This window comes from Balaenoptera musculus, chromosome 21 (genome assembly GCF_009873245.2).
Source record: "Balaenoptera musculus isolate JJ_BM4_2016_0621 chromosome 21, mBalMus1.pri.v3, whole genome shotgun sequence".
In the NCBI taxonomy this organism is placed as follows: Eukaryota; Metazoa; Chordata; class Mammalia; order Artiodactyla; family Balaenopteridae; genus Balaenoptera; species Balaenoptera musculus.
This window is the reverse complement of record NC_045805.1, coordinates 34,424,757-35,423,224: the sequence shown is the minus strand read 5'-3', so window position 1 is coordinate 35,423,224 and position 998,468 is coordinate 34,424,757. Positions and strand designations below refer to the sequence as shown.

General features: G+C 41.1%; 8 protein-coding genes, 4 long non-coding RNA genes and 2 other non-coding genes across 27 annotated transcripts in view; 6 read left to right on the top strand and 8 right to left on the bottom strand.

The window, feature by feature from the left end:
• SH2D4A (SH2 domain containing 4A) overlaps positions 1-7,661 on the bottom strand; it is a 73,174-nt gene extending 65,513 nt beyond the window's left edge. For 2 of the 3 annotated variants that reach the window (XM_036838853.1, XM_036838854.1), the window contains exon 1: positions 2,529-2,904. In XM_036838853.1, coding sequence (XP_036694748.1) covers positions 2,529-2,709 — 181 coding nt within the window. In that variant the 5' untranslated portion in view covers positions 2,710-2,904. Of the gene's footprint in view, positions 1-2,528; positions 2,905-7,404 lie in introns of those variants that run through there. The other variant, XM_036838855.1, reaches the window with a different exon arrangement.
• A 47-nt stretch (positions 7,662-7,708) lies between these two features.
• LOC118887937 lies at positions 7,709-23,192 on the top strand. 2 transcript variants are annotated; one of them, XR_005018213.1, is made up of 3 exons: positions 7,709-8,054; positions 21,432-21,994; positions 22,821-23,192. It is a non-coding gene; the product is annotated as an uncharacterized LOC118887937 (long non-coding RNA). The 2 variants fall into 2 exon arrangements; XR_005018212.1 differs by having other exon boundaries at positions 21,432-22,040.
• Positions 23,193-94,916: 71,724 nt separating this feature from the next.
• Positions 94,917-208,619, top strand: LOC118888044. Of its 2 annotated transcripts, XR_005018229.1 has the most exons (5): positions 94,917-95,400; positions 104,090-104,686; positions 112,494-112,638; positions 165,243-165,288; positions 208,364-208,619. It is a non-coding gene; the product is annotated as an uncharacterized LOC118888044 (long non-coding RNA). The 2 variants fall into 2 exon arrangements; XR_005018228.1 differs by lacking the exon at positions 208,364-208,619 and having other exon boundaries at positions 165,243-165,562.
• Positions 173,323-207,114, bottom strand: LOC118888045. Its single transcript, XR_005018230.1, has 3 exons — positions 206,871-207,114; positions 176,850-176,956; positions 173,323-173,471 (listed from the first exon to the last, which is right to left on the bottom strand). It is a non-coding gene; the product is annotated as an uncharacterized LOC118888045 (long non-coding RNA).
• Positions 191,313-195,566, bottom strand: LOC118888046. The gene is made up of 3 exons (XR_005018231.1): positions 195,473-195,566; positions 194,295-194,410; positions 191,313-191,776 (listed from the first exon to the last, which is right to left on the bottom strand). It is a non-coding gene; the product is annotated as an uncharacterized LOC118888046 (long non-coding RNA).
• An 11,358-nt stretch (positions 208,620-219,977) lies between the features above and the next one.
• PSD3 (pleckstrin and Sec7 domain containing 3) lies at positions 219,978-770,369 on the top strand. Of its 4 annotated transcripts, none has more exons than XM_036838889.1 (16): positions 219,978-220,566; positions 356,599-356,707; positions 405,641-406,745; positions 409,686-410,081; positions 478,964-479,158; positions 479,264-479,344; positions 481,309-481,421; positions 483,981-484,039; positions 513,861-513,950; positions 618,998-619,041; positions 669,145-669,338; positions 695,859-695,929; positions 726,065-726,222; positions 729,144-729,288; positions 745,059-745,202; positions 765,168-770,369. In XM_036838889.1, the coding sequence occupies exons 1-16, from the start codon at positions 220,246-220,248 to the stop codon at positions 765,384-765,386; spliced, it is 3,444 nt and encodes a 1,147-aa protein (XP_036694784.1). In that variant the 5' UTR covers positions 219,978-220,245; the 3' UTR covers positions 765,387-770,369. The 4 variants fall into 4 exon arrangements, with proteins under 4 accessions (XP_036694784.1, XP_036694785.1, XP_036694786.1 ...); XM_036838890.1 differs by lacking the exon at positions 219,978-220,566 and adding an exon at positions 287,876-288,014; XM_036838891.1 differs by lacking the exons at positions 219,978-220,566; positions 356,599-356,707 and adding an exon at positions 287,876-288,014.
• LOC118888050 (protein phosphatase 1F-like) lies at positions 274,229-274,994 on the bottom strand. Its single transcript, XM_036839024.1, is given in 2 exon segments — positions 274,229-274,470; positions 274,473-274,994. Coding segments are annotated over 2 exon segments (756 nt in total). The 5' UTR covers positions 274,987-274,994.
• On the bottom strand, positions 415,682-415,753 carry TRNAE-CUC. The gene has a single exon. It is a non-coding gene; the product is annotated as a tRNA-Glu (tRNA).
• Positions 683,228-683,365, bottom strand: LOC118888104. The gene has a single exon (XR_005018248.1). It is a non-coding gene; the product is annotated as a small nucleolar RNA SNORA70 (small nucleolar RNA).
• A 39,663-nt stretch (positions 770,370-810,032) lies between the features above and the next one.
• On the top strand, positions 810,033-922,908 carry LOC118887821 (translation initiation factor IF-2-like). The gene is made up of 4 exons (XM_036838639.1): positions 810,033-810,230; positions 915,049-915,682; positions 916,364-916,525; positions 922,891-922,908. The coding sequence occupies exons 1-3, from the start codon at positions 810,033-810,035 to the stop codon at positions 916,408-916,410; spliced, it is 879 nt and encodes a 292-aa protein (XP_036694534.1). The 3' UTR covers positions 916,411-916,525; positions 922,891-922,908.
• LOC118887925 (centrosomal protein of 78 kDa-like) lies at positions 886,430-915,221 on the bottom strand. 7 transcript variants are annotated; one of them, XM_036838836.1, is made up of 9 exons: positions 915,087-915,221; positions 911,795-911,967; positions 911,631-911,703; positions 910,470-910,573; positions 908,288-908,462; positions 892,951-893,070; positions 889,433-889,614; positions 887,974-888,094; positions 886,430-887,681 (listed from the first exon to the last, which is right to left on the bottom strand). In XM_036838836.1, the coding sequence occupies exons 1-6, from the start codon at positions 915,160-915,162 to the stop codon at positions 893,033-893,035; spliced, it is 639 nt and encodes a 212-aa protein (XP_036694731.1). In that variant the 5' UTR covers positions 915,163-915,221; the 3' UTR covers positions 886,430-887,681; positions 887,974-888,094; positions 889,433-889,614; positions 892,951-893,032. The 7 variants fall into 7 exon arrangements, 6 of the variants coding, with proteins under 6 accessions (XP_036694731.1, XP_036694734.1, XP_036694730.1 ...); XM_036838839.1 differs by lacking the exon at positions 892,951-893,070 and adding an exon at positions 894,728-894,867 and having other exon boundaries at positions 887,974-889,614; XM_036838835.1 differs by having other exon boundaries at positions 887,974-889,614.
• On the top strand, positions 921,571-930,634 carry THAP1 (THAP domain containing 1). Its single transcript, XM_036838834.1, has 4 exons — positions 921,571-921,579; positions 922,894-923,079; positions 929,172-929,367; positions 929,918-930,634. Exons 2-4 carry the CDS (start codon positions 922,952-922,954, stop codon positions 930,290-930,292), a joined length of 699 nt encoding a protein of 232 aa, XP_036694729.1. The 5' UTR covers positions 921,571-921,579; positions 922,894-922,951; the 3' UTR covers positions 930,293-930,634.
• Positions 930,635-965,217: 34,583 nt separating this feature from the next.
• On the top strand, positions 965,218-979,233 carry LOC118887938 (neuronal acetylcholine receptor subunit alpha-6-like). The gene is given in 8 exon segments (XM_036838856.1): positions 965,218-965,296; positions 966,948-966,974; positions 966,977-967,086; positions 975,097-975,141; positions 975,862-975,971; positions 976,073-976,706; positions 976,708-977,052; positions 979,102-979,233. Coding segments are annotated over 8 exon segments (1,482 nt in total).
• Positions 979,234-993,763: 14,530 nt separating this feature from the next.
• On the bottom strand, positions 993,764-997,310 carry LOC118887973 (neuronal acetylcholine receptor subunit beta-3-like). Its single transcript, XM_036838915.1, has 3 exons — positions 997,204-997,310; positions 996,086-996,968; positions 993,764-993,898 (listed from the first exon to the last, which is right to left on the bottom strand). The coding sequence occupies exons 2-3, from the start codon at positions 996,938-996,940 to the stop codon at positions 993,764-993,766; spliced, it is 990 nt and encodes a 329-aa protein (XP_036694810.1). The 5' UTR covers positions 996,941-996,968; positions 997,204-997,310.
• Positions 997,311-998,468: the final 1,158 nt, after the last annotated feature.

The window sequence follows — 998,468 nt, the reverse complement described above, 5'->3', positions numbered from 1 at the left end:
TGCAAAATACCACATTAATACTTTCTTATTCATTATATATTGATATGATCATATTTTGGGTATCTTGGGTAAAATAAAAGATATTAAAATTAATTTCACCTTTTTCTTTTGATTCTTTCCTGATTTTAATTTACTTTTTAAATTTTTTATACAATTTTAAAGGTTACACTCCATCTAGTTATTACAAAATATTGGCTCTATTCCCCGTGTTGCATACTACACCCTTGTAGCCTGTCTTACCCCCAATAGTTTGTACCCCCCCTTCCCCCTCCCCCCCCACCCCCGGTAAACACTAGTTTGTTCTCTACATCTGTGAGTCTGCTTCTTTTGTTATATTCACTAGTTTGTTGTATTTTTTAGATTTTAAAATTATCTATTCCACTGTGTAAATCAACAGACATTTTTTTATGATCACTTAACTTATAAAGTAACATAGGTTTTTGAAGAGGTAGATTCAAACCCTGCAGAGGAAGAACTTAAGCAAAGAAACGGAAATTATTGTCTTAAGTCAGCATGAGGAGAACAATTCAGCAAACATGAGAAGCCCAAAGTCTTTCAAAGAGCCTGGGGCAACGATTCCAGGGGCAAGAGCCCTTCTGCTGTCACCAGGCTTCAGTCACCCACCACATCTGTGCGTTATGTTCACAACCAGCATGGTGCCCAGAGGCCTGGTTATACCTGGTAAACTCCGACTGAAGGATGTAAGGAGATGAAGGAGCCAGTTCAGAAAGATAAAAGCTCATGCTTCAGTTTGGACGTGTTCCATCTAGAAGGAAAAACGAGTATCTATTTGGAGAGTGTAGGGTACTGTGAAACCCAGCAGATCTGGGCACTAACTGGTGGTGTGACCTTGCATTTATTACTGAACTTCTCTGATTCTAAGTTTCTCCATCTGTAAAATAGGACAATTGATACCTATTTTGCAGATATATTGTGAAGATGACATATAATGTATGTAAAAGTGCTTTGCGTGGTGTCTGACAAAACAGGTGTTTAATAAATAGCTGCCATTGATGATAATAATAATAAATGAGATACTCATATTTATTTCCGTATCACTATAAGGCTAATTCTAAAGATGCCGCATGCTGCAACTAAAGATCCCGCATGTCACAACAAAGATCCCGCACGCAGCAATGAAGATCCTGCATGCAGCAACTAAGACCCGGCGCAGCCAAATAAATAAATATTTAAAAGAAAAATAAAGGCTTAATTGGAAAAAGGTTTTAATGAAAGGCAGTACAAGGTAAAGGTCACTAAACTGACTTCCTTTTTGAGTCTGTGTATACAAGTTAGATTCATGTTCTCAATCTTTGAAACCCTGAATGGTTTTATCAAATTTAATTTTTCCTGGCTTAATGAAAAATGAAGAGAAATTGATCTTGAATACCTCTCTGTAAGTGACCTTGAAAACTGTGTTGTTTTTTTCCAAATGATAACATTTTATTATAGAAAAAGCATCCCAAATATAGGATTTCATAAACACTGATAAGTGAACAAGTGCAACTTTAAAAGTAAATACAAAGTAAAGAGGCAAAATCTAGAAGCATTTTGCCTTTAAGAGAAAATGTAATGCTCTCCTACAGAGGTGATCCCACCCAGAGCACAAATGTGGCTCCATCTCCTGTGAAGACATCAGGTTTGCTTTCTGAACTATGCGCAGTTTAACAATTTCAAAATGATAGCAAGAAGTGGCACGGAATAAATCACTAAGACCAATTAACTTTCTATTGACTATTACTCAGTAAAGGCTCCCCATCACACTTTGACAATTTAAAGCCGAAAACTGTGCTTTTTAAAAACAAAATAGGTATTCATCCATAACAGAATGTGTGTGTGGGGGGGGGTGTTAATGTGTGCTTTTCCACATCTGTGTGTGTATATGCTTTAAGCCTGATGTACAAGGAATTCCTCCTCACCCATGGTCCCAAAAGTCCTTCTCAAGTTACCAGGGATTCCTTGAGTCAGGAAGATGTAGCACATCTGAAAAATGATCTCACACTAAAAAATTAGTATTATGACTTTTTTCCTGTTAGTAGTATTTGCATTTTAAGAGTGAATTTCCCTAAAAAAGAAAACTCAAAGAAATATCTCTTAGAATCTAGGAAATGCAAACAGCATTGCTACAAAGATTTTGACACAAAGACTTCATATGCTGGTAGCAGAATATTAGTTGTCTGTGACAATAAGGGGATATGAACTCTTCCTTAATTCCCCTCAGTGCAGCTCCACGGGTGACTTTTACTGCAGCTTAAGATCAGTCTGGTTTAAGTAGGAGATCTGCTTTCGGCCTCACAACTCCAGCGTAATTGCCACGTGTGTGTGTGTGTGTGTGTGTGTGTGTGTGTACATGCACGAGCATGGAGACTTCAAGTCAATCAACTGCACCATTAAAATCTCAGTAACACTGAGGGTCCACCTGCCAAATTGGACCTCGCACCTGGCTTGCTTCTGACTGGTGTGAAACGTGGGAACGAGCGGGGAGGCATCCCATGTGCAGGCTCCCAGGCAAGGCGGGCTCCGCTTACCTTTCTTTGGTCTGGGTTTCACTGGCAAGGACTCCTGTTTTTCCATTGCTGCTTCTCTTTCTTTCCATCGGCGGACCTGCTCCTCCCTCATCTTGAAGAACAGGATCTGTTTCTGTTCTTCGCTGAGCTCTGCCAGCAGATCAGGATCTATGTACATCTCCGACAGTATCTGTTTCAGCATCTTTGCAGGCTGGAGTCTTTTACACCTGTGGCAAAAGTTCTTGGAAAATGGTTTCCAGTGCTGCCTTCACCTGGGCTTGGCCCTGGGAGGCACCCCGCAGAACCTTCCCCGAGACTTGAGGGGCTGGGACAGTAATTCAACAAACGGGCTCTGGTTCCCAGGCACCAAGCATCCTGGTCCAAAACGCCACTCATGACCTGCAAAGAGCAACGAGCCAAAAGGCAGGCCGTGTTAAAAAGTGTTAAAAATGTGCAGACATGGGGCCAGGACAGGCTTAGGAATAAAGCTGGAGGAAATACAGTATCACTTTTCACTTCACAAGAAAGCTGAAGCAAGCTTTGTTAAGAGTTTGTGTAACCTGTATCCTGTATTCCTAGATACTTTATCAGAAAACAAAACAAACAAACCAAATCCTAACCTTGCACAGGTCAATCTCAGGGAACAAAAAAATTAACAGAGGTTTGGCCTTCTCCCAACTAAGCAAACATACTATTACCTCAGAGCCCAACAAACCACCACGTCCACGCTACGAACAGAGTTAAAGAGACAAAGGCACAGGAAAAATTAAAAGAAGTTATTTCAAAAGGAATACTGTTTTTGAGATTTCTCAGAATTACCCACCCAAACCCAAACCAAACCTAAGCCATGCTCAAGGAAGGAAAAAGAAGAAATAAAAATTAGACCACAGTGCCATTTTCCCATTTCTCCTTAAAAGTAGCACTAAATAAACACAATTATGTACTTTCATCTTCACAAAAGGACAATGCAATGTTCAGACAACACACTAGACCATGAAAAATGTGCAGGTGCAGGAGAGAACATTCATGTACATTTTGGAAGGTCACCAGGTTTTAGGTGTACCTTTTCCAGATAACCCAATTTAATAGGATCTAAATTTACAGACCAGATAAACTGGGGGAGTGGAGGTGACCAGGCTCGTCACAAAGGGTCCTGGCTCTATAAGAGAGTTTCTCAGAGGAAGGAGCCTTGGACCTAAGCACACAGGTTGCTTCATGGGGGTGCCTACCCCACTGCGGTTTCATTCTACTTCACACGTTTCTATTTGGTCTATTTTAAAAAAATATACCAAATCTTCATATTTTTGTAATCAGAAGGAAATAATGTATAAATTTCCATTCTGAAAAAAAAAGACGTTTATTTGGTTCCAGTATAATAGGATACACAAAAAAAAGCTTACTTATTTCGACTTTCCAGGATGACCTATGTTCTAAGAAACTGACTAATCATTTTGTGCTTACAATGCCTCAATAATCCCACCATCTAGCCACGCCCTCTCAAATATCTTTTTCTCCAAACTAAGTTCAAATGCTCTTAAACCTCAGACGAGTCACTTAGCCACACCATGGCTCTCCCAGTTCCATCACCTGGCTGTTCTCTAGCCAGACTGCGATGCCCCTCTCACCCCTGGGAGGCCCCTGCAGCTTCACGCTTTCATACTTGTGCATCTGTTTCTCCATTTACACCAGTCTTCTGAGACAAGCAAGAGCAACAGCCCAAGAGCCAGGGTACCCAGAGTGGTTTGCATACACAACACATAGTTCGATTCACTAACGAGCCATTGTGTAGCAGGGACCTTTATTGAGGCTACCACGACTCCCGCTAACTGCATCCTGCAATCTGCAGCATTCAACTACCAAAACTCAAATGGAACACAACGTTAAGAGAAAATTTTAATTAAAGGCACTGTCTGACTTTAACTCAGTCAGCCATGCCCGCCCCAGGCTCCCTGGCTAGCTTTGTATTTTGCTTTGAGGTGATCTTCAAAGGCTGTAACGGCCACAGTACTGAAGTTCTGTGATGCTTTCTTGACTCTTGGGTCTCACAGCTTCTCCAGGGGTGGGCCAACTAAATCCACACTAAAGGGAGGTTTCCTGAGGCTGAGCTCTTATCTGTAGGTGTCAGAACCGCAGGAAGAATGCAGGTCCTCAGCTCACTGGACTCCGGTGCTCCAAGACCAAGTGGTAAGAAACCAAAGTGAATGAGTCCTTGACATTCCAGTAAATGTCCTTATGCTGGCACATTCCTTGAGCAGGGGTTGACTTTCACAGAAATTAAACGTGGGGAGGGGAGCAGCCCAGTGAAGCTGGAGGCTTCCACTCTGTTTCCCAGTTTGAATAGGGTGACTCCCAGCAACAGGGACAGTGTGGGTTGAGCCTAAAAACTAAAACCCTGAAAGGGTCAAATCCCCACCCCCTTCCCCACCCAGGGCGCTCCTGGTCACAAGTGCTGACACCTGCCGCGCAGCCACTACCTTGAGCGCTTGACATGCAGTAACTAATGAATCTTCGCCATAATCTTGGAGTTCAGTCCCTCACTATCCCCATTTTATAGAAGATGGAAAGGGGTACGCCGGGCGGTCTGGCTCCAAGTCAGTACAGCAGAGTCTGTGAGCCCAGAATCAGGGCATCATCGGGACGCGGTACCACGGGTGAAGTTTCAGAATGAAAGCCAGCAAGTTCTCGCGAGAGCGGAAACGCTGAACCGAAAGCGCACGAGGCAGGGTCCCTCTCGGGGGCAGAAGCCTCACCCCTGCAACTGCAGGTGAGCTCAGGGGAGGCCAGGTATTGAAAAGCCCCCACCCCAGGAAGGACGGCGGGAAATGACCGCCATGCCGGCCCAGGCGTCGATGACGCTGCCCACGGCATTCACCGGGCACTGAGTCTCCTTGGCTCCCCCTCCCACTGTCCCTGGGAGCAGCACAGGCGGACCGTGGGGTGCAGGGCTGCTCTGCACCTCGGGGATGACACGTTCAAGCTCTCACAGCTTCAAGTTCGTGCTGTTTCGCCTTTTGTAGCAAACATGGATTTTTTTGGCATTAAAGATAACTAGTGGACCTTAAGGGAAAGACACTGGCTTCCCTCTGTCCTCAGAGAAAACTTGGGGACCCAGCTGACAACATTCTTGTGGGGCGAGGCTGCTGAATAATATGCACTGCCTGCCACGCTGAGGCTGTGGACTCCCAGTGGTGTGAACGAACGCCTTCCTCAAATACAGCTCAGGCCGCTCACGGGACGGCCAGCTCTGCCTTGCAGGCTGTGTGTGTGTCTCTGGGCTGTCACTTAACTTCCTTGTAGTCAGTTTCCTCACCGAGAAATGAGCCTGAGCTGTGACTCTTTGTAATCTGAGGTCCAGGCCATATAATCTAGAGGGGAGTTACGGAGACAAGTGGAGCCAGGGTAGAGGAAGCAGAAATGAGGAAATAAACTGACCAGGGTTTCCCCACTTTACCCTGGACAATCAGTGCTGCTGCTGATTCAAATGGTCATGACTTTCCGTGTCTAACACACTGAGGGCAGCAGGCTTCCACTTATGCAAGATTCAGTAAAAAGGAATGCTCGGCTAACTCGGTTTTCTTCTTGTACAGCACTTTTCTTAAAAGACAGAAATGACAAGCAACAAGTCCACATCTGCTACTTTTTACAAAAATAAATTTCTAATGGGTCACAGTTGTGTTTCAGGATGCCTAGAGATGTGGCCTAGCTCTCACACTTTCCAGAGCCACTGTTCTATCTTTTTTTTAATTGTATTTTTAATGACTGAGACCTTACCCAAAATGCCAGAGATACAGCCAAATCAATAATAAAAATAGTGTGATATGGATGGCATAATTTTAACGAGAAGAATATAGTTTGAATTCTAATTCTTTTAAAACAGCCAGCTGTTTTCAGACTTTGTTATCTTACTCAACCTTGTTATTAATCTATCTGCACAAGGGCTATCTTTGAGGATAAAATGAATTGCCAATGGTGACAGCAATTTGGTAAATTTTGTAAATATACACCGCTCTTCAGAAATTTGAAATCACTGTACACGGATTTACCCAGAAACTCCACTCATGCCAGATCTATGCCCGCATACGCCTTCCACTTACTTCTTCACTCAAAAAAAACCCAAAAAACTGTATCCAAGTCGTTGTTTCTATTAAGCAGGCAGTCAAACGAAGCCCTTTAAGAGGCGAGCAGGCACTAAGTTTAGAAAGAGGGGAGGTCGCCTGCCTCCTTCCTGTGACTTGTGGGGGAAAGACGACGGACGACGCTGAGCGAACCTGCAGTGACTCGCCGATGCCTCTCACGCCACCCCGGGGGCGCCCGGCGAACCCGAGGGCGGGGTAAGGTCACCGCCGGGCCGCCTGCGGCCACCCTCCGGGCCCGTCTTCCGGGGGCGGCGCGCCCACCCCGGGCCCCGCACCTTCCCCCCGCGCCCCCGGCGCCCTCGAAAGCGGGAAGCGCGCCCGGTAGGCCGTCCTCCCCCGCCCGCGACTCCCACGCGACCCCACCCCGCCGCCCGCGCGCTCCCTCCCGGGCAGCCCCGCGCGCGCCCCTCGGGGACCCGGCCCGGAGCCGGAGCTGCCCGCGCGCCCCTCACCACGACCACCGGCCCGGCGCTCGGCGCCGCGGCTCTCCCGCCGGCGCTGCGACACCGGACACCTGACACCGGACACCGCTCCGCCCGCACCTGAGCCCGCCGGGCGGAGGAGCGCGGGGCCCGCCGGCAGGACAAGGACCCGCGGGAACCCCCGCGCTCCCTGGTTCCTCCCGGCCCTTCCCGGCCGCCTCCAGCCTACGCGGGGCTGGGCCGCCCGGGGCCGTCGGGCGCCGAGGGAGGCGAAGGCATGGGCCGAGCACGTCCCCGCCCGCCCCGCCCGTGGTCCAGGCCCGCCCGGGCCGCCCGCACCTGCGGCCGCCGGGGCTCAGCCCTCCGCGCGTGTCCCGCGGGCCGCAGTGGGTCCCGGCCGGGCGCCGGGCGTCCTGGCAGGTGGGGCCCAGGCAGGCGGGCGGGACCTTCTCAGCTGCACGGGCTGAGCTTCTGCTCCGGCGTCGCTGGAGCTCACTTTTTTTTTTTTCTTTCCCTTTTGTTGACCTGAAGTAAATTATCAAACTCTCCGGCGCTTGTCCGTACGGGTGTGGCTTCGTAGGAGGCCAGGACCAAGGAGGAGGAAGGCCGGAGAAGATGAAGACAGCGGAGAGGGCGGAGAAAATGAAAGAAACGCGGCGAGAAGGAAAGAGGGTGAAGGAAGGCCGTGGACTGCGGCCAGGCCAGGTCGGGGTGGTGCACGGGGGAGGAGCTGGCTGCCGACGGAGAAGGAAATCTGGGAGGACAGTTCAGCAGAAGCAGAGCGGAAACGTTGGAGGGCATTTTACGTCTAGAGGAACGTTCAGAATGTGTGAAGCAAACAGCCTGCTTTGGTGACGCCCAGGTCGCAGGTGTCCGGCAGAGAGGCTGTAAACAGCGCGTGTGGACCTCGTCTACGCAGCCCACCTGACTTGCTCCTTCAGAAGTGAAACCCATTTCTAGCCTCTCCAGATCTCGGAAGATACTCAAAGGTAGAACCTGGGGGCAGAGGTCAGGGCTCCTGAGGAGCTATTTAAGAACTATTCTAGGGATCCTATCAGGGAAGAATTTCTGGTTGGTTTGGTTCCCACTGCTTATTAAATGAATGGCCTGTAGGGTGTTTCTGGCCGGAGTGTCATTTGCCCCCCGGCTAGCTGCTGTGGCCAACTCAGAGTGAACCCTAACACTGCATGGTGGAGCGGTTGAAGAACTACGAAGTTAGCATTTAACACATCTGAGAAGCATTTAATGAACACCTGCTGGGTGCCAGGCCCGTGGTGACACTGGGACCCACAGGGAGCAGACAGCCGGGCCCTGCTGCCGTCCTCGGGGCAGCACTGCCTTGTACAGTAGCTGTGTGTATGTTTCATGCCTCTTTGAAATCATAAACGTGATGCCAGGACTGATCCCAGGCAAGTTTGAATCCTACCTGACACCCAGGCACACAGCAGGCACGCAGTACACGTTGGTTGAATGGGTGTTAACAGCCCGACTGAGCACAGACTGTACACTGCTGCATCATTCGCTCAGTGAGGAGCCCGGTGTGTCTTTCCTTTTCTCTGCCGCCTCCTCTACATCTTCCTTGCCATGGGCCTCGCTCCTGTATTGGTAAGATATCTCTTCTCCTCCTCTCTTATCTCTGCTTCCCCCTCCATCCTCTTCACCTTGTCCCCCTCTCCGCTACCACCTTCCCTTTCTGTTCCTTCTCTCCCATCACCCATTATTTCCTCTTTCCATTGGCATAATCTGATATAGAAAATATATTTTTTCGTTAATTTCAAAAGCAGACAGTTAAAATGTTTTCTATTGCTCCAAAAACAACAATGGCTCTGTTACTTAATTATGAGGCCCTCAATTATTTTCCCTCCCTTTGGGCCCATGCCCTCAGAAGAAAGCATGTCCCCACCCCGTGATCCAGGATGAGTTGTGGGAGGGTTGCCGCCTTCACATGCCGGCAGGGCCCCTGTCGAGTGTGAGGTGTGGGCCCGCGGGCCTTGGCAGGGGCCGGGGGCTGCGCCTCTCCTGCTTGCTGGCCACGGGCGAGTCACAGACCCCTATGATTGGGAGTGTTCAGGAGTTCCCGATGCCCATCCAGGGCCACGTTCCAAGAGAAGAGCTAAATATCTATTTACTTGATACTAATTTTTAAAATTAGTCATTTATTTGTAGTAATGGATACCATGAAGCAGATGGTCTACGTTTTGATGAACACGTTCCGGGGCATTCCTTTTAGAATCTTGCTTAAGATCCCTGCTTGTAGGCTGCCATGTACAGCCACACGGCCGGCTCTGTGCAGCTGGAGGGACGCCGAGCAGAGGCGACAAAGCATAGGTCACCCCCCAGCTGTGAGACACCACAGCAGCCCCAGTGCTGCCAGGAAGACCAAGAAGACCACTTTTCATAAGTGTGTGAGTTTTATAGAAAATGAAAGTTACCTTCAGATGTTTTCTTTAGAAAATAGCATAAACACCAATAATGTTTTTCCTGTCATACTTTATCATCAGTAACAGAAATTCCAGCCATGCTTTTAATTCTCCAAGAAGTAAACTATACATTTGTCCCTCAGTGACTGTGAAGTAGATGTGAAAGAAAAAGACTAAGAAATTTTAATTTTACTAAAAATTGACCAAATCTCAAAATAAATCTTAGTCGTCAATTTTTTTTTAAACGTATTGAAGGGCTACTTTGTCTTCAGTTTTTTGCCAGCAGTTAGATTTGCTTTTGAACGATTTTCATTCCTTTATGACTCTGTGTGGCTTTTATTTTTTCATCTTCATGAATAGCAAGATAAATTATTGGTCTTTACATCATTTTTAAATTAATTAGATTACTCTAATTTTTGATGTTTCTGCTGAATGACCTTTATGGTATTGTTTCCTCCAAACCCACGCTATGGGCTGGTGACAAGACGTTCCTCATTTCTTGTGTTTCTGTAAAAGCTGTTGCTAGCATCCTGGCATCCTTGGATCTTCCCAGGCAGCCTGGAGTAGGTCTCCTAATGCAAATTAAACCAAAGTCTCATCTCTTAATCTTGGACCAGACTCAGAATCAGGTTTTGATTCCCTAACCTCTTTCTCACGTGCCATCTTTTCAAAAATTACACAGATTCAAATTAGTTTTATAAAGCTTTACTGCCGGCGATCCCAGAAGTAGTTCTCAAGCACATATTAAAATAACCTAAGGGGGCTTCCCTGGTGGCGCAGTGGTTGAGAATCTGCCTGCCAGTGCAGGGGACACGGGTTCGAGCCCTGGTCTGGGAAGATCCCACATGACGTGGAGCAACTGGGCCCGTGAGCCACAACTACTGAGCCTGCGCGTCTGGAGCCTGTGCTCCGCAACAAGAGAGGCCGCGATAGTGAGAGGCCCGTGCACCGCGATGAATACTGGCCCCCGCTTGCCGCAACTAGAGAAAGCCCTCGCACAGAAACGAAGACCCAACACAGCCAAAAATAAAAAATAAATAAATTTTTAAAAAAATGCAAATTAAAACAATGAGATGTAATTTAAAAAAAAAACAAATAACCTAAGGGAGGTTTAAAGTTTGCCCCTTTGTCCCCTCCTCCAAGGGGTTCTTTTGATGGGGATGGGATGGAGCACAGACATCAACATTTTCCCAGCGCATCCTAGGAGATCCTAAGGTGTGGCCAAGGGTGAGAACCACTAAAATATGTGGGAACAAAGTAAATTGGTTAAGGGAGATTTTGAAGGAGTAGTAACGGCAGCCCCTAGACTTTACTAAAATAAACATAGAACTAGATGTTCACCTTCTTGGTTCTGGTCTTGAAGTTAGTCCCACAGCCTTGTCTGGGGATGGACAGCCTCTCATTTCACAAATGCAGTGTCTGGCTCGTCACTGCCGCTCAGCAGGCCTGAGTTTTGCTTCTTTCCTTCCATTCACTGCTTCCTGGTTGTGAAACCCAGATATTCCCTCTGGCCTTTTGGTTGAGGACAGGGCTTGCACTCTGGCCCAGAGACTCCCACCTAGGCTCCTGGCTCCAGGCGTTCTTCTGCTCACGTCCTTGCCTTTCCTGGAGATAGCTCTTTAGTTCTGCCCTCTAGGACCATCTCCCCCATTATACTCTGTTTGCCTAAAGACTCTTCTTTAACAACAAGGAGAGCGTTACCCTGGGGTAAAGTAAGATACTATGCCTCTTCTCCTAAGTGTATGTTTAAAGAAGAGCCAGTTTATGGCCTCAACAGTGAATGCCATTGTTTAAGTTTGAAATGGAGAGTTGATTTTATTGGCATGTCAGCATTTTAACAAGGACATTTGTATAGCATCCAGTATAATGGAAAGTTATGGCCAACAGATGACAGATCATGTTTTATAAATAGGGGATATGAAAGAGGACAGACTCCCTTTGGAGAAAGGAGTCTGTATTCATAGAGTTTATATAGCCACACTGGGAACCGTCACTGGGAGTGCATGCTACAGCTCTGTCCTTGCTAAAGGATAGTACATCATACACAATGTTTAGGGCTGGAAGGAATTTGGACGTTATCTGGACCTCATTTTGCAGCTGAAAAAAATGTGGGGAAAGCAAGGTTAACCATAACAGAGCTTTAGTGGTGAAAACAGAATTAAAACAAAGAGTTTCCGACATACAGTCTTTACAGAGTTATTATACTATAATAAATTAACCAGATCATTTACCTTACTGAGTTCAGGAGTAAGAATGAAGGGAACCATCACCTGTGTTTCTCTTCCAACATAAGCACCTCTGTCTGGTGATGAAGAGGCAGACAGGAGCCTCTTCGGGGCTGCACCAGCTCGAGGCCAGCTATGGGGCACAGGTCTCCCCTCTGGGCTCTGCTGGCCGTGCTCATAGCACTTGCAGAAGGAGACTTGCAGGTGCCACATCGAGCTTTTCAGCCCCTCTGGAGAAGGCAGACCTGAGGCTGTGACCCTCCCTCTTTCTTCAGTGCAATAAGCAGGTACTGATGGAACCACCAATCAATTCTGAGTGTTTCCTTGGGTCAAATTCTGCCCAGAGGAAGAGACGTAAGAAGAAGGAACAGAGGAATCAACGCCAGAAGAATAAAGAGAGTGGAGGTGATTTTTTTTAAATGTCTACATGACTCAGCTGATTTCCTAAGTGAGCTTTGCTTCGCATTGGTGCTTCCCGTGGAGCCTCAAATCTGTACTCCTAACTAGCAGGGGAGGGGTTCACACATGAGAGGGGGAAGAATGCATCCAGCATCCAGAAATTACTTTGAGTCTTTAATGGAAGAGGAGGAATTTCTGGTCAATACTGGGCTTGAAAGCATGAATTTTATTGCTAGTTTTGCTGTGTGGTGAGCAGCCCTCCCGAACTGGCTGAAAAAAAAGTCTAATCAAGTGCCTGGGAAACAAAAGACTCAAATTCTACTGTTTTTTCCTTTAAATAACATTTCCTAGTTAGACTCCTAGGAAGTAACATATGTCACTAAAGAGATGACACTTAATGTCACATAGAAATGGTTTCTAGTCCTCCGAGTGTGTGCTAAATCATCATGACACCATAAATCTGTACAGATCAACATTTCAAAGCACTTTAAAAAAATTTTTTTTATTTATTCATTTATTTATTTATTCATTCATTTATGGCTGTGTTGGGTCTTCGTTTCTGTGCGAGGGCTTTCTCTAGTTGCGGCAAGTGGGGGCCACTCTTCATCGCGGTGCGCGGGCCTCTCACTGTAGCGGCCTCTCTTGTTGCGGAGCACAGGCTCCAGACGCACAGGCTCAGCAATTGTGGCTCACGGGCCTAGTTGCTCCGTGGCATGTGGGATCCTCCCAAACCAGGGCTCGAACCCATGTCCCCTGCGTTGGCAGGCAGATTCTCAACCACTGCGCCACCAGGGAAGCCCTCAAAGCACTTTCAAGCTATGATTTCCTTCAGTCCTCCCAACATGTTTGGTGAGATAGGCCTATCCCAGGGCTGGGACTCGGGTCTTCCCACACCTAGTCCAAGGCCCTTTTCCCCACATGCTACTGCCTCTGTCACCCTGTCATTCTCCCTGCGTGCATTGGATGGCTGGAGCTTTGTCTCATTATTTTTGCAGTCCCCAAGCCTAGCCCGGGCTGTGATATAGAGCAGATACTGAACACATGTTTGTTGGCGAGCTGAAGGAATCTGAATTTGGGCTTGCCCAGAGAGTCAGTGCCTCCCTGCAGAGTCTGGGTAAGCTTATTTTTGGAAATTAAGGTTAAGTAGCTTTGCAGCCTAAGAACTTATCAGTGTGTTTTGAGGAATCATCTTGACCCCAGGAATGGCTCATGTAACTTGAATGTTCTGACCTGAGATGCTAGTCTGTATGAAAGGAAGGGATAATCTCATGGGGATTATATTATTATCCTGCCACAGAATCATATGCCTTATTTTTATTTTCCCTTAATGCTTTATTATTTTTCAAATTATTATTCATTATGTGCAATGATGTAAATCTTTTATCCCTATGATGTGAATGACACACATGTGAGCAACTATTGTTTTGAAATACATAGCATTTTCTGACCCAGAAGAGTGATTATTTACATGATCAGTCTTGCAGTTTTAGGAATGAACCATCTTGAGTTATTATTCAACTGTTTCATTGCTGTTGGTTCTCCAACTAGATTATAAATTCCTTCAGATAGACTCGTGCATTTTATGTGTTTTATCTCCCTCATGCCTAATGAAGGACCAACACAAAACATGGATTTCTGAGTACACAGATCAAGGCAAAGAATGTAGATTCCCTTGATGGAGCTCTTAGTGTAGTCTGACAATGTTCGCTAGAGAATGTTTTTTTTTTAGTTTTCATCTTGATCCAACTTAATATTGTAGCTGGAATGAAATTCTGTTTTATTAAGCTCCTCATAGTATTTCCTAAGTGTTATATATTTGTATAATGAAACTTTCTGTTGGTAGGGCAAAAAAAGTAGACGGAACTGAGGGAGCTGCTTCTAGGATATTTGCATTAAGAAGAGAAGCCACATGTGCCCTCACCTTCTCTTCCTGCCTTTCCCTCTCTTCCTTCTCAAATAGCATGTGAAAACCTACAGATGGGAATTTCCATGCTAAAGTGAAAAGGAAATGAATGATTGCATCTGCTGGCTTGTCAAACATTTAGTAAACCCGTGTCATTGGGGGGGCGGGGGGTAATGAAAAGAAACAGTCCCTGATGGCCATGAGCAAATACCAAATACCTAGGGGGTGATGTCATGAATAAAAACAATTAAAATAGTTTTAATAATGAGGTTGAAAACATAAATACTACAAAGGCCACAGAGACAAAGGTGTGAGCGTTCATGAGAAGGCAGATTACATCAACCTGAGGGACTCTGGAAACTCTGATGGTTATCAGAGAACTCATCGTACATTCCTTCCTCCTTCCAGTAGCTTAATCGTAGGGGATGGTGGGAATTCGTGGGGCAATCACAGAGGCACTTGGTGTTGTCAGTGAGGCTGAACACGTAATAGGATTTTATGAAGATTTTCTTAATTAGAAAGTTTTATTCCTCTGGTCTCATCTTTCCAGCTTGTATCAGTTATATCTTGCTGCATAACAAACACCAAAAACTTAGTGACTTTAAACAATAACCTTTAACATTCCGCATGGGTCTGTGGGTTGCCGGGAGGGTTATCCTGCTGCCCTTGCCTGGGCTTGTTCTTGCAGGGCAGCTGGACCCTGGGGCAGGCATGTGGCCTTTGACTCTCACGGGGTCCAGGCGGATTTCTCCACCGGCAGCAGCAGCATTCCAAGAGGACACGGCCCGGTGTGTCACAGCACATGTGCTCGTGTCCTGCTGGCTGAGGCAAACCCAAGGCCACCTTCAGAGTCAATATAGGAGGGGCTACACTGCACAGATTCTAGGAAGTGTGACTCACTGGGACCATTACTGTTACAGTGTACCACACAGTCCAGCACAGAACTCCCTAGAACATGGACAGCTTGCCCAGGAAAGCTCAGAGTTGTATAGGAATTTATTCCCCTGTTTCCTGCGTTAGCTTGTTTCTGTACATGTCTCATGTGGAGTGTCTGGACAACCCCTAGACTGGGATAAACCACTGGTGACACTACCTACAAGAACCTTTTCTTTCTTTTCTCTTCTTTTCTTTCTTTCTTTCCTTCCTTCCTTCCTTCTCTCTCTCTTTCTCTCCCTTCCTTCCTCCCTCCCTCCCTTCCTTCCTTCCTTCCTTCCTTCCTTTCCTTCCTTCCTTCCTTCCTCCCCCCCCTCCCCTCCCTCCCTCCCTTCCTTCCTCTCACTTGCCCATGCTAACTTAGGGAGAGTTAAAGACTAGAATTCAGATCTCAGTCTAATGATCTCTGCATAAGCCACCTCCCTCCCTCTCCAACCCCTGTGGATATCTTGTCTCCAGTTTCATTTACTTTGTAACATGTGAGGACTTCTTGTCTAATATTTTATGTGCTTTTCAATATTTATAATTAATTTATTTGCTGTTTCCTCGACTTTTCAATGCTATGAATACTCCTTATTACTTCACAATCTCTCATTAATTTCATTTTTACCATGTTTAACATTAACTAGTAGAGACACTACAGAGGAATGACCCCAAACCAGATCCTGCAGCCCTGAACCTTACATTCCCCAAACTGTGTTTCCTCCTGTTTATTATTAACTTTGATTTACTTTGCTTTAGCTGGTATTCTGACCATGAGACTATGTCTGACACTTGATAATGTCAGTTGTTTTTCAGAAAAGAGGTGATAATTCCACATCAAACAAAGCTCAGCTTGTAACTAAGTGAATTCAGAGCACATTTCTTATAGGCTTTATTTTTCATTAAGCCTAAGGGTTTAATTTAACAAACAGCAGAGTGCTGAATAGGAACAGGATGTTAAGTACTTCTTTCTGTTTTGCCTTTTCTCTGCGTCCCAGTTCCCCAGTCTGTCAGCCACTATGCAGGGATAGGTGGGCATCTCTGGGAGCCACAGTAATGCTCTCAGCTTGCTTGCACTTCTGACTCAAGCCAGGAAGTAACTTGGCATTAGGATAGCAGGTCCCTGAGCAAGGCACATAGTCTTTGTTCTGTGTGTAAGGTTCAGGTTAAATAAGCAAACAAATCCAAACCTATGGGTTCCCTTCCTCAGGAGGGCTGGTGCTGGGTCTATGCAGTGCTGTCATCCATGGGTTGCTTGAGCCTCGTCATCACCCCTGTTATCATTATTCATATTGTTCTCCTCACTTGTCATCAAGCAGCACATTTTTGTTCAGGCTCAAGTGCATGTGAAGGGCATGGAGAGAAGAAGAGGGGGTGTCACAGGAAATGATGTCAGGGTTTTTCTTTTGGCTCAGTTTCAGGCTGTTGGAAGGAAAGGTTGACAATTTCACCCTATCCTCCTTCCGTCAGGTTGCCTTTGGGAAATTTCGTTTGAATTTGAGTGCCACAGTTTAAGGTGACATCAATCATGGACAAGTGTAGTTTTTCCGGGGAAGAATGGATAAGTTAAGTACAGTTAAAGGAATTGGGGGGTGATTAGCCTGAACCCAAGAAAGCTTGGGAGTATGTGGGAACCTCCTCAAATATCTGAAGGAGTCTCACGTACTAGAGATACCTTGGACAGATTAGGACATTTGAAATTTGAGGTCAGTTATTGCTCAGGACGTCTCATCTCTTCTGGTAATTGTCATTTAGCAAATGAAGGACAATGGAAACTTACCACCACCTTCACTTCGTGCTGGTCCATTTTCTTATTTATGGTTACACTGGGTTTCACAAATGTCAGTTCTGGCTGTGTATCCTTTCGAAATATGTTCACCCACAACTGCTGTTTCTAATCTATTATGTTTCTTGCATTATAGCTCATTCCACGGTGTCAGACTGTTTCATTAAGCTGTCCCATCTCATCCCTTTCACCACTGTCACCTACTCAGCTCCCAGGCACTGCCCCTCACTCACAGACTTTGAGACCTGTTACAAAGTCTTCCCCTCCACTCCCATTCCTGCCAGCGACCTGGAATATCTCACCGTCTACCTAGATAGATGATCCATCCCACAGCATAGCTCACCCTTTCCTGGGTCTCTTTAATTCCGAAGACATCCTCTGCTCCTTTGGCTCTGTCCACAGCCTGGATCTTCTGTACCTCTTAAATTTGGTATTTGAACATAGCAATTTCTGGCCACAGCCTGCTGTTCTCCCAATTTTCTCATGAACTCACACTGCACTGCTCTTGTAGCTCAAAGGAACTTTTATTCCCTTGATTCCTTTAATTTTATTGGCTTATCAGCTACCCTCAGCCCCCTTCCTTCTTCTCTCCCCAACATAGTCCTCCTTTGCTGATTTCTCACCACCACTTTCCATTCCCTTACTCCTCCCTCATTTTGCTGGAGAAGGAAAATCACAGCCTAGGGTCATGGCTCTAACTTCAGCTGGACCTCAAGGCTGCCGCTAGTCTTGGGTTAGCTTCCTCTCCCGCTGTTCCCACCAACTACTCTAATAATACTATCATAATCACACTCTTCAGGCCCCCGTCTCTCAATTTCAGCAGATGACCTGCCTCCTGTCTTGAGAAAACTGATGCTTTTAGACATGGTGGCTGCATCAGTCAGGGTTCTTTGTTACAAACAATGGAATCCAATCCACTGGTTGAATGGCATGTTTGTTAGAAGTTACTTTGCAGTTCAGAGAATCTCCGGAAGGACCTCAGAGCCCTTGAAAGCTATGCGGCCCCAACCATGCCATGGGGGCTGTTATAGTAAACACCACTGTCGGAATCCGAACCTTAGCTGGCACCATGCACTGATGATGGTCACAACCGAAAGCCGGAAGTTCTCTTCCTATTGTGCTTGAAGAGATAAACACTTCTCCACTTCATTTGCCGAAATACGGAGTCTGCATGTACCTACCTCCTTACGCTGCTCCCTTCCAAGTCAACACCTCATGCAGAAGCATCTGACCAGTGGGAGCTGGATTCACATGCCTGCCTCTCAGCAGCAAGGGATGCCAGGAGAGTGAGTTCTGGTTTCTACCTTGTGGAGGCAGGATTCATCATATGGGAAATTCTCCAATACAGGAGGGGTGAGCAAAAGACATTTGGCAGCTACAAACATGATAAACAGCCCCTGTGATCTTTCCACCTTTCATACCTCTACCTGAAAATTTATCTACCTCCAGACCCATTCATATCTTCCTTCTTCCAATCATAGTGCCTCTAGTTTTGAAGTTCACCCTCTTTATTTCTGCACTTAACTCCACCCCTTTCTGCTTCTTCTGTGTCCTCTGTCTATCATACCCTCTCCTTTCTATATTCTGAATCTTTCTCTATTTTGACAACTATCATCAATCAATGAATATATTCAAGCTTCTTCCATCCCAGAATCCCTCCCTAGACTCCCTCAATCTGCACTCCCCTGCTTCTCAAGCTAACTTCTTGAAATAATAAATTAAATCAATCATTTCCATTTCTTCATCAACTATTCCCCTCGACCTGTTGCTGTCAGGCTCTGGCCCACTCCTCAATGCTCCCAGCCTTGCCTCCACTGAAGCTGCTCTTATTATGGCAAACAAACGTGCACCAATTTGTCAAATCCAAAGGACACAGATTAGTCCCTGATTCACAAGTGCGGAGCTGCTGCTTTCGACCCTGGAGATGCCTCCTCCTTCCTGAAACTTCCTGCTCCTTTAGCGCCTGTGAACGCCCTGCTGTCTTAGTCTTCCTTACCTTTCTAATCAGTCCTCTGCTTCTTCATGGGCTGTTCATCTTCCGCCTTCTGTTTAAATGTTGGGGTTCCTAAGTCCACGACTTTGATTCTAACAACTCTAGTGGACTCTGCCTGGGCTCTACTTGCATTTTTTGAGCCACATGTATGTGGATGTCTCCTAAACTGTACCTCTAGTCCATACCTGTTCCCTGAAATTCAGACTTGGATAGTAAAATGCCCAATGCACACTGTCACCTGAACATCACACCTCATGTCAGCTCTCATCGCACACACAGGATTAACATTTCTCCTTTATTCTAATCTCTTTTGGTTGGTGATTTCAACCAGTCCCTCAAGTTATTCTTGCCATTTCCTTTTTCTTTACTATCCCCCATCCCATGTTAATTCTAATCTGGCCATGTCGAGCCTAATGCCTAAACATTTCTCGAATTCATCACAGCCTTTCCAGCTTTGCTGTCATTGGTTGAGGGTCTCATCATCTCTTTCTGAGTTTCTAACTGGCCTCCTTTCTTCCCATCTCATCGTCTCTAAATCCATACTCCACATAGCCACAAAGCAGGATATATTAACCAACTATGCTGTGACATCTCAAAGCCCATCACTGACGCCCAGGGGGTGTCCTGCCTCTCCAGCTTCATCCCTCACACTATGTGTCCCATAGTTTCGGCCTCAACAGCACTAATGATTTATCTAGTTTCTTGCATTTTCATGCTATTTTTGGCTTCTTTGTCATTGTGCATGCCCTCTCTCTTGCCTGGAATGTTCTTTCCTTTCTCCTCTCTATATTGACACCTCACCCCACCCCCCAAAACCACCACTTAACTCTTCTTCATCCTTGCATGCTCAGCTCAGGCATCAGCTCCTCCACAAAGCTTTTTGGGCCTCTTTTTCCATCCACTGCAGAGTTAGAGCCCCTCTGCCTGCTTGCATAATGCCGGTTACATGCTCCTCAAAGCACTCACTGGATATTTTATACGATCAAGTTATAATAGGTCTTTTTCCCTGTGAGAGTGTAACTTTCTTAAGGGAAATAGTGGTCTCCTTCCTTGCTGTAACCTCAGAACCTGGTAAAGTGCCTGACAGCTGGTAGATATTTCATTAACGTTTGAGAAACAAATGGAATAATGGATCTCCTTTACAAACCCTAGAGTCGGGTTTTGGTGCCAAGATGCTAACCCTCTCATTGTCCCCTGTCACCTCCCCGATAGCATATGAAAAACGGTTCTACTGTTTGACAATGGTTAAGACTTGCAATGCTGCTTACACACTCTTCTGAAGGTACTTCAAAAGCTAAGTTTACACAGTTGCCCCATAAGTATCGGAAGCGTGGCAGAATGAAGACCACCCTTTGCCTAAAATCATGAAGCAACGCTAACACTGACGCGTGCGCTCAGTGGGTAATCAGAGCATGTCCAAGGTTGGAAGGTAAAATAAAAAGAAAGACTATGCCAAGGGAGAGGAAAATAGCTGATGTGCTGCAATCTTTGGGCTGAAATTAGAGCAGGTGAGAGTTTCAAAGATCAGTTGTTAAATATTCCAGCCTGTAAATATTACAGTAAAATGAAGATAACAAAAATGTGTTACGGTGAAGCAATATGAAGATTTTTAGGCACAAATTTTATGTTTGAATTGGAAACGTATGATTGGCTTTCACTAAGGTAGCTTGAAAGGGTTGGTGGGTTATTTTAATCCACGGGCTGCATAGCTCAGGATGAACTGGCGGCTCTCGCCCACGATTGCAGGAGCCTTTGCTCTCAGCCTGTGGAATGACGTCCACTCTGGTTCTTGCTGTTTTGTTAAACTCATTGGAACCCCCAATGGAGCCACTCCTTCGGCTCCCTGGGGACATGCCAGCTCTTGGCCTGAGGCCACCGTCCCCACTTCCCTGCACTGCCACCACGCACTACCTTCTGCCCGGCATGGCGGGAGCGGTATTCACCATGGCTAGGAGCGCCCCCTTCTCCCCCAGGTGGGTCCCCGTGTGACCAAAGACACCACTGGCACTGGCACCCAGTGTGGCTGTGTCTTTGGGAGGGAACGGACTTCATCAGAGGACAGAAGCAGCTTTCTGCAGCCTCCCTTTTGGAAGTGGTGAGTTAGTCATTAACTAAAACACCTCTGCTTCTGGGAATCAGTCCTGACAAGCTGAACGCTGTTCTCTTGTAGAAGTGGCCCATGACTGAAAGAGGGATGGCAGCTGGGAGCAGAACGAAGACCAGCTGAAGAGTGGAGAGAGGAGTAGGACCGCGTGGAGACTCATCTCGGCTCTAGCAGAGCAGAGGGGGCCCAGGCCCCAGCGGCTCCTCTCTCCCTCCCGTCCTCACTACATAACGAAAGGCTTATAAGGGAAGGGGCCTAAAAGTCCAGAATTCTACAGATCCATGAAACTTGAGAAGTAGACAACTAATTAGCCTGAGAATCTGAGTTAAATGTAATTAAGGGCGTATGCGATGAATTTCAAGTTCCAACAAATATTCTATACAGATTTATAATAAAGATTAGATGGGGAAATTTTTGAAGATGCCAATAGTCCGGTTTTTCTGGCCCATGACAGGGTTTATCCAGTTGTCAATCTATTTCTTGTTCTTTTCATAAATCAGACACCTAATGGTTTGAGGTTCAAGTGTGGAACATTTCAAGACTAGAAATTTCGGTTGTGTCAGTCGGACAAGAGCTGTGTTCTTATAATCACTTAACTTTTTTTTTTTTTTTTTTTTAAAGATCAATCTGAAATCCAAAGGCTGGCCAATTATACTTATCAACGATGGCAGTTTGCTGGAGCCTCACTAAAAACAAGGGTCTGGGAGGAACTAAAGGTCCTTCAGGCGTTTCTTGTGAGGAGGCACCTGGATGAATTTCAAAACTACTCTGCCATCTGCCAAAGTCAAATGACATCACATCCAGGCCCCATCGCATGGCAGTGGTTAGCAAGAGGCTGGTGACGTATGAGGCTTTGGAGACCAGATCCCCTGATGGGTTTCCAACACTTGGAGAGCCTTCCCAAGTGCACTGCCTGTTCCCCAGCGTGTCCCCCAGCCCTTCCAAGGGAAAGGGCGCAAATGCATGGGCTCCTATGTGGAGCTGAACTATTTGGATGATTCTGTTACAGGTTTTCAGGATCCGATCCAGCAGTCAAAAACTATGTGCCGAGTGCTAGCACGTCTGAAGCACAGTGCCAGGTTGGGGAAGATGTGAAAAAGCAAGAAGACAAGGCTTCTGCCCTCGGGTTTTCAGAGCAGTGGGGAAGGATGCTGTTCTCCAGGTTGATGTGACAAAGATTCCAGGTAGATTTCTACGAGGCTCCCGTAGCAGAAGACCAGGATTAACTGGGTAAAAACATCACTCAGGCTGTAAATGTCCTGATCACCACCTATTCTCCTAAAAGGCCCATTGGCCAGAGAGATGTCACGGGATTGATTTAAGAACTCAAAGCACTGGGGAGGTGGCATCTTCCCTCATCTTGCTCAGGCTCCCATGCCCCCTCTTCTCTCTTTGCCTGGCTCTACTTTTGTCCTCTGTGTATACATACTTTGAGATGGAAAACATTGACTCAATGACTGCGGTCTATTAGCTCCATCCTGGAGGTTATCTACCTTGCAGGTGGTGTGGTCCTGGATCATGTAGTGTGGGTAGACAACAGAATGTAAACACCAGTGGACAGAAGTCATGTGTAAAGGGGATGCAGGGAATACTCACACGGACTCTGTCATTCCTCACCTTTCCTTTTCTCCAGCTGATTTATACAACTGGATGTAGTCCTGAAGAAAAGGGGCAAAAGGTCCAGAGACCACTGCCCCATGTGGACCAGTGTATTCTTTACGAAATAATTCAAATAGCCTTCAGTGAAAAAACAGCTTACATCGATTGTGTGTTTACCATGTGCCAGGCACCACACGTCTCATAGTTAAACCTTCCGTTATCTGCATGTTACAAATGAGGAAACTGAGGCCCACACGTCTCATAGTTAAACCTTCCGTTATCTGCATGTTACAAATGAGGAAACTGAGGCAGAGAAGTTACTTGCCCAAGATCACACTGCTAAAGAGTGGTAGACTTAGGAAACCAATTCAGGCCATTGGACTCCTAAGTTTGTGTCCTTAACCATTACAGGTTCTTCCATCCTGGAATGAAAATAGATTGGGAGTCTTCTTTGTCACATTCCACATTCCTCTTGAATTTGTGTCAACCGTGTTGCCATCTGAAGTATGCCTGGCGTCCATGGGAACCAATCAATCTGCAGCGCCAGCCTCCCCCGCCATGAGGCAGCAAACATGACCCTGAGTGGGTCACAGTGTGAGCGTCTGGCTGAGCCTGTGCCTTCCGGGCCAGTGAGTCTGGGAGTGAAGCCGTCTAACTGGCTTTTCCACTGACATCACACAGGGAAATAATTTTTAAGGTGTCTCTGTACTTTTCTAACTTCCTTGAACAATGGTGTTATTTATGTGGTTATGAAACATGGCTTGAGAATTATTCTTCTTTGATTTAAATAAAAACGTCATTAATGAAGCATGTCAGTTTTTAGAGTCATTGCATAATGTGTTGCCTTCATAAAGTGTGCTTCATAATTTGGATTGTGGCTATTCCATCACTATCATGCTTTTGAGAGGGAACCAGTCTCTGAAAATCATAAACAGATTTATATAAAAATCTCCTGCTTCTTGACCTCCATGGGATGCAAATCTATCCATCTTAGGTTGTTATTTGATTGTTTTAGGTGAATGTCTGGTCTCTATACCTAGATTTTAAACTCCTTAAGGATACATCAAGATAGCTGGGGACACAGTAAGTGCAATACCTAATAAATATTGTTGCAGAACTGCACAGAAAATATATAGGTACTAACTTATCATTAGGTACTGAAAATCAAGACTTGAATGATAAAACTTCAGAATTAATTTTGAAAACAAATATTCTCCTTCACTCCCCAAGGGACCACAAGTCTCCTTTTCTATTTCTGTTTTAAAGTTCGAATTAAATGACCCATCTTTGTGAAGATAATGGAGTAGTTATTGTAAAAAGGGGTCTTAAAAAAAAAATCAGAGTGAGTTTCTGAAAGACATTAAATCCGATGAACAGATATCCTACCTTTCTCACAGAAGAATTTAAAATAAATAAGTAGTCAGAGTTTATATTTTAATCTATTCTATTTTATTATTTTTACAGAGAGGGAAGTTTCATTCCCTTCCGTGTTGCAGCTCCACTCCCCAACCTTGGTAGAGTTGGAAGCTTTGAAGGTGGCCTTGAAAGGAGGGCGGTCTAGACATAATGCCGTCTTTCAGCCACAGTCCTACAAAAAAGCAGAGCTGCAAATAAAAACCTAAATCTTCCAGCTGGAAGTGTCAACTACTGTCTGTTGTTATGGAACCCAGAACTTGGCTGTTAATTCTTGGGGCTGGCAAAACGCATGCAGATCAGTGATGGAGTCTTGTTCTTAAACAGTGCTTTTCACGTTCCTGGATCTCAGCTCGGAAGCTAGTGAGCAAATGGCCTTGAAGGATGACCGGTGATGGATGGCTGTGGGGAGAGCAAGGGCAAAAGCCGTAAAGGAAACGTGTTTTATAAGCTGCCTCCCTCGAGAAACAGGCCCGGCAGTGGGGGAGCGGAGTGAGGTGCAGCATATGTGCCCAAGGGCAGCCCAGGCTTGGCCGGGAGGAGTGCACGGTGGCCTGTGTGCGAGCTCGCGCCAGGGCGGGTGGTGGGATGTAGGCGAGGAGGGAGATGGCAAAGAGACAGGTGCCAACTAGTGTAAGAAGAGAGGACAGACCTGCCCAAGAAGGGAAAGCAGCTGTCTCCAGGCCTCGAGTTTTCCAATCTTCAAAACGAGGAGACTGGCTTATGTCTTAGCTTGATAGCAGTTCATAGGAACTCACTCTCTCTGGCTAATGCAAAAGCGAGAAAGTACTGGAAGGATGCTGGGGTGTGGAGGATCCAAAGAAGGGGCGAAAACCCAGGCCTCGGAAACAACAGGGACCAGGCGGCTGCAGGAAGCTGGGCCGCTGCATCTGTGGCATTTCTATTTAGAACGTTGCTGTGGACGAGGTCAGCAGCCAGGACCCTCGCCTCAACTGCCCTCCCCCGCCCCCCGCCCCCAGAGCTCCGTGTCTCTCGACTCGAAGTTTCTAGTTGCTGGGAGAGACATCTGACAAGCTTAGGTTGGGTCAGCCGTCCACGCCTGGACTGGTCACTTCTGAGCGGGAGACAGGGTCTCGGGAGCACGGCCAGAGCCGTTGGGTCCCACCCTGTGTCTTGGGAGGTAACGGAGGTGGACAGAGGCAAATAGACGAGAGCTGGGAGGCCACACCCATATCTTTCAGTTCCACCTACGGTTCTAGTGAAACTACTGCAGCTCACAAGGATGTTTATATAATAGCTTTCTCGGTGCAACTAGAGCCAGGTGAGTAGATCAGGAAGGAGTTCTCAGAGGGGAGCAGGTCTGAATGGGGATTTAAAGGGCCCTGCTTGGTTCAACGGTGGGAAGAGTGCACAGACGCTCAGAGCGAACAGAGCTTACAAGCGTAAACAAGTCATGTTTGGGGAGAGGAACCGCTTTGTTTGGTCAGAAAAATCAGAGACTAAAGAATTGAGATAAACTGGCTTAAAGGTGAGATCATTCGTCCAGAGCCTGGAGTTGGGAGGCAGCCTGGAGGAGAAGAAAGAGAAGTGGCGTGGGAGCCTGGGGTCCGCCACGAATTGGCAGTTTCTCCTTGAGTAATCGAGTTCCCTTGGCCTCAGGTATTCACCTGTAAAAGGAGTCTATGTTGCTACCACTGGCAATCGTGTTTCATTTATTCATCCAAAAATGTTTATTGAGCAACTACTATGTGCAGGCACCTCTAAGTGCTGAAGGTTCGACAGTGAACAATACAAAGTGCCTTCCGTCCTGAAGCTGCGTACCCAACTGATAAAGTAACCATCAAAACAGAGTTTGATTCAGACCCAGAATGGTAAGTCTCGCCTTATTGTCCTGGCCCTGCATTTCCTGCACACACTTCCTTTCGTGGAGCCCCTTCCTGGGGCTGCATCATTCCTTTGCTAGCTCTCCCTGCCGTGTCAGATGGCACAGTCATCATGGCAAAATATTGACCCGACTCTTAAATTGAAGTGTCTGAGGAGTCCTGAAATAACACCTCTCTTTCCTTTCCACGTTCTGAGCCATTTCAGAAATAAGACAAGAGTAAGGCAGACGGGAGAACCAATCTTAATCCCTAATCACTGATAAATGCCAGGCTTAGTTTTCGTCTGCTGTGAAGCAGGCTTTCTGACACTGAGCTCCAGAACCAGACACCCCCTCCCCCCTTCCACCTGCCGGCCTGCCCTGAAAGGTCTCCTGGCGCAGGAGAGGGCAGATTGCATGCTTCCTGCGGGCAGCAGGCTCCGGGACAGGGGACAGAGCCCGGCCTGGGCGTGCCCGGTGCCCCTCCCCCGTCCCCCGTCAGGAAGTCACTCCTCCCCCTGAACTTACTCCCTATTGCTATGTTATTATCTATTTGCTAAATTCCTTCCTATTTGGATAAAGGGGGAATTTTGTTGCACTTCCCCAGTGGAAACAAGGCAGAGGTGGGGATGCCAGGAAGAGGTCCTGTGTCACACTGCTCCACAACCCCGCCTGCAGGAGGGCCAGGGTCTCATAACTACTATGGCACAGCCCGCTTCGCCGCGATGTCTAAACTCTTGGGTAATGTTGTTGTAAGTTCTGGGGGCTACGGTGAGCTTCCCATCAAAAACTTGGAAATTAGGAAAACTGCTTCCATAAGAGATGAGACACAGATATGTCATCTGAAGGACAAATAAATAACTGCCAGGCCAGCAGTAGTTGACTGAGTGAGCGGCTAGCCCTGGGCTGTCCAATACGGTGGCCACATGTGGTGATTTAAATTAAAATTAATTAAAATGGAATAAAATTAAACAGTTCCCCAGTTTCACTAGTCACATTTCAAGTGCTCAATAGACCACGTGGCCAGTGGCTATTACGTTGGACAGTGCAGATCAAGGACATTTCCATTGTCACAGAAAGCTCTGTGGGTCAGCGCTGATCTAGAAAAGCTCCCGTGATCCGGTAGAAGAGTTGGCCAGCTGATGAACCTTGCAGACTATGGAGAATATCCAGTTAAACACTGGTAGTGAGGTTGCATCCGCCTGGGTCCTGGGAGAAGTCAGATGGCGCTTGAAGGGTTAACTGAAGAGGGTGTAGTAAACAGATTATTGACAAAGATAGGGTTACACTGATCTAAAATCGAACCCACAGAGCTGGTGAAGCATCTGGGGCCTTTGCACAGCGGGGAGCTAGCACCACGCTGCCGATGAGAGGCCTGAGGGGGTATGACGTCACTGGGCCCAGTAGCCGCTGTCAAATTGATGGCCCTGCCATGGGCATTTTGAGGGAATACCCTGCTCTTCCTGCCCTTCGTCTGTCTTGCTGGCGCCTCCTGCTGGCCTCCGACTGGAGGCCTGAGGGCACGAGAGCCTGGGGATGAAGGCCGGCCCCCCGGGCCAGAGCGGGGCAGAGAAGAGGGAGAATGGAAACGGAGGGGGCAAGGAGAGGGGCCAGTCCTCCCTCCAAGCGCTGCCCCGGGGCCAGGGGCTTTGACCTGGCCGAGAGTGGTCCAAACCTCAGGCGGGGTTCCTAACGTGGAGATGGAAGCCGGAGGGCTGTATGCTGCTGCGATGGTTTAGTTTCCCCGTGGGTCTGGCTACACAGGAAAGAATATCCACGGCCTGTGGTGCTCATGCTTGTTCGTGGGGCAGTTTTCTGTCTTGCTGTGAATGAATATACTGGCAGTTTGAAACACCTGGCCAAGTGTCTACAAGCCTGCAAGGCCGCAGGCCTCAGGCCAGAGTAAATATACCAAAATTATGGGCACTGTGCTGTGAACGCTTTGGGGAAACATCCAGCTGGCCTTGCCCTGAGAAGGACTCCAAAATATCACATGGGCTTAAGGACAAACATTTAAATTCCTGAAATAACATCTGCCCCACGGAATTGCTGAGAGGCTTCCAACACATGACTTAAGTGAAGCACCTGGCACAGACCAAGGAACACAAAAGGGCATTTGTTCATTCACCTGATAGCGTCTGATAAGCGTTCATGAATGCCTGCCCCGTGCTGGGGATGGAGCAGTAACTAAACAGGCAAAATGTCCTGCCCTCGTGGAGTTGGCATTTTAGTAGGGGAGAAGGATGGTAAACAATGTAGATAAGTACACCATATGTTATGTTGGACAGTAGTAAGTGCTGGGGACAAAAATAACACAGGGCACAGGGATATGAGAAGGGGTGGCCTTTTATACAGAGAGATAGGGTGGCCGGGGAAGGCCTTCCTCAGAGCATGGAACTGGGGAAAAGCCAAAAGAACGTGAAGGAACAAGCCAGGGAGACCTCTGGAAGAGGGTGCCAGACAGTGGGGGTAGCTTGTACAGGGCCCTGGTGGGAGGGCCCTGACATGCCCGGGAACAGGGGGGTGGTCAGAATGATCGGAGCAGGGGAGGGGCAGGGAAGAGCAGGTCGGAGCCATGGCGGGAGTTGGGTGGAAGGTCACGTGGCCTTGCAGTGGCTGGGTGCTTGGGACTGCCACGTGTCAGCCTCACACCCCACACCCTGTCCTCGCATGTGGGACTGAATCCTCATGGCCTTACTTAATGTTCCTTCTGATCTAAGAGGCTCACTCAGAGTACTCTGGAAGCTAGGCTCCTGTTGTGTGTGTGTGTGTGTGTGCATGTGTGAGTGTGTAATGTGTGTATGTGTGTGTGAAAGTGTATGTATGTGTGTGTAAAAGTGTATGTATGTGTGTATGTGTCGTGTGTGTATGTAAGTGTTGTGTGTGTATATGTGTATGTGTGTGCACGTGTGTGTATTAAACTGCTTTGTCCAGCATAGTACCTGACATCAAGGTGATGCCCTATGGATGCTGACTGACTCATGCAGAAATTCCCATGTGGTCTTCAATTTCCAAAAAAAAAAAAATCTGTGCTGTCCCTGTCCCAGTGTCATATGAACTCTTGGAAAAGATAGCACAGCTTTTTAATCTGACAGCAGATTAAAGTAAGCTTTGCTTATCTGCATAGTAATAAAAACCCGGGCCATATCCTTCAGGAATATCTTAGGTTATCATTCAAGTAATAAAAAAACAGAATAATTTTAGTGCCTATTTAAGCTTTCAAATCATCTTTGACCAGGACCAGAGGCATCTTCAGCAGCCTGGCAACAGAGGCTGGATGTGCCAGCCGAGACCGAGATTGATGGGCTCGGAGCTGGCGGGCGGCGGGCACACGGCTTGCGGAACGCGGCTGCACGCAGATGTCACCTGTGTCTTTCAAAGAAATGACAACTTGAGTGCTGTGCTACGCTGAGGACTTGGCTGAAATTCCTCCAGTAAATCAAAATGAACAAGACATGTTTGCACTTGAATCAAAATGAGGTTTCCTAGTTCCCCAAATGGAAAGCAGGACCATGAAGCCAAACGAAACTCCACTGAGTTTACGTGATGCTCTTACGTCTCCGGGTTCTGTGGTCCACGGGCTCCCTATCTTCCCAGGATGTCTTTTTTAATGTCTCCCAGCCCTACGGGCCCCTGTCCCTTCTCTTCTCATTTCCTTCTCCTCCTTTATCTAGTAGAACGCTGGTCTCGTTCGTTCTTTTCTTGCTTTACCTTCATAGCCCCACTCTCGTAGCCCCTCCCATCCACCCCGTCTCCCCTACCAGGTGTTAGGCGCTGTGAGGGCAGGTGCCTTGTTTAAGTGTCTACCACTCAACCCCACCGGAACGCCTTTGATAGTGCTGGGCATACAGTAAATTCTTGTTGTTGTTTTTTAAATCTAGATGTTTTATTTATGTAGATAATCATCTTGCTCCAGTGGGAATTTGAGATGACTTATAGAAATACACAGAGTTCAGTAGGTTATTTTTTTTTTTAATTTTTTTTTTTTTTTAATTTTTATTTATTTATTTTTGGCTGTGTTGGGTCTTCATTTCTGCGTGAGGGCTTTCTCTAGTTGCGGCGAGTGGGGGCCATTCTTCATCGCGGTGCGCGGGCCTCTCACTATCGCGGCCTCTCTTGTTGCGGAGCACAGGCTCCAGACGCGCAGGCTCAGTAGTTGTGGCTCACGGGCCCAGTTGCTCCGTGGCATGTGGGATCTTCCCAGACCAGGGCTCGAACCCGTTTCCCCTGCATTGGCAGGCAGATTCTCAACCACTGCGCCACCAGGGAAGCCCCAGTAGGTTATTTTTGATCAGGATGTTGTAGTGGAGATTGGAAACACTGGTCTTTATCCCACATATGATTCTTCTTCCGGTCTTTCCCACACAGCGTCCTCCCGTGATACAGCAAAACCTCGGATCCCCTGAGGCAGGTCTCCTCCTGAGCGCTGCCCTCCCCAGAATCCACCCCTCGTGGGGAAGCAGCACAGTCCGCTGGCTTCACTGAAGCCGAGTGGGTGTGCAGGCCGGCCTGCTCTATGCAGTGGCCGCTTTGAGACAGAATGTTTGCTTTCATTTAATCTGTTTGGTTTCCAAGACATTCCAAAAACGTTCAAGAAATGTTTTTTTTCTTCTTTGGCACTGTGCCTGCAATTAAGGAAAAAAACTAACAAGTGAATAGTAACATCTGGCAGGCCAAAATTTCTTGCCTTTCATTTTTGATGTAGTTACTCCAATCACAAAGAACAAAGTATGCTTTTCTAATTCAACTTTGCCCTGATTTTACTTTCTTTTATTATACCAGGAAAAGTGTACCACATTTAGTATGGAGAAAGTCACCTGTTACCCTAACTCATAAAGTGTAATTTTTTAAACCTTTGCTTCTAAGATGTTTACTAGTTGTAACAATACAGCCTTGTATTGTGCTTTGTTCCTTGATGTTATTTTCTGTTCAGTAATTTTAATATCTGCATAACGTTCTTTCTATGATGTACCATGGTCATTCTTCATTAGTTAGCATTTAAATTGCTTCCAATTTTTCATCGTTACAAATACTGCAGTGAGCAACTACAAGCATATGGGTTTTCTTATAGTTTGGATTATTTCCTTAAGATAGACTCCCAGAGGTGAGATTTTGGGCCAAAGGGCTTTAATATTTTTATGATTCTTTACAGATATTGCCAGATAACTTTCCAAAGGATTGTACAGCTTTACAAAGCCACCATTGATACAGGAGGTAGCCGACTTCGTAGCTCCCTGCCAACTCTGGAATTGTATTAAATCTGTAAATTAACTATGGGGGAAAATGTTACTAAATTCAGTCTTGCAATTAAGAAGTCTATCTATTGCTATATTCGTTATTGTGCATTTTTTATTTGGCTATATATACGCATATGTGGTATATCTGTATCTACATACAATTGGCATCAGGGAAATCCCTGACTCTGTTCTGGAGCAGGATGGACCCCGGCTGCCCAGAGTGACCCCCTCAAGTCCCCACCTGTGGCCCTGGCCTGGGACTGATCCCAGGGAGCCCGGCCGCCCAGCCCGAGGGGAAGGGCGCATGTGCAGTTCCCTCTCCGTGCCTCCCACCCTCAGGAATCTAGTACCTCTAGGCTGTGTGATCAGGAGTAGAGCCAGCTGGGCAGGTGACACCCTGGAACTAGGTGCAGATTGGGGAGGTCGTCGGGTCAGAGCCCGGAGGATACACAGGGCCTCCATGGGAGGCAGGTCTCCCAGGTAACTCTCACTGAAGGGCTCCCCGGGATTACTCCCTAGAGGTCCCGTGAGATCTGGCATCAGTGGAACCGGCAACCCTGTCCTGGAGCCTGTGGTGGACCTTGGCGTTGCTGAGAGTCCCCAGAAGTCCCCACCGGTGGCCTGGCCTATCCCCATAAGTCCTGGATCCGGAGAGGATCCCACGGTGCCTGGATGCTGAGTCACAGATGCCTGCACCTGCGCAGTTCACTCCAGCGCCCCTGCCCTCGGGCATCCTGGATGGCAGGCCTGTGTGGACAAGGGCTGCTCCCGCCCAGTGGGCGTGTTCCTGGTGCCAGTGTCCCAGCACTGAGCTCCTGATGCGGAGCCTGGAAAGGTCCTCCAGGGGCGACCTCCCCTGACCCTGCCGCGGGCCATTCTAGGGCTCTGGCCTCCCCGGGATCTCGCGCGCCATCTGTGGTCCTGCTGGCACGGCATGGCTCCCTGATATCGTGAGATATGTATTCGGGCGAATTGGCATCTCTGTTCGGAGCAGGCTGGACCTTGGCAGTGTGATGTGCCCTCCAGAAGCCCCTGCCTGCCATCTGGCCTGTCCTTGCCCGTCCCAGACTCAGGGGCAGCTCTCAGGGAGACGGCGCCCTGAGTTCACTGCGTGCGCTTGCGGAGGTCGCTGCAAAGCCCCTGCCCCGCGACCTGGCTCTCCCACCTGGACTCACATATGATCGGATGTGGGCACAACAAGGTCCCTGGGGCCAAACATCCTTCTCGTCTCCTTGCCTTCTACGTGCTCCCTATCCTCCTGTCTTCGCCCGCCAACCTCTCCATAGCAATAATTAAAACACAATAACCACCCCCCCAAAAAAAACACCCCCAAAACCCCACAATAACCCAGTGGCAGACATAGTGATTGCATCCGGCCTGGTAAAGCTCTGCTAGAGGCTGAGTATCTGGGACACACGTGTCTTGAGTAGGTCATGCCCACCTGGAATTAGATGGACGGGGCGGGGGGAGGTCAGATTCACAGCACATTGGCTGGCATTGGAAACTGGCGTGTCCTCAGGAAGGTGTCCCATTGTACCTGAAAAGAATCTTGGTCCCCCTGGTGTGAGCGTGTACACGGGCCGCATGTGAGTGTGAACTGATGAAGGTGAGTGTGCTTCCTCAGCGCCGTGCTCTAGTCTCAGGGGCAAACTGTGTTCTGTTGGCAGGATGGCACTTCGCTGCTCTGGGCCAAATGATGAAGGAGGTCACCTTTGTGATGCTCGCATGCCTGCCTCGCTTCCCCTTGGCTGGCGCCTGACTCTCCTCTCTCGCTCCAGCCCAGGTAGAGAATGCCTGCACAGGGCAGCGTCCCAAGGTCTGAGTTGCAGAATCTCAGGGCTGAAACGTGTCTCAAAAATCACCTAGTCCAATCCTTTCCTTTTGAATAGATGAGGAAACTGAATCCAAGAGAAGTAGCGTGGCTTGACTCAGGTGAGTCTGTGGCAAAATCAGCACTAGAACCAAGGTGTCTGGGAAGAAAGGGCCTGAGATAAAGGGTCAAAAGATGGACTGGGTCTGAGCCCTGCCTTGTAGGAAGCGCATGGCTTAGGGTAAGTCAGTTACATAGACTTGTTAATTTCCATAACTGTTCTGGACCAGATTAAATAATGGATGTGACAGGGGGCTTTAGAAACTGTAAAGCATCCCACCAATGAAAGGTTTTTACTATGCCCGGTCAGTGGTGTTCAAGGTCAGCCATTAAGAAGCTGCATTGTCTGTAAAGAATTTAAAACAGTTATAAAACCAACTAAAAGTGAGCTTGCTTTTTGTTATCACTGTGTTTGGCAATTCTAAATAATGTCAGTGATAAAATACTCTTTCCTGAAAAAGTCTTTCATAGGTCTGAATTCCAAGCAATTCTTTTTTTTTTTTTTTTTTTTTAATTAATTATTTATTTATTTATTTATATTTGGCTGTGTTGGGTCTTCGTTTCTGTGCGAGGGCTTTCTCCAGTTGCGGCGAGCGGGGGCCACTCTTCATCGCGGTGCGCGGGCCTCTCACTGTCGCGGCCTCTCTTGTTGCGGAGAACAGGCTCCAGACGCGCAGGCTCAGTAGTTGTAGCTCACGGGCCCAGTTGCTCCGCGGCACGTGGGATCTTCCCAGACCAGGGCTCGAACCCATGTCCCCTGCATTGGCAGGCAGATTCTCAACCACTGCGCCACCAGGGAAGCCCCCCAAGCAATTCTTATGGTTACTATTAAATTTTAATAACATATATGAAAGTTTCAACTTACCACATTTTTGTTTCTTATCCTTTAATAAACCTTGTCTTCTCCATGAAAGGTAGTGAGAGATCTCCCAGTTAGGGTTGACAGATTGATTAAAGAAAAACAGAGGGCACCACTTAAATTTTAATTTCAAATAACAATGATTAATTCTTTAGTATAGCTACGTCCCATGCGTACTTGGGACATACTTAAACTAAAACAAATTTATTGTTTACCTGAAATTCAAATTTAACCAGGCATCCTGTATTTTGTCTGGCAACCCTACTAGTTATACGTGAGGATGCAGCTACCTGCTTAGGTTCAGAGAATGAATTCATAATGGTTTAGAATGATTTGAACTTACTTGGAGCACAGTTTGTAACTCCAACCCTGGTACCTATACACATACCTTATTTAAACAGTAGATTTTAAATAACAATAGCACAGGAGTGGTAAAAACAAAGAAACAGAACGTGAGTCCTTCAACTCTGTCATTCCACATGACCACTTGGAGTTTTTATATGGTTTTTAAAATTTAAGAGTAAAACAGAGTGTGAACTGCGAGGTGTAATATTTTTGTTTGGTAAGTGCAAATTTTAGTTCGCATGACATGTAAGATTGTTTTAAATTAATTGATTTATTTATCTAGGCTGTGCCGGGTCTCAGTTGTGGCACAAGGGATCTTTGTTGTGGCACGTGGCCTCCTCAGTTGCGGCCTGCATGCGGGATCTAGTTCCCTCACCAGGGATCAAACCCAGGTCCCCTGCATTGGGAGCGCAGAGTCTTACCCACTGGACCGCCAGGGAAGTCCCAACACTTAAGATATTTTACTAAATGCTATGGGTTGAATTGTGTCCTCCCAAAAGATATATTAAAGTTTCAACCCCCAGTACCTTAGAATGTGACTTTAATTGGAAAGAGTATTGTTGCAGATGTAATTAGTTCAGATGAGGTCATACTGGAGTGAGGGTGGGCCCTTAATCCAATATGACAGGGGTCCTTGTAAGAGGAGAGAGACACATGTGGGGAGAGGAAAGCCATGTGAAGACACAGACACCCACCAGGACGCCATGTGACAATGCAGGTGATGCAGGTGACGATGAGAGTGATGACATTGCATGGCAAGGAACACGGAGGCCTGGGGACCGGCCAGGAGCTGGGAGAGGCCAAGAAGGGCCCTCCCCTGCGGTCTCACGGGGAGCACGGCCCTGCCCACACCTTGACTTTGGACTTCCAGCCTCCAGAACTGTGAGAGAATACATTTCTGCTGTTTTAATCCACCTAGTTTCTAGTACTTTGTTATGGAGACCCTTAGGAAGCTAGTACACAGAATCGGAATGACATCTTTAAAGTTAAGTGTGTTCCTCTCTTTAAAAATTGTCATTTTCCCTAATTTGTTGTTTTTGAACTTCATCGTTATTAATTTATCACATGTTCATTCCCTTTAAAAAATCCATTAATATAATTAGTATGAATCTATTTTTTTTCCTTTTTTTTGTACTGTACTATTTCATTTTTTATTTACTTACAAACTTTTTAATGGCATAAATAAGTATAGGGTTCGATAAGAGACAATTTTCATTGCCTATTTCTTTTCTGGTTTTAAAATTTTTTGTTTCGCATCGTAATTATTACTAAACGTAATTTTGCCACATAGAAGAGGGGTATTAAAAATGACCCCCTCGGGAGTGTTAGGTGCGCCACATACACAGCTGCGCCCGGTTCCACCTTCTGTTCATTGTGGGGCTTTGTCAAGTTTCTTAATCCACCCGAAGCACAGTTTCCTTATGTACAAAATGAAGCTACTAATACACACCTCGAAAGTTGTTAGAATTAGATGAGATAATGCACGCGAAGGGCCCAGCACTGAGCAGGGCATAAAATGAGAATGCGAATAATATTGACCGCTCTCTTTACGGTGCTGCTGTTTTAATAGCTGAAGGTGTGATTATCTAAGAGTAGCACATTTTTGAAGACCACACGCTCAAGGTGCAGAAGGACGTACCACAGCTGGAAGAACAGGAAGAGGTGACATGCATCTGAACGCGCGCTGGAGAGGAGGGTCACTACCTGGACCTGAAGAGGGAGCTCTCTGACCACACGACTCTCCTTCCCACGCTTCACACAGGGCCTCCAAAAGGAACAGCTTTGAGCAGTGGTTCGAAATGTTCCTACCCCCAAGAAGACTGGTTATCATGCTTGGGGGCGCCCTGAGACTGGGGAAGCCACTAGGAGAACAACACAAGCAGCATGAAGCCAGAATAATAATAACAGTAATAACATTATGATAATGAGGATGACAGCCAGAATGCTGGCGTTTATTTCGCTCTTACTGTACACTGTGCTGTATTAAATATATATATTACTGAACTTAATCCTGCCAACAGCTCTGTGAAACCACTATTTCCACTTCACAGATGAGCGCCCCGAGCCTCAGAGGGGTAAGTGATCTGCCCAGGGACCCAGGCTGGTCAGCGGCTGGACCATTGCCACTCTGAGTCTCTGTCCTGAGTGGCCAGACGAAGAGGAAGCATCAGAGCCTCCCGGGGCCTGGCTCTCTCTGCTTGCCCTTGTGCCCTGGACCAGCGACTCCATTTACCACGTGACCTGTGAGGTGCCTGAAAGGACCGTGAGGAAGCCCGGGATCCAGGGCTGACCGCCGAGGCCCCTTCCTTTATCCTCGTCCGGGGCCCTTCAGACCTCCTACTTTTTGAACCTCAGTCTTTCCCTCCACCTCCTCAGCTGCTGGCCCAGGAAGCCCACACAGGGAGAGACCAGGTGGGAGCTGCTGTCTCCAGGGAGGTACCTGGAAGAGGCTCAGGAAAGGATTCAGGGGATGGCACGTGTGCCCGGGGACCGCCTGCCTGGCCTCACTCTGCCAGCAGCTCCCAGAGGGGTGGCGCTCCGGCCTGTGTAGGTCCACTGGCCCCAGCGTGTCTCTTGACCTCTCTTGCTTCCTTGGCCATGTTGCCCAGCGAATCAAGAGAAGAGCATCACCAATATCCTCCTGCTGTCCTGCGCTAACCCCGTATCCTCAGGACCATTACCACCTTCCTTCCGCAAGCCTGGCACCAGGCTCTGCATATCACATGCTTTCTCACTGATTTCCCCAGGAAGAACTCATGAGGGAGGCACCGTATTATTCCCATTTTGCATATGAGGAATTATCATGTTCAGAAAGGTTAACTACTTTTGCCTGAGTTACCCAGCCGGTAAATGTCGGAGCTGGGATTTGAACCCAAGTCTCCCTGACTTCAAAGCTCACATCCTTTATGTTACCCTACACTGACATTTAGACCCGTTCAAGCTGAGAGTAGCAGAGGAAGAAAAGGAGTACGATTATGCATGGATTCAACCTTTAAAGTTATTTTCAGTGGTCTGCCCTTGCCTTTTCTTTCAAGGCTGGAGTTGCCCAGCCACCAGCAATAGGACACATCCTAAATTTTGTTTTTTTTTTCTTTATCATTTTTTAAATTGAAGTAGAGTTAATTTACAATGTTGTGTTAGTTTCAGGTGTACAGCAACGTGATTCAGTTATACATATATGTATATATCTATTCTTTTTCAGATTCTTTTCCATTTAGGTTTTTACGAGATATTGAATATAGTTCTCTGTGCTATACAGTAGGTCCTTGTTTATCTATTTTATATATAGTAGTGTGTATCTGTTAATTCTAAACTCCTAATTTATCTCTCCTCCTCTCCCTCCCCTCACCCCCCCGCTATCCCCTTTGGTAAAGTTTGTTTTCTATGAGCGTGAGTCTGTTTCTGTTTTGTTAATAAGTTCATTTGTATCATTTTTTAAGTTTCCAGATATAAGTGATATCATATGATACTTGTCTTTCTCTGTCTGACTTAACTTCACTTAGTATGATCATCTCTAGGTCCATCCATGTTGCTGCATATGGCATTATTTCATTTTTTTTATGGCTGAGTACTATTTCATTATCCACATCTTCTTTATCCATTCATCTAGGACACATCTTATTAAGTAACACCACAGAACCTGAGGGAGGTTCCAGATCCTTCTAAACAAATGAAGTGGCACAGTCTGAGAGGCTGGGGAAGCTCTTGAGAAAATAGGGACTTCACAGGAATTTCAGTCTCTGTGGAAACTCTAAATAACCATTGAAGGGCCTTAGATTTTCCTAATGCGCAATTTGAGAGCCAAAGATCCTTTGTTTTGAAAAATTCTAACGTTTTCCCTCCCCAACCCACTCTATTCTCAATGGCGTTCTCAGCCCAGTCTTTCGTAGTAATTCAGTTACTGTTGCTGCCCTTAGGAAATCTATGCTACTGAAACGGATAAACAGAACGAGTAACTGTAGTAGGTAAGGATGAGGAAGTAAACACCAGGTTTCAGCCCCTGCATCGCCCAGGCCCAGATGCAGCGGGAAATAACCAGCTGTTCCAGCAGGCGGCGCTGTAGCCCGCCGGAGGCTCCGGGACCAGGTGCGCGTCCTACAGTCAGGAACGAACGCACTTTCCGGGTTCGTTCAAGGACAGGGTCGCGTGCCCAGGATTTCATCCTGGGATCCAGCAGCACTGTCGTGTGATCCTTCTACAGACAAGACACTCAGCAGCGGCCACGTGGGGACGGGTGCCCGCAGCCTTCCTAGGACTGCAGTCCTGGAGAGGGAAGGGCGCGTCAGCCCAGGTGCCCTGAGGATAATCCCGTGAGGCTCCAGAGATGCTGTGTGGACAGAAACTGCGCTAACAGAAACTGCGCTAACAATTGTATAGAGCCGACTAAACCAAACAACTTCAGTGCAAACAGAGCCTCCGCTGATGCAGTGGTTCTTAATCAGAGGTTCGCTTCACAATCACCCTGAGAGCAAAATAAGCATCCCTGGATCCCGCTGTTGAGCTTTGGTGGGTCCGGGCGGGCTGGGCGTCTGTGTTCTCAATCTCCACGGTGATTCCCGCGCGGGCTTTCGGCACCTCCGCAAAGCTACCCGCCGTCGTGTCATCCTTGGCCCTCGGTTAGTGTGATACAACGGGAAGAACACGTCACAGCTGTTTCCTCATCTGTAAAATGGACCAAGTGGCCGAGATGGGCTAGTTCCTCAAACCCAGAGATCAGACTTGAGCTATGATCAGGGGTCAGAACTCTTGGTGTGCCCCCCCTCCCCTTGAAGCAAAGCTCGGGACCATGCTGAGTGGAGAAACATCGCTGTTGAGATCCCTGCCTTCCTCAGTAACCGACTATAATATAGTGATGTCAGCAGGATGAGCTTGGTCCATCCCCTGAGGCTGGGAAGTATTAGGAAACTGAGCCTCTTTCATTTTATAGTCTAGGACGTAGCAAATGAGTCTTAAAACAGTGCTCATTCAGGTCACCCATTATTTGATGATTTGGGACTCAGAGACTCCTCGAAGGAATAATTAAATCTGTTCACGGTAGGAGGAAAAGAGGAAAGGAAAGGACATTTATGATTTTGTTTACTCTTTTCAAGAGAAGAGACGAGAAGAAAGACTTCCTGAGGACACAGGAGCGGGGACCCCTCCAGCCACCAGCCGCCAGCCCCGGGCTAAGCCCAGTCCCCTTGTGAAACCGCCCTTCCGCCTTTCCTCCGCTCCCCCTACCTGACACTGGCCTCCACACCCCTCACCTGGAGTCAGAGCTCAGCATCCCGGGGGGCCTTCCGCCTCCGCGCCTCCCCCCAGCCTGGTCCCACCCCTCCTGGCTGGTTATGTTGTGAAGGCGTTTCTCCCTTAGACTTGGAGCTCCCTGAGCGCACAGGCTCTGACTCATTCGAAGTAGAATGAAGTAGAATTAATGACGCCGGATTAACAGACAGGGAGAGTTTTCCTTACCTGCAGGGAATGTGGCTGGTCATGTCAGGGCTATGCCTGAAATAAAGAGAACTTACAACACCCCACCTCCCAGTATCCCGTATAGCAGCCGAGCAGGTATTTAATTTTGCCAATAATTTATTTCTTCGGGTTAAACATTGCCCGTGCCTGAGGGCCTCTTTGAGAATAGAAACATCCCCAGGAAGGATGGACTACCCCCTTGGAATAAGTGTGATTCCCAAATCTCAGGCGGGAGAAAGGGTTTAGGATGACTCCTTGAATCATGCCCGGGAGCCAGGATTTGAAAGACAAGTGTCACCCGGGATTCTGCAGGGGACCAGCTCTGGGCAAAGGGATGTCCTGCTAGGAAGGCCCAGCTTTGATCCTGTGGGGGGTCGGGGGGAGGGAGGGCCTGCAGCGGGGTTGTGAAGGAGTAGGATTCCAGGTGGAAAGAGAATCAGAACCTTCATTTCGTAGAACCAGCAGCTGAGGCCCAGGGAGAGGAAGGACGTTGCCCAGGGTCGGCGTGAGGATTCAGAACCCCCAGGCAGGACGCTTACGGCAGTGGCGTCTGCAGTGCCCTTGTGCTGCCCTGGTGCCACCAGGTGGCCACGTTCCTGATGCCAGAGCTTTGCTGGGCATCCCCGCTGGCTGCTCATCAGAATCCTCCAGGGCTCTTTTTTCAAAACCCAGGGACTGCATTTTTAACACAAATCTGCATTTTTAACAAGTGCTCCCAGGTGATTCTGATGCACAGCAGGTGTGGGAACTATCTGCCCAATTATCAGGACTGTTTGTATAGATGACCATAGAGTTCTGTTAACTGCTTAAAAGGACCTTAGACATAGCATGGATCCTCTTTTTTTTTTTTCCCTTTTAATTACAGAAAAGTTTTTTTGTAAATTTTATTGGAGTATAGTTATTTACAATGTTGTGTTAGTTTCAGGTGTACAGCAAAGTGATTCAGTTATACATATACATATATTCTTTCTTTTTCAGATTCTTTTCCCATACAAGTTATTACAGAATATTGAGTAGAGTTCTCTGTGCTATACAGTAAGTCCTTGTTGTTTATCTATTTTATATATAGTAGTGTGCACATGTTAATTCCAAAGTCCTAATTTATCCTCCCCCCCACCATGTTTCCCCTTTGGTAACCATAAGTGTGTTTTCAAAATCTGTAAGTCTGTTTCTGCTTTGTAAATAAGTTAATTTGTATAATTTAAAAAAAATTAGATTCCACATGTGAGTGATATCATATGGTATTTGTCTTCCTCTGTCTGACTTACTACACTTAGTATGATCATCTCTAGGTCCATCCATGTTGCTGCAAATGATACTATTTCATTCTTTTTTATGGCTGAGTAAGATTCCATTGTATATATGCACCACATCTTCTTTATCCAGAAAAGTTATGCATTACTAACCACAGTCTACTTCCATGAAAAAACTATAGAGACCAAAAAAGGCAGACTAAACAGGAAGTCAGAGAAAAAAATAAGCTTATGAACACTGTATCTTAGTGTCTCCTTGGCCCTTTCATTTCCCAAAGGAGAAAACAGGATCGACAGAAGTTAATGATTTTTCTCAAAGTCACACAAGAAGCTTGTGACAGAGCTGAGCCTGGGAAGCCAGGCCCTCAGGCTCCACTCCCCCAACCCCGCGGGGCTGTGTGAGCTCAGAGAAAAGGCCTGTGGGAAGGAGACCACGAGGCCGCAGCGGTCACCTCTGGAGGCCGAGATCACCCACACCGCCTTTCATTCTGTCTTGTTTGACCCTGGTCCAGTTATGAGCAATGCAGAAGGTTAGGTTACCTGAAATCCTCCACTTCAAACACTTCACCGGGCGGTATCGCCTGTCGCAAACAGCCCTGTCAACACAGAGCTGAGTGTGCAGAAAAGTAACGGGATGCTTCAGCGCTGAAAACCAGGCGGCTTTGCCCGGTGCCTCGCTGCCCTGGGGGTGTCGGCCTGAGCCGGGAGGTGATGTTTCTGGCCCCGCAGCAAGCAGACGTCTGGGTGAGACCCACACACAGGCGGGCCCGGGAGGGCTGAGCCCACAGGAAGAGGAAAGGTCTCCCTGAGAACTTGCAAACCATGATTTATTCAAGTAGAAATTGTAGTTTATTCAGGAAAATTAGAAGTTGATAACAAAGGTATAAGTTTAAAAAAAATCCTCTATGTTTGGAAATTTAGTAACTAAGTAAGCCTTGGTTTTAAGAGGAAATAAAGTAAACGAATAGATGCTCATAATTAAAGGATAATAAAAACACGACATGTTAAAATGTGTGGAATAGCTAAAGAAGTACTTTTAGGTGAAATTATAACCTTAAATATGTTTAATAGAAAAGTTTAAAAGGTTAAAAATTACAAGCTAACTGTTCAACTCAAGAGTTTGGAAAAGGACCACTGGAATAAATGCAAAGAAACATCATGAAAGAAAATAAAAATAAGGACAGAAATCAATGAGCTGGAAGAGGAAAAATACCAACAGAGATGAACAAAAACAGCAGCAGTTTCGTGAAAAAGATTAATAAGAAAGGTATCTGGAGGGGAAAAGGGAGAAAACGCAAATATGCAAAATGTGTAATGAAAAGGGGGATTAACTACAGATACTTGAAAAATTTTAAAGGTGATTATAAATGAATATATACAAATGAATTTGAAAAACTACCTGAATCAGATAAATTCCTAGAAATGTAAATGTGTAAAAATTGGCACAAAGAGAAATTTTAAAATTAACCACTGAGTACACAAAGTTTTCACATGGAATTAATGAACTGTCCCTCCCAAGGCACAAGTGCCCATGCACACACGCACACACACACACACACACACACACACACGCACACACAGGACAGGTGGGGCTAATCAAGCCCCTCAGAGTCAGCATCGAGACTGTGTCACAGCCCCTCTTTTATTTCCGCCATCCTGGGACATATGGTGGTGGGTGTCCTCTGAAGTGGCTCTCGTGACCTGTCTCCTGGGATTGGTGCCCTTGAATGTGGGCTGGACCTGGGGACTCTCCTAATGAATCGAGTATGGCGAAGTGATCGGACGTCACTAGGTGTTTGGCCGCAGGGAAGCTAAGCCCACCCTGCTGCTGCTCTCCTCCTCTCCCTCTCAGCCCTGCTCTGGGGAAGCGGGGCGCCTCGCTGGGGGTTCCCCGAAGGAAAGGCCCAGAGCCGAGGACTGAGTCTCCTGCCAACAGTCAGTGAGGACCTGTGGCTTCTGCACAGCCGTGCGATTGGGCTGGGAAGTGGATTTCTGAGTCCTGCCAAGAACCACGTGAGTGAGATGAAAAGCAGATTCTCCCTCGGGAGAGAGCTGACCCACACATCGACGGCTACTTTGTGAGAGACCCTGAGTGAGAAGCAACTAGGCCCACAAAACTGTGAAGTAACAAATGTGTGTTGTTTGAAGTCACTAAGTTCTAGGGTAGTTTGTCACATGACGAGAGATAACTGATACATACACAGACAACACACCTGATTGATTTTACTGGTGAATTCCACCAACGTTCAATGAGCACTTGTTTCCTGTCTTATAAAAGTTGTTCCAGGGCTTCCCTGGTGGCGCAGTGGTTAAGGATCCTCCTGCCAATGCAGGGGACATGGGTTCGAGCCCTGGTCAGGGAAGATCCCACATGCCACAGAGCAACTAAGCCCGTGAGCCACAACTACTGAGCCTGCGCTCTAGAGCCTGCGAGCCACAACTACTGAGCCCACACGCCACAACTACTGAAGCCCACGCGCCTAGAGCCCATGCTCCACAACAAGAGAAGCCACCACAGTGAGAAGCCCACGCACCACAATGAAGAGTAGCCCCTGCTAGCCTCAAATGGAGAAAGCCCGCACGCAGCAGAGACCCAATGCAGCCAAAAAAAAAAAGAATAAATAAAATAAATTAAAAAAAAAAAAGTTGTTCCAAAAAATAAAGAATGAAACTATGCAGTTCATTTGTGATGTTAGTATCACCATTTCATTATGATGATGACGACAATGATGATAAAATTTAAGGCAGACGTGCACAGACCTTCAGTGTGCAATCAGGTGGGTGATGACGAACACATACCCCTGTGTACCAATGCACCAATCAAGACAGAATATTTCCATTACCCCAGGGAGTTCCCCTGTGCCTCCTTCCAACCAATCTCCCTTCTCATAGGCAACCCTACTCTGATTTCTATCACCATAGGTTATTTTTGGCTGTTCTTTGGAGGAATCACATAGATATGTACTCTTTTGTGCCTGGTTTATTTCCTCAACACAATGTTTTTAAGATTAAGCCCCATATTCCCCTCTCCTATATTAATGCCAACTTCCTTCTATTTTCCAGACCCATCTCTACTCACAAAGCCAAAGTACCAAATTAAAACGAGATCAAACATTCGGTCCAATTGAAAAACATTTAAGCTGGTCTTTTAACTACAGACTAATGACTAAGTTGGAGATGTACAAAGAGTTAAAATTGTCTGGTAGCTTAAAGTCAGGTGTAGGGGCAGGAAATTATTAGAGCAGAAAGTTAGAATTTTCTATCTTTGTGTAGAGCACAACACTATGATGAAACAAGGCAGGTTGTGTGAATAAGACTGCTAGTCAAATTGCACTGAATAATTTTGTCTTTGGTACATACTAAAAGTAGCTTATCTATACATAGAATTTTATCTGAGAATTAGTATATGGATGTATATACCTCCTTGTAGATTGTTTGTTTCTTTTTTTATAACTAGAGTTTTATTTTTTTAATAGATCATTGAGGGAGGTGAGGGGACCACTGATCATTCTAGAAATGTAAGTAATTAAGAGTTAGTAATCTTATGTTATCTTACAATAATCATGTTGGGGATGGAGGATTCTGGGCACTGAGGCCACAGCACCTCCCGTTCCATGCACATGATGGATGTCACTAGCCCATCACAGCACTAGACAGACGTCGCTAGCCCACCACAGCACTAGACAGACGTCGCTAGCCCACCACAGCACTAGACAGACGTCACTAGCCCACCACAGCACTTCGCTTTCACAGAGCTGCCTGAGGACCCTTCACTAGCCCATCACAGCACTTCGCTTTCACAGAGCTGCCTGAGGACCCTTCACTAGCCCATCACAGCACTTTGCTTTCACAGAGCTGCCTGAGGACCCTTCACTAGCCCATCACAGCACTAGACAGACGTCGCTAGCCTACCACAGCACTAGACAGACGTCGCTAGCCTACCACAGCACTAGACAGAGGTCACTAGCCCATCATAGCACTTTGCTTTCACAGAGCTGCCTGAGAACCCTTCCCAGACAAGTGCTCCTGGCAGCCACCATCCGTCTATGGAGCTGGCACAGGGGTGGAAACCTACGGGGCAACTATTCCCAAACCTATGAGAAACCTATGGGCACACACTGTGCACAGGAGTATGTTGAGATACAGGTGCTACTTCATTGAAATGTTACAGTGTAAATGTGTCGAGGGAAAAGCAGGGACATTGGCGTCTAAGAGCCCTGGATATGAATCCTGCCTCTGCACTTGATTTTCCAGGTGGCTTTGGCCAACCACACCCCCTCTTCAAAGGAGAAATGATCACTGTTATCTCACTGAGTTTTTGTGGAAAATGGAAATAACTTTTTAAAGGGCTGAGCAAATAATAGGGGTTCATTAAACGGTGACTGTCACTCTCATCACAGTGGAAAGAGTATAGGTTTGGAATCAGGCAGAGCTAAATTCAGATCCTGCCTCTGCTCTTTTGCTGTGACTTTAGATAAGTTACTCACTCACTCTTAGTCTGTTTCCTCACAGACAAGAAAAGGATAATAATAATGGCCTTTATGGGTTCTTTTGTAAGAATCAATGCTAATATGTGGAAATTGCCTTTTGTGGAAATTGCTAAATTGTGGAAACTTGGCCAAAGCTTGACCAATAACAGCTTTTATTTTTCTTTTAATGGTACTGTTGTTATTATTCTTCCCTCCTCCCTCCTCCCAAAATATGAAAAAGAATTGAGAGGATGTGCTAAACCATTGATGGGGTGAGGGTGCAGGCGGGGAGGGCAGAGAACTTGGAGAGCTTTCAATATCTCCAACTGGTGTTTCTGTATTGTTTGAATTTTCAAGATTTTGATTTATATCTGAAATTAAAACCCAGTATAATAGTAAAACTTAGAAATGTAAAATGCGTATTAACTATCTATAAAGAATTTTTCAAATATTGACTCAACCATAATAAAATAAGACTCCAAAAAAGAAAAGATTAAGCCATGTTGTTGCATGTATAAGTAGTTCATTGTTTTCTTTTTGTTTTTGTTTTTGTTTTTAATTCATAAGTTTTTTAATGTTTTATTTATTTTATTTTTGGCTGCGTTGGATCTTCGTTGCTGCGTGCGGGCTTTCTCTAGTTGCAGCGAGCGGGGGCTACTGTTCATTGCGGTGCACAGGATTCTCATTGTGATGGCTTCTCTTGTTGTGGAGCATGGGCTCTAGGTGCATGGGCTTCAGTAGTTGCATCACACGGGCTCAGTAGTTGCGACACACCAGGCCTAGAGCGAGTGGGCTTTAGTAGTTGTGGCTCACAGGCTCTAGAGTGCAGGCTCAGTAGCTGTGGCGCACGGGCTAAGTTGTTCCACGGCACGTGGGATCTTCCCAGACCAGGGCTCGAACCCATGTCCCCTGCATTGGCAGGCGGATTCTTAACCACTGTGCCACCAGGGAAGCCCAGTTCATTGTTTTTTGTTGCTATATTCCAAACAATTTGTTTATCCAATTGCCTCTTGATACACATTTGCATTGTTTTCATATTTTGGTTATGATGAATAAAGCTGCAATAAACATTCTTGTACTAGTCTTTTTGTAAATATGTGTTTTCATTTCTCCTGGATAAATTCCTAGGAGTTGAATTACTGGTTTATATGGCAGGTGTCTATTTAACTTTATAAGAAATTGCCAAAACTATCAGTTTTCTAAAGTGGTGAAACCATTTTACTTCAGCCAGTAAAGCAGGAGAGATTTGTTGTTCTACAACTTCACCAACATTTGATGTTGTCAGTCTTTTAAATTTTAGCCACTATTGTGGGCATGAAGTAATACCTCATTGTGGTTATACTCTGCATTTCCTTGGTGACTAATAATATTTAGCATCTTTTCGTGTGTTTATTTACCATACATAGATCCTTCTTTGTGAAGTTAATTTCAAGTCCTTTCCCCATGTTTTAAATTTGGGTTATTTTCTTTTTATTGTTGACTTAAAGCTCATCACATATCCTGGATAGCTGTATCCAAGTCCTTTCTATATGTATATTTTCCCTCAGTCTGTGATTTTCCTTTTCATTTTCTTAATGGAGAGCTAAATTTAAAAATTTTTATAAGTTCAATTTATTTCATAAAGGTCAATACCTGTTTATAAGTCTTTTTTGTAACAGTAACTTATGAATACAACAGAACTTCTTTACCTTGGTGAAGGTTTTATCCAAAACCTATAGGAAGAATTACACTTAATGGAAAAACTTTGAAAGAATTCCCTTTAAGATAAAGTCCACAATCCCCAGTATAGTTCTGGCCAATGCTACAAGGGGAAAAGAGGAAGTATAAACTGTGAAAGAAAAAGAGATACATTTTTACTATTTGAAGATCATATGATTATCTATTTACCCAATGAAAACCAACAGAATCAATATACAAATTAATAGAACTAATAAGAGAGTTCAGCAAAAGTGCTGAGAAAACATCAGTGCAACAAGAACTACATTCTTCACACCACTGATATAAAACTAGAAAAGTATAATAAAAATGAAGTGTCATTTACATAGTAACAAAGATAGGTAAAGTGTCCAGGAACTAACCAATTTATTCATACAAGTTCCCAGTAGAAAACAGATGATACACTCAAATTTGATAGTTGAGAACAGATTAATAAAATGATTATTTATCAAGGTGGGAAAGGAGTGTAGGGAAACCCCCAGGTTTGGTAAAACATTTTAGAGCTTGTAATATCAGGAGGCCACCGTTACTCCTAGGCCTACAGTTTCTGAAGTTCTAATTTTGCATTTTGTTGCTGATATAGTTCAAGGTGGCTTATTTCCTTGTGTGTTTTGTGATTTTTGATTGCGAGTTCATGTCCCTTGGAAATTTATTTGTGAAAATTCAAAAAAAAACAGGATTTGAAAATGCTTTCCTTGTTTTTGACAGACACCTGTCATCCTGAGACTTCCTTAGACTAAATTTTGACTTTTCTCCTCCATGAGTAATGTGGCTTCTGGCCCCAGATCCACAGTGGGCTGCTGTGGTTAGGGATTCTGAGAGGAGAATTGTTTTCTGTTTCTTGTTTTCTCTTTCCCCTCAGAGCCCAGACTTACCCAGGCAAATATTCTTACCCTCTCACTCTGCACGACAGATTGTTGTAATTCCCGTTATTGTGTACTTTTTGTGTGTGTGTGTGTGTACTTTGTTTTCTAGTTTACCAGCTGAGGGTGTGGCCGTCGAGGGGTGAGTGTTCCCAGGTGTGGCTTCCACCCATCTGCGTGGCGGGACCTCCTCTTCCTCACTGCCCTTTCCTGACTCCCCTCCCCGCTCATCTTCCTGAGCTCCTTTGACAGTTTGATCTTTAGCAAAGGCTGGTGCTCAAACCTGGCCTCAGTCTGGCAACTAGTTTCCTTCTAGCCTTATCTACGTCCAAAATGTATTGATTGATTGATTAATTAATCCAATGAATATCTGTTAAGAACAATTCTGGGGATATAATAGTGAACAATACAGACAAAAATCCATAAACTTATGGATCTTATATTCCAGTGAGGGCAGATAAACAATAAATACATAAAAATATATAAGTAAAATAATTTCAGATACTGATGAATGCTAAATATTTCTAAAACTAGGTAATGGTATAAAGAGTGACTGGACAGGGATGGGATGACCTTAGTTAGAATATTCAGGAGAGTTCTCTCCAGGAAGATGATACTTGCTTTGCTTTGAGAAAATGATGAGAAAGAGCCAGATGTGAGACAACCTGGAAGGAAAAGCTCTCTAGAAAGAAGAAAGAACAGACAGGAAAACACTGGTGTGTGAGGAATGCAGAGGAGACAGGTGTGGGAGCCTAGTGGTGAGAGCGAGGAAAGGCCGGGAGATCCGGGGACGCTTGTGAGCAGGGTAAGGAGTTTGGGATTTTCTAGTGCTTAGAAGTAAATAGTTTCAAGAAGGGGTGTGGCATGATCTGATTTCTGTTTAATAAACATCCCTCTTGCTGCTGTGTGGAGCGTATTTGGATTGTGGCGAAAAATGGAAGATCCATCCAGAAGCTCAAAGACAGCTTCTAAGTGGCTTTACAGGCATGTCTGCTGACTGAGGAGAGCTGTGGAACGGGGACAGAAAAGGGGAGAGCTTCTGCTAGGTGTTGGCAGTTGTGCTTGCCCGGACCCCTTGGAAGACTGCAGGAAGACTCTTCTGACCACCTTGAAGACTTATAGGAGTATGGAAGGTCATTAGGGGTGTCACCAGTATTCTGCATCTCCTCCTTCCTGACCCCTCTCATGATAGGTGTGGTCATGTGGCTCTGTCCAGTTAGTGGAAGTACGTGATTTTCCACAGCCATTCCTCCATCATAGTGACGGGAGCCATTCCAGACAGTGGAAGCTCTGTCACCCTGAGTCCCTGACTGAAGATGAGTATATAGCATGAGCAAGAAACAAAATTGTGTTTTTAAGCCACTACGATTCTAGGGTTCTTTGTTGTCAGAGCATAACCTAGCTTATCCTGACTAAATAGGGAATGACAGTGATAGGAGATTTTGTTGTAGTTTGGACTAAGGCTCAGTTTTAGTTCAACAAACCCTTCTAAAGAGACAAGTCTGGGGAATTCCCTGGTGGTCCAATGGTTAGGACTTTGCACTTTCGATGCCAAGGGCCTGGGTTCCATCCCTGGTAGGGGAACTGTGATCCCACAAGCTGCGCAGTCAAGGAAAATAAAAATAAAGAGACTACTCTGCACCAGACACAAAAATATGAGTCTAGACTATCCTCATGGTGTTTGCAGTCTACAACTGGAGAAAGGCACAAAAGCACAGTAATTGTGTTAAGTGGAAAGATTTATAACATAGCCCTGTCCCTCCCATCTTAAAAAACAGACACCTATATATAACTCTATGTCACCCAGTAGCGGTGTGGTCTACACAGCCAGATTTCTTGAGTTATTACTTTCTGTCGCCCTGCTCTGTCTTCATCTGACTATGCTCTGACCTCTGAACCTGCTCTTCCCAAAGTCATCAATAACAGACATTGCTAAGTCCCATGGCATTATTTTTTCAGTTTTTATCTCATCTGAGCTCGCAGCAGTGTTTAACTCTCTTGAGCACCTCTTCCTTCTTGAAACACCTTCATCTATACCACAGCCCTCTCCTGCTTTATGTCCTGTCTGCCTGGCTATGCCTTCTCAGGATCCCCTGGCTGTTTTTAAATGCTGATGTCCCTCAGGAGTTGGTCCTTGACTCACCATCTTTTCTCTCTCCTCGAATCCTTTCCCTGAGAAACCTCATCCATTCTGTGGTTTCCATCATATTTACATAACAGTGGCATCAAATTTTTACCCCATCCCAGACCTTTCTTTCTTTTTTTTTTTAAATTAATTAATTAATTAATTAATTTTTGTCTGCGTTGGGTCATTGTTGCTGCGCACGGGCTTTCCCTAGTTGTGGTGAGTGGGGGCTACTGTTCGTTGCGGTGGCTTCTCTTTTTGCGGAGCATGGGCTCTACACGCACGGGCTTCAGTAGTTGTGGCTCATGGGCTCCAGAGCGCAGGCTCAGTAGCTGTGGCGCACAGGCTTAGTTGCTCTGCGGCATGTGGGATCTTCCCAGACCAGGGATCAAACCTGTGTCCCCTGCATTGGCAGGCGGATTCCTAACAACTGTGCCACCAAGGAAGTCCCTCTTTGTTTTTTTTTAACATCTTTATTGGAGTACAATTGCTTTACAGTGTCGTGTTAGTTTCTGCTGTATAACAAAGTGAATCAGCTATACGTATACATATATCCCCATATAGCCTCCCTCTTGTGTCTCCCTCTCACCCTCCCTACCCCACCCTCTAGGTGGACACAAAGCACCGAGCTGATCTCCCTGTGTTATGCAGCTGCTTCCCACTAGCTAGCTATTTTACATTTGGTAGTGTATATATGTCCATGCCACTCTCTCACTTCGTCCCAGCTTACCCTTCCCACACCCCGTGTCCTCAATTCCATTCTCTATGTCTGCATCTTTATTCCTGTCCTGCCCATAGGTTCATCAGAACACTTTTTTTTAGATTCCATATATATATATATATATGTGTTAGCATAGGGTATTTGTTTTTCTCTTTCTGACTTACTTGACTCTGTATGACAGACTCTAGGTCCATCCACCTCACTACAAATAACTCAATTTCATTTCATTTTATGGCTGAGTAATATTCCATTGTATATATGTGCCACATCTTCTTTATCCATTCATCTGTGGATGGACACTTAGGTTGCTTCCATGTCCTGGCTATTGTAAATAGAGCTGCAATGAACATTGTGGTACATGATTCTTTTTGAATTGTGGTTTTCTCAGGGTATATGCCCAGTAGTGGGATTGCTGGGTCACATGGTAGCTCTATTTTTAGTTTTTTAAGGAACATCCATACTGTTCTTCATAGTGGCTGTACCAATTTACATTTCCACCAAAAGTGCAGGAGGGTTCCCTTCTCTCCACACCCTCTCCAGCATTTATTGTTTCTAGATTTTTTGATGATGGCCATTCTGAACGGTGTGAGGTGATACCTCATTGTAGTTTTGATTGGCACTTCTCTAATGATTAGTGATGTTGAGCATCTTTTCATGTGTTTGTTGGCAATCTGTATATCTTTTTTGTAGAGATGTCTATTTAGGTCTTCTGCCCATTTTTGGATTGGGTTGTTTGGTTTTTTTGATATTGAGCTGCATGAGCTGCTTGTAAATTTTGGAAATTAATCCTTTGTCAGTTGCTTCATTTGCAAATATTTTCTCCCATTCTGAGGGCTGTCTTTTCATCTTGTTTATGGTTTCCTTTGCTGTGCAAAAGCTTTTAAGTTTCATTAGGTCCCGTTTGTTTATTTTTGTTTTTATTTCCATTTCTCTAGGAGGTGGGTCAGAAAGGATTGTGCTGTGATTTATGTCATAGAGTGTTCTGCCTATTTTCTCCTCTAAGAGTTTTATAGTGTCTGGCCTTACATTTAGGTCTTTAATCCATTTGGAGTTTATTTTTGTGTATGGTGTTAGGGAGTGTTCTAATTTCATTCTTTGACATGTAGCTGTCCAGTTTTCCCAGCACCACGTATTGAAGAGGCTGTCTTTTCTCCATTGTATACTCTTGCCTCCTTTATCAAAGATAAGGTGACCATATGTGCATGGGTTTATCTCTCGGCTTTCTATCCTGTTCCATAGATCTATATTTCTGTTTTTGTGCCAGTATCCTACTGTCTTGATTACTGTAGCTTTGTAGTATAGTCTGAAGTCCAGGAGCCTGATTCCTCCAGCTCCATTTTTCTTCCTCAAGATTATTTTGGCTATTCAGGGTCTTTTGTGTTTCCATACAAATTGTGAAATTTTTGTTCTAGTTCTGTGAAAAGTGCCATTGGTAGTTTGATAGGGATTGCATTGAATCTGTAGATTGCTTTGGGTAGTAGAGTCATTTTCACAATGTTGATTCTTCCAATCCAAGAACATAGTATACCTCTCCATCTATTTGTACCATCTTTAATTTCTTTCATCAGTGTCATAGTTCTCTGCATACAGGTCTTTTGTCTCCTTTGGTAGGTTTATTCCTAGGTATTTTATTCTTTCTGTTAAAATGGTAAATGGGAGTGTTTCCTTAATTTCTCTTTCAGATTTTTCATCATTAGTGTATAGGAATGCAAGAGATTTCTGTGCATTAATTTTGTATCCTGCTACTTTACCAGATTCATTGATTAGCTCTAGTAGTTTTCTGGTAGAACCTTTAGGATTCTCTATGTATAGCATCATGTCATTTGAAAACAGTGACAGTTTTACTTCTTCTTTTCTGATTTGTATTCCTTTTATTTCTTTTTCTTCTCTGATTGCTGTGACTGAACACTTCCAAAACTATGTTGAATAATAGTGGTGAGAGTGGGCAACCTTGTCTTTTTCCTGATCTTAGAGGAAATTGTTTCAGTTTTTCACCATTGAGAACGATGTTGGCTGTGGGTTTGTCATATATGGCCTTCATTATGTTGAGGTAGTTTCCCTCTATGCCTACTTTCTGTAGAGTTTTTAACATAAATGGTGTTGAATTTTGTCAAAATCTTTTTCTGCATCTATTGAGATTATCTTATGGTTTTTATCCTTCAAGTTGTTAATTTGGTGTATCACATTGATTAGTTTGTGTATATTGAAGAATCCTTGCATTCCTGGGATAAACCCCACTTGATCATGGTGTATGATCTTTTAATGTGCTGTTGGATTCTGTTTGCTAGCATTTTGTTGAGGATTTTTGCATCTATGTTCATCAGTGATATTGGTCTGTAGTTTTCTTTTTTTGTGATATCTTTGTCTGGTTTTGGTATCAGGGTGATGGTGGCCTCATAGAATGAGTTTGGGGGTGTTCCTCTCTCTGCTATATTTTGGAAGAGTTTGAGAAGGATAGGCCTTAGCTCTTCTCTAAATGTTTGATAAAATTCACCTGTGAAGCCGTTTGGTCTTGGGCTTTTGTTTGTTGAAAGATTTTTAATCACACTTTCAATTTCAGTGCTTGTGATTGATCTGTTTATATTTTCTATTTCTTCCTGGTTCAGTCTCGGAAGGTTGTGCTTTTCTAAGAATCTGTCCATTTCTTCCAGGTTGTCCATTTTATTGGCGTAGAGTTGCTTGTAGTAATCTCTCATGATCCTTTGTATTTCTGCAATGTCAGTTGTTACTTCTCCTTTTTCATTTATAATTTTATTGATTTGAGTCTTCTCCCTTTTTTTCTTGATGAGTCTGGCTAATGGTTTCTCAATTTTGTTTATCTTCTCAAAGAACCTGCTTTTAGTGTTATTGATCTTTACTATTGTTTCCTTCATTTCTTTCTGATCTGATCTTTACGATTTCTTTCCTTCTACTAATTTTGGTTTTTTTTTTCTTTCTCTAATTGCTTTAGGTGTAAGGTTAGGTTGTTTATTTGAGATGTTTCTTGTTTCTTGAGGTAGGATTGTATTGCTATACACTTCCCTCTTAGAACTGCTTTTGCTGCATCCCATAGGTTTTGGGTCATCGTGTTTTCATTGTCATTTGTCTAGGTTTTTTTTTTTTTTTAATACAGTGAAACTGCTAAGTTTTGTTTTTTTAATTTTATTTATTTATTTATTTATGGCTGTGTTGGGTCTTCATTTCTGTGCAAGGGCTTTCTCCAGTTGTGGCAAGTGGGGGCCACTCTTCATCGCAGTGCGCGGGCCTCTCACTATTGCGGCCTCTCTTGTTGCAGAACACAGGCTCCAGATGCGCAGGCTCAGTAATTGTGGCTCACGGGCCCAGCTGCTCCGCGGCATGTGGGATCTTCCGGGACCAGGGCTCGAACCCGTGTCCCCTGCATTGGCAGGCAGATTCTTAACCATTGTGCCACCAGGGAAGCCCTGTCTAGGTATTTTTTGTTTTCCTGTTTGATTTCTTCAGTGATCTCTTGGTTATTTAGGAGTGTATTGATTAGCCTCCATGTGTTTGTATTTTTTACAGATTTTTTTCCTGTAATTAATATCTAGTCTCATAGCGTTGTGATCGGAAAAGATACTTGATATGATTTCAATTTTCTTAAATTTACCATGGCTTGATTTGTGACCCAAGATATGATCTATCCTGGAGAATGTTCCATGAGCACTTGAGAAGAAAGTGTAATCTGCTGTTTTTGGATGGAGTGTCCTCTAAATATAAAGTTAAGTCCATCTTGTTTAATGTGTCATTTAAAGCTGTGTTTCCTTATTTATTTTCATTTTGTATGACCTGTCCATTGGTGAAAATGGAGTGTTAAAGTCCCCTACTATAATTGTGGTACTGTTGATTTCCTGTTTTATGGCTGTTAGTATTTGCCTTATGTATTGAGGTGCTCCTATGTTGGGTGAATAAATATTTACAATTGTTATATCTTCTTCTTGGATTGATCCCTTGATCATTATGTAGTGTCCTTCTTTGTCTCTTGTAATAGTCTTTATTTTAAAGTTTATTTTGTCTGATATGAGAATTGCTACTCCAGCTTTCTTTTGATTTCCATTTGCATGGAATATCTTTTTCCATCCCCTCACTTTCAATCTGTTTGTGTCCCTAGGTCTGAAGTGGGTCTCTTATAGATAGTGTATGTATGGGTCTTGTTTTTGTATCCATTCAGCCAGTCTGTCTTTTGGTTGGAGCATTTAATCCATTTACGTTTAAGGTAATTATTGATATGTATGTTCCTATTACCATTTTCTTAATTGTTTTGGGTTTGTTATGGTAGGTCTTTTCCTTCTCTTGTGTTTCCTGCCTAGAGAAGTTCCTTTAGCATTAGTTGTAAAGCTGGTTTGGTGGTGCTGAATTCTCTTAACTTTTGCTTATCTGTAAAGATTTTAATTTCTCTGTCGAATCCGAATGAGGTCCTTGCTGGGTGTAATCTTGGTTGTAGGTTTTTCCCTTTCATCACTTTATATATGTCCTGCCACTCCCTTCTGGCTTGCAGAGTTTCTGCTGAAAATCAGCTGTTAATCTTATGGGGATTCCCTTGTATGTTATTTGTTGCTTTTCCCTCGCTGCTTTCAATATTTTTTCTTTGTATTTAATTTTTGATAGTTTGATTACTACTATGTTTCTCTTTGGGTTTGTCCTGTATGGTACTATCTGTGTTTCCTGGACTTGATTGACTATTTCCTTTCCCATATTAAGGAAGTTTTCGACTATAATCTCTTCAAATATTTTCTCAGACCCTTTCTTTTTCTCTTCTTCTTCTGAGACCCCTATAGTTTGAATGTTGGTGCGTTTAATGTTGTCCCAGAGGTCTCTGAGACTGTCCTCAATTCTTTTCATTCTTTTTTCTTTATTCTGCTCCCTGGCAATTATTTCCACCATTTTACCTTCCAGTTCACTTCTCCATTCTTCTTCCTCAGTTATTCTGTTATTGACTCCTTCTAAAGTATTTTTAATTTCAGTAACTGTGTTGTTCATCACTGTTTGTTTGCTCTTTAGTTCTTCTAGATCCTTGTTAAATGTTTCTTGTATTTTCTCCATTCTGTCTCTGAGATTTTGGATCATCTTTACTATCATTACTCTGAATTACTTTTAAGGTAGTTTGCCTATTTCATCTTCATTTATTTGGTCTTGTAGGTTTTTACCTTGCTCCTTCGTCTGTAACAGATTTTTTGTCATTTCATTTTTTTTTTTGATGGCTGGTTCTGTATTCCTGTCTTACTGGTTGTTTGGCCTGAGACGTCCAGCACTGGAGTTTGCAGGCAGTTGCATAGAGCTGGGTCTTGGTGCTGAGATGAGGACCTCCAGGAGGCCACACTACGACTGATATTCCCTGGGGTCTGAGATTCTCTGTTAGTCCAACGATTTGGACTCAGAGCTCCCACCACCGGAGCTTGGGCCTGACTTCTGGCCTGGGAACCAGGATCCCACAAGCTTCGTGGTGCAGTTAAAAAAAAAAAAAGAAAAAAAGGAAAAAAGAAAAAAAGGAGCAGTACAATATCAAAGAATAAAAAACAAAATAAAATTAGAAAGATAAGAAAATGTATTAGGAAAAATAAAACTATAATTGAAACAACCAGTCACTGGGGGTTCCTCCTGTCCCCTTAGGTGTCTGTGGTCCCCCACTGGTGCCTGGTAGGTGCCCTAGTTGTGAGGAGACGTGAATTCCATGTCCTCCTAGTATGCCATCTTGACTCCACCCCCAGACCTTTCTTTTAAGTTCCAGCCCCCACACATTCATCTTCTAGTTGGATATTTCAGCAACATCTCAGACTCAATATGTCCTTGACTGATTTCATTGTAGCCCAACCCTCCCTACACAACCAGATCCATCTTCTGTGGGCCCCATCAGCAAACAGCACCCTCCTATATCCTATTCCCCTGCCATGAAGACTGGAGTCACCTGTGATTGCTCCTCATCCCTCCTTCTCCCATAGCATCTAGTTCTTATTTCATCAATGTAACATTTACTCTATTCTTGGGTATATTCATTTTTATTTTATTTTTAAATGTTCTTCTATTCTCTGCATTGGATCTTTTCCTCCAGAGTCTTTTCTTTGGTTTATTCATTTCATCTTTTTTCATCCATGTTGGAGAATTTCCTCAAATATCTTGCTTCCATTTATACTTAAGAATAAGCACTGAACTCTGGCTGGAAATCCTACTTGCAGAGATGAAGCTTGTTGCCTGGTGGGCTTCACTGTAGAGTAATTGCACCTGAGCCAGCTGTTTCTCTGGGGTACTCTCCCCTACATCTCAGTATCTGGGGTCCTTTTCTCTGGACTATTTAGTTTCCCCAGAGAGGAGCCTTCTTAGCATCTCCTGCCTGGCAATGCCTGGCTTCTAGGGTCCTTGAGGCAGATCTTGGGAAGGAAGATGATGTTCCTACCAGTCAGTATGCAGAATTTAACTGAATTCCTCTATATTTAGCTCTAAATCTGACCCCTGTCTTTCTATGTTTCTGATATTCCTGAGCATTGAGCCCAGGCCAGCCTTTGTTCTTCATGTCACTGCCCAGCAGAGAGCATCCATCACAGAGGAAACACTGAACCACCAGGGCTTTGGGTGACTCATTTGGTGGCTCTCAGCCCCTCTCTGTCTTTGACAGTCCCAGTGCTTGTACATTAGATGCATAAAAGGAATCCGCAGAGATGAAGGCTATGCACGAGGCCAATAGCATGTCTGCCTCTCACCAAGGCTGATGTAGCTCCTACCGCTATAAAAGTCTGCTATGCCACTCACATAGTCACTATGGGGATCCTGCAGTGCCCACAGTATAGCTTCTTCCCTCAGGGTGACCAATCAGCCATTTGATGGCAAGTAATTACATTAGACTATTTTTCTTCTTTAATTCACTCTTAGTGTCATTGATATGCTTTCCGTTTATAAGTTTCCCTTTCCCGGAATAAGGAATACACTCTAAGAAAAGAAGTTAACCCTTAGAAGTAAGAGCAAAACTGAAACAGATCAGTGTCTTGGCCGGGCCACTATTTGAGGTCTCACAGAGGGTCTGATTTAATGTAATTTAAGGTAATAGGCCCCATGTGACATTGCCTCAAGGACCAAGGGACCCACTTTATGGCAAATGAGGTGTGACAAGGTATATGTGAGTATGGAATCCACTGGACCTGACATATATCACAGCACTTGGAAGCTGCTGGCCTGAAAGAGTATTAGAATGTCTCTTAAACACACAGCTAAGGCATCAGCTTGGGGTTGGGAAGCTGTCCTCCTAGGTGAGGTATGTATTTTGAGCCAAAGGCCATTATAAGGTGCTATTACTTCACAGTGAGCTACAATGTGTGGATATGGGAACCAAGAGGAGGAAGTAGGAAGTAAGCTTTGGCCATCCTCTCACCATCACTTTTGGTGACCAGTTTGGGAAATTTGTGCATCCTGTCCCTAAAACTTTTGCCTTTGCTGGGCTAGAGATCCTTGTTGCCTGAAAGAAGATGAAAGGTAGTAGGATACTTCTAACATGGGACGTTGTAAAGCTTCTCTAAACCTAAGCTATATCCTAAACCTAGTCAGTTCAGATTCCTCAGGCCAGTAGACCATCTGGTGAAGAAAGAAATTACTGCAGAGGCTGGTGTAACTTACTGTGATCATCACGAGGAACGTGAATGGCTGCTATGTGTAGGGCAGGAAGAAGTAGATCTGAAAGTCAAGCATTCAGTTTCATTCAGAATGCATCTTGATCCCTGTATGTGTGGTGCTCTAAGTAAAGAAATGGGTGGTGCAGTGGCCATACCATGACAAAGGCATGGTAACCAGGGGCTCAGACTCCTTAGGGATGAAGGTCTGGGTTGTCCTATTGGGCAAGCAAACTAGACTAGAGGAACTGCTGGCCAACGATGAGAGAAATCTAGAGTGGGTGCTAGAGGAAAGAGTAAAATATAAATTATGGCTTTAGGCCCAACTGAACAGCAGGGTCTGTAGCACATCCCACTAACTCTCTCATTGCACTTTGAAGAAAATCTATTTAACTATATATTTAAATATATATAGATATTTTGACTGGCCACCACTTTGAAGAATCAATGCAGAACAGAGTGAACTTAATGTGGGGGCACAAATGCACCTGAGTGCTGCAAGGGATACCCTGTGATAGATGCTATGGGGACTCCTGAGCATGCACCATCCCGATCCTCCATGACTCAAGTGCTTCCGACAACAAACATCTATGACACTTTGTCTAGGGCTTTTTCTGGCTGCTGGAGCACAATTGATCTGCATGAGGTTAGGTCTAAACGTTGGAGGAATTAATGACTCCTGGGACCAGCCCTGAACCAATGACTGATGCAAGTTAGTGGATGCATGAGTATAAAGAGTCCTTGTGCCTTTGTTAGGTTAACGGAGGTGGGCTGGCAGGAATGAGCCCCAGTTTCCCACAGCAGGGACCTGCTCAATATCACACTTTCCATTAAACTCCTTTCCTTCCCTGTCTCACTTCCCCCATCCTGTTACTTCCTGTGATCACCTCCCAGATTAGTTATTTGCATTTACATCTTTGTCTCAGGATCTACCTATGGAATAACCCAACTAAGGTACAATCCTTGAGATACTCCTCTGGACTTCTAATCATTTCCCTTTTTTCTTGCCATTATTTAGATGGATTTCTGTTTCTTACAATAAGCAATCCCCACATAAGCTGATTTTTGACCCTAAATACCACCTCATCCAAGAGGCTTTGTCAGACACCCCCACTGGACTATGTAAGTAATCTTGCAATGCACTTGCTTAGACCTTGTAATTTTCATTTTCGTTAATCATACTGCATTGTAATCTCTTATTTGTCTATCACTCCTGCTAGACTGATAATTAAATGAGACTAGGAACTATTGCTGTCTTTTTACCATTGTATTCTATCACCCTAACCCAACATTTGACATTTAGTCATTTCTCAAAAAATATTTGGAATAAATTAATGAAATAAAGGAAAATAAGGACTGAGTAGGAGAAAACAATGAGTTCAGTTTTGGATATATGGATTTGAGGGGCCCCAGGGATACCTCTTTGGTGAGAGAATTGGGTACGTGAGTTTGAGGACTGAAAGCACAGACTTTGATTGGGGCGATTTATCATTTATATCATAGTTGCAAGAAAGAGAATATGAAGAGTGAAAAAATCATTGGTTGAGCACAGAACCCAAGGATCTCTGTCCATGAAGGGGCGGCTGGAGGGTGAAAGCCCACAGAGGAAATGAGTCATCCGGGGGAGAACCAGGGCATCTGTTATATCACATGGAAGGGAGCAGAGATCTCAGGAAATAGAAAGTGAGTGACAGTGTCCGATGTGGCAGAGGGTCAGTTAAAATAAGGAATAAAAAAATATCTGTTTGATTCAACAAGGTCATTGATGACTGTGGCAAAAATAATCCCTTTCTTCAGCAAGTATTTTATTGGGTTGGCCAAAAAGTGCCTTTCGTTTTTAAGTAAAAATAAAAGACACATTTTTCATTTTCACCAACAACTTTATTGAACAAGGTATTCAGCGTTTTGTTCCACTATCTTCTGCCATTTTTCAGGCAACTTCATAATTCCATCTTGCCAAAACTTTTTATCTTTTTGAGCAAAGAACTGTTCCAGGTGCCTTTTACAGTCTTCCAGGGAATTGAAATTTTTTCCATTAAGAGAATTGTGTAAAGACTGAAATAAATGGAAATCCGAAGGTGCAATGTCTGGTGAATACAGCAGATGAAATCAGAACTTCCCCACCAAGCTGTAACAGTTTTTGCCTGGTCATCAAAGAAACACGAGGTCTTGCGTTATCCTGATGGAAGATTATGCATATACTGTTGACTAATTCCGGACACTTTTCGTTGAGTGCTGCTTTCAGTTGGTCTAATAGGGAGCAGTACTTGTTGGAATTAATCATTTCGTTTTCTGGAAGGAGCTCATAATAGAGGACTCCCTTCCAATCCCACCATAGACACAATATCACCTTCTTTGGATGAAGACCGGTCTTTGGTGTGGTTGGCGGTGGTTCATTTTGCTTGCCCCACGATCTCTTCCATTCCACATTATTGTGCAGTACCTACTTTTCATTCATTGCCCATCACAATTTGTTTTTAAAATGGAACATTTTCATTACACTTAAGAAGAGAATTGCATGGTGAAATATGGTCAAGGTTTTTTTGCTTAACATATGTGGAACACAAACATCAAAGCCATGAACATAACCAAGCTGGTGCAAATGATTTTCAATGCTTGATTTGGATATTTTGAGTATGTCTGCTATCTCCTGCGTGGTATAACGTTGATTGTTCCCAATTAATGTCTCAATTTGATCGCTATCAACTTCAACTGGTTTACCTGACCGTGGAGCATCGTCCAGCGAGAAATCTCCAGCACAAAACTTCGCAGACCACTTTTGACATGTTTGATCAGTCACAGCACCTTCTCCATACACCACACAAATCTATTTATTTGCGTTTCAGTTGCGTTTTTACCTTTCTTGAAATAATAAAACATAATAGGTCGAAAATGTTTTTCTTTTCTTCCATCTTCAATATTAAAATGGCTACACAAAAATTCACCAATTTTGATGTCTTTTTTAAAATGCACGCTGATATGACAGCTGTCACATACAACCTAACAAAATTGTTTCAAATGAAGTTAAAGACAACTAAGTGCTACTAGAGCCATCTTACAGAAAAAACCGAATGAACGTTTTAGCCAGCCCAATATTTGAAGGGCACCATGTGCCAGGCCCTGGTGTAGACACAAAGGAAGCAGCAAAATCCTTGTGGAATGTAGTGGTGCCCAAGGTGGTAACCAGATTTCAGTGGTCTAAGGAGAGGGTATGAGATGAAGAAGTGGAAACAGACAATGAAGTCTTCTAAAAAGTTTGGATGGGAAGGAAAAGAGAGATTAAGTTGTGAATAAAATATATTCTAAAGATGTTTTCAATATGTATTGTCTTCTGTTGTCTGTTGATTTGTGAGCAATCAGCATTTTTAAAATTTATAATTCATTGTAATGTCTTGTAGGACAGCAGTTTTAATGGTGACTTTTGCCTATTTGGCATTAAAGTGCGTGTGTCTACAGCACTTCAAGGATGAGGCTTCCAGGCCAGGAGAAGTGAATACAACTGCCATAAATAAACTAGGCCAACCCAAATGGATGGAAAAGTCACCCAGGCTTTGGGGTGACTTCAAGTGTCAAATGTTGAGGGGAATCTGGACTTTAATTTCCACTGGACTTTAAACCTGGAAACAAGAATTATGTTACCAATATATACAGTTCTAAGAAGTTTGTATTCTTGTGATGAAAACTCTTAGGGTTTACTCTCAACGCTTTCATATATATTGTTCAGTGTTGACCATAGTCATCATGCTGTATATTGCATCCCTAGTATACTTATTTATCCTATAGCTGGAAGTCTGTACCTTTTGACCACCTTTCAGGTATTCCTCTTACCCCCACTGCCCACCTCTGGTAACTGCAAATCTGATCTTTTTCTCTGAGTTTGGGTTTTTAGATTCCACATGTAAGTGACACCATAAAGTATTTGTCTTTCTCTGTCTGACTTATTTCACTTAGCACCATGTTGCTGCAAATGGCAAGATTTCATCATTTTTAAATGTTTGAATAATATTCCATTGTACATATACCACAACTTCCTTATCCATTTATCCATCAGTGGGCACTTAGGTTGTTTCTATGTCTTGGCTATTGTAAATAATGCTGCTATGAACATGCGGTGCAGCTATCTTTTTGAGTTTGTGTTTTCATTTCCTTTGTATATATTACCAGAAGTGGAATTGCTGGATCATGTGGTAGTTCTATTTTAATTTTTTAAAGGATCCATCATGCTGTTTTCCATAGTGGCTATACCAATTTACAAGCCTACTAACAGTGCACAAGTGTTCCCTTTTCTCTACATCCTCACCAACATTTGTTATCTCCTGTCTCTTTGATGATGACCATTCTAACAGGCATGAGGTGGTATCTCTTTGAGATTTTAATTTGCATTTCCCTAATGACTAGTGATGTTGGGCATCTTTTCATGTACCTGTTGGCCACTCATAAATTGCCTTTGAAAAATGCCTATTCATGTCTTTTGCCCACTTTAATTGGATTATTTGCTTTTTTTGCTATTGAGTTGTATGAGTTCTTTATATACCTTGGATATTAATCTGTTATCAGATGTATGGTTTGCAAATATTTTTCCTATTCTGTAAGTTGCCTCTTCACTTTGTTGATGATTTCTTTTTATTTTTATGAACACATATTTCTTTATTAAGTAAACATCTTTTCCAAAATGAAAAAAGCCTTACATACAATATCTTTATACTTAAGGCAATAAACCTGTTTATTAAATGTATATATTCAATTCAGAGCTATTCAACTGTATTAATAAATTTCCCAATATATTTAAAATAGATATGCCACCTACAGAAAATTAAAGGGGCTCTACACACTATACTTTATATATTTATAAAAACACAGTAACTAATGCTAATGTTGTGATGGTTTCTTTTGCAGTGAAGAAGCTTTTAATTTGATAGAGTCCCACTTGTTATTTTTTATTTTCTTTCTTGTGCTTTAGGTGTTATATCTAAAAATATCATTGCCAAGACCTATGTCAAGGAGCTTTTCTCCTATGTTTTCTTCTAGAAGTTTCATAGCTTCAGGTCTTGCATTTAAGTATTTTGAGTTAATTTTTATGAATGGTGTAAGATAGGGGTCTAGTTTCATTCTTTTACATGTGAATATCCAATCTTCCCAGCAGCATTTATTGAAGAGATTGTCTTTTCTCCATTGAGTATTCTTGGCTTCCTTGTCAAATATTAGTTGACCTTATATGCTTCGGTTTATTGCTAGCATCTCAATTCTATTCCCTTGAGCTATTTATCTGTCTGTTTTGGTTACTATAGGTTTACAGTATAGCTTGAAATCAGGAAGTGTGATGTCTCCTACTTTGTTCTTTCTCAGGATTGCTTTGGTTATTTGGGGTCTTTTGTGGTTTCATATAAATTTTAGGATTGTTTTTACTACTTAAGTAAAAAATGCCATTGGAATCTTGATAAGGATTTCATTGAATCTATAGATGGCTTTTGATAGGTATGGATAATTTAACAACATTAATTATTCCAATCCATGAACATGAGATACCTTTCCATTTTGTGTCTTCTTCGATTTCTTCCATCAATGTCTTGTAATTTTCAGAGTCGACATGTTTCATCTCTTTAATTAAGTTTATTCCTAAGTATTTTATTGTTTTTGATGCTATTGTAAATAGAATCAATTTCTTTAATTATTTTTCAGATAATTAGTTGTTAGTGTATAAAAATGATACTGATTTTTGTATGTTAATTTTGTATCCTGTGACTTTACTGAACTTGTTGATTAGATCTAAAAGTTTTTTGTTGTTATTGTTGAGTCTTTACTATTTTCTATAGATAAAATCATGTCATCTGAAAATAGAGATAGCTTTACTTCTTCCATTCCAATTCTGATGCCTTTTATTTCCTTTTCTTGCCTGGTTACTCTGGCAAGAACTTCCAGTGTGATGTTGAATAGGAGTATTGAGAGTGGCACCCTTGTCTTGTTCCTGATCTTAGAGGAAAAGCTTTCAGCCTCTCACAATTGAGTATGATGTTATCTGTGGACTTACCAAATATGGCCTTTATTATGTTGAGGTATGTTCCTTCTAAATTGTAAAGAGTTTTAATCAGGAACAGTTATGGAATTTTGTCAAATGCTTTTCCTGCATCTCTTGAGATGATCATATGATTTTTTCCTTTGTTCTATTAATGTGAATTATCACATTGACTAATTTGTGTATGTTGAGCCATTCTTGCATCTCAGGTACAAATCCCATTTGATCATGGTGAATGATCCTTTTAATGTGCTGCTAAATTCAGTTTGCTAGTATTTTATTGAGAATTTTTACATCTATATTCATCAGAGATATTGGTCTGTAATTTTCTTTTCTGGTAGTGTCCTTTTCTGGCTTTGTATCAGGATGATTGCTGGTCTCATAAAATGAGTTTGTGAGTGTTCTTTCCTTTTCAAAAAGAGTTTGAGAAGGATTGTTAAATATTTGGAAAAGTCCACCAGTGAAGCCATATGGTCCTGGGCTTTACTTTTTTGGGAGATATTTGATTACTGATTCAATCTCCTTACCAGTAATTTGTCTATTCAGACTTTCTATTTCTTCCTGATTGAGTCTTGCTAGTTTGTATATTTCTAAGAATTTTTCCATTTCTTCCAGGTTGTCTAGTTTGAAGGTGTATAGTTGTTCACAGTAGCCTCTTATGCTCTTTTGCATTTCTGTGATATCAGATGTAATGACTTCTTTTTCATTTATAATTTTGTTGATTTGGGTTGTCTCTTCTTCCTTGGTTAGTCTAAATAAAAGGTTGTTAATATTATCTTTTCAAAGAGCTAACTCTTAGTTTGGTTAATCTTTTCTATTGTTTTCCTGTTCTCTATTTCATTTATTTCTGCTCTAATCTTTATTATTTCCTTTTTTTGCTAACTTTGGGCTCAGTTTGTTTCTTCTTTCTCTAGTTTCTTAAAGTGTAGTCTTAGGTTGGTCATTTAAGACCTTTTTTATTTCTTAATGTAGACATTTATTGCTATGAACTTCCCTCTTAGAACTGCTTTTGCTGCATCCCGAAAGTTTTGGTATGTTGTGTTTCCATTTTTGGTTGTCACAAGATACTTGTTTTAATTTCCCCTTTAATTTTTTCTTTAATTCATTGATTATTCAAGAAAGTGTTGTTTAATTTCTGTGTATTTGTGTTTTCCAGTTTTCTTCTTGTTACTGATATCTAGTTTCACATTAATGTGGTCAGAGAAAATACTTGGTATGATTTCAATCTCCTTGAATTTGCTAAAAAAAAAAAAAATATGTTCCATGTGCACTTGAGAAGAATGTGTGTTCTGCTGCTGTCAGATAGAATGTTCTATATATTTTTGTTAGGTTCATTTGGTCTATTGTGTAGTTCAAATCTGCTGTTTCCTTATTGATTATCTGTCTGGATGGTCTGCTATTGTTGAGAGTGGAGTATTAAAGTCCTCAGCTGTTAATGTATTGCTGTTTATTTCTCCTTTTAGCTGTTTGTTAATTTTTGCTTTATGTATGTAGGTGTTCCAATGTTGGGCACTGGAATATTTATAATTGTTATATCTTCTTGATGTATTGATCCCTTTAACATTATATAATTACCTTCTTTGTCTCTTTTGACCACTTTTAGTTTAAAGTCTATTTTGACTAAGTATAGACACTCCTGCATTTAAAAAAAATTTTTTTTTTAGGTCTTGCTTCTCTACTTCTTTTTCTTTTAATATTTATTTATTTACTTATTGGCTGTGTTGGATCTTAGTTGTGGCATGTGGGATCTTTCATTGTGGTGCACCGGCTTCTCTCTAGTTGTGGCTCATAGGCTTCTCTCTAGTTGTGGCTCATAGGCTTCTCTCTAGTTGTGGCACAAGGCTCCGGAGCATGTGAGCTCTGTAGTTGTGGCACATGGGCTCTCTAGTTGTGGCAAGTGGGCTTAGTTGCCTCTGGTCAGGGAACTGGGATCTCTGACCAGGAATTGAACCAGTGTTCCCTGCATTGCAAGATGGATTCTTAACCACTGGACCACCAGGCAAGTCCCCACTCCTGCGTTTTTTGGATTACCATTTGCTTGAAATGTTTTTTCATCCCTTCACTCTCCATCTATGTGTGTGTTTAAGGCTAAAGTGAGTTTCTTGTAGGCAATAAGTATATCATTGGATCTTGTTTTTTTTAATCCATTCAGCCATTTAATGTCTTTTGATTGAAGATTTTCATCTGGTTACACTTAAAACAGTTACTGATAAGTAAGGAATTACTATTGCCATTTTAAATATTGTTTTCTGGTTGCTTTGTAGATCCATTGTTCCTTGTCTTTTGTTCTGTTCTTTTTTCTTTTTTTTTTTTTTGAAGTGATGTTCTGAAATCTTGCAATATTAGTATGTTTTGACTTCTCTGTCATTTTCTTTTGTGTAACTGCTGCACGTTTTCCCTTGTTGTTATGAGGCTTATATAAAATATCTTAAAATTATAACACCCTTTTTTATACTAATACATTAACTTCAATAGAATTCCTATGCTTTACACTTTTATTTCTCCCTCTCTCATTTTAGGCTGTTGATGTTACAATTTATATCTTTTATATTGTGTAACCAGTAACAGATTATTGTAGTTATGGTTATTTTTACTATGTTTGTTTTTTAACTTTCAAGCTAGAGCTGTGAGTGAACTACGCACCACTATTACTATATTATAGAATCTAACTTTGACTATATATTTACCATTACCAGTGAGTTTCACACTGTCTCTTATGTTTATGATATTGACTAGTGTTCTTTTATTTCTACTTAACTCCCTTCAGCATTTCTTGTCAGGCAGAACTAGTGGTGATGAATTCCCTCAGCTATTGTTTGTTTGAGAAAGTTTTTACCTATCCTTCATTTCTGAAGGACTGCTTCATTGGGTATAGTATTCTTGGTTGACAGTTTTTTTGTCTTTTTTTCCCCCAATATTTTGAATATGTCATCCCATTCTCTTCTGGCCTGAAAAGTTTCTGTTGAGAAATCTGCCTACTGTCTTATGTGGGTACCCTTGTATGTAACTTCTCCTTTCTCTTGTTGATTTTAGAATTCTTTCTTTGTCTTTGACTTTTGACAATTTAATTATAATGAGTCTTACTGTAGCCCTATCAAATTCACCCTATTTTGGATCATTTGGGCCTCTTGAATCTGGATGTGTGTTTCTCTCTCTAGGTTTGAGAACTTTTCAGACTTTATTTCTTTAAATATATTTTCTGTCCCTTTTTCTCTTTCTCATCTCCTCCTGGAATTCTCATACTGTGAATACTGTTTCTTTTCATTGTGCCCCATAAGTCCCATAGGCTTTCTTCGCTATTTTTCATTCTTTTTTCTTTTTTCTTCTCTGACTGGATAATTTCAAATGTCCTATCTTCCAGGTCACTGATTCTTTCCTCTGCACCATTAAGTCTGCCTTTGAAGCTCTCTATTGAATTCTTCAGTTCAGTTATTGTATTTTTCAGCTCTAGGATTTCTTTTTTTTTTTTATGGTTTCTATTTCTTCATTGAACTTCTTGTTTTGTTCATGCACTGTCTTCCTAATTTTGTTTAGTTGTCTGTCTGTGTTTTCTTGTAGTTCACTAAACTTCCTTAAGAGGACTGTTCTGAATTCTTTGTCCAACAGCTCATATATCTCCATTTTTTTAGGATCAGTCATTAGCGCTTTATTAGCTTCCTTTGGTGGTGTCATATTTACCTGATTTTAATGTTCCTTGATTCCTTACACTGGTGTCTGCACATTTGAATAATTGTTCTTCTCTTCCAGACTTTGCAGGTTCTCTTTGGCAGAGACAGTTCTTTACCAGTCAGCTCAATTTGGGTTTCTGGACAAGTCTGCTGGTAATGTCCTTGAGCAGGGGGAGCCTGCTATTATGGTCTATTTTGGGGCAAGGCAAATATTCAAGCTCTGAGATTGGGGGTAGGGGTGGGTGTCACTGGCTGAGAATGACTGGATAGGACGGCTGGCTTGGTTCTCTGCCCAAGTGAGGCTATAGGACGGTCTCTGTGGTTGCCTGGATTCTCTGGTCAGGCTCACTAGTCGACTGGGACTGGTTATCGTACTCAGCAGTAGGTGACTTTTTCCCTGGGATGCAATAATAATTCAACATACCAAATCAATAATTGTGATACACCACATTAAGCGTGAAAGATAAAAATCATATGATCCTTTCAATAAATGCAGAAAAAACATTTGACAAAATTCAACTTCCTTTCATGATGAAAACTCTCCATAAATTAGGTATAGAAGAAACATAATCCAGCTAATATTATACTCAATAGTGAAAGGTTGAAAGTTTTCCCTCTAATATCAGGAACAAGGCAAGTGTATCTACTCTCACCACTTCTATTCAACATAGTATTGAAAGTCCTAGCCACAGCATTTAAAAAAGAAAAAGAAATAAACAGCATCCAAATCAGAAAGAAAGAAGTAAAATTGTCTCTATTTGCAAATGACATGATTCTATGTATAGAAAATCCCAAATACTTCACTGAAAAACTGTTAGAACTAGTAAATGAATTCAGTAATGTTGCACAATACAAAATCAACATGCAAAAATCAATCATGTTTCTGTACACTAACAATGAAGTATCTGAAAGAGAAATTAAGAAAGCAATCCCACTTACGATAGCATCAAAACCAACAGAATACTTAGGAACAAATCTACCCACAGAGGTGAAAGATCTGTATACTGAAAACTATACAGTATTGATGAGGATTCTGGTTCAGGATGGTGATGATCGTGAACTCACCTCCTCCCGTGGGCACACTGAATCTACAGCTATGTATGGAAAATTTCCTTTGAATAAAGTCCTAAAAACTGGCAGAGCAAACCTTCACACTGGGCAAACAAGAGGGAAACCACACTGAGTGGCAGGAGAGGCAGAGACACTCTCGCCATAAAGCCCACCCCACACAGCGCCCCACAATCGGGAGGGAACTCAAAACCCAGGAGGGAAGGATTCCTACCCCACCTCAAGAACCCCAACTTTTAAGACTGGTGCCTGAGAGAAGAGCTCCCAAAACATTCAGCTTGAAGTCCAATGGGGCTTGTGTCCAGGAGACCCACGGGGCTGTGGTGAACTGAGGGCTCACACACAGACTCACACACCCTGGGGCCCAACACAAAAGCAGCTCTTTGAAAAGCACCAGGACTTTATGTGAAAGAGACCCATTTCCTAAGTTTAGAGCATGGGTCTGGGGGCGGGGACTGCGGGGATGCTCTCCAGGGCGGGGGCTGGCGGGCACCATCTTCCTGTTCTCCCTCTGCCTTGCTACAGCCAGCAGGTGCCATCTTTTTTTCCCTTTTTTCTTTATAGTTCCCTTTTTACTTTTTTCTCTTTTTCTTTTCCTTTTTGTTTTTTCCCTTTTATCAGTCAGTACCATGTTTTCACTCTCCCTCTGCCATGCTCCAGAGTGCCAGTATCTGTCAGAGGGGAGCGTCAACACACATCTGGTGCCCTGGGTTTTATGACTACCATGTCTAGTTCTGGAGGCCGGGGGGGTGGGTTGTGTTCCTGGGTACCACAGGACTGTAACAATTGGAGAGACAGTTCTTGGCAGGCTACCACCCCCAGGGCACTGCACCGAGGACTGACACACCCCCAGCCTTTCTGTGGAAGAGGTCTACTTGCTAGTCCTGCTTGGGGGCAGGCTTCAGGTTTGCACACATCTAGAAGATACAGAGGTGCTCTCAGGGAACATAGGCCAAGAGTGTCAACTTTGTGCTCTCCCTCTGCCTCACTATAGCTCACCAGTATCTCCCAGAAGGAGCTTGTAAGCCCATCTGGAACCCCAGTTTTTGTGACTGCTTCCCAGGGAACACCTCAAGAGCACCCAGCTCTGGGGGCCACTAGGGCTTATGGTCCCATAGAACTGTATATATTTGCTTTTTTTTTTTTTTTAAGTTGCTACCTGAAGGTCTGGCTTTCAATCAGCCTGAATCTAGGTGCTGACTAAGATCCTCCCCTTTGGGGAGTGATGTCGAAATCATGACAGAGTGAGATGCTTCCTTTGTTTCTCCCCTTCAAACTACAACCAGTAAAAGATCCACAATTCAACACATGTGTCTCTGCCCAACACACCAGGATGCAGGAGAATTCCACACATCTGTACATCTAAAGGTGAGTGGATTGGAACAAATAGAGGAGGTGGAATGAGGGGAACAGTGGAGCAGTGCCTGGAATCCTGCCCCCCACCCCCAGAAGTGGCAGCTGAGCCCACAACCCCAGGTGGCAGCAGGGGAAGTGGCATACTGGCTTACCAGCTGCCATGGCACTCATGGCCACACATAACTGGGCAGCAGCAGCAGCAGCAGCAGGACCTGTGGCCCCATCCCTCCAGCCATGGGGGCACCAAGACTCTGGCCCCCAACCCCCACTTGCAGCAGCAGCACCCAGGAACCCAACTCAGGCAGCTCAGGTAAGAGGAGCCAAAAACTTGTGCTATAGCGCCACCTACTGGAAATAAAAGCAAGCCTTCTTGCTTCTAACCTGTTGTCTCATTAGAATCAAAGAAAAACAAAAACTTTACCTAAAGAAGAAAAGTAGAGGAATAATTCATCAAGCACCATGAAGAACCAGAGTAATACTGTATTACAAAAAGAAAATGACAGTTTTCCAGAAACTAAACTTAAAGTCATGGGATATTGCAATGTAACTGATAGAGAATTAAAAATAGTCATAATGAAGATACTCAGTGAGCTACAAGGAAACTCAGAAAGTCAGTTCAGGGACTTCCCTGGTGGCACAGTGGTTAAGAATCCGCCTGCCAATGCAGGGGACATGGGTTCGAGCCCTGGTCCTGGAAGATCCCACATGCCACGGAGCAACAAAGCCCGTGCGCTACAACTACTGAGCCTGAGCTCTAGAGCCTGCGAGCCACAACTACTGAGCCCACCCGCTGCAACTACTGAAGCCTGCGCACCTAGATCCTGTGCTCCGCAACAAGAGAAGCCACCGCAATGAGAAGCCAATGCACCGCAACGAAGAGTAGCCCCCACTTGCCACAACTAGAGAAAGCCCATGTGCAGCAACAAAGACCCAACACAGCCATAAATAAATAAATAAATAAATAAATAAATAAATAAATAAATAAAAGAAAAGCCAATGTTTAAAAAAAAACAAAGAAAGTCAGTTCAATAACCTCAAGAATAAAACTGAAAAACTTTACAAAAGAGATTGAAACTCTAAAAAAGAGCCAAACAGAAATACTGGAAATGAAGGACTCAATAAACAAGATGAAAAATGCATTAGAAAACCTTGAAAATACAGCAGACCATATGGAAGAGAAAATTAGCAAGCTTGAAGATAGAAAGCTAGAAATAATACAGAGAGAAGAGGAAAGAGAATTAAGATCTAAAAATATTCAGAAATTCCATGACAATTATCTGACACTTTTAGGAAGTGCAACATTATAATAATGGGTATCCCAGAATCAGAAGAGAGGGAGAAGGGAACAGAGAGTTTACATAAAGAAATTACAGCTGAGAACATCCCAAATCTGAGGAAGGAACTGATATACAAGCCCATAAAGCTAAGAGAAAAACCAATTATCTCCATGCAAACAGACCTGTTTCAAGACACATCATATTAAAACTGTCAAAATTCAATGACAAAGAAAGAATTTTAAAGGCAGCAAGGGAAAAAAGGATGGTAACTTACAAAGGAACCCTCATTAGTCTATGAGCAGATTTCTCAGCAGAAACCCTATAGGCCAGGAGGGAGTGGAATGACATTCCCAAAATAATAAAAGATAAAAATTGTCACACAAGAATACTCTATCCAGCAAACTTATCATCCAGATATAAAGTCTTTCCCAGAAAAAAGCTGAGGGAATTCATCGACACTAACCTGCCTTACAAAATGTTGAAAGGAGCTCTTCTACCAGAAACAAAATGGCCAAAATATACAAACCTCTGAGCAAGGTGATAAATAGAAACAGAAAATTGCAACTCTTTATTAGAATAGGTTTTAAAACACTTTATTACAGCATAAAAATTAAAGGGGGAAAAGGCAGGAAAAAAAATAACTATACCTATTTCAATTTGGTAATAAACTCCCAACATAAAAAGGGATAATTTGGGGAAACAAAAACACAAAGGGGGAAGAGGAAAAGGATGGAATCTGTATAGGCAAATGAAGATAAGATGCTGTTAGCAAAAAAAAAAAGGACAATTTTATCTATGAGATATTTTATACAAACCTCATGTTAACCACAAAACAGAAATCTAGAACAGAGACACAAAATACTATAAAGAGGAAACAGAAAAATACTATAGAAAACCACCAAAACAAAATGGCAGACAGAAACACAAGAAAAAGAAACAATGGAGGGACTTCCCTGGTGGTCCAGTGGGTAAGACTCTGCACTCCCAATGCAGGGGGCCTGGGTTCAGTCCCTAGTTGGGGAACTAGATCCCACATGCATACCACAGCTAAGAAGTCTGCATGCTACAACTATGAGCCTACATGCTGCAACTAAGGATCCTGCATGCTGCAATGAAGACCCAGTGCAGCCAAAATAAATAGAAAAGAAAAAGAAAAAGAAACAATGGCAATATGGAGCAACCAGAAAACAAAAGATTAAATGGAAGTACTAAGCCCTTGCTTATCAATAATCACCCTAAATATAAATGGATTGAATTCACTAGTCAAAAGACACAGAGTGGTAGGACAGATTAAAACACAAACTCCAACTATATGCTGCCTCCGAAAGACTGATCTCAGCTCTAAAGACAAATATAGGCTGAAAGAGAAGGGATGGAAGATGATACTCTGAGCAAGCAGCAGACAAAATAAAGCATGTGTAGCCATATTCATATCAGACAAAATAGATTTCAACCAAAAACGGTAACAAGAGACAAAGGTGGACAGTATATAATGACAAATGGAACAATTCATCAAGAAAACGTGTAACAGTTATTCATACACATGCACCTAACATAGGAGCACTAAAATATATAAAGCAAATACTAACAGACCTTAAGGGAGAAATAGATAGCAATACAATATTAGTAGGGGTGTTAAAAGTCCCCTACGTTTTTGGAGACAAACAAAAACGGAAATACAACATACCAAAACTTACAGGATGCAGCAAAAGCAGTTCTAGGAGAGAAGTTCACAGCAATAAATTCCTACCTCAGGAAACAAAAATCTCAAGCAACCTAACTTTACACCTCAAGGAACTAGAAAAAAAGAACAAACGTAGCTCAAAGATCTGTAGTGAAGTCCTCTTTCATTTCTATTAAAGTAATTTGTGTCTTCTCTCTTTTTCTTAGTTAGCATGGTTAGTGGCTTACCAGTTTTATTAATATCTTCCAAAGAACCAGCCTTTGGTTTTGTTGATTTTCTCTGTTGATTTCCTGCCTTCAATTTCATTGACTTCTGCTTTAATTTTTATGATTTTTTTCTTACTTACTTTGAATATAATTTTTTATTCTTTTTCTAGTTCTCTAAGGTGAAAGCTTAGATGATTTATTTTAGATCTTCTTTTCTAATACATGCATTAAATATATGCATTAAACACTGTTTTTGCTTCATCCCACACATTTTGATAAGTTGTATTTTCATTTTTATTATTTCAAGGTATTTAAAAATTTCTCTTACAATTTCTTCTTTGACCCATGTGATATTTAGAAGTGTGTTGTTTAATCTATAAGTATTTGGGGATTTTCTGGCCATCTTTCTAGTATGAATTTCTACTTTAATTCTATTGTCACCTGAAAGCATATGTTATATGATTTCTATGCTTTTAAGTGTGTTAATGTATATTTTATAGCCCAGAATATGATTTATCTTGGTGAATGTTCCATGTGAGCTTGAAAAGAATATGTATTTGGCTGTTGTTGGATGAAATAGTCTGTAGATGTCAGTTATATCCAGTTGATTGGTGGTGGTGTTGAGTTCAACTGTGTCCTTACTGATTTTCTGCCTGCTGGATTTCTGATGAGGGGTGCTGAAATATTCAGCTATGATGGTGGATTTGTCTATTTCTCTTTGCAGTTCTACCAGTTTTTGCCTCACGTACTTTGATGTTCTGTTGTTAGGGACATACATGTTAAGCATTGTTATGCCTTCTTGGAGAATTGACCCCTTTATCATTATGCAATGCCCTTCTTTATCCTTGATAATTTTCCTTGCTTCAAAGACTGCTCTATCTGACATTAATATAGCTACTCCTGCTTTCTTTTGAGTAGTGTTAGCATGGTATGTGTTTCTCCATCCACTTACTTTTACTCTATATTTAGCTTTATATTTAAAGTGGGTTTCTTTATATTTTTTCTTATAAATTTTTTTTTTCTTTTTATGGGAGCAGAAGAACTAAAATATCTTTTTCAAAAATAAATATTTACAATAATTATGAAACAAATCATTAACAGAAAGTGTACAAGATGTACTTTCTATTCTGTTTTTTTGTTTGTTTGTTTGGTTTTTTTTTTTAGAAATTTCATGTAATGTCTGAAACATTTATATTAACATATTTCCATACATATTTCCATATAAATACAAATATAAGATTTTTAGAAATTTCATATAATGTCTGTCTGAAACATTTATATTAACATATTTCCATACATATTTCCATACAAATACAAATATAAGATTTTTAGAAATTTCATGTAATGTCTGAAACATTTATATTAACATATTTCCATACAAATAACCCAATGAAAGTTTAGTATTAGTTGTTTTGTTTGTTTGTTTTTTTATACTGCAGGTTCTTATTAGGCATCAATTTTATACACATCAGTGTATACATGTCAATCCCAATCGCCCAATTCAGCACACCACCATCCCCACCCCACCGCAGTTTTCCCCCCTTGGTGTCCATATGTCCATTCTCTACATCTGTGTCTCAACTTCTGCCCTGCAAACCGGCTCATCTGTACCATTTTTCTAGGTTCCACATACATGCATTAATATACGATATTTGTTTTTCTCTTTCTGACTTACTTCACTCTGTATGACAGTCTCTAGATCCATCCACTTCTCAACAAATGACTCAATTTCGTTCCTTTTTATGGCTGAGTAATATTCCATTGTATATATGTACCACACCTTCTTTATCCATTCGTCTGTTGATGGGCATTTATGCTGCTTCCATGACCTGGCTATTGTAAATAGTGCTGCAATGAACATTCGGGTGCATGTGTCTTTTTGAATTACGGTTTTCTCTGGGTATATGCCCAGTAGTGGGATTGCTGGGTCATATGGTAATTCTATTTTTAGTTTTTTAAGGAACCTCCATATTGTTCTCCATAGTGGCTGTATCAATTTACATTCCCACCAACAGTGCAAGAGAGTTCCCTTTTCTCCACACCCTCTCCAGCATTTGTTGTTTGTAGATTTTCTGATGATGCCCATTCTAACAGGAGTGAGGTGATATCTCATTGTAGTTTTGATTTGCATTTCTCTAATAATTAGTGATGTTGAGCATCTTTTCATGTGCTTCGTGGCCGTCTGTATGTCTTCTTTGGAGAAATGTCTATTTAGGTCTTCTGCCCATTTTTGGATTGGGGTGTTTGTTTCTTTGATATTGAGCTGAATGAGCTGTTCATATATTTTGGAGATTAATCCTTTGTCCGTTGATTCGTTTGCAAATATTTTCTCCCATTCTGAGGGTTGTCTTTTCGTCTTGTTTATGGTTTCCTTTGCTGTGCAAAAGCTTTGAGGTTTCATTAGGTCCCATTTGTTTATTTTTGTTTTTATTTCTATTACTCTAGGAGGTGGATCAAAAAAGATCTTGCTGTGATTTATGTCAAAGAGTGTTCTTCCTATGTTTTCCTCTAAGAGTTTTATAGTGTCCAGTCTTACATTTAGGTCTCGAATCCATTTTGAGTTTATTTTTGTGTATGGTGTTAGGGAGTATTCTAATTTCATTCTTTTACATTTAGCTGTCTAGTTTTCCCAGCACCACTTATTGAAGAGACTGTCTTTTCTCCATTGTATATCTTTGCCTCCTTTGTCATAGATTAGTTGACCATAGGTGCGTGGGTTAATCTCTGGGCTTTCTATCTTGTTCCATTGATCTATGTTTCTGTTTTTGTGCCAGTACCATATTGTCTTGATTACTGTAGCTTTGTAGTATAGTCTGAAGTCAGGGAGTCTGATTCCTCCAGCTCCATTTTTTTGCCTCAAGACTGCTGTGGCTATTCGGGGTCTTTTGTGTCTCCATACAAATTTTAAGATGATTTGTTCTAGCTCCGTAAAAAATGCCATTGGTAATTTGATAGGGATTGCATTGAATCTGTAGATTGCTTTGGGTAGTATACTCATTTTCACAATGTTGATTCTTCCAATCCAAGAACATGGTATATCTCTCCATCTGTTGGTATCATCTTTAATTTCTTTCATCAGTGTCTTATAGTTTTCTGCACACAGGCCTTTTGTCTCCCTAGGTAGGTTTATTCCTAGGTATTTTATTCTTTTTGTTGCAATGGTAAATGGGAGTGTTTCCATAATTTCTCTTTCAGATTTTTCATCATTACTGTATAGGAATGCAAGAGATTTCTGTGCATTAATTTTGTATCCTGCAACTTTACCATATTCATTAATTAGCTCTAGCAGTTTTCTGGTGGCAGTTTTAGGATTCTCTATGTATAGTATCATGTCATCCGCAAACAGTGACAGTTTTACTTCTTCTTTTCCAATTTGTATTCCTTTTATTTCTTTTTCTTCTCTGATTGCCGTGGCTAGGACTTCCAGAACTATGTTGAATAATAGTGGTGAGAGTGGACATCCTTGTCTCGTTCCTGATCTTACAGGAAATGCTTTCAGTTTTTCACCATTGAGAATGATGTTTGCTGTGGGTTTGTCATATATGGCCTTTATTATGTTGAGGTAGGTTCCCTCTACGCCCACTTTCTGGAGAGTTTTTATCAGAAATTGGTGTTGAATTTTGTCAAAAGCTTTTTCTGCATCTATTGAGATGATCATATGGTTTTTATTCTTCAGTTTGTTAATATGGTGTATCACATTGATTGATTTGCGTATATTGAAGAATCCTTGCATCCCTGGAATAAATCCCACTTGATCGTGGTGTATGATCCTTTTAATGTGTTGTTGGATTCTGTTTGCTAGTATTTTGTTGAGGATTTTTGCATCTATATTCATCAGTGATATTGGTCTGTAATTTTCTTTTTTTGTAGTGTCTTTGTCTGGTTTTGGTATCAGGGTGATGGTGGCCTCATAGAATGAGTTTGGGAGTGTTCCTTCCTCTGCAATTTTTTGGAAGAGTTTGAGAAGGATAGGTGTTAGCTCTTCTCTAAATGTTTGATAGAATTCACCTGTGAAGCCATCTGGTCCTGGACTTTTGTTTGTTGGAAGATTTTTAATCACAGTTTCAATTTCATTACTTGTGATTGGTCTGTTCATATTTTCTGTTTCTTCCTGGTTCAGTCTTGGAAGGTTATACCTTTCTAAAAATTTGTCCATTTCTTCCAGGTTGTCCATTTTATTGGCATAAAGTTGCTTGTAGTAGTCTCTTAGGATGCTTTGTATTTCTGCGGTGTCTGTTGTAACTTCTCCTTTTTCATTTCTGATTTTATTGATTTGAGTCCTCTCCCTCTTTTTCTTAATGAGTCTGGCTAATGGCTTATCAATTTTGTTTATCTTCTCAAAGAACCAACTTTTAGTTTTATTGATCTTTGCTATTGTTTTCTTTGTTTCTATTTCATTTATTTCTGCTCTGATCTTTATGATTTCTTTCCTTCTGCTAACTTTGGGTTTTGTTTGTTCTTCTTTCTCTAGTTTCTTTAGGTGTAAGGTTAGATTGTTTACTTGAGATTTTTCTTGTTTCTTTAGGTAGGCTTGTATAGCTATAAACTTCCCTCTTAGAACTGCTTTTGCTGCATCCCATAGGTTTTGGGTCGTCGTGTTTTCATTGTCATTTGTCTCTAGGTATTTTTTTATTTCCTCTTTGATTTCTTCAGTGATCTCTTGGTTATTTACTAACGTATTGTTTAGCCTCCATGTGTTTGACTTTTTTACGTTTTTTTCCCTGTAATTCATTTCTAATCTCATAGCGTTGTGGTCAGAAAAGATGCTTGATATGATTTCAATTTTCTTAAATTTACTGAGGCTTGATTTGTGACCCAAGATGTGATCTATCCTGGAGAATGTTCCGTGCGCACTTGAGAAGAACGTGTAATCTGCTGTTTTTGGATGGAATGTCCTATATATATCAATTAAATCTATCTGGTCTATTGTGTCATTTAAAGCTTGTGTTTCCTTATTTATTTTCATTTTGGATGATCTGTCCATTGGTGTAAGTGAGGTGTTAAAGTCCCCCACTATGACTGTGTTACTGTCGATTTCCTCTTTTATAGCTGTTAGCAGTTGCCTTATGTATTGAGGTGCTCCTATGTTGGGTGCATATATATTTATAATTGTTCTATCTTCTTCTTGGATTGATCCCTGGATCATTATGTAGTGTCCTTCCTTGTCTCTTGTAACATTCTTTATTTTAAAGTCTATTTTATCTGATATGAGTATAGCTACTCCAGCTTTCTTTTGATTTCCATTTGCATGGAATATCTTTTTCCATCCCCTCACTTTCAGTCTGTATGTGTCCGTAGGTCTAAAGTGGGTCTCTTGTAGACAGCATATATATGGGTCTTGTTGTTGTATCCATTCAGCCAGTCTATGTCTTTTGGTTGGGGCATTTAATCCATTCACGTTTAAGGTAATTATCGATGTGTATGTTCCTATGACCATTTTCTTAATTGTTTTGGGTTTGTTTTTGTAGGTCCTTTTCTTCTCTTGTGTTTCCCACTTAGAGAAGTTCCTTTAGCATTTGTTGCAGAGCTGGTTTGGTGGTGCTGAATTCTCTTAGCTTTTGCTTGTCTGTAAAGCTTTTGGTTTCTCCATCAAATCTAAATGAGATCCTTGCCGGGTAGAGTAATCTTGGTTGTAGGTTCTTCCTTTTCATCACTTTAAGTATATCATGCCACTCCCTTCTGGCTTGCAGAGTTTCTGCTGAGAAATCAGCTGTTAACCTTATGGGAGTTCCCTTGTATGTTATTTGTCGTTTTTCCCTTGCTGCTTTCAATAATTTTTCTTTGTCTTTAATTTTTGCCACTTTGATTACTATGTGTCTCGGCGTGTTTCTCCTTGGGTTTATTCTGTATGGGACTCTTTGCGCTTCCTGGACTTGGGTGGCTATTTCCTTTCCCATGTTAGGGAAGTTTTCGACTATAATCTCTTCAAATATTTTCTCTGGTCCTTTCTCTCTCTCTTCACCTTCTGGGACCCCTATAATGCGAATGTTGTTGCGTTTAATGTTGTCCCAGAGGTCTCTTAGTCTGTCTTCATTTCTTTTCATTCTTTTTTCTTTAGTCTGTTCCGCAGCAGTGAATTCCACCATTCTGTCTTCCAGGTCACTTATCCGTTCTTCTGCCTCAGTTATTCTGCTATTGATTCCTTCTAGTGTAGTTTTCATTTCAGTTATTGTATTGGTCATCTCTGTTTGTTTGTTCTTTAATTCTTCTAGGTCTTTGTTAATCATTTCTTGCATCTTCTCAATCTTTGCCTCCATTCTTATTCCGAGGTCCTGGATCATCTTCACTATCATTATTCTGAATTCTTTTTCTGGAAGGTTGCCTATCTCCACTTCATTTAGTTGTTTTTCTGGGGTTTTTTCTTGTTCCTTCATCTGGTACATAGCCCTCTGCCTTTTCATCTTGTCTATCTTTCTGTAACTGTGGTTTTTGGTCCACAGGCTGCAGGATTGTAGTTTTTCTTGCTTCTGCTGTCTGCCCTCTGGTGGTTGAGGCTATCTATGAGGCTTGATGGGAGGCTCTGGTGGTGGGTAGAGCTGACTGTTGCTGTGCTTTTCTTATAAATTTATTTATTTTTGTTTTTGGCTGTGTTGGGTCTTCCATGCTGTATGCGGGCTTTCTCTAGTTGCAGCGAGTGCGGGCTACTCTTCGTTGCGGTGCACGGGATTCTCACTGCAGTGGCTTCTCTTGTTGCGGAGCATGGGCTCTAGGCTCGTGGGCTCAGTAGTTGTGGCTCATGGGTTCTAGAGTGCAGGCTCAGTAGTTGTGGCGCATGGGCTTAGTTGCTCCGCGGCATGTGGGATCTTCCCAGGTCAGGGCTCGAACCTGTGTCCCCTGCATTGGCAGGCAGATTCTTAACCACTGCACCACCAGGGAAGTCCCTAAAGTGGGTTTCTTAATTTATCCCTCTCCCCACCCACCTCCCAATTCTCCCCCCATATGTTGGGATTAACATACACATGCTACAATATACAAAATAGATCACCAACAAGGACCTACTGTATAGCACAGGGAACTATACTCAATATTTTGTAATAACCTATAAGGGAAAAGAACCTGAAAAAGAATACATATAACTGAATCACTGTGCTATATACCTGAAACTAACACAATATTGTAAATCAACTATACTTCAATTAAAATTTTTTTTAAAATAAAGTGAGTTTCTCGTAGACAGCATATAGTTGGGTAGTGTTTTTTGATCCACTCTGACAATGTCTGTCTTTCAACTGATGCATTTAGATGACTGACAGTCAAAGTGATTATTGATATAGCTGAATTAATATCTACCATATTTGTTATTGTTTTCTATGATTTGTTGCCCTTTGTTCTTTGTTCCTCCACTCTTTTTCTTCCTTTTATGGTTTTAACTGAGCACTTTATATGGTTCCATTTTCTCTCCTTACTTAGCATATCCATTATACTTTTATTTAGTGGTTGTCCTAGAGTTTGCAATATATGTTTACAATTAATTGAAGTCCACTTTCAAATAACACTTTACTGCTTCACAGGTAGTGCAAGCATCTTATAATAAAAAATATTCCATTCCTCCCTCTCATCCCTGTATCATTGCTGTCATTTATTTCACTTGTACATAAGCATATATAGCCTAATATATTGTTTCTATTGTTATTTTGAACAAATTCTTATTTGTTAGATCAATTAAGAAAAAGAAAAATAAACATTTTCACTTTACCTTCACTTATTCCTTCTCTAACACTCTTCCTTTCTTTATGTAGATCTGAGTTTCTGATCTATACAATTTTCCTTTTCTGAGAAAAACTTCTTTGAACATATCCCACCGGGCAGGTTGACTGGTCACAAATTCCCTTAAAATTTGTTCGTCTGACAAAGCCTTATTTCTCCTTTACTTTTGAAGGATAATCTCACAGGGTACAGAATTCTACATTGGTGGGTTTTTTTCTTTCAATATTTTAAACATTTCACTCCACTGTCTTCTTGATTGCATGGTTTCTGAAGAGAAGTCAGAGGTAGTTTTTATCTTTGCTTCTCTCTAGGTAAACTGTTTTTCCCTCTGGTTTCTTTCAAGATTTATTTCTTTATCTTTGATTTTCTGAATTTTAAATATGATATGCCTAGGTGTAGGTTTTGTTTTGTTTTTTTCTTTTTTGGCATTTATCCTGCTTGTGTTTCTCTAAGCACAGCTTCCTGAACCTGTGATTTGGTGTCTGATGTTAGTTGCTGGAAATTCTCAGGCACTATTGTTTCAAATATTGCTTCTGTTCCTTTCTCTTTCTTCTCCTTCTGGCATTACCATTCACATATTTACTCCTTTTGTTGTAGTCCCACAGTTCTTGGATATTCTGTTCTGTTTTTTTAAAGTCTTTTCTTTTTTCTTTTCAGTTTTGGAAGTTTCCATTGGAATAGACTCAAGCTCAGACATTCTTTCCTCAACCAGGCCAAGTCTATTAATGAGCACATCTGATGAATTCTTCATTTCTGTTGGTGTTTTTTACTCTCATATTTTCCTGATTCTGTTTTTTTTTTATATAAATTTATCCTCTTAACCATTTTTTTAAATTTTATTTATTTATTTATTTATTTGTGGCTGTGTTGGGTCTTCGTTTCTGTGCGAGGGCTTTCTCTAATTGCGGCAAGTGGGGGCCACTCTTAATTGCGGTGCGCGGGCCTCTCACTATCGCGGCCTCTCTTGTTGCAGAGCCCAGGCTCCAGACGTGCAGGCTCAGTAATTGTGGCTCACGGGCCTAGTTGCTCCGCGGCATGTGGGATCTTCCCAGACCAGGGCTCGAACCCGTGTCCCCTGCATTGGCAGGCAGATTCTCAACCACTGCGCCACCAGGGAAGCCCCTTTCTTGATTCTTTATTAAAATTTCCATCTCTCTTACATTATCCATCTGTTTTTGCATGTTGTCTACTTTGTCCATTAGATCCCTTAACATGTTAATCATTGTTTTAAAAAATTCCTGGTTTATAATTCCAACATTTTTGCCATACCTGACTCTGCTTCTGCTATTTTTTCAGTTTCTTCAAACTGTGTTTTTTCTCATTTTAGTGTGCTTTGTGATTTTTCTTGGTGGCCAGATATGAGGTACTGCATAAAAGGAACTGGAGTAAATAGTTCTTTAGCAATATGGTTGTCAAGTGTGTGTGGAGAAGAAATGTTCTTTAATCTTATGATTAAATCTTACTCTTTTAACGAGCCTGTGCCCCTGAATGGCAGACTTCAGAAGTGCTTCTCCGTTTCTGCTCTTCCCGCCCTTGCATGTGACAGAATAGCTAGAGGGGGATGAAATCTTGTATTTTCTGTCCCCCATGTGGAAGAATAGAGGGAGCTGGAGTATCCCCTTCCTGCAGCTCAGTTGGGAAAAATGATTTCTCCTGAGGGCAGCCCTTGAGTACTCTGGGGGGCAGGACAGAGTACTCGGACATGGTTCAAAATGGCTAGCCTCCCCGCCTCCCACCAGAAGCACGAGGAGGTCTTTCTCCAGTCTTCACTGCAAGAGGGTAGTACTCTTAGAGGTAAAGGGAGGCCTTCCTTGACTGTGTCCCTCTGGAGTTTTTAACTCAGAATTACTCACACTGAGCCTCCAGCAATTTGTCAATTTAAGTTCAGTTTCCCCTACCTTGGTATTGGTTCCTGAGGGGGCTTCTGCTCTAGTAAGCTGTGATCCTCAGTATCCACATGTCTGTCTCTCTGATTTGGGGAGCAGCAGTTTACTTTGTGACCTCACTTCTCTGATGGACTAAGAACAGTTGCTGATTCAGTTTGGTTAGCTGTTTACCTGTCAGAACACAGTGACAATTTCCAAGCTCCTTACATGCCCAACCAGAAATGGGAAGGCTCTTCTTACTCTCAGTGCATGTATGTAATGTCAAACGAGGTAATAGTCATCCCTTTAGATTTAACCATGTCTTACAAAACTCATTGCTCACCACTGTTTCTTGTACTCTTTAGTTTCCTTATCTAAGCCCTTTGTTCCGATTTCTTTTTCCTTTGGTTAGGTTACTTCCTGAAGTGTTTTCCTTGGATAGAATATGTGGGTGGTGTGCAAATGTAAAGGACGATGTCTTCACTGGGTATACAATCTTGGGACTTATACCTGTTCACTCAGTAGCCTACAATGATTGTCCACTATCTTTTAGCTTCCAATCCTGCAGAGAATTTGAATCTTCTATTCTTTATAGGTATCCTGTGATTTCTGGCTAGAAGCTTAGACATATTTTTTTTCTTTATCGTTGAAGTTCAGAAACATTGCCAGAATATGTCTAGGCGTGTGTCTTTTTTTGCCCAATCCTATTTGGAACTCCCTTTCAGTAAAATGATTCGAACACTTAAAAAAACTTTAGAATAGTTTTATATTCTATTTTACCCTTAATCATCACTTCTCTATTTGTTCTCTTTTCTCATAAAAATCCTATTATTTGTATAATAGATTTCTTAGGTTTGCTTTCCCAGCGTCTTATTGTTTTCCTTATGATTTGCAATTCTTTCCTTTTTTCCTCTGTGCTGTGAGTTGTGAATTATTTGTCCCTTTTAGGTATCTGCTCCATTAATTGAATTTTCACAACAGCCATAATAATTTTTAGTGTTTCTTGAATTTTTAAATACAAAGTCATGTTTTGTACTTACAGCAAATCTTTTTTAAAATTGTATAATTGCATCTATTTGAGATTCTTGTTAAAGAATCTATTAAATTTCTATGAAATTTTCTATTAAATTTCTATGAAATTTTCTTTTGTCTTTTTTGCCTCAGTGAGATCCTCCTTCTCTTGGACTTGGTATTAATTACCTATTACTGCATAACAAATTACTCCAGAATGTCGTGGTTAGAATTCTAAACATTATTAGCTCACGGTTGCTGTGGGTTGTCCAGGAGTGGCTGAGCTGGGTGGTTCTGGTTCCAGGGCTCTCACAAGGCTGCAGCCAAGGTGCCGGTCAGGGCTGCTGTCCTCTCACGCACAGCTGAGAAAGGGTCTGCTTCCAGGCTCCCTCACATGGCCTCTCCACAGGCTGCCTCAGGCAGGGCAGCTGGTTCCCCCAGGAGTAATCCAAGAGCATGTGAGAAGGAACACCCAAGACAGAGCCACAGCATATTTCTAACCCAATTTGGAAATGATATCCCATTTCTTTTTTACATCCTATTCCTTGGAAGTCAGTCAATAAGGCCAGCCCTTCCTCGCAGGAGGGGATTACACAAGGATGTGAACACCAGGAGGTGAGGATCAGTCCTCCCTCAAGCTATGAAGACCCTCTTTAAAAAGCTGTACCTTTCCCTGTCTGTTCATGAATGTGAGTTGCCTTGAGCCTGTTCGTGTCAAGCTCATGGGAGGTTCTTGGGCCATGGCAAACATGAAGATGTTGAAGACAGGATGGCCTTTGTTCTAGAGGCAAGTGAGCTGTCCCTGGATTTCAGTCAGCCAGAATCCTGGCCTCCTATCCCACCCAGAGATAGAACCAGAGCAGCCCAGAAAGCCACAGGGAGTCACTGAAGAGCAACACGTCAGGTTTGCTTTTCAGGAAAAAAAAAACTTTAGTAAAGTTATGGAGGACGGATTGCAGAAGAGGTAGGAGAATCCATTGTGGGGCTTTGGCAATAGTTCAGGTGAGAGATGATGGGCTGAATTAGTGCAGTGGCATTTGAAAGGGGTGGTTTTGATATTTAGGAGGGAAATTTTACTAAATGTGAATCTGGATGTTGGGTGTGAGGGAGAAGAAACATAAATGAATTCCCAATCATTTGGCTTCAGCAGGTAAGTGCAAGAAGGAGCTATTCACTGGAAAAGGACATGCAATTAGGAGAACTCAATTTTTTGTGTGGGCTGTGGGGAATAATTAATTCAGTTTTTTTTTTAAAATAAATAAATAAATAAATAAATTTATTTATTTATTTATCTCTGCGTTGGGTCTTCATTGCTGCACACAGGCTTTCTCTAGTTGTGGCGAGCGGGGGCTACTCTTCGTTGCGGTGCACGGGCTTTTGGTGTCTTCTCCTGTTGCGGAGCAGGGGCTCTAGGCATTTGGGCTTCAGTGATTGTGGCTTGCGGGCTCTAGAGCGCAGGCTCAGTAGTTGTGGCACACAGGCTCAGTAGTTGTGGTGCACCGGCTTAGTTGCTCTGCGGCATGTGGGATCTTCCTGGACCAGGGCTCGAACCCGTGTCCCCTGCATTGGCAGGCATATTCTTAACCACTGCACCACCAGGGAAGTCCTTACTCCAGTTTTTAAAATGCTTTGCTTCGGGTGCTGGTGGAACATCCAACTGGAATTCTTCAATAGGAAGTTGTGTCACAAAAACCTGTGTTTCGGGGATTCCCTGGTGGCACAGTGGTTAAGAATCTGCCTGCCAATGCAGGGGACACGGGTTCAATCCCTGGCCCGAGAAGATCCTACATGCCGCAGAGCAACTAAGTCCGTGCGCCGCAACTACTGAGCCTGCGCTCTAGAGCCTGTGAGCCACAATTACTGAGCCTGCGTGCCACAACTACTGAAGCCTGTGCGCCTAGAGCCCGCGCTCCACAAGGAGAGAAGCCACCGCAGTGAGAAGCCCGCGCACCGCATGGAAGAGTAGGCCCTTCTCTTGAAAACACCCCACGCAGCCAAAAACCAACAACAACAAAAAAGTAAACATCACCCCGGCCTAAAAGAGGGTGGAGGGAGAAGACCTTCCCAGCTCTCTGTGGCCGGAGGGCTGCAGGCGCGGGTGTGGGCGGAGGCCTTCTTTTCCCGTCAGCTGAGACGCTTCTGCCCTGGAGCTAGTTCCTTGGCGTCATTGCAGGGCCCTGGGGGGATCTGATTCCAGCCCCTGGTGTGTGGGGGGGGGGGGGGGGGGGGGGCACATGACGGTTATGGACTCACAGGCTAACGTCCCGCTCTGGAGGGCTCCAGGCTGGAGAAAGACGGGAAGAACTGAGTCAGAATAAGAACGAGGAGGCGGGGTCAGCCCCTCCTCCCCCACCTCCCGGGGGTTCTCGGGCGCTCAGGCGGCCGCCTCCGCCCTGCGGCCCGGCTCCCCGCGCCCCCGGGCTCTCGGGACAGGGCCACCCCTGGGAGCACGAGCGGCGGTCCCGCAGGGCGCAGGCGCCGGCCTCGGGGCACGACTCCCCGCGGGGCGCCCCTGCGGCTGCGACCGGCTTCCCACGGCCACCATCACCGGCGGCCCCGCGGGGCGCGTTTCCTCACCTCCTTCCCCTTTCCCCAGCGGCCCCCAGGCCTCTACCTGCACCCCAGCCGCTCCCCCCAACTCCAAAGGGCCCCCTTCCAGTTCCGGATGCCACCACCCCGCCCGCGGCGCCCAGTCCTCCTTCCATCACAGAAGGCGGGGCTCAGGACGCTCCAGAGACGCGCAGAGAGAAAACCCGCGGAGGCCCCCAACGTGAGAACGCGCGGGAGTGGCCGCCACCGCTGGCGGCGGTCGGAAGGCTGCGTAGTGGACAGGGGCCCTGACCCCAGGCTGTTGACCTGGGCAACAAGCCAAGCGTTCTGCGTGATTGATTTAGGAAGAATATTTGGGTTTCCCCGGTTGGTCCAGAGTTGGAAGCACGGGATGGAGAGGGAGTCGGGGGCGGGACGTTAAGGAAGCTTGCGTAGCTTGATCAAATCCTCACCGTTTTGGTCTGGTGGCTGCAGGGATTGCGGGTCAGAGTTGCCTATTTATATACGGTCTCCCGCCACTCATCCGCTTGTGCTTCGTCTGATCACCTACGCCTTCCCAAGTGGAAGCTGTCGGTGGGAGTTCTCACTAAACTCCAACCTGCTAAATAGGGGATTAGCATTCTCCTAGGAGAAGAAGCTTCAAGCGGTAGGCATGTGCCCAGGGCTGTGTCTTCTGGGCCTTCCGCTCTGTAATGCAGATGGTGACTGAGCTTTCTGACTTTATTATTGTGAAACCAGCAACTCCCCCACTTTAGTTCTATTGCAGGGCAGACACCCAGAGGTTACAGAAACGTTTACTGTCTATATAGAGTCATCATCTTCTCATGAATGGCACCTAAAAACCACATGCCAGGCTCCCTGCTACACAAGTGGACGAGGGAGGGTGTGCCGGATATTCTGTGGCCACCAATTTGGTATTAATCAGGTTCTGTATTCACAAAGCCTCCCAATTTCATTTTTGCTATGGTCTGCTTCCGTGCCTGGATTTTTCCCACCGTGAGATGTGCGAACGTCCTGCTACCCAGAGCTTTCGAGCACCTTGCAAAGCCTGCTAGTAATGAAGAGTGAGGTCTGTCCCCATCTTTGCTTGCTTCCTGCGTCTTTAGCAGCAATTGAATGGTCAGCTGGTGAGTCACTGGACGCTATTTAGTTTGTTCTGTCAGCTGTTTATTAATCTGTATCTTCCTGTTAAGATGCAGGGTGTGCTTTTTAAAGAAGCCTTACACAGCATAAGTTTTATTTTCGGACTGGACGTACTAATATATAAAGAGGATCTCTGAGAGTTATTTAGCCCTGTAAGCTATTTTCTTTCAGCAAAATTTTGTGGGCGCTCACTAGGTGCCAGGCACTGTTCAGGGCACTGGTGGTGCAGCAATGAATGAGATGGTCTCAGCTTCCAGAAGCTTACCATCCACTCCCGGGAGATGAGCATAAGAAAGTGCTGCATAGCACAGGGAGATCAGCTGGATGCTTTGTGACCACCTAGAGGGGTGGGATGGGGAGGGTGAGAGGGAGGCTCAAGAGGGAGGGGATATGGGGGTATATGTATACGTATAGCTGATTCACTTTGTTATAAAGCAGAAACTAACACAGCATTGTAAAGCAATTATACCCCAATAAAGATTACAAAAAAAAAGTGTGGTGAGCGCAGTAAACCATGGTAGACAGAAAGAGGGGATGCAGTGGAGATCTGAGAGTTTCTACAACAGGAGGGGATGGTGGGAGGTGAGGAAAAGAGTCGAGAGAAGGTTTTTGTTTTGGACCCTTGGTTAATGGTGTTGCTGTTGAGAAGAATGGAAAAGAAGCAGCAGGTGTGTTAGGTGATGGCTGTGGAGACACGGGCTCATTTTTGGACCTGTTGCAATAGTTTGAGAAAGAGGACTGGGCCGGAAATGCAGATGGGAGCTACATGTAACCATTTGGAAGTGTGTTTCTGCTAAAAACAGATTGTACTTTATGTTTATGGCACCTGACAAATGACTAGCACTTCAAAAGTATATGGTGTTTATTTTAAAATGTAGTTTTCATATAAAATGTAAGTGGATTCCAGATCATGGCTTTTTTCTTTAATGGTGTCATCTTTTATGTCGGGGATTCAGCATATCAGGAGGGGAAGAGGGCAGTACAAACTGAACACAACCTACAAAGTGAACTTCAGGGTGTTAACAATGACATTAAAAGTGTTACTTGCCCTTTCAGGATTAGAGATTTAAAAAACACTCTGATGAACTATGGAAAACTGTATATTGAATTTGATCTTGAAATGTTGTAGAATGAAGGTTCTTTCCAACAGTGCCGCACTAGTTCCCGGGAAGTCGGTAAAAATGTGTCCTTTATCATACAAAGAATTTTCAAGAACACCTTTTTGTAAAATCGTCCTTGTATCCAGGAATCTAGCCTAACCCTAACCTTAACTCTAACCCTAACCTGTCCCCTTAACCCTAACTCTAATCCCAACCCCCAACCTGCGTGTCGCACTGTCAACTTAAAAAAAGACACAACCTGAGAGTTGCGAGTTAAGTTTTATTTGGGGCAAAATGAGGACTGCAGCCCGCGAGACAGCATTTCAGGTAGCTCTGAGAAACTGCTCCGAAGAAGTAGGGCAGAATGTCAGTATATATGTGATTTTGGTGAAGGGGGAATGCATGCAGTCAAGCACAGATTTTTTGTAGAAGGTTTCTGCTCATCTCGTGAAGCTTACTGCTAGTCACGAGGAGCAGATGTCACCATGAAGGATTTTAGTGTTTTTCTAGATATGCGGAGATACAAGAACTGGGCTCATAAAGTCAGCTCCTGAAAATATCTAACTATCTGAAGACCTGTTCTGCCAGTTTTTTCCCAGAGCACAGAGTGCCTCATTTCAGCTCTCCACGCTGAACTCCTTTCAGGGGGTGTTGAAAATCAGCAGCTGCAACAGCACGTAGTTTAATCCTTGTAGAGGTAGATGTCAATGGCAAGGGCCAGTTGTAGTTGACAACACTAACACCAACTCTGGCATGAACCTGCATCTGCAGCTACACATCTAAACTGACGCCTCATCCAAAGCTGAGCCTTAACTCTGACGGTAAACTGAATCTAACCCTAAATGCAGCACTAACCCTTAACTCTAACGTGAACCCTGTTTCTTGTCACTAACCCTAACCTTATCCCTAGAACTGGCTTTTTTAGGGGTAGACCTATGAGGGTAAAATGTTCTTTAGGTCTCTAGAAAACAGGTAATCAAAACTGAGAAATGGGGCTTCCCTGGTGGCGCAGTGGTTGGGAATCTGCCTGCTAATGCAGGGGATACAGGTTCGAGCCCTGGTCTGGGAAGATCCCACATGCTGCGGAGCAACTAGGCCCGTGAGCCACAACTACTGAGCCTGCGCGTCTGGGGCCTGTGCTCCGCAACAAGAGAGGCCACGATAGTGAGAGGCCCACGCACCGCGATGAAGAGTGGCCCCCGCTTGCCGCAACTAGAGAAAGCTCTAGCACAGAAACGAAGACCCAACATAGCAATCAATCAATCAATCAATCAATCTTTAAAAAAAAAAAAACAAACTGAGAAATGAATTTCAGATTAAATGAGTAATTTATGAGCAGATCATCAGTGGACCATCTTCAACAGCATTTCATGGTCAGGTAGCCTGACCTTTCTGATAAAGATATCCAGGGTGTGGGTATTGTTCCTGGATGTCTACAGGACATCCTTGCCTCTGTCCTCTGATGTCACTAAATGTACTTAATAAGGGTCATTGTGAAAATTCAGTGAAAGTCTCTGAGAGGCAAGATCCAAATTGACATTACATTTCCATAGACTCACCAAGGCGTATGCTAACCTTGATCCCAGTCTTCTAGGACTCCCCAAAGCGTAAGACTTTCCTACTCCAGAAGACCTACAGAAGGCTGGGCTCTTCCCTTTGTATCTAAATTCCACTGTGACCCGAATCCAGCTAGAACTCATGTGGATTAGACCAGCAGTCTTTAAGACAACGTGCTGTGTTAGGCTTTGAGGGTTATGGAAGTGAGGTAAGGTACTGCCTTGCATTCAGAGACTTCACAGCCAAGTTGAGGGAAAATGATTACCGTACATGAAACAACGAGAGAGTCTGATGGGACAGGATGTAATTCAGTGCCACAGTGCGTGGTGCAGACCTGGATGCTGAACTGGCCCAACACACCTCAAATGAGAGGTATTGCCTCTCATTTGCCTAGCACTTTGCTGCTACCAGACCTTTGTGACGCACATTCCGTCCTTCCTAGGGTTCTGGGAGGTTGATAAAGGGCAAGTATTAGTATAATCATTTACCTTTGCATATGCAGAAATGACTCAGAAAAGTTAAGTATTTCTCCCCAGATCCCCCAGCCGAAGCAGCAAAGCAGAGATTTGACCTCAAGTCAGCCAACTTCAAATCCAATGGGAAGCTCACTCTATTTCATGGAGTAAATGAGACTTGAGCTGGGCCTTAGAGACCTGAGTAAAATTTGAAGAGATGAGGGGAAACGAGAGTATTCTGCTTGGGGTAAAGAGTATAAGGAGAAGGCAGGGAGCCAGGAATGGGAGGGTGAGCAGATGAGGGGCGGGGGCAGTGGATGAGGTAAGACTGGAAGGGAAAATGGGGCTTTGAGGGCCAGGCAGGGGTTCATGTTTCATGTAGGGTTTCACTAAGGAGTCAGTGAAGCTTTGAACTGGCTTAGTGGCTTAAAGGAAGACCCATCTGATGCTGGTGTGCGGGGAGGGTTAGAATGAGGGGGGTCCAGAGGCAGGAAGCCCATTTAGGTGGCTTTGGGGTGTGGCTACAAGGACGGGCCTGGAACCGGGTGGCAAGAGCTGGTATAAAATAAAAATAAATGGGTTTAAAAAAAGGCAGTTCAAAAGGACAGACTTAGTGTTTGATTGAGCATGAAAGATGGAGAAAGTGAAAAAAATCAAAGATTCTGAATTTCAAATAACTAGTTACAGGGCTCCAGGGAGGTGATAGAACCTCTCTGGGCCCCTCAACTGAAGGAAATGCAAGGGCAACCCCTCACCTCACAGGGGACTGAGGCTTGTATGTACATAGATGGACTGGATTAATTGGTTGTTTTGATGAAGAGGGGCAATTTTATTTATTTATTTTTTTTAAAAGATTGCTTTTATTTATTTATTTTTGGCTGCGTTGGGTCTTCGTTGCTGTGTGCGGGCTTTCTCTAATTGCGGCGAGCTGGGGCTACTCTTCGTTGCGGTGCACGAGCTTCTCATTGCGGTGGCTTCTCTTGGTGCAGAGCACGGGCTCTAGGCGCGCGGGCTCAGTAGTTGTGACTCGCGGGCTCTAGAGTACAGGCTCAGTAGTTGTGGCGCATGGGCTTAGTTCCGCAGCATGTGGGATTTTCCTGGACCACGGCTCGAACCCGTGTCCCCTGCATTGGCAGGTGGATTCTTAACCACTGCGCCACCAGGGAAGTCCCGAGGGGCAATTTTAAAATGTCTAGAGAGACATTCTCAACAACATTATTTAAAATAATGAAAAAATTGGGAAATGTCTAAGTGCCTCCCATGGGGGGAGAAGTAAATACATTATGAGTATTGTATAGAAATTAAAACCACATTTAAATGACATGGGGACATAAATATTCAAAATATAAAAGTAGGTGGAGAAAAGAGGACATAATACTATCTGAATATTATGAAGAATAAATACATGTAGAAAAAAAGGACTGGGAGAGTGATTGTCTCTGGTTGATGGTAATGTGGCTGATTTGTATTATCAAGTTTTGTACTTTGGATTTTTCTGCAATTTTCAAATTTTGTGCAATGAGCCTTATTACTTTTATAATGAGAAAAAATATTTCAGAAAAAAGAACAAGAAATGAGTTCAACTACTACTGAAACTGTGCAACTCAGATTGGGACTTCAACCCACGGTCTTTTAATTCAGATCACACACCTGGTCTCAGGACTTAATGAAACTCAGGTTCTCGATGTCTCATTGCAGAAAGAATTCAGTGACAGACCAAGTGATAGGTAAGAAGTGGATTTATTTAGAGAGAAACATGCTCCACAGACAGAGTGTGGGCCATCTCAGAAGGCGAGAGGCCCCAAAATATGGGGTGGTTAGTATTTATGGACTGGGTAATTTCATAAGCTAATGAGTGGGAGAATTATTCCAACTATTTTGGGGAAGAAGTGGAGATTTCCAGGAACTGGGCCACTGCCCACTTTTTGATCTTTCATGGTCGGCCTTGGAAGTGTCATGGCACTGGTGGGTGTGTCACTTACTTATGCTAATGTATTACAATGATGCTAATGTATGAGGCTCAAGGTCCACTGGAAGTCAAATCTTCCACCATCTTGGACCTAGTTGGTTCTAACCAGTTTTTATCATGTCCTATGGCTATGTCATTCTTTTAAAGGTTGTACCCTGCCCCCTTCCCTCCTGTTTCACTACTGTTTAAAATCTTTAGATATGTTGTCTCCCTTATAACTGTTTCAAGAGAAAATAGCATATAATAGGTAGAGACGTGGCATCCTTCTCTATCTGACTTAGAAAATATCAGTGGAGTGGAATAGATCCTGAGACATGGCAGAGAGGGACAGGTGACCTTCATAGGAAAAAGGGAATAGGGCTGAAGAAGATAAAATACTGCAAAGATAGAGCAGAGATACATGCCTTCACAGAAAGGAAATCAGAGTTCTTCCCTGTAAAGTAGTCTGACCTTTGGAAGCTGTTTACAACTCAGATAAATACAAAAGCAACTTTGGAAGTAGATAAGAATGCAGTTAAGTCACAATTGCAAACAATGCTTCATTGTACAGTATTTCATTAGGTTTGCTAACCTCCAGGAAACCTCTGCCAGGATTCCTCTTGGTTTTCCACCAGGACCGCAAAATGTTTTCAGTGAACCTGCATTCAGGCATAAATGAAAACTGACCATCCAGCAACATCATGAAACATTTATGTGTTGAGAATTTTTTTATGAATTTACATGTAACTAAATAAAATACTTCTAGGAAATAAGACCATAAATGTACCCTGAGGAAAATAATAATTGAAAACCAATAGAATAATTATCTTAAAATCTTGGATCTGTGAAGATTCCTGGCTTTGTGCTTAATAAACAGATAATATGACATGACAGCGCTACTGACTGGAGGCAATATGAGGGGGAAAACGGTCTTTGATGCCAAGTTTTCTGCTAAATGTATGATCTCACGTGACCTTGTATTATCACTTAAATTGAAAACCCTGGGAATTACCTTTAACAGATAAGTTTCTGACAAATGGAGCCTTCCTTTTGGCTTATCTTTTTTTTCGTTTTAATTAATTTATTTTTTATTTTATATTTTGGCCTCGCGGCATGCAGGATCTTAGTTCCTGGACCAGGGATCAAACCCGCACCCCCTGAAGTGGAAGCGTTGAGTCTTAACCACTGGACCACCAGGGAAGCCCCCTTTTTGCTTATCTTTGACTGTATTTTACATTTACCTGTGTGTTGTTTTCCACCAAAGACATGCTACTTAAAGTTCAGAGAACTCTCCTCAAATATTTTTTCTTCTCCCTACAATTTACATTGGCCCACGTGTCCCCTCACTGTCTGTTCTGGATCTCACTCTACCTTATCACAGGTGAGCGCACGAGGGTCTGCCTGGTAGAGAATCAGAGCTCTCTGAATAGCAAGGTCCCCAAGCCCCAGTAAATACTAGATCTGAAAAGGGTTAGGGGGCACCCTCTCTGGTTTTCTTTAGGATCAGCTTGTTACTAGGTTTTGGGTAAACCCACATGTGCTAATTTTCTTGCCTATGCTCACATTTGTAAAAATGGCATAAAAGAAAAGAAATGAACATAGCAAGGATTGGAAGAACCTGAGTTTCTCACTACCTCTCACCATCCCCCAGTGTTTGTGCTGCCTGCCTATATTTTATGTGGCAAGTGGGCAAAACTGCTCCGTGTAGAGATGGAAGATTTTTCCCGGTTATAAGATATTTTTCAATATAGGTTGTCAAAGTAAATACTGTAATATCTTTTGCTTATGATATTCCTACGGTAGAGAATGCCAGAAACATTAGGAAAACAAAAATTCACCTGTCGTTACTAATTGTTTAAAAGTTAAACCTCATTAGAGTATGTTTGCATCTTTAAAATGTCTCCGAGGAGGAAGGTAACACGCTGGGAAGGAAGGATGAGGAAAAGAATGTTATGGAACTTTTGGACTTTATTCATAAAAATGAAATAATTAGGCCTGAGATGGCTTTTCAGCTGTAGCCCTCTCATCCCGTACTTCCCTTTGAATGACTGGCACGATAAGCTACCAGTCACCACACCGTGTGTAATCAGTGTGACAGCTGGCTCCGTAAGAGGCCACTGTTTCTCCAGCGTTAGCTAAACCAGTGCGCTTCCTGTTGCTGGATTAACTGTCGGAGCCACAGGGTCTGATTTCCCTCCTGCTGATTTAGAATCCCTGTCACCTTCTCTGTCGGCACTTGGATATCACTCCCGCTTTGAAAAAACTTACTCCTTTGACAAATATTTACAAAAGCAGAGAGCTAATGGGGTGACTAATCTATCTGAAGAACCTTCTACATCCTTTTGCGATCGATGATTCCTACTTGGCTTGGCACGTGTACGTTTGACACCTTTTCCTTGACAAGTAAACCAAGATTTTGTGGTTTTCGTCGTGGCCTACGGTGTAGAAGAGGAGAATGAGGAAGAAAATAATTTGAAGATTTGCAGAGAGAAGGGATTGGATTTCACCCTGTCGTGGAGTCAGTCCATTGGGATAAACCAAGTCACTAATACCAGGCAGCGGAAGTGACCAAATTTTATATTTTGTGTCAGACACAACCTCAAAACAAAGAGGAGCCTCTCCAAGGACCTGGCCAGATGCAAGCTTGGTAAGTCGCTGCTTAGGATTGAAACTTTCGTGTGAAGCAAAACACCAGCAAGAATATATTTTAGGAAGAAATGCTTGGGTCTTTGAAAAGTTTTATACTTTCTATAACTGTGACTGTGTTAAAATAAGAATTCTGACATGGTGGGAGATGTGATTTGGGGTATTTTGCTGGGCTGCTTTGGGATATGTTTTCCTTTGGAGGAAGAAGAGTCAGAAAAATATTCTTGGTTTTACCATCTAAAGCTATGCTAGCATAAAGTCAAATTGCCAGAGACTTGGTGTTTGAGGATCTAGGCAGGCTGATGACCTTGAATTATGCTTTGCTTCAATGTATTCTGAAATGTCAACTGGTTGGATGTGTAGAGTTCTCACTGAACATTCACTGACAGAAGATTTTATTGGAAAACTCAAGTCTATTCTGATTTAAAGAGCTATAGTTCCATAAAAAAAACAAAAAACAAAAACCAAAACTTTGCTTTTTGCCCTTTATTTAATAATATCTTTAGTGTTAAAGAGACAAAACCATAACCAAAGCAGTTGATGGCAAATACATTACGAAGAAAACCTGTAAGCAGTAAAAATGTTAGAATAAGATCGTGTATTTCCAAAGAAAAGCTGAAGATTTAAACTTCAAAAAAACAGAGGTAGAAAAGGTAACTTTTTAGTTCTGCTTATCCATAAAAATTGCCGCTGTTTTTGCAATCACACCTAGTAAGATGGCCTTTATATGGTGCTTTTGCCCTCATCAAGCGAGTGGGGAAATACCTAAATGTGAAATCACTGCAGTTTATTAAATGTCAAAGAGGAACTTGTTAACCAGACATATCAGATAACCAGCTGCTGTGCAGAGCAGTTGCCAACCATGGGAAATGTCAGCGCTCCCTTTAGAGAAAGACAGCCGATGACTACACAAAATGCATAGTTTATAAATAATTAGAAAAAAAAGATTAGAAGGTGTGCCACTCGTGTTAACCTATATGTTCCTCAGAAGAATAAATATTAGAATGTGTCACTAATAACAATGATTAAATATGATTGTGTTAGAAAATGAGAATGTAGACTGTATTTCAGCCTAATTCCAGAATCACAATTAGATACCCGGGCAGGATACGAGCAGAGGATTGAGATTTCAAGGACAAGTGCTGGGGGAGGGGAGGCTGTCCAGGGGGCGGTGGAGGTGCCTTTGTGGATATGAACTGAAAAGACAAGTTTCCCAGGAAGGAGTCTTTGTCAGGAGATGGGATTTTTCCACTCTCTGTCCCGGGAATTTCTCTTCCCTGAGATGAGGGGAGATGGAGCCTTCCATCTCCTTTCTGGATGCTCTCTCTCTCTCTGTCTTTGAAAAGGAGGAAATAAAATTCCCAGGAAGGGATCCTGGCCAAGTTAAGAAACCCTAAGGGGATCTATGGGATTCTAAGAGGTGGACCTAAGAAGGCCTATGACCCCCCTGCAACTTGTGCAGAATTGCTGGTGGAAGAACCACTCCTTTGCATGAGTAGCGTGTTCGAGGGGAAGGACTCACACAGGTGGAGGAGAGACGTGTCTTTGAACTACGCTGCCTTGGAAGCTGGACTTCTACTGCTCCGGCATCTCAGGATATTTGGGAGAAGAGCAGGCCCATTCCAAGACCCTTGTGCTTTGTGTGCAGTGTCTGTGTAGGAGAGAGAGCAGAAAATGTTTCTTGCCCTGTGTAAACAAGTACGGGTCATCCAGAGAAATCTGAGAACCCTGTAACTGGGTTAGTCTTGCCCAAGCGGTGGTAGAGAGGGTCCTGACCATGGAAGGAGGCAAGGCTCACTGAGGCGGCTCTGACCTCCATCCAGGAGGGGTGAGCTGGAGACTCACGTGGAGAGCCAGAACGCTGAGCGTTAAGAGCACAGTAAGGACGAGAGGTGCGTGGCTCCGGGATCAGGGCGAGGACAGGAGTAAAGTTGGTGACGAGTTCAGAGCACAGTGGGGCTGGTGGAAAGGAGGGAATCATGAGAAATGACCCTGAACTGGTTCTGCTCACAGAGCCTGTGCACTAAGGCTGGGTGAGCGGGGCAGGGCCACGGTGGCCTTCAGGCGCTGCAGCACTTGGGCAAACTGGATAAAATCTCATATTATGGACTAAAAGTTACCCTAAGAAATCTTCTATTCCATGTCCCTCATTTCACTCACATGGAAAGTGAAGCCCAGAGATGAATCCACGATTCCATAACTAATCATGGCAGAGCCTGGCCAGAACCTGCCCATTGAGTGGTCAGCTGTGCCTTGAGGCTGTCGTGACTAATCTCATTGTTCCTTTTCCCTTGTTTACGTCTGTCACCACGAGGAGCCCAGCCCACAGGGCCCTAGTCCCCTCCTGGACTCTATTTACCATGTGGTTCTGCAGAGCCCCTCTTCCCCTGTCTCTCAGTCCTCCCCAACTCCTGGAACCTTCCACAATGCCTCTGCAACTCGCTGCAAGCCATCAGGTTATTTCTCCGTATCTCTCAGCTTTCCTTTCTGGATGGTCCCCTCACTGCCTAACTGAACCCAAGTCTCCCCGGAGGACCCTGCAGCTCCTCAGGTAGCAGGGGGTCAATGTCCTCTCCGCCCCCCATTGCTCCTTCCACACCCTTTTCCCCTGTCCTGACATCTCCCAGCCTTAAACCCCATCTCATCAGACTCTGCCCCCCACTCCCTCTCATTGTCAGAGTCATCAGCTGGGGTCAAGTGTACTGTAAAGCCTAAAGCTTCAAATGCCGCCTTGACACCTTGGAGCCTCACAGGCCCCAAAGGGCTGATCCTGCGTTGCCCTGCTCTTGCCAGATATGCCTCCCACCCCAGTGGGAAAGGCTTCCTGTCAGTTGGGTCAGCTGCGCCCCACGTGGTCCTCAAGCTAACAAGTTCACTTCCCTGAAAAATTACCCAAACAAGCCAATCAGCCCCTCCCACGGGGCGCAGGGGCACCACGCCCTCTTGTTACTACAAAGCCTGCCCCCAGGCTTCTCTGGTTCACTGTAATCTTGAGAGCAGCCCCCATGAGACCCTGCATGGCAGGCGGTGCCCTCCTCCCCCAGCTGTGAGTGTGTGTGGCTGGTGAACCGCTGCCCTCTCCTCTGTCCCGTGTTGAGCATCCTGTGTCCCATGCTATTCAGACAGGGACCCCTCCCTCACCCATGAGTGGGTGGAAGGGGATCACAACAGTCAAGTCCCCTCATTTCTGGGTCATTTTAGTTCCCGAATCACTATCACTCTTTTCAACACTTTTCTCATATTAACTCTTGTTGATTTCAACGTACACATCTGTGATCCTTGCAGTGCCCTGGTCTTCAGGTCCTTTCATTCTTGTTCCCTATAATCTTGCCCTCCACCCGCCGTCAGCCACTCACTTCCACGTCCTTACCTCCCATGACCTTCATCTCACGCCTCCCACTTCCCGCCTCCATCCGCTGTCTTTTCAGTTATTCATACAGCACCTTGAGCCCAACATTTGACCCCAATGGGACCTTCATTCCATGAACTCTGTCACCTGTTCCCTGTCCCTCACCCCCTTTCTTCCCTCTTTGCCCAGTTAAATGGCCAATTGTTACAATCACTCTCTTGTGCACACCCTCATCCCCCCTTGTTTTTGTTTTTTTCATCCTTCTCATTCAACAAACCTGCCTGACCCTGCCCTCGTTCTCTCTGTATTGTGTCTGCGCAGCTGAGAGTGGCTCACACACACTCACACTACACGTGACATTCACGACCACCGTCCCCAAGTGGGCCCCGATGCTGCCTTGAGAACATCCTATATTTCCCTAGTCCGTGTGCTCTCCTGCTCGCCTAGAGAAATATTTCACGCCTTTTCTTCTCCTAAAACCCCCAACACCTTTTCCCTGTGCTCTGTCTCAGCTGATGGCTTTGTTTTCTACTCACTGAGAAAACTGAGGTCATTGGAAGAGAGCTTCCAAACTCCTGACACGCATCCAATCAGGAAGCACATGACCCCATGTTCCTGCCCCTTCACAGGGAGTCCAGGCTTCTGCGGCCAGGGGCCCTCCCTGTGAACTAGACCCTACTAGCATCACTTCTCAAGGACACTCCCCCAGGAATCGGGCCCCTTCTCTACTGGGTCATTCTCACCAGAAAGCAAATAGGTTTTGTTTCTCCCAACTTTAAAAAAACAACAACTTTTTATTGACGTCATTTTTTCCTCATTATTTCTCTGCTCTCCTTCAGAAAGAAATGTCTCGAGAGTGTTCTCCAATTTTTCTCACCCTATTTCCTCTTGAACCTGCTGTAATCAGATTTTACTCACTCCACTTCAGCAAACCCCTCTGGAAAATGTCAATAATAATAACTTCAAGCACAGCGGTCACCTCTCAGTCCTCGTCTTACCTGACACGGTCGGTCTCGATCTCCTCCTGACATTCTTTCTTCCTTCACCTTGAACTGTGTGTGCTCTTCTGGTTTTCCTTCTATCTCACTGGTAGCTCTCAGTCTCCTTGGCTGTTTCCCCTCTGACGTTTTTACTGTGGAGCTCCCAGGGTCCTGGGCCTTGGACTCGTCTCCTATTGGAATGCTCTCTCTTTGGGTGATCCAATCCAGTCTCAGGGCTTCAAATACCAGTCATATGACGACAACTCCCAGATTTACACATCCAGCTGGGTCAACATCCAGTTGACCTTGAGACTCACGGCCAACACCTACCCAGCATCTCACTTGGATGCTGTAGCAGAGTCTAATCAGAAAGGCAAGACCACTCTGAGTGATAGGAAATGGGGGGGGCGGGATTCATTGCAGGGATTAGAATTTCTGCAGTGGTGGAGCTGCCGAAGGGTCTGTGAAGATCTGTTGACTCTGCCCCTGGGGGCCTGCAGGTGCCGTAGGTCAGCTGTACCTGCAGTTGGGAGGAAGAGCTGGACCTGAAGTGGGAGGGAGCCGGACGACTGGGGCCACATCTGCCTCTCACTGCCTCTGACCTGGACCACACGCCGGCCTGCACCCCGGCCCCGGGGTCAGCAGAGCTGGGGAGGGGTGGGGCTAGGGAGGCTGCAGGATCTGCTACCCGCCCTGGCAGCGCGGTGGCCAGCGCTTCGGCCACAGTGCAGGCAGGTCCTGGCCTGACCTTAGACGCTGCCTCATCTGCACCTTCCAAACTCAGCGCAGATTTACCTGCGGCCCGACCGGGAGCCACGGGAGGGAATGGGCTCTGTCTTAGCTCAGCTGACGCAGTTCGAAGTCCTCATCGTGTCTAATGGATTCTCACACAACATGTTCCAAACTCTCCCCTTAAATCTTCCCCATCTACCATCTTTCTCCATCCTTCCGAGAATCTGAGTCATTCTTGATTCCTCTTTTTTTCTCACCCCATCCCCCCATATTCCATTTTCCAGGAAGTCTAGTCAGCTGTGTCTTCAAAAAACCCAGAACCTGACTACTGGGTCCAAGCGCCATAATTTCCCACCTGGACCATTGCAGGAACTGCTCTCTGCTCCCTCACAAGCCCCCTCCCCGTATACTGTCCACCTGGCAGGCTGGGTGGCCCCTTTGAAGCAAAAGTCAGATCACACTGTGCTGCCGCACAAACCCTCCAAGGGCCCCCTGTCTCACCTGGAGTGAAAACCAAAGTCCTGCCGGCGAGCCGCCTCCAAGTCCCTACATCGTCTGTCTTCCCGGCGTCGCTCCTGCCGCACTGGCTCCCCGGCTGGGCTCCTTCCGGCTCTCCAAACGCGCCAGGCACGCTCCGGGGGCCCGGAGCTTTCACACCGGCCTCGGCCTCGCCTGCCCGGGACCTGATGCTCCCTCCCCTCCTTCGACTCTTCATGCCCCTGCGATGCCCACCCCGACCAGCCCGCTTTCAGTTGCGGTCTCCTGTCCCGGTCACCCCTGGAGAGCTCTATTTGCTAAGTAGCTCTGTTTTTTAGGAGCAATTATTACACTCTAAGACAGGCTCTGTGCATTATTACGATGATTGTCTGCCTCCACTAAGTAGAATGTAACCGACCCAGGGCAGGGGTTTTGACTGTTTTGTTTACTGATGTACCCCAGGGGCTTCGTCGATGTTTGTTGTATGAACTGAACGTTCTTAGTCTTTGCTCCCCCCTAATTGGAGATGGATCTTGAGAAAGTTACCTTGTGCATTTCTCCATTTTTAGGAGGTATTCTTTCTACATCATTCCAAGGAATTTCTGTGGGAAAGAGAACCCTCCCCATTGTTTTAGGGCTTCGATTATAAACATCTTTTCTTTTTACCTAACTAGATCTTTAACTATGAGAGTTGTCATCCCTTTAACTCACCCTGGGAGCATGTGATTAAGTATTAGAGACGTACAGAGATGTAGTGGGACACACTCAGCCTTCTTCTAAGGGCTGAGTTCTGGGTTCCTTTAACCTAAGCCCTTGAGAGAGGTTTCAAAGTTGGGAAAAGAGGTCACTTGCTCGGGAACATGACGCAGTTCGCTGTCTCTGCAACAGAGAGGTCTGAAGGAAGAGAAACCACTATCTGATGTGAGAGGAGGTTACTACAAAGTGAGGTAGGTGTCTTGGTGCCAGTTATGAATCTCCGAGATGGTGTTCTCTGGCAGCAGACGCAGAACAAGGAAAGGTTTAATCACGGAGGGTTTGCAGCTTGAAATGAAATGTTACTGAGCCTTTTTAAATGTCATATGCCTGTCCCTTGGGGCGCTGCATCACACTGTACTCCGGTGACACCTTTATGGGACTGTCCTCTAACCAGTCCGAGTGCCACTCCAGAGCTGGGGTGATGTTTTTCCTCTCACCTCCCAGAGCTGGCAGGTGCTGGGACCAGGAAGCAGCTCGCTGAGGGCCTGTTGGGTGGACAGAGAATGAACGAGACATCTCCTGGATCAGCCTCAGGAAAGAACAGGGAAAGGGAAGGGGGGGGGGGGGAGAGGAGGTGGCCCCTTGAGAGCCCCTGTGGGATTTGTGTAACGTAATGTAACTCATGCATTCCTGGCATGTGCTAAACGGTAGCTATTTGTATTTCATTTAATTTTACTAACTTCATGAGGTGGATGTTATGGCCCCTTTTTGACACGTAAGGAAATGTTGGATCCGAGGACGGGTGTGCACTTTAGCGCCACTTAACTAGCGCTGGTGGAGCCAGGCTTCAGCCCCAGGCCACGCACCTTCCCTGATCCTCTCTCTCCATGTGGTCCCCAGAAAGGAAGCCCGGAAGCACAAGGCAGTCGTATGTATGTGTGTAAAACACACGCTGTGCACGTAGGTGGGCAATCATCACCACAGACATGAATAGGAAACTGGAGAGAACTTATCTTCTTTTAATCACCACCTTCCACCTGGCCCCTGGACCCCCATGCACTGTCTTGTGGTTCCAGATTCCTCACCCTGGGATGGAATGCAGTCGTATTCCATCATCTAAACTCTCCAAGCCTCAGTCCTTTCACCTGTAAAACTGAGATAATTATAGCCCCCCACCATGGGTTCGTTGTGAAGATTAAGTAAGAATAAAAGGCAACATTATTGAGGGCCCTCTATATACCAGACACTATTGTAAGCATAGTGCGTGGATTAGTTTATTTAATCCTCACAACCAGCCTATGTGGTGGCTATAATTATTGTCCTCATGATCATTTAGTGAGTGAGGGGCTGGACATCAGAGATTAAGCGACTGGTACAAGGCTACCCAGCCAATGGCAAAGATTCAGACCTGGGCTGCTTGACTCCATGGGTCCCTGTGCCATTTCACCTCTGCTGTCTTAATTTAAGAAAAAACAACAACAAAAACAGAACCTCTAAAATAAGGTAATAATAAAAATAATAAAGATCATAATAAAATAGCTACCACTTACTAAATGCCAAGTTGTACAAAGCTCCATGCTTGCTACCCTCCCCTGGTCTCACTGTGGGCCCCCAGCCCGTCACAGAGTTATCGGGGGTGAACGACATGACAAGTGCCTCACATAATAGGACATTAATAAATATTTGGTCTGGTTTTCACCCAGAGACAACCAAAATTAATACCTTTATATAGAAACTTCTAGATATTTTTCTATACCTATTTACAAGTAAATAAATGTGGATTGTATCATACAACCTTTTTTTTTTTTTACTTTCCCAAATATCATAAACATTTTTCCATGTCAATACATATCCATCAACAACATGCTTTCTCAATGAGTTTGAGAATGAGCCCTCAAGTTGGAAAATACTGGCTCTTCGGGGTGAAAAAAACTTAGGTATTACAATGTTTTTGTGACCCTTCAAAGGACCACAGTATATAAACAGATGTACATCGTGGTATTAAAATTTCATGGGGGCTGGGACTTCCCTGGTGGCCCAGTGGTTAGAACTCCAAGCTTCCACTGCAGGGGTCAGGGGTTCGATCCCTGGTCAGGGAACTAAGATCTCCACAAGCTGCATGGCATGCCCCCCACCCCCGCCAAAAAAAAAAGAAAAGAAAAACTTTCATGGGGGAAGGAGGTGGGTGAGAAACTATTAAGATATTAGGATAAAAAAGTCTAAAAAGGCTCCTTACAGGGACAATATTGGAAAAAGGTCGAGAAACAATGATCTACAACATCATTTTACATAATGGAACAGTATTCCTTTGTATGAATGTGCCATGTTTATTGAATTGAAATATTGTTCAATCTGTTATTGAAAACTGAGGATGTTTCCAATTTTTAGCACTATAAACAATGCTGCAGTGAGCATCCTTGCAGCTAATATTTTGTACATCTTTTTAATTATTTAAGATCAATTGCTAGAAGAGGAATTACAGGTCAAAGGATGTCTCCAAACTTCCGCTATATGTTCAAGACTCTACTTCAGGCAGTTTTCAGAGAAATTTCCAATGACGTGTCACTTGTACAGCAACTGGAGGAAGAGGGGAGACGTGTCTTCATACAACTGAGGTTAATAGTGTCACTTGTACAGCAACTGGAGGAAGAGGGGAGACGTGTGTTCATACAACTGAGGTTAATAGTGTCACTTATACAGCAACTGGAGGAAGAGGGAGACGTGTCTTCATACAACTGAGGTTAATAGTGTCACTTGTACAGCAACTGGAGGAAGAGGGGAGACGTGTCTTCATACAACTGAGGTTAATAGTGTCACTTATACAGCAACTGGAGGAAGAGGGTGACGTGTCTTCATACAACTGAGGTTAATAGTGTCACTTGTACAGCAACTGGAGGAAGAGGGAGACGTGTCTTCATACAACTGAGGTTAATAGTGTCACTTGTACAGCAACTGGAGGAAGAGGGGAGACGTGTCTTCATACAACTGAGGTTAATAGTGTCACTTGTACAGCAACTGGAGGAAGAGGGGAGACGTGTCTTCATACAACTGAGGTTAGTAAATTCACCACTAGTGTGAGTCCATGCTTTAAAAAGGCACGACAAGTAAATGTTTCTCAAGGTGTCTTGCGTCCAGAATGTTCTGAAATATATTTTTGCAGCAAATATAAAGGCAGATGAGTGCGCTTCCGATCCCCGATCTCATCTTGCTCTCCTGCTGGGGCCCCACCTGACACCCGGAGAAACTGGTGTGGCCCACCCAGGAAGGGGGGGTGAGGCGCACGTAAGCTCTCGCGGTCCGGCTCCAAGCTCATGTGTGGGGGTGCTCTCTGAGTGTGTGGGTTCCTACAGCTGAGGCCTTTTGTGCGGGATGAGGGAGCGTCCATGCTTTTTAAAAGAATCCGCTCTGGGTACTTCCCACTGAATTCTGGTGAAGAGGATCTTGACTCGCCTGGCTGGTCGTTTTCAACCTCTTTTAACCCTTGGCCCCTTGATGGAGGTCCTCCTCCAGTTTGGTTCTGCTGAGGTGCCATAGGCCTGCCCCTGGAGGAAGGCCTTGGGCAAACACCCGTTTTGTCCATGACACCGTCCACTACCATCTCCGGGCATCCTGACCCGCGGGAGGAAGGCGCACCTGTGCCCGCAGGTGGGGGGAGGCGCGGCGCTGCAGGCATCTCTTCTCCTGCTCAGGCTGACCCAGCGACATCATCTCGGCACCTTTGCGCTGGCGCCAAGCTCTCCACGTGGTTCTGCTGGAGCCCCTCTCCCACCTGGCTTGCGGTCGGGCTGAAGCATCCTCTCCCCTTCCCCACGGCAGGTGAGGGCAGTGGAGGGGGAAGCCCCACACACACACCTGCATCCAATCTTCTTCACGTTCAGTCTCATTACAGCTCGCCTTGGGGGCGGGCGAAGCTTTATAAAAGCGGTCTTCAGCTCTTATGCATCTTGCCTAGGTGTGAAATTTGGCAGTCCCTAGAACCTATGATTTCTCAGTCTTAACTAAAGCAAGTCAAGTCACATCCTAATTTTCTGTTAAAATTAAAAATAAAAACAACACCCATTAAATATGATGAAATGTGCTGAGACTCCAAAAGCTTTCAGAAGAAAAACACATTAACCATCTAGAGGATTAAACACTTTTATTTGAATAATTGAATTACAGCAGCAGTGACATCTAATGCCTCAGTAATTTAATGCCATTTCTATGCTCACAAGGCAGCTCAGATATATATCTCCTCTGTATCAAAAGTATATAACCCAACATTTTTATTGTTGCTTACTACTTCAGTCAAGGTAAGAGTTGGTGCTATTTTAAATATGATAGAATAAAAGTATTAGAAAATATATCCAGTGACTGTGTTTTGGCTCTTGGCAAATCAAATGATAGAGATTAGGGCTTTCAAAGCTTCTATCAAGTCCCAACTTTTTAAAGGTAAATTTGGCTAGTTATGCTTAAAATGGATATTTTTTGATTCACAGAATAATTTCTATCCACTGACTTCTTTAATATTTCCATTCAGAGCAAAGCTTATAAAAACTGATGAATCTCTGAGAACAGCAGTTCCAATTTTGTTCCTAGAGTATGTTCGCTTTTGATAATGTTGTTCTTATTATTGGTTATCCTAATTTGTACTGACTAGATTTTTTTAAAACCTAGCTTAATTTTATGGGAACAGTTGAAATCTCATATCAAGTAAATAAGTGTTGACTAGAAAATTCAGGCATTAAGTCCCATCATTGTAAATTGGAGCATAAGGCAGTCAGATGACTTTAAATTACAGATGATGTGTATTAAATTAACCAACATCTCTCGTGCTCCAGAATGAATTTCTAAAATTTGAGCTGTTTTTCAGCCACCATTCCTGAGGGTGTTTCATTTTGTTTTAGTTTAGTTTAAATTTAGTAGAGAATTAGATTTTTTCTTACTTTGCGAGCGGGGATCAAAACCTGTTCCAGCTATCTAGTGCCCAAAACTTCGTGTCTGAAAACAAGGGCTCTTGTGTAGTGTTTCTCGTGGATTTTGTGGATCAGGAGTTTGGGTTGGCTCAGCTGAGTAGCTCTGGTTGATAGTGTCTGGTGTGGTCAGTGTGAGGGTGGCAGCAGTGGGGTTAGCTGTGTGTGGAGCATCTGGGGACTGGCCAGGTGCTTCTCTCTTCACACGGTCTCTGCTTTTGACTAAAGAAGTTTGTGCGTCCTCATAGCATGGCAGCCTCAGACTTCTTACGTGTGGTGCAGGGCTCCAAAACCTAGTGTCCTGAGAGAGAGAGACAGGAAGAAATTATATTGCCTATAATGACTTTGCCTTGGAAGTCATCCTATGTCACTTCTTCCATAGTCTATTCATTGAGACAGTCATCAAGTCCCACCCAAGATCAAGTGGAGGAGACATAGACTCCATCTCTTGATGGGAGAGCTGAAAAGTTCTGAAAGAGCATGTGGGGGTCAGGAGTGTCGTCATGGCCATTTTTGGAAAATACAATATGCTACAGTTTGTCCTCTGGCTACTGTCATCTGCATCCCTTCCATATGCAAAATGCATTCATCCCCTCTCAGAAGACCCCCAGATCTTGCGCATTAAGGTACCAGGCTCAGGCTTGAGGTTCAGGATCAAGTTATTTACATCAAGCTTATGTACAGCTGAGGCTTCTCAAGTGCATTTCTTCACATACAGCTCGTTGTGTAATATTCCTCTCAATCTGAAGTCTTGCAAGCTAGAGAGGACTTACCTGCCCTCTGCATGTGCAGCCTGCAATAGTGAGACAGCATAGGATAACCGCTATAGATGCTCCCACTCAAAAGGCAGTAACAGGAGAAGCACAGCAATTCTAAAATCCAGTCCCGCACGTGCTGCCAGGTTCTTGGTTAGGGGTCAGGCCTATGACTCTAGGAACAATTCCTGACAGCTCTTGACTCTGCCCTCCAGGCTCTTCATTCCTCCCTGGGAGTAAAATGTAGCCCATGTTTGCAGCTCAGTGGTTTTCCCATCCTGCTTTTTGTGTACAGAAGTTTGTGGGTCCAAAGGGGTCTCTTTATTTTATAACATTTCTATGCTTTTCTGTCCCAGTTGATGTTATTTTCTGCTACCACAATTCTCCTGAAAACTTTGTGGGTTTCCTATAAATTATACTGAAGTCTATTTGGTAGGAAAATATTTGGCAAAATATTGAAACAGGAAGTTCCACAGAAAAACATACAAATGGCCTTTAAATATATGAAAGGAAGCTTACCCTTGCTCAAAGTAAGAGAAATGCAAATTGCAACTCACTAAGTCAGCACGAGGGGGCTTCTGCAGTGCTAGTAATTTTTCTGTTTCTTCATTGGTGTGCTGATTATAAGGATGTGCTCAGTCTGTGAAAAATTACCATCTCTGCACTTCTGATAGGTACCCCTTCTGTATGTACATTGTACGTAAATAAGTTAACAAGCAAACTGCCCTGAGATACCACATCTCACTTACCAGGTAGGCAAACATCCCAAAGTTAGACAACACATCCTGTAGAGAAGGTGGTGGGAAACTGGCCCGCTCATCCAGTGCTGGTGGGTGTGCCAGCTGCTGGCACCCCTGGGGGGCATTTCTCAATATCTAGCAAAGTTATGTGTGCGCTCATCCTTTGACTTTGCAGTGCCATCTCTAGGAGTCTGTGTCAGAGACATGCAGGCAAAGTTATGACATGACAACAGGCACGTGGCTGCTTATTGCTGCGCTATTTGAAATGGCAAGAGATTGTCAAAAACCCAAATGTCTGTCAGTAGGCATTGGATGCTGTTACTTTCACACAAAGGGTCACTCTGCAGCTGTAAAAGGAATGCGAATGGTCTGTACACCCACCCTGGAGGGAGCTCCCCCTGTGGTACCTAAAACCCTGAGCTATGGAACAGTGTTAAAGAGGGACAGAGTGAAACAGCATATGAGTTCACCCATAGTTTCAAAAAGAAACAAGTGAAGAATAAACAAAACTAATAAAAAATGTTTACCTTTGGGGAGGGGGGAATTAGGGTGGAGGGAACCAAGATGAACCTTTACTTCAGAAACATGAAAATGTTTTACATAATTTTAAGAAATTAAAAAGCACCTTTAAAACAATACAAAAGGAAGCAAATGAACCTAGTAATTGTATATCAAGTGCATGAAGGTTAGACTGAGAGTGAGTATAGTGACCATAAAGTGTGTCATCCTAGTTGGGACACTTTTGAGAGTGAAAAGGGGTAGTTTTAATAATTATTACCAGACAGCAGGTATAAACCAGACTGACCTGGGCCAATCGGGACCGGTGACTACCCCAGGTTGGATGTTATTAAGGAATTACTCATTTCTGTTTGATGCAATAATATCACTTATAGATGCATATTGAAGTGTTTACAGGTCACATGACCTCATGTGTGGGATTTGCTTGCATACATTGCTTCTCAGAGTGTGCGTGCATCAGGATTACCTGGAGAACTTGGGAAAACGTAGAATACTGAGTCTCCCCCCAGAGATTCTGATGCAGTGGGTCTGCAGTGGAACTAAGAATTTGCATTTCCAAAAAGTGCCTAAATATGCTGGCTTTGCTGGGTTTTAGATAGTTTTGAGAAACTATGTATCTGCACACACAAACACATCAGCTCGTCCTCTCTGCCCCCGTGTGTGTGTGTGTGTGTTAGTGGCAGAAGGCTGCAATGAGATTGGCAATGTGTTGATCATTGTTGAAGTTGGGCCATGAGTCCATGAAGGTATTCTATTCTCTCCACCTTTGTGTATGCTTGAGAATTTCCTTACTAATAAGTTTATATATGTTTTCCAGTTCAGGAGGTTGAGGTCCAACTCAAATGGAACCTCCTGTATTGCCTCGATTCCTTTAATTGGATCACACTGATTTTTCTTTATTATTATAAGAATCATATTTATACTTCTGCCAAAGTAAAAGCCAATAAAAATGAAACACATAAAAAATTCACCCTAAATGCTCTTATCTGTGATCCACATTTTATGATTTTACATACAACTGTGACCCGATGCAATAAAAAAAAAAACTACAGAATTTAATCAGAAAATGAATTTGAAATAGATATAGAAAATCATTTTCTTATTTTTCTTTAATGCAGAAGGAACTCTTTTAATCATGATCTTGTATCGCTTGTCTCTGTTATAACTTTCCTAAAGTTTTCTCTTGCTATACTTCCTCTTCTCTCCTTTTTCCTTCTCTTTTCTTCACCCTCTTCTGCCTCCTTTGTCTTTTCCTTCCTGCTCTCTGCCTTTCTAAATATATTTTAGATTTTTGGGTTTTTTTGTTTTTAAGTAAGGTCCTGCATCATTTGGTTTTAGTTTGCAAAGTGATTATGTTATTTTATATATTTCTTTCAAAAATTGAAATTGCTTTGAATTTATGTGAACTCTTTAATTGGTTTCTTTTTTTTTTTTTTTTTTGGCTGTGTGGCATGTGGGATCTCAGTTCCCTGACTGGGTATTGAACCCAAGTCCCCTGCAGTATAAACACAGAGTCTTTTTTTTTTTTTTTTTATATTTATTTATTTATTTGGCTGTGGTGGGTCTTAGGTGCAGCACGCAGGATCTAGTTCCCTGACCAGGGATGGAACCCGGACCCCCTGCACTGGGAGCGCGGAGTCTTAACCACTGGACCGCCAGGGAATTCCCTAGTTGGTTTCTTTTTAAACACCTGAGTATCGTCAGTACACCTCCATAGGAAATAAAATCCCACCATTGCGGTGAGAGACCACATCTTCGGGCCTCTATAAGTGGTTTGGTTTCTTCCTAGATGTGCTCCCGGGGAGCCTGTGGTCTGACTGAAACATGTACTTTTACACTAAACCCCGAGATGCCCACTCATGACAGGCTTCACTGCCCACTCCCTGCATTCTAAAGACTGTGTAATTTAGCACAGCAAGGGGAAATGCTGCAATACTTTATATTCTTTACAAAACTTCATATTTTGTAGCAGTTATGAAAGAACAAACCATGACTCACACAGTTTTACTGGCGCCGTGTGTACTTGAGGTGAGCTCCCGAGTAACGTGACCTCACCGTGTTCTTTTGGCTGAAACACCAGCAGAAGCTGATAATTCAGATACTGAGAAATCTGTTTAGGAGATAGTGGCACACATAAAGTCCCTCTGTAGCTCACAGCCTTGCAGTCTGTTCTATTCCACATACGTTTGTCCGAAGTTTTAACAGGAAATGTTCGGTTAACCAAAATCCTGCTCACCTTTAAACAATGAGTTTAATATCTTTAAAAATCTGGCTTTGAAATAGCTCTCTGAAAAAAGAAAAAAAACTCATAGATTTCTTAGATAGAAAATACAGGCCAACTATCAGAACAGGTGATCACTATTTTCTTAGTCACTCCTGAAATGATGGTAATAGCAGCTAACATTTTTATAGCCCTTGCTCACTTGTAAGCACTTTCCTAAGTGTTTTTACATTATATGTAATTAATTTTCATTAATCATATAATTTTCACAGCTATCTTATGAGGCAGGGACTTTAAATAATGATTGGAGATAAAAATAAATTTGCCTCAATAGATAAATAAATTTAGAGGGGAGTAAATTTGCCTGAATGTACTCATGTGTAAAATAGGTATAGTCAACAAATTTGATGGTGGGAAATAACGGAAGGTATAACAAAATGGCTTAAATTATTTTTTCTAAATAAGTATTTTTAAAAACTACTGAATAGCTTGGCTTAAAATACTTTTTGGGTGTTGTTTTATCTTAAAATGTTCAGAAAACAAGAAAAGGTTTGACCTGTTTGGGAAGTCTCTTAATCACTTCACTTAATCACTTAATCATATGAAATGATTAAGTCTCTTAATCACTTCACAGTATATGAAATGAAATCATTACGCTGTACACCTTAAATGTGTATGGTATGTCAATTACATCTCAATAAAACTGCAAAAGTTAAAAAGAAGTCTCAGCACTAAACATTGTAAGGTTAAGCAAGGAAATTATTCAATGCAACATACAATTTGGAGATAAGAAAGACATTCAAAGGAAGTTAGTAGTGTACGCCATGGTTTTTTTTTCTTTCTCTCTTTCTTTTTTTTTCCTTTTTTTCTGTTAGCCATAAGGAAGTGAACACACAGGAAGAAAAGTAACCTTCTCCTAGAAAAGAAGATTCAGAGAATTTACATTCCTGGGATAATTAGGAAATAGATACAGATAAAGTCCTAGTAATTAGAATAAGGAAGTAATTAAAGGCCTGACAGCTAAAACAATAAGCTTTCTTGTCAAGTGAGATTGTTCTGTGTGTATAATGTCTTAGGTAATTTCTGATTTTAAGAAAAGGCTCAGTGAGTCTTACCTTAAAGTTAGAAGTGTTAAACTTGAATTCTAGTTCATGTAGTACCAAAATATACCTGGGTGTTTGAGTTTCTTTAAATCTTGCTCTGTATCAGCTTATGTTGGTTACACATGAGTTAGTAAACATTTTTCCTCTCTTACTATATTTTTGGAAAAGAATAATTGGCTGAATTGTGACTAAGTGTATTACTTCTTAGCTAAACAGTATACCCAGCTCACCTGTGTACCCAAACTTAAAGCATCACTTTTTACCTCGTGGCAGCTTTTCCACTGGAAACATAATCAGTGTTCTAGGCAAGTGTTTGTATACTCAAACCTTTTGTGATAGTGCACATTTTAGGCTTAATATTTTATAAGGGGTGGTCGCACATGGTGTGTCAGTATCTATATGGGAAGCTGAATATTTTCCTATTTTTAATAGCTTCTTGGAGCTTAGTGTTTTCTGAGTGTGGTTGGAAGCATCAGAAAGCAGTGTCTGTTACCTGGTGCTCTGCTGAGACTTGTTTATTTCCTTGGGCTCTCGACTGAGGTTCGCATCGTTTTCCTCTTGCCCCGGCAGAATCCAGAAACCAGAGCCTCGGAGGAGATGGAAATGTGGTTCCTCACTTGCCCCTTTCAAGCCAAGCAAGCAGGCCAGGGACACCTGAGGTGAGGCAATGACAAGCTTCCTCAGCAGTTCTTGCCGAAAGAGTCCAAGAATGAAGGTAATAATCACCTCACCTGGCTGATGTCCCTTTGTCCCTATGAGGGCAATTGACACAACCATGTCCCATGTTCAGACCTAAGGCCGCAATCAGCTGTGGTTTCTCTTTCAGAAAAAGTGGTGCCTGTGAATGTCACTCTGCTCTGGCCTGAGCATCACTTTTCTCCCCGTTTTAAGTGCCGTTTTACCAGGAAATGTCGTGATTGAAGGAAGAAGCTTTAAATAAATAGCAAGGTTTTTTTCCTTTTCCTAAGATTTGGTTCCTAAAAACCAGTTTCCATAGCATCTCTGGAGCTTGTGACATGAACTCAGTTTCCTCCTGGTCCCATCCCCATGAGCACGTCTGCAGAGAACCTGCTCCCTGGGCTACTCAGAGAAGAAGTGTCAAAAAAAAGTAATCAATAAACAATAATAGCAATAGAAAAGAGTTTTACGTGAGTCAAACTGAGGACTGGCCTGGACACGCACTTCCCAGAGTAGTCTGAGGAGCTGCTCCCGAGAAGCGGGGTGTCCACCACAGTTTTATATCTCGTCAGAACAAAGAACGTTAAACAAGTCAGGGATATATTTCTTCAAGGTCAAAACTAAACAAAACACAAGCAAACAAACAAACAAACAAAGGTCACACAGGCCAGCACATACACAGCAAGTCAGCATGGCCTTGGCACCTGGGAAGGGGGTCTTCTCATCAGGGAGGACCAGCACTTGTGTCCCAGGAAGAGACGCGTTTAATCTTTATTTTTAATATGGACATTCTTTTTTTTTTTTTTTTTGTCTGTGTTGGGTCTTCGTTGCAGTGCGCGAGCTTCTCACTGAGGTAGCTTCTCTTGTTGTGGAGTATGGGCTCTAGGCGCGTGGGCTTCAGTAGTTGTGGCACACGGGCTCAGTAGCTGTGGCTCGTGGGCTCTAGAGCGCAGGCTCAGTAGTTGTGGCGCACGGGCTTAGTTGCTCCGCGGCATGTGGGATCTTCCCGGCCCAGGGCTCGAACCCGTGTCCCCTGCATTGGCAGGCGGATTCTTAATCACTGCACCACCCGGAAAGGGCTCGAACCTGTGTCCCCTGCATTGGCAGGCGGATTCTTAATCACTGCACCACCCGGAAGCCCTGGACAGTCTTTACTTCTGGTCAGTGTTCCCTTTTCTCTAATAATTAAAGCAGATGTACAACCTATGTTTGATAGGCCACAAACAGGCTATTTAAGTTAGCATAACATTTAAGTTAGCTCGTATATAAGCCAGAATAACTTCCCTATCTCTCGACATGTGAAAATTTCTTTTAGCAGAAGCTATTGGGCAGCTTCGTGCCTCAGTTTTCGTCTGGTCCACTTCCTTACCCATCTTACTCTCCCTCCTACCTTAGAGGAAAAGAAATCCTTCATGTCCCCCCAAAGCCAACTCTTTTCATCTTTGCTAATGGTTTTTCTCTTTTCCCACCTTCCCTGGGGATTTATTTCATCAATTTCCTACTTCCTTTCTCTCATCTATTTATTCCTCTCCCCCAGCCTATAAATGAGGTGAGGTTGCCGTCCTCACGGCTCGACTGAATTGTCACAGCGAAGGTCATCTGTGACCTCAAATCCAGTGTCCTTCTGAGTGGTCACCTTACAATGTCCTTCGAGTGGACCTCTCGACAGCCCTCCCTCCTGACACCTCCTCCCTGGGGATCATGGAGCGCTCTTCCCCTCCCTCTCTGGTCCCAACCTCAGGTGACACCATGGTCCTTTGCTGGGGTCGATTTTCACTGAGGCTGGGGAGAGGGGCTCGGTCATGTGCTCCTGGCGTGTTCTCTCCAGTGACACTTCCAGGCATGGGTCGTCTCTTGGTTCCATTTCTCTTCTTCCCTAGAGTATTAGAGACATGAGAAGGCTTCGAAATATCTGACACAAATTCAGAAGTTGCCATTTTTGTTTCCCTGCTTGCCTTGCCCTAATAAAGGAAGGAGGTCACTTTTAGTGGCAAAGGCCTCGGTCATTGTCTGTCCTGTACCGGCTATTGACATGAGTCAGAACAAAAGAAGGTTTTATGAGGACATGTTAAAACTCAGAGCAGCTCTTGCTTCTGGCCCTTTAGGTTTCTGCTGCCCCATCCACGTGCCTCAGTGTATCCCGGGTTCCCGCAGGCGAGGCCCACACTCCCTCACGGCGGAGAGTCACTGCGTGAAATAGTTTTGAGGCACAAGTGCGTATCTTTTATTTAGGAAACGGTGGTCCTTATTACAAGGCACACAGCACCCCTTCACCACGGCGTTGAGAACTGTCCAGGGAAATCTTTCTGTGGGCTTGGGGTAGTCCCTGAAAGGCAAAGTCTCCAAAGTTGGACCATTCATGCTACGGATTCTGGGCGGAGACTGTAGTTACTTGCTCACTTCTCCTTTCAGCAAAGCCTTCCTTCCTCTTCCACTTTTTTTCCTTTCTGCCCTTCCTTCCTTCCTGCTCATGGGCTATTTTACTGGAAACCATGAATAACCCCTAAAAATTGCATTTTCATCTTTCTTCTGAAGATCAGAGGACACAGATGACAGAAATCGTGCAGATACTGAACTGAAAGTAGCAAAGGAGCCTGAAGTAAGATGTGAGCTTTGTGCCCTGAGGGAGACGGGAAGCAGAGAAGCTGTCAGGGTGGCGCTGGGATGCCAAGACCCTTCCTGCCCTCGAGGTATCGGGAAAGGGGACACACACCTGGGCCCCCCAAACCCCCCGCCCAGGGAGGTGGCTGAGAGTTTCAGAGTCTCAAAACTCAAAGCCACACTGACCCCGTGTCTTAGTAAAGCTTATTTCCAGCACTCGTTAAAACTCCAATGTACCGGTTTTGGGAGGAAGTAAAGATACTCATTTTATCAGGCTCCAAACAGTCCTTTGGTTTTCTTTTTTTTAGACCTAATTTTTAGAGGGATGTGAACACTTGATAATTTTCCACGGAGCACTTATCCACAGGTACACTGTGAGGTTGGAAATGTTTATCAGAAGACTCCTCCTTTTCTTTACCTTATTTTCCACTTTTGCATATTCCAGACAATTTCAAGTGTTTACCCTGGAATAAAAAGCGGCTTTAATTTAAAATGGAAGTGACCTGGGGGGAAGAGGTTGGTCACAATAATGATACTGTACTTCGCTGTTCTTCCCTTCAGTATCCCAAATATTCCCATCCATTTATATGCAAACAAAAGGCTGCGGAATTCCCTGGTGGTCCAGTGGTTATGCCTCGGTGCTTTCACTGCCAGGGTTCGTGTTCTATCCCTGGTTGGGGAGCTAGGATCCCACAAGCCGTGTAGCGCGGCCAAAACAAAAAAAAAAGCTGCGATTTGTTCCTGTGTTGAGTTTTGCTTCACGTTTCTTTTTGGAGTCAGAGCCCTGGCCAGTTACTGCCCAGGACAATGAAGTGCCATCCAGCATCTGAAACCGCGTAACATCCATCCTTTAGAATAATCCTCAATGTTGGCAACTCAGCTGCAAAGGTTTTTTTTGGGATCTAATGTCTCTGCAGAAGCTGAAAGGCAAACAGCAGGAAATCTATTGTTTCAGAATTCCATTTTCAGTGGAATGAGTCCAGGATTTATGTTTGAGATACATGTGGACACAGCAATTCCAAAATTATCTATCTTGCTGAATAGCAGATGTGAGAACAGACCCCAAAATGTGCAACTCCGTGGCTTCCTTTTGCTTAGTTTATAATGATGTCATGGTAATCAGTAATAAACAATGACAAGGTTTTCCTCAAACTTTGCCTTGTGTCAGGATCGCCTGGAGGGCTTGCTCGTGTAGATGGCTGGGCTCCACCTGCAGGGCTTCTGAGTCAGGGGTTCTGGTGATGCCCCAAATCTGCATTCCTAACTGGTTCCCAGGTGGTGCTACTGCTGCTTGTAGTGAGACCGCGCTTTGAGAACCACTGCTTAGGTTACCAAGTGCCAGTATGATCATTACACATGGGCATGGAAATCTGTTTTATTTCACTCTCTGCATATGCAAGAAAACCTGAAAAATTACTATGGGGACTGAAATTATTTTTTTGAATTTTATTTTATTTATTTTTTTATACAGCAGGATCTTATTAGTTATCTATTTTATACATATTAGTGTATATATGTCAATCCCAATCTCCCAATTCATCACACCACCACCACCACCCCCTGCTACTTTCGCCCCTGGTGTCCATATGTTTGTTCTCTACATCTGTGTCTCTATTTCTGTACAGCAAACCGGTTCATCTGTACCATTTTCTAGGTTCCACGTATATGCGTTAATATACGATATTTGTTTTTCTATTTCTGACTTACTTCACTCTGTATGACAGTCTCTACATCCATCCACGTCTCTACAAATGACCCAATTTCGTTCCTTTTTATGGCCGAGTAATATTCCATTGTATATATGTACCACATCTTCTTTATCCATTCGTCTGTCGATGGGCATTTAGGTTGCTTCCATGACCTGGCTATTGTAAATAGTGCTGCAATGAACATTCGGGTGCATGTGTCTTTTTGAATTACGGTTTTCTCTGGGTATATGCCCAGTAGTGGGATTGCTGGGTCATATGGTAATTCTATTTTTAGTTTCTTAAGGAACCTCCATACTGTTCTCCATAGTAGCTGTATCCATTTACATTCCCACCAACAGTGCAAGAGGGTTCCCTTTTCTCCACACCCTCTCCAGCATTTGTTGTTTGTAGATTTTCTAATGATGCCCATTCTAACTGGTGTGAGGTGATACCTCGTTGTAGTTTTGATTTGCATTTCTCTAATAATTAGTGATGTTGAGCAGCTTTTCATGTGCTTCTTGGCCATCTGTATGTCTTCTTTAGAGAAATGTCTATTTGGGTCTTCTGCCCATTTTTTGATTGGGTGGTTTGTTTTTTTAATATTGAGCTGCATGAGCTGTTTGTATATTTTGGAAATTAATCCTTTGTCCATTGATCTGTTTGCAAATATTTTCTCCCATTCTGAGGGTTGTATTTTTGTCTTGTTTTTAGTTTCCTTTGCTGTGCAAAAGCTTTGAAGTTTTATTAGGTCCCATTTGTTTATTTTTGTTTTTATTTCCATTACTCTAGGAGGTGGATAAAAAAAGATCTTGCTGTGATTTATGTCAAAGAGTGTTCTTCCTATGTTTTCCTCTAAGAGTTTTATAGTGTCTGGTCTTACACTTAGGTCTTTAATCCATTATGAGTTTATTTTGGCGTATGGTGTTAGGGAGCATTCTAATTTCATTCTTTTACATGTAGCTGTCCAGTTTTCCCAGCACCACTTATTGAAGAGGCTGTCTTTTCTCCATTGTATATCCTTGCCTCCTTTGTCATAGATTAGTTGACCATAGGGGCGTGGGTTTATCTCTGGGCTTTCTATCCTGTTCCATTGATCTATAGTTCTGTTTTTGTGCCTGTACCATATTGTCTTGATTACTGTAGCTTTGTAGTATAGTCTGAAGGCAGGGAGTCTGATTCCTCCAGCTCCGTTTTTTTCTCTCAAGACTGCTTTGGCTATTCGGGGTCTTTTGTGTCTCCATACAAATTTTAAGATTTTTTGTTCTAGTTCTGTAAAAAATGCCATTGGTAGTTTGATAGGGATTGCATTGAATCTGTAGATTGCTTTAGGTAGTATAGTCATTTTCATAATATTGATTCTTCCAATCCAAGAACATGGTATATCTCTCCATCTGTTTATATCATCTTTAATTTCTTTCATCAGTGTCTTATAGTTTTCTGCATACAGGTCTTTTGTCTCCTTAGGTAGGTTTATTCCTAGGTATTTCATTCTTTTTGTTGCAATGGTAAATGGGAGTGTTTCCTTAATTTCTCTTTCAGGTTTTTCATCATTAGTGTACAGGAATGCAAGAGATTTCTGTGCATTAATTTTGTATCCTGCAACTTTACCAAATTCATTGATTAGCTCTAGTAGTTTTCTGGTGGCATCTTTAGAATTCTCTATGTATAGTATCATGTCATCTGCAAACAGTGACAGTTTTACTTCTTCTTTTCCAATTTGTATTCCTTTTATTTCTTTTTCTTCTCTGATTGCCGTGGCTAGGACTTCCAAAACTATGTTGAATAATAGTGGTGAGAGTGGACAGCCTTGTCTTGTTCCTGATCTTAGAGGAATGCTTTCAGTTTTTCACCATTGAGAATGATGTTTGCCATGGGTTTGTCATATATGGCCTTTATTATGTTGAGGTAGGTTCCCTCTATGCCCACTTTCTGGAGAGTTCTTTTTTTATTTTTTAATAAATTTATTTATTTATTTACTTACTTACTTACGTACTTATTTATTTATTTATTTTTCGCTGTGTTGGGTCTTCATTGCTGTGCACGGGCTTTCTCTAGTTGCAGCGAGCAGGGCTACTCTTCGTTGTGGTGCACGAGCTTCTCATTGTGGTGGCTTCTCTTACTGTGGAGCATGGGCTCTAGGCATGCGGGGTTCAGTAGCTGCAACACACGAACTCACTAGTTGTGGCTCGTGGGCTCTTGAGCACAGGCCCAGTAGTTGTGGTGCACAGACTTAGTTGCTCCACGGCATGTGGGATCTTCCCAGGCCAGGGCTTGAACCTGTGTCCCCTGCATTGGCAGGCAGATTCTTAACTACTGCACCACCAGGGAAACCTACTGGAGAGTTTTTATCATAAATGGGTGTTGAATTTTGTCAAAAGCTTTTTCTGCATCTATTGAGATGATCATATGGTTTTTATTCTTCAATTTGTTAATATGGTGTATCACATTGATTGATTTACATATATTGAAAAATCCTTGCATCCCTGGGATAAATCCCACTTGATCACGGTGTATGATCCTTTTAATGTGTTGTTGGATTCTGTTTGCTAGTATTTTCTTGAGGATTTTTGCATCTATATTCATCAGTGATATTGGTCTGTAATTTTCTTTTTTTGTAGTATCTTTGGCTGGTTTTGGTATCAGGGTGATGGTGGCCTCATAGAATGAGTTTGAGAGTGTTCCTTCCTCTGCAATTGTTTGGAAGAGTTTAAGAAGGATGGGTGTTAGCTCTTCTCTAAATGTTTGATAGAATTTGCCTGTGAAGCCATCTGGTCCTGGACTTTTGTTTGTTGGAAGATTTTTAATCACAGTTTCAATTTCATTACTTGTGATTGGTCTGTTCATATTTTCTATTTCTTCCTGGTTCAGTCTTGGAAGGTTATACCTTTCTAAGTATCTGTCCATTTCTTCCAGGTTGTCCATTTTATTGGCATAGAGTTGCTAGTAGTAGTCTCTTAGGATGCTTTGTATTTCTGCGGCGTCTGTTGTAACTTCTCCTTTTTCATTTATAATTTTATTGATTTGAGTCTTCTCCCTTTTTTTCTTGATGAGTCTGGCTAATGGTTTATCACTTTTGTTTATTTTCTCAAGGAACCAGCTTTTAGTTTTATTGATCTTTGCTATTGTTTCCTTTGTTTCTATTTCATTTATTTCTGCTCTGATCTTTTTGATTTGTTTCCTTCTACTAAATTTGGGTTTTTTCTTTTTTCTCTAGTTCCTTTAAGTGTAAGGTTAGACTGTTTATTTGAGATTTTTCTTGTTTCTTGAGGTAGGCTTGTATTGCTATAAACTTCCCTCTTAGAACTGCTTTTGCTGCATCCCACAGGTTTTGAATTGTCGTGTTTTTGTTGTAATTTGTCTCTAGGTATTTTTTGATTTCCTCTTTGATTTCTTCAGTGATCTCTTGCTTATTTAGTAGTGTATTGTTTAGCCTCCATGTGTTTTGTGTTTTTTACATTATTTTCCCTGTAATTGATTTCTAATCTCAAAGCGTTGGGATCAGAAAAGATGTTTGATATGATTTCAATTTTCTTAAATTTACTGAGGCTTGATTAGTGACCCAAGATGTGATCTATCCTGGAGAATGTTCCATGTGCACTTGAGAAGAAAGTGTATTCTGTTGTTTTTGTATGGAATGTCCTATAAATATCAATTAAATCTATCTGGTCTACTGTGTCATTTAAAGCTTGTGTTTCCTTATTAATTTTAAGTTTGGATGATCTGTCCATTGGTGTAAGTGAGGTGTTAAAGTCCCCCACTATTATTGTGTTACTGTCGATTTCCTCTTTTATAGCTGTTAGCAGTTGCCTTATGTATTGAGGTGTTCCTATGTTGGGTGCATATATATTTATAATTGTTCTATCTTCTTCTTGGATTGATCCCTTGATCATTATGTAGTGTCCTTCCTTGTCTCTTGTAACATTCTTTCTTTTAAAGTCCATTTTATCTGATATGAGTATTGCTACTCCAGCTTTCTTTTGGTTTCCATTTGCATGGAATATCTTTTTCCATCCCCTCATTTTCAGTCTGTATGTGTCCCTAGGTCTGAAGTGGATCTCTTGTAGACAGCATATATAATGGGTCTTGTTTTTGTATCCATTCAACGAGCCTGTGTCTTTTGGTTGGAGCATTTAATCCATTCACGTTTAAGGTAATTATCGATATGTGTGTTCCTATGACCATTTTCTTAATTGTTATGGGTTTGTTTTTGTAGGTCCTTTTCTTCTCTTATGTTTCCCACTTAGAGAAGTTCCTTTAGCATTTGTTGTAGAGCTGGTTTGGTGGTGCTGAATTCTCTTAGCTTTTGCTTGTCTGTAAAGCTTTTGATTTCTCTGTTAAATCTGAATGTGATCCTTGCCGGGTAGAGTAATCTTGGTTGTGGGTTTTTCCCTTTCATCACTTTAAATAGATCATGGCACTCCCTTCTGACTTGTAGAGTTTCTGCTGAGAAATCAGCCGTTAACCTTATGGGAGTTCCCTTGTATGTTATTTGTCATTTTTCCCTTGTTGCTTTCAATAATTTTTCTTTGTCTTTAATTTTTGTCAATTTGATTACTATGTGTCTCGGTGTGTTTCCACTTGGGTTTATTCTGCCTGGGACTCTCTGCGCTTCCTGGACTTGGGTGGCTATTTCCTTTCCCATATTAGGGAAGTTTTCGACTATAATCTCTTCAAATATTTTCTCAGGTCCTTCCTCTCTCTCTTCTCTTTCTGGGACCCCTATGATGCAAGTGTTGTTGTGTTTAATGTTGTCCCAGAGGTCTCTTAGTCTGTCTTCATTTCTTTGCATTCTTTTTTCTTTATTCTGTTCCGTGGCAGTGAATTCCACCATTCTGTCTTCCAGGTCACTTATCCGTTCTTCTGCCTCAGTTATTCTGCTATTGATTCCTTCTATGTATTTTTCATTTCAGTTATTGTATTGTTCATCTCTATTTGTTTGTTCTTTAATTCTTCTAGGTCTTTGTTCTTTAATTCTTCTAGGTCTTTGTTAAATATTTCCTGCATCTTCTCGATCTTTGCCTCCATTCTTTTTCCGAGTTCCTGGATCATCTTCACTCTCATTATTCTGAATTCTTTTTCTGGAATGTTTCTTATCTCCACTTCACTTAGTTGTTTTTCTGGCATTTTATCTTGTTCCTTCATCTGGTACATAGCCCTCTGCCTTTTCATCTTGTCTGTCTTTCTGTAAATGTGGTTTTTGTTCCACAGGCTGCAGGACTGTAATTTTTCTTGCTTCTGCTGTCCTCCCTCTGGTGGATGAGGTTATCTAAGAGGCTTGTGCAAGCTTCCTGAGGGGAGGGACTGGTGGTGGGTAGAGCTGGGTGTTGCTCTGGTGGGCAGAGCTCAGTAAAACTTTTATCTGCTTGTCTGCTGATGGGTGGGTTTGGGTTCCCTCCCTGTTGGTTGTTTGGCCTGAGGCAACCCAGCGCTGGAGGCTACAGGCTCTTTGGGGGGGCTAATGGAGGACTCTGGGAGGGCTCATGCCAAGAAGTACTTCCCAGAACTTCTTCCAGTGTGCTTGTCCTCACAGTGAGACACAGCCACCCCCTGCCTCTGCAGGAGACCCTCCAACACTAGCCGGTAGGTCTGGTTCAGTCTCCTATGGGGTCACTGCTCCTTCCCCTGGGCCCCAATGTGCACACTACTTTGTGTGTGCCCTCCAAGAGTGGAGTCTCTGTTTCCCCCAATCCTATCAAAGTCCTGCAATCAAATCCCACTAGCCTTCAAAGTCTGATTCTCTAGGAATTCCTCCTCCCCTTGCCGGACCCCCTGGTTGGGAAGCCTGATGTGGGGCTCAGAACCTTCACTCCAGTGGGTGGACTTCTGTTGCACAAGTGTTCTCCAGTTTGTGAGTCACCCACCCAGAAGTCATGGGATTTGATTTTATTGTGATTGTGCCCCTCCTACCGTCTCATTGCAGCTTCTCCTTTGTCTTTGGATGTGGGGTATCTTTTTTTGGTGAGTTCCAGTGTCTTCATGTCGATGATTGTTCAGCAGTTAGCTGTGATTCAGCAGTTAGCTGTGATTCCGGTGCTCACTCTCTCACAAGAGAGAGTGAGCACATGTCCTTCTACCTGGGGACTGAAATTTTTTTTTAAAATTTATTTATTTATTTATTTATTTTTGGCTGTGTTCTTCATCGTGGTGCACGGGCCTCTCTCTATTGCGGCCTCTCTTGTTGCAGAGCACAGGTTCCAGACTCGCAGGCTCAGTAGCTGTGGCTCACGGGCCCAGTTGCTCCGTGGCATGTGGGATCCTCCCAGACCAGGGCTCGAACCTGTGTCCCCTGCATTGGAAGGCAGATTCTCAACCACTGTGCTGCCAGGGAAGCCCCAGGGACTGAAATTTTTGCAGAGGAATACATATTGAGAAAAGTTATATTTTTAAAAACCTACTATCTCCTGTGACCTCAAAAGTGTAACACAGCACATACAAAACACCTGGGACAAAGAAGCCAAATCACCTTTTTCTCAGTGATTTGCTGCTATGGGTCATCTCTCTCTGTTTTTGCCTTTGCAAACAGACCATAGATTTTGTGTCAGGCAGTTACTGTTGAGGCTGGATCCATTTACATAGAAAGCCTGTCTAATCAGCAGTCCCACTGGCCTTTTGACATGATAATATTTCATTCACTGCCCTCCACCCCTAACAAGCTTGAATCACTACCTCCTCTTGTGGCCAAGGGACAGGGCACTACATGTAATGCTCTGGAAATTTCGCCTTTGGAATTCAAACCCGACTCAGATTCCCTGCATCACTGTTCAAGGAAATGGTACAAGAGTACCCCAGAATGTACTCTTCTTGGTTTGGCCTCACTTTTTTTTTTTTTAAGTTTTAGTTATGTATGGCTTTTGTGGAATCCTCAGAGCGTCAGTTTTCTCTTTTAATAACCTCCACACGATGTTTCAACTTTGCTAAAACCAAGTGCCAGAAGAGGTAATTGATGGTGGGGCTGTCCAAGCCCAGCTCAGACACCATAAAGGAAGTGAGCCATGACCCCACAACTGAGCCCTGGGTGGCTGAGGGCACCTGCAGCAGAGCAGGAGGATGAGGGCCTGGGGGCCGTGCTCCCAGGGCACACTAGCTCCACAGGGGCTGATGAGCAGCAGTGGCGTTGGTCTGAGTGTTAAATGCACACAGCAGTGGATGTGCCTAAATATTTTTCTTTTGGAACGCTTGGTGTCCTTTGGCCTGTAGCCTGAGTCTAAGAGAACGTGCAGCCCTACAGGTGGGCCTGGGTCTATGTTAACAAAGTCGTCTCCGGGAAACAAATGAGCAGTATTACATCTGGTTCCAACTGTCAGGTGTGTTCTTTCTCGACCTGCCTCCCTTCCCTTTGCAGTGGGAACTGAGTGGAAAGGTAACGATTGCCACCAGGAAGAGGCGAAGAGAGCCGAGGAAGTCCTCCCAGCTGGAGCCTCTTCCCTTCCCTTCACTTTGGTCTCTTGTTCTCTTTCCTAATTCTTCCTCTTCTGACAGAGAAAATGACTACCAAGTCTTACACTGGTTATCCCAACTGCACATGAGAAACTGTCCCTTTATCTTATAGCCGTGACTAGAATAGACCTATTCTCAATTATGTTTTCCAGGTTATTCAGTCTCATGGTTTTTATTTTTGTTTTTTTCATATTTTCTTTTTTCTCAGTCTCAAACTGAAGTCTCCTCTGGTTCCCAACAAATTCTCAGGTCACTTTCTTTATTGCCCAACTTTATGTGCTCAAATAATGTAATTCAATACTAGTCTCTCCAAAATATAACTTTAAAAATAAATGATCTACAAGCATTATATGCAAAAGCCAATAAATATATGACTTTTAATGTTATCTGTGATTTTAGCTTATGAGTGACTGTTCTCTATGATAATTGATAATAGATATTGCCTCATATTTTTAGTAGGTGTTAAATTATTGATTGGTTGATTATCCCTCTGTCTTACTAGTTTAATGATGCAGAAACTGAAAGAATATGAGTGTATTTTTATAATTGTTCTCAACCCAATGGTTTATTTAGTAAACCACATGGTAACAAAATTTCTTTTTTTATTTTAATGTATTGCACAGATTCATTAACTTCAGAGTAGCTGTGCAGGAAATTCTCTAATACAAATGTAATTTATATTTACGTTACAGTACATAAATACTGTAGCCTACATCAAAGCCTATGATTATTATACAAAGATCCCAAGTGACCAAGTACTGGTACCACAATTAACATTTGAGAAGAGTAATTAGTTGACTCTATCTTCTTTACACAAAACAGATTTCTTTTTTTTTAGTTAAAAACAAATTTTAAAAATTGAAGTATAGTTGATGTATAATATTAAATGAGTTACAAGTGTACAACATAGTGATTCACAATTTTTAAAAATTATACTCCATTTATAGTTATTATAAAATATCTCCTGTGTTGTACAATATATCCCTGTAGCTTATTTATGTTACATATAATAGTTTGTACCTCTTAATCCTCTACTTCTATATCCCCCTTTCTCTCTCCCCGCTGGCAACCGCTAGTTTGTTCTCTATGTCTGTGAGTCAGTTTCTTTTTTTATTATATTTACTAGTTTGTTTTATTTTTTGATTCCACATATAAGTGATATCATACAGTATTTTTCTTTCTCTGTCTGACTTATTTCACTTAGCATAATGCCCTCCAAGTCTATCCATGTTGTTGCAAAAGGCAAAATTTTGTTGTTTTTTATGGCCGACTTTATTCCATTGTGTATGTGTGTGTGTGTGTGTGTGTGTATGTGTGTGTATATATTCATCTGTTGATGGGTTGATGGGCAGTTAGGTTGCTTCCATATTTTGGCAATTATAAATAATGCTGCTATAAACATTGGGGTGCATGTATCTTTTCTAATTAGTGTTTTCATTTTTTTTTCAGATATATACCCAGGAGTAGAATTGCTGGGTCAGATGGTAGTTCTATTTTTAGTATTTTGAGAAATCTACATACTGTTTTCCACAGTGGCTGCACCAATTTGCATTCCCACCTATAGTGTACAGGAGTTCCCTATTCTCACATCCTTGCCAACATTTGTTATTTGTGTTCTTTTTGATGATAGCCATTCTGACAGTTGTGAGCTGATATCTCATTGTAGTTTTGGTTTGCATTTCTCTGATGATTAGTGATGTTGAGCATCTTTTCATGTGCCTGTTGGTCATTTGCATATCTTCTTTGGAAAAATGTCTATTCAGGTCTTCTGCCTATTTTTTAATTGGGTTGTTTGTTTTTTTGATGTTGAGTTGTATGAGCTGTTTATATACATAACAAAATTTCTTGGGCATGACAAAAGGATAAATTATTTTTCTTTACAAGCTCCAAAGGCTATAGTTTTTCAGCTATTTAAAAACAATGTCCTTTGAGAGTGCTAAGACTAAAGACCAATAAGCAAATCAAGTTGAAAACAGAAATAACATGGATTCAATCTATTAATGAGCTATTAATGAAGAGCTAATAGCCACTAGACTCACATATTGGGGCTTGAAGTAAAAAGTCAAGTCAGGAAATTCTCTTTCTTTCTTAAGCATTCCTATTTGGAACCACATAAACAACCCATAAAATATTTCAGTTGTCTCCACACAATTTGCTGCCTTGTTCTGTCTTGACTTCACACCCAAACAGTGACTTTGAAGGAGTGATTGCTCAGGAAGGAGACCAACCATGAAGTTCTGTTCTGTCCTGACAGTGAAGCTGAGCAAACCCTGAGCAGTGGAAGGTCTCTCCTGAGACTCGCTGGGGGTCGTGGGGCCTCCCCGGGCTGCTTAGATGCATGTGGCACACCACCTGCTTGAGAAGGACAGCTCTTGCACTCTCGTGAGAGAGGGGCTCTGAGTTAGGCTCAGAGATGCAGACCAAGACTCTTTGGGGAGAGATCCCATAAGCCCTGAGAACTCTCCAAAGTGAAGGAAGGCAATGTCAGAACAGGCTGGAATTCTCCAGAAGTGATGTTTTGGAGAAGGGCTCCGGGTGAGGACCAGGGGCTGAGGTCGTCGGGGCCAGGTTTCTCAGATCCTGCTGACTTAACTTGGAAGATACTGCCGGTAGGGCCAGCCTTTCAGGATGGTGGCTTGTGATCTTGAGAAGTTTGAGAGTGACTTGTCGGAATGAGATACAGTGGTGGTAACACACTACATGTTTCCAATAGAAAGAAACATCTCATGAGATGAGCGTGAGGTCCCGAGTTGATTTAAAGTTACCTCTTCCATCAAGAAAAAACCTGGTGTCCACTGGTTTGATGGCCAAAAAGGGAAAATTAGAAAGTCTGTTGTTTCTTCTCTGGGCTCTAGGATTGGAAAAGACTGTGGGGCAGGCTGGTGGTGAGGGACAGGGAAGGGACTGAGGAAACTTAACCCTCCGAAACATTTACATTCTGTGTTTATTTATGGGAGATGCAGATTATGATGCTGAGAAATACTGAGAGTGGAAAGGAAAGAGCAGATTTTGTACATTCATTATTAGAGAACACTGCAAACACGGGAGCTATGCCCGCTCTTACAAAGGAAAATAGCTGAAGATGTAGAGCCTAGGCTGAGGCCAATAGGGCTCTCACCTTGCATGCTTACTTACTTGTGTGTGTGTGTGTGTGTGTTGAGGGGATGGCAGGGGTTGGGGGACAAATAGAGACAAATAAAATTCTATGGTGGTTCAGAGAAGAAAGAGATTGGAAACAATGGAGAAAACTTTATGTAGAGGTGGATTTTAAGGTATTTTTCTAAGGATCAAATGGGATTATGACTGAAAATTATTTAATAGCTGCAAAGTTCTATAATATGCCAGCTCTCATGAAGATTTGGGTACATAGTATTACACACCACAGGATAGTACTACTTACACAATAAGAATCATAATACTTATATTAATAGTTAATGGTACCTACCATTAACTGGTACCTACCTGCCAGAGACCTCAATGATCAAGATAAGTAATGTCTATCTAATATATTAGACACACAGTACCTAATATCTAGTAGATTACTTATCTTGATCACTGAGATTTTTGGCACTCGCTTAAATTTTGTGCCCTAGGCAAGTGCCTCAGTCCCGTCACCCTAGTCCCAGTGATGGACCCTCTGAATAAACTGGACTCATCTGCCGTGGAGAGTGTTATAGAAAGCAGACTTCTGAGAGCAGGGGCCAGTGAGGCTGTCCTCAATTGGTTTTTAATTTGTAATGGGGACATCTGGGATATAATTATGTCAAGTGTAAGTGACTCAACAGGATCTTTAAAAATGTAGCACAGAAATCCCACACTTTCAAAAATATAATTAGAAAATGTAAGCTTCAGTTAATATGTGTAGTGGGTTGAATGGTGGCCCCCAAAAGTTCTGTCCAAGTCCTGACCCCTGGGACCTGTGAATGTGACATTACTTGAAAAAAACAACAAAACAAAGTCTTTGCAGATGTAGTTAAGGATTTCGAGATGAAGAGCTCATCCTGTATTATTACCCTGGTAGGACATAGCTCCAATGGCAGGCATCCTTATAAGGATGAGACCGGGAGCTTAACATAGACAGAAGGGGGAAACCGCAAGGGGAAGAAGCAGAGACGGGAGTGAGGTGGCGACAGCCGGGAACACGAGGGCTCCTGCTGCCAGGGGGAGCTGGAGAAGGGAAGGATGGGCTCCCCTCAGAGCTTTAGAAGAGGTGCACACCAGCCCGCACCCTGATTTTGGACTCCTAGGCACCAGAACGGTGAGCGAACAAATGTCTGCTGTGTTAAGCCACCAAGTCTGTGATACTTTGTTACAGCAGCTGCAGGAAGTTAATACAGCATGGCAATGAACTGACAGATGACAGCACAGACATTGAGATTTTAATGTCAGCGAAGGTGCTGCTTGAGCGTTGTCATCTACATACCGAGAGTCTTGAAGAGCAGACTGATCGTGGGTCTTAAGTAGGACAACCATATAACTTATGGACCAATCAGAACACTTCTGAGAAAGGGAGCGGGGACTACCAGTGACCACACTGGGCAACAAGTCCTGGACCAACTGCCCTGGGTGAATAATGGCTTAAGCTATTCATTTTCAGCAAATTGGTGGTCGCTGGTGAGTTTGCAGTTGGAGCCACAATCTCGGTTTATCAACTTCAGATGTGCCAGGTGTTTGGGTGTGTGATGCAAACCCTTCAGGGCGTTTTTGTTAAATAGTCAGTTAGAGAAATGCGTACTGAGTGGCCTTTAAAGTAAGGATTTCATGTTGCAAAAGTTACCACACGGACATACTTATAAAAGCAGAGAATCTGACTGCTAGTGAAAAGAGCTTTGGAAACCAGAGGACCCACAGTACCTGTTTGGGGAGTTCTGGACCCACTCTCTGCTTTCTTCAGAGGTGGTGAAGCTGAGGCATTTGGGCATGTTTGTCATAAGTGGTGGCGTTTGTCATTCTAACTCTCACAGTGATTTAATTACCCAGCAGCCTGAGGAGCTTCAGCATTTGGGCAAGAAAAGTAGAACAAAAAATGTATTTTTCTAATACTAAGGAGTGTACAGGATCCTTATTGGAATCCATTTAGTAGGGAAGGATTATAACTTCATACTCATACAGCACTATATACCTTGGCTATAATATTCTTAAATAGAACAATGAGTTTTAGGTTTTGGTTTAGAAACCTGAGTTCATTATGACAACATAACACTTTACACTTTGATCATATGTTTGGTACTTCTCTGGTTTAAACTGTGATCACTACGCTGTAGCAACGCTAAAAATGTTTTCTACCGTTCTAGGGTATATCAGTGAGGAATATCTAAGATTCAGTAATTCAATCAAAAGTATTTCTGTCCACCGGCTGTGTGCTGAGCGCCCTGCTACATGCTGGGAATGCACAGATTTGGGCACGTCCTCCATTTGTCCTGCTCTCTGCCCTGCCCTCCCCGCTCTGCCCTGGGAGGCTGACCCTTGCCTTCTGGCTCCTGGTTAGGGTCGGCTCCCGTCGGCAGCTGTGCCCATATGGCTTTCTGTTCCGGAAGGGTTCCAGTAATGGGTCAGGTCTGGGGGTGTGTGTGTGTAAATCCATGGGTGGGGTGGGGGGGAAGGAAAGATACTGTGTGATTTCTTTATTTTTCTTAAATCCTGGTCCCATCTTTGTAAAAGTCCCTTTCTTAAACTTGCTCCAGATTATTAACTTGAGGGGCCAGGGCCCTAATAGAAGAAGATATAGACCCACCATTAAGGCACTCATTCTAGCTGGAGAGACAGACCTATAACAGCTAACTGTAACATGAAGTGAAAACTTTTAGTAAAGTCCTGTGCAAAGGGATGTCAGAGCACGGAGGGAAGGGTGACAAGTCTTCCCTGGAAAGGGAGAGACGGGGAAGTAGGGGGAGAGGAGTCTTCACCCAGAAGGTGGCGTTTGGGGATTCGGAGTTCGTGGAATTTCCTTGCATTTTTATAGACCTCAAGACCTCAGAGATCTTGTGCTATTTGGGTGAAGAAAGTGGTACAGACCAAGAAGAAACAGGAAACTCCTGGGGACCCCATCATGCTGGGGTTTCCACCATCACCATTTTAGGATAACGTTACAAGGTGACACGAGCAACAGACCAAGGCAGAAGGCCGTGCGAGTCCTGAAGTCACTAAATGACTGCATGGACGGAGGCAAGTTTCCTGAACTCTGTGTCTCCACTTCCCCGTCTGCCTAACACAGAGGGTAATTCCTGCCCTTCCCCTTGCGGGATTGCTGCGAGGCTCAGAATGGAAGAGTGTTTGTAGACATGCTGGGACTAGAGCACTCGGCCACTGGGGCGTGTGGGGTTAGTGAAGAATGGACTGGGAACAGCCATGAGTTGATAATAACTGAAGTGAAAATAAGTGAAGCTAGATCATAAGATTGTTACGAGGATTAAGTGAGATGATATTTGTAGAGAACACAGTACAGCACCTACCGAAAGTAAGTGCTGTGTATCTAAGTGTAAACTTGAATATGCTGTTAAACTCACTGTCATTTACCTCTTAGAATCATTTTCTCTCTGAATTCTGGGGTATGTCCTCAGGTCATTCTTCTCTTCCATTGTATCTGATTTGTTATTTAACCCATATTTTGAATTTTTAACTTCAATAACTACATGCTTCATTTTTAGTTCTGTTTTGATTCTCCTTTCTTTAGTGCCTGATCTTCCATACGGCTTCTATTCCCTCTTTTTAACTTTTTAATGATTTAAACATAGTATTATATAGTGTCTTTCTAATATTTCAATTTGGTGGGGAGCACATAATTTCCTTATGATGATTCATTTTCTTTTGTGGTTTGTAACTTTTCACCATGAGCTCATCTTCAACTGAAGTTGTTTGTTTCTGTGGGTGTCCCATGAGCTTGGTAGGAAAATGTCCCTACAGACTTGTTTTGCATTTTCTTTTGCCAAGTGTTCCATGGGTTTCAATGATCTGGAAACCACTTTTGTGTTAATTATACGGGTTATGAGCCCATAAATGAGGACTCTATACTTTGCGAGGGTTTCAGGATTGGATTTTCATTCTCACGGAAGAATTTCTGTTGTTGTTCATTTATTTGATTTTTATTCCAAAATCAGAACCCTTTCAAGGAACAAGCTACTAGTAGAGTTTTTCTAGAACTTCTTTCTAGGGACTTAGCTATATAAGGTATTTCCCAGTTTCAGCTCCCTCCTTTGCAGAGCCTAAGACCACATCAAAATGCCCTTCTTGGAGCATTAAAACCTCACTCTTTTGGACCTGTATTCAGGTTGATGTCTCGGGGGCCACCCGAGGCAGCTTGTAAGCCTCTCACCCTGCCCAAGACCTTTCTGCTGTTGCTGATAATTGAAGAAAGTCCATTTGTTTTTTCAATATTGGCTGTGTGTTTACAATCTTTGTTATATTTTATGTTTGTAGATGGGATGGAGCTTATTTTAGTTCAAATGCCCATGTTGCCAGAACCAGGACTCTGTCACTTAATATACTATAGATACATAGATACCTGGATATGGGTATAGATTCACAGAGAGACCCAGCATGGCCATCTTCTTTTTCTTTTTCTTTATTTATTTTTGGCTGCATTGGGTCTTCATTGCTGCACTTGGGCTTTCTCTAGTTGCGGCAAGCGGGGGCTACTCTTTGTTGCAATGCACGGGCTTCTCATTGCGGTGGCTTCTCTTATTGCGGAGCACGGGCTCTAGGTGCGCGGGCTTCAGTAGTTGTGGCACACGGGCTCGGTAGTTGTGGCTCGCAGGCTCTAGAGCACAGGATCCGTAGTTGTGGCACACGGGCTTAGTTGCTCCGCAGTACGTGGGATCTTCCCGGACCAGGGCTCAAACCCGTGTCCCCTGCATTGGCAGGTGGATTCTTAACCACTGCGCCACCAGGGAAGCCCCATGGACATCTTCTTGAAGAATATGCAAACCATCCTTTTTCCTGGGTCCCCAGCTTGCTGACTGACCCTGCAGATCTCGGGGCTTAGCCTCCATCATCACGTGAGCCAATTCCTTATAAAACACCTCTTAATACATATATTACAAACACAAAAACACACGCACACAGTTGGTTCTGTTTACCAGGAGAGCCCTAATGCCTGACTACACATTCTCTGATCTCGGGCTGGTACTTTCCACTGACCAAGTCCAGCCATCGGGGGACCCAGGTGATGTCACCTGCTGGGGCTCAGAGCAGTGCCACAGAGGACGTGCATGATCCCCGGGTTTTGTGTGTGTGTGTGTGTGTGTTGAGGGGATGGCAGGGGTTGGGGGACAAATAGAGACAAATAAAATTCTATGGTGGTTCAGAGAAGAAAGAGATTGGAAACAATGGAGAAAACTTTATGTAGAGGTGGATTTTAAGGTATTTTTCTAAGGATCAAATGGGATTATGACTGAAAATTATTTAATAGCTGCAAAGTTCTATAATATGCCAGCTCTCATGAAGATTTGGGTACATAGTATTACACACCACAGGATAGTACTACTTACACAATAAGAATCATAATACTTATATTAATAGTTAATGGTACCTACCATTAACTGGTACCTACCTGCCAGAGACCTCAATGATCAAGATAAGTAATGTCTATCTAATATATTAGACACACAGTACCTAATATCTAGTAGATTACTTATCTTGATCACTGAGATTTTTGGCACTCGCTTAAATTTTGTGCCCTAGGCAAGTGCCTCAGTCCCGTCACCCTAGTCCCAGTGATGGACCCTCTGAATAAACTGGACTCATCTGCCGTGGAGAGTGTTATAGAAAGCAGACTTCTGAGAGCAGGGGCCAGTGAGGCTGTCCTCAATTGGTTTTTAATTTGTAATGGGGACATCTGGGATATAATTATGTCAAGTGTAAGTGACTCAACAGGATCTTTAAAAATGTAGCACAGAAATCCCACACTTTCAAAAATATAATTAGAAAATGTAAGCTTCAGTTAATATGTGTAGTGGGTTGAATGGTGGCCCCCAAAAGTTCTGTCCAAGTCCTGACCCCTGGGACCTGTGAATGTGACATTACTTGAAAAAAACAACAAAACAAAGTCTTTGCAGATGTAGTTAAGGATTTCGAGATGAAGAGCTCATCCTGTATTATTACCCTGGTAGGACATAGCTCCAATGGCAGGCATCCTTATAAGGATGAGACCGGGAGCTTAACATAGACAGAAGGGGGAAACCGCAAGGGGAAGAAGCAGAGACGGGAGTGAGGTGGCGACAGCCGGGAACACGAGGGCTCCTGCTGCCAGGGGGAGCTGGAGAAGGGAAGGATGGGCTCCCCTCAGAGCTTTAGAAGAGGTGCACACCAGCCCGCACCCTGATTTTGGACTCCTAGGCACCAGAACGGTGAGCGAACAAATGTCTGCTGTGTTAAGCCACCAAGTCTGTGATACTTTGTTACAGCAGCTGCAGGAAGTTAATACAGCATGGCAATGAACTGACAGATGACAGCACAGACATTGAGATTTTAATGTCAGCGAAGGTGCTGCTTGAGCGTTGTCATCTACATACCGAGAGTCTTGAAGAGCAGACTGATCGTGGGTCTTAAGTAGGGCCACCATATAACTTATGGACCAATCAGAACACTTCTGAGGAAGGGAGCGGGGACTACCAGTGACCACACTGGGCAACAAGTCCTGGACCAACTGCCCTGGGTGAATAATGGCTTAAGCTATTCATTTTCAGCAAATTGGTGGTCGCTGGTGAGTTTGCAGTTGGAGCCACAATCTCGGTTTATCAACTTCAGATGTGCCAGGTGTTTGGGTGTGTGATGCAAACCCTTCAGGGCGTTTTTGTTAAATAGTCAGTTAGAGAAATGCGTACTGAGTGGCCTTTAAAGTAAGGATTTCATGTTGCAAAAGTTACCACACGGACATACTTATAAAAGCAGAGAATCTGACTGCTAGTGAAAAGAGCTTTGGAAACCAGAGGACCCACAGTACCTGTTTGGGGAGTTCTGGACCCACTCTCTGCTTTCTTCAGAGGTGGTGAAGCTGAGGCATTTGGGCATGTTTGTCATAAGTGGTGGCGTTTGTCATTCTAACTCTCACAGTGATTTAATTACCCAGCAGCCTGAGGAGCTTCAGCATTTGGGCAAGAAAAGTAGAACAAAAAATGTATTTTTCTAATACTAAGGAGTGTACAGGATCCTTATTGGAATCCATTTAGTAGGGAAGGATTATAACTTCATACTCATACAGCACTATATACCTTGGCTATAATATTCTTAAATAGAACAATGAGTTTTAGGTTTTGGTTTAGAAACCTGAGTTCATTATGACAACATAACACTTTACACTTTGATCATATGTTTGGTACTTCTCTGGTTTAAACTGTGATCACTACGCTGTAGCAACGCTAAAAATGTTTTCTACCGTTCTAGGGTATATCAGTGAGGAATATCTAAGATTCAGTAATTCAATCAAAAGTATTTCTGTCCACCGGCTGTGTGCTGAGCGCCCTGCTACATGCTGGGAATGCACAGATTTGGGCACGTCCTCCATTTGTCCTGCTCTCTGCCCTGCCCTCCCCGCTCTGCCCTGGGAGGCTGACCCTTGCCTTCTGGCTCCTGGTTAGGGTCGGCTCCCGTCGGCAGCTGTGCCCATATGGCTTTCTGTTCCGGAAGGGTTCCAGTAATGGGTCAGGTCTGGGGGTGTGTGTGTGTAAATCCATGGGTGGGGTGGGGGGGAAGGAAAGATACTGTGTGATTTCTTTATTTTTCTTAAATCCTGGTCCCATCTTTGTAAAAGTCCCTTTCTTAAACTTGCTCCAGATTATTAACTTGAGGGGCCAGGGCCCTAATAGAAGAAGATATAGACCCACCATTAAGGCACTCATTCTAGCTGGAGAGACAGACCTATAACAGCTAACTGTAACATGAAGTGAAAACTTTTAGTAAAGTCCTGTGCAAAGGGATGTCAGAGCACGGAGGGAAGGGTGACAAGTCTTCCCTGGAAAGGGAGAGACGGGGAAGTAGGGGGAGAGGAGTCTTCACCCAGAAGGTGGCGTTTGGGGATTCGGAGTTCGTGGAATTTCCTTGCATTTTTATAGACCTCAAGACCTCAGAGATCTTGTGCTATTTGGGTGAAGAAAGTGGTACAGACCAAGAAGAAACAGGAAACTCCTGGGGACCCCATCATGCTGGGGTTTCCACCATCACCATTTTAGGATAACGTTACAAGGTGACACGAGCAACAGACCAAGGCAGAAGGCCGTGCGAGTCCTGAAGTCACTAAATGACTGCATGGACGGAGGCAAGTTTCCTGAACTCTGTGTCTCCACTTCCCCGTCTGCCTAACACAGAGGGTAATTCCTGCCCTTCCCCTTGCGGGATTGCTGCGAGGCTCAGAATGGAAGAGTGTTTGTAGACATGCTGGGACTAGAGCACTCGGCCACTGGGGCGTGTGGGGTTAGTGAAGAATGGACTGGGAACAGCCATGAGTTGATAATAACTGAAGTGAAAATAAGTGAAGCTAGATCATAAGATTGTTACGAGGATTAAGTGAGATGATATTTGTAGAGAACACAGTACAGCACCTACCGAAAGTAAGTGCTGTGTATCTAAGTGTAAACTTGAATATGCTGTTAAACTCACTGTCATTTACCTCTTAGAATCATTTTCTCTCTGAATTCTGGGGTATGTCCTCAGGTCATTCTTCTCTTCCATTGTATCTGATTTGTTATTTAACCCATATTTTGAATTTTTAACTTCAATAACTACATGCTTCATTTTTAGTTCTGTTTTGATTCTCCTTTCTTTAGTGCCTGATCTTCCATACGGCTTCTATTCCCTCTTTTTAACTTTTTAATGATTTAAACATAGTATTATATAGTGTCTTTCTAATATTTCAATTTGGTGGGGAGCACATAATTTCCTTATGATGATTCATTTTCTTTTGTGGTTTGTAACTTTTCACCATGAGCTCATCTTCAACTGAAGTTGTTTGTTTCTGTGGGTGTCCCATGAGCTTGGTAGGAAAATGTCCCTACAGACTTGTTTTGCATTTTCTTTTGCCAAGTGTTCCATGGGTTTCAATGATCTGGAAACCACTTTTGTGTTAATTATACGGGTTATGAGCCCATAAATGAGGACTCTATACTTTGCGAGGGTTTCAGGATTGGATTTTCATTCTCACGGAAGAATTTCTGTTGTTGTTCATTTATTTGATTTTTATTCCAAAATCAGAACCCTTTCAAGGAACAAGCTACTAGTAGAGTTTTTCTAGAACTTCTTTCTAGGGACTTAGCTATATAAGGTATTTCCCAGTTTCAGCTCCCTCCTTTGCAGAGCCTAAGACCACATCAAAATGCCCTTCTTGGAGCATTAAAACCTCACTCTTTTGGACCTGTATTCAGGTTGATGTCTCGGGGGCCACCCGAGGCAGCTTGTAAGCCTCTCACCCTGCCCAAGACCTTTCTGCTGTTGCTGATAATTGAAGAAAGTCCATTTGTTTTTTCAATATTGGCTGTGTGTTTACAATCTTTGTTATATTTTATGTTTGTAGATGGGATGGAGCTTATTTTAGTTCAAATGCCCATGTTGCCAGAACCAGGACTCTGTCACTTAATATACTATAGATACATAGATACCTGGATATGGGTATAGATTCACAGAGAGACCCAGCATGGCCATCTTCTTTTTCTTTTTCTTTATTTATTTTTGGCTGCATTGGGTCTTCATTGCTGCACTTGGGCTTTCTCTAGTTGCGGCAAGCGGGGGCTACTCTTTGTTGCAATGCACGGGCTTCTCATTGCGGTGGCTTCTCTTATTGCGGAGCACGGGCTCTAGGTGCGCGGGCTTCAGTAGTTGTGGCACACGGGCTCGGTAGTTGTGGCTCGCAGGCTCTAGAGCACAGGATCCGTAGTTGTGGCACACGGGCTTAGTTGCTCCGCAGTACGTGGGATCTTCCCGGACCAGGGCTCAAACCCGTGTCCCCTGCATTGGCAGGTGGATTCTTAACCACTGCGCCACCAGGGAAGCCCCATGGACATCTTCTTGAAGAATATGCAAACCATCCTTTTTCCTGGGTCCCCAGCTTGCTGACTGACCCTGCAGATCTCGGGGCTTAGCCTCCATCATCACGTGAGCCAATTCCTTATAAAACACCTCTTAATACATATATTACAAACACAAAAACACACGCACACAGTTGGTTCTGTTTACCAGGAGAGCCCTAATGCCTGACTACACATTCTCTGATCTCGGGCTGGTACTTTCCACTGACCAAGTCCAGCCATCGGGGGACCCAGGTGATGTCACCTGCTGGGGCTCAGAGCAGTGCCACAGAGGACGTGCATGATCCCCGGGTTTTGTGTGTGTGTGTGTGTGTTGAGGGGATGGCAGGGGTTGGGGGACAAATAGAGACAAATAAAATTCTATGGTGGTTCAGAGAAGAAAGAGATTGGAACCAATGAAGAAAACTTTATGTAGAGGTGGATTTTAAGGTATTTTTCTGAGGATCAAATGGGATTATGACTGAAAATTATTTAATAGCTGCAAAGTTCTATAATATGCCAGCTCTTATGAAGATTTGGGTACATAGTATTACACACTATAGGATAGTACTACTTACACAATAAGAATCATAATACTTATATTAATAGTTAATGGTACCTGCCACTTACCATGTGCCAGGCACTGTGTTAGATGCTTTGCATTAGCAGTTGGATATTTCATTTTTAAACATTAGGTGATGATGCAGAGATGTGGACCCCTTCACAGAGCCCTGGGTGTACATGTGAAGATTCGGGGGGCAGTTGGCAGGGTAGTTGCTGTCTGCCCAGGCTCCCAGGAAGCAGGGCCTCTGAGGACTGGGGACACTGTGCTGGGTTCCATGTTTATTGGCTGCAATCTGGGTTATGCCAGAACAATACTGCTTGGTGGTCTAGCCAAAGGCACTGCATGTATAAAGAAAACAAATACCCACACCAGCGCCAGGGATGGTTCCTCTCCCCCCACTGGGTGTCCTGTTCATCACCCCCCCGGCTGTGGCCTGAGGCCAAACCTAGGAAGTAACACAAAGAAGAAAGCTCAGAAGGGCGCTGATGAAACATATATTGTCCTGGGAAGGAGATGGGAGGGCCCAGCTTTCTGCTGATATGAATTCTATTCTACCTGTTCTGTCCGTGTCTGCCAGGTCCTCGGAAGAATGAAGTGGTGTCGTCATGCTGTCAGGTGCCCAATGGGAAGAGAGAAAGTGCGAGGGAAAGGGAGCCGAGTGAAACAGACCAGGTGGTCCTGTGCTGGGTGATGATCCCGTGGCGAGGCGGGGGAGCTGCTCCGCTATTTCTAGGCCTCTCATAGGTAGATTGCTCTGAAGGTCAGCCCAAGGTCAGCCTGAAACCAGGTCTGACTCATATGTGCCCTCACAGGCTCTCGCTGCTCACAGACTGGAAAGAAATGTGGGCTTGTTCAGGGTTCTCCAGATGCAGGTCAAGAACATCCCCATTCAGAGCTCACATGACAAATGACGCTACTTTCCAGGCTGAGCCCTGACTGGGCACTTCAGAGCCACCTTTGTTGCTGTTCCTGAATTTCAGTGCACCCGTGGGCCACTGGACCCTGAAGGACAAGAGGATGTCAGGCCTTTGACACCAAAATGAAACAGGAACAGAACCAGTGAGTGTAGATGGCCAGCAGCCCAGAGGTTGAGTATGTCCACTGCTTTAGGGCTAATATGTTGTGGCTGTGCAGGACCTGGGACCAGGGTGCAGGTGGGGGGACGGGGGAGCAGGTCTGGTTGCCAGAGAGCTTGGGGTCTGGTCCCAAAGCTGCCTCTAAGTTGTCTTATGGCCACAGTGGGTGAAATAGCTTCTCTGGCCTCAGCTTCCTCATGATCGAAATGATACAGTTGTGTAAAAAGGCCCCTAAGGCCTCCCTGTAGTGGATACGGCTCTATTGCATTCCAGAGCCTAGGGAGGGGGGCGCCTACAACATGGGTTCATGGTCTCTTGCTCCCTTTAGGGGAGGAGCAGAGAGTCTCAGCCCAGAACCCTGGTCCTGGATGTCCACACTGCCTGGGGTGTGTTGGATCCTGACCAGTAGCTGTGGTCCAGCAGCTTTGCAAATGGCAGACAGGCTGTCACTGGCTTGTCCTAAGCCTTGGCAGACGGCACTGATGGATCATGGTATTATCTTTCTCAACCGAGAGCTCCAAGCAAACACTACTACTAAGTTAGAGCAGGCTTGCTAGATGAAGCTCACTTGTCATCCCCGCTCTCAGCTTTTTCTTCCCAGCTTGACATTCTTCACTGGATAGCATCAAATTAATTGGCTTGCATGGAAAATTCAGCTACTGTATGAGATGACTGCATTTTAATTAGGGCTTTAAGTAATTAAACTCCCTAGTCAACAGTCTTTACATTTAAGTATTATATTAACGAAGAAATTTGTTCTCATAATTTAGCGCTGGGTAAACAAAGATGCGGTTCCCACAGAATCATAGCTTGTGGAAAAAGAAAGAGTAAACATGTATCTGGACATCCCTTTAGTGCCCTGGAAGAAGCACAGCACAGTTACTCATAACACATGCAGTGATAATATTGTTTTTTCAGTTCTGAGTAATGGTGTTATTTGCATCTCCTTTGGGAGATTTCCATAACCTAATGGAGTTTCACAACATTTGGCCCTAATTATTTTTTACTTAATTTAATTCACTGATTGAATTTAGATTGCTTTGTACCAAGCTAAGTTATTCATCCTTTTCCTTGTAAGTAGACACAGCAATTACTGAAGGCAGCTATCATATCCCGTCTCAAATGTCACAACTGGGTTAAAACTTCTTTGGGGTTTGTATTACATCATCTAGGCTGATGTTTGATGCTCTTCCCAGAATCACTTACAACTTATCTACATTATGATAAATCACATTATATACTTGGGAACTTTCTTCTCTTGTCGTCAACATGCAAAGTTTGTGTAGCTTCCTAGAATTTTGCCTGAAAAAGTTTGTTTAACTTTTCATAGTCTTCGCCTAATGATAGTTTCTTCCATAACTCAGAGCAAGGACCCAGGGAGCTCTGGTTATCAGAACAGGCCAGGAAGGGACATGCTTGCATTAAGCTGTTCCCACCTGGGAGACATTGGCAATGCCATGCCGAGGTGGGAGGGGGCTTGAAGATAGGGCCCCTCCACTTTGATGAATGCTCCTGCATACAAGGAAGACAAAAGGTGCCCCCATCTGGGTAAAGGGCACAGGGGCTGGGCGAGGGATGCCCTGACACAAGGGAGAATTGAGACGTCTGGGCCAGTCCTGGAACCCAGCTCAAGCTGACCTCAGAGTAGGGGTGGACTCACTGTGAAGCTAGTAAACTTATGCATCAGGGACCCTCACCGTGTGGGCCTCTTCAGAGACCCTGGGAGGGGCCTTCGCAGTGTGCTCACATGGTCACATGTTCTTGTAAAATATACCGCCAAAAGGAAAAATAAGCTACCTTAAGCACCGTTGGCCCAGCGCTCTGTCCCGGTCCCCTCCCGCTGTGCCTCTGTGCTTTGTCTCGTGTCCAGGGTGTGAAGCGCGTGCATGGAGTCTTGATTCTCCATCTAAGCGGCAGCTGAATCGGGGATGTGTGCAGCTGGGTCGTGGCGTATATTTATGGGGCTCACTGTCACGTTTGTGCAGGGTTAAGTGACCGGGAGCTGTCTCCTGGGGTCCCCTGCTTCCACCCCGGCTTGCCTGCTGTGATGTCATGGTGTGGGGCCAGGGTCGGGTTGTGATAAGTGCGTGTCCCGCGGTGCCTGCACTGGTACAGCCGGATAGCAGCGCAGAAACTAGGATTTAAACACTTGGAGACAGAAACTGGTCCTTGGAAAGTTCTCCCAATTATCAGACGTGTAAGATGGTAGGTAGAGGAGTCCACTTTCAATAACACCTGGTCAAAAGAGAAATGTTCTTCTCTCAGGAACAGACGCAATAACCCAGTGTATAAAATGATAAAATCCCTGTGCAATATTTTTCTTTGTCGGCGGAAGCCAGTGAGAGGAATTGATCAGACTTCTTGTGTGTGAGGACACAAACCTACCCACGGGGAAACGTGTGTGTGTGTGAAGCCGTGTGCTCATGCATCTCGACAAGCCACACCCCGTGGGCGGCATCCTCGGGGGTCTTGTCCTAGCAGAGTCTGGTGGTTCCAGAGGAAACGATGTGGCAAACAGTCACTGACACAAGTGGTCCAGCAACAAAACTCCTGAGCTCAACCATCAATCAGTCAACGTATGGAACAGAAGAGTGATTTGATTAAACAGCTACACAGTTCAATGCAACAAAGCAGCATCGTAACCATTTAAAATTGCCTTTGGGACTTCCCTGGTGGCGCAGTGGTTAAGAATCCACCTGCCAATGCAGGGGACACGGGTTTGAGCCCTGGTCCAGGAAGATCCCACACGCCACGGAGCAAGTAAGCCCATGCGCCACGACTACTGAGCTTGCTCTCTGGAGCCCGTGAGCCGCAACTACTGAGCCCGTGAGCTGCAACTACTGATCCCATGAGCTGCAACTACTGAAGCCCGTGCACCTAGAGCCCTTGCTCCGCAACAAGAGAAGCCACCGCAATGAGAAGCCCACGTACCGCAATGAAAACCCAACACAGCCAAAAATAAAATATAAATAAATAAATAAATTTATATTAAAAAAATAAAATTACCTTTGAATTGCTCTACTGTAGGCCTTGATTTCAAATTAATTAGGTATATTTTTTCAGATTTACTGTTCATACTAAAATTCAAATACAGTAAGAAAGAAGTAGCCCAGTAGAAGCCCACATTGTAAGAAAGAAAAACTGACAGAGTTTAAAATGTCAAAACCTCTCTGATGTAGCACATTGGAAACTAAAAAACTCCCAAAACTTTAATAATTAAAACTCATGAAGATAAGGATAAGATGAGTTAATAAAGGCAAGAAAATACAGGTAATGGAAATGACACAGAAGAATTTTTAAAGATAAAGAAGGTCAGGACACTTAAGTAGGAAAGAAAAAAAGAAGAAGGAGGATTAAAACAAGAACAAAGTAAAACAATTTGTACAAACAGTACATAAAGGCCAACAGCGGCTTAATTTTGATAAATTCGCTGACTTTGATAAATTCTGTGATCTCAGCTTGTTACAATGAGCAATAATTTTTGACACCATTTAACGAAAACGGTGGTTTTCTTTTTCCCCCCAAATTATTATCCCATTAATATTTACAGAAAGTCAAACAGCACACACAAGCACACACACACATACACCCACACAAAGATGTTTTGAAAATAGACATTCTGGAAAAAAATTTTAAATGATCAAAACTATCATGAGACCCTGGCTGGCCTTTTCCAAGACTGCATGTGTCATTTTATTCCTAAACTGCTTTCAAAGGGACAGATATTCCTTATAGGAGACCAGTTTTTAGACTGGATGTGTATGTGAAGAAAGAACCTTCAAAAGTCATAAAGATTCTATAAAGCGCTAGAAGGCTGTACTTGGATCACGTATCAATCAAATAAAAGTGTTCTGTGTCTCAAAGAACAAAGAAATACAGTATTACCTGGATTGCTTGACAGAGTTGTGTTTATTACTTCTTAATGAAAAGTTTGTCCTTCTGATGTTCCAATGAAAAGCGGCTGTCCTCAACTAATGCAACTTCCATGGGAATTGTTGAGGTAATTACTGAATTTGATTCACTTTTGCATGAGCAATTGGCAGTTAAAAAATTTTTAAAGTGACTTGCTTATCCAAAATAGCTTACATAATATTAACAAAAATAGCTTGAAATGTATAAAAAAGAGTTAAGACAATCAAATAAATAAACCAGAAAACAAATGGACTCCATTATTATAAATTATTATAAATTCTCCATAGGAGAATCATCGTCCATGGGAGATGGCAGATGCTTTATCAGCTGGTATATTACTCTTATAATAGAAAACCCTATGCATGATTTTTAACTTTTTTGCCAACTGAAAATCATTTATCTGTGAACTTATTCAATAAAGTAAAAGAAACAGACAACACATAGAAGGAGAATACAACAGCTGCAAGCACTGTTTCAAAATATTAATGATTATGTAGCGCACGTGACATACGCAGCTGGCTTCCTAATCTCTTCAGAGAAAAAGCTGCCCCAACAGTATGACGTTGTTGAGGACTGCGTTATTCCTGTAATAGTTAGTATCTCTGCTTTCCAGGTTTGTCTGGCACAGTGAGAGCCACTGGAAATACAATGTGAGCCATAGTAAATGTTTCTAGTGCCGCATTAAAACAAGTAAAAACGAACAGTTGAGGTTTTTTCATGATATGTTTTATTTAACCCTATGGATCTTAACATGTAATCAACAGAAATGTATTTGAACATTTTACATTCCAATTTTTTTGTATTAAGTCTTTGAAATCTGGGGTGTATTTGACGTCACAGCACTCAATTCCGACCAGCCCCATTTCAGGGGCTCACAGCCTCGTGAGGTTAGCGCCTGCCCTGTGGAACAGTGCAGGTATAGCAGGTGGTGTGTTTCAAGCACAGATGACATCTCGGATTTTTCTTTAAAGAGTTTAAAATGCAATGAAACCGTTTGCTCATCACAAACTTGCAACTGGGGTGCAAGGTACCAGCAAGCTGAATTCACTGCCGGCAGAGCATGTGGCTGACTCCTGGGGCTGGACCTCCCCGGGGGATGAAAATGGAAAAGCGCACGCAGCTCGGTGGGGCTCTCAGAGGAGAGCGGCGCGGGGGGGGGGCGGGAACAGCAGCAGGGGGCCCCAGGGAGAGCTGGAGACCCCAGCATCCGAGCCCCAGGCTCCCAGAGGGGCGCCCTGGGCGCTGACAAAGTAACAAGGCCGGGAGGAGACGCCGGGCTCACGGGGACCAACAGACGCCAGCGAGGGGCGCCGGGGCCCTGGACCCTGTATGGATGATCCTGACCCTCGCGACAGTCCGCAGCTAGGCGCTGTCATCCTGGATTGACAGCCGACGCCCGTGGGGGCCTCTGACGTCCCCCGGGAGGAGCGGAATCGGGGTTTGAACGCTTGGGGACGGGGTGGACGGATAGGAGGGGGCGTGGGTCCCCAGACGCGCAGAGGTCGCAGAGCCGAAACGCAAGCCGTGCAATCCCAGCTTGGCTCCCCGTCCCTCGTCCGGCGTTGCCTGAAGATCAAGGGTTTTCTTACGGCTACACTGTGCCTTTGACCAGGAGCGGCCTGGGAAGCAAGGATTAGGCACCGCCAGGTACCAACCGACGCCGCTTAGGGGCTTCCTGGAGACCCTGTGTCCTGGGAGCAGGGACCACCTCCGCGTTGCAGCATTGCTAAATTCCATTTGAACTAAGTCAGCTTTTATTTCCCTCAGACCTGTGTTTTCCAGAGGTCTTCTGAGAAAATTGAATCCATGGAGTACAATTGAACTGAATTGAACTGAATCCTTCTCACTTTTCCCTCTTGCTTGTAGATACACTTTTTAAGCAGGAAAATGCTTCCAAAGGAAGAGATGGTAAAAGCACATGAAATGAATCTCCATCGGAGCGAACAGCCTCCAAGTAATTAAAAGCCGATTGTCTCCTCCTGGGCCCTTTAGTTTCTGGTTTCTGCCTGAGGACTTTAAGGTTTAGGTGTGAATAAAAAGACAAAAGTGGCTTGAAGGGTCACCTGGATAACTGTTGATTTGAGCCTTCACGGACTGACTATGTCTCCAGGGAGAGGCATGAAGAACTGGGCCCCCTCCTGCTTCCCTTCTAATGAAATGAGGTAAAAACTGCAGGTACCAGTTCTGCCGTTGGCTGGGATGCGTGTCAAGTGGGTGACCGTCTATCCTTGACTCCGCTGTAAATGAGAAAAAATCGCCCATTCTGGGATTATCGGGCGCCTTGACCGAGATTAAATGACGCAGCACGTGAAGGGCCTCCAGCTGTTCCCGGCTCATGGGAAAGAAACCTCGAATGAATCAACAAATGAACATTTGGGGCTTTTCCTCTCATCATTTAAAACCATTTAAAGAATAATTGCATCAATTTATTATTAAAAATACTCAATCCATTTCCCACATAGCTTTCCCCTCTTACTATATATAGTTTATTTTCCTTGTAGGCTGGACACACTTTTGTTGAGCGCCTCTTAGGGACAGACGTTGTCAGTCGCACTCAATGTTGGCTATAACATTCTTTTTTTTTTTTTTTTGCCACGCGGTTTGTGGGATCTTAGTTCCCCGACCCGGGATGGAACCCAGGCCCACGGCAGTGAAAGCATGGGGTCCTAACCACTGGACCGCCAGGGAATTCCCAGATCTAGCATTTTGATGTAGGAGAGATTCAAGGGCAGAGTTCTGGTTGTGGGAGAAGAGTACACAGAGGACTTGTCCTTTTATTATTGAGTTATAACATACAATATTATATTAGTTTCAGGGTACAACATAGTGATTGGATATTTATATACATTATGAAATGATCACTGCAGTAAGTCCAGTTACCATCTGTCACTGTACAAAGTTGTTACTGTATTCTTGACTATATTCCCTATGTGTACATTACATCCCCATGACTTATTTATTTTGTGGCTGGAAGTTTGTACCTCTTAATCTCCTTCACCTATTTCATCTGTCCCACATCCCCACTCCCCTCTGGCAATCACCAGTTTGTTCTTTGTATCTATGAGTCTGTTTCTGTTTTATTTTGTTTGTTTGTTATTTTTAAAATTTTTTAATTAATTTATTTATTTGGCTGGGTTGGGTCTTAGTTGCGGCACACGGGCATCTCTCTAGTTGCAGCGCATGGACTCTCTAGTTGTGGCTTGTGGGCTCTAGAGCGCACGGGCTCAGTAGTTGCATCATGCAGGCTTAGCTGCCCCATGGCATGTGGGATCTTAGGTCCCGACCAGGGATCGAACCCACGTCCCCTGCATTGGAAGGCGAATTCTTAATCGCTGGACCACCAGGGAAGTCCCTGTTTGTTATGTTTTTAGATTCCACATATAAGTGAAATCTTATGGTATTTGTTTTTCTCTGACTTTTTTTACCTTAGCATAATACTGTCCAGGTCTATCCATGTTGCCATAAACAGCAAGATTTCATTCTTTTTTTATGGCTGAGTAGTATTCTATTGCATATATACCACACCTTCTTTATCCATTCATCTGTCGATGGACACATAGATTACTTCCATATCTTGGCCATTGCAAACAATGCTGAAATGAACATGGGGATGCATATAAATTTTTGAATTAGTGTTTTCATTTTCTTCAGATAAATACCCAGAAGTGGAATGCTGGATCGTATGGTAGTTCTATTTTTAGTTTTTTGAGGAACCTCCATACTGTTTTCCATAGTGGCTCTGTGGAGTTTCCTTCACCGTGCAAAAGCTTTTTAGTTTGATGTGGTCCCATTTGTTTATTTTTGCTCTAGATACCCTTGCCTGAGGAGACATATCTGAAAAAATATTGCTGACACCAATGTCAAAGAGGTTATTGCCTATGTTTTCTTCTAGGAGTTTTATAGTTTCCAGTGTTACATTTAAATCTTTAATCCATTTTGAGTTTATTTTTGTATGTGGTTTAAGAAAGTAGTCCAGTATCATTCTTTTGCATATAGCTGTCCAGTTTTTCCCAGCACCATTTATTGAAGAGACTGTCTTTTCTCCATAATATATTCTTGCCTCCTTTTTCATAGATTAATTGCCCATGTGAGTGTGGGTTTATTTCTGGGCTCTCTATTCTGTTGCATTGATGTACATGTCTGTTTTTGTGCCAGTATATTACTATTTGGATTACTATAGCTTTGTAGTATAGTTTCAAGTCTGGGAGTGTGTGATACCTCCAGCTTTGTTCTTCTTTCTCAAGACTGCTTTTGCTATTTGGGGTCTTTTGTGGTTCCATAGAAATTTTTTTTATACATTTTTTTTTTTTTTGGCTGCACGGTGCGGCATGCAGGATCTTAGTTCCCCGACCAGGGATTGAACCCAGGCCCTTTGCAGTGGAAGCGCGGAGGGTTAACCACTGGACGACCAGGGAATACCCTGTATATTAATTTTGTATCCTGCAACTTTACTGAATTCATTTACTAGTTCCAATAGTTTTTTTGGTGGAGTTTTTGGGGTTTTCTATATGTAGTATCATGTCATCTGCAGATAGTTTTACTTCTTCCTTTCCAATTGGGATGACTTTCATTTCTTTTTATTGGCTAATTGCTGTGGCTAGGACTTTTAATACTATGTTGAATAAAAATGGTGAGAGTGGGCATCTTTGTGTTGTTTTTGATCTTAGAGGAAATGCTTTCAGCCTTTCACCATTGATGTTACCTGGGGGTTTGTCATATGTGGCCTTTATTATGTTGAGGCATGTTCCCTCTATACCCACTCTGCTGGGAGTTTTTTTTATCATAAATGGATGTTGAATTTTGTCAGATGGCTTTCTGAATCTATTGAGATGATCATATAATTTTTATAGTTCTTTTTTTTTATGTGGTATATCACATTGATTGATTTACTTTAAATCATCCTGTACCCCTGGAATGAATCCCACTTGATCATGGTGTATGATACTCAATGTATTGCTGAATTCAGTTTGCTAACACTTTGTTGAAGATTTTTGCATCAATGTTCATCAGGGATATTGGCCTGTAATTTTCTTTATTTCTGGTGTCTCTTTCTGGTTTTGGTATTGGGTAAATAATGCCAGCCTCATAAAAAGAGTTTGGAAGTGTTCCTTCTTCTTCAACTTTTTGGAATAATTTGAGAAGGAAAAGCATTAACTCTTCTTTAAATGTTCAGTAGAATTCACCTATGAAGTCATCTGGACCTGGACTTTTGTTTTGGGGTTTTTTAAAAATTCATTTATTTATTTATTCATTTATTTGGCTGCATCGGGTCTTAGTTGCGGCATGTGGGATCTTCGTTGCAGTGCGTGGGCTCTTCGTTGCAGCGTGTGGGCTTCTCTCTAGTTGTGTCATGCGGGCTCTAGAGCTCGTGGGCTTAGTTGCCCTGTGGCATGTAGGATCTTTGTTCCCTGACTGGGGATCGAACCCACGTCCCCTGCATTGGAAGGCAGGGTCTTAACCACTGGACCACCAGGGAAGTACCTTGGGGGATTTTTTTGATTATTATTTCCTTTTTTTTTTTTTTACTAGTAATTGCTCTATTTAGATGTTCTATTTCTTCATGATTCAGTCTTAGAAGATGTATGTTTCTAGAAATTTATCCATTCCTTCAAAGTTGTCTAATTTTTGCCATATAATTTTTCGTAGTATTCTCTTGTGATTCTTTGTATTTCTATGGTGTTAGCTATTTCTCCTTTTTCATTTCTGATTTTATTTGTTTGGACTCTCTCTCCTTTGTTCTTGATAAGTCTTGCTAAAGGTTTGTTGATTTGTTTATCTTTTCAAAGAACCAAGTCTTAGTTTCATTTACCTTTTCTATTTTTTTTTTAGTTTCTATTTCATTTATTTCCACTCTGATTTTCATTATTTCCTTCCTTCTACTAACTTTGGGCTTTACTTGTTATTCTTTTTCTAGTTCCTTTAGGTGTAAAGTTAGATTGTTTGAGATTTTTCTTGTTCCTTTTTAAAAAATTTTTTTTACTGGAGTATAATTGCTTTACAATGCTGTACAATGAAGTGAATCAGCTATATATATACATATATCCCCTCCCACTTGGACCTCCCTCCCACTGCCACCCCCCATTCCACCCATCTAGGTCATCACAGAGCACCGAGCTGAGCTTCCTGTGCTTTATAGCATGTTCCCGCTAGCTATCTATTTTAGTGGTATATATGTCAATTATATACATGGTATAGTATATATGTAAGTAGTATATATACACTCTACATAGTGGTATAGTAGTATATAGTGTATATGCATGGTAGTGTATGTATGTCAATTCTAATCTCCCAATTCATCCCACCCTCCCCTTCCCCCTCTGTGTCCACATGTCCGTTCTCTATGTCTATGTCTCTATTCCTGCCCTGCAAATAGGTTCATCTGTACCATTTTTCTAGATTCCACATATATGCATTAATATATGATATTTGTTTTTCTCTTTCTGGCTTACTTCACTCTGTATGATAGACTCTAGGTCCATCCACATCTCTACAAATGACCCAATTTTGTTCCTTTTTATGGCTGAGTAATATTCCATTGTATATATGTACCCCATCTTCTTTATCCATTCATCTGTCATTGGACATTTAGGTTGTTTCCATGTCCTAGCTATTGTAAATAGTGCTGCAATGGACACTGGGGTACATATGTCCTTTTGAATTATGGTTTTCTCTGGGTATATGCCCAGTAGTGGGATTGCTGGGTCATATGGTAGTTCTATTTTTAGTTTTTTAAGGAACTTCCGTACTGTTCTCCACAGTGGCTGTATCACTTTACATTCCCACCAACAGTGCAAGAGGGTTCCCTTTTCTGCACACCCTCTCCAACATTTATTGTTTGTAGATTTTTTGATGGTGGCCATTCTGACCAGTGTAAGGTGATACCTTATTGTAGTTTTGATTTGCATTTCTCTAATAATTAGTGATGCTGAGCATCTTCTCATGTGCTTCTTGGCCATCTGTATGTCTTCTTTGGTGAAATGTCTATTTAGGTCTTCTGCCCATTTTTTAATTGGGTTGTTTGTTTTTTTGATATTGAGCTCCATGAGCTGTTTGTATATTTTGGAGATTAATCCTTTGCCCATTGCTTTGTTTGCAAATATTTTCTCCCATTCTGTGGGTTGTCTTTTCGTCTTGTTTATCGTTTCCTTTGCTGTGCAAAAGCTTTTAAGTTTAATTAGGTCCCATTTGTTTATTTTTGGTTTTATTTTCATTACTCTAGGAGGTGGGTCAAAAAAGATCTTGCTGTGATTTCTGTCAAAGAGTGTTTTTCCTATGTTTTCCTCTAAGAGTTTTATAGTGTCTGGTCTCATATTTAGGTCTTCCCTCTTAGAACAGCTTTTGCTGCATCCCATAGATTTTTGAAAGTTCTGCTTCCATTTTTATTTGTCTCAAGGTATTTTAAAATCTCCTCTTTGATTTCTTCATTGACCCATTCATTGTTTAGTAGCATATTGTTTAGTCTACATGTGTTTTTGGTTTTTTCCAATTTTCTTCTTGTACTTGATTTCTAGCCTCATACCATTGAGGCTGGAAAAGATGCTTGATGTGATTTCAGATTTCTTAAATTTATTGAAACTTTCTTTGTGGACTAACATGTGATCTATCCTGGAGAATGTTCCATGTGCACTTGAATGTATATTCTGCTGCTTTTGTATAGAATGTTCTCTCTATAACCATTAAGTTCATCTGGTCCAATGTGTCATTTAGGGCTAGTGTTTCCTTATTGACTTCCTGTCTGGATGATCTATCCATTAATGTAAGTGGGGTATTAAATTTCCTTACTATTGTATTCCATCTATTCCTCCCTTTATGCTGTTAATATTTGCTTAACATATTTAGGTGCTCCTATGTTGGGTGCATAAATGTTTACAAATGTTATATTCTTTGTTAGATTGACCTCTTTATCATTATGTAACACCCTTCTTTGTCTTTTATTACAGTCTGTTTTTTTTTTAAGTCTATTTTATCTGATAGGAGTATTGCTTTCTTTTCTTTTCCCTTTGCATGGAATATCTTTTTCCATCCCCTCACTTTCAGTCTGTGTGTGTCTTTAGATCTGAGGTCTATACGTAGGTGTAGTGTAGATTTGGTGTGTCCAAGGGAGGAGGTGAGCTCAGGGTCTCCCTATGCCACCATCTTGGGCCCCTCCCAGAGGACTTGTCTTAAGCTGCTTTACATAACATTCTGCTTGAGAAACATCAGTTTTACACACCAATGACTAGGGAGGGTAGACTGACAGAAACCATAGGTGCTGCTCCCAGACCACCATTGTGGCCACAATAGTAGTTTCTATAGAGAATGCATATGCATGCCTATGTAACTGCCATTGTGCTAGAAAAGAATATGGTACAACATCACCTTTAAGAGCCTAAAGTGTACATGCAAATAAATCATATGGTAGGAGATTTTCTGAGGAAAAGAACTTACCAATCACTGTGGCAACTTGGCAGAGGGAGCTGACAATGTTTTGCGGTGTTGGCTTCAACATCACAGATGTCACATTTGAGTTGGGTCTTGTAGGATGTGTAACAATATGCTAAGTGGAGAAATGCAATGCCAGCTAAGCAAAGAAAACAGCATGAACAAAGGCCTTACAGCATTTAAAGGACTGGGAAATTCAGGCAATGGAAACTTGGGGAATGGCCTAGGAGTCAGTGTGGCTGTAATTTAGGCTATAGGTTGGGGGGCAGAACACCAGGAGATTAGCCCACAAGGATAAGTTGGACCAGATAGTCTGCTGGGGTAAGGCATTTGGACCTTACCATTCAGGCAATGGCTAGCTCCTGATAATTTTTAAACAAGGAAATACTACGATCAAATTGTTATTTTAAGGATATAAAAAGATCAGCATATAGGGCCAACTGAGAGAACCCCTCCAATTACATTAGTCAGAATATGCTAGTTTGTGCTGCAATAATAAACAAACCCCAGACTTTAAAGGCTTAAAAAATGTTTATTTCTCTCTCTCACAAGACATGTCTCACATGAGTCAACAAGGGTCTTGCAACATATAATCCGTCAATATTCTGTCTTGTAGTTGCACCATCTGGATGGAACACAAGGCATCCATGTCTGCAAGGAAAGAGGGAATTAGTCTCACAGCCTTGCTTAACTGCTGGAGAGCTGGTATTGTTGATGAGCAAACAGAATACTTGGTGAGCCCTAACTGTCTCTGCCGCACCAGGAGAAAAGGAATTTTAAAACTACCCAAATAGGGCACCATAAGAGCCACTGGAAGGGCGGTGGTGAGGTTGGCTATAACACCTAGAACTTATGGAGCTCCGCCGGGGCCAGCCAGCCATGAAAAAGTCAGTCCTTCTCTATCCCATCCACATGTCTCTGCTCTTTATCCATCCCTGCTCACAGATGGGTGTCTGCTAACCTCTACAGAGATAGTTGTGGGAAATTAAGAAATAAGCTGATCAAGATTCTAGGTTATCGGGTCCGGGAGCACATGGTGTGTGGAGATCCAAGGCCAGGTGTGTGGATACCACTGTACCCATTTCCCTCTTCACCCTTCTGTCTCATCTGTGAGGGAAGGTGAACGAGGCAACCTCTGGATGAGAGAGTGAAAGAAGGGGACAAAGACAGAGGAGAAAGAGGGAGAAAGAACAAAATACTTATATTGGGGAAAAATAACATGTTAATAGTGGTTGTCTGGAGGTGGTGAGATTATGGATCACCTTTTCTATCTCTGTTACCACCTTCCTTTTCTGTATTTCACATTTTAGGCAACTTTAAATGTTTTCATCATTTAAAGGTAACTTGATTTATTTAAAACACTATGTAGAAGTTTTACGGTTTATTCTGAGAAAGAATGGCTTGTGAGGTTGACACTCTCCGCATTTTGATTTAATTATTTACACTATGCAAGTGAAGATTAGGAAAGATTAGCAAAGAATTCTCTCAACTTCTCTTCGAGTCGAGTAGTAGGTTTGATTAAGGATCTGAGGACAGTTTGGACCACTGCCTGGGAGGGGGGTCTCCAGGGAGGGGATTGAGCCTGGCCTCGGTGCAGGGTTCACAGGCCACTGACTGCGGTACGGACGAGGCTGAACCTTCAGCAACAGAACCAGACTCTGCCCCGCCGCGAGCACATTTCTCAGGGCCGGGTCAACACCAAGCCCTGTATTGTCTGGAGAAACTCCTCTCCCCTCTGCTCGTGACTGAATAATGGAAATAATTGTTTTTGATCGTTAAAAATTTTATATTGATATGCACATTTTTAAAAAACCCTTTGTAAAGATAAAAAGGATGTTAGTTATGTAATAATTAGCACTGTGACAGGAATTGGCAGCATGGGATAGTATTAATTTGAACAGACGTAAAAATGAACACTGAAAGGATGAGAAGTTTGGGGCTTGTAACTTAGTTAATGCAATTTTTCCACTTGTGAGTCAAGCCAGGGTGGTGACTTGCGGTTCTGTCACTTGAACATTCTTTCCCTCTGCATCACTGGAGAGGTTATGCAGTCGTTCTGGTCTTCCAGCTGTTTCTAATCAAATTAAATGAAAACTTGGAAACAGGCTCTGAATGAACCCACACCATCTCCAGACAGGTCTTGCTTCAAGGAGCCCTGGGGGAGTGGAATCTTCTTATCACCTGTTTACACACATTTATTTCATTCCTGATGCAGAGAAAAACATACTAAGAGCCTTTAACCAAACCGAAGATCTGTTCTAATCGCTGTCTAGCCCCCTGTAGGTCCCGCTAGAGGGACTGTGTACAAGCCTGTTTGAAGCAGGCCAATCAGATATGATAACTGAGGCCTCAGAAGACACAGGCAGAGCCTAAATGTAGTTCAAACACCACGGTTAGGAAACATGTCCATTAGGAAAACTGAACCACAGCCTCACCTTTGACCATCTCAAGTAGAATGCTCGCAAAACTTCTTCTATAATATAATAAAAATAAAACAATTATGTTCCATGTAAATCGGTACAGCGTAAGTGTAATTGGTAAGAGTACAGGAGAACTGGTGTCCAATTCCAGCTCCATTTACCAAGTACCTCTGCACAAGCAATTTCCCCTCTCTAAATATCAGTTTTCCCATCTGCATATTGGGAGTGTACTTCTCTCACTGCATCGTTGAGTGCCTGGCTTATAAGTGAGGAAACAGAAGGAAGGGAAATTCTCACAGCCAGTGAAGGGCAGAACCAGGATTCAGCTTCACCTTCACTGGACTCAGAACCTGGGCTCTTATCCTCTAAGCTGTAAGGGAGCCAGGAAGCAGATATAAAAAAATATAGAACTGCTTTTCTGAGCTAGGATATAAAGAACTTTTTAGTAATATAAACAAATGAAGAAAATGTAAGGTGATTTAATAACATGAATTTTAAAAACTTTTAAATATAAAACATACTTTTTTAAAATTTAAGAGGTTAATAACAAACTGCAAAACATTCACAACATATATTGGTTAATATTCTAAGAATATTAAAAAGTGTTTAAAAAGATGAATATTCAATTTTTAAAAAGACAAAATATGTACACTGAAAATTCACGAAATAAGAAATACAACTGGGCAATAAAGAGAAAAATACTCTAAGACAGAAAGACTCTCCAGAATAGTTCCTAGGTTGAGAGAACGTCCCCGTTCTGAGAGTCCTTCTCGGGTCCCGTTTGCCCCCAGGCTCCCAGCTCGTGGCGAGCTGGGGACGTGAGGCCTTTCAGCAGGACACAGCGGGCTCCTGCGGTCCTGCGTTTCACTTTCCCGGCGTTGACTGTTCGGGGCTGCTCTGCTGAGGCTGGAATCTGGATCGTAGTCTTTCAGCTGGTGAGCGAGCCTGCCTGATGCTAACATCCCAGGTCGCTGTGCTTCACTGCTTCATACTCATCGTCAAGCGTTCTCATAAAGCAGTAAAAACTGTTTCTTTACGCAAAGGGATCAAGAAAGAAAGAAAGCAGCATGGTAGTGAAAGTGAAGTCAAAGTGTGCAGGTTTTAGGAAGTTTTGGTTCTTGGTCAGAAGAAGAAGAAATCTTGAGTATAAAGCCTACCATTGTGCAGCAGCTAATACAATATTCACAAGCAGATATTCTAGAGGCGTCTGGACTTATCCCTGTAGCACGTTAAGGGGTCTGTTGCACTGCCCTTCCCTGAATGCATGTTCCTTCAGGATTCTGTGCCTCCTCTTTTCCTGTTTCCGCCCGCCTTGCTTCCCTTCTCCACCTCAAGGCCAAGCCCACGGCACGTCCTCGAAGAAGCCTGCTCTGCAGCGGGCAGAGTGGGGCGTGTCTTCTCCGTGTGCTTGTCACACTTTGTATCTGCACAGCGGAACCGGAGGGTGACAGCCTGGACTTGGGAGCCGGACTGTCTGCGCTCAGTCCCAGCCCCGCCACTGATCAGCTGTGTGATCTTGACCCTGTTGCTTCGCCTTTGTGTCTCAGTTTCCTCACCTGCAAAATGAGGGTAAAAATAGCACCACCTCATGGGAATGTCTAAGCCTTAAAGGAGTTAACGTCTGCTCGGCGCTGGGACAGGGTCTGACGTGGTAGCAAGCACGGTTCTCTCACTCTCCCCCAAAACTTCCCGCGCTTCATCGTGGTTACCTGTTTACGTGCAGTGCACGGTTCAAAAACAAAGACTGCCATAACTCAGTGAGGCAGATAAAGTGTAGTTTCTTTCATTTGTTTATAGATTTTCCTGGACTTCCTCACGAGCTGGCCACCTCTACCTGTCCTGCTCTGGGAGAGGAAGCTTTGCAGACTGAGTGTGACCCAGTAATTTAAACAGCCCGTTGATAATGCTGTTTGGGGGGCAGTTGCTTAGACTCTGACCTGAAGGTCTCCAAACCCCATCCAGCTCCTCTGGGAGGGAGGGGGACGTCCTGCCTCTGATGGGGGAGCTCAGGGGCCTCCGATCCAGGCCATGCTCTCTGTTATCCCCGCTGAGAGGGGCTCTCCCTCGTGCCCTGGGGGGCTGTTCCCACTAACCTCACTGTCTCTCAGCTCAGGAAGACCTAGTGCCTCTTCCCGTGACTTAGCCCCACCAGCTATGGACTTTCCAAACCTCTGTTCCGTCTTCCATCCTGTCCCCTGTTCCAGGGTCTACCCCCAGCTCTTCTGCTGTGAGCTGGCTCTCAACTCACCATCCTCCCACAGGAGACGGGCGGGAAGCTTAGCTTCCCAAACTAGACACTCTCTCTGCCCTTTGATCAACGCTGGGACGGAGACACCGAACCCCTCCTGCCCCCGATTCAGGTTTCCAAGTTCTATCAAACACACAGCTGCCTCTGTTGGCCGTGTCATCCCCACCCCGACTATGCTTGGGAGGAGAAAGGGGGCTGTCCTCGATTCTTCCTGGTGGGCTGTCTCCCACCCCCATGTGCACTCTGGGCTGGGCAGCCAGCCAGGCGCTAATACAGCTTCATTCCTTCATGTCATATCAAGCCTGTCTTGTAACCGAAAAATCCTACTTTGAATGTCAGAATTTATTTTTTTTGATTTATTTATTTATTTATTTTTGGCTGTGTTGGGTCTTCGTTTCTGTGCGAGGGCTTTCTCTAGTTGTGGCAAGCGGGGGCCACTCTTCATCGCGGTGCGCGGGCCTCTCACTATCATGGCCTCTCTTGTTGCGGAGCACAGGCTCCAGATGCGCAGGCTCAGTAGTTGTGGCTCACGGGCCTAGTTGCTCCGCGGCATGTGGGATCTTCCCAGGCCAGGGCTCGAACCCCTGTCCCCTGCATTGGCAGGCAGATTCTCAACCACTGCGCCACCAGGGAAGCCCTGAATGTCAGAATTTAAATGCTAATATTTTCTTTTCCCTTTGACATTCATGTGGCAGCAATTTAAATCCCCTCAAGGCAGAGAAAGAAAGCACGTTAAATCCAGTAAACTCCATCCCCACCCCACCAATTCCAAACATCCGCCCTGTGGTTTGAGTTGGTCTCCAAGTTTGCCCTTGAGCTCCAGGGACAGACTTTGTCCAGTTCATTGGGCTGGGCTCTGTCTAGATTCAAATCCTGACCCTGCCGCTTACGCTGAGACCTTAGACAAGTTACCTATCCTGTCTGTGTCTGTATTTTTATCTGTAAGAATATTACCTTGTGAGGTTATTTTGAGGGTTAATTGACTCATGGGAAGTTTTCAGGACAGTGTCTGGCACATAATAAGCACTCACAAAAATTGTGCTTGAATGTAAACTACCAATACTGTTACCTGCCCCAAACTCAACTCTACCTTTGAATCTGCCAATAAAGCTCCATGGGAATAAAAGGACTAGGCAGTGGTTTGTACTGAGCAGTATCTGCTGAAATATTATTGCTTCTCTTCCTGATGGAAAAGCCCGCTAACTCTCTCTTCTCTCAGTGACCCACAGTCACTTGTAATCTACGAGGCAGAGTTAACTGATCTAAGAGGCAAGTCTGCAGAAGATGACGTGGTTCTTCCAGCATTAACACCCCCTTTGTGTGTGTGTAACTATAGAGATAAATTCTGAATCAACCCGTAGGAAGATGAATAAAATTAGTTCCAATGGACTTTGAACAAAACATATGTTATTCGGAGAAAAATATTTTTAATTCTAAAGGATTCAATCGTCAAGCTATGAATCTAAAAGTTTCATGAAAAAAAAAAAGTGGAATCAAAGAGTGGCAGCTGGAAAGGGCCTAAAGATTATCTAGAGGCCCATGCATTTCAAGGATGAGGAAATGAGCTCCAGAGGCAGGAAGGGACTTGCCCGAGCCTCAGGGGAATTCCTGGTGGAGCCAGGAGTCGACCCAGGGCCACCCCAGTGCTCCCCACTGGTGTTGCTGGAGATGCCAAAATCAGTTGCAGGAGATTGTACTGAAACCTTCTGGAGACCTAGAGATTATCCTAAAATTGACTGAAAGAAACTGGAGAACGTATTTTCCTATTATTTTGACTTCATAAAAATGTACCGAAGTAAAAGTTAAAATCCAGACTGTCAAAAATGCCTGTGTAATTTCCACCATGGTTTTGAGTCTTTCAGCGTGTGTGTGGTCTGTTTTAGTACATTGTGTTAAAGGTACATTCAGGTTTTCTTTATTACAAATGTACTTAAAAAAAAAAATGTGGAGTGTGTGGGTAGAGATGTTTTAATGGAAACATTTGGGAGGAACTTCCTCATTTCCAAAGCATGCCTTCAATATAGAAAAAAGCAAGGGTGTTGATTTTTCTTTGGGGTTTGATGTTTCTTCTTGACTCTTGGTCACAGCACAATATATGGAAAAGTCGTCAGACTTTATTTTAGCAAATGGAATAAAATGGAACAGTTACCTAAAGGAACAAGACATCTGGGCAAGAACCCAAGCATCTGGCTCTCTGAGATTATGGCCTCATTTGGAAGAGCTGCTCCCTTCCTGTGTGCAGTGTGTGACATTCAGGGGCACAGAAACCTAACTGCCTATATTTTCCTATAATTAAAACTCAAGTCTACCTAAGCCCCCATCCTTCCTGAATCTAGAAAATCTAGTCAGTTTCAACTAAAACTATCACCGCAGGGCTTTCCCAGTCACTTTATGATTTCCCTGCCCCCTTCCTCCTGCTCTGAAGGGCGACATCAGCCCCAGAGGCTTGTCTACATTGTAGCCAGGGCAGAGGGCACCTGTGGGGAAAGCAGGAGCTCTCCAGCTGTCCTCTGTCTACAGTGGCACCCGGTGAAAGCAATCTATATACTATTGGGTATTAATTTCCTAAAATAACTGATTATGGAAATGTCACTTCTTTAAAGAAGTTCTGTGATTCCTCTGAGTCAGAAATAATCTCTTTCTGCTCTACAGCTCTTACATTTTATATTTCTTGTGTCACTCACCACATATTTTGTATTTTGTTTATTTGTGTCTTCTCCTATTTTACCTTCTAGACGGAAAGATGCCTGAGAATAGAAGAGATTGTCTTATTCCTTAAAGAATAACCATGAAATCTAATGCATGGCAGTGCTCCAAATATGTTTTCTGAATGAATAAAGTGATGGTTGTATCAGTCAGCTTTCACTGTGATAATGCTGCGTAAAGAAAATGTCAGCGGCTTGCAGCACTTATTTCTCCCTTGCAGTCATGGGCAGTCAGGTAGCTTCCATTCTGCCCCATGTCCTCCATCTGGGACTCATGCTGAGGGAGACACTATCTTGTATGCTCACTTCCCACTGTGGTAGTTATCAGAGGGCTGGTAGGAATTCTCTCAACGCGTTTTCCAGCATCCACTTGGGATAAGCAGGGGCCACTGCTTCCCTCACTCAATTAGCCAAAGCGACCCACCCAGCCAAGCCCAACTTCCCTGGGAAATGCACTGCTCCTGGTGTGGGGGAGGGGTGAGGTAGGACAGACTTGGAGGTGAGAGGGAATATCTGCTGAAACATAATGTAACCCACCACAAAGACATGAGGTGTATAGAATGGAAAAGAAGCAGATCCATAGGGGATATTCCTGCTGCAGCAAAGGTACCACCGAGCCAAGCAACAGCCCTGAAAAGGCTTTTTCACATTAATTTCCCATCCTTGTAAATTTTCTGATTGGGAAGTTGTCATACATATATAGTTCTAGCCTGCATGGAAAATATACACCGAGGAACTAAAACCTCAGCTGTAGAATGACAGGCAGACTTTCCCAGGAGACTAAGATTCAATAGCTCCTTTTCTCCTCGCAGAAGAAATGGATAGGGCAGTCTTAATGGAATGAAGTTCATTAAATTTTTAAAATATCTTTATTGAGATATAATTCATATGCCATAAAATCCACCCATTTAAAGTGTGCAATTCAATTCAATGACTTTAACATATTGAAAGAATTGTGCAAGCATCATCACTGTCTAAATTTAAAACATTTCTGTCACCTCAGAGAGAACCCCTGTACCCATTAACAGTCTCTCCCTATGAACCAACCCCCAGCCCGAGGCAACCACTAATCCACTTTCTGTCTCATTAGATTTGCCCATTCTGGACATTTCCTAGAAATGGAATCGTATGATATGTTGTCTTTTGCGACTGCCTTCTTTCACCTAGCATATGTTTTCAAGGCTCACGGGTGCTGTAGCATGTATCAGTACTTCATAATTTTTTTGTGGCTGAATAATATTCCTTTGTATGGATGGACCACATGTTGCTTATCCATTCATTGGATGATGGATATTTAGGTTGTTTTCACTTTGGGACTACTAGGAACGTTGTGTATAGGTTTTTGTGTAGACATACACTTTCATTTCTCTTTTTTTTTTAAACCATTTTAAAAGTGTTTATTGAATTTGTTACAATATTGCTACTGTTTTGTGTTTTGGTTTTTTGGCGGAGAGGCATGTGGGATCCTAGTTCACCAACCAGGGATCGAATCCACACCCCCTGCATTGGAAGACGAAGTCCCAGCCACTGGACCACCAGGGAAGTCCCTCATGTCTCTTGATTATATACTGAGGAGGGGATTGCTGGGTCGTGTGGTAGCCCTATGTTTAACCTTTTGACGAACTGCAAACTGTTTTCCTGAACAGCTGCACCATTTTACGTTTTCATCAGCAATGTACAGGGCTCCCAATTTCTCCCATCCTCACTGACATTTGTAATTATCTTTCTTGATCCTAGCATCCTTAATGGTTTTGATTTGCATTTTCTTAATGGCTAATGATGTTAAGCATCTTTATTGGCCATTTGTATATCTCCTTTGGAGAAATATCTATTCAAAGACTGCTCATTTTTAATTAGGTTGTTTATTTCTTTATTATTGAGTTCCAAGAGTTCTTTGTATATTCTTAACACCTGTCCCTCATCAGATAAGGGATTTGCAATTATTTTCTCCCATTCTCTGGGTCGTTTATTAACCTTCTTGGTGATTTCACAGAACGAAGCCCTTTTGCCTGAACTCTTAAGCTTCTTTTGTACCAGCACCTCTGTGCTTCCTTAACCGGACTTCAAGGCCGCCAGAGCCTTTCAGCTTAAAGTAGAAGCATCACTGCTAGCTCTCCTCAGGGTCATATCACCATCAGAATTTGCTTTCTGATGTGTTAAGAAATTATTTAACGCTCTCCATCCAGTCCCAGATAGTCTTACTGGGGACAGCACAGTGCACGGCGCCTGGACTTTATTTATTTATTTATTTAAATTGTGATGAGGTCCAATTTATTTATTTATTTTTTATTTTTTGGCCACACTGCGCAGCATGTGGGATCTTAGTTCCTCGACCAGGGATTGAACCCGTGTCCCCTGCCTTGGAATTGCAGAGTCTTAACCACTGGACTGCCAGGGAAGTCCCAAAAGCAGGGGTTTTTGTTTGTTTGTTTGTTCGTTTGTCGCCTGGACTTTAAATCCAGTTCCTCCCTTGGAGTGGTTCCCAGGTACCCGAGAAATGGTCATCAATCCCAATAAATGTTCCAGGACCTTACCTGCGTGTTCTCAGTGCTCCTGATCTACAACCTAGAGATGAGATGACCTAATTGAAAAAACTAAACCCATAAATCTCCAAGCACGAATGTGCCTTTGTAAACCCGAACTCTCCTGAGAGCCCTTTGTTTCCAACATGCAAGAAGGCTTTGGTGCGCAAAGCCTGCTTTTAGTGTCAAGCAGGCTTTCAATCAGCAAACTGTAAGTGCACACAGAGCTTTTATAGGTCAGGTGTTCTTCAATTCACTGATAAACTGACCTGTAGCACAGAGGATGGAGACGCCAGTTATGGGGCTCTCGGAGCTGTCCATCTGCTGGCGGATTCAGGGGTATCAGTTTCACCCCCTTTCTTCCCAATTTCCTTTCTTAATACATAGAAACTTATTTAAAAACATGAAGTTGTATGCGAGTAGCCAGACTCCATGGAGGACGGCAGTGCTTACTCTCTTAGGTACGGTTTCCCGGATCATGTGCTGAGACAGAGACAGTGCCGGAAGGGAGGTTTGTAGGGAGTCTCTCCGGGGCCACTCCCGAGAGCTGTGGTCCAGTGAAACCACAGAAGAGTGAGACGCGCAGGCTCATGCCGTATCCTCAGGGCTGAGTTACACTGAAGCTTAACCCCAGTTATAGGACTAGGGTCAAGAGGTGGGTGGGAGCAGGTCCTGATGGGACACGTGTCTTGTGGGTGGAGGTCTTTGCACTGCCTGCAAGGCGGCGGTGAGGGGGCAGGAGGGCCGCTCTTTATAGGGAGGGTGGCTTGCTTCTGCAGGCCCAGAGGGTTTGGGGAATTAGGAGTTTCAAGACTGAAGGGGGAGCTGAAACCATCCCAGAGGTCCTTGGCTGGACGCTTCCCCTTCTTTGGTTCTGCTGTTCCGACGGTTAGGTCCTGAGCCTGGTGGTCATCTTTCTCCGCCTTCTCCCTCTGGGAGGTGAGACTCGTTGCTGTTGTAAGGAGGGTCTCTGGCCTCCACATTGACTCTCCATCACCGTAAATCGCTCGCAGGTTTTCATGACGAGTGTCGACTTTGCCATAGTAATAGCTGTTGAATTCCACTGTCATTAGAGTTGCTGTTTCCTCCAAACTTTTCACACATCTGGCATTTTACACCAGCATTTCCTTCCACCCTCTCAACTGGTCACTGGCAAAAGTTTTAACGACTAGACTGGGCATTAGTTTCCCTGGGCCGCCATGACAAACTGGGTGGTTTGAACAACAGTCATGTGTTGTCCCCTGGTACCGGGGACCAGAAGCCTGAAATCAAGGAGTCAGCAGAGCGGGCTCCCTCTGAAGCCCCGAGGGGAGAACTCTCCTCGCCTCTTCCCGTTTCTGGTGCTCCTGGCGCTCCTTGGCTGTGGCTACATCGCTCCAGTCTCTGCCTCCATCTCCACACATCTTCTTCCCTACGTCTCTCTGTCTGTAGGTTTCCCCGCTTCCCCTTGGCAAGGATGCCATCATGGGATTTAAGGCCAATCTTAAATCTTATTTTGAGGTCCTTAGCTAATTACATCTGCAAAGACCCTATTTCCAAGTAAGGTCCTATTCTGAGGTTCTGGGTGGACGTGAATCTCTGGGGACACTCGTCAACCCACTACCAAGAGCCGCTTTGTGGCAGGGGCTATTCGTGCTTGACTAAGCACCAGTGAAAGGTAAGTCAGGTAGCAAGTGAACCAGTTCCAAACCCCACATTATTTTTGTCACCCCCGTCCTGGTACCAGCTTCACGGGGTGGGTTCTCCAGGAAGCAGACTGGGTGTTCACTGGGGAACGCGCTCAGTGCCTGCGGGAGGAGGAGGGCAGCCAAGCCTTAGCAGCCTCGACCCCCCCCGCCCCCGCCAGGAAGCTTTGGAGCGAACATCACCTGTCCGAGCCGTCCTGGGGTGGGCCAGATGGTTGGCTGTCATGCACCCCCCTGTCAGTCACTGGGTATGGGCTGCCCTGGGAAAGGCTGGACCTTGAATGAGGTAGCTCTTTGCAGCCGAGTAACCCTGACGGCCGCAGCGGAAGGCTGTCTGCTGAGAGTACGCAGCAGCGGCAAGAAGTCCTTCCTTCAGGGAGACCCAGAGGTGAGGGTAACGGGGTGAAGATGGAGCCAAGGCTCCCTGAGCACCCAGCTCACCAAACCCTGAGCCTTCTCCTCCCCTTCTGGGCCCCCCTAGCTGATGAGTCAGCCAGCCAGCCTCAGTCAGAAGAGTTCAGTAGCTGACAAGGTTGGACACACAGCAGGAAAACCTCTGTAGAGTCAGGAAATGCAGCAGCCATGACTCTACGACTTGGGAATTAACACCGTTATTTTAGAGAAAAACGAACTGATTCAGGAAAAGTTAATTACCTTGCCCCAAGTCATCAGCTATGGAAGTGAAGATGAATTTTGTTAATTTTTCTTTTCTACTCTTTTTTTTAAACTATGCTTATTTATGTGGAAGAATAACAAATGATCCAAATATTTAACAATGGGAGAATGGGTGAAATAAATTTGATTACAGTTATATAAAGCTATATAGCTATAAAAAAACACATCTGAAAAAAATGTAATGACACGGAAATAAGTTAACGGTAGAGTCTTAAGTGAAAAAGGCTAGTTAAAGCGGTGTATATAGTTTAATATTATTTTAGAAAAAAAAGTAAATAGACAAAATAATCTGAAAAGTTATTTATTGAACTATTAACGGTTGTTATCTCTAGGTCATGAAATTATGAATGGATGCTTTTATTTTCTGCATTTAATGTTTTACATTTTAATAACAAAAATGGAAAATTATTTAAAAATAATCATTCCAAGGATTGATTTGTGTGTGATTAATGAGGAATAAGTCACCTTTGTCACCTGGTACTACGATTAGAAGATCAAAAGCCCAGAATCTTAATGACAGAACTGAAGTCAAACACCCTTCCCGCAGTCCTCCCTCGTTATGTGGCCACTTGTCCCGATGTGGGGTGCAGAGGATGTGATTCCCATTTCCCAAGGTGACAGACGCAGAGGCTGGCTCAAACCAGGTGGGGTCTCAAGGCCACACTGTAAACCCTTTAAACCAGATTTATTTTTACACAAGTAGGATTCAAACTTGTGTCGACACCTGGAGTTTGGAGGTAAATGTAGGCATTCTAGCAGCTGTGAAAGACGTTTTCTTCTTAGAAAAGAGGCAGGGGGGCTTACCCTGGTGGCACAGTGGTTAAGAATCCGCCTGCCAATGCAGAGGACACGGGTTCGATCCCTGGTCCGGGAAGATCCCACATGCCGCGGGCAACTAAGCCCATGCACCACAACCACTGAGACTGTGCTTTAGAGCCCGCGAGCCACAACTACTGAAGCCCTTGGGCTTAGAGCCTGGGCTCTGCAACAAGAGAAGCCACCGCAATGAGAAACCCACTCACCACAAAGAAGACCCAACGCAGCCAAAAGTAAATAAATTAAATAAAAAAAAAAAAAAAAAAAAAAGAGGCAGGAAGCATCTTATCACATAGGGAATGTCATTTATGATTTGAAGACATTAGCCGTTGAAAATGTGTAATAAGTAGAAGGTCCAAAGTTTTCTCCCAACCCAAATGAACCAGGTTTTCTCAAAAGCCTGACCTTTGGTTGGCTCTTTCTGAGAGATGCTTTATTTTTTCATCACCAGCAAGACACACCTTCAGGATGCTTTGTGCAAAAAGCATAATCCTGAAAAATTAGATATAGAATTTTAATTTTTATATTTTGAAAAGTTTAAAAAATATTTAAAAGTTCCAAGATTAATTTAGTAGGTACCCAGTGGTCAATGTTAACAACCAACTCTCAAGAGGAAAACAAAGCTCTGATTTGTAGGACTTGCTGATTTCTGTGAATTGGTGTGAATACTTCCAGCTATCACGGTGATATCACTGAATGGGGAGCTGGGAGGACCTGCACACAATCTACCCTTCCCGGGGTGATCCAGCTGCAGCTCACCACTGAGCGGACCCAACAGCCATAATAAACAAATGTTAACAATTTTCGCATGACATCTTTTCACAAAAGAAATAAAACATTGTGAATAATGTTGAAACCCTCCTTGTTTCTCTCCACAGATCCATCTTACCTTCCTTCCCCAGAGACAACCATCTCAAGAATCTGGTATGTATTCTTCAGATTACACTTTTATACTTTCACCATATATGTATGTAGTCAAAGCAGTACATCGTTATGCTTTGCCTACTCTGAATTTTACCTAGTGCTATCATATTGTACATAGTCTTCAACTTTCTTTTCTCTTCAATATTGTTTTTGAAATTTATTCATATTGATGCAGGTAGAGGCAGTGCATCCACTTTAAGTGCTGATTGTGCTCAGTTATGTGAAAATATCACAGCTTATTTATCTATCCCCTTATTAATGGACTTACAGGTTGCTTTCGATTTTGCTAATAAAAGTGATGTTGGAATCACCCTACAGACAGTCTCCGTATGCAAGTTTACTGTCCCTAGAAGTGAAGTGAACAGACTGTAGGGAGCTCATTTTCCACTTCAGTAATATTGACAAATTGTTCTCCAAGTGGTTATACCAATTTACACTCCTGGCAGAACTATATGCAGGTTTCTCATTTCCCATAGTCTTGCCGATTTTTAGTATCATCAGACTTTTAAAATGTTGCCATCCTTAGGGCATGAGATGACATCTCATTTTAACCTGCATTTCCCAATTACTAGTTAGGTTGAACATTGTATTAGTTAGGGTAAAGCTAAGCTGATGTAACAAAGAGGCCCCAAGTACAGTAGTTCTCACTTGCGTAACCACCTTGCGTTGGGCGGTCGGGCTGGTATTCAGGGATCCTTCCCTTTGTCACACTGCCATCCCTTAGGTCATCCTCCTCGTCCCCATGGTTGAAGTTGGGTAGTTGCTACACACTAACTTCTGGAAAAAAATTAGAGAGTTTCTGAGAAAGCAATTGTCTTATAGGCGAATAAGACAGAAGCTGTACACACTCCTTCAACTCACATTCCATTGGCAAAAGTTAGGAGGTGCTGGGAGTCATGGTCCCTGGCTGGGCAACTATGTGTCCAGGAGGAAGGGGGGAGGGGGACTAGCTCTCCTTCTCAAGCAGGTATTTGTATGGCTTCTGGGCCTCCTTTTCCATGACTCAGCTGGTAAAAGTTTTTGTCCATTTTTATTTTGTTTGCTTTGTCTTACTGATTTATAGGAATTCCTTACATATTCTAGTTTGCTTATTTAATTTATACAATAAATCTGATCATTTAAATGCACCAGTGCACATACATCAATAAAGATATTTTAAAACGTTTTAGCCTACATTTAAAGGAGTTTGTTATTTAAACAAGTCATATATTCTTTTGATAAATTAAGATTCTTTTTATAAAATGAATAATTACCATTTTAATGGCAAGGTCTTTAGGCTAATATAAGTTACTCAAAGTTAAAACTTAGGAAAAGTGGTTTCTTAGACTCAGTTGAACCTACTGAACCCACAAGAGAATCTGACAACACCTATGACGTTGTGGTCAATTTCTTAACCACTCGGAGTTTCCATTTTCTCGACTGTAAGGATGATATTATTTGCTCTGCCTCCTATATGAGATTGTTATAAGGGTCAGCAAGGTAATGTAGAGAAAATGCCCCATAGGGTACAAAGTTTATACCATTGTTAGGAATTAGAATTACAGATAGAACTTCAGTACATGCGTTGGATTTCATCTGAAGGTTCCTGAATCTAGTTTCTGGTTCCCCTTGACACTCTCTATGCACTGTCTACACCTTACTCCCTACTCCAGACCAGGGTGGTCCTGGATGTGTGGGCTGTATGGTTGGAGCATCCAAGTGAGATTCGACGCCCCTTAGGGCAGCCTGGCAGCCTGGCTTTCCAGCCTGTTTTCAAGCAGTTCTCAGCTAAGCCTCTCGTTCAAGTGGGGCCGTGCAGTTTCTCTCACTGGTTCCGGCAAACCCAGCTTGTCATCCATTACCGCCCTCACGGGGGACGGTTCTCAGTTTCCCAGCATTTGCACCCAGCCTGGCACACACGCTCAGAGCCCATCCCACTGGGTGAGCAGTGCCTCCGCCTCACCCCCCAGCTCTTCTCCCCGTGTCTCTGCTCCAGCTCCGCGCTACATGGGGGCCCTCAGGCTCTGCCAAGGGAGGGGGGCGCGGGCAGAGAGGGAGAGTATGGAGGATGCCCTGGAATGTGATTTTGCTTTATTCGTGATAAACCAACTTTTAAAAGTTAGAAAGGAGAATTTTAACCATGTGTTGAAGAAATGAGTATATAGTATAAGGCTCAATCTTTTATTGTTGTGTTTGAATTTTGTTTTAAAAAGGAGAACAGTGGTACTTTTGTGACAAAATGCAGGACATCTTTTTACACTGTGCAGCCTAAACCTGCAGGTGTTAGGCAGGCCCAGCGGGGTAGGGGCTGTGAGCCGAGGTGGCCATGCGGCGGCCAAGGAGGGGATGAGCAGGGTGGGGGTCTCTGGCCTCCCTCCACCCAGGGTGGGGTTAACACTCATTCATTTCCTAAACGTTTGCTGAGCAGCTCCACGTGCCAAGAGACGTCCCAGGTGCTGGGATGTAGCACAGGCTGAGCAGGTGACGTCCTGCTCTTGTGGAGCTTAAATTGTAAGGCCGGAGACAGACAAAGACACACATGATAATGAAAATATGAAAGTGTCAGTTACTGGTAAATGCTCTGGAAAGATTTTCAAAAGGGTGATGAGAAAGAGACTGGGGTCATCAGGGAAGGTCTTTTTGAAAAAGTGACATATGAGCTGAGATCTGCACGATAAGAAGGAACAACTCATGTAAAATTAGGCGGGAGAGCACATCAGGCAGAGGCTCAGCTACTGCAAAGGATCAAAACTAGGATCAAGTTTAACTGGTCCCCGTGGGATGAGGAGGAAGGCCAGTGGGCCTGGAGTGAGGGCAGAGGGTAAGGAGGTGTGTGTACAGAGGGGGCTGGGGCCAGACCATGCAGAGCTGTCGGGGAGGGCCTGAATCACAAGTCCAGAAGTTTAGTTCAGAATGGGATCTGCCTGGGGGAGCTCCTGGGGCCACGAGGAAGCCGTGGTTCTCAGAATCAGGGAGTTGGCTCAAGGACCAGACTTTGGGGGTCAAGGACAGAAACTGGAAAGATAGGAGCTCTTACAGCAATGGTACCTGCCCTGGAGGAAGAGACTAGCAGGTACTGGGTGAGTTGGTGATGGCCTCAGGTGGCCAAAGTGAACCCCCAGGACAAGGCAGGACAGACAGACTCCCCCTGGGTGAGGACTGAGGAGGGCCCCGTGGCTGTCACCTCCACCAGCATCACAGAAGCATCGGCTCTGCCCCTTGTAGTCTGCACCACAGGCCCGGGGCAGGGAACCAGCTCCAGAGCCCGCTTGCTTGAGTACAGAGCTCCAAGTGGACCGCAAGCATCCTCACCTGGGCCAAGCCTGACGCTGGCAGGTCACTTTGGCAGGGAGGTGGCAGCTATACAGTGCTGGGCAGACTGGGAGAGACCACCAAGATGGAAAGCATCTTGCTTCTGAAGAGTCGGGATCAAATTCAGTATTCTACACCTTTGGGTTGAGGCACAAACCAAGCCAAGACTTTCACATCCTTTGACGTTGTAGATCAACCACCTGGTGAAGGTGGTTGTTCATTTTAAGATTTGATTATGCATCTCACCTGGTGAAGGAGCACAGGTGGATGTTCACCTTAAGATTTGATTACGCATCTCACCTGGTGAAGGGGTGCACGGGTGGATTTGGTCATGTATCTCACAGGCAGATGCCCTGCATTAGGTCAGGAACAAACTGAGGCTTTGCGTGCCGAGTAACACCCCAGGATTGTCTATTTCAAAGGCGGCACCATGTCTAACTACAAGGTCCTTAATTTGTGCAGTCAAGAAGAACTCCAGACAGCCCCGAAGCTCATACTCTTCTTACTAGACTGTCCTGTTCTCCTGAGTAAATATGTCCCTAAACTTTTTATTTGTTGTAGTAAAATTAGTCCATGATTTAGGAGTTCAAATGAGGCATCTTTCATGGAGAGATACTATACAATATTAAATTAAAAGTATATTCCTGTTTGCTCAGTGGAAATTATATAGACAGATAATATACGCGACTATGACATCACATTAGGAACTTTCTATAAAAAGTTAACAACAGGGACTTTCCCAGTGGCAGAGTAGTTGAGAATCCGCCTGCAAATGCAGGGAACATGGGTTCGAGCCCTGATCCGGGAAGATCCCACATGCCATGGAGCAACTAAGCCCGTGCACCACAACTACTGAGCCTGCGTTCTAGACCCCGTGAGCCACAACTACTGAGCCCGCATGCCACAACTACTGAAGCCCGTGCGCCTAGAGCCCATGCTCCACAAGGGAAGCCACTGCAATGAGAAGCTCACGCACCACAACAAAGAGTAGCCCCCACTCACTGCAACTAGAGAAAGCCCGCGTGCAGCAACGAAGACCCAACAATGAAGACCCAATGCAGCCAAAAATAAATAAATTAATTAATTTTTTAAAAAGTTAACAACAAAATTATTATTATTTTTAATAGCAGCTCTCACTTCTTGTTGCCTGACTGTGTTCTCGGCCCTGTGCTGAGCACATTTTACATGACCTCATATTCCCTCTCTTGTGCCATTGTTTCTGAGTAAAAGTAATGTACTCAAGGAATCCCAGGGCTTGGACAGTCATCTGGTCTGACTTACATCATTTGACTTACAGCAGATTTTCCATTAATGTAATCCTCTTCACCTCATGGGACTTGGGTAATCACTGATTTGTATTTCTTTCTTTTTCTTGGGAGGACTAGTGCAATAACAAATTAACTAAGTGCTTGGATCGTAGAGATAGAAGGGGCTGTGAGAGGCCTGAGCTGGCCTCCTGCCTTCAGATGACTGCGCCTGGGGCAGGGTGGGTGGCGGGCAGGAGAGGTTAACTCACCTCCTCAAGGCCACAGTCTGGGGCTCCTTCTAAGATCCTGTCTCCTGCTCAGATCTCCTTCCCCTAAACTGAGCTTCCATGTGGCAGTGAGTGTCAATATGTGTTGAGATGTAGCACATCTGTGCCCTTGGTTCTCCTTGACAAGCTACACTTTCAGAGCCTGAATTGAAGAGGTGAGGATGAAATAAAAAATGCTTCCTGCAAATGGTATATTGTGCTTTTAACTGGCCAATTTGGAAGAATTTAGGAAAGGCAGCTAAAATTAAAGCCATGGCTCAGAATAAGCATCACCCAAGGGACAGGATCACAGCCGTCTTCTTCCAGCCCCACCTGTGACAACATTCTGCCCAGATGATGAAACAAACATGCTCCCTCCGGCTTCGCTTCTACTCAAGCACATCTGCTCCATCCCTCCCATCTGCTAACACCCCAAGCCGCAGGGCAGGACGGCCTGAGGACGCAGTGCAGGATTCAGGGAAGGTGTTGAGGGGACCTTTCTTCCAGTCTCAAGTGGTTTTTAAATTGCAGAAATGGTATTTAGCATAGAGAGGGCTCATTTTATGGTGTGTGTGTGTGTGTGTGTGTGTGTGTTTGTAGGGAGCACTCTCTCTGATGATTGTGCCTAAAAGCCGGTCTTTCCTGACCCACTAATGACGTTTCCTGAATGGCCGAGAAATAGCCTCTCCCGCCATGAAAAAAGCCAGTCCCAGAAAAATCTCTTGCAAGACAGAAAAATCTGAACAAACATAAACCAGACATTGATTTAATGCAGATGCTGACACCACAAGGAGCATGAGGAAAAAGGGAAAATTTGGGGAGAAGCAGTGGCATCTCCTGAAAGGAAGGAGAAAGCAAAAGAATAAACCAAAAGACCAACAATTGGTAGCACGGAATTTATCTTGTACCATTCATAACCCTGTCAACCAGAGCAAGTGCAGAAGTGACTCTGGAAGGGGTAGGGGAAGCATGGGGCTTTAGCAGAGGACAAAGAACCCACCCAAAACATGAGGTCCGCTCCCCCAGGCTGTGAAGCTACCATATCCCTGCTTAGGAGGGATGAGACTCAAACTGCACTTACGCTGGCGGATTGATTCAGATAAATTATATCCCTGTAATTAAGCACATAGACTGAACTGAAATGTGTAGTCACAATATTACCCATCCACACTTGTTGGTTTATACTTAAAAGACCACTTTACATTTAAAGTGACATTAGGGAGCTGGGTAGTTGGGTGGAGGGCAGGAGGTGGGGATGGAGAACCCCAAGGACAAGCTGCATTCTGCCCAGCCAAAGGCCATCCTAGGCTGCAACTCTCTTTACCAACTTGCTGGAGAGCAGGGTGGGACGGAGTTAACGCCCCACATGGAAGTTCCATCAGCAGGTCTGGGAGGTGCTGGGGGGCTGAGTCAGCAGGTGAGTCACGTCCCCACTCCACCCAGGATCAAACACACAGTGGAGCCTTTCACGGCAAAGGTGTGAGTCACGCCTGCACGTCGAGCTGGCAGTGCACACCACGACCTCACCTCTGCGGTACTACTGGCCCACCCGACGGCTGCGGAAGCAGTGACTGAATCTGAATCAAGTTCAACTCTATTAAGTGAACCTCTGCAAGGTCAACATCTGCTACTTGCTTTTTTGGCCAGCCAGCAATCTCGAAATGAGTGCGGATGGCTTGGTTAATGAGGCTTTGATAATGGAAACATGGGTCCTGATTAAATTTTGTGCAGCCTGTGTTTGTGGACACCAGTGTATCCTGCTGGGTTTCTCAGACTTGTCAATTATATGTCAAAAATTATAACAGCAAATGCCCTTTTGAAAAGTACCCTACAGATAATTAGCATGAAGCCTGTATACGAACAGCTTTGTGTATGTATACACATATATACCTATATATACATATACATACAAATACATATAGTAATATGTATACATACAAATACCTATTGTACTTAATGCTAATGTATCTGTATATATAGATATATATATGTGTGTACATACACAAAGTTGTTCACTGTAGCATTTTTTATTGCAACAGTAAATGTCTAACCGTGAATACTCAACAGCAGGATGTTTTAAATTAGGTTATAGCCCACCTATACAGTGGGATGTTATGGAGGTATTAATGAGAAAAAAGTATACTGATATGTATTAGCTATTTTACATGCTAGAACTTTTTAAGCATGCTTAAGATATGTTAAGTGAAAGAAAACTATGTGACAGAAAAGATAACGCAGTAGGGGCCCATTTATGTAAAAAAAAAAAGGATAGACATAAATATAAATTATGAAGGCTTAGTTCTGAAAAAAAATGAGGAAAATAGCTGTTAACTGAGTGCAGAGAGGGACTGGCGAGCTGGTGAAGGTGGAGAGGTGTGGGTGAGAATTTGTTTGTTAAAATTAGTTGTTTACTTCATGTTTCTTTTAAAATATGCCAAACACTAAAGAAAGACACGATAAATGCATCCAATATTCAGAGGCCAAACTATCATAACTAACTCACTGGCTGCTGAAAAAAATACTTTAAAATGGTTCCAAGTTTCCATAAATAAGGCTTCTAGTGCCCCCAAAGCAACTTCACTGTTCATTGTTTATACTGCCATGTCTTCTCTTTAGCACCATTTTCAAGGAATTGGGGCATTCTCTTTCCAGATAGTTCCTTTCTCAAGAATTCAATCATTGATCTAATAATAAAAGGAAGCTATTAGAGACTCTGTGTGCCAGATACTACTCATGCTTGATAAATCGCATGCCCAAGGGAATATGAAAAAAAGCACACCAACAAAAATAGAATTTAATTCACATCGATTAAAACAATGTGTGCCAAACAGCTCTTTTTGTGGGAGAGAAAAAAATAGCAACATATATCAAGAAATCTAACAACTGAACATAGGCGATTATGGCCCCAATAGGTCTGAATTACTCGATAGACTTTTCTTGATTATTTTGTATCAGGCATTATGCTGAGGATGAGTTGCAGGACAGTATGATGAAAGGAAGAGAAAAGATAAAAGAATAATAACAATGCAATGCAATAAGAGGTAAAGTGGAGGCCAAAAGGAAAGTGCATTTAAGCAAGTGCAAAACCCACATAAACACGAAAGAATGAGGTAAGGAGGGAAAGGTGAGAACACTGCTATTCCCGGGTGTGAAGGGGGCGCATCTCAAGCTGCCTCTTCAACATGCATCTCAAACCTAATACCCCCCCAAGCTGAACTTCTTACCCTCTCCACCTCCTCCATTGGCACCTCCCATGGTCTGCCTCTTCTTAGTCATGGCAGCCGCATCCTTTAGTTGCTCAAGCCACATGCCTAGGAGTCACGATTGAATCCTCTCTGTAATCCTCTCTCCAAAGTGTCAGCAAATCCTTTCGGCTCCACTGAAAGGATCCAGAACCCAATCACGTCTTACCAGCTCTGTTGCTTCCACCTTCATCCAAGCCACCATCATCTCTCGCAGGGCTGCCCCACTTCAATCCATTCTCAGCAGAGCAGACAGGGCGATCGATCTGCGTATATGGTGAGACAGATCATGTAATTCTCCAGCTCAAAAACCCCCATGACCCCCATTTCACTGAGTAAAAGCTGAAGTCCTCACTGTGGCCGACCAAGGCCCTGAATGATCTGACCCCCCCCATCCCTCCTACCTCCTTCTACTCCCCAACTGCCCACTCCCCACCACCCCCGGGAGCCTAGCACTCCCCCCAGCCTCCCCGAGCCACACTTCTCTCCCTCTCCAGTTTTTATTCAATGACCCTTCTCCGTAGGCCTTCCTAATCCTCTTACAGAAAAATTGCCATCCCTCCTCTTACACCCTATCCTCTTATTTTTTATTTTCTCATATCACATATAACTATCAAACACTCTATCTTCTACCTATTTAGTTTATTATTTGCCACCTACAACCCATCCCCAGAATATAAGCTCCAGAAAGGTAGACATTTTTGTCTGTTTTGTTCACTGATGTGTCCTTAGAACCTAGAATAACACTCAGAATATTACAGGTGTTCGATAAAAATTTGTGAAATTCATGAATGAATGAGTGGGGTCTGAATGGGGTTTGATATTATCAAAACTGAGGTTGAAGGGATAAACAAGGGCCCAGCTCTGGAAGGTGCCACCGTAAGAGCTTTGAATCTCATCAGACAATAGAAAATCACAGGAACAAGAGAGATGGTTATACCATTTGTTTGCATGTAAATATATACACAACATAAAGAATGCAGCGGGGTTCGGGAAAGCACGTCTGGTATTTTTGCCATAAACGTCTTTGCTGCAGGCAGTTTCATTGCACAACTATCTGGCTGTAGGACAGTTTTGCTCTAAAAGATAAACCAGCTGGTTGACAGTTTGGTGTCAGTGCCATTAAAGACAATATAAAAGATGCACCTAGTAATTCACAACAGTCTTCAAGAGTGTTAATGATCCATTCTTTGGCTGATTTAGATACACCGCTTGGTCGCTCCTGCACTTTTAACAAAATTTATCAATATTAACAATATTAGAGGTTGGAGGCAAAAGAAGCATCAAGGTCCTCCTACCCACTCAAAAGAAATAGTTATGTGATTCCCAATGAGTGTAAGTTTCTTGAAAATGTGAATTGTTTTGCCATTTGATAATGGAGAACATGATGTAGATGGAATTTTGGTATTTGGCACAGAATGTGGCTTCCTTGATTTGGCGGAATATACGGACTAGGCATGTGATGGAACATTTCAATATAGCCCAGATATGTTCCAGCGGTTACATATGTTCCATATACTGATGAAAAATAACAGTGTCCCTGTCTGTTTGTTTTACTTCCAGGGAAATCTGGAGAGACTTGCAGCAAATTTTTTTATATCATAAAGAATTTACGTCTGACATTAGATCCTGAATCCTTAATGATCAACATTGAGAAAGAAAGTATCATCACTTTCTCTAAGATATACCCCAAAACAACTATAACCCTGAATCTACACATTTTAAAGTTAGTCAAATATTTTTTTGTGTTTTCATTTTTTACAATAAAATCTTAAAAAATTTTTGTTATTAATTTTTCATGTGTCATTATGTCCTTTTAATCTTTTTTTATTATGTCCTTCTTATCTTTTACAATAAAATTGTCTTACGGCCAATTAGTTGTGCAGCAAAACTCCTTGCAGCAAAGATTCTTACCACAAAACTACCTGGAACTGGGGAAAAAGCAGGGAAAAGAAAAGCTTAAAAATTATTGCAATGATATTTGACAGTGAGGATGGAAAATGTGACAGATTCCAGAGACATTTCAGAGTAGAATTCATGACATGTAGTAGCTAAATTAATGTGGAAGGTGAGGCAGAAAGAGGACCCAAGGTAACTGAGTTTTTAGCCTGGGTGAAACAGGAGGGGAGGGGGCAGGGCACAACTTTTGAAAGAATGACATAGCCCGAGGACATGACATAAAAGGATTAGAACAAAATGGGTCCAAGATGGTGGACAAGTCGACTTCCACTAGACCTTGAGCCTCAGTATATGCTCATTGTAACACATCAGCAAGCTAAATGACACACCCACAGGAGCCATGACAGTTCCAAGGCCAACCATAATCCAAAAAATGGGCGGTGGCCCAATTCCTGGAAATCCCTGCTCTTCCAGAAATAGCTGGAATACTCCTCCCATTCATTAGCCTATAAAATTACCCACCACTATAAAATCTGACAACCCCATACCGAGGTGCCTTTTCTCGCCTTCTGAGATGGCCCAGGCTCTGTCTGTGGAATGCGTTTTTCTCTAAATAAATCCACTTCTTACCTATCACTTTGTCTCTCACTGAATTCTTTCTGCGATGAGACATCAAGAACCCGAGCTTCATTAAGTCCTGAAACCAGGTGTGTGATCTCAGTTGGAAGACTGTGGGTTTTGGCCGGGTTCAAGTCCTGGCCATGTGGGTTCAAGTCCCAATCGGGGTTTTGGCTGGGTTTGAGTCCTGGCACATGGGTTCAAGTCCCAATCTGAGGTGCACAGTTTCATGGGTGTTTGGGAATGTGTTTAAATGCCATTAAGTAAAGGTAGAACATATGACCTGCAAGGAATGTACTCAAGGCCAATCAGGAGGAAATTCAGGCTGACAGGCCTCTGGACTTTATAATCGATCTCATGCTCTGAGTCCATTTTTACATCTTGCACAAGTGACTTCCTGCGGCAGATGGTGGACAACTGTCTGTCCCTCTGGTCCTTAAATTCATATTCCCTTATATGAACTGGAATTTAAGGCTGGAAATGTGGGGAGGTTAAAAATAAGCAATTCACACTTAAACTGGAGACACTTGATACTTACTGGATAATACTACAAAAATGTTATGATAGAGGGCTTCAGGGTCGCAGAGGGATGTAATGATTGTAAAAGCAATTCCTATCCTGCTAAGTAGAGAGAGGAGGAGAAATAATAGATAAGGAGACACTGACATAATATCGCTAACACTGCCTGACATGTGGAGTCGTGTCACAGTATTCAGGCTGGGCTTGTTTCATAAAGGCATCTTAGGACGTGCTTTGAATACAGATAGACTTGTTTGCATAGTAAACACATAAACGTTACTTAGCTTCTGCAAAGAAACACACTTTCTCTCAGTTTTTTCTGAGCCTTGCAACCCTCTCAGTCCATCTTTCATTTTCTAACTTTTGATGAAGGCTTGAATCTAAGAAATGCTTCACTATTTCTTCACTCCATTACAAGAAAAATTTCAATGTAATAAAAACTGATGAGCGGTGGCCCGATGATGAGCGGCAGCTCTCACCTGGTCTCCGTGGCAGGTGGGCTGTCCTGATGCTCCCGCTCCCTGGAATGTCAGTCCAGGGCTGCCTAGTAGAGACAGAAGTCCAAGTTCCATGTGAAATCTCCTTTCTAAAAAGGTTAGCAAGCAGGTAAAAAATGGTAATGCACGGTGTAGGCCAACAGGGTACACGGACACTAAACAGGCTTGAGCAGAAGTTTGAATCTGCTTTAGAGTTTACAAAACTCCTTCAGGTACGTTCTCTTGCTTGACTTCACAACGACCTGGTGAGGCAGGAACCTTATCGTTTTCCTTTTCTGATACGGTGGTAACCTGAGGGAGAACAGCTTACCCCGATTACATAAATCCACCCTTCTCACGGCTGAGCCTCCCAGCCCAAACCTCGTGCTCTTTCCTCTACTCCCTTTTGTTGTTTTAAATGTTGAAAAAGTTTGAGACAAACTTTACATACTGGTTACCTTCCTTTTCTTTTCCTAGCTCTACAAATTATTTGAGACCAAAATAAATTGTATATGGGGAATGTAAATTGATGCAGACACTATGGAAAACAATATGGAGGTTTCTCAAAAAACTGGAACCATATGATGCAGCAATCCCACTCCTGGGCATGTATCAGAAAAAAACCAACAACACTAATTTGAAAAGACACATGCACCCCAATGTTCACAGTAGCATTATTTACAATAACCAAGATATGGAAGCAAAACCTGTGTCCATCAGCAGATGAATGAACAAAGAAGATGTGCTACATATATACAATGGAATACTACTCAGCCATTAAAAAAACAGTGAAATTTTGCCATTTGCAACAACATGGATAGACTTGGAGGGCATTATGCTAAGTGAAATAAGTCAGACTGAGAAAGACAAATACTGTATGATATCACTTATATGTGGAATCTAAAAAATACAACAAACTAGTGAAATAACAAAAAAGAAATAGACTCAGAGATACTATAGAGAACAAGCTAGTGGTTACCAGTGGGGAGAGGGAAGAGGGGAGGGGCAAGATAGGGGGAGGGAATTAAGAGGTACAAACTACTGTGTATAAAATAAATAAGCTACAAGGATACATTGTACAGCATAGGGAATAGAGCCAATATTGGATAACTATAAGTGGAATAGAACCTTTAAAAAATAAGTTGTGTATGTGTAATTTCATTGAACTCACCTTATAGATTATGAGAAAAAAATAGATCAATCATGAAAAATGCAGCAAAGTTTACTATTCTTCAAAATCTTAGATAACTTGATTAGTTAAGCGCTTGCTACTCTTGTCACTAGCCCCAGGTAGGTAAGTTAAGTCTAACCTTAGGGGAGTGATGTGTGTTTGTCTACTCCTGTAACATGTAGACTTATGTCTCAAAAAATAAGCACAAGAAAAATAAGGTACTTCACTATCTATAGCCTGTCAAGAAGACAAATGAGAGACTTCATATTATATTGCATTAAGACTTTAGACATCCTTTCTGCATACGTGATCGTATTTAATCACATTGATCCTATTTGAGGCTATTGCTGTCCTCTGGAGGGAGATGAGGAAGGTGAGGCTCAGAGACATGTGTTTGCTGAGTTCATACTGTTTGTGAGCAGAAACCAGGAGACTAGACTCTGGGCTCAGATTTTCATACAAGCTCTTCCACTAAGTAGCTCTGTAACTGAGGCAAGACACTTTTCTCTGGGTGTTAGTCCCCTTTTAAATTAAATAACAGATTTTAACAATACAATCTCTAAGCTCCTTCGAGCGCTGACATTGCAGGGTTCAACGACCAGTCCCCAGGCCTCTGATTCCTGGTCCATCCCTCTTTCCACCACCCCATCCTGCCTTCCTCGCTCCAACCTGACAGGCTCTTACTCAGCTAGGAGAGCTGTGATGTCTCGGACCAAACTTGGACACAGAGGCACTGCCCTAAAACCTGAGAAGCCGTGGGGTCAGGACAGTCCAAGAGGGCTTCCCACTGGCCACAGCTCAGAAGAGATATAAGTAAGATCCAGAAGAACAAGGCAGCAACGAAAAACACTGGGTTAACAACAGCCAAAACAAGATAAACAATGAAAGCCAAGGATCTCTGCTAAGACTGACGGTCCTGTGCAGCTGCCTGCCATGAGCCGGCCAGAGGTCAAGAAAGAAGGGGTCATGCAAAGAGGGAGGCAACCATGCACTGGGAATCAAGTAAGAAAAGTGGCCAGATGGACACCAGGTGGGAAGCTGACCCGTGGCGCCAACAGTCAGATGGCCAGCGTGATTCAGACGCTGGATCAGGACAAGGATGGTCTCCCCTCTGGTCTTTTATATTGCTTTTAATCTTGTAGAGTGTAGGGTATAAACTAAAGTGATCATGGTGACCTAGCGAGCCAGAACTTTCTGGATAAAGGAGCAGTGGAATCACAGGTGGAGAGGAGTGGGATTGCTAAATGGACGCGGTTCTTGTCGCTTCCCACACCCAGGCACACCACACCACGTGCGCTATTACAGCCTTCACGTGGACGAGACTCTGCGCTCCGCCGAGCTCGGTGAGGGTGTGGCGCGCTGGTGACCTGTGAGGTAAGCCTGCCTGCCTGCCTCTGTGACAAGGTCAGACTTCCTTCCGCTGAAGCCTGTTTCCCCTGAAGTCAACAAGTGTGGAGAAAGGACTTGAGAAGTTGGGGTTTGTGAAGAAAGCTTCTTAGATGTGATTGTGAAATTATTTACTGAAGAAGCCTACTTCTTTGGGGGCAGGGGAGAAAATCCTACATCTACTGGACACTGTAGGGGGCGCTGTGATGCACGCGCCGCCCGCCCGCCTGGGACGGAAGAGCTCCTCCCCGCCGCGGAAAGCCTGGGCGGCGGCAGCTCGCAGCTCGCTCCCTGCCCCGGACCCACGGCCTCTGCAGGGGGCAGCCTCGTCCGCGGTCACGCTCCCCGCGCTGCGGAGCCCACGTCCAGTGACTGGCTGCTGTGGGCGTCTAAAGGTGCAGCCCCCTCGCTCCAGCTGGGGCCACTCTAGCTCCAGAGTCCCCCTCCCCACCCCCTGGGCTGTAGAACTGGTCCTCTCGGGCCCCCTCTGTCTGGTCCTGCCGCACTGATTTCCCCACGTGATTCTGACAGTCGTTCCAGCAAACGTCCTGCAAGTGAGTCACCGCCTAAGTGCTGGCTTCCAGGGTAACCGACCTACAGCAGACCCTCCAACAGGCGAGGAACAATTACTTAAAACAAGATGACTGTCTGGGATTTATCAAGTAACAGAACAGCAGCAACAAAAAACAATAGTGGGCTTCCCTGGTGGCGCAGTGGTTGAGAATCTGCCTGCCAATGCAGGGGACACGGGTTCGAGCCCTGGTCTGGGAAGATCCCACATGCCGCGGAGCAACTAGGCCCGTGAGCCACAATCACTGAGCCTGCGCGTCTGGAGCCTGTGCTCCGCAGCAAGAGAGGCCGCGATGGTGAGAGGCTCGCGCACCGCGATGAAGAGTGGCCCCCGCTTGCCACAACTAGAGGAAGCCCTCGCACAGAAACGAAGACCCAACACAGTCATAAATAAATTAATTAATTAATTAAAAAAAAACAATAGTAATAACAGCTACTTTAAATGAGCTCTTACTACATGTCAGGCATAGTCTGTTATCCCATAAAATCCTCACAGCAGTGCTACTGAATAGATATTAGTATCTCCGTTTTACAGATGAGAACACTGAAGTCTAAAGAGGTTAAAGTACTGTTCCCAAGGTCACAGAACTGATAAGATCTGTCTGGCATTTGAACTCAGGTCTATCTGGTCACAAAGCCTGCACAGCATGTCTATTCTAGTATCCACACTGGAAGCACTTTTGCCATCAGATAGAACTGTGAATCCAAACAGTTATTATGCAGTGATCACCTCGATATTCTAAGAATCGCATTGCATTGGGAAAGCAGGAAGGGTAGGAGAGAAAGGGAGTGTGGGCAGCGTTTCCTGTGCTTTGCTCTAATTGAAATCAAAGATAAACAGACTTCATTAAGTTCGATCTTATAAGGAATCTTACCTAAATCTATTCTTCGTTAGTAATTGTTGAGTTGAATTGTGTCCCCCCAGAAGCTATGTTGAAGTTCTAACCCCCAGTGTGTGACCTTACTGGAAACAGGGTCACTGCAGATGTGGTTAAGAGGAGGCCATCCTGGGGTGAAGGGGCCCTACTCCAACATGGCTGGGGCCCTCGAGACAAGACAGTGTGAAGGCCCGGGTGAGAACCCATGTGACGGCAGAGGCAGAGATGGAGAGGGGCAGCTCCAAGCCAAGGAGCACCAAGGATCACCAGCCGCCCCCAGGAGCTAGGACGAGGCAGCGAAGGGTTCTACCCAGAGCCTCAGAGGGGGCGTGGCCCTGCCGACTCCTTGGTCTCAGACTTCTAGCCTTCAGAACTGTGAGAGAATGAAGTTCCGTTGTTTTAAGACACACTCTTTGTGGTACTTTGTTATAGCAGCCACAGGAAACTAGTACAGAATCATGTAAACGCAGAGAAAAGCGACAAGGATATAGCCCATCAAGTTTATGTCCACCAAACTTTTTAATTGGAAAAATTCACGTCTGATAAAACCACCACAAGCAGTAGTGTAACAGTAGATGTTTAACAACCAGCTCCAAAAAAAAGGTATTTGTAGGTACGTGTGTGTCAATATATGTCTATAACTGATATAAAGGATATGTAACACAATTTAGAAATAATAAAATATACAGTGCTCTTTATTATCAATTCCATATAGCCAACTGATTCTCACAGAAAGCTTTCTGTTGATTTTTGCTAAATTCCGAATCCGTAGCCAGCCCGGAGTTATAACTGATGAATGAGTCATGACATGAATGTCACTGGTAAGATTATATTTAATTCAAATTCTAGTTAGTAGGCATCTTTCACTGAAGTGAAATGGGTTTTAATAAATGATTACTGTCGCTACTCTAAAATAATAGTGGGTAACACTTACTGAATATTTACTATGTGTCAGTCTCCACGCCAGGCACAGAGGACACAGCAGCCCCCAGACACAGTTCCTCCTTTGTGGAGCTTAGTCTGAGAGAAGACAGACACTAAAAGAAAATTTAGTGTGCGGGAGATGCATGGCTCCATTCAATTTAGGATGCTAAGATCCTGAGAGTTTCCTCCCCAGCTGAGGACTGAGTCAGAGGACTGACACTGCAGTCCTAAGGAGAAAGGATGGGTTGGAGATACCTTTGCTGGGATTTTTGGACATGATTTGGTGATTGGATATAAACACAAAGGAAAAAGAGGAAGGATTAAATACTCAGCTTTGTGGCGTAAAGTACTTTCATTCAATTATCAATTTAACGAATATTTATTGAGTAACTACAAGTGACAGGCAGCATTCTAGGTATTGAGGGTGCAGTGCTGAGCAAGAAAAGGCACCTTAGTGAGACGTGGGGAGGAGACAGACAACCAATGGGTCAATTAGTCAATAAATCGTTAAGTGATGGCTGCTAAGCAAAGCATTAAAATAGGCTGATGTGATAGAGGAGGAGACTTTGGATTGGACTGGGCGGCGGGGGGGACCTGTCTGAGGAGATGACATTTAAACTAAGTTCTGAAGAACAAGAACAAGACAACCGTGCAAAGTAGGAGAAACAGCATCACAGGAAGAGGGACTATTTGCTGAAATTCTCCAAGGCAAAAATGAGCTTAGTGAAATGAGAAATGGGTAGCGTTGCCAGATATAGAAATAAAAATACAAGATATCCAGTTAAATTTGAATTTTAGGTAACCAGCTATTTTTATTTTAGTATTAATATGTCCCATACAATATTTGGAACATACTTATACCAAGAAAAAAAAAAAACTTTGTTGTTTATCTGAAATTCAAATTTAACTGGGTACATGTAGAAAACTCCTAAAGAATCAAAACCACAAATTCTTAGAACTAATAGCAATTACATGAAGATTTGTGGACACAAGTTTACTATACAAAAGTCAACTGCTTTCCTGTATATCAGCAATGAAAAATTGGAATTTTATTTTATTTTATTCTATTTATTATTTATTTTTTATTTTTTTATTTTTTGGCTACACCACATGGCTTGTGGGATCTTAGTTCCCCGATCAGGGATCGAACCCCAGGTCCACATTAACCACTGGACCACCAGGGAATTCCCAACAACTGGAATTTTAAATTAAAAACACAATACCATTTGCATTACCACCAAAAGAAAAAGAAAAAGAATAAGAATAAAGAAAGAAACACTTAGACTTAGGAATGTATAAACCTAACAAAATATGTACAAGATCTATATGAAGAAAACTAAAAAAAGCTTTGATGAAAGAAATCAAAGAAGATCTAAACAAGTTCAAGGATAGGCAGAGAAAATATTGTCAAGATGTCAGTGCTTCTCATCCTGACCTATAGAGTCAGTGCAGTACCAATGAAAATACCAGGAAGTTATTTTGTGGTTATCAAGAAACTGATTCTAAAGTTTGTATGGATAGGCAAAATACCCACAATATCCAACATAATATTGAAGAAGAACAAAGTTGGAGGACTGACATTACTCAACATCAAGACTGTAAACCTACAGTAATCAAGACAGTGTAGTACTGGTGAAAGAATAGACAAATGGCCAGTAGAACAGAATAGAGAGTTCAGGAATAGACCTGCATAAGTATAGTCAACGGCTCTGTGACAGAGATGCAAAGGCAATTCAACAGAAAAGATAGTCTTTCCAACAAATGGTGCTGGAACAACTGGATATCCACATGCAAAAAATTAATCTAGACATAGACCTTACACCCTTCCCCAAAATTAGCTCAAAATGGAACATAGACCTAAATATAAAATTTAAAACTATAAAACTTCTGGAAGATAAGATATGAGAACGTCTAAGTGGTGCATTTGATGACGACTTTTTAGATACAACACCTAACAGCACAAACCATGAAAGAAAAATTCGTTAAGTAGAATTTCATTAAAATTAAAAACTTCTGTTGAAAGGTATTGTTAAGTGAATGAAAGAACAAGCCAAAAACTGAGAGAAAATATTTGCAAAACATACAAGTAAAAGAACTTGTATTCAAAATAGCACAAAGAACTCTTAAAACTCAACAATAAGAAAACAAATGACCCAATTATAAAGAAGGTAAAAGATCTGAATAGACAGTCATCAAAGAAGATACACAGGTGGCAAATAAGCCTCTGAAAAAATGCTCAACATCTTATGTCATCAGGAAATTGCAAATTTCCTAACAAACTATACAGCTATTAGAATGATTAGAATCTAAAACACTGACACCACCAAATGCTGGTGAGATTGTGGAGCAATGGGAACTCTCATTCATTACTGATGGGAATGCAAAATGGTACAGCCACTTCAGAAGACAGTTTGTCAGTTTCTTACACTGCTAAACATACTCTAACCACACAATCCAGCAATCATGCTCCTTGATATTTACTCAAATGAGCTGAAAACTTCTATCTACAAAAAACCTGCACATGAGTGTTTATAGCAGCTTTATTCATAATTGCCAAACCTTGGAAGCAATAAAGATATTCTTCAATAGGCGAATAGAAACGAAGTTTGATATATCCATACAGTGGAATATTACTCAGCAACAAGAAGAAATGAACCATCAAGCCACAAAAACATGGAAGAACCTTAAATGTATTCTGCTAAGTGAAAGAAGCCAGTCTGGAAAGGGTACATACTGTATAATTCCAACAATATGACTTTCTGGAAGAGGCAAAGCTATAGAGAATAAAATGGTCAACAATTACCAGGGGTTGGAGGGGAATCAGAGGGGAGCTGAGTAGCTGGGGCACCCGGGATCATTAGGTCAGTGAAACTATTCTGTGTGATAATGTAACTCCAAAAAAGATAAACATGTGCCATTAAGCACATGTCATTATACATTTGCCAAAACCTATAGAAGTGTACAATATAAAGAGTGAACTATGGACTTTATTTAATAATAATGTGTTAATAATGATTCACCAGTTGTAACATGTATCACAAGATATCAATAGGGAAAATTGTGTGGGAGGGTGGAGAGGGTATATGGAAACTCTACTTTCTGCTCAATTGCGCTAAAAATCAAAGTGTATTAATTAAAAAAAGAATTTAATTGGGCATCCTGTATGTTACCTGGCAACCCTAGGAACACAGAGAAACCCCTGTGGTTGGACTTAGTGGGTGAATGGAGAGTGGAATGGGATAAACTTAAAGAAGTAGAGAAGGGCCAGAGTACAGAGAGCTTTGTAAACCAGAAGGAGTTGTGATTTCATTCTAAGTGTAATGCGATGCCCCTGGAAAGATCAGTATTTAAAAAATTCTCTCTGGCTGCCGTGTGGAGAATGGATGATTCCTGCCATGGAAGCGGGAGGCCTTTCCAAGGGGCTTGCATTTGCCCAGACGGGAAGTGAGGGCGCCTTGGCTGGTGGCAGAGGAGGTGGAGAACAGTGGTCAGATCTCTAAAGTGGGGACAGAAACAACAGAGTTTTGTGCTGGGATTGGGGACGGAGAATGAGTGGAAGAGAGGAGACAGACCTTTTTACGGAGATGGTAAAGACTAGATGTAAAAAGTCAAAAGAGGGCTTCCCTGGTGGCGCAGTGGTTGAGGGTCTGCCTGCCGATGCAGGGGACACGGGTTCGAGCCCTGGTCTGGGAGGATCCCACATGCCGCGGAGCAACTGGGCCCGTGTGCCACAACTACTGAGCCTGCGCGTCTGGAGCCTGTGCTCCACAACAAGAGAGGCCGCGACAGTGAAGGGCCCGCGCACCGCGATGAAGAGTGGCCCCCGCTTGCCGCAACTAGAGGAAGCCCTCGCACAGCAGCGAAGACCCAACACAGCCAAATAAATAAATAAATAAATAAATTTATAAAAAAAAAAAGTCAAAAGAGTTTTTTGTCCTTTGAGATGTCTATTAAATATCCAAGTGGAGGTGTCAATTTTACTGAGCTAGGGAATGATGTCATTAACTTATACTGGAAACAATGGCAAAGGAGCAGTTTGCATGGGAAAGGTCATAAACTGGATTTTTGACATGTTAAATTTGTGACACTGTGAGAGATCTGAATGCATGTGCTGAGTAGGCAGCCCCATTTCTTAGTCTGAAGTTGAGAAGAGAAAGTTTGGCCTGGAGATACCATTTGGAAATTGCTGGTACGTAAGATACAACTGGAGTCATGGTGTTCAATGAGGTTGCTTGTTGAGGCTCACATGTCCTAATCTTTGCTTTATAACCCAGGATGGCACAGAGTAGGGTAAGCAGTCTCTCCAAGGCTGGCTACTGCTCCCCATAGGCTACAACCCAGGTCTTTTCTCCTTTGGACCCCCAAACTAGTTTTCACTGGGACCCCACCAACTTGTTCTGGGGGATGGAGATGGGGGCACAGAGCTTGGCATTTACACTACTTCTCATTGTATTCTTCCTCTCATCCCATCTCTCTCTCTCTCTCTCTCTCTCCCTCTCCCCGAATCTTTGAGCTCTTTAATGTGTCGAGGGGGTGAAAAGGGACCTGTTCTACAGAGTCACCATTGCCTCACCCCCAGGTTATTAGTGCTTCCACTTAAAATTTGCTTCATTTCTGACAACACTCTTCCCAAGGCAAGTGTTGGTCTGCATCACATAGTCCGAGTAGGGCTGGGGTAGAAGAACGCAACAAGCTGGTTAAATCGCAAGTACAATTTCACTAGCTATCTGTTCCTTATTGTGGGTCCCTTCTCCAGTCTGCACATGTGTCTCCTTCCACCTTCTTAAACAGCCAACTGTTTTGTTTATCAGTGCACTGACAGAGCTTCATTTTTGAGAACCCTCCCATCATTCTTGAGATATTTTCTCCCTTACTTTCTTTAGAGTGAGAATCTAAGGTGAGGGTTCTCTAGGAATGAGATAATAGTTAGTAGGGAGGTAAAATCTGCTTTTGTCAAATCACTCATGCTTTTATTGACCTGGACAATTACCTGGGATTTGTGCAGCTACTTATTTTCTAATTCTTCTCTCTACCATAACTCTTTTTTATGTCCAAATTTTAAAATTACTTTTCAGTTGAGGCATAACATGAATATGGTAAAGTGTTTAAATTGCCCAGTTCTTATATGTACAATGAATGATTTTTAAGCTTGTATACAACTATGTAGTCCATACTGTTTTTAACCTTTTGTTTTCTTTCCAGAATAGTGAAAAGAAAACATGTCACAGAAAATATAGCTAGTTATGTTATTTAATCTCTTTAGACCAACATTCACAAACTTTTGGATCTCTGGACCACTTTACACTGCTAAAAATTATTGAGACCCTTAAGAGCTCTTTGCTTGTGTTACTTGAGAGATAGATAGGTAGGTAAGTAGGTAGATAGATGATAGAAAGATAGATGTATACTGATATATATTATAAATTAAATATGAAAAAGTTACAAAACACAAGAGTACAAAAGCACATATTCCATTCAATTTTGGAATAATGACACCATGGGAAACTTTTCTGTATACTTGTGAGAGGATGAGGGTGAAAAGGGCAAATAATGTCTTAGAATTATTATGAAAACAGTTATTATTATTATGGAAATAGCTTTCACCTCACACACTCCATGAAAGAGCCTTTAAGCTCTCCAGCAATGATCAAGAGACAGCACTTTGAAAATGACTCTTCAAGACCTCAGTTTTTATTTCTACATAATATGATATTAGACTAGATAATCTTTAATAGTCTTTTTACTCTGATTTCTATGATCTCTGACTTCCATTTTTTGCTGCCCCTTTAAGTTCACAGAACACTTTCCCACATTCACTTATTTTCTTTCTCACTGCTGTGAGACAGTAGAATAGCCCATGTGTTATGTAGAGCACGGGGAAAGGTCAGGAGTGAAAAGCTGATGTTCAGAGATCAGCCCTAAAAGCTTCCAGGACCTCATCAGATGCCATAGAGCCTGATGTGCTGGAAGGCTTCCTGTGTGATCAGATATGAGATCCCCATTTCTGCTTCACCAGAGCGCTTTTTATATAGTGGTGTTCCACATAGATTTAATTTTTTAAAAAGAGGGTATTCCAAGCAAACAAACAAACAAACAAAAAAGATAAACTGAACCTCCTCAAAATTAAAAGCTTTTGTGGATCAAAAGACACAATCAGGGACTTCCCTGGTGGCGCAGTGGTTAAGAATCCGCCTGCCAATACAGGGGACATGGGTTCGATCCGTGGTCCGGGAAGATCCCACATGCCACAGAGCAACTAAGCCCGTGAGCCACAACTACTGAGCCTGCGCTCTAGATCCCGCGAGCCACAACTACTGAGTCCATGAGCCACAACTACTGAGCCCATGTGCCACAACTGCTGAAGCCCACGTGCCTAGAGCCCATGCTCCACAACAAGAGAAGCCACCACAATGAGAAGCCTGTGCACCACAGCAAAGAGTAGCCCTGCTCAGCGCAACTAGAGAAAGCCCGCGCACAGGAATGAAGACCCAATGCAGCCAAAAAAAAAAAAAAAAAGTCACAATCAAGAAGTGGACAGAACAGGAGAAAATATTTGCAAGTCATGTATATGACAAGAGTCTAGTGTCCAGAATATGTAAGGAAGTTGTCAACGCAATAATAAAAAGACAAATAATCCAATTTTTTAAATGGGCAAAAGATTTGAATAGACGTTTCTTCTAAAATATATATACAAATGGCCAAGAAGCACATAAAAAGATGCTCAACATCATTAGCCACTAGGGAAATGCAAATCAAACCCACAGTGAGATACCACTTCACACCTACTAGGATGCCTATAATCAAAACGACAGGCAATGATAAGCGTTGATGAGGCTGTGGAGAAACTGGAACGCTCACACATTCTTGCTGGGATTGTGCAATGGTGCAGCTGCTGTGGAAAACAGTTTTACATTTGTTCAAAAAGTTGAACATAGAGTTACCATATGACCCAGCAATTCCACTCCTAGGTATATATCCAAGAGAATATAAAATATATGTTCAACTCTATGACATAAATCACAGCAAGATCCTTTTTGACCCACCTCCTAGAGAAAGGGAAATAAAAACAAAAATAAACAAATGGGACCTAATGAAACTTAAAAGCTTTTGCACAGCAAAGGAAACCATAAACAAGACCAAAAGACAACCCTCAGAATGAGAGAAAATATTTGCAAATGAAGCAACTGACAAAGGATTAATCTCCAAAATTTACAAGCAGCTCATGCAGCTCAATATTAAAAAAACAAACACCCAATCCAAAAATGGGCAGAAGACCTAAATAGACATTTCTCCAAAGAAGATATACAGATTGCCAACAAACACATGAAAGAATGCTCAACATCATTAATCATTAGAGAAATGCAAGTCAAAACTACAATGAGATATCACCTCACAGCGGTCAGAATGGCCATCATCAAAAAATCTACAAACAATAAATGCTGGAGAGGGTGTGGAGAAAAGGGAACCCTCTTGCACTGTTGGTGGGAATGTAAACTGATACAGCCACTACGGAAAACAGTATGAAGGTTCCTTAAGAAACTAAAAATAGAACTACCATACAACCCAGCAATCCCACTACTGGGCATATACCCTGAGAAAACCATAATTCAAAAAGAGTCATGTACCAAAATGTTCATTGCAGCTCTATTTACAATAGCCAGGACGTGGAAGCAACCTAAGTGTCCATCAACAGATGAATGGATAAAGAAGATGTGGTACATATATACAATGGAAAATTACTCAGCCATAAAAAGAAACGAAATTGAGTTATTTGTAGTGAGGTGGATGGACCTAGAGTCTGTCATACAGAGTGAAGTAAGTCAGAAAGAGAAAAACAAATACCGTATGCTAACACATATATATGGAATCTAAGGGAAAAAAAAAAAGGTCATGAAGAACCTAGTGGCAAGATGGGAATAAAGACACAGACCTACTAGAGAATGGACTTGAGGATATGGGGAGGGGGAAGGGTAAGCTGTGACAAAGTGAGAGAGTGGCATGGACATATATACACTACCAAATGTAAAATAGATAGCTAGTGGGAAGCAGCCGCATAGCACAGGGAGATCAGCTCGGTGCTTTGTGACCACCTAGAGGGGTGGAATAGGGAGGGTGGGAGGGAGGGAGACGCAAGAGGGAAGAGATTTGGGAACATGTGTATATGTATAACTGATTCACTTTGTTATAAAGCAGAAACTAACACACCATTGTAAAGCAATTATACTCCAATAAAGACGTTAAAAAGTCAATAAAATAAAATACATGTTCACACAAAAACTTGTACACAAATGTTCATAGCAGCAATATTTCAAAATAGCCCAAAGTGGAAACAACTCAAATATCCATCAACTGATAAATGATTATATAAATTTGGTATATCCATACAATGGAATATAATTCAGCCATGAATAAAGTCCTGATTCATGCTACAACATGGATGAACCTTAAAAACATTATGCTAAGTGAAAAAGCCAGACACAAAAGGCCACATATTGTACGATGACATTTATGAAATGTCCAGAATAGACAAATCCCTACAGAGAGAAAGTAGATTAGTGGTTGCTAGGAGATGGGGAGAGGAGGGAATGGTGCGTGACTGGTAACAGGTATGGAGGGTTTTTCTGAAATAATAAAAATGTTCTGGTATTATACAGTGGTGATAGTTGCATAATATTGTGGATAAACTGAAAACCACTTTATTAGTATCTACTTTATTATATGAAAACTACTTTATTCGTATATACTTTAGTATATACTAAAAACCACTTTAAAATGATGAGTTTTGTGTTCTATGAATTATATCCCAAACAAATACTGTGGAAAAAAATGTTGTCCTCCAGAAATTATTATTTGGAGCTTTAGAGACAACTTGAAACAAACTTTGTGATCCAGAAAATAAACAAATGGGTGGAGGAGACTGTAGTGTAGATTTCTGCTGAGGAGGAGTTTGTGGAGAATCCTTGTTGCCAGATTGAGTGCAGCGTTGGGCTTAGTTCCTGGGTCACTTCGCTCCCAGGGCAACTGCTGTCGAGCTCAGAGTTTGAAAATGCAGTTGTCTGGGACTTCCCTGGTGGTCCAGTGGTTAAGATTCCAGGTAGGCTTCCACCGCAAGGTGAGTGGGTTCGATCCCTGGCTGTGCCGCATGCTGCACGGCACAGCCAAAACATAAATAAATAAAATATTTTTTTTAAATGCAGTTGTTTAAGCTGAGTGAATACAGTGCTGGTGGGGCAGATGCAAACCCACAAGAAAGTATAGACAAGCCAGTTTAAGGGCTGCCTACCACGCCCTAAGCCTGGGTTAGGGCAGAACTTACATGTGTTCTTGTGAAACTCAGGCAGAGATGAAACTTTAGAAACTACTAGAAAGAAGGAAACAAGAACAAAACCCCAAACACCAGCGTACCCATGACAGCACATGGGTCCCATACATCATGGAAAAATCATCTGCTTCCGCATGGAGTGCCTTTTCTCTGGTCACCTGTGGAGTTTGGGAAGGGTGATCCAATCAAAGCAGCCCTCATTTGAATTCATTCCCCAAAGAAGAACACAAAGGCAGGAGAATGGAGTTTAATGGCAAAAGACAAATTTTTAAATATGACAGAAACACATTTGATGGTGTGAGATGGGGTAAGTCCAGTAGCGAATGGACAGATGAACTTTCTCCTGAAGCCATGCCCGGATCTACAGCTGGAGTAGGAACTGGGAGACGGGAGAAGCAGAGTGAGACTCAGGCTCCTGGTGGTAGCTCCACGGGGAAAAGGAGACCAACCGGTCCTAAGGTAGAGAGACTTCCAGAAAAGGAGCACAAGGGCGGGTCTCGACATCCCAGGTAAGGGACCGGCCTGGTGTCAGTGGGGCTGCGTTCAGGTGTCGACTTCCTGGGGTTGCAGAGGTGCCACATCAGTAGGTACCCTGGTCTGAATTTTCAAGGCACGACTAAGATGACCCCACGCAGGTGGGAGGGAGGAGGAGGCCCCAATAGGCTGGCGTGCAGGACTTCTGCAAGAGGCACCGGGTTTGAAAGGTATGTCATGTCTTGTGTGTTACCTAGGCTGATGATCCCAGAGTTCTGAGTTTACACTGAAGCAATGATATTCAAATGCAAACAAATAGTAACTGGACAGATATACGACTGCAACTACTGCATAGCATAAGCTATATATAGATTTACGTATTTACACTCCCAGGGAGAGAGAAGTGGAAAGATTTCTTTAAAAAAAAAAAGAAAGAAAGAAAAGTATACAGCCTTTTGATTAGTTTTCTCATGTTCTGTCTTCATGTAAAATGAAATTTAGGGCCAAAGGCTGTAAACAGTAACAAATATGCAACATCCATCTGGAGTGGTATATGAATAGTCACTAAGGAAACGTTTCCAAGAAAGAAACCATAAATGCTTTCACCAAAGCCAGATAATTAGAAGTGTTGTTAAAGAAACAGTGTAGGATTTAAAAAAAAAAAAAAAATCCCTGGTTAAGATAAAACAGATTTGATTACATTTTAGTTGCCAGTTCTCCCCCAAATCCTTAAAATCTTTCATGAAAATGAATTGAAATCGTAATTCTTAATAGGAAATTTGAGAACAATCAAGCTCTCTCAATAGATTAGAATGTTGCAAATTTCTGAAAATAATGTATAATCTTCAGAGTACAATGCGTCACACATTATTTTCTTCTCCTAACTCATGGGATGCTTTTTCCCTTTGAAAAAGATCCTCTATATCCTTTTTCTGTTTTAGTAAGTTTAGAGAAGGTAAATTTCATTACTATAATTTCATGTAGGCTTGCAAACAAAGACTGGCCCACATCATAAAGAGAACCACGGGGTGTCTGAAACATATCTGGCAACTGTGGTTATCCACGAAGTGCCCTTTGAGTTGGGGCAGGATTGTGTGAACGAGGAACTAAAGCACAGAAGGGAAAAGTAACCCTGGGATAAGAGCCTGAGTCAGGAGAAAACCCTGGTAGGTGGAGAGCTCTGGTACTCCCTGCCTTCTGGGCTGTGGTACCCGCAGCTAGGTTCACAGTCCCTTCTCTGAGATTCGTGGGGTCAGATGTGTTTCCAAGTTCCGAATGTTTTGGGCTTCGTGAAGGTAATCTATTTCGGACATACTGTGACAGATGGCGTGACACCCCAGGGAGGCTGGGGCAGTCGCGCACAACCCAACACAGCAGCACGTCTGCAGTTTCTGTGAACATCACACTAGCTGGGATAAAGGGAGACTAAGAATAGCCTCCAGTCAGTTCAGACCAGGTTTCGCCTTCAAATGAATTCTGAAAATCTTATGGTTTTCAGGAATTTCTTTGGAATTGTGGGCAAAAGATGGTGAACCTGTAATTAAATGTAAGAGTCTGTGCCCTCTTCCTCTGCACGGAGGGAAATCCTCTCTGGGCTCTGGGTGGAAAGTCCTCTCCAGTGGCTCCTTCACTCTGTCCCCCTTGAGCTCCACAGCAGAGCCTGAACGAGAGACAGCAGTGCCCCGACCCCTGTGCGACCCTGGCTGGACCATCAGTGAGTCTTGAAAGAGGTGCATTTGACCTTTAGTCAAATGTGGAGATCCTCGTTAGCTACACCCCAAGAGAAGGATTTTGTATTTGCTGGATCTGGTGCAGCATGGTGAGTATGTGAGTAGCCAAATCCTGGGGAATCTTTCACTCTATTGCTCACTTTTACCTAAATTAAGTGTATCGTTTGTCTCAACAGTGCAAGATAATCGATGATTAAAAAACATCTTAGTTTCCTAATGAACTTAGATGGATAAGGATCCCTGTCTGTTCTCCTCTATCTGCTCCCTTTCTCTCCCCACTGAGCCCTCTGCCCCCAATCCAAGTTACATGGAATTAAAAGTATGAGCAAATTTTGAAAAACCTTATCTGGGGTATTGAGATAACTAGCACTTGTTTTCAAGCATAACAGATGTAGCCAGTGTGAAGTAAAGTCATCTTTTTGGCTGTGAACCAATTTTAAAGTTTGAAATGGTCAAGTGGTCAGTTTAAGAACTGAAAATGCCATTTTCTTGGTCTTCAGACCTACTCAATGGAGGAAAATAATGAAGGAAAGAAATATAATGTGAGCTACACTTGCCACTTAAAATGTTCTAGTAGCTGCATTTAAAAATGTTAAAGGAAGGAAGTAAAATTAATTTTAATATGTTTTATTTAAGCTCATATATCAGGAACATTAACTTAATATAAAAAACAATGAGGGGTTTCCCTGGTGGTGCAGTGGTTGAGAATCTGCCTGCCAATGCAGGGGACACGGGTTCGAGCCCTGGTCTGGGAAGATCCCACATGCCGCGGAGCAACTAGGCCCGTGAGCCACAATTACTGAGCCTGCGCGTCTGGAGCTTGTGCTCCGCAACAAGAGAGGCCGCGATAGTGAGAGGCCCGCGCACCGCGATGAAGAGTGGCCCCCACTTGCCGCAACTAGAGAGAGCCCTTGCACAGAAACGAAGACCCAACACAGCCATAAATAAATAAATAAAATTTTTAAAAATAATAATAATAATGAAATAACTTACATTCTTTTTTTCACACCAAGTCTTCAAAGTCTTGTGTGTATTTTTTACTTAAAGACCATCTCGAATTGTACCAACCACATTTCAAGTGTTCAGTCGCCACATATGACCATCAGCTACTGTGTGGGGAACGTGAAAGTTTAGAAAATAGAGCCAGCACCCAAACCCTCAGCAATTTGTGATTCTTCTGGGGAAAGAATGGCTCCTACTTAAACTAATGAAGCACACAGGATTCAGGAGGAGAATCGCATGTCATTCCTTGGCTAAGCAGAAGTCACAATTTGAATCCAAACTTGGAGGAAACAGTGCAATGGAAAAGTTTTGCCCATCAATTTTTTTGCAAACCCAGGTATCTCTGTTGACTTTAACCCTGGTAGCAATGTAAACCGCTCTGAGGAAAGCAAACGTTAACATGGTAAATAAGTGTTGCAATGGTTCAAAAGTAAAATTCAAGCGTGTTTAGGCAGTTAGGCTTCCTGCCCTCTGCAGCCAGGGAATTTAGATTTTGCAATCTTGTTTTAGAGTAACCAGCTGCATCTAGATTTTCACCACCATAAAACGAGAATAATATACAGTGTTTGTTACAGGCATTGTTCTCAGTGTATTACATGCACTGATTTGTTTAATCCTCACAATAATTGTATAAGGAAGACACTATGTTTTATTCCCACTTGAAAGATGAAGAAACTGAGACCAAAAAGGTAAAGTAACTTCCCCGCAAGGTCACAGAGCTAAGGAGAAATGAATTAGAATTCAAACCCATGTTATTAATCATTATTCTCTAAACTACTAGATCTACAAGGTAAAAATAAGATGAAACCTCATTATCTTAAATAGAAATTATAGTATAAATGCAATATATTAATATTCAGAAACAACCCTTTATTAATGAAAATGACATTTGTTAAAGGAAATCCTATTCCGTTTATGTTTAAATTATATGTAGTTTGTCTCATGTTGTACTAAGACAGCTAAAATTTAAACTCATTCATTCATTTATTCTGCTCAAGTATCAACTCTCAGTGAGACTTTCCCTGATCACTTAAGGTAAAGTAGTAACAACCCCCCAGCCCTTGGCAATCTCAATCTTCCTTAACTATAAATTTATACATATAAATTCCTCATTATAAATATATACATTATAAATTTATATATAAATTCCTTATTATAAGTTTACTTACATGTTTGTGCTGTCTCTCTCCATCCTTAATAATATAAGCTCCACACAGGCAAGACTTGTTTTCTGTTTTGTTCACTACTATATTGCCAGTACCTAAGAACAATGTTTGGATCTTAGTAAATTCTCAATAAATATTTATTAATTGAATAAATGAATGATTTTTATATTTATTCATTCATTTATGCTGAAACAACACACATAGCAATTATGTACATAGACCGTGGAGCAAAATATACTTGTGTTGGGGTATAGCTGCCATTTACTATTTGTGAAGTATACAAATAATAATAAATATATTGACCTTGTAAGGTTATAGGGAATAGGATACCACTTTCTAAAAGTGACATAGAGGCTGACACACTGAATGTGGTTGTGTTGTTATCTTTGTAACATTTTTATTCCTTATCCATTCCTTAAATAAATACAGTGCCAAACACTGTGCTGGGTGCTGAAGGACTTTGCATTGAAGAAGACATCTCTTTTGAGATACCTTGTAGATTGTAGATACATTGCTGGACTGATGAGAAGGAAAGGAACTCTTCAGGACGCCACAGCCCTGCAGGCCTTAGCCCCGACCCCAGCCCCCAACCACAGAGTGAGCTGAAAGCAGAGTCAGGAGCTGGGAGCATTAAGCAAATGGGACGTGCAGTGTTTCCCTGAGGGCAAAGGCTGAGAGCTGTACTGCAGTCGGGAGCTCCAGCCTTGGGCCGGTGCCAGGTGGGCGAGGGAAGCCTGTGTTCTGACATCAGCCGGGGGTTTTCAGAGGGGGCTGAAGTAGACAGTGCCAGCTTCAGTAGTAGCAAAAGGAGGCACAAGTTCTCTCTGATGAAGTTTGCATGACTTCCATGCACTCAAGCAAATATGAGTTCAAAAAGATCACCAAACACACAAATAAACAAGACATCATGTCATAGAAAAAGGAGATAAACAGACTTAGACCCCAAAGGATTTCATATTTTTAAATTCTCAAATAAAGAATACATAATTCTTAAATACGAAGTATTTATGGAAATAAAGGATGGGATCATAAATTTGATCAAGAAACAAAATGATGGGTTGATTTACAAAACAGCCTAATAGAACTTTTTTTTTCTTTTTAGTTGATTTACAATGTCATGTTAGTTTCAGGTGTAGAGCAAAGTGATTCCGTTTATATATATATATATATACACACACACACACACACATATATAATGTATATATAAGCATCTATGTAAAGTATATATATAAGTATATATATACATATATAAAGTGTATGTATATACTTCTTCAGATTCTTTTCCATTATAGGTTATTACAAGATATTTAATATAGTTCCCTGTGCTATAGAGTAGGCCCCTGTTGTTTTTCTGTTTTACATATAGTATTGTGTATCTGCTAATCCCAAACGCCTAATTTATCCCTCCCTCCCCTTCCGCTTTGGTAACCATAAATTTGTTTTCTATGTATGTGAGTCTGTTTCTGCTTTGTAAATAAGTTCTTTTGCATCCTTTTTTTTAGATTCCACATGTAAGTGATATCATGTGATACTTGTCTTTGTAAGTGATATCATGTGATACTTGTCTTTCTTTGTCTGACTTCATTTAGTATGATAATCTCTAGGTCCATCCATGTTGCTGCAAATGGCATTATTTCATTCTTATTTATGGCTGAGTAGTATTCCATTGTATATATGGACCACATCTTATATATATACCACATCTTCTTTATCCATTGATCTGTTGATGGACACTTAGGTTGCTTCCATGTCTTGGCTATTGTGCATAGTGCTGCTTTGAACATTGGGGTGCATGTATCTTTTTGAATTAGAGTTTTTGTCTTTTCCAGATAGATGTCTAGGAGTGGAATTGCTGGATCCTATGGTAACTCTATTTTTAGTTTTTTAGGGAATCGCCATACTGTTCTCCACTGTGGCTGCACCAATTTACATTCCCACCAACAGTGTAGGAGGGTTCCCTTTTCTCCACACCCTCTCCAGCATTTATTATTTGTAGCCTATTTGATGATGACCATTCTGACCAGTGTGAGGTGATACCCCATTGTAGTTTTGATTTGTAATAGAACTTTTTAAAGTGAAAAGTATAACTGTTGAAATTGAGAACTCAATGGATAGATTAGTGTGTTAATAGTAGCTGAAGAGAGACTATATGATTCTACATGTATAAACTATGGGAAAGAGATAAAGGGATGTGGAGGATAGAAGGATAAGTCCACCAAACATATAAGCAGAGTCCCAGAGGGAGAGAATAGAAAGAGGTGATACTTGAAGAGAAAAGGGGATTTCTGATGAGAGAAAACTTACCAACAGGATAAATGAAATTATTTGGATACACCATAAAGAATTACAGAATATCTAAGCAAAGAGAAGGCCTGATAAGCAGCGAAAGAGAAAATGCAAGTTTTCCATAGAGGAACGACAACTAAACTTACAGCAGCCTTCTCAACACACAAAAAGGAGCCAGAAATGGTGGAATGGTATCATCAATAGCTGAATAACAACGTAGAAAAACTATTTTAAGAATAAGAGTGAAATAACAACCTTTTGAGATAAAGGCCCAGTGTTCCCAGGAGCAGAACTTTATGAAAGAAACTTCTAAAGAACCTACTTCAAGATCAAGGAAAGTGATCCCAGAAGGAAGGTTTGAGGCACAAGAAGGAATCGCAGGAAAATAAAGTAGAAATCATGCAATTTATAATAAAAACGATGTCTAATTGTGGAATTAGAACCAACACAAGGTTCTTGTATTTTGGGGAAAAGATTAAGATACTGACTTCAGTTAGGCTTTGTTTACTCCAGAAATATCATTGGCAAAAATAGTAATAGAATATTTAGCTTCCAAACCAGAAGAAGAAAAAAGGGGATAAAAAAAGTGAATAAAAGTTCTGTTAATTTTTTTAAAAGGCAAGGAAGGGGGAAAAAGTGGCATAGAAAAAGTAAGACCAAAATAATAATGTAAGATGGTATAAACAAATCTAAATATATCAATTATCACAATGAATATGTGTTATCATCTTACAGGTTAAAAACAAAGTAAACCAAAGAGAGGGGGAGGGAAAAAATTCCAACTATATACTATTTATGAGACATACCTAAAACATTAAAACACCAACAAGTTGAAGTAAAAGAACTGAAAACAATATAACAGATAAACACTTATTTAAAGCAATATTATATTCAATACCTTTTTGAATAAAGAAAACAAAACACTACCCCAAATCTTAACCACAATTATTTTCATTTTTATAAATCCCTCTATCTTTTGTCCCAAGCTTCCATATTTTTATATTACTGATTTGTGATATCCATTTAATTTTAATTCTGTTTTTTCTTTTTAAAATTATAACATCATAATTTCCCAAGCTTTTATGTAGTTTGTATAATATAATTTCATAATAGCTATTTTGACCTTTTTATAATTCAATTATGTTTCCTGCCCGACCTTTCTAGTAGTGCATTTTATAAGTTTACTACCAACTCAATGAAGTAAAAATTCATTTTATTTGTTGCTTAATCATGAAACTTCAGAATCCACGTGTCATGTGAATATGTCTAGATTTGGCGGGTACCTGTGTTCCTCTTACACAGGCCACTCTGATTTTGTGGGGTTTGCGGTCCCTCGTGCAGGCTGAAGCCATGCCCTCTTCTGCACATCCTCACGTAGCACCACCTGTCCGGCTGGTCATCTTAACTGACTCTTCCTGTTCTTTTCGAAGAGGGTAGAGGGCTGCTCAGCTGGTTGGGAGTTAGAGGGGGGATACAGGGTCTTTGGACCAAGTCTCAAGACAGTACAAGACTGAAGCAGAGGCCCTCAAAATACCAACACCAGGGGCAACAATAATGAGTGTTGTCTGTGCAGGACTTCCTATGCGCTGTGCACTGTTTCATCATCTTACAGAGTGTTGTCTGTGCAGGACTTCCTATGCGCTGTGCACAGTTTAATCATCTTAAAGACAGCATTGCTTAGTGTGGGTCCATGAAGGCCTTGAAGACCTGCTCAAGTCCTCTGTCTACTCCTCCCTTCTTTGTTTCCAAAGAAATCAGAGCCAAGTGACTAGGCATTCAGGCCTCTTGCCTGTTTGTAGAAGCTGTAAAATTGGCATCAATACTTCCATTCATCTGCCTCTCTTCTGGGTCCAGAGGGCATAATGACAGTATGGATTATGAAACAAAGGGGTGTTAACTTGGGGGCAGAAGGCCAAAAAGAAAAATCCAAACAAACAAACCATAGGGGTCAATGCTAATGAGTAGGGAACCGGCTTGTAACTAAGACTCTCCCAGGCTTTGAGGAACTTAATAAAATTAGATTATGTTTCAATGACAGGCATTGCAGCAAAGCTGAATAATAATAACACATTTAGTGCAACACATACAAATTACTTGTGTGCATAATTATGGATTTACACAAACTAATGGACCAGTTGAACTCCTCCCTCATCTCTGACTACAAACCTTTGTTTTCCTCCTAGGAATTGGAAAAAAGTCAATGTGTCAGCAATTCATCTATTTCTGCCTGTTGGTTCATCATGCAGAAATTAAATGAGGTGCATAATGTAAATTTAGATGTCAACATTCTGTTGAATTCTAGAAAGATGCATTAAAATGTTTAGTTTGCATCATATTTCAACAGATTTGTGTCATTCTAAGTTTGTTAATTTTGGCTTATGGAACACTGAACATTTGCATAAATCTAAATTCTACTAAGGACCCTGTGCTAATACCCTGTGCTTCATATTATTTTTCCAAAGAACAAGCTTGATCTGTTCAATCCAATCTTTAAAATCTTCATTATATACTTTGGAAAGCAATATTCTCTTCAATCTCCAGTATTCTGCCATTAAATCAATCTTGTGAACTGGTCTTAGTGGTTTTATCTGACAGGCTAATCATCTGACACCAACATTATCACGATGTATTAAAAACCAAACCAAATCAAAGCAAAACAAAAAAAACAAGGTTCATGTTGCCAATCACACGGTTGGTCTCTGCTAGAGTACCTTGGGGCCTCCTGACAAAGGGCACACATCTGGGAGCAGAGGCTCGCCAGGCTGGAGCTCTGGAGCTCAGCTGTGGACGAGCACGTCTAAGCGGGCTGTCCTGGGCCCTGCCCAGCTGATAGCAGCAAGCATCATGATAACTATTTAAAGAAAGTGAATTTTAATGTTGTGCAGCACGATATGAAATGCTAGCTTATGAAAGCAGCCGACAGCGTGTGCTGCACGAGGGCTCATGAATGGAAAGCTTACCTTGAAACTGGCCCCCTACCCTCTTAACATCCCCATCTATCTAATCTAAGCCTCATCCCCAGACTAAGACCACTGTAACCCTTCCTCTGTTTTCTTGCTTCAGCCTCATCCCATTTCAACTGCTCTCCACAATCAATCTTCCTACAATAACACTACTGTCCTGTCCTGTCCCAATGGGACGACTGGAGTTCACATGATTACCTGTTGGATCGGGTCCAAGTGCCTCCACCTGGCTTTACATCACTCTCCCTTTCTCCCTTCCTTCTTCCCTCCCTTTTTCCTTTCCTCCCTCCCTCTCTTCTTTTCTTCTTGACTTTTTTTTTTTTTTTTTTTTTTTAATATAAACAATTACTTCTAAATTTTTTTTATAGCTACTTTTATTTTTATTTATTTATTTATTTTTGGCTGTGCTGGGTCTTCGGTTCGTGCGAGGGCTTTCTCTAGTTGCGGCAAGCGGGGGCCACTCCTCATCGCGGTGCGGGGACCGCTCTTCATCGCGGTGCGCGGGCCTCCCACTATCGCGGCCCCTCCCGTTGCGGGGCACAGGCTCCAGACGCGCAGGCTCAGTAGTTGTGGCTCACGGGCCCAGCCGCTCCGCGGCATGCGGGATCCTCCCAGACCAGGGCTCGAACCCGTGTCCCCCGCACTAGCAGGCAGACCCCCAACCACTGCGCCACAAGGGAAGCCCCCTTCTTCTTGACTTTTGATCTACTGAATTATAATCTACACACAGAAAAGTGGACGCGTCGTAAGCGTTGCCTGGCTCAGGGGATTCTCACAAAGTGGACACACCCAGGTGACACCCAGATCAGGAAGGAGAGCCTGACAGGCCCCCAGAAGCCCCTCCTTGCCCCCTCACGGGAGCTACTCACACAAGCTAAAGGGAAACACTGTCCCACCTTCTAAGAGCAGATATTAGTTTGGTCAGGCTTCCTACATGCAGGACTCAGGGGACGGCTCTGACCTGGGGGCCTGAGGATGCCTTGGCCCCCAGGCCTGTGGCAGCGAGTCTAATTCAAGGCCCTGCTCTGATGGATCTGGATGCCCTGTCATCTGCCTTCATCAGAACTTGCTCGGGAACTGCCAGCCGGAGGTGTCAGGGTGACAGCTGGTGAGAGCTGGGCAGGGAGGGACTGGGGACGAGTGGGGTCTGATGAGGAAGACGTGGAGCTAATGTCATAGGCAGCGTGGTCCCCTCCCACCCCCAGGCCTGCTCTTCAGCCACTTCTCTACCCTCCCACACAATTGCACGTCCCCGAACAAAGTCACAAAAGGCACCTGCAACAGTGGTGTTCAACCCATAGAGTCCCCAGTTGACACCAGGGCTTTTGCATCCCAAGTGGAATGCCTCCAGAGAGGGGCTGGGGGGTTCCCTGACGCTGCTCCCATCTCAACAGCTGTCTTCCTGTCTTCCAGGAGCAGAGACAAGAAAATATTGTTTACCTGTGATTCTTTTTAACGGCAGTTCAACAAGTGCTATTAGTTGTTGCCTTATTCTAAAGTTGAGATTTTCTTAGACATCTATTGAGAATGTAACATAAAAATAATAAGTTAGGTATCGAAGAAAAGTCAGGAGGTTTATCATAACCCCAGCCTAACTCTACAACCACTTGAATTTGCAGATCACCTCCCGGTCCTGTCCACACTCACTCCAAGTCTTACCCTGTGGTTACCACAGGTTCACATGAGGAGATTGTCTTTAAATGGCCTTTTGTTTATGCAAACAAAAGGGATGCTTTACAGAAAATGATCTCTCTACCAAAGGGATAATTTTAATGCAGAATCATAAAATTCTGCCTTTCTTTTCTGACATAGCCTCAATCTCTTTGTTCAGGGAAGCTGTGTAGCTGGGGAAAACGAATGGCAATGATGCCAGTCCCTGCAGAGCCTGGGTTTTGTTCCTGTCAGTTACTGTTTAAATAAACATATGGATGTCAGCTTAACCTTCTTATGCTTCAGAATCTCCAGGAGTAAAGTGCGGAGGATGAGACCTATCCCACCCACCTCACAGGATGTTTGCTTCACTCAGTAAACCTACACCGAGTCCCAACCGCACACGCGCCAGGCCCCTCGCTGGGGACTGTGGACACGGCAGTGCCAGCACCTGCATCCACCGGGCATCGGGCAGGTGCCGGCTCCGGTCCAGATGGGCGAGGCCCCCTCAGGAGCGGCTGCAGTCAGTCCCTGCCCGTCCTCATCCTCGCGCTCCCTGAGAGCAGCTCCCGGGCCGCAGGATGGACGCAGGCATGTGAGCTCTCTGAGCGGCCCCTGTCCCTTTCCCCGGGCTCCCTCCACGGTCCCTCCCCAGCTCCCCCCGACCCGCCTCAGCTCTCCTTCACCAAAGCCTCAGGCGGGGCCCAATGCTCCCTTGGCCTGGAACCCGCATCCCGGGCAACACAAAACCCGTTCCCCTCCCCAGAAGGGAAGTGTAGGGGCCTTAGGAACACAGGGGCCCCCCTTTAAGATACATCACCTCCCTCAAAAATGCTCAGAAAAAAGGTTTTCTGCTGAGCAGGGGAAAAATTGTTTTGAAACATTCCATTTCGAATTCCATCTCATTCCACTGACATAAATCCAAAAGCCAGAGTGGTTGTTTCTGATTGGAAGTGACTTGCAGGATTTTGCAGAAGGGGTGGCTTTTGTGTCAGGCGTTGAAGACAGATGGGACTGAAATAGGGCATCTCCCGTGGGGCGCTGGGGGCAGAGGGCAGAGGTGGGAGGATCCAGAGTGTGTCTGGGGACCGTGGGGACCCACATGCACACAGGGCACACCGGAAGTGCAGCCGCCCTGGACAAGGGCTGTGGCCCGAGACGGCCCGGCTGAAGCCCCCCCTCTAAGGGGCCAGCGGGCTCATCGCTGTGCAGGCATCCAGAGGCCCCGAGTCCCCGTCGCCCTTCACCTGAGCCATCACCGTACACCTGTCTGCACAGGCCCCGATGTGCCCGAGTCTACCTTCTGTTCACGGCCTCCCCTCTGAAATGGGGAGGTTCTCTGAGACGGCTCTCCCACGGACACTCGAGGCTGTTTTTCCTCCCATATGCCATGTAACCGGGGCCCACAGGAAGGGGGGTGGGTGCCTCCGTGCCCACCTCTGCCACCTCCACACAGTTGCACCCATTTTCCTGCCAGACCTGTGCCTCTGACGTTCATGTGACTCGGACATGCTACCCCCCCGCCCCGGGCTTCTCCCCGGTTTCTGTCATCTCTCAGTCACCTTCTTCACTCACTGGTTCCTGGGCTTCCTTCCACTCAAATTCCATCCTTTTTGTGACTTAGACTTTCCCAGGGGAGGCCATCTAGGTTTTCCCCAGCATCTCGGTTTTTTCATGTCGTGTCTCAAATGATCTTTTCTTCCCTCTCCAGCAGCTGCCCACTCGGACAGCTGCCTCCGGACACTGCCCCTGGACACTGCACCACCTCTGAAAGCTTGAAGGCCAACCTCCAGCTCCCAGACCATCCACGTCCTTCTAGTTCAGTTATTCAAGTATCCCTCCTAGAGGGCTTCCAACCTCATCATGACTCACACTTCACTGTCTCCCACTTCTTCCCTGTCCATCAGTAGTCTCATAAATGGCTCCCCTCTTGCTTAGATTCAATCCCATGCTCCACCATTCTAATCATCGTTTACAGATGCCATAAATTCCTTTATCTGTCATGGCTTCATGCATGTGCTATGGGCAGGTATCCCGAGCAGCAGCATAAGGGATGGATTAAATCAGAAAGAAATTGGAGGCAAAGCTGCTGGGAAGAAAAAATGATTCAGCAGATAAGTATATATATATTCATATACACATATATTCTTTGAATATATATATACACATATATTCTTTAAAAAGGTAAATAGGCTGTGTAAATGTATGGTGGAACTAATTTACATAGAGTAATTAATTATATTCTTCATGAAGAATTAGCAATATTTGACTTGATCAAATAGTTCAGCCTTGGATTTGTCATGTTCAAAAGATCAATTTTTGAATGACTGTCCCAAATTATCTCAAATATATTTATGCCCACAAGCTGTAAAACATTTATAGTTGTGGTCTGGGGGCTAATCGGGCCTGAAAGTATCTTTCCACACTAATTGGAAAAAGCCTCCCATATTCAGCTGGCTATTTTTAAACACAAGCAACGTCTCACTCCTTCCAAATCAGATTGCTTTAAACTTGGAGAACAAGGGCCCTTATTCAGGACATGTGTGTGCCAGCTCTAAGGCCCAGTTTCTTCAAAGTATCTGGATTGAAACAGTGCCCGGAAAAAGTGATTAAAGTAGCTATGAGTTTTGAAAACTTTGAAAACAGTCATACAGATTTTAAAGATGTATTTAAAAACAAATAAACAGAAACTAATTCTACCCAAAGTACCTGGAAAAAGAAAGAGGCCAGGGAACAGCTTTACTCTAAGTGCCAAGAGAAATGAGCAGTGGAGAAAGAAAGGGGTTTCATTGACTCAGTGCCAAGAGGCCACCTCTGGCAAAGCGCTTTAAATGGCTATTTTATTCATGTGTTGTCTCTAAATCCAAAAATGTTAAGTGAAGCCAACGCACCCGGAGTGTTTGGTTCTACGTGGGGATGCTGAGGGCAGAGCTTGCTGCAGCTGCTGCAGGGTGAGGGTACCCGTCTCGTGCCCACCTCCTGGGCATCCCCAGCACAGTGGGAACCAGAGAAAGTGCTGGGAAAAGAACAAAAATGAAGGAGTGCCTGTGAAAGGCAGCTCAGTAAATTAGTTTTTGTTTTAATTGTTAGGGCAGAAAGCATTATATTAATCCCTGGTAGTTCTGGGACTAAGAGTGGTTTATATGAAGCAACTGTAGTGAAAAGAAAGGGAACAAAATAGTTCTAGTAAAAGAAACTTGAGAGATTTCTACCACAGATATTCAAGATATGACTAAGTAATTTTGTGCCGGTATAAACGCTGTACTGATGATATGCCTCTGCCACGTTCTCGGACCAGGACTACCTCCTGGGCATCTGGATGGCAGTGGGACCTGCGGAAGGTCCCGCCACCGCAGCCAAGACGGGTTCTAGCCAGACCTCTGTCTATTTCAACTCTGTGACCTGGAACAGGTAGCCTCCCTTCGCTGACAGTTCTTTCCTCTTCTTAGACTGACATGTTGGCGTCCACCCTAGGAAAGAGGAACGCCATCCCTGGAACTAATTAGGACAGAGTGTGCAGACGTGGATGTGTTAGGATGTAGCCAAGGGCTGGCCCAGCTTGAACTCATCCTTTCTGTACACTCATCCACTGGGGAAGAAGCAGGGCCCTTGAGAAGAGAAGGTTGGGACGGGGTCTTGGCAAGCAGACAGAGGGTCAGGAAAGGTTGGAAAAGCACAGTAACATTTACAAGCACAGACATGCAGTGACCCTGATGCTGGTTCCCCGAAGTGGCAGCATTTCCCAACTGTGGAGCTAGAAAATGGAAACCCTGGTGCAGTGGGCGTTCCAGAGAGGGCAGGATCAGAAAAAGTTCCTCCTGTCAAACGTGAAGAAATACGGCAGAGTGCTTGCCCTTACTGAAGGTTCATGGAGCACCTTAGCATAGTAAAGGCCCTGACAAGTCCTGCAGCAAAGAAACAGGATTTACTATTTAATCCTGAACTTGCCGGACTATAGAAACTTTAACAAACATGTCTGTTAACATTTCACTGAACACAATAGATAAACATTGTTCTAGGGAATAAAAATCCAAGCTCTCTAACATGGCACGTGATGCCCTGCGGGGTAAGCTCCCGCTGCTGTCTGCCTCAAACCTGACGCGGCACGGAGCCCAACCCCCGTGAGACTCATCGCTGCCCCGCCTCGCAGTTCCGCAAGCCCCGGCCGGCCCTTGCACATTGCAGGCCTCGGATTTCTTTGCGTGTGTTTTGTTCATTGCAAACACAAATGCTGTCCCTCCTCCTTCACTGGCTAATTCCTATACCTTTTTAAGACCGGTGTGAGCCACGCGCAGGAGGACGCGCCTGTCAGGGATTTATTGCGACCTTGCGTGCAGCCATCTATGCGCCCGTGCACAGCAGTATCCATCCTACAAACTGCTTCCTTGTACAGTATCTCATTTAGTCCTTGCTTCTATTCCGCAAGGGAGACATCATTACCATGATCATTTTACAGATGAGAAAACGAGGATCAGAAAGCCCAGTGCCTCGCCCAAGATCACCTGTCGGGTCCGGCAGGGGCAGGGCCTTCTCCCTCCGAGCCGAGGCTGCCAGGGCGGCTCCTCGCGACCGGAAACCCTCGGCCTCTAGGAGCCGCTTCCATCAGGACTCACCAGGATGCTCCTCCCTCCCGTCTCTCCTCCGACACCGTCCTGCCCGCAGCACGGCCGCCTGTCCGATGGGCCTCTGGTGACTCGGAGGACTGAGGACAGAGCCTCGGGGCGCGGGGGAAGGAAACTCATTTGTACCCGGTGCGCGCATCTCTTCTCACAGCTGCTGCTGTTCCCAATTTTCTGCTTGGCTGGATTTTTTTTTAGTGTTAACTGGTTTTTTCCTCTTGCTAAACGCAAAACAAACCAAAAAAGCACAGTCACGTAAGTGTACACGTGCGAACATGTTTCTTTCAGAAGCAAATATTTGTAACAACAAAGAGCTGGAAAGGATGAAAATTATCTTTAAAATGTTTTACGTCACTTACGCTATTTTAGACGTAGAAAGTGACTAAAGGAAAAGGCTGCAACTACAGTTGGAATCACTGAGCTCATTAACCCTTTATCTTCCTCAGCTGCCCCGGGTCCTCGGCTGGCGGGGAGCTTCCTGGGGCGGTGAGTGAGGCTTGTTCCCCCAGTCTGCACCCCTGGGCCCTCCTAAGGATGCAGCCTAAGAAAACCACTTGCACCGAGACACTAGGGTGTGGTGGGTTTGCTCCTCCCAGAGTAATTAGTGTTTTAAAGGAGAATCCACCCTCACCCCCAAGGCAATGATTAACCCCGAGAAATGAATCCGTGGGGGGTAGATCGTTTGGGTCTATGTCACTCTGATAAGCATAACTTTTAGGCCAAGTAGGCCTTCCTGGCATCTTCCAAGTTGCTTCACAAGCAAGGACCTTTTCCTCTCCCCTGACTACCAGGTGGAGATAAGTGAAGCGAAGTTTAAAAAGGGGTTTTGGGCTTCCCTGGTGGCGCAGGGGCTTCCCTGGTGGCGCAGTGGTTGGGAGTCTGCCTGCCGGTGCGGGGGACACGGGTTCGAGCCCTGGTCTGGGAAGATCCCACATGCCACGGAGCAACTAAGCCCGTGAGCCACAACTACTGAGCCTGCGCGTCTGGAGCCTGTGCTCCGCAACGGGAGAGGCCGCGACAGTGAGAGGCCCGCGCACCGCGATGAAGAGTGGCCCCCGCTCGCCGCAACTGGAGAAAGCCCTCGCACAGAAATGAAGACCCAACACAGCCAAAAATAAATATAAAATTAATTAATTAATTAAAAAGAAACGTTTAAAAAAAATTAAAAAAAAAAAAGGGGGTTTTAATGCCTATGTGTGTTAAATGGAATAAACAGTCATTTTCCATTATTTAAGCAGCTGCACAGACCTAATGAAAAGCATTCTGTTTTCAAACAGTTGCACTTTTAAATGTTTCTTGCTGTCCTCTACCCCTCACTCCTCTTGTACTTGACGTGGCCTTTCAAGATAAATAAGGCCTTTTTTCTGCTATTGCAGGATTTCCTTCTGAAATGCAGAGAGCATGGGTGAGAAGCAAATCCACGCATGCCTGGCTGAGGTTGCTGATTCTGCCTGGTCCGCCAGGCGAAGGTGAACCAGACCTGCACGCCTGCGTCATCTGCACCTGCCTGCTTGGCATGACTACGTGCCCACCACACCTTGGTGCTCCACGCTGGCTCTTATCTCACCTATTTTATACACAGTAGTTTGTGTCTCTTAATCCCATACCCCCATCGTGCCCCTCTCCCCACTGGTAACCACTAGTTTGTTCTCTATATCTGTGAGTCTGTTTCTGTTTTGTTACATACATTAGTTTCTATTTTTTAGATTCAGTATATAAGTGATAACATACAGTAAGTGTCTTTCTCTGACTTATTTCACTAAGCATAATACCCTCTAGGTCCATCCACATTGTTGCAAATGGCAAAATTTCATTCTTTTTTATGGCTAATATTCCATTGTATATATATACCACATCTTCTTTATCCATTCATCTGTTCATGGACACTTAGGTTGCTTCCATATCTTGGTCATTGTAAATAATGCTGTTATGAACATTGGAGTGCATGTATCTTTTCAAATTAGCATTTTCGTTTTCCTTGCATATATACCCAGGAGTGGAATTGCTGGATCATAGAGTAGTTCTATTTTTAATTTTTGAGAAACCTCCATACTGTTTTCCATAGTGGCTGCACCAATTTACATTCCCACCAACTGTGCACAAGGGCTCCCTTTCCTCCACACCCTCACCAATGTTTGTTATTTGTAGACTTCTTGATGATAACTATTCTGACAGATGTGAGATGACCTATCATTGTAGTTTTGGTTTGCATTTCTCTGATGATTAATGATGTGGAGCATCTTTTCATGTGCCTGTTGGCCATCTGTATGTCTCCTTTGGAGAAATGTCTGTTCAAGTCTTCTCTGATGCGGTTCACACTCATACTGATCTACTTATTAAACAGTCGCCTGGCCACACCCTCAGTGTTCTCTTCCAAACACGCTTTCTCATTTTCTTTGTAATATGATAATTTTTCAAATCTTCAAGTTCTAGTTCCTTTTTGCTTAATAATACCATCTTCAAGTCATTTCTCTCTTCTCACATTTTACTATAAAAAGTCAGAAGGAGCCAAGCCTTTCCTTCAACACTTCACTTAGAAACCTCCTCAGCTAGGAATTCCATGGTTGTCCAGTGGTTAGGACTCCGAGCTTCCACTGCAGGGGGGCACGGGTTTGATCCCTGGTCGGGAAACTAAGATCCTGCAAGCCACACGGCCAAAAAAAAAACCCTCCTCAGCTGAATATCCAATTTTATCACTCACAAGTCCTGCCTTCCACAAAACACTAGGAAACAAACACAACTCGGCTAAGTTCTTTGCCAACTTATAACAAGGATTGCCTTTTCTCCATTGTACAGTAACACGTTCCTTGTTTCCATCTGAGGCCTCATTAGAATGGCCTTTTCCATCCATATAGCTGCCAACATTCTGTACATGATTATTTATGTGATCTCTAAGGAGATGGAAGCTTTCTCTACAGCTCTCCTTTCCTTTCTGAGCTTGCACCAGCACTGCCTTTAAAAGTTCCTTTATTGCCCAGTTTCAAAGCTGCTTCCACATTTTTAGGTATTTATTATAGCAGCACCCCATTTCCGTCTCAGCTCGGGCTGCTATCACAAAATACCATAAACCGAGTGGCTTATCAACAATATAAACGTATTTCTTACAGCTCTGGAGGCTGGGAAATACAAGATCAAGGTGCCGGCCAACTTGGTGTCTGGCGAGATCCCTATTCCTGGTTGCCCACTGCTGACTCTCGGTGTGTCCTCACGTGGCAGAAAGAGCGGGAACTGCCCTCTGGCCTCTTCTTGTAAGGACACTAATCCCACCAAAGGGGCTCCACCCTCATGACCTGATTATCTCCCAAAGTCCCCACGTCCAAACACAATTCCTCTGGGACTAGGTTTCGATGTGAATCTTGGAGGGACACAAACATTCGGCCCATAAAGGCCGTCTTCTATTGACTCTCCCCGCTCTGATATGATGTCCCTTCTTCTGAGCCCTGTGGCACTTTGGCTTCACGGCCTCTAAGGACGTTTACTTGCTTGTGCAGTTTGCACCCCACAGGGTCTAAGCTGCTTTGGGCACTGACAGTGCAGTCTCACCTCTGTAGCCCTGTCACACAGGACTCACAGCACCTGGCACACAGGAGATGCTCGGTAGCATTTGTTAAAATAGTGAACTTGTGTCACTTCCTGGCAATGACATCAGTTGTTCAATCAATTTGTCTTATCTTAAAAGAAAGCATCAGGATTCAAATTCCCTTCTATGGTCCTAACATGGTAATTATTCAGTAACACTATGAAGTAAGATATATTCAGTAACATTCTGAAGTTAAAATATAAAAATTAAAAAAAATTTTACGTGCAGAAGTTGAACCCTCACATCTGTGCTACTGGTAAGGTGTGAGGCTAGCACTGTAGTCTGGTCCACGGCTCCTTCCTCTCCATCACTCTCTCCAGACCAAAGCCTGTGCCTGTCTCCAGTGAGGGGCATTCCTTCAGCCTGAAGCTCCTGTCAAGAAGTACAGCAGAGGGTTTTCCTGGTGGCGCAGTGGTTAAGAATCCACCTGCCAATGCAGGGGACACGGGTTCGAGCCCTGGTCCGGGAAGATCTCACATGCCGCGGAGCAACTAGGCCCGTGAGCCACAACTACTGAGCCTGCGCTCTAGAGCCTGCGAGCCACAACTACTGAGCCTGTGAGCCACAACTACTGAAGCCCGCGTGCCTAGAGCCCATGCTCCACAACAAAAGAAGCCACTGCAATGAGAAACCCGCGCACTGCAACAAAGAGTAGCCACTGCTCGCTGCAACTAGAGAAAGCCTGCGCGCAGCAACGAAGACCCAACACAGCCATAAATAAATAAATAAATTTATTTTAAAAAACTTAAAAAAAAAAAGTACAGCAGAAGCTGGGAAATCCTAAAACTGAAGCTGGGAATCCAATGGACAAGTAAGGATCCCCAATATTATCCAGCCTTATTAATTCTAGATTTCTCCCTCCCTGTTGCTTAAGTGATCACACTGTACCTTTTATGGGACTGAGATTCTGTTTAACACTGATCCAGGTGACTGGTTCCTGACTTCTGGATCATTCTACCGTTTCAGGAATTAGGGAGTAGAGCAAAAGATCAAACTCCCCAACAAGGGCTGAGGATCACTGTGTTTTCCCTTCAAAGCCTTCATTCAGGGCCATTACCAGAGGGCGAAAAGAGGGTGCTCATCATACGGGTACAACTGTTCCTATTAAGACCTGATAAAAACCTCTTTCACTTCTATGTAAACGGTGCCTCACTATGCAAGTATATCAGACACATAGCTTCTCAAGCTCACTGCTGAATTAGTCATAGTTCCATAGAGTATCAATGAACTTTGTAGTCTGGTGTATATTTAAAAATTACCAATATGTAGTTCTGATCTGAGTTTACAATTGAGCCTAATATTTTACTTATGGGAGAAGAGTTGCAACATTAAAATATTTCAAATGGCTTTTGAGACTGTGTCAGGAGTTAGAAAAAAGAAATTTTCTAAAGCCTTTTGAAAACTTTCTTTCCTGTCTTTTCTTTCTTACTTCTACCATGGGCATCAGAATGAATGTTTTTGGCAGAAAATGCTAGAAAGGGGAGTATTACTGATGGCCAGAGTGTCTAGCAAGGATGGGGAGGACAGGGAAGGGGAGAGCTCAGCCAGGGTCCGGGTGGAGGCTTTGCACGGTGGACCTGGGGAACCTGTCCTGTCTGAGGGGACCCCACAGGAGAAGAGTGGGAGGAGAGTCTGGGAAAGGCCGGATGGTGCAGGCAAACCACTGTCTGTGGAGTCGACAACGCTGGAGACACTGGGGATCTAGGGTCATAGGCGTGCAGACCTGGGGCTTGGAAGACGGGTGCAGAGCATTAGTATAGTCGGTTGGCCAGGATGGGGTGGGCACTGCCAGGATGCGATGGGGTGGCAGGGAGTGCGGCCTGGGTGGGTCTGGGAGGCACCTGGTGCCATCAGGGCCCTGTGTGCAGTTATGACAGAAGGGCTGAGGGCTGGCTTTGCCTCTGGTCAGCGGCAGTGGACAAGTTGACCCACCTCCCTGGGCCTCAGGCTCTGCATTCCGAGAACTAAACAGGAGAGCAGATGGGAGGCGCTGGGCATGCGGGGTCAAACCGCGCCGTCACCAAGTTCACCTGGAACTTACAAAATGTGCACTTGAAATCATTGCTACTCAACTAATCAAGCTTCCGTGAAGGCTCCTTCCAGTAAACTCACAGTCCTGTGACGATGGCTTCCCCAAGGGACAATTACAGACCAAGTGAAGAGGTACAGCCTCTGCCTCTGGCCCGGGCCTCAGCAAACACAGACCCCAAACCCACTCCTCCCCCTCAAGCCGCCCTTCTCCTCCCACCCACCCCAGCCCCTCGGTGGGGTGGCCCTGCTCCCTGCAAGGACCCCACCTCTAACTGCCCAGCGCCTCGTAGTAGTAGAAAGGGTCTCGGAACTGCAAACGAGAGGATGGCCATCTGAGCTCGACACAGGACAGAGCGTTCAAGTTCCTCAGGCCAGTGCTCTGATCTGTTCAAGAACTTTTTCCATTTACTTCCAAAGCATCAGCCTGTGTGATCAGATGCCAGGGTAGACACATAGCAACTTAACATACAAAGAAGCGTTCAGAACACACCCATGTGTGTATGGAGTTGGGTGGCAGGCAGTAAAGGAAATAGAAGCAGGATGGAAATGAAAGCCTCCTTCTAATCAGAGCATTTCCCAAGCGTTCCCATCTGGTTCCTCCATAAATAGTCATCACAAGGGGACTATCTGACACAGTGTCATCTCCTGAAGAAATGAGCCCGGCTTGCTTTTGGAGGAGAGGAAAAAATAGTCACAGGGGACTGGGTTTGGAGAAAGTAAGGAGTGGAGGAGTTGAGGGGACCATGTGCCCCTGGAACCTAGGGAGGATGTGAGAAAAGTTTTCTTTTTTTAACCTCTCCAAATCTCAAGTCTTTGTCTGTAAAATGGAAGATAACATTGTCCTCTAAATATATTCATTGGGAGGCAATGTGGCATTGTGGAAAGGGCATGGACTTTGGATCCTGAAAGACCTGGGTCCACCTCATTGCTATGTTGCTTTGGGAAAGCAGTTTAACTTCTGCAGATTTTGTGTCCCTGTCTTTGAGACAGAGTCTAATATTTACCTTGTTCTAGGGGTGAGAAGTCATATATATAAAGTGCCCTTGGCCGTGTCAGGCATAAAAGAGATTTTCCGTAAATGGCAGCTCTCACTGTCACCACCATCAAGCTCACTATTAGGCAAATCTCCTTACGATAATGGAGGAAACCAAGCTACAACTGTGAGGGTGCATTTCTAACCAGTAGACAGAATATCCTGGAAAGTCCTGAAGCTTTATTTGTACGGCCTGAGCAGGAATGCTTGGTGCTGATTCCTGCCATCCCTCTTGTTACTGATCTCAGGTCTGGCTGCTCACCACTCAAAAATCAATACCCGAGTATGGAGGTTCCTTAAAAAACTAAAAATAGAATTACCATATGACCCAGCAATCCCACTACTGGGCATATACCCAGAGAAAACCGTAATTCAAAAAGACACATGCACTCCAATGTTCACTGAAGCACTATTTACAATAGCCAGGTCATGGAAGCAACCTAAATGCCCATCGACAGACAAGTGGATAAAGAAGATGTGGTACATATATACAATGGAATAGTACTCAGCCATAAAAAGGAATGAAATTGGGTCATTTGTAGAGATGTGGATGGATCTAGAGACTGTCATACAGAGTGAAGTAAGTCAGAAAGAGAAAAACAAATATTGTATATTAATGCATATATGTGGAACCTAGAAAAATGGTACCGATGAACGGGTTTGCAGGGCAGAAATAGAGACGCAGATGTAGGGAACAAATGTACGGACACCAAGGGGGGAAAGTAACAGGGGGCTGGTGGTGGTGGTGTGATGAATTGGGAGATTGGGATTGACATGTATACACTAATATGTATAAAGTAGATAACTAACAAGAACCTGCTGTATAAAAAATAAATAAAATAAAATTCAAAAATTCAACAAAAACAAACAAACAAACAAACCAAAAAATCAATACCTCAGAGGCAGTGGTTGGTAGAAAGGAAAAATGCTTTCATCAGAAAAGCCTGCAATCTGGGGAGAAGGTGGACTCATGTCCCAAGACCAACTCTGAAGATTCTACTCAGCCATGACAGTTTTTAAAGGGAAAAAAGGGGGCATAATCTCAGTTAATCATTGAGATAGGGGGTCAGAGTCATCATCCTCCCCCACTGCGTGCAGGTTTCTCAACTTCTTGTGATTTTCTTTAGATGATGTCTTGTTCACACAGTCTGTTCACAATATTACTGAAGGGGAAGCTAGGGAAGAGGTCTGATCATCTGTTAATTACCTATTCTTCATTTCTACTTCTTTGATCTAAGGAAAGAACCAACAAGTTAGGCAAGGTATTGTGTGATCAGAAGATTTGAAAAGTGTGCTTGGGCTGGAGATGAGCAGAGCATGGGGGTGCCTGGTTTAAGGTTAGTTACAATGTATTGGGTTGGCCAAAATGTTTGTTCGGGTTTTCCCATAAGATGCTTTGCTAAAGTGACAAGAAAGGGGGTTTCCTGCTGAGGGCAGTTTCCTGCAAAGAGCTGCTTACAAATTCCACCCCCCCCCCGCCCCCATCAGATATCATTTCTTTTCTATGGGATTAGGAACGAATGTACATCTTCTGTAACTTCTTCATGCTGAGAAAGGGCGTTGAGGTCTTAGAGTGGAAGATGTTGACATGTGTCTGTAGTATCTCTTTGCTGACAATTTTGGTTGCCTGCTTATGTATATGGGCAGAGCAAGCTATAATTACTTTGATGCCCACAAAGGTATAGATGATCATGAGCAGCAGTGCTAATCCCATTCTCTTGAGGCCAGTTCTTGGAATTGTGCTAGCCATAGACTCAGTACTGCTCAGGGTGGGGCAGTTATGTCATGGCTGCAGTCTGGTCATCATGCAGTGAGCTTTTTCCCTCTGGTGGCAGTTATAGTATCTGTAAAACAGCTCAGGAGTGTGCATCAGACACTGAGTCTGGGACTCTATTGTCCTGATCATTAGCTGCTTGGGCCCACTCTTTTGGACTCAGGGAGGCCTGGGAGACTTCAGCTTTTCTACAAACAAGAGGCAGGGGACGTGGAGGGGCCTTTGTAATTGAGGACCCCGCAGAGTTCTGCTCGGTTCCACTCTCTCTGCCTCCCTAACCATTCAGCCTTCATTTCTGCCAAGCTCTCCCTCAGGCCCACCCCCACCTCCGCCTTGTCTCTCATTCTTTCTTGAATCAAGAATGCATTTTCAGGGAATTCCCTGGTGGCGCAGTGGTTAAGAATCCGCCTGCCAGTGCAGGGGACACGGGTTTGAGCCCTGGTCTGGGAAGATCCCACATGCCACGGAGCAACTAAGCCCATGCGCCACAACTACTGAGTCTGCGGTCTAAGCCCGCGAGCCACAACTACTGAAGCCCGCACGCCTAGAGCCCGTGCTACGCACGAGAAGCCACCGCAATGAGAAGCCCACATGCTGCAACTAGAGAAAGCCCACGCATGCACAGCAGTGAAGACCCAACGCAGCCAAAAATAAAAAAGAAAAATTAAAAAAAGAAGGAAGAAAATTCTTGGAAAATTACTTATAAAAAATGCATTTTCCAAAACATATCCTTTGGCAGGAGAGGGCTATAGTTACCACCTTCTTCTCTTCCTATCAGGCTGCTAATGCCGGAAGGTCACGACCAAACTGGGCACAGGGACTCCAGAAGGCTCCCAATTTAGTTGCCAAGGACAGGTGGCGTGAACTCCCCTGAGAGAATGAGTGTGTGTGGAGAGGCTGTCACTCCTGAATGGAGTATTTCCAGGAGCCCTTGGGACCCCCGGGACATGGGCCTTTAACACTCTTTCTCTGGAATCACTACTCTTGGGAGAATTGCTTTTCTTCAATTCAGACAACAGATCTTGTAAGGTACCATTTTGTACAATCTTAAATCATTTAAGCTCTTAAGAACGCTAGAGAAACAACTTTAGCGAGTAGCTCCCTGGGCAGCAAGGCAGCTCATGTGGGCGGGTGGGCCTTTCCAGGGAGCCCAGGTTTGGAGAGAGGAGCAGACGGGCTGGCCCAGCTGAGTGCACCGTCCACCGGTCTAGAGAGGGGAGGAGGGAGCCAGACCCGATGAAATCTCCGCTGCTGCTCCCGAGCCCCGGACCCCAGTGCTCTCAGTCTCTCTGGAAGGGGGCTCAGCTGCCGACTGCATGAGGTTGTCGCAAGGTTGGAGAGAGAGAAGCCCTGACATCTCTCCTCAGTGCCCACTCCCTGCTCCACCCGTGTTAAGTTTCTAGAATCTTCTTTTTCTCTCTAGAAGTGATGAGAAGAGGTCGTTAGCAGAAATAGAGTCCAGTTTAAATTATCTGTTGTTTGCCTTCACACCTTATGAATCGTGAAGGTCAGTGGTGGTGGAGAAATATGAGATCAATTTAGAACCCTTTCAGACAAAGAAATCTTGAGTTCTCAGAGAAATCAGACGATGGTTAAGTTTAGAGTTATTATTAATGATATTATTATAACAACACCCATCCTGATTTAAAGACTTAATAAATATTAATTTTGTGTTTACAGAGTACTCTTACACAGATTATCGCCCTTGACCTTCAAAACAATTCTGTAAGACAGAAAGGGCAGAAATATATTTTGCTCAGGTAAGACCACTGAGGGTCAGAAACTTGCTGTGAGTCACAACTAATAAATGATCATGTCAGACCTCCAGACCCCAAACTCACTGTTAACCCTAACCTTAACCCTTCCCTCATCGCAGTGACTTCTTCAGTTCTCGGATGCTTACCCATCAGATAGGAAGCGTACAAACTTGCATATGATTGCCATTGCAGGTTAAAAAAAAAAAAAAAAGACAGATTTCATGCAACAGCTCACATTGTTCCATTGGGTCAACCAATCTTTGTAGGCCTGAAAAGTGTGTGCATATGCATTCTAAGAAATGCTAACATTTATCGAGAAACCTTTTTGTGCCCGATACTACGCTAAATAAGGCGTTGACAGACACTTCCACTTCATCCTCTCAACAACCCCATGAAGTGGGTATTGTTAACTCAGAGAAGAGGAAACTGATTATCAGAGAGGTTAAGTAACTTGCTCAAGGTCACAAAGCCACACAGTGGGCTCAGAAAAATGTCTGTGTAGCACCAGAGCTCGTGCTCTCAGTCCCTGTGCTATTTACATCACAGCAGAAGCCTATGTTTTTCTGGCACCTGCCCCTACTTCTCACAGAGAAGCCCAGCTCCCTAAAAGTCCCCCCACTACTAAGGAGGTGTCTTACACGTGTCCTCCAGGTAAGTCCCTCCGCCCTCCTGTCAACCCCCCAGTGGCATCCCCGCCATTTGTTTACTCTCCTCCTAGGCCAGCCCAAACAACCTAGACATGAAACATTTGGCAGTAATCACCTCTGCTGCAGCCTTGCTAATAACAAGTCGGAAGAGAGAATTGTCCTGAACTCACCACCACCACAGACTTTGTGGTACATTGTTTTATTTGCAGGTTAGAGTTGAAGTGAAACTTCTCATCTGATGGTTCCTTAAGCCCCTGCCCATCTGGGGCAGTTGTGGTAAAAAGGCAATCATTTCCCTTCCCCGAGCTCCACCTCCTCACCTGTGCAGTGGAAACACTGCCCCCTGCCCCTCAAGATGGGGCTGAACTGTGAATAACAGACATGCAGAGCACCTAGTGTGATGCTCGAACCCCTGGAAGCTAAGACAAGACAATGGTACTTCTCCCCAAATTCCCGTTCTGCAGGAAGACAGAGTTCCCCCCACCACCCTTATTCAGTTAATCGGTTAACCAACTAGTACAATACTTGTTGAGTGGTTACAATGTCCAAGTAAGTTCTTTTATAGGTGAGTGAGTTACATTAAGAGGCCTAGACATCACTCACATGGGATTTTTGTTGAAAATAAATATAATCAGATCAATATGTCATTATTTCAATGGATAAGTCTGAGACTTGGACATATGTTTTGCTGCAATTTTCTCTGTCATGGTGTTTGTTATAAAGGGGCTACAGCGTCCAGAGCCTGGCCCAGACAGCTCTGGACACATGTAGACTGAGTCATTTGTCAGCTGTCTGGAAACGAGGAGAAGCCTCCATAAACTTGGGTGGAAAAGCTGTGTGAAGATGTTTAAGAAGGAAAACAAACACAGGGCCCCATCCACCCAGGCTGAGAATTTCCAAGGAGTCGCCCCAGCCAGCGGTGGTCAGCCAGGGCCGGTGCCCTCGGCCACAGAAGGTACACTGCCTGTGGGAGGTCACGGCCAGGAGCTGGGAGGCTGTGGCTCAGGCTAGTTCGCTGCCAGCTCTCCAGGCCGAGTGCCAGTTTGTCTCAGAGGATCATTTCCTGGTTCCCTCCCAGTCAAGCTCAAATTGATAAAGAAAAGACCTTTTCCACCCACTGCTGTGCTCTCCCCAGGATCAAGGTCAGCAGGACTCAAAGGGCTCTTTTCCATTGTGAGGGATATTGAGCCTGTAGTAACCCTCTAAATGTGAATTACTGGATGAATTTTCAGGTGATTTCCTATTGTTCTCACAGTTTAAGAAAACTAAAGTATTTCTTAAAATAATTTAACAAAAAACCTCCTGCTTGATTTGTCACCTGGATAGATTTTCTTATTTCATCTTTCTTTCTTATTTTCTCTTTTTCATCTTTATCTCTTTATTTTTACTTATCTATTTGTGTGTGTGTGTGTGTGTGTGTGTGTGTGTGTGTGTGTGTGTGATGCCTAGTATTTTGCTGTGGGACTATGGGACTACCCCCTGGGGAATTCCTGACTAACCACATGATTTCAAGTGGAAATTCATTAAAACATTAAAGTTGTTTAAAACTGTGTGTCACTGATGCAAGAAAGGTAGATTGAAAGTGAGCTTTGAAGTGTCCTGGGGGCTCATCTTTACATGCATCCGTCTCAGGGTCAGACACCAAACAACAGGTGTCGCTGATATGGAGTTTAGGATAAGCATGGAAACTAGTTACTTTAGTGTCTTCAATTCAAATATGGGGAGGGGGCCGGATAACAGAAGGAAATCTGTCAGACACACCAGGGAGAGGGCAGGCGAGTCCCGACTGTTCCCTCCCAGCCTCGCTCCCCCAGCCTGTCTGTTCATGCCCAGTCCAACCCACGGCTGGGTCACCTCCATCCCCACTCCTTCCCCACTCCAGGGGGAAGACTCCCCCTGGGCTGAAGGTGTATCATTTGCTTCCTCAGGCCGTCGTGGAGCCATGGGGCCAGGTCACGCCTGCCCACAGCTGCCGGCCTTCGCATCCCTGGGCCCCGAGGTCTGAAAGTCGACCCGGCTGGAGCAGCCGAGCCCCTGGAGGACTTGGCTGAGCAGCAGCAGATGAAAACTTCCTTCCTCTCCGTGCAGCTGCGGCCCACCCCGGCGCGCGCCCGCCCCGCCCTGGCTCCCGCCCGGACTGCGGCCGCAGGGGGCCCGGAGCAGGCACGCTCTCTCCCGGGCCCCGGGACCGGCTTCTCGGCAGGCCGGGCCCTCGGGCTCCCGCGGGGCCCGGCTGCCCCTCCCCCGCAGAGGCAGGGCCGTGGGACAGAGGCACCAGCTGCTCCCATTTGCTCTGCTCCCGAGGAGGGGAAAGAGGGAGAGGAGAAAACCCGGGACGTGGATGCAAGCAGGGGGCGCGCTCGCAGATCCCCCGCCTCCGGGACCCGTGGACGGCGGCAGCCCGGGCCATGCAGACCCCCTAGCCCGGCTCGCGGCATGGGCGACGGTGGCCGCAGTCCCTCCGCGGGCTGGAAGCCCTGGCCGGGCGGTCCCGCCCCGCGGCACGTGTGGGGCACGGACCCGCAGGCTCAGGACGCCGTGGGAGGCTCCCTTCCCCAGGCCCAGGCCGCCGCCGCGGCTGAAAGCCCCGGGTCCGGGGGAGGTGGCGAGGCGCCGGCCCCCTGCCCGGGACGCCCGCGGAGCGCTGAGGGCTCGGGCACCTCCACGCGGCCCAGGAGCGCCAGGCTCGGCAGGCATCGTGCGCTCCTCCAGACCAGCAGGAGCTGCCCGGCCCCGCCTGCCGCCGTGCCTCTCAAGGTAAGAAAGTGCGCGTGGCTGAATCCCTGAGACCCGAGCTCTTCCCAGAGAAGCGAGAGTGGAGAGAGGGGGCCGATGTGCCCGCAGGGCCCCCAGTTCCTCACACTGGGGTCTCCTGTCCGCTGTGGGCCTGGCTCCTTCCTCTGTGCTCCGCCACCTTCCCTGCACGAGCGGCTTATCGTGCGGAAGGAGAGAATGAATCGCTCCTTCCCAAGATTTCTGCCAAAGACTAGCGTCCTTTATGGGAAAGCGGAGAGGGAGGTTGGAGGCGGTACACGGACACTTGTTGAGCCCTGTGCTGTGCCAGCCCTTATGCTGGGTGTTAATCTGCATAGCCACCCGAAAAACAAAGGCTCCTATCCCCAACTTCAGATGAAGGCATTGGGAAGTGGTTAGGCAAAAATCCTCCTCTTCCTCCCATAAAGGAAAGGGCAGAAGCAAAACCTGTTCTCCGGAATGGGCGAGGGGGACTTGGGGAGGCTTCGGTGGGTTTTGTGGAGGTTTCCAGAACTGGAGTGCAGTCTTGGAACTCAGCCCCATCTGTACCCAGTGGACCACCTTCCACCCCTGCTGGCAGGTCGATGTTCTTCCCGGGCGTCAGCCTCCAGGCCCTGCTTCCCTTCCCACCAGAAGGGAAAGGGTAGCGCTGGGTGGTTTCCAGCACCTCTCCCGGCTCCAGTCATGGCCAAGCCTGCTCTTTGCTCTTAGCATTTTATTCTCTGCATCTCCACTCAGCCTCCTCACCGGGCTGGTGCTTGAGCCCAGCCTCCCCTCTCCACCCAGCTCAGGTGTACTGATCCCAAAATGGGTGGACAAAGTTAAAAATTATGCTTTTGTTTTCTCTTTCCGGATAGCACGGACATCTTGCTATACTCTGTACATATATAGGCAATGAGGGTGAGGGAGGGGTTGGTGGGATGAGATGGAGGAGGGGGCCTCTTGCTGGACTGTGTGGAAGGTCCACATGGAGGGACGCTTGGGGAAGTCACCAGAGAAATGGATGAAATTCACAGCATCGGGAGAGGGGCCTCCCAGAGGTGTGGACGTGATGCTGCTTCATCTGGAGCCTGTGCCTCCCTCCTGCGTGATTTTGCACCCTCCTTCCTGCCCCTTTCCCCGTAACAGGCAGCCCTTACAGCCACAGTCGAGAATCAGGGAGAAAAGATGAGCTCACGTTCTCTTTGGAGGGAAACTCTTGGAAGAAGAGAAATGCTAGCATGCTTCCTTAAGAAATGGTTTACATTCCATCCTAGTCCTAGTATCTTGCATTTCCTACAGGGACTTAAGAGGAATGACATATCCGTGCGTCAGAGCCCAGTCTCTGAATGTGGGATCACACGATAGTTGTTTGTGTTCTTTAATGCTGCTCTGATGACTTGAAAACTCCATCTCCCCTCCCTTCTCCTCCGCCTTCCAGGTATGAGAAAACCTCAGAGCTGTTGCCAGTTCTCTAGGGAGAGGCACTGTGGGACTTGCTCCAAGTGGGTAGATTTCTGCCTATCTGCCCCATTTAGCCACTTTTGCTAATGGGTCCCCAGACATCTGCCCCATCTAAAGCAAGGATGGCAAGATTCCTGGCTAAAAACCTGGAAACCCCAGGTTCAACTCCTAACCTTGAACAAACCACCAGAGCTCTGTTTTCCCATCAGAAAGCCCTGAGGATGCCACCTGCCTGGCAGTCGCCACATGGCCAGTGAGGGTCCCTCAGTAGGCCTATCTTAGGGGAGAGAAGAGAAGCAAAGTCAGTGGGACAGCAGGTAGGACCGGGAAGCATGGAGTTAGAGGGGTCAGTTTGGGGGCTCTGGGGTCAGGGGAGGAAGCAGGGCTAAACTTAACCTTGACCATGCTGGTCAGACTGTGTGACGCTCTCTGCCACGGGGAAGAGGGAGTTGGGAAATCAGCACCTGCAGAACTACAAGTCCCTCAGGTGCCTCGTGGCTGTTATTAGCCAGGTGACCCCTGCCTGGCCTTGGGCGTTAGAGAAAGGAAGAAATCAACAAAGAGAGGTTTCCATCCGCCCAGCCCTGGGCACATGACGGTTTCCCTGGGTCTGATAGATTAGTGCGCAAGCACCGCCCTGTCCTCGCATGAGCTGGAACTTAGCTGTGTGAGTCACCGCAAAGTGACAGCAGACTGGTTAAAAATGTCTTCTGTGAGCTATCAGTGAAGAGGCCTTTCACTCAATACACTCATACAAATGTGATTATTTACTACATTTATTAAAGTGAAATATTGCTTACGTGGAAGCAAAATCTATTCCTACATGTGTATCATAGGATGGAGGTCCTTGTATCAACTTCCCAAGCAAAAAAGTCTGGATCCTAAGTGTAGACTTTCTTCTCCAAATGGCTAAATTTACTCCCTCATTGTTGAAACAAATGGGGTCCAGGGTGAACATTGCTGATGTATCCAAGTATCACAAGTAGCAGGTGCAGCAATCACTTAGTTCTTCATCCAAACCATGACTAGGCTTTAGTGAAAACTACCGCTCTCTGTGCCCTACAGAGAGCTTCCAAAGCATGATTCCCCCTTACAGAACCTCACAACTCTGTGAGGTTATACATTATCATTGTGCCCTCTTTGTGGATGAGGAGACAGATGCTTGAGGACGGTCAGTGACTTGCTGCGTCCTGAGGCCAGGATGCAGCAGCTTGGACAGAGCTCCTGTGGTCCATGCACAGGGGCTTCAGGAATATCAGGTCTAGTGACCTAGCCTTGCTGATATGTGACTTGAGTTTGGGGCTAAAGACACAGAAAACAGACACAAGTCAAATGAGAGGGGAAAAAAGCTTTCTCTACAATCATTTTGGGAATTTTCCATTTTTTTAACTAAGTCTTCCTATCTTACATATTTTATGTTTTGAAATTACAATGACTTTGGGTGTGTAAATGACATTAGAAAGACTTCCCTGGTGGTCTAGTGGTAAAGAATCCGCCTTCCAATGCAGGGGACGCGGGTTCGATCCCTGGTCAGGGAGCTAGGATCCCACATGCCGCGGGGCAACTAAGCCCGCGTGCCACAACTACTGAGCTCGCGTGCCTCAACGAGAGAGCCCATGTGCTGCAAACTACAGAGCCCATGCGCCCTGGAGCCCATGCGCACGCCACAGCTAGAGAAGAGAAAACCCGCACGCCACAACTAGAGAGAAGCCCACGTGCTGCAACAAAAGATCCCGCGTGCCTCAACGAAGATCCCGTGTGCCACAGCTAAGACCCGAAGCAGCCAGGAAAAAAAAAAAAAAAAGAGCTAATTCACAGCTTCCCTTCCCAAGAAAGCAACTTAAAAAAAAAAAAGAAAAGAAAATTAGCAGTAAGTAATATTAAAAATTCCCGCCAAATGCCATTTCTACAAACCCCACCTGTAGCTTTAAATTTCCCAAGGATTTTACCTCTTTATTTTGGTCTTCCTCTTCTCTTCCTCTCTCATCTCAAAAACAATTAGCTTTTTGAGTTTTCATCACCAGCTGCTAGGAGTGTTCAGGGTTTAGAAGGCAGAGTGAGAATAAGCAGGGCAGAAAGGGCCTCCCTGGAGGCTGGGGGCGGGGGCGGGGGCGGGGGCACAGGGACGGGGGGGGGGGGGGGGGGGTCGCAGTTATTCCCTGAGGTGCTGAGGGGAAGGGGGGGTCCATTTGTACACAGCAGATCAGAGAGAATAGCTTTAACCCTCTGTGTCTTGGATTGTTTTGCCTTAAAATAAAACCAGGGTCTGAAATATGTCTGTAAAGTGTATCAGTTTTTGATAGATTTTATTTAGAGAAAAGGTCACTGGCTCTGGGATTCAGGAGATGAAATGAAGCTCTGGTTCTGCCAGCCAACTAGCTAAGCGCCCTGACGACTCACTGAGCAAAGTGAGGTTACCCCGTCTGACCTCTGAGGTCTTTCCAGGTCTACCTTCTAGGATAAGTATGAATCTTCGAATCCAGAAAGGGAATGAAACTGTTTAATGAAATAAAAGTATGAAAATAATTTAATTTCATCTACCTCCGCTTGTCTCTAAAAATTAATTATTTTGTCAAACGGCTCCAGGGCAGGGAAGCTACCCTCAGTGGGCTTGCATTTCTCAGGGGATATGGGATTTCAGCGGGAGCTGGGATGTTCTCTACAGGACCAGCACTGAACAATCAGTTGAATGAATGAAACTTGGAAGGGGGTTAACATCCAGTGATATGAGTCAGTGCCATCTTTGGGCAGTAACACAAATCCCCACCACAAAATTTTAGGGCCACAATTGTTTGCTTTCTATTCCCTAAAGGCTGATATTTCTTTCTCTGGCCAGATTCCAGTTGAATGAAGTTCTCTTCTGAAGTTCAATACTGACCCCCAGGTACACCTAACCCCCAGGAGGAGGTCATTGATCTCATCTGTAGTAAATGCTTAATTTCTCAAGCCTATTTGACTTTCCTGGCCCGTTGTGAGTTTAGAAACTGTTCTGCTCATAGAATGATAAAATTCTAGATAATTCTGTCATTATATTAATCATTCTTGGTGAGCAATTTAGAATTTTTCAAAGAAGCTAGAACAAAGAGAGAGCTTGCACAAATGCCATATAGTAATTGGAACAGTGATGTAGATAAAAGTGCAGTGGTATCCCTTTTAAAGGATTTTGGTATTTAGAAGACAGTGTTGATCAGATTCAAAAGCTTATCTTTAGTCTGTTTTACACTGCATTGGTTTTGACACAGATGTCTTGATTTATTATTTGAGTAAATAAAACCTGAGGTAGCAGAATGGGTTTCAACTCTTTTTCATCTTGTGGTTTGCCTTGGCATTCCCATGACAACGTTCTCTCACTCTTTTTCTCTCCTTACCCCTTCCTTTGACGTTCACACAGATGTCCTGTGGTCATTGTGCAGGAGCCGCCCTCATGGCCCCACCTCACCTCCACATCTTGATGGGAGAAGAGGGCAGAGAGCGCACGGACCACTTCACACATTGCCCCTGAGACTTGTAGAAACGATTCGGGGTGGGAGCTGGGACCCAGGTCTGGCCCCCTCTTTGGTTCAAGTTAGCTAAGTAAGGGCGACCTCCTCACTCTGGGTCTAAACTCCTCATCTGAAATGTGAAAAGATCAGACTGTGGTTTCCTACCCACCAGCTCAAGATTCTAAATTCTTGCCAATCCATTTGCACCTGTGTTTGTGAAAACTCTACCAAAGCTACACCTTTGATGACAAATCTCTAAAAATCCATCATATTTAGAAGTCACTGCTGTTGGGAAACTCCTTTATTGGTAAAATTAGATACCTCTCCAGTATCCAGAGGATAAAAAGGAACCAAAATACATTTTTAAACAATTTATGCCAATATATACCCAATTTTCTAATCTCAAGTGTTAAATTTCTCTACAAAATATTGGTAGCACGAGTTAAGTATTAGGTTTGCCCTGAGAGATTTGGACAAAATACTGAATTGAGTTTTTTTATAACTATACAAAAAGGAGTTGTGTTTTGTTATTCTCCCATATTAAAAGGAAATACATTCGCTGAAAGGGATTGTTTTGTGTTTTTAGTCCCGTGAATTAATTACTCAGCAAAGGGAATATTAGAAATCGATTCCAGAATTAAGGCCCAGAATGAAGAAGAGGCTTGTCCGCACTCAGCCAGTTGGAATCAGTTCCAACAATTGCCTGTTTAACTTTCAAGTTTTGTGCCCTTGAACAAAAGTGTTCTATCACTTGCAGATTAGTTAGGATTCTTGGTTGTGTATGATAGAAACCCTCAAGGCTACTTAACCCCAATGCGGGGGATTCATCATGAGGAGAACCCTTGCCTGTAAGTGTTGGGTGTGTAGAACCAAGGGCGGGGGTGCAGCTGCGTCAGGATCACCTGGCATGAGGGCTCCAGAGCATCCAGTTCTCTTTTTTGTTTCTTTTTTTTTTTTTTTAATTTTTGGCTGCGTTGGGTCTTCAATGCTGCGCGTGGACTTTCTCTAGTTGTGGTGAGCGGGGGCTACTCTTCGTTGCGGTGCACGGGCTTCTCATTGCGGTGGCTTCTCTTGTTGTGGAGCACGGGCTCTATAGGCGCGCAGGCTCACTAGTTGTGGCGCACAGTCTTAGCTGCTCCGCGGCCTGTGGGATCTTTCCAGACCAGGGCTCGAACCCGTGTCCCCTGCATTGGCAGGCGGGTTCTTAACCACTGCGCCACCAGGGAAGCCCCAGGTCTCTCTTTTCAATTCACCTGTTGCCCTCTGCCCTTCCCAGCACTCTTCTCCGAATCATTCTTTCTCTTTTTTCACATCTGCTTCCCCTACTCCAGGGGGAGGAATATGGTAACCCACAATTCCCACATTTATATCTCCTCTCCTTAAAGACTGGGATTCCACAGACCTGCTTCCCAATCCCCCTGCGAAGAGGCGTCTTGGTCCAGTGCAGGTTGGGGGTTGGTGCCCACCCAACCTGCTATGGTGGGGACAGCTCATATGGTGCTATCAGGTCTACTGAGAGCCCAAAGGTGGTTATAACCATGTTAACCTGTGTGAGGGACAGGTCCTAGGAGTTGATGGGACATGGAGAGAAGGGGGCAGGTGTGGACGGCCAACCCAATAGATGACACAGACACTTTCAGGGAGTTTCACTTAAAATTTATAAAGTCACTGCTTTGTATAAATGTCCTATCTGAGCCCTCTCTGATTTTAGGGAAGCCAGTTTTTATAGCTCTTAAGGAGATTTTTTTAAAAAGCATCCCTGAACAAGTAATGTATTAGAATCAAATTATTGCCTGATATGACTTATAAATAGATTTGCTTCCAGAATCTGCTACTGGGCATAATATGGTAAGTTTTCTCTTTCAAAGACTTTTTTCCTTGTAGATTTTTAGAGACTGTAAAATGCTACATGATTTACATAAATATAAGTCCTTCGGTGAAAGCAGGGTTCTGTAGCCCTTTGGGTTCTATGTGTGATCTGTTCAACATTACAGCCACTCCCTGGGCTACTCACAGTATCCGAGAAGTCAGGACAGTGAGGAGAAGCCATGTTCCTTGAACTGAACCGTATCAGTGAAAACACGAGATGGGCAAAGGAAAGAACCCTGGCTCTACAGTGTCACCACTGCTGGGCCACTGCAGCCTGCTTTGTGAGGAAGTTCGCTCTCCTTCGTTCTAAAGGAATCAGCAGCTGTGGCTCTTTTTTGGCTGCCCTTTGGGTTGTGCACATATCCTGTGATTATATTTAGTCAATTTTAACTTTTTGGAATTTAACTTTCAATTTTCAGGATGCGTGATTTTGTATTAACCTTTCAATTACCAAGTCCAGCAGATCGTGAGCTAAAAAGCTCCAGGACCCTATTCAAGCACTTACAATGTTCTGTCATTTGAAAATTCCATTTTATCTGCAAGAAGCTTGGTTACTCTTGACTGAGTTCTCAATCTGATTGTATGATGAAGTAGCAGTTAAAATGTCACTCCATCCATCTCATGCCATAAGCAGAGAGATCTCAATCTTTTTCCATAAAGGATTTAAAGTACCCTACAACTATAGCACAAATAATAAAAATAATGATGAAGGTAAATAGTAATAAAGAATCAGTTCTAGGAAAATATAAATGTGTCAAGATGAAGAAAAGATCAGGTCAAGATCAGGAAAAGAACCCAAAAGAACATGCCATAAAGGCCAACAGAGCCGGTATGTTTGAAAGTCAAATTTGGCTGTGTGCTTTCTAGCTGCTCAAGGTAAAAGAGACATGGTTAGCTACACAGTTCTAACTGTGAGAGGGACGGAGGGAGGGAGGGAGGGAGGAAGAAAACAAGGGAAGGAGGGAGGGAGGGGGGAAGAGGTCCTCTAACATGTTCCACAGAAATCAATTCTCTTAGAAAACCGAATTTTGCTTGCCCTTTAAAATAACAGTAAAAATAGCATTTTGGATAAAAACTTTTCAAAGGAGGACTTAACATTTACTATTTCCCTGTTTCCTTAGATACATATACATATATACAACATAACTTAATTTTCTTGATAACTTAAGCAATTACTGTAACTGCAGTATTGCTTGCTGGCAACTTTAGATCTGTGAGACTATTTGCTTCTATGCCCCAAATACTCTCAGTTTTCTCAGTTCTTTTTGCTTTTTAGTAACTTTTTAGTTTTCTCCATGCTGGCCTATCACTTCTTGCTGCTATTAGTGTGTCTACCTCTAATATACTTCTTTTAATCTACCACAGGCCAGGAAACTAAACAGCAGATTTATTTAAATTGTAAGGCAAGTTTGTTAATTGCATAAAGTAAAAGTTGAGTGGCTCATCTAGCAGAAGGACTGAGTGGGCTCATCCAGTGGAAGGATTGAGTGGGCTCATCCAGCAGAAGGATTGAGTGGTCTCATCCAGCGGAATTTTTGAGTGGGCTCATCCAGTGGAAGTTTTGAATGGGCTGATCCAGAGGAAGTTTTGAGTGGGCTCAACCAGTGGAAGTTTTGAATGGGCTCATCCAGCGGAAGGATAGAGTGGCTCATCTAGCAGAATATCTCACAGGTTTTAGAAAGGACTTTTTTCCCTCTGATTTTTTAAAAATTAATTTATTTATTTCTTTTTGACTGCATTGGATCTTCGTTGCTGCGCACGGGCTTTGTCTAGTTGCGGCGAGCGGGGGCTACTCTTTGTTGCGGTGCACGGGCGTCTCATTGCAGTGGCTTCTCTTCTTGTGGAGCACGGGCTCTAGGTGCGTGGGCTTCAGTAGTTGCGGCAGGCGGGCTCAGTAGTTGTGGCTCGTGGGCTCTAGAGCTCAGGCTCAGTAGTTGTGGCGCACGGGCTTAGTTGCTCCGCGGCATGTGGAATCTTCCCGGACCAGGTCTCGAACCCATGTCCCCTGCATTGGCAGGCGGTTTCTTAACCACTTCGCCACCAGGGAAGTCCCTCTTCTGATTTTGCGTGTTCAGAGATGATACTGTTGCTTTCTGTGACTATGGCCATGCTAGGGATGAATAAAGTTGCTGAACAAATAACTTCTGGATTCATTTATTCAATAAGTATTTCTTGACCACCAGCTATGTGACGAGCAATGTTCCAGGCACGGGTGGTACAGCAGTGAGTTGACAAAGTCCTTGCTCCTACAGGGAATGATAAACAAGCAAACAACACACGGGCATAGGACTTCAGTTGGCCACAAGAGCTTGGAAGAAAATAAAACAAGGGGTGATGAGGGGAGGGTGCTCGAATGAATGGTTTAGTTTATGTGATGACAGAAGGTGACCTCAGAGTTAAGCCTTGAGTGACAGGCAGAAGGCAGCCACGAGAAGATCAGGGAGGGAAGGTTCTAGGCAGGGTTAGCGGAAGAGTCCCCTGTACCTGCAGGGTCACTGGGGAGCATAAGTTACTGTGAAGCTTACTCAGAGCTATAGGCAGGACCAGATCACACAGGGCCTCTTAGTTTTCGGTAAGGATTTTGAAATTTATTCTAAGTACAGTGGGGAGCCTTTGGAGAGTTTTAAGCAGGAGAGAAACACAGAAATTAAGGGAAAGGTGGGTGTGTTTATGAAGCGACCTTCCTACAGTTACTCTGCAGATTACAGGTTTGAATCTGCCTCCCATTTCCTAATCTTGTCAAAGAAGCCTTGAGGCACACAGCTTAACTCCCTCTGAACACTGGGGGCTCTAATTTTCTTCAGAGTCCTTTAGTTCTGAAATGTAGAGGTTTGATGAGGTCCTGTGGACACAGACAGGTGAAGGGGGAGAAAACTCCAGTTACGCAAGGATTTGAGATTTCCCCAACTGAAGCTGTGTTCTAATGATAGACAATAGAGTAGGTCTTTTCCATATTTGTAACCTCAAAAAGTTAAACCTATTGCAGTGCATAGAATTTATGATTTAAATAGGACCCCCCCCCTTTTTGAGCATTACAAAATGCATTGCACATAATAGGTGCTCCATAAATATTTCTCAACTTTAGTTTATGGCAAAACCACACTAAGTGACCTTCTCTTTTACCAATGCCTTCCGTTCTTCCCTCAGGTGCTTTCATCCCTCCGGTTCACATCTGTAGGCAGTGAACTGTGAGGCCATCCATGCCAGGAACTCGGCAAGCAAGGGGTGGTTGGCACTCTTGGAGTCCATCCAAAGTAGAATAAAATTTCGAACTATCGTTGGGGTCATAAATTTAGCCTAGTGGTGTTTCTATGAAAATGTATTTCTCTTGTGGCTCAGACTAAAATTTAAGGAGTTCCTGGGTGGCCCCCTAGCCAAAGAATTACAGTAATATTTCTGGCTGAGCTTGGTGACCTAGTTTTCTGGATCTGCTTTGTGAATAATCTTTATGAATAGTGACCCCCAATAGCGGTAACTATTCTCCTAATGAACCAGCTTTACTCCATGCTTTAAACAACCTCTAAAATAAATTTTTTCTATTTAAATAAATCAGTCTACTTTTCATGCCATTTTAGAAAGCTCATGGCAAATTCTTTCCCTTCTCATCCTCGATCTGTTTTACTAAATGAGCTTCTCCTTATAGTTCTCTGCAAACTGCTCTCCTACCACCTTTATGCTGTTTTGTGAGCCACTGAGGACCGGCTGCCTTTGTTTATTGTGTCTTGTTGTTCGCAGCTTCTGAAGACTTTTGAGAAAAAAGCATCACATAAATCCCGTTAGAAGTAATGGCAGGAATTACACTGTTGACTACCTGTAATTTACTTTAAGCATTATTAAATGTTTCTGTAGGTCCTTTATAAAGCACAAAACAGAGGCAGAAGATTCTTTTTTTTTTTTTTCTAATTATTCCAGTTTTTTTTTTCACACACACACACACACTGTGTTTTATTTTTACAAGAGATAAATAGACTGACACCAAGCATTGTAAATGGATGACCACAACAAAAGCAACAATGATTGCAATTACCAAACACGAAACACACTCATACTATGTCGTAATATTGACATTCAGTCCAGTAATCCTCCACTGTAACAGCTCCTTTACTTTGCAGTGAAAATTGATTTGTATATTCTTTGCCTCTGAGTCCTTGTGGGATTTTTTTTTTTTAATTCAAACAGAAAGTCACAAAAATTATAATCATCCTCATCAGTTCACTCAGTCCCATGTAATTAATTTTTTTTTTCATCTTGATCTTTTGTTAGCACTTTTATGAGTTCATCAGTTTTTCATTAGAGTTCTGAAAATGCTTATTCATTCAGTTCAGCAGTACAGTTACCAGAAACCTGTACTTGTCAGAGTCTTTTCTATGAATTCCTTGAAGATGAAACCCTTTTATAGGAACATATTTGCAAAAGCATCAGAGTACACCCAGAACTGTCTGTAAATGCCAAAAGACTTAAAAATGACCACGGTTAAAGATTTGATGAAAGTTCATAATAGTGCAATTGACAAGGAAATTTAGTTATTTCTGAGATATACATTTTAAAGTAATAACTAGAATTATGACTTATAACATTATACCGGAACATATAAGATTTTTAGAAATTTCACGTAATGTCTGAAACATTTATATTAACATATTTCCATACAGATAACCCAATGAAAGTTTAGTATTAGTTGTTTTGTTTGTTTGTTTTTTTATACTGCAGGTTCTTATTAGTCATCAATTTTATACAAATCATTGTATACATGTCAATCCCAATCGCCCAATTCAGCACACCACCATCCCCACCCCACCGCAGTTTTCCCCCCTTGGTGTCCATATGTCTGTTCTCTACATCTGTGTCTCAACTTCTGCCCTGCAAACCGGCTCATCTGTACCATTTTTCTAGGTTCCACATACATGTGTTAATATACGATATTTGTTTTTCTCTTTCTGACTTACTTCACTCTGTATGACAGTCTCTAGATCCATCCACGTCTCAACAAATGACTCAATTTCGTTCCTTTTTATGGCTGAGTAATATTCCATTGTATATATGTACCACAACTTCTTTATCCACTCGTCTGTCAGTGGGCATTTAGGTTGCTTCCATGTCCTGGCTATTGTAAATCGTGCTGCAATGAACACTGGGGAGGCAGAAGATTCTTTTTCTGCTTTCTGTAAGCTTAATGTTTGTGGTAGACAAACATATATGCAAAGAGGCATTTTTAGACATGTATATACAAGAAACATCAGCAGAATAAAGACAAAGGTTTACTACTTTGTAATAATCAGTGTAGGCCTGCAGTGGGGTGATTTAGTCAGGAGAAGATTCTTAATGGAGATGGGCCATCTGAGTGAAGGGAGGAAAGCTTGGATTGATAGAATGTAGAGAGGGCTTGAGTTTGTGGTTTCTCCTGAGTTCATGTGTGAATTTCATGATTCATTATGAAGGAACGCAACAACTATGTGGTCACATATTTAGAGAGTGAATGTTTTTCAAACTGAAAAAAATTAAGGTTTCTGGCTTGTTAGTTTATATCTTTTATTCGAAAGTATAAAAAATAAATTTAGGGGCTTCCCTGGTGGCGCAGTGGTTGAGAATCTGCCTGCCAAATGCAGGGGACACGGGTTTGAGCCCTGGTCTGGGAAGATCCCACATGTCGAGGAGCAACTAGGCCCGTGAGCCACAGCTACTGAGCCTGCGCATCTGGAGCCTGTGCGTCTGGAGCCTGTGCTCCGCAACAAGAGAGGCCGCGATAGTGAGAGGCCCGCGCACCGCGATGAAGAGTGGCCCCCGCTTGCCGCAACTAGAGAAAGCCCTCGCACAGAAACGAAGACCCAACACAGTCATAAATAAATAAATAAATAAATAAAAGATTAAAAACTTAAAAAAAAAATAAAAAAATAAACTTAAATTAGTCAACTACATTTACTGAAAAGAATAAAATATCATGAGAGAAGCACACATTCCAGGATTTAAAAATAAGCATAATTTAATGCAACACCGGAGAATTTGAAACCAAGACCAGAAAATCTGGACACAGAGTGCCACGTCTGTGCCTTAGAGAGTGGTGGCCCCGCACCGGAACTGGCCGGTTTCCTTTCCCAGGTGGCAGGTGATGATGGCAACTGAACAGGGCCGCTTTGGGAGGCGTTGCTAAGAGACGCAGAGATGCAGGAAAGGGCCCTGCATGCCAGACCAGTCGGTGAATCAGAAGCTGTTTCTTGCAGGAAGCAGGGGAGGCGGATTGACTCTGGGACGACTCTGTGAATGAGCAAATGTGCAGGGACTGTAGCTTGCTGTAGACACGAAGGATCCTGCTGTTTGGACAGCAAATCGAAGCAGGTGATCCAGGCTGGGAGCAGGCCCCTGTGACTCCTGAACGAAAATGACGTTTAGAAATCTGTGACACTAACAACACGTCATGTCGGTTCACAACAGTAACGTGTAGATTGGCTTTCCTGCCTCTTTCCCGCCCAGACGGAATCGTTATGATTATTAAGACCTCTTAGGCCTCTTAATCACGAAGACCAGCCCAAGAACTTGAAGCACTCATTTCCCTCCCTTCACAGCCTCACTGGGCCTGCCTATGCTGCTGGTGGAGCAGCCTTTGCCTTCTGTTAAGGGCAGGAAAAAGACAAAATAAGTTATTTCTGACTGTAGAAGGCATCAAAATCCATCAACACGCTCAGAGAGAGAGCCATTTCATTCTCTTGTTAAAATCACATTAAAAGCTAGCTGCAAACCCCCATCCTATTGGACCTCAGCTATGCTCAGGGCTCCCTGTCTGCTAACTTTGGGCCAAGGATCCAGAAAGGTCATGACAGGAGAAGTTAATGAAATCTTGCCCTCACATCTGCCCTTCAGCACGTGGTCGGCATGAGCGCAGCCTTGAAGAGCTGCCCCAGGGGCCAGACTCTGGTGAGAGGCCGGCTCTGCCTGCCCCTTCCTCCAGGGTGGCCTTGGTGAGTTACTTAATCTCTCTGTGCCTCAGTTTCTTCAGCTGTAAAACAGAGGTTAAATGAGGACCTGCCTGATAGAAAATAAGGATTAAGTGTGTACTAACATTTAAAGTACTTGGAACCATGCCTGGCATTGAGTTTGCAGATGCTGGGGGACCCCTGCTTGGATTAGCTCTCTGTCTGCTGGAACTTTCCCCAAACTGCGTCCCACCCCAGGCCCTGTGCTGCTTCTGTGCCCCAGGCTGGGGGCGGGACTCTGCACTTCTGGAAGAATGACAGCACAGAAGTAGGGGGTGGGGTCTTCCCTCTGAATGCCTGAATACCCTCCCCCATCTCCACCCATAAAGATGAGGGCTATATTTTCTTTGTTTAATCATAAATTCTGTTATATATATATGCTTAATATCTGAATTCACTATGATTTCATCACCCACTATGCAGAACTGATGGGACCTTGAGAAACAGAAAATTGTTTAAGCTTAGAAATGTAGGAAAGCAAAAGAGCTCTCTGTAGTTGGAAGAGTAAAGCCATGTGCCTCAGGGTCCTGAAGACAAGGTTAGCAAGTGGGAGGTAAGATAGCAAAGCCTGAAAAACCCTGGCCAACAGCTTCATGGCGTCACTTCATAACCACGACGGCCTCCCCTTAATTCCCGCCCCTTTCCCCCTGCTTAGAACTCCCCAGCCCTCACCTGCGCCCCCCAGGAGTCACAGGATTCTCTTTCTGCCCCTTTGCAGGCACAGCATCCTCTCCTCCTCTCCCCAGACACTTGTTACCGCTCTTCAGTGTGTCTAACCGAAGGGAAGGGTCCTGAGGAGACCTGTGCTCCTGACAGAAACCTCCCTGGGCACAAGTGCGTGTTAATAAAGTATCCTGCCACTCAAGAATGTTTTGAAGAGGTTTTCATTGTTAGACCACATTCTAAAAGTAAAACACTTAAGCCAGGTGTACCTAGAGTTAAAGAAAACTTGGATTTTACAAAAATGTATTGGATAAAACTCTAGGGGTTCTCTGGGTTTAAGTTTGCTTGGTTAGTTCCAGTGTCCTTTTTATTTATTTATTTATTTTTAAGGAGGGAATACCAACCTTTATTTATACTTGGGTTCAGGTTCAGAGGTATTTTAGAATATATAGCAAAGCAGGAAAAAGCACAGATTCTGGGATCAAGTCTCAAATTCCAAAACAAGCATATTAACTGTGTTACAACAGGCAAATGTTACCCCCAGTTTCTTCGGTAAAATGGGGGGAGCATCACCCCAGCTTCCAGCATCTGGTACAGCTGCCTCCCCTCCCACCCCAGCTCCCTCACAGGCAGCCCAGCTGAGAGAGCACAGCTCTGCAGGTCTCAGCTCTGCTGGTCAGGGTGGGACTTGGTGAGTCACTGAGCCTCTGAAGTAGCCCCTCTCCCCAGTGTTCACCAAAGGCAAATAGGGGCTCGTGAACTGGTACAAGGACCAAGTGAGAAAACCACACACAGGGGTTCACTAAATCTTAGTTATTATGAGTCTTGCCCAGGACAAGGATGAGGCCAGAGTGTCCAGCAGTGTCCAAAGTGGGTGCTCAGGACAGTCTATTGGGTATAGAAAGAAAGAGGTGGTACTTCTTCTTATATTTTTATATCTCATCTTTAACATTTTTATTTTGTGCTTTAAAATGTACAAGATATATTAATATGAGAGTATTAATATATCAATCATAAATAAATATGTGTATTTGGGGAACAGATGCTCAAATGATTTTGCCGATGGTGTTGAGGGGAATGGTTTAAACATTGTGAGGCTTATCAGACTCAGAACTGTTAAAAAACAAAATTCAACTTAGTAAATTTTAAAGATCTTAGTGGTTTTCTTCAATGATTCGTGAATCAGGCAGCATCCCATCTAAGCAGATAGAAAGGGGCTCCAAGGTGCTGTACAAAATGAAAGACTTTTATAGGCCCAAGGGAGTGGGAACAAGGAAGTTATACCAGCCAACAGTGGGGTGCTTGTGTCAGGTCCCTTTCCCGTAGGGGCTGCAGGGGTCTATCGGGCAGACGACCTCACTAGTGCTGACCAGGTGATCCTGATGGACGGGTTTAAGACTCCATTCCTGGGAGAGGCTGAAACTGTAGTAAAGTTAAGCCTGGGTTTGGTGATGTGAAGCTCAGCAGAAGGAATTCCATTTGGGGCCTGTTGCCTTGTGTTTAACAGAACAAATATTCAAAACAAATATCATCTACATGACAGTTTTGTCTAAGCCTTATGCCTCTTGCTGCTACCACGATTCATCCAAAATAGGGCTGGAGCACCTATTTTACTATGGCCTACTTCTGCTCCAAATTCCACCGTGCAGAGGTTTTTCCCGCACCACCAAGCAATTCTCAGACACCAGCTGGGTGTCCCACAGTTCAGTTAAATTCTGATACTACCTACATGGAGATGGCGTCAGATCCCAGAGGTTAAGGGCTCGGTCCTATAAGACTGCCCCTTCCCCCTCTTCAGACATCAGTCACAGGTCTAGACTGTCACTGGTGCTTCTGACCCACCGGCTACAGATGGGAGGTTCCAGAGGGCCCCTCCTCAGGTTCAATTAACTTGCTCAAGTGGGTCACAGAACTTAGAGAAGCATTCTACTTACTAGATCGTCAGTTTATTATAAAGGAGATAACTCAGGAACACCCAGGTGGAAGAGATGCAGAGGGGACAGTCTGGGGAAAGGGCACGGGGCTTCCATGATCTCTCTGGGCACCACTCCCCTGAATCTCCAGGTGTTCACCAACATGGAAGCTCTCTGAACCCAGTCCTTTTAGGGGTTTAACGGTGGCTTCATTACACAGGTGTAATTGATTAGTCATTGATTGAACTCAATCACCAGCCCCTCTCCCTCCCTAGATGGGGTGGCGGGGAGGGAGTGAAAGTTCCAACTCTGATGGAGAATAGGTTCCTCTGGCACCAGCCCCCTTCTTTAGGAGCCTCCCCCAAGTCACCTCAATAACATAACAAAAGACACCTCCTTGGGTCTTGTCTTAGGAAATTCCAAGGGTTTTAGGAGCCCTGGGACAGAAACAGGACAAGACCAAAGACATATTTCTTACTATAAATCACAATATCACATATAGGCAATAGACCATTTCACTCCTAACCAGAATTCCATACAAACAGCTTTAAAGGATGAGATTTGGAGAAGGGTTGCCAAATTTAGCAAATAAAGATAGCAATATTTGGGACATACTTTTTAGTACACTTATTTGTTGTTTATCCGAAATTCAGTCTTAAGCGGTATCCTGTATTTTATCCAGCAGCACTTGTTAGGAGTTGGGTCTGGTGTTGAAGGCGCATTAGCGAGAGACCTTGGGCAAATGACTTAGCTCTTCCGGGCCTCACTTGCTTTGTGCCCTCCGTTGCTGTGAACATCCTTTTTACAGTGGATATCAGCACTTAGCATGGTTCCTGCACAAAGGAGATAAAGGTCTAAATTATAGGTATTATCGTGATAGATGGCTCTGTTACTTGCAACTCCGTTTCAAGTATTTACTACAAATCTTACCTCCTTTGCTTGAAGGTGGGATCCACATTTGCACAGACTTGCACTTAACGTGTGCACAGTTTGTTGAATTTTGCATAAGTACTGCTTCTGCCCAAGCACTTCCACTGAGTCTGGTTGACTGGCTCTTGGCTGGCCCCCTCTTCCTATTCTCCTATTCCCTTTTCCTTCCCGTAGGGAGAATGAAGCTTTGTTCTCAAGTTATTTCAAGCAGGCTAAGCCCTTGTGGAAACTGCTTCAATCAGTTTTTATAGGCCACTAGGTCCCACAGGATGTGTAAGATTTATTGTTCATATCAAATTGAAAAACTCCCCTGTGTAAATCTTTGAAACTACAGATGAAAATGAATGGCATTCACTGCAACCACTGTAAAGATTTAAAGACATTTGCATTCAAGCTGCTGAAAGTAAATGATTATGGATGCCGGGTGGCTATTCTTTTGCTGAGTTTAGACCGTTTAGAACAACTTGCCCAATGTTATCTTGATATTAATTCAGGGTGTGTGAAATGTCCCCCTCAGAGCTGTGGGTTGGACATGATGGAAACTTAGACATTTCTCCACAATTATGAAGCATAACAAGGGTTTGGGGGAGGGAACCCAGGACAGCGATAGGGGATAGGGATGGTGGGAAAGACTTCCTGGAATGCTCACGCACCCAGACCATCCCCTGAGAGGAAGCAGCGGTGCCCAGGAGAGAGCGCCAGCATAGTTCTCACAGTCACAGCACGCCAGCTCCCGACGTCTGTGTGTCGCTGCACTGAGGCACTTCGCCCGCCTTCCACTTGCTGTCAAGAAGGAAGATTAAAGTGAGAATTAAAGACTCTCTGGGTCTGACTTTATTTTTAAAAAGTCCCTGACCTTAGCCCCCCGCCATTTCAACTCTGCTATTACTAAGCATCCCCCTGGGCCACCCACTCTGCTCAGGTGTTCTGGGGCCTCTGCTAGGTAGGTATCCCCCATATGCAGGCTGCAGAGGAGCCAAAATCAGGGGACTGCGCAGTCAGTCCTGTGTTCCCAGGGTGTGGGCAGATGAACTGGACTGAAGTTCCAGGCATGCGGAAGACCATTCTCTTCCACATCATTATCAGCAAGCATTTCCCACATGCCAACTGATGGAGGGATTTTCCTTCGGACCCCCGGGTGTTCCACGTTGGGAAGCTAAAGGGAGGTATTTGCAGTGGACAGAAGAGACAGAATGCCGGGCACGCTGCTCCAAGCCAGCTAGACGACGCACAGTGCACCAAGCTGATAAGCCCAACCGTCACCTGTTGGCTCATAAGGGGGAGATCAGTCACCCAGCCGCAACCGCTGCGGGTCCCTCCGGAGCAGCTCTTGCCTGCATGGCCCTGGGGGCTGTGGTCCACTTCAGCATAAGACAAAGCTCCCACCCTGGGCCTTGAGCATCACCCCTTGTCTGGACCATCCGATTGTATTTCCATCTTCTAGTTCCATCTGCCCATTTTTGTGCAATTTCTTATCCCCTCACAAGTTACGATTCAAGCTTTTGAGCTCATAGAACACACGGTCAGAGTCCAAGGGCTTTCCTGGTGCTCTTTCTGTAGGAGGCGTTTTGAAGGATGCTGTGACTCTGGGTAAATGACAGCTTTCTGTTTCCTTATCTCTCACATGAAGCTTTGAATGAGATGGCTCTGGAGTTTCTTCCAACTTTCGTATTCTTTGAGCCTCTGAGATGGCGTAATAGGTATGAATACACTATAAAGCAAAGAGGGGACAGAAAACTTAGGTACCACTACTGTTATTATTATTTTTCTTCTGAATTATGTCTCAAACTGAGGTGTGGCACAATACCAATTTCTCTCAATTCCTAGTTCCGGCAGATCGACCAATTTTAAAAACTGATAATTGAATGTCTGCCCAAAGAACCCATTAGTTTTACAGCTTCAGCAATCCACTTTCACTCATTTAGCAAATATTCAGTTTCAGGCTCTGTGCTAGACACCAGGGAATTAAAAAAAAAAAAAAAAAAAAGACAGACCTGCCCTTGCCGTGTGTATATTCTAGCTGAGAAGACAGGCATTGAATAGGTGATTAAAAGTATAACAAATGTTACAAGGAAGGTCAAGATGCTGTAGCAATGTGTAGTGGGAGCACCTACCTGGTTTGAGCGGGTAGGAAAAGCTTCCTGCCAGGAGGAACTCTCCAGGTTAATAATAAGAGCTAACATATATTGAACCCGTTTTATATGTCATCATGTTATGTGCATTATTTCATTCAGTCTTCATAAGAACCCTATCAAGTAGGGTCTATTATTGTTTCTACTCACAGACAAAAGAAATCAAGGCACAAGCGGTGACAACTATGCCCTCACAGCTAGTTAGAGATAGCCCTGGATGTGGGTGCAGGAAGCTGTACCCCAGTCTCGGCCGACTGGTAGGAAGGAAGCTGAACGAGCCGGGGGCAAAGGCTGGGACAGGCCCCGTGCCACCTCGTGGGCTTCGTGAGCTGACGCTGCAAGGAAGCTCCAACAGCCGCGTTGTCCGTTGGTCCTTCAGATAGTAACGTGCTTCTGAAGGAACAGCTGCTTTCTAATTCAGGAAAGAGGCAGACGGAATGGTTCATACACGGTCAGAGGTTATTAGGGTTTGTGAGAAGTAAAATCTCCTTAAAGTAAAATTTCCTCAGAAGTGGGAAGGGTTGCATAATCTAATTTTCTAATAAGCCTTAAGTGAGAAAACTCTATAATGATTTTAACGCAGTTCCACCTGGTATTCAATCAGGTGGCAATAATAGTAGATGTTCACTGTTTTAATGATAGAATGATTCTAGCCACAGTCACAAAGGCATTGATTCTAGCAGGTTATTTTTCTCCAATCTTGGAATCACATGCTTAGGGGAAATGTAGAAATAATGAGGAAATATTATAACGGTGGGAGGAGGACTTTTCGTCCTGACACTGTGAGCGGTTCTACGCGGTTAACCTGAACATGTCTTGGCTGAGGATGACTTCACAACATTCAGGAGAAGGGTCTGCTGGGCCGCGTTTAGATTCCTCCAGTGTTATTAAAGCGTTTCCACCTTAACTTCAAAAGAAGCAACATAAGCATGACCATGTCCAATATTACTTTATCTGGGTGCACACAAAAGCATCTTTAATTATTAGGAATTACATGCTATTAAAACTTAATTAACTAGAGTTCCGCAACCTGTAGTTCTCAATTAACTTGAATTACTTTTTGTATTGTATCTAAGGCTTATGGGAAATTGCCAGATTATAACGTGTTAAAAGAAAAATAAAACCCAACTCAAACATTTTAAGACGAATGAATCTCACGTTGATAGTGCACCTTAGGCCAGGATTCTGGGCACACCTACACTTCCGCTACACTTGGTATTGTGAACTTGGGAATCACATGGGTGTGTCTGGGAGTCCTCGTATGCTCACTGTTTGTCTCCAGACGAGTTATTTCATTTCTCGATGGTTCAATTCATTCATCTGCACAAAGGGGGTCATAGTACCTGTCTCGCTGTAGTGTGGGAAGAGCAAAATGGGATCACATGGGTAAAGCAGAGGGCCACTCAGAACAGGTGCTCAGGAAACAGAAATCATTGAAAATGATTTAGCCTGGGCCACCACAACATCACAAATCATCAAAGAAACGTGACTTACATTTGCTATTCTGTGCTAACTCTGACAGAAATTATGCCTTCATATTTTCAAAAGTTATTTTTGATAATGACTTTTGAAAATATGAAGGCATATTAAAATTCATTTAATAATGAATTTTAATATTTTTAAAATTAAAATATTTTCTGGTTAACCCTTGGTAAGCTATAATTAAAGTCAGCTAACTAGAATGCCCAATTTAAAAATATTCAGATTAATAAACACTTGATTTTTCCTGTATTCAGAAACTACAGTGTTTTATCTATAGAGAAATAGGAGTATCTCTCAGAGTTAATAGAACTGTCAGCTCTGATTTTAACAAAGTTTAAATAAAGTGCCAGCCAGGAATTAGTGCTGTTTTTCTCTGCCTTTTAAAGCTAATTTGGAATCCTTCAAGTCTAACTGTCTCACACATGTTTTCTACTTGATTTCTTAGTTTTGTTTTTTTGCTGAATACCTATTAGCAGGTTTACTTTTGTAGGGCTAATAGACTTTTTTCTTGACTAATTTTGAATGGTAGCAAATTTTCTTTTCTCTTGCATTTGGGGCAAAACAGATCAAATCAAATAAATATGGCTTCTTGAAAAGGTTGATTTTTCAAAGGTGGGTCCTAACATATGTATACCGTAATATCTATGTGAAATATAGGCTAATCTATCTTACTGGTCAATATGGATTTTGATGTAATATCATGTTTCCCAAAAAGTGTGGACCTTAGGTAGTAACACAATTTTACCATTTTTATTTTAAAAAGTTATGTATTTTAAAGAATATTTGTATATACCTTCTACTTACAGAAAATGATACTGGTTTGCCATTTATTGATAATAATTCTGAAGATTCCTTTTAAAACTATTTAAGTTAGGGACTTCCCTGGTGGTCCAGTGATAAAGAATCCACCTTCCAATGCAGGGGACACGGGTTCGATTCCTGGTCGGGAACTAAGATCCCACATGCCGCGGAGCAACTAAGCCTGCGCGCCACAACTACTGAGTTCGCACGCCTCAACTAGAGAGAGAAAAACCCTACGCCACAGCTAGAGAGAAGCCTGTGCGCTGCGACGAAAGATTCCGCGTGCTGCAACTAAGACCCGACACAGCCAAAAATAAATAAATAAATAATAAATAAATCTTTTAGAAAAAACTAAGTTAAAAAACTTTAGGAATTGAACAGATATTATTCCTATACAACAAAAATTGGGCAGATGGCGCGTAAGGGGTGAAGCTGGGAAAACAATGGTCTCTTGCTGCATCTGAGGAAACAGGCCACAGTTTACTCATCCTCCTCCCCCAACTACCAGCACAGTGCGAGGACCACCGCAGCGCAGCTCAAAGCAGCACTGGAAGATTCAGTACATTAACTGGCCCCTCCACTTCTGCCATTCGAGGGCCCCTCTACGTCTAGAGGAATCAGTACTTTCATTTTCTTTTCAGTTGTCTACTGAGAGAGATATATCGTGTAGCCACAAGCTTGAATATTTAACAGTTGATTGAGTTTATTTGTGCCCTGGACGTACAAGGTGCAATGAAGGAAACCAGAGAAGTGATAGGAATGGTGACTGTCCCCAGGGAGTTTGCAGTTCCCCTGCAAAGGCACTTAGAGGGCAAATTAGGCATGTAGGTCAGCAAATATCACTGGATGTGGCGAATCTTATCCAGGATGGGGGAAGGAGTTATCAGTTATCGGCAAGTTTGGGGAGGAGATGGGACATGACTTTGAAGGAAGAGGTGTTTAAAATAAGGGAAAAGAAGAAGGAGAACATTCTAAGCTGGGTTAGCCATGTGTGTAAAGTCTGCAAAGTGATGTTTTTAATGCATATTTAACAAATTCACCAGCAAGCAAACACAATAGTAATAACTTTCTCCTCCTGATTGAAGCCCAGTATTTGCGATCTAACATACTTGTTGGTTGAGACATTTTGTTAATTTCGTCTTGCTGCCAATGATTAAATTATTGGCCTTGTTCTTTTTTTTATTTTCTAAAACATTCTCTAGCTGTAAGGCTCTTGACCAATTAGATTACTCTATCATCTCTTTGGCTTGTTTGTTTTGTAAGTGTGGTGTGGTCATGTGTGTTTATTTATAAAGACTGCCAACTATGATTTCACTTATTTCTTTTAGGAAGTTCTCTGCTGTGATGGGAAACTGGGAAGCGGTGAGGACAAATGGGGCATGAGCAGATGCCACTGGTGGGGGGCACGCACCTGGCTGATGTCTGGGAAGCCTGCCAAGGCTATGGAGGAAACCCAGGCTGATGAATGTGCCCTACTATGCTTTGTGGATGATTGAAAGGGGCCAAAGAAAGGGCCAGTCAGAGGAGGTAGAAGCCAGGAGCCTTCAGCTAGGGGCAGCTGTCACCTTGCCAAAGAGACATCTAGACACCAGGGTGGGCACCTCTGAGCCACCTGCCATTCCTCAGCCTCAGGCCCTTGCAGGCCTGTTGCTTCCATGTATCACATGTCATGTCCCTCTTTCCTCCTTTAGTTGACTTTATAGTTGAGGATATCATAAAGCAGAATTCCACCTTAGCAGTGAGATGAGACGATGGTCAGTGGGGCTTCAGTATGGACACGTATGTGACACTGACAAGCTCTGCTGGTTGTATTAATAGGCTGATGTTGAGCTGCATGTGAAGATCCAGGTCTCCATGACGACAGACACAAGGAATTAGTAATCCTACACGTGAAGCTGCAGTTTTCCATATATTGATAAGTAAGAGGTAGTGACAGCAAAATCTCTATATGGGTATTCCTACACTTCTTGGAAACTCGAATTTTACAGTGTTTTTTAAAACTTTTCCTCTGGTCACCTGAAACACATATTCCTTAAATCCCCAAACTTCAAAATGCACGCACTTCAGCTGCCATTATTCCCAAATAAGGAGGAAGACACACCCCACCTCCACAAAACCTGACGTTGCAGGGAGTCAGGGCCCTCCAAGCATCATCTACAATATAGAGGCTGTCATCTAAAAGTCAGCTACCTTTAGGGCTCCTCTGGTCTAAAGCATTCACATCAAGCACAGGTGCGACCGCAGCCCATGTAGACTTGCTCTTCCATCGGTTCTCAAGGCAGTGGCTTGGGATGCGGTGCTGGGCACAGAGCAAGGTCAGAAGTTTCCATGGTTAGAGGAGACAGAAGTCGGCTGGGCGGGTACCCTGGACGGGAGGCTGGTCACAGAGAGCTGCAGGGGACTTGGGCAGGCTGGAAAAGAGGAAGATGATCCAACAGGAAGGAAAGACTGGCACTTTCCATGACTTGTCATTTCTTTCCCATCTCTCGCTTTTTGTTTTCTCCAGAATCTCTTCCCGAACCTTTCTGCTTTCTGTCGTGGGAGTGATTGAAGGTCTCAACTCAGCACTATACAAACACAGAACATTTTTAATGGTTTTGAATACCTGATCATCAGCTTGCTCTCATAATCTCCCTAGGTACTGGGGCAGGTGGGGAGGGGTCTGTTTCATCTCATCGAATAAAATACCTCAGTCCCATCTGATACTGGTTTAAACCCTAGACTTTTCTAAAAGCTTCAGTCTCTCGCCATCCTGCTCAGGCTAGGTTTCTTTTCTGGAGCAGCTGCTGCTCTGTGTTGGAAATAGACAGTTGCCGAGCTTGGCATGCCCTGCTTACCTGGTCCTGTTTTCCCTTTGAGCTGCACTGTCTACAGAAGCAGCAATAGAGCTGGAGGGCAGGGGACCATCTTCTTACGAGGCTGATGACGGTCTACAGAATCTAGCAGGCTGGGCATGGCCACTCCTTTCTTGGCCCCTGCTCTGGTGCCATTCCCTGGTCTAGCTCCCGGCATCAATGATGCAGACTCAGCCGCAGCTGGATGCCACCTGGGTGGAGGACGCGCTCAGGACTTAGACCTCGATTTTTCTGTTTTTAATGGTCTCTGCTAAAATGGAGATTTCAGTGTAGGTGGCGTACAGAGTTTTCATGGTCAGCATTCAGCTCCAATACAGCTAAACCAAAAGACCACTGGAGGGTGGTCAAACTTTCCTGTGGCTCCTGCCCTCAGTACGTGCTATATCCTTTCAGGCCCCCCAACTCTGCTCTGCAGAGTGATCACAAGGGCAAGCTCTGGGCTCCCATCCCTCTGTTAACCTCACTTGGGTCACAGAAACCAGCTGGGTTTTTGCCTTGATCCCCAAAGCCCTGGAGAACTGGGATGGCCACGTCCTCACTTTCCCTTTCCTAAGCGTGCTCCACACTGTGGACCCCTCTCACCCTCCTGGCCTAGGTACTGATCAACCACTCACCATCAAAAATATCTAGGTAAGGAGCCAGCACCATTCCCTAATTTCCAGAAACATCTCCAAACTTCAGAGGACTTTATAACAATGTGCTTAACACTTCAATTCAGGGAAAGGGAAAGGATACTGGTAGTATTTTAGCTGGGCCTCGCTGCTAGAGTAGGCAACACTTTAAAAAAATTATCATAAAGTAAAATTAGCATGTGTGCGTGTGTGTGTGCAGTTCTATGAATTTTAACACACACACACATATATACATATATAATACACACACATACACACATAATTATGCAAACACACCAAAGAAACACATGCTATCACTTTATACTTACTCCTTCCCCCACTCCTAGTCCCTGGAAACCATTCATCTGTTCTTCAGTACAATAGTTTTGTCTCTTCAAGAGTGTCATAAAAATGGAATCACAAAGTATGTAACTTTTTGAGACTTGCTTCTTTCACCCAGCAAATCTCAATATTTTGAGATTTAGCCAAGTGATTAGTTATTGCATGTTCAAGAGTTTGTTCCTTCTTACTGCTAAGCATTCCATTGCATGGATGTTCCCCAGTTTGTTTATCCTTTTACCCTTTAAAAGGCATGTGGGTTATTTCCAAGCTTTGGTGGTGTGAATAGAGCTGCTGTAAACATTCACACACAGGTTTTGTGTGAACATGTTTTCATTTCTCGGGAGAAAATAATCAGGAGGGAGATTGCTGGGTCATATGGTAAGTGTATGTTTAACTTTATAAAAATAACTGCCAAACTGTCTTTCCAGAATAGCTCTACCATTTTGTACTCCCATCAGCAATCTATGAGAGATCCAGTTTCTCCTCATCTTTGCCAGCATTTGGTATTTTCACTGTTTTTTATTTTTGCCATTCATGATGGTATCTCATCATGCTTTAGTTTGCCCTTCCCTAATGGCTATCCTTATAACCTCTTTAGTGAAATAATTGTTCAAGTCCTTCACCCATTTTTTTCTTTGTCCATTTATTGAGGTTTTTTTTTTTTCTTTTTGTTGAACTTTGAGTGTTCTTTATATATTCTGGATACAAGACCTTTGTCTGATATGTGGCTTGTAAATATTTTATCAGTCTGCCACTTGTCTTTTCATTTTCTTAACATTGTCTTTCAAGCATGAAAGTTTTTATTTTTTTGATGAACCACAATTTGTCACCTCTTAAATTTTATAGATCATGCTTATGGAATATCATGTCTAAAAACTCTTTACCTAATCCTAGGTCATGACATTTTTACTTGATTTCTTCTAAAAGTTTTATATTTGTAGGTTTTACATTTAAGTCCATTTTTAGTTAATTTTTGTTTAAGTGTGAGATTTAAATTGAGGTTTTTTTTTTTTTTTATAAAGATGACCTACTTTTCCAATATCATTTGCTGAAAGAGCTACACTTTCTCCACTGAATTGCTTCTACATTTTTGTCAAAAAGGAAATAGCCATATTTGTGTGGGTCTATTCCTGGGTTCTATTCTGTTTCTTTAACCTAAGTGTAGCTCTTCAACAATTCCATTCTCTTCTTATTACTGTAGCTTAAAGTCTTAAAACTGGATACTGTGATTCCTCTAACTTTATTCTTCTTCAAAAGTGTTTTAGCTTCTAATTCCTCCGCCTTCCATATAAACTTTAGAATCAGCTTGTCTAAATCTCCAAAAACTTCTGCTTGGATTTGGACTGGTATTACATTAAGTCTGTAGATCAATTTGGGGAGAATTGGCATCTTTACTCTGTCCTCCAATTAATGAACACAGTATGTCTCCATTTTTTTTGGTCTTTGATTTCTTTTATGGACATTTTGTAGATTTCAGCATCTAGCTTCTAAACATTTTTTTTAGACTTTTACCTAAATATTGAAATTATTTTAAACAGTATATGTTTTGTTTTAGTGCCGGTTTTTTCCTTTCTAAAATTGTCATAAAATACATGAAACATAAATTTTACCATTTTAATCATTTTTAAAATTTATTTATTTTTATTTATATCTTGAATAAATATACAAAAATATATATTAGGAGAGTTGAGTCAAACTTATTCATAGATTCTACCTTTTAAAAATTTATGTTTAGTTTTTGTTTGTTGTGGTTTTGTTTTGCTTTTTAAATATTTAATGGATTTATGTTTGCACATGGTGGGGATGTAAGAGGGGTTGCTGATTCAAGTAGCGGATTTTTATTGGAGTTCTAAATGAAATAATAATAATAAACTAATTGTTTTCCTATACTGTCTAAAACTTTTTCACTTACTCTTTAATTGTACAACTCTTTCATTTATTCTTTTTTTAAAAATTCTTATTGAAGTATAGTTGATTTACAGTGTTGTATTAGTTTCAGGTGTACAGCAAAGTTATTCAGTTATGCATATACATACATCCATTCTTTTTTCAGATTCTTTTCCCACATAGGTTATGACAGAATATTGAGTAGAGTTCCCTGTGCTACACAGTAGGTCCTTATTGATTATCTATTTTATACATAGTAGTATGTATATGCTAATCCCAAACTCCTAATTTATCCCTCCCCACCTTTCCCCTTTGGTAAACATAAGTTTATTTTCTATGCCTGTGAGTCTGTTTCTGTTTTGTAAATAAGTTAATTTGTATCATTTTTTTACATTCTACATATAAGTGGTATCATACGATATTTGTATTTGTCTGAAAGATGCATTTACTTTGCTTAGTATGATAATCTCTAGGTCCATCCATGTTGCTGCAAGTGGCATTATTTCATTCTTTTTATGGCTGAATAATATTCCATTGTGTATATATATATACACACACACACACACACACACACCACCTACTCTTTATCTGTCAATGGACACATAGTTTGCTTCCATGTCTTGGCTATTGTAAACAGTGCCGCAATGAACATTGGGGTGCATGTATCTTTTCAAATTAGAGCTTTTGTCTTTTCCAGATAATATGCCCAGGAGTTGGACTGCTGGATCATATGGTAACTCTATTTTTAGTTTTTTAAGGAACCGCCATACTGTCCTCCACAGTGGCTGCACCAACTTACATTCCCACCAACAGTGCAGAAGGGTTACCATTTCTCCACATCCCCTACAGCATTTATTATTTGTAGCCTTCTTGATGATGACCATTCTGACCAGTCTGAGGTGATACTTCATCATAGTTTTGATTTGCATTTCTCTAATAATTAGCAATGTTGAGCATCTTTTCATGTGCCTATTTAGGTCTTTTCATGTGTATTTAGGTCTTCTGCACATATTTTTGATTGGATTGATTTTTTTTGATATTGAGTAGTATGAACTGTTTGTATATTTTGGAAATTAAGCCCTTGTTGGTCGCAGCATTTGCAAATATTTTCTCCTAGCCCGTAGGTTGTCTTTTCATTTTGTTAATGGTTTCCTTTCCTGTGCAAAAACTTGTAAGTTTGATTAGGTCCCATTTGTTTATTTTTGCTTTTATTTCTTTTGCCTTGGGAGACTGACCTAAGAAATCATTGCTTCAATTTATATCAGAGAATGTTTTGCCTATGTTCTCTTCTAGGAGTTTTATGGTGTCAGGTCTTTTATTTAAGTCTTTAAGCCATTTTGAGTTTATTTTTGTGTATGGTGTGAGAAATGTTATAATTTCATTGATTTACATGTAGCTGTCCAGCTTTCTGAACTCCACTTGCTGTAGAGACTGTCTTTTCTCCATTGTATAGTCTTGCTCCCTTTGTTGAAGATTAATTGACTATAGGTGTGTGGGTTTATTTCTGGGCTCTCTATTCTGTTCCAATGATCCATATGTTTGTTTTTGTGCCAATACCACACCATTTTGATTACCGTAGCTTTGTAGTATTGTCTGAAGTCTGGGTTATGGCTCCAGATTTGTTCTTTTTCCTCAGGATTGCTTTGGCAATTCTGGTTCTTTTATGTTTCCATATAAATTTTGGGATTCTTTGTTCTAGTTCTGTGAAAAATGTCATGGGTAATTTGATGGAGATCTCATTAAATCTGTAGATTGCTTTGAGTAGTAGGGCCATTTTAACAATGTTAATTCTTCCAATCCAAGAACATGGAATATCTTTCCATTTCTTTCAGTTGTCTTTAATTTCTTTTATCAATGTTTTATAGTTCTCAGCTTATAAGTCTTTCACCTTGTTGGTCAGGTTTATTTCTTTTTTTTTTTTTTTGATACTATTTTTAAAAGAATTTTTTTTTTTTACTTTCTCTTTCTTATATTTCATTGTTAGTGTAAAGAAATGCAACAAATTTCTGTATGTTAATCTTGTATCCTTCTACCTTGTTGAATTTGTTTATCAGTTCTAATAGTTTTTGTGTGGAGTCTTTAGGGTTTTCTATATATAGTATCATGTCATCTGCCTATAATGACAATTTTACCTCTTCCCTTCCAATTTGGATACCTTTTATTTCTTTTTCTTGTCCGATTGCTGTGGCTAGGACTTCCAATACTATGTTGAATGGAAGTGGTGAGAGTGGGCATCTTTGTCTTGTTCCAGAGTTTAGCAGGAAGGCTTTCAGCTTTTCACTGTTGAGTTTTATGTTGGCTGTGGGTTTGTCCTAAATAGCTTTTATTATGTTGAGATATGTATTCTCTATACCCACTTTAGTGAGAGTTTTTATTGTGAATAGATGTTGAATTTATCAGTTGCTTTTTCTACATGTATGGAGATGATCATGTGGTTTTTGTCTTCTCTTTTGTTGATGTGGTGTATCGCATTGATTGATTTGCTTATGTAGACACATCCTTGTGAACCTGGCATGAATCTAACCTGATCATGGTGTATGATCCTTTTTATGTATTATTGGATTCGGTTTGCTAATATTTTGTTGAGGACCTTTGCATCTATATTCATCAAAGCTATTGGCCTATAAATTTCTTTTTTGTAGTGTTTTTGTCTGGTTTTGGTATCAGGTTGATGGTGACTTCCTAGAATTACTTTGGGAGGGTTTGGTCTTCTTCAATCTTTTGGAAGAGTTTGAGAAGGATTGGTATAAGTTCTTCTTTGTATGTTTGGTAGAATTCCCCAGTAAAACCATCCAGTCCTGGACTTTGGTCTGCAGGGAGTTTTTCAAATTACAGATTCTATTTCATTTCTAGTGATTGATTGGTCTTTTCAAATTATCTATTTATTCTTGATTCACTTTTGGTGGGCTGTATGTTTCTAGAAACTTGTCCATGTCTTCTAGGTTGTCCAATTTATTGGTGTGTAATTGTTCATAGTATTTTCTTATTTTTTTTGTATTTCTGCAGTATCATTTGTTATTTCTCCTCTTTCATTTCTTATTTTGTTTATTTGGGTCCTCTCTTTTTTCTTCTTGGTGAGCCTCACCAGAGGTTTGTCAGTTTTGTTTATCTTTCAAAAAACCAGCTTTTGGTTTTATTGATTTGTTTCTATCATTTTCCAAAACTCTATTATATTTATTTCCTCTCTGATCTTTATTATTTCCTTCCTTCTGCTGATTTTAGGTTTTGTTTGTTCTTCTTTTTCTAATTCTTTTAAGTGGTAGGTTAGGTTGTTTATTTGAGATTTGTCTTATTTTCTGAGGAAGGCCTGTATCACTATGAATGTCCCTCTTAGGACTGCTTTTGCTGTGTTCCATAGATTTTGTATGGTTGTGTTTTCATTGTCATTTGTCTCAAGAAATTTTTAAATTTCCTCTTTGATTTCACCATTGACCCATTGTTTCATTTTAACCATTTTAAAGTGTATAGTTCAGTGGCATCAAGTACATCCACAGTGTTATACAACCATCAGCACTCTCTATTTCCAGAATTTTTATTACCCCAAAAGTAAATGGTACTGTTTTTTATAGTTCAGTTTCCAACTGTATATTACTACTATATAGAAATATGACATGTGTGTGTATACTTTGTATCTTGTGACCTTCCAAAATTCACTTATTAGTTCCATGAGCTTTATTACAGATTTCTTGGGATTTTCTACATAGACAATCATGCAGTCTAAAAAGAAAGATAGTTTTATTGATTCCTTTCCATCCAATGAGTTTTTAAATTTAGATTATTTTACTTTTCATTTTTTAAATTCCCACTTGGTTCTACTTTATATTTTCTGATATGTTCTGTTTAATATTTATTTTAAGAATGTTTGCAATTACTTATTTGAGCACTTTTATAATAGCTGCTTTAAAGTCTTTTGTCAAATAATTCTAGGATCTATGTCATCTTATTGTTGTCATTGTTGATTATGACTTGAGATTTACTTGGTTCTTTGTAGGCCAAGTAATTTGGGTTGTTTGTATCCTGGATATTTTGCATATTACTTTATGAGACTCAGATTTGTTTAAATCATATGAAGAACATTAATTTTGTTTTAACAGATAAGCAACCTAGTTAAGTTCAGGCTGCAAATTCCAACCCTCTTTTTGTGGTCTGTGACTGAAACATCAGTTCAGTTTTCAAACCTTTTGCAGTGAGCACTGATTGAATCTGTCCTATTCGTGCACCATTCATATCAGTGTGGAACCTGGGCAGAGTCTATGCTTTAACTTAGTTCTCAAAGTCTTTGATATGCTAATTAGGACCAAACCAGTACATAGGCATGTCAGGATTGAGCCTAAGAGTTCATAAACAATATGTTCCCTCTTCACTGTCTCTCTCATGTTTTCCAGTTCACTAGTTTCCCCTTTTGGTCCCTTAGCCAGAAACTCTCCACTTTCACAACTGCATCATGTCTGGGGTCATGTGGCAGGAGGAGTGGGGGTGGGGGTCAGGGAAGCAATGGATTTGGTTCCACCTCTTAGAGCTGCAACCCCACTGAGCAGAAAGGTGCCTCTCCTTGTAAGTCTTGAAGTTCTTCTCAAGCCAGACCTAGAGTGCTTCTCCTGATCGCTCCCTGTCTGCACCACGGTGCTCACTTCAACAGTTCCAGCTACCTCAAGTTCAGGTTGGGGAATACTGAGGGGAAACAGAACTGTAAACTCACCACCAGTCCAGCACTACTTTGAATTCTAGCATTTTTGCCCGATCTGCCTGCTAGTATATACTTCATTTGTAAGGTCTTCAAACATCTAAGGCAGGCACACTGTCTAGGTTTTATAGTTGTATTCAGTGAGAGAAAGTGTGGCATGCACTTACTCCATCACACCTGGAACCAGAACTTCTGGCTGTTTTTTTTGCATGACATAATTTTTTTTTAACCCAACCAATTTTGTTTCGAAGAAGAACTGTCAATAAGGCATCATTATTGAATCAGAATAATAAATCACTAGATCCAACTGGAAGAAGAAAATTACTAGATCTATAATCTCTCCATGTCTCAGCTTTCTCTTGTAAAGTGGGAATAATAATAATTCTCACTTTACAGAGTTGTTATAAGGTTTAGATGAGGTAATGTATGTGTAGCTCTTAGAACTGTGCCTTAAATATAGTATCATACAGGCACTTGGTATCATCACCATACAGCATTAATCAAAAAGGTATTAATCATTTTGTAAGATGAGATCTATTTTTGATATTTCAAATATATAAGCAATGAGAGGTAAAAAGACAAATTTTAAGCAATTATATAGATTGTAGGGAAAATGTACGACAAACAAAATATCAATTTTGTACTTACGTGTGAAGGTTAAGCATGTAAAATTTATATGAAATTTGGGCTTCCCTGGTGGTGCAGTGGTTAAGAATCCGCCTGCCAATGCAGGGGACATGGGTTCGTGCCCCGGTCTGTGAAGATCCCACATGCCGCGGAGCAACTAGGCCCGTGCGCCACAACTACTGAGCCTGCGTGTCTGGAGGCTGTGCTCCGCAATGGGAAAGGCCGTGACAGTGAGAGGCCCGCGCACCGCGATGAAGAGTGGCCCTGGCTCGCCACAACTGGAGAAAGCCCTCGCACAGAAGCAAAGGCCCAACACAGCCAAAAATAAATAAATTAATTAATTAATTTAAAAAAAATTATATGAAATTTATATGTAAAAGTTAAACAACTAAAACAGAAATGAAAATTTGGAGTTTTTCCTTTACTATAGATGCCGATTTATGAAAACAAACCATGATTTTCCTTGAAACTTACTGCATATAGGAGTTTTCTTATTAGATGAATATATAACTTACTGTTTCTCTGAAGAACAATTTAGGAAGAATCCAAAAGTCACTCAATTCTAAATGCTGAAAATATTAGGATTCCCTATAACCTCTCCCCTGATTTGGGAAAGCACTAACAGACTTACTTTTCAAATCTACAACAGTTATACATATTCAGTTGCAATTCCCTAAAGGTGTTCCGTCCGTCCATCATGTGGGTGTTGCTCTCCCATCTGCTGATGCCCACTTTGCACCCAGGCACGGTCACAGTGACAGTTCTCTCTCCTGTCGCTCTGTCTGCTGCTCTCATGCATTCCTGGGCATTGGTCTCAGGTCAGGGACAGGACACCGATTCGCTAACCCATAAAGTCTCCAAATTGTGCCTATAGTATGTACAGTCTTGGTGGAAAAAATGACTGGTAATGGGAAAAATTCACAGACACAATGTGTACTTTGGAGTCTGAATGGAATGCTTGCTGCCTGTTGAAATTTTAAAATGATACTAAGTGCCTTGCTAACTTGGACTCCACTTAGCCATAGCTTGGTCTGCCCGAGCATCTCTCTGTGCTTGTCAGCTTGCAGATGAGGAATCTGTCCAATCTTTCCATCAGGAGCCTTCTCTTTACCTTGTAATTGTACAATGAGTCAAAACTCTGGCTTACTTCTCTTCTACTGAGAGGAACAGTTCCAAGACACATTTTAGTTTTAATACAAATGTCCCGAATAATACAAACATGCAGATTCTGCCTGGTCTGATTAACTATGGTAGAGGAGGGTCAGATTTCCTTATTTGCAAAGCTGCAACATAGCAAACTACCCAGAGACCGGAACAGGTTTCCTCTGTGGCTCCTGAGTTTTAGATTTTGCTCTGAAATAACATCTTTTGTCGGCCTGTATTTGAAAAAGATGAAAGGGAAGGAAGTTCTCCCATGAGAAAGTTGCTGTAAATGATCACATTTAAATGAGATTAAAACTCAAACAAAGAACAGCCACAAGAGGCAGTATTTAACATCAAGGAAGAAAAAAAATCAGACCAAGAAACATAGATTTTCAAGATAATAGAACTACCTTTCATAGACTGTATCTTTAATAATTCATGTGGCAGCCTTTTTAGTATGAGAGCAGATGATCTTGGGAATCAGTGTGTTCTCTTGCCACATCATTGACATGGAGACTAAAGCTGAATTGTGTTGAATTCTGTGTCTGCCTTTGTTTGGTGGAATGGCTTTCCAGTCATGTTTAGTGTAATCTGAACACAGGAACAGGGACCATTGAGAAGATTAAATCTCTGTGGCCACAGGTCACAGAATGGGGTGTGGATTCTGTTGGGTCTAAAATTTCAACATACTGGTCCTAACTGTGTAATTTTGCTTTGTCAACACCCTTTACCCTGAGCACCATCTACACTTACCGTTTCTGAACCTTTGCCTTTCCTTGCTGTCTCGAGACTGAAATACATAGCTTAGTTCTTTCAGCCCAGGACTAGGGATGTAGATCAGTGAAAAAGGCTACAAGTTGTCTAGGACGTACATGTGTTGTGGGTTATGTATGAACTCCCTTTTCAGCTGTTGTATTAGTCAGGCTAGGCTAAACCGTTCCTTGGCAACACAGCAACCCCTGAATCTCAGTGGATCAACACAACCAAGATTTCCTTCTTGCTCATGCAAAATCAAATAGGCAAAGAGAAGAGAGATCAAGAGTTCAAGCAGAGGATTCTCACTGTCGCAAACCCAGAAGTGACATGCATCTCTTCCACTCACACAAGCTGAGGCTAATCACATGGTACCTCCTACTTGCCAAGGAGCTGAATATGGCATCTTCCACATGCCCAGGAAGGAGGAGAAAACAGGGTAGAGAAGCTTTCAACACAAATGTTCCTTCTGCTGGCAATGTATGTAATATCACATACATCTATCATGTACAATGTATATAATATCACATACATCTACAATGTATGATATATATACATCTACAATGTGCAATTTACATAATATCACATACATCTACAATGTACTGTATAATATCACATACATCTGTAATATATAACGTATAGAATATCACATGCATCTACAGTGTACAATGTGTATAATATCACATACACCTACAATGTATAATGTATGTAATATTCTTACTTTCTAAATTATTTAGTTCAAAAGTCCCTCAAGCCTAGAACTGCAGATATATCAGGATTAAAAATTGTTTGCATTATTAGATGTTATTAAGATGCATGTTATCACATGCATCTACAGTGTACAATGTGTATAATATCACATACACCTACAATGTATAATGTATGTAATATTCTTACTTTCTAAATTATTTAGTTCAAAAGTCCCTCAAGCCTAGAACTGCAGATATATCAGGATTAAAAATTGTTTGCATTATTAGATGTTATTAAGGGGAAAATTTATGATCATGATTCCTGTTTGAGAATAGGCCTTTTTAAGATCCTATTTCTATAAAATAGGCTTAGATCCATTTAATCAGCTTACAGGTATTATTAAAACTAAATTTACCAAAAATATGAATTCCCCAGACTACATCTGGCAAATGCCCAGGTGAAGATTCCTCACTGCATTTTTCAGCGTAAAGAGAAGTTGAGGCGATGGGAGGAAGCAAATGGGGGCACATGGGGCAGAGGAGTTGGCCCCATGCAAGATGATTAAAGAGCTCTGGAAACACAACTTCTTCGCTCCTTTCCTTCCTCCCTTCATCCCTTTCTCCCTCCCTTCCTTCGACAAGTATTATTCAGTCTCTGTCACATGCCACAAGCTCTGCCAGGCACCACGGAGACAGTCATCACCGTGTAGTCACCGTCCCTGGATGAGTTAGGGTAACACTGGGGGCTTAACAGATAAATCCCCAAATCCTAGCGGCCCAACACAATAATGTTTACTTTTAATTCATGTACAATCCAGAATGTATGTGCAGGGCAGGGGGAGGCTGTTATCAGTCATATGATTCACATGGCTCCACAAATAGTACATGAAGCTTCCAAGATGTGTGACTGCAACAAGCCAGCAGAAGGGGGAAGAGTGTGGATGTTTCCAGGTGGGAGGTTTCTACAGGCCTGGCCCGGCAGGGCTGCACACCGCTCCATGTCCCAGTGCAGGTGGGAGGGTCAGAGCGGAAGAGACTTCATGGACCAGAGAGACACAACCTGAAGGAGTCCACTTTTAGCTTAGGGAAACAAAAATAAAAATTTTATTCACTAGTCCAACAAAAACTCATTTGCCTTCTTTTCTTTTTTCTTTTCTTTTCTTTCTCTCCCTCCCTTCCTTCCTCCTTCCTTCCTTCCTTTCTTCCTCCTTCCTTCCTTCCTTCCTTCCTCCTTCCTCCCTCCCTCTCTTCCTTCCTCCTTCCTTTCTTCTTTCTTTCTCCCTTCCTTCCTTCCTTCCTTTCTTTCTTTCTTCCTTCCTTCCTTTCTTTCTTTCTTCCTTCCTTCCTTTCTCCCTTCCTTCCTTCCTTTCTTTCTTTCTTTCTCTTTCTTTCTTTCTTTCTTTTTTCTTTCTTTCTTTCTTTCTTTCTTTCCTTTTCTTTCTTTCCTTCTTTCTTTCTTCTTTCCCTTTCTTCTTTTCCAGGCAATGCTCTAGGTACAGGGGCTACTACAGTGAACAAAACGGACAAAAATCTTTCCACTGTTCCTAACCTCAAATTCTACTTTTAGGTCTTATATTCTTAAGAAAATCTTGTATATGTAAGCAAGGAACCATGTACAAAATGTTTATTACATTATTGTTTGTAAAAGCAAAAAAAAAAAAAAAAGGAAACAAATGTCCATTGATGGGAAAAATGGATAAATTATAATGCGTTTATTTAACAGAATAATACTACAAAGCAGATAAACTGAAAGAATTTGAGCTAGAACTATCAACATCTCAAAAACAATTTCAAAAAATCTCAAAATCAAGTCTGAAAAACTATCTCAAAAAATTTTCAAAAACAAAATATTGTGTGAAAAAAAGCAAATTGCAGTTGATTAGTAATAGACCCAGGTTACGTTTTAAAAAGTTTTAAAACCCTGAAGAACAATACCATGTGCTCTTTATGGAGGTGAATTTATATTAAAAGTTAGAAACACGCATGAGCAGGATGAACACAGAATTCAGGATAGTGGCTGTTACTCCGAGGAGGAAGCAACAGAGGGAAATGGATGAGGAAGAGATACATAGAGGGCCTTAGGTGTGTCTATAAAGTATGATCTCCCTTAGAAAAATCTGAAGCAAATATGACATAACGTTTCGATTGGATAAAGCCGGAGGTAAGCATGTGAGTGTTCAGCATGTCATTTTCTAGTTTGTAGTTTGTTTTTACATTGGAACTGTTTTTGGTACCCTTTTAACTAGACTCATTTCCTCCTAGCCTCTTCCCAAATAGCCCCCTCCCCAAACATCCTACGTATCCCCTGATTAGTGTCTCAACTACGGGTCCTGACCAGGGGAGACATTTTCCCTTCTTGCCCTTAGGTGGTGCATCTGAGGCAGTGCAGGGAGGCCACTAGTGAGAAGGAGGGAGGAGAGAGAAGGAGAGAGGGCATTTGACTTCCAAGTGGGGTGAAGGGGGTAGGTGGGAACAGGGTCAGGCAGCTTACCTCCCCTGTCTGGCTGCGAAAAGGTCATCCAGAATCCAGCACCCTGGGTGCTTCTATAACTCTTCTAATGGGAGGGACCCCATTAATTTTATTATTTTCAAAGGATTCAACAAATTGTGACTTTAAGGGTTCCCGTCACCAGGCTGTTCTCCTTGGAATATCTGTCTTTTCTCTGGGCAGGTGCCAAACCACCCCAGTCACCTTGACTGCAGGTTAACTCTTGTATCAGCAAAGCGAGTCTGGCTCCTTGATCTCTATTACATAACCATGCTCGCCACCAGAGTGACCTTGTTCTCCTTGAGCCTAGGACAACACAAGCAGAAGCCAGGTGATCCGAGGTAACTTTGTGGGCCGACACCAATTTACCAGCTCCAGCTCCAGACATGTAGCCCTAGACTAGGATCAGCCAAGATGATCTTGGTCCAAGCTGCTTCTTAGTAGAATGGTTTCATCATGGGGTATGTTCTCTCTTGATTGTGCTTTGGGTGTTTTCCATTTTACTGTACATCTCTTTATATCCTTACTTCATCTCTTAATCTTATAAGAAACTTGCCTTTCTTTAAATAACTCTGTCCCAGGACCTGGGATTCTCTCCCATGAGGACCTTATGTTCTCCTATTCTCTCTGTTAGGAGGAGAGGACTGTGTGTATGTGTGTGTGTGTGTGTGTGTGTGTGTGTGTGTGTATGCATGTGCATGGGTGGGCTCCTCCCACTTCCCATGGACCATCTCTCCCTGCTGGAGTCACTGGTCTCCTTCCCCAACTGGGACCCCTTGATGAGCTGTATTAACCCCGAGCCTCCACCCCGTTCATCAAGCTCTGGATTTAGGTATTGAAGCACAGCTGAAGAAATCCCAAGAAATGGTACACATATTTATAGCAAGCCAATTCTCAGCCCTTGACACTTGCTTTCATAACTCTCTATATTTTTAATGAACCTTCTGGCTTTCTTACACAGTAGCTTTCCCAGACCGTCTCTGCTCTCTTCAAGTCTGTCTTTTTTCCCATCCACCCTCACTCCCACTTGAGGATCTCACCAAGGAAAGACTGGAGGGAGGCAACATAGGCATCTGGAGCGAATACCCCCATCCCCATCATCGTTATTTTTATTTCTACAATTGTTCCTTCTTTCTTTGTTGTGGTATCAAGGGAAGAGACTTTCCTATTCCTTCCTGGAGTTAATCCAGCTACATGTGCTCTAAATTTCTTGACATCTGAGCTGAGAGATCTTATTCCTGTATCATGCCATCTCTTTCCAGCATCTTATGTAGCTGTCATTTTCAGTTAGCTCTTTGTGTTTTTCCTCCTTCAACAAGTGTGTGAGTGCCTGCACTGTGCTAGGTTCAGTGCATCTAATAAAGGATAAAGTATGGCCCCTGCCCTCAGTTGAACAGAGGTAGATGGTAATGTGCTATTCACCTGATTGTAAGTCAGCACGACACGATGACAAATAGTTCTACAGGCATTCCCAGGAAGGAGCAATTATTGTGATGGGGGATTTTAATTTCTTCAAGCCCTTCTACTGCCCCAGAGCCAATCTCCCTATTCCAGCAGCAAAATAAATAGAAAAGGAGAAAAAGCATGCAAATACACTCATTAATCCATTCAAAAAATATTTATTAAGTGCCTACTATGTGTCAGCACTACCGGGGTGCTGGAGGCCCCCCTAATGAGTGAAAACAAGCAAGGTCCCTGCACTCATGGAGTTTGTAGATAATCGAAGACTAGCCTTAATTGCACAAATAAGTATGAGCTGTGGAAAGTGATGGAAAGGAGCAGTGCTGGGTCATATGCAAGTGCATAATAGAGGGTGTGGTCTAATCCCAGAAAGCAGAGAAGTTTTCCCTGGACCTGGGACAATGGAACTAAGAACTGAAGGATGAGTGCTGGTCATCAAGGCAAAGATGGAGGCCCGAGGAGGGCCAGCCTGCAGAGAGCTCTTGTGCAGGGAGAGGGCTTGACCAGGACTCAGGCCTGGAAGGAGGACAGCAAGTGGAGGGGTGCAGGCATGGAAGGTGAAAGACACCAGGGAGGAGGGTCTCACAGGTCAGGATAAGAAGCTGTGTGTTTATTCTAAGAGCCATGGTGCTGTTGAAGGCCTTGAAGCAAAGAGGAGACTTGATCAGACATTGGCTTAAATGAACACTCCAGCTGCAGGGTGGGTAGCAGGATGGTGGGCTTGGGGCCAAATCTGGTGAAACTGGAAGAGCACTGGACTCAGAATCAGACATCACAGGTTGTATTCAAGTCTTATGAGCCAATGAACTTGGGCAAACTCTTCTCTTCCTGAGGCTTGGTTTCCTCCTCTGGACGCTGAGGCAGTTGGGGGAGGATGTGTGTGACTAAGTCCTGGCTCACAGGAGGCCTTCAGCCCATTTGTTTAATCCTATACCTTTTTCAGTGTTTCCTAAGCCTCATAGCCATTATTTGTCTGCCAGGAGGGGATGTAGGTGAAGGGTGTAGACCCAGTGCATTTCTGTGTCTAGTTCAGAGATCACACTCAGGCTCACCTCGCAGGCCCTGGGGTGGCGGGGTCACTTAAATTAGATCGCTTTCTTTTTTCTCATTTGCAAATTGGAGACCTCAAAGACTAACTAGGAAGAGCTGACATGGCCTCCTTGACCTGCATCCTAAGTACTGAACTCTTGATCTAAGAATTGTTGCAATCTCCATCACAAATTGGCTGGCTTGTTTGAACAAAAGTGTTATGTTTTGGGACCTCCCTGGTGGTCCAGCGGTTAAGACTCCACACTCCCAATGCAGGGGACCCGGGTTCTATCCCTGGCTGGGGAATTAGATCCCAAATGCCGCAACTAAGACCCGGTGCAGCCAAATAAATAAGTAAATAAATATGTTTTTTAAAAGTATTATGTTTCCAAAATCTGGGCTTCTTTAAGAGTTTCAACTCTCTGCTAGGTGCTGGCTGGAACTGAGGATTTTAATTGTTCCATTCCTTCCCTTGTCATGATTGTTTTTCACTAATGGGTTAACCTAATACATGGCAGGCATAGGATTCAAATGCAGGGAGTCTGGCTTCACACCATGGGTTTTGCCAGGACACCCTGCTGTCCCACTATTCAAAGCAGGCTCAGGAGCTGAGGAGAGAAAATATCTAGGTTTCCACCTTTTAATTAGATGAGGAAATAAAGCCATCTTTGTCACCATCCTCTGTCACAGATCTTAGAGGCACAGGAAACTCTTAGAAGCACCGGAAGCTCATCATACGTGTGATTTAGGTGTAAGGGATTCCTGGTACAGCGATGGGGGAGGTTCTCCTCCCTCCTCCTTGGAGAATGTCCCCTCCTTTTAGGACCTGAACTGTTTCTCCACCCACCTACCCAAATTTGCATGTTGAAGTCCTAACTCCCAGTGCCTGAGAATGTGACTGTATTTGGTCACAGGGCCTTTAAAGCAGTAATTAGGTGAAATGAGGTCATATGGGTGGACCCTAATCTAATAGGTGTCCTTATAAGAAGAGATTAGGACCCAGACGACACACAGACGAGGGCAACCCTGAGAGGACACAGGGAAAGGTGACGCCTACAAGACAAGGAGAAAGTCCTCGGAAGGAACAAACGCTGCTGACACCTTGATCTTGGACTTCCAGCCTCCAGGACTGTGAGACAGTACATTGCTGTTATGTAAGCCACCCAGTCTGTGGTACTTTGTTGTGGCAGCCCTAGCAAACTGATGCAGAGCCTAAGGCAGCTCTGCCAAATCTGCGTAAAGTGAGAAAACGTGATTGTTTCCTTGCTTCCCTGCTCGTATAGACTAGGTCGGACGCTAGCAGTGAGTTTTCCCTATTTTGTGAAAGCAGCTGCTTACGGATTCACAAGCACCTTGCAGCCCAGCATCTCACAGGTCTCACGTTTACCCACCACGCTGATGATGTGGGGTCTCCTCCTGTCTTTCTTCTGTCCTTTCTCCACAAGGATATATGAGGATATATAGCATTCTGGCAGTTAAGTTGCTCAGAGTACATAAAGTATTAATTCAGCAGCTGAGCACCTTTCACTATTTTATCCATATATCTTTGTGAGCTAAATGGTTTTCACATGCTCAGGGCTATAAACCATTTCTTCAGGAACCTGACTTTCAAAGGTGTGGGCTTTAGATGGGGAGAAAGTACACTCTGCCCTCATAAAAGATCCCATAAAAAACATCTCTAACTGCTCTTGCCACCTAGGTGATAGGTCTGCCAGGACTCTGTGCCCTGTAGGAGAGGGCGGGACCGCTTCTCAGTGAAGGGCCAGGAGGTTGGCTCCATTGTCCCACCAGACCCACTGGCATTTGGGTTAATTTTAGTCCCGGGGGCGGTCATCAAGCCTGGCCTCACCCTGGCTGCCACTTCTCGCGAGGCTTCAGGAGAATGAGTTAGAGGCGTCTGCCCTGTTCTTTGGAAACTCTGGATGTGCAAACGCTACTTGTCTCCAGGTTTGGGCAAGCCAAGGGTGCTGCCACGCCATTCAGTGGAGAGGATGCATAAGCAAGGATAGAAGGCGAATGTGCATGAAACTTCACTAAAAATATTCAACCACAAGACACTCAATGACACTAGGCTGTGTGTAGGTGTCACCTGACAGCAGAAACTTCAGAGCAGGAGGCCCACCTGGCCACAGCATCGGCCCTGGGGAAGATTCTGCCAGCACAGGCACCTTGGGATCCTTGTTCTGATGGGTTCCCGTTCTTAGGCAGGAGAGAGCTGGTCCTCTGCCTTTTAAGTCACATCATTCAGCACGTCCTTATTGAATACCCACCTTGTATTATGCAAGAAGCGGGGGAATGGCTGATAGACAGCCGTGCTCCCTGTCCCCTGGGCTCAGCAGTGTGCTTGTGCACGCAGCATAGGCTGTTTCCTTCCCTCACCGCACTCTGTGTCTCCCTCTTCTTTGTCCTTTCTTCCATTCATCTGTCCCCTGCACGCTCCACCTCCCAGAGGCTTGTATCGGAGTAAGACGCTGCAGGAAGAATGATGCTTATCTCAGGGCCTGAGTCCCTAATGGCAGGAGTATATCATCCAGCTAGGAGATATTTCACGATAAATGACCATTTTATGGTCTCTCCAATTACAGGATCCTGAATCCCTTGCTTGTAATGAAATCTGCACAATGCATCTTACTGCTATAACCTGGAGGAACATGAGGGCTACCCCAGAGTGCCAAGGACTGCGCAGTTAGAGACCTCCATGCTTGCAAATCAGCAATGCATTTTGTCATTAGCAAATAAACAGCTGAGTGGCACTGCATTGCTCGCCTGAGGCTCTTAAGTACTTCATCTACTCAAGCACCTAGCTTAGTTCCTGCTTCCTGCAAACAGATTCATGTCCCCACATACACAGGAGTAAGAGACCTGCTGGCACTGAGCCCCAGGGAGGTAGTGGGGTTTGCAGAGGAAATGCTGACAAATGTAATTGCTGGCAGCTGTAGGTCCCAGGGCTGCCAGCCCTAAGATTTAACCCCTCACTTTCCAGGTGCTATGTGAGCTGAGGTTGGATAGAGATCACTCTTGATCAAAAACAAGTGCTCACCTGAGGATAGAGATCACTCTTGATCAAAAACAGGTGCTCACCTGAGGCCCACACCTGAGAACTTTGTCCCTGTTCCTATCCAGTTTAATGCCTTTTCTTCTATTGCAAGACCAACCCACCATTTCACTTGCCAAGACTTGAATGATAGTAAGCTTCAGTATTAAATACTGTTTAGCAGTGTCAACAGTATTTCTTTGAAACTTCCTTTGTCAGCTTTAACAAAACCTCATCAGATCTTACTAAAAGGATTAGCATCCTGGTGTTTTACTTGGGTAATCCAATATTGCATCAAACTTGGAAGAAAAAAGAAGTTTACCTTGCCTTGGAAATTCAAGGCAAAGTTACACTTGGGTGTTTTAAGAGGCAGACGGGAATGATAAGGGGTAGAGTGCCAGGACTGAGTGAGAAAGAGTAGGCATGGCCCTTTGCTAAGTCTGACCTCAGCCAGATGCATGGTGCCAGGAACTTAGCTCATATTTGCTGAATGAATAAGTGATAGCCCAAGAAAGGAAACTGATCAATGCTAAAATCAGAGTCCCTGTCAGGTCTGAAAGTGTAAGATCTAGTTATTTCATCTTTGTTCTATACATATTTTCTTGTTTCCTATTGGATAATTCCAGTAAAATTTGTACCCAAACTAAACTTGAACAAGATGTAAGGGATGATGGTTATGGACAAAAAGAAGATTTAAAGGAAAACATTTGAGAAACTAGTAATTAGACTGACGAAAGCCCTGAATTCAACTGGGAGTAAAAATGCCTACTTGGTAGGTTATTGTGAGGATTAAATGAGATCACGTGTATAAAGCATCCAGCATAGTGCTGACACCTAGAAGGTGCCCAACAATTGTTAGCAGCCTCCTGTCAACACAGCTAACCTCAGTTGATTTTGGCTGAATCAGAGGGCTGGTTTCTTTTACTTTCTTCCATTTCTAGAATTTCCTTCCCCTCTTAATGGAGAAATGTTACGGAGGTAAGGGATTATTACCTTTCTTTTGTTAGGTAAAGAGACCTCATCTTTGCAAGAGCAAAGAGTTTTCTAATCACTTGGGTAAACTTCTGTAGAATCAGTCCTAGAAAACAACTACTGGGAACTGCTATTTTCAAGAGCTTTATGCTTTTGCTTAGAAATGCTTCTTATTTTTCCAGGAAAGATACTTGGCTGTGTTCAAGGGAGTTTGGCTACTGTCAGTCTCAACTCCCTTAACATTTCTGGTATATTCAAAATAAAAGACATATAAGAGAAATATCCCGGCCCTTTGGTGAACTTTTTCAATGGAACTGTGAATCTCTTGGTTTCATATCATTCTCTCCTTAAAATGTTCTCTCAATTGCCTGTAACAAAGTCCAAACCCTTTATAATGGCATTCAAGGATTTTCACAATTTGGGCCTTAACTTCTTCAAAAGTCTCATCTGCCTGTCTCCCCAGAGCATACCTAAGCCTTCACATTTTTCTATATAGCCTTCCCCATCTCTCCAACAAACTCCTATTCATCCTTGGAGAATCTCTTCTGTGAAGCTTTGTGGTACACCACAGAACAAGGTTCTCATAGAACTTTCATAGTTCTTTTGCTCTCACAGTATTTTTCATGTTTTATTGTATTTCATGTTGATATAGTTGGCTTGTACAGCATCTAGTATCTAGTTGACACTAACTCTGTGTTTGTTGAATAAATGTTGTCTTGAATTTGGTCCAAAAAAGGGGGGAATACACCAATGTTTTACTGTTTGCACCAGACTGCAAACTCCTAGAGAAAAAGACCTGGTCTTGGTGACTAGATTAAAGACCATGGAATGAGTTGACAAAGAACAGTAAATACAGTGAAAAAGAACAGATAATAATTTACATTCATTTAATATCTGCTATAAACCGGGTACTAGATGCTTTCAAGGATACAATTGATATAATCTTATTTAATCTATTTGATAACCAGGTGGGGATTAACACACTTACAGGTTAGTAAACGGGTTTAAGGGTAGAGTGACTTGGTTAGTGACTTAATTAATCATGGAGCCTAGATTTGAATCCCATCTGTTGCTCCAAAGTCCAGGTTGTTTGCGTTACCCTAGTCTGGCTCAGAGAAGGGAGGCTACCATTGAAGGTATAGGCTGGCACTAGTTTGCAGCATGGGTTTGAGGGGGGAAAACAGCCAGGAGATTGCAGGAATTAGTCAGCTGTGAGGTGATGAGTGCCTGGGCAAGAGTAATAAGCGGAGAGCGATCAATACAAGTGATAGTCCCTGACAGGGAGGAGCCGGGTGCAGCACAGAATCTTACTTAGTCCTGAAGGCGGTTGTTCGAGGGGTGGGGTGGGGGGACTGCAGTAGGGGCAGGGCACAGTCCTGAGCACAGATCCCCAGACGCAGCTGTTCCAGACCCTGAGCTGGGAGACTGGCCAGCAGCGTGGGGAGAGGAGACGAAAAAGACTCAGGTCCTGCAGAAAAATCATCATGTGGTTAATGCCTATGTGAGTATCTGAGCCCTGACACAATATGTGGTCACGGTAGCTCCCCCCAGCTATGAACCTAAAGGTGGCCTGCAAAAGTAATAGGTTGGATCCCATTTTCCTCCCAGGTGGGAGGGATTGTAGAGTCCACAGCCCCACAAAAGCATGACCAGATGAGAGGATTGTGTGGGAGCTCTGTTTGGCTGAATATCACAGTAAATGGAAAGGTTTTTGACCCTGAGCTACCACTAAAACTGCTTCGAGATCTTGTTTATGTAGCATGATTCCACACCTGTGGATTCTTACCACAATCATTTTGGCCAAATATGCTGTTTGCCAGTCTATGATATTTGGCAAAATGTGTGGTCTGATGCTGAACATAGACCTGGCCTCCTGGTTAACATGCTTCATGTCTTGGGTCTTTACTCTTTTTTTTTCTACTCTTTTCTGTTCCACCCATTTTCTATAAGGTCAAAGTAGTTTATGGACATGTACCAGATTCCTGGGGAGAGGCGGTAGGATAAGTAAGGACCCGGTCTTTTTGTAACTCCCTCCCTCCTACCTGCATTACTGGCCAACTCGCTGGTAGCATATTCCTTTATTCAATTTTACCAAGATGGAAGTTGTATTTAACTGGAGATGAGAGTCATCATTCTTCTCTTGTAAAGCTGTGCTTTCTTTTTAGGAAGTATGATTCTTTTATAGGTATTTCATTCAATTAAAAAGAAAGAGAGAGAAAATTGAACTTTTGGCAGCAATATCAAGTGTTATGAATGAAATTAAAGCACCCAAGCCAGTGCTCAAGCCTATTATGTGGATTTATGATATTCCTTTGAACTCTTCATAAACTCAGTGATTTTGAGTTTCAGTGACCCGTGAAAAAAGCACTTTCATGAGGTGCTTTTGTTTATGTCCCAGACCTTTTTTTAAAGAAAACTGCAGAAATTCTGTTGGTGTCTGGACCTGGTCAACTTATAGACAACCTACTTTGCTGGCATAGAATTAAAGGTTTTTGATATGTCAATCATTGATATTCTGCTGTTACGTATGATTTTCTTCACTTTATATATTATAGACCTAGATTTATCATGCCTGACATTTTGGTTTTAAACACAAACCTAGGCTTGCTTGGAGAGGAACATGTTGGGGGCTCACTTATCTGGGAGCCTCACCCCGCATTTCACTAAGCATGTGGAGGGAAATAAGTTTGCAGAATGTAATCCTAGAAGGTGGGTCACCTGTGAAGTCACTTTAGAATTTGATGTCCTTTAAAAAGTGGGGGGAGGGGTGCTGTAGGGATGAAATACCATATGTTGGGTGCAATGTGGGAATCTGAGTCTTTTCCTCTTTTATTATGTAACGGTTTTGAAACCACATGTTCATCCAGCTGTTTCTCATCAGATTTGTTTTGTTTCCATATAAACACATACACATAAAATAAAACAATTTTAATGAAAAGAGAAATTCTCGTTTCCCCTTAAAGTTTCTTTGATGATGAACTTCATGTAAAGATCTGAATTATGACAATGTACAAGTTAAAGAATTCAGAAGAGAATTAGAACAAAATTCAGTTTTGATTATCTTTTGTCTCCCTTTTTCAAATATGTTTCTTCATTCCTTTGCTATCTATAAAACCACATGGGAGGGCTTCCCTGGTGGTGCAGTGGTTAAGGATCCGCCTGCCAATGCAGGGGACACGGGTTCAAGCCCTGGTCCGGGAAGATCCCACATGCCGCAGAGCAACTAAGCCCGTGCACCACAACTACTGAGCCTGCGCTCTAGAGCCCAAGAGTCACAACTACTGAGCCTGCATGCCACAACTACTGAAGCCCGTGCGCTTAGAGCCCATGCTCTGCAACAAGAGAAGCCACCTTGATGAGAAGCCCGCGCGCCACAATGAAGAGTAGCCCTCGCTCGCCGCAATTAGAGAAAGCCTGTGTGCAGCAATGAAGACCCAACGCAGCCAAAAATAAATAAATAAATAAACTAATTAATTTAAAAAAATAAATGGATATTTTTTTAAAAACCACATAGGAAAAGCACGATTTTGAAATAATATTAGAAATCACAGTTTTTGGTTTCTTTTTCGTGAGAAAAGATAAAATGGCAGAAAAATTGTGCTGATGACATGAAAACAGAGGAATACTGGTTGTTCAGAGCATGTTGGGACACATTTACTTCTTACTCTTACCCTTGTCTCATTACTGAAAATTTGCTTGGGCTTATAGTCCAGCGTGTTTGTCTGACACATATTAACTTTGTATACAAAGACACGTAGCTGTCCTTGGGTCTGGCCCAGCAAGTTCAAGAATTGTAGCATTTCCAGCAGTTACAGCTTTCCAAAGGGACAGAGCACATTATAAAACATTTTATTGTACCTTTTGCACTGAATTTCATTTAAGTAAGAATAGTAACAGATTTCTATAAAAATTTATACTTTTTAGTAACTTAGATTTCTATAAACTTTATACATTCCCTCATTTAATCTTCAGAAATTGATACCCCTTTTACTATGAATTTAAGGCTCAGGGGATTCTGACTCCACGTAAATAAGTAAAATGGGTGTAATGCAATGGAGCTCATTCATTATGGCAAATCACCCTACTACACTGGGGACCGGTCAGCTCCTAAAGGTAGGATAACTAGCTAGACCAGCTCCAGTTAGCTCTGACCTCTGCGCTAATGCCTGTCCCTTTTGTCTTCTGACTTACAGGGTTATGGAGCCATATAGAAAGCAGATAAGGCAGGTTCTACATAAAATGGGATCAAGTCTCATAGGGTGTAGAATGTTGGTGGTAGCGAAACCTTCCATACCATGCTGTCCAAACCTGACTCATGGGCAACATCCCTGACTTCCCCCCTTTCCCGGATACTTCCAGTAATAAGGGACACAGCCCCTCACATGTTGCTTCTTCAGCAAGCTCGTCACCTGCATGGATATTCTGGTCCAAGCCCCAAGACTCTCTTACCTGACAACTGAATCTTATAGGTCTTCCTGTCATCACTCTTGTCCTGCTGCAAACTCCATGATCTATTCTCCACATAGCAGTAGGTGATCTTTTAAAATGTAATCAGGCCAAGTTATTCTCAGGCTTAAAATCCTCTAAGGTATCCCCACCAGTTAAAATCTAAATCCAAATTCTGAGCATGGCCTTCAGGCCCAAAGACCTGGACTCCAGCCTTCATGCTGAGCCCTGGTCCTTAGTGCTCTGCACCAACCACAAGGATCCTCTCACTGCTCCCATTTCATGACCTTTGCTCTCTCCCCAGGCTCCCCTCCCGTCTTTGTGGTACGTTCCCTCATTGTCAGGTCAATGCTCCAACATCATCTCCTCAGACCACCCTAACTAAAACATTTCTCATTGCGGTGGCTTCTCTTTTTGCGGAGCACGGGCTCAGCAGTTGTGGGTTGCGGGCTCTAGAGCGCAGGCTCACTAGTTGTGGCGCACGGTCTTAGTTGCTCCGCGGCATGTGGGATCTTCCCAGACCAGGGATAGAACCCGTCTCCCCTGCATTGGCAGGCAGATTCTTAACCGCTGCACCACCAGGGAAGTCCCAGATATTATTTCTTTTGGTAAGAGTTTGGAATATAAAGGAAGGAGAAAGGTAAGATATAAATTGGGGAGATTAACAGAGTTCAGGGAAGACCTCTTGAGTGAACAAAATCCTGTAAAGAAAGGAAAAAGGGTCATATACTTAGATACAGGGCTTAGTGTTAGGGAAGAGAAGGTAGATGTTGAGATAGGAGCACAAAACAGATGATAAGGATGAGAAGAGAGATGGGTATTTTGATAAAGAGAAGGTCTTCCAGTGCCACCTTGTTAGATCAGCCCATGGCCCCCACTTGTTGAGAGCTTGTGAGTACCTCTTTCTCACTACGCCACATGGGGCTGATAATTCCAACTTTCTGAACTGATACAGTTTGATAAGCACTGCCAGGGCTAAGGACAGAGCTCTGTAGAGGTGTAAGAAAGCCTCTCCAAGTGGCCACTGACCACCAGTGAATCGAGCCGCCATTCATGCAACACAGTCATTAAGAATCTCGGGGCTGGAGGCACCTGAAAGGCCATCTGGCCCAAGGTCACCTGCATTCCGTCCACAGCATCTCCAGCAGGGAGTTACATACAAGCTGCATTTGAACAGCATCCCATCTGGTATCTTGCAAGCCAGACCTTTCTTTCTCAGGTTAGATTCTTCAGCACAGGAATTCTCCCACTGATCTTCCATAGACTTGAAATTGCCATTTTCAATCACTCCTTAGGCTTAACAGACTGAAGGATTCTTTTAAACCACAAATACATAACCTGGGAATGGAGATGCTGGTGATGCCTTTTCTGTAAGAGTCCTTGTCAGTCACAAAGGCTGACTCCAAGGAGGGGTAAATCTAACGTGCGGTGGGAGGGCTGCAGATGTTAACATCTGAGCATGCTTAACACCAAGGGATGTTAAAGAGCGTAAGACACTGCTACAGAAGCCAACGTGCAAGCACAGGGTATTCAGAGGAAGGGAAATATTGAAGTCATGTTCATCCTTTGTCTTATTCTGGCCCCAGGTGGGCACTGGGGTGTGCCACCATCTAAAGAGGAGCCCAGGCCTGAGCATTCACTCCTTGCCCTCATGTAAACGAGGACATTTCAATTACTGGCAATGAGGTAGTCCATTGAATCCATTTAAATGGACCCAGCCAGAGGTTCATGGATCTGGTTTAAGCTAGGATAGCGGAAGGTATTCTCAGTCTACCTGAGGATAAGACTTCCAACCAGCCACGTAACCCTACCACAATCCAAATGGAGCCCAGCCCAGCCCAGCCCAGCCCAGCACTCTCTGAGTTCAGCTAACTCTGAACTTTGTTTTTCCTCATCTGTGAAATACCTCACCTGTTAGAATGCAGGGAGCTAGAGTAGAGGGTGGGTGGGTCTTCCCACTTCTAAATTCCATGATAGTAGCTCAGCTACAAGATCCCCCCGGAGACTCAAGAGATCACAGCAAGGAGGCAGGTAGGAAAGGAGCAACGGCAGCTCCAGAATTTCAACCTATGGCAGACCTGGGGCCCATCTGTTTGGAGGTTTGACAATCTGGAGAGCTTGTCACATAGTTCCATCTGCATGGCAAGCAGCGGTTCTTACTTTGCATAAGCATTGGTGGGAGTTAAGGGAGGTTGACAAGCTCCCTGCAAACAACCCTTGTGCCATTTTGGGAAATAGGTCCTGGCGGATGATGTGGCCATTCCCCCAGCTCTCACTCGGGGCAATCTCCATACCCTGCATTCAGCTTTAGGAAACGGAAAAGCTCAGCAGTGGCATTTGAGTATTGTCACCACCATCAGAAGATGATCCTTTTTCATCAGGAAACTTTGGTTATCACTAATTTTCTCTTCTGCCTGAGTGTATGATGTGAGTTGGTTAAGATTTGGCCAAGAGAAGCATAAAAGAGAGACTAGAAAATTTGTTAAAAATAAAAAGGTGATAAAAGTTTTAAAAAATCCTTTTCTTAATTCAAAGATGAAATATGGCTGTTAATGGAAAACGAATTGGTCTACTCCGGCCATAAATACTTTATGTTTATGTTAATCACACTAGCGTTAATACCAAACACTGTGCATCTATTAATAGCAGTTTTCATCTTCATAGTGCTTTACCGACAACTAATTAATTAAACAAACCTATTTTAACTGGTTGCCATGGTAGCAGAGATGCACAGAAATGGTTGCATCCATCAAATTCATTCTTAGCTCCTGAAATATAATTCAGTTTGGGCAATAAGTTATCATTATGCAGCACTATAATGTGTTTAGAACGATAATTACTATGTTAGTAATGAAAAGATTTGCGAGTACACATAAATACATGCAGTAGCAAATATTTATAAAGATAATTTTTATGCTTGTTACCTATAAAATCTTTTCCTCCACTCAATCTGGTAGCCAAAACATGACAATTTCATCTGTAATTATTACTCTGTTTATACCTTATCTACTGTGTTTGCTCTTCAGTACCCATCCTGAGAAGATGGTCATCCAGATGAAAGAGGCTTCCAAAAATTTGCCGCTGAATAAACAGTGAGGAGAGGAGTTGCGGGGCAGGGCGGGGAGATGACAGTTGCCATCTTCAAGTGTCTGAAGGCTATTGGAGTGGAAGAGGAATGGGAGTGGTGGCTTGACCGCTGGTGTCCAGACCAGCGTGAATGGCTGAAGCTACAGGGAGGCATGTGTGACCTGCGGCCCCACGGCACAGGGGTTACCTGGGATGCTCTGGAGTCAGGCTGGGCCTAAATCCAGACCCCGTCCTTGCTGCGGTGGGGTTAGCTGCTCTGAGCCACGGGCCTGCTGCACGGGGTCGTGTGGGGATTCCCAGCTAATGCACGGAGGCCTCTGCCTAGCACAGAGTACACAGAGCATGAGTGTTAGCTCTTTATTAGTGGAGGATTTTTACCTGAAGTTTGTTAAAAATAGAATGGGCTGCTTTGTGAAGCAATGACTCACTTCTCTGTCAACCGGAAGTAATGAAGCAGAACCTGGATGGCCACCTGTTAAAACTGCTGTATAAGGGCTTCCTGCCTTGAGGGTAAGGTTGAAATAGATGATTTCCAGGTCCACGATTCCATGAATTTGGGGAGGAGGGGAAGGAGGAAGGACTTTTATTTTCATCCTTCAACCTTTGCTTTACTGGATTCTTACTATAATGTAATACTTGGGTGAACTAGGTTTGTGACATAGTGTTATTGGTAAAATGGTATTATATGGAGCAAACTGTTCTCTTTCAGATTTTCGTCCTGAGCTAGCCTTAATTCTAAGAAAGACACTCACTAATTTGACTGTTTAGTCTCTGCCAAGTTTTCCTCCGAGACCCTTTAGGTCCTTTTCAAATGGAGATTTTTTTTCCAACTAGTTTCCCTAAGTCTGTGGCTCACTATGTTCTAAAATTACGTCACTTCCCTTATTATCCAGAATGTCATCTGTCTATAGTCACATTTCTCTAAATATTTGTACCTATCTTTACCTTGTCCTTTAACTCCTCATCAGTGAGCAGGCAATGAACCAGCCTAGGTTTGTTTTTTTTTTAACGTCTCAGCAAAGGTGTTTTTAATAAACACAGCCTAAGCTAAACAGCTCTGCTTCAGAGAATTCTTTCTTGACTAGAGTGGCAGCCCTGAGCTCCTGGGTGGCGGGGCTCCCAGCTCACAGTCTTAGACCTGGAAGGTTTTCTGTTCTGATTCAAATGCAGCCTTGTTAATTCTGGTGAGGTCTGTGCTCAGAGCATCTGATGACGGTGCCTCCCTCCCCGCCCCACGTCTCCTCCTGCCTTGTCGACTGGGCCAGGCCTCAGCTCTCTGGGCCTGTTTCCCGATCTCAGAAATGGACACGATCTTAGTATCCACCCTGCTAGGAGGACCCCCGAGGTTCCGAGGTGAGGTTCAGTGGGCGGTAAGGTCACAGAGGGACCGGATGCGTCCTTTCTTCTTTCAGAAACAAACGCGCCTCATCGCGCTAACTGCAGACACCAGCAGCCTAGGGAGACCTGCCCGGGGGAGGTGTTTGGGGGGTGGGGAGGGTCAGGTGGACCTCGTGTTGCTGCTTCGCGTTATTGCCCTTCGTAGATGGTGGGTTTTTCACAAATTGAAGGTTTGTGGCAACCCTGCGCCGAGCAAGTTTATTGGCACCATTTTTCCAACAGCATTTGCTCACTTCCTGTCTCTGTGCCGCATTTTGGTAACTCCTGCGATACTTCAAACTTTTTCATTATTATTATTCTCTGTCATGGTGACCTGTGAGCAGTCATCTTTGATGTTCCTATTGCAAAAAGATCACGACTGGAAGACTCAGGTGACGGCTAGCATTTTTTAGCAATAAGGTTTTTTACCGTACTTGTGTTGTTTTAGACGTAATTCTGCTGCACGCTTATAGATGAGGGTACAGTGTAAACAGCTTTTATCTGCACTCTGGCGGGGCTTTCAAGAGGAATATATCATCGGTGCAGCGGAAGGGTGCTCGCAGGGCCCCCGCGGGGTCAGTGGGCAGCTCCGGCTGGTGGGCAGCAACAGCGTGCATGTACACAGACGCGTACCTCGCGGCGTCCACCCCTCCGTGCTCATCGAACACGGCAAAGTAGGCGCGGTCCACAGAGTCCGATAGGCCGAAGAGCAGGTTGAAGGCTGGGAGGCACACGTGTGGTCCTCCATCCTGCAGCGGGCATTCCGGATGGCGTGCACGGAGACCAGCCACTGCCGCTGCGGGACCCAGGAAGCCACGGGCACCTGCTTCTGCCACTGGCAGCACACTTCCCAGAGCCGGTCAAAGAGGCTCCGCGCCAGGCCCGCAGCGTCCAGCAGGCTCACAGGGGCCTCCTCCTCCTCATCGCCATCCTCCTCCTCCTCCGGCAACTTCCTGAACTCAGGAAGGTCCGTCTGCAGCAGCCAGGCAGGCAGCGAGTGGCGGCCAGCGCTCCTGCTGCTTAGGAAGCCCACGGCCAGCTCAGCCAGCTCGCCTTCCACCTCCTCCTGGATCAGCATCGACCCTCGGACCTTCCATGGCAAAGGGCTCTCCGGGCCCAGCGGGGCTGGGAAGTCGCGGAGGAGCGCGTCCAGGAGGCTGGGGTTCTCCTCTGCCTTCTGGCTGTTCTGCTGTGGGGTTCCCGAGGCCATGCCCAGAGCATCCCCGGGGGCTGCTGCCAGGTCGTTGGTCTTCATTCTGCCACTCGGCCGCCCGGCGCCCGCTAGCCGCTCCCCCCAGCCTAGGTTTTTAACAGTGTGGACTTCTTTCTCGTTTTTCTTACTTTCTCTCTAACAACACCGTATGGTGACAGCTCTGGCCCAGCTGCTAAACGTCTGCCCAGAGCCGCTGAAGTCCACACAGTTACAGGCTTGTTTGTGGGACCTCGTGTCAGGTCCATCCCAACCACTCATGAGACTGCTACTCCGGGGAGTGTGGTTGTCACTATGACAACAGGCTGAGAAGACCAGGGATAGACTGAGAACTTTACAGCGAGGCTGAGAGGGAGCCCAGGGAAAAGGAAAGAGAAAATAAATCCTAGGGAGGTCACCAAGGCAAGGGTGCAGGGCTGGGTGTAAGCAGTACAGGGTAGAAAGGAGACAGAAGGAGAAGGAGAGCAAGAAAGAAGAGGTTTAAAATCTGTCCTGATTCTCAGTTTTAAGCCCTACATCTACATAGATCCTTTAGATGCAATAGAAACCCTACTCCTTAGAAGAAATAAAAATTAAGGTTTGAAAAACAAAATATATTCTAAAAGAGAAAAGAAAAATGTCCTTTTACGGATAACCATTCTAGAATTAATCATTTACTATAAAAGCACCATAACAGCATCAGCAATATAAACTAGTATGGGCAATTTCTATAGTAAACCAAAAAGGAGAAAAAAATTAAAGGAGAAAAAAATCTCATATCCAAAAATATGATGATTGTGTATCTCTAACTATTAAATAACTTTTAGAAATCACATAAAAAGTCTTTTTTTCTGAACAAAATGGATTTGAAGATGTCCTGTTGTTTTGTGTGTGTGTGACAACTACATGACATTTTAACCAAATGACAAAATTTGGAGCATTAAAGTAGCCCTCCTTCTTACTGATAAAAGTTTCAGAAGTTCTTTAACTGTAATATGTGCATATTCAACTTATATTCACAACGAAATGAGAGGCAAGTTCTACAGTCTGACATTAATGTTGACTATCCATCAACTACAAATTACTAGCCCTTTTTTGGAAATAGTTTTCATCTGAAAAAAATCAGTAGCAGGTTAATATAGCTTAAATTACGAAAGAAATCAACTTGGCTTTCAATTTTGTTTCTAAACATTATGTTTAACAAATAAACATAAGGGATAGATAAAACCACGTCTCATTTCTGAGGTGTGTGGGTGTGTGTTTGGGGTTAGTGTAAGAGGATGAAATGTTGATTTTTTAAAAATATTAAATTGCTCTACAAATCTTAAAAGCATTTTATTTGTAACTCACTTGACAAGTGAAGACAGTGGCTGGAGTGAAGGGCCCAGATAGAACCCACTGCCCCCAGGTTGGCCTCCTCCAGTGGTCCCCCCCCCTCAGGGGTCCAGTGGCCTGAGCATCCATCCCCAAGTCACGCTGAGTGGCAGGAAGGCCCCCCTAGAAGGTGATCATTGCTCCAAAATAGAGCAGATCATGGGATGTGTCCACCTAGGACATTTATAAAGTAAAATATTATGATGACGGTACTCAAACAAGTGTCTTTAAAGCTGTGCCAAGAATCTGTAAAGGGTTTCCCCACCTGTAAGGCAAAGAGGTCGGGTTACATCATCTCTAGTGTTCCTCCTAGTTCCCTCTATGACGCTGAGACTTTTGCTCGTGGTTTTATCTTCCACTCTTATTTAGTTAGCATACACAAAAGGCCAAAATTTTTTAAAAACTGGTAAGATCAATGCAATAGAAGAGAGTTCAAAAATAGACCCACACATATATGCTCAGTTGATTTTCAACAAGATAACTACATGAGGAAAGGGTAATCTTTTCAAGAATGGTTTTAGAACAATTGGCTATCCATGTAGGAGGAAAGGAACCTTGACCTTTAACTCATACCACATAAAAAAATTCAGTTGTAATGTAAACATAAGAGTTAAAATTATAAAACTTCTAGAAGCAAACATAGGAGAATATCTTTGTGACATTATATTAGGCAAAGGTTTCTTAGGAAACAAAAAAAAACACAAACCATAACAGAAAAAATGGCAGATTGGACTTCATTTAAATTAAAAACTCTTGCTCTTCAAAGACACTTAAGAAATTGAAAAGACAAGCCAAAAACAGGAAGAAAATTATATGTATTTACAAATACAAATACATTTATAAATATGTATTTACAAAATACCTATCTGATATAGAACTTGGATTCAGGATATATAAAGAATTCTTACAACTTAATAAAAAGAAGACAAAAAGATTCCATTTTAGAAAATGGGCAAAAGATTTAAATAGACACTTTACAAAAGAAGACATACAAATTGAAAATAAGCACATGACAGGATGCTCAATTATTATTTATCATTAAGAAATGCTAGTCAAACTACAATGAGATACCACTCTACATACACAAAAGGCCAAAATTTTTAAAAAACTGATAATATCAAGTGTTGGCAACAATGTAGAATACTGGAACGCTCAAACATTGCAGATGGGAAAGCAAAATAATATGGCCACCTTGGAAAACTGTTTTGTGTTTCAAAAAAAATAAACATACATTAACCATATGACCCAGAAATATCACTTCTGGATATTTATCCAAGAAAAAAAATATGCACTATACACAAAAACTTGAATATCGATGTTCATAACATTTTCTTTGTAATAGCCAAAAACTGGACACAACCCAAATGTCCATCACCTGGTGAATACACAAATTATATTGATATATCCATATAATGGAACACTACTAAACAACAAAGAGGAAAAACTACAGATCCATATAAAAACATGCATGAATCTATGTGAAAGCAGGCAGACGACACAAGATTTCATACTGCGTGATTACATTTATGTGGGATTCTAGAAAAGGGAAAACTACAGCGGAGAGAAAAGCGAGTTAGTAGTTGTTAGGATCCAGGGTCTGGAGGGAGGGGTTGACTGCAAAGGGGCATGGAAATTTGGGGGGGAGAAGGTGTGAAATATCTTTTTTTTTTTTTTTTTTTTTAAATTTTTGACTGTGTTGGGTCTTCGTTGCTGCGCGCGGGTTTTCTCTAGTTGGGGCGAGTGGGGGCTACTCTTCATTGCAGTGCGCTGGCTTCTCATTGTGGTGGCTTCTCTTGTTGCAGAGCACAGGCTCTAGGCGCGCAGGCTTCAGTAGTTGTGGCATGTGGGCTCAGTAGTTGTGGCTCACGGGCTCTAGAGTGCAGGCTCAGTAGTTGCGGCACACGGGCTTAGTTGCTCCGCCACATGTGGAGTCTTCCTGGACCAGGGATCGAACCTGTGTCCCCTGCATTGGCAGATGGATTCTTAACCACTGTGCCACCAGGGAAGCCCCGGTGTGAAATATCTTGATTGTAGTGGTGATTTACAGAACTCGATACATTTGCCAAAGCTCACTGAACTCTGAACTTAACAATTCTTATCACCAGTTTCAACGTGTGTGGGTTTTTCCCCACACCACTAAGCAGTTCCCCAGTGCCAGATGGGTGTCCTACAATTCAAGTCAATTCTGACACTATCTACCTGGACATAGCATCAGAGGCGACAGGTTAAGGGCTCATCCTTAAGGAACGAAAGGCAAGATTGTGTTCCTTGTGTTCTCCAACCCAGAACCTCATCTTTTTGGTTTTTTTAAGGAGGCTTCATTACATAGGCCCAGTTGATTAAGTCACTGGCAATTGGCATCAATTCAACCTCCAGCCCCTCTCCCCTTCCCAGAGGTCAAGGGGGTGGGACTGAAAATTCTAGCCCTTTAATCACAGGGTTGGTTCTCCTTGCAACTAGCCCCCACCCTCAGGTAAGGTTCTAAAGTCACGCCATCAACATAACAAAAGACGCTTCTGCTCTCACCACTTAGGAATTTCGAGATCTTCAGGAGCTCTGTGTCAGGAGCAGGAGGAAGACCAACTATATTTCTTATTATAAATCACAGTACCACAGCACTAACATTGGTGAGTTTTACAGTATGTAAACTATCCATCAATAAAGCTGATTTTGAAGGAAAGAAACCCTTTTCTCCAGGGTTCCTGACTGTGGATTTATATGAATCAATAGGGCCAAAATAGCTGGGCTCACAGAGTTCAGAAGTGAGGTGACTCGAAAAGAGCCACTCGGTCAGAATTCAGCCCCAGGAACTTGTCAACTCTTGCAGGTAATTCAGCAGATGTGTCCAGAATGAGGGTCTTTAATGGGAAATGGAGAGAGAATGGGTAGATTTCTCTCCTTTCATGAACACAGTTACAGAAATTTTCAAATGTAAGAGTTCCTAAAGCAGATATTTTGAGATGAGAGTTCTATCGGAAGTTCTCTTACCTGCTTTGTTGACAGTGTTCACCAACACTTCTCTCTGTAGAGCCACTGAAATCAAAGGAATCCCTAAACCACATGCTAGTCCCTCCCAAAATAAGGAGAGAGAATTCATTCATCTATGCATTCAGGGAACATTTGATGGGCAACTCCTCTGTGCTGGGCAATGTGCCTTGGGCAGGAGATAAAAAGGAAGTAAATAAAGAAGGTGTGGTCATCTCTGCACCTGAAGTCTAGTCTGGTCTGATTTTCTTGGGGTCACAATTCAGAACATTTACAGATTCAGCTTCTGGGATTTGCCATTATCACTAAAGCCTTGCCAGAAAGATTGTGAGGATTGTGACAATAAAGACTGCTTTTGAACACCAGGGTACTTTTACAATGTGAACGCACTCAGGCATCGGTAATTTTCATAGGTCATTTCTACTCTGGAAAAATATTATACGTGAAATGCTTATTTCAGCAAAGTAGTTTTTATATGGAATCCCCCTTCAATACAAACACTGCTTTTGAAACAATTCCTTTTCACTGGAATAATTCTGAAAAAGTAATTTGTTTTTTGAGGGAAATAGGGACTTTTCCCCAAATATTTTCAGTAATTATTTGGACGGTAAAGCATTTTCTAGTGGAGTAGGAGGATGCAGATAGGTTTTCAAGTGTGAAATAGAAAAGCAGCTATACCTATGTACCTTGGTTTTTGTTCTTGATGGTTGAGTCAGTACCTAGTACTGTACTAAAAAGCTTTATATTCTCAGAAAAATAAACCAGGGCAATCGTATGGTATTGTTAGGGAACTGTTGGCTGAAACCACTCACCTTGGCCAGGCACGATAATAACCACTTGCATGAGTTGTCTCACAATAGGAGGTCCCAATAAGGAACATGGTGCTGCCACCTAAAACCAACCTGGAGAATTCGGGAGGGGTCAAAAGGAGGGAGGAGGTGCCAGCCCATAATATGTCCTGCCGACCTCCCAGAAACCCTCATGCTGGAAACCATCTTGGCTAAGAGATGCACATACCATCAGGAAGGACACTGAGTCAGACCAAATATGGGCACAAGCAAGATGATTGGCCAGAGACAACCCCCAAAGCTAACCCCATCACCATAAAACCTGAGACTGCAAGCCGCACGCACGGCAGAGCAGTTCTACTGGGTTCCCCTACCCTGCGGCTCTCCACCTGGGTGTCCCTTCCCAACAAAATCTTTTGCTTTGTCAGTAAGTGTGTCTCCTCGGACAATTCATTTCTGGGTGTTAGTTAGACAAGAGCCCACTTCTGGGTCCCCCTTCTGGTAACAGTATCTTTGGACCAAACTTTCACTTGCCATTCAGTGCCTCCTATGTGCCAAAGCCCGTGCGAGGCCGTGCTGTCCAGCAGAACTCTGTGATGATGGAAAGGTTCTGTGACTGCACTGTCTAAATATAGTAGTCAGGCTCAGAAACTGGGTTTTAATTTAATTTAATTCTTTTACATTTAAATGGCTACATATGGCTAGTAGTTATCAAATTGGACAGGATGGGTATGAGGAATAGGTAATATGAAGTGTCCCAATATCCACAATGTGGTCGTGGTGAATTGGGCTAGGTGTAGATGGAGGATTTTTTCAGTGATTTCTGTCCACAAGGGTACCAGTCTTTCAGTCATCGCCTTCAAACATATAAATCTACAATGGAGGTGATTAAGGCTATATCCAGATGTACAATATGTAATGTATATACTTAAATGTCCATGTAAACATATGTGCACATGTATTTACAGCAAGAAAAAAATGCTTTGACTCTTTCAAGTCAAGAAAGATAAGAGGATGGTAGGTAGAATGGGGCTCTTTCTGTCTCAGGTTCCACTGAGGTGTCAATGTATTAGATATGAAAGTGTACAAAGTGAATGTGAAACAGACCTCCACCCCATGTACAGATTTTTAAGAAAATGGTCCTGAGATCCTGCTCCACAATCTTGGATCCCACAGTTAGATCAAAGCTGTAAAAAGAAGTGAGTGTAAGGAGATTGGGAGGACACGGTGACTAGAGCTGTCGCCTGGTTCTACTCCCCATTAGGGGAAGGTGGGAGGTTCTACTCTATGACCCCAAGACTCATAAAGGGACTTCAAAGACAGTCGTTGGAGAAATTTGAAGTTGTTCCCTGTAGCTGGAAAACACTGAGGATAGTGGCCTCACTCATGCCCCAGAAAGCTAATGGAGACTGTTGCTTCCCAGGAAACTCAGTGTGAGAGAGAGTTGAGTGCTCTAGGGGCAGGGCCCGAGATCCCTTGCTGTGTGGTTGGGATTAGCTTGCACTTTCAGAGTTGCTGAGCAAGGGCCATGAGTGTTCTTGTGGACCAGACGTGGGCCACGTGCAAGAGAGTTGGCCTGGGGTCTACCTTCCTGTGGTCTATCCATTGGGGTGGGCTGGAGAGTATCAGTAAAAAGAGGAGGTGTCCCAGTGGGTACTTAGGGCTGTGGAACAGGAGCAGACGTTGTCACCTACACTCTCCTTCCCACAGCACGCTTCCAGCTAAGCAGGGAAGAAGATCTGATGTCAGGTCAAGTTTGGGCTCTCCAGGACTGGGTAGTTTAATTACTGAACTGACCCTGTGTCTAGAGTGAGCTGAACAATTTCTGGGCCTGCCAAGTTTTCATTTAATGACGGTGGTTTCTCCCACCGAATGAAATGATTGTGGAGGACAGTTTTGGTTATACCAGGAATGGAACTTATTCAACATCCTGGTTCTAATGTGTATAGTCATTCCACTCGATTTTTCTTGTTATAATTTCAAGAAGCTGTGGTTGGCACTTCTTTTCTTTTGTAACAAAAAATACAGAAATTAAACACAAATTAATTAATAAACAATTTCTATCAGCCTGGAAACCTATATATTAATTAAATATCTTTTTTAGTGAATTCTAGAAGTAATTATTTTTGCAAAAAATAGTAAACAAATATTAGTAACTAGGTCAGGCGTAACAAATTAGCTTGAGACAAAGTGAGAAATTGCTAGAACATAGGTATAAACACTCTCTTCCATTCTTCTTGAAAATGATAGAATGAACGTGTTGATAAAAAGAGAAGTGATGATTGCAGGGTGTAGGGAGACAGCAGAGTAGAGAAAATGCTAACTGAAAACTTTAGAGAGCAAAAAGTTTCACGTAAAAATAACCTGACAATATTCCATTAAGAGCATCTACCTGCTCTCCTCCTACTTTTTCAACCTCCTCTGCTGGTTCTTACGCATCCCCCTAACTTCTTAGCGTTGCCTTGGACTTTCTCTTTCTCTTCCTCCACCCCTTTGGTGATCTCATCCCATTTCACGGGTGTAAATACCACTTCTATTCTAACTTCCAAATTTATAGCTCCAGCACCAACCTCTTCCCTGAATTCTGATCTCCAACTGCTTATGCAGCACTACCGTTGGGTGTCTGAAAGATGCCTGTAACTCACCATGTCCACAGCTGAGCGCTGACGTCCCCCGCCTAGTCCTGCTCCCCTGCAGATTCTTCCCAGCTCAGTTTCCCAACTCCATCTTTCAAGCGGTTCTCCCCCAAACACTTGGAGTCATCCTTGACTCTCTTTCTCTTCCACCCTCCATTGATCAGCAAATCCTGTCAGCTCAACCTTCAAAATACGACAGAATCTGAACACTTCTCACTACCTCCTTTGCTTCCACCCTGGTCTATGCCACCCTCATCTGCTTGGATTGTTGCATTAGCTTCCTAATTCACGTCCCTGTTTCCAACACCCCATACAAGGTGATCCTGGTAAAAGAGAAATCAGATCCCACTACTCCTCTGCTCAAAAGCTTCCAAAGTCAGTTAAAAGCCCAGATCCTCTCAGTGGCCTGTAAGACCCCACACACCACACCTCCTGCCGTCACCCGTCCTCCCTTGGCTCTCGGCACACTGACACACTGACATCTTTGCTGTGGCCCGAACACGCCAGGCAAGCCCTCGGGGCCTCTGCACTCACAGTTCCTCACCTGTCTGTCTGTGAGGCTGGCGCCTCACCTCCTTCAGGTCCTCACTCAGATTTCCCCTTCTCAGCGCAGCCTTCTCCAAACACCCTTTGCAACCATCCACTCCCCACACCCACACTCCTTACTCCTTGTTCCTCTTCCTTGTTTTATTTTTCTCTAAAATGCTTATCACCATATCAGGTCTTATAAATATTAACTTATCTTGCATATTTTCTGTCTTCCCAAGGTCATTAGACTGTAAGCTTCCTGAGGACAGGGATGTTTCATTTACTGCTAAAGTCAGTGAACTATACCTAGTACAATACATAGCAAATGTTCAAGAAGTATTGGTCATATGAATGAAAGAAACCTTTGTTATTTGTGTTTCTTCTTCTCCTTCTCCTTCCTCTTCTTCTTCTTCCCAGACATAGCCTAACTTATTTGGATCCTGGGGAAAAGGTGAACTGGGTCCAGCCTGTGATCTAACATTTCTGCGCATGCAGCACAGGGAGCCAATGTCACTTCCTCCTTGATCTTCCCCTGATTCTCTGCTCTTTGAAATCACCTCAGCACAGTGACCAGATTTTTGCTCTTTGCTTCTTGTCTCCCAATCCTCTTATCCATCCAGCATCCATTCAGTATTCAGTAGTCAAATGCCAGGTGAATTTTGTCCTTTCAGTTTCACCTTGGGCTACTGAAATTCAAGGACAATGTGATTTTAGATTGTTGTATATTTGAGTTGAATATTTGTTGTGTATGTAAGTTGAATAATTCTACCTTGGATAAGGGCAAATTTCAACTCAACAATTATTCACTGAGTCTTTACTATGGACCAAGAACAGTGCTAGAAGCTAGGAATTTGACAATAAATAAGCTAACGTTCTCCACTCTAATATACCAGTTATTTGTATACAACTGATAAATGATTAATGTGTTAAGAGGTCTTCTAATTGAAAATACTGTAGAGGTTAGAGTTGTTTGTGTATTTCAAATAAAAACTTAAAAAATGCATGTTTTAAGACTCTTGGATTGTTTGAGAATTCAGGTAAAAACGAGGAGTGAACCATAGAATGCAATGAAAAATTTTCTTTTTCTCTTTTGACATGAAATAACTGGCATCTATGAAATGATAAAATTCACAACAATATTAATAAAGATGAATTTAAGAGCACTTAATGTTAATCATTGCCTAAATAACTTGAAATGTCCCCATATCCTACGGCTCACATATGAAAGAAACTTGAGACGTCTTCCTAAATTTGACAACACAGTAAAATTGTACATGTTATTTTCAATAATGAATGTGAGACAGGAACTTTTCTAAAGTGTCAATTAAAAAAACCAAACAACTTTTGATCAACTATGCTGGAGAAAAGACTTTTTATTCTACCCATCAGAAATGATGTTACAGAGTTATTCTACCACTTCACACTCATTAGAACGGCTATAAAATCAAAATACAGGCAATAACCAGTGTTGGTTAGGATGTGGAGAAATTGGAACCCTCATACATTGCTGATGGGAATACAAGATGGTGCAGCCACTGCGAGGCACAGTTTGGCAATAAAATTAAACAGAGTTACATACGACCCACGAATTCTACCCAAGAGAAATGAGAATATAACATCCACACAAAAACTCGCACAGGAGTGTTTATAGCAGGAGTATTCATAAAAGCCAAAAAGTAGAAACAACACAAATATGCATCAGCTGATGAATGGGTAGTGGAATATTATTTGGCAACAAAAGGAATGAAGTTCTGATATATGCTGGTCCCAGATGAGCACTGAAAACATTAGGCTAAGTGAAAGAAATCAGTCACAAGAAGACCACATAGTGTATGATTTCATTTATATGAAAAGTCCAGAATAGGCAAGTCCATAGAGACAGAAAGTAGATTAGTGGTTGTTTGGGGCTGAGGGGGTTAGAAAGAAAAGAGCAGTGACTGCTAAGAATATAGTGTTTCTTTTTGGCGTGATAATATTTTTATAAAATGCACAACTCTGTGAATATACTAAAACCCATTGAATTGTACAGTTTAAATGGGTGAGTTGTGCGGTGTATAAGTTATATCTCAATAAAGCTGTTAAAAAAAGTCATTCCAAAGAGATGATCAAAAGTATGCAGCCAAAACACATGGGGGAAAAGTACTGTAAAGGTATTTTAGGAAGTTAATTAATAAAATATGTGATTTTTCTGGACTTGGTGGTGTGTTGGTAACTTGTCAACTTTTAGAAATTTGTATTAAAGTTTTTTTTCCATTCTAAATAAATATTCACTCTTGTACAAAAAAAAAACCAAAACAAAGAAAAAAAAATTCCACAATCTGGTTCTTCAAACTGGCCTTCAGAAATAGTGGGGATTAACTGTATGCATGAATCATGCATGAGAGAATTTCCATTTCCTTTTCATTTCTTCTTTTGACCGCTGGTACCTAATGTCTTGCCTAAATTATCTTTTCTCTTTCCACAACACAACACAGGGCTCATGGCAGAGTTCGGGGAGGCATATGGCACTGGATAAATACAGACCAGCCCATACCTCTTTAGGAGTGGTTGCTCCTCCCTGGCCGGTGTGCCTCCTCCCTACTTTTACAAGGTGGATGTCTGTGTATTCTGACACCGAACTTGAGCACAACTGTGATCTTTTGAGCTGGGTGCCTGGGATCTCTGCGGGCTAGAGTAGCAGAAATGCAAATTCATACTCTATTCCCAATATTTCAAGAAACCTAACAAAATATTTATCCACAAAATACATGCTGGCAAAATGCGATGTCAACCTTTGTTTGATTTGCTTTGGGCTTTGTCAAATCAGAAGTGGCAACACTGGTTAATTTATGCCAATCAGAATCTCCTACAATTACGCCTTTGATTATTTAAGGTGGGAAGAATGAATGATTATTTAATAGCTGTGACCAGCTTTGTAAGTAAAATCTTAAAACATGTTGAATTCAGGGAGAAAAAAAAACTTTGTGATGAAAATGTTTCTGTTGCCTAACTTTTGAAATGCCTCTTTATTGAACATTTACTAGGGGCCAGGAACTTTACATAACTTGTCATGCTAATAACAGTTCTTCAAGCTATTATTATCCTCTTTCAGTAATTGAGGAAACAGAGCCTCAGATTATAGGTGTCCATTACCACGTCCCTTAACTAGTAAGCTCATGCAAATCTCCGTCTACTCTGCCTCTTCTATGAAGAGTTATGTCTGGGCATCGTTGGTATGGGTTTAGATTCAGCTCAAAATCCTGACCTTCTTCCATGTATGAGCTGTCGGTTGATTTTCCAGGTAAAGGCCACCAGGCCAGCAGTCAAGCCCTAGGTAGCAACAGCATTTCCTACTTGGTTTTACTCCTGATTCTTTGCCAACAAAGTTATCAGACCTCCCGGTTCAAGGAAGGTAGGAGTTTATTGAGAATAGGCTCACAGGGACTGTCTTCTTTGGGTCATTCTGTCAAGAGGGGAGGATCCATAAAAAAGAAATATGCCCAAGTAACTGGGGTGCTTTAGAAGCCACACATCTGACCAAACTTCTGCTCTGGCCGGGGAGCACGGACTACGACCATTTTCAGAAGCTGGACTGGATCTGCATAAATGCATCCATCCCCTCATTCTGGTCCCGCTGGTGGGCGCCGCTGGCTGACCGGCAGCTGTGAATGGGGCAAGGCAAAGCAGGAGACTCAGGGGCCTCCTGCACCCTGACCTGGTGGGCTGGCTCCTCGGGCCACCAAGGAGCCTGACCCTCCATCCCCGACTCAACGCTTGGCCATTGTTAGCCATTTCCCTTTATTTGGACATCTTCCAGCGGTCACGGAAGCCAGACTCTAAGGCTGCAACATCCTCATACCATAGCACCGTGCAGCCGGCCACGCGGGGCTCTGCTCCAGGTGCTGAGCGCGCTCTCCGCGGGTAACGGACCTCCGGGGGCCGGGGGTGGGGGTGCTTAGGTCTCCCCCTCCCTCGGCCAGAGGAGGGCGCCTTCCCAGCCCCAGTCTCTGCCGCACAAGGTCGAGGCGAAGAGGAAAAAGGGCATCGGTCTGCGGCACTTCGGTTGGAAGTTTACGCCGGGATCCCCCGGCACGCGCATTCGGAGCCGGGACCGCGGTGGCCGCGAGCGCAGGATCTGCCTCGAGGGACTGGACTTGGAAAGGGTCGGCGGGTCGCTGGCGAGCAAACTCCTACACGGACTCCAGAGGCCCCCGCCCGGATGCCGCGACCCAATGGGACGCGTGGGCGTGTCGGGCGCTAGTCCCGGGAGCACGCGAGACGCCGCTCCCCTCGCGGCGCTTCCTGACAGGAAACTCAGTCGGAAGCGCGGCTCACTTTCCGCAGGCAGACGAACGAAGCAACAGGCAGCCTTCCGCTGGAGACCGGCGACTGCGAGCTCGGCGCGGGACCCGCCCCTCCCCCTTTCTTCCCCCTCCCCCTCGTCTCTCCCCTCCCTTCCTCTGGGGCACCGCCCACCTCCCCGCTCCTGCCCGCCCCCTACCTCCCCGGCTGCCCCGCCCCCTTCCCGCTCCCCCGCGGGGCCCGCCCCCATCTCCCGCGCCCCTCCCACCCTCGGCCCCGCCGCCCTCCCCGGCTCTTTCTCCTCCCTCCCCTCGCCCCTCGGGCCCCGCGTCCGCCCCCGCCGTCCGTGGGCCGCGGCCCGGCCGCAGCCTCCGCCAGGGAGCGCGCCCGCCGCCCGCCGGTGTCCCGGGAGCCCGACAAAGAGCGCGCCGGCCGCCCGCAGTCGCGCCTGAGGCTCCGGCAGCTTGGCGGGCGATGGGAGATGGAAGGAAGCGACGCCGCGGTGAGGCTCTACCCGGCGGGCGGGCGGGGGCGGGAGCGCGGGCGGCCGTCGGGGCGGCGGTGCTTTGTGGCTGCTCGGTCCCGGGGTCCCGGACCGCTGGACGTCGGGTTCGGTAACTGCTTCCTTTCTGCCCCCTCTTTGTGCGGGTGAGGAGCCGGAAGGCTCGCTCTGTGGGGTGGCGGTTCGGGGGGTTCACCCTGACCCCCGCTTTCCAGCCGCCGAGTGCGCGGCGCTCTGGTTTCTGTCAGGAGAACAGGGAAGCCCCGCGCAGCGAGCGGGCGCGCGGCCGGCGGGTGGAGGGGGAGATTCCGCACCTTGAAAGACGTTGCAGCCCTTCGGTGGTACTTGCATTTAACTTTGTCCGCGGGTTTCTGCTGCAAGTTCTGGCAGGCGATGTTGTGAGATGTTAAAAAAAAAAGCAGGCACCACTTGGAGGACGTGGGTTTAAAATGCTGTCGGTTGCCTGGATGACAAACGTGTAGTGTTACCGCCCCCCTCGGAGGACGCGACGCATGCGACGACGTCATTGTCCACAGACACTGGGGTCCCGGGTTTCCACTCCGGAATAGCTCTTAAGTGGGTCCAGGTGCTGGTGTAGGGAAGACGAGGTCTGGAAAATTCCGCTCACCGGGATTCTGGGAGCAGATGCTTCCAATTCATGAGCCATAGTTGAGTATCTGCAGAGGATTTTGCGGAGCCCCGTAGCCAGGTGAGTGCGACAAGCTTTGTGCTGTCAAGGAGCTTGCCTTCTAGGAGGGGCGGCTTGGGCAGAGCTGTGAAGGAGGAACCCAGAGGAGGGCGGGGTTCTGGCGAGCGAGGGCCTGGACGGTCTCTGCGGGCAGGTTGGGGTGGACCTTGAAGGGGAGGGTTGGGGCGGCCGTCGCGTCGGGGGGAAAGGATGCTCCCCGCTGGAGGAAAGCGAATGCACTTTCTAGCTTCTTCCAAGACAGGCTTTACCGTCCTTCCTTAGAGTATTTGCAGATCAAGGGATATTCTTTTAAAAAGTCGTTAAATTCCTCTTCACCACTTAAAAATAAATGCGGCATGCTAAACAAAACCAGCAAAACAAAGCAAAATAAAGGAACACCTTCCCAAACAATTTTTTAGTGGCTCGATGCATGTCCTTCTACAACTCTCTATATCGTCTCACAAGTCGTGTGGCAGCTCTGTGGGTTTGTCTTGTCTGATATTTCATTAATACACTTTGTGCTAACAGGAGCAGAGTGGGTACCATGGAAAGTGCTTAGACACCTGGCTTGTAGGTTATATCACTGACTGGGTGACTTTTTGCCACTGTCTTGGGCACATCCTATAGCCTCTGGAGCTGAAATTTCCTCCTCTGTGGGATAAGGGGATTGGGTGGAGAGGTGCTCCCTCGGAGCCGTCCAGCCCCAGCATTTTATGGTTTCACGCCTAAACGTGTACATGCATTCCTTATTCAGTGATGTACTCTCAGCTTCACCTTCTGAATCTCTCTCAGTTTATATGTTCTGTGAACGGATCAACACATCCTGGCCATTGAATGGGGGAGAGTGATGGAAGCTGCAAAGCTAAAATAACCTTATTTTAAGGTGAAATTCCACAGTTGAATTTTATTTTTAAAAATGCAAGTGTAAGAAGCTTGATTTGCCAATCTGAATGAGTGTTGGCTTTAAAAAAGGTTTTGTTGACACTGTTCATTTCATTTGTGACCAAAGAATAATACGTGCTTTACTATGTACGTTGTGTTAAGAGCTTCAATTTTGCTTTTAATTAACTACTAGCACTTAAAAAAGTGAGATATCTCGGAAATCCTTTTAGGCTAGTAAATCTTGGGAATTTGGAAATAAAAATAATATAAGACGGCAAATTAGTTCCCTGAAAAAGGGAAATTCAGCGATACTTTCCATCTGTGGTTCTGTTCACTTTCTAAAACCTTGGTATTTGTTTGCTGACCCTGGTGGAAAATATGAGTGGGATTGAGCCTGGCATTTTTCGGAAAAAACATGTCCAAGGCATTACTCCTTTTAGAGGTGATTTTTCTTCTTTAGAAATTCTGGAGTCATCTGTCATCATTCATAAACTAAGACACCAGTGTGGTAATGGATTAGGCCCAGTCTTGGTTAAGAAGTGCTGAGGCAAAAAACGTGTGAATGTTAAAATGTGTATGTACTTTGGCCTCCGGACTGGTTTGTTTGAGGTTTACCTGAGGTAATGTTGTCATTTGCCAATTATGAAAAGAGCATTTCTTTGGGTTTGGGTTGGATTAAGAAGTAAGTAATGGATGATGATCCTTCTCAATTTTTAGAAACGAATTCAGACACGATTGATGTTTAGGCAGCCTGTGAGAAATAATCTGGTGATCAGTAGGTGACCAAAGCCCCCTTACCTGAGCATGTGACTCAGGCTTACAGACACCTTGGGGTCCAGGCTCACCTCCAGTCACTGCTGCTTTGATGGTTCTCAACATTTGGGACTCTCCCCATGCAGTGGTGGCCAGGCGCAGCGGTCCTTGGCTTCCCTTTGCTAAGAGTGGAGACATTTCCACCTAGGGTACTGCCTCTCAGCTCTTCCGAAGTTCTTTCACAGTTAAATCAGCCAAACCTTAGTTTAGGGTAGTGCACCATCCAGGTGAAATTCCCCAGAGCATTTGTTCATAGTGTCTATGTCTGGACAGCTTTCGTTTGTGGTATTGTTTGCAGTTTCAGAGATTTGCTGGAAAGAATTTTAGCAGTGACATTATTTTTTGAGAGGGTGTCCCTTTGTACCTTTCCTGTGTTTCTTTTTTCTTTTTTCTTTTTCTAAATTGGAGTATAGTTGCTTTACACCTTTAGACTGCTGTGCCCAGAAGGTCAACAGACTGGGGCCATGTTGGTGCTGAGTGGGCAGGATTTTGTTGACACTCCAGGGCACAGAGGTGGCGAGGCGTTTTCTCTTTCGGGCACACGTGTGGTGTGAGGGAGTCACCAGCTTCTCTCCCCATCCTCTGTGTAAGCGCCAGACCTTGGCCACGGCTGACCACTCATTTCTCCGGGCCTGTTTAACTGTGAACAACCATCTAGTTTGAAATTCCTTTTCGCTGGTCACAGGCCAGTGAGATGAATCAGAATAACTGATGGACATTTTTGGAAGTTTATCCTTGGGGTTAGGGTAAGAGGGAAAATGAACATTTTGACCTGAGCCTGAGGCTCTTTTCTTACCTAGTAGCTTTGTGTGGGTTGTCTGAGAAGCAGCATTTTCCTTTAAGTTTCAAATTGTGGCCTAACTTTTGGAAAGTGCTTATTTCATGTGATATGTTCGAGCATGATGCATTGTTACAGTCACAGCTAATATTTATTGAGATCTTATTGTGTGTTTTCACACAGGTTACCTCTAGTCCCCATGACAGCCCCATGCGGTCAGTACTGCCATTATCTCCAGTCTGAAGTCTGGAGAGGTTAAGTAACACAGCTAATAAGGGGCAGAGCTGAGATTTAAACTTGGCGGTCCAGTGGTCTTAACCACCATTCTGCTTCTATGTCCTCAAAGTTAGCATTGTGAGTTGTAGAAACTGAGCTTTTTGGCTCTCATGTTTAGATTCTCTGGGCCTTGGAATCTGAAATTGGATGACTAATTCATCAGCAACCATTATTTTATATGTCTGTTGGCTTAAATAGTGGGACAAGGATTGTTGTTTGGCTCAAGAGATGGAAATTGTGTATTTTTCTTTCAAAAACACATGTAGTGTCTAAAGGGATTACTAAAGGGATTATGTAAGGAGTTCCATATGGTTACAAGTAATTAATTGGGATTCAGAATAAAGCAGATTAACAATTTAAAGTTGAGTGTAAAGCTCACCTATATTAACTTACAGTTACCTCACATGATTGAAGTGACCTAGACTTTTCTGTAACTGTGGGTGTTGACACAGAGAAGTCTGCTTTTCCTTGTTTTTTCTTCTAGTGAGCTGGGACTTAGGTTGTTGAGAAAGGGGTCTGAAACAATAGGAGGAGAATGGGGGGTGAGCCGAGGGCATTAATAAAAAAGGTCAGGTGGCAGCTGCTCCCTGTTTCTCTTGCCTTCTGTTCCCAGACCTTTGCTAAGAAAAAGTGAATTACAGAAATGGAGCAGCTTGGCTCTTCCTATGGTTCTTCAGTCTGTGGACAAGGGAAGTAGAAAAATTTAAACAGAAGGAGCTGTAGTTTCTTTTGTTTGGCCTTCACGTGATTATTGGTTAAGGACCAGTGGAACTGCTTTTCTCTGTATATGTTAACTTAAAGTCTTTTTTGAGTTTTGTTTTTCAACAGTTCTTTCTTTCCAAGAAGTCATTTGATAGGCACAGCAATATAGATTGAGTCACAGGACACTGAGGGAAGGGGAAATATGGATGTAAGAGTCAGTGGCACAGACAGTGTAATTGGATGATTGCTGCCTTTGTGGTTATTTTATTTTCTAGCAAAATTATATTGGGAAAATACTGAGAAATGGCAGCAAGCAGTGTGATCTTCCAGAGCACGTTCCCAGACCTTACCTTCGTGTCTGTAAAAGCTACAAGTAATGAGTGTTTGAAGAAGCAAGATGTGTCCTTGGGTCTGAAACTTTTCACTTGAATATCAGAGTTCCCTTTGGACAGACGTTTGTTTTTCAGCTTCATTTCTATTGTCTCCAAAGGGTCCATGAGCTGCCTACCGCATCTGCTGATGCTTATTTCTCCTCATAAAAATCTTCCATGTAGAAAAAAAATCCCATTGCTTTCCACGAGCATCTGTAAGTATATCATGGCAGACACTGAAGTATAGACATTAATATGCTGTCCATTCATTCATTCATTCAGCAAATATTAAGTACTTATGTACCAAACTCTATGTTGGGATCCAAAAAGGCTTGTCCACTGACCACTAAGAAAACCTGCCAAGAACATTTAGAGGCACTGGGCTTCCCTGGTGGTGCAGTGGTTAAGAATCCACCTGCCAGTGCAGGGGACACGGGTTCGATCCCTGGCCCGGGAAGATCCCACATGCCGCGGAGCAACTAAGCCCATGCGCCACAACTACTGAGCCTGCGCTCTAGAGCCCGCGAGCCACAACTGCTGAAGCCTGTGTGCCGAGAGCCCATGCTCCACAACAAGAGAAGCCACCGCAATGAGAAGCCCGTGTACTGCAACGAAGAGTAGCCCCCGCTCGCTGCAACTAGAGAAAGCCCACACACAGCAACGAAGACCCAATGCAGCCAAAAAACAAACAAATAAATAAATTTATAAAAAAAAAACATTTAGAGGCCCTAAGGTCATATTTCTGAGTGTCAAACCTCACAGCCTGTAAATACTGAAACTACTGTATTTAAGAACCCTTTCATGGAATACTTTCATAGAATCAATGAGTTACCTCCAAATCAGTGATGTTCAATAGAACTTTCTGCTGTGATGGAAATAGTTTATATCTGTGCTGTCTAATATGGCAGTCAGTAGCTGCATGTAGCCACTGAAAGCATTTGAAATATGGCTAGTGAGATATAGGAACTGAATTTTAAATTTTATTTAATTTCAGTGAACTTAAGTAGCCTCATATGGCTAATGGCTAATATATTGGGACAGCACAGCTCTAGACCAGAAGTGCTCTACTAGATGGCATTGGTTGTCCTGGGCAGTCAGTTCCCACTTGACCGTCTGGTTGCTTATGGTATGTTTACTGACTGGGCTTTGCTAAGTTTTTAGTTTTGTATGTGTTTACCCCATCATGTCTGATAAGTACAAAAGCAGCGAGAGTATATGGGGGCATGGGATTTTAATGGAAATGAAAGTGGAGATAGAATCATTGAAAGTGATGAGAAGAAGAAAAATGTATTCAAGAGTAAGAACTATACTAAAAAAAAAAAAAGAACAAATTATGTAACAGGTAGCGTGCAGTTGACAGTCCTCAGCAAGATGGAGGAAAAGCTTTTGGTAAAATAGAAAAACGAGTGTCTGGCTGAGATCCACTACTATATTAATTCAAGAGCTGGCTGTGAGTTGTTTGAGAACTTACAGAGATGGTGAGAGCACTGCCGTTGACTTGTTTTTTGTTGCAAGCTGTGGATAGTTCCATAGCTTCCAGCCCCCCTTGAATCTGCATAGCATCACAGTCCGGGTGGGTAGTGCTGGATATTAAAGTGGCTGAGGTCTTTCCTGGGACCCCTCAGAGCTGTCTTGGAGGCCCAGTAGATTTTCAGAGTAGATGAAGCTGAGTAGGAAAGATTTCTGTATAGCATGAATTTTGGCAAGGAGCATGCCTAGTTTTAAAACTACATGTTAGTAGAGGTGCTTCAGACCACAGAATGGAGAAAAAAATCTTACTCTTTATCCCCAAATACTTTTCAGTCTGGGAGGTAGACAGCCACATTTACAGACGCCAGGGTTTCTCCAGTGTCAGGCGTGTAGGAATAGCCTTGAGTATAATAGCATGTGTGAAATCATGAGAGAATTCTCATGGTTAGGCTTCTGTTGGAATATATGACTATTTTGAGTTTTCTCACTTGTGGTGAAAACACAATGATATCAAGGCATAATACTGCAAAAATGTGGGGATAGGAAGAGAAGAAAGAATAACATGTATTCTGTATTTACTGTGTGCCAGGCACCATTTGAAGCAGTGTGTGTGTGTGTGTGTGTGTGTGTGTGTGTGTGTATGTGAATTTACGTATTCTTTTTTTTTTAATAAATTATTTAATTTACTTATTTATTTTTGGCTGTGTTGGGTGGGCTTTTTCGGCTTTTTCGTTGCTGTGCCGTGGGCTTTCTCTAGTTGCGGCGAGCGGGGGCTACTCTTCATTGTGGTGTGCGGGCTTCTCATTGCAGTGGCTTCTCTTGTTGCACAGCAAGGGCTCTAGGTGCGCGGGCTTCAGTAGTTGTGGCGTGCAGGCTCAGTAGTTGTGGCTTGAGGGCTCTAGAGCACAGGCTCAGTAGTTGTGGCGCATGGGCTTAGTTGCTCTGCAGCATGTGGGATCTTCCCGGACCAGGGCTCAAACCTGTGTCCCCTGCATTGGCAGGCGGATTATTAACCACTGCGCCACCAGGGAAGCCCAATTTACATATTCTTATATGTTCTTTACAATGTTGTAAGCTAGGTAGTATCCCCATTTTCAGAGGATGAAATTGAGGCTCATGGAGGTTAAATGGGATTCCTTTTTAAAACAACTTCATTGAGATAAAATTCACATACCACACAACTCATCCATTTAAAGTGTATATTCATTGATTTTTAGTACATTCACAGAGTTGTGCATTCATACTCGTAATCAACTTTACAGTATATTCATCACCCCAAAACAAACTTTGGATGCATTAGCTGTTCCTCCCTAATCCCACTATTGCCCCCATCCCCTGACCCAGGAATCACTATTCTATTTTCTGTCTCTATGGGTTTGCCTATTCTGCACATATCATATAAATGGAATCATACAGTATGTGGCCATTTGTGACTGGTTTCTTTCATTTAGCAAAATGTTTTCAGACTCAGCCATGCTGTAGCATGTGCCAGTATTTCATTCCTTTTTATTGCTGAGTAATATTCAATTGAATAGCCAGGACATACTTTATTTATTCATCAGGTAGTGGTTCCCTCCGCCCCCCCCCCCCCCTTTTGGCTTTTAGGAATAATGTTGCTGTGAACATTCATGTACAAGTTTTTGTGGGGACATATGCTTCCATTTCTCTTGGATATGTACCTAGGAGTGGAATTGCTGGGTCATATTGTAACTCTGTGTTTGACACTTGGATGAATTGCCAAACTGTTTTTCACAGGGGCTGCACTACTTTACATTTCTATCAGCAGACTATGTGAGTTCCCATTTCTCCATATCCTCATCAACGCTTGTTATTTTCTGTCTTTCTGATTTTAGCCATCTTAGTGGGTATTAAGTGGTATTTCACTGTGGTTTTGCGTTTCCTTAATAATGTTGAGCATCTTTTCACATGCTTTTTGGCCATTTGTTTATCTTCCTTTGAGAAATGTCTATTCAGATCCTTTGCCCTATGAAAAATTGGGTTGTCTTCTTATTATTGAATTGTAAAGAAGTTCTTTATATTCTGGATGCAAGTCTCTTGTCAGGTATATGCTTTGCAAAAATCTTCTCCCATTCTGTGGGCTGTCTTTTCACTTTCTTGTTCCTGTCCTTTGAAGTAAGTGAGGTTCTTTTTCTTAAGCAAAGCTTGGGTGGGCATAGCACACTTATAGGTCCTCACATATTTGCTGAAGTCAGTCACCACAGTAATTTGTAAGATAATTTGTATAATGAATATCATTCTTTTGGGGTTTCTGGTTGGAAAAAAGGATGGATTTAACTTTTGCCTAAGTTACTTAAGAAAAGTTACTTTAAGAAAAGCAAAGCTCTGAGGATTTGAGACCTTTATGTGTATTGAAAGGAAATTTTCAAAGCCGTGTCTTTGGAGTCTTTTATGTACAGAAAATGCTGCTTTCCTCTTGGATTAGAGAACTGCTTGAAAGGAAAAGGACACCCTGCCTAGAAGACCCCTCTTGATCTTCTTAGGTCCTGTAATTTTATGATCTGAATAGAGGTTCCCAAACTCATTTATCTTAAGAATCACCTGGTTTTAGATTTCTAGGGCTGCCTGAAGGTCTGGTTCAGTAGTTCTGAGGCGGCACTTTTCATAATCACCCCACATGATTAAGATCAGGAACACTTGAGAAACTCTGATCTAAACTGGTGATAATCATGACCTTTTAGCAGTTGCCCCTAGAACTTAATTAGACTCTTTAGTGGGTGTGGTCTCCGGGTGGCAAACAGCCCTCCCTGAGGGTGATTACAGAGAGCTGATCAAGCCAGTCTGGCTACTTTGCTTAGGGAGCCTACGGATCTTGATCCAACACAACCCACATTTTCTTCCCCTCCCCTCATATAGTAGAGGTGGTTCCACTATAAAAATTTAAACCAGGTTCACAAACATTTCAAGTCATAAGGTTGCCATTACCCTCTTGAAAGTATTCCTCCCTCCCTTTTCTTCCCCTTTAAGATGTGTCCCTGTTTTCTTACCATTGCTGAATCCCTGGCGGCCTTCCATAGCCACACAGATCTCTGTGAGACCCAGTGGTGAGAAGAGGTCATGGAAAGGAAAACAGATAGAATTTTAATCCTTACTTAGACTTCGCTTGTTTTGGGTGGGTGGTCAGGGTCTCCTAAAGGATTTGATAAATGTGAGGTTGGGCCAGCTTCATTTAACAGGGGATGGGGAGACTCCTGTGCCTGGGTCACCAAGTGAGAGGCAGTGCAGTATATGGTTAGAATGTGGCCTTAATAATGCTTGAGAGGAGCTTAGTGCCTGCAGTAAAACAGTAAGTGGACAGTAAATGTGACCTGGATGGTAGGTTATACTTATCTGGGTGGGAGGTGGAATTATTTCCATTCTTAAAATCACACAGCTGTTAAATAGTAAAACTGGTTTTTCTTGTTCCCTATATTGTGATTGCCTGTAGATATGCAGTGTGGCAGCCAAGAGGAAAATTCTGGCACTTTGAATGGTGCTTTGGCACATAGTAGTCACTCAATGAGTTAAACACCACAGGCTATTGAATCGCTAAGCCCAGGAACCCTTCCAAGCATGTGTGGACAGAATAGGTGCTCTGATACTGACCCTGGTCTTGTGGTGGAGTAGAATTTCCAGAGTCAGCAGGGTTTCTGGCCTGATCATTTTTTGCCGTTGCTTTGGTGTGTGGTCTTGTTGCATCTCCTGCTTTGGGGAAGTGGAATTTTCCCCACTTTGCAGATGGCGTTCATGGGCTGCATTTAGTGCTCCAGGTGTGTGACTTTCATTACAGCCTTCTTGCAAATGACAACCTAGGGCACAAAGGTAAGAGTAATGTGTTAACTGTGAACTTCCTCACATAGGTCTTTCCCTTCTGGCAGAGGCATTTAATAGAAGTAGATTAAAGGTGTGGGCTGTGTTTGCATGGTGTGATATAACGGTCTCAGAGACCTGATTCATTCATTCTTTTGATTTTATCACTTTGTTTATTCTTGATTCATTTCTTCCTACCTTCCTTGTGTGGCTTATATGTCAGTCGATTGTCTCTTCTATTGATAGGTTCTATCTGGGGAAAAAAATCTAATTAAATATAGCGTAACATTCTAAAGCTGGAGCTTTAAGTAAAGATATATTTACTTAAAAAATATTTATATACTTTAAATTTTATTTTATTTGTATATAAAGATATTTATATATTTAAAAGAACTTGATAGCTTCAGAGTAATTAAGGTCAATATTTTAGAAGCACTACTAAAATAAATATATCTGTGATTATTTAATGAGAAAATGTTTTAATTTATAATATCATTATATACCAAAAAGTTCACAGGGGGGTTAAAAGGATCATGGTAATTTCTTGGTGTATGTAGGGATAATTGCATTATGAATCTTCATATATGACAAATATTTTATAAATTTTATTTTGCCTCTATTTAGTAAAAACAATTTAAAAATAAACCGCTGTTGGTAGAATTCTCTTATGGTCATTTAATGGCTTATTTCTAAAACATTTCATTTAGCTTTCATGGAAACAACTCTTTCTTGTTATACACATATATAATCGCTCTACATAATATTTAATTAAATTACATAATATTGTCATAAATCAGTTTGGGAGCAAACACAATTGACTCTGGTAACCATCAGCTCAGTGATAGGAGCAGAATTTACCGCTTCATGTAGCAGCATAATTCCCATTCAGAAGAACTTTGGTTTTGTTTAAAACAGCTAAAATCATTTAGCTTACTATTGTGAACACCAATTTTTGTTAATGTAGCCTATATTTTCAACATACAAAATTCTTACCTTCCCATCTCTATCAAGGGAGGTCCAAGCTGGAGAGGATATATGTATACATATAACTGATTCACTTCGTTGTACAGCAGAAACTAACACAACATTGTAAAGCAATTATACTCCAATAAAAAAAAATCAAACCTTTTCTTTTCTCTGAGCCTTTAAATAAATATTTTTTTTGGTATGGATCGTTTCTGTTCATCTTTTTCAACCTAAGGGCGTCCCTAGTTCTGCACCAGTATGCATGGGCCTGAAGTATACTCTGTCCATACACTTCAGTAACTGCTGACTTTTTTTTTTTTTCAGACTTCATTTTTTTAAAGAGCAGTTTTAGGTTCGCAGCAAAACTGAGAGGAAGGTACAGAGATTTCCCATGTACTTTCCAGCCCACACGCATGCATAGCCTCCTCATTACCAACATCCCCATCATATGGTACACTTGTTGCAATTGATGAACCCACATTGACACATCATGATCCCCCAAAGTCCACAGTTTACATTAGGGTTCACTCTTGGTGTTGCGCATTCTTGGGTTTGGAAAATGTATAATGACATGTATCCTTCATAATAGTAGAATATTTTCACTGCCCTAAAAAGCCCTCTGCTCTACCTATTCATCCCTCCTCTCTACCCCAGCCTCTGGCAACCACTGATCTTTTTACCATCACCATGGTTTTGCCTTTTCCAGAATGTCATACAGTTGGAATCATGCAGTGTTTAGACTTTTTCAGATTGGTTTCTTTCACTTTGTAATATACATTTAAGGTTCCTCCATGTCTTTTCATGGTTTGATTGCTCATTTCTTTTTAGTGCTGAATAATATGCCATTATCTTATGTACCAAAATTTATTTATCCATTCACCCAGGACAGTATGGTTGCTTCCAGGTTTTGACATTTATGAACAAAGCTACTATAAACATCCATGTGTAGGTTTTTGTGTGGACATAACTGCTTGGGCAAATAACCAAGGAGTATTGTATGGATTGCTGGATTGTATGGTTAGAGAATGTTTGGATTTGTAAGAAACTGCCAAACTGTCTTCCAAAGTGGCTGTACTGTTTTGCATTCCCATCTGCAGTGAATGGGAGCTTTTGTTGCTCCATAGCCTCATCAGCGTTTGGTGTTGTCAGCGTTCAGGATTTTGACCATCCAGATAACTGTGTAGTGGTATCTTACTGTTTTATTGATCTTATCTCTGGCACAGATTTCCCACAATCCTTTAAGCAGGTATGGAATCCTCTGGGTTTTCCAAGAACATATTTATTCAACAAAATAGTCATTGCATGCATTATACATATATGGTCCTGTGTTTACAGATAACAGCCACAGGGCAACAGATGGCTGATAAAAAACAGGAAGAATTTAAAGATACAAATGTCTCTGGCTCTTGTGTGGATTAGTAGTGGCTTCTGTGCATGCTGTGCAGATCATCTTGGGACACTGTCGAAATGCAGATTTTGACTCTTTAGGTTTGGGGTGGGGCCTGGGATCCTGCATTTCTAATAAACTCCCAGGTGATGGCAGTGATGCTGGTGCACCTCATTTTGAGTAGAAAGATATCAGAGGTACTACTTCTGAGCTTAAGTTTTTTCCTTAAGGTTTTGCTTTTGTTCTCTTCCTACTTTTTCTTCTTTCCATATTGGGTCCTCTCTAGTGGGAATTCTCAGAACATACAGCATTTCAGTATTTTCTGCCTTCTAACTTTGCATTTTTATTGATCTCTGCAAAAAGGCTACTGGCTTCTGGGTGTTTGTTTAATACGTAAGTAGTAATGAGGCAAGTGTCATTTGTATTATCTATGGAAGGCCAGACTCTCAGGCTCATGTAAGTCCCCAGGCCCTTTTCCTCCTGGGCATCTGAACATATGCTTATGTGCTTTGAAGACCCAGAGGCAGGGTCCAGCACTGGGGCCAAATTGCCAGTTCAGGTGTGTTCAAGTGTGGTCAGCTGTCTGATGCTGTGGACACTTCTGTGCTAAGTGTAGCTCTCCTGATGGAGGTTAGTCGCTGAGCTGTGTTATAGAAGTAAATTCTGTTAGCTTGTGGAAAGTAGAGGAAATCTCTTAAATTCAGCACATGCTGGTAAAAGCTTCTCAGACGACTCTAGAATTGAAGAGTCACTCATCAAAGGTCATTTTTGGGGGGAGTGGGGAAGAGTTTGAAATTAATTATATGTAAACTGAAATTTTATTTAAGTTCTATGTTTCGTTTCTGCTGTAATTTAGATCATATATCTTGTCCTGAATTTAATTTTCATGAGGCATATTCTTTAGGATCATCTATGTCAGTGCTGTCTAGTAGAAATATGATGTGAGTTATATATATAATGTAAAATTTTCTAGTAATCACCTTAAAAAAGTAAAAAGAAACAGATGAAATTAATTTAGATAATATATCATATTTAACCCAGTGTATCCAAAATACTGTCATTTCAATATGTAATAGGTATAAAAATTTTTAATGAGATAGTCTGTTTTCTTCTTCTTCTTACCCTAAGTGTTAGCGATCTGACATGTATTTTTTATTCACAGCACTTCTGCCATATTTCAGGTACCAAATGCCTCCATGTGGTGCCATATTGGACAGTGCTGATCTATGTGCAGAGCAGTTGCAGGTGTAATAAATACAGTTTTGTTTGTACCTTTATTTCATCATTCTCTGTGAATCTCAACATACTATTTGCTATAGTGATAGCATTTATGGCTAGCTAAATATTAAAATTAGGATGGAATTTTTTATATTAATTAAAAAACCTACCCTAAAATGAATAGATGAATGTATGGAAAATAGAAAATTATAAATATGCAAAAAAATGCTAAGCTGCCAACTGACTTCAGCAATGGCTAACAGAGGTGAGGGTCTATATAAATTAAAAATGGCTGAGACTTTAAGATAATAAGTTTTAGCAAAATTATTTAGGATAATTTGCTTCTTCAGATGATTTCTGAGAAGTAGTTACAACAGCAACATCAGTAAGAGTTTTGAAAGGTGAGAAGCACCATTCTGAACACACTTCATGTCCATTTTTCGTCTGATTCCCACAAATCCCTATAAGGTAGGTAGGTACTGTGATGAGTTGCATTTTGCAGATGGGGAACCTGAGACCAGAAAGGCGTAGTAATTTGCCCCAGGTCACCAAGTGGGTAGACTGTGGATCTAGGATGTGAACTCTAGACAGTCTGATCCCAGAGCTTACTTTTTTCAAGTCTGTGCCAGATGGCTTCCTCAGCATGTCCCAGTGATGCCTTGTAAAGTTGTGTGATTCAGGGGTAAAGAGTGGGAATTGCTTGATTTATGAGATCGTTGTGTTCTGAAAACTTGAGTATAAATTAACTCTTTAAATAAATCTTTTGCCATTAATTTGTCTTAATTTCAGAATTGCTTTATCTTGACTTCTGACTGATCTTCAATTTAAGTTGTGCCTCAGCACTTAATTTCTCTGCCCAACCCTGACTTGGGGAAAGAACAGCTAATGATATATAAGGGAAACCTTCCTTGTAGTAGAGGACTAGAGCTTACAGCTTGATTGGGAGGATACGGCTCTAATACTAGTAAAAGATTATTATAACTTACTGTTAAGTGCAATCACAGCAGCAGTCATTTATTGAGTGATTACTATATGCTAAGCATTGTGCGAAGACTTTATACTCATTATCTTTTTTTAATCATTAAAATGATGCTGTAGGGTTGGTTTTATCTTCCTCAATAAATAAGTGCCAAAAACAGTGCATTGTATCTGAAACAGACTCCATGTATTCAATTCTGGGTGTCACCTTTCAAGAGAGACATTAGCAATGAAAGGACAGCTAGGTATGTGAGTGGTGGGTGAGTGGTTAGAAAATCATGTGATATTAGGAGAGGCTGTAGAAACTGTAATCTTTAGGTTAAGGAAAGAAGACTTAGTGGCAGAATAGTTGTTTTTAAGTATTTGGAACAAGGACTGTGGTCTAAAGAGAAACCTGACTACAGAAAAGGAATATGTACACTTACTCCATCTTTCTCCAAAGAATTATGAGAGAAATTTACAGAATAGCAGATTTTTACTTCGAAATAATAAAGAACTTTTTCACAGAGCTGTTTGAAAAACTAAACCACTTTCTGTTTACATGTGTTTGGACAGAGAATAGGTCCCTACCTGGATATTTAGATTAAATGCTTGCATTTGGAAGATTCGGATTATAGGAATTGGCTATTGGGTGAGTTGTCCAGTTGGTCAAATGAAAGACCCTTTAAGTTCTTTCCAGTCTTGGGGGTTTGTGATTTTGTTATAAATTGTGTTCTCAAATCAGATTTTTTGTAATGTAAATAATTACTACCTCAGTTTTGGAAATTAAGTTGGAGATTGGAAATTAAGTTGGAGATTGTGATTTAATAATAGAATGTCAGAGCAAAGAAGGACCTTAGAAATCTTGTGGTCTAACCTCATTTTGCAAATGAGGAAACTGAGAAAGTTAGAGAAAATAAAGACCCAGTTGGACAAGTACTCAGCTCGTATTGACTTAAGCTGCACTGTTTTTTTTTCTCACTACAATTACTAATGTATAGGTGGAACAGACTAAATCATCTATAGCACATTTTTTAAAATTAATTAATTAATTAATTAATTTTTGGCTGTGTTGGGTCTTCGTTTCTGTGCAAGGGCTTTCTCCAGTTGCGGCAAGCCGGGGCCACTCTTCATCACGTTGCGCGGGCCTCTCACTATCGCGGCCTCTCCCGTTGCGGAGCACAGGCTCCAGACGTGCAGGCTCAGTAGTTGTGGCGCACGGGCCTAGCCGCTCCGCGGCATGTGGGATCTTGCCAGACCGGGGCACGAACCCGTGTCCCCTGCATTGGCAGGCAGACCCTCAACCACTGTGCCACCAGGGAAGCCCCCTGTAGCACATTTTTAAAGGTCCTTTTTAATGTTCTCTAGAGCTAACAGAATGAAGCAGCCTTAAGTTCATTTTGTTCTAATTGGGGCACACTTGAGTCCTTTTTTTGTTACCTCATCTGAACTTGAAGCTCAGTGATTTTCCTAAAGACAGGCTTTCTGTTTCTTCGACTTATTTAATGCCACAGCGTTTTATTTCACTGAAAACATAAGCATCTTCACATTGAAGGCAGAAAGAAAGCATACAGTGGCTCTGATAATTTATCGTTCCCTTCAACATATATTTATTGAGGGCTTCCTGTGTGCCACATGCTTTTCCAAACACAGTTGTGGGGTTTTACTCTGAGTTGGGAAGCCATTAGATAGTCTAGAACAGAGGATGAGGGGATCTGCTTTTTTTTTTTTTTTAAAGTATCACTAACAATCTAAAAGGATTCTCTGAGAGTTTCAGCCAGCTGTAGTCTGCTTTGATTTAGTAAAACACCTTTTGTCCAGTTGGCACACATTGGAATTACTGCAGTTAGAGCTTTGATCCTTCTTAGTTACATAAGCAAGTTATTCTACCATTTACTGATTTGAAAAACATTATAACTTCATGATGGAATCTGACAGACCTGCGTTTGAATCCCACCTTTCAATGGTGATCTGATTCTGAGCACATGTATTAATTGTGAGCTTCAGTTTTGTCATTGGTGAAATGGGGTTAAAGCCATTTCATGGGGCTTTTTTGATGATTAAATTATTAAAAGAAGAACATGCTTATGAAGTGCTCAGCTCAGTGCCTGGAATGTTGTAAACATTCAATAAAAGCACAGCAATTACTATGATAATTTAGAAAAGGGAATTTGAAGAATGGGTAAAAGTTATTTTAAAGATAGATTTAGGGTGCTAACTCAGCCTTTATGTTTAGTTTAGACTAAATGTATTAAATGCCTTTGTCTAAAAGTCCTAACATTGAAACAGTACTTAAAATAATACCTCTGTCTTAGCACTGTTTCTTTTACATGTGTATGAATTAATTCTTTTAAATGTCACTAGCTTTTTTTGTGGTGTCACAATTTGGCACATTCTATAACTCTCTTCCCATTCCACAGGCATTATCAGTTTTGGACAATTCTGGAAATTTGGCTGTTGATTAAAGCAGGCAGAGAAGGTCCTGCCTGTGGGTCACAGTTGACCTCTAGCCAAAGGACACTCAGGGAAGTGGTTCACTGTGAAGCCTCCCTGGCTTTTAGGGGCGCACGCGCGTGTGTCTATGTGTGTGTGTGTGTGTGTGTGAGTGTGTGTGTACTCTGTTACGCAGAATCTTTGTCCTCCCAGAGTGTAAACACAGCACCTTATGATTCTATGGACGAGTTTACCTCTGATGTTTTTTTGTTTACATATGTTTTACACCTGGAAATTCAGTCTGACTTTTACTTCAGTGTTGTATCTAATAGCAGTGTCTGGTTAAAAGCATTACAAATTTGATTTGCCAGTCTGCAAGTGGTACTAGGAGAGAGTCCTATGTGTAATTGGATTGGACCTCTGTAAAACTTGTCTTTATGTTGCCCTACTTTTCTTGGGTGATGGCCTGCTCATTTCTGCATCTCATTTTCCTGGGTCTTTATGTGTCACCTAGCTGACTTGAGAAATACATCTGGGTTATTGGGAGAGGGATAGAGGACCATGTGGACATTTTAACTGTCTTTGGAGGCAATATTTTGTCTCCCTCTCCTTTTAATTATTTGACAGTACTTTGGCAAAAATAAGGCCACTGTCTTAATGTAATATTTCAGCATTATTTTCAGTTGGCCCGTGAGTGAGTGTGATCATTACGAGAATTCTAGATCATGGAAAAGGTGGGTACATGGCAGGCCTCTGGTGAAGATGTGGGCATGTGCAGCTTTTTTTCTTGGATTGTGTAATTAATTGTTAAAATTCCATTTTAAAATATAAAATTTTAAATTTGAAATGTTTTTTTGATTATGAAAAAAGGCCTGGTAATTGTAAACAGGTTGGGATATACAGAAATATTTAAAGAAGAAAACAAAAATCAACTATAATTCCTCTACTTAGAGATAAAACACTGTTAACCTTTTTTGAGGCATTTCTATTTCTTCTCTTATTCTGAGCGTGTGTGTTTGTGTTCATACAGTATATATGGTTTTACATGTTTTACTTTACTTAATATTGTATTACGGACATTTCCCCATGTTATTAAAACTATTTGCAAATATGCTTTTTTAAATGGCCACCTACTATTTAGTGTTAGGGCCCTTCTATAACTTATTAAACCAGTTCTCTATTGTTGGATACCTAGGATGTTTCCAGGATCTCATTGTGATTTTATTTTTACATATATTGAACATATACACACATACTTTATATATAAACTTTTGTCTGTATCTCTGATTATTGCCATAGAATATTTTCCTATAAGAAGAGTCTGAGAGTTATAGGTGTGAACTTTTTAAGTCCTCCACATCTATATTTCTTTCTGGAAAGGTGGCACCATTTACATTTATATTTTACTCACCATACTATAGAGTCAGAAAGAAACTTTTGTGATTTTTGAGTGATACAGGTTAGGGCTGGCTTTGTTGTAGCTATTATCTAAGTTCACACGTTTAAAAGGAGGTTGTGGAACCACAGAGCTGAAATCTTTAGATCTACATCTAGTACAGATTAGTCCTACTTTGATATTTTACAGATGAGGATACTGAGAACTACAACAGTTATTTAATTGATTTACCCAAGTTCATGTGGTTGGTAATTGGCTGAGCCAGGATTAGAGACTTTGACTCCTTGTCCTGCATCTTTTCTTTTTCATCTAGATCCTGATGCACCAGAGATAGTTGTCCCCCAGGACTGAATTAGAGGGGAATAGAGCCTGTCACCAAACATTTTTTTGCCATGACATAACCTCTGCTAGGTGTATAGAACCATTCATTACCCATCATCTGGCCCAGGACATGCCTCTTCCCTATATCTCCCCCAGAATCTCGGCTTAATTTTGATAGGCCTGGCTTGACCTATGTGGCTGTCCCTGTGGCCAGTGTCTTGGCTCGGCCTGGGTCACATGCCCAGATGCATGGCCCTGGGTGAAGATGAGGGGAAGATGCCAATTTAAGCCTAACACATGGAGTGAGACTAGCAGAGAGATTATTTAAAGAAGAAAAGAGGTATTCTGTTATAAGAAGAAAGAGTGCTGGGCAGGCAGAAACAACAGCTGTCCGTGGCTGATGAAGTGGGGCTGGCCAGAGGAAGCGTATGCCTTATAGAGGGATAACAGTGCAGAAGACGGGCAGGCAAGAGCTTAGCACAGGAGGAACTGAAGAAGGCCTGGAGCCTGGCCAAGTGAGGAGGTGTTGGGAGGGGGAGATGGGGAGGGAGGGAAGGGAATTGGAAAGGTAAGCTGAAGACAGATTGGGCAGTGAAGTAGGATGCTTGGATTTTGTCCTATGAAAATGGGAATTCAAGTCGTTGAAGGGGTTTAAGCAGTTTAGCTTTTAAAAAAAATCACGCTCCATTCCTTTCTCCTAGGCAGAAAGGAAGAGGGAGAGCGGTTAGGAGGCTTTGTAGGAGAGAGATGAAGATTTCTTGGATGGGAATACAAACAAGTGGAAAGATAAGTGAGCCACAGTTTGTGTAGATCAACAGAACCTGTTGAGTGATGGGTTGTAAGGAGAGGAGGAATGACAGATTTCCAGCTTGATTAGCACAGTGGATGGAGCTGCCATTGTTGAGACTCAGCTCTTTTATATAAATGGAATTATTCAGTATTATATTTTGTGTCTAGATTCTGTGCTCAAAATTGGGAGGTTGATGTGAGTCATTGCATAATAGCGACACCACTGCTATTACCCTGGATAGATATTCTGCCAGTCATTGAGCCCTTCTGTTGAGGGACATTTGAGTGGTTTCCCACTTTAGCTAGCACGGCTAGTGGTGCTGCCAATGCTTACGTATATGGTGCACATATATGTGCATTTCAGTAGCTATATGTATCAGGTCATAGAGTGTATGTACTGGGGTGAATAGTGTCCCCCCAAATCCATGTCCACCTGGAACCCCTGAATGTGACTTTATTTGGAAAAAGGATCTTTGTGAGTGTAATTAGTTAAGATGAGGTCATAGTGGAGTAGCGAGCCCTAATCCAGTGACTGGTGTCCTTATAAGAAGAGAAAAAGAGACACACAGACACAGAGAGGAGAAGGCCGTATCTCATTGGATACTGCTTTGTGTTACTCAGTTCTTCCCACCCAGACTGTAAACTTCTTGAGAACAAGAGTTAGACATGTCTCGTTTTTCTTTGTTGATTCTAGCACAGTGCTGAGGTGTATAATAGGCACTTGGTTGGACATAGATCAGGGGGAGCTGATCCTAAACCCCACTCTCAGGGTGGACCTTGAGCGGAGGCTTAAAGGAATGAGAACAAATCCCATTTGTTAGGATATTTTTTGTTGATGGTTTTTAAACTTGTTTAAAATGGTATAAATTATGTGGGAAGAGGTGCATGAACTGCATTTCATAGAAAATAAAGAAATCTGCCCTAGATAATCTTTTGATAGTGCTTTAACATTTTCTAATCCCTGGTATTCTCATCTGCCCTATTTTTGTGCTTCCAGGTAATTTTTTTCTGCCCAAAATTAGTGTTTCTTTTTTCTTTGGTGTTATTCCACATAGTGAAAAGTAAAACAAAACATCAAATAACTAGCCATGTCATCTCTGGGTGGTCTCTGCCCCTTCAATGCTGCTTTGATTCTCTCAGTTCCTTGGTCTCTTTTTTTTCTCCTTTACTAAAAAAGCTCATTCTGAAGTGCCTGTGAAAAGAGGTCAAGACTGGAAGAAATCAGTCCAGTGGCCCAGCTCCCTGAGGTTATAGGCAAACAAAACCTCTTCACAGAATGTGCTCCTGGCCTGGAAGCCCAGTGCTTCGCTAGGCTCAGGAGACGCTCAGCGATGCTGGTTTCTCAAACTTAGCCACTGCTGTGGTTTGCTTGGCCCAGACTGGCAGGCGGTTCTGCAGGCCAAATGGTGGGCTCCAGCCCAGCAGGTACTAACCACCTGGGGCAACAGTGTGCTTTTTGTTCTGTCATTTCTCCATTTACTACAGATTTTAAAAACGATGATTAGGAGAGTCTCAGAAACCAAAGTTATTTTCCATACTCTTATTTGCATACTTCTAAAGGACTATTAGAACTTTTAGTTCTGTTCCTTAAGTTTCTAAGGAAAGAAGTCCCCAAACGTTGGGGTCACTTTTACACCTCCAAATCAGTCCTTGCTTTTTACATGTGGTCGTGTCATTAAATGTTCCTGTGGAAGCATTGTTTAAGGAAATAGAGATGTGGAGGGACTTGGCATATGGGGGTTGGGTGAACATTTTTAACTTGGGTAATTAGGCGGCTACAACCATGTGGAACAGAAGTGGTGATTAGACTAATTAGTTAAGCCATTTTGTAAGTGCCATGTCGACCCAGGGGTAATGGCCTAGAAATGCTGCCTTTCCTGATTTATTTGATTGATGGGAAGCAGGTTTTACACTTGGGAATTTTCTTGTTTTAAAAATTGGAGATCTTTTTGCCTGGTTTTCATCTGTTTCAATTTTGTTTCTCTGGTAACAGAGAGGCAGGCGTATCTTGGGAGTTTTAGGACAGGGCTTCTCTGCTTTTTGTTTTCCTCTCCTTCACACACTCTTCTAGTGGAGCAGATTTAAGGGAGCACCTTTAGTCAAGTGTATTTATCTAACATTCCTTGTTGCCTACTGTGTGTCAGGCACTGTTCCATGCAAAAGGTACAGGGATACCTAGCAGTTAAAAGAGTTTGTTTTATTCAGTGTTACTTCCCCAGCTGCTTGGTGCATGGTAGGTACTATGTAAATAATTTTTGAAAGAATGAGGGGGTTAAAGGGTTGGCCCTTGTTTTGTGTTTTGTGTGTATGCTCAGATTTAGCTCATACAGTTGTAGCTCATTTTGCAAAACAGATTTTTTTTTAAAAAAGAAAACAAATTTCTGTGCACTTAATCTCATTTCCCTGTAGTTTTAAAATTTAAACTAAATCTCTTCAAGGAATTTGCTTCTAAAAATAATAAGTAAGAGTAGGAATACTGTAGACCCTTAAACATAAAAATATGAAGTGAAAAATGTTTTGCCAAATTTTTTTTTTTTAATGTCTGAAACATTTATATTAACATATTTCCATACATATTTCCATACAAATACAAATACAAGATTTTTAGAAATTTCATGTAATGTCTGAAACATTTATATTAACATATTTCCATACATATTTCCATACAAATACAAATATAAGATTTTTAGAAATTTCATGTAATGTCTGAAACATTTATATTAACATATTTCCATACATATTTCCATACAAATACAAATACAAGATTTTTAGAAATTTCATGTAATGTCTGAAACATTTATATTAACATATTTCCATACAAATAACCCAATGAAAGTTTAGTATTAGTTGTTTTGTTTGTTTTTTTATACTGCAGGTTCTTATTAGGCATCAATTTTATACACATCAGTGTATACATGTCAATCCCAATCGCCCAATTCAGCACACCACCATCCCCACCCTACCGCAGTTTTCCCCCCTTGGTGTCCATATGTCCATTCTCTACATCTGTGTCTCAACTTCTGCCCTGCAAACTGGCTCATCTGTACCATTTTTCTAGGTTCCACATACATGCATTAATATACAATATTTGTTTTTCTCTTTCTGACTTACTTCACTCTGTATGACAGTCTCTACATCCATCCACGTCTCAACAAATGACTCAATTTCGTTCCTTTTTATGGCTGAGTAATATTCCATTGTATATATGTACCACATCTTCTTTATCCATTCGTCTGTCGATGGGCATTTAGGTTGCTTCCATGTCCTGGCTATTGTAAATAGTGCTGCAATGAACATTCGGGTGCATGTGTCTTTTTGAATTACGGTTTTCTCTGGGTATATGCCCAGTAGTGGGATTGCTGGGTCATATGGTAATTCTATTTTTAGTTTTTTAAGGAACCTCCATATTGTTCTCCATAGTGGCTGTATCAATTTACATTCCCACCAACAGTGCAAGAGGGTTCCCTTTTCTCCACACCCTCTCCAGCATTTGTTGTTTGTAGATTTTCTGATGATGCCCATTCTAACAGGAGTGAGGTGATACCTCATTGTAGTTTTGATTTGCATTTCTCTAATAATTAGTGATGTTGAGCATCTTTTCATGTGCTTCGTGGCCGTCTGTATGTCTTCTTTGGAGAAATGTCTATTTAGGTCTTCTGCCCATTTTTGGATTGGGATGTTTGTTTCTTTGATATTGAGCTGAATGAGCTGTTTATATATTTTAGAGATTAATCCTTAGTCCGTTGATTCATTTGCAAATATTTTCTCCCATTCTGAAGGTTGTCTTTTGGTCTTGTTTATGGTTTCCTTTGCTGTGCAAAAGCTTTGAAGTTTCATTAGGTCCCACTTGTTTATTTTTGTTTTTATTTCCATTACTCTAGGAGGTGGATCAAAGAAGATCTTGCTGTGATTTCTGTCAAAGAGTGTTCTTCCTATGTTTTCCTCTAAGAGTTTTATAGTGTCCAGTCTTATATTTAGGTCTCGAATCCATTTTGAGTTTATTTTTGTGTATGGTGTTAGGGAGTATTCTAATTTCATTCTTTTACATGTAGCTGTCCAGTTTTCCCAGCACCACTTATTGAAGAGACTTTCTTTTCTCCATTGTATATCTTTGCCTCCTTTGTCATAGATTAGTTGACCATATGTGCGTGGGTTAATCTCTGGGCTTTCTATCTTGTTCCATTGATCTATGTTTCTGTTTTTGTGCCAGTACCATATTGTCTTGATTACTGTAGCTTTGTAGTATAGTCTGAAGTCAGGGAGTCTGATTCCTCCAGCTCCATTTTTTTGCCTCAAGACTGCTTTGGCTATTCGGGGTCTTTTGTGTCTCCATACAAATTTTAAGATGATTTGTTCTAGCTCCGTAAAAAATGCCATTGGTAATTTGATAGGGATTGCATTGAATCTGTAGATTGCTTTGGGTAGTATACTCATTTTCACAATGTTGATTCTTCCAATCCAAGAACATGGTATATCTCTCCATCTGTTGGTGTCATCTTTAATTTCTTTCATCAGTGTCTTATAGTTTTCTGCATACAGGTCTTTTGTCTCCCTAGGTAGGTTTATTCCTAGGTATTTTATTCTTTTTGTTGCAATGGTAAATGGGAGTGTTTCCATAATTTCTCTTTCAGATTTTTCATCATTAGTGTATAGGAATGCAAGAGATTTCTGTGCATTAATTTTGTATCCTGCAACTTTACCATATTCATTAATTAGCTCTAGCAGTTTTCTGGTGGCAGTTTTAGGATTCTCTATGTATAGTATCATGTCATCCGCAAACAGTGACAGTTTTACTTCTTCTTTTCCAATTTGTATTCCTTTTATTTCTTTTCTTCTCTGATTGCCGTGGCTAGGACTTCCAGAACTATGTTGAATAATAGTGGTGAGAGTGGACATCCTTGTCTCGTTCCTGATCTTAGAGGAAATGCTTTCAGTTTTTCACCATTGAGAATGATGTTTGCTGTGGGTTTGTCATATATGGCCTTTATTATGTTGAGGTAGGTTCCCTCTATGCCCACTTTCTGGGGGGTTTTTATCAGAAATGGATGTTGAATTTTGTCAAAAGCTTTTTCTGCATCTACTGAGATGATCATATGGTTTTTATTCTTCAATTTGTTAATATGGTGTATCACATTGATTGATTTGCATATATTGAAGAATCCTTGCATCCCTGGGATAAATCCCACTTGATCGTGGTGTATGATCCTTTTAATGTGTTGTTGGATTCTGTTTGCTAGTATTTTTTTTTTTTCCACACACACACACTGTATTTTATTTTTACAAGAGATAAATAGACTGACACCAAGCATTGTAAATGGATGACCACAACAAAAGCAACAATGATTGCAATTACCAAACATGAAACACACTCATACTATGTCATAATATTGACATTCAGTCCAGTAATCCTCCACTGTAACAGCTCCTTTACTTTGCAGTGAAAATTGATTTGTATATTCTTTGCCTCTGAGTCCTTGTGGGATTTTTTTTTTTTTAATTCAAACAGAAAGTCACAAAAATTATACTCATCCTCATCAGTTCACTCAGTCCCATGTAATTACTTTTTTTTCATCTTGATCTTTTGTTAGCACTTTTATGGGTTCATCAGTTTTTCATTGGAGTTCTGAAATGTTTGCTAGTATTTTGTTGAGGATTTTTGCATCTATATTCATCAGTGATATTGGTCTGTAATTTTCTTTTTTTGTAGTGTCTTTGTCTGGTTTTGGTATCAGGGTGATGGTGGCCTCATAGAATGAGTTTGGGAGTGTTCCTTCCTCTGCAATTTTTTGGAAGAGTTTGAGAAAGATGGGTGTTAGCTCTTCTCTAAATGTTTGATAGAATTCACCTGTGAAGCCATCTGGTCCTGGACTTTTGTTTGTTGGAAGATTTTTAATCACAGTTTCAATTTCATTACTTGTGATTGGTCTGTTCATATTTTCTGTTTCTTCCTGATTCAGTCTTGGAAGGTTATACCTTTCTAAGAATTTGTCCATTTCTTCCAGGTTGTCCATTTTATTGGCATAAAGTTGCTTGTAGTAGTCTCTTAGGATGCTTTGTATTTCTGCGGTGTCTGTTGTAACTTCTCCTTTTTCATTTCTAATTTTATTGATTTGAGTCCTCTCCCTCTTTTTCTTGATGAGTCTGGCTAATGGCTTATCAATTTTGTTTATCTTCTCAAAGAACCAACTTTTAGTTTTATTGATCTTTGCTATTGTTTTCTTTGTTTCTATTTCATTTATTTCCGCTCTGATCTTTATGATTTCTTTCCTTCTGCTAACTTTGGGTTTTGTTTGTTCTTCTTTCTCTAGTTTCTTTAGGTGTAAGGTTAGATTGTTTACTTGAGATTTTTCTTGTTTCTTTAGGTAGGCTTGTATAGCTATAAACTTCCCTCTTAGAACCGCTTTTGCTGCATCCCATAGGTTTTGGGTCGTCGTGTTTTCATTGTCATTTGTCTCTAGGTATTTTTTTATTTCCTCTTTGATTTCTTCAGTGATCTCTTGGTTATTTAGTAACGTATTGTTTAGCCTCCATGTGTTTGTCTTTTTTACGTTTTTTTCCCTGTATTTCATTTCTAATCTCATAGCGTTGTGGTCAGAAAAGATGCTTGATATGATTTCAATTTTCTTAAATTTACTGAGGCTTGATTTGTGACCCAAGATGTGATCTATCCTGGAGAATGTTCCGTGTGCACTTGAGAAGAACGTGTAATCTGCTGTTTTTGGATGGAATGTCCTATATATATCAATTAAATCTATCTGGTCTATTGTGTCATTTAAAGCTTCTGTTTCCTTATTTATTTTCATTTTGGATGATCTGTCCATTGGTGTAAGTGAAATGTTAAAGTCCCCCACTATTATTGTGTTACTGTCGATTTCCTCTTTTATAGCTGTTAGCAGTTGCCTTATGTATTGAGGTGCTCCTATGTTGGGTGCATATATATTTATAATTGTTATATCTTCTTCATGGATTGATCCCTGGATCATTATGTAGTGTCCTTCCTTGTCTCTTTTAACATTCTTTATTTTAAAGTCTATTTTATCTGATATGAGTATAGCTACTCCAGCTTTCTTTTGATTTCCATTTGCATGGAATATCTTTTTCCATCCCCTCACTTTCAGTCTGTATGTGTCCCTAGGTCTGAAGTGGGTCTCTTGTAGACAGCATATATATGGGTCTTGTTTTTGTATCCATTCAGCCAGTCTATGTCTTTTGGTTGGGGCATTTAATCCATTCACGTTTAAGGTAATTATCGATATGTGTGTTCCTATGACCATTTTCTTAATTGTTATGGGTTTGTTTTTGTAGGTCCTTTTCTTCTCTTGTGTTTCCCACTTAGAGAAGTTCCTTTAGCATTTGTTGTAGAGCTGGTTTGGTGGTGCTGAATTCTCTTAGCTTTTGCTTGTCTGTAAAGCTTTTGATTTCTCCATCAAATCTAAATGAGATCCTTGCCGGGTAGAGTAATCTTGGTTGTAGGTTCTTCCCTTTAATCACTTTAAGTATATCATGCCACTCCCTTCTGGCTTGCAGAGTTTCTGCTGAGAAATCAGCTGTTAACCTTATGGGAGTTCCCTTGTATGTTATTTGTCGTTTTTCCCTTGCTGCTTTCAATAATTTTTCTTTGTCTTTAATTTTTGCCACTTTGATTACTATGTGTCTCGGTGTGTTTCTCCTTGGGTTTATTCTGTATGGGACTCTCTGTGCTTCCTGGACTTGGGTGGCTATTTCCTTTCCCATGTTAGGGAAGTTTTCGACTATAATCTCTTCAAATATTTTCTCTGGTCCTTTCTCTCTCTCTTCTCCTTCTGGGACCCCTATAATGCGAATGTTGTTGCGTTTAATGTTGTCCCAGAGGTCTCTTAGGCTGTCTTCATTTCTTTTCATTCTTTTTTCTTTAGTCTGTTCCGCAGCAGTGAATTCCACCATTCTGTCTTCCAGGTCACTTATCCGTTCTTCTGCCTCAGTTATTCTGCTATTGATTCCTTCTAGTGTAGTTTTCATTTCAGTTATTGTATTGGTCATCTCTGTTTGTTTGTTCTTTAATTCTTCTAGGTCTTTGTTAATCATTTCTTGCATCTTCTCAATCTTTGCCTCCATTCTTATTCCGAGGTCCTGGATCATCTTCACTATCATTATTCTGAATTCTTTTTCTGGAAGGTTGCCTATCTCCACTTCATTTAGTTGTTTTTCTGGGGTTTTTTCTTGTTCCTTCATCTGGTACATAGCCCTCTGCCTTTTCATCTTCTCTATCTTTCTGTAACTGTGGTTTTTGGTCCACAGGCTGCAGGATTGTAGTTTTTCTTGTTTCTGTTTTCTGCCCTCTGGTGGTTGAGGCTATCTAAGAGGCTTGATGGGAGGCTCTGGTGGTGGGTAGAGCTGACTGTTGCTGTCTGTTTTGCCAAATTTTAATATGGTGCAATACTTTTTGCACATGCTGTGTTGTTTGATCCTGACGTCATCTCTGAGGTAGGCAGGGCGAGCATTACCATCCCTGCCACAGCACTCATGTAGTGGGCGTGTTGTGTGGGTTAGAAGAGTTAGCTGGCTTCCTCAAGTGTCCGCAGCCAGAACATGACAGAGACAGTACAGCCCTTCCTCTTCTCACTCCTGGCCCATGTTAGTCTTCCCTTCAAGGGACAGCCTCTTGTGTACCAGCTCCCTGACGGCTGGATCAGCCCCACTGAGGTTAACGAACCCTTTAAGGGCAGGCATTCAGCAATAAGTAGTGTCTGACTCTTCAAAAACAGCATTAGTTATATATATACTATATGTATATATATATTGTATATACACACACACGCTAATCAGATAAACAGAATATTTAAAGATGCTTGTGAGACTTTTTACAACATTGAACATTTTGTGATGATTTGACCATTCTCCTTACCTCAGATAAGAGCTGATGGGCTTGCAGTGAGGAAATGAGCCAGACAGACCTTTTTGAACCCTTTGATCCCTGAGTGTATTTTATAATGTATAATGGGGTAATAATACCAACCTTGCAGAAGTGTTCTGAGTATTAAATGAGGAAATCCATGTAAGCATAGCACTACCGTATGAAGCACTCAATATTTGATAGCAAAAACAAAATAAGACAAAAACAAGAAAAAAAACCCTAAATACCAAAGGGTAAAATAGAACTATTTTCATGTGCCTTTGTATACTTTATAGTTAAAATTTTCATTACAATAACTTATCTATTTATTAATGCAGTTTCTCCAAGGACCTCTACTGTTAACCTAATTTAAATTATTCCATGTATGTGAAGGATCAAAATAATTTTCTTTTTAAAATAAAAACTCCCAATTGTGTGTGACCTTTCACAGTTAATTAGCCTTTATTACATCATTGCCAGTTGAGTATTTTAAAGACCTATTGCTTTACCTACCCTACATATCATAGGTTAGAGGTTTAAGACACAACTGGAATTTCTTAGTCTTTAAAATAGAACACTGGGTAATAAAATGAGGTAGATTATCAGAACAAAGCTTGATAAATGTGATTATTAATTTAGAGTTACAAGATATTCATTAAATCAAACTAATTAGGAAATATTTAATTGGCTTCTAGGAAAAAATTGAAAATGCTATAGAGTGAATTTCCACCCAGAATCAGGAACAGAGAAATAGAATTGATTCTGAGACCTTTTCATGCTACTAAAATACATCATTCTAATATTTTATTATTTTAGAGAGAAAAGAATTCCAGAACAGTTGTTTAAAATTTGTCATCTGTGACATGATACTATACATAGAGAATTCTAAAGATGCCACCAGAAAACTACTAGAGCTAATCAATGAATTTGGTAAAGTTGCAGGATACAAAATTAATGCACAGAAATCTCTTGCATTTCTATACACTAATGATGAAAAATCTGAAAGAGAAATTAAGGAAACACTCCCATTTACCATTGCAACAAAGAGAATAAAATACCTAGGAATAAACCTACCTAGGGAGACAAAAGATCTGTATGTAGAAAACTATAAGACACTGATGAAAGAAATTAAAGATGATACCAACAGATGGAGAGATATACCATGTTCTTGGATTGGAAGAATCAATATTGTGAAAATGACTATACTACCCAAAGCAATCTACATTTTCAGTGCAATCCCTATCAAATTACCAATGGCAGTTTTTACAGAACTAGAACAAAAAATCTTAAAATTTGTATGGAGACACAAAAGACCCCAAATAGCCAAAGCAGTCTTGAGGGAAAAAAAACGGAGCTGGAGGAATCAGACTTCCTGACTTCAGACTATACTACAAAGCTACAGTAATCAAGACAGTATGGTACTGGCACAAAAACAGAAATATAGATCCGTGGAACAGGATAGAAAGCCCAGAGATAAACCCATGCACCTATGGTCAACTAATCTATGACAAAGGAGGCAAAGATATACAATGGAGAAAAGACAGTCTCTTCAATAAGTGGTGCTGGGAAAACTGGACAGCTAAAAGAATGAAATTAGAATACTCCCTAACACCATACACAAAAATAAACTCAAAATGGATTCGAGACCTAAATGTAAGACCGGACACTATAAAACTCTTAGAGGAAAACATAGGAAGAACACTCTTTGACAGAAATCACAGCAAGATCTTTTTTGATCCACCTCCTAGAGTAATGGAAATAAAAACAAAAATAAACAAGTGGCACCTAATGAAACTTCAAAGCTTTTGCACAGCAAAGGAAACCATAAACAAGATGAAAAGACAACCCTCAGAATGGGAGAAAATATTTGCAAACGAATCAACGGACAAAGGATTAATCTCTAAAATGTATAAACAGCTCACTCAGCTCAATATTAAAGAAACGAACAACCCAATCCAAAAATGGGCAGAAGACCTAAATAGACATTTCTCCAAAGGAGACATACAGATGGCCAAGAAGCACATGAAAAGATGCCCAACATCACTAATTATTAGAGAAATGCAAATCAAAACTACAATGAGGTATCACCTCACACCAGTTAGAATGGGCATCATCAGAAAATCTACAAACAACAAATGCTAGAGAGGGTGTGGAGAAAAGGGAACCCTCTTGCACTGTTGGTGGGAATGTAAATGGGTACAGCCACTATGGAGAACAATATGGAGGTTTCTTAAAAAACTAAAAATAGAACTACCATATGATCCAGCAATCCCACTACTGGGCATATACCCAGAGAAAACCGTAATTCAAAAAGACACATGCACCCGAATGTTCATTGCAGCACTATTTACAATAGCCAGGTCATGGAAGCAACCTAAATGCCCATCGACAGACGAATGGATAAAGAAGATGTGGTACATATATACAATGGAATATTAGCCATAAAAAGGAACGAAATTGAGTCATTTGTAGAGACGTGGATGGATGTAGAGACTGTCATACAGAGTGAAGTAAGTCAGAAAGAGAAAAACAAATATCGTATATTAACGCATATATGTGGAACCTAGAAAAATGGTACAGATGAACCGGTTTGCAGGGCAGAAATAGAGAGACAGATACAGAGAACAAATGTATGGACACCAAGGGTGGAAAGTGGTGGGGGGAGGGTAGTGGTGTGATGAATTGGGAGGTTGGGATTGACATATATACAGTAATATGTATAAAATGGATAACTAATAAGAACCTGCTGTATAAAAAAATAAATTCTAAAATTAAAAAAAATAATGTTAGAAGTTTAAAAAAAATTTGTCATCTGTCTTATGGGATAATAATGAATAATTGATTTCACTATTTGGATATATTTTTGGATAATGTGGAAATTTAAAACTCAACATTTTTTATAGCTACAATTAAGGAATTATAATAAAATTCAGTAAGACTGCAGAATTCACAAACATATTATTACCTCAATAATAAAATTGAAACTTGTTCCTTCAAATGCTCAAATGGTTCTTTTAGATCATATTTTGATAGAATTCTTTAAAAGGTGTACTATTACTCCCTCTTCTGTATTTTTAATGCATGTACTTAATGCTGTTTAACTTTTTTTAGTGATCCATGGTGATTTCCAGTATTGAATTACAGTGATGTTCTCCTCATGGGCTATTGGTCTGTACCTAATCATGTCAAGGCGTTATGGTAAATTATTATAATGTATGAATAACCAGGTTTTAAATAAGAGCCTAATAACCGTTTTAGTTACATTATGCTCTTTAACAACTAGACATTCAGCAGACATGCAGACAGAATCTTAACAAAAGGTATTTTAAGTACTTTTCACATATTAGCTTATTTATTCCTTACAACAACCTCATGAGGTTGTTTTCTTGTTATCCCCATTTTCCAGAGTCACAGGGACGTTAAGTACTTGTGCAAGGTCACCTACTAGTAAGTGGACAAGTCAGGATTTGAATTCTTTCCGTCTGGCACCAGAGCCTGCCTCTTTATCACCATGGTAGTCTTTTTGTTCTACAAGGAGTGGACTGTTTTTCGTCTGTGGCCTGTTTTGCTTTCATCCTGATTTTTGTACGTTTTGAAACTTTCGTTCACTCATTTGTTCATTCAGCAAATATTTACTGAGCACCCATCATGTGGTGCAGCAGTGATCCAGGTGGGCCCTGATCTGCGGGACTCTGGTGACCCGCAGGCCTGATGTTGCAGCTTAATGTCTAGGAGGGAGGGCAGATGGAGCAGAGTGGAGCTTACTGTGTTACTGGGAGACAAGGACCTGAGAGGTGAGCAGGAGTAGGCCAGATTGGAAAGCAGGTGTGAGGAGAAGAGGGGGACATTCTAGGCAAAGGGAGCAGCCATGTGCAAAGGCCAGAGGCTGTGTAAGTAGTTTAGAGAACCTCAGACAAATCCATTATGGCTGAAGTCCACTGTTTTGAATTGGAAATGGAGTGAAGAAGGGTGTAGATAGTGTTAAAAGTGTTCTAAGATCAGACAGAAAACTGAAAGGATTGATTAACTTTATACTTTATTGTAATTTCTGACAGTAAAAGCATAGAAACCAAGTGTATAGCTTCCAAACTTGTGGGGGCATGGGATAATAAATCACTTCAAAAGGAAGCAAGAAGGGAGATTAAAATAGATGGGACAGGTAGCACAAAATAAGATGATAGATATAAACCCAAATGTGTTTGTAATTACTTTAAGTGTATATGGACTAAATGCACCAAAAAAAGACAAGGATTTTCAGACTGATAAAAACCAACCAAACAAATAAACAGATATACTTGACAGAGAATACCACAATACAGGAAATGACCAGAAGTGACCATGAGATAATATACCCCCATCTCCTCACCTCTCCCTTTATCCTGAAGCCACTACCTTCCTGGGAAGGGCACTAGACGTCCCCCTGCAAGTGCAGTGGAGGTCACACTGGGAGCTGGCAGGTTAGCTGTGCCTGGGTTACGCAGTACTGGCTCCCACCAGCTTGTGAGAGCTTTATGGCAGAGGTGGAGTCTTATTCACATCCCTAGTGAATTATGTAGTGTTCGGCAAACATAAGTATAAATAGACCTTGACTTTATTTTGTATATACATTGATTTCCATGTGAGATTGTAAACTCTCTGCAGGCAGGGAACCTGTTATACTTCTGACTTTTCCATAATACCTGCTAAAACATATGTGAGTAAATAATAAATATTTCTTGTTTAATTAGTTCAGTCAAGGTTAAATCTGACTTCTGCATAAGGATACTATTCTACCTTTCAGTGCTTTGGAGATTTGTTTTCACAACAGAGGAAAAAAAAAAACATGTCTTTATACAATTAAGGACCAAATGACCTACTTTTTCATAAATACATTTTACAAGTAGAAGAGAATTCTTTTGTACTTTGAAAAGCATGATTTATTTAATATCAAAAAAATGCTTTACTCGTATAAAAGCTGTAATAAAATATTAGTAGTAAAATAATACAAATATTTTTCTATTATTTGGAGGAAAAATTGGTCAGAGCATACCAAAACAGCAGTTCCTTTTTTTGGAGTGAAAGATACTCTTGATTCTATTAGTACAAATGCCTGAAGTTCTCTTGTTGAGGAAGAATGTGCTGCCGAAGAAAAGACTCAGTTGATCTCATGTAAGAGCTTCTCATTATGAATGGAAAGAATGGCAGAATTCAGTTTTTACTTACAATGTATAAAAATTAAAACATGGAGCTAGGGTCTAGTTGGATATATTTCTTTGCAATAGATATTTTGGAAACTGAGAAATAAAGGTGCTGTATGCTGCTTCCCCCCAGCATATCCTGGGTGGTTCTCCTGTTTAGTGACCTTAGTTAGCTGTGGTGGAATCACAGAATTTTGAAGCAGGAAAAGGATCTCAGAAATCTCTTCTCACCCTCTCATCCTCCAGATGAGAAAATAGGCCCACAGTGGTGAAGGGACGAGACAGGAGTCATACGGCTAATTCTGGAAGGAACTAGGCACTCGGACCCCATCTGGCTTGCTTGCTTTGAGGCTGCATTGTGTGTTGCCGCCCAGCAGTTCTGCTGTGGCTGCCGGCCTTAGTGTAGTGATAAGAGGGGTGGGAGGTGGGGGAAGGAAGGGAGAGAGTCAACATCAGTGAGGGAGATGAGAGACTGGAATTGAGGGAAGGAGAGACGGAAGACCATGGAGAAAGAAGTATGCCTGCTTTGCTCCTTTCTCAGCAGTGGAACCAGTAAAAGCAACGGTCTGAAGCAGGGTCTGCTGCATACATGAAGCGAGGGGAGACTGGCTGAGGTGGGACCTAGGAATGTCCTATACCTGCAGTATAAACGCCATTCTGAGCGTCTGTGTCTGTAGGCTTGTTGGTGTATCTCAGTCCAACCAGTAGAGCCAACCTCTCAGGTTACATAGAGATGTTGGGGAGAGAAGAGGCAAATGAAATTTGTGTGGCTGATAATTTGTCAGTTTTCAGGTTTTTCTTAGCAAGGGGGTATAATCTCACATTTCCCTTTCTACTTTCAAGTCTGAGCAAAATCCTATGACACTTCTTGCTTAGTTAGTTGGGGTTTGACTTTTTAAGAGAAGTCAAAATGCAAACTGATTTTCAAAAGGTATTTGGAATGTTTCAGTTATCCTTTCCCAGTTCACTCAGGGTCTATTATGGATTTGCTGGTGTAAAACAAGTGTTGAAACACCAGTGTGTGGGCGTGTGGCCCACAGTGCCCCTTGAACTTTCACCAAGCTTGTGCATTTCACTGGGGCCGGATTCAGGTTCTTAAATCCCAGCACACCTCCCTGAAGTCAGGTGGGAGCTTGGCCTGATCGAGGTCCGCAGTCCTAGATACTGATTATCAATTGTGTTCCTTGGTATTAATTAACGTGGTATCTGACTTACGGTCCTCAGGAAGACATGTTCTGTTCACTTGTTTTTACTCTAAAGCCCATCTTTCGTTACACCATTAGAAGTCTCTCAGTTCCATCTCTTTCTTTGTAGGTTCTATAGTTGGAAATAAATTATGACAGTTAAAATTTTATTATTATACAAGTAATGTATGTTCATTTTAGGAAAATTAGAAAATAGGGAAAGCAAAAAGAAGAAAATATAAATAATCTATAATCTACCTCTTAGAGAAACCACTGCTTGGTAACATTTTAGTGCATATCAAAATGCTTTTCTATGTACATTTATTTGCATAATATTAAATATATTTTAATAAAAATGAGTTTGAGCTGTACATACTGTTTTGTGCTGGAATTTCTCATTTGACATGTTCTCTACATTTCCCATATCAATAAATATAATTTTGAATTTTCAAAAGATAAATCTCTTTGTCTCTACCTTTTAAGATACAGATAAGTACAAAAACCCCAAAAAAGGCACATAATCTCACAACCTTTGTTGACATGTTCAGATGGTTAGTAATAAGACAACTAACATTAAGTGGTTGCTTACTGTATGCCAGGGACTGTTTTATCAGTTAGCTCCTTTAATCCTCACAAAAGCTATGAAGTAGATACAATTTTTAATCCTGATTTACAGATGAGGATACTGAGGCTAAGTGTGTAAGTACCCTCCCAAAGCTGTAGAGCTGGTAAGAAATGAGCTTGGATTAGGACCTAGGCAGTCTTGCTCCAGAGCCCATTTCTCCACACTCTTAGCAACCCTGTTATCTCTTGTCTTTTTTTTTTTTTTTTAAGTGTAATCGACCTACAACACTATTAGTTCCAAGTGCACAACATAGTGATTTGATGTTTCTGTACTTTACAAAATGATCACCATGGTAAGTCTAGTTACCATCTGTCACCATACAAAGATATAACATAATTATTTGCTGTATTCCCCATGCTGTACATTTTATCCCCAACTCATTTATTTTGTAACTGAATTTAGTACCTCTTAATCTCCTCACCGGTTTCACTCATCCTCCTCCCCTCCTCCCCTCTGGCAATCATCTGTTTGTTCTCTATATCTGTGACTCTGTTTCTGTTTTGTTATGTTTGTTCATTTGTTTTGTTTTTTTAGATTCCACAGATAAGTGAAATCATACGGTATTTGGCTTTCTATCTGACTTATGTCACTTAGCATAATACCTACTAGGTCCATCCATGTTGTTGCAGATGGCAAGATTTCATTATTTTTTATGGCTGAATAATATTCCATTATATATATATATATGTGTGTGTGTGTGTGTGTGTGTGTTACACACACACACACACACATATTAATACATACAACATCTTCATCTATCGATGGGCACTTAGGTTGCTTCCATATCTTGGCTATTGTAAGTAATGCTGCAGTGAACAGGGATGAGTTTATCTTTGAATTAGTGTTTTCATTTTCTTTGGATAAATACACAGAAGTGGAATTGCTGGAGCACATGGTAGTTCTATTTTAAATTTTTTGAGGAACCTCCATACTGTTCTCTGTAGTGGCTGCACCAATTTACATTCCCACCAGCAGTGCAGGAGGGTTCCCTTTTCTCCACACCCTCTCCAGCACTTGTTTTTCTTGTCTTTTTTTTTTTCCCCATAATGTCAGATTTTATTATACAGCTACATTTGTCAAGAATGTGTTTAGAATAAGAATAGATGTACACATCAGTGGAACACAGTAGAAATTCCAGATATAGACCCATACATACCGGGTTAATTGATTTTTGAAAAAGGCATTGAGGCAATTTAATGGGGAAAGGATAGTCTTTTTTTTCTTTTAATAGCTCTTTATTGGAGTATAATTGCTTCACAATACTGCGTTAGTTTCTGTTGTACAACAAAATGAATCAGCCGTATGCATACATATATCCCCATATCCCCTCCCTCTTGAGCCTCTCTCCCACACTCCCTATCCCACTCTTGTCTTTTTGATGATAGCCATTCTGACAGGTGTGAGGTGATATCTCAATAGTTTTGGTTTGCATTTCCCTGAATACTAGTGATGCTGAACATCTTTTCACAGATCTGTTGGCCATTTGTATGTCTTTTTCAGAAAAATGTCTATTTGGTTCCTTTGCATTTTTAAATTGGATTGTTTGGGTTTTTTTGCTATTGAGTTGTATGAGTTCTTTATATCTTTTCGATACTAATCCCTTAATAGATACATGATTTGCAAATAGTTTCTCCCATTCCATAGGTTGTATCTTCATTGATGGTTTCCTTTCCTGTGTGGAAAATTTCCTGTGTTGTTTATTTTTGTTTTTGTTGTCTTTGCTTTTGATGTCAAATCCAAAAAATCATCACCAGGATTATGTCAGGGAGCTTACCCTTTATGTATTTTTCTAGTAGTTTTATGGTCCAGTCTTTAATCCATTTTGAGTTGATTTTTGTGTATGGTGTAAGATAAGGATCCAATTTCATGGATAGTTTTTTTTTTTAAATGATTTTTATGAACTCTCTGTAAAATAAGGAAATTAGCCCTTCAACTTTCCTATGCTTTGCAAATATTTTTCCAACATAAGCATTTTCGATGGCTGTATATTTTCCATTATATGGAAATACTGTGATTTATTTGAATGGTGGGCCTTTTGCTTCCAGTTTTTCATTACAGTGCTGTCAAGAACATTCACTTAATAGTTTCTTAGGAAATTTCTTAGAATTGTAAATGGTGAATGGAAGGGAATCCACATTTTTAAGGCTTTGATTCATATTGTTCTGTTTCTCTCTAGAAAGATCGTGTGCACATTGACTGGCAGTATATGATAGAGCGTCTCTGTCCCAATAACTGATGATAGTACTTGGTGTTATTATAAAAAACTTGGCTAAAGTGTACTCCTTTGATTATGAGTTAAAGTTGAGATATTTCTGTATGATTATTCAGCGTTGGCATTTCTTCTTTTGTGAATTGCCTCTTCATGCCTTAAGGAAGATTTAGATCATGTACAATTTTTTCAATTCTATACTTCCAGTTATCTACCAGTGGAGCAAATTGCCTTCCCTTCCTATCACTGATGGTGTTAAAGCTGATGTTAAAGATATTAGAACTGTTTAAGGCTGGGGAATGAATATTTATTAACTTACAATTAAAAGTCAGCCTTTAGGCCTGTTATCTCTTTAATCTTTCTGTTTTAATCTTACAGATAAAGAATAAGAAGTTTAGATAGGCCAAGTAACTTATCCAGGGTCCCCTAGTTGTAAGTGGCAGAAAGAGGACTTAAGCTCTGTTCTGCCTGACCTCATAGTACAGGTTTCTTCCACTCCTGGGCCATACCTTGTTTATAAGAAGACATACTTTCTTCAGGTGGTAAATTAGCTTGGTTGAAACCTAAGGTACATTTTGACCAAAAAGACAAAATTTTCAGAAAATATCTGTTTAGAAATATTCTAATGTGATATAGAGTACTTCAGAAACTTGATGTGTTTTTATTTTTATTTTTCTGCTGACTATTCCATAAGAACCCTGATCTACTAGGGGTGTAGAAAATGAGTAGGGATTAGGCAAAAACCTTTTCCTTAGTAGCTCTGACCTCTTCCCCTCCCCATGCTTCCAGCTCCTGCCACTTTTGAAAGCTTTCCTTCCTGCCTGCCGCCCACCCTGGGAGTGAAACCTCTATGCCTTTTGTCCTCTCCTCACTGCTGCATTTCTCTTCATGCTCTGGTGGTGGAATGCTTCTCTCTCTGTTTCCTCAGTGCCATGGCAACAGTACACGGATAACTACTTTCCTTGCCTTTAAGGAAAAAGGCTTCACACGTTTCTTTCTCTGTGACCCGGTGTTTGCAATTAGCACTGTGGTCCACCCTTTCCTCCAGTGAAAAGCAAGGAAGTACTGAACTGTAGTCAAGACTACAGGGCCTGATGGATGTAATAGCTAGCAGGCCTGCTGCACTTCTGTGCAGCTGTTTAACCCCCTTCCCCCCTCCAACAACTGGTTGTAAAACAGCACCTACTGCATCCTCTGACCCTGCTCCCATGCCCCTTCACTCTCTGTCTTTTTGTTTTAAACTTGTCGTGTTCTATATTAGAAGTTTGTTTGGTCTCCCCCCACTAGAATGAGGGTCTGGGTGAGTGAGATTTAATCTGCTCACTGCTCTCTGCATGTTCCCTGGGACTAGCACATAGCAGGGGCTCTGTTAGTATTTGTCAAATGGGCCACAGGACTTGGTGGAGAAAAGCCTGATTTTGTTCCCTAGGGTTTGCTCTCCTTGGCTCTCCTGCCCTTGAAGGCAGGTTTGGAGTATATTTGGCCCTCCCTGTGACATTTGGTCCACCCTGTCAGGTCCCAGAGCCTGAGCTAAGTGAGAGCCCAGTAGGAGTGGAGGATTACAGTTGACATAAATAATTTGCACGTGGAATAGCTCAGACTTTGGTTTGAGTTCTGACCCCAGATGTTTTTAGTCAGTGTATGAGTTTGAGGACGGCTTTCTGAGTCTGTTTCCTCATCTGTGAAATGGGCATAATACCTGCCTCCTTGGTGTGTGGTGAGATGAACTCTGACAATGTATGGAAACAACAGGTATCTAGGAAGAAAAATAAGCATTGGTGGTGGTGGGGTTGTTAATGTTATAGTTTTCTTCTGTGTGATTTTCTATTGATAATTGGAGTTATTTCCTCAGTTGTATTTACTGTCTTTTACTAATTTAGGGAAACTGTTCAATTTAACGTTCAAAAGTGGGTGGGTGACTTTGGCATTTGACTGCCTAGGATCTGGTGCTCTTTCTTCCACTTGCCAACACTGTGACACTGGGCAAGAGTGAGCCTAATTTATAAACAACAACAAATGGCCATAATAGTTGTATTTACCTCTGAGTGGGTGGAAGGATTCAGTGAGATAGTACTTAACACAAAGTTTGGCCCATAGGGAGCACCCAGTAACTTATAGCCTATAAATGACAGTTGCTCTAATAGTTGTTAGAGTTGAAAGAAGCTTAGATTTCATTTTATCCATGTCTAGCACTCTTACCCTGTTTCTAATTTTGCCTTATAGAGTAATAGAGAATAAATCAGTATCATTTTCAGTTAGTCTTTCATATACTTAAGATTGGATATGCTATGGACTGAATTTTGTCCCCCCAGATTCATGTTGAAGCCCTAACTCCTTACATGATTCTGTTTGGAGACAGAGCCTTTAGGGAGGTGATTAAGGTCGAATGAGGTCATGAGGGTGGGGCCCTAGTCCTATAAGACTGGTGTTCTTAAAGAAGAGGGACAGACACCAGAGATTTCTTTCTGCAAGGGCCTTATGAGGACATGGCCAGAAGGCAACAAGCCAGGGATAGAGACTTCACCAGAAACCAACCCTGATGGCACCTTGATCTTGGACTTCCAGCCTCCAGACCTATGAGAAAGTTCTGAAGGCTGGTTCTTAAGACACCCAGTCTGTGGTATCTTGTTATAGCAGCTTGAGCAGACTTATGCAGATCCTTTTTCTTTTCTTGCGTCATCATCCCTATCTTCTCTTAGTTCTCCTCCTGCGACAGTTTTTACATCTTACCATCCTGGTCACTACTGTCTAGATACTTTCATGTGTGCACATGTCCTTTTTAAAATGGGGAACCCCAAGATGAACTCAGGACTCCCGTGTGGCCTCAGCAGTTTGGGTACTGGACTCTACCCTTCTAATGAAATCTAAGATTGGGTTAGGTAGTCACCTGAACAAGCCTTTAACACTCATGTCTACCCCATCCTGTACTTGGTCTGATATTTTAGTACAAATTCAGAATTTTATCTTGTTCACTCCAACTCTCCAACCCCCACCCCCCCACCCCCCCCCGCCCCCAGACTATAGGAATCAGTTGTTTAGAACCCGAGTTGGATAGGACTTTAGAAGTCTGGACCAACCAGCCCACCCACTTAACGCTGGCAGTTTTCATGCTGTTTTAGTCAGTTTGGGCTGCTATAACAAATTACCGTCTACTGGGTGGCTTAAACAATAAACATTTATTTCTCACCATCCTGGAGGTTGCAAGTCCCAGAGCAAGGTGCTGGCATGGTCAGGTTCTAGTGAGGGCCCTTTAACTGGTTTACAGGGGCCATCTCTTGCTGTGTCTTCACATGGTGGAAAGGGAGCTACCCAGCTTTGTGGCATCTTCTTATAAGGGCACTAATTCCATTCTTGAGGGCTCTACCCTCATGACCTAATTACCTCCCAAAGGCCCCACCTCCTAATACCATCCCACTGGGATTAGGGTTTAAACCTATGAATTTTGGGAGGACACAGACACATTGCACTGTGTTTCTAACAGTAGCTGCCTAATCTGTTCCTATACTTCCAGTGGTTGGGAGCTTGCTACTTTGCTATGGAACTTATTCATTCCATTGTTGGGTTCCTTCGAGTATTTGGAGGAATTATGAATGTTGAGTCAAAATCTGACTCTGTAGCTTCTATTCTTTGATCACACCTTTGTTCTCTGGAGTATCAGAAAATGTCTGTTCTGCCTGCACATGACAGTTTCTTATATAGATTCCCCCCTTCTCTCCTGTTATTTGCTCTAAATATTATAACAATATTTTACTTTAGTATCATTGGGGAAAATCAATTCTGCTTGGTCTTCACATGCCTGAGTTAGATAGATAAATGAATCTATAAACACATAAATAAAGGAGGAGCCTAATTGACAGAGGAGTACTGTATTTCATTTGTTTTAATGAGTAGCTTCCATTAGATCATTCTCTATGAAAATAGATTGAGGAAATAGGCTATTCATTCTTTATTATTTGAATCGGTATGATTCATACCTTTCTTCTCTGTTTAGTATGGTAAGCATTAAATCTTTATCTGAACTCTTCATAGTATTTTGGTGCTGGAAGGTACCCTACAAGCTTGATACCCCCTGCTCTTTCCAGTGACATATGAACTTCATATTGCAATAATGTGGCCCCTATATTTTAGCCATAAGCAAAGCCTTAAAAACACTGCTATTTCATTAAGTTTGGAGTGCTATTAATAAGTTATTTATACCTGAAACATGGCTACTGCCTATTCATTTCCCCCACCCCGTATTTCTTATTTGTTCCAAGCTGTGTTATGTAGCAGAAATTCCTGGGCAAGATGAATGTAAGGAACTAATCATTGGTTCTGATTTTTAAATGTTTTGATGGTCTTTACTTTCTGAATAATTTTGAAAAAAGAGAATTGAATTTGTCTTGTTGATGCTTTGCATTTTGTTTGTTGCTAGTCAGGTATGTATAAAATAAGAAGAGAAAACAACTAAGGTTCATAAATTGGGGACCCATAGAGAATGTGGTATGTGCCTAAGAAAAGTTTTGAAGGAAATTTTTAGTTTCAGAAGCAGAAATTAGGGGGGGTCAAGTTCTCTGTGGTTTGTGATGTATGGGAATACATACGGTATCTAAGCATAACTTCCAAAGATCATGGCAGATCTTGGCTCCACTGGGCCTGCTCTGGCCTTTAACCTTTCTATGTCTCCTTGTCTTTGAGACAGGTGTGACAGTAGAACTCAAGGGTTTATGAGGGTTAAGAAGATAAGACGTGTAAAGTTATTAGACAGTGCTTGGCTCATAGTCTGCAATCGTACATAAATTTTTTTAATTAAAAAATATTTTTTAACTAATAAAAGCTGTCTAGACTAGTCAGTTCTTCAGCATTTGGAGATATTTGAACTTTGGGATGCTGTGGGAGGATTCAAGCACCAGCTTGATAGACCGGAATAACTACATTACCCTGTTAAAAAAAGAGACATCTCACTGGGGATACATTAGCAATATGATTTGCCATTTTTTTCTATAACAATATTATTCCCCCCCCCCCCCCAACCTGGAAAAAAATCCCTTTTGCTGTATGTCTGTATTTTCATAGATTCCCAATTTGAAAGCAAACCAAAGATTTCTAAGTTTTTTAATCTTGGAGAGGTTTTATTTTTGGCCGCCTCACCCAGCATGCGGAACGTCCTCATCCAGGGATCAAACCCGTGCCCCCTGCATTGGAAGCATGGAGTGTTAACCATTGGACCACCAGGGAAGTCCCTTGGAGAGTTTTAAAAGGGAATTTCTGATAGGTATGATGGTGATGATGGAAGTTGACCTATCTTCGTTTTGAAACTAACATAAAATTTTTGCAAAATGAAACTCAGTGTCCTAGATTTTACGCGATTTCATCAGGAAAGCAGGCGAAGTTTGGGGCTTGAAGGCATGAGCTCCGGGCAGTGGAGGAAGCACATACCCATTGACTAGGACTTAGAAATAGTTTTGTTAGGCAGATATGTGATTTATCATGCTATTTGACTCAGGACAAATAAAATACCTTTACGGCAATTTTGAAGACCGAGATCTCTAGAGGGCTATTTATATCTACAGATACCTTCTGTATATATTTTTATGACTTTTCTATTGTTGTGTTTTTGTCTTTTGTCTTTAGATAGCTTAAATTGTAACCTTCTCTATCTTATGTTGCTGTTCCGTTATGTTGACCACTGTGTAGACTCCAGTACTGAGTTGACTAATTAAAGAAGATAGTGTTCTTTCTATCACTGCTTCAGTAACAGTGCTTACACTTAGAGAGTTCCTCCTTCATATTTAGCTAAAATTTCTCTGTTGCTGAATTTCCCCAGTTTTCAGTGCAGTTGTAAAATGTCTAATTACTATGTTTTAACTGCTAGTCTTCAGTAGTATGATTACCTCTCAGAAATTTTTTTATATTTGCTAAACCTTTTTACTCCCTCCAGAAGCCTCATTTTCAGCTCCTTAAATCAGCGGTCTCTGACCTTTTTGGCACCAGGAACTGGTTTTGTGGAAGACAGTTTTTCCACAGATGGGGTGGGGGGAGGGGGGAGGGGCGGAAGAGGGGAGATGGTTCAGGCGGTAATGTAAGCAATGGGGGGGATGCGAGTGCATTAAACAAGCATTTAATTTGAACACGCCAAGGTTTATTTAATACAAATCCAGTATCTCCATTTGCAGGACTGCTTTACAGAGGTTCAGGGTTTGCTCCTGGACTGTTCACCAAACATCTCGTGGGAGGGCAGTGTTGTCCTCAAGCCCTATGGCAGGGGGCGGAGCACACTGACCAGGAGGCTCAGGTCCTGCGTCCAGCAGCCCTGGGCTGACACGGGCCCGGCGTTCTGCCTCAGGTCCAGGCCCAACATTGCAAGAGAAGAGCAGAACCGGAGCGCTGGCCTCAGCAGCTGCCGGTCCCAGACTGGCATAAGCCGGCCTGAGAGTGACCTTCACTAAGCTCTGGGCTGGCCTCAGGGGAACACCAGGAGAGGCCTGTGGAGCGGTGGCTGTGGGTCCACGGACCTGCCAGCACCTCCTCGGCATGTGTGCACTAGGTACAGCCCCCAGGGGAGGGGAAGTTGCAGTCCTTCGCCCTCCACGTAGGGACCTCCCCCTGTGCCAGGATGAGGCAGTGGTCATTTCTTACAGAGATGAGCAAGATGGGCATCTGTCTGAATTCCTAACACTGAAAGGATGGGACAGCTGACACCATGGCCTGGCCCGTCATCTTGGGGTCCCTGAGAGGGAGGGCTCGAGGCCTGCAGAGCAAACACACACCTGACACACACTGGGGGCAGGGACCACCCATGCTTCTGTCTGCCAAGTACTCGGGATGATGACAAAGCGGGACACACAATCAAGTCACACTCACTCTTCAGGGATAAGTTGGATCTGGCTTCAGTAAAACCTGACTATTCTTAAATCAGCAGTCACTGAAAAGGGACACTTTTCTAGATTTAGCATACTGATAAAAAGTCTGGTAAACTTTTGCCTTTTAAAGAAAATACACAAATCCTAAACATCCTCACTATTCTAAATTGTAGTATTTGCAACAAACCCTGAACAACTTGAATGAAATTCACTATTGATATCATTAGATGGTTGCTGTGGAGTTCTAGAAAGCCCTAAAATCAAGGTGGGAACACGTGTGAACAGAACAGGAAGGCAGCACAGATGTAGGCCACCTCGGTGCTGACCGACGAGCACGAGCTCGTGCGCACGAAGCACCCTGTCGGGCGAGTCTGGAGGCCTCTCCACAACTCTTCAGTGACAGCCTTGAGAGATGCAGAATTCTTTTGTATTTCAAACTGATAACCAAACACATCACACTTATCTTCCCATTACAGGATGCGAGGGGGGATGGTTCAGGCGGTAATGTGAGTGATAGGGAGCGATGGGGAGCGGCAGATGAAGCTTCACTCGCTTGCCCACCGCTCACCACCTGCTGTGCAGCCCAGTTCCTAACAGGCCAAGGACAGGTACTGGTCTGTGGCCCAGGGGTTAGGGACCCCTGCCTTAAATCATCTTCATTATTCTTTTCAATTAGGCTTGGAACTCTAATAAGGATCTAATTGGGATCTGTTAGATATATACTTAGAAAGAGTATAACAATGACTTACTACCCTCCATTTTTTTTTTTTTTTAAATTAATTAATTAATTAATTTATTTATTTTTGGCTGTGTTGGGTCTTCGTTTCTGTGCGAGGGCTTTCTCCAGTTGTGGCGAGCGGGGGCCACTCTTCATCGCGGTGCGCGGGCCTCTCACTGTCATGGCCTCTTGTTGCGGAGCACAGGCTCCAGACGCGCAGGCTCAGTAGCTGTGGCTCACGGGCCCAGTTGCTCCGCGGCATGTGGGATCTTCCCGGACCAGAGTTCAAACCGATGTCCCCTGCATGGCAGGCAGACTCTCAACCACTGCACCACCAGGGAAGCCCCACTACCCTCCATTTTTAACAGCCCTGTTATGTTAGCAATGTCACGGAAGCAGCATTTTATTGTCAGCTAGTGACCCATGGCAATCCTTAGTGTATATATGTATTTCCTAATCTGTTTTCATGATTTACCTTTATTCAGTTGTTCTTTATTGGACAGCTTTCCATTATTTTATGATTTCTGCTTTAATTTATTACTCTGATATCTGAAGACCCTTTTCCAGATCACATGTAAATAGCTGTAGTTTCCCTCTTGCTGCTTCTTTGTGTCTTGTATTCTAGCCAGATCTGCCATTGAATATTAATTTTTAGAAAACACTTCTTGATTATGTTTCCCCCTTAACTGGGATTCCTTCTTACCTATGAAAGACTGCACTCCACATTCTGACATTAATAATTTTTCAAAATCAGTGGATAGCTGAGTGTCATCTTTGTTCAGTGGAGATGAGAATTCAAAGAGAGATAAAATAGAGTCTCCAGATCAGGGGACTTATTGTCTATTTTATCTTAATAGACTTCTCATCAGTACAAGAGATATTATTGTAAATGTAGAAACAAAAGAGTAGCACAGGCATTAAGTGCTATAGGAAATCCAAGGAAAGGATAACACGGTAAATGTTGTGTGGGATGGGATGGTTTTCAGGTCAGGGTGGGACTTGTACTGTGCCTTGAAAAAAAGCAGTTGACACTAGAGCTAATCAATGAATTTGGTAAAGTTGCAGGATACAAAATTAATGCACAGAAATCCCTTATACTCCAATATACTAACAACGAAAAATCTGAAAGAGAAATTAAGGAAATACTCTCATTTACCATTGCAACAAAAAGAATAAAATACCTAGGAATAAACCTACCTAGGGAGACAAAAGACCTGTTTGCAGAAGACTATAAGACATTGATGAAAGAAATCAAAGACGATACAAACAGAAGGAGAGATATACCATGTTCTTGGATTGGAAGAATCAACATTGTGAAAATGACTGTACTACCCAAAGCAATCTACATTTTCAATGCAATCCCTATCAAACTACCAGTGGCATTTTTCATAGAACTAGAATAAAAGATTTCACAATTTGTATGGAAACACAAAAGACCCCGAATCTTGAGAAAGAAATCTTGAGAAAGAAATCTTGAGAAAGAAAAACAGAGCTGGAGGAATCAGGCTCCCCGACTTCAGACTATACAACAAAGCTACAGTAGTCAAGACAGTATGGTACTGGCACAAAAACAGAAATATAGATCAATGGAACAGGATAGAAAGCCCAGGGGTAAACCCAGGTACATATGATCACCTTATCTTTGACAAAGGAGGCAAGAATATACAACGGAGAAAAGACAACCTCTTCAATAAGTGGTGCTGGGAAAACTGGACAGCTACATGTAAAAGAATGAAATTAGAACACTTTGTAACACCATACACAAAAATAAACTCAAAATGGATTAAAGACCTAAATGTAAGACCAGACACTATAAAACTCTTAGAGGAAAACGTAAGCAGAACACTCTATGACATAAATCACAGCAAGATCCTTTTTGACCCACTTCCTAGAGTAATAAAAATAAAAACAAAAATAAACAAATGGGACCTAATGAAACTTAAAAGCTTTTGCACAGCAAAGGAAACCATAAACAAGACGAAAAGACAATCCTCAGAATGGGAGAAAATATTTGCAAATGAATCAACGGACAAAGGATTAATCTCCAAAATATATAAACAGCTCATGCAGCTCAATATTTAAAAAAACAAACAACCCAATCCAAAAATGGGCAGAAGACCTAAATAGACATTTCTCCAAAGAAGACATACAGATGGCCAAGAAGCACATGAAAGGATGCTCAACATCACTAACCATTAGAGAAATGCAAATCAAAACCACAATGAGGCATCACCTTACACCGGTCAGAATGGCCATCATCAAAAAGTCTACAAACAGTAAATGCTAGAGAGGGTGTGCAGAAAAGGGAACCCTCTTGCACTGTTGGTGGGAATGTAAATTGATACAGCCACTATGGAGAACAGTATGGAGGTTCCTTAAAAAACTAAAAATAGAACTACCATATGGCCCAGCAATCCCACTACTGGGCATATACCCTGAGAAAACCATAATTCAAAAAGAGTCACACATGGGACTTCCCTGGTGGCGCAGCGGTTAAGAATCCACCTGCCAATGTAGGGGACATGAGTTTGATCCCTGGTCCGGGAAGATCCCACATGCCACAGAGCAACTAAGCCCGTGAGCCACAACTACTGAGCCCACGAGCCACAACTACTGAAGCCCTTGCGCCTAGAGCCCGTGCTCCGCAACTAGAGAAGCCACCGCAATGAGACGCCTGCACACCGCAACGAAGAGTAGCCCCCACTTGCTGCAACCAGAGAAAGCCTGTGCTCAGCAACGAAGACCCAACATAGCCAAAAATAAATAAATTAAAAAAAAAAAGTCACGTACCACAATGTTCAATGCAGCACTATTTACAATAGCCAGGACATGGAAGCAACCTAAATGTCCATCGACAGATGAATGGATAAAGATGTTGCACATATATACAATGGAATATTACTCAGCCATAAAAAGAAATGAAATTGAGTTATTTGTAGTGAGGTGGATGGGCCTAGAGTCTGTCATACAGAGTGAAGTAAGTCAGAAAGAGGAAAATAAATACTGTATGCTAACACATATATATGGGATCTAAAAAAAAAAAAATGGTTCTGATGAACCAAGGGGCAGGACAGGAATAAAGACGCAGACATAGAGAATGGACTTGAGGACCTGGGGAGGGGGAAGGGTAAGCTGGGACAAAATGAGAGAGTAACATTGACCTATATACACTACCAAATGTAAAATAGATAGCTAGTGGGAAGCAGCTGCATAACACGGGGAGATCAGCTCTGTGCTTTGTGACCGCCTAGAGTGGTGGGATAGGGAAGGGATTTGGGGATATATGTATGCGTATAGCTGATGCACTTTGTTATACAACAGAAACTAACACAACATTGTAAAGCAATTATACGCCAATAAAGTTGTAAAAAAAAATAAAAATAAAATAGAAGAAGGAAAAGAAAAGCTATATACTTAAAAAAAAAAGAAAAAAAAAACAGTTGAGTAATTAGTGAGGCAGGCTTCGTTTGCCTGGCCTGGTGTTTCCAGGCAGAAGGATCTCCATGGAAGAGGAGTTGCTTGTCTGACTGGGGAATTGGGGGAAAAAGTGAAGATCTGCAGCACATTGCCTGCCGGCCCTCTCTGTTCATAGTCAGCTGGCACTTGGCTTTTTCTGCATTAACAGACTTGGCCCTGCTGGGGTGGCCTGGGGTTGTCTAGCTGTGCCAGTGACTGTCTGGGGAAGTCAGGTTGATTCTTGCCACAGGTCTGTAGCTGTTTTCTCTTGTCTGCTTCATCAGTGATAAGGATGGTGTCTTGACTCCCATTTCGCTTTTGGTTGGATGAGAGCTTGGAGAGGGCTGGAAGGACAGGTTTGGTGGAGTCACACACAGTAAACCCTTGAATGGATGAACACTGTTGTCAGTGTAGGGGCAGTGCTGTAGCTCTCACTACAGGTTGGAATGGAGATTGGAGCCAGACTGTGCAGGGCTGCAGAGTGTGTCCTTTATTTTGTAGGCTGAGGACCCATTCCAGTTTTTTGAACACTTTTAGTGTATAGTTTTGTTTTAGTAACATGAATCTGATAGTGCCGTGGAATGGGTTCCTCTTTTTACACTTAAAAAAACCTTTTTTTAAAACCTTTACATTAAGGCTTCTTCAGCTGGGATACATGAAACTTCTGGCTTTGGAAGTTCTGAAGTAAGATGCCATGAAATCACATGTAGGGTCTTTTAAAGGTTTATCTGCCAAAAACGGGTTAAGAGCTACCAGTAAACACTTTTGTATTGTTTACTTATAGGACATCTAGGAAGGGAACTTCACCAGTAAGTATGATGTTTATTCTGGATTGTGTTGTAGGGCCTTTATCAGATTATAGAAGTTCCTTTTAATACCTAGTTTGCTAAAGCTTCTTTTAAAAATAATGAATTGATGTTGCATTGCATCAGATAGTTTTCTGCATATTCTGATAATCATGCAGGTTTTTCTCCTTTGATTTGTCAATGTGGTGAATTATATTAATTGAGCTTTAAAAGTAAAACAGCTTTGCATTCTTGGGATAAAGCCAACTTGGTGGTAATGGATTATTTTTTTAATATATTGTTGAATTCACTTTGCTAATTTCTTGTTTAGGATTTTTACATTTAGTTTTGTGAGACTGACCTGCAGTTTTTCTTCACATGAAAATGTGTAAATGTTTTCTGTAACTCCTGAATGCTCAGAAGGACTCCATGCTTAGGGGAAAAAACCAAACAAACCAAAGAACCTCCAAAATTGGAAATAATAATACATGGTGCATGATAAGTAAGTAAGTAAGTAAATAATCAATAAATACAAAAAGGTAGGAGCTATAAAATGAAAGTCTTTCTCTAACTCCGGACACCCAGTTCCCCTGACAATCTGTTACCAGAGATTTTGTGTGTGTATGTGTGTATGTACACACCTCCTATCCCATAAATGTTGCATATTCTAGATGCGGTTTTCCACTTTACTCTTTTTACTTACTAATATATCTTTTATATGTTTCATTTTTTTATTAAAATTTTTAAAAAATTGAAGTATAGTTGATTTACAATATTGTGTTTCAGGTGTACAGCAACTTACTAATATATCTTGGAGATAGTTCTTGTACAGTACATGAAGTCTTCCTCATTCTTTTCTTAATATCTCTATTGTGTTTCATTATATCCCAGTAGAGTTAATTCGGCCCTGTTGATAGACATTTAAGTCATTTCTCATTTTGCTGAAATGAACATCATTTCACCATCTTATTTAGCATGTAGATTATTTTGTGGAATAAATTCCTACAAGTAGAGTTGCTGAAAGGATATGCACTTTTCAAATTTTGATAGAAATAGCCAAATTATCTTACAAATGGGTTACATCTCTTTACACTCCAACACTGTGTGAGCTTGCCATGGCAAACGTCTCAAGTGTCGTGGCCTAAGACTCCTTTACCACTGCACAGGTCACTCGGTTTCTTGGTCATGCTGGCTGCACCTACACTTCTGCCCATGTGCCAGCGCATTCATTATTAACTTTGTGATCTCGTGAGCTTTGGCAGGCAGGGATTTCCTGCTAGAGAGCCTCACGAGAGCCTTGGAAACTGCTGTGTGTTCCGAAGTATTACTGTGAGGATGAGAGGAAGTCCAGCAAAATGCTGAGATCAGGTGTTGAGTTCAGCCTAACTACCTAGTTCTGTCTCTCCTTTACATCCCCCCTGCACCCCCTTTCCAGGCCGTAATGGAGTAGTGGAGAGAAATTCAGCAAGTGCTGGCTTCTGTCCCTGTTGCCTCTCCAGTGCTAGTGATGGATGGAGAGGACAGAGGTGGATGGGATGGCATGGAACGAGCTCTTGGCGATTTGGACTGTTGAGGCCGTTCTTATCTTTGTGTTTCCCTGAGTTAGATTAATTTCTTCAGTTGTGTGCAGTCAGTCACCCTTCTTTCCTGAGTTATTACTCACTCTGAGGCTTAGGCATGTTGAGGTGATTGATATGTGCTCCAAGAATTGGCACTCATCTCTTACTGAATTTGAAGTAGTTGTAGTTGTAGTCATGGTTGGGGGGTGGGGACGTGGTAGGGGAGACTTGACTGTTGGTTTACCCCTGTGTCATTTTTATAAACAGGACCCCTGGTTGCCGCCAGAAACAGTCATAAAGCAGTGACCAGGAGCTTTGGGGTATGGCCTGTGCTGAATGGGCCAGAGAAGATAGGGGTGGGGAGGTAAGAAAGAGCAAAACCCTTCATCCTTTTGCTTTTATTTGTTGATTGTCTCTTCCATTATTAAAAAAAATTAATCTAGAGAGGGATATATGTAAAGCACTGATACTTTGCCAAAATAGCCTCAACTTTGTATACAACATTAAGCAAAACTGAGAAAATATTAAAGTGACAAACAAAACAAGCCATCTCCTAAGAAAGACTTGGTAGGTAATTTGGTATAAGGATTTTTCTTACTTGATTTTTGTCTAGTGATTAGATCTCTCTTGCTCAGAAGCTTCTAATATAACCCCTCCCTTAAACTGACGACCAAATAATTGAATACCGAAGTCCAAGCTGTTTAAGCTGACGTTTGAAACTCCTTAGTGCTGATCTGCCTCTTCACTGCTGCTCTCCTATTTGACGTACAGTCCGTGGACCAGCAGCATCAGCGTTACCTGGGAGCTGTTAGAAGTGCGGAGTCTCAGCCCCTCCTTGGATCTGTGGAGTCAGAACCAGAAGTTTAGCAGATCCCCAAGTGTGTGGAAGCCCTGCAGGGTGAGAAGCACTGAGCTGCCTCATTCTTCTCAGCCTCCCTTTAGGTCCTGCAGTCAGCTTGCCTGGACTAGCTGTCGTTTTCTGAACACGTTCTGCACTTCTCCAGTGGCCTGCCTTGCTTCAAATGATACCATTTTCCCAGAAATGTCCCTTTCTGTCAACTTCCTGTCTTTCCTTCCATTCATCCGATTTACTAGGTGTCTAAATGTGCCAAGAACTGTGATTTGGATCGGGTTTCAGACATGACTGGACACACAGTTCCCCCCACTGCTTGTACAGGCTCCCTGGAGGACAGCTCCTTTGACCCCAAAATTCCACTTCTAGGAGAGTTTCCTGAACTAATCATCAGAAAAGAATGTAAAGAAATGTGTAGAAAGTTAGTCACTACAATATTATTTATAATAGTAAGAAATAGATAAATTAATAAATTCTGTTAGTCATATGGTAGACTTACATATTCAAGAAAGTAAGATATATATTACTGAAATGAGAATACATCAACAATGTTCTTGAGTAACAATTATGTTATTAAAAAATACACACTTAATTCCTGTGGTCCAAGGGCTTATAGTTGAATAAATAAGAGAGATGTATAAACCAAATAATACAGAAATACAAATGTAGTAATAATGATAACAGTAGCAACTAACATCTCTTGGACACTTGAAATGTTCCAGACACTTCTAAGTGCTTCACATGTTATCTTCCTTTATCCTTTCAAAAACCTTATAAAGTCAGACTACTGTTAATTCCATATGAGGAAATTGTTATTTTCATATATTTTAATCTTTGCCAATATGATGGGTAAATTTGGTAACTTTTGTTTTAATTTGTATTTCACTGATTATTAGCAAGGTTCAACATCTTTTAATGTATATTAGTCATTTGTATTTACATTTCTCAAATAGTCTGTTTTTATATTCTGCCTGTTTTTCTATTGTGTTTGTCTTTTTCTTATTGATATGTTGGAATTTGTTATATTTTGGATATTTAAATATATGTTGCAAATATTTACTCCCCAGTCCATGCTAGTCTTTTATCTTTGTTTATGTTGTCTTTTATTATTTGTCTTTCCTGTCAGACTTGTGGTTGTCATTTTTTATTCTTGATAGTGTCAGCTTGCTGTTAGTCCTTCTCACTAATAAACTGTTTGGAGTCTTTTAAGAGTTAGAAAATAATGAAATTTCCCCAAATTGTCCATTTTTAAGGACCCCCCAAGGGGAGAACCTTGGGGCTCTCCTGAATTATATATATATATTTAATTGCATGGATTTTTAAGCATATGTACTTTGACCATTCTGAAAAATCTACTTTCTATGTTCTGAATATATGTTTGCTGGTTTATGGTATTCCAAATAAAGGAAGTGTTAATAATACTACCATTCCTTATGTTTTTAATTAATTTGCTCTTGTACAGAAGATGACTGTTCTCAGCTCCCCCAAGCAAAATTAGGGATCTGTAATCAGAGTCACATCAGTAGTCTTTGTTCATAAATTGATGTGAGCTGTCAGCCTCAGTTAAATGTATAGGTAAATAAAATGTGTAGGTAATCTCTAACTTTCATATGTGAATTTCAAAAGTTTATAGTTTAATTAATTGGAACTCTACTTTTATTTTTCCACAGAAACAAGTCAGTTTCTAGGTTTCCAGCAAGCCCAAATGAGCATTCTTAAAATTAACTCTTAATAATATTTAATAAAGCACTTTGTTATTCGAACTTAACATAAAAAATATAATCACATTAATTTTATATTCCAATTATAGATGTAAAAATAGAACAAACCTCTCATCTTCAGACACTGTGGTGATCAGACTGTGGGATGTGTGGGTGGGTGTGTGGGGAGTAGGGTAAATGCCTTTAAAACTATAAAGTGCAGAAACCTTTGGTGAATCATTTATTCTCCAGTGTTCTGCATTTAGGAACAAGAACAAAGGTAATTTGCATTTACTCATTATTCTTTAGCTCATGCACTGTCTGTTGAAAAGCCAGCGTTTGTGAGGGTGACTTGGCCTGGTTACTGTAGCAGGAGCATTTCCCCATGCTGTATTCCTTGCATTGCTTGGGTCCGAAAGCAACTTTATGACTGATAGCACTGTTCTCACTCACTGCACAAGTTTAAAGCCATTGGTAAACAGCTTTAACATCAGTTGTAAAATGCCCACAGTAAGCCAGGAAGACTGCTAGTACATTTTCCCAGGTATTTTGTGGTTGTGGTTTGTGTTGTAGGGATGGTGGAGGTGACCTAAGAGGAATGGGCTTCTTCATTCCTTGCTCAGCTGTCCTGTTGTTCCTTAGTCTTTTTGAGGGCTCACTTGTATACCCTACAGAGCTCCAGAATAGTAGTGCTCAAACTTTAGCACACCTGAGAATCAGCTAGAGGAGTTAGGTACAAAGTCAGCTTCTCCTGCGACCCCTTCAGGAGTCTGATTCAGTGGGCCTGAGGAGTTCAGCAGCCTGTGGTTTATCCACAAGCACCCCGGGGACTATGTTGCCAGCCGACCCTGGGCCAGCAGAAATACTGCTCTAGAGTGTTTCATTCCTCCTGTGTTCTCTCTCAAGTATGAGTCAGAACAAGACAATTCTCAGATCCCTTGCTTCTGTGAGTGAGGCTGATGAACTCTGTCAGGGCACCAAGCATAGCTTGATGTCTCCAAAGAGGTAATTGACCAAATGGGACCTAGAAGTCCTAAAGTCCTGGAAGAATTATTTACTTTTATCATGTTTACGTAAGCAGTTTGTTTCCGAGAAATTTACTCATTTTGGCTTATGATGAATTGTTTGTGTCTTTTTTTTTTTTTTTAAATAAATGTTATTTATTTATTTATGGCTGTGTTGCTTCTTCATTGCTGCGCGCTGGCTTTCTCTAGTTGCGGTAAGCGGGGGCTACGCTTTGTTGCAGTGCGCGGGCTTCTCATTGCGGTGGCTTCTCTTGTTGCAGAGCACGGGCTCTAGGCGTGCAGGCTTCAGTAGTTGCGGCGCCCGGGCTCAGTAGTTGTGGCTCACGGGCTCTAGAGCACAGACTCAGTAGTTGTGACGCATGGGCTTAGTTGCTCCGCGGCATGTGGGATCTTCCAGGACCAGGGCTCGAACCCGTGTCCCCTGCATTGGCAGGAGGATCCTTAACCACTGCGCCACCAGGGAAGTCCCAGTTTGTGTCTTTATTAAAGCTAAATATGTAAAATGGGCACATTTTAGTATTGCAGGTAGTGTGGGTATCCTGACAATGTTTAAGTTTAAAGAATGGAGATCTTCTGAAATCAAAATCCAGGTCACCTTGTCAGTTTGTGCCTTTTACCTATTGACTTCCCATCAGACTTGCCTGAAGCTGGGATGCTGAGAAATCATCAGTGGAAAATCAGGCAAATGCCTTGACAGGTCACTTTGAAGAAATGGCTTTACTGGTAATTAACAGGGCTATTAGGCACCCACATAATATATTTCACTTTCTGTATCATTTTAAATTAAAATTAAAAATTTTGGGACTTCCCTGATAGTTCAGTGGTTAAGAATCTGCCTTCCAACGCAGGGGACACGGGTTCTATCCCTGGTCGGGGAACTAAGATCCCACCTGCCGCAGGGAAACTAAGCCTGCACGCTCACAAGTAGAGAGCCCGCATGCCACAGCGAAGATCCCGTGTGTTGCAACTAAGACCTGATGCAGTGAAATAATAAATAAATAAATAAATATTTAAAAATTTAAAAATTTCATCAAGACTATAGATAACTAGTATTATTTATCTGAAAATTGACTCGGAATTTTTGTTAAATTTTTATTTTTAGGACCTTATGCTATGTTCTCTTTGGTGTTCTTCTTTACCTTGACGTGACAGATACGTGTTTTATAGATCCTTTTACCTTAGTGCATGCACATTTCTTCATAATAGGCATCTGTTAACACCAGGATGAGATGCTTGTATCATCTGGTCAGGGTTTATGTCCTGCAGGCAGAACCAGATGCTTCCCAGGGGGATGACCTGACTCTTCTGATCTTCTTTGTGATATCAAACTCGTGGTCATTTGGTGTTTTTCAAGAGGGGCCCATACTTGGAGATAGTTTACTTTGGTAAAATTTCAGTGGATTGTATATTTTCTTGTAGAAATTAATGCAATGATTATATTATTTCTAATATTTCATGTGCTGGTTTAGCTTAAATTACAGCCTGGATTTTATGACTTTCAGAATGTTTGTGTTTGTCCTGAGACACTTTTTTCTCCATACATGCAGTAATTTTCTGTATACATACAAACATAAATATATATATTGGGTGAATGACTTATACTTTGCATGTAGAAACTAATTTATTTGATCACTCACATACCTTCTTTGAGAAGAAAATTATGGCTGGTTTTCTTACCTTAATCAAGAATAGTCTTTAACATGTCTTACTGCAAGATCCAGTTCTAGGTATTACATGTTCCACTAAAACACAGAGCTGCCATCCAGGGGTGACTTTCAAGTTAAGGAAAATAAAGATGTAGCAAACCAGGTGAGAAGATACTTACTTTTCATGATTCCCACCCTGAATTCACAGTTAGCACCTATTTTTCCTTCTTGTCAAAGTACCAAATGACATGTTTTTAAAAAATTAGAGTGGATTTAATTTTGTTTCAGAAGTTAGTAGAAAATTTGAAAAAACTGAAGTTACTTCCATATTTGTGAAGCTTAGATTTTGGTGAATAGGCTGATACTTAGTTTTCATTTATGTAATTTGTGGTATTTCTGCCAAAGTTTCAAGGCTTTTTTAGGTTGCTGAGTTTATAAGGACTCAGGAAAAGTATTTATGAACACTCACTGTGAGCCTGTAGTCTGTGTCAGCTTTGCTACCACTTGTTCTGATTGTTCTCAGTACCTAGCCTTCCTCTGTTGTTTTTTGAGTACACAGAGGAACATTTGTGAATGTTGTTATTCAAAGTCTGGTTGATTTCCTCCCAGGGATCCTGGTTATGCTGGGCTGACTTTTAAAGCTCTCTGTGGCTTTCCATCATTCCCCCTTGTTACCCAACTTAAGTCCTGACTTGCTCTCAGCATGTGGAAGGCCCCAGCCTCCTGGGTGAGAGCTGTAGCAAGTAAGGACATGTGTTCTGAGGCTTACAGATGTGTGTTTTTCTTTTTAAAACCTGGACCTTTATATTGTCTGTTTCGTTTATTAGTTTTAAACATTATCAGAAGCACACAGATCCAGCGCCTGAGGAAGGCAAAAAGGTAGGTAGTAGTAGGCAGAGAAGTGAGAAAGGCAGGAGGAAGACTTAGATCACTGGGTCTGCACACTTGACATCAAGGGTCTCACCCTCTGTCACTGTGGGTTATGAAATGGTGGGAAAGGCAGAGGACGTATCGTGAGTGCATACTATTTGATTGCTAGTTTTCTGTTAAATTCTTTCTTTGAAGCTCTCCAACACTTTAGTCACTTGGTGCCTTAGTGAAGGAGCCGTCAGGAAAACTTGATCCCTGTGTCTTACATTAGTTTTATGGGAGGCTTTGTTACAAATGAATGTTTATCATCCTAGTTTCTTAGCCCCTAACTTTCTACATCACACTCCAAAAAAAAAAAAAAAAAAAGGCACTATCACCATTTGTAATAAGCCATAATATATTGTGAATAAGCCAGGGAAGGCTCAGTCCCTAGAAGGGCATATAATCTTTCCATTTGGTCGGAAGACAACTATAAAATGGGTCCAAGATGCAGAGTATCAAAGAAAGAGCCTTTGCGTTGGCCGAAGGCTTGCTGTCATACCCCTCCCTCTGCCTTTACACGCATGTCAGTGGCAGGCGGGGTGGGGACTCTGTGTCTCTGCCCTGGAGCCTCCTGCACCCCCCCTTCCCCTCCCCCTCCCCCCAGACTGGCTTCTGTGTCTGGAGGAGCAACAGAGCCCCCACTTGCCCTTCCCAGGGGAGTGTGCTTTCGGGAAATGGGCTGAGTAGATGGATGGCAGCTGGTGGGAAGATGAGAACGGACCTCCAGGGGCTTTTAAAAAGGCCGTGAATTCAGCCCTGTCTCTGCGCTCACACAGTTAAAGCAGACTGGCCGCAGGTCTGGCTAGTGATGAGGTGAGTCCTGCCTTTTCTCCCAGTCTTCTCCGTAGCCTGGTAGTCCATTCCTGCTTTGCCCTTTGCTTTGGATGCTGTTTCTAACCTTTAGAAGTCAGGGTTTGGATGCTCTGTTATCCCATTTGTCCCCTGGCTGTTTTTGGACTCTTTCTGCTCTTGAGAGGCTCTCAGTCCCAGTTTTACTTGGTTACTGTTACTGGCTTTTGGACAATCTATCCAATTAGCCTTTCAAGGGAGTAGGAGCTGGTTGTAGGGAATTGCAGATTACGTGGGCCATCCCCTTATTCTCAAACACTGGTGTTTTTTCCACTTGTTTATGTGCAAGCGTATGTCAAATATATTTTTAAAGGGAAAAATGCTGCACATGACAGGATTTGAATCTCTCTCTTTATAGCCAAGCAAGCTGAAGGAGTGGATGATTTTGCTTCTTTGTCTTTCAGCTATACAAATTTCTTAATTATAGTGGAAGAGCAAAGTATATTTGGATGAACTTCAATAACAGGGAACAATATAGGTGGAATAACAATTACTCATTAAGTCTTTGATTATTTCATTAATAACTCATTTGTACTTGAAAGCATTAGAGATATACTTACGGTAAATGTGTCAGTGTGAACTCACGGGTTTTTTTATTAGATAGATACAGAAATAAACATATAAAAGTATGTATTTGTATATACATATTTTCTGTGTGTCTGCATTAATTTCCTATGGCTGTTAAAGCAAAGTACCACTAACTTGGTGGATTAAAACAACAGAAATTTATTCTCTCATAGTTCTGGAGGCCAGAAGCATGAAATGAATTGTATGGGCTAAAATCAAGGTGTCAGGAAGGCAGTGGTTTTTCTGGAGACTGTAGGGAGAGTTCGTTTCCTGGCATTTACAGCCTGGAGTTCCATTCCTTGCATTCCTGGGCTCTTAGCTCCTTCCTCCATCCAATAGCATGGCATCCTTTCTCTTACTCTGCTTTCCTCTGACTTTCTTCTCTCCTGCCACAAATCTTGGCCCACCTCGGTAATCCAGGTATGAAAGAACTTAATCACATTTTGAAAGTCTTTGCCATATGGTGCAGCACTCACAGGTTCTGAGGATTAGGATGTGGACATCTTGGGGGGCCCTTATTTAGCCCACTGCAGTGTATGTGTGCGTGCGCATGCATGTGTGGGGTCCTATTTAAAATTTATTAGGTCTGTCCCCTGAGCTGGTCGACAAGCAGGTACCCCCAGTAGCAGTGAGCACACCCAGCTGCTCAATGTCCATTTCTTATATATCATACTAAACAATATTCTTCATTGAAAGGGACCAGGTTTTTGGGTTGGTTTTTGTTCTTAGAGAAATGGCTGATTCCAGGGAGAGGCCTGGAATGTCCTGTTGTACCAGAAAGTGAAGAGGTGCTCAGAGAATACTGGGGATGTGTCAAGGAGAACAGAAGCCGGCTGGAAAGAGCTTCCACTGGCCAAAATCAGGCAGCTTGAACATTGAAATGAATAATGGAAGTAGTGGATCACAGCTCATTGGATAAAATAGTAAATTCAGTCCTTACTGATAAAAATAAATTTATAATTTGCAGGTTTGATGAGGAACAGAATATTTATAGTAAGTCCCCTACATGTGAACTTTCAGAGATGCGAACGTGCGTTCCATCAACGGCAGGAGTAAGTGAAATTGCAGCTTGCCCTCTGTCTCCTATTGCTGACGATCCTTCAGCTCTACCATCTCCCATCTCCTCTCCCTCCTCCAGTCAGTAGCTCTTCTTGCCTGTTCACTTGATGCCAGCCCCTGTATGCCAGCTGTTGTACTGTACTACTGTACTTTTAAAGTACTGTACCATAAGATTAAAAATGTTTTCTTTACTTTTTGTTTTGTTTGTTTTTTTTTTATGTATTATTTGTGTGAAAAGTATTATAAACCTATTACAGTACAGTACTATATAGCCGATTGTGTTAGTTGGGTACCTCCGCTAACTTTGTTGGACTTACGAACACATTGGACTTACAGATGTGCTCTCAGAATGGAACTCGTTCATATGTAGGGGACCTACTGTACATAGTTTCTAAGTCTTTCCACAGAATACTGATTAATTACAGAGAGAAAGTTCTCAGTTGACAGTAGAGAGGCCTGGCAGATCAAAGTGAATATGATCAGGAATGGGACAAATTGAAATCCTGTGCCTCTAAATAGGATGCAGAGTGGATAACATCACTTCTGTGACGTTCCTGTCAAAGATGCATAATCTGAATGTAATCATGAGGAAATGCACCAAAACACCTTAAAATTTGTATGGAAACACAAAAGACCTCAAATAGCCAAAGCAGTCTTGAGAAAGAAAAACAGCTGGAGGAATCAGGCTTCCTGACTTCAGACTATACTACAAAGCTACAGTAATCAAAACAGTATGGTACTGGCACAAAGACAGACTTATAGATCAATGGAACAGGATAGAAAGCCCAGAGATAAACCCATGCATCTATGGTCAGTTAATCTACAACAAAGGAGGCAAGAATATACAGTGGAGAAAAGAGAGTCTCTTCAATAAGTGGTGCTGGGAAAAAATGTAAAAGAATGAAATTAGAACATTCTCTAACACCATACACAAAAGTAAACTCAAAATGGACTAAAGACCTAAATGTAAGGCTGGATACTATAAAACTCTTAGAAGAAAACATAGACAGAACACTTTTTGATGTAAATTGCAGCAATATCTTTTTGGACCCACCTCCTAGAGTAAGGAAAATAAAAACAAAAATAAACACATGAGACCTGATTAAACTTAAAAGCTTTTGCACAGCAAAGGAAACCACAAACAAAATGAAAAGACAACCTACAAAATGGGAGAAAATATTTGCAAATGATGTGACCAATAAGGGGTTAATCTCCAAAATATACAAACAGCTCATGCAGCTCAATATCAAAAAAAAAACAAACAAACAACCCAATCAAAAAATGGGCAGAATGGGCAGAAGACCTAAATAGACATTTCTTCAAAGAAGATATACAGATTGCCAGCAAACACATGAAAGGATGCTCAACAGCACTAATCATTAGAGAAATGCAAATCCAAACTACAGTGAGGTATCACCTCACACCGGTCAGAATGGCCATCATCAAAAAATCTACAAACAGTAAATGCTAGAGAAGGTGTGGAGAAAAGGGAACCCTCTTGCACTGTTGGTGGGAATGTAAATTGATACAGCCACTATGGAGGACAGTATGGAGGTTCCTTAAAAAACTAAAAATAGAACTACCATATGACCCAGCAATCCCACTACTGGGCATATACCCTGAGAAAACCATAATTCAAAAAGAGTCATGTACCACAATGTTCATTGCAGCACTATTTACAATAGCCAGGACATGGAAGCAACCTAAGTGTCCATCGACAGATGAATGGATAAAGAAGATGTGGCACATATATACAATGGAATATTCCTCAACCATGAAAAGAAATGAAATTGAGTTATTTGTAGTGAGGTGGATGGACCTAGAGTCTGTCATGCAGAGTGAAGTAAATCAGAAAGAGAAAAACAAATACCGTATGCTAACACATATATATGGAATCTAAAAAAAAAAAAAGGTCCTGAAGAGCCTAGGGGCAGGACAGGAATAAAGATGCAGATGTAGAGAATGGACTTGAGGATACGGGGAGGGGGAAGGGTAAGCTGAGACGAAGTGAGAGAGTGGCATTGACATATATACACTACCAAATGTAAAACAGATAGCTAGTGGGGAGCAGCCGCAAAGCACAGGTAGATCAGCTCGTACTTTGTGACCACCTAGAGGGGTGGGATAAGAAGGGTGGGAGGGAGACGCAAGAGGGAGGGGATATGGGGATGTATGTATGCGTAGAGCTGATTCACTTTGTTATACAGCAGAAACTAACACAACAATGTAAAGCAATTATACTCCAATAAGGATGTTAAAAAATAAATATTGACCTTTAGGTGGTTATATGCATATTAAAGTTTTTAGGAGGAAGTGTACTTGATGTCTACAAATATTTTTTGAAGTATACTGATATAAAAGGAAGGATTGAACTATACGTAGATGGAAGGATAAATAATGAAGTAAAGTAAAATATTTTTAAAAATTGGGCAGAAGATCTAAATAGACATTTATCCAAAGAAGACATACAGATGGCCAAAAAGCACATGAACAGATGCTCAGTATTGCAAAGTATTAGAGAAATGCAAATCAAAACTACAATGAGGTATCATCTCACACTGGTCAGAATGGCCATCATCAAAAAGTCTAGAAACAATAAATGCTGGAGAGGGTGTGGAGAAAAGGGAACCCTCTTGCACTGTTGGTGGGAATGTAAATTGATACAGCCACTGTGGAGAATGAACTTATGGTTACCAGGAGGGAAGGATGGGGGAAAGGGATAGTCAGGGAGTTTGGGATCGACATGTACACACTGCTGTATTTAAAATAGATAACCAACAAGGACCTACTGTATAGCACAGGGAACTCTGCTCAGTGTTATGTGGCAGCCTGGATGGGAGGGGAGTTTGGGGGAGAATGGATACATGTATATGTATGGCTGAGTTCCTTTGCTGTGCACCTGAAACTATCACAACACTGTTAATTGGCTATACTTCAATATAAAATAAAAAGTTAAAAAAAAAGTCTACAAACAGTAAATGCTGGAAAGGGTGTGGAGAAAAGGGAACGCTCCTACACTGTTGGTGGGAATGTAAACTGATAACAGCCACTCTGAAGGACAGTATGGAGGTTCCTTAAAAAGTTAAAAACAGAACTACCATGTGATCCAGCAATCCCACGCCTGGGCATGTATCCAGAGAAAACCATACTTCGAAAAGATACATGCACCCCAGTGTTCATTGCAGCACTGTTTACAATAGCCAAGACATGGAAGCAACCTAAATGCTCATTGACAGATGAATGGATACAGAAGATGTGGTACATATATACAATAGTGGGTCTAAATAGCCAATTGGAAGTTCTGAGCTTCACTGTGGGGAGGAGCTGGTTAGGCCATTCATCAGTGGACCCCTGACGTAACTATTTAGGTCTTTCTTCTTGAGGTGGTTGCTTTCTGCAGAGAAAGCTCTTCAGATCTCTTGCCTGCAGGGTAAAGTCCAGGGTGCAGCACTCCATAGGTTGGGTGAAATAAAAGAACTGGATGTTGAATGGCTGGGTGTGCTCATTGCTACTGGGGTTACCTGCTCGCAGACCAGCTCAGGGAACAGAGCTGGAGAAGAAGTCTAAGCATCTTAGCATCCAGCAAGCAAGTCCCCTTTCTACTCTGGTGTCCTCGTATCAGTTGTGCTTGGTGTCCCCCAGGCCAGAGATGTTCTGTGAAAAATCTCACCCATGAATAAAATTCCAGTCTTTTGCTTGAATGAAGTGGGGGGCGGCAAACTTTCCAGTGAAGCAGATCTGGGGATCTAACTGCTTGATAACCTTTCCTTTTCACCAGTCCTGCTTGTGTTAGCCCCTCCTCCTTCCACCTTCCGCCTGCCCCCTTTCCTTTGCCTTTGAGTATTCTTTGGTGTGGCTTGGTTGGTTCTGTTCCCTTTTAACAGACCTAAGTTACCTGTCATCTTAAACAACTTTCCATTTGCTCTTAACTCTTTCAGCCTTCCCTGATGATAGGCTGCTATAATAAGGTACCACAGACTGGGTAGCTTAGCCAGAGGGAAAATTATGCTCTCACAGGTCTGTAATCTAAGAAGTCCAGGCTCAAGGTGTCAGTAGGGTTGGTTTCTTCGGAGGCCTCTTTCCTTGGCCTGCAGATGGCTGGCTGCCTTCTCCCTGTGTCTTTGTATGGGCTTCCTTCTATGTGTGTCTGTGTCCTAATCTCTTCTTATAAGGGCACTGGTCGTACTGGATTAGGGCCCACCCTAATGACCTTATAGACCCTGTTTCCAAATGCAGTCACATGTAAGGTGCTGGAGCTAGGACTCAACATATGAATTTTGGGGGACACAGTTCTGCCCGTAACACCCAACCATTGCCTTTGGCAGCATCGGCACTAAGGTTCTAGTGCTGCCTGCACTCGAGTTGCTGCACTCGGTGCCCTGCTTCCGTGGGCCTGACTTCTGGGTGATGGAATCAGATGGGATTGAGTGGGATCAGGCATGGAGTGTGAATGTTGGAATCGTATTAGTTTTGAGTGAGTTGTGAAACATTACTTTTATAGTCATTAGTTTAGCTTTTAATATTCTCTGGCCTAAAGCACTTTATAATATTCAGCCCTGACTGACTTTAGAGGTCTCATATCCTCTGAACATGATCCTGAAATTGAAATGATAAGGATGTGAAGGAGCACGCCACCCTCCTCAGACTACCCTCAAGCCCTGTCTCCACCTCTCCCACCCCGACCCCTTACTTCCCCTCCCAAATCAACTGAAAATTACTTCTAAAATTTGCTTGCAGCTTTCTGCTTTCTCCTCTTGATTTTTTATAGCTAGGCAATTAAAAGAATTATTTTATGTCAGTAGTGTTTCTCTTGTATCTGAAATTGGTAATTATAATCAGCAACATCTTGAGACTTGGATGATATTCGGTGAAAATTCTTTGTAAATTTGAAAAGCCATGTAAAATGTAAGGTTGAGATTTTACTTGTCCTGTCCATTTAAAGATGGACTGCCGACTTACATATTATGGTGACCATGTCACTGTAACTTTATCACAAGGAAAAGACTTGTGTTATTCCTCCTTAATGAAATATCTGTGAAGGTGGCTCAGAAGTGTGAAGAATCTCTGTGCTTCAGAATTAGAAGGGACCTTAGAGATGAATTTGAATAACTCTTTTTGTCAATAAAAAGAAACTGAAGTCTAAGACTGAAGCTGAAGTCCAGGACTGAACGTTAGTGTGATTGAGTGGGAGTCTCACCTGGGATTCAAGTCTGGATCAGCCGACAGTCCATTTGCTAATGTTACTTCATATCCCATACTTTATCACAGTGGCTGTGATAAAAAAGAATATATATTTTTCAGTTAGTAATACAGAAGAAAAAGTAGTGCTGAGTATTTCAAGTAAAAATTTTTTGACCTGCAAAAATTGTTGTGGAGGTAGGTGGGTGAAGACTTGTAACCCTTGGCATGGGAAGGGCAGTGGGGCATCTAGCTTTAAGAATAACTAATTATTATAAGCGGAGTGAATTTTATTTCGCTGGGCAAGTCAGGGGAATGGTGGTGCTTTGACTGGGCCTGAATGTTGGGTTTTGGGGTTCCCCACAATTTTCAGAGTATGGAGTGTTTTATTAGAGTGGAGCCCTGTAGTATCTTTTACTCTTGGTTAGAGCATCCTTTTAACAGGTGTTTCTCTTCTGTGAGAGTCTGAGTGTGCTTTGAACACCGCTTCACTTCCAAACCTTAGCACAAGTGTGCTCTGTGGACCAGCATCAGCATCCTCTGGGAACTTCTTAGGAATGCAGAGTCTCAAGCCCTACCCCAGGCCTGCTTGATCTGTGTTTTAACAAGACTCCCAGGCAGTTCATATATACAGTAAAGCATGGGAAACGCTGGTCTAGAGCAGTGGTTCACAAAATGTGGTCCCTGGACCAGCAGCATCAACATCGCCGGCAAAGGTGCTAGAAGACGCACATTCTCAGGCCCCAAATCCCAGACCCCCTGAACCAGAAACTCTGGGTGAAACCCCAATATGTGCTTTAACAAGCCCTGTAGGTAATGCTAATTCATGCTTAAGTTTGAGAACCGCTCTGGAGCACTGTGTTGCCACAGTTTTGATCTGGACTCACGGTGAAAAATATATTTTACGTCATGACCCAAAACACACACACACACACACACACACACACACACACACACACACACACACACACTCTTAGAAGTTTCATGAAACAATGGTTATCTTACCAAGTGCTATATCTACTTTGATATTTTCCGTTTTATTCTGTTAAATATATATGTGTGTGTATAAACTTATTTATAAAGAAAATCTGGCCATGACCCACACAGCTGATTACAAAGCCACTAATAGGCCATGCACTGCAGTTTAAGGATGGATGCTCTTGAACAGGGTCTCTTAACCTTCTTCTGTGCTGTGGCCCCTTTTGGGTCTGGTAAAGCTCTTGATCTCTTGTCAGAATAATGCTTTTTAAGTGTATACAGTAATATACACGGAGCTGCGAAAGAAACCAATTATATAGGGTACCAAAATATTAAACAAATGTGTGATATGGTGATATATTGTATTTTCTTATTCATAGTAAGATTTAGTGGTGGGTCTTGTAACTACTATCATTTCAAAGTAGGGATGGGTATAAATGATAGTTCAAGGTATTTGCAGTAATTGTTACATGAAGTGAAAATGGCTGTGATTTCAACTGGTGACAAAGTTACGGTTACTGATAATAATACTGTGGTTTGTTGAGTACATGCATATTTGAAAAAAAAAGCTACATTTCAGTTTAAGGTAAGTGAAAATAAAGATGTAATTTTTTTCCCTGTCTAACTTCAGACTTCCAAAATTCTGAGGTTAAGCACTCTTGCTCAAGAGGAACCTTTCTTTGGAGAATAGTTCCCAGGCTTTAAGACTGTGTGTCAAAAATTACCTTCCTGGAATTTCTTAAAACTGCTGCTTCATCGATGCTGCCCTCAGTAGTGAGAGCGCAGAGTCCTAACGACCACTGGGGAATTCCCCATATATCCAGTCTTTTTCAGATTCTTTTCCCAAGTAATGGAGTTTTCCTTTAAAATCTTCTTCTCTATTGTTTTCCTGAGGTCACCTCAGGCCCAAATGTAATCTAATGACAGTGTTTCTTCTCTAGTCTCCCCCATCTCAACATACCACCCAGCTGCTCAAACCAGATTCCTGGGATCATTCTCTGGGCCATGGGTTCTGGATTCAGGATCTGAATCTGGGGTCCACGGTTTACTAGCTGTGTCACCTTGGACAAGTGACAAGCCTCCCTTTCTCTGCCTGTGAGACTGGGATGGCAGCAGTGCCCACCTCATAGGACTGTTCTGAGTATTACATGAGACATCCCAGGTATTGCACTGGAACAGCCTGGCCTGGAGTTAAGTGGTTAGTAAATGTTATCCATTACAGTTATGCTTGATTTCTTCCTTTCCCTTATTCCTTAAACCCAGTTTGTCAGAAAATTTATGTAGAGTCTCCCTACAGGTATATTTCACATTTATCTACTTCTGTCTGTTTCCATTGCCATCATCCTACTTGAAACTTTCATGCATTCTCATTGGCACTTCTGACTGGTGTCTCTCCTTCCTCTTGACTTACTCCAATCAGTTTCCCCTATAAGAACCGTATGATTTTTTTAAAGTGTCTGTGAATGATCTTCTAAAAATGTTAGTGACCACCGTACGTTTAGAACCGTCCGGTGGCTTCCCGTCAAGCCTTTCCCTGACCTGCAGCCTGTGTTTTTGGCCCCTGCCTCCTTTCCAGTGTTTGTGCTGTGCTGTTTCTCTGGTCCGCCTCTAAACTTGCCCGTGTACCCACTATTCTGTGGCCACGTTGGCTTTCCCTCAGTTATTTGGGTAGCCTGGTCCTTTCATACTTTGAGGCCATTGTGTGTGACCCTCTGCTCAGCTGCATGTTTCTGACCTTCCTCAGCTCCCGTCCTTCTCATCTCTTCAGGTATTGGTTCCTTAGAGAGCCTTTCCTAACCACCCCCTACCTAAATTAGGGCACCGAGTTCCTCCTTTATCAGCCTGAGGCTCCCTAAACACATCAACAAGTGAATATTGCCTCTCCATCAGGGAAAAGGATAATTAACAGCCTGTGATTATGAAGCATGCAACTCCAAGAGGAGTGTGCACCTTTTCCAGAAAGAATAATTTTACACATTGTGAACATTAAGTGATTGTAGAGCTATTTTAAGAAATTGCTATCTTGAAATTGTTCAAGAAGGTCTTTGATATTGTTATTCAAGAACAAAGAGAGGCCTGCCCACTGAACCTGTCTGCAGAGGGTGATGGAGGTACTCATAACCCAGCCATGGGCCTCCTCACTGCTGTCAATCATTTCTGCTCCAAAGGGTAAAGCAGACGTCATAAAATTTCCCTCCTTGAAGTAGCTGCCTGGTTGCTGATAGAACCCTTCATGCTCCTCTCTCCTAAAGTGGTCAGTTGCTGCTCAGACATGAGAAAGATGTCTCATGATTAGATGGTAGAAACCAGTGTGGTAATATCTGGATCCTGGTTTTAATTTTTGAGTTCGAAGTGAAGAGGCAGAATAATGACTCCCTGATTGGACTCGGTCAAATTTCTTTGTGTTTTGAAATTTCTGCCTTGTTACTTATTTTTAATTAATCCTAGGCCAGAGAAAGGAGGCACTCCTGATTTTTGGCAGTTGCCTAAAGCAGCCAGGAAAAGGGTGATAGGAATTGAGAATCATGTTGTGAACCACTTCAGTGACCTTTGTAGTTTTTCTTTCAAATAAGGGACATTTAGGAATTCCAAAGGACACTGGGACAGATGCTTGAATTTAGGATAATAAGTATAAATGCCTGGTACTCCTGTTTGGCTAAATGGTGTTCCTGATTAAATAAAAATGTGGTCTCTTTTGGGGAAAGACTACTTTTTGTTGACATACTTTAGCAGAACCCATGCACAGAAATATTCCTGCTATGGGCTGTGGGTAATGATAATCATTTGGAAAATGATGTGTCTAAAAATAAAATACAGTTTTCTTATTGCAAAATAACATATACTTAATTTTTAGAAATTCTACCATAATTCTGCCCTCCAATCAAGCCAAACTTTTCATATTTTTCATGTTCCCCTATAGATGTTTATATGTTTATCTTTCTATATAGTTGTAATCTTGCTGTGATCATCTTGTATTCTGATTTATGTTATGATTTTTATGTTTCATTTTTAATGGCTGTATAGCATTCTATCAAGTAGAAATGTCATAACCATTCTCTTGTTGGTTGATTTGCTTTATGATGTATTTTTTATGATGTACTTTTAATGATGTCTTTGTTTTGCTCTAATTTTGCAGGCAGAGACATTTGTTTGGGTTAACAGTGCATCAGCACATTCCCAGAGTGTTGCCAAGGCCAAATATGAATTTTTATTTGGCAGATCTGAAGAGAAAACTCCAGATACTAGTAAGTGTTTCCCTACCTTCCTCTTTCAGGTAACAGATAGGAAGTGCTATTGAAATTTCAAATCTCAGAAGCTGAGAATTCTTCAAATCAAGAAGTGACTTGAAATTACCTAAAACAGGCTATTAGAATCACATCCTGTATTTCTGAGTTCTACACCTTAGGAAGATGTAGAATTATTAGTGAATAATTAAAGCAAACAGGTTTCACAGAGGTAGGAAGGCAGTGGTGCGGATGGAGAAAAGGTACTCAATCAGCAGGGGATAAAGGCCATAGGAGTCTTGGGAGTCAGGCAGAGAAGGGTACTGAATGTGGTTAAGAGCCTTGGCTCTTTAGCTAGGCTTCTTGAGCGTCAATTCTGGCCTTGTAACTTATGAGATGCGTGACCTTGAGTAAGTTGTCCAAGCTATTTTTGCCTCAGTTTTCTCATCTGTAAAATGGGCTTATAGTGATACATGTCTCAGAAATCTTTTGAGGATTAGGTAGATTGACATATGTAAGGATCTCAAAACCGTACTTGGCATGTAATAAATGCTATGGAAGTGTTTGCTGCCGTTATTATTTATTGTGATCATCATCATCATCATATTCCTGACCTTTGAAGCTGACATTTAGAAAAAGTACAATCCTGACTCTCCTCAACTCCATCGCTGATTTCTGACACTGATTTCTGTTTTGGGTAGACAGGGAATCTGACCTAATGTATTGATAGCTGTTGTTCAGTTGAAGAAGTCAAATGCTAACTATTCATTTTGCTTTACGTGTTAGATGGGATTATATAATGGGCTCCCTAATACCTGGGGCTAGCAAGAATGCAGTGTATATCAATAATTCCTTTTACCTTAATAATGAATATTTATTAGATATTTCAGTAGTTGGGGACTCTTAATGAAGTATAAAACAGCTAAATTATTTTAAAAAAATCATTCTGCTTTTATTATGTAGCATAAATACCTAACATTCTAGGGTTGAGATTTGGGGCACTTAGTCATTTATTCACTTTGTCGCAGGGAGTACTGACTGTCATCACCCCAAGACTGTGTAAAACTCCTCCTTGGCATAGCCTTAACTTTGTGATTTTGTGCTAATTAAGCTGTTTTTAACTTTGATAAAACATGATTTTTACTTCACTATATAGAGATACTATCAAATGTCTACACAGTCCTTTGACTTATTGGTGGGTGAGTTTGGGTCTACCTTACTCATAGGTTTTGTAGTTTTCCAAGTGTACCTGAGGCAAATCAGAATGACATTTTAAACCTCCTGTTCCTTATTTGCCTTGGTAAAAATGGTTGGTATTATTTATTTCTAGTGTGATGTTATTCTGCAGGTGTGTAAGTGTGCATGCATTTATTAAACAAATCAATTTGATGAACACTTATTATGTGCTAGTCACCTGTGCTGGGCACTGTCATGGTACAAAGAAGTAGAAGACAGTCCTTGCCACCTGGGGGCTAATTCTTTGGTCAGAGAGAGGGAATGATCACTTTCAGCTGTGCTGGTGATGGCTTCATGGAGGAGGTGAAAGTTGCACTGTTCTTAAAGAATGACTAGTATTCTGATTAATCGAGTTTTGGGGAGGGCATTTCAGACTGAGGGAAGGGTATGAGCAAGGGTGTGGTGGCAGAAAATACAAATTGTTTGGAGAACAGGGAGGAAACTGCCCAGGTTGGTTTGCAAAGCATATCTGTGAGAGATAGGTTTAGAAAGATAACCATTTAGAAAGGGGCAGAATCATGGAGGGTGAAGAGTGTGCATTTTAATTTAGGTATGCAGAGATGAAGTGCTAGGTACTGTTTTTGTTTTTTGTTTTTAATTTATTTTTTATTTTTATTTTTTTATTGGGGTATAGTTGCTTTACAATGTTGTGTTAGTTTCTGCTGTAAAACGAAGTGAATCAACTATATGTATATATATATCCCCTCCCTCTTGGACCTCCCTCAGCAACCCCCAATCCCACCCATCTAGATCAGCACAGAGCACTAAGTGGAGCTCCCTGCGCTATACAGCAGGTTCCCACTAGCTATCTGTTTTACACATGCTAGTGTATACATGTCAATCCTAATCTCCCAATTCATCCCACCCCCACTTCCCTACCCCCCCACCCCTCCCGCCTGTGTCCACACGTTTGTTCTCTACGTCTGTGTCTCTATTCCTGCCCTGCAGATAGGTTCATCTGTACCATTTTTCTAGATTCCACATGTATGCGTTAATATACAATAATTGTTTTTCTCTTTATGACTTACTTCACTCTGTATGACAGTCTCTGGGTCCATCCACGTCTCTGCAAATGACTCAGTTTCATTCCTTTTTATGACTGAGTAATATTCCATTGTATATATGTACCACATCTTCTATATCCATTCGTCTGTCGATGGACATTTAGGTTGCTTCCATGACCTGAGTATTGTAAATAGTGCTGCAATGAATATTGGGGTGCATGTGTCTTTCTGAATTATGGTTTTCTCAGGGTATATGCCCAATAGTGGGATTGCTGGGTCATATGGTAATTCTATTTTTAGTTTTTTAAGGAACCTCCATACTGTTCTCCATAGTGGCTGTATCAATTTACATTCCCACCAACAGTGCAAGAGGGTTCCTTTTCTGCACACCCCCTCCAGCATTTATTCTTTGTAGATTTTTTGATGATGGCCATTCTGACCCGTGTGAGGTGATACCTCACTGTAGTTTTGATTTGCATTTCTCTAATAATTGCTAATAATAATTGCTAATAATTAGCAGTGTTGAGCATCTTTTCACATGCCTCTTGGCCATCTGTATGTCTTTTTTGAGAAATGTCTCTTTAGGTCTTCTGCCCATTTTTTGATTGAGTTGTTTGTTTTTTTGATATTGAGCTGCAGGAGCTGTTGGTATATTTTGGAGATTAATCCCTTGTCAGTTGCTTTGTTTGCAAATATTTTCTCCCATTCTAAGGGTTGTCTTTTTCACCTCGTTTATGGTCTTCTTTGCTGTACAAAAGCTTTTAAGTTTAATTAGGTCCCATTTGTTTATTTTTGTTTTTATTTTCATTACTCTAGGAGGTGGGTCAAAAAAGATCCTGCTGTGATTTATGTCAAAGGGTGTTCTGCCTATGTTTTCCTCTAAGAGTTTTATAGTGTCTGGCCTTACATTTAGGTCTTTAATCCATTTTGAGTTTATTTTTGTGTATGGTGTTAGGAAGTGTTCTAATTTCATTCTTTTACATGTAGCTGTCCAGCTTTCCCAGCACCACTTATTGAAGAGACTGTCTTTTCTCCATTGTCTATCTTTGCCTCCTTTGTCATAGATTAGTTGACCGTAGGTGTGTGGGTTTATCTCTGGGCTTTCTATCCTGTCCCATTGATCTATATTTCCGTTTTTGTGCCAGTACTGTCTTGATTACTGTAGCTTTGTCGTATAGTCTGAAGTCAGGGAGCCTGATTCCTCTAGCTCTGTTTTTCTTTCTCAAGATTGCTTGGCTGTTTGGAGTCTTTTGTGTTTCCACACAAATTGTAAAATCTTTTGTTCTAATTCTATGAAAAATGCCATTGGTAATTTGATAGGGATTGCATTGAATCTGTAGATTGCTTTGGGTAGTATAGTCATTTTCACAATATTGATTCTTCCAATCCAAGAACATGGTATATCTCTCCATCTGTTTGTATCACCTTTAATTTCTTTCATCAGTGTCTTATAGTTTTCTGCATACAGGTCTTTTGTCTCCCTAGGTAGGTTTATTCTTAGGTATTTTATTCTTTTTGTTGCCATGGTAGACGGGATTGTTTTCTTACTGATTTTTTGTTGTTAGTGTATAGGACTGCAAGAGATTTTTGTGCATTAAATTTGTATCCTTCAACATTAATTGATTAGCTCCAGTAGTTTTCTGGTGGCATCTATAGGATTTTCTCTGTATAGTATCATGTCATCTGCAAACAGTGAGAGTTTTACTTCTTCTTTTCCAATTTGTATTCCTTTTATTTCTTTTTCTTCTCTGATTGCTGTGGCTAGGACTTCCAAAACTATGTTAAATAATAGTGGTGAGAGTGGACATCCTTGTTCCTGATCTTAGAGGAAATGCTCTCAGTTTTTCACCATTGAGATTGATATTTGCTATGGGTTTGTCGTATATGGCCTTTATTATGTTGAAGTAGGTTCCCTCTGTGCCCACTTCTGGAGAGTTTTTATCATAAATGGGTGTTGAATTTTGTCTTAAAGCTTTTTTCTGCATCTATTGAGGTGATCATGTGGTTTTTTTTCTTTAATTTGTTAATATGGTGTATCACATTGATTGATTTGCTTATATTGAAGAATCCTTTCAATCCTTGCATTCCTAGGATAAATCCCACTTGATCGTGGTATATGATCCTTTAATGTGTTGTTGGATTCTGTTTGCTAGTAATTTTTTGAGGATTTTGGCATCTATGTTTATCTGATATTGGTGTGTAATTTTCATTTTTTGTGATATCTTTGTCTGGTTTTGGTAGCAGGGTGATGGTGGTCTCGTAGAACCAAGTTTAGGAGTGTTCCTCCCTCTGCAAATTTTGGGAAGAATTTGAGAAGGATGGGTGTTAGCTCTTCTCTAAATGTTTGATAGAATTCACCTGTGAAGCCACCTGGTCCTGGACTTTTGTTTCTTGGAAGATTTTAAATTACAGTTTCAATTTCATTACTTGTGATTGGTCTGTTTATATTTTCTATTTCTTCCTGGTTCAGTCTTAGAAGTTGTACCTGTCCAAGAATTTTTTCATTTCTTCCAGGTTGTCCATTTTATTGGCATATAGTTGTTTGTAGTAGTCTGTTATGATCCTTTGTATTTCTGCGGTGTCATTTGTAGTTTCTCCTTTTTCATTTCTAATTTTATGGATTTGAGTCCTCCTTTTTCTACTTGATGAGTCTGGCTAAAGGTTTATCAGTTTTGTGTATCTTCTCAAAGAACCAGTTTAGTTTTATTGATATTTGGTATTGTTTTCTTCATTTCTATTTCATTTATTTCTGCTCTGATCCTTATTTCTTTCCTTCTACTAATTTTGGGTTTTCTTTGTTCTTCTTTCTCTAGTTGCTTTAGGTGTTAGGTTAGATTGTTTATTTGAGATTCTTCTTGTTTCTTGAGGTGAGATTGAATTGCTATAAAGTTCCCTCTTAGAACTGCTTTTGCTGCATCCCATAGGTTTTGGGTCATCGTGTTGTCGTTGTCATTTGTTTCTGTGTGTTGTTTTATTTCCTCTTTGATTTCTTCAGTGATCTCTTCGTTAGTAACATTTGTTTAGACTCCATGTGTTTGTGTTTTTTACAGTTTTTCCCTGTAATTGATTTCTTTTTAAAAAAAAAAATTATCTATTTATTTATTTATTTATTTTTGGTTGCGCTGGGTCTTCATTGCTGCATGTGGGCTTTCTCTTGATGCAGTGAGCGGGAGCTACTCTTTGTTGCGAGCTACTCTGCACGGGTGTCTCATTGCAGTGCCTTCTCTTATTGTGGAGCACAGGTTCTAGGCTCGTGGACTTCAGTAGTTGTGGCACATGGGCTCAGTAGTTGTGGCTCGCCGGCTCTAGAGCGCAGGCTCAGTAGCTGTGGCAGACAGGCTTAATTACTCTGCGGCAAGTGGGATCTTCCTGGATCAGGCATCAAACCCATGACCCCTGCATTGGCAGGTGGATTCTTAATCACTGCGTCACCAGGGAAGTCCCTGTAATTGATTTCTAATCTCATAGCTTTGTGGTCGGAAAAGATGCTTGATATGATTTCAGTTTTCTTAAATTTACTGAGGCTTGATTTGTGACCCAAGATGTGATCTATCCTGGAGAATATTCTGTATGCACTTGAGAAGAAAGTGTACTCTGCTGCTTTCGGATGGAACGTCCTATAAATATCAATTAAGTCTGTCTGGTCTGTTGTGTCATTTAAAGCTTGTGTTTCCTTGTTGAATTTCTGTCTGGATGATCTATTCATTGGTGTAAGTGGGGGGTTAAAAGTCCCCCACTATTACTGTGTTACTGTCAATTTCCCCTTTTAAGCCTTATGTATTGAGGCACTCCTATGTTGGGTGCATAAATATTTATAATTATTATGTCTTCTTCTTGGATTGATCCCTTGATCATTATGTAGTGTTCTTCCTTGTCTCTTGTAAAACATTCTTTATTTTAAAGTCTATTTTATCTGATATGAGTATTGGTACTCCAGCTTTCTCTTGATTTCCATTTGCATGGAATATCTTTTTCCGTCTTCTCAGTTTCAGTCTGTGTATGTGTCTCTAGGTCTGAAGTGGGTCTCTTATAGACAGCATATATACTGTCTTGTATATATGGGTCTTGTTTTTGTATTCATTCAGCCAATCTGTATCTTTTGATTGGAGCATTTAATCCATTTACATTTAATGTAATTATCGATATCTATGTTACTATTACCATTTTCTTTATTGTTTTGGGTTTGTTTTTGTAGGTCTTTTTCTTTTCTTGTGTTTCCTGCCTAGAGAAGTTCCTTTAGCATTTGTTGTAAAGCTGGTTTGGTGGTGCTGAATTCTCTTAGCTTTTCCTTGTCTGTAAAGCTTTGGATTTCTCTGTCAAATCTGAATGAGATCCTTGCTGGGTAGAGTAATCTTGGCTGTAGGTTCTTGTCTTTCATCACTTTAGGTATATCCTGCCACTGCCTTCTAGCCTGCAGAGTTTCTACTGAAAAATCAGCTGATAACCTTATGGGGATTCCTTTATATGTTATTTTTTGTTTTTCCCTTGCAGCTTTTAATATTTTTTCTTTGAATTTAATTTTTGTTAGTTTGATTAATATGTGTCTCGCCGTGTTTCCCCTAGGGCTTATCACGTATGGGACTCTCTGCACTTCCTTGACTTGGGTGACTATTTCCCATGTTAGGGAAGTTTTTGACTATAATCTCATCAAATATTTTTTCAGACCCTTTCTCTTTCTCTTCTTCTTCTGGGACCCCTATAATTCGAATGTTGGTGTGTTTAATGTTGTCCCGGATGTCTGTGAGAATGTCCTCATTTCTTTTCATTCTTTTTTCTTTATTCTGCTCCTCGGCAGTTATTTCCACCATTCTATCTTCCAGCTCACTTATTCGTTCTTCTCCCTCAGTTATTCTGCTATTGATTCCGTGTAGTACATTTTTCATTTTAGTTACTGTTTTGTTCATCATTGTTTGTTCTTTAGTTCTTCTACGTCCTTGTTAAACATTTCTTGTATTTTCTTGATCCGTGCCTCCATTCTATTTTTGAGATTTTGGATCATCTTTACTATCATTACTGTGAATTCTTTTTCAGGTAGGTTGCCTATTTCCTCTTCATTTATTTGGTCTTGTAGGTTTTTACCTTGCTTCTTTGGCTGTAACATATTTTTTTGTCATCTTATTTTTCTTTTGATTGGTGGGGCTGTTTTCCTGTCTTGCTGGTTGTTTGGCTTGAGGTGTCCAGCACTGGAGTTTGCAGGCAGTTGTGTGGAGCTGGGTCTTGGTGCCGAGATGAGGACCTCTGGGAGACCTCACACTGATTAATATTCCCTGGGACCTGAAGTTCTCTGTTAGTACACTGGCTTAGACTTGGTGCTCCCACCACAGGAGCTCAGGCCAGATGCCTGGCCTGAGAACCAAGACCCTGTAAGCTGTACAGTGCAGCAAAAAAAAAAAAAAAAACAAAAACACAACAACAAACAGAAAAGAGCAGAACAATAACAAAAAATAAAAAATAGAATTAGAAAAATTAAAAATATATTGGAAAAAATAATAAAAATGAAACAACAAAACAGAACCACAACAGCAAAAGCAAAAAAAAAAGAAAAAAGAAAATAAAGAAAAAAAATAAGAGATAAAAAAAGTAAAAAAATAAAATATTCCCTGGTGCCTCCTCTATCAGTGTCCTTCTCCCGATTGTGAACTACAGCCAACCCCCACCTCCCCAGTGGGCTCTCCAAGACCTCTAGGTAGGTCTCTGGACTCACTACGTCAGCCCTACGTCTGCGTGTGCTCCTCTCACCAGCATCTGTTCCTGGAGCTGGCCTGGAGCACATGTGCCCATGCAGGCCAGCTGGGGCACAGGTGTTCACAGGCACACCCACAGGGGCTGGAGGAGGCCTTGGAGGGGGGCAGCGTTTGGCCCACCTGGACCCACATGGCCAGAGGAGGCTTTGTCGGGGTGGGCCTCAGACCTGGGATCCACGCAGTCGGCAGAGGCTTTGGCCGGGGCCACTCAGGTCCGCAACTCATGCAGCCAGAAGAGGCCTTGTGTTGGGGGCTCAGGCCCAGGACTCGTGCAGCTGGAAGAGGCCTTGGTGGGGGGGAGGAATTCAGGCCCAGGAACTGTGCCACCAGGAGAGGCCTTGGCGGGGGCAGGGGTTCAGGCCCGGGGTCCCAGCAGGCTCATGGGGGCCCGAGGGGCTGGGGGAGGTGCTGGCTGCGTTACCCTCCAGTCCCCTGATTCCGTGAAGGTCCCTCTCCTTCCCTGCTGATCCTCTTGCTATGAGTGGGTGCCTCCGAGCATGGGAACCTCTCCCCTCCCCCAGCTCCCCCCCAGGGGTGCCAGTCCCGTCCCACCTCCACTTTTCTTCCCCCCCTCCTTCCCTCCCACGTCCTACCTGGTCAAGTGGGGATTTCTCCCATCCTCTTAGGGGTCCAAGGTCCCCCACCAGTGCCTAGTTGGTGCCCTTTTTGTGAGGAGATGCGAACTCTGTCTTCCTACTCCACCATCTTGACTCCACCGTTCTTGTTGTTTTTCTAACGCTCCAGCCTGGAGTAACTGTATTTCTCCAGGTACCATTTTAGAGAGATAAATCAAGATGGGTTGATCTGGAAATTGGAAGGGGCAACAGAAGTTGTTGCTTATCATAAGAGGGGTGTAAGATGCAAGTTTATATTGATTTTTGGAAAGTACTTTTTTTTTTTAAATCTTTACAAAGAAATGATGGCACATTTTTATCATTTCAAAAATACTCTTGAAGTTTCTTTATACTGACCATTCATCTATCGTCAAAACACTGCCCAAACTCAGAAGACCATAGAGAAAGGTAGTAGAGAGACTAGGACAGTGTTTTTATTTGAATTTAATTGATAGGCATACCTCTTTCCACTTGTTTTTGTTTTTCCAAGTGGATTAAATACGTGACTGAAACTGTCTAAGTGCTCCAGAAACAGCCTGCTGGAGAAACGGAAATGCTGACATTGCGTTTTGAATGCGTCCCCAGTAATATTCAGGTGGTAGCCTCTTAGTAATGCAGCCAAATCAGTGGAGGTCAGTTGACTCATGACCCCAGTTACGCCCAAGGAAAGTGTCGCTGCTCTAGGGACAGGAGGCTTAGGCTTTGCCACTCAGTGGGGACTTAACATGGGCTGCGGCTGGGAGGTTCTAGGGAAGACAATTCAAGATGGTTTGCAAAGTGTTGCTTATTGCAGGGGTTTTGAATCTGTGACAGAGTTTGGGGGTGTTGGATGGGGTATGGGAGAACATGAGAACAGAGGAAAGAGTCCCTTGACTGGGAATTAAGATCTGGATTCTGTGATCTGTTCATCAATATAGTGAAAGAGGTGACCTTGCTTCTCTCTAAGTCCGTAGTTGGTAATTGCTGAGAAGCTTTGAGCTAGTGTGGCATCAATTGTGCTGTGACTTAATGAGGAGCGGGGAGGCGGGTTACCAGAGGTTCCCCTCTTCCATTCTGATCAGCCGTTGGAATATTTGTGGAGCTGCATTGAACTACAAAGAGATAAAAAAGAGGTGCCACAGGAGCCCACCTGGGGCCACCTGTGAAGCAACACCTCCCAGACTTACCCCTTGCCCCTCGTTTTCTCTCCTGGCTGTTGCACTGAGGCTGCTGGCTTCTCTCAGCTAGTCAGATGGCGTCTACTCTAACAGGAGGAAGCTTCATTTTGGGGAAGTACATTCTTTGAAGTGTCCCTAAGGCAATATCAGATGGCTGAGGTTGGTATGTCTTTGGGGGGAAAATCCAGAGGGAAGAAATGCTTGAGAAAGTCTTTGAAGAAGAGTGAGACTGTTCCTTGGCTTGTGGGAAGGACACGTGACTTGTGGAAGCGTGTGAGGGAGCGAAGGGCCCGTGGTATCCTGAGAAGGGGAACTGACTTCTCGTATTAGCTCTCGGAAGTTTACAGAATCTCACTCCTACCTTCTCTACTGATTTTTAAACTTTGAGATAAGTAGGTAAGGAAATAAGCTTCAGCAGTATTGAAGAAATTGTCCAAGGGCATGTAGTGTAGATGCTTTCAAGTCAGGTGGAGGCCAGGGAAGAGGTGGGGGGTTGGTGGTTGATGAACTGGTTTTCCAGAGCTCTGATGGGCAGAGTCACTCGTGTGGAATTAAAGCCCCAGCCTGCAACCCAGATGGGGTAGACGTCCAAGTGTATTGTCTCGTGACACCTGGAAACTGACACAAACGTGCTGGGCTGGTGAAACGCCACAAGTTACTGCTGAAGTACATGCAAAACCGCCCAGAGGGGCCCTTTCACAGCCCAGGACATAGAAGACTCTCATATTAATGAATAAATCAGTGACCCTAAAATGGACAAGCTCACAATAAAGTGGTATAAACTGCAAAAAGGAAGGAGCTTCCATGGGAGGGAAGGTCAGCATACACAGCAAGCAGGGAAATCAAGACCCACAGAGCCAGAGATAGTAGAATATTCTGAAACTATAATAGGTTTGTTTAAAAGATAAAAGAGGGAACCATTATGATAAAAGAGGAAAGTATGAAGTAGAGAACATGCATACATGAACAAAAAAATAACTTATAGAAAATGAAAAATATAAATAGGGAAATTTAGAAAAGCACAATGGTTGGGTTAATTTTACTTTTGCTGGGGGCTGATGAACTTTTTTCTGATCCCTGCTTTTTTTTTTTTTTTTCCTGCTTTTCAAATGTTATCTGCAGAAAAGTGAAAAGAAGGAAAAAAACGAGCATTCGTAATTCCAAGCAATATGTTCTCATCTTGGCAAAGCTTACTTCCGATTTTTTTCTGTTTGTCTGTTCCATCCCCCAAAGGCACGTTTCTTTGTTATTCTGTAAACATACAGGCGGTTACTCTTTGCCAGGCATTGTTCTAGGTCTCGGGGTGGAGTGTTGAACAAAACTAAAATCCTGGTTTGACAAATTGCTTAACAAAGATTGTTCCAACTCCAAGTCTCCTCTATGGTACAGGTGTCACCTCCTCTTCCTCATATTACTGTCTGAGACAAAGCACCGCACCGCATTTAATAGGGGAAAATGCACTGGTTAGGTTTTATTCCCCCAGATGTAGGCATTTATTTTTTATTTTAAATATGAATTTTAAGTTTTTATTATCAAAATAATATGAGTGTATAATCTGAGAAATATAACCGTTACTAAAGTATGCACAGCCCATGTGCGGGTCCCCCTCCTCGCTTTCTTCCCCTAGTGACAATGACTTTTGACTGTTGCTGTTTTCTTCTACTCTTTTTCCTTCTACTTTTGCTTTTTTTTTTAAGCTTTAATGGTAGTTGCCTTATAGATAATATGCTTGCACCTGTATTTCTTACTTATTCAAAAAAAGTGTTCTATAATAAAAATGAGGAATTTGGCTCACTTTCACCGCCCCCCCACGCCGGGTCCACAGGTTGTATTCTTACTTTTAGTTTTTTATTTGGTTACATTATGGTTGTTAAATCTCAGGACACTCTTGTGTAAGATGAGAATGCAGCACCCCTGCAGCCCACCTAGCTTTCCTTCCCCTGACTCGGCCTCCTTGCGTCTCACCTTTACTTTTACAAGGCTGGAGGCATTTATATACTGTTCTCTAACTACAGGATAGCAAAATCTTTTGTGCTTTTACTACAGATTGATTCTGAAAATTCAAAACCTGGCATCAGCATTTACAGAGTGCAGAATCCAGGTGGTGTAGTTGGAGCTGAAGTGAAAGAGAAGCGAGTCCTATGTCCATGACCTCTGCTGCTCAAGGGGTGATACAGTCAAGGAGAGCAGAGAGGAGAGGGAGTGAGGTTAACTGTATTATTTGTAACAGGCAGTTTGTTTTCATCTTGAAGGCTTTCTTAGAGCCTTCTGACAACCTGTTCTCAGTTGTGCCGTAAGTTTCAAGGCCTCTGTACAGCTGTTCCCCTTTGACTTTGACAGAAATTTTCACTGCATTCTTGATTAGATGTACTGTATCTTGGATTACATGCCTCATTCTTGGAATCTTTTTTTTTTTCTAGAGTATATCTATCCTTTAGTAATACTTCCTGAGAGGTTCTGGGGTTGGTAACATTCCTAAAGCTTTGTATGTCTGGAAACGACCATTTTGTTTGTATGCTTCATTGCTCACTCCCCTGCAACTGAGTCTAGATCCAGCTCAGTTCCCTTCAGAATTCTGAAGGCGACCCCGCTTTCCTTGGCATCCACTGATCCTGATGGGACTCTGAGGCTTGCTTCCTTGTGCGGGACCTGCTCTCTCTAGACACTTTTGAGGTCTCCTCACCTCAGCCCTCTGAACTATCAGGAGGGACACATCGTTAATTGTTCTTTCTGTGCACTTGGTGAGCCCTTTGGGTCATACCTTAGCTCTGGAAATATATGTTCTATTTTTTTTTTTATTATTATTTCCCCTCCATTTAAAAAAAATGCTTTTTACTTCTAAAATTCCTGTTCTTTTTTTTTTTTTTTTTAAAGCAGCTGTTGAAAGCTGAGGAGCAGGATTTGACTTTTTTGAGATCAACTTTGGAACAGCACTGCAACAGTGCATTTCAATTAGAATAGAGAGCTTTTATCTCCAGAAACTTGTGGCACCAAATGTAATTGAGGTCAAACTTTTTAATGTACATATCAGCTATCAAGGCTTTGTTTAAGATTTTCTTCTTCATGTGTTTTTTATTGGAGAGCTAATCTTTCCTTGACGTACAGAACTCTTTGAGTGCCGTGAGGGTGTTTTAGAGTAAATTTGGGTCCTCAAGATGGGTCCCTGAGAAGAATTTTTCATTTTCAGGTGTAAGAACTACTTTCTTTTTTCCTGTTTTTTAAATTTTTTTTATTTTTCCCCTTTCCTTTCATTGGCGGCGCCGCGTGGCTTGCAGGGTCTCATTTCCCTGACCAGGGATTGAACCCTGGCCACATCAGTGAAAAGACCAGAATCCTCACCACTAGGCCACCAGGGAGCTCCCAGAACTACTTTAGAAAGTCTGCTTTTAGCAGAGCCTCCCTTCACCATTCCTAAATCAACTATCCAGTCTTAAGTTTCCTTTTATTTTTAGGTAGGAGGTATCTTTTCCCTTTTATTTTGTAAAGGAGAGGTCATATACTGGCATCTTGCATGCATGTTTTATTTGACCTGGCCAATGTTTTAATGAAAAATTGAGCTAACCTGAAAAAAACATTGGGGGATTTCATGTAAAAATCCAGACTTCAAGCTTCTGTGGGGAAATCTGGGGTGCACCACCGTGTGCGTGTTGCAGCTGGCCCTAGATAGAACTCAAGTGCTGCAGGCTCCTACTTTGCCTGCTTTCCGTTTGTGTTACCTCCTGAAGCTTGTAGGCATTCGGGCTTAAGGTCTCTGCTTTAAAGTCGTACTAGTGTATGGCTTGTTATTTTGACATGTTTCCAGTAATGATTCTCATTGTGTCCTGCTTTGCAACCCTGACTAGCATCCAAAGGTGGATATATCATGAAGTATGCCTGGGACCTTTCCAAGGCCTTCTGAGGCCTAGCAATTTTTTCTTCTTTCGCTTAAAGAGAGCATCCCAAATTTTGTAAGTTTCAGGAGCCACAAAACTGGATCTGCCCCTGCCAGCATGAGAACCACCTGTAGACCTTTTAAAATAAAAAAGATTCTTGGGCCCACTTTCTCCAGGCCTATGCAATCAGAATCTGTGGGCAAGGGACCCAAGCATCTCTCAGTTTTTAGGCAGCTCCCCAGGGGATGATTATGATGCACATACAGGCTTAAGAACTTCTGTATTTAAAAAGGTAATTACCTGAGCTATTTGTAAACTATTTTAATACTAACAAATTCATTGTGGGATCCTTTAATACATTTGAACTATAGTTGGATGTATTTTACTGACATTCGAAACTGAAGTGCTTAGGAACCACTCCCAACTGAAGATCAATCAGATAAGTTAAGAGGACATCTCTGAATTTAAAATTGTGATGTCAGTACGAAAACATGATTTGATTGTTAAAAAAATAGTGTGCATTATTAGTTTTTCAGGAATTTATGAGGTTCCTATATCTGTGATGTTTGTCCACTCATGTGGAATTTCACCGGCAATTTCTGTTATGCTAGTAGTCATGTAAATATTTGCTTTGGAAAACATTATTGTATAGGTAGAATCAGGCAGAGATGCTGGAGTCATTATAATGAAGATACAGCAGACAAGGGGATATGATATTGCAGCCTGATACAAGTGCCTCTGCTCTTATTGCTTGGGCAGGTTGAATGCTTGTTTTAAAGCAGTGGTTTTGGAAATTTGTGGAGATGATTTTAATTGTTACAGTGACTGGGGGTGAGGCCTGGCTACTGGCCTTTAATGGGTAAGTGCCAGGGATGCAAGGCATCCTGTAGGGCATGGGATAGTACTGCACAAGGAAGAATTGTCCCAAGTGCTCATGACTTCGAGTGTCCTGTTGGACATTCTCGTAGGGAAAGAACATGTTTCTAACGATCTGGACATAGGATATGTAACCAAAAGGTTTTTCATGTCATTTTAAATATCAGTGAATTTTCTAGAACTATAACTACCATGTGAATCAAGGGAAGATTCTACTTCTTTTTGTTTGGAAATTTACGAAAAATTGTTCACCATTTCAAAAGTCATTACCACAAGGTAATGACTGTGCTGTTGAGTTGTCAGTTCAACACACCTGCGGTCTGTGCTTGAGCCTAGCTTTCAGGGTGAGGCTGCATGTAGGTACAACCTGAGCACGTACATCATGAGGAGCATTTTAATTCTGTTTCTCCTTTGTGTTACGTTTAGTAAACCACTGAAAGTACACCTTTAGTAAGTCATGATATTGGTTTTTTTTTTTTTTTTTTGATATTGATTGTTTTGATTTTTATATTTAGCTTTGAATTTCACTTCAGGATAATAAAGGAGACATTGCCAAATATTTGTTGTGAAAAGGTATTTTTGCTCTTAAAAAGTTGAGAATTGCTATTTTAAAGCAGTGACTCTTAACCAACAGTGCACATCACATTGACCTGTGGACGTTTTGAAAATGATCATTGTGAACCTCCCCTGGAAGTACTAATTTAATGGTTTTCCAGGAAATTCTAGGAACTCTACAAACCTTTTCCAGTTCATGGCATACTTAGAAAATGATATTCTTCATATCGCACACTAGGGTGAATGAAAGCAGCTGCTTCAGGCTGCAGGTGACCATCTGGGGATCCTGGCAGCTCCCCCCCTGCCCTGCCAGCAGAGATGTATTGACACTTTGGAAGCTTGGGATGCTTATTAAAAATTCAGATTTTTCTTTTCACAATGTATATGTATATCAGATCATCACCTCATACACTTTAAATTCTTAGAGTTTTATTTGTCAGTTATACCTCAGTAAAGCTGAAAAAACAATGTGGCCTCTTGCACCTCGCCCCAGTAATTCTGATTTTGGTGTGTGACCCAGAAATCTACTGTGATGCGCTCCCCAGGTGATTCAGACCAGCAGTCTGCTTGGAGGGGTAAGTGCGGCAGCCGCGCGTGGTCTGAGGGACGCAGAACAGGAGAGGCCAGGCCCCTTCCTGAGGACCTGTGAGGTGATGGTCAGAGATTTCTGGGAGAGAGTGGGGAAGTGAGACCCCTGCTGCATCATGAGAGCAGTCGCCTTGTTGGAAACAGTGGAGCAAACACTGCTGAGAAGCCCAGGGAGAGCTCCCCAGTGCTCCTTTCACGTGAGGGAGCTCTGAGGGAGCTGAGCACATCGACAGGTGAAGAACAGACCCACTCTAGGTACTCTTCAGACGTCGGGAAGAAAGGGGCAGATGCTAACATATTTTGAGAGCTAAAACCTCTATTTTTAGAAAGGAGAATGGAGAAGATTGTAGAGACTGGTGAGTCTAAGGATGATCTTTAGCCAAATTTTAGAGGATTATTAGAAGTACAGGAGAGTAAGAGTCCTCCCCAGGTGAGAGCTGGCGCTGGGGTGGAAAGGACGAGAGGTGGGAATGGGGGCAGGGGTAGGGCGCTGAGGTGATAGGTCTTCTGAGGGGGAGGGACTTGGGTGGGTTGGTGGAACTGAAAGTTGTGGAGGGTAGCTGGAAACCCACATGTTATTAACGTTATTAACATTCCCTAAATGGATGTTATTGGAACACAGGGAAATGCTGATGTACTAGCAACAGGCCTGGGCAAACAATCTAGAGGCCTGGGTTTTCATTTATGTCAGGTAGCAGATGCCACAACTTGCTTCAAGATGAGTGAAGGCACTCCTGAGGGTATTTACTTTTTCAGTATACAGCAAATACCTGTAGTTGCTAGGCTGGAGGTGTGGAGATAACAGTGTACAGTGTGACTGCGAAGGCTGGTTAGGGAAACAGACAAGTAATGTGATGGTTCTAACATTATGTGATTCCTGCTACAGTAGAAATAAAAACAGGGAGCTTTGGGAGGCTGGGACAGCTTCCCAGGAGAGGTGATTATCTGAGCAGAGTTTTTGAGGTTCAGGTGGAATGGGTGCTGGCAAGACAGATGTTTCAGACAGTGGAAGAAGTATATGTAAAGCTGTGGTGCTGTGAAAACCATGGATTGTTCAGAGCAGCTGGTGTCAATGGGGGTAGAGGGTGGGTGTGAGGGAGAAGGCTCGGGACAGGCAAGGGCCAGGCTGTGCACAGTGTTATGTGCCCTGCTAAGGAGTATGTGTTTCATTGGATTTTTTAAAATAATGGATTGATTCTTTATATTTGGGATTTAGGGAATCAGTCTGAAAGCAGTGTGGAGATTGGATTGCAGTTATGGAGAGGTGAGATTGGAAGCAGTGTGCCTTGTTAGGAAGGTGCACGTGCGCACACACATGCACACGCACGTACGCACACACACACAGCGCACACATGCACATGGGCACACACACGCAACACACGCACACGCAGCGCACACACGCTCACATGCGCGTGCACACACACCCCTGTGGCTTAAAGAAAATACAAGTTTACTCTTCTCTTCCGTGAAAGGAATCCAGACAGATGATAGAGAGCTCGGACGGTGGTTCTACAGTGTCAAATGAGCCACACTCCTGTGGGCTATTTGGTCTGCCATCCTTTAAACATTTCTCATCTTCTAATGTGGTTGGTTGAGTTCCAGCCAATTCCCCAGAGCACAGAGGAGGAAGAGGGCAATCAGAAGGGCAAAGGGGCATGTGCCATCTGTACTTTAAGGATATTTTGGAGAATATCCTTACCACAGAACATTTTCAGTTACAGCTCATTGCTTATAGTGTGGTGCCATGGAAAATGCAGAAAATGTAACCTTTAGCCATGTGCCCAGCTAAAAATTGGGAGTTCTGTTTGTAAGGAAGGGGAGGTGGGCAGTGGGCTCAGACCATCTGTGTGATTGCCACAGAGAGTAGTACAGGGACGCAAGGGGCTCATCATGATGATGGGGCTGAGGCAGCGGCAACAGGGAAGAAGGCAGAGTGCAGAGAGGGAGGTGCTGCTCTCGGCACCTGATTGGGTGTGGAAAGGAGGAAAGAGGGAGGCACTGAGGGTGGTTCTGCTTTGGGCAGCTGGTTGGATGGTGGTGCCTTTCAACAAGGTACCGGTTGGAAGGAGGAGCAGGTTTGGGGGTGGTAAGGAGAATGGTGACAGCCCAGTATGCTGGGTTTGGGACACTGGCACATTCATGTGGGGATGTCCAGTGGGCAGGGGGTGTGTGGGGCTCCTCCAGGGAGAAGAGACTTTGGAAGTGGATGCATTGCCCAGGGAACATGTGCACCACGGGAAGACTGCAAGTGGCACCTTGAAGAAGATAAATATTTAAAGGGTGTTTAAAAGGAATTCAGCAGGATCAGCCAGGGAGATAGAAGGAAAAGCAGAACAGAAAGATATTGGGAAATAAGAGGGAAAAGATTGTAATAAGAAGGGAATAATTGGGCCCAGTAAATAAAGGCTGAAGTGTCTAGCAATTAAGAGGTGATTGAATGCAGTAAAATAGAGAAATAGATGTTTGTGTGTTTAGGTATCTCTGTCTTTATGTATCAGATACGGGTGTGTGTATATGTGTAAAGTTGTTTAGATCAACAGCATGATCCAAAATGATATTGACTGTCAAAATCACTCAGGGTAGATGGCTGCTGAGCTGGTCTCTAGGAGTGGAGTCTGCATACCCTGTGCCCCCTCTTCCCCCTTGGCAGCCCACTTTGGGTTTTTGTCACTGTGATAGGACAGTAACTAGGCCTCTCAAGCTAAAATTCTGTATATATATATATTTTTTTTTAAAATTTTATTTATTTATTTATGGCTGTGTTGGGCCTTCGTTTCTGTGTGAGGGCTTTCTCCAGTTGCGGCAAGTGGGGGCCACTCTTCATCGCGGTGCGCGGGCCTCTCCCGTTGCAGAGCACAGGCTCCAGACGCACAGGCTCAGTAGTTGTGGCTCACGGGCTCTAGAGCGCAGGCTCAGTAGTTGTGGTGCACGGGCCTAGTTGCTCCGTGGCATGTGGGATCTTCCCAGACCAGGGCTTGAACCCGTGTCCCCTGCATTGGCAGGCAGATTCTCAACCACTGCACCACCAGGGAAGCCCAAAATTCTGTATATATTTATTGCTAAGTGAGAATGTTTTTTATGGGCAGAGAGGGGTAGATATTTAATACAAGGACTAGTGTGCCTTGAGAAACATGAAATGGTTTTAAAAATGTGATGAAATTAGGGTCCCAGCTGCCACTGTTCATCCCCTTCTTTGAGTTTTAGCATCAGGCTGTGAGTGAGGATGGGGGACTGCTTAGGACTGCAGCGGCCTTGGTCAGGTGGAGCTGGACATGATGATTTCTTTTTTTTTTTTTTAAATTTATTTTTGGCTGTGTTGGGTCTTTGTTGCTGCGCATGGGCTTTCTCTAGTTGCGGCGAGCGGGGGCTACTCTTCTTTGCGGTGCGCGGGCTTCTCATTGCGGTGGCTTCTCTTGTTGCGGAGCACGGGCTGTAGGCGCGTGGGCTTCAGTAGTCGTGGCATGCGGGTTCAGTAGTTGTGGCTCGCGGGCTCTAGAGCCCAGGCTCAGTAGTCGTGGCGCACAGGCTTAGTTGCTCCGTGGCAAGTGGGATCTTCCCGGACCAGGGCTCGAACCCGTGTCCCCTGCATTGGCAGGCGGATTCCGAACTACTGCGCCACCAGGGAAGTCCCAACATGATGATTTTTTTGTTCCTTTTAGGACAGTCCTATGTCTAAAGGTATGACAAGTTCACAGGCACAAGTGATTTTGAAAGGTGTACTGTTTTTTATGATATCATTTTAACTTGATTTACAGATACCTAATGACAGATTTCTGCGTTTTCCTTCAGTAAGTATATATATGTTTTTTTCCTGAAAGCTTGGAAAGAAATTATTGGGTTGGCCAAATCGAATTTTTTTTGTACAAAATTCTATGTTTAGGTTCTGCTGATAGTTAGACAACACTTCCCTCTGGTGGACGGAGTGTGCAACACTTTTTTAGTAGCGGTTCTCAAATTGTCAAGTGCTGTTTCCTTTTCCTGCTACACATTTCTTTTACATTTGTTTTGGAGGTCAATTAATATACTTTTGTTCTTTCTGCTTAATCTAATCTGAAGGTTTATAAAAATTCCAGTGGTGTACAAGTATGCCTTAAATCTGTGATAGTTTAATCTCATTATGATGTTACGAAATTAAAGATTTGGAATTTTCATGGCAAAAACATTCATGTTGTTGAAATAGAAATGTTAACCACACCAGTTAACCAGTTAACTGGTATGGTTAATGTTAACCATACCAGTTATTTGTCACTGGTATTTATTTTAGAAATGTTAACAGACATATGTTCTGTACTCTCAGATGGACATTTTGGTATGCCTCTGATAATTACAATGCTTGAATATAAGATGCATTAAAATAATATATGAAAGCTAGTCTGGAGTGTTCTTTTTTCTCATACGTAAATTTTGCAGAAACTTCTGAAGAAGTCACTACTGTTGTAATAATTGAAAGACTAATGTGGAAGGTCCTAAATTGGCTGTTTCTTAACTGATAGTTTTTTAGTTGTTGCATTTGTTTGTCCTGTGTTAAATTATGGCTGACAAAGTGAGTGGGATATTTTTATTAATTTTTTGGTTCAATCCTGAGTTCTCTGTTTATTTTATATGTGTATACACACACACTTACTACATAACAGATACTCTGCTAGGAAATTTTTATGTTAGCTATTCTTTAGACCTCAGAAGAGTCCTCTGATGCTAGGTCACCAGTAAGGTTTAAATAATTTAACCTCAGGTTACATAGCAAGTAAGTTGTGGAACTGGCATGTCCACTCGAGTGTGACTTCAGAGCCCAAGTCTTCCCACCACATCCTACAGCATCGCAAAGAATTAGAGTGAGATGCCACTGTACCCCAATTGCCAGCCTACTAACTTCAGATGAAAGTGGGCTGTAATTCTGACTTGGTCATTAATCGGTAGTATGATATTGAGTAATTGTTTGACTTTCCTAGCTCCACTTTTTAAAAAAATCTTTAAACCAAGGTCTTTGTGTCTCCCTGAGGGTTGGGGAATGAGGAGATGGTGGTATGAATGCATGCCCCACTTCAGTCAACTAAAGGCTCCCCCTCTCTTATCTGTTTTACATATTGGGCTTCTATGTCAGACATCATTTGAAGGCACAATTTCTCTGCTTAAAAAAAAATTAAACTGTTGGTCAATCTGATTTCCCAGGTCTTATCCAGCTCATTCTTTCTTGAGGGATGTTGATCAGCACAGCAGCTCCTTGTTATTTTTCCTTTGGCAGGGAAAGCAGGTGTGGCCTGAGGCACCGGATTATTTAGTACCTGCTCCTTTCACTTGACAGCATTAGGGTGCTGACACAGGGCCATTAAATTAGGAGGAAAGCAGGCTCTAGATGGGCAGTCCTCCGAGTCTCCGAATACTGAAGCATTTAAATTCTTTACCCACTGTAATCAGAACACCCAGCTGCCCCTTTACTTTGCAGTGAAACTTTCAACAACCCACTTCCCACATCCGAGCAGAGGGAAATTATAATGCGAGGAAGATGACAGAAGTAAAAAATACATAAAACACTGAAACATAAATTAAAATTTCTATTTGCATTCAACATCGTAGAATTAGAGAGGATTTCTTGGCAAGATGCAAAATAACAGTGAGCAAGACCCAGCACTCTTTCATACATAGCTACGTTGTCTCTGCCTTCCCTGAAAATTTCTGTTCCTTGTTGTACTTAGGCTGTTCATATATTGAAGTATGCAGCCAGCCTTACTTCACTGATAAAAACAGTGGTGTCACTGAGGACAGGGTCAAATCTTAACTTTTATTTCAGTACACCAGGAACATTGCAAACTAGTTTAAAAAATGTTTCTGTTGGTTAAAAGGGGGTCTAGCAAATGAGTAGGGACCACTTAGTGCACTATCCAGCTGTACCAGGAAAAGCAATTTAGAGAGCTCACCCTTCCAATGACAGATTGTTAAATATCTTAAATTGGGCCCCTTAGCTGTCCTTGGAACAACTGCATGGGGAACTCTGAGTTAGTCCTGGTCAAAATGAATAGAATGAAAGAAAGAAGATTAAGAACGTGTTTTAATTTTCTGGTTAAAGGAAAAATGATTAGAGATTCTTTTTTTTTTGTTTTTTTTTTTTGTGGTGGGAGGTTCCCCAGAATTTTTTGGGAACTGAGATTTGTATAGGTTTGGTTCTTATATCTAGGTATAGTGGGGGAGAACAAGAGGGGCAGGAAATAAGTTTTTCTTGTTTAATACATTTAATTAATTTCTATAGATAGTTACTGAGTATTTGCTATGTACCTGATTCTGCTAATCACTGCTTATGAGAAACTAATGAACTTATAGGCAAGATAACATTCATACTAGGAGCCATTAAATAGAAGATGATGTGTGATTGAGTGCCGGATAATTGGTATAAGTCTCATGAACAGATGACTAATTCCATGCTAATGATCCTGCATGGAGATAGACATATGTTCTTATCAGGAGACAGACTGTTGAGATCAGAAGCAGCCTGGGAGGTCAGGGGTGTGTGGTCATCATATTAGGTACAGTAGAGGGAGAGCACAGCAGGGTATGAAGGCACACTCAGAGGCTTCTAGGAGGGATGCTCGTTTGTTCTGTGCCTGGCAGGGTAGGTAGTATTTGAATATATGGGAAGAATAGGGAGGCTGTTCTATTCTAGGAGGAGATGAGAGTGGTGTTGTGGAGGACGGCAGAAAACTGGCTTAGGTAGAGAAATGGATTAAGATGTGATCGTGGAAGGCCTTAAATCAGTTCAGCAAGTTGCCATTGGAAGTGTATGTCCTGAGAAGCTTTATTTAATCTCTGTCAGTTTGATTGATGACCCCTTTCTTTGGGGGGTCCCCACTGTACCTTAGAGTCTGCCTCTGTTATTGAACCAGTCATTCTGAAAGGCTCAAATTTATTTACAGGTTTTTCTTTCACTAAATGTGACTGAGACTATACCTGGTTACCTTGATTGGAATTTGGCTGTTTTTGAAATTCCATATTCATAAATTTACCTATCAGAGTGGGTTACTTCTATAGATAGTTTGATTTTAACCATTTTATTTTCAATCTTAAAATTTAGATTTTTGTAACATCTTGCTTTCATTGTCATGTGCTGAGCACAAAAGACATAAAAATTAAATCCTATTTAGCAATACATTTAACAAATTTGTTTTAAATAAAAAGATTAAATGAAAGGGAATTAGAATTCAGCAACTATGTATGTATCATTAATATTATTGTGTTTGTCACTATGTACTGTTGCATTCACAGTGTGTGTGTGTTACTCCACTGGTATTTATTTTAGGAACTCATTTTTATTTCCTAATTTGAGTTTTATTTATTTAAAAAAATTTATTTATTTATGGCTGTGTTGGGTCTTCGTGGCTGTGAGTGGGCTTTCTTGAGTTGCGGCGAGTGGGGGCTACCCTTTGTTGCGGTGCCCGGGCTTCTCATTGCAGTGGCTTCTCTTGTTGCTGAGCACAGGCTCTAGGCGTGTGGGCCTCAGCAGTTGTGGTGCGTGGGCTCAGTAGTTGTGGCTCGTGGGCCCTAGAGCACAGGCTCAGTACCTGTGGCACACGGGCTTAGTTGTTCCACGGCATGTGGGATCTTCCCGGACCAGGGCTCAAACCCGTGTCCCCTGCATTGGCAGGCAGATTCTTAACCACTGCGCCACCAGGGAAGTCCCCTGAATTTGAGTTTTAAAGGACATTTTATAATTAGTTGCTCATGCTGATTTTCTTAGCGTGAGTGTTTTAGGATGTGACATTGCCACTTCTGCTGTGCGAGGTCTCGTGGTGACGTGTGCTGCCCTAGGAGCCCGGGCTGATGCTCCTCCAGCGTGGACATTTGTCCAGGCCACCAAGTTTTCCTTGCAGGCAGTGAAGTGAAATTGAAATCTCTGTCATTGCTGATATTTCCCCTCTCCCCTCCCACCCATCTGCTCTTAACCATAAATTTCCCCATTTCCGCTGTTTATGATCTTTGACATCTTCTAACTTGGGTGTGAGTTTGCTCTATAAAAATAAAAAAATTGCTGCCAGATCCTTTTGGTGCAGTGAAATTTATTTGAATAACTTGAATTAGAAGGAAAATTTCTTAGGTGAGTGAGGGCTGTGAGTGCTTAACATGAGACCCTCTGAGAGGGTTTCTTAACTTCAGAGCGTCTGTGAGCCCCCAGACATTTAATGCAAAGTTTGTATAAATATTTATCTGGATTTTTTTTTTTTTTTGGCTGTGTTGGGTCCTTGCTGCTGCACGCGGGCTTTCTCTAGTTGTGGCGAGCGGAGGCTACTCTTCGTTGCGATGCGCAGGCTTCTTATTCCTGTGGCTTCTCTTGATGCGGAGCACGGGCTCTAGGCATGCGAGCTTCAGTAGTTGTGGCACACGGGCTTAGTTGCTCCGTGGCATGTGGGATGTTCCCGGGCCAGTGATCGAACCCATGTCCCCTGCATTGGCAGGCGGATTCTAAACCACTGTGCCATCAGGGAAGTCCCTATCTGGATGTTTTTATTGGGAGAGGATCCATAGCTTTCTCAAAGAGGTCCATGATGCCAAAAAAGTTAAGAACCACTTCTCTGAGGATTATATTTTCCTAGTCCTACAGATTCAACTATTACCCTAAATCAACTACATTAATGAGGTGTTTACCATAAAGTAAGCTCTTTTAAGTACTTGAATTAGTGAATCTATTGATATATTGTCATAATTGTTTTTGTAAGATGTACCCCATACCAGAAAGGTCAAAGGGATCAATTTACACTTTTAGTTCCTTTCCCCGTTAAATTGACGTATTTACTGTACAGAGACCACTTGATATAATCTTTATAAATATGGGGTGTGTTGAAAATTATTTTAGGTTCATATATCCATGGATTACCTTGTAAGTTAACATCATCATCCTAGTAAAGAATTAATGAATATCTTTTAACTTCTGAACACTATGGTACTTGTCTAGTCTATAGAAAATGTAACATAAGAAGTAGGTTGGGAAGCCAGTATGAAATCATGAATATATAAGGACCCAAAGAAAAGTACAGGCAATACATGTTTTAAGAGTAGAAAGGAGGGAACGGTCACTGTGAGTTGGGTCAAGCATACAGGCCTTCAGTGAGAAGGGGGATTTGAGCGGGGACATGAAAGATGGGGAAGACAGAGTCCGGGGAGGAGGGAATAACTGGTTGAAGCAAGGTCCACAGGCGATTTTGCCCCTTAAGGGGACACTGAGTTGACCACTGGAGAGGCAGCCGTGGGTAGTGGCTCTTTCCCTGGTTCTAGTCCTGGCTGCAAGCTGCTTAACCACTCTGCTCTCAGTATTTTAATTTGTAAAACTAGTACTTTTCTTATAGCATTCTCAATTTAATTGGTAAGTGTTATATTTGAAAAGAAAAACCTAATATACAGAGCCATCAAGATGGCAGTATGGGAATAAGGTGAGAGTAGTCAGTGGCCAGATTGCTAAGGGCCTTGAGTGACAGGGTTAAGCAGGAGTTGGCAAACTGGCCCTTGTTCTCGTCTCTTGTCTTTGTAGATGGTGTTTTATTGGGACACAGCCATGGGTTAATTTATCATCGTCTCTGACGGTTTTTGCTACAGTGGCAGAGTTGAGTGTTTGCATCACGACTTTATGGCCCATGAAGCTTAAAATATTTACTGTTTGGTCCTTTACAGAAAAAGTCTGTTGACTCCTGAGTTAAAGAATTAAGCTTTAATTTAGTTGCATTGGGGATCCATTTAAAATTTCTGTTTTGTTTTGTTTGGGGGAAGAAAAGGCATATAGTAGACAGTAGTAACAACAATGCCACCGGAAAAGTGTGTTAGGAAGATTAATCTAGTGAAGTTGCCTAGAGTGCATTGGAGGGTATGAATTCGTGTTGAGGTGGGTAGGCTGTTTAGGACCAGTAGTTAATTCCTGAAGCACGCTAGAGAAAAGATGGTATCCACTGTAGGAAGAGATAGTAATAAGAAGAATGTAAATGGAGGGATAGATGCGTGAGACTCTAAGAAAATAATAATAGTCTTGGAGACGATATGGGGAGATACGAGGGAATATATGAGGATCTAAAGTATGGCACTGAAGTGACCCAAGGGGTTAGTGGTGCATCTGAAATAGGAGCTAGTTTTATAGGGAAGTTCATCACTGTGGTTTTGGCATGTTGAGTGTGTAACACGGTACATCTGTCACGTAGTTAGAAGTTATTGACTCTTTGCTTTTTTCTGCTTCTCTGGCCAGACCCAACTTTCCGGAAATGGTAGGCACAGTTCAGAGAGTCGGCTGCCCTTAATTGCTCAGAACCACCCCCTACAGGGTCCCAGGAAAGAGAGAATCTGTTTCCTTAGTCCAGTTTTTCTTCTTCCTGGTAGTGCCTTCCAAGAGTGACGGCGGTGGGTTGCATGGTGACGTAACGTGGATGTGTAGCACGTGGCTTGTAAATGCCAGCGACTTGATCACTGTCTGTGGGAGAAGCACGGGGCCGTCCCCAGAGGCTCTCCTGAGCATGCTGGCTCGAGTTAGTTCTTCAGACAAAACTCAGAATCTTCCCTTCCACTCTTAGCCTGAGACACACATCCCTTCTAGACTGCTGAGACCTCCACCAGAGGTGAGCTAATTAGACTGTATGTGAGCTGCTTCTGGCTGTGGTTTACTTTGTATTTTTTTCTTACTATGTTGTCATTATCATAAGTTGGGTGGTTCTTTTGCCAGCACAGATCGGAATGTAGCCTTGACACCTTTAACTTGGTAAGATTTATTTTTTGTTCGGCTTTCTTCAGGCTTCTAATTCAAGGATACAAACTGGTCTAGAGTTACTTTGTTTTTTCTCCTTGTTCTGTCATCCCAGTCCAACTCTAGACCCTTGCCTCAGAGGTCTGGTCTGGCCAATTACATTTTCTTCTGATTTAACTAAATTCTTGACATCTTTCCCTTTTCTTGTATTGTAGTCTCCATCTGATGAGCACTTCCAGTCAATGGAAGTGTGAGGTTGACTGAAGCTCAGGGCAGATGTCAGATCTGGGCACCTGGAATGATCAGGGTAGAGCCTTCCTTTCAAATACAATTTTGTAGTTTTCAGTTAACTTTTCAGGCAATGTTCTCAGTTTAATCTTACAACAGCCCTGTGAGGTAAACATCTTGTTTGCCTACAGTAATTAATTGTTCAAATTATGTTGAAAATTAATTGTAAATTTTTATTTTAGTGAGTACAAAAGGCTGGAAAAGTTGACTTTTAGTGAGATTTTTTAAAGTAATAGGTGAAAGCTGAGGCTCAGGAAGGCAAAATTACTTGTCCCAATCACATGGTAAGTAATGGAACAAAGGCCGATTCCCAGTAGTAGTAGCAGTGACATCAGCTAGATCTTACTGACTGTTCCCTAAGTGCTGGGCACTGTTTTAAGTATTTTATGTGTATTAACTCATTTAGAATACTTTTGCCACAACACCAGTTTGTCTGTTGGGTGATAGATGTTTCTTCCAAGCTCTTGCATTCTAGAAGGTGAAGAATACAGAGTGGGAATAGCAGTGAGGTGAGAACTAATCAATTTTTGGGACAACCTATAATTTAAGGGCAGAAGAAATGCAAGAAGCCGGGGAAACAGCAGAATGGCAGAAGTGATAGAACAACGACTAGGGTAACATATTGCCACACGAGCCAGTGGACGAGAGGGATTGTAGAAGAAATTCCTACCCTTCCATCCCTTGACTGACGGGCCTGCGCTCTGCTCTTAGGGCTGGATCTAGAGTCCATGTGGTCCTGCTTCCCTGCCAAGGGGTGGAACGTTACATTTTACTGTAGCATAGATTGATACAAGGTGAGAATTTATGAACAGAATCTCTTACTGAAAGAAAGAAAATAAAAAGAAACGGCAAATAAATAAAGGAGTTTATAGGAGAGAGAATTATAACCCTAATTTAACTAAAGGCTAGCCAGAAATCGGCTTGATGAGTACAGATCCTAGGGCCCTGTGGCTACTTCAGTTGCCCACTTAAATGTCGTTTGGATAGTTATTGACTTTTCTACTTTGGGGAAGGTTCAGTTCCTCCTAGAATTTGCTTTCAAGTTTTACCTTTGCGTATGGTCTCCCCTTTAGCCCAAGACTCTGGAGCATTCTTTCTCCTCCAGTGCTATCCTTGCACCCTTGGGTTCTGATTCCATCCCAGGCCCCATACATGAGGATGGCAGTTTCCCGACTGACCATAGAAATTCTCCTTGCCTGTTACATGCAACCTGAGTTTTATGCCATCTTAACCTGACTTTGCAGTTTGACATTTGTGCTTCCTGGGTATCTCAGTGATATGGGGGTACAGCAGTGAACAAAACAGATACAAATCATTTACTTCGTGGAGGTTTCCTTTGGGTCAGTGGGGCTTATAGTTTGATTACATTCTGAATAATATTAATTAGCCAGTGGTCAATATAAGAATCTACCTAAGATAATATTGGGAATAACCAGAGTAGTCAACAGTAACTGAATTATATTACTAAATGGCATGTTGTATGTTCATCATAAATGACGTTTACATGGTTTATATAATAACAATAACATAAGTATTATTGTAAATAAGTTAATATGCGCAACAAGGGAAAAATGTTTAAATTCCCAAACTGTGGTAGAATAAAAGACAGGAATGAAGTACAGCCCAGTGTGAAGTAGAAGCTTTGTTTCCTTCTGCTCTTCTTTTTTTTTTTTTAATTTATTTATTATTTATTTATTATTTATTTTTGTATGTGTTGGGTCTTCGTTTCTGTGCGAGGGCTTTCTCTAGTTGCGGCGAGCGGGGGCCACTCTTCATCGCAATGCGTGGGCCTCTCACTATCGTGGCCTCTCTTGTTGTGGAGCACAGGCTCCAGACGCGCAGGCTCAGTAGTTGTGGCTCACGGGCCCAGTTGCTCCGCGGCATGTGGGATCTTCCCAGACCAGGGCTTGAACCCGTGTCCCCTGCATTGGCAGGCGGATTCTCAACCACTGCGCCACCAGGGAAGCCCCTCCTTCTGCTCTTCTTACACTCACATTTGGGCTGCCAACTAAATTCCTTTCCTTCTATTTTTTTTTTTTTAATTTGATCTGAGGGATGTTTCTTGCCCTTCTTATCTTCTAATTGTATGTTGGCCAGGTGGCTTAAACTCTCTCTATGCTCTTATCTGTAAAAAAAGAGTTAATATTCTCTATACCCCGAGAACCCTCTTACACTGTTGGTGGGAATGTAAATTGGTGCAGCCACTGTGGAAAATAGTATGGAGGTTCCTCAGAAAACTAAAAGCAGAGCTACCGTAGATCCAGCAATCCCACTCCTGGGCATATACCCAGACAAAACTATAATTTGTAAAGATACATGCACTCCTATGTTCATAGCAGCACTATTTACAATAGCTAAGACATGGAAACAACCTAAATGTCCATCGACAGGTGAATGGATAAAGAAGATGTGGTACATATGGAATGGAATATTACTCAGCCATAAGAAGGAATGAAATAATGCCATTTGCAGCAGCATGGATGGACCTAGAGATTATCATACTAAACGAAGTTAAGTCAGAAAGAGAAAGACAAATACCATATGATATTACTTATATGTGAAATCTAAAAAATGACACAAATGAACCTATCTATGAAACAAAAACAGACAGGTGTAGAGAACAGACTTGTGGTTGCCAAGGGGGAGGGGAGTGGGGGAGGGAAGGACTGGGAGTTTGGGATTAGCAGATGCAAACTGCTAATAGGATGGATAAACAACAAGGTCCTACTGTATAGCACAGGGAACTATATTCAGTGGCCTGTGTTAAACCATAAAGGAAAAGAATGTGAAAAAGAATACATACACATATAACTGAGTTACTTTGCTGTACAGCAGAAATTAAACACAGCATTGTAAATCAACTATACTTCAGTAAAATTTTAAAAAATTTAAAAAAATCCTCTACACCCCCAAATTATCAGAAAAGGAAGAGTGGCTTTATATTCAAGTTTTTACCATTTCTGAATTAGGGATGCTTTGGTTGTTTTTGAATAACAAAGAACTTTTGGAGAATACGTATTAGCTTGAAATAACTACAGATAATTCTAGTTGGGATGCTTACAGAGATCACTAAAACAGGTTTAAAAAAAGAGGAGAAAACAAATTTAACACACATTTAGTAATTATACCTGAAGAAATGATCCTGGAGTTGTAGGTGTTGGATGTCACTGTAAACTGGCTTTTAAAGGTGACTTTTAAAGGTCAGACAGTGAGTGTAGCCCTGAATGGATTCTGTGCATTAGGATAGAATTTCCAGCTACAGCATCACACAGATTTAAAAATTGCTGTATCTCAACTTAAAGCAGAACCCAAGATGTAATATAACTGAAAATGAGACTGTAGTGGTAGCAAAGATTCTAACGACAATTGCATGTGAAAAGCTTGACTCAGATAATTCCCTGAAATTAAGTCAATAAGAGCAAGTATTTTTATTGTTTTATGTAGTATGTGTTTTTATATATGTACACAATTAACATAAAATATTATGAGAAGCTATTTGATTATTTAATCTACATCCTTAAAGTGTAGCCAACGACTTTTTGTCCGTTGGGTTGCCTTATATTTAGGTATACCTGGTCTTGACTTCTTAGGAGATTTTAAGGGTTAAATGAAACAGTTAATTGGGTGTCTGCTGTGTAGTAAGCACTGGGTAAACAGGGACTGACAACAAGACCTGCTGCAGGTCTGTTTCCTGCTCTTTCCTTGTCAGCACAGCTGGTGGGGGAGCAGGAACACAGAGGGGAGTGACTTGGAGGGTGACAGGGAGGCCTGGTAGGTAAATAGCATCTTGCCCAGCCTCTCCTCCTCCAGGTCTCCACGCCGCCCTCCCCACACAGTTTGTAGCGCAGAGAAGGTGCAGTGGTTCTGCACTCTGAGGGGGCTCACCCTCTCCTCACCAATGCAGACTCTCAGGTCCACCGACTGTGGTCGTCCTGCCAAGCAGTCCTGGGAGAGTTGGAGAGTTTGTAGGTGATTTTTAATTATATCTTTACTGAACAGGAGGTTTCAGACATACACACTTTTTATAAGGTATGTTTCCCTACAAGCTTACTAGGAGGGCTATGTATATATTTCTTATAAGTTACAAGTGAATTTTTGTTTTTTTTTAAAACGATGTTCAGAGTATAAAGCTCTGGCATAACTGTCATTATTTCTAGTCTTGGTGTGCACACCTGTCCTCTCCGCTCACTTGGATTTATTTTCATGTTATGTCTTCCTGGATTCTGTTTTCTATGTTAATCTTAAACATTCAGATGTACCTTATAATAGAGACAGTAGACTAATATGTAAAAACTAAATTTTTATAATCCTGAAATTGGCACTGAGTATGTTTTTTAACATCTAAGAACCAGAATTAAAAAATAAATAACTTGAGATAGGAAAACTGGCTTCTTCTTTGTTGAAATTTGCTCAATAGAAGAAATTTCAAATAAGGAACTATTGTTACCAGTTCTTGTGATAATCGTGTTGTCTCCTCATGGATTTAGTAATTAATAAAGGCAAATAATAAAATGTCATATGTTGTGATAAAATTGGCATTATATAGTCTTTATTTGTAAAATATTTTTAATTCTAAAATCTCGTACTAAATTGGATAACAGTAGTTTGCTTGCCTGTTTGTATTACTTTGTTGGAAATTTTTGAGAAGTAACACATTATATCAAATAGCAATTTATTACCTACAGCTTGTCAGTGCTAGTGACAGTAAAGTATAGAAATACATTACTGATTTGAAATTTTGTTATTCAAGAATAATTATTCATTTCTCTTAAAACTTTCTTACAAGATTTGTATTTAGGATTTGTTTTAATCAGGTATGGTAAGTCACACAGACGTGGGAATAATTGTCATGAAGAAAGAAGTTTGTACTCACAGAGCTCTAGAAACACCTGCAGGGCCACATGGGGATGGAGGTGGGTGGGGAAGAGCACAGCCCAGCCTTTAATGGGTTTTTTGCTGGAAGGAATGGGTAAGGCAGGGTAGATACCTGCGTAAGCTTAGGATTGGATAGTTTGAATAATTTCAAGGGTTAAAGTCTATAGGGGTAGTTCCTAGTTGTCCCATGCCAGGCCCTTGGGTGATTTAGAGCCGGGGAATATTGGCTTAGGTGGGAGAGGTTGAGGAAGGAGATGCATGGGGTGTGGCTCTGGATTGGTTGTTTTGTGCATCAGAAGTGTACTCCCAGGGGAGTCCTTTGCTCTCTTCAGGAAATAGCTAGCCCTGGGAGGGGCTGCCTCTCCAAGATCAAGGCCCCAAATGCCAGAGCATCAACACAGAAAATAAGAAGATACAGTCAATACAAACTTTATGTTAACACTCAAAATACTTTATAATGTAAATTGCATACTTTCTTCATTAAAAAACATTGGTTGCAGTTGGCTGTTGTATACTTTTGTTTATAAGATCTTAAATTTTAATGAAAAAGTACAATTTATAAATGTAGCTTCTTTGGTTGGTACAATCTGTCAGTGATATTTCTAGAAAAACAAACTATCTTTTACAGAAGAGATATAAACAGAATATTGGCTGGTAAATTTTTTAATGGTTCTCTCGTCTGAATATTATTGATATTATCTGTCTTTCAAGGATAATGGCAGCTTTATTAGATTACATTTCAGAAACAAAACAAAACCAGACAGTCAAAGACTTCAGGATGGCACTGCCAACCCAGTCGTAGACTCAGGTGCTGTTTCCGTATGTATATTTTTTAGAGATAGTGTACATGAGAGACTAGAGAATATGTAACAAATTTATTTTCAAGCTTTACTTTTTAAAATGGTGAGTTTTAGGATGTCAGTCAAAGATATTGTTAATTAAAGCCTGATGTGAAATGCTAGACATTTGGAAATGAGACAGTTGTGTGGTTGAGACAGTTTCATTTCCTCACAGTCACTGGTAGACGCATTTAAGGGGATCATCTTAGTTATGTAGCCTTTTTATAATCGCAGTAACTTTATTCAGCACCCTCATTCATGTATTTGAGTTTCTTCCCCTTGTAAGGAGCTTTCTTGGAAAGCACACCCAACAACTTCAGCTTATATCTCACAGGGAGTTGGTGATTCATGGGTTGGTTAATGTTTGTATGACACCAGCAAAGGTTGTCCTTTCTGCTTTTCCTACCAACTCTGGAAAAATCACAGCTCTTCTTGGAGAAGTTTTTGAAAAGGGAGGAAGCTGGCAGTTGTAGTTTAAAAATGCCGTAATAATGCTAAAAGTAATGATGATTATAGTAATGATAATAATAATCTCGAGCTTTTATTGTATACTAGTTGCTAGTATGAGCGCTTTATATATTTATATGAATAGTTAATTTAATTCTCAGAACAACCTCATTGTTTTCCTCATTTTTTTTGGATGAGAAAATTGAGCCCCTCAGAGGTTAAATCTTGCTTGAGGGACATAATTGGAAAGTGATGGAGCCCAGACTACAAGTCTAGATTGTGGGCTTTAACCATGCTTTTATAACTTAAAAATCTATAGCTCAGAAGTAAGGAAACTAAAGCTGAAAGATTTAAAGCCATTGGCCCAAGGTCACTGGAGCAGTTAGCACTAGCACTGAAATTCCTCTCCTGGGTGTCATTTTCACTATCTCCGTATGCTTTCTCTAGGTGTACTCTCTGCCTTTATCCTCTTATATTTGGGCGAATCTTCTTGCTATTTTTGACTTGCTGTGGTTCCAAGTTCTGAAAATTATATTCTTCCTTTGGAATTATTTTACTTGACAAGGAAGCCCCCAGGAGTCAGTGTAGCTTTACGGACTGAGAGGGTGGACTTTGCAGCTTTAGCGCCTGTATTTGAATCCTGCCTGTGCCAGTTTTAGCCATGTGAACTCATACAAGTCAGATACTTTTTGTGTTTCAGTAGTTTTATCTGTAAAATGGGTTAATTATGGTAGCTATCCCACAGGGCTGCTGGTAGGAATAGATAAGTTAATACAATAAAGCTGCTTAGTGTGGTGCCTGGCACATAGTAAGCATTTTATAAATATTTTCTATTCTGGCTATATTATTTATGAGAAATGTATACTCCAAATTAAACTCAGCACATTATCTCACACCTATTAGGTACTCAGTAAATGCATATGGAATGCATAAAAATAATCATCAATTGCTTTGTATTGGCCTTTGCTTTTTATACTGGTTGGAAGATTAAGGTTATAGAAGATGAGATATTTTCAATGTTTGTATTAACCTCCATTACTAAGACTAATGACCAATATTACATTATGCTCTTCATCTTGTGCTATTTTTCACTTCACTTTTCTCATCTACAAAACTATTAGTTTTTACATTTAGTATTTTTATTGAGATTGTGTAGAAAGGTATTGCATACATCTGAGGTACCATTAGTGATGTAAAAGTTTATGTCATCATATTTAAAACTAAATGTTAATGTCTTCGAATTTTTTCATGTCACATTTTCCAAGTAATATCAACTACCCATTAAATAAGAATTTAATTGCAGGAATGGTAATGCAGTCGTCAGTAAAATGACTTTAGTTGGCAGCGTCATTTAGCCACGAGATGAGGACCGGGAAAGCAGGATTGAGATCCTCCCACAGGAGTTGTTCAACGTTACATTTGCTTTTGCCTTTTCTGTTTAAATAACACAAGAATTAAATCCTTTAAAAGGGAGCCCGTCCATCTCCTTTCACGTGTGTCCTTCTTGCATCAGAGAAAATGCTGCATAATTCTGAGGTGACAGCCCCACCTCTGATGTCACCCGGGATGGTACAGTCCTCTCCGAGGCTTTGCTGGGGTTCCTGCTGCTGCACTGGGGAAATGGTTACATTAAAGCTCACTCCCGTCATCTCCATTATCTCCTTGGAAGTAGTTTTCACAAATATAGAAAGGCCCTACCGTGGTTGTTTTCGGTAAGCTACCAAGGTGGAGAGCGCAGAGGCAGACGGGAGCGTGAGGGCAGGCTGCTGTGCCTTTGTGACACAGGGAGAGGCGGCAGCTCGCTCAGCCGGGCTCCTGGTGCTCAGAGCGCTTCCGTGGACATCACCCTGTGCATTGCAGGGCCACAGGGGCTGCCAGGAAATCTGAAACTCATTTGCTTCCAGTTACTAGCACGGCAGATTTTGAATTAGCCAGCTTCTTTTCTAGCTAACTTTTCTCAAGCGTTAAGCTGATGAACTGGGCATTTTCTATGATCAATGGGTAACTGCTGGAGCTACAGTAATCTCTGTGAGTAACCTCTATTTGTAGGTCTATGCAGGCAAATATATTTTTATATATCTATCTTTTGTAAAATGCTGCTGTAAAATGATCCGTCTGTATTATTGACTGCTTTTGCTTACTAGTCTTGTCTTTTGACCATCCCAGTAGTAGACTGCTGGGGCTGGATGAGGTTTTGCTGAATCCTGACTAGAGAAGCACATACTGCATTTATCCGGGGTGCCCACGCCAGCCGTTCTTTAATTCCCCAGCCACCAGAAAGACACCACCTGCCCTCCGAGTGCTGTTGCCCAGAACCTCCCCTGGCTTTAACGTGGAATGTTTATTTTAGCATCTGACATCGGATTTTTCAAAATTTTTATTTTTAAATAGAAAACAGAATATTATTCTTACCTGTAATTTTATTTCCTTTCATTGTTTTTTGTTGTTGTTGTTCAAACGGCTTTCCTGGGAACACAGAATTCTATCATCCTGTTTCTCCCTGTTTCTGATGTATTATATAGAAAGAAAGAGGAAACCAGCTACCCCTGTAGTTTTAGAAAGACATCATATTGTGGCACTGGATGGGAATGGGGAGGAGTTTCTCTTAAAGAGCTCAGACTGCTTTCCCCCTGCTCTGCCAGAGTCTCTGGAGGAGAGCTTGGCTAGCCCCAGGCAGCACCACAGCCGCTCCATGAGCGCTGTCCTTGAGGCTGAGGTGGTCTCTGCTGGAGGTTTATTTTTCCTCAGTTTACACATGGGGGTGTGTTTTTCTTATCTGTTGAAAGTGTCACTTTTAGAGTAATTCAAGATTTATTTCTCTCTCACCAGGGAACTTGACTTCGGTGAAATTTGCATTTTCAGAGATGCTTGGAATTATTGCTCATGCCAATTTGCAGCCTGAATCAATCCTTAGCAAAACTGTGGGTCACTTATTGAGCGTGAAAACTACTGAATGCAAATATGGATCAGCTGAGGCTTGTGACAGGCTGGAGGCTGAGTCGAGCTGTTGTTTTCCACTGCACTTGACATCTGTCTTGGCTCACAGCGGTTTAGGGAAGTCCACAGCTGTAGTGGGTCATCACTGCTAGGCGCTCCAGCCGCTTGGCATTTGTGATTTTTTAAAAAAGAGTTGTATAGTATTTTGAATTTCAACTTCTTAAGTATTAAGTTTCTTTAATATTTCAATTTTAAAATATTAAAATATTTAATAAAATATATAAGAATTTATATTAATACTACCACATCTGTGTTAACTTTAGCAGAAGAGAGCCTGCTATAAACAAGACTGTGGAGTTCTTTAAAAGCTTAAACTTTTGCTTTTAAAAATAAAGTGAAAACAAAAAAAAAATCAGTGAAGATCAGAGAAATTTAAAAACTGGGTTTTCAGAGAGTAAAGTGGTGACAAGGGGCTGTCAGGGTGGGGAAAATGGGGAGATGCTGGTCAAGGGTACAAACTTACAGTTACAAGATGAATAAGTTCTGGGGCTCTGATGTAAAGCATCGTGATTATAGGTAATAATATTGTATGATGTACTTTGAAGCTGCTAAGAGAGTAGATCTTAAATGTTTTCACCACAAAAAAGAAGTAATTGTGTGATGTGACGGAGGTGTTAGCTAAAGCTATAGTGGTGATCATTTTTCAATCTGTAAGTTTATCAAATCAACACGTTGTATACCCTGAACCTACACAATGTTATATATCGATTACATCTCAATAAAGCTGGAAAAAATTAAAACATAAAATTGGGTTTTTAAAAGTGTGGATTCCTAACAGGAAGAAATAGAAAAAGGATAGAATGGATGAAATCAGAGGAGCAGTGATGATCAGAAGTGCTAAGACCGGAAGGAGAAGCACAAAGTGTGGATATAATAAGAAACAAATGAGAGTGGATGATAGATCAAAGTGGAGAATCCTTCTGATTGAGAAAAGGCAACCAGCTTTTAAAAACAGTGATTTTAAAGATAGGTCTAAATTCAGCTCTTGCAGCTTAGAATTTCTCCTCCTGACGAGTGCCAGGTCTCTGCACGCCGGCAGAGACCTGGGGTTAAGGTCGCTGGGCTGCTCCTCAGCACGCTTGTCTTACCTTCCGTGTGTTGTGCACTGCTGCGCCCAGCTCACAGAGCTCCTCTGCAGTTGACTGGAATGGAAAGCTAGTCTCATTTCCCCAGGGACTATAATTGAAGGAGAAAAATTGGGTTCTGAATCATTAGTATGTGAAATTTAGTTTGTGATGAGCACAGCTGTAACTATTAATCACTTGGGGAAAGAGTGTCCAATTAATAGAACTGTCTCTACTCGTGTGCACATGCTAATAGCTTGTGTAGTGGTTGGCAGACCTTTTCCTGGGTTTTGTAGCATACAAATACCTTAAACATCTGTGCTTTTAGAGAGTTATTAGTGACCAGGTAACAGCCAGCATCCTCAACTACATACTGTAGCCGTCTCCAAAGTGTGACTGTTACTAGAGTGAAGAGTGTGTACCAAAATATAATGTACTTAGATTACTCATTTAGCAAATTATCATTACTCATACTCATTTTATGTCACTTTTATCATACTAAATATATTTTCTATTGCTTAGTAAAAATGGATTATTCTCCTGTTTGGTTTTTTTTTTTTTTTTTAATAAGACTTTTTCTACTGCACTGCAAATCGAAACCATGCATGCATCACTGTGATACTGGAGGGGTTTATTGATTATTAGACTTAGAAACATTGATCTTTGTTATTCACAGTTAAGGATTATGATTACTTATAGATAAAATGTATTTGAGATTTTTTTACTCTGCAAGGCTTACATTTTATGTTGCTTTGTAAATTGGACCTTTGTCTTCAATTTTTTTTTATTGATTTATGAAATTTCAGACTAAAGGGGACTATCAGGCACCTTTCTGTCAATGGGATTGAATTCCTTCCTGACAGGTCAGGGGCAGTGTGTCTTTAAGGTTGTTTCTGTAAGTTTTCCAGTGTTGAAATAACTTCAGAATTTATAGTTCTTTTATCACACTAACTGATTATATAAGTTTTAATATGTTTGGTAACTGATATTCATTAGGGAACAGAGAGCACCAAGGACATGACTGCATTTACGAACAACCTACAAGGAAAGGAGAGAAACCGACTTCTAGTGGCTGGGTTAGCCATGATTCATAAAGGATTGAAAATGTGCTCAACTGTACTTATAAAAAATAGTGCTGTCTTGAAAGTGCCACAAGAGAGTGAATTTGCCCGTGCATTTTTATTTTACAAGTGATATATCCAATGACATGAACCTTGAAAGTCTGGGAAAATATCCCAGTTTTTAAAAACAGAAAAACCTTACCTTTCCCTCAGCTTCTTTCTTTTAAGCTACAATGTAATTTCTTTAAGGCTATGTACAGATGTTAATGTACAGGCATTTACTAATGCTCAGTTTTACATTTGTAGGTTTTTTTTTAGGACTTTATGGTCTTTTGCGTAAAGGTAGAGTCATTGACCATTCACTGTGAGAGAAATTCACTGTGAGCTATAAACTAAAGACAGGTCCCATCACAGTCGAGGTGGTTCTCTTCCTCTGCTGAAAGGATCCTGGATCAGCTAGATGGCAAACCCAGACCAGAATGCACAAGGCTTTCTCTTGATTGGAAGGAGAGGCTGCATGTTTTCTTTACCTGTTGTTTACTTGATTGAACACTTGGACCTTTCAGTTAGGAGGTAGGAACTCTTAAGATTATCTTTCAGAATAAAAAAGTAACCATTTAAATGTAGTCAGAACAACTTCTATATATTGTTGTAGTTCTCTGGAGAAGTACTTCCATATTTTAAAGTGTATACAGATTACCTGGGGTTCTTTTTAGAAATACAGATTCTGATTAGGAAGGTCTGAGATGGTACTTGAGTCTGCATTTTGAACAGACTCCTGGGTGATACCTGTGCTGCTGTCCCCTGGCCACATTTTGAGTAGGAAGGTTCTATGGCAGTGCTTTCAAATAGACTTCTCTGTGAGCACGGAAAAATGTTCTCTATCTCTGTGGTGCAATATGGTAGCCACTAGCTACATATGGTATTGAGCACTGGATTTTCAGTTTTATTTAATTTTAATTAATTTAAATTTAAGTAGTTATATGTGGCTGTGGCTACCATATAGGGCAACATAGCATTTAGAGGGTAAGACAAACAATTGAGAAATTTATGTTTAGTGGTAATAGCCCATGTAGGGTCATGGTGAATTCTAGAACTGTGGCCAAGATTGTCCCCACTTAACTTTATCGCTGCTTAAACTTTGTCTGCAAGAGACAATATATGCAGATGGAGTTGCTGGATTGCAAGCTCCTTGTTAGGAAGGACAACCCCGCTCCCCCGCCCCCCAGTGTTTCCAGCATTCTATTCAGCCTGTACTTGGGAGTAGGGGACAGAACTTAGGTGGCATTGACGTGTAGTATTTTGCTTGGGTTTTGGGAGGCTTCTTTCTGTTTCTCTTTTGAGGTTCTATTAAATGGTATCCTGTTGGTTATAGGACATTCTTCATTCATTCATTGATTCAACAGATATATCCATTTTGCTCGGTACTGTTAATCTAGGCTCTGGGGATATAATGGTAAAGAAATCAGACAAAGTGATTTTCTTTTGGAGTTTATAGTCTAGTGGCAACAACACAAAATAAGACAAAACAAACAAATAATCTTTTCCTAAAAATGACTGGGCCTAGTTCCTAGGGAATGTGTGTATGATTTGTAATTGTGGTTTCATGGACATGGCCCCCATAGTCTTTTGGGAAACCTACATCCGGTTGCTCAGAATCCCTCATGATAAACTTCTTTACTTCACATTTCTACTGTGAAGCTGGGACCAAGTCTGCAGAAGACTTGCCAAATAGTTCTTTTTCTTCTTCTTCTTCTTTTTTTTTTTTTTTTCCTTCAGCCATTTTCTTTTAAGGAATTTGCTACCCAGAGTAGAAAGAAATCCATTTCATTTTGATTGAAATGGGTCAGTCTTAGAAGGGTCAGGGTCAGTCTTAGAAGGGCCACGGTTTTTCTGAAGCTCATCTTTTGGAGCAGGCTTGTTTCTCCATGATTTTGAGAATTTTTTTTTGAGGTATAATTGACATACAATATTATATTAGTTTCAGGTGTACAATATAATGATTCATTATTGTATATGTTGTGAAATGATCACCACAGTAAGTCCATCACCATACATAGTTACAAAAATTTTTTTTCTTGTGATGAGGACTTTTAAGATCTACTCTCTTATCAACTTTCAAATATGCAAGACAGTATTATTAACTGTGGTCCCCGTGCTGTATATTACATCCCCATGATTATTTTATAGCTGGAAGTGTGTACCTTTTGAACCACTTTACCCGTTTCACCCCCCCACCCCATCCTTCTGACAACTTCCAGTCTCTCCTCTGTATCTGTGAGCTTGTTTTTGTTTTTGTAAGATTCCACATGTAAGTGGGACCATTCAGTATGTGTCTTCCTCTGACTTATTTCATTTAGCATAATGTCCTCAAGGTCCAATCATATTGTTGCAAATGGCAAGATTTCATTCTTTTCTATGGCTGAATAATATCCCATTATATATACTATATATAATATATATATATATATACCACAGTTTCTTTATCCGTTCATCCATCAGTGGGCACTTAGGTTGTTTCCATATCTTGACTATTGTAAATAATGCTGCAGTGAACATAGGGGTGCAGATATCTTTTCAAATTAGTGTTTTTGGTTTCTTCAGGTAAATACCCATAAGTGGAATTGCTGCATCGTATGGTAGTTCTATTTTTAATTTTTTGAGGAAACTCCACATGCTGGAGGTTGCACTAATTTACGTTCCATCAACAGTGTACTAGGGTTCTCTTTTCTTCACATCCTTACCAATACTTTTTATTTCTTATCATTTTGCTAATAACCATCCTAACAGGTGTGAGGTAATATCTTACTGTGGTTTTATTTTTTTATTTTTATTTTTTTGGCTTTTTGGGGTGATCTTTATTCATTTATATCAGGAATAGTAAAAAGCAGAGGTTTGGATTAAGCCAGGGCAAATAAGAATCATTTGTGACAGGAAAACATGGGGAGACTGGGACCATAAGGCTATCTGGAGTTGGTTCAAATCATGATTATTGTGTGCATTTCCCTGATGATTAGTGATGTTGAGCATCTTTGCATGTAGCTGTTGGCCGTTGTATGTCTTCTTTGGAAAACTGTCCATTCCGATCTCCTGCTCAATTTTACTTAGTTTTTATTTTATTTTTTTTCCTGCTGATTTTTAAATCAGATTTTTTTTGGCTACTAAGTTATGTGAGTTCTTTATATATTTTGGATATGAACTCCTTATCAGATATGTGATTTGCAAATATTTATTCCCATTCAGTAGGTTACCTTTTCATTTTCTTGATGATTTCCTTTCCTGTGCAGAAGCTTTTTAGTTTGATGTAGAAGAAATTTTTTCTGTTGCATTTCATTTTATTACAGTCCCGTATCTGTGTTCCAGAAATGGATGGCTATTTAATACACAACCCAAAGCACTCCTGAAATTGGTCTTGTTAACTTTCAAAAGTATCCCATTCAGGGCTTCCCTGGTGGTGCAGTGGTTGAGAGTCTGCCTGCCAGTGCAGGGGACATGGGTTCGAGCCCTGGTCTGCGAGGATCCCACATGCCGCGGAGCGACTGGGCCCATGAGCCACAATTACTGAGCCTGCGCGTCTGGAGCCTGTGCTCCGCAACAAGAGAGGCCGCGATAATGAGAGGCCCGCGCACTGCGATGAAGAGTGGTCCCCACTTGCCGCAACTGGAGAGGGCCCTTGCGCAGAAACGAGGACCCAACACAGCCATAAATAAATAAATAAATAAATAATTTAAAAAAAAATTCTTAAAAAAAAAAAAGTATCCCATTTCTTTCTCAATATATTAAATCAAAAGGAAAAAGTCTTTAAAAAATAATCAGTGGGTTTTGTGCATCACAGGAAAAGCATCTTTACTAAACAAGAGGAAATAATTTGTTACGAATCTGACCAAATACACAAAGCAGCAGATATGACTCCTGGTAGAAAAGGGAATGTAAATGGATACCCCACCCCCAAAGTATATATATTTCACATGAGTGTGAAAAAGCTCTCCTTCTCTCTCCCCCCGCTTCCCTCCTATACACTTTACGCTACATTTTAATTTCTTTAAGGGGGAAAAATAAATGCAGGAAAGCTATAAAAACTCTTATTAATTCAGATTCTACTAGTGTGTGGTTTATATTTAGGTAAGTGCTAAAGTTCTTTTTTTAATACTTAGCAAATCCCATTGTCACAGATATGAGACCAGATTTGGGCAGAACTAATTCAGTAAGACTTTTTTTTTTTTTCTTTGACTGCGTTGGGTCTTTGTTGCTGCGCGGGGGCTTTCTCTAGTTGTGGCGAGCAGGGACTACTCTTCGTGGCACGCGCGGGCTTCTCATTGCGGTGGCTTCTCTTGTTGCGGAGCACGGGCGGTAGGCTCGTGGGCTTCAGTAGTTGCAGCACGTGGGCTTAGTTGCTCCGCGGCATGTGGGATCTTCCCGGACCAGGGAGCGAACCCGTGTCCCCTGCACTGGCAGGCGGATTCTTAACCACTGTGCCACCAGGGAAGTCCCCTAATTCAGTAAGACTTTCTAGAGGAGAAATAGCTGTTTCAGTTTTCAGCTGGATTCTTACATTAGTAATAGATGTAGACTGACAGAAGGCAAAGGAAAAGCTTTAACAAGTGAGCTCTAAGAGCCCACAGCAGCCGGCACAGGCTGAGCAAGGCCCTTGGGACAGCATGTTGAAATTAGAGAGGGTGGGCAGGACGAGGCAGGAGGTGGTAATGGGTGTGGAGTCTGAGAGGGAGTAGCCTTTGGCACCTTTGTTCTGTCCATTTGCCTTTGTCCTGCCTCAAGCACTCACCTCGCCTGCGCTGTCGCCTGTCGTAGGCTCTGTTTGTGCTCGTACTTTCTCCCTGTACATCCTTCAAACATGGCCAGTGTGAGCTTTCTAACATGCTAAATAGACTTTTCATGCTCTAGCAATGTTTAGTTTTGAATCCCATAGGTTAAGTACGTAACAGGTAATTAATACATGTTTGCTGAATGAATTTTGGAAATGATGGTCATTCAGTGGGAAGTATCAATGGCCTTGTTTTAAAAGGGAGCAGAAAAAAGTCTTAACGTAAAAGAGGAATTTGGTCTTTCTTTAAATCACCCTAGCCTAAATAGCTCTAATTTTTAAACATAAGGAAGAAATCAGAAATTCCAAATAAGGTCAAGATTAATATTTTATGAAGTTTTATTTGTTGTTAAAGACAGTTCACGTGGTGACAAATGCAAACAGCAAAAATAAACCGCGGTGTATTTAACAAAGGGGTGCCTTATTTGAAAGGAAAGATTTGATGTTATGCTGAGTTCTGTGACAAGTGCTCTGATCAAGAGCCACATGACATTTAAGGCTATTTCTACCCAGAACCTACAACTAGAAGATTTTTTTGTTCTTTATTATGCTATTAGAAATGACAGTCTGACAATTCAGGTGCCTCTTAGTTATCCTTAGGAATTTGCTCCTGAGAAACAAAAAGACCAGGAATCTAGTTCTGACTTTTAATTCTTCTAAAATACCTTGCTGAACATCATTTCATTTACCTTGGTCATGTCACTTAGCCTCTTAGAACATTTACTTCCCCTGGTTGATGCCACTCCTTATTTAGTTAAACAGTAAATAAAACTGATTAGACTAGTACTTATTGGAACAGTAAACTCAGAGCAGGAGAACTGGTTGGAATAGTAAAGCTACCTGCCACGTGGGGTTGCGCTCTGCCCTCTCCCTTTATCTCTCTGTCTTTGACCAGATGCCAAGTTGTTGTTTCAAGACATCACAGGCGTTTGCCCACAGTTAATGCCGGTACATCTTAATGAAAAGTATTAGGCCTGGGGTGGAGAAATTATTTGATTTCTTTCATGTCCCTTTTCTTGATTTCTTTGTGTTCACTTTTCTTTGGGCCAGTGTGCTGGTGTTTATTTTAGTGGTTGTTTTATAGATGGCAATTTAAACTGTTAGAACAAAGTGGGTTCTTAAATGAAAAAGTTTAACTTTTCTTCCTTTTGTTGAATGGGTTTCATGGTAGTATGTTGTGATGTTAAATATATATTTGGCTTCAGTGGTTACTTTGGACAGTTTTCTTAGAGCACTTCATGATAGGTTAAAAATTGTAGCCTTTTGAGGCTTTAAAATATGAGCTAAAAATCATGTTAATTTATTTCATGTGTGTGTGCTAGATGTAATACAGAGATAAAATTCTCTTGACATTAGTAAGGAGGTGTCTTCTTGCAAGGGCTGGTGATTAAGGGAAGACTTAATTAAGGAGAGGAGATTTGAGTTAGATCTTGAAAGATGAAAGTAATCTGATTATGTAGAGGTGAGAAGAAAAAGTATGTCATATGCAGGAAAGAGATGGAGCATAGGCAAAGGAGTAAAAAGCTCAGAGTGTTAACTTAATTTCTGGTATTTATTAGAGAGAACCTTTTTAGAGTATTCATGTGCTGCTCCATCCTTCAGTTAGAGAAGCAATGGTATAACACATTTGAAAAGGGAGTTGAGTGACAGAAGGAGAGAGTAGATGGGAAAGATAGATTGGGACTGGATTATGGCTCCTAACCCCTGGATGAAGGGGCTTGAACTTTAGACTTTATTCTGTAGGCAGTGCAGAACTACTGAGAGCAACAGAAGTTTTTGTTTTAGGAAGATTACTGTATATAAAATGAAGTAGGAGATGAGGCTGGACATTGGATAACCATTTCAGAAGATTTTTTAAATTTCAGGGAAAAGATTGAAGACACATACTAGGGTATCTCACTACCAATAAAGGTGGAGGGCAGGGGAGGGATGTAAAGCTTAGTAGAGGTAGACTAGATAAGCTCTGGTTTTTATTTGTTGTGTCATGTTGGCAAATACATCATTCCTTTGAGCCTGTTTTCTTGCTAATTATGTTAGGTAGCCAAATTAATTCTTTGATTCCTTTGACTTTTGCAGTTTTATATTCTATGATCCTCATGTTTTTGTAAAGGCATACTCTAACTTAGATAAAAGCATTATAACAACTATAGGAAATATTTCCCACTGTGACCTAAGTACTTCTCTAACAATTTTAAGCTCTTTTACTAAGTTAAAGAAAAAAGCCCATGCTTTTGGATTGTATACTTTTTTCTTTCATTGCATTTTAACACTTTATAGCTTTTAAACTACGGAGGAAATTAAAGTCGCCTGAATTATTAAGGAAGAGAAAACAAAAGCTTAAAAAGTGTAAAATATGAAAAATGTTTTTTAAAAAAGTGTAAAAAGGTGTAAACAAATGCCAATATAGAATATTTCCCAATTCATTTTGTGAAGCCCACATTACTACCCAAACCAGAGATAGCACAAGACAACTACAGACCAATATTGTTTATGAATATAGGTGCAAAAATACTAGAAAGCTGAATCTAGCAACATATAAAAAAGGATTATGCACCATGACCAAGTGGCATTTATTCCAGGAATGCAAGCTTGGTTCAGTATATAAAAGTCAGTTAATATAATGCACTGTTACTAGATTAAAAGACAAAACCCACATGGAAATCTCAATTGACAGAGAAAAAACATTTGACAAAACTTGGCACCCTTTCATGATAGAAACACTTGACAAACTGGGAGTAGAAGGGATCTTCCTTATCCTGATATAGGGCATTTGTGAAAAACCCACAGCTAACATCATACTTAATGGTAAAAGACTGAAGGCTTTCTCTTAAGATCCAGAACAAGACAAGGATGTCTACCTCTTACCACTTCTAGTCAACATTGTACTAGAGGTTCTGGCCAGTGCAGTTAGGCAAGAAATAGAAATAAAAGGCATCCAGATAAGAAAGAAAAAAAGTAAAACTATCTCTGTTCACAGACAACATGATCTTATATATAGGGAATCCTAAGGAATCCACAAAAAAGCTATTAGAACTAAATAGTAAGTTCGGCAACCAGTTGTATTTCTATATGCTAGCAGTGAATAATCTGAAAATGAAAAAATTTCTGCGTGTTATAGTATCAAAAAGAAAATACTTAGGGGAGTAAGTTTAACAAAAGTAATGTAAAACTTGTACATTTAAAACAAAAACATGTTAAAAGAAATTAAAGAAAATTAAATAAATGGAAAGACATCCTATAGTCATGGATCAAAAGACTTAATAGTAATATTGTTAAGATGCAGTGCTCTACAGATTCATCCCAGCCTCTATGAACATTTCAGCTATCTGGCAAGCTGATCCTAAAATTCATATGGAAAATGCCAGGGTCCCAGAGTAGCCAAAACAACCTGGAAAAGGAAGGACAAAGTAGGAGGACTCACACTTCCTGATTTTACTTCTGCAAAGCTACAGTAATCAAGATGGTGTTATACTTGCTGCTAGCTCAAAGGAATAGAATTTAGAGTACAGGCATAAACCTTTACGTTTATGGTCGGTTGATTTTCTACAAAGGTATTAATGCAGTTCAGTGGGGGAAATAATAGTTTTTTTCAACAGTAGTGCTGGGACAGTGGATATCCACATGCAACAGAATGAACGTTGGAGCTCTACTTTACCCCATATACAAAAATTAACTCAAAATGGATCAAAGGTCTATATGTAATAGCTAATACTGTAAAACTCTGAAAAAAAAAAAAGGAATAAATCTTTGTGACCTTGGATTAGACAATAATTTGTTGCATATGACACCAAAGACACAAGCAACAAAATAAAAAATAAGTTGGATTTTATCAAAATTTTTAAAAATTGTGCTTCAGAAAAACACCATCAACTAAGGCAAAAGACAACCCACAGAATGGGAGAAAATGTTTGCAGAGTGTATATATGATAAGGAACTTCTGTTCAGAATATATAAAGGACTCTTACAACTCAATAATAAAAAGACAAGTAACCCAATTATAAAATGGGCAAAGGATTTGAATGGATATGTCTCTGAAGAAGACATACAAATGGCCAACAAGCATGTGACAAGATGCTCAATATCAATCACTACCACAGTGATTAATGATATTGAGCAAAATCAGAATCACAGTGAGACAGCATTTCACATCTACTAAGACAGCTATAATAAAAAATATGGGCAGTACTAGAACCCTCAGACTTTGCTGGTAGGAATGTAAAATGGTGTAGTTGCTTTGGAAAACTGGCAGTTTCTCCAAACATTAAACAGAGAGAGTTACCATATGACCCAGAATCCACTCATAGATATATACCCAAGAGAACTGAAAATAAATGCAGACACAAAAACTTGTACACAAATATTCATTATTTATAATAGCTAAAATGTGGAAATAACACAAATGTCCATCAGCAGATGAATGGAAAGAAACTGTGGTATATCCATACAATGGAATATTATTTGTCAATAAAAAGAAAAGAAGTTCTGATACATGGTACAGTGTGGATAAACCTTGAAAACATTGTGCTATGTGGAAAAAAAGACAAAAAATGCCACATATTGTGTGATTCTATTGATATGAAATAGAACACGCGAATCCATAGAGACAGAAGGTAGGTTGGTAGTTACCAGGGGCTGAGGAATGGTGGCTAATGGGTTGGATATAGGTTTTTTGGTGGTGGTAGGAGGTGATGAAAATGTTCTGGAATTAGGTGGCAGTGATGGTCGCACAATTTTGTGAATATATTAAAGACAACTGAATCTTAAAAGTCCTATCACAGTCTTTATTGAAAAATTTAAAATGTCAGTGTGCCACAGGAAGAGGAATCTTTATTGCTTTTAACTGTCTTCCTTTTCAAAATCAGGGTTTGAAAGTTGCTTCCTCCTCAGATTTCAAGCAAGCCACATCCTCTTCTGTCTTGTGAAGGTATTATCAATACTACAGTCACAGAGAAGTGCTTCTTGGATTCCATCAATACTGATTCAAATTTAATTTTAAAAATATATTTAAAATTATTTCAAAAATGAAATATGAAACTGAATACACTCTTAGATGTATTATTATTTATCAGATTTTCCACACTGTGGGATACTATACATGAACTTATGTTTCCAAGTTACCTCATTTTGTACATGCCTTGGAATCAGGTCTTTCAAGTCATTTCATTGTATATATTCAGACAGTCATCAGATATTTCACTGAATAGGAAGGTGGTAGCTTGCAGTGCTTTAAAAGCAGTAACAAAAGCAACAGGTGTCCTCTGTCATAAAGTTGTCCAAGTGTGGACCCTACATTTCCAGGGTGGATGAGGATATTCTCGATACAAAGTAACCAAAACCAAGTTCAGAAGGAAATTGGATCCTGGGGTGATAGGACTGTAACTGTTACGCATAAACCCTCAATTTAAAATTGTTTATCAGAATGTCTTCATTTTTCTTATTGACTGCCATTTTAATAAGACAAGGATGTAAATTTGATCCTACATAGTAAATATATACTAATTGTCTTTACTGCTTCATATATTGGGGTTCTGCATACGATACCATTTAAATTTTATGCAGTTGGGATCCCGGAGATCTTTCTTAACACATTAAGTTTCCTATTCCATTCTGACTTCAGTCTCATTCTCCAGGGATGTTCTGAAAGCATTTCCCCCCCGACAGAAATCCAACAGTGAAGGGGAAGCTTCCAGCCGAGAAAATATTTACTGACTTTAAATAGTAAAGTATTTTACTATTTAAATATCTTTTAATGGATTTTTTTCTGAGGCTTCCATCTCAGAGATTGCACTGCACAGATATTGTTGGCTGGATCGTAAGACTATTTGTTGTTGTGCCCAATATAAGTACTTTAGTTGCTATTTCATGAGTGGTATTTGGAAAATGATACATATCCTTATTTTTATCTGTTCTTGCATATGCAGCAACCGAGTTGCATGTGTGGGACTTCATCAGAAGCAGGGTTGAATAGGGCGTGTGTCGTTAGATCGCCTCTGTCTGTGCCAAAACCTTTGTGGGTACTCTCGTGTAAGCTAAGTGGTAGGGACAACTGGCAGGGTTATGAGAAGCAAGTGTTGCAGAGGGTGGGAGCAGGAGACGGTGAAAGGATCACATAAGGATGACTGAGTGCCTAATACATAATGGAGATTTATTAACACACATTGGAATCTGTTGTTCAGAACAAGTCATGTGTCCATTCTGTTCTCTTTGTAGGTGATCATGGAGGAAGCACTTTACTCCCCCCGAATGTCACAAATGAATTTCCAGAATATGGGACCATGGAGGAAAGTGGAGAAGGCCTAAGAGCCTCTCTCGAGTTTGATGCTGAATCTCTGCCGTGCTGCCCTCAGGCGCAGCAGAGGGTCCAGCCTCTTGCTGGCCATCCCTCTGGGCTTCTCAGTGTTACCAGAGGACCAAAAGATGTCAGAGAGGTCCCCTCTCAGAGTCATCTCAAGGAACAGAGTTTACAACCCATTGACTCTTTGATTTCAGCTCTGAAAGCCACAGAAGCCAGAATAGTTTCAGGAACATTGCAGGCTACAAAGGTACTGGATGGAGATGCGGTTTCTACTTTTTTAGTTCAGCAGGTGGAACAAGAGCCAGACACTGCCAGTCATAAAACACAGAGAGCCAACACTCTGTTCGCTGCTGGCCGAGAAAAGTCACCCGATATACCTCTTTCAGCTGAAGTTACGACTGAGGAAAATTTTTATTTGAGCATCCAGGAGGACCTGACTGCACTATTAACTGGAGAAACTCAAGCAGAGATTTCCCTAAGAGCTAATAATGGGAGAAAGGGGGCTGTCCATGTGCAGGAGCCAGCTTGTCCAGCATCCTCCGTGGGGAGCCCTGTGGCCCACAGCTCAGTGGGCAGTGCTGGTTTATTGAGAGAGAGGAGATCTGATCAGGGGAGAGAGCACCCAGAGCAGTGTGGTAAAGGCAGCTCCTCAGGACGCCCAGGCCAGGTCAAACATGTGGAATTTCACGGGGTGGAAATATTGTGGACAGGAGGGGAGAAAAGAGAGACATGGCAACCTGTGGATTTTCAGACATCATTGGAAAGGACAACCCTTCCTGAAAGCAAAGAGTTTTCTAAAGTGCCAAGCCATCTCGTCTCATCTGCTGGTTTGTGTGCTTCAGCTGGTTTAACTGAGAGTGTTTGGGATGACACCCGGATAGCTCCTTCAGAGAGGCTGGCCACTGGCTCAGGGCCATTTCTGCCTGAGCCTCTTCTTGAGAGTGGAGAGGATGAAGTCTTCCTAAGGGAAAACAAGGAACATCTTGAGACGAAACCTGAATTGGAAGGAGACAGGGAAAGGTGAGCTCGCATAGTGTCCTGCTGTCTGTGATGCCAGTGAGAACTCGATTCACAATATCCTGGGTCCTTGTTTACCACAGAGTGGAAGAGAAGTGACTGTAATCTGTGTTGCTTCTAAGGTTCCGACATGTTAAAGTGGTCTAGTTATAAAGTTGTCCATATGGGGAGACTGTGAACTCTAAACTAGGTGAATCCATTTCTGATGTTTTATTGTATTTGACAGGTTGCAACTTCTCCAGCATCAAGGTAACTAAATACCCCATGATTATCTTTAACAATGTGGAAAGGTTTGAACTCTTTTTGACACATCCTGTAGTCATTACATCCTAACTCAGGCATTTCTTCTGGGTGCAGCACCATTGCCTGCATACAGCCTTACACATGTAGGAACACAGAGGCTCTGGTTTGGGCTGGCTCAATTTTCTAGGTTGAAAGAGGAGATCAGGAGGTCAGAATTCAGTTCTTCCATGGCACTCACATGGGTCTCCCTTCTCACAAGCAGCATGTTTTGATTACAGCCCTGATGAGTAAACTTGGCATCATATGGTATTTCCTGGTCTTTCCCTACATTTCTGGCATCCGTACCAGCTGAGAGCCTAGAAGAATGGAAGCCATACCCATCTGTCTTCACTTCCTTTGCTTGTAGTCTGACTGTAGAGTGTTCCTCTTGGCAAAGTCATTTCAAATGTGTGCCGTCTCGTCAGTCCTCCACCTGTGGTAGTTCACATGGGAAAACATCTGTGTCAAGCCTGAAGGGTTTTGTTTGTTTGTTTGGTGTAAGGAGATGCTGTTTTCTCCACAGTTAACTAACAGAGCCACGGAGAGATGCTCCTTTAGGATGGCTGTCAGGACTCCTCTCCCTCCCCTCCCCATCCCCACTACACAGAAAATCTCCAGACTCCCCTCAAAAGGAGCCCTGATATGTGGCACCGGCTCAGTAATTATATTCCTGCTGGGGTATGCACTTCTGTGCTTGTGCAGATTATTAATTCATTCCTCCTTTCCTCCCGCCCTCCTTCCCTTCCTGTCCTTCCACAAATGGTTTTCAGTTGTCTGCTCTGTCCTTGATACGGCTAGAGATGCTGGGCATAAAGGAATGTTCAAAATAGACATGGCCCTGGGAATTCCCTGGCAGTCCAGTGGTTAGGACTCTGTGCTTCCACTGCAGGGGGCATGGGTTCCATTCCTGGTTGGGAGACTAAGATCATGCAAGCTGTGCTGCGAGGGCAAAAAAAAAAAACAGTGGAAAATAGCCATGGCCTGAGGTCACTGACCTCATGGAGTTTACTTCTGAAGATCAACACATTAATAATGATAGGACCTCTAATTGTGCTGGGTTCCGTAAAGGAGAAGAAGGGAGACATACTAGAAAGAATAGTTTTGGTTTTTTTTGAAGTTTTTTTTTGATGTGGACCATTTTTAACGTCTTTATTGAATTTGTTACAGTATTGCTTCTGCTTCACCTTTTGGCCCCTTGGCCCCGAGGCACGTGGGATCCCAGCTGCCCAGCCAGGGTTCAGACCCTCACCCCCGCATTAGAAGGCGAAGTCCCAACCACTGGACCGCCAGGGATGTCCCTAGAAAGAATAGTCTGAATGCAGGAGAGAGGCTGGTTCGGTTGATGGCTTGGGGAAGGCCTTTCTGTGGAAGTGATAGTTACGCTGAGACTTCAGGAATGAATACAGGTTTGCCCAGCAGAGAATGGGGAGGAGGATATTCCAGGCAGAGGGAACCACCTGGACAAAGGAAGACTGCTGTCGCTAATGGAGCGTGCTTCCTGGACGCTGCGAAGCAGAAGCCTCCAGGCGCTTTTAAGATGTGACCCTCCGCCCGCCCTCCCGCCCTCCCGCCCGTGTGGCTGGAGCCTGGGGGCTGGGGGAGGGTGGGAAGTAGGTGAGCAGAGGTAGGGAGGGGCCTCGGCCCGAGCTTCCTGTTTCACTGCAAGTGCCCTGAGGAGCCATTTAGAGGTAGAACCCAGAACAGTACTTGGTGTGGGGTAGGCCTTCAGAAACTTAAAAACAGCAGAGACAACTGTACTGTTGAATGTGAATCCTGGTAATACCTAGAAATGTGGGTTACCTACCAGGTAGTTTTATTCCTATTTCTGGTTTGTTCCTGAGGCTCAGCTAGTAATTGGCACATCCAGATTCAGCTCCACATTTTTCTGTCTCTTGTCTTCTTTCTCTTACTGAGTTTTAAAATTTTATTTAGTTATTCTAATGTTCATTTTTAATATTTGAAGAACATGCTGCATATTAATTAATTAACGCCCCACGTATATTAACTTGTAGGTTTTTTCTAGGTTGTCACTGTTTTGGTTAGCCTTGTAGTAAACACGTTTGTTGGCTCTTTTTTTTAAAAGGTTGTTGACTGGCTGGCTGTTTCTGGATCTGAACTCTCTCTGCAGTGCTGTCTTATTGTCACCAGGGGACAGCCCTTGGATTATAGAATATTTATCTTCTTGAGGGCGTTTGGTCTTATTTAAATCAGAAAATATTAACAGATTGATGAAAGTTTAGTGTATTTTTAGTCCATTAAGTTTACACAATATATTTGTCTTCTAACAGGTCATTTACCTGTTAATGACCTCTTTCTGTTAAAATTAAGAATGATAGTAGCTGTTAATTTGGATCTGTGGAGTTTAGTTGGCTAAATGAAAATTTAATATTTTAACATTTTATTCAAATATTCGTTGGACCTGATTCACATATTAGGAACTAGTTCAAAACTATATTAAATTATGTAGAGGGTAGCATAGCATATGTATGCTAAAGAGTTTTTTCAGCCTGAATATGTTTCTATGATATCTTCCTTCCCAAATGTATTGACGTAAGCCCACTGAATACAGGTGTTAGCTCTATAGAATGTTCCCTTTTTTATATGGTTGGAGGGGAAAAAATAACCTAATATTGAAATTCGTCCGTTTTATGTGCTTTCCAGGATTCTTGAGCAAGAGGAACACTTTCGGGCCAGAGATGATGATATCCTTGGGTCCGGTTGTGCAGAGGACTCCACTGATGTGTACAGCTCCCAGTTTGAAACCATTTTGGACAACACTTCTTTATACTACAGTGCTGAGTCCTTGGAGACTTTATATTCAGAGACTGATAGCTATTTTAGCTTTGAAGTGCCCCTCACTCCAATGATACAACAGCGCATTAAAGAAGGCGGTCAGTTCCTGGAGAGGACATCAATGGGAGGACAGCAGGACGTCCTGAGCATCTCCGCAGATGGTGGAATAGTGATGGGCTATTCTGGTGGGATCGCCAATGGGCTGAGTGGCTCCAGTAACTCCACCTACGCGAAAGGCACCTCAGAGATTGCTTTCTGGGGAAGGTACTGGTCCCATTCTCTTAATTTTGTGCTGGTGGTTTTTGTAGCGGTTTTTCTTTGGGAAATCTGAGCATGGAACATATTTGAAAAGCATTTGGCTGGTTTCTTTGGATATAAGTGAATGATGTGAGTGAAAAGTAATTTGGGTTTTTGGGGCAGGTAGAGTACAATTTAGTGGTTTGCCAAATTGGCAACCTGTGGACATTCTATTTGGCAGCATTTCTTGTATTACCATATGTAAATTGGATCCTGAACAAATACTTGTGGGTGATGAGTATGTATTAGCTCGCATGATGCAGCTTTGGTAGCAGTGGCCTGGTGCTGGGAAAGGGACACTGGGAGATCTTGGCTTTCATTCTGCCACTGGCATTGGTTGATTACTTGGGGCAGGTTGTTTGATTAGGCCAGAGATTCCTTGATTGTAAGTTGAGGGTGTTGGATTAGATGGTCACTATAATCTCTTTTGGCCCTTTGCTCTGTGAGGTCCCATTCTGCTGGGAAGTCTTCGTGTTCCTGAGATGGTGGGGGAAGATCTAATTATATGGGTGCTTGGTAGAGCTGATCCCTTGGTCAACGCCATAAATACTTATTTTCTCTCTCTACTTTAGGATTTAAGTCTCCCTAGAACACAAAATCACAAATTATGTAGGTTTTATGTGCTGTACCTGTCATTTAGTGATTCCCTGTCTCTTTATGGATTATCCAGCATTTCATCTCTTGTCATTCATCGTTTTAGGGTCATTTACCTGTCCTTCAGCATCTCCATAAGTGGGCAGAGAATGCTAAACTTCTTAATCATTTTATGAATTTAGTTTTAATATGTTTTTCCTGAATTAAAGTGTGTTAATTCACATGTTTGGGGAAGTGAAGGGGAGGTTAAATGGGGATAAACTATTTTAAAGTTGTATGAAAAAATGTCAGTGGTTTTTTTTTTTTAAAGTCAGTATACATATTACAGATTTCTTTTTTTTTAAATATATAAATTTATTTATTTATTTTTGGCTGCGTTGGGTCTTCGTTGCTGCGCGTGGGTTTTCTCTAGTTGTGGCGAGCAGGGGCTACTCTTCGTTGTGGTGCGCGTGCTTCTCATTGCGGTGGCCTCTCCTGTTGCAGAGCACGGGCTCTAGGCGCGCGGGCTTCAGTAGTTGTGGCACATGGGCTCAGTAGCTGTGGCTCGCAGGCTCTAGAGCCGCAGGCTCAGTAGTTGTGGCGCACGGGCTTAGTTGCTCCGCGGCATGTGGGATCTTCCCAGACCAGGGCTTGAACCCATGTCCCCTGCATTGGCAGGCGGATTCTTAATCAATGCGCCACCAGGGAAGTCCCCATATTACAGATTTCTAATGAGCCTGTTTTTATGATCAGTCTGTTCTATGTTAAGTATTTCCTATAAGCAGTTTATAGGTTTATAGTTCATTGGATGAGCACATTCAAGACTGGCACATGGTAACGTTGCCGCTATGAATTTCCATGTGAGATAGACCATGGATGTTGGTTGTCTTCTTGGGTCACACAACTCTCAGAAGCAGAAGACCTTGGTCTGAATTTCTTGGACAAGCCACTTATTCTTTCTGAAACCCCCTTTGTTTATTTGCATAGTGGGGTTAATGATACTTGGTATGCTGTGTGGCCATGAGATTTAAAGAGTTAATATAGATTAAAGCACCTAGCACAGTACCTTGTACCAAGTAGAAGCTGGAGCAAATGTGTGAATCAGAACTGGCTGATAAACCCGCATTTATGCCCGATCTCTAAGAGGTGGTGTCCCTGAGGGAAGGGGGGCATCCCTGAGAAGGGGGTGTTTCTAGAAGGGGCCAGAGAGAGGGGTGTCTCTGAGGGGACATCCTTGAGAGGGGGGTGTCCCTGGGTGGATGGTGCCGCTTTAGTCGTTTAGTTTCACCATCATCTCGGGTAACTGTAAGTTGTGGTAAAATGCAGATAATTTCATTGAAATTCCAATCCAACTTTCTGGAGTGAGTTGAAGTTGTTGGGGACCTGAGGTGTTTTTGGCTGAGAGGCTTTGCTGCAGAAGCCACAGGGAGGGTAAGTAAGTAAAGACAAGAGGTAAACATCAGCAAGTCAGAACAGGGAGGTGAAAGGTTTATCAAAGGTGTAGTTTGCAGACTCAGAATAGGAAGCAGCCATCGTTGGGGCCAGCGTGAGTGCCAGTCATTAGTAGGGCAAAGCTGGGTAGTTAAGAGAGAGTATTGGGGTAGGTTATAGTATTTTAGCATCTCAGATGTGGACAGTGGTATACTTCAGGCCAACTTGAGATAAGGTTTCAGCTGTGTCACCTGCATTGTCAAACCGTGAGATCTTGCCCAGCCATGAGACTGAATTCCAGTACTGAATGAGAAGCATGTTAGAGATGGGCTCTGGCACTGTCCACATGATTGACCGGTGGTCATTCACCCTTCCTTGAGCACTGCTAGTGATGTGGACAGACCAGCTTGGCAAGGGCACGCCATTTGTGTTCTTGGACTTGGCATAAGATAATAAGCAGGTATAGGTGGAGGAGGTTTTTTGTGTGGTGATTCAGGGTTAAAAATTAGGATGGGCTCAATCATTCTAAGAAACTTTAGGGAATCTGGAATAATTTTCATATTTTTCTCTACCTTCTCTGCCTTCTTGGTGCTTTGGAGAAGTTGTAGCACCAGAGGAATCGTGGGTTGAAGAATAATGATATTTTCCAGCTTAAAGGGGGCCTAACCCTGTTTTACAGTAAAGAATCTGAGTCCCAGTTGGGTGGGATAGAATTACCTGGTGACAGATCTTGCCCCAGAATTCAAATTGCGTGACTCCTAGACCAGGTACATTGACTGTTCTAGACTGCCTGGTTTCATATCTGTATTCTCTCTTTTGATCTAATTTCTCTCATGCCATATATTTATGGAGCTGTAAGTCTGAGTTGGTAATTGTAGAGCTGGTGGGTGGTGGTGGTGGTGGTGTGTGTGTTCAGTTTTAGAAAAAAATTTCCAAATTGTTATCTAAAAAAAAAAAAAAAAAAGGGTCTGAAGAACCTAGGGGCAGGAGGGGAATAAAGACGCAGACGTAGAGAATGGACTTGAGGACATGGGGAGGGGGAAGGGTAAGCTGGGACTAAGTGTGAGTGGCGTGGACATATATACACTACCAAATGTAAAACAGATAGCTAGTGGGAAGCAGCCGCATAGCACAGGGAGATCAGCTCTGTGCTTTGTGACCACCTAGAGGGGTGGGATAGGGAGGGCGGGAGGGAGATGCAAGAGGGAAGAGATATGGGGATATATGTATACGTATAGCTGATTCACTTTGTTATACAGCAGAAACTAACACACCATTGTAAAGCAATTATACTCCAATAAATATAGATGTTAAAAAAAAAGAGAGAGAAAAAATTCCCAAATTGTTAATAAACCTGTCTCCATAAATTTTTTAATGTAATCAATGATTAGGCTTTTAAAAATTTCTTCTGCATTAAAACATCCCTCTGCAGAGGTAAGGAGTAGATAGAGGTACTGAGTCTGTTAAGGAAGTCTGGACTAGGACGCTGACTGCACAACTGTCACCCCGATTGACTCCCTTCTGTTAGGCACTCAAGGCCAAAGTGTTAGGCTTCAAGGAGAAAAAAATTCATTTATTAATAAATGTTGTGATAAAACAACACAGCAGAAGTGATAAATAAAACAAGTGCACGTGCTTAGCATTCCACCTCTACTCACTGGTCTCTCCTGTTTCCTTGGCAGTGGACTGGGGAGTCTGACAGTGTTGGATAAAGTGAACTCTGAGGAAAGCACAAAGGAAAGGGAATGTAAGACTAATCTGCGCTGATAATGCTGCTTTGATTCTAGCTGGACTTGAACCAAGACAATTAAGCCCATTCCTGTTGAGGTACTGCTTTTGATGTATAAAGTGTTAGACAGTGTTATAAGATTACCTTAGGTTGTCTCTAAACACCATCTTATGTCCTATGCATCATATGTATTCCATAGGTTTTCTTTCTTTAGTAAAGACATGGTGCTTAATTCGCATAATAAGCTAAGAGAAAGGAACATTAATGTTCTGATTTTCCAGATAAGGAAACTGAGGCTCAGAGCAGTTGAGTAACTTGCTCAAAGTCACACAAATGGTAAGTGCCACACCCAGGATTTGAACCCAGGCAGTCAGGCTCCAGAGACCGTTTATTTTTGATCCCAAAACAAAAATATTTTTACCTGACATTACCTAGGTATATTTTTAAATACTTTTCTATATCAGTATATGCTTTTACATCATTAAAGATTATTTCAGTGGCGGTATCTGACAGTGATTTCTTTTGAACACAGGATGACACTGTTAATTGTGTTGCTTCCTGTAAGAAAGGTGGAGTGGTCGGGGAGGGTGATGGGGACCTGTGGCACTTCAGCACACCTTAGTTCCCTCTCAGGAACACCTCCCAGGCCTGGATTTAGCCAGGCTTTGTGGCCAGAGCGGGACTGAGCTCCACTTAAGTCAAAGAAGAAAATACTTCAAATCTGTAATATTCTAGAATAGGGTTGGAAAGGACGTCTGTAGAGAGTATATGTGCTGACTCTTTGTCTTTTAAAGGGTTATGTACCTTTGCAGTATCAAATAGATAACTCATTATAAGCTGAAAACACCTCTTAAGATCCTGGAATCAATTTGGCAGGAATAGTTAAATTCTCTCAGGTGCTGTGAACACTGATGTTGACCAGAGAGCCGCATGCCAATCCGGAAATAGCTCACCCTGTGAATATAACACAATAGTTTAATGAAGGAGAAAAGAGTAGCATCCCCTCCCTTTGTGGTCCAGCTGCAGAGTACTCAGGCTAGCTAGCGGGTTCAGTAGTGCTGTGTGGAATCCAGTCACATGGCTCCAAAATTAGAAAGGATAATTAGAGACTTACAGTTACCCAGGGCCAATGGGTTCCTTTGTGTCTGGGTGCTTCTCCCTCTCCGGCCCATCAGCTGAAGACTGCAGCTCCAGTAGTCAGTAAGTCCTGACCTGCAGCCTGCAGGGCACAAATGTGGTCACTGTCACCATTAGTAGGGCTGAATATTATTTATTTCTATGGAGCTTGGGCTTGGACAGATGGGAAAAGGGACAGCAAATACAGCCATATGACAGGAGTTTCTCTTTTGATTCTCTGAAATACACACAACTGCCTTTTAAAATTACATTTTTGGTGTGACAGATATATATACTCCACGTCTCGGCTTCCCAGTTTTTCTTTCGGAGAGCGCTCAGGATCCCGAGGAGCCCCGCAGAGCGGGTGGATTACGTCTGTGTGCAGCTCTTACGCCTGGGGAGTGCTCCGCTCAGCTGGGTCCGCTCCAGCTGGTAGTTGCGGGTGTTCTGCCTTCCTCTTGCCTTCTCCGCTTTCTCAAATGAAGTGCAGACATTGGAAGTATCGTTTTTCTTCCTGTTTTTCTTTTTCTTTAGTTTCTTTCTGTCTAGGAAAAGTCACATGAAACAAGATTAGTACTTAGAGAAATTTGTTGAAGTGCGATTTCAAATATTTTTTGACATCCCAACTTAAAGCCTGCAGGTATTTAATTAATTAAGTAATTAACTAATTAATTAATTATTATTTTTTGGCCGTGCCACGCAGCTTGTGGTGTCTTAGTTCCCCAACCAGGGATTGAACCTGGGCCCCGGCAGTGAGAGTGCCGAGTCCTAACCACTGGACCGCCAGGGAATGCCCTGCAGGTATTTTAGTATAATGTAAAATATTAAAATCATGTGACATTAGTTAAGCTGGTGACAGGAAAAGACCTTGATCTTGTGAACTTGTTTTGGGGGATCTGGCTGACCTCCTCTGTCCTCCAGGTGGGGAGCTCCTGCCTCTCAGGTTCATTCCTGCTGCTCTGGTGATCTCTTCAGGCCTTTTCTCTCATGTTTTAAAAGTTGTTCTGTAGAAAATAGGTTCTCATTTTTCTCTTTCTAGCTTCCTGAAGCAGTTGTGATGATGATTTCTTTTTTTTTTTTTTAACTGCAAAGGAGCCCCTGCTCATTGCTGAGGGCAGGGGCTCTCCTAGCTTCAGAGCCGGTCATATCTGGGTTCAGATCCTGCCTCAGGTACTTACTGGGGGTGTGATCTTGAGTAAGTTACAGAAAATCTGGGAACCTTTCCAAGTGTAAAATGGAATGAATAACACCTATTCAAAAGCAAATGAGATTAAGTGAAAAAAAATCAAGAATAGAAAATCAAGTGGTTTCACAATGCCTAGCATGTAGTAGGAGATAACTGTAAAATAATGATAATACTAACCACAGTGGTAACCTGGAGAAGAGTTGTTATGCCAGTGTACCGCCTGCTCAGGCCCTGGGTCAGCCTCTGAGCTGTCTGAAACACCTGGTACTGGACGTCCTGAATAAAATTCAATGTACTGTGGTGGGGTGGCATAAATATGGGGATTTGGGATCAGAAGACAGGAGGTCAGATCATCCTCTCTACTGGCTGCTTGGTCCTGGGTAGGTTATTTCACTTCTAGGAACCTCCCATTCCTTACTGGTAAAATGGAAATGACCTTATCACTCAGTTTACAGTTCTGTTGTAAGAATTTGCTAAGTTCTAGTTTGTGGATATTCATTTTTATCATGAGTTTTGCAGTAGTCTGAGTAATAGTCTAAAGAATATAAGAAAATAAATAAGAAAAAGCCTGATAAAGAAGGAAAGATGCAAGGATTTGGTGAGTGTTTGAATCTAGGACATGGGGGCTGCATCAAAGTGATGGTGAGCTTTCCAGTGTGGGTGACGTACCAAGTCAGGAAACAATCAGCGGGAGTTGGGGGGAGCAGCAGGGTTTGCAGGAGGGCGCCTCCCAGTGGGGTCTGTTTATACAGATTGAATTTGAGGAGAGGGAGGACCCTTCATATGCAGAGACTCGGAGTCACCATTGGGAGGGGAGGCTCGCGGTGAGCTCTGGGAGGGCGGGGAGCGGGTGAGGCCGGGCTGGAGAGAGGTGCACATGGGAGCCCTTGGGTGCTGCCCGTGCGGCTTTCTGATGCCACCTGGGTAGGACGTATGCCTCTGACGGGAGTTTCTGGGCGGCTCTTCGGTGCTCGCCTTCAGTCCCCAGCAGTGTCTGACTGTCAGGGAGCCGGTGTGGCTGTCCTCTCAGGCAGGCCTGGCCCTGGCTCTGGGGGTTTGGCCTCTCTCTGTTTGCTGGAGTCTCTTGTATAACTTGGTGATGACTTCAGGAAATGGTCCTGGATTTGAAACAGGGTTTCCCAGAAACATTCTAATTCTGTAGTTTAAACCTTAAGACATACAAAGTAGTGCCCTGGATGTTGGTGTGAAGAGTGCTGTGGGGTGCTGGCTAAGTGGGTGATCTTTCATCCAAGACTATATTGAAAGACTTCAAATGATAGAGGACGTTGGAGTTACATGTTATTACAAGGAGAATCATAGCTCTAAATAAAAACTGGATTGGCGGTTATTTTAACTGGTCAGGGTGATGCAGCAATCTTTCTATTCATATATCAGTGCGATATTTAACTTTTAAAGGAAGCAATAGCGTTTTCTCTCAGCAGAGGTCACTTAACACAAGACTTGATCCGCTGCGGAAGAAAAAAAGACAGAGACCTTCTCCAAATAAAGTTCTCTGAAAGTCTTTTACATAGAAGTACCAATTTATCAGAGCTCCAAATGGGTATGTTTCCAGTGCTTTAATCTTGTTTTTCTTTTTCTCCCCTGCGTCTTAGACGCTTTCTGTAAACTGTCTTAAATTGGCACAAGCTCCTAGCAGAGCCCTGCTATTCAGTACCATAGGGCCATTGTGCCAGGCGAGTTGAACATAATCTTTCTCATGCATGCTAATGAGGATTAATGTAAACTCCCTCTAAACCATCTAGCGTCTAAATGTTAAGAGAAATGCCTTGACAGCGTCTCATGCCCTTGTGCTTGGGCCTCCGTCCCCAGGCACTTTTCTCTGAAGCTGGAATTAGGAGGCACTCTCCATGCTTTGCCACCACAGATTATGACTCTGCTGGTCGAGGGTGGTACCCAGGCAGTGACAGCTTCAGAAGCTTTTCATGGAAAGACGCTCATGTTCAGCCTAAGTTGTCAACCTCTCATTTTGGAGCTTGTTAGAAATGTGTAATGCAGACCTCACCCCTGACCTACTCAGTCAAAATGTGTATTTTAACAAATTCCCAGGTGATTCATGAGTACTTTAAAGTTTGAGAAGCACGGGAAACCGTTAAAGGCAGAATACAAAGCTGAGTAAGACAGTCCCTGTTCTCAGGGGCGGGCAGGCCTGTTATATGTCACTGTGCTACTGGCAGGGAGAAATCTCTTAACAGAGGTTCATAAAAGTGAGTGGCCCTGGCTGTGAACTTTGAAATGATTTCTTGTGTCACCTTTGGTGTAGTGATCACAGTGTGCCCATCCCTGCTCTAGAAATATAGAGGTTGACCCATTTTCCTGCTAGGAAGCAGTATGGTTTCTTAGTGAAGAGTGTGGGTTAAGTCAGACTGTTTTGGCTCATATTTTGTGAATTATCTCTACTAAACCTCAGCTTACTTATCTGGGAAAAGGGATAATAATTTACTGTCACTTGATGATTACTCAAAAAATGTTGGCTCTTATTATAAGTAATAACACTGCTTGAACTGTTCTCTTTAAAACTTCCTCAAAGTCACCTGCTGTGAGTGTACCATGGTCAGATCAACTTAGGGTGTTGTTTATCTGTAATAATAATTCTAAGAGCCTTAGATTACTTGAAGGTGAGGAGTTTTAATGATAGTTTATTTTCTTCATAATTACTCTATCTAGCAGCTGCACCTCGACACAAAGGTGACATTTTCTAGTCAAGAGTAGTAATATGAAATCTTTAGTATAGAGAAATTAAGAGGTATTGAATAATTATTATTGTGAAACAAAATTATAAATGTTCATTATTCACACTCCATTCACTTAGCAACTATTCTAGGGTTCATCATATAATATTATACTTAGGTCTGAGCCTGTCCCTCCTATTAGGCAGTGAACTTCACAAGTCTTTAGATTTAAGACTCAGAGAACCTCTGTTATAGCGTCCAGCACATGCTGGGTGCCCAGTTTTTGTTGAATGAGGAACTCAGTTAGCAGCTGCTCTATACTAGGTACTAGGTGTCTCCCAAAGAGGGGGCAGATAACTTCACAGATCACTCTGGAACAGGGCCTAGTGGGCGGGGCGCTAAGGTTCCGAGGCCAGGACTACTCCAGCATGGGCTTTGGAGGACTGGGTGGGCGTGTGGACATGGTTGTGGGCTGGGGGAGACTTTCCAGGTGGAGGCAGAGTTAGGAACAGCTGCTTGGATTGGGGGCTTGAGAGTGGAGAGTTGAGGGCTTATTAATCTCTTTGCCTCCTGTTGTGTTAATTTTCTAGATTGAGGCCACTGAATCCACTTGAAAGGCAGTCATCACGCAGTTGACTTTTACAACTTCTGCACGTCCTAGGCACACCCAGAAGTGTAAAAGTTAATAAACACCTTCCATATCGCCAGCCAATTTGAGAAATAAAATGTTGCAGTCACTGCCTCTCTGGTCCCATCCCTCTTGTTCTCTTCCTAAAGGTCACCATGACCTGTGGGCATGTATTGTGCCTATATAGGTGTGAATCCATAAACAATATATGGTATTCTTTCACATGTTTCTGAACTTTATATACGTGCTATCTTGTTTCCTTTTGTAACTCACTTATTTGCTCAACATTTCAAATTCATTCTTACTGATTCATAAAGCCCTAGTGTATTAATTATTTGCTGAATAATATTCATTGCATGAATATACACTGTAACTAATTTTCCCATTTGCCTAGTTATTAACATTTTGGCTGTCTTGTAGGCTAGGTATATATTTGGGAATAAAGTTGCTGGAGAGTAAATTATAATCATTTTCTGGGTGAACCAAGGCATTCTTGAAGGGGCATATTACATTTTCTTTGAGAGTATGTAATTTTATCTACTTCTGTTTATAAAGTAATTTTTAGTTATTTTACCTCCTGATCCTTATAATTCCCAAATCCCAACAAAAATAGCAGGAGCTTAAAGAGAAAGCATGGGGAAAAAATGAAGCGAAACCAGTCTCCTTTCTCTTCAGGAGCTCTGATGCGGACTCTGTTATCCATTAGTTAGGCCTGGTGCGCGTCCATTCCGTCCGCCCCCCCACCCCCACCCCAAGTCCTGTAGGTCCCAGTTTCTCAGATGCCTTGGTGGCAGTTGTTGCCTGTGTCTGACAGCTGTGAGTGTTGCCTGTCTGTCTTAACTTCTGGCTGTCTAAAGCAGGGTTTGAACAAAAGGCCAAATGAGTCTTTTCATTTAACGACAGCAGAAAAACAGAAACAAAGCTAGAAAATAGGAAAACACAAATCACATAAAATTAGGTGTGAATTTAACACAGGTGAATTTTATATAATATAAATGAATCAGATCTATTTATTGCCTATTTCAGCCATTCCTTTATAGCCAGAATGTGTGTGCTGTAGGAAATGATGGTCTTTAAAAACAGTACCTCAAAAACCGTAGTGCTACTTAAGAAAAACAATGCTGAGATTAGCACTTTTTTTCTTCTTTTTCAAATGATGTTGGACAAACTCTCTTTCTCACATAAGCAGCAGCCACTCCAGATAAGCTAGCACAGTTGTCCTTTCTCCCTGTAGTCAGCTGGCCTCCTGGCTTCTAAAGAGTTAAGCTGGAGGTTTGTGAGGTCATGCGTGGCTTCCCAGGATCTGGACTTCTGAAGCTCTCTTGGAGGGGGGCTGCCTGCGGAGAGGGGAGGCGGGGCGAGGGGAAGTACTCCTTCAGCAACTTCAAGTTCTTACCCCGCAGCCCTGAGGGGACAGTGGCGTTCTGGGAGAATGTCGCTGCCGAGTCAGGGTGCAGCAGTCTGCGCTCCCAAAGGAAGCAGCTGTAGAAGTGCATTGAAAGAGCCCTTGCCGATGATGAAGTTCTGCTAAACAGATGGGACCAGAGGATGTTCTTTGTATTCGTGACAAAATTACGGGCAAGCTGTTTGCTGACAAAGGTAACTGGAATTGACTTTATGTTCTTTGTCTGGTCCCAGGCAGTGCTGGATTATGTGTGATTGTACTTACAGAAAATTCCTTGGATTTTAAACTTCTATTTCAAGTGAAAAACATTGTAAGAAAGTCTTAGAAGAAACTTAGGAGAATGATAATTCCTGTATATTGTTTTCTAAACAAGGATGTCCGAAGCGCGGAGGGTGTGTTTGTATGGGGCTGTGATGTCTGGGCAGATGTCCGAAGCGTGGAGGGTGTGTTTGTACGGGGCTGTGATGTCTGGGCAGTGCGATGCTCCCTTGGTGGAGCTGTGCTGCCCCTTGAGGCCAGCAGGTGTTGCTCTGCGCTCCTGCGCCCCGGGCGCTGCCAGCCGCCTTCTACTAAACCTCAGGCGTCGGGAGGTCACCAGCTTGAGCTTTGTCATTTCAGTGGAGTCCATTCTGACTGCTGCGCAAGGCTGCCACTCTTATTTTGGTGTATCACTGCTCTAAAGGGAAGTTGGCTGTGCTGTTAGTGTAGAGACATGATCTGTCTTAGAATTTGGCGTTGGTTCTGAAACTTCAAAGATAGTCAGTTATCTAAAGAAAAAAGGTAAAGGGAGTTTTTATCTGGAGCTGAGGGGACGAGCTCCACAGTTCTCTCTGGGAAGGTCTCTCTTCACGTTCAGGCCAGGGCATATGCAGGGCAGCTCTAGGGTCAGATGGTAAAGGGCCAGAGCCAGTGCGTTGATATTACTTCCATTCTTGAGATGCTTGGAGTTAAAAGATTCATGGACACCCCAAGGCCGGTGAGAACCCCAGGGCTTGGGTGTCTGGGGTAGTCAGCTGAGTGTAATTGGTGTGTTGGTGAGTATGTGTGAGCCTGGACTGAGGAGTCCTAGTCTCAGAGGTTTAGGTCTTACCTCCGTTTCTTACCGCTTGACCTCTAGTGAGTTACTTCACTGCCCCGACCCTCAGTCTCTTCACGCGTGGAGCAGGGGCGGTGAGCGGAGCGAACCCGGGGTGGCGGTTGTGAGGGTTAGCAGAGCAGAGCTGCGGTGCGGGGCGAGGTCAGCGGCCTTTCTCCTGCCTTACTCAGAGCTCAGCAAGCGTGAACAAAGCGCGGCTAGTACCGTGTTCAAGTTGTTCTCCCTTGTATCAGGCGTGAGAGGGCCTGGGCCTGTAGACTGGTGGTCACAAACTTGTGGTCACATGGACTTGTGGGTACGCTCACACAGTAAACGCGTCAGGGCTTCCTTGTGCCAGGGTTCCAGGCGGTGCCTCCTCAGCGCCTGTGGCCCCTTGCCCCTCCCTGCCCCCCTCCCCCAGTCATCTCTCAGATGGAGCCTTTGTGGAAGGCTCCACAAAGGGAGGGAGGAAGATGGGTAGATTGGTACAAAACCATCAACACTGTGAAAACGTCTTTATGCTCAAGTCCTTTCAGTGAGGGTTAGTTTCATCGTCTTTGAACGGGGGGAACAGCGCTGTGCGCTCACGTGCCGCACAGGGGCCACGCAGCCCGCACTGGGAGTGCAGTGGAAACGTTGTTGGGACCTGGCCGCTCCTTCTGGTTCTTCCTGTGGGTGCAGGTCGTGCTCTGCCTGCGGCGGTGGCCGCTCTTACCGGGTTTTTCTATGTTCCCAGGTTGGCCCGTTCTGTCTTCATGCTCCAGGAGTTAGTGGCTGGGCGAAGCTCCTTAGCTCCTATTTCCTGGACTATAGCTTGTGGATGATGTCTTTTTTCCATGGTTATTGAAGACATTAAATGAGATAAAATATGTGAAAATGCCTAACAATTTGTTTGCTCCTTTAAGAATTGCTCTATTTTTTTCTGTTACTATGAGGGGAAAAATCATACAATTTGTAAATGAGTCTCTTTTCCCCTGTTTTGCTTTTATAAAGGTTTCATGTCTAGATTAGTGTTTCTAAAGCTTTTGTTTAATTTAAAATAGTTTAAATAGTCAGTTTCTGTTTGCCTGCATGACTTTCCAGTGCAGCTAATCCTTATAGCTTTTAAATTTAATTTTGAACTAGTTTTCAAAAATACAAAAGGAATATGTGCTGACGGTAACAATTCAAACTGAAGTCCCTGTGGTCCCACTTTGCCGAAGGGACCTCCTGATGCTTCCTAGGGTGCCCTTGCAAGGCATGGTCTGTGCAGCTCTTTGGGGACCAATTTTAAACTGCCTTACAGTGTGAAAGCACAAACGATGGAAAGTTCTTTCGGAATTGCCAGCCCCCTGAAGCGTGGTTCCTCCCTACAGCTCTACTACACAGCGCTGGAGTGTTCAGCAGCCCCTGGGAGGGCGCCCGCCTGCACAGCTGGGCTGTGTCACCAGAGCTGAGTGCATTCGACAGGGCCAGCTGTAGCCACACCGTGGTTCCTGCCATCAGGCCAGAGTTCCTGCAGAAGAGTGAGCCATGGGCCTCTCTCAGCAGACGCCAGGGCTGACCCTGCTCTGAAAATGCCCAGTCCTGACATTCTAGGGAGGCAGAGCCTGTGTTGGGTTCCAGCAGGGATATTAGTGATTATGTAGCTGGCCTGAGGGTGTGGTTCAGTCATGCCACTGGTCTGCGGTTGTGTTTGGCTTTTTGTCATTAGTAACGTTGGGTTGAGGGAGCGTCAGAGAGGTGTGCTGAGTGTGGGCTTGGAAGATACGGGCTCAGCTGCCAGCCCGGCTGCTTACCAGCTGTGAGCCGGGGCAGAGCTTCTTTGGTCCTCAGTTTCTTTACTTGGAAAATGGGACCATTGTGAGGTGTGAAGTAAAATAATGCACGTGACAGTGCTAGGTAGACTACAAAGTGCTCTGTGGGTTCTTTAAGTTTCTTAAGTGTTTGGTGTCCTTGACCTTACCCAACCACTTTGTGAATATCATGTGGCCCATCTGCTCCTGAGTGGTCCCGGCATGCCTACAGCCTGTCTTCAGAAGCAGGGCGGGCAACAGAGTTTTTGCGCTCAGAATGTTCTTCAACAAGCCACTCCCTTTTGTTGCTTCAGCTGGTCCTCTGTGGAGGCCCTGCTTTTCAGCCAGGGAGACACTGGGGACTGAGGCCCAGAGCACCTCCGTGGCCCAGCTCTGCTACTGATCCTGAGACCCAGTCACTTCCTCTCTTGATCCCTCCATGTCCTCATCTTTAAGACATTTGTATTTGACGTGGAAATGATGATTCTCTTCCTTTTTCTGTCTTTCCTCTACCTTGCTGTATCCATCATCTTACTGAACAATTTCTGCTTCCCCTTTTAAACACCTTGGGATAGTTATCTTCAAAAAGATAAGACAGGTGAGTAATGAGGCTGTGAACAGCAAGTTGAGGAATGCTGTGTTGACTTTTGAGCCCTAAATGTGGAAAGGGTGACGGGGTGTTCAGGGTAAGTATCAAATTGTCCTGCCCGTAAGCCACTGACCTTGACATTGGTTTGTTTTGTATTCATCCAGAACTGGTCACCTTTGATTAGGGCTTCCGTGTCTCAGACCTGTTGTTATGGGAGCTGTGAGAACCTGAAGGGGAAGAGAAGAAGGATGCCCTGGCAGCGGAAATGGAGATGCCGCCAGGAGAAGAAATGGAGAATGAATTTCTTGGAGCTGGAGACAGTGACCCCTCTGGGGCAGGGAGGGCCTTTGGCCAGGCTGTGTGTGCGAGATGTTTGCGTTGCTGTGGTTTGGCTCCCAGTGCTGTTCATCCTTCCTGGTCTCCTAAGTTCTTTGTCTACAGCTTGTTGAACAGAGGAGCACATGTAGCAGGTGTGGACAGTGTAGTCTGGCTTCCTCAGAACAAGACTGCGTTTCTGGGTGACAGAGTGGCAGGGGAACATTTGTATGTCTTCAGTGTTTTGCTGCTAAAAGATAAACAAAAAGACAGTTAAAAACTATCTCTGCAGCTTACAGATCAGAAGGCTCAGGACTGGCCCAGGTAGGGGGAGACAGTCTCTGACCACTGGAACTCATATCTCTAGTGAGTCCCTTGGGGGACCCATCAGATGAGCCAGCTGTTAGAGACTCATGAGTTGTCCTTCTGGTTGGAATAGGTCACCTAGAGAATTCCAGCACTCCTGGCTTTTAAGGCAGTGGTTGGTAGGAGGAACACAGATTTGTCTGTGATTGGCTGAATGATCCGAATGTGTAACTGTGTGTTACAGGAATTATCTCTGCTCTAGACCCTTCCAGTTGCAATGTGAGTGAAGATACTGTTGCTCAAGACTTGACGCTTCTTGCTAAATTCTGAAGGGTGGGGTCTCAGATACTGACCTAGCATAAACTTTGTAACAAGCAGATCAATATCTATTTAAGTGCCAGGTGTTATAAGTGCTGCTTCAGGATTGGAGGTGGGGACATGGCCAACAGGTTTAGAAGGTAATGGAGAGTACCAAAAGTAATGGAAATTAAAACAAAAATAAACAAATGGGACCTAATGAAACTTAAAAGCTTTTGCAAGGCAAAGGAAACTACAAACAAAACAAAAAGACAACCCTCAGAATGGGAGAGAATATTTGCAAACGAATCAATCGACAAAGGGTTAATCTCCAAAATATATAAACAGCTCAATATTAAAAAATCAGACAACCCAATCCAAAAATGGGCAGAAGACCTAAATAGACATTTCTCCAAAGAAGACATACAGATGGCCAAGAAGCACATGAAAAGCTGCTCAACATCACTAATTATTAGGGAAATGCAAATCAAAACTACAGTGAGGTATCACCTCACACCAGTTAGAATGGGCATCATCAGAAAATCTGCAAACAACAAATGCTGGAGAGGGTGTGGAGAAAAGGGAACCCTCCTGCACTGTTGGTGGGAATGTAAATGGATACAGCCACTATGGAGAACAGTATGGAGGTTCCTTAAAAACTAAAAATAGAATTACCATATGATCCAGCAATCCCACTACTGGGCATATACCCAGAGAAAAGCATAATTCAAAATGACACATGCACCCCAATGTTCATTGCAGCACTATTACAATAGCCAGGTCATGGAAGCAACCTAAATGCCCATCGACAGACGAATGGATAAAGAAGATGTGGTACATATATACAATGGAATATTACTCAGCCATAAAAAGGAACGAAATTGGGTCATTTGTAGAGATGTGGATGGATCTAGAGACTGTCATACAGAGTGAAGTAGGTCAGAAAGAGAAAACAAATATCGTATATTAACACATATATGTGGAACCTAGAAAAATGGTACAGATGAACCAGTTTGCAGGGCAGAAATAGAGACATAGATGTAGAGAACAAACGTATGGACACCAAGGGGGGAAAGCGGCGGGGGTGGTGGTGGTGGGATGAGTTGGGAGATTGGGATTGACATATATACACTAATATATGACATATATACACTAATTGACATATTAGTGTATGTATGATTGACATATATACACTACTGTATAAAATGGATAACTAATAAGAACCTGCTGTATAAAAAAGTAAATAAAATAAAATTCAAAAATTCAAAAAAACAAAAGGTAATGAAGAGTAAACCTAAGGAGGAAGTTGGTGTAAGGTGGATTTTGCCTTGAATTTTCTGGCATCTTGACCTTGAGAAGCTGGTGTGTCCCACCCTTGGCTCTGACTTTGAATTCACCATGGAAATTGCATAGCTGAGCATTTTCTGAAGTTTAAAAACGAGGGAACTCAGAAGTCTCCACCTGAAACACAGCCGAAGAATGTCACTTGTCGCATTTAACGTAACGACAGACTGCTGAGTCCACGGCCCCACCTTCTCTGTGGGATTCTGTCATCCTGGGCTCCTCAGTTGGTAAGCAGTGTGGATTTCACAACCCATTCCTTGGAAAGTAACCTCTTCTTTTTAAAGGAGAAAAACATTTTTACTAACAAAATATTTTACTGGGAAATTTAGGTTGAACTAAACAGATACCCACCACACACACACACCCCACCCCCCTCAGGCAGCCTCGGTGCAGCTTGTGAAGTGTCGTCTTGCCCTGCCGCTCCTCCTGGGGAGCTGCCCCTCCCGAGTCAGCCAAGCCCTTCCTGTGGCGCTGGGTCTCCTTGGGAGGCTGCGAGGTCCATCTGCAGGAGCTGGGCCGGGCGCCCAGGGTGGGCTTGCCCTGCCCAGGGTGTGGTAAGGGTCCCGACCCAGCCAAGGTTGGCAGGTGTACAAGTAATATTTATCTTGTGTTGCACTCAGTTTTATGAAAACAGCTGAGGATGGCAGTCTGCTGTAACTGTACACCAACTTTGTTAAAAGTAAGTGTCATTATAAAGGAAGTAACAGGATTTAGGGATATTTTTTTCTCACAGTACTGTATATATTATGTGACCAGTAGTTGTCCTTTCTGTGCTCGGATGCCATTCTTTTCACCTGTTTTCTTGACGGCACATTTTCTTTTCCTGCTTCCTTTCCCTGTGTCTTCAGGGCCGTTCCATCTTGCTGAGCCTCCACAGGCACTGATGGACAAGGCCTTTAAGCTGCCATGTTGCCGTGGCCATTGCACACGTGAGGCCAGCCTGACTCTGATGAGCCCAGGGGTTGCCTCCCAACCTGTCTGTGCAGGGTGGGCCTCTGAGGTTGTCCCGTGTCTGCTGGTGATGCCGGGGGGCCGTAGGAAGAGCGTCGTGCTGGGAGTTGGGAGGCGTGGGCTCTGGCCCTAGTTCTGTTCATATCCAGATTCTTAACCTCCCTCCGAGGCCTTCCTTTACTCATCTGGGAAATGAGATTAGATTCAGCAATTCACGAAGCATATTCTCAACTCAAAAAATTCATTATTTGGCTCTATGAAATCGTACTAATTCTGGCTTCTGAGATTAGCTCTTTGTGACCAGTTAGGATCTTCTACACAAGAACAGATTGAAAAGCAGCTAGGAGACTGGAATTGGAGCGGGTAGAAGAACTCCAGGGCTGAGCACCGCATGTGTCGCTGGCCGGCTGGGAGGCCGGAAAGCAGGCGCACGAGGGAGCAGGGTCCACTCTTCCCCGACTTTCTTGGACGGCTTTGCACAGCCTGACTTTCTGCATGTTCTTCCATGAAAGCAGCAACCACTGGTTACCCTTCCTCAGTCTGAACTGATTGGGAAGAAATACTTATTCTGAAGCCCAAATGCCCCTCTTCTAGGAAGGTGAGTGCAGAGATGGTAGGAGACTCTAATTCTTCTTCTCTTGGCTGAAGTAAGGGACTAAAGGTTGTGTCTTCTCCACCCCTTATCAGAGGGGCCTTGTTTCTCACATGAAGGCAGAAGTGTGGGCCCCAGTGGCTGAAATGAAACCAGGACGGAGGAGGTAAATGTCCACGTAATCCTCTCTTGAGTCTCAGTGTCCAGTGCGTGTATGTTGCAGGCCTACACTTAGGGGACATATTCTCTCCCTTTGGAACTGAAGAAGCGTGGAGGTGACCATCTGGAGCCTGGGCTTTCTCTCGTGCCTCACGTTAGCTCTGTGACTCCGGGCATGTCCCTTACTCTTTTCTGAGCTGGTCTCATGTTTAAAATGAGGGAGTTGGGCTAGGCAGGGCAGTATTTAGGGTTTTTTTCTGAGCCAATGTGCCAGGAACTTGAGATCCCCCTCTTCATTTGCAGGATGTGGGAGGGGAGTGGCCATGTGGGAAAAGGAGAGGAGCAGCTAGCTTGTGCGGACGCCTTGTGTCCAGCCTGCAACCTCCCTGGGCAGAGGCTGTCTCATAATTTTTGTGCAGCACTAACTCCCAGTTACCGCAGAGCGTCTTACAGTTGATGGTGCCTTTGGTCAGTTTGCGGATGTTGGTGTTTATTTATCAAGGTGTCACAGCCTGAGGTGCCCGTTAGGAGCACAGCCACCCGGGAGCAGGAGAGCCCTCCCAGTCTGAGCTGTTCCTTTGTGGCCATGGAACTCTTGAGCTGTCTGTCCCTTCACAAGGAGTGTCTCCCTCCAGGGGTGGCAGAAACGTTTCTGTCCATCTCCCTCTTTCTGTTTCTTTGTTTTACCTTCAACATAAGCCTCAAGGACACTCGTCCCCCAGCCTGTGTTAACTGCCTGTTCACATTCAGGTTGAAGAGCTGCTGGTGCCTTTGAACCTCGAGGGGAGGTTTAGCAGGGACAGCCGTGCTTCTCCAGGGAACTGTCTGCCTTTGCCTTCTTGTCTTAATGGTAGTGCCAGTCAGAACACTTGTATTCCATCCGTAAGGCCCAGCACATGCACTGAATGGCTTACTGAGCATATTTTCTGGTCACGATGGGATCTGAAAATCTCCTTTTCCTATCCTGATTCTTTCATTACCACAGGGCAACTTTAGAGTTGGCAAATTACCTTGTTTAGAATACATCCCAACTCGGTGAAGGATCCCACTCTTCCCAGTCCTGGAGAATTCTTTTATTGAGGCTCATCCCACTGACTTAACTGAAGGAGATCAGTACGAGTGGAGGTCATTACAACTGCATTTAGTTATCTGTGCTGTTGGTCAACAGAGTTATAAAGGATTTCATTTATATATATTTATTTTATTCAAAACAATAGTTTTAGTATTCTCTCCTGTCAGATTTTTAGACAAGGAGATAGTTTGATTCATCTGAGTTTCTCTCTTCTGACATTTCCTAATTGATGTAGTAATGAGACCTCGGAACTTTCACCTGTGGGCAACAGGGAGGGAGAGGAGAGAGTCAGAGGGCTCACGGAGCCCCCAGCCATCGCACGGACACAGCTGACGGGGTGCTGATGTGGTGATTCCAGAGCCCTCTCAGCTTGGAGTACTTGTCCCCTGAAACCCTTTCCTGTGCCCCTGGAAGTGATGACTGAGGAGAGAGTTGCCACCCTGCTTACGTCACTAACTTTGGGACCACAGGCAGGACTGTGTCGGTGGGATGGCGCAGCTGCCGAAGGCCCCGGGTGTCCGCTCCAGGAGACTGTGAGAGCCCGGCTCGCTCCTGCTGTGACGGCCTCTCCCCTCCCGTCCCGTCCCCGCCAAGGTGGTGTCTGCCTCCACGTGCCAAGGACCTACAAGTAGTATAGTCTCAGATCAGAATGGTACTAGTGTAATATGCTGTTTACTTCTGAGGAAATGTTGTAGTTTACTAAACATCATATTCTTACCTCATGCTTTTTTTCCCTTTAGAACAAACTTACCCTCAAGTTAAAACTTTATTTAAGCAACAAGATTTTAGAAAATCTAGGTTAGTTTGTGAACTCACATGACATGCTTTGAGCCTTCCATGGCTATACATTCTTAGATTTGAGTGCAAAGCTTTCCCCACCGATTTGGAATGAACTGGGCATTGTAGCTGGTTTTGTATGGAACAGTTGTTTCAGATCCCAACCCTGTAATGACATCATTTTCTTTATACCCAAAGTAAATGCTGTGCAGACTAGATGATTCTGGAATTTGACCTCCCTGTTTTTCTCCGGATTAAACTCTTCTCTTGCAGAGGAGCCCTGCTAGTGCACCGGTCCTTATACGTTATTGTTTTTGTGCCTCTAACTTTTCTGGTAATAAATCTTATTTTTCTGTGAGAAAGCAGCCCATCCTGGTTGAGGGGGAGTAGGGGTTGTGGCTGAAATTGAAGACGCATCCAGTGTTCTGTTTTGATTTTCTAACTTCAGAGTGCCTTTTCAGTGGAAGTGATTCAGTCTTAATTGTTATTATATTTAGCCAAGATAAAGCATACTTTAAGTTGTTTACATGTAAGGCCTTGAATTAGAGAGAGGAAAAGTGCTAGAGCCCCAGGGAGTCATTCGTAGAGTTTTCAAGTTTCTGAGGGAAGACAGAAGTGTATCTACCTCAGATTTTTTGTATGTGCATGAAAAAGAATAGGGGAGAGATCATCCTGTAGAAAATTCCATCCTCTCTAGAATTCTCAAGGGCCTGAAGTAGGGCCATTCCTTTACTTTCTTTCTATGGTATCTTCATATTTTAAGAATAATTACTTTGTAGTTTTTCCCTGTGTAGATTTAGATCTTAGATAATTATGGGTAATTTGTATGATTCAAAGGGTATTAATGCAAGTCTTCCTATGATTATGTTAACATTTGTAATCCCATCAAGCTAACTGCTGGACCTCTTTTAGGGCCAGAACTCTATCTATGCAATGGATAGAATTGTGTGTAGGGTTAAGAACCTGGTTCTTTACCAACGGATTTGTCTTCACAGCCTAACCTGGCCATTTCCTGATAGTGTTACCTTGGGCAAAAAACCCTCCTTTCTGTCCTTTTTGAGGAGGTCGCAGTAATACCTACTTTCTAGAGGCATTACCAGGATCAGTTGAGATATAATGCTTATGAAGTGCTTGACACAGTGCCTGGAGCTAGTAAGTGTGCAGGAGATGTTGGCTGTCATCAGTGTCTTCGCTGTCACCCTCACTGCCAGGTCCTTCCACAGAGGCGCATGTGCCTCTGCTTTTATCACGCCTTTTATGTTAACCCCATCAAGCTCAAAGCTCAGTTAGCAACAAGGGACTGTGTCCCATGCTCATCCCTTTTCTACTTCTCCTCTCTACCTTCTGCCTTTTTTGGTGACCTTCTGTCAGGGGTGCTAGGTGAGGACTGAGGTTATATCTCAAAGCCATTATTAGAAGAGGAGAAAGAACTACAGATCCAGAATACGGAATGTCTGCAGATGTCCCTCCAGGAAGAAGAAACTTCCTAATGCCTCTTTATTGTACAAAGGGAAAAAAAGAAAAGAAATTCGAATAATGTCTGACTCTCTTGCTCAGAGTTTTAGGTACGGTGATTCTGATTCCTCATGCTGGAAGTTGGCTGTATAGAAAATTAACTTTCAGTAATGGGTCCCTATAATCCTTCTGATGATTTTATTTTTTATTAACAACTGTAGCAGAGACATAGTCTTCTAGAGAGATGCATTGACATTGGAAAAACCAACATGGAAACTGAATATCTCCTGATAAAAGTTAGAATAATAGGAAAATTTATGGTTCTCTGCTCAAGTGAAATCCGTGCCTGGTTCCATATGTTCTGGCAAAAAGGAACATCAGAGGAAGGCTTCTGTGCCTTCACATTGTACCAGACTTTCTTTAGTGAATGTCCTCCTTCTCTGATACATGTTATATCTAAAACCTTTGCTGAAGAGCTCTCATTGACTGAATATTAACAAAGTCTTTGTATAAGTAACACCACACAATTTTTGTGAGATCTAACTCATCTTAAAAGAAGACTAAACAAAACATCTGCTTGCCGTGAAGAAGAACCAAAAAAGTTTTTTCCACTTAAGCCCCTGGTGGGAGCATTTTTATGTCAAAAATAAACTACCTTTGATAGATGGCCTCTAAGCAGTCTCTGCAACACAGAGGGATTACAAAAAGGCATGTAACTTTGGCGTTGTGTGGCCTTGAGCTGCTGTGGGTTTATGGGGATTCACACAGTGATGCTGCAGAGAGTAGCTGTGGTTTAGGTAAAGGAACCCTGGCTGTGGGCTAAACGCTAGCTGGGGTGATCCTCAGTCAGCCAGCTCTAGTCTCCTTGTGTATCCAGCAGTGGACTCTAGGTACTTCTCCCTTCCTGAGAGTCTTAAGAATTTGAAGTACTGGCTAAAATGGGAGAAGAATGGGGAAGTCCATTGTATTGTTGGAAACAGCAAAGGGGGGGTGTCCCTCAGTTGCCCTTCTGCTCCTGTGACTTGTAGGTAGGTTTCTTTATCAGCTCTACCTTTTCTACCCCTGCATTGGTCTCAAGTCCTCTGCTTACAGATAGAGCAGGTTCTGATTAAACAAAGGAAGGGACAGGTACCCTTTGTTGGTTTATGCTTTTAAATTCATTCTGTTACCCTCCTGCACTGAGTTAGGCAGGGCTTCTCTCCCAGTGGTGCGGCTCAGTGCGGCAGACTGCCTGCCCTGCTCTTAGACTTCCTGAGGGTAGCAGCAGACAAGGGTCTCTCGAAAAACTCAAAGAATTTTGGCCTTCTTCATCATAGTTGAGTCATCCAGGCATGACTGGTTGATACCAGCTGGCTGGGTGCAACCCAGAAAAGCCCACCCACTCACCAGCATCCTTCCTCCTACCCAGTTCAGACAACGCCCGCACTTCCTCTCTTCCTAACACGTGGCATCCAGGGAGCCCTTTCTCTTTGGAGCGAGTAAGGGCACTGTCTCCATGCTAGTGGGTGTTAAAACTCGTGTGCTTGTGTGTGTGTAAATAGACATTTTTTTTTTCACTAAGGGATTACAAAGAACTCCCAGTTTTATCACATTGTTGGAAGTGGACCTGCTTTGTCAGAAGCTTGACTGGGGACGATACTGAGCTCTACCCTGGGCACCCCCAAGGGGCTGCTGTAGTGGGTTGTCCTCACTAAGCACACTCTGTTTCCGTGCTGTGCCCTGAGCATGCACAAAGACAGGTACCGACGAGTAGGACGTCCAGTTAGTGTGCCTCCTACCTACTGCCTTGGGCATGGCCAGGGGTTCACCAGGCAGGTTAGGTTGTGAACTTGATTTTTATCCAACAGAAATCACGAGACTTGTTTTCCTTTCTCTTCCCTCCTTTGGTTCTTGTTTATTACTTTTTAAATGTCACACAGTAATATAATAACCTTATCAGGTGTAGTAGGCTGTTGTGGAATTTTAGAAGTAGAAGGGACGTTCATCCAGCCCTGCACCCCCCAGAGCTGTGCAGATGAACGAATATACTGAGGCCAAGGAAGTGAGGTACTTGCTCCGAGTCTCATGGTTAATGATGACACTGAAACAGGAATTCACCCCTCTTGGCTTCCGTATATATTGTGCTCTTCCGGAGCGTCTTTGCCACGTGCCTCCCGTCTAACCACTGTTGGTGAGTCTGTGGTACTGCACTGGCGCCACGGACCTCTCCCAGGGAGACGAGACAGCAGTGGTGCACAGTGTGGTGTATGGAACCACACTGCCTGGATACACATCCCAGCTCTGCCATCCTGCTCACGCGTACCTCAGTTTCCCCATCTGTCAAGAGGACTTGTTAATAATACCTACTTCGTAGGGTTGATATGAAGATTAAATGTGCTAATTAATGCCTGTAAACTTCTCAGAACCATGCCTGGAACATTGAAAGTGCTTAATACATATTAACTGTCGTTTTTGCCTGAATGCTTTGAATGGCAATGGAGAGGAATTAAGTAGAGACCATTATGGCCTGAACACTGAAGTGTTTACCTCAGTCTGGCAGACCAACTAGGGTTCATTTAGTTCATTTAGTAGCAAAATATACACCAACCGCCCAGGTCATCTCTGGGAGGCCACTGTGTTTGTCACAAGTGTTCCAAGACATTTTGGCTTAGCTTCTCCTCCAGCAACCCCTCCCAGGGGGAGTGATTGGGGGCATGTGACTTAGCTGTTAGCATGATATCGGGGGACATTTCCAGGCAAAAGGTAGTTCTCACTAAGTTCTTCCGGTTTATTCACTTGGTAGTCACATTCCTTTGAAATAATGCAGGCTCATTTTGTTCAAGATCTAGAGGACAAAGGGATCAGCAGTAGGATTCCTGAAGGCCCATGGGATGATTATTTTCTGCTGACCTCAAGCCAGTGTTTTGTTCCTCAGAGTAATAATGTAAATTATCATGTGGAGTTTAACAGTGTGTGGGCAGAGAGAGAGAAAAGCTTTTACGGAGCGATGGCACGGCGTTGTCTGTGAGTGATGTGGGGGGAGGCGGCGTTGTAAGTAACTGCCGCGCCTGTCAGTCCAGTGCCGTAGGCAGTGTGGGAGCTGGGGAGGCACCGCGTGCGTTGGCTGTGCCATCACCGCGTCACGGGGGCCACAGCCAGGCTCAAGCCTTGCTTTGAGTAAGACACTTGGAGACAACCCGTCGCTACTTTGGGCTCAGTGTTGAGTTGATTTACAGCGGGTGATGGCTGTGGAAAGTGATGTGTTCCAGAACCATTGGAACTGCAGAACCTTCTTAGGAAACTGTTTTTCTCCAGGTGAGTAATTCTGGTTCCCACACCATTTGCAGAAGTGACTCCTTGCAGCAGGCCCCCTCTGGGGCTGGCCATAGCCTGTCACTCAAATTGCTTTTCTGTACGAAACAGAGGCTCCAGCTTTAAGGGCCAGGAGCTGTATGAGGAAAGGCAAGCTCAGGGTCCTGGGGTGGAGAGCTAATGCTGGGGGCTGGAGGGTTGATCGAGAAGCCAGGGAAACTTGCTTTTTGACAAAGGATCTTTTAAGAGGAAAGCTTTTGCTCTACTGTTTTTGGTCTTTTTTCTCTTTCGCGCTTAAGAAAATATTTTCCCTTAAAAGTACAGTTAGATTTGTGTATAAAAGTTCAGTGGAGAAAATGTATTTGGACTAGGGGTGTCTTTTCTGCCTATGCTCTGATGAAATAACAATGCCAGAAACTGATGGACTAACCTTCGGAATTTGTGTTTTCTTCTGGTTAGAATATTGTTGAGAGAGCTGAGCGCAGGAAGTGGTGTTTTGAGATTTAGTTCCCTTTTCAAGGACCTCTCCCTTCTGTTTGTTTTAAAGTGGGTTTTGAGTTTTCCATTTCTATGATAAGCCCATTTCCTCTGGGTCATTTGTAGAATATTCAGACACAGATTGAAATTACTGAGAAACAAATAGGGCCTAGAGTCAAAACATTTTTGAAATTCAGTTAACTGAAATAGGTTGTCAGCCACTGAAGGCTTACATTTGTTTTACTGAACATTATTATTTAAAAAAACTGAACTTTGGTTTGCACTTTCTTAAAGTTTCCCCAAGTCCATTCAGTTTCTTTTTTGTTTTTTTTTTTTAAAGAGGCCAGGACACATTTATCGAATAATTAGACTTAACGAATATACAGAAGTGCTTATGGAAAGCAGAAGAACTGAGGAAGGGAGGGTCAGACCATTTCCTTTCCTGGAAACCCACATTCTCTCTCTTGTCCAGAGTGGTAAAACAATGCAGACCTTTAGGTAATTTTTTATACTTAATGTTTCTCGATCATACCATGAAGCTATAGCTTTACATGAAATCAAAACTAAATCTCTAGTGTTATTAACAAAATATTGTTTTAGAAATAAAAGCCCTGTTCAGGGCTGCGAGGTGATTCCATGTGTGAGCTTTGTCAGATGGCATTACAGGATTAACTAGCTGAGCCATATGATTCATTCAGTACATGAGCCAACTTAAACCCATTCATAATTATGCTCTTTATAAGAGAGATGGGAGAGCTGTGTCTAAACACGACAGGCATTTATAACAGTCCTCTATTGTGTCTTTCCCAGAGCGACTCTCCCATCCCCAGCAGCTGTCTGCCTGATGTACAGCACAGTGTCTTGCAGACAGAGTTGTGGATCTGATTAGGTTAGAGGAGAGTCATCCTAGCTCTTAAGCAAGGTGGAGGATTACCTGAAAACCTCAGAGCTTACCAGAGCCCTTTTAAAGTTTAGTCTCATTTCATTTACTGTGTACATCTGTGGTCTTTTGCTAGTTAATAATAGAGAGTCAGGAACAATGACACTTTGATAACCCAGCTAAGTGGTTTGACCTAAAAACCTCCACTGAATCCTAGTTACCTATGCCAATATACCATTAGGACAGAGAGGGGAGGCACAATCAATTTCTTTTAGAGCCCACTCTGATTTTTATTGAACTTGCTCTACACCTCTTGAGGTCTGTGTATGCATACTTATGTTTATTTCACCTGGGTAATGTTTTAGATGACATTTATGTAGAAGAATTTGAGCAGTTTATTAAAATATGCTGTCATGAGTCAACCGTATATTAAAAAATCCCATCCACTTAAAAAGGAGTCTCATTATAGAATTAAAGTATATGTTCATTAAAGACAATTTGAAAAGCACAAAGAAGTAAATAATCTAGGAACCACCACTGAGAAATCAGTTACTGTTGCCATTTTGGTATACGTATTTTCAATGTACGTGTGTGTGTGTGTGTGTGTGTGTGTGTGCGTGCGCGTGCGTGCGCGCACTTCAGGTTTATTTAAATGAGTGCTTCCAAAAGTCTGGTGCAGACACTATTGGTGGCACATGAAATAATTTAGGAAATATATGAATGAGCATGTTTTGTTAATGGTTATATATTCTAATATATATTATAAAATTATAACAACACATCAAACCTATGATTTCATGGTTGCGGTTACTCTGGATGACCTTTAGTTGTTGGGAGTCCTCAGCCCCTCTTCAGCACCTCACTCATTAGGTGATTTCACTAGGTCTTCAATATCCAGCACATCAGTGATCTGGTCAGCTCTACCATCAAAATCTGTTCCTAATTCAACTCTTCACCACTCCCAGTGCCACCAGGATTCAAATGATCCAGGTCACCATGGTTTATGACAATATCCTTTTTTTTAAAAAAAAATTTATTTATTTGGTTGCGCTGGGTCTTACTTGTGGCAGGTGGGCTCCTTAGTTGTGGCTCACCGGCTCCTTAGTTGTGGCATGCAAACTCTTAGTTGCGGCATGCATGTGGGATTTAGTTCCCTGACCAGGGATATGACAATATCCTTTTAACTAGTGTCCCACTTCAGTCTTTTGTCAATCTCTGTTGGCTTCCCATCTCAGAGTAAAAGCCCGAGTCCTTACCACCAACCCTCAAATCCCTGCATGGTCTGCCTTGTCCCCGTCCCCTACCGCTGTGACCTCATCTCCTCCTATTCTTCTTGCTCACCTGCTTCTGTCACATCTTTGAACATACCAAGCATGCTTCCACCTTGGGCCCTTTGCCCTTGCTATTCCATCTTCCTGGAATGCTTATCCCCCAGGTACTCCCACGACCAGCCCCCCAACTTCAGGTCTTCAAAGTTTCCTTTCTAGCAAGCATTTACCTGGCTACCTTCTTTAAAATTCTAACTCCTTCCCCCACAAAGCCTCATGTTCCTCTTGCTTGTTTTATTTTTTCTCCCTAACCATGTCTCTAATATGGTTATCTTATCTTATTATGTTTCCCCACTTAAACGTAAGCTCTACCAGGGCAGGGATTTTTGTCTATTTTAGTCATTACTGAATCTACAGCACCTAGTATAGTTCCTGGCATATAGTAGGCATTTAGTAAAAACTTGTTGAAAGAATAGCTTAAATAAAAGTCATGGGCTGACTTAATGAACAATATTAAATAAATCAGTACCTCTAGTACAGGGATATGCAAAAGTCATGAAAGTGATGAATGAATAATGTTTGAGAAACACTGATTTAAATAATCTTTGAGTCTGTTTCTTTCGTGTTATTATAAATAGCACTGCAGTAAATACCTTTTAGTAATTTTCTTGTATATACTTATGATTATTTCTTTAAAATAAACGCTTGAGTCTCTTTGCTGATTCTTAGGATATACATATTTTTAAGACTTACTGAAGCTAGACAGCTTATCGGTTCATACCCCTCTCCAATCTATGAGTGCTTATATTTCTTCCTAAACCTTGCGGTGCACTATCTCAGTGCCTTTTTATCTTTGCCAGTTTGATAGCTGAAAACGCTGAGTGCCTGAGCTTGTGCTTCATCGATAACTTATATGTATGAGCATTTTCCCACCTGTTTAATTCTGATCTTTTTATCTTTTTTTGTGACTTGCTTGCTCTTGTCTATTTGGGCTGGGCTCTGATTGCAGGGGACTGAAAACCTACATGAGCTGGTTTTATTGGATGGATGTCACAGGCACTGTGGTTTATGTCCAAGGAAAGAATACGAAGGACAGGCAGACCTCTCAGAGACAGGAACGGGAGGGTTCCTGCTTCCTATCATGTCCACTCCTGCTTTTCTTTCCCTACTGGGTTTCCCTTTTCTCCCTCTCCTCAGGGCCTCTGCTTCTCCATAACTGTTTATACCACCTGGTTTTGGTTTGCCATGTCACTCAGTTCAGCCCTGACTCTTAGCAGGACCTTTCAGTTCAGATACCCATCATCATCCAGGTGCTGTGGGCATCTGTGTCCCAGATTTCTAGGAGTGAGCAGTCAGTTGGCTCCATTTCATTAGGTGGTTGCTTCTGGTCCAGCTAGCTGAGATTAGGGTGGGGGGGTGTTGAGGCACTTGGGGCCTGTTCTGTCCAGGGGCTGTGGGTGAAATAGCTTCTCTAGGAAGGACGCAGTGACTGGAATGTTCAGTACCATGTCTTTTGCCCATTTTTTTCATATGATGTGTTCATCTTTCTCTTATGGGTACACAGAAGCCCATTACATACGAAGACTAGTTTTATCTTTTGTCTCATGGGTATTTTTCTCTCTGATTACCATTTTAATTTTGCTTGGTGTTTTTGCCATTTAATTAAACTAGTCAATTAAATCATGATTTTTGCTACTGTAAAGTTAAGAAATACCTTCTTTATGAGGAAATTATATATTCAGCTATACCTTCTTCTAGTTCTTTATGGTTTTATTTTTTTATGTGCCCCTTGAATTACATTAAATTTTAGGGGAATTTGGGAGAGAAATAGTATATTTGCCTAATTCATTCTAGGAGCATAGTGTTTATTTAGTATTAATTTCTTTCTCTCAGCAAAGTTTTATAGCTTTCTTTATTCTAGTTCTGTACCTTTCTTAAGTTTAGTCCTAGCTACTTTATAAATTTTATTCTTATTATGAGTAGAATTTTTCTCAATTATGTTTTCTAACTGGTCCTTTGTGGTTTATTGAAGCTATTGTTTTCATATTTTTATTTTGTAACTGACCACTTTACTAGTTCTAATAACTTTTTTACCTAATACTTTTGGGCTTTGTATGTAGACAGTTACAACATCTGCAAATAGTTATTTTATTTCTGCCTTTTTCTATCTCTTCATTTTTTTTCTCATTTTACTGTAGTAGATCTTTTAGAATGAGGATTATGGTGATTGTAATGGAATGTAAAACAATGTCTTATACTGTTGTGTTTTGTTAGGAATAATTGTTCTGATTAGATAGTCAGAATAGGGACTTCCCTGGTGGCGCAGTGGATAAGACTCTGTGCTTCCAATGCAGGGGGCCTGGGTTTGATCCCTGGTCAGGGAACTAGATCGCACATGCATGCTGCAACTAAGAGTTCGCATGCCACAACTAAGGAGCCCTGGAGCCGCAACTAAGGAGCCCATCTGCTGCAACTAAGGAGCCCACGTGCCTCAACTAAGGAGCCCAGAAGCCAAAACTGAGGAGCCCGCCTGTCTCAACTAAGACCCGGTGCAACCAGATAACTAAATTAATTTTTTTAAAAAGCAGTAGTTGTTTAACAACTTTTAGATAGTCAGAATATTTGGGAATGTAGAGGTAAATGAAACTAGTGGAAAACTGGTCTTGACCCAAAAGATTATCTACACTGGCTCGTCTTGGAGCCTGAATGTTTCACTTGTTACTCTCTTTCTGACCAAATCATTGCCTCCAGAAAGTCCCTGTTAAAATGCCCGTGTGATCCTCCCATTAACACAGACTTGCTAATATAGCATGTCACTGATGTGGTTCTCTGATTTTCTGGTAATTGATACTGGTCTACTATTATGGAAAATGAGAAATGGACCTTAAACAGATAGGATAGAAAGTGTTTAGGTGGTGATGGCAGCATGAGCCCTTGTAGTTAGCAGCTGCTTACTTCAGCTTCATCTTTTCTCTGCTTTGTGTTCTGTGTACCTCCCACCTCTACCCCACAAACTCAACCACAGTGAACTTCTTTTGCTTTCTTAAATATGTTTTATTCTCTTGTCTTGAGCTTTCCTGTTCTTAGCCCCCACTCTTAGCATCCTCGTCCTCAGGGTCAACTTCAGTGTCACTCTTCTCTAGGAGACTGATTTCCTTAGAGTAGGTTATGGTCCTACCATGTACTCTGAATGTACCCTGTATTTTCTTTAAAATGACATTACTATAATTGCTTTTAAAAATAATCTCTTTTAAAAATGTTACAGCTATTTAACTATAACCTCAAATTGCAATGCCAGAGAGCGTGTCTCCCTTATTGATCATTGTGTGTGACACCTAAGTAGTCACTCAGTAAATGCTTCCAAAATTAATGATGCACAGGGGAATGGAGGACAGTGAGCATGGGTGAGAGACTGCAGGGAGCTGCCTTGATTAGAGAAAGTGGTAGCAAGAGGGAGCTGGAGGAGTTGGAAGGGAAGGTATGGTGTATGCCTGTGCCAGAAACACTTAGTTTCTGAACCTGTGTAGAACTGAAGGGAGGGCCTGCCTTCCGTTACTGAATTTGAGCAGAGTTTTGAGGGATTTGAAATGCAGTTTCATATACAGGTGAACTCAGTGTACCCTTGGACATGGAGGAGAATACAACCCTATACTTCATGCTTTTACCCTTTAATTTCTTTGCTTTTCAGGGTTGAAGTAGTACAGCCACTAGGATTTTACAGCATCTAAACTGGCAGACTGGCTCATAAAGTTTAGGACCCCACCTACAATGAAGACCATATTTAAAAAGCTAGAGTGAAAAAAGGCAGTAGGAGGAAAAAACAGGAGTCTGTACAAAAAAGCAGGACTTGGTGCTTTTTCGTTGACAAAAGCAAGGAAAGTTTGCTTTTGTGAGCCTGGATGGCACCAGTTTATAAAAATATTTCCATCAGTGAGTGAATGAAGAATTACCATACAGTTTCACTGTTTCTCAAGTTAGAGTAAACTTGTATTCCTATACTTCTGTTTTTTATATTATCATTCTATTATAAATTATAAACAGTGAACTCAGAGCCAAATGTAAATAGGAGACCAAATACATTTATTACTATTATTTTCTTTATCTCATTTATTCAAACTTTGTATTCCTGAGGAAAACTGCTCTTTGACATAATGTTGAACTGAGGGTTGAATTTTGAGTATTAATACTTGGAGTATTAAAAACAAATCCATGTCAATTGAGCTGATTTTTCATGAGATTACTGTATGACTAATAAAATTAAGCAAGTTGAGGTGCTAATTTTGGTAGGTTGGGTTGTAGTGATACTGCATTTAAGTTTAGAGTAATCTGGCCATTTTTCATATCCACTTGAAGTCTTCCTCTGGCTCCCTTGCCTAAGTACTCACACTGCTGCCCTTTTCCCTGTACCCTGTACGATGCCACTGGCCTCATGCTTTGAACAAGCCCTGGGGTCTTAGCACCCCTGCGACTAGCTGTGCACTGCCTGTGCCGGGAGAGCCTTCCCTTCACCACTGTCCAACTGGCGTACGCCTCCTTTCGGTTCAGGATTGTGCAGGATGTCATCTTTTGCAGTTGCAACACTGGTTGCTCCGTGATTTCTGTCTTGTTTGTAGTTATTTCTACAAAGTTTGTCTGCACTACCTAGACTTTAAAATCCATGATGTTGGGAGCTGTGCTTTGCTCTTTATTCATCTTTGTACACACTGTACCTACTGTGAAGTCTGGGTGCTCAGTAATTGATGTCAGTGAGGGAACTTTGTAGGTGGTTAGGCACCTCTGTCCTCCTCTTAAGCCTCTGCTCTTTATTTATTTAATTGACATATAGTTGGTTTACAGTGTTGTGTTAGTTTCTGGTGTTGTACAGCAAAGTGATTCTGTTTTACATATATGTGTTTACATATATAGATATATATTCTTTTTCAGATTACTTTCCATCATAGGTTATTATAAGATATTGAATATAGTTCCCTGTGCTATACAGTAGGCCCTTGTTGTTTATCTATTTTATATACAGTAGTGTGTATACACTATTTTATATACAGTAGTGTGTATCTGCTAACCCCTTTAACTCCTTTAACTCCTAATTTATCCCTCCCCCCTTTCCCTTTGGTAACCATAAGTTTGTTTTCTATGTCTGTGAATCTGTTTCTGTTCTGTAAATAAGTTCATTTGTATCAATTTTTAGATTCCACATATAAGTGATAGCATATGACATTTGTCTTTCTCTGACTGATTAGTATGATCATCTCTATGTCCATCCGTATTGCTGCAAATGGCATTATTTCATTCTTTTTTTATGGCTGAGTAGTATTCTATTGTATATATGTACCACATCTTCTCTATCCATTCATCTGTTGATGGACATTTAGGTTGCTTCCATGTCTTGGCTATTGTGAATAGTGCTACTATGAACATTGGGCTGCATGTATCTTTTCAAATTATAGTTTTCTCCGAATATGTGCCCAAAAGGGGGATTGCTGAATTATATGGTAACTCAATTTTTAGTTTTTTGTAAGGAATCTCTTTACTGTTCTCTGTAGTGGCTGCACCAATTTACATTCCCACCAACAGTGCAGGAGGGTTCGCATTTCTCCGCACCCTCTGCAGCATATATTATTTGTGGTCTTTTTGATGATGGCCATTCTGACTGGTGTGAGGTGATACTTCATTGTAGTTTTGATTTGCATTTCTCTAATAATTAGTGATGTTGAGCATCTTTTCATGTGCCTGTTGGCCATCTGTGTGTCTTCTTTGGAGAGTTGTCTACTTAGGTCTTCTGCCCATTTTTTGATTGGGTTGTTTAGTTTTTCAATATTGAACTGTATGAGCTGTTTGTATATTTTGGAGATTAATTGCGTGTTGGTCACATCATTTGTAAGTGTTTTCTCCCATCCTGTAGATTGTCTTTTCATTTTGTTGACGGTTTCCTTTGCTGTGCAGAAGCTTATAAGTATGATTAGGTGCCATTTATTTATTTTTGCTTTTATTTCTTTTGTGGTGGGAGACTGACCTAAGAAAACATTGGTACGATTTATGTCAGAATGTTTTGCCTGTGTTCTCTTCTGGGAGTTTTATGGTGTCATGTCTTATATTTAAGTCTTAAGCCATTTTGACTTTATTTTGTGTATGGTGTGAGGGAGTGTTCTAACTTCATTGATTTACATGTGGTGTCCAGCTTTCCCAACACCACTTGCTGAAGAGACTGTCTTTTTTCCATTGAATAGTCTTGCCTCATTTGTTGAAGATTAATTGACCATGGGTGTGTGGATTTATTTCTGTGCTATCTATTCTGTTCCATTGATCCATATGTCTGTTTCTGTGCCAAAAACACAGTGTTTTGATTACTGTAGCTTTGTAGTATTGTCTGAAATCTGGGAGGGTTATGCCTCCAGCTTTGTTCTTTTTCCTCAGGATTGCTTTGGCAATTCTGGGACTTTTTTGGTTCCATGTAAATTTTAGGATTATTTGTTCTAGTTCTGTGAAAAATATCATGGGTAATTTGATAGGGATCACATTAAATCTATAAATTGCTTTGGATAGTATGGCCATTTTAACATTTTAATTGGATTCTTCCAATCCAAGAGCATGGGTTATCTTTCTGTTTCTTTGAGTCATCATTAATTTCCTTTATCAATGCTTTATAGTTCTCAGCATATAAGTCTTTCACCTCCTTGGTCAGGTTTATTCCTAAGGATTTTATTTATTGATGCAATTTTAAAAGCGATTTTTTTTTTACTTTCTCTTTCTGATATTTCATTGTTGGTGTAAAGAAATGCAACAGATTTCTGTATGTTAATCTTGTATCCTGCTACCTTGCTGAATTTGTTTATCAGTTCTAGTAGTTTTTGTGTGGAGTCTTTAGAGTTTTCTATATGTAGTATCATGTCACCTGCATATAATGACAGTTTTACCTCTTCCCTTCCAATTTGGGTACCTTTTATTTCTTTTTCTTGTCTGATTGCTGTGGCTAGGACTTCCAACGGTATGTTGAAAGGAAGTGCTGAGAGTGGGCATCCTTGTCTTCTTTCAGATTTTAGTGGGAAGCCTTTCAGCTTTTCACCATTGAGTATTATGTTGGTTGTGGGTTTGTCCTAAATAGCTTTTTTTTTTTTTTTTTTTTACAAGAGATAAATAGACTGACACCAAGCATTGTACATGGATGACCACAACAAAAGCAACAATGATTGCAATTACCAAACATGAAACACACTCATACTATGTCATAATATTGACATTCAGTCCAGTAATCCTCCACTGTAACAGCTCCTTTACTTTGCAGTGAAAATTGATTTGTATATTCTTTGCCTCTGAGTCCTTGTGGGATTTTTTCTTTTTTTAAATTCAAACAGAAAGTCACAAAAATTATACTCATCCTCATCAGTTCACTCAGTCCCATGTAATTAATTTTTTTTTCATCTTGATCTTTTGTTAGCACTTTTATGAGTTCATCAGTTTTTCATTAGAGTTCTGAAAATGCTTATTCATTCAGTTCAGCAGTACAGTCAGTTACCAGAAACCTGTACTTGTCAGAGTCTTTTCCATGAATTTCCTGAAGATGAAACCCTTTTATAGGAACATATTTACAAAAGCATCAGAGTACACCCAGAACTGTCTGTAAATGACAAAAAACTTAAAAATGACCACGGTTAAAGATTTGATGAAAGTTCATAATAATGCAGTTGACAAGAAAATTAGTTATTTCTGAGATATACATTTTAAAGTAATAACTAGGATTATGACTTATAACATTATACCAGAACATATAAGATTTTTAGAAATTTCATGTAATGTCTGAAACATTTATATTAACATATTTCCATACAAATAACCCAATGAAAGTTTAGTATTAGTTGTTTTGTTTGTTTGTTTTTTTATACTGCAGGTTCTTATTAGTCATCAATTTTATACACATCAGTGTATACATGTCAATCCCAATCGCCCAATTCAGCACACCACCATCCCCACCCCGCTGCAGTTTTCCCCCCTTGGTGTCCATATGTCTGTTCTCTACATCTGTGTCTCAATTTCTGCCCTGCAAACCAGCTCATCTGTACCATTTTTCTAGGTTCCACATACGTGCGTTAATATACGATATTTGTTTTTCTCTTTCTGACTTACTTCACTCTGTATGATGACAGTCTCTAGATCCATCCACGTCTCAACAAGTGACTCAATTTCATTCCTTTTTATGGCTGAGTAATATTCCATTGTATATATGTACCACAACTTCTTTATCCATTCGTCTGTTGATGGGCATTTAGGTTGCTTCCATGACCTGGCTATTGTAAATAGTGCTGCAATGAACATTCGGGTGCATGTGTCTTTTTGAATTACGGTTTTCTCTGGGTATATGCCCAGTAGTGGGATTGCTGGATCATATGGTAATTCTATTTTTAGTTTTTTAAGGAACCTCCATATTGTTCTCCATAGTGGCTGTATCAATTTACATTCCCACCAACAGTGCAAGAGGGTTCCCTTTTCTCCACACCCTCTCCAGCATTTGTTGTTTGTAGATTTTCTGATGATGCCCATTCTAACAGGAGTGAGGTGATACCTCATTGTAGTTGTGATTTGCATTTCTCTAATAATTAGTGATGTTGAGCATCTTTTCATGTGCTTCGTGGCTGTCTGTATGTCTTCTTTGGAGAAATGTCTATTTAGGTCTTCTGCCCATTTTTGGATTGGGGTGTTTGTTTCGTTAATATTGAGCTGAATGAGCTGTTTATATATTTTGGAGATTAATCCTTTGTCCGTTGATTCGTTTGCAAATATTTTCTCCCATTCTGAGGGTTGTCTTTTCGTCTTGTTTATGGTTTCCTTTGCTGTGCAAAAGCTTTGAAGTTTCATTAGGTCCCATTTGTTTATTTTTGTTTTTATTTCCATTACTCTAGGAGGTGGATCAAAAAAGATCTTGCTGTGATTTCTGTCAAAGAGTGTTCTTCCTATGTTTTCCTCTAAGAGTTTTATAGTGTCCAGTCTTATATTTAGGTCTCGAATCCATTTTGAGTTTATTTTTGTGTATGGTGTTAGGGAGTATTCTAATTTCATTCTTTTACATGTAGCTGTCCAGTTTTCCCAGCACCACTTATTGAAGAGACTGTCTTTTCTCCATTGTCTATCTTTGCCTCCTTTGTCATAGATTAGTTGACCATAGGTGCGTGGGTTAATCTCTGGGCTTTCTATCTTGTTCCATTGATCTATGTTTCTGTTTTTGTGCCAGTACCATATTGTCTTGATTACTGTAGCTTTGTAGTATAGTCTGAAGTCAGGGAGTCTGATTCCTCCAGCTCCAGTTTTTTCCCCTCAAGACTGCTTTGGCTATTCGGGGTCTTTTGTGTCTCCATACAAATTTTAAGATGATTTGTTCTAGCTCCGTAAAAAATGCCATTGGTAATTTGATAGGGATTGCATTGAATCTGTAGATTGCTTTGGGTAGTATACTCATTTTCACAATGTTGATTCTTCCAATCCAAGAACATGGTATATCTCTCCATCTGTTGGTATCATCTTTAATTTCTTTCATCAGTGTCTTATAGTTTTCTGCATACAGGTCTTTTGTCTCCCTAGGTAGGTTTATTCCTAGGTATTTTATTCTTTTTGTTGCAATGGTAAATGGGAGTGTTTCCATAATTTCTCTTTCAGATTTTTCATCATTAGTGTATAGGAATGCAAGAGATTTCTGTGCATTAATTTTGTATCCTGCAACTTTACCATATTCATTAATTAGCTCTAGCAGTTTTCTGGTGGCTGTTTTAGGATTCTCTATGTATAGTATCATGTCATCTGCAAACAGTGACAGTTTTACTTCTTCTTTTCCAATTTGTATTCCTTTTATTTCTTTTTCTTCTCTGATTGCCGTGGCTAGGACTTCCAGAACTATGTTGAATAATAGTGGTGAGAGTGGACATCCTTGTCTTGTTCCTGATCTTAGAGGAAATGCTTTCAGTTTTTCACTGTTGAGAATGATGTTTGCTGTGGGTTTGTCATATATGGCCTTTATTATGTTGAGGTAGGTTCCCTCTATGCCCACTTTCTGGAGAGTTTTTATCAGAAATGGGTGTTGAATTTTGTCAAAAGCTTCTTCTGCATCTATTGAGATGATCATATGGTTTTTATTCTTCAATTTATTAATATGGTGTATCACATTGATTGATTTGCGTATATTGAAGAATCCTTGCATCCCTGGGATAAATCCCACTTGACTGTGGTGTATGATCCTTTTAATGTGTTGTTGGATTCTGTTTGCTAGTATTTTGTTGAGCATTTTTGCATCTATATTCATCAGTGATATTGGTCTGTAATTTTCTTTTTTTGTAGTGTCTTTGGCTGGTTTTGGTATCAGGGTGATGGTGGCCTCATAGAATGAGTTTGAGAGTGTTCCTTCCTCTGCAATTTTTTGGAAGAGTTTGAGAAGGATAGGTGTTAGCTCTTCTCTAAATGTTTGATAGAATTCACTTGTGAAGCCTTCTGGTCCTGGACTTTTGTTTGTTGGAAGATTTTTAATCACAGTTTCAATTTCATTACTTGTGATTGGTCTCTTCATATTTTCTGCTTCTTCCTGGTTCAGTCTTGGAAGGTTATACCTTTCTAAGAATTTGTCCATTTCTTCCAGGTTGTCCATTTTATTGGCATAAAGTTGCTTGTAGTAGTCTCTTAGGATGCTTTGTATTTCTGTGGTGTCTGTTGTAACTTCTCCTTTTTCATTTCTGATTTTATTGATTTGAGTCCTCTCCCTCTTTTTCTTGATGAGTCTGGCTAATGGCTTATCAATTTTGTTTATCTTCTCAAAGAACCAGCTTTTAGTTTTATTGATCTTTGCTATTGTTTTCTTTGTTTCTATTTCATTTATTTCTGCTCTGATCTTTATGATTTCTTTCCTTCTGCTAACTTTGGGTTTTGTTTGTTCTTCTTTCTCTAGTTTCTTTAGGTGTAAGGTTAGATTGTTTACTTGAGATTTTTCTTGTTTCTTTAGGTAGGCTTGTATAGCTATAAACTTCCCTCTTAGAACTGCTTTTGCTGCATCCCATAGGTTTTGGATCGTCGTGTTTTCATTGTCATTTGTCTCTAGGTATTTTTTGATTTCCTCTTTGATTTCTTCAGTGATCTCTTGGTTATTTAGTAATGTATTGTTTAGCCTCCATGTGTTTGTGTTTTTTACGTTTTTTTCCCTGTAATTCATTTCTAATGTCATAGCATTGTGGTCAGAAAAGATGCTTGATATGATTTCAATTTTCTTAACTTTACTGAGGCTTGATTTGTGACCCAAGATGTGATCTATCCTGGAGAATGTTCTGTGCGCACTTGAGAAGAACGTGTAATCTGCTGTATTTGGATGGAATGTCCTGTAAATATCAATTAAATCTATCTGGTCTGTTGTGTCATTTAAAGCTTGTGTTTCCTTATTTATTTTCATTTTGGATGATCTGTCCATTGGTGTAAGTGAGGTGTTAAAGTCCCCCACTATTATTGTGTTACTGTCGATTTCCTCTTTTATAGCTGTTAGCAGTTGCCTTATGTATTGTGGTGCTCTTATGTTGGGTGCATATGTATTTATAATTGTTATATCTTCTTCTTGGATTGATCCCTTGATCATTATGTAGTGTCCTTCCTTGTCTCTTGTAACATTCTTTAAAGTCTATTTTATCTGATATGAGTATAGCTACTCCAGCTTTCTTTTGATTTCCATTTGCATGGAATGTCTTTTTCCATTCCCTCACTTTCAGTCTGAATGTGTCCCTAGGTCTGAAGTGGGTCTCTTGTAGACAGCATATATATGGGTCTTGTTTTTGTATCCATTCAGCAAGCCTGTGTCTTTTGGTGGGAGCATTTAATCCATTCATGTTTAAGGTAATTATTGATATGTATGTTCCTATGACCATTTTCTTAATTGTTCTGGGTTTGTTTTTGTAGGTCCTTTTCTTCTCTTGTGTTTCCCACTTAGAGAAGTTCCTTTAGCATTTGTTGTAGAGCTGGTTTGGTGGTGCTGAATTGCCTTAGCTTTTGCTTGTCTGTAAAGCTTTTGATTTCTCCATTGAAACTGAATGAGATCCTTGCTGGGTAGAGTAATCTTGGTTGTAGGTTCTTCCCTTTCATCACTTTAAGTATATCGTGCCACTCCCTTCTGGCTTGTAGAGTTTCTGCTGAGAAATCAGCTGTTAACCTTATGGGAGTTCCTTTTTATGTTATTTGTCATTTTTCCCTTGCTGCTTTCAATAATTTTTCTTTGTCTTTAATTTTTGCCAATTTGATTACTGTGTGTCTCGGTGTGCTTCTCCTTGGGTTTATCCTGTATGGGACTCGCTGCGCTTCCTGGACTTGGGTGGCTATTTCCTTTCCCATGTTAGGGAAGTTTTCGACTATAATCTCTTCAAATATTTTCTCAGGTCCTTTCTCTCTCTCTTCTTCTACTGGGATCCCTGTAATGTGAACGTTGTTGAGTTTAATGTTGTCCCAGAGGTCTCTTAGGTTGTTTTCATTTCCTTTCATTCTTTTTTCTTTATTCTGTTCCGCGGCAGTGACTTCCACCATTCTGTCTTCCAGGTCACTTATCTGTTCTTCTGCCTCAGTTATTCTACTATTGATTCCTTCTAGTGTATTTTTCACTTCAGTTATTTTATTGTTCATCTCTGTTTGTTTGTTCTTTAATTCTTCTAGGTCTTTGTTAAACATTTCTTGCATCTTCTCGATCTTTGCCTTCATTCTTTTTCCGAGGTCCTGGATCATCTTCACTATCAATATTCTGAATCTTTTTTCTGGAAGGTTTCCTATCTCCACTTCATTTTGTTGTTTTTTGGGAGTTTATCTTGTTCCTTCATCTGGTACATAGTCCTCTGCCTTTTCATCTTGTCTGTCTTTCTGTGAATGTCATATCTGTTCCACAGGCTGCAAGATTGTAGTTCTTCTTGCTTGTGCTGTCTGCCCTCTGGTGGATGAGGCTATCTAAGAGGGTTGTGCAAGTTTCCTGTTGGGAGGGACTGGTGGTGGGTAGAGCTGGCTGTTGTTCTGGTGGGCAGAGCTCAGTAAAACTTTAATCCGCTTGTCTGCTGATGGGTGGGGTTGAGTTTCCTCCCTGTTGGTTGTTTGGCCTGAGGCGACCCATCACTGGAGCCTACCTGGGCTCTTTGTTGGGGCTAATGGCGGACTCTGGAAGCGCTCACGCCAAGGAGTACTTCCCACAACTTCTGCTGCCAGTGTCCTTGTCCTCTCGGTGAGACACAGCCACCCCCTGCCTCTGCAGGAGACCCTCCAACACTAGCAGGTAGGTCTGGTTCAGTCTCCTACGTGGTCACTGCTCCTTCTCCTGTGTCCCGATGCACACACTACTTTGTGTGTGCCCTCCAAGAGTGGAGTCTCTGTTTCCCCCAGTCCTGTCGAAGTCCTCTAGTCAAATCCCACTAGGCTTCACAGTCTGATTCTCTAGGAATTCCTCCTCCCCTTGCTGGACCCCCAGGTTGGGAAGCCTGACGTGGGGCTCAGAACCTTCACTCCAGTGGGTGGACTTCTGTGGTATAAGTATTCTCCAGTTTGTGAGTCACCCACCCAACGGTTATGGGATTTGATTTATTGTGATTGCGCCCCTCCTACCATCTCATTGTGGCTTTTCCTTTGTCTTTGGATGTGAGGTATCTTTTTTGGTGAGTTCCAGTGTCTTCCTGTCGATGATTTTTCAGCAGTTAGTTGTGATTCCGGTGCTCTCACAAGAGGGAGTGAGGGCACATCCTTCTACTCCACCATCTTGAACCAATCCCCCCCCCCCCACTCCATTTGTCTTTCTGTCTGCTGTTCTGATTGAGTGGTTTCCATTATTCTATTTTCCGGATTACTTATTCGTTCTTCTTTATTACTTAGCTTGCTATTTATTGCCTTTATCTTTATTTTCATCTCGGAAGTTGAGCTGTCTATTTTTGATTAGCTCCTCCTTATAGTTTCTAGTTCCTGGTTACAGTGGTCTGCATTTCAGCAGACCTTCAGCAATTCCTTCAGCACTTTTATTATCTCCTTTTTGGACTTTGGGTCTAGTAGACTGGAGTGGTCAATTTCATTGTTATTTCAGGGACATTCTCTTGATCTTTTAATTGGGTTGGTTCCTCTGTTTCTTCATTTTACTCATTTTTCTCTGACTCTATAAATTTAGGAGAAACAGTTAACTACTGTGGTCTTGAAACAGTTACCTGCTGTTTTTATGTGGGAGCTTCTCTGGGTAGCCTGTGTGAGTCTGATATTTTTGGTGTGACGGCCGTTTTTAGTATGGATGCCTGCCACCTCTTTCCTCAGGGTGTGCTGGCTCTTATCTCCTTGATAGTGGGTGTGATTAGTGTTGTGGTCACCAGAGCCTGCCCTGGATTTTGGGTGGGTCCTCCTCTTTCCTCTGTGGTTGTCACAGCCCTGTCAGCAGCAGGGCCTGCTTCCCAATTGCTGGAGTAGATGTCCCTAGATCCGGTTCTGAGCTGCGGTGTGAGGTAGGCAGGACTGGAGCACTCCTGCTGGGAGAGGAGCCACTGAGTATTCCTCTGCAGGAGTTGTCTGTCGGAAAGTGTACTCTGTGATGTCACCTGTTACGTCTTGTGTGTGCTCACAAAGTACACTGTTCCTGCCTTTGCCCTTGGCTCCACCTCAGTTGTGAGAATGCTGGCAGTCGGCCCAAATGTCCCTCAGGTGCTGCGCTCAGAAAGCTGCAGACGCAGATCTGCCGAAGTCCGGCGCCTGGACACAGTGTAGTGGCGCACCTGGACCTGCTGTGGTAGTGCAGGGAATCAGCCCAAACCCCAGCCCCGCCTTTGCGTGTGCCTGCCCATAAAGCCCACCACTGCCGACACTGGTCCTGCTCCACCCAGGGGGGTGCCTGTCATATGCTTGCACGTCCTGCAGGCACTGCGCTCACAAACCTCCTGGGGGCATAAATCCTCTGAAGTTGCGCAACTGCAGGAGTTGGCTCAGATTTCAGCGCTGCCTTCGCGTGTGGGCAACCCGCCTGTGCTTGTGTGCTCCCAGAGCTTGTAGAGGTGGAGCCGTGCCCGCCCATGAGCACACGAAGAATGAGGCTGCTGTGACTGGACCACGCTCCACCCCTTCCTGCATGCATTGACAGTGGAGCTCCTGTGGTGCACCTAGGCTCTGTCCAGCACACACCCCCACCTGCAGCCTGGACCACACTCCAGGCCCTTTGGGTTGTCTCTGCACAGCCAACCCCAGTCCTGTCCCTGGGTCTGTTCGCTGAAGCCGGAGTTTCGGTCCCCAGCTGCTGTGCAGCAGGCACGTGTCTCGGGCTGGGGAGTGCAGCAAGGTGGCCAGGACCGTCTGTGCTGGTCTCTCTTTGTCCTGCCTGCTGCAAGCCAGCTGCTGCACTCTCCTCCGAGCCTCTGAGGCTCTGTCTGTCCCAGCTGATCTCCCAGCCATGAAGGGGGTTCAGAGGGCGAGGGAACCTTTCTTCTCTCACAGCTCCCTCCCAGAGTCATAGGTCCCATCCCTGTTCATTTCTTCCTGCCTAGTTAGGTGGTTTTCTTTCTTGCACCTTTGGTTTTGTGAGGTCTTCTGCCAGTGTCAGTAGGTGTTCTGTGAGAATTGCTCCACAGGTAGATGTATATTTCTGATGTATTTGTGGGAGGGGGTGAGCTCCACATCCTTTTATTCCACCGTCTTGATCTCTGCAAGGTCTTAAGCCTCTGCTCTTAACCGTGTTGTTAACATTGTATAAACAGTGTCACAGCCATCATACTCTTTCTGTCACTTTAGTGTGAACTTATGTTAATTGTATTACAGTGCTTATAGCTTAGAACTTACAGTACATCTGAAAGATAGAAGACATACTCTCTCTGAATAGAAATATTCATGTCAGAGTTGTGAGTATAAATTGGAACTTGACCCTTGGTTATGTTATAGCCAGAATAGGATTTTTAAAAAATACAAACTAAAACCTTCAAAAATTTTCCAAAGGGCCTTTGCCCAGGCTGACATTCATTCTCAAACTTCATTGATAACACAGTACGTGTTACTGGAATCAGTTTTGTGTAATATAACTCTATTCCTCCTTAACAGTAACATTTTTATTTCTCTAAGGGAAAGGTAGAGAAGGAACTCATTTACATCACAAGGAATATAAAATAATAAGACATTATACCATTTGGTGAGTCCTACAAGAAGTCTGACTTAAGTTAGAAGGAAAATTGCTGCTGATATTATTCTGTTTGGATCCAGCAGTTGTACCAATTCATGTTGAGTGTAGTGTACCGTTACTAATCAGGGTTCTTCAGAGAAAGAGAATCAATAGAATCTCATGTAAAGAACGAGATTTATTATAACGAATTGGCTTGCTGAGAAGTTCCACGATCTGCCCTCTGGAGACCCGGGCATGCTGGTGGTGGAGTTTAAAGACCTTGGAGCTGGAGCGCTGATACTGTACATTCTAATCTGAGTTTGAAGGCCAGGAGTGATGAGGGCAGGAGAATATTGATGTCCCAGTTCAGCAGTCAGGCAGGGGTGGGTCAAACTCTGCCTTCTTTCCCCTTTTGGTTTTATTGAGGCCCTCAGTGGATTGGATAATCTCCTCCGCCTCATATTGAGGAGGGAAGTCTGCTTTACTCATTTCACTAATTCAAGTGTTAATCTCTTCCAGAAACACCCTCACAGGCACCCCTAGAAATAATGTTTAACCATGTATATGGGCATCCTGGGGCGCAGTCAAGATACATAAAATTAAATAATCACACAGTACCTTTTGCTATAATGGGAGAAAATACAGAAGCACCAAGGCATCTGACCAGACGAAGTGGCTGTATATCAACTACACAGATCCTGTCTGATATTCTGATTCTGCCAGTAGTTTTAAAGCCAGCAATGAGCTGCCCATGGAGGCTAGGAAAGAGATCAGATTTCCACAGGTCATTCTCAGTCCATCAAAAATACTGATCAGTTAAAGCGTAATGTTCAAAGTATGAATCATCATTTCTTATCCTCAAGCAAATACTGAAATCATCTTCATTCAAAATAATATTGAAACTCTTTAAGTTATTGATACTTTATCCCCATGAACAGGGCTCCATTTCCCTCAGCACTCATATCCCTAATTGTTACTTACCCTCACAGAATATAAAGGTTAGGGTGAGGATGCTTATAGCCAGCAGACATTGAACTTCCAGTTAAACTTTCTATAGGTGTGATTCTCAAACTGGACTGCAGCCCAGAGCCTGTCAATCTGAATTTTTAGGGGTGATGCCCAGTGATATGTGTTTTTAAATGAGCTTCCCAGGTGACTCTAACAGGTATTGAATTTTGAGAGCTACTGGTGGTCTTTACAATGAGAGATAACTGATCATGCTCAAACTACTGGTACAGCAGTTTTAAATTTGTTGTAGCCTGTGATGCTTATTTGAAATATAGGTAACCCTTTGGTTCTCAAACTTCAGGTCTGGGGTAGGGCTGGAGAAGTTGCCTTTATAACATTTTCCTGGGTGATTCTAATGCACACATACATTTGAGAAACTGTGCTAGTATATGACAGCATAGCAGTAAGTCAGGGTTTTCCGAATTGTATTTCTCTAGGTGTTAATAGATGTTCTTGGCACAAAAGGATTCATGGCCAGATAACTTTGAGAAATGCTGGAAAGGTAAAAAGTGTTTTTGGTTTTTGTACAACTCTAATTTTCAGATCCTGAAGCACTAGGGTTTTATGGAATACTGTTTTGGGGGACACATGGAAAGAGGGTGACTCTTGGCCCTTGTTTGTTGAAAGTCTTGGTTAAAGAGGTGGTGCTGGATTGGTGTAAGTCAGGGTACACTGTATGTTACTGGTGCTCTGACTTGGGGCTGGTTTGCTGCTCTCCAGTGTCCGTATCACAGTCAGGTATGTGTTGAACAAAGCACCTATCTCGTTCTTCTGTTATGAACTGCTCCCTCCAAACACTGCAAATTTCTTTGGCAACGTTTATCATGGATAATGAAGTGTGTGCTTTAGGCATTGGTACATGGCTCTTAGATTTATTCTGGTGAGTTGTGGGGAACTTTTTTTCTATTTCTATTTTGTAAAGTTAAGAATTCTGAGAAAGAGAAACCACTGAAATCTTTAAAAATTTTTAATAGTAAACACTATTTTTGAGTGACTGATTTTTAAGGCAGGTATTATGATCCTCATTATTTGCAGATGAGGAAACAGGCTGAGAGAGGTGACACAACTTGCTGGGGCTGAGACCTGAGCCTAGGTCTGTTTGAGTCTCCAGACCTGTAATTTTTTTCCTTAGTGGCTTTGCCTTTCAGTTTTATTCAAGGTTTATATTAGTGCAGTGGATTGTTTACTGTGGAAAGTACTTGAGGATTGAAGACAGATGTGGGTTCAATTCCAATTTTGTATCTAAGCAGCTTTGTGTCTTTGGGAAAGTCATTTAGTCTCTCTGAGCCTCACTTTTTTTCCCTGCATTAAATTGATATGTAGTGCTTTCCAGACCTTATCCCCAGATATTAGTAAACATTTATGAACATGGGTGTTTATAGTGTAAAGCACCATCTGTAATTGTAAGGGGAGAGAGCAGGTAGTGGTATCCTCATTTTTAATAATGAGTTTTCCCCAAACGTTGGCAAGTTTTAAGTGGTATCAATGGGAATTACTTCTGCTAGTCTTTTGGTTGCTATGAAGTGACTAACATGTGACAGCACTGTGACAAGGTGCAGAAACATCAGCTCTTCGGTGACTTGGGGCTGGTGGCATTGCAGCAAATTGCAGAATTTAGGATCTCCCGTGGCAGGACCAAAAAGCCAGCCTGATCTCCAGTAGGGCAGGACCTTTAACACCTCTGGTGCGTAAAGGGTAGGGGAGAAATCACACCTTTTCTGTTTTTGCTACTTGACTGGTATTTTCTTATTTTAAGTGATTGGGGTGAAGATCTTTTGAGAGGACTGGCGAGATTGACTTAAAGTATATTTAGGTTTTATTTTATGAGCCCTAGTTCCAAGGATAGGAATTCAGAATGTGAAAGTAAAATTGTCTAGGTGATTTGACTGTGTAGTTGAAGGAGAAATTTAAAAAGAATTTTAAGAGTGGTGCCAAAGGGCATTCTGTTTTCTTCAGACCCCAAAGGAAGGAGTGTGTCCTCCAAATGGAAGTTCCAGACTGATAGGATTTTTTTTCTTTTTGGCTTCTTGGGAGTTTTTCTGGCTCTTGGCTTAGTTTTTTCTTTTCTTTGTCCTCCTTCCCTCCCTCCCTCCTTCCTTCTTTCCCTCCCTCCCTCTTTTTCTTACTGCTACATAAAACCAGAGTGATAATACTTATCATATACTTAAGAAATAAAATTAAAGAATAAAGCATAAATAAAAACTTCATTGAGCGGAATGACTGGGTTGAATGATCATCTTTGAGTGAGTGTATATGCTGAGATAGGAGCTAAGAGGTGCCGGGACTCAGGAGTAGGGTGAGCAAGCACATGCTCTTGTTCTCTAAACTTTAAAATATCTGAACTGGGTCATCTGACATGTATTTTTTTTTTTTTTTAGATTTACTTATTATTTATTTATTTAATTTATTTTTGGCTGCGTCGGATCTTAGTTGCAGTACGTGGGATCTTCGTTGCAGCATGCGGGAACTTTTGTTGTGGCGCGTGGGCTTCTCTCTAGTGGTGGCGTGTGGGTTTTCTCTCTCTAGTTGTGGTGAGTGGGCTCCAGGGCACATGGGCTCTGTAGTTCTGGCATGCAGGTTCCAGAGCGTGTGGGCTCTGTAGTTGTGGCATGTGGGCTCTAGCCAAGGTGCGTGAGCTCAGTAGTTGTGGTGGCATGTGGGATCTTAGTTTCCTGACCAGGGATCGAACCTGCAGCCCCTGCATTGTAAGGCGGATTGTTTACCAGTGGACCACCTGGGAAGTCCCTGATATGTATTTTTTATTTTATAAAAAAGACAAGATCTATATGAAGTTAATGTACTAGTGAGGACAGTATATTTTATATTTCTATGGTGAATTTCATTCTGAAATGGCTGTGTTCTCTGAAAGTCACAAAATGTAAGTGCATGCTGCCTTCTGGGTTCATCTCTGATATGCAGCTTCGTGCAGCAGATAGTTGGGAATTGCTAAGTGCATCACATCCGCACCTTATGGTATTTAGGTAAGGAAGCAGAGGGATTGCCACTAGGGGGATATTGGCCCAGGACATCACAGCTAGGTCATTCCCTCTTGCATTTTAAAAGTTGAGTTTGAAGATGTTTCTGCTTTTTTTCTTGCACCGTGATATGGGGTATTGCTCTTAAGAGTGTGGTGGGGTGAAAGGGTATTAGGAACACACTCTGGGGGATGGATTATAGTACTGAAGGAGGGACACAGGTTTGCCCCCCTCCTCTCAAGTGATGCCCAAGTGACACCCTTCGAGGAACTGGGCTGGATAGACAGGTGCTATCTGGGGCTCTGCGTGGTGATTCCTTTTTAAGAAGGCGTATATATGACCAAATCTTCTCCCTCTGTTTGCTTTTCTTCTTTGAAGTCTGATGCTCACTCAGCCTGGGCCATCTAGTGGTTTCAGGCCACTGAAGACCCTCTCATGGCCCCTCCCAAACCTAAGTTTCTCTGGTAAAAAAGCATCTTATTTTGTAAATTGAATAGCTTAATGAAAGTTTGAATGCATGTTTCACAGAGTGTGTGTTCCATGTAGGATAGAAAGTAAAAGGGTAGTAAACAAAACAAAACAACAAAAGTGATTTTATCAAGGTTAAACAAAGTAAAACTCTTTTCTGAAGAACTTCTAAGTCTTTAGTATGAAGAGTACTCACCTGCATTGTGAATCTGCAAGGGGTGGATTTAGAAGTTAAAGAATACTCAGCTTACGGGCCATCCCTATTTTGTATAGTATGGAGTGTATTTGTCCTCGAGGAAAATTTTCTTTTCCTGCTATCCCTTCTTCAAAATGAAGTTTGAAGTGACGGAATAGATTATGGTTCAAAAAATTATTTGAAGCCATGGGTATAGAAGTTCATAAGCCATATGGAGTAAGCTTTATGTGTGTGTGTGTGTGTGTGTGTGTGTGTGTGTGTGTGTGTGTAGGGGGGTTACTTGTGTATGTGTGTGTAAAAGTCCAAAATTTTGGTATTAAAGCAACATGGAGCAGTGTTTGAATTACCCGGGGGAAATATTCTTCATTTCCACAGAAACTGGTCAACAAGTGAGAGAAATTATTAATATTCAGTTTTTTTCTTTTTAATTGAAGTGAAGTTGATTTGCAATGTTGTATTAGTTTCTGATGTACAGCAGAGTGATTCAGTTATACATATATAAGTTACATATATTTTTTCAGATTATTTTCCATTATAGGGTATTATAAGATATTGAATATAGTCCCCTGTGCTCTACAGTAGGACCTTCTTGTTTATCTGTTTCATATATAGTAGTGTGAATTTGTTAATTCCAAACTCCTAAATTATCCCTCCTCCCCTTTCCCCTTTGGTAACCGTTTGTTTTCTGTGTCTGTGAGTCTCTTTCTGTTTTGTAAATAGGTTCATTTATATCACTTTTTTAGATTCCACATGTAAGTGATATCGTGATATTTGTCTTTGTCTGACTTACTTCACTTAGTATGATAATCTCTAGGTCCATCCATGTTGCTGCAAATGGCATTATTCATTCTTTTTTATGGCTCAGTAATATTCCATTGTATATATATACCACATCTTCTTTATCCATTCATCTGTTGATGGACGCTTAGGTGACTTCCATGTCTTGACTATTGTAAATAGTGCTGCTATGAACATTGGGGTGCATGTATCTTTTCAAATTAGAGTTTTCATCTTTTCCATATGTATGCCCAGGAGTGGGACTGCTGGATCATATGGTAACTCAATTTTTAGTTTTTTAAGGAACCTCCATATTGTTCTCCACAGTGGCTGCACCAATTTACATTCCCACCAACAGTGTAGGAGGGTTTCTTTTTCTCCACACCCTCTCCAGCATTTATTATTTGTAGTTTTTTGTTGATGGCCATTCTGTTTGGTGTGAGGTGATACCTCATTGCAGTTTTGATTTGCATTTCTCTAATAATTAGCGATGTTGAGCATCTTTTCATGCTCCTCTTGGCCATTTGTATGTCTTCTTTGGAGAAATGTCTATTTAGATGTTCTGCTCACGTTTTGATTGAATTGGTAGCTTTTTTTTTTTTTTTTTTTGATATTGAGCTGTATGAGCTGTTTGTATATTTTGGAAATTAAGCCTTGTTGGTTGCATTGTTTGCAAATATTTTCTCCCACACCATATGTTGTTTTTTCATTTTGTTGATGCATTCCTTTGCTGTTTAAAAGCTTATAAATCCGATTAGGTCCTATTTGTTTATTTTTGGGTTTTTTTTGTGTTGGGAGACTGACCTAAGAAAACATTGGTATGATTTATGTCAGAGAATGTTTTGCCTGTGTTCTCTTCTAGGACAAGAAGACATGTTGTCATGTCTTTTATTTAAGTCTTTAAGCCATTTTGAGTTTGTTTTTGTGTATGGTGTGAAGGAGTGCTCTAACTTCATTAATTTACATGCAGCCCTCCAGATTAACATTCAGTTTTGTTAGAGAAAAATCAAGAGTTTTCATTCGATTTTGTTAGGTATTGATTATAAATACTGGTCTTAAATTCATGTAACCTCCCTTTACTTTGTAATTTTTCTCACAAGGAATATTTACCCATAATTTTAAAGTTTAGCATTTTGGAACTTTGTGTGATTATGTTTTCTTGAAATTGGAGAAGCAAAATTTTAATTCTAATTATCTTAAATGTTTTCTTGGTGCACTGGGATATAGCAAAGCTTTAAAAATATTAGATAAACTTAAAAAAATAATTGTAAAAGGCATTGGTTAGAGAGTATGTCTGTGACCTTTTGAATGGTGATGTTTGAGGAGTTGGGCATAAACTTCTAGAATTAGCTGTAAAATCCAGGACTTCAAAAAAACTCTAGTCTTGTCTAAAACAGAGGGAATAAAAACCAAAGAATTTTGTGCCATCATTATTTTACTATAAGCCACGAGGCGGACGTGCCAGCAGGACAGGGGCCTGGGGGCTGATGTGCAGTTCTGAGTGCACCAGAGAGGTGCAGCCAAGCTGGGCACGGATGGGGCAGTGGAAACAGGTATTTGTAAGGATTTGAAGAGAGGGCAGAAAGCACTAATAGAGATGGTAAAAACTGGATGATATCTAACCACAGAAAGTATACATAAAGCCTCTTGTTAATCACAAGATGGAACAGTTACAAGAGAGAACAGAGGAGAGTGGAACCCATATGGTTCTCTGGCTGGATAACGTTATTGAGAACCTTGACATGTGAGGGGCAGAGGTATGTGGCCAAACTAACTTCATGTTTACAAGTATACTTCTGAGCACTTGTAATGTTTAGTTTAGGGGTAGAATACTTAAGTTTAATGAGCTAATTTTTACTTGTTTATCCCTAATGATTGCTATTCTCAAGCAAATTAAATTAAAAAGAAGTAAGTTCTAAGTTGAGACCTCTAGCAGGGGTAGATTTAAAAAAAAAACAACACACACACACACACTCAACTTGAATTAGGATCTATCTTCTAACTCTTTGGCTACTGCTTGTGAGGCAGAAGAGGCCAGCTATCCCAGACTGGCTTGGGTGCATCTTGACGTGTGTTCTGGAGGAAACAGTGATTCACAGGAATGGAGTAGGTACACCAACTCTTGATATGACACTATGTAGCAAACTGCTCACAGTATTAACTTAGTAGTCATTATCTATGGAAGGATTATCTACTTTGTAGAGTATCTGTTGACAATTATGTTGGTCAGAGTTCAAACATTCCCTCGCTGGCCAGTCCTGGACCACCTTCTGTTGCCCAGCTTCTGACGCCCAGTGAATATATACTAATACTAATTCAACTCAGCACAAATGTGGACAGAAGAGAAATTTTTGCATAAAAATTATTCATTGCATTCTAAAATGTATGGAACATCCATTAATATAAATAACTGGAAGATGGTTTGAGATCTGATTAAAGGTAATTCAGTGCTTCATATTTTTTAAGTTGAAATTAAGCATTTTTTTCCCTTAAGGGTAGGAAGGGCCAGAATATGGTACTTTAAAACCATTATTTTTTAGCCATAACTTTTCCTCAATAATATAACCCTACTGATAGAAAACTGATTATTTTCAAGTATCAGATAATCACATATGCAAAAAAAAAAAACTGTAAGAAACCAGAAAAATACTAGATAATTAGGATTTAACCAGTAATAATAAGGCGTGTATTGAGTCTTCAGATGGCTGTTTGGGAATTTATTCTTTTTGAATGACTTTTTGAATGATAGATTAAAATGTGAATCTCTAAGGAATAATGTTATAAGCATTACACCAAAACAGACATTGTCATTAGTTTTCTTATATAGGAATTGTATGTGACTATTATTTATCTGTCTGTTCCTCTCTTTTTATTTGGTAGGAATTTCAGAGAGAAAAAGCAAAGAGGAGCTAGCCCAGGCAACTTTTTAACTTTAAAAACCTGTGATAAACCATAATGGAAAATAATATGAAACAGAATGTATATATATGTAACTGAATCACTTTGCTGTACAGTAGGAATTAACACAGCATTGTAAATCAACTATACTTCAATAAAATAAATTTTTAAAAATCTGATGTTTCTTTCTATAAATTTTCTTTGGAAGGTAGACTTGATCTCATTCTGTGTTATAGTGAGTATTCTGCCTAAGGGTATTAAACTTTCTTGATAATAGTTGTATTGAATTAGGCAATAAGAGCGTCCTTTCTGAACCCCAGCAGGGAGATTGCTGAGCTCTGGCAGTTCGAGCCTTTTACAAAATGTCCTTCTTCATGTGTTGTGAGGCCAAGTAGCACCTCCTTTCTTCCTCCTCATTCAGAGGAGGGAGGTTTTTGGTGAGTTTATGCTTGATTGATTGACTGATTGGTTTATTATTTACTTATGAATAATAAATTATACCTTCCTTTAAATAAAATATTTTAAAATTAGATAACTTGAATTTGGAGAGACAGGAAGGGATTTGATATCTTGGCCTGGATAAGCAAGTGTTTTTCTGTGTAGAGATATGGGTGTGTTGTCTAAATTCAGACTGTTTGGTTTCCGGAAGAGTGTGCAGTGTATTTTTTTCAATAGATATTTATTGGAGTATAATTGCTTCACAGTACTGTGTTAGTTTCTGTTGCACAACAAAGCAAATCAGCCATATGCATACACATGTCCCCATATCCCCTCCCTCTTGAGCCTCCCTCCCACCCTCCCTATCCCACCCCTCTAGGTCATCGCAAAGCACTGAGCCGATCTCCCTGTGCTATGTTGCTGCTGCCCACCAGCTAACTATTTTACATTCGGTGGCGTGTATATGTTGATGCTACTCTCACTTCGCCCCAGCTTCCCCTCCCACCCCATGTCCTCAGGTCCATTCTCTATGTCTGCCTCTTTATTCCTGCCCTACAGCTAGGTTCATCAGTACCATTTTCTTTTTTTTTAGATTCCATATATATGTGCTAGCATACGGTATTTGTTTGTCTCTTTCTGACTTACTTCACTCTGTATGACAGACCCTAGGTCCATCCACCTCACTACAAATAACTCAATTTCACTTCTTTTCATGACTGAGGAATATTCCATTGTATATATGTGCCACATCTTCTTTATCCATTTATCTGTCGATGGACACTTAGGTTGCTTCCATGTCCTGGCTATTGTAAATAGTGCTGCGGTGAACAGTGTGGTACATGACTCGTTTTGAATTATGGTTTTCTCAGGGTATATGCCCAGTAGTGGGATTGCTGGGTCGTATGGTAGTTTTATTTTTAGTTTTTTAAGGAACCTCCATACTGTTTTCCATAGTGGTTGTATCAACTTACATTCCCACCAACAGTGCAGGAGGGTTCCCTTTTCACCACACCCTTTCCAGCATTTATTGTTTCTAGATTTTTTGATAATGCCATTCTGACCAGTGTGAGGTGATACCTCATTGTAGTTTTGATTTGCATTTCTCTAATAATTAGTGAAGTTGAGCAACTTTTCATATACCTCTTGGCCATTTGTATGTCTTCTTTGGTAAAATGTCTGTTTAGGTCTTCTGCCCATTTTTTAATTGGGTTGGTTTTTTTTTGGTATTGAGCTCCATGAGCTCTTTGTATATTTTGGAGATTAATCCTTTGTCCATTGATTTGTTTGCAAATATTTTCTGCCATTCTGAGAGTTGTCTTTTCGTCTTGCTTATGGTTTCCTTTGCTGTGCAAAAGCTTTTAAGTTTAATTAGGTCCCATTTGTTTATTTTTGTTTTTATTTTTGTTATTCTAGGAGGTGGGTGAAAAAAGATCTTGCTGTGGTTTGTGTCAAAGAGTGTTTTTCCTGTGTTTTCCTCTAAGAGTTTTATAGTGTCTGGTCTTACATTTAGGTCTTTAATCCATTTGGAGTTTATTCTTGTGTATGGTGTTAGGGAGTGTTCTAATTTCATTCTTTTACATGTAACTGTGCATTTTCCCAGCACCGCTTATTGAAGAGGCTGTCTTTTCTCCACTGTGTGTTCTTGCCTCCTTTGTTGTAAATTAGGTGCCCATATGTGCGTGGGTTTATCTCTGGGCATTGTATCCTGTACCACTGATCTCTATTTCTCTTTTTGTGCCAGTACCATACAGTCTTGATTACTGTAGCTTTGTGGTATAGTTTGAAGTTGGGGAGCTTGATTCCTCCAGCTCCGTTTTTCTTTCTCAAGATTGCTTTGGCTATTCAGGGTCTTTTGTGTTTCCATACGAATTGTAAAACTTTTTGTTCTAATTCTGTGAAGAATGCCATTGGTAGTTTGAGAGAGATTGCACTGAATCTGTAGATTGCTTTGGGTAGTATAGTCATTTTCACAATGTTGATTCTTCCAATCCAAGAACATGGTATATTTCTCCATCTGTTTATGTCATCTTTGATTTCTTTCATCAGTGTTTTATAGTTTTCTGAGTACAAGTCTTTTGCCTCCTTAGGCAGGTTTATTTCTAGGTATTTTATTCTTTTTGTTGCAGTGGTAAATGCAAGTGTTTCCTTAATTTCTCTTTCTGATTTTTCGTTGCTGGTGTATAGGAATGCCAGGGACTTCTGTGCATTAATTTTGTATCCTGCAACCTTACCAAATTCATTGAGTAGTTATAGTAGTTTTCTGGTGGCATCTTTAGGATTTTCTATGTATAGCGTCATGTCATCGGCAAACAGTGACAGTTTTACTACTTCTTTTCCAATTTGTATTCCTTTTATTTCTTTTTCTTCTTTGATTGCTGTGGCTAGGACTTCCAAAACTATATTGAATAAGAGTGGTGAGAGTGGACATCCTTGGCCTGTTCCTGATCTTAGTGGAAATGCTTTCAGTTTTTCACCATTGAGTATGATGCTTCCTGTGGGTTTGTCATATATGGCCTTCATTATGTTGAGATAAGTTCCCTGTATGCCCATTTTCTGGAGAGTTTTTGTCATAAATGAGTGTTGAATTTTGTCAAAAGCTTTTTCTGCATCTATTGAGATGATCATATGATTTTTACTCCTTAATTTGTTAATGTGGTGTACCACATTGATTGATTTGCGTATATTGAAGAATCCTTGCATCCCTGGGATAAACCCCACTTGATCATGGTGTATGATCCCTTTAATGTGCTGTTGGATTCTGTTTGTAGTATTTTGTTGAGGATTTTTGCATCTGTGTTCATCAGTGATATTGGTCTATAATTTTCTTTTTTTGTGATATCTTTTTCTGGTTTTGGTATCAGGGTGATGGTGGCTTTGTAAAATGAATTTGGGAGTGTTTCTCCCTTTGCAGTTTTTTGGAAGGGTTTGAGAAGAATTGGTGTCAGCTCTTCTGTAAATGTTTGATAGAATTCGCCTGTGAAGCCCTCTGGTCCTGGACTTTTGTTTGTTGGAAGACTTTTAATTACAGTTAGAATTTCATTATTTGTGATAGGTCTGTTTATGTTTTCTAATTCTTCCAGGTTCAGTCTTGGAAAATTGTACCTTTCCAAGAATTTGTCCATTTCTTCTTGGTTGTCCAGTTTATTGGCATATAGTTGTTTGTAGTAGTCTCTTATAATCCTTTGTATTTCTGCAGTGTCAGTTGTGATTTCTCCTTTTTCATTTCTAATTTTATTGATTTGCATCCCCTCCCTTTTTTTCGTGATCCATCTCGCTAAGGGTTTATCAATTTTGTTTATCTTCTCAAAGAACCAGCTTTTAGTTTTATTGATCTTTGCTGTTGTTTTCTTCATTTCTTTTTTTCTTTTTTTTAATTTTATTTATTTATTTAGACTGCGTTGGGTTTCACCGCTGCGCACGGGCTTTCTCTAGTTGCGGCAAGCGGAGGCCACTCTTCGCTGCAGCGCACGGGCCTCTCACTGCGGCGGCCTCCCCCGTCGCGGAGCACGGGCCCTAGTCGCGCGGGCTTCAGTAGCTGTGGCACGTGGGCTTCAGCAGTTGTGGCACGTGGGCTCTGGAGCGCAGGCCCAGTAGCTGTGGCGCATGGGCCTAGCCGCTCCGCGGCATGTGCGATCCTCCCGGGCCAGGGCTCGAACCCGTGTCCCCTGCATCGGCAGGCGGACCCCCAACCACTGCACCACCAGGGAAGTCCCTGTTTTCTTCATTTCTATTTCATTCATTTCTACTCTGATCTTTATGATTTTTTTCCTTCTACTGACTTTGGGTTTTCTTTGTTCTTCTTTCCCTTGTTGTTTTAAGTGTAGGGTTAGATTGTTTATTTGAGATTTTTCTTGTTTCTTGAGGTGAGATTGAATTGCTATGAACTGCCCTCTTAGAACTGCTTTTGCTGTGTCCCATGGGTTTTGGGTTGTCATATTTTCATTGTCATTTGTTTCTTTGTATTTTAAAATTTCTTCTTTGATTTCTTCAGTGATCTCTTGGTTATTTAGTAGTGCACTGTTTAGCCTCCATGTATTTGTGTTTTTTACAGTTTTTTTTCCTGTAATTGATTTCCAATCTCATAGCGTTGTGGTCAGAAAAGGTGCTTGATATGATTTCAATTTTCTTAAATTTAGTGAGGCTTGATTTGTGACCCAAGATGTGATCCATTCTGGAGAATGTTCCACGTGCACTCGAGAAGAAAGTATATTCTGCCACTTTTGGGTGGAATGTTCTATAAATATCAATTAAATCTATCTGGTCTATTGTGTCATTTAAAGCTTGTGTTTCCTTATTTATTTTCTGTTTGGATGATTTGTCCATTGGTGTAAGTGAGGTGATAAAGTCCCCTACTGTTATTGTGTTACTGTTGATTTCTCCTTTCATGGTTGTTAGCATTTGCCTTATGTATTGAGGTGCTCCTGTGTTGGGTGCATAAACATTTATAATTGTTATATCTTCTTCTTGGACTGATCATTTGATCATTACGTAGTGTCCCTCCCTATGTCTTGTAACAGTCTTTATTTTAAAATCTATTTTATCTGATACAAGTATTGCTACTCCAGCTTTCTTTTGATTTCCATTTGCATAGAATATCTTTTTCCATCCCTTCACTTTCAGTCTGTATGTGTCACTTTTAGGTCTGAAGTGGGTCTCTTGTAGACAGCATATATATGGGTCTTGTTTTTGTATCCATTCAACCAGTCTGTGTCTTTCGGTTGGAGCATTTAATCCATTTATGTTCAAGGTTGTTATTGATATGTATGTTCCTATTACCATTTTCTTAACTGTTTTGGGTTTGTTTTTGCAGGTCTTTTTCTTCTCTTGTGTTTCCTGCTTAGAGAAGTTTCTTTAGCATTTGTTGTAAAGCTGGTTTGGTGGTGCTGATTTCTCTTAGCTTTTGCTTGTCTGAAAAGCTTTTGACTTCTCTATGTAATCTGAATGAGATCTTTGCTGGGCAGAGTAATCTTGGTTGTGGGTTTTTCTCTTTCATCACTTTAAGTATATCCTGCTGCTGCCTTCTGGCCTGCAGTGTTTCCACTGAAAAATCAGCTGATAACCTTATAGGGATTTCTTTGTGTGTTATTTTGTGTTTTTCCTTTGCTGCTTTTAACATTTTTTCTTTGAATTTAATTTTTGTTAGTTTGATTAATATGTGTCTTGGTGTGTTTTTCCTAGAGTTTATCCTGTATGGGACTGTCTGTGCTTCCTGGACTTGGGTGACTATTTCCTTTCCCATGTTAGGGAAGTTTTCGACTATAATCTCTTCAAATATTTTCTCAGACCCTTTCTTTTACTCTTCTTCTTCTGGGACCCATATAATTTGAATGTTGGTGTGTTTAGTGTTGTCCCAGAGGTCTCTGAGGTTGTCTTCAATTCTTTTTTCTTTATGCTGCTCCTTGGCAGTTATTTCCACCATTTTGTCTTGCAGCTCACTTATTTCTTCTTTTGCCTCATTTATTCTGTTATTGATTCCTTCTAATGTATTTTTCATTTCAGTTATTGTGTTGTTCATCTCTGTTTGTTTGTTGTTTAGTTCTTGTGAATGTTAAACATTTCTTGTATTTTCTCAGTCCATGCCTCCATTCTATTTCTGAGATTGTGGATCATTTTTACTATCATTACTCTGAATTCTTTTTCAGGTAGATTGCCTATTTCCTCTTCATTTATTTGGTCTTGTAGGTTTTTACCTTGCTCCTTCATCTGTTACACATTTTTCTGCTGTCTCTTTTTTTTTTTTTTTTTTAAATGAATGGTATTGCGTTCCTGTCTTACTGGTTGCTTGGCCTGAGGCTTCCAATGCTGGAGTTTGTAGGCTATTGGTTAGAACTGGGTCTTGGTGCTAAGATCAGGATCTCCTGGAGACCTCACTCCGATGAATATTCCCTGGGGTCTGAGGTTCTCTGTTAGTCCAGTGGTTCAGACTTGGAGCTCCCACTGCAGGAGCTTCGGCCCAGGCCCAGCTCACGAACCAAGATCCTGCAAGCCGCTTGGGGAGGCAAAAAAGAGAATAATAACAAAATAGAAAATAAAATTAGACTAGGAAACTAACAGACATATTGAAAAGAATATAAAATTAAAAATATAGATGAATCAACAACTGGAAGGTACATCAGTACCACAATAGTAAAAAAGAGGGGGAGGGAAAAGAAAAAAAATGGGAAAAGGCCTTGGCTGTGGAGGGCGGTGCCTAAGCAAGGGTGAGGTTTGGGTGGTGGGCAGGGCCTATGCTCAGGACCCACAGGGCTGGAAAAGGCCCTGGGGGCTGTGGGGGGTGTGGCTTAGGCTCAAGGAACTGAAGGGGCCCAGGTGTGCCCCCCACCCCTGGTCTCACAGGGCAGGGGACCTCACCTGGGAGCCCAGCAGGCCTCCTGGGCTCGAGTGGGCGGGGCAAATGCCCTCCTCTCCTGCTCCTCCCATCCTGGATGGTTCTTCCCCCCTGCCTCTCCTGATCTCCCTAGCCTCCCTCCTGTGCCCCCAGGGACCCATGCAGCCTGAAGGGGCTTTGGAGGACCGGGGATCAGCCTGGAAGCTCAGCAGGCTCCCTGGCCCCACTGGGCCAGAAGATCGCCCTCCACTCCTCTCCCACTCCTCCCGGAGGGTCCCTCCCCCCTGCCTCTCCTGATCTCCCCAGCCTCAAGGGTGCCGATCCTGTCTGGCCTCCACTTCTCCTCCCCACTCAGTCCCCCCTACCTCCTACCGGTTCACTTAGGGGTTCCTCCTGTCTCCTTGGTCATCAGAGTCCCCCCCAGTGGCTGGCAGGTGCCCTAGTTGTGGGGAGACTCCAGTGCCATGTCTTCCCACACTGCCATCTTGGCTCCGCCTCCCTGTGCAGTGTATTTTAATCACATTATTAAAGGAGAGGATCAGCTTCAGACCATCTACTTAATAATTTACAAGGGAATGGAATGCAATTGCCCCTTTATTTTCTTTTTTCAGGGTGGAGAATGATATGGTGTTACTAGAAATTTTTAATGTCATATCAAGGCAGTGAAGCAACATAGCCAAAAGCTGTTTCTCATGAAAGTTGTAAACTCAGAATTCCAATGGCATTTTAAGAGTATCCCATGAAAACAAGTTAGTCTATCTGCAAATGATCCACTCTTCCTTTCCTGCCCACTGGAATTGGGATTCATTGATCCCACTGTGCACAAAGAAGCTTCTGTGCAAAGAGTGAACATGTAAATGTTTTTGCATCATTTTTTTTCTCAGTTTTCATGCTCAACATTTAGAAATAGTTGCTTTGCAAATGATTCATTTCAAATTTTTATAATGTGGTTGTATTAAAGTTGATAGTATTGCAGGTATTACATGCTTATTTGAGAGCTGGCCCAGAAAAGCTGCAGCCTAGTATAGAAAAACAAAACAGATAACCCCAAAAAGCAAAAAAATGAAAACCTCCGTCTTCTGGATCATGCCCCAGAGGAGTCTGAACCTGTAGAAGGGTGACGAGTCCAATTGTTTCCTGTAAATTAGTGCTACTAAGGCACGTTCAGCCTGTCTCATTCCGTTGGTGAGCTTGGTCAGTCTCTGTACACTGCCTCGCACACGGGTGCCCTCTTCTGGAACACCGAAGGCAGGACTGAGGAAAATGAGTGAGGTGAAAGGTTCCCTGAGGAGGCAGACCTTCTAGGTGACGCTTACTAAAATTCATCATTGGTAAAGACTGAATTTTGGCCTGTGTGCTGAGTTTTGATTATTAAGTTTTGTTTATGGTTCTCTTATAAGGGCCCTGAAATCATTTGTAGGTAAGATGCAGTCTCATCTAGAGAAATGTATTCTATATAAACGTCAAAAATGGGTTCATTTGAGGCAATTTTCTTTAGAAAAATCAAGTATTCATTGATACTGAGAGCTAACATTTGTATATGATTACAAATAGCAGTTTACATTTAATAAAATACTGATCTCGCCTGATCATCCAAATAACCAAGTAGTAATCTTAGTGATGTAAGGAGTGGTTGTAGTGATGAAAATGGGTCTGGTGATGGCAGCTGACATTTATTGTTTACTGTGTGCCAGACTCTGCCCTAAGCATTTACAGAAATCTTCTCATTTAATCTTCATAGCACCTCGTTCTTTCCATTCTGTAGATGAACAAACTGAGGCTTACGGAGAATAATGAACTTACCCACAACTGGTGGCTGATGGAACCCATGTTTGAACTTGGCAGTCTCACTGGAGCTCTTCAACAGATACTCGCTTTTAGCATCTTCTAAATTTATAGTTGTTCCTTACTGGCAAACTGAGTGCTTGCATGGAGAATCTCATTAATAAATTAAGGGGACCTCCTAATTCTTTCACTGTAATGGAGTTGTATTCAGATGAATACTCTGCTAGATATTTTTAGGATGGCACATTTCGGAGTTCCTTGGTCATATAGACTCTCACCCTGTGATGGCACCCATCAGTGTGTGGGCAACTGCTGTGCCTGTACTGAGTTCCCACAGGTAGCTCTGCCTGGATATACTGTGGGCACTTTATACTTATCATGTCTTCAAGTCTTTGAATCAAACTCAGGGTCTTTTCTCCTCTGTCTCCTGTTTTTCTCCATATGCTTGCACACTGTCTGCTCTCTCCTTCTCTAGCTCCCTTCCTCTCTTCTTATCCCTCTCACCCCCTCCCTCTCCCTCCCCTCCCACCCCCTCTCTCCCTCCCCCTCCCCCTGGTAAACATTCCTTCTTCTTCCTGAGGTAAGAAGAGTGCTGAGGCCTATCTCAGGCCAACACTCTGCCTGAGACAATTTCTAGAAAGTACTACTCCCAGGCTTAACCAGTATTAGATGCTATTAGGTAAATGGTACCACTGGAGGTGCTGTAGCTGTTCTGAATAACCTCATTTACGTTTCCCTCAAGATTAGGTGTAGAAAACTGCTAGAGCTCATCAATGAATTCAGTAAAGTTGCAGGATACAAAATTAATACGCAGAAATCTGTTGCATTTCTATACACTAACAATGAAAGATCAGAAAGAGAAATTAAGGAAACAATCCCATTTACCTTCACATCAAAGAGAATAAAATACCTAGGAATAAACTACCTAAGGAGGCAAAACACCTGTACTCTGAAAACTATAAGACACTGATGAAAGAAATCAGAGATGATACAAACAGATGGAAAGATATACTGTGTTCTTGGATTGGAAGAATCAATATTGTCAAAATGACTATACTACCCAAGGCAATCTACAGATTCAGTGCAATCCCTACAAATTACCAATGGCATTTTTCACAGAACTAGAGCAAAAAATTTAAAAATTTGTATGGAAACACAAAAGATCTCAAATAACCAAAGCAATCTTGAGAAAGAAAAACAGAGCTGGAAGAATCAGGGTCTCTGACTTCAGACTATACTACAAAGCTACAGTAATCAAGACAGTATGGTACTGGCACAAAAACAAACATATATCAATGGAACAGATTAGAGAGCTCAGAAATAAACCCACACATCTGTGGTCAATTAATCAATGACAAAGGAGGCAAGAATATACAATGGAGAAAAGACAGTCTCTTCAATAAGTGGTGCTGGGAAAACTGGACAGCTACATGTAAAAGAAGGAAATTAGAACACTTCCTAACACCATACACAACAATAAACTCAAAATGGATTAAAGATCTAAATGTAAGACTTGATTCTATAAAGCTCCTAGTGGAAAAAGTACGCAGAACACTCTTTGACGTAAATCGCAGCAATATCTTTTTGGATCCATCTCCTAGAGTAACGGAAATAAAAACAAAAGTAAACAAATGGGATCTAATTAAACTTAGAAGCTTTTGCACAGCAAAGGAAACCATAAACAAAACAAACAAACAACCTACGGAATGGGAGAAAATATTTGCAAACAATGTGACCAACAAGGGCTTAATCTCCAGCGTATACAAGCAGCTCATGCAGCTCAATATCAAAAAACAAACAACCCAGTCCAAAAATGGGCAGAAGATCTAAATAGACGTTTCTCCCAAGAAGACATACAGATGGCCCAGAGGCACATAAAAAGGTGCTCAGCATTGCTAATTATCAGAGAAATGCAAATCAAAACTGCAATGAGGTATCACTCCACACTGATCAGAATGGCCATCATCAAAAAGTCTACAAATAATAAATGCTGGAGAGGGTTGGAGAAAAAGGAACCCTCTTACATTGTTGGTGGGAATGTAAATTGGTACAGCCAGTATGGAGAACAGTATGGCGGTTCCTTAAAAAACTAAAAATAGAACTACCATATAATCCTGCAGTCCCATTCAGGGACATATATCCAGAGAAAACCATAATTCAAAAAGCCACATGCACCCCAGTGTTCATTACAGCACTGTTTACAATAGCCAGGTCATGGAAGCAACCTAAATGCCCATCAACAGAGCAGTGGATAAAGAAGATGTGGTGTATACAAACAATGGAATATTACTCAGCCATAAAAAAGAATGAAATAATGCCATTTGCACCAACATGGATGGACCTAGAGATTATCATACTAAGTAAAGTAAGCCAGACAAAGACAAGTATCGTATGATATCGCTTATATGTGGAATCTAAAAAAAAAAAGTGGTACAAATGAACTTAATATACAAAACAGAAATAGACTCACAGCCATAGAAAACAAACTTATGGTTACCAAAGGGGAAGAGGTGGAGAGGGATAAATTAGGAGTTTGGGGTTAACGTATACACACTACTATATATAAAAAAGATAACCAACAAGGACCTACTGTATAGCACAAGGAACTATACTCAATATTTTGTAATAACCTATAAGGGAAAAGAATCTGAAAAAGGATAGATATATATGTATGTATTACTGAATCACTTTGCCATACACCTGAAACTAATACAACTATGCTTCAATAAAAAACAAAATAAAATAATTTAAAAAAAGTTTTGTTAAAAGGAATATGTTTTTAAAAGATTAGATTAGGTGCTATCTCTGCTCTGCCTGAGAAATAAAGGCCATAGATAATGGTGGCCAAGAAAATTTCCTTTCCTTTCTTGGAGGTGATTTATGCTTCTGGGTTTTAAGTGTATCTCACTTACAGTGTTGTACTTAGAACTCTTCTTGACCGACTTCATTCTGGCTTCCCTGAGTCTGCTGGTTTCAGGCCTCTGTGACTGCATCCTCAGCTTGCAGAATGGCAGCTGGGTCATAGTGCTCCCTTCTGGTCCTTTTATTCCACTTGTGACTGGAGTTGTTTCCTCGCACTCTTTGAGATTCTTCTGACTTGCCTCTGACTAGCTTATGTATGAAATTGAACTAGGTGACTGTTGTTGTTTTCTAAATGCAGGGGGCACACCTTAGCCTAGTTTATTTTTTTATCCCAGTTTTATTACCACAATTAAATAAAAATTTAAAGACATTTACAAAATTTAAACTCAAAGAAAATATGAACTAAGACGGTGTATCTGGTACTCTCTGCTGATGTCAGTCTCCTTAGAACTTTTCAGGATCGGTTATACTGAACTAGAAAGTTAGTGCCCCATGTCATTGCTGGCAGAATGCAGAAGACCTCGAAGGATGTGGACACAGCTGCTTGCTCAGTTCTGCGTTCTTTTAACAGATGGCTGTTGATTAACCTCAGCCTACTCTTCTGATGTGGATACAAAGTGAAATTTAAGATAGTGGTAGGTGAGAGAGGGGGGACTTTAAAAAAGCAGATCTGTAATATCCAGGTGCTCTGAGAATGCAGCCGAGGGGTTGGAGTATGAGTCTTAGAAAAGCTGTTATTTCACTTGGGTTCTTGTAGGATCACTGAGTTTGCAGAATTTTGGGAACCCCAGGATTTTAGGGTGGGGGTGACAGGAGTGGCAAAGGGAAGGACGTGGGAAGGGAGTGTAAGAGCACAGCTCACATCTCTGTGCGGCCCAAGCATGAAGACGATGGAGGTGACCAATCTAAACGGGCAGTTGGGGTTGGCTTGTGAAGGGCCTTAATGACATGCCGCAGAGCATGGGCTTTTACCTTGTGTAGGATATTTGTGAAGGAGACGTTTTATCACATCCATGGTGGCAGTATGCAGGCTGGGAAGGAAGGGTGAAAATACAGAGAAAAGAGGGTTTTCCTTTTGTATTTGAAGGACAGTAGGGAAGAATCAGCAGATCATAGTCAATTGAGAGAAGGTCTTGATAAGACAATAGAAAAATAGTAGGACTAAAAATTAAATCACAGAAGCAAGTCGAAACAAACCCAGAAGGAGTCTGATTTAGAACAAGCATTCAGGAGATAGGGTTACCAGATAAAGTCAGGATACCATAAATTAAATTTAAATTAAATTTGAATTTCAGATAAATAATGAATAATTTTTTTAGTGTCAGTATGCCCCATGCAATTTTTGAGACATACTTTCAGTAAAAATTGTTTTTTGTTTATCTGAAATTCTGATTTAACTGGGTGTCCTATTAATTTTATTTGGAAAACGCAGTAATCAGTGTGATAAAAAGGTTATGAAAAGGCTTGGTGGTCAGACTCAGTGATCTGATCCTTCTTTTGATGATATTGATGATAGAGTGTAACCACATATGTTTGGAGGTGTGAGGTATAGGCCTTAGTGAAGCATTTATATATATCACAGGGAGAACCTTTGGGAAGTCTTTTCTATATTTAAGTGACTGGTAAGGATTTCGCCTTAGGAGATTTAAGTTACTTGATCAAGAAGAAAAGCGGAACTGTAGAAAAGAATGGAAAATTCAAACTATTGAAAACATCTAACACTCAGCAGGCTAGATGGACAATGTCTTGTGTATTCCAGGAAACAAAACGGGATTGTCCCTCCCGCTGAGAGGGGTCATCCAGTTTGCTTTATCAAGTGTGAACAAGGCAGGGCTGCCATTGTTGTGTATGCTTTTGGTATACAGTGGCCCCTGTGTTCTGGCTTCTGTTTTTATTAGGAGTGTAAAAACATTACAGAAACCCCAACAGTAAACACTTGCAAGAGTGCGAGGTCATAGTCATATGACCTCACAGGGAGCCAGGTCCTTGGAAGCCCTAGTGGACCAGCAGACAGTGGAGATGGGGGATGAAGAGTCCTGGGAAGGGGCTTGTGAGAGGAAGCATGGCCCTGGCGCACCCTTGGCTCCAAGATATGCGTTCTTGGTGTCTGTCATACTGCTGGTGAGTTGGTATTGCCATCATATTGCCAGGCTTTCTGACTTAAAAGGGGCAATCTCTGTTCTTGTTCATGTTCTCTCATAAATTGTGATTGGGGCAGAATGAAGCCATCTAGGAGTGGAAGTATTTATCTTCATTTTATTCCTTATTTTCCTTTTTACTGAAGGTTTTCTCAAGAAGATCTGGAGAAGTCTGATTCATACACATTTTTAAATTACCTCCTTCTGGTGAATGTGAGGAAAATGAGGTGAAGTAGACTGGGCAGGATAGGAGAAAGAGGCAGCAAACATGAGGAATGAGAAACATAGGAATAGGAATCAATACCGCATTTAAAAAATACAATGTCGTTAGGATAAGTCTGTTGTATTTGAACAACATCTTTGCAGTACTATGTATGTGGTATAATTACTTTTTTTTATGGAGTGATTAAATACATGCCGTGAATTTGCGCTGAGAAGTGAACAATACTAAGTAGCAGTTTAATTGAGAAGAAAATCCTTTCTTTGACATTGTTTGTTCCACACAATAGCTAATGTGCAGAGTAAGAGGATGCACGGGAGCACAACTCCAGGGATTTTCTTTTCATAATTGTAAAAACTACTTGATTGTAACTCAGCTAGTTCTTAGAGTAAATATTTTACATTTTCACCACTTATTTAGGAAAACACAAAGTGTGAGCTGACCTTTAAAAGAGATGTCCTCTATGAATTTACTTACAGATTTGCTGTATATAAAAATTAAATATTCAGTTTTCTGATAACGTAAATTTCACAAAACTGGCTGGTAATGTGAACTTTATAAAGGAAAGTTTAGGATGAAAAAATATTTAAATGTATTTACACGAAGAATTCATCATAATGAAGCAATTTATTTTAATTGGTGGGTATTTCTGTTGGAAAATTGTTTAAGGTGGCTGATTGCTTAGGGAGGGTTACCAAACATCTTGGTTTGCCTGGGTCAGTTCCGGTTTGTGTCTGTTGTCTTGGTGTTGACTGTGGTTTAGCATTTGACTTTGACTTTAAAAAAATGAAGTATTATCATTAATAGTTGCAGTAAAATAAGTCAGCATGGGTTTGTAACCTTCCACTTTGTACTTCCAGCTTCTCCACAGTCTCATCTGGAATGTGTGAGCTGACGTGTGCATTGAACAGAAATTTCACATAGTTGAGTCTAAAAGACTATGTGGGATACTCTCTCTCCCTTTTCCCTCCCCTTAAAGCTCCTTTCAGAGATAGCTTGTGCAGTGCTTGCTGATAAGTGAGCTTGGAGAGGGGCTGCTAGAGTCTGCCAGTGGTTGGGGGCGCCGGGGACTCTGCAGCCCCCAGGCGCTCCTTGGTGCACCAGCTGGTTTTGCAGTAGCCCAGCTGCACTGAGTGACAGTGAAGCTGCCAGGCTACCACTTAGTTGCTGGGTCAGTGGGAAATGGGAAATGGTAAGTTAGGTAGAACAAGTGACAAAATAGAGATTAAGTAGTTCTGTTTAAAAATGTCTTCACTTTGCTGTAATGATTTTTATAAGTTTACAACTAATTTTTTTTATTGGTAATGCTTTTTTATTTTTATACCTTGTAACAATTATAACTACATATTTAATGATTTTATCATCCCTGTTTCCTTTTCAGAGTGTCCTGGTTTAGACAATAAATTGTTCTCTACTTATAATTTGGGCCAAGTTAAAGAGCTATGGGATAGGGCAAGGGCCTGCAGACTAGGATTCAGTGTAGCCTGGAATGGCTTTTACATTTTTAAAGGTTGTGAAAAAACAACAAAAACAAAGAAGCATGTGTGACAGGGTCCTTATGTGGCCTGCAAGTCTGAAATATTTACTCTCTGGTTCATTGCAGAAAAATTCTATGTCTGCTTTAGAGTCTACAGTAAGTGTGTTGGAAGACTACTTAAGCACAAGTAGTTTACCATGAACATAGCTTTGTTCTGTTAGAAGTCCAAAGGAAGGTCTGGAAATCACAGTGTTCTTGGTTTTAGTGTTACAGATGTATGCTGCAGCACCCGGCTAGAGCAGAGGTTCTCACAGTGTGGTTGTGCGGCTTCCTGAGACCCTTTCAATGGGTTTGTGAGGCCAAAATTATTTTTATAATAACAGTGCAGCATTGTTTTCCTTTTTCACTGTGTTGATACGCACTGATGGTACAAAAACAATGGTGGGGGCCTTAGCACAAATCAAAGTAGTAGCACCAAACTGTTCTAGTTGTTACATTCTTCACTGCCATGCATTCAAAATAAAAATAAAGGGCAGTTTCACCTAAAGATGTCCTTGATAAAGCAGTACCAATTAATTGCTTTTCAACACTTGGGTACCTGCCTTTTTAATTTCACATGCAGTGAAATGGAAAATATGCATGAAGCGCTGTCTAGGAACAGCACTCATGTAGTTTGAGTTGTAAGCTATAAACTAGTTGCTTTTTTCATGGAAATGTCATTTTCCTTCAAAGTCTGACTGATAAACTGTGGTTTTGGCAAACATTTTCTTGAAAACAGAGTTACTTAATTACTTTAATGAAAACAACCATCAGTTTTTGTTGCCAATGGTAAAATTTAAGTTTCAATCAAAAATTAGAATTTTGGAAAACTTGTATCTACCACCAAAAGTTTGGCAGCTTCCCAGTACTTAAAGACTTTTCTGAGGATATTAGTGGTGACATTAATAAATGTTATTTTTTAAAATAATAAGATGTGTCAACAGATATTTTGCAAGTGACCAATTCATGTGGCAGAATCATGCCTGGGTAAGATGTATTCAAAGTGTGAGTTGTTTTTAATATGAGTACAAAAAGTTCATTGATACAAGTTTAGATTCTATATTGCAGCTAACTTTTAAGAGACTACCACTTGTTTTATTTTGGCATCATCATATGGAAAAAGAATATCCACAATTAAGGATATTAAAATACTCCCTATTTTTCTAACTAAATATTTCTGTGAGGCCAGATTTTCTTAATATTTTCAAACAAAATGATGTATTATTACTGAGTGAATGTAGAAATGGCTCTGAGAATCAAGCTGTCTTCTAGTGTGCCAGGCATTAAAGAAATTTGTAAAAGATGTAAATCACTGTTGCTTGTCTCATTAAATATTATATTATTGTTTTGGAAAATATAGTTATTTTTAATAAAAATGTATTATTTATATTCATGAAATGGATTTATTATTTTTAAATGAATATTTAAATTTTTCTGTTTTAATTACTCATACAGTGAATATCACTAGATATAACCTACATACACAGAGATCTTTGGAGTCCTCTATACTTTCAAGAATATAAACGTCCTGAGACCAAATGGTTTGAGAACTGCTCATCTAGGGTTTAAGTAATCACTTCTCTAGTATGTTAAAATATAGCAACTGAAAATATTTTTATGAATAATTAAGCATAAGATGCTATCATTTAAAATAGTTTTTTCATTTGTTCTACAATATTGTGATAATTTCATTAGCTACTTTCCTTTTTGCCACACAAGAACAATCTTTTCTATTCTTTTGTTTTCTTCTTTATCAATTCTCACAGCAACGCTGGGGTGAAAACAACACTGCTAGAGGCTCATTCTGAAATGGGGAGTACTGAAATTCTGGAAAAGGAAACCTCAGGAAGTCTCAGTAATGGTACCAGCAGCAACGTAGAAGCAGCCAAAAGGTTGGCCAAACGTCTTTATCAACTAGACAGATTCAAAAGATCGGATGTGGCAAAGCACCTAGGCAAGAAGTACGTCCCATTCCAAGGATGGTGTCTGAGTGTATCCTTGTAGGGGTATGTGCGTGTTCTGATGGCTTCGATTTTAATAACCAAGTCTATTCTGTTTTCTTATAGCAATGAATTTAGCAAACTAGTTGCGGAAGAATATTTGAAGTTTTTTGATTTTACAGGAATGACACTGGATCAGTCTCTCAGGTATGATTAAACATCACTTCTGTTCTTCTTTGCTTCTAAATAATTAATTCTGAGAAGAGAAAATAATGTGCTGAAGCTAAAATCTGATTTTTATTTTTTTAAACCCACAGTTACTTTGTGATCTTAGCTCAGATTGTATTACAGATATTAAACATGGTGGAAAGTGGGAAAAATATATTGTTTTTATGAAATCACACATGAACTCATATCCTGCACCAAGTAGACGACCTAGTAAAGAATGGTGGCAAAGTAAGTCTTGGAGAAATGGAATCTGTGGGAATTTGGTTTTTGAATGCCTTAAAAAGGCACAGTTTACAGACCGTAGAATTAGAATTTTCCTAATCATTTTTTACAGTAGCCAAATAGCCCTTTAAGACAGTACTTTGGAATTAACTAATGAATGGGATAAAAATGAATATCAACATAATAATCAGCAGAAAGTATCTGTAAAACTGTTTCAGACAGTAGCGCTTTTTGCTGATCTGTTCAAGTGAAGGTGTTGGAAACACACTGACCCTCACGTCTCACACGATACCATAGTATAAATTTCTAAGCGCAGCTGAAGGTAAAACCCAGTAAGCATTTAATCTTATAAACTTTATAACGTGTCACAGCCTGGAGGAATTCTGAGATCATCTTGTGTAATGCTCTAGTGTTACAAATCAGGAAACTGAGGCCTGGGAGGTGAAGGGAGGATGTTCCGTTAGAATGCACAGCAGTGAGTTAGTCTCTGGCTCTTTGTGTGAATCAAGGGTACTCATGGGTTTGTCAATGAAAACAGGTAAGGGTGGGGGAGAGATCTGTATTTTTGCTTTGCTCTCTCATATGGTTTATAAAAAAAAGTTAAGAAAAATTAAAGTTAGATCAACATAATTTAGATTAACTACAGATAAGGAAGACAGCAACACTTTCCATCATTGAAATATGTTTTATTGTATGTTTCTTTCAAAAGTAAGATTTCTTAGGGCATTTTAAATGATTTTTTTCCTTCCCATCTCATGTTCAGGTAAATGCATCTACTTTGTCAAGTGAGGGTCCTGGATACATCTATAATAGACAGTACTCTCAGTGACTCTGATCTAGATTGATCTAGATTGGTATTCCTAATTTAAGAAATAAATTAAGGTTTTATTTTCCAATTTCTTCCTCATGTAGCAAGTTAATAATATATGGTGGTGATAATAGGCAAAATAAAATTAACAGAAATCTACTGTGCTAATGGAAAACTGATGAATTCATAAAAGTGCTAACAAAAGTTCAAGATGAAAAATAATTAATTACATGGGACTGAGTGAACTGATGAGGATAATTTTTGTGACTTTCTGTTTGAATAAAAAAAAATCTACTGTGCATAAGACGATATAATTGTAATTTTAATAGTGGGTCGGTGGTGATTACAGTCATGTAACAAAATGACAAAAACCTGTGATCTTTGTCAAGTTTTAAAACATAGTCTACAGGGGACTTCCCTGGTGGTCCAGTGGTTAAGACGCCACACTGCCAGGGGCTGTGGGTTCGATCACTGGTTGGGGAACTAAGATCCCACATGCTGCGTGGCATGGCCAAAAAATTTAAAAAAAAAAAAAAAAGTTTAAAACATAGCCTACATGGTTATGCATCCAGACTTGTGTTCTTTAGTTTTTATCCGACTGATCTTTTAAAATGGCTACTTGACACTTAACATATGTGGAAATCACCCACCTTCCCAAGGCTTTTTTTTGATGTATTGGCCACCATGTTATTGCTCTGTCATCTTTTATATTGACAGTTCCTATAATATAAACATCAATATAAATTTATGTTGAATGGCCATCTAGTAAGTGATTTTTAAAAACTAACTATAGGATATCTTACTTTGTATTGTTAATTTCTTATGTTTAAATGGATTAACTTTAACCATCAAACATAGAGAGTATGGTAACATTTTCTAAAACTTCACCTTTTCCCCCTTAATTCTTTTTTAGGTATTTCTTTAAAGCATTTTCTCTTGTGGGAGAAACCCAAGAACGAGAGAGAGTTTTAGTACACTTCTCCAATAGATATTTTTATTGTAACCCAGATACCATTGCTTCACAAGGTAATCTGATGGAAATGCTTGAATTTCTTTCTTAACAAGGGCTGTCTGTTTTCCTCAATGTGAAGGTTACATTTTATTATGGAAAATATGGAAAATTATACAGAAGAAAATGAAAATCATCTAGTTATCTCTAATTACCTAGAGATAACTGTTACTAACAGTTTGATTTACTTCCTTCTAGTCTATTTGTACAATATTTTATGTCAAATTGGAATCATTACAGAGTTTTGTTTCCTACTGTCTTTCCCTTTCATTGTGAGCATTTTCTCATGTTATCAAATATTCTTTAAAAGCCATGATGTTTAATGACTGCATGATATTCTTTACTCTTGTTTTAGTTACTTTTACTCCATTTTCCAGTTCCATAGTATGACAGTATACTTTCTTTAAATTGCTCATGGTTTGTCACTGAGATTTTATGTCAGTGTGCATTGTAATAAGTGAAATGCTAGTTTTCTTCTTTCTTCTTCCAATACACCTGATCTCTAAGCTTCTTGATGAAGTGCGTGTATAGTTTTATGGTTAGTTTTGGAAACATTTGCAAATCTCACTGGAGTTTGTGGTGTGTCTCTGGTGCTTTTTTTGGACATTCATTATTACAATACTGACCACTGACTCTGGTTTATGATTTTAATGATCTATATTTGTGTATACTATTTTAAAAAGCAACTTTAAACTATTTAATTTTTGATATATCCTATGAAGAGAGGTCATTTCTCCGTTTCAATTCTTATAATAAAGCAAAGTTTTCAGGGTTTGAAGTCAAGCATATTCACTTACAATTGGAGTATCTTTCATAAACTTACAAGTTCTGGAATAAATCACTGAGACTAGATGCACTAGAAATTACAATTATCTCTTAGCTTCCGTATTGCCAATTAACATTGTGTCAGTGTACTTTATACTGACTAAAGTGATTGCTCCTGCTGCCTCTGCCCTGCAGGCTATAGCTAAATTAACTGACTGTTAAAGTCACATTCCTATCCGTAAAATAGGAACTGTCTTTATTCCTTTGACTATATGTAGACCATTTATTCACTGTCTGTATCACTGTCGGCCTTGACTAGAGAATGAAAGGTATAGAAGTGGATTGTTTTTATTAGAACCTTCTTCAAATCTAAGAAGATGTTGACATTACTAAGTGAAACAAGGACTACGGATTTGTGTGCTCAATTGGCTGTTGATAAGGATATTTGAGAGTTAGCTGCTGAGTTTTATAAATACATTCAAGAATTTGTTTTATGTGTATTTAGAATACTGGAATACATACACTTTTAAGCATTTAGTAGCATCTACTTAGAGATAGTCCGCATAGAGAAATCACCTGCTGAACTCAGAGGCATATTTTGGAAGATAAGCTATCTTTAATTCATGAATTCAGTAGTTGGACAAGCTTTTTTGTACATTTAGTATAAATTAATAAGATTTTTCTGCATCTGCAACTGCTATTGTCTACTTTACTTGGATTGAGAATTGCAGGGAGAGAATAAGGAGAACTAATCCTAAGGTTTGGAAATGAGAAGCTTAACTCTTAGTGCTTTTTCTTTTCCTTTGTAAAGTAAGAAGAGAAAGTGATGTTTCCATATAATTGTGAAATGACCTTGCTGGTTTGGGTAACGTTTTTCCCCTAAATATTAATTTTTAAATCTTCAGTGATTATTTCAGTATTTCACTTTTGTCTGGGCCTCTTGTACATCCTGGACCAGTCAACCTAACTGTTGCCTTTAAAGAATGGCAAGAAAAAGGATAACTATTTCTGTCTATATATTTTTAGCCAGAGAACTAATACCCAAAGAGTAAACATTGGAAGATGCAAATCTTGGTTTTCTTTAACTTTTGCTTCTTTCCTAATTCACTTTCTTCCCAGAAAATAAAAAAAGTAAAAGTATTAAATAATTTATTTTCATTTCTATATCTTATAGAAAATTGAGAAACTTTAAATAAAAAAGATAAAAATTATAATTTTACTATCCAGAGATAATAATCTCTTTTAATGTTATGTTATATATCATTCTAGATGTATTATATTTAAATAGAATCATACTGCATATAATGTGTTTTTCATGTAATACTTTATTGTAAAATATCTTTCCATTTCAACATATATACTTGGACCACATTTTTAATGATTTCAACATAACAGAATTGTGTTTTAGGTGGGTCGTATTTACTCATTCCCCGTTGTAAGCAGTCTTTCTTTAGATATCCTTGTGTTTTGGGTAGCTCCTTATTTCATTAGTATAAAGCCCTAGAAGTAGGTTTGCTGTGTCAAAGGACACTTTTTCAAAGCTTTAGATATATACTATCAAATTGTCCTCCAGGGGTAGGAATAATTTACTTCATCACCAGTAGAGTACAAATCTGTGCATTGAGATCCTTTTAATAACTTTTTCTTTATCTATTTTGTGTTTCCCCAAATGAATATGATTAATTTTGCCTAGCCACAGTATTGCGTTTTCATAGGTTCTTAATTAAGTATAGGTATGCTATTTTAATGATACTGAGGAGTCCAACAGGAAATAGTGAATTAATGCTTTCTGTCCTTGTCTCTTTTGTTAGATGGAGTCCATTGCCTCACCTGTGCAATGATGCTTCTTAACACAGATCTCCATGGCCATGTAAGTGTAGGTGTGTGAAGCTGTCTTACAGAGCTCCAAAATATTTTGGGCTTATCTTTGCTTTTGTGTTCATACGTGTTTATCCTCTACCTCCCTTTACCTCGTTCTCTACATGGCAGGTAGGTAAACGTAAACGTTTGGAAAAAGAAATAGCTTATTCTACATGCTAGCACTGAACATAATTTTAAGTGAATTCCGTATGCCTACACGTCTGGAGTTGTTCTAGCTATAATGTGTGTTCTGTATCTTCTTTCTCCACTAGATGGCAGAGACAGAGCTTTTACTTATGTTTTTTGTTTTTGTTTTGTTTTTTGGTTAGCTACTAGGGTTGATTTAGAATAGTGGAAAGAGGATATGAGTTAGATCTGAAAGTGTCGACTATGTTTTCACTAAATATAGTAGTAAGTCTTAAAACTCAGACTTTTTTACACTCCTCAACTTACCTGGTCTTTTGCTAGTTGAAATATCAAGGTAATGTACCGTCTCATCTTCTATTTAAAGTATAGGATGAAATTATAGAATTTAGAATTATATGTAAACTTTCACCTTTCGTAGAAGTGGAATTTTAGCATTTACTTGAACTGTTCATATTAGAGAAAATGAAAATGTTTTAGTTAAATATAGATCAACATGTACATAGCACAAAAATTATTTCATAGTCCCAGGTCCACTTATTTTGAAGAGAAAATCATGTTTCTTATAATTAAAGAGTCTAGATCATCCCTTGATTTGCTATATGATTTATCTTACAATTAAGAAACCACATTACAAGAACTAAAAGTTAGATACTGGTCCTAATTTGTTCTACTATTCCAAAAGGTCACACCTTATTTTAAACATGGTGCTCCTCTTTAAGAGAGGCAAAATGGAGCTGTATGGAGTCACTAAGATGGACTGAGTGGGGGAAGAACGGTTCTACTGTCAAGAAAGTGAAGGAGAAGATACAGTGATAGAATCATAATTTCAACATCGTCTTCACAAATCTCACAATACTCAACTAGGAAATTCCTTCTGCAGTTTGCAGGAGGTGAATTTAGAACATGTTAGTGACTTGTAGGCATATGTAACATGTGTCCTGAGATCATATAGACTGAAAATGTAGATGTTCTCAGGGGACATTTGTGGATAATATGTCTTGTGGAAATGGAGGTACTGGGATTCCCACAGTGTGAGCCTTGAAATGAGTGTTAGAGTCTAATATTCATTCAACTTGATATGGGGATGACCAATCAGTGTACTGTCCTAACCTCTGTTTTCCTGTTAACAGTGAAGCACGTTTTCATTGCTTTCTTCTCTGTTCATCTTGTGATAACAGCTGCAACTCTGTCCCCTTCTTTTCCTCCCACTCAATTTCTTAGCCTAACTATCAGCTGAAGGAAACACTTTTGATTATGCTTGTTCACATATAAACATTAATCCAAGCCAGTGCGTCCCAGCACGAGGAACTTCTTCACGTTGGATATCTTGAGGTCCCGTCCACATATGATAGTTGTGCATTTAGTCTCTTTTGACTGAGAAAATGTGTAATAATGAAAAAAAGAATCCAGTAACAGTTCGATTCTTATTTAAAGGTTGAGGATGTCATAGAACTTCTATGGAAGTTGCTAGATTTGTGGGGATTTATTTCTATTAAAAGCTGGATTGCTTTTTAAAAAGCTAATATTGCTTTAATAATACTTTCACATAAGCATATGTCTTATTAATCACAATAATTTGAAGCATAACAGTAAATAAAGGTGTGAGGTTTGTTATTTATTCAGATAACTCCGCATGCTTGATGTCCAAACAAGCCATGGGCACCCCAGGGCCTCTTGTACACAGGTTCAGAACCACAGATCTTGGATTTGCTTTTGTCTTCCACATTTGAGGAATTGAAAGGAGATTAAATGATGCATCGCACTTCTTTTTGGCAACTAGGATATAAGAGACAGTTTATATAAATGAACAGTTTAATATTATCGTACATAATAACAAATGGCTATAGTGGCAGAATTACATATGAGGGAGAAAATTATGAATACAAGTAAATCTCTCTGTATCGCCTTCAAAATCATGTTTTTAGTGATTATTAGTTCTCAGGTTTGTTTTTTAAAATGTGTGCTACATACTTCGGATTGTCTGTTGTTTAAGTTTTGTGTATTAGACTTTTCTTGTATACAATGCATGCTGTTACAAGTCTGTTGAATATATAGTAGCTATCGTAAAAACTAACTGTGTGAAAATGTGTTTCTCTTCTTTTCCTCCTCTGGATTCATTTTAAAAATAAATTTTCCTTCTAGGTGGTAAGTTTTTAATTCATAATTCTGGATATAACTTCTCTTGCATTATGATTGCCTGAATTATGTTACAGTGTCTGACTTATTGAAAGTGAATCATTCATGAAGAGTATAAAGTGAATTATTTCTAACATCTTCCCCTTTTCACCTTCTCCTTATGCTGTACTGCCTAGGTCATCACCTCTCATTACTTAGTCCAAAGCCAGAGTAATCCTCTTGGGAAATGAACCAATAAACCACTTTCCTTTTCTTCCCTACCATTGTGTCATAATAGCAGTACAACAGCATGACCTTTCTAAGAAGTGCTGAGACAAGCTCATCCTCATGCTTTCAGTGGGGGAGGTATAACCTGGGAGGTTCACTTCTTACAGCTGTTCTTTGTGAATCTTCCTGTGCTTAGGAATGATGTGTTGAAAATGCACTGGAATGGACCTTTGTTCTTCCTGCTAATCTTAGTAATACAATGGTAGAAGGTATACTAATACAGTGAGTCTAATACAGTGTCATATGTTGGAATGTCTTTCTAGCTTCCTTTTTTCCAATTTATTCTGTCATTAAAGAAACACTTGTAGCATGTACACTCCATTCCAAGTTCCCTGCCATCTGGGTAAGGATCAGAGGCCATATCTCACTCTGGTAGTGCTGGTGAGGCTAACCTCCCTTAGTCAGGTTAACTGCAGCGGTGGTGGTAGGTAACTGAGGTGCTGTGGTGGAAAAGCACCGGGGGTCTCTTAATTACACACCCTTCACTAAGTGGGCTCAGATGTTATAGTCATTTCACTGGAGCTAAGAATGGTGATTCCCTTCTGAACCTACTTTAAAAAATATGAATGATTTATCATTATTTTAGCAATAGTATGGACTTGCTTTTACTTTTCTGCAAGTGCTTTACTCACTTAGATTAAATAAGTATTTTATAATTGTGGTCACATTTGCTAAGTAATCTCTCATTTTTAAAATGCCTCTTCATATCTGAAATCTATACGTAAATTAGACTTTTGCACATATAGATCAATATCTATCAAAACAAACTCTAAGGTTTATTTTTCTCTTGCTATGTTGGAACTAAGGTGTATTGAATATTGTAACTATCAACAAGGAAAGAGTTGAAACTTTTTTTTAAAGCCTTGTATTTTATTGGAAATGGCATGAATAAAATGATTTATCATTTTAGAATAAACTCAAACCTTTTCCTTTTCTGGACTTACCTTCAGGTGTGCTCTGTTAACTAAAAGTAGCTCTCTTGTACTTCAGTCATAGTCGAGCTTCGGCCTCCTGAATCTGAGGCTGAGGCTGAGGCTGAAGCTGAAGACAGGTAGCAGGGCCAAGACAGTAGTCAGGAGCTTCTTACCAGGACTGGATCCTGAGATGGGAGGAAGTTTTAGAAATAGAACTGAGTTGCAGCAGAGACGGGGGTGGATAGGGGCACAGCAGTTGGCCAGTGTCGCAGCTAGAAGTTGGAAGAGAGCCACAAGGTGGTGCTGCCCAGGTCAGGCCATGGTCAAGGCAGTAGCCAGGGCATTATTTTAAATCAAGATTTTGTGACAGAATCTACCCTTTAACACTGAGGCCTGGGATTTTTAGCAGCAGTTTTATCTGCGGTGTGTCTCTGCTTTCTGGCATTGGCAGAGCCAGCGCACCCTGTGCGTGGGGTGTAGCGAGTAGGGTGTGGTTCCTCTGGAGTGGTGGCTTCCTGTCTCGGGCTGGGCATCCTGCAGATGCTCTGTCCTTGGGATACTTGGCGTGCATCATCTTCAGTAGTCTGGCTTTGTTGTATGAGGCAGGACTTTACTGGCTCTTTTTGGTGTTGGGTTATAGGTTGGATAAGGGGTAAAACCAAGGCAAATATACCATACTGGTAGGGGGAAGAAGGTGTGTGTAGTGTGTAGTTCAGTTTGAGATAGGTCATAGGAATTCATTATTTTTCAATCTGTAAACTGCATTGATAATTGTGAGTTTCTGATTCATAGATTGGCTTTCTAGGATGCTAGAATTTTAAATGGTGGGTAAAATATTTGGTTTATTATCAGAAGTAGAAAATGACTGTTGTAAGAATTGTGATTAAAGACTTTTAATGCTTTTACTTTTCATATTGTGCTATCTTATATTTCCACCCTTAAAAGCAGCACAGATCTCCATGAGGTTGCTAGGTAGTTATTTAATAACTCAGGGACTCTCTATGGATGTCTGCGGCCGTCATCATTGTAACTGGCATCCGCTCTGAGTACGTTTTGCCTCTGCCATCCCTCCCTCCTGCAGAGCTGTCTTCTCTGTGGACCCCTCTTCGTGTCCATGCTACCCCATTTCCTCAGTGTCCTCTTCAGGAGAGCCAGCCCTGGCTCTGAATTCTTTTTCTATCTGATTTCCAGCCGTGGGTGGTGTTTATTTCCATAAGCCTCCTTCCCTTGGAGTCCTCTTTTCCACCTCCCTGGTGCGGAGTCTTTCTTTCACCTCGTGGGGGCTCCCGAGCCACAGTGACTCCACCAGACTCTCATCACTGTCAAATTGGCAACTGCCGAGATTTTAATAGGAATCCTTATTTAAGCATGTCAGAATTAATCATGCACTGGTGGATTTTCTTGGCTTCCATGACTCCTCAAAATGAAAGCCTTTACTTTTTTTCTTTCCTCCATTCCTTTCTCCCTGCCCTTCCCCCCTTCTTTCTTTCTTCACCTTTTTTTTTTTTTTTTGGTAGTTTTACTTTTCTTAGAATCAGTTCATACTTATAAAATACAACAAGGATAGCTTTTATCAGTTGAGTCAGTGGGGCTCATTTAGGGGCCTCGGATTATCTCATTGATACATTATTCACTCACTTCATCCCTTCTTTTTCTTACCATTATGAGCTTTTCACATTTGCACTGCTCATTCGTAGATGGTGATAAAGGAAAGCAGATGAAACTCTGTTAAGTCAGGTTTTGCTCTTTTTTCCTGCAAATAGTTTGGGGAGGGAGGGGGAAATGAAGATGAGGAAGGTGACTGAAACCTCTGACCTCTAATCCCATTATTTTCTTTAATGCCTGTCTAGACAATCAAGTTAGAAGTAGAGGTTAGTTAGTCTTTGTAATTTGATAATGAGGGCAGTCTTTTCCTTTATCTTCTCAAATTTTAGAGAAACTACTTCCTATGAAGCAGTGATAGAAGCTGCTACTAAATACTTCTCAGCGTTCTCAGGATCCCTTTATACTCTTAAAATATTTCGAGGACCACCAAAAAGCTTTTACTTATATCTGATTTATCATATTAGAAACTAAAATGGATAATTTAAACATTTTATTAAATCGTTTAAAATAGTATTAATAAGCCAATTAAATGAATAACATACTTTTTTATGAACAATAATTATACTTAAACAAAATTTAGTGAAAAGAATAACGTTTAAAATTTTTTGCCAATCTCTTTCATATTTGGTTTAATAGTAAGTAGACTGCTAGATTCTCTGCTTCTGCATTTTGTCTTTTGCAGTATATCACAAGTCATGGAGCTTCTAGAAAACTCCACTGTAACTTGTGAGAGACTGAAAAACGTTTTTATTATTATGAAAATAGGTTTGACCTCATGGACACCCTGAACAGGATCCCTGAACCACACTTTGAGAAGCACTGTGTTGCAACATTATTTTCATTTGCCATATATCTTTTTCTTCTTTATGCCATTTCTGGCTCCTTTTTCAATGGCAATGTGTTACACAAGTGGTAGGAAAAATCCCAGTAATATTTCAAATATATCTAAAAGTTGAACTTTTAACACTTACATTAGCCTTGTGTTTGGGGTTTATGAAAGAATACTTTGAATATTATAGCTATAGTTTCCTGGTTTGGAAATTTACAAAGGATCCTGCTTTGCCAACTAATCATGTATAATTTAAAAAATGGACACCTGAGGGCAGCAGAGCACAATTAAGCTTATTTGATAGAGACGCATACAAAACAAAAGCAAAATAGGAGCTTTTAGCAGCTCCAGAAGTGAAGTAATTACCAGATCAGTAGTATGCTTTTTCAGCACTTACTGTAACATGTTGCAGGAGGGGGAGTTGTCATGTGGGAGGGTATGCCTGCTGTGTTTTAATATCTCAAGATTTATGAAGCCAGATTTTACCAGTGGATCATGGGAGCTTCTAGTTTCTCTGAAAGCATGTTTTACGCTATTAAAAATGAAAAATTTTAGGATTATTTTGCTAATTCTTCAACCTTTCCGTCAGAGTATATGCTGTGGGCTGCTTCCTGATGAATGTGCAATTGAGATAGCCGCCCTATCAGCAGCTTCCCCTTAGGGCTGAGTGTGGGTCAGGTCTTGGCTGGAGCTTGGTAGAAGGTTCCATTCTCCTAGTTGTCAGGGAAGCATGCTCAAAGCAAAGACTTGGTCACACTTATGCTCATCTTTAGATTGTAGTTTGTGTGGTGTCTAAGTGACATTGTTAAGAATGAAACTCTTCTTAACTTTCCTCCTTTGCTGTCTGCTACCACTAAAGTTGGGAGTTGATTATCTGCTGGGGTGGGAAAAAATGCCACAACTTTAACGAAGGGAAAACCTGAAATTAAGGCACAGAATACATCAGGACGCCTAATCTGCTTGCATGCCCACTCGTGGTTTGTCCTCAGTACCAGTGCCGCTCCTTTTCCTTTTCTCATAGACTGGGCCGGCAAAGCGTGACCCACAAGCATGGTCGCGCTGATTTTCCCAACTTTTATTGGAACACGGCCACACACATTTGCAAACTAAAATGACGGTGTTCAGTAGTCACAGGGACCTTATGGCCTGTGAAGCCTAAAATATTTCTTATCTGGTCCTTTACAGAACTTGTCTCTTCCAGATTCTTGCCCCTTAGTGTATGAAACCTTCTACTCCCTCCCCCAAACATAGTAGGGTTATGTTGAGGATGATCTTTTTACCTAACGTTCTAAATGTGAAACATGTCCGAGTTACGTTTTTCAGACGTGATAAATTCATCAAAGAATTTCTCTCTAAAAGGAAACAAATGGATAAAACAACTCTTTTTTTTTTCTTTTTTTTTTTTTACAACTCTTTCTTTTGTAAGAAAATATATTTGTAAATGGCAGTATAATGATGTTGGGAGAATAGCCTTAAATTTGTTTGGGAATGTGAGCCCCCAGTTTTGGGGTTTCTTTTTTTTTTTACTTTTTGATTAATATTTTGTCTCATTAAGGATGGTACCTTAATTGGCTAAGTAGTCAAGATTTGGGCCTACCTGGTATTTTGGGATTTCAAATAGAATTCTTTTTGTGGCTTTTCCATTTTAGATTTGGTTAAAAATTCCTCCTGATTTTAAAGATAATGATCTACAGATTTATACTTATTGAGCATCTCAGATTTGATTGGAAATGTTGCATTGATTTCAAAGGATAATTTTTGTGCCTCTTAATGCATAAGGAGGCCTTTTTAAATCTCTATGTTTTATTCATTTAATGGGAAGGAATTCAGAATATAAGAAAGTTCTGTGAAAATGCTGCCTTGGCATGCAACTGCCAGCATTTGTTTCAGAGCAGGCCTACTATTTTCCAAAGTCATGAATCAATTTCAAAAGAAAACAGAATAGAATAGGAAGAAGAGAATAGAACCATGATACTGTGTCTTTGATACCTATGAATTGTTGAGATACAAAGTCAGTGATTAGAGTTCGCTTTGTTCAGTGGACAGTATTTGTTTGAATAATAGTCTTTCAAATTACTTGATACAATTTGGTATAACAAGGAGAAAAAAAAAATCCAGGTCTCATAAGGACTGTTTCTTGATGATAAAGACTTTATTTTATTTTTATTCCCTGATAAAAATGGTATAAAAACTTGGGGAGTGTTTAAACACTGATGTCAGTAACACACAAAATGGACTGACCTGACCCTTTGCTTTTGCTCCTAAACCTTACCTAGAAGAATTACCAGTGAGTCAGAGGAGGACAATAAATGGCAGATTTAAAGAGCCTCAACTAACCAAGTATTCCAGAAGTTGTTGGGCATCTTTGACCTATAGAAAGCCATGTATCTTGGTTATCTTTATTCCCTGCATTGGTCAGACAAATCAAGGCAAAGTGTTCTGGGTGATTGCACCCAGAACACTACCTTACTGTGGAGGACCCAGAGTGTTTGAATTATCTTTTGTTGGTCTGACTTTACATACCCATTTCCCCCCCCAATTGCTATTTTCCTAATCACTGTTTCAAAGTCCATGTGAGTCAAATTGATATCTTTATACTAATATAGGCAATGTTTAGTTACTGTGAACGTATACAAAAGGCAATACCAAACAAGCAAGTAAATGAAATAAAACAATTTAGAATGAGTGTGATTTTATAAACTAAAATAACACCAGGGACTTTAGCATTATTTTTAAATGTTGTAAAACATAACAATTGTTAATTAAATGATGAAAGTTTCATTTACACCTTATAATAGAAATTCCTGGTGTCCTAAAGAAGCATTTTTGACTCAGTGATCTTTACACATACTGCTCATGAATCTTCCAAAATAATTTGGAAAAAACTAGTAGCTTCTCATCCAGTTTAAAGTTGTCATCTAAATATTTTATTGTGTTAAGTAATTAAAACTTATGAAAAGAGATAATTTTTGATGTGGATGTTAATTATTGATATTAAAAATAGTCTTTAGTCATTAGGGTCTAAAGATCACAGTCAGGGAGAAAGATTTCTAAATGACAGTACATCTGAAAATCTGTTCCTCCAAAAAACAGTGAGAACACTAGCAAAAAATGGCCAAAATAAACATTTTCAGAACTCTGGAAATTAACCAGAATGCTTGTAACAATCTAAAGACTGTTTATTGTAGGAAAAAAATAAAACCCAGCTGAATTTTCATAAGAACAGAAAGCTTTGTGGTGTTTTCACTTATCCTGTTAACCATTCCCCTCTCTCCAGCTCCAGAGTAATCTTGAAAACCAATAGCCTCACAGTCACAGTAGCTTTGAAAACCGAAAGCCTAGCATCCACTGAAGTGGGCAACTTGGAGCTCTCCTCAAAGCCCCATTCCCAGGGAGTTGTCATTACGTGTATGTGACTTGTCTGGCAGCTCCCTGGAAAATCCTCACTTGCATAGCTTGTCTTTCTTTGATCTGACTCTGTGCTCACTCACTGAACAGTCTTTTCCCCAGAGTATGTGGCAGTTGTTCAACACTACTGCTGCCTGGGATGGTGGTAAACAAGAGGCTGACAAACAAGAGGCTGACCAAAAAACTCAAAAGGAAAAGCTGGGAAATAAGATACATAAAGGGGGCTTTGGTAAGCTCTGAATGTATTTGGGAATCTGTGTCTACATGCCCAGGAAAAACTTGAGAAGACCCTAAGTTCTCACTTCTGCCTGACTTTGAGATTTTGCACAAGAAAGTGAAGCCTCAGACAGATTTGTGAACCACCTCCTGGAGCCTCAGCACATGCAGAACCCCACGGCACAGGCTGACTACTTCCTGATTCAGAGCATTTAGGGAACCTCTGTCCAGTAATAGGTTGACTGCTGAGCTAACTGAGCAGAGACTTCAGTGGCCACACACAGCAAAGAACATAGACTTTACAGAATTAGTTCAGGAGAAGCAAGTAAACAAACAGTGACATCAAAAGCTGGGGAGGGGAAGGAATCTGATTTACAGAGTGGCCATATTATGTTATTTAAGATTTCTAGTTTTCAACAAATAATTTTGAGACTCACAAAGAAGTAGGAAAGTATGGCCCATACATAGTGTGAATAGCAGTCAATAGAAACTGCCTCTGGGAGAAGCCAGGCATTGGACATGAAAGATTAGAAAAATGGATTAAAAGCATATAACTATGTCTACAAAAGACACACTTTAGATTCAGAGACAAGTAAGTTGAAAGTAAAAGAATGGAAAAAGTAGTACTGGGCTAACAGTAATTGAAAGACAGGTGGAGTGGCTCCATTAATATCAACAAAACGTATGTTAAGACCAGAATTGCTAGAGGCAAAGACAGACATTTTATAATGATAAAAGGGTCAGTCCACCAAGAGGATATAACAATTCTAATTCTAAGGTATAGGCACTTAGTAACATAGCCCTGAAATACATGGATAAAAGCTGACAAATGGAAGGGAGACTATGTACTCAACACCAGAGCACCTACACATATAAAGCAAATACTAACAGAGCTAAAAGGTGAGAGAGTGATTCAGCTGACTCTTGAAACAACGTGGGAGCTGGGGCACCGACCCCCCCGCACAGTTGAAAGTCTGCACATAATGTTTAACTTCCCCGAAAGTTAACTACTAATAGCCTACTGTTGACCTGAAGCCTTACCAATAACATAAACAGTCAGTTAACACATATTTTGTATGTTGTATGTATTACATACTTTATTCTTACAATAAAGTAAGCTAGAGAAAAGAACATGTTATTAAGAAAATCATAAGGAGGAGAAAATACATTTACTGTACTGTAAGTTTATGAACTTAGTGGTGTCAGTAAATACAGTACAGCAAATGTATTTTCTCCTCCTTATGTTAAACTTATTATTATCATTAAGCTTATCACCTGTTTATAAGATGAATCCTCTGTCAGTACCTACATCAATATTGTCTTATGTGGTACAAAATGCTATAGGTGTTACATGTATTAATAATGCCAGACATCAAAATGAAAAGATAATGTGAAAAAGAAATTCATATTTATTTACAGGTATAATGATTCATGCATTGATAACAAAGAAGCAGCAATAAGATTGCTTCATGGTAGCCTAGCCTGTACACTAATGAATAAATTGTTATAAAATTTTTATGGCATACAGCATTACAGTCATTTATAATATAGTATTAGAAACATTGCTACATTAAAAAAACACTTCTCTGTGATGATAGGCTGTGAGCTATGTGGTTTGTCTGTGAGTTTTTTACAAATTGCTGCAAATCTCCAAAAAATTTTCCAGTGTATTTATTGAAAAAAATCCATGTGTAAGTGAACCCATGGAGTTCAAACTCATGTTGTTCAAGGGCCAGCTGTATAATACTGGTTGGAGACCCCACTCTCACCAATGGATAGATCATCCAACAGAGAATCAAAAAGGAAATAGTGGATTTGAACAACACTATAGATCAATTTGATCTGACAGACATATATAGAATATTCCATTAAACAGCAGCATGATACATATATTTTTTTAAGCACACATGAAACATTTTCTAGGATCATGTTATGCACAAAACAAGTCTCAACAAATTGAAGATGATAAAAATTATATCAGATATCATTTCAGACCACGAAAGTATGAAACTAGATATCCATTAATAGGAGGAAAGCTGGAAAATTCACAAACACATGGAAATTAAACAACATACTTCTGAGCAACCAATGGATCAAAGAAGAAATTAAAAAGGAATGAAAAAGTATCTTGAGACAACCAAAAATGGAAACACAACATACCAAAGTGTATGGGATGGAGCAAAAGCAGTTCTAAGAACAAACTATAGCTATAAGAAAAAAGGAATATCTCAAACAATCTAACATTACACCTCAAGGAACTAGAAGAAGAACAAAGTAAGCCAAAGTTAGCAGAAGGAAATAATAAAGAGTAGAGCTAAGATAAGAGCAGAAATAAATGAAGTGGAAAATAGGAAAACAATAGAAAAGATTAATAATACTAAGAGTTGGCTTTTTGAAACAAAATTGACAAACCTTTAGCTAGACTAACCAAGGCAAAAAGAAGACTCAAATAAATAAAATTATAAACAAAAGAGGAGACATTACAACAGGTAACACAGAAATACAAAGGATGATAAGAGACTACTGTGAGCAATTATATGCCAATAAATTGGACAACCTAGAAGAAATAGATAAATTCTTAGACACATATAGCCTATCAAGACTGAATCAAAAAGAAATAGAAAACCTGAACAGACCAATAATGTGTAAGGAGAATGAATCAACATCAAAAACCTCTCAACACAGAGAGGCCTAGCACCAGATGGTTTCACTGGTGAATTCAAATATTTAAAGAATAATTAATGCCAGTCCTTCTCAAACTTTTCCAAAAAATTCAAGAGGAGGAGGGACTCCTTCCAAACTCATTTTACAAGGCCAGCATTACCTTGGTACCAAAACCAGATAAAGACACTACAAGAAAATCACAAGCCACTGATGAATATAAATGCAAAAATTCTCAACAAAATACTAGCAGACTGAATTCAGCAGCAAATTATAAGGATCATACACCATGATCAAGTGCCTCATCCCTATGAGGCCAAAGTGTTTCAGCATACACAAATCAATAATCATTAATAGACTGAAAAGTTAAAAATCATACAGTCATCTCAATAGATACAGAAAAAGCATTTGACAAAATTCATTATCCTTTCATGACAAAAATTCTCAATAAATTGGATATAGAAATGTACCTCAACATAATAAAGCCCATACATGACAAGCCCACAGCTAACATCATACTCAGTGGTGAAATGTTGAAAGCTTTTCCTCTAAGATCAGGAACAAAACAAGTGTTTCCATTCTCACCACTCCTATTCAGCTCAGTAATGGAAATCCTAGCCAGAGCAGTCAAGCAAAGAAAAGAAATAAAAAGCATCCAAATTGGAAAGGAAGAAGTAAAATTATCTCTTTTCTTAAATGATATGATCTTAAAGATAGAAAACCCTAAAGACTTCACACACATAGAGAAAAAAAACTGTTAGAATACAATATACAAAAATCAGTGTGTGTTTCTATACACTAAGGATGAATTCTCTGAAAAAGAAATAAAACAATCCCAGTCACAATGGCATCAAAAACAATAAAATACTTAATGAATAAATTTAACCAAGGAGATGAAAGATCTGTACACTGAAAACTAAAAGACACTGAAGAAAGAAATTGAAGACACAAATGAAAGATGTCCCATGCTCATGATTGGAAGAATTAATATTGTTAAAATGTCCATACTACCCACAGCCATCTATAGATTCAGTGCAATCCCCATCAAAATTTTAATGGCATTTTTTTTTTTACAGAAATAGAACAAACAACCCTAAAATTTGTATGGAACCTCAAAAGACCCCAAATGGCCAAAACAGTCTTGAGAAAGAACAACAAAGCCATATGCATCACACCTCCCAGATTTCAAATTATACTGCAAAGCTGTACTAATCAAAACAGTATGGTACTGGCATAAAAACAGACACATAGACCAATTGTACAGAATTAAGATCCCAGAAATGAATCCACACATCTATATAATCAATTAATATTTGAAAAGGTAGCTAAGAATGCTCAGTGGTGTAAAGATAGTCTCTTCAGTGAATGGTGTTGGGAAAACTGGATAACCACATGCTAAAGAATGAAACCAGACCCTTATATCACTCACAAAATTAGCTTGAAATGGATTAAAGACTTGAATGTAAGACCTGAAGCTATAACACTCTTAGAAGAAAACATAGGCAGTAAGCTCTTTGACATTGGTCTTGGCAGTGGTTTTTTGCCTCTTGACACCAAAAGCAAAAACAATAAAAACAAAAATTAATAAATGGGACAACATCAAACTTAAAACCTTCTGCACAGCAAAGGAAATCATCAACAAAAAGAATAGGCAACCTATGGAATGCGAGAAAGTATTTGTAAATTGTTTGTCTGCTAAGTGGTTAATAATCAAAATACATAAGGAACTCATACAACTCACTAACAATAATAATAATCTGATTAAATGGGCAAAGAAACTGAATTTTTCCAAGGAAGATATACACATGGCCAACAGGTACATGAGAAGATGCTCATCATTATTAATCATCAGGGAAGTACAAATCAAAACTGCAGTGAGTTATCACCTCACAATGAGCTATCTCTTCACACCTGTTAGAATGGCTGTTCTCAAAAAGACAACAGTTAACAAGTGCTGGCAAGGATATGGAGAAAAGGGAGCCCTTGTGTACTTTTGGTGGGAATGTAACTTGATACAAGCCATATATGGAAAACAGTATGGAGGTTTCTCATAATTAAAATAGAACTACCGTATAATCCAGCAGTCCCAGTTCTGGGAATGAAATCACCATCTCTAAAAGATACCCACGCTCCTCTGTTCACTGCATCGTTATTTACAATACCTAGGCATGAAAACAACTTAAGTGCCCATCTACGGATGAATGGGTAAAGAAAATGTGAGTTAGATAGGCAGGTAGGTAAGTAGATAGATAGATACGCACACAATGAAATATTATTCAGCCATAAAATAGAAGGAAATCCTACTGTTTGTGACAACGTGGATGAACCTTGAGGGCATTATTCTAGTGAAATAAGTCAGAGAAAGACAAATATTGTATGATCTCATTTATATGTGGAATCCAGAAAGAAAATGCACACATATAGAAACAGAGCAAATTGGTGGTTGCCAAGATCAGGTATGTGTGGGGGAAGTGGGTGAAGGTTGTCAAAGGGTACAAACTTTCATTTATAAGATGAATTAGTTCTCAGGATCTAATAATGCATAGCATGATGACTACAGTTAACAGCACCATATTGTATATTTGGAAGTTGTTAAGAAAAGATCTTCAAAGTTGTCACCACACACACAAACATATAAATATATGGAGAGCTGTATGTGTTAATCTCATTGTGGCAATCATTTTGCTATATGTACATATGTTAAATCATTATGTTGGACACCTTAAACTTATAGAATGTTATATGTCAATTATATCAATAAAGCTGGGAGAAAAGAAAGAAAACGCAGTCATAGAAAGAGAGAGTAGATTGGTGATTGCCAGGGGCTGCAGGGTGGAGGAAATAGGTAAAGGTGGTCAAAGCTTACAAACCTCCAGTTATAAGATGAATGTGTTCTGGAGATGGTGCAGCATGGTGCAGTTAATGATACTGTATTGTGTACTTGTAAGTTGCTAAGAGAGTAGATTTTAAAAGTTCTCATCACACACACACACCAAAGGTAACTATGTGAGGTGATGGATGTGTTAACTAACCTTACTGTAATCAATTTGCTATACATGTGTATAAAAACATCACTTTGGACACCTTAAACTCACACGATGTTACATGTCGGCTATATCTCAGTAAAGCTGGTGGGGGGGGGGGAAGAATTAAAGGGAGAAATAGACAATTTAACAACAATAGTTTGAGACTTCAGTACCCTACTTACAATTATCTTTAGAATAACTAGGCAGAAATCAACAAAGCACACTCTGTAGCACACTCTGCTCAGCAGCAGCAAAATACGTATTCTTTTCAAGTACACATGGAATATTTTCCAAGATAGAACAAAAAGTAAGTCTCAGTAAGTTGAAAAGGAGTGAAAATATACAAAGTATGTTCACTGAGTACAATGGAACGGAATTATGTCATTAACAGAGTGAAATTTGTGGAAATTGAACAATACATTCCTAAATAACTAAGGGCCAAAGATGAAATTCACAAGGGAAATTAAAAACTACTCTGAGACAAATGAAAATTAAATGCAGCATAAAACGTATGAGATGCAGCTCAAGCATTGCTAAGTGGCATATTTGTTGCTGTAATTGCTTATATTAAAAAAGAAGAATGATCTCAAAGCAATAACCTAACCTTCCAGTATAAGAAACAAAAAAAAAAAGCAAACTAAACCCAAAGAAACCAGAAGGAAGGAAATAATTTAGAGAAGAAATAAATAGAGAATAGAAAAACAATAAATATTTTAATGAAACTAGAAGTTTTTTCTTTGAAAGGTCAACAACATTGACAAATGTCTAGCTAGCCTGACCATGAAAAAAAAAAAGATTTAGATTGCTAAAATCAGTAATGAAAGAGGGGACATTACTATTACCTTACAGAAATAAAAGGATTATAAGAGAATACTGTCAGCAATTGTATGTTAACAAATTAGATTACCCAGGTGAAATGGACAGATTTCTAGAATGATAAATATTGTTGAAACTGAATCAAGAAGAAATAGAAAATCTAAGTATTTTTCGAAGTATTCTATGAGGACTGTATTACCCTGATACAAAAACCAGTCAAAACTATCACAAGAAAACTAATATCCCTTGTGAATAGCCCTTGTGAACATAGACACAAAATCCTTAAAAAAAAAAAAAAAAAAAAAAAAGGAAACCTAATCCAGCAATATATAAAAAGGACTATACATTATAACCATTTGAGATTTATTACGGGCATACAGGATTGGTTCAACATATGAAAATCAATCTAATCACCTTATTAATGGAATAAAAGGGAAAAGCCACATGATTATGTCAGTAAACACATAAGAAGCATTGCCAAAATCCAACACCATTTCATAACTAAAAAGAAAACATCTAATAAGCCAGGAATAAAAAGGAATTTATTTAATTCCTGAAAATGAGCTCTATGAAAAACTCATAGCTAATATCATACTTTATGGGAAAGATGGAAAGCTGTCTCCAGATCAGAAACAAGGCAAGAATGTCTGCACTTGCCACTTCTTTGTAACATATTGAAGATTTTATCCAGGGTAATTAGTCAAGGAAAAAAATAAAACATATCAAGATAAGAAATAAGTCAAATTTTCTCTGTTTGCAGAAGACCTGATCTTTTATATAGAAAATCCTAAGGAATCTACCAAAAAAAAAAAAAATCCAAAAATGATTAGAATCTAAAAAACACGTTCAGCAAGGCTGTAGAGTAAAAGTTGAATATACAAAGATCATTTGTATTGCTGATACTAACAATGAACAATATGAAAATGAAATTCATTTCATTTACAATATCAGTCAGAAATACTAAGATACTTAAGAATAAACTTAACAATATAAGATCAATACATTGACATTGAAAACTATATAACATTGTTGAAAGAAACCAAATAAGTGGAAAGTAATTTCATGGTCATGGATTGGAACGCTTAATGTTAAAGTGCCATACTCTCCAAAGTGATCTTCAGGTTGAACACAGTCATTGTCAAAATCCCAGCTGGCTTTTCTTCCCCTCCAGAAATTTGATAAGCTAATACTGAAATTCAATTACAATTCCTATCAAAATCCCGATGACATTTTTTGCAGAAATAGAAAAATTCATCCTAAAATTCATATGGAATCTCAAGGGACTGTGAATAGCCTAAACAGATTTGAAAAACAACAAAATTGGAGGACTCACACTTCCTGATTTCAAAACATATTACAAGTCTACAATAATCTAAAGAGTGTGATATTGGCATAAAGATAGGCAATAGACAAATGGAATAGAATACAGAGCCCCCAAATAAACTCTTGCATCTGTGCTTTAACAGTCTTCAGCAAGGGTGCCAAGACTACTCAATGGGGAAAGGACAGTCTCTTCAACAAATGGTGCTGGGAATAAAGGATATCCATGAGCAAAAAAATGAAGTTGCACCCTTATACCATATAAAAAATTAACGCAAAATAGATTAAAGACCTAAATACAAGACCTAAAACTACAAAACTCCTAGAAGAAAACAGAAAAAGCTTCATGACACTGGACTTGGCAATGATTTCTTGGATCTGACACCCAACGCACAGGTAGCAAAATTTAAAATAGACAAATGGGCTTACATCAAACTTACAAGCTTTTGTACACCGAAGGACACAATCAACAAAGTGAAATGACAACCTACAGAATGGGATAAAATATTTGCAAATCATATATCTGATGAGGAATTAATAGCCAGAATATGTAATGAACTCCTACAACTCTACAACAACAAAAAAAATCAAATAACCCAATTAAAAAGAGGGCAAAGGCTTTGAATTAGACATTTACCTGAAGATATTATACAAATAACCAAGAAGCATATGAAAAGATGCTCAGCTTTCACTAATCATCAGAGAAATGACAGTCAAAACTACCTCACACCCATTAGGATGGCTACTATTTAAAAAAAACAAAACAAAATAACAAGAGATGGCAAGTATGTGGAGAAATTGGAACCCTTGTACACTGTTGGTGGGATTGTAACATGGTGCAACCCTATGGAAAATAGTATGGTGGTTCCTTAAAAAATTAGAAATACCACATGATGCCTCTATCCTATTTCTGGCTATATATCCAAACGATCTGAAAGCAGGATCTCAAGGAGATGTTTGCACACCCATGTGCATAGCAGCACTTACAATAGTGCAGAAGTGGAACACCCCAAATGTCTACCAGTGGATGAATTGTTGAACAAAAATGTGGTACACATACAGTGAAATATTCAGCCTTAAAAAAGGAAGAACTTATGATGTATGCTACAACATGGATAAACTTTAAAAACACTGATTTCACTTTCATGAGTTACCTAAATGTTCAGATTCATTAGAACAGAAAGTAGAATGATGGTTACCAGAAGCCTGGGGGAGAGGGAAAAGGTGAGTTGTGTTTTAAATGAGTATAGAGTTTAAGATTTGCAAGATGGAGTTCTGGAAATCTGTTTCACAACAGTGTGAATATACATAACCCTACTGAACTCTGCATGTAAAAATCATTAAGGTGCTAAATTGTTTATGTGGTTTTCTTAACCATATCAAAAAGAATGCAGAGGCGTAAATAACTTACTACAAAGGTACAAGAATCAAGAGAGTATTATACTGGCATCAAACCAAACATCTAGATCAGTGCAATAGAATTATGAGTTCAGAAGTAAACCCTTACATTTACAGTCTTTTGATTTTTGACAAGGATGACAAGGCCATTCAGTGGAGAAAGAATACATATGGTGCTGGGACAACTGTATAGCACATGCAAAAGAATGAAGTTGGATTTGTCTTCCCTACCCTGTACAAAAATTAATGCAAAATGGATCAAATATCTAAATGTAAGAGCTAACAGTATAAAATCTCTTAGAAAACATAGGAGTAAATCTTTGTGACTTTGGATTAGACAATAATTTGTTGGATTTGACACCAAAAGCACAAGCAACGAAAGAAAAAATAGATAAATTGAATATCATCTAGGTTAAAAACTTTCTCTGCTTCAAAGAACACCATCAAGTGAAAAGACAACTCACATAACAGGAGACAGTATTTGTGAAGTGTGTATATGATAATGAGCTTGTATCCAGAGTATATAAAGGACACGTACAACTCAACAATAAAACACAAATAATAAGAAAAGGGCAAAGGATTTGAATACGCATTTCTCCAAAGAATATATACAAATGGCCAATAAGCGCATGAACAGATGCTGAACATCATTAGTCATTAGGGAAATGCAAATCAGAACCACAAGATACCAGTTCACACCCACTAGGTTGGCTAAGATAAAAAGGACAGGTAAGTGTTGGTAAGGATGTAGAGAAATTGAAACTCTCATACACTTCTAGTGGGAATGTAAACTGGTGCCATCAGTTCCTCAAATGATTAAACATAGAGTTACCACATGACCCAGCAATCCCACTCCTGAGTTATCCACATAGGAGGAATGAAAACATGTCCACACAAAAACTTGTACAGAAATATTTTTAGCTACATTATAATAACCAAAATTTGGAAACAGTCCAAGTATCTACCAACTTCTGAATGGATAAAATTTAGTCTATTCATACAATGGAATATTATTTGGCAATAAAAAGTTAAATACTGATTAATGCTACAGTATGGGTGAACCTTGAAAACGTTATGCTAAATGAAAGAAGCCAGTCATGAAAGACCACATTTTGTATGATTCCATTTATGTGAAATGTCCTGCATAGGCAACTCCATAGGGTTTAGTAAATAAAAAGTTTGTTAGTGGTTGCCAGGAGATGGGTAGTGGGGATGGGAAGAGAGATTTGGGGAGTGACTACTAGTGGATATGGGGAAGCTTTTTGGGGTGAAGAACATGTTCTGAATTTAGGTAGTGGTGATACAACTTTATCAGTATACAAAGAATTATTAAAATATATTTCAAAAGGGTGAATGTTATATGAATTATATTTTAATAAAGCTGGTATTTTTAAAAAAGTTATAGTAAGTTGACACTCCATCATATTAAAAAAAAACCCTCTTTTTTGCTCCTTGCCTACTTTCCCATCGTTTTATTTTTATTTGTATGTTTTTATATTTCAGAGTCTTTTATTGATATTGTTTTATTTGATACATATTTTAACAAAAATTATGTAAATTGAAATGAAAGTTTCAATTTCTTATGACTAAAAGGCTTCAGGTGTTTAAATATAAATCATTCTAAAAGAAATTTTTATCATTATTAGCAATGCAAAATTGATTAAAAGCAGATAATGTTACAGGTATTTGAGTTTACCAAATCATATATTAAAAAACATTTTTGTTCTTAACTGATGATTAAATTACATCCTCTTTTAATTTTGTTAAAAGCAAAGACTTGGAATCACCTGACGTGGAAAATAATTTTTTACCTAGTCATTATTCATTTTCTCAAATCCTTGAAACATATCCCAAAATAGCCTTGCAAGTCATATCAAAATGACTATTGATTATACTTGTTACATTTTACCTTGGGGCACGTTGTTTGATCTGATATACTAGATAAGGATTGGGAAAATTGAGACATTTGTCTTTTTCAATATAATGTTATTTTCTATTACGTTATTTGTCTATTTCAGTATAGTGTATTTTCCATTAAAGTTCCTTTCTGTGCTTTAAATTTTCATCAAAACTTAGGACTGCAGATGCAATTTATTCAAATTATAGGAAATATCTACCAAGTACATTAATTGGCAAAGCTAGTTATCATTGTTAAAACATTCATCCAGTCTTTCATGTAAGTGTGGCTATATGCCCTCTTTGCTGATGGAAGAGGCAAAGTTTTTAACAGAAGTTATTTAGCACTTCCACTATAATTAATTAGCTAGCACACGTTGGACAGATTGTTCCATGTTGTAAGGCAGAAGGGCAGTTGTGAAAGGAGAAGTGGGAAGCGACTACTTTTTTCTTTAACATCTTTATTGGAGTATAATTGCTTTACAATGGTGTGTTAGTTTCTGCTTTATAACAAAGTGAATGAGCTATACATATACATATACCCCATATCTCCTCCCTCTTGCATCTCCCTCCCACCCTCCCTATCCCACCCCTCTAGGTGGTCTCAAAGCACCAAGCTGATCGCCCTGTGCTATGCGGCTTCTTCCCACTAGCTATCTGTTTTACATTTGGTAGTGTATATATGTCCATGCCACTCTCTCACTTCGTCCCAGCTTACCCTTCCCCCTCCCCATGTCCTCAAGTCCATTCCCTACATCTGCATTTTTATTCCTGTCCTGCCCCTAGGTTCTTCAGAACCTTTTTTTTTTTAAGATTCCATATATATTTGTCAGCATACGGTATTTGTTTATCTCTTTCTGACTTACTTCACTCTGTATGACAGACCCTAGGTCCATCCACCTCACTACAAATAACTCAATTTTGCTTCTTTTCATGACTGAGGAATATTCCATTGTATATATGTGCCACATCTTCTTTATCCATTTATCTGTCGATGGACACTTAGGTTGGTTCCATGTCCTGGCTATTGTAAATAGTGCTGCAGTGAACAGTGTGGTACATGACTCGTTTTGAATTATGGTTTTCTCAGGGTATATGCCCAGTAGTGGGATTGCTGGGTCGTATGGTAGTTCTATTTTTAGGTTTTAAAGGAACCTCCATACTGTTCTCCACAGTGGTTGTATCAATTTACATTCCCACCAACAGTGCAAGAGGGTTACCTTTTCTCCACACCATCTCCAGCATTTATTGTTTGCAGATTTTTTGATGATGGCCATTCTGACTGGGGTGAGGTGATACCTCATCCTAGTTTTGATTTGCATTTCTCTAATGGTTAATGATGTTGAGCGTCCTTTCATGTGTTTGTTGGCCATCTGTATGTCTTCTTTGGAGAAATGTCTGTTTAGGTCTTCTGCCCATTTTTGGATTGGGTTGTTTTTTTAAATATTGAGCTGCATGAGCTGTTTATATGTTTTGGAGATTAATCCTTTGTCCGTTGATTCATTTGCAAATATTTTCTCCCATTCTGAGGGTTGTCTTTTGGTCTTGTTTATGTTTTCCTTTGCTGTGCAAAAGCTTTTAAGTTTCATTAGGTCCCATTTGTTTATTTTTGTTTTTATTTCCATTTCTCTAGGAGGTGGGTCAAAAAGGATCTTGCTCTGATTTATGTCACAGAGGCTTCTGCCTACGTTTTCCTCTAAGAGTTTTATAGCGTCTGGCCTTACATTTACGTCTTTAATCCATTTAGAGTTTATTTTTGTGTATGGTGTTACGTAGTGTTCTAATTTCATTCTTTTACATGTAGCTGTCCATTTTCCCAGCACCACTTATTGAAGAGGCTGTCTTTTCTCCATTGTATATTCTTGCCTCCTTTATCAAAAATAAGGTGACCATATGTGCGTGGGTTTATCTCTGGGCTTTCTATCCTGTTCCACTGATCTATATTTCTGTTTTTGTGCCAGTACTATACTGTGTTGATTACTGTAGCTTTGTAGTATAGTCTGAAGTCGGGGAGCCTGATTCCTCCAGCTCTGTTTTTCTTTCTCAAGATTGCTTTGGCTATTCAGGGTCTTTTGTGTTTTCATACAAACTGTGAAATTTTTTGTTCTGGTTCTGTGAAAAATGCCATTGGTAGTTTGATAGTGATTGCACTGAATCTGTAGATTGCTTTGGGTAGTATACTCATTTTCACAATGTTGATTCTTCCAATCCAAGAATATGGTATATCTCTCCATCTCTTTGTATCATCTTTAATTTCTTTCATCAGTGTCTTATAGTTTTCTGCATACAGGTCTTTTGGCTTTTTATGTAGGTTTATTCCTAGGTATTTTATTCTCTTTGTTGCAATGGTAAATGGGAGTGTTTCCTTAATTTCTCGTTCAGATTTTTCATCATTAGTGTATTGGAATGCAAGAGATTTCTGTGCATTAATTTTGTATCCTGCTACTTCACCAAATTCTTTGATTAGCACTAGTAGTTTTCTGGTGTCATCTTTAGGAATCTCTATGTATAGTATCATGTCATCTGCAAACAATGACAACTCTACTTCCTCGTTTCACATTTGGATTCCTTTTATTTCTTTTTCTTCTCTGATTGCTGTGGCTAATACTTCCAAAACTATGTTGAATAGTAGTGGTGAGAGTGGACAGCCTTGTCCTGTTCCTGATCTTAGAGGAAATTATTTCAGTTTTTCACTATAGAGAACGATGTTGGCTGTGGGTTTGTCATATATGGCCTTTATTATGTTGAGGTAACTTCCCTGTATGCCTACTTTCTGGAGAGTTTTTATCATAAATGGGCGTTGAATTTTGTCGAAAGCTTTTTTTGCATCTATTGAGATCATCATATGGTTTTTATTCTTCAGTTTGTTAATATGGTTTATCACATTGATTGAGTTGTGTATATTGAAGAATCCTTGCATTCCTGGGATAAACCCCAGTTGATCATGGTGTATGATCCTTTTAATGTGCAGTTGGATTCTGTTTGCTAGTATTTTGTTGAGAATTTTTACATCTGTGTTCATCAGTGATACTGGCCTGTAGTTTTCTTTCTTTGTGACATCTTTCTGTGGTTTTGGTATCAGGGTGATGGTGGCCTCGTAGGATAAGTTTGGGTGTGTTCCTCCCTCTGCTATATTTTGGAAGAGTTTGAGAAGGATAGGTGTTAGCTCTCCTCTAAATGTTTGATAGAATTTGCCTGTGAAGCCATCTGGTCCTGGGCTTTTATTTTTTGGAAGATTTTTAATCACAGTCTCAATTTCAGTGCTTGTGATTGGTCTGTTCACATTTTCTATTTCTTCCTGGTTCAATCTCGGAAGGTTGTGCTTTTCTAAGAATTTGTCCATTTCTTCCAGGTTGTCCATTTTATTGGCATAGAGTTGCTTGTAATCTCTCATGGTCCTTTGTATTTCTACAGTGTCAGTTGTTACTTCTCCTTTTTATTTCTAATTCTACTGATTTGAGTGTTCTCCCTTTTTTTCTTGATGAGTCTGGCTAATGGTTTATCAATTTTGTTTATCTTCTTAAAGAACCAGCTTTTCGTTTTATTGTTCTTTGCTATTGTTTCCTTCATTTCTTTTTCATTTATTTCTGATCTGACCTTTATGAGTTCTTTCCTTCTGCTAATGTTGGGGTTTTTTTGTTTTTCTTTCTCTAATTGCTTTAGGTGTAAGGTTAGGTTGTTCATTTGAGATGTTTGTTGTTTCTTGAGGTAGGATTGTATTGCTGTAAACTTCCCTCTTAGAACTGCTTTTGCTGTATCCCATAGTTTTTGGGTCGTCGTGTTTTCATTGTCATTTGTTTCTATGTATTTTTTGATTTCCTCTTTGATTTCCTCAGTGATCTCTTGGTTATTTAGTAGTGTATTTTTTAGCCTCCATGTGTTTGTATTTTTTACAGATTTTTTCCTGTAATTGATATCTAGTCTCATAGCGTTGTGGTTGGAAAAGATACTTGGTAAGATTTGAATTTTCGTAAATTGACTAAGACTTGATTTGTGACTCAAGGTATGATCTATCCTGGAGAATGTTCCATGAACACTTGAAAAGAAAGTGTTTTCTGTTGTTTTTGGATGGAGTGTCCTATAAATATCAATTAAGTCCATCTTGTTTAATGTATCATTTAAAACTTGTGTTTCCTTATTTATTTTCATTTTGGATGATCTGTCTATTGGTGAAAGTGGAGTGTTAAAGTCCCCTACTATGATTGTGTCACTGTCGATTTCCCCTTTTATGGCTGTTAGTATTTGCCTTATGTATTGAGGTGCTCCTATGTTGGGTGCATAAATATTTACAATTGTTATATCTTCTTCTTGGATTGATCCCTTGATCATTATATAGTGTCCTTTTTTGTCTCCTGTAATAGTCTTTATTTTAAAGTCTATTTTGTCTGATATGAGAATTGGTACTCCAGCTTTCTTTTGATTTCCATTTGCATGGAATATCTTTTTGCATCCCCTCACTTTCAGTCTGTATGTGTCCCTAGGTCTGAAGTGGGTCTCTTGTAGGCAGCATATATATGGGTCTTGTTTTTATATCCATTCAGGCAGTCTATGTCTTTAGGTTGGAGCATTTAGTCCATTTACATTTAAGGGAGTTATCGATGTGTATGTTCCTATTACCATTTTCTTAATTTTGAGGGGTTTGTTATTGTAAGTCTTTTCATTCTCCTGTGTTTCCTGCCTAGAGAAGTTCCTTTAGCATTTGTTGTAAAGATGGTTTGGTTGTGCTGAATTCTCTTAGCTTTTGCTTGTCTGTAAAAGTTTTAATTTCTCCGTCGAATCTGAATGAGAACCTGCTGTGTAGAGTAATCTTGGTTGTATGTTTTCCCCTTTCATCACTTTAAATATGTCCTGCCACTCCCTTCTGGCTTGCAGAGTTTCTGCTGAAAGATCAGCTGTTAACCTTATGGGGATTCCCTTGTATGTTATTTGTTGTTTTTCCCTTGCTGCTTTTAATATTTTTTCTTTGTATTTAATTTTTGATAGTTTGATTAATATCTGTCTTGGGTTGTTTCTCCTTAGATTTATCCTGTATGGGACTCTCTGTACTTCCTGGACTTGATTGACTATTTCCTTTTCCATATTAGGGAAGTTTTCAACTATAATCTCTTCAAATATTTTCTCAGTGCCTTTCTTTTTCTCTTCGTCTTCTGGGACCCCTATAATTCGAATGTTAGTGCGTTTAATATTGTCCCAGAGGTCTCTGAGACTGTCCTCAATTCTTTTCATTCTTTTTTCTCTATTCTGCTCTGTGGTAGTTATTTCCACCATTTTATCTTCCAGGTCACTTATCCATTTTTCTACCTCAGTTATTCTGCTGTTGATTCCTTCTAGAGAATTTTTAGTTTCATTTATTGTGTTGTTTATCATTGTTTGTTTGCTCTTTAGTTCTTCTAGGTCCTTGTTAAACGTTTCTTTTATTTTCTCCATTGTATTTCCAAGATTTTGGATCATCTTTGCTATCATTATTCTGAATTCTTTTTCAGGTAGACTGCCTATTTCCTCTTCATTTGTTTGTACTGGTGGGTTTTTAACCTTGCTCCATCATCTGCTGTGTGTTTCTCTGTTTTCTTATTTTGCTTAACTTACCGCGTTTGGGGTCTCCTTTTCGCAGGCTACAGGTTCATAGTTCCCATTGTTTTTGGCGTCTGCCCCCAGTGGCTAAGACTGGTTCAGTGGGTTGTGTAGCCTTCCTGGTGGAGGGCACGGTTGCCTGTGTTCTGGTGGATGAGGTTGGATCTTGTCCTTCTGGTAGACAGAACCGCATCCAGCGGTGTGTTTTGGGGTGTCTGTGACCTTACTATGATTTTAGGCAGGCTCTCTGCTAATGGGTGTGGTTGTGTTCCATCTTGTTAGTTTTTTGGCATAGGGTGTCCAGCACTGTAGCTTGCTGGTCGTTGATTGCAGCTGGGTCTTAGCATTGAGATGGAGATCTCTGGGAGAGCTTTCGCCATTTGATAGCATGTGTGGTCGGGAGGTCTCTGGTGGACCAATGTCCTGAACTCGGCTCTCCCTCCTCAGAGGCACAGGCCTGACACCTGGCTGGAGCGCCAAGACCCTGTCAGCCGCACGGCTCAGAAGAAAAGAGAGAGAAAAAGAAAGAAAGAAAAAATAAAATAAAATAGTTATTAAAATAAAAAAAATTATTAAAAAATTAAAAATAATAAAAAAAGAAAGAGCAACCAAACCAAAAAACAAATCCACCAATGATAACGAGTGCTAGAAGCTATACTAAAAAAAACAAAAAAAGCAAAACAAAAAAAACGGACCGACAGAACCCTAGGACAAATGGTAAAAGCAATGTTACATAGACAAAATCACACAAAGAAGCATACACATATACACTCACAAAAAGAGAAAAAGGAAAAAAATATATATATATATAAAAAAAGGAAGAGAGCAACTAAATCAATAAACAAATGTACTAATGATAATAAAGTCTAAATACTAAACTAAGGTAAACAAACCAGAAACAAATTAGATGTAGAAAGCAAACCCCAAGTCTATAGTTGCTCCCAAGGTCCACCCCCTCAATTTGGGATGATTCGTTGTTTATTCACGTATTCCACAGACGCAGGGTACATCAAGTTGACTGTGGAGATTACATCCGCTGCTCCTGAGGCTGCTGGGAGAGATTTCCCTTCCTCTTCTTTGTTCGCACAGCTCCTGGGGTTCAGCTTTGAATTTGGCCCCGCCTCTTCGTGTAGGTCGCCTGAGGGCATCTGTTGTTCGCTCAGACAGGGTGGGGTTAAAGGAGCAGCTGATTTGGGGGCTCTGGCTCACTCAGGCCGGGGGGAGGGAGGGGTACGGAATGCGGGGTGAGCCTGTGGCGGCAGAGGCCAGCGTGACGTTGCACCAGACTCAGGCGCGCCGTGCGTTCTCCTGAGGAAGTTGTCCCTGGATCACGGGATCATGGCAGTGGTGGGCTGCACAAGCTCCCAGGAGGGGAGGTGTGGATAGTGACTTGTGCTCGCACACAGGCTTCTTGGTGGCGGCAGCAGCAGCCTTAGTGTTTCATGCCCGCCTCTGGTGTCTGCGCTGATAGCCGCGGCTCGCGCCTGTCTCTGGAGCTCGTTTAGGGGGTGCTCTGAATCCCCTCTCCTCACGCACCCCGAAACAATGATCTCTTGCCTCTTAGGTAGGTCCAGACTTTTTCCTGGACTCCCTCCCGGCTAGCTGTGGTGCACCAGCCCCCTTCAGGCTGTGTTCACGCAGCCAGCCCCAGTCCTCTCCCTGGGGTCTGACCTCCGAAGCCTGAGCCTCAGCTCCCAGCCCCCATCTGTCCCATCTGGTGGGTGAGCAGACAAGCCTCCCGGGGTACTGAGTGCTGGCCGGTACCAATCCTCTGTGTGGGCGCCTCTCCACTTTGCTCTCTGCACCCCTGTTGCTGCGCTCTCCTCCGTGGCTCTGAAGCTTCCCTCTCCCTGCCCAACCCCCGTCTCTGCCAGTGAAGGGGCTCCCTAGTGTGTGGAAACTTTTCCTCCTTCACAGCTCCCTCCCAGAGGGGCAGGTCCCATCCCTATTCTTTTGTCTTTGTTTTTTCTTTTTTCTTTTGCCTTACCCAGGTACGTGGGGATTTTCTTGCCTTTTGGGAAGTCTGAGGTCTTCTGCCAGCATTCAGTAGGCGTTTTGTAGGAGTTGTTCCACATGTAGATGTATTTCTGATGTATTTGTGGGGAGGAAGGTGATCTCCACGTCTTAACTCCTCCGCCATCTTGAAGGTCTCTCTGGGAAGCGATTACTTTTAAGACATGCAGGTGAATGTGTTCTCAGGCAGATTTGTATTTTTTAAGTTCTGTATAAATACTCCCTTAAAACTATCTATGGTTTTGCATTCCTTTTAAAGTCTTTGTCTCCAGGAATATTCTCCAACAACTTGAAGAATACTGTTCTACCCTATTCTTATTCTTTTATGAATAAAATAGCCTTGCAGAGCATGCATTTTATTCATACGTGTTTTGTGTGCAGGGATGTTACTATGTTGGTGAACTTTGTGTTCAAGTGAACTTGACCACCCCACTTGACCATGTTTGCCAGAAACTCCCTGCCTGTGCACTTGTGTTCTATCAATACATCCCTCTCCTGCACGCATGATGGGTTTCTGTTGGTGCCCATATTCAACCTCAGAATACTTTACAACTGGCAACTTATACTAGTTGATTGGAGCTGGCATTGGAGGCGATTCTCTGTCATAGCAATTTTATTAGTTTTCTCAGTCAGCACACTTGTATCTTTTCTCTTTTTACAGTTCAGATTTTTAAATTTTTGTTTATTCATGAGGTTTTCTTTGGTTAAACTTATTATCCTTAAGTCAGATTGGAAATGTGTTTGTAGACAGTCCTCCATGGGTCTCTTGCTTTTTTTATATTTTGTGAACTGAAGTTTGGTTGCCTTTGATCTGGTTTGTCTTCTCAATGTAACTCCTATAGTGAGCAGTATTGGAAGACTTAGTGACTCCCAGAGCAATGGTTAGATCTGCATACAACCTTGGAAGATAAGAGCTGGTTTCTCACTTTAGAGCAAAGGGGTAGGTATGGTTACTGCCCCACTGCAGGGATTCAGGTTCCCATATCTCAGGGCTCCTGCTGTGTGTGCAGGTGTCAGCTGGCCCCACTTAAGTTGCTCTGTGAGAATTGGGACTCAGGGAACTGGAGCAAGAAAACACTGGGATTCTGTCCACTTCTGTTGTTGTGATAAATTCCTGTGGTCCTGCTTCTGACTGCATTCAGCAGGTTGTGATAGACTAACTTGTTAGCTTGAAGTAGTAGGCTAAAATCTCAGGTCCTTCATCATTCTTGGCAATAGATAGGAAATACAAATAAAGAAGCAAATAAATAGCTATCAGAGTTCAGTTCAGAAATGTCATTTTATTCATGTTTTTCCTTTAAAAACTATATTATATATTATTTTTATAAATGTAGCATAGATCTTTCAGATTTTTTCTTAGGCTAAAATAAAGCTTTAACATAATTTTGCTATTCATATTTAATGACAGTTTTAAAAGCATAATAAGCCATCTGTTTTTTCATATGCATATAAACTTGTATGTATATATGTATATATATGCATATATATTGGGGTGTGTGTGTTTGGTTTTGAAAAACCAAATCAATCTTCCTTTGCTTTATCACATTTTCAAGAAATAATCTTAATTCCACATATGCCATTATGATGTATTATTTGCCTCTATTGCAGAATATTGGAAAGAAGATGACCTGCCAAGAGTTCATTGCAAACCTCCAAGGGGTAGATGAGGGCGGTGATTTCTCCAAGGATCTACTGAAAGTAAGCATTGAAATACTGGTATTTATTTATTCATATATTGAAGTATAGTTGATTTACAATATTATGTTAGTTTCAGGTATACAACATAATGATTCAATATTTTTATAGATTATACTTTATTTAAAGTTATTATAAAATATCGACTATATTTCCTTTGCTGTACCATATATTCTTATAACTTATTTTTTTTATGCTTAGTAGTTTGTACCTCTTAATCCCCTACCCTTAAATACTGGTTTTTAAAATATGCTTATATTTTCTACTTACCTTTTAATCTAAAATAGGCTAAGATCACTTAAGTATTTTGTTTTTTTCTTTTAGTTTGATTGGTGATGTTTCTGTTGGGCATTGTCCTTGATGCGTCAGACTGCAAAGTACCCTTTGATTGATAATTCCTAAAAGTCCACATTGTAATTGATAATACTGAGTTAATAAGTAGATTTGGAATAATTGCTGATACAAATAGTGGGCATTTTTTGATTTACTTGACTGTCAGAACTTGAGAAAGATCACAAAGGTATATTCCTTATGGAAACAAAAAGCATTTGCAGACACTAAAGGAAGGAGTTCTGACTCTTCAGTCCTTAGTCAGAAATCCACTCAGGTCATCTCTGGAAAGAGATTAAATTAAATCTGAGTAATTGTAGATTTCCTGAATTATTTGCACTCAGCTTTATTATTGGTAACAATTAGCATCTTTTTCCCTCTAGTCAGATTGTTTTCTAGGAGACAGAAACATCAACTTTGGAATTCATAGCATCCTGCAGCAGTATAAATGAGATGTGCATTTGATCAAGTGATTGATAATGGATGCGAATATTTTAGAAGTTCAGGATAAGATGTGTATGTTGAGAATGTGATTTTACAGATTTCTATTTGATTCTAACTTTCTTTTTAAAAACTTTGTACACATGTATATTTCTTTTGGAATCAGTTCTTTTGACAATTTGCTAAGAAGGGCAACACATTTGAATCATGGTATAATATGGAAATGTACCAGTTGAAAGATAAGTCCTTTATTATGTTTTTTTGTGACTTTTAAACTACATAATATGTAGAATCAAGTTCTGCCAGATTTTGGAAAGACATAGGTATTATGAGATTCCAAGTCTTACTGGCTTTAATTGCAGCTCATTAAAAATTTTATTATGAAAAAAGTAGGAAGAAATGTATCTTCAGCTTACTATATAAGGAAGGTATTTTTAAAGCCCTTTCTTTATAGAACAAATGCTGCCATTTCTGAAGCTACAATTCCAAATGGGAATAGGAAGTAAAAGGTGTTGGATTGAGACTTAATAAATATGTTCTGTGCATCCATGGAAGTTATATAGTAGACACGTTAACAGGTCTTTTTTCAGTCTAGTGGTACTTGCATGGAAAATAACAGTCTTTCTAGGAGAGGATTTGTGAGGCTTTTCTCAAGTTATGTCAGAAATGAAAATTGACAGGTATAATTTTTATAGTGAAGCTCTTAGACTTTAGTGGTAGGCTTATGGTAACGTTGTGACTGTGGGTACATAGTGGGCAGATTTAGAGCATGTTTGATGGAGTTTTCTGAACCAAATGTAGTTAATGTACAGTGCAGTGGCTACCATTCACCTTGGGGTAAACATGTTCTTTGATTTAGTCGGCCAAGAATTTGCTGGATGATTTGTCACAGTTGTACAATTTGAGATCACGTTTACAAATCTCAGGGAAAAATATGTGTTATACTGTTCTTTATTTACTGTGGGAAGATGACAGTGAAATGACACTGAAAATGACAGTGGCATTTAGCATGGAAATTGTCAAGTAAAATATTGGTTCCTTTTCATAACAAACCCCAGCCACTCACCCATCCAAGAGGAGAGTTTTCCATTTCAGTAGGAATCTGGATTTTATTGCAGATTCTTCAAACCGTTGGTTTCATTTCACTCTTCTGTGTGGCCAGCCCTCTTCCCTGCTCCTTCTCCCTTTCCCTCCCTTTCTGCCTCCCTCTTTCTTCCTCTCTGTTTCTCTTTACTTCTGTCTTTTCCTTTCTCCTTTGTTTTCTCTTTGTCTCTTTCATATCTTTCTTTCTCTCCTCCCCTCCCACCAAAACTCTCTCCCTCTCTCTCTCTCTTTCAATAGCTATCTCTTCATTCCTTGTTGAGATAAATTATTGGGTGGAATATTAATTGGCATTTTGGGGGACAATATTATACACATGCCACACAGACAGATACATACGTACAGATAAACACAAACACGTTTGGTATCATCTTACAGGTTCTGAGTAACCCCTTTCTCTCTTCTGCCACCCCCTCCCCAACTTAAAAAATTACAGGCATGTACTACATGCAGTTTAATTTATGACGTAAGATGTTTAAAGTTACATGGATCAAACCAATAAATGGTTATTGCTACATATTGACCTTATTACTTTTAGATTTCTTTGGATCAAAAGTAGCATTTGGATTTATGTCTGTTGTTCAGATTTCTTTGGACCAGAAATAACATTTCGACTTACATCTGTTCAGTGTGGTTGCATAGTCAGGAATATTTATTGAAGGTCCACTGTGTGTTCAGGTGTGGACTTGGAGAACATGTCAGAACCAAATGGGCCCTTGTCCTCAGAGATCATAAACTACTAAAAACGATGGAGGGTCCTTTCTCCCTTAACATAGACAGTTATTCCATATTAAAATAAAAATATAAACTGAATTCTGCTGTTGTCAGTGGAAATGGTTACAGAAAAATAGACCTTAACATACTTAAAGGTATGCACAATGAGGAACTTGTTTCAAGCCTTCAAATTCAGAGACTTGAGTTAATATTTTGCTTTAAATTTGCCTTAAGCTACATGAAAAGGATAGATAATGGTATATTGAGCCCTTTTTCACAATTTACAATTCCACTGCTGTTTCCCTTTTCACTCAAATGACCTAAACAGATACATGAGTATATGAGTGCTTTGTGCAAATAAGAGTTCTCCCCCGACAAGTTGCTTAGAGCATAAGTTATAGATATCTATGGTATAAAATGGAAGAAGTTGGGTACCAAAAGACAACCAGTGGTAGAATATTATTTAGGTTCTTTAAACTTGAAACTGGCTGGGAGGATGTGATGTTTGAGATGGGCCTTCGTTTGAAATATAGGTACAGTTTTAGTAGGAAACTTATTTTGATTTTTATTTAGGTTAATATTCTACTTCATCTCCCACCCCCTTTCCTCTCCATAAACATTAATGTTCTTTCTTTCTCTCTCATAAGCACCCCTGACTATTTCCTCACCAAATCAAGACCAAACTATGCCAAACCATCTGGCGTGTTTTATGGCTCCACAGGGCCTGCCCATCCCAATGCTTGGATGTGGTTTGCCTTCAGGCGTCATTGGGGATGAGGTGGAAAAAGTTCTGATAGATTTAATAGGACATCCCTAAAACTCTAATAAAAATCTTCAGAACATAAATAGAAGGGGATGAGAATGTGAAATATGGGCCAGCTCTGGGTTGGAGGCTGAACTTCCTGAGAGACATGAAAGCATGAGGATTATGACTATGGTCTTGGGAACTGTACGACTGGTTTCCAGTCCCAGCTCCTCTCTCTGATTAGCCTAGTGATTGTGAGCAAATTCACTTAAACTTTGTCTCTTGATTTCCTCATCTATGAAATGGGTGGTTTTTTTAGCACCCACCTCATCTAGTTGTTTTAATAATTGAATGAGTTAATAATATATAAACTCTTTAGAGACCTAGCATGTGTTAGCTATTATAACTTTTTATTTTTAATATTACTTTATTCTTTACCTATGTCAAAGTGGACTGGACAAGGACTTCACCCCTTCCTGTGAGTATTTGGACCCAAGGTGTTTTACACTTCCTAGGGCTGAGTGGGATTAGCGAGTAGACAAGACCTCTATCCCCCATCCCTTTTCAGCCTAAACACACACATCATCTTGGTCTTTAACAGGAAGCATTTGTGACCTTGACCTTGAGCATTGCCTCCTTTTGTGGTAAGATTTTTAATCCTTGTCATTTATGGCTTCCTTTCTTTCTAAAGACTTGTTGGTTCCAAAGAATGGCCATTGAAATCCTTCACGGGAGGCATTGTTCAGTGAAGTCTGTCTTGACGTTGTGTAGGCACCTGACAGTGAACCTTGGTTAACCCTATGTTTTCTGCCTTTTTACCTTGTTAGCAACAGTGCCTTTCTCTTGTACCTTATCCCTCTTGGAACATTTTTATATCTCAGGTTTGGTTTGGATCTTGGATGCTGCAAGAGTGGAGGGACTAAGGAGAGTTTGGTCTTAAACTGGTCCTGAGATCATGAAGAACCTTTGAGGAAGCAAATAAGTTCTGGTCCTCTTAAAGATCCCGAGAAAATCCTGGGATTTTAATGGGGATGTGAATTATTTGAAGTGACCTCAAATCCCTGGGGAAGAAGTGTTGCTATATGTTTCCCTGCTCTGTGCGTTCTTCAAATAGAGAGCCCTGTGTCAGAAGGCTCATCGGTTTAACGGTCTTGCCCGTCAGTTTTTATAGATTCTTGACTGTGTTATCCTGGGGATCTCTTCCACCCAGTCTCATCAGGGGCAGATTCTAAGAACTAGTGAGAATGTTGGCATGTAATCAGATGCATGTTTCTGAAGCGCTTTGTAGAATAATCCTTAAAAATTTTCTTATATCATCCTTTATCTCACGCTCCAAGTGTAGCACCTTGCTTCTTTGCCTTTCTGTTTCCCAAGTTTTTTTCTTCTGAGTTTCCTATGAACCTCTATTCTTGATTTTAACAGAAAAGCTACATTTGAATCTTTAGTCCAGTTTGCTTTTCATTTCTAACTTTGGTTAGAAATGGTACATTACATGTTGGAAGAGACTTCGGGACTTTGGGTGTGACTACCAGTTATTTACATGTCTAGAGGGGAAGTAGGCATTTCATAATATATTTACATGAAAGAAGAGAAGAAACAATAGGAAATAAGAGAAAAGGAGCCAGTGAAAAGTGTCATAGGAACACACTGGGTGAAAAGTCAGTCAGTTATTGGCTGCACAATAATATCATTTTGAAGAGCTCCAGACTGAAGATTTTTGGCAATGAAACACGAAACCCATGTTTATCCAAGCTTCCTTATTGCCCCCTACCATTTGATACTCAAACAATGGTCTCCTTAATATTTTTATCCTGGTCATGGTTAGGTTTATATTTTTTTCCCCTTGAGCAGCAGTTGAATTCAGTAGGTGCCAACAAGAATTAGAAGAAAAATAAGCCAAAAAATCGAATTTAGGAGTTTTTACATCATCTTAATTATAGAGAGGACAAACAAGAAAACACCCAAGTCTTTCAAAATGATTTTAATATAACTAAAAAACAAAACTGAATACATTTTGCAGAGTATTTTAAAACATACCTTCTCCTAAATCAGCTTAAATACACAAGTAGCTTTAAGAATAAAGCAAGGTAAATAATCTTGCTTGGGTAAGTCAATGACATGTCCCCCTTTCAGGCTATTGCTTATGACTAGATGTTTGACTTTAGAGTATTTTTCAGAAATTTAATTTTTTTTTTAGAAATTGTTTGCTTCCGTCTTTCTTACTTGGGAATTTATTAACTCTGAAATTAGTTGCAGTCTCTTAAGGGAGACCAAAAGTTTTTTCACTCTCTTAGGTTTGTAGTTAATGGTGAAGTGTGTGTGTTGGGGGCTTAGGGGGTGTGGAGTAAGGGGGAGTGGTAATTAAATTGAAAGAGTGTAAATCAGTGTGCCTGGCTTAGTGGAATTCACATACTTTAATAGTGAATTAAATTGTTACATATTCCAATTCAAGAACACGGTGTACTTTTCCATCTGTTTGTGTCATCTTCAGTTTCTTTCATTAGTGTCTTAGAGTCTTCGGAGTACAGGTCTTTTGCCTCCTTAGGTAGGTTTATTCCTAGGTATTTTATTCTTTTTGATGTGATGGTAAATGGGACTGTTTCCTTAATTTCTCTTTCTGATCTTTTGTTGTTAGTGTATAGAAATGCAGCAGGGTTCTGTATATTGATTTTGTATCCTGCAACTTTACCAAATTCATTGATGAGCTCTAGTAGTTTTCGGGTGGCATCTTTAGGATTTTCTATGTATAGTATCATGTCATCTGCAGACAGTGACAGTTTTACTTCTTCCTTTACAATTTGGATTCCTTTTATTTCTTTTTCTTGTCTGATTGCTGTGGCTAGGACTGTGTTGAATAAAAGTGGCAAGAGTGGGCATCTTTGTCTTTTTCCTGATCTTAGAGGAAATGCTTTCAGCTTTTCACTGTTGAGTATGATGTTAGCTGTGGGTTTGTCATATATTGCATGGCCTTTATTATGTTGAGGTTTGTTCCCTCTGTGCCCATTTTCTGGAGAGTTTTTATCATAAATGGATGTTGAATTTTATCAGAAGCTTCTTCTGCATCTATTGTGTTGATCATATGGTTTTTATGCTTCAGTTTGTTAATGTGGTGTATCACATTGATTGATTTGTGAATAATTGAAAAATCCTTGCATCCCTGGGATAAGTGCCACTTGATCATGGTATGTGATCCTTTTAATATATTATTGGATCTGGTTTGCTAGTATTTTGTTGAGGATTTTTGCACCTGTGTTCATCAGTGATATTGGCCTGTAATTTTCTTTTTTAATTAATATTGTTAAAATGACCATACTGCCCGAGGCAATCTACAGATTCAGTGCAATCCCTGTCAAAATAATAACAGCATTTTTTTTCACAGAACTAGAAGAAATAATTTTAAAATTTATATGGAAACACAAAAGAGCCCGAGTAGCCAAAACAATCTTGAGAAAGAAGAAGAGAACTGGGGGACTCACATTCCCTGACTTCAGACTATACAACAAAGCTACAGTAATCAAAACAGTATCGTTCTGGTGCAAAAACAGATACATAGATCAGTGGAACAGATTAGAGAGCCCAGAAATAAACCCACACACCTGTGGTCAATTAATCTATGACAAAGGAGGCAAGAATATACAATGGAGAAAAGACAGTCTCTTCAATAAGTGGTGCTGGGAAAACTGGACAGCTATGTGTAAAAGAATGAAAGTAGAACATTCTCTAACACCATATACAAAAATAAACTCAAAATGGATTAAAGACCTAAATGTAAGACTGGATACTATAAAACTCCTAGAGGAAAACCTAGGCAGAACACTCTTTGACATAAATCATAACAATATGTTTTTGGACCTGTCTCCTAAAGTAAAGGAAATAAAAGCAAAAATAAACAAATGGGGGCTTCCCTGGTGGCGCAGTGGTTGAGAATCTGCCTGCCAATGCAGGGGACACGGGTTCGAGCCCTGGTCTGGGAAGATCCCACATGCTGCGGAGCAACTAGGCCCGTGAGCCACAATTACTGAGCCTGCGCGTCTGGAGCCTGTGCTCCACAACAAGAGAGGCCGTGATAGTGAGAGGCCTGCGCACCGCGATGAAGAGTGACCCCCGCTTGCCGCAACTAGAGAAAGCCCTCGCACAGAAACGAAGACCCAAGACAGCCAAAAATAAATAAATAAATAAATAAATAGAAATGAACTCATGATTTTAAAAAACAAACCAAAAAAACCCTTTATTAATGATTAAGAATAATGTACCCTTGAGATTCAAGTCAGTTTCTCCAAAATTTCATATAAATAAATAAATAAATAAATAAATAAATAAATAAATAAATAAATAAATAAATAAATAAATGGGACCTTTAAACTTAAAAGCTTTTTCATAGCAAGGGAAACCATTAAGAAAACAAAAAGGCAGTATACTGAATGGGAGAAAATATTTGCAAATGATATTATCAATAAGGGGTTAATACCCAACACATATAAACAGTTCCTACAACTCAACATCAAAAAAACTAACAACCTGATTAAAAAATGGGTGGAAGACCCGAATAGACATTTTTCCAAAGAGGACATGCAGATGGCCAGTAGGCACATGAAAAGATGCTGGATATCACTAATCATCAGGAAAATGCAAATCAAACTACAATGAGATAACACCTCACACCTGTCAGAATGGCTGTCATCAAAAAGAACACAAATAACAAATGTTGGCAACTGTGTGGAGAAAAGGGAACCCTTTGTACATGGTTGGTTGGAATGTAAATTGGTGCAGCCACTGTGGAAAACAGTAGGGAGGTTTCTCAAAAAAACTAAAATTAGAACTACCATATGACCCAGCACATCCACTCCTGAGTATATATTTAAAAAAACAAAAACACTAATTTGAAAAGATACATGTACCTCACCGTTCATAGCAGCATTATTTACAATGGCCAAGATATGGAAGCACCTTAAGTGTCCACCAGCAGATAAATGGATAAAGAATACTATGGAATACTACTGAGCCATAAAAAAGAATGAAATTTTGCCATTTGCAGCAACACGAACAGCCTTGGAGAGCGTTACATTAAGTGAGTAAAGTCAGACAGAGAAAGACAAATCCAAACACTGTATGTTGTATCTAAAAAATACAGCAAAGTAGTGAAAAAGGTGAAAAAAGAAGCAGATTCACAGGTACAGACAAGAAATGAGTGGTTACTGGTCAGGGGGGTGGGTGGCAATATGGGGGTGGGGAGTGGGAGGTACAAACTATTGGGTGTAAGAAAGGCTCAAGGATGTATTATACAATACGGGGGATAGAGCCAATATTTGGTAATAACTGCCAATGGAAAGTAACCTTAAAAATTGTATAAAAAGTTTTTTTAGAAAGTTAAAAAAATTGTTACATATTCTATTAGTTAGAATCCCAATAAATGTTACTATTCAGATGTGTTTGTTTTCCTTTGCTTTCCCAAAAAACAGAATTTAGATGTGGTTCATTTAAAAGAAGTTTCTGAAAATGCATGTATCCATTACTTAACATATGTAGTTGGCTGAAACCATTGTATGTTTTGTTTTAAATACAATTTTCTTATTTGCTATTCTTAGGGAAGGGTAGCTTGTGAAAATGATGGCGAAATTAGCCAGGAGGGTAGCATTTAAACAAACAGATCCAAAAGATCAACAGAGAAAAACACATTTTAAATAAAGTTTAATGTATCTTGTTGGAAAAAGGAAGAAACGTAATTAGGAAATATAAAAACTATACTATGCAGGTTCATAACCATTAGGCTTTTTAATCAATTACAGTTGTATATAGGGGTAAGCAAAAAAAAAAAAAAATAGATTAAACCATTAAAGATGGTTTAACCAGCCATTAAAGATTCAAACAATTTTTTAAAAGCTCGAACTCTGAGAAGTACCTGTTTGCACATAGTGACAGCAAGAGCTGTAAGATTTTTCTCAAAAAGAGAGAGCAAAGCCAGCTCAGCTTTCAGAGTTCCATTGACCTATCTAATTTGACCCTTTCAGCTAGGGAGAAGATTAACAATTTAACACTGACAATTGCCCTGTTTTTCTTTCTACCAAAAGGCTGACCCTAAGCAGCATTTCTCCCCCATTTTGCTCTCTCCTCTTTCATCTTTGCTTCCAGTGTTATCAAATTAGGACAAGTATAAATGGGGAAATCTGAGTAAGATCAGGGTTTTCAATGTCAGTACTCTGGTTGTGATACTGTACTGTAGTTTTGCAAATGTTACCATTGGGGGAAGCTCGGTAAAAGGTATAAGAAATCTACTATCTCTTATAACTGCGTGTGAATCCACAATTATTTCAATAAAACTTTCAGTGAGAAGGAAGTTCCATTTCTCTCCATTCAGCCAGAGATTTAGGCATCATATAAGGATGAGTTTCATGAAGTTTTCCTACTCTTTCAAACTTCACTGCTCTTTCATTACTCTTTCACAGCAGTGAACGTCACAATGCTTAAGCTTAAGCTATAATGGTGTAGCAGCATTAAAAACAGTGCTTTTAAGAAAAAGGCAATGGGAATTATTTTAAAGAGTTGAAAGCCAGAAAGTCACATGAGTCCATTTAAAAAGATTATTATTATTACTCTGGGATCTGTGGAGAATTGTTTGAAAGGAAGTGGGAGTGAAAATGGGGAAGATGGTGAAGAAATGGTTGCAGTTGTCCACGCGAGAAGGGATGTTGGCTAGAACGTGGGTGGCGACAGTAATAAGGGAATGATTTTAAATTGTTTTGAGATGTTATTAGCATTTCTGTTACTAAATTATTTTCCAAATTGCCCCTCTGTCCCTTCCTATATCACCTGTGTTCTAAACTGCATGAAATAAAGAGCAATAAAAAGTAGGAAAAACCTGTCTGCTTCTTCTGAGTTAATGCTTGATCTTTGTGCCGCTTTGTGCCTCTGTGAAGACCTCGGCCTGGCCACGCAGGCTTTTCAGTTTTCGCGTGTGTAACATGGGTAGTAAGGCCTTCCTCCAGGAGTGATTGTGAGGATGGGCAAGTGCATCCCCGTGTTGTCACATGGCTCTCGTCTCTGTGACAGGGTTGTGGGAGTCCTGGGCTCCACACCTGTCCTCTTGCTGCTGATGATGAGTGATGGCGCCTCAGTCATGGTTTCTTGGTTTGTAAAATGAGATATGTGGGCCGTGCCCATAATTTTCAGGTTTTCAGTTCAGGCTCCTTTTAGCCCACAGTATCTGGGGTCACCTTGCCCTGTCCCCACTCCCCACCGGGACCAGACCTCCTTGCTCTGTTTTTTTGTTGTGCTCAAACTTACTCATGTACAGTGTCTTCTGAGCAAAATATTTTGTGGCAAAGAGTAAGCTGGAAAAACTCTATACGTGGTCTTTACGGATTCTTTCAGTCTAAGTATTAGGAGTGTTCTTAATGTCATTTGTTTTCTTTGTAAACTCAAATCACATCACTCAAGTTTTAACTTTTATGTTGTATTTATTGGTTTAGACAAGTATGTATTTAATAGTGAAAGTTCAGATTTAAATTCAAGAAAATTACCTTTGTTGTGTCAGCATTCTCAAAGGATTACTCCTAAAGAATTATATGAGAGGAAGAAACAGGCCACAGTCTGAAAACAGTCTGAATTTTTTATAAATGAAAAGCCTGAAGTGAATTCTCAGAAATACTTGATCTGAGTTATATTTGGAGTTTGCAGTTGAAAATAGGAACTGAGGGGTGGTATTTAAGTGTAGCTAAAAAAAGAGCATCAACTGTTGCCTGGAGTAGGTGAGCTCTCTCCAGGAGAAGGTCCTGGAGACCTGGTAGCAACAGTCTCTATGGAGGAAATGGGCTTGAATGCTTATTCTGGTATAAGCAGGAGAGCCTTTTAAGAGAAAAGCTATGTTAGCAGCTTTTTAAGAGAAAAGCTTTAGAGGTTCTGGCTTAAAATACGGAATGTAGCTTTGTTCAGTAAAACGAATCAAGCTGAGGTGTGATACAGGGTTCGTGGTGTGTTTCTGCTCTGGTCTCCCTGTGGAGATCTGGTTGCAGGCTGTTGCTTCCAGTCGCGTGCTGGCCTGGACAGACAACGCTGCTGCTTCTGGTGTGGTTCAGACCTTGAATGGAAGACGGTGACGATGAGGAAGATAATACTTGGAAGCTGCTAAAGGTCTATATCTCGTGTTTATGCTTTAAAAAAATCTATTAAAAAGAATTCTCTTAGAACATTTTGACAGAACAGATGCTGCTTAAAGAGTACAAACAGATTTTTAACCAAAAAAAAAAAAAAAGAAGAAGAAAAGAAAAGAGTTTGAGTAGGGGAAAGGGGAGGTAGTCATTAAGGGTCCTGTAATGGAGTATTAATGATTCCCAGATAGATTCCATTTTAATTTGATCATAAAGAAGTGCTACAGAATTTCATATTCAGATGCATCCATAGAAGTTAGAATGATCATGTGTTTGGAACATTTTAAAATTTCATAATATAGTCCACCAGAGTTGGTGCTCCTGTCACTCAGGCATGAACATGTGGTATTGATATGAATGTAATGGGTCACATTGTGAATTTAAACTGTCCTCCTTTTGCTTATGATATACCAGATGGGGACAGCAGTGATGGGCTTCTTTTAACAGGGCTGCAATTCAATGGCAAATGAAGTATCACAGCAAATAGTCCATCCTAAACACAGGGTTTACCTGTCCATTGAGGACACAGAGACACAGATTTTAATTTAAAGACATTTGTAGCTGTACAGTAAAAAATTTCACAAAGGAAAACAATTTGTTTTGTGGTTGTATTAATGCTTCCCTTATGTAAAGGTCAGTTGTCTGGAAAAGACTCAGAAGTTGAAAACACAAAAAAATTAAAATAAAAATAACTCTGAACAGCCAGAATAAATGGGTGTTATACAGAGTCTGTGTAACAAACCTTACAAATTTTACTCAGACCCTCATTTATGGTCTATTTTTAATAATAACCAGGATTGTTACTTCTTCAAAATTTTGGCCTAATCTTCCTCCCTGGCGTATCCTAAGTCAATGGCCATGTAGATGCCATTATACAGACAGCTGCCTAAAACCGCGCGCTGGACCTGCCACTGCTCATCTCAGAGTCAGCTCACCTTTTCTAAAACAAATTTAATAAAACACAGTATTCAACACAGTTGTTATTTAAATTTTTAAATTGAACTTATTTTGAAGAAACAATTGTTTTCCCAGTTTAGCCAGGAATTCAAAGGATGATGTTGCATGGAGTGCTGTCAGTTGGCTAGAAGGACCTTAGCAAGAAGTGATTTGATGATGAGGTGAAGAGAAAGAGAAAACTTAAAAAGCCCTGGGTCTCCACATGGAGCAGCTGGAGTTGTTTTGATGAAGGGCAGGCAGAGCTGAGTAGTCAGCAGCTTCTCAGAGTGTGTTACAGCCCAGCGGAGTGATGGATGGACTTACTGAGTCATCAGGAACGTTACATCATGTTTACTCAGTTTGATTAAGGAGACAGGAGTGTGAAATGATTTGGAAAGATTGCCAGCAACTATTTTATAAAGGTTTTTCCATTTAAAGAAATTAGCTTCAATCAGAAAATCCACTAATATAGAATAATTCATTTCTCTACTGAAAAACATTCTTGAACTCCATTCTCGGTCAATGTTGGATTTTTATTGTTGCTATTTTAAAGCTTTTTGTTTATTCTAGTTGTTCTAACATTTACCCTCCTCTCACAGTTCCCCCAGATAGCAGCATAGTTTTTGTGCTGTAACGCTGCTTTTTCAGAAACACCAGGAAACGTGTTCCCAGACCTCGCAAGGAGGTATCTCTGGATGGTGAAGTACACTGTGCCCCTGACCAGTGGAGGCACCTGCTCCTGTGGGTCCTCAGCACCTCACCAGACCACCTGTGGGGAGGCCCCCTCAGCACCTCACCAGACCACCTGTGGGTCCCCTCAGCACCTAACGAGACCACCTGTGGGGAGGTCCCATCCCTTCCCGCTCTTTCCCAGATGAGTGAGCTGCTGTGCCTATCCCCACACGATGCCACGTGAGGATGACCACCACGGATGCCACACCTACTCCTGGGGCAAGTCATTTCACCACAGGGTCGCTTAATGCTGGAAGCAACCGGAAGCATTTATTCCTTGAGAGTGCAACATAGATAAGTTGTTACTCTTCTTCCCCTCTTTTTCTTTCTTTTTCTTTCACTTCCAGAAACACAAATCAAAAGGTAAATCTCTATACCCAAAATATTATCTTGAAGAGTTATTTGCATTTCAGGTTGTTAGTCGTATGTTGTAGACTTGGGCAAAAAAGTCATCTTTGGAAAGGGTCATGGATTCTGAGATGCCTGACTTTGGATTAGATGGTACTGCTTGTCATTTGCGTGTGACCTCCTCCCTGCCCCTATACTTTTTTTTTTTTTCCTGCCCCTATTCTTAAGGGCGGGGACTATGTCTTGCCCTTATACCTAGTATAATACCAGGACAAATCAGATATTCAACAAATAATTCGTGAAAGAAATGATTGCAGTTTTATATAAAACCCGGTGCTGTGATTTCTGATCATGTGAACACCATGTGACCAACTTGATGTTGTATGCAGAATTGTCCATGTATACATACAACCATCTTTTTTTGTCTGTTTTTTTTTTGGGGAGGCGGGGATCCATAGTTTTAATCAGATTTTCAGAAGGATCTTTGTTCCCCCCCAAATATTGATAGCTATAGACCTAGGACTCTCCCAGAGTGGAGACTTGTACCTTGTTGTTTCAATTAAAATAAACAAAATATTTAGGAGAAAGGATTTTTCTTTCCCCTCTGTACTTTGTTCATTCATTGAGGCCCTGATATGCGCCCAGTCTCTGTGCTGGATTCATGGGTGCAGCCCTTAATAAGACAGACACAGGCCGTGCCCTCTTGGAGCTTAGAATTGGCAGGGAAAACAAATATTGAACCCATGATTACACAGATCATGAAATGCTTTACTCAAAATTACACACTTACTGTGTTTAGTTACGGAGGGCAGACTTAGTAGATTTGCCATGTATGGTGAAAGTCAGAAGCTGGATCAAGGTGAAATCTGAGATGACTTCGTTGGTGTCAGCGCTCCTTTGCTGCTCGGGTTTAGCTGCCATGTGGAAATTGGCGGCATTTGGCACCTCGGGGGTCAGGGACAGTCAGGCCTCTGTGCGTGTTTCTTGAGCACTGCCTCTACGGTCAGCGCCTTACGTTTGTGGGTGAAAAGCCTGGGGACACGGAGAAGACGTGGCCGGCGGGGGGGTGGGGGTGGTATTGCCCGAATCAAAGATGGCCGCCGCGGGTGCAGCCCCGCGCAATTTCACGTCAAGTTCTGGAGCTGGGGGAGCCTCCGGGTTGCCCTCAGCGCCTCCTCACGAAGCTGGCGTAAGGCAAAGAGGCGCCTCAGGAAGAGGCCAGACGGAGTGGGGGGGGGGGGGGGCTACGCTCTGGGCAGGGGCCGCGTCCACGCCTCCGCTTCTAGCTGCTGACCTGGCGGCCTTGCGAGTGTAAGTGGAGAGACGCTTTGAGGCAGGCGTCTGTGCCCCCAGTGCGTCCCCGTTTCCTCAGCTTCCTTGACTTTAGGAGTGAAAAGTGAGATTAGGCCCTGGTTGCGCCGACATTGCCCTCGCGCTGTCACTTTCCGGTGGCCTGACACAGCCAGGAGGTCGGCAGCTGCAGCTTCCACCGCAGACTCTCCACAGTCACACTCGTATTGGCTCAGCGTGTTGGTGCCCGGCTCGGTCCTCCTGGCGCTCACACTCTAGTTGCGGAACTGAATGGACACACGTGACTGTTGGGTATCAGTTAAAGAGTAATTAAAGGTTAAAAGGTGTGGTCTCGTACTGTTAATTAGCAGTGAATGTCGCTTGGCCGTTGGAGCCATCCCCAAATATTTTCTAGCAAAAGTAGCCTCGTATTGATCAGAACAACCTGTGACCTTTTGTACCTTTCATAAAAACTAATCGCTGCCTTCGTTGTATAGATCATGCACACATATTATCTTTCCTGTTAAACTGCATGTTATGGAGTATATACATATGTAGTTATCGTGAGCCCGCACGAGAATGTTCATAGCAGCATTGCTTATATTAGTGAAACAATTTAAATGTCCACTTACAGGAGAGTGGATGAACAAGTTACATTATTGGACAAATTGACGTACACAGAATGCTAAAAGATGGAAATTAATGAACTAAAGCTATTAGTAATATTAATTTAGAGTTCATTAACATAATATTGAGGAAAAAAGCAACTTACAGAAAGAGGTATATGGTATACCATAGATAAATAAATGCTTAAACACAAAAAACAAAAAAAAAAGAAAAAAAGGTGAAATCTGATAGGATTCATGAGTTCCTGCTTTGCTAAAGACTGTGATAAATATATTGGGGGAAACAAGGATTAGTAAGATGTGCATCCAGCCTGGAGGAATTCTTAATCTAGTCTAGTGGTTCTCAACTCTGGCTACACGTTAAGATCATTTGAGATGAGGGGAGAAAAAGTAGGCGACTGACATATTCTCACTCAGGTAGGAACTCTTAAAATGGTGTAGACACTTCGGAGAAAGGTCTTTAACTAAACATACATTTACCCTATGATCCAGCAGTTCAAGAGGAATGAAAGCACGTCACAAGAATATTCATAGCAGCTTTATCCATAATAGCCCCAAACTGTAAACAACCCAAACATCCATCAGCTGGGAATGGATAAACTATGGTATAGCCTTACAGTGTGATACTCAGTAAAAAGGAGTGGAGTACCAATATACACAACATCATGGAGAAACCGTATACCAGTGTAGGGAATGCATGATTTTGTTATATGGAATCCTAGTATAGGCAAAACTAACGTATGGTGGAAAATAAAAATCAGAACCATGGTTTACTCTGGGGATGTGAGGATGGGAATTACCTGGAAATGGGCTTGCAGGAACTTTCTGAGGTGATGCTAATATTAAAAAATGTTGGGAAAAGTGTCACTTGCAGAGCTATAAATAAAAATTTGATGTTTTCTTCCTGCTCTCCCCTCTCCTCCCTCAGAAATTTTATCTGGGAATGGGGTCCATATGCATTTTAAAAGCTCCTCCGGTGATTCTGATGTCCACTGAGATTTGAACTGTTAAATAGGATAAAGTACAAAAGAAAGCTGTTGTTAACAAATTACCACAAATTTAAACAACACAGACTGATTATCTTACCATTTTGTAGGTCAGGGGTTTGGGTTGGCCTGGATTCTTCTGTTCTGGGTTTCACAAGAACAAAATCAAAGTGCAGGTAGGCCTGTGTTTCCTTCTGGGAACTCTGAGGGTGAATCTACTTACAAGTTCATTCAGGTTGTTGGCAGAAACCAGCTCCATGTGGTCGTAGGACTGAGGTCCCAGTTTCCATGTTGGCTGTTGACTGGGGGTCATTCTCAGTTTCTAGAGGCCACCTACATTCCTTGGCTTCTGGACTCTCCTCCATCTTCAGACCCAGCAATGATGGGTCAAGTCACTCTTTGTTATCTCTGTGACCACAGCTTTCTCCTCATTGTTCCTCTGTTGTCTTCTTTTGGCACATCTCCTAAGTGACCATTCTGCCTTCTTCTTTGCTTTGAAGAGCTTGTTTAATTACATGAGCCCACCTGGGTAATCCAGAATACTCATCCTATGTTAAGGTCAGCTGATTAGTAACCTTAATCTACCTGCAGAGTTCTGTCGCAGCAGCACCTAGATGGACGTTTAGCTAAATAACCAGGGAACGAGAATGCTGGCAGGATGGCGTCTTTAGCATTCTGCCTACAGTAGAGAGTTACATGGAAAATGCTGGGATTTCAGAATAAAGAGAAAAGACTTTCAACAGGAGAGCCTCCAGGGAGCCTCTTTTGAGGAGGTGGCGTTTAGTCGTCACTCAAGGCAGTTCTAATGGATGCTGCAGAGCCAGAATAGGAGAACGAACTGGAGGTGGGCTAATAGTTTGAGTGCCAGTGTGGAGAAAAGAAGCGTGACAAAGTGTGATCCCCTCGGAGCAGCCTTTATTCCATAAACGCACTCCGTGTGTGTTAGTTATTATTTACACTGAGTCATTCAGGCCACTGTCAGATTAACATCAGATATTTTTAGATCAAAGTAGAAAAATAGGAGCAATGTCAAAAAGTTACCCACTTAATGGGTAGAAATATTTTTAAAAGGACTGGGGCAATTGTGTAGTGTGATTTTTCTATCACCTTCTGTCTGGCTGTTAGAACCCAGTAGAATTACATGTGAAAGTCCAAAAAGTTATTTAAGTATTTCCAAGCTTTTTAAAACTCCAAATCTACTGATGAAAACCAGAGAATGTGGCCTTCCTTTATATGCCCCCACAGTATGTACCTCTCTGACCATTTTTAGTGGACTTTGTACCCTGCTTGGGCGGATGATGACATCAGTACCATTGCAGCTTCTGTGGAGAGATGCCGTGGCCCTGTGGCATCTATCTAAAAACTGCACCCTTATCAACTGATTTTTATAATAATCCACATAAAGGAAAAATGCTTTTTGTAAGCATTAACTACTCTATACCACTTATCTTCTTTTTTACTTTATATATAAGCTGTTAGAAAGGATTGTGTATACATTTTTATTTTGAAAGGCAGGCATGCATCTCTACAAAAAGTCTTAACAATACTTGCTGCCAACCTTTTAAAAATACAAAGGTTTTAACTGCCTGTGGTCATTTTTATTCACCCTTCTAAAGGATGTGTACATAAGGTCTAAAATACTGAAATCAGCAAGCTAGTTGGTATTTTTTTTTTTTGCTAAAGCTGGATGTGAGAAATAGAGTTCCAAAGGGAAGGCCTGGTGGCAAAAAGCCGAGGCGTCTTTTAATGAGGATCAACAAAGTACGCTTTTCTTTGGTGGCTCGCAATTTGCTCTTTAAACTTCTGGGGCAACTAAGCATTCCAAGCCTGTGAAAGTCTTTCCAAACGTGTCTTCCTATCCCTTGCCAGGGTTTGTTTTCTTTCCTTCTCTTCCCACCTTGCACCCACACCTGAAGAGTTGGTCATGATGATCAGAGGCCTGCTAAAGGAAGCCCATCCTTTCTTGGAGTTGCTTTGTGCGTTCTGAGTAAGTAGTGAACAGGCAACTCGACAGCAGTTGATTGAGCTGTCTGCACCTGCACAGGAAGCCCTGCTTTCTTCACCATGCTGCCATCCTGCCATGATCCCTGCTGCCATCCTGCCATGATCCCTGCTGCCATCCTGCCATGATCCCTGCTGCCTGGTGTTCTGATTAAAGCTTTGTACTTTCATATTCAAAGATACTGGGAACTGTTTCTGATTTCATCTTTTTCCATTCATTTTCCCACCTTAATATGCTAAAGTATATTTTCTGATAGCTGTAAGAGATTGCTGTTGTTTCACTTATTTTTTCCTCTTCATATTTCCACAATGCTGTTGACTTTGAGGATATATATATATATTTTTTGCCTCTCTACCGTATCAGTTTCATGTTTTTCTTTAGGAAAAATTGAATTAAAAACATGTGAAACCAAACCTTTAGAAACTCAGGCAGTTTCTTCAGGTTCTTAGGTTCTTATATTTTCCTTGTTTGTAACACTGAGTTAAAAGCTCACTGTAAAGGTCCTTCCAGTGCTGTTAACTTCCAGTAAGTGGTGTCAGTACTCTTATAGGTACCCACATATATTTTCATGAAAAGGTCAAACTCAGATTTATGTTGTTTTTATGTTATTATTAAAAAGTAGAGAATTATTTGGCAATATTTGCATTTGAGGAGAACTTTTCAACCTTAAAAAGTCAGTAGATTTCTAAACTTCACATTATTTCCTGTGAGCAAAGGAGGCTATGAGCTGGCAATTCTGAGACTGTATAACTTTATGCATATACTAGGGTTAACAAATAAGCAAATAAAGTGCACATGATGAGAGCCAGGTTTCTCTCTATAGGAGAAAGAAATTACAAATCAGGAAAAGGAGGAAGGTTAAAATGAACCTGTGGTGTTAGATTGGAATTGGAGTTATAAGTGTGTATTCATAGTTTCTAATGTGTAGACGGATACAGAGATGTACTGAGTGATAGGCGTGAGTCAGTGTACAGACAGAGGTTTCCTAGCTCTGCCTGCTGAGAGTTTCTAGAAACAATGATACCCAGTAGCCATGACCAGTCTAGCATCCAGACCTGGGTTTCTAAATACCATTCGCCAATAAAAGGACCAGGGCTCCTTGGAGAAGTGTTTGGCTCTAGGTCTGAGGCAGGGAAAATACAAGAGGCACAGAACATCTGTGGTGCCAGAAAGCTGCGTAAGTGCTCAGGAAAGGGGAGACCTGCCGAAAGGGCACTCTGGCCATCTCGAGGGGCTGCGAATGGCCAAGGCTGGGCAGTTAGAGCAGAGAGTGATAGTCTTGGATTATGCCCCATGGAGCAAAAGGAATGTCCACTGAATATATATATAAATGGTACAGAAGGAACAGCTTTTTCTTACAGAAGAATTTCAATTAATACCTATAAAAGCAAAGAGGGAAATAGAATATCACCATTAGGCAAATTCCACAGTAATTCTTGCACACAAGGTCCAGTGATGGGTGCTCAAATTTGTGGTGAAAGTTTGAGGAGAAACAGGATATTGGCATAGTCTCAAATTGTCTCTCCCAGATATTAACTACAAAGGGAAAAACAGGAATTTTACAGTGTAGACACCAGCACATACCACCTTAACCAAGTGATCAGGGTTACCCTGCCAGTGGTAAGACGTGGATGTCACAAAGCCTGTGATATGACATGCTGAGAAGGACACAGCATCACTTCTGTGCTGTCCTGCCTCAAATGCCTAACCTCACTGTGAACATGAGAAAACACCAAGCACACTCAAACTGAGGACTATGCCACACTATAACCGATCAGCCCTCCTCGGAGTATCACGACCATGAAAGACCAAGCAACTGTCACAGATTGGGGGAGACCAAGAAAACACAACTACTAAATAGAGCATAGGATCCTGGATAGGGTCCTGGAATAGAAAAGGGCATTAATGGAAAACCTGGTGAAATTCAAGTAAGATCGGTAGTTTAGTTAATAATACAGTACCAATGTTAATTTCCTGGTTTAGATAATTATAGTACAGTTATATAAGATGTTAACATCAAGGGAAGGCTGGGTGAAGGGTATACAGGAACTCTGTACTATTTGTACAACTTTTTTGTAAGTCTAAAATTATTTCAAAATAAACAGGATGCTGGATACTTAAATGTACAAAGGTGTGTGTTCAAGGACATTAATTATTGTTGACTATAGCAAGAAATTAAAAATAACACAAATGTCCGTACTCAGGGATTAGGTAAATTATGTTATATTCATATAGTTAAGAGTTATTAAAAAGAACCACGTAGCGTGGTGTGTACCTGATACGGATGTCACAGTGAGGAGAGCGGTGCAGAGCGTGCCAGCATGCCCCCACCCCGCTTTGGCTGCCTGGACTCTCATCCCACCTCCAACACTTAGCGCGAATTCTGTGACCCTGGGAAAATTATTCCTCTTTGCTCTGTTCATCAGTTTCCTCATCTATAAATTGGGAATAATAATAGTATCAAGTTATGGACTGGCTGTGAAGGTTAAATGTGAAAACCCCTATAAAGCACTCAGGATAATACTTAACATCTAGTATTGATAAAATATTAATACTTTATTATTTTCTAGGAGTAAATGGGGAAAACCCCCAATATAACATTAAGTATCAAACGATGCCATTTCTGTTAAAAAAAATCTTGTATGTATGAATCTTGGAGATTAGATACTAATGTGTTTAATGGTGGTGGTGTTGGAGGCGGGCAACAAATCAGGGAAATTCCACTTTCTGAGTTAAATATTTAAAGTTTTCCATAAAGTACACAGTTAGAGAAGTGTACATGGCAGCTTTTTAATAGAAGCCTGCTATTAAATAGAAATTATTAAGAAACAAAAATGGTATCTCTCAGGCTAACAGAATTGGGTAGTCATTCTAGATGAGGGTCCAAGATCATATGACTTGGCGTCTTCATAGTGGAAAGTACAAGAGCCTGACTCTGCTCTTGGCCAGTATCTATAATCGCCTGGAACATGATTCTTAATTTGGAAAGCGAAGAACTTAATGACTCCAGCCTATAATTCTAGGCTGTGAAAGGTTATTGTGAGAATGGATGTAACAAGCTCTTTGTCTTTGTGGGAAATAAACTAAAAGGCCTAAATTGTGGAGTTGAGCCAGAAATAAGTAATTCTGATAATTTTCATTAGAATGATTAAAACCCTGGAGTAGAGCACCAAAGTGATGTACTCTCCAGGCTTATAGTTATAAATAGGATAGATTTCAATTGCTTTTTGACCCCTGGGTGGTGGTAGCCCACCCGAGTTATGGTGGGGGCCAGAATTCACTACTATCTTAACAAAAGCCTTCTATATTTATGTATAGCATAGACAGAATATATAGAAATGGACATGTAAGTAACACATATTTTTAGAGATATGCCTATGTTCATAATTGGGCTATGACACCAGTTTTTTTATGATTATAAAGGTTTTTGTTTTTGTTTTTGTTTTCCCGATGCTTGCTTCAATGCCGGTGGTTCTTTGTAGTGCTGGAGCTCTAAGCCTGGCCATTCTGATTTAAGTGTGTAGAGGTCTCTGCAGCAGATTAAAGGCCCATCTGTCTTTGTGATTTTGAACTGCAGTTTTTCTGAAAGGACCATGGGTGGAACTAGGATGAAGTGTCAAGCGTAAGTGTATGCTAGGGATATAGGAAGACCATTCCAAGAAATGAGAATAAGAGGTAAAGTGATCTCCTGTTCTCTTGCATTTGTAATTCTCTTTCATATCTTCCCTATGAATAGGCCTCTCAAAGTTGAATCACCAAAGCTTTCCAAGGAAAAAAGTGATAATGTTGCAAGCATGTTTTCCTCATTTGACTCTTGGTAATGTTTTTACACATCTTTTATCCTTTTTTCCTGTAATACTTTTGTTTAAATATACAATACTGGTTGACCTGCTATTTTAAAATCATTTAGATCTCATTTATGTTCCACATTTTCCTTTGGGACGGCACCTGCTTTTTCCTTCTGTTTGCAGTCTTCACTGATTGATCTATGGTAACTGGATGTCAGAGCATTTTCCTTTTATGATTAAGTTAGATGCAGTGCATTGAAGCCCATATCGTTATACTGTAATCTCTGGAGAGCTTAAAGTAGATGAGAGAGGAGATCCCAAAATTTATTGTGCCACGAATACTGGTAGATAATTTTAGCACAAAATTGGGTTTTAGAATATTCCATTTTAAAGGTGCTGCTATATATAGCAAGTGCCTGCTTGTAAGTATAGAGACTATGCATTGAGTAGCACAGTTCCAGTGTTTGTGGAGTTTTCCATGTTTTCCCAAATACTTTGGTTTCTTAAATTCTAGGATTTTAATATCAGATAAAATGACGAGCTCAGTGGGCACTGCTCTGAAGGTGGATCATGACAGCGACAAGCTTCAGGGAAAGAGCAGTGGACTCTTGGAGTCACACCATCTTGGGTGAAGTTCTGACCCTGCCATTTACTGGCTTGTGACATTGGGCCAATTAATGAAGCTTTCTGAGGCTCCTTTCTCCAAGTGCAAACTGGAGGTAACGTTACTTCCTTTGAACAGTTGTTATAAGGATTAAATTAGGTTGCATATGTCAAAATGTTTAGCACATCCTCTGGCTTATAACTAGTATCTACAAGGCTTTCCCCCCACCTAACTTGTTCTAGTCTACTTTTTGCTCAGCGTTTTCTAAGATTTAACAAACAGACAACAGAAAACATTCTTTAATATATTTGGGTCTGAACATTTTTATGAGTTTTCACTCTTCCTTTCATTGCTTTATTCATTGTTCACTGTGCAGAACATCTTTCTGGAGGATGAGATCAGCCCTCTGCCCTAAGGAGGCACTCAAGCTGGTTCACACTTAGGAGACACTGGGGGAGGCCAAAAGCAGAGAGAGCTGGACCCCACAGGGCGCTACAAGGTGTGGGTGCATTACGGCCAGCTTCACAGGGGAGGTGGAAGTGATGTCTAAGCAAAATCAGGAGGAATCGGAGACAGAGTAGAAGGGATGGAGGGAGTAATGTGCTCACTGGCTCTGGGCATGCATGAGAAGGAGGATTTCCGGGTGGCTCCTGGGATTTAGGTGTCTGGTAGTGCTGTTTCTCTGAAATTAGGAATGCAGGAGCACTTTTAGTAGAGCTGGAGGTAATGTTAAAGGTGGTCTAGTCTGATATCCCTGAATTTTTAGATGAGAAAACCGAGGAACTTGTAAGGGTTGGCTCAAAGAAGAGCTGAGACTTGTTCAGGGTCGCTCAGTTCAACTCTCCCTGCTTTAATAGGAGTGCAGTGATTTGATTGCTGAAAGAGGCCCTAAAAAATAGGACTCAAGGTGTGCTGCGTTCTACTTGAGAATTTTACACATGAAACAGCAAGGCATTTCTGTCTCTGTAGCAGGAGAAGGTCACTGCAAGCTGTCAGAATTGAGGGGGAATAGTGAAGTGGAAAAAGGGCACAGCTGAGGTCAGAATTCGGAGGAGAGAGTGACTGGGTTGCCGAAACCTGGTGCTGGTAGCAGCAGTGTGGGGATCCAGGCTGAGTGAACGCAGCAGGAGCCGTCGGCTTAGGGCCAGTCAGAGATCAGAATCGGGAACAGAAGACAGTAAGCAGAGGCCACTGCGTGGATGAGGAGTCGGCCCAGAGACATCGCCTGGACAGCAGCTGTGGAGTGGCCTGAGGTCGGACCCCTCCTGCGGGCTGGCCGGCCTCCACTGCTCTTGCACGCTTGGCTGATAGCTCACACCTTGCACTTTTGTTCCTCTGAGCTTTTTCATGAAGAAGAACGTTACCAAGCACTCTGTTATCCCAGATTTGATGTTACATTATGAGCGGTGTCTTAAAATTTCTTTTGGAAAGAACCTGTGTTCTAAAATTAGCTGATAGTGTTAACTTCATCTGATGTCTTATATTCTTTAAAAATATTTGGCTTATACTTTTGCTACTAAAAAATGGAATAACTTAGAGTTCTATGACTATGTTTATTAATGGTGCAAGATATGGTATTTATAAAGTGGACCCCTTATCTGTAGACTATTAGACACATGAAAAATGGAAGTTTAAAAAATAAATCTCAAAGTATATCATCCTCTTCTTCATCTCCAACCCTGTAATAAAACACAGGTGTTTTAGGGCATTTTATGGTTCACCACAGATTTCACACAAATGCACTGTATTTACGTTTGATGTTTTCCAGGTTTGCCCAGCCCTCTGTTTCTTTAAATACTCTTGGTATTTCAACAGTGAGCCTATAACTAATAATTAAGCATAGGAACACCCATTTTTTTCCCCTTATATATCCTAGTCTTCTTTCTTCCACAAAGATTTGTTTATTGCCTAAAGCTTTTATTTCTGCTGGAGAGTCATGTGCCTTCTTGTTACTGTTTATAACTGAGCATAGTTTTCAATCTGAGTTATTCAGTTGTTTAATATTTTCTTTCTTAAAGATATGTATCACTAAATTTTCATCCATTTGAATTTTTCCTAGTTTTCCTTATGTGCCTTCCAAAATGATTTTTGAACATTGAACTTATTTATTAATTAAATCACCAGGTAAAATCAGCATTTAGTTTGAGCTGTTCTGAATAATCTGTGATACCTAGGTGCCTAAGGATCTTCTTAAAAGGAAAAAAATCATCCTTAGGGTAGTTTTTATCTTACAAATATATTAAAAGACAATTTTAGAAAAAAATGAGTAACATTTCTTTTAGAACCCTTTGCGGGGAGTGGTTAGAGAATTCCTATTTTTGAGTAGAGCTTAATCTTGTCTGCTTTTTAGCAATCCAAGAAAACCATTTCTGGAAGATGATCAGTTCATTAAAGGCTAATCAGCCCTTTAACCCATGTGATGTTCATACGTCTCTCATGGGGTCATCCTTCTAGTGTCTAGTGTGAGTTTTCATTTTGGAGCTGAGAGAAAGGTGCCTTTTTGGCATTCAAACCTATTCATGCTGTTGTTTAATCTGTGATGAAATTTACATTTCCAATAGTGATTAGAGTTTTCCAAATTTAATGTGCAGTGTGTTCAGTAGGCACCCTTTATAATACGGGTTTCTGTGTGGATTCAAATATATCGTCTGCTGGATTGTGTCCCCAGAAAAAGCAACTGTATCCAGTAAAACATGATAGACCAGCCCTGTTGATCTTGATAATGTGCATGTTATCTAATCATAGACCACTAGAGTTGCACGTCAGCCTTGAGATGCTCCTGGTGAACCCCCTCACTTGACAAATGAGAAAACAGGTTTCCGGGAGCAATAGTGACCTGTTCAAGACTCTGGTTAGTGTGGACATGTGAAGCCAGAATCAAGATGAGTAAAGCTACTTCTCCTTCCCCCTGCCATGGTTTTCCCACACGCCAGGATACCTCCAATTAGACATATCATGCAAACTCGGTCACTAGAAAGTCAAGTTCAGTGTCTGTGATACACACGCTGAGACAGGGAATGAGCACTCAGGTCCTGGTTTCCTGGGCTTTGCCAGTGGCCCGGAGTCAGGGGTTCAGATTTCCCGATTCCCGTGCCGTTGCCCTCCTCCCAATATCACATTGATTTAAGACTTTTAAAATCAAGCAAAGATAGCTTTTAATATTTCTCAACTGTAGGTAGAAAAAAATTAGAAGCAGTTTCTCTTGGTCACCAGTTTGAGTAGAAGGAGCAGTACTAGTAACGTGTGATAAGGCTCTGTGCAGGGGACCACACGCTCGAACAGTAAGAAATCGGATTCAAGCAGATCAAAATCAAAGTTAAAAGTTAACCCCATGGTATGAGATTAGTTTTGTGTGTCTTTTTTTAACTAAAGTTCAGTGATATCATGGCTATAAAATTAGAAAAGGCAAAATAGACCTGTACCCTGGGAAAAAAATTTAAAATATCAATGCATACTTTTTATCCCTCTCAAACCTATATCTGCAAGACTGATTTATAGTCTTACACACATCGTAAAGCCATACACTTTTTGAGTAATGTATTGAAAATACCTGAGTTCAAAGGAGAGTTCCATCATTTTCTAACAGTGAGCCCTAATTTTCTCATTTCTGAACTAATACAGTGTTTCTCAACTATATGCATGTTAGGATCATCTGGGGGAATTATAAAGGCAACACAAGGCAAACTTAAGGAGGTAGTACCAGCCCCTACCCCCAGAAAGCTCTGATTCTAATTGATCTGGGTTGGGACTGGTATTGTTTTTAAAGCTCCCTGGGTGATTCTAATGGACTGAGCCACTAGGCCAGATAACTTTGAAGTCCCTTTAAAGTTCTCATATTCTGCAATTTTGAGAAGTTTTAATGTCATTTAGTCCAACAGCTCACTCAGCAAAACCATCCCTGGGTATTTGAAAAGCAGCCTCTTGTTTTTGTGTCAACATTCATGTTGAAAGAATACTCATTATCATCAGAATCTTATTTTTCTTTAAAAGTTTTTCCAGATAAGCAGCCAAATTTGCCCTTGGGGAAACAGATAATAAATCTAATTCCCTATATATTTGATGACTTTTCTGATATGTGAAGATTACTCTTATGATTCAGCCAAGTTGTCTCTTAGGGCAGAATACCCCCAATTTTTCATCTCTGTTCATGTGACATTATTTCTATATCCCAGCATCCTGCTTATCCTGCTCTAGGGATAAACTGGGTTGCCATCATCTCTGTGAAGTGTGTTCCCCAGAAGTGAACACAGTCCCTTGATGATCAGAGTAAGAAGCCTAGAGGGCTTTGGTGATTGTCCTCCTGTTAGTCAGGCTCTTACTGAGTCCCTAGTTTGGATAAATAGCTAATTATTTACTGATACTCACTGATCTATAGATACATCCACTAATAAATACAGTAGATGACATAATTCCTAGCATTTTTGAATTCTTATTATGTACCAGGCGTGGTTCTAGTGTTTAAATATATTAACACATTTGATTCTTGCAGTAATCCCATGAGCTAGGTACTGTCATTATCTTCATTTTAAGGTAAAAAGAAGAAACAAGCCGAGGAGTAGGGTGGGTAGGTAGGTATCTATCTTGACTCTGATCTTACAGTGAGTGGCAGAGTTAGAATGTGAATGCTATGAAGCATCTTACTGCAGAGGCTGTACTCCTTGAGCCCCTTAGTGGAGGTCTCATGTGTAACATAAGAATGTTAACTTCTAAGCACCTTGCCACTGCCAAGTTCTTACCATTCTATGTAAATATTCTAATAAGAGGATATTTATACCAATCACTTTAATGTAATATATCCAAATAAAACAGTCTTCAGCCCCGTAGACCTATTTCTAAAGTAATAAGAAAGCCAGGAGTTTCTCATTTATTTTATTCTAAATCACAAATACTATTGAATTTTCACAAGAAAATAGTCTTTTTATTTTATAGCGGTACATACATGCATATGTACGTAAAATAAAGGAATTTAGGTTCTATTCATTCATCTGTCACCTCAAAGTCTGAGGGAGTCTGGTCTGAACATTGATGTATTTCATAGAATTCTAGAACTCTAGAGTTTAAGCCTTGTGACTTATAAAGTCAATTACCCTTGCTTCATATGGGTGGAAGTCGGGGGTTGAAGAAGTTATGTGGAGGGATAAGGTTTCTGCTTATACTTAAATAGGTAAACTAGATTATAGGAGATGTGCTCAAATTTGTTATAATTACATGCTGTTTTAAGAAACCTGGAGTATTTCAGAAGCTGCTTTCCATAAAAACAATTTATATGCTAATTTTGTTATTTTTATTTATTCTTCAAAGTAGATTTTTAATGAATTCTGCTAGACAATCTTTGTTTAATTTGCCAAATAAATTTCCTGAAACATAATTTTATTATTCAGATGGGTGTTCCTTAAATTGACTCAAACAGAAAGTTTCTGACTACATCACTGAAAAATCATTTGAAGAACCCTTGTTGATATCCAGTAATCCTTTGTGTTCTCACAGTTTCATCAGCCTGAAAAATTTGTACTGATTCTCTTTATGAATATTATTTTTTAGTCCTTGTCTGATTCATTCTGAAAGGTCAATCTTTCTGTGTAAGGCTTATACAAGGGAGCTTGCCAGTAAAAACCGTGCTGCAGGGGCATAGAAACAATTTCAGAGAAAAATTGACCTTGTAAACCCTACTTTCCATCTGATTGCTTTTAGCTTCAGATATGTTTGTATGACTATAACAGAATATAAAGTATACAGGCTGCAAATGAAGCATTTCTGTCCTCTGTGAATCTTAGCCTGGAGGGCAGTACATTTGCCCGGGCTCATCTGCGGTCCATTCGCCAGCTCAGCATAGCTTTCTTGAACTAGTGTTGTGAGCAGCTCAGGCATCGGTTGTGATTGTGTATGCTAAGGCTTGGTGGTCAGTATTACTCTCTAAATTACTGGCTTTAGGGGTATAAAGAAAAGCATAGACTTTGATGTGAAGATCAGATTTTCCCTTTAACAGCAAAGGCTCCCCTTTAACAGCAGAAATTTAAGTTTTCATCTCAAATGAGGACTGTTGCTTTTGTAGTACAGAAGGACTTCATAATGACACTGCTTTTCTTTGGAAGCCTTTGATTTTTAGTTTTAGGAAGAATGATTTAACACCTTACAAAACTTCAGAATGAGAAATTATGATCTTCCTTTCCTTTTGTTGACTTTCATTGTTACAGTCATAGATTCATACACTTAAATCAGGAGGGGGGGGCTTGAAGATACCTAACCCAGTCACCTCCTTTTATAGATGACACTGCCCAGTACTGTGCATTTGTTTCTTTTACGTCTCCTCGGGACAGGGAAAGCTCCATGAGGGCAGGTACTTGCTTTACCTTGGTGGCTGCTGTGTCCACAGCAGGTACACATTCAGGTTCACCAAGCACTGAAGAACCTAGGACGTGGGGAGAGAAAAGGCTGAACCAGGACAGTCCAGTCAGTGAGCAAAATCTGACCCAGTAACTATCTGCTGACTACAAATTTTGTGCCTTTTTCATGATGTAAAAAAACAAAAAACAAAAAAAAACAAACTTACTTGGGAATCTTAATTATTTGGGAGCTTTAATCTGTAAAAGATGAGAATCATATACAGTTTACATTTATTGGGTACTGTTTTTCAGGTGTATAAACTACTTATTTCTTTGAACCCACATAGTCTGCAACTCATGATTGAAGGTATTTTTAATCCATATATATTTTTTTTTTTTTTTTTTTATAAAGTAGGCTATTTAATTTTATTTTTGGCTGTGCTGGGTCTTCGGTTCGTGCGAGGGCTTTCTCTAGTTGCGGCAAGTGGGGGCCACTCTTCGTCGCGGTGCGGGGACCGCTCTTCATCGCGGTGCGCGGGCCTCTCACTATCGCGGCCCCTCCCGTTGCGGGGCACAGGCTCCAGACGCTCAGGCTCAGTAGTTGTGGCTAACGGGCCCAGCCGCTCCGCGGCATGTGGGATCTTCCCAGACCAGGGCTCGAACCCGTGTCCCCTGCATTGGCAGGCAGATTCTCAACCACTGCGCCACCAGGGAAGCCCCAATCCATATTTTTTTATAGATGAATAAACTTGGGCCTTGAAAGATTAATTTACCAGGGGTTATGCAGAGTTAAAGCCAGGATTCAGATCTCTTTCTTCTGCTTCCAAGTTTAGTGATCTTTCTACCTCTGCCTTTTATGTGGGGATCGATGTTTGTCAATATGAAGAATTACCCAGGCCCACGGTAGCAGTTATTTAGCTCAGTGCCTTCCGTACTGCAGACTTTAATGCCTGTAGAATGTAAGTAAGTGCTGGCTTAGCTAGAGGTCTGTATTTAAAAGGCAGCAAAGGAAGCATTACTTCCCACTTTCTTTCATCTGCGGTGATCGGTCTTGGCCCCCTGTGAGGTCTTATTTGAGGGGCTTTTCTGCTCCCTTACCTTTTTCTCATTTTTCCATAATTGGACTTGGATTTCTTAGTTTGGTCCTAAATGATTTTCAGGCTTCAAAGCTCTCCTGCTAAATTTTTAGTGGATACCCCTGAGATGGAATGTATTAAGACTTAGTTGAGGATTAACATCTATAGCTGGAAGAAAGATACTGCCTTTTTTTGTTTCTATTAAGGAGAATAGAGAGGAACGATGACAAACTAGGAAATGGGTTGATACCACTGTAAGCAGGATGCATTTGTCCACCTTCTGTGAAAGCAATAAACCTCCTCTTACCCAGTGACATTTTTGTCCAGGCTCAATTGGACTAGTTCCTTGGGACTCAGGATAGTGCCATCACATTGCCACTTTGGTATATAACTCATCTGCCAACCACTTTTTGGCAAAAGTCATGCATGAGTAATACCACTGTTTCCTATACATGAAGAGTGGAGATTTAAAAGGGGATGGTGTTCTGTAGCACTGCACTTCGGTGCAGGAAAGAGGCAGCTGCCTGTCCACAGCAGGATATACCAAGTTACTACCTCCATTTCTCAGTTTTCTCTTTCTCTCTTTCTCCCCTCCCTCCCTCCCTCCCTCCCTTCTTTCCTTCATATATATATATTTTTTTCATATATATATATGTTTGGGTTGTACAGCATCATAATTCAACCTGTAATTACCATCCATCACCATACAGTTGACCCCCTTCACCCATTTTGCCCACCCTCCAACCTCCTTCCCTTCTGCTAACCACTAATCTGTTCTTTGTATCTCTGAGTTTGTTTTTGTTTTATTCTGTTTATTCATTTGTTTTGTTTTTTTTAGATTCCACATCTGAGTGGAATCATATGGTATTTGTGTTTCTCCATCTGACATATTTCACTTAGCATAATAACTTAAGGTCCATCCATGTTGTCGCAAATAGCTGGATTTCATTCTTTTCTATGGCTGAGTAGTATTCCATTGTATGTGTCTACCATATCTTCTTTATCCATTCATCCATTGATGGACACTTAGGTTGTTTCCATATCTTGGCTATGGTAAATAATGCTGTAATGAATATAGGGGTGCATATATCTTCTCAAATTAGTGTTTTTGTGTTTGTCAGATAAATACCCAGAAGTGGGACAGCTGGATCATACGGTAGTTCTACTCTTAATTTTTTAAAAACCCTTCATACTGCTTTCCATAGTGACTTCACCAATTTATATTCCCACCAGTAGTGTATGAGGGTTCCCTTCCTCCACATCTTTCCAACATTTGTTATCTCTTGTCTTTTTGATAATAGCCATTGTGACAGGTGTGAGGTAATATCTCATTGTGGTTTTGATTTGCATTTCCCTGATAATTGGTGATGTTGCACATCTTTTCACGTGCCTGTTGACCATCTCTATGTCTTCTTTGGAAAAATGTCTATTCAGATCCTCTGCCCATGTTTTAACCGGGTTGTTTTTGTTGAACTATGTGAGTTCTTTATATATTTTGGATATTAACCCCTTATCAGACATATGATTTGCAAATATCTTCTTCCATTCAGTAGGTTGCCATTTTGTTTTTATGATGTTTTCCTTCTCTATGTGGAAGCTTTTGGTTTTGGTGTAGTCCAATTTGTTATTGTTGTTATTGTTTGCTTTTGTTTTTCTTGCCTTTGGAATCAGATCTACAGAAACATTTCTAAGACCAATGTGAAAGAGTGTACTGTCTACGTTTTCTTCCAGGATTTTTATGGTTTCAGATCTTACCTTCAAGTATTTAAATCCATTTTGAGTTAATTGTTGTGTATAGTGTAAGATAGTGGTTTGTTTTCATTTTTTGCATGTGGCTGTCCTTTTTTTCCATCACCATTTACTGAAAAGATTATCATTTCTTCAGTGTGTGTTCTTTGCTCCTTTGTCATAAACTAATTGTCCATATATGTGTGGGTTTATTTCTAGGCTCCTAATTCTGTTCCATTGACCTGTGTGTCTCTTTTTGTGCCAGTACCACACTGTCCTGATTATGACAGCTTTGTAGTATAGTTTGAAATCAGGGTGTGTGATACCTCCAGCTTTGTTCTTATTTCATTTTTCAACTGTGGGTATTCCAATGTTTATTTCTAGAAAGATACATTGGAAACTTTGACCATTAAAAATCATGACACTTAAGAAGTAGAACTTACCATTTTTTAACAACAACTTTTCTTTTTTTCCTAATAGTGTATATATTCTTTACATGGTACCAAATCATTTTATCCTTTTGGGTAAAGTGTACATTTAGCTAAAGGTGCTAAGAGATTCAGTGGTGGTTCTATTACTTCATTCTTTTGTTCTCTCTATATATATTTTTAAATATCCTAATTAGAGGTTGTGATCAAGGTTGCTCTCTACGAAGGTACAGTCTTCACTGCATCTTCCATTCTGTTCTTTCTTTTCTGTTTTTCACTGGTTGAAGAGTCAAGGGCAGAAGATGGAGTGTATTGATTGGCAAGTAAAGGCACTTAATTCTGATAATCTTTTCTTTTCTTTCTCTTGACTTCCTCTATGTTGTTGTGGTTTCCAGTACTGGGGTTTGTGGTAGATTGTCCGCAGAGATGGTCACCTGTAGTTCTTCCGTCCCCGTGTGCACATGCTGTCCTACCCATCTAGAGGGTGGAATTATCCCCACCCCCCTCCCCCTTGAAGGCGGGGCTGGCATAGTGTTACAGAATGTGGCAGAGGTGACGCTGTAACAATTACAGATCTTAAGAAGGGGCGGTTCTGAGCCCCCGTGTAAGGAAGGAAGTGCAGGCTCTCCTGCTGCAGGGGGAAGCCTGTCGTGGGAGCACTGAGGCTCTGCAGCCTGCAGCCGGCACCATTCTCAGATGGGGGAGCAAGGCCCTCGAGCTTCCAGCCCCATGGGAGCCCTGCCAGCGCTGTGAGGGCAGGCAGAGTGGTCTCCTGAGAGTGGCCCCACTCTGCACACCCACAGAGTCGCGGGCAGATACAGTAGTACATGGTGTAAGCCGCTGACTTTGGGGCAGCTTGTACAAGACTTTTATGTCTTCCAAGTCTTCCTCTTCTCCTTATGTCTGGTGACTGTCTGTCCAAGTACACCAATGACCCTGTATTTCTGAGGGACCTCCTAGCTGATCAGTATTTTTTGTTGTGGTAAAAATTTGTTAAACATTCTTTAGCAGCTGTTTCTCATTTTGTTTTCACCAGCTTTGTATTTGTCCTCACTTGGAGCAGATTCTGTGTCTTTTGAAATGCCCCTAGATGTCATTTCTCTGGGGCACACAGTGGCACCACTTTCTTGTAGTTGTTTTCAGGAAACAAAAAATTATACCTCTCTTGCAAAAGAAAACCAATGAAAAAGAAATTGACTGATTTCCTCTGAAGAGTAAATTTCCTGCTACCAGACTAGAGCATTCTCACTTTTCAGACTCTACATGTAGCTGGTGGACAAAGAGCAAAACAGAAGGCTCTGAGATAAAAAACTAAAGCAAAGGCCAAAATCCAGGGACAGTTTGCAATGTACATTTTCTGTTCAAATTGTAAGTATTCCAAGGAAACACTAGAAGGTAGTTATTTAGTTTTATTTTAAATTTCTGGAAGGATCTGAAACCATTTCTAAATGTATGACTTTTAATTTCCTGAGTAGAATGAATGCTTGTTCTGAGGTCCTTGTGTCAGCTTCTGTAAGCAATTTCCTTTGAAAGCTCAAAGTAGTATTTTTCTCATTTTGTTGTTAGTGTTTTTGTACTTTAATTAAAGGTTTATCATTTTTCCTGTTGTCTTTCTGCCTAACAGTTCCTTTCCTCAAACTCTTCCGAACAGTTGAAAAGGAATCACTGGGATTATGTTTCATCCAGGGATGTAAAGTTTAAGTATCAAACAGATAGAAATTGCTGGGTTTAGAGGATCTAGTTGCTTTTTTTAACTTAACGAGAATCACATCAAGCCCACCTTAAAGCTCTGTTTACTGTTTCCAAGCTTGTGTCATTATTAGTGACACTGATTCCTGAAGTCATTAGTCAGTCGTTAGAATACATGTTTTGCTGTGTAATGAAGAGGCTTTTTGAGGGGTCGGGGGGAGGAGAGAATTTCCTCTAGAGAGGACAGAGGGGAATGGTTTTTAGGAGCAAGTTCTTTTTCCTTAGTTTCATTTAAAAATGAATATTATTTTCAACCTTAACTAGGTACATGGGAATTTCTACTTGGTTGTCACCTCTCCAAACCAAAACTGCTATTATAAGCCATTTATGTATTTTTTCCAGCATATTTCAAGTATGTGTATCTCTTCTTTCAGGGATGTTTTGAATTTCTGAAAAATGGTGGCTACATACTCTTAGCTTCTGAGAGCGAGGTTCCCACTGGACACTGGGCACTGCTTGCTGAGACCGAGGTTCCCACTGCACACTGGGCACTGCTTGCTGAGACCAAGGTTCCCACTGGACACTGGGCACTGCTTGCTGAGAGCGAGGTTCCCACTGGACACTGGGCACTGCTTGCTGAGACCGAGGTTCCCACTGCACACTGGGCACTGCTTGCTGAGAGCGAGGTTCCCACTGGACACTGGGCACTGCTTGCTGAGACCGAGGTTCCCACTGCACACTGGGCACTGCTTGCTGAGAGCGAGGTTCCCACTGGACACTGGGCACTGCTTGCTGAGAGCGAGGTTCCCACTGGACACTGGGCACTGCTTGCTGAGACCGAGGTTCCCACTGGACACTGGGCACTGCTTGCTGAGAGCGAGGTTCCCACTGCACACTGGGCACTGCTTGCTGAGAGCGAGGTTCCCACTGGACACTGGGCACTGCTTGCTGAGAGCGAGGTTCCCACTGGACACTGGGCACTGCTTGCTGAGAGCGAGGTTCCCACTGGACACTGGGCACTGCTTGCTGAGACCGAGGTTCCCACTGGACACTGGGCACTGCTTGGAGGCGTTCTGGTTGTTGGCACTTTGGGCCGCACGCTGCTCAGCCTTCTGTACTGTGTCGTGTCTGGCACACAGGAGGTGATCAATAAGTGCTTATGTGTGCGTGGAGGAGAGGCCAGTGAATGTGACAGTAGATATGGGGTGTCTTTTTTTCTTTCTCTTTCCTCAAAGGTACTGAGGGTGGGCTTTGTTAAGATCAAATTGATAGTTCAGATATAAACTATGGTGGTCTTGTTAATATGCATATATACAGGGTTTTCGCATTTCTTCCAAACAGTGACAGAGATCAGAGCTAGGTAAGTTTTTAGTTATGATATGGGGTGTGTGTTTATATTGGAGAATACTTGCCGCTTAGCCTGAGAGAGAGAGATGTATTGACAGATGAGAATTACGGTGAGGTTGATGATCACGCCATGTGTCTTTATCCCTAAAACGTCAGGTCCTCATTTTGTTGTCCTGTGGTTGCGGAATGAATGTGGTTTGCAGAGTTGTTCCAAAGTAACATTCCATATTAAGAACATCTCAAAAGAAGTGGTACACTTGGAAAAACAACACAGTGTACTACTTGTAATTGGAAAAAAACCCAATACTTATTGTATTGCTTACTTTTGAAAGTGAAGGACTAGAATTCCAGATGAGGCCCCTATTTTAGGAAAGGGGAAGTTTCTTTGCTTTATGATGCTTTCTTTTCTAGTCTCCATGGAATTCAGGTTTTGCTATTTTAATGAAAGAGGAAATGAATAATGAGTGAGATAAATAATGAGAGTTGTTTTTACTGGGGAGAGACATCTTTTAAAGCACGGTAGCAACATTACTAAGAAAAATTGCGTTACCAACTTCCTCACAAGGAAGGTTTAGCAGGGATTTATTTCCCTCTCCTGTGTGGTAGGCTAGAGATAGGGATATGAAGGATTTCCCCCCAGAATAGCATGTATGGTTTTTCTTAGTGCCCTGATTTTGTTCATGCCCCAGAGTGAGTGCTAGCTGTTTTGAGGAAGACAGTGTTTAAAAGTAATGTATGAGACAAATGCTGGGTAGCTCTTCTTAATACACCATTACTACAAATTGTCCGGTGAAAATCCGTACCTTTTCTAAGCCATACTAAGAAAACTAATTAACTTGAAGTAAAAGCGGAAGGGAAATCAAAACCAGTTTGGGCTTTTTCTTTAGCTCATTCCTTAAGCTTTACAAATTGCCGGGTAATTGTAAGAACTTACAGGGTTGTGGATTCTGAGCGGAGTCCAGTTCAGAAATCTTGGCTGTCTAGCAAAGGAAGTTCAGAGTCGCAAAGGGAAAACCAACTAAGAACTTAAGGTTCATATAGCTGATGAAATCTCCTGCACTTAAAATTGTTTATTAGTCTCTTTGTTTAATGGCTACATTTTAAAATTACTCTTTTTTTTTTTTTCCTTTGGGATGGAAAACGTGCAGGAAGAATCAAAGTTTTCAATCAGCTTTTTTTTTTTTTTTTTTTTTTTTTTTTTTTTATTTTTACACACACACACACACACACACACACACACACACACACACTGTATTTTATTTTTACAAGGGATAAATAGACTGACACCAAGCATTGCACATGAATGACTACAACAAAAGCAACAATGATTGCAATTACCAAATCAATCAGCTTTTTGAACACTGCATTTTTTGAACAGGGAGACGCAAGGAGTTTATCCTCTCCTTTTCTTACCAGGAATTTATTCTGTAGACTGAGAGACAGAATGGACACATAGGCCCTTTCCTGCGCCCCTTCCCAGCTTCCTTTTCATATTCGTTTTGATGGCTCATACTTCTTTTTCTTCTTTGGACGTGAAAGGGTCACCCAAAGGTGATTTCAGGCCCTCAGACTCTTGTGCCTGCCGCCCCTGCAGCTCTGTGCTCCGGACTTCTTAGCTCTGCAGCACTTCCGCTTTCCCTTCCCGCTCTTCACCCACGCTGCTCCCTCTGCTTCCAAGACTCCCCTCTGCTGCTCACCGGCCAACTCAGACTCCTCCTGCACGTCCTCCCTTAGATGTCCCTTCCTGAGAAGCCTGCCCTGTTGTTGAAGGTCAAATTAAGCGTCCTTTTTGTGTGTACTGTAGCATCTGATTTGTAATTGACTCTAATGCTTACACTAGACTGCGGGATTGGAGAAGGCAAAGGCCCTGTCTGTTGTGGTCACCACACCACCAGTGCCTGACACAGAGAGCTTGGCATACAGCAGGCCCTCAGCTACTCACTGGACACTTGGAATGAGTACTTTTACGTGCTGAATTGTGTGACCAGAGAAACCAGTGAAGATAGAAATGATCAGTGAAAGTGGGGACCTGACCTGAATGATAAACTCCTTCATGGGGACATTTCAACACACACACTCTACCTTCCTCCTTCCCTTCTGTTTTTCTCTTTTTCTTATAATAACTAATCATCCAGTGAACATTTTTTGAGGGCCTAATACGTTTCAGTATTATTCTACGTGCAGAAGATAAAGCAGTGACAAGTCCCTTTCCTTGTGGAATTTACATTTTAATGGACTAAATGGATAAAAATGGGTTAAATATGAGTATAGAAATAAGCTGGTAGGGCATTGAGGAGGCCAGCTTGGTGGGTAGGGTATGTTGCAAAGTCAGACTTTGAATGGTTCCCCTTAAGAGCATAATTTTACTTTGGAAAGTAGGTGGGTAATGGAGAAGTATATATAGCTTTCGAGCAAAGGAGACTTTTAGTCTCTAATTAGTATGCAAAAACTGAAAGTAAAAAGGCCAGTTTACACAAGATTGCCAAAATAGGGGAAACATTACCCAGCTTGGAATAGGGCAGTGGCAGAGAGGTAAAGATGCCTAGAAGAGACATTTTTCTGTGGGGTGTGTGTATGTTGTATGTGTATGTTTGGATTTCTTTTAAATTCAGCAATATAGTTTCTAAAGAAAATTTCCTAGATGGTGGACTGTCTGGACAGAGGTGATGAAGGAGAGATAAATTAGGACTATTTAGCGCCCTACATTTAGAGCCCAGACGAGCAGCAGGAACACTGAGAAGGACGGGGCAGTAGTTTTGGATGGAATTAAGATATTTTGCATAAGTTGCATCTGAGATTTCATCAGAGTAGGAGTAGGTTCATTCAGTTGATGCTTATTAAGCTCCCGGGAACTCTTTATCAGGCTCTGGGGTCACAAAGACACACGACAGACAAGACCTCTGCTGTCATGAAGTTTACATTGTAATGCGCACACAGAGGAGAGGATGGGATTGCAGGGCAGAGTTGGGAAATCTTCTGTGACAGCATGACTTGAAGTCATGGGAATGGATGGGGGTTTGGGTCTATGTAGCAGATAATCCTGAGTGTGTAAATCTTTATATCTAGGGTTTGGTATAATAATGCAATAATTGTCATCAGTTATACAGCAATTCATAGCACAATAAAGAAAGAGATAAGAGAAGATCAGGGAATTACTGTGGATCTTTGAACCAGCTATATTCCTTTTCCATATGTGGAAGAAAAAGAAAGAAAAATTTCTTTGTCTTTAAATTCTAAGCTGTCATGTTATTAAAGTTCAGTAACTTAATGTTTCTGCCTGCTTTTTACTTGGCAACATCTCACTAACTCACCGATGTCAATTTCGGCTGGTCTCCAACAAATGCATGAAAGAAGTAGAGGCCAGCAATTCAGATGACTTTCTAAACAGATTTATTTAGCACGTGAGTACATCTCTGGGTTCGGGGAGGTGGTGTTGCAATCAGGAGAGATCTGCATCATAGCTTCCCCTATCATCCTTGTCTCTCAGTAACGGTCATGAACTGCGAGGTTAGCGTCTTGGCTCAGAGATAAGGATGCTTTCGCACCGACTCTTCTGTTGCCATCTCAAGCTGTTTTTTTTTTTTGTCCCCAAGAACAGCACTTTCAGTGGGTGTGGAAGTGGGCGGGACGTGAAGCAATGGTTTGCATCGCATTGCCTGGCTACAGCTTGGCATTTCTTCCTTTTTTCTTTCTCTTTGCGTCATTGCCACTGGTGTCACTAATTTTACTTCCCCCTCACCCTTGTTTCTCTGGGAGTATCCCAGAGTCTCAGCATGATGTTTTCTTTCGAGTTGTGGCAGTGTTCTCAAGCAATAATCTCGGAGCTGTTATCTGTCCCATCTTACAGGCTGAATACTAGAGGAATTCATAAAAGAAATAAAGTTCCTCTCGCTGGAACTTCTGCTTTCTCTCTCTGGTTGTCTTTTACTTTTGGACATATCCTAAATGAATATGCACTAGGTGCCCCAGTCACCAAAAGGAGGGGAAATAGAACATAAGGTAGGAGGGTGGTAGAAAGGAGTGCCAACCCCATTGCCTCGAGTGATTCCAGAAATCAAAAGCCACCCTTCTTGAAGGAAGTATAAAGGATTTTACCCCCTTAGGACACCATGTGATAGAGAGACCTGGTTTTCATCCTTCTTCAGGTCGCAGCCAAGGAAATCTGTAATGTTAGTTTCTTCCAAGCTCTGTTCCTACTTACATCTCCTCCTTTATCTATTTCTGTCCCTTGTCTGTAGTGTCTCTTTTCAAAGCTGACTGTTTTCTGAGTTTCCTAAAGAAGAAAGAGTTCTTGGGGCTTGTGTTGAGTTAGACCTTAAAGGATGGATAGGATTCGGGTGTCATAGAGGCTTATGCCAGACGTGGTTTCAAAAGAAATAACATGATTGGGAGCCAATAAATAGAACATGTTTTCTATACTGAGAGCTTAGTGAAAGGTTACTTGGCAGAAAAGAACTAGGAAATTGGGTTTTGCTTGATGACCTCCTACATGGGAGAATTCAGTTCACTTTGTGTCTCTTATGAGTTTTTAATGTACGTTCCCCCCGCCTCAAGCCAGTAACTTTGCCCGAGCCCACCTGCCCCTCCAGGTCTTACCAGTGTTCCTGTCCAATGGTCAGGGTTGATCTTTGTCCATTTACTCCTCCTTCTTCCAGGAGCTCACACTACTAGCCGTTTGTCCCCTCACTCCTTATTTTATCCATGCATTCATTTATTCCTCTCTCCATTCATTCATATGTTCATTCATTCTAGAGTCATTTGTTAAGCAGTATTTACCTTTCTTACACTATCCATTACATGCTCACATTAAATTTTATACCCACCCTGGAAAGAATTATAAGGAGATTTCTAGCCTTAACATTATTGCTCTTTGTTTTGGCTTCTCAGTATATTGTTGCCTCATTTTTCTTCTTCTGGTAACAGACCCTGTAACGGTCCTTGAGAATAGATGTGCCCCTCCACTTGTCCTGATGCCAGGATCTCCACTCCACGTGGGCTTCCAGCCTCACCTGCTTGTATACGACCCAAACCCTAGGCTCTTGTTTTGTCTTCTTTTAGTATATCCATTCTTTTTGTGTCCATTATCATTAACTTGTAAAAGAATAATTTTCCATGTAGCTTTCAGTCCTTTACTTGTATTAATATGGCTGTGATGGCAAATCACTGCTGCGGGAACAGCAGGCTTCCAGAGGTATTCTGGTGTGTATAGGTACAGAAGTTGCCGCTCAGATTAATTTCTGCTTCAGGGAACGTGAGAGGAGATTTAAAATCAATCAATGGTTTTTCAGTGACAGTGTGTGGGAGAATCAACTCTTCTCCAGAAATTAAGTCAGAAGAAAAAAATGTGTTCTTAAAATATATTAATTTATTTTTATGTACTTGGCTTTCATATGATTGTTTATTTATAAAGGGCTCCTGTGCTTAGCTATGTTTATACCTACAAATTTCATCATTTCGTAAACAATGCCCTGACACACTGTGAGCTATTACTGTACGTGCAGTACCAGAGGAAGTGGCGTTGGACATGCCGAAGGAGCGAGCTTTGTTCCTTTCCTTGAGAACTCTGTGTGTGTGTGTGTGTCTGCCTGCTTTTTACATTTGAGAATTAACAGATAAAAAGGGAACTCTGTTGTGTGTCTTGTATTTCTTTCAGGATGTTGCTTGGTGCTGGGCATTTAATAGATCATCAGCAGAGAAATGCCTATGGAACTAACTTGCGTTACATTGAAATAGCTAACTAAAGGATCCTCTTAACAACCTGCTGTAAAATGAGAAAGTGCACTGGATGATGAAATACAGAAAAGAAAGAAAAATTACATCCATATATGCACAAAGGCACTTGAGGAATGTGCGTGACAACTCGTGCCTAAGTGTTCCTGTTAGGCACTGAAGATGAAGATGAATAACAGCCACAGTAGTGTTGATGATTATACCTAGTCTTTTCAAAGGAGCTGGAGCATAGGTATAATTTATAGCCATACACCTTCCACTCGCACCTGAGTTCATGCACAAAGGAAGAGATGTTGTGGGTTAGTCCTGAGAGGCAGGGCATTGACTGTGTTAGTTCAACGCATCAGGATTTTTCCCAGGTGCCTATTTGTCTGCTTGCATGCTAGTGCAATGGAAAACATTTTAAAAGTATGAGTTCTAGTGTGTGCCCTTAATCTTACAGTTTAAGTGGGAAAACAAAACTGCTAACATACATACGGCAACTAGCAAAGGACACAAGACATTTTGTAATTGGTGCAAATTATGGAATTTGCATAGCAATGTTTAAGAGTTCAGAAAATGAGAGGCTGGTGTGTATATAGCACTCCAGGGAAGCTCTATGGGGGGGCATGAATTTGGACCGGGCCTTACAGTTAGCTGAGATTTAGACAGATGGAAAGGCTACCTGTGGCAAGGAGGGAAGGGCGTTCTCAGGTTAGAGAAGAGCAGGATGGGGAGGTAGGAGGGAGCGGGGTGTGAGTTGACGGCTGCCACCGAGGGGACGTGGTGCTGGTGGGGACACTGGGAGAGCCTCCCAGGGTGAGGAGGCCGATGTGCTGTCCTGACCCCGGCACAGCTGCTGCTGCTGCTTTCTCCTCCTCCTTGAATGAGGCTGAGTCTGTCTCCACTGATTATATTTAGATACATTTATTCACATCTGTACTCCCTGTGAAGATAGGGAGAATGAAGGGGGGAGGAAATGGAGGGAAAGATTTAATATTTGTCCATTTCTTAAAGATTAAGTTTACTTTTAGGGTATCTCACTTATTACCCAACTGAGGGGAAACTTTCTAAGGGACTTCTCGGTAAGAGAAATCTCAGGCTATCAGGTGTGACTAGTGTTTTTACTGTGCTGGAAAGAGAATATGTGCATTTTAAAGTTCGGATTACCTTTTTCCTTGTAACTGTCGGCTCTATAAAGTAGACCAAGCAAAGGAAGGGCGAGTGGTGCTTCTTTGAAAGAGGGAACAGCCTGCTCCTCGTGGAGTCAGGGCATCTGTGAGCCTCTGCCGCATATATCTCAGTCCTCCTGGCATCTAACCCCCACGTCCTTGTGGGTAGTAAAGTTAAAATTTTTAAAGTGTTCTTTGATCTTCCACCCACTGATTTAGTAGACATTTAAGTTCAGTACTGCAGCTGGGAGAAAGGGAGGTTGAAATATAATCTCTCCTGTAAAAAAAAAAAAAGAAGCCTCAAAAATCACAGTCTCTATGCACTGGTTTAGAAATTATAACAATAAAGTGGTTTCTGTTTTAGAAGGTGGTGTTAGTCATCACGCTTTAATCTACATGGCGTTACTATTTGTGACCTACTTAAAATGGTTGTCCCTGCAGTGGGAACAGTAAGTGTGTAGCCCTCGGTTGATTTGTAGGCCTTTTTCAAAGCTGTCTTTTAATTGCAACCAAGAGGTTAAATACATACTGACTATAATTTTCTGTGGGCTGGACTTTATTGGGTGAAGACGTGTGATAAGTCTTAGTCCAAGGGAACCACTTCGTAAACAGTGACCCTAGTAATTAAATAGCTCCTCCCCATTCTGTGTTAAGATAGGACACGTTGTCCAGAGTGATCTTCTATCTATGCAGAATGATTCCTGGAGCAGGAGTCAAGAAATCCAGGCCCTGTGTTGGCCACGCTGGTGCACTGCTCCACGGCCTTGGGCAGGTCACACACAGCTTCACTTTCCTCGTGTGTAAAATGAAACATTGCGTTACCGTCTCACTAAATGTCAGTTTTTTAACTTCTAAGGTTTTTATGATCCTAACTATGCTACAGAATGTGGAGAAGTAAAAAAGGGTAAATACAGTGGTCCTTGGTCTCCTAGTTACCTGGGGCACAGTTAGTTGATTCATCCAGGTAGACCTTTGTAGGCATATCTCAAAATGAATCTTACATCAGATAGCACTGTTGCTTCTTCCCCCAACCCCTTTGGAGCCTCTATAGGACTTTGGCAGATTTTAGTCAGAAATAATTGATCCTGAAAAGGAAAACATTAAGATTACTTGAAAAACATATCAGAAATTGCATACACCTTGTTTTGCCAGAGTGAGTGTTCTGAGAGAGCTCCTGCCGGCCGGTGGCAATAACATGATTCACTGGGGCTCCAGGGCCAGGAGGGCTTTGTTCTCAGAGGGACACGGACAGTGGGCAAAGGCTTCTTTCCCCAAGAAAACCAGTACAGTGTTCGTGATTTGATCTCTTTGTTCACATTGGCTGATGAGGCTTACCCCTCAGTATGAATATTTCTATCTTCACGCTTTCTTTTTAAAGAAAGGCTCATTTTGGTTTCCCCAGATCCTGGGGAACAGTGATATAAAGTAAGAAAAATCAAAACCTTTAGAGGTTTTAAAACATCACTACTACTAATAAATCACTGTATTTGAAAGTGACCTTTGAACCTTCTTTTCTTTTCTGGAAGATGGTTGTTGTAGCCATGTGTGTGTTTAGAGTGTCATTACATGAGTGTGTCTGCATGTGTCTACAGTGTGTCTGCATCCCTGTGATGGGTTGTAAGCCATGTGCAGAGCACTGTGGAGGTGGTCAGGCAGGGGGGCGGGTCCTGTACTAAAGGCTGGATTTCTCCTTCAATCTTCCTGGCAGATTTAATATGTACTTCTTTAAGAGTCTTTCACTGTTCATCTCTTTTTTTGGTCAGTTTGCATATGATATTTTATATTTCTGTCCCAATCAAGAGCTGCTAATTCTTGCTACTTTTTGCCAATTGTACATAGCTGTAAACATATATAATTCCAGGTAGTCTGAGGATGTGGATACAGTTTTTTTCTTTCTTTTTTTTTTTTTTAAAGTTTTGCTTCCTGCATCGCTTGTCCTTTACTCAACAAAACTGTTTTCCTTTTCTCAGATGTTTTATTAAACATCTGGAAATTCAAAGAGTCTTCCTAAGAGGCTCATAGAATGCAGTTGTGCCCAAATGTGTGATCCAGTAAACACCTGGTGGCTTAGGTAGGGAGGAGTGATGGGAATGTGCCTGGGTATTTGATGCCCAGTCCAACAAAACAAGGTTATGTTTTTGTATCCAAAGCCAGAGCTTTGGCCCTCCTTGCAGGGACTACCTCTGTAGGTTTTCTCTGTATGAATGAATTCTGCTCTACTGGGTATGGCAGTAGTCCTTAATGGACATGTCACAATGGACAGTCATAATTGCATGTAGGTTTTTATTTTATACTTTTTGGGCATTGAGGATAAGAAAACTTACGTGTCTTCACTTTTCTGTGTTTCAGTGAGAGAAATACACTACTTACATCACTATGAACACAAGAAGTATGAGTAGTACTTTTTAATCCTGTGTTTATGGTATACAGAATGCTTTCTTAGCTATTACCTCAAAAATGTTTGGCAAAACAAAATATAAAATACTGAGTTTTGCTGTACACATGTGTGCTATATTCCTGAAAAGCTGTTTGGTTAAAATGAAACCACTTGACCATAAAATAGTAGATGCAGGCAATTTTAGGAACGGACATAAAATATCCTAGAACAAGCAAGTCAGTCTTTCTCTAGAAGGTGCCCATAGATGAGATCTACCACCTCACTAAATAGTGCTTCCTCGGCCTGAAGGTGTTCAAGCAGTAACTGGGCAGTTAGTCTGAATATTGAACAAGAGGTTCAGCTAAAAGAATATTTGGACTAAATGACTTTTAAAGTCTTGCTCAAATGAGCTTCTGTGGTATATATTTTGTTATGGTTTAGCACAAATATGAATGTTGTTTTAAATTAAGATGACCAGTAGCGTATAATAAAGGAGGAGACGCCTTTGAAGATGTCTGCTGCTTCTGCCAGTGTTGCTTACGTGACTTGAGAAGGTGCTTTTCTCTGGAGTCCTCTAAAAGTGAGTAACGCAGAGGCCTGGGTTTGGTCATTTTTTCAGGCCAGACCCTCGATTTCAGATTTTTTAATTTTTCATGAGGACTTTGTCTTTTGTCAAATACCCTGATACAGCCTGGTTCAGAGGAACTTTATATATGCTACAAATCGAACTTATTACTTTGGCGGTCTCCGTGGAGCCCACTCATACTCCTCTTCCAGGTGCCTTCCAGAAACTGGTGGATCAGGGAGAACAGGGCAGAGTGGTGTGAAGCAGGCTGCCTGAGGATCGGAAGTCACAGCCACCTACTTTTCAATCTCTGTCTTCATTCTTCCCTTGTAGCCTCGTTCTCCTGACCTAGAATAACTCTGTTATCGCTCACATTCCTCTATCCTTTATGCTCACAGGAGCTCCACGTCAGCTGCCTGACAGTTTTACAGATGTCTGTGGCAGTTGGGTGGATTCTGAAGTTCTGTGATATCTGTTTTTGCACATTGTCTAAGGATTTGTGCTAAACTCTGCTCTCCTCACTTGCCTTTTTGTTTTTAACCTGCTTTTCCCATTTTAGTTTTTTTTTTTTTTTTTTTTTTTTGGCATCAAACCCCTTTACTTTCAAGCTCATTATATCTCTAAATTAGAAAATTTTTCTGACTTGCTACTTTCTTCTACCATCATTTCCTGTATTCCTCTTACCATCATATTTCATCTCCTCAGGGCTTTTAGGGATTTTAGTTCCAATTGAATTAACATTTCAGGTCCTGGAAGAACTTGTGCCCAAGAACAAGGCTGAGATGTGAATACATGCCGTAGCCATACTGTCTTTCTGTTAATATATTTTCTGATTATAAAATTGATATAGAAAATCTTTAAAGTATTAAAAATGCTTTCAGTTTTGCTATATCCCAGAGAAAATGCTTTCAGTTTTGCTATATCCCAGAGAAAATTAAAATTTTTGAATATTTTCTTCTAGTCCTTTTTATCTGTCTGTGATGCTAAATGATCTGACCTCTTTGTAATCCCTGTCCCTGCCTGCTTCCTACAAAAACAAAAAAGAAAACACACATAAAGAGTGTGCTAAAGCTGAAGATCTTCTTTTATAATTCCTTGTGGGGGAGAAAAGTAATGTGAGCATGGAATGGATAACATGGGAAATAAGTAAACGCTGCTCTGTGATTCTAGAGAAATGAACATGTGTGAATGGAGGAACAGATGAAATAAGGAGTGTGAGGGTAAAAGGCTGTTAGCTGCACAGGAACCTTGTGAGGGTGCTCTGTTAGGAAATGGGGGGGAGGTGTGTGATGAGCAGCTGTAGGCCAGCTCACAGGGGAAGGTGCATCAGGGCCACTGGAGCAGATATGAAACAAATCTTTGTTCTACCAGATACACTTGAACAAAGTCTATTAAAGCCGGGTACAAAAGTGGGAAGTGACGTACCAGGCTGTGAGTCCCCAAGGAAAGACTCCTGGGTGCCCTCTTGGAAGCTGACTGCCACACACCCTTCTGAGCTGTCTTTGGCCTTTACTCCAGCCCTGTGGAATATTGTTTGGTGTCCTTTTATTTACTGGATCTCGTAGGGGAGCTGGAGCAGGTGAAAGTTTGTGAAATGGAAAGAGAAGGTTTGGTTCTGATTTAATTTACATGTAAAAAAATCACCAAGGCAATCTGTATGGAAAGAAAACAAAGGAAGTAATGTTTTTTTTTAATCTTTCAAACTCAGTCATAATGGTAGGAATTCATTAAAGCCAGTATTGTGGCTGCTTTGGAGAAAAACCTAAAAGAAATTATGTAAATAACTAATATACAAATACTTTAAAAGATAATATATCAAGTATATTTAACACTGAAATTGCAGTATATTTCTGCAGTTTTGCTTCATATTTTCTTTTAAAATTGGAGCAAAATATGTTTGGCTGAAAACATTATTATTGTGAAAAGAAAAGCACAGTTAGAGTTCTTAGGCCACGGTTACGATGCGTGACCTCCAACCTGGCCGATGGCAGTTGCTAGAATTGCACTGTGCACTCGCCGCCAGCTCCCCTTCCTCCCATTCTGGAGTGTTTTTAAAATTTTTCTTTTAAATGGCTCCTTACAAAAAGTAGGCCTGTTGTAAATGGACAACACGGAGTGAAATGCCTACTCTCTGAAGAATAGTAGGGAGAAACATGGTTTCCTTTGGTGATTTGTTTATTTTTATTTCATCCTGTTGTTCTGGTTTTAAATTATATATTGGAGAAGAAAACAAAACTTCCTAGATCTTGGGACTCCTTTAAAAATGTCTGATTGCAGTGCTGTCGGCTAACTTTCATTTTCTCTTCTGACTAGCAACATTTTGTTCACATTTGAAGAACCTCAGGTTAAGTCCGGAGGTCTGAATTTTGTTCCTAGAGGAAGGTGCATCCTTGACCGGCCTCACCGGTTTGGAGTCTGGCAGGAGGGGGGGCGCCTGGGGCTTGGCCTAATGCCGCGGTGCCTCCAGCTCGGTCCTGGAGAAGGCGGAGACGGCTGTGCTCACGCACTGTCTGCGCCAAACACAGAAATGGAGAGATGTTACCTTGGGGGCCTTTCTTTTGATCTATAAAATTCTCATTCTGTACAAGATCAAATTAGCTGTTTTAAAACTGTGTATTTTTAAGCCATTGATTCAAATCAGATGAAGAATAGTTTCTATAGCTAGATTGGTCTGTCACAAAGGTTTGTCTGATCATGCTGCTCCTCTGCTTAAAAGCCTTCATCCCATAACTTCCCTCAACACTTAGAAAATAAATTTAGACTCCTTATCAAGGCCTACAGGGCTTGCAAGGTCTGGTTCCAGCAGTGACCCCCGCTCTGCCTCATCTCTTGCCAGTTTTTCCCTCACTGCCCAGGCTGAGCCACCTGGCCTTCTTGCCGCTGAGTGAATACCCGCAGCGCCTTCTGCCCTGGGCCCCTTATTGTTGCACACGCCTGGGACATTCTCCCTTCGTTGGCTCCCCCTCCTTAGGAATACGTTGGCCTGCCCACGTATTCCACTGCATCTGTGCCACTGCAGTGCCTAGAAAGGTGAAAACTACTTCCCTCACCCCTTCTGCTGCGGTTTCAGTCTGTGATTTAGGTTTAACCATCAGACACGCCGTGTGAAATGTGCCAGGTGAACCTGGGCCACAAGGAGGCCAAGTCCACTTGCGGTGACGCTGCCGTTCCTGCTGGCGGTTCACTTTTCTGTGGCTTCTGTGGCAGGCGTCTGCGTGCATCTCTGAGGCAGGATGTGGGGTGCAGGTTATGTTGCAGTCCAGGTGGTTCTGGTGTCAGCTCCGACCTGATCGTGGTAGGGCCGGTGGCTCCGTGGTGGTCCACTTCTGCACTAGAGCTCCGGGGGTATTTCCTGGACACGCAGCCTGGACTTTTCCTTCAGCCTTTCCAGCAATCTGTGAACTATTTAATGTCTGATAAATCACAGTCTTGGACTAGCTAAGCAGGTCCGGTTCTCCCCACTGACGCTCTGACCAGCGTTGGCGCCGTGCGTCCCCTCCCAGCCAGCACTTACCCCTGCCCTCCCCGCCCCGTCTCCCCCGCTGCAGTTCTTCAGAGCACTTCGGCAGCCCGGCATTATGCGTGTTCTTGCTCCTTCTCTTACTGGCTGCTTCCCTCACTAAAATGTATGTTCCCTGAGGGTAGGTGCTTTATATTTTTACAGCCATGCCCAGCCAGGCCTAGAACAGTGCCTGCACATAGTAGGGTCTCAGTACATACTTGTTGAATGAACTTATGTGCCAGCTCCAGTTCGGGGGTACCTGCCTAGGGAAATGAGATAGACACTGAAGACTGACTGCATGGGGTTCAGTGGAAGAACAGGGTTATTAGTAAGCGGGATTACAACCACTGAGGCAGCGCATGGATGGATACTTGTGTCCAGAAGCACTTCCAAGTGATTTTCCTTTTAAAAAACTTCTGTTGTATTCAGCATATAAGACTAAGACTCTAGAAATAAATTGCATTTTAAAATTATTGTCAGTTTACAAGGTAGGCAATTTAGAATTTGTAGAGCGCTTACCTTTCTTGAACAATCTGAATTCAGATGATTCAAAGAATAACAGATTGTTGTCTTTCCTTAAAGTGTTCGAATTTGTAGATGGACAATAAACAAACACATACATGAATACATTAATAAAATAAATGCCCTAAAATTGAGTTTTTTAGATCTGATTAATCTAGACCAATGCTTTTCAAATGGCAGGTTAATATCAATTATTAATGATCCATTAAGTTAATCTAGTGCTTTGTGGCTAGCATTTCTTTCATTAAAGTGGAATAGAAAAAAATGTAGTCCACATAGGACAGGTAAGTATTACTTCCCGAAACTTTTGTTTCAGATACATGTGTGTATCTTATATATACCAGGTCATGATGAAAATTTAATTTCTTACTGAAGATTGGAGTAAAAACTTGAAAAACATAGAGACACAACTGGATGATCTACAACTCATTAGTGATGGCTCTACCCAGAAGTGCTGCTAAGGTTGAAAGTTAGAAGTTTATCTACGGAGAGACCTAACTTACTGTTTTTTAAAACCCTGGGCCTGGAGCCAACACCTGAAGCCATGTTCAGTGCTTGTACAGTGGCAAGTGAGGAGAGAGCGGTGGGCACCCCTATAATCCACTCTAAGAGTAAATATCCACTTAAAGACAAACACTAAACATTACCAAATAAACCCAGTGCATTTGGAGAAAATTCACCTTGACAGATTGATGTGTATATCCTTTTAAACATCTGGGAATTTATTTGTTGTGCTCTATTTGGAAGCTGCTTCGTTTGTGTCTTCCTACAGTAAAGGACTTAACTCATGGTGATGACATTAGCACACATGTATTTGGTTTAACTGGACTGTAGTATAAATGATCAGCTATACTCTACTGATAATCGTTATGATTCTGTTTTGTCCTATGTAGGAGGTTCCTTGCTATATGCTAGGTTTTAAGTTGTGGTCTTCACATAAGGGTTTGTTAAAATAGGTCACTGTATATGGGTTTAAAATTTTATAGCAAGCTGAATGAACCTTGTTTTGTCACTGAAATTATTTATGCCAACTCAAGATATATGTCATGTCCTCTGACCAAAATATCTTTATAGTTACAGTATTTAAGATAAAATGTAATTTTATGAAATTGTAGAACTTGAAACCTGCAAGGACCTTAGAGCTCCTACTTCTATACAGATGAGTATACTCAGGCCTATACTGAGCTTCGCTGGAGATTTTCTCACTCTTTTCTTCAGGCCTTTCACTGCAACTTTGAGGAATTGCTATTATAATTATTTTCTCATTGCCTTAAGTGTAAAGGAGGAGGAGAGTAAGTCTGAGGGTTAAAGTGAGCCCATTAAACTGTGAATTAGACGTGATTCCTCGGTCTCTTCCCCACTTCCCCTACCTCCAGGGTGAGGCTGGGCACCTTTGCCAAGATTGTAAATAAATACTCTTTAAATAATTGTCACGACAGCAGCAAGGTTGTTTGTTACCTGGGCCAAGAGCAGAGGAAGAGGATGTTGGTGGCAAAGCCCCGTCTGTCCTTAGAAATTAAGCTCTAGCCCAAAACTTTCCTGTTGTGCTCGGCCAGACAAAAACCACACTCCCTGCCCTCTGTAGGCCATCGCAGGTAACTGACTTTGTTTATTCAAGTATGCCTCTTTGGGGCTCTTACGTCCTGTTCCACATTTTCCAGTCTCACACTGTATTCTTTTGGGGAGGAGTGTAATAATTCTTCTCTATCTTAGGACATTTCCAGTGAGACTTACATTATTACCATGATCTAAAATTAGCAGAAGGCAATACACATAAGACCAATAAACCTGTGGGCTCTGAATTCCAGCTGTGCCACTTCTGACTTTGGGAATGTTGCAGTCGTCTGAGCCTCGCTGTCTCATCTGGAACTTTGGAGTGATGATCGTTATCTATCTCACAGTCTTGTACACTTTGTCTTAATGAGGTAATTCATAAAACAGTGCTCATAACTCTGCCTGGCAATAGTAGTAAATGTGTTTGCTGCAGGGCTGCTGCCTAAAAACCCTAAACCTCCCTGGCCTGAAACTGCCAAATTACTGTGGTCAGCAGTCACTTGCACAGCTATTTTTTGAGGATCTGCTACTCACTTGTTGCTGTGGGGAATCCAGGAGAAGGTTTCCGGGAGCTTCTGTGCCTCTGGGTGGGGAAGTCTTAAACTTGACCCGTGAGCAGAGCAGTGCGCCCGGTGGTGCTGCTGTGGGTTAGGAAGGAGAGTAGATTTCCTGGGAAAGGGAGGACAGGGAGTATGAGGAATTTTTTTTGAATGATCTCGCGTCACTCTCCTAAAAAAGAAATCTATGCCAATTTATTAACTCAAGGTACATCTTATCTGAGCCTATTTTATCAGCACATTCTTTCCCACTCGGTAAAACTACGAAGAAACCATATAGTACTCAGAACATTATTTAGCCGGGGTGGCATCAGGACAAAGGGAGTTATTTAGATGAATGTTTCACGTCATTGATCTAAGGCAGCTCAGTGTAGCCATTTCCCATGGAGATGAGTTTGCCAATGGACCACCACCCTCAGAGTTCCTGAGCTGCCAGGAGAGTGCCAGCTGGGCCAAAATATACCCAAGCCCATTAGCTAAGGCTTCTCCCCGCCTGGACTGTGTGTGTATGGGCACTGCCAGTGCTCCTGCATGTGGCTTTTTTGCTCTTTGTCCTTGGCTGACAAATAGCTGACAACGAGTATTTCTTTAGCTATTGTAACATATCCAGTCAAGTTAAAGTGAATCCTTCTAGCTTGTTGAGCTATCCTGTTTCTTTCTTTGAACTAACATTTGATTAAGTTATACATGGTTATGATAGAAAAATTAGGAAATGACAGAAGCAAAATAAGAGAAAAAATTCTCCCATAATAACATTTTACGGAATAGCATTGCATCATGTATTTATATTATTATATATTATGGAATATATAATATAATATTGGGATATAATATTATCCCATTATATTATGTAATTATACATCATTATATAAAACATTATGATATTATACTATAATATTATATATTGTGTTCCTTACATAGCTTTGCTCTGTAACAAGCACCCCCAGAATCTCAGTGACTTAAATTAGGTATTTGTGTCCCTTTGGGATGGATGTGGCCGAGTGTTCCAGTGTCTTCTCATCGGAGGCCCAGCCTGGAGGAGCGGTCCCTCTGCAGACAAGCCCGTTCCTGTGTTAGAAGGAAGAAGAGGAGAGGCTGAGCCAACCACACAATGCACTGAGCGCTCCCCCTGCAATGTGCACATCTACTCTTATTCTGCTCGCCAGCGCAAGTTACACGGCTACGGCCACATCCGTGGAGGGGTAGGAAGGTTTCTTCAGAAACCCTGGGAGTAGGTTGCATGGTAGGCATTTTGTGAAAACTAATACAGTCTATGATAGTTTTGGTCACAGATACTCCATTTCTCCACACAAAATACTCCTGTGCTGTACTACAGCAACCATTCTTCTCTTTCCTCTTCCTGAGGACTTCCCTCCTCCTACAGGCAGGGTGCACTCACCCCGCCCCAGAGAGATACAGCACATGCCGCCTTCTTTAGGGCTTTACAACGGCTGTAATGAACCTGGATTCAGTGGTTGTGGTCTGCTTTTCCCTTTCGTGTGTGTGTGTGTATTTTATTAATTTTTATTGGAGTATAGTTGCTTTGCAACGTTGTGTTAGTTTCTGCTGTACAGCAAAGTGAATCAGCTATACGTATACATATATCCCCTCTTTTTTGGATTTCCTTCCCATTTAGGTCACCACAGAGCACCAAGTAGAGTTCCCTGTGGTATACAGCAGGTTCTCATTAGTTATCTATTTTATACACGGTATCAATAGTGTATATATGTCAATACCAATCTCCCAGTTCATCTCACCGACCCCTTCCCCCTTGGTATCCATACGTTTGTTCTCTACATCTGTGCCTCTATTTCTGCTTTGCAAATAAGTTCATCTGTACATTTTCCTAGATTCCACATATAAGCGATATTATACGATATTTTTCTCTTTCTAACTTACTTCACTCTGTATGACAGCCTCTAAGTCCATCCACGTCTCTGCAAATGGCACAATATCATTCATTTTTATGGCTGAGTAATATTCCGTTGTATATGTGTACCACATCTTCTTTATCCATTCCTCTGTTGATGGACATTTAGGTTGTTTCCATGTGCTGCAGTGAACATTGGGGTGCATGTGTCTTTTTGAATTATGGTTTTCTCCGGGTATATGCCCAGCAGTTGGATTGCTGGGTCATATGGTAAATCTTCACAAGTCAATATGTATTTCAATAGAATGTTAATGCTTGCACTGTACTTCATTATATATGCTATGTTATTTAACTTATAAGTTGGGATTTTTATCTTTTTTCTAATTGATGTCTAAAATTTGTATTTTAAGGATTTTTTTTACCCTTGTCTGTCATATATGCTGCTTATATTTTTTCCAGCTTTCCTTCTAACTTTATGTGTGTTATTTTAAAAAATTTCAGCTTTTAAATATTAAGCAGGACAGAGATACTATGGATGGTATATTGTACAAAAGCAAAATGCGGTAGAATAGAGGCAATGGAAGCAGTAGGACTGGGTAGGAGGCCTCTCAGTAACTGGGCAGGACTGAGATGGAAATGCAAAGAGCGCAGGAAGCATTGAGCTACTCTTATTTTCCTTTACACTTAGTATTTAAGGTTTCCCACTGTTGAAGTTCATCTTCCCAGAACTGGCCCTCTCCTAAAGGGAAATTCTCCGTTTATAGTCTAGTAAGAGAAAAAAATGTTCAGAATAAAGCAAATGATCTTTATTTCAGTGGCAGTAAAGTCAGTGTTTGAAGAGAAGACAGAAATGTATCTGTTTTCAATTGGGAAGCAACATTTTGGTACATTATGCTTTGCTTTTTGCTTTTTCATCTTTTTGGCGTCTTTGTTTTAGATCTTATCTGCCAGGAAGTTCCTTTTTAATGAATCAGCTGCTTTTTGAAATCATCACCACAATTTTAAGAACAGACTAGTGATATTGCAGTATTTTCAGGGTTAAAAGCACTTTGATTAATGTGAAATTCATTGTCAGTATACTTCAGGCCAAAATCTGAAAATGATTGCTTTGAGATTCAGTTGCATTCATTTCTATTCATGTAGTCTTCAAATGCAACGTTTACTTACTAAGTTTTAGGCTTAGTGTTATATATTCTTAATAGAAACACACTCATGTTTTTTTACTTTTTGTAAAAAGAAAAAAAAACCCAGAAGATTAGCAACTGGCCTTTTAGAAATAGCATCCATTGTACTATAATCACCTGTTCTTCTGTGGCAGTCGTTTCATGTTGTTTATTTTAACCAAGAATTCCACTTCCAAGGGAATTCTCTACATGGGAGCCTATCTTCTGTGGGTGATTATTTACACCAACAAAAAAGACACATTAATTGTTTGTATTATTAGAAGTTTGTTTCAAACTTTTCCTTGAAATGTAAATATTTGATCCCCTCAGATTTCAAACATTCTAGTGATAATGAAGAATTGAAGGAAAGCAATTGTGATTTCAACCTCTTGAAAATCTGATTGAGCATCTTCAGGTGCCTTGGAGGGGACAATAATTCAGTCTAATTCTAGGTAAGCCCTTCCTGAGTGGGTGGGTCTGTGTAGCTGCAGAGTCATTCACTTGTTGGTCAGTGAGCTGCACTCTGTCTTACAAGCCACAGAATGTGCACCAGAAAAATCTCTGCCTTGGTCCGTTCCTCAGGGGGAAAAGACCCCATAGCCAGAGGAGCAGTGAGGGAGCTCAGGCCCTATGGTAGTGTTGCCTTCTGATTGGTGCAGTGCTAGCAGCAGAGAATTAAAGGACATTTCACCCAGCTCTTGACACCAGCAAATAAAAGCAGAAAATCAGAAAAGCACGAAAATCAAGATAGTCTCAGAAAAGAGAGAAAGACATTTTAGGAGAACATGAAAATTGCCCTGGCAAGCAGTGCATGAAACAATAGAGTGCCTCTTGTAAAGAGTATCACTTAAGGTATAGGAGTATATACCTTAACATTTTAAGTGATTTCCATCTTGTAACTCTGAGAAGAACCTGTAAGTAGGTTACTTACATATACATACACGGGCACATAAAATGTGTCTATTTTACAGAATTGAAAACTGAAACTTAGAGAGCATAAGTGGCCAGAGGTTCCCCAGACAGTTCCCCTCCATCTTTCATCACTGCTGTTCTCTGTGGGCTCAGGATAGTTTACTGAACTCTCCAGGTCATGTTTTGAAGTTACTGGGGAGAATATGGATCAGAGAAAGAGACTTACAAGTAGTTGCATCTTTTTCCAGATGATCTTAAACAGTAGAAAGAACTGTTAGTTACAAGTAGGTTGTCTCAGCTTCCTCTGCAGATGGATGAGTGATAGGTAGCACAATGCCTGGCAGCGGTACGTGCCACTCCGAGTACTGGAAATCAACCGCAGGATTCCTGGGAAATATTCTGCCTCGGGAAATAAAATGTTAGAACGAATGGGATCTTAAAGAGTTTGTTTTTGCTTTTATCTTCAGTTCTTTCACATAATTTTCTTATAATTTGTAGGCAGAAAGTCCTACGTGCCATAAATGGTCCTGTGAACATAGTGTTTCACATTCAAGACATTTTCGTGATTGCTTTTTGGTTAGATGGAAAAAGATTGAGATGAAATATTGTTTATAAGTTTCTACTTTGTAAGAAGATTTTTACACCCTTGGGAAAGCTGTTGGCTGTGCTGTTGTAAAAGGTCATGCAACTGGTGAATAATTCCACTCTAAGAGTAAATATCCACTTAAAGACAAACACTAAACATTGCCAAATAAACCCAGTGCATTTGAAGAAAATTCACCTTGACAGATAGATGTGTATACCCTTTTAAACATCTTGGAATTTATTTGTTGTGCTCTATTTGGAATCCACTTTTTTGGTCTTCCTACAGTAAAGGACTTAACTCACATGGTGATGACATTAGCACACATATATTTGGTTTAACTGGACTGTAATATAAATGATCAACTATACTCTACTGATAATCATTATGATTCTGTTTTGTCCTGTGAAGGAGGTTCCTTGCTATATGCTAGGTTTTAAGTTACGGTCTTCACATAGGAGCTTGTTAAAATAAGTTACTGTATGCGGGTTTAAAATTTATAGCAAGCTGAATGACCCTTGCTTTGTTATTGAAATTACTTATGCCAACTCAAGGTATGTATCATTTCCTCTGAGCAAAAAATCTTCTTAGTTACAGTATTTAAGATAAAATGTAATTTTATGAAATTGTAGAACTTGAAACCTGCAAGGACCTTAGAGCTCCTACTTCTGTACAGGGGAGCAAACTGAGGCCTGGGGACATGAAGGGGCTCTGCAAGGTTGTGCAGCAGGATGGTGGCATTGCTGCAACTTCACTCAGGTGTTCTGAGTCTCAGTCCAGCAGCCTTTCTGTTCTACTGTTTCCTCAGACATAGGCAGAGGGAAAGACAGAAAAGGCAAGCAGCTTCTGATCCTGCTTATGCCCTTGTTTTGGTGTCTCGGGAAAATTATTTAACTTTTTGGCCTTGTTTTCTGCTTAAATAAAAATGAAACTGCCTTTTCTGCATCGTATTATGTATCTAGTCTGTTTTTGTTTTTTTTTTCGTTTGTTTTTTGATGGGGAAATGATCCTTTGGATATATGTATACGTATAGCTCATTCGCTTTTCTCTACAGCAGAAACTAACACAACACTGTGAAGCAACTACACCCCAATTTTTTAAAAAAAACATTCTTTTTTATACAATGAAGTTTCTTTAAGTCTTTATGCTCCAGAGTTCAGATAGTTTATAAACAGGTAACTATTTGTATAATATATATTTATATATATAAATATATATATAAATATATATAATTATATCTATTGATATAATTACAGACCTAGAAGCTGTCATTCCGTCTTTCAGGCCTGCAGGGGGAAGGCTAAATGACCAAGCTGTGCTTCTACTGATGGTTAGCTTCCAAAAGCAAACTGCTGATTTTCACAAGTGTAGCAGAAAGGTTTAAGGTGATAAGTGTGGGATATAGCCTTTAAGCAATGTTCATACTGTTTATGAGGTGTTTTATATCTTTGAGAGCTTGATCTAAAAGAAAACAACCATGCTCTAGAAACTACAGCATGTTCCCTATTATTAATATAAATATATACTCTTTTGATGACTCATCCATGAGAATCTATAAAATATTCATACTTCTAACAGCCTATAATGAATTCTTGGATTTTAGGTACCTTTTATATTATATCTAATTAAGTGCTTAAATTAAGAAATCTGTTTCCAAAGGGAAACACGGAGAGTTGCTGCATTGTTACCTGTTTTTTGTTTTTATGTTTTCATTTTTAATTTTTTTAACATCTTTATTGGAGTATAATTACTTTCCAATGTTCTGTTAGTTTCTGCTGTATAACAAAGTGAATCAGCTATATGTATACATATATCCCCATATCTCCTCCCTCTTGAGTGTCCCTCCCACCCTCCCTATCCCACCCCTCTAGGTGGTCACAAAGCACCGAGCTGATCTCCCTGTGCTATGCGGCTGCTTCCCACTAGTTATCTGTTTTACATTTGGTAGTGTATATATGTCCATGCCACTCTCTCACTTCGTGCCAGCTTACCCTTCCCCCTCCCTGTGTCCTCAAGTCCATTCTCTACATCTGTGTCTTTATTCCTGTCCTGCCCTTATGTTCATCAGCCCCTTTTTTTTTTTTTTTTTTAGATTCCATATATATGTGTTCACATACGGTATTTGTTTTTCTCTTTCTGACTTACTTCACTCTGTATGACAGACTCTAGGTCCGTCCACCTCACTACAAACAACTCCATTTCATTTCTTTTTATGGCTGAGTAATATTACATTGTATATATGTGCCACATCTTCTTTATCCATTCATCTGTCAGTGGACACTTAGCCTGCTTCCATGTCCTGACCATTGTAAATAGTGCTGCAATGAACATTGTGGTACATGACTCTTTTTGAATTATGGTTTTCTCAGGGTATATGCCCAGTAGTGAGATTGCTGGGTTGTATGGTGGTTCTATTTTTAGTTTTTTAAGGAACCTCTATACTGTTCTCCACAGTGGTTTTATCAATTTACATTCCCACCAACAGTGCAGGAAGGTTCCCTTTTCTCCACACCCTCTCCACACCCTCTCCAGAAAGGGTTCCCTTTTCTCCACACCCTCTCTTTTTGATGATGGCCATTCTGACTGGTGTGAGGTGATACCTCATCGTAGTTTTGATTTGCATTTCTCTAATGACTAGTCATGTTGAGCATCCTTTCATGTGTTTGTTGGCAATCTGTATATCTTCTTTGGAGAAATGTCTATTTAGGTCTTCTGCCCATTTTTGGATTGGGTTTTTGTTTTTTTGATACTGAGCTTCATAAGCTGCTTATATATTTTGGAGATTAATCCTTTGTCAGTTGCTTCATTTGCAAATATTTTCTCCCATTCTGAGAGTTGTCTCTTCGCCTTGTTTATGTTTTCCTTTACTGTGCAAAAGCTTTTAAGTTTCATTGGGTCCCATTTGTTTATTTTTGTTTTTATTTCCATTACTCTAGGAGGTGGATCAAAAAGATCTTGCTGTGATTTATGTCAAAGAGTGTTCTTCCTATGTTTTCCTCTAAGAGTTTTATAGTGTCTGGCCTTACATTTAGGTCTTTAATCCACTTTGAGTTTATTTTTGTGTATGGTGTTAGGAAGAGTTCTAATTTCATTCTTTCACATGTAGCTGTCCAGTTTTCCCAGCACCACTTATTGAAGAGGCTGTCTTCTCCATTGTATATTCTTGCCTCCTTTATCAAAGATAAGGTGACCATATTTGCATGGGTTTATCTCTGGGCTTTCTATCCTGTTCCATAGATCTATATTTCTGTTTTTGTGCCAGTACCATACTGTCTTGATTACTGTAGCTTTGTAGTATAGTCTGAAGTCAGGGAGCCTGATTCCTCCAGCTCTGTTTTTCTTTCTCAAAATTGCTCTGGCTATTCGGGGTCTTTTGTGTTTCCATACAAATTGTGAAAGTTTTTGTTCTAGTTATGTGAAGAATGCCATTGGTAGTTTGATAGGGATTGCACTGAATCTGTAGATTGCTTTGGGTATTATAGTCATTTACACAATGTTGATTTTTCCATTCCAAGAACATGGTATGTCTCTCCATCTGTGTGTATCATCTTTAATTTTTTCATCAGTGTCTTATAGTTTTCTGCATACAGGTCTTTTGTCTCCTTTGGTAGGTTTATTCCTAGGTATTTTATTCTTTTTGTTGCAGTGGTAAATGGGAGTGTTTCCTTAATTTCTCTTTCTGATTTTTCACCATTAGTGTATAGGAGTGCAAGATATTTTTGTGCATTAATTTTGTATCCTGCTACTTTACCAAATTCATTGATTAGCTCTAGTAGTTTTCTGGTAGCATCTTTCGGATTCTCTATGTATAGTATCATGCCATCTGGAAACAGTGACAGCTTTACTTCTTCTTTTCCGATTTGGATTCCTTTTATTTCCTTTTATTTTCTGATTGCTGTGGCTAAAACTTCCAAAACTATGTTGAATAATAGTGGTGAGAGTGGGCATCCTTATCTTGTTCCTGATTTTAGAGGAAATGGTTTCAGTTTTTCACCATTGAGAATGATGTTAGCTGTGGGTTTGTCATATATGGCCTTTATTATGTTGAGGTAAATTCCGTCTGTGCCTACTTCCTGGAGAGTTTCTATCATAAATTAGTGTTGAATTTTGTTGAAAGCTTTTTCTGCATCTATTGAGATGATCATATGGTTTTTCTCCTTCAATTTGTTAATATTGTGTATGACATCGATTGATTTGCATATATTGAAGGATCCTTGCATTCCTGGGATAAACCCCACTTGATCATGGTGTATGATCCTTTTAATGGGCTGTTGGATTCTGTTTGCTAGTATTTTGTTGAGGATTTTTGCATCTATGTTCATTAGTGATATTGGTCTGTAGTTTTCTTTTCTTGTGACATCTTTGTCTGGTTTTGGTATCAAGGTGATGATGGCCTCCTAGAATGAGTTTGGGGGTGTTCCTCCCTCTACTGTATTTTGGAAGAGTTTGAGAAGGATAGGTGTTAGCTCTTCTTAATGTTTGATAGAATTCGCCTGTGAAGCCTTGTGGTCTTGGGCTTTGTTTGTTGGAAGATTTTTAATTACAGTCTCAATTTCAGTGCTTGTGATTGGTCTGTTCATATTTTCTGTTTCTTTCTGGTTCAGTCTTGGAAGGTTGTGCTTTTCTAAGAATTTGTCCACTTCTTCCAGGTTGTCCATTTTATTGGCATAGAGTTGCTTGTAGTAATCTCTCATGATTCTTTGTATTTGTGCAGTGTCAGTTGTTACTTCTCCTTGTTCATTTCTACTTCTGTTGATTTGAGTCTTCTCCCTTTCTTTCTTGATGTGTCTGGCTAGTGGTTTATTAATTTTGTTTATCTTCTCAAAGAACCAGCTTTTAGTTATATTGATCTTTGCTATTGTTTCCTTCATTTCTTTTTCATTTATTTCTGATTTGGTCTTTATGACTTCTTTCCTTCTGCTAACTTTGGGGGTTTTTTGCTCTTTTTTCTGTAATTGCTTTAGGTATAAGTTTAGGTTTTTTATGTGAGATTTTTCTTGTTTCTTGAGGTAGGACTGTATTGCTATAAACTTCCCTCTTAGAACTACTTTTGCTGCATCCCATAGGTTTTGGGTCATCATGTTTTCATTGTCATTTGTTTCTAGGTATTTTTTGATGTCCTCTTTGATTTCTTCAGTGATCTCTTGGTTATTTAGTAGTGTATTGTTTAGCCTCCATGTGTTTGTATTTTTTACAGATTTTTTCCTGTGATTCATATGTAGTCTCATAGCATTGTGGTTGGAAAAGATACTTGATATGATTTCAGTTTTCTCTAACTTACCAAGGCTTGATTTGTGACACAAGATATATTCTATCCTGGAGAATGTTCCATGAGCAGTTGAGAAGAAAGGGTATTCTGTTGTTTTTGGATGGAATGTCTTATAAATATCAATTAAGTCCATCTTGTTTAATGTGTCATTTAAAGCTTGTGTTTCCTTATTTATTTTCATTTTGGATGATCTGTCCATTGGTGAAAGTGGGGTGTTTAAGTCCCCTACTATTGCTGTGTTACTGTCGATTTCCCCTTTTATGGCTGTTAACATTTGCCTATGTATTGAGGTGCTCCTATGTTGGGTGCATAACTATTTACAATTGTTATATCTTCTTCTTGGATTGATCCCTTGATCGTTATGTAGTGTCCTTCTTTGTCTCTTGTAATAGTCTTTATTTTAAAGTCTATCTTGTCTAATATGAGAATTGCTACTCCAGCTCTTTTGATTTCCATTTGCATGGAATATCTTTTTCCCTCCCCTCACTTTCAGTCTGTATGTGTACCTAGGTCTGAAGTGGGTCTCTTTTAGACAGCATATATACGGGTCTTGTTTTTGTATCTATTCAGCCAGTCTATGTCTTTTGGTGGGAGCATTTCATCCATTTACATTTAAGGTAATTATCGATATGTATGTTCCTATTACCATTTTCTTAATTGTTTTGGGTTTGTTATTGTGGGTCTTTTCCTCCTCTTGAGTTTCCTGCCTAGAGAAGTTCCTTTAGCATTTGTTGTACAGCTGGTTTGGTGGTGCTGAATTCTCTTAACTTTTGCTTGTCCTTAAAGGTTTTAATTTCTCTGTCAAATCTGAATGAGATCCTTGCTGGGTAGAGTAATCTTGGTTGTAGGTTTTTCCCTTTCATCACTTTAAATATGTCCTGCTACTCCCTTCTGGCTTGTGGAGTTTCTGCTGAAGGATCAGCTGTTTACCTTATGGGGATTCCCTTGTATGTTGTTTGTTGCTTTTCCCTTGCTGCTTTTAATATTTTTTCTTTGCATTTAATTTTTGTCAGTTTGATTACTATGTGTCTTGGTGTGTTTCTGCTTGGATTTGTCCTGTATGGGACTCTTTGTGCTTCCTGGGCTTGATTGACTAGTTCCTTTCCCATGTTAGGGAAGTTTTCAACTATAATCTCTTCAATTATTTTCTCAGTCCCTTTCTTTTTCTCTTCTTCTTCTGGGACCCCTGTAATTCGATTGTTGGTGTGTTTAATGTTGTCCCAGAGGTCTCTGAGACTGTCTTTAATTCTTTTCATTCTTTTTTCTTTATTATGCTCTGTGGTAATTATTTCCACTATTTTATCTTCCAGGCCACTTATCCATTCTACTGCCTCAGTTATTCTGCTATTGATTCCTTCTAGAGAATTTTTAATTTCATGTATTGTGTTGTTCATCACTGTTTGTTTGCTCTTTAATTTTTGTAGGTCCTTGTTAAACGTGTCTTGTATTTTCTCCATTCTCTTTCCAAGATTTTGGATCATCTTTACTATCATTACTCTGAATTATTTTTCAGGTAGACTGCCCATTTCCTCTTCATTTGTTTGGTCTGGTGCGTTTTAACCTTGCTCCTTCATCTGTTTCACATTCCTCTGTCTTCTCATTTTGCTTAACTTACTGTGTTTGGGGTCTCTGTTTCGCAGGCTGCAGGTTTGTAGTTCCCGGTTTTTTTTTGGTGTCTGCCCCTAGTGGGTAAGGTTGGTTCAGTGGGTTGTGTAGGCTTCCTGGTGGAGGGGACTGGTGCCTGTGTTCTGGTGGGTGGGGATGCATCTTGTCTTTCTGGTTGGCAGGGCTGCATGTGGTAGTGTGTTTTGGAGTGTCTGTGAAGTTAGTATGATTTTAGGCAGCCTCTCTGCTAATGGATGGGGTTGTGTTCCTGTCTTGCTAGTTGTTTGGCATGGGACATCCAGCACTGGAGCTTTCTGGCCGTTGGGTGGAGTTGGGTCTTAGTGTTGAGACAGAGATCTCTGGGTGAGCTCTTGCCGATTGATAGTACGTGGGGCCGGGGGGTCTCTGGTGGTCCAGTGTTCTGAACTTGGCTCTCCCACCTTAGAGGCTCAGACCTGACATCAGGCCGGAGCACCCAGAGCCTCTCAGCCCCACAGCTCAGAAGAAAAGGGAGAAAAAAAGAAAGAAAAAACAATTAAAAAATGAAATAAAATAAAATAATTAAAATTAAAAAATTTTAAAGTTATTTAAATAAAAAAATTAAAAAGTAATAAAAGAAAAAAAAGGAAGAGAGCAACCAAACCAAGAAACAAATACACCAGTGATAAGAAGCACTAAAAAGTATACTAAGATAAACATAAAAATCAGAAACAAGTCAGTCACAGACAGCAAACCCTAAGTCTACGGTTGCTCCCAAAGTCCATTGCCTCAATTTGTTATGATTCTTTTACTATTCAGGTATTCCACAGCTGCAGGGTACATCAAGTTGATTGTGGGGATTTAATCCACTGCTCCTGAGTCTGCACAGAGAAATTTCCCTTTCTCTTATTTGTTTGCACGCCTCTTGGGGTTCAGCTTTGGTTTTGCCCTGACCTCTGTGTGTAGGTTGCCCTCAGGTTTCTGTTCCCACCCAGACAGGGTTGGGTTAAAGCAGCGGCTGATTGGGGGCTCTGGCTCACTCATGCCAGGGGGAGGGAGGGGTACAGTAGTTATAATTGGAATGCAGGGCGAGCCTGTGGTGTCAGTGGCCGGCGTGACGTTGCAACATCCTGAGACACGCCGTGTGTTCTCCCAGGGAAGTTGTCCTTGGATCACGGGACCCTGGCAGTGGCGGGCTGTACAGGCTCCCGGGGTGGTTATGGATAGTGACGTGTGCTTGCACACAGGCTTCTTGGTGGCTGCAGCAGCAGTGTTAGCGGTTCATGCCCGTCTCTGGGGTCCGACCTGATAGCCATGGCTCATGCCCGTCTCTGGAGCTGGTTTAGATGGTGCTTTCCCTTCTATGGGCAGTCGGGGAAGGAATCCCCTCTCCTCCCGCTCCCAGAAACAATGGTCTCTTGCCTCTTAGGCAGGTCCAGACTTTTTCCCAAACTCCCTCCCATTTAGCTGTGGCGCACTAGCCCCCTTCAGGCTGTGTTCCCACAGCCAACCCCAGTCCTCTCCCTGGGATCTGACCTCTGAAACCCAAGCCTCAGCTCCCAGCCCCCGCCCACCCCGGCGGGTGAGCAGACAAGCCTCTCGGGCTGGTGAGTGCTGGTCGGCACCAATCCTCTGTGCGGGAATCTCTCTGCTTTGCCCTCTGCACCCCTGTGGCTGCGCTCTCCTCCGTGGCTCCGAAGCTTCCCCCCCGCCCACCCCCCTTTTTCCACCAGTGAAGGGGCTCCTTAGTGCGTGGAAACTTTTCCTCCTTCACAGCTCCCTCCCAGAGGGTCAGGTCCCGTCAGTATTCTTTTGTCTCTGTTTGTTCTTTTTTCTTTTGCCCTACCCAGGTACGTGGGGTGTTTCTTGCCTTTTGGAAAGTCTGAGGTCTTCTGCCAGCATTCAGTAGGCGTTCTGTAGGAGTTGTTCCCCGTGTAGATGTATTTTTGATGTATTTGTGGGGAGGAAGGTGATCTCTATGTCTTACTCCTCTGCCGTCTTGAAGGTCCCCCCTGTTTTTTGTGTTTAGAAGATATATTATGTACAATTTTCTTTTTAAAAAAATTAATTAATTTATGTTTGGCTGCGCTGGGTCTTCGTTGCTGCATGTGGGATTTCTCTAGTTGTGGCGAGCGTGGGTTACTCCTCATTGCAGTGCACAGGCTTCTCATTGTGGTGGCTTTTCTTGTTGAGGAGCAGAGGCTCTAGGCATGTGGGCTTCAGGAGTTGTGGCACCTGGGCTCAGTAGTTGTGGCTTGCAGGCTCTAGAGTGCAGGCTCAGTATTTGTGGTGCACGGGCTTAGTTGCTCCGCGGCATGTGGGGTCTTCCTGGACCAGGGCACGAACCTGTGTCCCCTGCATTGGCAGGTGGATTCTCAAACACTGCACCCCCAGGGAAGCCCAGATATATTATGTTTAATGTTAATATGAGAGCCCAGAAAGATGGTGGTTGATTTCAGGTCCCATTTCTCTAATTCTTGGCCTAGGAAAATGAAGCACATTTGACTCAAGCAAGATTCCATCAAATGCCCTTGCAAGTGAGGAAGGCTCACATTATCACAGTTTTCCAGGAATCTGGTTGTTGATTAACTGCCTGTGGGGAAAATTTTATTCTTAGAAATAAGTAGGAAAAGTTAACCATTTGCCAATGGGCTTAGTAAAGAAAGGAGGGAACTAGAGCAAAATCTATAGCTTGATTTTTGTTTTTTAAGGTCTCCTTACAATTTGTGCGATCTGTAGTACTGGGAAGAACCCTAATGAACTTTGATTTAAATAATGGAAGTAATTAAAATACACCACATATCACTTTTTCCCTGTCTTACCACACAACCATTCTATATCTCAGTATGCCTATCCAAAAGTTTATGATAAATTTACCTTTCACAGTTTGAATTCCTTTTATTTTTCTCTTGTAATCATATATTGCCCAGTAGTACTGACACTACCTTAAATCTTTACCAGGAATTATAAACATCTCAGCAAACGTTTTCTGAGGAAACCGTCCTTCATATAGAGTAATTGACCCAGTGAGTAGAAAATTAGTCAGTTCACTACACACAAAGCTACAATTTTTACCACATACCGTGAATTTGTCACCATGGAAGTAAACTCAGCAACCAAATGTTGGGTCTCCTTTCTTAAATGTAAATAGATGTATCAGACTGAGTGGGCTAAATTGCTATAGTAAATGATCCCAAGTTGCATCGTGGCTCAGACACAATAGAGATGTATTTCTTGCCTATCCAGTTGTCCGAGGCACGCATTCCTGGTGAGTAGGTTCTCCACAGAAACATAGCAGCCTCTTTGCATTCTGTGCCTTCATCATCCCCAGAGACATCTTAACTGTTCTGTGTCTGGCTTGTAAAAGGAGAAGGAGCATGGAGGGGGCAGTGGTTCTTGAAGGACCTGGACTGCAGGTGGCATAGGTTCCATCACTCACACTCTGTTGGCAGGCGTCTAGCTGCAGATGGGGCTGGGAACAGTCTTTGGATCTTCCCAGCAACAACCCTGTACCATGGAGAAGAAAAGGGATTTTGATTGACAACAGGATATCTCTGCTGTACCAGATAATCTTTTTATCCATTTCCTGAGGAGCCTGTTTGAGTGAGATTTTTTTGGGGGGGTGGGGGGAGTGGATCTTCAGATGCTCTTAGATGCCTTGGTTTTAATATAGACTTGCTATCTTCATTAATGGTAATTTAAAATTTTAATATTTCTGCATATTTTCCAGAAAGAGGAAGTGCTATTTTTATTGAAACTTATATACTGTTATTGTTCTCACATATAAGAACCAACATAAAACCTTTCAACCCTAATGAAATAGGAAGATTAGTTAGAAATCAGTACATCTACTCCTAATAAAGCAGGCACATGACACGCCATCTGGGATGATACTAACATGATATATTAGGTGTATTAGCTTCCTGTTGCTGCTGTAACAAATTACCATAAATTTAGTGTCTTAAAAAAACACAAATGTGGTAAGCTCTGCTTCTGTTGTTACATGTCCTATGACTCTGACCTCCTACATCTCTCTAAGAACACTTGTGGTTCCACTGTGCCCACCAAGATAACCCGGGGTAGTCTCCCCACCTCAAAGTCCTTAACGTAATCACACCTTCTAATTCTCTTTTGCCACGTAAGGTAACATATTTACAGAGGAACATAAAAATCTCCTAATCCAGGGGTTAGGATGTAGACTTTGGGGACCAATATTTAGTTTAACACTGATAGGTAAATAATGTGCAACTTTTTCTCAGGACAAAGCAATACAACAATGAAATGAATTTTGGGTTGCTTTTCAGAAGACAGTTTGTTCATCACACTCTGCCATGTAGTCACAAAATGTTGGTTCTGGAAGGAACTATAGAGATTTCTCATTCAACACCCATACTTCATAGATGAGGAATGCAGGTCCCTAAAAAATTGAGACTTGCTGGAGGTTATTCAGACCATCAGAGGCAGAGCTTTGGGACATTCTGGGGATTTTAAGATGAAGGAAGAGAGAAGGTACCTTGTTTCTTTCTTGGAACCCTCCATTTAAGAGGGTTTTTTTTTTTTTTTTTTTAAATAATGCTAATACTATGAGATGACAAAATGTTCCCAAGTCTGCTGATGGCAAAGAAATGATGTCTTGGTCCATCATGGACCTCAGACCTCAGTAATATAAATAAATGAAAATTTTCTCTTGTTTAAATAGATCATCAAAGAGACAGGCGTCATATTTGAGAGAAAATTTTTTATGACAAGTCTTACTGAATGTCAAGTACTTTTATTGTTGCCTGGAAAGGAGTGGAGAGTAGAAATACTGGAAATTCTCATATCTCATCCTTAGCCCTTTGTTTCCAACTCTTCCTTCTGTACCTGTGCTGAGTACTCAGTACGTGATGAGTCAAACCTGAGATGCTTGTGAGTGTAAAACACACACCAGATTTCAAAGACCTAGTATACAAAAAGGATTTTTATTTATTACAAATTTTATACATGTTGAAATGATAATGTTTTAGATAATGTCGGGTTAACTAAAATACGTTATTAAAGTTAATTTCACCGGTTTTCTTTTTACTCATTTTAATAAGGTTACTAGAAAAATTTAAATTATATATGCGCCTTTCATTACATTTCTTTTGGACAGTACTGCCCTAAACTTTCCCCCATAACTAACGATGGTGTGATTTGAGGCTGAGCAGCTCTCCCTTATCCTGGTCAGAATGATTAAAGGTGGTGGAGCCAGATTTCTCAGAGCTAGCAATAAAAATTAAATATTTCTTATTTAACCTTATGTTTGTAAACCAGTAGACTCATCATGACTTGGTGAGCGACTGTGATGCTGTATTACTGTAATATATAGTAAAATATATTTATACTGTAATATATAGTAAATGTATAGTATTTTACGTAACTATATAGTAAAATGTAAATATATAGTAAGATAAATAAATATATAAATATATAGTAAAATAAATATATGCTGTGATATATTGTAAAACCCTGATAATTCTGAGAGCTAACAAGAGAGGCCGCGATAATGAGAGGCCCGCGCACCGCGATGAAGAGTGGCCCCCGCTTGCCGCAGCTAGAGGAAGCCGTCGCACAGAAACGAAGACCCAACACAGCCAAAAAAAAATAAAAATAAATAAATAAATAATAATTAAAGGTGCTAATAATTAAAAAAAAAAAAAAGAAATGCACTTCTCTTTGCTTCTAGGAATGTATACAAAGACAAGCTTAGCTCAGACCCCACAGAGTAATAGTAAGAGCATAGCTTTTAGGAAACTAGTAGAGTCAACATTGATTCAAGTCCTGATTTCAGCTGAATGACTTTAGGCAATTTAGCTAACTTCTCTGAAACCCATCTCTAAAGTGAGATTAACAGTATCTACCTAGTAGGGCTTATCCTAAGGATTACAAGAGTAAGGTAAGTGAGGTAAGTGAGGGCCTGAGTAAAGATCCCTGGGCAGCAAACTCTGAGTTACTTATTAACTCATAGGGAGTATGTTGGCGAGTGGTCTCCAGATGGTACCCGGGAGAGGTGGGGTGCACTTTGGAGGAGAGAGGAAAAGAAGCTGGGCTGTGATGCAGTCTCCCCAGAGGCCTCCGCTGCCTCGGCAGAGGTCTGAAGCAGAGAGGTGTCCCTTCAGAGCTGTCCTGCAGTGCGTGAGGGGGACCAGGGAGCCATCCACCCATTCTCGCCAGCAGGTCGCCTCCTGGGGCAGTTCACTCGGGCCAGGTGGCTTTCCTCAGTTCTGGGCAGCTCTCAAAGGGGCTGACAGCTGAGGCTGATGGGTCCTTCCTTCCTGAGGGGCCCTCTGAGCAGCCCAGCACAGTGTCAACCAGGAATTTTCCTTACCCTTTCCCTCACAATAGGAAGATATGCTGTTGTGTTGTACGAAGTTACCATAATTAATTTAACCATTTGAAGGGTTTCCTATGCTTTCCTGATACAAACAATGACAGTTTTTGAACTCATCTCCTGGAGCATATATGTAAGAGTTTTTCTAGAGTATAGTCCTGGGAGAAGAACTGCCAGGTCATAAGGTGACAAATTCTACTTTACAAGATAATGCCAAATTGTTTTCCAGAGCGTTTAGATGGAGGAAGAACAAAACAGGTGGAATGGGACCCCAAGAAGCTTTAATGGCCCTGTTATATTCTATTTCACATATTGGGGTGGCGGTTTGCAGGGTGTTTACTTTGTATTATTATTAGTTTAATATGTTGCATGAACATTACTTTTATGTTTTTATGTGGTTTGTATGTATACAAAATGTGTTTTATGTATTTTATATGTTATTTTGTACATATCAATGATTACTTAGTAAAAATGCCCCCTACAAGAGAAGAGACAGAAGTTGCCCATTAGTTCTGTGAAATCCCTCTGGGTCTTCTAAAGTACGTGGAAGGGGACTTAATAGTGTGTTTTTAAGGTATTTGATCTCTTACCCAGTTGTGTTTCTAACATATTAGAGCAGGAGGCGTGAAAGACGCTGTTGACCTCTTCCTTTTTTACCTCACGCTTGCACTTTCCTGTCTGCCAGGCTTATTTGGGGCTGTCAGGTGTCAGTGACTGTGTGTCTGCAGCTTCCTCTAAGAGACATTAAGATTTACTTTAGATTGTCAACCCAAGTTGGGATCTCAATCTCACTGTCATACTAGCTCTCATCAGCCCTTGGTTGTTGCTCTTCTTTGTAAGGAGGTTTTTTCCTTCTGCTAGAGATTTTTAGTCTTCTTAGTAGTGGTTTTGTCCCTAGAAAATTTGAGAATTGAAAGCCTAGCTCTGATCCCTTTTGCATGCTATTTGCCTGAGATTCTGTGTTTCCATTTATTGGTTCCTCTTGCATAAAAATGTGTATTGGACTGTTTTTAACATCTAATCGTTAGCATTCCCCATAAAAATGCTACTATAAATTTCTAGCACATACTTGGCCAGCGCTGAGGATCCCTTGAATGAGCACTGCTAAGTTGAAAACCATTTCATTTATCAGAATAATTTTAATTTATTATCTAAGTAAGAAAGGAAAGATTTCATCTAGAGAAGGAACCTCACTTTCTAATTAATTTGCATTGTGCAGAATGTTTTCTCCGGAGACTTGGGGAGCACTGTGGTAGTGGGAACAGATGAGCAGACACGGCTGCGTGGAGTGGGGTTGGGGTAGGAGTGATGGATAGATGTTTAGGGCACAGGAAACACGAACGTTTTATTGATGATTATTTATATTTGGCCACTCAGGCTTAAATAGGAACCAGGATCTTCTTAATCTTTGTTACTGAAGTGAAGCTCTAACTTGAGCTACCTTATTGTTTGTTTCATGAAACTTGGACAGGAGTATTTTCAGATCTCAAAATCACAAGTCTTATAGCATATCGGGATCTAGCTTTACTACCCAATTATCACAAATATGCCACTTACATATCAGATGCTATGCTAAGTGCTTCATCTGTGTTTCCTCTCCACTGTCTCCAATAATGTCATTTCTTATAGCCAGGATTCTTGGCTACAAAATAAATGGAAACTGACCCTGGATAACTGAAGGGTAAAGGAATTTATTGGAAAGTCATCAGGTAGCTCACAAACTGGAGGGGGAGGCTATTTAAGAATCATAGTAGGAAAATAGATTCCCACCAAGGAAGGTTGACAGCAGAGGAAATGCCAAGTGGCTTCCATGGGAAAGGTGTGGTGAGGACCCTATAGCTGCCACCACTCCTGCAACAGGGATGCTCTGACCCTGTGTCTGTGTCACTCCCTTGGCAGCATCAAGTGGCTGGCTTAGGTCACATGGCCTTCGCTGCTAACTTACAGGGACAGGGACTATTTGTCCCCCACTCCAGCACACAGTGGGAGTTTCCCCTAAAGTAGGAAGTTCTTGGTGAGTAGCGTGAAATCAACAAATGTCCATTGAGTCATGTTTCCCCCATTTTTCATTGAGATTTAGAAAATTTAACTTACCCAAAGTCATACATTCAGTCCATGACAAAGCCAAGATGTAAACACAGGTCTGTTTGGCTCAGAACCATTGCACTTTTCTGCCACCTTAAGTGCTATTAACCTTGGTGAAGCCACCATTACAGTCTTGGCCACATTGAAATTTGGATGAGGCAGAGAGTATTAAGTAGAAATCTATTGGTTTTGTTTGTTTAGTTTTTTTTGTTTGTTTGTTTGTTTGTTTTTTTGACTAGGTCAGAACCCTTGGAGACACAGAGTACCTCATAGTGGCACATTACTGTTTTACATTTGCTTGTGTGATTATTTGATTATTTTCAGTGAATGGTTCTTTAGTTGATGTCTATCTCAGTGTAAGCTCAGTGGGAGCAGGAATCTGTCTGGTTTTATTTAATATTCTGTTCTTAGTGCCTGACATGACAAATGAGGGAAATCATAGTGGTGAACAGAATTAAACAGGTGTTTTGTCTTTTGCACTATAGAGCTTATAGTTACTGTTACGTAACATCAAGTGGTGACCATTTTTGGTGAAATTATAAATATGATTTGAAATTATTAAGTACAGATAGAAACTGATAAGTGACCCAGACTACCAAGTGAACTAATCAAAGAAATGGAAAATGAAAATTTGTGGGTTTAGAGGACTTTCTGATAAATGAAAGTGAGGCAGCAAAAACTGGTGCTCTCTCTGTACAAATCATCTTTTTTTGGAAAAAATTCAAGTACAGTCATGTACTGTAATTGGCATCGTTTCTTGCTTAGGGAATAATTTGTCTTTGGCGTGAAGCTCCACGAGGGCAGCGATATCTGACCATTTTATTTCCTTCTGGACAGTGTGCCTGGCATGACTTAGGCACTTAGGGGATATTTGTTGAATTGACACTAAATGAGATTATTATGGGCGGGTTTATTGGATTGGCTTCTGGAACAAAATATTTTCTCAGTACTTACCATCCCGTCTGTAATTACTGGTTTACTCACTGGTGTTGGTTCACAACCTGGCCCCATATGAGGAGAGCAAGGAGAGACCAAAGAAAGAGGCAGTCACTCTGGACTGGTAGGTGGCAGGTTTAATACGCGAGGGAATTTACGAGGCTTGTCTTGGGCGTCTGAGACACAGCAGATCCCTGCACCCGCCCCCAGGGTCTTAAAGTTTATAAGCAGCCGTAACTGGGTTCCAGTCAGGTAGGCCATCCAGATGGTCCCAACACCACCTTACTGTCTCAAGGCCGCGTCCTTGGGCAGCTCCTAGCACGGGGAAGGCAAGCGGAATGCACATTCCGAGGGCGGGGGCTGGGTGAGGAGCCTCCGGGTGCCCAGGTCCGGCTCCAGGGTCAACCAGTGGACGTGTCCTCTTGATGACCTCCTCCAACAGCTAGAAGAACAGCTCTGGGAGCTCTGAAATGATACCACTTCTGTATCTGCATTTTGTATGTACTTTGGGATAGAATGAAGAGGACCTTCTTCCGGCACAGAAGAAGGTTTTAGTGTCTTAGTGGTACATGAGAGGTTTTCTGCCCCTCCAGAAGGTCTATTGACTTCAAGACAAAGTTCTGTGTTGCTTTTCCATGTGATGGTTTGAAAAGGTCTGAGCTGAATGTGGCAGTGTCAGTTACACAGAATTATGTCTCATGAACACAAAGATGCAGTTTTCCTTCTGTGTTTCTGGGCTTCTAAATAGCAAGTCTAATATATGACTCTTGTCTAAATGTCTTACATGACTGGATTTGGTTTATGAGGGATAAATAATGTTTTTTTCAAGTTTGGAACTGTTTCATGCTTACAGGGTGGTTTCTCCCCCCGCTCCCCCCTCCCCCCAGCAAGAATGTTATTTAATTTTAAATGTAAGAAGGTTCTATTTAAAGATTTTTTCCCCATCCTGTTCCTTTGTGTGTTTAAGGAACAGATGGAACTAAAGCCTGCGAATATACAGGCGAGGCTGAGGGCCGCTGGAGGGAAGCAGCACAGCCTCGTGGGTTGAACCAGTCACAGGCAACTTTGACCTTCAACTGCCAATTACCAAAGACAGTGATTGTTCATTAAAATTGGGCTTAGTTTACATTTCAGATAATGACTTATGAACGAAGGAAATCTTTAGCCCCATGGCTAGACAAAACTTTTCACTTTTGTGTCCACCTGAGATGGATAAAGATAAGCCTTATCAGACCTTTATGAAAAGGATTAGTGGACAAAGGGAATGGGTTGTGAAACTAGCTCGCCCCTCAGGCTGGGATTGAAGGATAAGGGACCAGAGAGCAGGTCCAGTATGTATTCTGAGAGAAGCTGTATGAGTTCTGTTTTGGGAAGTAGTCTGTGAGGTGTCTAATCCATTAAGGTGGTAGATTGGTGACACGTGGCAGCAGGGTTGTGGCTCAGACTCGTACCACAGAACAGAGGTAGGGGAGCCTGCGTGAGCTGCCATGTGGCCGGACCACCTGGGGGTTAGGATCTAGTCCTGCCGTGTGGAGCGCTAGATGGTTGCCACCCTCTGCTGGGGCTCAACATTGGTCCTCAGGTTAGAAGAGGATCAGCTGGGAAAGCCTGCAAGAAGACAGGAAAAAAGCAGGGCGTTACTTTTTATCTAATTTATCTCTTTTTATTACTTAAAACCATTTGTTGTTTGTAGGTACTCTCAATGACTGTGGTAAAGTAGATGTTGTTCTCTGGAAGGTTGACTAATTTTGTGATCATGTTGCTATATGGAAAGGAATAGTACCCAGAGAATGGAACGATACCTACCTCACTCCTGCCATGTTAGGGGCAGGAAGCTTCCACACATTTTTCTGGCCCCCCAGACTGTTCCCAAGCTGTTGGCAGAGTTGATTTTTCAAACCTCCTCTCTGCAGTTATTACATGAGTGGCTGGCCTCCATTCACTTCTGGAGTCAGTCTCCTCGTATTGGATTTCAAGGTAACCATTTTAAGCCTTAATGCAGTGTGAAAAGATATGTGGTTGTGGAATGTTTAGCTTCAAGAAGCAAATAGCACAGGAGAAAAACAGCTTCTATTGGAAATTAGGAAACCTGGATGCAAGTCTCAGTTCTGTCACTTAGTTATGAGGCTCTGGACAAGCCACTTCATGTTTCTTGGGTCTCAGGAATCTTCATCTCTAAAATGAAGAGACTGAAGGTGATTATTTCTAAGGTTCCTTCCAGCTCTCCCAATGAGATTAAGTGCAAATGAACGGCCTAGAAAAGAAATCATTTATTAGCACCTTTGTGACAGTAGCACCAGCCTCTTGAAGATGGGCCATGTGACTCTGACTCCCAGGTCATATTCGCTCACTTTACTCTGTTCCATACAAGCCAGTGTGACCTAAAGAACCTAGGAGAGCCATGAGATCCTTTTACGGCCATCATTCTGTTTTGAAAATAAACTGAAGCTGGTTTCCTCTTGCATCTCACGCCTCTCTTCCCTCCCCTACTGTTTTAATTGTACCTCTGGACAGCTGATATTTAGAATTCATTACCGCTTTGGCTTCTCTCCAGAGTGCTTAACTCCGTCTTCAGCCTTTTCTGCTAATGGTTCCACAGTGGGTTTTTGTTTTTTTTTTTAACATCTTTTTTGGAGTATAATTGCTTTACAATGGTGTGTTAGTTTCTGCTGTATAACAAAGTGAATCAGCTATACATATACATATATCCCCATATCCCCTCCCTCTTGCGTCTCCCTCCCACCCTCCCTATCCCACCCCTCTAGGTGGTCACGAAGCACTAAGCTGATCTCCCTGTGCTATGCGGCTGCTTCCCACTAGCTATCTATTTTACATTTGGTAGTGTATATAAGTCCATGCCACTGTCTTACTTCGTCCCAGCTTTATAAAGAGGAAGGACGCACCTACCTAGAAGCCACTGTCGTCCTCCCAACTCTCTCACTGGAGTTCTGCAAGTCTTTAGTTCATGGGTATCCAGAAGGTACTCACCATTGTAATTGTGGCAGAATTTCCTGCTGACCCCGCCTCCCACCCCCAACTGTGTGCCAGCTGCATGTTAGGGCCTTACGGTATTGGTGCTGTACGTATCCCTGGCACCTGGCACCTGGTAGGCACACGTGAGCAATGTATTAGATGGGGTTCAGTTCTCTGGGGCTCTGCCTTTTGAGAGGTTTAAAGAGTTTTTCTTTTGACCATTAACTGGGACACTTTTTAGAAACTTGTTAGGGCTTGTGTACCAAATAGTATCTTCAGTAAGAGAAAGCATCAGAAGGTGAAGTACGGATTCCCAGCCTTCCAGTTAATTTGCGTAATTAAATTTCTCCTACAATTTCTATTTGATATGGAAGTCACCTTTATTTTCTGCTAAAGCTTTTATGAAAAGTTATTTTGTACCTTAAACAGCTGCTGCTCTCCAGGAGGCCTGCCTCTATTTTATAGCAAGCAGGCTCCTCTGCACAGGCTGGCTGATGTCTAAAAACGGTCAAGCCTTCTCAGAGCAGGGTGGGGCAGGACGGGGCCATCATTAAATATTGAATCTAGTTGTGAACTGCATATGTACCTAACACCACAACTGTGGGTGATGTAAACGTAAGGGGAGGAAAATTAGACATATTCAGAAGACAATTGGAAAACCATATTGTTTAAATGTTATTTCAGGTGTGCTACATTACAGGCATATTCACCGCATCCTTATTTATGGAGCAAAGGACTGCAAACTACATGTCCAGTAATAAGACCCTGATACATCTGTATGCTGGAATACTGTGTAGCGATGAATCAGAGTGAGGTAGATTTATGTGTGCTAAAGTAGAATGATCTTGATGGTAAGGAAAAACAAGAAACAGAAAGAATATATATCATGCTTTCATTTATAGCCCTTAAGAAGAAACAGGATACATACACACACTCACACATACACACCGTGTCCATGGATGGACTGTCCGGAAGGATGCATAGGAATCTGGCAATATTGCTTGTTTCTGGGCAAAGGGACTGGGAAACTAGTGTGGGAAGGAAACTTAAAATTCACTGCATGCTCTATTTTACCTTTAGGAAAGAAGTTCATTTTGCATTAACTGTAGTCATTTTTCAGAAAAAAAATTATGCTGAATTTTCTTAAAAAGAAAATGACATGAAATACAATAGAGAAGGGAAACTTCCTGTATATTTAAGGAGTTTATTTGACAAGTAGTCATTGAGCTCCTGCTCTCTGCAGATGCTGTTTAGGCTGTGCGACGCGGAGGACTTCAGACAGCCAGGGATGCCCTGCAGACAGGAGATGGCAGTCATGATGGAGAGTGACTGGGGGAGGGGGAGGGGCTGTTTTAGGAGGGTGGCCAGAGCAGGTCCCTTGGAAAAGGTAACATTTCAGCTGAACCCTGAATGGTGAAAGCAAGGATCAGGGTGCAGCAAGAGAGTGCCCGGCGGGAGGACACCAGCGGGGACCATTCAGGAGAGCCTCGGCAAGCGGGCAAGCATGTGTTGTGCGTGCAGGTTGAGTGAGAGCTGCAGTCCTAGGGAATGAAGACACAGGCCCGACTGAAGGGGACGGTGGTGCTGGGAAGAAGTGGGACTGAGTTCAGGTTGGGTCAGAGCACCCAGGGGTCCTGAGTGCTAGGGGCCCCCGCCAGCTTCCTCACGTGCCCCCTGTGTTGTTCATCCTGACCCTGTGGAGGCACGGCTCTGTGCTCTTCACTCTGTCCCGACATGAGAGTGCTGGGAACAGTATGAGGAAACTGCGTGGTTTGCGGTGTGGCTCAAAGTGAGGATTTGAATGCGGCTCTGCCGTCACCTCCCAAACTGACTTCTGCTGCCTGTGAAGAGGGGGTTCTACAATCCCCACTCACCTCGACCCCCTCACACAGTTGTCAAGTTGAGAACCCAAATGAGATAACCTGTGCTACTGCTGTAAAGTATAAGGTGTTAAACAGGTGAAAGTTGTTATTAGGAATGACATTACAGGAGGAATAATACCAGCTGGGCAGTCTTTGGATAAAGACAACGTATTTGGGTAAAGATAGGATATTTCTGCTAAATGTCCCAGAAATCAGGTTGTATATCAGATTCCATTTCTGTACATGGCAGCACATGATTTTCATTCTTTTTATGTAAGCTTTTTGGTAGGGAAAAGGAAATTAAGTTCATCAGGAGGTGTGTTCTAACTCCTCATTATTCTGCCTGGCAAATACCCAAACGATGTGCTGCTTTTACAGCATGTTCCCTGTTTCTGACACGTTGAAGCAGGGTCTCGTGTCTTCCACTAGTACTTTTTGAATTTTTATCTTGGCTCTGCTGCTAGTTCCTTCATGGGTTCTACCTCAGGCTTATTTGTATTAAATGGAGATATTGGCCTATAGAATCACCATTCGCTTAAGTTAGAATTATGCATGTTCTAAACGAGCGACTTTATCATCATTTTTTATGTCTTTGGAACATGCTTTGTAAAATATAAAGTCACTGCAGAATTTTTTTAATTTTAAAAGGTTCAGTAGCTTCAGATTACCTGGGAAGAGAGGAAAGTTTACCTTAAAGTAGCCAAAAATGATGTCATAGACTCTCAACCCTGCATTCTTAAAGGAGAGGAGATCTCCAGGATCGTCCAGAAGCGATTATCTATTATCATTTTAGACCAGGCTCTACCAAAGTTCTCTAATGTCTTTGTTTCACTCATAGCAGAGTTGAAGCGTCACAGGCTTCAAGGGTAGGAGATGGGAAGTGGAGAGGCCAGAGGAGGTAGGAGGGAGCCCCCGACGTGCGGTGCAGCCCAGTGCAAGTCCAAGCATCACCTGCCAGGCTCACTGTCAGCAGAGGAGACGGCCCACGTTCCTGAATATGCTCAGGAGCTGTGCCTTGTACTGTACGAAGTTTGTAATCCTGAGTCATCAAGGAAAAGATCAGATTTGAGGAGTGGGGTCGGTTGAGGCAGCACTGTCTTCCGGATTGGCATTTTACAAACTATTTTAAAATTGTATTTATATTAACACTAAGCCCTCCTTTATCTGGAGGCTTCTGTGACTGACCCTCTGTACCCCCCGGGATTCCAGAAAAGTGAGGTATTGCAATCCTGAGTATTATCCTCAGAACTTCACATGTCAGGAACTGAAATTCTCGGGTCTTCTATTAGCTTCCAATTTGTAATTCTCACTCAGGGCGCTGCATGCATTCTTGTGCCGACAGAGCATTTCTAGCTCTTGGAAAAGCTTCTTGCTCCTTCTTGGTCAGAGTTGGCTTTATGTGTCTCACTCTAAGCCATATTTAAAGCTAACATGTGCTAACCGATTGATTTTTTTTTTTTTTTTTTTTTTTTAAGTTTTCAGTATGAGAGGGAGGTGACATACCATCTTTATTCTGGATTTCTTATACGGGCTGACCACGTTCCTGGTTAAACGTCTGGCTATAGTAGTCTGAGGCTGTAAGAAACATTTAGTTCTTCAGAAGGCAATGCAATTTGAATTACTGTTAAACGATGTGTGGCCTGGAACAGGAAGGGGAGAGGAAAATAAATGCTCATTGGGATGGCTTTGTGGCTGTCATCCTTTTCCTTGCTTGGAATTGCCTGAGCCTTTTGATGCCCATCGTATTTTTTTTTTCTTTTTGAAAATGTATCTCTGTTCCCACCCCACGTAGTGCCTAACAGATTACTTGAGACTTTTATTTGTGGTCTATTTTGTTGTTGACATTACTGAGCTTGCTGCACAATCACAAGAGAAATAGTGTTGCTATTTGGAATGTTAATGAATTGCTTGCCTGGCCAATTGCCATTTGTTCCAGTGTGTGAATATGGGGTGTGTGTGTGTGTGTGTGTGTGTGTGTAACAGAGAGACGAGTAGCAGGGCTGGGGTTGCTTTTTTTCCTGTTCGCAGCCAGTGACGTGAGCTGTGCCTGGAACAATCAGACTCTCTGCGAGCAGGGTAGTTGAAGACGCTGGAGGAAGCAGCCTGGTGTTTCCTGGGCTAAGGCGATCTCGGAGCTCTGAGCTGCTCAGGCGCGGCCCGGCAGAGCTCCTCCAGCATTAGAGCCTTGCAGCGGCTGGAAAGTGCCTTTGTATTTCTCCAAGCCCCTTCCCCAGTCAGCCTGCGAAATGATTGGCGTGAACAGTGTTCAGAGTGCCAGCAAGGTGCGGGTGAGGACCTCAGGCTCTGTGAAATATTCCCGGGAGGATTCCATCCGGCGGCAGTCACACCGGTCAAAGTCTATGAAAATTTCCAACTCCTCAGAGTTTTCTGCCAAGGAGACCAAGGTAAAGAGACACCACGTTCGAGCGTATTGACAGTTGTATGTTAGGATAATGAAATTTGGTACAGTCTTTGCCAGCGTCTAATGTGCAGTGACAAACTGAGAAAGTACGGTGCATAAAATGGCTCTAAGATAATCAGGTGAGAGGGGTGGTATCTGAACTCCAGATATTAAGATTGTGGCGTGGGTCAGTTTGCTAAAGAGCCAGTTTGTGGAAGACAAGGGTGAAGCAGGGCTCAAAATGAAATGATAGTGGAGAAGTGTTGGTTGGCACATTGATCGTGTTTTAGTCTCAGAAAGGTTGCCTCGACAAATGACTTGTCAGTGCAGTGTATTTTTAGAACATCAGGAATACAGAGACAGTGTGTGTGATTTTATCGTTCAGATAGGTCCTCTTGCCTTCCCTCCCCTGCTTTCCCCCTAATACGTGGAGGGCAGACCTGGTCCTATTACACTACATCCTTAGCTCGTTCAGAGCCTCAGGTGTATGTAATTGGGAAGAATGTCTTCTTTCGTGTTCCTTACACATATGTATGCTGATGCGGTGCTGCCATTATTCACTTGTCTTTTTGTGGCTGTCTGTAAGATAACATCATCTCTGCTCATATGAGATGTGAAGGGGGTGATTACGTAGTGAAATGGGCATTTACTACATGCGGTATATTCTTGAGATTCTTCCCACCACCATCTGTGTGAGCAGGGTACTCAGAAACACTCCCACTCCACAGGTTTAAAAATGGAATAATGGAATCATGGGATCACAGAACTCTGGGGCTGGAGATGTAGATGATTATGCTGGAGACTCGGAGGTTTGATGTGTGCAGGGGAAGCTTCAGGAGCAGAGCTCAGTGTCACCCGATCTCCTCACAGGTCCCTCCCAGCCACCGTCTGTGACATTTACCTATTGAAAGACTTTGGTAATAACTGGGTGCCCTCGAAATATGGTGGGGGTAGAGGGAGGGGGCAGCGTACCTCATGTGACTTTAAGAAACATGTTGGCTTCTTACCCACTCCCTTAGGCTGTGACACAGTGGGATCTAACCCCGTCAGTCATTAGCAGATTTTCTAGCTAGAATGTCTTCAGATGTAACTCCTTCCTCCTTGTATTTTTTTTTAAAGCTGTAGCTTTAGGAAGAAACATGTGTCTTCACCGTCCTGTTAATGTGACCTGCCTGGGGATGTATTGGTTTCTACTGGAACTGTTAGGAGACTTTCTGTGCTGTGATGACTACTGTTTCCTGCTGAGATAGACCTGGATGGCTTATTATATTGTTAAGTAGCTAAGTGTATGGGGCAGGTATGTGATTCTTAACATGGCTCTGATTAGCTTCTATTAAGAGTGCTAAGAAGCATGTTTAGGTTTTGTTTTAATATGGATTGTACCCACAGTATCAGACCATCATCATCTACCACCAATCCCAATGATAATTTAAGCATTGTAATATTAGTCTATTTGCCCAGAATTATGGTTGTGTACTGTAATGTAGGAATCTAGCATACATGCCAAATGGAAGGCCGCTCTACTATCTTCTCCGTTTGTCACACAGTACAGGTTCTCCTGTTTGATTTGATTCTATGCAAGAGAAAGCCAAGCATTTTTTGGGGGAGGGGGAGTATTACAAACATAGCAAGGAGAGAACAGCATAAAAGACCTCTGGTAGAATTGTAGGCAGTAGGCCATCACATGGTACTTTGGAGATTATAGTCAAATTTGTTTAAATTATATTTTTTGAGGCATAGGAAGTTCTGGAGGGTGCATTCACCCACTATCTCACAAGAGATATTTTTATAGCATTATGTAGTCTTTTAAAATTGAGCACCAGAAGTAGCTAACAGAAAATCATTAGAATGGGAAATTAGATAGATTAAACTTAATCTTTCACTAACCATTTTTGTTCCCTAAATGAAGTAAACTGAATAACACTATAGGCTTATACCCTAAATGTACTGAACCAAACTATATTATAGACGTGTATAAATACATATCAACATGAATTCCTGTCCACAGTGTACACGTTTTACTCCAGGGGTTAATAATCAGAATTCTCATTCACCTTACTTTTTTAGCACTTAAAATCAAATCAGTGCTTCTTCCTGCTAATCATGTAAATAACACGTTTTCATTATCTGACTCTTCATCCAAAATGCAAGATATCTAATCTAATGATTAGAAGAGATACCATCACCACTCCCTGAAAAAAAGCCAGTAAGGTACCATTAACTTGGGGTATGCTCCTGGGACTTACTTTTGTGTCTCTGGAACTCTGGCATTTTCTAGAATAGGTGCAGTCATTGTGATCCCTTGTCAAGGAGCTGGAGCTATGTAACACGTTTTGTATCCCTTGAAAGCTTTAGAAGAACATGTACGCGTTTTGTGGAGAACGCATGCTTTACTTAAATGTCTCAGTGAAGTCTGACTTTGATGTGGCTCTTTATCCGCTAAGGGCCTGCTGGTGGAAGGGTGCCCGTGAGCTCCTGGCCGTGAGGGGGCAGCCCAGCTGGTCGCTCTGCTTCTGACCCAAGGAGCATTTGGGGTCGGTGTCTAAAGACAGGCTCTCCTGAGTCAGGCGTGCACCGTGGAAGAAGATGCCGATTAAGCCTCGGTTCTGCCACACGTTTCCACATCCCCCTGGAAATATAACTTATTTCAGTACTGCGCAGTTTTCAACTTGAGTAAGCCAACTATCGGTTTAGAACATAAACCTGTAAAAGCTCATGTTGCCAATATCGCTTTCTGCTTCCCTGTCTCTTGCCAACTACACTATGCATTATAGATGAGGGGGTCTCAACGGGATGCTTTTATATTGTGGTTGTAGGTCAGTGTGATGCGCATGGTTGACTCCTAAGGCATTTTTTGAGAAATAGTATGAGGCTAGAGATTAAACCAAGAGTTCTTTGGTTGGTTATCATCTGGATTCAAGCGAACTGTTTCAAGCTATTCAATAGTACAGCAAAGAAATCAACTTCTCCAACAGTGAGACTGCAGAGCAAAACCCCTGGCACTTTGGGTGGTGCCGACTGAAAACGAGGGCCTTTTGCTCTGTGCTGTGGCAGCATCCCTGTGGCGGGCCGGGGGTTTGCTCACTAGTCAGCAGTGTGCACCTAGACAAGTCACTTCTCCTCCCTGGCACTCACCCATAAAGAGCAGGGGTTGATGAAATGATACCCTAGTTCTGAGCAATGTTAATTTTAGAAACCTTGTGGGGATTGGTGATGGTTATTCCTCTGTATGAGGAACCTAAAGACTGAGCTAGATTCAGGGAAGGTGAGTTTACATATATTTTGAATAAACCTCTTCCTGTGCTTGGAGTTAACCATGAACACATGAAAGGAAAGTGGAAGGGCCTAATTCATCGCTTTGCAAAACTCGCTGCAGTGGTGTGAAAGACACCATCAACTCTGTCCTCTCCCTTCTGCAGAGGCTTTGCTGTAGTACTGTTAGGTAAATGTTAATCACTTCTCCCTCCTATACATGAAGGAACCCGGAAGAAATCATTACCGTGCCCCTTTGCGACCTGAAGCTTTTCTTGAGAGGTTTGTGGATTGTTGTCATTCTTCACCAGATCTCTTTTTGTTCTTTAAACTAAGGCTTAGAGCCTGGGAAGGAGATTCTGGTTCAATGGGTCATTTATGGCTGCCTATTCAAAATATGTATTTCTCATATAATATGGAGAAAATCCTTAGTCATAATTTGGAAAATTTCCTGCAAATGTCTTTTTATATTTTTTTGTTCTTAAATTGAAGTAAAACATCTTTTAACCTTGTAGATTCATCCTTCAGTTGGATCCTTGCAGAAGGACAGTAGATCTAAACTATTAGAGCCAGAATATGAAGAACATCTCCCATTACTAGTTATGACCCTGGCACATGAGAGAGTCTGAGAGGAGGTGTCTTTCACAAAGTAAATCTGGTTGTGCAAAGGTAAAAACAATTTTATCTCCAGACTCTCTTTTTCTTATATCGGCTCTACTGTCTTCACGCTGGAATCACTTCTTGTGATCCAAGAAGTTAGGCTTTTCCCTCAGGTGTGATTCTGACAAACTAATACATTTTGATATTTTAATGTAGTCTTTACCCAGAGGAGGCCTTAAGATACCTGGCACTTCTGGAAGGTAATGCTGCAAACTACGTAATTATCAATAGTTGTTTAACCCTTTTCAGACTTGACTCAGCCTTGCCCCCAAATAGAAGCTTTCACCACTTTTAGTTTTATTTTAAGTTCTAAAGCTAGCATAGTGATACTGGTTTTTGTTGTTGGGTCTGTGTTTTTGGATTTTCCTCCAGCCCCTAACTCCCCCTCCCCGCACCACAAGTTGTTTCTGAATTTTTCAGATCCTGCCAGTACTTTCATGTAAATTAGTACCTTTTTAGGGGATGGTTATTTGGGATATTCAGCAAACTATGCTCATGATGGGGTGACACTTGTTGACCCTTGAATGTAATTAAAAGAAGATCTTCACTATCCTCCTATTTACCCATTTTCATTTGATTAAGGTGCCCGTGGTTTTGTACTTGGTTTGAGTGTCGTTAGAACAATCCCAGTGTCACACTGCATCCAGCTCTGCTGCACTCATGCCTTTCTATTTGAACACGTTCTTCCAGGGATGGTGTACTAGGCAGGTGTTTCAGAGCTTCCAGGCAGTATTTGAACATTGTAAAGAAGATGCTTGTCCGTGCCATCATTCCTGGCAAGCTAGTACATTAGCCTTGTCAGAATCAAGGGAAGGGAAGAAGAGAAATCTGTGAAATAGTGTTAAGATGGGAGTTACGGGAGGAAAAAAAAAAAAACAACTTGCATTTTAAGATAGTCTTTGTTGAAGATGCAGGGAGGTTAGTAGCATGGTGATAACCTGAAGTTAACCATCAGGAGCTCTTGTGTGGGAACATGCATGGCGACCGGATGTCCTGCATTTCCCGGGGCGATGCCTTCCTTTATTGAAACCTGTTGTTAGATTATGCTTGGTTGCCTGGTTTAGATTTCAAGGGTTGCATTCCACTTAAGGACTAACGGGAAAATTTTGGAGAATGTTTTTTATTTACTCATGCATAGTGATACAGAAACCATGAGCAGCCGGGCAAAGTAGCTCCTCCTCAGTAATTTATTATGGGGTTTCTCTTCTATCTTTGGCTTTTAATTAAGATTTTTGAGCATTATCTTATCTTCCAAGCAGTACACTCTTTGAAAAGATCTGGTCTACCACGTTCTGATGGTACAGCATTTTGGTTTACACACAGATCATCTGATTTCAGTGGGATTTGTTTTTCTACGTAGATTACTCGGAATGCTTCATGTCAGAATTTTTAGGAAAGTACTGGGTGAGGCCCTCTTCCTAGCCTGGCTCATCCCCTGACATGACACTGGTTGCAGCCTGCAGTGAAGTGTTGGAACGTGAGGTACCCAAGGCAGCTGGAGACATCAGTATACTTGTAATCGCTCTATTCAGATCTGGCAAGCCAAGTTTCTGTTTGACTCCAGTAAATCAGGCGAGAGTATGCAGCTCTCCCAGGCCCAATCGCTGGTCTCCTCCTTGCACCCAGTATGCAGCTCTCCCAGGCCCAATCGCTGGTCTCCTCCTTGCACCCAGGTGCGGTTTAGTGGCGTCAGCCTCAGGTCCACAGCTGAGAAGCTGACGGGAGTCTGGAGGGGCTGACAGCGGGCAGGGGAGCCCCACCAGACCCTGCATCCACAGCAGCCATGACAAGGGCGTCGCTTCCTACTGAGCTTTTTATTAGAGCTGTCTCCTGAGACTTCGCAGCATAAGTAAGCCGGAAGGTTTGAGGTCTCTAGTTAACTAGCTAGACCTAATAGTCAGACAGACAAGGAAAGCGCTTTGAGCGAAGAAGGTCTTTCCTGTCACTTAGAGGCACTGATAAAGTACCGGCTTTGTTCTGATTTATGACAGTTCTCTTCCTCAGAACACTTTTTGAAAAGCAGTTAAAATAGAAAGGCTCTCCAGAAGGCTTTCATTATGATTGGGCAGTGTTTTGAGGGGGTTTTTGTATGCCTCATCAGCCCCCTGCTGTGCTCTCTGAGATCATGATTAAATGGTATTTATACGCTGCAAAAGCATAACTCTTAAAATTAAAATTTAAGATAACAAATGTGCTTTTATCCCTATGCCTACATAACCCCACTAAAATGACAGTAGAACTCATAGATCTTCAAGGACACAGAGAACAAGACAGATTCCCTCAAGATGTCAGCAAAATTCAAAAGGTGGAAAGCACGTAGACTTGTTAACCGCAGAGAGAGCTGAAACTCAGGTGCCTGCAGACCTGGAAGCCCATAGAACAGAGGAAAGGCGTAGGAATCAGAGTCACTGGCTACCTCTGAGGACAGTGGGTCAAAACAGAACAATCCCTTTAAGTCCTTTAAAATTGGTAACTGAACCCTCTAGACGCCTTCCCCTGCCTTGCAGAGCCTAGTGACCACATCCCCCATCTTCTGCAGCTCCTCTCAGAGACTTTGGACTTAGGAAATCAGGCTCAGTTGAGGCCAGCAGTGGGATTCCCACATTGAAAATAGGCAGGTTAAGTGAAAAGTATACACATTTCACAAGGGGCAGTCTCTTCCTTCTCTCCTCACCCATATTACTTAAAGTTACTGGAAGAAGAGAAGGCATGGTGTCCAGTACACAGAAATCTAATAGCAGAGAGTCAGAGGGGAACCCCAGGATGATAGTAAAGGGGAAGCCCCAGAACAGCAGCTCTGCAAGAGATAGAAGCCGACCAGTTTGTTTGTTTGTTTGTTTATTATTTTGGTTGCTTTGGGTCTTAGTTGTGGCGTGCGGGCTCCTTGTTGGCAGCGCACAGGCTTCTCTAGTTGCAGCGTGCAGGCTCCAGAGCACACGGGCTCAGTAGTTGTGGCGTGCAGGAGAAACTGACCAGTTCAGATTGGAGTGGGAGAGTAGAGGATTCCAAGCATACTTCCAGCAGTGTCACTGAGAGAATACGTGAAGTGTTGGACCATATGGAGAGGAGATTCCCCGTGTGGTGATGAATTAGAGATAGGCTCTTAGAAAATGAAGTCAACAACAACAAAATGAGGTCATGATTAACATCAGGAAAAACAAAAAGTTCACAAAGAAGCAACTGTGACCTACTGCACACATAGCTCAGCAGTGAATTACATCTGCCTAGTCATAACAAGGTAGGCACTGAAAATTGATGTACCTCTAAATTGTGATTGTGATATAATTTTAGTGGGAGGATCGGGAGTGGAGGGGGGAGTAAGAGCATTCTGTGTGTGTGTGAGAGAGAGAGAAAGAGAGAGAGAGGGAGGGAGAGATGGAGAGAGAGGGAGAGTTGGAGAGGGAGAGAGAGAGAGAGATGGAGAGAGAGGGGGAGAGAGAGAGAGAGATGGAGGGAGAGGGAGAGAGAGAGGGAGAGAGGGAGAGAGAGAGAGATGGAGAGAGAGAGGGGGAGAGGGAGAGATGGAGAGAGAGGGAGAGAGAGATGGAGAGAGAGAGAGGGAGAGAGGGAGAGAGAGAGAGGGAGAGATGGAGAGAGAGAGAGGGAGAGATGGAGAGAGAGAGAGGGAGGGGGAGAGATGGAGAGAGAGGGAGAGAGAGGGAGAGATGGAGAGAGAGAGAGGGAGGGGGAGAGATGGAGAGAGAGATGGAGAGAGGGGGGGGGGGAGAGAGAGAGAGGGAGAGATGGAGAGGGAGAGAGAGAGAGATGGAGAGAGAGAGAGAGATGGAGAGAGAGAGGGAGAGAGAGAGAGAGGGAGAGAGAGAGAGAGAGGGAGAGAGAGAGGGAGAGAGGGAGGGAGAGAGAAGGAGAGAGAGAGAGAGATGGGGGGGTAGAGGAAGAGAGATAAGTGCTCTTTTCCAGAGCTCCACAGTTGAAAGTCAGTAGTTCATACTGAAAATAGAAAAAAAAAAAAAAAAAAAGGAGTTGAAAGAGGTTAGCTCTGGATAACAAAAATCTGAAGTAAATAAATCAAAGGATTGTTATTCATTACATGCCTTTTAGTAATTTTGATTATAAAAATGATAAACTTACTCCTTTGATAAAAGTTTAAAAATGAACAAGGAAAATGGACAACATATATAAGTACACATGAGACTGGAATTATTTCCATTGACTAGAATGGTTTGTGTATCTTAACTTTGTGTTTAGCAAATACCAAATAATAGGGACTTCTTTTTTAAAAATTTCATCTTTTCCCAGACACTGTATTCTAGCAGCTATAGGACTAGACTGTGTTCTGCTGCTGGTTGCTGTCAAAGTTTTCAGTCTATAGTGAAAACGTTAGTGAAGGTATGGTCCTTTCTTGGGAAACAGTGCTTTGTCTTGAGGTTGTCCTTGTTAATTATTTTGATGGAATGATGGCAGTAGAAGATAGTATTTTGTTTTAATTTATTTCCTCACTTGACAAAATGAAAATCTGGCAGTTCTAGGTGGGTTCCCAAACCTCTTTTCAAAATTTTCCTATTCGTGAAATCCCAAAGCCTGGTAGCCACTGGATTAGATTATTTAATTTAGCTGTATTGATTGTTTTGGATGAAATCTGTTTCCATTTGGTTTGTCTTCATTACTTTGTCTAATGCATGGAAATGACAGAGAACAAATGCCATGCCTGATGTTCTCTCTAAATGTCAGAGTCCCCCAGGAATCATTTTTATAAGCCATTTATAAAAAGAACTCTGCATGTTACTCAGCAAGCAGTTTTTTAACTGTGTACATTAACTTTATCATCATGTCCAAAATCATTAAATATAATTGATCATTTTCTCAGGTGTTTAAAAACTTACTGCATGTAATTTACAAGGTCATTTGGAATTTATGTTTTCTTTATGTACTAAAATTATGAAGCTTCCTTTATTATGGTATGTGCCTGCCACTTCCCAACAAGTAAGGCTTACAACAAGAGGGTCTAATAACAGATATGGCAAGTACAATCCAGAATCTTCTTTGAAAATATTGGTTATTGTTATGTTTTTCAAAAGTATGGCGCAGCTATCCAAATCCAGACAAGTTTTGATAAATAAATCAGAGGATTCGAGTATAAGAATTAAAAGCAAAATCAGGAGATGTCTATGAAGACAATGAATTTGAAAATCATGGTGCTTATACAGGTCAGAGAATAGTTACATACGCTGAAGAGTACTTTGGAAGTTAACCTTAACTCTTATGGAAGAAGGTGGTGATTTACTAAGACTATCATTACATTAACTTTTTCCAAGCTATCCGGCTCTGATGATTGCTACATTAAATCAATCTACATAATGTTTTTGAACATTAGTTTTTAATGCCCACATTGGTTTGAAGATGAAGATCTTTTCAGAATATATGTTGTAATCTTTCCATTGGTACTTCAGTGAATTCCTCTTCTACTTGAGATACATATCCTCTTCCCAGGAGGGTTTTGACATAGTCACAGCAAGTCTATCTTGGGAAGGACAAGAGTTGTAAAGCAGTGAATAAAAACTTGGGCTCTGGAGGCAGATGGTCCTATGTGTGAGTTCCAGTTTTGCCACTGGAACTCTGTCACCGGGGAGAGTTGCCAGATTTAGCAAATAAAAATACAAAACACCCAGTTAAACTTGAATTTCAGGTAAGTAATAAATAATGTTTAGTATAAGTATGCCTCATGCAAAGTTTGGGGGGTAATACCTATGCTTGAAAAAAGTTAGTCATTGTTTATCTGAAGCTCACATTTAACTGGCCTCCTGCATTTGATCTGGTACCCTACAACCTGCAGCAAGTAACAATCTGCCTACTCTATAGCTTTGAGATCAGTGAGATGGAATAAGTCATACTTATTTCATAGGTTGTAGAGAGTTAAATGAAATAGTACACATAAGTGCTCAGCATGTAGCAGCTCAATAAATGTCACCTGTATGGATCATATCTTCTCAGTTGTCAGACACCCAGCCTGGCATGTCCTAAAGCGGGACTGTAGCTGCAAACAGTTTTAGCCGTCCAGGTTGGAGTTCTCTTGGGAGAATAGTATACTAGTCTGAGTGGTCAGAGACGTGTACTCTTATTGTTGTCGGTTTTAGAGGGAGAATTATATAACAGATTCAAGCTCCTCTGCCCCAAAGTGAAGACAGGAAGTGAAAGCCTAGATTTTTCAAGGGAAAAAAAGTCAAGGAAAAAATTTAAAAGGCTTTGGAATCAAACTGCCTATGATTCCTTTTTGAGATCTCCCACCTAATAACACTCTCTTTACCCTCTCTGCACCCCATTTTCCTCATCTGTAAAATGGGAATAATACCCATGGGTGGTGGTGAAGAGTGAACAGTGTCATACATGTACAGGTCCCGGCACTTGTTAACTACTCAGTAAATGTTAGTTGTTGGCATATTTGTCTATGATGCCAAACTGCCAGTTTGATTCAAAATAAGTGATTCTCCACAGGCCCAGCATGCTTGGCATGGGGAATGGAATGGATGGATTCTGGATGTTTACTTCACGTGTCCTGTAAAGTCTTGAGTAGGACAAGCATGGGCTGTATGTAACAATAGTACCTTTCATTCATGTGTTGCTTTACAAAGTACAGATGTTTTCATATTGACAGCTTGATTTCATCCTCACGATTCTATGAGGTAGATTGTTGTTATCTTATCTTTACCGATGAAGCAACCAAAGGCTAGTGTTAGTGGCCTAAAGTCACACAGCTGATGGAAGGGGCAGGTTTGATACAAGTGAACTGATTTCTAGTCCACTGTTCTTTGTTCTGTGCTGTGGCCTCCCTGATGGGAGTCATGGTGTCAGGGTCATCATCACCGAGGTCCTTGTCTTCTCAGCACCTGTTTCTTTAAAACACATGCCGTGGTCAAGACAATTTACGAGGCATCGTGGGGACTAAAGAGAAGCAGAGTCTTGATCACATGTGTGAGGAGTTTAAAATATAGTATCTAGATTTTTAGTTGAAGAAGTAAAGCATTTATGGTGTGGTAAACATTCAAATAGTACAGAAGGTTATCCATGGAAAATTCTCTCTCCCACTCCATTCCCCCAGTTGCCTTCTACAAAGGAAATTCAGCAGTGGTTTCTTCTGTATCCTTTCAGAGATGTAGTGAGAGCAAACATAGATACATTTTTTCCACAAGGTGGGAACATCCTAAACAGACTGTTTTGCACCTCACTTTTCCCCTTTAACCGTATATTCTAATATAGCTACCCCAGTTTTAGCTTAAATGACTTTAAATACTAATGGATAGCAGTCTGTCTCTGGTGCCACTGTTGAAACTGTCTTACCCAATTTTTTATTTGTGCTTGAGGTGTGTGAAAATGGGCCATCCTTCTCCCACAGTTTAGGAAAATGGTCTGATACATCCCCAGTCTGCACTGCTGCCCCCCAAGCCCGGTCACACCACCCCTCACCAGACACCGCCAGTCTCGCTGCAGCTCCCCTTGCTCTCTTCCAGTCCTTTCTCCACTTGGCGGCCAGGGAGACCTTTAAGTGGTCACCCTACTGCTAAAATCCTCCAGTGCTTGCCCAGCACACGCGGAATTAACCCTTGTTTTCTGGTCAAAAACCCTGTGTGACATGGTTACCTCTTTGTCCTTGTCAGGACCCACGTCTCAGGCCACCGTGCTCTAGCCATGCTGGCCTTGTTTGTTTCTCAGACCCACCAGGCTCAGTTATGCCAGGAGCTCTTTCCCTTTATCTTCCTATGGCTGTTGCTTACACCCTAAATTTCCTTGCAGAGAGGCTTTTTCAACCATCCAGTCTAAAGCTACTTTTTGAGTTATTGTTACCTTATTTTAATTACCTTATAATAATTCTTTGGCAGCCTACCAGAAAATGGCAGAATAATCTTTATTTGTTTTCTTATTCTTTTACTGTCTGTTTCTACCCCCACTAAATCTAAGTTCTATGCCCGTGTTGTTCACCACTGGGCTTTCAATGCCTGTATGAGTACCTGACAACCTGCCCACCTGACAGGTAGTAGAGACTCAGTTGACTGAATATATGAATGAATGAGTGAATAGTTTTAAGAGATTTATTTCTACAATATTGTTAAAGTTGTTACAACTGTTATGTTATACTATACTGTTCATGTCACAAACATGAACTAGTCTTCTAATAGTTATGAAAAAATACTATTCTGTATAAGTACTTATACTGTATACAATACTATTATAGAAAAAAATGCAATCTTATCATTGTTTAGTAGTTATAAAAAATACTTTCCCCTGACCTATCAGCATATGTTAGGATAAAATATTTGTTGTGGTTACTGTACGCTAGAGCAATACAGTGAGTCAAGCAGGCATGCCACATAGGCAGTTGGAGCACACAGGTGACAGAGATGCATGACAGGTTAAAGGAGAATGGAATGACTGACCGTCAGCACAGGTACGCTGTTTTCTCAGGTAAGAACTCAGGATCGTGGATATCTTTCCTTGTGGAAACATTACTTTTAAATAAACTAAATAACAAGTCCTGAGCTGATATAACAGAAAGTAAAAGGCGAAGAAATGGAAGAGTCTGAATAGCATTGTTTGTTTTTAAATTTGTAAACTAGCATCTAGTAAGTTTTTAACAACAAAGCATTTATTGAAGTTGTAAAATCTATTGCTCAATCTGTGTTAAAACATTTTATGTATACTGTATATATACCATGTTATAGTATGTTATATATGTCAGTATTGCATCAGGATTAGGGCAGACTTTACAAGCACAGACTTTGGCTTCAGACAGACCTGTCTTCAGATCCCCAGCTCTGCTCTATGACCTTTGGCAGATTACTTAACCTTTATGAGCATTGGTATGTCATTTCTAAAGTAGGGATAATAATACCTCATTCATACAGTTGCTGTGAGGACTCAGTGAGCTTAAGTAGAAATAACTCTCTTAGCACAATGCCTCACATAGTGTGGCCTCATAGATGGCTATATTATTATCATCAGTGGAGTGTCAGCTATTGAGAAATGGCTAGAGCATCATCACAGAGTTAGAGAAATCTCATCAAGTGAAACATCCAATATTCAGAAGTGTTAAGTCTCTAAATCATAAACCAGGAAGTTGTGCTGTATCTATTCTCTATTTGGGATTCTCATTGTTCTTTCCCGACAGTTTTCTGATAACTTCATTCTAATCAGAATTTCAACCCTGATGTCCTGTTGGATAACAGATGTGTTTAGTCTGGCCCACAGTGGGGGGTTTTTTGTTTGTTTTTGTTGCTCTTTTTGTTGCCACACTTGAAAATTTGTGAGCCTTGAGTACTTTGTACTTCTAGCTACTTCTGAAAAATAATAAGAGCTAGCCATAGTGAATCCACATTCCCACCTGGTTGAAATCAGGCTACAGCTGAGTGTCACCCGCCCCTCTAGATCGGGCTTTCTCTAATTCCCAAGAGTATCTCCCTGGCTACTGTACTCAGCTATGTTACCTGCTTGCTGATGAGTCTTAGTCAGTTTTTTGATATTGGACCAACATTTAGACTTGATATTCAAATCAACTCATTAGGATATGTTTACAGGTTTTTTTTTAAATTGAGGTATAATTAACATATAACAGTATGTTAGTTTCAGCATACAACATAATGATTTGATCTTTGCATACATTGTGAAATGATCACCCTGTAAGTCTAGTTAACACCCATCACCTTACGTAGTTACAAAAAATTTTTTTCTTTTGATGAGGACTTTTAAGATCTCTGTTAACAGCTTTCAAATATGCAGCACAGTATTGTTAACTATAGTCACCATGCTTCACATTACATCCCCATGACTTATTTATCTTATGATTGGAAGGTTGTACCTTTTAACCCCCTTTGCTCATTTCTCCCACTCCCCCATCCCTACCCCACCCCTCTGGCAACCCCACCAATCTTTTCTCTATATGACCTTGGGGTTTTTGTGTGTTTTTTGTTTTAGATTCCACGTATATGAGATCACATGGTATTTATCTTTTCCTTCTGACCTATTTCACTTCGCATAACACTCAGAAGCTTCATCCATCTTATTGCAAATGGCGAGATTTCATTTTTTATGGGTGAATAATTTTCCTTTGTGTGTGTGTGTATGTGTGTGTGTGTGTGTGTGTGTATGTATGTATGTGTGCGTGTATGTGTGTGGAGAGAGAGAGAGAGGAAGCAGTTTATCCATTCATGGACACGTACATTGTTTCCATATCTTGGATATTATAAATAAAATAATGCAGTGCACATAGGAGTCCATATGTCTTTTCAGTATATGTTAAAATTAGCGTTTTTGTTTCCTTCAATAAATACCCAGAAGTGGGACTGCAGGATCATATGGCAGTTCTAGTTTTAATTTCTGTGAGAAACTCCATACTGTTCTCCATAGTGGCTGCACCAATTTACATTCCCACCAACAGTGCACAGGGAGTCCCTTTTCTCCACATCCTGGCCAACACTTGGTATTTCTTGTCTTTTTGATAACAGCCATTCTGACAGGTGTGAGGTGATGTCTTATTGTGGTTTTGATTTGCATTTCCTTGATGATTAGTGATGTTGAGTATATTTTCATTTGCCTGTTGGCCATCTATATGTCTTCTTTGAAAAAATGTCTCTTCAGATCCCTTGCCCATATTTTAATTGAGTTGTTTGTTTGTTTGTTTGTTTGTGATCAAGTTGTGTGAGTTCTTTGTATATTTTGGATATTAACCCCTTATCAGACATATTGTTTGCAAATACTTTCTCTCATTCAGTTCATTGCTTTTTCATTCTGTTGATGATTTCCTTTGCTGTGTAGAAGCTTTTTAGTTTGAGCAGTCTCACTTATTTATTTTTGCTTTTGTTGCCTTTGCTTTTTGTGTCAAATCCAAAAACTCATCACCAAGACCAATGTCAAGGAGTTTACTGCCTATGTTTTCTTCTAGGAGTTTTATGGTGTCAGGTCTTATATTCAACTCTTTAATCCATTTTGAGTTAAATTTTGTATATGGTGTAAGATAGTGGTCCAGTTCCATTCTTTTGCATGTGGCTGTTCAGTTTTCCTAACACCATTTATTGAAGAGACTGTCCTTTCCCCGTTGTATAGTCAGGGCTCCTTTGTCATAAATCAATTGACCATATATGTGTGGACTTATTTCTGGCTCTCTATTCTGTTCCATTGATCTAATGTCTGTTTTTATGTCACTATGTCTGTCATACAGAGTGAAGTAAGTCAGAAAGAAAAACAAATGCAGTATGCTAACACATATATATAGAATCTAAGGGGGAAAAAAAAAAAAAGGTCATGAAGAACCTAGTGGCAAGACGGGAATAAAGACACTATCATACTGTTTTGATTACTATAGTTTTGTAATATATTTTGAAATCAGGGAATGTAATGCCTCTAGCTTTTTTTGTCCTTTCTCAAAATTGCTTTTGCTATCCGGGGTCTTTTGTGCCTCCACACAAATTTTAGGATTGTTTTCTTCTATTTCTGTGAAAAAAATGCCACTGGATTTTGATAGGGAGTGCATTGAATCTGTAGATTGCTTTGGGTAATATAGGACATTTTAATTATATTAATTCATCCAATCCATGAACACAGAATATCTTTCCATTTATTTGGTCATCTTCAATGTTTTTCATCAGTGTCTTATAATTTTCAGTGCATAGGTTTTTCACTTCCTTTATTGAATTTATTCCTAGGTATTCTATTCTTGTTGATGAAATTATAAATTTCTGTTTTCTTCATTTCTCTTTCTGATAGTTCATTATTAGTGTATAGAAATCAACAGATTTCTGTATATTGATTTCATATCCTGCAACTTAATTGAATTTTTAAGTTAGTTTTAGAAGTTTTTTTTGTGGAGTCTTTAAGTTTTTCTATACATAATATCATGTCATCTCCAAATAGTGACAGTTTTACTTCTTCTTTTCCAATTTGAATGCCTTTTATTACCCCCTCTTGCCTAATTGCTCTGGCCAGGACTTCCAATACTATGTTGAATAAAAGCAGTGAGAATGGGCATCCTTGTCTTGTTCCTGACATTAGAGCAGAAGCTTTCAGTTTTTTAATGTAAATTGATGCAGCCATTTTGGGTGTTAGCTGTGGGCTTGTCATATATGGCTTTTATTATGTTGAGGGATATGTTTACAGTATTAACAAGGAGAAAAAAATTCTTTCTACTTGCTCAAAAAGGAGCTTAGTACAAATATCAAATCATTATGTTGTGCACCTGAACCTAATATAATGTTATATGTCAATTATGCCTCAATTTAGAAAAAGGAACTTAGTGGCTATTTTGTATTTAAATACATTTACATTTTGAATAATGTTATTTGAAATAGCATAGTTAAGAAACTTTCCTTAAGACACAGCAGCCAGTAAAATGGAAGGTAATCATAAGGTGTAGAAAAGGCACTTTAGGAGGAATACGCTCTGTAGAAATACTCATGATAACTTATTGACCAATTCTACCCTCAGAATGAATGAAATGAAAGAATATGTGTGTGTGTGTGTGTGTATATATATATATATATATATATATATATATATATATATATATATGTAATAGTTTGGAGTACTGTGTCAGCATAAATGGTAATAAAGGGAGCATTTTTGTTCCCTTTCAGGTTTGGTTGAGTGCACCTCCAGAGCTGCTCACCAAATCTTTTGGTAGGTGTGCGTATTTAGTATTATCTTTGGCTGCATCTTCCCCCCTTTGGTGATAAGGAAGGGTGGTTCCTATTTTAGCTCACAAAGATACATTTGACAGTAGGCAATCAGGCGAGCCCCACTTGCCGTTCCTCCCTCTTAGGGAATCAGTCTTCCTCCCTCTTTCCCTTTTTCATTTTTTTCATATGCAATTTAAAAATCAATTTTATTTCCTAATTTATAGAGTCATACCTGGGATTTGGGAGCAGATAGTGATGCTACTAATCAATAACCATGGGGAAAAATAAGTGAGGGACACAGGAAAAGGGAGTAGGGACTAGGGAAAGAAATAGTTTGAGAGTTTGACCAGGTGATTTCTGAGATCCTTTTGAAGTGGAATCATAGAATGGTAGATCTGGAAGGGGGTCAAAAAAGGTAACCTTATGCAACCCTCTCATAGCACATATTTAGAAAATGAAGGCCAGGTAAATGAAATTATTTGTCTTGAAAGGGCGAGTTCGTGATTGTCGAACCCCCTCCTCCCCTCAAATTCTTAGATCCTGAGGCTGGATCTGTTCTCTCTTCTATTAAATATTTCTCTAAAAATTACTTGTAATATGATGTCACATATTAGATACTATGTGTGAAAGTGTCTTGCACATTGATGGCAGGAAGTAAAAAGTTGATTCTGCTAGCTAATTCTCCATTAGGTCAAGTTCAGTCAGGATTAGCAATACGTTTTGTTATCCTTACATAAGAGGCCCCTGAAGGCAGAGTGGATTCTTCTACACCTAGCATAATGCCACTGTGGCCTATAGATGTACTCACAAGTGTTTGTTATGTGATGAATCATGCATATTAATTGTACTTCAGATTCCCTTTCAGTAAGGCGAGTGCTTTTATGTTACTGTCGTGGTATCTGTTATGGTTTGGCGTTGGCTCATCTCCGCAGTAGAGTCAGACACTTAATGGTTAGATGTTTCTGCCATTGCTGGCTGGGTTTGTAAGTGCGCCACAACATGTGGTAAGTTAACTCTCCAGGACATAGATTTTGACTCTGTTTACATGGTGACTGGATCCAAAAAATAGATCTGACTATAGATGTGGGAAAATGCCAAACTCAGAATAAGTTATTTATATTGAGCATGCTTTTGTCACCCTGAATGAGAGCTAAAGAGAGGAATGCCTGCAAGGTTGATTGTTAATATGTGTTCTTTAATGTCGTGTTCTTTAAACTTGGGTACATGAAAACTTTCCACTGGGTATGGGAATCAGTTTCCAGAAACTCATCTTTTATATGTTCTTCTCCCTAAAATGGATCTACCTATGAATACTCTTGTGGTCAGAGTTTCAGGCTGTTTATCCTTTTTTACTTCTGCTTGACAATTGCCTTCTGCCACTTAAGGAAAAGAAAAAAAGAAGGAGGTGGCACAGTTCTCACCCATAACTTTATTTGGTCTGTTGCACGGGTGTAGCAACTTCCACGGGTAGAGGGGCAAACAAAGAGTCAATTCTAAATATTGGTTTTAGGGAAGCCCTCTTTAATGAGGGAGTAATGCAGTTTCTCAATATTATTTTAAGGTATAGGGAAGAAAATAAAAGTTGAGGGCCATTGCTTTAAGATATTTTGAGTTTTTCTAACCAACTTGAAATTCATATGCTAACTAGATTTATTAATTTTTAACCAATGTCTTTTTCAAATACAGTCTTTCTCTGATAACGTTTTCCAGAGTGTTGCATATTTAGTTCTATACTCAGAAGTCTGCTTGATCTGACTATCTGCATGAAGCAGCATTGCGCTTGAACAAGATAGCCATGGTGTTGATGGTGTCATAATTCTTGGGTACAAATTTCACTGTGGTCACTGTCAGTCTCACGAAGGGAAACTAAAAGTTGTGTTATCCCCTACACTTTTCATAGTAATTCAAGGAGCACAGAGAAAGGAAAATCATTGGAGTTGAGAGATGATTGAACTAAAATACACGAATTTCATAGATTGCAAAATATGCTTCTGGAGAGAAAGAGACTCATGGTTACCCGATGCATGGTAATAGGGAAAGCTTCAGAGAACCGTGTGTGGGCTGTCAAAGATGGTGCTAAGCCTTGAATAAAATTGCATTTTATCATCTCGATGAGAAGCAATTAAAAGTTGAAGAACAAAGACTTAAAAGTAAATTTAGACCAAGATACCTTGATCTCTGTAATTTAAGCAAGTTACTTTGCTTTTTCATTCTTAAAAATGATGAACTTCAACTTTGAGGAATCGTTCTGTCCTCTTTAGTCTCAGTGGAGGTATTTGATTATTGTCTAGCTCCTGGGTTAAGTTGCAGGAATTTCAGTTAGAAGAAGACAGGTAACCTCACAAAGCAGTGATTTTTAACCAAGGGTTTGTATCAGAGTTATTTGTGGATCATTTGGAAATATTCATGTTTAGGTTCCTAATCTGCCAATCTGATTCAGTAGATCTGGGATGGGACTCAGTGATCAATATTTTAAAAAGTTCATTGGCTGATTCTGGCACATACCCTCATACTTTCAGTTGAGAGCACTCTGGTAGACAACTGTGTTTTACCTGGGGACTGACTCTGGAAAAGTTTCTGGAAATCAACCTGTGGGTATGATCATTCTTTATTCAAATATCTGTCTTCCATTTATACCTCGTGTGTTAATTTCCTAGGGCTGCTGCAACAAATTACCACAAACTTGGTGTTCTAAAACAACAGGAATTTATTCTCTCACAACTTTGGGGGCCAGGCGTCTGAAATCAAGGTGTGGACAGTGCTGCGCTCCTCTGGAGGGTCTAGGAGAGAATCTCTTCCCTGGCTCTTCCAACCTCTGGTGGTTGCCAGCATTCCTTGGTTTGTGTCTCTATCACTTCAAGTTCTCTGTCCATCTTCGTGTTACCTTCTCTTCTGTCTTTGTTAAATCTCTCTCTGCTGCCTTCTTATAGAGACACCACTCAGACCAGATATTCTCTCCCATTCAAGATCATTAACTTAATTGTGTTTGCAAACTTTTTGTGGAATGCAGAAACATTTTCAGGTTCTGGGGTTTAGGACTTGGATATCTTTTGGGGGTCCATTATTTAGCCTGAGACAGCTGGCTATCACCTCACTACATATAATTTATATGGGCTGCTCTGGCCCATTGAGATTGATTTGGTCCCTTTCCCCCACTTGTCTCCAGCTACCAATTCATGGCCACAGGGAAATGGAAGCCTTCTGTGACAGTGTTTACCCACAAATCTTGCTTTCTTGGACCTAGATCAGATAACCTCTCACATAGCTAGAGATAAATTATTTTACTAAGCTGTCGAATACACCTCCAATTGCAGCCATTCGTATGGCAAATACCTTTGGTCATAAGTGGAGTGAGAGTGTACGATCAGTGCAGCAAACCATCATCCTCACTGACGAAGGCATCCCAAGCATGTGTCCCAGCAACGGTGGCTCTTGTTTAAAGCTCATCTTTAAGAAGAGAATATCACAGTGACCAGCGTTACGTGACTCGATTCCAGGAGAGGCACGAGCCTTCTTCCCTTTCACGTGAGCCTTGACTTGACCTAAGCCAGGCATTTACGACGCTGTCAAGTTTGGTTTTAGGAGAGAGAATGTAGTTAGCTATAGTTAGCTGATAGGAAAGAATTTAGTTAGTTGAAAGGATAGAATGTAGTTAGTTGAATGTAGTCACTTGATTTCTGAGAGAAATGTAATTTCTGAGTCAAACTTTATGAAAACTAGCTATAGGACCTTGAGAGAATTTTTTAAACACGGGGCTTCATTTTCCCCATCTACAAAAGGAAGAATTTATCTCATGATCTCTAAGGCCCCTTTCAGCTCTGAAATTCCATTTTGTTGTTTCTTGAGTTTTAACAATTTGTCCTAAAAACATTATTACTAAAAGGCTTGTTCTTGTGCCATTAGTAGGCAGGTACAAGATTGGTAGTAAAGATGATTTTAACCTGGAGCTTCCTTAATTGTGTGGTAGAAAGATATGTAAAAGTATTTTGAATGGAACAATTGACAGAAAAATGTTGGCATTCCTAGGATTCTGACTTGGGCATGTTTTATATCACCATAAACTGCCCATCCTTGGGCTTTATGTGTAGTGTTTCTGTACTCCAGAAATTAAATGTTTTATATCAACGGGGTTTACTAAGATTGAGAGTACACTTTCACTATTAGGCCTTCACGTACTAGTTAGTTCCTTTTTACGGAGTTTGTGATGCTTTGTGACACATGAATCTGAACTTCACAGGAGTTCACATGGGCTGAAGATAAACCCTTAGGTTCGGCCACATTTAAGGGATAAGATGAGGAAGATATGAGTAAGGAGAAGGATTGTCAAAGGAGATAGGAGAAAATTCAGGAAACTATGTATTGTGTCACAGAAAATAAGGAAGAATATATTCAATATTTGAGAGTATTCAGTGCTGCTGAAGGCGAAGAGATACAGAACACTAGAGTGGCCTTGAACAAGGAAAGCCGATGAATTTGTTGTGATAAGTTTTAATGGAGGAACAGGGATGGAAACTAGATTGAAGAGAACAGATCAAGCGGAGATAAGAATTGCTGAAACTTCTCTCAGGAGAGGTTCTGAGGAACAAAGGGTGGAAACTAAATTGCAGAGATGGGGTTTGGAGAGACCTGCACAGGTTTGAAAGCTGATAGAGAGGAGCAGGTAAAGGAAGAGCTATTACCCCAGAAAGGGAAGGTCAGGACCTGTGTTAGAGGCTTAGCTTGGCAGGCATGGGACACCCCTTCCCTTCCTGTCAGAAAGGAGGAAAGAACAGATGCCAGTGCAGATACATTTCAAGGAAAATGGCAAAAAAGTTAAAGGAGGCTCATGAATGAATGCTCTGCGGAAGTGTGAGATGTTCATGTGTACTGTTGTCTAATGTTCTCTGTTAATGTTGAATTAGTCGCCTACCAGGAGCTCAGGAGGACTGCACTTGCGGCCAGTCAGTGCCACCCCTTTGTAATAGATACCCTAGCCCCCTTGACTGCAGGGAAGGGCCGAATCATAACTCCTCATCTCCCAGGCACGTGGATTGATCAGTGGGGAGGACAGGTGGCCTACATCATACCAACTGGAATCTTTTCAAACTGGAGCTGGGAGAAAAGAACTGTGGGTTCCTCATATTGAGAGATACAAAGATGTGAATGGGTGCTGTTGATATGGACATGTTTATTGTTTCTTGTGTAGCAAAGAAACAGGGATTGGGGATGTTTGGGATGGAAAGAGGAGAGTTGAGAGGAGAGGGGGCAGAGTTTATGTTTTTTTTCCAATTTTATTGAGAAATGGTTGACAAGGGGGCAGAGTTTTAAATTCCTGTGTCCCTGTGGCCAGCTCCATCTGGATCTTTTTTATGGTTTGGCTACATAAACGTTAGGTCCCCCTTACCCTTAAGGTAGAGTTTAGATTTTTGAATTTGAAGCTAAAGAAACCTTAACTAATATAATGTGAAGTCAGAATAGGATTGGTCAAGAGGTACAGTGTTTCTTTTCAGGTACAACAGAAAGGCCATGAGACAAAGAAGTGGAAAATACCATCAAGACTGGTTGAGGTGATGGGCTGCCTGGGAAAGGATGTGAGGACTGTTGGCTGGAGATGAGGGGGAATCAAGGGACTTCAGTTCCTAACGAAGTGAAGTAGATACAAGGGTAGGCAGTTGTGATCAGGGTATATGAGTGTTGGATGCATTTGCAAAGCAAATTTTCCTTTTTTAAGAGAAATAATGGACTATCATAAAGCACTAAAAAGATTCAGGAAAGTCCCTTTGTAATTTATTCATTGAAAAGGATAAGGATAACATCCCCTGTTTAGATTTGTTGCATTATCATTTACACAAAGAGGACTTGACCTACAATATAGCAAGTTTGTTGAATTTTACAAGACGCTTTATAATAGAGTTTGTTGTGTGATGTGCAGCTGACAGGGTAACAAGAATCTTCTCATTTGAAACTCAGTTCTTTCTTCAAGAAAATATTCTCACAGGCAAAAAATTTGAAAAAAAAATTGATCTAGGGCAGAATTGAATTTATTGGAAAATTTCTAGTTGCTTAGATATCATTTTCTACTTTTATGAACAGATAGTTTTTTTATCTTTACCATATTGTTAAATTACTCTGGTTAGTATTGAGTGTGATAGTGTGCAAAGAACCTTTAATGGTCTGTCTCTTCTGAAAAGCCCACTATTATTTGTGGGTTCAGGACGGCTTCTACAAGTAATAGAATTCATGTAAAGACACTTATCAGCAAGAGTCTCCTGAGGCTGGAGCTAGACATTGACTCTGCACTTTTGTACATGCAGCCTCAAGAGACATTAGCTATATAGTAGGTTGTCCTAGTTCTTGAGTGAATTTGAGTTCTTCGAAAAGAACATCCAATTTATAGCATGGTCTTTGTGCCTTGATTTACCCCTTATTTTCTTTTGATGTTTTACCATTTCTGTATTTGAGGACACATTTTACCATACCCTGATAATGATGAAATGTGTCCTAAATTTTATTAGCTACCATAATTATCCAGTAGGTAAACTGACTACTGTAGCCACACTGAAGAACTCCCATGGAGTCTGTCAAGACACTAGCTAAGGATACATGTATTGCATCTTAAATAATATAAAATCTGTAACTAAGCATCTTTGTCCTGAATTGGGACGTGCTTTGCTAGAAAGGGAGTTCACTACCTGGGTGCAGTCTTTCTGATCACACACATGTAGACTGCCTCTCACGCTTAGAAGGTAGATCTATAAGGCAGTTCTGCCTCTGCTCTGCTGCCTGGGAAACGTTATGAACTTACCATTTCCTCATGTGGAAGATGAGGGGTTGGATGGCATCTGGTCCCCCTTTTCCCACCTCAGAGTGAATGAGATGAGTGTCGTAAGTCCAAATCCTTCTTTAAAGAAAAATGTTCCCACTGCATCATGTTATTAGGCACATAGTCCTCTCTTCAACGCAATTAGCTGTTTTGGTTTTATATCTTAGAGATGCACTTGTGTTTTCTTTATAACATCTCACTCAAAAGTAAGAAACTAGAGGTGTGGGTAGCATTTTCTTGGATTAGCTGTAGTGGAACAACGTGATTACAAGGAGCTTACACGTGACGCCAGAGCTGGGAGGTGTGGTGGGGCAGTCTTCTGCTGCCTGGACTGTGTCACTGTTCTCCCGGAGGCTCCAAGGAAGCTTTCTGTCTGCTGCACCACCGCACACGCCAGTGCGACACTCACCAACTGTAAAGCAGAGTCAGGAGGTGGGACCGATAAAAGCTGCTTAATCCATTCGTCTGTCCATGGACACCTAGCTTGCTTCCGGGACCTGGCTATTGTGAATAGTGCTGAAGTGAACACTGGGGTGCATGTGGCTTTTTTTTTTTTTTTAACATCTTTATTGGAGCATAATTGCTTTACAATGGTGTGTTAGTTTCTGCTGTATAACAAAGTGAATCAGCTATACATATACATATACATATATCCCCATATCCCCTCCCTCTTGCGTCTCCCTCCCACCCTCCCTATCCCACCCCTCTAGGTGGTCACAGAACACCGAGCTGATCTCCCTGTGCTATGCAGCTGCTTCCCACTAGCTATCTATTGTACATTTGGTAGTGTATATAAGTCCATGCCACTCTCTCACTTCATCCCAGCTTACCCTTCCCCCTCCCCGTGTCCTCAAGTCCATTCTCTACATCTGCATCTTTATTCCTGTCCTGCCCCTAGGTTCTTCATAACCATTTATTTTCTTTAGATTCCATATATATGTGTTAGCATACAGTATTTGTTTTTCTCTTTCTGACTTGCTTCACTGTGTATGACAGACTCTAGGTCAATTCACCTCACTACAAATAACTCAATTTCATTTCTTTTTATGGCTGAGTAGTATTCCATTGTATATATGTGCCACATCTTCTTTATCCATTCATCTGTTGATGGACACTTAGGTTGCTTCCATGTCCTGGCTATTGTAAATAGAGCTGCAATGAACATTGTGGTGCATGACTCTTTCTGAATTATGGTCTTCTAAGGGTATATGCCCAGTAGTGGGATTGCTGGGTCATATGGTAATTCTATTTTTAGTTTTTTAAGGAACCTCCATACTGTTCTCCATAGTGACTGTAACAATTTACATTCCCACCAACAGTGCAAGAGGGTTCCCTTTTCTCCACACCCTCTCCAGCATTTAATGTTTGTAGATTTTTTGATGATGGCCATTCTGATACAATGGAGTATTACTCAGCCATAAAAGGAATGAAACTGGGTCATTTGTAGAGACGTGGATGGACCTAGAGACTGTCATACAGAGTGAAGTCAGAGGGAGAAAAACAAATATCGTATATTAACGCATATATGTGGAATCTAAAAGAGTGGTACAGATGAACCTATTTGCAAAGCAGAAATAGAGACACAGATGTAGAGAACAAACATATGGACCCCGAGGGCGGGAAAGGGAGGGAGGGATGAATTGGGAGATTGGGATTGACATATATACACTACTGTGTACAAAATAGGTAACTAATGAGAATCTGCTATACAGCACAGGGAACTCAATGCTCTGTGGTGATCTAATTGGGAAGGAAATCCAACAAAGAAGGCATATACGTGTACATATAGCTGATTCACTTGACTGTACAGTAGAAACTAACACACCATTGTAAAGCAACTTTACCCCAATAAAAAAACAAAAAAACAAAACAAAACAAAAAGTTGTTTAAGTCATTGGTATAGAAACTCTGAAATTATTCTAAGATAGTCTCCCATAATTGGACTTCAGTCTCCCTTCCATGTATCTTACTCATTAAGTTGTTATGAAAACAGTTATATTTATTCCATTAATGAAAAGGTATGAATATTGAAATTTACAAAGCAGTGAAACTATAAGACCATATTTTGAATAAGAAAAATAGAGCACATGGTCTAATTTTAATCATGTCCTATATTTTACTGTGGTAAAATGTAGTACAGTGTTGTGTGTCTTACAAATGACATTTTTTACTTCATGAAAAATCTCTCTCCTTCACAGAGCTCTACCTGCCCTGTGCTCCTTAGCCTCACCTGTGTTTTCTTCATGTCTGCAGTACCAATAGGATGACCCACAAGGGCCCTGGGAGTTGCTTGCTGACTCACTCAAGCCTTTTGGCTTTGGCCATTTGCTGAACACAAAATGTGAAACAGGATGAAAAGAATAATTCCATCTTGTTTTCTCTCTTTACAGGCTCTGTACAACTCAATCAAGAATGAGAAGCTTGAATGGGCAGTGTAAGTATGCTGCATGTCAGCCTTTTAGTAAATGAACTACTTGCTCTTTTCTTACTGTCTTTCTTTGTGCCTTAGCGATGACCCTGGAGAAGGGTTAATTGCACCGACTGTTCTCATTTTACACCAGTGTCTTACCTACTTTGTGTAAGACACATAAACCCTGAGTATCCCATGTCTTTTTCTTGGTACCCAGCATGCTCCTATTCTTATTTTAAGCTGTTTGCTGTGCCTGTATGCAATCAATTATCTTTTTATAAAAAATAGCATTCAAAAACAAAATACGATAAAATTACATAAATTCCAAAATCTAATACAGATGATTTGGGTACCATACACTTATTCTAATTATCTCCTTCTTATCATTATAGATCAAGGTTTTCTAATCCTGTTTCCCGTGACACTAATTATACCAGGATATTGATAGATAAGCTTGAGAAATGATGGATTAAATGAAGCTATTTTTTTTTTTAACTGAAGAACTTCCAGGAGCTTGTACAGTGCTGATGTTTATTGTCAATCTGTAAGAGAGAAATAGAATTTGCGATGTTTCCTGAACCTATTTTGACAGTAAAATGTAAGGTTTCAAGGTACATACTTTGGGGGAGATAGTATTACAGATAAATTATAACTAACTCTATGTAGACCAAGAACACCACTCTTGTTAAATTTCCACTAATCAATATAGCAGTTAAGAATTTAATTTTTTAGAAATTGTTAGAGCAGAATCTTTACTAAATTTTTAATCAAGTTATCAAGAAATTAGGGCAAAATATGTTTTTTAATTAGAACTACATGTGAATTTTATTTTTGATTTTCACTGATATTAAGCTTTCATAAATATTTTTCTGACATGTTACCTAACATAGCCATCTACAGTGAACTTAGGTTTACAAATCATAACTTGTGGGAATAAATCTTATTCTTTCATAACACACACTGTGGGAAAATGGTTTACCAGTTGACTAGATCTTACGTATAACATGCTAGAATGAATTAAAAAATATCAATACCACTTAAATTGTTTCACTAATTGTAAGGGAATGTGGTACTATTTTAAATTGGGGATTAAAAGTTTGAGACTGTAATATTTGCAAGTATATGTGATGGCCTATGTTTCTGTGTATGTATATCACCAGACTCAAGTAAAGATAGTGTATCATTTCAAGGAAAACTCATTAAAATTAATATGAATTCATGGCCTGAGGTCCAAAGCAATTATTTTTGGACTTATTTCTCATGAATGAAAGTGAGTTTCCTAGAAAAATTTCATAAATGATATACTTAGACCCTTGCTGAAATATTAAAGGCGTATCTTGACCTATGCAGGATGTCTACTCTAGAAAAAATTAATAGAATGAAATAATTATAAATATATTTACATTGTGAGAGATAATATTTTGATGATTCTTTTATAAATTTATTTTTAAAAGCAAATAAATATACTCCTGAGGATCTGTTTTGTAAATCTAAATTTTTGGTATATTGAATTTGCTACATTAGGTTTTATTTACATTTATGTATAGTGGCAATTTGGTATAAGAAAGCTTTATCTTGGGCCCTATCCATGGGTGAGGGTGGATGTTTACCCAAGAACTGGATTCTTCTTTGGCCCTTTTGTCAGGTCAACAGGGCATTGTGTTCAAGAGCCCAGATTTCAAGAGCCCAGATTTGGGTTTGAATTCGAGCTCTGTTGTGTACCAGCTGGGCCACTGGCCATGTGATCCTTGAGGCCTCAGTTTCCTCTTCAGGATGACACTGTGAAATATTCTAAAACAATAAGCATAAAGCAAGTTATCTCTCAAATGGTAACTAATATTGTAGCTTTTGAAGCTCTGATTTCTATTTTATTTGTCATTTTCCTTTTTATTTCTCTCTTGTTCATATGCTTTCCTATCCACATTTATTCATCACCTACCAAGAATAAGACAATACAGTAATTTATCATATAATTAACTTTCTTCACGTATAAAATGAAGCGATTGGATAAAATGATCACAGCTGTCCTTTTCAGTTTTAACATTCTGTGAATTTTGAAATGTTACGATGTATCAGTATTTCTCAAGCTGGCTCCTTGTCTAGATACACTGCTGTATCTAGAGGATATAAAACAAAAAGGGTTTATGGGTCAGTGTGATGGACTCTTTGAATTTCTTCAGTAGATAAAGGGCCAATATCCTAACCTTTTTGATCCCTGAGTCCTGTTTGGATCATGAAGTACCTTTCAACAGCTACTAAAACTAGTGTTCCCTAGAACAGTGGTCCCCAACCTTTTTGGCACCAGGGACCGGTTTTGTGGAAGACAGTTTTTCCATGGACGGGGGCGGGGGGGGATGGCTCAGGTGGCAATGCGAGCGGTGGGGAGCCATGAGGAGTGATGGGGAGCGGCAGATGAAGCTTCCCTCACTCTCCCGCCACTCACCTCCTGCTGTGCGGCCCGGTTCCTAATAGGCTACAGACCAGTATCCCCAGGAGTTAGGGACCCCTGCCCTAGAACACACTTTAGAAAACCCTGCTGTCCATATATCAACTTATGTGATCCTTCAGATCAAGAGCTAAGCTTTTTCATTCATAAGTAAGTATGTGCATGTGTGTAACTGTATATAACACTGTGCTCCCCCAGTTTTCCTTGTATCTCTCCAGTCACACCTTCTCTGACTCATTTTCCTCCTATTAGCCATTAATGTTAGTATCTCCCAAAGATCAGCACTTAGAATTGTCTTTTCACTAAAGTCCCATTCTCATCAGTCTCATTCAGTCTTAAGAGTTCATCTGCCATATCTAAAAATTCTTACCTTATATGCAGCTCTGCCCTCTTTCCCAGATTTCAGTTCAACATTTGCATTTTTCTGCAGGACATTTCCTCTGCACTCAGCACTCATCATCTGTCTCTAGACTTCGTCACATGTTCTCCACTTCTATTAATGACACCAGTATTTCCTAGATTCTGGGCTCCCATCATCCTTGAACCTCTCTGGCCCCTCGTTCGCTCCCGCAGAACTGGCCCCACCAGTGGCCCCGCACCATTCCTGCTGCTGCACTCCGAGTTCAGGCATCCCTGCTTCTGCCTCCTGACTGTCTCCGCCTCCAGCCTCTTTCCTCTACTTTAACCTGTTTTGAAGCCCTCCTCTGCTCTAAAATGTCATTAAGCTCTGTACATTGTGCCAGTCATCTGTTTTATTCCCTGTACTTGTCTTCACACACCCTGTATGTCAACAAAGCTGCCACTAGATGCCATTCCCTGCACTTGCCCCATGGCTTCCGGCTTTTTGGACGATGCTCATAAAGTAACCTCTGCTTAGAATCTACATCCCTGCCATTCTTTACAGCCCAGCTCATAACCTGCTCCATGAATTCTTTCCTGATCTTACCAACCAGAAATAATCTCAGCTCTTAAACATCCACTTTACTTTATCTGATGACACAGTCATTTCTATTCTCAGTTATAGTTATTGATAGGAATGTTCCATTAAGACTGTAAGCTTAAGGAAATTATACATGTCTGGATTTGTCCCTTTATATCCTCCTTTGAGGAGCATAGCGCTTATATGTAATGAAGTCTATATAAAAGTCTACAGAAAGAATAATAGCAACAGTGCGAGGAACTGCATTTCCTGAAAGATTTTATACAGTTGTGTAAGTTTAGATAGTAGTTACAGGAAAGGGGTTGCTGCTTCAAAGTTTGTAGGATTTCGTAGTATATACTTGCATGGGGGAGATCTTGATATTGATTTATTTTATTTTTATTGAAGTATACTTGATGTACAATGTTATATACGTTACAGTTGTGCAGTATAGTGAGTCACAGTTTTTAAAGGGTATACTCCATTTATAGTTGTTATAAAATATTGGCTATGTTGTACAATATACCCCTGTAGCTTATTTTATACCTAATAGTTTGTACCTCTTAATCCCCTCCCCCTATATTGCCCTTCCCCCCTTCCCTCTCCCCACTGGTAACCACTGGTTTGTTCTCTACATCTATGAGTCTGCTTCTTTCTTGCTATATTCACTAGTTTGTTATATTTTTTAGATTCCACATATAATTGATATCATACAGTATTTTTCTTTCTCTAACTTATTTCACTTAGCATAATATAATGCCCTCCAAGTCCATCCATGTTCCTGCAAATGGCAAAATTTCATTTGTTTTTATGGCTGAGTAGTATTCCATTGTATATATACACCATATCTCTTTTTATCCATTCATCTGTTGATGGACACTTAGGTTGCTTCCTTATCTTGGCAATTGTAAATAATGCTGCTATGAACATTGGGATGCAGGTATCTTTTCGAATTAGTGTTTTTGTTTCTTTCAGATACTTACCCAGCAGTGGAATTGCTGGATCATATGGGAGTGCTATTTTTCGTTTTATGAGAAACCTCCATGCTCTTTTCCACAGTGACTGCACCAATTTACATTCCCATACACAGTGTACGAGGGTTCCCTTTTCTCCACATCCTCACCAACATTGGTTATTTGTGTTCTTCTTGATGATAGCCATTCTGACAGGTGTGAGGTGATATCTCATCATGGTTTTGATTTGCATTTCCCTTATGATTAGTGATGCTGGGCATTTTTCCATGTGTCTGTTGGCCATCTGCATGTCCTCTTTGTAAAAATGTCCTTCAGGTCTTCCGCCCATTTTTTAATCCAGTTGTTTTTTTTTTTTTTTTGATGTTGAGTTGCATGAGCTGTCTATATATGTTGGGTATTAACCCCTTATTGGCCATATCATTTGCAAATATTTTCTTCCTTTCAGTAGATTATCTTTTCATTTTCTCAGTGGTTTCCTTTGCTGTGCAAAAGCTTTTAAGTTTAAAGGGCCCATTTGTTTATGATGTTTTTATTTCCTTTACTTTAGGAGACAGATCCAAAAAAATATTGCTACAATTCATGTCAAAGAGTGTTCTGCCTATGTTTTCTTCTAGGAGTTTTATAGTATCCAGTCTTACATTGAGGCCTTTAATCCATGTTGGGTTTATTTTTGTATGTGGTGTTAGAGAATGTTCTAACTTCATTCTTTTACAGGTAGCTGTCCAGTTTTCCCAGCACCACGTATTAAAGGGACTATCTTTTCTCCATTGTATATAATCTTGCCTCCTTTGTTATAGATTAATTGATCATAAGTGTGTGGTTTTATTTCTGGGCTCTCTATCCTGTTCCATTGATCTGTGCATCTGTTTTTGTGCCAGTACCATACTGTTTCGATTACTGTAGCTTTGTAGTATAGTCTGAAGCCAGGCAGTGTGATTCCCCCAATTCTCTTCTTCTTTCACAAGATTGTTTTGACTCTTCGGGGTCTTTTGTGTTTCCATATAAATTTTGAAATTATTTTTTCTAGTTCTGTGAAAAAAATGCCATTAGTATTTTGACAGGGATTGCATTGAATCTGTATGGTCATTTTAACAATATTAATTCTTCCAATCCAAGAACATGGTATATCTTTCCATCTGTCTGAGTCATCTTCAGTTCCTTTCATCCATGTCTTATGGTTTTCCAAATGCAGGTCTTTTACCTCCTAGGTTCCTTATTCTTTTTTTTTTTTTTTCTTTCTTTCTTATTAGTCATCAGTTTTATACACATCAGTGTATACGTGTCAATCCCAATCGCCCAATTCATCACACCAACACCCCCCACACTGCCACTTTCCCCGCTTGGTGTCCATATGTTTGTTCTCTACATCTGTGTCTCAATTTCTGCTCTGCAAACTGGTTCATCTGTACCATTTTTCTAGGTTCCACGTATATGCGTTAATATATGATATTTGTTTTTCTCTTTCTGACTTACTTCACTATGTATGACATTCTCTACATCCAACCACGTCTCTACAAATGACCCAAATTCGTTCCTTTTTATGGCTAATATTCCATTGTATATATGTACCACATCTTCTTTATCCATTCGTCTGTTGATGGGCATTTACGTTGCTTCCATGACCTGGCTATTGTAAATAGTGCTGGAATGAACATTAGGGTGCATATGTCGTTTTGAATTATGGTTTCCTCTGGGTATATGCCCAGTAGTGGGATTGCTGGGTCATACCGTAATTCTATTTTTAGTTTTTTAAGGAACCACCATACTGTTCTCCATACTGGCTGTATCCATTTACATTCCCACTAACAGTGCAAAAGGGTTGCCTTTTCTCCACACCCTCTCCAGCATTTGTTGTTTGTAGATTTTCCGATGATGCCCATTCTAACTGGTGTGAGGTGATACCCCATTGTAGTTTTGATTTGCATTTCTCTGATAATTAGTGATGTTGAGCAGCTTTTCATGTGCTTCTTGGCCATCTGTATGTCTTCTTTGGAGAAATGTCTATTTAGGTCTTCTGCCCATTTTTGGATTGGGTTGTTTGTTTTTTTAATATTGAGCTGAATGAGCTGTTTATATATTTTGGAGATTAATCCTTTGCCCGTTGATTCGTTTGCAAATATTTTCTCCCATTCTGAGGGTTGTCTTTTCGTCTTGTTTATGGTTTCCTTTGCTGTGCAAAAGCTTTGAAGTTTCATTAGGTCCCATTTGTTTATTTTTGTTTTTTATTTCCATTACTCTAGGAGGTGGGTCAAAAAAGATCTTGCTGTGATTTATGTCAAAGAATGTTCTTCCTATGTTTTCCTCTAAGAGTTTTATAGTATCCGGTCTTACATTTAGGTCTCTAATCCATTTTGAGTTTATTTTTGTGTATGGTGTTAGGGAGTGTTCTAATTTCATTCTTTTACATGTAGCTGTCCAGTTTTCCCAGCACCACTTATTGAAGAGACTGTCTTTTCTCCGTTGTATATCCTTGCCTCCTTTGTCATAGATTAGTTGACCATAGGTGCATGGGTTTATATCTGGGCTTCTATCTTGTTCCATTGATCTATGTTTCTGTTTTTCTGCCAGTACCATATTGTCTTGAATACTGTAGCTTTATAGTATAGTCTGAAGTCAGGGAGTCTGATTCCTCCAGCTTCGTTTTTTTCTCTCAAGACTGATTTGGCTCTTCGGGGTCTTTTGTGTCTCCATACAAATTTTAAGATTTTTTGTTCTAGTTCTGTAAAAAATGCCATTGGTAATTTGATAAGGATTGCATTGAATCTGTAGATTGCTTTCAGTAGTATAGTCATTTTCACAATATTGTTTCTTCCAATCCAAATACATGGTATATCTCTCCATTTGTTGGTATCATCTTTAATTTCTTTCATCAGTGTCTTATAGTTTTCTGCATACAGGTCTTTTGTCTTTTATCCCTAGGTAGGTTTATACCTACGTATTTTATTCTTTTTGTTGCAATGGTAAATGGGAGTGTTCCCTTAATTGTTCTTTCAGATTTTTCATCATTAGTGTATAGGAATGCAAGAGATTTCTGTGCATTAATTTTGTATCCTGCAACTTTACCAAATTCATTGATTAGCTCTAGTAGTTTTCTGATGGCATCTTTCGGATTCTCTATGTATAGTATCATGTCATCTGCAAACAGTGACAGTTTTACTTCTTCTTTTCCAATTTGTATTCCTTTTATTTCTTTTTCTTCTCTGATTGCTGTGGCTAGGACTTCCAAAACTATGTTGAATAATAGTGGCGAGAGTGGACATCCTTGTCTTGTTCCTGATCTTACAGGAAATGCTTTCAGTTTTTCACCATTGAGAATGATGTTTGCTGTGGGTTTGTCATATATGGCGTTTATTATGTTGAGGTAGGTTCCCTCTATGCCCACTTTTTGGAGAGTTTTTATCATAAATGGGTGTTGAATTTTGTCAAAAGCTTTTTTGGCATCTATTGAGATGAATATATGCTTTTTATTCTTTAATTTGTTAATATGGTGTATCACATTGATTTGCGTATATTGAAGAATCCTTGCATTCCTGGGATAAATCCCACTTGGTCATGGTGTGTGATCCTTTTAATGTGTTGTTGGATTCTGTTTGCTAGTATTTTGTTGAGGATTTTTACATCTATATTCATCAGTGATATTGGTCTGTAATTTTCTTTTTTTGTAGTATCTTTGTCTGGTTTTGGTATCAGGGTGATGGTGGCCTCTTAGAATGAGTTTGGGAGTGTTCCTTCCTCTGCAGTTTTTTTGGAAGAGTTTGAGAAGGATGGGTGTTGCTCTTCTGTAAATATTTGATAGAATTCACCTGTGAAGCCATCTGGTCCTGGAATTTTATTTGTTGGAAGATTTTTAATCACAGTTTCAATTTCATTACTTGTGATTTGTCTGTTCATATTATCTATTTCTTCCTGGTTCTGTCTTGGGAGGTTATACCTTTCTAAGAATTTGTCCATTTCTTCCAGGTTGTCCATTTTATTGGCATAGAGTTGCTTGTAGTAATCTCTTAGGATGCTTTGTATTTCTGCGGTGTCTGTTGTAACTTCTCCTTTTTCATGTTTAATTTTATTGATTTGAGTCCTCTCCCTCTTTTTCTTGATGAGTCTGGCTAATGGTTTATCAATTTTGTTTATCTTCTCAAAGAACCAGCTTTTAGTTTTATTGATCTTTGCTATTGTTTTCTTTGTTTCTATTTCATTTATTTCTGCTCTGATCTTTATGATTTCTTTCCTTCTGCTAACTTTGGGTTTTGTTTGTTCTTCTTTCTCTAGTTCCTTTAGGTGTAAGCTTAGATTGTTTATTTCAGATTTTTCTTGTTTCTTTAGGTAGGCTTGTATAGCTATAAACTTCCCTCTTAGAACTGCTTTTGCTGCATCCCATAGGTTTTGGATCATCGTGTTTTCATTGTCATTTGTCTCTAGGTATTTTTGGATTTCCTCTTTGATTTCTTCAGTGATCTCTTGGTTATTTAGTAATGTATTGTTTAGCCTCCATGTGTTTGTGTTTTTTACGTTTTTTTCCCTGTAATTCATTTCTAATCTCATAGTGTTGTGGTCAGAAAAGATGCTTGATATGATTTCAATTTTCTTAAATTTATTGAGGCTTGATTTGTGATCCGAGATGTGATCCATCCTGAAGAATGTTCCTTGCGCATTTGAGAAGAAAGTGTAATTTGCTGTTTTTGGATGGAATGTCCTATAAATATCGATTAAATCTATCTGGTCTATTGTGTCATTTAAAGCTTCTGTTTCCTTATTTATTTTCACTTTGGATGATCTGTCCATTGGTGTAAGTGAGGTGTTAAAGTCCCCCACTATTATTGTGTTACTGTCGATTTCCTCTTTTATAGCTGTTAGCAGTTGCCTTATTTATTGAGGTGCTCCTATGTTGGGTGCATATATATTTATAATTGTTATAACTTCTTCTTGGATTGATCCCCTGATCATTATGTAGTGTCCTTCCTTGTCTCCTGTAACATTCTTTATTTTAAAGTCTATTTTATCTGATATGAGTATTGCTACTCCAGCTTTCTTTTGATTTCCATTTGCATGGAATATCTTTTTCCATCCCCTCACTTTCAGTCTGAATGTGTCCCTAGATCTGAATTGGGTCTCTTGTAAACAGCATATATATGGGTCTTGTTTTTGTATCCATTCAGCAAGCCTGTGTCTTTTGGTGGGAGCATTTAATCCATTCATGTTTAGGGTAATTATTGATATGTGTGTTCCTATGACCATTTTCTTAATTGTTTTGGGTTTGTTTTTGTAGGTCCTTTTCTTCTCTTGTGTTTCCCACTTAAAGAAGTTCCTTTAGCATTTGTTGTAGAGCTGGTTTGGTGGTGCTGAATTCTCTTAGCTTTTGCTTGTCTGTAAAGCTTTTGATTTCTCCATCGAATTGAATGAGATCCTTACCGGCTAGAGTAATCTTGGTTGTAGGTTCTTCCCTTTCATCACTTTAAGTATATCATGCCACTCCCTTCTGGCTTGTAGAGTTTCTGCTGAGAAATCAGCTGTTAATCTTATGGCAGGTCCCTTGTATGTTATTTGTCATTTTTCCCTTGCTGCTTTTAATAATTTTTCTTTATCTTTAATTTTTGCCAATTTGATTACTGTGTGTCTTGGCATGTTTCTCCTTGGGTTTATCCTGTATGGGACTCTCTGCACTTCCTGGACTTGGGTGCCTATTTCCTTTCCCATGTTAGGGAAGTTTTCGACTATAATCTCTTCAAGTATTTTCTCTTGTCCTTTCTCTCTCTCTTCTCCTTCTGAGACCTCTATAATGCGTATGTTGTTGTGTTTAATGTTGTCCCAGAGGTCTCTTAGGCTATCTTCATTTCTTTTCATCCTTTTTTCTTTATTTTATTCTGCAGCAGTGAATTCCACCATTCTGTCTTCCAGGTCACTTATCCGTTCTTCTGCCTCAGTTATTCTGCTATTGATTCCTTCTAGTGTAGTTTTCATTTCAGTTATTGTATTGTTCATCTCTGTTTGTTTGTTCTTTAATTCTTCTAGGTCTTTGTTAAACATTTCTTGCATCTTCTCGATCTTTGCCTCCATTCTTTTTCCGAGGTCCTGGATCATCTTCACTATCATTATTCTGAATTCTTCTTCTGGAAGGTTGCCTATCTCCACTCCATTTAATTGTTTTTCTGGGGTTTTATCTTTTTCCTTCATCTGCTACATATCCCTCTGCCTTTTCATCTTGTCTGTCTTTCTGTGAATGTGGTTTTTGTTCCACAGGCTGCAGGATTGTAGTTCTTCTTGCTTCTGCTGTCTGCCCTCTGGTGGATGAGGCTATCTAAGAGGCTTTTGCAAGTTTCCTGATAGGAGGGACTGGTGGTGGGTAGAGCTGACTGTTGCTCTGGTGGGCGGAGCTCAGTAAAACTTTAATCCGCTTGACTGCTGATGGGTGGGGCTGGGTTCCCTCCCTGTTGGTTGTTTGGCCTGAGGCAACCCAACACTGGAACCTACCTGGGCTCTTTGGTGGGACTAATGGCGGACTCTGGGAGGGCTCACACCAAGGAGTACTTCCCAGAACTTTTGCTGCCAGTGTCCTTGTGTCCACGGTGAGCCACGGCCACCCTCTGCTTCCACAGGAGACCCTCCAACACTAGCAGCTAGGTCTGGTTCAGTCTCTACTGGGGTCCCTGCTCTTTCCCTTGGGTCCCAGTGCACACACCACTTTGTGTGTGCCCTCCAAAAGTGGAGTCTCTGTTTTCCCCAGTTCTGTCGAAGTCCTGCAGTCAAATCCCAGTAGGCTTCAAAGTCTGATTCTCTAGGAATTCCTCCTCCCGTTGCCAGACCCCCAGGTTGGGAAGCCTTACGTGGGGCTCAGAACCTTCACTCCAGTGGGTGAACTTCTGTGGTATAAGTGTTCTCCAGTCTGTGAGTCACCCACCCAGCCATTATGGGACTTGATTTTACTGTGATTGCACCCCTCCTGCTGTCTCATTGTGGCTTCTCCTTTGTCCTTGGATGTGGGGTATCTGTTTTGGTGAGTTCCAGTGTCTTCCTGTCGATGATTGTCCAGTAGCTAGTTGTGATCCTGGTGCCTCTCACAAGAGGGAGTCCTCCTTATTCTTTTTGATGTGGTGGTAAATGGGATATGACATTGATTTTAGAGCCTTAGAAGAAATCAAATCATAGAATTATGGAATGCTTTAGCTGGAGGGAACTTAGAGTTCATTGGTTGTCTAAATGGGTTCCATAGAGCCTTAGGGTTCAGGGAGATGTCTGGGGGCCTCCCTAGGTGATGTGAGTGAGGGAAAAGGGGAAGATGACAGGGACACAGTTCTACCTCACACAAGTGTCACACCTATTTCAAATGACCAAAGCAGCCCCATTTTTATCTTTTTGAAATATGTATTTGGCGTTCTACTTATTATTGCTTTTCCTAAGTAATCTGTACTGAAGAAAATTTTTTGAAAAGTACTACTCCAGTCCAGTGTTCTTCTTTCATGTATTAGGCAAATGAAGTCAAGAAGCACTTATTAACAGATCCGGAGTCACACAATCAGTGTAGGAGCAAAGCGAGGATTAGTTTTCCCAGCTACCTGGCTCCCCTTGGCAGCGCCATGCTGCTTCACTTTTTTGTAGCCACATACTGTTATCAAGTCTTTGCTGGGCAGGGGTCACATCTGAATGTGTATTAAGAGAGATTTATATTAAGTTTTTAGTCTCGTGAAATGCTCCTAGAATTACTAATCATTAATCTATTCCACAAACAACCTTTGAAGCAGCTGCTTCTGTGCCTGGCCCAGTGCTGAGCTCTAGATACAAATATGAAAAAGACAGAGGTTCTCTGCCTAAGAAGAACACAACATGGGGGCGGTTGGAGGGAGCAGACTGTACAAATACAAAAACGTTAAAGCTGTAGTGAGAAGTGCAAGTAGCCAGACTGCCTGTGGAAGGTCTCGGCTCCCTTGTGCAGGAGAGTCACCATTTCTTCCCCACTTCCTTTGCTCAGTTATTCTTTATTCATAAAGCTTCTTTGTGCTAGGCGGTATGCTGGAAATTTGCAGAGAAGAAAAGGCATTAAGACATTTTCCCTGGCCTTAAGAAATCTTACAGCCTAATAGACATGTTTATTTATTTATTTTTAAGTGAGGAGTGTTTACTCTGTCTGATTGGGATGGGATGGTAAGGTGAGTTGAAGTGGATACAGGCACTTATAACTTGTTAGAATTGCTTAAAATTTAGCTACCTGAGGATTTTTGGAGAATACAGCAGTTAACAGAAAAGCAAAATAAAAGTGCAGTATTGTTCATTAGGAAAATTAATGGTCTTCTACTTTGGACTTTCATATGTACTGCTTTATTGTATTTAGGATTGTAAGAAATCTCCCTTACCCTAGTTTTAAGAAATATTAAAAATTCACATATCCAGCTTCATTTTTAACAGACACAACAGTATTAGATTTAAATAATATACTTTTGGACCCCTCCACTCTCATGCTTCTTCCCTCAGTGTGTAGGTTGCAGCATTATTGACCTTGCTTATCATTATGCATAGTTGTTCTTTTAGCTCTGAATAAGCATTTTTACAACGTTGTATCATGGAATAATTTTTGCTATTTTATGTTACTCTATAACTCAGTTTACCAGAGCAGTTTAATGCCTTTGTCTTTGCTTCTGAATTAAATTATTTTCTATTTGCCCTCTTATATCGAATTGTCCTGGCTCTGATAGGTGATATCCTGGCACATTGGGGCCTTTCTGTCTTTCAGATCATGTGTTATGGAAGCCCTCAGCTTTCAGAGGTGTGGTTTTTTAAATACCAATAGTTCGTTGTTTGGCCTCTTTATCATTTTTTAAATGAATTTTAGTTATGACTAGTCTTTTCAGGAAACCAGTGCTACCCATTTATTGGTTGATTTTAGGAAGTAGAGAAGGCTCTGCAAAGATTTTCTCCCTCTTCTTTACCTGGGTGACACTGCCTGTGAGTACCTGTGGGTGTGTGTACCTGTGTTTATGTCTGTGTGTGTTGTTAGAGAATGATAAAGGCAGTGGGACTGCTTTGTCTTTTATGTGGTGCTTTAATTCTTTGTCCAGTCCAAAGGTCTGAATCCAACATTGACAACTGCTTCCAAAGTCTCTTTGCTATGTAGCCTCTGATAAAAGCCTTTTTCTAAGAAAAGAACCCTTCTAGAACTCTTTTATTTTTATTACCTGGTCCCTTTTTGTATTTTATTTAACACAGTGTTGATTCTAATTTTATTTTAGTTAATAATACATATCAGTTAAAATGTAGTCTCAATTCTTGCTCTTTAGGAAATGGCCATCTCAAAAGGATAGTTTATTTTCTCTCAAGATAGTCTTTCAAACTTAGACTGATTTAGATAAGGCACCTTTAGCTGATGAATATAATTTATCACCTTGCATTTAAGTTTTATCATTTTCTCATGTTACAATTCTCTCTGATTTTTTATTTGCCAACATTAGAGTCCTCCAGGAAGAAAAATTGAAATTTTCTATGTATACCTTTTATATTTGAACTTATATCCTAAAGAAAAGGGCATTTCTTTGTCTTATTTTAAAATTTTTTTACCTTGAAGTAAAATTGTTTTATTTCTGTAAAAGGGATAAATCATGGTAATTCATTTTTGTAGTTACTTATTCTGTTAGATAACTTTATTATCCTAATGTCCTAATGAATCTAGATGTATGAAATTATTAATCACGATAGTGTTTCTTAATAGTAGATGTAGATAAAGGAAAACGTTCTTACTCAGACAAGTTATTTTGGATCAAGACATTTATGCGGTACTTTGATCTAAGATGTCCAAGATTAGTTCTTGTTTTAAACTTCAAAATAGCCAATCTGTAGGTTGATCATAATTACTAGTGAGAAAACTGAGACAGAGAAGTTGCCGTAAGTTGGACAGTGGTTGTACATACAGTGAGTATAATAAGTATATAAAGAAATATTGGCGTGTGTATATTTGGGGAAAGAGGTAGGAGGGTTGGCATGAGGAATTATTGGTAGAGAGAGAACTAACCATGGAAAAATTAATGAAACTGTTTGTGTGAGATATTTGACTATAAAGAAGGGTTAAAACTCAATTATCCATTTAGGGTGCTCATACTATTAAACATTGCGCTCATTGAAATACTAGGAAAGGATAAGATTTGACAAGTCCACCATCATTGCTCAGTTAGATCACCCTCACATTCCAAACTGGAGAATACTAATCATGTTGGACTCTTAGCGTAACAATAATTCTAGTGTTAATATTAGGTAGAATTCACAAATTTAGAAGACAACCTATATGTATATTAACTAAGGGTAAATGTGTAAGGGATGTGTAAAGGATGTTATTGGTTTGATTGTTCTATATATAAATTCATTGAAAATACTTTGAATATAGGATAAGGAAAGAAAAGCAATGCCTTAGTTATAAAAAGGTGATCATTAACTTGAATTAGATTTTGAGCTGAAGAAGTGATTTCACTTAAAAATTTGTTGGCTAAAAATGATATTGAACATGGATCAATCTCCTGGATTTTGATATCTGAAGGAAGATTTCAAGGTTTAGAATTAGGGAAGAGTCTCTTACATAGCTCTGTGAAGTATAATTTTATTAAGAATCTGAATCATAGTTCACACTTAACATTTAATCTGTAAGTACCTATTTTTTTCAGCCATCTCAAATATGTTGAACTCAGGTAGATAGGAAACTGTACACGTTTGTCATCCAATGTTTATCTTTAAAAGGGCAAGTTAAAAAAAAAAAAAGTCCACCCTCTGTGTAAGTGGCATCTCAATGATGAGACTGAGATGGATACTTAGAATTTTTAAGGATTTTATTGTTGTAACAGCGTTAGTATCCACAAAGATGATGATGAAAGTGATGTAATTTACAAATATTATCTTTAACTGCAGAATATGCTGAGCAGACAGGTTGGAGAGCAAATGGAATGTGGCTGTAATGTTAGTAGCCCACTCATCCCAAAGCAATTTTAAATCCCTAAGGTGCAAAAAGTTATAAAGGCTGGAATATAAGGAAAGTGTTTTTTCCTAATATGCTGATGATTTAGAATTTTATATCATCTATATCAATTGCTAAGCCTTTGATTTTTGTTAAAGAATGATACAGAGGAAAATACAATAAATATAATTTCTACATGAAGCATAATATGCATACAATGGCTCACATAGTGCCTGGGACATTTCAGACCATAGGTGTTTGGATTTCATTGAGCATTTTGCATGTGTGCATTGTGATATACACACAAACCTACATTTTCATAGTTGCAAAATTTAGCCTGATCAGTAATAAGGAAGTTATTTTTAGTTGCCCATTAAAAATTTCATAGTACATCTTCTGGAAACATCTGACATCTGTCTTGACCCCAGTGTATTTCCAACAACTTTTTGTTAAAACCATATTAACATCTACAGTTAAGGTTTTCTTAGTTTGGAAGGAGTGCTACAGTCATCAAACATGCAGTCAGATCCTTTATTCCAGAAAGCCTACATCCTCCTCCCAGCTGGCAGCATTCTTGTTAGTATTAAAGGGCTAATGATGAAGGTTGACATTTTTAATAAAAGCGTATTCTCTTTTTTACAGTTAAGATGCCTGTGTCAGAATAAGGTAATTTTAGAAAATAAAATGTATTTCCTGTTTTCATCAAAATTTTAAAATTTAACTTCATGGTTGTTATTTTTTATTTTTGTTAAGTGACAAACACAGATCCATTTTAAACTCGTCCTGCCTTGTGCCATATGATGTAAAATCGAAGCCCCATGACAAGTCAGCACATTTTTTATAAGTTTATTCTTCACTTTATTTTCCAACAATCACCTGTTCACAATATTGGGTTGATATTCAACTTAGTATTCTGTGCCTGCACTCAACCACTATATTCATTTTTTAAAAACAGATTTATTGAGGTATAATTTATATACTATAAAATTCACCCATTTAAGTGTCTGATTTCATGTTATTTGGTAAATTTACAGAGCTGTATAATTACTATCACAATCCATCACCCCATTCATTAGTCTCCATACAGATTCCTTGTGCTTGTGATTCAGCATATTTGATATGAACTCTTCCCTCTTCTCTGGTCCTACACTGTTTTGTGCTCAACTCTATTAAGGTGCATATTATAATACTCCTTTTTATAAAAACATTACCCATTGTTATTTGTATTTTTTTTCCCTACTGGACTATGAGTCCCTCAAAGGGTCTTAATCATTTTGATCTTCCCACCGCCTAGGGCACTGCCTGGCAGCTAAAGGCTCCTTGTAATCATTTCTGAACTGGCAATGACTCCCTCCTGGAGACAAGCAAGGGCTTGGCCACTTGCAGCCTACTGTGCTCAACAGGCATCCCTGTGGATGGTGCAGTGACTTTCAAATCTTTTTAATCAGGGAGGCCCCCTGTTACCTGCCATGTGAGGTTGACCTGTCTGAAGCTTGGTTTTTCAGTGAGTTGATAACCTCTATCTTTTTAGGGTGGTTGTGAGGTTAAGAAATTAAGTTAGGATGATGTTCATGGTATTGATTGGATGCTCAAGGTGGATGACCTGATTCATACCCCACTCCTGTCTTTAATGTTCTGGCAAGAGAAGTATGTACACAAAATACTGAGTCAAATGAAGTCAGTCATCCACTGTGTAACCCAAAGTGCAAGGCACCCTAGAAAGTTAGATTGGAAAATGCAGTGGGAACCTGAGTGACTGCCAGGCTTGCTGAGCTCAGCCCACCTAACTTGAATACAGACAGAGAAACCAGAACTAAAGGAGCAGAGGAAAGCCTGACCCTCTGGGTTTGCCACACAGTTAGGCAGAGGGTAGAGGGTGTTCTGTTTGATGCTGGGGGTGGGTACTGAGACGCTCATATGAAGTTCACAGTTCACAGCCGCAGGCTGACTAAAGGCTGAGACCAAATCAGAGAACTGTAGAATGCTTCCCTTCCCCACCTTACCATTACATTACTAAAGCCCTATTTATAGCAGTTCCTTTTACTCACTACATTGATTCTGACTTTCAAGAGAAAATTACAAGCCATACTAAAAGGTAATAAACATGGTTTAGAGAGACAGAGCCAGCATCAGAACCAGACTCAGATATAGCAGGGATTTGGAATCATCAGACCAGGAACATAAAGCAACAGTGATTAATATGCCAAGGGCTCTAATAAGTACAGTACACAGCATGCAGAACAGATGGACCATGTGAGCAAAGAAATGGAAATCTAAGAAGAATCAAAAAGAAATGCTAGAGATCAAAAACACTATAACAGAAGTAAAGAATGCTTTCGATGGGCTCATTAGTAGACTGGTCACATCTGAGAAAAGAATCTCTGCAAGCTTAAGAATATGTCAGTAGAAACTTCAAAAATGGAAAAGCAAAGAGAAAATTCACTAGGAAGAGGAGAAGGAACAAAATATCCAAGAACTGTGGGATGACTACCAACGATTAAAAACAGATACAGATAATGAGTGCCAGAAAGAGAAGAGGAGAGAGAGAGAGACACGGGGTGGGGCAGGGGGGGACAAAGGAAACACGTGAAGCAACAATGACTGAGAATTTCCCCCAAGTTAATGTCATACACCAAGCCATCGATCCAGGAAGCTCAGAGAAAACCGAGCAGGATAAAAATTAGAGGTGTGACAAAAACTACACCTAGGCATATCATTCACATACCGCAGAAAATCAAAGATAAAAAGTCTTGAAAGAAGCTAGAGGAGAAAAGCACCTTACCTATGGAAGAACAAACACAAGAACATCTGACTTCGCAGACTAGTAAGCAGGAAGAGAGTATCGTGGCACAGTTGAAGTGTTGAGAGAAAAAACTCACCAACTTAAAATTCTGTGTTCTGAAAAATCACTAATTCAAAAAGATACCTGCACCCCAGTGTTCATAGCAGCATTATTTACAGTAGCCAAGATATGGAAACATCGTAAGTGTCCATCAACAGATGAATGGATAAAGATGTGGTACACAAACATACACACTGAAATACTACTGAGCCATGAAAAAGAATGAAATTTTGTCATTGGCAACAACGTGAATGGACTTGGAGGGTATTATGCTTAGTAAAATAAGTCATACAGAGAAAGAAAAATACTCTGTGATACCACTTATATGTGGAATCTAAAAAATAAACTAGTGAATATAAAAACAACAACAAAAAAACAGACTCACAAAGAGAACAACCTAGTGTTTACCAGTGGAGAGAAGGAAGAAGGGAGGGGCAACAGAGGGGTAGGGGGTTAAGAGGTACAAACTACTATGTATAAAATAAGCTACATGGATATATTGTACAGCACAGGGAATATTACCAAAATTTTATAATAACTATAAATGGAGTATAACCTTTAAAAATTGTGAATCACTATATTGTATACCTGTAATATATAATATTATACATTAACTGTACTTCAATTTTAAAAAAAGACATCACCCAGATGGCAGCATAAGTTGTTCCTGACTTTACTCCCCCTCACAAGAACAACAAGTAACAGCTCTTCGAAAAAGACACCACTGAGAGATTCCTGGAACATAGAGGGGAGTCTGAAGCACCTCTGTGCCTCAGAGACGAGACAGACTGCATTAGAAGGGTAAGAGGAAAGGCTACAGGCCGACTGCATGGCCCTTCCCCCAAGCCAGTGCAGCATCCACCATGTAGAAAGGTCTCCCCTGAGCCTGTGGCTCCCCCAGTGAGAAAAGAGAACCAGTGACCAACCAGAACCCCCCGCCCCCCAGCATTGTGCATTTCTTTTCAGGAGCTTGCTCTGATCTCGCACCTGGGAATCACCTGGGAGTCTTGGGTCTCAATACTGGGCATGTAATTGAGATGGGAAAGGGGCAGGGGCTTCCAATAACCATCACGAGGATCTTGGCAGACTGAGTTCCTACCTGCAGGGCCAATTATTAATCCCAACCAGCAGCTTTGATCATCTGCAGAACCAAGTCAGTGGCTCAGTCTGACCAGGGCAATTCAGCAGGTCTGCCTAAACGAGGTCCCCAGAAGAGGAATTCTGTGGCCCTGGAGCCTGGTCTGCGCAAGCCCAGGCAGAAGAGCTGAGTCCTAGTTGCGCCTGCTGCAGAGTGTGGCCCCCAGCCCCATCTGACAGGAAGGGCTGCTGAGGACACCTGGAAGCTGCATAATCCACCAATGCTCAAGTCGAGAGGAGGAGGGTAAGCACAGCTGATCGCCCCCTAGAGCAAAGCCATTGACCCTCTTTGGCCAGGGAACTTGGGGCACAGGTCAGCTTGAGTCAAGGCTACACACAAAGAGCGTCAGTGGCCTTGGAGCTGCTCTTCCTGCTGAGTTCAGGCAGAGAAACTAGTTCATAGCCCACTTTCTGCTGAAGACAGCTTTCAGCCCACCCAACCAGGGAACCTTACCAGAGCACCCAGGAAGCTGTGCAGCCCATCCACAGCCCTGCTACTGTGGTACTGAACACGGAGCGTAGCCCGAGGCTTCCTCCACCCACAAAGCAAAACGGGTAACTTCATCTAACTAAGATTTTCAGGGCACACTCTTGACTGATTCAGGGTCCCAAACAATGAGCCTTGCAGACCCTGGGTCCCATCCTGCTGCCCCTCCAGAGCAGGGAAGCTAATTCATAGCCCCATCTACTACGGAGTATGGTAACCATACCTGACTATCTAGTGAGCCTAACCAGAGAATCCAGGCAACTGTGAAGCCCATCTGATAGCCTTGCCTGGGCAGGGAACCAAGCCAACCATCTTATCCAGCTGTTCTCAGCCAGTGACACCCATCCCCATCCCCAGTCTCAGAGCTCAGACAGGTGGCTCGCCTCCAAATAGACCATAATAGCAGCCCCCACCTGCCTGAGGATGTTACCAGCAGACATGTCCAGAAATCAAACTGAGCTGACTAATGAAGAACTGTCTCTGCCAAAGTGAACCTGCAAAGTCTGAAAGAGGAGACCACTTACTCAAATGTGCAGATACCAACCTGAGGAATCAAGGATCATGAAAAATGAGGTAAACATGACACCACCAAAAAAAACTAATAAGGCTCTAATAACTGAGTCTAAAGAAATGGAGATCTATGAACTGTCAGGCAAAGAATTCAGAACAGTCCTCTTAAAGAAGTTTAATGAACTACAAGAAAACACAGACAACTAAATGAAATTAGGAAAACAATGCATGAACAAATAAGTTCAACAAAGAAATGGAAACCTGCCCCTTAGTGCTGAGCCACAGGTGCACGGCACCAAGAGAGGTGGTGGGCAAGCTGCTCCCTCCATGGCACCAACAGTCCCAGTGGGCAGAAAGTTCTGAGCCTGACCCTGTGCCGCCTGCATGTGACACTGACAAATGTGGAGAGTGAGTAGCCTCCTGCCACTTGTGTGACCCAGCCAGAGCCAATGGACAGACAGCTCCACCACCCCACACCATTCACACCACCCACCAGAGCCGATGGGCACCCCCAGCCCACACAGGAGACATACCTTGAATGACAGGCTCAGCCCAACAAGGGGCTGTGTTTGTGAACCCCATGGAGCTGAAACAAGCAAAGACATAGTTTGAGAGACAGCTAAGAACTAGGGCAAGATTATATAATAGAGTTCATCTCCCACATGGGGCCAGTCTTTCATGACAGGGAGAAATAGCTGTTTTGACTAAAAGAAATAGGGAGTCAAGCAAAATCAGGAAATAGAGCAATATGTTCTAAACGAAGGAACAAGATAAAACCCTGGGGGAAAAAAAGCCTGCAATGAAACGAAGTTAAGTAATTTACCTCTTGAAGAATTCAACGTAATGGTCATAAAAATGCTCAGTGACCTTAGGAGAAGAATGGATGAACACAGTAAGAAATTCAACAAACAGAAAGAAAATATTAGAAAGTTCCAAACAGAATTTTAAAAGCTGAAGAATATAATAGCTTTCTTGAAAAATAAACCAGAGGGAATCAACAGCAGACAAGGTGATACAGAAGAATGGATCTGGAGGACAGGGGAGTGGAAATCACCCAAACAAAACAGAAAAAAGAATTTTTTAAAATGAGGACATTTTAAGACACCTGTGGGATGACATCAAGTGCACTAAAGTCTGCATTGTAGAATTGCAGAAGGAGAAGAGAGAAAGAAAGGAGCAGAAAACAGATTCAAGCAAATAACGGCAGAAATCGCTGAACAGACATTTTTTCCAAAGAAGACATATAGATCATCAACAAGCACATGAAAAGATGTTCGATATCACTAATTTTTAAGAAATGCAAATCAAAACTACAGTGAGATATCACTTCACACCTGTCAGAATGACTAATATCAGAAAGTCAAAAAATGGTAAGTGTTAGTGAGGATGTGGAGAAAAGGGAACCCTCGTGCATTGTTGTGGGACTGTAAATTGGTGCAGCCACTATGAAAATCAGCCTGGTGGTTCCTCAAAAAAATTAAAAACACCATACAATCCAGCAATTCCACTTTGGGGTATTTATCTGAGGAAAACAAAAACACTAACTCGAAAAGATATATGTACCACCATATTCACTGCAGCATTATTTGTAATAGCCAAGATATGGAAGCAACCTAAGTGTCCATCGATAGAGGAATGGTTAAAGAAGATGTGGTATGTATATATAACTCTATATCTATATCTTTGTCTACAAAAGACTATTATTCAGCCATAATAAAAAATGAAATTTTGCCATTTGTACTGACTTAACATGGATCTTGAGGATATTCTGCTACGTGAAATAAGTCAGACCAAAAATGTTAAATACTGTGTGATTTCACTTATATGCGCAATCTTAAAAAAGTAAAATGGACAAAGACTCATAAATACAGAGAACAGATCGATGGTTCCCAGAGTTGAGGGGTGATAGGAGGTATGAGAAATGGAAGAGGGGATCAGGAGGTACAGACTTTCACTTATGAAAGGAATAGGTCATGGGATATAATGTACATCATGGGAAATATAGTCAGTAATACTGCATTAATTTTGTATATTGACAGATGGCAACTAGACTTATTGTGAAAATTGTATAATGTATATAGACATCAAATCACTAAGTTCTACTCCTTAAACTGACGTAATGTGCATGTCAATTATACTTCAATAAAAAAGAAATAGTAACCGTCAAAACCAAACAAATCCTAGAGCCGAAAAACACAATAACTGAACTAAAGAATTCAATAGAGAGCTTCAAAAGCAGAACTCACAATGCAGAAGATAGCATCAATGACCTGGAAGATAGGAAAATTGAAATTAAGCAGTCAGAGGAGGAAAAAAAAAAAAATGAAAAAGAGTCAAGAAAGCCCTCGGGACTTACGGGACACAGTGAAAAGAAACAATATTCTTATTATGGGAATTCCAGAAGGTGAAGAGAAAAAGAAAGGGACAGAAAGCATATTTAAATCAATAATAGCTGAAAAGTTCCCAAGCCTGTAAAGACAAATAGATGTCCAGATCTAAGAGGCCCGAAGGACCCCAAATAGGTTAAACCCAAATAGGGCTACCCCTAGACACATTATAATTAAATTATCAAAAGTCAAAGGCAATGAAAATTTTAAAAGCAGTGAGAGAAAAGAGAGAAGTTACATACAAGAGAACCCCCAAAATACTTAGGCGGATTTCTCAACAGAAACTTTTCAGGTCAGAAGAGAATGGGATGGCGTACTTAAAGTATTGAAAGAAAAATGATCAACCAAGATTACTGTACCTGGAGAAATTGTACGTACAATTGAGGATGGATTAAGACTTCCTCAAACAAACAGAAGCTGAGAGAACTTGTTACGGCTAGATCTGCCTTACAAGAAATGCTAAAGGGCGTTCTTAGAATGGAATTTTATGGATAGTATCATTAAAACTCATTGGTAATTGTAAATATTTAGTCAAATTTGGATTCTGTAATACAGTAATGGTGGTGTATAATTCACTTAGAACTCTATTTTAAAAGTTAAAATACAAAGATAGTAAAAATCATAACTGCAGTAATCTGTTATTAGTTATGCAGTATAAAAATATGTAAACTGTAACATCAATAATGTAAAATGTGAGGGGGAGGAAAAGTAAAAGTATAAAGCTTAGGAATTCTATTGAATTCATGGTAAAAGCACTCAAAAAAGTTGGTGTAGAAGGAACCTATCTCAACATAGTAAAGGCCATTTTTTCAAAACCATAGCTAACATCACACTCAATGGTGAAAAGCTGAAAGCTTCTCTAAAATCAGGAATGAGACAAGGATGCCCACTGTTGTCATTTCTATTTAACATGGTATTAGAAGTCCTAATCATAGCAACAAGACAAGAAAAAGAAATAAAAGTTATCCAAATGGAAAAGGAAGAAGTAAAACTGTCACTCTTTGCAGATGACATTATGCTAAATACAGAAAACCTGAGAGTCTCTATACCAACTTTGTTGAGAGCTTTTGTCATGAATGGGTGTTGAATTTTGTCAAATGCTTTTTCTACAGCTATTGAGATGATCATGTGATTTTTATCCTTTGATTTGTTAATGTGGTGTACCACATTGATTGTTTTGTGGATACTGAACCATCCTAGCATCCCTAGAATAAGTTCCACTTGATCATGGTGTATGGTCCTTTTAAATATATTGTTGAATTTGGTTTGCTAATACGTTGTTGAGGATGTTTGCTTCTGTGTTCATCAAAGATGTTGGCTTGTAGTTTTCTCTTTTTTTGTAGTGTCTTTGTCTGGTTTTGGTATCAGGGTAATGGTGGCCTCTAAGAAGGAATTTGGGAGTGTTTCCTCTTTAATTTTTTGGGAATAGTTGGAGGACTCTTCTGTATATGTTTGATAGAAATCCTCTGTGGATCCATTCAGTCCTGAACTTTTCTTTGTTGTGAGTTTTTTGATTACTAATTCATGTTCAATACTAGTAATCTGTCCAGATTATCTATTTCTTCCTGATTCGGTACTGGAAGATTTTATGTTTCTAGGAATTTATCCATTTCTTCTAGAAATTTGTCTAATTTGTTTACATATAACTGTTCTTAGTATTCTCTTATGATTGTTTGTATTTCTTGAATATTGGTTGTAATTTCTTCCTTTCACTTCTTATTTTGTCTATTTGGGTCCACTCTCTTTTTTTCTTAAAGAGTCCAGCTAAAGGCTTATTAATTTTGTGTATCTTTTCAAAAAAACTAGCTCTTGGCTTCAATGATTTTTTTTTCTATTGTTTTTCGTCTTTGTTTTATTTATTTCCACTCTGATTTTTGTTGTTTCCTTCCTTCTGCTGACTTTGGGCTTTGTTTGTTCTTCTTTTTCTAATTTCCCAAGATGGTAGATTAGGTTGTTTATTTGAGATTTTTCTGGTTTCTTGAGGTAGGCCTGTATCATTGTAAACGTCCCTCTTAGAATCGCTTTTGCTGTTTCCCATATATTTTGGAAAGTTGTGTTTTTGTTTTCATTTGTCTCAAGGTATTTTCTGATTTCCTCTCTGATTTCTTCGTTGAGCCATTGGTTTTTCAGTAGCATGTTGTTTAGTCTCCATGTATTTGTGTATTCTCCATTTTTCTTTTTGAACCTCTTAAATTTGTTGAGACTTGTTTTATGGCCTAGCATGTGATCTTTAAAATGCAAATGTTAGTTTGCTTGATGTTGTCCCAGAGGCCCCTTAAACTATCCTCATTTTAAAAATTTGTGTTTCTTTTTGCTGTGCTGATTGGGTGATTTCCATTATTCTGTCTTCCAGATCGCTTATGTGTTTTTTTCTCCATCACCTAATCTCCTGTTAATTCCCACCTGTGTATTTTTCATTTTAGATATTGTATCTTCAGCTCTGATTGGTTCTTTTTTATATTTTCTATTTCCTTATTAAAGTTCTCATTGTGTTCATCTGTTCTTTTACCAAGTTCAGTTAGCATTCTTATTGCTACTTCTCTGAACTCTGTCAGGTAAATTATTTATCTCTGTTTCATTAGGGTTTTTTAGGGTTCTTTTGTTGTTTTGTTCTTTCTTTTGTAACATATTCCTCTATTCTTATTTTGTTTAACTTTCTCTGCTCTGTGAAATTAGGTGAAACGTTTACCTATCCCAGTGTTGAAGGCATGTCCTTGTGTGGGAGCATCCCTCTGCAGTGTGAGTGTACCCAGTGGCTTTGGTGACAGAGCTAGATCTGAAGTGAGCTCAGACCTCATCTTCTTCTGGGGTCCTCTGGCAGCTGCCATCTTGGTAGGAGGTATTACTGGAGTTGGAGGGGCTGGAGACAGAGCCAGTTGTGAGCCAGGTCTTTTCCTCTATTCCATGGCAGTCACATCTGTATTGGAGCCTGGGCAGGGCCTGTGGGGCTGGAGCAGGAGCCCTGAGGTATTTGGATTTTTCCTGGGTATGATGGTGGTCTCTGTCTTGGGTGGGGTCATTTCCAGGTCTCAAGGGTTTCAAGCTGTACTTCTGGGCTTGTTTCACTTTTCCTCATGGTGTGCTTGCTTTGGTTAGAGGCTTGGTCAGTGCCAGAGAGGTTGATGCCACACTGCTGAGCTGAATCCTCCCTCCCAAGTGTGTGCAAAGATACGTGCTCTGCCAATGGCAGTCTCAGCCCTGGAGCTAACCTCACTTACTTCTAAGTATGCACAGTGATACATGCTCTGGTGGTGGCAGTCTCAGCCTTGGAGCTAGAGCTAGTGTTGCTCCCTCCTGAGTGTGTGCACCAGTGCATGCTCTGGCAATGGCTACCTCTGCTCTGGTCAGAGGCAGGGCCAGCGACCATGCTGGCTCCATTCCCTCCAAGTGTTCTCTGTCATTGGCAGCAGTGGCCTCCACCTTTGTGGGATGCAGCTCCAGAGCAAGAGGGGCTGGAACCAGAGCCCGATGCGGGTTGGTGGGTGCACTGGGGCAGTGCTGGAAAGCCAGCCAGAGCTCCAGGCAGTTTTCAGTCTGCTGTCCTCATTCTGTGTCTGAGAGTAAGCAAGTCTACGCATGTGGTCTTTAAGAGTGGAGTCTCAATTTCTATAAGCTGGTAAGCTCTGCTTGTTTTCAAACCAGCAAAGGGGGCTCGTCTTCCTGGTGTCAGACCCCAGGGCTACAGTGGCTGATATGTGGCTTGAACCCCTCAGTCCCCAGGTAAGATCCCTAAGCCTGTGATATCCCCTCCTTTTCTCTGTACCCCACTAGGAGTGTGGGTCCTGACCAGATCGCTCCTCCTCCCTTTTACCAGACTCCATGTGGATCTTTCTTTATAGCTTGGTTGTGGAAGTGCCATCCTACTAGTCCCCAGGTTGATTTCAGCAAGAGTCATTCTGTATGCAGTTGTAGCTTTAATGAGTTTGTTGGGGTAGCTGAGTGCATCCTCCTCCTCCTATAATTTTAAGATATTTTATGTAAATCACATAACTACAAGAGAAAAACCTGTAGTAATTACACAAAAGAACATGATAAAGAAGTAAAGCATACTGATACCACATCAAAACACAAAAAAGACAGCAGTATAAAAATCAAGGAACAGTGGATCTACAGTAAAACCAGAAAGCAATGTACAAAATGCCAACAGTACATCCTTACTTATCAATAGTAATTTAAACCTAAATTGATTAAATTCTCCAATCAAAAGACATGGAATGGCTGACTGTATTAAAAAATAAGATCCAACAACATGCTGCCTAAAAGAGACTCATCTTAGCCTTAAAAACACATAGACAGAGAGTGAAGGGATGGAAAAAGATACTTCAAGCAAATGGTAACCCCCTCCCCACAAAAAAAGCAGGACTAGGTCCATACTTCTTTCAGAAAAAATAGAGTTGAAACTAAAACTTGTAAAAGTATGTAAGGAATGTTATGTAATGATAAAGTAATAATAACTCAAGAAGATATAACAATTGTAAATATTTATGCACCCAACATCAGCGCACCTAAATACATAAACCAAAAACTATAACAAGAGAGCTAAAAGAGGTAAACAGCAACACAATAATAATTGGGGACTTTAATTACTCAACCTGTCAACAATGGTTAGATCATCCAGACAGAGAATCAATAAGGAAACAGTGGATTTGAACATTATAGATCAGATGGACCTAACAGACATATATAGAATATTCTTTCCTACAGTGGCAGAATACATGTTTTCCTCAAGTGCACATGGAACATTTTCTAGGACAGACCATATGTTAGGCCACAAAAGAAGTCTTAAAGATTAAAATCATATCAACTGTCTTCTCTGACCACAGTGATATGAAGTGAGAGATCAATAACAAAAGGGAAATTGGAAAATTCACCAATACATGGAAATTAACAACACTCTCCTGAACAGTGAATGGATCAAAGAAGAAATTAGAGGGGAAATAAAAAGGTTCCTTGAGACAAATGAAAATGGAAACACAACATACAAAAACTTGTGGGATGTAGCAAAAGGAGTTCTAAGAAGGAAGTTCATAGCAATAAATGCCCACATTAAGAAGTAAAGAAGATCCCAAATAAGAAACCTAACTCTGTGCTCTAATGAACTAGTAAAAGGACAGCAAACTGACCCCCAAGTTAGTAGGAGGAGGGAAATAGTAAAGATTAGAGGAGAAATAATTGAAATAGAGAATAGGAAAACAATAGAAAAGATGCCCCTAACTTGGCATTGGTTCTTTGAAAAGATAAACAAAATTAACCAAGGAAAAAAGAGAAAGGACCAAATCAACAAAATTATAAATGAGAAAGGTGACATTACAGCTGATTCCACAGAAATAAAATGAATTGAAGAACAATTATATGCCAACAACTGCACAACCTAGAGAAAATGGAAAAAAAAAATCGTAGAAACATACAAACTACCATGACTGAATCAGGAAGAAATAGAAAGTCTGAATATATCAGTTACTAGTAAGGTGATTGAATCAGTAATGAAAAACCTCCAGAGAAAATCTAAGAACCAAATGGTTTCACTGGCAAATTTTGTGAAACATTTAAAGAAGAATTAATGCCAGTTCTTCTCAAACTCTTCCAAAAATTCAAAGAGAAGGGGACACTTCCAAACTTATTTTACAAGGCCAGTATTTCCTCAGAACCCAAGCCAGGAAAGGACAATTCCAGGAAAGAAAACAGACTAATATCCCTGATGAATATAGATACAAAAATTCTCAATAAAGTACTAGCAAACTAAATTCAACAACACCTTAAAAGGATTATTTAACATGATCAAGTGAAACTTATACCTTGGATGCAAGGATGGTTCAACATACAGAAGTCACTCAATGTGTTACATCACATTGAATGAATGAAAAAATGTAATGTGATCATCTTACAGATGGTGCAGAAAAAGCATTTGACAAAATTCAATATTCGTTTATGATAAAAACTCTTATAACGATTTAGGTATAGAAGGAAAGTACCTCAGTGTAATAAAGGACATATAAGCCAAAACTAATATCATAGTATTGAAGATTGAAAGGTTTTCCTTTAATCAGGATAAGAGAAGGATGGCTACTCAAACCATTCCTATTCAGCATAGTACTGGAAGTTCTTACCAGAGCAATCAGGCAAGAAAAGGAAATAAAAGGCATCAGAATTGGAAAGATAGAAGTAAAATTGTCTCTTTTTGCAGATGATGTGATATTATATTTAGAAAATCCTAAAAACTCCACCAAGAAACTATTAATTCTAATCAATGAATTCAGTAAAGGATACAGTATTAATATAGAGAAACCATTGGCATTTCTATAAACTTACAGTGAATTAATCTGAGTAAGAAATTTTTAAAATTATACCATTTAAAATAGCATCAAAACCAATAAAATACTTAGGAATAAACTTAACCAAGGAGGTTAAAGATCTCTCCTCTGAAATCTCTAAGACTGATGAAAGGAATCAAAGTGGACACAAATAAATGGAAAGGATCTCATATCAGTGGATTGAAAGAATTAGTATTGTTAAAATGTCAGTACTACCAAAAGCATCTATAGATTCATTGCAATCCCTGTCAAGATTCCAAATGGCATTTTTACAGAAGTAGAAAAAATTTATATGAATTCACAAAAGACCCTGAACAGCCAAAGCAATCCTGAGAAAGAAGAACAAAGCAGGCAGCATCACACTTCCTGATTTCAAGCTATACTATAAAGCTATTGTAATGAAAATAGTATGGTAATGGCATAAAAACAGACAAATAGATCAGTGGAACAGAACTGAGATCCCAGCATAACCCAAGCATATATGGTCAACTAGTATTTTACAAAGGATCCAAGAATACTCAATGGGGAAAAGTCTCTTTAATACGTGTTGCTGGGAAAATTGGATATTCATGTGTAAAACAATGAAACTAGACCCTTGTCTTACACCACTCACAAAAATTAAGTCCAAGTGGATTAAAGACTTGAATGTAAGACCTGAAACCATGAACTTCCTAGAAAAAAACATAGGGAAAAATCTCCTTGATGTGGGTCTTGGCAATGATTTTTTGGATATGACACCTAAAGGACAAGCAACAAAATCAAAAACAAGTGGGAATACATCAAACTAAAAAGCTTCTTCACAGCAAAAGAAATAAAGTGAAAAAACAAATATAATAAGGTAAATCAACTAGACTTCAATTAAAAATAAATAAACTTAAAAAATAAAAGATGCTAGGGTGAAGAACAGAGATTCAGCCATTTTATTTAGTAACTTGTTCTGAATAGATTAAAGTAAACCAAAAAAAAAAAAAGCAGCCTACAAAGGGGAATAAATATTGCATACAATATATTCTGATTAGGGATTAATATCCAAAATACATAAAGAACTCCTGTAACCCAGTAGCAAAAAACCAAACATTCCAATTAATAAATGGGCAAAAGACTTGCATAGACATTTTCCCTAAAGAGGTTATCTTAAAAGGCCAACAGGTACATGAAAAGATGCTCAACATCACTAGTCATTAGGGAAATAAAAAACCACAATGAGATATCACCTCATGCTTGTTAGGGATGGCCGTCATCAAAAAAGCAAGAGATAGTAAATGCTGACAAGAATGTGGAGAAAAGGGAAACCTTATGCCGTGTTGATGGGATTGTAAACTGGTACAGCCATTATGGAAAACAGTATGGAGGACTGTCAAAAAATTAATACTAGAACTACCATAGGATCCAGCAATTTTAATGCTGGGAATATATCCAAAGGAAATGAAAACAGTAACTTCAAAAACTATCTGCACTCCCATTATTTATGACAGTTAAGACATGGAAACGACCTAAGTATCCATCATCGATAAATGGATAAAGAAGTTGTGGAATATATATAATGGGATGTTATGCAGCCACAAAAAATGAGGAAATCCTGTCATTTGTGATAACACAGGTGGACCTTGAGGACATTCTACTAAGTGAAATAAGGCAGTCACAGAAAGACAAATGCTTTCCACTGATATGTGGTGTACTGAGAGTCATCTAATTCATAGAGACAGAAAGTGGAATACTGGCTGCCAGTATTTGTGGGAGGAGGGAATGAGAAGTTGTTATTTAATAAGTATAGAATTTCAATTCGGATGTTGAAAATTTCTGGAGCTTACCTTTATTGTCCAACTCCACTATCACAGGGGTCCCCAACCCGTGGAACCAGGCCGCACAGGAGGAGGTGAGCAGCAGGCAAGCGAGCGAAGCTTCATCTGCTGCTCCCCATCGCTCACATTACCATCTGAACCATACCCCCCATCACTCACTCGCATTACTGCCTGAACCATCCCTCCCCACCTCGTCTGTGGAAAAACTGTCTTCCATGAAACCAGTCCCTGGTGCCAAAAAGGTTGGGGACTGCTGCACTATCACATTCTTCATGATTATTTCTCATTGAATTCAGCATAAGTAAATAATCCAGTTCTGCTCTGGAAAATGTTTTTCTTTTCTTTTCAAATATTATTCCCTCCCTTCCCCAAACACATAAACACACACACACACACACACACACACACACACACACTCACAAAAGCCCCACCAATTTATATTTAAATTCAGAATTTGGATTTCATATGACTGAGTCCCTTCAAGATAACATAGTTCTTGAGTTTGGTGCTAGCTTAACAACTTTGGTACACCTGAAACACCACTATACGGAGACTTGCCAAAATGGGGTATTTTAAAATCTGTTCAGTGGCTGGGTCAATGTAATAATATACAGCTCTTGTCAATCTTAAGAAGCAGTTGTTGGATTGGTTCAAGATGGCGGGGTAGGAGGACGTGCGCTCACTCCCTCTTGCGAGAGCACCGGAATCACAACTAACTGCTGAACAGTCATCAACAGGAAGACAGTGGAACTCACCAAGAAAGATACTCCACATCCAAAAACAAAGGAGAAGCCTCAATCAGACGGTAGGAGGGACACAATCACAATAAAATCAAATCCCATAACTGGTGGGTGGGTGACTCACAAACTGGAGCACACTTACACCACAGAAGTCCACCCACTGGAGTGAATGTTCGGAGCCCCATGTCAGGCTTCCCAACCTGGGGGTCTGGCAACGGGAGGAGGAATTCCCAGAGAATCAGACTTTCAAGCCTAATGGGATTTGATTGCAGGACTTTGACAGGATGGGGGAAAGAGAGACTCCACTCTTGGAGGGCACACACAAAGTAGTGTGTGCATCAGGACCCAGGGGAAGGAGCAGTGACCCCAGGGGAGACTGAACCAGACCTACCTGCTACTGTTGGAGGGTCTCCTGCAGAGGCGGGGGGTGGCTGTGGCTCACTGCAGGGACAAGGACACTGGCAGCAGAAGTTCTGGGAAGTACTCCTTGGTGTGAGCCCTCCCAGAGTCCGCCATTTGCCCCACCAAAGAGCCCAGGTAGGCTCCAGTGTTGGGTTGCCTCAGGCCAAACAACCAACAAGGAGGGAACTCAGCCCCACCCATCAGCAGTCAAGCGGATTAAAGTTTTACTGAGCTCCGCCCACCAGAGCAACAGTCAGCTCTACCCACCACCAGTCCCTCCCATCAGGAAGCCTGCAGAAGCCTCTTAGATAGCCTCATCCACCAGAGGGCAGAGAAACACCCACCTCTACCCACCACCTGAGCAATACCCAGCTCTACCCACCACCAGTCCCTCCCATCAGGAAGGCTGCACAATCCTCTTAGATAGCCACATCCACGAGAGGGCAGACAGCAGAAGCAAGAAGAACTACAATCCAGAAGCCTGTGGAAGGAAAACCACATTCACAGAAAGATAGGCAAAAGGAAAAGGTAGAGGACTATGTACCAGATGAAGGAGCAAGATAAAACCCCAGAAAAACAACTAAATGAAGTGGAGATAGGCAACCTTCCAGAAAAAGACTTCAGAATAATGATAGTGAAGATGATCCAAGACCTCAGAAAAAGAATGAAGGCAAAGATCGAGAAGATGCAAGAAATGTTTAACAAAGATCTAGAAGAATTGAAGAACAAACATCTAGAAGAATTAAAGAACAAACAAACAGAGATGAACAGTACAATAACTGAAGTGAAAAATACACTAGAAGGAATCAATAGCAGAATAACTGAGGCAGAAGAACGGATAAGTGACCTGGAAGACAGAATGGTGGAATTCACTGCTGCGGAACAGAATAAAGAAAAAAGAATGAAAGGAAATGAAGACAGCCTAAGAGACCTCTGGGACAACATTAAACGCACCAACATTCTCATTATAGGGGTCCCAGAAGGAGGAGAGAGAGAGAGAAAGGACTGGAGAAAATGTTTGAAGAGATTATAGTCGAAAACTTCCCTAACATGGGAAAGGAAATAGCAACCCAATTCCAGGAAGTGCAGAGAATCCCAGGCAGGATAAACCCAAGGAGAAACACGCCGAGACACAGAGTAATCAAATTGACAAAAATTAAAGCCAAATAAAAATTATTAAAAGCAAGGGAAAAATGACAAATAACATACAAGGAAATCCCCATAAGGTTAACAGCTGATCTTTCAGCAGAAACTCTGCAAACCAGAAGGGAGTGGCAGGACATATTTAAAGGGCTGAAAGGGAAAAACCTACAACCAAGATTACTCTACCCAGCAAGCATCTCATTCAGATTCGACGGAGAAATTCAAAGCTTTACAGATAAGCAAAAGCTAAGAGAATTCAGCACCACCAAACCAGTCCTACAACAAATGGTACAGGAACGTCTCTAAGTGCTAAATACAAGAGAAGGAAAGAACCTACAAAAACAAACCCAAAGCAATTAAGAAAATGGTAATAGGAACATACATATCGATAACTGCCTTAAATGTGAATGGATTAAATTCTCCAACCAAAAGACACAGGCTTGCTGAATGGATACAAAAACAAGGCCCATATATATGCTGTCTACAAGAGACCCACTTCAGACCTAGGGACACATACAGACTGAAAGTGAGGGGATGGAAAAAGATATTCCATGCAAATGGAAATCAAAAGAAAGCTGGAGTAGCAATACTCATATCAGAGAAAATACCCTTTAAAATAAACAATGTTACAAGAGACAAAGAAGGACGCTACATAATGATCAAGGGATCAATCCAAGAAGATAGAACAATTATAAATATATATGCACCCAACATAGGAGCACCTCAATAAATAAGGCAGCTGCTAACAGCTATAAAAGAGGAAATTGACAGTAACACAATAATAGTGGGGGACTTTAACACCTCATTTACACCGATGGACAGAACATCCAGACAGAAAATTGATAAGGAAACACAAGCTTTAAATGACACCATAAACCAGATTTAATTGATACTTATAGGACATTCCATTCAAAAACAGCAGATTACACTTTTTTCTCAAGTGCACACGGAACATTCTCCAGGATAGATGACATCTTGGGTCACAAATCAAGCCTCAGTAAATTTAAGAAAATTGAAATCATGTCAAGCATCTTTTCTGACCACAGCGCTATGAGCTTAGAAATAAATTACACGGAAAAAAACGTAAAAATCGCAAACACATGGAGGGCAAACAATACATTACTAAATAACCAAGAGATCACTGAAGAAATCAAACAGTAAATCAAAAAATACCTAGAGACAAATGACAACGAAAACACAATGATCCAAAACTTATGGGATTCAGCAAAAGCAGTTCTAAAACAAGGCAAGCTTATAGCAATACAATCCTACCTCAAGAAACAAGAAAAATCTCAAACAATCTGACCTTACACCTAAAGAAACTAGAGAAAGAAGAGCAAGCAAAACCCAAAGTTAGTAGAAGAAAAGAAATCATAAAGATCAGAGCAGAAATAAATGAAATACCTGGATGCGAGGGCACCTCACCCTGTCGGCCACAGCTGGTTGCAACCTCCACCTTCTTTCAGCACTTCCAGAAGCAGCCTACTGGGAGGCGCCTCCTTCCTCAGGAGCCCCTTGTCTAAACCCCTGGACCCAGCAACAGCCAGGTAGCAGCACACCCCCTGGACCCAGCAACAGCCAGGTAGCAGCACACTCTCCTCTATAGCCATGTGGCTGACAGGGTCTTGGTGCTCTGGCTGGGTGTCAGGCCTGTGCCTCTGAGGTGGGAGATCCAAATTCAGAACATTGGTCCACCAGATACCTCCTGGCTGCATGTAATATCAGATGGCAAGAGCTCTCCTGGAGATCTCCATCTCAATGCTAAGACCCAGCTGCACTCTACCACCAGCAAGGTACAGTGATGGACACCATATGCCAAACAACTAGCAAAACAAGAACACAACCCCACCCATTAGCAGAGAGGCTGCCTAAAATCATAATAAGGGCACAGACACCGCAAAACACACCGCCAGATGTGGTCCTGCCCACCAGAAAGACAAGATCCAACCTCATCCACCAGAACACAGGCACCAGTTCCCTCCACCAGGAAGCCTACACAACGCACTGAACCAACGTTAGCCACTGGAGGCAGACACCAAAAACATTGGGAAGGACAAACCTGCAGGCTGTGAAAAGGAGACCCCAAACACAGTAAGGTAAGCAAAATGAGAAGACAGAGAAACACACAGCAGTTGAAGGAGCAAGGAAAAAACTCACCAGGCCAAACAAATGAAGAGGAAATAGGCAGTATACCTGAAAAAGAATTCAGAGTAATGATAGTAAAGATGATCCAAAATCTTGGAAATAGAATGGAGAAAACACAAGAAACGTTTAACAAGGGCCTAAAAGAACTAAAGAGCAAATAAACAATGATGACCAACACAATCAATGAAATTAAAAATTCTCTAGAAGGAATCAATAGCACAATAACTGAGGCAGAAGAACGGATAAGTGACCTGGAAGATAAAATAGTGGAAATAATTTCCGCAGAGCAGAATACAGAAAAAAGAATGAAAAGAATTGAGGACAGTCTCAGAGACCTCTGGGACAACATTAAACCCACCAACATTCGAATTATAGGGCTCCTAGAAAAAGAAGAGATAAAGAAAGGGACTGAGAAAATATTTGAAGAGATTATAGTTGAAAACTTCCCTAATATGGGAAAGGAAATATTCAGTCAAGTCCAGGAAGTGCAGAGTCCCATACAGGATAAATCTAAGGAGAAACACACCACAGCATTTACTAATCAAAAATTAAATACAAATAAAAAATATTAAAAGCAGCAAGGGAAAAAATATATATATACAAGGGAATCCCCATAAGGTTAACAGCTGATCTTCCAACAGAAACTCTGCAAGCCAGAAGGGAGTGGCAGGACATATTTAAAGTGATTAAAGGGAAAAACCTACCACCAAGATTACTCTACCCAGCAAGGTTCTCATTCAGATTCGACGGAAAAATTAAAAGCTTTACAGACAAGCAAAAGGTAAGAGAATTCATCCCCACCAATCCAGCTTTACAGCAAATGCTAAAGGAACTTCTTCAGGCAGGAAGCACAAGAAAAGGAAAACACCTACAATAACAATTCCAAAAGAATTAAGAAAATGGTAATAGGAACATACATATCGATAACTACCTTAAATGTAAATGGACTAAATGCTCCAACCAAAAGACATAGATTGGCTGAATGGATACAAAAACAAGACCCATATATATGCTGTCCACAAGAGACCCACTTCAGACCTAGGGACACATACAGACTGAAAGTTAGGGGAAGGAAAAAGATATTCCATGCAAATCGAAATCAAAAGAAAGCTGGAGTAGCAATTCTCATATTAGACAAAATAGAGTTTAAAATAAAGACTATTACAGGAGGCAAAGAAGGACACTACATAATGATCAAGGGATCAATCCAAGAAGAAGATACAACAATTGTAAATATTTATGCACCCAACAAAGGAGCACCTCAATACATAAGGCTGAGGCTAACAGCCATAAAAGGGGAAATCGACAGTAATACAAACATAGTAGGGAACTTTATCACCCCACTTTCACCAATTGACAGATCATCCAAAATGAAAATAAATAAGGAAACACAAGCTCTAAACAAGATGGATTAATATATATTTATAGGACATTCCATCGAAAAACAACAGAATACACTTTCTTCTCAACTGCTCAAGGAACATTCTCCAGGATAGATCATATATTGGGTCACAAATCAAGTCTTGGTAAATTTAAGAAAATTGAAATTGAATATCTTTTCAACCACTATGCTATGAGACTAGATATCAATTACCAGAAAAAAATCTGTAAGAAATACAAATACATGGAGGCTAAAAAGTACACTAAGAACTAACCAAGAGATTACTGAAGAAATCAAACACGAAATCAAAAAATACTTAGAAACAAATGACAATGAAAACGCAACGCCCCAAAACCTATGGGATGCAGCAAAAGTAGTTCTAAGAGGTAAGTTTATAGCAATACAATCCTACCTCAAGAAACAAGAAAAATCTCAAATAAAACACCTAACCTTACACCTAAAGCACTTACAGAAAGAAGAACAAAAAAACCCCAAAGTTAGCAGAAGGAAAGAAATCATAAAGACCAGGTCAGAAATAAATGAAAAAGAAATGGAGGAAACAATAGTAAAGATCAATAAAACTAGAACCTGGTTCTTTGAGAAGATAAACAAAATTGATAAACCATTACCCAGACTCCTCAGGAAAAAAACGGAGAAGACACAAATCAATAGAATTACAAGTGAAAAGGGAGAAGTAACAACTGACACCACAAATACAAAGGATCATGAGAGATTACTACAATCAACTCTATCCCAATAAACTGGACAACCTGGAAGAAATGGACAAATTCTTAGAAAAGCACAACCTTCCGAAACTGAATCAGGAAGAAATAGAAAATATAACAGACCAATCACAAGCACTGAAATTGAGACTGTGATTCAAGATCTTCCAACAAACAAAAGCCCAGGATCAGATGGCTTCATGGGCAAATTCTATCAAACATTTAGAGAAGAGCTAACACCTACCCTTCTAAAACTCTTCCAAAATATAGCAGAGGGAGGAACACTCCCAAACTCAATCTCCGAGGCCACCATCACCCTGATACCAAAACCAGGCAAAGATGTCACAATGAAAGAAAACTACAGGCCAATATCACTGATGAACATAGATGCAAAAAATCCTCAACAAAATACTAGCAAACAGAATCCAACAGCACATTAAAAGGATCATACACCATGATCAAGTGGGGTTTATCCCAGGAATGCAAGGATTACTCAGTATACACAGATTATTCAATGTGATAAACCGTATTAAAAATTGAAGGAGAAAACCATATAATCATCTCAATAGATTCAGAAAAACCTTTCAACAAATTTCAACACCGATTTATGATTTTAAAAAAACCCTCCAAAAAGTAGACATAGAGGGAACTTACCTCAACATAATAAAGGCCATATATGAAAAACCCACAGCAAACATCGTTCTCAGTGGTGAAAACTGAAACTATTTCCACTAAGATCAGGAACAAGACAAGAATGTCCACTCTTGCCACTATTATTCAACATCGTTTTGGAAGTTTTAGCCACAGCAATCAGAGAAGAAAAAGAAATGAAAAGAATCCAAATTGGAAAAGAAGAAGTAAAGGTGTCACTGTTTGCAGATGACATGCTACTATACATAGAGAGTCCTAAAGATGTTCCCAGAAAACTACTAGAGGTAATCAGTGAAGTTGTTAAAGCAGCAGGATACAAAATTAATGCACAGAAATCTTTTGCATTCTAATACACTAATGATGAAAATTCTGAAAGAGAAATTAAGGAAACACTCCCATTTACCATTGCAATAAAAGAATAAAATACCTAGGAATAAACCTACATAAAAAGACAAAAGACCTGTGTGCAGAAAACTATAAGACACTGATGAAAGAAATTAAAGATGATACAAACAGATGGAGAGATATACCATGTTCTTGGACTGGAAAAATGAACATTGTGAAAATGACTATACTGCCCAAAGCAATCTACAGATTCAGTGCAATCCCTATCAAACCACCAATGGCATTTTTCGCAGAACTAGAACAAAAAATTTCACAATTTGTATGGAAACACAAAAGACCCTGAGTAGTCAAAGCAATCTTGAGACAGAAAAACGGAGCTGGAAGAATCAGGCTCCTGGACTTCAGACTAAACTACAAAGCTACAGTAATCAAGACAGTATGGTACTGGCACAAAATCAGAAATATAGATCAGTGGAACAAGATAGAAAGCCCAGCGATAAACCCACGGACTTATGGTCAGCTTATTTTTGATAAATGAGGCAAGAATGTACAATGGAGGAAAGACAGCCTCTTCAATAAGTGGTGCTGGGAAAACTGGACAGCTACATGTAAAAGAATGAAATTAGAACACTCCCTAACACCATACACAAAAATAAACTCAAAATGGATTAAAGACCTAAATTTAAGGCCAGACACTATAAAACTCTTAGAGGAAAACATAGGCAGAACACTCTTTGACATAAATCACAGTGAGATCCTTTTTGACCCACCTCCTAGAGAACTGGAAATAAAATCAAAAATAAACTAAATGGACCTAATGAAATGTAAAAGCTTCTGCACAGCAAATGAAAACGTAAACAAGACAAAAGGCAACCCTCAGAATGTGAGAAAGTATTTGCAAATGAAGCAACTGACAAAGGATTAATCTCCAGAATTTACAAGCAGCTCATGAAGCTCAATATCAAAAAAACAACCCAATCCAAAAATGGGCAGAAGACCTAAATAGACATTTCTCCAAAGAAGATGTACAGATTGCCAGAAACACATAAAGGATGCTCAACATCACTAATCATTAGAGAAATGCAAATCAGAACTAAAATGAGATATCACCTTACACCGGTCAGAATGGCCATCATCAAAAAACCTACAAACAATAAATGCTGGAGAGGATGTAGAAAAAACGGAACTCTCTTGCACTGTTGGTGGGAATGTAAATTGATACAGCCGCTATGGAGAACAGTATGGAGGTTCCTTAAAAAACTAAAAATAGAACTACCCTATGACCCAGCAATCCCACTACTGGGCATATACCCTGAGAAGACCATAATTCAAAAAGAATCATGTACCACAATGTTCATTGCAGCTCTCTTTACAATAGCCAGGACATGGAAGCAGGCTAAGTGTCTGTTGACAGATGAATGGATAAAGAGGATGTGGCACATATATACAATGGAATATTACTCAGCCATAAAAAGAAACGAAATTAGTTATTTGTAGTGAGGTGCTGGACTTAGAGTCTGTCATACAGAGTGAAGTAACTCAGAAAGAGAAGAATAAATACTGTATGCTAACACATATATATGGAATCTTTAAAAAATTGTTCTGAAGAACCTAGAGGCAGGACAGGAATAAACACGCAAATGTATAGAATGGACTTTAGGACATGGGGAGGGGGAAGGGTAAGCTGGGAAGAAGTGAGAGAGTGACATGGACATATATACACTACCAAATGGAAAATAGATAGCTAGTGGGAAGCAGCCACATAGCACAGGGAGATCAGCTCGGTGCTTTGTGACCACCTAGATGGGTGAGATAGGAAGGGTGGGAGGGAGATGCAAGAGGGAGGAGATATGGGGATATATGTACACATATAGCTGATTCACTTTGTTATGAAGCAGAAACTAACACACCATTGTAAGGGAATTATACTCCAATAAAGATGTTACAAAACAAATGAAATAGAAATGAAGAAAACAATAGCAAAAATGAATAAAACTAAAAGCTGGTTCTTTTAGGAGATAAACAAAATTGATAAACCTTTAGCCAGACTCATCAAGGTAAAAAGGGAGAAGACTCCAATCAACAGAATTAGAAATGAAAAATGAGAAGTTACAACTGACACTGCAGAAATACAAAGGATCATAAGAGACTACTACAAGCAATGATATGCCAATAAAATGGACAACCTGGAAGAAATGGACAAATTTTTAGAAAGGTTTAACCTTCCAAGACTGAATCAGGAAGAAATAGAAAATATGAACAGACCAAACAGAAGTAATGACATTGAAACTGTGATTAAAAATCTTCCAACAAACAAAAGTCCAGGACCAGGTAGGTTCACAGGTGAATTCTATCAAACATTTAGAGAAGAGACCCATCTTTCTCAAACTGTTCCAAAAAATGGAAGTGGAAGGAACACTCCCAAACTCCTTCTACGAGGCCACCATCACCCTGTTACCAAAACCAGACAAAGATAATACAAAAAAAGAAAATAACAGATCAATATCATCGATGAATATAGATGCAAAAATCCTCAACAAGATACTAGCAAACAGAATTCAACACCACATTAAAAGGATGATACACCATGATCAAGTGGGATTTATCCCAGGGATGCAAGGATTCTTCAATATATGCAAATCAATCAATGTGATACACCATATTAACAAATTAAAGAATAAAAAGCATATGATCATCTCAATAGATGCCGAAAAAGCTTTTGACAGAATTCAACACCGATTTATGATAAAAACTCTCCAGAAAGTGGGCATAGAGGGAACCTACCTCAACATAATAAAGGCCATATATGACAAATCCACAACAAACATCCTTCTCAATGGTGAAAAACTGAAAGCATTTCCTCTAAGATCAGGAACAATACAAGAATGTCCACCCTTGCCACTATTATTCAACATCGTTTTGGAAGTCCTAGCCACAGCAATCAGAGAAGAAAAAGAAATAAAAGTAATACAAATTGGAAAAGAAGAAGTAAAACTGTCACTGTTTGCAGATGACATGATACTATACATAGAGAATCCTAAAGATGCCACCAGAAAACTACTAGAGCTAATCAATGAATTTGGTAAAGTTGCAGAATACAACATTAATGCACCAAAATCTCTTGCATTCCTATACACTAATGGTGCAAAATCAGAAAGAGAAATTAAGGAAACACTCCCATTTACCATTGCAACAAAAAGAATAAAATGCCTAGGAATAAACCTACCTAAGGAGGTAAAAGACCTGTACTCAGAAAACTATAAGACACTGATGAAAGAACTCAAAGATGACACAAACAGATGGAGATATATACCATGTTCTTGGAATGGAAGAATCAATATTGTGAAAATGACTATACTATCCAAAGCAGTCTACAGATTCAGTGCAATCCCTATCAAATTACCTATTGCATTTTATACAGAACTAGCACAAGAAATCTTAAAATTTGTATGGAGACACAAAAGACCCCAAATAGCAAAAGCAATCTTGAGGGAAAAAACAGAGTTGGCGGAAGCAGACACCCTGATTTCAGACTATACTACAAAGCTATAGTAATCAAGACAATATAGTACTGGCACAAAAACAGAAATATAGATCAATGGAACAGGATAGAAAGCCCGGAGATAATCCCACACACCTATGGTCAACTGATCTATGACAAAGGAGGCAAGGATATACAATGGAGAAAAGACAGTCTCTTCAATAAGTGGTGCTGGGAAAACTGGACAACTACATGTAAAAGAATGAAATTAGAACACTCCCTAACTCTATACACAAAAATATTCTCCAAATGGATTAAAGACCTAAATGTAAGGCCGGACACTATAAAACTCTTAGAGGAAAACATAGGAAGAACATTCTTTGACATATATCACAGCAAGATCTTTTTTGACCCACCTCCTAGAGTAGTGGAAATAAAAACAAAAATAAACAAATGGGACCTAACGAAACTTCAAAGCTTTTGCACAGCAAAGGAAACTATAAACAAGATGAAAAGACAACATCAGAATGGTAGAAAATATTTGCAAAGAAATCAATGGACAACGGATAATCTCCAAAATATGTAAATAGCTTATGCAGCTCAACATTAAACAAACAAACAACCCAATCCAAAAATGGGCAGAAGACCTAAATAGACATTTCTCCAAGGAAGACCTACAGATGGCCAAGAAGCACATGAAAAGCTGCTCAACATCACTAATTATTAAAGAAATGCAATTCAGAACTACAGTGAGTTATCACCTCACACCGTTTAGAATGGGCATCATCAGAAAATCTACAAACAACAAATGCTGGAGAGGGCGTGGTGAAAAGGGAACCCTGTTGCACTGTTGGTGGGAATGTAAATTGATACAACCACTATGGAGAACAGTATGGAGATTCCTTAAAAAACTAAAAATAGTACTACCATATGACCCAACAATCCCACTACTAGGCATATACCCTGAGAAAACCATTATTCAAAATGAGACATGTACCACAGTGTTCATTGCAGCACTGTTTACAATAGCCAGGTCATGGAAGCAACCTAAATGCCCATCGACAGATGAATGGATAAAGAAGATATGATACATATATACAGTGGAGTAGTACTCAGCCATAAAATGGAACGAAATTGGGTCATTTGTATAGACGTAGATGGACCTAGAGCCTGTCATACAGGGTGAAGTAAGTCAGAAAAAGACAAATATCCTATATTTACATATATATGTGGAATCTGAAAAAACGGTACAGACGAACTGGTTTGCATGGTGGAAATAGAGGCACAGATGTAGAGAACAAACGTATGGACACCAAGGGGGGAAACTGGGTGGGGGGATGAATTGGGAGATTGGGATTGACATATATACACTAATATGTATAAAATAGATAAGTAATAAGAACCTGCTCTATAAAATAAAATAAAATTCAAAAAAAAAAGCAGTTGTTTTCCATTCTTATGTTCCAGTGAAATATAAGACTCCAGTGGACTTGTGTGGTTCCTTATCTATCTTTTTTGTTTAGAAATAAAAACACACCTGTCATAAGTAACATAGGATATAGGAAATTCGTGATTTACAGTTGATCTTTAGAAAGAACAGAGAAATAGAAAGATTATCTGCTGATAGCACCAGAGCTTTTGTTGTTCTCAAAATGAACTGCATCTTAAGCTGTGGACTTTGACCACCCAGTGACTCATACATGATTACACAGTGGACAGATTAAAGAATGTTTTGGGGAATTTTGTAGGTTGTAAGATGTTAAGATGTCTGGAATCTCAGTAGAATATACTATTCTATTTAATGACACAATAAAGAATAAAGTGAATTTAAGTGTAAGGTGACATGGTCATTTCATTAACCTTTGTAATTGGAAGAATACTTGTTTCGCAGGATTGAATATTTTCAGCCCTCAGTTATTGTCAGGGTTTTACTGAGCTGTACTTTGTTGAACGTTTCTCCAGTTATTGTTCTTCTGTTTTTGTCTTTGGTTTTAATATGTCTTAGAATATACAAGCCTCTCTAACAACAGCCTTTCTAAAAGAAAAGTGATGCATGCCACATATGTAATTTAAAATTTTTTAGTAGCTACATCATCAAAGTTTAAAAAAGGTAAAATTAATTTTATAAAGTATTTTTAACTTATCCCAGTGTATCCAGAATATTATCATTTCAATATGTATTTGGTAGAAAAATTATTGGAATATTTTCCTTTTTTGTATTAAGTCTTTTGAAATATGGTGTGTATTTTTTTTATTTATTGTACATCTCAATTTGGACTACCCACATTTTAAGTTCTCAGTAGCCATATGTAGCCAGTGGCTACCATATTAGACACTGTAACTGTACTTCTTTTGCCTGATGTTTATATAGAGAAAAATCATAATTTCATCCCCAAAACTCAGCAGAACATTTTAAACAAACCAGTATAGAGACTCAAATAAAGAGGACTCAGATAAATTAGAAATGAAATGGGAGACATTTAACTGATTCCACAGAAATACAAAGGATCATAAGAGACTGTTACATGACAACAGATTGGACAAAGTAGAAGAAAAGGATAAATTCCTAGAAACATACAACCTACCAAGAGTGAATCATTAAAAAAAAAAAAAAAAAAAAGGAAAACTGATGAGACCAATTACTAGTAACTACTTGGACAGGTATTTGATTACTGATTAAATAAACAAATAAAACAACAAATACAAGTCCAAGACCAGATGGCTTCATTGGTGAATTCTAGCAAACATTCAAAGAAGAATGAATGCCAATCCTTAAACTATCCATACAATGAAAAGGAGGGACTCTGCCAAACTCATTCTGCTAGGCCACCATCACCCCAACGCCAACCCTAGACAAGGATGCTTCAAGGAAGGAACATCACAGGCCAGTAGCACTGATGAACATAGATGCAAACAGTCCTCAACAACATACTAGCAAACAGAGTCCAACAGCACATTAAAAGCATCATACGTCAAGATCAAGTGTGATTTATTCCAGGGATGCAGGGGTGGTTCAACATCTGTAAATCTATAAATGTGGTACACCACATTAACAAAATGAAGGATAAAAATCATATAATCTCAACAGATGCAGAAAAAGCATTTGACAAAATTCAACATCCATTTGTAATAAAGACTCTCAAAAAATTGAGTATAGAGGAAATGTACCTTAACATAATAAAGACCATATGTGACAAGCCCGCAGCAAACATCGTATACTCAACCTTGAAAAGCATTCCCTCTAAAATCAAGAACAGTATAAGGATGACATGGCAATTAGGCAAGAAAAATAAAAGGCATCCAAATTGAAAAGGAAGAAGTAAAATTGTCTTTATTTGCAGGTGAAATGATACTATATATAGAAAACCCTAAATAGTCCACCAAAAAACTATTAGAATTAATAAATGAAGTGCACAGTATAAAATCAATATACAAAAATCAGTTACATTTCCATATACCAACAATGAACTATCAGAAATAGAAATTAAGAAAACAATCATTTTTACAATAACATCAAAAACAACAAAATACTTAGGAATAAATTTGACCAAGGAGGTCAAAAGTCTATACACTGAAATCTATAAGACATTTTAAAGGTCTATACACTGAAATCTATAAGACATTGACTAGGAAATTGAAGAGGACACAAATGAAAAACATTCTGTGCTAATGGATTTGAATAATTAGTATTGTTAAATGTTCATAATACTCAAAGCAATCTAAAGATTCAGTGCAATCCTTATCAAAATTCCAATGGCATTTTTCACAGGAATTGAACAATGCTAAAATTTGCATGGAACCACAAAAGACCCCAAATAGCCAAAGCAGTCTTGAGAAAGAAGAACAAAGCTGGATGCATCACAATTCCTTTCAAACTATAAAATAATCAAAACAGTATGGTATTGACATAAAAACAGACACATAGGTCAATGGAACCCAATAGCCCAGAAATTAACTCACACAAGGCAGCTAAGAATGTACAAGAGAAAGAATTGTCCCTTCAGTAAATGGTGTTAGGAAAATTGATATCTACATGCGAAAGAACAAAAGTGGACCTCATCTTACACCAAACACAAAAATCAACTCAAAATGGATTAAAGCCTTGAACATAAGACCTGAAACCATAAAACTAAAAGAAAACATAAGGAGGAAACTTCTTGACATTGGTCTTGACAGTGATTTTTTTGATTCGGCAACAAAAGCAAAAATAAGTGGGTCTATGTTAAACTAAAAAGCTCTGCACAGCAAAGGAAACTGTCAACAAAATGAAAAGGCAACTATGGAGTCAGAAAAGTTTTGCAAATCCTATATCTGACAAGAGGTTAATATCCAAAATATACAGTGAATTCCCACAGTTCATTAGCATAAAATCAAATAACTCAGTTTAAAAACTTGGAAAGGACCTAAGTAGACATTTTTTTCTAAAGAGACGTAAAAGAGATCAACAGGTATATGAAAAGGTGGTCAACATCACAAATCACAACCACCTGAGATATCACCTCATACCTGTTAGGATGTCTATTATCAAAGAGACAAGAGGTTACAAATGCTGGCAAGGATGTGAAGAAAAGGGAACCCTGGTGCACTCTTGGTGGAAATGTAAAGTGGTACAGCTGCTATGCAAAACATTATGGATGTTCCTCAAAAACTTAAAAATAGAGCTACCATATGTTCCAGCGATCCTACTTTTGGATATATAGCCAAAGGAAAGAAATAATTATTTCAGAGATATCTGTACTCCTATGTTCAGAGCAGCATCATTTACAATAGCCAAATACGGAAACAGCCTAAAGTCCGTCTGTGGATGAATGGATAAAGAAGATATGATATACACACACACACACAGACACACACACACACACACACACACTGGTATACTATGCAGCCCTAAAATAAGAAAGAAATCCTGTCATTTTTGACAACATGGATGAACCTGGAGGGCATTATGCTAAGTGAAATAAATCAGATAAAGATAAATACTATATGGAATCCCTTATATGTGGATTTTTTTAAAAAGTCTAACTTACTGAAACAGAGAGTAGAAAAGTGGTTGCCAGGGCATATTGTGTGGGGGAAATAGGGAGAGGTTGTTCAGAGGGTACAAACTTGCAGCTGCAACACTAATAAGGTCTGAAGAAATAATGTAAAACATGGTGACTACAGTTGATAGCAGTGCATTGTATAACTGAAATTTACTAGGAGAGAAAAGCTTAAATTTCTTACCAAAAATAAATATATAAATAAATATGTGGGGTGTTGGATTTGTTAACTCGATGTTGGGGAACCTTTCATGATGTATGTGTATATCAAATCATCAGATTGTACACTTAAAATACCTTACAATAAATCAGTTTTACCTCAATAAAGCTGGAGGTGTGGGGTAGGAGAAAGTAAATGCATAAATAAACTAGTATGTCCATAAAATAAAATAGTACTCAGCAATGAAAGGGAACAAACTATTGATTCTCACAACTATATGGATGAATCTTAAATATGATTCGCCAAGTAAAATAAACCATTTATGTGACATTTTGAGAATGACAAAACTATTGGGAAGGAAGGGAGACAAGTAGTTTCCAGGAATTGGTCAGGGAGAGGAATTGACTAAAAGAAGGCAGCAGAGGGAATTTGGGGGTTACAGAACTGTTCTGTTTGATATTGTGGTGGTAGATACATGATGCATTATGTATTCCCATAGAATTGTACATCACAAGGAGTACATTTTGTGTATGTACATTTCTTAAATATTAACCATGGTATGGGGAATGCAAGATATATTTCAGACTATACAAAATTAATTTGTTTTCCAAATGAATTGCATAAACGTTGTTATATATAACAAACAACACGTTGTTTACTCAGGTTGAACATATATATAAATAAATATATTATAGGTAAGAAAGCCAAGTTTCTCACTGTTGAAGAAGTACAAATAAGCAAAAGGCAAAGGCTGGAATAATTTTGTCTTCCTGGCTTGGGTTGGAGATAACAGTATGAACTCATGGGAAGGGAGGGAGGGATGGATAGCTGGATCATATATATATATATATATGCAATATCTATGTATTTCCCTAGGTGTGTCTGTTGAGAGGGCCTAGAGGCAGTGAGCACACCTAGCACCTCGATTTGGTTTCTAAATACCATTCGCCAATAATAGAACTGGGACTCCTTGTAGAGTAGTTGCTTCCAGGGCTGAGACAAGGAAAATACAAGATGAGCTTGGAGGTAGCATCTTGTGGTACCTGAAAGAAAGGAAATACTTACAAAACAAAATGGAAAAAGGATGAGGCATGATGAAAGGACACAGAAGCCTACTTGATAGAACTCCCAATGACCAAAGCTGGAAAAATTTGAACAACAAATTAAATAATGGTAGTGTTTGATTACAATCCAAATAATAAAATAAATATCCATGTGTCCATACTTACAGAAGAATTCCAATGAGTAATGTAGAAGAAATTAGGGAAATAAAAAAAATCACCATTAGATCACTACAGTATAATTGTCTTAGTCAGAATCCACAGATGAATGCTAAAATTAGTGGTCAGAAGTTTAAAGAGAAACAGGATATTTTCATAGTCACAAAGTGTCTCCCCAAAATCATTTACAAAGGAAAATAGTAACTTTACAGTGTGGAAACTTGCCAGAAACCACCTTAACCAAGTGATCCAGGTGCATCTCACTAATAATAAAACACGTACCTCCTGATCTGGTGTACTGAGAGGGTGTATCACCCATGGTATCCTCCCCGAGAATGTATAACCTCAATCTAATGATGAGAAGACATCAAACAAACCTACAGAATCACTGGCTAGTACCTTCTAGGTCATGAAGAACAGGTAAAGGCTTAAAAGTTGTCACTGTCTGGAGGCGACTAAAGAGCCATGACAGCCAAGTGCACTGTGGGGTCATGGATAGGATTCTGGAAAAGAAAAAAACATTAGTGAAAATAAATGGGTGAGATCTGAATAAAGTCTGAAGTTTACTTCTTAGTATTGTATTGTTAATTTCTTAATTTTGACACTTTTATTATGGTTCTATAAGATGTTAACATTGGGGGTAATTCCCTGGCAGTCCAGTGGTTAGGACTCTGCACTTCCACTGCAGGGGGCCCGGGTTTGATTGGAACTAAGGTCCCACATGACACATGATGCGGCCAAAAGAAAAGTTGTTTACATTGGGGAAACTGGATGATGAGCATAAGGGAACTCTGTACTATCTTTGCAAATCCAAAATTATCTAAAAATAAAATTAAAAGTAAGGTATAGTTGCCTGAGTTCAGTGTTATTTTCATATATCTCACAATTATTTATAAAATACCAATGGGAAAAGCGTCTGTTTTACTCTGATAACCAAATAAACACTTTTGATGATTGTTAAGCTTGTGGTTTATTTTAAATATATTTTGGTGGTGGTTATTTTGGTTGAAGTTTTAATAAAAAGATTCAATATTCAAAGCTTAATAAACAATGAAACCAGAGATGATTCAGGACATTAAAACAGGAGAACTAAGACAAATGCTCTTATTCTGGTTATGTGTTTTCCAGCAGTATATCAGAGCTTATTAGCTTTCTTCTAATCTTCCCCTCTATTAGCTGAATGTGACCACCTCCTTCATACTTAATGTACATTATAACCTCAGAGTTCAACTTTCCCTGCTTGAAGGAATGGGGATTCAAAAGGGGGGCTGGGCAATTAGGGGTTTTCTCGGTCAGTGATAGTGTGCTCCAAACTTTAATGGCAACTGGGAAAGTAGTAGCTGTAAGATGCCAAAGCACTGTGCGTGGCACCCCCATCCTAACCAATTGGTAGCTTTACCTGAGGTTTTGATATTAGAGATTACCTAGTTATTTGGCAGATATAGTCCAATATTGTTTACTGGACTTAATCTGTACTTGTCATATTCTGTATGCTTGGTACTATTCTAGGTCATGCAGAAATCAAAATCAAAATCATGATCTCTGCCAAAGAACTTGTACTTGTTTGAAAGAAGACAAACATGAAGTCTCTGTAGTAGGTGTAAAGACCAGAGGCTTTAGAGTTTTACAGTCATATCCTCACTGTTTCTTCCTTTAATTCCTAGGTCTGTGGTTTGGCATATTTATTTAAACTTTGAGTCTATTTCCTTACCTGTGTATAGAATACTAATGTCAGTCTTACAAGACTGTCATGGTCATTAATACCTGGCACACAGGAGATGTTTAGTGAACCGCAGTTGTTCTTATCATGGTCGTTGTTATTAAGACTGATAGACCATTAGAAAATATGATAGTTTATTACACCAAATAACTGTGTTCATTGAATATTGTGTTATTCACAGTGTTCACATTGAATACTGTGTCACTCAACCTGTGTGTTCAATCTTTGTTTTATCCTTTTAGAGATGATGAAGAGAAAAAAAAGTCTTCATCAGAAGGTACTGATGAGAAGGCTAATGGAACACATCCAAAGACCATCAGCCGTATTGGGAGTACTACCAACCCATTCTTGGACATTCCTCATGACCCAAATGCTGCTGTGTACAAAAGTGGATTCTTGGCTCGGAAAATCCATGCAGATATGGATGGAAAGAAGAGTAAGCATCATTTGTTGACATTTTCTATTTCATTTATTTTGTCTTTAAGATAGGCTCAAAATTTAAAGTGAATTTATCTGAAGTAAAGTGAAAGGATAAAGAAAAATTATATTATGTTTATTTAGAAAAGTATTATTGAAATTTGGTAAAGCCTCTAACCCTAAATCTGAAATCCATTATGCACCTGCTCTTCTGCAAGTAGAATTATAGAACTTCAGAACTGGAAGATTTCTTACAGACTATTCATTTCTAACCTCTTATTCATTTATGTATTCTTGCCTTCAACAAATAATTTTTAGTACCTGCTATGTGCTAGGCATCAAAAATACAGTAGTGTATAGAATGGACAAGGACCCTGTCTTCATGGAGTTTACACTTTCTGGTGGTTGAAGGAAAGGTTGGATTTATAACACAGAATGATAAATAGTGTGAGGTCCTTGAGACAAAGCAAGGAGGGTTAGAATTGAGATCCAAGCACATGTGGAGTGCTGACCTCTGTGGAAGATGGACGGGTGCAGTGTAGGTGAGTGTGGTGTGCTTAGTCCTAGGAAGTGGAAGGAGGCCCATGTGACAGGATTATCTACTGACACATGATGTTGGAAGTTTGAGTGGAATGGAGTCTGTTTCTATGTTTAGAATAGCCTTTGCAGAGTATGAAATAGCAATTGTATAAAGTTGGATAGACTAAGATAGCTGTTAATGCATGAATTAACAGCTTTAATGCAGAATTAATGCAGAATTAGGCTACAGCTCTATATTATTTCTAACCACCTCCAGACACAGACATGCAGCGCTGGGATGGACAGTCCTGCCGTTTCCACCTGTGCTGGGCCATTTTTTCTTAATGTATTAGCATATTCTATTAGGGTACAATCAAGAGAAACGTTGTAACAGTGTAGCTTTACACTGACTTACAATGCTGAGCAAGCCTTGCTGTCCCCAGTTCTGTAGGAGCGCCCCACCGTGTTTCTGGGCACTCTGTACACTAGCCCGCTAGGCTATGTCATTTTCTCTAACTGTGTCAGCACTCCAGTGGCTGCAAGGGACAGTGAGTCTAACAGCTTAGGAGAAAAGGGCAAGGAGACGCCTCAAGATGAAGAATTGTCTCCAGGACATTTTCTGCATTTCTTTCTCTTTATTGTTTTTGCATATCATATTTATTCTTTTTTTTATTGAGGTATAATTGATTTACAATATTTTATTAGTCTCAGGTATACAACATAATGATTCAAAAACTTTATAGATTACACTCCATGTATATCAATAGTTATTATGAAATATTGGCTGTAATTCCCTGTGCTGTACAATATATCCTTGTAGCTTGTTTATTTTATACATAGTAGTTTGTATCCCTTAATTCCCCACCCCTATTTTGCCTCTCCCCCCTTCCCTCTCCCCACAGTAAACACTAGTTTGTTCTCTATATCTGTGAGTCCGTTTCTTTTTTGTAATATTCATTAATTTGTTTTATTTTTTAGAGTCCACGTGTAAGTGATGAAACACAGTATTTGTCTTTCTCTGTCTGACTTATTTCACTAAGCATAATACCCTCCAGGTCCATTCATGTTGCTGCAAATGGCAGAATTTCATTCTTTTTTATGGCTGAGTAATATTCCATTGTGTGTGTATACATTTATATATATCACATCTTCTTTATCCATTTATCTGTTGATGGACACGTAGGTTCCTTCCATATCTTGGCTGAAAAGTTAGCTGATAGCCTTATGGGAGCTTCTTTGTAAGTAACTTGTTGCTTTTCCCTTGTTGCTTTTAATATTCTGTCTTTATTTTTAACTTTTGTCATTTTAATTACAATGTGTTGGTGTGGTCCTTTTTGGGTTTCAGACTCTCTGTGGATTTTCAACCAAGAAGTCTATTTCCTTTCCCAGGTTAGGGAAGTTTTCAGCTATTATATATTCAAATATGTTGTTTTCCACTTTCTCTCTTCTCCTTCTGGTACCCCTATAAGGTGAATGTTAGCACATTTGATGTTGTCCCAGAGGTCTCTTGAACTGTCCTCATTTCTTTTTATTCTTTTTTCTTGTTTTGCTCAGCAGCAGCGATTCCCACTGCTCTGTCTTCCAGCTCGCTCATCCGTTCCTCTGTATCATTTAATCTACTGTTGATTCCTTCTAGTGTATTTTTTCATTTCAGTTATTGTACTCTTTATCTCTGTTTGGTTGTTCTTTATAGTTTCTAACTCTTTATTAAAAACTTCTAATTTCTCACTCTGTTAATCCATTCTTCTCCCAAGTTCTTTGATCATCTTTACGATCATTACCCTGAACTCTTTCTCAGGTAGGTTGCCTGTCTCCACTTTGCTTAGTTCTCCTTCTGGGGTTTTATCTTGTTCCTTTCTTTGGAACATGTTCCTCTGTCACCTCATTTTGCCTTATTTGCTGGTTTCATTTCTGTGTACCTAAGTTGGTTACATTTCCTGACCTTGGAGAAGTGACCTTCTGTAGGAGACATCCTGTGTGTCCTGGCAGCGCACTCCCCTCTGGTCACCAGGGCTGGATGCTCTAGGGGTGCCCCCTCTGTGGACTGTGGGTCCCCCTCTTGTGGTGGGCCGACTGGTGTGGGCAGTCTTGTAGACATGGCTGGCCCCTGGTCTGGTTGCTGGCCAGGCCCTCCTTGTGTAGAGGTTGCTGGTCACTGGTTGGTAGGCCTGAGTCACAAGGTGGCTGGCAGCCTCACTCCTGGTGAGCCCCAGAGCTTGTGCTGGCCCACTGGTGGGCAGAGCCAGGTCCTGGGGTCTAGCTGCAGGACGCAGGGGTGCCAGAGCTGGTATCAGACTGCTGGTGAGTGGGGCTGGACCCTGGGGCAGCTGGCTGAGGGGCCCAGTGTGTCTCAGAGCTGGTGTTGGCCTGAAGGTAGGTAGGGCCAGGGCGCAGCTGGTGGGTGGGCTGGGTCTGTAGGCTCCAGGGCTGAGGTTTTCCTTGGGCATGTCTCTGCCTGCTGGTGGGTAATGCTGGTCCCAAGGCTAGAGCAGGCTCACTGGTGGGTGGGGTCAAGGTCCAGGAGATTCTGGGGCTGGTGCCTGTTCACTGGTGTGCGGAGCTGGGGCATGGGGTCTCTGGCTGCAGGGCCCTGGGGTTCCTGGGTCTAGTGCCCGTGCACTGGCGTGTGTGGCTGGGTCCTGGACCCTCTGGTGGACAAGGCCGTGTCCAGGGGCAGTGGTGGGCTCGAGGGTCTTAAGGCAGCCTATCTGCTGGTGGGTGGGACTGTGTCCCCACCTAGTTAGTTGCTTGGCCTGAGGTGTCCCCGTACTGGTTCCTTCAGGTTGGTGGGTAGAGGCGGGGCTGGGTCCTGAGGCTAGTAAGTTAGAGGGAGAATTCCAAGAGGTGCTCGCCAGACCAGCGTCCACATGGTAGAACGAGCTCCCCAAATAGCTGCTGCCAGTGTCTGCGTCCCCAAGGTGAGCTGCAGTTACCTCCTGCCTCTCTGAGGGGCTCTCCAAGATCAGCAGGTGGGTCTGACCCTGGCTCCTTTCAAATTACTGCTTCTGTCTTGGGTCCCAGAGCGTGTGAGATTCTGTGTGTGCCCTTTAAGAGTGAGGTCTCTTTCCCACAGCCCTCTGGGCAATCTCCTGAAAGTCAGCCCCACTGGCCTTCAAAGCTAAATATTCTGGGGGCTCATCTTCCTGACACAGGACCCCTGAGCTTGGGAGCCAGATGTGGCGCACGGACCCCTAACTCCGTGCGGAGAACCTCTGCAGTTGTAACTATTCTCCCGTTTGTGGGTTGCCCACCCCAGGGTGTGGTCTTGGCTGTACCGTGACTCCGCCCTCAACCCATCTCACTGTGGTCTGTTCCTTATGTCTTTAGTTGTAGAAAATCTCTTTTGATAGGTTCTGGTCTTTTTCGTAAGTGGTTGTAATTTTGTGTGTCTGTGGGAGGAGGTGAGCTGGGGGCTTCCTGCTCCGCCCTTGTGGGAACCCCGCTCAGCTTTATTCTTTGGAAGAGGAGGCTTTCACGTGGCTGGATGCGTGATTACTAGCGGCACGGCAGAGCACGCGTTCAGTTCTGTCTCCTGACCTCCACTGTAGTGTATTCTGGGGCAGGACTGTGACCTGTGTGACTGACACCCGCGTGGTTGCACTGGCGAGAGGAGAGTTCCCTCCAGCAGGGGCGAGATACAGTTCTCTGAGAAAGGGTGATCTTCTTGGTAGACAAAGCCGGCGACGTTCATCTCTTTGTCCCCAGCACACACACACCCTCTTTCTCCATACATTGAGTTCAAACAGTGCTTTTGCCCAACATGGCAGTTTCCCATCTCTAACCACAGATCTCCTCACCTCTGTCCCGTGTGTCTAGCTGTGGCTCCCGTCTCCAAGGCTGGTTGGTGTCCATTCTCCTCAGGTAGGGATGTAGCTTAACTCTACAGGCTAACTGAAAAATACAGAATATCTGACATACTTCATATAAAGTACTAGAGGCAAAAAACAGAATAACTGCAGTTTAAAATGCCAGTTCTAGAAAAGGCGAAAGAGGCAGCAGAACAGCTGTCGCTGATTCAGTGTCTGTTGCTACATCCTGCTTGATGGGCTGACCAAGCTAATGCACTTGAGCGTCTTTTCACTGAGTCACTTCCCTGGGTAACTTATTCCAGAGCATCCGCAGGTTCAACCTGTTGACATTTGCTTTGCCCATGTTTTCCTGGGCCACCTCTGAGGATTTTTGGAGAGAGTCCCCCTGCTGGGAGCTCTGATCGCTTAGCAGCCCTATGAGAAGGAGCACAGGCCCAAACCATCGCAGTCCCCTTGCACCAGGCTAGAGGTTTTCCTGCCAATGAAACTCCTTTAAAAGCCTTAGTTATCTCCTTTGAGAACTTCTGGCTGGTTAGGGCAGTTTTAAGTGCCACGGGGCTTTTTTCTGTTTAGCAACTTAAGAAGTTCTGCCTGTTACCTGCCTCTGCTTCAGTCTCTGTTTCTGCTCCTGCTTCAGAACCCAAAATAGGTGGGAAAACAGATGGATCAGGTAAGACGGGGCTAATTGAGCCCAGTCTCCAGACTTCACTCCAGCCGGTTGCTTTATCACAGAGGGCTTCTTCACTTCTGCCTTTGAGAGAGGGTTTTTGGGAGGAGTCTTGAAGTTTCAGCCTTTAATTCCTCAGGCTCTTCCTAGATATTCCCATTTCAGTTTTTCATGGTTTTAAAATCACGTAAGTATGGGCAGATAATTCAACTTTTTCAGTAGAAAGTGCATAGTTTCTAATGATAATTTACATACCTAAAATTTACCACTTTAAAGTACATAGTTTGAGTTCTGAGAAATGAATACAGTTGTGTGACTACCATCACAATCAAGATACATAACATTTCCATTACCTGAAAAAGGTCTTGCAGTTAATTCCTTCCACCTTTACTCCCAGCCCATGGCAACCACTTATCTGTCCTGGGGCACTGAGCTTTTTCTTTTCTATAATTTCAATAAATGGAATCATGCATATTTTTTTGTGCTTGGCTTCTTTCACTTGGTGGTGTTGTTTGCAGATTCATCCATATTGTGTGCTGCGTTAGTTTGTAGTTTGTCTCCTTTTATTGCTGAGTAGTATATTCATTCCATTGTTTGACTATCTCACAGTTTACACATACACCAGCTGGGCATTTGGGTTGTTTTCAGTTTGGGGCTATTATAAACAAACCTGCTTTGGATATTCTCAAACAAGTCTTTGCATGTGCATATGTTTTCATCTCTTTTCAGAAGGTACCTAAGAGTGAGGGAGTGAGCTTGCTGGGATGTGTACTAAGTATATATTTAACTTATAAAAAACTTCCAAACTGTTTTCTAAAGTGTCTGTAATGTTTTGCATTTCTGCCACCTGTGCATGTTACGTCCTCTTGATAAAATGATCCCTTTGTCATGAAATGACCTTCGTCATTCCTGGTCACATTCCTTATTTTGAAATCTACTTTGTCTAATATTAATATAGTAACTCTAGCTTTCCTTTCAGTTTTTGCTAGAAATTTTTTCTAGCTTTTTAACCTTATTCTGTGATCTTGTCTTTAAAATTGTTTTATACAGCATACTTGTGGGTCTTTTCAACCAACAATCTGTCTTTTGATTGGAGTGTTTATACCATTTACATTTATAGTAATTACTGATATAGTTGACTTTAATTCTGCCATCTTGCTCTTTGATATTTACTTACTCCATCTTTTATTTCTTCCTCTTTTCCTGACTTGTTTGGGATTGTGTGTGTTTTGTGGCGTCGGGGGTTCGGCCTTTCTTCACTGTTGGCATATTAGCTGTACCTCTTTGTTTAAACATTTTAATGAGTGCTGGAGGGTTTACAGTATAGTCTTTAACTTGTCACAGTCTGCCTTCAAATTTTACCACTTCATGTGTAGTTTGGAATCTTTATAACAGGTTACTTCCCTTTCTCTTTACTAGGATTGTGCTATTGTCATACATTTTAATTATGTATATAAAACTCATACTCCATTGTTATATTTTTGCTTTAAACAGAAAGGTATTCTTTACTTTTACTCACATATTGACCATTCCTGGTGTACTGGGTTCCTTTTTGCAGTTTCACATTTCTATTTAGTATCTTTTTTTTTCTGCCTGAACAATTTCTTTCAATATGTCTTATAGTAAATTGCTGGTGAGAAATGTTCTCATGTTTTATTGTTTAAAATAATATTAAGGCTGCACCTTAATTTTAGGAATTTATGTTCACTTGTGTGTAATGCCTTGGCAGTGTTTTCTTTTTTGTTCAGTAGTTTTAAAATGTTGTTCCGTTGTTCTCTGCCCTGCGTGGTTTCAGACAAAGGGTCTGCTATCATTTTTTGTTCCTCTGTACCTAGTGTGGGTTTCTCCCCCTCTGGCCGCTCTCAGGATTTTTCTCTTTATATTTGATTTTAAGCAGTTTTATTATGAGGCGCCTTACTTTATGTTTTCCTTGCCTGGTTTTTTTTTTTTTTTGAAGTTCTTGGATTCATTGGTTTATATTTTTTACCAAGTCTGGAAATTTTTCAGCCATCATTTTTATAGCACCCACCCCTCTTCCTGGGACTCTAGTTTCCTGTATGTTGGACTATATTACACAAAAGTTTCGTTGAGACTGCTCAATTTTTTTCCTACTCTTTTTTTGTTTTTTCAGTACTTTAATAATTTTTTTTGCTATATATTCAAGTTTACTACAGTATTTTTATTCCATATATAGTATTTTTATCTTAGAAACTTCGATGTGAAACTTTTATATCCTGCATTTCTCTCCTTATCAAGTTTGTATCTTTCTTAATATCCTTGAGCATATTTCTCATATTTACAATAGCTGTTTTAAGGTCCTTCTCTTCAAATTCCTTTCTCTCTGTGCTTTTCTGGAACCGTTACATTCTTTGCATTTCTAGTAATTTGTGTTTGCATGCCAGACTTTGTGACATTTTTTGGGGTGGATTTGGTTTTATTCCGTTAAAGAATGTTGTATTTTATTCCATTGTCCAAATGAGTAACTTTCAGATTAGCTGAACCCTTTAGAGGCTTGCCTTTACCCTTTGTCGTGCTGGATCCAGAGCAGCCTTTATTTGGGGACTTATTTAGCTCCATTACTAAAGCATTATTACCCTTCTTTAGACTCTCTTCAATGCCCTGGTGTTATGAAGTCTTTCCACTCTGTCTGATAAGAACACAAGCTGTTCTTAGCCCTGTGAGCTCTTAAAATTACTCATTCCGGTACTTATTTCTGATGAATCGGACCATTTCCTTTCACGTGTGTTCAGATCAGTCCTCCAGCCAAGATCTGGAGATTCCTCTGCAGATCTCCAGAGCTGTCGCTTTGTGAAGCTTTTCACTCTCTTTTATTCTGCTCCATAAATTCTAGCCACCTCAGTCTCACCACACTCCCTCTTCAGCTCCTCAACTCAGCACTACTTCCAGGCACCTACTTTTACTGCTAGATCTTAGACGCTGCCTCCAAGCAGTAATCTGGGCTTACCTTATTTGTTCCTTTCTCTTCTAAATCACAGTTCAGATCTGCCTATTGTACAGTGTTTGAAAACTTTTGCTTTATATATACTGTCCTATTTTCTAGTTGTTATGATTGGAGGGCAGTTTCTGTAGCAATTAATCTTTAATGGGCATAACTAGAACTAAACTGATTATTGATCCCTGTTGTTAAGAAATTTCTTTCTAGTTGCCTCAGACCTCAAGACCTAATATTTACTGAGTTATGAAAGTGGTCAGGAATTCTAGGTATTTGAGTACGACCAGGTGTGTATTTGGAGTCCCAGAACAGGATTTGTCTTCTTCCCAGCTAATCTTTTCCGTGCTTCCCAAATCCCTTTTGTTGGACTTCCAGTCATATCGGGTTGAACTGGTTTATCTCACTGCTAGATGGCTACTGCTTCTTGGAAATGCACCTTCTGTTTTGAGAGGTAGTCACCATAAGCAAATTTGAAATATGTTTTATATTACTCATATCTAACGTGCTTTAAAATATATCACTTTTCATTTCTAATACGTTAAAAAAGTAAAAAACAACAGTGGAGCTTTTCTGGAATAGGAGATCCAAATAATTTTTGAGAAATCTGTGTAATGATACCTTTTGGGCATATTATCCTGCTAATAAGTCTGTAGAAATTTATTCAGATTCATGTTCACTAGAGCCAGCGCTGTATTGCATTTGCACGTATATGTAAACGTGGGGAGGTGCTCTGACGATAGATAGTACTAAAAGTTTTTCATAAGTGAAGATTTGGGTCAAAACTCTATGGAAATCCTGATTAACTTGTCTCCAAAAGACCACTTGTCCAGCTCAAGGTTTGTATATTTCATTTTTTTAAATTAACTCTAAGTACTAAATTTGTCAGAGTATTTCCATAATTCCTCATATAAACATTTTTTAAAACTTGGAGATTTTCTTTGCTCTTATTTATTTATTTAGTCTTTTAAAGATATGGTCAGCTCAAAAATTTGTCCAGGAGACAAATCATGATTAAAAGCAAATGTTTTATCTCATAGAAGTATAGGTGTTTACCAAACCCATTAAATCTGACATTAAGGGAAAGCTTTGAACGGTCAAATTTAGAAAACAAAATGTATCTTCTGGATTTTGTCAGGTAGAATGAAAAATAAAGTTCAGTATAAGCTCTTAGCTTTATTAACCTGATGCATGATATTTGTGGAAATCAAGAAAGTGATTGGGAACAACAAGGTACTCAAAATATGAATGTTCTAAATGATGATGAATAACGAGGTAATTAAGTGATTACTCAATATTAGTGCTTTTCCTAAGCACTTCATGCATTGCTTCATTTAATCTTCGCCTTATAAAGCAGGTATTATTACTATTATCCCCATTTTAGTGAGGAGGAAATTCATCTTAAACTTATTAGCCAAAGCTGTAATATAGAATATCAGGATATCTGGTGGGACTAAAATCTGATTATACCAAACTAATTGTGGCACATTATTAAAAGCAGTGCCCATGAGAAAATATGTTTAGGAAACATTTAAGTTCTCCGTGTTTTGTGCAATCAGTACTATCTGTTACACTGTAACATGTATTTAGATGACTAGAGGTCTCAGTCTAGGGCCAGTGGGGCCTGAACATTTCTTTTACTTGGCCAACCTAGCACTTTTTTGTAAATTGAATTGTGTGAATTTAGTTAGGCATTTTCTGGTTGACCGTAGTTTCCACAAGCCCCTATATCATTATACCAGGGCTCCTTACACAATAATTGCTACTTTTCTAGCCCCAGAGTCTTTTGAGGTTGTGACCCACCTCCTCTCACCCCTGCCTCCCATTTAGACTGAGGTAGGCTTAAGGAGATGGTGGCAGACAGATGGGCAAGACCATACCTACTGCTGAATTTGTACTTAAATGGTATCAACGTGGCAAAAAATGAAGTGCTTATCTAGTTTTACTACCACAGCCTGTATAAGCTGAGATGCAAGAAATGAATTTTTTCCCTACATGAATTAAACACTCCTCAAGTACCTAAGACTATACATGTACAAAGACTGTGTTAAATATAGCCTCTCTCCTCTTAGGAGCTTACATTTAGGTGTACCATACAGAGAGTAATTACCATCTAGAATCCACAGCACAAGTTTCTAAATACATATATTGTTAGCTAAGGTACCATATAAAACATTCAAAATTGAGTGGGAGAAGTACAGTTGGGACCATGCTGACATTCTCCGAGATAACAAGATATCCAAAGGGCAGTGGAATAGATAAGAGGGCCCAGAAGCAGCAGTGTCCAGTGTTTATGGTAACTTGATTATACAACAGAGGAATTGATTCAGATAATTAAAGACAACAGAACTATTTCAGTAAATGGTGCTCAGGGTGTGGGCGGTGGTATGTGTGGTGAGGTGAGGTATGTGGTGTCTGTGGAGGGGGTGAGGTGGGTGTAGTGTGTGTGCTTATGGAATGAGGGTAGGGTGGGCGGTATGTGTGTGTGTCTGTGTATGTTCCCCACCTCAGCCCAACCAGAAAAATCAGTTTCAGGTAGATTAAAGGTAAACATTTGAGAGATAAAATCTAAAATGTTTAGATCAAAATGTGAAACATCTTAATAACCTTTGGGTAGAAAAGGCTTTCTTAAGATTTAGAAAAACAAAAACAGTGAAAGGATATATTGCTATATATGATTACATTAATGTGAAGACTCCTCTTTTAAAAAGTTAGAAGGTAATCCACAGTTTGGGAGAAGATACTTTGTAGCATATTATATTACTAATAATGGATTAATATTGTGTGTGTAAAGGAATCTTAAATTAATTAGAAAGACGACATAACAGAAAAATGGGCAACAGTTGGAACAGACCATTCACAGAAAAAGAAATTGCAGTGATCCATAAATATATATGAAGAGATACTTAGCCTCACCAGTAATCAAGAATATTCAGATTAAACACACAGTGAGATATCATTTCACATATGTCACATTGGCCAGAATTTGAAAGAGTGATAATACCAAATGCTGGCAAGGATTTTAGAGCAGTGAGCACTCTTCCACCCCGTGAATGTGAGTGTCGGTGGTATCACCACTTTGGAAGACAGTTGGCAGTAATCAATAAAGTTGGAAGAGCCTACACCTGTGTCTCAGTTAACCCAGTCCTAGGTACGTATCTACAGAAACTCTTGCCATTTTACAAGGGGGGGATTGTTCATAGCAACATTATATTAGATCAGAATAAAACAACCTAAATGGCCCTTAATAAGAGATTGGAAAGGTTTCATATATTCATATAGTAGAAAACTATGTAACAGTGAAAAGCAAGTAACTAGAGTTACAATTTTTAACATGAATGACTCTCACAAAAAGTAATGTTTAATGAAAAAAAGCAACTTGCAGAAGAATGTGCACATATGGTAACATCTTAAAGCATGTAACACAGCACTATTTTTAATAGGAACACATTCACATATAGAAATCATTAAATATGGCTTAGTGGTTACCTCTGGCAAGGGGAAGAACATGCAGTCAGTGAGGAGTACCTAGCAATTCAACTATATTGACAATTTTTAAAAATTAGGTACACGTATGTTTCTTGCTCTTGATAACCTTCTGCTCTCTTAATGTTTCATTATAAAATTTTTAAAACTTGATAGAACACCTGATTGCATGGGAAATTTAGAAGCAGTTGGTATTTTTCTTGAAATCTGTGCAAGAAAAATAATAATTATAAAACCAAAAACCCCAAAATTAGTATTCACCAGTGTAATATTTTAAACCTTCACCACAATAATAAAATTTTGGTTTTTTTGTTTTTCACATTTAGAAATGTAAAAGATTTAATTATGGTTACACAATGGAGTGTAAATATTGTCCACCTTGACCCTGTAAGAGTACAGATGAAAGAATTTGGGGTATAAAAGTGGAGAGGGGAGAGCCCAAGGGAAACAGGGATAGAGCCATCATGCTGCTCTTAGAGAGAAGTGGAAAGGGGCTACCTAATACCCAGGAAGCAGGAAATAATGTTGTTAGCATGCTCTTAAAACTACTGGGGCAACAAATAAGATGCAGATAAAAAGCCGAACAAATGTACTGGGCAGGTGGAATGGAGCAGTCACATTTGCTAAGTCCTCATTTCTCACAACAGAAGATCAATAGAGAATTTTACAATCTATTATCACAGCACATTGTTTAGGGATATGATGCAAATTAACTACCCCGAGAAACAGTAAATGTTAAAAGGTGGTTTCTTTTGGAAAATGGTATTGGAGGAGTTGGGAAGAAGTGAATCAAAGAAGCTAATTATGTGGACATACCACTTTAATAATTTTGAAATATTTTAATCACATTTCCAGTATAGATTCTTCAGTGATTTTACCCACCTGAGATTTGTTTCTGTTTGAAATGTTGAAATGTTAATTGCTTTTTAAGGTTGTGGGAGCCATATTTGTTTCACATTTTAGATCTCATTTTAAACACTTTGGATGTAAGGAGTGTTGAGTAGTGTCTTGAGAAGGTTAGGGGGTTTCACTCACTTTAGAGGGTTTTATACATTGCCTGTCAGTGAAAGTTTTGAAAATTCAGTCCCACATGTCAAATTTGAGAGAGTAGATGTTATTCTGAGTCACACTTACTGAAAATAGAGTTTATAATGGCACTGCAGGCAGAATTCTTTGTTATTGTATAACACTGGGAACAGCGACACTGTAATTAAGAGATAATAAAAGTGGAATATTTTTTCCCAGAAGACAGTGTCTCCTCCTATTAGAGACAGACTCTTTAAGTGGAGGCAAAGCAAAGCAATTATTTTAAAACTAGGCTAAGTTCCCCCCTCCTTGCCACTTTGCTGTTCTGTGGCAGCAGGGTTGTATAATGAAGCCCTGTGACAAAGGCCAAAGAGCAGTGCCATGAGGGTGGCCATTTGAGTCCTCAAGTAGGAGTTTGGTGGCGGTCTAGTTCTGGTGGCATTTTATCTGTGTTCGATGAGGAGTGCCTCTTCACAATTCTACATTTAGACTAAAAGAATAAGTTTTAGGTTTTTAAGTTCCATTTTGATGGCTCTTGTCTTTCATTTAAAATCCACCCTTTCCTGCATTAGTGTTGGTTAAAAGAGGTCACCCACCATTCTCCTCAGAAGCAATACTTTTGACAAGGAATGTGGAATAGAAACTATAATCTTTTAGCACCAAAAAAATCTGTTCAGAATCTGAATATTTCTTTCTGAAAGAAGAATGCACAGTTTTCACTACATCCGATTTTTAGAAATTATTCTGTTTGTACTGTTGACTCATTCTATTTATATTTTCAGTATAGTTAAAATTTAGGAGAAAGAAGAAAATAATCTTGATGTCTCTATGTTTGTTTATTACAGTTTATCAAAGTCTTCAGTAACCTGATGTAAATTTGAAATTAAAAATGCAATACTGGTTTCCTAAAGGAAATAATTATGGTGATGGAAATTTATGTACCAAAATTTTATCACTGGATAGTACAGAATTAAGAATTTGAGCTTTGAAACTAGGTAGATCATTGATTCATTTTAGAAATTTTTTTTCTTTTTTGGACAGGATAGTAGAATTTATTGGTGGGCAAGTAGGGAGGGGACAGCGCCAAGGCTCTCGCGAGTGCAGGGCCCGCCATGTGTCCAGGGGCCACGATTAGGGATGTATTTGACCTCACAGCCATCCGGGATGGGCCGCTTTTCTGCCACCATGCTTTCAAATTCATCCTCATTAAACTTAGTAAATCCCCCCTTCTTGGAGATGTGGCTCTTCTGGCGGCCAGGGAACTTGAACTTGGCCCTGAGGAGGGCCTCAGTCACATGCTCCTTGTTCTGCAGCTTGGTGCGGATGGACATCATGACTTGGCCAGTGTGGACCCTGGCCACTGCACCCTGGGGCTTTCCAAAGGCACTGCACATACCTGTCTGGAGCCTCGATTGGGGGCAGCACACCAGTCATGAATGCCCACTGGAAAGGGCTGAATCCAACATCCCTTAGGGCAACGCATACTGGCAACAGGCTCATACACTACACTACCAAGGAGCCTGTGTTTGCAGCCACTGCACACCAGGCCCCCATGGGGAAAAGAGCACAGTCGGCTTAACTGGCTGCGAAGTAGAAATTCTTCCAAGCACCAGCTGTGTGCCAGTCCATTCACTCTTGATGGGAAATAAGGAGAGGGAGGGGATATACCTGAGCAGGTGTCATTCAGCTGAAAGCTGAATTGCGAAAGGAGGTCCATAACATCTTTGGATACAAATGGCATATATAAGAGTATTCCAGTGAGGGAAATAGGTAATGCAAAAGCCTCAAGGTGAGAATGCCACCTTAAGGTGCTTATTAGCACAGTGTCTGGCACATAGAAAGAACCTAATTGTTATTTAAGGACTTAATTGTTATTTTAGGTACAGAATATTAGCAGCAGCAGCGTTATTGCCATCAGCATCTTGGGAACAGCTGAATGACCAGCAAGAGCAATACAGTGTCACTCTTGCAGTCATTTTTAAAATGACATATGATATATAAGTAGAAATATTTAAAGGAAACAAGTATGATATCCCAATTTTGTGGCAGACGTGTGCATAGTAAAATGATTAGGAGCTTATATACTGAAATGCTCTCTGGTGGTTAGGCTGGTGATTTTACATATTTTTTCTATGTGTGGTTTTTTCTGTTATTTTCCATATTTTTTATTTACTTTGAAATTTTTTTTTGCCATTGACACTGGACGAATATAACTTACATTATCAGGGAAAATCAGTATTTTATGTTTAACATTTGTTATTTAAAATATAACATCAATGCAATAGAATATTTAAAGGCCTAATGAAATATAATGATGTCTAAAATATAGTAAAATGTTTTCAAAATAAAGACAAATGGAAAAAGGTATAACAAACACTTAGCATGATTACCAATAAAAATTAATGACTGTTAAATAACAAAAATTCAATAAAATAAATTGAAAAGATATAATTGGCTTTATTAAACCATCAGTCAGTTGGGCAGCATCCCACCTTGCAAGCAGAGAGGAGCTCAGAGGAGCCGTACGAAGTGGAAGGCTTTTATAGGCAGGAGGGAAGGGAAAAGGGGAGAGTGGTCACCTCATCTTCTTCTGGGGTATGGAATGGGCCTGTGTAGCAGATTTCCTCCTTGCTGCTGACAAGAAACTTCCAGACTAGTTGGTTAAGACCATTCCTGGTGGAGGTTGTACTGCAATTATTGCAATTAGGTTAGTTATTAAGCCTGGATCTGGTGAGGTGGGCTGAGCACAAGTGACTCCATTTGGGGCCTGTTGTCTCTTTTTTAAGATGACTTATTAGGTGGTGGGTATTAAACCTCCGTTTTAAAAATCTGCTAATGGCTGTTGTGGTACTGTTCTTACCATAAATAAATTGGGGATGGGGATCATTGACAAATGTTTCATGTTGTTTTAGCAGCACTTAGCAATTTGTATCAAGGCTGCCTGTTGCAGTCCTCTTAGGAATGCAGTCCTGGTTACAAGGTGGGAAGTCCCAAGGTGGGAAGGGGTGAAGCTCTTCCAAGCACTGGCAGTCTAAACAAATGGAAGAGGTTGGCCTGACATGGAAAAGCTAAGAGTTGCACAAATGGTGGCATCACTTCAGATGCAGTCCATGGCAGTGGGCTGTTTTCTGGCATCTGTGTCAGCGGTCTTGTAAGAAGGGTTGGGAACCATGTTTCAGAAAGAGGAGCTGGCAGTCTCTCCTGAAGCTCCTAAGTTTGGGGGAAAACAGTCAGACTGCTGTCATCTTCCCTGAGAACAGACTCTTGTCTGCAGGCTGCTCTTCCTTGCCACTAGGAATTATTTTTGTTGACCTGTAGTAGCTTTTGCCCAGGGGTGCTTTAAAGGTGCCAATGGGGCTTGGGCTATTTTACAATTAAGGTAGCCTATTTGAATTCTATTTGTAGAAATGCATGCTCAGAAGCATCTTTGACTCTAAAGTTTATTGGTCATAAGGTTCTTGTGAAGTTGAAGAAACTTGATTTGGTGTCACTTGATGAGCCAGATTCAGGCTTATCTGATTTAGCAGTTACCAGCATTCCTCAGCTAGACTGTAATAATTTACCCTTACATTTTATTTTAGTATGTTGCTCTCTGTAGTTTGATAATGAATCCTGTAAATTGCTCAAAAAATTATGAAAAAACATAGTATGCTTGATTTTCTTGGAGTTCAGTGTTCATACCTTTCACATATAATGAAGTTATTGAACTTCAGTAACATTTTGCTATTGTCCAGCCTTTTAAGGTGGTTATTAAAATAGCAAGTTCTCCAGCGTCTTCCTTCAGTTTATAAGAATTATGAGCATGGTGACTATGGTTAATAACACTGTATTACATAATTGAAAGTTGCTAAGAGGATAGATCTTAAAAGTCCTCATCACAAGAAAAAAACTGCAGCAATGTATGGTGATAGATGTTAAGTACACTTATAGTGGTCACCATTTTGCAATATAGACAAATATTGAATCATGTTGTACACCTGAAACTAACATAATGTTACATGTCAGTTATTTGTCAGTTTTTTAAAAAAAGAATTATGGGATGGTGTTTGTTTCCTAGAATTTAAAGTCCCTTTCCACAGATGTCCATTCTTTAATAATTATTGAAAACCCATAGTTATTTGTCAAACTATGTTTGTTCCTTATGAGCCTGGGTCTTTACTGATATCTTATTTCCATATCTAACATCCTCTTGTTGAAATAATCTGTGTGAAAATTTTATCCTGCCTCCTCTTTGCTCTTTAACCAACCTGAGTTTTCAAATGTATTTCACATAAATGATGGAGACACTTTTTTAAAAAATTATCTTTAATGTTTGTTGAGTTGCCTCATCTACATGCCTATTTAGGACATCTGATGCTTTTCTTCTTTTTCAAGTTTTTAATCTGCTCTCTGGACACAGTAACAAATAGTACTTGCTTGGAGATTCCATTCTAGTATAGGGGGAGCTCAATAATAAATAGGTGGTATTTCAGGTGACTGTTAAGTGATCCAGAGAAAAATAAGGCAAGGTGAGGAGAGGAAGGTGACATCTGAGCAGCGACATGATTGAAGTGAAGGGGCAGGTCATGCTGGTATCTGGGGAAGGAGCAGCCAAGAAAATGTGAGGGATAGTTAATCTATCAAAATTCTAAAAAAGTTTATATGACTCTAGTATTTGTTTTTCCTGAAAAAATAACTATATTCTGGGTCATTTTTGTCCTTCTCGCGGCCTGCACACTTTTCCCGTAACCTTAGCTCATGATGATATGTTCTGATTATGTCCTGCCCTCTTCTCCAACCTCAGCACAAGTCCTTTACATTCTCCCTGTGCTTCTAGCAATGGCTAGCTGTGAAACCATCTCCAAGCTGAGTGGAGGAAGGTATTTATTTACAAGCTGGGTTTGTACATTTTTATAGCTTATTACTTGGGTAGAAATTTCTCCATCAGCTTTTGTTCCTCCTCCCACTGTTCACTTTTACTGTTTGCATTCATGTTTGATGTCTCCAATGTCAAGACAGGACAGGACCTGGGACAAAACAGAAACAATAAATATGTTAATGAATGTGCTGTACTCCATCCTCCCCCCAATTAAATTAAGGGTGAAAAGTTACCCCTTTTCTATTAAAAATGCATCAGGAATGTCTGGGGCCGGTGGGGGGGGTTTCTTCTCAAAATATTGACTTTAACAAAGAAGAATTTCTGAATGCATGAATGATGTTTAAAAAGTAAGTCTTTGTGTTTTAGCATAGAAATTGGATGCATTTTCTTTTAGCAGACAGTATCCCTAACAATAAAAAATACTTTTTTAAAAGTACACTTTTAAAAGATTCACATATATTAACTCATCTGATTTTCATAACCCTATGAGGTGTAGGTAGCATTTAGTTATTGTTTTACAGAGACAGTAAGTGACGCATGGAGAGGCTGACTTGCCCAAGGTCACTCAGGTGAAACCAGAATTTCAAATCATGTGCTCTCTGTGGAAAATACTATGTTGGCTTTTGTCCAGAGGCCATCCTGATAAAGGATGGTGGTGATCGGTGTTACGAGACTTCTGTAATTGAGATCCATGTTTTGATTCAGTGTCTTAGTCCAGATATACTGTAGAGAAGGCGGAGGACCAAAGAAAAATCCCCCTTTTCTTTCTGCTGAAAACGAAATCCTCATTTAGAACCTTCTCTGACTTGTAAACCCTACACATGGGTAGAATTAGTGACTTCCTTCTCTCTTTACCTGCTTGAAACCTCCACTGTGGTTGCTTTCGGTTAGTGCCATGCTACCATTTGGTTTATACAGCTTCTCATGTTGTATTAAGTTTCACTGTTAATGTGAACTGTTTGGGGGTAGGGTTTGTGTCCTGATAACCTTTATGAAACAACACTGTAAAGTAATTATTGTATGTTGTAGTGTCATTTTATAGATTTATAACCAGAGATGTTAGGCAACTTGTTGAAAGTCAGAGAAATAGTAGACAGCAGGGTATGAATAAAATCCAAGTTTCCTGGTTCTTGGTCCAGAGTACTTTCTGCCATTCCAGAAAGATCGATTTAGGGTAAGAGTCTTGACTTCTTAAAGGAATAGAATCACATCCAGAGTGAACATCATCCTGCCAGGGGCATCCTGGGGAGCATATTCTTCCAATTCTCTCTTGTGTTTCATGTTCTGTTCTCTACCAGTGATGTAAACCTATTTCTGTTATAAAAAGAAGGAAATATTTTTCAGGGAAAAACAGTAGGTATAGGTTGTACTTCTAGTTCCTGTAAGGCTGCCCCAGTTTTTCCTTTTATAAAATAGAGTTGACTGCAGGTAACAGCTCCCAGTCGTAAAGAGAAAGATTATAAGGATTAACTGATTTTTTTTAAATGTGTAAATTGCCTTCAATGTTTCAAAGGTAAATGATTTAGAAATATAAGATAGTAATAGTACTGTTTTATTTCTACCACTCTGTTATAAACCTGGAGATAATTAACACTATGAGTTGCTTAATATTGTGTGAGTTTTCTCCCAAAGGTAACTTCTGTTGTGCACAGCTGGGATTCCATTGCTTCAAGCAGTAATCTGAGTGAGTGTCTCAGTTACTCAACTAAGATTTAATGGTACTTCTTATGGTGGTACCTGAGAATATTTTATGAAAGAAGTTAGGGATAAATATACAAGGATTACTGTTAACTTCACATAATGATTTGTAGGGAGAGCTGTCATCCATGAATTTATCTAAATCCTTTGCATACCAGTCACAGAAAGCAAACTTCAGCTGCCTCAGTGACGTAGAATTGAAGAGCTTGCTTCCTACCAAGGTAGCATATCTCTTCATCCTATAATAGAGATACTTTAAGAATTTTGCCCAGTTTTCAGATGCTGTCACTAGGGAATTAAACTTTAGAAATGTCTTGTGCCTTTTACAAATCTCGTACAGACATGTCCCAATTGTGCAGTGTAGAAGGGCTTTTGCTGAGCACATCTTTGTTTCCAAGTTCAGCAAGGTGTTAGATTTATTTTGGAATGCCCTCGGTGGTATGGCATTATTTTAAATGTCTTTCTCCCATTAACATAGAGAAATTGAAGGTATTTTACATGGAGCTTATTACATCCTCACATTTCCCTTGTTTCCTAGCCTGGCAGGGCCTCCATTGTTAGCCTTCAGGCCATAACTTAAGAATTGTTTCTAATTAGTGTGAATATGGCTTACTGACCTTCTCTACCATTTGGGGAAAAAATGATATTTTTGTCACTTTACTGGGGCAATGGAAGAATGTTTTTCAAGCCAAGAGACAAGAAAGAAAGGTTTGTGTATTAAAAGAAAAAATAGACACTGTCCATACTATGTCTTTCTATGCTTCTTAAGTCTTTCTGATATTAAACTTGAAGAAAAGGAAAAAGTAGATAATCAGGGAACCCACAGTGAGGAGTGGTCAAAAACAGGCCAAGATTTTGATGAAAATAGAAAAATTGGAACAGTAAGATCTTAAACGCAATCTGTTCCCAGTTCGGTTCAGAAGAAATTAAAGTTGGAGAGTATAGCATGCAAATAAAAACCTTTGCATGAAGCTTATACCTTTTGGTGAATTAAAAAAATAAATATCTTTATTTCCTGGCATATATCCATCATTACTCTTTACTGAATATTTCATTGCTCAGGAATATTTTATACCTTCCTCTATGAAAGAAGGGTGACAGGCTGTGCTTTCATTTTCGGTTGTGCATTTAACTGTTTTTTAAAGATCAGTGGCAGTAACTGAAGCCAAAATATTGTTCATTGTACTTCATATTTTCAAGAAGACTTCTTCAAATGTATAATAAAGATCAGAATATTAATAAGAACTGGTTTATAATATTGAAGATTTAATGATAGTTTCACTACTGCTCAGGTTTGGAACAACTGCGAATTTCTCTTTTGCAGAAATGTGTTGTGTGTGTGTGTGTGTGTGTGTGTGTGTGTGGTGTAGAATAATCACAGAGGCCTGTTGACTTTTTTGTTTCTTGTTTTACTTTGAATATCACCCCTGTATCTCAGAGTTAACCAACTGTTTGTTGCTGAGTCTAGTTTGACTGCTCTCTCCCTGCATACAAACCAGAGTAAAAGTGGCCAGTGCGATGGGGAACCTAGTGCTGCAGGTTAGTGAAGTCTCAGAGTCCACATCTGTAAAATGAAGAATATAGAAGTGGCTCCTCACAGAGTTGTGGGCTTTAGTTAACACACATCCAGTTTTGGAACAGTGCTTAAAACAGTATGTTCTCGATAAATGTTAGCTGATGCTATCACTACTGCTATTAGCCTTATTACTCTGCAAAGTGCTAGGTGAGCTAGGGGGCAGACGCAGGATCATGCCTCAGTTCTGAGCTGCATCGCCATGAGCAGGGGTGCTTCTGAAGGCGTCAGCGAGATCAGAGAACACACCTGACTTGCATTCCCCTGCTGTCCCATCTTCTCGTTCCCTGCCGTCTATGCTTACCTCACTGGAATAGTACGCCTGACTATTGCAAAGGATTGTCACCTGGAGAGTTTCCCCTTAATGTATCCATAGAACATGTTTCCTCCTCCGAGTTGCACTAGACAGTAGCTTTGAAATCCGTATGTAGGTAGCCCCCTCAGTAGCTTACACCACCTCTCAGAGCTGCAGATGTAGTTATAATAGAGACATCAATGTGAAATAGAGGCAGTGATACATAACTGAAAGGATCGTTTGGATCAAACAGAACGTTTATAATGCTTGCCCAGTGCTCAGAGCACTGTAGTGTAGGTGCTCAGTTAGCACTGCTGCCTTCCCCTTTCTTTCCAGTTCTTTGTCTTTATTGTGCACCTCTATCCATATTTTGGGCTTTTTCTCTCATGTGGGCGATTGTAATAGCCTCCTTCCTTGTTCTAGTTTCTCTCATCCTGTCCTCAGCTCCTATCTCCTTATCCTGCTTCAAATGAATTCTAGATTATAAAATTTGTGAATGAATTCTTCAAGAGAAAAGAAAGAACTAGAAAGTCTTTTTTGGCAATACGATGGCCTACAAATTCCAAAACTCGTACATTATAAAACATCTAAAAGTGATTAAAATATTTTTAAACACCTTTTAAATGAGTGGCTGAGCCTGTAACAATGAAAGGGAAATGAGTACAAATCTAGGAAGTGAGCTAGCCCTGGGACTGCTAAGCCCTCAGGGCATCTGTGGATCTGGGTGCCCAAGGAGTACTGGAGATAAAACTAGCAGCTTTTGGCACAGAGGACAAAAAGATAGAGTATGAAGGAGCAGTGAAGACGCCTGTGGGGTAGACTGAGAAGTTAGAGTATCAGAAGTTTCAATAGCGGAGACAATGGAGAGACAGTATTCAAACATATGATGACTGCAAGTGTTTGGAAATGATACCTGGGAAGCCCAGAGCTGGATAAACGTGAAGAAACCTGTGCGTAAACATAACATGAAGTAATGTCTTCATGAGAAAAAGTAATTGTCCACCTAGAATTTTTTTTAATTAATTAATTTATTTATTTTTGGCTGCGTTGGGTCTTTGTTGCTGCGCACGGGCTTTCTCTAGTTGTGGCAAGCGAGGGCTACTATTCTTTGCGGTGCTCGGGCTTCTCATTGCGGTGGCTTCTCTTGTTGCAGAGCATGGTCTCTAGGTGCGTGGGCTTCAGTAGTTGTGGCACGCGGGCTCAGTAGTTGTGGCTCGCGGGCTCTAGAGCGCAGGCTCAGTAGTTGTAGTGCACGGGCTCAGTTGCTCTGCGGCATGTGGGATCTTCCCAGACCAGGGCTCGAACCCGTGTCCCCTGCATTGGCAGGCAGATTCTCAGCCACTGCGCCACCAGGGAAGTCCCTAGAATTTTTTATGAAATAAAGACATTTTCATATGAAGAAAAACAGAAAAAGATTTGCCACCAAAAGACCCTCACTAAAAGAACTTCTAAGTATAGATTTCAAGAAGTAGTTGAAAATGGCCTCCAAAAACAACCTGAGTTACAGAAGTAACAAATAAAGTTAATATTATAGTAAACATGAGGGAAAATCTAAGCAGACAGTGGCAATTTATACAAAATGTCTACTTCAGTAGTATTAAACAAGACAGAAGTAATAGACACTGTTATCATGTAAGGTTGGAGACAGTTGATGAGTTAAAATACGCCAAGATTCTTTTATTTTCAAGAAGAAGGAAAGCAGTCTTTGGACTCTGGGTACGCATGTTAAAAATAGCCGTGGAAGCATAGTCTAGTGCACAAAACAGTATCTTTTGATCAAGTTTGGCAAATACCTTTTCACAGTAGGCACCCAGATATTTGTTAAAATGCATCTACCTACCAACCCGCTACCACCCTTGTAGTTAGAGCCTTGCAGTAGGATACATCTGGTTTCCAATCAGTAACCTCACTGATTCCTTCCACCATGTTCATTATGTAACTACAGTTATAGCTCTTTCCCCAGCCTTCTGTACTTAATAATGTATGTGCTATGATGTCAGATTTAACTCCCTCTACAGTTGTCATTATGAGGGACAATGCTCCTCATTCACTGGGGTCCAGCCCTTGTGTTTCACGTGGCAAGCCTCACCAAGGGTGCAAAAGCCCTAGCCACACTGTGTGTGTGTGGCTTTAAAATCAGGGCCGCTGAGGCTGCCTCTACAGCCTTCCCATCCTGTTTAGTGCACAGTGGTTCCTTTCTTCCCTGAATTCCACTGTAAAATGGAGGTAATACTAGTGTCTTATTTTTAGCATTGTGGTGTCCGTTAAACAACTAAGTTATAATTGACCAAAAACAAGACTAAGTTTTACACTTCTGTGGGAGCTGGAAAAATAGAGCATGGCACACAGGGTTAATGCTCCCTGACTCAGCATTAGTCACCCACAGGTGACTTGAGATCAGAGTTCGGTTGGAGAGGTCTTTGGGATCCATTTCTAGGAGGCTTAGTGTGGTAAAGATGAAGATCTGTTAAAAGTTTTTGTGAACATGTACACGAATTTGTTACCAAATTGGTGGACTAGACCCACACTGGGGTCCTAACCCGCGTGGAGACTCCTTGTCTCCGTCAAGGAGGTTCTTTTTCTGCTCGGATTCACACAGCCAATAACGAAACCAGTGAAGAGCCTGGGACAGCACAGGCTTTATTCAACGGCCAAAGAATGGAAAGAAGCCAGAACTTGGTTCCCAAATCAACTTCTTTTTTTTTTTTTTTTTTTTTAATTATTATTTATTTATTTATTTATTTTTGGCTGTGTTGGGTCTTCGTTTCTGTGCGAGGGCTTTGTCCAGTTGCGGCAAGCGGGGACCACTCTTCATCGCGGTGCGCGGGCCTCTCACTATTGCGGCCTCTCTTGTTGCGGAGCACAGGCTCCAGATGCGCGGGCTCAGTAGTTGTGGCTCACGGGCTTAGTTGCTCCGCGGCATGTGGGATCTTCCCAGACCAGGGCTCGAACCCGTGTGCCCTGCATTGGCAGGCAGATTCTCAACCACTGCGCCACCAGGGAAGCCCCCCAAATCAACTTCTTAACCCAATTCAGGCAGAGACACAATGTACATAGGAGGGTCCAGGTAAAAGGGAGGGAATTGGAAAGAGAGGGAGGAATATTCATGAATAGAGGTGTGGTTTGGATCCGGACCTGATGCAACACTCCTTTTCAGTCCTTGTATGGGCTTTTCCAGTTGTTGTCATGGCAGTTGTTAACTATCCTGGTGCCAGTGGGTGTGTTGATTAGCTAATATGGCTCAAGGTCACTGGAAGTCAAATCTTCCCCCATCTTGGGCTTAGTTGGTTCTAACCAGTTCTTCTTTTTCTCCTTGCAGCTTCCTCCTGAAACTTAGATAAGAGCAATTGGTTTGCATTTGAGAGAGGGGCAGGGTTATGATTCTGGGGCAACAACCTTGGTAACAGATTACTAGATTTCTACTTGAAAAACAGAAAACTAGATTTGTAAATCTTTAAACTGAAGGAATCTCAAGATGCCACTAAATTAGTTTTAGGGCTTTGGGGAAAGCCTTTCAAATCCAGGACCTATGTTCCTCCTATAGAAAACAGAAGGGTTTCTCTAAGTTTTTCTCCAGCATTAGCCAGTGCTTTGCCTTAAGTTATATGAATTATCCACATTTTAAAATGAAGCAGCTGAAGTCCTGAGAGGTTGGGAGACTGGTCGGGAGTTACTGAATTAGGGTTAGTGGGTGAGAGGAGAGGTTTGAGACAAGGTCTAGAGACCAGCTGGTCTGCCTTCCAGCAGGTACCTCCACCACACCAGCTGCCTCTGTCCTGCTCTGCAGCAGCTCCTGCAGCCCGGGGCCACTTGTGTGTGCCCTGTTCTCACATGGCCCGGATCAGAATTTGACATCTATTGAAAAAGGCAGTCAACATTTATTTCATATATATATATATATATATATATATATATATATATATATATATATATATATATGATGATCTATGGCTTTCTTTATAGTAGCCACTTGTTTTTCTTTATAAAGAAGGTTATGGCGCTTCCCTGGTGGCGCAGTGGTTAAGAATCCACCTGCCAACGCAGGGGACACGGGTTTGAGTCCTGGTCCAGGAAGATCCCACATGCCGTGGAGCAACTGAGCCCGTGTGCTACAACTACTGAGCCTGCGCTCTAGAGCCGCGAGCCACAACTACTGAGCCGACGAGCCACAACTACTGAAGCCCACACGCCTAGAGCCTGTGCTCCGTAACAAGAGAAGCCACCACAATGAGAAGCCCCCACGCCGCAATGAAGAGTAGCCCCCACTCGCCGCAACTAGAGAAAGCCCACGTGCAGCAACGAAGACCCAACACAGCCAAAAATAAATAAATAAATAAATTTTTAAAAAAAAGAAGATTATGGTATACATTTTTTGATCATTTATTTTTGAGTACACACTTTAAAACCTTACGTGGTGGAAACAGATGGGATGGAATTTTTTTATTTCCCCTGGAAACCTACAGAGTGGATGTTTTGAGTCCTTTTTTTGCCAGGTGGATATCTCAGTATGGTATTGGCAGGAGCACCCATGTTCTGTAGGTGGCTATTCACCTAGTTTCCAAGCCTAAGGATTCTTCAGTCAAAGGAGATTTAAAAGATTTGCTTAAGAATAATGCACTTCCTAATTTAATCAGGCATCCAGGTTAAAGACAGCCTAAAGGCAGCCGAATAGTTGATAACAGAATAAGAATAAATGGCCCTTCCTACATATTTGGTAGACATGTTTAGAGAAATGGTATTCAGGTAATAACCTTTTCCAGTTACAGATTTTAATTTTATCAAGATTAAGAATGAATAGTAAACTGTTTTGCTAATCTGCGCTTTTACTTTAGGACAATCTGTAAAGTTTTATATAAGTCAATAGAGAAATTCTACTTTATACTCCAGGAAAATATAAATAAAGGAAATGTAAGGACTTCCGGAAGAAACTTAGTTTGGAGAATTTTTATAAAGGTGCCTAATGTCTGCCTTGCACTATACTAGGTTCTGTGAATTCTGAAGATGAAGGATAGCTGTTCTAAGGTTATCCACAGTCTACTGAAAGAGACATTTAGACAAAAAAATATTATGTTACAGGGCGGCAGGATCTGCCGCAGAGGTATCACAAATTGCCACAGGAGTAATAATAATTAAAGTTACAATCCAGCTGGTGGATGTTTGGGAGAAAGGCCAAGAGGAGTCCTTTTATATTCCGGGACTTTTTTCTTATGACTCCTGGAAACTTTGATGAAGCCATGAAGGCTCTGGTTCGTGAGCCCTTAGATAAATGTGTATTTCCAATATGCCTCTTGCTTTTTCAGTCTTTTAGTCACCTCTACTGGAGCACAGACCGCAGAGCCTTGCTGCTTGGGCTCAGAGTCCTGCTTCTCCTCTTCCTAGTTATGTGACCATGAGCAGAGTACTTCTCTGTGCTTCAGTTTTATAAACAGACAAGAGTAATAGTACCTACCTCACAGTGTTATTGTGAGGATTAAATGAGATAATACTGCCTGCTACACAGTAAGCCTCAAGAAAATTTTAGTTCTCATTATTATTAGTTTCGGTAGCAAATGAACCAGGAATATTGAAGCATAATCACCATGTTGACCTTTTAGGTTCTCCTTCGAAAAACGCAAATTTCCATCAAATAAAATTTTTCAATTTTTTTTCCCTTTCTAGCTCCAAGAGGAAAGCGAGGATGGAAGACCTTTTATGCTGTACTAAAGGGAACAGTTCTTTACTTGCAAAAGGTAAAAGTAAATACATAAAAAATGAAGCCCGTAAAACTTTATGAAGTGATAATTAGGTTACCTAGAAAATATTCACTTTGCACAAAGAGGCCACATCAAACACCCAAAAGACTGTTTAATTGATATCTAAATTCTCTTTTAGATTTTTTTTTGTTTGTTTCTGGTGCAAAAATTGTTTTGGAAATTATTTATGTATGTATGTATATATATTACATTTTATAAATATAAAAGATTATATACATGTATATGTGAGTGTATGTGATCAGAGGGAGTGGATGAGCTGTGTTCTAATTATATTCAATCAGAAATGTTGAATATAAGTTGATAAGTTAGACTTCATATTGTCTATTCAGGTTCAGATTGTGGTAACACTTGTTTCAATGGGTATTTATACTATAGATTAGTTCTATCCCTCATTTATTTAGTTATTTATCTTCACTTAGATCCTACCTAAATCTAGAAACACATTTTCATTCAAGTCCTGGTATTTAACACTGCAAATGTATTCCAGTTACCTGGGTAAGTGTTTGACCATACCATTTCCTGTCAGGGTCCTTTCTTCTAATCCCCAAGTCTGGAAATTATTAGTTTGGTATCAAGTTTATATTTTCTGACCTTTGAAGGGTAGTCCCTAGAGCTTCCGCCTCCCTAGCTCTGTGTGCGTGGAGATGGGAAAGTTGTGTCTTGACTGGAATAAGTACACCACCTCCCAGGGCCCAACAGGACTCTAGCTCCCACCTTGAAGGGAAGCTTGGAAATACTTTTTCTTTTTAATGTGATAAAAAACATAATGTGAGATCTCCCTCAATAAAATTTTAAGTGAATAGTACAGTATTATCAACTTTATAAGCACCATGTTATACAGTAGATCTGTAGAAATTTTCCGTCTTGCATGACAAACAATACCCCATGAACAGCAGTTCTCCCATTTCCCCCTCTCCCCAGCCCCTAGCAACCACCTTTCTACTCTCTGTTTCTATAAGTTTGACTCTCTCAGGTACTTCACATAAGTGGCATCAAGCAGTGTTTGTCCTTCTGTGACTGGCTGATTTCACTTAACGTAATGTCCTAAAGGTTCATCCATGTTATAGCATATGACAGGATTTTCCTCTTTTTTATGACTGAACAGTATTCCATTGTTTACTTCATTTTCCTTTTCCATTCATTCGTCCATGGACATTTATATTGTTTCTACCTCTTGGTTATTGTGAACAATACTGCAGTGAACATGGTGTGCAGATATGTCTTTGAGATCCTGATTTCAGTTCCCAGAAGTGGAATTGCTGGATCATATGATAGCTCTACTTTAAATTTTTTGAAGAACCTCTATATTGTTTTCCACGGTGGCTGAATCATTTTAAATTCACACCAACAATGCACAGGAGTTCCAATTTCTCCAAATGCATGTCAACATGTGTTATTTTCTGGGTTGTTTTAAAAAAATTATTGTTTAATAATGGCCATACTAACAGGCGTGAGATGATACTTCATTGTGATTTTGATTTACATTTTCCTGACAATTAGTGATGCTGAGCATTTTTTCATATCCCTATTGACCATATGTGTGTTGTCTGTGGAGAAATGTTTATTCAGATCCTTTGACCATTTTTTAATCAGGTTATTTGGGTTTTTTGCTATTGAGTTGTAGGAATTCCTTACATATTTTGAATATTAATCCCTTATCATATATGTGGTTTTCAGGTATTTTCTCCCATTCCGTAGGTGGCCTTTTCACTCTCTTGATTGTTTCCTTTGTTGTGCTTAAGCTTTTTAGTTTTACGTAATCCTGTTTCTCTATTTTTGTTTTTGTTACCTGTTGTTTTGGTGTCATACCCAAGAAATCATTGCCAATATCAATGCCAAGAAGCATTTCCTCTGTGTTTTCTTCTAGGAGTTTCATAGTTTCAAAGCTTAAACATTTAAATCCATAATGAGTTGACTTTTGTGTATGGTGTATGGTAAGGATGAACTTTCATTCTTTTTCACGTGGACACCCAGTTTTCCTAGTACTATTTGTTGAGGAGATTATCTTTTCCCCTTTGTGTTCTTTTGGGACCCTGTGGAAGATCAGTTGATGGGATTGTTTCTGGGCTCTCTATTCTGTTACATTGGACTACATGTATGTCTTTATACCACTACCATAATTTTTTGATTACTATGGCTTTGAAATATGTTTTGAAATGGAGAAGTGTGAGGATTCTAAATTTGTTATTCTTTCTCAAGATTGTTTGGAGTATTCAGGATCCTTTGTAGTTCCATATGAATGTGATGGTGAATTTTTCAATTTCTGCAAAAACTATCATTGGGATTTTGGTAAGGATTACATTGAATCGGTAGATGACTTTGGATAGTATTGGCATTTTGATAATATTAAGTCTTCCAATCCATGAACATGGGATGTCTTTCCATTTATTTGTGTCTTTAAATTCTATCAGCAGTGTTTTGTATTTTTTATTGTATAAGTTTTTCACTCCCTTTATTAAGTTTATTCCTAAAGTATTTTATTGTGTTTGATTCTGTTGTAAATGGAATTGTTTTCTTAATTTCCTTTTTGGATTGTTCATCATTAGTTTATAGAAATGCAACTGATTTTTACACATTTACTTCTGTATCCCGCAACTTTGCTGAATTTATTTCTTAGTTCTAACAGTTCTTTTGTGGAATCTTTAGAGTTTTCTGTATTTAAGGTCATGGAATTTGTAAACAAAGATAATTTTACTTTTTCCTTTCCTATTTGGATGTCTTTAATTTTTTTTTCTTCTCTGATTGCTGGGCTAGGACTTCGGTACTATGTTGAGTAGAAATGCCAAGAGTGGGCATTTTTGTCTTGTTTCTTTTCTTAAAGGAAAAGCCTTCAGTTTTTCACCATTGAGTATGAAGTTAGCTGTGGGCTTTTTATATATGGTCTTTATTTTAGTGAAGTAATTTCTTTTTATTCCTACTTTGTAGAATGTTTTTATCATGTGAAAAGTTGTTGAATTTTTATTAAATGCTTTTTCTGCATCTATTGAGATGATCATGTGATTTGTAACATTTGTTATGTTAATATGGTTTATCATACTAGTTAATTTTCATAAGTTGAAGCATTCTTGCATTCCACGGGTAAATCCCAGTTGGTCATGGTGTATGCACCTTTCATAATATGATGTTGGATTTGGTTTGCTGGTATTTTGTTGAGGATTTTTGCGTCTATATTCATCAGAGATATGACCTATAGTTTTCTTTTCTTGTAGTATCTTTTTCTGGTTTTGGTATCAGGCTAATGCTGGCCTCATGAAATGATTTTAGAAGTGTTCCCTCCTCTTGAATATTTTAGAAGAATTGGAGAAGGATTAGCGTTAATTCTTTAAGAGTTGGGGAGAATTTACTTGTGAAGCTGAAGGGTCCTTGACTTTTCTTTGTTGGGAGGTTTTTGATTACTGATTTAATCTACATGCTAGTTATAGGTCTATTCTGATTTTTATTTATTCATAATTCAGCTTTAGCAAATTGTATGTTTCTAGGGATTTATCTATTTCTTCTAGATTGTCCAATTTGTTGGTGTATAATTGTTCATAGTTCTTTCTTATAATCTTTTTATTTCTCTGACATTAGTTGTAATGTCTCATCCTTCATTTCTGATTTTATTTATTTGAGTCTTCTCTCTGTTTTTCTTAGTAGTCTAGTTAAAGGAATGTCAATTTTATTATTTTCAAAAAACCAACTCTTAATTTCATTGATTTTTTTTTCCCCTACTGTTTTTCTGGTCTCTATTTCATTTATTTCTGTACTAATCTTTATTTTTTGAGGGAAGTGAATTTTATTTGAGCTGCTGACGTTTTGAAGATTTACTCTTTTCTTCTATTGCAAATAGGTTTTTAAGATAACTAAGGAAAGATAATCGCCCTTGAGGTATGATACTAAAATTAGTGTTTTCACATCTAAGACATTATTACTTGTAAATCAGTCAAAATTACTGCATTTAAATTTTTTTTATTTTAACACATAAAGATAGGTTTTTGTTTTTAGGACAAATTATCTCAAATGCTTGTTTTAAAAATATAGTTCTTTTTTTAAATTTATTTATTTTTGGCTGCACTGGGTCTTCATTGCCGCTCGTGGGCTCTCTCTAGCTTCAGCAAGTGGGGGCCACTCTTCGTTGTGGTGTGCGGGCTTCTCATTGCGGTGGCCTCTCCCATTGTGGAGCATGGGCTCTAGGCATGCGGGCTTCCGTAGTTGTGGCACGTGGGCTCAGCAGCTCTGGCCCACCGGCTCCAGAGCGCAGGCTCAGCAGCTGTGGCGCACGGGCCCAGCTGCTCCACGGTATGTGGGATCTTCCCGGACCAGGGCTCGAACCCACGTCCCCTGCATTGGCAGGCAGGCTCTCAATCACTGCACCACCAGGCAAGCCCAAAAATATAGTTCTACTTTGTACCAAACTTGAAATATTTAGCAAAAATTAGCATCATGATCAGTATCCCAGCTTATGTCTTCAGAATTTCACACTGTTGATGCAAAATGTTTATTATTTTTCTTATTGTTATGTTGATATGAATCCTTTATGTATGTAAAGTCCACTTGCTAACAAGGGCTACACTGAAGCTACGTAAACTCCCTAATAATTGGATCTGTGTCCTAGCATGTGGCACACCAACATTTTAAAAAAGGATCTCTGAGCAACTTTGACGAATATTGTTTGCTATCCTGTTTTTTTGCGGTTCTTCTCCCATTTATTATTTTTCTTTTTTTTTTTAACTTAAGTATAATTGACCTACAACACTATGTTAGCTTCTGGTACACAACATAGTGATTCGATATTTTTTATATATTACAAAATGAACACCACAATAAGTCTAGTTACCGTCTGTCACCATATAAAGTTATTATATTATTATTAACTGTATTCCCTATGCTGTACATTTAATCCTTGTGACTCATTTATTTGGTAACAAAAGTGTGTACCTCTTTTTTTTTTTTTTTTTTTTTTTTTTCTTTTTATTTTTTTTTTTTTATAGCTACTTTTATTTTTATTTATTTATTTAATTTTGGCTGTGCTGGGTCCTCGGTTCGCGCGAGGGCTTTCTCTAGTTGCGGCAAGTGGGGGCCACTCTTCATCGCGGTGCGGGGACCGCTCTTCATCGCGGTGCGCGGGCCTTTCACTATCGCGGCCCCTCCCGTTGCGGGGCACAGGCTCCAGACGCGCAGGCTCAGTAGTTGTGGCTCACGGGCCCAGTTGCTCCGTGGCATGTGGGATCTTCCCAGACCAGGGCTCGAACCCGTGTCCCCTGCATTAGCAGGCAGACTCCCAACCACTGCGCCACCAGGGAAGCCCAAGTGTGTACCTCTTAATCTCCCTCACCTATTTCATTCATCCCTCCACCCTCCTCTCTCTGGCAACCAGTTGTTTGTACTCTGTATCTATGACTCTTTCTGTTTTGTTGTTTGTTTTGTTTTTTAGATTGTACATACAAGTGAAATCATGTGGTGTTTGTCTTTCTCTGACTTATTTCACTTAGCATAATAACCTCTAGGTCCATCCATGTTATCACAAGTGGCAAGATTTCATTCTTTTCTATTGCTGAGTAGTATTCTGTTATAAATGTATATATGCCACATTCATCTATCAGTGGACATTTAGGTTGCTTCCATATCTTGGCTATTGTAAATAATGCTGCGATGAACATAGGGGTGCATGAATCTTTTTAAAATAGCATTTTTGTTTTCTTCAGAAAAATACCCAGAAATGGAATTGCTGGATCTTATGGTAGTTCTGTTTTTTAAATTTTGAGGGATATCCAAACTGTTTTCCATAGTGGCTGCACCAGTTTACATTCCTGCCAACAGTGCACAAGGATTCCTATCTCCACATCCTTGCCAACACATTGTTTATTGTCTTTTGGATTACAGCCATTCTGACAGGTATGATGTAATATCTCATTGTAGTCTTGATTTGCATTTCCCTGATGATTAGTGATGTTGAGCATGTTTTCATCCATCTGTTGGCCATTTGTGTCTTCTTTGGAAAATGTCTATTTAAGTCCTCTGCCCATAATTTCATCAGCTTGTTTTATTTTGTTTTGATGTTGAATTATATGGAAACTTTGTATATTTAGGATATTAACCCCTTATCAGATATTATTGCTTCAGAGATCTTCTCTGATTTAGTAGACTGCCTTTTCATTTTATTAATAGTTTTCTTAATTGTGCAAAAGCTTTTTCGTTTGATGTTGTGCCATTTGTTTATTTTTGCATTTCTTTCCCTTGCCTGAGGAGACGTATCCAAAAAATATTGCTTAGACCAATGTCAAAGAGCATACTGCCTATGTTTTCTTCTAGGAATTTTATGATTTATGTCTTCCATTCAAGTCTTTAACCCATTTTGAGTTTATTTTTTATAGGTTGTGAGAAAGTAGTCCAGTTTAATTCTTTGGAATGTAACTGTCCAGTTTTCCCAGCAACGTTTATTGAAGAAGCGCTCTTTTCCTATCTTTTCCCTAGATTTATTCTGAGATATTTATCCTTTTTGTTGCAATTGTTAGTGGTTGTTTTCTTAATTTCTCTTTCTATTAGTTTGTTGTTAGTGTAAAGAAACACAAAATTGATTTTGTATCCTGTAACTTTACTGAATTAATTTATTAGTTCTAATAGTTTTTTGTTGTCATCTTTAGGATTTTCTAAATATAGTATCATCTGCAAACTGTGACTTTTACTTGCTCCTTTCCAGTTTGGATGCCTTTTATTTCTTTTTCTTGCCTGATTGCTGTGGCTAGCACTTTCAGTCCTATGTTGAATAAAAGTGGCAAGAGTGGCCATTGTTGTCTTGTTCCTGATTTTAGAAGAAATGCTTTCAGCTTTTCACAGTTGATAATGATATTGGCTGTAGGTTTGTCATATGTGGCCTTTATTAGGTTGAGGTATGTTCCCTCTATACCCACTTTGTTGAAAGTTTTTATTACAAATGGATGTTGAATTTTGTCAGAAGCTTTTTCTGCATCTATTGAGATGGTCATGAGTTTTATTCTTCAGTTTGTTAGTGTGGTGTATCATTGATTGTTTTGTGGATATTGAACCATCCTTGCATCCTAGAATAAATTCCACTTAATTGTGGTGTATGATCTTTTTTTTAAAATTTTATTTATTTGTTTATTTTATGTATTATTTTTGGCTGTGTTGGGTCTTCGTTTCTGTGCAAGGGCTTTCTCTAGTTGCGGCAAGCGGGGGCCACTCTTCATTGCGGTGCGCGGGCCTCTCACTGTCGTGGCCTCTCTTATTGCGGAGCACAGGCTCCAGATGCACAGGCTCAATAGTTGTGGCTCACGGGCCTAGTTGCTCCGCGGCATGTGGGATCTTCCCAGACCAGGGCTCGAACCCGTGTCCCCTGCATTAGCAGGCAGAGGGGAAGCCCTCGTGGTGTATGATCTTTTAATGTATTTTTGAATTCAATTTGCCAATATTTTGTTGAGGATTTTTGTATCTATGTTCAATGGGGATAGTAACCTACAGTTTTCTTTTTTTGTGGTGTCTTTGTCTGGTTTTGGTATCCAGGTGAGGCTGGCATCGTAGAATGAGTTCAGAAGTGTTCCTTCATCTTCAGTTGTTTGTAATGGTTGAGAAAGATAGGTGTTAACTCTTCTTTATATCTTTGGCAGCATTCACCTGTGAAGCCATCTGGTCCTGGGCTTTTGTTTGTTGGGAGTTTTTTTGTTTTGTTTTGTTTTTACTAATTCAGTTTCAATTCTGGTAATTGGTCTGTTCCTGTTTTCTATTTCTTGCTGATTCAGTCTTGAGAGATTCTGCATTTTTAGGAATTTATCCATTTACTCTAGGTTGTCCATTTTGTTGACATATAATTTTTCATAGTAATATCTTTATGATCCTGTGTATTTCTGTCCTTTTTCATTTCTGATTTTATTTATCTGGATCCTTTATCTTTTTATCTTGATTAGTTTAGCTAAAGGTTTATCAGTTTTGTTTTCTTTTGAAAGAACCAGCTCTTAGTTCCATTGATCTTTTCTATTGTTTTTTTAGTCTCCATATTATTTATTTCTTCTCTGACCTTTACTACTTATTTCCTTCTACTAACTTTGGGTTTTGTTTGTTTTTCTTTTTCTATTTCATTTAGGTATGAGCTTAGATTGTTTATTTGAGATTTTTCTTATTTCCTGAGGTAGGCTTGTATTGCTGTAAACTTCCCCTTAGAACTGCTTTTCCTGTGTCCCATAGGTTTTGGATTGTTGTGTTTCCATTTTCATTTGCCTCCCAGGTATTTTTTTTACTTCCTCTTTGATTTATTTATTCATTTATTTTTTCCTCTTTGATTTCTTTAGTGGCCCATTGGTTAGCATATTGTTTAGCCTCCAAATGTTTTTTATTTTCGCAGTTATTTTCTTGTAGTTAATTTCTAGTTGCATACCACTGTGGTGTGAAAAGATATGGCTTGATATGGCTTGAGTCTACTTAAGTTTATTGTGACTTGGTTTGTGGCCTAATGTTTGATCTGTCTTAGAGAATGTTTCATGTGCACTTGAAAACAATGGGTATTTTGCTGCTTTTGAATGGAATGGTTTATATATATCTTTTAAGTCCATCTTGTCTAATATATCATTTAAGACCAGCGTTTTCTTATTATTTTCTGTCTGGATGGTCTATCCATTGATGTAAGTGGGGTGTTAAAGACTCCTACTTTTATTGTGTTGCTGGCAATTTCTCCCTTTATGTTACTATTATATGCTTTATATATTTAGGTGCTTCTGTCTTGGTGCCTATATATTTATAATTGTTATATCTTCTTGTTGGATTGATCCCTTGATCATTATATAATGCCTTTCTTTGTCTCTTGTTACAGTCTTTGTTTTAAAGTCTGTTTTGTCTGATGTAAGTTCTACTACCCCAGCATTCTTCTTTTTATTTCCATTTGAGTGGAATACCTTTTTTCATCCCCTCACCTAACTCTGTGTGTGTCTTTAGATCTGAAGTGAGTGTCTTGTAGGAAGCATATACATGGGTCTCTCTCTTTTTTAATCCATTCAGCCACTCTGTGTCTTTTGATTGGAGTATTTAGTCTATTTCCATTTAAATAATTATTGATAGGTATATACTTATTGCCATTTTGTTAGTTGTTTTCTGGTTGTTTTTGTAGTTCTTTCTTGTTCCTTTCTTCTTTTGCTTTCTTCCCTTGTGATTTGATGACTATCTTTAGTGTTATGTTTAGATTCCTTTCTCTTTTTTGTGTGTGTATCTGTTACAGATTTCTGCCTTGTGGTTACCATGAGGGTCATATAAAACAAATGTGTGTGTGTGTGTGTGTGTGTGTGTGTGTATGATTATTTTAAGTTAATGATCACTTAAGTTTGAATACATTCCAACAACTCTGCACTTTTATTCCCCTCTCACCACATTTAATGTTTTGGACATCATTTTACATCTTTTTGTGTGTGTATCCCTTAACTACTTATTGTGGATATAGATGATTTTACTACCTTTTCTTTTAACCTTCCTACTAGCTTTATAAATGTTTGAATTTTTCTTTCATAAATTTCATATTTCTAGTTGTGGTATTTTCTTTTCTGCTTAGAAAAGTCTCTCTAACATTTCTTGTAAAGCCAGTTTAGTGGTGCTGAACTGTTTAACTTTACTTGTCTGTGAAACTCTTTATTTCTCCTTCAAATCTGAATAATAGCCTTGCCAGGTAGAGTATTCTTGGTTGTAGGGTTTTTTTTTTTTCCCCTCTTTCATTACTTTGAATATATCATGCCACTCCCTTCTGGCCTGCAAAGTTTCTTATGTAAAATCAGCTGATGGTCTTATAGGAGTTCCCTGATACATAAATAGTTGCTTATCTCTCTGCTTTTAAGAATCTCTCTTGATCTTTAATTTTTGCCATTTTAATTATAATGTGTCTTGGTGTGTTCCTCTTTGGTTTCACCTTGTTTGTGACTTTCTGTGCATCCTGGATCTGAATGTCTGTTTCCTTTCCCAGTTTAGGGACGTTTTCACTCATTTCTTCAAATAAGTTCTCTATCCCTTTCTCTCTCTCTTCTCCTTCTCAGACCCCTATAATGAGAATGTTACTACACATTATGTTGTCTCAGAGGTCTCTTAAACTATCTTCATTTTTTAAAATTCTTTTTTCTTTGTTCTGTTCAGCTTGAATGGTTTCCACTACTCTATTTTCCAGTTCACTTCTCCATTTCTCTGTGTGATTGAATTTACTGTTGATTCCTTCCAGTGTATTTTTTATTTCAGTGACTGTATTCTTCAGCTCCTTTGGCTCTTCTTTGTATTTTCTAACTTTTTGTTAAACTTCTCACTGTGTTCATCCATTCTTCTCCCAAGTTCATTGATTATCTGTATGATCATTACCTTGAACTCCTTATTGGGTAGATTGTCATCTCCACTTTGCTTAGTTCTTCTTCTGGGGTTTTGTCTTATTCCTTCATTTGGAATATATTCCTCTGTCTCCTTATTTTTCCCAATTCTTTGTTTATTTCTATGCATTAGGTAGGTTGGTTACATTTCTTAATCTTGGAGAAGTGGCCTTATTTAGGAGTTGTTCTTTGGGGCCCAGGAGCACACTCCTTTCTTGTCAACAGAGCTATATGTTCTAGGAGTGCCCCCCATGTAGGCTGCGTGGGCCCTTCTTTTGTGGCAGGGTCGAGTACTGTGGGTGAACTGGAAGGCAGGGCTACCCCTGGCCTGCTTGGCTGTCCAGCCCTGCCTTGTGTATGGCTGCCAGCCTGCTGGTTGGTGTGGCCAGGTCCCAGTGTAGCTGGCTGCAGGGCCTGGAGGAGTCCTAGGGATAATGCCAGCCTGCTGGTGGGTGGGGCTGGGTCCTAGGGTGGCTGGCTGTGGGACCTGGGTGGCCTTATTTTTTGCTCTGATCTTAATGTTTCCTTCCTTCTACTAATTTGGGCTTAGTTTGTTCTTTGTTTTCATTTCTTGATGTGTAAAGTTAGGTTGTTTGTTTGTTTTTTATCTATAAACTTGCTTCTACTGTATCTCATATTTTGTTACGTTGTGTTTTCATTTTCCTTTGTCTCAAGGTATTTTCTCATTTCTCTTATGGTTTCTTTTTTGACCCACTGATTATTCAGAATATATTGTTTAATTTCCACATATTTGTAATTCTGCAGTTTTCTTTCAGCTGTCAATTTCTTATTTCATCCCAGTGTGATTAGACAACACTGGGTATGATTTCAGGTGTCTTAAATTTGTTAAGACTTGTAACCTAACTTGTCATCTGTCCTGGAGAATGTTCTATGTGCACTTGAGAAGAATGTGTATTCTGCTACTGCTGGATGAAATGTTCTGCATGTGTCTTAGGGGTCCATTTTGTCTACAGTGTTTATCATGTTCTTTGTTTCCTTGTTCATCTTCTGTTTGGATTTTCTGCCTATTATTGAGAGTATGGTAGTGAAATCCCCTAATACTATTGTATTGCTATCAATTTCTCCCTTCAGTTCTGTCCATATTTGCTTCATATATTTGAGTGTTCTGATGTTAGGTGTATAGGTATTTATAATTGTTACATCTTCCTGTTGAATTGATCCTTTTATCATTATGTAATATCCTTCTTTGTCTTTTTTTACAGTTTTTGACTTAAAGTCAATTTTGTCTCTAATAAGTATAGCTCTCTTTTGGTTACACTATGCATGAATATCTATTTGCCTTTCTTCACTTTCAGCCTATATGTGCCTTTAAATATAAAGTGAGTCTCGTAGACAGCATATAGTTGGATCTTATTTTTTTTATCCATTCAGACACTCTATATATTGATTGGGGAGTTTAGTTCATTTATATTTAAAGTAATTATTTTTTTTAAAGTAATTATTGATGGAGAAGTACTTACTCTTAGCGTTTTGTAAATTGTTCTCTCTTTTGTGGTTTTTTTGACACTTTTCCTTTGTTGTTCTCTCCCTTTGTGTTTTGTTGATATTTTGTAAAAGCATATTTTAATTTCTTTTTCATCTTCTTTTGTGTGTCATCCATCAGTATTTTCTTTGTGGTTACTATGAGGCTTACATAGCACATGTTATAGTTCTGATCATCCATTTTAAGCTGATAACAATTTAACTTTAATCACACACAAAAACTCTACATTTTTACTTTTCCCTCCTCACACGTAACTTATTATTTTGATGTAAGAATTTATTTCTTTTTATATTGTATATCTAATAGCAAGTTTTGTGTTTACAGTTGTTCTTGATACTTTTCTATTTTAACTTTTGTGCTAGTTAGATGTGATTTGCAAACTGCTACTACAGTATTTCATTATCCTGTATTTGTCTATGTATTTACCTTCCCAGTGAGATTTGTATTTCGTCTTCTTTCTCTTATATTTCCAATGTTGCTGTTTCATTTCCTTTCATTTCAAAGTCTTGATTTGTTTTCATTACACTTTTTGTAAGACAGATTTAGTGGTAACATACTCCCTCAGTTTTTGCTTATCTGGGAAATTCTTCATCTATCTTTCATTTTTAAAGGAGTAATTTGCTGGGTATAGTATTCTTGGTTCACAGGCTTTCCCCCTCCACCTGCCAGCATTCTGAATCTGTCATCCCACTCTCTTCTTCTAATCTGGAAGGTTTCAGCTGAGAAGTCCTATGATAATCATAAGGAAATCCCTTGAATATGACAAATCACTCTTCTCTTGCTGATTTCAAAATTCTGTCTTCACTTTTTACTTGACAATTTGATTATAATGTGTCTTTGTGTAGATTTGTAGATCTCAAAGATCTCAAAGATTGGACTTCTTGGATCTGGATGTCCATTTTCCTCCTTAGATTTGGAAAGTATGTGGCGATTATTTCTTTCAATAAGCTTTCTGCCCCTTTGTTTCTCTCTTCTCCTTCTGGGACTCTGATAATAGGTATATTGTCCAGTTGATGGTGTCCTGTAAGTCCTTAGGCTCTCTTTACTCTTTTATGTTCTTTTTTCTTATTTGTTCCTCGGACTGCATAATTTCAATTTTCCTATCTTCCATTGCTGATTCTTTCTTCTGCTTATAAGTCTGCTGTTGAATGATTCTATTGAATTTTTCAGTTTGTCATTGTATTCTTTAGCTTCAAAATTTCTGTTTTAGTTTTTTAAATCTTTTCTTCGTTGATATTCTCTTTTTGTTCATGCATCATTTTCTTAAGCCAATTGAGAATCTTTATGATGGTTATTTTTAATTCTTTGTCAGATACATCATATACCTCTCTTTCTTTAGGGTCAGTTTCTGGAGATTTATTTTGTTCCTTTGATTGGGCTATATCCACTTGTTTCTTCTTTATTCTGGTAACTTTGTGTTGGGATCTGTACATTTTAAGGGGTAGCCACCTCTCAGTGTTTACAGACTGCTTTTGTACAGTGGAAGACCATCATCAGTCTACTTGGCTAGAGATTCTGGGGGCCTCTGTAACCTTTTTTTTGAGGGGTGCAACTTCTCTGGGCCTGTGCATGCAACTTCTCAATTAGAGAGGCTTGCATGTTTCTTTTTCAAGAGCTCGTAATTTTTGTTCTTTCTGATATCTGTCTGTGGCACTGCAAGTTTTCTGGTTCTACAGCAGCAAGCCACCCAGCTCTCCCTTATTCTGAGTGGCAACTAGGCATCCAGAGTATGCCAGCTCCCCATCAATGCCCCAGGTCAGGCGAGACTGATAGCATTTCCCTTGGGCAGCCCTCTGATGAGCCAGAATGTGAGATGCACACTTCACTCCTCTTTGTCCCTCCAAGAGAGAAGTCTTAAGTTGTGTACCTTTCTCCCAATCTTGACAAGCCCTGCCAGCTGCAGCAAGCCACCCACCTTTTTCCTTTGGTCTCAGCAGCCTCCAGGCATCCAATCTATGTTGATTCACTCAGAGGTCTGAGTGAAGCAAGACAGAAACCCATTCCTCAGGCAACTTTGCAAAAAGCCAAGATGTTGGAAGCATGCTCCACTCTTCACATTCCCCACACTGACCTGTTTCAGGGAGGGGCTGACAGGGGTAAAGTGAAGTTGCTCTTCTCATACCCCTCTTATCTATTTCAGTGAAGCTGTTCTTGCCTTCTGTTCAGTTGGAGTCCTGCTAGCTCTTGACTGCATTCTGGCATTCTTGTAAAGGTATTTTAATCCGTGTAGCCTTGTTAAATGGGTGTTTCTGTGTAGGAACAAGAACTGAGAGTTCCTGTTCTGCCATCTTGCTCGCGTCACACCTAGGAAAAGATTCTGAAATTTGCTTAGACAGTGATTTCCTTTTTTTTTTACTCTACTTATTATCATAAACATTTTTAAATTAAAAATTCTTCAGAAGTATATTTTTTGGTCAGTCTAGTATCTGGTGACTGTGAAATGATAAGTCATATGGTTTTAATTTTTCCTTTTAATAGGGTTTACAAAAACATTCATTTTTTTAAAAATTATTATTTATTTATTTATTTATTTTATTTGGCTGTGTTGGGTCTTCACTTCTGTGCGAGGGCTTCCTCTAGTTGCGGCAAGCGGGGGCCACTCTTCATCGCGGTGCACGGGCCTCTCACTATCGTGGCCTCTCTTGTTACGGAGCACAGGCTCCAGACGCACAGGCTCAGTATTTGTGGCTCACGGGCCTAGTTGCTCCGCGGCATGTGGGATCCTCCCAGACCAGGGCTCGAACCCATGTCCCCTGCATTAGCAGGCAGACTCTCAACCACTGCACCACCAGGGAAGCCCCATTTTTAATTGCTTACAATATTTTCCATTAAATAGATTTATCATAATTTAATCTTTTCCCATTTTCAGACATACCCTCATTTCAGTTTTTTACAGTTATAAATAATGGTATATTGTGCACGTCTGTTTATTTCTTAAAGGTAGATTTCTGGAAGTATCATGGGTCACAGGGACAGGGTAGGAACTGTTTAAAATTATTGAGACCTATTGCTAAATTACTTCTGGGAAGGCTGAACCAACTTTCACTCACTACAGCAGTTTCTGACAATACCTGTCTCACCACAACCTTTCCTCACTGCACTAATGACTAATATTTGCATATTTAAAGAATAAAGGTCTCATTCGTTTTGGGCTTTTTGTTTTCAATGCACAAACACATGCCCTTACACACTTTACACATTCCAAAGCTACCCTTCTACACTTGTGTTTCTCTGGGGAAGAAAGTACATATGAAATAACATCAACAGTACTGAATCAGATGGCAGCCCCTGCGTGATGGCATCCACACTTGCACTACTGAGATAATAAACTGCTTTGGAATGGAAATATAATTATTGAGGAAGAACATATTTGATTTATTTTTATTTTAAACACTTCAAAATGTTATAATAATGCCCTATGTAATAAAATTGAAAGAATTATTCTTTTTTAAAACCACCCTTCCTTAGGAGTCACCCAGATCAATATTTAAAAGGACCTTGACTATCGTATGTCAATATTTTACATACTGCCAGAGCAGCTTTAAAAGGACCACTATTATAATTCTCTTTTGTTCTATTTCTTTATTGGCACTTTTTTCCAATGTCTAGATTGAGAACTATATCTAATGTTAACAAACCCTTTTGTTTTCTTCCTTTTGGAATAGATTAGGTAAGGAATGTTAGAGTATGGGATGCTTCACCTTGGACTAGAGCTCTTTTTGTGGCTAAATTACCTTTGCACAGAGATGTATGGAGATAGCTGAAACCCAAAGATTATAAGGAAAATGATCTGTGGCATCCTTCTAAAATTTACACATTACTTTGAAGGATCAAACAACTGGAGAAATGGAGACTGTTGTTGATGTTACGAGATCATCCATGTTCTTAGGTGGCCAGATATCTTGTATTATCTTTATCTCCCTATGGAGCCAGCACAGCTTCTAATTTGTAAGTCAACTGCTTTAGCCTCTGCCAAAGCACCATGTTGTATTCATGCTGGGCCCACATTGGTCCTTTCAGCTAGATTTGTCTCTGCAGGGAGCAGCCCTTTGAAATTAAATTTCACATATCACAGCTGTTTCCCCAGCATAAATCCTATTCTCTTGGCTTACTTTTTCATTTTCCCTAAAAGCTCTATGAGGGACATGGTTGTCTTTGGCAAAATCATTTCATTGAATACCTAGTCACAGGATTTCCACCCACTCCATCCCAGGGTAAGCCTGGGAAGGGAGAAAAACACTCTTGCATTCAACATTTGACAGAGGTGATTGATGCAAAGAGAGATGCTGGTTCCAAGTCAACAGCTTCTCCTTTCTCATTGTCCTCTCCCTCAGATAAGTGAATTGGATTGAGTTTGACTCATCCAGATACAAAAGAGAAAGGGCTAAATGTTGACAAGGGAATGACTTTGTAAATTCTGAAGTGTCAACATTAGTTTGGATTAGAGCTACAAAATTAGATTGCACCTCCATATTTATGGTACCTCTGGGGTGTGGCCCATGTGCACTTAGGGAAAATTGGATGAGATTCCTTTTGTAAAGTGAAAAATGGGACACAAAGGAAATGATACATTTGTTTAGGAGAGTGCAGGTAGAGCTGTGGGTTATCTCTCAGTTTGCTGTTTCATACTTAGATGGAGAGTAAGGCTGAGCAGGGGCAGCCGGGTTTTGTATCCAGGCTCTCCTCCCTTGTTATTGTTGTTAGTGCTCTTTAAAAGAAAAGAAAAAGGAGGGGCTGAAAAAAATGTGACAAGTGATTAAAATCTCAACATAGCAGTCAGCCAATATCTATTCCCAGAACTTGGCACAGATCCTAGAGACTAGCTCATCAATCAGCGGAAGCTTCGTCATAGCAGGCCAGGTTCTTCTGTGGCTATGTCTGCCCTGGTGTTTTAATTAGGTTCTTCCCGATTTGTAAAATTAAAAATACAAAAAGGCAGAGAGGCAATAAAAATATGAAGACCCTATGGGCCTCTACATCTGAAAATGCCAAGGACTGTAAGGTTAACAGGGCACTGTCTGCTGTCCACTGCTGTAAGGGGACCTCTGGGATACTGAGCTGCCTACCAGAATCGGCAGGCATCGGTTCTTAGACATCTTCCCCTTTAACTTACCTCTGGATTGTAGTGTATATCAGAGGCTCAGTACTGATACAGCATGTACCCTACAAAGGGCTGCTAATGTCCCATTGCTGGCTAATCCTTAACCTTGCTGGAGTCCTGATTTCCCAGCACATGATGGCAGATGCTACACCAAAAGTAAGTTATATGATTGCAGGGTGATTTGGGGTTTATACAATTTGGGGGTTATGTCTTCACATAGCCATTTAGAGCTTATCACATGTCAAGTACTCTGCTAAATGCTGGGCTTCCAATGATGACTAAGACGCAGTCTCTGCCACATGGAGCCCACAAAGCAAGAGGGGAAACAGGTACATTGAACCTTCACCAGACGGTGGTATAAACTAAAGGAGGGATGCAAAGTCTTACAGAGTAGGCCCTAGTCATGCTTGCAAAGGTCAGAGAATGCCTACCTGAGGAATTAACATGCCTTGAACTGATGCCTGCAGGATGACCAGACATTTGCCAGGCAGGCAAGGTAATAAAAAGCCTTTTAACCGGAGAGGGGGAAATAACAGATTTGAGAGAATTGGCGTGTTCAGAGAATGGCAAAACAGTTTTTTACATTTGGATTACAGGATGGATGGAGGGTAGCCAGCAGTAGAAACATGATGAAAAATTATGTTTCAAGTGCTAGTGTATCATGAAAATGAAAGAAATGGTGTCACAATGTCATAAACTGTCCACTTTACCAAAGAAGCAGTTTTCTTCCCCAGAAGAATTTCAAACCCTTTGAGTGTGAGTTGGGTGCTGTTCCCACTGACACCCAGGTCCCCAGAGGATTTAGACAGCATCATCCGGAGCGCTGGGCAGCCACTCTCACAGGACCTGCTGGCTGGCGGTGCTCCCGGGAGGGGTGTGTTGCTCTTTCCTCTATGCCCTGAGAATGCCGTGCAACCTGCTGGGATTCAAACATAGCAGAGAAAACAGTAGTCACCCCTTCCTCTCCTTACCTCCTGCCACTTCTTTGTTGTTTGGATGAAGCATAAGGAGAAAGGGCACACTCTTCCTCTAGCCCGAGACGGGTTTGATTCAGACTGGCAGGGACTTGCTCAGCCAGGAGTCAGGGTCGGGGTTGTGCCAGGTCTGGGGTGCAAAGATAGTAGGACCAAACATGTTCTTACGGGCCTGGCTAGCACACAGGCGTTCTGCCGCCATCCTGATTTTGACGCCTTTCCACCCCATGTCAATTTCTCAGCATCGAAGATTCCCGTCCAGAGGCTGCCAGGAACTCCTCCCTCCTGCATCCCTTGTTCTCCTCAGGCGGGCAGGTGCTGCATGTCTGCTCCCCGCCCACCGTGGCTGCCAGAACTTGGCTCCTAAAAGAGGGAGACGGTGTTGCCCTGAGACAGAAGGGAGCAGGACCTCTGCTCCCCTGATTAAAGGAGTCCAGTCAGTCTTCTAAAGATACCGTAATGGCTGGGAACTCACCCTCCCTTCACTCTAAACACATACACGCCACACACATCTCAAAAACCCTCTGCCATTGGAGTAACAGTCTGTTTGGGGTCTCATTCCATGATCAGTTGCTCATCAATTACTTAAAACTTTTCATCAAGATTTCTCAATTATGAAATAGCCGAATGATTTTTACCCAATTAGTATTTCCTCATTAAGAGTGAAGAGTGAAGAATTATAGTAAAAACCACTGCCACCTCCAAAACAATACACAGTCACCAGAAAGAAAACCAGGCACAGCTGAACCTGCACCGGGCAAGTGCTCCAACTCCTCTCAGTCCCCACTCACCCAGACTTCTCCCTCCTCTCGTCCCAGACACAGAGAGGCTTAACACTGAGGTTTTCAGTGACTGCTCTAGGAAACTGAAGAGGTAATAAAGATCTCATGCCTCTAAAGTTCATAACCCTGCCTGTGTGCTTACAACCCTCTCTGTTGCATGCCTGCTGAACACACACACACACACACACACACACACACATATCCTTACAGGGCATTGCTTTGTATCTAATATCTAAGAGAATCCTCATCCCAGATCAGAGCATCCCACCTCACAAAGTTAGGAGGGGGCTGGCAGACTTATGGAGCCAACTTACTTGAGTGATCATTCAGCCAGAAATAACGTGGGTTTGTTAGTGTGATACAGTTTTTAGGATACTTTTTATATTTGAGCTCCACAACTTCATAGGAGGATATAGTTCCCATTTTTTAAATTAAGACGCTGAGGCTCAGAGGTTGGTTAACCTCCTCAGGATTGTGAAGGGTGGTAGGAGCCATGCTCGTATTTTTTCCATTAGACTATTCTTGTGTAAACACTAAAGCTCTATTTTATGACTTTCTTAAATACTAGAAGTTTAAAACAAGTGATTTTGGAGAAATGTTTCTTTTACCCCCTCAAGCAGGTTCAATTAACTTTTGTCTAATATGAAGCGAGTATGCAATAGCTTCTTTCCTGCAGGGAGCTTCCTGCTTTGGTCAGGACTGATGGTTACCCTCTCTCATACAGCATCTCCTGACTGCAGCCTCTCCTCTATTGGAATATGAGACTATCTCTAATCACCTTCCATAATTAGTGTAACTAACCTTTTAAGATTTTCTAATCCAGACCCACTTTCAGATATTCTTCCTTATTGTTCCCAGAAAACATGGTAAAGGAAATGTCAACATTTCAATCATTTCATGATTCCCAGATTGGCACTTAAAAGTAACCCAAGCATCTATTATCAACTGAACTTAGGTTAACAAACTACCATCCTGACGCAGAGGACCATCATGGGAAGCAAATCAGTATCTATCTATCTGAATGTATCTATTAGGTTAGGACTCTGGCAGTTTTTCAGAATGCTGTGCACTGCAGATCTGACTGAGAGCAAATTATAGTCCCTAAAGGAGCATATGCTCTGTCTGAAGAGATCAACAAATAAAAAGCCATTTCAGTGCCATTCAGTATGTGCTACAAAGAGGGAAGTGTGCTATGGAAGCACTTTGGAAGGACAGTTAGCTGAGCCTCAGGAAGAGCAGAGAAGATCATGGAAGAATTCATGAAGGAAGTGATGTCTACACCTACACTTAAAAGATAAGTGGAAGGTAGTCACGTGGAGGATTCAGACAGGGAGGAGCGCGTATGGGTGGCCAGCTGTGAGAGACCATAGCACATCCAGGGAGCCGTGGGCCCAGTGGAGCATAGAGGGTGCCCAGAGCAGACTGCAGAGCCCAGAAAACCAGGCTTAGGACTTGAGCTCTGAGAGCAGTGTGGGACTGTCAAGCGTTTTTAACAGGGTGTGACATAATCAGATTTATATTTTAGAAAGATCAGTCTGGCGATAGCATGGAGTATGGATTGGGGGCGGTGTCAGTCAGAGACATAGAGACCAGACTAGCTTGACGATGGTAGGGGTCACAGGAAGGGGGAAACACAGTCTGACTGGACAGTTCAGTTTGTGGTGTTGAATTCAAGGTGTCTGTGGAATAATAAATGGGCGTGTCCAACAGACAATTATAGATATTCAGATCTGGAGCTGGAGAGTCATCAAAAAAACATGAGAGCAAATGATGTCACTCAGAGGCTGTAGAGTGAGGAGAAGACGGAGGGTAGGACAAGTGGGACACAGACATTTCATATGTGCCCTGCGAGGAATGCAGTGTGACCAGACCCAGGGGGACAGCGTGGGGGGAGCTGCTACAGGCTTCAGGAGATGGCAGAAATGTTCCATGTTGTAAAGAGGTAAAGTAAGATAGGAATTGGAAAGTCACACTTGAATTCAGCAACAAGGAAATTATTGATAAAGCAGCTCCAGTGGAGCAGTGGGCATGGAAGCCAGATGGAATGAGCTGGAAGACACAGGCAGAGAGTGCACAGACAGCTGCTTTCAGGAGGCTCCACTCTGATCATCCCCCCACCCCCTGCCTGATACCCCCCTTCCTGTGACTTTTGCAAAGAATGGATCCCCTGTGTCTATCTCATTTCTTCTGAACCTCTTTTCTTTCCTGTTATTGATTTCTCTCTCAAGTAAAATAAGTCCTTTTCTCTCTTTCCATCCCTTGGACAGTTTCTGACATTATCCTGAGCTCTCGTTTTGCTTCTCCAGGTTATACACAGCCTTCCTCATGACCACCTCATTTCCTTTTCTGGCCCCCTCACTTAATGTTACTTAATCACATTTGCCTCTAACTTTCAAGCAAAAAGGAAATCCATAGAGAATTGCAATAGTAATGTCAGAACCATTTACAAAATGTCATCTTGGGAGGAATAAACTTGGTCTCTACCCCCAAAAAGAGCTTGGGCTTACGGTGTGGGTGAGAGACAAGTCTTAGGCAGTGAATGGCTAGTGACATGATATAAACCAAGGATCTGGGTGAGCTGGGAAAGCATCAGTGGAAAGGGAACACCGCTGTGCGGGTAGTGGGCTGCAGTCCCTGAGAACTCTCTTGGGCAGGGCACTGCGAGGCACCTGCGGTGGAGTGAGTGGCTCTGTTTTCCAGCGGGGCAGGAAAGCACTCCTGTCCTTGTTTGGTTCCACTACTTGCAGTGCCCCTGAGCCCAGGCTTGGGAAATATATTACCTGATGGAGAGTTAATTAGTATTATTGGAATATAAAGCCTTTGTGGCAGAGGAGTCTAATATCATTTCAATATAACACAGTTTATATATGCTTTGAAATTTTGAAATTGCTATGGATTGATGATAAAATGATTAAATTTCTGGTGGTGAAGATCCATCATTGTCGACATTGAGATATCAGCTTCATATCCTGTTGTTAACCGAGAGTGAGTCATCTGCTGGCAAATGCTGAGATAAGCCTTTGCTGTCACACAGCTTCAGAAGTTCTCTGTCGGTTTCAGTCAAGGGCTTTGTGTCTGACACTGCTAGTCTCTGCCTTTTTCTTGAAAGTATTTTTTGGTAAGCTTTATGATGGTATTTTTGTTACAGGTCTGGTTGTAACAAAAGTTAACTATGTTATCCTTAAAATAAATTGTCAGGTGATGATGGAATGGTTAAGAGAAATGGGTGCGGGTGGCTGGTTAGTGCGTGGCCGTGAATTACTTGATGATCGTATTCTCCACACCAGACTCTGGAGAATATTCTAATGTCTTTTATCTCTGGAGTCTAGAAAATAGGTATTCAGACCTGAATATATTTGCCTTTACCATGTCTTTCAAATGTTAAAAAATGTTTGTTAGCTAAAAATTTAGTTTCCTGTCATAGTATACTGGGAACTCTGTGTCCTTGATGCAAAATCTTCCATTCTTTCCTTCGATTACTGAGATTTGTTCCACCTGCCTATGAGGTTTTTGGATTGGAAAGGGAGTTGTTTGTTTGTTTGTTTGTTTGTTGCAGCATTTGAAGTATAGGTGGCAACAGTAGAGTGAGCCTGGACCAGGCAGAAGGAAGTACTGAAGACCGGGCCTCCCAGACTGTGATGATGGCAGCCTGGGCTGATGTGTCAAATACCAAGTGCCAGGAGCTGGCTGAGCCTGGCCTGGGCCCCTGGTAGCAGAAAGCTTTCCTGTGTGCCCAGGGCACTTGTATTTCCTTTTGTGAAACTGCTGGCTCTGTGCCCTCTCACACGCTGAAGAGACCATGTGGACCCTCCCTCATTCTCCGAAACAATGGAAAGTGCAGAAAACAAAAGTTAACTAGGTTATGAAGCCTTAGGAGAATAATGATCACATCAAAGTTTTCATTAGTTATAAGTTAAATGAATGACCTAGTTCAGCAGAGCAATGTAGCCATTATAGAAGGTATATTTAGGACATAATCATAATTTTTTAAGACTATCAATTCATTAAAAAAACATTGCAGCTGGAAACACCTGGTCTCTGGAGTTTAAGACACATAGGCTGTGCTCTGAAGGTTTCTGTTTAAAAACACAATTCTCATTCAAGGGTCTAGCAAACAGAAACTAGTTTATTCCTATGAGTTGTTTTGTTCCCACATGAAGAGGCGCTGCCGTGTTTTGTGGCTTCTTCCAAGTTATTCGAGTGTAAGATAGGTCCAGAACTCAAACCTCTTTTCCTGTTTGCTACTTGGGTCCCTAGGCAGTGCCTTTCTCTCCCTCTCTGTCTCCCTCTCTCCCTCCCTTCCTTGCAATAAATATTAAACCCATACCAATCATGTGAAAGTCGTAGCAGGAAACATATGAATTAGATACTAACTTGGTCTCCAGGGCTCTGAACTGAGAGGTGGTGGGTGAGTGATGGGCAGACACTTCCAAGTGGTCCAGGCAGTGCCAAGTGCAGCTTTAACAGAACGTCAGTGAGCCTGGAACTGAGAGGAAAGCAGGAATAGCCTCCTGTCAATCAAAACCCTGATCATTATGTTAGTTAGAAATATGGAAGAAGTATGGAAGGGTGCTAAGATGTTTTTTCTGCTTAAAAATGTTAAGAGCTCTTAAGTTTCTTCAGATACTGAGTCATAGAATCCTGTAGTCTTTTTCTAAGGGCTACTCATGGTTGTCTGTCTGCCCTAATTCTCTTCCAGTTCAGCTGTGTAATCATTAAAAAGATAGATCCTAGCTTCCTGGTTCACTCACCAGATTTGTCCTAGAAAATGTCCTGTGTCTCACTGAAGTCTGAGGCCTGACTGAGAAAGCATTTCAAGTCCTTCAAGTCCTACTGTGTCTGTAAGTGCTCCCTCCGTATGTGGACCATGACGGGTTCCCGTGCTAACAAGGAAAGTCCTCCGCTACCCACCCATGTGGCCCATCATCGCAACATGGAGACGACGCCATGTCCACCGTAACCGAACAAACTAATATAAACAAACATAATCCTTTGACTTTAACTGGCTTATTCTTTCTTAATTCTCCTTACAGAAATATAGGACATATTTTTCTGACTTTAAAATTGTTTACCTAACATGAGAAAATTAGTTGAAATGATCCTTTAGGCTCCTTTCAGCTTTAACATTCTGTGAATAAGTGATTTTCAAATATGTGATTATGTGAGTGATGGGCTAAAACATGCCTTCATTGGATTTCCTGTTATGTCTTGCTCCCAGATTTGTGGGAATACAGCTCACTCTGAGCTCCCTGGTAAAAGAAAAATGAAGCTGAATAATTTTTAGAAAGATACCTAACCAGAAATGCTCAGAATTTTTTAAAAAGATCATCATCAAATTATGAAAAATGCTTTTAATGCCTTTTTTAAAATCAAGAATTAATGGACAGTTTAGGATCCAGTTGATTTTAATTACTGACATTTTTATTAAATCCTCATAGCCTCTCAAGGATGTCCTCAGTTCTCCCATCTATATTCTCTCAGTGGAAATCAAGACTATTTCAACTTTGTTTTAAATTGTTTTAATTAGGTATATAGCAGTTGTGCCTTATACTTTGAAAACTGGAATCTGAGCATTTTTTAATTGACATTGATGAATTTCAGTTGAGATTTGGTCACTTTCCAAATTGGACTTTATATTCACCTGAGGGTACGGATTTTCAGACTTGATGCCAACCAGTTATTTGTACATATGTAGATGATCTGTGTGTTATGATCCAACTTCACAAGACATTTAATTAACAAGGTTCTTAAGAAAAAGAAGAAAGCTTTTCATTTCATGTTTTAAGTGAATTTAAAATAAATAGCATTGTGAAATCAAATTCTTGGTGCTTATTAGGGTGGTAGAGCGCTCTAATGAATCATCCTAGATAAAAAGACGTAGATTGCAGTGAACACAGAGGAGAGTAACACGTTTTTAGGCATCATTTTCACCCTTCATTTGTTTGAGAAAATAGATAGTAATTAGGTGTCATAGAGCATTTTCTTTTCTTATAGAATTTCTTGATTGAATTTACCTTGCTCTCTTTTCTCATTTAGTTTGCACAGCCACGAGTCTTAGGTTTGAAATGGTTTGATTACGATAATTTATCCCTTATTTCCTCCTTCCCAATACCGTCATTTAAACACCATCTTCAACTTTAAGTGGTGAAAAATAAAGATGTCAGAATGAACTCTGTAGGATAAAGTCTTTTCTTTTTATTCAGTTGTCAACTTTAATTTTTCCAATCTACCCTGAGTTTTGTTCATTTTTTTAATGGACTTGGAGCTACATTTTCTAGTAGGAATTCAGAATGCCAAACATGTTTTGTTTATATTTTGCCTTTTTTTTTTAATGGTAAAATAATATTACTATCAACTAAAAGAGTGGTAGCCCATGTTAGACTTAAAATTCCTAGACTTTGGTTTTATCCTAATTAAATAGATCTTATCGTCCATTTTTGGCCTGTGCAGTATTTTCCTTCCAATGTTAGGTACCTTAGAGTTTAGGAAACTGTCTTAGAGTCCTCTTCAGAAACCATGGTGCAATTCTTCCAAGTTGATAATTACTGTTCACTTTTACTTACAGCTATAATAAATGTTGCATTTTAAAATTCTCTGCACTTTTAGAGAGGTCTAAGAATGTCATCCTTTAAGCTTGGTTTTAAAGGAAAATATCAGCAGAGAGAATATGCTCCAAGAATATGTGTAGTTGCTCCAAAGGTCTAAGTCATCCAATATTAATAGCTAAGGATTGGTCTTGGGTTTCTTATTCATCTGCAGCAGTTTGTTAGGCATCATGGTATAGGTGGGACTTCAACTGATAAGAGTAGAGTTGACCCTTGAACAACACAAGTTTGAGCTGCACAGGTTCACTTGTCAGCAGATTCTTCAACAGTAAAGCACTACATACTACATGATTCATAGGAGGTTGAATTTACTCATGGGGAACCGTGGATACAGAGGAACAGAGGTTAGGGAGGAACATCATAAATGGAAGGCAGACTATAAGTTATATGTGGATCTTCACCTGCCCCAACCCATGCGTTGTTCAAGCGTCAACTGTAGTCATAATCATTCCAAGGCGCATTTATGGGATGAGAAAGGATGAAGGCCAGTGGCAGAACTGACAGCTGACAAACAGGCTAAAGAGGAGATAGCAGAGTCATGGTCAGAGTATAGCGGAGAAACCAGGAGAGAATTGTAAGGAGAAGCCATGGAAGAATTTCAAGAGTATTGTTGACTTCCTTTGGTGCTATAAGACGAAAACTTAAAAGAATCTATTAAATTTTGCAGTTAGGAGTTCATTGCTGACCTTTGCCAGAGCAGTTTCAATGAAGTGTAGAAATGGACTCCAGGTTCCAGTGGGTTAAAGGGTAAACTGGAAATTAATGTATAAAAGTAGTTAATGTGGACTCATTTTATATGAAGGAAAAGAGAGAGGTGACAGCTAGAGGTGACAGCTAGGAGAAAGCAGTATTCAGGAGGGACTATTATCTTACAAATAATAGAGAGACCTTGAGGGTATTTATAGGCTGTGGGGAAGAAGCCTGTAGATACAAATGATTTAAAATATAGTGGAAGGATAATAACCAACGCAGTAAGATCCTAGGAAGGGTTGGTGGAGGGAGGTTGATCCTGGAGTACAGGATTAGCCTTGAGCAGGACTCCTCTGTGTAAGGAGGAAAGAGGATAAAGGTGGTCACAAAATACGCGTTTACAGGGCATATAAGCAGAAAGTTTGACATTTACAAGTTTGACCTTATAAAATACAAGTTCAAGCTATATGCTACTAAAAATTATTATTAGGGATTATTATATCAGCTAACATCTAAGTGCTTACTTTCTGCTGTGAACATTATTTAGAGTTTTAAAAAAATAGTATCTCATTGAATTTCATAATACAGCTCTATGAGGAAAGTATTATCACACTCCTCAAAGAAAATGAAGTTTAATGAGTTTAATTAACCTTCCTACAGTCATGGAAATGTTAAGTACCATATCAGAGCTAGACATTTGAAGAGATGGGTCTAACCCCAGGCACCTGTGCTCTTAACCATCTTTGTCGTGGGATAGGAGTGTTGAAGAGAATGGTGGACGTTTGGCAGAGTGGACCAGAGGGGTTATCGTGGAGGAGTAAAAGCATTGTCGGTCGGCGCTGGGTGCAGCCATAGCTGGAGACCATACATCTGGGTGGCACACATCTGCATAGCTGGGTTGGTTGTCTTTAGCAGCTGTCAGCAGTGCAAGTGAGTGATCATATAAGGGAGAACTAGCGTGGGATTTTTTTTAGCTCCAGACCAGGTAGATGAGAATGTTAGGGCATAGCCGAGCAAAAATTCCTAAATTCTAAGGATAAAAATAAAACCCTATGAGATTCCTGACAGAAAATACAAGAAAAGCAGAAGAGAATCAGACTGGTGTTGGACTTAAGTAAAACTGGAAGCTAGAAGACAGAATAGCATCTGCAGAGTACCGAGTGGAAAAAGACTGCAGCCCAAAGCTCCATACCCAGTTCTCCACCTGAGAAGGAAAGCAAGAGATGCTTGAAAGTAAGGACTGGAGGACATCACCCACCTGAGAAAAGTACTTGCAAGAAGAGAAAATAACAAAGGGATGAGAAAAGAGACCTCAAGATGGAGAAAAGATAGAAAGTAGGTGAGCAATGAAACATGGACACAATTAAATCTAAAAGAATAAGGAGAGATTCAGGGAATATGTAATATAAGTGCAAAATAGGATTTCTTGAAACAGAAAATACATAATACAAGATAATTTTAATAAGATTGCAGAATAAAACATACTAAACTTTTATCAAAATTTAGGATTAATGGGAAGGGTAGGGAGGGAAGTGAAACTATTTTTAAAGTCTTGTTGATACAGAGAAATAGAGCATTTGGTGGGGGAAGAGAGCCTTTTAAGTTTCCATCTTATGTAACTAAGCACTAACGTGGATAAAGAAGAACATTTTAAAATAATAAATAGCACACAGAACATGGTGGAAAAATACTGTAAGAACATAGAGGAACTGAATCAATAAACCTGAATATAAATACACACTCATCCCTCAGAGAATAACTTTTTTTTATGTCCATGGAACAATAACAAAAACTAAACAAGTTGTTGGAAAACCTTGAGAAATTAACCTTAGCAAATTATAAGTAAATAAAATAGATTTTACAGACCTCATTCTCTGGTCACAAACCAATAAAATTAGAAATATATAATGATAAATAACGAAAAACTTTAGGTGCTTTAAATTTGAGAAACATTCTTTGACATGACTAAGACTGAAGAAGAGAGAAGAAAATAAAACTACAAATCATCTAGAGAACAATGAAAAAATACTCTTCATTCCCAAGCTATGTGTAACCTGTACGCAGAGGAAAAATTATAGTCTTAAATTCTTAATTAAAGAAGAAATATGAAAAATAAAAAACTAAGTAATCGTTTTAAATTCAACCAACAAAAAATTAACCAAAAGAAACTAGTGAGAAAGAATTAAGATAAAAACCCAAATTATGGGCCTAGAATATCAAAAAACAGTGCATACAAATTTCTAGGCTGATCTCTGTGCAAACTCAAATATCAGGTGTGTTAGAGATCAGTATGTACGGAAATGGACTTAGTGTATAAACTCTCTGAAGACAGTTTTGTCCCTGATCACTTATCCCCACTCCCCATAATTCGTCCACCTCAGATTCCTATCTGGAGCTAAGTGGGTAAGCTGAGTGCACGGCCAGCCATGCAGGGCTCTGTTGCAGTCTAATTCTGAGGCCGGGGGGAATTTGTCGTCATGCTGCCTCTAGCTGATACTCCTGCTCTAATAACAATTCCCCTGGAAGGAGATCTGTGAAGTTTTGGAATGCTAAATCATGAAGAAAAATCCCATGTAGAAAAGACAAGACCCCAAAACATAGCTAGATTATAGTTGTATGCATTAATGGGAATTGTCGAAGAACAGATACATGTAAATATATTGTATTTATTTTAAGATTTTAAAATAATTCTCCTTTATTCGTCATACTTCTCTGGAAAATGGTTATTGTCGACAGCAGTTCTTAATCTCTGAGGCTTAAGAAAATTGAGCTGTAACAATCTTAAAGCAGTAATTTTATCATTTAGTATTATAAACTGTATAATTTTTATATTGCTGTTGGCATTTACTGAGTATCTTAGGCTTTCCCACCTTTGTCTCAGCACTGTCACTGACAGTGATCACTGAGGATCAGCAGATGCTGTTTATTTCTGACTCACTTTGAATCTATGGCACAAGTACCTCTGAAGAGCTCGATTTGTGCTGGGGCCTCGGGGAAGGGAGGAGGAGGTATGGGAGAGTGTAATTATCATTTTGGAATTTGTAAAACCAGACTGTGATAATAGAATAGACAGTGTCTTCCTTTAGGCTTTTAGTACTAATTAGAAGGTGAGGACGTGTGTGTGTGTGTGTGTGTGTGTGTGTGTGTGTGTGTATGTGTTCTTTACAGAAGAAGTGCAAGTTTATTTAGCATCAAGTCTGATAAAATATGGGAAGGGGAGAGAGGAACTTAAACATCTAAAAACTAAAAAACATCTCCTACAACACTGTGTAATGTCTACTATATTGACTTTGGTTTTCAGACCTTTTTTATTCTTATGGACCCAAGGAAACTACTAGATATAATAATAATAATAATAATATCACATTTGTTTTAAATTCTTATTTTTCTACTAGTTTTTTTTAGTTATGTTTGGAGGGAAGCCATACAAAAGAACCTTTATAAATTCTATGAATTGTGTCTGGATCATGCCCAAAGATAAAATTGTGTCTATCCATGACACCCTCCTTTTCTATGTAATTTTACCCATTTTTCAAATTTATGATAATAGAGCTAAGCTTTCTCCTGATTTAAGATTATACTGATTTTCCTCTTTTCTTTCAGAGAACAGCTGGAGAAATTGTTTTATTTTACTGTTCATTTTTCTTTTAATAATATTTGCCTCAAAAGAAAGTATCGGGAAAATGTAGTATCTTTTGAGCAAACACAGTGTCATAGTTTTTCACCATCAGTACAGTTCTGCTGATGCGTCCTGGGGGCTTTTGCATATGTCCTTTTGCTCCTGAAACCAAATTACCCTATTAGACCTAGCTTCATTTCAAATCACTATAAAACATGTGTGATAGATATTTTGTCTTTGACCTTCCTTAGCTCTTTACTTTAATTATTATATATCAGCTTTTTCAAAAGTGCCCCTTTGGTAAATGTGTATTTTCTTATTCTGAGCATACTTTTCAAAGAACAGGATTTTTTATGACATTTATGAAGTAGCAAGGAGTTGTTTCTACCCACCATTCATTTCACTTTTTTCATGCACCTTCATGGATTCTCTAAAATTTTTCTTATTGTCTTAGGTTTTAAAAAGAGAAGATGAAGTCTGAATATGTCTTTGCTTTCTTCGTATCTGCCCACAGGACGAATATAAGCCAGAGAAGGCCCTGTCGGAAGAGGACCTGAAAAACGCTGTGAGTGTGCACCACGCACTGGCGTCCCGGGCCACGGACTACGAGAAGAAACCCAATGTGCTCAAACTGAAAACTGCTGATTGGAGGGTCTTGCTTTTTCAAGCCCAGTAGGTTTCGTTAGTTGGTTTGGTTTGGTTTTTTAGTTTGCAGAGCACCACTTTACACCGAGAAATAGAATCGGGATCTGCAGGGGAAACTGTTTGAGTTGGAGTCAGAGTCATTAACTGGTTGCAGTAGAGAGACAACTGTCAAAGAAAACTAGAATACGAAATAGAAACCCTAGGGCAAGTTTTTTGTTTGCTGCAAAAGAGCCCTGTGACCCTTTGTCAACCATTTACCACCTCTAGACTGTAATACCCTCGTAAATAAAATACAAGGGTGTTAGTATGCAAGTTCTATCACACAGTGAGTAAAATAGACCTGGATTCAGATTACCGTTTCCTAACTCTTTGTCCTAGCATGTAAATTTAACCTCTTTGAACCTCAGCTGGTGGCTAGTGTAGATAATGATAATAATAATGTTAATAATGTTTATTTCTCAGGGTTCTTTTGGAAGCAAATGAGATGAAGCATATAAAGAGCCTCACACAGTGCCTGGCACACAGAGGCTGTTCAAGAAGTGTAGATTTTCATTTTGCTCTCTCTCTTCTCTCTCCTTCTGAGCCCTAATAGTTTGTGATTAAACTAGAAGGAAAAGATAAAATCATATTGTGGGCAAGGAAATGGGATGGATTGCCAGTTTAATAAGGGGTCTGTGACAGCCTTTAGATTAAAAATGGAACACTCCAAGTGGAGAATTCTGGATTTATGAAGTGAGAAACTTTGGATTTTTAGAACTGAGCCTCTAGAACAGGAATTTTAATAGCACACATAGCATCAGTGTCCGTGGCAGGCAGTGTTAATTATTCATGGCATGCCTTCTACAGCCTGAGCTTGACTTCAGAATCACTCTCAACACAACACTACCAACTGGCTGCATTAGACACTGGCATTAAATTTGACATCAATAGAGTAAACACAGGTATCTGCAGGCTTGCTGATCAAAACAGTGGAAGACTAGCAGAGGAAATGAGAACAAGAACAGGTACTCTGGTGATTTGGGGATGCTGAGCTCACAAAGGCATGAGATTGCTGACATCAGGCGAGGAGGAAGTTGTAAGGAAACCCAAGTCACAGAGGAGTTTTTGGTGTGGGAGATGACTAGCAGCACAAGAGAGCCACAGCCGGATGTGTAATCACAGCCATTAGTCATAAAGGTCCCCCACGTTATTCTGTTCCCCAGCATTATTGTTTTTAAATGTCTAAAATGCTGGATACGGTAACTAAAGAGAGCTAATTACTCCAAGTGGGACTGATGCAGAAATCAGTCAATTGAAATAACAGGTTGGAGAGGCACACGGGTCAGAGAGGCATGCGGGGCACGATGAGGGTGACACCTGGGTGTGGTGTCAGGTTAGCGTGGTAGCTTTCAGAGCCATCAGTACAGGAAATGATTTTTAGATGGGCTGACTTCTTGTCCATCTTTTTATTGATTATATACATGGTGGGTATCTCACCTAGTTCAGGACTATTTCTCCCATTGATTTATGAGTTCACAAGTGCTGTCAGTGCTGGGCTCTGCAAACATGACATATAAGTTAAAAGTATGATACTGACATCAGGAGATTTCCACACCCTGTCAGGTGGATTTTTTTATGTCCTACTGAGGTATACTGTACATACTTTTAAGTGTACAATGATGTTTAGCAAATTTGCAGAATTGTGCAACACAGTCCAGTTTTGGAACACTTTCATCACCCCACCCCAATCCCCTGTGCCGTTCTCACCCACAACCTGGACACCACTAGTTTCCTCTTTGTATTGCCCTTTCTGGATTTTCCATATAAATGCAGTCACAGAATACGTGGGCTTTTCTTTAGCTCAGTGTGAAGTTTTGGGGTCATCCACGCTGTAACCTGCCTCAGCACTCCATACCTTTGCTGCTGGATGGTATTCCACCACATAGATATAGACCGTGTTTTTGTTTTTGTTTTGTTTTTAATTTTATTTACTTTTATTTTTGGTTGCATTGGGTCTTCATTGCTGCATGCGGGCTTTCTCTAGTTGTGGCGAGCGGGGGCTACTCTTCGTTGCGGTGCGCGGGCTTCTCATTGCAGTGGCTTCTCTTGTTGCAGAGCACGGCTCTAGGGGCACGGGCTTCAGTAGTTGTGGCACACAGGCTCAGTAGTTGTGGCTCACGGGCTCTAGAGCGCGGGCTCAGTAGTTGTGGCGCACGGGCTTAGCTGCTCCGTGGCATGTGGGATATTCCTGGACCAGAGCTCAAACCCGTGTCCCCTGCATTGGCAGGCGGATTCTTAATCAGTGCACCACCAGGGAAGCCCTAGACCATGTTTTGTTTATTCATTCACTAGTTGATGGGCATTTAGAGTGTTTCTCCTTTTTGATGCTTATAAATAGTGCTGCTATGAACTTCACATACAAATCTTTTAGTGCCTATATGTTTTTATTTCCCTTGAGTGTATACCTAGAAGTAGAATTGCTGGGTTGTATAATAAATTTATAGTTTATAGTTTTTAAGAAACTGTCCAAACTACTTTCCAAAGTGGGTGTATATACCCTTTTACATTCCCTCTATCAGTTTATCCCTCAGTTGCATTTTAAAATCAAATTATGTGATTGGAAGAGATGAGTTAATTTTTAAATTAATTTTTGACCTAGGCTAGTATCAAATAGAAAGTAGGGGGTTTAGTAAATATTTATTGTGAAGTGATTTTGCTTTATTTCCTTCTGTATCCTTGGGAGATAATCATAGCCTTACACTATGATGATCCTAGGTTCCAGGGCCTTTTATTACCATGGTGATTGCTTTTGAAAATGTTAGTCTCCAATGAAGTTTTGTCAGGGATTATTTGTACCAAGAAGAATAAATGATTTTGTGTGCCATTTCAGATCAGTAATGAGAAATGGGCAAGATGTGATGCACTTAGATACAGAAATACCCTAACATAAATATATCTGTTTCTCATAGGAGTCCAGAGGAAATGCAAGGGTGGATAAACAGAATTAATTGTGTTGCAGCTGTATTTTCTGCACCACCATTTCCAGCAGCCATCGGGTCTCAGAAGAAGTTTAGTCGCCCACTTCTGCCTGCCACCACTACAAAACTGTCTCAGGTTAGTCACTTTGATCGTGCTTTGACCTTGGAAAAAAGCACTTTGTTAAATAATCTTCTTAATACTTGTATTTGAATAATACTCCATATTTTGGGGGCAGGGATGAGACCTTGCCCCGGAGGACAGTGTTGTACAAGTGGGGCAAAATGCAGTGTGCTGGCTTTTACACTTCCTGTGGGAAGCTGACACATTTGAGTCAAGGTTGGTAGGACACATACTTTGAATTAGTTTCAAGTACTTTGAAAAATTACTTGAAAAATACTTTGAAAAATGTATATTAGTTTACTAATCAGTCATACCAGCCTCATTTTTGATTTTGATTTTTGTTTTTACTAACAGTGCATATTTTTTAAATAACTGGCTAATGTTAGACATCCTGGCTTGGGAACAAGCTTTTTATTCATTCATTCATTCAACTTTTCATTTTATTGAGCTTTTCCCATATCCCAGACTGTATTTGATGCTGAGTATATAAAAATATTCCCACTATTCACAGTGCAGTGGGGCAGAGCCTTCCCTACCTCTCAGGGAGGATCTAAGTGAACCCTGGTGGTTTTCCCAGCTAATCCAGACAAAGCATGCTAGAACTCTCTTTAGATGTAGTCACATGAGCTGCTCTCCGTTTGTAGGAGTGATCTCTCTAAAGACCACATTTTACTGTGTTCCTTTCTTACTTAAAACTCTGTTCTAAGACATTGCATACAAGCCACGTTTGCCAATTTTAAACCTGTCTGCAGTGCCGCTATTGCCATTGATGAGTTAAGGATTTTGGAAGCTACTTTGATGTCTTTGTGAATTTCTTATTGATGCAATAACAGAAATAGTTTCATCTGGCTTTAATCAACCAAGTCTTGATATTAACTAGCTCCTCTACACATCTGACATCATGAATGGAACATTTATTAATAAATATGTATCATGTGCCTGTTGTACCTCAGAGACTATTTTTGGCACTGGAAAAAGGCAAGTGAAACCCAGGCGGTCTCTGGGATCGAATTGGCAAATATAAACATGTAAGTAATTGTAACGCAGTTTGATTAGAGGTACATGAAGGATAAGTCCAGAGTACTGTTGGGGTGCAAGTTAGGGCCTGGCCTTGGAGGAAGGAGGAAGTGTGGTAGCTAATACGGAGCTCACAGGATGAGCAGCAGGTAGGTGTGGTGTGGGAAAGAGAATGATCCAGCAGAGGTCCGAAAGGCCCAGAGGAGAAAGCGCTGGGATGTAGGAGGTACACATAAGTTATCAGATGTGACTTGAGTACAGAGTGTTGTGAAAAGGCAAGAAACGTTCCTCTGTGGAGGTAAGCAAATGCCAAATGATGAAAAGTCTGGTTTGTCAGGTGTAGGATTTTGGATGCTTCACTGGTTCCCAGCATCCTTAGGATAATAGTATAAGCAGGAAATTAATGTGATCAAATCTGTGCTTTAAAAGTTTTTCTTGTTACAATAGGAAGAAAGTACTAGAGGAGGAAACTACTAAAGCAGGAAGGCGCTTTCAATAATGCAGGGGAAAACTAAGTTAGTTAAAGAGGAGGTGGGCAGAAGTGGAAGGGTTTGGGGCATGTTGATGGTCCTTAGTGCTCCCTGAAGTGAGGAATAAGGGCTGTCACCTGGGCTTGGACACTGAGGACTGTGGTGTCTGATCTGGCTTTTGGGACCCCATCGTCTCCTGCTTTCCCTCCTGGTGCTTCTTCCCAGGGTCCTTTCCTGTGTCCTTTTCCTCTTTCTACCTCCAAATGTTGCAATGAGTGCTCAGAAGCAGACCAAAACAGACACGTGAGAAACAATAGTTTTTAAGTTAGTCAAGAAAAAACCCAGGGAGAATGTTATGCCAAGAGAAGGGCGGAACGATCAGGTACAAACAGGACAAAAAGATCTCCTGTGAAGTGGCAGGAGGTGACTGGGTCATACAGTGAGAGCAGTTTCGGGAGTGATGGTGGAGCGGCCACGTTGGTCCTCCTTAAGGGGGATGGAAGGCAGTGAGGATGTGGAGGAGGGGACGTGTGTGAGTCCTGCCTAAGTTCATAAAGACAAGCTGGTGCTGAGAGCAGAGGAGGCATGATTTCAGTAGAGATTCTTTTGTTTCTGTAAATTCATAATTATTATTAACGTGATTTGGATGCTCCCCACGTAAGCATTGCTATTCCTGTCTAGTTCATAGACTAACTACCGAAAAAGCTGTTAGGAATAGAAACGACCGAGCCAGCTCACTTTACAAGGCAGAATGGCATTTAACTTTCAAGGAAAATAAATATTCTAAGAGAAAAGGAAGGCTTTACCTCTTATTGATGGCCAGAAAGTATGTTGGCAGACTTCTCCATCTACCCAACTAAAATACAAACTCTTAAAGCAAATGCATTTCCCCACTATAATTTTGGGTACTTGACATAAATAGTAAGCCACATTACATAAGGTAAGAGGAGAGAAAAACAATTGAATAGCTAGAGGCAAAAAAATACTTTCAAAAGTTGAGTTTTATTCTATTAATTTCACTAGGAATTTTCTAATCATTACCTTTCAATAGATTGGTCTTTCTCGCAACTACTCCTATAAAAGATCCGGGGGTGGGGGGGAAGGTGATCTGAAGTTAAAGAGGAACATTAATAAGTATAGAGCAACATGAGAGCTTTTCCTTTTTCTTTCCTCACTGTAGAACCTACATTTCTGTTTATTTTCTACTTTAAAAAATGTGTTACTATCCTATTTATGTATGGGCTGTACCTTAATAAGTCACTTATACGTGAAAATGAATGTGTTTATCTATTTGTATATTTTTACCACAAGGCCATACCACTTTTATCAAGGCAGAAGCTCTTATTTTAAACAAATGTCCTACATTGGAATTAAAAATGGAATGCATAACTTTTTTGATATTTTTCCTCATTTTGAACATGGAGGTGCAAAAAATGCATATGTAATGTGATCAAAATGACGGGTTCAAGATTTTAAATAAGCAAGTAGTAACCAGAAAGAAGCATCCTCTTGTGTCACATAAGATGACCAAACCCTTTTGGGAATTTAATTTCTTTGTAAAAAAAATACGATGACTTCCTCCCAGACAAGTAAGTCACCGAGCCTTTGTGGGCCTCAGTTTTCCACCTGGAAGGTGAGGAAATTGTCTAGAATGTTTTTAAGATTCTTTCTATCACTAGCTCTGTATTTTTTTGCCCAGGTCGTCGTGTTTGTTTACTAAAAATGAAAAGTGTGCTTTACCTTTGAGAGTAATAGGACAATTAGAAACGAATGTGTCGAACCAAGCACATGATAAAGAACAGGTTAGAAAGAGGGAGAGAGCGTTGGTGGGCACACAGCCTGGTGCGGGTGTTTGGGGTACCCTCCGTTTCAGATGGAGACTCCCGGGGCGTGTCTTTGCTGGAGTCACAGTGCACCTTCAGTGAACCCGGAAGGTGTGTCTGGATGCGCCCACAGGGCCTCCAGTGCCTTGAAGGCGGGGCCCCCTCCTTTAGCCCGGCCCTTCTCAGTCTCGGCCCGCTGACCTTTGGCCTGGGTAGTGCTTTGTTGTGGACTGTAGGGTGCTAGGCAGTGTCCGCAGCCTCTGCGCACTCAATGGCAGTATCATCCCCCCAGTCGTGACAACCAAAAATGTCTCCAGACACGGCCGAATGTCGTGTGGGGCCCGTCCCTGCTGTTGGGAGCCACTGCCCTAGCCCGGCCGTCTTCCCTTTCTCCACATGCCCACAGCCTGGCTGCCACGCCCCGAAGCGCCAGACCCCTTGGACAACTTCAGTTTATAAGATAATGTATAACAGCGTGAGTGCCCTGCTGGAAAAGAGTCAGACAGTGTTAGGAAAAACTAAACATTCAATTAGAAGAGTGTTTGGTGCTTTTAAAGACACACTGTTCATCACCCTGTCATTTGCAGGCTTTTCTTTAATTTATTCTTGTCTTCTCTCCAAACCATATTAGCCGTCGTTATTGGAATTGATTATTGTCAGAGCAGCGTGGTTCTTTCTGAGCAACTCCGCTGTGTGGGAGGAGTCGCCTTCTTCTAGTTGTTTTTCATGACCATGTTGCCAGAGCATATTTTTCTTCCTCTGTCGCAGGTGGAGAGACTAGTATGAAAATGTAAGTTTTGTTTCTCCTTCTGGTATAGCACTCCAAACTTAGGATTTCATGGTTGGCCATCTTCAAGATCTACTGGACCTCCTTTTCTACTCATCAAAGTAGTCATTTTCAGACATTAATGTGCATAAGAATTATCTGGGGACTTATTTAAAGTGCACATTTCTCATCCCCCGGCCCCCCGCCTCGATTGATCAGGTCTGGGCCAGGGTCCTGGAGAATATGTGTGTTTCTGAGACACACCGGTGTCCTGCCATACGCAGTGCAGACCAGAGACCCTGCCCTGTGACAAAACCTGCCTCCGTTTCACTACTTCTCTGGAGACCTGTACCTCATGACGGTGTCATTTCCTCAGGTATCTTGTCCTGTTTTCTGCTTTGAATTCCAACCACTGTTCTGTAGAAGTTTGACTCAATGGATGATCACTAAATGCTAACTCCTGAGGGCCAGCCTTGTGATTAACCCAGTCGCAAACAGGAGGTTCTGTGTTTGCTTCTCACCCTCGTGCTGTCCTGTGCTTGACCGCATGGCAGTAGTGCTAAGGACAAGGTGAGTGGGGCAATGTTGGTTCACAGCCTGGCCCCATATGAGGAGGGCAGGGAGAGACCGAAGAAAGAGGCAGTCACTCCGGACTGGTAGGTGGCAGGTTTAATACGCAAGGGAACTCACGAGGCTTGTCTTGGGCGTCTGAGACACAGCGGGTCTCTGCACCCGCCTCCAGGATCTTAAAGTTTATAAGCAGCCTTAACTGGGTTCCAGTCAGGTAGGCCATCCAGATGGTCCCAACAACACCTTACTGTCTCAAGGCCACGTCCTTGGGCAGCTCCTAGCACGGGGAAGGCAAGCGGAATGCACATTCCGAGGGCGGGGGCTGGGTGAGGAGCCTCCGGGTGCCCAGGTCCGGCTCCAGGGTCAACCGGCCGACTCGCCCTCTCAACGCCCTTCTCCACAGGCAGACTCACGTGAGGAGCAGCGGGCTTTCAGAGGACGAAGGCATTCTCAGAGTGTGTCCCTCACTGGCCAGAACCACACCCTTCCCACCCCACTCAGTGTCATACTTTCAGTCCTGTCACTTCTACTTCCTACACATCTTTCATATCCTACCCACATCTCTTAATTCAGACTCTTGTTATTTTGTGCCCAGATCACTGGTGTCCTAATTTTTTGGTCATTTACCTTATCAACACTAAATATTTGAGCAGATATCCTTCAATATGTGTATTTTTTAAATAAAATATGTTACATGTCTTACTATCAATATAACATGAAAAAGTGCTGAACATCATTAGTCATTAGGGGAATACAAATCAGAACCATGAGATACCATTAGGATGGCTATAAGTTTTTTAAAATTTTTATGAAAAGTAATACATTGGTGAGGTTATGGGGAAATTAGAACTCTCATATATTGCTGATAGGAATATAAAATGAAGCAGCTTCTTTGGAGAACACGTCGGTGCTTTATCAAATGATCAAACAGAGAGTTAGCATGTGACCCAGTAATTTCACTCCTACTTTGATAACAAGAGAATGAAAACATACATTCACATAAAAACTTTTACATGAATGTTCACAGCAGCATTATTCCTAACAGCCAAAGGTGGAAATGGCCATCAGCTGATAAATGGATGAATAAAACGTAATATATCCATACAATGGGACTTTATTCAGCCATTAAAACAGTGAAGCACTGATACATCCTACAGTGTAGATGAACCTTGGAAACCGTGCTAAGTGAAAGAAGCCAGTCACAAAAGGAACGTGTTGTGTGATTCCATTTCAAAAGGGTCTCTTTTAGGGGATCTAAAATGTCATAAAATTAAATGTGGTGATGGTTGCACAGCCCTGTGAATATATTAAAAAACTCTGAATTGTACATTTCAAATGGGTGATTTGTGTGGTAAATGTGAATTATATCTCAGTGCTGATTTTAAAAATTCTTCCCAGTGGATCACCTTGCCTGGGGCACATGCCCTGCCTTGGAAAACTCTGGCAGACCCTTCCTAGAACCACGGGAGATCTCCCTTCCTCTCATCTTGCTTCTCTTCAATCCAACCTGCACAGTTCTGGCTAAAACATGATTGCTTTGATGTCACTTAACCTTAACTGGCTCACTATTGCCAACAAGATGCAGTCTGGACTCCTTGGCATGAACTTGGACCACACTTTGTTTGCTACACCTTTTCAGAATAGACAGCTTTCGTATTCATGTACTAGAGGGTTGAATTGAATAGTTAACATATACTAAGTACTCAATAAAACAATTAGATTATTATGCTGAAGCTCACTAAACACTGCTTAAGGTCTTTAAAACCGTCTTAAACGTGAAATGATGAAACAAAATCTTTCTGATGGTGCTTTCAACAATAGCCCCCCTCGGGCTGACTTGAAGGCAGGGGTTCTTTAGTCTAAATTCCTGCGGCTTGGGTTTGATGAAGCTGCAGTATTTAGCAATTTGACTTGTTAATTGCCTAGCAGATTCCTACAAATGCCATTACCTTCTAAATCATGTCTACTTTAAAATAGCACAAGGAAACAGTCTGAGGTCTCCCTCTTTACCTTCCCTTTTTTTAAAAAAGTAAGTCCATTTATTCCATTTTAAAAAAGTAAGTCAGTTCCTGTTTCCTGAGAGACCCATATATCAGGTACTGTGTGAGATGTGTGGGCATTACAAAAATAGCTCAGACTTGGTTTTGGCTCTCAGCTAATGGAAGCTGAAGGGGTCAGTTGACGTTAAGCAGGTCATGTCTACAAGCCAGAATGGTGCCTCTCTTCTCTCCCCCGCCCAGCACCATGCTAGACACTGGATGAGTTGAGAGAAGGGAAAATGAACTTGCTCTGCCTCCAGAGAGCTTATAATCAGTAGAGGAGACGAAATTCCCGCAGGGGTCAGGGTATGTTTTGTACTGAGCATGTGGTGTAGACTTGTAAGTTCTGTACACGCAGCAGAGGAATCGGCTGTGAATCCGGGGAACTCTGGCTTTGAGTGGGGTTTGCAGAAAGGACCTGGTTGTTAAAACCGGGTGTCTAAGAGCCACGGGAGAGAAGGCAGTTGAGGACCAATGCGTTTCCCAAGAGCCTTGACGGCTCAGGTCAGCACTGACCCAGCAGGGAGCAGACTGTTTTGAAGCTTGTGTTTTCAGCAGCCCTTTGGATTTTATACAGTTGTCTGGAGGCTCAGAGTTGGGGGAATGGGGCTGCTGCCCCTCTGCCTTTACCTCTGGGGCCTCAAGCAAGGACTTGACCTTTCTGGATCTCCATGGCCTCCAAGAGGAAGAGGTTAGAGGGGTGAAGGCCGGGTTCTCTTTCACTTTAGAATTCCTGGGGTTCTGTATTCCACAATGGGAAGAAGCACCCAGCACAGCACCTGTCAACCTAGTAGGTGTCCTGTTAGAGTGCGGGCGGACAGCTGTGTCCTACCCACCCCCCCAGCCTTCTGCCCCCTCCCTCTGGTCTTCTTCCTTCCTCCCCTCCCTAAGTCTTATGCTTGGTATAAAAGGATGGAGAGCTGACTTCCGGGCCTGGCTGGTGGCTGAACCGTTGGGCTGTGCTTCGGAAGGGAAGGCTCTTGCACTGTCTCAGCCCTGGACTCACTGTGAGATCCTGAACACCGGCTTGCCTGTCCCCATTGCCTCAGCAGCTAAGAAATACTTTCTTCAAGAAATTAGAGTTTGCATTTTTTTTTTAACATCTTTACTGGAGTATAATTACTTTACAATGGTGTGTTAGTTTCTGCTTTATAACAAAGTGAATCAGCTATACGTATACATATATCCCCATATCTCCTCCCTCTTGCGTCTCCCTCCCACCCTCCCTATCCCACCCTCTAGGTGGTCACAAAGCACTGAGCTGATCTCCCTGTGCTATGAGGCTGCTTCCCACTAGCTAGCTATTTTACATTTGGTAATGTATATATGTCCATACCACTCTCTCACTTCATCCCAGATTACCCGTCCCTCTCCCCATGTCCTCAAGTCCATTCTCTACCTCTCCATCTTTATTCTTGTCCTGCCCCTAGGTTCTTCAGAACCTTTTTTTTTTTTTTTTAGATTTCATATAGCATACAGTATTTGTTTTTCTCTTTCTGACTTACTTCACTCTGTATGACAGACTCTAGGTCCATCCACCTCACTACAAATAACTCAATTTCGTTTCTTTTTATGGCTGAGTAATATTCCATTGTACATATGTGCCACATCTTCTTTATCCATTCGTCTGTTGATGGACATTTAGGTTGCTTCCATGTCCTGGCTATTGTAAATAGAGCTGCAGTGAACGTTGTGGTACATGACACTTTTTCAATTATGGTTTTCTCAGGGTATATGCCCAGTAGTGGGATTGCTGGGTCGTATGGTAGTTGTATTTTTAGTTTTTTAAGGAACTTCCATACTGTTCTCCATAGTGACTGTAACAATTTACATTCCCACCAACAGTGCAAGAGTGTTCCCTTTTCTCCACACCTTCTCCAGCATTTATTGTTTGTAGATTTTTTGATAATGGCCACTCTGACTGGTGTGAGGTGATACCTCATTGTAGTTTTGATTTGCATTTCTCTAATAATTAGTGATGTTGAGCATCCTCTCATGTGTTTCTTGGCTGTCTGTATATCTTCTTTGGAGAAATGTCTATTTAGGTCTTCTGCCCATTTTTGGATTGGGTTGTTTGTTTTTTTGTTATTGAGCTGCATGAGCTGCTTGTAAATTTTGGAGACTAATCCTTTGTCAATTGCTTCATTTGCAAATATTTTCTCGCATTCTGAGGGTTGTCTTTTCGTCTTGTTTATGATTTCCTTTGCTGTGCAAAAGGTTTTAAGTTTCATTAGGTCCCATTTGTTTATTTTTGTTTTTATTTCCATTTCTCTAGGAGGTGGGTCAAAAAGGATCTTGCTGTGATTTATGTCATAGAGTGTTCTGCCTATGTTTTCCTCTAAGAGTTTTATAGTGTCTGGCCTTCCATTTAGGTCTTTGATCCATTTGGAGTTTATTTTTGTGTATGGTGTTAGGGGGTGTTCTAATTTCATTCTTTTACATGTAGCTGTCCAGTTTTCCCAGCACCACTTATTGAAGAGGCTGTCTTTTCTCCATTGCATATTCTTGCCTCCTTTATCAAAAGTAAGGTGACCATATGTGCGTGGGTTTATCTCTAGGCTTTCTATTCTGTTCCATTGATCTATATTTCTGTTTTTGTGCCAGTACCATACTGTCTTAATTACTGTAGCTTTATAGTATAGTCTGAAGTCCAGGAGCCTGATTCCTCCAGCTCCATTTTTCTTTCTCAAGATTGCTTTGGCTACTCACGGTCTTTTGTGTTTTCATACAAATTGTGAAATTTTTTGTTCTATTATTTCTGTGAAAAATGCCATTGGTAGTTTGATAGGGATTGCATTGAATCTGTAGATTGCTTTCGGTAGTAGAGTCATTTTCACAATGTTGATTCTTCCAATCCAGGAACATGGTATATCTCTCCATCTGTTTGTATCATCTTTAATTTCTTTCATCAGTGTCTTATAGTTTTCTGCATACAGGTCTTTTGTCTCCTTAGGTAGGTTTATTTCTAGGTATTTTATTCTTTTTGTTGCAGTGGTAAATGGGAGTGTTTCCTTAATTTCTCTTTCAGATTTTTCATCATTAATGTATAGGAATGCAAGAGATTTCTGTGCATTAATTTTGTATCCTGCTGCTTTACCAATTTCATTGAATAGCTCTAGTAGTTTTCTGGTGGCATCTTTAGGATTCTCTATGTATAGTATCATGTCATCTGCAAACAGTGACAGCTTTACTTCTTCTTTTCCGATTTGGATTCCTTTCATTTCTTTTTCTTCTCTGATTGATGTGGCTGAAACTTCCAAAACTATGTTGAATAATAGTCGTGAGAGTGGGCAACCTTGTCTTGTTCCTGATCTTAATGGAAATGGTTTCAGTTTTTCACCATTGAGAACAATGTTGGCTGTGGGTTTGTCATATATGGCCTTTATTATATTGAGGTAAGTTCCCTCTATGCCTATTTTTTGGAGGGTTTTTATCATAAATGGGTGTTGAATTTTGTTGAAAGCTTTTTCTGCATCTAGTGAGATGATCATATGGTTTTTATCCTCCAGTTTGTTACTGTGGTATATCACATTGATTGATTTGCGTATATTGAAGAATCCTTGAATTCCTGGGATAAACCCCACTTGATCATGGTGTATGATCCTTTTAATGTGCTGTTGGATTCTGTTTACTAGTATTTTGTTGAGGATTTTTGCATCTATGTTCATCAGTGATACTGGCCTGTAATTTTCTTTCTTTGTGACATCTTTGTCTGGTTTTGGTATCAGGGTGATGGTGGCCTCATAGAATGAGTTTGGGAGTGTTCTTCTCTCTGCTATATTTTGGAAGAGTTTGAGAAGGGTAGGTGTTAGCTCTTCTCTAAATGTTTGATAGAATTCGCCTGTGAAGCCATCTCGTCCTGGGTTTTGTTTGTTGGAAGATTTTTAGTCACAGTCTCAATTTCAGTGCTTGTGATTGGTCTGTTTATATTTTCTATTTCTTCCTTGTTCAGTCTTGGAAGGTTGTGCTTTTCTAAGAATTTGTCCATTTCTTCTAGGTTGTCCATTTTATTGGCATAGAGTTGCTTGTAGTAATCTCTCATGATCCTTTGTATTTCTGCAGTGTCAGTTGTTACTTCTCCTTTTTCATTTCTAATTCTATTGATTTGAGTCTTCTCCCTTTTTTTCTTGATGAGTCTGGCTAATGGCTTATCAATTTTGTTTATCTTCTCAAAGAACCAGCTTTTAGTTTTATTGATCTTTGCTATTGTTTCCTTCATTTCTTTTTCATTTATATCTGATCTGATCTTTATGATTTCTTTCCTTCTGCTAACCTTGGGGGTTTTTTGTTCTTCTTTCTCTAATTGCTTTAGGTATAAGGTTAGGTTGTTTATTTGAGATGTTTCTTGTTTCTTGAGGTAGGATTGTATTGCTCTGCACTTCCCTCTTAGAACTGCCTTTGCTGCATCCCATACATTTTGGGTCATCATGTTTTCATTGTCATTTGTTTCTAGGTATTTTTTGATTTCTTCAGTGATCTCTTGGTTATTTAGTAATGTACTCTTTAGCCTCCATGTGTTTGTATTTTTTACAGATTTTTTTTCTGTAACTGATATCTAGTTTCGTAGCATTGTGGTCGGAAAGGATACTTGATACGATTTCAATTTTCTTAAATTTACCAAGGCTTGATTTGTGACCCAAGATATGATCTATCATGGAAAATGTGCCATGAGCACCTGAGAAGAAAGTGTATTCTGTTGTTTTTGGATGCAATGTCCTATAAATATCAATTAAGTGCATCTTGTTTAATGTATCATTTGAAGCTTGTGTTTCTTTATTTATTTTCATTTTGGATGATCTGTCCATTGGTGAAAGTGGGGTATTAAAGTCCCCCACTACTGTTGTGTTACTGTCGATTTCCCCTTTTATGGCTGTTAGCATTTGCCTTATGTATTGAGGTGCTCCTATGTTGGGTGCATAAATATTTAGAATTGTTATATCTTCTTCTTGGATTGATCCCTTGATCATTATGTAGTGTCCTTCTTTGTCTCTTGTAATAGTCTTTATTTTAAAGTATATTGTGTCTGATATGAGAATTGCTACTCCAGCTTTCTTTTGATTTCCATTTGCATGGAACATCTTTTTCCATCCCCTCACTTTCAGTCTGTATGTGTCCCTAGGTCTGAAGTGGGTCTCTTGTAGACAGTATATATGCTGGTCTTGTTTTTGTATCCATTCAGCCAGTCTATGTCTTTTGGTTGGAGCATTTAATCCATTTACATTTAAGGTAGTTATCGATATGTATGTTCCTATTACCATTTTCTTAATTGTTTTGGGTTTGTTATTGTACATCTTTTCCTTTTCTTGTGTTTCCTGCCAAGAAAAGTTCCTTTGGCATTTGTTGTAAAGCTGCTTTGGTGGTGCTGAATTCTCTTAGCTTTTGCTTGTCTGTAAAGGTTTTGACTTCTCTGTCAAATCTGAATGAGATCCTTGCTGGGTAGAGTAATCTTGGTTGTAGGTTTTTCCCTTTCATCACTTTAAATATGTCCTGCCACTCTCTTCTGGCTTGCAGAGTTTCTGGTGAAAGATCAGCTGTTAACCTTATGGGGATTCCTTTGTATGTTATTTGTTGTTTTTTCCTTGCTGCTTTTAATATTTTTTCTTTGTAGTTAATTTTTGATAGTTTGACTAATATGTGTCTTGGGATGTTTCTCCTTGGATTTATCCTGTATGGGACTCTCTGAGCTTCCTGGACTTGACTGACAATTTCCTTTCCCATATTCGGGAAGTTTTCACCTATAATCTCTTCAAATATTTTCTCAGTCCCTTTCTTTTTCTATTCTTCTGGGATCCCTATAATTCGAATGTTGGTGCATTTAATGTTGTCCCAGAGGTCTCTAAAACTGTCTTCAAGTCTTTTCATTCTTTTTTCTTTATTCCTCTCTGCGGTAGTTATTTCCACTATTTTACCTTCCAGGTCACTTATCCGTTCTTCTGCCTCAGTTATTCTGCTGTTGATTCCTTCTAGAGAATTTTTAAATTCATTTATTGTGTTGTTCATCATTGTTTTTTTGCTCTTTAGTTCTTCTAGGTCCTTGTTACACATTTCTTGTATTTTCTCCATTCTATTTCCAAGATTTTGGATCATCTTTACTATCATTACTCTGAATTCTTTTTCTGGTAGACTGCCTATTTCCTCTTCATTTGTTTGGACTGGTGGGTTTTTTCCTTGCTCCTTCATCTGCTCTGTGTTTTCTGTCTTCTCATTTTTCTTAAGTCACTGTGTTTGGGGTCTCCTTTTTGCCGTCTGCAGGTTTGTAGTTCCCATTGTTTTTGGTGTCTGCCCCCAGTGGGTAAGGTTGGTTCAGTGGGTTGTGTAGGCTTCCTGGTGGAGGGGACTGGTGCCTGTGTTCTGGTGGACGAGGCTGGTTCTTGTCTTTCTGGTGGGCAGGACCGCGTCTGGTGGTGTGTTTTGGGGTGTCGGTGACCTTATTATGATTTTAGGCAGCCTCTCTGCTAATGGGTGGGGTTGTGTTCCTGTCTTGCTAGTTGTTTGGCACAGGGTGTCCAGCACTGGAGCTTGCTGGTCGTTGAGTGCAGCTGGGTCTTAGCATTGAGATGGAGATCTCTGGGAGAGCTTTCACCGTTTGATATTACGTGGAGCCAGGAGGTCTCTAGTGGACCAATGTCCTGAACTCAGCTCTCCCATCTCAGAGGTACAGGCCTGACACCCGGCTGGAGCACCAAGACCCTGTCAGCCACACAGCTTTTGGGAAGTCTGAGGTCTTCTGCCAGCGTTCAGTAGGTGTTCTGTAGGAGTTGTTCCACATGTAGATGTATTTCTGATGTATTTGTGGGGAGGAAGGTGATCTCCATGTCTTACTCCTCCTCCATTTTGAAGGTCTCCTCTAGAGTTTGGTATTTTAAAGGAAAATATGAAATTTTCTTCAAAGTCAAAATACTATATAAGTAGGAAAAAAATTAAGTATTAAGTGACATCATCTGAAACTTGCCTTTTGGGTAAAATTTCATTGTATATGCTATCACAGGTACTACCAATGTACATCACTTGACATATAACAGTAGTTTTTCTTGCATCTATTACTTTAATGTCACTACTGAAGCTGTGACTTCCTAATTTAAAACAGTTTCAACGAGTACATGCCATTTGCTATCGCTGTTCCTTTTGTTTGAACTTTGTCAGGTGTATTTCTCTGCCTTCTGTGAAATCCCCTTTGTTAGCGTTGTCCCATGAGAATGGTCTGCACGCTTCCCTAATGGATTGTAAGGGCAAAGACAAAAGGGAGGAGAACAGCAAGCTTCCTGATTGGTCTTTCTTCACGGTGGATATTACAGATTTAATTGCGTGAGGCTAAGAACATGCTGCGTCTTGTGGCTACTGCCTTTCTCCTTCTCCGTTTTTACATCCACTTTTGTTAGGAAAGTCTGTGTGTCTCCTGTATGGTGGGATTCTAGCATTGAAATAATTTGCGTGGTCTGTATCCATTTATGCCCGTAAGAACCACTTGGAATTTTTATTTCAGTGGTGAAAATAGACAGATTTAAGAGGTATGATTTTAAAATGCTTCTATTTTGAGATTATCTCCTTGATTCTTGCTTCATGAAGATGATGAAGCTGGAGTAAAGCACTGCACGTTGAATTCTGACATTTATTGACTGTACACTATAAACTGTGAGTCACTGTACTTACAGATCTGGACTCAACAGAAAAATGGGTCCAGTGTTTCAGCAGCCAGTTCACAGAAGAGGAATTCCAGTAAACATACGAAAAGATGTTCATCCTCACTTGTAATCAGGAAGATGTAAATTCAAATCATTTTATACCCATAAAATTAGCAAAAATTTGCGAGTGTGATATCAAATTTTGGCAAGGATATAGAAAAATGGGAAGTTTCAAGCCTACTGTGGAAATGTAAACTGGTGGAAACACTTTGGAAAACAGTTTAGCATCATTTTAAAGATGTACATTTTCTAAAACCCAGAAATTTCAGTTCTTGGTGATCACAGGCAGACTTCAGAGACATTGTGGGTTCAGTTTCAGACCACTGCAATGAAATAAATATCTCAATAAAGCAAGTCACACAGATTTTTTTGGTTTCTCAGTGCATGTAAAAGTTATGTTTACACTGTACCCCAGTCTGTTAAGTGTGCCATAGCATTCTGTCTAGAAAAACAATGTATATACCTTAGTGAAGAAATGCTTTATTGCTAAAAAATGCTAACCATCATCTGAGCCTTCAGTGAGTTGTAGTAGTAACATCAAAGATCACTGATCACAGACCACCGTAACAAATATAATCATAATGAACAAGTTTGAAATATTATGAGAATTACCAAATGTGGCACAAAGACACAAAGTGAGCAAATGTTAGAAAAACGGCATCGATAGACTTGCTTGACACAGGGTTTCCACAGACCTTCAGTTTGTAAAAAACGCATTATCTGCTAAGTGTGATGAAACAAGATGTGCCTGTGTGCTATAGGGAAATTCTTTCTCATATTCACTAGGCAACATGCATAAGAACGTAGCATCATTTATAGCAGCCCAGAGAAACCTGAAAACAACTTAAATATCCTTCAGTAAAATGTGAGGTTGAGGGAAGTCAGAACCTCTACTATTTTGGAGGGAAAAGCATAGGTCACTACATTTGTTAGAATAGCAGCTTTCAGAATAATTATTTCTTGATGGCATTGCCTGTCTCAGAAAGGAAAAAAAATATGCAGGTAGGTCTTCATCTGTAGTGACAGACAGGACAGCACTGCTGAGGACGTGAAATGCAGAAGCCAAATTGTGCAGCCCTCAGGATGGGTGCTGGACTCTGCAGCCGGTGCCTTGCCTGCTTGAGTATCTCTCAGGAGGCCTGGTCCCAGCTCCGTGGCCGTTACTCCTGACACAGGGCTATGAAAGCATTTGGTTTTGTGACCAGGGGCCTGGTTAGGGAGGCTGACCTTGGCCTTGGTTGCCATTTTTCGAAGGTACACGTGGACCCTGGCCTGAGAAAGTTGGTAAGATGTGGCAGCAGAGGCATGTTGGACTGTTTCGATGAATTAACGTCATTCATCATAAGCGATTTTTTAAAGTGTGCTACCGTTGTTTATTGATTTTTCTGGATGCTAAATGGCTTAATACTTTCCTGCAGGAGGAACAGCTGAAATCTCACGAAAGCAAGCTGAGGCAGATCACCACAGAGCTAGCCGAGCACCGCTCCTACCCACCTGACAAGAAGGTTAAAGCCAAGGAGGTGGATGAGTACAAACTCAAAGATCACTATCTGGAGTTTGAGGTGTGTTGAGCCTAAATGTAATAATTGCCTGTACCTGAGCTATTTTATGATTTTTTCCATGAGGCAGGGGTTTTTTTTATACTTACTGTAACTGTGGGCAATGTACCTTGACCCTGCCTCTCCCTGGGGAGCTCTGTGCAGGGTCTAGGTCATGGTGGCCCCTCATGTTCATGGTTCTGTTTAAGCGTCAAACAAGCATCAAAGAATAAATTGCCAGTTTATGCACTTAAAAGCAAATAGCCTGCCTGTTGGAATAGCAGGTGCTGGCTGTGAGACAAAAAAACAACAAGTAGATGGACATGCCAGGGTGGGCAGCTGCTTTCTCTGTTCCTGCACCTCTTCCAGCAGAGTCTTAGTCAGAAAAAGTACCGCAGAGGAAATGAGCTACAGGGCGACATGATGCTTTTTCCTGCTGCTAGGCAACAGATGCATTTTTCCTCTTACCACTCACTGCCCTTCACAAGGAGGCTGATAAATTAAGTTGTGCACATCCATATACTATAGCAAGTGTGGCCATTAAAAGGGATGGGGAGGATCCATAAACTCTGGAAAGACAGAAAATTTAAAAGCAAGTTGAAAGCAGTATAAATAGTAAATGTTACCTTTGGCTAAATTTTCTCCCAAGTTAGCGTCAGGGTTATGCAGGATCCTCTGACTCTGCCCCTTCAGCAGCCACTGTAAGACACTTAAAGTATCTCTTTTTTTAAGTACGTAGCCTGTAGTCCAAAATGAAGAACAATTATCTTTAAATTTTTTACAGTCTTTTTCTGTTGAGTGTGTTGAATCCATCTTCAGCTATTCTTTTTCATTGTAGCTCTAGTCTATTCTACTTATTCATCTCCTTCTTTCCCATCTTACAGTCATGTTTCTTCCTTGGGCTTGAAACGTAGCATCATCTGAGCACCCTCGCCCTGGCCCCTGCCATCCCAGGTCCGATCAGGAGCCGGATCCCAGTGCTCGGCCTCTGCGGTGTCCCTCCTGTCCCTCGCTTGCCACCGGCGTTGCTTGTATGCCTCTCTGCCCAAGTCCTGGGTTTTCATGTGTCACCTGAGCCTGGCGGCGGCTTCCTGTCATCAGTTCATCCTGCATGCTCCTGACAGTTTTCTAAGGCATGCTTCTGTGCAACAGCTGCCCTTGATTTTCCCCACAATTTACCTTCAGATAAAGTCCAATCCTTCGTCTGAGAGGATTCGGGTTCCTTCTGTCTTTCCACAACACGGGTCTTCCCACCACGACCTCCATGTATATCAGTCACATTTCTGCCCACTCTGCTCCCTCCAAACACGCTTTTATGCCTTTGTTCATCTACTTTATTCTGCCCCAAATGCTCTTCCCCTTACTTCGTTTCTGAAAGTGCTGTTCATCTTCCAAGATGCAGCCCAAATCCCGTCTATGCAAAGCCTGCTCTAAACCTGCTGGTTACCGTCCTGCACGGTGGCTCCTGTTACGGTGACTTCAGGAAGTCTTTGCATCTATGGCTTTCGCGCCAAGGCTGTGAGCCCTTGGAGTGCAGGGGCCTCAGGTCCATTTCTAATCTCTGCTCTGCGCTTGCTTTTGGGCTGCACAGGATTTCATGGAAGCTTTTAAAAGTCTTTTCCTGAGTTATAAAATTTCTGTTACAAAATGTGACATTTGGTCCCCTGCAGATCCATGTACTACTTTTCTTCATGGTTAAGCAGGTCCTTGCTCTGGGCAGATGAAGAAAGATCTTTCTTTTATTAAAGGAGAAAGTTTATTAGCTAAAACTTTGGAAGCCTTACCAGCAAAAGACTTGAAAAAATACCTTTTAAAAAACAAAGAAACTAAGCAGCTCATCTATCCCCACACTTGTTCATTCTTGGGAGATGGGAGCTCTCAAAAATCAATCACAATTCTTCACACGTCTGGAGTGGCTTTCAGCCGTAGGCCCTTTTAGTTTCACACGTGCTAATTAAATTTCCCAGCACCTCAGGCCCCTGCTGCCAGTTCTCAACACCTTGCCCTGAGCCCTTGGCTCAAAGGCTACAAGTCTGTTCCCAGGAGGCAGGGGCGGTGGCAGGACCGTAGAAGGGATGCCACTGCTAGAAGCACTCCCTGCTTTTGCATCCACTGTGGTACCCCTTTTCTGAAAATGTAGCCCAGCAAAAGCCAGCGTTTTCATTTCCTGACATGAACTTAGACCAGCCTTTGTGGAGCTAAGTCTTACTTCCATCAAATTGTCACATCAAGGAGCCTGAACATTGCATTCCAGGACTTTGGCTCATTAAAATCTTCTCATATGGTAATATGTCAGGCATGCTGGATTGTCTCTCGAACTGTGTTGACCTGTGTCACCAGAAAGGCAGATGGGCACCTCACTTCATAGAGGTTATCTCAAAAAATTTTTGTTATCTTTTTTTTTTAAGTGAATCATTATTTTTCACTAATTTAAAATTGAAGTACTGTACCCTTCGGGGTCCACTTTGCTGTTATTTCAGCCACCAGAATTTGTCTTGTGTGTGTGCCTTAGAGAGACTCTGCAGAGAATTCAGTGCTTGGCTTTTTACAGCCTTCCCTAGCAGGCTGCTTTATTTCCTGAACAGGAGGTCTGAATGTTACTGACCGTCCTATGTACTTTGTTCATTGCTCTATCCCAGCTTCTGGAATATGGACTGAGTGCTTGATACATATTTGTTGAGTGAATAAATGAAATTTTGTTATTGAGTATAAAAGATAACATCAGAGGAAGTGGTTCCCTGAGAAAGCTTAGTAGCTCCCCTGAAAACGAATGTGATAAGCAGGCAGGAGTGTCTGCAGTTCAGTGTGACCTCAGATGGGCAGTGACAGGAAGGGGAGCTTGAATCCCATCTGCATCCTTGTCACCAGGGAAGAACACAGGCGGGAACCTGTTCTCTCACCTGTTCCTGTAGTAAGGGACTCCCTGTGGTTTCAGAGCAGTTCTTGTAATTTTCACATCTTGGTAAGAAAAACACCTTTATTTTGTTAGAATATTAAGCTGTTGGTAGTAACACTGGGGTTGTTTCTAACTTAATGTGTTTCAGTGATTTATATCCCAAGTTGCTTTGAGTACAAACAGGTCTTCATAGCGGGCCAAATTCACAGCTCGTTCTATGACTTAGAAATTCTCCAAACCCTGACTGACAGTAAATGATTAGAAACTCTGGTAAATAAGAAGGTTCAGGGGTTGGTTATTGTTTGTTTGTTTTTTGTTTGTTTTTTTTTAACATCTTTATTGGAGTATAATTGCTTTACAATGGTGTGTTAGTTTCTGCTCTATAACAAAGTGAATCAGTTATACATATATCCCCACATCCCCTCGCTCTTGTGTCTCCCTCCCTATCCCACCCCTCTAGGTGGTCACAGAGCACTGCGCTGATCTCCCTGTGCTATGAGGCTGCTTCCCACTAGCTATCTGTTTTACATTTGATAGTGTATATATGTCCATGCCACTCTCTCACTTCGTCCCAGCTTACCCTTCCCTCTCCCCGTGTCCTCAAGTCCTTTCTCTTGTTTGTTTGTTTGTTTGGTTTTGAAGTCTATAAAAAGTCTACAGAGAACAAGGAGACTTCCATCAATCTCAGCCTTCGCCTGTATGAATATTCACTAGTACTGTCAGCAGCAAACTCCACGCAGAATGGCTGTTAGGTGACCAAGTTCATGCCTCTCTCTCTTTACTGCCTATTCATAGGGGGCAGGGAGGGGTGGCATTGCTTTGTTGTTGATTGAATTGCTTCCCCAAGCTGCAGCTGTTACTTGTCTAGAAGAGTTCGTGTGGAGTCTGATCTCACTTTTGAAAGGGTTGTTAGGCATCACAAGTCTGTGTAAGAAACTCACCATCATTTCCCAGTTTCAAAAAATAAATATCAGAAATGGCCTCACTTCCTTATAACTTATTTCTACTTTATTCAGTTCCCTTTTCACTTAAAAATGTTTAATTGATCTCCATCTTTCTAGTACATTTGGAAATTTATCAGGATGTGGGACAGGTGGGTGGTTTGTGTCACATATAAAAACTTACAAAGCTCCAGCCACTCGAAGCACAGTAGGCTGGGCTGTGCCCGATACTCCTGGGCCCTTTAAGAAACAGCCCTTGCTAGCACTGTACTTGGCCCCAGAAATTTGTCTTTATGTCTCTTTAGCAGTTAAAGTGAAGATACTGTTTGATCCAGGATGTTTTTCATGTGACGTTTAAGATGTTTTCAGTGGCGTAAGTTATTAATTCTTAGACCTGAGTAGGGAAAGAGAGACTGTAGCAACCCAAACCTATGAGAAGCATGACTGGGCTGTAAGAGGTTTGCTGAGGAGGGAGGGATTCCTGAGGGCAGGCTAACAGAGGCTCCCGGGTTCACTGCAGAGCCGGTGGAGACCTGGCAGGCAGCACCAGACCAGTGCATTTCATGGGCCAGCAGACCTAAGGTCAGAATGTTTTCTTTGGCCATCGCAGTGCTGGATTTGTTTTCACTGAGATTTGAATGCGTTTAGGGAAGACCTGCAGGGTCCTCCCCACCACCCCTTAGTATATCAAGCCTAGCAGGTGTCCACATTTGTGTTGCTGGCCTGGCCCCTGAGGGCGGTTCAGTTTGCCATCCCTATACAGAGGCTGCAGACGGTTGGATATGCTTTGTGTCTTAGATCTTTGAACATGGGCTTTGGAATCAACTTTCTCTTCGTGGTTAGAAAATGGATACTTCCAGGTACATGTGTTCTCAGGTTCCAGTCCAGCAGGAAAAGAAGTCCACGTTCCCGATGGCTCTACCCAGATGCAGAATAAGTCCCCTTGGCTGAATGGGCTAGAAATCAGCCACGTGCCCACTCCTGAATTTCGACCTGGAGTAGCACATGCTTATGGCTTAAGGCAGGCAGGGCCCACACGAACCACATGGCTGGAAGCTCAATTTTAGAAACAACAAATGTCCATTCTAGTAAGACATGTAAATCTCTTGGGACGGAATATTTTAAATCTAGAAAATCTAGGGCATCCTTGAGGCGTGATGCATCTTTTTCTGAATTTCTCATTTTTGGTGGCATGTAAAATGGCGCGATTCCTTCTGAAATAGATGTATTTGAGAATAAGAGCACATTCCATACAGCGCCGTTCAGAAAATTCAAAGCAGCTCATATCAAGGAGCGCACGTAATATGAATTTCTAGGTGTAAGCCCTCAGTTTTATCGTTGGGTTATTTGTTGCATGGTGGGTAGGTGGTGGTTTGATGTATTTCTTTTTGAACAGATTCTCTGCTTGTGATCTTAGCTCTGCTCCCTCAGATCGCTCAGTCTTTGTCAACATCAGATAAATAATTTTCACGTGACGGTCTACTTTTTCTCTCACAGGAGCAGTGCAAGGGCATATTTCAGTGCACTGCCAGCCGCCACAAGGCTGATCCACCTCTGAAACAAGACGATCTAGCTGTTAATTTGTGAGTGGCCTTGTTTGTAAAAGTGCAGAGGTAGCTGTGATCACCGTCTTTCTCCCTAGCGAGGGGAGAGTCTCAGTCTCAGTAACAGAGCCTAGCCTGGAATCCAGCACCGTCTCCTTTATAGAACGCATCACAGAGGTGATCCCCGGTCTGGATCTGAGAAGCTAAGATGTGGCAGATTCATAGAATTCTTGGGGAAGTTTAGGAATTTTCTTTTTCTAGTAGAAGACTAAGCGTTAGAGTCTAGAGACCCAGGTTCAGCAGCTGCCCAGGCATACAAGTCCAGTTAACTACAGAGACAGGAGTCTTGCTTTGCCGTTTGGAGTTGCATCTCGTGTGACACGATGAGCGAGGGCTGCAGAGCTCTGGATTTTCATCTGTAAAAGATGACGCATGCTTCTGAAGGGAGAAGCTTAGCAACAGGATCCTTTGAATCACATTTTAAACAGATGATTGAGAAGCAGAACAAACAGCCAGTCACGGGACCCGCAGTGACTCTGTCCCTAAATCCCTCCTTACGCCTGAAATGTCTGCTCTGAGGAGGGTCGTTGCTTTGGGTGAATGCACTGTCTGCCAGAAAAGGGCAAATACTTGCAGTTATAAAATAGTAAAATTAGGAAAAGGGATGGACTGGAAGTTAGGAGGCCACTTTAGTCTCATCCTTGGTGTGTTTGGTACCAGTTATCCTTGCTGGACCTCAGTTTCTGGCTGTGGAGGTGAGATGGGATTGGGTGAACTAACCTATAAGGTCACCTCCAACTCTGTATTTTTGATGCAAGATACATACTAACAGCAAATAGTTTATTAGATTAACTCACTCTCACAATGGTCCCTAAAAGTGTTGTTAAACGTAAAACAAGAATAGTTCAATTTGGGGCTATCAGGGGATCTGGACCAGCTCTGTCCAATAGAGATATAGTACAAACCACATATATAATTTTAAATTTTCTAGTAGCTACACTTAAAAATAAAAGGAAACTGGTAGAATTAATTGTAATAAGATGTTTCAACTTAACACAATATGTCCAAAATATTATCATTTCCACGTGTAATCACTATAAAATATTAAGATATTTGACGCTTTTTTCTTCCTAAGTCTTCAAACTTTAGTATACCTTTACACTTAGGGCACATCTCGGTGTAAGGTGGCCACATTGCACGTGCTCAGGAACCGCCTGAGGCAGTGGCTCCTGTGCTGCTCAGTCCCCCCAAAAGCCAGCCAGGACTGGGAGGCCTGGTCACAAGTGGGCTGCAGGTTACACGCATAATGGAAGAGGTGCAGCTCTTGTGCACCGTAGGACTCTACAGTAGTTTGCAGACGGTGTCTTTTCTGTCTAGCTGCTGTGCTGTGCCTGTTGTTTACTGTTTTGATTGTTACTTCTGGGTGGGGATTCAGTAAAGAGGAGGCCCACCTGGTGTGAGCGCTGTCACCGCAGTGACTTGTGAGAAGGAAGTGCCCCTTCAGTCTCCCCCACAAAGCTATTCTCATGCAAATAGTGTGAGCGGCCTCCTTCGCAATTGCCTTGGACCTTTTGGTAAGGGACCCTCCCGTCCGTTGGTTTGCTGACTGCTGGTACTGTCTGCCCTTTCCTGTGCTAACTCTGTTTTTTCATTTTTACCCAGAATACTTTATCTCTGTCTAACTACTTTAGGTTTCTTCCTACGACTTTCCATAAGAATCTGTGTGCTTTTGATGTAAGAGTTCTAAAAACTTGTGTGCTTGAGCCGCTGCTCTGAGATGCAGAGGCTTTTTGGAGGGAGCAGGCTACTGCAGTTGTTTAGGCGCATCTAGTTCTGAATTACTCAGTAGACTTATAGTGAAAACTGAAAATGTTTTCAGAAATGTTCTTCTGGAAATACTAGGGGAAAACCATATGCAAAAATCCTATGTTTGTACAAGCCTTCTCAGTACAGCCCTCACCGGAAGGCTGGAAGCAGTTCGCCCAGTCAGGGGCTTGTCGCAGGAGCACCTGTCTGCCTGGACAGCTCCTGGAGGTGTGGCTCGTGTGCACGAGGGACACGTCGGGGCCTCTCACCGGAGGTTTCCTCCTGACCAGGTCTGGCCTGTGGCCAGTTTGTGGACAGAGTCAACCACAGCTGGTTTCCCATGTGCCTTGCCCTCCCCGGACCAGCACTGTGTCTTCATCCATGTGTCATGCTTCCCTCCTTAGAGAGTCCTGGGAAGTTTATAGCTGCCCCTCATTCTGCCACTTGTGGAGCCTGAGACTGGAGGGCGCGAGGGACTTGCTGAGGCCTGGTCGCTCAGTGTTCTGATTCCACGGGGTGAAGATACTTTACCAAGACAGGCTCAGAATTGGACACAGAACTGGTGAGACGGAAGAGAGATGTTTGAACTGGGCCTGCAGAAGGCGCAAAAGTGCTTTGAGCTCAAAAGCAATCAATGTATCTTAGGCATGAAGTGTCCTGGGAAGTCAGTGGGGAAGGTAGTTTACCTTCAAAGCTTCCTCAAATCCTACTTTAAAAATTTCCTAGAAAGACTGACCTGTCCCCTTATGACAGGCATTGGCGTTTTGGGACCTGTGCACGTGACAGGCCAGCTGCCACAAAGAGTCGCGGGAGCGTGCTTCTGAGAGAAAGCGTGTGCGACTTTAGGGAATCCCAGTACAGCCAGAAGCACAAACTAAATATAAACCAAGGATTAAAAGTGTGGCCTGTATAAGAATGTTGTCATAACAAACTAAAACTTTGTTTTAGATGTGAGTTCCCTAAGGAAAAACTTAGTGAGAGACAGACTTCTATCCCATAGGAGTTAAATTTAGCCTCTTATCCAGATAAATAGTGTTTCTCTAGCTCAGGTTACTTGTCTTGGGTATGTAGAAACTTGACTTCACATCTCTGTGTTTCAAGGGACAAATTTTTTTTCCATTAAACTTTTTAATCCCATTGATCCAGAGTTAATTTTCTTTTTCCAGTTAATTTTACACTCAGCTATTGTCAAAACCTTCATGCAAGGGCCACGCTGGGCAGGGCCCCCAGAGCCAGGAGCCTGGTGCATGGCAGGTCTGCAGGACTGACCCATGGCTGGGTGGGAACTGGACAATTCTTGAGTTTTCCACCTAGAAAACAAACTGTGTTCTATTTTCTAAGTGAGCTTTGTGGACTTTTAAATTGAGAATTTCGAGTTTAATTTCTAAGAAGAGAAAAAAAATCTGGGTACTAATACAGACTGGGTTTATAGAAAGGGTTTCGAGAGCTGGAGAAACAAAGTGTGAAGAGTGAGAAAGGCAGCAGCGTTTTAAAAATTAGCTCTCAGAATTGGGAAAGCTCTCCTTGACACCCAAGTCCTGTTCTTCTCCACAAAGGCTGCGATGTTGCAAAGGGAAAAGCACTGCAGGGGATCTGCCTGCCTGGGCCTGGCAGCGGGGGGCCCTGGGAGGGACAAGCACGACAGGGGTGGCCATTGAGCCCTCGCTGCTCTCTGAAGGGCCTGTGGGAGCTCTAGGGGCAGAGACCAGACGCCTTCGGAGCATCAGACCAGGACCACAGGATGGAGACAAAGACACGCTCAAAACGCTTTCTACAGACCCAGTGCTTTTTGTCCGTATTAGAGTTTTTTGACCTCTTCTGCTTATGTTATTGTTAGAAGTAAGCTTTTTATTTTAGTTTTGTTTTTAATTGAAGTCACAAAGTTCATTTAGAGAGCAGTCGAGCCAAAAGGTAGACTGAAATAAAACAAAAGAATTCACACTGCCTCAGATTTTCCCAGAAAGCCACGAATACAAACTATATAACCTAAAAATGTGTGTATTTGCTATATTTTGGCAGTGGGTTACCATTACATGCAGAAGCCTGATAGGGGAATGGCATAGGGAAAAAACGTTAAAATTTTCTTTTAAAAATGTAAGTGCTAGCATAGCTTTCAGATAAGAACTTATAGAAAGCTCTGTTTTTAATGTATTGCTTTCTTAAGTTAGCAGGTAGCGGAGGGTGAGCCAGCCGGTCAAGGAGAAAGTCTGCAAGTTAATTCTGCATCGTCCTATAGAATGCAGAGTGGAGATGAGCAGTTTCTTCCAGAGCTCCTTGTTTTGTTGGCTTGTTTTAATTGTTTTGGTTTCTTTGTTTTCCAGTGTAGAGATCTAGGAGCAAAAAGTGTTTTGCTATGTACATGACATTATTGGTGTTATTCTCCTTTCATTTTAAGCTGGCCTTTTTACCCTTCCTGCCTGAGAAGGGGAAATGTCAGGAGGAAATGTATTCAGGACTTGATTGCTGGTGCAGTGAGGTCTAAGGCAAATGGCAACCCTAAGTTAGAATTGCCGTTGCAGTTTTCTTTTCATTTAGGCTGTTACTATTGTATTCATGTATCAGAGGTCAAAAGGAGATAGTGTTATATTAAATGAAATGAAAAATGGTATGCAGAGCTCAAGAGAAAAGAAACTGCTCGATCAGATGTGGATCTTATTAAACTTCTTTTCAAATAATAACAATACTCAGGATTTTTTTTTTTTTAGCACTTAACATTCAACCTAAGCCACGGCTTACTTGGCCTTGGATACCGTATTGTTTTGTTCCTCCCTAGTAAGCATTGCTGCTAGTGAAAGGGATATTTTTCCTACATGTTTGAGAAGTATTCTTACAGGTGATTAAAGACCAACTTAATAAATTAACGTTGCAAAAAAATGTAGTAAGGAGGTTACAGAGTGAAGAAACAACTTGATTTTAGGAGAAAAAGAAGCCATTAAGCATTTGAATTGTCTTTGGCTCTTGGTGGTCACAGAAGGTTTTATGGAAAGCACAAATCTTACGAAGGAAGTTAAGGGAGAGAGCTTGCTGAATGGACAAAGCCACAAAAGCAGTGTTCAGATGCTTCTCTGCAGAGAGTAGCCACTGAGCTTGGATTTGGTAAAATCCCATCTCAATTTTCTGATAGTGGGATCAGCTCACACATTTATACCGCTATGAATCTATTCATACTGTCGGAGAATCTCTGAGCAAGGAAGCTGAGCATACAGCTCTGAAATTTTTAAGAATTGATCTGAGAATGAATCCACAGAGACTACGACAAAACCTTTAATAACGGGGCTTCCCTGGTGGCACAGTGGTTAAGAATCCGCCTGCCAATGCAAGGGACACGGGTTCGAGCCCTGGTCCAGGAAGATCCCACACGCCACGGAGCAACTAAGCCTGTGCGCTACAACTGCTGAGCCTGTGCTCTAGGGCCTGCAAGCCACAACTACTGAGCCCGTGTGCCACAGCTACTGAAGCCCGTGCGCCTAGAGCCCATGCTCCGCAACAAGAGGAGCCACCGCAATGAGAAGCCCGCGCACCGCAATGAAGAGTAGCCCCCGCTCACCACAGCTAGAGAAAGCCCATACATAGCAACAAAGACCCAACACAGCCAGAAATAAATAAATTAAATAAATAAATTTTTTAAAAAGGGAACAACTGTGAAAATGATTAAAAAAAAAAAAAAAAAGACCTTTAATAACGTGACCAAAGACAGTAACTGTCCCCAAAGCACATCGCATTCTCAGGCTCCCTCTGTCCTTCCTAATGAAAGTACACCCTGGAAGGGCCACGTAATGAAAACTAGCAAGGATTTAGGAAAGTGAATCAATGCCATAGTTAGTGGCCACCTGCCCCCAAGACTGCTCTTTTCACTGTCACATTGCTTCCCACAGACTTGCGTTCTGCAGCCCATCTTATCTTTAACGTGCCCGATCTGGAGCGATGTTCATGCTTGCACAGTGGTTACTTTGTGGCATGAATTATATTAATTAAAACATTCATGGTTTTTTGTTGTTTCTTCTTCCATTTTTACTATCTGCTTATGAACATTATGGTCAGAGCAAAAGTGTAAAACCTCCATATTGTTATTATTTACTTGTTTAGTGTCAACAGCAGGTTCCCTCCCATATTAATATTGATGAGGTTGCTACTCTGCCCCACGGAGCTTAGAATCTTAGGTGAGTGTTGACGTATTTACCCAAGGGTAAATGTGATCCTGGTGCATTACATATAAGTCAGTGCAAGAGTCATCAGGCAAAGGAATTCACGTATAAATGACCATTGACAAACTCTTATCTTTTTTTTTTTTTTAACATCTTTATTGGAGTATAATTGCTTTACAATGGTGTGTTAGTTTCTGCTTTATAACAAAGTGAATCAGTTATACATATACATATGTTCCCATATCTCTTCCCTCTTGCATCTCCCTCCCTCCCACCCTCCCTATCCCACCCCTCTAGGTGGTCACAAAGCACCGAGCTGATCTCCCTGTGCTATGCGGCTGCTTCCCACTAGCTATCTATTTTACATTTGGTAGTGTATATATGTCCATGCCACTCTCTCACTTTGTCACATCTTACCCTTCCCCCTCCCCATATCCTCAAAGCCATCCTCTAGTAGGTCTGTGTCTTTATTCCCGTCTTGCCCCTAGGTTCTTCATGACCTTTTTTTTTTTTTTCCTTAGATTCCATATATATGTGTTAGCATACTGTATTTTTAATGGATGCTTTCGTTAGAAGGTAAATTTAGAGGCTGCCCTTCATGTCAGAATGAGATCTAGTCACTAACAAATGAAGAACCACCACACCCCACACTCCAAAAGTCCAGTTTTTCACTTTTTTTTTTAAAGCTCTAAGTGGGTAATAAAATTTGGTCTTCATGTACTACTACATAAGAGACGCTCAGAAAATATGTCTCTGTTTTATGAACCTCCAAAGTATGATATAAACTACTTTTCTTTCTCTGTAGAGAGAGAGCCCCAGTCTTAAGTACGCAGCCTCAGCGCACTCTGCAGGGTTTGCGTGGGTGGCGTCTTGACAGCCGTGGTCTGGATGTGAGGGGCATAGACAAGTCTTTGCTGAGTGGTGCCACTCAGGGTCAGACCTTAGCACTTTTGTAGAAAACATGGGAATGGGGAACACTGGAGGTGAAAGAGCATCCCCTAGAGGCTACTGACAGGGGCTCATCAGGCATCTACCTCTGCATCTATATCTGTCGTTTTATTTTTCTAGAATTTGCCACATTGAGAGTTCAAAATATGTTTTCTATTAGATATGAGAAATTTATTTTCTCATTTGTTCCTTCTTTCCATTTATACACTCATCAAATGTTTACTTAGTGTGTACTCTGTGTTCTCTGTGCTGGGGATATATTAACAAACAAAAGCCAAGTCCTTGCCCCCGCCCCCATGTGATTGCATTCTAGGGTTGGCAGGGGGAAGATAGACAAGATTGTTTCATGAGCAAACTCTAAGGCTCATGGTGAGAATGCTAAGGAGAAAAATAATGCAGTGACCAGCGCGAAGAGCAGGTGTGGCAGTTTTAGGTCTGGATGACCAGGGAAGGCCTCTGCATAAAGGAGACATTTGGGTGAAGACCGAAAGGGGTGACAGAGGCCAGGGAATATGCCCTGTGGGTTCCTGGGGCCATGCTTCTTGGGCAGAGAGAGCAGCAGGTACTAGAGGTCTGGAGCAGGAGTGTGTCTGCTGTGTTCAAGGACAGCCAGGAGGCAGGGTGACTGGCACACAGCGTGCCCGGGGGGAGCAGGAAGACACCAGACTGGGGGGCGGGAGGCGGCACTGATGGGGGTTTCCTAGGCCAGGGTAAGGATTTGGGGTTTGGAAGGGTTTTTAAGGATGAGAAGCCATTGGAGCATTTTGAGCAGATGACACTTACAGTTTAGCCCATGACTCTCTTTCTAGAAGAGTATGCGTGGGGGCAGAGAGGGAACAGGGGCACCGGAGAGCCAGCCGTCGCATTTCTCCAGGCAGAGGGTGACGGTGCTTGGTCCAGACAGGAAGTGGTGGCAGCAGAGAGAAGTGGTGTGCTTCTGAATTTACTCTGAAGATAGAGGGACAGATGGATGTGGGATATGGGAGAAAGAAGAATCAAGGAGCAAAGTTTTTATTGTCAAATTTCCTTCCTCAGGATTTTAGAAGTATCTCCAGGCTGCTCCCTAGTAAATACTAGTATACTAACTAATCATTACCCAGATCCAGAAACTGCTATAGGACAATTTGTTGGCTAACCCTTACAATCTTGATATCCTACGTGTTGTAGGCTTATAGGGGAGGACCAAGAGAACTGTACTCTAGCACCCATGGCGAGCAAGCAACTGGTATAAAACTATTAATGGAAATAATAAAATAGTCAATGGATTTAATACTTATTATGTGACCACAGTATGGCTTAGAGTGGAATAACATCCATCAATAATTTGTTGAATATTCAGAGAAAACCCAACAAAACTACGTTACACCAAAGCCTATTAATTAAGCATATCTTTTCCTAAATAAAATTATGACAGGAAGTGCACGTACAGCTCAATTGAGATACTGTTTTTTATTGAAGTACAGTTGATGTTGCATTAGTTTCTGGTGTACAGCAATGTAATTCAGTTATAAATATATATATATTCTCTTTCATATTCTTTTCCATTATGGTTTACTATAGGATATTGAATATAGTTCCCTGTGCTATGCAGTAGGTCCTTGTTGTTTATCTATTTTATATACAGTAGTTATATATAATATTTGCTAATCCCAAACTCCTAATGTATCCCCTCCCCCTTTCCCCTTTGGTAACCATAAGTTTGTTCTCTGTGTCTGTCAGTCTGCTTCTGTTTTGTAAATAAATTCATTTGTATCATATTTTAGATCCCACATATAAATGATATCATATAATGGCACTATTTCATTCTTTTGTATGGCTGAGTAATATTGCAGTGTGTGTGTGTGTGTGTGTGTGTGTGTGTGTGTACCCCACATCTTCTTTATCCTTTCTGTTGATGGACACTTAGGTTGCTTCCATGTTTTGGCTATTGTAAATAGTGCTGCAGTGAACATTGTGGTACATGTCTCTTTTTGAATTATGGTTTTCTCTGGGTATATGCCTGGTAGTGGGATTGCTGGGTCATATGGTAATTCTATTTTTAATTTTTTAAGGAACTGTCATACTGTTTTCTATAGTGGTTGCACCAATTTACATTCTCACCAACAGTGTAGGAGGGTTCCCTTTTCTCCACACCCTCTCCAGCATTTATTATTTGTAGACTTTCTGATGATGGCCATTCTGACCGATGTGGGGTGGTACCTCATGGTAGTTTCAATTTGCATTTCTCTAATAATTAGCGAGGTTGGGCATATTTTCACGTGCCTCTTGGCCATCTGTCTGTCTTCTTTGGAGAAATGTCTATTTAGGTCTTCTGCCCATTTTTTGATTGAGTTGTTTTTTTTTTTATTATTGAGTTTTATGAACTGTTTGTCTATTTTGGAAATTAAGCCCTTGTCAGTCAATTGGGATGTTGTTTTTATGAGTAAGTCCAAGCTGAGTGTTGACCGTTTTATTAGTCTGCAAATAATAGAAAACTTGACTACGTTTTTAAACAGTATAAACATTCTTTATCTCACCCAAGAAAACTCGAAGTAGATGGTCACTGGCTGCTTGAGAGTTGCCACCAAAGATGTATGATCTTTCTAAATTTCTGATTTGCTATCCTTAGCACATTGGCTTTTTTGTTTTCATGCTTATCGTTTCATGGTTTCAAAGTGCCTGCCGTAGCTCCGAACATTTCATCTCCCAACTTTTTTCAGAGCACCAATAACTGCTTCCATAGAAGTACCCTAGTCAGCTCTCCGTACATGTCACTGGCCAGGTCTAGGTCAGAGGGCTGCAAGGTTGACTGGCAAGGGGATGAGGGTTATCCCGTCTGGGTTAGACCACGATTCCTGTCCTGGGGTTAGGCTAGAACATGACACCCTCAGTGAAAAGCACAACTCCGTTAGCTGCAAGAGGAGGCTGCTAGGGAAGCAGCAAACAGTGTTTGCTGCTCTGTCCTCTACCAGCTTCTTTGGCTGAGATTGGCCATTGGAACATGACTCTTAGGTTTTCAGTCTCTGAACTGGCACATCAGGTTAAAAAGTGATCGAGAAGTACACTTCCTGCTGCTGCTCTGCTTTTCCCTAAACACCAGCTCTAACCTAAAAAAAATTTTAGGATTGGTCTTAGAAAAAAGAGACATGTCTTCTCTAAAAGGAAAAAAGGAAATAAACCCTCCCAAAGATGCCACATGGTTGCATTGTTAGGAAGAAGTCTGACTTTCCCACCCCAGCGGGAAGAAGCCAGGAGAGGTCTTGGAGAAGGATTTTGAGGGCAGTGCTCCACTCCTCGGGCTGCATTCAGAGCCGCCTGTCTTTGCTCAGAGGCAATCTTTTTTTGGCCCCAAAGCCTCTGGATAGAGATTTACAAATTTGGTGCGTCTGTAATCCCGGAAGAATGTAGATCGCAGTCCTTCCAGTAGTCCTGAAGAGTCCTGAGATGAAAGATAAGCTTTCCTAAAATATTTTACAGAGGAATTTGGCTTGGCCACAGAGAATGGTAGAAAGCAAAGCTGTATTACTGGGTTTAGTAGCCTCTGTCCCTGTAAGCCCTTTTAACTCAGAAATAGAGCACAGCCATTGGAAGTTCCTAAACAAACCCACATTGTTTTTTTCCTTATTTCTCTCAACATCTGAGCAGTCCTGGTTGCCAGCCCCCTTTCACCCTTTGCTTTGCTTTGTCTTTTCTTCTCATCTGATGATTCATGTACTGCCACTCCTCTGTACTCTGCCTTTTGTTTGTTGATTGACACACTGATGTAATTTATGGGAGCAACAGCTTTGCAGCTGGAGCTGTAAAATGAGTGGATGAAATTGCTTTTCTTTATGCATTTTTTTGGTGAATTTTCCCAATAATGTCAGTTTCTTCAAAAGCTAGTAGAAAATGGCCTAGTCACCTTTTCTCCTTTTGTCCCCTTTCAAGTCATCTCAAAAAATTGTCCTTCATATCCCTTTTATTGTATAAATGCCCTAGTTTTATGAAATAGTATGCCTCACATTGATTTTCTGAATGTATTTTTAAACTGTCTTTAGATCATTTTACTAAACCTTATTCATATTAAAATGCAGTTCTTTCCTGCATTTTAATCTTGCCACCAAGGCAGTTTACAGACAGATTAAGTCTCTAAATTCCTAGAATGAATATGACTTTAGATTTCACTGATGCATAGACCACTGTGTAATACTGATGACATATTTTTTTATTAGCATATGCCCTTATTAAACCCTTATGTATTGATAGCTTTCTGAGAAAAGATTAGTATTTTATTCCTTTGTTACTTCTTTACTAAAATTGGAATGTGTATCAATTAGTGATGCTTTCATCTGCAATGAACAGTACCTGAGGCACATGAAATGGTGCTCAACATCGCTAATCATCAGGGAAATGCAAATCGAAACCACAGTGAGATATCACCTCACACCTGTCAGAATGGCTATCATCAAAAAGAACACAAATAACAAATGTTGGCGAGACTGTGGAGAAAAGGGAGCCCCCCTACAGTGTTGGTGGGATTGTAAATTGGTGCAGCCACCGGGGAGGGATAAATTAGGAGTTTGGGTTTAACAGATACACACTACTATATATAAAATAGATAAACAACAAGGACCTACTTACTGTATAATAGCACAGGGAACTATATCCAATAGCTTGCAATAACCTATAAAAGAATATATATATTCTTTTTCAGATTTATATAAAACTGAATCACTTTGCTATACACCTGAAACTAACACAACATTGTAAGTCAACTCTACTTCAGTTAAAAATAAAATTGGTGCAGCCACTGTGGAAGACAGTATGGCAGTCCCTCAAAAAACTAAAAACAGAACTACCGTGTGATCAGCAATTCCCCTTCTGTGTATATATCCAAAGAAAATGAAGACACTAATTCAAAAAGATAATGCACCCAATGTTTATAGCAGTATTATTTACCATTGCCAAGATATGGAAGCAGCGTAAGTGTCCACCAACAGATGAATGGATAAAGAAGATGTGGTATATATACAATTGAATACCACTCAGTCATAAAAAAGAATGAAATCTTACCATGTGTGACAACATGAATGGACCTAGAGGGTGTTATGTTTCATGAAATAAGTCAGAGAAAGACAAATACAATATGACTTCACTTATACGTGTAATCTATTAAAAACAAAACAGATGAACAAACATAATAACAGAAACAGAGTCATAGATACAGAGAACAAAGAGGTGGTTGCCAGAGGGGAGAGGTATAGGGTGAGGAGAGAAATAGGTGAGGGAGATTAAGAGACACAGACTTCCAGTTGCAAAATAAATGAGTCAAGGGTATGGGGAATATAGCCAATAACTATGTGATATCTTTGAGTGGTGACAGTTGGTAACTAGACTTATCATGGTGATCATTTTGAAATGTATAGAAATGTTGAATCACTATGTTGTGTAATAGGAACTAACATAGTGCTGTAGGGCAATTATACATCAAAAAGAAACAAACGAATAAACAGACTCACAGAAAAAGAGAATAGAATTCTGGCTGCCAGTTGGGAGGGGGAAATTGGATGAAGGCAGTCAAAAGGTACAAACGGCCAGTTATAAGATAAATAAGTACTAGGGGTGTAATGAAACACATGATAAATATAATTAGCACTGCTGTATGTTATATATGAAAGTCATTAGGAAAGTAAATCCTGAGTTCTCATCACAAGGAAAAAAAATTTTTTCGATTTCTTTAGTTTTGTATCTATATGAAATGATGGATGTTCACTAAACTTTTTGTGATCATTCTTTCATGATGTATATAAATCAAATCACTGTGCTGTATACCTTAAACTTATACAGTGCTGTGTGTCAATTATATCTCAAAAGAAACTAGAAGAAAAAAATGTGGCAGAAAAAACCATTACCTGATTAACAGTGGCTTAACCCCAAAGGGTATTTATTATTCATACTAAACAAGACAGTCAGAGGTAGTAAGGACTTTGAGAGTTGGATCCAGCTCATTGTGTCATCAAGAACCCGGGCTCTTTCTGCCTTTCCATTTCCCCTCAGGCCTAGCAGGTTGTCCTTTTGCCTTCATGCCTGCTGCCTCATGTCACAGGGTTACAGCTTTAGGAATCACATCCATGTCAAGGAAGGAATAAGAGTGAGGGGCTGGCACCAGTGGCTTCTCCTCTCAAGCCTGCGCCTTTCATCAGAAAGCAAAATCGCTTTCGCAGAAGCCCCCCAGGAGAGTTCTCCTTATATCTCAGTGGCCAAAATATCACACAGCCCATCTTAGCTGCAAGAGTGTCTGGGAAAGTAAGTATTTGGTTTTATCAACAGTGGGAGGGACATAGGAGAAGAGCGGAGTTGAAAATGGCTTTTGATGACCAAACCTACAGAGTCTCTCAGAGCTGTCATCCTAAAATACACATCCCTGCATATATTTTCATACCCAGGAAGGAAATGCAGCTTAAGAGTGTGGGTTCTAGAGTCCAAATCCCAGCTTCACTTCTTTACTATCTTGGACTTATCTCTGCCTCTATTTCCTTTACTGTAAAACAGGGATAATAACGTACCAATTGTATATGATTCTTGTGTTAATGCCCTCAAGTTAGCCTGTGGGCACCCTGTAATGTAATCATTGTCAACCAAAGCTTGGCACCTCAACATGGCTACTGACCAAACCCAGAGCAAGCTTAATGACTAGCAGCTTTTCCTTACTTTTGAACAAAACAACTTGAAAGAGTAGCTTCAAGTAGCTTCAGCTTCATAATTATTAACTTAAAACAGATATATAAAATCTCAATTTGACCAGAAAAATCCCTAAAAGACTTAGAGTTATAAAAGACTTTGCTGCCTTTGTTGGGACAATTTATAACTGAGCTGTTCTTTTGCTTAGAAAGAAAATACTTTAGGCCTGCTACAGATCCTTCATGTGTGGAAGCAGTATGATGAGAGACTTATTTTGACTAGAATCTATCAAATCGAGAATCTGAGACCCTTCTGTAATTTGTACTATGTACACAATAGCTCTATATAGTGACTCAGATACAAACTTAAGAAAAGAAAAGCAGCACCAATAAAGGTTAGAGAAAAAAATCTCTGCAGTGTTCTTCTCAATTATTCTTAGAAAAAGATACCCAGAGACAAGAAAATCAAGGAGCCGTTTAAAACATAGTAGACACTCAATGAACAGTTGATGAAAAAAATTGTGTAGAATGAAGAACAGCATCAGGAAATAATTTGAAGCTTTGCAAGAAACCATAGTACTCTGAGAAGCTGGTAATCCTAGCAGAAAAGCCATAGCAGGAAACCCAGAGCAGCTTGTAGGAAGTGTTAGTGGGCCCGTAGGAGACAGGAGTATAGGTTCACCACCAACTGCTTCCTCAAGTTGGGAGTAAAGAACCGCACCCCAGCCAGGTTCAGGGGAGGCCTCGGCCACGGCCTTGTGGGGCGGCCCCAGTGGCTGCAGGCCTGAGCCTGAGAGCCATCTGGTCCCCAAAACCAGAGGCCTCAGCTCTTCCAACTCACACTTTCTTGTGCTGAGTGTTCAGGAAGCAGGCTTCCTCCATCTCATAGCCATTCCTGCAGAATGCAGAACAAAGGAGAACTGAGGTTCTATCTTTATCTCTTACCGAATCGATGAACCATCAGTCAGCCTCCTGAGCTGCCAGCCCTGCCCTTCGGGAAGTGAGCTCGCGGGCGCCTTGCGCCGTGTGCCTGTGACAGTGTACTGACCCCTCTTCTCTGACTCCCCGCAGAAAACCCGCTATGAGATGTATGTCCGCCTTCTGAAAGAGGGGGGCCTGGAGCTGCTGAGTAGCAGCGGTGGAGGGGGCGCCGCGGGCCTGAAGAAGTCGCACTCCAGCCCCTCGCTGAACCCAGATGCATCTCCGGTCACCGCCAAGGTCAAGAGAAACGTGTCGGAGAGGAAAGACCACCGACCTGAAACTCCAAGCATTAAGCAAAAAGTCACTTAGAATCCATCTGCGGCCAGGAAGTGCTGGTCGTGGAGCAAAATAGAGTTTTTCAAGATCTTTCTGGTGAATCCGTGAATATATTTAAAAAAAAGTCTGTGACTAAATGGTGCATTAGTAACCTTTCCTATTGTATATTTTTGTTAGTTTCTGTACAGATTGTCTCTTTGCTCTTGATTTCTTTGCTTTGATGATTTCTGCTACCTGATAACTAATGCACCTTTTGTGAGGGGAGGGGATCATGATTTCAGATCGGATTATGTATCGCTTCTCCCTCAGGGTTCTCTCATTTGCACTCTGCTCAGTTGTTTTGTGTGTTCTCAAATCAGCTGTTACACTTTTTTTTAAAGGTTAAAGATTTAATCCATTGTGAAACACTTAACTGGACAAACTTTGTAGTTTAGAAAATTCTAGCCGGAGCTAATATAAGCCTTTTCATGTGAAATCTTGCCCAGTCACAGAGGTGGAATCCAGCGCTCGCGCTCGCAGAAGTTCAGTTAAGAGTTACAGTCACGGGAGGTGCCACTCCCCTGTGAGGCCTCACGCATCCGAGCGCTTAGTGTTGAGTCCGGCCCTGCTGGTGGGGGTAGAGGCGGGCAAGGACCTCAGGACTGGGGAATTTAAGAAGCACATTAGCTCGCTTGAAGTGTAGATTCCATTTCAGCCAAGCAAGGAAGGAGGAAGTGGCGTCTTTTGAAGGCGGAGGCAAGGTGGCCCCAAGTTCATTTTGTTTTCTAAAGGATAGTGGCAGCAATGGACTCGGGGGCTGCAGCAACGAGCTGTGTTTTTGATCTGCAGGAAATTGTTACCTCACTCCCGCAGGGTCTAGACAAGGAATCCAGAGCCGTCTGTGGTGGATACCCTGCCATCCGGGAATTAGGTTCTTTTATATATATAGGCATGGTGTTGTCTCCTGGTTGTAAGAATTTGGGGTCTTCCTAACAAAATAATATCAAAATGGAGCCCCTTTCATTCTTTCCTTAACAAAGCAAAATAAGGAAGGAAAAAGTTGTTTTTCCCTATAGTTGTTTGGCAATAGAATGTTGATTCTTTACAATAAATCTGAAAGGAATAAAATCTGAAGGAATTATGGCTGGAAAACTGAGGAATCTCCTGGTGACAAACACAGAGTCCCTTAGTCTGTTCTTGTCTCTGTCTCTGTGAAGCCGCTTCACCCTGCTGCACTGAACTGTCCCCTAAAATAAATCCTTGATTCTCAATCATTTCTTTGTATCTGCTCAGAGCAGTCATAAGCTTATTCCAGGGACAGTCCCTTTGAAATTCAGGGTGATAAACGGAACATTCTCTTACTGAGGAGGAGAAAGGAGTGAAAATTGAGCCCACTGTGAGTTAGAACTTTCTGACTTTGGAACCTGAAAACTTTGTGATCCTTAAACCTAGAATCTCCACAAGTGCAGAGCGAATGGAATTACTCTGAACGCTCTTTTCTCTCCCCCAGAGATTTGCTCTTTTCTGCTCGGTTTACTAGGTAAGGTGCTGTGTGGCCAGAGGCTCAGGGACCCTGCGTGGATAGCATGGCTCTGGGGAATTAGAGAAAACCTGCTCCTGAACCATGCTACTTTCTAGTGGTATTTTGTTCTGATGCACCAGCATTTATACAGGACTATTTATGAACATGCACTTCCTTCAGCTGTAGAAATGCCCATATTTGCTGGTGCCCAGAAAAGAGAAACCCCTCCCTAAGGTTGTAGCTGCTTGCTTTGTGGTGTTTCTGCCACACATTTGAAAAACTCCCTCTAACCCTCTATCTTGTTTATTAGGTAAAGGCAGTGACTAAATTTGTTTCAAGACCTAGAAACAAACAGGGTAGTTACCAACATGGCCCATGTACCTGATTCTTTCTTTGTAGCTTCTGACTGAATCCAAGGTTTCCACAAGGGAATAGTGTTTCTTCCTAGAATCTGAATCATCAGTGTGTGTGCTTTCTGCCTAGATCTTCATCCTAAGCAGAGGGGAGAGAGGTACCTAGACCATATCATCTCTGAGCTTCAATAACTAAAGAAAAATCAACATCCCTGACTGGCTTGAATGTGTGTGCTCCCAGTATGTGTGTGTCTGTGTATGTCGAATGTCTCCGTGTGTGTCACTTAGAGTCTGTACCAGACATGGAATGGTACCTTGCTGCAGTGTTTAGACACTCGAGCAGCTCTGAAATGCCCGGTCAGCCTCAGCACCACGACGGCATTGTGCTCACTGTGTGACTCACTAATGTTCTCTCCAAGAACGTCTGGATATGCTAACAGAGAGACAGATGAGAAGGGCACTTTTGAAGCTGTGGTATATACTGTGTTCCCATAGTTTATCTTGAAAAACAACTGCAAAGGTTACTTTGTGAGCCAGGATCCCAGACTGCCGTTGTTAGGGGATGGGCTGAGAACACCTCCCCCTGAGGCCTCTGGACTGTCTGGTGCCAGTGCCCCTCGCAGGCCAAGAGCTTATCCTGTAGGAGACAAGGCGCCTCCTGTGACAGGATCCTGAGAGCCTTGCCCATAGCCAACCAGGGTCTCCTTTGTGATCATTTCTTCCCCGTGGGGTCTAGTCAGGAGACATGACTGAAGACCTTCCCCTTCACAGTTCCTCCACGCCTGCCACCCAGTTCACGGTACAGGGGAGCCCCCTCCTTCCCTTCTGAAGGTACTGCCCCCCATCCCTCACCCATCCCTCAGTACCGGGAGCCTTGCGATCTCTCTCCATCTAATAAGTTATTATTCCTCTTCGCAGAAATAGACCTAATATTAATTTTTAGTATAGAAGATCTTGAGAGTCATCAAAATACCTTGGTGACAGTCTTGTTGCCGAATTGTCCATAGAAGCAGCCGTGTGCGGAACCGAAGTGTCTCAGGGTGAGTTCCCCCACCTCACATGTTGACATTTACAGGGAGGGGTCAGGAATTCCTTGTTAGCAATCGAAACCTAATTACTAGCATGCAAGAGTCCTTATTTTATTGCCAGCCATAGACATTATTTGAAGTTTGCCTTTTACAGACATTTGCTGACTCTTAGTAATGCCTGATTAAACCAAGCAACACTTCTGCACATTTTAATTGCCTCGTGTGGAGAGTCGTCTGGGGGACTGCAGTCCTGGACCGTGTGAACCTTTTCTGTTGCTCTTGCGTAAAGAGGATGGAGAGCACCTGTGCAGGACCGTCTGTGCTTCTGCGGCTGTGATCCTTATTCCAAAGATGAGTGTTTCCTGGTCAGAAGTGACGTGAGGGAGTTAATTCTGGGAGAGAAAAATTGGCTGGCTCTCCAAGGCCAATCTAGGGTTGGTCTCTTGTGTTCGTGTTTCACCCTGTGGCCAAAGCACAGAACCCCTGAGGCTGGAGAGGGGTTTACATACCCAGCAGGGAAGGAGCCTCCTGCCTGCCCGGCCTGTTGTCCTTCCAGCACAGAAAGAGCCGGGGAAGACATTCTTAGGTAGGGCAGGGCTTGCTTTGGCCTCGAGCTGCACCTCTTCTCTGCCTTTATCCCTAATCATAGACAATTGGAAGAAAATTGACCTTAAAGAAGTTTCTCCATTGTCTTACTTTGAACACTTTCTTGGGTATAGATAGTGGTCACTGGAATTTGATTCTTTGGCACTTTTCCTTGTAGTCACCCGTTAAGCTTTTTTAAGGCCAAGTTCACAGGGCATTCTCAGCCTTGTGGTCCAAAGCTCTGTAGTGTAGCTCTTGTGGACCGGGCCACGGGTTCAGCAGGTCGGGAGCCACCTTCCTTAGCTGCAACAATGGACAACCTCCTGATCCCTTCACTTTTCAATTGTCAGGAGTTTTGCGATTGTAAGATTAACGCTGTTAAACAGGAATCAAAGAGGCTCCCAGGACTTGTTCACAGGAGAGCCTGGTTAATGCCTAGTGTGACTTGGGCTTAACTAGCACCTGCTTCTCTCGCAGAGCGTCTGAGTTACTCTGACAGAAGATCGGCTTTTGTAAGGAGCTGAGCCTCGGGGCCTTCCTGGTTCCAAAGCTTTCTGGCTGTCTCTTCTCCCAGGCCAACTGCCCGCCCCGGGCAACAGGTGTCTCCATTGGCCTTGGACATCTTATAGTACCAAGTCACCCAGAGGACTTCAGAGACCAGTAGCTCACACAGAATAACCCAACAGTGATGAAAGGTGCTTTGTCACCGCTTCTGCTCTCTTTTCAGTGTCTCACTCTCAAAAGGAGGACCAAGGTCCAAAGCCATTGCCATTTTCCTTTTGTGCCCAGAGTACCCAAAGCCCGAGCGGGCAGCCTCTGCCTAGGACAGTGAGTGGCCAGTGCCTGCAGAGAGAATGTCTTCAGAGAGAGAGTGCCAGTAAAGATGTGAATCTGCATGACAGTCTGTGGACTTGACTGCAACAGCAAGAAAATATCGCAAGTTAAGTAGTTGTATATACAGTAGGTTTTCTTAGGTCTCTTTGGCTCATCCTTTGTAATTTATGTGTGTATCTGTAGTGTTGCAGGCTTTTGGAGAATATTGATAGTATGTCAGGCATCAAAGAGTATGCCTTCTGTCACCTGCCAGTGTCGTAGTTGTGGGTATTTATAGTTGTATGTATCTATATGTATCAACGTGTAGATTGTACATCAGTATACGGTATATGTACATCAAATTTATTTTTGTCCTTAACCAGTGTGATATGAAAAGCAAGTAAAAACCTCATAGGACTGAATATATAATGCTGTTTTTGAGAGTCTATACAGTGGTACTGTTTTATTAAACTTAAATTCAAATGATATTTTGATGAATTTTTTTAATGATAAGATTTTATGCTAGAAAGTTTCGTCTGTGAGCTTTGAATCACCAGAGCAAAAATGGCTCTGAACTAACTTTGTTAAACTATTTCAGTGTCCTGTGTACAATACCCGGGGTGGGGCTGTAGCTCATTATAATTTGAAATATACAGAAAGAAAGGGAAAAAAAAAAAAAACACAGGCAACCTGTGCAGTCTTAGCAACTTCAGTATTAAGAGCACTTAAACATAAAGTCAAACTGACAATTTGGGGCTTATTACAAAATGTGATGCTTTAAAGCACACGTTCTTTATTGTTGTAATTAGTCCAGAAAAATAGAGCTTTCAGAAGAATTAGCTAAGTGCCCAGCGTATCATTTATGTACCTGTGTCTGTTTTACAGCAGCTCAAACCACCCTCCTAGCACTGCGTCCTCATCCTCTTCACCTTAAAGAACTATCGCCAGCCCTGCAGTAGATCAGGGCTTCCGGAGATCTGGGACTGCCCTCCAGGCCTGCGGTTGCACAAATTAGCATCTAGACACAGGTAAAAGAATTTTAGGACAGGCTATGGGGCCAGGTTAAAACTTTAGTATTTTTATACTTAAGTCTCTTTTCCGGCCTCTCCCCAAAGAAGAGCCACTGGCCTTAGTTGTCTGAGCTTACTGCCTATCTTACAGTATATAAGTATTAGATAACTAGAGATTAAAACTTTATTAGCCAGCATGTTGGTATATTTAAAGCAAAACTGAGTGTGTGTGAGTGAGTGGTTGAGCGCAGTGTATTCGTCTACGCACACTGCCTGTCGTTCCTCGTGTCCAGTGTAGAGGGTGGGAGTCGTGGGCTGGGAGGCTCAGCTCCGGCTCCAGGCTGCAGTAGCGGTGGTGGTTACCCTTGCGTTTTTTTAATTAACTCTGCAGTCTCAAACCGTTTTTGCCAGTGTATCCTATTTCCTCATCTGTTTTCGACCGCGCCGTGAGCTGGCTCTGTGGCTGCGCAGCAGGGTCTCTGTTCCACGAGAGTGTGTTTCCTTCTAAGAACCATAGTGATTTGCAAAAGCGTCCATTTGACTCAGAAATCATATACAAAAGGAGTAGCAAAATTTAAAAGTTTCACTTTGGAGCTTAATCATTTGAAATGTTTGGACTTTTAATATAAAGCCAAGTAACCATTTGGCGTGGATAATAACATCTCCTCTGCGGAGAGTATGCATGCACATTGATTTTTAATGCCATTAGGTCCCTTTCTTAAGCTGCAGGAACAAGAGTCAAAGTGGGGGTGTGGGGAGTGTGGGAGCCGCTTGCCTTCCGCTGAGGAAGACGTGCTGTGGCCTGTCCTCCGCTCCGAGAGATCTGGCGCACGTGCAGCCTGGGCAGTATGTACATGCACTTGCACACGTGTACACAGCGAGTGTCCTAAGTGACATAAACTTGAGACACAGAGCACCCGAGTGGTCCGAGAGGTGTGGACCGAGGTGACAGCGGCCCGCAGGCCCCTCCCGGGCGGGCGGGAGCTGGAGCCCCGCATCTGACCTTGAGACGCTGTGCAGGGAGGCGGGTGGCTGGCAGTTGGGGGACACTCATCTCCTGTCTGGTGGACCTTCGCTCCCCGGCGTCCCGCAGTGGCTGGCGTGGCCATCGTCCCCAGTGGCGCTGCTGCTCGCTCTCTAGTTGGTTCCTTTGAGAAGGGAGTACGGGGAAGGGGGGGGGCACAGCCCGCCCCCCCGCCAGCCTCCCCTCTGAGCTGGTGGTGAGGCTGGAAAGGGGAGGAGCCTGGCCACGATGGGTTTCCCTTCGCAGGGTGGAGGCTCAGCTTTCACGAATAGTGCTATAAAAATAAGCACCTTATTGTCAATTCCTGAAAATGCTGGTTACTAGGGAGAATTTTGGAGTTCCCCTTACCGTTTCCCCGAGCGCCCCCCGGGGAGCCCCAGGCACAAGTTCAGTTCAGGACCCACTGTGGGCCTGGGCTCCCGCTGGGACGCCACCTCAGAGGCCAGCATCCACCTCTCTGCAAAGAGGGGCTCCTCCCAGCCTCCCTCCTCCTGGGCTCCTAGGAGCCCAGGGTTGGTCCATGTGCGCCTTCCCTGGCTGCAGGGATCCAGCTGTCCTCATGGGCTGACCCTGCTGAGGGTGACCGAGTCACTGCAGTGACGCTTGACAAAGGTATTAAACAATTCTCTGACTGAAGCCAAGACCGTATATGTTGCCTTTGCAAGAAACAAGATGGCAGGTTGAACTGTAACCGGGGATGGACGATCTCTTTGCCTTTGCACCGGATTTCTGGAAATGGATAAGGTTTCGCTTCCGCGGAAGCGTTAAGGGACGCAGCCCTTTGCTGCGCGGTTCTCCCCAGGCCCCATGAGCCCTGCTGGGCAGAGGCCTCGGTGCCTCCCTGCATTCCTTCTCCCTCCCCCCCACCCCCACTGGCTTCGGAGCCTGTTTCTAGAGCAGAAGTTGACGCAGTGGAGAGCTGGAACCGCAGCCTTGATTGCTGTAGGGCAGGCAGAGGTTTGTATCCTTTAATATAAAACGAGCTTTGAACTTTTCCAACCTATTAACTGGGTTATGTTTACTGGGGTTCAAACTAATTGGCAGAGTGGGTCAGTCCCTTACCTTCAGAGCTTTCTCCACCAGTCACTTCAGTTCCATTGTAGTCCCGGTGCCATACGTCCCTGAAGTCGTGAAAGTAATTAGTGATAAGATAGCAGCCTACTCCTTTTCAGTGGCCAGACTGGCAGCACTGGCCGACTTGGGTGAGCCCGTGGCACCGACTCCTTAGGAAACCTGTTCCTCCTCGCCCACCAGGCTCGAGAAATGCTGTCTCCTAGAGGATCACGGGATTTATGGTGGTCATCTTTTGAATGGAACAGTAATTTATGTGGATATTGTTAAAGTGTTTAAAGAATATTTTGAAAATTAAGTTTACATTTTACGATCGCTTTATTTTTTATTAAAATGGTTGTATATAAATATTACCCTATCTCACCGTTGTTGAAGGAAAGCTAAGCGTGCAGACCAGTGAGTCACCTGATGTGTATAGAAGCTGTGATGTATAGAGTACGTTTCTCTACTGTGTAAATGCTCATGAATATAACTGTTCCTGTGTTTTTATAAGTTGGGGATAATTTGTTGTTTTACAGCAACAAAATTTATTGCATTTAAATGGTTTTTATGTAATAGAAATCATGCAAAATAGTGAAGGGTTTAAAATATGTATATGATATATGTAAATGTACAAACTTTAGAAAGAAATAAATCCAACAAATTTCAGTCATTTTGGGGAATGTTCTTATTTGCTTATTTATTAAGCAGCTAGTTTGAACCCCAATTAATTAACAACTAACACAACACAGTACATAACCCCCCTCGCATAAAAAGCCAACCACAAGCCCCACAGTGAGAGTTGGCTGGGGAGGTGAGAAAGTCACATTGTCAACCCTGCCTCCCTCCGCTGGGCTCTGTGAACGTGTGTGTGCGAAGCCTGCTGCTGCCTTCAGCAGGGGCTCTGAGGGGGGAAGGATGAAGCTTTTTGAAGTAATTTCAAGGATCTACACGTGTCCCACTCCAGCCTTCTCACCAAGGCAGAGGGGCCGAGGGGTGATTGTCGCCCTAACGTGCAATGCTCACCCCTGCTCTGTGGAGCCTCGTGTGTGCATGTGGGTTCTCTTCACCTAACTTGATGCCCAAAATAACATCTGTTAACTTGGAAAATGAGAAAAATGAAATTCCACCCCAATCACTTAACTTCTGCATACTGGAGATATTGGAGACCAAAACCCTGAGGAGTGACTCCCACAGGGATGGATGGCTGGGGGGCAGGGGAGGGCCTGGGCTGCCACCAAAATTCCTCAAATGTGAATCCCCTTATACAAATACTGAATCATGTCACACACATGGAAGTAATATATCATATGTCAGTTACACCTTGATATAAAAAATCCCTCAAATGTGAATCCCCTTATACAAATACTGAATCATGTCACACACATGGAAGTAATATATCATATGTCAGTTACACCTTGATTTTAAAAACCCCTCAAATGTGAATCCCCTTATACAAATACTGAATCATGTCGCACACATGGAAGTAATATGTCATGTCAGTTACACCTCGATTTTTAAAATCCCTCAAATGTGAATCCCCTTATACAAATACTGAATCATGTCGCACACCTGGAAGTAATATGTCATATGTCAGTTACACCTCCATTTTAAAAATCCCTCAATTGTGAATCCCCTTATACAAATACTGAATCATGTCACACACATGAAAGTAATATGTCATATGTCAGTTATACCTCGATTTTAGAAATTCAAAAACAAAACAAGCCATGAATCCTCACTGCCCAGTTGTCTGTTCTCTGGAGCTAGGAGTCTTGTGTATCTTGTCATATTGTTTGTTGCACAGTTAATAATACTAGAACGAAAGGAACTAAAGAGATCATTTTTGAAAGATGAACATTCATGAGAGGAAACTAAAACACAGAGAAAATTAATATACTATAATGAAAAAAGTAACAAGTCTAAAATCATCTTGTCTCTAGACTAAGTCCCTTGCATACACTGTGGGATTTTCCGGTGAGACTGCTGAGTCACTGTCAGCTTTTATGAGAGGCTGTCAGCAGCAGGAAATACCTCTCTCCTGTTAGAGAAGAGTGTGAATTCTGCATGCAGTGCACAGTCAGCTTGACTTGAACTCTGGTCGTGGCTTTAGCGTGAGTGATAAGGAAGCAGCGGTTCCTGGAAGCCAACATGGTTTCCCAAGAACAAACCATTTCAGACACATTCATTTCGAATTCTGTAAGATTAGGTAGATTAGAAAAATGCAGTAGGCAGAATATCTGAGCCATATCAAAGAATTTAACAGGGTCTTTAATGAAATATGTCTGGGCAAAATGGAGAAGTCTGATCTGGACGTTAGTACAGCTGGTGAGTGTCACCACTTGAACGGTGCTAATTAAAGGCACACGTCCACCTGGGCGATCCTGCTGCGAAGCTTGCCTTTTGGCCCCATCTGTTGAACATTTTAATTAATAACTTGACTAAAGCTACAAAAGGCGAGTTTATTAAAAATGTGTATGTCATAAAGCTGGGAGAGAATGATTACACTAAATGACAGAATCAGGATTCGAAAAAACTCTCATCAAGCAGGGAAATGGTGCAGATTAACAATGTAAACTGTAAGAGTGAAGATCTTACACTTCAGTTATTAAAAGAACAATTATCAAGGCCAAGGTAGGCCCTGGTGTTGCCTAGTGTAGCAAACACCTGGAAAAGAAAGGCTGCGGCCTCCATCCCAGCAAGCTGGGCGCCAGCGCCCAGGGTCCCGGGCACCCTGTGTGAGGACACTGCGGTTCCTAAGACGCTGCCCTCCACCAGGGAGACGGCGCCTGCAGAACTTGCCCCGAAGCGTGGGATGCGAACACAGCAGAGGGCGTAAAAGCAGCAGCCAGGATGGCAGAAATAAGAACAGTGACGTGCAAGGAGAACCGGACACGCATGAGCTGGGGACGGCCAGCCCATGACAGACCAGGGATGTTTAAACGAGTCGCGTGTAGGAGGGAAAGGAGAGCCGTGCTGCAGCAACCTAAGGGGTGCCTAGGATTGGTTAGTGGAACCTACGAGGAGAAACACAACAGTGAACCCAAGAGAGAGCTGTCCACTCAAAGCTGCCACGACAGACAGGTCCTCCGCCCACAGGCGAGTTGGGACGTGGGCTGGCGCCGGGGCAGGGGCTGGGGGCGGGCACTGAGGACCCAGAGAAACTTGCTGCGGAGGTTGGATTGTAGAAACCACGGTAGGGGATGCCATTACTCCGAATACCCGGCGCTCAGGTGCGCGGCACCCTGCTGACCCCTCCGCGCCCGCCCCTCCTTCCATCTCCACGGGGCTTGGGTGCCCGAGCACCGCCGCCCCCCACTTCCAGGGGAGGAAAGCCTGCATCAGGCCCCATGTCTTCAGGTCCTCCGCGGCATTTTAACGCCTCAGCAGCGTCCATCTCCACCCGCAGGAGGAACTGGCAGCAAACGGCCCGCGCTGGATCCAAACGCCCGGTCCCGCCGGGCACGTCTGACCGAACCGGTCTGGGGCGCGGCTGAGGCCCCGGGCTCACGCTCGCCCGATTGTGCCGCGCAGCCGGCTTGAGAACCGCCGCCCGCCGGCCCGGCCGCGCGTCCTTGGCCCCGCGTGGACGCGCCCGGCCTCGGACCCTCCAGACCCGGGGAGGCGGCGGCCTGGGCGTCTTCTCCGCGCCCGGGGCTTGGCGCGCGCTGGGGCCTGGGAAGCCCTGCGGCCGTCCCGGAGGCTGAGCCCACGGGTGACGCTGTGCGCAAAGCTGGGACCTGAGGACCGCTGCTCCGGTCACTCGCGAGGCCACTGGCAGCCGTCCGTCTGCTGCGTCGCTGGGCTCGGTGCAGTGCTGCCCTGTGCCCGCACCTCTCCCTGTCCCCACCGAGAAGGGAGGCCGGGCCACCACCCCCGCGTAGGGAAATGTGCGCTGGCGGCGCCGCGGCGGCGGCCAGGGGGCCCCTCGTACGTGCACGTGAACCCGGAGCCCAGCGCACAGTTCTCTGCGCCCGCGGCCTCGCTCCCCTGAGGCCCCCAGACCCAGCCTGAGGCCCGCGGCCCGGCCTGACCCCCGCTCCCTCTGTCAGTCCCCTTTCCCGCCCTCGCTGTCAGGATACCCTGCCCCTCCTGCCCGACTAGAGGTACTTCGACCTCAGCTACCACGGCATTCTGGCCGTGCCACCAACATCCCTGAGAGGCGTTTGTGGCCTGGAAGAGTGCGTCCGGGAGAATCTTCCCCGCAGCCCGCCAGGGGTGCGACTGCCGGATCGAATACAGGATGCCCAATTATATTTGAATTGCAGATAAATAACAATTCTTTCCTAGTGTAAGTATGTCCCATGCAGTATTTGGGACATACTTAAGCTGTAAAAAGTATTCATTGTTTACCTGAAATTCAAATAGAACTGAACATCCTATATTTTATCCGGCAGCCCTACCCGGGGGGTCCCTCTGGGTAGCATTTCCTCGTGGAATTTACCCTTTCTTGGCCCAAAAGAGGATCTTGCCAATATCTTTGAGTTAATCAGACCCGTGGAAGCTCATTCACACTGACCAAGCTCACGAGGGACGGGAAGTGTAAAGCCAAGTGCCAGCGTGGCCTGGAACGCTGCTGTTGTGGAGACAGACGCTTTCTCGCTCAGGCAGATCTGCAGTGGAGTCAGATTATAATCTGTGTTGCACTTAGCCCCTCGAGGGCGGAAAGCTGTACCTTGCTCAGCTGCGTGCCAGGTGCTGGCCATGTACCTGGCGGCCCGAGCAGCTGTTTAATAAATAAATACACGTCGGATGGACTCAGAGAGGCAGCGGGTGCCATTAGGTGTTCTCGGCAGAGGCCTCCGGCCGAGGTCATTTGCAGCACTTCTCCCCACTGAGGGGCCATCTTGCCAGCAAAACCACAGGGAACCACAGGGTCTGGGGTGGACGCTACCCTGGGCAGTGCTCAATGAACATGGCCTCGCAAGACCTCTGTTCTTAAATGGTTAAGAACAGGGATTCTGGAGTCCAGAGGAGCTGCCTTTAACTCCCTACTCTGCCACTTACTGGCTGTGTGACCTTGAGAAAGTTACCTAACCTCTCTGTTCCTGTTTCCACAATTTAAAAATGTGAAGAAGAATAATAATACCCAGTTCATAGGCTTTTTATGAGGCTTAAATGGAACAATACATATAAAATACCTAGCACATCACTTGGCCCTTAGCAAGCCCTGTAATAATAATAATAGATAATATTAACTAACATTACCTTACCTACAGTATTAATTCCATTAATGATAATTGCCAGCTTGTTCATCCTGCTTCTGACCCAGGAAGAATTACGTTTTAGCCTATATCTCAGCTCATCCACTATGTGCTGATTTTGTAATGTAACTCTTAGAACAATTTTGGAGAAGGCTGCTTTGACAACCGCCAGCCTGCACGTAGAGGTCAACACATATCATTTAGCACTTATGCTGTCTACTTGTGTTATGGTCTCAGTCCTCTAGAAAAGTGGCTACTGATGTGGTAGCCACTAATCACATGTGGCAATTTAAATTCAAGTTAAATGCAATTGGAAATTCTGTTTCTTAGTTGCATGACATACGTCTCAACATTTCCATCATCTATTGGACAGCACCGCTCTAGATTTATATTAAGTTGAGATTTTCCACACATTCACATAGCACATGATATCATATCAATGAAAACTCATTTACGGATCAAGACTCAGGCACACCAACCACCCAGAAATGATTCATTCATCCAACAAGTATTTCTTCTGCCAGTAATACCAACAAACAATACAGCCAAGCATTACTTGCACCTGTATGTACAAGACACAATACTGCCGAATAGCTTCAGAGGAAAATTCCAGTAAAAATGATATAAAGTATAATAGGGATCTAATTGAAAGTTAAAAAACTAATGAAACTTACTGGAAAAGAGTGTACGGTTTGACCCAATGAGCAAGTCTGTTCTGAATTTTTGTTTTGGCTTCTACCTTTGAAATCTGGATCTCGATTCCTCTCCCTGCTCCCCCAGAGCAAGGTGATGGGATGACAGCCTGGGTCTCCTTCCTCCCGTTTGTCCCCTGGGAGACCTGGAAGCAGGGCTGCCCTCTGCTGGAGATGAAGACAATTCGCAGCCCCGTTGTGGAGTTTGCAACCCGAAGAGGCTGGCTGTTGGGCAGTGTGATCTGTGGCTCGCCACTGTGTTTGCTGTTTAGGTGACCCCACGATTCCCAAACAGGTTCTGCCCCCATAATGAGGGACATGCCCATGGACGGGGGTAGATGAAAGCTCAGATCTGGGAATTTTGGTTCTGCCTGAAAGCATCCTCAGCCCCCCTTCAAGGCAGCATATTCGCCTCAAAGCCCAGCTCAATTCTAAAGCTAGACAGTTGTACCTGCCTGGGAGTCCATTTTCCTGAGAGGAACTTTCAGTCTTGACTTTTGGGGCTCAGTAAGCTTGTTGGATAAAAATAATGGTTCTGGTAATAATGGTGAAAACTAGTACTTATTGGAAACAATCTGTGCTAAGCACTTAGATGTATTATTTCATTTAACCCTTACAAATGACCTGCCCCAGGTCACATGTAAGTGATGGAGCCAGGATGTGAGCCCAAAGTTCCATGCCCAGAGCTGAGGCAGGAGATAGATGGGCTCCAGTCTAGACATTTACAACAGGCCTCCTGTTCACGCTCCCCAGGGTGAGAAAAAGATGGGTTCCAGGCCGGACATTCACTACCAGCCTCCTGTTTACATTTCCTGAGGCGAGAGACAAATGGGCTCCAGGCTACATATTTATGACCAGTCTCCTCTCTGCATTTCCAGATCTGCACTTTGATATAAGAAACAACAGGAATAGGGTAAATAACTGGACATTGGACACTTCTATGGCAGGAACAGAGAGGGGCTAAACCCTGTTGAAAGATCAAGAGGTCACACACTTCCCATCCTTGGGACAAGGGAGACATTACACATACATAGGAAGGCTCCACAGGGTCAAAAAGGCAGGGGATGCCAGACCATAAAAAGTCTTGCTATTTTCCCTCCCAGACACCCTTGCGATGAAACCCATCTTGACTGAGGGGTGCGTGCGCACCTAGGGGAGGGTCCTGAGGCAGATTAGCCAGGGGGGACAAAACAATACGATTGGCCAAAAAGAAGACAAAGACCCGGAAGCCTGTCACCTTATAAAGGATTTAAACTTCCCAAAGGCGCAACTGTCGCAGCTCTGTCGCTGAGTTCACACGTGCGTCTTTCTGCATGTACTCTGCTTTTCTAATGAACGGTTTACTTTCCTCTATACCTTCTGGCTCCTTGTCACATTCCTCCTTTCAAGGTAGACAAGGACTGGGGATTTAGGTTCTAGACACTGGCCCCCCTGGTCTAGCGGTTAAGATTCCTGGTTTCCACCCAGGCGACCAGGGTTCGATTCCCGGTCAGGGAGCTAAGGTCTCGCTTCCAGCCGCTGTTCACTGCAAGCTACCGCTCACGGTTGCGTGCATCTGAAATCAGAGCCACAAGGCTAACTACTTGTATCAGACAGGGTCCAATCAGGAGAGAAACCCGCACAGTAATTTCATCAGGGAGAATTTAACATTTAAAAATGACTAACTGTAACAGAGGATTGAAATAACACGTAAAAGTAACGAGAGCGCAAAAGAAAACAGGAGTAGCAGATGTAAGGTGCAGCAACTACCCCTAGGGCTGAGAAAGGGCACCCAGGGAGGAGTCCTTCTCTCCCCCAGGGCTGAAATCCAGACCTGAGGAAGATACAGTGCTGTGCATCTGTGCCAGTGGACACTGCTGGACGTATGTCTCTAGAACGCGCTAGACATCTGTCCTCTGGAGTGCCAAGGAGAGCGTCTCATGGGGCAAACTGCCTGCCCAGGGGGATTTAGGAAGAAGCTGCTGCTCGCTGCGTGCTGTGCCCACTGTGCGCTGCAGGAGCCTGACACTGACAGGCCACCCATCCTGCAGGAGCCGGGTGCATCCACTGCAGGGGCCAGGCTCGCGGGAACCCAGAGCTGGAGGAAACTGAGGCACCAGGAGGTGAGCACTGGGGCAGCGCGTGAGCAGGCGCCTGCGGAACAAGCACCTCAGATCCGGAAAGGAAAGCCCCGCCCTCTGGAATCTTTCTCCGGCACCTCCCCTGGCAAAGCTGTGTGCCACCTGGCAAAGAAAGATATTTCAAGGGCTCAGACCCGTTTTCACAGAGCAGGCGGTGAAGGTGAATTCAGACTGGAGACGAGCACGGATAGCTGGCTCACTGCTGAGCTGGAAACCGACTTCCCCGAGAGCAGCAACATGGCATGACGGCCAAGAGCTTGAGCTCGGAGGCCAGAGGGACCCAGGCCGAATCCTGCCTTCACTATTCACTGTTCCTGCGCTGTGACTCTGGGCAGAGTACTTTTCTATGTGCTTCAGGTTCTTTTTCCTCCCAGCATTTGTTTGCTTTGAAAACTTTTAAATCTTTGGAAATTTGAAAAATTAGCACAATGAACATCTGCCACGTGTTGGCTTCCCTGGAAGCAGAAGCCGAGGCAGAGTTTGTCTGCGAGGTTTTGATTAGGGATCAATACCTGCGGAGGAGGGAGGAGGAAGAAGGGCGGGCAGAAGAGGAGCCCGCCTGCGGTGGAGCCTGACGCCTCCCTGTACACCCTGTGGAGCAAGCCCCACGCTGGGCCGAGTGGCTGGGCTTTGTTCCCTAACCTCGCAGCACCGGGAAGAGGAGGGCCACTGGGGCCAAGGTGGGGGGCTCCCTGCAGCCCGCAGGTCCTTCCTGGAGGAGGTGTCAGTGGTCCACAACCGTGCCTCCCAGATTCACCAAAGGCTAACATCTTGCCAGACTGCCTTTCTACCTTTCTCTCTATAACCACTCACTCATTCACACACACAACACTCACACTTTTTATTTTAGATGAACAGTTAGAAAGACATTTTTTTCACCGAACCATTTGCAGACATCATGAAACATCACCCCTTAATACATCAGCATGCATCTCCCAAGGACAAGCACATCCTCCTACAGAGCCCTGTACCATTACACTCAAGAAATATAACACTGATAAAATTATATTACCTGATATCTAGTCCATATTAACATTCCTCAGATGTCCCCAAAATATTTATAGCTTTATAGCTTTTTATAATTTTTATAGAAAAATATTTATACATTTATAGCTTTTTTTTTTCTTCTAGCCAGGATCAATCAAAGGTCAAAGCAATTATATTTTCAAGTATTTATTCTGCCCTTTCCTCTCTCTCCTTCTGGGATTGTGCTTATACATATGACATACTTGATATTGCCCTCTAGTTCTCTGACTGTCTGCTCTGAGTTTTGGTTTTGTTTTGGCTTTTTACTCCTTTTTCCTTTGTGTTTTAGTTTGGGTATTTCTATTGACAACTTCAAGTTCACTGATTCTTTTCTCGGATGTCAGGTCTGTTTGATGAACCCTCTGAAGACTGTTCATCTCTGTAACTTTAGTTTTCATTTCTAGCACTTCCATTTGATTCTTAGAATTTCCATCTCTTTACTGAAATCTCATTTAATCTTACAGATTGACCCCCCTTTTCCTTAGGGGCTATAGCGTGTTAGTTTTCACTATTTTAAATTTCTTGTCTGATAATTCCTACATCTGTGTCACATCTAGGACTGCTTCTGCTCATTGCTTTCCCTCCTAACAGTATGGTTTTTCTTCTGACCTTTTCTTATGTCTCAAATTTTTTGTTGTTGAAAGCCAGAAACCTTACGCAGGGCTGTAGAAATTGAGGTAAATACTTTCTATGCCAGGAAATGGTCATGCCTTTCTTTCTTCTAAGAGAAAGAGGCAGGTTGACCCAAGTCAGGGGTTGAGCTGGTTTAGGGTTTTGTGTTGCCGTGGCCCCAGGACACCACTGGCTTCCGATGCCTCCAACTCTGCCTTATGGATGACCTGGGAACCTCTGGGCCTGAGGAGTTTCTCATTGTCCGTTTCCCTTTGTGCTGTGCCTCCGATGGGGTGTGTTGGGCAACTTCTCCATTCCATGCAGAAGCCAGGACTCTGAAAGCTATTGGTTTTTGTATGACAATTTTATACCCCAAATTTCCTATTCTGCTACTTTACTGAATTATATTATTTTTATCAGTGATTCTCTTCAGTTTTCCAAGTATATGATCATATAATCCAAAAAAATACTTTTACTTTCTCTCCAGTTTTTACGCTTCTAATTGTTTCCTCTTGCCTTATTTTGTTGATTAATACCTGTGGTTGCAGGACTGAGCAAAGAAAAATACAGGATGCATAGTTACATTTGAATTTCAGACAAGAAACAGTTTTTCAATATGAGCATGTCCCATGCAATATTTGAGAATTCAAATTTAACTGGATATCTTATATTTTATCTAACAGCTCTACTTACTAGAACACAGTAATGTGGGCTGGGAGCACCTTTGACTTTCCCCTCACAAATGTTCCCACAATAACGCAGACGTTGACTTTAATACCAACGTGTGTATTTTCTATCATGTTAAAGAAGTTTCTGCAATTCCTATTTTATTAAGTGTTTTTATCAGCAAGCAATTTTGTTGAAGCCTTTTACATACGCATGGAGACAATCACAGAATTTTTCTCCTGAGCTTTATTTACATGTATTATGCAGACAAATTTTTAATCATTTTGTATTTCTAGGTCAAACCTGGATAACTTGGTCACAATTCATTATTTTTAAATAAGCTGCTAGTTTCTGTGCTAATTTTTTAAAAATTTTTACATCAATGTTTATAAATGAAATTGGTTTGACTCTGTTTTGTGTTTATTCATTAGTGTTATCCTTGGTTTGTAAGAAGAATTTAGAAGTTCCTTCTTTTTCTATATTTTAGAATATTAGAGTTAGCTGGACTTTGAAAAATTCCTGATGGAACTATTTGGTCCAATACTTCTTTGTGGAATAGATCTTTGATAAATTCCTCTATTTCTTTTATGGAAAGTGGTCACATACAATGTTCCAAGTCTGCTGGGGTCAATGTTGATAAATTGCATTTTCCTAGGAAATTATATATTCTGTCTGCATTTAAAATTTTATTTGCATAAAGCTGTACAAGGTAAGCTTATGGTTTTTGTTTACTATCTTTGATGGCTTTTTACCCCTTGACACTTCTTATTTTGTATATTTGTGCATTTTTCCAGATTTCCCTTGATTAGGTTAGATACTGGGTTTTATATTTCATTGCTTTTTTCAAAGGATTTGTGTTTTGATATATGTTTTTCTGTTTATTTCTGCTTTAATTTTTAAATTATTATCTTTCTTATGCTTTCTTTTTATTAGTTGATTTTTCCTTTTCTAGCTTTTTGAATTGGGAATCTAATTCCTTTTATTCTCAAGTATTTACCCTTATTTATTAAGTATTTAATGTTATTAATTTTTCCTCTGATCACTATTTTAATTGTGAAATACAGTGATACCTAGTGTTTTCATTATCATAATTTAAAAGAAATTTTGCAGTTAAGATTTCCATTTCTGCTCTAACCAAAGACTTATTTATTACAGGTATTTTAAATTTTCAGGTTGAAGGACCTGTTAAATGATTGTGAAATGTTTGTTACTAATGTCCTACTTCATGCATTGTTGAATCCCCTGTGTGACACAGTGTGGGCAGCGTTCGTGATGGTTCCATGTGCTCCTGAGAAGAACGGATCTCCTCTATTTTAGGATGTAAATTTTTAAAAAATATTTCAGTTGAAATACAGTTGATTTGCAATATTGAGTTAGTTTCAGGTGTACAGCAAAGTGATTCAGTTATATATGTATTTTTTTCAGATTCTTTTCCATTATAGATTATTACAAGATATTGAATATAGTTCTGTGTGCTATACAGTAGGTCCTCGCTGTTTGTCTACGTTACATATAGTAGTTTGTATCTGTTAATCCTATACTTACAATTTATCCCTCACCCTCCTTTCCCCTTTGCTAACCACAAGTCTGTTCTCTATGTCTGTCAGTCTGTTTCTGTTTCATAAATATGTTCATTTGTGTCGTATTTTAGATTCCACATATAAATGATATCATACGGTATTTGTCTTTCTCTGTCTGACTTACTTCACTTAGTATGATAATCTCCAGGCCCATTTATGTTGCTGCAAATAGCATTATTTCATTCTTTTTAATAGTTCAGCAATATTCCATTGTACATATATACCACATCTTCTTTATCCATTCCTCTGTCGATGGACACTTATGTTGCTTCCATATCTTGGCCGTTGTAAATAGTGCTGCTATGAACGTTGTGGTGCATGTATCTTTCTGAATTAGAGTTTTCATCTTTGCCCAGGAGTGGGATTGCTGGATCATATGGTGACGCTATTTTTAGTTTTTTATCAGGGTGTAAATTTTGATATATAACTATGCCTTCTACCTGCTTGATTGTGTCTTCCTTGTTTTAGTTCTTCTAAATTTTTAGATATTTCCCACTCATGATCTGTCTTGGACTATGAGTAACATATTAAAATCTCCTATTAGTGCAGTTTCTGCTTTGTGAAGGTGGTTGCTGTTTTATTGGTATATAGTTATTCATAACCATTAAATCTTCATTGTGAGGTTGAACATTAGCATTTAAAAACGTTTAATAATTTCCCCCTGAATTCTACTGTTTGCTCTAGGAATCATAATCCTTCCTTACTGTTTGCAATTGCCTGATATAACCTTTTCCTGGACCTTTATATTCAACCTTTCTAAATCACTTTGCTTTCAGCATGATGTGCACATCATAGCATTCGGTTTGCTTTGTGACACACTTGAAAACACTTTTTCTTATAATAGGTGAGCCCATTCCATTTATATTGATTGATGTGACTAATATCTTTGGTCTCAAATCTGTCATATTATTTTAGGTTATATTTATTGTGGTTATGGTGTTATATATGTACTCTGTTTCAATGTGATCTGTTTCTTTGATCATTTTTACATTTAATTTTTAGTTGCTTTTAAAAATTGAGGTAAAGTCCACATAATATAAAATCACCCATTTCTCCAAAGAAGACATACAGATGGCCAATAGACATATGAAAAGATGCTCAACGTCACTAATTGCTAGAGAAATGCAATTCAGAACTACAATGAAGTGTCACCTCACACCAGTCAGAATGGCCATCATCAAAAAGTCTACATATAATAAATGCTGGAGAGGGTGTGGAGAAAAGGGAACCCTCGTATACTGTTGGTGAGAATGTAAATTGGTGCAGCCACTATGCAAAACAGTGTGGAGTTCCCTTAAAAAACTAAAAATTGAGTTACCATATGATCCAGCAATCCCACTCCTGGGCATATATTTGGAAAAGATGAAAGCTCTAATTTGAAAAGATACATGCACCCCAGTGTTCATGGCAGCACTATTTACAATAACCAAGACATGGAAGCAACCCAAATGTCCATCGACAGATGAATGGATAAAGAAGATGTGGTACATATATACAACAGAATATTACTCAGCCATAAAAAAGAATGAAATAATGCCATTTGCAGTAACATGGATGGACCTAGAGATGATCATACTAAGTGAAGTAAGTCAGACAAAGACAAATATCATATGATATCACTTGTATGTGGAATCTTAAAAAATGGTACAAAGGAACTTATTTACAAAACAGAAACAGACTCACAGACATAGAAAAACTAACTTACAGTTACCAAAGGGTAAGGAGGGGAGAGATAAATTAGGAGTTTAGGGTTAACAGATACAAACTACTATGTATAAAATAGATAAACAAGGACTGGCCTACTGTATAGCACAGGGAACTATGTTCAATATCCTGTAATAATTCATAATGGAAAAGAACCAGAAAAAGCATATATATGTATATGCATGTGTATATTTGTGTATATATATGTATGTGTATATATGTGTATATATATACATATGTGTATATATGTGTATATATATACATATGTGTATATATATATGTAACTGAATCACTTTGCTGTACACTAGAAACTAACACAACATTGTAAATCAACTATACTCCAATTAAAAGAAATAAAATTGGGGTAAAACTCACATACTATAAAGTCAGCCATTGGAAAGTGAACAGTTGGATGGCATTTAGTGCACCTCAAGTGTTGTGCCACCACCACCTCTGCCCAGTCCCAGACGCTTCATCCCCTAAAAGGAAGCCCTAAACTCACCAAGTGCTTGCTCCCCATCCTGCTCTCCCTCGAGTCCCTGGCAACCTCCAGCCTGCTTTCTGTCTGGATTTTAAGTTGCTTCTGTGAGTGTGCGGTAAAGTGCATATTAACAGAAAAGTTGCCATTTTAATCGCTTTTAGGTGTACAATTTAGTGGCATTAATTATGTTAACAGTGTTGTGCAACCATCACCAGTATTTCCAAAGCTTTTTCAACATCCCACATGAAAACTCTATACCCTTTAAGCAATAACTCCCCTTTCTCCTCTCCCCCAGCTCCCATTACCCTCTGTTCCATTGTACTCTCTGTCTCTATGATTTGCCCATTCTGAATGCTTCGAGTGGAGTCATACAGTGTACATCCTTTTGCGTCTCATTTATTTCACCTAGCACGATGACTTCAAGGTTCACCCATGTTGTAGTCTGTGTCAGAACTCCGTTCCTTTTTATGGCTGAATAATATTCCATTGTATGTATGCACCATATTTTGTTTATCATTCATCTCTTGATGGACACAGGTTTTTTCCACTTTGGGGCTATGGTAAATAACACTTGCATGAACATTTGCATGCAAGTATCTGTTTTAGTCATTTTCAGTTTATTTGCGGTATATATGTAAGAGTGGAGTTGCAGGGTTATATGATAATTCTATGTTCAACTTTTTGAGGAACTTCCAAACTGTTTCCACAGAGGCTGCATTGTTTTATATTCCCACAAGCAATTAAAGATTTCTCAGCAGAAATTGAGGGTTCCAATTTCTCTAAATCTTTGCTAATGTGTCATTTTCCATATTTTGTTTATAGTCATCCTGGTAGGTATGAAGTGGCATCTCATTGTGGTTTTGATTTGCATTCCCTAATGACACTGAGCATTGTACATGTGCTATTGGCCATTCAGCTATGTCTTCTTCGGAGAAATGTCTATTTAAATCCTTTGCCCATTTTGTTGTTTGTCTTTTTGTTATTGAGTTGTAGGAGTTCTTATGTATTGTGGATATTAAACCCTTATCAGATATATAATTTGGAAAAAATGTTTTCACATTCAGTGGGTTATCTTTTCACTCTCAGGATAATGTATATTTATTTTTATATTTATGGTATTTAAGTTTTTTTATTTTAGTAGTGTTCTTTATAAGAATAAAAAATGTCTCCTCTCCCCTTGGCTAACTTTGGTATATTGTATTTGATTTGATATTTTTTACTACATTGTCTATGTGGCAATTACTAAACTTATTTTACACTTCCTTTTCTCTCTCCTTCCTCCTAGGTTTTTGGTTTTGTCATTTCTTTGTCATAACATATAAGATTCATATTATTTCTCCATGCTTGTCCTTATGTTTGTCTTGGTCTTTATACAGAAATAAATTCAGTGCTCACCAACACATATTTTGCCAAAATCTCCCTAGTTATCTGTTGGTTAGATGAAGTTCATGTTTAAGTGGACTCCTTAGGCAGGATTCCTGAATGTTGTATTTCTAGAATTCTTGCATTTTAAAAACTTCTTCAATACCTTTGATATTTGAAAGACTATTTGGCTTAATATAAAATTCCTTGGCTCACATTTTCTTGAGACTTTAAAGATATACTTTACTTTTGTTTTGCTTTGTGTATTGCTGCCAAGAAGTCTAAATCCAAGTGATGTCCTCTGCTTTATAAACAGCTTGGCCTCTAACCTTGAGAACTGAAGGATTTTCCCCTTTATCTTTAAAGTATGTTTGTTTTAATGAAGTATGTCTCATAGTTGGCTATTCTGGTTCAATATTTTAAGGTATGCAGTTGGTCCTTTCAGGGTATATATTTTGTTCTTTTATTTCAAGAAAGTTTCCTTGGATTATAGTTTTAAAGATTAGTGCTGTTTAGTTTTTTCTGTTTTCTAGGACTTCAATTATAAGTATGTTGGATCTTCTTTTCTTACCTTTACATCTATCTCACTTTCTCTCTGATCCCTTTTACTTTTTCTTAATTCCATTTTCATCATTTTGGCTATATTTATTCCTCTCCTCAGTGCTTCTCATTATATTTTCAATAAGATATTTTCCCTTGTGCCCCTTATAATTTAATCTTAATTTTTGAGATGATTTTCAGTTTCTTTCCTGAGTTTGATCAACTCATATTTCTTTCTATCTTGGAGCAAGTTTTTTTGGATTTCCAAATTTCTTGGCACATCTTCAGATATTTTTAGTACCTTCAAAATTTTGTTCAAGGATATCTATGATACTTGATGTTGGTTGAGAGGTGAGTTTTCCCCTGCTCTTTTGGGGAATTGGGAGAGGACTGGACAATTTTTATCAGATTCTCATGTTCTGTTTTCTTCTTACATGTTTGTATAAGAACTGCCATTTTCTGTTATTTGAAATGCATTATATTTTCCTGGACCAGCAATAACAGATGATTTTTTTTAAAGTCAGGAGTAAGGCATTTGCATGGCTTACTAAGTTTCCTAATTCCAGTGTACCTTCTTCTCTTAGTGTAGTGAAGTTCAGTTTCTTCAACAAATGTTACCTTCTGGAGGAGGGGATGTTACCTGATTCTGTGATTTCTTTTTGTTTCTATAGGATCCTTAATTTCTACCTCTTGCTTCCTCCCTCCCCCTCACAATCAAGTTCTTCCCCCTCTTCTAGAATGTGCTTTCCCCAAATTTCCATCTCAAATTCCGAACACTTTCAAGTCCTTTCTTTCCTGTCCCTTTTAGCCAGTGCTCAGATCCACCAGGTCTCAGAGCTGTTCTCAGAATTTCTTCAACCAGGGTGGATGCATCTCTCTGGGGGTGATTTTATCCATGTTCTCCCACAACTAGGCAGTCCCCTGCTATTCTCTTCTATTTCCTGTGTAGTTTCTCTCTGATTCTCTACTTCAGCATGGATTCTAGGGCTGTCTCAAGTTTGTTTCTGATACTTCTTTTCCTACTTACATGATAATTATAGTTTTAGGACTTTTCTCCTTTTGAGGACGACATGCTGTATCATGTTTTTAAGGGTAGTTTCACTTGACCTCCTTTGTTATTTGTATGTTTTTGTCGGATGTGTGGATATACTCTTATCTGGACAGCTGCAGTTATCCCATGAGAACCAGGAAGTCTCTGTTCTTTATCCTTTATCTTATTCTTTGTCCTTTATCATAAAAGAAGGATGTCCAGAACTTAGCCCTCAGTGTTGTTTCAGGATCAAGTGAGGTAATGCAGATAGAATTCCTAGCCTAGTACATAGCATATTACGTGCTCAGCAAATTTTAGTTGCCATTATTATTGTTATTGTCCTTGTTATTCGATTCACGTTGTGAGTCTTCTGCACATTCGGTGTTTCACAGGGTCCTCATGCATCAAGGATCCCCAGGGAAGGAGAATCTGAGTTTTAGTTCTAGATTCTCTCTTAGTAGCATGTGTTTTCCTTCCTACTTCGAGTTTGTCAAGCATCTACCATTTCTAGAAATATATATATTTTTAATGTTCCAATATTTTTCTACTGAGGATAAATGCTTCTTCAAAAGCAATTAACCATAAAAGCAGATGGGGTGGTGATGGATACAAACGCCTGTGGATCCCAGCAGGGCGACCAGGGTGGTGGCCCCGCGTCTCCCTCTGCCTGAGCTGCCTGCGTGTGGTCCCCCTGCCATTTGGTATTTTATAAGATTCTCTTTTCTAAACCGAGCTGTTCCTCCTGTCTTCCACTTTGCTTTTGTCTCTCCCGTTCCCCGATGCCTCATCCTTTTCTTGCTCTCTCTCCCGTTCTCTGCCGTCTCTTGCACCTTCCCCCACAAATAGGTGATTGCTCTACAGTGTGTCACTTGAACAAATAGCTTATATTTAGAACACCCCTCCTCCCAGACTGGAGTTTACATGTGCCCTCTCATTCAGTTTCCACTTCTCTTTCCAGCTGCCTTGGCTAAACCATCCCCGCCTCAAGTACAGACTGTAGAACGTGACACATCCTGGCTAAAGGACTGGCTTAAGGTGGGGTCCTGGGAAACACTTGCCCTTGGACCTCAAGCCTTTAATGAACAATGTTGGTTCTCGTAACGCCCCTCAGGCAATGACATGTACTATGTACGGAGCAGTTGTGGCAGCACAGAAGTAAGGAATACTCAATTGTCATTGCTCAGGAATCCATGGAAATCATTCCATTCCAACTTGCTGACTTCAAAGCAGGAGCTGCTCTTTGCAGTGCTCTTTCCCCAGGGCTCAGGTGGGTGGTGAACATGCCCTGAGCCCCTGGGCAACGTGGTAGCTGAGTCATGGCCTCAGAGACGCCCAGTCCCAGTGCTGGAACCTGTGGATGTTACCTTACATGTCAAAGAGGACTTTGCAGGTGTGATAAGTTAAGAATCTGGAGAGATTATCCTGGGCCATCTGCAATCACAAGGACCTGTGTCAGGGGGAGGCAGGAGCTCAGACAGGAAGTGGGGGGTTCAGACAGAAGCAAGAGGGTTGCAGTGATGTGAGGAAGGGTCACAAGCCAGGGAACACAAGTGGCCTCCAGAAGCCAGAAAAGCAAGGAGACGGGTTCTCCCCAAGGGTTTCCAGAAGGAACGGGCCCTGCCAATACCTTAACTTTAGCCCGGAGAGACTGACTTGGGACCTCTGACCTCCAGACCTGTAAGAGATACGTTTGTGTTCTTTCATACCACTGAATTTTTGCTGATTCATTGGGGCAACAATAAAAAATGAATACAGGCAGTGTTGTTAGTTCCCCGTTGACAAAATGCATTTATTCTTCACTTAAGATTCAATGCCGGCAGTTAAGGACTCACCCAAGTTCACAGGGACAGCTATAGACAAAGTGCTGATTAGAACTGGAGTGACTGTTTCTATCAGTTGCTTTTGACGCATAACAGATAACCTAGAACTTAGTGATTTAAAACAATGAACATTTATTCAGCTAACCACCCTACAGGTCATAACTGTGAGCTGGCTCAGCTGCGTGGGGTTTCTGGTGTTGACTGGACTGAACCACGCATCTCCCGGCGGGCGCCAGGTCCTGTGGGGCTTGGTGTGCTGGCAGGGCCTCAGGCGGGAGGGTTTACCTCTGCACCACCGGATCTTTCAGCCTCCGGAGGGCTTCTTCAGGCTTGTTCTCATGGCAGCTGGGCGGGGCTCCAAGAGAAACAGTGAAAACATACGAGGTAGGCTGAGGCCTCGGCTCGGAGTGCACACATCACTCATCACTCCCTCTGTGTTTTGTTGGCCAAAACCAGGTGGTAAGATGAATCTGGATTCCAGAAGGGGAAAAAGATTCCATGTTTTGATGGAGAAGCTGAAAAGTCACATTGGAAAGGATGTTGGGACAGGGAGGAGTTGGGGTTTTTGCAAAGTACATCTTCATATAATTTACATCTCAAAGACTGGGTCACTTTGAGAAGAAAAGGGGATGCTTTTAGGAATTACATCAAGACAGCGGATATAAACCAGGGCTGTCCCAGGTGTTAGGCTGTTAAGGCCCTTACCTCCTGACTTCCAGCCCGAGGCTCTTTTTGTTCTGCACACTGGTATGATGCTGCTTTGCTGACCCAGGGGCGGGGAGGCCACAGAAGTTTGCAGAGGTCAGACCTCAAATCTGAGTCCAGGCCAAGGTTAGCATGAATGCTCTTCCTGGTATCCAGGTAAACACCCATAAAGAATTTGTTTTCCCGTTTCTCCCTATAACCAAGGAGTGTCTTCTTCTCCCCTGGGACCCCACATGTCCAAATGGTCATCAGAGTCTCATGGTCAATACCCATGGTCGCCGCACTCAGCTTGGCTCTTGTGCACACTGTGACCATACATTTTATAAATATAAATAATTTATAGAGTTCCCACCCGAAGCTCTTCCTGTAAGCATGAATGTAGCAAGCTCGCCTCTGAGACTTTGAACCTCGGCATAGATTTTTGTTGACCTGACCTATAGGGAATCTGGCCTTTTTTTCTAATCCTGCCATCGTTTTCAAAGCTTATTTCAAAAGCCTATTTTATAGCTTGGTTTATAAAAAGCTCTATTTTTCCTTCAAATAATATAGTACTTTTGAAACACGGAGAATTTCTCCATCAACTTTAGAAATTTTTGTCCTGTGGTTTGAAGTCATGAGCTGGGGCATTTGGGAACTTATTTAGAAACCTTGAAATCGCAATATATGTGTGGTGGCTTTTTAATATCCTCCCAGCAGGCAGGCCATTCTTGGAGGTCATTGAGCTGGTAGCAGCTGACGTGTCTGGTGCCATCTTAACGTTCCCAGATCAGGTTTCTGGAGAGCACTCACTTCCCCCTTGGTTAAGTCTAGAGGCCTCTGCTGGGCTTGGCAGCCCCTCTGGAGTCGTCCCTCGCCTGCTTGTGCAGCCTTTTCCTCGCTGCTCTGAGGCAGGTAATCTGAGAAGTGCCTCCCCGGAGGATCTGTTGGTGCAGGTGACGTGATGGCCCGGGACGGGCTGGGCCGACGCCTCCCAGTGTCGTGTATGTGGGGCCTCTCAGCTCTTTCCTTCCCTCTGTCTCACCCCGTCTCCTGCCAAACCATCGTCCCTACCCATTCCTCACATGCTTGTTTTTGCGCCCCTTAAGGTAGAATCCACAAACAGAAGGCGTAGACATGGTAAGCACGTGGACCCTCCATTGTAGGCAGGCAGCACTCAGATTGAGAGGCAGACTATCACTGGAGCCCGAAGCCCCCTCCTATTTCCTTCCAGGCTCTCTCCCCTCACCTCCAAAACTAACTGCTCTCCTGATTTCTATACCATACATGAGTTCTGTCTGTTTTCTACCCTTTAACAGGACGTCGTGCAGGCCGTGCTCTTCTGTGTCTGGCTCCTCCTGCTCAGTGGTCGTGCGTGGTTGTAGGCTGTTCATCCCTTCCCTTCAGGATATTCCTCTGTGTAAACACGCCACAATATTGACTCATTCTGTTCTGTTAATGGGCATTCCAGTCGGGGAGTGTTAAGGATAGTGCTGCTGGGAGCTCCCTCTACATGGTTTCGGTGAGCACGTATGTGCATTTCTGGTGGGTGCAGGCCTCGGAGTGGGGCTTCTGGGTCATCTGGGCTGTGTGGCTGCAGTTTTATTAGATTCTGCCAACAGCTTTCCAGGGTGGTCATACCCATAAGGCAGCACGCGAGAGTTCTGTTTGACCCACATCCCACTGATACTGGGTATTTTCTATCTTTTTATTGCAGCCATCCTAATGGGTGTGAGTGGTATGACACAGTGGTTGTAATTTCCCTTTCCCTGTTAGCTGATGAAGTTGGGGGAACTGAGCTCTGGAGCCCACACCACCAGGCCCACAGGGTCCCCTGGAGCCCCGTGGGATCTGCTGCGGAGCTGGCCTGCTCCCCACCGTGCTGGGGGAAGCCTCATGGGAGTGGAGGGGGGCCGTCAGCCAGGGTTGAGCTGTGGCTGGGGAAAAACCTACACCCACACCAACTCTAGGACCCAGAGCACTTCGGACGGCCCTGGAATCCTAAACCCTTCACGGCGGGCCACCATCCCTGTGGCAGGGGCAGCAGGCCAGGAAGACCAGAGGCCATACCAGAGAGATACTGGCGGCTACAGGGCAGTGTCCCCCTCAAGGTGCCCGCCCTCCGAGAGAGCCGAGTAGGTTAGACAGAGCCAGCTGCTAACTGAAACATTAGCAATGCAGCCTCTGCTGCCCCTGGAAACACACTAGCTTAACCTCTGACCTCCATCCATAAGGCTGCCCGGCTGTGTGGCCTCATAAATTTCCTGGCAATATTCCTCATTTTGCCGAGGAAGAGACCAAGCTCAGAGGAATGACTCCATTTAGCTCTCACTAGCCGCATGAAGTAGGTGCTGTTATCGTAAGTGCCTGGCCGACAGAGCTCCGTCAGAGTCGTTGTCATGATTCCAGCAAGGCTGTCACGCGCAAAACCCTGTCATGCTCCTTCTCTGAAGATGGATGAACAAACTGGATAATCGTCTTTGCAAGAGAAACTTGAAGTGCTGAGATTATTTTTCTCGGATAGGCCAAAAAAGAGCCAAAAAGCCTCTTCCTTTTCCACCCTCCCCTCCCTACCCGCCGCCAACCTCCGTTTCCAAGAAGATTGCTCTGGAGAGCGACTCTCTTGTGGATTTTTAATTTCCATACGTCCTTGGAAAAAGCATCAGGCTTCCCCTTTGTAGGCAGCGTCTTGTCTGGAAGCGGAGGAGGTACATCCCTCACCTGGAGTCCCATGCGGTTGCCTTGTCCTCCTGTGACTTGTGTCCAGCCCTGCTCACCTGTCAGAGCTGAGCCCTGGGTTGCTCATAAAGCCCTCATCGGCCATGCGTTTTCCTGAACTACAACCTTAAGGGTTCGGATTGAACAATTTAGCTCCCAATGGCTTTCTGTCCTTAATAGACGACCCTTTCTTTCCTGCATGTTTTTCTTCCTACAGCCAACAACGGGATTATAAGCTCCCGAGGGCTGGGGCATCTCACTCAGCCATGTACCCATATGGGTCACAGACTAGATGCTCCACCCTTTCCTACTGGTTATTTCAGCTGTGTTCTCAATCATATGAGTTAAAACATTTAGCTTTTTAAATATCTGTTCCTTTGGTATGATCATTTTTGTGTGTGCACTGCTGAATTTTTTCTTTACATAAAATCTTTTTCTTTGGGTCTCAGGGAAGGTGGTACATCCTCGGAAAGAGGGTTTGGGAAGGGGGTTTCTGCCCTAGTTAGATGTGATCTGTGTTTTCCCTTTAACTCTTGCACAGCTCTGCCTTCCACATGTGTCTGGACATCTTCCATGCTGATGGTTCCAAGTCCCTTAAGCAGACCTTAGTAGCCGCTCAGCAGATCTTCAACTCCTGTGTGGATTCCGAGGAACAGCAGGTTTACAACAGTTGTAGTCAATTCACCAAACTGTCAAAATTCGTGGTGCTACTGACAATGTAAACACTCTTCCCCAGCTCTCCAGACCCTTAATCAGAGAGGCTAATATTTGGCTGATGTGCTTTGTGCATGGTGTTCACAATCAGGTAAGGGGCCTATGAGCAACAAATTTCCCCAAATGCAGGAAGAACTAGGATGAGAGGCAAGGTCTAGGCCATCAAGTCCAACCGTCAGCTCCTGGATAATCGAAAGCTAACTTCATTACCTCTATATTTTACCCTTACCTTTGGTGATTTTTGTCATTTTTCAAAGGCATAAACCCAGCTGGCCCGCGGCAGCTGAGGACAGTTCTGTCTCCCGAGCACATGTCTCAGGGGAAGAGCCCTGGGTCTGGGTCCTCAGACCTCACCTCTGCGCACCCACCTCCGAGCCCACGTCACTTCTCTTCCGCTGGTCCGTTGGCTTTTCTCTTCTTTATGAATTTCAATTTTCCTTGCACTGAACATATTAAAATTTAATAGTCACAGGGTCTTAGTTCATGACACACCAAAGCTTTCCTGATAATTTCATTTCCTTCTGTCATTGAAGAGGCTGTTCTCAAAGTCTCTCTGACCTTGAATAATCCCCACATGATGGTTATTTGATTCTGTTTGCACATGGTGATTTTTATTCTTCACAGACATGGTAGCTTTATCTACCTGATTATGTTCCCCTTGTGCTGATATTAATAATATAAGTGGGGAAATTTTTAGATGTTCTCATCTAAGAAGAGGCCAGTTCTGTAGAATGAATACTTGCTAAATCAGACCTCACCCACCCCACTTCGTTTCTCTCTATTCCTCCCCAAGTGGCTTCCAAGGAGAGGAAGGGTGAGCAAGCTAAGCGCCTGGCCTTTGCTTTTTGAGTGCAAAGTAGCAGCTGGAGCCAGAGTGGAATTACTTTGGGGGTGACCTGAGAAACTGTGTGGGTGTTAAAGGAAAAATCGTCCATTGTTAAATTGTTAAAAACAGAGTCAAACTGTCGCTTGTTAAAGATGGCAATACAGACTTTACTCAGGGCCATCGCGATGGATATAGGGATCACTGTGATGGATATAGGGATCACTGCGATGGATATAGGGATCACTGCGATGGATATGGGGATCACTGCGATGGATATAGGGATCACTGCGATGGATATAGGGATCACTGCGATGGATATAGGGATCACTGCGATGGATATAGGGATCACTGTGATGGATATAGGGATCACTGTAATGGGATTCTATGGTGGGGAGAGAGGCTGGGCTCCAGGAATTTGGCGTAGTCAAGTGGGAATTTACAGCCAAGGAGCAGAGAGGGCCAGTGGATGGAGGACTCCTAAGGGGAAACACCAGGCGTGAGGGGAATGCTGTTTCAACTGACCTAACAGGATCTTTGCTGAAGGCAGGCCTGGGCGACCAGACATCACCTGGAGGATGGCGGGGGAGAAATCTGGCCAGAAATCAGGATGGAGTGTGGTCAGATACTGAGGGTGGGGCTCTGTAAACACCTGGTGGAGTTGGGCGCTTTGGGAAGGAAGTGGTTTAGTGCTGGGTGTGACTTCAAGCATGAGGATAGCTAGGTTAAATTGCCCCCGGCACCTGACCAGGAAGCACAGAGGAGTCTGCAGCAGGAGTTAGTCTGACGTGAGCACCCTGCTGTCCCCAGAGTCTCTCCAGCCTGGGCGCACCGTGGGGTCTGACAGGCGCCATCTGCTGCGTCCAAGCGGCTCCCTGTAAAGGGCGCTCCTGCCGCGCTGGTCTTCACTCATCAGACATGAATCACACATTTCTGGCTGTGCCCGAATGGCTGGATTTGGTTTATGTGACCTTCCTGTCACTTGCTTTGTAATTGTTCTATGTGTGCTGGCAAAATGAAAAGGGAAGAGTTCCAGGGCAGCGATGCCCAGTTGAGTTGTGACCTGGATTCCAGTCTCACATACACAGAGTGCCTGAAGCTCGACAGTGAGAGGCTGGGGTGTTGCCGAAGCGCGTTTCTTGAGGATCTCAAGAGATGATCTCCTTGGTCTTTTTGCTCTTCCCGGTGTCCTCATCAACTCCAGGCAGGAAGACTGTCCCCGGGCACCTGGGGTGAGGGGAGCATGGCGGGGGCAGCCTTCCTGGTGATCCACGCTCTGCCGGGGGCCTTGCAGGCTGTGGGGAGGGGAGCGGTGCTGCCGCCCGAGAGCGTCGCTCCACAGCTCGCTCGCTCCCTCTCTCTCTCTGTCTCCCTCTCTCTCTGTCTCTCCCTCTCTCTCTCTGTCTCCCTCTCTCTCTGTCTCTCCCTCTCTCTCTGTCTCTCTCTCTCTGTCTCTCCCTCTCTGTCTCTCTGTCTCTCTCTCTCTCCCTCTCTCTCTGTCTCTCTCTCTGTCTCTCTCTCCCTCTCTGTCTCTCTCTCCCTCTCTCTGTCTCTCTCTCTGTCTCTCTCTCTGTCTCTTTCTCTCTGTCTCTCTGTCTCCCTCTCTCTGTCTCTCTCTCTGTCTCTCTCTCTGTCTCTCTCTCTGTCTCCCTCTCTCTGTCTCTCTGTCTCCCTCTCTCTGTCTCTCTCTCTGTCTCCCTCTCCCTCTCTGTCTCTCTCTCCCTCTCTCTGTCTCTCTCTCTGTCTCTCTCTCCCTCTCTGTCTCTCTCTCCCTCTCTCTGTCTCTCTCTCTGTCTCTCTCTCTGTCTCCCTCTCTGTTTCTCTCTGTCTCCCTCTCTCTGTCTCTCTCTCTGTCTCCCTCTCTCTGTCTCTCTGTCTCTCTCTCCCTCTCTCTGTCTCTCTCTCTGTCTCTCTCTCTGTCTCCCTCTCTCTGTCTCTCTGTCTCTCTCTCTCTCTCGGCACCAAAGTTAGTTTGCCCATGAAAGGAAATGAGGAAATCAACTTGGAATTAAAAGATCCACAACAAGTAGTAAAACTTGGAACGGTCAGACTGAAGACACCTGTGGAAATATTTCCTTTGGAAATACTGATTCATATGAGGCTGCCAAGTTGGCTACTTTTTGATTTCATGGTTCAAGCTCCTAGGATGCTTCCCCTTCTATGGCCTCCCGCTGCGTGAGGACAGAGACCAGCCCCACTGCCAGCTGTCTACCTCGGGTCTCCCGGGGTCCTCCTTGGGCACTCTCGCTGGGAACCTGCTGTTCTCTGGGCTGTCGCCTCACCACCGGCTCCTCTGAACATCCCTCCTGAGCTCCTCTCTCATCACCTGTCACTCTTCCTCCAGGTATTTGTTCAATGTCAACTCCATAGGAAGCCTTTCCGACAAGCTGCTTCTGCTCCTCTCCTCGCTCTGAGCACCTTGAGGGGCCGTGGTCACGGCTCAGGTTCGTGGTCAGTGTCAGCTTGCCCCATCCACAGGGGTCCTGATGGTCCTCCCCTCTGACTCACTGTGTGGAAGCTTTGCCTTTTGGACAAAGGTCTGCAGATACCCTGTGGACGTCAGGATTGGTGCGACCCCATGAGAAGGCATTCTGCTCCCTGTGTTCAGTAGACGCTGGACAACAGCCCTCAGACGTGCAGACTCAGGGAGGCCCTGCCTTTCTCTGCAGCCCCCAGGTCCCCACTGTGCTCCTGGCGGGCTCTCTGGACTGGGAGTTCCTGTCACGGGGGCTGCCTGCCACCTGCGGTCGGGGTGCAGCGCGAGGGCGGTGGGCACGTGGACTCAACGAGTACCTGTGAACGAATGAATGAAACCTCCAAACAGGAGCAGCAAGGAGCTTTACTGGTTCCGGGCTCAAAACCCCCGTAGGCTCCGAAGGCATCAGCAACCCGGGCCCGCACAGCGCCCCGCCGCGGCTCTCCTCTCCCTGCCTGGGGGCCGAGCGGGGCGGTGAAGTCCCCGAGCGCACTTTCTTTCCTTTGGGAGGAAACCACCCGAGGTCCAGGGTCCTCGCACGCCTTTCTTGTTTCTGGTTGTTCACAACTGAGCTGCTGCTCTGCGGTGGCCCATGGGATGGCCACTGGGGCCCCAGCGAGAGCCCTGGCCGTCCTGGGTCTTAGTGGAAACTCGTTCCTGGGTCCTCTGTGACCCAGGCGAGGGAGTGTCCTCCTGGGTCAGCTTCTGTTGCCGCCAAAGTGCAGCCTCGTGAACAGCCGCCAGGACAGGTGACTCTGGGACAGAGAAAGACAAATATCCTGTGATATCGCATATCTGTGGGGTCTAAACAATGATAAAAATGAACTTATTTACGAAACAGAAACAGACTCACAGACATAGAAAAAACAAACTTATGGTTACCAAAGGGGAAAGGGGGTCGGGGAGGGATAAATTAGGGGTACGGGATTAACAGATACACACTACTATATACAAAATAGGTAAACGACAGGGCCTACTGCACGGCACAGGGAACTGTACTCAATATCGCGTAATAACATATCATGGAAAAGAACCTGAATATATTCAGATATATATACACATATCTGAATCATTTTGCTGTACACCTGAAACTAACACAACATTGTAAATCAACTATGCTTCAATTAAAACATGCAAAGTTAACAATAACGGGAGTGTATCAGTTGTGAGTTGGTACTAGGATACATAGAGCTGATTCACTTCATTGTACAGCAGAAACTAACACAACATTGTAAAGCAATTATACTCCAATAAAAAAAAAAAAAGAGGAGGGGCTTCCCTGGTGGCGCAGTGGTTGAGAATCTGCCTGCCAATGCAGGGGACACGGGTTCGAGCCCTGGTCTGGGAAGATCCCACATGCCACGGAGTAACTGGGCCCGTGAGCCACAACTACTGAGCCTGCGCGTCTGGAGCCTGTGCTCCGCAACAAGAGAGGCCGCGATAGTGAGAGGCCTGCGCACCGCGATGAAGAGTGGCCCCCACTTGCCGCAACTGGAGAAAGCCCTCGCGCAGAAACGAAGACCCAACACAGCCAAAAATATGTATAAATAAATAAATAAATAAATTTTTTGAAAAAGAAGAAAAAAAAGGGTCATGAAATGGGTGCCTCATGTTCACGAATAGCTCAGTGCCCTGTCCCCACTCCCTCACACCAGCGTCCCCAGCTCAGTCCCATGTCGTTACTGGCCCCCAGGAGAAAACCACTAGGAAAGGAGGAGAAGAGCAGCCACTGTCAATTTGGGACTTGAATTCTTACAGTAATCCCTGAGGTTGGTGCTGGAACTCCCGGGCTGGCCCCAGAGAGAGGCTGCCTCCCCCGCCCCGCCCCCTGCGGCTTAGCTGGGCTCCAGTCAGAGGCACAGTTCCAGGTACCAGGGAGGACCTCGGGTCCGGACTGCTTCTCACCCTTTCCAGCGCTTGCGCTGGGAATGCGTGCCAAGTCTCAATCCTTTGGGCTAAGGCAAAATTTTCCAAGCTACTCTTTGGAAGAACCCTCCATAGGAGGTTAATAGCTATTCTACGGGGAGAGAGGGGTTCTATTTTCGAATGTTTGGGGAAAGTAACACATCACGATAAACGGACAAATGTGAGAAATATGTGAAGTCTTTAAGGGCACTCCCCTAAATTCTCACCCAGCTCCTGTAGAGGATCTGACCTCAATCATTGACATTAGGTAATCACTACATCAGGCTTGTTTTTTTTCTCATTGTGTTACCACTTCCTGGAACGCTCACTTTTAAAGATGCTAAGGGGCGAATTAAAGTCAGATTCCTCTAAGGATATACAGGCACTGGGTGGAGGTATTTCAGGGAAGGACTTGGAGGGAAGACACCTAAAATCACATCCTGCAGGAGACCACCTAACCGTGCAAGCCCCTCTCCCTCTTCCAGAGCCAGCCTCCCACCCTGGCAGCTTGACCCACGGCCCTGCCCCCTGTGAGCAGACGCCGCCCCCGCCCCGGTCCTGGCTCCTGGCCGCTCCCCCGCCGCCTTCCACACGCAGGGGTCCAGCTGCTCACTGGACTCCATTCGGCTCAAATTCAGCTTCTCCGAACAGAGAGCCTCTTCTGCCGGCCCATTCCACAGAGTTCTACTGGGAATGGCATAATTTCCTGCGCAGGCCCCCAAGACAGAAATGAATTTTAGGTCCAATTTATTGAGTTATGATTTACATACAGTAAAATTCACCTTTTTAGCACATTGCTCTATGGGTTTTAGTAAGAACGCACAGTGGTGTAACCATTTCTAAAATCAGGGTGCAGAGCAGTTCCACCACCCCTAAAACTGCTCTCACACCTTTGTCGTCACACTGTGTCCCAAGCCTGGTTCCTGGAAACCACTCATCTGTTTTTGGTCCCTATAATTTCACCTTTTCCAGAACATCCTGTAAATGGAATCACATACTCTGTAGCCTTTTGAGTCTGGCATCTGTCATTTTTTTTTAACATTTTTATTGGCGTATAATTGCTTTACAATGGTGTGTTAGTTTCTGCTGTATAACAAAGTGAATCAGCTATACATATACATACATCCCCATATCCCCTCCCTCCTGCGTCTCCCTCCCACCCTCGCTATCCCACCCCTCTAGGCGGTCGCAAAGCACCGAGCTGATCTCCCTGTGGCATCTGTCATTTAACGTAACATATTTGCAATTCATCCCTGTTATTGTGGGTTTTGGTGTCTTCCTTTTTTATTGCTAAGTAATGTGCCATCTAAGCCAGCGGTGTTGAGTTGCATGAAATTTTTCTTTCTCTTTCATTCCCTACCACATCCCAGGTCCTGGCAATTCTACCTTCTAATCTCTCTCAGATTCGTTCCTTGCCATCCTTTCTGCCCCCCGCCCTCAGCTGGGGCCATCTCAGCAGCTCCCCTACTGGTCCCCCCCGCCCCCGCTCCCCTCAATGCCCCTCCCCTCAAAGGCACGTGGGGCCTCACACTGCGGTTGCTGCCCCACTGCAGGGGCTTCAGTCACCCCCGCCCCCCCGCTGGTCTTTAACCTCTGAACCCCTTCCAGCTCCGGTGCTCCGTCTGGTTCACAGAACTCCCCACACGCTGGCTTCCTCGTTCGCGTTCCAGTCACATGCTGTGTCTGATGACCAGCCCACAGTTCTGCCCTTTGGACATCAGCCCTTCTAACCTCGCTTGTTCCCCAGAGTCTGGACAGCCCGGGGAGACTCTGCTCCTCTGAGTCCTAGAGGGAACATCTCAAATGGCCGTGAGGGCAGCGTTCTATGAGCACCGTCACTGTTTCCCTGCCTTGTAATTAGAGGGAGTTTAACCGACAGAATGTCAGTACACTTGATCAGAGCTTATAAAAAAAGAAGGTTAATTAAACTGCTTTACTCATTCAGACTTTCATCTTCTCCCAGGAATTCATAGTGACTTCTGGACCCTGACCTTGCATTTTCCTTCCTTTGGGTGTTGATGGGGACTAGAAAGGTGCTTGGTGGGCGTAGAGGCGGGGTGGACTGGCCCTGCCTCGCCTTTCTCCCCCTTTCCGTGATGCGAGCCTTTCTGGAGAACACGCAGAGCCCGTCTGGAAGCCTGGTGCTGCGCCAGCCTCTTGGGGCGTACACGTGATCAGCCGGTCTTAAAAGGAGGAGGCAGAGAAGGTGTCTGATTATAGAAGGAGAGGCCCCTTCCAGCTCCTCTTCCTGAGATTCAAAGTGGTCTGCCCCATAACACCCCCAGTTTCTAGAACTACTGAACTCAATCCTTAGTGGTCTTTCTTCTACAAGTCAGGCCTGAACAGCAATCTGCATCTAATAGCACTGGGGGCTTCTTCCTAAAACACCTTTGTCTTTGGGTGGAAAGGTGTGACGAAATTTGATTTTTATGATTGGCAGGAGCTGATAACCTGTAGAGTTTGGAGTCTTTTGCTTGTGATTTTTAAAGGGGGATGCTTCATTATTAGCATCCACTGCTAATAATTAGTTTTATTAGGATTATTTGTTGCTGAGAGCAGAGTGTTTGGGGTGAGTGTAGGCAGAGGGCATGTTTCCATCTTGCCCTTCCTACGCTCAGGCTACTGTGCAGAGGATGTTTGCAGCGACTGCAGGCCAGTACTGATCCGGCCGTGCTGGGCCGTAGGGATGGCCCCCGTCTGATTGTTAGTGCCCGTGACATTCGTGGGGTTTACGAGTTCAGCTGCCACCTCTGCTGCTACTGAATGGCGTGGCTCAGGGAGGATCTCAGCTCTTCCTTCTTGCTGCTAAAAAACATGCAGCCATCCACTGGCCTTTGTCTATCCCGTTAGTTTAAGGTTTCTTCCCTCGTAGGACACAGATCCCTGTTGAAGTGAGGGATGAGGGGACATATAAGCCTTCCCAGTAATTTATACAGTCAGTAGATTGAACAAATGAAGGTTCAGAAAGCAGAGCTGGATTGAGGGTTTTAGGAGAAGTCTTTTCTATGCAAGGTCAAATCCCTGTTCCTTCTAAGCGTCAGTCATGTACCTTCTGGAACTCGAAAGCCCAGTTCTCAGGCCAACCTAAGGTTCGTGGACACAGTAGCAAGAAGGCAGAAAATGCAGTGGGAGAAGAACGTGTGACCTGCAGAAGCCTGAATTCTAGGTCTTTCCCAAGCACTGCCTGCTGGGCGTGGGAGGTTCTGGCACTCACTCTGCTGTTGAGCTGAGACCCAGAGACCCGATGTGGCCTCAGAGAGCGGCTTGTCCCGCCCGTGCTGCTGAGGGTCAGGAAGGTGACAGTGCGAAACGCTCTGTTGCATCTTCGGTCTTTTCTCCTCATCATGATTAGTTTGTTCATTCTCAGACTTTTTAGTTTTGAGACAGACTTGGACCTGGGACCCTTTGCTGCAGTGCTTGTACCTGGACAAACAAAATACAAAGAAACTATAAGGGACTAAAAATAACTGTGTGAATGCAGTTGGGGCAAATTATGGACAAGATACGAAAAGACCAAAAAAACCCCAACTGCCACATCTGAAGAGCAGGGAGCAAAAGCAGGGTACTGGGCATGCCCCCAGCACTCAATGCCACCAAGGGGGTAGGCAGACCACCTAAGCCACCCCTCCGGCCCCCCCTGGACACGCCCCTACCCTCACCCCATGTAAGGAACCAGTTCCCCCCACCTAGGGGAGCGAACAAGGAAGCAAGGGAGGGGTCCCAGTAAAGCCTTGCCTGAATTTCTTGTCTGACCTCTTAGCAATTTCTGTTGATTAAGGAGGCCAAGAACCCTGGTCAGTAACAGTTTGATTTGGGTAAGGTATTTTTCAAGTTTTTAAAAATTCAGGTTTATTCAGGTTTTTAACATGAAATTCCAGTAATTAAAGAAAAGTGTGCTCCATGTGCAACCACCAGTACAATCAAGATAGATTTCTGTCACCCTGAAACCCTAACCTTAACCATTGGCCCTTGGCAATCACACATGTGATGTTTGTCCCTGTGGCTTTGCCTGCTCCAGCTTGCCATACAGATGGAAGCAAACAGTATACAGCCCTTTGAGTCTGGCCTCTTTCTTGTAATGCCTTTGAGATTCATCGTGTTGCTGCATGTGTCAGTACTTCATTCCTTTCTAGTGCTGAATAGTATCCCATTGCATGAAGGTACTGCAATTTATTTATCCATTCACTAGCTGATGGACATTTGGGTTGTTTTCTGTTTTGAACTGTTGTGAGTAAAGCTGCTTATAAATAGTCACGTATAGATTTTTGTGTGACTATAGGTTTTCATTTTACTTGGGTAAGTATCTCAAAGTGGGATTGCTGGGTCGTATGGTGAATGTATGTTTAAATTTGTAAGAACCTGCCAAAATGTTTTTCAAAGTGGCTGTACTATTTTTAAAATTCCAACCAGCAAAGTATGAGTTGATAATTTATTTTTATTTCTTTTTTTTTTTTTAAAGACAGCTAGTGTAACCTCAGACCAGTCTGTTAAATTCCCTGATACGGTTTAATCTTCCAACAAATACAATGTACTTTCCCACTTGGTAAATTTTTTTTTTTAATTTATTTATTTTTGGCTGTGTTGGGTCTTCGTTTTTGTGCGAGGGCTTTCTCTAGTTGTGGCAAGCTGGGGCCACTCTTCATCGCGGTGCGTGGGCCTCTCACTATCGCGGCCTCTCTTGTTGCGGAGCACAGGCTCCAGACGCGCAGGCTCAGTAGTTGTGGCTCACGGGCCTAGTTGCTCCGTGGCATGTGGGATCTTCCCAGACCAGGGCTCGAACCCGTGTCCCCTGCATTGGCAGGCAGATTCTCAACCACTGCGCCACCAGGGAAGCCCTATTTTTATTTCTTAATATTATTATTATTAGTTTGTCTCATATGTATAACTTTAAATACATCCCTTATGTTTTCATAAGCAGTATACTGGTTGGCATTTTCTAAATAGCTTATTACACTTTTGAATTAATCTCTTAAAAAACCACTCTCATGTTAAATAGTGATATAAAATTAAAGGTGTTTGGGATTTTATAACAAGTTTTTGTTAGTAATTTTGAGTTTTAGGCCATCATGATCTGGGAATGTGTTCTGTGCCACTTTTGTTTTTTTGTATTTTAGGGTTTCCTTGTGGACTGATATAGTAACAATTTGAATGTTCCAGGCATTCAAAAAGATATATTTTCAGTGTGTAATGCATATATATATATGTGTGTGTGTATTTTTGAGGTATAATTGACATACAACATTATATTATTTTCAGTTGTACAACATGATTTGATATTTATATATATGGTGAAATGATCACCAGAATAAGTTCCATCACATACATAGTTGCAAAATTTTCTTTTTCTTGTGATGAGAACTTTTAAGATTTATTCTCATAGAAACTTTCCAATACACAATATAGAATTATTAACTATAATTGCCCTGCTGTACATTACATTCCCAGGACTTATTTTATAACTGAAAGTTTGTATCTTTTGACCCCCTTCACCCATTTTGCCCACCCGCTCTCCCCTCACCTCTGCCAACCACCAATCTCTTCTCTGTATCTATAAGCTTAGTCTTTTTTTTTTTTTTTAAGATTCTACATGTAAGTGAGATCATATAGTATTTGTTTTTCTCTGCCTGACTTATTTCACTTAGCATAATGCCCTCAAGGCCCATCCATGTTGTCACAAATGGCAAGGTTTCATTCTTTTTTATGGCTGAATAATACTATTATATTTTATATATATGTAAAAATATATAAAGTTATATATATATGTAATATTTTCTTTATCCATTCTTCCATCAATGGACACTTAGGTTATTTCCATGTCTTGGCTATTGTGAATAATGCTGCTATGAGCATGGGGGTGCAGCTATCTTTTTGAGTTAGTGTTGTCCTTTCCTGTGGATAAATACCCAGAAGTGGAATTGCTGGATCATATGGTAGCTCTATTCTTATTTTTTGAGGAAACTCCATACTGTTTTCCAGAGTGGCAGCACCAATTTACATTCCCACCAACAGTGCACCAGAGTTCCCTTTTTCCATACCCTCTCCAACCCTTGCTATTTCTTGTCTTTTTGATGATAGCCATTCTGAGAGCTGTGAGGTGATATCTTATTGTGGTTTTGATTTGCATTTCCCTGATGATTAGTGGTGTTGAAAAACTTTTCATGTACCTGTTGACCATTTGTGTGTCTTCTTTGGAAAAATGTCTATTCAGATCCTCTGTCCATTTCTAAATTCTTTTTTTTTTTTTTTGCTATTAAGTTGTATGAGTACTATATATGTTATCAGATACTTACTTTGCAAATATTTTCTCCCATTCAGCAGGTTGTCTTTTCTTTTGTTGATGGTTTTCTTTGCTGTGCAGAAGTTTTAGTTTGATGTAGACCCACTTACTTATTTTTTCTTTTGTTGCTTAGTCCCATTTGTTTATTTTTGCTTTTATTCTTTTTGATGAATTATAAATGGGATTTTTTTCAGTTTCTCTTTCTGATAGATTGTTATCAGTATATAGAAATGCTACAGATTTCTATTGATTTTGTATCCTGCAACTTTACGGAATTCATTAGTTATTTCTAACAGTCTTTTGGTGGAGTCTTTAGGGTTTTCTATAGATAGAATCACGTCATCTGCAAACAATGATGATTTTACTTCTTCCTTTCCAGTTTGGATGTCTTTTATTTCTTTTTCTTGTCTAGTGCCACGGCTAGGACTTCCAATGCTATGTTGATAACAAATTGTTATCCTCTTGTTGGATTGACCCTTTTACCATTATGACATTTCTTTGTCTCTTATTACAGACTTTGTTTTAAAGTCTAGTGTGTCTCATGTAATTATATTTACCCCAGCTTTCTTTTGGTTTCTATTTGCATGGACTATCTTTTTCCATCCCTTCACATTCAGTCTGTGTGTCTTCATGTCTGAAGTGAGTCTCTTGTAGGCAACATAGATGGGTCTTGTTTTGTTGTTGTTGTTTTTGGTTTAAATACATTCAGCCATTCTATGTCTTTTGATTGGAGAATTTAGTCCATTTACATTTAAAGTAATTATTGATAGGTATGTACTTATTGCCATTTTATTAATTGTTTTCTGTCTGATTTGTAGTTCCTCTGTTCCTTTCTTCTTCTCTCGCTCTCTTCCTTTGTGGTTTAATGACTTTGTTTAGTGGTGTGCTTAGATTCCTTTTTCATTATTTTTTGAGTATCTACTATGGGTTTTTGCTTTGTGATTACCATGAGGCTTATACATAACAACTTTCTGTTGTTACCATGAGGCTTACACATAACAACTTTCTAGCACTCAATTTTAAGTTGATAATAACTTGAGTTTGAATGCATTCTAAAGCTGTACATTTTTACTCTCTTCCCCATATTTTCTGTTTTGATGTCACCTTCTAATCTATTTATCTTGTGTACCCCTTAACTAATTATTTTAATTATAAGTCTTTTTACGAGTTTTGTCTTTTAACCTTCATACAGCTTTATAATTCATTAATCCACTACCTTTACTATACACACTTACCTTTACTGGTGAGATTTATACTTTCATGTGTTTTCTTGTTACTAATTAGCGCCCTTTCTTTTCAGCTTAAAGAAGTTCTTTTAACAATTCTTGTAAGGCTGAGTTAGTGGTGATGAACTCCTTTAGCGTTTAGTCATCTGGAAAACTCTTTTATCTCTCCTTCAGTTCTGAATATAACTGGGTGAAGTATTTGCTGGGTGAAGTATTCTTGGTTGGAAAGATTTTTCTTTCAGCACTTTGAATATATTGTGCCACTCCCTTCTGAGTTGTAACATATCTGCTAAAAAATCTGATGATAGTCTTATGGAAGTTCTTTTGTATGTAACAAGTTGTATTTCTCTTGGTGATTTTAAGATTCCCTTGTTATCTTTAACTTTGACATTTTAATTTTAATATTTCTTGGTATGGATCTCTTTAGGTTGATCTGCTTTGGAGCTCTCTGGGCTTCCTGTATCTGGATGTCTGTTTCTTTCCCCAGGTTAGGAAAAGCTTTCAGATATTATTTCTACAAATGTTTTCTGCCCCTTTTTCTCTTCTCCTTCTGAGTTCCTATAAGGTGAATGTTATTCCATTTGATGTGCCATAAATCCCTTAAGCTATATTAATTATTTTCATTCTTTTTTCTTCCTTATTCTCTGATTGGATGAGTTCCTCTGACCTGTCTTTGAGTTCACCTATTCTTTCTTGTGCTTCATCTACTGTATTTCTAAGTTCAATTATTGCGTTCTCCAGTTCTGTGACTTCTATTTGGAACTTTCTTATATCTTCTATTTCTTTGTTGAAGTTCTCACTGTTTTCATCCATTTTCCTTCTGAGTTCAGTGAGCACTTTTATGACCATAACTTTGAACTCTTTATCAAGTAAATTTTTTATCTCCGTTTCATTTAGGTTGTTTTTTTCTTTTCTTCTGACATTTTATCTTGTTCTTTCATTTGGAACATATTCTTCTGTTTCTTTATTTTGTTTGAATCTCTCTGTTGATGTCTATGCAATAGATGAATCAGCCACCTCTCCCAGTCTTGGAGTGGACTTGTGTAGCTGGTGAAACTTATCATTCAGTCCTGCCCTAGCTCTTGGCTGTCCTCCAAATATTTGTATTTGTCCTAGCAGCCTATTTTATTTTTAATAGCTCCAAGTAGTTGAGGGGGTGCCACAACCAGTCAGTTGCCCAAAGGGAAGGATCTCAGTCAGCACCTAGATTCAGGCTGATTAGAAGCCAGACCCTCAGGCAGCAGATTTTAAAGAATGCAAATATTTAGATACAGTTCTGTGGGACTGCAAGCATACACCTGCTGGCCACTAGAGCTAGATGATCTGGAGGTGTCCCCTGGTGGCAATTACAAAAATTGGGGTTCCAGATGAGTGTATGAGCTCCTTTCTGGACAAACAATTGAGCTGTAGTGAGGCAGAGAGAGAGCACAAAGATGACGTTCCCCAGCCCACATTCCCTGAGCATACATCTATAGGCTTCTGGATGTGTGCAAACCTGAGGAAGCCTGCCTCTAAGACTAAAGATTCAGGACAAGCAAGTAGGCTTCTTCCACAGAAAGGCCAGAGGTGTGCTTTAGTCCTCTGTCTGTCAGTGCTGTGGGAGTGGTAGTCTTCTGGGAAATGTCTCTCCAATTATTACAGTCCCATGGGACCCAGGAATGCAAGACACTCTGGCTTTCGAAGCCAGGTTGTCAAGGGGTGTCCCTTGGGCCGCAGCCACAGAAACGGGAGCACCAGATACGTACAAGAGCTCCCCTCTGGGAGATGCTGGTGCTCTGGATCATAGCAGAGGGACAGCATGCGGACAGCGCCTGCCCTCTGACGTCTCAGGAGAGGCTTATGGTCAGCTTTCAGTTGTGAGTTTAATTAGAAGCCTGCCTCTCAGGCTGCAGCTATGACTGTGACAATAAATTAATAGACCTCTTTCACAGAAGACTGAGCTCTGGGTCTGCTGCCTCTTGCTGTGCCTAGGAGGGGCGGGGCTTTAGCTGATTAAGAACTCTTTCTCTGTTGGTTACAATCTTGTGGGATCCACCAGTAAAAGCCCCACTGGCCACTAGAGCCAGACAGTGTAGAGGTGTCCACGGGCAGCAGACACAAAAATCAGGGCACCAGACAAGGGAATATGCTCCTTTCTGGAAGATACTGGTGAGCTGGAATGAGGCAAATGAGTGCACAGATTAAGTCCACTGGTCTTCACTCCCTGCGAGCAGCTCTGTAGGTCCCCTGTGAGTGTGCCAAAGAAGCCTTTCCCTCAGACCAACCTCCTGGACAAGCTAATAGGCCTCTTTCTCAGAAAGACCAGGGATGTGTCAGTCTGCTGTCTGTGCCACACCCTGGGCTGGGAGTCTGCCAAGAACTGTCTCTCTGGTAGCTGGAGTCCCATGGGACCCATGATTACAAGCCCCCTGGCCTCCAGAACTAGGTGCTCAAAGAGCATCCTTTGGGTGGCAGCTGCAAAAACTGGGGCACCAAACATAAAAACTGGGGCAGCGATGTAGATGCTCCCCTCTGGGAAACACTGGTGCTCTGGAGTGTGGCAGAGGGAGAGCATGAAAATGATGGCCACTGGCTGGACCAGGGTAGAGGGGCAGTGTGCAAAAATTGCACCTGTCAGAAAAGGAAGAAAAAAAAAAAAAGAAGAAGAAAGAAATTTTAAAGAAAGAAATAAAAAAGAGATGGCACCTGCTGGCTGTAGCAAGGCAGAGGGAGAACAGGAAGATGGCGCCCACCAGCCCCTGCCCTGGAGAGCATCCTCACAGGTCCCGCCCCTCAGAGCAATGCTTTAAACTTAGGCAGTGGGTCTTTCACATAAAGTCCTGACACTTTTCAAAGGGCTGCTTCCGCATTGGGCCCTGGGGTGTGAGTCTGTGTGTGAGCCCTTAGGGCCATTTCTCAGTTCACCACAGGCCCGCGGGCCTCCTGGACACAAGCCCCACTGAGTTTTAGATCTGTATGTTTTGGGGGCTCTTCTCTCAGGCTCCAGTGTTAAAAGTTGGGGTGCACAAAGTGAGGTAGGAACCCTTCTCGCCTCAGGGAGAAGTGCCGTGTTTTGAGTTCCCTCCCGACTGTGGGGCGCTGTGCAGGGTGGGGTTTATGGTGAGAGTGTCTCAGCCTCTCCTGCCCACTTCAGTGTGGTTTTCTTCTCCTTTCCCCAATGTGAAAGGGTGGCTCTGCTAGTTTTTAGGTTTCTTTTCAGAGAAAGTTGTTCTATATATAGCTGTAGATTTGGTGTGTCCACGAAGGAAGTGAGACCCTCCCTCAAGTTGCCCTCTTGTACCAGACTGTACATATTTTTTTAGTTAGCTCTATCGTTAAGATATTCTACATGTTTATTTTTGCTCACTTACTCCATCAAAGACTGAGAGAGATCCGTATATATATAAATATTTCTAACAGGTATTGCTTTATATATTTCAATGTAATATAATTTGATGCATAATATCCATGAGTATTATATCTTCTATGTTTATGATATTAAAAAAATCAATATAAAATGACTTTTTTCTATTTAATTACATTTGCCTTGAATGCTATTTCCACAAATAATATTTTCTTCACACTATTTGAGGTTATATTATTTGAAATTATATTATGAATATGTTTACATCCTCATTGTCAAGGACTAGAATTCTGTCTGTATCACCAGCACGTTGAGTAGGACTGGACACATAGTAGGCTCACAGTAAATATTTTTGAACAAATGAATTCATTAGTTTATATTGCACTTCTACTTTCTTTTTAGTCTCATTCAATCTGTATCCATCCATGCTTTTATTTTTAATCTACATCTTTTTTTTTTTAATAATGGCTCTTGGAATTTGTTTTTCACCTAATCAGAAGGTCTTTGTGTTTTGTTTTGTTTTTTTTTTTTTTAAAGATTGATTGACTGATTGATTGATAACTATGCTGGGTCTTCGTTTCTGTGCGAGGGCTTTCTCTAGTTGTGGCGAGCAGGGGCCACTCTTCATCGCAGTGCTCGGGCCGCTCACTATCGTGGCCTCTCTTGTTGCGGAGCACAGGCTCCAGACGCGCAGGCTCAGTAGTTGTGGCTCACGGGCCTAGTTGCTCTGCGGCATGTGGGATCCTCCCAGACCAGGGCTCGAACCCGTGTCCCCTGCCTTAGCAGGCAGACTCTCAACCACTGCGCCACCAGGGAAGCCCAGTCTTTGTGTTTTTGAGTATTTCATTCATTTCTAATATGGTTATGGATGCTCTTAGGTCATTGTTGGGCTGCACCCCACAGGCCTACAAGGCCAGCACTTGCCCAGCCTTAAGACCAAAGAAAGAGCCTGGAGTCAGCAACAGGGACATCAACAGTCTAATGGATGGGGGAGCTTACACGTCTGAAGCAAGGTCCTGGAGCGACACCCCACCATGTGCGGGGAGATGGCAGGCAGGACGTGGTGGCAGTCTTCCCTCTGGGGGGGTTGGGGGTAGGAAGGGGAGATTTCCAGTTACAAGAGGAATTGATGTCAGGTTGGCTCATCAGTTACCAACCAACAGAGGGGCATGCCCTCACTGTCCCTTTAATAAGAACAATCACTAGCTGGGGCCTGGGGCAATTAGGTAGGAAGGTCAGCCATGTGAGTGGAGTATAGGTGAAGCAGGCACTGGTCAAGTAGGGGATGTACAGAGAGCAAGAGAACAGCCATCTTGAGTGGTCTGACCATATAGTCATCTCCTTTTATCTGTTTTGATTAATCCTTCCTTGCTGATTTGTTTTCTCTCCCTTTCTCTCTCTCTCTCTCTCTCCATCTTCTCTCCTTCTCTCTCTGCTTCAAATGGACAATGTCCTTTTTGATTTCTCTTTTCCAAGGTTTGGAAAGTGTGTATCCTGGTTAAAACTTTTCTAATGGATGCTTCTACTTTAAAAATTCATTTAAAACTCATATGTTTTAAATTAACAAAGAATGGAACTGTGTTAATTGAGTTGCCCTTGTTTATGTGGACCTCAGCTGCTCCTACCACAAATTTCTTGACTTTGGAATTAAAACCCCAGGTATTAACAATACACTTTGTACATTTACATCATCCCTTCAGAGGATCTTTTCAGTTTTGAAGCCACATTTCTTGTAATTATTTAAACAATTCCATGTTTATCTGCTATCACTCCTCACTACCAGCTTATTTATTGCATGCTTTTCTCATTCACTTTATGTTATCACTTCATTGATTGATGTATGTCTTCAAGTAACATTTTCAAGAAATGTACAAAAAGTCATCTTCTATACTGCTTTTTAAAAACAATTCATATTGTTTTGTGCTTTATGCTTTTATATCCTTAAACCACCTTTCATTCTCTGAATTTTAGCTTTAGTAAATCAAATATTTAAGATATTATGTAGCTTAACTGCCTGCTAACCAGACACCTCCATTTCAATGCCTTTGCCACCTTTGACAATGCAGCAATGTTTTTGGAGTTTTTCACTATTTTGATGGATTTTGCTATTCTTGAATACAATTGAATGGGCATTTAAAGATGGTTTTACATCATTTAAAATTTACTCCTGCCCCCCTTTCTAGTGGCTTCATTCAGTATGTCTCTGCTGTGCCAAGGAAGGTATCTCTTTGCCTCTCTTTCTGCTTTTCTGATACTCTGACCCAAAGGACCAGTTTCCTACAAGCACCTCCTCTGAGCACTTCCTGTCTCTCCATCCATATGCAAGGCTTTGTTCTTTGGCACCAAGCTTCCTAGTATGCAGTATGTGGCTATCCAGTCCCTTTCTTCCCACTCTTGGAGTCACACTCTTGGAGATGTAGATAGATGTGGGAGAGAGTGGGAAACCATATTTTGACTACCTCAAAAGCAGTGCTCAAGTAGTAGAGGGACAGTTAGCCCTGTTTTCTTTCTACTCTACTAGCTGTACTCTCTCCCCAACCTCTATTTTATGATGAAAATCCTGTGAGAATCTTGTCAATATCTAGCTGATTCATAATTAATAGAATTCCTTCCAAGAATCTGGAAATACATTATATTATTTTTTGTGCTGTGATGTTTCTTTTTTCCTCATTTTCACTTTTGTTAGTGGTATTTAAATGCCAGCCAGGTATCATTTTAAACTGGAAGCGTCATTATGTTGCTGTCAATAAAACTATGAATAGGTGAGTCTTTCTTGACTAGATGAAAATATTTTAAAATTTCTATTTTCCAAATGCTGTTGTTATAGAGAAGTTTTATCTAGGGCCATTACACAGAATGGAGTCAAAGGACAATATTGAAATGAGATTAGTTCAAGATGGCAGAGTAGAAGGACATGTGCTCACTCCCTCTTGTGAGAGCACCAGAATCACAACTCACTGCTGAACAGTCATTGACAGGAAGACACTGGAACTCACCAAAAAAGATACCCCACATCCAAAGACAAAGGAGAAGCTACAATGAGATGGTAGGAGGGGTGCAATCACAATAAAATCAAATCCTATAACTGCTGGGTGGGTGACTCACAAACTGGGGAACACTTATACCACAGAAGTCCACCCACAGGAGTGAAGGTTCTGAGTCCCACGTCAGGCTTCCCAACCTGGGGGTCTGGCAATGGAAGGAAGAATTCCCAGAGAATCAGACTTTGAAGGCTAGCGGGATTTGATTGCAAGACTTTGACTGGACTGGCAGAAACAGAGACTCCACTCTTGGAGGGCACACACATAAAGTAGTGTGTGCATCAGGACCTAGGAGGAAGGAGCAGTGACCCCATAGGAGACTGAACCAGACGTACCTGCTAGTGTTGGAGGGTCTCCTGCAGAGGCAGGGTGTGGCTGTGGCTCACCGCAGGGACAAGAACACTGGCAGCAGAAGTTCTGGGAAGTACTCCTTGGCGTGAGCCCTCCTGGAGTCTGCCATTGGCTCCACCAAAGAACCTGTAACCTCCAGTGCTGGGTTACCTCAGGCCAAACAACTAACAGGCAGGGAACCCAGCCCCACCATTCAACAGACAAGCAGATTAAAGTTTTACTGAGCTCTGCCCACCAGAGCAACACCTAGCTCTACCCACCACTAGTCCCTCCCATCAGGAAGCCTGCACAAGACACTTAGATAGCCTCATACACCAGACAGCAGACAATGGAAGCAAGAAGAACTACAGTCCTGCGGCCTGTGGAATAAAAAACCACATTCACAGAAAGATAGACAAAATGAAAAGGCAGAGGACTATGTACCAGGTGAAGGAACAAGATAAAACGCCAGAAGAACAATTAAATGAAGTGGAGATAGGCAACCTTCTAGAAAAAGAATTCAGAATAATGATAGAAAAGATGATCCAGGAACTCGGAAAAAGAATGGAGGCAAAGATTGAGACAATGCAAGAAATGTTTAACAAAGACCTAGAAGAATTAAGGAATAAACACCTAGAAGAACTAAGGAACAAACAAACATAGATGAAAAATACAATAACTAAAATGATAAATGCACTAGAAGGAAGCAATAGCAGAATAACTGAGGCAGAAGAATGGATAAGCGACCTGGAAGGCAGAATGGTGGAATTCACTGCCGTGGAACAGAATAAAGAAAAAAGAATGAAAAGAAATGAAGACAGCCTAAGAGACCTCTGGGACAACATTAAGTGCACCAACATTCGCATTATAGGGGTCCCAGAAGGAGAAGAGAGAGAGAAAGGACCTGAGAAAATATTTGAAGAGATTATAGTTGAAAACTTCCCAAACATGGGAAAGGAAATAGCCACCCAAGTCCAGGAAGCACAGAGAGTCCCAGCCAGGTTAAACCCAAGGAGAAACACACCGAGACACATAGTTATCAAACTGACAAAAATTAAAGACAAAGAAAAATTACTAAAAGCAGCAAGGGAAAAATGACAACATAAAAGAGAACTCCCATAAGGTTAACAGCTGATTTCTCAGTGGAAACTCTACAAGCCAGAAGGCAGTGGCATGAAATACTTAAAGTGAGGAAAGGGAAGAACCTACAACCAAGATTATTCTATCCAGCGAGGATCTCATTCAGATTTCATGGAGAAATCAAAAGTTTTACAGACAAGCAAAAGCTAAGAGAATTCAGCACCACCAAGCCATCTCTACAACGAATGCTAAAGGAACTTCTCTAAGTGGGAAACATAAGAGAAGAAAAGGACCTACAAAAAAAAAATTAAGAAAATGGTAATAGGAACATATACATCGATAATTACCTTAAACGTGAATGGATTAAATGCTCCAAACAAAAGACACAGGCTCGCTGAATGGATACAAAACCAAGACCCATTTATATGCTGTCTACAAGAGATGCACTTCAGACCTAGGGACACATACAGACTGAAAGTGAGGGGATGGAAAAAGATATTCCATGCAAATGGAAATCAAAAGAAAGCTGGAGTAGCAATTCTCATATCAGATAAAATAGACTTTAAAAGAAAGAATGTTACAAGAGACAAGGAAGGACACTACATAATGATCAAGGGATCAATCCAAGAAGAAGATAGAACAATTATAAATATATATGCACCCAACATAGGAGCACCTCAATACATAAGGCAACTGCTAACAGCTATAAAAGAGGAAATTGACAGTAACACAATAATAGTGGGGGACTTTAACACCTAACTAACTTACACCAATGGACAGATCATCCAAACAGAAAATTAATAAGGAAACACAAGCTTTAAATGACATAATAGACCAGGTAGAGTTAATTGATATTTATAGGACATCCATCCGAAAACAGCAGATTACAATTTTTTTCTCAAGTGCATACGGAACATTCTCCAGTATAGGTCACATCTTCAGTCAAAAAGCAAGCCTCAAAATTTAAGAAAATTGAAATCATATCAAATATCTTTTCCGACCACAACGTTATGAGATTACAAATAAATTACAGGGGAAAAAAGTAAGAAACACAAACACATGTAGGCTAAACAATACGTTACTAAGTAACCAAGATATCACTGAAGAACTCAAAGAGGAAATCAAAAAATACCTAGAGACAAATGACAAGGAAAACACGATGATCCAAAACCTGTGGGATACAGCAAAAGCAGTTCTAAGAGGGAAGTTTATAGCAATACAAACCTACCTCAAGAAACAAGAAACATCTCAAATAAACAACCTAACCTTACACTTAAAGCAATTAGAGAAAGAAGAACAAAAAAAAACGCCAAAGTTAGCAGAAGGAAAGAAATCATAAAGATCAGATCAGAAATAAATTAAGAAGAAATGAAGGAAACAATAGCAAAGATCAATAAAACTAAAAGGTGGTTCTTTGAGAAGATAAACAAAATTGATAAACCATTACCCAGACTCATCAAGAAAAAAACGGAGAAGACTCAAATCAATAGAATTAGAAATGAAAAGGGAGAAGTAACAACTGACACGGCAGAACTACAAAGGCTCATGAGAGATTACTACAAGCAACTCTATGCCAATAATATGGACAACCTGGAAGAAATGGACAAATTCTTAGAAAAGCACAACCTTCCAAGACTGAACAAGGAAGAAATAGAAAATATAAACAGACCAATCACAAGCACTGAAATTGAGACTGTGATTAAAAATCTTCCAACAAACAAAAGCCCAGGATGAGATGGCTTCACAGGTGAATTCTATCAAACATTTAGAGAAGAGCTAACACCTACCCTTCTCAAACTCTTCCAAAATATAGCAGAGAGAGGAACTCTCCCAAACTCATTCTATGAGGCCACCATCACCCTGATACCAAAACCAGACAAAGATGTCACAAAGAAAGAAAACTACAGGCCAATATCACTGATGAATATAGATGCAAAAATCCTCAACAAAATACTAGCAAACAGAATCCAACAGCACATTAAAAGGCTCATACACCATGACCAAGTGGGGTTTATCCCAGGAATGCAAGGATTCTTCAATATACGCAAATCAAACAATGTGATACACCATATTAACAAATTGAAGGATAAAAATTATATGATCATCTCAATAGATGCAGAAAAAGCTTTTGACAAAATTCAACACCCATTTATGATAAAAAACTCTCCAGAAAGTTGGCATAGAGGGAACTTACCTCAATATAATAAAGGCCATATATAACAAACCCACAGCCAACATTGTTCTCAATGGTGAAAAACTGAAACCATTTCCACTAAGATCGGGAACAAGACAAGGTTGCACACTCTCACCACTATTATTCAACATAGTTTTGGAAGTGTTAGCCACAGCAGTCAGAGAAGAAAAAGAAATAAAAGGAATCCAAATCGGAAAAGAAGAAATAAAGCTGTCACTGTTTGCAGATGACATGATACTATACAAAGAGAATCCTAAAGATGCTACCAGAAAATACTAGAGCTAATCAATGAATTTGGTAAAGTAGCAGTATACAAAATTAATGCACAGAAATCTCTTGCATTCCTATACACTAACAATGAATGATCAGAAAGAGAAATTAAGGAAACACTCCCATTTACCACTGCAACAAGAAGAATAAAATACCTAGGATTAACCTACCTAAGGAGACAAAGGACCTGTATGCAGAAAACTATAAGACACTGATGAAAGAAATTAAAGATGATACAAACAGATGGAGAGATATACCATGTTCTTGGATTGGAAGAATCCACATTGTGAAAATGCCTATACTACCCAAAGCAATCTACAAATCCAATGCAATCCCTCTCAAACTACCAATGGCATTTTTCACAGAACTAGAACAAAAAATTTCACAATTTGTATGGAAACACAAAAGACCCTGAATACCCAAAGCAATCTTGAGAAAGAAAATTGGAGCTGGAGGAATCAGGCTCCCTGACTTCAGACTATACTACAAAGTTACAGTAATCAAGACAGCATGGTACTGGCACAACAACAGAAATATAGATCAATGGAACAGGATAGAAAGCCCAGAGATAAACCCATGCACATAAGGTCACCTTATTGTTGATAAAGGAGACAAGAATATACAATGGACCAAAGACTGCCTGTTCAATAAGTGGTGCTCAGGAAACTGGACAGCTACATGTAAAAGAATGAAATTAGAACACTCCCTAACATCATACACAAAAATAAACTCAAAATGGATTAAAGACCTAAATGTAAGGCCAGACACTATAAAAACTCTTAGAGGAAAACAAAGGCAAAACACTCTATGACATAAATCACAGCAAGATCCTTTTTGACCCACCTTTTCAAAAAATGGCAATAAAAACACAAATAAACAAATGGGACCTAATGAAACTTAAAAGCTTTTGCACAGTAAAGGAAACCATAAACAAGGTGAAAAGACAACCCCCAGAATGGGAGAAAATATTTGCAAATGAAGCAACTGACAAAGGATTAATCTCCAAAATATATAAACAGCTCATGCAGCTCAATATTAAAAAAACAAACAACCCAATCAAAAAATGGGCAGAAGACCTAAATAAACATTTCTCCAAAGAAGACATACAGATGGCCAAGTGACACATGAAAAGCTGCTCAACATCACTGATTATTAGAGAAATGCAAATCAAAACTGCAATGAGGTATCACCTCACACAAGTTAGAATGGGCATGATCAGAAAATCTTTTAACAACAAATGCTGGGGAGGTTGTGGAGAAACGGGAACCCTCTTGCACTGTTGGTGGGAGTGTAAATTGATACAGCCACTATGGAGAACAGTATGGAGGTTCCTTAAAAAACTAAAAATAGCACTACCACACAACCCAGCAATCCCACTACTGAGCATATACCCAGAGAAAACCATAATTCAAAAACACCCATGCACCTCAATATTCATTGCAGCACTATTACAATAGCCAGGACATGGAAGCAACCTAAATGCCCATCAACAGACGAATGGATAAAGAAGATGTGGTACATATATACAATGGAATATTACTCAGCCATAAAAAGGAACGAAATTGGGTCATTTGTAGAGACATGGATGGACCTAGAGAGTATCATACAGAGTGACATAAGTCAGAAAGAGAAAAACAAATATTGTATATTAATGCAAGGCAGAAGTAGAGACACAGATGTAGAGAACAAGCGTATGGACACCAAGGGGGGAAAGCGGGGGGGAGGGGGGGTGTCAGATGAGTTGGGAGATTGGGATTGACATGTATACACTAATATGTATAAAATAGATAACGAATAAGGACCTGCTGTATAAAAATAAAATAAAATTCAAAGCAAAAACAAAGGGCAGTATCAAAACAAAATTCCAACATTAGCTTTAATAAAAATTTATCCATGAAACATTTTTCTAGGTGCTCTTATATACACTGTTTCATTTAACCCCTGTCAAACAACTGCATCATGCAATACTATTATTTTCTGCAATTATAAAGAATGGATAATGAAGGTTAAAGTGATTAAATAACTCACCCAAGGACACCTAGTGTTTTTTTTGTTTTTTGTTTTTTTAGCAATGGGAATTTTATTTTATTTTATTATTATTATTTTTTTAATTTATTTATTATTTTTTTTTTGGCTGTGTTGGGTCTTTGTTTCTGTGCGAGGGCTTTCTCTAGTTGTGGCAAGCGGGGGCCACTCTTCATCGCGGTGTGCAGGCCTCTCACTATCGCGGCCTCTCTTGTTGTGGAGCACAGGCTCCAGACACGCAGACTCAGTAGTTGTGGCTCACGGGCCTAATTGCTCCGCGGCATGTGGGATCTTCCCAGACCAGGGCTTGAACCCGTGTGCCCTGCATTGGCAGGCAGATTCTCAACCACTGCGCCACCAGGGAAGCCCCGGGAATTTTATTTTATTTATTTATTTTTACACCTAGTGTTTTTAAGAGAGGGGTTGGAAAGCCATCAGAGCAGAAGGACCTGTACGCACATTTCGACAGAGAACAGATACTGGATGTGTGACTATCACATCCATCACTGTGTGTGTTTTCTCCCGCCAGGATATTAGAGAATCTCAAGTAACTGAGCAGATGTAAAATTACTCTTTTTTTTTTTTTTTAAACAACAGCTCCTGTTTATTTTTTTATTTTTATTTATTTATTTATTTTTGGCTGTGTTGGGTCTTCGTTTCTGTGCGAGGGCTTTCTCTAGTTGCGGCAAGCGGGGGCCACTCTTCATCGCGGTGCGCGGGCCTCTCATTATCGCGGCCTCTCTTGTTGCGGAGCACAGGCTCCAGACGCGCAGGCTCAGTAGTTGTGGCTCACGGGCCCAGCTGCTCCGCGGCATGTGGGATCTTCCCAGACCAGGGCTCGAACCCGTGTCCCCTGCATTGGCAGGCAGATTCTCAACCACTGCGCCACCAGGGAAGCCCTAAAATTACTCTTATTATTAATTAATCTTTGAGAATTATGCAGTTCCCATATCAATTTGAAATAGATTTAAAATTTGCTGCTAATGAGGTTAGCATGAAATAAGCAAATGCAGCTGTGAATGTGGTATTCCACATGGGCTGAGAAAGGATATGCAGGGTTCAGAGGGACCATAGTATCCCTTCTTTGGTAAAGGGATTTCTTTTTGTCTGTTTTAAATTGTGAGATCCTGTTTTAAATCATTGCTTTTATTTGCTTGTTCATATTTGAAGCAGGCTTGCTTCCCTCTTCTGAAGTCTACACTTGTCTCTCCTTCCCTCTGTCTGGTCTGGCAGCCTCCCAGATTCTTGCTAATTTTGCCTCTGTTGAATTCAGCTCACGTGTGTATTGAACATTTCCTGGACTCTTCTCATCGTTGCAGATACAGAGGCGACTGAGTGGACAGCCCCCACTCTAGGAAGCACAATATGCACCGTGAGAGAGGTGTGTATTCCAGAGCTCCAAGGAAGTGTCCACTTGTCACCCAGGCCTGTGGGAAGGGCACTCCCAAGTGGAGGGTCAAGCACAGCAGTCAGGTAGAGAAGAATCAGATACACGTGTGCTGAATTCCTAACCCACCACTTCCCAGGTGACCTTGGGCAAGTGAGGAATGCAGAGATCCTGATGGGAAGGGTTAGCACAGGTCCTGGCCTGTAGCAGATGCTCAGTGAATGTCAGAGTTGGCATCAGGTGACAGCGATGAATGCTCCTTTCTGGCATAGCTCCAAGCCTGAGTAGGAGCAGCGCCTGGCCAAGTATCCCACATACATGGGCATTTCCATTTGCCGTGACACACATCCTTATTTTAGTTCCTCATTATACAAGACCCAGCTCTTCATTTTTCCATTTCAAAATCCCCCAATTTTCTCCTGTCACTCATCCTCAATTTCCTTCTTCCAGGAGCCTCTTCCAAGGGGGAAAAAAATCTCCCGGTGTCTCAGTATTCCACTGAGACCTCCCTGTAAAAACACAGGGAGAAATCTCACTTCGTTCTAGTCTCTGCCCATCAAGAAGCCCAGGAAGAGTGCTAAGGTGTTCAACTATGCATCTGTAGCCTCTACTTCACTTCAGGGAACTCTTGAGAGAAATGAAGATAAAAAACAGTCAGCATCCCCTACGTACTGGGGGCACAGGAGACTCTGTTGCCCTTGGAATCATATAATCTCTGAAAGCAATTTTAGATGCCAGCTAGTGACTACTTAAATGCCTTGCCTATACTTAAATCTCCTTCACAGCCATCCCTTGTGAATGACTATGCACTTCAGCTGGACCCCAGTGCTCTACACAACACCACTGGGATTGTGATTAAAATAATATGGCCAGACTCTCTGTTACCTGGAAATGGAATTTCTGCTATGCCGTCAGAGCCTAACCATTTATATCTTTCAACCAACTGAAATTCAGTTGGTTGAAATTACCTGGAGCAAAGATCCTATTTTCACATACTACTTTAGTGAACACCTGGGAAGCTACAAATAGTTCAAAGTTCTTATCAGTGGAAGGAGAGATTGGGAGTCAGTTGGATGTGCATTTAAAGAAAAATAATCAGTAACAGAGAGTTTGGCAACATATAGTTTTATAAGCCTGGAACATTCATAATTTTCATCACTGGAACATTTTTACTGTGTGTACCAGTGATGACATGGGTTAAATACTCCAGTATATTTGTTTGTGGTATATGGAAATGGACCCATAATAATTTTAATGTTGCAAATGAACCTAGAAATAAAAAGTTTGTATCCAATGGGAAGAGGAGCATCACTTTAGACACTATGGTCCTTTGGATTTTTGTTTCTGAGGGAAAGGAACATCTAATTATTATCTGGATTTATATTTCTATTTAATAAACCACTTCATGCCTAAAATTTATCTTATTAGAAGGGAGGTAAACATTGCAGATTTGCTCAACAAACATTGGGCCTCAAGAACAACAAAAACTAAATTCAGGTGTAAATTAAACTATGTCAAAAGGAATTTCAAATAAACATCATTTCAACTACTCTCATTTTTTAAAAAATTTTTTTTTCAAAAGGTACCTTTATTGCTCTTATCACTTAGGAGATTCCAAAGGTTTTAGGAGCTCTGTGCCAGAAATGGACAAACACGAAATTTTTTTCTTTCTTTCTTTCTTTTTTTTTTTTTTTTTTTGGTTGCACCACACAGCTTGTGGTATCTTAGTTCCCAGACGAGGGATCAAATCTGTGCCCCCTGAAGTGGAAGTGCGGAGCCCTAATCCCTGGACTGCCAGGGAATTCCCCCAGTTTGTTGTTAAAAGCAAAATATATATATTAAAAAAAAAAAGCAAAATATACCTCCTGGGAGGGTAGGTAAAGGCTGGCAGACAACTTTGGGATCAACAAGATCGGAGTTAAGGAGGTGTCTTTTATTTGTTTCCAGAAATATTTGTCCACTTCCAAATAATGACATTCTTTCTAAGCATGCCACTTTCAGTTAGTGAGTTTTCTTTAATGTCCAAGGAATTTACCCAGGTCCCTAGATGATGTGTATGAGAGCAATCTGTAAACCCTGAAGCACTATACAAATGTAAATGGTTATTATTTTCTAAAATCACTTTCACAGTTTTTCACAAATCAGAAGGCAAGGAAATGGCTGGGGAGATGGTAAAGGAGGCATGGGAGCAAGCCCAGGGAGGAACTGGCCGGGACGGGGTGGTACCTGCTTAGAGCACGGGCCATGCTCTGCCTGGTTCGGGGGCATGTAGACAGGGCACTGGATGGAGACAGGCAGCCAGCCTAAGGGTTCTGGAGGGACCGTGAGGACCACTGGGAAATGTCACTGCCTCGTTTTCCTGCTTTGCTTCCTGTTTCTGTCAAATGCTGACCGGAATAAACACATGCAACGTGAGAGCTGTGGGTTTCAGTTGTATCTGGGGACTCCCTGAGGGCTATGGCCCAGGAGACCGCCTCTCAGAGAGCTCTGAGGAACTGCTGCCATGGGATAAGGGGAGAGGTCAGTATATCTGTGATTTTGGCAAAGGGGGTATGTGCCACCAAGCACACATCTCAGGAGAAGGTTACTGCTAGTCAAGAGGAACAGATATCTTAGTTAATGGTTTTAGTGCTTTTCTAAGTATGGGGAGATGCAAGAATTTGGGTTCATACAAAATTTTCTCCTGAAAATACCTATCTGGAGGCCTATTCTGCTACTTTTCCCAGAGCACAGGGTGCCTCTTTCCTGATCTCCACCATGAACTCCTTTCAGGGTGTGTTAAAAGTTAGTGACTGCAGTGGCTGGTGACTTCACTCTTGTAGGACCAGATGGTGAATGACATTTTTCTAGCTGGCAGTGCTCTCACATGGTCATAAACTCGACCATGGTTTGGGAGGCATTTCATGACCACTTGTCCCATGGTGTTAGGAATTTTCATTCCCAGGTCAGGCCAGATTTTCATTGATAGGCCACTCAATGTGCTATTACTGAACTAGGTCCTGTGAATCAGTAGCCAAAAGTTTCTGGGTCACCTGTATTACTAGTCTATTATGGTTCAGGAAATGATTCCATCTTGTTGTTTCTTCCCATATCTAGAGTTACACTATTACAATCACTGGTCTTACATAGAACTATATATTTGTTCAATCATTTCAAGTCACCTAGTCATCATTTTATCAGAGAATCTGTCATATATTTGGTAATGTAAGAAACAACAGTCTTGAAAAATAGGCAGAATACAAGTTATAGAGCTAGTAGCATTAGTAAGGTAAGAATTAGTAAGATTTTAAGCCAAGATCTTCCACTAGGTGTGGCCCAGTATATTCCCAGGTCATCTGACCTGGTCTGTTCCATACCAATCCCTATCTTTAAGGGAAATGATATGTAAGCATTGTTCATGAAGCACCCAGACCAATTTCCTAGTGTTGTTTCCTTACTATGGTTTAATTCTTCCCAACATAAGGGGGAGGCCTTTCAATTTAAATGACCATAGCCTAGTGTTAACCATATAAATCCATCCCGTTACTCGGGGAGGTTATATTATTTGGTTGAAATTTGGCTCACTACTCTGATTGAGTAATTTTAAAAGAAAATTCATATTTATGGTCATGGCCAGAGCAAGTGTGATTAATTATCCAAGTGAGGGAGTCCCATCTAGTAATATCAATAGTGGCCCAAACAGAACTATAACTTCTTTCTTCTAGAATACATTTCCTAAGGGCTATCCAATTAGAGCCTTGGAGAGGAGAAATCCACCAAGGTAACCCAGAAGTACTGGACATTGGTAATTGATCATAAACCCACAACTGGATTAATTTTTAAACTCTGCATGGGATTGTGCTCATGATAGAAAAATATATTAGATTTATATGCAAAAGTTCAAGAACTTAAGAAAACACTATAAATTATCATACGGGTCAGGTCAGCTTCTTGGGATTGCTGTCTACCTTTGATGTTGTCTTCTTTTTGCCCTGGTGTGGGTGTAGTTTCTATTCTGCTTGAGCATTGTTTTAAGGTAATTTTGAGGTCAGTAGTCCTCTCTAGAGACCAGTCTGGTGCAGGAGTCCTTTCTAAGTGGGAAATATGAATCCAAGGTTCAATTCCCTTCAGTTTCGCTGTGCATAAGCTAGTTAATAGTACCTGTTAAGCGTCCTTCCATGTAGTTTGGAGACAGTCTTTAGATGATGTCTTTTTCAGTATACATAATCTCCTGGTTACAGGTCATGGGGCATCTGATCTTCATTCACAGATAGATTACTGTGATAAGCTGAAGAAACAAACTTAGAGTGTCTTTTAATAATTCAATCAAATTTTACAATATGTAACCTAGCCACAAGTAGCCATCTAGGAAGTGAGTCTTAGACAAACAACACTAGAATTTAATATCCACAAAGATATATTGTTGAAACATATTTTTTTCTCTCTAAAATTACCCTGATTTCTACCAAATATAACCAAATTAAGACATTTGTTTGGAAAGTAGTCTGGCTTCAATAAAGTTGGCCTGATTATTTACATAAGTGTAATTGAGCATACAGGGTCTTTTAAATTTGGCTTTCCTGGAGTTTTTTATAAGGAATCTCAGATTGAATTTTTAAAAGCCCTCTCAAGGCCAGGAAAGCCATGCCAAGGGTTTATCATCAGATTCTGCCTGCAATATCTACAGATTTGGGTGAATTTCTCTATTCTCAAGATTCCCAAAATATCTTGAGATTCCTGCACCTGTCAGGAGGTGGCCTTCTTGATTCACCTGATAAGGCTGCTGGGAACCTAAGAGTTTCCAATCTTCAGAGGGATCAGGTAGAGAGAAAAGATAAATGTTTCAATTCTTCTTACAAAGGTATAATTTACCAAAATGCTGTAAGTCAAAATTAGCTTGAGGGGAAGAGTTTCCTTATATCTGGAAAACACAGATTAAAAGGCAGTAATATTTCAGACGGAAACCATAAAAATTATAACTATAGTCACCAGTTCACTCAGTCTTATGTAACTACTTCTTTATCTCTTGTAACTGTTTTATGAAGCCATCAGGGTTTCCATTAAAATTCTTTAAATTTTTACCCAGTTCAGTGGTATGATTAGAAAGTTATCAGAAACCTATACTTGTCAAAAAGTCCTTTCTATGAACCTTCTTGAAGATGAAGCATTTTGGCAAAGACATCAAAGTAAAATAATAACTGTCGGGCTTCCCTGGTGGCGCAGTGTTTGAGAATCTGCCTGCCAATGCAGCGGACACGGGTTCGAGCCCTGGTCTGGGAAGATCCCACATGCCGCGGAGCGACTAGGCCCGTGAGCCACAATTACTGAGCCTGCGCGTCTGGAGCCTGTGCTCCGCAACAAGAGAGGCCGCGATAATGAGAGGCCCGCGCACCGCGATGAAGAGTGGCCCCCACTTGCCGCAACTAGAGAAAGCCCTCACACAGAAACGAAGACCCAACACAGCCATAAATAAATAAATAAATAATTTTTAAAAAATAATAATAACTGTCTATGAATGACTGTTCAAAAGAGTTCAAGCATGATTAAAGACCTGATTACAATGCAATTGACAAAGAAACTTGGTTACTGTTGTGACAGATAATTTAAGATTGTAACTGGTAACATTTTACCAGGACATACCAGATTTTTAGGCGTTCCATATAATTTCTAGAATATCTATTAATATTTACCCATACAATATAACCTAGGAAGGTTTATCACTCATTTGACAATGTTTCCCATGTGATTTAACATACCAAATAAGCCTAATTAACTTAATATCTCTTTGATAAGGAGAGAAAACAAATCTCTTGTGGTGTTCCAGGGGCCCATTTGGAAAACCTCAGAGTTGGCTAGAGGTCACACAAATTTCATTTAGAATTGGACTTTTGGGAACTTTGTCAAAGATATCATAAAGGTTTTGAAAATCAAGGAGATTAACCAAGATGGCGGAGTAGAAGGACGTGCTCTCACTCCCTCTTGCGAGAGCACCAGAATCACAACTGGCTGCTGGACAATCATTGACAGGAAGACCCTGGACTTCACCAAGGAGGATACCCCACGTCCAAGGACAGAGGAGAAGCCACAGTGAGACGGTAGGAGGGGCGCAATCAGAGTAAACTCAAATCCCATAACTGCTGGGTGGGTGACTCACAGACTGGCAAACACTTATACCACAGAAGTCCACCCACTGGAGTGAAGGTTCTGAGCCCCACGTCAGGCTTCCCAACCTGGGGGTCTGGCTACGGGAGGAGGAATTCCTAGAGAATCAGACTTTGAAGCCTAGTGGGAATTGATTGCAGGACTTTGACAGGACTGGGGGAAACAGAGACCCCACTCTTGGAGGGCACACACAAAGTAATGTGTGCATCGGGACCCAGGGGAAGGAGCAGTGACCCTGGGGGAGACTGAACCAGACCTACCTGCTGGTGTTGGGGGGTCTCCTGCAGAGGCGAGTGGTGGCTCTGTTTCACCGTGGGGATAAGGACACTGGCAGCAGAGGTCTGGGAAGTTCTCCTTGGCGTGAGCCCTCCCAGAGTCTGCCATTAACCCCACCAAAGAGCACGGGTAGGCTCCAGTGTTGGGTTGCCTCAGGCAAAACAACCAACAGGGAGGGAACTCAGCCCCACCCATCAACAGTCAAGTGGATTAAGGTTTTACTGAGCTCTGACCGCCACAGCAACAGGGAGGGAACCCAGCCCCACCCATCAACAGTCAAGTGGATTAAGGTTTTACTGAGCTCTGACCGCCACAGCAACAGTCAGCTCTACCCACCACCAGAGCCTCCCATCAAGCCTCTTAGATAGCCTCAACCACCAGAGGGCAGACAACAGAAACAAGAAAAACTACAATCCTGCAGCCTGTGGACCAAATATCACAGTTACAGAAAGATAGAGAAGATGAAAAGGCAGAGGGCTATGTTCCAGATGAAGGAACAAGAAAAAACCCCAGAAAAACAACTAAATGAAGTGGAGATAGGCAACCTTCCAGAAAAAGAATTCAGAATAATGATAGTGAAGATGATCCAGGACCTCGGAATAAGAATGGAGGCAAAGATTGAGAAGATGCAAGAAATGATTAACAAAGACCTAGAAGAATTAAAGAACAAACAAACAGAGATGAACAATACAATAACTGAAATGAAAACTACACTAGAAGGAATCAATAGCAGAATAACTGAGGCAGAAGAACGGATAAGTGACCTGGAAGACAGAATGGTGGAATTCTGCTGTGGAACAGACTAAAGAAAAAAGAATGAAAAGAAATGAAGACAGCCTAAGAGACCTCTGGGACAACATTAAACGCAACAACATTCGCATTATAGGGGTCCCAGAAGGAGAAGAGAGAGAGAAAGGACCAGAGAAAATATTTGAAGAGATTATAGTCGAAAACTTCCCTAACATGGGAAAGGAAATAGCCACCCAAGTCCAGGAAGCGCAGAGAGTCCCATACAGGATAAACCCAAGGAGAAACACGCCGAGACACATAGTAATCAAAGTGGCAAAAATTAAAGACAAAGAAAAATTATTGAAAGCAGCAAGGGAAAAACGACAAATAACATACAAGGGAACTCCCATAAGGTTAACAGCTGATTTCTCAGCAGAAACTCTGCAAGCCAGAAGGGAATGGCATGATATATTTAAAGTGATGAAAGGGAAGAACCTACAACCAAGATTACTCTACCCGGCCAGGATCTCATTTAGATTTGATGGAGAAATCAAAAGCTTTACAGACAAGCAAAAGCTAAGAGAATTCAGCACCACCAAACCAGCTCTACAACAAATGCTAAAGGAACTTCTCTAAGTGGGAAACACAAGAGAAGAAAAGGACCTACAAAAACAAACCCAAAACAATTAAGAAAATGGTCATAGGAACATACATATCGATAATTACCTTAAACGTGAATGGATTAAATGCCCCAACCAAAAGACATAGACTGGCTGAATGGATACAAAAACAAGACCCATATATATGCTGTCTACAAGAGACCCACTTTAGACCTAGGGACACATACAGACTGAAAGTGAGGGGATGGAAAAAGATATTCCATGCAAATGGAAATCAAAAGAAAGCTGGAGTAGCTATACTCATATCAGATAAAATAGACTTTAAAATAAAGAATGTTACAAGAGACAAGGAAGGACACTACATAATGATCAAGGGATCAATCCAAGAAGAAGATAGAACAATTATAAATATATATGCACCCAACATAGGAGCACCTCAATACATAAGGCAACTGCTAACAGCTATAAAAGAGGAAATTGACAGTAACACAATCATAGTGGGGGACTTTAACACCTCACTTACACCAATGGAGAGATCATCCAAAATGAAAATAAATAAGGAAACAGAAGATTTAAATGACACAATAGACCAGATAGATTTAATTGATATATATAGGACATTCCATCCAAAAACAGCAGATTACACGTTCTTCTCAAGTGCGCATGGAACATTCTCCAGGATACATCATATCTTGGGTCACAAATCAAGCCTCAGTAAATTTAAGAAAATTGAAATCATATCAAGCATCTTTTCTGACCACAACGCTATGAGATTAGAAATGAATTACAGGGAAAAAAACGTAAAAAAGACAAACACATGGAAGCTAAACGATACGTTACTAAATAACCAAGAGATCACTGAAGAAATCAAAGAGAAAATAAAAAAATACCTAGAGACAAATGACAATGAAAAGACGACAACCCAAAACCTATGGGATGCAGCGAAAGCAGTTCTAAGAGGGAAGTTTATAGCTATACAAGCCTACCTCAAGAAACAAGAAAAATCTCAAGTAAACAATCTAACCTTACACCTAAAGAAACTAGAGAAAGAAGAACAAACAAAACCCAAAGTTAGCAGAAGGAAAAATCATAAAGATCAGAGCAGAAATAAATGAAATAGAAACAAAGAAAACAATAGCAAAGATCAATAAAACTAAAAGTTGGTTCTTTGAGAAGATAAACAAAATTTATAAGCCATTAGCCAGACTCATCAAGAAAAAGAGGGAGAGGACTCAAATCAATAAAATCAGAAATGGAAAAGGAGAAGTTACAACAGACACCGCAGAAATACAAAGCATCCTAAGAGACTACTACAAGCAACTTTATGCCAATAAAATGGACAACCTGGAAGAAATGGACAAATTCTTAGAAAGGTATAACCTTCCAAGACTGAATCAGGAAGAAACAGAAAATATGAACAGACCAATCACAAGTAATGAAATTGAAACTGTGATTAAAAATCTTCCAACAAACAAAAGTCCAGGACCAGATGGCTTCACAGGTGAATTCTATCAAACATTTAGAGAAGAGCTAACACCCATCCTTCTCAAACTCTTCCAAAAAATTGCAGAGGAAGGAACACTCCCAAACTCATTCTATGAGGCCACCATCACCCTGATACCAAAACCAGACAAAGACACTACAAAAAAAGAAAATTACAGACCAATATCACTGATGAATATAGATGTAAAAATCCTCAACAAAATACTAGCAAACAGAATCCAACAACACATTAAAAGGATCATACACCACGATCAAGTGGGATTTATCCCAGGGATGCCAGGAGTCTTCAATATACACAAATCAATCAATGTGATACACCATATTAACAAAATGAAGAATAAAAACCATATGATCATCTCAATAGATGCAGAAAATGTTTTTGACAAAATTCAACACCCATTTATGATAAAAACTTTCCAGAAAGTGGGCATAGAGGGAACCTACCTCAACATAATAAAGGCCATATATGACAAAGCCACAGCAAACATCATTCTCAATGGTGAAAAACAGAAAGCATTTCCTCTAAGATCAGGAACGAGACAAGGATGTCCACTCTCACCACTATTATTCAACATAGTTCTGGAAGTCCTAGCCACGGCAATCAGAGAAGAAAAAGAAATAAAAGGAATACAAATTGGAAAAGAAGAAGTAAAACTGTCACTGTTTGCGGATGACATGATACTATACATAGAGAATCCTAAAACTGCCACCAGAAAACTGCTAGAGCTAATGAATGAATATGGTAAAGTTGCAGGATACAAAATTAATGCACAGAAATCTCTTGCATTCCTATACACTAATGAGGAAAAATCTGAAAGAGAAATTATGGAAATACTCCCATTTACCATTGCAACAAAAAGAATAAAATACCTAGGAATAAACCTACCTAGGGAGACAAAAGACCTGTATGCAGAAAACTATAAGACACTGATGAAAGAAATTAAAGATGATACCAACAGATGGAGAGATATACCATGTTCTTGGATTGGAAGAATCAACATTGTGAAAATGAGTATACTACCCAAAGCAATCTACAGATTCAATGCAATCCCTATCAAATTACCAAGGGCATTTTTTACGGAGCTAGAACAAATCATCTTAAAATTTGTGTGGAGACACAAAAGACCCCGAATAGCCAAAGCAGTCTTGAGGCAAAAAAATGGAGCTGGAGGAATCAGGCTCCCTGACTTCAGACTATACTACAAAGCTACAGTAATCAAGACAATATGGTACTGGCACAAAAACAGAAACATAGATCAGTGGAACAAGATAGAAAGCCCAGAGATTAACCCACGCACCTATGGTCAACTAATCTATGACAAAGGAGGCAAAGATAGACAATGGAGAAAAGACAGTCTCTTCAATAAGTGGTGCTGGGAAAACTGGACAGCTACATGTAAAAGAATGAAATTAGAATACTCCCTAACACCATACACAAAAATAAACTCAAAATGGATTAGAGACCTAAATATAAGACTGGACACTATAAAACTCTTAGAGGAAAACATAGGAAGAACACTGTTTGACATAAATCACAGCAAGATCTTTTTTGATCCACCTCCTAGAGTAATGGAAATAAAAACAAAAATAAACAAGTGGGACCTAATGAAACTTCAAAGCTTTTGCACAGCAAAGGAAACCATAAACAAGATGAAAAGACAACCCTCAGAATGGGAGAAAATATTTGCAAATGAATCAACGGACAAAGGATTAATCTCCAAAATATATAAACAGCTCATTCAGCTCAATATCAAAGAAACAAACACCCCAATCCAAAAATGGGCAGAAGACCTAAATAGACATTTCTCCAAAGAAGACATACAGACGGCCACGAAGCACATGAAAAATGCTCAACATCACTAATTATTAGAGAAATGCAAATCAAAACTACAATGAGGTATCACCTCACACCAGTTAGAATGGGCATCATCAGAAAATCTACAAACAACAAATGCTGGAGAGGGTGTGGAGAAAAGGGAACCCTCTTGCACTGTTGGTGGGAATGTAAATTGATACAGCCACTATGGAGAACAATATGGAGGTTCCTTAAAAAACTAAAAATAGAATTACCATATGACCCAGCAATCCCACTACTGGGCATATACCCAGAGAAAACCGTAATTCAAAAAGACACATGCACCCGAATGTTCATTGCAGCACTATTTACAATAGCCAGGTCATGGAAGCAACCTAAATGCCCATCAACAGACGAATGGATAAAGAAGTTGTGGTACATATATACAATGGAATATTACTCAGCCATAAAAAGGAACGAAATTGAGTCATTTGTTGAGACGTGGATGGATCTAGAGACTGTCATACAGAGTGAAGTAAGTCAGAAAGAGAAAAACAAATATCGTATATTAATGCATGTATGTGGAACCTAGAAAAATGGTACAGGTGAGCCAGTTTGCAGGGCAGAAGTTGAGACACAGATGTAGAGAATGGACATATGGACACCAAGGGGGGAAAACTGTGGTGAGGTGGGGATGGTGGTGTGCTGAATTGGGCGATTGGGATTGACATGTATACACTGATGTGTATAAAATTGATGCCTAATAAGAACCTGCAGTATAAAAAAAACAAACAAAACAACTAATACTAAACTTTCATTGGGTTATTTGTATGGAAATATGTTAATATAAATGTTTCAGACATTACATGAAATTTCTAAAAATCTTATATTTGTATTTGTATGGAAATATGTTAATATAAATGTTTCAGACATTACATGAAATTTCTAAAAAAAAAAAAAAAAAAAAGGTTTTAAAACACTCGGTCAAATAAGATCATAGGTCACTGTGAAATAATACTTATTCACTTAAAGTGGCAATAAAAGAGTTCAAAGGCAAATACAGAAAACAGTAACAGATTGCCAGCTAAAGGTAAAGAAAGTTTACAATTTGTTATTAAAAGCAGATCAATATTCCAAGAAAACTTTGTCCTCCTAACAGAGAGGAATCAAATTCTAGTTTTGCGCCAACTTACTTTTAATATTAAAATTCATTCCCTCAATTGAATTTATTGTAATCTTAGTTCTAACCACACATAGAACTGTTTTTCCCCCCCTCATGGTTTCTTTTCCACAAAACTTCTGTAACTGCCTTTTTTACATTCAGATTTTGCCCTATGCTTTCTCTCTCTCTCTAACCTCTCTTTAGGACAAAATTACTTTCTTTTCCCTTAGCAAAATTAACTTCTATTCTTTATGCCTTGTTTTTTTTTTTGTTTTTTTTTTTTGCATACAAACACGTTTTTTCTTACTAACTTACCAGTTTTAGTTACATATACTAGTTGGAATCCTCAACTCTTAAAAACCTTAATTTCTAGTTAAAACTAACAAGTAGCAATTTTGAACGGTCTTTTACATTAGCATCTTGCAGATTGGCAAACTTATAGATACTATTCTTTCTTTTTAAAAATGTGCTTTCTTAAAGAAAACATCTCAATGTAGCATCAAATATATTTATTAATCATCCTAAATTTCTTTAGTTTCTCTGTAAAAGGAAGCCAATGTTCAGTAAATAATGTTTCAGTATCTTATTTTATTTGGGAATGACCTAGATATTTAATAAACTTCCATTATTTAACCTAATTTAGCAAAACTCTAAAGTTTCAAGTTACCCAAATCGGGAGAATCTATTTTTATGTAGATATTCTTGAAACATAATTATTCCTAAAGAGTTTGCCTAAAAACTCTTACCTCATTTACATTTGATTTACATATAAAAATTGTATCATACCAAGTTATTTTCCTTGCTGACAAATTTGCATCAGGTATAATAAGATCTTATTTAGCTTCTAGTAAACTTAGGTACATAAAAATATACTTAGTGTTGATGACTCTAAACGCATGTCTGTATTAATTAAACCAACAAACTTCAACTAACTCTAATATCAAACATTAATTTAATACTGAGTTTTTCTCAGTTCACATGGACCTGAAATTCATTTGGGTTAGTTTCTTTTATATTTCTGAGAGTAAATATGAGTGCTTATTTTCCCTTAAGGAAATTAAATAGCTCATTTACAAATTAATTTTGATAATACCATCTGGAGGTAGAGACATATCTTATCCATAAGGTACACCCAGTCATAGATACATCCATATAGACACAGACAGAGATCTCACAGTTTAATTTTTAAACTTAGTCGTGAATCAGGTGTTACAATATAAAACTCACTAGTTTATAAATAACAGTTTGAGTAAGTTAAGTTTACATGCTTGAGTTTAAATAAAAAGGCTCTTTTCCCCCTTTCCCCCCTCAGTCTCAGGAATTACAGTTGGTCTGCATATATACTGACCTCCCCTTATCCCATGGCAGCAGTTCCTCAGAGCTCTCTGAGAGGCTGTCTCCTGGGCCATAGCCCTCAGGGAGTCCCCCAATAAAACGGAAACTCGCAGCTCTCATTGTGTGTGTTTTTTTCTTTTCAGTATAGACAGTTTACAGACCAAAAGTGTCCACTATGTTCCAGGTGAAAATCAACAAAGAATATCCCAAATATGGTCATACGGTGGCAAAATCTTTCAAATTTAATGTCAAATAGAAAATCCTATAAGCATTCAGGCAGGAAAAATAGTTTATCAATATATGATCAAAATCAGACTAATTTCGGACATCTTTACAACACTTAGCACCTGAAAAAATTATAGTAATTTATAGTTTGAGAAAAAATGATATTTATCCAAGAATTTATTCCTTAGTCATGTGATGTGTGAAGGCAATTAAAAGATAGGCATAAGAAAATATACAAAAACCAAAAAAACTTGGGGACTTCCCTGGTGGTGCAGTGGTTAAGAATACACCTGCCAGTGCAGGGGACATGGGTTCGAGCCCTGGTCTGGGAAGATCCCACATGCCACAGAGCAACTAAGCCCGTGCACCACAACTGCAGAGCCTGAGCTCTAGAGCCTGCGAGCCACGACTACCGAGCCTGCATGCCACAACTACTGAAGCCCGCGCGCCTAGCACCTGTGCTCCACAACAAGAGAAGCCACCGCAATGAGAAGCCTGAGCACTGCAACGAAGAGTAGCCCCCGCTCGCCACAACTAGAGAAAGCCTGCACACAGCAACGAAGACCCAACTCAGCCAAAAATAAATAAATAAAAATAAATTTATAAAAACAAAAAACAAAAAAACTTGGAGACACACACCACTTAAGTAAATTAACTCAAGAACAGAAAGGCACATATAAAAGACTCATGGTCTTCTCTTCTTTAGTTCAAATACAAATTCAGTGGATCCTGTTGTCAAGGTGAGTTCTCCTTCAGTGCTTCTTTCAGGATTTTGTTTGATTGTTTGTTTTTCTTTTGCCATCTCTGTTTTCCTAATACAAGTAAATTTCTTTCTTGACCACTATATTCAGTTGGAATTTTCCCCTCATATTTGATTACTATTTAAAACATGAAACACTACACTACAACACTAGGACAGTTGTTCCAGCATTTGCTTAAAACTAAACCTGCAAGCTTGGGATGTTTTCCAGAGGAATCACTAGTCAGAAAGATTAATTATTTGATTTTTTAAAGTGTCAGAGTTTTCCAGAACAATTTAATTTAACCTTGGGGTAGGCAAAAATTTCTTAAGGCACAAAGAGTGCTTAACATAAAGGAAAAGATCAATACATTGAACAGCGTTTAAAATCAGGAAACTGTTTTCATTTAAAAACTCCATGAAAAGTCACAGAGTGGGGAGAGATTTTTACAACACAAATAACTGACAATAGGCACATATCTGGACTATATAGAAATTTATTTCAAATTAATAAGTAGGAGACCACCTAATGTAAAAATGGGCAAGAAATGTGAACCGGACAGTCCAAAAGAAAATAACCAAATGGCCAATACATATATGAAGAAATGCTCTCCTTTATTAGTAATAAGGGAAATGGAAATTAGAAGCACTATGCATACCACTACAGACTTACCAGTACAGCAACAGTTGAAGATGACTCTCACAGAAGTCACCCACCTGGGAAACGTGTGAAATCGCGGAGCTCTCACGTCCTGCTGAGAGTGTGGAGCGGTGCTGCCGTCCAGTAAACTGTTCGTATTTAATGAAGGTGAACATGCAAATACTCCGTGGCTGACAATTTCACTCCTAAGTTATTATATCGCTAATACTGGGGTGAGAGATGCCAGAGACATAAGACTGATATTCTGTGATTCCGTTCATATAAAATTTGAAGACCAGAGTTCAAGTCAGGGTAGCGGTTGCCTTTGAGGAGGAGGTGCTTCTGCGGAAGGCTGGGAAGATGCTCCAAATGCTGTGAATATTTTATTTCTTAAACTCAGTGGCAGGTACAAGGTTGTGTTCGGTGAGTGACACACTTGGGATCTGTGCACTTCAATTTATAGCTATACTTCGATAAAAAAGTAAAAGGATAAAAACCAAATATACATTAAAAAGTTATACATTTTTTTCTTTATCTCTACTCAAACATCACGCTAGCTTCCCCATTAGCACTCCTGCAGGTGTCTTCTTTGAGAGGCACAATTCCACCCTCAAGGCTTCACTGCTTCTCTGTCTTCAGGGACCTTCCTTGCTCAGAGTCCTGGATGTGGCCGTCTAGGTGCTCCCCGCACTGACCCCACAGTGACATACTCGGGATTCTCACTCTCTCTCCATCCTCCCTTCACACTCCACGTACCTGCTAACACCTCCTCGTGCATGCTTACCCATGGTGCAAGGCCTAGCTGAATTTTCATCATGCACATGAAACTTCTTTTGATAAACTGGGCAGGTGCAAGTAATGTCTTTCAAGGTGTTTGTTTCTATGGTTTCATAGCACTTTGTACCTGTTTCATGGCTTTCATCATGTTCTACAGTTATATTTTATTTTTTATTATTTTTAATTGAAGTATAGTTGAGTTACAGTATTAGTTTCAGGTGTACAGCATAGTGATTATTTATTCTGATTATATTATTACTTTTTCTGATTTTATTTCATTATATATTATTATAAGATATTGAATATAATTCCCTGTGCTACTCAGTAAATCCTTATTGATTATCTATTTTATGTAAAGTAGTCTGTATCTATTAATCCCATACTTCTAACTTGTCCCTCCCCACCTCCCTCTCCACTTCACAGTTATATTTTAAACGCTCTGCTAGATTAAATGCTTTTTATGGTCAAGTGCTGTGTCTTCTTTTTCTCTTTCTTCTTTTTTTAAGTCCTGAAAATTTTTGAATTTAAATTATAGAATTACGTTTTTCTTTCAAGTCTGGCAAAATTAACTAATATTTTCTGCACCCATCTACCCACCCTCAAGACTCTTTGCAAATGGAAAAAGAAATCATTAAAGCCCTCCCATCAGGATGTAACACAGAAACATAATTTCATTCACAGAACTCCTTAAAAGAAAAAAGCATATATATATATGACCACTTGAGCAGACATTACATGTTCCTACTGTTTAAGCATCACATCTAATGTCACCCTCTGTGTAATTTATCTTCCACAGTTGATTTAACCATTTTACTTTCTCTGCTTTTAAGTTTTATATTTTGAAAACATGATGAGTTATTGAACTGTTTTCCAGTTGCTGTAGCTGTTTTTCATTTTGGGCTCTAGTCACTACATGATCTAATCGCACATAAGCAGAAGCACTACAAAGACATTTGTTTTCTTGGACATTTATTTTTAACCTAATGGCTGTTCTAAACCTCTTTCACTTTCTTTTTGGCTCCAAACCGGCCATTATCCCCACTTGTTCTTAACAGATGACCTTGTCTTCTTCCTTATTGAAGGGATCAATGCCATCTGTCTTGAAATCTCTCTGTTTCTAAATGTCCCAAACGTCATCCATTCCATTGATCCAGGGAACAACGTACCTGTCTAAGAGACTGGTTCTTAACCCTGGCTGCACAGGAAAGCATCCCAGTGCCTTAGTCACACCCCACAGAGACTCGGATTACAGTGGCTGGAATGAAGCTTGGACACTGGTATTGTTTACAGCTTTGCCGGGTGATTCTATGGCAGCCAGGTTTGAGAACACTAGTCTGAAGGGAGCCCTTCCACTCTCTCCCTGGACCTCACCCCACGGAGAAGGGGTTCCATCTGCTCTCCTGGCACTCCCATCCTCTCTCAGGCAAGAACACTGTCCCTCCTTCAGGCTTCTCTTTGAGCTACCATTCCATCTCTGTTGTTCCCTTTTTGCCAAAGCAAAAGAGTACACACTTGCTACCACTCATGGACTCCTGGATTCATGCTAAAGACTCCATGCCACTCTAGTGGAAATGCTCCCTCAAAGTTGCCAAACACTCTCTTAATCATCACTGATGAAGTGATTTTGTTACAGTTCTTACTTATTCTGTCTGAAGAACTTTACACTGTATGTTAGGTAGCTCTTTTCCTTTGACTTCCTGGTGTTTGAATCTTCTCCTACCTCACTGACTTTGTTTTCCATTGCTTCTAACTTCTAGATTGGGTTTGTTTTTTTTTTTTAACATCTTTATTGGAGTATAATTGCTTTACAATGGTGTGTTAGCTTCTGCTTTATAACAAAGTGAATCAGCTATACATATACCTATATCCCCATATCTCCTCCCTCTTGCGTCTCCCTCCCACCCTCCCTATCCCACCAAGTGTTAATACTTAGCTGTAGTGATAAACTCTTAGAGACAAGATCACCTAGGCCTGAACCAGCCACTTAGATTTTACCCTAAAGTGGACAAAAAGGTGGCTCAGATTACAAGGAGCAAACAATAATAATGAGAAGTGGCCATTTCCAGTAAGACAAACTCCTTGTCCCCTGCAGTTGGCACTTTATCTGAGAAAGTCATCCCTTCCCTATCTCAGTTGCAAATGATAGAAACCCAAATTAAACTAGCTCAAGCAAAGTCATAATGGAGTTGTTGGTGTATGAAATTTGTAAGGCTAGGTGTACACTAATTTCAGAAACAGGTGGAACCAGGTATTCAAATGATGTTATCAGGACTATTCTTCTCTCCACCTCATAGCTCTTTTTTTGCTCCCTCACACCAACTGGTGAGAGAGACGGCTGCCAGCAGGTCTAGTATTTCATTCTATCAGCTCAACTACCCCAGAGAACAGAGAGCCTCTTTCTCAGTAATACCTAGAAAAGTTCCAGGTCTGATTCTGATCATCCTGTGTTGGGCTACATGCTCATTACTAAACTCATCACTGTAGCTCTAGTTGGGCCGTCTTGAGCTGTGAGTTGAGGTCTTCCCACACTCGAATGACACCGGTTGAGAATAGGGAAGGATCATTTCCAAAGAGAAATCAGGGAGCTGTTAACTGAAAATGTAGACAGGCCAGGCAAAAACAACAGATGTCCTCTCTAGTATCCAACCAATCTCCTTTGAAAGATACTGACTCTGCTCCACTGTCCCCCTTCTCTCCCAGGCATGATCATCTTGAATGAACCACAACCATTCTCCCTTCTCCTAATGAAACAAGATTTTAAAAAAAATTATGTCATGTATTCCTGGAGTTTTCTTAGAGGGCACATCTCTGAACGTTAAGATTAATACCTGGGTTTATATCAGAACAAAAGAGAAGCCATGTGTCATAGGCTGCTTTAAAAATCTCTCCCAATGATCCCCTCCTCGGGTGTTCATGCCCTTGCAATGTCTCCTCCCTTGAATGTGGATGTGATTTCTGACTTGCTCCTAATCAATAGAATACAGTAAAAATGATGGGATATATGGGATTATGGGATTATGTTTCATAATATGGAAGCACCCACCTTGCTGGTGTCTGTCTCCTCTCTCCCTGTTGCTGGCTTGGAGGAAGCCAGTGGACATGTTAGGAAACCCCAAGTGAGAAAGAACCATGAGTGACCTCTAGGAGATGAGGACCGCCTCCAGCAGACAGCCTGTGATGGCCTCTAGGTAGCAGCTGATGAGAACGTGGGCCCTCAGTCTTACAACCGTAAGGGCTGAGTTCTGCCAACAATCACAAGAGCTTGGAAGCAGAACCTTCCACTGTTGAGTCTCAGATGAGACCACAGCCAAAGCTGCTCTTTGGTGGCAGCTTTACAGAGGACCCAGACTCCTAACCCACAGAAATTGTGTGATACAAAAATAAACTCAAAATGGATTAAAGACCTAAATGTAAGGCCAGACACTATCAAACTCTTAGAGGAAAACATAGGCAGAACACTCTATGACACACATCACAGCAAGATCCTTTTTGACCCACCTCCTAGAGAAATGGAAATAAAAACAAAAATAAACAAATGGGACCTAATTAAACTTAAAAGCTTTTGCACAGCAAAGGAAACCATAAACAAGATGAAAAGACAACCCTCAAAATGGGAGAAAATATTTGCAAATGAAGCAACTGACAAAAGGTTAATCTCCAAAATTTACAAGCAGCTCATGCAACTCAATATCAAAAAAACAAACAACCCAATCTAAAAATGGGCAGAAGACCTAAACAAACATTTCTCCAAAGAAGATATACAGATTGCCAACAAACACATGAAAGAATGCTCAGCATCATTAATCATTAGAGAAATGCAAATCAAAACTACAATGAGATATCACCTCACACCGGTCAGAATAGCCATCATCAAAAAATCTAGAAACAATAAATGCTGGAGAGGGTGTGGAGAAAAGGGAACCCTCTTGCACTGTTGGTGGGAATGTAAATTGATACAGCCACTATGGAGAACAGTATGGAGGTTCCTTGAAAAGCTAAAACTAGAACTACCATACGCCCCAGCAATCCCACTACTGGGCATACACCCTGAGAAAACAATAATACAAAAAGAGTCATGTACCACAATGTTCATTGCAGCTCTATTTACAATAGCCTGGATATGGAAACAACCTAAGTGTCCATCACAGATGAATGGATAAAGAAGATGTGGCACATATATACAATGGAATATTACTCAGCCATAAAGAGAAATGAAATTGAGTTATTTGTATTGAGTTGGATGGACCTAGAGTCTGTCATACAGAGTGAAGTAAGTCAGAAAGAGAAAAACAAATAGCATATGCTAACACATATATATGGAATCTAAAAAAAAAAAAAAAGGTCATGAAGAACCTAGGGGCAAGATGGAAATAAAGACACAGACCTACTAGAGAATGGACTTGAGGATATGGGGAGGGGGAAGGGCAAGCTGTGACAAAGTGAGAGAATGTCATGGACATATATACACGACCAAATGTAAAATAGATAGCTAGTGGGAAGCAGCTGCATAGCACAGGGAGATCAGCTCAGTGCTTTGTGACCACTTAGGGGGTGGGATAGAGAGGGTGGGAGGGAGGGAGACACAAGAGGGAAGAGATATGGGAACATATGTATATGTATAACTGATTCACTTTGTTATAAAGCAGAAACTAACACACCATTGTAAAGCAATTATACTCCAATAAAGATGTTAAAAAAAAAAGAAAAGAAAAAGAAATTGTGTGATAATTATTTTTAAGCCACTAAATTTGTGAGAATTTGTTATGAAGTAATATAAAACTAGTATGTCTGGTGTGGCCACACCCCTTCCCTCCACATCCATCCCCGTTCCCAACCATCCCCATTCCCAACTGGGCTTCTCGAGGCTTTCAGGTTCTAATAGAAAATAATTACCACCCCCAAATTAGTCTTTATTGAAATGTCATCTTGAGGGTAGGTTTAATGCCTTCCTTCCACACCACTTTGAGCCCTTGGAAGGTTCTGTGTGGGCTTTGGTATCCCTTTTTACACATATAAGGACTAATTAGAGTGATGAAGCAGTCATATATTTCTTGGCATGTATTGCAGGTGATTTTTAAAAATTAATGTTTAATTACAGAAATAATACCTAAATCCCTTTTCTTCACAAAATATTAATACCCTTTAGATCAAGCTGAATTCACCGTTACTTATCTTCTCCAATAGTTTGCTCCTCCCCTTACTCAGAAAAAAACATCATGATAAGTTTAGCATAGGTTCTTCCATACTTTTTTCCTATGCATTTAAATGCATTTAGTATGTGCACTTATAGAAGTATGTAGTATCTTTAATTCTTTTCTAGAAAAGGCATCATATTATATATTTTACTCAACAATAACATGTTGACATATTTCCATGTGAGTCCTTGAGATCTACTGTTTTTTAAACTGCTGCCTATTTTTGCACAGTGTTTGTAAACTATATCACAGTTTCCCCTTATTGGTGAATATTTATGCTGTTTCTAAATTTTTGCTATTCCTAACTAAGCTGCCATGAACATCTTTAGCCTTGAATCCTTGAATGCATGAGTGATACCAAGAAGCATCTATCAGTCAAGAAGTAGAATTCTGAATAATCAGCAGTGTCTAGCAGTATAATAAGATGTGTCCCCCAAAGAATATGCACTAGTTTAGTGCACCATATGCACTAACATTGAATCTTGTCAGCACTATACTATCAGACTTCTAATTTTGCCAGTCTGATGATCTGATGAATGAAAATACCTATTTGATTAATTTGCATTGCCTCAATTACTAGTGAGACTGGGTATCTTTTCACATATTAATAGCCATCTGTAGTTATATCTCTGTGATTTTTTTTCTTTATATATTTTCCCCCATTATTTTACAGATTGTCTCTTTTTTTCTCTGGTAGAACCTTTCTACATATTTTTGGGTAAAACCTATTGCTATTATATATACTACAAATATTCTTCCCAGTCTGTGTTCATTATACAGTTAGTCTTTAGGTTTATGACTTTTGCTCTCTGTGAAGTAAATGAGAAGTCCTTTTCTAATTAAAGGTGATACATATACCCATATATTTTAAACATCCTTTAATAATTTTGTTTTAATATGGGCCTTTAACATAGCTGTACTTTATTAACTATTCAGACAATAAAGTTGTGGAAAGGATAAATTTATTTTTTCTTAATGTCTAGAAACTTGCGTAAACCTTGTTTATTGAAAAATCTGTCCATCCCTCCATTGTTTTGAGGTTCAACTTTCTTATTTACTAAATTCCCACATATACATGAGTTACTTTCTGGACCCTTTACTCTAGGCCATTGATCTGTTTGTTTATTCCTGGGATGACATCACATTATTTAATTATTATATCTTTATACAATTCTTAATATTAGGTAGGGAAAATGCTTTATTTTGTCTTTCAAAACTGTATCTTACCTATTCTTTCATGCTTATTCTTCCATTTGAATTTTAGTCATCTTGTAAAGCTCTTTGAAAAACATTGTAGGATCTAGATTTGTAGTCTATTAAATCTATGGATTAATTTGCAGAGAATGGACCCTACAGTATTGAGACATTTCATCCATAAAACTGTTCTAGCACCTGTTTGTTTTCTTTTTTTGTTGTTGTTCCTAATAAAGTTTTACAGTTTTCTCCACAAGGGTGTTATTAATTTGTAGTTTGGTTTATTTCTAGGTACTTTTTGTTGCTGCTGAGATTGACATTATTTTTTCTATTTTATTTTCAAATTGACATATGGCTTCATTTCAACGTCTGTCTCTGTGCCTAGCTGGCTTAGTTATTCTGGATCCTTAGTTTCAAATCCTGAGAGCAGATCTGATTTTTTAAGGTACTGGACACTTTTACTCTGCTGGTTTTTTTTTTTTTTTTTTTAAGATACCTAAGTTTTATTGGTTAATTTTAAAAGAATGTAAAACAAAATACATAATAGGATTTCATTGGTAAAATAAGAATCATAACAATGCGAATTAGTATATTCATAAAAAATAACCTGAAATGAATGAAATACACCATACTGTTAACAGTGGTTATCTCTGAGGTTATGGAAAAAGTTCAGTTTCTAAAGTATTTATCCCAAGATTTAATATTCTTATTTCCCAGAAGAAAGTCCTCTGTAATTAAAAATTCAATTACATGTTTTACCTTTTCTAAAAAACAGATTTATTGAAGTATAACTGTCATAGATTTTCTGTACATATTTAAAGCATACAGTTGGAAACTACATTCAAGATGATGAACACTCTCATCACCCACAGAAGTTTTATGGGAGTTCCAGTTGCTCCACATCCTCAGCAACATTGGGTAGAGTCAGTCTTATTGATGTTAACTGTTCTAGAGGGCAAGCCATTCCCTGTTTGACTCTCTCAACGATTTTTACCCAGTGACTGTGTTTTTTTTTAAAACATCATTTTTTAAAAAATATGTATTTATTTATTTATTTGGTTGCACTGGGTCTTAGTTGCAGCAGGCAGGCTCCTCAGTTGCAGCTCCAGGGCTCCTTAGTTGCGGCACTTGGGCTCCCCAGTTGTGGCATGCAAACTCTTAGTTGCGGCATGCATGTGGGATCTAGTTTCCCTGACCAGGGATCAAACCTGGGCCCCCTGCATTGGGAGCGCAGAGCCCTATCCACCACGCCACCAGGGAAGTCCCCACCTGGTGACTGTTTTGATCCCACACTTTAACCTCATGATTGTTTTGAATACAAAGTTTTAAATACTCATTATTAGCAGTACTGATAAGTTTGGGTCAATGAAATATTCTCTGAAACAAACTCCATTCAACCACTTAGAATACTGAATACATTTTCTTTGCATCATAGTCAGCACCAACATTTCTTTCTTTTCTTTTTTGTCTTGCTGAAGTTATTTTTACTGGCATCAGTTCTTCTCCTTTTATATTTTACAGTGATGAGGTTTTTTATTAATTACTTTTTTCCCACATAGAATTTTTTTAGGCTGCTTCTTTTATTTCTGAATTAACCTGTGAATGAAGGGGAAAAAGAGGTGAGGGGAGAGGCCAGCAGAGACATACACGAATAGCAGAAAAGACAGGCCCCCCAAAAAGCAGCAGAACAGCCAGGAGAAATGTGGCAGCTGCTCTGGTGTAATGACTGCTCATATTTTGAATGCACAGTGGAGTCAAAGCCTTCCAGGGGCGGATGTGCATCAGTATGTAGGGTGGAGCCAGCCCAACATCAAGGCCCAAGCAACAAGTCTGTTGTGATCTGTTATGATGGGATGTTACCTGTTGCTTCAGGTAAGTGTGTGTGTATGTTTTGTGTGTGTGTGTGTGTGAATGAGGGGTAGTGGTAATTTATCTTATTAAAGTCTACGGCTGAGCATGCTCAGAAACTTACAATGCCAGTAAAAATGTATACATACTACAATCTAAATCTTTATATATTTAAAGTTATATAGAAGGTCTGAAGAAATTATGCTAAAATACTGTCTGGGGTGATTACTGCTTGGTGGGACTATTGGCTCTTTTTCTTTTATTATCTGTATTTCCAAAAATAATGTGTATTATCTTTAAAATTAATAAATGCATGGGGGTTGGAGGGTGTGGTCCACAATGGAGGCATAAGAAGACCCAGAACTCACCTCCTTCCCCAGACACACCAAGAGTACAACTGAATATGACATAATTCCCACTGAAAAAAACCTGAAAACTAGCCAAACAGCCTCTTCCTCCACAACAAGCAATAAAAGGGCCACATTGAGATGGGTAGGAAAGGCAGAGATGTGATCTCACTAAAAGCCCACCCTCAGTGTGACAACACACCATAGGGAGAGGCCTCACAGACTGGAGTTTCTTCCTGAGGAGAAAGGGGTTTGTGGCTCACTTTGGGTACCCCAATCCTTGGGACCTGCACCAGAGAGATGAGGCCCCCAAAACATCTGGCTTTGGAAACTGGCAGCGCTTAGGTCCAGTGAACCTGAGGGTTATGGGGCTCTCAGGTCCTCCTGCTGAAGGGCTCACAAGCAGACTCACTCCTCCTGGGGACCAGCACAAAGGCATCAGTTTGAGAGTGACTGGATTATGAATGAAGGAGATTCAGTTGCTAATCTTAAAGCCTTTGAGGGGAGGGGCAGGGATTAGTTGGGGTTTTCCTCAGGGATAGAAGTGCTGGAGAGCACCGTTTCTTACGCTCCCCTCTCCCTGGCAAGTGCAGACAGACATGTGCAGACACAACCTTGCTAAAGCCATAGCATGCCCTGCCCTCAGCACTTTGCTCCAGCCTCCCTAAAACTGCAGGCGTCCGCACACCCGGCACTCTTTCCTGGCCTCAAGGAAGCCACGGGCTTGTCCACGCCCCAGCCGCCTTCTGCAGCATTGCTAAAACTGTAAGCGTGCCCAACACCAAAGCTATTTGCAGGCCTTGCTAAAGCCTCAGGCGTGCCCGACCCTCACGACTCTCCAGCATCCTTGCTAAAGCCAGTGGGCAAGCACAGTCCACACGGGGAACCACATTTGATCACCTGGATTTGGTGGCCAGAGGGGCTTATGCTTCCTCTGGGATTGGAACAATTGGAGACATTTGTGGGCAAACTACCACACCCAGGATACCACACCCAGACCAGAAAACTTAATGTCCTAGAAGAAAACATAGGTGTTAATCTCCTTGACATTGGTCTAGGCGATATTTTTTGAATCCGACTACAAAGGCAATGGTAATGAAAGCAAAAATAAACAAATGGAATCAGATCCAACTAAAAAGCTTCTATATGGTGAAGGAAACCACCAACAAAATAAAAATGCAACCTATTGAATGGGAGAAAATATTTGCAAATCATATATATGCTAAGGGGCTAATATTCAAAATATGTAAAGAACAAATGCAACTTAGTAAGAAAAATCCAATCAATCTGATTAAAAAATGAACAGAGGTTCTGAATAGAGATTTATTTTTTTCCAAAGAAGACATACAGATGGCCAACAGGTACATGAAAAGATGTTCGACATCATTAATCATCAGGGAAATACAAATCAAAGCCATAATAAGATATTACCTCACAACTGTCAGAATGACTATAATAAAAAAAGACAAGAAATAACAAGTGTTGGAGAGATTGTGGAAAAAAGGGAACCCTCTTGCACTATTGGTGGGAGTGTAAATTAGTCTGTCATAATAAAGGACATCTTGCCATTTGTGACAAGATGGATGGAAGGAACTTGAGGGTATTATGCTAACTAAAATAAGTCAGTCAGAGAAAGACTAACATTGTATGATTTCCTTATTTGTGGAATCTAAAAAACAAAACCAAGAATAAACAAAAGGATAGAAAACAAACTAAAACTCATAGATACAGAAAATAGATTGGTGCTTATCAGAGAGGAAGGAGTTCGGAGGGGTAAAAAGATTAAGGGGGTCAATTGTATGGTGATGGGGCATTAACTAGACTTATTGTAGTGAACACTTTGTAGTGTATACAAATATCAAATTATTCTGTTGTACACCTGAAACTAATATAATGTTGCATACCAATTTTACCTGAAAACAAACAAACAAACAAATAAATGGGAAAAAGTGCTTAGTGAAAGTATATTAGAAAGATATTTACAGTTGGATCCAAACACACACACATACACACACACACACACACACACACACACACACACACACACAGACGTATATACATATAGGTACTTATTTAGGAAATTGACTCAAAAGAAAACCATCAAATGTTAACAGTGGTTTTCTCAAGATGGTAACATTATGTGTGTTTAATTTCAACACTAAACATATATTTTATAATGAGAAAAAGTAGTATGAAATAATGGTGATTCTCTCTTGCCTTCAAAATAAAATCTCATCATCTTAACGTTCTCTCCAAGCTTTTCCAGTGAATCTGAAGCTTCTTCTCCTACTACTAACTTATCTGTTTTCCACAGAGTTGCCAAACTGAGCAACTTGCCACTCCTTACAAGCAGCCACGGTGGTGCGGTGGTTGTTGGCACACTCTGAATGTTATTTGTTCCTGGAATGCATGTGCTTCCCGTCTCTGCCTGTTGAGAAAATGTCCTCTTATCAATACCCAGCTATACTGACACCAACTGTTGTAGTGCAGTTCAATTCTGGCACCAAACACTGAGGTTAGTGTAGACCCCAGAAGGTAAAGTGTATGGTCCCCAACAAGACTGTCCTTACATCAGACACCAGCTACACTTTAGGGGTTCCCAGGCCATCACATTTCTGACCAACTGGGCTATAAAATCTGAGGTTCCCCAAACCTCTCAGGTTCAGTAATTTGCCAAAATGACTCAGAAGTCAGGAAAGCACTATACTTAGGAGTACAGTTTTATTTTAAAGGATATAAACCAGAACAAGCCAAATGAAGAGAGGGTCCCAGACATGGAACTTCCATGTCCTTTCTCTGTGGAATCAGTGTATGTCACCCTCCAGAACACTGATGTGTTCACCAACAAAGAAGTTCCACTGAGCCTTGGTGCCCTGACAGTTTATTGGAGTTTCATTACATAGGCATGACTGAATCACTGGCCACATGACTAAACTCAGTCTCCAACCCCACCTTCTTGGAGGTTGGATTGATATCATTTGGCTCAAAGTCCCATCCCTCTAATCACATGGTTGGTCTTTCTGGTGACCAACCCCCCATCTTGAGTCAGCTCTTCAACATAAACTCAGGAGTAATCCAAGGGTTTAATTTAATAATTTAATTTAATCATGAATAACATCACTTAGGAAATTCCAAGGGTTTTAGAAACTCCATACCAGGAACCCAGGACAAAAACTAGACTAATTCTTTATTATATGATACCTGCTCAGATGTCACCCTCTCCTGCTCAGTGTCCCCTGGGACTCTTGATCCAATAGTGCTTTGCACTTGTCACCCTCTACCATTTATTAGAGTTATTCATGTACATACCCTTCTTCCCTTTAAGCTAAAAGTTCTTTGAGTACAGAAAACATAACTTGTCCATCTTTCTAATTCCCTCAGTGCCAATGCAGTGGCACTGTGCTTTGTTTTTAACCAGATTTAATTAGGAGGCAGCATTTCTCTCAGAAACCTTTTTCCTCTTCCAAATAAATGTTAAGAACTTTTGTGAAGATCCATTCTTTTCCAGTGATGTGTGAGCAGAAATGAAAGCCATTATTTTTCATCTTCTTGAGGATTACTCGTGGATGAAAAATTTTAATTAATACTTTATACTTTGTCAATTATTAAGTTAGATATGCAGTCAAATGCTTAAATCAATGTAACTGAAACAATTCTTGTATTTCCTTTTGAAAGTAACATCTTTACAATCATATCATTTTCATTTCAAAGCTTTTTGAGTTGTTCTTAATTCTCCAATTTTGGATAGCTCATCATTTAGGCCTCTTGGATGAATTCCTAGATTTATTGCAAGGAATCACTAGATTAAAAAAAAAGATATTCTCAAAGCAATGTATAGATTCAATGCAATTCCTATCAAAATTCCAATGGCATTTTTCAAAGATAGAAAAAACAATCCTGAACTTGTATGGAACCACAAAAGACCATAAATAGCAAAGCAATCCTGAGAGGTCTTGCTGCATTTGTCCCTGTCAATTTGTCATTTCTCTAATTTAAAAAAGCTAGCCATAAATGATGAAAGAGGAGAAATTCCTGTGTTCTCTCCTCCAGACCATGTTCATAAATATTAAGTGTTTATTTTTTATGCCTTATTCATTTGTTCAAGACATGGGGAGTGAACTTGAATTCCTACAGAGGCATGAAGTAATGTGAATGAAAGAAATGCACAGGGTGTGGTGACAGGGAGTGGTGGGGACTGCAGAACGTGGGCCAGCTAGGCCCGAGCTTCCCATTTTTCAAGACCAACCCAAATTCAATTTTTTTAAATAAATTTTTGAATCTTTAGGATTCTGTGTGAACCAAACTAAAATATCTGCAGGCAGATCGGACCTGCAGTTTCCAACCTCTGATTTTAGCCATTTCCTTATCCTTGACTTAACTTGCAAGCTCAATAATAATTTAAATGCTTCAATAGCCCTTTTTGGTGAAATCCTGTAACACATTTTTCGAGGCTAAATATATTATGTGTACCTATTTGCCATGGTCTGCAAGATAACTTAAAATTCTAATGAGGTGAAATTCCTTTTCATCAAAACAACATTGCCTTTATTTTAACAGGTATGTTGTCTTGTCTTAATCATTTAAGCATTTCCAAAATGGTGTGACCTCCCCCAAATACTCTGGGTAGCACACCTACCAAAGATAGGTAGCAAAGACTTAGAGACTTTCAATATAAAAGGGCTTGTAAAAGAGGAATATGCTTTGGCTATTGCTGCAGAGACACCAGATGTTTACTTTGCTCAACTTGACTAATGTAAATAGAATGTATGAATCAGGTGTTTATGTAGATGTAGCTGAGTGATAGATACTTTTTCTATGATAAACCCAGCTAAAAATTTTATAGGCTCAAATAATTGTCCTTAATCTAATGCCTTTTGACTTGTGGGTAAAATCACACAATAGTGGGCTATGAGAGAAAGCCATTGAAATCATTTAGTGCAACTTACTCATTTTTCAGCAGCAGAAAGTGAGGTCCTGATGGGGAAAATATGTTTGTCAAATGATAAATCTAGTGCTAGGGCCAGGCTAGAATCAGCCTAGAACCCAGGTTTCCTGGCTCCTTTGACTCTCATGTGTCTGAAAATACATGCTTATACATTTATATCTATATAAAACATAAACATATGTCATTCATAATTTTTGGAAAGCAATTTATTGAGATGTGAAAGTGACTTTCTCGATTATAATGTTCTTTGATTATTCCATTTAATTTTTGGATATAAACTCAAGATGTTGGGGTCTTCTGTGTCTAAGAATGGGAACATTGGGAAGAAATCTCAGTTCTGGTAATTCTCCAGTCCTGCCTGCTACATAAACCATTCAACAGAAAACAGATAGTTTTATAGAATGATGTCAGGGTTCCTAAATCAAAATAATTTTCATTTCTAGTCCTTTGTAGGCCAGAATGAATTTTTTCTAATGCTTTGAGTTTACACTGCACTGTCATAATGCCCCTTGATGAACAGGGACAGAACTGAACTGGGTAACTTTAAGGGCACTGTGACATGAAAGAGAAACTGAAGTTGGTTTAGAGGCACCGTGTGATAATACTGGTCAGGGATCTTCTTTGTCGCAGAAAATTGCTAGTTTCATAAGGGAAAGTCAAATGGGGATGAAATGTAGAAGTATAAAAATCTTTTTGTTAAAGTTAATGAATCTTGGGAGTTCCTGGTGGCCTAGTGGTTAAGATTCCAGGCTTTCACTGCTGTGACCTGGGTTCAATCCTGGTGGGGGAACTGAGATCCTACAAGCTGCACAGCATGGCCAAAAAAAAAAAAAGTTAATGAATCTCTTAAGCATATTTGAGATGATAATGAGCAAAGCCTTGGCAAGTATGGCACAGATAAACCATAACTGGGAGTAGAGAGTTGGGTGTAGTTTTCTCTACTGGATGTAGAGAACTATTTTATTCTTGTGTCCCAGTCTCTCAAGCTCGCTCGCCCACCTGCAAAATTATACATCATAATTTCTGTAACCACCTCAAAATGAGTGCAAGCTTCATACCTAACCTCCCTTCTTAGAACATACATCCTCATCTGAGTGAACTGCAATTGCACCCCAGGCATGGACTTCAGAGAGAGGAGTATTGCCATTAGTAGTTGTTTCCTATTGCCTGTAGTATTTCCAGACAGGCTTGAGTGCTGTGGAGGACTGGCAGTTCCAATGCAGGACACAGGATGTGGTAGCTGAATGGTAGCCCCCAAATGTCTAGCTCCGAGTTCCTGGAACCTGCATATGTTATCTTATATAGTAAAAGAGACTTTGCAGATGTGATCAAGTGAAGGCTCTTGAAATGGGGAGATTATACTTGAATATGTGGGTAGGCCCTAAATACAATCAAAAATTTTTTTCTTAATTTTATTTTATATTGAAGCATATAAAATTGATATATTGATTAACAATGTGTTAGTTTCAGGTGTATAGCAAAGTGATTCAGTTATACATATACATGCATAACTATTCTTTTCCAAGTTCTTTTCCCATTTGGGTTGTTACAGAATATTGAGCAGAGTTCCCTGTGCTGTACAGTATGTCCTTTTCTGTTATGTATTTTAAATATAGCAGTGTGTACATGTCAATCCCTAACTGCCAATCTACCCGGCCCACCTGGCCTTTCCCTCCTGGTAACCATAAGTTTCTTCTCTAAGTCTATGAGTCTGTTTCTGTTTTGTAGATAAGTTCATTTGTATCATTTTTTAAAAGATTCCTCATATAAGCGATATGATATTTGTCTTTCTCTGACTTCTGACTTACTTCACTTTGTATGATAATCTCCAGGTCCATCCACGTTGCTGCAAATAGCAAAATTTCACTTGTTTTTATGGCTGAGTAGTATTCCATTGTATATATAAACACAACATCTTCTTTACCTATTCATCTGTCGATGGACATTTAGGTTGCTTCTATGTCCTGGCTATTGTAAATAGTGCTGTAATGACCACTGTGGTACATTTCTCATTTTGAATTATGGTTTTCTCAGGGTATATGCCTAGTAGTGGGATTGCTGGGTCATATGGTAGTACTATTTTAAGTTTTTTAAGGAACCTCCATACTGTTCTCCATAGTGGTTGTATCAATTTACATTCCCACCAACAGTGCAGGAGGGTTTCCTTTACACCACACCCTTTCCAACATTTATTGTTTCTAGATTTTTTGATGATGACCATTCTGACTGGTGTGAGGTGATATCTCATTGTAGTTTTGATTTGCATTTCTCTAATAATTAGCAATGTTGAGCATCTTTTCATGTGCCTCGTAGCCATCTGTATGTCTTCTTTGGTAAAATGTCTATTCAGGTCTTCTGCCCATTTTTTGATTTTTTTTTTTCCTATATTGAGCCGCATGAGCTGTTCGTAAATTTTGGAGACTAATCCCTTGTCAGTCGCATCGTTTGCAAATATTTTCTCCCATTCTGTGGGTTGTCTTTTCATTTTGTTTATGATTTCCTTTGCTGTGCAAAAGCTTTTGAGTTTAATTAGGTCTCATTTGTTTATTTTTGTTTTTATTTCCATTGCTCTAGGAGAAGGCTTGGGAAAGATATTGCTGCAATTTATCTCAGAGAGTTTTCTGTCTATGTTTTCCTCTTAGAGTTTTATAGTATCTGGTCTTACATTTAGGTTTTTAATCCATTTTGAGTTTATTTTTGTGTATGGTGTTAAAGAATGTTCTAATTTCATTTTTTTACATATAGCTGTCCTGTTTTTCCAGCACCATTTATTGGAGAGACTGTCTTTCCTTTATTGTATAGTCTTGCCTCCTTTGTCATAGATTAATTGACCATAGGTGTGTAGGTTTATTTCTGGGCTTTCTATACTGTTCCTTTGATCTACCATACTGTTTTGTTGACTGTGGCTTTGTAGTATAGTCTGATGTCAGGGAGCCTGTTTCCTCCAGCTCCATTTTTCTTTCTCAAGATTGCTTGGCTATTCAGGGTCTTTTGTGTCACCACACAAATTTTAAGATTTTTTGTTCTAGTTCTGTGAAAAATGCCATTGGTAATTTGATAGGAATTGAATTGATTCTGTAGATTGCCTTGAGTAGTATAGTCATTTTGACAATATTGATTCTTCCAGTCCAGGAACATGGTATATCTTTCCATCTGTTTGTATCATCTTTGATTTCTTTCATCAGTCTCTCATAGTTTTCAGAGTAAATGTCTTTTTTCTCCTTAGGTAGACAATGCTAATTAAGTTAATGTTAATTAAGTTAATGCTAATTAAGTTTTAAAATATCCTTCAAATGGATGGTTACGTTTTTAGAAAAAGACAAATTATCACATTGACCAAAGAGTAGAAAATCTAAAGAAGGCACCAGCCATACTTTGTATGTTTTCTCACATGGGCACCCAGGCTGGTGAGGGCCACTGCAGAAAATCCTGCAGCTTAAGGTTCTGTGTCTCTTCATAATCATGGTCCTAACTTCAGTTAGGCCCTCAGTGTGGCCCCTTCTGTGTTTCTCTAATCAGTTCTTGCTCCTTTTCCACAGAGACCATTTCAGGCCTTCTCCACTAGCCTCTGTCTCCTCATCCCACTCCTCTTAGCTGATGGGCTTGCCTCCATTTTTTTAAAGAGGAGCCATCAGATGTCCTCAGTCCCCTATCGCCCAAACCACAGACTCATTTCCTTCCCTATTGGTTCTCTCTTCCTCCTTCTATAAGGGAGAACATATCCCATCTCCTGGTCCACGTTCATCCTTCCTTCTGCACTTTGGGTCCCATCTGGCTTTGTCTTATTAGGGATTTGGTCAATTGATTGTCTCCTTTTTTTCTTATAAATCCAACATTTTCCTTTTTACTGGCTCCTTCCTGTTAACTTGTGAACATGCTCAATATTTATATTTCAAAAAGAAACTCTTCAAACTCAAGTCTGCCTTAGTTACTCCTTCCTTTGTTTCACAGGAAACTTCTTGAAAGAAAAGTTTATTTCTGCTTCCTCACCCTGTATTCACTCTTCAAATGAATGTAATATGAATCCCACCTATGTGACTTTACTGAAACTGCTCCAGCTGCAGTCACTAATGACCTTCTGTTCTTGAATTAACTATCAATTCTGAATCCTGAATTTGTGTTTTCCAGTGGGACTTGATACTTTTGCCCATCCCCTTCTTCACTGATGCTCTGTTTTCCCACCGCTCTCCCTGTGTGGCCAGCCTCTTGTAAGCTCCTTTTTATCTGAACATCCCTTAAAGATTTATTTTATTGCCTTTGGCCCTTGACTTTTTAAATTCTTAGGTAATACCATAAATGACTTCCTACTTTTTCACTGCTGAAGTTACCATCAGCTTATGGGCCTCATGTCTTTGTTTCCAGCCAAGATATTCTCAACCTCAGGAGTCACATACTTACCTTCTTACTACACTTTTCCTCAGCTACTCTCAACATCAAACTGGCTCAACACAGAAGTGATTAACCTATGTGTCCTCCTCCATTCCTTCTTAGTGAATGGTGCCACGCCAATTTTGGTACCTTCCTTCTCTTTCTCCCATAAGAAGACATCAAATATTCTCCCATTCTGTCAGGTTTCCCTCATATATATGTCTCAAGTCTGGCCATGTCACCTCATCACCATGACCTGGTAGACTCTCCTTCAGGCTACTAGACTCTCTTACATGGATCATCACAATTGCCTCTTAATGGGAAACGCTCCTTTCCTTTCACACTAGTCAAGGTGAACTTAAACACAAGTATGATCACACCACTCCCCTCCGTGAGACATTTTTTAATTGAGGTAGAGTTGACTTACAATATTATATTAGTTTCAGGTGTACAACATTGTGATTCAATATTTTTATAGATTATAATCCATTTACAGTTATTATAAAGTAATGACTATATTTCCCTGTGCTGTACAGTATACACTCGTTGCTTATCTATTTTATACACAGTAGTTTGTGTCCCTTAATCTCATACCCCCTTCCCTCTCCCCTTTAGTAACCACTAGTTTGTTCTCTATATGAGTCTGTTTCTGTTTTGTCATATTCATTCGTTTCATTTTTAGATTCCACATATAAGTGATAAGATACAATATTTGTCTTTCTCTGTCTGACTTATTTCACTAAGCTTAATACCCTCCAGGTCCATCCATGTTGTTACAAGTGGCAAAGTTTCATTCTTTTCTTATGACTGAGCAATAGTCCACTGAGTAATAGACTGTTACTCAGTGGACTATATATATGTATCACATATATATTTATATATATATATATATCACCCTTCTTTATCAATTCGTAGATTATTTCCATGTCTTGGATATTGTAAATTATGCTGCTATGAACATTAGGGTGCATGTATCTTTTCCAATTAGTGTTTCCTTTTTTTTTTTTTTTTTTTTTTTAGGATATAAACCCAGAAGTGAAATTACTGGATCATATGTAGTTCTATTTTTAGTTTTTTTGAAGAACTGACATATTGTTTTCCATAGTGACTGCACCAATTTACATTTGCACCAACAGTGTACTAAGGATCCCTTTTCTACACATCCTCACCAACATTTGTTGCTCGTGGTCTTTTTGATGATAGCCATTCTGAGAGGTGTGAGGTAATAACTCATTGTGGTTTTGATTTTAATTTCTCTGATGATTAACACTACTGAGCATTTTTTGTATGCCTGTTGGCCATCTGTATGTGTTCTTTGGAAAAACATCTATTCAGGTCTTCTGTCCCTTTTTAAAAAATACATCTGTATTGGAGTATAATTGTTTCACAATACTGTGTTAGTTTCTGCTGTACCACAAAGTGAATCAGCCATATGCATACATATATCCCCATATCCCCTCACTCTTGAGCCTCCCTCCCAGCCTCCTTATCCCACACCTCTAGGTCATCGCAAAGCACCGAGCTGATTTCCCTGTGCTATGCTGCTGCTTCCCAATAGCTATTTTACATTTGGTAGTGTATATATGTAGATGTTACTCTCACTTCGCCCCAGCTTCCCCCTCCCCCACCATATCCTCAGGTCCATTCTCTATATCTATGTCTTTATTCCTGCCCTGCCACTAGGTTCATCAGTACCATTTTCTATTTTTTTTTAGATTCCATATATATGCGTTAGCATACAATATTTGTTTTTCTCTTTCTGACTTACTTCACTCTGTATGACAGACTCTAGGTCCATTCACCTCACTACAAATAACTCAATTTCGTTTCTTTTTATGGCTGAGTAATATTCCATTGTATATATGTGCCACATCTTCTTTATCCATGCATCTGTCAATGGACATTTAGATTGCTTCCATGTCCTGGCTATTGTAAATTGTGCTGCAATGAACACTGTGCTACATGACTATTTTTGAATTATGGTTTTCTCAGGGTATATGCCTAGTAGTGGGATTGCTGGGTCATATGGTAGTACTATTTTTAGTTTTTTAAGGAACCTCCATACTGTTCTCCATAGTGGTTGTATCAATTCACATTCCCACCAACAGTGCAGGAGGGTTTCCTTTTCACCACACCCTTTCCAACATTTATTGTTTCTAGATTTTTTGATAATGGCCATTCTGACAAGTGTGAGGTGATACCTCATTGTAGTTTTGATTTGTATTTCTCTAATAATTAGTGAAGTTGAGCAACTTTTCATGTACCTCTTGGCCATCTGTATGTCTTCTTTGGTAAAATGTCTATTTAGGTCTTCTGCCCATTTTTTAATTGGGTTGTTTGGTTGTTTTGATATTGAGCTCCATGAGCTCTTTGTATATTTTGGAGATTAATCCTTTGTCCATTGATTTGTTTGCAAATATTTTCTCCCATTCTGAGAGTTGTCTTTTTGTCTTGCTTATGGTTTCCTTTGCTGCGCAAAAGCTTTTAAGTTTAATTAGGTCCCATTCGTTTATTTTTGTTTTTATTTTTGTTATTCTAGGAGGTGGGTGAAAAAAGATCTTGCTGTGGTTTGTGTCAAAGAGTGTTTTCCTATGTTTTCCTCTGAGAGTTTTATAGTGTCTGGTCTTACATTTAGGTCTTTAATCCATTTGGAGTTTATTTTTGTGTATGGTGTTAGGGAGTGTTCTAATTTCATTCTTTTACATGTAGCTGTCCAGTTTTCCCAGCACCACTTATTGAAGAAGCTGTCTTTTCTCCATTGTATGTTCTTGCCTCCTTTGTTGTAAATTATGTGACTATATGTGTGTGGGCTTATCTCTGGGCTTTCTATGCTGTACCATTGATCTATATTTCTGTTTCTGTGCCAGTACCATACTGTCTTCATTACTGTAGCTTTGTAGTGTAGTTTGAAGTTGGGAAGCCTGATTTCTCCAGCTCCGTTTTTCTTTCTCAAGATTGCTTTGGCTATTCAGGGTCTTTTGTGTTTCCATACGAATTGTAAAATTATTGTTCTAATTCTGTGAAAAATGTTTTTGGTAATTTGATAAGGATTGCACTGAATCTGTAAATTGCTTTGAGTAATATAGTCATTTTCACAATATTGATTCTTCCAATCCAAGAACATGGTATATTTTTGTTTATCTTCTCAAAGAACTCGCTTTTAGTTTTATTGATCTTTGCTATTGTTTTCATCATTTCTATTTCATTTATTTCTTCTCTGATCTTTATGATTTCTTTCCTTCTACTGACTTTGGGTTTTCTTTGTTCTTCTTTCTCTAGTTGCTTTAGGTGTAGGGTTAGATCGTTTATTTGAGATTTTTCTTGTTTCTTGAGGTGAGATTGAAGTGCTATAAACTTCCCTCTTAGAACTGCTTTTGCTGCATCCCATAGGTTTTGGGTCATCGTGTTTTCATTGTCATTTGTTTCTATGTATTTTCTTAAATTTCTTTTATTTCTTCAGTGATCTCTTTGTTATTTAGTAGCACACTGTTTAGCCTCCATGTATTTGTGTTTTTTACAGTCTTTTTCCTGTAATTGACTTCCAATATCATAGTGTTGTGGTCAGAAAAGATGTTTGATACAATTTCAATTTTCTTAAATTTAGTGAGGCTTGATTTGTGACCCAAGATGTGATCTATCCTGGAGAATGTTCCATGTGCACTTGAGAAGAAAGTGTATTCTGCCACTTTCGGGTGGAATGTTCTATAAATATCAATTAAATCTCTCTGGTCTCTTGTGTCATTTAAAGCTTGTGTTTCCTTATTTATTTTCTATTTGGATGATCTGTTCATTGGTGTAAGTGGGGTGTTAAAGTCCCCTGCTATTATTGTGTTACTTTCGATTTCCCCTTTCATAGTTGTTAACATTTGCCTTATGTATTGAGGTGCTCCTCTGTTGGGTGCACAAACATTTATAATTGTTGTATCTTCTCCTTGGATTCATCCCTTGATCATTATGTAGTGCCCTTCTTTATCTCTTGTAACAGTCTTTATTTTCAAGTCTACTTTATCTGATACAAGTGTTGCTACTCCAGCTTTCTTTTGATTTCCATTTGCATAGAATATCTTTTTCCATCCCCTCACTTTCAGTCTGTATGTGTCCCTAGGTCTGAAATGGATCTCTTTACTGAATTAATTTGTTAGTTGTAGTAGATTTTTGGTGGAGACTTTAGGATTTTCTATATATAGTATCATGTATCTGGAAAGAGTGACAGTGTTACTGCCCTTCCAATTTGGTTACTTTTTGTTTCTTTTTCTTGTCTGATGGCTGTGGCTAGGACCTCCAATACTATGTTAAACAGAAGTAATTTTCTTCTTTGTAATGTCTCATCTGGTTTTGGTATCAGGATAATGGTGGCCTCATAGAATAAATATTGGAGTGGTCTATCCTCTTCAATTTTGGGGAATAGTTTGAGAAGTATAGGCATTAGCTCTTTAGTATATGCTTGGTAGACTTCTCCTGTGAAGCCATCCAGCTCTGGAATTTTATTTGCTGGGAGTTTTTAAATTACAAATTCAATTTCACTGCTAATGTCAGGTCTGTTCAGATGATCTATTTCTTCTTGATTCAGTCTTGGCAGGTTGTATGTTTCTAGAAATTTGTTCATTTCTTCTAGTCTGTCCAATTTGTTGGTATATCACTGTTCATAGTTTTCTCTTATGATTTTTTTTTTGTATTTCTTGGTATTGCTTTTTATTTCTCCTCTCTTATTTTGTTTATTTGAGTCCTCTCCCTTTTCTTCTTAATGAACCTGGCTAAAGGTTTATCAATTTTGTTTTTTAACCTTTTCAAAAAAAACTCTTGGTTTTCTTCATCTTTTCTATTGTTTTTTTCCTCATTTCATATATTTCCTATCTGATCTTTACTATTTCCTTCCTTCTGCTGACTTTGTACTTTGTTTGTTCTTTTTCAAATTCCTTCAGATGGTATGTTAGGTTGTTTATTTGAGATTTTTCTTGTTTCTTAAGGAAAGCCTGTATCCCTATAAGCTTCCCTCTAAAACTGCTCTTGCTGCATCTCATAGATTTTGAAAAGTTGTGGTTCCATTGTCATTTGTCTCAAGTTATTTTCTGATTTTCTCTTTGATTTCTTCATTGACCCATTGGTTTTTGGGTAGCATATTGTTTAGTCTCCACGTATTTCTCCTTTTCCCACTTTTCTTCTTGTAATTGATTTCTACTTTCATACTACATTGGTTGGAAAAGATGCTTGAAATAACTTCTATCCTCTAAAATTATACGAGAATTGTTTTGTGGCCTAGCATGTGATCTATCCTGGAAAACGTTTCATGTGCACTTGAAAAAATTGTGTATTCTGCTTTTCTTGGATGGAATGTCCTGTAAATATCTTTTAAGTCCAACTGGTCTATTGTATTATTTAAGGCACTATTGCCTTATTGATTTTGTCTGGTTGATCTGTCCATTGGTGTAAGTGGGGTATTAAAGTCTTCTATTATTTTATTATTGTCAATTTCCCCCTTTATGTCTGTTAATATTTGCTATGTATATTTAGGTGCTCCTATGTTAGGTGCATATATGTTTATGAACTTTATATCTTCTTGTGTTGAACCCTTTAACACTATATAATGCCTTTAAAAAATATTTTATTATAGACTTTGTTTTAAATTCTCTTTTGTCTGATATGAGTATTCTTACCCTAGTTTTCATTTTGTTTCCATTTGAATGTTATATCTTTTTCCATCTCTTCACTTTCAGTCTGTGTGTCTTTAGCTCTGAAGTTAGTCTCTTATAGGCAGCCTATAGATGGGTATTTTTAAATCTAATCAGCCACCCTATATCTTTTTTTAAATGAATAAAGTTATTTATTTATTTATGGCTGTTTTGGGTCCTTGTTGCTGTGCGTGGGTTTTCTCTAGCTGCAGTGAGTGGGGGCTACTCTTCATTGCAGTGCACAGGCTTCTCATTTTCGTGACTTGTCTTGTTGCAGAGCACAGGCTCTGGGCACAAGTGCCTCAGTAGTTGTGGCACGTGGGCTCACTAGTTGTGGCTTGTGAGCTCTAGAGCACAGGCTCAGTAGTTGTGGTGCACAGGCTTAGTTGCTCCATGGCATGTGGGATCTTCCCGGGCCAGGGCTTGAACCCGTGTCCCCTGCATTGACAGGTGGATTCTTAACCACTGCTCCACCAGGGAAGCCCTCGCTTTTGATTGAAGCATTTATTCCATTGATATTTGAAGTGAGTATTTATATGTATGTACTTGCTGCCATTTTGTTGCTTGCTTAAGGTTTTGTTCTTTTTTTTAACATCTTTATTGGAGTATAATTGCTTTACAATGGTGTGTTAGTTTCTGCTTTATAACAAAGTGAATCAGTTATACATATACATATGTTCCCATACTTCTTCCCTCTTGCATCCCCCTCCCTCCCGCCCTCCCTTTCCCACACCTCTAGGTGGTCACTCTCTTCTCCTTCTTTTGTCTCTTCCGTTGTGGTTCAATGATTTTCTTATTGTTATGTTTTTGTGCCTTTCTCTCAGTTTTTGTGTAGTTTTTTTTAATAATATGATGAAAGCTTTTATTATTTATCTATTTATTTATTTTTTGGCTGTGTTGGGTCTTCGCTTCTGTGTTAGGGCTTTCTCTAGTTGTGGCAAGCGGGGGCCACTCTTCATCGCGGTGCATGGGCCTCTCACTATCGCAGCCTCTCTAGTTGCGGAACACAGGCTCCAGTCGTGCAGGCTCAGTAGTTGTGGCTCACGGGCCTAGTTGCTTCGCGGCATGTGGGATCGTCCCAGATCAGGGCTCAAACCCGTGTCCCCTGCATTGGCAGGCAGATTCTCAACGACTGCGCCACCAGGGAAGCCCCAGTTTTTGTGTATCTATTATTGTAGGGTTTTGATTTGTGTTTTTCATGGAGTTCATATATGTTGATCTATAATTATGTCTACTTGTTTTAAAGTGACAGTCATTTAAGTTCAAACACATTCTAAAAGATCTACATCTTTACTCCCCCTCCCATGTTTTGTGTTCTTGATGTCATAGTTTACACTGTCATGTCTATTCCTATTCTGTTTATTGTAGTTATAGTTGATTTTACAATTTTTGTCTTTTGAACTTTGTACTAGGTTCTTTAAGTAGTTGATCCACAGTCTTTATATTTGCATTTTTCAGTGGAATTTTTCTCTTTCTATAATCTCTTATTTATTGTTGTAGTCTTTTCTTTTTCACCTAAAGAAGATCTTCTCACACTTCCTGTAAGGTCAGTATAGTATTGATGAACTCTTAGTTTTTGCTTATATAAAAAGCTCTTTACCTCTCCTTCAACTTTGAATGATAACCTTACTGGTAGAGTATCCTAAGTTGTAGGTCTTTTCCTTTCAGCACTTAAACATATCATGCTTCTCCCTTGTGGCCTGTGAAGTTTCTGCTGAAAAATCAGCTGATAACCTTATGGGAGTTCCCTTGTATGTGACTCTGTTTTTCTATTGCTGCCTTTGAAATTTCCTCTTTAATTTTTGCTGTTTTAATTATGATATGTTTTGGTGTGAAACTCTTTGGGTTCATCTTGTTTGGGATGCTCTGTGCTTCCTATACCTGGATGTCTCTTTCCTTCTTCAGGTTAGGGAAGTTTTCAACCATAATTTCATCAAATACTTTTTCTACCCCTTTCTTTTACTCTTCTCCTTCTGAGAACTCTGTAATGCAAATGTTACTATGCTTGTTTTTGTTCCTGAAGTTCCTTCAAGTATCCTTCTTTAAAAATTAATTAATTAAAAATTAATTAATTAATTAAAAATTAATTTCTTTTTGGCTGTGTTGGGTCTGCATTGCTGCATGTGGGCTTTCTCTAGTTGCAGTGAGTGGGAGCTACTCTTTGTTGCCATACATGGGCTTCTCATTGCGGTGGCTTCTCTTGTTGTGGAGCATGGGCTGTAGGCATGCAGGCTTCAGTAGTTGTGGCTAATGGGCTCTAGAGCACAGGCTCAGTAGTTGTGGTGCACAGGCTTAGTTGCTCCATGGCATGTGGGATCTTCCCGGACCAGGGCTCGAACCCGTGTCCCCTGCATTGGCAGATGGATTCTTAACCGCTGCGCCACCAGGGAAGTCCCCAAGTATCCTTTTTAAATTTTGTTTTTCTCTTTGCTCTTATGATTGTGTGAGAACATTATTATTACTGCTAATAATTATTATTATTCTATCTTCCAGATCACTTATGCATTCTTCCGTATCACCTAATCTGCAGTTAATTCCTTTTAGTATACTTTTCATTTCAATTATTGTATTCTTCATCTCTGACTGGTTCTTTTTTATGTGTTCTAGTTCTTTGTTGAAATTTTTACTGTGTTCATCTACTCTTTTCTCAAATTCAGTTAGCATTTTTATTACTATTGCTTTGGACTATTTTTCAGGTAAATTATTTTTGTTTCATTAGGGGTTTTCAGGGGTTTTATTTCTTGTTCTTTTTTTTTTTAAACATATTTCTCTGTCTTCTCACTTTGTTTAACTGTCTCTATCTTTAGGATAGTAAGTAAAACAGTTACCTATCCCAGTCTTGAAGGCATGTCCTTGTGTTGGAGTGCCCTCATGCTATCTGCGTTTGTGCAGTGGCTTTGGTGGTAAAGTTGGATCTGAAGTGAGCATTAGCCGCATCTTCTTCTGGGGTGTTCTGGCAGCTGCCACCTTAGTGTAAGTAAGGCTGTAGTTGGAGGGGTTAGAGCCAGAGCCAGGTATGAGGAAGGACTTCTCCTATGTTCAGTGGCAGTCACAGACCTATTGGGGGCAGGGTCAAGTCCCAAGGATCTGGAGCACTCAAGGATTTGTGTTTTTCCTGGGACATGATGGTAGTCTCTACTTTGGTTGGGGACGTGGCTATAGCCCAAGGGCTTGGGGCTGCATTTTTGTGCTGGTTTCACTGTTTCTTCCGGTGTGAGCACCTTGGTTAGAGGCTTGGTCAGCTCTGGAGGCTTTGGAGCCACACTACTAAGCTGGTTTTGCTCAATCCCTTGTGTGCACATGGAAGCATGCACTGGCAATGGCTACCTCCACCCTGGACAGAGGCAGGGCTGGGGCCCAAGCGATTCCATTCCTTCTACGTGTGTGTACTCTTGTTGGCAATGCAGACTCTGCCTTAGTGGGGAGCAGCACCAGCATAAGAGGGTGTGGAACAGAAGCCCGGTGCAGGCTGGGGGTGTGCTGGGGTGGTCCTGGCAAGCTGGCCAGAGCACCAGGCAGTTTTCAATCTGCTGCCTCCGTGCTGTGACTTGGAGCAAGCAACTCTCAGTTTCTTACAGCCCTCCAGTAAACCCCACTGGTTTTCAAATCGGGTCAATGGGCTTGTCCATTGGATTTCTGACCCCAAGGCTGGGTTGTCTAATATGCGGTTCAAATCTTCTGATCCCCAGGGAGGATCCCCGCACCTGTGATATAGCCTCCTCTTCTGGGTCCCCCACTAGGTGTGTGGGTCCCAACCAGATCAATTCTCCTCTCTTCCTGTCAGGCTCTGTGTGTATTTTTCTTTACAGTTGTGATTTTATAAGAGCCATTTTGCTAGTCTTCAGGTGAATTTCAGTGAAAGTCATTTGACATGTAGTTGTAGTTTTGATGAGGGGAGGTGAGCTTAGCATCTTCCTATTCTGCCATCTTGATCCCACCTCCAGACCAAAGATGAAAATCATGAACTAAGTACAATTTTTTTTTAAACATCTTTATTGAAGTATAATTGCCTTACAATGATGTGTTAGCTTCTGCTTTATAACAAAGTGAATCAGTTATACATATACAATATGTTCCCATATCTCTTCCCTCTTGCATCTCCCTCCCTCCCACCCTCCCCATCCCACCCCTCTAGGTGGTCACAAACCACCGAGCTGATCTCCCTGTGCTATGCGGTTGCTTCCCACTAGCTATCTATTTTACATTTGGTAGTGTATATATGTCCATGACACTCTCTCACCCTGTCACATCTCACCCCACCCCCTCCCCATATCCTCAAGTCCATTCTCTAGTAGGTCTGTGTCTTTATTCCCGTCTTGCCACTAGGTTCTTCATGGCCTTTTTTTTTTTCCCTTAGATTCCGTATATATCTAAGTACAATTAATTCAACATGAGATTATAAAAACAAGAGTGACCCCTTTCTCTTCAGTTTCTCAATATAGCCCAATGCGTCTTTTTTTTTTTTTTTTTCAGTCAGAATTAAGTCAAAAACAGCATTTTTCCTTGATCATCTCTTTTTAAAACTGGCCTTTTGGCAAAGTTGGTAGCTGAAAACATTCAGTGTTTGTGGACCTGATTTTTACATTGGATAAAAACAAATCTAAAATATTGCCCATAAAATATTATCTGAATTGAAAGTTTCTAATATCATGGGAAAAGCATTAAAACCCAACATTTGTAACTGGAAGATTTTTACTTTTTAAATCCTGAGATCAAAGCATAGTGAAGGTTTTATTTTGAATGAACTTGATTGTGACAACCTTTATTTTCATTTTGTTGTGTAATAAGTTTTATTTTTTTATTATGTGCCCCACCTGTCATTCTGGGTCCTTAGCAAACAAAGCTTGTTAGAGAATGGCTTGGAATTAGCTTTGTGAAGGATGTGATGGAGTGTTTCCTGTGATTTCCTCTTCCCTGTATCTCCTACATCCTGGCTTAGTGGTTGTTTCCTTCTGACGTATTGTGACTTAGTCAAAGTTCTCCAGTTTACATGAGAAGAAACAGTCTTTTATCTCTCTACTACTTAATGTCTACTCAGCCCAGTATGAAGAAGAAGCATTTAGATTCTCATTGTTTCCAAAATTCAGATAAATCTGATGGATCTAGAACTTAATTTCTTTTAAATAATTAACAGATTTCCTAACTCAGAGTAAGTCAAGATTTTAGTTTCAAAAGTTTTTTTTTTACTAATCTTTTCAATACTAGGGAATCTAGAATTTTTAATGACCATCACATCATTTGCATGAAGGGAATCTTTTGATTACACCCTTGAGTCTCTCACTATAGTTTTTTTTTTATTAGTTTGTTCCTCTCCTATGCCAATAACATATATATCTATTTTATTTTATTTTATTTTTTTATAAATTTATTTTACTTTTGGCTGCATTGGGTCTTCATTGCTTTGCGTGGGCTTTCTCTAGTTACTGTGAGCAACTACTCTTGGTTGTGGTGCGCGGGGTTCTCACTGTGGTGGCTCCTTTTGTTGCAGAGCATGGGCTCTAGGCACACGGGCTTCAGTAGTTGTGGCACACAGGCTCAGTAGTTGTGGCTCGTGGGCTCTGGAGCACAGGCTCAGTCGTTGTGGCGCACGGGCTTAGTTGCTCGGCGGCATGTGGGATCTTCCCGGACCAGGGCTCAAACCCGTGTCCCCTGCATTGGCAGGCAGACTCTCAACCAGTGTGCCACCAGGGAAGCCCCTCACTATAGTTTTTCACTTTGAGGTGACCAGCAGATCCAGTCACTACATTCAAGTGGACATGGTCTACTTGGTTTTGCCAGATTGCAATAGGAAAGATGGATTAAATGATAACCTGACTGGGAATTTGTAGTAATTTTTTTTTTAAATTGAAGTATAGTTGATTTATAATATTACTTTTAGGTATACAGCATAGTGATTCAGTATTTTTACAGATTATACTCCATTAAAAGTTATTACAAGATAATGGCTATAATTCCCTGTGCTATATAATGTATCTTCGTTGCTTATCTATTTTATATATAGTAGTTTGTCTCTCTTAATTCCATACCCCTAATCTCCCTCTCTCCCTTCCCTCTCCCCTTTGGTAATCACTAATCTGTTCTCTCTTTATGGGAGTCTGCTTCTGTTTTGCTACATACATTCATTTGTTTCATTTTTTAGATTCCACATATAAGTGATATCATGCAGTATTTGTCTTTCTCTGACTTATTTCACTAAGCATAATATTCTCTAGGTCCATCCACATTGCTAAAATGGCAGGATTTCAATAGTTTTTATGGCTGAGTAATATTCCGTTGTGTGTATGTGTATACATAGACACTAGGCGGAAAGTTGGACGCATAGACCTTTGAGGGCTCTTCCAGTATTGAGTCAATGAAAGCCATGTACTGAAACTGGACTATAAATACATTTCACCAAGACCAGAGATTCTTCCTCAGATGAGAAGGAATGTGGAAGTGTAGTTACAGATGGCAGTTTGATCTCAAATGACTTCATGCTAGGGAAGAAGTAATACATGAGGCTTGCATAATGACAGCCTTAATAATCCTGGAGAGCAGCGCCACAGTCATCAGAAAGGCTGTGGACAATCACTGCTCTCACCCTTCATGGGTTGGAGCAAGCTGGCAGGGCTGCAGAGCCAAAGCTGCAGGGCACTGTGTGGATGTGAAGGACAAGACTTGCTATGGTTTCCACGGTGACCAGAGAGTGTAATTGTTGCTAGCTCTTCTTCTGATGTACAAATATCTGTTCTTTCTACAACTACAGACAAGTTCATTTGCCTGGGTATTCAAAACAGATTTTTACAATTGTTATCCAGGGCCCCAGACACCTGGTTTATGGGTTTTAGGGTTAAGCCAGGGAAAGCTGATGGTCTTGTCTGCCTGTTTTATTGATGTGGTTATCTTAGATACATATCTATTATGTTTTCAAGTGATTCTTTCTTTCCTCCCTTATTTCCACCTAAACTTACCCTCTCCTCTCTTTTTCTCATTCTAAGAGCTATAGTAAGATCTTTCAAAGGAGGGAATAAACGGGAGAATATAATCATTAAAGTAGAAAGATTCTTGAAAACAGGAGATTAGGTAACTGCTTTTCAATTTCATTTACCTCAGTAGTGATATCATGGTGGAACTGTCAGAAAAGGAAATAAGCATACACTATAAATTTACATGGTTGAATATATTTAGAGTTCTTAACAAAAAGCTACTGAATATATATGGAGGAGATATTGAGGAGAAGCAGTTAATTTGGGAATGTCTTGAGAGCAGAGGGGGCCACAGTGACTCCTGGCTTTGTCACTATCTGACACACTACTTGGCTATTTGTTGTTTGAGCTTGGGAGATGTGCTTCACAAATAGTACTCATTTCATAGGAATATTGTGAGGATGACATGAGTGTGATGGTTAATTTTATGTGTAAACTGGGCTTGGCCATAGGGAGCCCAAATATTTGGTCAAACTTTATTCTGGATATTTCTGTGAGGATGTTTTAGGTGAGATCAACATTTAAATTGGTGGTCTTTTCATAAAACAGATTGTTCTCCATAAGTGTGGGTGGGCCTCATCCAGTCAGTTTAAGGCCTGAATAGAAAAAGAGACTTGCCTCCCCTGAGCAAAAAGGAATTCTCCAGCAGCCTGACTTCAGACTTCATCTGCAACATCAGCTCTTCCTAGTTCTGCAGCAGACAGCCTTCAGGCTCAACCCAGCACATTGGCTCTGCTGGATCTCCAGCCTGCCGGCCCATCCTGCAGATTTTGGACTTGTCAGCCTCCATAATCACCGGAGTTAATTCCTTACAATTTCTCTCTCTCACTCTCTTTCTCTCTCCCTACACACATACACACACACACACACACACATCTTATTCATTCTGTTTCTCTGGAGAACTCTGACTAATACAATGAGGTAACATTATTATTCTTATTTCACAGATATGGAAACTAAGGCTCAGCGAGGACACACAGACAGCATGAAGTAGAGACAGGATTCAAGTCCAGATGTGTCTGACTTCAGAACCCAGGCACTTACCCACTTTTCTCTTCTGCCTCATGAGAAAGGGAAACATAAGAGAAGTGATACCTCCAGAATTATATGGCCAATAAATCCAGACTTTGAGTTCTGGTTTCCAGTCCCAGTTTAAACTCCATCACACAATCTCTATCATGTCTTGCTGCCATGTTTCTTTTCCTTCTTCCTTTTGGTTCAGATAGAACAAGAGTTGCCAATTCAGTAAGGAAGTTCCCAGTATAGGGTAACAGAGACAATTCAATCCCACCCTCACTGTTAAGGATCATGTTTTGTGATTGACTGCATTACCTGGCAGGTAACCCCCTTCTGTGTTCTCTGCCACCTGTATAAACAAACATAGTGGAAGTTCCTCTCAGGCATTTTAGAGAGATGTGTGGCCTCTTTGAGGTTACCAGCCAAACACTATATTTGGTTTACAAATCAAGGCATCTGTAAAAATCAATTTGTCAGACCAATAAATGCAATTCTAAGTCACAAAGCCCTTCAAGAGAATTGGAGCTTTAAATTCTTACTTTTAAGTGTTTCATCTCCAGCCCCCAAAGGAAAAGCCCTTTCCTCCCCCTCAAGGGTAAAACTGTCTCATTCCTGTGATTCATATTCATCTTTTAAGATACAAGGTTTTTTCATAGTTCTTTCCTTTTTGAAAGTGGGCGTCTTTTTATCTCAGATTTAAACAATAACTGCATATCCCCAGTACTTGACTGTTTCTAGAAATCTATTTAATTTCACAAAACAAGTTACCATACAGACTTGCACAATTTCCATTTTAATAATATTAACTCTACCTGAAATTTAAATTTAGATGAATACAGGCCAATGCCTGGAACATTCTCTGTTTCAAACACTGGTCCTTTGGGGGAGAAATACTAAAATGCTTTTCTATTCAGACCATTTGGGGACTATAAAGAAGAAAATATAAAACTAGAATATAACCCCCATCCCCATTGCTTTGGGTTTGTTAGAGAAATGGGTGAGCAGGATTAAAAATTGGCTAAATGAGAAAACAACAAGAAATTCATTTTGGGTAAAGATTTATGAGTTCTGCCAGATCTTAAGAAGGAGCTGAGAGCCATCAAATTACCTGTGGGTTCTATGACATTTTTCCTTCCTCAATTGCCTTGCCTAAAATTCTTATCAAAATCAACTATTCTTATCAACTATGTCTTAACCCAGATCACTTGTATTCAGCCATTCACCTCTCCCTTAATCCTTTAAAGAAAAAGGATGCATTACTTGTATAAGCTCATTTCTTTTCTGTTAGTGAGCAAGTAACTTCTCAGAGAAGATATTTTAGTGATTTTGAAAAAGCATTTGCTTTTTACACTGATGAGACATGGATAGCAAATGGATGATGGCATTTGCAATCAGTTCAAATTTTTGCTGTACTAATCAGGTGCAGATTCTGTTCACTAATTCCAACTCTGCGCCCAATTCCAGCGTGTGTATGGTGGTTTCTCCCACACCATCAAGCAAGTCTCTGACACCAGCTGGATGCCCTACAATTCAATGCAATTCTGACACTACCTACCTGGAAATAGTATCAGACTCCGTAGGTTAAGGGCTCAGTTCTACAAGGCCACCCTCCACTTCAGATGTCAATTGCAAGCCCAGGTTGTCACTTGTGCTTCTGACCAACTGACTATAAATCAGAAGATCCCATGACCCCGCTCTTTGGGTTTGATTATTTTGCTGGAGTGGCTCACAGAACTCAGGAAATCCATTTACTCACTAAATAACTGATCTATTACAAAGGATTGAAATATATGAATCAAAGAGATACATGGGGTGATGTCCTGAACAAAGGAACTTCTGTCTTCTTGGAGCTTGTGGTCCGGCATGGTAGCATGTAGAAGCATTCCGGTTCACCAGCCTGGAAGCTTTCCAAATCCAGTCTTTTGGGGTTTTTATGGAGGCTTCATTACATAGACACAATTGACTAAATCACTGGCCACTGACAACTGTTTCAACCTCCAGCCTCTCTATCCTCCCTGGAGGTCAGGGGAGTGGAACTGAACGTTCCAACTCTCTAATCACATGGTTGGTTCTCCTGGCAACCAGCTTGCATATTTAGTGTTTTCCAAAAGTCACTTTATTAATGTAAACTCAGATGTGGTTGAAAGGGGTTTGTTATGAATATTGAGACACCTTTATTACTCTCATCACTTAGGAAATTCCAGGAGTTTTAGGACCTCTGCGTCCAAAACAGAGATGAAGACCAAATATACATTCCTTATTATTAATCGCACTATCACACCAGATAATTTTAAGATTAAGGTTCTGAGTTCTCTGAACCTCAGTCTCCTCAATTGTACAGTAGGTGTAATGATACCTCCCAGGATAATTTTGAGGAATAAATGGGTTTGCAAAGTGTGAGCACAGTGGGTCTTAAAGAAAGGTACTTGATACTCCACAAAACACTTTCAGATACATGATCTTATTTTACCTTTACAATATACCTGTAGATAGATGTATCTTCTCTCATCATTTTTTTTACAGAGATAGGAAACTGAGGCAGAGAGTGTTTAAGTGCATTGTTCAAGGCACAGTGAGTAACAGATCTAAGTATGACATCCCAGTTTCTTCCTGGTTTATTTCTATGATTTCCTTCTGTCTGAGTCCTTTAATTAGGAAAAGAGCATGGTCTACTGAAAGAAGACCATCAGCTCTTCTTTATCTGAAAAGGTCCAATGGACACAGGTTTGTGAAAGTGAAACTAGCTCTAAATGTCTTTTATGATCATTTTGTGGCTTTTCAAGATTTCACATTTAACCAGTTAAGTTCTGCTTCTCAGTTTCTTCCCTTAGATTCTCTCTCTATGATTATGTGTGTTGCTTTGTTCACTTTTCCCCTGGATTACTTTCCTGAGTAAAATTTCCCCAGTTATTGACCTTACGTTCTATATTCCCATCTCATTCTCTCTATGAGAAGAAAATTTCTATGTGTTTCTTTGATACAAAAATAGGAACAAAATATTTGTGGACTAAAGCAATGAATTGATTGATCATTTAAAAAAATTATGGCTAGTTAAGAGAAGAAGACTTGCAGAGGAAAATTCAGAGAGAGAATGTGATGGTGTAAGGGTGAGACATGAATACCAACATAAATATGATCTAGTTCTTGCCACCAATCAATTTACAGTTCCGTAGGTGGGGTAAAGGTCACAAATATTTAAAATCCTGAAGCCCTTTTTTGTCTTTAGTTCTTTATTAAATTCTCCTGTATTAGAGAAATCAAAAGAGATAGTTATTATCCTTAAGGGGGTTATTACTTAGTTGGGGCAGTATTTTGAAACAACAGTGAGTGTATTGAAAGCGGTTGCAGCTTTCAAGAAACTGGGAAATTTTTTTGTTTATTAATTAATGAACATTCCCATGAGAAATACAGTATTGGGTGCTGAGAATGCTGGGTAGTTTTCAGAGTTCTAATCATCTTTTCTTGGGGTCGTGGGCTCATATTCAACATGGGTAATCTCGTGGGAAGAACAGATATGATAAGGCAGAGAATAATTTTTTTTTTTTTTTTTAAGGAGAGAAGCTTCAAGCTGCTTTTGATTTAGGAATGAAGAGAAAATATCCTTAAATGGGTCTTTGTTCTGGGAAGAATCATTTGCATTGCTCTTCTTAGAAATGAATATGTCAGGCAAGTAGGCCTTGGGAAAAGATGTAATGGTTATGTAATTGTCTTAATAAATACTGTTCCAAATAAAATCTTTTAGTAGGCACAGGTAGTCTGAGAGTTCTGTTGGTCAATTCACCTAATGTCTGGGGCTCTTCTGTGATAGTAGCACATGGAACCCAAACCCAGCAATTTGAAGTCAATGAAAGCTATCTTCTTAGGTGGCATGGCCTTATCCTAGACTGCTGGTAGAAGAGCACACCGAAGATCCCAAAGAAGAGAAAGGGGAGTCCGGGCTGGTGATCCAGAAACACACTGAAGGCTTGGGTCCCTGGCGGGGGAATGGTTTGGGTACACACGTGGCTGACATTGAAAGCACCTGTGGATCCACCTATTCTAACAGTGATTGTGCTTTGCGGAATAATGGCTGAGCAAGGGAATGTAAACTGAAAACTAGTTATAATCCAGTGCTCATGGTGGAATACTACTACCGCCTGAAATGGTTTGTCGAGCAGCAACACTCAGGTTTGGTGAAATATCATCCTTCAGGAGAGGATCAGTCTTCAGCCAGGACACTGTCTATAAGGGAGGATCAATGTATGTCTCCAGGATGACAGACGTCTCTTCACTTCGTGTTCAGAAAAGAACTGAATTCAAGTTAAGACTACACTGAGATATAATTTCCCATTCATTCAGATTGACAAACATTTAACAGCTTGACCCACACCCTGTTCGTGTGGCTGTGGGTATAACTGAATGTAGCTTTGGCCACTCACCACTCAACAGCCAATAAATTGAGGGACAAGCTTTGGCAGAGAAGAAAGATGTTTTATTCCAGAAAGCCGGCAATGTGGGGAGAAGATGGACTTGTGTCCAGAGACCAGTTCTGGATATTCTGCTCAGCCACGACAATTTTTAAAGGGAAAAAGGGGGAAAAAAATCTCAGTTAATCATTAAGGCAGGAGGTCAGATTCTTCGTCATTTTTCCATTGCATGTAGACCTGCTGACTTCTCCCAATCTTCCTTGGAATGCTGACATGCCCACATGGTCCACCTGCAAATTTACTAAGAGGAAGCTAGGGGAAGAGAGTCAGTCATTCTTTAACTACTTAATTCTTCATTCTTATTCCTTCTAATCTAGAAAAGGAATCAACAGGTTAAGTAAGGTGTTGTGTGTATTCAGAAGAGCAGAAATCAGGAGTTAAGTTAAAAATTGCCTGAGCTCATCTTTATGATTAGAGTCTAAGGAAAACAGGGATGAACAAACAGAAAATGGGCAAAGGAGCTGCTTACACAGGGAAAGCAGACACTCTTATACAGCACTGTTGGGAGTGCAGAATTGTGCGGTCCCTGTGCAGAGGAAGTTGATGATATCTAACAAATTATATATGCACTTACCCTTTGACCCAGCAATCCCATTGCTATAAATTTATCCTGAAGATACAATACCAACAATGTGAAAAACACATGCACGAGGTTATTAGTTGCAGTATTTCTTATGTAGCAAAATATTGAGGAAAAAACTTGTGTCCATCCATAGAGACTTAAATAAACTATGGTGCATCCACACAGAGGAATAATACATGCAGCTGTAAAAATTACGAAGTTGATCTGTGTAAACTGATATGGAGGAATTCCCAAGGTATATTGTTAAATTTAAAAAAAAAAGGCCAAATTGGCTTCTATATTATACTAGCTTTTATGTAAGTGAAAAGGGGAAAGAGGAACACATTTGTTTATTTTACAAAGAGAAGTATAGAAAGCATAATCCAGAAAGTAGAAAATTGGTTACTCACAGGGGGCATGGATTTTTCAGAAAATATCTTTCCATGTAGTATTTTAAAATACTGAATATGTTTAACATATTCAGAAAATAAAATGAAATCACCAAGGAATTATATCTTTCATCTCTAGAAGTTCCATTTATAACTTCCTTTTCCTCTCCTTATTATGTTCGTTTTTTCTTTCAACTACTAAAACATAGATGTAACGGCCATTTTAATAGCCTTGTCTGGTAGTTCCATCACTTCTATCATTTGGGGGTCATTTTCCTGCTCCTTGGCGTGTCTAGTAATTTTTGATTGTGCATTGTGAAACTTATATGTTTGATCATCTGATTTAGTTGTCTTTCTTTAAAGAGTGTTAGTCTCTATTCTGCTGGGCAGTTGAGTTTCTGGCAGTCTAGTTTGAGCCTTTGAGGCTTGTTTTTGTGTTTCAGTAGAGCATGTCTACAGAAACCTTTACTCTAGTGATAGTTAAGCCTCACTCTTAAGGCATGACCCTCTGTATATTCTGAATGCTCTGAGAGATCACAAGGACTCTCCACTGTGACCAGTGGGAGCTCAAGTCATTCCCGGCCCTATGTGACCTCTGGGAGCTGGAGCTATTTACCTGTATCATCCCTTCCTCTTCGGAAATCTGCCCTGTAACCAGCCATCTCGGACTCTCTGAACTCTGACATCTGTCTCCTCAATGTGACAAGACCAGCATGCTCTGCTTGGGATCTGCAGTGTGGTCTGCAGTGTGCTTCCAGACAGAGAGACAAGGAAATTGTTGGAAGCTATCTTGTTTGTTTCTCTTCTCTAAGGGATCACAGTCTGTGTGTTCCTTGTTGTCCAGTATCTGACAACAGTGGTTTTATATATTTTATATATTTAGTCCAGATTTCTAGTTGTTAAAAGTGTGAAGGTAGGGACTTCCCTGATGGCACAGTGGTTAAGAATCCACCTGCCAATGCAGGGGACACGGGTTTGAGCCCTCATCTGGGAAGATCCTACATTCCATGGAGCAACTAAGCCTGTATGCCACAACTACTGAGCCTGTACTCTAGGGCCTGCGAGCCACAACTATTGAGCCCATGTGCCACAACTATTGAAGCCCGTGTGTCTAGAGCCCATGCTCCACAACAAGAGAAGCCACCGCAGTGAGAAGCCTGTGCCCTGCAAAGAAGAGTAGTCCCTGCTCACTGCAAGTAGAGAAAGCCCACTCGCAGCAATGAAGACCCAATGCAGCCAAGAAAATAAATAAATAAAATTTAAACAAAACAAAAAGAGAAAACATTTGGGGCCAGTCAAGTCCCTTAAAAAAAGAAAAGTGTGAAGGTAAATCCAGTGCCTAATATACTCCATCATGTCTGGAAGCAGAATATATACTGCAGTATTTCCTAGTGCTGTCCATTGTAAGGATCTAAAAGGAATCATACCCCAGTAGCAATGAGCACACTAGTGACCAGATCCTGAGATCATTCTCCAGGAGACAACAACAAGAACAGCAGCAACAACAAAACCAGAGCTCCTTGGAGAAATGTGTGATACCAGATTTGGGGAAGAGAAAGTACAAAGTAAGTCTGGAACACTTTGCTGTGTCTGCCCAGAAGTAAGAAAGCACACAGAAACTAATGGGGACATGTCAAAAGGACAACAGAAGCCAGTTTAAAAGGGATCCCATTGGATAAATTTGAGACAACTTGAGCTTCACAAATGATAATGAGAGTAATGGATTTAAAAATACTGAATAAAAGCAGCCATGAATTCATGGTGATACTAAAAGAAAAGGGTTGGTGTGTGGAGAAGTACTTATTCACAGAAGAATGCCAGTTAATAAATGTAAAAGATATATTAGATTTAGAAAATGACAATTTTGCACCACTAATGTAATAGGTGACTCCAACACCCTCATCAAAAAATGTTAGAATCACTGGGTAAAAAAATTGATGGGCCATAGTGTATTCACACGTTTTTCAAAGTATCAGACAACAGATTATTAGTTACAATAATTACAAAGGAAAAATACACCTTTATAATGGAGAGACTTGGTGAGTATTACTTTAATGAAGTACCCAAATAGCATCATCAGTAACAAAACAAGCTAATGTGAGTGCCTTCTGATGGAAGGCATTGATAAGGACAAAATGTCACCGAAGTAGTTGCCAAAAATCATTTAATTTGAATCTGATCATGAGAAAACAGACAAATCCTGAATGTGACCTTCTACAAGAAAATGACATTATTCTTCAAAAATATAAATGTTACGAAAAGACAAAAAAATGTAGGGAAGTATTCTAGAACTAAGGAGATTAAAAAGACATGACAGAGCAGAAGCAAGAAGAACTACAATCCTGCAGCCTGTGGAAGAAAAACCACATTCACAGAAAGATAGACAAGATGAAAAGACAGAAGGCTATGTACCAGATGAAGGAACAAGATAAAACCCTAGAAAAACAACTCAATGAAGTGGAGCTAGGCAACCTTCCAGAAAAAGAATTCAGAATAATGATAGTGAAGATGATCCAGGACCTCGGAAAATGAATGGAGGCAAAGATCAAGAAGATGCAAGAAATGTTTAACAAAGACCTAGAAGAACTAAAGAACAAACAAACAGAGATGAACAATACAATAACTGAAATGAAAACTACACTAGAAAGAATCAATAGCAAAATAACTGAGGCAGAAGAACGGATAAGTGACCTGGAAGACAGAATGGTGGAATTCACTGCTGTGGAACAGAATAAAGAAAAAAGAATGAAGAGAAATGAAGACAGCCTAAGAGACCTCTGGGACAACATTAAACGCAACAACATTCGCATTATAGGGGTCCCTGAAGGAGAACAGAGAGAGAAAGGACCCAAGAAAATATTTGAAGAGATTATAGTTGAAAACTATCCTAACATGGGAAAGGAAATAGCCACCCAAGTCCAGGAAGTGCAGAGAGTCCCATACAGGATAAACCTAAGGAGAAACACTGAGACACACAATAATCAAATTGGCAAAAATTAAAGACAAATAAAAATTATTGAAAGCAGCAAGGGAAAAATGACAAATAACATACAAGGGAACTCCCATAAGGTTAACAGCTGATTTCTCAGCAGAAACTCTGCAAGCCAGAAGGGAGTGGCATGATATACTTAAAGTGATGAAAGGGAAGAACCTACAACCAAGATTACTCTAGCCAGCAAGGATCTCATTCAGATTCAATGGAGAAATCAAATGTTTTACAGACAAGCAAAAGTTAAGAGAATTCAGCATCACCAAACCAGCTCTACAACAAATGCTAAAGGAATTTCTCTAAGTGGGAAACACAAGAGAAGAAAAGGGCCTACAAAAACAAACCCAAAACAATTAAGAAAATGGTCATAGGAACACACATATTGATAATTACCTTAAACGTGAATGGATTAAATGCTCCAAACAAAAGACACAGGCTTGCTGAATGGATACAAAAACAAGACCCATATATATGCTGTCTACAAGGGACTCATTTCAGGCCTAGAGACACATACAGACTGAAAGTGAGGGGATGGAAAAAGATATTCCATGCAAATGGAAATCAAAAGAAAGCTGGAGTAGCAATACTCATATCAGATAAAATAGACTTTAAAAGAAAGAATGTTACAAGAGACAAGGAAGGACACTACATAATGATCAAGGGATCAATCCAAGAAGAAGATAGAACAATTATAAAAATATATGCACCCAACATAGGAGCACCTCAATACATAAGGCAACTGCTAACACCTATAAAAGAGGATATCGACAGTAAGAGAATAATAGTGGGGGACATTAACACCTCACTTACACCAATGGACAGATCATCCAAAGCTTTAAATGACACAATAGACCAGATAGATTTAATTGATATTTATAGGACATTCCATCCAAAAACAGCAGATTACACTTTCTTCCTAAGTGCGCATGGAACATTCTCCAGGATAGATCACATCTTGGGTCACAAATCAAGCCTCAGAAAATTTAAGAAAATTGGAATCATGTCAAGCATCTTTTCTGACCCCAACGCTATGAGATTAGAAATCAATTACAGGGAAAGAAACGTAAAAAAGACAAACACATGGAGGCTAAACAATACTTTACTAAATAGCCAAGAGATCACTGAAGAAATCAAAGAGGAAATCAAAAAATACCTAGAGACAAATGACAATGAAAACACGGTGACCTAAAACCTATGGGATGCAGCAAAAGCAGTTCTAAGTGGGAAGTTTATAGCTATACAAGCCTACCTCAAGAAACAAGAAAAATCTCAAATAAACAATCTAATCTTACACCTAAAGGAACTAGAGAAAGAAGAACAAACAAAACACACAGTTAGCAGAAGGAAATAAATCATAAAGATCAGAGCAGAAATAAATGAAATAGAAACAGAAAAAACAATAGCAAAGATCAATAAAACTAAAAGCTAGTTCTTTGAGAAGATAAACAAAATTGATAAACCATTAGCCAGACTCATCAAGAAAAAGAGGGAGAGGACTCAAATCAATAAAATTAAACATGAAAAAGGAGAAGTTACAACAGACACCGCAGAAATACAAAGCATCCTAAGAGACTACTACAAGCAACTTTAAGCCAGTAAAATGGACAACCTGGAAGAAATGGACAAATTCTTAGAAAGGTATAACCTTCCAAGACTGAACCAGGAAGAAGTAGAAAATATGAAGAGACGAATCACAAGTAATGAAATTGAAACTGTGATTGAAAATCTTCCAACAAACAAAAGTCCAGGACCAGATGGCTTCACAGGTGAATTCTATCAAACATATAGAGAAGAGCTAACACCCATCCTTCTTAAACTCTTCCAAAAAATTGCAGAGGAAGGAACACTCCCAAATTCCTTCTACGAGGCCACCATCACCCTGATCCCCAAACCAGACAAAGATACTACAAAAAAATTAAGTTACAGACCAATATCACTCCTGAATATATATGCAAAAATCCTCAACAATATACTAGCAAACAGAATCCAACAACATATTCAAAGGATCAGACACCATGATCAAGTGGGATTTATCCCAGGGATGCAAGGATTCTTCAATATATGCAAATCAATCAACGTGATACACCATATTAACAAATTGAAGAAGAAAAGCCATATGATCATCTCAATAGATGCAGAAAATGTTTTTGACAAATTTCAACACCCATTTATGATAAAAACTTTCCAGAAAGTGGGCATAGAGGGAACCTACCTCAACATAATAAAGGCCATATATGACAAAGCCACAGCAAACATCATTCTCAATGGTGAAAAACAGAAAGCATTTCCTCTAAGATCAGGAACAAGACAAGGATGTCCACTCTCACCACTATTATTCAACATAGATTTGGAAGTCTTAGCCATGGCAATCAGAAAAGAAAAAGAAATAAAAGGAATACAAATTGGAAAAGAAGAAGTAAAACTGTCACTGTTTGCAGACGACATGATACTATACCTAAAGATTCCTAAAGATGCCACCAGAAAACTACTAGAGCTAATCAATGAATTTGGTAAAGTTGCAGGATACAAAATTAATGCACAGAAATCTCTTGCATTCTTATATACTAATCATGAAAAATCTGAAAGAGAAATTAAGGAAACACTCCCATTTACCATTGCAACAAAAAAATAAAATACCTAGGAATAAACCTACCTAGGGAGACCAAAGACTTGTGTGCAGAAAACTATAAGACACTGATGAAAGAAATTAAAGATGATACCAACAGATGGAGAGATATACCATGTTCTTGGATTGGAAGCATCAATATTGTGAAAATGACTATACTACCCAAAGCAATCTACAGATTCAATGCAATCCCTATCAAATTACCAATGGCATTTTTTACAGAACTAGAACAAAAAATCTTAAAATTTTTTTGGAGACACAAAAGACCCCGAATAGCCAAGCAGTCTTGAGGGAAAAAAGCGGAGCTGGAGGAATCAGACTCCTTGACTTCAGACTATACTACAAAGCTACAGTAATCAAGACAGTATGGTACTGGCATAAAAACAGAAATATACATCAATGGAACAAGATAGAAATCCCAGAGGTAAACCCACACACCTATGATCAACTAATCTAAGAGAAAGGAGGCAAGGATATACAATGGAGAAAAGACAGTCTCTCCAATAAGTGGTGCTGGGAAAACTGGACAGCTACATGTAAAAGAATGAAATTAGAACACTTCCTAACACCATACACAAAGATAAACTCACAAATTGATTCGAGACCTAAATGTAAGACCGCACACTATAAAACTTTTAGAGGAAAACATAGTAAGAACACTGTTTGACATAAATCACAGCAAGATATTTTTTGATCCACCTCCTAGAGTAATGGAAATAAAGACAAAAATAAACACATGGGAACAAATGAAGCTTCAAAGCTTTTGCACAGCAAAGGAAACCATAAAAAAGATGAAAAGACAACCCTCAGAATGGGAGAAAATATTTACAAACGAATCAATGGACAAAGGATTGATCTCCAAAATATATAAACAGCTCATGCAGCTCAGTATTTAAAAAACAAACAACCCAATCCAAAAATGGGCAGAAGACCTAAATAGACATTTCTCCAAAGAAGACATACAGATGGCCAAGAAGCACATGAAAAGCTGCTCAACATCACTAATTATTAGAGAAATGCAAATCAAAACTACAATGAGGTATCACCTCACACCAGTTAGAATGGGCATCATCAGAAAATCTACAAACAACCAGTGCTGGAGAGGGTGTGGAGAAAAGGGAACCCTCTTGCACAGTTGGTGGGAATGTAAATTGATACAGCTACTATGGAGAACAGTATGGCGGTTCCTTAAAAAACTAAAAATAGAATTATCATATGATCCAGCAATCCCACTACTGGGCATATATCCAGAGAAAACCATAATTCAAAAAGACACATGCAGCTCAATGTTCATTGAAGCACTATTTACAATAGCCAGGTCATGGAAGCAACCTAAATGCCCATCGACAGATGAATGGATAAAGAAGATGTGGTACATATATACAATGGAATTACTCAGCCAAAAAAGGATCGAAATTGGGTCATTTGTTGAGACGTGGATGGACCTAGAGACTGTCATACAGAGTGAAGTAAGTCAGAAAGAGAAAAACAAATATCGTATATTAACGCATATATGTGGATCCTAGAAAAATGGTACAGATGAAATGGTTTACAGGGCAGAAATTGAGACACAGATGTAGAGAACTAACGTATGGACACGAAGGGGGGAAAGTGGCAGCGGGGTGGGTGTGGTGATGTGATGAATTGGGTGATGGGACTGACATGTATACACTGATGTGTATAAAATTGATAACTAATAAGAACCTGCTGTATAAAAAAATAAATAAAATAAAATTCAAAAATTCAAAAAAAAAAGACATGACAACCAAGTTTAATATATGATTATTAATTGGACTTGGAATTAAAAAAATAAAGAAAAGAAATAAAACCTAGTGATTATAGACATTATTAGGAAAATTGAACAAAGACTATAATGCTGTGTATTAATGTAAAATTTCTTAGGCATGGTCAGGAGGAGAATGTCCTTGTTCTTGTGAGATGCATGCTGAGGTATTTACTTTCAAATTTTTCGGCAATCACAGTGGTGTATGGGTGGGAAACTATAATTTTGCCGGCCTGGATCAGGTACTTACATAACCTAGGGCTAGAGTCAACCTCCCACAACGATATTTCCTGTGGATGAAAACTGTGAAAAGAAAAACTGGACAACCAAACAGATGTCCACTACTTAGAAAGTGAATAATCAGTTTGGTATTTCAACAAGATGTATCTGGATTGATATGAAGGGTGGATTAGTGCTGGCAAAATCAAAGGCAGGGGCAGTGGTAAGGTGGTTGTTAAAATAATTTAGGTGGGAAAAAATGGACATAAACCAAGGTAGTGGTAATGGGTATGGAAAAGACATATCTGAGCAATAATTATAGGCAACTGAAGGTCTTAGTGATTAAATTGGTGATGTCCCAGGATTGTGTGCATTTAAAAGGATGAGCTAGGGTCTATAAATAGCTTTTTGTTATTTTATTCCCAACACTTATAATGGGGCTTGGTGTCCAGTATGGGGTGAATGTATGGCAGTACTAGGGACATAAGATAAAGTTGAGGTAAGATTAATTTAAGTCAACACATCTGGAAAGACTTCTTGAAAAAGGTGATACTTAAAATATGAGTGAGATGTTTACATTAGGTACTTCTGAGAGGTGACATGGCATGAACGGAAAGAGAACAGGGTTCAGTAGAGAACCAAATTCCAGAGCTGACCTTAACCGGCCATATGACCTTGAAGAAGACACATCCCCTCACTGAGCCTCCATTTGTACGTGGTTGGAATAAGGAAGTTGAGTTAGAAGATCTCAATGTTTTTTCAAGCTTCAGTATTCTATAATTATTATTTTAATACCACACAATTTTAGTAGATATAATATATAATCACATTAACATAAAAATTGAATGATAGTGTGCCCTTCTTCAAAAAAAATTTAATCCCCACCCCTGCCTTCCAACTAAAGACTGAGGATAAACTCTTTGTCATGTACATCAAAGTCTTCTATGATCTGACCCTAAAATGATGTAGTGGAACAAGAATAGACTGGGAAAGGAGAAACCAGGATTTAACTGGGAGGTCTGGAGCTTGTCCAACTTTCCTAGACCTCAGTATCCTCTCAAGGATGAGTTCCTAGTGAAAACAGTATAGTATTAAAAAAAATTGAATTTCAATAATTGAATTGTTAAATTAGGAAAATTGTTGTCTAAAAGTCATTTCAATATACCCACTAATCTTAGGGGCAAATGATACAAAATATATTGGGAAACTGTTAAGTGTCAGGGTATTTGGAAAGTTTCAGGGTAGTTTATTTAAAAAAAATTATTTAGTTAAGTTTCTATTATGTAGTTTGAGGTGTTCAGCCTTATAGTTTGACATTTGTATACACTACAAAGTGATCACCACCACAATCCAGTTGCCATCCATCACCATACAGTTGACCCCCTTCAACCATTTTGCCCAACATCAACCCCCTTGTCCTCTGGTAACAACTTTTGTTTTATTTTGTTTGTTGGTTTGTTTTGTTTTGTTTTAGATTTTACATATTAGTGAAATCATATGTATTTATTTTTCTCCATCTGACTTATTTCACTTAGCCTAATACCCTTGAAGTTCCATCCATGTTGATGCAAATGCAGAATATTATTCTTTTCTATAAGTAGTATTCCACTGTATTCCACTCCTTCTTTATCCATTCATCCATCAATGAACACTAAGGTGTTTTTCTGTATCTTGGCTACTGTAAATAATGCTGCAACGAACAAAGAAGTGCATATATCTTTTTGAATCAGTGTTTTTGTGTTCTTTAGTTAAATACTCAGAAGTGGAATAGTTGGGTCATATGGTAGTTCTATTTTTAACATTTTGAGGAATCTCCATACTGTTTTCCATAGTGGCTGCACCTAGTTACATCCCTAATAACAGTGTTCCCTTTTCTCCACATCCTTGCCAACATTAGTTATTTCTTGTCTTTTCAATCATAACCTTCTGACAGGTGTCAGGTGATATCTCACTGTAGTTTTGATTTGCATTTCCCTCATGATTAGAGACATTGAACATCTTTTCATGTACTGGTTGGATACCTGTATGTCTTCTTTGGAAAAATGCCCCCATTTTTAAATCAGGTTTATTTTTTAAAATATTGAGTTGTATGAACTCTTTACATATTTTGGATATTAACCCCTTATTGGATATATGACTTACAAATATCTTCTTCAGTAGGTTGCCTTTTCATTTTGATGATGGTTTCCTTTGCTGTGTAGATGCTTTTTAGTTTGATATAATCCTTTTTGTTTGTTTTTGTTTCCCTTGCCTTTGGAGTCAGATCCACAAAAACATAACTAAGACCAATGTCAAAGAGTGTAGTGCCTATGTTTTCTCCTAGGGATTTTGTGGTTTCAGATCTTACATTTCAAGTCTTTCATCCATTTTGAGTAAATTTTTGTGTTTGGTGTAAGATAGTGGCCTAGTTTTATTCTTTTGCATGTGGCTGTCCAGTGTTCCCAACACCATTTATTGAAGAGACTGTCTTTTCTCCATTGTATGTTCTTTGCTCCTTTGTCATAAATTGATTGTTCATATATGTGTGGGTTTGTTTCTAGGCTCCCAATTCTATTCCATTTATCTGTGTGTCTGTTATTCTGCCAGTACCATATGTTTTGATTAGTGTAGATTTCAAATATAGTTGGAAATTAGGAAGCACGATACCTCTAGCTTTTTCTTTCTCAAGAATGTTTTGGCCATTCTGGTCTTTTGTAGTTACATACAAATTTTAGAATTTTTTGTTCTATTTCCATGAAATATGCTATCAGAATTTTGATAGGGATTGCACTGAATCTGTAGATTTCTTTGGGGCTACCCAAATGATATTTAAACAGTTAAAATGGACATTTTAACAATACTAATTTTTCCAATCCATGAGCACAAAATAATTTTCCATTTATTTGTGTCTTCTTCATTTTTTTCATCAGTGTCATAGTTTTCAGTGTACAGGGTTTTCACTTTCTTAATTTCTAGGTGTTTTATTCTTTTTGATACAGTTGTAAATGGATCATTTTCTTAATTTCTCTTTCTGATAGTTTATTATTAGTGTATAGAAATTCCAGGGATTTCTGTATATTGATTTTGTATCCCGTGACTTTATTGAATTTATTATTTCTAGCAGTATTTTTGGTAGAGCATTTAGGATTTTCCCAATAGTATCATGTTATCTGCAAACAGTGAGAGTTTAACTTCTTCCTTCCTGATTGGGATGCCTTTTATTTCTTTTCCTTGCCCAATTGCTGTGGCTAGGACTTCTACCACCATGTGGAATAAAAGTGGCAAGAGTGAGCATCCCTCTCTTGGTCCTGATCTTAGAGGAAAAACTTTCAGCTTTTCACTGTTGAGCATGATATTAGCTGTGGCTTTGTCATATTATGTCTTTTATTATGTTGAGGTACATTACTTCTACATCCGATTTTATTGAGAGGTTTTTTTTTTTTTAATCATAAATGGATATTGACTTTGACAAAGCCTTTTTTTTTTTGCATTTGAGATGATCATATGCTTTTTATCCTTCATTTTGTTAATGTGGTGTATGGATTGGTTCTTAAGGATGGTGTATTCTGATTGCCTACTGAAGTGCTTTGAGTAGGGATATCATTGTCTTTTATTTGAATCACAGCCTGTTATCCTAGCTTTCATCTTGCTATTAGAAGTTTCTGAGGGTGTTTTGGAATTAAAACAATACTGACTTATTTCAAATGTATTATTTTATTTCTTTCACTTATCTTTTCCTTTTTTAATTCTAGAATAATTGCTTTCTGAAAGGAAAAATGTCATGGAGTATTGAGAGATGAAATTTTGATTATCAAATGATTTAGGTGGTATAATGCATATAAGAAATATTACTATATTAAAAATCTCTGGAGAGCCTTGTCAGCTTTTCTAGTCTTTATTCAAAACAAGGAAGAGAAAGGTCTTAAATGATCAAACTGAATCTCTCAGGGTGAATCATATCAATAAGAATATTTTTCTGTGTTGGAAGAAGAAGATGTCACAGGCAGGAAAAAAATCTAGGTTGAAATAATTCTGGAATGTAGAGATTAGGTGAAAAAGAGGCAAGATATTCTCATTTGTTTCATGCCATAAAATACTCTTCCATGATCAGAGGTCAGTCTGGCTCAGAGAGTAAATCTTATCTTGATGGTGAAATTCTAGTTATTGCCAAGTTACCCTACTAGCTCATAAGATGGTGCTAATTTAATGAGATAAATATTAATTTCCCATCATTACATTAACTTCACTCAACTGTATGATTGCAGAATTTGTCCTGACCTCCGGCCAACTGTTTGAAAACATTATAGTTTCTAGTGACCCAGGTAAGATTATGGGTTGAAAACAACCCAAGGAACTTTCCCAATAGGTCATGTTAACTAGAGTATTCACATCTGTTTGAGTTTCTGTTTCCTTATGTATGAGAAATATTTATTGGTCATTCTCTCCCACACTCCCCCACTCTTTTGAGAAAATCCTTCACTCTCCCACCTCACTTTCCCCTTCCCTATACAGTACAGACTGGTATTCCAAACACTGACTATGACAAAACTTTTTAATCAGCAGGGATCTTTCAGGTTAGAAGTAGTAAAAATGACCTTTAGAAGTATAAATCTACATTATTAGAAGATGACAATTAATATTAGGACGATGACAATTATTAGAAAATATTAGAAGATGACAATTAAACAAACCACTTAGGATTCTCTTGGCTATAAGTAAGAGAAAGCTCCAATTCATTTAATGAGAAAATTTACTATCTCACAAAACAGGAAGGCTAGACATAGCAAAGTCTCCACGGTCGATGGAGTCACTAGTTCAAAGAAAAATATCAATTGTTCTGTCTCTCCAATCTTCTGTGCAAAGTATTAACTTTCTTCTAATGTTGTGCATCCTCATGGTTATAAAATGATGCCCAGAAGTAAATGGGTCAACATGCTTTCTTATTCCCATTCAATAGAAGCAAGAGAGAAGTGGTCCAAACCTAGGGGAGAGCCTGGTTCATCTTAGGCAGGGGCCCACCCTTAGACCAATAAGAGTGGCTGGGTGAGATGCCTACTTCAACTGGTTGAATCAAAAGAATCAGGCTCCCTTCTGGAAGTGGGAGTGAGGAAGGTAGGAAAACAAAGTCAAATATCTGTTAGGAAGAACAAAGAAAAAATGGATATTAGATTGGCAGAAAACTATCACATAGGGCATTTGCTGGCAAAATACACAGTTATTCTAGTAATAAAAATACCTTAATTAAATTTTATTCACACCAATGGAAAGGACAGATCCATTCATTCACAAAATTCTTTATTGAACTCCTGGGTGCCACACACTGTCCTATGGGTTCAGTACACATAAGTATATAAGGCAGTCCTCACTCTAAAGGAATTCATTCTGTGTCTGTTTTCGCAATTGAACATGGGTTCCTGTTTGCTTACCACTTGAGAAAACTGTTGTATTTGTCTAGGCAAGAAAGAATGAATGTCTAATGTGTAGTAGATATGGTGATGAAACATGTTTGAAAAATATTCAGGAAGAAAATTCCACAGCATTCGATGCCTGAAAAGATATGAAAGTAAAGGTAAATATGATTCCCATGTTTCTTTCTTGCTCAATGGTGATGCTGTAAACTGGGATAAAAACTATAGAAGAATGGGTCCGGTAGTATGGAAGGAATCAGGGTCAGAATTTTTTCCCCAATTCCCCTACAGACCTTATTATTGTAAATCTCCTTTGCATGCTTATATATTTGATTAACATGAAAAATAAAAAAAAAATGCTTAAATGCTTTATGCTATTACAAAAGTGCCCCAGTCCTCACACCCTCTATGATTTATAAAATGATTTTTGATTACACATAGGATATATAGATAATCCAAATGTTGTGGGCAGGAGGAGGTTAAAGGATTATTAATGTTAAAAGGATTTCTTCTGGGACAGTGATATTTGCTGTAAGTGAGGAAAGACACCTCCTTGGTCATTGCCTTGTATCTGTGAAAGGAAGAAACTATGGAGATAGAGAAATTGGAGACATCACAGAGACAGGGTGACTTCTTTCTTGGGGCCCTTTGGTGAGGGGTGCTGGATATTTACCTGTTCTCTTTCAGTCCCCCAATTATCCTTTGATACTTTTTTGTAATCTGTTGTGGGAATTTACAAAATGTAGTTCTCAGATTCTTTACCAATGGTTTTCTATTTAGTTTCACCAAGAGGAGATACTGGTAGATGATTAGTAGATGGGAGATGGGGAGAAACTATAATTCTTTCTTGCTCTTTTTCTCTTCCTTCTACCTCTGTCTTTTTAACTTCTTGTTCTGGAGGAATCTCCTCCAAGTTCCTGTTCTGAGGCAGTAGCCTCTCTTTGCCTCTTTAGCTTCTCCCAGCCCTAGGGGTGGTGCCTATTTCCTGTGGCACCTAATTGCTGGGTTATCTCATCTTCTTCTATTTGATGCTTCCAGCTCTACAGCTGGATAGGAAGTGTTCAGCAAATGGAGAATAACTAACATACAGGTTTATGTAATCATTATTCCAATAACCTAATGAGGGATGACTGTACATGCTCATTGTAAAAGGCTGAAATATCAACTCTAATTGTTTAGTTAAAGCTACACACAATTTATTAACTATATAATTCTACTATTCTCAAATAATTTCTTCATTCTGAATTCCTAGTTTAAGGGCTCATGTAGACTATCTGGTCTGGAATAGCAACACCTAAACTTTAGCAGACCCCAAGCTACTCAGATAACATGCTGAGGTCTGTGAATGCAGTACTAACAGGAACTCATGTTATGAAATTACTTTCTAATAAGACTCTTCTACAAGAATGGTTTTCAAAAAAAATACAATTAATATCAGAAAAGCCAATGCCAAGATTTCACTTGTAAGCATCTTCACCATTGTCATGATTACAGGTTGTGCTGTTGTCCTTCCTCTTCTCCTTTTCTGAACTTTTTTCCCAACTCATGGCTGCAGGCTGATTCTCCATCCTCAGTGCCCAGGTCTTCCAGAGGGCCAGGAGGCTGTCCAAAGTCTCTTAAGGCATCAGTTCTCTGAGGTTTGTTTCTCTAAAGGATTATCTGGATTTTTATCAAAAATAAAACAATTTAAAAAACAAATTATGTCAGTAAATTACATTTAAGTAATATTCTTTAATTTTCAAAGGACATTTTAATATCTTATTATACACATCCCTGGGAAGCAGGGTGATGCATTTAGCAATAGGCATCACTGAAGGCTTTGGGGTAGGGGATGGCATGATAAGACCTGGAAGAGGCACCTGCCTGCAGGAAGATGCTGGAGTAGAGACATCAATAAGGACTCTCCTACCACAGTCCAGGTGAGTGGAAAACAAGGCCTGAACTAGAGTGGTGGGAGTGGAAATTGGAAGGAGAATAGCAATGGCAGAAGCACTGTGGTGGTTGAAACTTTAGGACCTGGTGATGGATATGATAAGGAGGTAAGGGGGAAAAGGGTAGAATTTAAAGGCACCTATAGGAGTTCTGATCATTGGTGACTGGAAAAAAGCACTAAATTAGGAAGAGGAGCTGGCTGAGGGAAGGATGATGAAGAACTGGGTTTTAAACATAATTGAGTTTGAGATGCTTGGCAAGATGCTCAGGTGTGAATGTCTGGTGGACAGTTATAAATGAGCTATCAAAGATTAGGGGAACATTTGAAGCTTGAGATGTAGATTTGAGGTTTATCTGCCTCAAATCAATTGTTTAAGTTCTGGGAAAGAATGAGGCGGTTAAATACAGGTCTGTTATAGGGCACAGGGGAGTCATTTCTAGGGAGAGTAGTCTGAAGGAAGTACTTGTGAAGGCTTTATCTGAACAGCATAAAATTAAAATCATATGTTCTCTTAGGTCTGCAATGGTTTCAAAAATAATAATAACACCTGGGTAATTACTAGAACTCTGCATACTTAATTTTGTACCAAATAAAATTTGTACCATACAAAGTTAATATTTTTACATCATGACATTAAAAGTAGTATTTATATGGCTCATGATATTTTTAGAAATTCTAAACATACTTCCTTTATGAATGTACAAGAAAAACTCAACCTATGTCAGGAATTTAGATTCTATAAAAACTTAGATGGGTCCTCTCCAAAAAACCTAGTTACTCAGAAGACAAAAAGATATCAAGATAGCATTTCTGTCTTATCACTTAGCCAAGTACAGAGCCAAGTACAGGTATGTGGCTATGGTCATGTGCAAAGCAACATTTGAGGAGAGGTAGAAAGATGTAGAGTGTAAATGACCCTCCTCTCATCCCTACCCCATGCCTGAAATGCTACTGTTTACTTAACACATGATTCCCTTTCCAGCATTTTCTCAACCCTGGCACTATTGACATTTTGGGCTGAGTAGTTCTTTTGGGGGCCTAGCTGTGCATTGTAGGATTTTAGCAACATTCCTGGGCTCTACAATCTGCATGCCAGTAGTACCCCCTCCCCCAGTTGTTTTCAAAATTGTCTCCAGACATTACCAAATGTCCAGTTGGGGGCAAAATTAACCTGGGCTGAGAACCCAGGTTTCCTCACTTCCTTGAAGGTAAATGGCATTATGAGCTGTCATCAGTCTCTTTGTGCAGGAAGGACCAAAAAGAACAGAATTGGCTTAGGTTATGGGAAGATTGAACAAATGACACTGGTGCCTCAGGGAGACTTCACAGAGGCATCTTACAGAGAAGGTAAAAGGAGAAAGGGTCAGGATGGCTGTGGTTGACAAGAGAACTTCCCAGGATGACTGTTGGATGACAAGAGAACAACTGCGTTGTTTGCCAAAGATGTGTGCTGTATTGGGACATTAATGTGATGTGGTTCACTGCTAGCTGGTTCACCCTGTGTCATATTTATAGACAATGTTGCATTGTGTGTGGTGGATGTTATGAGCTACCTTCATATAACCTTAGCTTTCTGTGTGTAGATTGGTGGGAATTTCTTGGCTCATTTGGGTGGCATTTTTTAATTGAAGCACAAATAGTGGTATACTGCAGAGATTGGGATTACACCAGTAAGAACTGGACTGTCTGGTTTTCAAATCTCAGCCCTGCCACTTAACAATTATGCCACACTTGTGCTTAATTACCATGTCTGTGAAATGGAGGAACTAATTGTACCTACTTCTCAGTACTGCTTGGGCTACCATAACAGAATACCACAGGCTGAGTGACTTGAATAACAGCGTGATAATGTGATTTATAATATGAAATATATATTTGGTCTCTGTCCCATTTCTGGCACAGAGCTCCTAAAACACTTGGAATTTTCTGTGATGAGAGCAATAATAGGTGTCTTTTGTTATGTTAATGAGGTGGCTTTTGGGAAACACCTAAGGATGAGGGCTGGTTGCCAGGAAAGCCAACCACTGCTTAGAGGACTGGAATTTTCAACTTCTCTCCAGGAAGGGGAGAGGGGCTGGAGGTTGAATCAACTGCCAACAGCTGATGATTTAATCAATCAAGTGTATGTAATGAAGCCTTCATAAACACCCAACATACAGGGTTCAGAGAGCTTCCAGGTTGGTGAACATGAGGAGATTCAGGGAGAGTGGTGCACCTGGAGGGGGCATGGAATCTCCTTGCTCTTTCTCCATACTTTGCCCAGTACATGTGTCCTACCTGGTGGTTCCTGAGTTATATCCTTTTATAATAAACTGATAATCCAGTAAGTAAAGTGTTTCTCTGAGTTCTGTGAACTGCTCTAGCAAACTAATCAATCCCAAAGAGGGGGTTCTACGATCTATAGCCAGTTGGCCAAAAGCATGGGAGATAACCTGGATTCGCGATTGGCATCTGAAGGGGGGAGAACAGTCTTGTAAGGGCTGAGCCCTTAAACTGTGGGATATGACTCTCTTTCCAGGTAGATAGTGTCAGAAATTAGTTGAATTGTAGGACACTCAGCTGGTGTAGAAGAATAGCTTGGTGTGGGGAAAAAAACCCCACACATTGGAATTGATGTGAGAATGTTGGTTGGAGCCAGAACTGGAAACAGAAATTTCCCCACAGTTCTAGACGCTGGAAGTTTCAGATCAAGGTCCACCTGGCAGGGTTGGTTTCCGGTGAGGGCTCTTTTCCTGGCTTACAGGCAGCCACCTTCTCACTATGTCCTCACATGGTCTCTCCTTGGTGCATGCACATGCAGAGTGTGCCCTCTGGTGTCCCTTTCTATAAGGCCACTAGTCCTATTGGATCAGGGTTCTACCATTACAAACTCCTTTATCCTTAATTACTTTCTTAGAGGCCTCATCTCCAAGCCAGATGAGTCAGGAACTGAATGGCTTCTCTTAAACATTCTCAGACGCAATTCTGAGAATCTTGACTCTGATAAGGGGAGGGATGTATCTTCTGGAAGAAGGAAATAAATGTTAGGGTAGGAAAGGGGAGAGCTTTGAGGATTAATTTACCTTAGTTGATCCTAACTCTCTTAATACATCAGATAAATCTTTTTGATAAGAAACAAATGCATTCTGTTTTCTTCTATGACATTCATGTTTTCTCCAGGAACAAACAAGCTTGGAAGAGTTCTGTTATTTGAAATACAGAAAACCAGATGGGTGTCACAAAAATCTCTTGAACAAGTAGATATCCTTGGTTGCAAACCTTTTCTATCCAATTCAGGACACAAGGTGGTATGATTTGATGACTAAAGAAAACCCACTCAAAAATGTCCCTGGGGCCTAGCATAGGATTGGAAATAATTCCATCAGTAGCTTATCTTTTTGTTCCTGTCACAAGAGCCTGAAAATTCTCCTGGGTCCAGCTTTAAGTCCCTAAAACCTTTCTGCAAATTAAAATGTCCTCCCTGATTGAGTCATTGGAGCTGCTCAAGAACCTGTGGCCCTCTGAAGATGAAGTTGGGAAAGGACAGAGGGGATGTATCTGCAGGAGGCTAGGTTTGCCAGCTTCACAATTTACTTAGGGAAGTTGGCCAGTTTTGCTTCTCTTTTCCCCCTAAAGAAGAGCAACCATTCAAGGCACTTGAATTTTTAGAGCGGTTTTGGATGCAAACTCACAAGATTCTGACCAAGGCCACATGTTTGTGCCCAATTACAAATTCATGGGAAGGCTCTCCCCACTGCTCTGGGGGTACTTTTGAAGAATTTAAGGAGCAGGTCCTCTCCAGAACTGAGGGTTACCACATGGCTCTCAGTTTTCCTACCTTGGCAACCAACAAGATTGTCCAGGTCACTTCAAATTATACTAGGGGCAGAGAAATCTTATCAAATAAGCTTGTCCAAGGGTCATCTAATTCCCTTGAGGAATGTAACCTTGTTTGACTAATTGTTTAAAGTTAATTATGGTCCAGACAGTTTACAACTCTGTCACTCTAGGTAGACATATTTTAGGTTGATTCAGATTTTGGGGCACCCTAATCAGCACAGAGGTCACCCAGCATAATATCATTGAGGTTCTCTCATCTTTGGGGCTATGTAGCTAGAGAAGCATTTAGTGATCCTCAAGTGGATTGAAAGAGCTAATGTTCTTTCAAGTGCCCGCCCGCCCCCCACAAAGGAAGACTCCAGGAAGAAGTTGTTTAAATGAGAACCACACCAGCATCCTAATGTTGGGGTTGGGGCCAAGGCTGATGACTGCTGGAAATGCCACACTATATCAACACACGTCAACTTACACCCCTCCCCACCAAATGACAAACAACAACAAAACCTTCGAGATGGATATACCATTATCATTCCCCTTTTATAGATGACAAAACTGACACAAAAGTAACTTGTCCAAACCCACACAACCTGGAGTGGGGAGCCAGGATTTGAATCTAGACAGTGTGGTGCCAGAGTCTGTGCCTGTGGCCAGAGCTTCCTAAGGCATGGTGCTCGTATACTATAAGCATCTTCATTGCTCTTCCCCTTTCATAGTCTGCTCAGCAAACGTGAAAAGGAAGAGGACAAGGAGTTTGGGGCTCTCTTCTTGGTTCCTGGCAGGAGCAATTGTCCTCACTTTCGTAGGATCACTCCTGCACAATTCACCACTAACAAGTGAGAGGAAAGCAGGGGGAATTTCTGTGGAGCTCAAAGGAACAAGTTGTCCATGGAGTGGCTCCATCTTGAAGTGTCTTAAACATTTTGGGGGGGAAAGGTAGTTGTCTTATGGAGTAATGATAACTAGAGGACTGTGTTATTGGTACCATAGGTTAGTCTGTCTATTCACGGTGAAGGGTCCTACCTTTTCCATCTGTCCTGTGGGGACTCCACTGACTTCCTCTGTATTCTAAGCATCCTGTCATGATGGAGGGCTCTCACAGGTCTGTTATTCCAGCCCCCAGTTTATGCTCCAACTTCAGAACATTTTCAGCTTTTGTACTTCTAAGTTAAATAATCTATATCAGTGAAAATACATACTTATTTGCATTAATATGGATATATGTTTTATGACATTACTTCCTATTTTTATATATTGATGTATAATATTCAGGGACAGTATTTCTATAAAATTCCTGAACCAGATATGGAAGGTATTATACTTTCCTAACTGACAGGTGGTAAGGAAAAATATCTTCTAAATCTCTCCCATCCTTCTTATAATTCCTTACAAACTCACTGCCATTTTTATCATTTCAACTGTACAAGGATCTACATTGGAGTCAACATAAAAAAGAAGAAATGAAAATAAGAGGTAAGAAAGAGTGTATTGTGTATTCACCAGAATGACTACGTTGGAATCCCAGTTCTGGGGACTTCCCTGGTGGTGCAGTGGTTAAGACTCTGCACTCTCAATACAGGCGGCCTGGGTTTGATCTCTGGTCAGGGAACTAGATCCCACATGCACGTCACAACTAAGAGTTCACATGCCACAACTAAGGAGCCGCCTGCTGCAACTAAGAGCCAGTGCAACCAAATAAATAAATATTAAAAAAAAAAAAAAGTATCCCAGTTCTACACTTAGCTTGTGAACTGGGCAAGCTACTTAACTTATTGGTGTCTCAGTTTCCTCATTGTAATGTGTGAAGATATTAATAGTACTTCTTAGCCTAAAAAAGTTTTTTTGTTTTTGTTTTTCTTTTCAGACAAGGGACCCTTCTGTAAATCTTTATAGAGTTTCTGTGAGGGTTAGCTAAGTTAATAGATGTGAAGCAGTTAGAATGGTGCCTAGAGCATATTATTGTTACTTGAATAGAGGATGAAAAATACTACTACATGATGCAGATATAGGTATATACCTAGAACAGCTGTAATGCACTAAAGAAAAACAAGTAATAAGTGAGTTTAGTAAAACAATCAAATCCAAACTATATCTCACAAATTAAACAATTATAAGAAAAAAATTGTTCTTATAATTCAGCAGTAAGCAGTGTTATGGATGGAACTGTGTTCCTCCCATATCCTTATGTTGAAGTGCTAACCTCCAGTACCTAAAAATGTGGAGGTGGCTTTGGGACTGGGTAATGGATAGAGGCAAGAAGAGTTTTGAGGTGTATGTTTAAAAAAGACTGGGTTGCTTTGAAGAGACTCTTGGTAGAAATATGGGCGTTAAAAGTGCTTTTGGTGAGATCTCTGACACTGGAAGGACGATGATTCTTTTTATAAAGTGGCAAAAAACTTGACTGAATTCTATTCTATAGTTTGGTGGAAGTGTTGACAGAAAAAAAGAATACACAACCTATATTTGTAGTGAGGTGGATGGACCTTGAGTCTGTCCTACAGAGTGAATTAAGTCAGAAAGAGAAAAACAAATACCATATGCAAACACATATATATGGAATCTAAAAAAAAAAAAAAAAGGTTCTGAAGAACCTAGGAGCAGGACAGGAATAAAGACACAGACGTAGAGAATGGACTTGAGGACACGGGAGAGGGGGAAGGGTAAGCTGGGATGAAGTGAGAGAGTGACATGGACTTATATACGCTACCAAATGTAACATAGATAGCTAGTGCAAAGCAGCCGCATCACAAAGGGAGATCAGCTCGTGGGTTTGTGACCACCTAGAGGGGTGGGATAGGGAGGGTGGGAGGGAGACTCAAGAGGGAGGAGATATGGGGATATATGTATACGTATAGCTGATTCACTTTGTTATACAGCAGAAACTAACACACCATTGTAAAGCAATTATACTCCAATAAAGATGTTAAAAAAAAAAAGAATACACAACCTAAAAGTTGAGAGTTATGTTTTATTTGGCGGACAAAACTGAGCACTTAAGCCTGGGACACAGCCTCTCAGATAGCTGCAAGGGACTGATCCAAAGACATAAAGAGGAGGCAGGATATACAAGTAGTCAGAACATCAAAAGATTACTGTTTTTTTTTTTTAACATCTTTATTGGAGTATAATTGCTTTACAATGGTGTGTTAGTTTCTGCTGTATAACAAAGTGAATCAGCTATATGTATACATATATCCCCATATCCCCTCCCTCTTGCGTCTCCCTTCCACCTTCCCTATCCCACCCCTCTAGGTGGTCACAAAGCACCAAGCTGATCTCCCTGTGCTATGCGGCTGCTTCCCACTAGCTATCTATTTTACATTTGGTAGTGTATATATGTCCATGCCACTCTCTCACTTTGTCCCAGCTTACCCTTCTCCCTCCCCATGTCCTCAAGTCCATTCTCTACGTCTGCGTCTTTATCCCTGTCCTGCCCCTAGGTTCTTCAGAACCATTTTTTTTTAGATTCCATATATTAATAATTAATTAATTAATATTAATTAAAGAACACCAGATGTCTCAAATTAAGGAATTTAGCACTTTTCTATGTATGGGAAGATGCAAGAGTCTGAAATCATTCCTTTCGTATGCACCGCACCTATCTGAGGCCAGTGTACTGTGTTCTCTCATCTCAGGGTGCACCGTCAGGGGAGGCTGCAGCAGCTGACTGCTAGATGGCGGGCATCCTGTCTCCATCCTGAGTTCCCTCAGGGCTCACTGTGGGGCGGCTGTAATGTGACGGCTTGACGGCTGCAGCATCCTTTGTTTACTGATACGGCAGGCAATGTCATGTTTAATTCATAGAAGGTAAGACATGTGAGTGATGAATTTGGATATTTAGTTGAGGAGATTCCTAAGCATTCATAGTAGAATGTGAGAGGAGAGAGATAAATTGAAGAAGAAATTGTTAAGCAAAAAGCAAAAAGGAACCAGAATTTGAGATCTGGAAAATTCTCAACCTATCCATATTGCAAAACACAAGAAAGTGTGTTCTGGAGAGAACACCAGGTTATGGCTAGATCATCACTCCAAAAAGAGATTATGATCTAAACAGCTATCTCAGCAGATATGCTGCCAGCTCGGACTGAAGGGTACAGAAACATCATGAAATGAAAGAAGACAGTCAGACTCATAGGATTTTGTCAGTGGGCCTGGGGGACAGAGAAGGAAGCCTAAAAGTATTATTCTCCAGCCTTAACATTTAATGCAGTTTGACTTGCTAGTTTTTGGACTTGCTTGGGACCCTTTCTTTTTTTCTGATTTCTCCCTTTTGGAAGGTAGATGTCTATCCTATGCCTGTCCCATCATTGTATTTTGAAAGCAGATAACTTTTCTGATTTCACAAGTTTGCAGCTGGAGAGGAATTTTGACTCAGGATGAATCATACCTCAAGTCTCACTCACATCTTACTTGCATGAAATTTTGGACTTAGAGTTGATGCTAGACTAGGTTAAATCTTTGAGGGCCATAGGATTAGGTGAAAGTATTTTGCATGGGAAAAGGACATGAATTTGGGGAGGGGGCAGAGGGAACAATGTTATGGGCTGGATTGTGTTCCCTCAAAATTTGTATGTTGAAGTCCTGACCAATAGTACCTCAGAATGTGTCTGTATTTGGAGACAGGGCATTTAAAGAGACAATTAAGGTAAAAAGAGGTCATATGAGTAGTGTAATCCAATACAGCATAATAAGCCAATAGTGATAATAATAATAATAAATTATATAAATAATAATTTATAAGTATATAGTAGTATTATATTTTATTATTATAATAAAATATATTAATAATAATAATATAAATAATAATAATCCAATACAGCATTCTTATAAGAAGAAGAGATTAGGAAACAGACAACACAGAGACTGTATGAGGACACAGGGAGAAGACAGCCATCTGCAACCCAGGTGGAGAGGCCTCAGAAGAAATCAAACCTGTCAACACCTTGATCTTGGACTTTTAGCCTCAAGAACTGTGAGAACATTAATTTCCATTGTTTAAGCCACTCAGCCTGTGGTACTTTGCCCTAGCAGACTGATACAACCAGTTAGAAAATATAATGGGAAACTACCATTTAAATAGGCTCCACTCTGAATTGTCAGAGAAATACTCTTGAAAGCAAAAAGCATGACCTCTCCTTAATCTGGGGCCTCACATGTCCACTTCGGAGACTCAGTACTTCTTTGTGGGCCTCCCACTTTCACATTGCTATTCCAAATCTGTCTGCTTCGGGAACTGCTATTCTATAAACACCTACTTTCTGGAAGACAGCCTTGCCTCACATTTGCAGAATTAAAAGGTCCATGTAGGGGGATTTCTCAGAGCAAAGGATAAAGCTACCCCAATGGGAGTACTGGAATCTCAGCATTTAGGAAGGTGGTGGGGAAGAAAAGACAACAATGAAGAGTTTGCTTTAGGAATGCAAGCACTGCCTTTCACCAGTAGCGGTTTCATGCATCTTGGAATTTGAGTTTTATACAAGCATTTGGTCAAAGTAGCAGCAGGCACCTCATGGCCTGATGGGCTGTGCAATAAGTTGAATGAATTTCAGCCCCCAGACTGCACTGTGCAAAAATATAGCATCTCTTTATTTTCTATAAAGGAAAAACCAAGTCCAAAGATTGAAAAAGCAGGCAAGCACTGAGCTTATTTACTTGCTATACAAAGAAACTCACATGCGTGAGTAATTTGCCAAGTGGCTCTCTGGGGGAAAAAAATCAGGAGGTTTTGTTTTGTTTTGTTTTTTTATGGCTAGGAAGGAGAGTTTAGTAGTGACTATATGAATCAAATATTAACACTTTCAGGTTGGATAGGGCCAAATCATTACATAAGTTTTTTTGTTTGTTTGTTTTTATCTTGTTGGTTACAAAAAGTCCCACTGTTCATTGGTCAAAAAAGGATCTTTGATTACATCCAGTGAGGCTCTGGTGTAGTGGCTAGGTCAGGTTTTTTAGCTTTGGTTAGAGATCACAGTTGCTTATTAATGTTGGTTAGTTAGAAGAAAATCTCAAAACACACAACATTCATTTTAATATCTCCTAGGGGATTGATGCTGCAACTGGAAAGTTCTTCATTTACACTCTCATTTACCCTGGCCAGTGAGCAATGTGAGCACAGTCATTCTTGGCACTTGGCTTCCCCTTGGTTTTGTGCTGCAGTTTCAGAGTTTCATCCAGGGTGAAGGTGTTAACTATGCAAGATAGGGGAGAGTCCTCTGGTCATTGGCCATCTGTCCTCACAGCTACCACTGAGAAAAACATCCATTGTCCCTGTTGGCATTTCTTCCTCAGAATCAGAACTCTTTCTTCTACTTCATGCTCCAGATTCAAAGAGGTTCTGACATGAGGGGAGAACTCAGAGTTCTTAGTTATTGATCAACGTGGTCATTAAGTCATTCAAAATTCATTCCTCCCTCTCTCAGCTAAGATAATCTCTCATCTAAGGTCTTTCAATTCACACTCTTTAAGTGCAAACCAGTATGGTTTCCTTCACTTGTCCCCTTACAAGATATACTTAATGTTTGTGCATAATATTATAATTATAATATTTAATGACCTAATAATTTTAATATTTAAATAAAATATTTAGGGCATAATTGACTCCATGATTTCTTAGTTGGTTGCCCAAACTCTTTCCTTCCCCATCAATAGCTTCTAAATTATTACTAAATAACCAGTTAACGCTTTGGTAAGAATTGGTTTATAGGTTGTGAATGAAAATTGTTGCCTGCCATATCAGCAAACAAAGGACGCTGCAGCCATCAGGCCATCAGCAACCGCTGCCCCCAATGGTGGACCCTGAGGGAACTCAGGATGGGGAAGAACAGGATACTGGCCTTAGATAGCTAAGGTGTATATCAAAGGAATGGTTTCAAGGAGCCCAGACTCTTGCATCTTCCCATACATAGAAAAGTACTAAATTTATAACTTGAGATGTCTGGTTTTCTTTAATTAACAGTAATCCTTTTTTTAAAAAAATTTTTATTGGAGTATAGTTGATTTACAATGTTGTGTTAGTTTCTGGTGTACAGCAGAGTGAACCAGTTATACATATACATATATCCACTCTTTTTCTTTTAGAATTTAATTTTTTAGATTCTTTTCCCATATAGGTCATTACAGAGTATTGAGTAGAGTTCCCTGTGCTATACAGCAAGCTTTTATTAGTTATCTATTTTATATAGATTTAGGTGTATATGTCAATCCCAATCTCCCAATTTATCCCTCCCCTGCCCCCAGCCTTATCTCCTGGTGACCATAAGTTTGTTTTCTACATCCATGGTTCTACTTCTGTCTTGTAAATAAGTTCATTGTATTTTTTTTTTTAGATTCCACATATAAGCGATATCATATGATATTTGTCTTTCTGTATCTGACTTACTTCACTCAGCATGACAGTCGCTATGTTGCAAATGGCATTATTTTGTTCTTTTTTATGGCTGAGTAATATCCCATTGCATATATACACATCTTCTTTATCCATTACTCTCTTGATGGACATTTAGGTTGCTTCATGTCCTGGCTATTGTAAATAGTGCTGCAATGAACACTGGGGTGCATGTGCTTTTTGAATTATGGTTTTCTCTGGGTATATGCCCAGGAGTGGGATTGCTGGGTCAAATGGTAGCTCTATTATTAGTTTTCTAAGGAACCTCCATACTGTTCTCCATAGTGGTTGTACCAATTTACATTCCTACCAACAGAACCCAAGAGGGTTCCCTTTTCTCCACACCCTCTCCAGCATTTATTGTTTGTAGATTTTTTGATGATGGCCATTCTGACCAGTGTGAGGTGATACCTCATTGTAGTTTTTATTTGCATTTCTCTAATAATTAGTGATGGATTAAAGATCTAAATGTAAGGCTGGACACTATAAAAATCTTAGAGGAAAACATAGGCAGAACACACTTTGACATAAATAGCAGCAAGATATTTTTGGATCCACCTCCTAGAGTAATGAAAATAAAAACAAAAATAAACAAAAGGGATCCAATTAAACTTAAAAGCATTTGCATAGCAAAGGAAGCCATAAACAAAATAAAAAGATGACCCTCAGAATGGGAGAAAATATTTGCAAATAAAGCAACCAACAAAGGATTAATATCCAAGATATACAAACAGCCCATGTAGCTCAATATCAAAAAAAGAAATAATACAATCAAAAAATGGAAAGAAGGGGGAGGAACCAAGATGGTGGAGCAGAAGGACGTGCTCTCACTCCCTCCTGCGAGAGCACTGGAATCAAGACTAGTTGCTGGAAATCATCGACAGGAGGACACTGGAACTCACCAAAAGGGATACCCCACATCCAAAGACAAAGGAGAAGCCACAGTGAGATGGTAGGAGGGGCACAATCACAGTAAAATCAAATCCAGTAACTGGTGGGTGGGTGACTCACAGACTGGCGAACACTTATACCACAGAAGTCCACCCACAGGAGTGAAGGTTCTGAGTCCCACGTCAGGCTTCCCAACCTGGGGGTCCGGCAACGGGAGGAGGAATTCCTAGAGAATCAGACTTTGAAGGCCAGTGGGAATTGATTGCAGGACTTCAACAGGACTGGGGGAAACAGAGACTCCACTCTTGGAGGGCACACACAAAGTAGTGTGCACATCAGGACCCACGGGAAGGAGCAGTGACCCCAGGGGAGATTGAACCAGACCTACCTGCTAGTGTTGGAGGGTCTCCTGCAGAGGCAGGGGGTGGCTCTGTTTCACCATGGGGACAAGGACACTGGCAGTAGAAGTTCAGGGAAGTACTCCTTGGTATGAGCCCTTCCAGAGTCTGTCATTAGCCCCACCAAAGAACACAGGTAGGCTCCAGTGTTGGGTTGCCTCAGGCCAAACAACCAACAGGGAGGAAACCCAGCCCCACACAAAAACAGTCAAGTGGATTAAAGTTTTACTGAGCTCTGCCCACCAGAGCAACAGTCAGCTCTACCCACCACCAGTCCCTCCCATCAAGCCTCTTAGATAGCCTCATCCACCAGAGGGCAGAGGCAGAAGCAAGAAAAACTACAATCCTGCAGCCTGTGGAACAAAAACCACATTCACAGAAAGATAGACAAGATGAAAAGGCAGACGGCTATATACCAGATGAAGGAACAAGCCAAAACCCCAGAAAAACAACTCAATGAAGTGGAGATAGGCAACCTTCCAGAAAAAGAATTCAGAATAATGATAGTGAAGATGATCCAGGACCTCGGAAAAACAATGGAGGCAAAGATCGAGAAGACGCAAGAAATGTTTAACAAAGACCTAGAAGAATTAAAGAACAAACAAACAGAGATGAACAATACAATAACTGAAATGAAAACTACACTAGAAGGAATCAATAGCAGAATAACTGAGGCAGAAGAACGGATAAGTGACCTGGAAGACAGAATGGTGGAATTCACTGCTGTGGAACAGAATAAAGAAAAAAGAATGAAGAAAAATGAAGACAGCCTAAGAGACCTCTGGGACAACATTACATGCAACAACATTCGCATTATAGGGGTCCCAGAAGGAGAAGAGAGAGAGAAAGGACCCGAGAAAATATTTGAAGAGATTATAGTCGAAAACTTCCCTAACATGGGAAAGGAAATAGCCACCCAAGTCCAGGAAGTGCAGCGAGTCCCACACAGGATAAATCCAAGGAAAAACAGGCCGAGACACATAGTAATCAAATTGGCAAAAATTAAAAACAAAGAAAAATTATTGAAAACAGCAAGGGAAAAACGACAAATAACATACAAGGGAATTCCCACAAGGTTAACAGCTGATTTCTCAGCAGAAACTCTACAAGCCAGAAGGGAGTGGCATGATATACTTAAAGTGATGAAACGGAAAAATGAACAACCAAGATTACTCTACCCGGCAAGGATCTCGTTCAGATTCGATGGAGAAATCAAGAGCTTTACAGACATGCAAAAGCTAAGAGAATTCAGCACCACCAAACCAGCTCTACAACAAATGTTAAAGGAACTTCTCTAAGTGGGAAACACAAGAGAAGAAAAGGAGCTACAAAAACAAACCCAAAGCAATTAAGAAAATGGTCATAGGAACATACATATCAATAATTACCTTAACCGTGAACGGATTAAATGCTCCAACCAAAAGACACAGGCTTGCTGAATGGATACAAAAACAAGACCCATATATATGCTGTCTAAAAGAGACCCACTTCAGACCTAGGGACACATACAGACTGAAAGTGAGGGGATGAAAAAAGATATTCCATGCAAATGGAAATCAAAAGAAAGCTGGAGTAGCTATACTCATATCAGATAAAATACATTTAAAATAAAGAATGTTACAAGAGACAAGGAAGGACACTACATAATGATCAAGGGATCAATCCAAGAAGAAGATAGAACAATTATAAATGTATATGCACCCAACATAGGAGCACCTCAATACATAAGGCAACTGCTAACAGCTATAAAAGAGGAAATCGACAGTAACACAATAATAGTGGGGGACTTTAACACCTCACTTACACCAATGGACAGACCACCCAAAATGAAAATAAATAAGGAAACAGAAGCTTTAAATGACACAATAGACCAGATAGATTTAATTGATATTTACAGGACACTCCATCCAAAAACAGCAGATTACACTTTCTTCTCAAGTGCGCATGGAACATTCTCCAGGATACATCATATCTTGGGTCACAAATCAAGCCTCAGTAAAGTTAAGAAAATTGAAATCATATCAAGCATCTTTTCTGACCACAACGCTATGAGATTAGAAATCAATTACAGGGAAAAAAACGTAAAAAACACAAACACATGGAGGCTAAACAATACATTACTAAATATCCAAGAGATCACTGAAGAAATCAAAGAGGAAATCAAAAAATACCTAGAGACAAATGACAATGAAAACACGAATATCCAAAACCTACGGGATGCAGCAAAAGCAGTTCTAAGAGGGAAGTTTATAGCTATATAAGTCTACCTCAAGAAACAAGAAACATCTCAAGGAAACAATCTAACCTTACACCTAAAGGAACTAGAGAAAGAAGAACAAACAAAACCCAAAGTTAGCAGAAGGAAAGAAATCATAAAGATCAGAGCAGACATAAGTGAAATAGAAACAATGAAAACAACAGCAAAGATCAATAAAACTAAAAGCTGGTTCTTTGAGAAGAGAAACAAAATTGATAAACCATTAGCCAGACTCATCAAGAAAAAGAGGGAGAGGACTCAAATCAATAAAATTAGAAATGAAAAAGGAGAAGTTACAACAGACACCGCAGAAATACAAAGCATCCTAAGAGACTACTACAAGCAACTCTATGCCAATAAAATGGACAACCTGGGAGAAATGGACAAATTCTTAGAAAGGTATAACTTTCCAAGACTGAACCAGGAAGAAACAGAAAATATGAAGAGACCAATCACAAGGAATGAAATTGAAACTGTGATTAAAAATCTTCCAACAAACAGAAGTCCAGGACCAGATGGCTTCACAGGTGAATTCTACCAAACATTTAGAGAAGAGCTAACACCCATCTTTCTCAAACTCTTCCAAATAACAGCAGAGGAAGGAACACTCCCAAACTCATTCTATGAGGCCACCATCACTCTGATCCCCAAACCAGACAAAGACACTACAAAAAAAGAAAATTACAGACCAATATCACTGATGAATATAGATGCAAAAATCCTCAACAAAATACTAGCAAACAGAATCCAACAACACATTAAAAGGACCATACACCACGATCAAGTGGGATTTATCCCAGGGATGCAAGGATTCTTCAATATACGCAAATCAATCAATGTGATACACCATATTAACAAATTGAAGAATAAAAACCATATGATCATCTCAATAGAGGCAGAAAAAGCTTTTGACGAAATTCAACACCCATTTATGATAAAAACTCTCCAGAAAGTGGGCATAGAGGGAACCTACCTCAACATAATAAAGGCCATATACGACAAACCCACAGCAAACATCATTCTCAATGGTGAAAAACTGAAAGCATTTCCTCTAAGATCAGGAACGAGACAAGGATGTCCACTCTCACCACTATTATTCAACACAGTTTTGGAAGTCCTAGCCACGGCAATCAGAGAAGAAAAAGAAATAAAAGGAATACAAGTTGGAAAAGAAGAAGTAAAACTGTCACTGTTTGCAGATAACATGATACTATACATAGAGAATCCTAAAAATGCCACCAGAAAACTACTAGAGCTAATCAATGAATTTGGTAAAGTTGCAGGATACAAAATTAATGCACAGAAATCTCTTGCATTCCTATACACTAATGATGAAAAATCTGAAAGAGAAATTATGGAAACACTCCCATTTACCACTGCAACAAAAAGAATAAAATACCTAGGAATAAACCTACCTAGGGAGACAAAAGACCTGTATGCAGAAAACTATAAGACACTGATGAAAGAAATTAAAGATGATACCAACAGATGGAGAGATATACCATGTTCTTGGATTAGAAGAATCAATATTGTGAAAATGACTATACTACCCAAAGCAATCTACAGATTCAATGCAATCCCTATCAAATTACCAATAGCATTTTGTACGGAACTAGGACAAATCATCTTAAAATGTGTATGGAGACACAAAAGACCCCGAAGAGCCAAAGCAGTCTTGAGGGAAAAAAACGGAGCTGGAGGCATCAGACTCCCTGACTTCAGACTATACTACAAAGCTACAGTTATCAAGACAATATGGTACTGGCACAAAAACAGAAACATCGATCAATGGAACAAGATAGAAAGCCCAGAGATAAACCCACACACCTACGGTCAACTAATCGATGACAAAGGAGGCAAAGATAGACAATGGAGAAAAGACAGTCTCTTCAATAAGTGGTGCTGGGAAAACTGGACAGCTACATGTAAAAGAATGAAATTAGAACACTCCCTAACACCAGACATAAAAATAAACTCAAAATGGATTCGAGACCTAAATGTAAGACTGGACACTATAAAACTCTTAGAGGAAAACATAGGAAGAACACTCTTTGACATAAATCACAGCAAGACCTTTTTTGATCCACCTCCTAGAGTAATGGAAATAAAACAAAAATACACAAATGGGACCTAATGAAACGTCAAAGCTTTTGCACAGCAAAGGAAACCATAAACAAGACGAAAAGACAACCCTCAGAATGGGAGAAAATATTCGCAAACGAATCAACGGACAAAGGATTAATCTCCAAAATATATAAACAGCTCATGCAGCTCAATATTAAAGAAACAAACAACCCAATCCAAAAATGGGCAGAAGACCTAAACAGACATTTCTCCAAAGAAGACATACAGATGGCCAAGAAGCACATGAAAAGCTGCTCAACATCACTAATTATTAGAGAAATGCAAATCAAAACTACAATGAGCTATCACCTCACACCAGTTAGAATGGGCATCATCAGAAAATCTACAAACAACAAATGCTGGAGAGGGTGTGGAGAAAAGGGAACCCTCTTGCACTGTTGGTGGGAATGTAAATTGATACAGCCAGTATGGAGAACAGTATGGAGGTTCCTTAAAAAACTAAAAATAGAATTACCATATGATCCAGCAATCCCACTACTGGGCATATACCCAGAGAAAACCATAATTCAAAAAGACACATGCACCCCAATGTTCACTGCAGCGCTATTTACAAGAGCCAGGGCATGGAAGCAACCTAAATGCCCATCGACAGACGAATGGATAAAGAAGTTGTGGTACATATATACAATGGAATATTACTCAGCCATAAAAAGGAACGAAATTGAGTCATTTGTTGAGACGTGGATGGATCTAGAGACTGTCATACAGAGTGAAGTAAGTCAGAAAGAGAAAAACAAATATCGTATATTCACGCATGTATGTGGAACCTAGAAAAATGGTACAGATGAACCGGTTTGCAGGGCAGAAGTTGAGACACAGATGTAGAGAACAAACGTATGGACACCAAGGGGGGAAAACCACGGTGGCGTGGGGATGGTGGTGTGCTGAATTGGGCGATTGGGATTGACATGTATACACTGATGTGTATAAAACTGATGACTAATAAGAACCTGCAGTATAAAAAAAAAAAAAGTCTTAAAAATATGTCACACTTAGTCATTCCACTTCTAGGACCTTATTCTACAGAAGTAATCCCAGTGGACACAGAGACGTATATACAACGTATTCACATTGTTTCTGACAGGGAAAAGCAAACTGTGTAAATCTAATTGCAAAGAATTGATTAAACTATGGGACATCAATATGATGGAATACTACATGATACATCATTAAGTGAAAAAAGCAGGAATATGAAATAGCAAGTATACTACAATTCTATTTTTGTAATCACTAAGTGTACAAATATATTTATAGAAAAATAAAAGACTGAAAGTGTATGCACCAAAATGAACAGTGATTATGTCTGGGTATTAAGATTATAGGTAATTGTTCTCTTGTTACTCTGTATTTTCTATAAAGAATATATGCAACTCTTAGAGACAGATTAAAAGCAAAATAAAAGTTATCAGTAAAATGAGGCTTTAAAAAAATCCTATCACAACAGTATCATGCCAAAAGCTAAGCATATATCATATTAAAAATTCAATATTTTCAATTTTAGAATTTACCTCTAAGCCATAAATCCTCACTAAGAGATTCTGCCAAAGCACTTGCACCCAGGTCACCAATGAGCGTGTTGCAGTTCAGAGTGATGCGCCTCAAACCAGCCATACAGTCAAGATCAGGTCTCCTGGAACGAAGACTCTCAGCCCAGGTTTCTTCATGCCTTCTGGTAGTCTGATACTTCAAAGATTTAATGGGATGAAATTAAGATGCTTGAAGAAGGAAACAGGGTGTGCCTACTGAGTATGGCTTATTATGTCAGAGATTTACACACACACATATCAAGCATATATGCCAGGAGAATCAACCTGAGAAATTAAACAGTCACTGCTGCTTTACGAGTCCAGTGACCCAGATTCTAGTTGGTCAGTGATTAGATTCCAGCCACTGGATGACCTGCTTTTGAACAGTTATGTAAAGTTGGACAACTCAATTACAGTCTATGAATTCTTTTCCTTATCTTCTAAGTCAGGGAATTGGTTCTAAATTCTATCATTGCTGAGGCTCTAAATGTCATCATTCTGTCCTCCAATGGTCTCCAAACACCTGACTGGGCAACCCATAAGAAAACTTTTTAATATGCATCTTATTTTTTAACAAATTATATACACGAAGTTCTATACATATAATGTATGTACATTATAAACTACACAGATAGTGTTTAAATGATACAAAGCTAAATAGGTTCTAATATGTTCTTTTCCTAACTCCTAAGGCATTATTTTATTTATTTTAAAAAAATATTTATTTATTTGTTTGTTTGTTTGTTTGGCTGTGCCGGGTCTTTAGTTGCAGCATGCCGGATATTTTAGTTGTGGCATGTGGGCTCTTAGTTACGACAGGCACGTGGGATCTAGTTCCTTGAGCAGGGATCGAACCCAGGGCCCCCTGCATTGGGAGCGCAGAGCCTTAACTGCTGGACCGCCAGGGAAGTCCCAGGCATTATTTTAAAAACTATATTTACAAAATGGATCTCACATGCTACCTAGGGTATGCACACCAACTTTAGAGGCCTGGACTATGCACAGCCAGTTGGATGCGCCTTGGGAAAATAATGGTTTGACATTTAACCACAAGTATTGTCTTAAAGACATTCAATTCTTTATATTCATAAAATAAAGTTTGGTAATAGGGAACACTGACTTTAAATGAAAAAAGTCTTATTACATTCTTGAAAAAATAAAAGACTCAAAGTGCCTTTGACACTCTAAAACGAAAATCATTAGTGTCATTTTTCCATTAACAATACCTTATAAAAGCTCCAAGCAGAAATAGCAGCAATCACTTACACAGTGCTTAGTATGTGCCAGGCACTATTTATACAAATTAGTTCATTTAAACCTCATAATGAGGCACATAGGTTAAGTGATTTGTCCATGGTCACTTGCTATGAAATGGGAGAAAGGGAATTTGAACCTAGGCCATTTGGCTTAGGCACCCAAGTTCTTGACTGTTTTCAACCCCAGGGATCAATGGACTTGCCCTGTATAGGCTCAAAGAATTTTTCAATTTTTAAAATCTAAATTTAAACATTTCCAGCTTTGTGGGCTATACAGTTTCTGTTGCAACTACTCAACCCCACTGGCGTAGGGTGAAAGTAGCCATAGCTATCATGTAAACAATGGGTGCGACTATGTTCCAAAAAAACTTTCTTTACCAGGCGACGGGCTGGATCTGGCCCACCAGCCATAGTTTACCTACCCTTGATCTGCACCATCAAACTATTCAGAAGGCTTCATGTCAAATTATTAAATAACTTTAGGCCTAAATACAGTAATTATAACCACTGTAAAGTTGTTAAGGCATTATTTTAAAAACTGTATTTACAAATTGCTGATGTAGTGATTTTTATTAGCTTATAAACTACAGCAGCTAGTAAACACTTGATTCATTTAAGTCTTGAAGACTATAATGGCATAGTTTTTTCACAGTATCACAATCAATGTTTTCAGTAACTAAAAATACATTAAAATATTATTATATATTAAATCTCTTATTTCTAAAATTAAGTGGACTATCTTTACTAAATGGCAGAATCCCAAACTGAAAACTGGTCATATTCTTTCAACAAAACGAAAGCTGCACTCACACGTATCAAAAGACAAAAATTAACTGCCATCTGTATCAATATATTAATGTGCTTCAATCACATATGTTTTCATGAAAGTTCAAACATAAAAAAATCACCTTTAAGATCTTGGCCATGTGATCTGCTCCCTGCCATGTCAGATTACATCCCGTGAAGTTTACTGTCTTAAGAGTGGTAGAGTTCTTTACACCTTGACAAATAACTAAAAGAAAGAAAAAAAACCACACACACAATAAGATGAAGAGCCTATACATTTGTCAATCTTGACTTATTTGCTTTTCTTGAGTCAATTGGAGGTTTATAGCCACATTCTTAAAATCATTAACTACAATCTTCCCAAACAGGTAATTGACGAACAGATGCATTCGAAAACTTGTCAGTAACAAAGTGTTATTCCAGTTTACAGCAGCAGTTTAATTCTATTTAGATACTAAAACTGAATACACTGAATACTGCAAACTTTATTCCCAACCACTCAGTAAAATACTACATACCTTTTGAGACATAGGAAAAAAAAGAAAAACCTAAAAATCTTAAGACTCTTCCTATTTTCATTTCCAATGATACTTCCCAATCTTGATGATCAATCAGCGATTTAAATGTCAACTATAACCCAGTATTTTATTAGGTGCTATGCAGTATACTAGAGCAATAGAAGAGAGAGGACCTCAAACCCTCTGCTCCCTCAAATTGAAAGGCAGGCTTCCTCACCCCTCCAGACCACTACTAGACACAGGGAACACACACTAATGTTTCAGGACCCCAACTAACAGTCACCTGCTTTGTGATTACTTCCATGACACACCCCCACTAACACCACTGAGTTTGCTGCTCTTACGGGACGTGACATATATTTCCTATTTTAACACATACCACAGTGCATTATAATTATGATTGCAGATACATGTTCTAACAATTTAAAGATAATGATGACTTTTTTGCTCTTTACATCTTGCTATTTCCCTTCCCATAATATTTCTTGAAGAGAAACATTAAAATATAGACAAACACAAAAAAACAGAAAATATACAAAATGTGTGGTTTGTGGCTTAACACAAACTTAAGTAAAATTAGTTCTGACAGTATCCAGCATGACAAACTTCCACGGTACAAATGAGAATGGACCAAGGTTTGAGCAGGCACAGGAGACAACCCAGGCATGAACAACACCAAGAAAAGGTAGACAGGAAGTAACATGGTGTGTAGGAAATCACGAGACCAGTCTGATGAGAAGAGGCTTAAACAAGACTGAAACTCACTTTCTAAACCTCCGTCTCCAAGTGGACAATTCGCAAGACACAGGTGCACCCAAGTGGCCAATTTATTCCATCCCTTTAATGGGGAGAACAAGTTTAAAATTTTATTGCTTTAGTTTGCTCCAAAAGCAACTATCAAATGTTGGCAGGACACAATGAAGGCTTACCTTTGTTAACATAGTTAAGTCGCTCTCTCTAAGAACTAGCCCATTTAGCTCCAGGTTCCTTAGCGCACCCGACACACTTACACAGCATTTAAGAGCTTTACACAACTGCAAGGTCACATCTTTATTTCTTATCGCAGGAACACGACTTCTGTAAACTTTATTTCTGTCACAACCTAAACCAAAATTATTGTAAAATGAGTGATTTAAACCATATATTTTATCATCACTAAAAAGCATCTAAATAAAAAAAAAAGCATCTGCTCTGTGCTAAGGATTATCAACGACTCCTGCCCTTAAAGCCTTCATTAAGGAGGGAGATGTATAAACTCAAAATTTCAATCACATGAGATAAAGAACCATAACCTTTGTGCATAGAGGTTCCTTTGGAGGCAAAAAGTTATATCTAAGTGACGGCTTCATGATAACCCTGAAGTAGAATCTAGAAAAGATGAGAGTATGCAGAGTTGGAGTAGGAGGTGCATTAACTGCACAGGGAGCACCTGTGCAAAGACACTCAAGCCCGACACCTGCTGGGCACTTTAAATACTGCAGGTGAGGGTGACTAAATGCCAGGGGGCCAAGTGTGAGAAGAGACAGAAATGAAAATAGAGATGCTGGCCTAAGCAAGCCTGGGAGAGAGCATGGCTTGTATCCCACAGGTGATGCGGCCTGGGGCTACCACTGGCTGAGTAAGGGTGCTTCCGCTGATTAGAAAAAGGCACTCCGCTGCTGAAGGACCGATTAGATAAAGGGAGTGATCACAAAAAGATCCCCTTCCTCAGGGTCAAAGAGCCCCACGAGGCTTGGCCGAGCACAGTTCAGACTACACGCCTCTGTGCAGAGCACACGCTGGGCGGCTAGTATGCACTAACTCTGTGTGGGCAAGCCATTAGCAGCATTATTTTAAGTGTATCTTTTTATGTTAGAAGATCACTCAACCCGAGTAGGCAGATGAACTTAGAGGAACTGATGAGCCCAGGGGCCGCGAAACCACCCAGGAGCTTCTGCCATAGTCCGGGCAAAATGTAATATAATATGGATGAAGAAGCAAATTTAGGAGGAGGCCAAAATCTACAAGCTAGACCCACTGGATGAAAAACATAAAGAAAGTTCAGTGAAGGAACTCTGAAGAGAATGGGCTCTGCAATAAACTTTTCTTACATTCAATGTCAAATATTATGCAAAATTAAGTACCGTGGCCTTTCAGGTCCCTTCCAGCTATAATTTCTTTTGATTTCTAACTTATTACTCTGGTTAAGTAAAGTCCCTTCAGAGGTACACAACAGTTCTTACACCTGAATGGGATGCAAAGAATAATCTGACTTCTCTTCACCAGGGGATGAGTTGAACTGTCCTTGCAGAAGAGGTAACACATGGTGTGAACCCCAGATCCTAGAAAAGGGCCAGGCACACGATAAGTATTCAGCTTTTTGAAAACAAATGAACAATCATTTCCTCTCCTAAACCTTCACACTCTTCCTCTGCTGGCTACTTTCTCTCAGCTTATAAACATCCTCAAATATACTCACTTAAAAAACTCTCAGACCTATGATTCTTTGTATCGTCTTGTGGGTAACCTAAGTCTTTCCCATGCCTTCAAACACCTGTCCTCCCAAAAATCCCAGATCTGAACCTTGGGCCCAGACCCGTCTACCAGGCCCCTCGAAAGCACTGAAGATGAAGATCCTCTCCCCACCCCCAATCCCTTCCTACTGTGCTCTGTATCTCACAAAAAGATGCAGCTGTAAACTGTCACCCACGCTTGCTGCCCTTCCTTTTCTAACTGGTCACCAGGCCCCACCCATTCTCTCTCGGATCTCCAAAATCCAGTCCAACCTTTTATAACTTAAGTGGGACCTTTAGATTACAATTCACCCTGCACCCAATCAACTGCCTTCCACATGGAGGTCCGAGTGAGCCTCTAAACCAGAAGTCCATCTCACTGTTCTTTAGGGTTTCCCACAGCCTTCAGGATAAACATCCAAACTTCTGACAGGACAAACAAGGCCCCTTTCTGTTGGGCCCCACTAGGTTTCCAGTATCAACTCTCATTTCTTTCCCAAACCCTGAGGTCCAGTCCTGTACATTAGTTTTGCCATATTTTCTTATATTTCTCAAACTTTGACACACTGCTCCCTCCTGCCACCCCAGGAGGTTCTACTATCCTTAGAAAGGATGGCACCTCCTCCAAGAAGCCTACCCTGAACTTTCCCTTTTAAAATTCTGTGCTCTGCAAAGGGGAACGGTGGGGGGAGGGATAAATTAGGAGTTTGGGATTAACATACACACAGCTATATATAAAACAGGTAATCAACAAGGACCTACTGCATAGCACAGGGAACTCTACCCCATATCCTGTAATAACCTGCACGGGAAAAGAATCTGAAAAAGAATGGATATATGTATAACTGAATAACTTTGCTGTACACCTAAAACTAACACAATATTGTAAGTCAACCATACTCCAATATAAAAAAAAATAAATTAAAAAAAAAAAAAGATTCTGTGCTCTGCAGCACCAGAACTCACTTCTTCCAGAGCACTGACTACTGTGCTTGTGTTTACTTGCCGCCCAGTAGAAGGGGAGAGTACCTAGGGCAGAAGCATTGTCTCCAGCAGCCCTTGGTTCTGACAACTCATTCAAGTGCCAGGATACTTTACACACACAACGTGCTTAATTAATTGTAAGAACCCACAGAAAGAGTGGTTTTTAATGTTATCTTACAAGTGTGGGGATTGCAGTTCAAAAGTAACCTGCGCAGGCCACAGAGAGCATAAGCCCTGGAATTCAAACCCTAAGCTGCCTTCACACCGGTGCTCTTTCCACTACATGATACGACTATTGAAAAAAAGATCTTTTTTTTCCTGAGCCCTGTTTTAATGGAAAGGAAATGAAGCTGGGATATATCAATTTCCTAATCGCTTTGATCTGTACCAGGCAAAGTCATTCAACAGACCAGGTAACATCTGTGGAACAATTAAAGATGCTCCAAACTGTGCTAAGTGTTCTACACTGTAGAGTCTACAGGCATTAACAGAGTGAGTCCTTGTAACCGCCAGAGAGCGGGTCCTGTTAAGCCCATGCTCCAGATGAGAACACTGAGACCTAGAAGCCTGAAGGCACTCGGCCGGGGTCACCGAGCTGGCAGGAGTCCTAGGCCGCACGCCCCGTCTAGTGCACGCACACCCGGCCACTGGGCACCGGTTCTAGTGCCCACCCTCCACCTTGCACCATCTAAAACCCCGCTTCGCAGCGCCCACACGAGAGCCCCTGGAAGCGGGAACTACAAACCTGTCTCGCCAAGCCGTGGCTGGAAGAAACTCTGGATACAGATCAGGGGCAGAGGGTGCTCAGGAGCGGCGTCCATTCCACCCCGCGGAGGCCGTCGGCGTTAAGTCCAGCAGGCCCTCCCGCAGGAAAGCGCGCAAGGCGGGCAGAGGCAGCGAGTCCTGCAGCGCACACAGGTCCTCACAGCGTGGTAAGAAGTCGGCCGCGCTGTCGCAGCGCAGCTTCACCGAGTCATCATGGCCCGAGCGCGGCCTCGGGGACGCTGGCTGTGGACACGATGCCCACACCCGCCTGGGGGCCCCGGCTCGCCTCCCGGCCCCTCGGGCGCCCACCGCCCGGCGGCTGCGGCCCCGCAGCGTGCGCAGGACCCGCGTCGCAGCCAGAAGACGCAGGGCCCCGGGCCCCAGTTAGGCAGGCCCCTCCATGCAGCGCTCACTTTGGCGCCGGCCTCATCGCCCTCCGGGCCGGGGGGCTGCCGTTCCAACCGGGAGGCGGCCCCATGGGGGCGGGGCTCGAGGACGTCAGTGCACTCGCCGTGCGTCCGCACGCAGCCCCGCCTCCCATGGGGACCCGGCCTGAGGAGCAGGGCGGCCGGAAAGGTAGGAGGTGTGGAGAATTTGGGGTTTCCAAAAAGCGTTTGCTGACTGATTCAAGCAAAAGTGAGACATGGTTGTATCAACGCATTTTTAAAAAAAATATTTAATTGCAGTGGTTGAATTTTTATTATTAATTAATTAATTTTTAAATTTAATTTAACGTTATATATTAATATATAAATTTATATTTATATTTATATGTTTATATTTAATTAATTTTATATAATTTAATTTTTAATTAATTAATTTTTGGCTGTGTTGGGTCTTCGTCTCTGTGCGAGGGCTTTCTCTTGTTGTGGCAAGTGGGGGGCCACTCTTCATCGCGGTGCGCGGGCCTCTCACCGTCGCGGCCTCTCTTGTTGCGGAGCACAGGCTCCAGACTCAACGCATTTTGAAAGTAGTAAACCTCCCGATAAGTGTCTGTGCTCGCCCCGCCCAGGAGAGAGCGTGCCCTCCGTGAGGGACACGTGAAAGGCTGAGTGAACGTCTGCCTGTGGTCTGTTACCTGGTGCACGGGTGTGTGAATTTCTGCGGAGAGCTCTCAATTTCTGTAGTTTCTGCTGACTTGACACGGTGGTTGGCAAATGGTGACGTGTTCCATGCGTTCAGGACATGATCGTGGTTACTAATAATCACTTTGTTCTCTCTGTGCCTGTCTGTGTCCTAATATTTTCTTTTTATAAGGACCCCAGTCATGTTGGACTAGAGCCTACCCATTTGACCTCATTTGACCTCAGTTACCTATTTAAGGGCCTTATCTCCAAATACAGTCATATTACGAGGTATTGGGGGTTAAGACTTCCACATATTAACCTGAGCAGGACACAATTCAGCTGATAATAGAAGGTAAGAGTAATTTAAGCAAGTAAGTAACTATTTTTGAAAGTGAGTTGCTTAAAGATATGAATTGACTCAAGAAGAACAAGAAGAAATTACATAACACTGTACGTTATACAAAGGTATTAAATTAATCATCATAACATCCTGTGAGATCTGCATGAAATTAGACTAAACAAGATTAAGCGGCTTACCCAGAGTTGTATAGTTAGTACTTTCCAGAATTTAAACCAGGTATTTTCCCAGTTCCATTCTACATTATATTTTCATTTCATTATTTGAAATGAATTTTGAGTCTTCATTTTGCTTAGTTTCTGAAGTTCTATGGGGATAGAATGAAGTTGGATATTTTCAGTGACATTCACACATGGGGAAGGAAATTGAGTCCAGAAGCTTCCGCGATGTTTCCATGGAGAACGCTAACAACAGAACCAGAAACACCGTTATCCTTTTGGTTCAGTCATCTTTCGTAACACACTACAAGAATTAATTTTAAGAAGCCCAATGTTTTCCAAACTTTCACCAATGGGCTCTGTAGGGTCCTCTAATAATATCTAAGAGACTCATTAGTTTCACATTCCAAGCCACTTAAGACTAGGAGTTCTGATTGTTCTTTGTGAGAAAATCAAGTGACAATCATAGCTCGTAATTTAGGATGGTTTCTTCAGGGCCCAGGCAAAACCTAATACACAGTAATAATCATTGTCAATTGCATCTTTGACAATGATTAATCGGATATCAAAGAGGTGTATAAATTGGGAGAAATTATGATCAAAGAGAAACATAGGCCACAGATGTTTAATTAATGCTCAATTATTTATGAGTTTAACTTTGGTTAAGCTAATTTTCCTTCTTCTAGACAATTTCCAATTCATCTCTACAAAGAGACCAGAATAATCACCTTCCAATACAAGATTTATTGTGTTCCTTTAATTAAGAGCCTACAGTGACTTGTACATTCACTCCACGAAGTTTTGCTATGAGAGAAAAGGAGCCATTATATTTTGTCTTGAATTAAATATGCCACCATACTTGACTTAGCTCATCTTACTGGAAGCACTTTGAGGGCAGATCCTGTCGTACATCCTCTACAGCATCAAGCCAAGGGAATCACACATAGTTACAGCTGGAAAAACACTTGTTCTGGGTTGATATGTTTAGCCTTTACCACCAAGACTTTATCACCAAGACCTATCTTTACAGTCTCTAAACAGAAGACCTTCTTGCCTTCCGTTTTCATATTGACTAGGAATGTCAAGGGAAGAACTGAGAAGTAGCCATGGTCGGCTAGCAGCCAGCCCAGATAAATCATCTGTGGAGATATTGTTTCTTTCCAAAGATAGAAACATAAGAGGAAGTCCTAGAGTTTGTCACAATTGTGCCTAATAAAATTCCATGAAAACCTAGAAATCCAGATGCAGATCAGTAACATATTGGTTAAATAAGCTGTTCTGTTCATGCAAAGGACAAGTGTACATTAAGAAGAACGAGATACTCTTTTCTATGAGATTCTCTTTTCACTGAATTCGTCAGTGCTGCAAAGACAATGTTACATAATAGTTTTTCTTTAACATTATATCAGGCATCTTCACCTTGTCCTGTATTTATTGCCAGTGTTACTAAAGGTTATCATTTACCTCTTTCTCTTTTAGATATATAATTTCTTCTTACTGTGGAAGCATTCATCAATCCCTATTTTACTATTTCTTTTAAATTAGAAATGAATATTGAATTTTATAAAATGTCTTTGGGGGATATTTCAACTGATTGTATAGTTCTGTTCTCTTTTGACCTTGTTATATGGTAAATTATATTTGGTTATTTTATATTATGCCATTTATTATATATGGTATTATGTTTACTAATTACATTTATGATATTAGAATTACATTATAATTAAGGTAGCATTTTGTTTCAGATAGACAAAACAACCAGTGGAATAGGAAGCATCTTAAAATTAGATGCAAGAGCGTAAGGGATTTGAGATTAAAATAAAATTGACATTTTGGATCAGTAGCCAAACTTATTCAACAAAAGTGGGAAAATATGGCTATCATTAATAAATTCTAGATAGAGCAACTAGTTAAAAGTAAAAACATCATGAATCTAAAGGTATCAGAATCCTGGGAGACTTGAAATAAATTATTCATGAGGAACGTCTTTCTAAGATACAAAGAAAAAAGGATACATTTAATTATATAAGAATTAAAATTTTCCTCATGGCAAAATGCACTACAAAGGTCGGAAAACAAGCAAAAGAAATTGGGAAATATATTTAGAAATAGATATGCTCTCTTTACAACTTTTGAGAGAAGCACATGTTTCTTTTTCCTTTAACCAGTTATGTGGGTATTAACCTATAATGTAAGTGCGTGGTTCCTTTCCTTTAACCTGTAACGTGAGATTTCATCTGTATGGTAAGTGCATGGTTCCTTTCCTTTCATCTGTAATGTGAGTGTCAACATGGGGCACTGTTTCCAAGCACAGACTTTGGATGTTCCTGTACTGGTCCCATCACTGACCATCCACAAAAACTTGCAAATGTTGCTTTACTTTCCTGGGGGTTAGAGTCTTAGCTAAGAAATGGAAGCAAAATAGAACCTTCCCCCAGGGATAATAGAAGGTTTAAAGGAGTAAATATGTAAATGACTTAGGACAGTGCCTAGTACAAGAGAGACCAATAGAAGTACTTATCAATTTTTTAAAGAGACAGATGAAAGAAATAAAATGTGGTGATTTCAATCTATTGATATATATTCTTGACATTAAACTACCTCTTCATTCATTGGATGACCTAACTTGCTCATGCGTTTTCTTACTCTAGTGAACCTGGGTAGCTAATATCATAGCTTAAAATGTTTGCTTTTATATTTACAAGTAAATTTGACCTGTAAATTTCTTTTTCCTTACAGTCCTAATCTATTTTCAGTATTAGGATTATATAGACTTCCTAAGATGAATAAAGGAGCATTCTTCCTTTGCTACTCTCTAGAAGTTTTTCTTTATTAATACTGATGTTATCTGTTTAATAGAAGTTTGATAGAATTCCCCACCCAAACGTTCTGGGTGGGTCTGGTATTTTCTTGGTGAAAGATTGTAAACTATTGACTTAATTCCTTTACTGGTGAAAGAACTCCAGCTATATAATTTCCTCTTGGGTCAGTTTTGGTAAACTTTAGGAGCTAGGAAATTGTCCACTTTACATAAATGTTCAAATTTACTGGCATTTCATATATTCTCTGTTTGTACTCTCTGCTGTAACATTGTCCTGATTCTTTCTGTGTATTATTTACTTATGTTTTTGTTTTGCTTAATCGAAGTGTGGTTTTAAAATCTTTTCAAAGAATATTCTTTTGACTTACTAAATCACCTCAATTTTATACTTTTTTCTGTTTTATTAAGTTCTGCTCATATCTTTATTATCTATTTTTTCTATGTTCTCAGGGTTTATTGTTTTGCTCTTCTGATGTCAATTAAAACACTTGGTTATTAATTTTAATAAATCTTTTTAGTTATAAGTAGTTGAACTTTTTGAAGATGCCAGCTTAGTTGTAAGTATCTAAGGGTCAGCACCTCCACATTGTTGCTGGCCTAAGCCTTAGTGCACCCCATAGCAATGTATATATTGACATTTTTTCCCCTCGACTTTCTGTGTTTTGCTACTTCTCACTTTTCTTTGGAGAGAAGCCCTCTGAAATATCCTTTAGTTATTTTACAGCCAATAAGTCTTTAAAATATGTGTATTTTTTTTAAGATAAATCTACTTATATAATGAGGCAGAAAATCTGATTTGCCATATTTTTAAAAACAGCATAATTTCACTCTTCTCCATAATTAATCTGCTGTTTTACACAACCTTTGAGTTTTTAGCTTTATCAATGACATGTACTTTAGAAATTTTTTAAAGAGCCTACCCACTCTTTTAAAACATCCTGTTCCTTGTTTCAGTTCTAGTTTTATGTCTGTTTTCTGCCTTGCACCTGATAATTCCAACATTCAATGGATGGCCTTGGGAATCTAATTCTGGTATTGATTGTTTTTGCTGATTCTCTCCCATTGTAGCTGATTTCTTCATTATTGTGTAAATTTAGATCATGAGCTCATGTTTAGCTAAACTTTATCTGTGGGAACGCTATAGGCCTGGGTTGAAGGTCTACCTCTCCAGAGAGTGTTTAGTTCTGTGTTTGGAATACCACCCATCTGGGAGCATTTTAAGGTAATTTCTTCCCTTCTGTTTGCAAGACCGCAAATAAATTTGCAACCCAAACACTGTGAACACAGATCTGGGGTTCAGAATTCTCAAGATTTCCTACCTGTTTCCTACCCAGAGCAGAGGCCAAGAGAATTTGGTCTTAGTCTCCCTTTGCCAGCAGATATTTTTCTTACTGGCACACCCTTTCATTAAAGGTGAACCTAGGGATAGATAGGTTTAGTTCTAACTTCCCATCTAGGAGGGATGGAGTCTTATCTCCTGCCTCCCATGTGGTCATGGCCATTTTAACAACAAGTCTCTGTGTCAGGTCAGGTGTGTCATTAAACTATGGCCTGTATTCCAAATCCAGACAGCTGCCTATTTTTTATGGCCTATGAGCTATGAATAATGTTCACATTTTAACTGGTAATATTTTAAATGGTTACTTAAGTACCTAAATAATATCCTCAATTTTGCCTCTTTGGTCTACAAAGCCGAAAATATTTGCTATTTCGCTCCATAAAAACAGGATTGCCAGCTTCTGTTCTAAGCTATCAAGATCTTCAGTCCACTCTTAATATAGCTATAACTCTCACACATGTACCCCCCCTTCTTTCAGGGGTCCTGGAAATTTCTACTGCACACTTCAAAAATCAGACATGCACTTAAAAATAAGTTGTTTCCATTTCACCTAGCATACTGAACTCTTTTCTTTTAGGAGAGTACTTCAAGTAATCTTGCCCACCATATTCTTCAGAGCCTCATTAATAATGGCAAAAAATTAAAACAACTTAACATTCAACAAATGGGAATTGTTCATAACAATTACAGAAGCACATACAGTAGAAAACTATAAACTGTTCTTGAAACGGTGAGACATAACTAGTTTTATTCTTCGAGAACTATGTTTATTTAGGTCTCTTTTGTTTAAATAAGTATATTTCTGTGTATGTATGTATATAATCATGTATTTATACACACATATATTATTTATATGATGTATTTATATAAATATGTGAAATACATACCTATACACATACCTTTGATTTATATTTGTCTACATACACAGGAATATAATTATATATATCATATGTATATACATTGAACTGAAAAGTGGTAGTATACATATATATTGTGTATAAATGTGTGTATATGTGCATGTGTAGAAAAACAGTTTGAGAGATATGTAAGCATGATTTAGACAGGGTTCAAGATTTTAAAAGTTATGTGTAGGTAGTGAGATTATGGCCCATTTGATTTAAAATATTGCATATTTTTACATCAATTGTTATGAACAGATTCCTTCGTAAATAAAATAAATAGTTATACATACTTGTATGTGTAGTGTATAATTAAAATATATATACTTTTATATAAGTATTATAATACACTTGTCTTATAATAATACATGATGTATTGTGTTATATAGAATACATTAAATATAATGTATTAGATAATAATAATGATATATTTCTATATTATGATATAATTGTTTTATAATCAATATTACATGATATATTAATACTGTGAACATAATAAACATATAAATACATTGCATTAGTCATATAGTTTGTGTACAGTATATGCTATGCAAAAATACGTGTTAATATAATACATAATTGTTATACATTCATATAAACAGTAATATATTACATTTATACACCAATATAATATTTAATATTGGTATATGTATATTATATTTAATATATGCATAGCTAATGCTCTTTAAAGCCATCTGCTACAAGAAGTAGAATGAGACCAGGAGTATGGCCAAAGCAAATTCTAAAAATATTAGATTATTTATATTCACTTATATGTCATTTTCCTGGAATCTGCATCTGGCTGTTAGAGAGCACACACAGCAAAATCCCGATAAAGTGCTCAGGAGGACATGGGATCCTTTATTTACTGGGACCTCAAAGGAAACATAGTGCTATTCAGTCCCCCATCAAAGAGCTAAGAGCAAATCTTGAAGCACCCAGTAAAAGCCAGTTCAAACAAAAAAGCTTTTCCACTTCAACTTGAAAAAGTTAAGTTCCCAAGAGACCCCCTACATCAACCACCGAAGCTCATTTGGCAGTAAAAACAATAACATTCAGCGAACAACAAGAAATCTAAAACAATAGTTGTTTTAATAAAAAAAAAAATCCAGCAGCTAATCAGTGTCTTTCCTGTTTGAAAGAAGGCAGTGGGAAGTGGACAGAAGACCTGATAGGAAAGATAAAAAGAAGAGGAAAAGGAAAATGAAAGTTTCCAGTTTGACAATCAAGCTGTCTTCTGCATCCATTTCATCCCAAGACCACCAAGCCAGTGTGGAGGCTTTTTCCTCCTTTCCTTTTCGTGAGACTGATCACAACCTTGCCAGGACACGGTGAGCACAGGGAGGGAACAGGAACGAGGAGCTGTGTGCCCAGGGCTTGGGACCTCGGGGCTGGAATACACAACACAAACACAGGATGTGACTTCTGAGCTGCTGCAGAGGCCGGGGTACTGGGGGAGGGGAGCCCTCCTCGCGTCCTGGGCCAGCGGCAGGGCCAGATCAGGGGACAGGAAGTGACCAGCAACTTCCCAGGGAGAGAGCAGAGCAGTGGGGGGCTGAGGCTCTGAGCCATCCCGGGAAGGGAGGCTGCCCGCACTTTCCAGACCGTATGGGAGGGAAGCCTACCCTCGCTGGCAGCTCAGTGATAAAGGTGAAGACTTGTCTGCAAATAGACCGTGGGCTAGAAGGCTTGCAGGAGGGAAGCAGGGGTCTTGGCAGTGCGTGCTCTTCTGCAGGGAGTCCTGTGTGTGCAAATGTCCTAACGAGAGTCTCTGAGTCCATCTCGACCGGCACCTTAAGGACAGCCAGACCTTCGTCTCCTTGCGAGACGAAGTGATCTTGAAGCGGAAGGTCACAAGCCACACGAGATGCCGGCTCTGTTGCCTTTGGGCCCCTCCCAGAACCCTGACTCCAGTGCAACCAAAGCAGTGCTTTGAATGGTTCTCATGGGGCGGGGCATGCCAGGTAACGCCAGGTATGTGTCCTGCGCTCCATATCCCTCCACTGGTAGAGGTTTGGGTTTGGGGAGGCTTTTTTTTTTTTTAACAAAGAGAGATGTATCTAAATTAAGAGCTGCACTATTCGCAATAGCCCAGACATGGAAGCAACCTAAGTGTCCTTCGACAGAGGAATGGATAAGGAAGATGTGGTACATGTATACACTAGAATATTACTCAGCCATAAAAAAGAATGAAATAATGTCATGTGCAGCAACTTGGAGGGACCTAGAGATGATCATACTAAGTGAAGTCAGTCAGAGAAAGACAAATGTCATGTGATACCACTTATATGTGGAATCTAAAATATGATACAAATGAACTTATTTATAAAACAGAAACAGACCCACAGACATAGAAATCAAACTTCTAGTTACCAAAGGAGAAAGGAGGTGAGGGATAAATTAGGAGATTGGTATTAGCAGATACAAACTACTATATATAAAATAAGCGAGGTCCTACTGTGTAGCACAGGGAACTATATTCAATAACCTGTAATAAACTGTAATGGAAAAGACTCTGATAAAGAATATTTATATATATATAGTAAATCAACTATACTTCAATTTAAAAAATAAAATAAAATAAATTAAGGGCTGCCAATGGAGACTTCTCCTTCCCCAGCTCTTACGGGAATTACTCTTGAAAAAGACTCAGAATGGATTTCCTTATTGAGTACCTATGCATGTGAAACACCATGCCAAGCATCATGAGAAGAATACAAAATGAAGATGATTTTGGTGATGCTTGTAATCTGGTAAAGGAGACAAACATATACATAAATCACCAGCATCAGGCAGACAACAGTCATACAAGACCGTGGAAGATAAAAAGGGACTTTTTCCTCCTGGGAGGATGGAGCACGTTGGCACAGACTTGGCAGTCAGAGGAGCGTAGGGCCGTAGCTGTGGGAGAGGCTTTCCATCAGGACCCAAGCTGGGAGGAGGGGAACAGTAGGAAACTGACTACTTGGGTGTGGTTAGAGTTGGCCTTGGATGGAGGGTGTGGTAGGAGGGGGGAGAGAGAGAGTAGCATCGGGTAACAGGCTGAGGTTTGGACTCAGTTCTCTGTGAAAGGGAGCAGCGATTTTTTTTTTTTTTTTTTTTTTGGTTATAGAAGAATTATTTTATTCAGTGATATTCAAGACATTATTAGGTCATGGCCTTATATTCACAGTTTCAAGTTGGAAATAATTCAGAAATAATGATTAACATTTGGAAATTAGCTATTAGTTGTGGATTCAGAGGAAAAAAGAGCTTTTGCTGAGTGAGTCATAAAGGATGCTAATCACATTAAAAACAAATTTAGTAAATAGTATCAGTCAACCATGCAAATAGGTGAAAAATATTTACCAGCCCACGAAACGTTTTACCAGCCCTTCTGCTTTTGTGACATCCCAAACGTAGCGAATGTTTTTTAAAATGGGAGCAAGGCTGTCTGGATGGAGTCGGCACAGAGCGGGGAGGCCCACCGGGAGCCATTGCGAGAGTCCGGGTCGGGGGGGGGCTTGAGCCGTGGGGAGGGGATCCTCGGAATCCTAGCATCCTACCCCGCATCCTTCTCAGCGGAGCCTCAGGGAGCCAAGCGTGTCCAGGTGGAGATACAGCAGCTCCATCCATACCGAGGGGAACAGTGGCCACAGTGCATCCGAGGACACACGTGGGTGGTCCTCTGTTATATGTTTCTCTGGATTTGTGCTACAACCTGGGGTCTGCAGTCACAACCCTTTCTTCTCGATGCTTTAGTGAAGGGGGAGAGGAAGACCAGAGAATAAGCCAGACCCATGTTTGGGGGTGGCAGGGAGCCGGCAACACTCTACAAGCCCAGTTGAATGGGGATGCAGGCTGAGCGCTTTAGATTTGACGAAGGTTTATTATGTGCTGTGCTGGCAACGTGCTGTGCCTCCACCCCCAGATCTGCCCTGTTACATGCCCAGGGGGCTCCCTTGTTGTCTGCTCTAGAGTTGGGCTTGACCTGCTTCGAAGGAGTCGGACTTCAAACACCTGCTCACACGCTGTACCAAGTGGCATCACTCACTGTCTTCTGGGAACAATAAATTCTTGTCAGTGTGCCAGCTGCTTCCTGCCAGGACCCTGACCAAGGTACTATGCATCCTCTGTACCTACTGTTAATCCTCACAGCCCTGGGAGGCAGTCTTTCCATTTCGTAGATAAGGAAAGTGAGGCACAGGAGAGGCTACCGGACCAGACCTGGCCTGGGGGCCGCCAGGAGCAGCGCTGTCTGGACGCACAGAAGACGGGGTGGCTCTGGCGCCACCCGCCCCCTCCGCCCGGGCGACTGGGGAGACTCCTCCTTGGGAGGCGTGAAATGGGAAGGTCCTGGTGACCTTGGCCACGGCAGGGAGGACAGCTTCCTTGGACCTACAGCCAAGCTTGCCTGAGTGAAAAATAAACATCTACGCGTCCGCTGAGAGGTGGGTTAGCTCAGGACCCATCCTGAGCAACACGCTTCTCTAAGTCACTTAACCAGTGAACGGCAGGACCAGGATACAGGCAGGATATGGACAGGATGCAGGAACTAATTAGGAGGAAGAAAAAACCCCACACGGTGCTCCGTCAGTTGAAACCAGGGCCCGGGGCATTTTCTCTTGCTCACTTTTTCCACAGCTGTTCTGCTGTTACTAACATCACTACCCATAACATTAGGAACTTAAGTTTCTCGAGTGCTTCACTCTTGCCAAGAAATGTGTTGAAGGCTTTACCTTATCTCATCTGGTCCTCCGCTGAGATGTGCACTGTTATTATCTATGTTTCTCATTTCGGGGAGCTGAGCTCAGAGAGGTTAAGTAGTTTTCCAAGTTCACATGGGTGGTAAGCGTCAGCACTGGGGTTTTAACTCAGAGTGTGTGACATTACTTTCTACTGCTTCCCAAGACCAAGGCCAATGCCAACAAGGAAAGGAGGTGTGAAAATGCAAACACACACAGACACACATCGAACCACTTAGGATGGAAGGGAGCAGATCCAAAGAACCCTGAATGTTGAAAACAGTCCCCCAAGGTCCTGCCACAGTAACTGAGCATGTGCTCGCACCAGCCAAGATGAAGACGTTTTCCATCAGTGGTTTTGAGCTGCTCTGAAGAACCCCATTGCTGCTCCTACACTTGACACAGTTTCTGTTTTGCAGGGCCAATGGGTCAGGTTTGAGGAACTAGCTTGTTGTAGCTTGCTCACTACGGTAGCCACCTAAGCCCAGGCAACCACAGAGTCTTAGTCCTGGTGGGACAATCACGCCCCAGCAATTGCAAGTGCCACCGTGCAAACCATTCTTCTGGGAGAGAATTAAATTTAGCTACGAGTGGGCCTGCCCTGGTTAGCATCCAGTATCCAGGGACCCATCCCACACACATGTGACATTAACCACATCACCCAACACACCTCGTCCTCTTACTTAGCAATATCATTTTTCCTCTACGATCCTGGTTATTTCTTTATCTGTCTTCCATTTGGCCCATACAATTACACTATGCTAGCAAGGAATTCATGTTAGCAGAGCAAGGATGTATCCTTTTTTAAATGAAATTATATAAGATTAAGTTCCCTAGGGACTTCCAAAGTGAAGGAGTAGGTCTGGAGATGGTGATGTGATCAAAGGCATTCAGTTCCCACCTCCCCATTTCTAATGCTATGGCAGAGGGAATCCAAACATAGGGAAGACCCTTCATTGGCACCGCAGACCCGTTAAGGATGACATTCACACATCAGAACTACTGAGTTTCTGCTGGCTGTTAAATAGTCAATTTAATCAAAAGAAGGGCTAACCTGCCTCTCAGCCCTTATCTAAAAGAACAGTTTTGGGAAGTAAATGGGAAAGATCTTGACCTCCGAAAGAACCTGCATTGTAGTCCTTGAGTCTGGAGGCCCTGAGTGCTGAGTTTTACCAGTGATTGTACCATGTTTGTACTTCTAGAGGCACTCCCAGCAGGAACCTTCTAGGAGTCCTTTTCTCGCTTTCTACCTGATGGCAGTGGGAACAGCTATGCTGGGCAAAGAAAAGGGACTGCCCCGACGGTGGGTTAGAGCTTCCTGACTACAGCAGAGTCAGGCTCAGGCGTACCTCACTTGGAAGAGGAACTGTGGAACACAGATTCCAAACACCGTTTCTTGGCTTCTTTCCAATCCCCCCAGCTCACTAAATCCTTGACCTGGAAGAATAAAATCACAATAAGTTTAAGCCCTTCCTAGCTCCCTTTATCTGGGCCTAATGGACATATTTCAGTTGATTAAGAGGTAATTCGAAATGAATACTTTTCTTTATTTCTTTCTCACTATGATTTGACTAATTTGATTAATTCATATTTGTCAGACTGATTCTAAGAGAACCAAAAGCTTCTTTTTCTCAGTACATAGTTATAAATGTGCAATTTTGTTTTACAATACACAGAAAATCACTGGTGAAAAAATAATACAAATTCACTCTATAGCATGTATTTTTACGTGAAACTTTTAGTGTCTTCAGTATAAAAGTTAAGCATTAAAAACTGAGATAAACAGATAGTGGACCTATACGATTTACCCTTGTGTATTTAGATGTGTGTGGAATCCCTGTATCTGTTAGTGAAGGTTATTTACAATATCGCTGCACATGGGCCTTGACCCCAGCCTCCCATCACTTAACTCTGCCACCTGCGTGCATCTATCCACATGGCTACCTTTTAATAAGAATATTTTTATATTATGTAAATTCTTAATCAGCCTGTCCTGTTTAGATTGTGTATGTCATTGTATCTGACATTCTTATAACTGCTATGTGATCAATCAGATTCCTGTAAGAAATATTGCTTTTTAAGAAGAACAAAGATACCATGCTGGGAGGGGTGACTTATATTCCACATTAGTGGTGGTCACTTTAGTTATAGGATTTTAAAAGAAGTACATTTTAAAAAAATTTACTTGATTCAAGTCTACTTGATTTACAATGTTGTGTTAGTTTCTGCTGTACAGCAAAGTGATTCAGTTATGCATATGTATACATTCTTTTTCGTATTCTTTTCCATTATGGTTTATCTCAGGGTATTGAATATAGTTCCCTGTGCTATACAGTAGGACCTTGTTGTTTATCCATTCTCTATATGTAATAGTTCGCATCTGCTAATCCCAAACTCCCACTCCATACCTCCCCCTCTCCCACCCTTGGCAACCACAAGTCTGTTTTCTATGTCAAAACAAGTACATTCTCAACAAACTAAAGTAGTAAGGACACAACTAAACACTGTCAAAAAAAAAAAAAAAAAGATTCGCAGGGCTGGTGTTTTAATCAAATTCCTCCTTGGTGTGTTAACACTGATGTAAGCTAGTTATTTTCTAAGCAGGAAAGTCTGGGTGTGCCTTTTTTTCTGAATAAGGTTAGAAAACTGAATAGCTTTTCTGAATAAGGTTGGAAAACTGAATTATGTCCTCTTCTTAGGTTTCCTCTTACTCGACCCAGTCTTTGTAAAAAATGGGAGGCAGCCGTCAGAAGGAAAAACTTTAAGCCCACCAAGTACAGCAGCATTTGCTCAGAACACTTTACTCCGGACTGCTTTAAGAGGGAGTGCAACAGCAAGTTACTGAAAGAGGACGCTGTCCCCACAATATTCCTTTGTACTGAATCACATGACAAGGTAATAAGGGTTTTAAAATATTGGGTGGTTTTCTGTTTATAAAATTAATGTGTTCACTGTGGAAAATTTGGAAAATCCAGAGTAGTGTTAAGAGAATAAATGTTGCCTGGAACCCATCACTTGTAAATAACCACTGTTCACAGTGAAATACTTTTTAAAAATACAAAGTGCAGTTTATTAAAGTTAAATATCCTCACGCTAAGAAACTCAATCTAGCTTCGTAACTTACTTTGAGATCACTCTGTAGTCCTACTTACATGTTGATAAGTTTTGATTTTTCTGTGTCAGTGATAGTTCAGTTTCAAAGTATTTTTCCCCTCAGTTTTAAGTGCTTAGTATTTAATTAAATCTTAATAATCATTCTGTGTTTCTTGCACCCCATTTCTACTTCAGAAGGAAAAGTACAATTAAAACTTGAACTGTTTTCTCATTTTAGAATGTTTCTATACCGAGGAGACAGAAATGAGTCTAGTATTCTTAAATTCCACAGATGAGTTCTTGTGAACTGTCTCGTCATGAAACTGAAACGTGCTCTGCATCTTTGTTTTAGAAGGAAGATCTTCTGGAGCCCCAAGAACAGCTTCCCCGACCTCCTTCAACACCCCCCGTTTCCCAGGTCGATGCTGCTACCGGGTTACTCATGCCTCCTCTTCAGACCCCTGATAACCTCTCCGTGTTCTGTGACCACAGCTACACTGTGGAGGACACCATGCACCAGAGGAAGAGGATTCACCAGCTCGAACAGCAAGTAGAGAAGCTCAGAAAGCAGCTCCAGACTGCACAGCAGCGGTGCAGAAGACAGGAGCGGCAGCTGGAGAAGCTGAAAGAGGTCGTGCACTTCCAGAAGGAGAAAGACGACGTCTCCGAGCGGGGTTATGTGATTCTACCAAATGACTATTTTGAAATAGTTGAAGTCCCGGCATGAAGAGTGAAATCTGTGTTGGTGTTCAATGGTGCAATACCACCTACCCTCTTCTAGCCTGTAGAGGAGTTTCATTTGAAAAAAATTACACTTGGTCACTTGTATAAAAACAATTCAGAATATTTTTTTAAAAGAATAAATTAGATATATACTGTAAAATTGTAAATGTTTTGTTTGTAATTTCAGGGTTTTTACATTTTAACAAAATATTTTTAAAGTTATAAACTAGCTTCATTGTAAGTTGGTTTCAAGATTGGGGATTTTTGTTTCTTAATTTGAGTATTTATAGAAATGATATGAAAAAAAGTAAAGAGAATGATAACAGTGCAGTAAGGATGATTTAAGTTTAAAGTCTAAAATTTTAAATGAACAGTTTATTGAGAGACCTTAGTCACACTTTAAATCAGAAGCATGGGGCAATAACGTCTCAGAATATATATATATATATATATATATATATATATATATATTCTTATTCACATATTCTTATTTGTAAAGTCAGCAGATTCATTTATCTTTCTTAATCACTTATCAAAGATAAATTGGCAAGTCAATACTTTAAAAAAAAAAGATTGGTTGTCTTTAGAGCAGAAAATGAGTCATTCCATACCTAATCAAAATGGTTAAAAGACTTTAAAGAATGGATTTTTAAAAAATGGACCCTTCTTTTCCCCCCGCTGTCTGGCATTGTAGAATTAGAAGCGTGTCTCCACTGGAAGATACAGTCTCCAGTAAGCAAAGTAGGCATTGTTATCAGTGAGGTAATGACCAATGACCAATAGGGGCTGATCCATGCCTTGCCTTTTTCTTTCACTGCCCCGAGCTAAGGGACATCCAGTCCCCAACTGTAGGTGTACCTGCATCCAGATCTCTGCCAGATGTGTTGTGTGGGTAGAGTCTGACTTGTTCCATAAGGTGGAAATCTTGCACTTGACTAATTGATTTTGGTCAAGGCTTCACATAATAAACGATTTCTTCACTTTTACCACAAGTTAGAAATTACATCCCATTTACCTTAAGGAGTGATTTGCATTCAAAAGCGTCCTAATAGGTAATGTTTATTTTACTTAATGCCGAGACTCAAATACTGAGGTTTCTGTTCAAACTGTGAGTTGTGTTCTGACTTTGTGAGAAAGTTTACATATATTTGAAATGAAAACCGTTCTGAGTAAACAAGTACTGCTGTAGGAATTACCTACTGAGATTTAGAGTAACTGCTCCAACTGTAATTATTTCATATTTCAAAGTGCTGCACAGACCTTTGAAGGCTGTATTAAAGATACGCAGCGGTGATGTCCAAGAGTGTCTTTTGAAGACCTGATCTTCAGTGTAATTCACTGCCATGCCAGTACTTTGATTCATGGAGATTCAAGTTTTTATGAACCAGTATTTCAAAAATAGAAAATTATGATTACTTGAAATTATATCATCTGATAACACTTAGAACTAACTCTAAGGAATCAGGATTTTTTTCTAGTTATTCATGAGTCTCATCACTGATTTTAGAAGCCACAAAATCTGTAAGTAGTTTGTTTTTACATTTCATCTCTCTAGCGATTCCTGGAGAATATGTGGGTAAATATTTTGCAAAGTATATATCTTAAATCTAAATTGTCATCTACGTAAAAGAAATTGTGTGTGTGTGTTTGTGTGTGTGTGTCCATGTCCTCAGAACCAAGAATCCAACATTGAATTGTAAAAGTGATCATCATAATTACTTAATGTCTTAGCGTTATGATTTAACCTGAAGCTACTTTTTTTTCATGAGACATAAATCCCTATTTGGAGAGAACTGAGCAAGCAGCATGTATACCAACTGTTTGCATTTAAATCATTTATTATGTTTAACACAGGGAGTTTGAGGTACAGGCGCTTATTTCTGAATTTGAAAGGAACATTTGTTGAAATGTTTTAAAAATTCATTTTGTTAAAATTCATTTTGTCTATTGTATCGTTTATGACATTGCCAAGAGAAGGAGAACATTTAGGCTAAAATAGGTCCTCTTCAATCATAGTGAAACTTAGTCTGAAACAGCAAGGACAAGGTCTCAGTCTGGAACAAGTGGGGAGGAGACCCTTGTCAGTTTCACCATAGTATGAAAGATGACATTTATTTTAAGCACCAATAGTGACATCCTAAAGTTTCCATCTATGAATGATATAATTTGGCAATAATAGAAGAAATAACTGTTTCTTAATAGAACTGCTAGGAAAACTGTAGAATTTTAGAATTAGAATGGACCTAGAAATCACTGAACACTTGCCTAACCTCCAAACCCTGCAGAATCCCTTTGTGAAATACTCCTGACAACTGGACATCTGTTCTCTGTATGCCATTTACATTTAAGCAATTCTGTTCAGATTCTTTAAAATGGGTTTCTGGAATAGAGTAGAATTTGTTGCCACTTTTTAAAATACTTGTTTATAATGCAACTATAAACTTTGCTTTAAACTACTGCATAGTTTGAACTATCAAATTCCAAATTAAAGAAGTTTCAAAATTTTGTAAAATCTAAATGTTTATTAGTTGTGTACCTGTTACGTGTACTAAAAATAATTCTGTCATTACAGTAAAGAAACATTGGTGTCTAAAGTTATTAGCAAAAATTTTTGCTTGGAAATTCAAATACATGAGGAGATTTTTTTCTTTTAACTATAATTTGTGTAATCCCTTTCTTAGAAATATAACCATAATGGTGAAGGCAGTTGAAAGTTTCACTTGATACTTTTTTTTTTAGATTGAAATAATATTCTCTGATCATCTTTAGTTATTTAAAAAATTATGCACACATACACATACCCACAACCTATGGCTTTTATAAAGTCAGTCATAAGTGACATATCTAAAAGTCCATGTGATCGATAAAAGAAAACTCCAGCTGTGTTCCAGAATTTTAAAAAGATAGCCAACTATGAATAGCATTTAAAGGAAAAAGAGAACAAATTTGCTTGTTGGGTTATTACTCTTCCTGATATTGGGGACCCTGTGAATTGGATAAGCAGTGAGTGAAGAACATTGCTCTTGGCTGATGGTAACCGGTGTTTCTGGGCATGACGGTTTTATATAGTTGTGTATTAAAATGCAATCCTTGATGTGAAAGAAAAATATCCAAGCAAACAGTGATTTACACACAAAAAAGCAATTATAAGTTTAGCCTTAAAATAATAATAGTTTGCTTGAAGTAATATTCTCTTACAATTCCATGTCTGGATACATTTTTTTTTTACCTTGGATGTGGTTTTACTGAGATATTTTTCTGAATGATACGTATTTTATTTAACTCTCAAAATCTTCAGAATTTTTATTCATTTCTAAATTCATAGTTTGGGTTTAGAGATTATAAAAGTTTCATTTTTTAAATGTCATAAGGGATACGAATAAAGTTTCATTGTTTTAAACTGGTGAGACAAACTGTACAGTATTAACAATAAGTAGGTAAACAACTTCTGGAATGGCTGCATGAGAAGCTCTGAACTCCTCCACACCATAACTACCGTAAGTGGTGAAAAAAAAAAGAAAAACATTTAAAATCTGTTCATGTTGTCCTAAGGGCATACAGCAGATGAACATTCAGGAACATGTAAATCTCATAAGAAAGTTAAGACTGTGTGGCATATATGTTTCTTCTCCTCCCAGTTCCCAATCATGGGCTATAGTATGTATCTCCCAGGGAGGGGAGGCTGCCAATATTTCTCAGGCCCCCCACCTTTGTGTTGCAAAGGCTAAACTCCAGGCAAGTGCAGCCAAGAGGTCAGGACTCCCTTCCTTCACTCAGCTCCCACTATAGGATGGAGGCTCTACCTCAGGTGCAGCAGGCCAAGAATACTGGGACCCTGATCACCTTCTCCCTAATATGCTCAAAGGGTGAAGTTTCCATGCCCGCAGAGGCAAGTCAAGGGGACCAGAGGCTACAGTACAAACAGCTCTGCTCATAATGCAGGCATATCAGTGCTAGAGAAGCAGATCGTGGGCCCCACTGCCAGCTCCAGAAGGTGTCTGAGGTTTTTTTCTCGGGGGTGTGGCAGGCTATAAGGACAGAGAACTCTGAAGCTCTCCCCAAAAGAAATTATTTTATTTGCAAGTGTGTAGGGGAAGTTCACGCCTAAGGCGCTCTCAAGAACAATGGAGAACCCGGTGGTTAGCAATTAAGAGGAGGCTGGTAGCTCCACAAGAGCAACAAGTTAATTGTACAAGAGAGAACAAGCTAACTTACCAGAGAGAACCAGGGAAAGAGGCAGGTAAGAAAAGAAAGAAAGATCTGTTAAAACCCGTCACCCCAAGTGACTGTGTGCATGCCCAAGGCTGCACCTTCTAAGGAATGAAACCAGAGACATCACACTGAAGGGAAAATAAACCTCACTAAATTAGTCCAGCCAAGTGATTAATTCAAAAAGAAAACAATCACAGCAAGTCGGTGGTGGGGGTGGAGAGTAACTGGAATCAGTGTTCAGAAATCCCACAATATATAAAATGCCCAGTTTTTAACAAAATGTTATGAGACATGCAAAGAAACCGGAAAACATAACTCATACATAAGAGACAGAGTAGGCAATAGAAACTGTCTGTGAGAGAGCCCAGACGTCAGAATTAACAGACAAAGACTTCAAAACAGCCATTGCAAATCTGTTCAAGGAACCATTGGAAACCATGCTTAAAGAAGTAACGGAAGATATAATGACAATATCTCATTGAAAAGAAAATATCGATAAGGAGATACAAATAAAAAGGAACCAAGTGGATATTCTGGAATTGTAAAGTACAATAACCAAAATGAAAAATTCACTAGAGAAACTTGATAGTGGTTTGAACTGGCAGAAGAAACTCAGTGAACTTCAAGGTAAGTAGAGATCATTGCAAGCTGAATAATGAGAAAAAAGAATGAAGAAAAATGAATAAAGCATCAGAGAAACATAGTATACCATTAGACACACCAATATATACATAATGGGAGTCCCAGAAGAAGAAGAAGATGAGAGAGAGAAGCTGAGGAGGGAGGGAAGGAGTGGGGAAGGGAGGGAGAGAAAGAGACAGAGAGAGGAACAGAAAAAAATATTTGAAGAAATAATGGCTGAAAACTTCCCAAATTTGAGGAAAAACACTAATCTACACACACAGGAAGCTCAACAAATACCAAATAGGATAAACACAGAGATCCACACCCACACACATCATAGTAAAAATGATCAAAAGCAAAGATAAAGAAAAAAATTAGAAAGCAGCAAGAGAAAAGTGACTATTTATATACAAAGGAACACCAATACAATTAACAGCTAAATTCTCATTAGAAAAAATAAAGGCCAGGAGGCAGTGGGATGACAAAGTGCTGAAGAAAAAACCTGTTAACCAAGAATGTAATTATGTAACTACGTAATGTTACAAAACTATCTTTCAAAAATGAAAGTGAAGAAAGAGGTTTCTGGGAAGATGGTAGAGTAGGAAGCACCAAGAATCTGTCTCCCAACCAAAGCAACAATAGTACTGGCAGAGTCTATCTGATATAAGTAGTTGGAACTCTGGAATCTATGAAAGGCTTGTAACTTCCAGGCGAAGGCTTGGATGGTAAACAGTGGTTAATTTTGGTCAATTTCAGCTCTTAGCATAGTGACAACTACCCATCTCACACCTCCAGCCCATGCAGGCAGTGGAGGAGTTGCAGGAGACCTTGCACACAGCTTGTGAGAGCCATGGTGGGCAACCAGGTCCTTTCCTCCAATATCAGAAGTCTGTGTTCTGTTTGCTGATTGCTCCTTCTGATCACAAAGGTACAGACACAGAGGTGGGCAGCTATCGGCGCATGCCCCTCACTACTGCAAGCTGCTCTGCCTCTGGCTAAAGTGACTTCAAAGGATTTAAAGAACTGGCGCCTTCTCCTCCCCACTTCATTTTTTTCTCCCATCTTCGGAACCAGGCATTAAAGACTAGGGCACTCAAAAGCAACTGCACATACAAGGAAAGCAGAAAGTCACCATGCATACCCAGGGAAAGGCTCAGGCTCAGGAAAGGCCTGAGATGATCTTAAGTTTACACTTCATGTTGATCTTTGGCACATCCTTAGGAGACAGCCTAAAACAATAAAAATATAACAAACAAACAAACCAAAAAACAAAACCAGAAAAACCCCAAACCCAGAAAAAAACAGTAAACCCTGAGGAGGAGGTAGAATCTGGTTACCACATCATTAGATCCAAACGTCCAGTTTTCAACAAAAAAATCATAAAGCATTCCAAAAAATAGGCAAGTATGGCCCAATCAAAGGAAAAAGTAAACCTACGGAACTGTCCCTGAGAAAGACAAGAAAGCAAACCTACTAGACAAAGACTTTACAACTGTCTTAAAGATGCTCAAGAACTAGAAAGGAAGATATGGAGAAAGTCAAGAAAATTAAGTATGAGCAAAATGGAAATATCAATAGGTAAAAAACCTTTAAGGAAACCAGAAATAAACTCTGTAGCTGAAAAGTACAATAAGAGAAATGAAAAATTCACTAGAGGGGTTCAAAGGCAGATTTAAGCAGGCAAAAGAAAGATTCAGCAAACATGAAGTTAGGACAATTGAAATGATCAAATCTGAAGAAGAGAAAGAAAAATGATTAAAGAAAAGTGAACAGGGCCTAAGAGACCTTTGAAACAACAATTAATAGAGCAGCATATACATGGTGGGAGGCCCAGAAGGAGACGAGAGAAATAAGACATGAGACATGTAGAAAACAAAAAGCAAAATGCTAGACACAAATCCAGCTATATGAATAATAGCCTTTAATGTGAATAGATTAAACAATCCAATCAAAAGGTAGAGATTGTCAGAGTGGATAAGAAAAATAAGCTCCAGCTATATGCTGTCTATAGGAGACACACTTTACATTAAATATAAAAAAGGTTGAAAATAAAAGGATAGAAATGACATACCAGGCAAAGAGTAACCAAAACAGAGCTGAAGTGGCATTGCTGACATCAGACAAAATAGATTTTAAAAGAAAAAAAAATAATTACTGAATATAGAGGAATACTTTGTAATGATAAAAGGGTCAATCCATCAGGAAGATATAACCATTATAAACATATATGCATCTAACAACAGAGCCCCAAAATACATGAAGTTAAAAGTAATAGAAATTAAGGAGAAATATCAATTCAATGCTAATAATTGAAGATTTAATATCCTACCTTCAATAATTAATAGAACTAAGTAGAAAGATCAACAAGAATATGGAAGACTTTAACAACAATATAAACTAACCAGACCTAGAAGACATCTATAAAACACTGTACCCAACTACAGTAGAGTACATATTCTTTTTAAATCACATAGACCATTTCCAGGATAGATCATATGCTGGGCCTTTAAAAAGTCTAAAGAAGTTTTAAAGTATTGAAATTGTACAGTGTGTATTCTCTGATCACAGTGGAATTAAATCAAAAATCAGTAATGGAAATAAATTTGATAAACTCACAAGAATGTGAAAAGTATGAGACACTCTTAAACAACCAATGGATCAAAGGAGAAATCACCAGAGAAATTAGAGAATACTTTGAGATAGATAAAAATGAACACACAAAATACCAAAACTTATGGGATGCAGTTAAAACAGTGCTTAGAGGGAAATTTATAGTCTGTACTTTAAAAAAGAAGAAAGAGCTCAAATCAGTAACCTAACTTTAAGACACTGGGAAAACAAAAGAGCAAAATGAACCTAAAGCATGCAGAAAGAAAGAAATAATAAACATTAAAGAGGAAATTAATGAGAGAATAGAAAAACAATAAAGAAAATCAAAGAAACCAAAAGTTGCTTCTATGAAAAAATCAGCACAATGGACAGACTTTAAGAGACTGATCAACAACAATTAAAGGCCAGTTTGGCTGCCTGCTAAAGATATGAACAGGAATTTCACAGAAGTGGAGGCACATTTAGCTAATAAACATATAAGGAAATGTTCAATGCCATCAATAATTAGAGAAATGGAAACAGAAACCATAATGAGATATAATTTCATACCCATTTGATGATTAAAAATGAAGAAGTCTGAAAATACCAAGTGTTGAAGAGAATATAGACCAATGTGATATTTTATATATTGCTAGTGAGAATGTAAATTGGTACACCCATTTTGGGAAACACTTTGGTACTATCTTGTAAAGTTTAATATTCAGGTGTATATAAATTAGCACATCCATTATATTTATATTCACAAGAGAAATTCTTGCACAAATGCACCAGAGACATGTACATAGAAACAGGGTCAAAGAAAAAAAGAAAAAAGGAAACAGTTCCAATTCCCATTGATAGAATAGATAAATTGTGGTTTAGTCACATGATACAACATTATACAACATTGAAAATAAATGATTTAGAGCTCATGAAATAACATGGATAAATCATCGTAGCAAACTAATGTGCAAATCTTATTTTTTTAATGAATTTTTTTAAAGTCTTTATTGAATTTCTTACAATATTGCTTCAAGATTGTGGTTATCTCTGGGAGGGGAGAAGGCTAAAGAATAGGACAAGATAAGAGCCTTTAACTAGATGCAAGTTATTAGTAATATTCTAGTCCTAAAACTGAGTGGGCTAGTGTGTGTCTGCTATCGTATTAAATCAGGTTAATATACAAAAATTAACACAAATTAAATAAAATGAAGAAAACAGTACCATACACAGGCCAATAAAGATAGCGGGTTGTAAACCAAGCATTCTGATTAATCTAATGTTGTACACCCGAGGTTCCAAAAACAAAAGGAGAAAAATAACAACAAATAGCTGATTTACTAGTGGTTAATGTACATTAAAACCTTGCCAAACAGTTCATGCCATTTGATCCTCAGGACACCTCAATGAGTCAGAGAGGTACTATTATTATCCTCCTGTTGTAGCTGGGACCACTGACGTAGGATTTGAACTCTGGCAGCCTGACCCCAAAACCTGCACCCTCAACCATGATGTTACACTGCCTCCCTAAGAAGTAAAAAAATAGTCCTAACTCTAGATAATAGAAGAATATGGTGAAGAAAACCAGACCTATTAAACAGGTTACTATATTCTTTACAAAAGTGAACAATTTGAAAAATCAGAGCCTGACTAGGGTTCCAGATTCTTAAGAAAATGAAATGGTTACACATTTTGAACATGCTGAATTCCAGCCTCCCATGAGGAAATGTTTTAAATATTAGAAGCACATTGGAGATGACCTCAGGTACTTATTTGCACAAATTTCAGGACCTGTGGGAAGCTTATGAGTATTTGAGCAAAATTAAGTAACATCTATGAACCTGATCTCCAAACACTCATTATTTCTTGGTGTAATTTTCTACCAAAGCGTCTGTCGAGGCCCTTTCAGCTAAAAACTGCTAGCAAATGAATCATGCATCTGAGGACACAGAACTGGACTTTTTCTTCTATACTGTTTCCTCAGGGAGGTCTCCCAAGGTCTGCACTGCAAGTTGTAGGCCGTTGAACTTGCTTGTAATGTCTCTGGAGAACAGGCTGACAGCTATGAAAGATGAGTGAGTTTGCCTCATTCCTAATCAAATGAACACTCACAAAACCTGGGACAAAGAATAGCCCTTCCCTCTCTTCCATGTCCCCAGATTTAACCAACGTTTTTAGATTATTTCTAGAAAATGTCAGTGATCTTCATTCACCAATAAATATGCGTTAGAGGCTAAGGCTAAAACACAAGGTATATGGATGACAAAGTCAGATTTTAACATCTACACTACCTTAAAATTTTGTTTTAAGTTGTAAGTTGCTTAAATATTGGTCTCTGTTTTTTTATCTTAATTGAAAAGAAAATTTTAAATCTTTTGAATAAATAGTACGTGCAGGTGGTACAAAATTCAAATGATACCTTTTGACATACTCTCTACACTCCCCGAGATCACTGTAAATAATTTCTTGCATATCCCATAAGAATTTCATTCATTTGCAGAGAAAAAGACATTTTTGTACCACAACTCCTTTTCTATAATCATTATTCCCAAAGAAAAGTGGTTTGTGGTTGCTTAAAAATAAAATAAATGAGGACTTCCCTGACAGTCCCGTGGTTAAGACTCCATTCTTCCACTGCAGGGGGCTCGGGTTCAATCCCTGGTCGGGGAAATAAGATCTCACATGCCATGCGGGGCAGCCAAAATAAAATAAATGAAAGTAAATTCTTAGAAAATGCAGAAATTTTACATAAGCATGGACTAGTCTGTGTGTGTGTCAGACCATGACTGAAAGAAAGAGCATCGTCATGAGAAAACACTGGTTTGAGAACGAGTTTAGCGGCCATTGTGCTAGATCAAGACTCAGGAAACTGGATTCTAGTGTCAGTCTCTGAAGTCCTATGTGAAATGTGTCCTATATTTAGCAATTCTACTTTCTGATCCTGTGTCTTCCATCATGCTCTGTTCTTCTTAGGTAACATTAAAAAAAAAAAATCTTCCTTCCATTTATAAATACAAGTACAAAATTTTACCTACCAGATTTCATGTTTCAGCTTATTAATTAAAACATCTCAGGGACGTCCCTGGTGGTCCAGTGGCTAAGACTTCACCTTCCAGTGCAGGGGGTGTGGGTTCAATCCCTAGTTGGGGAGCTAAGATCTCACATGCCTCGCAGCCAAAGAATGTGAAAACAGAAGCAATATTGTAACAAATTCAATAAAAGACTTTAAAAATTGTCCACATCAAAAAAAAATCTTAAAAAAATATACCAAGGAGTGACCATATAATTTTTTTTTAAAAAAAGGGACTTCCCTGGTGGTCCAGTGGCTAAGACTCTGCGCTCCCAATGCAGGGGGCCTGGGTTCCATCCCTGGTCAGGGAACTAGATCCCACATGCCGCAACTAAAGATCCCGCATGCCACAATGAAGACCCAACGTGCAGCAACTAAGACTCGGTGCAGCCAAATAAATAAATAAATATTTTTTTAAAATGTCTTAGTCTGAAACCAGCTGATTTAAAAATGGTCAAAGGACTTGTATAGACCTTTCTCCAAAGATGATATACAAGGATCCAATAAGCACATGAGAAGGTGTGCACCATCACTAATTGTTAGGGAAATGCGAGATACCCATTAGGATGGCTATTATCAAAAAACAGAAAACAACAAGTATTGGCAAGGATGTGAAGAAATTGCAACCCTTGTGCACTGTTGGGAATGCCAAATGGTGCAGCTGCTGTGGAAAACAGTATGATGGTTCCTCAAACAATTAAAAATACAACTACCAAATGATCCAGCAACTCCACTCCTGGGTATACAACCAAAAGAATTCACAACAGAGTCCTGAAGAGATATTTGTACACCCATGTTTATAGCAGCATTGTTCACAATAGCCAAGAGGTGGAAGCAACCCAAGTGTCCATCAATGGATGAATGGATAAACAAGATGTGGTGTCTACAGACCATGGAATATTACTCAGCCTTAAAAAGGAAGGAAATTCTGACACATGCTACAACATGGATGAATCTTGACAGCATTATGTAAGTGAAATAAACCAGTCACAAAAAGACAAATACAGTATAATTTCACTAGAGTAGTCAGATTCATAGAGACAGAAAGTAGAATGGTGGTTGGCAGGGGCTGGCGGGGACAGGAACATGGGGAGGTGTTTAATAGGCATAAAGTTTCAGATTTACAAGATAAAAAGAGTTCTGGTGATGGATGGGGATGGGAATGTACTTAGTACCACTGATCTGCACACTTAAAAATGGTTAAGTTGGTACATTTTATGTTATGTGTATTTTACTACAATCACATAGAAAGTGATGTGGATTACTGAAGCCCAGGCTGGTGAAACAGGTCACACAGCTGTCATTTTATGAAGTGTCTGCTATTCCACCTAAGTCTCACCATATCCTTGTGAGATGGGTTCATATTAACGCTACAGTATCGTAGGGGACTAAGCACAGCCCAGGAACACCCTCCCCCCAGCACCAGGGCCCGCTAATTCCTGGGGTGGGGACAGCTGGCCTGGAGCACGTCCTTCCTGCACAGACTGGCAGATCCAAGGCCCACCCTACCCATCCCCTTCTCTGCTCTCATACACACTGAGAACATTTCCCCTGCCCCGAATCGCCCCAGGGCCAGGAGCAGGATGACTGGAGACCACCCCTGTAGCCCACGCCACTGGAATAATTCAAGCTAGCCAGTCCTAAGTGAATACTCTGCCCTGTCTTGCCTTTCTCAAGGACACCCCAGTAAAGGCTGTGGCCTCTGCTTAACCCTGACCCTAACCCTAACCCTCCTCTTGTCTGCTGTCACCTGATCAGACCCGGGTTTCCCCCTGTTGCCCTGCATGGCATGTTGTCCCGTTCTCTTGGGAAATGTAATAAATCCTTCTTTCAGTGGTTTTGACTCTCTGTCCTGGCACTTGATCACCTTCATAAATTAAAATCCCGCAGGAATAATTTTAGAACACAGGTCTGACAGGCTGGCCTCTGGAGGTTCCTCATTCTATAAGGCCATTCCCTCCTCTAGGAAGTTCCCACAGTTAGGGCTTCACCTCAGTGTCCCCTTTGACCCCACCCCCTTCTCCCACACACATAACTGGAGAGTAATTATGGGACTGGAGGCCTGTTGGTGCTTCCACAGTGCTGCCAGCTGTCTCAGCCCAACCGGCCACCGACCTGCAGGATGACAAAAATGCAGGAACTTTGGGCTCTGCTGCCTTCCTGCCTGTGAGCTTCCAAAGAAACACTGCAACCTCCAGGTGCTGGTGATGGGCACCTGGACTCTGGACCCTTTTGCACAAAGGAATCACAGAGGGGGGTTATTAACTTACCCAAGGTCTCCCAGCAACAGGTGGTTGCCCTGGGATGGGAAACCAGGTCCCAAATGTCAATTTTCCTGATTTTCACAAATCCCATCACTTCCCACACTGCCTCTTACTTTTTTTTTTTTTTGTCTTATACTTTCTCTGCCCGGCATTAACCCGCTCCAAGCATGAAATGTCGCTATTGCATGAAATGTGGCTATTGCACGAAATGTTGCTATTGCGCAAAGTAGCTAAGTGACAGTTCAGGACGGTATGTAATTAAAGTCCATAATCAGTGGTTATGACAAGTCAAATGACTGGCTTTTAACAACTTCTTGCCTTTGATGACTCTCCTCCTCCCTGGAATGGTCTCTCCTCCCCAGCACCTGGGAAATAAACGCCTCTGGTTCCAGTAGACCTGACTACACCCTCCTTGGTACTCAGGAGACCTTTTATCATAGTACCTATCATACAGTAGTGAACCTAGTTGTTACTATGACTGTCTCTCTCTGCTGGACTGCATGGTCCTTGAGAGCAAGTGTCCACTCCCTCCCCTCAGTCCACTGGTAGGTATTCAGCACACAATAGGCATTCAGTTGTGTTCTCACCACAAGGTAGAAATATTTTTTTCTTTTTCTTTTATTTTGTATCTATATAAGATGATGGGTGTTCACTAAACTTATTGTGGTCATCATTTAACGACGTATGTAAGTCAAACCATTGTGCTGTACATCTTAAACTTACGTAGTGCAGTATGTCAATTATGTCAATAAAACTGGAAGGAAAAAAAATTTTTAAAGAAAAGAAAGAATATCCAAAACAAGGAAATAAGGCAAAGAATGACTGCAAGTCCCTCCAGTGTCCTAATAGAGCGTGATCTAATAGGCCCACCGAAGACTATATAATTCTCTAAGGAACTGTAACTTTGTTTGATTTACTATTTACTACTGATTGTGAAACGGAGCAGGACCCTGTGGTTCTTCCCTCCTATGTCCTCCGCCTGCCTTTTGTCTATAGAAAAACTTTAGTCAAAGAGTAAGTTTAGGGACTCCCCTGGTGGTCCAGTTGTTAAGACTCTGTGCTTCTAATGCAGGGGGCCAGTGTTCTATCTCTGATCTGGGAACTAGGATCCCACATGCCACACGGCCAAAAAAAAAAAAGGAATATGTTTAATCAGAGAAGTGAGAAAATGCAGAAGCAAAGGAAAGTGGTCAAACATGACAAAATAACAGTAGTTTAGTCATTAAGTAAATTTAAGGACCTTTAGTTCCTCTTCAAGAGCTATACACAATATTCTGAGCTGTATCCTGTGAGCTGTTTTGTAGATACTGAAACCCCCAGCAGGTGGGACAAGTTAACGGCACGATGACCAGGCTGTAGCCATGACATAAGCTACTCCATCTTGCAAAATTCCAAGAACTGGTCTCAAAGAAGTGGGAATAAACTGACCCTGGAACTGAAGATTAATTGTACTTAATCAGGATGACGCTGATCAAACCAGTGCAGGACCAATTTCAAGACGACTGTCAGAGTTGACTGTGCTGTTTCTACACGTAGCCCCTTCCCTCCTCCTGTACACCCCTGAAACTCCCCTTTCAAAGCTCTTGCCCTCTGATCGGCAGGAGGGGAGTTGGCCTTTGGGCATGAGTTCGCCCTCTCCCCTGGTTGCCCGCCTCCTGAAAAAAGCAAACTTTCCTTTCCACCAACCTTGCCTCTCGAGTATTGGCTTTAGAGCGGCGAGCAGCTGGAGCCCACTCTCGGTAACAATTAGGACTAAGACTCTTACCTGTAGGGCTGATGGGATTTCTGTCTAGTAGAAGAGGTCACCTCGAAGGTTGCAGTTTTATTGCCTGTACAAACGTGAGCCTGTTTTGCATCCAATCCAGCCTCCGTATTCCAGCATCTGTAGTCAGTACCTATACACCAGTCTTTCACAGGCTCTGCTGGCTCCCTCGTGGAGTTCAATAAATCTCTGACATATGCTCACTTTCTATTTGTATGATAAGTCATGCTTTTAATTTAAAAAAAATTATACTTTGACAATTTGGAGGCCCCACCAGGATGTCCACGTGGACTCACCTGTCTGAGCCTAAACTGTGTTGCCCAAGAAATAGGCCTCATGGGCTGTTTAACCCCAGACACATCTTTTCTTGGCTACCAGAATGAATCCCAAGTGGAAACAGAACTTTCCTTTCATTGACTTTCTGATTCTTTCTCTTTCTTTTTCTTCTGATTCCATGTCTTTGATTTTGTTTCTGGTTCTTGGTCGTCTGTTAGTTCTTTCCTGGCTTGGGCTCTGTCTTTTTCTGTTACTGGGTCCAAGGACTGGCATGTAACGGACTGCTAAGTCAGCGTCGATGAGTGGCGAGAGAACACCCTATGTGTTGGGTTGGCCAAAAAGTTCATTCGGGTTCGGTATCATGGAAAACCTGAACGAACTTTTTGGCCAACCCAATATATGGGACTATGGTTTGTTTGTGGCCAACAAATTGCTCCCCATTGGTGGCAGTAATTTTGGGAACTGTGTTTGGCAGTGCTTGGGAACCTGATTTACGGTCCACATATTTGGTGATCTCTGTTGAGATGGTGGGGGTCTAGTCTCTGTTGGGTGAGAGATAAGAGATAATCTGCTTTTGTTTATTTTTTAAATCTATTTGTGAGTCCAAATTAATTAGGAGGATACCTTCTTATTTGAACTGGTGAGGGTTTTTTTTTGTTTGTTTACTTTTGATGAGTGACTGATGCTGTAAAATTGAAGCTGTAAGTTCTCTGGGTGTTTGTGTGGCTGTAATTGAGAAAAGGCTTTGCTTTTCTTTATGTGTATGAAATATTTTCTTATCCCTGGAAGGCATTCAGAAATTAGATGACAGTGTCAAAACAGGAGCTCCATTCTGGTTGGTTTATAGAGACTAATTAAGCACTTTCATAAATCTAGTGCTTCCAGAATTCCCAGAAAGTAAAGAAACAAAACTTCTAATATGTTAAACCTAATAGCTTTTTAAGAAAAATCCTTCTCACAGAAACTGCTAGCTCAGAAGCAATTTTCTATAAGAAACCAGGTTCATGTAATTAGTGTTAATCCTTGGACAAATCAGACTGGTTCTATTTTCTCACGGGCATAGAAGGAAGCCCTTTCTCTTCTTTCATAGGCTCCTCTAATATATAATTTCATATACTATACATTTGTAAAGTGAAATGAAGTATTACTTAAATGTTCTCACTGCCCCTCAGAATTCAGGAACAAATATTTCTACTAAGTCTTTAGTTTTTGTGGCAGAGAACAGATAGTGAGAATATGCCCCAATTCATTTTATGTGACCACTATAACAGAAGCAGACAAAAGAGTGTAAGAAGGAAAATTACAGGCTGAGCTCACTCTGAAATAAATTCAAGTTATGTTTATCCCTCAAATGCAAGAATGGTTGAAGTCTGGGGAAAAAAAAAATCTATTAATGTAATTCACTAGATTAACAGAATACAAGAGACAAACCAAATAGAATTATCAATATGTGCAGGGCCAAAAAGATAAATTTTTTAATAAATTTATTTATTTTATTTTATTTATTTATTTTTGGCTGTGTTGGGTCTTCGTTGCTGCGCGTGGGCTTTCTCTAGTTGTGGCGAGCGGGGGCTACTCTTTGTTGTGGTGCGCGGGCTTCTCATGGCGGTGGCTTCTCCTGTTGCAGAGCACGGGCTCTAAGCGCGGGGGCTTCAGTGGTTGTGGCTGCAGGCTCTAGAGTGCAGGCTCAGTAGTTGTGGCACACGGGCTTAGTTGCTCCGTGGCATGTGGGATCTTCCTGGACCAGGGCTCGAACCCGTGTCCCCTGCATTGGCAGGCGGATTCCTTAACCACTGTGCCACCAGGGAAGTCCCCAAAAGATAAATTTTAACATACATGATTTTTTTTAAAAAAGCAGACTCTCAGAAAACGAGGACTGAAGAGTACTTCCCGGTAAGATCAAGGGCTGTAACAAAGGTGGTGGTTTTCACCATTCCCATTCAATGCTGTGCTACATCCCAGGACAGTGTAATAGGAACAGAAAAATTGTTAAGAGGAATAAGAATTTGAGAGGAGAAAAAAAAGTAATCGAAATTCTTAGAAAATACGATTGCCTTTATAGAAAATTCAAAAGAATCTACAAATAAAGTCTTTGCTGTTAACGAAATAATTTCTGGACATAAAATCAATATAAAAAATGAGTTACATTAATATACCCATCCTAATACCGAAAAAGGTGAGTTAGGGAGTCTCATTTCAAAACTACACATTTATAGTATTCTAAAAATATGAAATATCTTGAATCTAATAAAAGAAATGCAAGATCTTTCTGGAGAAGATTATAAACCCCTATTCAAGATGACCTAAACAAAACTTATTTGCCAATAGAAAAATTCAATAGCAAGGGTTCTCCCCAAGATGATTCATATATTCAGTGCAAAAGTCCGTCAAGGGACTGAAATGAAGCCCTCTAGATGTATCATTGCACACCCATCATAACTGCAAACATTCAGAAATCTGACAATGTCAAGTGCGGATGAGGATGGGGAGCAGTGGGAACCATTACGCACTGCTGGTCAGAGCGCACATGGATAGAATCGTTCTGAGGAACAATTTGGCAATGACAAGAAAGACAAGATGTGTAAGGATTACGGCAAGACAATTACAGTACCTTTATCTAAGGACTCAACATTTACACACGGCGACATATCCTAGAATGGTCAGAGAAGCAATGTTTGCCGTAGTAAAAAATTGGAAGCTATCTAAAGACCCACCCACAGGAGTATGGGCAAATAAATTATGACATGTCCATTAAATAGAAGTCTGCACAGCTGTGAAAATGACTTCACTGGTTGACGAGGAAGAATCTCATAAACGTAACGCAGGTTTAAAAAGCAAACTGCAGAGGATTTCATACAAGATACCATACAGAATGATATCATTTATGTGCACCTCAAAAATATGCAAAACACCAGCCTTACTTAGAGATACATATATATGTAGGAAAATTATAAAGAAGTGTGTTGGGATGATACAAATATAATTCAAGGTCATGGGTATTTCTGAAGAGGAGGGGGATGCAGTCAGGGAAGGGGAGACAGGAGATTTCAAGCCTTATTGATAATACTTTGCTGCTAAAGCTGGCATATTAATGTTTGTGGTGGTGTTCTTTATACTTTACCTTATTCAGATTTTAAAATATATATATATATTTATTTATTTATTTAAGCTGCGCCAGGTCTTAGTTGCGGCACTTCATTGAAGCATGCATGATCTTTAGTTGCAGCATGCGGGATCTTTTTTTAGTTGTGGCATGAAGACTTCTTAGTTGTGGCATGCACGCGGAATCTAGTTCCCTGACCAGGGATCGAACCCCGGCCCCCTGCATTGGGAGTGCGGAGTCTTACCCACTGGACCACTAGGGAAGTTCCCAGATTTTTTAAAAAATTGCATCCAACAGCCAGTAGGTGGCAGGGAAAGCTTGGCATTTGCAGCGTCTGAAAGAAGAATAATGCTTCCTTTAAGCGCCTGTGATCACATGTCACTCTCCAAATTAAAGTGAATTAACTGAAACCTTTATTTTCCCTTTTTGTATACATTTGCATTCTGGTATTCATCGTCCCTAATAATAACACTTTCTTTCAAAACTTATTTAACTTTCTGAGGAGGCAACTCTGGCTTTTACTTCCCTAGCGTAACTACTGCAATGCTTTGCTGAAATGGACTTGCACAGAAAGTTCATGATAACAGAGGGTTATTGCAGCACTTGCACACCACACACACACGACACACACCACATACACACACCATACATACTCACGCAGAATAAATCACTGTGAGTTTCTCACCATCTTCCTCTCCTTAGGTGCAAACCACCAGCCATATTGCTGAAATCTGCTTTCCTACTCACTCCCAAGAGTTTCTTCTGTCTTTTACAATTTTTTTGGCCCTGAAATTCCACAGAAATCAAACATTTATCTTATTTGTTACGTAGAGCAACTAGGCAGTGTAGCCTAGCTCAGCAACGAGATCCAGCTGTGTTTTCCTGAGTGACACAGCAATCCTCTCCTTAGCAGACAGTTTTCCCCCAGAGCATAGTTAGAAAATTGAGGGTTATGGTCTGATTCTGGCCAGCAGGTATATTTTGTGAGGCCACCAGCAAAATAGCTTTGTCCAAATTAAAAATCGAGAGTGATCACGTAGAACTGAAATTTTGCATTTCTCTTAAAAAATCAGAAATTCTGGCGACATCATTCCATGTGGCCCAAGGGGCCGGGGCTGAGCAGGGCATCGGGCAGCCTGGAGGGGCAAGTACAGGTCAAGTCCCCCCGCCCTATTGCTCTTGGCTGTTACTTATTTGGCTCTAAAGGTGTTTGAGTGGCAGTCCTTGCCTAGAGCCACAGGCTTAAAAATAGTGAATATTTTTACTTGCTTTTAAAAATAGTGAATATTTTAAAATAGTAAATATTTTAAATCAGCCATAACAAGAATGAAATAATGCCATTTGCAGCACATGGATGGACCTAGAGATGGTCCTGCTAAGTGAAGTAAGTCAGACAGAGAAAGGCAAATATCACATGATATCACTTATATGTGGAATCTAAAAAAAATGATACAAATGAAATTATTCACAAAACAGAAACAGACTCGCAGACATAGAAAACAAATTTATGGTAACCAAAGGGGAAGAGGGGTGGGGAGGGATAAATTAGGAGTTTGGGATTAACATATACACACTACTATATATAAAATAGATAATCAGCAAGGACCTACTGTATAGCACAGGGAACTATACTCATAATTCTGTAATAACCTGTATGGGAAAAGAATCTGAAAAAGAATGGATATATGTATATGTATAACTGAACCACTTTGCTGTACACCTGAAACTAACACAACATTGTAAATCAACTCTACTCCAATATAAAATAAAAATTAAATTAAAAAATAATAAAATAAAATAGTAAATATTTGCTTGCTTTTTAAAATATTTTCTCCCCACTGCCCTACGTTTCCCTCATGAACCCTGTGGGATGTGGCAGGTGGTGGGAAGCTGGGTTCTGTACACGCTGCCCTGTCTCCCTCTCTATTAGCAACAGTAGGAACAGCTGAAGAATATCAGACCAGGGTTTTCAATCGTCTCCAGTTTTGTTGCCTTAAAAAAAAAGAACTTGGGACTTCCCTGGTGGCACAGTGGTTAAGAATCTGCCTGCCAGTGCAGGGGACACGGGTTCGAGCCCTGGTCTGGGAAGATCCCACATGCCGCGAGCAACTAAGCTCGTGCGTCACAACTACTGAGCCCACGTGCCACAACTACTGAAGCCCTCGCACCTAAAGCCCCTGCTCTGCAACATGAGAAGCCACCACATTGAGAAGCCCGCGCACCGCAACGAAGAGTAGCCCGCTCACCACAGATAGACAAAGCCCATGCGCAGCAACGAAGACCCAACACAACCAAAAATAAATAAATAAATAAATTTATTTATTTATTTATTAAAAAAGATCTTTATTATATTTTTTAAAATCAGAGAGATGATTAATATAGTTTTCTTCTTTTCTCAGATCACCCATTAGCTTCAAAAGCCTAGAAGATTTCCAACATCCTTTTCTTCTGTGAAACTTTGAGTCAATTCCCTCATGAGGAGGTCATAAACTCATGAGTTTGCTGGAGATGGGCATCATATTTAGAAATTTATTATTTTTTTCACAAGTGCATTGCACATAAAAACTGTGATGTTGCAAGAAAGTACATCTTAGCATCAAGATAAAGGACATGTGTGAAAAAAAGTACTAAAGTGTTTGCACTATTTGTGTGCAATTTAAATGTAACCCATTGTGCACTTTTCTTATGAAAAAAAAGGAGACTCTTTATTCTCTTATATTCTTTCCTAAACTACAAGGTTTTTGTAGCAGGCAATTCAGAAACTCTGCCCTTCCATGTTTTTTGCTTATTTTATAAGGCAATATGACCATGCCTTCTATTCTCTGTTTAATAAATTGGCTTTCTCTTAAAATTTCATATTAAAAAAGCTTATGTTTAAGACAAATTTTAATTTCAGACAAAAAATTCACTTGATTAAATTTGTTAGAGGTTCTCTAAATGTCTTGAAGAATAGAACTAGGGGTTTTCAAATGAGTGCCATATATATATATATATATATATATATATATATATATGAATGTATGAATGCCATGGTAAACAAAATAGCCCAAACTTTTCAATCTAGTCTATTTTGGCCACTGTTATATATATATATGACCTCAGGATTGGAGTCCTTGAAGTAATTTGACTTAGTATTCAGCTTGAGAGCTATCATAAGCCTGTCCTGTAGCTCCCTGACATTTAAAATGCCTCTTTACACAGAAGGAAAGGGTCACTGGCTAGCCCAGCAGGATTCAGGCAGTGTAACCACAGGCTCTAAAGCTTTCCTCCCTCTGTGATTCCAGGTCTTGTCTGGGTGGATCACCTTTATAATCATCTTGCCTTTACTATCTCACTGGTTTATGCATAAATATAATCTCCATACACTGTATTTATGTACTAGATCATTCCCTCAGTCAAATAAACACCCACGCTCACTGCTAAAGATGGAGCTATCAAACATGACCACAGCCTTTAAGAGGTTGTCTTCTGGTTCGGGTAAGTGGTTTGGAGTTGGCGTTTCCATGCCTTAATTAAGGTTCCTGAGGGTGAATGCTGTGGTTGATCACAAACACCAACTCCATCCCGATGGTCAGGCTTTAAGTCACTAGTCAGTTCCATGCTCCTTGCCTGTGATTGATTTAGGATTGGGTGGGTGACTTGGTTCTGACCGTTGAGATGAAGGGGAAGTCTGCTGGCAGCAGGGGTCTTTCCTTAGAGAGTCACAGGAGACAGACTTCTGGTCAGATATGGTGGGCTGGAAAAATGCCTCTCATCCAACTGAAACTTCATTAAAATGCTAAAAGGGATTAAAAAGAGGATAAGTTCATAAGGGCAAAGATGATGGGAGAAAAGGACAACATTTTGGAAGCTAGAAGAGTGATAGATGGATGATAACTGAATTAATGAAACCTAAGCCTGCCGCGGAGAAAGCCCTTAGTCAGTGGACTCTGCAGGGTCCCAGAAAGGCCAGGAATTGGAAGCACTGGACACTTATGAAATGAGGGATGTATGTGAAGCAAGAACGGGATGATTTCGGAGTGTCTGCTCCTCACCTAGCTCAGCCTAACAAAAGGTCTACTTCGGAAGGCTGGAGCCAAGAAGACAGGGCCTATATAGGCGTAAAGTTTCTATATCTCACTAGAATTAAGTTAGTAAAGATCTGAAGTAGATTATGAAAAGTTAAAATGTATATTGTAAGCTCTAAATCAACCACTAAGAAAATAAATTTAAAATATAGCTTAAATATTATTAAGAGAAATAAAGTGTCACATTAGAAAAATTCACTTCATACAAAATACGACAGTGAAGGAGAACCAGAGACCAAAAAGGACATGACAGAGACAAAAAGCGAAGTGACAGAGGTAATACCAATAATAACATGAGATGTAAATGGATTAAGTAATCCATTAAAATGCAGAAAGTGTCAGACTGGGTAAAAAAGAATGATCCAACTATGTGCTGTCTATAGGAGATGCACTTTAGGTTCAAAGATACAAATGGGTTGAAAGCAAAAGATGGAAAAGATATACTATGCAAACAACAACCAAAACACAGCTGGAGTGGCTATATCAGACAAAATAGACTTTAAAACAAAATGTTACTAGAGATAAAGAAGGACATTTTAGAAAGAGAAACTGGCCAATCCATCAGGAAGATCAAACAGATAAAAACATATAGGTGCACCTAATAACAGAGCACCAAATATATGAAGCAAAAACTGACAGAAACAAAGGTAGAAAGATATAATTCAACAATAATAGTTGGAGACTATTAAACTCATACAATGTAACAATGTATATTCTTTGATCACAATGGAATTAATTTAGAAATTAATAACAGAAAGTAATCTGGAAAATTCAGCAAATATGTGTAAATTAAATAATACTTTTTTTTTTTTTTCTTCTGCACCACACAGCTTTCAGGACCTTAGTTCCCCAGCCAGGGACCAAACAGTGAAAGTGCCAAGTCCTGACCACTGGACCACCAGGGAATTCCCAAACAATACATTCTTAACCAGCGGGTCAAAGAGGAATTCACAATGGAAATTAGAAACTGTTTTGAAATAAAAGAAAACAATAACACAATTTATGTGATGCAGCTAAGGCAGTGCCCAGAGGGGAATTTACATCAGTAAAAATATATACAAAAAAAAAAAGAAAGATCCGAAACCAATAATCTAATCTTCTATTTTAGAAACTGGGAAAAGGAGAACAAACTAAACCCAAAACAAGCAGAAGGAAGGAAATAATAAGTAAGAACTAAAGTGGAAGTAATGAAGTAAAGGATAAAAAAATAGGGAAAAATAAATGAAACCAAAAGTTGGCTCTTTGAAAAAAACCGACAAAATTGGCAAACTTTTAACTAGACTGACCAGGAAAAAAAGAGGGAATAATGAAATTACTAAAATGAGGGATGAATGAGGGTAATGATTACTACTAAAATAAAAAATAGAAATAAAATAATAGAAATAAAAATAATTATAAGGGAATATTTTGAACACCTGTTTGCCAAGAATGAGGTAACTTGGATGAAATGACAACTTCCTAGAAAGACATATAGAGCAATAAGAAGTAAAAAGATTGTTAGTAATAAAATTTTTTCTTTAAATCTCCAACGAAGGAAAGACTAGGATCACTGGTTTATTCTACCAGAGAGTTAAAGAATTAACATCAATCCTTCATAAATTCTTCCAAAAAATAGAAGAGGAGGGAACCCTTATCAATTATTTTCTGATATCAGTATTACTCTAATACCAACATCAGACAACAAATTACAAGGAAACTGAAGTCCAATATTGCTTATAAATATAGATGTCAAAATCCTCAACAAAATACTAACAAACTGAATCCAGAAACATTAAAAAGAGGATTAGGGCTTCCCTGGTGGCGCAGTGGTTGAGAATCTGCCTGCCAATGCAGGGGACACGGGTTCAAGCCCTGGTCTGGGAAGATCTCACATGCTGCGGAGGAACTAGGCCCGTGAGCCACAACTACTGAGCCTGCGTGTCTGGAGCCTCTGCCCCGCAACAAGAGAGGCTGCGACAGTGAAAGGCCCACGCACCATGATGAAGAGTGGCCCCCGCTTGCCACAACTAGAGAAAGCCCTTGCACAGAAATGAAGACCCAACACAGCCAAAAATAAAAATAAATAAATAAATAAAAATTAAAAAAAAAAAAGAGGATTAGACACTATGACCAAGTGGGACTTATCCCAGGAATGCCAGATTAATTTAACATCGAAAATCAATTAAAATGGATTTTTTTTGCAGATACATGTGAGTCTTGCTTTTTTACTTTTTAATCTAGTATTCCAATCTCTGCCTTTTAAATGTGTATTTAGATCATTTACATTTAATGTATTTATCAAAATGGTTGGGCTTAAATCTACCATTCTATTATTTGTTTCTGTTTGTCCTATCTTTTATTTACTTTCTCCTCTTTTCCTACCTTGTTTTGTATTAATTGAACATGTTTATTATTCCATTTTATCTCTTTTCTTGGCTTGTTATCTATGTCTTTTTTGTTGTACTATTCTAGTAGTTGCTGTAGGTTTATAGTATACATCTTTAACTTATAGCAGTCTGTCTTCATGATTTCACACATAGTATAAGGACATTACAACGGTATATTTTCATTTTTCCTCTCATGACCTTTGTGCTATGGTTGTCATACAATTTACATTCACATGTGTTACTACTCCCATAATACATTTTTTTTTTACTTTTGCTTCAAAAAGGTGACTATCTTCTAAAGAGATTTTTAAAATAAGAAAAAAACTTTTATATTTACCCACATATTTACCATTTACCAAACTCTTAATTTCTTTGTCTGTCTAGATCCAGATTTTTAACTGGTATTATTTCCCTTCTTCTTGAATAACTTTCTTTAACATTTATTGTAGCATAGGTTTGTTGATGATGACAGCTTCCCTGCTTTTATGTGTCTGCAGATACATTTATTTCACCTTTGCTTGTGAAACATATTTTTGCTGGGAATAGAATTTTAGGTTGACAGTATTTTTTCCTCTTATGCATATGCCTAATTATGCATATATTAGGCATCCAAGATTTACGGTGGGCCCTAAATCCCATGGACATACAGCAATAGAGGGAAGAGGTCATGTGAAGACAGAGGCAGAGATTGGAGTGATGCTCCCACAAGCCAAAGATACCAAAGATTGCTGACAGCCATGAGAAGCTAGAAGAGAGGAAAGGACCAGGTTTTCCGTCAGAGCCCCACAAGGAACCAACCCTGCTGACACCTTGATTTCACGCTTGTAGCCTCCAGAACTGTGGGAGAATAAATTTCTGTTCTTTTAAGCTGCTCAGTTTATGGTGACTTGTTATACCAGCCCTAGGAATGAAGAGAATGCCACAATTCTCTCTTAGCAGTCTGGCATGGAGATGAAAGTGCATAAGAATGTTTTAAAGAGAGAAATAGAATTTGGGGTTGAGAAATCTCTGTACCTTCTAACTAAGTCTGATGGATAACTTATTTGGTGATATTACAGTTTCCTTTCCTTGCAAAACAGTGCCTTATACAAAATAAAAGCATTCTAAAAAACTATGTTACAAACACAAATTTCAAAATTTCTCTTGGGTGGAGTGGGGAACTGAACAGAGGATTGAGGTATGACTTCACTGAAAATACTTCTCAATTGATAAAAATTTTGGAACCCCATAGAATCTACACACTATCACTTTGTTGTCAACTTACACTGCATATTTAATTTTATGGTAGATATGTAGGGGTTATCAAGTTTATTTTTCAAAAACTTTTCCTTTGAATCTGTCAGATCAAAATACCACCAGAGATGAAGAAAACCAAAGTGGAGTGTATTGCTTCCTGGGCAAGAGAGAAGTACATCACTCAACCAAAACACAGCACAACGCAATGAAACACAAATGAGATCAGTGAGTCTCCCTGAGCAGAGATTGAAATGGCTAACCACAGAACAGGAAGAAGGATGGACACCAAATAAGACCTCTGGTTGACTCACCAGGCAGGTTGCAAACTCTTCTTCTCAACCGGTCATCATAGGAGTGAACTCAGTTCTCAAGGAACTCTAGGGTGGGTGGAGTTTTTTGTTTTTTTAACTTTAATTTTATATTGGAGTATAGCTGATTCACAATGTTGTGTTAGTTTCAGGTTATACCAAAGTGATTTAGTTATACATATTAATATATCTATTTTTTTCCAGATTCTTTTCCCTTGGTATTACAGAATATTGAGTATAGTTCCCTGTGCTATATAGTAGGTTCTTGCTGATTGTCTATTTTACATGGGTTGGGTGATTTAAGGCTCTAGTAGCCTCGGGGTCACATAGCAGGCAAATTAACATGTGCACACCTAGAGGCTTGATGACAGTTTTCTTCAACAAATGCAAGTTGGTGAAGATACTTTAAAAAAATACAAAGTTCCCACTATAGGTCCAACATCTGTTGCTTCCATCAGGCCATATATGAATACATTAAAAATCATTTTTGTATTAGTATTAGACACAGGCATTTAAACAGCATATTCAACTGTGTTAGCAAGTTTGGAATTGCAGTCCTCTGATGGAAAAAATATTTCTCCTTAGCAAAAGAGATAGTCTTCCTCCAAATATCAGCACTAACTTCTTATGAGAATTTGGAGGAAGCTCGGTTTTCCCTGTTGAAAATATCCATCTATGTGTTATTTAATCAAAGAGAGATAGTTGGTGAATTTTCTAGAGAAGAAGCACCTCTATTTTTTTCCAACCTTTGAAACTAAAATTTTAAACTACACAAAGTGATAAATGCATGTTCCTACAATCTGCGTGGAACTTTCCTATGTCCTCAAAAGACTTATGTATTTTCTCAAGAAATGTTATTAACTTTTCCATGATTTAATAAAAGTCTCAAGAGAGTGTCTGAATTAAATGATAAAATTCAGGGTTTAAGGTGGCCGCTCTAAGACATAAAAAAGGTGGAGCCGGATCAAGGATACACCATGGTGGTTGATTAATTTCACTATGTGTGTGTGTGTGTGTGTGTGTGTGTGTGTGTGTGTGTGTGTGTTTACTTGTAGCTTTTCTGTGTAGCTGGGTTTTACCAGCTGATAGAATATGTGCTCTTGTGATTTTTGGAACATGCTTGGATGGCTTCCTCTCTTGAATCACCCTGCTAGGCCAGGGTGGGGGCCTTGGGAATACTTAAGCGCAATTGTAATACACTCTTAATATTGCTCACTTAGTTTGTTTACATTTAGGAAGGTCTAATTCTAAACGTGACACTTGGCAGCTCTCTTGCACGACTAACTCACATAACTAATTCTTCGTGCATCTCCAGTATCATTCCCTCTCCAGGTAAAGTTTAGAGAAGGGGAGTGGAATTTATGTAATAATGCTCTGATACCATCTTATACATATATATATTTTTCTCAGTAGTTGTGGCTCGCAGGCTCTAGAGCGCAGGCTCAATAGTTGTGGCACACAGGCTCAGCCGCCCCGCGGCACGTGGGATCTTCCCGGACCAGGGCTGGAACCCGTGTCCCCTGCATTGGCAGGAGAACTCCCAACCACTGCGCCACCACAGAAGCCCCCTTCTTATATTTTTAAAATGACAACACTGGCGCATTGGGCTACCACCGCGTATCTGCTCTTGTCACTGTATTGAGTACAGCTGAGAGAGCTGGATAGGGCCTTGCATCCATCTGGTCGCGTCACCCCACCTTAAGGAAGAAATGGCAGCCTGGACAGGTAAGGTGACTCCATTAGGGTCTCCCCGTGAAGGGGGCCGATGGTGGTGTCAGTAGATCTCTCGACCCCGCCATGGTGGCCTCCAGCACGCCGCCTTGACGTCTCCTTTTAGGCCAGAGTCCACTTCCTTTCCCACAGGTTTGATCTCCTCTATGAGTTAATCTATGAGCTGGCATCGCTGCGTCTGGACATGCGGGTTCCCAGGCAACATCTCTTTTCGATTCGAGGAAGAGGGAGGTGTTCCGATGTGGGAGCTCCGTTAAAGAGGGCGCTGGGGTTTGCAGATGGAGACTGTGCCTGGCCGGTGGCACGGCTGACACCCTTGTTGGAAGGTTTATGAAAGTCTGCGTGACGCCTTGGGCACGAGCAGCCGTGCTCTGGCACGTTGCTGGGGGCATTGGTGGAGGGGGCGGTTCTTTCCGGCACCCCCTGCCCGAACCCCTTCTGGCCCCATCCCTCATCCCCCTCCCCCGACCTCAGACCCAGGACGGCCCTGGCTTCGGGAAGACAGCCGAGCTCAGCAAAGAATCGAGAAGACCTGGGGTGGCCAAGCTCCCCCGGGGGCCCTGACAGCAGCCTGAGTGACAGGCTTGGGGAGCGCAGCTCTCTGCACGGCTGGTGCAGATCAGGACCTGAGATTAACAAGATCTCAGCTGTGCTCCAGCCGGTGAAACCCGAGCCCTAAGAGTTCTGTTCATCATTAGCTTTACCTCCTCCTAACCCTAAAAAATAAAAGGCCGAGATAACATTTAAGACCTGAAAGAAAGGGAAGTTGGGGGAATTCTCTTGGAATTGATGTTCCATTTTGCATTTTTATGGACAGAGAATCTTCTGTATGGTATATATTCTTTGATATTTGTTGAGACTTTGTTGGTTCCTAAGAAGAGGTTAGTTTTTGTAAATATGCCATGAGTACTTGAAAAAAATAAATGTGTATTTTCTACAAGTATATTTCAGTATCTATCACTGTGCCCAGAACATAGCAGGACTTAGCCAATACCCAGGTTGAATTAGCCTTTTTTACACACAACACGGTGCCCGTATGGCAGCTTCAGACTATCTCTAACATTTTTATCTTGTGACGTGCACATTTGCTGGGACGCGTGTGTCCCAGAAACGTCTGACCCTGTAACATCAGAGCTGCGCGGGTGGGCTGTGTGGGGATCTGCCGGCAGCCCTCCAGAGGACCGGCTGTATTGGGATCAGCTGGGGAGGTTTTTAAAGATGCGGCTTCTGGGTCCCACCCCAGGCCTGTGAATCGAAATTTCTGAGGACGGGGCTGGAATCTGACCTTTTAAAAATGCCTCCTTACTCTCGATTCTGCTGCACACTGACATTTGAGAGCTACTCACCAGAAACCATCATCTAAGTGACTTTCAGGTTTTCTTCTTTGAAAGAACAAGATCTGTATCATTTCAGGTAAAATCAGTCTTACTTTCTGGGCCTCCACACTGGTCCCCAAGGTTTGCTGTACACGTGGAAATGTTGCTCTCTGGAAGAAGAAAATCAGTGTGCGTTGTCCCTATGGTACTTCAGTAGCTGCTATTATGTACATTTTCTGATTAGATCCTCACCACAATCCTGTGGGATGCTGTAGTGGGGTGAATGGTGGCCCCTAAAAAGATATGTCTGTCTCCTAACCCCTGGTACCTGTCAATGCGACCATCTTTGAAAAAGAGTCTTTGCAAGATGTGATCAAGTTAAGGATCTCGGGATGAGTTTACCCTGGATTACCCAGTAGGATCTAAATTGAATGAGCGGCTTCCTTACAAGAGACAAAGAGGAGAAGGCACAGGCAGAGAGCAGAAGGCCATGTGAAGACAGAGGCAGAGGCTGGAGTGATGTTGCCACAAGCCAAGGAACACCTGGAGCCTCCAGAAGCTGGAAGAGGTGAGGTGGGATCCTCCCCTAAAGCCTTCAGAGGGAGCATGGCCCTGCCCACACCTTGATTTTGGACTGCTGGCCTCTGGAACTATGAGGTTGTATTAAGCCACCAAGTTTGGGGTAATTTGTTAGAGCAGTCATAGGAAACTAATACCGACTGGTATTGTTATTCCCATTTACAGTTATAGAGCTGGGTCTACTATAGTGGAATACATTTTATAACTGCTGGGTCCTGGGACAACGGTAACCTTGAATTGATTTTTCCTTTGAGGAGATTTATGATTTAAACACATTTCTTTCTGCCTTGTTGGGCCCAGAGATAATTGCTGCTCATTTAGTGCAGTGAAAAGGCTGGGGAAGTTACAAAATCCCCAAAGTCCTGTGTAGGAATCACTCTGGCTGGAAAAGTGTGGTACTTAGTGATGTGCACAGCACAGCCGGCAACGGCACCCCCAGACGTGGATGTGGCTATACTCCCATTCTCCCGGAGCAGGGAGCTTGCCTGATGTCAGCCTGAGCCCTAAGCAGGGCAATCTCCTGGGCTTTCACTTGTCTCTGGTACTGTGTTCATCATTTCAACTCCCTGTACAAATTAGCCATGGCCCCCTCAGCTCACGTGAGAGATGCACCGTGAATGATAATGAAGTTAGTGCTAACCGTGGCCCATTTCAGTAACAACCTTCTAAAAAATATATTGAACTTATAAAGTATTCATGGATCTAAAAAGCACTTGAGTATAGCTTTAAGGTGAAAGCATTACCTTTAGAATCAGACAGACCTAGACTGGAGTCCTAACTCAGCCATGCAGCCTGATGGGCCTGTAAGCAAGTTACTTAACCAGCCTGAGGGCCAACGTCCTCACTTCCAAAACTGGGTCTCACCTCTTAGGGATGCTGTGAGGATGAAAAGAGAGATGGTACAGGGCTTAGCCAGGTGACTGGACGAGAAGTGCTGAGTGAGCGTCGTCACTATCATTCAACGTCTGAACATCTCAGCGAGCTTGACCCCAGCCCAGGTTCTAAGGCTTTCTCTTTTTCTTAAAATGTACGTGGACAAAAGGTTGTACAGTTCATTTGAGCCTCTCTTATGAGCTATTTATTAAATGTTTCTTTGTGGTCTAAAATGATCATTGAATTTGAATACTCCCCTTTTGCTATTTTATTTTTCTAGGGTAGGAAATGTCAAGTGGGGTGGATTTGAAATACTACTGACTAGGGATATTAAATATGTGAGAGTTTAATGACAGTGGGTTTTTTTAATATAAAAAGACAAAGCCAAGCAGATGGGATCATTAAATTATTGATAATGTTTTGCTGCAATGATTTATAAATAATACATGTTTAAAGGGTTATTTCCTTTATATTTCTTTAGGGACAACTAAAGAGTCTTCTCGTTTGGAGTTTAAAGAGAACAGACAGGTGGGAAAAGGTCAACGATATGTTCATTCGTGCAGTTTCTATGCCCCAAACCCCTGAAACTTCCAATAAAAACATAACAAATTTTATGCAACCATATCAAATAGTCTCCTTTATTTTTAGAGCAGAATGAAGCAATGGCTTTAATTTAGCATCTAGGGAGGAAAAGCTTAAAATATATTAATAAAAAGTTTCCTGTTAAACAGTATCACTTTTTTTTTCCCTCAGAAAACCTCCAAATTGAAGTTCGCTTCTATGAATAAAAACCAAAAAGGAACCCAAAGATTAGTCTCTGAAGGCTATCAATTTCCAGACACATTAGCTCTTTAGAATATGTTATTTTAAAAAGGGAAAATGTGGAGTGACTGGGGACAGATCCTGGGAAACGACGAAGCCAGCTACGGTTACTGTCTGCCCGGCTGCCCTCCACGCGTCTGGGGCCACGGGTATTATAGGGCACATGGTGTTTGATGCACATGGTGTTTGATGCACATGGTGTTTGATGCACATGGTGTTTGATGCACATAGGTGGGCGGGGGGAGCGTAGGATCCATAGTTTTTAATCAGATGTTTATGGTCTTGAAGAAAGTTAAGATCCACGGCTTCTTCCTTTTTCCTTTTGGAACTGGGTGAGAGGAATGAGGGGGTGAGAGGGCGCAGGTTATGCGGGGGAAGGAAAAACGCTCGCCCAGCTCTTCCTGTGTCAGTTAACCTCTCATCTCCCGGCAGCCCTTCCACCTCCATAAACCGTGATCAGCGCTCAAAACTGGTTCAACAAGGCTAAACAAAAACTGATTACAGACGTGAATGTGAAACGGTATCCAGCAACCTCAGGGAGAGGCAAATTGTCTTTAAATCTTTCGTTACTTGAATTAAAAAAAATTCTTTTCTTTGGAAGTGTGCTTATTTTTTTTTCCTGTATATTTGGTTTTAACCTCTTTCTCTGCAATTTTCCAAAACGGTTTGAAGCAGGCTATAAACCCATAATTCAATGACAAAACTCAAGCATTTTTCTGATGATGAGGGGATAGTTTAAATGTTTTCTTTGAATGGGAGAATGTATTTTCTTTACAAGCTGTTAAAATATATTCTTCCTGAATATATTTAAAATATATTTTTAAAATATTTTAAAATATATATTTAAAGTATATTCAGGCCTGAAAGTGACTTAGTTGTGTTACCTATTTGTACTGGTAAGAGAGGGAGTGAAAATTCCATGAAAAATTGGGTAGGGAGAGATTAAACGGTTTATGTTACCGAGTTTAATCACATTTTTCTGATGAGGAAGGGCTGAGGGAGCTTCAGTAACTTGCTCAGCATCCGCCAAGTGAGGATCAGGGCCAGGATCCAAATCCGGGTCTGACTCCAGAGTCCACATTCTTTCCTCTGCCTTCTTCCCCTCTGGTGAGGTTCCTCTGTGACCCCCCTTCCCCACTCTGCACCTTGGCAACAAGGACAGATGCCTGCAGGTTCCTGGAGGAGAGGGGGACCGTCCCAGAGAACCCCTCCTCTACAGGGGCTCTTTATGCTGACAGGTGATGGCCATAGAGAAGGACGCTTGGATAAAACAAAAGACCTGAGACAACAGTTTTCCTGAAAGGCTGTATCCATCAGAAAGTGTGAAGAACAAACCGATCAAAGTCTGGGCAATAGAAACGGTCGAAAGTGTTGGCGCTTTGAAAACAGCCAACCTGATTTGGGTTTTACCCTAAAAACTAGGGAGGCACTGCCCCATTTGGGGGTGTGAGGTGGCTTTTTATCCATCATGATAAAGTGTTGTCCTGACGCCTTCTGTCTGCAAACTCCACAGGACACTTCAGCAAAGGACAAAAAGCCCATCTGCTAAGAGGAGAATTTGAGTAACATCTTAAAGTGACATATCTGAGGCACCCAGCCCAGTGCCTGGTCTAAATTTGGTGCTAAATAAATGATCGTTCCTTTTTCGTTCCCGCAAGAGATGTGAGGCCAATAGAATTTTGAGGGAAACCGTTAGTCTGAAGTCTGCACGATTGCCAAGTGTACAGTTTCTGTGATGATGTCATGGAATGTTTTGATAGGAGGTCCCTCAGAGACCATCTTCGTCTCTGACTCCTTTCCCCCAGCTTTATTGAAGTATAGTTGATGAATAAAAAGTGTGTATATTTAAGGTGTACAATGTGATGATTTAACATATGTTACATTGCGAAATGATCACCACAATCAGCCCAACACATCATCACTCGGTTACCGTGTGTGTGAGTGTGAGTGTGTGTGTGTGTGTGTGTGTGTGTGGTGCAGAGGTGGTAAGAACACTTGAGGTTTCTTTTCGTAGCAAATGTCAAGAATACGATAACTGTAGTCACCACCGTACTGTGCATTAGATCACCAGAACTTGTTCATCTGGTGACTGCAAGTTTGTACCCTTCAACCGACATCTTCCCGTTACCCGCACCCCAGCTCCTAGCAACTACCGTTCTGCGCTCTGCTTCTATGAGTTTGACTTTTTTAGATTCCACACAAAAATGAGATCATACAGTATTTGTCTTTCTCTGGCTTATTTCACTCAGCATAATGTCTTCCAGGTTCATCCATGTTGTCGCAGATGGCAGGATTTCCTTCTTTCTCACGGCTGAATAATATTCCATTACATATATGTATATGTATATCACAACTTCTTTATTCATTCATCCATCGATGGGCACCAGGTTGTTTCCATATCTTGTGAATAATGCTGCAATGAACGTAGGAATTCAGATATCTCTCTGAGAAATTGATTTCATTTCCTTTGGATTCAATCCCTTGGGATTGTTAGATCATATGGTCGTTCTATTTTTTAATTTTTTGAGGAACCTTTATACTGTTCTCCATAGTGGCTGCACCAACTTACATTCCAAACAGTGCACAAGGGTTCCCTTTTCTCCACGTCCTCACCAGCACTTATTACCTCTTGTCTTCTTATAGTACCATCTTAATAGGTGTCAGGTGATAGCTCATTGTGGCTTGATTTGCATTTCCCTGATGATTAGCGGTGTTGAGCTTCTTTGCATATATCCATTGGCCATCTGTGTCTTTGGAAAAATGTCTGTGCAGGTCCTATTTTTCAATTGGGATGTATTTATTTATTTGCTATTGAGTTTTATGAGTTTCTTACATATTTTGGATATAAACCCCTTTCCAGATACATGGTTTGCAAATATTTCCCCCCATTCTGTAGGTTGCCTTTTCATTTTGTTGCTAATCCCCTTTAACCAACACCAGAATCTGACCAGAAGGCCTAACTCATCAGAATGTTATTGACGCTAAACTTATAGAGGAAAGAAGCAAATGATAAGAAAACCAGTTGGTGACAAGGATGTATAAATAAACATAGAACCGTCTAGACAGCATCCTGTGTTCAGTATTCGTTCTTCTCATTCTCAGACAGCTAATCTCTAGTCCTGGAGGGTGATTCCTAAACTCAGAAGGACGAGGCACTAGAAGTCAGACAAAACCAAATTAATCCTGTTCTCTGTGAGGCACACTTTACCAGGACTCCTGTTCTAGAATGTTTTCTGGTAACAAGGTTAAGCCCTGACGAGCTAGAGATCTCGGTGAATCAGAAAACACTGATCAGGACCTGGCAGGCGCTTTGCCTACAGCTGGAGCTCAGGAGACGTGTGTTTGCTCCCCTCAGGACCGGGGCTGGGAAAAGATGCACCACAAAGATGCACTAAGCACATCACAGTTTTCTGTCCCCTCTCGGTGCCGTCTGCCCAACACCCCTGTCCTGCTTCTCCTCCCGTTCCTGCACGAGAAGAGATGTAGGGTGTCAGGAAATGGGCTCACTCATCTGACATCAGATTGAGTCCTTTTTATTTGCCCTTTTGGTTGGCCTCAGTCTCTGATATTGGGAACGACCATGTTATGTTTGTGAAGGTTTTCATTTCACAGAGGACACTTGGACTGCAAGGGACTCTGGTGATTAAAGGTCCCGTGTGAGTGGCTGCCTGATAGCTCTTTGTTTCCCACAATCCTTTGACTAGAAAAAGAAATCAGAGTGTGTTTTAAACATGCTGCCCCGCGAGGGTCAGGGATTCCTTCGCTTTGGGCTGTGTCTCTGGTGGTATGTATTCACACTTTGCTTCAGAGGTAGGTTTTATTTCTGCTTGTTCTCATATTCCCTTTTTAGCTACATGTATTTCCTAGTTTTATTTTCCTCCTTTTCTAGTTGTGCTTGACTGAGCAGAGATGAGATATGCTATGGATAAATATGTAGAGTGTCGGCACAGGAATTACTCTTCTTATAGCTGCTAATTAATTAATCTATTCATTTTTAGTTGGTTGGCTTAACATGTAAAATGAGATTTCGGGGGGATGGGGTGGGGAGGACAAGGAAACATTGTAAACCATATTTTATTTTATTTTCCTGATGAAAAATAGGCAAAAATAACAGTGGTACAGTTTTCTATCCATCTCCTCTATGGATGTATTCAACTTCTTTACCTGTATTTAATATTTTTTCAAAACTGTGGTTTATTAGCTGATACTATTCCTCAGTCTATGAACCCTTCCTTTTTGTAGGTAATCATCTTCATTTTGGGAAATGTGTCCTAAGAGTAAGATCATTCATTTTCAAAGTTAAGGCTTAGAAACGGACAGCTGCTGCTCTGTCCATGTCCACAAAGCCACATTTCCACGTGCTGTCGTCTTTGCAGGGACTTGCTTGTCAGGACTCAAGGAGGGTTTATCTGAAATGTCTCAAAGGAAAAGAAAAACCTCAAAGGAGGAAAATGGGTAACAGGAGGATTTTTTAATTATCTGTTTTATGTAGAAATATTTCTATCTTTATTAATTATGATGGCAGACAATGATGTTTTACATCTAAAATTGTTCTTTCCTGCTGAAATCTCAGTGTTTCCAAATGCATCTGTCAAACAACACTTTTTATTTTGTAATATAACAGCTATCCTTTCCTTTGTTTTTGCCTAATGAGTTGTTCAGCCCCTTAAATTTTTTTTCTTTCAGGGTATAAATCCCTTTGGGAAATTTATAGAATAGTATTTCAGGTATCAAATTTGAATTCTATAAGGAAAAATATAGAGGGGGCCTTAATGAGATGAATTATGTCAAATGAAGGCAAGTAACCTACATTTAATGCATTCTTGGGAAAATACAAAGAGACATGCATTACATTATTGTCTAAAATTTAATGACTGAAAGTGCTATTGTTTAAGAACTTTGGGGATTCTATAAACAATATTTTAAGTAAATTTTCCTTAAAAACTTTGCACTCTCACACATCTCCAAGAATTGAAATTCAAAGTTGATTTTAAAAAGGAGGAGGGCTTAAGACCTTAATGAAATTACTAGTTTGATTGAAGAAGGTTCCCCAGCTACACACCCTGCTGGTTGTAGAAACAAGAGACCAGTCAGATCAGTATTTTGAAAAGAAAGGGCAGGACTTTTCTTTAATCACCGGATCAGTAAGACGGTGGGTTCTGTTCAGTGACATAACTGAACATCTCAAGCCTGTGTCTATCTATCCCTTTATACTGTGCTGCCATAGACTTTAGAAGTGCTCTTACCAACATCAGTTTGCTAGCGCACTAGTCCTGAGATGCCGGTATTACTCTTTTCATCTCCGTGAAGGTGAGCAGCCTGGCCAGGAGGGGCAGGTGCAGTGGTGCTGGGGGAAGCTGGTGTCCCGCACCCACCTTCCCGGGATGGAAGCCCCTGGAACCTCCCCACCAGCCGGCATCCTTTCTGCTTCTCTAACCCCTCTCTCTGTATGGTGCCGCAGGATGTGCAGGCTGTGCGTCCGAGGAGAGGCCTTTCACAAACTGTTTGCTCGTTATAACCAGTTCATCAGGCCCGTGGAAAACGTCTCCGACCCGGTCACTGTGCATTTTGAAGTGGCCATCACGCAGCTGGCCGACGTGGTAAGCGCAGGGGGGGCACCACGAGGCCTCGGAGGCCCCAACTCTGAGGGGTCCAATTCCCACTCACTGCACTGGGTAAATAAAGGGATTTTTGAACACAAACAGACAAAAATCTACAGAGTGCTGCCCTTCAAAGCCAGCCCGTTGGGAGGGATCCACTGTCCCCAGGGTTGCTGTCATTATTCCCCTTAAGGCGATGTTTTTCTGGAAATGCTCTCAGAACCAGTTTATGAAACAAAGAGGCGAAGGGGCATTTGAAGGGGGAATACAAAGGGAGCTAACTTCATTGTGCACCTATTATGCACCAGTGTCTGCACTTAGTGGCTGTCATCTGCATTTTACAGCTGGGGAGAGGAAATCTCAGGTAAGAAACTTTCCCAACGTCAGACAATTACAGATGGTGGCACTGGGGTTCAATCAGCGCTGTTTAACCCCAAAGCTCATGCTCTTCTGACTCCGTATAAGAAGAATTGCTTTAAGTCTCCTTTGTTATAGAAGAAACAGAAAATTCACCTTGTTTCACATAGGGTTCCATCCAGCCCTGAAAAACTGATGGGAATTTGGAGGTCTTAGTTTAATTTATTGCTACCCTGTTTAAGGGGCAAGGAGGACTAGAGTTCTTTCTTTTGAATAATCTTCACACCCTAGATGCTGGGAGAGGAGGTGTGGGACCTGATACCCTAACAGAGGTCAGGGTTTTGGGCTCCAAGGCATGGCAGGGCGCAGGTTGGCCTGAGGCACTGGACTCGGACCAAATTCCAGGAATAGGCAGGCTCAGGACGTAAGGGGTAAGGGACGTCAGAAGCATCTCTGAGACAATGGCCTGCCTCTCAGCTTTGCCTGGAGAAACAGTGGTGGCTCCAGGTGCACCTGGGGGAAGACCTCAGTTATGGATATGAAGTCCGGGCTCACCATGCTTCTCCAGTCCGTGCTTCCCAGTGGACTGGGCTGACCCTGGCCTGGTCCTCTAGCTTCTGGCCCAAGCTGGAAGTGTGTATATGCTGATAAATACTGACTTTTAAAAAAAGTAAGCCAGATGTTTTATCTCACTTAGATGGGCCCACTCATTCCTTTAATAAACATTTATTTAGTACCTATTCTAATCCCGCCTCCCCTCTCCCCTCAAATAGCTTGGCACTGGTTACTGGTCTCCTACCAGGCTGGAAGCCACACTTGGTATGAATTGGGCTGTTATGAATGGAGAACTGGACTGAGTTTCCCCTAAAGTTTGTGATGCAGCATCCCTTCAAATCCATGATCTATACACCCTTTCAGGACATTGTTCTGAAGATGGTGGGTGGAGGATTGCTGAATACAGATTTTGGTATTTGCGTTTGGCTGCTATCAGAGATTGAAAAACACACACATGCTCTCTCAGCTTATATAAAACAAGTTTATTTCTTTCTTATGTAATAGAAACCTAAAGGTTAACAGCCCAGGTTAATACCAGGTGGCTTTGTGGTAGTGGTTGCATCACGGTGTTTGGTTGCCCAGGTTGTGCACTGCACAACTCCTGAGGATGTTAATCACATGAGCTATGATGCTAAAAGCATAAACTGTGACAGGGACCAAGGTTCCTTCTATCTTTCTATGTCACCATCCTTAGCATGTGATTTCTTCCCTCAGTGTAGCCTTGTGGTCCAGGATAACTGCTGATTTTCACTCATCATATTCACATTCTTGGCAAGAAGCAGGAGGAAGGGAGAAAGGGGCACATACCAGACATCTGTGACTTCCTTAAGGAGTTTTATTAGAAGTCCTACTGACAGCTTCTGCTTCCTAGCTCATTGACCACCCCTAGCTGCAAGAGAGTCTGGAGAAATGTAGTTTTTTAATTGAAGTTTTATTTATTGAAATAATCATAGATTCACTTGCAGTAAGAAATAATAGAGCCCTTGTATACTTTTTTGACCAATGGCAACAACTACTGTGTCTTTCATTTCTAAAATTTTGTCGTTTCAAGAAAGCTATACATAAATGGAATCACACAGTATGTAACCTTGTAGACTGGCTTTTCCACTCAGCATATCAGTAGTTCATTTCTTCTTTTTTTTCTTCCAGTTTTATTGAGATATATTTGACATACAACACTGTATAAGTAAGGTGTGCAGAATAGTGATTTGACTTACATACATCATGCAGTGGTTGCCGCAATAAGTTTGGTGAGTCATTTCTTCTTATTGTGAGTAGTATGCCATGGTATTGATGGAGCACACTTTGATTGACCTTCCACTGGTTGAAGAACATTTGGGCTGATTCCAGTTTTAGTCTTTTACAAATAAAGCTGCTATGAACATTTGCGTACAGGTTTTTGGGTGAACATTAATCGTTATTTCTCTGGGATAAATGCCCAGGGGTGCAATTCCTGGGTCATGTAGTAGTTGTGTGTTAGTTTTAAAAGAAACTGCCAAAATGCTTTCCAGAATGGCTGTACCCTTTTACATTCCTACCAGCAATATGTGAGTGATCCAGTTTATCTACAGCTTTGCCAGTATTTGGTATTGTCACTGTTTTTTATTTGAGTTATATTAGGTATGAAACGATATCTCATTGTGGTTTTAATTTGCATTTCCCTAATGATTATTGATATAAAACCTCTTTTCATGTGCTTATTTGCAATCTGCATATCCTCTAAGGTGAAATGTTTGCTCACGTCCTTAAGCCCATTTTCTAATTGGATTGTTTGTTTTTACTATTTAGTGTTGAGAGTTCTGGCTATATTCTAGATACAAGTGCTTTGCCAGTTTTGTGGTTTGCAAATATTTTATCCCAGTTTGTAGCTTATCTTTTCTTCCTCTTCACATGGGCTTTCACATGAAGTTTTTAATTTTGATGCGGTCCAATTTATCAATTTTTCCTTTTATATGTCGTGCTTTTGGCATCAAGCCTAGTAATTCTTTGCCTTATCCCAGATCCTAGAGGTTTTCTCCTATGTTTTTCTAAAAGTTTTATTTATGTCTTATGTTTAAGACTATGATCCATTTTGAGTTAATTTTTATATAAGATATGAGACCTAGATTTTTGTTTTTTAGACCTGTGGGTGTCCAATTGCTCCAGCACTGTTTGTTGAAAAGGCAATCCTTTTCCCACTGAATTGGTTTTGCACCTTTGTGAAAAATCAGTTGAACATATTTGTGTGGGTCTATTTCTAGGTCCTCTATGCTGTTTCATTGATCAGTGTGACTATCCCTCCACCAACACTGCACTATCTTGATGACTGTAGCTGTAGAGTATGACTTAATATTGGCTACAGTGATTCCTGCCTCTTTATTCTTCTTTGTCAAGATTGTCTTAGCTATTCTGAGGCCTATGCCTAGAATAAGCTGCCTATGTCCACAAAAAGCCTTGCCCTGATTTTGATAGGAACTGCATTAAACCTGCAGATCAGTTTGGGGAGAAGTGACGTCTTTACTCTGTTGAGTCTTCCAGCCCATGAATGTGGGGCGTTTCTCCATTTATTTAGCTTTTCTTCCTTCAGGATTTTGTGGTTTTCAGTATACAGATCCCATTTGTATTGTTATGTGTATATGTAAGTATTTTGTTTTATCTGAGGGTGACTGAAAATAGTACTAAGCTTTTAATTTTGGTTTCTCCATGCTCATTGTTAGTATATAGAATTCTAAGACTTTTGTGTATTGATCTTGTATCCTGAGATCTTGCTGAACTCACTTAGTTTCAGCATTTTTATAGATTCCATGGGATTTTCTTCGTAGGCAACCTTATAATCTGCAAATAGAGATAGTTTTGTTTCTTCCTTTTCAGTCTATGCCTTTTCCCCCTTTTTCTTGCTTCATTGCAGTGGCTAGAACTTCCAGTACTATGCTGAATAAGAGTGGTGACAACAGACATCCTTGACCTGTTCCCAATCTTAAGGAAAAAGCATTCAGTCTTTCATCATTTGGTATAAAGTTAGGTGTAGATGTTTTGTAGATGCTCTTATCAAGTTGAGGAAATTTCCCTTTATTCCTAGTTTCACAGAGTTTTTAATAATGAATTGATGTTGAGTTTTGTCAAAAGCTTTTTCTCCATCAGTTGATATGATCACATGGTTTTTCTTCTTTAGTTTGTTGATATGGTAAATTACATTGATTAATTTTTGAATGTTGAACCAGCCTTGCATCCCACTTAGTCATGTGTATAACTTTTCATACATTGTTGGATTCAGTTTGTTAATATTTTTTAATGATTTTTGCATCTAAGTTCATGAGAGATATTGATCTGTAATTTTCTTTTTTCATAATGTCTTTGTTTGGGTTTGTGTCAGGATAATATTAGCTTCACAAAAAGGATTTGGAGTTGTTTCCTCCTCTTCTATTTTCTGGAAGAGATTGTGGGAAGTTGGTATTGATTTTTCTTTACATATTTGGTAGAATTCTTCAGGGAAACCTACTGGGCCTGGAGATTTCTTTTCCAGGAGCTTTTAAATTATAAACTCAATTCTTAAATGACTATAGGGTAGTCAGACTGTCTATTTATATCACTTTTCAGATTCTTTTTCCTTGTTGTTTATTACAAAATATTAAGTACATTTCCCTGTGCTATACAGTAGGTCCTTGTTAGTTTGTGGTTTTTGAGGAATGGGCTCATTTCTTTTAAGTTGCCAAATTTATGATAAAATTGAAGTTGCTCATGGTATTATCTAACTTTTTAATGGCTATAGGTTCTGTAGTGATAGCTCCTGTTTCATTCCTGATATTGGTGATTTGTGTCTTCTCTCTTTTTATTTTTGTCAGTCTGCTAAAGTTTTATCAATTTTGTTGTTTTTCCCCCAAAGAATCAGTTTTTTGTTTCATTGATATTCTTTATTGTTTTCCTTTTCAACTTTATTGATTTCTGTTTTATCTTTATTTTTCCTTCCTTGTACTTGCTTTGGGTTTATTTTGTGCTTGTTTTTCTAATTTCTTGAGGTAGAAACTTGTGTTATTGACTTGAGACTTTTTCTCATTTCTAATATAAGCATTTAGCTATAAATTTTCTTATCAGCACTTTTTTTAGCTATGTCCCTCATATTTTGATATATTGTGTTTTTGTTCCCATTCAGCTCTATGTGTTTTAAAGAATTTCCTTGAGACATTCTCTTTGACCCATAGATTATTTAGAAGTTTAGTTTCCATGGGTTTAGAGATTTTCCTGTTGTCTTTTGGTTATTGATTTCTAGTTTGATTCCATTATGGTCAGAAACACACTATGATTCCAATTCTTTTAAATTTGTTGAGGTTTGTTTTATGGCTTATGATAAGGATATGCTCTGTGTTGGTTAATATTATATGCATGCTTGAAAAACTGTGTATTCTGGTGTTTTTGAGTGGAGTATCTATATATGTCAATTAAATTCTGTTGGTTGATTATGTTGTTCAGATTTTCTCTATTTTTGCTGATTTCTGTTGAGTTTACTGAGTTCTATTGGTTTCTGAGAGAGGGATATTGAAGTCTCTAACTGTAATTGGGGATTTGTCTGTTTCTTCTTTCAGCTCTATCAGTTTTTGTTCCATATAATTTGAGACTCTGCTGTTTGGTGCATATATGGTCAGGATCATTGTATCTTCCTGGTGGATTGATCCTTCTTTCATTATGTAATGTCCCTCTTTGTCTTTAGTAATTTTTTTCCTCTGCATCTACTTTGTCCAGTATTAATATAGCAATTCTTATTGGTGTATTAGAGTCTACTTGTCCTCATGTGGGGCACCAGAAGTCCCTGTGGGCCATATTCATTGTTGTCACTGAGCCATGGTGAGGCCTGGGAGTGACTGTGATGCAGTACAGCCCAGATGCACAATTACCAACGCCCTTCTAGAAGACTATAGGCCGTCTGCTGCTGTTTGAGCCTCAGGCTTGGCCTTAGAGCACCAGAGAGCTCTACATGGAAGGGTGTTTGCTGCTGCATAGAATGAACTTGGCCACAAAGTTTAATGAGTGGATGATCTTCAGAGTAAGTGTATTTCCACTGTCCCCCTCATGGGGCCAGGACAAAGCCCCTGCCCAGCGTTTTTGATGGCCTGGCATATCTGACATGACAGACCTGAAGGCTCTCAAAATGTAGCCCGCCTGGCCTTTCTGGTCTCAGTCTCTGAGTCTGTTGCTACTGCTCCAGAATCTAGTCCATTTGAAATTGTAACTCCAATCCTTTCATTGATCCACGTGTCAACTAATTTATTTTCCCAAGAAGGAGACGCAGGGTGATGGTCCCAGGAATGTGGGGTGGTACTGTGGGTCTCTGGCCTCCTTCAGCTGGGCTGTCTGATAGCAGTTCCCATGGCCACAGGTGCGGTCTGGCATTGGATGGGACTTTCCAGACCCGGTCCTGACCCATAAACTTGGCTGACACCTCTGAGGGTGTCCATCCACCATGAAGCAGGTCCACACCACATGGAGCTTCACCAGCCTGCGGAAGTATAGACGGGCAGACAGGAATACTTTCGGGATGATATCGCCAACTGATTTTAATTCTCAGAATACAACGTTCTAGTTCACAGTGTGCACTAGTTCTCTAACCAGCGTATTAGTGGACAGAGGGGAAGCAGTCGCTGGAAGACGCTTATGACTGTTCCCTCCGAGACATTGCTGGACTGCTAGAGCTAGTCCATTCCTGACTGACAGCCAATGGATTTACTGACATGGCCCCTGCTTGAATCTGCTGGGCACAAGGTATGAGCAGAAGACACTGTCCTTAGACTTGGGTAATTGTAAAGTCATGAGTAAGTAATAGTCCATTTCTTTGCTTGCCCTGACCAACAGAAAACCATGAATGTAACTCCTTTTGTTGACCTTTTAAAACCCTGGGGCTTATCATGACTTGACACAAATGCCTTTGAAGGAGGAAGCTGGTGAGGTCTCCAGGTAGCGTTTTCTGGGGGGCATGGAGAACTGCAGAGCAGCAAACCAGAGTGGGCTGGTGTGCAGCCCTGGCCACAGCTTCCTCAGCCAGTGTGAGGTGTTTACTCTCGAAGGTGCTCATGTGTCTGGGGAAACAAGGTTGGTAAGTTTTGGGAACCCACTGCTGGCCACTGGGTGACCATCAATAGCCTCCAAGTGTTGTGCTGTGAGACTGCTGAAGGTTCTGGATGTGTCTTCAGTAGCTGCTCCACTGAGAGGTAGTAGCTGATTAGGAACACATTGTATTTGGGATGTCATCCTGGAACGCTTTTATTCAAGAGACCCATGACTCTTTGCAGGTCATTTAGGTACCTGCTTAAACCACCTCCTCAGACAAGCCTTCCTGGATCATCCTGTCTAAAAGAGATGTGTTTGCGTGTGTGTGCAGACACACACACACACCACTCAATCCCTCTTTATTTTCTTTCATAGGACTTATCACTATCTTACATTATACGATGTATCTATTATTGATTTTCTGTCTCCCCAGCTAATAGCTTAGGCACGTGTAGGTAGAGATATTTTCCATCCTGATTACTTCTGTAGCCCCAGCATTTATAGAGCTCACAGTAGGTACTCAATAAATACTTGTTAATGAATGACTGAAGCAATCAGCAGTGGTTTGGGTGGGAGCAGTGCTCTGGGGAGTAGCAGGTTCCAGCTGGCAAACTCCATGGTGAGCTGAGGCTGACACCTTGAGGGGCAGTGGGGCTCAGGACTCAGAACCTAGAGGGTGCTGGGGCACAGCTGAGGAAGAAGATGGCAAAAACAATGATACCCATCACCATCTGCAGGGCTTCCCCTCCCTCCCTCCCACTCTCTCTTCTCTCCCTTCTTTCCTTTTATGGGATCAGAAATCCTTATAGGCTGCAGTGGTCAGAAAGGCTTCACAGAAGTGGGACTTCAATCAGATTTGAAAGACAGTCATAAAGCCACATTTCAAAGTCAACAGGGTTGGGACCAGTGTGGAAATATTGTATTTTTGGCTTTTTATAAGTTGCCTTTTCAGTCTTCTTTTTTTCCCTCCATTAGCATGAATAACTCAGATTGGCTATTTTTAGTTGTAATTTTTGCTCTAAGATTCACTTCTATTAGCAAGTACATTTGAGGCTAAAAAATATTGTTTCTTCTTCCCAGGATGAAGTAAACCAGATCATGGGAACCAATCTGTGGCTACGTCACGTACGTGTCTACGTCACACGTTCTTCTCTTGGAATTGTGTCACACTCGTGTGTCAGTTTAACAACGTCCAATGGATAAAATCCACTAGCATGCCCTCTTTGCATCTCCAGCTTATGATAGAGCATAAAATATTAACTAGCTCCAAAGCCCAAAGTTGAATCTGGTAACGGCTGACTGGGTGCAAGCTTCACGGTGCAGAACTGAGTGACAGAGTTCTCTCTGACTGTCCTTCGGTGGTTTCTGCTCTCAAGCCTCCTATTTTTGTCTGAGTCTCGAGCTCCAGAGCCAGATGCTTGCCCACTCTTTGATCCTGCTCTGGGTTAGATCCCACCGTCTGGTTTTATCAGTCAGACCATCTTGTTCTTCCTTCCCGTCTCAACCTTCTATGCAGATTTTGTAACAAACCCATCATCATACACTTGAATTCTCTTTTTAATATTAGCAATGGATTGCTACTCGAGATCGAGCACAGTCCATGGAATATGGAAGCTGAGCCTATAAACTTGGCTAGCTAATTAATAATCAACAGATACTTATCTAATATCTATGTTTGCCCCAAATCAGCTCAGCTACCTTGTTCCCCATGGATTTAATCTTCCAACTTTTGGTAGGAAACCAACTCTTTAAATAAGAAATTTTTCAAAAAGTGGTTGAACCAACATAGAATTAACATTGGAAGAAAGTCAAGAATTTTTTAAAACTGACTTCTATTCCCTTTAGATCTGGAATGATTATAAATTGCGCTGGGACCCAGTGGAATATGATGGCATTGAGACTCTTCGTGTTCCTGCGGAGAAGATCTGGAAGCCTGACATTGTTCTCTACAACCAGTATGGGCATCTGACTGCCAGTCTCTTTCCAAAGTTGCCTTTGGTACAGGCTGACTCAAAGCACAGGGGGTGTCACTAATGGTGTCTGATTTACTTTGCAGTGTGGTCGGCGACTTCCAAGTCAAAGGCAAGACAAAAGCTCTTCTTAAATATGATGGCATGATAACCTGGACTCCACCAGCTATTTTTAAGAGTTCCTGTCCTATGGATATCACTATTTTCCCTTTCGATCATCAAAATTGTTCCCTGAAATTTGGTTCCTGGACCTATGACAAAGCTGAAATTGATCTTCTAATCATTGGCTCTAAAGTGGACACGGATGATTTTTGGGAAAACAGTGAATGGGAAATTGTCGATGTTTCTGGCTACAAGCATGACATAAAATACAACTGTTGTGAAGAGATATACACAGACACAACCTATTCTTTTTACATTAGAAGATTGCCGATGTTTTACACCATTAATCTGATCATCCCCTGTCTCTTTATTTCATTCCTAACTGTGTTGGTTTTCTACCTTCCTTCTGACTGTGGTGAAAAAGTGACGCTCTGCATTTCAGTTCTGCTTTCGCTGACAGTGTTTTTGCTGGTGATCACAGAAACCATCCCATCCACGTCTCTCGTGATCCCCTTGGTGGGCAAGTACCTGCTGTTCACCATGATCTTCGTCACTTTGTCCATCGTGGTGACGGTGTTTGTGTTGAACACCCACTATCGCACCCCGACCACACACACACATGCCCACGTGGGTGAAGGCAGTCTTCCTCCGGCTGTTACCCCAGATCCTGATGATGAGGAGGCCTCTGGACAAGAGGAAGGGGACAAGATACGACAAAAACCCCAAAGGCTTCTCTGGTAGGCCTGCCAAAGTCAAGTTCACTCATCGCAGAGAGCCCAAACTTCTTAAAGAATGCTGCCACTGTCATAAGTCCAGTGAGATCGCCACCAGCAAGAGACGATTAAGTCATCAGCCTTTACAATGGATGACTGAAAATTTGGAGCCCTCACCTGAAGTCGAAGATGTAATTGATAGTGTTCAATTCATAGCAGAAAACATGAGGAACCAAAATGAAGCAAAGGAGGTAAATGTATGGCTCTTCTAGCCTGTTCACCCGCAGCAGGCCTGGGGGCCCTGCATAGACATGTCAGATCTTCAGTGTGAGTTCTGTTTGCAAGACGGTCAGGGAGTGGTGCCCTAAGATCCAGCCCTGTGATGATGCAGTTATGGGTGAACTGCCCTGGGGAGGGGGTGGGGTAAGGTGTAGCCTCAGAACAAATCTCTGCCTCCAGAAATGTCAACTCAAGTAAAATCTGGTTAAAATACACACTCAGGGCAACCTTGGTTTATTAAACTGAGAGCCCCTGCATAAGGAAGGGTGGGAGAGGGAAAAGCTGGCTGAGGGGCAGGAGGAAAGCCTGCAGGGCCGCTCACAGTCTGGGAGCCTGGGAGGAAGGTGGCGTGAGCCTCCGGCAGCTCCAATCCCACTTACTCCACTTGACGGGGATCCAGGTGCTGATTGAATGAACCTCAGGGATATTTTTAGCGTCAACACAGTCTGCTTCTGCGGCCCAGAGCCTAACTATAGCAGCTCGGACCTCCCCATCCTCCAGAGAGAGAGAGCTCAAGAACTTTATGCCAATTTTCCATACCATCAGGATGACTAGCTGGGGACCTCTGAAAACTCCTGCCGCCAGGGGTCTGGGTCTGACCAGATGGCAGTAGCCATCATCCTTATCCCCTAATGAAGGGACGTGGCAGACCTGAAGTCCACCCATTGGTGCTGAGGCGGACACGGGCTGCATGTCACACAGGCCGGGGAGGGGTGCATCAGGGGCAGGTGAGCCTAGGACTCCCCTCTGTGGTGACACCATCATCAAACTAGGGGACAGTTGCCGCTGACTTGATCACCACCAGGTAGGGCTCTTGGAGGTCGGGAACAGGAAGGACGTGAGAGATGTAATGAACTCTCCCTGACCAGCGTGATCCCGAATTCTAGAGGGCCACCTATGCCTGATGGGGGGCCCATCACATCGCACGTCCTACACCCCCCGCCTCAAACCCATTTCCCAGACTTGCCAAGGAGTCAGAATGTCCCGTGGTGCCCATGGCAAGGGTGGATGAGAAGTGTCACCTGCCCTATCAGTAAACGAAGGATGTTGCACCCCCCAAGCCATCAACCACTGCAGTTGCCCCCAACTGTGCACCCTGAGCGGATTCAGGGTGGAGAAAAGAAGGATGCTGGCCCTAGATAGCTAAGTTGCATATCAAGGGAATGATTTCCATGAACCCAGACTCCTGCATCTTCCCATACATAGAAAAGCACTAAATTCCTTAACTTGAGATGTCTGGTTTTCTTTAATTAACAGTAATTTTTTTTAACGTTTTTTAAATTGAAGTATAGTTGATTTACAATGTTGTACTGATTTCTGCTGCCTAGCAAAGTGACTCAGTTATACACATATATACATTTTTTTTTTGGTATTCTTTTCCATTATGGTTTATCTCAGGAGATTGGATAGGGAGGAACCACGATATGTAGGAGGTTTTGCAACAAAAACCAGGTGGTCGGAACATCAAAGCATTACTGTTGCCGTCAAATGCAACAAAATGCTCTGCAACAGTAATCTTTCGATGTTCCGGCTACCTGGTCTTTGTTGCAAAACCCCCTCTATGCCCTGACTTTTCCCTTACCTCTTCAGCGCAGTCCCTCAGAGCGACCTGAGAGGCTGCCTCCCGGGCTTGAATTCCTCAGAAAATCCACTGAATAAAACATAATTCTCAACTGTTAGGTTGTGCATTTTTTTTTCAGTCAACGCAAAAGTGGAGCTCTCCGAGCAGCTCCTTCTGGGGCGCTGTCTGCAGTCAGGGGAGGTCCTGTGCGCCCACATAAGCCTGCTCACCCTGCAGCCCGCTGTCCCAGGACTGATGGGGCGCACGCACCCACCCTCTGCAGACAAACGGAAGTTCTCTGCGTGCTACAGAGGAGACACGGGTTAACCAGAATCACAGGGATATTTGCTTTAAAATCGCCAGGAAATCTTCTGTGAAAACGAAGCAGCTTACTTATGAGACAAAGCTTATCTCCCACGGTTTTGATTTTTTTTACAGCTGCTTGACTTTTGTCTTTCAGGTGCAGGACGACTGGAAATACGTGGCCATGGTGGTGGACAGGCTGTTCCTGTGGGTGTTTATGATCGTCTGCGTGTTTGGAACTGCAGGGCTGTTTCTCCAGCCACTCCTGGGGAACACAGCACATTCATAAGATGGATTTTCCCTTTAGCTTCAGAAACTTACAAGACACTGTGTTTGTTCCATGTTTCCCCCACCACAAGGAAAGGGATAGAAAGCTTCGCACCAAGTCCCCATCTAGATGGGAAAAGAGGACTTTATTGCCAATCAGGAGCCTGGATGCCCTCCCTTGGGGCACAGAGGAGCACTTTATGATCCCAGTGTCTGGGATCTGACACTGGAGCCCAGAGCTGGCAGCGCCTGCAGGCTTCTCTTGTCTGTACACGTTTGGCTTCCGGGGCCGTGACCCACCCACAGAACAGCAAACCGTGGGATCAAAGTCAAGCCACGCTAAGAGGTTCTTTTGCTTCTCCAGTTTATGGGCTTCTCAGTGTAATGACACCTGCCAGACGTGAAACCCTGGACCTTGGACTTGCTGACCTCTGCAGCACCTGTGAACTTGTGTATGCTTGCTTTCTCCTGCACAGCTCTGTGATGTAGAGCACACACTGCAGCACTGTTTGATACATTATTTGGTAAAAAAGTATCAGCAGGTAGTCAGTCTAACCAACAGGCTGCATTTACTCCCCTTTTAAAAACTCTTATTGAAGTGTAGTTGATTTACAGTGCTGTGTTAACTTCTGCTGTACAGCCAAGTGACTCAGTTATACATATATATGCATTCTTCTTCATATTCTTTCCATTTTGGTTTATCGCAGGATACTGAATATAGTTCCCTGTGCCACACAGTAGGACCTTGTTGTTTATCCATCCTATATATACTAGTTTGCATCTACTAACCCCAACTCCTGGTCCTTCCCTCCCCCACCCCCCATATTTAATTATCATTCATCTGGCAAGAGGCTTGAGTGGTGACATTGCCACAGTCCTGGAAATAGGTTCTGTCCATGCACTTGGAGCTTTGTAGGAAAAGTCATAAACACAGAGATCTCCAGGACCAGGTATCACGTGGGGAATGTAACCAGAGCAACGAAAATAAAGCATGACGTGGTCTGGCCGGAGAGACCTGAAGCAACCTTTGCTGTGGGTCCAAAAGGTGTCTCTTCTCATCAGCAGTTTCCATTTGCTCTTTGTAACTAAGACTGAAAAGAAAAGTGTTTCTTCTGTAGGAAATGGTGATCTTGTACCTTTTAGAGCAATTCCCTTTCTGAGAGGGAGAACCTTGGGTATTCTGTTTTATTCTATCCTCGTTTATTATCTTCTTATTTTTTGTATACACTTATTATAACAGTTTTAAAGATGCATTTTAAAGTAGAAAAAAAAATCTACTCTAACACAGGAACTAATTTCATTTTGCCTTTTCCTTTCTAGTCCTTGTCTAAATGCACACATAATTTGACACCTCAGTTTTACCTTTCGGTTTTGTATTTTGCTATTTTCTCTATATCATGTCAGCAGCATTTCTCCGTGATGTTACGCAGTCTTGAAGTATAATTTTTGTGGTTGCATAACCTCCATTGTGTTGATACCCTACAACTTCTATTACTGATACTGACCAAGGTTCTTGACCTTCCCTTAATCAATAGAAATTGACAAGAGGCCAGACAAGAAACTCAGGCAAGGCTTTATTGGGGCTCCTGAGGTGCCAGGAGCGAAAGGAACGAAAACAAGTAACAGCTTCCCTTGCTCACTCACCAAGGGGGGCGAGTTCCTTACATGGGGTGAGGGTAGGGGTGTGCCCAGGGGTCGGGCCGGAGGGGGGGCTTAGGTGGTCTGCCCACCCCTTAGGTGGGGTTGAGTGCAGGGGGCGTGCAGAGTACCCTGCTTTTGCTCCCAACTCATCGGAAGTGGCTGTTGGGTTTTTTTGGTCTTTTTGTATCTTGTTGTCCATAATTTGCCCCAACTGCACATATACACAGTTATTTTTAGTCCCTTATAGTTTCTTTGTATTTTTTTGCTCAAGGAGACGTTTGTCCAGGTGCAAGCCCTGCAGCAAAGGGTCCCAGGTCCCAGATCCCAACCTGTCTCGTTACCATGTGCTAATTCTTCCTTGTCTACCTCATCCTGGAGCTTAAGGCCGGTTGTAGTACTCCAGGCACAAGTTACTCTGTTTTAAAGTATTTTTACTCTCTTCATGTCATGTGATTGTAGCACCTCTATTTTATCTGTCTTTACAGAGGGTTGCTTGTTTCTTGATACTTTTTTTTTTCTATTAAGCCAAATCACTATTTCAAGTCACTGTTTAAAAGTTTTCATGGTGGTACATACACATAACAAAATGTACCATCGTAACCCTTTTTAAGTGTACGGTTCAGTGGTATTAAGTATATTCGCATTGTTGTACAATCATCAGCACCATCCATCCCCGGAACTCTTTTCATCTTGCAAAACTGAAACTCTGAACCCATTAAGCAATAACTTTTTAATTTTTTTGAGGGACTGTCACACTGTTCCCCACCGCAGCTGCACCATTTTACATCCTCACTGACAGCGAGCAGGGTTTCATCTTCTCCACACCCTCATCAACACGTGTTAGCTTTTTGACGGTGGCCATCCTAATGGGTGTAAGGTAATATCTTGTGGTTTTGATTTGCTTTTCCCTAACGATGAGTGAGGGTGAGCATCTTTTCATGTACTTATTGGCCACTTGTATATCTTCTTTGGAGAAATGTTTATTCAAGTCCTTTGCCCTTTTTAAGATTGGGTTATTTGTTTTCTTGTTGTTGCGTTGTAGGCGTTCTATATATACTGGATATTAACCCCTTATCAGATATAAAAAGAAGACTTTTAAGAACTGCAAAACAGGAAGCTGAGAGGAAAGTGCTCCCAGCCAGGGGCGGGAAGCCAGGATCCTGACTTCTTAGCATATTCTTCTGTGCATGAACGGACATCAGCCCTCCCAGCCCAGCTTTCCAGAAGTTGCTTGGTGATCCTCAGGGGCAGTGACAAACTAGCAACATACATTTTAGAGAAATAAGCATTTGAATAAAAGGGGCATCACAGCGTGGAGATGTCTTTGTGTATCAGGTCTGTGGAATCAGTGACTTTGAGAGATGGGACGGAACTCAGATTATGCAGCACAACTCTTTTTATAATCTTGAGAGGCAGAGCGGCTTGCCCGTGATCACGTAGCTAACACATTCAACTCTGAAACCCACATCTCCTCACTCTTAAACCACTTCCCTGCCCCTGGATGATTTAGTCTCTCTCATGAGATGGGAATCGAAAAAGACAGAAAATCAACTGATTTGCCCATCTCCTCCCTTCCCATCCCCATGTCCTCCCAAAGGCCAGGGAAAACACCTTTCACTGTCAGTAATCAGAAAGAAAAAAGCTTCGAAATGTAAACCAGGTTAGAGAGATGAAGCAGCAAATGCTCTCTTCGTTTAGGAAAGGCAGGACTATTAGTGTCAAAGTTTATTTTAGCGGGGGCAGGGGATACAAATAACTTTTGTGGGCTATATGTGAGTCTTCAGAACGAGATCAGTCATTGCTGAGTTGAACTGCAGACATTCTTGGGAATATAAGTCCCAGGTCAGAGTGGAAGCATTTTTCTCCCTCACTGCCCCATCTGTTCCTGCTTCCCTTGGCTGAGGCAGCAGAGCGGGGGCAGAGGAGAAAAGCTGGACGTTAGCAGATGCTGAAGCGTAAAGAGACTGACCAAAGAGGGGCCCATCATGCAGGGTCTGCTCTCTGCAGAGAGGCTGATTTGCCCCCCACTGGGCCCCGGGCCCTTGCCATCATGCTGAATGTGGGCCTGGGTGCTTGATCTTCTGATTTTTCAAGATACACTGAAAATCCAGCTTTTTATACAGAATCTCCTAGTTTTAAAACGTGGCAACTAAATTAAGAAGCAAAAATAGTCTCGGTGTCAGCTAAACAAAAAAACCTGCCTGCAGGGCTGTGAGTTGGCAGCTTTTGGCTAAACAAACCAGGGCTTGATCGCTTCTGTCCGGCAAGGTCAGGCAGGAGGGGCAGAGTCAGGGGCAGGGAAGTGCTGGGGTCGGGGTGGGGAGGAGGTGGACCCCGGGACCACGGAGCTCCATCTGAGGGCCTAGAGAGTTCTACACGGGCTGTCCCACTGGCCCCAACCTCCCCCGAGGCCTAAGGTGTGCCTCTTGGGCGTAGTGAGGGGACAGCGAGATGAGAACAGGGGCGTCTCCCCTCGCCCATCCCCACTTTTGACTTGGGAACTATCATCTGAACTCTTTAGCAGCAGCAGTTTTCAGCCAGAGCTGCTATTGTACCCCTTACACACACACACACACACACACACACACACACACAATTTCCAGCTGGTGTTTGGAAACGTCTAAAAGGGTATTTTGGGTTGTCACAGTGAATGACTGGGGTGCTTTGTCACTTAGGGTCTGGGGCTAGGGATGTAAGCCTCCTGCAGTGTGAGGGGCAGGTCAGTGTAGAATTGTCCCAAACAAGATACCCATACCTCGCAAAGGAACGTCTGAGCCTCTCACGGGTGGTCGGTTTGGAGCGCAGGCCTGTGAACCCGCACTCTGTGGGCTGGTTGAGGGGCAGCCACACACCACACCCATTACACACACACCACACACACCACACACCACACCCTCTGCACACACCACACACCACACCCAGCACGCACCACACCCTCTGCACACACCACACACCACACCCAGCACGCACCACACCCTCTGCACACACTACACACCACACCCAGCACGCACCACACCCTCTGCACACACCACACACCACACCCAGCACGCACTCCACACCCTCTGCACACACCACACACCACACCCAGCACGCACCACACCCTCTGCACAAACCACACACCACACCCAGCACGCACTCCACACCCTCTGCACACACCACACACCACACCCAGCACGCACTCCACACCCTCTGCACACACCACACACCACACCCAGCACGCACCACACACCACACCCAGCACGCACCACACCCTCTGCATGCACCACACACCACACCCAGCACGCACCACACCCTCTGCACACACCACACACCACACCCAGCACGCACTCCACACCCTCTGCACACACCACACACCACACCCAGCACGCCCTCCACACCCTCTGCACACACCACACACCACACCCAGCACGCACTCCACACCCTCTGCACACACCACACACACCACACCCAGCACGCACTCCACACACACCACACACCACACCCAGCACGCACCACACCCTCTGCACACACCACACACCACACCCAGCACGCACCACACCCTCTGCACACACCACACACCACACCCAGCATGCACCACACCCTCTGCACACACCACACACCACACCCAGCACGCACCACACACCACACCCAGCACGCACTCCACACCCTCTGAACACACCACACACCACACCCAGCACGCACTCCACACCCTCTGCACACACCACACACCACACCCAGCACGCACTCCACACCCTCTGCACACACCACACACCACACCCAGCACGCACTCCACACACACCACACACCACACCCAGCACTCACCACACCCTCTGCACACACCACACACCACACCCAGCACGCACCACACCCTCTGCACACACCACACACCACACCCAGCACGCCCTCCACACCCTCTGCACACACCACACACCACACCCAGCACGCCCTCCACACCCTCTGCACACACCACACACCACACCCAGCACGCACTCCACACACACCACACACCACACCCAGCACGCACCACACCCTCTGCACACACCACACACCACACCCAGCACGCACCACACCCTCTGCACACACCACACACCACACCCAGCATGCACCACACCCTCTGCACACACCACACACCACACCCAGCACGCACCACACACCACACCCAGCACGCACTCCACACCCTCTGAACACACCACACACCACACCCAGCACGCACTCCACACCCTCTGCACACACCACACACCACACCCAGCACGCCCTCCACACCCTCTGCACACACCACACACCACACCCAGCACGCACTGCACACCCTCTGCACCCACCACACACCACACCCAGCACGCACTCCACACACACCACACACCACACCCAGCACGCACTCCACACCCTCTGCACACACCACACACCACACACATTACACACGCACCACACACACACCACACACCACACACATTACACACACACCACACACACCACACACACACACATTACACACACCACACACACCACACACCACACACATTACACACACACCACACACACCATACACCACACACATTACACACGCACCACACACACCATACACCACACACACTACACACGCACCACACATACCATACACCACACACATTACACACGCACCACACACACCATACACCACACACACTACACACACACCACACACCACACACACTACACACACACCACACACACCATACACCACACACATTACACACGCACCACACACCACACACCACACACATTACACACGCACCACACACACCATACACCACACACACTACACACACACCACACACACCATACACCACACACACTACACACACACCACACACACCATACATCACACACGCTACACACGCACCACACACACCACACACCACACACACTACACACGCACCACACACACCACACACCACACACACTACACACGCACCACACACACCACACACCACACACATTACACACGCACCACACACACCACACACATTACACACGCACCACACACACCAAGCCCCCCACCCACGCCACACGTATCTCACCCACCACACACCTCACACATCGCACCCTCACTGGGTCCTTGGTGCAGAAGCACCCAGCCTCCTGGAGAAACAGTAAGGCTCCTTCCCCACTGTGTTTTCCCCTGAGGATAGCGTTCTGCAGGTGGAGGGGACCTGCATCTGTAAACATGGATGTTGATAGTGCTTTCCACACAGCGCTGTTTGGAAGATCGCCTGAGTCAATCTTCACGATGTGTACTCTTCCTTCTGACCTCCCTGTGGATCTTGCACTCTTCTGGCCTGGCGGAGATCACCCCTGAGTGTTCGGGGGCACGTCTAGTCCTGCAGCAGGCCAGGCTGCTCTGCCCTACCGCCGCTATTCTGCCTGCCCAGAGGGGTGTGACAACGCGCACCAGCGGATACACTGCTGCTCTCGGCTAGTTCGCCTAAAACTAAGATTGTCTATGAACCGGAGAAATAACGTTACTTTTATTTTCACTGCTATTTTATTGACATACTGAACAGAAAGTCTTAATACAAAGAAGGAGTATATGTCAGGTTAAACATAAATGGTAGTCACCATGGCTATTAAGTAAACAAATTCACATTAATACATAATAGTAGTAGGTGCTTCCAAGGAAGAATTATGACACAACCAAAAAAATCCATCCCAGCGTAAAGATATTACTCTTTGGAAACTACAGTGTTCTAATGTAGCTAGTTAGAGTCCATTTTTAAAAGGACCAAGGTCACAGGTAAGAGTTTCTGTAACTTTGCTGTGTGTTATGGCCACGGGCTATACTTGTAAACTTACCAGTGGATTAAGGTGGACAGATCACCTTAATCCAGGGATTAGTCTTAACGCTAACGACGAGACAGCCCAATAGCATGTCCCCTTGTGTGGTAAATAGAAACCACACACCATCATCGACGATGTATTCTGCCAACAATATTGAACTAGATTATAGTTGTAACTTCCAATTTACAGGAAATACAGGACACAGGGAGACAAGCTAAACGACACCAGAAGCAAGTAACAAGACAAATCCTAAAAATGAGACATTCTTGGGGAAAACTGATCTACTCCTTTCAACAAGTTAGTGACAAGAAAGAAATTAAAATAGATTTAAGAGGCATAGCACTATGGATTGAATCCTACTTTAGACAAGCTATCTCTTAATTTAGGCTATTCTTGAGATAGTTGGGGAAACTTGAATATGGAGTTATTGACTCTTCTAAGTGTGATCATAGTATTTTAGAATTCTTTTAATGTAAGAAAATGGTTCTTTAAGGGGCATACTGAAAATTACACATGCACACAGAGAGTTGGAAATATTGGGTGGAACTGAGCAAGAATACAAATTTGTCCTCATTTTAGACAAATAACCCAATCCAAACTTTGTGATACTGGGTTAATTAATGAACAAATATGATTTAAGCCTTGACCACGTACTCAACTCTCTTAGATGCTGTTGGGGATGTAATGGAAGATATGCTACAGAATAGCTGAGGAAATAAAATTCGCAGAACAAAGCAATAGAGAACATTATGTTCTAAACTACATATATATCAGAGACTGAAAGCACCACAGGCTCTCGGAGACGGGGGCTCCGAGGGGGCTGCGTGTTCTGTGAGGACTTCATGAGGAGGGGGCTGTGAGCAGGGAACTGAAGGATGAGAACAATTGAGGGCAGCTCTCTGTGTGCCCTCACCTGTGTGTGCCCACACGTGTGTGTTCCACACCTGTGTGTGTGCCCGCATGTGTGTCCTGCGCGCTCACATGTGGGATGCAAAGTTGTATGGGTCTTCCAACATCCACTGGTTGGAGTTAGCTAGAACATTTTGCCCGCAGATTTGTCTTGCTAAACATTTGAATGTAAAATTGCTTTGCTTTGAAGTTAGGTTTTGTAGTTACTCCTTAGGGTTATCGTGCTATATAAATGTTTATCCTTTCCCACACTTGAGACCGTTATCCCCTCCCAGTCTAGCTGGGACGAGGCTTAAGCTTCGTGCACACATAGAAATGCTTGACCTTTGCTGTATTTGTGTCTGGTCAGAAAGAGCCTTGGCGTGGAAAGTGTTTCACGTGGCATTTTTCATAATTTAAAACTGAATTCAACTCTAAATGCATCTTTCCAAGATTAGTACTGTCATTTACCCAGCAAACTAATGAGCTAAACAAAGTTAAGTAATGAGTTAAGTCAACACTGTTCTCAATAAAAAGAAGAACAGTGATTTGCCCTTTGACTCCATAATCCCGTCAGGGATTTAAGGCAGGGAATCCTTGATTTTCATCACAGTGTAGTCCAGCAAATCCTGTCCTAAAGCAGCAATAAAGCAGATTATGTTTTCCCAAAGGAACAACATTACAATTACAAGTTGTGTGGTTTAAAATTGTGAAAGTTCCAGTATTTAATCTCTAAAGTATAGAATTTGGGGGCAGGAGAGGTCTTCAAAGTCATAACCTCTTGCTATTGACCAGAAAACTAAAACCCAGAGAGGACAAGTGACTCACCAAAGACCCCACAGTTCACACAGCTAGGTAATGACTGGTCTAGAACCCAAGAGTCCTAGTGCCCTGGTTTCTGCTTTGCCATGTTGCCTCCCTTTAAAAATTCAACAGGGCTTCCCTGGTGGCGCAGTGGTTGAGAGTCTGCCTGCCGATGCAGGGGACGCGGGTTCGAGCCCTGGTCTGGGAAGATCCCGCATGCCGCGGAGCAACTGGGCCCGTGAGCCACAATTACTGAGCCTGCGCGTCTGGAACCTGTGCTCCGCAACAGGAGCGGCCGCGATAGTGAGGGGCCCGTGCATCGCAATGAAGAGTGGCCCCCGCTTGCCGCAACTAGAGAAAGCCCTCGCACAGAAGCGAAGACCCAACACAGCCAAAAAATAAATAAATACAATTTAAAAAAAAAAAAAAATTCAGCAAAATGTGCAGAAAAGTGATGACTATGTGGATCATACTAGGGGCCCCATTGTTCCATAATGTGAGCACATAGCACAGAAAAATACAATTCTATACAACAAAATTTGGTATCTATTGAAAACAAATACATTGACCACATTAAATATTATTTAAACACCTAAAATATATGAATATGATTTCTTTTCTTTTTTCTTTTTTTTTTTTTTTTGAATTTAGAATTTCTTTTGAGGGTGATTCGAATGGGATAAATCTAAAAAACAGTCCAGGCTATTTGAAAACATTCTATCATTTCTGTTCACTATGGTTCTGTGCTTTGTTCTAAGAATAGAGCAGATCTGGGTACTTTGTAGGAAAGGAAGCCTCACAAGACAGGAGGGTAATTAAAGGAAGCATTTCCAGGAGGAGGGGTCAAGGGCACAGGGAAGGAGAGATAGGTATGAAGGAGAAGGTCTGGTTGGTGTGAACAGGATGGTGATCTGCCTGGAAGAAGGAAGGGCAGTTTGGAGACTTCAGCAAAGGTCAAGGAGACTGAAACAGCCAGGCGTGAAGAGCCCCACGAGAGTGGATGTGGTCCTCCTGCCATGTCTGACAACACATGTGGATCATTACCTTCAAGACACGCCTCACTTTTTTTTGGCCAATAAATTCGCAGTTCTATTCCCAACAGAATCATCTTTCTAGTCCCCACCCATGTCCAGCACCTACCAGGCTGCAAAGTCAAGATCATTCAGTCCTTAAAATAGACCTCACTCTTCTCATGGTGTGATCCCACTCTGGGTGATGTTCCAGTGTCCATCTGCCATCGACAATGGAACATGTCTATAGGGTTGGGGTTTAGTATAAACGACTGGCTGATGTGTTTCCTTCGTCTTCTTCTTATTTTTTCGTCTTCTAAATCCTACTGATATTTCAGAAGAAATGTGAAATGAAAACGAATCCATAGGAGTACTGGAAAGTTGGCTGAGGTAGCTTCATAGACTGGATCGGTGGGGATGGCTGAAATATGTAGGACAGATGAGATCAGATTTATGGAAAAACCTAACAGAGCAGTGGAATTTGTGGTACCATGCAGGAGAGTTGGGACCACCAAAGAAATTATTTTTTTCTAGCAAACCCCACAATAACCCTAAGACTCTATATGGGGAGATGAGTGAAGGGCGGAGGAGCAGCTGCTGGGGTTCTCCACCCTCACAGTGGCTTCTGCAGTCTGTCCCCACTGATGCGGTCATTCTGACACGTGGAGAACTAGAGTGGGCACCAGATCAGAGAATTAGGGCAGTGCCCGAGGTCACTTACAGCTACCGTGAAGGAAGGGGTGTCCCAAATGTAGAAGATGAACTACACGCACACCCTAGAGAAATGCTTGCTTGGACACAAGACAGTAAAGGAAAGTGACTGAAGGTAGGTTTCCTGTAATTGGAAATGGTTTTCACTGTCAGGAGAGTAAACAATATCAAAACTCACCAAACATTTGAATAAAATGACCACAAAGAGCATCAAAAATCAGCAGAAAAATTAACCGCTACAGAAAAATTTTTATTGCAGACGGTAGAAGAAGCCTTTTATTTTTTTAAGACTTTTTTATTTATTTATTTATTTTCGCTGCATTGGGTCTTCATTGCTGCACGTGGGCTTTCTCTAGTTGCGGTGATGGGGGCTACTCTTTGTTGCGGTGCGTGGGCTTCTCATTGCGGTGGCTTCTCTTGTTGCAGAGCACGGGTTTTAGGCGTGCGGGCCTCAGTAGTTGTGGCGCACGGGCTTAGTTGCTCTGCAGCATGTGGGATCTTCCTGGACCAGGGCTCGAACCCGTGTCAGCTGCATTGGCAGGCGCACTCTTAACCACTGTGCCACCAGGGAAGTCCCTAGAAGAAGACTTTAAAGTAACTATTCCCCTAATATATATTCCAGAGGGTATGACATCCAAAAAGCAGAATTAGAGTTGTTGGAAATCAAATACATGATTTATCCACAGACAAACCAATCCCCCACCTGGGTAGGTGGGCTGAATAGAAGACTAAACAATAACTGAAAAGCAAATTAGTCAGCTGTAACATCAAACTGACAATGGAAAGAGTTAAAGAAATAAGAAGTGTGAGAGAAAAGTTAATAAGTTAATAAATATGGAAGACATCTAGGAATACTAAAACCCTTCTGTTAGAAATTTCAAAAAGAAAGGGGAGGAAGAATGGAAGACAGGAAATAATGAAAGAAGACAAGAAAATTTGCACAAGTTGAAGAAAGACATTAGTCACCACGTGCCAAGACAAGGAGAGAGGGAGTAAGTCTTACACTTAGACACATACAGCATACAGGTGACATTTCTAAAGTCCAAAGATGAAGAGAGAAGCTTAAGCTTAAGAAGCTTAAGGAAAAAACAGGAATCTGTAGCAATGAGAATATGAATCATCCCTCACCATAGTTCTCATCTATAATGGGGGATATTGTAGAACAATGTCTTCAAAGTTCTGAGGGAAAATGATTTTGAACTCAGAATTCCAGGCCCAGCCAACCTATTCTGTGAGGGCAGAATGAACTACAATTGCAGAAATGCAGGGATTCAGAAAGGTTACCACACTCAAAACTTTCTAAAAGAATGGCTTAGAGATGGATTCCTCTGAAATAATGAAATGCATCGGCAAAAGAGAAAAACAGGATTAAAAAAATTGGAAAACTTAGGATTAAAAAAACTGGTAAACCAAGAAATGAATAAAACGATTAATTGTTTAGAATATGGTTGTAGACAAAATGTATTGTCAAGACATTATTCAGAAGAAAGAGACACATAATATAAAAATTAATAATCTGGAGCTAAATTCTGGATGATTTAGAGAAAATATAAAAGGTGATAAAGAAAGAGGGGAAGTGAAGTTGATTTAGCATCTTGTTTTGTTTAGAGGGTAGTGGGACAGGTGTTAATTCTCAACACTGGTAAAAGAAGTTTGTATGTGCTTATTAATAAATTAGTAGAAAAGGGTGCATACTTTTCAAATCATTAGAGAAGAAGGAACAGACAAATTCAGTCAAGGCTGAAAAGGAGCAAAATAAGAAAGAACAAGAAAACATTACACAGAAAACACAAACAAAATGGCATAAATAAGGCTAGACATATTGGTGGTAACAATTTATGTGAAAAGGTTAAATACTTAAATTGGGTTTTTAAAAGTCCCAGCTGCAAAGAGTTTATACGAAACATGCCTTGCACAAAATAATCCAGAGAAGGCTTGGATTTAGAACTGGGAAAGGAGAACAATTATTTCAAGCTAAAATCCAGGATTTGGCATCACCGAGAGAGAAGACTGTCAGCCTCTCCCCATAAGTCTCAGAGAGGGAGTCGGGGTGGGTGGGGGAATGAGGTGCTCCCAGAGGGCAGGGAGACACATGCAAACAGAATGGGAAGAGTCTTGGTGATGGTTTCTTTGGATCTGACACCAAAAGCAAAGTCAGTAAAAGCACAATAAACAAGTGGGACTACATCAAACTAAAAAATGACTGCACAGCAAAGGAAACCATCAGCATGAAAAGGTAAGCTATAGAATGGGAGAAAATATTTGCAAACCATATACTCGCTAAGAGGTTTCTATTCAAAATATGCAAGGAACTCGTACAACTCAGTAGCAAAAAACCAAATAACTCAATTAAAAAATGGGCAAAGGATCTGAATAGATATGTTTCCAAGGAAGACAATCAGATGGCCAGCAGGTAGATGAAAAGGTGCTCAACACCAGGGGAATGCAAATCAAAACCACAATGAGGTATCACCTCATGCTTATTAGGATGGTTATCATAAAAAAGACAAGAGATAACAAGTGCTGATGAGGGTGTGGAGGAAGGGACCCCTTGTGCACTGCTGGTGGGAATGGAAATTGGTGCAGCTACTATGGAAATCAGTATAGAGAGTCCTCAAGAAATGAAAACTGGAACTACCATACGATCCAGCAATGCCACTTCTGGAAACGAAATAATTCTCTTGACAAGATATCTGTATCCCTATGTTCACTGCAGCATTATTTACAATACCCAAGACATGGAAACAACTTAAGCGTCTGTCGATAGGTAAATGGATAAAGAAAATGTGATATATATGCAATGGAATATAATTCAGCTATAATGAATTCAGCCGAATATAATTCAACCATTTGCTGACAGGACAGCAAATGTCCTGTCATTTGCGACAACATAGATGAACCCAGAGGACATGATGCTTAGTGAAATAAGCCAGACACAGAAAGACAAATACTGCATGATCTCACTTATAAGTGAAATCTAAAAAAAAAGAAAAAAAAAAGTTGAACTCATAGAAACAGACAGTAGAGAAGTGGTTGCCAGGAGCTAGGGGGCGGGGAAATAGGGAGAGGTTGGTAAAAGGGTATACATTTTGGGTTATAACATGAATAAGGTCAGAGGATCTCATGTAAAACGTGACTACAGTTGATAACACTGCTTTGTGTAATTGAAATTTGCTAAGAGCGTAGAACTTAAATGTTCTCAGAAAAAGAAGAAGAATAAGAATAAGGAGAAGGAGAAGGAGGAAGAGGAAAGAAACAGAATGGAAAGCCTGGAGAGTGCAGCTGAAATGGATTAGATTAGATGAAGGGACATAAAAAACCATTATCAGAGCATGTTCAGAATTTCAGTTTTCTAGGAGAAGCCTGGGTCTGCCCACACCTTCTCCTGGAACTCTTCATGGGCCACTGCCACAGTCCTAGTGTGTCTTGGCTCGTGACCTCAGGCCTGGACACACGATTCCTCCCTGAATGTCTGCACAAGCCAAGGCAGGGGTCTGAGGAGGGTCTGTCTGATGTAAACCCAACTCACTCTCACGGCAACCAAGGTTCAACCTCCCTGAGGATGACACAAGATGCCGTCTACACTCGGGGCCTCCTGATAAGCACGTGCGCCTGGACGCTGTATACACGTGGGGGCTGGATGTCAGTTCTAGGGTGTAATTCTGTCTTTATGTGTGCGATTCAGATTGCTCTGGAGACTTGTTCCTAATGGTAACTGTGTAGCCACATCTTCAAAGCAGGGGTGAAAATCAGAACTGAGCCGGTGACAGACGCGATCAGAAAGAGCCAGAGGAAGATCCGGTCGAGAACTTGAGCTGCGAACTTGAAGTCTTCCACCACCTGCAAAAGAGAAAAAGACGCCTCCCATTCAGGATGCTGGGCAGCTGTTCTGAATTCATTTCAAGGGACTTCAGGAAGAGTCCTATTCAGATTTACAGCCCTGCAGTTTTCCAAATGCACCTGACACATCCCCTGCAATATAGGCTTCCTGGGACCTCACTGACGGTGCCCAAGAAAACAGCCCATATTTCAAGTTCATGGGAAAACACTTTCATCACCGTTGAGGATGTAAAATTGAAAGAACAGAATCATTGATGCGTTTGTAAACGTTACTGATTGAAATGGGGAAAGCCTGATTTTTACCCAAATAAAAAGCCAGCATCTCTTACTGTGATGCTTCCTGATATGACATAGGAAATAAATCACAAATTTATAAATTAAGAATTTTTGTGGTCACTTGACTCAGGCCCTCTTTTCCTCCACTCCCCAGGTGGGTGGGGCTGCAATGGACACTCCTGGAGGAGATGACAGGAACTGGTGAGGGAGAGAGGAGACCAAGTCCCTCTGGAGGAAGGGAGGCTGGGGAGACTGGGCAGTGGCCAGTGAGGGCAAGGTCAGAGCAGGACAAGCTGCAGGGTCGGCGGGGGTTGGGGGGAGCCTCAGAGACGGGGCCAGCAATCTTTCAAGGGAAAATAAGTGTCCCATTTCCACTACGTGGGGATTTGGTAAAGATAGAACCAAGCAGGATGCCTGCCGTTCTAGAAGGAACATAGAAGCTGATGCAGAACTTGAATGTATTTTGTGCACATAGAGGTTTAGAAATAAAACCTTGGGGAAAACCACGAAGAAGACAGATGAAAATGTTAAAAGTTTCAAACTTAAGTGGGGGATTATTAATGATGTGAATCATCTTAAATGTTTTGTATTTTCCAAATTCCCTATACTGATGATGTGTTATTTTTATAATTTTTAAAAAAGCTATTTAAATCTTTGTATTAGAATTTCTAAAAGGCACCAGGAACTATATTCAATATACTGTGATAAACCATAATGGAAAAGAATATGAAAAAGAATGTATATGTATGTATAACTGAGTCACTTTGCTGTACAGCAGAAATTAACACAACATTGTGAATCAACTATACTTCAATCAAAATAAAATTTAAAAAAGAATTTCTAAAAGATATAAAGAAAGAAACAAACAAAAAACCCTTAAGGATAGCTGTGATGTTTTTTCTATAGCAGCATTTTCTCTAGTGCTGTTTAAAACATTTTTCAGTGGATGAAAAAAATGACAAATTGTAAGAGAGGAGAGATACTAGGCAGTGTCTACATGAAAAGTAGAGGATGTTTCTAAAAAACCTTATTCTTTCATAAGTTTGTTTATGAGATCAGGATCTTGGCACTAAGTTTCACTGATTTTAGAGTAAAATAATTGAACCCTATAAACTGGTGTAAGTATTAACTCGTTTTAAGCAACAGACCTGTTTTTGTGCTGAGTATTTATATGTCAAATAATATTTTCCTTCCACAGGGGAGGGACCATGTAGAGGAGGGAGGGAAGACGGGGAGAAGAAAGATGAGGATTGACATTTACTGACTGCTTACATAATCATGAGACCACGTGCGCTGGGCACACAGTGCATGTTTTATACTTGACGTCACTAATTCCTCACAATAACCCTTCAAGGGAGGTTTCAGAAGACTGAAGTTCAGGTTAAGTAGCTTTTCTCAAGTCATATGGAACATGGGTAGCATCTGCATGCAGGACCGTTTTGAGTCTGAAATCCACACCCTTGTCACATTAAAAAAAATAAATCTGTTTAAATCTGCGAACTAAATATCTGTTGTTATACCATGTTTTTGTATAAATTTAAAAATTGATTCTTTCTGTTTTCTTTTTTCCAAATATGCTGAATAGAGATAAACATCATCCCACTAAAAGTGAGAGATAAATGACCAGAGACCAGGATAACCAACTTAAAATGTAGAATTGAATTATTTTAGATAGAATTAAGGCTACTTGTAAGAAATAGTGCTTAATCTATAGTCGCTCCTCTTTTGCTCATTCTGTTTTTGTGAACCTCTCCCTGAAAATCCATACTGAAGTCTCTATTTTGTGTCAGGGCTTGTTTTAAGTTTTATGTGTGTCAAGCAGAGAGCTAATAAGGTCACATTTTAAACAAGGACGCATTTGCTGTAAACAGACGTTAAAATCTCAGTCCTGGCTTGCGGCGGTCCCCTCACCTGACTGATGAAATGCTCTTTCTTCACGTGGCTGGAAATGTATCTGATGGAATCCGCAGCCTTTTCCAGGAAAGCGACCAGAACTTTTTCTCCATCGCTAATCTGCTTTTGTTTCCTTTTTTCGAGGACTTTACCTCTCACTGCCCGTTTACTCTCCTCTTTATCCGGGAAAGAGTAGCCATCCACGTGGTCCTTCATGCAAAGTAATTTAGGGAGTTTTTGCAGAAATAGTCGCTTAACCCAGGGGGCCATGGGGTAGTAAGTGGAGGGAGATCTGTGGTGGACATTGATGACAAACACGGTGACGATGATGGACAGAGTGACGAAGACCATGATGAACAGGAGGTACTCGCCAATGAGCGGGATGACCTTGGAGGAGGACGGGATGATTTCTTCAATCACCAGGAGAAACACTGTCAGGGAAACCAAGACGGAGGTGGATAAGGAGAGCTTCTCCCCCTCGTCAGAAGGCAAGTAGAAGACAAGCACTGTCAGAACGGACAGCCCCAGGCAGGGGATGATGAGGAAGAGGGTGTAGAACAGGGGCAGGCGGCGCAGCACGAAGGAGTAGGTGATGAACGGGTACCGGTACGCGCCATCTCTCCTGCTCCCCGCCGTGCCCTTAGCGTTGATGATCTCCCACTCTCCGTTGTCGAAGAAGTCTTTTCTGTCCACGTTCTCGTCTATCAGGACGAGGTCAACCATGGTCCCGTCGTAAGTCCAGGATCCGAACTTCATGGAGCAGTTCTGCCTGTCGAATGGGAAGAAGGTGACGTCCATGGTGCAGGAGCTTTTGTAGCTGGCAGGAGGCGTCCACACCATGGTCCCGTCGGATTTCACGATGGCCTTGGTCATGAGCGAGCCTTCGAACCTTCCGTCAGCGCTGTCGAAAAACGGTTCACCTGATGGTTAGTTGAACACATATTAACTGTTTTTTTTATTTTCCCCGTCGTACTATTTGTATTTTATGACTTTCCTACCACAGGGTCAAACAATATTTCCAAAAGGAATAATTTTCTCGTTAAAGTTGGACCTTTCTCTTAATTATTTTGGCACAATCAGGCTTTTCTATTTCTCCTCCTAATCTGACCAGTGCACTTTTCTACTGTGATACTTACTTTTCAAAGAGAACTATGTCAGGCAGCCAGAGAGATTCTGACGGAACTTTAATTGAGTGAATTCCACCATATTCATCTGGATTCCAGCGTAATTTGTGGTCTGTCCATTCCTGTGTGAAATTAATACACTGTAATTTTGTTCTGAAAATTCAAGGTATTAGAGTTTGGAATCTTCAAGTTTATGTTAATTTACTAATCCAGTGTTTTATTTTAAAAGGGAAATTCATCCACTTTAGACCTTATGACCCTATCTGTGACTCAGGGCAGGTCAAGGTACAGTTCGAGCCAGCCTTGTCTTTGATGGTGCCCAGACTCTCACACCTGTCCAGTCTGGGATTTCCAAAATTGCCGTAACTACCTCACAATTTAGAGGCTCAGCAACAAACACCACTGATTCATGACCTATTTTTTCAGCCTATTTTCTCCTAAAGAACAAAAGAAAAGCAAAGATAGCTCTAACTCAGTTTATTCTAGGAGAGTTGGTCCAGTGATATTGTAATCTCATGATAATGGTATTGAGACAAATGATTTTGAATATCAGTCAAGAGTCTTGGACAAAGATGCATGCAGTATGTTAATGGGAAACTTCCAGTATCTGCTGACTACTCTTGAGGACATTATAACTTTTACCCAATGAAAAAATATTTCCCAGGAATCTCCTTTTAAGTTCTAATCTGAATTTATTTTGTGAGTACCAAATCCAGTTTTAAATTATATTCCTAATGCTGTTAGCCTCCAGATGCTCGCATATTTTTCCTTGTAATAGAATGAAATCATTTAGCATGTTTTACAGGGGCTGGTGGATCCAGATTAACAAACCTGACCATTAATTGATTGAATTATGAAGGATGATGTATGGATGACCCAGTTACAGCAGAAGTGGACTTAAAAAGATTTAGGATCTAGAATCTTATGAAATCTGACCTGAAAATTAATTATTCCACTGTCTGTCATGTGGACAGTTGAGGAATGATACAGGAGAAGATTAAATGACATTTCAGGAAGTTGGGAGGGTATGCCCAGTGTGAGGCTTCCTGGAACCCAGTGATGCCAACTTTGTCATTAAAAATCAGGAGTCAGCAGATAGATGATTCACTAGATGGTAAAATATTGAAATATGCATGATGCCGGAAAAGGATGGAACTATACGCACCAAATGAGGACACCATCTCTCTTAGGCAATATTTGTGAGGCTTAATCCTGAAAAACAAATTTAAAAAGATATGGGTCTTTAAAAGCTACGCTCTAAAGGATTAAATAAAATT

Excerpts from the sequence above, each read along its gene's own strand:
- PSD3 (XM_036838889.1), top strand. The coding sequence starts at position 220,246 with ATGGGCGACGGTGGCCGCAGTCCCTCCGCGGGCTGGAAGCCCTGGCCG. Across the intron at positions 513,951-618,997 it reads TCTCCAAGGATCTACTGAAA|GCTCTGTACAACTCAATCAA; the intron begins GTAAGCATTGAA and ends CTCTCTTTACAG. Across the intron at positions 695,930-726,064 it reads CAGTTCTTTACTTGCAAAAG|GACGAATATAAGCCAGAGAA; the intron begins GTAAAAGTAAAT and ends ATCTGCCCACAG.
- LOC118887821 (XM_036838639.1), top strand. The coding sequence starts at position 810,033 with ATGCAAGACACTCTGGCTTTCGAAGCCAGGTTGTCAAGGGGTGTCCCT. Across the intron at positions 810,231-915,048 it reads CTTATGGTCAGCTTTCAGTT|CGCCCACACGAGAGCCCCTG; the intron begins GTGAGTTTAATT and ends CCCGCTTCGCAG. Across the intron at positions 915,683-916,363 it reads GGAGCAGGGCGGCCGGAAAG|GACCCCAGTCATGTTGGACT; the intron begins GTAGGAGGTGTG and ends TCTTTTTATAAG.
- LOC118887925 (XM_036838835.1), bottom strand. The coding sequence starts at position 915,162 with ATGGACGCCGCTCCTGAGCACCCTCTGCCCCTGATCTGTATCCAGAGT. Across the intron at positions 911,704-911,794 it reads ACTTAACTATGTTAACAAAG|GGATGGAATAAATTGGCCAC; the intron begins GTAAGCCTTCAT and ends TCCCCATTAAAG. Across the intron at positions 893,071-908,287 it reads TGAGGATTTATGGCTTAGAG|AACTCTTCCAAGCTTGTTTG; the intron begins GTAAATTCTAAA and ends TTCAAATAACAG.
- THAP1 (XM_036838834.1), top strand. The coding sequence starts at position 922,952 with ATGAAAGTTTCCAGTTTGACAATCAAGCTGTCTTCTGCATCCATTTCA. Across the intron at positions 923,080-929,171 it reads CACAACCTTGCCAGGACACG|GTTTCCTCTTACTCGACCCA; the intron begins GTGAGCACAGGG and ends TCCTCTTCTTAG. Across the intron at positions 929,368-929,917 it reads GTACTGAATCACATGACAAG|AAGGAAGATCTTCTGGAGCC; the intron begins GTAATAAGGGTT and ends TCTTTGTTTTAG.
- LOC118887973 (XM_036838915.1), bottom strand. The coding sequence starts at position 996,940 with ATGACCAAGGCCATCGTGAAATCCGACGGGACCATGGTGTGGACGCCT. Across the intron at positions 993,899-996,085 it reads AAGAGCATTTCATCAGTCAG|GTGGTGGAAGACTTCAAGTT; the intron begins GTGAGGGGACCG and ends TCTCTTTTGCAG.